The 1,035,660-nt window shown below is 43.0% G+C and overlaps 3 protein-coding genes across 39 annotated transcripts; 2 read left to right on the forward strand and 1 right to left on the reverse strand.

Moving 5' to 3' along the window:
• The first annotated feature begins 96,180 nt into the window (after positions 1–96,180).
• NFIA (nuclear factor I A) lies at positions 96,181–643,341 on the forward strand. Of its 28 annotated transcripts, none has more exons than XM_073643752.1 (14): positions 96,181–96,374; positions 287,798–288,329; positions 466,588–466,653; positions 490,818–490,892; positions 519,235–519,352; positions 519,550–519,677; positions 524,221–524,250; positions 543,202–543,330; positions 575,372–575,452; positions 582,545–582,723; positions 588,249–588,414; positions 590,187–590,213; positions 608,790–608,881; positions 637,554–643,341. In XM_073643752.1, exons 1-14 carry the CDS (start codon positions 96,279–96,281, stop codon positions 637,569–637,571), a joined length of 1,737 nt encoding a protein of 578 aa, XP_073499853.1. In that variant the 5' UTR covers positions 96,181–96,278; the 3' UTR covers positions 637,572–643,341. The 28 variants fall into 28 exon arrangements, with proteins under 28 accessions (XP_073499853.1, XP_073499864.1, XP_073499861.1 ...); XM_073643760.1 differs by lacking the exon at positions 96,181–96,374 and adding an exon at positions 276,395–276,704; XM_073643758.1 differs by lacking the exon at positions 96,181–96,374 and adding an exon at positions 282,764–283,121.
• On the reverse strand, positions 572,503–789,630 carry TM2D1 (TM2 domain containing 1). Of its 6 annotated transcripts, none has more exons than XM_073643777.1 (7): positions 789,469–789,630; positions 787,082–787,151; positions 778,502–778,610; positions 778,324–778,415; positions 777,044–777,117; positions 775,412–775,529; positions 572,503–572,866 (listed from the first exon to the last, which is right to left on the reverse strand). In XM_073643777.1, the coding sequence occupies exons 1-6, from the start codon at positions 789,574–789,576 to the stop codon at positions 775,419–775,421; spliced, it is 564 nt and encodes a 187-aa protein (XP_073499878.1). In that variant the 5' UTR covers positions 789,577–789,630; the 3' UTR covers positions 572,503–572,866; positions 775,412–775,418. The 6 variants fall into 6 exon arrangements, with proteins under 6 accessions (XP_073499878.1, XP_073499880.1, XP_073499877.1 ...); XM_073643779.1 differs by lacking the exon at positions 572,503–572,866 and adding an exon at positions 612,346–612,567; XM_073643776.1 differs by lacking the exon at positions 572,503–572,866 and adding an exon at positions 641,806–645,087.
• Positions 789,631–804,283: 14,653 nt separating this feature from the next.
• Positions 804,284–1,027,322, forward strand: PATJ (PATJ crumbs cell polarity complex component). Of its 5 annotated transcripts, none has more exons than XM_073643781.1 (47): positions 804,284–804,446; positions 810,986–811,039; positions 811,116–811,297; positions 813,138–813,341; positions 819,787–819,926; positions 823,100–823,283; positions 824,093–824,218; positions 828,372–828,596; positions 833,448–833,750; positions 835,478–835,577; positions 837,498–837,586; positions 840,036–840,177; positions 842,402–842,545; positions 848,187–848,263; positions 848,615–848,671; positions 849,529–849,663; positions 861,846–862,007; positions 862,755–862,817; positions 864,221–864,361; positions 893,774–893,983; positions 900,507–900,611; positions 902,399–902,683; positions 904,773–904,875; positions 905,254–905,374; positions 911,539–911,610; positions 911,689–911,866; positions 915,315–915,425; positions 916,133–916,186; positions 932,090–932,204; positions 959,540–959,736; positions 963,985–964,076; positions 978,629–978,704; positions 982,791–982,880; positions 987,153–987,218; positions 987,457–987,574; positions 989,016–989,152; positions 993,020–993,103; positions 995,819–996,012; positions 997,257–997,404; positions 1,002,803–1,002,889; positions 1,014,489–1,014,603; positions 1,015,553–1,015,590; positions 1,015,681–1,015,803; positions 1,015,959–1,016,063; positions 1,022,155–1,022,252; positions 1,025,528–1,025,651; positions 1,026,719–1,027,322. In XM_073643781.1, exons 2-47 carry the CDS (start codon positions 811,018–811,020, stop codon positions 1,026,863–1,026,865), a joined length of 5,889 nt encoding a protein of 1,962 aa, XP_073499882.1. In that variant the 5' UTR covers positions 804,284–804,446; positions 810,986–811,017; the 3' UTR covers positions 1,026,866–1,027,322. The 5 variants fall into 5 exon arrangements, with proteins under 5 accessions (XP_073499882.1, XP_073499881.1, XP_073499883.1 ...); XM_073643780.1 differs by having other exon boundaries at positions 904,773–904,887; positions 1,026,719–1,027,321; XM_073643782.1 differs by lacking the exon at positions 893,774–893,983 and having other exon boundaries at positions 904,773–904,887.
• Positions 1,027,323–1,035,660: the final 8,338 nt, after the last annotated feature.

Genomic DNA, 1,035,660 nt, shown 5'->3' on the forward strand with positions numbered 1-1,035,660 from the left:
GAGGATCTCATCTCGGTACCTAATGGCAGTCAGGCTACCTCTGGCGAGCACATGGAGGGCTGTGCGGCCCTCCAAAGAAATGCCACCCCACACCATTACTGACCCACTGCCAAACCGGTCATGCTGAAGGATGTTGCAGACAGCAGATCGCTCTCCACGGCGTCTCCAGACTCTGTCACGTCTGTCACATGTGCTCAGTGTGAACCTGCTTTCATCTGTGAAGAGCACAGGGCGCCAGTGGCGACTTTGCCAATCCTGGTGTTATGTGGCAAATGCCAAGCGTCCTGCACGGTGTTGGGCTGTGAGCACAACCCCTATCTGTGGACGTCGGGCCCTCATACCACCCTCATGGAGTCGGTTTCTAACCGTTTGTGCAGACACATGCACATTTCTGGCCTGCTGGAGGTCATTTTGCAGGGCTCTGGCAGTGCTCCTCCTGTTCCTCCTTGCACAAAGGCGGAGGTAGCGGTCCTGCTGCTGGGTTGTTGCCCTCCTATGGCTCCCTCCACATCTCCTGGTGTACTGGCCTGTCTCCTGGTAGCGCCTCCAGCCTCTGGACACTACGCTGACAGACACAGCAAACCTTCTTGCCACAGCTCGCATTGATGTGCCATCCTGGACGAGCTGCACTATTTGAGCAACTTCTGTTGGTTGTAGAGTCCGTCTCATGCTACCACGAGTGTGAAAGCACAACCAACATTCAAAAGTGACCAAAACATCAACCAGAAAGCATTGGTACTGAGATGTGGTCTGTGGTCCCCACCTGCAGAACCACTCCTTTATCGAGGGTGTCTTGATAATTGCCAATAATTTCCATCTATTGTCTATTCCATTAGCACAGCATGTGAAATTGATTGTCAATCAGTGTTGCTTCCTAAGTGGACAGTTTGATTTCACAGAAGTTTGATTTACTTGGAGTTATATTCTGTTTAAGTGTTCCCTTTATTTTTTTGAGCAGTGTATATATATTGCGTATGAGGTAATAGGTAATTCCTGAAACGACAGTAACATTCGCCGGAGTAAAATACGAGTGACCTTCCATTGTGTAAACACCGCGGTCCTGGCAGGCGCATATATATTTAATTATCGGCACACCTGCTTCAGACAGGAAATTGTCTGCACGGATCCAATAATTGAAAACACATTTATTTTTCTTCAAGTTTTTGCAATATTCCCGGCCTCCGTACACTTTGAAATTGTAATTGAGCTGCTGGGATAGCGGCACTTGGCCCATGAAGTTTTTTCTGCTGTTAACTCATTAAAATGACTTACCACAAACTGGAATAATTATAAATAGGGAACATAGTAGAGATGCTGGAAACATAAATTAACATGGCCTGCTATATGCTTCCTACAGTATTGGGGGTGGGGGCATAGCCTCAGTGTCCTTATATTAGTGCCAGCAGGGGTGTAACTAGAGTCCAGACAACTTTTGGACCTGCCCCCCCTCCACTAGCTTGTGGCTTAGATGCCCCAGTGATGCTGATATGATGTATATACTGTATATTCTTCCGACCTAATACTACCAGATATAAATGCCATCATGTGCCAGTATATATTAATAGTGCCCCCTTATGACAGCATATATTATTAATTTCCCCTTGTGCCACCATATATTAATGCCCCCTTGTGCCACTGTTTTATGATAATGCACCCTAGTATCACCATATAGTAATGATGCCCACTTAAGGCAAAATATACTATTAATTCCTCCTTGTAGCACCATGTAGTAAAAATGCCCCCCTTGTGCCACCATATAATATTAATCCTCCCTTGTGACACCATGCCCCCCTATGTGATTCCATTTATTAATAATACCCCCTTGGGCAACTATATTTTAAGGTACCATGTGCCACCAAAAATTAATTATGCCCCACTGAGCCACCATTTATTATAAATGCCCCCTTGTTTTACCATATAATATCAATGCCTCTTTATGCCAATATCAATGTCGCATTATGCCACCATATTAATAATGCCCCAATATATTAGGAATGTTTTCTTGTGCCACCATGTATTAATAGCGTCCCCTTTATGCACCTACATATAGTACTTCCAATCCATATCTGGCCATTACATGACTTGTTTCTTGCCTTGTCACCAGTTTTCCCTTATGCAGTCTCTGTGTCAAATTTTCAGTTGTCTCTGAGCTAGTGGGACAAGACCATACATAGCACACACAGACATGAGAGATTCCTGCTCTCATGTCTCTATGTAATACATGTCAGAAGCAGCAGCAGCAGCATGGAGGACATTATACAGTAGTACTGAGCAGTGTAGCTGTGAATCATCCAGCACTGGGATGAGATAAAACCCTTATTACAAACCTGCAGCATGGAGGACATTGTACAGCAGTACTGAGCAGTGTAGCTGTGAATCATCCAGCACTGGGATGAGATAAAACACTTATTGGAAACCTGCAGCATGGAGGACATTACACAGCAGTACTGAGCAGTGTAGCTGTGAATCCAGCACTGGGATGAGATAAAAACCCTTATTACAAACCTGCAGCGTGGAGGACATTGTACAGCAGTACTGAGCAGTGTAGATGTGAATCCAGAACTATATGATATAAAACATTTCCTAGAACTAGCAGCAGTATCATTTCACTATCTGGCTGCCTCCCCTCCCCCAGACCTTGATTAGCATCTGTAATCTGTAAACACTCACTGATCTGACTGTTCTTTTTCTTTTGCCCACTACAGAGAAGTGGCTCATAAGTGGAGAAAAAAAAGTAGATTTCTCTAATAAGATTCATTGCAAAGTTTCTTATGTTTCCTTGCACTATTAATTTATGGAAAGTTTGTTGACATTTAATTATTTTTACATTTTTAATAAAGTGTTTTGTAATTACTATTAGGCTTTGTTCACACACGTTGGATTTTGCAGCGTATTTTGCTGCAGATTTTTATGCAAATTTTCAGCTGCGTTTTGCAGTACCAGCAAAGTCTACGAGAAACCAGAATTCTCTGTTCACACATGTTGTTTTTTTTTTTTTTGCTGCGTATTTTGTGACTTGGTTTTGTTTTTGGAAAATAGAGCATGTCACTTCTTTCAGCGTTTTTGCAGCATTTTTTCACCCATAGGAAGTAATGGGTGGTCAAAAAAAAAAAGCAGCAAAAACGTAGCAAAAAGCGCAACAAAAATATGCAACAAAACCTGCGTTTTTATTGCAGCTGTTTTGCTGCCAGAGAAAAGTTAGCAGCAGATTTGCAGCAGAAAAAAAACACAACGTGTGTGAACATAGCCTTGTAATGCAAATTGAATTATTTGGATATACTTGTACATACAGTATATAACACAGTAGCTGCCATAGAACTAAAACATCCACCCGGAGGTTTGCAATAGCTGCGAGCCGGCACCGAGCAGCTGGGTGTAAGTGGAAGCATCAAGGCCTTATATTCTCATTTGATGGTCACCGTTAGCACAAATCACGGAGCCAATAAAGTGTCTATATAATGAAGTGCTTACATTACGCTGCACAGCCACTCGGAATTATTAGGCAGCAACATCAGCAGAAAGAAAGGTGATGGGCTCGACAGCGGTTTAAAATGATTTACAGACCTACAGTAAAATAAAAATAGGTAATATGAGCGAGCCGGCTCTTATAAATTTTAAGACGTGACGGGTATTTTGTGAGGTGTGCGTACGTGTCCAGATAATGTCTGCGAAAGTCTCACAGAATGGGGTTAATTGTCCCCAAAAATTTTTTTTTTTTTTTTGCTTCTTTCCAATATTTTATGAATAATATCAAAAAATAAAATAAAATACAAGAATTAGATTTATTGGAAAACATGATGACTTACAAGTCTTTGTGATATAGTTGATTTGCTTCATAACTGACAGGGAAAGATTAGTTTTGGGTCAGAATAAAGTTAAGATTTTCTGAAATTCTTTTTTTTTTTGTTCATATATAAATTAGATTTCTTTAATGGCAGAAATTCTATAAAATTCAGTTTGCTATTAAAACTGGAAGTCATACAAATAAAAAGCCCTTTTAAGTTATTAGTATGAACACTAACAAAAGTTTTGTAGAGCCTTGATGCCCAAACTCCCAACATTAAAAAGTTTTAACTGAACTATTCAATATAATGAACGGGCACAGCTAAGCATTATGGGTATACCCATGCAATCGGTGGTGGAGGAGGGCAAGATAAATGATAGCCATATGCTGTTCCTTACCTTTCCCAGTAGAGAGCGCTCTTTCTTACTGCACAAGAAGTCTGACGAGTGCTGGAAAATATATTCATTTCTTAGATCCAGAGGCTGAAAATGTGACCCGAGTCTTTGCACAATAGATATCAGAGCTTTCCTTAATTTGGAGTTTATACAGATGAGTTTGGTTTTAAATAATGTTTCATTCATTGACAAGCAGATACAGTTGCAATCAAAATTATTCATTGCAAATCATGTTTATTAGCAAAATTTTACAAACTTTCTGCTTTTTGCAATAAACCAATGAAACAAGATGATAAATAGCACAATGCAACTAATATAATAAAAGGCCATCTCCAAATTCAGAACAAATGCCACTTTTACCAACTACTGCAGTCTTCAAATTACTCACCTCTTCATGACATGCGTCTTAAGTACATAGAAGAGCCCTTCTGGCTGTTATAACCTGCCACCCCTCTGGCTGTTATGACCTGATGCAAACGTGATGCATAGCCAAACACCAGTTTCTGGCAGTGTTCCTGAGGAATCTTAGCCAAGTCCTCATGGGCAAAAGACCCCAGGTCAGTAATATTCTTGTGTTTTTAAGGCAGTGGTCCAAAAAGCGAAGAAAAGAGATCATTGTACAAACGAGAATAAATTATACAAAAAGATACAAAGACATTGAATTTTCTTAGAGTTGGAAACCGATCATAAGTCCAAAGTTATAAAACAGAGGCTACACTACCTGGACGTGGAAAAAAAGGAGAAGCTGTCACCGGCTGTCACCTTATTCTCGAGGAGGAAGGTGGTCAAAAACCCTCGAGAGACTGGAAAAGACCTGCAGCAAGAATTAGCAGCAGCGAGAACTGAGGGATCAATTTGTAGAGTAAGGCACTTACCAATCGCTGAATATCTCCATGACGGACTCCAAGATGCCACCTCTACTGACCCAAAAGCAAGAGAAAAGTTTGCTCCAATATTCTCAAACCCATATACTGTAAATAAGCCATAAAAGTTCTGGGACTCTGATCTATGGAGCGTTTAAACAAAACTAGAACTTTTTAGGTTTATGGACCAGTAGTATTAGAAGAAACCGCGGCACTCCAAACAATTGCATTGTAAAGCTGATATTACTTTAATGTTTATCACACCAGTCCCATGATAAATTTAATCACAGAGCAACCAATGAAGTATTTACGATTAAAATTATATCTTTATTAAATAACGTGCTGTGATTGCCTCAAAAGGTTGTTCAACAAAATATTAAGAGTACCATCATTTCTGTCCAGGCCTATTTCATGAATTTTATTTTTTTTTTAATTCTGTGGAAGCAGAAAAGCAATGTCTGACTTTAATTTGTTCATTTCCATAGATTTTTAATGTATTATTACTTTTGTCAGATTCAAGTTATTTCTGTGACCATTGTGGGTTTTTCTTTCATTAAACGAGGGGTACCAACAATTTTGACCAACCTGTGTAACAATGTAATTATCCAAGTTTGCAGAAATAACCTATAGAAGGAAAAAACTAATTTGAACTTTCCTTTAATTAATTGATATTCTTATCCCATACCTCAGATAATTATTGCTTGAAAATAATATAACATTTATATGAATTTTTAATGTTAGCATACACCTGACCCTGAATAGTCAAAAGTCAAATATTCTTCCTATGTACATAACATACAGCAGGCTTAGATAACACATAACATATCCTCATTAAGCCAAAGGCTTCCCACTGAATTGTCAGCCATGAAGCCTGTGATATATTTGCTGTTCAGCTGGGTTTAAATGAGGCGCTATAAATACTGGCACTGCTGAACGTTGCTACCTAAAACAGCAGTCCGGCAGCACCTAAAAACATGCCGTGCTACAAGCTTCACTACAGCTCCATGGATAATAGTTATGTCAGAGATGAACTATTTGGTCATCCATCAGGCAGTGTGTACACTCTATTTGCTGACTCCCCTCACCCCGACGCACGTTTCGCCTTGCTTCTTCCCTCACCCCGACGCCCTCAGGAGGGCAGCTGTTATAACCACCCATCGGTGCCCCCGCTATGCAATCACCGTTATGCTGAAGACCCCCGTGCCTGTCATGATGGTCCTCCTATGAAAGCCAGCATGTAGTTGTGGTATTGCTGTGTATAGTACAAGTGATCAGATGATCGCAGGTTCAAATCCCCTTGGGACTACAAAATACAGTAAGAGGTAAAAAGAAAAATGTTTTTAAAAATCTGAAAAAAAAAAAAAAAAGGTTGAATCATCCCCATTAAAAACAAAGAAATTTAAAAATCTAAAAAAAAACATATTTGGTATCTCCACCTCTGTAAAAGTCTGATGTATGAAAATGTAAAATTTATTAACCTGATCAGTAATTTCTGTAATGATAAAAAAAAATCCAAAAGCCAGAATTGCATTTTTTTGGGGCAAAAAATATGCAACAAAATTAATAAATTAAACTGTGATATTAATTTTTATTTCATAAATCAATAGTAGACATGAAAAAAGAAACATTGTAAAATATCTTATCAGAGAAATCTTCTTCTTCCTTCTCTAGGATTGATTATTCATTCTCAAAATTCTAAATTCGCAGGTAAAATTTGTATTCACTGAAGACAGATTGTTACATCAATGAGACAGGAGATGACAGTTAGTGCTGATAAAATTCTATGTAAAAGGGAGAAGCTCTTCATCTAGCTCCTCTACCTTTTACATCGAATCTTAACAGCACCAACTGTCATCTCCTGTCTCGGTAATGTAACAATCTGTCTTCAGTGAAAACAGATTTTATCTGCGAATTGAGAATTTTGAGAAAGATCAGCCTACGAGGAGAAAGAAGCAGATTTCTCTGGTAAAATATCTTACAAATTGCTTATATTAATGTGTACAATTGATTTATGAAATAAAAATTAAGACAATGGTTACTCTTTGTTTGATTCAAAAAACTTTCTCAATGGAACATGATTGTTTTTGTTTGTTTTTGTTTCTATTTTTTATTTTTTTTTTTCGACTAAACAAACGGGAAATAAGTCAATCTGTCATGTCTGCCTATTAAATGACTGAACATAAGAGACGCGGCAACAAACCTGCTGTGGGAAAGGGAGTTATTAAAGGATTTTTAAATACATTCAGGTATTATGTAGATAGACGAGTCATCTCGGAAAATACAGGTTCCACTCATGGCTCTCAGAGGTAAAACAATGGGCTCCTTTATGGCAGGCTAAAAGAAATTTTAGAAGCATTTTCCTTATTAGCTCTGGTCATTAGAGGGTCATTTAGACTTTTCTTTGATTTTTTTTTTTTTTTTTATCAAAGTCGTCTTGAAAAGAACCTTTTACAAAGGAAGAGCAGTGTGAACGGGGTAAAGTCTTAAAAGGGAAGGATCAGAAGTGTCTTTTGTGCAGAAGGGAAGAAGGGGGAAAAGCGTTTTTGTGTCTGTGCCAACTGTACGACTTTATTATGCTACTTGATATATATAAAACAAGCATTCATAGGAAGAGCTAATACAATATGCCTTACCATATGCTTGTAATGCACAGTGCTACATATCTGCATATACATCCAACACCTGTTTCCTTTCTGTTAGAAACAGGGGGTGTGGTGGGAAAATGCCTCCGATTGGTTGAAGGTCTTTGTGTGCAAAATTCTCATTACCATAATGATATGATACATATGGTGATAAATATTCCCGGGCGTTCGCCAGATATAAATGTTTTGTTTCGTTTCACTTTATAAAGAAAATATTAATATACACCAACTTATAATAGTTGTATTTAATTTGGTAAATTTTAACATTCTTTTCCAGTACAGATGAATTGTTTTTATTCTATCTTATGTTATATTTAGCTAGAACAAAATTAATAGTAAATATTTACATTCCAAATAAAATAATGACAAGAAATTATTATATATATGCATGTGTGACACCCCAGGGGTCTGGTTGCCACAGTGATAGAGATATTATGTCTGAGAGCAGGTGGGAGGTCCTTTGGTCAGGGATCCTGTGCATGCCACACCTCCTGCCCAGTCTTGGGAGGGGAAGAACTTCCCCTGTATAAACCCGGGGCTGAGGCAGGGTGAGTCAGACAAGGAGAGTGGAGAAGAGAAGCAGCATAGGAAACAGCAGAGTTACAAGGAGTCAGGGGCTGGCAGCTACAGAGCTCGCCCTGACTAAGAAGATTCTTTACCGGACCCGGAGTCCGAGGCTGTGGGGACTAACTCCTACCCAGCAGCAGAATCCGTCGGGCAGGGGATTTCAGGTCCTCTGGCCCAGAAGCCCGAAGGCACGGTCACACGCGTGGGACCAGCACCGCCATCGTGGAGCGGAAGCCATTAGAAGGCCCCGAGTCACCGGCCATACGGGTGAGCACCACACGGTACACTCAGGGACGTGGGCTACTTACATCAGCTTCTAGCAAGGTAGCCAGAAGAGTACAGTCAGTTTGGGAGGCCTACAACTACGCCTGGCCAGGGGAGATCCCATCTGCTCAAAGACTGACCAGGCCCCGTTTGCTAGCAAGTACTCCGGGAGGGTCTGTCGTTGTTACCAGTAAAGACCCTGAACTACACCGTACCGTCTCTGAGTGGTTCCTGCTACCCCCCATCATCCACGTCGGCTGCCCTGAGGCCATACCCCTCCCGTTGGGGGTTATACTATCACGCTGCACAATCCTACCACCGGCCTCAGCGGTCTGACCTGCAGCAGCAGCTTCCTGGCTGCACTCAACGGGTGACGTAGTCATCAACTATTTACTACTAATAGACTGCCGTCTAGTTTGACTCCCTGGGCACGGACCGGGTCACCGCCACGAGATTACAACCCTCCACGGATCCGGCTCCGGGTAAGCTCCCGCGTGCGCACCGCAGCGCGACACAGGCCCAGGGGCGCGTCAACTTTGGCGTAGTCGGCAGGATTTCGTGCCCGCAACCACCGGGTACTGCGTGCCTGAAAAGCAAAGACTGTTCAAACTTACCAGTGGTGAAGGTTTCCCGCCATCCGGCGCCATCTTCTACCTTCTTCCCGCCATCCGCGAAGTTTTCCCGCTATCCGGCGCCATCTTCGACCTTCTTCCCGCCATCCGTGGAGTTTTCCCGCCATTGGACGCCATCTTGAGGACGCCGCGCGGGAAGAAGAGGGGCGTGGACTCCGAAAGCGCGCGAGAACTGAAGCCCCGCCTCACGTCCGGACGTTGCGTAAGGTCCTGGAAGGAGCCCAGCAGACGCCGACGTCACAGGAGCGCGACGGAAGGTCCTCAACCCTGACGATCCACTGCGGAGCCGCGGCCTACGGAAGAGGATCATCGCAAGGTAGGCCACGGTCCACTAGGGGGGAGGAAGATGTCGGATACGGAGGAGAGCTTCACTGCCTCAACCCCCGCCAGCGCTACCGCTGCTGCAGTTATGCCCTTCACCATGCCGTATATCCCGGGAGCAGCTTGGCTACCCCAGTACTCAGGGGAGTCACATACCCTGCATGACTTTAGAGAAAAGCTGGATAGCCTCTTCCAGGTGTACCCCCTCACAGAAGAGCAAAAAGTGAGCATCCTGGTGGCCCAACTAACCGGGGCAGCCAAAAGGGAAGTAAAATCCTGGCCACCTGGGAGGAAGACTGTCGCAGGGATACTAACCCGGCTGAAGGACACCTTTGATACCCGCACCTCAGCCGAGATTAAGCTTAGATTCTACGGGTGCAAGCAGCGAGCGCATGAGAGTATAAGGGACTATGCACTAAACCTACAAGAGGCCCTGAGGGCCATAAAGCAGACCGACCCTGATGGGGTGGGAAACGAGGACAGGCTGTTGACTGAACAATTTATAGAGGGTTTATATTGCAATGCCCACCGAACCCAGTTGCGGGCAATGGCCTTACAGGATCCCTATCTGGACTTTGCACAGTTCAAGGACAGAGCCATCCGGGTGCTCCGAGAACCGGCACCAGGTGGCGTTGTGACCCACAGACGCCCCACTACCACTTACTACCAGGAGGCGGCGCCCTTGTCAGCAGGGCCTGTGGGAGCTGATGCGCAGGCTTTGGACAATGACCCGGCTCCAGACCTACACCATCAGGTCCAAGAGCTAGCTAAGAGCGTTGCTGCGCTAACCCGAACTGTGCAGTCTTTACAGGTTTCCACCCCAGGGAAGATCCAGCTGGCATCCGGACCGGAGGACATCCCGTGGCGTCGACCAAGGAGGACCCCACCGGCCAGAGGAAGACCCAGTGACCGATACAGTGAGGACGGACGACCCATCTGCCGCCGCTGCAATCAACCCGGACATATGGCAAGGTACTGTTCTTTAAACGGGCACAACCTGGGGTAGAGGGCCAACCCCCAGGAAAAAGATCACCAGGCCCATCGAACTGGCGCGACAGATATGTGGGAGGACGTCCAGTCTTGCCTGTGGTACTGGATGGCATTCCCATGAGTGCCCTACTGGACACCGGGTCACAGGTCACCACCATCCCGTACGTGCTCTTCAAGCAGTACTGGAATGACTCGGATATTACCCGCTACCCCGACGACGACTTGAGTATCATCGCCAGCAATGGTCAGCCCGTGCCACAGATCGGATTTAAAGAGGTGACCATCAAAATTGGTAGAGTCAAACTGGCCGCACAGGGACTGATCATTGTAGATATCGATAAACATGAGAGTCACCCAAAAATAACCCTAGGAACTAATGTAATTGAAAATTGTCTTGCAGAGGTGATTTTCCTTTTACAGCAGGTTGCCAAGAATGCCAGCTCCGGCGAGCAGCGGGTGCTCCAGAAAGAGATCCGGGCACTGATGCAACGGCAACAAGTGGAACTCTCCGGCGGTGAGATTGGTAGCGTAAGAATGTGTGACCCTTTTCCTATTGCCATGCCCCCAAAAAGTGAAATGATGATTTGGTGCCGAGCAGCTATTGGTCTGAGAGGTAGAGATTACCAGGCAATGGTAGAACCAGTTTACTCAGACAGTAGGCCCACCATTTTGACAGCACGGGGGGTGGTCAATGTACGCCATGGGAGGGTGCCCATTCGCATAATAAATATCGGGGAGAGGGAAGTGTACCTGCCCCGGTATGCCACGCTAGCCAAATTATATACCACTAATCAAAGTTCTATACAATCTGTGGAACCCTTGCCTCCATCTCACCCGGAGGAAGGTAACGGCTCTAAGAAAGACATGGAGGACTGGTGTCAGCAACTACATTTGGGTACTGACTCCACTCCCTCACATCAGAAACAAGGAGTCTATCGGGTGGTTCAAGAGTATGAGAGAGTGTTTAGTAAACACCCGTTAGACTTTGGGCGAGTCAAGGGGGTAGAACATCGCATCCCCACGGGAGATCATCCTCCCATAAAAGAGAGGTATCGACCCGTACCCCCTGCACATTACCAACACGCCAAGGGGATGCTTAGAGATATGAAGGAGGCTGGGGTAATCCGGGATAGTTGTAGCCCCTGGGCAGCCCCATTAGTTTTAGTCAAAAAGAAAGACAACACCATGAGGATGTGTGTAGATTACCGGAAAATCAACCGTATCACACACAAGGATGCGTACCCCTTACCAAGGATAGAGGAGTCATTGGCTGCTTTAAGATCTGCTAACTTCTTCTCTACCTTGGATCTCACTAGCGGGTACTGGCAGGTTCCTGTAGCAGAGGCGGACCGGGAGAAGACCGCATTCACCACCCCGATGGGACTTAGCGAGTTCACCTGCATGCCGTTCGGACTCTGCAACGCACCAGGAACCTTCCAACGCCTAATGGAGTGTTGTCTGGGCCACAGAAACTTCGAGACGGTCCTGTTGTACCTGGACGATGTCATCGTATATTCCAAGACGTATGAGGACCACCTGAAACACCTGGCGGAAGTGTTCGAGGCTCTGGCGAGTTACGGCCTAAAGGTGAAACCCTCCAAGTGTCACCTCCTGAAACCAAAGGTGCAGTACCTGGGACACGTGGTGAGCGCTGACGGAGTGGCTCCCGACCCCGATAAGATCACCGCAATTAAGGGATGGCCAAGCCCCTCCAGCGTAAAAGAAGTGCGGCAGTTCCTCGGGTTGGTAGGCTACTACCGAAGGTTTATTCCCGGTTTCACCAAAAAGGCAGCACCTATGCAGGACCTCCTGATAGGCCAGTCCCGGAAGGCCAAGAACCAGAAGCCGCCCTTCAAATGGGAAGAGCTGGAAGAAGAGTCCTTCCGCCAGCTGAAGATGGCCCTCACGGGGGACGAAATCCTGGCGTACCCGGATTATAGCCAGCCCTTTATCCTCTACACCGACGCCAGTAACATCGGGCTAGGAGCCGTACTGTCCCAGATCCAGCAGGGGAAGGAACGAGTAATCGCCTACGCCAGCCGAAAACTGCGACCCACCGAAAGGAACCCCGAGAATTACAGCTCATTTAAGTTAGAGTTCCTGGCCGTAGTATGGGCAATCACTGAGCGCTTTAAGCATTACCTCGCTTCTTCCCGGTTCACCGTGTACACGGATAACAACCCGCTGACACACCTGGACACGGCAAGACTCGGTGCCCTGGAGCAGAGGTGGATGGCCCGTCTGTCCAACTACGAGTTCACAATTAAATACCGGGCAGGACGCTCCAATACCAACGCGGACGCCCTGTCCAGGATGCCCAACCTGCCGGACGGAGGAGAAGATCCGGAGGGACTGGAAGAAGTTGAACTCCCTGCGTTCCACCGTCATGGGACTATTCAGTATTCCCACCGGGTAAGGAGTAAGCAGGCTGCTACGTTGAACCCCTTACCCCACTACAACTGGGCGGAAACGCAAGACAGCGACCCTGCCGTCCGACTGGTGAAGGAGATGCTGACTCGGCCGGAGGCTCGCCTTGAACCAGACGCTCCGGAGGAAGCCAAACAACTATGGGCAGAGAAGAGTCGACTGTTCCTTTACAAAGGGAAGTTGTGCCGCAGAATGGTTAACTCCCGGACGCATGAATTACTCTGGCAAGTAGTGGTGCCACGAAGAGACGCAGCCATGGTGATGGAGGCATACCACGACGGAGCTGGACACTTTGGGTGGAAAAAGCTGGAGTTCCTGCTGCGCGAGCGGTTCCACTGGGTAGGCATGAGGGGAACCATCGAGAAGTGGTGCAGAGATTGTGGCCCGTGCAACCTGAGAAGGAAGGACCGAGCCAGCCAGAAGACTCCCCTGCAGTCCATCGTCACCCGGCAACCGTTGGAACTGGTAGCCTTAGATCATGTAAAACTGACCCCAAGCAGAAGTGGCTACGTCTACGCGTTAACCATCGTGGATCATTACTCCCGGTTCTTGGTTGTCGTCCCCGTCAAGGACTTAACGGCTCAAACAGCAGCTAGAGCCTTCCAGCAGCACTTCTGCCGTCCACACGGGTACCCGGACCAAGTGCTGACGGACCAGGGACCTGCCTTTGAAGCGGAGGTCTTTCAGGAATTCTGCAATCTGTATGGCTGCCGGAAGATAAGGACGACACCCTACCATCCGCAGACTAATGGACTTTGTGAAAAAATGAACCAGGTGGTAATGGATCTTCTAAAAACGTTGCCCCTGGAAGAACGCGGTCTGTGGCCTGAAAAGTTGCCCGATCTGGTGAACCTATACAACCACATCCCGGTAGGTTCCACCAACTGTACCCCGGCTTACCTAATGAGGGCAAGACCTGGTAAGTTACCTGTTGACCTGGAAATGGGAGTCCTGACCCCCGAGGACACTTCACCAGAAACAGACTGGGACACAGAGAGGCAGCAGCAGTACCGGAGAGTACAGGAGAGCGTGGAGCGAAGTCTCTGTCAGGCTAGGGAAAGACAAGAGAAAACTTACAACCAGTATGCTCCCGCTGTTCCCCTGGTACCCGGAGAGCAGGTCTTGAAGAGGAAGAGACGGCTCCACAAGTTGGACGACCAGTGGGAGAAGGACCCGTACACCGTACTGCCCTCAAGCCACGAGAACCCGAAGGTCTGTACCATCAGTAAAGACGGAGGGGAAACCACAGCCATTGTATCCCGGGACCACCTGAAGAAGTGTCCCGAACAACTGAGGAACCCTGAAGAGGAACAAGAAGACCATCGACCCGTGGAAGAAAGGGAAGATATGGTTAGTACCGTGCTCGGGGACTTTCCTCAGTCTTGGACTCAAGTCAATGGTGCAGTTGTGGTACCCGTACTCACCTTCCTCCAACCATCATCCCAAGAACCTACGGAGCAACGGGTAGAGCTGGAAGAACAGCCGGTCCAGGAGGCAGAAGACTCCACACAAGCAGAACAGGAGAATCAACCCTCTGCTTATAGTGAGCCTGCCGTACCCCTAGTGAGACAAAGAGCCGGTAGACAGCTGCCCAGTTTACCCTTGACAGCTCCTACACCCTGTAGTTCAGGGCCAGACAGTCAGCTCCGTAGGTCCACTCGGGCCACTAGAGGCCAGTTACCCGCACGCTGGAGAATTTAAAGTGTATAAATTGTTTTATTTATGTTTTTCTGTGTCTTGTTGCTTGTGTATAATTTTGTGTTTCTAGTTATTTTTAGGAAACCTTGGTGGATTTACCGGGAATCCTTGTATATAGTTGGAGCGTAACCCAGGATGGACTAGAGACTGTTAAGGACTCGGGGTAGGACAGACCCCTACCTGGTTACGTCTCCCTGTGTTGGTGAAATGGACACCTTTGCTTTTCTTCAAAGACTGCATCCGGTTGCGGACACGCCGTAACCATCTTATGTGTTTTTCTTATAGTATTGTTATTGTTATACTTTGTTATGTTTTTCTAAATGTGTTTAGTCCCGGAGTACTAAATTTCACTAGGGGGGAATGTGACACCCCAGGGGTCTGGTTGCCACAGTGATAGAGATATTATGTCTGAGAGCAGGTGGGAGGTCCTTTGGTCAGGGATCCTGTGCATGCCACACCTCCTGCCCAGTCTTGGGAGGGGAAGAACTTCCCCTGTATAAACCCGGGGCTGAGGCAGGGTGAGTCAGACAAGGAGAGTGGAGAAGAGAAGCAGCATAGGAAACAGCAGAGTTACAAGGAGTCAGGGGCTGGCAGCTACAGAGCTCGCCCTGACTAAGAAGATTCTTTACCGGACCCGGAGTCCGAGGCTGTGGGGACTAACTGCTACCCAGCAGCAGAATCCGTCGGGCAGGGGATTTCAGGTCCTCTGGCCCAGAAGCCCGAAGGCACGGTCACACGCGTGGGACCAGCACCGCCATCGTGGAGCGGAAGCCATTAGAAGGCCCCGAGTCACCGGCCATACGGGTGAGCACCACACGGTACACTCAGGGACGTGGGCTACTTACATCAGCTTCTAGCAAGGTAGCCAGAAGAGTACAGTCAGTTTGGGAGGCCTACAACTACGCCTGGCCAGGGGAGATCCCATCTGCTCAAAGACTGACCAGGCCCCGTTTGCTAGCAAGTACTCCGGGAGGGTCTGTCGTTGTTACCAGTAAAGACCCTGAACTACACCGTACCGTCTCTGAGTGGTTCCTGCTACCCCCCATCATCCACGTCGGCTGCCCTGAGGCCATACCCCTCCCGTTGGGGGTTATACTATCACGCTGCACAATCCTACCACCGGCCTCAGCGGTCTGACCTGCAGCAGCAGCTTCCTGGCTGCACTCAACGGGTGGCGTAGTCATCAACTATTTACTACTAATAGACTGCCGTCTAGTTTGACTCCCTGGGCACGGACCGGGTCACCGCCACGAGATTACAACCCTCCACGGATCCGGCTCCGGGTAAGCTCCCGCGTGCGCACCGCAGCGCGACACAGGCCCAGGGGCGCGTCACATGCATATATATAATCTTTTATTATTATTTTATTTACTATTACTTTACTATATAAATGTACATTACCGTTCAAAAGTTTGGGGTCATTTAGAAATTTCATTATTTTTTAAAGAAAAGCACATTTTTTTTCAATGAAGCTAACATTAAATGAATCAGAAATACCCTCTATACATTGTTAATGTGGTAAATGACTATTCTAGGTGCAAACGTCTTGTTTTTATTGCAATATCTACATAGGTGTATAGAGGCCCATTTCCAACAACCACCACTCCAGTGTTTTAATGGTACATTGTGTTTGATAACTGTGTAAGAAGGCTAATGGATGTTTAGAAAACCCTAGAAAACCCTTGCACAAGTATGTTAGCCCAGCTGAAAACGGTTTGGCTGATTTGAGAAGCTATAAAATTGACCTTCCTTTGAGAGCTAGTTGAGAATCTGGAGCATTACATTTGTTTGTTCTATGAATCTCTCAAAATGGCCAGAAAAAGAGAACTTTCATGTGAAACTCGACAGTCTATTCTTGTTCTTAGAAATGAAGGCTATTCCATGCGAGAAATTGCCAAGAAACTGAAGATTTCCTACAACGGTGTGTACTACTCCCTTCAGAGGAGAGCACAAACAGGCTCTAACCTGAGTAGAAAGAGAAGTGGGAGGCCCCGCTGCACAACTGAGCAACAAGACAAGTACATTAGAGTCTCTAGTGTGAGAAATCGACGCCTCACAGCTCCTCAACTGGCAGCTTCATTAAATAGTACACGCAAAACACCAGTGTCAGCGTCTACAGTGAAGAGGCGACTCCGGGATGCTGACCTTCAGGGCAAAGTGGCAAAGAAAAAGCCATATCTGAGACTGGCTAATAAAAGCAAAAGATTAATATGGGCAAAAGAACACAGACATTGGACAGAGGAAGATTGGAAAAAAGTTTTATGGACAGACGAATCAAAGTTTGAGGTGTTTGGATCACACAGAAGAACATTTGTGAGGCGCAGAACAACTGAAAAGATGCTGGAAGAGTGCCTGAAGCCATCTGTCAAGCATGGTGGAGGTAATGTGATGGTCTGGGGTTGCTTTGGTGCTGGTAAAGTGGGAGATTTGTACAAGGTAAATGGGATTTTGAATAAGGAAGGCTATCACTGCATTTTGCAACGCCATGCCATACCCTGTGGACAGCGCTTGATTGGAGCCAATTTCATCCTACAACAGGACAATGACCCAAAGCCACCTCCAAATTATACATGAACTATTTAGGGAAGAAGCAGGCAGCTGGTATTCTATCAGTAATGGAGTGGCCAGCGCAGTCACCAGATCTCAACCCCATTGAGCTGTTGTGGGAGCAGCTTGACCGTATGGTGCACAAAAAGTGCCCATCAAGCCAATCCAACTTGTGGAGGGGCTTCAGGAAGCATGGGGTGAAATATCTCAAGATTACCTCAGCAAATTAACAGCTAGAATGCCAAAGGTCTGCAATACTGGAATTGCTGCAAAGGAGCATTCTGTGACCAAAGCAAAGTTTGAAGGAAAAAATTATTCTTTCAAATAAAAATCATTATTTCTAACCTTGTCAATGTCTGGACTATATTTTCTAATCATTTTGCAACTCATTTGATAAATAAAAGTATGAGTTTTCATGGAAAACACAAAATTGTCTGGGTGACCCCAAACTTTTGAACGGTAGTGTGTATATATATATGTACACAGCCATGGCCGAAAGTGTTGGCACCCTTGAAATTGTTTCAGAAAATTAGGTATTTCTCCCAGAAAATTATTACAATTAAACATGTTTTGTTATACACATGTTTATTTCCTTTGTGTGTATTGGAACAACACAAAAGAAAACAGAGAAAAAAAGGCAAATTCAACATAATTTCACACAAAACCCTAAGAATGGGCCGGACAAAATTGTGGGCGCCCTCAACTTAATATTTGATTGCACGTCCTTTGGAATAAATAACTGCAATCAATCGCTTCCTATAACCATCAGCTTCTTACTCCTCTCAGCTGGAATCTTGGACTCTACTTTTGTAAACTGCTCCAGGTCTCTAATATGTGAAGGCGTCTTCTCCCAACAGCAATTTTAAGATCTCTCCACAGGTGTCAATGGGATTTAGATCCGGACTCATTGCTGCCACTTCAGAACTCTACAGTGCTTTGTTTCCATCCATTGCTGGAGGCTTTTTGAAGTATGTTTGCGATCATTGTCCTGCTGGAAAATCTATGACCTAGGATGCAAACCCAGCTTTCCGACACTGGACATTACATTGCCACCCAAAATCCTTTGGTAATCTTCAGATTTCATGATGCCTTGAACACAATCAAGGCACCCAGTGCAGTAAAGTAACCCCAAAACATCTTTGAACCTCCACCATATTTGACTGTAGGTACTACTGTATGTTCCATTCTTTGTAGGCATCATTCTGTTTTCGATAAACAGTAGAATGATTTGCTTTACCAAAAAGCTCTATCTTGGTCTCATCTGTCCACAAGACTCTTTCCAGGAAGAATTTAGGCTGACTCACATACATTTTGGCAAACTGCAGTCTATCTTTTTTATGCCTCTTTGTCAGCAGTGGGGTCCTCCTGGGTCTCCTGCCATAGTGTTTCATGTCATTCACATGTGGACGGATAGTTTGGCCAACACTGATTCACTCGGAGCCTGCAGGGCAGTTGGAAATTTCTTTGGAACTTGATTAGGACTGCTTATCCACCATCAGGACCATCCTGCATTGCAACCTTTCATCAATTTTCCTCTGCCATCCACGTCCAGGGAGATTAGCTACAGTGCTATGGTGTGGAGACACGGGGGTCAGTGTGTGCTATTGACCACTGGCCCGACTGTCTTTAGAAAGACTGTATGGACCAGGGCTCATACCAATGAACGCCCACTCTCTTTTCCCGTGGGCAGAACACTACCCAGCAATACAGGGTGATGGTAAAACAGTGTAGCAATACTTTATCGAACTACCAAACAGAAAATAAACATATAGAACAGTCCCAGAAAATACCCAAGATGGTGCAAATTACAGAGTCTCACCCTTCCGCCGACTCGCCTGGGTAAGAGCAGCTGTGATTTTGGGGCTTCCAGGACCGACTACCCCGACCAGTGGTGCCCTGCTTTTGGCAGACACCCACAGAGAGGAGGTAATGACAAGCTTAGGAAGCTGACAGCCCATTGAGGTACGTGGCCAGGAGACCTGAGTCTTAACCTGGCTTTGCCAAACGTCTCCAGTGAGTCCAGGTGACTGGTAGGTCCCAATTTTGGCTTCCTCAAACATCTCCATGGGTTCTGTGATAGTCAATGGAGCATATCTGTGTTCCGCCAGCCAGGACCATGGTCCCTAAAGCTGGCATCCTGTAGAATCCTTATCTGTGTCCCTTTTGATGGAACCATGGTGTCCAGCAGAGCTGTCACGTAGAGTATTCCTGGCTGTGGTTTTGTAAAAACACACCCTGATACAGAGGCATATCCCCCTTATATAGTTCAAAACTGTCCTTCAGGGGGAAGATGTGATGAGATCTGCCTAGTTTGTCCTCCTCTGTTTTGTAGGTCAACAAACCACAGGGCCCACACAATGGTTAGTCAACATATTTAGCAAACAACCATTGTTCAATGAACCTGCGTCCCTGTCTTGCAGAGATAGCAGACAATAAGTTACAAAAAACATCAAATCAAGTGTCAACATTCAGACAATATGACAATGTCTCCTGACATACTGAAAATAGACATCTGGATAATTAAGATTACATGTGGTGTTGTCACACATGGGTTGTAAATTTCTTGATTATGTTGTGCATCACGGACAAAGGAACATCAAGATTGAAACCTTGAGATTGTTGATATTTTTCAACTATTTTGGTTCTCAAGTCCTCAGACTGTTCTCTTCTCCTCTTTCTGTTCTCCATGCTTAGTGTGGCACACACAGACACACAATGCAAAGATTGAGCCAACTTCTCCCCTTTTTATCTGGTTTCAAGTGTGCTTTTCATATTGTCCACACCTGGTACTTTCCACAGGTGAGTTTGAGCGAGCATCAAATGCTTGAAACAAAGTTGCTTGCCTACAATTTTGGAAAGGTGCCAACAACTTTGTCCAGCCCATTTTTGGAGTTTTGTGTGAAATTATGTCCAATTTGACTTTTTTTTCTCTTTTTTTTGTACTGTTCCAGTACACACAAAGGAAGTAAGCATGTGTATAATAAAATATGTATAATAATTTTCTGGGGGAAATACCTCATTTTCTGGAACAATTTCAAAGGTGCCAACGCTTTCGGCCATGTCTGTATATATATATAAATTTTTATAATTTTTTTAAATAATTTTTTTATTTGAAATATATATATACAGTAGGGAAAAAAGTATTTAGTCAGCCACCAATTGTGCAAGTTCTCCCACTTAAAAAGATGAGAGAGGCCTGTAATTGACATCATAGTTAGACCTCAACTATGAGAGACAAAATGAGAAAACAAATCCTGAAAATCACATTTCTGATTTGGAAAGAAATTTTTTTCACATTTTGGTGGAAAATAAGTATTTGGTCCATTACAAAAGTTCATCTCAATACTTTGTTATATATCCTTTGTTGGCAATGACAGAGATCAAACGCTTTTTGTAAGTCTTCACAAGGTTTGCACACACTGTTGCTGGTATGTTGGCCCATTCCTTCATGCAGATCTCCTCTAGAGCAGTGATGTTTTGGGTCTGTCGCTGGGCAACACGGACTTTCAACTCCCTCCAAAGGTTTTCTATAGGGTTTAGATCTAGAGACTGGCTAGGCCACTCCAGGACCTTGAAATGCTTCTTACGAAGCCACTCCTTCGTTGCCCTGGTGGTGTGCTTGGGATCATTGTCATGCTGAAAGACCCAGCCACGTTTCATCTTCAATGCCCTTGCTGATGGAAGGAGGTTTGCACTCAAAATCTCACCATAAATGGCCCCATTAATTCTTTCATGTACACGGATCAGTCGTCCTGGTCCCTTGGCAGAAAAACAGCCCCAAAGCATGATGTTTCCACCCCCCATGCTTCACAGTAGGTATGGTGTTCTTTGGATGCAACTCAGCATTCTTTCTCCTACAAACATGACGAGTTGTGTTTCTGTAAGGGAGAAGACCAGGGTGTAAGTACTTTCAAAACAAGGGATCCAGAACTGCCGGGGCCATGCCTGTTGTTGCACGGGGAAGACAGACTGCGAGACAGGAGTCAGGTGACCGGGAAGCTGGGGGTGTGTCCAGAGAGAGAGCTAAGGAGTCCGGGGAGCTGAGCTCGTGTCTAGGAAGAGGGTGGAAAAGGAGTTTATGCACGGAAAAAGCGAGAGTGGACTGTGGGAGTCAAGCCCAACTAGAGGGAGAAGAGATGCAGGATCGCTGGAACCGAGCAAGTGAGGTGCACTGTTATGGACTAGGTGCTCAGCGGGTCAAACCGGAGACCGCCCACTGCCGCCAGAAGACGGAGCATTGTTTAGTCGGGGAAGCCGGAAGAAAGCAACACCGGCACCAGCCGGCAACTGCCTTGTGAGGAGCAAGAGTCAGCTAAGTGAAAAAACTGCCGATTACAACCGTGTCGACTCTGCTACATCTAGCCCAACTGTGGATTGTCAGTTATAGCATATTACCTGCTACTTCTTTGTTGTCCCCATATACTCCCTGTTACTCCCTGCGTGGAGATTGACCCTGTTTCAGTAAATCCCCCATGTTATTTAACCCTGTACTGGCTGCTCTATGTTTCTGTGTCACTGCATCTAAAGTACATGTGTTACATTTAGCGTAGTCGGCAGGATGCAGTCTTTAGACACAGACACTGCAGATTAGTCCATCCTGGGAGCCCCTAGATCTAGTTTGCCACTGGGGCCATGCTCAGCAATCTCCCAAAGTTCACCGAGGACAATATGATGCTGTGGGACTGGGTTGAGAGAGTTAGGAGTATGTTACGTATACATCCGATGACCCTAACTATGCAAGCCGACATAGCCTTACTGGCCCTGGACGGCGAGGCCCGACAATCCGTGATGTACCGCCATCCCCATGACTGGGATACTGTAGAAAAAGTGGTGCGGATATTGGAGGAGATGCATGGGGATTCCACCAATGTAGAAGAGCTGAGGATACGGCTGTTTCACCAAGTTCAGCAGGAGGGGGAGACTGTGGCGCAATATGTTAATGCATTACAGAGGGTGCATGCCTATATCACTAGAAAAGAAGACATGGGGAATTTGGGAATGGGCCCCCCTGACGTGATCTTAAGGGACCAATTTGTGGCAGGCCTCAGGGATGTGCAGCTGAAGCAGGCCTTACGGGAGCGCCTGCGTGCTAACCCACGTATGACTTTTCTAGAAGTGGGGGCGGAGGCACGTGTGAGAGAGCAGGAGATGGGGGTGACGGCCCTGGCAGGGATGGTCCGGAGTAACGAGGTACCCACCTCGCCTGCAGCTGAACCGGAATGGGCTCGAGAGATGCGAAAGGAGATACAGGAGATGCGGGGTGAATGGTCCAGGCTCAAGAAGACCCCTGCACCGACACCAGAGATACCCAGATCGATTGCCCCAGTTAGGGAAAGAATTGAATTCAGGCCCTGCCCCGCAGGAGAGTTCCGTAGAGGAGTGAGGCAGCCCTACACAGACAGAGACACAACCTGCTAGAAGTGTAGAGGCGCAGGACATTACGCCAGGGGCTGTGCCAGCCGAGGGCGGCCCCTGTCACGGCAGCCGTTAAACTAGCGGGCTCCGTGTTTGGGGGACACAGCCCGGAGCCTGAGGAAGGGGAAAGAAAAAAAGGAAGTCCCAAGGACCTGATTTCCACCAGCCCAACTGTCTGGGCCGAAATGAACGGTCGGGCTGTTCACTGCCTGATTGACACGGGATCCCAGGTGACTACGATGACAGAAGCCTACTTTCAACAGCGATTTCCAGAGATAGCGCCGCCTGAATGGGGACCAGTAATTAGACTTACGGCAGCTAATCAATTACCCATCCCGGTCACAGGGGTGGTGTGGATGAAGATCCGAGTGTGTGGAAAAGATGTGGGAAAAAAAGGGGTCGTCTTGGTCGCAGGGGGAACCTGAAGTGGACCCCCCGTGACCCTCGGAATGAATGTGCTGAAAGAGATCGGGCAAATCCTGATTAGTGAGCCGAAGGAGATTCCTCTAGACCGGTGGGACCCACGAACCCCCCAAAGGAGGGTTTTTCAACAATTAATCCGAGCCGCCGAGGCTCAGGAGACGTCGAGTGAAGGGAAGGTCCTGGGGAAAGTAATACTGACAGCAGCTACGGCGCTCACCTTACCGCCAGGACAAACTGTACTCACGTTATCTGCACGGGCCTGCACACCTCTTGAGGGGGTCGAAGTTCAGATAGAACCAACATCGATGGACAAAGTACCCCCCGGACTCTTGGTGGCTCGGACACTGGCCATCGTCCAGGGTGGCAATGTTATAGTGCGGTGCGTTAATCTGGGCGAAGATGATCTCACGCTCCTTCCCAGGGCGGAAATAGCCCAGATTCTGGGAATGCCAGAGAAGTTGGTGCAACCTGATGCGGTACAGCAGTCCGCTGTACAAGGAAACCCCTGGAGTCTGGCGGTCACCGAGTACGAGACTCTTACCCACTACCCCGAATCGAAGAGTCTCTGTCGGCCTTAGGGAAGGCAAGATACTTCTCCTCCTTGTATATGGCCAGAGGGTACTGGCAGGTGCCCGTGGCCGAACATGACCGTGCCAAGACGGCGTTCATATTACCTATGGGACTGTTCGAGTTCAATCGGATGCCCTTCGGCCTGACTAACACCCCCGGGACGTTCCAGCGTCTGATGGAGAGGTGCCTGGGCGATTTGAACTTCGACACTGATTTATCTTGATGACATAATTGTCTATGCCGCCACCTTCGAGGAGCACCTCCAGTGACTGGAGCAAGTACTGAGCCGCCTACAGAGTCATAGTCTAAAGGTGAAGCTCCAGAAGTGCCACCTGTTCCGCAAACAGATCGAATATCTCTGTCATACTGTGTCCGGTGAAGGAGTCAGGCCCACTAGGGAAAAGGTGGCCACCGTACAGGAGTGGCCTACCCCGAAGACACTGAAGGACGTTCGGGCCTTCCTGGGACGTGCCGGGCACTACCGAAGATTCGTGAAGAACTACTCCCGCATAGCCAACCCATTGCTGGAGCTACTTAAGGGAGTGCCGGCGGGCTCCAAGAATCGGGCGATTCGGTGGGAAAGCAGCCAGGAAGAGGCCTTCCATGCCCTAAAAATGGCCTTGACCGAGGCCCCAATACTTGCCTATGCAGATTTCTCCCAACCATTCATACTCCACACTGATGGGAGCCTATATGGTCTGGGAGCCCTGTTATCCCAAGTACATCAGGAGAAAGAGCACGTGATTGCGCATGCCAGTCACTCCCTTCATGACTCCGAGAGGAAACCAGATAATTATAGCTCTTTCAAATTAGAGTTGCTGGCTCTGGTTTGGGCAATGACCGAGAAGTTTGCAGAGTATTTGTCCAGGTCCGAAGTACTGGTGAGAACAGATAACAACCCGTTGGCTCACGTGGAGAATGCGAATTTGGGGGCCCCGGAGCAGCGGTGGGTGGCCCGCATGGCCAGGTACCGATATAAAATCGCCTACCGGTCTAAAGCAGAGAATTCTCATGCCGACGCCCTCTCCAGAGTGACATATGAATGGCCTGATCATGACCGCGATGAAGATTTGGAGGCAGATGAGATCCCTAGCTTCCGAAGTTTCGTGGGACCGCTGGTCGCAGCGCACGGACAGATCGGAGAGACGTCGGAAGAACAAGTGCTAGGGCGGCCAAGAGATGACTGGGTCCAACTTCAACAGACTGACAGAGAAGTTGCTCAATTACGTCAATGGGTGGCTTTGAGGCAGGTCCCCAGTCGAGAGGAGAGGAGTACCCTGTCCCCAGGATCACTGAAAATGCTGGGACAATGGGAGAGACTGTGTTTGCGAGACGGGCTGCTGTACCGACGGGTATAGCTACTGCGAGAGCTTGGGACCACCTGGCAAGTGGTGATCCCAGAGAAGTTGGTCGGAATAGTGGCTAAGGAGGCTCATGAACGAGGGGCTCACTTCGGACCAGAGAAGACATTTCAGTGGTTGCAGAGGCTGGTGTATCACCCCCGACTGCGAGCAACAATAGAAGACACTTGTCAAAGATGCCGGAGCTGTGAGCTGGTTAAGCCCCCGGAGCAGCGGGTCCCCATACAAACTATTGTGACTTCTGCCCCCTTGGAGGTGCTGATGATCGACTATTTGACTGTTGGGTATGAACATTGCCTGGTAATGACAGACCACTTCACAAAGTTTGCGGTGGTGACCCCGACCAGAGATCAGACCGCTGAATCAGCTGCGCAGGCCATCTGCCGAGACTTCATTCGGGTGTACGGCTTCCCAAAGAGGATCCATTCCGATCAAGGCGCCTGCTTCCAGGGCCGGGTGATGGAAGAGCTGCACCGGTTGTACAGGATTTAGAAGTCACGGACTACTCCTTATCACCTTCAAGGAAATGGGGCCTGTGAACGCTTTAATCGGACACTGATCAAAATGCTCCGCACGTTGGAGGAAGATCGGAAGGTGCGATGGCCTGAGTTTGTAGCCGAGCTGGTATGGGTCTGCAACAACCGAGTGAATAGTATGATGGGGTTCACTCCTTATACCTTATTGTTCGGGCGAAAGGGGCGAGAGATTACCGTGTTAGAGCTGGACCCCGAGTAGGACTACCCACGGACGGGGATGTCTTCCTGGATCCGAGAACACCGGCATCGACTGCAGACCCTCCGACGGTTGGTACAACAAAAGTTTCGGGAGCTCAAACATCATGAGACATTGCCTCTTCGAGGGACAGCTCTGAGGCCCGGGGAGCAGGTGTTGGTTCGAGATAGGCGGCCCCCGGGCAAATTGAGTAGGCGGTGAGAATGGACCCCGCACCGAGTGAAACGCAGGTTTGGCGCTGAAGGACCTGTGTATGAAGTTCAACCCGAGGGGGCTGAAGGAGCCCCTACCAGAGTGGTACATCGTAGTATGCTGCGGCCCTGTCTGTCTAAAGATGACGAGGATGAAGAAGAATCACCTGCTTCTAGAGAGGCTCCTTTCACAGTTGCCCCAAGCCACGATGTGGATAAAGAAGAATTGTTGATTCTACCTCCGAGCCCCAACACTCGATTACTTGCAGTCCCCAGTGCAGGCGGCGAGGGAACACCATCGGTTGAAGCCACCGGGCAGGCGGAGATTGGGAATCCAAGTGACCCCGCACCTCCCCATCGGTCAAACTGAGTTACGCCAGTCAGAACGGACAACAGCAGGAATGCCTCCTCACCGTTACAAACAAGATCAATTTTTATGGCAACGTATTATCCAGGAAGTCCAACAATGTGAACGTTTGGTGAAGGAACTCTAGCCAGTGGAATGGCCAGTTAAAGGAGAGCGGGAGTGTAAGGGGGAAGACCCGGGTGTAAGTACTTTCAGAGCAAGGGATCCGGAACTGCCAAGGCCGTGCCTCTTGTTGCAGGGGGAAGACAGACTGTGAGACAGGAGTCAGGTGACCGGGAAGCTGGGGGCGTGTCCAGAGAGAGAGCTGAGGAGTCAGGTGACCGGGGAGCTGAGCTCGTATCTAGGAAGAGGGTGGAAAAGGAGTTTTTGCGTGGGAAAAGCAGCAGTAGACAGTGGGAGTCAAGCCCGACTAGAGGGAGAAGAGACGCAGGATCCCTGGAGTCGAGCAAGTGAGGTGCACTGTTATGGACTAAGGGCTCAGCGGGTCAAACCGGAGACCGCCCGCTGCCGCCAGAAGACGGACCATTGTTTAGACAGGGAAGCCGGAAGAAAGCAACACCGGCACCAGCCGGCAACTGCCTTGTGAGGAGCAAGAGTCAGCAAAGTGAAAAAACTGCCGATTACAACTGTGTCGACTGCTACATCTAGCCCAACTGTGGACTGTCAGTTATAGCATATTACCTGCTACTTCCTTGTTGTCCCCATATACTCCCTGTTAGTCCCTGCATGGAGATTGACCCTGTTACAGTAAATCCCCCTTGTTATTTAACCCTGTACTGGCAACTCTGTGTTTTTGTGTCACTGCAGCTAAAGTACCTGTGTTACATTTCTACCAAACAGTTCAACATTGGTTTCATCTGACCATATGACATTCTCCCAATACTCTTGTGGATCATCCAAATGCTCTCTAGCAAACTTCAGACGGGCCCGGACATGTAATGGCTTAAGCAGGGGGGCACGTCTGGCACTGCAGGATCTGAGTCCCTGGCGGCGTAGTGTGTTAGTGATGGTAGCCTGTGTAACGTTGGTCCCAGCTCTCTGCAGGTCATTCACTAGGTCCCCCCCGTGTGGTTCTGGGATTTTTGCTCACCGTTCTTGAGATCATTTTGACCCCATGGGGTGAGATCTTGTGTGGAGCCCCAGATCAAAGGAGATTATCAGTGGTCTTGTATGTCTTCCATTTTCTAATTATTGCTCCCACAGTTGATTTCTTCACACCAAGCTGCTTGCCTATTGCAGATTCAGTCTTACCAGCCTGGTGCAGCGCTACAATTTTGTTTCTGGTGTCCTTCGACAGCTCTTTGGCCTTCACATAAGTAAGTGTCTTTTATACTGATAACAAGTTCAAACAGGGGCCAGTACTACAGGTAATGAGTGGAGGACAGAGGAGCGGCTTAAAGAAGAAGTTACAGGTCTGTGAGAGCCAGAAATCTTGCTTGTTTGTAATTGACCAAATACTTATTTTCCACCAAAATTTGAAAAAAATTTCTTTCAAATCAGACAACATGATTTTCAGGATTTGTTTTCTCATTTTGTCTCTCATAGTTGAGGTCGACCTATGATGTCAATTACAGGCCTCTCTCATCTTTTTAAGTGGGAGAACTTGCACATTTGGTGGCTGACTAATTACTTTCTTTCCCCACTGTATATATTTTCCCCATATGCATATATTAACTAAATGAAAAATATTAAAATATATATATATTAAATTGGAGATGAAAGAAGTAAAAAAAAAAGAAAAAAAAAAAGGAATATAAAAATAAATAAGTAAAATAAATAGCATAATATCCAAAAATAAAGGACCTACACAATATAACACTTTTTTTCCTTTGATAGTTTCTAAAAAGTTTTCAGAGCTGCTTATGTCAGGGGTGATATGAAAGTGATGTGGAAGATAACATGTTTCCAGATAACATCTTAGGAAATATACATGTCATGGAGACAATTTCCCCACAAAAGATCCCCTTTATTAACCTTTAAATAAACTCTAGTTCTGAACGTGACACACCTATAGATCACACAGTGAATCATTCATTTGAATGTCCACTTGCAATACTTAGTTTCCCCTGTAGTGGCCGTTGCAGGAAAATGTGTAGCTGAGAGTACCTGACCTGATTGATTAGAGCCGACCATCAAACAAGACTCTTGCGATTATTCCTGGAAAATTGTGAGAATTATGTCCATGGCTACCATGAGACAGCCTGTAATTTTGTTAGTGATGTCCGATTTGTCCCATCTCCCATTTAACTGTGGTTGTACAATGAAAACTTTGCATATTTGGCAGTCATCATAAAGAACTAGCTCTTGAAACCATATCTACTTGTAAGGAAGGCCCAGAGCTGCATGTATTCATATCTACAAGCAAAAGTTTCATTAGTTCTCACATTTGTTACTTTTTTTCCATCCCTTAGAACAGGGGTCCTCAAACTTTTTAAACAGGGGGCCAGTTCACGGTCCCTCAGACCATTGGAGGGCCGGAATATAGTTTTTAAAAAAAACTATGAACAAATTCCTATGCACACTGCACATATCTTATTTTGAAGTAAAAAAAACAATACAGGAACAAATACAATATTTAAAATGAAGAACAAGTGAAGTTAAATCAACCGGTATTTCAATAGGTAGGTAACTGTACCCAATAGGCAGCATAGGTCCCCAATAGGCAGCATAGGTCCCCAATAGGCAGGTAAATATCCCCAATAGGCAGCATAGGTCCCCAATAGGCAGGTAAATATCCCCAATAGGCAGCATAGGTCCCCAATAGGCAGGTAAATGTACCCAATAGGCAGCATAGGTCCCCAATAGGAAGCATAGGTCCCCAATAGGCAGGTAAATATCCCCAATAGGCAGCATAGGTCCTCAATAGGCAGGTAAATGTCCCCAATAGGCAGCATAGGTCCTCAATAGGCAGCATAGGTCCCCAATAGGAAGCATAGGTCCCCAATAGGCAGCATAGGTCCTTAATAGGCAGGTAAATGTCCCCAATTGGCAGGTAAATATCCCCAATAGGCATCATAGGTCCCCAATAGGCAGGTAAATATCCCCAATAGGTAGCATAGGTCCTTAATAGGCAGGTAAATGTCCCCAATAGGCATCATAGGTCCCCAATAGGCAGGTAAATATCCCCAATAGGTAGCATAGGTCCCCAATAGGCAGGTAAATGTCCCTAATAGGCAGCATAGGTTCTCAATAGGCAGCATAGGTCCCCAATAGGCAGGTAAATGACCCCAATAGGCAGCATAGGTCCTCAGTGGGCAGGTAAATGTCCCCAATAGGCAGCATAGGTCCCCAATAGGCAGGTAAATGTCCCCAATAGGCAGCATAGGTCCTCAATGGGGAGGTAAATGTCCCCAATAGGCAGCATAGGTCCTCAATGGGCAGGTAAATGTCCCCAATAGGCAGCATAGGTCCTCAATAAGCAGGCTGTTTCCCCCTTATAATGCCCTATGTAGGCTGTTCCCCCCCTTATAATGCCCCATTCAGGCTGTTCCCCCATTATAATGCCCCATGCAGGCTTTTCCCCCCTTATAATGCCCCATGCAGGATGTCACCCCCCCATATAATGCCCCATGCTGGATGTCACCCCCCATATAATGCCCCATGCAGCATGTCACCCCCCCCATATAATGCCCCATTCAGGATGTCACCCCCCCCCCATATAAAGCCCCATGCAGGATATCACTCCCCTGTCGTTATAATGCCCCATTCAGGATGTCACCCCCCCATATAATGCCCCATGCAGCATGTCCCTCCCCTATATAATGCCCCATGCAGCATGTCACTCCCCCATATAATGCCCTATGCAGCATGTCACCCCCCATATTATGCCCCATGCAGGCTGTTACCCCCCCATATAATGCCCCATGCAGCACGTCACTCCTCCATATAATGCCCCATGCAGGATGTCACCCCCCCCATATTATGCCCCATGCAGGATGTCACCCCTAATATGTCCCATGCCTCCATACATTAAAAAAAAAAAATGAAATACTCACCTGCTGTCGCTGCTCTGGTCTGGACTCCAGGTTCGTCTTCCCACTCTGCACTGCCTGTGACGGCTCAGGGGAGGGCGCGGTGTAAAGACGTCACCGCACCCTCTGACCTGAGATGTCACAGGGAGCACAGAGCAGGAAGACAGCGGATCTGCGGAGGCACGGGGAGAGGTAAGTATCCGCACTGCTCTCCTCCACCCACAGCCCGGCGGGCCGGATAAAAATCCTCCGCGGGCTGCATGTGGCCCGTGAGCCGTAGTTTGGGGACCCCTGCCTTAGAATATACAGTAATTTGAAAAATTATTGCGGCCATAAAGTGTCAGTAACGTTCCACCACCTAAAATGTCCCTTGCAATTTGGGACGTCCCCAGAGGAACTTTCAATAAAGGCTTGAAAGAATAAAGGTTCCCAAAATTTACTATATGAAAAAGTGATTTATATGAACAAGGAACAACATATAAAATTCCTTCAAATCTGAAAATATAGAATCAGAACTTTAAATTTGTAATTTTAAGTGTAAAGTGTTTTATTTAAATAGGTTTTTCAGTTGTTAAAATACAATAAACACAGTGTGGATTGGTGAGGGTCCAGATCTTGAAACCCCAACAATTGCTCAAAAGACAATGCAAAGTGCTCAGCTCCTACAAGAGCTTGGGCTCCATAGACTTTCCATCCAAAAGTAGAAGAGAAAGTTACCGAAATCCATAATAGAACATTTGTACTTGGGTTTCTGGCTTTGCCTTGCAACTAGAGATGTGAAATACAGAGAAGAATACTAAGGTGTCAAAGAGACCTAATTTTTTTTATAATTAGTAATAGCAGCAGTTCATTAGCAGTAGTAGAAGCAGCTTCTGTAGCAGTAGTGTGAGCAGATATTATTATTATTATTATTATTAGTGATTAGTGTTGAGCCACCCCCGTAGTGTTCGAGTTCGGTTCGGTTCGTCGAACACCCGTGTGTTCGCCGAACTGTTCGTCGAACTGTTTGTCGAACATCTTCGAACACCGTTAAAACCAATGGCAGGCAAACAAAAACACATAGAAACACATAGAAAACACCTTCAAAGGTGTCCAAAAGCTGACAAACTGCTCAGAAGACATAACTAACACATGGAAAAGTGACAAGTACATATAGTCATGCGAAAAGAAAAGAGGTGGAGGAGTAAAAGGAGGGGGAGACACAGATATAGGCATGTCATGCCCTTCTAAAATCCAAAAAGTGAGAAGCCGACACGGCCAGTCCGCTCCTGCCCGTGCCACCTCCGTGTCGCCGGGTTTGTGCCAGAGCCGCGGTGAACCCTGATGGCCAGCCCCCCTCTCCCAATACTGGTGCCTGTCCGCTGGTGGGTCGAGCGAGCCCCCCTGTGGTGGAGGCAGCTCTAAGCTTTTTAATTTAAATTGTCTCTCTAATTTGAATAAAAACATTTTAAATCCATTTACAAGGATCTATTGGAGGGCAAGTCTCATGCCAGCAGCCGCGTAATTCCAGCTCCAGTAGCGTCCACTAAAGCTGCTGCAGTTAAAAAACTTTTATAAGGATCGAGCTCGGCTGTCCACCGCAAGGCATCCTACTGCCAGTCCCAGCCCCTATGCCTTGGGGTGCCTCCTGATGCTCTTCACTGAGTATCCCATGGTCCCGAAGCATTTCCTTTGAAAAAATTAAGTGTCAAAACTACAGGTGGTGTAGCTTGCTTAACAGCCGGGATAATCCGCTGACTAGCAGACACTGCTACTAGGCACAAAGTATTTCCTGGGCTAGATGCAGTTAAAAATTTGTAATTAGATACTCTCGTTGGCTGCTGAGAAAGCATTCCATAGAGTCTCCTGGCACGCCATATATGATTCTCTTAAAAAGCTTTGGGTAGGGGTCTAGGGGACCCTTTTATAGCCAAAATCACGGCCCTGTATCACAATACGTCACCTAGGCTGAAGATAAATGGAACTGTCGCACCCTGAGGGCTCGGTTGCTACAGAGGTATTGCACCTCACCCAGAGGTGTGATATCTCACTCTCAGGTAAGGATGGAGTGTGGATCAGGACCCGACACCTGCATGCATTACACCACATTGCCGCGGGGCAGGGCGACCAATATGCCTCTGAGATGGGCACGACAGTCCCTGTCCCTGGCTGGAGTGGGGGGAGGGAACACTGAGGAAGGGGAACCCTGTAGTGCAGGAGCAGGGAGGAAGCAGTTCCTGGGTGCATTGAGAAGGGAGTATAAAAGGTGGGCACCATCTTAGTTCAGTGCAGAGAAGTCTGAGCAGAAGTGGCAGGGAGCAGGGGCTCTGCATGAGCTCTGCTCCGGAGGCGGGCCTAGTAACAGAGGCCCAGGCCTGGAAGAGGGAGAAGGAAGGAAGAGGAGCGGAGAAGGCTCCAGGAACGAGGAATGAAGGGATCCCAGGGGTGCGGACGGGCGAGTCGCCACCGCACGCCCGAATCCACCTGCGTGGAGGGGTCAGGCCAAAGGGGGAGACCGGTCCCCGAAACTAGTGGAGGCAGGAAACGACCCTCAGCTAAAAACCGGAGGCTGTGACATTTTATGTGGCGCAGCCCCTCGCTACACCCGCTAGGAAGGCACCACATAGGGTCAGGGAAACTGGCGCCAAGTTTACCAAGAGGAGGCCCGAGGCAGCCGGACAGAAGGGTTGGTAAGAAAGGCCAGACAAAGGACACACAAAGGGGGTCCTGTGAAGCTCTCCAAAGTTATCTGGGAGTTGTCTGAGCCCCTCACCTGGTGAGCACAGTACGACGTGGGCAGCCGTTACCTGCAGACGTGGTCTGGATAATAAGAACTGTGATTAAAGGCCCTGGACTGCATCACTGACTCCGTGTCGTTACTGCTGCTGCCCTGCACCATCACCCCCATCCTCCGCATACACTGCCCTGAGGCTATACTCCTCCCGTGGGGAGTTATGCTACGCTCTGCTGCACCCACAACACCAGCCTCAGCAGTCTGCCCTGCAGCGGCGGTTCACTCTGACCGCAATCCACGGGTGGCGTAGTCGGACATTTAAACATCAAAACCACATAAATAGTTCCGCCACTGGTTTGACCACCCTGAGCCACGGAACCGGGTCGCCGCCACGAAGACTACAACCACCAGCACCCACCAAAAAGGGTCCAGCTCCGGGTGTCCCAAGGCCCAGGGGGCGCGTCAGAACATTTTCATCACCTTTCACAATCACCAATGGGACAAGGCAGGGATGTCCTCTGTCCCCTCTCTTATACATCCTAGTGACGGAGCACCTGCTCTCATCAATTCGCCATAACCCCAATATTAGGTGGATTGAGGTGGGAGGCACCGAGTACAAGTGCTCTCTATTTGCTGATGATGTCCTAGTATATATCACTCAATCACATATATCCATCCATGCTGTTATGGCTGAAATAGATCACTTTGTTACATGGTCAAATTTTAAAATCAATGCAGCGAAGTCTGAGGCCCTTGATGTCTCCCTCCCCAAATCCATACAGGATTCCATCCAGTCCAACTTTCCCTTTGCCTGGCCCTCACAGGGTATCAAATACTTAGGAATTCCTATTCATAGAGACCTCTCCCATCTATGTTATCTTAATTTTGGGCCCTTTATTGAACAACTCCATACAGACCACGGTTGGCAAGTTAGAACTGTAAGATTCACTACGTGAACCACTGGTGTTTTGTGGAAAAGCACATGTACACTGCGTTCCAAATTATTATGCAAAAAGTGTTTAGGAGTGATAAGGGAAGAATTTGTTTGTTTGTCAGTTAAACTCATTGATGGTGATGTGTGTCAGGGCTCTTTATATCACTGTAAGCAATTGCAGACACCTGTGCTAATTAGTTTGGCAGGTGTGTCCAATGAAAGGCAAGACTACTTAAGAAGGCTCTCTCACATTATTAAGCAGCCTACATTTTCTGCCAAAATGGGAAAGAAAAAGGATGTGTCGGCTGCTGAGAAGCAACAAATTGTGGAGTGTTTAGGTCAAGGCATGACTACAATCAACATTGTGCGATGATCAGGATGAAGTGTCTTGGCAATCAAGAAGTATGTAGCTGATTCACAGTACACACGTGTGCGTGCTGATAAGGGCAAATTGAGGACTCTTTCCTACAGGCAATTACGTCAGGTTGAAAGAGCAGTGGCAAAAAAGCCTTGTCATAGCAGCAGACAAGTTTTTGAAGCTGCTTGTGCCTCCAACGTCCCCCGAACAACAAGATGCAGGGTCCTTCAGAGGTTTGCAGCTGTGCATACGCCATCCTGTCGACCTCCTCTATCCACTTCACACAAGCAGAAACGGCTCCAGTGGGCCAAACATTACATGAAGACTGATTTCAAAACTGTTTTGTTCACGGATGAGTGCCGTGCAGCGCTCGATGGTCCAGATGGATGGAGTGGAGGATGGCTGGTTGATGGACACCCCACGCAAACACGGCTACAGTGCCAACAAGGAGGAGGTGGAGTAATGTTTTGGGCTGGAATCATGGGGAGAGAGATTGTCGGCCCCTTTAGGATCCCTGAAGGCGCTAAAGATGAACTCCATAATGTATGTGGATTTTCTCAAACAGCACTTCCTGCCATGGTTCAAGAAGAAGAACCGTGTATTTCACAGCAAGATCATTTTTCTGCATGATAATGCACCATCTCATGCTGCACATAAAACATCTGCATCTCTGGCTGATATGGGCATAAAAGGGGACAAACTTATGGTGTGACCCCCATGCTCCCCTGACCTGTACCCCATTCAGAACCTTTGGAGCATCATTAAAAGGAGTGTCTATGATGGCGGGAGGCAGTTCACATCTAAGCAACAGCTCTGGGAGGGTATTCTGTCCTCATGCAAAACAATTGAAGCAGAAACCATCCAAAACCTGACAAATTCAATGGACGAGAGAGTTCAGAAGCTCCTTTCGAACAAGGGGTCCTATGTGAAAATGTAACATCACCTAGAATAAAGTTTTGAGTTGAAAACTGTTTGATTTCAGTTTCTAACAACCTGCTAATGCTTATAATTTCAAAAATGACCATTTTTTTGGTCTTTATTAAAATGAAAAGGTTGATCGAAAAGTTTGGGGGATCTAAGAGTGTGGCAACCCAGTAGTCATGATTACTTCGAATTCTGACAATATGAGGGTCATGCTGCAGGTAGTGCAGCAAGAAGGCACTTATGTGTCTTGCGCATCTCGGAGCCCCAAAATTATTTTCCGGGCTAGATGCAGCTAAAAATTATTATTAATTTTAAATCTGGTGAAGCTTTAGTATAGATGGCCTAATAGGATCAGTGCTGCACACTGCTACAAAGCCCAAATTATTTTCCAGTCAAGATACAGATAAACATGATTAGTAATTTTAAATCTGGTGGAGCTTATTATAGATGGTCTAATAGAATCAGTGCTGCACACTGCTACAAAGCCCAAATTATTTTCCAGCCAAGATACAGATAAACATGATTAGTAATTTGAAAGCTTAAAACGGTTGGTAGGGTGATTTTAACCAATCATCAAGCTTTTACTCTCCCCAGGATGACACAGGGGTAGAAAAGTTATTTCGGATCCATGATTTGTTCATCTTTATGAACGTGAGTCTGTCTACATTATCAGTGGAGAGCCGCGTGCGCTTATCTGTCAGCACACCACCAGCAGCGCTGAACACACGTTCAGACAGAACGCTGGCTGCGGGGCATGACAAGATCTCCAAGGCGTAAGTGGCTAGCTCCGGCCATTTATCCAGATTGGAAGCCCAAAAAGAGCAAGGGTCCAGTGACACAGTCGTGGCTTCAATGTTTACTTGGAGATACTACTCTAGGCGTTGACTATGTGTCAGACTTTTTGTCTACTGTGGCCTTGCAAAGGATGGGCTAAAAAAGTGGTGAAATGATTCCGCAAAATTGATGTTACCAGCAGATACTGTGGTTCTGTTACGGTTTGAGTGCTGAACACTTGACGGTCCCACGGTTGGCAAGTTGGAACTGTGAGATTCACTACGTGCACCACTGGTATTTTGTGGAAAAGCACATGTAAGATTCTGCAACAGTCTCTGCTGATACTCCTGCATGCGTGCATCCCTTTCTATGGCAGGAATAATTTCTGCAAATTTACTTTTGTACCGGGGATCTAACAGTGTGGCAACCCAGTAGTCAGGATTATTTCTAATTCTCACAATTCGAGGGTCATGTTGCAGGTAGTGCAGCAAGAAGGCACTCATGTGTGTTGCGCATCCAGGAGCACCAAGTCCCTGTTGTGTTGGTGGCGAGGTAACAATCATGCTTCCTTCCTCTGTCCTCTCCCCCCAACCTCGCACAACAGAAATGTGATCAAGGTCTCCCTCATCTGATGAGTCTTCCATCAGTTCGTCCTCCACTTCTTCCTGGGCTCCTGCACCTTCCTCACTAGTTTGGCTGCTACCATGCGCCCTGGTAAAACCATCTCCCCCACCCTCACATGCCTGCCGCCTTGGTGCTGCCGACCGTCTGGACCTTGCAGATGTTAGCCCTTCCGCATACAACTCCTCCTCCTCTACTTCCTCCACCTCCTCTTCTGCCACCACCTGACTCCGAATTCTGTTTAACATGTGCTCCAGCATGTAAATCACCGGAATAGTCATGCTGATAATGGCATCGTCAGCACTAAACATCTTCGTCGCCATTTCAAAACTGTGCAGAAGGGTGCATAGGTCCCTGATCTGAGACCACTCCTCCAGCGTGATTTGCCCCACCTCTGAATCTCGTTGGCCCAGGCTATACGTCAGAACGTATTGCACCAGGGCTTGTCGGTGCTGCCACAGTCGCTGCAACATGTGCAGAGTTGAATTCCACCAGGTAGGCACATCGCATTTTAGCCGGTGAAGTGGCAGGCCCAACGACTTCTGTAGAGATGTAAGTCGCTGAGCTGCGGGATGCGAACGGTGGAAGTGAGCACACAGCGACCGTGCCCTCTGCAGAAGGCCATCTAGTCTGGGATAGTGGGCTAAAAATTGCTGGACAACCAGGTTCAACACGTGAGCCATACAAGGCACGTGTGTGACATTGCCCCGGCGAAGGGCCGCACCCAGGTTTGCAGCATTGTCGCACACGGCCTTCCCTGGTTTCAGGTCCAGTGGAGACAACCATTCATGAAATTGGTTCTCCAGAGCTGACCACAACTCCTCAGCTGTGTGACTCACATTTCCCAGACATTTCAATGTAAAAACCGCCTGATGACGTTGAGCCCTACTGCCAGCATAGTAAGGAGGTGTGCAGGATCCCTTCTGCGCAGTTAGAAAGCTTGTGGCATGACCAGACAGGCTTTGGGTGCAGGTGGAAGACCGAGAGGAGGTTGAGGAGGCAGAAGCAGTGGAGGAACTTTGACATAAAGAGGATTGACGCACAACTCGTGGGGACGGCAAGACTTGGACAGCAGCCCCTTGTCCTGCTGTCACCATAGTTACCCAGTGCCCAGTCAGCGACATGTAACGCCCCTGTCCATGCCTACTCGTCCAAGTGTCTGTGGTGAAATGCACCCTGTCACACACAGAGTTTCTCAAAGAAGCGGTGATGTTGTGTGCGACATGCTGGTGGAGCGCAGGCACACCTTTCTTTGAGAAGTAGTGCCGACTGGGCATCTGGTACTGGGGCACTGCGACGGACATAAGGTCTCGAAAATCCTCTGTGTCCACCAGGCGGAAAGGCAGCATTTCTGTAGCCAAGAGCTTGCAGATGGTGAAATTCAACCTCTTAGCTTTCTCATGGCTAGGAGGAAATGGTCTTTTACTTGTCCACATCTGAGGGACCGAGGGCTGGCTATTGTGCTTAGACGGGGTTGATAAGGGTGTCCCCGGCAAACTGCCGGTCTGTGAGGAAGATGTAGGCGGACATGTTAGGTTGCCTTGATCCAAAGGTGGTGCTATCGATGTCGGACAGCGCTCAACACCAGCTGGTGTTACCACCTCCAAAGAAAATGATGACCTGCCAATCACGCTGGCTGTTGCGGGTAAAGAGGTGGCAGGTCTGTGCCCCAAAACAGGTGTGACTGCTGTCCCCCCAGTCACAGAGGATGAAGAGGCCGCGGATGCACAAGATATGGCAGACGGTGGTTGGCCCGGCCGGCTAGGCCGCATTGTAGCACACTGAGCTTCCCACTGCAACTTATGCTTCATGTCCATGTGCCGGTTCATGCATGAAGTACTCAAACTATGTATTTTTTGGCCTCTACTTAGCTTTTGCTGACAAATGTTACAGATAACACGAGTTGGGTCATCTTTATCGATCTGAAAAAATGCCCAGGCTATGCAAGGCTTAGCACCCATGCGACCTGAAGAGCCACCACGACTTGTGGTGAGAGGCAGAGTTGTGTTTGAGGATGCAGTTGTTGACGTCCTTCCAGTACTACGTCTCTGTCCAGGAAGGCGCAACCTGACCTCGTCGTCACTAGCATCTTCCTCCACCTCCTCTGCTGACCTCATCTCTTGGCTGACTGTGGGTTGACAGTAAGTGGGATCTCCGACCTCATCATCATCACCCTGTGCGTTATCACACCCGTCGTCCTCAGAGCCAACCTGTTCCTGCCCTGACAAAAAACTAAAGTTGTCGCTCCAATCAGGTATTTGAGTCTTATCATCGTCTTCCTCATTGTCTCCACCAACAGGAGTTATAGTTTGGGAATGAGGGTCTACATTATGGTCAGAACCTTCTGCGTCTGGTCCTGGATCCGACTCATAAAGATTCTGGGCATCAGTGCAGATCATTTCCTCGTCTGGATTCACAGAAGCGCTGGAGTCGACCTCTGATTCCCAGGCTATAGTATGAGTAAACAGCTCTGCAGACTCAACCATCTGTTCTACCTCATACTCAGACGGGCAGCTGGAGATTTGGGAGCTGTGAGGAAGCAAGTGCGATTGGGGTGACACCTTTGAGGACTGGAGTATTTGTGATGTTGAAGTTGATGTGGAGGAGAGCCCACTTAAAGGAGCACTTGATATCCGTTGAAGCACCTGCTGTTTTTGTGCCTCATCTGGAATTTGTAGCGATTGGCGTGGCCGTAAGAAAGGGATCTTATCACATTGTCCGCTAAAAGAAGTAGACATTTTAGTTTGGCTGGAAGATGGTCTTTCTTCTGCAGATGTTACTGTTGCTTTAACACCTACCCCACGGACACAACCTTTTTTCCCCTTCCCAACACGCCTATTCCCCTTTCCACCAGCAGCAGGCCTTTTTCCACTCATTTTGGTGGTTAACTAATTCACAACTCTGGAGTTGTTTGCACAAAAAAACAATGGATGGGAACCGAGCAGAGCTGAGTGGCCAAACTGTGGTATTAGGCCAAAACTATTGGTTGGGTTAGATGCAGAAAAAAATTATATTCAATTTGCAACCTGATGGAGGTCTGTATAGATGGATTAATAGAACAAGTCCCACACACAGCTAGAAGCCCAATATTTTTTCAGAGGTAGATGCAGAAAAAAATATATTCAGTTTGCAACCTGATGGAGGTCAGTATAGATGGACTAATACAACAAGTCCCACACACAGCTAGAAGCCCAATATTTTTTCAGAGGTAGATGCAGAAAAAAATATATTCAGTTTGCAACCTGATGGAGGTCTGTATAGATGGATTAATAGAACAAGTCCCACACACAGCTAGAAGCCCAATATTTTTTCAGAGGTAGATGCAGAAAAAAATATATTCAGTTTGCAACCTGATGGAGGTCTGTATAGATGGATTAATAGAACAAGTCCCACACATAGCTAGAAGCCCAATATTTTTTCAGAGGTAGATGCAGAAAAAAATATATTCAGTTTGCAACCTGATGGAGGTCTGTATAGATGGATTAATAGAACAAGTCCCACACACAGCTAGAAGCCCAATATTTTTTCAGAGGTAGATGCAGAAAAAAATATATTCAGTTTGCAACCTGATGGAGGTCTGTATAGATGGATTAATAGAACAAGTCCCACACACAGCTAGAAGCCCAATATTTTTTCAGAGGTAGATGCAGAAAAAAATATATTCAGTTTGCAACCTGATGGAGGTCTGTATAGATGGATTAATAGAACAAGTCCAACACACAGCTAGAAGCCCAATATTTTTTCAGAGGTAGATGCAGAAAAAAATATATTCAGTTTGCAACCTGATGGAGGTCTGTATAGATGGATTAATAGAACAAGTCCCACACACAGCTAGAAGCCCAATATTTTTTCAGAGGTAGATGCAGAAAAAAATATATTCAGTTTGCAACCTGATGGAGGTCTGTATAGATGGATTAATAGAACAAGTCCCACACACAGCTAGAAGCCCAATATTTTTTCAGAGGTAGATGCAGAAAAAAATATATTCAGTTTGCAACCTGATGGAGGTCTGTATAGATGGATTAATAGAACAAGTCCCACACACAGCTAGAAGCTCAATATTTTTTCAGAGGTAGATGCAGAAAAAAATATATTCAGTTTGCAACCTGATGGAGGTCTGTATAGATGGATTAATAGAACAAGTCCCACACACAGCTAGAAGCCCAATATTTTTTCAGAGGTAGATGCAGAAAAAAATATATTCAGTTTGCAACCTGATGGAGGTCTGTATAGATGGATTAATAGAACAAGTCCCACACACAGCTAGAAGCCCAATATTTTTTCAGAGGTAGATGCAGAAAAAAATATATTCAGTTTGCAACCTGATGGAGGTCAGTATAGATGGACTAATACAACAAGTCCCACACACAGCTAGAAGCCCAATATTTTTTCAGAGGTAGATGCAGAAAAAAAATATATTCAGTTTGCAACCTGATGGAGGTCTGTATAGATGGATTAATAGAACAAGTCCCACACACAGCTAGAAGCCCAATATTTTTTCAGAGCTAGATGCAGAAAAAAATATATTCAGTTTGCAACCTGATGGAGGTCTGTATAGATGGATTAATAGAACAAGTCCCACACACAGCTAGAAGCCCAATATTTTTTCAGAGCTAGATGCAGAAAAAAATATATTCAGTTTGCAACCTGATGGAGGTCTGTATAGATGGATTAATAGAACAAGTCCCACACACAGCTAGAAGCCCAATATTTTTTCAGAGCTAGATGCAGAAAAAAATATATTCAGTTTGCAACCTGATGGAGGTCAGTATAGATGGATTAATAGAACAAGTCCCACACACAGCTAGAAGCCCAATATTTTTTCAGAGGTAGATGCAGAAAAAAATATATTCAGTTTGCAACCTGATGGAGGTCAGTATAGATGGACTAATACAACAAGTCCCACACACAGCTAGAAGCCCAATATTTTTTCAGAGGTAGATGCAGAAAAAAATATATTCAGTTTGCAACCTGATGGAGGTCTGTATAGATGGATTAATAGAACAAGTCCCACACACAGCTAGAAGCCCAATATTTTTTCAGAGCTAGATGCAGAAAAAAATATATTCAGTTTGCAACCTGATGGAGGTCAGTATAGATGGATTAATAGAACAAGTCCCACACACAGCTAGAAGCCCAATATTTTTTCAGAGGTAGATGCAGAAAAAAATATATTCAGTTTGCAACCTGATGGAGGTCAGTATAGATGGACTAATACAACAAGTCCCACACACAGCTAGAAGCCCAATATTTTTTCAGAGGTAGATGCAGAAAAAAATATATTCAGTTTGCAACCTGATGGAGGTCTGTATAGATGGATTAATAGAAGAAGTCCCACACACAGCTAGAAGCCCAATATTTTTTCAGAGGTAGATGCAGAAAAAAATATATTCAGTTTGCAACCTGATGGAGGTCTGTATAGATGGATTAATAGAACAAGTCCCACACACAGCTAGAAGCCCAATATTTTTTCAGAGGTAGATGCAGAAAAAAATATATTCAGTTTGCAACCTGATGGAGGTCAGTATAGATGGACTAATACAACAAGTCCCACACACAGCTAGAAGCCCAATATTTTTTCAGAGGTAGATGCAGAAAAAAAATATATTCAGTTTGCAACCTGATGGAGGTCTGTATAGATGGATTAATAGAACAAGTCCCACACACAGCTAGAAGCCCAATATTTTTTCAGAGCTAGATGCAGAAAAAAATATATTCAGTTTGCAACCTGATGGAGGTCTGTATAGATGGATTAATAGAACAAGTCCCACACACAGCTAGAAGCCCAATATTTTTTCAGAGGTAGATGCAGAAAAAAATATATTCAGTTTGCAACCTGATGGAGGTCTGTATAGATGGATTAATAGAACAAGTCCCACACACAGCTAGAAGCCCAATATTTTTTCAGAGCTAGATGCAGAAAAAAATATATTCAGTTTGCAACCTGATGGAGGTCTGTATAGATGGATTAATAGAACAAGTCCCACACACAGCTAGAAGCCCAATATTTTTTCAGAGGTAGATGCAGAAAAAAATATATTCAGTTTGCAACCTGATGGAGGTCAGTATAGATGGACTAATACAACAAGTCCCACACACAGCTAGAAGCCCAATATTTTTTCAGAGGTAGATGCAGAAAAAAATATATTCAGTTTGCAACCTGATGGAGGTCTGTATAGATGGATTAATAGAACAAGTCCCACACACAGCTAGAAGCCCAATATTTTTTCAGAGGTAGATGCAGAAAAAAATATATTCAGTTTGCAACCTGATGGAGGTCTGTATGGATGGATTAATAGAACAAGTCCCACACACAGCTAGAAGCCCAATATTTTTTCAGAGGTAGATGCAGAAAAAAATTATATTCAATTTGCAACCTGATGGAGGTCAGTATAGATGGACTAATAGAATGATGCTATGCCCAAAAGATTTTACTTCACTAGGTGCAGTAAAAAAATTGGTATTCTATACACAGGTGGTATATCTTGCAACACAGATAGGCTACTCCACTGACTAACACACTCTGCAATAGGCCAAAAAGGATTAGCTTTGTTAGATTCAGCCAAATGCTGTGAAAAAAACTTGCACAGCACTGGCACAGACCTGCCTGGCAAAAACTGATAGGAACTGGTGTAACCTAGTCCTGAAAAGGACTCCAATTACAATTAGTCTTTACTCCCACAACCTATCTATTTAAGAGCACAGACCTGCCTGATAAAAGTCATAGGAAATGCTGTAACCTAGTCCTTAAAAGGACTGCAATCACAACTATTCCCTACTCCCAAGCTATCTGTAGATTTGTGCGAAAATTGGCTTGAAATTAACAAGGTATAGCGCACACAGCAACAGCGGTGCCGTCTAACACGCAGCTGCAGCAGTGAGAAAATGGTGGCGACGGGGAAAATGGCTTGGTCTTATAGGGCAAGGACATGTGACATACACTGCCAATGACACATGCCCTTGCTTGTGTGAAAAAAAGCACTTCGCTCCGTGTGTGCGCTGCTGATAGGCTGACAGATTGCACCTCCCCACTGCAAATGCGGGAAAGAGAAGAAAAAATGGAGATCTTCATTGTTCCTGCTGAGATCCATCCCCTGCCCCTCCCCCCACCCCGCTGTACACTCAAACTGCGTATTAACATTAATTTTCATCATTACTGAGAAAAAATCCAGTTATGATTTTGGTGCACGAACAGTTATCGAACATAACCTCGAACAGCCGAATTTTTCTCAAATTGTTCGTGTTCGCCGAACGGCTCGAACACCGCCCAAAACAGCTCGAATTTGAGATTGGCGAACAGTTCGAGTAGAACAACGCTCATCTCTATTAGTGATAGCCACTCTGGTTCTATAGCAATAACTGTAGTTTTTGTTATATAAAAACTGTTGTTTAATATTAGTTGTAGTGTTTCTTGTACTTTATTATAGCTAGTAGTATTTTATTATTATAATAATTATTATTATTATTGATTCTAATAACTTGCAATTGTCTTATATTGTTTATTTAATAGTAGAGGTAGAGGAATAGTTTCTGTAGTTTATTAGTAGTTTAACAGTATTTTTTTATTTGTATGACTATTATTGTTGTTATTATTATTAATACTATCTTTCTATTAATAGTATCAACTCTAATTCTCACAATTTTAGATTGTTTTATTATTGTTGATATTGTTATCAGTAGCAGCAAAAGTGTTAGTAGATTATTATGAGAAGTAGTCGCTTTAATTTATTATTAGTACTAGCAGTAATAGTATTATTATTATTATTATTGTCATTAATTGTAGTTGGAATAGTTTTACAGAAGGGAAAATAAGTATTTGATACGCTGCCGATTTTGCAAGTTTTCCCACCTACAAGGAATGGAGAGGTCTGTAATTTTTATCGTAGGTCACTTCACCTGTGAGAGAAAGAATCTAAAAATAAAATCCAGAAAATCACATTGTATGATTTTTACATAATTAATTTGCATTTTATTGCATGTAATAAGTATTTGATACAATAGAAAAACAGAACTTAATATTTGGTACAGAAACCTTAGTTTGCAATTACAGAGGTCTGACGTTTCCTGTAGTTCTTGACCAGGTTTGCACACACTGCAGCAGGGATTTTGGCCCCCTCCTCCATACAGATCTTCTCCATATCTTTCAGGTTTCGGGGCGGTCGCTGGGTAACATTGAGTTTCAGCTCCCTCCAAAGATTTTCTGGAGACTGGCTAGGTCACTCCAGGACCTTGAAATGCTTCTTACGGAGCCACTCCTTAGTAGCCCTGGCTGTGTGTTTCGGGTCATTGTCATGCTAGAAGACCCAGCCACAACCCATCTTCAATGCTCTTACTGAGGGAAGGAGGTTGTTGGCCAAAATCTTGTGATACATGACCCCATCCATCTTCCCTTCAATACGGTGCAGTCATCCTGTCCCCTTTGCAGAAAAGCATCCCCAAAGTATGATGTTTCCCCCCATCATGCTTCATGTTTGGATGGTCTTCTTGGGGTTGTACTCATCCTTTTTCCTCCAAACACAGAGAGTGGAGTTGATACCACAAAGTTCTATTTTGATCTCATCTGACTACATGATCTTCTCCCATGCCTCCTCTGGATCATGCAGATGGTCATTGGCAAACTTCAAATAGGCCTGGACATGTGCTGGCGTGATCGGGGGGACTTTGCGTGCCCTGCAGGATTTTAATACATGATGGCGTAGTGTGTTACTAACAGTAATATTTGAGACTGTGGTCCCAGCTCTCTTCAGGTCATTGACCAGGTCCTCCCGTGTAGTTCTGGGCTGATTCCTGACCTTTCTCAGAATCATCCTTACCTCACGAGGCGAGATCTTGCATAGAGTCCCAGACCGAGGAAGATTGACAGTCATCTTGTGTTTCTTCCATTTTCTAATAATTGTGCAACAGTTGTTGCCTTCTCACCAAGCTGCTTGTTTATTGTCCTGTAGCCCATCCCAGCCTTGTGCAGGTCTACAATTGAATCCCTGGTGTTCTTAGACAGCTTTTTGGTCAAGGCCATGGTGGAGAGGTTGGAGTGTGATTGATTGAGTGTGCGGACAGGTGTCTTTTATACAGGAAGCGAGTTCAAGCAGGTGCAATTAATCCAGGTAATGAGTGCAGAGTAGGAGGGCTTCTTATAGAAAAACTAACAGGTCTGTGAGAGGTCTGTGACAGTTCTTGCTGGTTGGTAGGTGATCAAATACTTATTTCATTCAGTAAAATGCAATTTAATTATTTAAAAATCATACAATGTGATTTTCTGTTTTTTTATTTTTATATTCTGTCTCTCACAGGTGAAGTGACCTACGATAAACATTACAGACCTCTCCATTCTTTGTAGGTGGGAAAACTTCCAAAATCGGCAGTGTATCAAATACTTATTTTCCCCACTATATATTGTTTTATTAACAGTAATGGTAGTAGTAGACTATTAGTAGTTGCATTCACTGTAGTTTATTATCATTGTTATTTTTTATATCGATTTTATTAACTGCAGTTGTACTACTTTTACATAGTTGTTTCCTTTTTAGTAGTAGCAGTTGTAGTATATTAGTAGCAGCGGTGTATCGTAGTATTGCATTTACTCCATAGTAAGCATCTGATGCATTTCTGTCGTTTAGCTGCTCTTAGGCATTGACTATGATAAGCCTGAAACGCGTCAGGAGTAAATGCAATACTATGATATGCTGGTTTTTTTTTTAATGAAGATGTAATAAAATGTTGATGTTTCTATACAGGGAATGGGGACGCCCAGTTTTCTCTACCTTTTTCTTTAATCCAGTTGCAAGCCCTGATTTTTTCATGTACTTGTATATATAGTAGCAGTCGCTGTAGTTTATTATTAGTAGAGATAGCTGTAGTAATAATAGTTTTATATAGTTTTATTACATGTAGTGGTAGATTTTTAGCAATAGAAGTTGTACTAAAAGCAGTACTCATTTACTATTATGATTAGTGTCTTGCATTATGTATATTTACTTATTTTATCTCGTAATGAAAAACTCTATAATTCACTATAAAATAGGCTGGGCATTTGGAAAAGGGTGGACGCGACAATCCGGACCCTCTAGGTGATGTATATATATGAGGTACACCCTATAATTGCAGCATATCTGTATTATCCGGATACATCGGGTTCAGGTGTGCGTTCTTTTGCAGGATTTTCCAGTCATCTCCTAAGTGCCTCCAATTGACCTTTTACATCTTTTTGATGATCATAATGAATATATATATTTCTATCGCTCCAGCGCTGTCTAAACATTTACAGCTCGCAGCTGCGATTACTCGTTGTCAGCTCCTCTTCCTGACCGGTGACAAGACTGACATGGCTGAAACCTGACACACGAGCGGCTTAAACCCTCCAATCTTATTTCATGTTCAGGCTTTGCAGAGAACAATGCGGCCCATTGTCGATGAGCAGAATATACAGTATATCTGCATTCCTTCTATGACTTCCTGTATTAATGTCCAGCTCTCCCGACCAGTTTGTTACCAATCTCCCCAGTTCTCCCCCAATGCTCAGAGAAGAATAAAAGATACTTTGTTTTTGCAAAGAAAACTCTTCTTTCTTCTCTTTTTTTTTTCCTCTGAAGTCTCTGAACCATTAGAAGACGACTAAACCCAGATTCTATATCTGACCGTACAGTAGGTTATTATGGAATTGTGTATATACTGTAAATTATAATGTTATTACATAGAGACATAAGCACTAGAAAAGCTGTGGTTGGCACAGGAAAGGGCAGATGATTTAAAGAGAACCTGTCAGTAGTGCAATCCCTGCAAAAGCAGAGGTGGTGCACAATGGGACAGTGTAAAACATTATGTAGATACCTCCTACGGCACCATCCTCTAACCCAATGGGCCAAAATGTAGCTTTTATTGATATGCAAATTAGGTCTGCTAGTGAACAGTGTCAGCGCACTTGCAGTCTTTGGCTCCTCTTCGCTTCTCACCACCAGCGTTGTCCCTGCTCCTTGATTGACAGAGGCTTTGCTGCATAATGTCACCTCAGCTCTCTACTGCCAATCAAGAAGTGGGGTCAGAGCCAACATGGTTGAGCAAAAAGGAGCCATAGGCTACAAGTGCACTGATTCTGATATTGATACGCTCACCAGTGTACTTGCAAACTAAATTTGCATTTCACTAAAAACTAAATGCAATGAGTGGCACAGGAATATGTAACTTTCTTAATGCTATTAGCAGGTTCCATTAATTGCAATCACACTACTCACTCAAGATCACCCTCCAAGTATGATAAAGGCTCATGCACATGGCAGCAATGCAGATCAGTGTTGTACAGATCTTTAATTTGGAAAAAGGGGACACTCGCAAGCAGGGGTGGATTAAGAGTAGCAAGGGCCCCGGGCAGTTTAGAAGGCGCGCCCCCCCCCCCCACACACACACACACACCTGATTTATCACGTGACATGTCACATGATCCCCTGTGATAGATCATGTGATAGTTCACGTGAAATTAATTTGGCACAATATTAATTATAATATTTTTTTTTAGGCTGTGTGCCCACTATGCGTTTTTTAAGCGTTTCCGCAGCGGCAATTCCGCTGCAGAAACGCTTAAAAAACGCTTGGTAGAAAGTCTGCCATGTTCCCCAATGATAATCCGTATGTGCTGTGCACATGCTGCGGAAGTTTCCGCTGCGGATTATCATTGCGGAAAAAAACGCAGCACTACCAATTATTTTGCGGAAGCGCTGCGTCTTCGCCGCCATTGACTTGCATTGAAACACATGTAATCCGCATCACTGCATCTGTACATGCAGAATCCATGCGTTTCAATGTGCGGATGGTACCCGGGTGTGGAGGACAGGAGACTCTCCACCAGACCCAGGTACCATAGAACCTGTAAAAAAAGAATAAAATAAAAAATAAATATTATACTTACCTTGTGATGGCCCCCGGTGTCTTTATCCGATGCGTCCTGGCTTGCCGGCAGCTCGCGATGGTCTGAAAAGGACCTGCCGTGACGTCATTTAGTCATGTGACAGGTCACGCGACCGCTGACGTCGGCAGGCCATCAGAAGGTAAGTATATATTTATTTTTTACCATTCTTTCGGTCACACTATATATGCCGGTTGCATGGATTTATATAGTGTGACCAAGTTGTCAAGCACTTTCCAAGTGATGCTAAAATCGCTTGGAAAGCGCTTGACAACCCGCATGCGGAAATGTCAGTGAATAACGCTTCACTTCTGCTTGTCCCTGGCAGGAAAACGCAAGTACAATCCGCATGTACAATCCGCATGTACAATCCGCATGCACAATCCGCACGCACAATCCGCATGTACAATCCGCATGTACAATCCGCATGTACAATCCACATGTAAAATGTGCATGTGTTTTTTCTGCCAGGGAGATGCAGAAACGCTCAAAAAAAATCCGGGGCATTTCTGCATCGTGGGCACATAGCCTTACATTAATTATATGACTCAATATTGAGCACACGTAGCCATCTATACCTGGCGGGAGGCGGCACGTAGCCATCTATACACAGCAGGAGGCCGCACATAGCCATCTATACACAGCAGGAGGCCGCACGTAGCCATCTATACACGGCGGGAGGCCGCACGTAGCCATCTATACACAGCAGGAGGCCGCACGGCACCATCTATACACAGCGGGAGGCCGCACGGTGCCATCTATACACAGCGGGAGGCTGCACGTAGCCATCTATACATGGCGGGAGGCCGCACGTAGCCATCTATACACAGTGGGGGGTCGCACGTAGCCATCTATACCCAGCAGGAGGCCGCACGTAGCAATCTATACACAGCGGGAGGCTGCACGTAGCCATCTATACACAGCGGGAGGCCGCACGTAGCCATCTATACACAGCGGGAGGCCGAACGGTGCCATCTATACACAGCAGGAGGCCGCACGTAGCCATCTATACACAGCGGGAGGCCACACGTAGCCATCTATACACAGTGGGAGGCCGCACGGCGCCATCTATACACAGCAGGAGGACGCACGGCGCCATCTATACACAGCGGGAGGCCGCACGTAGCCATCTGTACACAGCGGGAGGCCACACGTAGCCATCTAGACACAGCAGGAGGCCGCACGGCGCCATCTATACACAGCGGGAGGCCGAACGGCGCCATCTATACACAGCGGGAGGCCGCACGTAGCCATCTATACCCAGCAGGAGGTCGCACGTAGCCATCTATACACAGCGGGAGGCTGCACGTAGCCATCTATACACAGCAGGAGGCCGCACGTAGCCATCTATACACAGCGGGAGGCCACACGTAGCCATCTATACACAGCGGGAGGCCGCACGTAGCCATCTATACACAGCGGGAGGCCGCACGGCGCCATCTATACACAGCAGGAGGCCGCACGGCGCCATCTATACACAGCGGGAGGCCGCACGTAGCCATCTATACACAGCGGGAGGCTGCACGGCGCCATCTATACATAGTGGGAGGCTGCACGGCGCCATCTATACACAGCGGGAGGCCGCAAGTAGCCATCTACACACAGCGGGAGGCGGCACGGCGCCTTCTATACATAGTGGGAGGCCGCACGGCGCCCCCCAGAGAAAGCAGGAGGCCGCACGGCGCCAACTATACTCAGCAGTAGGCCGCATGCAGTCACGCATGCAGTCACGCACACACACAAACATATACAGACATATACATACACGCATAAACACATTTGAAACACAAAAATACATATAAACAGACATCACACAATGATATCTGCCTGCACACACACACACACACAAAGACTCACCATCCCCCGGCTCCATTCCTCCTGCCTGCTCTGACTTCTCCGGTGCAGCAGTGCAGGCCGGGCGCGCATTGCGTGACGTCAGAGCTAGGAGACACGGCCGCGCACAGGGCCGTGTCTCCTAGCAGTGACGCGGCCGGGCCAGCACAGGGAAGTTAACTGCTGTAGTGCTGGCCCGGCCGATGAAGAAGTAGCGGCCGTGCGCCGCTGCTGGGGGAGCTTTCCGGGGCCCCCCCTCCCGCCACTGCTACCGGTATGTGCCGCGGCGGCCCGCACATATAATGAGGGCAATCCGGCATTAGACACCCCGCCCAGAGCCGCGGGCCCCCTGCAGGCTCGGGGCCCTGAGCGGTAGCCCGGATTGCCCTCATTATAATCCGCCTATGCTCACAAGACTCTCAGAATGGCACCTAACAAAATCTTCCTGAAATCAGTAATTCTAAAACATTTCTTGCACCACAATGTCTTGCATTTGCAGGAGCTAAGGGGTCAAGTGGGTGGAGAATTACTGTCAGGGGTGTAACTATAAAGGGACATGACCAAAAAAAACAAAAACAAAAGAAGCACATACCCTGTAATAAGCGAATAGTAATAGTACATGTAAATTACATACGGTACTTAGTTAACACTATTTTGATCAAAAAAGCATAAAAGCCATCCCTGCGTGACAAGGTGACCCTACTCGGGATGGTCCTATCCTGTCTCTAGTATTAAAACTAGTGATGAGCGAGCACTAAAATGCTCGGGTGCTCGGAAGCACATTGGAATACTCGGCTGCTCGACCCGAGCAACGAGCCCAATGTAAGTCTATGGGAAACTCGAGCATTTTTCAGGCGGCTCCCCCCAGCGATCTGCAGAGGTCCTAAAAATTGCCCAAATCGATGGGAACAGTGATCAAATGACATGGGAACAGCATGGAGAAGACCCCTGGAAGCATCTCTGACTCCCAGATCACTGCTGTCAGCAACGTGGTCAGAGTATTACGCCACTTTTACAGCCTCACAATAAAACATACAAAAACGAAACCAAAATGGATTTTCCTGGGAAATATGTTAAGGAACATCCTTTCCAAGGTAATGACTTGTATATAAGGCAAAATAAATAACCAAAAACAAAAATTCTACTCCACACCTTGGGCTATGTTCACAAGTAGCATTTTTGATGCGTTTTTGTACTTTTGCATTGCTTTTAACCGTGACAAATGCATTCAAGTCATTTTAACATTTTACAACCTTATCTGGCCATGTGGTGTGTGACACATCATCAGACACATCGTGTTTCATTTATGAAAGTCTGAAAGTCACAAAGCCTATTTTTATAGGGCCATCAAGCGACCCTTACTATTCTTAAAGGGCCAGCAGTTGGCCCTCGCTATTCTTAGAGAGCCATCAGCCTGCTATGCTTTGTTATTCCCATTACTAAAGAGTGGGTCTCCTATACTGTTATTGCATATGCAGTGAGTGGCGGTCTGCCCAAAATTTGGACGCACCCCAATACCCCTTTGAAAATTTGGACGCACCCCAATGCTCCTTGTGAAGAGACTTAGAGGAGGGCCTCCTGAAAACAATGTTCCCATTATTAGGAAGTGGGTCTCCCATACTGTTTGCCCATGCAGTGAATGCAAGGGCTGCCAAAAATTTGGACCTACTCCAATATCCCTTGGAAGAGACGTAGAGGAGGGCCTCCTGAAAAGAAATGTTCTCATTATTAGGAAGTGAGTCTCCCATTGCGTTTGCCTATGCAGTGAATGCAAGGGTTGCCAAAAATTTGGAGGTACTCCAATGCCCCTTGGAAAAGATGTGGAGGTCAGAGGACCTCCTGAAAACAATGTTCCCATTATTAGGAAGTGGGTCTCCCATAGTGTTGGCCTATGCAGTGAATGCAAGAGCTGCCAAAAATTGGGAGGGACTTCAATGCACCTTGGAAAAGACGTGGAGGAGGGCCTCATAAAAAAAATGTTCCCATTAGAAAGGAGCGGGCCTCCTATACTTGTAATACCCATGCACTAAGTGTATGGGCTGACAAACATTTACCCCTGGGGGTATACATGAACATACTGTATAAAAAAAATTTGCATCACGGACAACGGTCATCCTGGTGATATGGTGGTGGAGGATGAGGATGAGGAGAAGGAGGAGGACAAGAGCAAATAGCCAAAATCAGGAAGCGTATACCCATGTGTGGGTGTGAAAAGGTGCATGGGAATACACCTCCCAAAAAAAGACACTGTATTTCAGTTTATGTCACGCTGCTATCATTCGGTGGTGTTGAGAAGTCTGGCCCAATCCAGCCCTTGTTCATTTTTATAAAAGTCAGCCTGTCAGCATTTTCAGTTGACAGGCGGATGCGCTTATCAGTTATAATTCCACCAGCGGCACTAAAAACCAGCTCTGATAAAACGCTAGTGGCAGGGTAGGCCAGGACCTCCAAGGTGTAGAGAGCCAGTTCATTCCACGTATCCAGCTTGGATACCCAATAATTATAAGGCACAGAGGAATCACAAAGAATGTTGGTACTGTCGGCAAGGTACTCCCTCAGCATCTTCCCAAACTTTGTACTCCTTGTGAGAGTATCCCGTGCCTCAGGGCCTGTGCGATGGGAGGGGCTGAGAAAACTCTCCCAGAACTTTGACAGTGTTCCCCTGCCTCTGCTGTATTGGAGTTGTGTCTCTCTCGCCTGCACTCCTTGGTTGTCAAGCGAACTGTGCCCTCTGCCGCCAGCGTTTTCAGATGGGAATTTTTTTAATAGTTCCGCAACAAGGGCCTTCTGGTACTTTTTGTAGACCTGTCCGCCTCAGGAATAAGAGATAAAAAGTTCTCCTTGTAGCGTGGGTCTAGAAGTGTCACCAACCAGTAATAACTGTCACCCAAAATTTTGAGAACGCGAGGGTCATGGGAAAGGCAGCGTAACATAAACTCAGCCATGCGTGCCAGACTTCTAACAGGCAAGACCCACCAAGAGGACGACTGATCATGCTCTCCTCCTCCTCCTCCCTGTCCTCAGGCCATCCACGCCGAACAGACGGTAAGACAACTGTACAGGTAGTACCATCTACAGCGCATGAAACTAGCTCCTGTTCTTCCTCTTCCTCCTCTTCCTCATTGTCACCCAATCTATGTTGGGATGAGATGAGGCTGGGCTCTGTGTAATCACCCTGTATGGTTCCTTGCTCCATCTCATCATGCTCTGCCTGCAATGCATCCTCTTTAATTGTGAGCAGAGAGCGTTTCAGAAGACAGAGAAGAGGGATGGTGATGTTAATTATGGCGTCACTAATTATGGCGTCATCGCCACTCACCATCTTGGTGGAGTCCTCAAAGTTTTGGAGGATGGTACAGATGACTGACATCCATGTCCACTCTTGAGGTTTTTTGTGTGGAGTCTGAACTGAATACCGACGGCCTTGTTGATGCTGGTAGTCATCAACTGCCCTCTTCTGCTCACAAATCCTTCCCAATATCTGCGGTGTAGAGTTCCAATGCGTGGGGACATCACACACCAGTCGGTGAGCCAGAAGCTGAAAATGCTGCTGAAGCACGGCAAGGGCGGCAGAAACTGTAGCTGACTTTCTAAAATGGGCACACAGGTGGCGTACTTTGACAAGCAGATCCGGCAGCTCCGGGTAGGTTTTGAGAAACCGCTGAACCACAAGGTTAACCACATGGGCCAGGCATGGTACATGTGTGAGCTCGCCTCGCCTTAGAGCTGTCACCAGGTTCCGGCCATTGTCACACACGACCATGCCTGGCTGTAGGTTCAGCGGTGTCAGCCACAGATCTGCCTGCTCTTTCAGAGTTGTCCACAACTCTTCAGCATTGTGCGGTTTGTTACCTAGACATATTAGCTTCAGCACAGCCTGTTGCCACTTGGCTGAGGCAGTGCTGCAGTGCTTCCAGCTTGTGACTGATGTGGTCATTTCGGAGATGGAGGCTGAAGAGGAGAAGGAGGCTGAGGAGGAGGAGGTGCAGGAGCTGTAGACTGTGGGGGCAACCCTGATAGACCTAGGGCCTGCAATCCTCAGCGTCGGGAGGATGTGTTCCGTCCCAAGGTCCAACTGGGTCCCGGCTTCCAGTATGTTAACCCAGTGTGCCGTCAGCGAGATGTACCGTCCCTGCCCATAAGCACTTGTCCACATGTCCGTGGTTAGGTGGACTTTCCCAGTAACTGCATTGTTGAGGGCACGGCTAATGTTGTGGGACACGTGCTTGTGTAATGCGGGGATGGCATACCGGGAGAAATAGTGGCGGTTGGGGACCGAGTACCGAGGGACGGCCGCCGCCATCAGGTTGTGAAAGGCTTCCGTCTCCACGAGCCTAAAAGGCAACATTTCGAGCGAAAGCAGTCGCGAAATGTGGGAATTTAGTAGTGTGACCTGTGGGGCATTGGCTGCGTATTTGCGCTTGCGTTCCAATGACTGGAGTATTGACAACTGAACGCTGCGCTGAGACAAGAACATGCTTGCTGATGGTGCTAGTTGAGAGTGTGCAATGACAGGTGTAGGGCAGGAGGCATCTTTACGTGCACTACAGAGAGGGGATTGGCTTTCATGCACAACAGCGGAAGAAGCCGAGGTGTCACCCGCAGACACTGTTCCTGGACCCTGGGGTTCGGCCCACAAAGTCGGCTGCTTTGCTGCCATGTGCCTGATCATGCTGGTGGTGGTCAGGCTGGCAGTTTTGCTTTCCCTGCTGATACTGGCCTGGCAGGTGGTGCAAATGGCCTTTTTGGGGTTATCAGCAGAGTCTTTAAAAAACAACCAGACTCGGGAAGACCTAACACTTGAACTGGCAACTTCCGTCGTGTTGGTGTTACGGGGAATAGTTGACCGCCTTCTGTCTGCGGCCAATGCAATAATAAATGAGGGGTCGCTCACTGTAGAGTGGGTGCTCAGAGGTAAAGTGCAAATTATTGTATAAAGAGAAACCTCGGCACACCAATATGTGTATGACGAAAATTCCAGAGTTCTAGAGGTGCAGCAAAATCAAATTTTATTCACACCAAGCATAATCCCTTTCATGTGGCAATATATTCATCATGCATCTTAAAGCTTTTGTAGGTCAAACAACATAATGGACCAACGTTTCGACCTGTGTAGGTCTTTGTCAAGGTTTACTCTATGAAAAAACAAGTGATGCAAATTAAAAAGGGAGAAAAAGGGAGGGAGGCAAGGGGGGGAAAGGGAAAGACAGTAAATACATAATACATAGTAAACATAGTTGATACGTAATATACAGAAATATTGCATATAAAGAAAAAATTTTTGGTCATTCAGAATGAAAAGAAAAGAAAAAGGTGAAATGGAGGCAAACTGGTCATCTCACTAAATAGAAGAATCAGAGTGGATAAACATATGTGTCAAAAGAGGGAATCCATAATAAATGCAAACAAAGATTTGGAAAGGGGACTTACTGGCTCAAATAGACATTTGCTGGTTGGACCAGAGGGATACTAAAGAGAAGTAGAAGACAATCATAAAGATATTATGATAGCTGCTATGAGTGCATCTAACAGGGTGAAGTGTACATATAAGTCCAGCATACCTGGTATAGTAGAGAACGGAGCCTCCAAAGGGGATGTGCTGGTGCTCAGGGCAGTGCATGAAGTGATCCGTTATATATGCGCTGCGCAAGTGAAATGTGCGGCTTGTCAGATGCATTGCACGTGCATTCAGTCACGTGTCATCGTGCGACTTCCGGCGCCTGTGATGACTACTTCCGCTTATTGGAACGCACTGTGGAACGCACGGGGATACTTGCGCGTGCGCACAACGTATAGGAAACGAGAGACTGCAATGAATAAGGAACTAGGGATGCCTAACATAAAAGGAAGGAAAAGGGATAGCTGAAATCCCCTATTTTGGGCAAAAAGAATAGTTTTGTTTTAGGTATTAACCTGTGGGGAAGAAAGGGAAAGAAAAAAAGGGGAGACAATCATGAGATATAAAATAATAAATCAATCCAACCATAACATTGGCAATAATAGTAAGAATTTTAACATATTAATAATATACTGTTTATCGGTATTGGGTTTCATACTCTCTATTGAGACCATCTGGTGTGAGAGTCTGTAGTGTGTGAATCCAATAGGATTCCCGTTCTTTCAGTCTCAATACACGATCGCCTCCTCTCCTACTTAATGGGATATGCTCAATTACCTGGAATCTCAATTGTGACACAGTATGGGACATTGTCTGGAAGTGAGCCGGAATGGGTAGCATTGTACGGGAGCATCTAATGGTAGATTTGTGTTGTGATACTGCTGATACTGGCCTGGCAGGTGGTGCAAATGGCCTTTTTGGGGTTATCAGCAGAGTCTTTAAAAAACAACCAGACTCGGGAAGACCTAACATTTGAACTGGCAACTTCCGTCTTGTTGGTGTTACGGGGAATATTTGACCGCCTTCTGTCTGCGGCCACCATACTGCTTCTTCCTGCCTATTGGGGTGCTCTGCCTTCCTCCCCCTGTGTGCTGCTGTCCTCGCTCTGCATGTCCTCCTGCCATGTTGGGTCAGTTACTATATCATCCACCACCTCGTCTTCCACTTCCGCACCCTGGTCCTCCTCCTGACTTTCTGGCAATTGTGTCTCATGATTGTCCATCTCTTGTAACACTTTCCCACCGTCGCCTTCTTATGACCGTGGCTGCTCAAATATTTGGGCATCGCTAAATGCGATCTCTTCTTGCCCCGCTTCAAGTGGACCAGGCGAGAGGCCCGAATCTATAAATGGAAAAGTGAATAGCTCTTCAGAGTGTCCAAGTGTGGGATCAGTTGTCTCTGGGCACTCGGCATGGTGGGAGGAAAGAGGATCAGGGTGAGGAATTTGCGGTCCAGACTCACGGCTACTGAGACTTGACCTAGAGGAAGACAGGGTGGTGGTGGTGGTGGCTAAGTGACTGGAAGCATTATCTGCTATCCAACCAACAACCTTTTCACACTGCTCTGTATTCAATAGTGGTGTTCTGAGGTCCCCTATTAATTGGGACAGGAAGGTCGAGCGAGAAGATGTGGGTGTTTGTTGTGGCACAATTTCAGCTTGCCCACAGCCTCGGCCTCTGCATGCACCATCACCATCAAGTCCAGTTCCCTGTCCCTTGCCACGTGCCTTGCCCATTTTAAATGGAGGACAATATCTTCCACGCTCACTACAAATGGCAGAATTTTGAGCGAACTTATATGTGATCCATGTGAATAACAAACCACAGTTTTACATAGCTGGCCTGTAGGTAACTATTTTTACAGCAAACTGGTGTCAATAACTTTACTGACACACTGAAACAAAATTTTAACGAAGGCCAGAAATGGCAGAATTTTGAGCGAACTTATATGTGCTCCATGTGACGGACAAACCACAGTTTTAAATAGCTGGTCTGTAGGTAACTTTTTTTAACAGCGCCGAACTCGTGTCAATAAGTTCACTGACACACTGCAACAAAATTTCAATGGAGGCCAGAAATGGCAATATTTTCAGCGCAATTATATGTGATCTGTGTGACGGACAAACCACAGTTTTAAATAGCTGACTTGTAGGTAACTATTTTTAACAGCAAACTGGTGTCAATAACTTCGCTGACACACTGAAACAAAATTTTAATGGAGGCCAGAAATGGCAATATTTTCACTGCAATTATATGTGATCCATGTGACGGAGAAACCACAATTTTAAATAGATGGATTTTTAGCGCTGTAATATGGAAAGGACCTGGCTGTATTCTGCAGTGCCAACAAGAAAATGGCGCATAAAAACAGTGTTCTCTGGATTGCTTTTTAAGCAAATAATCAGGATTAAGATTATTTAAAAAAATTATTCCTGGCCCCTGATACCTGGGGCTATTTCTAGGAATATCTGTAAAAGTACCAGCAGCAGACAGAACTGGAATGGACTCTCTTGCTATGTGCACTGCAGTCTGCTATATACCCTGTCTGATATCTCTGCAGATGGATTAGTCCTCAGAAGGACTGATTGTTGAGATGGATATGTGTCTCTAATATAGTTTGGTACACCTACACTAACTGGAAACAAGCAAATCTCTCCCTAGCTCAGCAGCACCTTTCCCTACACTGTCTGATTCCGGAGTGACTGTGACGAGCATGGCGGCGCCAGGTCTGATATAGACCTGATGACGCTGTGCGGCCAGCCAATCACTGTAATGCCACTCTTATGATCTGCAACAAGTACTAAGGAAAGAAAGGGGAAAGCTATCCCTACAGTAAAACTAAGCTGAATCCCTACGATGTAGCGGGCTGCCTGTCCCTTGCAAACAGACCCGCCTTAGTCCTCGGCTAGTCTGAATGAAGACCTATAGCGTAAGGGGAGAGGTCCCTAAAAGAACTAAGGACTGGAACAAAAATGGGACCCCTCCTAAACAGAGAAGTTGTTGCAGATCACAAAAAGATAAACTGACAAAAAGGTACTAAAGGTCCCAAAAGGACCAAGCGAACTAACAGAGAAAGGCACAGAAGCACCTGGCTAAAGAAACAGTCAGACAACACTGAAGTCTAGCACAGCCAAAAGGACGGAGCTGGAATATAAAGGCAGATGGTCACGTGACCGCAAAACACAAGATGGAAAAAACAAACAGGAGGGTTCTAACAGTACCCCCTCTTTTATGAGGATCCTCCGGATCCTCCAGGCCCAGGCCTATCCGGAAACCTCTTGTGGAAAGCTCTAACAAGCCTAGGAGCAGAGATATCATCCGTCCTTACCCAGGAGTTATCTTCGGGACCGAAACCTTTCCAGGAGAGGACATACTATAATCTCCCTCTATGCCATCTAGAATTCAAGATACAAGAAATGTCATATTCGCCGTCTTCCAACACAGGAGGAACTGAGACAGTGGCATCCCTATCAGATACATCAGCCTTTTTCAACAAGGAAACATGAAACACAGGATTAATCTTCCGGGAAGTATGGAAAGCCAACCTAACCGCAGACTGGTTAATAACCTGAAGCACTTTAAATGGACCGACAAATTTAGGACCCAGTTTTTTAGAGGGAATCCTCAACCGCAAGTTCCTTGAGGACAACCAAATAATGTCACCCACAGTAAAAAAAAACCCTCCTTATGTTTCCTGTCAAAATACTTCTTGGACTTCTTGTTAGCCTCTTGAAGGTTGCAACGTACATTGGCCCAAACTTTCTCCAAATCATCGGAAAAATTCTCCTCCTCGGGCACCGCCGACCCCAATTTGGAGAACGAACCAAAAGACGGATGTCTCCCAGTACAACAAAAGAAAGGAGAACACCCTGCAGAGGAGGCTGTATGATTGTTAAGAGCAAATTCTGCGAGAGGCAGAAACTCAGACTACACCTCTTGATTGTCTGCCACAAAACAACGCAAAAACTGTTCTACATCCTGGTTCTTTCTTTCAGTCTGTCCATTAGACTCAGGATGATACCCAGACGAAAATGACAAATGGACTCCCAACCTGGCACAAAAAGCACCCCAAAAGCGAGTCACAAACTGAGGTCCTCTATCAGAAACAATATCCGTGGGAACGCCATGGAGCTTGACAATCTCCTTAACAAATGCCTTAGCGAGAGTCTTGGCACAGGGCAACTTAATGAATGGAACCAAATGACACATCTTACTAAAACGGTCTACGACCACCCAGATGTCAGTAAAACCCTCAGACACAGGAAGATCAGTAATAAAATCCATTGTGAGATGCATCCAAGACACACTAGGAACCTCCAGAGGGCAAAGCAACCCCGCAGCAGGAGTATGTGAAGCCTGTGACCTAGCACAAACAGTAAATTGACGCACCCGCTTGATGACTTCCTTCTGCCATCCAGGCCACCAAAAACTGCGACTGATAAGTCTCTTAGTCTCAGAAATTCCTGGATGACCTGCCAACCCAGACTCATGACACTCCACAAACAAATCTCTCCTAAAGGCTCTAGGCACGAACAACCTCCCATGGGGAATGTTAGATGGAGCATCATCTTGAGCTTTCAGAATCCCATTCTCCAACACGGATTCCAAAGCCGCCACCACAACCCCATTCTGTAAAATGCTCTCCTCCTCCTCGGCACCGACCGTAGGAGAGAAGCTGCGAGATAAAGCATCAGCTTTAACATTCTTAGTACCAGGGATATAGGTAACAGAAAAATGAAACCGAGAAAAAAAAAGTGCCCACCTAGCTTGACGGGCATTCAAGCACTTGGCAGCATCCAGATAGATCAAATTCTTATGATCTGTGAAAACCTGAATAGGAAATCTAGCGACTTCCAAAAAATGACGCCAATGTTCAAACGCGAGTTTAATAGCCAGCAACTCCCGATTTCCAGCATCATAATTCAGTTCAGTTTCCGAAATTTTTTCGAAACAAAGGCACAAGGATGTACTCCACCCTTGTTCTCCTGAGACAAAACTGCTCTGACCCCCACCGATGAAGCATCGACCTCGACCAAAAAAGGCTTGGTCTCATCAGGCTGTATAAGGATAGGGGCAGAACTGAATCTCTCTTTGAGATACTTAAACGCTTCAATGGTCTCAGTAGTCCACTGGGCCGTATTCGCACCTTTCCTGGTGAGATCGGTTAGAGGCTTAACAATTACAGAAAAATTCTTAATGAATTTCCTGTAATAATTGGCAAAACCCAAAAATCTCAGTATAGATTTCAAACCAAAAGGTCTAGGCCATTCCTGCACAGCCTGAACCTTCACCGGGTCCATCTCAAAGCCCTCGCTGGAGACAATGTAGCCCAAAAAAAATTCTAATTTTCTGCACAGCGAACTCACATTTCTCCAGCTTAGCAAAGAGTGAATTATCACTCAATAACTGCAAAACTTCACATACACTCTGCCAATGGGACTCTAGATCAGGTGAATAAATCAAAATGTCATCTAAATACACAACCACATTGTTACCAATCAAAGGTCTCAGGATGTCATTAATAAGGTTCTGAAAAAATGCAGGTGCATTGGTAAGACCAAAAGGCATCACCAGATTCTCAAAATGACCTACCGGAGTGTTAAAAGCAGTTTTCCATTCATCACCCTCCTTCACTCGTAACAAATTGTATGCCCCCCGGAGATCAATCTTAGAGAACCACTTGGCCCCCACTAACTGGTTAAACAAGTCAGGAATTAACGGCAATGGATAGGAATTGCGTACGGTAATCTTATTAATTTCACAAAAATCCAGACATGGACGTAAACCCCCATCCTTTTTTTTAACAAAGAAAAATTCAACTGCCACAGGCGACTTAGAAGGTCTAGTGTGACCAGCAGCCAGGCTAGTCTCTATGTACTCCTCCAAGGCCTTTCTTTCAGGGATAGTCAGATTAAACAAGCGACTCTTGGGAAGAGTAGCACCCGGAACAAACTCAATGGCGCAATCATAATCCCTATGAAGAGGTAAAACTTGCTACTTCTCCGACGAAAAAACCCTCCAAAAATCTTGAATAGGTACCGGTAATTCCCCTTTTTCCACAGCCGCAATGCGACCATTACAACATTTATCATAGCACTTCGGACTCTAAGACTTTATCATATTAGTAGACCAATCCAGCAAAGGATTGTGCAGTTTTAACCTAGGCAAACCTAGAACGACCAGAGAGGGTAAATTATCAAATACAACCAAGTCCAAAATTTCTTGGTGAACTCCACTGATAGTGAGAGGAAATGCAGCAACCTTGTGAGTAATACATTTCAAGGGAGTGTTATCAATTGCAACCACAGAAATAGGTGATGACAAAGGTTTGGATTTCAATTTAAGTTTTTCCAAAAACCCTTTATCAATCACATTAAGTGTTGAACCACAATCCACAAATACCTGAAATTCAATCAAATTTTCCTGCAGAGTAGTACTTCCAGAAAGAAATACTCCTGCAGAGCGTAAACAAGCTATACGGGCGTACCTGACCTTTTTTTTTTCTTTACTTAAACGAAGCTCACAATACTTAATCAAATGGTCAGCTTTACCACAATAAAGACAAAATCTCTCGGCGAACCTCCAGTCTCTTTCCTGAGAGCGGAGCGACTTCGCCCCAACCTCCATCGGTTCTCCACCGTCTGAGCAGATTTTCTGGGGACTAGGACCTGGCATTACAGGAGTCTTTACCTCATTCTGCTTAAATCTCAGCATCCTATCCACACGAACAGCTAATTGCATGGCATCCTGCAGAGTCTCAGGTGCGGGGAATGCAATTAGCAAATCCTTAACCCTTTCACTCAGACCAGCAAGAAATAGACATTTCAGAGCAGGATCATTCCATTTGACTTCTGAAGCCCATCTTCTAAAGTGTGTGCAATAATTTTCAACATCACCTGACCCCTGATTCACACGCCTGAGTTCTGCCTCAGCAGATGAGATTCGATCAGGATCGTCATATAATAGACCCATAGCAGAAAAAAATTCTTCTACAGACCTTAAGCATGGATCATTAGGTTGGAGAGAAAAGGCCCACTCCTGTGGTTCATTGCACAAAAGTGACATAATAAAACCAATGTGCGGTGATTCATTCCCAGAGGACCTTGGTCTCAAACGAAAATATAACAAACAAGCATTTTTAAAGGAAAAAAATTCTTGCTGTTTACCATAAAAACATCAGGCAGTCCTACTTTGGGTTCCACAAAATGCACTCCAGAACAGCTACTCACGTATTGCAGGTGTTAGAACCTTGCTCTTAGGTTTTTTCCTTTGCTGGTCACATGACCTTGTTGGCCTATTTAATCCTGCTCCGCCCTTCTGGCTTTGCTGGACTTCATTGTATAACTACTTTCTAGCTAGCCTGTGCTCTGTATCTAACTCTGTTAGTTTGCTTGGTCTATGGACCTCTATGTTCTATATATTTTGTTTGTTCGTCTGTCTGCTACTATTTCTGTTAGGAGGTGTCCCATTTTCCTCCCAGTCCTTAGTACTTGTAGGGATTCCTTCCCCACATCTATAGGTCTCCGTACAGACTAGCTTAGGACTTTAACAGGTCTGATCGCAGGATCAGGTTCCCTGTTACATCGTAGGGATTCAGCTGAGTTCTATCGTAGGGACAGATCTCCTCTCTTTCCTTAGCTCTGGTAGCAGAACATAACAGTAAGTCCAGCCTGCAAATTCTCTAAGGAAAGATTTTTCTGTTCCATCATGGTGTCGGTTCAGGATTTGGCTCATCACCTGCAGGGACTCTCTCTGGAGGTGGCCGAGCTCCGTCAGCACGTGAGTAACTGTCCTGGAGCACATTTCTTGGAGCCTAAGGTATGTTTGCCGGATTTATTTTTTGGTGAACACCGAGAATTTTTTTCATTTAAAAATGCTTGCTTATTGTATTTTCGTTTGAGACCCAAGTCCTCTGGGGATGAATCCCAGCGCATAGGGTTCATAATGTCACTTTTGCGCAAAGAGCCTCAGGAGTGGGCCTTTTCTTTGCAACCTAGTGATACATGCTTCAGATCAGTGGATAGTTTTTTTTCTGCTTTGGGGCTATTATATGATGATCCTGACTGTGTCGCATCAGCTGAGACTGAGTTGAGACGTTTGAGACAGGGATCAGGTAATGTGGAAAAATATTGTACTCATTTCCGTCGTTGGTCTACTCAAACAGGGTGGAACGATTCTGCTCTGAAAAGTCTATTTCTTGCTGGGCTCAATGAAAGGGTTAAAGACCTGCTAATTGCTTATCCTACACCTGAAGATTTGCAACAGGCTATGCAATTAGCTATACGGGTGGATAGGAGACTGCGTGCAAGGGTTAATGAGAGCAAATCCTCTGCTATGTCAGTTTCTGGTTATGAGAATGTGTGTACTAACAGTGGTGAACCGATGGAGATTGGATCGGTGGCACCTCGCTCTCAAGAAAAAGATCGCAGATTTTCTGAAGGCTTGTGTTTCTATTGCGGAAAATCTGGTCATTTGATTAAAGGCTGTGAGCTTCGTATGAAGAAAGAAAAAAAAATGGTCAGTCATGCCCGTATTGCCTGTTTAAATTCCAAGGGTGTATTTTTAGCTGCTTCCACGATTGCTCAGGAAAAATTAATGGAATTTCGGGTGTTTGTTGATTGTGGGTCTACTCTGAATGTAATTGATGGGGGATTCTTGGAAAGACTCAATTTAAAACCCGAACCTTTATCATCCCCCATTGCTGTGGTTTCTGTGGATGGTTCCCCTTTGAAGAATATTACTCTCAAGGTCTGTGAATTTCCTCTCACTATTAATGGTGTTCACCATGAGAAATTGGATTTGGTAGTTTTGAATAACTTGCCTTCTCCAGTAATATTGGGATTGCCCTGGTTAAAATTTCACAATCCTGTACTGGATTGGTCTACCAGTGAAATTAAATCCTGGAGCCATAAATGTTATGACAAGTGTTGTAACGGGCGTATTGCAGCTTTGGATAGGGGAGAATTGCCTGTTCCTATTCAGGATTTTTGGAGAGTTTTTTCTGAGAAGGAATCGCAGGTTTTGCCTCCCCATAGAGACTATGATTGTTCTATTGAATTTGTCCCTGGAGCGACTCTTCCTAAAAGTCGTTTATTTAACCTTACTATTCCTGAGAGGAAGGCTTTGGAGGGATACATACAGACAAGTTTGGCCGCCGGTCACATTAGGCCTTCTAAGTCTCCTGTGGCGGTTGGATTTTTTTTTGTAAAAAAAAGGACGGCGGTTTACGTCCTTGTCTGGATTTTCGTGAGATTAACAAAATTACTGTACGCAATCCTTACCCACTGCCATTGATTCCTGATCTGTTTAACCAGTTAATGGGGGCCAAGTGGTTCTCTAAAATTGACCTTAAGGGGGCATACAATCTGTTGCGCATGAAGGAGGGTGACGAATGGAAGACTGCTTTTAACACTCCTGTGGGTCATTTTGAGAATCTGGTTATGCCTTTTGGTCTTACTAATGCTCCTGCATTTTTTCAGAATCTTATTAATGACATCCTTAGACCTTTGATCGGCAAAAATGTGGTTGTGTATTTGGATGACATTTTGATTTATTCGCCGGATCTGGAGTCTCATTGGCGGAGCGTACGTGAGGTATTACAGTTGTTAATGGACAATTCGCTTTTTGCTAAGCTGGAGAAATGTGAGTTCGCTGTACAGAGAATTAGTTTTTTGGGTTACATTATCTCCAGCGAAGGTTTTGAGATGGACCCGGTTAAAGTTCAAGCTGTACAGGAATGGCCTAGGCCTATTGGTTTGAAATCGATACAGAGGTTTTTAGGTTTCGCCAATTATTACAGAAAATTCATAAAAAAATTTTCTAGTATTGTCAAACCTCTGACCGATCTCACCAGGAAAGGTGCTGATGCGGTTCAGTGGTCTTCTGAGGCCATTGAAGCTTTTGTGTATCTCAAGGAGAGGTTCACCTCTGCTACCATCTTTATGCAGCCTGATGTGACTAAGCCGTTTTTGGTTGAGGTTGATGCTTCCTCTGTGGGGGTTGGCGCAGTATTGTCTCAGGATAACGGGGATGGATTACATCCCTGTGCCTTTTTTTCAAAAAATTTTTCGGAGACTGAACTGAATTACGATATTGGTAATCGGGAATTATTGGCTATTAAACTCGCATTTGAACACTGGCGCCACTTCTTGGAAGGTGCGGAATTTCCCGTTCAGGTTCTTACGGATCATAAAAATCTGATTTATCTTGATGCTGCCAAGCGCCTGAATGCCCGTCAGGCTAGGTGGGCACTGTTTTTCTCGCGGTTTAATTTCTCCGTTACTTACATCCCTGGTACTAAGAATGTTAAGGCGGATGCCTTGTCTCGCAGTTTTTCTCCCATAGTCGGTGCTGAGAAAGAGGAGAACATTTTACAAGAAGGTGTTGTGATAGCTGCTTTGGACTCCGTTTTGGAAGATGAGATTCTTAAAGCACAGGAGAATGCCCCATCTAACACTCCTCATGGGAGGTTGTTTGTGCCTGGGACCTTTAGGAGAGATTTGTTTGTTGAGTGTCACGAATCTCGGTTGGCAGGTCATCCCGGAAGCTCTGAGACCAAGAGACTGGTGGGTCGCAGTTTTTGGTGGCCTGGATGGCAGAAGGAAGTCATTAAGTGGGTGCGTCAATGTACTATATGTGCTAGATCTAAGTCCTCACATACTCCTGCGGCGGGGTTGCTTTGTCCTTTGGAGGTTCCCAGTGCTCCTTGGACACATTTGGCTATGGACTTTATAACTGACCTTCCCCCCTCTGAGGGTTTTACTGTCATCTGGGTGGTCGTGGACCGTTTTAGCAAGATGTGTCACTTGGTTCCCTTCGTCAAACTGCCCTGCGCTAAAACTCTCGCTAAGGCCTTTGTCAAGGAAATTGTCAGACTTCATGGCGTTCCTACTGACATTGTTTCTGATAGGGGTCCTCAGTTCGTGGCTTGTTTTTGGCGTGCCTTTTGTGACAGGTTGGGAGTTCATTTGTCGTTCTCATCCAGATATCATCCTGAATCTAATGGCCAGACAGAAAGGAAAAACCAGGATGTTGAGCAGTTCTTGCGTTGTTTTGTGGCAGACAATCAAGAGGGGTGGTCTGAGTTTCTGCCACTTGCTGAATTTGCTCTGAACAATCATACATCTTCTTCTGCTGGTTGTTCGCCTTTTTTTTGTTGTTCTGGGAGACATCCGTCGTTTGGGTCGTTCTCCAAGTTGGGATCTGCCGTGCCTGAGGAGGAGAATTTTTCCGGTGATTTGGAGAGAGTTTGGACGGATGTGCGTGGTAATCTTCAGGAGGCCAACAGAAAATCTAAAGACTACTTTGATAGGAAACGACAGGAGGTTTTGTTCGCTGTTGGTGACATGGTTTGGTTGTCCTCTAGGAATCTGCGGTTGAGGATTCCTTCTAAGAAATTGGGTCCCAAATTTGTAGGGCCCTTTAAGGTGCTTCAGGTTGTCAACCAATCTGCTGTTAGGTTGGAGGTTCCTACCTCCTGGAGAATTAATCCGGTATTTCATGTCTCTCTGTTAAAAAAAGCTGTTGTGTCGGATGGTGACGCCTCTGCCTCTGTTCCTCCGGTGGTGGAGGACGGGGAATATGAAATTTCTCGCATCCTTAACTCTAGACGGTATAGAGGTAGTTTGCAGTATCTTGTGGCCTGGAAAGGTTTCGGACCCGAGGATAACTCTTGGGTGAGGTCAGATGATGTTTCCGCGTCCAGACTTATCAGAGCGTTTCACAGGAGATTTCCTGATAAGCCTGGTCCTAGGGGATCCGGAGGATCCTCTTAGAAGGGGGGGTACTGTTAGAACCTTGCTCTTAGGTTTTTTCCTTTGCTGGTCACATGACCTTGTTGGCCTATTTAATCCTGCTCCGCCCTTCTGGCTTTGCTGGACTTCATTGTATAACTACTTTCTAGCTAGCCTGTGCTCTGTATCTAACTCTGTTAGTTTGCTTGGTCTACGGACCTCTATGTTCTATATATTTTGTTTGTTCGTCTGTCTGCTACTATTTCTGTTAGGAGGTGTCCCATTTTCTTCCCAGTCCTTAGTACTTGTAGGGATTCCTTCCCCACATCTATAGGTCTCCGTACAGACTAGCTTAGGACTTTAGCAGGTCTGATCGCAGGATCAGGTTCCCTGTTATATCGTAGGGATTCAGCTGAGTTCTATCGTAGGGACAGATCTCCTCTCTTTCCTTAGCTCTGGTAGCAGAACATAACAGCAGGAGCTCGGCCACGTCCACAGACAATCCCTGCAGGCGTTGAGCCAAATCCTGGACGGAAACCATACTGATCCCCGAATTTCTTTCCTTTTAGTTTTTTGGGGCTGGACTTACTGTTATGATCTGCAACAAGTACTAAGGAAAGAAAGGGGAAAGCTATCCCTACAGTAAAACTAAGCTGAATCCCTAAGATGTAGCGGGTTGCCTGTTCCTAGCGAATTGACCAGCCTTAGTCCTCGGCTAGTCTGGACGAAGACCTATAGCGTAAGGGGAGAGGTCCCTAATAAAACTAAGGACTGGAACAAAAATGGGACACCTCCTAAACAGAGAAGTTGTTGCAGAGGACAAAAAGATAAACTGACAAAAAGGTACTAAAGGTCCCAAAAGGACCAAGCGAACTGACAGAGAAAGGTACTGAAGCACCTAGCTAGCAAAACAGTCAAACAACACTGAAGTCCAGCACAGCCAAAAGGGCGGAGCTGGAATATAAAGGCAGATGGTCACGTGGCCGCAAACTACAAGATAGAAAAAACTAACAGGAGGGTTCTAACAGCCACAACCAACATGGCTGCGGCATTACAGTGCATGGCAGACAATCACTGCATGTTCATTGGCTCTGTAAAGAGCGCCAAACATGCAGGGATGGGACGCGAGCTCCAGCCGAGCAACCCCGGAAATACTCGGCGAGCGCCGAGCATCTCGAGCAGTGAGATGCTCGGGCGAGCACCGAGCAGTAGCGAGCATGCTCGCTCATCACTAATTAAAACCAAACTATAAAGAGACAGGGACAGAACCTAAACTTGTTTGCACTTTTCTTCTCCCATATGCAATCTTTGAACAGTTGGAAAGTATCTTATTCCCACTTGTCAACGTGAATTACATGCATTCATTCCACTGGATTTTGTATGGTGAAGTATTGTGCAGGTAATACCCCTCTAGAAACATTTCTGTATCTTATGGACGCAGGATGTGGAGTGAATACTGGCCCATAATGCTAAACCATATGTGTGTCGCCGTAACCATGCATTGGTAATTTGCTGAGCACATAGACAGATTGTACAACTGTTTGTAACAAATCTTAAAGGGTTATTCTGAAATGATAATTTCCTATCATACTAATATTCATGCAAAGTTATTTTAGTTTGCCAATATAAATAACATTAATATCTGGACAGTTTTGGACATATTAATGAGCCCCCTGTTCTATTTTCCTTTCATAGCCATTGGAAAAATCCTCTAGTAATTCTAATTGCAATCGTCGAGCAGGTGCAGATGCCGCCCTGATATGATTCATGCACCTAATCATTGAGTCTACATTATTTTGGGCAACCAGTAAACCTAGCTCAACTAATGCTGTGCTGAGCCTGCGCTCCACATGTCTCTCTTAAAGTCGCGCTGACGCATTTCCCTACACTTAATTATGAGCCGGATGCCAGTACAGCTCAACTGTGCTGTATTGGCACTCGGCTCCAGCTCAGCAGTTCACAGTCATCCTGGGCTCACAATGTTGTGTGGCGCCCCTGAGGGTTCAGTCGCCACAGGGGTACTGCACCTCAGTTCGAGGTGTGGTATCTCCTCTTCCAGGTAAGGATGGAGCATCTCTCAGGACACCACTTTACACTCAACACTACACCACTCCTGTCCTGAAGGGGGCCTAAATGCACTAGGGTGCTGCCCCGGCCCGGCATAGAGGATATGGGGGGGACCAAAGATAGGGGGAACCATGTAGTGGGTGAGGGTGGAGGACACACTTTTAGGAAACACTTATTCATTCATATTTAATCTATGGCCATCTTAAGTTCAAGGTCTTTGATTGTGATCTTCAGCTAGAGTCCAGATAGAGTCTGCAGCTGACTGAAGATACACGGTCCTCGTACTCTGGCCTTGAGACGAGGAGCGGGTCAGAGTTAACCACTGTCTCTACCTGGTCAAGGTCCTGTTCTAAGAAGGCCTGGAGGGGAGCAGAGGAGATAGGTTCCACAGGCAAAAGGATCCCAGGAGGATAAGGACGGAGGGGCACACGCCACCTGTATTCTTTACTCTGGCATAGTCAGAGGGATTCCTGCTGCAAGAGGGGTGACCGGCCCCCGATATCTGACTTTGTTACTTCACGTCTCAGTCAGAAAAGCCCGGAGGCTTAGTGGATCCCAGGGGGATACGGACGGAGCGGAGTCGCCACCTGTATCTCTCACACTGCGTTTATCCAGTGGGACCCGGCCTTACACCACGTTCGTACCACACACAGTCAGGAGAAGACTTAGTGGGAGAACTTACCAAGGAGAGGAACACACACCAGCGGGGTCTCGACAGGTGCTCCTGATCTACCTGGGAAGTGCTGAACCCCCTTCCCGGTGGCCGCAGTACGCCGTGTGTAGCAGAGAGAAGCTTTGCGGCTGAAAGTACATCTGAAAGTGAGTATTTCCTGCGCGGCACTGCACCCACCATTCCTCCTCACACTGCCCTGAGGCCTGCTCCGCCTGTGGGGAGCCATCCCATCTTAGCTGCCCATAACACCAGCCTCAGTGGACTGAAGCAGCGCTGGTGTCCATCACCGGAAACCGCAGGTGGCGTAGTCGAAATACCACTCTTACTTGAAAGCCCAATAATTTTTATGTGACAGCCCTGGGCACGGAACGGGTCCAGGCCACGACTGCAACCCCGAGACACCTACACTGACCCGGCTCCGAGTAACCCCATTTCCCAGAGAGGGCTAGAGCGTCGCAGTTGCATTGCATTGTTGCTGCAACACGTCTTTGTTGTATGAGCTATAAATTCAATATACAATGATGGGCTTCCTACTTTATGTTTTTTGTGCTGTTGCTAAATTAACTGATTTATTTGTCTTTGCTGCATTTATTTGTGTATTTATTTATTGATTTATTATTGTTGTAGGACTTTGCTCCTGGGATAATCTGAGTAGAGTGGGGCTGGTCAGGAGCACACTGGGGAGCAGAGGGAGGCACCTGCAGCACTGAGGAGAAGCAGGGTGCTGCTGGGAAATGTAGTTTTAGCAGATAACAAGAAAATCGTCCATTCAACTTTATTAAAATAATGCAATTGTAGGAATAATCCCTTTAATTTTTTCCCCTATGGGATGCAATGGACCATTGCAACCACAATTAGGGGAACAATAAAAGTTATCTGAACTCTGGCATTTAAACGTACTATTCTTTCTGGCTCATACTCTGCCGTCATATTGCTATAAAATTATTATTTTTTTGCACAGCAACCAGAGCCACAGCGCTCATAACACAAACACAAATCTGGAAAATGCTGCTTAAGAATTCACCCAGCATATGCATTTTCTTTCTCTGATCACAGATTCCTGCAGGCCCTCTTTCTGTACCTCCACACTGATAGGCTCCAGCAGCTCGTCCTTGTGTACCTCCAGCCTGACAGGCTCCAGCAGGTCCTCTTTCTGTACCTCCACACTGACAGGCTCCAGCAGCTCATGCTTCTGTACCTCCACCCTGACAGGCTCCAGCAGGTCCTCTTTCTGTACCTCCACTCTGAAAGACTCCAGTGGCTCCTCCCTCTGTACCTCCACACTGACAGGCTCATGCAACTGCTCTGTCTATTCCTCCACTCTCACAAGCTCCAGCAGCTCCTCCTTCTGTCCCTCCACCCTGACAGGCTCCAGCAGCTCCTCTTTCTGTACCTCCACCCTGACAGGCTCCAGCAGCTCCTCTTTCTGTACCTCCACCCTGACAGGCTCCAGCAGCTCCTCTTTCTGTACCTCCACCTTAACAGGCAGCTCCTCCTTCTGTACCTCCACTTTAAGGCTAAGTGCCCACAATGCAGAAATGCTGCATATTTTTTCTGCTTCTCCCTGGCAGGAAAAAACAAATGCGGATTTTACATGCGTTTTTCCCGCCAGGTAGAAGCGTTTGTCAAGCGTTTTTGCATGCATTTCTGCATGCGGGTTATCAAGCGCTTTTCCAAGCGATTTAGTATCACTTGGAAAAGTGCTTGACAACTTGGTCACACTATATAAATCCATGCAACCGGCATGGATTTATATAGTGTGACCAAGTAATAGTTAAAAAAAAGAATAAGAATGGTAAAAAATAAAGATTATACTCACCTTTCGATGTGTTTTCTCCACTACATCTGGTCTATTGTATTGGTCGTGGTGGTGTGAAAGGACCTGCCATAACGTCATTTAGTCATGTGACAGGTCACGCGACTGCCAACGTCAGCTGTCGCGTGATCTGTCACAGGACTAAATGACGTCATGGCAGGTCCTTTCACACCACCGCGACCCATACAACAGACCGGACGCATCGCTGAGGAGACCGGGGGCCATCAGAAGGTAAGTATAATATTTATTTTTTATTTTAAATTATTTTTTTAACAGGTTCTATGGTACCTGGGTCTGGAGGGGAGTCTCCTCTTCTCCAAACCCGGGTACCATCCGCACATTGAGCCGTATGATATCCGCATGGGCACATGTGCTGATGTGACACAGGTACTTTAGATGCAGTGACACAGAACAACAGAGCAGCCAGTACAGGGTTAATAAGCAGGGGGAATTTATTGTAACAGGGTCAATCTCCACTCAGGGAGTAACAGGGGAAATATGGGGACAACAAGGGAAGTAGCAGGTAACAGGTTATAACCGACAATCCACATTTTGGCTAGATGTAGCAGAGTCGAAACGGTTGTAATCGGCAGTTTCACACTTAGCTGATGTTTCCTTCCGGCTTCCCCGCCTAAACAATGCTCCGTCTTCTGGCGGCAGCGGGCGGTCTCCGGTTTGACCCCCTGAGCCCCTAGTCCATAACACTGCACCTCACTTGCTCGGCTCCACAGACCCTGCGTCTCTTCTCCCTCTAGTCGGGCTTGACTTCAACTGTCAACTGCCTGCTTTCCCACACAAACCTCCTTTTTCTCCCTCTTCCTAGACACGCCCCCAGCTCCCCAGTCATATGACCCCTGAGCTCTGGCTCTGGACACGCCCCCAGCTTCCCAGTCACCTGACTCCTGTGCTCGCAGTCTGTCTTCCCCCTGCAACCAAAGGCACGGCCCCGGCAGTTCTGGATTCCTTGCTCTGAAAGTACTTACACCCCGGTCTTCCCCCTTACTCTGACACGGATAATATGCGTTTCAATGCAAGTCAATGGCGGAAATTACGCTGCGTGTCCGCAAAATTAATGGACATGCTGCGTTTTTTTCCGCAATGATAATCCGCAGCGGAAATCTCCGCAGCATGTGCACAGCACATGCGGATTATCATTGGGGACCATGGGGCACGTATTAACAAGCGTTTTTTAATCGTTTTTGCAAAAACGCTTGAAAAACGCATAGTGGGCACACAGCCTGACAGGCTCCAGCAGCTCCTCCTTCTGTACCTCTACACTGACAGGATATAGCATCTCCTCCTTCTGTACCTCTACACTGACAAGATATGGCAGCTCCTCCTTCTGTACCTCTACACTGACAAGATATAGCATCTCCTCCTTCTGTACCTCTACACTGACAAGATATGGCAGCTCCTCCTTCTGTACCTCTACACTGATAGGATATGGCAGCTCCTCCTTCTGTACTCCCACTCTGACAGGATATGGCAACTCCTCCTTCTGTACCTCTACACTGACAGGATACGGCAGCTCCTCCTTCTGTACCCCCACCCTGACAGGATATAGCAACTCCTCCTTCTGTACTTCTACACTGACAGGATATGGCAGCTCCTCCTTCTGTACCCACACCCTGACAGGATATGGCAACTCCTCCTTCTGTACTTCTACACTGACAGGATATGGCAGCTCCTCCTTCTGTACCCCCACCCTGACAGGATATGGCAACTCCTCCTTCTGTACCCCCACCCTAACAGGATATCGCAGCTCCTCCTTCGGTACCCACACCCTGACAGGATATGGCAACTCCTCCTTCTGTACCTCTACACTGACAGGATATGGCAGCTCCTCCTTCTATACCTCTACACTGACAGGATATGGCAACTCCTCCTTCTGTACCTCTACACTGACAGGATATGGCATCTCCTCCTTCCGCACCTCCACCCCGGCAGGTTGCGGCAGCTTCTCCTGTAAAGAGCAAAGGGTAAAAAATTTCCAAAGGGGTTTTCTAATTCCAGGCGATATCAGTGCAGTTATGTCTACAGATAAGTGAAGTTTACAACAGTTTGTGCAGTATATAATACACCATGATCAAGTGCACAAATTATCATGCGAGTGGGCCTGTATGCTTCAAACGCCAGTGCTGCATTTACATTGATTGCAACTTGGAGGCGACATGTTCCACTACGTGCAGCGGTATGGCGGGATTCTCCTCTGGGATCAATGCTTCTATAGAAAAAGAAATAATACCAATAATTTTATTTATATAGCACCAACATATTCCGCAGGAGAACATGTTTTTGCTACAAATTCAGCCTGTCCTGGGGTGCACATGAGGCCTGATATTAGGCATTTTGTGGACCTGCGGAGGACATTGGACAGTACTGGATCAATCACGGCAATAGCATCATGCCATTAATAAAAAATAAAAAAAACGTAAGGAGGGATGTCTGCTCTTCCCACAGAAGTTGAGCCACAGCCAGTAGTCTGTGTACATTAACAATAGACTTCACACCTTATCATTGACTACAAAGAGGCTGCGGTCTGGCAGATACCCTGCTGTCACGTTTTTTGCTCTCGCCCCCTTTGATGTAATGATACGGGTTCCCCGGCTCACATTATTCTCAGTTCTGTTTTTTAACTGTGCAATTAAAAGCTCCAGCTGCAGCCGCATCGTTATCCACCATCGGTTGTCGCTGACCCATCTCTATGAAGGAGGATTTCTTTTATCTTCTGCTAATTGTTGGCATGAGGCACGCTATAAAACAAGAGGCCATTGATTTATTATTTAACCTGCAGGTAGTTGCTGTAAGAGGAGGCGGATGGAAAGTCCGTGTGAACTTATGTCAGACAGCTGCATCGTATTGAAACTACAACTTCGGGGACGGGTTGATGGCTCGTCGTCTCGCCTTCTGTCTTGGAGCTTTTAAAACACTGATTTGTTTGATGGTCTTAATTAGTTTCCAACATTAAAGGGGTTTTGTAGGATAAGTCTTTCAGGGATCGATGATCAGGAGATTTCTGACTATAGTGTACAAGACCAGGCCACCTTTTCCAGTCTACACAACTATTTTCTGCCCCCTTAATGTGTTTTTGAACATTGGGGCTCCATCTAAAGACACTAAAGGCATCACGCAAAAATGTTCAGGATCCGCTGCTTTCTGCAAGGTTTTGGCCAGATGTTTTGGGATTTGCCATCTCTTCAGTTTGTCCAGGAGGTCGCCACTTTTTGCAGGAGCCTCCTGAAAGTTTCGGCATAAGGGACAAGAATAGGATAATTATCTGTAACAAATATGGGTACAGCCGCCCTTGATGGGTGCTGGTCCCTTAAGTCAAATCGCGCCCCCCATGACCTATCCTAAGGATGTTGGGGTGGCCTGTTCTTTAAGAAAAGTATCTGGGAAACCTGGGTGACAACTAGGAGAGTTATATTGGGAGACATTTTGATTGTGACCAAATTATCGACAGTTGAGAATAACTGAAGGACTTTTAGGTCTCGAAAAGTTCCAAAGCTGCAGTTTAAGTATACTAGATGTTCCTGGCAAAGTCCGGTATCTTACACCACAGGCAGCCAAAAAAATTTCAGTTTTTATCTACGAACCCATTCTAAAATTTGGCCTAAGTATAAGACAGCATTCACACATCTGTGTCTCACAGATCAGCGGCGGCTCTAACAAGCCGAACTTAACAGGCTCATTGGCATATTTAAGGCTGCCAAATTCAGGTTAGGAGACCCACGGTCAGTACTTTCATCGCCGCCTGTACTCGGACCGTGACATGCGGATGTGTGAATCTGGCCTAATATTGTATTTAAAGTGTTGTCACTTTTTTGTCATCTTCCTCACTTTTTTGGGAATGTGCAGTTCAGCTTTCCAGTCTGCAGAATGTCTGTTAGTGTTCAGCAATGTCTCCAGTCAGTAAAATAAGACAGAAGGGAGATGCAGCTGCAGTTTCTCTCTGTGGGTTTGAGAGTGCTTGCTGTGAGAGGGGAGAGAGAGCAGGAGCGCACAGCACATGGCACAACTCTTAGGCTTTTTATAAATATGATTAACAGAGGAGAATCCATAACAAATACCCAACTTGGCTACTTTTATGGCGCCAGGTTTTGGTATCAGTTCCCAACTTTCCATGACCCTTGGGCCATTTTTCAAAGGACAGGGAGGAGGGAGATGAGAGCGCATGCTGTGAGAGGGGAGAGAGAGCTGGAGTAGACAGAACATAGCACAGATAACAACTAGGCTCCATTTATGGTGCTAGATATGAGTGCCAATGGCCAATATTTTAAAAGAGAGGGAGGAGGGGGATGAAGGTGCCATTGCTCTCTGTGTCTGAGATTGCATGCTGTGAGAGGGGAGAAGGAGCAGAATCACAAAGCACATATCACACCTCTCAGATTTTTATGAATAACAGAGGAGAATCCATAACAAATATCCAACTGGGCTTTCCTTTATGGTGCCAGGTTTGGCACCAATTCCCAACTTTCTATGACCGTCAAGTCAATTTTACAAAAAAATGGAAAGAGGGGGATGCAGCTGCAGTTTCTCTCTCTGTGCATGCTGTGAGAGGGTAGAGGGAGATGGAGCAGATGGCACAAAGCACTTACATGATTAAAATAGGATACAGCAATTGGGCTCCCTTAAAGGTGCCAGGTTTTGGTGCCGAAGGCCACCTTTGCATGATTCTAGAGGAAACATTTCAATTCCTTTGTAGAAGGGACTCCTAAACAGGTTGTGTATAAAAAGAGTTTGGGACCAACCATGGCGTGGCGCTACCCCTCTAAGGGCCTCTTAGCAGCTGCCTGGTCTTCCTCGCTGGTGCATTGGTTTTGAGACTGGATGGGTCTTGTCATCAGGTCACCAGGTCACAATAATACTCTAAATGTGTCGAGTGTAAATTACCGGCATCATCTCTGCGTGCATGTTCCTGCTAACTTGTGAAAAGATATCAAATATATGTGTGAATTTAATTAACCAAGTGTGACCACGTGAGGCCGCGTCCACCATCAGCCCAGACTGCAGTAACATATTAACATTGCCAGCACGAAAAATACATGAAACCCAGCACCTCCTGCAATAATGTCTCCTACGGTGCACGGCAGATATTCCAAAAGCTGCAATTTAACATGGTGTAATGAATTAGGAAATCCATCCAATATTATAAAGCAGGAGATTTTGGACTCCTTGTCTTCCTGCAGAGTTTCTATCTTGAAAAAGTGAGTTTTGTCGACATTTCTATAATATAGTCCTCTCGTTTAATAGAATATCTGATCATTTGGAATCTGTCCGTTCTATTGCCCTAGATATAAAGGAATGTTACAATTTTTTTGTACAGTATATATGATTGTAGTTTTTGATTATTTTTTAAATTATTATTTTTTTATGCATTTACCGTACATTTTACCCCATTGTTAATTGTTATCTGCATATTAGGATGCAGCATACGAGTCTCAAGCTGTTAGGCTATGTGCCCACGATGCAGAAATGCTGCAGATTTTTTCCACATCTCCCTGACAGGAAAAACACATGCAGATTTTACATACGGTTTTCCTGCCAGGTAGAAGCGTTTGTCAAGCGTTTTGCACATGCATTTCTGCATGCGGGTTATTAAGCGCTTTTCCAAGCGATTTTAGCATCACTTGGAAAGTGCTTGACAACCTGGTCGCACTATATAAATCCATGCAACCGGCATGGATTTATATAGTGTGACCAAGTTAATAGTTAAAAAAAAGAATAAAAATGGTAAAAAATAAAGATTATACTTACTTTCCGATGGCCCCCGGTCTCCTGTACGATGCGTCCGGTCTGTTGTACGGCTCGCGGTGGTGTGAAAGGACTTTTCATGACGTCATTTAGTCATGTGACAAGTTACGCGACCGCCGACGTCAGCGGTCACGTGACCTGTCACATGACTAAATGACGTCACCGCAGGTCCTTTTAGACCATTGCGAGCCGTACAAGAGACCGGACGCATCGTACAGGAGACCGGGGGCCATCGGAAAGTAAGTATAATCTTTATTTTTTATTTTAAATTCTTTTTTTAACAGGTACTATGGTCCCCGGGTGTGGATGAGAGTCTCCTCTTCTCCAGACACAGGTACCATCCGCACATTGAATCGCTTTATATCCGCATGTGCACATGTAGTCATGCGGATATTATGCGAGTCAATGCAAGTGCAAGTCAATGGCGGCAATTACGCTGCGTGTCCGCAAAATTAATGGACATGCTGCGTATTTTTCCGCAATGATAATCCGCAGCGGAAATTTCTGCAGCATGTGCACAGCACATGCGCATTATCATTGGGGACCATGGGGGGGCACGTATTACCAAGCGTTTTTAAGCATTTTCGCTGCGGAATTTCAGCGGCAAAAACGCTTGAAAAACACATAGTGGGCACGCAGCCTTAATGAGAGCCTACATGGGCCGATGTCTAAGGTTGAATTCAACGTGCAGTTACAAAAAATCAGGTGGAAGAGAACAGAATCGAACGCTGTAAGGTCAGACTTAGGAGGAAAGCCAGGAGTCAAACTCAAAGCACCTGGGTTCCAATGCAAAATGTGTAACAGAGTCCTCACCTACCACATGGCATTTTAATAATGGCATCCTTCTATGTGACATTGGAGACCCTCATGCATCAGAACCCTGTTTCAATCGCTACCTTTGCTTGCCCGTCTGGTTACTTCCTTGACATTGTATAGACGACCAGTCTCTACAGACATCTTATCGTTCCAGGACATAGTTGCAAACTCTCTCAAAAATACTCAAAGTTACCATCACTGATGTTGGCAAGTTAGGGATGTTCTCATCCTACCCAATTCTGTCTGGAATCACCCATTTGGTGGTCTTGTTTGTTCATGCCATCTAACTTTCCAGCCCCGAACTTGCTGCTATTGTTTTTGAAAAATCTGAGACTTCCCGGAATATTGGAAGAATAAGCAACTCTCCCAACCACCCAAAAGCTCCCGGAATGTTGTGCTTCTTTATGGTTCTGAGCATGGAGGAGACATGATAGAGGTATGGAGGGGGCGTAAAAGTGGTGTGAAGGAGGAGGCCATGGCATGGTCTCTAACGAGGGTCTGGTGATGTTGACCAATTTTATTGGTGTTATCTAACGGCTCCCATACATATTGGATGAAAGATGGCCCAAACAATGGATTGTATAGGGAATGGCCGCCCATCTGATGTGTATGGGGGCCTCCCGACTCCTCCCTGACAGATGATGTTGGGGGAGAGAAGGATGGGGTACTTGAATGTCAATGGTGGATCCCTTTTTTTGAGGGAAGATGAGCTGCCATCTCTGGTCGAGTGGAGCGTTCATATGTATTCAGGAGAGATTGGTGTGTGCCAAACCAACGTTCGCCCAATCGTTGTCTCATTTGTACAGCCAGTTTGACATTTGCCAAGTACGCCTAGGACTGGAACAATATTTGGATCAAATATTTGGAAATACTGGAGGGAAGTAGGTGTAGGAGACCCAATGGTCAAAAGCCCCAGCTACATGGTTCACCTGTGCAAAAATCCCAATTTATCGAGTTGAAAATGTCAAAATTTGGGGATATTTTAGCTTCAATTATTATAAATTGTCTTACATTTTATTTTATTGCAAAATCGGTTAAACCCCTCAACAAAAAGATTAACAGCCTGTGTCGGGTCTGTACGGGAGGAAAACGAGCATTAGGCGGCTGCCAGGGATTCTCATGCTTAATAAAACCTCCGTTACGTCCCCCTAGAAGATCGTAATTACATTTACAAGTCGTCTTTTCTAGAACTTTAACAAAAGATGGCTGGAAACGTGGGGCTTTTTTTGTAATTTTTTTTAGGTCTTGTTGTTCCATAAGGATTATGGCTCCCCCACTGTTTGGGAAAGATAATTTCACTTGTAACACTAATAATCTGAGCAGGAGATGGCGGGAGCACTCAATGCCATGCACTTCACTGAACATCTTGGCTCAGCGAGGAATCCAAAACAGATGGTTGCTGCGGCTGGCTTCTCACTCGGGTACATTCAGTGCCAGCCCGTGGTGAATGACTGGTTGCTGCTGGCACTCCACATTCTAGGACAGTGGCAAAAGGAATCAAATCTTTTTCATTGAGCAGCACGCTGTAATCGGGTCTGACACATCTGACATTCTATACCTAACATCTATTTAGAATATATTAACCTTTCCGTTCTCAGATTTTTCTTGGGCTCAAGCAATTTACGGACTTCATTAAGTGGAGACGGAAATCGCAACTGCAAAAAATTAAATAACAAAAAAGTGACAAAAATCCAATATAGGAGATCGTTAGGGGATGTGATATTTGGGCATAATGACAGCATGGACGCCCATGGATGTGCACGATTTTTGCAATTACTTGATTATTAAAAGGATGTCTCCTCCGTCTGTTCTATCGCTAGATCAAACCCCGTTTTCCTGTACCGCCAACGTAGACTTATACCGGCACTCATGCATTGAGGAGATGATGGGCATCAAGTCCCAGAAGACCACCACCATTGCCTCAACCCCTCTCTATATAATCTCATATCTATCTATGTGTCCATGGTTTCATTGTGCACCAAGATGGTGGCAAACTTATGACTTACCCATGTGATCACCTCCTCATCCGCGTCCCCTTCTGCCCCGGCACTGAAAGCGTCCGCTGCATACACATATACAGGAGATTACGCTGCCCATAAATGAGCAGGCGCTGACCGCTTTCCACACCGGCACAGAAGATGATGCAGCCCGGGAGTTCGGCACTTTGGTAAATCATCTGACTGCTGCTATCTTGGGATTCATGGACATGGTGGATGCTGGTGTGTACTGTTTATACACCAACACCATGGACATGGATGCTGCTGCACAAAATATGAGGGTTAGGGTCTGGCCATACCAGTATGCAACCGTTTAGGCCATTTTAGGGTCTTCATCGGAAATTGACAAACCCCTTGCAAGAACACTTCTTCTATGGATGCATTGACAATCTGGTCAACCAGATCGGCCAAGTCTCATTGACAACCCAGTTCTTTGTGTTCTACATTTTTATCTCTATTTTCTCCTATAGAAGGAGACGATGACGATGATGGATTTCCGACCCGTGAACCTGAGTGATCCACCAAAGTGACCATCCAGTCCTCTTGTTTTTTTATATTGACATAGCACAGAGCACGGGCTGAGGGTGCCCAATTTTTTTTTTTTGTGTAATGTGAGCCTGAATCTATCTTGACATTGTTTCTTCTTTACTTGATCCATTGTTTCTTTTCCAATTTAATATCATTTTATAGGTTTTGTCACCAGGTAACCCAAAGACAAGTATTAAGAAAAGTCCTGGTGGGAAATGTGGGTGAATTGTGGAAGTTAGCAAAACTTTTATATTGACATGCCACGGAGTATGTGCTGATGGTGCCCCAATTTTTTTTTTGTGTAATGTGGCCCTGTATTTATCTTGACATTGCTTCTTCTTTACTCGCTCCATTGTTTATTTTCCCATTTAATATAATTTTTTAGGTTTTGTCACCAAGTAACCCACAGACGGGTAGCTAGAAAGCTGCCAAATGTGGGTGTATTGTGTAAGCTAGCAAAACTTTGGGAGGGAGTAACACATGAATGAACCAATCAGACTACAAAGGGTTTAATTCTGTAGCTATGGAAACAAACTGGAGCGGCATACACAAAACATATAAAGATTTTTAATTAAATGTGTTTTCCTATTATTATTAGTGATGTTATATTTATAAAATAAACCATCACTTGTTATCAATTTGTATCTAACTGTCGGGAAGCCCATAATTTTCAAAATTAAGGGGCTACATATATTTATTTTACTAGAGGCCACTACTAGAGAGAGTCAATGAGATGACTGCATACAGATTATACACTGATATCAATTACAATTCTGTATGCAGTGAGCTCCTGTTAGAACCCTCCTGTTTGTTTCTGTTTCTATCTTGTGTTTTGCGGTCACATGACCATCTTCCTATATATTCCAGCTCCGCCCTTCTGGCCTTGCTGGACTTCAGTGTTGTTTAGACTGTCTTTCTAGCCAGGTGCTTTTGTGCCTATCTATCTCTAGTTTGCTTGGTCCTCTGGACCTCTAGTTCTTTTGTCAGTTTATCTTTTGCTCTGCAACAACTTCTGTTAGGAGGTGACCCATTTTTGTCCCAGTCCTTAGTTCTTTTAGGGACCCCTCCCTTTTTCTATAGGTCTCCGTTCAGACTAGCCGAGGACGAAGGCGGGTCTGTTCACAAGGAACAGGTCGCCCGCTACAACGTAGGGACTCAGCTTAGTCTTACTGTAGGGACAGCTCTCCCCTTCTTTCCCTAGTTTATGTTGCAGATCATAACAGTAAGTCCAGCCCAAACAAAAAAAAAACTAAAAGGAAAGAAATCTGGGGATCAGTATGGTTTCTGTTCAAGATTTGGCTCAACGCCTGCAGGGATTGTCTCTGGAGGTGTCCGAGCTCCGGCAACACGTGAGTAGCTGTCCTGGAGCGCATTTTGTGGAACCGAAGGTAGGACTCCCTGATATTTTTGATTAGGTAAACAAAAAGATTTTTTTTTCTTTAAAAATGCTTGTTTATTATATTATATTTTCGCTTGAGACCAAAGTCCTCGGGGAATGAATCACAGCGCATTGGGTTTATCATGTCACTTTTGCGCAAGGAACCACAGGGGTGAGCTTTTTCTCTCCAACCTAATGATCCGTGTTTTAGGAGAATTTTTTTTTTTCTGCTATGGGGCTATTGTATGACGATCCTGATTGAGTCTCATCTGCTGAGCCAGAACTGAGACGTTTGAATCAGGGGTCAGGTGATGTTGAAAATTATTGTACACACTTCAGAAGGTGGCCCTCAGAAGTGAAATGGAATGATTCGGCGTTAAAATGATTTTTTCTTGGTGGTCTAAGTGAAAGGGTTAAGGATCTGCTGACTGCATTTCCTGCACCTGAAACCTTGCAAGAAGCCATGCAATTAGCTATACGTGTGGACAGGAGACTGCGTGCCAGGGTTTATGATGAAAAAGTTCCTGCAATAGCAGCTCCTAGTTCCCAGAGGGTCTGCTCGGACAGCGGAGAACCGATGGAGGTTGGGGCGATGTCACTCCGCTCTCAGGAAAGAGACCGCAGGTTTTCCAAGGGTGGTAAATCTGACCATTTGATTAAGAACTGTGAGCTTCGTTTAAGTAAAGAAAAAAAAACGGTCAGTTACGCCCGTATTGCTTGTTTGAACTCTAAGGGAGTATTTCTTTCAGGGAGTACCTCATTGCAGGAAAATTTGGATTTGGTGGTATTAAATAATTTGCCCTCTCCAGTGGTTTTAGGTTTGCCTTGGTTAAAACTGCACAATCCTTTACTGGACTGGTCTACTAATGAGATTAAGTCTTGGAGTCCTAAGTGCTATGATAAATGTTGTAATGGTCGCATTGCAGCTGTGGAAAAAGGGGAATTACCTGTACCTATTCTGGATTTTTGGAAGTTTTTTTCAGAGGAAGAGTCGCAAGTTTTACCTCCTCATAGGGACTATGATTGCACCATTGAGTTTGTTCCTGGAGCTACTCTTCCCAAGAGTCGCTTATTTAATCTGACTATCCCTGAAAGAAAGGCCTTGGAGGAATACATACAGACGAGCTTGGCTGCTGGTCACATTAGACCTTCTAAGTCGCCTGTGGCCGTTGGATTTTTCTTTGTTAAAAAAAAAAGACGGTGGTTTACGTCCATGTCTGGACTTTCGTGAAATTAATAAGATTACCGTACGCAATTCCTACCCATTGCAGTTAATTCCGGACTTGTTTAACCAGTTAGTGGGGGCCAAGTGGTTCTCTAAAATTGATCTCCGGGGGGCATACAATTTGTTACGAATGAAGGAGGGTGATGAATGGAAGACTGCTTTTAACACTCCGGTAGGTCATTTTGAGAATCTGGTGATGCCCTTCGGTCTTACTAATGCACCCACATTTTTTCAGAACCTTATTAATGACATCCTGAGACCTTTGATTGGCAAGGATGTGCTTGTGTATTTGGATGACATTCTGATTTATTCACCAGATCTGGAGTCCCATTGGCAGAGCGTACGTGAGGTGTTGCAGTTTTTGCTAAGTTGGAAAAATGTGAGTTCGCTGTGCAGAGACTTAGTTTTTTGGGCTACATTGTCTCCAGCGAGGGCTTTGAGATGGACCCGGTGAAAGTTCAGGCTGTGCAGGAATGGCCTAGGCCTATTGCTTTGAAATCGATACAGAGATTTTTGGGTTTCACCAATTATTACAGGAAATGCATTAAGAGTTTTTCTATAATTGTTAAGCCGCTGACCGATCTCACCAGGAAAGGTGCGAATACGGTCCAGTGGACTACTGAGGTCATTGAAGCTTTTGAGTATCTCAAGGAGAGGTTCAGTTCTGCCCCTATCCTTATGCAGCCTGATGAGACCAAGCCTTTTTTGGTCGAGGTTAATGCTTCTTCGGTGGGGGTCGGTGCAGTTTTGCATCTGGAGAACAAGGATGGAGTACATCCCTGTGCTTTTTTTTCGAAAAAAATTTCAGAAACCGAACTTAATTACGATGTTGGTAATCGGGAATTGCTGGCTATTAAACTTGCGTTTGAACATTGGCGTCATTTCTTGGAAGGTGCTAAATTTCCTGTTCAGGTTTTCACAGATCATAAGAATTTGATCTATCTGGATGCTACCAAGCGCTTGAATGCCCGTCAAGCTAGGTGGGCACTTTTTTTTTCTCGGTTTAATTTTTCTGTTACCTATATACTAAGTATATAGAATGTATATATAGTATAAGTATATATATGTATATATAGTAGTATAAGAATGTTAAAGCCGATGCTTTATCTTTCAGCTTTTCTCCCATGGTTGGTACCGAGGAGGAGGAGAGCATTTTACAGGAAGGAGTTGTGGTAGCAGCATTGGACTCCGTTTTGGAAGAAGGGATTCTGAAAGCCCAAGATGATGCCCCATCTAACACTCCTCATGGGAGGTTGTTTGTGCCTAGAACCTCTAGGAGAGATTTGTTTGTGGAGTATCATGAGTCTCGGTTGGCAGGTCATCCAGGAATTTCTGAGACTAAGAGACTTATCAGTCGCAGTTTTTGGTGGCCTGGGTGGCAGAAGGAAGTCATCAAGTGGGTACGTCAATGTACGGTGTGTGCTAGTTCAAAGGCTTCCCATACCCCTGCTGCGGGGTTGCTTTGCCCTCTGGAGGTTCCTAGTTCGCCTTGGATGCATTTGGCAATGGATTTTATTACTGACCTTCCTGTGTCCGAGGGTTTCACTGTCATCTGGGTGGTCGTGGACCGTTTTAGCAAGATGTGTCATTTGGTTCCATTCATTAAGTTGCCCTGCGCTAAGACACTCACTAAGGCGTTTGTTAAGGAGATTGTCAAGCTCCATGGTGTTCCCACCGACATTGTTTCTGATAGGGGACCTCAGTTTGTGGCTCGCTTTTGGCGTGCTTTTTGTGACAGGTTGGGAGTCCATTTGTCATTTTCGTATGGTTATCATCCTGAGTCTAATGGACAGACTGAAAGAAAGAACCAGGATGTTGAACAGTTTTTGCGTTGTTCTGTGGCGGACAAGCAAGAGGTGGGGTCTGAGTTTCTGCCTCTCGCAGAATTTGCTCTTAACAATCATACATCCTCTTCTGCTGGGTGTTCTCCTTTTTTTGTTGCACTGGGAGACATCCGTCTTTTGGTTCGTTCTCCAAATTGGGGTCGGCGGTGCCGGAGGAGGAGAATTTTTCCGGTGATTTGGAGAGAGTTTGGACTAATGTACGTTGTAACCTTCAAGAGGCTAACAAAAAGTCCAAGAAGTATTTTAACAGGAAACGTAAAGAGGTTTTGTTTACTGTGGGTGACATGGTTTGGTTGTCCTCAAAGAATCTGCGGTTGAGGATTCCCTCTAAAAAATTGGGTCCGAAGTTTGTGGGTCCATTTAAGGTGCTTCAGGTGGTTAACCCGTCTGCTGCTAGGTTGGATGTCCCTACTTCCTGGAAGATTAATCCTGTGTTTCATGTTTCCTTGATAAAAAAGGCTGATGTATCTGATAGGGACGCCACTGTCACAGTTCCTCCTGTGGTGGAAGACGGCGAATATGAAATTTCTCGTATCCTGAATTCCAGAGAGCATAGAGGGAGATTGCAGTATCTCGTCGCTTGGAAAGGTTTCGGTCCCGAGGATAACTCCTGGGTAAGGGCGGATGATGTCTCTGCTCCTAGACTTGTTAAAGCTTTCCACAAGAGGTTTCCGGATAGGCCTGGGCCTGGAGGATCCGGAGGATCCTCATAAAAGAGGGGGTACTGTTAGAACCCTCCTGTTTGTTTCTGTTTCTATCTTGTGTTTTGCGGTCACGTGACCATCTTCCTATATATTCCAGCTCCGCCCCTCTGGCTTTGCTGGACTTCAGTGTTGTTTTGACAGACTGTCTTTCTAGCCAGGTACTTTTGTGCCTATCTATCTCTAGTTTGCTTGGTCCTCTGGACCTCTAGTTCTTTTGTCAGTTTATCTTTTGCTCTGCAACAACTTCTGTTAGGAGGTGACCCATTTTTGTCCCAGTCCTTAGTTCTTTTAGGGACCCCTCCCTTTTTCTATAGGTCTCCGTTCAGACTAGCCGAGGACGAAGGCGGGTCTGTTCACAAGGAACAGGTCGCCCGCTACAACATAGGGACTCAGCTTAGTCTTACTGTAGGGACAGCTCTCCCCTTCTTTCCCTAGTTTATGTTGCAGATCATAATAGCTCCCCCTAGTGGGCGCTGCAGGAAGCTGAATTTTATTAATTAAGTCTATGTTTATGCAAGCAATTTAGAGCTCTGTATCAGAAAAATGCAGATCAAATGTCCATAAAGAAGAAGGCTATTGAACCTAAAAACCTCCCAATGATAAAAGGCGGACAATCATTCTAACGCTTTCACAACTTGCCCACTTTTTGTTTTTGCATCTCGTCATTTTTCTTTCCTTCTTCATAGATAGATGACTTTATTTGTCCATTAAGATAGCCGTGCGGAGGGGGTTGCTATTTCTGGTTGCAGTTTTGAATGATACAATTCACTTTACCCTATAATGTACGGAGAAACAGCAAAAAAAAAATCCAAATGGGGCAAAATGGTAAAAAATAAATTCCGCCATTTTTTTTTATGTGGGTGGGTATGGCGTTTATTGTGCTATGCAGTATGATTTTGGTGATACTAAACTTATATGGTTGGTTTATTTTTAAAGGGTAAAACATTTTTTGAGATCCTCGACTTTTTTACTTTTCCATAGTTGGGCTTATTTATTGTACACGAGGCTTCGTTTTATTGAGAGAATTTGGGGTTACAAAACAATGTTTTGATCCCTTTCTAATTATAACGCATTTTTGGGGGAGAGGTGCGGTAACAGGAAAACAACAATTCCAGCATTAAGATTTTTTTTTGTGCTTTAAGGCGCTTATCATATAAGGTGAATCATTTTAGAATTCAGTAGATCAGACTTTTGCAAATGCACTGATACCGAGTGTTTTTTTTTTTTAATGCCTTTATTTTTAAAAAGAAGAATGATTTGAAGTTATGTTTTTTTTATGTCCTCGAACTTTTAAAAACTTTTTTTTTTTTTATGTTGCTATAGGGGACTTGAACATTTGATCGTCTGATTACTTGTTCTCTATACTGCAATACCACATTGTTGCAGTATATGAGAAAAATCACAGCCTCCTATGAAGCCCTTAGATCGCACAATTTAAGGGCTTCATAGGAGACTGTGATTTTTGCTATATACTACAAAAATTTGGTGTTGCAGCATAGAGAACAAGTAATCAGACAATCAAAAGTTCAAGTCCCCTATGGGACTTTAAAAAAGTTTTTAAATGCCGCTGTCAGAGAGCTGTCAGAGATTGACAGCACCATTTAAAACGTTTAGCAGCAGTGACCAGAGCTAGCTCCGGTCGCTGCTGTTAGAGGAAGGTAATGGCTGTATAACATAGCCTGCAACCTCTGAGCCCGCTCCATACACATACACACCTGGAAAAAGTTAAATTAACAAAATGAGCAAAAATAAAACAGAGAATACAATTCTGTAAAATGATTGAAGTGCAATGTTTTATGATCTGTTCTTCCAGATTGTAAATGCTGAGAAAATTGTGACACTTTACTCTGGTTTGGAGAGGAGGAGAAATTAAGTTTAAGAGGGATTAACGGACGGAACAAATCCATATTGGCTGCAGGAGCAGAAATCCGTGTGAATGAGGTAACAATCAAGCGCCTGCTCTGATCTGCTGCCGCTCTCTATACGTCTATACGTCTGCTCCTGACACTGACATCCAAAGCACAGTCACAGCAATGTAAACAATATTCCAAAAATAACCCCTCCGCTCGGCAGCCGAGCACCGCACACAGAAGAAATGATATTACACATATGATAAACATCACCCGCCGCCAAACACAAAAGTGGAAACAACTTTTTTTATACTTAGGAAGTATTGCAAGATACCATGATGCGAAAAATAACAATTCAGCTTTTGTGGAGTAAAATTCCAGGAATCTGCATTAAATAAAGTATTTAATAAAACATAAATGTTAACATTCCAGCATTGATAATCCATAAATTCTAGTAATCTGGTATCTAATAATTAATACCTTTTAATAGTCTGGTATTCATAAATGTTTAGACTCTTTTATTCGATTATCTATAAATTCATAACATTTTTAATGTACCGTAATCATCCAGACATTTTTATAATCTAGCACTTGATAAACCACATATTGATATAATCTAGCATCCAATAATTCTTAAAATCGAATAATCTAGCACTTGATACTCTATACATTCTGATAATCTGGCATCTCACAATCCATCCTCTTAGTTCTGGCATTAGATAGTCTGTACATTTTTATAGTTTTGCATTTGATATTCTATACATAGCAAAATCCAGTATCTGGTAAATCATAAATTCTGGTAAATTTACATAAAATAATTTGTGCCTTCTGATAATCCAGCAAGAGATAAATCATAAATTCTGGTCATTCCGTATTTGATAAAACATACATTCTGATAATCTGCCATTTTATAAGGCATAAATTATGCCATTTCTTCCTGAGCCGGCGTATACACCATTACTGCCTGACCTGGCGTTTGCACCATTACTGCCTGAGCTGGCGTATGCACCATTACTGCCTGAGCCGGCGTATGCACCATTACTGCCTGAGCCGGCGTATGCACCATTACTGCCTGAGCCGGCGTATGCACCATTACTGCCTGAGCTGGTGTATGCACCATTACTGCCTGAGCCGGCGTATGCACCATTACTGCCTGAGCCCGCGTATGCACCATTACTGCCTGAGCCGGCGTATGCACCATTACTGCCTGAGCCGGCGTATGCACCATTACTGCCTGAGCTGGCGTTTTCACCATTACTGCCTGAGCCAGCGTATGCACCATTACTAAAAACCAAGCAATGTGAACTGAGGTCTAAGATGGTACACATGCAAGAAATAGGAGCATGTTCACACTAGCAAAAAGAAGCAAAACCTGCAAAAGACAAAAAATGTATCTCATACCCTACCATCATTATATATAAATGTAAAGCAAAGTTGCATATTAAATATAGGGTACTTAGTGAACTATTTTTGATCAAAAAAAGTATACAAGCCGTCCCACCAGCGACAAGGTGACCCTAAATTGGGACGGTACCTAAACTGTCTATATTAAAAACCTTACTGTATATCAAAGTTGAAGTAATGCATATAAAAGGGTAGACAAATAGAACTGGGTCCCAATATCAGACCACCTAAGCCCGTGGTAAGCTACATATATACTAATCAGCTCAACAAAGGGGATGCCACACCCTTAATTTGCACAGAATGCAAACAAGACAAAAAACCAAGCAATGTGAACTGAGGTCTAAGATGGTACACATGCAAGAAATAGGAGCATGTTCACACTAGCAAAAAAAAGCAAAACCTACAAAAGACAAAAAATATATCTCATACCCTACCATCATTATATATAAATGTAAAGCTAAGTTGCATATTAAATATAGGGTACTTAGTGAACTATTTTTGATCAAAAAAAGTATACAAGCCGTCCCACCAGCGGCAAGGTGACCCTAAATTGGGACGGTACCTACACTGTCTATATTAAAAACCTTACTGTATATCAAAGTTGAAGTAATGCATATAAAAGGGTAGACAAATAGGACCGGGTCCCAGCTTCAGACCACCTAGGCCCCTGGTAAGCTACATATATACTAATCAGCTCAACAAAGGGGATGCCACACCCTTAATTTGCACAGAATGCAAACAAGACAAAAAAACAAGCAATGTGAACTGAGGTCTAAGATGGTACACATGCAAGAAATAGGAGCATGTTCACACTAGCAAAAGGAAGTATGCACCATTACTGCCTGAGCTGGCGTATGCACCATTACTGCCTATGCCAGCGTATGCACCATTACTGCCTGAGCTGGCGTATGCACCATTACTGCCTGAGCTGGCGTATATGCACCATAACTGCCTGAGATGGCGTATATGCACCATTACTGCCTATGCCAGCATATGCACCATTACTGCTTGAGCTGGCGTTTTCACCATAACTGCCTGAGCCGGTGTATGCACCATAACTGCCTGAGCTGGCGTTTTCACCATTACTGCCTGAGCCGGCATATGCACCATTACTGCCTATGCCAGCGTATGCACCATTACTGCCTGAGCTAGCATGCACCATTACTGCCTGAGCCAGCATATGCACCATTACTGCCTGAGCCGGCGTATGCACCATTACTGCCTGAGCCGACATATGCACCATTACTGCCTGAGCCGGCGTATGCACCATTACTGCCTGAGCTGGCGTATGCACTATTACTGCCTGAGCTGGCGTATGCACTATTTCTGCCTGAGCTGGCGTATGCACCATTACTGCCTGAGCTAGCATGCACCATTACTGCCTGAGCCAGCATATGCACCATTACTGCCTGAGCTGGCGTATGCACCATTACTGCCTGAGCCAGCATATGCACCATTACTGCCTGAGCTGGCGTATGCACCATTACTGAGCCAGCGTATGCACCATTACTGCCTGAGCTGACGTATGCACCATTACTGCCTGAGCCAGCGTATGCATCATTACTGCCAGGGCCGGCATATGCGCCATTACTGCCAGGGCCGGCATATGCACCATTACTGCCTGAGCCAGCGTATGCACCATTACTGTCTGAGCTGGCATATGCACCATTACTGTCTGAGCTGGCATATGCACCATTACTGTCTGAGCCAGCATATGCACCATTACTGCTTGAGCCGGCGTATGCACCATTACTGCCTGAGCTGGCATATGCACCATTACTGCCTGAGCTGGCGTATGCTCCATTACTGCCTGAGCTGGCGTATGCACCATTACTGCCTGAGCTGGCGTATGCACCATTACTGCCTGAGCCGGCGTATGCACCATTACTGCCTGAGCCAGCGTATGCACCATTACTGCCTGAGCTGGCGTATGCACCATTACTGCCTGAGCTGGCGTATGCACCATTACTGCCTGAGCCAGCGTATGCATCATTACTGCCAGGGCCGGCATATGCACCATTACTGCCTGAGCCAGCGTATGCACCATTACTGTCTGAGCCAGCATATGCACTATTACTGCCAGGGCCGGCATATGCACCATTACTGCCTGAGCCAGCGTATGCATCATTACTGCCAGGGCCGGCATATGCACCATTATTAGTTTTTAGGAATAAAGGTATAGACTGTAGGCATGACACCATAGTTGTAAAAACATCCGAGCAGCAATAAGGCTTTATGCTCAGAGAGACGGAGCAGGGATACCCAATGGATCCTTATAAGGATTACTATGGAAATACTAAAAGCCTACCGTGGTCCTATTGTAGCTCTTTGCAATCAGTATGCCACTGGTTGTAGTGGTCACCTGCCGTCTATGCAGGAAGAGGAAACAAGTAGACGGGTGGAGGATTATGGCAGTGCGCTAGAGGAACTGCATAGGTCTCATAGGTTTTTTTAAGACCACGAAGGGGTCAGTTAAAAAAAAAAGTAGGTGTGGACAACCCCTTTAAGACACTTTAAAGATTTTTAGTAATGATCGCTAGTAATTCCTCTCGACCATCCCATACACATGCATCCTTGGCTTGGGCATGAGAAGAAGAGGCTTCCTGACTCACATGTCTTGTGGTGGTGAACAACAGCTAAAAGATGCACCAAATGCATTAAGATGCAGACATATCTTGAATTTGGCGCAGCTTACTCCATCCAGACTGGCGTGCAAAAAAACGGGAACCCAACAGGGAATGAGAGCTCCAAAAAATAACCATTTAAAAAATAAATAAATACGGTACATACAATTTTTATTATTAGCATTTATAAAATTGCAATTGTAATTTCACTATGTCCGGAGATTAAAAGACGGAGCAAAAGACGTGAAGTCTTAGTCATATTGGCTACAACAGATGCACAAAACTCCTCAGCCATTCTATCACATACATTTTTTTTTTGCGGGGCAAGTGTGAAATATGTTATTGCATACATGCATTTGTAATTAAGCAAATGAAAACTCGATTTACAGTACATTAAATTGCAAAGGAAATCATGCTTTTAGGAAGTTTGATCGTCTCCATAAAATGATATTTATTTATTCATTTTAAAAAAAAATGACAATTCCTTAAAATTTGTAAAAAAAAAAAAATCAAACTTTGTAAAATATAAATTTTCATTCAAAAAACATAAGTATAACCTTAATGAAGAGCGTCTGCAAAATGAATATTAATTCGCTGTTTGTATTCTGGCACAAGTTAAGAGTCTAAATTTGGTAAAACTGCTAGAATTAATATTGGAAAATAAAGCAATTGGCAACAATGTCCCTTTTGTTGCTTAGGGCTGAAATCTGTTGTAAAATAAATAATTTCATCTATCACCGGGCACATAAACACACAAAGCCAATTTTTACATACAATGTTGTTACAATTGGCTGCTCCTTCGTCCTCCGCACATGAGAAAAATCATCAATTAGTTCAAAAACACCTACGAGATACCGAGGAAAAGTGATAACGGCTTCATTGTTTATTCACGTTACGGTTTTATTGCGTCTCTATACAAAACAAAAAGACAACGACGAGCAAAACTTATGTTCACCATGAAATGGAATTTCTGTAGAATTCCTGTCCAATGGGATAAAATCTTGTTTGGAGCATCTGTCGGTAATTGGAAAGAAGAGAATTGAAAGTCGACAGAACTATGAAAAGCGTTTCAACCTAATCAAACTTTTGAAAATTGGGTGAAAATATTATTTATAACGTATATTCCAATAAAAAAAGTTTTAAAAAGTTTATCTGTACAAGTAAATTGCAATCATATCATGGATATAATCAGCTACCAATGCAGGTTATTCATTTATTTATTTTTTTCTGTAGAATAATTTTACAAATTAGTTGGTCTCAGATTAAAATTTTGGAAAATTCTTCCAAAGGAATTGATAAATTAGGAATGTATTCAGTCTTTTTTATGGTTCGGGTGTCATCTTTCTCCCATCCTATTTGTGTATTTACCATTTTCAATTTTCCATATAATTAGTAAATGATATCCCAATATCTGCCAAAATTACTGTAAAATAAAATTTTGGCAAATATTTCAAAGGCAAAAGGAAAAGAGAAACCTTGAATTAAAATTGAAGTCGGGGATGCTTGATAAAGAAGTTAAGAAATGAATGGATACTATGAAATTAATGAAAAAATGCTGTTAAAGGATTTTAGGACTTGATGATTGGAGGGATGGATGGATGGATGGATTGAAAGATGGATGGATGGATGGATGGATGGAAGTACAGATGGCTGGATGGATGAATGGAAAGATGAATGGATGGAAGGATGGATGGGTGGATAGTTGGTTGGTTGGATGGATAGATGGATGGGTGGATGGATGGATGGATGGATGGTTGGAAGGAAGGATGATGGGACGATGGATGGATAGTTGGTTGGTTGGATAGATAATTAAGTGGTTGGTTAGCTGTTTAGTTGATTGGATGGTGGGTTTGGTAGATAATTGGCTGACTTTCCATAGTGGTAGAACAGAACAGAATTTTATTTTATGTTCACTGAAATTAAAACACATTTTCATGTACTTTTCAAAAATTTAACAAAAAATGTAAGAAAAATTTAAGAAAAGTTTAATCTGAGCAAAAGAAGCAATGGATAGATGGGGTTCACTGTGCTGCTGAATATACCAGTAGATGAAACCAGGAGACCTAGGATATTTCTGTGCGGTTTATTGTCAACGCATTTCAAAGTTAACAAGCTTCTTCATCATTTCAAACCTGGTTTAATTTATTGGTATCTTTGCCAGTGCAGTGAACCCCATCTCTCCATTGTTTCTTCCCCTTGGATTTAGTTGCGGGTCTGCTCTGCAGCAGTCAACATCTTCAGGTTGTTTGAGTTGTTGTGTTTCACACAACTCCATCAGGTGAGCAATTCCCGGCATCCTGATCCTCCTTATACACCAGATAAGACCCTATTGGGCTATTGTTTTTCCAGCTTTTTTCATTTAAAGAAAATTTTAATTGAGTTCTTAAGGTTGATACATTAGAGAAAGAAAATAATTGTCCTATTCCGACATATTCTTGGTGACAGCTACAGAGAAAACTGTATTGCAGGTTGGTTGACTGTTGATCCAGAATAAGAATTGACCAGCGGAGGAATTAATTACACCGGTACGGCAAAGTGAACAGGACAAGGTGAACAATGAAGAATAGTAAACATTAGACACAATAGTAACATGTGCTCTGTCTTCTCACGTTACAGGCGTAACTCTGGACTCCATGAGAAGAACACTTGTGGCGACTAGTAGTATCTGATGAGAGATACAATTCAAGGAGGAAAATTTAAAAAAAATGACAAAAACTTGATATAAAGTTTCGAGTCAGGAACTGCAAATATCTTCTCTTTGGGTTTCCTCTTTGAGTTTCCTTTTCATAAAGTAAAGAGGAAGGGGAAAAAAAAACAGATTTCTTAACGAAGCATAAGTAACGTGAGACGATTAATATTCTTCCTGACCATCACAGTGGCATTGCTGGCACAGGATCCCTCTTGGATTCTTGAGTGATAAAATTTAACGCTTGCATTACTGGAGATGCTGCTGAATTCCTATAGAAATGTGTAAACATTTCCAAAAAATATCCGAAAAGAGAAGCTAAAATAAATAATAAAAAAAAAATTGCTTTTTGTGGATTTCAGTAAATAAACATAATTATTTTCTGTACAATTTAAGAAGAAATGATATGGTAATATATGACAGGGGAGAATTAAGGGATGTAGTGGAAGGGAGACTGTTTCTAGAAGAATAGGGGAAAAAATGGTCAAAAAGTTGGAAAATATTAGGAATAATAAATATTTATATAATAATAACAAATATGTCATAAATCACTGTGTAAAGATATGGATGATAGATTATAGATAGATGTGAGATAGATTTTAGATAGATAATAGATAGATAATAGATAGATAATAGATAGATGATAGATATATAGAGAGATAAATATGAGATAGATAATAGATAGATATGAGATATATTTTAGATAGAAAATATGTAGACAGATAGAGAGAGATAATAGATAGATGATAGATAATAGATATATAGACGTTTAAAAAATAATATTACAAAATAAAAAATGCTAATTTTATATCAGTTTTCACAAGTTCCTAAAAGACATAAAATTTAAGAAAAAAATCTGAAAATGTAAAAATATATATATTATTTAAATATATTTATTTTCCATAAATAATATATATAATTTTTTTTCTAAATTTTTTTTTTTTTTTTTTTTTTTTTAATTACACATAAAAAAAGTGACTGTGAAAACAACAGATACTGGATCAGGCTGAAGTCGGCAGAGGAAAAAAAAAAAAAAAAAAAAATAGCTAAACATTGCATGATAGTCTCTAAGCAATTCCATCTGTCAAGCAGAAATTTTAGGCTAATAGCCTGTGGCGATCTCTCTTTCTCTCTCTCCTTCTCCGCAGTCCACTACCTGCTTCTTTGTCCTATAAAATCTCCTCATTCTACTTACGAAAAAAAAAAAAAAAAAGGCATGAAAGAAAAAAGGAGAAGGGGAACGCTGCAGAGTAAAATCATCGGAGAGATGAAGCCCTAATTTTAAGCGTCTCACTTTGATGTTGAGCAGTGGGCTCTTATTTAAGGAAAGAAAAAAAAAACCAACACGGACGGGGAAGAAGACATAGCTGTTAGCAGATGACTTTTCATCTCCACTTCACCTTGCCACTGGGTCTCTGAGAGATTGGTTCATTGTCAAGGAGTTTTTTTTTTTTTTTTTTTTTTTTTTACCCATGATTCCATATGGTATGGAACCGGCTACATGTTGCCCAACATGGCATAGCAAATGTTTTCTCAATTAGGTGTCTTATCTCCCGTGAGCTAGCATCAGATGAAGCTTGCTGACAGCATAATGGCAGGGAAAACTTCTGACGGCTCCATCAAATGGCAGCTTTGCTACGACATCTCGGCCAGAACTTGGTGGATGGTAAGTTGGCAGCCGGACTGTTTTTTTTTTTTTTTTTTTCTCGTTTTTTTTTTTTTTTTACTTTCCCTCCCTCTTTGACAAAATGTCCCAGACCTCACATTTATCAAATTAACATTTGATTTTTTTTTTCTCACTCTCCAATGAATCCGCCTTACGGTTGCCCCACTTGATTTCCTCTGTGCCACTCAATAACAAGGGGCTATTGATGTCTAGCAGTGGATGCCCTGTCCTGCTGTTTTATAAGAATGAATTAAATGTTTCCACAGGAGTAAACGCAAGCAATCATGTCTTGGGTTGATCCTTCCGTCATTCTTCTTTCATTTCTTTTTTTTTTATTTTTGCTATTATTTTTGTCTTTTTTTTTTTATTATTATTTTTATTATTATTTTGCAAATTAAAAAAAGAAAAATTTTGGCTAGAATTCAACCTGTTAGGACATTTTTTATATAGCTCATTATTTCTGTGAAGTTGTAGACTTTCATCCCAAAGTTCTTCTTAGGTTTCTCCCGGGTTTGTTTACATTCGAGCAGGTTACAATCCTATAACGTTCCGGATCTCGGATCTTTTTTTATACGCTCTTCAGCTCAATTAAAAAAAAAAAAAAAGTTGTGCCGACACTTGGAGTTGAGTTAACTCTCATAGTTTGGTCATTCAGGCCGGGTAACCTTTGACTTCTCCATCTATAAGATGTAAAAAGCTTAAGGAGCGGGGTAGACAATCAGCCATTGTTGCGCTATATACACATCTTGTTGTGGAAAGGGGACGACACTGCTGGAATCATCGCTGCCCCTGGTAGTCGTTAGACTTGTTGTCCGTTAGGGGATTAATTCATTAACAGCGCATTTCGGAGTTAGCCATAATTATTATTCTTGTGGCAAGCGTGAATTCTTCCAGTGAGAGAGAAAGTTTTCAGGCAGGACAATGAGCACATTATTCATTCCTAACTAGACCGTGAACTGCAGCTCATTTCACATAGATATCAGTTAAAATAGAGCTGGCGAGTGCGGATTCCTAAAGGAAAGGCTTGATCACTCTCATTGTGCCCAGCTCCCACTCTACTCCAAAGCTTGCTTTTTTTTTTTTAATTTTTGTCACCCCCCCAAAAACCACCACCACCACCACACACCCAACTATCCAGGACGATGAAGGATAAAAGGGATTGAAACTTTTTGTTTTGTTATGTTTTATTTGGTTTGGTTCCTTTTTGAAATCTGTCGCTTTGAGTTTTGTGGGGTTTTTGTGTTTTTTTTTTATGATTTTGCTATCGGACTCCTTTTCACTGTCGTGTTCCCCTGAGGTTTGTCAGGTTGTGCATTTACATAAGGTGGTTGTTGGTGTCTTGCTGTGAATCTAAGGAACTTTTTGAGTTACTGAAGCGTTTATTTTCCCTTCTGTATTCTTCCTAATTCCTCTGATTTCCCTGCGTGTTTTATCATTATTATTATCATCGTTCATTGTTTATTTCATTTTATGATGCGTTATCAGGATTTTATCGATCTACGACATGGCAGGATGTGTTACTGTGTGACGTAATAGTATATCGATACAATGTCTGATGCTTGATACATTCTGATACGATACATGTGATATGAAATATGCTAGAATACAATATATGATAGGATATGGGACATGATATCATACAAGGTACAAAGCAATATATTCAATATAATGTCATGTAATCTGAGATTTGATAATATAATCATCTAATATATCGTATTAATCAATATTTAATGCATAATATGATTTCGTATATGACATCATATGATATCATGCAATACAGTAGATGAATCAATATACAATATATGGTATTATGCCATATTCAACATGTGATATTATACAGGATATGACATCATGTGATAGGAAATGTGATACTATATAACAGTTAATTTTATATACGGATCAACATAAAACGTAATACAATGTAATAATATGATCATATTATATATGTATATATATGATACATTGTACTACATATCCTATTATATCATATACTGTAACAGTCAATATCTGACAATATAATAATCTGAGCTGTTGTATTAATCAATATTCAATCCATTATATGATGCAGTCTATGACATTATATGATACAATGTGATAGAGTAGATTAATCAATATACAATGTATGGTAATGTGCCGTATTCAACATGTGAAATGATACAGGATATGACATCATGTGATAGGAAATGTGATGCTATATAACGGTTAATATCACATACAGATCAATATAGAACATAATACAATAACAGAATATATATATATAATACATTGCTAAATGGTATCACATATCTTATATAATGTATCATTTTATGGATTAAATTTTGAATAGTTTATATACTTTATAGTCAATATATATGAATCAATATAGAACACAATTTATAATATTTTGTGATGATCAATATTCATTATGATATGATACAGTATATGTGATATTATATAGCAGTCAATATCATATATGAGTCAATATAGAACATACTATACATGATATCTGATATTGATCAATATTTAATCCATAATATGATACATATATATGATAGGAGATGGGATACAATAGAGTAGATGAGTCAATATAATATCATATAATATATGGTATTATGCCACATTCAATATATGATACGATACAGGATGTGACATCATGTGATAGGATATGTGATAAGTAACAATCAATATAATTTATGAATAAATATAGAACATAATAAATTCAATTGGATATATACATATTTCATTATTCAGTACATAATCTGATACAGTATCTTGTGATATGATAAGATGTGATATGTGACGTAATTTACCATGTAATATAGTATCTGAATCAATATAGAAAATATAATGTGTAGTATCCAATACATGATATGATACAATAAGTGACGTCAGCTATTAAAAAGGATGTGACGTGTCTGACAATAAATGCCGCTATGTGCTCAGTATCACTCGGATTATATGATGTAGTGATGATAACTGAAAGTGGAAAAGTTTTTCTACCAAATCACAAGAAGGAGCCTCACGTCCTTACTCATAACTTTTTTTCTGCCAGTGTCTTAGACTCCATTTATTGCCATCATCGGGTACATGTAAATGCTCAATGAGATGACACTGGGAATGACTGGGGTGTAGGTGCAGAACTGGGAAAAGGATGGAAAATCTTTCTCAATCTTCTCCAGAATAAACATTCTCCGACCACAGAAGTTCTTGTTTACTTTGAAGATTTGAGTTTATTGCAAAGTTTGTTACAAAACTTTTTTTTCCACAAAATTATTCTGTTGTGATTGGAGGGGAAGGGGGGGGGAGTAATTAGCTTCTACAGCTCAGAAGTTTGGCAAGGCATGAACAATATATACGAAGCACGGCGTATATGTGTGATAGATAATAGATAGATATCAGATGGATAGATGATAGATAGATGATAGATAATAGATCGATATCATATGGATAGATAGATATGAGACAAATAGATAGATGATAGATGGATGATAGATAATAGATAGATATGAGATAAAAGATAGATAATAGATAATAGATAGATTTTTAGAATTTTCGAGTCTTCATAACGTAACAAAAAAAATAAAATATTGTCTGGACTGTCATATGGGGATAAAAAAGACATCGCCCCTGCAGCAGAGGAAGGGTTAATGCATGACACAAGCGGTTTTTCAGGGCAGATTTATTTCAGCACAGTGAGTGACAAGAGAGAAAACACAGCTAAATTATACTAATTGCTTAATAAAGCAGCTGACACTGCCCGTCCGCCCTCCGCTCCCTGCACCTATGTTTTATCATTGTGGTGGATTATTAGTATTTTTATGCCGGCTATTATTGTACATTTGTAGCAGAGCTGAGCTGCTTATGTATTATTTGGAGTTTTGCATAGGATTGCAGAAAAAAAGCTACTGAATTATAATGAACAATACTGCTCCTGAGGATTAAATGACAAATCCAGCTCTGCTACCCGCTATGAAACTTTTTGCAAGAGCGTGCACATTGAACAGTATACATGCACACTTGAGTAGATAGATGCAGCAGAGCTCAGTTGGTTGTGATGTGCCTGTGTAGCAGAGCTGAGTTCATCATCCGGCCTGCCCATGCTGATGACATATTCTGCTGCCTGTAGTTTCAGAAATTCTAAAGACTCAGAGAACCAGAAAGATAAAAGACAAATCCAGCTCTGCTATATCTGTACATTTCTTTAACCCTTACACGTCTCGCTTTATAAACTTCCTAACCTGATAAATATCAAATAAATATGCAGAAGCGTTAAATCACAGCCAGCTCTGCTACATCTCTTGGATTTTAGTTATAAAAGGAAACACTTCTAAATCAAGTCGGAGGGCGGAGAGGGACCCTGTGCAAGAACAGCCAATAGTTCATCATCCTGTTATGTGTCCGTGATGGAAGTTACTCGCTGCTTTGGAGGTGGATGTGGCCCCTGACCTCTTGGGCCCTTGTTCGTCTGCACAGGTTGCACCAATGATATGTCCGCCCCTGTGATTTAATGATCACCTTTGTAATGTGTTTACACAGATGTAGCAGAGCTACACCCACGGCGGTGCAGGTAGGGCATGTTGGGAGTTGTAGTTCTCCATTATACGGAGGAAGCATCTCCAGTGGGCTCTTATCAGTCAGACGTTTGGTGAAAGGCAATAGCTTCCTATATTCGGGGTCTGGTCTCCGGTCCTACTACTAGACCCTCCGATAAGCGCAGCTGTGTTATTCTTCAAAACATTCCTTTATCTGGTTCATATTAAAAAAAGAGAAGCCCCCGACCCCCCTGTCCGGCCGTCCATAGAGAACAATGATGAGAACCGGGTTGTCAGGAGCAGCATCGGCCCCCATGTATTTACCTAAACTCTGCAGACATAGGTGAGATCGGCTGCACCTCCCGTCCGTCCTCTCATGTCTCCGGGGATTAGATACGTCTTGTATCCAATAGTTTTCTTTTAGTTTTTAGGGATTTCTGCTTATAGCCCAGAAATAATAATTGTCAGGAAGACGTAGAACAGGTCAGGAAGACGGCAGACATGGGGGGCTCAGCAGACAGTATTACACCAAAACAGCATGAAAGGTTTAGATACAGCAAAATAGACAATATAGCCCATGAAAGGTTTAGATACATGGCTCAGCAGAAAGGAGAGTATCTAATCTAGGTTGCCCATCAGCACAGGTTTACTTAAATGTTCATGTAAAAATGACCATTAGGGGTCATCAGCTCTGTATACTACTACACGTCAGCCCTGTATACTACTACACGTCAGCCGTGTATACTGCTACACGTCAGCCCTGTATACTGCCACACGTCAGCCCTGTATACTGCTACACGTCAGCCCTGTATACTGCTACACGTCACCTCTGTATACTGCTACACGTCAGCCCTGTATACTGCCACACGTCAGCTCTGTATACTGCCACACGTCAGCTCTGTATACTGCTACACGTCAGCTCTGTATACTACTACACGTCAGCTCTGTAGACTATTACACGTCAGTTCTGTATACTACTACACGTCAGCCCAGTATACTACTACACGTCAGCCCAGTATACTACTACACGTCAGCCCTGTATACTACTACACGTCAGCCCTGTATACTACTACATGTCACCTCTGTATACTGCTACACGTCAGCCCTGTATACTGCCACACGTCAGCCCTGTATACTACTACACGTCAGCCCTGTATACTGCTACACGTCACCTCTGTATACTGCTACACGTCAGCCCTGTATACTGCCACACGTCAGCTCTGTATACTGCCACACGTCAGCCCTGTATACTGCCACACGTCAGCCTAGTATACTGCTACACGTCAGCTCTGTATACTACTACACGTCAGCCCTGTAGACTACTACACGTCAGCTCTGTATACTACTACACGTCAGCCCTGTAGACTACTACACGTCAGCTCTGTATACTACTACACGTCAGCCCAATATACTACTACACGTCAGCCCTGTATACTACTACACGTCAGCCCTGTATACTACTACACGTCAGCCCTGTATACTGCTACACGTCAGCTCTGTATACTACTACACGTCAGCTCTGTAGACTATTACACGTCAGCCCTGTATACTACTACACGTCAGCCCAGTATACTACTACACGTCAGCCCTGTATACTGCTACACGTCAGCCCTGTATACTGCTACACGTCAGCCCTGTATACTGCTACACGTCAGCCCTGTATACTACTACACGTCAGCCCTATATACTGCTACACGTCAGCCCTGTATACTGCTACACGTCAGCTCTGTATACTGCTACACGTCAGCCCTGTATACTGCTACACGTCAGCCCTATATACTGCTACACGTCAGCCCTGTATACTGCTACACGTCAGCTCTGTATACTGCTACACGTCAGCCCTGTATACTGCTGCACGTCAGCCCTGTATACTACTACACGTCAGCCCTGTATACTGCTACACGTCAGTTCTGTATACTGCTACACGTCAGCCCAGTATACTACTACACGTCAGCCCTGTATACTACTACACGTCAGCCCTGTATACTGCTACACGTCAGCCCTGTATACTGCTACACGTCAGCCCTGTATACTACTACACGTCAGCCCTGTATACTACTACACGTCAGCCCTGTATACTGCTGCACGTCAGCCCTGTATACTACTACACGTCAGCCCTGTATACTGCTACACGTCAGCCCTGTATACTGCTACACGTCAGCCCTGTATACTGCTACACGTCAGCCCTATATACTGCTACACGTTAGCCCTGTATACTACTACACGTCAGCCCTGTATACTACTACACGTCAGCCCTGTATACTACTACACATCAGCCCAGTATACTACTACACGTCAGCCCAGTATACTACTACACGTCAGCCCTGTATACTACTACACGTCAGCCCAGTATGCTACTACACGTCAGCCCTGTATACTGCTACACGACAGCCCTGTATACTGCTACACGTCAGTCCTGTATACTACTACACGTCAGCCCTGTATACTACTACACGTCAGCCCTGTATACTACTACACGTCAGCCCTGTATACTGCTACACGTCAGCTCTGTATACTACTACACGTCAGCCCTGTATACTACTACACGTCAGCTCTGTATACTGCTACACGTCAGCCCTGTATACTGCTACACGTCAGCCGTGTATACTGCTACACGTCAGCTCTGTATACTACTACATGTCAGCCCTGTATACTGCTACACGTCAGCCCTGTATACTACTACACGTCAGCCCTGTATTCTACTAGACGTCAGCTCTGTATACTACTACACGCAGCCCTGTATACTACTACACGTCAGCTCTGTATACTGCTACACGTCAGCTCTGTATACTGCTACACGTCAGCTCTGTATACTACTACACGCAGCCCTGTATACTACTACACGTCAGCCCTGTATACTACCACACGTCAGCTCTGTATACTACTACATGTCAGCCCTGTATACTACTACACGTCAGCTCTGTATACTACTACACGTCAGCCCTGTATACTGCTACACGTCAGCCCTGTATACTACTACACGTCAGCCCTGTATACTACTACACGTCAGCTCTGTATACTACTACACGTCAGCCCTGTATACTACTACACGTCAGCCCTGTATACTGCTACACGTCAGCCCTGTATACTACTACACGTCAGCCCTGTATTCTACTAGACGTCAGCTCTGTATACTACTACACGCAGCCCTGTATACTACTACACGTCAGCTCTTTATACTGCTACACGTCAGCTCTGTATACTGCTACACGTCAGCTCTGTATACTACTACACGCAGCCCTGTATACTACTACACGTCAGCCCTGTATACTACTACACGTCAGCCCTGTATACTACTACACGTCAGCCCTGTATTCTACTAGACGTCAGCTCTGTGTACTATTACACGCAGCCCTGTATACTACTACATGTCAGCTCTGTATACTGCTACACGTCAGCTCTGTATACTGCTACACGTCAGCTCTGTATAATACTACACGCAGCCCTGTATACTACTACACGTCAGCCCTGTATACTGCTACACGTCAGCTCTGTATACTGCTGCACGTCAGCCCTGTATACTACTACACGTCAGCTCTGTATACTACTACACGTCAGCCCTGTATACTGCTACACGTCAGCCGTGTATACTGCTACACGTCAGCCCTGTATACTACTACACGTCAGCCCTGTATACTACTACACGTCAGCTCTCTATACTACTACACGTCAGCCCTGTATACTGCTACACGTCAGCCCTGTATACTGCTACACGTCAGCCCTGTATACTGCTACACGTCAGCTCTGTATACTACTACACGTCAGCCCTGTATACTACTACACGTCAGCCCTGTATACTACTACACTTCAGCTCTCTATACTACTACAGCTCAGCCCTGTATACTGCTACACGTCAGCCCTGTATACTGCTACACGTCACCTCTGTATACTGCTACACGTCAGCCCTGTATACTACTACACGTCAGCCCTGTATACTACTACACGTGACCTCTGTATACTGCTACACGTCAGCCCTGTATACTACTACACGTCAGCCCTGTATACTACTACACGTCAGCTCTCTATACTACTACAACTCAGCCCTGTATACTGCTACACGTCAGCCCTGTATACTGCTACACGTCAGCCCTGTATACTACTACACGTCAGCCCTGTATACTACTACACGTCAGCCCTGTATACTACTACACGTCAGCCCTGTATACTGCTACACGTCAGCCCTGTATACTACTACACGTCAGCCCTGTATTCTACTAGACGTCAGCTCTGTATACTACTACACGCAGCCCTGTATACTACTACACGTCAGCTCTTTATACTGCTACACGTCAGCTCTGTATACTGCTACACGTCAGCTCTGTATACTACTACACGCAGCCCTGTATACTACTACACGTCAGCCCTGTATACTACTACACGTCAGCCCTGTATACTACTACACGTCAGCCCTGTATTCTACTAGACGTCAGCTCTGTGTACTATTACACGCAGCCCTGTATACTACTACACGTCAGCTCTGTATACTGCTACACGTCAGCTCTGTATACTGCTACACGTCAGCTCTGTATAATACTACACGCAGCCCTGTATACTACTACACGTCAGCCCTGTATACTGCTACACGTCAGCTCTGTATACTGCTGCACGTCAGCCCTGTATACTACTACACGTCAGCTCTGTATACTACTACACGTCAGCCCTGTATACTGCTACACGTCAGCCGTGTATACTGCTACACGTCAGCCCTGTATACTACTACACGTCAGCCCTGTATACTACTACACGTCAGCTCTCTATACTACTACACGTCAGCCCTGTATACTGCTACACGTCAGCCCTGTATACTGCTACACGTCAGCCCTGTATACTGCTACACGTCAGCTCTGTATACTACTACACGTCAGCCCTGTATACTACTACACGTCAGCCCTGTATACTACTACACTTCAGCTCTCTATACTACTACAGCTCAGCCCTGTATACTGCTACACGTCAGCCCTGTATACTGCTACACGTCACCTCTGTATACTGCTACACGTCAGCCCTGTATACTACTACACGTCAGCCCTGTATACTACTACACGTGACCTCTGTATACTGCTACACGTCAGCCCTGTATACTACTACACGTCAGCCCTGTATACTACTACACGTCAGCTCTCTATACTACTACAACTCAGCCCTGTATACTGCTACACGTCAGCCCTGTATACTGCTACACGTCAGCCCTGTATACTACTACACGTCAGCCCAGTATACTACTACACGCCAGCCCTGTATACTGCTACACGTCAGCCCTGTATACTACTACACGTCAGCCCTGTATACTGCTACACGTCAGCCCTGTATACTGCTACACGTCAGCCCTGTATACTACTACACGTCAGCCCTGTATACTGCTACACGTCAGCCCTGTATACTGCTACACGTCAGCCCTGTATACTGCTACACATCAGCCCAGTATACTACTACACGTCAGCCCTGTATACTACTACATGTCAGCTCTCTATACTACAACTCAGCCCTGTATACTGCTACACGTCAGCCCTGTATACTACTACACGTCAGCCCTGTATACTGCTACATGTCAGCCCTGTATACTACTACACATCAGCCCAGTATACTACTACACGTCAGCCCTGTATACTACTACATGTCAGCTCTCTATACTACACGTCAGCCCTGTATACTACTACACATCAGCCCTGTATACTGCTACACGTCAGCCCTGTATACTACTACACATCAGCCCAGTATACTACTACACGTCAGCCCTGTATACTACTACATGTCAGCTCTCTATACTACAACTCAGCCCTGTATACTGCTACACGTCAGCCCTGTATACTGCTACTCGTCAGCCCTGTATACTGCTACACGTCAGCCCTGTATACTGCTACACGTCAGCCCTGTATACTACTACACGTCAGCCCAGTATACTACTACACGCCAGCCCTGTATACTGCTACACGTCAGCCCTGTATACTACTACACGTCAGCCCTGTATACTGCTACACGTCAGCCCTGTATACTGCTACACGTCAGCCCTGTATACTACTACATGTCAGCTCTCTATACTACACGTCAGCCCTGTATACTACTACACGTCAGCCCTGTATACTGCTACACGTCAGCCCTGTATACTGCTACACGTCAGCCCTGTATACTGCTACACATCAGCCCTGTATACTACTACATGTCAGCTCTCTATACTACAACTCAGCCCTGTATACTGCTACACGTCAGCCCTGTATACTACTACACGTCAGCCCTGTATACTGCTACATGTCAGCCCTGTATACTACTACACATCAGCCCAGTATACTACTACACGTCAGCCCTGTATACTACTACATGTCAGCTCTCTATACTACACGTCAGCCCTGTATACTACTACACATCAGCCCTGTATACTGCTACACGTCAGCCCTGTATACTACTACACATCAGCCCAGTATGCTACTACACGTCAGCCCTGTATACTACTACATGTCAGCTCTCTATACTACACGTCAGCCCTGTATACTGCTACACGTCAGCCCTGTATACTACTACACGTCAGCCCAGTATACTACTACACGTCAGCCCTGTATACTGCTACACGTCAGCCCAGTATACTGCTACACGTCAGCCCAGTATACTGCTACACGTCAGCCCTGTATACTACTACACGTCAGCCCAGTATACTACTACACGTCAGCCCTGTATACTGCTACACGTCAGCTCTCTATACTACTACAACTCAGCCCTGTATACTACTACACGTCAGCCCTGTATACTACTACACGTCAGCCCTGTATACTACTACACGTCAGCTCTCTATACTACTACACGTCAGCCCTGTATACTACTACACGTCAGCTCTCTATACTACTACAACTCAGCCCTGTATACTACTACACGTCAGCCCTGTATACTACTACACGTCAGCTCTCTATACTATTACAACTCAGCCCTGTATACTGCTACACGTCAGCCCTGTATACTACTACACGTCAGCCCTGTATACTACTACACGTCAGCCCAGTATACTGCTACACGTCAGCCCAGTATACTGCTACACGTCAGCCCAGTATACTGCTACACGTCAGCCCTGTATACTACTACACGTCAGCCCTGTATACTGCTACACGTCAGCCCTGTATACTGCTACACGTCAGCCCTGTATACTGCTACACGTCAGCCCTGTATACTGCTACACGTCAGCCCTGTATACTACTACACGTCAGCCCTGTATACTGCTACACGTCAGCCCTGTATACTACTACACGTCAGCCCTGTATACTACTACACGTCAGCCCTGTATACTGCTACACGTCAGCCCTGTATACTACTACACGTCAGCCCTGTATACTGCTACACGTCAGCCCTGTATACTACTACACGTCAGCCCAGTATACTACTACACGTCAGCCCAGTATACTACTACACGTCAGCCCTGTATACTGCTACACGTCAGCCCTGTATACTGCTACACGTCAGCCCTGTATACTGCTACACGTCAGCCCTGTATACTGCTACACGTCAGCCCTGTATACTACTACACGTCAGCCCTGTATACTGCTACACGTCAGCCCTGTATACTACTACACGTCAGCCCAGTATACTACTACACGTCAGCCCAGTATACTACTACACGTCAGCCCTGTATACTGCTACACGTCAGCCCTGTATACTGCTACACGTCAGCCCTGTATACTGCTACACGTCAGCCCTGTAGACTACTACACGTCAGCCCTGTAGACTGCTACACATCAGCCCTGTATACTGCTACACGTCAGCCCTGTATACTACTCAGGGTCAGACTAGGGTGCCTAGGGCCCACCAGGGGAATAGGCTCCAGGGGCCCACACTATAGCTGCCTTAAACGGTTTTATTTAATTGTTCGTTTTTCGACCTCTAACTAAAACATGTTCTTTCTAGCAAACTATACAGTGTGCAAAAGAACTGTATTGTGCCCTGCACTATATTAAAGTGTTTCTTGTTAAAGCACCACTCCAGCGGTTTGATTTTTTTTTTACCGCTGGAGTGGCACTTTATATGTAAGCCCCCTGCACCCAGTCATATATTCATCCTCCGGTGTCTTCATAGTTTTTTCGGTGTCGCTCCGGTCCCCCTGCACCATCTTGTGAGCTTAGCCCCTGACTGGCTGGAGGAAGTCAGAAGTTACATCGCAAGCTCTCCGTGCAAGTCTGTGGGAGCCAGAACGGGGCCAGAACGGGGCTCTCGTAAACTAGTATTATAAAGTGACCTCCGCACAGCTCCATTAAACACTGGAGCTGTCCACGGGTCACTTTTCTCCTGAAACCGATGGGAGCGATGCTGGAAACAGGTGAAGGCGGCGGCAGGTGAGTATCAGACAGAGGGCAGGGGGATTACATTTAAAGCGCCACTCCACCAGTGCAATAAAAAAAAACACTGGAGTGTTGCTCTAATAAACATATTTTTTGTAGTTAATAATGGAATCTGTTATTTACAATCAGTCGCAGTTTTTCTCACACATGGATATTCCTTGTCCTAGATAAACCACCCAGTCCCTCAGCCATCTTACACAATATTCAAAGTGAAGCAGAATGTTATCCGGATCTTGAAATTCAAAAGACTGCTAGAAGTAATCCACATGTGCCACCATCTATCCTCCTGTATAGGGTCTTTCACAACTGACTTGGGAAATTCCCGATAGGAGTCAATCTGTAGTGGTGTAAAGCATAAATTCTCATATAAACTTTTCCATTTCAAGACTCTGGTCAACCTTTTCTTCACTAGTCTGACATTTACTGTATTTTGTGGACTATAAAACGCACCGAACCATAAGTCATATCCCAAATTTTGGGGAGGAAAATAGGAAAAAACTGTTTTAATAAAATGGTGGTGCTTCTTATAGTCTAATTTTACGGTAGTTTGCCGGGGTGGGGGGGGGTGAAGGCTGCCGTGGAACGGGGTCACAGGAGGCAGGGTCGCTGCTGCAAGAAGCTGATGGTGGCGACAGCAGGAGTGGGACGATGCTGCGGGCCCACAGGCTTGGAGGAGAGGGTGTAAGCACCATGCACACATGACATACACGACACACAAGCACCATGCACACATGACACACACATCACACATGTCAGACAAGTACCATGCACACATGACACACGTCACACATGCAGCATGCACACAAGACACAAACAACACACAAGCACCATGCACACACATCATACTACACATAAGCACCATGCACACATGACACACACAAGCACCATGAACACATGACACACATGTCACACAAGCACCATGCACACATGACACACACATCACACAAGCACCATGCACACATCACACACGACACACACGAACCATGCACACATGACACACATGTCACACAAGCACCATGCACACATGACACACGACACAAGCACCATGCACACACATCACACGACACACATGCACTATGCACACGACACGTGACACAAAAGCACCATGCACACATGACACAAGCACCATGCAAACATGACATACACAACACACAAGCACCATGCACACATGACACACAACACACAAGCACCATGCACACACATCACACAAGCACCATGCACACACATCACACAAGCACCATGCACACTCAATCACCATGCACACACGTCATACGACACACAAGCACCATGCACACGACAAACGAGCACCATGTACACTACACACAGACACAATGAACACACGACACACAAGTACCATGCACACAAAAGCACAATGTACACATACAACACAAGCACAATGCACACACGACACACATGCACCATGCACACACATCACACAAGCACCATGCATATTCAATCACCATGCACAAACATCACACAACACACAAGCACCATGCACACGACTCACAAGCACCATGCATATGACACACAAGCACCATGCACACACGACACACAAGTACCATACACACGACACACAAGCATCATGCACACACAAGCACCACGCACATATGACACACATCACACAAGCACCATGCACACATGACACACGACACACACGCAGCATGCACACAAGACACAAACAACACACAAGCACCATGCACACATGACACACATCACACAAACACCATGCACACATGACACACATTCACCATGCACACATGTCACACAAGCACAATGCACACATGACACACGACACACAAGCACCATGCACACACATCACATGACACACATGCACTATGCACACATGGCACACACAACACAAAAGCACCATGCACACACGACACACACAAGCACCATGCAAACACGACACACATGCACTATGCACACATGGCACACATGACACAAAAGTACCATGCAGACAAGACACACACAAGCACCATGCAAACACGACACACATGCACCATACACACATGACACACACAAGCACCAAGCACACATGACACAAGCACCATGCACACACTTCACACAAGCACCATGCACACTCAATCACCATGCACACACGTCACACGACACACAAGCACCATGCATGTGACACACAAGCACCATGCACACATGACACACAAGCACCATGCATACACGTTACACGACACACAAGCACCATGCACACGACACACAAGCACTATGCACACGACACACAAGCACCTTGCACACACGTCACACAAGCACTATGCACACTCAATCACCATGCACACACATCACACGACACACAAGCACTATGCACACGACACACAAGCACCATGCAAAACACGACACTAACACCATGCACACACAAGCACAATGCACACATGACCCACAAGCACCATGCACACATGACACGCAAGCACCTTGCACACACGTCACACGACACACAAGCACCATGCACATGACACATGACACACAAGCACCATGAACATGACACACAAGCACCAAGCACACAACACACAAGCACCATGCACACATGACACACAAGCACTATGTACACATGGCACACAAGCACCATGCACACGACACAAAAGCACCATGCACACATGACAGACAAGCACCATGCACACACAAGCACCATGCACACATGACACACCATGCACACATAAAACACACCGAACCAAGTCACATCCCAAATTTCGGGGAGGAAAGTAGGAAAAAGTTGTTTTAATAAAATGGTGGTGCTTCTTATAGTCTAATTTTATGGTAGTTTGCCGGGGGGGGTGGAGGCTGTCGTGGAACGGGGCCACAGGAGGCAGGGTCGTTGCTGCAAGAAGCTGATGGTGGCGACAGCAGGAGTGGGACGATGCTCCGGGCCCCCGGGATGGGAGGATAGGGTGTCCTGGCGCTGCGAGGCTGCGGGCCCTGGTCTGTCAGAAAATGTCAGCGTTGTTTGGAGTTCTCACACGACACACAAGCACCATGCACACATGACACACGACACAAAAGCACCATGCAAACACGACACACAAGCACCATGCACACACAAGCACCATGCACACATGACACACAAGCACCATGCACACACGAAACACAAGCACCATGCACACACGTCACGCCACACACAAGCACCATGCACATGACACACAAGCACCAAGCACACACAACAAACAAGCACCATGCACACACAAGCACCACGCACACATAACACACACGCAGCATGCACACAAGACACAAACAACACACAAGCTCCATGCACACATGACACACATCACACACGTCACACTAACACCATGCACACATGACACACATTCACCATGCACACATGACACACATTCACCATGCACACATGACACACAAGCACCATGCACACATGACACTTTTCACACAAGCACTATGCACACAAGTACAGCACACATGAAGCAGCGCAGTGTACACAAGTACAGGATATACACAGCACAAACACATTCTAAACATGACAGTAAAGTCACATTATTGCTAACTTACCTCATCCAATCCTGTCTCCATTTCACCAAGATGTATCCTGCAGGCTGCACATGGAGTAGTGGGCCCCAAAGGTTAAGCCCCGTCCCCAAACGCCACTAAGCGCCGCCCCCAGGTCAACGAATTGCAAGAAGTTAAAACACACTTCTTAACCTTTATGTCACACAGGGGTCACTGTGCTCTGAGCCTGGAGACTCCTTACCGCTCATAGACACAGAGCAGTCGGCAGAGTCTCTGGTATTAAACAGGCCACACACAGCATGGGAAGAGGAGCGGGAAAGTGAGGGACGTAGCTCCGCCGCACAGGACGTCCTGCTGCCAGCGCTACACACCGGAGAAGGACGCTGTGCTGACTGCAGGAGCTGTCAGGGACTGAAGAGGGCTCTCTCTGTCACTCAGCAGGGGCCCACCGGGGAATTCACTGGTACCCCGCCAGGCCAGTCCAACCCTGATACTACTACATGCCCGCTGACACTTAGGGTACAAGATAATGACACTCGGGGTACAGGATAATGAAACTGACACTCGGGGTACAAGATAATGACACTGATACTGGGGTACAAGATAATGACACTGCCACTCAAGATACAGGATAATGACACTGACACTTGGGGTACAGGAGAATAACACTGATACTGGGGTACAGGATAATGACACTGACACTTGGGGTACAGGATAATGACGTTGTCACTCGGGGTACAGGATAATGACACTTGGTTCACAGGATAATGACACTGACACTTGGGGTACAGGATAATGACACTGACACTCGGGGTAAAGGATAATGACAATGACACTCGGGGTACAGGATGATGACACTGATACTTGGGGTACACAATAATGACAATGACACTCGGGGTACAGGATAATGACACTGATACTTGGGGTATGGGATAATGACACTGATACTTGGGGTACGGGATAATGACACTGACACTCAGGGTACAGGATAATGACACTGACACTTGGGGTACACAATAATGACAATGACACTCGGGGTACAGGATAATGACACTGATACTTGGGGTACACAATAATGACAATGACACTCGGGGTACAGGATAATGACACTGATACTTGGGGTATGGGATAATGACACTGATACTTGGGGTACGGGATAATGACACTGACACTCAGGGTACAGGATAATGACACTGACACTTGGGGTACACAATAATGACAATGACACTCGGGGTACAGGATAATGACACTGATACTTGGGGTACACAATAATGACAATGACACTCGGGGTACAGGATAATGACACTGATACTTGGGGTATGGGATAATGACACTGATACTTGGGGTACGGGATAATGACACTGACACTCAGGGTACAGGATAATGACACTGACACTTGGGGTACAGGATAATGACACTGACGCTTGGGGTATGGGATAATGACACTGATACTTGGGGTACGGGATAATGACACTGACACTCGGGGTACAGGATAATGACAATGACACTCGGAGTACAGGATAATGACACTGACACTCGGGGTACATGATAATGACACTGACACTTGGGGTACAGGATAATGACACTTATACTTGGGGTGCAGGATAATGACACTTATACTTGGGGTCCAGAATGATGACACTTTATACTTGGGGTGCAGAATGATGACACTTATACTTTGGGTATGGTATAATGACACTTATACTTGGGGTGCAGAATGATGACACTTATACTTGGGGTGCAGGATAATGACACTTTATAGTTGGGGTGCAGGATAATGACACTTATACTTGGGGTGCAGAATGATGACTCTTATACTTGGGGTGCAGGATAATGACACTGACATTTGGGGTACAGGATAATGACACTAACACTTGGGGTGCTTGATAATGACACTGACACTTGGGGTGCAGGATAATGACACTGATACTTAGGGTACAGGATAATGACACTGATACTGGGGGTACGGGATAATGACACTGACACTTGGGGTACGAGATAATGACAATGACACTCGGGGTACAGGATAATGACACTGATACTTGGGGTATGGGATAATGACACTGATACTTGGGGTACGGGATAATGACACTGACACTCAGGGTACAGGATAATGACACTGACACTTGGGGTACACAATAATGACAATGACACTCGGGGTACAGGATAATGACACTGATACTTGGGGTACACAATAATGACAATGACACTCAGGGTACAGGATAATGACACTGATACTTGGGGTATGGGATAATGACACTGATACTTGGGGTACGGGATAATGACACTGACACTCAGGGTACAGGATAATGACACTGACACTTGGGGTACAGGATAATGACACTGACACTTGGGGTATGGGATAATGACACTGATACTTGGGGTACGGGATAATGACACTGACACTCGGGGTACAGGATAATGACAATGACACTCGGAGTACAGGATAATGACACTGACACTCGGGGTACATGATAATGACACTGACACTTGGGGTACAGGATAATGACACTTATACTTGGGGTGCAGGATAATGACACTTATACTTGGGGTCCAGAATGATGACACTTTATACTTGGGGTGCAGAATGATGACACTTATACTTTGGGTATGGGATAATGACACTTATACTTGGGGTGCAGAATGATGACACTTATACTTGGGGTGCAGGATAATGACACTTTATAGTTGGGGTGCAGGATAATGACACTTATACTTGGGGTGCAGAATGATGACTCTTATACTTGGGGTGCAGGATAATGACACTGACATTTGGGGTACAGGATAATGACACTAACACTTGGGGTGCTTGATAATGACACTGACACTTGGGGTGCAGGATAATGACACTGATACTTAGGGTACAGGATAATGACACTGATACTGGGGGTACGGGATAATGACACTGACACTTGGGGTACGGGATAATGACACTGATATTTGGGGTACAGGATAATGACACTGATATTTGGGGTACAGGATAATGACACTCGGGGAACAGGATAATAACACTGACATTTGGGGTACAGGATAATGACACTGACACTCCGGTTGCAGGATAATGACACTGATACTTGGGGTACAGGATAATGACACTGACGCTTGGGGTACAGGATAATGACACTTATACTTGGGGTGCAGGATAATGACACTTATACTTGGGGTACAGGATAATGACACTTTATACTTGGGGTGCAGAATGATGACACTTATACTTGGGGTGCAGGATAATGACACTTTATACTTGGGGTGCAGGATAATGACACTTATACTTGGGGTGCAGAATGATGACACTTATACTTGGTGTACAGGATAATGACACTGACACTTGGGGTGCAGGATAATGACACTGATACTTAGGGTACAGGATAATGACACTGATACTAGGGGTACGGGATAATGACACTGACACTTGGGGTACGGGATAATGACACTCGGGGTACAGGATAATGATACTGACACTTGGGGTACAGGATAATGACACTGATACTTGGGGTACAGGATAATGACACTGATATTTGGGGTACAGGATAATGACACTCAGGGTACAGGATAATGACACTGACACTTGGGGTACAGGATAATGACACTGACACTGGGGGTACAGGATAATGACACTGATACTTGGGGTACAGGATAATGACACTCACGCTTGGGGTACGGGAAAATGACACTGACACTTGGGGTACAGGATAATGACACCGACACTAGGGGTACAGGATAATGACACTGACACTTGGGGTACAGGATAATGACACTGACACTAGGGGTACAGAATAATGACACTGACAGTGGGGTTGCGGGATAATGACACTGATACTTGGGGTACAGGATAATGACACTGACACTAGGGGTACAGAATAATGACACTGACACTGAGGTTGCGGGATAATGACACTGATACTTGGGGTACAGGATAATGACACTTTGGGGTTCCCGGTAACTTCTGCTATTCATGAGATGTCTCATATTCTTTGTCCTCAATCAAGTCTGTGAGATTCGGACATCACATGTTGCTGTCAATCAGAAGCGGCTGTGAATGTGAAGAGCCTCTCACAATGTTCCCAAATCTGTATCCTTCCTTCTAAAGATAGAAAAGTCTCCATGTGGTGTCAGTAATCTCTACAGCTGGAGAGCAGAGCTTTATGAGGTCAGGAGAGATAACGACAAATTATAAGTAACAGATTTTATAGCCGAAAATATCCATAGTATCTGACATGACCCACATGGGCGGGAGATGGTATTTTTGTAATTGTCTTAGGAATTTTATGGGTACAAGTTCCAACCTCAGGATTAATTCTTCTGCCACTTTAAGGGGGCACCACAACTGGATCCACAATCTACATGACCTTGATTGGCCGTGCCAATTCCAAAATGAAAAAATAAGATGTAATTAATTTTCAAAAGGCTTAGAAGAGGCAAAAAAAGAAAACGATAGGATTCCTGGGCATCGTCAAATTGTGCCCGATCTTATTGGTGCACCAGTCCCCCAGTCTAGACACAGGGAATCACAACTGGAGGTAGGACCCTGACTCAAAGCTCCTGGACGCCAAGGCAAAATTTATAAAAGGACCCCCCAACTATAATGCACTGGTCTCTAAAAAAAAGTAAGAATATTTTTGGGCTCTGTAGGCTCCAGTGCCAAGATGTAACTGTAACCTCTGCTCCTCTTAGTTACACCCTGGGGAGAAGCTCGTTGAGAAGACCCTCTGCTTTTTGGTCCCCAAACCAGTGTTAAACCCATGTAGATGCAAATATTTGTATGTTGCAACAGCAACCAAGAGCTTTTGTTTTTGTGGCAACCCAAGGGTCCTTTTGCTTCATCTAAGGAGACCAGTACACTAAATGACACACACAATTAGTGTCCTTGTTGCACCTTTTGCATTGGGTCATAATGTTCTTCCTCATTTGGCTATAAGTGGTTGATTCCTCCGGAGCACTGGGCTGAGTCAACTTCCCAGAAATGTAATTTGCAGTTTTATTCTTCCCTAGAAATGTCACCATCATAGAGAACTTGGCTGCCTGACACTGTCCCTTTAAATCCGTCTCTGAGGAGCCTCGGCTGCCATCAGAGTTGATGAGATTACAGTTGTGACTCCCCTTGGTCGTCCCACCACTCTCTGTAAGGTTGTAAACTCTTGGATGTCTATGGGTCTTCTGGGACAGTGGTTTTCCTCTGACGATGATGAGCACCACTTACGGACCGGGTTCTTGGCACCAATAAGACACTTGTCGTTCTCCCCAAGGTTTTGCTTTGCAGACTGGCACTCGCTTGCTTGATTTTATTTTTCCCTTTCTTGTACGACTCACAGAGGAACATTACATGGGAAGACTGAAGAGCGATGCAGGGAAAGCGCAAAGCAGGAAAGACAATTAAAGTTTCTAAAAAATAATATTCTCCTCTATGTGCTCAGCGAGACCAGGGGGGAGATGAAGGCAGTGGAGGCAATTGGCCATGGCTCAAGTCATACTTGACAGCTCTTCGTAATATTTGTCCGGAAGGATCTTTATAATAACCATTTCAGGTCACACTCCTTCCATGTCTAGCCCATGCCCCATTTTCTACCCCTCTGACTGTGCAGTTCGACCTCAGGGCTCTACCTGATGATGGAGCGATCCAGTAGTTTTAGGGAGATCTTGTTAGGTTTCAACTTGTGCCCAGGATATTTACCAATTCTTCTACTTTTACCTACATTTATATCCAAACTATCTGGACATTTGAAGTTGTGTCCCGGGACTGTCTGGGAAAGCCCCTAAAACAATGAGGAACACCCATTAAACTTTGCAAAGCCTAGCCCCTTTTCTGGCCCAAAGGACTGTCCCAACAAATTCAGGACCAACAAATATGCTCTTTCAGAAAACTGTCGTAAAAAGGGAAGACTTCCCAACAGTCCCAATACTGCTGGTACAATCTCTCAAACTGCAAAGAGTAATGGACTTTGCAAGAACAGAACATTTCCATTACTATATATATATTTTTTTTTTACGACCTTCGGCTCAGTCTTGATGGATGAACGTTCTGTAGGAAGATGAATCTTGTGCTGTCTAGATAGGTCCACCAGGGTCTTCTCCGCCGTTATCTTGATAGTATCAAGCCATCGGATTGCTGGTCTTCCTCTTCGCCTAGGTCCTTCTATTCTTTTGATCACGGTGTCCTTCTCCAGTGATTGCTCTCTTCATATCATGTGTCCAAAGTAGGCAAGTCGTAGCTTTGTAGCTTCCTTTGCTTAGAGGAGTTGGTAACATGATGTGTCTCCGCCAATTTTAAGAAGAGCATTCCCTTCATCATCAAGGTGGACCCTGCCATTGGATGACCGTGGCTCCATCTAATTAATAAACATCTAAGTGCTATGTGCATTTTTCCATCCATTTTTATATTCCTCCTATGCATTATAAAAAAAAAAAAGCAAATAATCTTGATGAAGAATATCCTACCATTTTCCTATGTGTCTCCTTGGCGACAGACTACAAACAAACCCTGTGTAGTCGGATTCTCAAGGCATTTTCTACTGACTTCTTGCCTATGTATAACTTTAGTTAGTCTCGCGTTAGTTTAGCGCCTCTTGTAACTATTCGGTGGACTTTTGGGATGCAGCACGGTGGCAACCTTGAGAGTTCAGACCAATATATAGAATAGTTATGTCTCACTAGGACACCCTTTTTCATATACCATTCGTTGTATAGACAGCAAAGAGTAAAATTCCCTAGTGGGACCCCGACCATGAGAAAGGTGTGGCCCTCCTTTTTCTGGACCAGTCATGTCATTAGTTGCCAGGGGCCACCATACATTGCTAATAGCTTTCTTTGCAAACAACCATGTATATTTTATCCTATAAGACACAATCATCTTTCGCACAGGAGACGTAATATGTTCTTTTTTTTTTTCATTTTCCGCAGCCGAACATCCATTCACCTGTCCCAAATATGGAAGTGAGTGTGGTTCTAATTTGGAGGCATCAGTCAGGGACTGATTACAGGACAGGAAATTAGAGGATTAAACTGTCTGGTTAAACTTCCTCCAGATATCACAAGTCCGTAACTTGCACTGGATTAGGAACGCAGGGATCCAACTGCGAGAAACTTTCTCTTCTGTCATTCATCTCATACTTGTGTAGAGTCATAAATCCAGCAGAAACGGGGGGGAGGTGTATAGATTACTGTATAGATTTGTGGAACATCCTAATATTCTGTGACCTTTTGATGTATTATGTAGTAATAAAAGAATATTAAATAGAATGTGAGAAATTTACTAAGCAACATGCACCGGAATTGTGGCTCAATTGGAGCCCAAAACTGGGGTACATGTCAACATTACAAGTTATTACCTTTCCCCAAGATAGATGAAAACTAATGGTCTGACCACTGGGACGCCCCACGATCCCCAGAATAGAGCTCCGAAATGCTGGGGATACCTCTCAATCATTGTCTTTGGGTCTGCCAGAAAAAGCCAAGTGCTGCACTCTGCTCCATTAACAAAGAATGGAGTGCATGGGCATTCGCCACTCTATTCAGACCCCTGTTCTTAAAATCATTCCCAGACCCTTACCATTCATCAAGTTATCACTAGAGATGAGCGAACCCAAAATTAAAAGTACGATATTGGTACCAGAAAGTTAATGTCGGGTGCCAAACGCAATGTTCAGAGTTCCGGGGGAAGAGAGAGAGAGGCAAAAAAGTTTGGGTCCCCATTGTTTTCAATGGGGCTCAGGTTCTGGTTTAAGATTGGGTACCAGGACACCAATTTCCACGGGTCCGCTCATCCCTAGTTATAACTAGGGATGAGCAGACCCATGGAAGTTCAGGTTCTGGTATCTGACTTAACTTTAATCCAAAGTTAGGTTCGGGTACCAGAACTGTACCCAAACTTAAACCAGAACCCAAACCCCATTGAAAACAATGGGGACCCGAACTTTGGAGCTGGAAAAATATCTATCTCTCTATCTCTCTCTCTTTCCCTCTCTCTCTTTCCCTTTCTCTCTCTCTCCTCTCCTGGACTTCCCCCGAAACTCTGAACATTTAGGCTATGTGCCCACGATGCAGAAATGCTCAGGATTTTTTCCTGAGCGTTTCTGCATCTCCCTGGCAGAAAAAAACGCATGCGGATTGTACATGCGGATTGTACATGCGGATTGTACATGCGGATTGTACATGCGTTTTCCTGCCAGGGACATGCGGATGTGAAGCGTTCTTCACATGCATTTCCGCATGCGGGTTGACAAGCGCTTTCCAAGCGATTTTAGCATCACTTGGAAAGTGCTTGACAACTTGGTCACACTATATACAGTACAGACCAAAAGTTTGGACACACCTTCTCATTTAAAGATTTTTCTGTATTTTCATGACTATGAAAATTGTACATTCACACTGAAGGCATCAAAACTATGAATTACCACATGTGGAATTATATACTTAACAAAAAAGTGTGAAACAACTGAAAATATGTCTTATATTCTAGGTTCTTCAAAGTAGCCACCTTTTGCTTTGATGACTGCTTTGCACACTCTTGGCATTCAATTGATGAGCTTCAAGAGGTAGTCACCGGAAATAATCTTCCAACAATCTTGAAGGAGTTCCCAGAGATGCTTAGCACTTGTTGGCCCTTTTGCCTTCACTCTGCGGTCCAGCTCACCCCAAACCATCTCGATTGGGTTCTGGTCTGGTGACTGTGGAGGCCAGGTCATCTGGCGTAGCACCCCATCACTCTCCTTCTTGGTCAAATAGCCCTTACACAGCCTGGAGGTGTGCTTGGGGTCATTGTCCTGTTGAAAAATAAATGATGGTCCAACTAAACGCAAACCGGATGGAATAGCATGCTACTGCAAGATGCTGTGGTAGCCATGCTGGTTCAGTATGCCTTCAATTTTGAATAAATCCCCAACAGTGTCACCAGCAAAGCACCCCCACACCATCACACCTCCTCCTCCATGCTTCACGGTGGGAACCAGGCATGTAGAGTCCATCCGTTCACCTTTTCTGCGTCGCACAAAGACACGGTGGTTGGAACCAAAGATCTCAAATTTGGACTCATCAGACCAAAGCACAGATTTCCACTTGTCTAATGTCCATTCCTTGTGTTCTTTAGCCCAAACAAGTCTCTTCTGCTTGTTGCCTGTCCTTAGCAGTGGTTTCCTAGCAGCTATTTTACCATGAAGGCCTGCTGCACAAAGTCTCCTCTTAACAGTTGTTGAAGAGATGTGTCTGCTGCTAGAACTCTGTGTGGCATTGACCTGGTCTCTAATCTGAGCTACTGTTAACCTGCGATTTCTGAGGCTGGTGACTCGGATAAACTTATCCTCAGAAGCAGAGGTGACTCTTGGTCTTCCTTTCCTGGGGCGGTCCTCATGTGAGCCAGTTTCTTTGTAGCGCTTGATTGTTTTTGCAACTGCACTTGGGGACACTTTCAAAGTTTTCCCAATTTTTCGCACTGACTGATCTTCATTTCTTAAAGTAATGATGGCCACTCGTTTTTCTTTACTTAGAATTTGTATTATGGCAAGAAAAAAGCAGCTAACAGTCTATTCAGTAGGACTATCAGCTGTGTATCCACCAGACTTCTGCACAACACAACTGATGGTCCCAACCCCATTTATACATCAAGAAATTCCACTTATTAAACCTGACAGGGCACACCTGTGAAGTGAAAACCATTTCCGGTGACTACCTCTTGAAGCTCATCAAGAGAATGCCAAGAGTGTGCAAAGCAGTCATCAAAGCAAAAGGTGGCTACTTTGAAGAACCTAGAATATAAGACATATTTTCAGTTGTTTCACACTTTTTTGTTAAGTATATAATTCCACATGTGTTAATTCATAGTTTTGATGCCTTCAGTGTAAATGTACAATTTTCATAGTCAAGAAAATACAGAAAAATCTTTAAATGAGGTGTGTCCAAACTTTTGGTCTGTACTGTAAATCCATGCAACCGGCATGGATTTATATAGTGTGACCCGAGAGAATGTCAAAAAATAAAAAAATAAATCTATACTTACCCTCTGATGGCCCCCGGTGTCCTGCTTCACTCCGTTCTCCCTTTCCGGCAGCGGTACACTGAAGAACCTGCCGACGTCAGCGTCGCGTGACCCGTCACATGACTATGAAGTCAGCGCAGGTCCTTCAGTCCATCGAGAACTGCCGGCATGCGAGGAGGAGCGCAGCGCGGGCCTCCAGAAGGTAAGTATATATTTATTTTTTATTTTATTCTTTTTTTTTTTACAGTTTCTATGGTACCCGGGTCCGGAGGAGAGTCTCCTCTTCTCTAGACCTGGGTACCATCCGCACATTAGAACGCATGGAATGCGCATCTACATATACAGTGATGCAAAATCCATGCGATCTAATGCAAGTCAATGGCAGCAAAAACGCAGTACTTCCGCAAAATAATTGGTAGTGCTGCGTTTTTTTCCGCAATGATAATCCACAGTGGAAATTTCCGCAGCATGTGCACAGCACATGTGGATTATCATTGGGGAACATGGCAGGGCTTCTACCATACATTTTTTAAGCATTTCTGCAGCGTTTTTGCCGCTGCGGAAACGCTTAGAAAACGCATCGTGGGCACACAGCCTAAAACGGACTTCGAGAAGAAGTCTGTGTTTGGAGTTTAGCACCGGACACCGGAACAAACCTCAAACTTTTAAGTTCGGGTTCGCTCATCTCTACTTATCACATATCCACTGGTAATAATCCTTATATATATGCCAGTTTTCTGATATGAAAAACTCACAAATTCTAGTATATGCCATATCTGCACCATAATAAGGGCCTTTTTCCTACTTTTGCAAAACTCTCCACAACTTTTAAGAAGTGTGCAGGGCTTAGCACTGGGGTTGTAGCCCCTACAGCCTGACATATTTACTATAATTTTACTAAATTTTAATGCAAGTCCACAAAATTTACTTTCTGGTTTAAGGACATCCAGGGATGCACCCTATTTATTGGGAGGCTTGCAACTTTTTAAGAAATGAGGTGCATTCTGCCCAGACATGCTTTTATTACTGGGTCGTCTAAGGCTACGTTCCCACGATGAACTTTTGGTGAGTTTTTGATGTTGCAGATTTTCTGTACCATTTCTGTAACTATTAAGTAAGATAGGTTACTTGCATTTTTTCGAAAATTCACAGCGTAAAAAACTCGCCAAAATACTCATTGTGTGAGCGTAGCCTAAAGATTCTTTATATATCAATTATTTGGAGTAACCTGTGACTTTTGCACTGGTTTTATTATATAGTTACATAGGTTGAAAAAAGACCCAGGTGCTTCAAGTTCAACCTTTCTCCATCAAATATACATTATTTATTGCCAGATTATTTATTGCATGCCTCAAATGTATTACTCGTTTGCAACATTTCTACCATAATTTGGGCCTAAAGCAAACATTTTGGGGTTCTTTTGTTGGGGAAAGTGGATGGGATTTGGCTTTATAAATGTTCTTAAACAGATTTATGACTTGTTAAAACGTCACTACATTTTTTGCACAAAATGTAATTTTGTGATCCAAATGCAGTATATCTATTTATACTATATGGGCAAAATGATCTACAAATAGCAATAATGTCTTTTATTTTTTTGTGTTTTTTTTTACTTTATGGTGTTCAATGTTTGTGTGCAATAATTAATTATTTTGTATCACTACGGATGCAGAAATAAAAATATATTATTTTCTGACATCTCTTGATATTGTCTATCTTTCTCTTTAGCCTTATTACATCTTGTCCTCTCTCCTGTCCGGAGGCCTGCTGACTGTCAGTGGATGTACTTGTTACTCCACTTACAAGTTTTCGTCTAAATCCAGAATCCATTTTTTAATTTTGGCACAAAGTCCATTGACTTAAAAAAAAAAAGTAGCTCTTCAAAAAGTGAATTCAAAAATTCCCCTGATAATGCATGATCCCTTAGGACCGCTGCATGAAATGCCAGATTTGATAAATCACCCCTTTTGTGCACCTTCCTGCACAGTTTTAAAAAGTGTCTAGAAGAGGAGACGTCACTAATAGGAGTCAAAACTGCACCAGATTTATTATTGGTGTCACCATAATTTAAAGCGCACCTGTCAGCAGGATTGTGCTCAGTAAACCACATACACTGTCAGGTGGGCGACATTACACTGAGTAAAATAATACCTTGGTTGATGAAATCCGTCCTGTGGTTCTTGTGTAATCTCTACTTTCAGTTTGGAGATAATGATATGCTCGTGCTCCGGGGCGGCCTGTGGGGGGTGCTCTATCTGGTGCTCTGCTTACATATTCATCTGTGTGCTCTTATGACAGCTCACTGTGCCTGCACTGACCTGCCTCCTATTTTACCTAGCCCCGCACTAATAGATGCATTATGTAAAATAGGAGGTAGGTCAGTGAAGGCATATAGCTGAATATGTAAGTGACGCGCCCCCTGGGCCTGTGTTGTGCAGGGGATACCCGGAGCCGGATCGCTGGGGGTTGTAGTCTCCGTGGCGCTGACCCGGTCCGTGCCCAGGGTGGTCAATTCAGTGGCCGTCTTAGTGTAATAACAAATGTCCGACTACGCCACCCGTGGATTGCAGTCAGTGGGGACCGCCGCTGCGCTGCAGACCGCTGAGGCTGATGTTGTTTGCTCAGCCGAGTATGGGACAACTCCCCACGGAAGAAGTATTGCCTCAGGGCAGCTAGTGTGGATGATGAGAGTGATGGTGTGAGCGTCCCAGTACTGATGGTGCTGGTGCGGCGATGAAACACAGAGACGTGTGGTGCAGTTTCCAATGCTTTACTCACAGTTCTCATCCAGGTCACTTGTGCACATGAAGGACCGCCTGAGCCGTGCTGCGTTCACCAGGCAAGGGGCTTGACCAACTCCCAGGCAATTCCAGAGCGTGACACAGGGCTCCCTTCTCTTCCCTTCTCTGGCCGTCCTCACCAGTGACCCACCTTTGTCCAGCTTCCTCGGGCCTTCTCTTGGCGAAACCTATCTCCGGTTTCCCTGACCCTATGTGGTATGCTTTCCTGGTGGATGTAGTGAGGGGTCGCACCAAGATGTGGTCACAACCTCCGGTCCTTGGCTGAGGAGTCTGTTGCCTCCACCAATTTGGGTCCCGGTACCCTGCTCTGCCAATCCTTCACCCGCAATCTCCTGGGCCTTTGGGGTTCCTTCTGCCTTGGTGTCTCTGGGCCTTTCTCTGTGTTCCAGTTCCTTGTTTCCTTTCTTGCTTCCTTTGCTGTTCCTTCTCCTCTCTCTCTCTCTCAGGCCCCGGCCTCCTGACAAGGCCTGCCCGTGGAGCAGAGCCCATGCAGCAGCTCTGCTCCCTGTCACTTCTCTTCAGACTCAACTTCTTCTTCTTTCTCTCTGAGCTAAGATGGTGCCCACCTTATATACCTCCTTCTAACACCGAGCCCAGGTGACTAGCAACCAATGGGCTCCTACCTATGCCCAGAGACCCACCCTTATCTGCTCCTACACCACTGGGTTTTCCTCCCCCTCCCCACTCCAGCCAGGGACATAGTCGGTCGTGCCTGCACTTCTGTGGGAGCACCATTGAGCTGTCCCTCGGAAATGGGGTGTGTGTGGTGCATGCAGCCTAACGAGCCCTAGTCCACACTCCATCCTTACCCGGGAGTGGAATATCACACCTCTGGTTTGAGGTGCAATACCCCTGTAGCAGCCGAGCCCTCGGGGTGCCACATAAGCAGAGCACCAGATAGAGCGCCCCCCACTGGCCGACCCCGGAGCACGAGAATATCATCATCTCCAAACTGAAAGTAGAGATTACACAAGAACCACAGGACGGATTTCATCAACCAAGGTATCATATTAATCAGTGTAATGTCGCCCACATGACAGTGTATGTGGTTTACTGAGCACAATCCTGCTGACAGGTGCACTTTAAAGATAACCATCCAAGTTGTGATGTAAGAATAGAAAAGTGTGTATCAAAATGTGCCAAATTTATTAACGTGTGCGGCAATGTGATACATTTGTTGCAGCTTTACTCTATGTGGTCTAGTTTTAAGCTGCCTAAATTTATGTAGTGCCATTAATCCTCATCATCACTATAAGGCCACAGCCCCACTATCAGTATTTGGTCAGTATTCGGTCAGTATTTTTTCTCAGGAGTGGGAGCTAAAACCAGGTGAGGAACAATCAGAGAAAAAGTATAATAGAAACAAGTCACCAATTCTGCATTTATCACCAACTCCTGGTTTTGGCTCCAACTCCTGAGAAAAAATACTGATCGAATACTGATAGTGGGGCCGTGGCCTAAAGCAAACTAAGATCACACTGAATACCACACAAATATTAGTATATGTTCGATAAGATCCAGGTGTTACAGACACGAACGTCTCGATTCATTATTGCATTTGTGCGTCTCTTCGCTAGTTTTTGTTGAAAAGTCTATTTTATGTGTTCGCCTGTGATTTTTTTTTATGTTTGCCATTATGGACGAGCTTTGGGGGTTTTTTAGCTGTTTTCAGTTGATTCATCAATTGCTACTTTTTCAAAAGTCACAACATTTTAGCGACAATATATTCCAGTCCTTCCCAGTCCTGAAGCCAATCCGTGCATTGCGGTCCGAGATCTGACTGATTTGCACAGACGTCTGAATGAGCCCTAAGTTTGAATTTTTTTCCACTAATTTTGAGACATTTTAGCAGAACTTGCTACTTTTTAGGCTAAAAAGTTGCAAAAAAAGGGAGTAGTTTTGATTTCGTGCAAAATGTATGAAGCAATGTGAGGCATTTTTAATAATGTAAGACAAATAAAAGACATCATCGAATGCCAAAAGACAAAACAAAATTACTTAAAAAAAAAGCAAAAATGATGAATCAGGGCCAAAATGTTGAAAAGGAGGAATAATATGGCCGTTTGAAAGAACACGTAAGATCAGGTAGTGCCAGTGCCAGTGTCAATGCCAGTGCATTGACTTCTTGCTGAGCTTGTGTTCGGAAGCAGCAGCCGATCTGGATGGGACGAGCTTCAGTATCGGTGCTTTATAGGGGCGTATTCACAAGGAGCAGATACGCTGAGGATTTTCTATGCATTTTACGGTACCAGCAAAGTGGTTGACATTTACCAAATCTCATCCGTACACATAGAAAAAAGCCACAATACACATTAGAAGCCCGGATCATATGTTCCTAATTGTATGGCATGCGAATCTAGCAACCACATGCCGTCCGGGGTCTTTATGCCGTAAACCACGGAGCATATCCCCGATCACATGACCAGAGGGTTGGTGGGCGCACTTAATTGAGACACACCATGTGAAAGCCGTTGCGGGTCTCTGTGAAATTACTTAATGGGCTCATGGTCGTGCCCGGCGTAGAGGTGTCCGCAGTACAAAACCGCTGTGACATTTGGTAATTTCAGCAATAACGTGCTCATGAAATGGAAACGTCTCCCCCAATTATGTCAGCGAGCTGATCCATCTGGAATGAACTTAACCCTTTGTGGAACAAATGGGACTCGCTCTTTGGAGGAGACAGAACAAAAGCTTCAGTCAAGAGAAAAGTGCAACAAATGTAGCAGAGTTCTGCAACATGTATCACTGACTGTGGGAGCGCAGCAAAGCTTGACTTAACCCTTCAAACATGTTTTACAGACCCCTGTAATGTGGACAGTCACTATACAAATCCCAAATACAGCTCCATAAGGGGCAGATAAAGCCTAAAACAGATCTGTACTCTCTTTCCTGAACTCTTTATCCCATATGAGGGAAGAAATGGGGCATTACACTTGGGGACAGGTTTTATATCGGGGCTCATGTTGCACCTCTCAGTAGGGCGTCTATCACATTGGAAGACTCGGCAGATCCGCACATTATATGTATAAGATTTTAATAAGCACCATGTAATATCCAATCTTCCCTGCGGAGTTGCTGTCATGGAATTCAGCACTTGCTTCCAGGTTTCCCTACAGATCTGAAGTTAACATGGGGATTTCAGCTGTTGGAAACCTGTTGATTAGCTTTTTTTGGGGAAGCCTTCTAAGAGAAAGATATTGTGCAAAGCAGATAACCCAAAGGAATTGTCTCATCACAGACACCTGTCTCCTAAATGAGGGTCCCCAGAAGCCCTTTTCCAACTGGTACCATAGCCACTGTGACTGGAGAAGTGCTGCACATTCATTACCATGAGAAGTGCGCACACAGCAGGGAAAGACCACTGTTTTGGAAATAGGTGTCTGTGATAAGACCACCCTGTGCCCAGCTGTATTGGGAACTTCTACAGTAGTGAATATAGACAGTCACGCAGCCACTTCTCCAATTACAACTGACACGTAATCAGTTAAAATTAAGTATCTGAGAACCCCCCTTTCTGGAGGCAGATGTCGGAGATGAGACTACTCTATATTCTGCTGTATCTGGAACTTCCACAGTAGTGAATATAGACAGTCGTGCATGCGCAGCCACCTTTCCAATTACGGCTGGAGTGACACCAGTCATTATTAGGGATCTGGGGACCCCCCATTCTGGAGGCAGGGGTCTGTAACGAGACCCTAATGTATCTGTAATTCCCATAGTAGTGAACATTGACAGTAGCGCATGCACAGTCACCTTTCCAATTACAGCTGGAGTGATGCAAGTCATTATTATGGATCTGGGGACCCCCCATTCTGGAGGCAGGGGTCTGTAACGAGACTCTACTGTATCTGTAATTCCCATAGTAGTGAATGTAGACAGTCGCGCATGCGCAGGCACTTTTCCTATTACAGTTGGGGTGACACCAGTCATTATTATGGATCTGGGGACCCCCCTTTTCTGAAGGCAAGTGTCTGAGATGAGACCACCCTTTATTCTGCTGTATCTGGACGTCCCATAATAGTGAATATAGACAATTGCGCATGCGCAGTCACTTGTATTACAGTTAGGGCAACACCAATTAGAATTAGGGGATTGAGGACCCCCGTTACCTTTTACTCTGCTGTATTTTGAGCTCCTTTAGTTGTGGATGGAGAGAACCGCACATGCGCAGCCACTTCTCTAATTAAAGCTAGCACAACACCAGTCAGAAATAGGAATCTGGGGAAAGGTGTCTATAATGAGCCAACCCTATGCTTGGCTGTGTTCAGAAGTCCCATAGTAGTGAGAGCAGAGATCTGCGTATCCACCTCTCCAATCACAGCTGGTACAACACCGGTCAGAACGGGGTATCTGGGACCTCTGTTCTGGTGAGAGATGCTGTTCTCAAAGGCGGGACCTGCACCTATTAGACATTTCGGATATGCCATAAATGCCTGTGTTAAGACAACCCCTTTAGTGGTTTTCCATAATATTACTACATATAGCATATATATAAGTGAGTAAAATAAATAAATATGCCGTGGATGTCTGACTGGTTCAGCTCTGGGAACAAACCCCGGTTGGCCAAGTGACTGCTTTCCATTGAAGTCTATGGGGATTTGGACACATGAAAGTTACTGTCCTCCACTGACCATAATGGAGCAGATCCTCGCACCTTGCAGAGCAGGGGGACCAGACGACCCTGCCTCTAAGATTGGATGGGCTTCTGAAATCAGATCTCCACCAATAAGACAATTATTTTGTATCCTATAGAAAAGCCATTAAGACAAAAAGTTGCATATCCAGGTGTTGGGAGCGGTAAATGGAAGCAAATGATCGTCTTCTCTTTCTGCCCTTGTGATTAGGATGCATTAAATATAATGACCTAACCAGGCTTGGAGTGTATTAACGCATTGCGCGCAGCATTTGCCAGATTTGCTCGTACCACTTCATTTAACTGTGCGAGTCATCAAAACGGGCGACTCTGGGAGTTTGACTGGTGAGATTGTACAGTAATTGGTTGACTCGCGCGTCTATTCAGGAGGGACCGACGTGCACTTTAAATGTAATTGCTCAATTAGCTGCAACTGATGTGACAAATCTTGATGAAAGCATTTCTGGGAAAAAGCAGGACATTGCAAGACATCGCTGTGTGCTTCAAACGGTCCGTAGGCGCTCACTTGTGATTTCACCTGAATTACACATATTCCGCTGTATTCACAGCATCACCTTATATAACGTGTCCGTCACACACGATTTTCTATCCATTAAATAGTATTATACATCAGTTTAGTAATATTTCAAAAAAGGTATCTTGGATTAAATAAAACATGGCTACCTTCCTCCAAAAACAGCGCCAGTATGTGTATGGTATTGCAACTCTACACCATTCACTACGAAGAAGCAAAGCTGCAATACCAGAAAAAACCTGTAGACAGGGGGTGGCGCTGTTTTTGGAAGAAGAACACCCCATGCAAATCTGCAGCAAATCCATCCCAAATGCATTTACCCTTAGATACTGGGTTGGTGCATTATAGCTACTGCGCTATTTGAGATGTCTGCTCTGGATATTAAAGGTGACCCCGACCCTTTCTGTGACATCCTTAGTGACGGCAGTGACAATGTATGATTCTTCTTGCATCTTCTTGCTCCTTGAAGCTCATTTATGATGATTGCACACATCACATGAGTCGGACACTACGGTTTATACGACCGTCCCGGGAATCTCTAATGATTGAACAGGAGACATTAATTTGCAGCCGTCTCAGACTCCACGTCAGTGACAGATGAGAAGGAAACGGACGCGAAATTTGTGGTTGAAAATGTTTTAATACGCAACTTATTTTATGTGTGAGAAATGAAATCTGGATGTGTTCAGTTATAGACGGATCTGTCTGAGCCTAATGGACGCACATTAATGAGGGTCTAATGGTAGGACGACTAATGACCGGGGGCAGAGGAGGTTTGGCCGTCTTCACAAAGACACATTTCTGGTTTTCTCTCCAAGTGGAGAATTAAATCCAAGGACTCCATAGCAAAAGTTATGGAAAACGCCCACCCGATCCAACTCCTGTGACTCTTTCAACCCTCTTATCTGTAAATCTACAAGAAGTAAGGTCGCAGACATGGATTGGAGCAAGTGATGTCCAACATCCCACCACATTATCCTTACTGCCCCCCGGCCATTGTGTGTCTGTCCTCTACTACTTATCTTCCAAAATACTTTTGTTCTTGGATCCTTGAACACCACCCAACAGGGTCCACATTAGAATCAATACTCAAAGTCAGCCATAGACATAGGAATCTTGTATTGTATGGTAGAAAGCTAGGTTATATGTAGAAGACTTCACCTCTTATCTGAGGTTCTGGGCTCAATGCTCGCGACACTGTCATTGACAAAGGTGTCTTGTGCTCATTTGCCGGGGTGGTAGGCCATGTCAAGAACCAAACTAAGGTTGGATAATGCCCTGTATAGTATCATCTATCCCTCCCATCCCCTTATACTCTGTACAGTACCATCTATCCCTCCCATCCACTTATACCCTGTATAGTACCATCTATCCCTCCCATCCCCTTATACTCTGTACAGTACCATACAACCCTCCCATCCCCTTATACCCTGTACAGTACCATCTATCCCTCCAATCCCCTTATACCCTGTATAGTACCATCTATCCCTCCCATCCCCTTATACACTGTACAGTACCATCTATCCCTCCCATCCCCTTATACTCTGTACAGTACCATACAACCCTCCCATCCCCTTATACCCTGTACAGTACCATCTATCCCTCCAATCCCCTTATACCCTGTATAGTACCATCTATCCCTCCCATCCCCTTATACACTGTACAGTACCATCTATCCCTCCCATCCGCTTATACCCTGTACAGTACCATCTATCCCTCCCATCCGCTTATACCCTGTACAGTACCATCTATCCCTCCCATCCCCTTATACTCTGTACAGTACCATCTATCCCTCCCATCCCCTTATACCCTGTACAGTACCATCTATCCCTCCCATCCGCTTATACCCTGTACAGTACCATCTATCCCTCCCATCCCCTTATACTCTGTACAGTACCATCTATCCCTCCATCCCCTTATACTCTGTACAGTACCATCTATCCCTCCCATCCCCTTATACTCTGTACAGTACCATCTATCCCTCCCATCCCCTTATACTCTGTACAGTACCATACAACCCTCCCATCCCCTTATACCCTGTACAGTACCATCTATCCCTCCAATCCCCTTATACTCTGTACAGTACCATCTATCCCTCCCATCCCCTTATACTCTGTACAGTACCATACAACCCTCCCATCCCCTTATACCCTGTACAGTACCATCTATCCCTCCAATCCCCTTATACCCTGTATAGTACCATCTATCCCTCCCATCCCCTTATACACTGTACAGTACCATCTATCCCTCCCATCCGCTTATACCCTGTACAGTACCATCTATCCCTCCCATCCGCTTATACCCTGTACAGTACCATCTATCCCTCCCATCCCCTTATACTCTGTACAGTACCATCTATCCCTCCCATCCCCTTATACCCTGTACAGTACCATCTATCCCTCCCATCCGCTTATACCCTGTACAGTACCATCTATCCCTCCCATCCCCTTATACTCTGTACAGTACCATCTATCCCTCCCATCCACTTATACCCTGTATAGTACCATCTATCCCTCCCATCCCCTTATACTCTGTACAGTACCATACAACCCTCCCATCCCCTTATACCCTGTACAGTACCATCTATCCCTCCAATCCCCTTATACCCTGTATAGTACCATCTATCGCTCCCATCCCCTTATACCCTGTATAGTACCATCTATCCCTCCCATCCCCTTATACACTGTACAGTACCATCTATCCCTCCCATCCGCTTATACCCTGTACAGTACCATCTATCCCTCCCATCCCCTTACACCCTGTATAGTAACATCTATCCCTCCATCCCCTTATACTCTGTACAGTACCATCTATCCATCCCATCACTTTATACACTGTACAGTACCATCTATCCCTCCCATCCCCTTATACCCTGTACAGTACCATCTATCCCTCCCATCCCCTTATACTCTGTACAGTACTATCTATCCCTCCCATCCCCTTATACTCTGTACAGTACTATCTATCCCTCCCATCCCCTTATACCCTGTACAGTACCATTTATAGCTCCCATCCCCTTATACTCTGTACAGTACCATACAACCCTCCCAACCCCTTATACCCTGTACAGTACCATCTATCCCTCCCATCCCCTTATACCCTGTACAGTCCCATCTATCCCTCCCATCCCCTTATACTCTGTATAGTACCATCTATCCCTCCCATCCTCTTATACCCTGTATAGTACCATCTATCCCTCCCATCCACTTATACCCTGTATAGTACCATCTATCCCTCCCACCCCTTTATACACTGTACAGTACCATCCATCCCTCCCATCCCCGTATACACTGTACAGAACCATCTATCCCTCCCATCCCCTTATACCCTGTAGAGTACCATCTATCCCTCCCATCCCCTTATACCCTGTACAGTACCATCTATCCCTCCCATCCCCTTATACCCTGTATAGTACCATCTATCCCTCCCATCCCCTTATACCCTGTATAGTACCATCTATCCCTCCCATCCCTTTATACCCTGTACAGTACCATCTATCCCTCCCATCCCCTTATACTCTGTCCAGTACCATTTATCCCTCCCATCCCCTTATACCCTGTACAGTACCATCTATCCCTCCCATCCCCTTATACACTGTACAGTACCATCTATCCCTACATCCCCTTATACTCTGTACAGTACCATCTATCCCTCCCATCTCCTTATACCCTGTACAGTACTATCTATCCCTCCCATCCCCTTATACACTGTACAGTACCATCTATCCCTCCCATCCCATTATACCCTGTACAGTCCCATCTATCCCCCCCATCCCCTTATACCCTGTACAGTACCATCTATCCCTCCCATCCCTTTATACCCTGTACAGTTCCATCTATCCCTCTCATCCCCTTATACCCTGTACAGTACCATCTATCCCTCCCATCCCCTTATACCCTGTAGAGTACCATATATCCCTCCCATCCCCTTATACCCTTTAGAGTACCATCTATCCCTCCCATCCCCTTATACTCTGTACAGTACCATCTATACCTCCCATCTCCTTGTACTCTGTACAGTACCATCTATCCCTCCCGTCCCCTTATACCCTGTACAGTACCATCTATCCCTCCCATCCCCTTATACCCTGTACAGTACCATCTATCCCTCCCATCCCCTTATACCCTATACAGTACCATATATTCCTCCCATCCCCTTATACCCTGTACAGTCCCATCTATCCCTCCCATCCCCTGATACTCTGTACAGTACCATCTATCCCTCCCATCCCCTGATACTCTGTACAGTACCATCTATCCCTCCCATTCCCCTATACTCTGTACAGTACCATCTATCCCTCCCATCCTCTTATACTCTGCACAGTACCATCTATCCCTCCATCCCCTTATACCCTGTACAGTACCATCTATCCCTCCCATCCCATTATACCCTGTACAGTACCATCTATCAATACCATCCCCTTATAACCCATACAGTACCATCTATCCCTCCCATCCCCTTATACACTGTACAGTACCATCTATCCCTTCCATCCACTTATACCCTGTACAGTACCATGTATCCCTCCATCCTCTTATACCCTGTACAGTACCATCCATCCCTCCCATCCCCTTATACACTGTACAGTACCACCTATCCCTCCATCCCCTTATACCCTGTACAGTACCATCTATCCCTCCCATCCCCTTATACACTGTACAGTACCATCTATCCCTCCATCCCCTTATACTCTGTACAGTACCATCTATCCCTCCCATCCCATTATACACTGTACAGTACCATCTATCCCTCCCATCCCCTTATACCCTGTAGAGTACCATCTATCCCTCCCATCCCCTTATACCCTGTACAGTACCATCTATCCCTCCCATCGCCTTATACCCTGTACAGTACCATCTATCCCTCCCATCCCCTTATACTCTGTACAGTACCATCTATCCCTCCCATCCCCTTATACCCTGTACAGTACCATCTGTCCCTCCCATCCCCTTATACCCCGTACAGTACCATCTATCCCTCCCATCCGCTTATACTCTGTACAGTGATAGTGGGGCCGTGTCGTAATGGAAAAAAATATTTTCTAGTTAATATCAGCAAGAACAAATGACCGCTGTACACAACACAATCCACTATACCAACACCAATAATACCACATAGAAAAGGGACAAATACTTCCACACCATGACAAGATCACATATTACTACCACAAAGTGACCGAATAATAATACATACAAGGAACAAATACTGCCACACCATGACCGGACCACATATTACCACCACATAGTGACCAAATACACAATACTGATCATGAATACAAACCACAATACTAACAACACTGTTATTACCACCAGTGACATTATACACAGGAGCTCTGTATATAGTGTACAGGTAATACAGTGATCACCAGTGACATACACAGGAATTCTGTATGTAGTGTACAGGTAATACAGTGATCACCGGTGACATTATACACAGGAGCTCTGTATATAGTGTATAGGTAATAAAGTGGTCACCAGTGACATACACAGGAGCTCTGTATATACTATATAGTGTAAGTGTACATGTAATACAATGACGCACCAGTCTCTAGGTGAAGTCCTTTATGTTCGCTTTTCTTCTTCATCTGGCACAGACAGCCATCACTTCTTCCAGCCAGGACTCATCTCTGCAAAAAATAACACACAGTTATCAATAACTGATCTCTTCTAGAGCACATTCCCACTTTTTCCCCCCGACTTCTACACTACACCAGTTGAAGGAAAAGAGTGACATAGTGCCGCCCTGCACAGTAACAGGACCCCCCTTTTGTCCCCTCCCATGTAAAACAGTTTCCCAAAAAGTAAATTATATTACAGAAGTAATAATGTACATAATTGGACCCTAAAGTGATAATGTTCCCCACTCGCCACCATAAACTAATAATGTAATGTCCTTTGTCCAGCCCAACCCCCATGCCCCTTGTCCAGCCTGGCCCCCCATGTATCCAGCCTTGCCTCCTCACCCATATATCCATCCTGGCCATCCCCGCATGTATCCATTCTGCCACCCACCCCGTATATATCCATTCTGCCAGCCACCCCCCTAAATATCTGCGCGCCCTGCTGCGCACTGGTGCCACAGAACCCAGAAGGGTGCATGGATGGACTTCTCCACAAGAGGCCCTCAACTGTTTGGGAGAAGTGTTGTTCTTGCTCCAACAGATGGCCGACACTGCCAAACCAGGGCAGAGGAGGGTGCTCCAGAAAGAGATACGAGCCCTTATGTACCAGCAACAGGTAAAGCTAACAGGTGGTGAAATTGGTAATGTAATTCCCCCAATGAGTGAGATGCTGATTTGGTGTAGAGCAGCAATAGGTCTCAAAGTACAGAGCTACCAGGCGGTAGTAGAGCCCCTTAGCTCGGAACATAGACCTACACTCTTAACTGCCAGAGGGGTAGTGGATGTACGCAATGGGAGGGTGCCCGTACGCCTCCTAAACTATGGAGAGGATGAAGTCAAATTACCACGATATGCCATTGTTGCCAGATTGTACACTGTAAATAACAACGCTATCCACACAGTGGAGTCCTTAACCTCACCAGACAGAGTGGAGGATAACGACTCGGAAACCCAGGTGGGGGATTGGTGTCAACAGCTCCATGTTGGGACTGACGCCACTCCTGTCCATCAGAAACAGGGTGTACACAGGGTGGTTCAGGAATATGAGGGAGTATTCAGCAAACACCCACTTGATTTCGGGAGCATTAAAGGGGTACAACACCATATACCCACAGGTGACCATCCACCCATCAAAAACGTTACAGGCCCATACCACCAGCACACTGTAACATACCTGGCAGCGTCCTTGCATGGTGGTCCATCTCCCACTGTGCAAGAGCGCGCACTTGATCTCCAGTCCAGAATGTCTCTCTGGCTTCCCTCCTTGCTGTCTGTTTGTCTGTTTTGGCTGCATAGGGCGACGCCCGCTGAACTTCCTGTTTCTTGTACCTGCTGCGGACACGCCCCTGTTGCACCTTCAGCCTATTGCTGTCCATCTTTGGGTATTTATACCACCTTCTTCCTCAAGATGGCGCCTGAGCATTGTGTCCTGTCAGTCGGCTTTTTGTCTCTGACATGCCAGGTCCTATCCTGTTTTCCTGCCTGTTTTCCAGTTCTGTGTCTGAACTGTGGTCTGTTCTTGTGAACACGCTTCTTGCCTGTTCTTTCGCCTTCTAAGGGCCGTATTCCTAGATCTGCCTGTCTGTGCCTTGCGGTATCTGTTCCCGTCTGAACAGAGTCCTGTTTGTGTCTCTGCCTTGCGGTATCTGTTCCCGTCTGAACAGAGTCCTGTTTGTGTCCCTGCCTTGCGGTATCTGTTCCTGTCTGAACTGAGTCCTGTCTATGTCTCCTGCCTTGCGGTGTCAGTTCCCGTGTCTGAACTGAGTCCTGTCTGTGTACTCTTGCCTGCTGCCTTTCCTGGAGGCTGTATTTCCAGGCCTGTCTGAACACGCTCCTAGCCTGTTCCTCCCGCCTTCTAGGGGCCGATTACCTAGATCCGTTCCTGTATCTTGTCTGTCCTGTCTGAACACGCTCCTTGCCTGTTCGTCCCGCCTCTCTGGGGGCCGTATTCCCAGACCCGCTCCTGTATCCCGCTGCAGTGTCGGTCTCTTTCGTACACTCAGTTCCAGTCTGAACTCTCTCCTATCCTTTACCTGTTTTGCCTCTATGTCCGTTCCTTTCCTTTTTCTGCAGAGTCTGAACTCGTACCTAACTCCTGCTTGTTGTCTCTGTACTCCCGTTTGTGAGTTTGTGGTCCACTTGCTACTTCACTGCAAATACCCTGTGGGTATCTGGCTCTGCCTTTCCCTTCCTGTCTGTTCCGTGTGAACAGAGCCCTGTCCGTCCTGCTCTGACTCCTTGCTCACTGCTCCGGCAGCCTTGCTCCGCTCTGACCCTTTTGCTCACTGCTCCGGCAGCCTTGCTCCGCTCTGACCCTTTTGTTCACTGCTCCGGCAGTCCTGTCCTGCCCTGCTTCTGCCCGCTGCTCCGGCAGTCCTGTCCTGCCCTGCTTCTGCCCGCTGCTCCGGCAGTCCTGTCCTGCCCTGCTTCTGCCCGCTGCTCCGGCAGTCCTGTCCTGCCCTGCTTCTGCCCGCTGCTCCGGCAGTCCTGTCCTGCCCTGCTTCTGCCCGCTGCTCCAGCAGTCCTGTCCTGCCCTGCTTCTGCCCGCTGCTCCGGCAGTCCTGTCCTGCCCTGCTTCTGCCCGCTGCTCCGGCAGTCCTGTCCTGCTCTGCTTGTGCTCGCTGCTCCTGCAGCCCCGTCCTGCTCTGTTCTTGCCCACCGCTTTGGGCGTTCCCTCTCTGCTGTGGTTGTGTACCGCATCTGCGGTTCTGTGACCCAGTCTGTACTGGGTCTTAACCTTTCTGTGCTCCAGCCCGTCCTTTCGGCCAGTACCTCCCTGCCTGCATACTCGCCTGTATCCACCCATCTGCATACCTGCCGTGTTTGCTTACATCCACCAGTCTGTGCCAGCCTAACCTGCCTGTTCCAGTAATCCCAGTGTGGGTCAACCCCCGTGTCCGGAGTTTGACCTGGAGTAGCACCTGGTCCCTCTGCCCGGTTTCTCCCTGGTGCACTGGCGTCATATGCCGTCGTGCCACCTTGGTCGGATCGGCCAGATACTTAGTCACGCCCCTCCAGGCACTCTCCGGTCCATGGTCCAGTGGAACCACAACACCCGCACACGCCAGTCAGTCCGGGCGTGTGCATAACACACACTACCAGAAAGCAAAGGAAATGTTGCATGACAAGAAGAAGGCAGGGGTAATAAGAGATAGCTGTAGCCCCTGGGCAGCTCCCCTGGTCCTAGTCAGGAAAAAGGATGGAAGCATGAGGATGTGTGTAGATTACAGACAGATTAATCGCATAACACATAAAGATGCATACCCTTTGCCCCGTATAGAGGAATCCCTGGCTGCACTAAAGTCTGCAAATTACTTCTCCACCCTTGACCTCACTAGTGGGTACTGGCAAGTAGCAGTTGCTGAGGAGGACCGGGAGAAGACGGCCTTCACTACCCCGATGGGACTCTGCGAGTTCAACAGTATGCCGTTCGGACTCTGCAACGCCCCTGGAACGTTCCAGAGATTGATGGAGTGCTGTTTGGGACACCGTAACTTCGAGACCGTGCTGCTATACCTGGATGACGTGATAGTGTACTCCAAGACGTATGAGGACCATTTGAAGCACCTGGCGGAGGTATTTGAGTCGTTGTCCTGGTATGGGATGAAATTGAAGCCTTCCAAGTGCCACCTGCTCAAACAGAAGGTTCAGTACCTGGGGCACATCGTCAGTCCAGAAGGAGTAGCACCAGACCCGGAGAAGGTCACTGCCATCCAGAAATGTCCGGAACCGAAGAATCTCAAGGAGGTACGTCAGTTCCTGGGACAGGTTGGGTATTACCGGAGATTTGTAAAGGACTACACCAAGAAAGCAGTGCCTTTGCAAGATCTCCTGGTAGGACAGTCCAACAGAGGCAAAAGCCCTCCCTTCCAGTGGGGTAAAGAACAGGCTGAGTCCTTTGCAGTGATGAAAGAGATCCTGACTGGCGAAGAAATCCTGGCCTACCCTGACTACAGCCAACCTTTCCTGCTGTACACTGATGCCAGCAATGAGGGACTAGGAGCTGTGTTGAGTCAGAAGCAGTATGGCAAAGAGAAGGTGATTGCCTATGCCAGCAGGAAGCTTCGTCCTACCGAGAGGAAACTATAGCTTCTTCAAGTTGGAGTTCCTGGCCTTGGTCTGGGCCATCACTGAACGATTCAAGCACTACCTGGCCTCCACTAAGTTCACGGCCTATACTGACAACAACCCCTTGACGCATCTAGAGACAGCCAAGTTGGGAGCCATGGAACAGCTTTGGATGGCCCGACTGTCAAACTATCAGTTCACCATCAAGTACCGGGCAGGCCACAAAAACGCCAACGCCGATGCCCTATCTAGAATGCCTCACCAGTCGGACACTGAAGAAGAAGTGGATGACCTGGAGGAGATTGAGCTACCTGCCTTCCACAGAAATGGGATGGTCCACGAGCAGCGCACCTTCAGGAGGTATCATGGTAAGACACTAAACCCTTTACCTCATCACAGTTGGAAGGAGACCCAGGACAGCGACCCGGTTGTCAGCCGTATCAAAGAACTGATAACCCAGGAAGGTTCCTCCCTGGAGAACGACGCTCCTCCGCAAGCCAAGCAACTGTGGAATGAGAGAAGCTGGCTGTTCATCTATAGAGAGAAGCTGTGCCGAAGGTATGTCAACCCCAGGACCCATGAGATGGTATGGCAGATAGTAGTGCCCAGGACAGATATCCAGATGGTGTTGGAGGCCTACCACGATCAAGCGGGGCACTTTGGCTGGAAGAAGCTAGAAAACCTGCTGAAGGGTCGGTTTTATTGGGTTGGAATGCAAAGTTCCTTAGAGAGATGGTGCCGGGATTGTGGACCCTGTAGCCTCAGAAGAAAAGACTACAGCAGCCAGAAGGCACCCCTGCAGCCCATCAAGACAACTCGACCTTTGGAGATCGTTGCCTTGGATCACGTCAAGCTGTCACCCAGCAGGTCAGGATACTCCTATGCCTTGACCATGGTGCATCACTACTCCCGATTCCTTGTGGTCGCCCTTGTCAAGAATCTGACGGCAGAGACTGCGGCAAAGACGTTTCAAGCGTACTTCTGCAGGCCCCATGGATACCCGGAGCAGGTGCTGACGGATCAAGGCCCTGCCTTTGAAGCCGAATTGTTCAAGGAGTTCTGCCATCTGTACGGGTGTAAGAAGATCTGGACTATACCGTACCACCCCCAAACCAATGGGTTATGTGAAAAGATGAATAACATAGTTATCGACCTGTTGAAGACCTTACCGCTAGAGGAGAGAAATCAGTGGCCAGACAAACTACCTGATCTGGTAGATCTGTACAATCTCATACCTGTGAGTTGCACCAATTGAACTCCAGCGTAACTCATGAGAGCAAGACCCAGAAAGTTGCCCATGGACCTGGAGCTTGGAGTGGTAGAGTCAGAAGCAGATATGTCCACTGAAGACTGGGATACGACTCGACAGGAGCAGTACAAGAGAGTACAGGCCTGTGTTGAAGACAGTCTAAATAGGGTGAGAGATAAGCAGGAAGCACAGTACAACAAGAGTGCACCAGCAGAACCCTTAACACCTGGAGAAGTTGTGCTAAAACGAAAAAGGAGAAACCACAAACTTGACGACCAGTGGGAAAGAGAACCTTACACTGTGTTGAATTCCAGATTCGACAATAGGAAAACCTGTCTAATTAGCAAAGACGGAGGAAGAACAACTGGAACGGTATCGAGATACCATCTGAAGTTGTGCCCAAGTCTGTTGAAGCCCCAGGAGGAAGTGCCTCTCACCGTACCGGAGGAACCTAAAGAAGAAGTACTCCATACTGACTTAGGAGATTTCCCGGCAGATTGGCCTCAACTAGGTGGAGCTGTAATAATACCTGTGATGCACTTCTACCAACAGCCAGAAGACTCTCCACTGCAAGTAAGACCTGTAAGTGCCCCAGAAGAGCCTGCTCAGGAAGAATCCCAGGAAGAAGGATCACCAGCTGAAGAAGAGCAAGAAGGCCCAGCCAATGGTATACTTGCCAGTCCCGTAGAGAGGTTAAGGCAGTTTTGCAGTCCACCAACACATAGAGATGATAAAGTGGAAAATAGCGCAAGCATCCATACTACACGCATCCCAGTACTACGTAGGTCATCGCGTAGCACAAAAAGCCAGACCCCTGTCAGATATAGAGAGTAAATAGAGAAACACTGACAGTATAAATAGTTACCCCGTAGGGTTTGTTCTTTTAATAATTTCATGTATTTATTTATTGATTTATTTTGCCTTGCTAATGGACAATCTATGTGACATGGACACTTCTCATTGCATTTAGCTACCCGTAAGGGTATATATGTAAACGACTCGGTGGCTGAGGACTGTGAGCAGCCCAAAAAACTGTCATGTACATAGTTGCACTCCCTGGAGTGCCCTTTAAGCGACCTCAGAGCAAAAACCTGTTTGGCGTGGCAGAAGTCGTGGTCCAACGCCGGATCACCTGTGCCCTGCAGCCACGCCCAGGACCTACGTGGAGGGTTTACGGCCACGTCCTTCAAGCTACCTTTGCACTTTAACCAGTGAGAGGGATACCCTGTTGGGATCTCACTGGAACTGATTTGAGATACTTTATATTATTGTATTATAATGTTACCTGTAACGTTCAAGAAAAGTGCCTCCCATAAAGGGAAAAAATGTTATTGTTTAACCTGTTTTGAGAAAAATGCTTCAGTCCAGGAGTACTGAGTTTTACTAGGGGGGGGGGGTGGCGCCCTGCTGCGTACTGGTGCCACAGAACCCAGAAGGGTGCATGGATGGACTTCTCCACAAGAGGCCCTCACACATTCACACACCTTCACCCTACCACCTCAGACCAGCAGAGGGAGCCCGTCAGGGACATATATATACTGGAGGGTGGAGTTAGGCAGTGAGTTGAGTGGAGTTCAGTTCCAGCTCAGACGCAGAGAGGGGCAGAGCTGAGAGTTGAGCAGAGAGCGTGCTGACGCTCAGAGAGCAGCAAAGAGGCAGCACGCTGGCTGCTGTGCTTAGGCGAGCCAAGGCCTACAGCACGAGTGAAAGCCTAGTGAGGGCCCTGAGTGTGGCCGAAGGTGAGAGGAAAAGGAAGAAGTAGCGAGGGGGCAGAGGAGCATACCAGGCTCACCCCAAGATGTATACCGGACACCAGGTCCGCGCCTACGGGGTCCCTTTATACCCAGTAGGGACCACCAGAACCCCTGGAGGACTACAGGTCCCAGGTTTACCAAACGCTGACTACAGTACCCTTTATACCCAGTAGGGACCACCGGAACCCCTGGAGGACTACAGGTCCCAGGTTTACCAAACGCTGACTACAGTACCAGGGCTAGGAGTCACGGAGGCCCCAGTGTCCAGGGAGAGTGATCTCCAAGAGAAGGCCCCACCACCAGGTCAGCAGGTGCAAGAGAGAGACAGTAATCAAGCTAGGCCTAGCTCCAGGCAGGTCAGAAGCTTAGCGAGTAAAGCCACGGATCAGGAGGCCCTATACCCCCTCACTGGGGAGAGTTCAAAAGTGCACCCTTCGTCCAGAGTACCCTGGACCGTGCCTGCATCATCACCAGTAAAGGTACTGAAGCTTACCTCCATGTGAGTGTCCGCCTTTCCTCCGGGACCGTCTTGCCATCTCTCACCAGCATCCACCATCTACCCCTACACTGCCCTGAGGCCCGCTCCACCTGTGGGGAGCCGTCCTAACAAAGCTGCCCAAACACCTGCCTCAGAGGACTGTCGCAGCGCTGGTAATCCTTACCAGACACCACAGGTGGCGTCACGAACTTATTACAAACACTAAAAATCCCCTATAATATCCCCCTTTTTGTTGACCGCCCTGGGCCACGGACCGGGCCAGCCACCGTGATATCACCCCCAGCATCTACCGGCCCGGCACCGGGTACCCGAAGGCCCAGGGGGCGCGTCATATCCATCCTGGCCCCCATATGTCCAGCCTGCCCCCTCCCATATATCTATCCAGGCCCCCCATGTGTCCAGCCTGCCCCCCCCATATATCCATCCTGGCCTTCATGTGTCCAGCCAGCCCCACCCATATATCCATCTTGGCCCCCCATATGTTCAGTCTGCCCCCCCCATATATATACATCCTGGCTCCCCATGTGTCCAGCCTGCCCCCCATGTATCCATCCTGGCCTCCATGTGTCCAACCTGTCCCCCCCCATATATCCATCCTGGCCTCCATGTGTCCATCCTGCCCCCCCATATATCCATCCAGGCCCCCATGTGTCCAGCCTGCCCTCCATATATCCATCCAGGCCCCCATGTGTCCAGCCTGCCCCCTCATATATCCATCCAGGCCCCCATGTGTCCAGCCTGCCCCCCTATATTTCCTTACTGGTCCCATGCCTCTAGCCTGCATCCCCATATATCCATCCAGGCCCCCATGTGTCCATCCATGCCCCCCCTGCCATGCTTCCAGCCAGGACCCCTCTGTCATGCGTCCAGCCATGTCCCATCTGCCATGCATCCTGCCCCCATGCGTCCAGCCAGGCCCCCCTGCCATGCGTCCAGCCAGGCCCCCTCTGCCATGCGTCCAGCCAGGCCCCCCCTGCCATGCGTCCAGCCACTCCCCCCCTGCCATGTGTCCAGCCAGGCCCCCCCTGTCATGTGTCCAGCCAGGCCCCCCTGCCATGTGTCCAGCCAGGCCCCCATCCCATTCTGAGTTGCGCGCTTCCTTGTCCAGCCTACCCCCCCATATTTCCTTACTGGTCCCATGTGTCCAGCCTGCCTCCCCATTTATCAATCCAGGCCCCCATGTGTCCAGCCTGCCCCCCATATTTCCTTACTGGTCCCATGCCTCTAGCCTGCCTCCCTATATATCCATCCAGGCCCCCATGTGTCCATCCAGGCCCCCCCTGCCATGCTTCCAGCCAGGACGCCTCTGCCTTGCGCCCAGCCAGGTCCCCTCTGCCATGCATCCAGCCCCCATGCGTCCAGCCAGGCCCCCTCTGCCATGTGTCCAGCCAGGCCCCCCCTGCCATGCGTCCAGCCAGGCCCCCCCTGCCATGTGTCCAGCCAGGCCCCCCCTGCCATGTGTCCAGCCAGGCCCCCATCCCATTCTGCGTTCACACACACACACAAAAAAAGAAAAAAAAAGACCTCTTACCTTCCTGCGCTCCCGTGCGGTGTCCTCCTCTGCTGAGGCCGGCGGCTGAGTTGCGCGCTTCCTTTGCAGCAGGCACATGACCATGATGTCATACGCCAGCCGTCGAAGGGAGGCGCACAGCTTCAGCTGCTTGACCGGGATGTGCGCCGCGGCGGTTCAGGTAATGAACGTCCCTGCATACACTCTGCCTGCACTTTTAAAGGGCCCATACCCCTTAAAACCACAGGGTTTTTTTGTTTGTTTTTCCCCCCTTCTCTTCTTCCCCCTCTCCTCTGCAGCAGGGGGCAGGGCCCACCGGGGAAATCCCCGGTACCCCGCCAGCCCAGTCCAACCCTGTCTGCATCCCCTGGTCATTATAATATTGTTGGTTAATAACATTTTAGGAACTCATTACAGTTGGACTTTCTGTTGCTTGGCATCTCCTGGTACGATACCAGGCAGCATCATGGGCAGATTATGGGGAAAATTAACTGCATTGACGACCAAAGGGTACAGCCATATTATGCATCATAATCATAGTAATCAGCCTATAGACTGCTATGGTGCCATATTGTTGTGCTTCATTCCCAATCATGCCATATCACAGCGTATTGCTTGTAGAGGAGGTTACATTGCCTCCTGGGGGCAGATAGCGATGGCGCATGACTTTATAATTTGGCCTCATATGGGTCATTTTGTGCTGTTTGGTTTTCTGCATGGTATAGAGAGCCTCCATCATGTAAGAGCGGTGCAGTCAGCGCCAGGACCAGGTCTGAGGCCACAATAAGTGCATGTAACTTGTCACAACATCCAGGAGAGATCAGCTTCCTTTTGACCCTTCCTATAGCTCCCGTATGTTCGTCTGATTTCATCCTCTCATGTCCCGCGTCTACCGCCTGACACGTACATAAGCAGATCCATCTTGGAAAAGTATGTTTTCAATTATCCGTTAATAATATATTATGATTCAGAAAAGCAGTAAGAATGCGACGCCAGATTTCATGCTCTAAACAAACCATATGTGAAGAATCGGATGCAGAAATCGCTGTCAGCAATGTATGCGGCGCGCAAAGCGACAAGCAAAACACAGGCAGCATCTTTTGTTGTAATGAATGTGTTTGTGCGTGACATATGTTCTAAGGAGAAATCTATTATCATGTCTCCTCCTGAATGACAGGAGATGTCTCCCAAATTACGTTCATCATCCAGGATTATATCACTTGTCAGCCTTAGAAAGCAGCACTTAAAAGGATCGTCCACTTCTTTTTCTCAGCTTAAAAAATGGGTTTATGCTGGTCCCAACATAATACATTCTTATATACCGGACCCCCCACCACTCCTGTGTACTGCGGACAGTCTCCTGGCTTCCTCTCACGCTGGGGGAATGAGATTTAGGGATGTCAGGTGACAGCTGCTGACAATCAATGGCCATTGATTGGCTGCAGCAGTCATCTGATGGTGAGAATGTGTTCTATTTATATAAACATAGTATCATTATTAGTTCAGACTTTAGCAAGGTGCATAAGGACTTTACTAGCGCGCACATGTCTTCTTGCCCGTGTAACTGGAATTTAAAGGAAGTTTTAAGAAAGTTTTATATGCTCTACAGTAGACTACCTTCCTGGGCTGCACCGACTTATTTTAGGTACCTTGCATGTGTAGCACCCTGAGGATTCGGCTGCTACAGGGGTATTGCACCTCAACCCAGAGGTGTGATATTCCACTCCCGGGTAAGGATGGAGTGTGGAACTGAGCTAGTAGGCTGCATGCACTACACACATCCCATTTCCGGGGAACAGACCGATGGTACTCCCACTAGAGAAATGTGCAGGTACGACAGTGTCTGTTCCTGGCTGGAGTGGGAGGGGGGTGGAACATCCCAGTAGTGTAGGGGCAGATAGGGGGAGCAGCCTGGGTAAAGTTAGGAGCTCATTGGGTGCTGGTCACCTGAGCTCACACATAGAGGGAGTATATAAGGTGGGCACCATCTTAGATCAGGGTCAGTCAGTCAGTTGTCGGTCAGTCAGTCTGTGAGACGTCAGTCGGTTGTCAGTCAGCCACAGTCAGTCAGACAGTCTGTCTGAGAACCTGAGAAGCAGAGCAGAGGAGAAGAGAGAGAGACCCAGAGGCGCAGAGGGGACCCCAAGAGCCCATAAGAGAGCTAATAGGGTGAAGGGTCGGCAACAGGGTACCGGATCCCAAGCTGGCAGAGGCTACAGCACACCTTAGCCAGGAACCGGAGGTCGTGGGCAGGATCTGCCACGATCACCCACTAAATCCACCCAGAAGGCAGGCCAAGAATAGGGTCAGGGAGCCCAGAGGAGGCTTGACCAACAAGAGGCCCGAGGGAGCCGGACTTAGGTGGATCCCTGGTGGGAACGGCCAGAAGAAGGGAGAGACAGAAAGGAGCTCAGGACCACACTCCGGAGTTGCCTGGGAGTTGACCGAGTCCAGGACCTGGTGGACGCAGCACGGCTTGGGTGGTCACTGCTGTACACAGTGACCCGAGCAACACCAGTAAGTAAAACCCTGGAACTGCATTTTATGCCTCTGAGTCTCCTTGCTGCACCTTCACAACCACCATCCTCCACGGCTGACCCCCTGAGGCTATATCCCTCCCGTTGGGGGTTATACTACCTAAGCTGCACTCACATCATCAGCCTCAGTGGACTCTGCTGCAGCGGCGGCCGTATTGACCGCAAATCAACGGGTGGCGTAGTCGACACAAAAGAACATCTAGTAACATCATAAGGACTGCCACACACTGAGTTTGACACCCTGGGCACAGACCGGGTCACAGCCACTCGGAGACTACAACCCCCATCTGATCCGGCTCCGGGTATCCCTAACAGCACTGGCCCAGGGGGCGCGTCAACTTTGGCGTAGTCGGCAGGATTACGTGCCCGCAACAACCGGGTACTGCGTGCCTGAAGAAAAGTACACCGTTACCTCAAAAAGAAGTCTCCTGCCGGTTCCGGAGGGTCCCCGCCATCGGACCCCATCACAGGTCGTTTCCCGTCGGTTGTCCGCCATTTGCAGCTTTTTCCCGCCATCCATGGAGTTTCCCGCCACTGGGAGACGATTCCCGCCATTTCCAAAGATTTCCCGCCTTGGAAGAGCGGACGCCATTATGGGCGTGCCGGAGGGTGGCAAGAGGCCACCTCCCATCGTGGGCCAGGTCGAAGAATGGCGCCAAAAGCGGAAACCGCGCCCACCAACAGAGACTGTGATGCTGGAAGTGTCCATCAGCGTAAGAGAACTGCCCTTGGAACTGAAGTTGCCCCGGGACGACCCTCGATGTGGGCGGAGACAGAACAAGAGAACAAAGATGGGTGTCGCCTGGAGCAGTTTGGAGAGAGCGCACCCGGAGACAAGACGTCTGGAAGAGAGTCCAGAGAAAGCCTACCCGGAGATGGAGGGAGAGTCAGGCAGCACCGACCCAGTGGTCAGGAGCCTGTTGCAGGTCGCCACTCCAGAAGGCCTGCTGGAGATCCTAACACAGCTCCCCCGAGACCGGGAGTGTGCACAGACCGCGTTGGAGGGCCTCGCACGGAGGATGGCCCGGGTGCAGCGAGAGACGTTGGCGGAGTGGAGCCGAGAGATGGCCCAGCAGACCGGCACCCGTCAGCGGAGCACGCCACCTGAGACGAGGAGACAGACCGCCTCTGAGGATGGCGCAGGAGGAATGAAGGCAGGAGACGGCGCCGAGAAGGGAGCTGAACGGACGGAGGCAGGTAAAGGGGACGTCTCTACCCCGAGCCGGGAAACCGCGTGCCTGCCCCAGCTCCCCGTCGCAGAGCCCGAAATTCCCCCTGCCGTGCCCGTCGCTGCATCGTCACCGCCGCCGACTAGGCCTCAACCGGAAACCGCGGCCGCGACCCCTGTGACGTCACACGCCTCGACCTCGAGCGTGGCCAAGCAGGAAATACCACCGGCCTGGTCGCAAGGCCTAGTACACCCGGGCGCCGCCATTCCAACAGCGCCCCCTACCTCCGCGGAGCCACCGGCCTGGCCGCAGGGCCGAGTAACCACGGGCGCCGCCGTTCTTACGGTGCCCTTTTCCTTTAGCGTGCCCCAAGCCTGGTCGCAAGGCCTGGTCAACCCGGGCGCCGCTACTACCACAGCGCCCATAGCACCTAAAGTACCGCACCTGGGTGAGGACCTGTTCGCCCAGCATACGTGCCCGGATGGGCAGCCCTTCATATGGCCACCGGAGTTTCACCATCCCCGACTCCGGAAAGAGAGACCCCTAGACGAGCCCCTGATTCCGGCTCCGAAGCCCGTAAAGAGGACCTCGCCCCCGCTGGAGGAGGCACAGTTCGAGTGGGACCCCACCGGAGAAGACCTCATGGGGTTCACTCAGGAGACTCGGGCGGCCGCAGCAGAGCGTGCAGAGTGCTGCCGGCAGCAGCTCGAGGTCTTCGAGAGGGAGCGGAGAGAGAGGCGGGTCCGGGAACAGCAAATGCAGATAAGGAGCGCGGAGCAGAAGAGCCGGACCAGGAGGAATCCCCGTGCAGCACATGGTCCCCCTTCCACCGGGACTGTGATAAAATTCAATATGCAGCACGGATGGGGCTTTATTAGTGACCATCAGACCCCCGGCGACGTCTTTGTAACCCGCAGAGACGTAGAAAGCCATCTGCCGGAGGGACACAGAGGTCGTGACCTGTATGTAGGGGACGAGGTCACCTTCACCCGGCACAAGTGTGCCCAAGGACCCTACGCCCTCCATGTACATCGCCTGACGGAGGAGGAGCTGCGGTGTGAGGAGGAGCAAGAGGACCCGGACGGGTCTGAAGAATCTAAAGAAGGAGCAGGAGGACGCCGTCGTTAAAGTACGGTAAAGAGACTGTACATAGTTACCCGTCAGGGTATAAGAACTGTTCTAGTTAAAATATAGTCCCCGTTGGGACCAGCCAATTGAACTGAAACCCGTGTGTCCCTATTCCCACTGACCGAGGACTGAGAGCGGTCATTCCTTTCCTAATACCTGGCCGAGGACTGAGAGCGGTCATTCCTTTCCTAATACCTGGCCGAGGACTGAGAGCGGCCATATCCCCTTGTATATAGTTGCGCTTCCTAAAGCGCCCCCTACCAGTTTTATAGGGAACTGTTTTATTCCAAGAGAGACTGTCGCACTTTACCCGGTCACAAGTTGCACAGTGACCGGAGGAACCAGAAACAAGAATGTTATTTATATGAAAAGTTTATTGCTGATATATATATGATGTTTTCTATGTTTATGTTTATGAAAAAAATTGTATGTTTTGGATGTTTATATTTTACAGCCCGAGGACGTGCTGTGATTTACCAGGGGGGAATGTAGCACCCTGAGGATTCGGCTGCTACAGGGGTATTGCACCTCAACCCAGAGGTGTGATATTCCACTCCCGGGTAAGGATGGAGTGTGGAACTGAGCTAGTAGGCTGCATGCACTACACACATCCCATTTCCGGGGAACAGACCGATGGTACTCCCACTAGAGAAATGTGCAGGTACGACAGTGTCTGTTCCTGGCTGGAGTGGGAGGGGGGTGGAACATCCCAGTAGTGTAGGGGCAGATAGGGGGAGCAGCCTGGGTAAAGTTAGGAGCTCATTGGGTGCTGGTCACCTGAGCTCACACATAGAGGGAGTATATAAGGTGGGCACCATCTTAGATCAGGGTCAGTCAGTCAGTTGTCGGTCAGTCAGTCTGTGAGACGTCAGTCGGTTGTCAGTCAGCCACAGTCAGTCAGACAGTCTGTCTGAGAACCTGAGAAGCAGAGCAGAGGAGAAGAGAGAGAGACCCAGAGGCGCAGAGGGGACCCCAAGAGCCCATAAGAGAGCTAATAGGGTGAAGGGTCGGCAACAGGGTACCGGATCCCAAGCTGGCAGAGGCTACAGCACACCTTAGCCAGGAACCGGAGGTCGTGGGCAGGATCTGCCACGATCACCCACTAAATCCACCCGGAAGGCAGACCAAGAATAGGGTCAGGGAGCCCAGAGGAGGCTTGACCAACAAGAGGCCCGAGGGAGCCGGACTTAGGTGGATCCCTGGTGGGAACGGCCAGAAGAAGGGAGAGACAGAAAGGAGCTCAGGACCACACTCCGGAGTTGCCTGGGAGTTGACCGAGTCCAGGACCTGGTGGACGCAGCACGGCTTGGGTGGTCACTGCTGTACACAGTGACCCGAGCAACACCAGTAAGTAAAACCCTGGAACTGCATTTTATGCCTCTGAGTCTCCTTGCTGCACCTTCACAACCACCATCCTCCACGGCTGACCCCCTGAGGCTATACCCCTCCCGTTGGGGGTTATACTACCTAAGCTGCACTCACATCATCAGCCTCAGTGGACTCTGCTGCAGCGGCGGCCGTATTGACCGCAAATCAACGGGTGGCGTAGTCGACACAAAAGAACACCTAGTAACATCATAAGGACTGCCACACACTGAGTTTGACACCCTGGGCACGGACCGGGTCACAGCCACTCGGAGACTACAACCCCCATCTGATCCGGCTCCGGGTATCCCTAACAGCACTGGCCCAGGGGGCGCGTCACATGCAATTCCAAACATGGGAATAAGACAACTGTAATGTGATATCTGAGGGATCGTCTTGGAGGAGACAAATAATGAGTAAGCATAATATAGAGCATATTACGCTGATTTCACACTGCAGCATCTGATTGATGTGTGCGCTGGGAAAGTTCCAGCATTTTTGCTGCAGATTTCACTCATACAGTACAGACCAAAAGTTTGGACACACCTTCTCATTTAAAGATTTTTCTGTATTTTCATGACTATGAAAATTGTACATTCACACTGAAGGCATCAAAACTATGAATTACCACATGTGGAATTATATACTTAACAAAAAAGTGTGAAACAACTGAAAATATGTCTTATATTCTAGGTTCTTCAAAGTAGCCACCTTTTGCTTTGATGACTGCTTTGCACACTCTTGGCATTCCCTTGATGAGCTTCACAAGGTTGTCAACGGAAATGGTCTTCCAACAATCTTGAAGGAGTTCCCAGAGATGCTTAGCACTTGTTGGCCTCTTTGCCTTCACCCCAAACCATCTCGATTGGGTTCAGGTCTGGTGACTGTGGAGGCCAGGTCATCTGGCGCAGCACCCCACCACTCTCCTTCTTGGTCAAATAGCCCTTACACAGCCTGGAGGTGTGTTTGGGCTCATTGTCCTGATGAAAAATAAATGATGGTCCGACTAAACGCAAACCGGATGGAATAGCATGCCGCTGCAAGATGCTTTGGTAGCCATGCTTGTTCAGTATGCCTTCAATTTTGAATAAATCCCCAACAGTGTCACCAGCAAAGCACCCCCACACCATCACACCTCCTCCTCCATGCTTCACGGTGGGAACCAGGCATGTAGAGTCCATCCGTTCACCTTTTCTGCGTCGCACAAAGACACGGTGGTTGGAACCAAAGATCTCAAATTTGGACTCATCAGACCAAAGCACAGATTTCCACTGGTCTAATGTCCATTCCTTGTGTTCTTTAGCCCAAACAAGTCTCTTCTGCTAGTTGCCTGTCCTTAGCAGTGGTTTCCTAGCAGCTATTTTACCATGAAGGCCTGCTGCACAAAGTCTCCTCTTAACAGTTGTTGTAGAGATGTTTCTGCTGCTAGAACTCTGTGTGGCATTGACCTGGTCTCTAATCTGGGCTGCTGTTAACCTGCGATTTCTGAGGCTGGTGACTCGGATAAACTTATCCTCAGAAGCAGAGGTGACTCTTGGTCGTCCTTTCCTGTGGCGGTCCTCATGTGAACCAGTTTCTTTGTAGCGCTTGATGGTTTTTGCAACTGCACTTGGAGACACTTTCAAAGTTTTCCCAATTTTTCAGACTGACTGACCTTCATTTCTTAAAGTAATGATGGCCACTCGTTTTTCTTTACTTAGCTGCTTTTTTCTTGCCATAATACAAATTCTAACAGTCTATTCAGTAGGACTATCAGCTGTGTATCCACCAGACTTCTGCACAACACAACTGATGGTCCCAACCCCATTTATAAGGCAAGAAATCCCACTTATTAAACCTGACAGGGCACACCTGTGAAGTGAAAATCATTTCCGGTGACTACCTCTTGAAGCTCATCAAGAGAATGCCAAGAGTGTGCAAAGCAGTCATCAAAGCAAAAGGTGGCTACTTTGAAGAACCTAGAATATAAGACATATTTTCAGTTGTTTCACACTTTTTTGTTAAGTATATAATTCCACATGTGTTAATTCATAGTTTTGATGCCTTCAGTGTGAATGTACAACTTTCATAGTCATGAAAATACAGAAAAATCTTTAAATGAGAAGGTGTGTCCAAACTTTTGGTCTGTACTGTATTTCCTAACAAGAGATGCAAAAATGGTGCCGAAATTGCTCCACCAAATACTTAAGGAGTGAACATAGCCTTATAATGAAACACCTTGCACTGTATCAGTGTAGTTACAATATATCACTCTGGAGTCCACAGTGGGTTGCCTAGACTGGATACATTGTAGGAAGTATTGGGTCTGCACAGGTTTCCACCCTTCAAATATAAACAAGAAAGCTCTCGTTCACTGAAAGCAAGCCAAAATCTTGAAAATAGTAAATTGAGTATTTTAGGAAGTTTTAGAACTTTTCTTTGTGCAATGACAGTTCTTTACCGACATAAAACCCCTTTCTGGTGCCCATATACAGTACAGACCAAAAGTTTGGACACACCTTCTCATTTAAAGATTTTTTCTGTATTTTCATGACTATGAAAATTGTACATTCACACTGACGGCATCAAAACTATGAATTAACACATGTGGAATTATATACTTAACAAAAAAAATGTGAAACAACTGAAAATATGTCTTATATTCTAGGTTCTTCAAAGTAGCCACCTTTTGCTTTGATGACTGCTTTGTACACTCTTGGCATTCTCTTGATGAGCTTCAAGAGGTAGTCACTGGAAATGGTTTTCACTTCACAGGTGTACCCTGTCAGGTTTAATAAGTGGGATTTCTTGCCTTATAAATGGGGTTGGGACCATCAGTTGTGTTGTGCAGAAGACAGGTGGATACACAGCTGATAGTCCTACTGAATAGACTGTTAGAATTTGTATTATGGCAAGAAAAAAGCAGATAAGTAAAGAAAAACGAGTGGCCATCATTACTTTAAGAAATGAAGGTCAGTCAGTCTGAAAAATTGGGAAAACTTTAAAAGTGTCCCCAAGTGCAGTTGCAAAAACCATCAAGCGCTACAAAGAAACTGGCTCACATGAGGACCGCCCCAGGAAAGGAAGACCAAGAGTCACCTCTGCTTCTGAGGATAAGTTTATCCGAGTCACCCGCCTCAGAAATCGCAGGCTCAGCAGCTCAGATTAGACACCAGGTCAATGCCACACAGAGCTCTAGCAGCAGACACATCTCTTCAAACAGCTGTTAAGAGGAGACTTTGTGCAGCAGGCCTTCATGGTAAAATAGCTGCTAGGAAACCACTGCTAAAGACAGGCAACAAGCAGAAGAGACTTGTTTGGGCTAAAGAACACAAGGAATGAACATTAGACCAGTGGAAATCTGTGCTTTGGTCTGATGAGTCCAAATTTGAGATCTTTGGTTCCAACCACCGTGTCTTTGTGCAACGCAGAAAAGGTGAACGGATGGACTCTAAATGCTTGGTTCCCATCGTGAAGCATGGAGGAGGAGGTGTGATGGTGTGGGAGTGCTTTGCTGGTGACACTGTTGGGGATTTATTCAAAATTGAAGGCATACTGAACCAGCATGGCTACCACAGCATCTTGCAGCGGCATGCTATTCCATCCGGTTTGCGTTTAGTTGGACCATCATTTATTTTTCAACAGGACAATAACCCCAAACACACCTCCAGGCAGTGTAAGGGCTATTTGACCAAGTAGGAGAGTGATGGGGGGCTACGCCAGATGACCTGGCCTCCACAGTCACCAGACCTGAACCCAATCCAGATGGTTTGGGGTGAGCTGGACTGCAGAGTGAAGGCAAAAGGGCCAACAAGTGCTAAGCATCTCTGGGAACTCCTTCAAGATTGTTGGAAGACCATTTCCGGTGACTACCTCTTGAAGCTCATCAAGAGAATGCCAAGAGTGTGCAAAGCAGTCATCAAAGCAAAAGGTGGCTACTTTGAAGAACCTAGAATATAAGACATATTTTCAGTTGCTTCACACTTTTTTGTTAACTATATAATTCCACATGTGTTAATTCATAGTTTTGATGCCTTCAGTGTGAATATACAATTTTCATAGTCATGAAAATGCAGAAAAATCTTTAAATGAGAAGGTGTGTCCAAACTTTTGGTCTGTACTGTACATGCCTAATTATTGTCATAGAGTTGATTTTTTTTATCTCTCTGTTCATTGCCCTTTCGCCTCCTCCTGTATTAAGAAAGAGATGTAGTGAGAGAAGAGGCAGCTGTAATCCCTGGTTGTGTCATTACTCTACTTCTGAGGTTAATCAACTGCAAATTCCATTAACTTCCTACAGAGTGAAAGTAGAGAACGGGCGCTCTGGGGGCCAGCAGCAGTCAGGTGCAGCCCTTCAGGTGTTCATGTCTCTCAGAGACCACAGCAAAGATCAAGGAGGATCTCTATAAAGATCTGCTTTGTCAAGAAGCCCCAGCAGACATGGCTTACATTCAGCCTGAGCACAAAAGGCTCCTTAACCACTTCAATGCTGGGCTGCATGGCTTTCACCCGTCACAGAGAAGCATGCAGATTGATAAATGACTTCTTGTATCATTATATTCTTATATTACTAATCCCCCAGCAGCGCACGGAAGTATCCATTTCCTTTCCAATTTGCCTAAAAATGTTGGTGTTTATTAAACAGATTTAAGACTTTTGGCCGCAGTTTGTCTTCACTGCAGATTTTCTGCATTTCATTTAAATAAACAAATAGAAACAATGTTGCAAAGATAAGTAGAAAATTATCACAAATGGATACAGTCAAATCTCGTCCTTTTCCGCCAAGGATTTGGACAAGTCCATTCAATCACTTTTTAGTTATTCTGTATCTGGCAAAGCTGGGTGTCAGCCAATATGGTACGACCATAGGGGATGTCAGCAGCTTTACTAGTCCGGAAAGGGAAATATATGTAATAAAACAGATGCAGTATGGGACTGAGACTCCTTGGGACTACAGGAGGAGATGATTTTTGGACTCCCTCTATCTATAAGGACTATGTGACATCCGCTATAACAACATTGTAATCATTTCATATACTTACACACAGGACACATCATCAATAAGATCTAGTAGGATATTTGTGATTATCCCGTAATAGACCTTAGTGGTAAATTTGTTTCCAAAGTTACCTCCAAGTGATGCTGTCTATTGCTGGACACTTCGAGTCCACTTTTGAGGAAGTCCAACCCTACGAGCGTGTATCACTATAAAAGCGTAATAAAGCTGGATGATAACCCCTATTTGACAGTCCTAAGTTGCAAACTATCTCCTAAAAGGGGTTGTTCAGGTTTAGAGAAACACAGCTGTTTTATTCCCCCCAAAAATAGCACCACCTCTTTCTACAGGTTGTGTGTGGTATTGCAGCTCAACTCCATTAAATGCATGGGGTTTAGCTGCAATACCAGACACTACCTGTAGACAGAGGTGGCGCTGCTTTGGGGAAAAAAAAGCAGCCACGTTTTTCAACTCCTGGACAACTCCTCTCCTTTACGCAGAGGAGTAAAGCTTAATTAAAACTTTTGATTTAGAGCCAACCATAACCAATCCCAATCCAAGGTCAACAGCACCCACCAGGACCCATCCTCCTCATCCCCTCCTATAAGGGGTGTAACTGTAATAGCTGCTAGGGTTGCAATTGCATCTGGGCCCAGGAGCCTAGGGGGGCCCAAAAGGTTTCTTTGGCCCATATGAAAAGACCATTACTAATAAAGATCTGTCATAATTCGGGGCCCCGCTGGAGGTTTTACATTGGGGCTCACAAGCTTCAAGTTACACCACTGCCTCCTATCACACGTAGGGGGAAAAGACTTCTTACACCCACCTACTTGGCATGTGGATGGATAGAAAATCACACAAGTTTATAATAGGCCCTTTGGACAGGAAAATGGCCCTATAAAAAAACATAGGTTCAGCCTCAGTGATACTTATGCCTTAAAGGGCAAGTCCATAAAAATGGAAATTCTGATATGTGCTATGGACATGTCAGATGACATTCCCAGTAATCCTGGACAGGCAAAATCTGGCCCCATCTACAATGTGCCATTGATAACACTGGTGTCTTCCTAGGTGACGGCGAAACCTTTGTCCCCTGAGGAACCAGAGCCCAGATGTAATTGTTACCACCATATCCCCGATCAACGGCCATTGACATTGCACTGTTTTTCCCAAAACAAGGCAATTCAATATGTAATAAAGTATCAATCTCCATGCCATTTCCAATAATTCCAGCGCTGCAATATTTATTCTGCCGTGATCAAGCGAATTAAAGGAAAATCTGACATCTAAAATCTTTTCATCTTCATCCTTTCCCATAAACAGCGAAGGTTTTTTCTTTCTTTTTTTTCCTAGCATTTTCAAACAAATATAATTGGACATATGGTCTATAACAGGTTTTCAGACAGTTAGTTAAACTTGGCAAATCGTCCCCCCCCTCCCCCTCTCCTTCATCTTTGATCCTAAGTCTTGATGAATTCATTGAGTTGCTCTTGTCTGTCTAATTCCATGTTATGTGCCAGGGGAGGAGGAGAAGATCATATTAACTTTTTACTTTAAAAAAAAATGTATTTTTTTTGAAATTTGCAATTTTGGAACTTTTTTTGAAATCTAAGGAAGTGATTGGGATATCAGGATGGAGATGGGATTATTTTGCTGGGTGGAGGAAGGGCGGTGGTGTAAACTAACAAACACTTGCAGCACTGTCCTCCTTCTGATCATTGTATGTGCTGCAATGAAAGATGTGATTGTCTGGAAGACATGAATATGGGATGCACGCTGGCTCGGGGTCCAGAGGTCTTTCCCTGCAAATCTGCCATTCACTCCAGCACCACATCCATTGTATAGTGTAGTTTGGCAGCTATCTCCTTGCTTGTAGGCTACCTGCCAAAGCAGCTGGTCCTGGAGAAGTGTCTGCTATAGACTACAAAGCGTCACTCAGCAACCAGCGTCTCTGCATGGGGGCTTCTTTCTAAAATGACAAAGAGGAGATCTCCCATAAGTTTACCCCATCCCTCACCCATTTAAGGCTCTACAATTGCATTGGGTCCATGATGGTGTTAATAATGTATCAGTCATTTGATCGGTATGATCTAAGGATTGCCTGTCTTTGATACGTGCTTTAGATAATAATAGGATGAAAATGTCATGGGGGGTACAATAAGTCAAAAAAGGAGGGGCGGGTAATAAAAATCCATCATACAGGGTGATCCGGATAAGGCTGGTCAATATGGAGGATAAGCTTTGGCTTTGATGTTCTCCAACCTGCTCAAGATCATGAGATTGTTTATCACTTGTATTTTGTATAGCATTTTACATTTTTTTAAGAATTATTTACATTATAAATTGTTACACTATTTACATTATAGAATTTATTATGATTTTTTTCATAAATAAATACATTTATTTTATTCAGCAGTGTTTATTATTGACCTACTTATTGTTATTATATATATATATATATATATATATATATATATATGCATTTGTATTATATTTTTAACATTATTTTATTATTATTTACCTATTTATTATTATTTTTAATAGATATTTGTATTCTATTTTATATATTATTTTATTATTAATTACCTATTTATTATTATTTATATATATATTTGTACTATATTTTTTATGTTATTTTATTATTTACCTATTTATTGTTATTTTTTATACATATTTATTTTTATCCTATTTTATTATTATTTACACATTTATTGTTATTTTTACATATATATATTTGTATTCAATTTTTTATGTTATATTATTATTATCCTATTTATTGTTTTTTTTTATATCTTTATTCTATTTTTATGTTATTATTATTATTATTACATATTTTTTGTTATTTTTGCTGTATATTTCTATGTTCTTATCTTGTTTTTTTTATTATTATGATTTACATATTTACGTTTTTTTTATTGTATATTTATATTTTATTTTTATCTTATTTTATTATTATTTACCTATTTATTTTTATTTTATATATACACACACACACATATATATATATATATATATGTATTTTTTTATCGAATTTATTTTATTTTACTGTTAAATAAGGCAAATTGAATATCAGCAAGATTGGCGCCAATAATGTTACATTTCTGTAATCTATGTTACATTTTCTGGAGTAGGAAACTGCACTCAGCTCTTACTTTCAAGAGTAAAGAACAGAGAGGAGGGAATGGATTCTGCATGAATTGAGTTGATGTTAGTTGGACAATACTAAGGCTTTGGTGTAACTTTAAGCTCCTGGGCCCGATGCAAAAGCTCCAATGGGGCCCCCAATTATTGCAATATTTAATAGTATTGGTCTTTTCATATAGGCTAAAGTGACTTTTTGGGCCCCTTGGGCTCCAGGGCCCGATGCGATTACAACCCTGCACCTATTGCAGTTATGCCCCTGTTGGCAATAAAGAGCTTGATACGGGCTGGATCGAGTCCTAGGAGACCTCAGTGTCCATCGGAGATTACAGAAAACTTTTCAATTTCTGCCAAATCATTTTGGTTAGAATTGAATTTTTTTTTTCGGTCCCAAAATTAATTTTAGGAAATTAACTCTTTTCTGGTAAAAAAAGAATCTTTGGGGAAAACAATACTTTAGTAAAAAAAATGTTGACAGATATTTCTCCCAGCCTTCCATATGAATTCCATTGGGCTTGACTGAGCCTGCGTATGTTCTCTATGGGAAGAGGGAGATAGGCTGCTGCCCAACGCCTCTGGCAGCTGCTTATCTAATGTGAAAAACAAAGGATCAGGCATGATGAAATCCAACATCTGACCCAACATTTGTCAGGCTGATGGAGAAGAGTCGGAAGACCCCTATATACATTAGAATGAAATGGGCAGATTCAACCAATTTTCCCTTTGCCTATTTTTGGGCACCATTGGGCTCATTCCACATATGCATCATATACTTTCCATTCTGGGATTGTATAATTGATGAACCACATAGCAGTGATATTCTTACTATCAAAAATATCAAAATCTCAACAGAAATCTTATAGTGATGACTTTGTTATAAACAGTGTGAACAAAGCCTAATAAGAGGAGATTGTGATGTCCGACAAAAGCCTCCTACAAATAAGGCTGTATTTTGCTGGTCTCGTTAATGTGACTGGAGGCTATTACGCCACTCTGATGGACATCAGGCTAATTTAACCTTGGCTCTAATAGGACTACACAGTACTATAAATGTGAATGGTTTGAGTTGTAAAAATGCACTTATTTAAAGGGGTATTCTCATCCCCAAGATCCTATCCCAATATGTAGTAGGTGTAATAATAACAATATTAGCAAATACTTCCAATTAGAAATTCTGTATAGTTCTTCTGATTAGCTATGTCGCTTACCCCATGTGCAGGGCATTGCAGCAGCTTAGGTATCCATGGTCACAACCACTCATATAGTGACAGTTAGCTGTTAGTGCTCGTAACCATGGATATTTCAGCTATTGCAATGCCCTGCACATGGGGTAAGAGACATAGCTAATCAGAATAAATATACTACATTTCTAATTAGAGGTATTTGCTAATATTATTATTATTACACCTACTACATATTGGGATAGGCTCTTGGAGATGGGAATACCCCTTTTAGGGTATGTTGACATGACAGTAATGTTTGATCCATAGGAAAAGGCTGACATAACATGGACAGCACTAAGACCAATGTTATTCAATAAGGCTGTTCAGATGACAGCATGTCTGAGAGAAAATACTTGCAGCATGCATTATTATTTTTTGTACTTGTCGCCCGTTATATCTATGAGTGCCCGAAAAAAAAATCAGATCCCGTATGCATAATTCGTATTACATCCGATAAAATAAAACAATAATCTTCATTGTTCAGCACTGCACCACTCCCTGCTTACTGAGGGGCGGTGCGCTCCTGATTGATTGACAGTTCAGACCAACAGCATGGCTGCGCTGCTAGATTAAACTCTGTGCTTTCCAATGTTGCAAGCAGAGGCAGAGACAGGGAAAACAGGGGCATTGAAGTTCAATGGATCTAATTTCAGAGCTGCGCTCACAAGCTCTATGGAAAAGAGCAGCTTGCATGTTCTGAACTCCTTATCTAGAAAAAGGCCCACCACAGCAAGACTGTAGCAGTGACCAGTAACCGAAGCATTGACCAGTAAACTATAGAATTAAAAATCCCCCAGTTCTTGAGAATGGAGAGGATTTATAACAAGTAAATTGAAAAGTTGCTTACTTTTACCCTCTTTCCCCAGATAAGATGATGAGACCACCCCTTTAAGGCACATATAGATAGCCAACAACTGGCACAGAACAATCATATTAACAATCGTTCTGTTCCTATAAATTTTCTAAACAGAAGCGATCACCAAACAACTTGTATAAAGTCGATCGCCGTTCATTAACGAGACGAGATCGTTTCATCTAAATGTAAAATTGGATTTCGTTTCTTACAAGTTGTGCTTCTGAACAAACAATTAAACATTGCTAAAATCTTGTAAAAAGTAATATTGAAAACCATGAGCAATCGATACAAAAATTATACTGGGAAAAAGTTTATATAACCTTTATTACAGTCAACTTCTGCCCGTAGGATACACTTTCCAAAAAAACTTCCACTCTAATGCAATCTGGATAAAACTTGTAAATTGCAACATTTTTATAAATCCAAACCCATTCACTGCGTAACATTGTATCCAGCTCCATAAAAGCAGTTAACCCTTAGGGTGCATCTTGTTTCTCATCTACTACTACTACTACAATGACGCCTTTGTAATCTTTGTGTTGGCTCTGGCTTTTCCTCTCCGCCTATAAGATTTTATTTTCCACGGTTTAGTCTTGTCTCAGGCTATTAAAATGGCTATGCATTATTTACCAATATACAAAAGTATTGTCATATCACACATCGTGAAACGGACTCCAAAAACACCATCTGGCATTTGGGAACGCGCAGGGTAGGGAACGTGAGACGAGATATTCTTTACCACTCTGCCTGGGACTTTACCGCTTGCAACTTTCATTGCCAAGAATAAAAAAAAAAGGTGAGAGCATTCAAGATCCATGGCAGAGCTAGCCCATACGATGGAGGGTTCCAGCCAGCGGGAAATATTATTACAGTCCTGACATCAATCCAGGATTGGAAAAAAAAAAAATTTCCAATTAAAAGAAAAGACTATAAAATAAGCTTATTGGGTGAAAATCAATCAGGATATTTAGAAGAACGATTCTCACAAGAGGATTTAGGACGATTATGGTATCCTTAGCTTTATCCAAGAACTCATTTACAAAGCTCTTATTAATGCGCCCTAAATTGCACTGCCGTATGGAGGGGGACGTATCTGCCTCTCGTTAAGACTGTTTACTTTAAGTGATCTTTAATCCAAAAACAGGAAATGAACACTTGAAAACACTTTGGCAATTTGGAGGCAAAGCTATAAGTATATGATTACGACTTCAACTCACGGTTGCCGGTTTTGTGTTTCGGAAAAGACAGTCAGGCTGCGTTTCATTGGTTAATAGGAAACATGCAGGGTTTAAAGGGATAAGACTCAACATCATAGGGACCATTCAAGGACATATGGGGTTTCAATAAACTATGGGTCCCTTTGGAGATAGGGGGTTCAATCCTGGTCAATCCCACCACATAGCGAGATTCATTGCAGGATTCTCCTTCATAGCAGGACAAGATTAGTATCATACGTGGGGATTGGGTTCAATCAAACACCAGATCTATTTGTCTGGAGTGGTAAACCCGGAGATGAGAAAATCGCTTTGAAACGATTCAAACTCACCACAATATTTGCAAAAAGTTCCAATTTTCCAGAATTCCGGATTTTAGGCAATTCTTACAAATCCAGCAAAATTTGGATGTCAGGGAGCTGGGAAGAGGTTAAAAAATGAAAAAAATCGAATTTACACAGCCCTTCATCTCAATGGAGCCATCTATATGGGACCATCTTTGGCATCTTCTGTACTGATTAGGTCGTGATGATATAACACCGCAGCTTGTTCAGCGCAGGAGATGATTTTTCATATGTTTATTGTCTGGAGGGACCTCAGAGCATAATAATATCCATACAACTCTAGAGATGATTGAAAATTCGCCATTTTCATCAAATTTTTTCCCAAAAAAAGGCACCAAGTTCTCTGAAAAGATGTAAGGTCTCGACAGACTGTGTTCAACCCCTTTCAAGTATTTATCACAAACACTGCCTTAGTAATGTGAAAGCGACCTCGCAACAGATAAAGATGAGAACTCACAGTAGTAACCAGCAGCCAATTTAATAATACAGTGCACTGACAGACTTGTCATTGTCTTTTTTATTTTAAAAAATAATCAAACAATTATGCCTTTTTGTCATCTGTGATTTGGCAGACTGTTCTGTGCAGAGCACTGTCTCAAACTGACGGCGTCGCTGTCAGAGGTAACATCATTCTCCTGTGACTGAGATGAATGATGTGCTATATAGTCTATAATGCCCTTAACTTCTTCCCCAACATGCTTTTTGGAGGTAAAAGAGGCCAATTGTGACCTGTGTTTAATAGTTTTACTGCCTGGACGGCTGGTGCCAGTAGCGGTGATGGTGCTTCTGCTGATGATAGTGGCTCCCACATTCTTAGCTGTGGTATGTTGTTTTTTTCTTTACTTTTACACTACCTTGTCCATTGTACTGTAACTGTCGTATTTTCTTTCACCATACACTTTGTACAACACTATAATTAACTTTTGACAATCTTTTCAACAATTGCCAAAAGGGACGTTATAAAGGAATGTTAAGTACTCATAGGTGCACGTACAGAAAACAAAGTATGGCACCAGACAGTAGTATAGCTGTGGCTTGTGTGGCTGCCAAATTGGACTATAGAAAAGATTTGCAAAACCAGTGATGCACCATTAAATGTCAGTATTTTTTTAACATTATATTTTCTAAGAAAATTCCCCCTTTCCCAAAAATGACCAGATAAGATCTGCTATAAAAAGCAAACTGTGCCACATTTTTAATAAAACCCAATTGCAAAGTTGATTCTTAGCCCCCAATACCTATATTTACTGAAGAAAAAAAGTTATCCCCAAAGGTGGGACAACCCCTTTAATATGTTGCCATCTTGCATCTACTTATCAATGAGCTTTAATGAGTTATCCAACAATAACAACTTAGTCTGATTGTAGGAGACAAATAAACATCATCACCCAAGTAAATGTCTCAGTAAAGTAGCCATCAAGTCATTAGCTGTAATTGGAAGCCATTTGTTGCGTTGCGCTCACATACATCGGAAACTCTGTTTTCCTCACATAACCGTCTCCTCTGCTCATTGCACTTTGTCATAATAATATTTTCACAACAGAACAATTTCATATTCATTTCCTTCCAGCCATCTTGCAGCTGTCGTATATATAACCACGGCGGAGCCAATTTCTCTAATATCTCCCAACTCTGCCAATAATAAAAAAAAACTATTTACTAAATGATACAATGTTTCATCTTATCCAGTAAAGTTATTGTAAATATTATTTGTTTAGGACCTAATGCAGGTAATATTTATAAACGACTACTACCCTTATTTTCCACATCATGATCTTTCTTACTGCCTTTCCAATTGCTTTTATGCATTTTCTGGGAAATTGATGGGGGCTGCTAAACTTTATTTTTGGGTCCCCATAGTTGTTCTTCTCTTTGGTGCAGGGAAGGTGGAAATAATCCAGCTTCTGGTCCAAGATATGTATAAAAATGTTCTTTTATTTTGAAGAAGTTAAAAAACAACAAAGGCATGTACACCAACAATCTAAAGGTGTGAGGGGGGATTTGGGAGTCATATAGCGGTAACCAGACGCGTTTCAAGCACTTTCTGCTTTCTCTAAACCAAGTTTAAGAGCACAGAAAGCGCTCGAAACGCGTCTGTTACCGCAACATGGATCCCAATTCCCTCCTCACACCTTTAGATTGTTGGTGTACATGCCTTTGTTGTTTTTTAACTTCTTCAAAATAAAAGAACATTTTTATACATACCTTGGACCAGAATCTGGATCATTTTTTCCTTCCCTTCACTGAAGGGTGAGCTGGCATCTCTATTTCTCTTTGCTTCTCCTTGGTGGACATATAATTCCTCCTTTATCTGAGGCTCTGATCATATGACATCTCGTCAGAGCTCTATGTTTGCTGTATACACTAAGAAAAAAAATATGTCAACAGTATCTATTCCCTACGAATGCCAACAGTGTGCCATCCTGGCCTCTGTCGGGCCGATACTCTTCAGTATACCACATCATCATCCTAAAAAGCCTTTTGTGGTTTCTTCTCCCACTATTTAACTCTTGGGGCTCATTCAGATGAGTGTATCATATATCTGAGGGCAACGCATTGACCAATGCAAGTCAATGGGTAATTCACATGTACACACATAGACCAATGATCCATCTGCACTAACTTAATCTGTTTTAAGGATCAGATTCACCTGCTAAAATCAACACATGTGTTAAAAAAATTGATACCACATGGACATCATCCATTTTTTACAGATCTATTGCAATTATTAACTTAGAAAACTGTATCTGGCCTTGTATCATTTTACAATTGTTGATGTATAAAGACAGATGCAATATAGATGTCATAGACGGACACACGGATGGCACACAAATGCCGAGGGAAGGCTCAAACATGATGTGAATATACAGTTAGGTCCATATATATTTGGACAGAGACAACATTTTTCTGATTTTAGTTCTAGACATTACCACAATGAATTTTAAACAAAACAATTCAGATGCAGTTGAAGTTCAGACTTTCAGCTTTCATTTGAGGGTATCCACATTAACATTGGATGAAGGGTTTAGGAGTTTCAGCTCCTTAACATGTGCCACCCTGTTTTTAAAGGGACCAAAAGTAATTGGACAATTGACTCCAAGGCTATTTCATGGACAGGTGTGGGCAATCCCTTCATTATGTCATTCTCAATTAAGCAGATAAAAGGCCTGGAGTTGATTTGAGGTGTGGTGCTTGCATTTGGAAGGTTTTGCTGTGAAGTAAACATGCGGTCAAAGGAGCTCTCCATGCAGGTGAAACAAGCCATCCTTAAGCTGCAAAAACAGAAAAAACCCATCCGAGAAGTTGCTACAATATTAGGAGTGGCAAAATCTACAGTTTGGTACATCCTGAGAAAGAAAGAAAGCACTGGTGAACTCATCAATGCAAAAAGACCTGGGCGCCCACGGAAGACAACAGTGGTGGATGATCGCAGAATAATCTCCATGGTGAAGAGAAACCCCTTCACAACAGCTAACCAAGTGAACAACACTCTCCAGGAGGTAGGCGTATCAATATCCAAATCTACCAGAAAGAGAAGACTGCATGAAAGTAACTACAGAGGGTTCACTGCACGGTGCAAGCCACTCATAAGCATCAAGAATAAAAAGGCTAGACTGGACTTTGCTAAAAAACATCTAAAAAAGCCAGCACAGTTCTGGAAGAACATTCTTTGGACAGATGAAACCAAGATAAACCTCTACCAGAATGATGGAAAGAGAAAAGTATGGAGAAGGCGTGGTACAGCTCATGATCCAAAGCATACCACATCATCTGTAAAACGCGGCAGAGGCAGTGTGATGGCTTGGGCATGCATGGCTGCCAGTGGCACTGGGTCACTAGTGTTTATTGATGATGTGACACAGGACAGTAGCAGCCGAATGAATTCTGATGTATTCAGAGCCATACTGTGTGCTCAGATCCAGCCAAATGCAGCCAAACTGATTGGTCGTTGTTTCATACTACAGATGGACAATGACCCAAAACATAAAGCCAAAGCAACCCAGGAGTTTATTAAAGCAAAGAAGTGGAATATTCTTGAATGGCCAAGTCAGTCACCTGATCTCAACCCAATTGAGCATGCATTTCACTTGTTAAAGACTAAACTTCAGACAGAAAGGCCCACAAACAAACAGCAACTGAAAACCACCGCAGTGAAGGCCTGGCAGAGCATCAAAAAGGAGGAAACACAGCGTCTGGTGATGTCCATGAGTTCAAGACTTCAGGCAGTCATTGCCAACAAAGGGTTTTCAACCAAGTACTAGAAATGAACATTTTATTTACAATTATTTAATCTGTCCAATTACTTTTGGTCCCTTTAAAAACAGGGTGGCACATGTTAAGGAGCTGAAACTCCAAAACCCGTTATCCAATGTTAATGTGGATACCCTCAAATGAAAGCTGAAAGTCTGAACTTCAACTGCATCTGAATTGTTTTGTTTAAAATTCATTGTGGTAATGTCTAGAACCAAAATTAGAAAAATGTTGTCTCTGTCCAAATATATATGGACCTAACTGTAGTCAAAGTGCAATGTACAGCTGAAAGGTGGCAAAATGTTTGCGTAAACTATATGGTGCACAAAAAAGTTGTGACTTTTGGTGTTTTTATGACCGTCCTGACCAACTCTGACAACTTGTTGAAAATTGGAGGGAATTCATGCAGGAGGAGGCTTGGCTGAACAAGGATGACAAATACATTATAATTTATGCCACAAAAATGTCATAAATTAGGACAGATATATAATTCAGTCCCAGAATATTTCTTGCTGTGGCGCAATAAAAGATGCTCCAAATTAATTAACAATCACCTACCTCTAAATGAATTTACTGCTTCTTATTCCAGCACACTGGCCCCAAAGGTGATGAAAAAAAAAGCGCATTAAATTCAGCTTTCCTGGGTGCACTCCTCACCCATCCTGGGTCCATTCCTCACCTGTCCTGGATATACCCCTCACCTGTCCTGGATCCATCCCTCACCTGTCTTGACTACACCCCTCACCTGTCCTGGGTCCATCCCTCACCTGTCCTGGCTACACCCCTTACCTGTCCTGGGTCCATTCCTCACCCATCCTGGGTCCACTCCTCACCTGTCCTGGATCCACCCCTCACCCATCCTGGGTCCACTCCTCACCTGTCCTGGATATACCCCTCCCTTGTCCTGGGTCCATCCCTCACCTGTCCTGGCTCCACCACACATCTGTCCTGGGTCCATCCCTCACCTATCCTGGGTTCACTCCTCACCTGTCCTGGCTGCACCCCTCACCTGTTATGGGCTCATCCCTCACCTCTTCTGGGTCCACCACCCCCCTGCCCTAGGTCCACCATTCACCTGTCCTTGCTACACCCCTCCCGCTTCCTGGGTCCATCCCTCATCTGTTCTGGGTCCACCACCACCTCTGTCCTGGCTGCACTCCTCACCTGTCCTGGATGAACCCCTCACCTGTCCTGGGTCCTTACCTCACCTGTCCTGGGTCCACCCCTCACCTGTCCTGGGTCCATCCCTCACCTGCCCTGCTGCACCCTCACCTCTCCTGGGTCCATCCCTTACTTGTCCTGCTGCATCCCTCATCTGTCATGGGTCTATCCTGCATTTGTCCTGCTGCACCCCTCACCTCTCCTGGGTCCATCACTCACCTGTCCTGGCTGCACCCCTCACCTGTCCTGGGGCCATGCCTCACCTATCCTGGGTCCACCCCTCACCTCTATTGGGTCCATCCCTCAACTGTCCTGGGTCCATCCCTCACCTGTCCTGCCATTGCAGCGCCTCACTCCCGATGGGTTTCCTCTTTGGTACAGATCTTCTGGTGCTGGCGAGGCCTCATGCTGTCACATGGGGCACGACACACATCACTACAGTTAATGATGTGCATGGCGCCCCAGTAGGCCTCGTGAGGTGTAGCCAGCGCCATAAGTCTTGGATTGAAGAGTGATCCAAAGATCGAAGAGAAGACTGATCTGAAGCGAGCGGATGACCGGGCGGGGAACTGCGGCATCTGGACAACCTCATGATGCCGTGTATTACGCTATGGTGTCTGGAGAGACCTCAGTGTATAATAAACATCTTTTTGCAACAAATGTTATTCGGAAGGAATCAATTTTGCAAACTGATTTGAAAAGATTTGCCCAAAACTAATTTGCTTATCTCTAAACACAGCAGTATCCGAAGGTCCAGTCCCATCCACAGAAGAGCTGAGAGTGGGAGACAGTGAGACAATTGCCCTCGAATATCTAATTCCTGCTCGCTGCCATAAATAAAATGGCCACAGAATGCACCGTTTGTGCTACATTCTACACTACACACATGTACATAGTAACATCTCATTAGATGCGTCCTGACCCGGTCCAGAAATAATATCCAGGCAATCCTGGCCGCTCTGGCATAGGTGCCACGTTTCCTCCTGACCTGCCGGATTCTTCAGACTAACATGAACCTTTTAAGGGCCATCAGGGTAGAGCGGCTGACAGAAACAGGTGGGCTCACAGCATGGCGCTAAGGCAGAACCTCCAGTCCTGGCACTGCTGGGATTACTTGTGGCTAAGACAAATCTAATTAAAACGCAGCATGCTTAAATAAGCTTTATATAACGAGTGTTTCTTCTGTTTAGTTCATTTAGCAATGAATATTTCACCGAGACGAGTTTCTGCAGATTTTGGTTGCTTGCTAAAGGGGGATAATTTTGTGACCTGATTATTTATGAAGGAACCCTGGCATCACATGATCACATTAAAAATCAGATAATGAGAATAACAAGAACGGCACCCAAACAAGATGGTGGCATCATTATACAAGGCAAAGAAATGGAATGCCACCCTGGGGCCACTCAGGGACCACCCTGCAACATCTGACTATTGCATAGCACTGTTCAAGGGTCTGACACAGACTATGTACCTACAAGTTTTATGGGGTCAATGGAAAGAAGAGATCCACTGATGTTGGATCCATTCCACTTCCTCATGGGTGGGGTCAAATTTTTTGGGGCAAGGAAAAGAAAACTTGTAGAAGCATAACACCAGCCTTCTATTAAAGGGAGAATTAGAAAAAGTAGGGGAGTAGAGGCTGCATAGCGGTAGGGGTCAAAGGGGGCCCCTTGTAGACAATGGGGCCCAAATTGTATTGATGACTACCCTTTCAGAAAATAGGGACTTAGTGCTTGTTTATACCCCCTTAAAATTGCAATACCCTGGTTTTCAATTCCATTGATTGCAAATGTTACATGTATACCGCGCATGAGGAAGCCATGTGCCAATCTCAGCTAAACCCCATAAAACAAAATATTTGCTGCAAAACGTGGATATTATTGATACCACAATTCTTTTCAATTTCTATTAATTAACCTTCAAGACAAGTGTAATTCCGTCCTTTAAAACTAAATGTATCCGTTGGTTCTTAAAGTGACCTAACCGATTTATCAACCTATGCAAAGTCCCCATACGTGTATAGCTTTTGGCATTTGTGTAGTTCACTGCTGATTTGAGATAACGTGTAGGAAACACAGAGCGCTGGTGGTTTCTGAGATTTATTCCGTACCTTTCCAGTTCACATAGGGAATGAAATCTGTTTTGAATCTATCTGCCTGTGTGGCCAGAAATGAATTCTAAGCTGATATGACAACACCGCGCAGGCAAAGACATATTCGTTCCATCATCTTGCGGATTTCTTGCTTACAGCATCAAGATTAAAGGGATTTCCGGTCACATTAACAACTGATCTAGGCAATTTTTCTTTCTTGCCTTGGAAATGCAAGAAAAGTGGATGAATCGTCGTGCAATCAATATAATTGAAACAAGTGGATATCTTATAGACCAGAACTGCCATCATTCTTACTATACATATAGCTAATGTCAACTTCATTCCTGCATCAGAGAAAGGTGTTCTACAGAATATTCAGCAGTTACAAAACTAATCCGCAACATTCTCACTAATTGGGTAATTACATCATAATTCATGAAAATTCGTATAGGCTATTTTAGAAAACATGATTTGCACATATAACTCCTATAATACTGCCCCCAATGAATGAGCATATCATTATTATACTGCTCCTATCTACAAGAATATAATTACTATAACACTGCTCCTATGTACTAGAAAATAACTACTATAAGATAGCCCCCTATGTACAAGAATATAACTACTATAATACTGCCCCCTATGTACAAGAATATAACTACTATAATACTGCTCCTATGTAAAAGAATATAACTACTATAATACTGCCCCCTATGTACAAGAATATAACTACTATAATACTGCCCCTATGTACAAGAATATAACTACTATAACACTGCTCCTATGTACTAGAAAATAACTACTATAAGATAGCCCCCTATGTACAAGAATATAACTACTATAATACTGCTCCTATGTACAAGAATATAACTACTATAATACTGCCCCCTATGTACAAGAATATAACTACTATAATACTGCCCCCTATGTACAAGAATATAACTACTATAATACTGCTCCTATGTACAAGAATATAACTACTATAATACTGCCCCCTATGTACAAGAATATAACTACTATAATGCTGTCCCCTATGTACAAGAATATAACTACTATAATACTGCCCCTATGTACAAGAATATAACTACTATAATACTGCCCCCTATGTACAAGAATATAACTACTATAATACTGCTCCTATGTACAAGAATATAACTACTATAATACTGCTCCTATGTACAAGAATATAACTACTATAATACTGCTCCTATGTACAAGAATATAACTACTATAATACTGCCCCTATGTACAAGAATATAACTACTATAATACTGCTTCTATGTACAAGAATATAACTACTATAATACTGTTACTATATACAAGAATATAACTACTATAATACTGCTTCTATGTACAAGAATATAACTACTATAATACTACTCCTATGTATAAGAATATAACTACTATAATACTGCCCCTATGTACAGGAATATAACTACTATATTACTGCCCCCTATGCACGAGAATATAACTACTATAATACTGCCCCTATGTACAAGAATATAACTACTATAAGATAGCCCCCTATGTACAAGAATATAACTACTATAATACTGCCCCTATGTACAAGAATATAACTACTATAAGATAGCCCCCTATGTACAAGAATATAACTGCTATAATACTGCCCCCTATGTACAAGAATATAAGTACTATAATACTACTCCTATGTACAAGAATATAACTACTATAATACTGCCCCCTATGTACAACAATATAACTACTATAATACTGCCCCTATGTACAAGAATATAACTACTATAATACTGCCCCTATGCACAAGAATATAACTACTATAATACTGCTTCTATATACAAGAATATAACTACTATACTACTGCCCCTATGTATAAGAATATAACTACTATAATACTGCCCCTATATACAAGAATATAACTACTATAATACTGCTCCTACAGTATATACAAGAATATAACTACTATAATACTGCTCCTATATACAAGAATATAATTACTATAATACTGCCCTTATGTATAAGAATAAAACTACTATAATACTGCTCCTATGTACAAGAATATAACTACTATAATACTTTCCCTATGTACAAGAATATAACTACTATAATACTGCCCCATATGTACAAGAATATAACTACTATAATACTGCCCCCTATGTACAAGAATATAACTACTATAATACTGCTCCTATGTACAAGAATATAACTACTATAATACTGCTCCTATGTACGAGAATATAACTACTATAATACTGCTCCTACGTACAAGAATATAACTACTATAATACTGCCCTATGTACAAGAATATAACTACTATAATACTGCCCCTATGTATAAGAATATAACTACTATAATACTGCTCCTATGTACAAGAATATAACTACTATAATACTGTCCCTATGTACAAGAATATAACTACTATAATACTGCCCCCTATGTACAAGAATATAACTACTATAATACTGCTCCTATGTACAAGAATATAACTACTATAATACTGCTCCTATGTACGAGAATATAACTACTATAATACTGCTCCTACGTACAAGAATATAACTACTATAATACTGCCCTATGTACAAGAATATAACTACTATAATACTGCCCCTATGTACAAGAATATAACTACTATAATACTGCTCCTATGTACAAGAATATAACTACTATAATACTGTCCCCATGTACAAGAATATAACTACTATAATACTGCTCCTATGAACAAGAATATAACTACTATAATACTGCCCCTATGTACAAGAATATAACTACTATAATACTGCTCCTATATACAAGAATATAACTACTATACTACTGCCCCTATGTATAAGAATATAACTACTATAATACTGCCCCTATGTACAAGAATATAACTACTATAATACTGTCCCCTATGTACAAGAATATATCTACTATAATACTGCTCCTATGTACTAAAATATAACTACTATAATACTGCCCCCTATGTACAAGAATATAACTACTATAATACTGCCCCTATGTACAAGAATATAACTACTATAATACTGCCCCCCTATGTACAAGAATATAACTACTATAATACTGCCCCCATATGTACAAGAATATAACTACTATAATACTGCTCCTATATACAAGAATATAACTACTATAATACTGCTCCTATCTACAAGAATATAACTACTATAATACTGCTCCTATATACAAGAATATAACTACTATAATACTGCCCCTATGTATAAGAATATAACTACTATAATACTGCCCCCTATGTACAAGAATATAACTACTATAATACTGCCCCCTATGTACAAGAATATAACTACTATAATACTGTTCCTATGTACAAGAATATAACTACTATAATACTGCTCCTATGTACGAGAATATAACTACTATAATACTGCTCCTATGTACAAGAATATAACTACTATAATACTGCCCCTATGTACAAGAATATAACTACTATAATACTGCTCCTATATACAAGAATATAACTACTATAATACTGCTCCTATATACAAGAATATAACTACTATAATACTGCTCCTATATACAAGAATATAACTACTATAATACTGCGCCTATGTACAAGAATATAACTACTGCTATAATACTGCCCCCTATGTACAAGAATATAACTACTATAATACTGTCCCTATGTACAATAATATAACTACTATAATACTGCTCCTATGTAAAAGAATATAACTACTATAATACTGTCTCCATGTACAAGAATATAACTACTATAATACTGCTCCTATGTACAAGAATATAACTACTATAATACTGTCCCCATGTACAAGAATATAACTACTATAATACTGTCCCTATGCACAATAATATAACTACTATAATACTGCTCCTATGTACAAGAATATAACTACTATAATACTGTCCCCATGTACAAGAATATAACTACTATAATACTGCTCCTATGTACAAGAATATAACTACTATAATACTGCCCCCTATGTACAAGAATATAACTACTATAATACTGCCCCATATGTGCAAGAATATAACTACTATAATACTGCCCCTATGTACAAGAATATAACTACTATAATACTGCCCCTATGTACAAGAATATAACTACTGTAATACTGCCCCCCTATGTACAAGAATATAACTACTATAATACTGCTCCTATGTACTAAAATATAACTACCATAATACTGCCCCCTATGTACAAGAATATAACTACTATAATACTGCCCTATGTACAAGAATATAACTACTATAATACTGCCCCCCTATGTACAAGAATATAACTACTATAATACTGCCCCCTATGTACAAGAATATAACTACTATAATACTGCTCCTATATACAAGAATATAACTACTATAATACTGCTCCTATATACAAGAATATAACTACTATAATACTGCTCCTATATACAAGAATATAACTACTATAATACTGCCCCTATGTATAAGAATATAACTACTATAATACTGCCCCCTATGTACAAGAATATAACTACTATAATACTGCTCCTATATACAAGAATATAACTACTATAATACTGCTCCTATATACAAGAATATAACTACTATAATACTGCTCCTATATACAAGAATATAACTACTATAATACTTCCCCTATGTACAAGAATATAACTACTACTATAATACTGCCCCCTATGTACAAGAATATAACTACTATAATACTGTCCCTATGTACAATAATATAACTACTATAATACTGCTCTTATGTACAAGAATATAACTACTATAATACTGTCTCCATGTACAAGAATATAACTACTATAATACTGCTCCTATGTACAAGAATATAACTACTATAATACTGTCCCCATGTACAAGAATATAACTACTATAATACTGTCCCTATGCACAATAATATAACTACTATAATACTGCTCCTATGTACAAGAATATAACTACTATAATACTGTCCCCATGTACAAGAATATAACTACTATAATACTGCTCCTATGTACAAGAATATAACTACTATAATACTGCCCCCTATGTACAAGAATATAACTACTATAATACTGCCCCATATGTGCAAGAATATAACTACTATAATACTGCCCCTATGTACAAGAATATAACTACTATAATACTGCCCCTATGTACAAGAATATAACTACTGTAATACTGCCCCCCTATGTACAAGAATATAACTACTATAATACTGCTCCTATGTACTAAAATATAACTACCATAATATTGCCCCCTATGTACAAGAAAATAACTACTATAATACTGCCCTATGTACAAGAATATAACTACTATAATACTGCCCCCCTATGTACAAGAATATAACTACTATAATACTGCCCCCTATGTACAAGAATATAACTACTATAATACTGCTCCTATATACAAGAATATAACTACTATAATACTGCTCCTATATACAAGAATATAACTACTATAATACTGCTCCTATATACAAGAATATAACTACTATAATACTGCCCCTATGTATAAGAATATAACTACTATAATACTGCCCCCTATGTACAAGAATATAACTACTATAATACTGCTCCTATATACAAGAATATAACTACTATAATACTGCTCCTATATACAAGAATATAACTACTATAATACTGCTCCTATATACAAGAATATAACTACTATAATACTTCCCCTATGTACAAGAATATAACTACTACTATAATACTGCCCCCTATGTACAAGAATATAACTACTATAATACTGTCCCTATGTACAATAATATAACTACTATAATACTGCTCTTATGTACAAGAATATAACTACTATAATACTGTCTCCATGTACAAGAATATAACTACTATAATACTGCTCCTATGTACAAGAATATAACTACTATAATACTGTCCCCATGTACAAGAATATAACTACTATAATACTGTCCCTATGCACAATAATATAACTACTATAATACTGCTCCTATGTACAAGAATATAACTACTATAATACTGTCCCCATGTACAAGAATATAACTACTATAATACTGCTCCTATGTACAAGAATATAACTACTATAATACTGCCCCCTATGTACAAGAATATAACTACTATAATACTGCCCCATATGTGCAAGAATATAACTACTATAATACTGCCCCTATGTACAAGAATATAACTACTATAATACTGCCCCTATGTACAAGAATATAACTACTGTAATACTGCCCCCCTATGTACAAGAATATAACTACTATAATACTGCTCCTATGTACTAAAATATAACTACCATAATATTGCCCCCTATGTACAAGAAAATAACTACTATAATACTGCCCTATGTACAAGAATATAACTACTATAATACTGCCCCCCTATGTACAAGAATATAACTACTATAATACTGCCCCCCTATGTACAAGAATATAACTACTATAATACTGCTCCTATATACAAGAATATAACTACTATAATACTGCTCCTATATACAAGAATATAACTACTATAATACTGCTCCTATATACAAGAATATAACTACTATAATACTGCCCCTATGTATAAGAATATAACTACTATAATACTGCCCCCTATGTACAAGAATATAACTACTATAATTCTGCCCCCTATGTACAAGAATATAACTACTATAATACTGCTCCTATGTACAAGAATATAACTACTATAATACTGCTCCTATGTACGAGAATATAACTACTATAATGCTGCTCCTATGTGCAAGAATATAACTACTATAATACTGCCCACTATGTACAAGAATATAACTACTATAATACTGCCCCTATGTACAAGAACATAACTACTATAATACTGCTCCCTATGTACAAGAATATAACTACTATAATACTGCTCCTATGTACAAGAATATAACTACTATAATACTGCTCCTATGTGAAAGAATATAACTACTATAATACTGCCCACTATGTACAAGAATATAACTACTATAATACTGCCCCTATGTACAAGAACATAACTACTATAATACTGCTCCCTATGTACAAGAATATAACTACTATAATACTGCTCCTATGTACAAGAATATAACTACTATAATACTGCCCATATGTACAAGAATATAACTACTATAATACTGCTCCTATATACAAGAATATAACTACTCTAATACTGCTCCTATCTACAAGAATATAACTACTATAATACTGCTCCTATATACAAGAATATAACTACTATAATACTGCCCCTATGTATAAGAATATAACTACTATAATACTGCCCCCTATGTACAAGAATATAACTACTATAATACTGCCCCCTATGTACAAGAATATAACTACTATAATACTGTTCCTATGTACAAGAATATAACTACTATAATACTGCTCCTATGTACGAGAATATAACTACTATAATACTGCTCCTATGTACAAGAATATAACTACTATAATACTGCCCCTATGTACAAGAATATAACTACTATAATACTGCTCCTATATACAAGAATATAACTACTATAATACTGCTCCTATATACAAGAATATAACTACTATAATACTGCTCCTATATACAAGAATATAACTACTATAATACTGCCCCTATGTACAAGAATATAACTACTACTATAATACTGCCCCCTATGTACAAGAATATAACTACTATAATACTGTCCCTATGTACAATAATATAACTACTATAATACTGCTCCTATGTACAAGAATATAACTACTATAATACTGTCTCCATGTACAAGAATATAACTACTATAATACTGCTCCTATGTACAAGAATATAACTACTATAATACTGTCCCCATGTACAAGAATATAACTACTATAATACTGTCCCTATGCACAATAATATAACTACTATAATACTGCTCCTATGTACAAGAATATAACTACTATAATACTGTCCCCATGTACAAGAATATAACTACTATAATACTGCTCCTATGTACAAGAATATAACTACTATAATACTGCCCCCTATGTACAAGAATATAACTACTATAATACTGCCCCATATGTGCAAGAATATAACTACTATAATACTGCCCCTATGTACAAGAATATAACTACTATAATACTGCCCCTATGTACAAGAATATAACTACTGTAATACTGCCCCCCTATGTACAAGAATATAACTACTATAATACTGCTCCTATGTACTAAAATATAACTACCATAATACTGCCCCCTATGTACAAGAATATAACTACTATAATACTGCCCTATGTACAAGAATATAACTACTATAATACTGCCCCCCTATGTACAAGAATATAACTACTATAATACTGCCCCCCTATGTACAAGAATATAACTACTATAATACTGCTCCTATATACAAGAATATAACTACTATAATACTGCTCCTATATACAAGAATATAACTACTATAATACTGCTCCTATATACAAGAATATAACTACTATAATACTGCCCCTATGTATAAGAATATAACTACTATAATACTGCCCCCTATGTACAAGAATATAACTACTATAATACTGCTCCTATATACAAGAATATAACTACTATAATACTGCTCCTATATACAAGAATATAACTACTATAATACTGCTCCTATATACAAGAATATAACTACTATAATACTGCCCCTATGTACAAGAATATAACTACTACTATAATACTGCCCCCTATGTACAAGAATATAACTACTATAATACTGTCCCTATGTACAATAATATAACTACTATAATACTGCTCCTATGTACAAGAATATAACTACTATAATACTGTCTCCATGTACAAGAATATAACTACTATAATACTGCTCCTATGTACAAGAATATAACTACTATAATACTGTCCCCATGTACAAGAATATAACTACTATAATACTGTCCCTATGCACAATAATATAACTACTATAATACTGCTCCTATGTACAAGAATATAAATACTATAATACTGTCCCCATGTACAAGAATATAACTACTATAATACTGCTCCTATGTACAAGAATATAACTACTATAATACTGCCCCCTATGTACAAGAATATAACTACTATAATACTGCCCCATATGTGCAAGAATATAACTACTATAATACTGCCCCTATGTACAAGAATATAACTACTATAATACTGCCCCTATGTACAAGAATATAACTACTGTAATACTGCCCCCCTATGTACAAGAATATAACTACTATAATACTGCTCCTATGTACTAAAATATAACTACCATAATACTGCCCCCTATGTACAAGAATATAACTACTATAATACTGCCCTATGTACAAGAATATAACTACTATAATACTGCCCCCCTATGTACAAGAATATAACTACTATAATACTGCTCCTATATACAAGAATATAACTACTATAATACTGCCCCTATGTATAAGAATATAACTACTATAATACTGCCCCTATGTATAAGAATATAACTACTATAATACTGCCCCTATGTACAAGAATATAACTACTATAATACTGCTCCTATGTACAAGAATATAACTACTATAATACTGCTCCTATGTACAAGAATATAACTACTATAATACTGCTTCTATATACAAGAATTTAACTACTATACTACTGCCCCTATGTATAAGAATATAACTACTATAATACTGCCCCTATGTACAAGAATATAACTACTATAATACTGCTCCTACAGTATATACAAGAATATAACTACTATAATACTGCTCCTATATACAAGAATATAACTACTATAATACTGCTCCTATATACAAGAATATAACTACTATAATACTGCCCCTATGTTTAAGAATATAACTACTATAATACTGCTCCTATGTACAAGAATATAACTACTATAATACTTTCCCTATGTACAAGAATATAACTACTATAATACTGCTCCTATGTACAAGAATATAACTACTATAATACTGCTCCTATGTACAAGAATATAACTACTATAATACTGCCCCCTATGTACAAGAATATAACTACTATAATACTGCTCCTATATACAAGAATATAACTACTATAATACTGCCCCTATGTTTAAGAATATAACTACTATAATACTGCTCCTATGTACAAGAATATAACTACTATAATACTTTCCCTATGTACAAGAATATAACTACTATAATACTGCTCCTATGTACAAGAATATAACTACTATAATACTGCTCCTATGTACAAGAATATAACTACTATAATACTGCCCCCTATGTACAAGAATATAACTACTATAATACTACCCCTATGTACAAGAATATAACTACTATAATACTGCTCCTATGTACAAGAATATAACTACTATAATACTGCCACTATGTACAAGAATATAACTACTATAATACTGCCCCTATGTACAAGAATATAACTACTATAATACTGCTCCTATGTACGAGAATATAACTACTATAATACTGCTCCTATGTACAAGAATATAACTACTATAATACTGCCACTATGTACAAGAATATAACTACTATAATACTGCCCCTATGTACAAGAATATAACTACCATAATACTGCTTCCTATGTACAAGAATATAACTAGTATAATACTGCTCGAATGTACAAGAATATAACTACTATAATACTGCCCCTTATGAACAAGAATATAACTACTATAATACTGCTCCTATGTACAATAATATAACTACTATAATACTGCTCCTATGTACAAGAATATAACTACTATAATACTGCTCCTATGTACAAGAATATAACTACTATAATACTGCTCCTATATACAAGAATATAACTACTATAATACTGCTCCTATGTACAAGAATATAACTACTATAATACTGCTCCTATGTACAAGAATATAACTACTATAATACTGCTCCTATATACAAGAATATAACTACTATAATACTGCTCCTATGTACAAGAATATAACTACTATAATACTGCTCCTATGTACAAGAATATAACTACTATAATACTGCTACTATGTACAAGAATATAACTACTATAATACTGCCCCTATGTACAAGAATATAACTACCATAATACTGCTCCCTATGTACAAGAATATAACTACTATAATACTGCCCCTTATGAACAAGAATATAACTACTATAATACTGCTCCTATGTACAAGAATATAACTGCTATAATACTGCTCCTATGTACAAGAATATAACTACTATAATACTGCTCCTATGTACAAGAATATAACTACTATAATACTGCTCCTATGTACAAGAATATAACTACTATAATACTGCTCCTATGTACAAGAATATAACTACTATAATACTGCTCCTATGTACAAGAATATAACTACTATAATACTGCTCCTATGTACAAGAATATAACTACTATAATATTGCTCCTATATACAAGAATATAACTACTATAATACTGCCCCTATGTACAAGAATATAACTACCATAATACTGCTCCCTATGTACAAGAATATAACTACTATAATACTGCCCCTTATGAACAAGAATATAACTACTATAATACTGCTCCTATGTACAAGAATATAACTGCTATAATACTGCTCCTATGTACAAGAATATAACTACTATAATACTGCTCCTATGTACAAGAATATAACTACTATAATACTGCTCCTATGTACAAGAATATAACTACTATAATACTGCTCCTATGTACAAGAATATAACTACTATAATACTGCTCCTATGTACAAGAATATAACTACTATAATACTGCTCCTATGTACAAGAATATAACTACTATAATATTGCTCCTATATACAAGAATATAACTACTATAATACTGCCCCTATGTACAAGAATATAACTACTATAATACTGCCCCTATGTACAAGAATATAACTACTATAATACTGCCCCTGTGTACAAGAATATAACTACTATAATACTGCTCCTATATACAAGAATATAACTACTATAATACTGCCCCTATGTATAAGAATATAACTACTATAATACTGCCCCTATGTACAAGAATATAACTACTATAATACTGCTCCTATGTACAAGAATATAACTACTATAATACTGCTCCTATGTACAAGAATATAACTACTATAATACTGCTTCTATATACAAGAATTTAACTACTATACTACTGCCCCTATGTATAAGAATATAACTACTATAATACTGCCCCTATGTACAAGAATATAACTACTATAATACTGCTCCTACAGTATATACAAGAATATAACTACTATAATACTGCTCCTATATACAAGAATATAACTACTATAATACTGCTCCTATATACAAGAATATAACTACTATAATACTGCCCCTATGTTTAAGAATATAACTACTATAATACTGCTCCTATGTACAAGAATATAACTACTATAATACTTTCCCTATGTACAAGAATATAACTAGTATAATACTGCTCCTATGTACAAGAATATAACTACTATAATACTGCTCCTATGTACAAGAATATAACTACTATAATACTGCCCCCTATGTACAAGAATATAACTACTATAATACTGCCCCCTATGTACAAGAATATAACTACTATAATACTGCCCCTATGTACAAGAATATAACTACTATAATACTGCTCCTATGTACAAGAATATAACTACTATAATACTGCCCCTATGTACAAGAATATAACTACTATAATACTGCCCCTATGTACAAGAATATAACTACTATAATACTGCTCCTATGTACGAGAATATAACTACTATAATACTGCTCCTATGTACAAGAATATAACTACTATAATACTGCCACTATGTACAAGAATATAACTACTATAATACTGCCCCTATGTACAAGAATATAACTACCATAATACTGCTCCCTATGTACAAGAATATAACTACTATAATACTGCTCGAATGTACAAGAATATAACTACTATAATACTGCCCCTTATGAACAAGAATATAACTACTATAATACTGCTCCTATGTACAAGAATATAACTACTATAATACTGCTCCTATGTACAAGAATATAACTACTATAATACTGCTCCTATGTACAAGAATATAACTACTATAATACTGCTCCTATGTACAAGAATATAACTACTATAATACTGCTCCTATGTACAAGAATATAACTACTATAATACTGCTCCTATGTACAAGAATATAACCACTATAATACTGCTCCTATGTACAAGAATATAACTACTATAATACTGCCCCCTATGTACAAGAATATAACTACTATAATACTGCCCCCTATGTACAAGAATATAACTACTATAATACTGCCCCTATGTACAAGAATATAACTACTATAATACTGCTCCTATGTACAAGAATATAACTACTATAATACTGCCCCTATGTACAAGAATATAACTACTATAATACTGCCCCTATGTACAAGAATATAACTACTATAATACTGCTCCTATGTACGAGAATATAACTACTATAATACTGCTCCTATGTACAAGAATATAACTACTATAATACTGCCACTATGTACAAGAATATAACTACTATAATACTGCCCCTATGTACAAGAATATAACTACCATAATACTGCTCCCTATGTACAAGAATATAACTACTATAATACTGCTCGAATGTACAAGAATATAACTACTATAATACTGCCCCTTATGAACAAGAATATAACTACTATAATACTGCTCCTATGTACAAGAATATAACTACTATAATACTGCTCCTATGTACAAGAATATAACTACTATAATACTGCTCCTATGTACAAGAATATAACTACTATAATACTGCTCCTATGTACAAGAATATAACTACTATAATACTGCTCCTATGTACAAGAATATAACTACTATAATACTGCTCCTATGTACAAGAATTTAACTACTAAAATACTGCTCCTATGTACAAGAATATAACTACTATAATATTGCTCCTATATACAAGAATATAACTACTATAATACTGCTCCTATGTACAAGAATATAACTACTATAATACTGCTCCTATGTACAAGAATATAACTACTATACTACTGCCCCCTATGTACAAGAATATAACTACTATAATACTGCCCCTATGTACAAGAATATAACTACTATAATACTGCCCCTGTGCACAAGAATATAACTACTATAATACTGCTCCTATATACAAGAATATAACTACTATAATACTGCCCCTATGTATAAGAATATAACTACTATAATACTGCCCCTATGTACAAGAATATAACTACTATAATACTGCTCCTATGTACAAGAATATAACTACTATAATACTGCTCCTATGTACAAGAATATAACTACTATAATACTGCTTCTATATACAAGAATTTAACTACTATACTACTGCCCCTATGTATAAGAATATAACTACTATAATACTGCCCCTATGTACAAGAATATAACTACTATAATACTGCTCCTACAGTATATACAAGAATATAACTACTATAATACTGCTCCTATATACAAGAATATAACTACTATAATACTGCTCCTATATACAAGAATATAACTACTATAATACTGCCCCTATGTTTAAGAATATAACTACTATAATACTGCTCCTATGTACAAGAATATAACTACTATAATACTTTCCCTATGTACAAGAATATAACTACTATAATACTGCTCCTATGTACAAGAATATAACTACTATAATACTGCTCCTATGTACAAGAATATAACTACTATAATACTGCCCCCTATGTACAAGAATATAACTACTATAATACTGCCCCCTATGTACAAGAATATAACTACTATAATACTGCCCCTATGTACAAGAATATAACTACTATAATACTGCTCCTATGTACAAGAATATAACTACTATAATACTGCCCCTATGTACAAGAATATAACTACTATAATACTGCCCCTATGTACAAGAATATAACTACTATAATACTGCTCCTATGTACGAGAATATAACTACTATAATACTGCTCCTATGTACAAGAATATAACTACTATAATACTGCCACTATATACAAGAATATAACTACTATAATACTGCCCCTATGTACAAGAATATAACTACCATAATACTGCTCCCTATGTACAAGAATATATCTACTATAATACTGCTCGAATGTACAAGAATATAACTACTATAATACTGCCCCTTATGAACAAGAATATAACTACTATAATACTGCTCCTATGTACAAGAATATAACTACTATAATACTGCTCCTATGTACAAGAATATAACTACTATACTACTGCCCCTATGTATAAGAATATAACTACTAAAATGCTGCTATGTACAAGAATATAACTACTATAATACTGCCCCTTATGAACAAGAATATAACTACTATAATACTGCTCCTATGTACAAGAATATAACTACTATAATACTGCCCCCTATGTACAAGAATATAACTACTATAATACTGCCCCTATGTACAAGAATATAACTACTATAATACTGCTCCTATGTACAAGAATATAACTACTATAATACTGCCCCTATGTACAAGAATATAACTACTATAATACTGCCCTAATGTACAAGAATATAACTACTATAATACTGCTCCTATGTACGAGAATATAACTACTATAATACTGCTCCTATGTACAAGAATATAACTACTATAATACTGCCCCTATGTACAAGAATATAACTACCATAATACTGCTCCCTATGTACAAGAATATAACTACTATAATACTGCTCGAATATACAAGAATATAACTACTATAATACTGCCCCTTATGAACAAGAATATAACTACTATAATACTGCTCCTATGTACAAGAATATAACTACTATAATACTGCTCGAATGTACAAGAATATAACTACTATAATACTGCTCGAATGTACAAGAATATAACTACTATAATACTGCCCCTTATGAACAAGAATATAACTACTATAATACTGCTCCTATGTACAAGAATATAACTACTATAATACTGCTCGAATGTACAAGAATATAACTACTATAATACTGCCCCTTATGAACAAGAATATAACTACTATAATACTGCTCCTATGTACAAGAATATAACTACTATAATGCTGCTCCCTATGTACAAGAATATAACTACTATAATACTGCTCCTATGTACAAGAATATAACTACTATACTACTGCCCCTATGTATAAGAATATAACTACTAAAATGCTGCTCCTATGTACAAGAATATAACTACTATAATACTGCCTCCTTTGTACAATATACATATAGATACATAGTTAGTAAAGCCGAATAAAGACTTGCGTCCATCAAGTTCGACCTGTTAGTTCTGTAATTGCTAAAGTTGATCCAGAGGAGGGCAAAAACCCCAAATGAATTAGCCAATCTTCACCTGAGGAAAAATTCCCTCCCAACTCTGAAACCAGCAGTCAGAATAAATCCCTGTATCAACCTACTATTTTATTTTATTTTTAAGTATATGCTGAAATCTGCCTGGTATCTAGAAATGCATCCAGTCCCCGCTTGAACTGGTGTAGTGAATCCGACATTACCGTCTCCTCACTCAGTGAATTCCATATTCTCACTGCTCTTACCGTGAAGAACCCCTTCCTATGCTGGTGCTGAAACCTTTTCTCTTCCAGTCTTAGTGAATGCCCTCTTGTTACCGTAATATCCCTCCTTTTGCACAAATCCCGGGCAAGATCTCTATACTGTCCCCTAACATATTTGTACACATTTATTATGTCCCCCCTCAACCTTCTCTTTTCCAGGCTGAATAGTCCTAGTTTTGCCAACCTCTCTGGGTATTGCAGTCCCTCCATTCCCTTTATTAATTTTGTTGCCCTCCTTTGTACCTTTTCAAGCTCATTTATATCCTTTCTATATATTGGGGCCCATAACTGAGCACAGTATTCCAAGTGTGGTCTGACCAGTGCTTTGTACAGTGGAAGAACAATGTTCTCCTCCTTTGCAGCTATACCTCTTCTGATACATCCCATTACCCTGTTTGCCCTTACAGCAGCCGCCTGACTTTGGGCACTCCAATTTAGTTTGCTATCAATCAAGATGCCCAAGTCCTTCTCCATCTCTGAATTCCCCAATGATTTCCCATTCAGTGAGTACTGGTGACTTCCATTTTTCCTTCCCATATGTATGACCTTACATTTCTCCTCGTTAAACCTCATTTGCCATTTAATGCTCCACCTACCCAGCTTATCCAAGTCCCTCTGTAGGTCTGCACTGTCCTCTTTTGTATTAATTGTTTTACATAACTTTGTGTCATCTGCAAATATTGATATTTTACTATTTATCCCGTTGACTATGTCGTTAATAAAGATATTAAATAACATTGGGCCTAGTACAGACCCCTGTGGTACCCCACTAGTGACGCTTACCCAATCTGAGTATATTCCATTTATAACCACCCTCTGCCTTCTATCCTTTAGCCAGTTAGCTACCCACTTACAGACATTTTCCCCCAGCCCCATCATTCTCATTTTGTATACCAACCTATTATGTGGCACGCTATCGAACGCTTTTGAGAAGTCGAGATACACGACATCCACTGGTTCCCCCTGATCTACTCGAGAGCTAACCTCCTCGTAGAAGTCAATCAGGTTTGTTTGGCAGGAGCGATTCCTCATGAATCCATGTTGGTTCGGGATTAAAAGATTATTAGCATCAAGATGCTCCGTAATTGCCTCTTTAATGAAGCTTTCAAAAATTTTGCCCACAACGGACGTCAGACTCACCGGCCGATAGTTTCCGGCGTCACTTTTCGCTCCCTTTTTGAATATTGGCACTACATTCGCCTGTCGCCAATCAAGTGGTACAGACCCAGTCTCAACAGAGTCCTTAAATATAAGATATAACGGTCTGTCTATCACATTACTTAGTTCCCTTAGTACCCGTGGGTGTATGCCATCAGGTCCTGGTGATTTGTTTATTTTAATGTTACTGAGGCGTTTCTGTACCCCAGCTTGGGTTAGATTTGTCATACTTAGTGGAGGATTAAGCTTGTCACTTCTCATTTCTCCTGTTAGTTCTATTTCCTTTGTGAAAGTTGTCGAAAAAAAATTATTTAATAGATTAGCTTTATCCTCATCTTTCTCTATGATTTTGCCTTCCTCTCTTTTTATCGGTCCAATATTATCCGATTTAATCCTTTTACTATTTATATACGTAAAGAACAGTTTGGGATTTGATCTACTTTCCCTAGCAATACGTTTCTCTGTTTCCTCCTTCGCTATTTTTATTTGTTTTTTACAGGTTCTCGTTTTTTCCTTGTAACACATTAGTGCCTCCTTACTGTTTTCCTGTTTTAATCTCTTGAATGCCTCTTTTTTGCTATTTAACGCCCCTTTTACGTTCTTGTTCAACCATATTGGTTTCCTCTTATTTCTGGCCCTTTTATTCCCATACGGTATATACCTCTCGCACTGAGTATTCAGAATTCTTTTGAAGGTTTCCCATTTACTATTCGTATTCCTTTGATTAAGAACTTTGTCCCAGTCAATAAGTTGAAGGTTTTCTATCAGCTGATCAAACTTCGCCCTCCTAAAGTTTAATGTTTTTGTTGTTCCCTTATTGATAACCCTACTGAAGGGCATTTTGAAGTCGATAATATTATGATCGCTATTACCTAGGTGCCCCCCTATCTGTACCTCAGTTATTCTATCAGGCCTATTAGTCAATATTAAGTCCAACACGGCCTTCCCTCTCGTTGGTTCCTGCACTAGTTGGGAGAGATAATTATCCTTAATATTTGTCAAGAACCTTTTTCCTTTCTGAGATCTACAGGTTTCTGTTTCCCAGTCAATATCCGGGTAGTTGAAATCCCCCATTACAATCACTTCATTATGTTTTGCTACTTTGTCTATTTGTCCTAATAGCAGATTCTCATTCTCCTCTGTTATATTTGGTGGCTTATAGCAGACCCCCAGTAATATTTTATTATTATTTTTTGCCCCCTCTATCTCTACCCACATGGACTCGACCCCCTCTTCTCCCTCTCCTATATCTTCCCTTAGTCTGGGCTTTAGACATGACTTTACATATAAGCAGACTCCTCCGCCTTTCCCCTGTTTCCGGTCCCTTCTAAATAAACTATAATCTAACAAATTTACCGCCCAGTCGTAGCTATCGTCTAGCCAAGTCTCTGTTATACCTACGATGTCATACCTCTCCTCCGATATAAGCGCCCGCAGCTCATCCGCCTTATTGGTCAGGCTTCTTGCGTTGGTCAGCATGCAAGATAAAACTTTGGGGTTATTTAGCATCCTATTCTTCTCTAACGATCTAACTGTACTATCCCCACCCCCCTCTCCACCCTCATTATATTCACTTCTCCCCTTCCCCCTTGCTTGCCTCACATCCCACCTATTTCCTTGGTTCCCCCCCCCCCGTCTCTAGTTTAAAAACTCCTCCAACCTATTAGCCATCTTCTTCCCCAGCACCGCTGCACCCTCCCCATTGAGGTGCAGCCCGTCCCTACGGTAGAGCCTGTAGCCGACCGCGAAGTCGGCCCAGTTCTCCATGAACCCAAACCCTTCTGCCTTGCACCAACTCTTTAGCCACTTATTCACCTCCCTAACTTCCCGTTGGCGCTCCTGTGTGGCTCGCGGGATTGGTAGTATTTCTGAGAAAACTACCTTGGAGGTCCTTGCCCTAAGCTTCCTACCTAGGTCCCTGAAATCATTTTTAAGGACCCTCCATCTACCACTCACTTTGTCATTGGTGCCGATGTGGACCATGACCGCTGGGTCTTCGCCAGCCCCACCCAGTAACCTGTCAACCCGATCCGCGACGTGCCAGACTCGAGCGCCAGGAAGGCAGCACACCGTTCGGCGATCCCGGTCTTTGTGACAGATTGCCCTGTCTGTCCCCCTAATAATAGAGTCACCCACTACCAGAACCTGTCTTGCCTGCCCTACACTTCCCCCCTCCCCCTCATTACTGGAGCATACACTCCCCCGGCGGTCAGAGGATCTGTCGTGCTCCAATAATGCCGGTTCTGAACCAGCCTTCCTATACTTCTTCCCTCTATCCCTCCTAACTGTTATCCAGCTCCCTGCCTGTTCAGCCTGCACTTCCCCTCTATGCTCCACCCCCAGTATTGACCCATTGAGTGTCTGCTCGGTGAGCAGCAAACTCCGTTCCATGTTGTCGATGCTCCTCAGTATCGCTATCTGAGCACTTAGATCCAGAATTTGGGCTTCCAAGTGCACGATATGCTCACATCTCTCGCAGCAGTATGGATCCTCGAGCGGTTGCTCACGGAATGCATACATTGCGCAAGATGTACACTGCACGGCTGCGGCCAACATGGACGTCATTCTAAATATGGGGATACAGTCAGTATATATATACAAGTACAAAACACAATTATTTATATATAGGTGTATGGACGGGGATCAATTAGGGAAGTGCAAGTGTATCAATTAGATATCAGCGGGGGATCAGTTAAGTATGGACGGGGGATCAATTAAGTATCAAGTATGGACGGGGAAATCAGATAAGTAGGTCAGGTGGATTAATTAAGTAAAGAGTAAAGTAAAGAAAGAATAGTAAAGAAAGAATGAAATACAGTCAGCAATTCAGTCCTAAGTCCTCCCTTCCAAACTCCCTGAATCCAAAGTCACTGAAAAACAAGTCACACACTTACTTTCGTTCGCACTTACGCTCCGGACACACGCAGCTCGTTCACACTCGCAAACTAAGAGATTTAAAGAGTTTTTTTTTTTGTTTTGTTTTTTCCTTTTCCAGCAATGTACCCTTCACCTCAATGCACTTCTAAAAGAATATAACTACTATAATACTGCTCCTATGTACAAGAATATAACTACTATAATACTGCCCCATATGTGCAAGAATATAACTACGATAATACTGCCCCTATGTACAAGAATATAACTACTATAATACTGCCCCTATGTACAAGAATATAACTACTGTAATACTGCCCCCCTATGTACAAGAATATAACTACTATAATACTGCTCCTATGTACTAAAATATAACTACTATAATACTGCCCCCTATGTACAAGAATATAACTACTATAATACTGCCCCTATGTACAAGAATATAACTACTATAATACTGCCCCCCTATGTACAAGAATATAACTACTATAATACTGCCCCCCTATGTACAACAATATAACTACTATAATACTGCTCCTATATACAAGAATATAACTACTATAATACTGCTCCTATATACAAGAATATAACTACTATAATACTGCTCCTATATATAAGAATATAACTACTATAATACTGCCCCTATGTATAAGAATATAACTACTATAATACTGCCCCCTATGTACAAGAATATAACTACTATAATACTGCCCCTATGTACAAGAATATAACTACTATAATACTGCTCCTATATACAAGAATATAACTACTATAATACTGCTCCTATGTACAAGAATATAACTACTATAATACTGCTCCTATGTACAAGAATATAACTACTATAATACTGCCCCCTATGTACAAGAATATAACTACTATAATACTGCCCCTATGTACAAGAATATAACTACTATAATACTGCCCCTATGTACAAGAATATAACTACTATAATACTGCCCCCCTATGTACAAGAATATAACTACTATAATACTGCCCCCCTATGTACAAGAATATAACTACTATAATACTGCTCCTATGTACTAAAATATAACTACTATAATACTGCCCCCTATGTACAAGAATATAACTACTATAATACTGCTCCTATGTACAAGAATATAACTACTATAATACTGCTCCTATGTACAAGAATATAACTACTATAATACTGCTCCTATGTACAAGAATATAACTACTATAATACTGCCCCTATGTACAAGAATATAACTACTATAATACTGCCCCTATGTACAAGAATATAACTACTATAATACTGCTCCTATATACAAGAATATAACTACTATAATACTGCCCCTATGTATAAGAATATAACTACTATAATACTGCCCCTATGTACAAGAATATAACTACTATAATACTGCTCTTATGTACAAGAATATAACTACTATAATACTGCCCCCCTGTGTACAAGAATATAACTACTATAATACTGCTCCTATGTACAAGAATATAACTACTGTAATACTGCCACCTATGTACAAGATTATAACTACTATAATACTGCCCCCCTATGTACAAGAATATAACTACTATAATACTGCTCCTATGTACAAGAATATAACTGCTATAATACTGCTCCTATGTACAAGAATATAACTGCTATAATACTGCCCCCTATCCATGGACAATAATAGAATTTCTCTTTTTTCTTATTTAGTTTCTAGTTCATGTAAAGGACGTAGATTTATACCAGTAACCAAAATCTCTACAATGTTTCGGAAACAAAACCTTTGCATACTGATTAAAAGATATGTTACATTTTGATGACCTGAGAACAGGGAGAGTAGTTTAACTCTTGTCGCATTTCATCAGAGGTAAAAATCATTACCCTCTGGCTGCAGTCCAGACTATTGCACTGCGCACAGTTTTGCTATACAGGATATGCACCAATCTTCTCTGTGCCTGTAAAACATTACTGAGCAGAACTCTGAAAAATCATGTACTAAGAATGTTTATCAGAAGGAAGGAAGCAAATACTATTGCAACCTGAATTCAGTATCACTAGTTATCAGGAGGGCTAATGTGGGGAAGTCATGGAATTCACCCTGGATAATATTTAAAATACAACATAAGTTTATCTAAGAGATCACTGAATAAGCAGAGTATTATCATTGGGACACGGGTTTTATAGAAAGTGGGGTCATGGACAACATAGTCTGGTCACGCTTGTCATGTTTTGCTAGCTTTTTTTGTAAGTTTAGCCCAGAGAATACCACCTTACCTCCATATAGTGCTACGCTCAGGCTGCTATACACAGCCCCCATAAAAGCATCATATAGTGGCCAAATAATACTGCTACATGATTCCTACTTAACATTTCAATTAGTTTCCTAAATAATCCGCTGCTAAATAATATTGGGTGATTCTATTTTACTGTAAATATCCTGTCCTCATGGTTTGCTAATAAACAAGGGTAAGGGGCAGTTGCCCAGTTTTCCCCCACGTATACCGCTCTGGGCAATACATTCAAATTACATCGGGGTTTTGGGATACGGGTTGTGCATTTGCTGACAGAGAAACTTTAGGAGAACCGAGTCAATTCATCTTAAATAATCTCAGCATTACAAGGTTGAATAGTTTGCCTTTATGTAAAACAGTAAATCGTAAAGTGTGATGTGGTCATCAATGGTCTGGTTGGTCTTGATGAGGCCAATATTTCTCCAAAGTGGCCCAGATGAGACTAAGGACTTCTCCATAATAGGGAAGATCATAAGCACTGCATTTATGAAAACATTCCCCAAGTGGGAATCATTACAAGAATAACACATGTAGAAATATAATTACTATAATACTGCTCCTATGTACAAGAATATAAGTACTATAATACTGCCCCCTATGTACAAGAATATAACTACTATAATACTACTCCTATGTACAAGAATATAACTACTATAATACTGCCCCCTATGTACAAGAATATAACTACTATAATACTGCTCCTATGTACAAGAATATAGCTACTATAATACTGCCCCCTATGTACAAGAATATAACTACTATAATACTCCTCCTATGTATAAGAATATAACTACTATAATACTGACCCTATGTACAAGAATATAACTACTATAATACTGCCCCCTATGTACAAGAATATAACTACTATAATACTGCCCCTATGTACAAGAATATAACTACAATAATACTGCTCCTATGTACAAGAATATAACTACTATAATACTGTCCCCATGTACAAGAATATAACTACTATAATACTGCTCCTATGTACAAGAATATAACTACTATAATACTGCTCCTATGTACAAGAATATAACTACTATAATACTGCTCCTATGTACAAGAATATAACTACTATAATACTGCTCCCTATGTACAAGAATATAGCTACTATTATTATTATTATTTATTATTATAGCGCCATTTATTCCATGGCGCTTTACATGTGATAGGGATATACATAGCAAAAACATTTACATAATCTTAACAAAACGAGTCAGCGACTGGTACAGGAGGAGCGAGGATCCTGCCCGCGAGGGCTCACAGTCTACAGGGGATGGGTGAGGATACAGTAGGTGAGGGTAGAGGAGGTCATGCAGTAATGTGGTGGAGCGGTGGTTACTGCAGGTTGTAGGCTTGTCGGAAGAGGTAGGTCTTCAGGTTTCTTTTGAAGGCTTCCATGGTAGGCGAGAGTCTGATGTGTTGGGGTACAGAGTTCCAGAGTAGGGGCGATGTACGGGAGAAATCTTGTATGCGATTGTGGGAAGAGGAGATAAGAGGGGAGTAGAGAAGGAGATCTTGTGAGGATCGGAGGCTGCGTGCAGGTATGTACCGGGAGACTAGGTCACAGATGTATGGAGGAGACGGGTTGTGGATGGCTTTGTATGCCGTGGTTAGGGTTTTGAACTGGATTCTCTGGGCAATGGGGAGCCAGTGAAGGGATTGACAGAGGGGGGAGGCTGGGGAATAGCGGGGGGACAGGTGGATTAGTCGAGCAGCAGAGTTCAGGATAGATTGGAGGGGCGCAAGATTGTTGTAAGGGAGGCCACAGAGCAGGAGGTTGCAGTAGTCGAGGCGGGAGATGATGAGGGCATGCACTAGTGTTTTTGCAGAGTCTTTGCTGAGGAATGAACGGATCCGGGAGATAGTTTTGAGTTGGAGTCGGCAGGAAGTGGAAAGGGCTTGGATATGTGGTTTGAAGGAGAGATCAGAGTCCAGGGTTACCCCAAGGCTGCGAGCTTGTGGGACTGGGGAGAGTGAACAGCCATTGACGTTGATGGATAGGTCAGATGGGGGATATGAATGAAAGGGTGGAAAGATGATGAACTCTGTTTTATCCATGTTGAGTTTTAGAAATCTGGCAGAGAAGAAGGATGAGATGGCGGACAGACATTGTGGGATTTTGGTTAGTAGGGAAGAGATATCGGGTCCAGAGAGGTAGATCTGTGTGTCATCAGCATAGAGGTGATACTGAAAGCCGTGAGACTATGAGCTGTCCCAGGCCAAAGGTGTAGATGGAGAAGAGCAGAGGTCCTAGGACTGAACCTTGGGGGACACCGACAGATAGGGGGCGAGATGAGGAGGTGGTGCGTGAGTGGGAGACGCTGAATGTCCTGTCTGTTAAGTATGAGGAGATCCAAGATAGGGCCAAGTCCGTGATGCCAAGAGATGAGAGAATCTGTAGTAAGAGGGAATGGTCCACTGTGTCGAAGGCAGATGACAGGTCCAGAAGGAGAAGGATGGAGTAGTGTCGCTTGGATTTGGCAGTTAGTAGGTCGTTGGTGACTTTGGTCAGGGCAGTTTCAGTCGAGTGATGCGGTCGGAAGCCAGATTGCAGGCGGTCGAAGAGGGAACAGGAGGAGAGGTGGGAGGACAGTTCAAGGTGGACATGTTGTTCTAGTAGTTTTGAGGCAAAGGGGAGAAGTGATATGGGGGGGTAGCTAGTCAGAGAGGATGGGTCAAGGGAGGGCTTTTTGAGGATGGGTGTGATTGAGGCATGTTTGAAACATGAGGGGAAGACACCGGTTGTTAGTGACAGGTTGAAGAGGTGGGTTAGGGTTGGGATGAAGACTGTGGTAAGGTTAGGGATGAGGTGGGATGGGATTGGGTCAAGTTCGCAGGTAGTGAGGTGTGATTTGGAGAGTAAAGAGGAGACTTGACCTTCTGTAATGGTGGAGAAGTGGGGTTTGGAGGAGGAAGGTTGAGTTGATATGAGGAGGGGTTGTGCGGGCTTTGGGCAAAAGTTTTGTCTGATGGTATCAATCTTCTGCTTGAAGAATGAGGCAAAGTCTTCGGCTGAGATGAGAGAAGAGGGAGGAGGTGCTGGGGGATGAAGGAGAGAATTGAAAGTGTTAAATAGCTGTTTAGGGTTGTGAGACAGGGAGGATATGAGAGATGAGAAGTAGGTTTGTTTTGCTGTAGTGAGTGCGGACTTGAAGATAGTGAGGGATTGTTTGAATGCGATGAAGTGCTCAATGGAGTGAGACCTTTTCCATCTCCTCTCCGCAACCCTGGAGGCCCGTCGCAGTTCTTTAGTAAGTTTGGTGTGCCAGGGTTGCCTGTTGATTGTGCGAGACTTGGTATGTGTGAGAGGGGCGATCGAGTCGAGAGCTGCAGCTATTGTGGTGTTATATAAAGCGGCATCAACATTTGCATTGTGTAAGGAATTTATGTCTGTAAGAGGGAGGAGGGATTCAGAGAGTGAGTGTAGGTCAAGGTGTTTGAGGTTTCTGCGAGCGTGTGTAAGTTTGTGGAGTGGGGATTGTGCACTTGGAGAGGAGAGGGTAGAGAACGTGAGGAGGTTATGGTCAGAGAGAGGGAGGGGTGAGTTAGAGAGGTTAGATAGGGAACAGAGGCGGAAGAAGATGAGGTCCAGTGTGTGGCCATCTTTATGAGCAGCTGCCGAAGACCATTGAGCAAGGCTGAAGGAGGAAGTGAGGGATAGGAGCTTAGAGGAAGCTGAGAGAGAAGTGTCAATGGGGATGTTGAAGTCACCCATTATGATAGTGGGGATTTCAGTGGAATGGAAGTGAAGCAGCCAGGTGGTGAAGTGGTCTAAGAAAGTGGTGGCTAGCACTGGGGGTCGGTAAATGACTGCCAGTTGGAGGTCAATGGGGGAATAGATGCGCACGCAGTGCACCTCAAAAGAGGGGAGTGTAACAGAGGGTGGCAGTGAAATTTGGGTGAAAGCGCAGGTATCTGACAGGAGAAAACCTACGCCTCCGCCATGTTTGCCGTTGGGGCGGGGGATGTGGGAAAGGTGGAATCCGCCATATGAAAGTGCAGCTGGGGAGGCTGTGTCAGAGGGGGTGAGCCAGGTTTCGGTGATGGCGAGGAAGGAAAGTTTGTTAGTAATGAAAAGGTCGTGGAAGTAGGAAAGTTTGTTGCAGACGGAGCGAGCGTTCCATAGAGCTCCTGTTAGAGCAACTGAGGAAGTGGGGATTAGTTGGATGGGTATGAGGTTAGAAGGGTTGCGACAGTTTGTGGAAGGTCGTGGATAGGAGGTAGAAGTAACTGTGGGGATATGGCGAGAGATATCTCCAGCAGTGAGGAGGAGCAGAGAAAGTGTTAGCAGGTGGGAGGAAGAGAGAGCATGAGGTGGCTGTCTGTGTTTGGAGATCCAGGATTGAATGTTGATGAATAATTTGGAGGAGGAGGTGAGATGAATCGGGAGGATGGAGGGAGAGATGAAGAGTTTCTTACTATAATACTGCCCCCTATGTACAAGAATATAATTACTATAATACTGCTCCTATGTACAAGAATATAAGTACTATAATACTGCCCCCTATGTATAATAATATAACTACTTTAATACTGCCCCCTATGTACAAGAATATAACTACTATAATACTGCTCCCTATGTACAAGAATATAACTACTATAATACTGCTCCTATGTACAAGAATATAACTACTATAATGCTGCTCCTATGTACAAGAATATAACTACTATAATACTGCTCCTATGTGCACGAATGTAACTACTATAATACTGCCCCCTATGTACAAGAATATAACTACTATAATACTGCTCCTATGTATAAGAATATAAGTACTATAATACTGCCCCTATGTACAAGAATATAACTACTATAATACTGCTCCTATGTACAAGAATATAACTACTATAATACTGCTCCCTATGTACAAGAATATAACTACTATAATACTGCCCCCTATGTACAAGAACATAACTACTATAATACTGCCCTCTATTTACTAGCATGCTATCCACATATCTCTCTTCTTGCATGGTTGTTGACATACTATTGAGGCCAAGAAACAAATACTATGATAACTTCCATTCTACAATATTATTAGATGAATGAATACAGTTTTGGGCTGATACTTATTGGGTTCTATAGGTTTGTAAGCTTTGATCTAAGTCACACATCAGAGATGCCAATACCGGAGAAATAAGCAGCTAAGAAGGTGAAACCCGGCTTTTCCTAGCTGTAGCCTTATATGCGGTATGTGTGGTGCTGAAGTCGTGTGAACGGCTCTAACAAGACTGTAACAATGAAACTTTTTGACTTACTCTTTTAGTGCCAATTAAGTAGAAATCAGTGATACATTGCAATTATTTTAATGAGAGACTGAAACACCATCACAATAAACAAGGCTGAAATATATCAAGTCCCAATGGACCCATGTTATTGTGTATACGATTTAATCCATAGAACAGACCATCTAATGGAAATAAGAAAGGGGGGGATCTCCGCAAAACAGAGAAAAGGATGGTCACACTAGTTCATATGTAAAAAAATGTTTTAAACTTTATTGAAAAAAATAAGTCACATCATGTACACTCACATACGAAACATATCCAAAAGAAAAACAGAGTACTAAGACCAAGACATATACATAAAAAGGCCATGATCACAAAACAATGATAAAATTGTGGTGCATCCGCGGCAAAAGGTAGGCTAACATAATACACAGGTTAGTGGGGAAAACACTTTTATATATATATCAATGACTCAAAGATTAGGAAATATTCCATCCCCATATAACATCTGCATCCCTATATGGCATCTAGGATACCCATTAGACCAAGTGTGGTCACTTCCCACATGTATATATATATGGTATTATTGAAATAGTGACCAAATAATGGGGAAGGGGTATACCTGGATCGTTAATCAGCCTCCAATTGAACAGCGGCAAGCGTCACCCCGACGCACGTTTCGGTAGAAAACCTTCTTCAAGGGGTGATCACATCTACCAGCCACCCACTATTTATACCCCTATGTCCAAGAATATGATGTGCATGTGCTTTGCCGGCGTGCGGAGGTTGAAGATTCGGACCGCCAACCCAGCTGCCAGAAAATCACATGATCAGATCACGTCATGTGGTCAAACAAATTCAGACTCATTATGGGCATATCCCGGTAACCACAGAGACGCGTCACCTGATCACAACACATGATCAGGAAGTCCCGCCTCCATCGTCAAGGACGCTACAAACACTGTCCATCCAGCCGTGAAATGACGCAGACACACCGCCTCCACCGAAACGCACATCAGCGTCGGCATTCAAGGAATGCCAAAAGCCGATGCAAGTGTCAGGGATACGGAGGGACCGCGTACCAGCTGGATAGCCCAGGTATGCGTCAATGCCATGCATAAATGCTATACTAAAACCCAACATAGGCAGTGCATATAACTATAAGAAAATGGAAAAAATTGACATTATAATACGCACCAGCCTTATATGAGTCGAGTATGGAGAAAGGCTACAAAATACACATATTATTCATCATTGGTTGTCACATAATAATAAACGGAGGGGAGGAGGGAAAAAAAAAAGGGGAAAAGGGGAGGAGAAACAGGAAGAGAAAAAGAGAAGAAGACATGGGAACAAAATACTACAACATAATAATAAACGGAGGGGAGGAGGGAAAAAAAAAAGGGGAAAAGGGGAGGAGAAACAGGAAGAGAAAAAGAGAAGAAGACATGGGAACAAAATCTTCAACTTCCGCACGCCGGCAAAGCACATGCACATCATATTCTTGGACATAGGGGTATAAATAGTGGGTGGCTGGTAGATGTGATCACCCCTTGAAGAAGGTTTTCTACCGAAACGTGCGTCGGGGTGACACTTGCCGCGGTTCAATTGGAGGCTGATTAACGATCCAGGTATACCCCTTCCCCATTATTTGGTCACTATTTCAATAATACCATATATATATACATGTGGGAAGTGACCACACTTGGTCTAATGGGTATCCTAGATGCCATATAGGGATGCAGATGTTATATGGGGATGGAATATTTCCTAATCTTTGAGTCATTGATATATATATAAAAGTGTTTTCCCCACTAACCTGTGTATTATGTTAGCCTACCTTTTGCCGCGGATGCGCCACAATTTTATCATTGTTTTGTGATCATGGCCTTTTTATGTATATGTCTTGGTCTTAGTACTCTGTTTTTCTTTTGGATATGTTTCGTATGTGAGTGTACATGATGTGACTTATTTTTTTCAATAAAGTTTAAAACATTTTTTTACATATGAACTAGTGTGACCATCCTTTTCTCTGTTTTGCGGAGATCCCCCCCTTTCTTATTGCAATTATTTTGTATCTATATTTTCCGTTTTCCTGATGATCCAGGAAATTATCAGCTGCCACCATCAACTCCGTAAATAAAGTCGCGCTCTCTGTCATCTGATGAATGGCGGCTGCCAATTATTTGTTAGAGGGTATTGACGATGATTGCATTGCAATTAAATTGTATCAAAAGCCTTGATTTTATTTTGAATGGGGGAATAAAGCTGAAGGGCTATTAAAAAGAATTTTTTTAATGACGGATGAAAGGAGTTAACAATACTAATGGGAATGTCACAATGCGGCCGCAATTGTCATGTGCAGATCTATTTATGTAGCTATGAAGACCCAGCGTGGTGTTTTGTGTTTTATTCGGAGCTCGACTGATGGGCACCGCAGGCAGCAGATCAGTTATTCAGCCCCGGGCAAAACCAGCAATGACGCCTTTTATATATGATCGATGTCAACGTCAACTTGCTGTGTCCATGAGAACATCCTGTTGTGTGCTGTCATATGGAGGATCATTCAGCACTAATCATTCTGTAGAGAGCTTGCCTTGACGCTCCCAATGGAAACATCTCGCTCTAATAAGAGATCTTGGAGGAACTATTTCAAAGAGTTTGCATCAGAATTACCACTTTTATGAATTGGAGCCTGATCTACAAATGCTGAAGCTGCTATTAGTGTCACAAAGATGGTAACTAGGTGAGGTGGATCCTCTAAGACCAATGTCCAGGTGGGCACACGGCCACAGGCTTCGGTGCAGCAGGCGGGTATTGCACGCAGGAAACAGGTAGCCGAGTTACTGGGAGCCACAGGCAGTCCAGAGATGTCCGAGAGATGGCAGACAGATAGCAGAGTTACTGGGAGCCACAAGCAGTCCAGAGATGTCCAGAATATGGCAGACAGATGGCAGAATTACTAAAAGCTGCAGGCAAACTAGAGACGTCCAGGAGACCACAGACAGATAGCAGAGTTACCGGAAGCCGCAGGCAGATCTTGGACATCCAGGAGACCACAGACAGGTGGCAGAGGTACTTGAAGCTGAAGGCAAACTAGAGACATCCTGGAGACCGCAGACAGATTGCAGAGTTACTGGAAGCCGCAGGCAGATCTTGGACATCCGGGAGACCACAGACAGGTAGCAGAGGTACTGGAAGCTGCAGGCAGACAGACAATGTGCTGGAGACTGCAGACAGGTAGCAGAGGCAAAGTAAAAGTCTTAATGCGGTCCTGGAAGCCACAAGCGGACAGGAGGTGTCCTGAAAGCTACAAGTGGCCACGTAGCTGGGCAAACTAAAAGTCTTAATGAAGTCTTGGAAGCCGCAAGCGGCCAGGAGACGTCTTGGAAGCCGCAGGCAGATAGCAGTGGAACTGAAAGACTCAGACAGGTAACTTAGGGACTGGAAGCTACAGGCAGCCAGGAGACGTCCTGGAGACTGTAGACAGGAACTGTGCACAGACAATCTAAAAGTCTTACTAGAAAGTCTTAATACCAAGACACAGGAGTGAGTCTTTGGAGGCTTTATATAGGTCTTGGAAATTCAACACATGGGAGTAAGCCAGACAACTTGCAAAGCCTAACATGTAGCACAAGAATGTTCGGCAGTCCAGAGTGTAGGGAGCAGAGATCAGACCCGGGACAGGTGTGCAACAATTAGTGAGACCTTCAAAAATCCTTAAAATGCCAAGAACAAGCTTAGAATGTGATGTCGATATGAAGTGTTTTTTTCATGTCAGTAGTTGATGTAAAATCACTAGAATATGCCATCACTTAATAATTGGTGACCCGACCAATAAAGTGCTCAGTCCCTCAATGGACACGTTTAATCTGCTCATGGTAAAAATGAAATTTGTTTGCACGGACGATACAATGACCCCTTAATTTTCCAAAATTCTGCAGATCCAGAGACAAATTAGTTGAACAAGAGCCACTTGTGGGTGTTGAAGTGAAAGCGTTTCCATCACTTGTGGCTGCTGAAGTGATTGGAAATTGCTGATTCTTCGCTCTTCCTACAAGTATCTCTTGAGTATAAGCTTTATTAAACACAAAGCCGGCATTATCCCAGCACTGTCAATGTTCCTATAAAGCCATGAGCAATGCGGAAAAGGAAGAGTTAATGTGATGGAGGATTGGACCTTTAATGGTAACCACCCAATACTTTAAAATTCAGGTGAAAGTTTAGGTACTCCACATACTTTGTTTTGCAACTTCATACTTATGGGGGTCAAAAAGGTAACTACAGAAACCTGGCACTCCAAAAATTGTGAAATTCAAGAATTTTATTTACATAATTCTTCAAAATGACGTTTCGGCCTCATACAGCCTTCATCAGAACTGTGAATTTAATTGTGATAATTACATATGAGTATCCATACTTCAGAATGTACTAACAACAGTTAATTCATACAAGAATCAGATTGTAGATAATAAGTTATTATGTCAGTTCTGATGAAGGCCGTATGAGGCCGAAACGTCATTTTGAAGAATTATGTAAATAAAATTCTTGAATTTCACCATTTTTGGAGTGCCAGGTTTCTGTAGTTACCTTTTCTGTAGTTATCTATAATCGGAGTGGAATCCTATCTGAGCACCCACTATCACAGGAGTGCCACGTAGCCTTTTCTTTCCACGGTCAAAAAGGTAACTCGGCAATCTGAGGACCTTACAAACAGCTCCTCATATCTCAGCTTTCTTGACACTTGAGTTAAGTAGGATTTTGGTGATAAAAGCAACCAAACCTCGTCTGAATTTCAGGTCTCCAATCTCAATCTAAAGGGCTCAAGAATCCAATTATGTTATTGTAGGATTTGTTCTGTGGGTCTATGAGGCTTTTTAGCACAAGAGATTGCTTAACCGATATAAACCAGTCCTTGGGGGAAGGACATATTTTGGATCCTCCCCTGAGTACTGTAAAAATCCTACTACAGCTAGATCCAACTATTGAAAATATTTAGTATTTTCACCCACACCCACTATATATACATATATATAGTGGGTCTGGGTCAACATGTCCTTCTATTGTGCATGTGGTTTAAGGATGCTCCAATATTTTGAGACATCTTTTCTACCCAACTGGTAGTGAGCACACATCTGCTTAGCTGTGTGTAATCTTCTGTCACTGAATCCTCTATTTTCTGTTGATATTCTAAGGTTAATCTCCATCAAATATCTCTGCTCCTTGCGGCAGTAAACTGGTGGTTGCACTCTGCCGGTGACATGCATGCTGCTGCTCATGGTGCAGCCGAAAGCCTCTCCTGTGCCCTAGACTTGTATCTACAGCTCTATAATATCCAGCACAGAGCTTGGAATGATCTATATAACTAGAGTTGTTGGTGTAAACTGATGACATACATAATGGGATATTATAAACACATTTACAATTTGAGACCCCCTGTTTCTCCTTGCTAAACGAATGGAGAAAAGAAGTGGAATTGTGGTCACACAGGAGCCCTGACGGAACAGTCAAGTGCAGCACTAGTCTATTTCCCTTAGCTTTGTAGACAAATATAGTAATTTTCAATGGTTGGCTCAGTGGTGAGACCCCAGCATTGGTCATTATATACATAATAAATGTTCTTGTAGGACAATCCCTTTAAAAGAAAACCATAAAGCTCGAAAAGTGTTTACTTTCATGGGAGAGTGTCCTTGCAGTTCTCAGCTGAGTGTTCAAGCAGCGAGCTGCCTCATTTTGTCATTAGGACTGATGATGCTTCATAAAAGAGCTTGCAGGTGACTTGGATGAAATGATTGAGCGGAAAAATGAGAAGGAGCAGATGCTGAAGAGAAGGTGCACAATAACCAAAAATAGTCTTAATATAATTGATCTGGATCTGAAGGCAAAAAGATTACTTTGGTTCAAATTTGGAATCTCAAACATTAAAGTGAATCAGTATTACAGTAGTTATATTCTTGTACATAGGAGCAGTATTATAGTAGTTATATTCTTGTACATAGGGGCAGTATTATAGTAGTTATATTCTTGTACATAGGGGCAGTATTATAGTAGTTATATTCTTGTACATAGGGGGCAGTATTATAGTAGTTATATTCTTGTACATAGGGGGCAGTATTATAGTAGTTATATTCTTGTACATAGGGGGCGGTATTATAGTAGTTATATTCTTGTACATAGAGGGCAATATTATAGTAGTTATATTCTTGTACATAGGAGGCAGTATTATAGTAGTTATATTCTTGTACATAGGGGGCAGTATTATAGTAGTTAAATTCTTGTACATAGGGAGCAGTATTATAGTAGTTATATTCTTGTACATAGGGGCAGTATTATAGTAGTTATATTATTGTACATAGGAGCAGTATTATAGTTGTTATATTCTTGTACATACAGGCAGTATTATAGTAGTTATATTCTTGTAAATAAGAGCAGTATTATAGTAGTTATATTCTTGTACATAGGAGCAGTATTATAGTAGCTATATTCTTGTACATAAGGGGCAGTATTATAGTAGTTATATTCTTGTACATAAGGGGCAGTATTATAGTAATTATATTATTGTGCATAGGGGCAGCAATATAGTAGTAATATTCTTGTACATAGGGGCAGCACTATAGTAGTTATATTCTTGTACATAGGAGCAGTATTATAGTAGCTATATTCTTGTACATAAGACCAGCATTATAGTAGTTATATTCTTGTACATAGGGGGCAATATTATAGTAGTTATATTCTTCTACATAGGGGCAGTATAATAATGATATCCTCATTCATAGGGGGCAGTATTATAGGAGTTATATTCTTATACATAGGGCCAGTATTATAGTAGTTATATTATTGTATATAGGAGCAGTATTATAGTAGTTATATTTTTGTACATAGGGGCAGTATTATAGTAATTATATTATTGTACATAGGGGCAGCATTATAGTAGTTATATTCTTGTAAATAGGGGCAGCATTATAGTAGTTATATTCTTGTAAATAGGGGCAGCACTATAGTAGTTATATTCTTGTACATAGGAGCAGTATTATAGTAGTTATATTCTTGTACATAGGGGCAGTATTATAGTAGCTATATTATTGTATATAGGAGCAGTATTATAGTAGTTATATTCTTGTACATAGGGAGCAGTATTATAGTAGTTATATTCTTGTACATAGAGGGCAGTATTATAGTAGTTATATTCTTGTACATAGGGGCAGTATTATAGTAGTTCTATTCTTATACATAGGGGGCAGTATTATAGTAGTTATATCCTTGTACATAGGGAGCAGTATTATAGTAGTTATATTCTTCTACATAGGAGCAGTATTATAGTAGTTATATTGTTGTACAAAGGGGCAGTATTATAGCAGTTATATTCTTATACATAGGGGCAGTATTATAGTAGTTATATTCTTGTACATAGGGGGCAATATTATAGTAGTTATATTCTTGTACATAGGAGCAATATTATAGTAGTTATATTCTTGTACATAGAGGGCAGTATTATAGTGGTTATATTCTTGTACATAGGGGCAGTTTTATAGTAGTTATATTCTTATACATAGAGGACAGTATTATAGTAGTTATATTCTTAAACATAGGGGGTAGTATTATAGTAGTTATATTCTTGTACATATGGGCAGCATTATAGTAGTTATATTCTTGTACATAGGAGCAGTACTATAGTAGTTATATTCTTGTACATAGGAGCAGTATGATAGTAGTTATATTCTTGCACATAGGAGCAGTACTATACTAGTTATTGTACACAGGAGCAGTATTATAGTAGTTATAATCTTATACATGGCGACAGTATTATAGTAGTTATATTCTTGCGCATAGGAGCAGTATTATAGTAGTTATATTCTTGTACATAGGGAGCAGTATTATAGTAGTTATATTCTTGTACACAGGGGCAGTATTATAGTAGTTATATTCTTGTACATAGGAGCAGCATTATAGTAGTTATGTTCTTGTACATATGAGCAATATTATACTAGCTATTGTACATTGGAACAGTATTATAGTAGTTATATTCTTATACATAGCGACAGTATTATAGTAGTTATATTCTTGTACATAGGAGCAGTATTATAGTAGTTATATTCTTGTACATAGGGGCAGTAATATAGTAGTTATATCATTGTACATAGGAGCAGTATTATAGCAGTTATATTCTTAAACATAGGGGCAGTATTATAGTAGTTATATTCTTGTACATAGGGGCAGTTTTATAGTAGTTATATTCTTATACATAGGAGCAGTATAATAGTACTTATATTCTTGTACATAGGGGGCAGTATTATAGTAGTTATATTCTTAAACATAGGGGGCAGTATTATAGTAGTTATATTCTTGTACATATGGGCAGCATTATAGTAGTTATACTCTTGTACATAGGAGCAGTATTATAGTAGTTATATTCTTGTACATAGGGGCAGTATTATAGTAGTTATATTCTTGTACATAGGAGCAGTATTATAGTAGTTATATTCTTGTACATAGGAGCAATATTATAATAGTTACATTCTTATACATAGGGGGCAGTATTATAGTAGTTATATTCTTGTACATAGGGGCAGTATTATAGTAGTTATATTCTTAAACATAGCGGCAGTATTATAGTAGTTATATTTTTGTACATTGGGAGCAGTATTATAGTATTTATATTCTTATGCATAGGAGCAGTATAATAGTAGTTATATTCTTGTACATAGGGGCAGTATTATAGTAATTATATTCTTGTACATAAGGGGCAGTATTATGGCAGTTATATTCTTGTACATAGGGAGCAGTATTATAGTAGTTATATTCTTGTACATAGGGAGAAGTATTATAGTAGTTATATTCTTGTACATAGGGAGCAGTATTATAGTAGTTATATTCTTGTACATAGGGGGCAGTATTATAATAGTTATATTCTTGTACATAGGGAGCAGTATTATAGTAGTTATATTCTTGTACATAGGGAGCAGTATTATAATAGTTATATTCTTGTACATAGGGGCAGTATTATAGTAGTTATATTCTTGTAGATAGGGGCAGTATTATAGTAGTTATATTCTTGTACATAGGGGGCAGTATTATAGTAGTTATATTCTTGTACATAGGGAGCAGTATTATAGTAGTTATATTCTTGTACATAGGGAGCAGTATTATAGTAGTTATAATCTTGTACATAGGGGCAGTATTACAGTAGTTATATTCTTGTACATAGGAGCAGTATTATAGTAGTTATATTCTTGTACATAGGGGCAGTTTTATAGTAGTTATATTCTTATACATAGAGGACAGTATTATAGTAGTTATATTCTTAAACATAGGGAGTAGTATTATAGTAGTTATATTCTTGTACATATGGGCAGCATTATAGTAGTTATATTCTTGTACATAGGAGCAGTACTATAGTAGTTATTTTCTTGTACATAGGAGCAGTATGATAGTAGTTATATTCTTGTACATAGGGGCAGTATTATAGTAGTTACATTCTTATACATAGGGGGCAGTATTATAGTAGTTATATTCTTGCACATAGGGGCAGTATTATAGTAGTTATATTCTTGTACATAGGAGGTAGTATTGCAGAAGTTATATTCTTGTACATAGGGGCAGTTTTATAGTAGATATATTCTTGTACATAGGAGCAGTATGATAGTAGTTATATTCTTGTACATAGGGGCAGTATTATAGTAGTTACATTCTTATACATAGGGGGCAGTATTATAGTAGTTATATTCTTGTACATAGGGGCAGTATTATAGTAGTGATATTCTTAAACATAGCGGCAGTATTATAGTAGTTATATTTTTGTACATTGGGAGCAGTATTATAGTATTTATATTCTTATGAATAGGAGCAGTATGATAGTAGTTATATTCTTGTACATAGGGGCAGTATTATAGTAATTATATTCTTGTACATAAGGGGCAGTATTATGGCAGTTATATTCTTGTACATAGGGAGCAGTATTATAGTAGTTATATTCTTGTACATAGGGAGCAGTATTATAGTAGTTATATTCTTGTACATAGGGAGCAGTATTATAGTAGTTATATTCTTGTACATAGGGGGCAGTATTATAATAGTTATATTCTTGTACATAGGGAGCAGTATTAGAGTAGTTATATTCTTGTACATAGGGAGCACTATTATAGTAGTTATATTTTTGTACATAGGGGCAGTATTATAGTAGTTATATTCTTGTACATAGGGAGCAGTATTATAGTAGTTATATTCTTGTACATAGGAGCAGTATTATAGCAGTTATATTCTTAAACATAGGGGCACTATTATAGTAGTTATATTCTGGTACATAGGGGCAGTTTTATAGTAGTTAAATTCTTTTACATAGGAGCAGTATAATAGTAGTTATATTCTTGTACATAGGGGGCAGTATTATAGTAGTTATATTCTTAAACATAGGGGGCAGTATTATAGTAGTTATATTCTTGTACATATGGGCAGCATTATAGTAGTTATATTCTTGTACATAGGAGCAGTATTACAGTAGTTATATTATTGTACATAGGGGCAGTTTTATAGTAGTTATATTCTTGTACATAGGAGCAGTATTATAGTAGTTATATTCTTGTACATAGGGGCAGTATTATAGTAGTTACATTCTTGTACATAGGGGGCAGTATTATAGTAGTTATATTCTTGTACATAGGGGCAGTATTATAGTAGTTATATTCTTAAACATAGCGGCAGTATTATAGTAGTTATATTTTTGTACATTGGGAGCAGTATTATAGTATTTATATTCTTATGCATAGGAGCAGTATAATAGTAGTTATATTCTTGTACATAGGGGCAGTATTATAGTAGTTATATTCTTGTACATAGGGAGCAGTATTATAGTAGTTATATTCTTGTACATAGGGAGCAGTATTATAGTAGTTATATTCTTGTACATAGAGAGCAGTATTACAGTAGTTATATTCTTGTACATAGGGGCAGTATTATAGTAGTTATATTATTGTACATAGGAGCAGTATTATAGCAGTTATATTCTTAAACATAGGGGCAGTATTATAGTAGTTATATTCTGGTACATAGGGGCAGTTTTATAGTAGTTATATTCTTATACATAGGAGCAGTATAATAGTAGTTATATTCTTGTACACAGGGGGCAGTATTATAGTAGTTATATTCTTAAACATAGAGGGCAGTATTCTAGTAGTTATATTCTTGTACATATGGGCAGCATTATAGTAGTTATATTCTTGTACATAGGAGCAGTATTACAGTAGTTATATTCTTGTACATAGGAGCAGTATTACAGTAGTTATATTATTGTACATAGGGGCAGTTTTATAGTAGTTATATTCTTGTACATAGGAGCAGTATTATAGTAGTTATATTCTTGTACATAGGGGCAGTATTATAGTAGTTACATTCTTATACATAGGGGCAGTATTGTAGTAGTTATATTCTTGTACATAGGGGCAGTATTATAGTAGTTATATTCTTAAACATAGCGGCAGTATTATAGTAGTTATATTCTTATACATAGGAGCAGTATAATAGTAGTTATATTCTTGTACATAGGGGGCAGTATTATAGTAGTTATATTCTTAAACATAGAGGGCAGTATTATAGTAGTTATATTCTTGTACATATGGGCAGCATTATAGTAGTTATATTCTTGTACATAGGAGCAGTATTATAGTAGTTATATTCTTATACATAGGGGCAGTATTATAGTAGTTATATTCTTGTACATAGGAGCAGTATTATAGTAGTTATATTCTTGTACATAGGGGCAGTATTATAGTAGTTATATTCTTGTACATAGGAGCAATATTATAGTAGTTATATTCTTGTACATAGGGGACAGTATTATAGTGGTTATATTCTTGTACATAGGGGCAGTTTTATAGTAGTTATATTCTTATACATAGAGGACAGTATTATAGTAGTTATATTCTAATACATAGGAGCAGTATAATAGTAGTTACATTCTTGTACAAAGGGGCAGTATTATAGTAGTTATATTCTTGTACAGAGGGGCAGTATTATAGTAGTTATATTCTTGTACATAGGAGCAGTACTATAGCAATTATATTCTTGTACATAGGGGGCAGTATTATGGTAGTTATATTCTTGTACATAGGGGCAGTATTATAGTAGTTATATTCTTGTGCATAGGGGCAGTATTATAGTAGTTATATTCTTGCACATAGGGGGCAGTGTTATAGTAGTTATATTCTTGTACATAGGGGGCAGTATTATGGTAGTTATATTCTTGTACATAGGGGCGGTATTATAGTAGTTATATTCTTGTGCATAGGGGCAGTATTATAGTAGTTATATTCTTGTGCATAGGGGCAGTATTATAGTAGTTATATTCTTGCACATAGGGGGCAGTGTTATAGTAGTTATATTCTTGTACATAGGGGGCAGTGTTATAGTAGTTATATTCTTGCACATAGGGGGCAGTATTATAGTAGTTATATTCGTGTACATAGATGGCAGTATTATAGTGGTTATATTCTTGTACATAGGGGGCAGTATTATAGTAGTTATATTCTTGTATATAGGGGCAGTATTATAGTAGTTATATCCTTGTACATAGGGGTAGTATTATAGTAGTTATATTCTTGTACATAGGGGTAGTATTATAGTAGTTATATTCTTGTACATAGGGAGCAGTGTTATAGTAGTTATATTCTTGTACATAGGGGTAGTATTATAGTAGCTATATTCTTGTACATAGGGGCAGTATTATAGTAGCTATATTCTTGTACATAGGAGCAGTATTATAGTAGTTATATTCTTGTACATAGGGGCAGTATTATAGTAGTTATATTCTTGTACATAGGGAGCAGTATTATAGTAGTTATATTCTTGTACATAGGGGCAGTATTATAGTAGTTATATTCTTGTATATAGGGAGCAGTATTATAGTAGTTATATTCTTGTACATAGGGGCAGTATTATAGTAGTTATATTCTTGTACATAGGGGCAGTATTATAGTAGCTATATTCTTGTACATAGGTGCAGCATTACAGTAGTCTATGGTAGTGTTATAGTATTAAAGTATTTAGTTATTATGTCTTAAACATTACTTTTTTTACATTTTATATTTTAGTAACGGTTGTTGTCTGTAGTAGATTTATGAGATATTATCCGCTAAAGAGCAAACAACTTTTTATTGGGTAAAAGAAAACAGAAATTATCAGACATCTTTCAGCAGGAAAATCAAACACAAAAAAACGTCAGTGAAACTGCAAAACAGAAACCAGTATCAGTTTTCTGCATCCAGTTAATGATAAGATCCAAGTGGCACTGGGGGACAAACATTGTTCCCATTGTTGTACCTGAAGTCAGACTAAGACTAGGTACAAGAGGCTGCATTGAATCAGACAGGAAGAGACTTTTGCAGTTGAGGATGGCGGAGGGATTCGTGGACTTTTATTTTTTTTTTTTATTTCTCCTTGTTTTGTTTTTTTCAGATCAAACAGATGTGTTGATATGTGATTCTGTGCTGAACACATGGACATAATAGAGGTAGAAAATATCTTTACTTTGTGGCTGAAATTGAAGCAAAAAAAAAAAAGATTAAAAGAAAAAAAAAACGTGACCTTAAATTATTTCCTCTCATTCAGGAATGCCTGACGCCGAGGAATAAATAATTCTGCCCAGTTTATTCGTTCTGTTATGACCCCACAAGTGTGGCACCTACCTGGCTACTTTTTGTAATAAAGACAGTGTGCAATGAGCTGGTGTATCTAAGCCTATTATGTGTGATACTGTTCTTAGAACAAGTGTATCTAAGCCTATAATGTGAGATATCTTGTGTTTAGCAAGTGCATATAAGCCTATAGTGTGTGATACCGTCTACGTAGCAAGTTTATCTAAACATGATATTTGTTGCAGAGTCAGTGTATCTGCACCTACAGTATAATGTATGATACTGTCGGCTAAGCATGTGTATCTAAGCCTAAAAGCGTGATATTTTCTGCAGAGCTAGTGTATCTACACCAATAATGATTGATATTTTTGGCTGAACAAGTGTATCTAAGACAATAATGTATGATAGTTTGTGTTTACCAAGTGTATCTACACCTAAATTGTGTGATACTGCCTGTTTGCATGTGTATCTAAACTTGCGTGATATTTTCTGCTGAGCCAGTGTATCTAAGCCTATAATATGTGGTACCGTCTACTGAACCACTGTATCTAAAGCTATTATGTGTGATTCTGTCCACAGGAGAATTAATGTAAGCTTATTTTACAATAAGATCTGTTGAGCCAGTTTATCTAGATCTATCATTTGTGATACTATCCTCTGAGCCAATGTATCTAAGCCTATCATGTGTGATACTGTTCTTAGAGCAAGTGTATCTAAGCCTTTAATGTGAGATCGGTTATTCTTAGCGAGTATATCCAAGTCTATAAAGTGTGATATTTTCTACTTGCCAAGTGTATCTAAAACTATAAGGTGTGATACTTTCTTTTTTGGCAAGTGTATCTAAGCTTATAAAGCATAATATTTTCTGCCACGTCAGTGTATCTACACCTACAACGCATGATACTGTCAGCTGAGCAAGTGTATCTAAGCCTATAAAGCATGATATTTTCTGTGTAGCCAGTGTATCTACACTGATAATGCGTGATACTGTTGGCTGGGCAAGTGTATCTATACCTATAAAGCGTGATAGTTTTTGCTTAGCGAGTGTATCTACGCCTCCATCCTTATGTGATACTGCCTGCTTAGAATGTGTATCTAAGCCTATAATGTGTGATACTTTCAGATGAACCAGTATATTTAAGCCTATCAGGATTTATATTATAGTCAAAGACAAATGAATTGGCTGACAACCATGTCCTGGAGTTAATAATAATAATAATAATAATTTTTTTATTTATATAGCGCCAACATATTCCGCAGCGCTTTATAATTCAGACAATTCATATACATTATTATTGCTGTCCCCATTGGGGCTCACAATCTACATTCCCTATCAGTATGTCTTTGGAGTGTTAAAAATATGCTCAGCACAGTTGTCACCCCCTCCATCTCTTGTCCGCTGTGTGACAACAAGTATAGGGAAAAAACTGTGCTATAGATCAATTAGGAATGAAGAAGGCGTTTATAAAATATGTAGCAAAAGTATCATTTAGAAATGTATCACTGATATTAACATCAAACAGGATGGGTATTGCCCTTTAAATGCTGATAATCCTAAAACTGCTTGGGACCGACCTCCTCATTATCCCTTATGCATATAATGAACAATTGAGGGTCAGATGAGCGCTGCTCCTGAGTGTTAAACCTCCCTTACATTACATGTAATAACACATCATAGATGTTTGCCTAAAGCAGAATTAATCCACAGTCACAATATTGTATCACAAAGGGATTAACGGTAAATATCAGATTCACCAGCGGAGTACAGCCGCTGCAGGTGCAATAAATGAAATAATCACCATTTGGGTCCCAATCTAACCTGATTACATTCTGCTGATGCGCCAAAGATTAATTATCTGTATTATTGCTACAACTCTTCAATTGCGAGGTCTCCGAGGCTGAGCACAATATGCTGATGATTCTTATTGCCGGAAACATCTGGAGGGAAGTTGTCAATTTGGATCCCGCAAAAGTCAATTTGTGCAATATTCCGTCACCGATTCACTTAGTTGTCTGATTCATTTCTTTTAATAAACAGAGAAACAAAATAAACAAATAAGAAATTGTCACATTTAATATTGATAAATAAAACAATGAAAATATCCAAATACAAATATTTAAATTAGATATAAACAATACAGTTTTTTGCAAGAAAATAAAGCGCAGAAAAATGCATATAAAAATATGAATAGCCCGTCCATTTTTTCCGATTTTCTGAGTTCATTCCTTTATCGCCATATTTTGAGAGCCGTAACTTCTTTTTTTTTTCCCAGTAAAAGAAGTTGGCATCAAAATCCACTAATGGCTTGCTTTGATATAGTAAAGCTAGTCAATCACTATTGGATGCTGAAGCCACCTTCTTTAAGGCTATGTTCACAAGTTGCGTTTTTGCTGCGTTTTTTTTCTGCTGGCAAAACTTGCTCTCTTGACAGTAAAAAAGCAGCATACAAAAAGCAGATTATGCTGCTTTTTGGAGTATTTTTTTTGTGCCGATTATATGTGTCATTTGTCTACAGTACATGTTTAATAAAGTTACTTTCACCAAAAAAAAAGCAGCAAAAAAACACATTGTTGTCTTATTTGCGGCATTATTGCACTTTCTCATTGCTTTTTCTATGGTGGAAAAAATCCAGCAAAAGCGCTGATGCTGCAGTTTTCAAAAAAGCAGTCGTTTTCCAATTCAGTCAGATCAGGAAAAAAAAAAACATTCCTGTGCATGAGATTTCTGAAATCCCACAGCTTTTGCTGGTACTGTAAAAAGCAGCTTTTAATTTGCATTAAAAAAACGCAGCAAAAAAAAAAAACACAGCGTGTGAACATAGCCTTACTTAGATTTTGCTTGGGATCACCCAGTGTTTGGCATTCATGTATCCACATGCTATTGAAGCTTGAGCATCACTAGTGTTTTGATTTTTTTTTTCCATCAACATATGTTACCATATGTTTTTTGCAGGATCGGGTGTTGTTTTCCTTGACACACAATAATTTTCCGTATGATGCATTGAATAACAAAGGGTAATGGAGAAAAAAAAAATCTGCCTTTGCTGCTCAGGATGAGTTCTTATGTCATAGACAAAATAACTTTTTATTTTTATAAAAATATATATTTTTATTTAATTTTTATGTATTTTTTTCCTATAGTTTACTTTGTGTTTGTATATTAATCTTTTTTTTTTTTTTTTATTTGAACTGCCTTTTTCTATTTCATTTTTTATGACAGATGTAATGCACTGCAATAATCTTGTATTGCAGTGTATTGTAAGTTTGAAGAGGATGGCAACTGCGTCCTGCAATTAGATTTGTCTAACCGCTTAGATGCTGTGGTCACTATTGACGTAGCATTTAAGGGGGTTAAACCGATCACTGTCGTTACAGAAGGGGGAGGCATAACTCTTGATCTGTACAACAGCACATTTCAGGAAGGGCTTTATAATTCTATATTAGAGCTCTTATATATTACATGCATAGGTTTCCTCACCTCCATTCATAAAATAACAGATATATCCCACTGATATTTTTATTTTTCACAAATATTTAAATCTAGTTATTTCTTTGCATTTTTTATTATTTTTGTTTTTATTGTTTATTGTTAGTTTATATTTTGCATTTTTCTCTCCTTCCATCCAATGCAGTACGCTGTAGCATGGACGTCCTTTCCCATCACTGGTTTTAATGGCACAAAAAAAAAACACAATAGACAAAAAGATGCAAACTCAATAGTGAACAGAACAATTTTAGGGCTAGAAAATGTTCATGTCTTACAGTTCGTGCCACTTTTTTTCCAACCATGAATCAAATATTGAAAGGGTTCAGCTGGCCGTCGTGCTAATTTGTGTCATATATTATACCTACATGTTTAATTTTTTTGGCCCTCGTCTCTTTTTCATCTCACCGGGTCCATGTATCTATACGAGGTTTAGCAGGTTTCCCATAATGGGGCTTCGACGCCGGTTCCAGATTGTAAACAGTTTTACTAACTTTGACAACAATCACAATAAACGATGCTATAATTTCACTGCGTTAACATAGGAAAACGCCGCTGCCAAGTTTCCTCCGGGCGCCAAACCTGCCAGGTGTTTCATTGTGTATCACATTTTTCCCTCTGTTATGAAAGGCGGCACAATACGTTTAAAGTACAGTCGCCGCGCGGTGTCATAGTGGGGGATTTATTATCAGGGCCCCCGATTGGATTTAATAAGCCTTGAACCACAGTTTAGGCATTTGTTCTGGAGCGGCTGCTCATTGCCGAGCCCGCACCTGAATATTCATGCCCTCAGTATTCCCTCAGCTACAGAGAAGCAGCTGTCTGAGCACCGCAGCAAATGTTCAGGAGATTTCCTCAAATACAAACACCCTCGCAACTGAATATTCCAGACTTGGGCACCACAGAGGACATGAAACATTTATGGAAAGTCTTTTTATTTTTTGTTTTATTTTTTTTCCCGAGACTCCAGAAAAACAGAGGAATAGAATAGAATTAAAGGGAATTAAAGGGTCTGCTGATATCTTTCTCAGCACCTTGCCCAAAAACTGTGCTGCTCAGCCCCATTTATGTGAATGGGAATGAGCTGCAATACCTGACACAGCCCATAGACAAGAGGGGCGCTATGCCTGGGGGGAAAAAAATTATAAATTTTCTTAATCCAGAATGATACTTTTAATTATTTTATTACTTTTATCTGGGACTTGCAATACACAACAAGTTCTTCTTCATAGTCATCAATCCCAATAATCAAGTGATTGCTTGGGCCCAACAATAGGCTCCCATTAAGTCTATATATTCTGTAACGCTGCAGCCAATCATTGGTTGAGTTGGTCACCGCTGCAACCATTAATTGGGTGCAGCAGTCACATGTTCCTCCATGGCCAGAAGAGGAAGCAATGGGACTACCAGGGAATAGGGCAGCATATGAAAGAAAGACCACCAGGGGATCGGTAGGTAAGTATAAAGTTTTTGGGGGGTTTTCTTTAGACCACACTGGATCTTGTATAGAAGCGGTGAAAACCCCTTTTAAGGCTATTTTGACATCAGTGCATTGTCTGCTAGGAGGCTCCAACTTAGGGTTCACTCACACTTGAGTGCAATCTGATAAAAAATCAGATTGCACTCGGACCAATGTTATTCAACGAGGCAGTGCAGAGCTGTAAAAAACGGACTACACACGGATGACAAGTCAGAAAAAAATCGTCCCACTTTCCTGATTGAAACTCTGACCGTTTTTTTATATGCTAATGTGAGCGAACCCTTAAAGAGAGATACAAGTGTTATAAACTTCCTATCAGAACAAGCTCACTGACAGATGATTAGTTAACTCGTTCTGCAAGGGGCAATGTGCAGGGAAACAAACTGTGCAAAACTTTTAATGAAACCCATTTGCAAAAATAATTTTAAGCCCTAAATACAAGCACTTAAGTTAAAAAATAATAATAGTAATAATAATAATAAATATCACCCCCAAATGTGTCGGAAATTGATAGGATATCGATCTCCCATAGAAAGCACTAGAAAAAAAACAGTTTTCCTGTTGGAGGAGAGATAATTGCATTATTGACAGTCCACTGATTTTAATGTAATACTTAATTTCCCCCATGGTGGCGCTGCAGGGTAATGGAACATTTACACTTTGATCACAGATGATTTGTCCATCACTCCAGTAGAGCTCTATGGTTGGATCAAATTTTTGATGTGCAGGAAAAAAAGCTAAACGAACCTCAGAAACAAAGTTTTCAGGTTTAGTTTCAGAGATTGGACCCCCCACCTATCATACAGTTATGGTACTGATCCTACTGATATGCCATAACATTCTAGAATGGCACTGCCCCTTTAAGCATAATATTTTTTATATCCATCTTATAGAAAGATATTGGACCCCGACCAGCTGAATTATTTGCGGAAAAGTTATTTCCTCGATAAAAAAAAATGTAATTAAAAAATCTATTATATAAATACAAAAATGTTTGCAATTATGGGTTATTATTGTAGAAGGGGATGCGTCCTCAGCCAAGATAAGTATTAACTTGTGAACTGAACAGATGCACCTTTATCCTGCACCGGAGAGGACATTCCTGCTCCCATGTTAATAAAGAAATCATCCCATTTTAGCAAGTGGAAGAACCAGAGAGTAACCTGATCCCTCGTACCCGGAGCTAAGAACCGAAAATATCCCAAGAATTTAACTTCTTTCTTGCAGATACAAATGTATCATTTTAGCTGCAAACTTTTGATGAAAACACCATTGTTGCATAATTTGGGGGCAAAAACTGCTGCAGCACAGGATGTGCCTATATTACCACAAACTGCGCCATTCTTGTTCCTGAATGGGACTGAACTGTAATACTAGACGCAACCAGAGGACAAGGGTGGCGCTGTTCATGGGGAATAATGTTTTCTAATCATCTACTACCCCTTTAAGTCCAGTATATTTTAGAATGCCCTGTCCTCTGTAGGGTCTTCAGACTTCTGAGTGACGGTCCATGATCTCCTGATTGCCTCCATTCATCTCGTTGTCATTTCTTATTTTTTTTCCCACTCTTCCCAGCATATTTATCACTTCCCATATGTCATGATATAAGAGAAAAGCTTCTTTTCGAGTGGAACATTGGATCTAAACTGGTCAACGATCCATTGGGTCTTCACCAATACTGGTGCTAATTCTTTACCTATCCTTATACTTTATTGTCCAGGTTTATTATCCATAAAGCGCCAAGGACTTATCATATCCTTGACTGAGAATCCATCTACCAAGTGCAATATCACCCCTCTAAGATGAGGTGTCTTGACAATTATATGTGTGTCACACTCTTTTCTAGTCTTCCAATCAGAACTGTCCAGTTAAAACCTCAAAGATGCCCGCATTTAAAGGGGTGGTCTCAAGAACCCCATTCACATTGACATGTCCATTTAAGGCACATGAACATCACAGAAGGAAGATTCCCCCCTCCCGCCTTATGATCCAAAGCCCATGAGACAGAACGGGGAGCTGCTAAATACAAGTGACTCCTGTTCTGGTGGACTCAAGTTGTCATCTGAACAGATGCCACACCATATAGTACTTTTTTCACTTAGTGGCCACTGTAGGGGAAATGACTGCAAATTATCTCAGCGAAATCAGATATTTGTCACAATCTTGATTGCCCCATTCATCCCATTTCGAAACAGGTTATTTCTGTTTAGACATCCCCTTTAAGGAGGACCTGTCACTTGTCACAAATCTGTAATATGTTTACCTGGTGTAAAAGCCGCTGTTCTCCTGAATCCGGAGATGTTTTTATTTTCTTCCTGCGCCTCTCCATTCCTGAGATAAGGGCTCCTTTTCCTTGTATATAAATCTAGTATTTTTATAAAACTGGGCGTGGCGATCAAGGAGACGCCCACAGAGAAAAGTTGAGAGCCACACCCACTTTCTACCGAAACTAGATTTATGTACAGGGAAGAGGAGGCCATATCTCAGGAATGGAGAGGAGCAGGGAAAAAAGAAAAACATCACCGGATTCAGGAGAACAGCGGCATTTACACTGGGTGAAAAAATTACATATTTATGGCAAATGACAGTTCATCCTTAAAGAATATATTATAAAATAACTCATTAAAAATATGGCTGTAGGGGTCTAAAATGAAAATGCCAAGGCAAAAATGCTCTGGTTTAAAGAGTCTCAAAGCTCTGCACAAGTTGGGAGTGTTGCAGACAAAAATGCACCAAATTTATGACAAAACTTGTGGCAGTCTTAGCAAATTCCTTTGTCTCTGAGCCGGAAACTGGGATGTGATTTGAATGTGCTGTAGCAGGATACCCCACATCCATTTGTATTAGTTGTGGCTTCTTTTGTGGCAGAGCCGCTTCTGGACCTCTGCAGGCACCAGGACTTTAGTGCCACAGCTACCTCTGCACCTCATTTAGCTTTGCCCCTGGCCAGACAGATGGCCTCTAATAAAAGTCAAATATGTATTCTCAGAATTTCACAAGTGGCGCAGTGCCGTCTTCATATCTTCATGACTGGGCGACTGAAACATTGTTTTATTCTTTCGGAAAGCATATGTTCTGTAGCTGAAAAGAAAAAAAATCCCAAATTCTGTTGTCTAAGTAGGAGCCGTATTTCGGTACCCTGGGCTAGCCTTTTCTTGGATGCTATCCATTCTACACATAACAGCATGTTTTGACACTAAACAACTTTCCTCAAACGCTGCTCCCAACAGATCCGCTCAGAGATGGCCCGCGTGTGCGCCGACTGACAGAAAAATCATGTTTGAATTCTGTTTATTGCTCATTATATCCGACGTTCTTTGGGGAAACACAATCGCACTAGGTGTAAATTGCAGAGAAAAGACAATTTTGCAGAACGCGCGTTAATAAAGGGTGTAATGTGTCGAGATAAACGGCTATGAATCCTGCTTTCACTGGATGAAGGCGGTTATTGATCATGGTTCTGCTTTCCGCTGGTGAATCAGCCATACAATATCATGTAGTATGATGGAGCGGTGTACTACTTCTCAGCTGCTCAGTGGAGACCCCGGCTGCCACGAGAGGTGGTCAGGTCTCCTTCAATGGAAGTCTTCATACAGAGGCTGGACAGACATCTGTCTGAGATGGTTTAGTGCATTGAGCCGGGGGTTGGACACGAGGACCCTGGCGGTCCCTTCCAACTCTAACATTCTATCATTCTATGACCCCGGGCATCAATTTCTTATACCCATACAACCTCTCGGATCTGGACCCCACCCGACACGCCGTACCACAACCACATAAAGGAAAGTTGGACACAGGCTACACATGGCGTCATTTTTCTGCTGCAGCAAATATGTGGTGAATCCATGGTGATCTCCTAATTCGTGTGGATTTTGCAAAATTGGAGCAAAATGGATGGAGCAAAATTGTATCCATCCAAATCATGGGACAATTTAAGACGCCATAACAGTTTAAAAGAGGCAGTCACACACATGATTGGCCCACTCTACATCTTCTCCGCTGGGCAGGGCTATTGAATAGTTATCAGGCGACCCCATTGTTCCTGTGATGGGGGGGGGGTCCAGAGAGGAGCAGGGGCGCAATTTGAAAATGCTAGAAAAGGGTGAATGGGAAGGGTATTGAGCCCCTTGAAGTCTTCAAGGTTGTGGACCACCAATACACATGCTCCATGCTCCCCAATATTCTTCTTTCTGAAGTCCTTACTGTTGATTCTATTAGATTTATGTTGAAAAAAAGCCTGAGGAAGCCAATTGTGTGCTCCTTTCCTAAATAGAGAGCAGCTGGAAAGAGCGTCCCTCTTGCTGGAGGACCTGGCACATGTACATGCTATTTAGCTGGGAACTGTGTAATGCATAATTTACCCCCATGGTGGCTCTGCAGAGAAACTGAACACTTTATTGTCTGGTTTGCCCATAGATTACAGCTGATCACTGGGGATCACATGGTTTGCCCATAGATTACAGCTGATCACTGGGGATCACATGGTTTGCCCATAGATTACAGCTGATCACTGGGGATCGCATGGTTTGCCCATAGATTACAGCTGATCACTGGGGATCACATGGTTTGCCCATAGATTACAGCTGATCACTGGGGATCATATGGTTTGCCCATAGATTACAGCTGATCACTGGGGATCACATGGTTTGCCCATAGATTACAGCTGATCACTGGGGATCACATGGTTTGCCCATAGATTACAGCTGATCACTGGGGTTCATAACACTAGAGCACCCTATGATCTGTCTATTTTTGGGGAACGCTGCTTAAAAAAAAAGTAATTGTCTAAAGCAGAAAATCTCTTTTCTTGCCATACAAGAAACAAATATACAACTTTCCACTAATCTTTTTGGATAGAGGTGATTTCATAATCATTCTGTCCTTGCACTGACTTTCCGGGGAGCTTGTGCTTATACTCAGCAGCCGATCTGAACAAACCGAGCTCCGGATTCGATCAGTCACTAATCAAAGTTGTAGAAAAGTTAAAAAGCAGCCAACACTGATGAAAATGAATAACAGCGAAGAGTCACCCAAGGGATCGGTGGCTTAAATATATTATTGTAGTCTACAACTCGTATTCTGCTTTGATTCTACACTTCTTAGGAGGAGTAATAGTTCTCAGGGAAGAAGGGCACTGAGTAATCTTCCAATCATGGCCGTTCCTGTTCGGTTAGGGACAGAATGTTGATTAAGAAAACAAATCATCTTATTGATTCCCACCCTCCTAACTCTGAACCTTAATAAGGAACATGCCCCGGCTTAATAAGGAGAAGTGAAGATTTAGTGGCCACATATGCTTTTCATTAAACCACTGAAGGAGAGGAAATAAAGAACGTTGACCCAACCAGTCAGACAGAGCTACGTCTCGCCCTCCGATGACTGTGGAGAATGGGGGAAGTGACTAATGATTACTCTAAGACACCATAGGGTTAATTGCTCAATATTGGCCAAATAAAAAAGTTAGTAATTGATGCTTGTTACTGATGACATCATACTTCTGCTTATACATCTGCTTATCTACTCAATATATACACTAGCTGATGACATCACAGGTCTGCTGATATAACCTATAAATGGACTATCTGATGACATCACAGGTCTGCTGATATAACCTATAAATAGACTAGCTGATGACATCACAGGTCTGCTTATATAACCTATAAATAGACTAGCTGATGACATCACAGGTCTGCTTATATAACCTATAAATAGACTAGCTGATGACATCACAGGTCTGCTTATATAACCTATAAATAGACTAGCTGATGACATCACAGGTCTGCTTATATAACCTATAAATAGACTAGCTGATGACATCACAGGTCTGCTTATATAACCTATAAATAGACTAGCTGATGACATCACAACTCAGCTTAGTAGCATAATAACCATAAAGCGAAGCATCGCCTCTGATCTGGGACCTGGAGCCAATCCACCAACCGGTCAGGGATGCAGCATTTTGTCCCCAGGTGCAGTCCAGGGCCGTCTGCATTAGCACAGGCACTGAGGGCAGTGGTCGGCTGCAGCCTTGTCGATATGACGTTAGTGCTGCAGACAAACAGAGACCGAGGCGGCAGCGGCGACTAATTGCTGGAATCAAGGAGGATAAGAAAATCCCAGTTTTTTTGTTTTTCGCTCTCAACTGCACCTGGGAACAGTGATTTACTGAAGCAAGAAAACCCCTTTAATACAATACTTTGTATCAGAGCTCCCTGGTATCTCAGGACAGATTTCTCAGCCCCCAAATAAACAGTGGAGGTCCCAATTCACTGACAGCTATCAGAAATCTTGGAGATGGTAAATGATAAAGAATCAGAGCACATTAGTCTGTTAGAAAGTTACAGAAAGTTGAAGGTTATACAGTAACCAGCAACATTGTCCAAACAGGATCCTGTGCTTGAATACAATGTAACATCGGAGCAAAAAACAAACAAATAAGTCAAAAAAATCCTAATAATAATGAAATTAACAGGTGATTTTTACCAAAAGAGGAAAATCTCCACCTGAATCTCCCCGGCTGCTCTGCTGGGAGTGATTGTGACAACCTGTTACCCAGCCGGAGGCAGGGAATGAAAACAAATCACTCTGGACGGCGGCGACCACATAAAATCTTCTCTGACTTTTACAACATTGTGGCATTTACTATTAGGATTAACACCAGGTAAATCTGCCATTAACAACCCCATCCCTCTAAGTGATTCCGCATGGTGCCTGGACTGGAAGTAAGTGCACCCAGCTGACTTTCTAAAAATGGCGGAAATTTGCTATTCTGGATGCAAAAGTTTAAATGGGATTTCCTATCTGTTATGGAGACCTGTCCGCTTTTGATCTTAGGGTTGGATCAAAATCGGCAATGTATAAAGTCTATGGGTCCGTGAAAAAGATCGGACCGCACTCAGCTGACATCGCAAGTGTGAGCGAACCCTGAAGTGATTTGCATTGGTTTTCGACACACACCTCCTAATAAATTTGGCGCATCGTGGGTATTTCTTACAACAGATAATAGAGTTTGGTGCTATCATTTATTTATTTATTTTACTCACTCATATAGCACCATCATATTCCCTAGCACTTTACAGACATCATCACTGTCCCCATTGGGGCTCACAATCTAGATTCCCTATCAGAATGTCTTTGGAGTGTGGGAAGAAACCAGAGAATCCAGAGGAAACTAACAGAAACACGGGGAGAACATACAAGTTCCATTTATGCCAATTTCTATCACTCCTGTCACAAATTTTAATTCAAAGTGGCCTTTGTGCCAAATTTTGTGACTTTTTTGCCTATGTTTTGGTACAAAAGCACTTGGCACCTTTATTTTCCATTCGTCCTTTGTACAGGAGCAATCACCTGACGATTTGATACCTCCTCCTCCTCTTCCTGCCCTCAGATCCAGCCTTAGTAATCAGACACAGACTGGTTGATAAGGATTTACTGCTTGACAAAGCCATCGGTGGATCAGCAGTCAGTACCAAGTGGCCGGGTTGTCAGAGTGACAGTTGTTGCTGTCAGAGTGACAGTTGTTGCTGTCAGAGTGACAGTTGTTGGTATCAGAGTGACAGTTGTTGCTGTCAGTGGCGGCCTCGCAGCTGTCACATCATGTCATTCCTCATCTTATTCAGCATTATTAATCAGATTTTTGTGATCCATATTGCTATTATCACGATGGTGACTTATATTATTATTAGAATAGTTATTGCAGGGTCCGTGGTCAGAGGTGCAATCTAAGGCTGTGTTCACACAGAGGTTTCTGATTTTCTAAAGCTGCATAAAAAAAAGCTCAGACTGAACCTTTCCTAAGGCTCCAGACATTTCTAATAATATGTGGATTGTGAGCCCCAATGGGGACAGTGCCCATAATGTTTGTAAAATAGTTTGAATTGTAAAGCGCTGCGGAATATGTTGGCGCTATATAAATAAAAAGATTTTTATTCTTATTAATAGACTGAGTTTTACTTTTAGAAATCAAACTATCCGTCAGACAGAGAGATAATGGGGAGAGGTGGGCAGCAGTCTGTAAAGGGTTAATGACTGCGGCACCTTGAGGAGACCTTGCAGACCCCTGTCATGTGCGCCAGTCTCCTGTCAGCTTCAACAGAAGGGTGAACAGTCAGGGGAATCACAAAGAAGAGGAGTCCTGTACATAATTGATGTGACAAGAAGCGTCCAATCCAGACACCGGGAAATATACCGTATACTGCACTGTAACAGCGGGCATGGGATACGCCGAGCCACACACCACACAGCACCGCTGTATGCTGTATACTCCTACACTACACGTATCCTAAATATTCCACACCCAGTGACATGGAGCAGGCTGGTATAACCTGGGTATCTCCTGTGTATAATTATATATGTACAGCTGGTATAACCTGGGTATCTCCTGTATATAATTATATATGTACAGCTGGTATAACCTGGGCATCTCCTGTATATAATTATATATGTACAGCTGGTATAACCTGGGAATCTCCTGTATATAATTATATATGTACAGCTGGTATAACCTGGGTATCTTCTGTATATAATTATATATGTACAGCTGGTATAACCTGGGCATCTCCTGTATATAATTATATATGTACAGCTGGTGTAACCTGGGGATCTTCTGTATATAATTATATATGTACAGATGGTATAGCCTGGGCATCTTCTGTATATAGTTATATATGTACAGCTGGTATAACCTGGGCATATTCTGTATATAATTATATATGTACAGATGGTATAGCCTAGGTATCTTCTGTATATAATTATATATGTACAGCTGGTATAACCTGGGTATCTCCTGTATATAATTATATATTGTAAGGCAGCGCTAGTCATCATGCTGGGGGACACTCGCTTCACCGGGTCAATTAAAGCACACCAGCCACGTTTTCCAGTATTTCACAATTCAGCAGTTTATTACACTTCATAACTGCTTGTAACCGAATCCATCTCAGTGGCTCGCCTTCATATTACACATATAATGTCCAAGAGCCTTTCCAGTGACAGATATGTCCACTTGGCTCCTGATACAGCCTTCAGCAAGGTAACAACATAAATGTACACATCAAGTAGTGTTTTTACCTTTGCCGGGTCGTAGCTGCTTCAGTCAGATTTGTTCTGCCACCGCTGTGGCTTTACGGCTTCCCAGATGGGGGTCTCCAGCCCTCGTTCCATCCAAGGCTACTGGCATCTCTTGCACACACAGGATCCAGCCTCTGCCTTTCAGGACTCTTGTCTTCCAAGCCTCTTGCCCTCCAAGGCTACTGGCATCGCTTACATATAAGGATCCAGCCTCTGCCTTTCAGGCTTCACCAGGCTTCACTAGGCCTCACTAGGCCTCACTAGGCCTCACTAGGCCTCACTAGGCCTCACACTCTAACGGTGTCCCACACAGGGAACAGGCCTCACGCCTTTCACACCCGTTTCAAAACTACCAGGGTTTATATATCTTCCAGTGCACACAGGACCTGTGCTGATGTCACAGTCATGTGATCAGTCACCTGAGGGGGAGGTACATGGTCAGCCAAAACACACCCTCGACCATTACAGTAATGCCGCAAGCCGTTGCATTACAATATGTACAGCTGATATAACCTGGGTTTCTTCTGTATATAATTATATATGTACAGCTGGTATAACCTAGGAATCTTCTGTATATAATTATATATGTACAGCTGGTATAACCTGGGTATCTTCTGTATATAATTATATATGTACAGCTGGTATAACCTGGGCATCTTCTGTATATAATTATATATGTACAGCTGGTATAACCTGGGCATCTTCTGTATATAATTCTATATGTACAGCTGGTATAACCTGGGCATCTCCTGTATATAATTATATATGTACAGCTGGTATAACCTGGGCATCTTCTGTATATAATTATATATGTACAGCTGGTATAACCTGGGTATCTCCTGTATATAATTATATATGTACTGCTGGTATAACCTGGGCATCTTCTGTATATAATTATATATGTACAGCTGGTATAACCTGGATATCTTCTGTATATAGTTATATATGTACAGCTGGTATAACCTGGGCATCTCCTGTATATAATTATATATGTACAGCTGGTATAACCTGGGCATCTTCTGTATATAATTATATATGTACAGCTGGTATAACCTGGGCATCTTCTGTACATAATTATATATGTACAGCTGGTATAACCTGGGCATCTTCTGTATATAATTATATATGTACAGCTGGTATAACCTGGGCATCTTCTGTATATAATTATATATGTACAACTGGTATAACCTGGGCATCTTCTGTATATAGCTATATATGTGCACCTGGTACAAGTTACACATTTTCTTGCACATAGTGATTGGTCTCTGCTGGTATAACCTGAGCATGTCCTGTATCTGCTCAGTAAATATCCATCAGATACATGCGGTCTCCTGTGGGAGCTGCTTTCTTCTGAGCTGTAGAACTTTCTCTCTTACAGTAGGTGGTGATCTTGTCTCATTTTCATGCACAAGAGGCTAATTAACAGTTCCAGGAGCGCAGCATTATTTTCAACACTTAAAACATTTTAAAGTTTAATGTTCCACGGCAATCCTCGTAAAAACACAATATTTTAAATGCCGGTATTACCTAAGCAAGCATAAAATCCAGTTAATAAAAATGAAAGATATCATCTGAAAGCGGCGGAAAAAAAAAGAGGCTGGAAAAGACAGAACCGGGGTCAGTATTTGTTGTTGGGTACAGGAGGTAATAAATCCTGCACGGAGGGGAACGTTCTCCATACGTCGTTAAAAAGCGAGAACGTGTTTACCTTTTATGATGATCTGACGTTATATCCTTCCTATCCACTTTCTCGTTACGCCCTGTGTGATGTACACACCGCTGGAAGTCTATGACCAGCCGGTAAAGAGAAGGCACAAGACATAGGGATAGATGTACGGCAAATGTGTCCATAGGCCTCCATTACCCCACAGGGGCCAAAAGAGCGGCCAGCCCACCTGCACCTGGCGGACAGGAAAGATATACAGAACGTATGCCGGTGTATAGGGGTAGAAGCATCAGTCTCTATATATCCTGCCAATATACACTGCAAATCCCTGTGTACCCCGTAGATAAATAGATATTAGATAATAGATAAATAATAGATGATAGATAGATAGATAGATAGAAAAAAATCCAAATGTGGCTACATAGCAAATAAAGAGCAATTCTGCAATTAGATTGATTAGAATCGATAATAGAAGATAGAATAGATAGACAGATAGATATTAGAAAGATAGATAGATCTTTTATTATCTATCTATCTAATATATATCTCATATATATCTTCTATTTATCTATTTATTTATTTCTATCTATCTTTCTATTCTCTATCTTCTATCTATAATCTATCATCTATCTATATCATTATCTATCTATATCATTATCTATATCATTATCTATCTATTATCTATCTATCATCTATGTAATATCTATCTATCTAATATCTATCAAAAAATCATGGAGACAGCACCTTTCAAGGTCCCCACTGTTGGACTGAAACGTCGCCTCATTGGCCATTACATTTTCTATTCTTCACCCTTTTTTTTGTGCTGCCTCCATGATTTTTTGATATTTGAAGGACTGGTATGTACCTGGGAGGCTCTGCACTGCAATTGTGGCTGGTGCTGCTCTTTTTCTTGACTTTTGATATCTAATATCTATCTATTATCCATTTATTATCTATTATATATCTAGCTATCTATCTCTCTATTATCTGTCTATTATATATCTATATAACTATTATCTATCTATCCATCTATCTATTATCTATCTATCTATCTATTATCTATCTATCTATCATCTATCTATTATCTATCTATTTTCTATCTCTCTATTATCTATCTATTATCTATCTCTCTTCACATTTTATCTTTCTCCGCCCTCCTCTCGTCTTTCTATAGACAGTAGATGGTTACACGTGGCTGCAGGATCAGACTGTAGCATGCACTTTACCTATAGACACACATAGGCCTATATAGGAGCTGTAGACACATAACCATAGATAATTTTTCATGTAGATGTTCTGGGGAAATGAATCTGCACAGATTGCGGGGTGCTGTGTCTGCTGGGCTATCCTGAGCTGCGGTTTCACGCTATAGGCATCATCTAGGGCTTCACGAGGGGCTGTGCACGTCCGGCTTCCCGGCTTGGATGAAGCTGAAGTTCTTCTTTCTACTTTAATATAGTTTGGGATTGGAGAGGAGGAATCTCCCATGTTGTCAGCCATATGTCTGCCTCCGGGACAGTGGGGATGTAAGTGAGCAGCAGAGGAATGTCGGCGCTTTAATAACTATATGGCTGGAATGTGACCTGGTGAGAACTCAGTGGGAAGAGCGATCTCCAGAAGTTGTGAAGCTGCAGATCCCAAGACGCCCCTGGTCATGAGAATAGATAGGAAGAACTAATAAACAGCGCTGCTCATCCTAATATTCCACAGTGTTGTACAGACATCACCATCACTGTCCCCATCGGGGCTCACAATCTACATTCCCTATCAATATGTCTTTGGAGTGTGGGAGGAAACCAGAGAACCTGGAGGAAACCCACAGACTCCTTGCAGATGTTGTCCTTAGTGAGATTTGAACCCAGGACCCCGGCGCTGCAAAGTAACAGAGCTAATCACTGGGCCACAGTACAGTGCTAACCACTAAGCCACCGTACAGTGCTAACCACTGAGCCACCATACAGTGCTAACCACTGAGACACCATACAGTGCTAACCACTGAGCCACAGTACAGTGCTAACCACTAAGCCACTTTTTGCACATCCCATTTTGCACATTTGCAACTTTTTGCTTTTCAGGTTTAGGCGTAGTGTCTCTTTTAAAAAAAAAAGTTGCAATCTCACTCCGGTAAGAGGGTGGTGTAAAAAGTTGACTCCTATCTTTCTCTACAATAACAATGCCCATTATAATGGTCAGCCATCTTTAGAAAGACCCTGGATAGTCTACACATGTCTACACACTACATCATTATGCATCTGCTACTATAGATTCATCTGTGTCAGTCTTCACTGTATTTCAGTCATTCTATTCATGAACTCTGCTGGTTCTGTGTTACAGTGCATGTAATATGTGTTAGCTTTATATTGGATTATCAGCGAGGTATGCAGCACCCCTGCAGACAATCCCAGCCCCATCTGGACATATATGACAAGCTGTATCTGTCGGCTAGTAGTTTGGAGTTAATGGCCACTGATGGATGTTGTATACGCGGTTCTCGCACATTACAGAACATTCAATAGCGATATTGTTCCCTCCGCTAATCTCCCGGTATAAGGTTGAGAATGGCGGCTCACCTAATATTTACCGGATGCAGCTGAGTAAACAGTCCCACATTACAAGCTGTAAGCTCCTACAATCCGCAGGGACTTTCCGTGTGTGATAAATGGCAAATGGATCATTGCATTAATGGGATTCGCTGCCAAAAAAACTTTCTTCAAAAAGTGGGAAAATCAGGCTCCTATCTAGAAGAGATGCAGAAACCTTAACCCTTTCTTCTTCTCCCAGGACATTGCCTGCGGCAGCAACCCTGGTGTGGGGGAGATGCCGTAATGGGGAGGAGTATCTAATTGTCCGGTCTGAGTTATCCAAAGAGCTAGTTTGGGGTATTGTCAGAGATATATAAAAAGGGAGACTGGTCTGGGATCTGTATCTTTTGGAGGGGTTTGGCCTGGGGTTTATCATTTTTAGGACATCTGCCCTGAAATTTGTATTTCTTTAAGGGGTCCGATTTTGGATCTGTATTTTTTGGAGGGGTCTGGTGTAGGGTCTGTAATTTTTAGGAACTCTGATTTGACGTTCATATTTAAGTAGATGGTCTTGTCATGGGTCTGTATTTTTAGATGATCTTTTTTTAGGGGGTCTGGTCTTGGGTCTTTATTTTATAGATGGTCAAGTCTGGGATATGTATTGTTGGCCTGGTTTCATGTCCATATTTATTATGGGGGAATGGTCTTGGGTCTCAATATTTCAGGGGGACTGTAACTTTTAGGAGCTCTGGTCTGAAGTCCTTATCTATTCAGGATGTCAATATTTTTTAGTCTCTTTTTATGTTGTCTGGTCTGGGGGTCTTTATTTTTTAGGTGGTCAACTCTGGGGTATATATATTTTTAGTGGTTCTATATTTTTAGGGGGTCTGGTCTGGGTTCTTTATTGTTTAGGTGGTCTACACTGGGGTATATATTTTTAGGAGATTTTATTTTTCACTTTTCTGGTCTGGGGTCTTTATTTTTTTTTGGTCTACTGTGGGGTATATATTTTTTAGCGGTTCTGGTGTATATATTTTTAGGGGTTCTGGTGTGGTTTCTTTTGGTGGTCTCATCTGATGTCCATATTTATTATGACGGAATGGTCCTGGGTCTTTTATATTTTTTACGTTGTCTGGTCTGGGGTCTTTATTTTTTAGGTGGTCTTGTCTGGGGTATATATATTTTTAGGGGGTCTTTATTTTTTATGTGGTCTGCTTTGTTGTATATATTTTTTAAGTGGTCTGATGTCTAGATATTTTAGAGGTTCTGGTCTGGGGTCTTTATTTAGAGGATGTGAGAGAATCTGTATTTATATTGGGGTTTGTGTTTGCTTAGGAGTTCGGTATGTATTTAGAGGGACCTTTATGGGGTCTGTATTGATTTTAGGGTGGGCTATAAGGTCATATATACAATTTGTACATAATATGTTGCATGTTTGGAGTGGTGCCCTTGTGTCCTGCAAAAAAATCAGTTAACATTGACTTTCGGCATTGAGCAAAAACTCTGGTTTCCCATCTAGACACATTTATGTCTATCAGACCATAGTTCCCAGATTGACCATAAATAAATGGATCAGCAGAGTAAAGGGGCCGAAAGATGGCAGAGCTGCAGCATCAGATCTGGGTACAATTGTAAAGGGGGCTCCAGCAAACCTTCGATTTACTGCTCGCGGGGATCTATGGAGAGGCCATCAATGGTTATCCTGGAGTCCTGCCCTTATTGCTGTGCATAGACTTCAGGGTATTGGGATCGGGGTGCCGTTCTCTGTATGGCAGGTGTACAAAGTGGCGCTGTGCAAAAACGCCGGAAGCATCAGTGGTCCCATCTCTCTCAAGTTCCCAGCAGCCGGACCCTAAACAATCAGCAGTCGACTTGTTACAATTTTCCCTTCCGATACATTGTATCTGCGTCAGGACGTTACTTCCTATCCGCAGCTTCCACATAAGGTTAAACTTCAGCCGCTTACATTTTATATAATTGTAATCCGACAATTATCAACTCGTAAATCTCGGTCCCAAAGTAAAAAATGATTTCTCAGCAGTCGACAGCCGATACCTTACCATAAATATTCAGCGCTGGGGATGATGGAGAACATTACAAAGCAAATGATCAGAGGAACTCCTAACCTCCGCGATATTCATGTCTGATATTATTTTTTTGTCGGTGATACTCCTGGCAGGGATACGGAGACCCCGGGTTCACCCGTGTCTGCGTCTGCAGCTGAGAGCTTCATTTCTAGAAATATTACTGAGATCTTCCAATAGAATTGAAGAAAAGCAAAAAAGACGAGGCAAGAAGGTCAAGAGTAAACGGTGCCAGATAATCCATATTTCAGATAAAACATCACTCCAAGAAAGAATTCAGCACATTACTGGTTCTCTGTTAGCGGAGAAATCAATAATTCACGGAAGTATTTCTGGAAAGTGGGGAGAAATCCAGGCCCTGCACGCCTTAAAGGGAATGTTCACTTTTTATTGCCGTATTGTTCATAAGTTATATGATCTGTTCTGATTCATTTTTTAACATGTCTTTATAGAGGTTGGAGCTCGGTTTTTATGATACAGCTCTCACCCTCTATAAAGACATACATGATTAAAATCTGCCTGAAATCACCACCAGAGGGAGCGTGGGAGCTGTATTGTATGTACAGTATGCGGTAAGCTCTTCAGCTCCCCCTAGTGGCTGCTACAAGCAGTCAGAATTATTATCCTGCAAGCGACTGATGCTATAGCTCTGTATCGCTTAGTGCCTCTGGCACCTCATTTCTGCTTTTCATGCCTTACTGGAGGTTGAGCTGCCAGACACATTACCGGTACAGAAATTATATCCGGCGTATGGTCCCGGTGATAATCACGTTTCTTGTGTTTGATTAATACAACAACAATGTATAAAGCCATGACGGACAGACAGCCAAGACAACAGGAGACTGAGGGGCTTATTTTTGAATATTCTGTTCCCTGTGGTCCAGTAGAGGTTTCATTTCATGGGTGCAGAGATTTACCCACCGCCCCGTACCGAGGATCCTTCCATGCCATGACACTTGTGTCTCGAACTTTAGTTCTCATTTTGATCTCATTTTATTCCAAGTAATATTTAGGTAAATGGTCAAAAGGGGATTTTTTTCTGTGATTAGATGGACCCCTGGGGGCTCAGCAGGTAAATAACAGACCCACCACATAGGGTTAATAAATACCAGCTGCATAGGGATGGCCCCCGAGTACGGGGAGATCGGATTCTGTCCAGGACACATTTTCCCCTGTATCAATTAGAGCTGATTTAAAGGGTTTAATCCAGGATATTGTACTTTCTTTTTACTATGGACTGAAAACTTAACAGTCAGATAGTTCAACCCGGGGCCGACACAGAGCGGTCACTCCTGCCGGCGATGCAGCTGCTCCACGTCATCAGAGCAGCTCTTCTTCTGCCGGGCTGCTTTGCTGACTGTGAGTGACTACTGACATGATGGTGACTGACAGCCGGCTCCCCGCAGTTAGGCAGCAGGGAGCCGGCCATCAATCAGCATGACCTCAGCAGTCACGCCCCGTCAACACAGTAGCTCTTCTTCTTCCAGTTTGTTTTGTTGACTGGGAGTGACTGCTGACATCATCTTTGACAGCCGGCTGCCCGCAGTTAAGTAGTGGGGAGCCGGCTGTGAATGAGCATGATCTCAGTAGTCACGCCTCGTCAACAGAGCGGAAGAGAAGCTGCAGCTCTGTCGAAGTGACGCCAGAGGAAGCCGCTGAATCTCCGGCAGGAGTCATCAGTGACCGTCCTGTGCCAGCAGAGATCGGTGCTGGGCACAACCGGCAGGTAGGTAACAATCTGCCTCTTAGTTCTTAGAGTAAAAAAACGGATTAGTCCCGGATAACCTCTTTAAGAAAGACAGACAGACATGTCTACATACAACAGAGCGGAAGCACCGGGCGATGGTGGTGTAAAATCCTTTGTTAGAAAGTGGACAGACGGGTGTTCAAACAGTATGCTGACCTATGGACGGATAGATGGATGATGCATAGGCGGATAGATAGATAATAGATAGATGCATAGATTACACAGACATAGATATAGATTAGTTTCACTCAGCCAAATAGATTTTTTGTTCAATGTGTCGGTGGAAAAATTCTCATTTTTATTCTGACTGGACAGATTTGTCAGATTGAGTGTTTGACTTTCCTGCCAATTTCTGTATTAAGTGATTCCACATAATTAAAAATATAATGTCTGTCGAGGAGCCGATACAATGTATCATTTCATTTAATTCACAGTCATAAAGATTCATTATTATCAATGTTATTATTTAAAATGTAAGAAAAAATATTTCGTTCAGCGAGAAACCTGCGGGTGCAATCCCTGCCGCCCATGTATCTGTGTACAGTCCTGGCCGGCGGACATGATGACCACTGTATGGACGCGTCTCCATCCTGCCGGCAGTATCACTACTGTTCATGGACTATGACTGGTAAGGCTGCGGTGTCTGCTGTCAGCCGCCATTTGTGGAGGAGCAAAGTACTGACCCGCAGGGAGTCCTATGTCACCCAGTATTATTGCCCATCTAAATCACACAAAGGTGTATTGGGTCTTGTCTTCCAAATCCATCCATTGTGATTTGCATCATGTGTGTTGTATTCCATCCTCCATGTTGGGGGTTGTAGTTGTACCTCATCCTTGCAAAGGACAATCCCTACATCTAAAAGGGTCCTGTCACAATACGTGAGTCACAAAGTGTCCCTTTGCTACGATCTTTAGCGATCAGATGTGATCTGAGGATAAACCTCCTTGTCAGTGCTCACTTCCTCTACAGCACCACCACTGGGGGAAACTAAGTATTACACTTTGCCTATTTAAATCAATGAGCTGTCTGTGTAATAGTGGACAGGACGGGTCCTCCAGAGAGAGACCATCTTTGTAGTTGACTCAAAATAAGACGATCGTGAAATAGGACCATCTTCAATAGAGAATTTTTTTTTTTTGCAAACTGAATAACCCCTTTAAATAAACATTGTTTCATGGAGAAATGGAAGTAAAACAATTGGTAAGGATCAATCCAGGGTCGTGATTTCCTGCTACATCAGTTAAGTAGTCATGTTAAATGTGTCATACACTATCATGGTCTCATGGTCGCCGATTTGACTTGGAATTTTTGAGGTTTGCAGCTATATACTAACATTGCAAAATTAAGCATTAAGTGAGCAGAGTATTATGGGAAACTAATCAAAGTCTTTTGGTACTTGGTTTCCACTTTGGTTCCAATTTTATTGTTATAATCTTAACTATTAGTTTGCAGCAGTTGTCTCTGAGCTGGTAGGTAGAGAACAGCAGCTATGATGTCTCCCACACAAAGCACACACAGACCTGAGGGATTCTTGCCCTCCTGTTTCCATATAGTACATACTGATAAGCAGCAGCAGCATGGAGGATATTATACAGCAGTACTGAGCAGTGCAGTAGTGAATAGAGCACATGCTAGAAATCAGCACCATGGAGGGCATTCTACAGAAGTACTGAGCAGTGTAGCTGTGAATAGAGAATTTGCTAGAAAGAGGCAGCATGGAGGGTTTTATACAGCAGTACTCAGCAGTGTAGCTGTGAATAGAGAATTTGCTATAATACAGCAGTATGGAGAGTATTATACAGCAGTACTGAGCAATGAGCTGTGAATAGAGAATTTTCTAGAATTCAGCAGTATGGAGGGTATTATACAGCAGTACTGAGCAGTATAGCTGTGAATAGAGAATTTTCTAGAATTCAGCAGTATGGAGGGTATAATACAGCAGTACTGAGCAGTATAGCTGTGAATAGAGAATTTTCTAGAATTCAGCAGTATGGAGTATATAATATAGCAGTACTGACCAGTGTAGCTGTGAATAGAGAATTTGCTAGAATACAGCAGTATGGAGTATATAATATAGCAGTACTGACCAGTGTAGCTGTGAATAGAGAATTTGCTAGAATACAGCAGTATGGAGTATATAATATAGCAGTACTGACCAGTGTAGCTGTGAATAGAGAATTTGCTAGAATACAGCAGTATGGAGTATATAATATAGCAGTACTGACCAGTGTAGCTGTGAATAGAGAATTTGCTAGAATACAGCAGTATGGAGTATATAATATAACAGTACTGAGCAGTGTAGCTGTGAATAGAGAATTTGCTAGAATTCAGCAGTATGGAGGGTATTATACAGCAGTACTGAGCAGTGTAGCTGTGAATAGAGAATTTGATAGAATTCAGCAGTATGGAGGGTTTTATACAGCAGTACTGAGCAGTGTAGCTGTGAATAGAGAATTTGCTAGAATTCAGCAGTATGGAGGGTATTATACAGCAGTACTCAGCAGTGTAGCTGTGAATAGAGAATTTGCTAGAATTCAGCAGTATGGAGGGTATTATACAGCAGTACTCAGCAGTGTAGCTGTGAATAGAGAATTTTCTAGAATTCAGCAGTATGGAGGGCATTATACAGCAGTACTGAGCAGTGCAGCTGTAAATAGAGAATTTGCTAGAATACAGCAGTATGGGGAGGGTATTATACAGCAGTACTGAGCAGTATACCTGTGAATAGAGAATTTGATAGAATTCAGCAATATAGAGGATATTATACAGCAGTACTGAACAGTGTATGTGTGAATAGAGCACTTGCTCGAAAGCTGCAGCTTGGAGGATATTATACATCAGTGCTGAGCTGTGCAGCTGTGAATCCAGCACTGATTTGAGATCAAAACCTTCTTGACAGCAGTGGAACCTTTTGTGTGTGTCTGTATCTCTCTCTCACTCTATTCCTTCTCCAGACTTCAATCTGCAACTATAATCTGATCCCTCATTCACCTATTCAGCTGACAGCCCCTCTAGTTTTTGCCAAGTTGAATTTTATCTGCTTTTAGAATTAATGATAAGTTCAGGGGGTGATAGGGGAGAAGAAGTGGCTCATAAGTGGAGAAAGAAGCAGATTTCTCTGATAAGATATATAATATGGTTTCCTTTATTTGCTTGCACTATTGATTCATGTAAGGTTTGTTCAAACAACAGCGGCCGTTTATTCATTTAGAGAGCGAATCACCATGATAAACTATATAAGTTAAACACTAGGACGTGTCTTCCAATTCCCATACATCATAGGCGCCATCTTGCCTTGGAACTTTCTATTTTGGGCTTTGCAGCGATGCGCTTTTCTTGCAAAATTTAAACATCAAGTGGGCAAAGTGTCATGGGAAATTGGAAGTTAAACTATTTGGCAAGAACGTATCGAGCGCTTGGCGCTGGTAACTAGACGATTCCTCTGTGAGGAGCTACAATAAGACATATTGTGTCATCATATTTCTGGATTCCAGTGTCAGTGTGAAGATGGAGTTGGCCCTTGCTCTTGGACAAGTCACAGCCCAGCTGCGGAACAAATAGAGACAAGTCTCAGAACTTAAAGAGTTTAGAAGTTCTACAGAGATCTGGAAAAAAACGCGCCAAAGAGATGATTGTTCTGTTCATCATCCAAGACTCCCATAACTGATGTTGACTCACATTCAATGTTTTGGATAATGTTTGTTCGAGGATGAAAGGCTCAGCCCGTGTACCCGCCGTTTTGTACCTTTAGCCGTCTTAAAACTGGCATCTGTTTGCATCGCGGGAAACGCACTTAACTAGACAAATAGACAAAATTGGTTGAATGAACTTCAAATATTCAGATCAGGTCACGTCTCGCTGAGCCAAGACTTCTACTTTCTTATTTCAGGAATCGGGAATATGTTTTGCGTCGTCTTTTTATAGGAAGAATTTTTAAGTCATCAGCACATTAAACAATGGGAAGGGATTGAAAACGAGCTGGATGTCTTGGCCTGTCTTGATTATATGGGTATTTCCAAGGGATTTATTTATTTCGCTTATTTATTTTTGTTAGATTCGAGCTCCGCAGAAGGTTTCGAGGTAGAATCCGCATTCTGAAAGTTTTAATGTGGAGAAAAAAGTTGTTGATAAAACTTTTGTAATATGAAATCGAGGTTTGGGAGCAAAGAAAGCTGGTGACCTCTCTGACTCCTCAGAGGGAGACACATAAGGCCACCATACCCTTCTACAGAGAACAAATGTAAATGGATTGAGAAATATATGTTCGCCATAATAAATGTATTGTTTTACATTATAAATCATATCAGGTTACAGAGGAAAATGAAAGTGGTTGTCCGTGATTTTAATAATGATAGAGTATCCATAGGTCATCAATGTCTGATCGGTCGGGGGTGCGATACCCAGCACCCAATACTGATCAACCACTCAGTTGTGGAGCTACACAGCTCCATCAACGAAATAGTGGCTGTGTTCAGGTACTGCACATCCGCCCCCTATTGCAGTACCCAGCTGTGGCCACTAAACCATCGACAGATTTGTGCTCTGCAACTGAGCACTGTATCTCTACAACTGAGCACTGCAGCTCCTCAACTGGGCACTGTATCTCCACAACTGAGCACTGCAGCTCCACAACTGAGCACTGTAGCTCCACAACTGAGCACTTCAGCTCCACAAATGAGCACTGTATCTCCACAACTGAGAACTGCAGCACCACAACTGAGAACTGCAGCACCACAACTGAGCACTGCAGCTCCACAACTGAGCACTGCAGCTCCACATCTGAGCACTACAGCTCTACAACTGACCACTTCAGCTCTACAACTGACCACTGCAGCTCCACAACTGAGCACTGCAGCTCCACAACTGAGCACTGTAGCTCCACAACTGAGCACTGCAGCTCCACATCTGAGCACTGCAGCTCTACAACTGACCACTTCAGCTCTACAACTGACCACTGGAGCTCCACAACTGAGCACTGCAGCTCCACAACTGAGCACTGCAGCTCCACAACTGAGCACTGCAGCTCCACAACTGAGCACTGCAGCTTCACAACTGAGCACTGTAGCTCCACAACTGAGCACTGCAGCTCCACATCTGAGCACTGCAGCTCTACAACTGACCACTTCAGCTCTACAACTGAGCACTGCAGCTCCACAACTGAGCACTGTAGCTCCACAACTGAGCACTGCAGCTCCACAACTGAGCACTGCAGCTCCACAACTGAGCACTGCAGCTCTACAACTGACAACTTCAGCTCTACAACTGACCACTGCAGCTCCACAACTGAGCACTTCCACTGCTGCTGGCACTAGGAATAGTTGTTTGGCACAGGTGCTGGATATTGCATCCTCATCGGTCAGACATTGTACCCAAGGAAATACTTGCAAGATACAAAAATGGATCCTGTTTCCCTTCTCTGCTACAAATTGGTTATGAAGGTCCTCAATACTTTTCAACTGGTTGTGCATCATCACATTATCTGAAAATAGTACTGGTACTAGCAGTCTCGCTTGGAACCTCTGCAACTGTGATTCTTACGTCTCGTTCTTAGGGGCCCCCCGGGGGGTTCTCCAGTCCTCCAGTGAGTCAGTCCGAGCCTGTGGGTTACAAGATTAGAGCCCCACATCTAAGGAAGGCGGGCTAGTGATAGCATGGACTAACACCAGCCGTCAGGGCATGCTGGTAGTTGTAGTTTTACATTAGTTAGAATAGAGACACTGCCAGTGAGACATCACTTAGAGGATTAGGGACAGGCACCTGTAAATATTTTTCTTCTTCTAATTTTTGGAGGTCGCTTTGGTTGTGTTTTTTTTGTGTAATCTTATATCCGTGAATGATCTTAGTATCTATATTTCTTTACCCTGCATTATTTTTCGGATAACGGTTACTTTAAAACTCGCACTGGGCGATGGCTGCGGCTTTCTCTCCACCCTATATATTTCTCAATCCTGGTTTTCAGCCGAGCCAAGTCTAAGACAGATTTCCAGCCCCAGGAGATGCAGTTTTAATAGATTGTGTTGAGGTCAGCAGTGGAGGTTTTTCAAAATATTTTCTCAGAGCGTTATTGAAGATTTGACATCTCCACTGAAGCAGGAAAAGTGCAGGACGGAGTCAGATTTATCGTAGCCATCGTGACATCAGCAAATGATGAATTAAGAGCCAAACATGCAAAGTTATGGAATTAATGGAAGACGAAAACGATATCTTACCAGAAACGTGGTGTGAAATCGTCCTATGTAGCAAGTGTGGAAATACCGGGGATATGGCATTGTGGAAGAGGGGGACACAGCAGCTGCACAAGACCCCATTCCTGACATCGCTGTGCTTAAAGAAGAACACCACAAGTGTAGGGGAAAAAGTACAGAAAAGTTCAATATGTATAGATAGATAGATTGTCATATTTATCATACATTTCATGACATCAGCAAATGAAGAATTTAATGCCAAACATGAAAAGCTATGTAATTGGGTGGAAGACTGGGTAAGAAGTGTTGTCATAGGGACATTGAAGCAGGGGAGCTGAAGACATGACCCACTGTTCATCTTCTGTCTCAATGTAGAGTATATAACATGGGCAGAGAGAGCAATGTCTGAGAGTTTTAAGATGTAATGATACCACAGTCCACCTTCTGTTGATGGGGCACAATACAAAACAATACTGAGTTTTCCTCAAAGAACAATCGGTCATAGATCAGCACTACTGCTTCCAATTGGGGTTTTTATTATACTCACATGTATAAATGAATTAAAAACACATAAAAAGTATATCAAACATGCAGCATGCCAATTTTTAACAAATCTTTTGTTTCGCCTGTCGGCTTCTTCATGGGGTTTGTCAGTTTTTATTCTTGTGAGTATAATAAAAACTCCAATTGGAAGCAAATTGTCCAGCAATGCTGCTCTATGTCCGCTTTTTCTCGGAGATCACTTGTGGAACTAATGGTCTCAGCCGGACTGGATGAATACACCAATACTGGAAGTGTACAGAGAAGATTCTGGATGATGTGAATTTTGCTCTATATATGGCAGATACGGTTCAGTTGTATCTTATCTGTGTACTTACACTGTCCCCATAGAGTCACATTGTATCATCTTGTACTAATGCAATATGGGATTACTGCCATATGGAAGGACTCCCCTATCCCCTTACACAATTCCAGGGATTGATGCAAATAGGGCTGTGCGGTTAATGACAGATCCTTCTAATCGTCCATCGTTACCGCGCTGCGTCACTAATCTCCCGGCTGCTGTTCAGTTAAATGATTGTCAGATTGACTGTAATTCTACGACAGATGTAATCTGCACTGTTTAGTGATTTCTTGTAAGGAAGGACCAGAATCCTGGATCTGGGGATCTGCAGGACGGCTGTGCAGGGTTTACTGAGCTCCTGTTTAATTCTGGAGATTTCTGACGCTGTGTCTGATTAGTTACCATTAAACTAAAGGAATGAACCAGAAATAAACGATCGCCACATAATATGCTGTTTATTTTATCTAAAAAGGTCAATAATGTTCTGAATGTTTATTATTTTGTGTTTATATTCTCTCTTTTCAGTGTATGCAATAATGTCTGTGTGTCGTCACCAATAGATGGCGCTAACAGTGTACAGATAGATAGATGATAGAGAGTGAGAGATTGATGATAAATAGATAGATGATAGATAGATGATAGATAGATATATATACAGTACAGACCAAAAGTTTGGACACACCTTCTCATTTAAAGATTTTTCTGTATTTTCATGACTATGAAAATTGTACATTCACACTGAAGGTATCAAAACTATGAATTAACACATGTGGAATTATATACTTAACAAAAAAGTGTGAAACAACTGAAAATATGTCTTATATTCTAGGTTCTTCAAAGTAACCACCTTTTGCTTTGATGACTGCTTTGTGCACTCTTGGCATTCTCTTGATGACCTTCAATAGGTAGTCACCGGAAATGGTCTTCCAACAATCTTGAAGGAGTTCCCAGAGATGCTTAACACTTGTTGGCCCTTTTGCCTTCACTCTGCGGTCCAGCTCACCCCAAACCATCTCGATTGGGTTCAGGTCTGGTGACTGTGGAGGCCAGGTCATCTGGCGTAGCACCCCATCACTCTCCTTCTTGGTCAAATAGCCCTTACACAGCCTGGAGGTGTGTTTGGGGGTCATTGTCCTGTTGAAAAATAAATGATGGTCCAACTAAACGCAAACCGGATGGAATAGCATGCCGCTGCAAGATGCTGTGGTAGCCATGCTGGTTCAGTATGCCTTCAATTTTGAATAAATCCCCAACAGTGTCACCAGCAAAGCCCCCCCACACCATCACACCTCCTCCTCCATGCTTCACGGTGGGAACCAGGCATGTAGAGTCCATCCGTTCACCTTTTCTGCATCGCGCAAAGACACGGTGGTTGGAACCAAAGATCTCAAATTTGGACTCATCAGACCAAAGCACAGATTTCCACTGGTCTAATGTCCATTCCTTGTATTCTTTAGCCCAAACAAGTCTCTTCTGCTTGTTGCCTGTCCTTAGCAGTGGTTTCCTAGCAGCTATTTTACCATGAAGGCCTGCTGCACAAAGTCTCCTCTTAACAGTTGTTGTAGAGATGTGTCTGCTGCTAGAACTCTGTGTGGCATTGACCTGGTCTCTAATCTGAGCTGCTGTTAACCTGCGATTTCTGAGGCTGGTGACTCGGATAAACTTATCCTCAGAAGCAGAGGTGACTCTTGGTCTTCCTTTCCTGGGGCGGTCCTCATGTGAGCCAGTTTCTTTGTAGCACTTGATGCTTTTTGCAACTGCACTTGGGGACACTTTCAAAGTTTGCCCAATTTTTCGGACTGACTGACCTTCATTTCTTAAAGTAATGATGGCCACTCGTTTTTCTTTACTTAGCTGCTTTTTTCTTGCCATAATACAAATTCTAACAGTCTATTCAGTAGGACTATCAGCTGTGTATCCACCTGACTTCTGCACAACACAACTGATGGTCCCAACCCCATTTATAAGGCAAGAAATCCCACTTATTAAACCTGACAGGGCACACCTGTGAAGTGAAAACCATTTCCGGTGACTACCTCTTGAAGCTCATCAAGAGAATGCCAAGAGTGTGCAAAGCAGTCATCAAAGCAAAAGGTGGCTACTTTGAAGAACCTAGAATATAAGACATATTTTCAGTTGTTTCACACTTTTTTGTTAAGTATATAATTCCACATGTGTTAATTCATAGTTTTGATGACTTCAGTGTGAATGTACAATTTTCATAGTCATGAAAATACAGAAAAATCTTTAAATGAGAAGATGTGTCCAAACTTTTGGTCTGTACTGTAGATGATAGATAAATAATAGATAGATATTATATAGATGATAGATAGATAATAGATAGATATTAGATAGATGATAGATGGATATGAGATAGATAGATAGATATATGATACATAATAGATAGATAATAGATAGATAGATAGATATATGATAGATAGATATTAGATAGATGATAGATAGATAGATATTAGATGATAGATAGATAGATATTAGATAGATGATAGATAGATGATAGATAGATAGATGATAGATAATAGATAGATATTAGATGATAGATAGATAGATGATAGATAGATAGATAGATAGATACTGTAGATAGATAGATGATAGATAGATAGATATTAGATAGATGATAGATATTAGATAGATAATAGATAGATAGATGATAGATAGATATTAGATAGATGATAGATAGATAGATGATAGATAGATATTAGATAGATGATAGATAGATAGATGATAGATAGATAAATAGATAGATAGATACTGTAGATAGATAGATGATAGATAGATAGAAAAAAATTCCAAATGTGGCTAAATAGCAAAAAAAGAGCAATTCTGCATTTGTTTCTTGTTTTTTTTTATTATCTACAGCGTTCATTTTTCAGTAAAAATGGCCTGACAATTTGATTCTCCAGGTCAGTACAATTACTGCGATACCAAACATGTATTGCTTTTTTTATTTAAGTGGTGAAAAAAATCTGAAATTTGTAAAGAAGTAAAAACCCTCACTTATTCCATTTTCCAAGAGCCGTAATATTTTCAATTTTCAGGATATGGGCCTGTGTGAGGTCTTGTTTTTTGCGCCCTGAGTGAATGTTTTTATTTACATCATTTTTGGGTAGATAAAAACTTTTAATCGCCTCTGATTACATTTATTATTAAATCAGCCATCATTTGCCCGCGTCAGGAAGACAGCATATGACGTACCCTATATATCGTATGTCGTGAAGGAGTTAAGGTCACTTTTGCTTGTGGCTTTGTAGACATTACCAAATTTGCACCAAATTTCTCAGAGTGTTGCAGGATACTTGATACATTTGCCGCACCTTGTATCACTGTTCCTCTTATTCCTCTTTTTACATTATCCAGTTACTGGAGCGAGGTTGTGACTTTTCAGTAGCGTCTGATTTGCGTTGCTAGCCGCAATCTCATTTAAAAATTGTTGAGAGTCGTGTAAAATTGCAAAAAAAAAGTCACATTTTTGCTCAAACACAGCGTACAATGTTTTGTTAGCAAAACTGCGGTGCAAAAGCCTCGATGCATAGACCGAGCGCTGCAGCTGCCAGTGAAGAATTCTTGACGTTTGGTTCTCAGCTCCTCACACAGACATTTTTTTTTAGATTTTTCATCACATTTTCCTAGGATCTCTCCACCTGGAGTCTCGGCACAGATCTTGGCTCCGATCCAGGAGATGGTAGAACGGGGGCTTCAGAGCGGGATAATAAGACCCTTGTTGTGACTGGGAAGTTTGCATTACTAGAAATAGCTCTGTCAATATTGTCATAAAGGGGCTTAAAATAGTCCCATTGACTTGCACTGAATGTCCGTGTCCGCCCGCAGCTGGCTCATTAACTCCGCGTCCTCGCAGGTGGAAACGTCCGTGTTTGGATAATTCTTCAGATCTTACAGCTTGTACCAAAATCTGTAATCCTGAGGACGCAGGCTCCACGACGCTTTTGGAAATTGTCGCACTGTCCGATTGCATCAGATTGCTATGATATGGGCGTGATGAGATCGCTGTACATATCTGTGTCATGCACCCCCACAATGGGGTAACACTACCACATAATCGTTGTGCATCGTCGCTTACTGATTTGCAGATCTCTGCTTGCTTTCAGTGACCGGGCAATGATTGTTTGCATCCAGAGGCTAAAAACTTGTTGCAGCATAGTCCTGTTTATTAATGGGGCATTTCTATCCTATAAAGGGATCATATGCAAGGATATGTCATCATCTAATCATCTAATATATATAATCGTCCACGACCAGTCAGCGATATTGGCGCCAAATTTAAACACCGCTGTGCTGATTGCGCCCGGTGTACCGCATACATATTCTAGAATACCCGATGCGTTTGAATCGGGCCACCATCTAGTTGCTATAATAAGTGGGCACCTGACCTGTGCAACCCCCAGCAATCCTGTGTGTTTTGAAGAAAATATTGGACAACCTCTTTGGATCAGAAGGAGGTTTCAGATGAATCCAGGAACATTTTTTATTCCCTGACAGCAAAAAATAACGACCATAAATAAATTGCTTTATTGGATAGACATATAACTATCGAATTATATAAAAATACATGATATCATAATATATAAAATCACTATCATTTTAAAAGGGTGTGTATATATATATATATATATATATATATACAGTACAGACCAAAAGTTTGGACACACCTTCTCATTTAAAGATTTTTCTGCATTTTCATGACTTTGAAAATTGTACATTCACACTGAAGGCATCAAAACTATGAATTAACACATGTGGAATTATATACTTAACAAAAAAGTGTGAAACAACTGAAAATATGTCTTATATTCTAGGTTCTTCAAAGTAGCCACCTTTTGCTTTGATGACTGTTTTGCACACTCTTGGCATTCTCTTGATGAGCTTCAAGAGGTAGTCACCGGAAATGGTTTTCACTTCACAGGTGTGCCCTGTCAGGTTTAATAAGTAGATTTCTTGCCTTATAAATGGAGTTGGGACCATCAGTTGTGTTGTGCAGAAGTCAGGTGGATACACAGCTGATAGTCCTACTGAATAGACTGTTAGAATTTGTATTATGGCAAGAAAAAAGCAGCTAAGTAAAGAAAAACGAGTGGCCATCATTACTTTAAGAAATGAAGGTCAGTCAGTCCGAAAAATTGGGAAAACTTTGAATGTGTCCCCAAGTGCAGTTGCAAAAACCATCAAGCGCTACAAAGAAACTGGCTCACATGAGGACCGCCCCAGGAAAGGAAGACCAAGAGTCACCTCTGCTTCTGAGGATAAGTTTATCTGAGTCACCAGCCTCAGAAATCGCAGGTTAACAGCAGCTCAGATTAGAGACCAGGTCAATGCCACACAGAGTTCTAGCAGCAGACACATCTCTACAACAACTGTTAAGAGGAGACTTTGTGCAGCAGGCCTTCATGGTAAAATAGCTGCTAGGAAACCACTGCTAAGGACAGGCAACAAGCAGAAGAGACTTGTTTGGGCTAAAGAACACAAGGAATGGACATTAGACCAGTGGAAATCTGTGCTTTGGTCTGATGAGTCCAAATTTGAGATCTTTGGTTCCAACCACCGTGTCTTTGTGCGACGCAGAAAAGGTGAATGGATGGACTCTACATGCCTGGTTCCCACCGTGAAGCATGGAGGAGGAGGTGTGATGGTGTGGGGGGGCTTTGCTGGTGGTGACACTGTTGGGGATTTATTAAAAATTGAAGGCATAATGAACCAGCATGGCTACCACAGCATCTTGCAGCGGCATGCTATTCCTTCCGGTTTGCGTTTAGTTGGACCATCATTTATTTTTCAACAGGACAATGACCCCAAACACACCTCCAGGCTGTGTAAGGGCTATTTGACCAAGAAGGAGAGTGATGGGGTGCTACGCCAGATGACCTGGCCTCCACAGTCACCAGACCTGAACCCAATCGAGATGGTTTGGGGTGAGCTGGACCGCAGAGTGAAGGCAAAAGGGCCAACAAGTGCTAAGCATCTCTGGGAACTCCTTCAAGACTGTTGGAAGACCATTTCCGGTGACTACCTCTTGAAGCTCATCTAGAGAATGCCAAGAGTGTGCAAAGCAGTCATCAAAGCAAAAGGTGGCTACTTTGAAGAACCTAGAATATAAGACATATTTTCACTTGTTTCACACTTTTTTGTTAAGTATATAATTCCACATGTGTTAATTCATAGTTTTGATGCCTTCATTGTGAATGTACAATTTTCATAGTCATGAAAATACAGAAAAAATTTTAAATGAGAAGGTGTGTCCAAACTTTTGGTCTGTACTGTATATATATATATATAGTATATTATAAAGAGACTCCAACTGAATAATGATAAAAGACCAAGAAATACCAAAAAAGAAGAACCTTATACAAATATACTCAACAAAGTATAATAGTGAAAATTCTATAAGTATAAGATAATCATAGCTGGACCTACCAAAAGGAGAAGCCACCACTCCGATTTACTTTTTGTTTGAAGCTTTCTCAAGGAGAAAGGACTCTTGAGAAAGCTTGAAGCAAAATGGACATCACTCCTCCTTTTGGTAAGTCCTGCTACTTTTTTGGGTATATTTGTATCACGTTCTTTTTTGTGTATCTTGGTGTTTTATCATTATTCTTTTGGAGTCTCTTTATCACATATAATCTACACTATATATATACCCTTTTTCAATTCTAGTGATTTTCTTTATACCATAAGATTATATACTTTTTGCCTGCCTTATGTCTAATGTTGTTCTTATATTGTGTTCAGCTCCTCATTTATTTTATGTATTTTTATATCATTCAATATTTATATATCTATTCAATAAAATAATATATCTATATATCATTGGGTATACATTATATTTAGGTTGTTTATCCTCTTTTATACCCACTAATATTTTAATATATATACAGTATATATATTTATTTATTATATATATATATATATATATATATATATATATATATATATATACGTATGTATATATATTATATTGTGTACTCCGTGTTATTGGTGAGAGACAGTAACAGTTGTGTACCCATTGTTATATGTTTTGCATAAAGACGTAGTATTTAGACATCTTCCTCATCTTCCAGCATTCATTAGTTTCCCCTTTTCTGGTCTCTAAAAGTTCACAACTCCCTCCTCAACCACCAAAAATCCATCTATGATAATGCAGTAAAGGGAGAGGGGAGGAGGGGGATGAAGCTGCCACTTTTATTAAAACAGCTAAGTAGTAGTGGAAGACTGAAGAAGGAAATGTGATTGGTTCAGAGCTCAGATCTCCGCTCTTACATCATATCAGGAAAGGTTTGCAGACTCGGGGAGTAAAGGAAACATTCCCAAAATCTGCAAGTTACACTACATTAATACCCATGGACAGCCGTGTAAAGAAACATTGTGCGTCAGAAACAGTCATCACCTCCCAGCATTTTCATGGGGCTTAAGCATATTTTTATATAAATCGGCATTTATGGTTTTATAGACTTGAAATGAGGAAACGTGCGTGGAGGAGGGGGCACTCGGGAATCTCGAACCCCCTGGAGCCAGCGGCTTGTCAGACTCCAGATATTTTTAATCTGTGATATTTTTTTTTTATGACAGATTATTTATTTCTCATTTTTCCAATCTGTGTGTTTAGAAGAATTTGAGAACATCAATGACAAATCCAAGTTGTTCTGGTTTAGTGCGTGCTGAGAAACGATATCTCAAGTTGTCAGAAATCAAGAATGTGCTCAGGGGTGTAAATTAAAGGGGCAAAAAAACATCAAAATATCCCACCCCGCTGCCTTTATCTCGTTCCATACTGTACACTACCAATCACGACGAATCACTAATATAAAACATCCACATTGGATATACATTCCCATATCCAGCGTTATCCTTCTGTAATCCAGACAGTCTGATAATCTGGTTCTTGATTTCAGCACTGAGCTGAAATATATTGTGTAATTAGGAAATGATTCTCTTATTTAATATTTCATATTGTACATTCCCATATCCAGTGTTATCCTTCTTTAATCCAGAATCCAGTAGTCCGGAAATTCTTATAATCTGGTCCCTGATTTTACCACTGAAATATAATGTGGAGTCAGAAAATGATTATCATTATTATTACTATTATTATTTATTATTATAGCGCCATTTATTCCATGGCGCTTTACATGTGAAAGGGGTATACATACAAGAACAATTACAATAATATTGAACACAATGTGACAGCGACTGGTACAGGAGGAGAGAGGATCCTGCCGACGAGGGCTCACAATCTACAGGGGATGGGTGAGGATACAGTAGGTGAGGGGAGAGCTGGTCGTGCAGCGGTATGGTGGAGCGGTGGTTACTGCAGGTTGTAGGCTTGTCGGAAGAGGTGGGTCTTCAGGTTCCTTTTGAAGGTTTCCACGGTAGGCGAGAGTCTGATGTGTTGGGGTGGAGAGTTCCAGAGTAGGGGGGAAGCACGGGAGAAATCTTGTATGCGATTGTGGGAGGAGGAGATAAGAGGGGAGTAGAGAAGGAGATCTTGTGAGGATCGGAGGTTGCGTGCAGGTATGTACCGGGAGACTAGGTCACAGATATATGGAGGAGACAGGTTGTGAATGGCTTTGTATGCCAGGGTTAAGGTTTTGAACTGGAGTCTCTGGGTAATGGGGAGCCAGTGAAGGGATTGACAGAGAGGAGAGGCCGGGGAATAGCGGGGGGACAGGTGGATTAGTCGGGCAGCAGAGTTCAGGATAGATTGGAGGGGTGCAAGAGTGTTGGAAGGGAGGCCACAGAGCAGGAGGTTGCAGTAGTCGAGGCGGGAGATGATGAGGGCGTGCACTAGGGTTTTTGCAGATTCGTGGTTGAGGAATGTGCGGATCCGGGAGATATTTTTGAGTTGGAGTCGGCAGGAAGTGAAGAGGGCTTGAATATGTGGTTTGAAGGAGAGTTCAGAGTCCAGGGTTACCCCAAGGCAGCGAGCTTGCGGGACTGGGGAGAGTGGGCAGCCATTGACGTTGATAGATAGGTCAGTTGGGGGGGGCTGAGTGAGATGGTGGAAAGATGATGAATTCTGTTTTATCCATGTTAAGTTTTAGAAATCTAGCAGAGAAGAAGGATAAGATAGCGGACAGACATTGTGGGATTCTGGTTAGTAGGGAGGAGATATCGGGTCCAGAGAGGTAGATCTGTGTGTCATCAGCATAGAGGTGATACTGAAAGCCGTGAGACTCCATGAGCTGTCCCAGGCCTAAGGTGTAGATGGAGAAGAGCAGGGGTCCTAGAACTGAACCTTGGGGGACACCGACAGATAGGGGGCGAGATGAGGAGGTGGTGTGTGAGTGGGAGACACTGAATATCCGATCTGTTAGGTATGAGGAGATCCAAGATAGGGCCAAGTCTGTGATGCCGAGAGATGAGAGTCTGTAGTAAGAGGGAATGGTCCACTGTGTCAAAGGCAGATGACAGCTCAAGGAGGAGGAGGACAGAGTAGTGTCGCTTGAATTAGCCGGTTAGTAGGTCGTTGGTGACTTTAGTTAGTGCAGTTTCAGTAGAGTGATGCGGTCGGAAACCAGATTGGAGGCGGTCAAAGAGAGCAGGAGGAGAGTTGGGAAGACAGTTCAGAATGGACGTGATGTTCCAGTAGTTTTGAGGCATAGGGGAGAAGTGATATGGGGAGATATCTAGACAGAGAGGATGGGTCAAGGGAGGGCTTTTCGAGGATGGGTGTGATCGAGGCATGTTTGAAGCACGAAGGGTTGTTGTTAGTGACAGGTTGAAAAGGTGGGCTAGGGGTGGGATGAAGATAGTGGTAAGGTTTGGGATGAGGTGGGACGGGATTGGGTCAATTTTACAGGTGGTGAAGTGTGATTTGGAGAGTAAAGAGGAAAGTTGATCTTCCGTAATGGTGGAGAAGCTGGTTTTGGAGGAGGAGGATTGAGTAGGTTTGAGGAGGGGCTGTGGGGACTTTAGGCAAATGCTTTGTCTGATGGTGTCAATCTTCTACTTGAAGAATAAGGCAAAGTCTTCTGCTGAAATAAGAGGAGAGGGAGGAGGCGCTGGGGGACAGAGGAAAGAATTGAAGGTGTTGAATAGCTGTTTTGGGTTGTGAGACAAAGATGATATGAGAGATGAGAAGTATGTTTGTTTTGATTCTGTAATTTGATATTTTATGTTATATATTGTGTTCTCTTTTATGTACTTTACTGTGATCATCCAATAATCTAGAATATTTGATAATCCAGTAACGCCAGTACCACATACCACTAATGTCAGACCAAAGACATGTCAGTGTAAATCCCTATGATTTTCTAATATGCTTGGTTATTGAACTACTCTCCGTTTATAAGATCTCGCCTTGCTGTCAGAGAATGTAGACTATTGATCACAACCTCTTTACCTTTTGACAGTGGAGAGTTTGTTACAATTGTATCCAGTCTAGAAAATCCTCTGTGAGCTAAACAGCCTGGACTCTAGTCTGATACATTTTACCTGCACTGATACATTGTAGCAAACTATTAGGACATAAGAGACGAGTAAGTGATGTGTTTAGGTCAGAGATATTTGTGGAGACTTTACAATTGTTAAAAACTGTACAAGTTTTCTCTGTGTGTATACAAAGTGTCACAAACAGAAGGCAGAAATATAAAAGCACTTATCATACAACAGGGAGATGTTAACCTTTAAAGGGATATTCTGAAAAGTAGAAGTTGCATACACACTTATAGATTGTGGGGGTCCAACCAAAAGGACCCCAAAGATTGCCAGAATTTGACATTTGTTACCCCCATTAGGATGGAGCCACATTGCTCAAAAGCGATTGCTGCTGCCATGGGACTGCTGGAGAAAGCCAAGCTCAGTGTCCAACAGTCCAATAGCAGCGGTCGTCTAGTGCCCCATTCTAGAAGTTCTCACTCATCTTATGGAGAACGGTGATGGCTTCTTCTTGCTGTAAAGACCCCCTAAGATGTTCTGGATTTTTGTGTGATTTTCTGGACTCCAGACTGATATATTTTCCCTCCACTGATACATTGTAACAAACAACCCAAAGAAGAGAAACAATGGACCCAATTAATTTGCGTGGGTTTTTTAAATACATTTTTTTATTTTTTTGACCTGTGGTTTTCGCTAACATTTTTTACACCAAATTCATCAAAATATTGCACAGAATCTATGACTTTTGCGCAAAGCCCAACATTGTCTTTTTTTCTGATTTTAATTGGTTTTGCAACTTTTTATCAGGAAAAGTCGTTTCATAAAAATGTGTGCACATAAAATCACTCCAGGGCAGTGGGGGACTGGAGTAGAGCTGTGATGAATTTTGTGACTTTTTTTAAAAAAAAGTTGGATTTCATGAATCTTTTCTGGGAAATTAAGATTGATGTAAATATCAGAAAACGAAACCACAAAAGACAACTTGAAAAAAAGCACAACTCGATTAATGAAATGTTGCAAATTAAAAAGTCACTGATTGGGAGATATTCACTCCAAATACAATGATGAATCGGGGACTATGTGTTTAGCTCGTAGAGGATTGTCTAGACTGGATACAATTGTAACAAACCATTAATTGTGAGACATAGGAGCAGTACACTTGCAGCGCATATTGGTCATGCTGGGAGCTGTAGTTCAGCAGCAGCCGCTGAGTCTGACATTTTCCCATGCTTGCTCACAGGACGCGGCCACTGTACCACAATTATCATCATTCTGCCCCTTGTTCCATATATCATTGTTTTTACCATCTGGTTCCCAGCAGTTCAGCGCCGTGCGGCGATTAATACAGCACAGCTCTGAATGATCCGTGACAGGTGCATGTCTTCCAATAGACGGGTCCTCCCATCCTAATTACTGCATTTACATTGGACAATTAATGCTCCGGGTATAATTACAGTAATAATCCAAATATTGTGCGGAGGGGAAAGACCTGAGGAACAGGAAGAGGAGACCTGGATGTCAATACTCAGAAAAATGCATTCATTGCTCTGTCCCTCTATATGCACAGAAAATCTGCTGGGAGGGAAGCCTGCAATGAATTATACTTGTGGTCTGAAGCATGGCTGATCTGAAGCAGCTGCCTGCCCATTGCTGGTGCCCACAGTCATCCAGCAGCTCAGACACATGATTTATATTCTTATTTCCACATCGCCCTCTAGTGGCTGCAGTCAGCATAAGGGTAAGAGTTTTAGGAAAGTTTCTAAACTTCAGACTGGTAACACAGGCGTGAAGCTGAAGTTGCCTGGAGATAGAGGCAGGGGCGGACATATCATCGGTGCAGCCACACAGGGGCCACAGAGATAAGGGGGTCACTACCCCCTCCAAAGCAGCAAGCTGCTTCTGTCATAGCAGAACTATTGGACTGCAAATGGCCCATATACTATTCTTGCACAGGGGCCCCTGTCTGCCAGTGGATAGGGCCATGACTTCTGGCTCATCATCCCCTTTTGATAGACCCACTGATGATCTTATGTCTATGGGCATGTGTCACAAATCTTGTGAGTTTAGCACAATTTGTGGGTCACCCTGCGGAGCCATAGCATTACAGAGAACAGCAAATTATTTTTTTTTCCACAAAATACTCCAGATACCAAATATTTGGCGTACATATGGTCCATAGACATAAGGCATTAAGTGGCCACCAGTTCAAGCTACAGCTTACTAGGTGACAATGGTAGACATCATTTTCACTAATAAAGAGCCAAGGGCAGTGGAGAAACTTGAAGCTTGTGGGCACCAATGCAAGACCTCCAATGGGGCCCCCAATTATGACAGCTCTTTATTAATAATGGTCTTTTCATATGGGTCAAAGGAACCATTTGCGCCCCCCTTAGGCCCCAGGGCCCAGGTGCGATTTTAACTTCTTCACCTATTATAGTCATGCCCTTGGCCAAGGGCCTTTATTGCTTGGATGCCAGATCATGCCGAGTCCACAACTATGGGATAGCCAAAAATTTGGCATCCTCTTAAAACTCATGTTAATAGTTGAATTTTGCGCCCCGGTTTGGGGACGTTCCCTGCGCTCTTCCTACTACATGGCAGCTAAAGATATCTGACACTAATGAATGCACACGTCGGCACTGACTTACACGGAAAACTCTGAGCTGCTGCTCCAGGGAAGTTTATAAGTTACTTTCTCTGGAAGGATCATGAATATTTTTGGTTGGAGAGAAAGAAATCTGCAGGTTTTGTTCCCATCCAGCAAAGACAGAAAGTAACAAAAGGAGAAGGTTACATTCTGTTACCAAGGTCTTCGCAGGGTTACATTGTTTTATATTATTATTAAAGCTGTCTTTCTGTATTATAAATCTTATTTCCATTTCACTCCGTTTTCCAGTTTTCTGGATGCAGCCTGCAGTGTAAAGAATAGAGGCTTTTTTTTATTCTGGTTGCCATGACTACATCTTTTGATATATTTACAATATATCCCCTAAAGGTCTTGAAAAATATTTAAAGGATGACAAGTTTTCAGTTGAATTTAGTAAGGACGACCGTTTATACGACAAACGTTAAACATTAGTACACTGGAATAAGACGCATCACATTTATTAAGAGGGGCACGCATACATTGGGAGCGACCTTATCTGTCGGTGCACCACAAAAATATTGTGAAAATTTGGTGTGACTGTGTGCTTCATAATTTGTGACTTCTTTACTGCGCTTTTTGTAATGTTGAAATTACATTTCCCCCATTGCATTTCAGTACACCCAGCAAAAGTGTTTTGTGAACTGCGGTTCATAAGTTCATAAAATAGAAGAAACTTTGTTAAAACTTTTTGCTTATTTAGTGTCAGATATGAAGAACTTGTAGTATAAATCCCACCTGTAGGTGTCACTCTTGCCGCTGATGTCCATTCAGAGACTGGAATACAAGTCTGATAAATGCAGTTATATCTAACTTTAACTAGTGATTGTCCATGACCACAACTCCCAGCTACAGACAAGTTCTATGTTCTATACCATCATTTAGGTATTCCAATCTTGGGCTTTTATTGTATATCCACAGAATATACTCTAATGTTCTCTCCTATTCCCTTTATTGTGCCATGAGCTCTTTCCATATCTCCCATATACTCAGGGGAAGACATGCTCATTCCAGAAAGTCTGTCCAGTTATGCAAACCATGCTCTGATCAGAGCATGATTAAAGTTTGACCATAGTGTGATCCAATTTTCTCGGATGTAGAAAAGAAAAAAAAATTCTCCATCTTCTCCATTCTGTCAGTCCATGAAAATCAAACTGCAGTCAGATGTCATTGGAGTGCAGTCCAATTTTTTCCAGAGAAGTTGTGCTCTGTGATGGGATATTAAAGAGCAGAAGGCCATATATTGTTACTTCATTGGGTCCTTTATTGTCTGCATTGATGTCAATCTGCAGAACAGTGTCAAGTGCAGCAATATCTTCATTCACTTTTATGGATGTAGATGGTGATCACTGGATCCTGTTCTCCTATCAGTCATTTATAGCCTATCCTAAGGGTGCACCATAGGGCTGGAATTACACCTGCAGCTCTTTGTGTTGATTTCAATTCAGTTTTGTGATCCAAAGCCACTGTGGATCCAGAAGGAAAGAGAAGTCTGAGTCCTTTCTTTTTATTTCTTGTTTCTTTTAAATCTATCCAAATGCTCAAAAAATGCAAGAAAAACTGCACCAAAAACTGCTTGTCTGATTCCATCCTAAATATTAAAGTATATGGGCACCTTCAGGTGCAAATTCTTTTTCTTTTCTTGTTATTTACATATACGCATGTAGTTTCCACTAAAATCATTTTTGTAATTAGACTTTACTAAAAAAAAAAAAAAAATATTGCACAGTTTGCCTTCTATAGCCCAAGTTTTGCAATGTCTGTTCTTGGCTGAATCTGATTCTGTTGGGAGAGTTTATAACCCTCATCTTCCTTCTACTGAGCTCCTCTCAATTGATTTATGACTACATGAAAGCTAAGCTGAACTTTTGTGGTGTTAGGTCCTAAATCAGCAAAATGGAGCTCAGAAGAAGGGAGAGAAGAGTAATAAAATGCCCCCTAAGAAGGAGCTACTGACAACAGTAGACAATAGTGCAAACAATACAGAGACTATACTGAGCAAAATGGTGCAAACAGAAGGGGCGGCCATATCATTGCTGCAACCTGGGCTTCCTGGAGGTAAAGGGGCCACTACCATCTACAAAGCAGGTGGAATTGTGCATTATGTGGAGCTATTAGCCTGCAAAGGGCCCATATAATGTTCTTTTAGAGTTTTTTTTAGAGAGGTCCTTTTCTGTCTGTATCCACCAGTGGCAAACATACATGCAATTAAGCAATAAAAAGATGGCTCCTATAGGATTCCAGATCATTTAATAACAAGTATAAACTAGTTAAAGCCCTGGATGTAATGCACTTAGTCTACATAGACTATACGGAGGGTAACTGATGACAAAATGCTTCTAGTTCCAAACACTAAACCCTTTCTTTTAGTCTGTACAGTCTTTCACTTGTTAGAGCAGTAGTTTGTGCTGAAGAGCTGCTCTTCTGACTCAGACAGAGGTCTCAAGGCTGCAGTTGTCAGTGGTGGTTCTGGTTCTGTCTCTTCTGTCTTCTTTCCTCTCCATATGTTTCCCCTTATTTATCCCTCTGTGTCTTCCATGCCTGGATTAGTCCCTATGAGGAGGCATTTCTGCAGTAGTCACATTGCACATTTCCACTTTGCATTATTTTGCCATTGTCGTTTTTGCCCTGACCAGTCCAGAGCTGTGACCCAGAGGCCAGAGTGTTTGCTGATTTCACTGTCCCACTGTCTGAATTGTTGGGTCATCTGCTGCTCACTCAGCAAAATCCTCCACAGTGAAACAGATCCAGTCCCCAAAAGGGCAAATCCATCAATCATGTGCCCAACCTCCATGTGTTTCCCAAGTGCTGACAAACACTGCAAGGGCACCAATGCTGGGGGTAGTAGTACATAACATGGTTACGATCTAAGTATAAACATAAATAATGTATATGCGTGTATATATAAATATATATATATATATATATATATATATATATATATATATATATATACACACAATATCTATTTTTTATACTTAGATTGTGAGTATGCTACTACACCCAGCATTGAATCCCTTGCAGTGTTTGTGTGTGTGTGTATATACATATATATATATATACATATATATATATATACATATATTTATATACTGTTTGTTTATAAATACATGTCCTCTGCAAAATATATATATATATATATATATATATTTATACTTAATTCTAAAGCATCTCTATATCTATCTATTTATAACATACAGTGTCCTACATACTACTACCCCTAGCATTGGAACCCTTGCAGCGTTTGTCCCTGCGACATTTACCTTGCACTTTATACAATCCTGACTTTTTCTAGCGTTTTTCTCCTATCATTAACTTGTCTTCATAATAATTCTGTCCTCTCACCATCTGCACTAATACAATGCCTCTTCCTTGCATACTCCGAAAATAGAAAAAATAGCATCCAGATTCACAGGAAACAAAACATGAAACTTTTCCCCAATTATTCCGGAGCATTTTATGCTTTTTGATTCGTTCTATTCGTTGACATTTCTTCTAAGAAACTGAGAACAAGACCCGAATTTGTAGCAGAACTGATAGAACCATAATATTATCTAAAAATGTATAATGTCATTATACATGATTAGTAAGAAAATAAATGGCCATTATATATAAATAATACAGGCGAGTAACGATAATTCCTTGCTGCTTTTAATGTGTGCATTAAAAAAAATATATGTTATCATAATTGATGCAGGGACTATAGACTATTTCAATTGGATTATATCAGCAATTATTAGATGTTATTTGTGTTTTATATATATATATATATATATATATATATATATATATATATATATTGTTTTATTTATTTACTTACTATTATTATTATCGCAACAATCATGTTTGATTTGTTTAATTATTGTTTGCAACTATTTTATGCATCATTATTTATAGCTATTTTAAAAATAATAATAATAATAGCAATAATGATATATGTTTAATCATTATTTTTATTCAAGCATTTATTATTATTATTTTATACATTATTACTTATACTTTATTGTATTGTTATATTAGATCTATTATTATTTTTATTATGTTACCTGAGTTCTCCCCCCGACATTTACCTCATTGGCTTCTAATCTCCTATAATAATCCCAGATCAATTGATATAAACTTCACTGTAAAATAATCATAATAAAGTAAAAAAAAAATACTAGTAATTCTGACCCTTGGGGACCTTTGTGCTTTTTTTAGTGAAGACTTCCTTCTCTCCGATGCCGTATTGTCGGGTTCCTATATACAGACTAGATAGAGAAGCTGGTGTGATAGGGAGACATTGTAAAGCTGTAATCATCCCACATGATCCAATGATGGCTGTGATCATGGTGAGCTCCCAGCTCCCTGCAGAGATCACTGAGCACTTCCAGTAATATTATATCCTGCACGGTGTGTCACTGTCTGATGGATCCAGGCTGCAGAGTCAGATCCCTGGGAAGTGATTGGAAGCTGATAATCTACAATAAGAGGCTGATGGCCAATATTACTGCAAACTGCGCTGTAGACTGTGATAAAGTGGCGCAGAAATTCAATATGCGACAAGTATTAGATCAATGCTCGATGTAATGACTGGGTGCACAATACTTCACACATGATATCGATTATCAGTGGTGGATCCATCACTGATATTCTATGTGCTATTATTGATAATTTTAGTATCATGAAAATATTTTATACATAATTATCTTATATGGAAATAGAGAGAAATCCAGCATTTATATTACCTCTTGATAATGACTGAAGCTCCACCCTCTGATGACTGAAGCTCCACCCTCTGATAATGACTGAAGCTCCACCCTCTGATGACTGAAGCTCCACCCTCTGATAATGACTGAAGCTCCACCCTCTGATGACTGAATCTCCACCCTCTGATAACTGAATCTCCACCCCCTGATAATGACTGAAGCTCCACCCTCTGATAATGGCTGAAACTCCTCCCCTGATAATGGCTGAAGCTCCACCCTCTGATAATGGCTGAAACTCCTCCCCTGATAATGACTGAAGCTCCACCCTCTGATAATGCCTGAAGCTCCACCCTCTGATAACTGAAGCTCCACCCTCTGATAATGACTGAAGCTCCACCCTCTGATAACTGAATCTCCACCCTCTGATAATGACTGAAGCTCCACCCTATGATAACTGAAGCTCCACCCTCTGATAACTGAAGCTCCACCCTCTGATAATGACTGAAGCTCCACCCTCTAATGACTGAAGCTCCACCCTCTGATAATGACTGAAACTCCTCCCATGATAATGGCTGAAGCTCCACCCTCTGATAACTGAATCTCCACCCCCTAATAATGACTGAAGCTCCACCCTCTGATAATGGCTGAAGCTCCACCCTCTGATAATGACTGAAGCTCCACCCTCTGATAATGGCTGAAGCTCCTCCCCTGATAATGGCTGAAGCTCCTCCCCTGATAATGGCTGAAGCTCCACCCTCTGATAATGACTGAAGCTCCACCCTCTGATAATGACTGACGCTCCACCCTCTGATAACTGAATCTCCACCCCCTAATAATGACTGAAGCTCCACCCTCTGATAATGGCTGAAGCTCCACCCTCTGATAATGACTGAAGCTCCACCCTCTGATAATGACTGAAGCTCCACCCTCTGATAATGGCTGAAGCTCCTCCCCTGATAATGGCTGAAGCTCCTCCCCTGATAATGGCTGAAGCTCCTCCCCTGATAATGACTGAAGCTCCACCCTCTGATAATGACTGAAGCTCCACCCTCTGATAATGACTGAAGCTCCACCCTCTGATAATAACTGAAGCTCCACCCTCTGATAATGGCTGAAACTCCTCCCCTGATAATGGCTGAAGCTCCACCCTCTGATAATGACTGAAGCTCCTCCCCTGATAATGGCTGGAGCTCCACCCTCTGATAATGACTGAAGCTCCACCCTCTGATAATGGCTGAAGCTCCTCCCCTGATAATGGCTGAAGCTCCACCCTCTGATAATGACTGAAGCTCCTCCCCTGATAATGGCTGAAGCTCCACCCTCTGATAATGACTGAAGCTCCACCCTCTGATAATAACTGAAGCTCCACCCTCTGATAATGGCTGAAACTCCTCCCCTGATAAAGGCTGAAGCTCCACCCTCTGTTTATGACTGAAGCTCCTCCCCTTGATAATGAATGATGCTCCTCCCTCTGATAATAACTGAAGCCCCCTTCTGATAATGATAATGACTGAAGTCCCTCCCCCTGAGAGACTGAAGCCCCTCCCCTGATAATGACTGAAGCTCCTCCCAAAATAATGACTTAAGCCCCTCCCCTGATAATGACTGATGTTCTATCCTAACATGACTACTATCCATTAAAGTAGAATTTAATTCTATCGGGTCAATACTTTTCTTGGTCTGAGATTTATTTTTTTTACAATTAACTCTGTAAATCGTAAAATATTAGGAGGATTCGCTGGATTTGTATACAACTAATATTCCTATTACCCAATGGAAGTATTATAGTGACTGCTCTCTACAGAAAACACCTGATGAATGTCTGTTACATTTTATATTATTATTAGATTATACTCAGAATATGCAAAAATTCACAGATTTTGGAGAAGCCAGGACTTACAGTGCATTTAAAAGAAAGCTGGGTGCAAACAGAGAGAAAGGTGCAGGCATAGAGGGGTGCAGGCAGAGGGAGAGAGGTGCAGGCAGGGAGAGACAGGGTGCAGGCAAAAGGAGAAAGGAGAGAGGTGCAGGCAGAGAAAGAGGTGCATGGAGAGAGAAGTGTAGGGAGAGAGAAAGGTGCATGGAAAGAGAAGGAGCAGGGAAAGAGAGGGTGCAGGGAGAGAGAAAGGTGCAGGGAAAGAGAAGGTGCAGGGAGAGAGAAAGGTGCAGGGAAAGAGAAGGTGCAGGGAGAGAGAAAGGTGCAGGGAGAGAAGAGTGCAGGGAGAGAGAAACGTGCAGGGAGGGAAAAGGTTCAGGGAGAGAGAAGTGTAGGGAGAGAGAAAGGTGCAGGGAGCGAGGAGTGCAGGGAGAGAGAAAGGTGCAGGGAAAGAGAAGGTGCAGGGAGAGAGAAAGGTGCAGGGAAAGAAGGTGCAGGGAGAGAGAAAAGTGCAGGCATAGAGGGGTGCAGGCAGAGAGAGAGAGGTGAAGGCAGGGAGAGACAGTGTGCAGGCAAAAGGAGAAAGGAGAGAGGTGCAGGCAGAGAAAGAGGTGCATGGAGAGAGAAGTGTAGGGAGAGATAAAGGTGCACGGAAAGAGAAGGAGCAGGGAAAGAGAGGGTGCAGGGAGAGAGAAAGGTGCAGGGAAAGAGAAGGTGCAGGGAGAGAGAAAGGTGCAGGGAGAGAAGAGTGCAGGGAGAGAGAAAGGTGAAGGGAAAGAGAAGGTGCAGGGAGAGAGAAAGGGGCAGGGAAAGAGAAGGTGCAGGGAGAGAGAAAGGTGCAGGGAGAGAAGAGTGCAGGGAGAGAGAAAGGTGCAGGGAGAGAAGAGTGCAGGGAGAGAGAAACGTGCAGAGAGGGAAAAGGTTCAGGGAGAGAGAAGTGTAGGGAGAGAGAAAGGTGCAGGGAGTGAGGAGTGCAGGGAGAGAGAAAGGTGCAGGGAGAGAGAAAGGTGCAGGGAGAGAAAAAGGTGCAGGGAAAGAGAAGGTGCAGGGAGAGAGAAAGGTGCAGGGAAAGAGAAGGTGCAGGGAGAGAGAAAGGTGCAGGGAGAGAGAAAGGTGCAGGGAGCGAGGAGTGCAGGGAGAGAGAAAGGTGCAGGGAGAGAGAAAGGTGCAGGGAAAGAGAAGGTGCAGGGAGAGAGAAAGGTGCAGGAAAAGAGAAGGTGCAGGGAGAGAGAAAGGTGCAGGGAGAGAGGAGTGCAGGGATAGAGAAACTGCAGGGAGAGAGAAGGTGCAGAGAGAGAGAAGAGTACGGAGAGAGAAAGGTGCAGGGAGCGAGGAGTGCAGGGAGAGAGAAAGGTGCAGGGAGGGAGAAGGTGCAGGGAGAGAGAATTGTAGGGAGAGAGAAAGGTGCAGGGAGAGAGAAGGTGCAGGGAAAGAGAAGGTGCAGGGAGAAAAAGGTGCAGGGAGAGAGAAAGGTGCAGGGAGAGAGGAGTGCAGGGAGAGAGAAACTGCAGGGAGACAGAAGGTGCAGAGAGAGAGAAGTGTAGGGAGAGAGAAAGGTGCAGGGAGCGAGGAGTGCAGGGAGAGAGAAAGGTGCAGGGAGGGAGAAGGTGCAGGGAGAGAGAATTGTAGGGACAGAGAAAGGTGCAGGGAGAGAGAAGGTGCAGGGAAAGAGAAGGTGCAGGGAGAGAGAAAGGTGCAGGGAAAGCAAAGGTGCAGGGAGAGAGAAGGTGCAGGGAGAGAGAAAGGTGCAGGGAGAGAGGAGTGCAGGGAGAGAGAAAGATGCAGGGAGAGAGAAGGTGCAGGGAGAGAGAAAGGTGCAGGGAGAGACGAGTGCAGGGAGAGAGCAAGGTGCAGGGAGAGAGAAGGTGCAGGGAGAGAGAAGCTGCAGGGAGAGAGCAAGGTGCAGGGAGAGAGAAGGTGCAGGGAAAGAGAAGGTGCAGGGAGAGAGAAAGGTGCAGGGAAAGCAAAGGTGCAGGGAGAGAGAAGGTGCAGGGAGAGAGAAAGGTGCAGGGAGAAAGAAGGTGCAGGGAGAGAGAAGGTGCAGGGAGAGAGAAAGATGCAGGGAGAGAGAAGGTGCAGGGAGAGAGAAAGGTGCAGGGAGAGACGAGTGCAGGGAGAGAGCAAGGTGCAGGGAGAGAGAAGGTGCAGGGAGAGAGAAGCTGCAGGGAGAGAGCAAGGTGCAGGGAGAGAAACTGTTGGGAGATAGAAGGTGCAGGGAGAGAGAAAGGTGCAGGGAAAGAGAAGGTGCAGGGAGAGAGAAAGGTGCAGGGAGAGAGAATGGTGCAGGGAGAGAGGAGTGCAGAGATAGAGAAACTGCAGGGAGAGAGAAGGTGCAGAGAGAGAGAAGTGTAGGGAGAAAGGTGCAGGGAGCGAGGAGTGCAGGGAGAGAGAAAGGTGCAGGGAGGGAGAAGGTGCAGGGAGAGAGAATTGTAGGGAGAGAGAAAGGTGCAGGGAGAGAGAAGGTGCAGGGAAAGAGAAGGTGCAGGGAGAGAGAAAGGTGCAGGGAGAGAGAAAGGTGCAGGGAGAGTGAAAGGTGCAGGGAGAGAGAAACTGCAGGGAGAGAGAAGGTGCAGAGAGAGAGAAGTGTAGGGAGAGAGAAAGGTGCAGGGAGCGAGGAGTGCAGGGAGAGAGAAAGGTGCAGGGAGAGAGAAAGGTGCAGGGAAAGAGAAGGTGCAGGGAGAGAGAAAGGTGTAGGAAAAGAGAAGGTGCAGGGAGAGAGAAAGGTGCAGGGAGAGAGGAGTGCAGGGATAGAGAAACTGCAGGGAGAGAGAAGGTGCAGAGAGAGAGAAGAGTACGGAGAGAGAAAGGTGCAGGGAGCGAGGAGTGCAGGGAGAGAGAAAGGTGCAGGGAGGGAGAAGGTGCAGGGAGAGAGAATTGTAGGGAGAGAGAAAGGTGCAGGGAGAGAGAAGGTGCAGGGAAAGAGAAGGTGCAGGGAGAAAAAGGTGCAGGGAGAGAGAAAGGTGCAGGGAGAGAGGAGTGCAGGGAGAGAGAAACTGCAGGGAGACAGAAGGTGCAGAGAGAGAGAAGTGTAGGGAGAGAGAAAGGTGTAGGGAGCGAGGAGTGCAGGGAGAGAGAAAGGTGCAGGGAGGGAGAAGGTGCAGGGAGAGAGAATTGTAGGGACAGAGAAAGGTGCAGGGAGAGAGAAGGTGCAGGGAAAGAGAAGGTGCAGGGAGAGAGAAAGGTGCAGGGAAAGCAAAGGTGCAGGGAGAGAGAAGGTGCAGGGAGAGAGAAAGGTGCAGGGAGAGAGGAGTGCAGGGAGAGAGAAAGATGCAGGGAGAGAGAAGGTGCAGGGAGAGAGAAAGGTGCAGGGAGAGACGAGTGCAGGGAGAGAGCAAGGTGCAGGGAGAGAGAAGGTGCAGGGAGAGAGAAGCTGCAGGGAGAGAGCAAGGTGCAGGGAGAGAGAAGGTGCAGGGAAAGAGAAGGTGCAGGGAGAGAGAAAGGTGCAGGGAAAGCAAAGGTGCAGGGAGAGAGAAGGTGCAGGGAGAGAGAAAGGTGCAGGGAGAGAGGAGTGCAGGGAGAGAGAAAGATGCAGGGAGAGAGAAGGTGCAGGGAGAGAGAAAGGTGCAGGGAGAGACGAGTGCAGGGAGAGAGCAAGGTGCAGGGAGAGAGAAGGTGCAGGGAGAGAGAAGCTGCAGGGAGAGAGCAAGGTGCAGGGAGAGAAACTGTTGGGAGATAGAAGGTGCAGGGAGAGAGAAAGGTGCAGGGAAAGAGAAGGTGCAGGGAGAGAGAAAGGTGCAGGGAGAGAGAATGGTGCAGGGAGAGAGGAGTGCAGAGATAGAGAAACTGCAGGGAGAGAGAAGGTGCAGAGAGAGAGAAGTGTAGGGAGAAAGGTGCAGGGAGCGAGGAGTGCAGGGAGAGAGAAAGGTGCAGGGAGGGAGAAGGTGCAGGGAGAGAGAATTGTAGGGAGAGAGAAAGGTGCAGGGAGAGAGAAGGTGCAGGGAAAGAGAAGATGCAGGGAGAGAGAAAGGTGCAGGGAGAGAGAAAGGTGCAGGGAGAGTGAAAGGTGCAGGGAGAGAGAAACTGCAGGGAGAGAGAAGGTGCAGAGAGAGAGAAGTGTAGGGAGAGAGAAAGGTGCAGGGAGCGAGGAGTGCAGGGAGAGAGAAAGGTTCAGGGAAGGAGAAGGTGCAGGGAGAGAGAATTGTAGGGAGAGAGAAAGGTGCAGGGAGAGAGAAGGTGCAGGGAAAGAGAAGGTGCAGGGAGAGAGAAAGGTGCAGGGAAAGCAAAGGTGCAGGGAGAGAGAAGGTGCAGGGAGAGAGAAAGGTGCAGGGAGAGAGGAGTGCAGGGAGAGAGAAAGGTGCAGGGAGAGAGAAGGTGCAGGGAGAGAGAAAGGTGCAGGGAGAGAGCAATGTGCAGGGGGAGAGCAAGGTGCAGGGAGAGAGAAGGTGCAGGGAGAGAGAAGCTGCAGGGAGAGAGCAAGGTGCAGGGATAGAGGAGTGCAGGGAGAAAGGTGCACGGAGAGAAACTGTTGGGAGATAGAAGGTGCAGGGAGAGAAAGGTGCAGGGAGAGAGAAAGGTGCAGGGAGAGAGAAGGTGCAGGGAGAGAGCAAGGTGCAGGGAGAGAGAAGGTGCAGGGAGAGAGAAACTGCAGGGAGAGAGCAAGGTGCAGGGAGAGAGAAGGTGCAGGGAGAGAAAAACTGCAGGGAGAGAGCAAGGTGCAGGGAGAGAGGAGTGCAGGGAGAGAGAAAGGTGCAGGGAGAGAGAAACTGTTGGGAGATAGAAGGTGCAGGGAGAGAGAAAGGTGCAGGGAGAGAGAAACTGTTGGGAGAGAAAAGGTGCAGGGAAAGAGAAGGTGCAGGGAGAGAGAAAGGTGTAGGGGGAGAGAGGAGTGCAGGGAGAGAGAAAGGCGCAGGTCCAGAGAGGTGCAGGCAGGGGGGAGCTGGGTGCCCACAGCGGGACAGAGGTGCAGGCAGCAGCTCTGTGGCCACCTAGTGTGAGTGCAGGGTGCAGCGCCCTCTGGCAGGAGACCTCTGACCACAGATAGGACTGGTTGCTGCTCTGCACAGTTCAGGGCAGATGACTGAGCTGTGTGTGTATATTGCTGCTTTGTTCATAGAGGCTGCTCTTGCTCCCCTGGTTTTGCCTGTGCCCTTGCCCTGCCTGGCAGTGACTCACTCCACGCAGATTCCCCAAGCTGCTCCCTGAAACGCCCCTGGATCATTGCACTGAGCTAAGGAACAGACTGCCCTATAGTGAGCGCACTGTACACTAAGGCTGGGTGTAGCAGAGCTGAGCAAGCTGCAGGGACAAAGGTGCTGCTGTGTAGACCGGTGTCACCCGCAGCTGTGCACCTGATGCCCGGATCCTGCTGCACAAGGGACCCATCCACGCGTGAAACTGCCTGGGACGAAGGGAAACCTCCGTGTTATCTGCAGCCTCCAGCAGCACTGGTGTGGATCCTGCTTATAATAATCTAGTTATAAAGTATCCTGCAAGGTGAGCGCTGCCAGTCACTGCTGCCCCTGGCACTGGGCACAACCAGGGCAGACTGCAGAGCTGAGCTCGGGGCTTCCAGGGAGGTCGATCAGGACTTTGCTTTAATTGTAAAGATTTATTCAGTAATTACAGAGACAGAGAACTGGAGTCCCAGGGAGACATTGATCGCAGGAGAAGTTATCTGTGCCCAGGAGTCAGTGGCCAGAATGCATTTAGAATAGGATGCTGCTCTAATTCTATAATTATATACATATCTATATATACATATATAGAGATAGCAGAACTGATCAGATCACTGTGCCATAGGTCTGCAGGTAAATCTACTGCACTGCCTTATGTTACACCAGGCAGTTCCAATTCCAGCTGTACAATAATAAACAAATTCAGCTCTGCTACATCTGTAGTACATTTGGGAGCTTATATTAGGTTGTTGAAGACAATAGTGATGTACATATTTATGTATATCTATTATAATCCCTCTTGTTACATTTCTTAATATTATAGAGTCCATAAAACTTAGTGTGAAATGTAGCATTGGGGGAAAAAATGTTCCATAGATCCTAAGAATTCTATATATTCTACATATTAAGAATCCCTATGTAGTCTACTCACGGTCAATATATATATATATATATATATATATATATATATATATATATATATATATATATATATATATATATTAGTGATGTGTCAAGAGTCACATTATATCTCTTTACTATCATATTCTATCATTTCAGTGCTCAGGGTCTTACAATCACTGCACTAATATTGGGGACCACCTAGCACAGGTCTCCTTTGACTCATTGTGTGTCCAGTGGGGTTGAGGTCTCAGCATATATAATTGGGGATGAGGGTAGGTGTCTTGTATTTATGATCTTCTTCACAACTGATTTATTCTAAATCTGCACCAATTGTTACACCCCTATAAGTTTTCTTGTGAATCTTTATATTTCTCGCAGTGGTGAAAATATATTTTAATATATTTTATCATATCTATATTTTTTTATATTGACATTCAAAGCGCCATATTTTCTGGCATGACAGCGCTTAGGCTATGTTCCCGCAATCAGTTTTTGGTGAGTTTTTTACTCTTTGTATTATCGGAAAAAAAGGCAAGTAAACCATCTTAATGGGTGCAGAAATGGTGCCGAAAATCTGCAACATCAAAAACTCACCAAAAGCTCATTGTGGGAACGTAGCCTAATTCATATCATTCTCCCGCGGATTGTATCACATGTAGGGCAGCTCTTTCACTATACAGCTAAAGGACGGTGTGTGTTTTTTTTTCTCTGATAGAAGCACAGAATTCAATATTCAATAAAATGAATTTTAAAACTTTGTTCCTCTTGTGTGTCTTCTTTTTCTGTTGTATGTAGTGACCGGACAAATGTAGAGAACTTGTATCCCATGTTCTGGAATTATTAGTTAAAGGCCTGAACAGAACTTGTGCAAAACTTTTGGGCAGAATAATGTAAAAAATAATGGTCACACTTTAATCTAAGTGCAATGCATATAGATAGCTAATAGCATGTCGTGTCTGATACATTATAGATGAGAGGTACATGGGAATCTCTAGGCCTGGGAAGGGGATGTAGATTTGTATTTTGCCTTAAAAAAATTACAATTATTTACAAATATATCAGATAATAATAAATATTGTAATGTGTTATCCCACATAGGGCTGCCAGTAACCTACTTGCTCTTGCTTACAACAGAGCATTGTATGGATGCACAAACTATGTATCTCCAAAAAGTCAAATGACAATTTCAGCTCTGCTACATATATGCACAAATACACTTTTTTTTTTACAGTTTTGTAACATTTGCAGTAAATCTATCTATCTATCTATCTATCTATCTATCTATCTATCTATCTATCTAATATTTTTATCCATGTAATTATATATCTGTTTATCTCATATTTATCACCTCTCTATCTTTCTCTCATCTAGTATTTAATCTCTATCTATCTCATATATTTGTCTCATTTCTATCATTGGCGTAAACTTGAATCTTATGGGCTGCAATGCAAAAATACCAACAGGGTCCCCAATTACCATGGGTCAATAAGGCTGTGTTCACACGTTGTGTTTTTGTCGCTTTTTTTTTTCTGTGCAGATTGGTCACAAAACCTGAAGGCTTTTCTGATGCCAGCAAAGTGAATGAGAATCCTGAAGTCTAATGCACACGTTGCTGATTTTTGACTTGCAGATTTAAATCTGCAGCATGTCAATTATTTCAGCATTTTTGCTTTCTTCAGATTTCACCCATCCTAATGAGTGGGGAAAAATCTGCACCAAAAATGCATGCAAAAACACACGTCAAAAACAAGGCAAAAACTGCTTTATTTTACGCTGCGTTTTTCTTGCCGAGAGATGCAGAAAATTCTCCCCCAAATACTTGATGTGTGCACATACACTAGTAGTATTGGTCTTCTCATATGGGCCAAAGGGACCTTTAGGGCCCCCCTAGGCTCCATGGCCAAGGTTTGACTAGTCTCTGCACCCACTATAGGTACCCCCCACGCCTATCTATCTATTATCTATTTATCATGTATCACTATCTATCTATCTATCTATCTGGGCCAGGTTTATGTTTGTGGATTGTTTCAGTAAATATATCTCAACCAATTAATTAATTCTGAGTTTTAATCTCCTAAAAATATTCTTATTCCATTTTGCTAAGTCGCTGACAGAAGTGACGAGTCTCCCCTGAGCTGCCCGGTGACCGTGCGCCTGTCAGTGACTATGTACAGGCTGGAGCAGACTTTTGCTGGGTGTCTGTATGGTTTTCTGCCAATTCGCCAGTTAGTCATTCTGCCTGCCCGAGCCAAACTTTCACTCCCTCTAATTTACTGAATCACAGCACAGTTTATTTAACTGAGGTTTGATCTTCACAATGATTAATCCATATTTACGCCTTAAAACAAACTAATCTGTAATAGCACAAAGGTCTCTGACGGGGAAAGAGTCCAGTGCAGCACAATGCTGACCTCACAGCAACTCCAGAGCCCTGATGTGTCAGGGAGAAACGTCCTCTGTCCTGTGGATTAAGGAGCCCACAACTAATACAATGTATCCACATCTAAGGCCACGTTCACACGTTCAGTATGTGGTCAGTATTTTACATCAGTATTTGTAAGCCAAAACCAGGAGTGGGTGATAAATGCAGAAGTGGTCACGTGTTTCTATTATACTTTTCCTTTGATTGTTCCACTCCTGATTTTGGCTTACAAATACTGATGTAAAATACTAAATGTGAACGTGGCCTGATAACTAACAACCTCATGGGGAGCAATAATACAGTTACACCAGTTTTCTGGGGTTATGGTTGTGTGGTGTGTTGCTCAAGTGTCCCATTAGAAAAATTAGGGTGCAACCTATATGATAAAAGTTATTTCAAAATGTAAAAGTAGAGGACATTGCAAAGTGGAACACCTCAGTAGACACATTGTATTCTTCAGCTGGCATGCACCTTGTCGTCTACAATGCAGGCTATGATACAATCACCAGTATTGAAGCGTTAGTAAGTAGGCCAAAAGTAATAGTAATATAATGATGTGCTTGTCTTACATGGGACTGCCTGTAAATTTATTGTGTTACACCAAGGCTACATTCCCACATAGTCAAAATACAGAGGACTTTCTGATGCATAATCACTTGCAGAAAATCCGCTGTTTTACACCTGCGAAAAAAAACTAAGACAGAAATACAATACAAAAATACCCTGCAGTAAATAAATAAATCACAATTTTCTGTTTAGTGGCCATGTGTGAACATGCTCTTACATGCTGCATGCACACCAATTTACATTCCAGTTCAGGTTTCTTGGTTGTTTTACACCTGCGTAGTACAGGAGATTTAACAAAATCTCAAAAAAATTCTACAGTGTGAATGGACATGACCTGCGTGTTACAGATCTGCAACATTTCAATATGTATGATACATATTGTAGTAATGCCCCATCCTGGTCCTCATCTTGTTGTAATGTCCCCCATATCGTAGGTATGTCTCCATCCAGGTCCCCCATATCGTAGGTATGTCCCCATCCAGGCCCCCATATCGTAGGTATGTCCCCATCCAGGCCCCCATATCGTAGATATGTCCCCATCCAGGCCCCCATATCGTAGATATGTCCCCATCCAGGCCCCCTTATCGTAGGTATGTCCCCATCCAGGTCCCCTTATCGTAGGTATGTCCCCATCCAGGCCCCCATATCGTAGCTATGTCCCCATCCAGGCCCCCATATCATAGATATGTCCCCATCCAGGTCCAAATATCGTAGATATGTCTCCTTCCAGGTCCCCATATCGTAGGTATGTCCCCATATCGTAGGTATGTCCCCATCCAGGTTCCCATATTGTAGATATGTCCCCATCCAGGTCCCCATATTGTAGATGTCTCCATCCAGGTCCCCATATTGTAGATATGTCCCTATCCAGGTCCCCATATTGTAGATATGCCCCCATCCAGTAGATATGTCCCCATCCAGGTCCCCGTATTGTAGATATGTCTCCATCCAGGTCCCCATATTGTAGATATGCCCCCATCCAGGTCCCCATATCGTAGGTATGTCCCCATCCAGGTTCCCATATTGTAGATATGTCCCCATCCAGGTCCCCATATTGTAGATATGTCCCCATCCAGGTCCCCATATTGTAGATATGCCCCCATCCAGGTCCCCATATTGTAGATATGTCCCCATCCAGGTCCCCATATTGTAGATATGCCCCCATCCAGGTCCCCATATCGTAGGTATGTCCCCATCCAGGTCCCCGTATTGTAGATATGTCTCCATCCAGGTCCCCATATTGTAGATATGCCCCCATCCAGGTCCCCATATTGTAGATATGTCTCCATCCAGGTCCCCATATTGTAGATATGTCCCCATCCAGGTCCCCATATAGTAGATATGTCCCCATCCAGGTCCCCATATTGTAGATATGTCCCCATCCAGGTCCCCATATTGTAGATATGTCCCCATCCAGGTCCCCATATAGTAGATATGTCTCCATCCAGGTCCCCATATTGTAGATATGTCTCCATCCAGGTCCCCATATTGTAGATATGTCCCCATCCAGGTCCCCATATTGTAGATATGTCTCCATCCAGGTCCCCATATTGTAGATATGTCCCCATCCAGGTCCCCATATAGTAGATATGTCCCCATCCAGGTCCCCATATTGTAGATATGTCCCCATCCAGGTCCCCATATTGTAGATATGTCCCCATCCAGGTCCCCATATTGTAGATATGTCCCCATCCAGGTCCCCATATAGTAGATATGTCTCCATCCAGGTCCCCATATTGTAGATATGTCTCCATCCAGGTCCCCATATTGTAGATATGTCTCCATCCAGGTCCCCATATTGTAGATATGTCCCCATCCAGGTCCCCATTTTGTAGATATGTCTCCATCCAGGTCCCCATATTGTAGATATGTCTCCATCCAGGTCCCCATATTGTAGATATGTCCCCATCCAGGTCCCCATATAGTAGATATGTCCCCATCCAGGTCCCCATATAGTAGATATGTCCCCATCCAGGTCCCCATATTGTAGATATGTCCCCATCCAGGTCCCCATATTGTAGATATGTCCCCATCCAGGTCCCCATATTGTAGATATGTCCCCATCCAGGTCCCCATATAGTAGATATGTCTCCATCCAGGTCCCCATATTGTAGATATGTCCCCATCCAGGTCCCCATATAGTAGATATGTCTCCATCCAGGTCCCCATATTGTAGATATGTCCCCATCCAGGTCCCCATATTGTAGATATGTCCCCATCCAGGTCCCCATATAGTAGATATGTCCCCATCCAGGTCCCCATATAGTAGATATGTCCCCATCCAGGTCCCCATATAGTAGATATGTCCCCATCCAGGTCCCCGTATTGTAGATATGTCTCCATCCAGGTCCCCGTATTGTAGATATGTCTCCATCCAGGTCCCCATATTGTAGATATATCTCCATCCAGGTCCCCATATTGTAGATATGTCCCCATCCAGGTCCCCATATTGTAGATATGTCCCCATCCAGGTCCCCATATTGTAGATATGTCCCCATCCAGGTCCCCATATAGTAGATATGTCCCCATCCAGGTCCCCATATAGTAGATATGTCCCCATCCAGGTCCCCATATTGTAGATATTTCCCCATCCAGGTCCCCATATTGTAGATATGTCCCCATCCAGGTCCCCATATTGTAGATATGTCCCCATCCAGGTCCCCATATTGTAGTAATGTCCCCTGTGCCGTTCTTCACATACATATAAAAGAGAAAAAAAAAAAAGATTCTTCTCACCTGTCCTCTGTTCCCTTGGCATCTTTTCTGCACATGGGGCCCGCAGGCACCATAGACCCCTTAACGATCGCGGCCCGGTCCAGGAGCCGCCGACATCAGCGCTTTATTTCAGTTGAATGTGCGTCCTTGAAAGCACATTCAATTGAAGTGTATTGTCACGCAGAGACCATCTCCCTGCACAGCAATACTAATGGCAGCCATCGGCCTATCAGAGGCCAGCAGCTGACATCTGCGCATAGCAGTGATGTCATACGCAGCTGCGCTGGGACGCAGATGTCAGCTGCTGGCCTCTGATAGGCCGACGGCTGCCATTGGTATTGGTATTGCTGTGCAGGGCGCTGGTCAAGGACGAACATTCAACTAAAATAAAGTACTGATGTCCGCGGGCCGCATAAAGCAGCCAGAGGGGTCGCATGCGGCCCGTAGACCGCATGTTTGAGACCCTTGATCTATATACTCTGGATGGCACAACTTGTAGTGAGGCAAATGGAGCCCAATGGGGCACAACTATTGATCTGTTAGCCCTATGGTTTTCTCACGGAGTCATGTAGACTTCTCTGAGTGTACTGCTATAGATAGTAGTATTCCGAGGTTATAAATTGTATTAAAGGGGTTGTCCCAAAATCACAACTTATCATCTATCCATCCCAAGAGACCCCATTTGAAAGGAGTGACGGATGAGCAATTGCACTGCCAATCTATTTAAGTTTGGAACCAATATTGTCATTATTGATGGAGGTTCCAGCGGTCATATCCCCACCAATCAGACACTTATCTCGTATCCTCTGGATTTGGTGATCAGTTCTGATCTTGTGACAATCCTTTAATGATTATTCCCTGTTATCAGCCAGGTTAGGGATGGGCAGCCTGCAGTGTAAGTCAATGGAGGAGCCCCATATACAATACATTAACATTTAATTCAACCCAATGGGCATATATAACTAATAGCTGACACTATATTGCATCAGTTGAGACCAGAGATAACTCCGAATCCACTTAGATTTCATGGGGAAGAACAGTCACAGCAACTGAGTGGTTTAATGGAGAGAAGGAGCTCCATATATCAGTCCAAGGACCCAAAACTCGCCAACACTGCACACGATCACAGGTTCTGATGACTTTTCATGGCAGGCGGGGGCCCAAAAGTGCTCCCCAGGCTTGCCATCTTATTACCCATCTTAGGCTCTGGCCTTTCAGATTTATTTAAAAATATTGTCAAATATTATGTCAAAAAGAAAAAAGTGTACAAAATTGGCGTGATGAATCCGTACTGACCATAACTATCAATGTAGCATGTTATTCAGTGGAACGTCGTAAAAAAATATATAAAAGAAATAAATAAAAACAAAGCTAAACTTGTTGTTTTTGTTCATCTCGTCTCTAAAAAAAACAAAAACTAGTCTGAATATAAATGTACACCAAAATGCTACCAATTACACCATCAATTCATGCAGCAAAATAACAAGTCCTATAGAAAAATAATAAAAAAGTTATGGCTTAATTTTTTTATTTTTTTTTTGCAGAAATAGCAAAGCATAACAAAAATATAAACTTGGCAACCTCAAGAAAAAAGCAGGAATTTTGTTCTCATCCTTCCAAAATTAAAAGGTTTTCAATAGTTTATATGCTCCCCAAGCTTATCATTCAATAATAAAAAAAAATAATAAATAAATAAAATTTGTCCCGGAAAACATCAAGCTCTAAAACAGCCACGTCAGCAGAAAAATAAGTAATGGTTCTTGGAAGGAGATTGCCCAATAAATCTATTGGGAGCTTTACATATTGATCACATATTACCCGCAAACATCAGAATATATTTGGATAAGATCTTGATCAGGAAACTCCCAAATATCACTAATATGTGTAATTAATGATGGATGAATCTCATCCTTAACGTTATCATTTAGACAAAAAGACGGGACAGTGATGTAAATGTTAATGGGAATCTGTCAGCAGGTTCTGCAATGTAAACTAAGAGCAGCATGGAGTAGGGGCTGAGACCCTGATTGCAGCAATGTGTCACTTACTGGGTTACTTATTGTAGTTTTAATAAAATCACTATTTTATCAGCAGGAGATTATCACTAGAGGATTAGTTGTCTTTCTGCCCTATATAACCCTGCCCCCACCACTGATTGGCAGCTTTCTGCCTACGCACTGTGTACACAGGAAGCTGCCAATCAGTGGTGTGGGTGGAGTTATACAGAGCTCAGCATTCAGAGAACTGCTAGATCTAGAGCAGACTGGTCAGTGATTTTATCAAAATGACAGCAAGCAGCCCAGTAATTGACACATCGCAAGATTCAGGGTCTCTGCCCCTACATCATGTTGCTATCAGATGAGGGAGCAAGACTCTAGTGACAGATTCCTTTTATTAATGCAATGAGTTCCGATAACTTATTTTTTCAATTTCTCTATCTATCCATCTCTAATCTATTGCAACCCCATACTTTGTGATAGATAATAGAATGAGAAAATAGAATTGATACAGATAATGCACTGTTTTCTGATGATATATGACATATAGATAGATTAGACATAGATAAGAGATGGATAGAAAAATACATAATATATAGATAAATAGTATTATTATTTATTATTATAGCCCCATTTATTCCATGGTACTTTTACACATGAAAAGACAGAGATAGATGGAGAGATAGATAATAGAGATAGATAATAAATCACTGAATGATAGATAAATAGATAAGAGATCGATGTAATGGATGGATAGATAATAGATAGATATGAGATAGATAGATAATAGATAGATATGAGATAGATAGATAGATATGAGATAGATAATAGATAGATAGATAATAGATAGATAATAGATAGATATGAGATAGATAGATAATAGATAGATATGAGATAGATAGATAGATAATAGATAGATATGAGATAGATAATAGATATATAATAGATAAGAGATCGACGGATAGATAACAGATTGATAGATGTGAGAGATAGAAAATTAACAGATGATAGAGAGATAATAGATAACAGATGATAGATGGATATAGATAAGAGATAGATAATGAGATAGATAGAAAAATAACAGATGATAGATAATATAGAGATAACAGATGGATAGATAAATGGATAGATATATAGATAGATGAGAGATAGATAATCGATGGATAGGTAATGAGATAAATGGATGGATAGATAAGAGGTAGATGGATATTCAGATAGAGATAGATTGATAGAAAAACAACAGATGATAAACGATGGATGATAGATAATTAGATGGATGGATAGATAATATTTACAGATTGATAGATTAATAGAAAGATAGGATAGAGAGATATTTAGATAGATGATAGATAATAGATAGATAACACATGGATAGATAACAGATGGATAGATGACAGATGATAGATAGATGATAGATAATAGATAGATAGATGATAGATACCAGATAGATAATAGACGCATTTCATGTCTCAAGGAGAGTTGAGTTTAGTGCAGACCACTGTGCTCTCTGGTTATTGCACCACCAGAACTACAAGTCCCAGCATGCCTCCAGGACACGTGGGCTGTGCACCTCCTGGCTGTGGTCGGGTCACCAGCAGAAAGTGTGAAGTAATAAATAAATGCTCTGCTCCCTCCTCCCGCCGCCGCAGGAGCTCAGTGCTGCCGGCTGCCGGCTCGTCCGCCCGGCGCTCCCTCCCTCCTCCTCCCGGCCAGGGCCTAGCACCGGGGGCTTTAGAACGTTGCCCCGGCCAGAGCTGCCATTCCCCTTCTCCTATTGGTCGAGCGAGGAAACTATGCAAATTGTAGCAATTGCGGAAATAAACACGGAGCTGGCGGAGAGATTGCAACTTGTACAAAGTGTCCCAGGTCCCCGGGCACAGACTGCGGGATCCCCCACTGTATGCCGGGGAAGAAGCAGTGACAGCCATGGACTGAGCCATGCACAGCCCTCCCAGTCACCAGCCTGCTGCTGCGCCCACCTCCCCAGGGGGCAACTTTCCCCATTTCCCTAAAGCTTGCCAGTCATGAAGCTGCCCTGCTCCAGAGCCACTTAAAGTTCCCCTGTACTGTGTGTGCTCCTGTGCATGACGATGGTACGTGGCTGCACTCAGTTTCTCTTTTGCATTGCATTAGTTAATATGTTGTCATGTTGTGTGGCTGCAGGTTGAGAATTGGGGACGGGAATATTGGGGGCATGGGGCTGTGACTTTGGGGTCAGCAGTAAATGTACATTTTTGTGAATAGTAGCAGCAATGTCTGAACTGCTGCAGCCTCCCTGCACCAGGAGAAGGGTGGGTTTCCTTTCCTTGTAGTGCTAAGAAATGCTGAGCTCTGCACATTTTGCAACTGCTCTATCCCAGCCAGAGAGAGGGGGAAAAAAGTAAAAAAATAAATAAATAAGAGGGAACTGTACAATGTAGAATGTGAGCCTCCCCTCCCCCTGACACAAAGGAAGTGTCTAGACAGATCAGCAATGGCCAATCCTGCTGCAGGAAATAATGATGGATGGGGATGGCAGCCAATGGACTGCTGGGATTCTGTGGTTGGAGGGTGTTTCCAGGCCATTTCTGGGTCCCTTTAGAATGGGGAGGGGGGTGCAGAGTGGTCTTGTGCTCTGCATGGGGCAGAGATTTTAACTGAAGTTTGGTGTTAATGTGGAAAACTGAGGATGTGCATCTGTGGGTTGTATGAAGCCTATGCTACATTGTATCTGTTCATTAACCCCTTACCTCCTACAGAACAGAGTCACTGTAGCAATGACCAGCAATTTTTTTTACTTTTTTTTTTTTTGCTCAACCAAGGCAAGAATTGTTTTCTTACCTTGTCCTGTTTCTAAATTCACTATTGCCCTGGCGGACACAGACAGAAAAGACTCCCTGTGCACAGAGATGTAACTATAATAGGTTCAGGGGTTGCTATCGCACCTGGGCCCTGGAGCCTAGGGGGGCCAAAAGGTTCCTTTGACCAAATGTATATACCATTATTGTGAAAGACTTGCAATAAGTGGGGACCCTTTGGAGCTTTTTCAGTGGCCCACAAACATCAAGTTACGCCACTGCCTGTGCAAGAACAATATATGGGCCCTTTATCAGTAGTGAGGTCTGTAAGCGCAGCCCCCACCAACCCCATATCAATTGCTGAAATGAAGGGGTCTCATCATTTAGAGTTTTTTCCCCCTTCTTAGAATATATTGACAGCACTACCATTGAAGTGAATAGAACTGTAATGCACATGTATAAACCTTGCAGTGGGTATAAAGACTTATTCCAGTGTATCTCTCCATTGTGTATACATTTCCAATCGATACATTATTATCCATATTCTGCCACTTGTCCTCTGAGGTCTCATCTATCATTGTTGGTGCAGTGTAAATGGGATACTTCTTACACAGGACTGAGGCAAGTGTCAGAGCTCCATACATTAGTGAGTTATAGCTCTATAGAGGGGGGCAGCCAGTCCCCTCCTTCTCCTGTAATTAGGAGCCAGACTGTGATCTTCACATTCTTTCACTTACAGCTATAAATCAGCCATTAATCATTGCATGGCCTGAAATCCATAGAAGAGGGCTACATGGCACTGGAGATTTTCAACTTTTAAAAGTTGCCACCTAATCACAACATGGCTTCCTAATTGATTACCTAATGGTGCAATCACAAGTTTTTCTGTATTTTATGAAGCGTCTATGCGGACCGCCCCGTTACCAAATATTAGAATTCCGAAATTCCTAAAGTTTCACTTTTTTAGATTGTGATTGAGTTAAGGTCGATATTACGTAAATGATTTGCACGAATCAGGGTATTCTCCGTACAGCGCCATGAAATATGTTGTCATACGCAATGGGTAATTTGAGGTGCACTGAGGACACCCCATCGCATACCTAGCCACAGCCGCACACTTGTGTGTATATTTACCGCATAGTAAATGCGCTCCTTTAGTGCGTGTGTATATATGTTTCCCATATAGCGGATTGTAAATGCATTCTTGGGCATGATGCCAAGAGAAGCCCGGGAAGGAGTCATTTCCAGTGGGCATTCAAGGCTAAAGCCTCCCTGTAACTCTTGACTGACTCACCTCCATGTTCCCACTTTAACAGCTCAATAAAAGGACATTTTTATTTGTATCCTTTGCTTCCAATTGATTCTTTGCTCCTTGTCTTACCCCATTTCCTTCACCCTGTCAGAAGATGGGCCATGGCTGCCGGCTAGCTCCCCTGGCAATGGCTCAGGACTCTGATCCACCCTCCAGGAGACCTGTCCTCTCTTTCTTTCTTGCAATTGTTTTTCTTGCTTCCACTTTTCCCTGTTTTTATGTTTTGTTTGTGTCTTGGGAAGTGTGAGGGAAGCAGAGAGCTGAGCCTGGGCTGGAGTGTCAGCCTAAAGGGCGCAAGGAGGCCTCTCACAGGCGCACAAAGGGCGCCAAAGCCTCCCTCACATAATATGGAAACCACAAGAGTCTGAGGGGAATAAGCCACTGCTGCTGCGGGGAGAGGGAGAGAGACATTTACTGTACTGAGAGACAAAGCCCAGGCCCCTCCACGTCCCCCTCACCCCTCCCAGCTCCGTGTAATATTCTGCTGCTCCTCACTGCAAGTTTAACCTCAAACTTTAATATGGAGCAAGTTACTGCAGCAGGGTGTGTGCAGAGGGAATGGGAGACAGGGAAGGACTGCGGAGTTATTAACAATTATATATATATGTCTGTGTGTGACTATATTCCTGTGCTAAATCCGTACATGATAGTCTAGCAGCCACTTACTGAATGTGTTATCGTTATCGCTGGAATCAAAATATTATTCTATTTATTTCTGTACATTGTATTTGTTTTATTACAGTCACAGATGTATACACCATTGTGCACAGATACTGTCACACGTCTGTACATGCACACAGACATAAGCATATATACGTATACGCACAGATGCACTCATATATGCAGACGTATCCATATACATATGCGAATAGATCAAACTGTGCCGTCCTTTCAGAAGCATGTGATGTGTTACATATCAAGATAAAGTTTGCTAAATCTGTATTTGCACACATATAGTATATATACGTACACATATGGATACAGGTACGTACAATAATTGTGTACATAGAATATACATATAATGTATAAGGGAAAAAAGGCAGCACTCCAACTTTAAGTGAAAAAGATCACCTTTCTTTATTCACCCATAGGTTTAATACATTTTAAAAACTTAATACTGAACTGTCCTCAAACTGTACAATATATATATATATATATATATATATATATATATATATATATAGACATATATATGTATGTATGTGTTTATATATATATATATATATATATATATATATAAGTGTCGGACTGGGGTGGCAAGGGTCCACCGGTAACATTGACTTGGGGGTCCCACTGTTCAGCTTCATGCAAATATTACATTACCCTCTTTCACAAATGTACTTCTTCTATATAAAAATAAACTAGGTAGTTTGTTGAATGAATGATGAGATCCTGCTTTGTCTGTACTTAGTGAATTAATGAATTGGCCAACTACCGCTCATGTTGGAGGTAAATAGCTTCCTCTTGCATAGGGGCCCACCAGAGGATTGTCCTGTTCTCCTGTAGGCCAGTCCGAGCCTGTATCGAGCATGGCTCTCACTCCGCATGGAACTGTTGTAATTATGTGATACATTGTATTGTTTTTATTGTCTGTACATGTCCCCGCTTAATTGTAAAGTGCTGCGGAATACGTTGGCGCTATATAAATAAAATTTTATATATATATATATATATATATATATACATATATATATATATATATATATATATATATACACTCCAAAGACTATACAGATTGTGAACACCAATGGGGACAGTGATGATGTCTGTTCTGTTCAGCACTGTGGAATTAATGGCGCTATATAAGCAAGTAAAAAAAAAAAAATATATATATATATATATATATATATATATATATATATATATATGTGGAACAGGTACACTTACACTTCCATACACTTGTGCCTAGACGGAGGTGCATAACACATTGTTCTCATTTTGGCGCTTGTTGCTTCCAAGTGGTTAATAGTTGGGCAGAGCGAGTTCTCGGTGTTTATAAGACTTCATGTATACTTTAGACAGTAATTTGTGTGATAACTTTTCTCTGTGGCTTGGACAAAAGTCAGAATGAGAGCCAAAATCTAGTATCTAGGAAACATGGAAAGCCTGTGGGGGTGTTAGCCAAAAGCAAAAATAATTCTGTGGCCTTCCAGCACCTCGCCTGGATTTCCTGAAAATACTAATAGTTAAACAGATGGGGTTTAATGAGTAGAAAAGGGAGACTGGAGGCCAGAAAAAAAATCTCTACAAGTTTAAGAGGCCTGAGATGAACAGGAGTGACCCGATCGGGGATGCCAAAAAAATTTTGCTAGAGTTTTTGTTTTGTGTCGCTGTCTGGTTAATATTGAATATGAGCAGGTATGTGATGCATTATAATGCAGAGTGTTCATATGATTTTTTAGAATGTACATTTTTCTACACATTGTATTGCTCCATATTGTAAATGATTGGCTCAATACTTATGGCTTCCTAAAGTAGAGAAAAAAGTGGTCCTATTGTACTGGTAGAACTACAAGTGCCAGCGTGATGTGGTATATCACGCTATGCCTATGCTGCCAAGACAATACTATGCTGCCAGTGTAAAAATATAGCAGACAGCGTCCAAATCAGATGATGGAAAATCAAGATATCATTTATTCTGCCATATACAGGCTGCAACGTTTCGACCTGTAGCAGGTCTTTTCCAAACATGATACTCTGCTGCCAGTGTCATAAAATAATTAACAAATTCCCCATAACTAAGGCCTTGTTTCCATTAATCCGGCCATCCGGCGGTTTTTCTTTCCAATCTGCTACAGAAAACGCTGGTAGGAACTGATCTCATAGTTACCCTTCAAGGAGCCGTATCCAAAAATGGCGCATGTTGCGTTTTTCCAACCGGCTCTGTATTTTTTTTTTGCAGTAGAACTTTTAAAAAAAATCCAGATGACAACTGATGCAGTTTTAATGTTAGTTGCAATAATTTGAGGTACAAAAAAGTGATCCTTATACAACGAAAAAGTGGAAACTCAGCCATTATAATATCCTTGACCTATTATAATACATATATATATATAATTATAATATAATGACCTATTATAATATAACGGTCATCGACTGTTGTGGGTAAAAACAGTAAGTCCAAAGAAGTATAAGTGGCAGCATTTTAGGCAGTAGTGCAGTTTACAACTTCACACTGACCTTCAGCATGGAAAGTGCTGCAGTTGTAGAACTAGGAGTACCAGCATGCTGTGCCACCCACAGCTGAGTCATACTGGTTTTTGCTGCAGCAGAAGTTACATCCCTCTATATTGGAATTTCATTATAAAATCTACTAATAATTCCCATCCTAATAAGCGCATTTAAAAGCTAACCTGCCATATACTGAGACTGTTCTCCTGCCTTGATGGTAGTAATTGCTACAGTTGTAGAACTGTAAGTGCCAGCATGCCAAAAACTGCTAAAAACTATATAATAACATTAATATATATATATATTTTTTAAATCCTGCATGCTGCTGGCATTTGGCTGTCACTAAAATGCTGATGGTGTGTAGAACTACAAGTTCCAGGGTTCTTAGTGCAGCAGAATCTCTTCAGAATGTTTTTGTTAAGTAACACTAATATTTACTAATAAATGTATCACTGAGCGCAGTGTTAGTAAATAAGCGGCCGCTGCCTCCGGCACTTTGCGCCTCCGGCACTTTGCGCCCCCGGATTGCTCTGCTCCTTGCGCTGCTGCTCCTCTCGCCTCTTCCCATCCAGTATATGAGGTTCTGTAAGAGTCTCTCTGGTCGGGAGAAGCCCCAGAGCCGGTGCCATTGTGAAAATCTCATTTCATAAGGAGCCTGGAGGGAGGGGACCGGTGCAGGTCCCGGAAAGAGAGAGAAGAGAGAGTTCTGCATACTTCTACATTTAACCCCTGCACCCCCTGCTTTCCCTGCAGCGCCCCTGGCACAGTGCGGGTTAACACCTCCCCCAGCAGCACCATGTCTGGGCACTGCCAGCCCCAGGTCTGATATAGACTATTTCATGTATTGATCAGCCCTTTTGCATGATTAGACTGTGCTGTGATCAGAGGAGAAGAGGGGGGGCAGTAGTGGGTGGGGGTTGGGTGCCTGAGAGCTGCAGTATCCGGAAAGTTATTCCTGCTTTGCAGCCAGCAGCTCCCAGCCTAGGACTGGACCAGGGCACAGCAGCTCCTGCACAAGCAGCCAGGCTGCACCGAATGCCAGGGGGGCATCCCCGGGGGGCGCTGTGTGCACAGGCTTGGGGCTGGGGGGTGAAAGTTCAGCTCATGGAGCGGATCAGCTGCAGTTTGCAGAGTTGGAAATGTGAAAGCGAGAAGCAGCAAGAAGCCTGATCCTTCCCTCCTGTCCCCGGCCACTGTGTGTTCTCCCCTGCACTCCCAGCAGCATGTACTCCCCTCTCTGCCTCACCCAGGTAAGTTACTTCTGCACCAGCCTGGCACATGGCTCATGGCGTCTTTGCTATTAATATACTTTCATCAGGACTTGTACAAAAAAAATAAAAATAAGCAGGGATCTGCCCTGAGCTGTCTACACGTGTCTGAAGGGGAGAGAGATGCCAAGGACTGGCAGCCCTGCAGTATATGCCAGGGGATGTGGGCACAGCTCTGGGGTTATTGTTATACTTCAGCTACTTTGTGCATTGCCTATTGCTGCAACACCTCCAGTGTGAATGATCCCCACACACAATGACATTGGCAATGGGGAAGTGTCACTGGCTGGAGGGATGAAGTTGTGTAGTGCTGCCTGCCATTGGCTTGTCATGAGTGTGTGTGTGCTGGCCAGACAGTGCAGGAATCCTGGGTACACTTATTGTGTGTGTGTGCCTTGGCTTTGTGTCACTTTGTGCATGGCAGATAGTTGCTGAGGATTGTCCCTGCTGTCTGGGTGTTGCTGTATACACTTTGCCTGGGCTCTGGATTGCAGTATAATGGGCAGCATGTGTCATGTTGCTTGCAGGGCACAGTGTATGTGAGGGGGAGATTGCTTTGCAGCTTGGTGTTGGCTTTCTTTCTCTTCTGTGTTGGGTGCAGGGCAGGATGTGGATGAGAGTTGAATACAATGTTGCTGGATGTGTCTTTTTTAGTTTGCATGTGTTGTAGTGGGATGTAGTTGGCTAGGGGTGCATTGCAGTGGGCATGTGAGTTGGCTAGTTGCATGGGTGTGCTGGTTTTTGGGATTTTGTTGCAATGTGTGTGGGGGTAGTTGCAGATGTGTAATGGGTACTGAAGTCGTAGTTTGTTGGGTGTTAAGGTAGCTGGGTATGAGGGTGACTGGTAAGTTGTGTATAGTCACTGGTTAGCTGAGTGTGCCGTGTAGTTGTGTGCAGTCACTTTTCTAGCTGTGTGTGCCATTGTGTATGGCTGGTGGGTAAATGTCTAGTTGGTGTATGCCATGTAGTTGTGCATGGCTACTGGGTAGTTGTGTGTAGCCACTGGCTAGTTGTGTGCACCCTTTGGCACAGTAGTGCTCGGTACTTGTGCATATTTCCATAGTGAGCTGGCTAGTTGTGTATGCCATGTAGTGGTGCACGGCTGCTGGCTAGTTATGTGTGCCCGTTGGCACAGTAGTGCTCGGTGCTAGTGCACATTTCCATAGTGAGCTGGTTACTTGGACTAGTTAGCTGTAGTGTAGTGTGTAAATATGTTGGTGGATTTCCTTGCAGAGTGAGTGTGTGTGTGTGTGTCAATGTGTGTGGGGGCCGGTCCTGGCTGTGCTGTCTCTGTTCTCTGGGCAGTTCAGATCTGTCTCTCTCCCCCTCTGGTCGCTGACTATCACACAAGGGGGATGAATTCTACTTGCAACTTTTTTTACCAGGCAGATATCACCCTATGCGGCTCAAGATCTGTGGTAGTATCTCCTCTCCTTCAGGCGGGTGCAGTGGGGCAATGTTGGGGGGGGTCATGGCACTTGGGTTGGCAATGGGCACAGGAGGTGATGTAGATGGAGCCTCCACTTTCATTCCTGGATCTAGATCCTTGCCACCGGTCACTCCTGGTTGGCCAGCTACAAGTGTTTGGGTACAGTGGATTCATGTCTGTTTTTTTTTATATATTTTTTTTCAATTATTATTTTTTTCCTTGTCTGTTTTTTTTTTTTTTATTGTTTTAGCTCCGAAGCATTATCCCATGTCTGGAGTTCTTATAGCCTTTGGGTTAGGGGGTGTGAGAGAAATTATTTTACGTAACCTGTAATTATAAAATAGCACTTTGGAAATTATTGTCAGACTTATTGAGAGCATATAGTATATGTTACTGTATAGAGCCACGGTGACGAGCTGTGCTGAATTTCATAGCATTCATGTCACTATCTCTATATATGGGATATAAAAAAAATCCATAGGTGATGAAAAAATCCTTATGCATTTTTTCCCCTAATTATTTTTTTAGTTAAAGTTGCAGCAAAAAAAAAAGTATCTAGTGCAAAACGTGATTTATGTGCTTCCTGCCTAGGCCTAACAATACTGTACCCCTTACATGCACATGTGAAATTACAGCACATGTCCGCAAGCAGGACTAGCATCGTGCATTAGAAAAGTTTTATTGGAGCCAAAAAAGTATTTTTTTTTATTATCTTGATATATCGTCTCATGATCTTTTATAATATTTTAATGCTTTTCATGCGATGCAACATTCTAAATTTTATTACAGCTACATCATTTTATATATTTTTTGCCTTTCTTTAATTTTATATTTTTTTTATTATTTTTTAAATAATTTTTCATCCTGTCCTAAAATGCCCGTCTTTTTTGTGTAATATTGTAAAATTGTTAACGTCGGACTTGGGAGTGTACTAATTCCTTTTATCCTTTTCATGTCGACTTAAAACTTGACCTAACATGAACTTTTAGTATTTTCATTGACATTTTAGGATTATTTTTTTCTGTTTTTTTATTGCATTGTTTTCCTTGCTTTGCTATTAAGTAACATTTATTGCATGGTTTGTTCTTTTATGCACTTTTTTTTATTTAGATTGCATTTAGATATCGTGATATTTTTTTTTTTCCTCCATGATTTTTATAGTTGCAGAGCTTTCTTTTTTTGGCAGTAGGTGGGTTAAACTGAGATTTTATTCTGTATATAGGTGAAGGGGGAATCTGAAACATGAACCTTGTAAGACTATAGTCATGTCATGTAAAAAAAAAAAAATGCTTTAAATATTTCTTTAGGTGTCGTTTATTCCGGGTCGCCTATGTGTCACTTTGTTTGCTAAGTGATTTTTTTATTTCTAAACTGAATATTTGTGCTGGAAAATGCGAGAACACACAGGAGTGGAAACAGTCTGCAGTTACTGTATTCAACAGGATGATATCGATAGGGTTCTAGTCACTTTTTGAGACCGTTTGGTTCTAAAGGAAAAGTTTTTATGATGTGGCAGAAAGTTAATTTTTTTAGTTGGGGCTTTAGTCCAGTGTGAACGGACCAAGGTCAGCCTTGGCTGAGCACGTTTGTGTAACCTGCTTATCTAAAGCTTAGAAATTATTTTGATTTCTTTTTTTTTTTTTGCTGATTTTTCTTTTTTTCTTTTTTTTTGGCAGCTTAAAACTGAGATCGGAACAGTTGTCTAGTCATGGCTGCTGAATTATTAATGCTTAGGTTACAAAGTTGAGTTCATTCTCTTCTTTTCTAAGCTTCTTTTAGAAGTAAATATTAAACTTTTCCTCTGCAAACTCTTACTCATTCTAGTCTACGCCAGGCCCTGCTTCATAGTAGAGGTGGTTGTACTTGAACTAGGATAATAAAAAGAATTGCAAGAAAATAAAAAGAATTGCAAAAAATAGTCCTCCCTGAAAAAAAAATGCAATTAATTAAAAAAAAAAATCCAAACTGAATAGTAATTTCCCCGAGTGTACAACTATTTATTTCATTTTGCACGCAGGTATAATATTTTTATTTTCTCTCTTTCCGTTCGGATAGATAATAGGTTCTCAGAAAACCTTAAATACTATCCACGTTGAGACGTATTCACAGCAGCAAAAATATTTCTCAGATAATATGATTTATTGTCATAACCAGTTGGTTTCATAACTGAGAAAATGTTTCTTGCACCAAATAGTTGAAAGTTTAAACGTCGTCAGTTTTTTTTTTTTTGCATACTTTTTCAAAAACTAGCCAAACTTGAAGGTCTGGACACTTAACCCTTTTTTTGTTACTATTTTTTATTATATATCTATATTAAATAGAGTGCACAATAAGTAGTTAAATTAATTAAAAAAATAATAATTGAAAAAAATGATCTAGAAAATCAAAAATGTGTATTTTACTTTGAACTCTTAAACGTTTCAGCTATTTTAGATAAATAGTATTTTTTTTATCCCAATTTTTTTTTTTACTTGTCCTAGGAAGGCTCGTATTAATATATTTTAATAAAATGTATCAGCAAAAAAAAAAGGTGTACTGTCCCTTTAAATAAGTGAGTTGTTTGGCTCTTGAAGGGTGCCGAGTGTTTGGGTCCGCTTTGAACGGCGCCGAGTTTCAATATCTGGAGATAACGTGTGATCTTTGGTCAGGTATAAATTAAATACACGTTTAATTATGTAATACATAATTCAGAGCCAGTTCTACAAGTACATGTGGTGCGAAGAATCGGCTTTTCCCAGCTCTCCGGCCTCGTAAAAGATCAGATGTAGTTTTTACAATAATCATGAAACTTTTACGACTTTTATTGATTTGTGGCCTTTTCCAATGAGTTTAACTTTCCCGCAACTCCGACTTAAAATGTTGATGTTTTCGGAATTTTTGAAAGGTAGCAGCAAAGGTATAGAAAGCGAGATGCTGTCCGAAATTACCACCATTGCATAATAATCTATAATATTTATATTTTCATAAAGTTTTTTTTTTGCAGAATTTTCAGCTTTTTCTGTATTTTTTTAAATTTTATTTTATTTTTACATTTTTCACGTAAAACAAGGCCTATCACTTCTGTCTTCCCAAGCAGAGACTTCCTGCCTTTCCGACTTTACCTCCGTCCCTCTAACTTTACAATATAAATATTTGTCTGTTATGTCTCCGGCCAATAATAAGAATTTGTTGGCTTTTCGAAATGATTTTTTCATAAATATATTTCTCTTTGTGTTTTCCTCTTCTACAGGATGAATTCCATCCCTTCATTGAAGCACTTCTGCCGCACGTGCGAGCCTTCGCCTACACGTGGTTCAACCTCCAAGCCCGAAAGCGAAAATATTTCAAAAAACATGAAAAACGCATGTCAAAAGAAGAGGAAAGAGCCGTGAAGGACGAGTTACTGAGCGAAAAACCAGAAGTGAAGCAGAAATGGGCATCCCGGCTCCTGGCGAAGCTGAGAAAAGATATTAGGCCGGAATATCGGGAGGATTTTGTACTCACCGTTACAGGGAAAAAGCCGGCATGTTGCGTTCTCTCCAACCCTGACCAGAAGGGAAAAATGAGAAGGATTGACTGCCTCCGACAAGCGGACAAGGTCTGGAGACTGGACCTGGTCATGGTGATTTTATTTAAAGGTATCCCACTCGAAAGTACTGATGGCGAACGTCTTGTAAAATCCCCTCAGTGTTCTAACCACGGGCTGTGCGTACAGCCGCACCATATAGGAGTTTCGGTCAAGGAACTCGACCTATACTTGGCATACTTTGTGCACTCAGCAGGTAAGCTCACTTTTTCTAACTTCTTCAACTTTTTGGAAACTTTTTAACCTTTTTTTTTTAGCCTATTTGGTGATCGAGATTTGGCTTTGGCCCCGTCACCTATAGGCTTATATAGGTGATGGTAGAACAAGGGCACCCGGTTTTGAGGTTTCCGTCTCTAAGCTAGACCTTGTGCCAGAATGTGGTGATGGATTCTTGGCACCGGCCGCGGCCTTACCCAGGTGATGGTAAAACAGTGGCTCCTTGGTTTTTGTTTCCAACCCTCGGGATGCTGCTACAATAAACATACCTGATAACCGGGCAGTTATGTAAAGAAGCTGTAGATTATATAATTATGCACATTAGGCGTGATTGCGGTCTGATCTATAGGTGCGGGGAGACAGAAATGCACTTGGTAATGGATGTAAAAGCCTGCAAGAGTCAAAACATAAGGGCACAGACACATTGTAGATGATGTATGATAGGTTTTCAATAACGCGGATGATGGACGTTACTGCCATTTACTATCAGAAATCCCTGTGGGTCTTTACTCTTCAATTTAAAGCCCTATTAAATGGCTGTCTGATTAACAGTCTATACATCACATTGCTTTTATATGCCCCGCGGTGCTGTCCTGCTTGTCACAAAATGTATTGAAGCCCTTATGTCATATTGTTACAAGAGTTGATTTTATTTCTTTTTTTAAAGTGGTATTACCTGTATTTACGAGCTTGTCGTCTAACATGTCTGATGTTCAGAAGACTTAAGACTTTGTCGCTATATGTTTAATGCTGCGTATATTTTTGGATAACTTCTACCGGTTGGAATTAGCAGTAACGGTGTGGAGGCTTTGATTGCGTAGGCCTCGACCTTTATTGACTTGAGCTGCCAGTGACTTATCCGTATTTCCTCGGCACTTGAACAGTTAAGTGCCTGAGCTTCAAGAATGCCAAGTACTAAAAGTACCCTTCACCTGCCAGGGCCCGTACCACTTAACTGTGTGTTTGCCGATAGGGTCTGGATGTGTAACTCGTGGTAAATATTAGTATATTGTGTGAACCGTAAGCCCCCGTATCATGAGTTCCTATATTAATATATATATCCGTGTATCGATTGCTCTGATAAGTTTTAATCTGCTGATTGTAAAATGTTACTTGTTGTTTTCGGATGTTTAGAACACAAGAAAACTGGGGAAACCGTGTCCGACTGTGTAATGCTATGTATGTGAATATCTATCTATCTATCTATCACATATCTGTCTCTCTGTAGAATATATATCATATGGATCTATCTAGCCAATATCTATCTCATATCTATCTGTCTATTTCATATAAATCAATTTACATAACTCATATCTGTCTATATATACATATATGTATTTCGTTTTTTTAAATATTTTTCCGTATTTTATTTATTGTTTTGCTACTTATATATGCACACTCATCTATTAAATGAAATATTCTGATGTATTTCACAAGTGTGTGGTATCTCCAATTTGCTGCAGCTTCTTTCCCGTATCCTCTCGTGCCCATCGCGGTCCCACTTTTTTTCACTCTTTTTTTTTTTTTCTAAAATTTTGCAAAATGCCTTAGTACCATAAAGAAATCATTTATATTTTTCCCTCCCTGAACTTGAAATACCTATAAACATTGGGGAGGGAGAAAACATTGTAATGCAGATACAGCGTAATGGGAAGAGATCTGTATTGACGCCATTCTCCAGTAAATCTAAAAAAAAAATAAAAAAGTAAAGAGTCTATAAAATCCTTTCGTTAGTTTTCTTAGTATAAAGTGATAGATTACGTTACACGGATCTCTGCAATTCATGAAAAGGAACAAACATAGACTGTAAAAAACGACTAGGTGGGAAATGTTATTTTCTCAAACCTTTGCAGATGTTAAGTTTTAATACTCTTAAGTGTCTATAGGAATTTGTAACAACACTCGGAACTTTGTAAATATGTAAATGTTTTTGTAAATATGTTGCAATTTCTTTTTGTTTTTGGGGATCGTATTAAAAAAAAAAAAAAAGTGCAGGAAATTTATGACGCTTCTCAGGAAGGGCCGATCTGTATCAAGACGAGGAGTTAAAGCAGGCACGTGGCAAAGTCACTTTTTAGTTGTTAAGGTCGTAACCTTTGCCACAAGGCAGTTGACCTTTTAGATAAAATTTAACCTTTGATCATTCGTAAGCAGTCAACCGCAAAAAAAGTTTGGAGAGTTGCAGCTGGGGTGCAAGGTTTGGGGCTTATGTGGGCAAAGTTGTGGGAACTTTCTTTTTGAAGTGGTTTAATTTTGTCTGAGGCCAGATTTGTTAAAGAGTTAGAAGTTAGCAGTAGGCAGACAGTGGATGGATATATATTCTGGCAAGCGAACAATGAGTTGACACCTGATACTCCAGGCCTTTCCCTTCTGTAAATGAGGTAGGCAGCCTGTATCAGGGCCATGTTCGGAGTTACGAGAAAAAAAAATAGAATAAATAAAGCTGGCTTGCAATTTCAAACTAGTGCATTCTATTTACATAAAAATATAAATAGTAAATATATGCAAATTAATTTAATATTTTATAAAAAATATTTATATTTTCAAATTAGCAAAATAAAAAAGCATAAAGTACAACAAAAAAGTACATTGCATGATTAAAAAAAATATCACATTTTTTTTTGTTACAACTTAGAAAGCCGAATTGGTCATTGTTGCAAGTGAGTCATTAATATAAGATGAAGAATTAGAGAAAGTGCCATCGTTAGGTCTCTGCACCAGTAAATCTCGATGTATGTAGTTGAATTATGGAAAGCGACATTTGTGTTTTTTTTTTTTCAAGCTGTAAAATATCCCCTTTGTCCTAAATACAAATTAAGCCAAACGAAGACCAGACTGGGCCGGTTGTGCCGAAATTTTAGTTCAGTTTTGGCAGCGTTTCTGCAATTTCATCATAAAATGGTATTGAAAGCCCCCAATGTGCGGATTGACCAGATGGTCCTGCTGGCACATCGGGATGAACCACTTGCCATAGCTAAAGATCAGGTGTGGGGTTGGGGATTTTCCATTTTTTTTATTTTGAATTAATAAAATCTCTCCTAATGCTACGTACATGTGATTGACGAGGATATGTATCTGTGAAAAAATACGCAAAACGTGTAAAAAAAAAAATTAATTTGCTAAAAATTCTCCCAGTACTTCTTGTTTTCAGAGAACGCATGTTGGAAATGCTATATTTATTTATTTATTTTTTACTATATTTTGTTTCGGTCATTGCAAACAACCCAATCCGGCCAAAAAGAAATAAAATGATAAATAATTAATAATCCTAATAGTCCAATAAAAAAAAAAAAAAGAAACCAATGTGATTACTCTCCATTTAGTGTCGTAGATCCGACGATGGTCGTTAATGATGTTGATGGTCGGATCATTATGTCACTTGTCAGTCTTATAAAATAGATACAAAGAAAGGGTTGAAACCAAATAATGACCGATGTCCAGGAGCAATTAAAGATTTACAGCTTGGAATGATGTGGATACTTTGTAGTCCTGGTCACAAATTGCAATATTTGGTTTTAACTTTCTTTCTTACTTTATATGTTTTTTTTAATCTATAGAATCCCAAAACTTTTTGGAATACTTTTTAAGACTATGCATGATACTTTTTAAGATTATCTTGCATTATATTAATCTTTTGAATAAAAAAACAACTAGTGACAATTACTCTTCCATTTTCCAAATTTGGAGCCCGGCTTCCAAGAGAGGACAAATACCCTCCAGTCGTCAAGCACCAGAGCCTGGAATAGTTTCTTGGTCTTGTTCCTTTAGTTTGACGGACCATCAGGTTTTTGGATTATTAAGATCAATTTGGTGGTAGAGATCGTAAACTCTTGGAAGACCAGGTGGACCTGACGCTTCTTTACACAATGCTCGGTTGGGGTCCCAAATATTCAACACTCCTTAGTCATATAATACTTGATGGAGTCTTGGGTAGAAAGAAAGTCTCGTCTACTGTTGGCTCAAGACTTGGACATGACTCGTAGGGGGGTTCGATTACTGAAGGCATAATATGCATTGACTACAGAAAAGTTTTGGGGTTCAAGCTCTTTTATAGGGCATTTATAAAATGGCAAGAGGTGACCTTGGTATTTCAGAATGTAATCTTAGGGAATTATATATATACTCACTATATTAAAATGTAGGGACGTTTTTTGGTAAGAAAGTCTCTTTATGATCTTTGTAAAAAGCTTCACGGGAGAAGTAATCAGCCCAAAGCTGACCATGGACTTATTGGTAATATGGTGGATACCAGAAGAACGAGAGTAAGTGGCGATGATCACAGCTTCCGTAGTGACAAAAATGTCTCTTCTAAGCCTATAGAAACTTTGTTTTTGAAATTATTTGTGGTGTAAAAATGTATATTCTAATGGTATTTAATGGGTTGCCCCCTTTGGGAATTCCTGTGTCATTGGTCAGATCCCCGAAAGCATACATTTAAGGCTAAAAATAATTTTTGTAATTGGGTTTAATTAAAAATGTAGCTTTGTTTGCCTTCTATGGCCTCTGTGTTGCACATTTCATTGCTAGCTGCAGAATGAGTTAACTGAGAATTCGACAGTGAGCTCATTCTGATGCACTGACACTCCTGTCAAGGAATATTTGAGGGCTTTATCTTCTCTAAAACCCATCCGAGCATTGTCTAAAGTAGACGTCTACTGCACTAGGAGCAAAATGGTGTCAAGTCCACCTGATCTTCAAGAAATAACGATATCTAGACACCAAATTGCAAAATATAATGGTTCTTCAAACTAAATAGTTAAGGAACAAGAACAAGACAATGAAACTATTCCAGGCTCTTGAGTTTGTAGCTCTTATCTGTCTTCTTTCTGAGCTCCTCTCCTCTGATTTATGACCACTGACCATATCAAAGTTGAATTGACCGGGCAGGAAAAAGACTGTAAAACCCAAACGGTGCAACATTTTTAATGAAACCCAATTACGAAAGTGATATTTAGCTCCAAATACATACATTTAAGTAAAAAAAATAAACATAGGTGGACAACCCAAGAGTTTGGCCAATGTGGGCATTTAGGTCTTCTGTAATGAGAGATTGTATTGGTAGAAGTTCACCACTTTAGCCCCATCCAATGCTTGATGTAGAGTTTTTTTTGGGATATGTTGCTCTCCCCAGGGATAATTAAGTTCATAGATGGCTGTAGATTGGCCTATAGATCGCTTTGAATCAAGGAATGTCGTCGATATAGCGCCTCCATCAAGTGCCATAAATGGTAACGACTCTTCGGATATGAATAATTTATAGAGAAATTGTTAATGAATGTCATGTATGTGTAATATAAGGACCTCAGACCTTTCATGGTTCAGCAAATTACACAAGAATTCCTTGTTCCCTGTCTCACTAATGGCACGCTGTGTTAGGCAGGCGCAGGGGAAACCGCACTGTCTGTTGTGGTCAGGGAAGGACACTTCATTTAACTCCAGTAGTTGGGCTACTTAAAAGTTCCCAGACTGGAATATGTGTCCCATTTATTTGGCTGCACAGATTCTAATCAGTTACAAATGTGCTTTAAAGCTGCAGATTTACCAGATACAAAGTAACCGGCACATTGTTTGCAGGGGCCTAAAGTTCCCTGAGCCGGCGGATGTAACTTCGCAGTACCCTGCTCAGTCACGCTGCTCCGTAAGAGTCTGTAGTTATAGGATTTTCAGTGACAAGTTATATAATAGATGGATATGTGGATAATACTTACCTTCCGACAATCTCTTAATGACTATTTGTAAAGCGCAGACCTTAATTTTTTTAATGGGAAGGATTATTCGGATGCACATCAGTGGGATAACCGGACAGTATTGGTATGTTATGGGGGACAATATTCCCCGGTGCAAGGAACTTCCTGACTCTAAATTCTAGGAATTAAGTTCCGCATGGACCTAGAAGTTTGTGATGCATATTCCGGGGGATTGGGAATGTCCTTGCTGGTGGTCTTGCAATAGATCTTGTGCACTTTTTCTTTGTGCGGCACTCTGAAATTTTTTTGCATTTGGGTGAAGAAAATCAGTCAAGACTAAGGTCGTGGCTCCAGACTATTCAGATCTGAGTACCCAATTCGACCCTTGACTGGTCTCACTGGCTTTGTCCTAGACCTGTATTTTGGAGAATTTGGGTCAATTTGTGAATGGCCCAATTGGGCATTCAGTGAGGGTCCCCATTGACTCTTATGTGCTTGGGATTTAGTTTGGTATCTTCTGGATCATATTGATCCTACAGAGATGGACAAGTTGCCGTAAACTTTAGCAGCTAAGCACTGAGGACATCAATAAGAGACAACCCAAAGGTAACGTAGACATTAGACATTGGCTACTTGTGGCCACTGAGTTCCCGGGAGGTCAGTTATAGACTCTACCTGTGGTTAGCACGGTGGCTCAGTGGTTAGCACTGTTGCTTCGCAGCGCTGAGGTCCTGGGTTCAAATCCCACCGACTACAACATCTACAAGGAGCTTGTATGTTCTCCCTGTGAATACGTGGGTTTCCCCCGGGTTCTCCGGTTTCCTCCCACATTCCAAAGACATCCTGATAGGGAATTTAGATTGTGAGACCCAATGGGGACAGTGCCCATAATGTCTGTAAAGCGCTGTGGAATAAGTGGCGCTATATAAGCAAAGCACAATAAAAAATAAGATCTTTCCTCTATAAACTACAAACCCACGAAAGGAAGCAAATATTGGGAAAGAGAGAATCCAACATAGTCCCGCTCCTCACTTTTATGTCTATTACCTTGGGGGGAGGGTGGTCTTTTTAGGCATTTCAGAGATTAAAATGGGGTGATGTGTTTATTGTTAGATTGTGTACCCTATAATTTGAGTTTTTTAATGCAGCTTGGGTATAGAAACTATTGGTTGGTCATAAGATCTTCATTGGTAAAATATTCTGGATTTTGATTGGACATGCATTGGCAATTTAAAAAACTGAGACAATCAATTTCCTCTGGGAAATTTCTGAGAATATCTGTGTGCAATATAACAAGACTGTGCACCTCAAAAACAATTGATACGCCCCCCATCCCAAGTGTCATCCAGTAATTAACATGGTGTCTAAAAAGATAGGTCGTGTTTGACCAGTCAACCATGATTCCATTTCTGTATATGAATGGTTAAAATGATTTTCTCCACGTCATAAATGGTTAAAATTGGCAACATTTTTGTAAAAATTAGCAACTTTTGCAATTTACCTTAAAGATCTTCTTTGTTCTCAAGAATGGAAGGTAACTGACCACCTCTGCAGTCTACCATCGGTGGTCGGTCCCCTAGGAAAGGAGTGCGTGATTACAGGCTCTTTGTTATAGAGCTTGTAAGTGCTGTTCTGATTCTGTCTGGATCAGTGCTCCTCCTATGCTTCAGAGGCAAAGCTCTGTCTGTTTACAGCATCAGAGGGCACCCATTTTAGACCAGTAACTCAACCGTGCTTCTGATCCAAACTTTGAACCATCAGGAGTGCAACGTTTCGCCGGCAAACAGGAAGCGGGAGGCTGCGGAGCAGTGTGCTCTTGATGCACTGCCCTTTAAGACTAGAACTTCAGCTGTATGACCCCAATGTCCTAAGCTTAGGTCCTCCATAGGATGATTGTCTTTAAAGGAACGCAAGTCTGTAAGCGGTGACCTCCTGAAAGTGACAGATTTAGATTTGTCTCTCGTCAGGTCAAAAGGGTTAACAGAAAATAATAATCCCTGGTGGACCTCGATTATAATGTTGCCATGAACTGTGATGAACATGATGGTGGATGGAGGCGCACACCTGCTATCATCCTCCTTACTAATAAATTGATTGGGGAAATGAAGCGTAAAATTTTCTGAGCCAAAATCACCCATAGTACACCTGGGGAAGACCTGCTAAGCGGAGCATTGTGCACACACACATCAGCCGTCCTTGTGTCGCCAGTGACAGATGAGCACAGGCTGGCTCTACCCCGGGGAATGGGTTCTGTTGCCGTGTTTATGCCAAATGGCTTATCATAAGCTGCTAAGGCACTTCATGCATTGGGTTATCATCATCCTTTACGATACCATTCATAGCAGGACGCCATCCGTAAATCACCTGCTTCACCTCGGAAGAGTCATTTTGGGGTGAAATTTCCATGAAACGGTTACTTAGTATCAGCCGCCTTTTGTTTATACGGATCTTCATTGTCACGGAATATTTCATCATTCTGAGCGTTGCGTTTCATAGCATCGATCCGGGTATTGATTGAGATTAGGAGATCCGAGAGGATCAGGTTTCCAGATCTTTACTATAGATATTTCTGTTCTTTTTTTCATTGGCTCGAGCCCGTCGTGTTTTGGAAGATGAGATCCCAATTCACGGAAAATCTCGCACGCAACTGGGGTCATTATTTAGCAAACATGAAAGATCTGGGACTGAGTATATTTGGCAAATGACTAAAAAGCCATACAAGTAACAATGATGTTCTCGTATTGTTTCTTTTTTTCTTAATTTATTTTTTGACGTATTTTTAGTAAGGTGTCGATACTGTTATATTCAGAGAATAACATACTGGATACTTACTTACACAGTATTTACAAATATTTACTTCTATGTGTTTACACAGTGTCTTTTTTTCACTTCTTATGGATTTTTATTATGTTTTTCTCATTCTAAAAAAATAAATTAAATAAATTTAGGACCAAGATATCACATCATCCAAACGCAGCCGGACTGAAACCGAAAACCTACTAATAAATCTCATTCATGAAAATAATCAGTCCACGTCCCTCTCACTTTTTCTGCTGCATTTGGAGTTAACGTCTCAGATTCCACAATGTTGGACATTCCCTGAACCCGGCTGGGTTTGAAATAGGATGAAGCTCACATTTTGTAGAAGGGAGCGGCGCTGCACTTTTTTTCTGTTGCAGAGAAGCCGTTTCAAGTAACTTGTGAGAATGGGCCTTTTGTAGTTCGCTGCTTCCTAACAAGATAGCTATTGTTAGGAGCCTGCCGGGAAAATTTCGTCACCGCAATGCCTGTATTGTGCTGTTTGTTTTTTTTCCCCCTTTTTCTAAATTTTAAAATGTCTTCCTATAGGAAAAGTCTGTGCACAATTGTATCTGTATAGTGTACGATCTGTCTCTATCTATCTATCTATCTATCTATCTATCTATCTATCTATCTATCTATCTATCTATCTATCTATCTATCTATCTATCTATCCAACTCCCTCATATCAGTCTGGATAAACAACACACATAATTATTTGGATACATTGTAGCTGAGTGTTTCTGTTACCCACAGATACAATCAGACTTTAGGAAGTGACTTATTCCACACGGTTATTATTATTTCTTCTGTGCATGGACTGGAGCTCATTATCTTCTAGATTTATGGAAACAGAAGAACTTTTCTTCATCTTTGAACCATTGTATCAGCTAGTAAGTCTTAGGCTCCCCATACACGTTAGATGGCTCTCAGCCAAACGATGCTTTTGCCGGCAGCTTTCACGCCCAGCTCTCCCATGCTATCTCGCCCAGCTCTCCCATGCTATCTCACCCAGCTGTCCCATGCTATCTCGCCCAGCTCTCCCATGCTATCTCACCCAGCTGTCCCATGCTATCTCACCTAGCTGTCCCATGCTATCTCGCCCAGCTCTCCCATGCTATCTCGCCCAGCTCTCCCATGCTATCTCACCCAGCTCTCCCATGCTATCTCACCCAGCTGTCCCATGCTATCTCGCCCAGCTCTCCCATGCTATCTCGCCCAGCTCTCCCATGCTATCTCACCCAGCTCTCCCATGCTATCTCACCCAGCTGTCCCATGCTATCTCGCCCAGCTCTCCCATGCTATCTCACCCAGCTCTCCCATGCTATCTCGCCCAGCTCTCCCATGCTATCTCACCCAGCTCTCCCATGCTATCTCACCCAGCTGTCCCATGCTATCTCGCCCAGCTCTCCCATGCTATCTCGCCCAGCTCTCCCATGCTATCTCACCCAGCTCTCCCATGCTATCTCACCCAGCTCTCCCATGCTATCTCACCCAGCTCTCCCATGCTATCTCACCCAGCTCTCCCATGCTATCTCACCCAGCTCTCCCATGCTATCTCACCCAGCTCTCCCATGCTATCTCGCCCAGCTCTCCCATGCTATCTCGCCCAGCTCTCCCATGCTATCTCGCCCAGCTCTCCCATGCTATCTCGCCCAGTTTTCTGCTTTCTCCTGTGTTCTCTATGAGAGAGCCACTGCCTGACAGGTCTTATACTAGAGACGACAAAACGATCGTCAATCCTACATCAGAGATGCCGGATCGATCTCTTGCTCTGACATCATCTGTTGGCCAAACCGTTGATATCGGAAAGATCGGCAGCCATTATTCTAATTTGTACATATGTCTTTAGGCCATTTATGCTGGGCGATAATTGGGAACGCTGTTCTAGAAACGTTCGTTTCCCAATTGGTGTCCGGTAGAAATGGGGCAGCAAAACTCATTGTTCTTCGCATAACGTGTGATGCAGAAAACAACCAAGTTCTATGCGCATAGAATAATCATATTAATGATTGTTTTGTGCACATGAAAGTGCGCTCTTCATGTCTACACGTAACATTGAGCAGAAACATTTGCAGAACCAGTGGCCACGTCAGTAGTCCTTGCGAACCTCCTACTTACTACCGGCATCCCGGCGCCCTATTTTGATTAGTACGCTTGGTGCAACGTCACCATTGTGATATGACGCACGCATGACATTGTGCCCGACCGACTAATCAGAAGAGGTGTTGGGAATATCGGCAGGAAAATAGAAGTTTGCTCCGGCGACCTCAGACTACCTACAGGGTCCTGTGAATCATTTTGATCAACTACATGTAAGCCGATCGGTGGTGGTTTAATAATGTTTAGCGCTCTGTGTGACCATTGCCTTATGTGGCTCAGACTTCATGGATATGTCCAAAGCATAGATCTCCAACCTGTACTTCTCCAACTACAACTTCCAGCATGGTCTTTTTGAAATGCTGGAAGTTGTGGAGTTTTGCTCGAGCTAACGAGACATCGTTCTCACATAGCGGGTTTGTCATTTGGTCCATCAATGTTTATTGCAAGACTACAATCCCCATTGTGCCCTGACAGCATGCAGCTTTTTTTGATATGCTGGAAGTTATATTTTTGCAAAAGCCATTAAGGCAGAAATTGGAGGCCACTCATTAGAGATTTGGTTCAGTTGGCATTAGGCTGCTTAGTGTTGTTGGATATTCCATGAATGCTACATTGGTGATTGCTGCAATAGTCGAAGAGGGTTGCAAAATTTTGTTTGCATTCTACTAGAGATGAGCAAACTCAAACTTAAAAGTTCAGGGTTCTTACCGGACAGTTAATGTACCGGCTAATCACCAAACAAAGACTTCCTTAGGAAGTCCATTGCAATGTTCGGAGATCCAAGAGAGAATTTTCCAGCTCTAAAGTTTGGGCCCCCATTGGGTTCGGGTTGTGATTCAAGTTCGGGTACAGTTCTGGTACCCGAACTGAACTTTGGAATAAAGTTTGGGTTGGGTACCTTAACCCAAACTTTCACAGGTCTGCTCATCCCTTCATACTACCTGTATCTGTTTCAGTGATTTAAAGGAATAGTCCAAGAAAATTATATGTACTCCAAGGGCCCAATTCATTATTGCATTTGCACCTTTATTCCTCTAGTTTTTGGTGGTTTTTTTGCCTGTTTTTAATTTGCACCAGAGTCTTGTTTTAATTTGCACTTCTTTAAAGTCTATTTTATGTGTTCACCGATGTTTTTTTTTTCATGTTCATCACTATAGCTGCAAAAGTTGCAAAGTTTTTACGCAAAATTATTCCAGTCCCCCCTTGGAGTGATTTTATATACCTTTGGATTTTTTGTGAAAACATTTTATCAGAACTTTCGATCTTTTGTTCTAAAAAGTCGCAAAAAAGTTAGGGACAAAATTAAAGAGCATTTCCGGTTTTGAGCTAAATTCTTGAACCATGCGCCCCATTTTCAAGAAATTGGCACAAAAAAAAGTCAATGAACATCACAAGACAAAAAAACGAAAAGTTTAAAAAAGTGCAAATTATGAATGAAGCTCTATATTCTTAGTATATTTATGGGGCGAGTTGTGATGCTCCATTATGATTGAATCCCATACAATGTAATAGGTACAACTCAGTTATCAGTCTTGCCTGTACTGTCTCTTTAAATAAGGGATACTTTTTTCTCCCCCCTTTTTATTTGGTCATAAAAATACAATTGAATCAAAAGTCTCAAATCTAAAATGTTCTAGAGAATCTATGTTCCTCAGCCGTGTGTGGATGCGACGCTGTGCACTTGTTCGAGGGGTCAGTACGTGACAGCGGAGCCGGATCATTGTGTTACAGTTGTTTAATTAAGACCAGTGTTCATTATTTTCCCTTAATAAGAAACCATTAAAACAATATGATGTTTTCCACTCAGTTGGAGCCTTCCGGCCGTCTCACAGCGCTTATTGTCAAGTAATTTGACTTCATAACTGCCTCCTGACAAGAGGTGCTGTGTGCCCTGGCCGGGGCGGCTCCATAATAGCCCCCCATCCGGCCGCCTTCTGGTTGTGCAAAACTTTGCAAAATGAAATGTGTTTTGTGTGCAGAGAGCAAGTTATGCGAGACAGTTGGGAGATGCACAAAAAAGAGAGAGCGTGTTTATATGTGATGGTAAGAGTGAGAAAGGACAGCTGCGAGGGTCTGCTGGGAAAGAAGGGTCACATGGAAACAACGAAGGATGGGTAACAGCAGGACTGAGTATGGCCGACGTAAAGTCACTATATTTCGTCAGTCATTCTCGACAACTTTTTTAAAATCTTGTTGCATTTTGTTCATATATATAGAAAGAGTATACATAAAAGATGAATGTACATATAAATTACATTACTGATCCGAAGTTACATCCTGTATTATACTCCAGAGCTGCAATCACTATTCTGCTGGTGCAGTCACTGTGTACATACATTACATTACTGATCCTGTACTGATCCTGAGTTACATCCTGTATTATACTCCAGAGCTGCACTCACTATTCTGCTGGTGCAGTCACTGTGTACATACATTACATTACTGATCCTGTACTGATCCTGGGTTACATCCTGTATCATACTCCAGAGCTGCACTCACTATTCTGCTGGTGCAGTCACTGTGTACATACATTACATTACTGATCCTGTACTGATCCTGAGTTACCTCCTGTATTATACTCCAGAGCTGCACTCACTATTCTGCTGGTGGAGTCACTGTGTACATACATTACTGATCCTGAGTAACATCCTGTATTCTACTCCAGAGCTGCACTCACTATTCTGCTGATGCAGTCACTGTGTACATTACATTACTGATCCTGTACTGATCTTGAGTTAAATCCTGTCTTATACTCCAGAGCTGCACTCACTATTCTGCTGATGCAGTCAGTGTGTACATGCATTACATTACTGATCCTGTACTGATCCTGAGTTAAATCCTGTCTTATACTCCAGAGCTGTACTCACTGTAAGTACATGATAAGTAATTTATATACACAGAGACTCCACTAGCAGAATAGTGATTGCAGCTCTGGGGTGCAGGATAAGTAATGTATGTAGTTAACGCTTATTACAATCACATAGTTTTTCTGATATACTGTACATGACCAAACTAAAATCTATTATGACGTTGATTGTCAGTTTGAGTAAATATCAAGTGCTTTCATTTTTATGATTGCGACCAGGTTTCGGGCAGACAATTGTTAATGAAGCACAAGATTCTGATTAATTTGAGAAGGGATTGTGTATTGTATGTGCCGCTCAGGTGAATATTTTCTATTATGGTCATAGGACACAATGAACAAGTGACATTCGGTTGAATCACGTCTTAAGAATGGGGAGTGACAGATCTTTTAACGTTCTCTAACCACAGAGGCCGAAAAGAATTTCTCACGTATTATTGCGACATTCACACCAGTGTCAGCCCGGGTCACCCTTGCCCATGATTTTGCAGCTTTCTCTTCCATTCCCGGCCCTTGTGGACGGACAATGGACGGAGCCTTATTTGTACAATGTAACAGAACTTGGTTACTAATGATTCTATTTACAAACACGGAACATTCAGGACACAAAGGGCTCTCGCTCCTGTCCTCAATGTGTCCCCCTCAGTGAGCGCTCGGAATAATAGACCGCAGTGTGTACACAAGGAGAACACGTCAGTCAAGATTTTAAACACATGGCTTCGGCTTCTAAAATGGTATGTGGTTTTCTCAATACCCTAAATGATGCTGCTTGGAGGGAAAGCACACATACCAATACGCTATAACCGAAAACAGGTTTTATCCTGGATTGTACTCTCTGTTCAGCGTGGATGTGCGGATACAGCTGGGGGAACCAGCTGCCGCGCTCTGTAGGACCAGTCAGCTGCACTGGGCGATCCTTCTCCAAAGGCCTTTACCAAGAGCACGTATCATTAAAATGGAAATGATTTATCAGAATGGGATCCCTGGAACAGTGACATTTCTTAGTTCCTTAATCAATGTTTATTCAACACCCCAATTTACCATGTAGTCAGTGTGCTTAAAGGGGCATTACATCCTACTATTACTTATGCAGAAAAGCAATGAAATGGCTGTATAATGCTCCCTGATGTGGAAAATGATTTGTTGAGCGATGCCGCTAACTACAATATACATATATTGTACTCTGCTATGCTCCATGTGGCCACTAGTAGCACTGTTTTTGCTTTTTTTTTTTGCTTTGTAGATTTGTACATTATTTCCATTTTAATGTGTATAGTTATTTGTCTATATCCCAAAATGCTCCATGACAGGAGAATCGGCTTACTATGAAATTGGTCTCGGCATATATCAAGTCCTAGTGGAGTGGTAACAATGTTGAAGAATATGGTATAACTAAATGAAACGCCTTCCAAAGGCCCCTCAGCCGTCCGCTGGATGGAAAATCTCTTTTCCGGCACTTCTAATCTGTGACGTGCTCAATCCGACATAGACACGTTGTGCAAAATCTTTTTGACTGAATGTGTCAGTTCTGTATTCCCATCTTATAATGTGATAGCACATCTCCATGACGTGGCATCACTTTATGATACGTGCGGACTGACCACTGGGACTATCACCAATCCTGACAATGAAGGGACTGCAGCGCTGATTTAACATTGTGAGCCCTTCACATATTTTCCATAAACTAGTGATCCGGTCGCCAACTTGGAAGCTTGATTCAATTAAATGGGGCTTTGTTACAGTTCCCTCAAAAAGAAGGTGTCCAGCAGCGCTGCTCTGCAAGGGAAACTTAGAAGGAGTATTGCTGTCTGTCCCTTCTTTTGCATCGGCAGGGTTCCCAGAGGTCAGACCTCTCAACGAACATAAAGTGATGGCATATCCTGCGGAGCGCCCATTTAAAAGAATCTTAGACATAACAGTCAAGTCAATTTCACTTTGGTTACAATGTGTATTGGAAATTTCCAGGTACAGAAGCCCTTGATCAGTGGGGTTTGGAGACTAGACGAAGCAGTACCGTTATTTTATTCAAAGGTAGGATGACGTCTTCGACTCGTGATCTGTGATATAAGTAGGAAGATAATTTATTTATTGAGTTTTCACTTTAGGGATCCAGACTCATGGCCTGGTGAAAAAACTTATTGGAGTATGTCAGTTCCCCCATTCCTCAAAGAGGTAGATCCAAAAATAGCTCCTTTGTAACTTATCCAATCATTGGAACGCGTTTAAGAAGTCTCATATTCTAAGACTTCTACCTGATTTTTCCATGTCAGAGGACACATTTAGAAAGGTTCTTTATGAAGGTGTTGGAATCTGACTTGTTAGATTGTGTCATCACTGATTCCATGACTCAGGATGGGAGATCCAAGTGTTACGTTCTATCCTCTTTGGTCACATGACTCAGGATGGGAGATTCGATTGTTACATTGTATCACCTCTGATCACATGACTTAGGATGGGAGATCCGAATGTTACGTTGCATAATCTTTGATCACATGACCCATGATGGGAGACCTGAGTGTTACGTTGTATCATCTTTGATCACATGACTTGAGATAGAAGACATGAGTGTAATTTAGGATTATCATCGATCACATTCAGTGTTATGTAGTATTATTGGTAAGATGACTGGAGATGGGAGACATGAGTCTTATGCTGGATTGTCGTTGATCATGTGTTTCAGGATGGGAGGTCTGAGTGTTATGTTGGATTATCATTGATCACATGACTCAGGATGGGAGATCTGAGTTTTACAGTGCATCTCCTCTAGTCACATGACTCAGAATGGGAAGTTCGATTGTTACATTGTATCATCTTTGATCACATGACCAATGGATGGGAGACCCGAGTGTTCTGTTGTATCGTCTTTGATCACATGACTCAGAATGGGAGGTACGATTGTTACATTGTATCGTCTTTGATCACATGACTCCGAATGGGAGGTTCGATTGTTACATTGTATCATCTTTGATCACATGAAATTTTATGTTGTACTATCATTGATCACATGACTTGATGGAATACATGAGTGTAATTTAGGATTATCATCAATCACATTCACTGTTATGTAGTATTATTGGTAAGATGACTGGAGATGGGAGACATGAGTCTTATGCTGGATTGTCATTGATCACGTGTTTCAGGATGGGAGGTCTGAGTGTTATGTTGGATTATCATTGATCACAGTGACTACGAATGGAAGATCTGAAGTCGATTGTTGTTTTTGTGTTGTAGCCCCTAGAAGCCTTAAGGTGAAAAGCTGAGATTAATCTTCCATTCTCTTTCTGAATTCTGACTTTCCGCAAATTTCTGATTTTTCCATTTGTTTTGACAGCAAAAGAGAAGAGTTAGGCTATGTGCCCACGTTGCATTTATGAAGCAGAAAATTTCTGCTGCATAAATGCAAGTCCTCTCCCGGAAAAACGCATGCGGTATTCCGCACGCGTTTATCGCGCTTTTTTCGCGCGTTTATCACGCGTTTTCCACATGCGGAATTGCCTTGCGTTTTTTATGCATTGGACAAAGGCAATTCCGCTTGCGGAAACGCAAAATTAAATGACATGCTGCGGATTTTTGAACGCGGCATAAACGCTGCGGAAAAATCCGCAGCATGTGCATAGAAGTTGCGGAAACCCATTGGGGATCATGGGGTGCGGGTTACCAAGCGTTTTACAAGCGTTTCCGCTGCGGAAATTCCGCATCAAAAACGCTTGTAAAACGCTACGTGGGCACACAGCCTTACTGCATTTTCTTAGGTGTGGTTCTCTTGGCTGCATTTGCCCTTCTTTAAGGCAACAAGATAAAACTCAACATTCGATCCTAAGCTATAAATCTGCAATAAATGTGCTTAAAATCGTAACTTTCTATAGTTCCAGTATCAGAGGTGGCCCAATTTTCAGGTATCTTTTCTGGTCCTGGAAGATGAACTTCTTGCTTGTGCTCGACAAATTAGAGCTGTATTGGCACGTCATCAGATGTGAAGGGGGCTGGTTGACTGCTCACTACATCCGCTAAGCCAGCCCCCTTCTATGTTAAAGCCAATACATAAAACAGAGAAGGCAGCAGGCGTAGCTATTGAAATGAGTCGGTCAGCCAGCCCCCTTCACACACAGCACTGGTAACATGCCAACACTGTAAGTGGGAAAATGTTGGAGAGGATATCTACAGATTGGGGAACCTATTTAATTGAACTATGTTAATAAAATGTATAATTTGATATTTTAATGGTATTCAAGTGTATTTTTGTTTTACTAGACAGACACTTTAACTTGAATAAATTTACCTTTTCCTGTACAGGTATACTGGAATTACTGATTGATCCATTAATTGGCTCAGAAATAAAAAATATATATTTTTAAAATGATACCCAATTGGTGATATCACTTAACTAGTGACATCAATAAAATGGTCAAATCACTCATCTGGTGACATCACTCAATTGGTGACATCAATACACTGGTGACATCACTAAGCTAGTGATGTCCCAAGTTGAGTGAGTTGATCAATTGAATGATGTAATTAAACTTGTCTTATTACTCATCTGTTGACATCACTCATCTGGTGACATCAATAAACTGGTCAAATCACTCAGCTAGTGACATCATACTGTTGACATCAATACATTGGTGACATCACTAAGCTAGTGATGTCACCAGTTGAGTGATGTTACTAGTTTACTGATGTCACCAGTTGAGTGATGTTACTAGTTTACTGATGTCACCAGTGATATCATTAAACTGGTCTTATTACTCAATTAGTGACATCGCTCAGCTGGCGATGTCAATAAACTGGTCAAATTACTCAACTATCGATATCATTCAACTGGTGAATCAATACATTGGAGATATCACTAAGCTAGTGATGTCACCAGTTAAGTGATGTCATTAAACTGGTCTTATTACTCAACTGGTGACATCGAGCCTGGTGGATGTTATTTTAGATGATGGCACATAGGCCAGTTTCCCACTTTGAGAAGCTTAAGGAAGTTTGGCCAGACTTTGGCGATTTAAATCAACTTTTAATCCAAATAATAGAGATCCATTGGTCTCCATTGATGTTAGAAGGAGCTGAAATTCAGTAACAGCAGGTCCTTGTCTGTGTTTGACCTTGAGAATAACCTGCAACAAAAGCCCCTCTATTCTCCCGGCTGCTGCAAGTGTTCAGCAATGTGATAAGAGAATTCCTCTATGACAGCGCTCCGTTGTCTCCTTCATCAGTTTATGTTCGGCAGGAGAAGGGGGTAACTAAAAACATTGTGCTCTAATGACTGTTTGGCACCTTAATCTAAATCCCTGGCGTACTCCAGTAATTGTCTTTCTGTTTGTTGCTCTGTATTTCTTAATAGCGTAACCCCAAGGCTCCATTTTTAGTTTCGAGCAAGGCTTGACTGTGTGTTCTCCTCCGAGAGCTCGAAGCAGATGGGAATTAAATACACATCACCTGTGCACAGTAAGGTTAGCAAAGTCCTGCCCCCGTCACCTGAAGAGCCAGGAATTCCCAGCCGAGGCCGTAGACACAAGGTGGATAATTTGCATTCACTTTGGGTTATGACAATGGCTTGGCATCACATGTCATAGAATCTAGTGCGGGTTTTTTATATAATCTGTTACGTGGGTTGTTATATCTATCAGATCTGGTTATTACGGTGATGGACTGGTTACTCATAACAACCTATCGGATTCCAGATCTTATTTTTAAAGACCCTTTGGGACACAATCCAATCAATATTCTGTAAATGTCAATGCTGATTTGTGTAATTTTACCCTGTAGATTCTGATAAGCTCCAGCTCTCTTAATGTCTGAGATAATGCAGCGTACTGTATATTACTGCAACACTGTACTGTATCAATGTATCACTGTGTTATTGTATGCCTGTTGTGTATCAATCTATCACTGTTATTATATGACTGTTGTGTATCACTGTGTTGTGTGACTGTACTGAGTCAATGTTACAATCATGCAGTATCATATGATTGTTGTGTAGATGAAGAAGGCTGCAGAAACCGTATAATGGGCACTAGGGTCTTATCTGGTGGTGGAAGACATTAGGGTTCGAGAACGCGCTCACCTGATTGGGTTGTGTGAAGCACAACGACTATAGTAGCTCAGAATTGTCAGCTGCTGTTAGCCCACGATGAAGATCCAAAGAAGAAAAGGAAAGAAGTGGGTTATCTGCACTGCTGATGATGACCAATGGAAGAATCCAGGAGACCGAAGAATTTTCTATGCAGTTTATTATCAATGTGTTTTGAAGTCATCCGATTTCTTCATCAGGACAAACCGCAAGTACAAGTGGTTTGTCCTGATGAAGAATTCGAATGACTTTGAAACGTGTTAATAATAAACTGCATAGAATATTCTTCAGTCTCCTGGATTCTTCCATTGGTCATCATCAGCAGTGCAGATAACCCACTTCTTTCCTTTTCTGATCTTTACATGATTGTTTTGTATCAGTGTTATTTTATAACTAAACTGTTTCATTGTATCACTGTGTTACTTTCTGACTGTTGTGTCATTGTATCACTGTGTTATATGACTGTACGAAACATTGTATCAGTGTGCTACTTTCTGGCTTATGTGTTTTTGTAGCACTGTGTTGTATGACAGTACTGTATCATTGTATCACTCTTACTTTCTGATTGTAATGTGTCATTGTATCATTGTATGACTGTACTGTATCATTGTATGGCAGTTACTTTCTGACTGTTGTCATTGTATCACTGTTACTTTCTGACTTTTATGTGTTATTGTATCACTGTTGTATGACTGTACTGTATCACTGTTGTATGGCTGTATCACTGTGTTACTTTCTGACTGTTGTGTTAGTGTATGACTGCTCTGTGTCATTGTGGTGCTCCATGACTCCCACTACGATATACAAGATATTGTACTCCGATACAAGAGCCATTTGCCTTGAATTGTTTGTGCGGCGGTGGGGTGAGGTCTCGCTCCTCTTTCTGGAGCTTTGGTAAATAAATCCAATTTGTCACGGTGAACTAGATAAAATAGATCAGTTACAATCAGAGATAACAAATAATCGATGACGCTGCAGTGCTGACCGCCTGGAATGCAGCGTGTGGCATGGGAATAGCTGCTTCAGGTTTTCATTAGTCCTGGGGGATAATATTTCTTCTTGGAGTCTACTCTAGTGATTCCTGCCTGTTTTCTTACAGGAGTTTTCTGATTTTTTAGAAACCCATTTTCAAATACCCAAATTAGCCAGGAGCCAAATGATGGACTTCTGAGTCAATAGAGGGAGTTTTGTATTCAGGATTAACTAGAGCAGAATGATTCTTGTGCCGGACGACCCATTCACACAGGCAGCCTATTGATTTCAATGGAAATGATGTAATTCTTCATTTCTCCTATGGTGTCGCTGCAAGGATGTCGAATACTTACTGATGGGTAGAGATTACAGCTGATCGATGGAGGTTCCTGCAGCAGGATAATCTTTGATCGGATTGTAGAGGACCCTTCTAACTAAAGGATTGTCCAAAGCAGACACCCCCTTTAAGGCTTTTCCAATCCCTATGTGTATGTCATGATGGCCTTCAAATAATGTTATCACCTTGAATAATAGAATCACCAAGTCCTTGAAGTATCCCCTAAATAGTCCTTCCAGCCTATTGAGTTTTGAAAAACTGAAAGTGACAACTAATATGGCCGCCATTACAGCCATGTAGGTAGTCACCGAGCCCTACCATATTTCTAGTTATGCAGAAGGTCAGGAGCAGAAGACTCATCAGAAGGAAGAATTTAGAGATTTCCAAATTCAGGGAAGCAATGAGGAGATTGTAAAGGTCGCATTGGAAGTCACCTGCTGTTCCAAAAGTGAACTCTTTCCACAATGGAACTTCATATTGTTCCAAATCAAATGATTTTCCTGCTTCAAATCACAATAATCAAGTAGATATTGAGCCTGAAAGGCAAATAAGCACAATTAGGATCATTTTATTTTGTTTTTATTTTATTGCATTAATTTTGGGCTAAAAAAAATTTTTGCAATTGGATTTCTTTAAAAAAAAAATTGCCCCAATTTTGCATTTTCAGGCTTTGTTTCCCTGCACATTTCTGGCTGTAGAGTGAGTTATTTGAGAATCCATCAGTACGGTAATTGCTTTCTCTGTGTTTTTCTGAGCTCTTTTTGACTTATGACATGATCAAAGTTCAGCTCAGCTTCGGTGTGGTCTGTGCTCATAAGAAAAAAGGGATCCAGAAAAAGACAAAGAAAAGCGTTACAAGCTCTAAGTCATCAAGCGCTCACAGATGGATTCTGCAGCCAAAAATGCGCAGGGGAAAAAATGATTTTTAGCCCAAAATTCATGTATTTGAGTAAAAAGAAAATGTCCCTGAATTTGTTCATACCCTATAAAGTTTTTGCCAACTCTTTGTTATAATTTTCTGTTGACTTCTATGGATATTCTTATTTCAGTGGCAGCCACTCGTAGAGTCTCCAGCGAAAGTCCTAGTGGCTCTAGTATAAAGTATACTATGCACCCTGCGTCCAGACGACTCATTGTCCTCTGTCATGATTTCTGGTAACTTTTTGATAGCTTGTATAAAGGGTTGTTCCTATTATATGTGCCACCACTCAATTCATTGACATAGTGGTGCGATGTGCGGCCATTGCTCTATTCCGATGGGCCACTTCACAGTCCCATTCTCTGCATTGGTCGGGGTCCCACTGGTCGGACCCCTGGTGATTAGCAGCTTGGCCCCTATCCTTTGGATAGGTGATACTTTTTCTACCTTGCAAATGACCCTTTAATTACATCCAACACATTTCATGGTTTACAAATGCACCTGACTCCTCAAGGGTTAACCCCAGGAGCGAGCGATTTCCTTCAACTTTTTAAGAGAATTCTAATTCTTTTTTTTTCTCTTAAGAGGAAAATAATTTATAGTCTCTGAATCCTTTTTTTGTTCCTGGGTGAACTATAGAATTATGCCTCGTATTGATCGCCAGAGCGGATTTGCATTTATTCATACCATAAAAGTGCTTTTAATGGGGACATTCTGGTAATTGAATCTATATAGTGTTTAACATTAGAACCGTCGTCTTCATCCCCCGTCCGTCTCGCGGAGCATTGTCTCCTTCAGTAAACACTTTGGTGGCCGTTCTGTCGTCTCAGCGCCATTCCACGCCAGTTAATATTTTGACAGTGGAACTCGGTCGCGGTCTTTCCCTGTGTTACCGAGGAAGGGGGAGAGAGGAAGAAATATTTCATTACTTTGCGCCGAGCACCGGAGTAAGTCAGAGTAGTTTTGCTAATTAAATTCAATTGCTATCCATTAGACCAATGGAATGAGATGTATTCAGTTATAGCTGACACAGCACAGGTATGCAATTTGGCTAAATGGCTATTTCAGATCCGCAGTGTACGTTCCTCCACATTTTACCGAGCTCAAATTTCCTCCCATAAAATGTTGTATAATAAATATTGCCGACTGAAGGGTGAAAAGCGACTCAGGACAGTCTATAAAGGGCTGAAAAATAATTACACATCAGGACGAACATTTACACGAGGATGATTCAACGGTGCAACTCCTGTTATATTTCTGATGCTTTGTGTGTAGGAAAGAAATAATACCAAGATTATAATGTACATTATAAGTGTTATTAGGGCCATAGAATATAAAATACGTAGTAGATAGTATTATACTCCAGAGCTGCACTCGCTATTCTGCTGGTGGAGTCACTGTGTACATACATTACATTACTGATCCTGAGTTACCTCCTGTATTATACTCCAGAGCTGCACTCACTATTCTGCTGGTGCAGTCACTGTGTACATACATTACATTACTGATCCTGAGTTACCTCCTGTATTATACTCCAGAGCTGCACTCACTATTCTGCTGGTGCAGTCACTGTGTACATACATTACATTACTGATCCTGTACTGATCCTGAGTTACATCCTGTATTATACTCCAGAGCTGCACTCACTATTCTGCTGGTGCAGTCACTGTGTACATACATTACATTACTGATCCTGTACTGATCCTGAGTTACATCCTGTATTATACTCCAGAGCTGCACTCACTATTCAGCTGGTGCAGTCACTGTGTACATACATTACATTACTGATCCTGAGTTACATCCTGTATTATCCTCCAGAGCTGCACTCACTATTCTGCTGGTGCAGTCACTGTGTACATACATTACTGATCCTGAGTTACATCCTGTATTATTCTCCAGAGCTGAACTCACTATTCTGCTGGTGCAGTCACTGTGTACATACATTACATTACTGATCCTGTACTGATCCTGAGTTACATCCTGTATTATACTCCAGAGCTGCACTCACTATTCTGCTGGTGCAGTCACTGTGTACATACATTACATTACTGATCCTGAGTTACATCCTGTATTATACTCCAGAGCTGCACTCATTATTCTGCTGGTGCAGTCACTGTGTACATACATTACATTACTGATCCTGTACTGATCCTGAGTCACATCCTGTATTATACTCCAGAGCTGCACTCACTATTCTGCTGGTGCAGTCACTGTGTACATACATTACATTACTGATCCTGAGTTACATCCTGTATTATACTCCAGAGCTGCACTCACTATTCTGCTGGTGCAGTCACTGTGTACATACATTACATTACTGATCCTGTACTGATCCTGAGTCACATCCTGTATTATACTCCAGAGCTGCACTCACTATTCTGCTGGTGCAGTCACTGTGTACATACATTACATTACTGATCCTGAGTTACATCCTGTATTATACTCCAGAGCTGCACTCACTATTCTGCTGGTGCAGTCACTGTGTACATACATTACATTACTGATCCTGTAGTGGTCCTGAGTTACCTCCTGTATTATACTCCAGAGCTGCACTCACTATTCTGCTGGTGCAGTCACTGTGTACATATATTACATTACTGATCCTGAGTTACATCCTGTATTATACTCCAGAGCTGCACTCACTATTCTGCTGGTGCAGTCACTGTGTACATACATTACATTACTGATCCTGAGTTACATCCTGTATTATACCCCAGAGCTGCACTCACTATTCTGCTAGTGCAGTCACTGTGTACATACATTACATTGCTTCTCCTGTACGGATCCTGAGTTACATCCTGTATTATACTCCAGAGCTGCACTCACTATTCTGCTAGTGCAGTCACTGTGTACATACATTACATTACTTCTCCTGTACGGATCCTGAGTTACATCCTGTATTATACTCCAGAGCTGCACTCATTATTCTGCTGGTGCAGTCACTGTGTACATACCTTACATTACTTATTTGGTGATTTGGCAGGTAGTAGGTCGTTGGTGACTTTAGTCATGGCAATTTCAATAGAATGGTGCGGTCGGAAGCCAGATTGTAAGCGGTAAAAGAGGGAGCAAGAGGAGAGGTGGGAGGACAGTTCAAAATGGACGTGCTGTTCCAGTAGTTTTGAGGCATAGGTGAGAAGTGATATGGAGCGATAGCTGGACAGAGAGGATGGGTCAAGGGAGGGCTTTTTGAGGATGGGTGTGATTGAGGCATGTTTGAAGCTTGAGGGGAAGACACCAGTTGTTAGTGACAGGTTGAAGAGGTGGGTTAGGGTTGGGATGAAGACTGTGGTGAGGTTAGGGATGAGGTGGGACGGGATTGGGTCAAGTTCGCAGGTGGTGAGGTGTGATTTGGAGAGTAAAGAGGAAACTTGATCATCCGTAATGGTGGATAAGCTGGTTTTGGAGGAGGAGGATTGAGTAGGTGTGAGGAGGGGCTGTGAGGACTTTAGGAAAAAGCTTTGTCTGATGGTATCAATCTTCTGCTTGAAGAATGAGGCAAAGACTTCGGCTGAGATGAGGAGAGGGAGGAGGCGCTGGGAGGCGGAGGAGAGAATTGAAGGTGTTGAATAGCTGTTTAGGGTTGTGAGACAGGGAGGATATGAGAGATGAGAAGTAGGTTTGTTTTGCTGTAGTGAGTGTGGACTTGAAAGTAGTGAGGGACTGTTTGAATGCGATGAAGTGCTCATTGGAGTGGGACCTTTTCCATCTCCGCTCAGCAACTCTGGAGGCCTTTCGCAGTTCTTTATTCAGATTGGTGTGCCAGGGTTGTCTGTTGAGTGGGCGAGCTGTGGTATGTGTGAGGGGGGTCACCGAATTGAGAGCTGCAGCTGTTGTGGTCTTATATAAAGCGGCAGCAGCATCTGTATCGTGTAATGAACTTATGCCTGTGAGAGGGTGAAGGGATTCAGAGAGTGAGTGTAGGTCAAGGTGTTTCAGATTTCTGTGAGGGTGTGCAAGTTTGTGAAGTGGGGATTGTGGACCTGGAGAGGAGAGGGAAGAGAATGTAAGTAGGTTGTGGTCAGACAATGGGAGAGGAGAGTTAGAGAAGTTAGATAGGGAACAGAGGCAGGTGAAAATGAGGTCCAGTGTGTGACCATCTTTGTGAGTGGAGGCAGAAGACCATTGAGCAAGGCCGAAGGAGGAAGTGAGGGATAGAAGCTTAGAGACAGTTGAGTGGGATGTGTCAATGGGGATGTTGAAGTCACCCATGATGATAGTGGGGATGTCAGTGGAAAGGAAATGAAGCAGCCAGGTGGTAAAGTGGTCAAAGAAAATGGTGGCTGGCCCTGGAGGGCGGTAAATGACGGCAAGTTGGAGGTTGGAGGGGGAATAGATGCGCACAAAATGCACCTCAAAAGAGGGAAGAGCAACAGAGGGTGGTAGTGGGATATGGGTGAAGGAGCAGTTATCTGACAGGAGAAAACCTACTCTTTCACCATGCTTGCCATTGGGGCGGGGTGTGTGAAAAAGATGGAATCCACCATACGAAAGTGCAGCTTGAGAGGCCGTGTCAGAGGGGGTGAGCCAGGCTTCAGTGATGGTGAGGAAGGAAAGTTTGTTAGTGATGAAAAGATCATGGATGTAGGAAAGTTTGTTGCAGATGGAGTGAGCGTTCCATAGTGCTCCTGTATCGAGACTGGGGAAGTGGGGGCTGGGTGGATGGATATAAGGTTTGAAAGATTGCGAGAGTTTGTGACAGATCGTGGATAGGAAGTGGAAATGACTGTGGGGATGTGTTGAGGAGGGCCAGGATTTGGCGAGATATCACCAGCGGTGAGGAGGAGCAGAGAAAGTGTTAGCAGGTGGGAGCGGGAGAGGGCATGAGGTAGCGGTCTATGTTTGGAGACACAGGAGTGAATGTTGAGGAATAGTTCTGAGGAGGAGGTGAGATGGATGGGGAGGATGGAGGGAGAGATGAAGAGTCCATTACTAGGTGTAGGGATTAGGGGGGTTAGTAGAAAGTGAAGGACTATAGGGGAAGAGAACGAAAACATATAGAAACATTGTTTACTTTGCCTGGGTATCCAGTTTCCTTCAGTTCCCTTCAGGTTCAATATATGCCACACTTTTATGAATCACACTTGGTGAATTCACACTGGGCAGACTACGTCAGCAGACTCACTGCTCACAATCCTGTATTATATACTCCAGAGCTGCACTCACTATTCTGCTGGCGCAGTCACTGTGTACATACATTATATTACTTATCCTGTACTGATCCTGAGTTACATCCTGTATTATACTCCAGAGCTGCACTCACTATTCTGCTGGTGCAGTCACTGTGTACATACATTACATTACTGATCCTGAGTTACATCCTGTATTATCCTCCAGAGCTGCACTCACTATTCTGCTGGTGCAGTCACTGTGTACATACATTACATTACTGATCCTGAGTTACATCCTGTATTATACTCCAGAGCTGCACTCACTATTCTGCTGGTGCAGTCACTGTGTACATACATTACATTACTGATCCTGAGTTACATCCTGTATTATACTCCAGAGCTGCACTCACTATTCTGCTGGTGCAGTCACTGTGTACATACATTACATTACTGATCCTGTACTGATCCTGAGTTACATCCTGTATTATACTCCAGAGCTGCACTCACTATTCTGCTGGTGCAGTCACTGTGTACATACATTACATTACTGATCCTGTACTGACCCTGAGTTACATCCTGTATTATACTCCAGAGCTGCACTCACTATTCTGCTGCTGCAGTCACTGTGTACATACATTACATTACTGATCCTGAGTTACATCCTGTATTATATTCCAGAGCTGCACTCACTATTCTGCTGGTGCAGTCACTGTGTACATACATTACATTACTGATCCTGTACTGACCCTGAGTTACATCCTGTATTATACTCCAGAGCTGCACTCACTACTGCAGAGTTTTCTGCTCTGTGAATCTATCCTGCAGTATGTAGCATGATTACTACGTGTGACCTCCCATAATAACTCATATTAATTTCTTCCGATTAACCCCTTTAAGGATAAATGTAACCATATCCCAAAAATTCGATAACTTTTGCTGATCTGGGATACATCTTGTTGTTTAACTGATACAGGGAAAAAATACTCTTTCTTCTTGGATTCAGTTTAGGATGTTTCATAATCTCCTGTGTAACGAAACAACAAGAAAGAAAACATTGTAATCACTTGTCCCCTCTAATATGAGGCATGTAAGTGTCGGGGCTCTTCCCCCGCAGACACATAACAGGACGTCCAAGTGTCTGCAGTTGCAAAAGTTCTACATTCTCCAAAACTTTCTGCACGGCCCGGGCCTGAATCCCACTCTCTGTATCTAAGCAAAATGGACCGATACAAATGTATTTACCGTATATTCCGGCGTATAAGACGACTTTTGAAGACTGAAAAATCTTCTGTCTAGTCTGGGGTCGTCTTATACGCCGGTAATGCTTTTGAACTTTCAGAAATTGACATGCGGGGATACTCTGGGGGTGTTAATAAGCTGCCGTGGCCGTATCCCTGCCATGTCGGAGTTAATATAAGGTGGAGGGAGTTAAAATATGGCGGCGGTAGGTCCAGACAGTCAGCGCTTCTGTGCTGAAACTGACACATCGCTGCGTATTCCCAGCTCCGGACACAGCGCAGGGCTTCTGTGCCGACAGCTTTCACTTGTCACAGAAGCGCTGTGCTGTGTCCGGAGCAGGGAAGTTCGCATCGCTTCTGTGACAATATATGAAAAGCCGGCAATTCAGCAGCGGCATAAGCCGGCACCCGACAATTTAGAATAGAAAGAATAGAGCATCACACATAGATTAGATAGATAGAAACATGTCAGTCACATATATATGAAGTACAGTGACAGTGCTGGTTACTGTACTTGTCATCTAGTGTTAAAGTAACGGATTTATTTAAAAAAATATTGGCGTGGGGTTCCCCTTAATTTTAGTCTCTAGCGGAGGTTAAGCAGACGGCTGGGGCAGATGTTTGAAGCCTGGGAAGGGGGTAATACCCACGGAGCTTCCCAGGCTACTAATATCAGCCCCCAGCTGAATACCTAGCCTTTACTAGCTATTAAAATGGGGGATCCCAAAAAAATAATGTGGGGTCCCCCCTATTTTAATAGCTAGCAAAGGCTAGGCAGACAGCTGGAGGCTGATATTAATAGCCCAGGAAGGGTGCCATGAATATTGGCCCCCTCCCAGGCTAGAAACACCAGCCGTCAGCCGCCCCAGAAATGGCGCATCCATAGGATGCGCCAATTCTGGCACTTAGCCTCGCTCTTCCCACTGCCCTGTAGCGGTGGCAGTGGGGTAATAGGGCTGGGGTTGATGTCAGCTTATAATGCCAGCTGACATCAAGCCCAGGTTAGTAATGGAGAGGCGTCTATAAGACGCCCCCATTACTAACCCCATAGTCAAAGTTAAAAGAAAACACAAACACCCAGAATAAAGTCCTTTAATTGAAATAAACACACAATTCTTTATTGTTCTAAATTAAACCATACTTACCGTCACGCCCATTCCAGCTGAAGCCAACGATCTCCTGCAATAAAAGTAAAATAATAAAGCAACCTCATCCTTACCTTTCCATGGTTCCCAGGACGGGTCCAGCTCTGCTACATCGAGATGACAAGCGGGACCGCAGCAGAACGCTGCCATCCAGCCTGTCATCCCGCAGACACTGAGAAGCGCAGGCATGCTTGCGCTCCTCAGTGTCTGACTGTGACGGCATCCAGATGAGCCGACAATGAACTCAGCTCACCTCCTGGACGTCGTCACTGACAGCGTGGGAAACTTCTACTGCGCATGCGGGGAGCAGGAGAATTTTCCCACGCTGTCAGTGACGTGCATGAGGTTAGCCGAGTTCATTGGACATGATCTCGGCTCATCTGGGTGCCGTCACAGTCAGACACTGAGGAGCACAAGCATGCCTGCGCTTCTCAGTGTCTGCCGCATGGCAAGCTGAACAGCAGCGTTCTGCTGCGGTGCAGCCTGTCATGTGAATGTAGCAGAGCTGGACCGGTCCTGGGAACCATGGAGAGGTAAGGATGAGGTTGCTTTATTATTTTACTTTTATTGCAGGAGATCGTTGGCTTCAGCTGGAATGGGCGTGACTGTAAGTATGGTTTAATTTAGAACATTAAAAAATTGTGTGTTTATTTCAATTAAAGGACTTTTTTCTGGGTGTTGTGTTTTTTTTAATTACTTTACTAGAAATTCATGGCGGTCATGTCTAATATTGGCGTGACCCCATGAATTTCAGGCTTAGGGCCAGCTGATAATGCCAAGCTGGCCCTAACCCCTTTATTACCCAGTGAGCCACCGCACCAGGGCCCTGGATGAGTTGGGTACAGCGCCAGAAGATGGCGCTTCTATGAACGCGCCATTTTTTGGGGTGGCTGCGGACTGCAATTTGCAGCGGGGGGCAGAAAGCTTGGGCCTCCCTGCGCTGCAGATTCCAGCCCCCAGCTTCCTAGTTGTACCTGGCTGGACACAAAAATAGGGCGAAGCCCCACGTCTTTTTTTTTTTAATTATTTCATGAAATAATTAAAAAAAAAAGGGCTTCCCTATATTGTTGTGTCCGGCCAGGTACAAATAGGCAGCTGGTGGTTGGGGGCAGCCCGTTCCTGCCTGCTGTACCTGGCTGGACACAAAAATATGGCGAAGCCCACGTCAACATTTTTGGGAAAAATTAATTACAAAATTAATAATAATTTAGGGACTGCATCTTTATTAACCCCTCAATTGTCATTTAGTGTTAAAATAAAGGATTTTTTAAAAAGAAAATTGGCGTGGGATCCCCCATCATTATAGTCTCTAGCGGAGGTTAAGCAGACGGCTGGGGGCAGATGTTTGAAGCCTGGGAAGGGGGTAATACCCACGGAGCTTCCCAGGCTACTAATATCAGCCCCCAGCTGAATACCTAGCCTTTACTAGCTATTAGAATGGGGGACCCCCCCAAAAAATGACGTGGGGTCCCCTCTATTTTAATATGTTTATGAGTGACAGTTTTCCTGCTATATACCTGCATGTCATAAGAATTTAAATTAAAAAAGGACCATGTTAAATTCAAATCTGTTTTTTTAAAATTTTTACCGGTGTTTGGTATGCGTTGGAAAAGGGGTAGTCTTATACGGTGAATATATCCTAAACTCTATATTTTAACAGGAAAGTAGGGGGGTCGTCTTATACACCAGGTCGTCTTATACGCCGGAATATACGGTATTTATTTCATAGTCTATTAGTCCAACCCCATAGAGTGTCATATTAAATCTTCCATTAATAGATGCTGGATTATTGGACAGGTATTTACATAACAGCGGGGGTCTCAAACGTAGCCAGGTATATTGGCCGCAAATAGAAGTTGACGGGCCGCAATGTTTGCAGGACGAGATGATGTTTTTAGTGATACAATTTTATTTTATATACGACTGTTATATCACTTTTTTCCACTTTCTGTGTGTCACAATAGATGCATTTTTACCGTGTTTTTTATTTTTATCTTTTTACAGTGTTCTTCGTATGAGCTATGGAAAAGTTTTATAGCTTGGGTCGTTCCAGACGTGGCGTTACAAAACACGTATTTTTCATAGTTTGCTCTCCTTGTTACATAAAAAAGCATTTTTTAGTGAAGAAATATTTTCCATATATATATATGGAATTTTTATTATTATTATTTTTAGTCATTTTTTTATTTTTACTTAGTCCCTACAGAGCCTTAGAGGATATTGAGGCTGGCCAGAAGACCATTACTCGTCCTCGGGTTGCCATTCCTGCCAAGCGATCACGGGGAGCCGAGAGGCTTAAAGCGGGAGTCCCCATCCCTCAAATAACCGTCTATATGCCACTTTCCCTATTGACAGGAGTATCTAAGGGGTTAAATGGATGTAATTGGTGGTGATAGTGATGGTGGCCATTGCATCACGGTGTCAGCTCTGATTAATAGATGACACCCGCTGATGATGGTGCCGGCTGTGCTTGTGAGCCGGCGCCAACATGTATGTCGGACGTAAGGAAGGTGTTAAAAAATGTCCTCCTCTCCATATTCATTTAGCAGCGCAGGAAAAAGATGCCTCTGTGCAGCGGCGTGATGTCATTAAGGGGTGCCGGCACGCTCCTCCTTGGCCCGCTCTCTGCACGTTGTCTCGGCAGCTCAGTGCACCGTGAGCCGCAGAGGACAGCATTAGGGGCCACATGCATCTTTTTGGAGACCCCTGCCTTACAGGATAAGAATGCAACATGATAATGTAACAATATTTATATTTTAGCATTTGATTATACAGGGGGTCCAGGTGTCATTCCAAACTCTGCCCTCGATTCCAGGATCAATTATATCATTCTGAGAGTGACCAAAACGTATATGAAACTTCAGAACCTCCATGACGTCCAGGATCCAAAAACAAGAATGTTTTCATGTATTTAAATTTTTCTGTTGCGCCAAAAATGGCAAAAGTGTAAACGGAGCTTTTCCATGCACCACTTTTTTTTTTTTTGCTTAGATACAGTAACATCTTGCCTCGTTCTTTGACAGGCAGGGTAATGTGGGAACGTTCTGCCTGTCCCGTCCTTCTCCCATTCTGCCAGGGAGAGGGGGCGAAAGAATGGAAGTCGTTTGTGCTCCACTAAACAGTGCCAGTATGATTAATGTAAAGGGCTCCATATGATTGAACCTGGGGGCGCCAGGCCTTTGTCACCCCCACGTTTTCCCCTCGTTAGACTTTATGTAGCATCTATCAAAACTTTCTGGACCCCCTTCTTCCCCCCCTTTTCCTTTCCCTCATTACCATGTGAATTTCTATTCAGCGTTTTTTAACGCGCGTTACGGCCCGGAGTCCTCGATTCTTGTTTTCAATAAGCCGGTTGTAAAACGTCAGACTGTCACTTACAATGTAAAAAAGCAAAAATGATGGTATTTGTAAAAATGTTATCACCTCATAAAAAGCAATTGTAAAGACATGAAAGTGATCCGGGAATGCGGCTCCGCGCACGGGATTGAGTTAGCACAGCTGCCACCAGCACCAGTTGTCCGATTCCCACACTCTCCACCAAAGGCAGAGGTTTACACAGGCGCGATTTTAGTTACAATTACTCTAATTAACATTTGATTTGCATAAATCGTCAAAGTCAAAACAACAAAGAGATGCTTGAGAAGCTTAACCCTGTTTGTTTCCCCCCATGTTGGGGAGGGGGGGGGGTTGGAAATTTTAAGGCTGCACAGACATTGAATTCACTTCTAGAATAAAATCTGGGTTTAATGCATTCCATTCAGTCTGGAATTATTTTTTTTAATGTTTTTTTGTTATGTTTTTGTTTTTATTCTTGAAGTCTGGTAATGTTGGGGTATGTATTGGATTGCTACCAGGGAGCTATTTGTGAGCTGTGTCTGTGTTTGATGGGGTTTCCACCAGGTGCAAGGGTTTCCTCCCACGCTCCATCCCGACCGGTTAATTGGCCTCGGAATAAATTGGCCTTGGTGTTTGGGTGTCTGCACTGGGGGAATTACACAGAGAACTGAAGGCTGGGGTCGGCACGTCTGAACATCAGTTCCTGCACTACAGTACATTGGTACAGAGAAGATTATCAACATCTTCAATACTTTGTACTATTTTTTATGCCTAACACTTATATTTTTTATTTTATTATTATTTTTATACTAATTTTTATTGTATTAGTATAAATTATATTTATTATCTTTTATGCCAAATGCTTATATTTTATATCATTTTCTAAAAAAACAAACAAAAAAACACCCATTGGATTTAATTTATTTAATGGATTTAATTATTATTATTAGACACTTCCCCTCCCCTAAAGAACATAGTAGCAAAAAAATAATAATAATAAAATTAATATATATATATTTTAATATTATTATTTTTGCTATTTTGGGGGATGGAGGGTGTAATGGGTACGAACTACAGTACAGACCAAAAGTTTGGACACACCTTCTCATTTAAAGATTTTTCTGTATTTTCATGACTTTTAAAATTGTACATTCACACTGAAGGCATCAAAACTATGAATTAACACATGTGGAATTATATACTTAACAAAAAAGTGTGAAACAAGTGAAAATATGTCTTATATTCTAGGTTCTTCAGAGTAGCCACCTTTTGCTTTGATGACTGCTTTGCACACTCTTGGCATTCTCTTGATGAGCTTCAAGAGGTAGTCACCGGAAATGGTCTTCACTTCACAGGGGTGCCCTGTCAGGTTTAATAAGTGGGATTTCTTGCCTTATAAATGGGGTTGGGACCATCAGTTGTGTTGTGCAGAAGTCTGGTGGATACACAGCTGATAGTCCTACTGAATAGACTGTAAGAATTTGTATTATGGCAAGAAAAAAGCAGCTAAGTAAAGAAAAACGAGTGGCCATCATTACTTTAAGAAATGAAGGTCAGTCAGTGCGAAAAATTGGGAAAACTTTGAAAGTGTCCCCAAGTGCAGTTGCAAAAACCATCAAGCGCTACAAAGAAACTGGCTCACATGAGGACTGCCCCAGGAAAGGAAGACCAAGAGTCACCTCTGCTTCTAAGGATAAGTTTATCCGAGTCACCAGCCTCAGAAATCGCAGGTTAACAGCAGCTCAGATTAGAGACCAGGTCAATGCCACACAGAGTTCTAGCAGCAGACACATCTCTACAACAACTGCTAAGAGGAGACTTTGTGCAGCAGGCCTTCATGGTAAAATAGCTGCTAGGAAACCACTGCTAAGGACAGGCAACAAGCAGAAGAGACTTGTTTGGGCTAAAGAACACAAGGAATGGACATTAGACCAGTGGAAATCTGTGCTTTGGGCTGATGAGTCCACATGGAGGAGGAGGTGTGATGGTGTGGGGGTGCTTTGCTGGTGACACTGTTGGGGATTTATTCAATATTGAAGGCATACTGAACCAGCATGGCTACCACAGCATCTTGCAGCGGCATGCTATTCCATCCGGTTTGTGTTTAGTTGGACCATCATTTATTTTTCAACAGGACAATGACCCCAAACACACCTCCAGGCTGTGTAAGGGCTATTTGACCAAGAAGGAGAGTGATGGGGTGCTGCGCCAGATGACCTGGCCTCCACAGTCACCAGACCTGAACCCAATCGAGATGGTTTGGGGTGAGCTGGACCGCAGAGTGAAGGCAAAAGGGCCAACAAGTGCTAAGCATCTCTGGGAACTCCTTCAAGATTGTTGGAACACCATTTCCGGTGACTACCTCTTGAAGCTCATCAAGAGAATGCCAAGAGTGTGCAAAGCAGTCAAAGCAAAAGGTGGCTACTTTGAAGAACCTAGAATATAAGAGATATTTTCAGTTGTTTCACACTTTTTTGTTAAGTATATAATTCCACATGTGTTAATTCATAGTCTTGATGCCTTCAGTGTGAATGTACAATTTTCAAAGTCATGAATATACAGAAAAATCTTTAAATGAGAAGGTGTGTCCAAACTTTTGGTCTGTACTGTATATAATATTTATTCTACTTTTTTTTTTTTGGGGGGGATATAAAAACATATATGTATATATACGTATGTATATATATATATATACACAGATGCATCCATTTTTCTATGTATATATATATATATATATATATATATATATATATATATATATATATTTACTTTATTTTTTATTATTATATTGTTTTTTTTGCTATTTTTTGGGGGGAGGGTGGGATACTAACTGACCTAATAGAGTATATAAATCAAAGCAAAGTGCTTAGAAGCATTTCCCTAACTTGCAATGTAGATATATTTATAAAATGAAAAATGCATCAAATAAAAATGATTAATACTTACAAAAAGTTGTAAGCCAAAATATTGCTTTTTTTTTTTAATAAATCATATTGGCTTGTGGACTGGTCAGACTTCTAGATTATTTTGTCTCCTGATTGACGTAAATTCTGTTATCTATAGATACTTTGAATTAGTTATTATTTATCTATATTGTTGTGCATTGTAATTCAGGGCATTGATGATCGCCAGCGAGATGTGAGGCCACTGCAGCCATGGGAGGTTACAATCTAACGAGCAAGAAGAAGTGTCAGCTCTTTGTTTGCACCTTGTGCTACTTACTCTATCGCAGGGAATTTTTAGTTGACCATTCGGAGAGTCTACGATACTTTATTAATAAATTGATAAGTTGAATTAATTACAGTTTCTATTTCTGTCTATTAGATTTATGTATTGATAGAAATTGTATTTATTTATGTTTATAGTGATACATTTATATTTCACATGATCAAGGTTTATGTTCTATAATATTATTTTCACACTCAAAAAGAAATCCTTGACTTGAAAATATTATAAAATATCAATCTAAAATCAGAGGGGCATAGTAAAATGTTCTACTAAATACTCACATGATAGAATAATGTCTATTAATTGGGAAAAAGAGGTAAGAACTCATCCGTGAACCCATCCCCGGATTTCCCACCTAAGCCATAGGCCCGGCTCCAACGTGAGACCATTAAGCTTGATGAAGTAGGTGATTCTCCTCCCGATGTTTGCACAAGGGCCGAGTTATTTCAAATAAAACATCTCTAAGAAACTTCTATGAAAGAAATCCAGACAAAAAAGAAATACGTACTGTAAAAAAAAAAATAAAAATAAAAACTTGCACGGTGATTTATGATTCTGCCGTCCCTCAGTGTTATCCAAAATATGAAGTGAGAATTCTTACCCCCCGTTCGATTTCAAAGCGGACTCGTTGCCCCATGTAGCAAATTGCCATGGAAACAGTCAAAAAAGCAGCTCCAAAGAGACACGGAGTATCCATCTTTAAAATACCCAATCAATTGCATTTACAGCAGAGTTGCCAGAATGTGATTCCAGCCAAATAAAACAAAAGGGATTCCTGGAAGGAAGATAAAAAAAAAAAAAAAAAGGCAAAAAAATAAGACTTTGAAGTCTCCGATCTTATATTGGAACCTTAGCACAAGAAAAAGAGAACAAAAAAATCTTTTAAAAAAAAAAATTGTAAAAATTCTATAATTAAAAAAAATGAATAAATTCAAGCCTTTAGCCGCCAAAAAAAGAGTTTAGGATTTGTCTCGTTTCTGCAGACTTTTACTTTATGTAAAATTGCACATGCCGTATTGAATCAGGTATTGTTTCTGTGCATGGAAGCAAATATAATCAGAACAGTAACTGGATTGGGCCATCGTCCTCTCTAAAGAATTTGCCGGCGCTCAGTATTTTAATTTAACAGCGACAATCGTTATCAGTTTCTGCGGCCCAGGATTACTGAGTAGTGGTTGCACTTTGGACATACACAGTATTGTGAAAAAGGGGCATATCAGATACAATATATAAGCCATAAATCTCTGCTACTTAGTGTCTTTCCCAAGACTCTCCCAATACACCGACCTTTTCTTTTCACCTTACATGCTTTCTTTTTCTTTGAAATGGGCTCAAAACAAGTCTGTGTGTCACTGAGAGGCAGTCTGTTGTACAGCAGGTAGAACTTCCTCTGTCTTCTCTAGAGCATAATCAATTCATTGGGTATTTATTTTTTTTAGAAGGCAAATAAAAGGAAAATTGAACAATATTTTTAATTTGGACATTAATCTTGACCAGAGATGATGAGGCCAAGGCTCAAAACAAGTCTGTGTGTCACTGAGAGGCAGTCTGTTGTACAGCAGGAAGAACTTCCTGTACCTTCTTTCTCTATTGCATAATTGATTCATTGTATACTTATTTTAACGGTTTACGGAGTTCAGGGGGAAATAAAAGGAACATTTTACACAATTTTTTTAACTTTAGAATGATGAAGCCTAGGCTCAAAACAAGTCTGTGTGGCACTGAGAGGCAGTCTGTTGTACAGCAGGAAGAACTTCCTGTACTTCCTCTATTGCGTAATTGATTCATTGTATACTTATTTTAACGGTTTACGGAGTTCAGGGGGAAATAAAAGGAACATTTTACACAATTTTTTAAACTTTAGGATGATGAAGCTGAGGCTCAAAACAAGTCTGTGTGTCACTGAGAGACAGTCTGTTGTACACCAGGAAATACTTACTGTGTTTTCTCTCAAGAGCGTAATGGACTCATTGTCGACTTCTTTTAATGGCAAATAAAAGTTAAATTGTATGATACTTTTAATTTTGACATGGACCTTGAGCACAGATGATGAGGCATCACCTAGGCTTTTCCGGTGAAGACCCCGGAAGAAAAAGTTTGAGAAACCTTACTTTAGAGTTTATTTTGCATGGCGGCCAGGAATACAAGTGATTTTTACGAAGCCAGAAGTTTCATGGAGCTACGACAGTGCAAACTGCAAGGGATGGGAGCTAGAAGAGAAATAAAAATTAAGGGGTTTTATTAAAAAATGTATTAAAATAAGCTGCTAGAGGGCTGTCCCAATACCAGCATATCCTGTGAATTAGTTAAAAATCAGGGGTCCCAAAATTCCCTGTAAGGATGAAGTGTCTGTGGGCATGTGTGACCGCTGCCTCATCAGTCTCCATAGTCGCACATGCTCACCAGAGCTTCATTCCCACAAGATACTTAGGGTCCTCCATTCTCAAGATCAGGCAGGTTCTCACAAGCCGGATCTCCAATGATCATACATTTATCCTTTACATACATGATATGTTTTGATAATAGGGCAAACCCTTTAAGATTTGTTCCAGATACGACTAAAAGGGAAATTCTCAACTGATTTACATTAAAGGGAAGGGAAGGTGACATCAGAAAATGTAATTTTTTTTAAAGTGGGCTTTTAAGTTAAATATATTTAAAAAAAAGAAGTTTTTTTCAGTTGTCATTATCACCATAATACTGATAATGATGCAAATAATAATTCAGAAATCTTGTAATTTTCACACTGGCCACTAGACCTTATACTAGATTCACACTTACTGTTGTCTAAAAAAAGGCAGAATCACACTGATAACACCGCTATATACAGTAGATAACACAAGATCCACCATTCACTATAAGTGATGTCACAGCTTACCTTCTCCTCCTCCTGTACAATGACTGATAACACCCCTATATACAGTGGATAACACAGGATCCACCATTCACAATAGGTAATGTCACAGCTCACCTCCTCATCCTGTACAATGACTGATAACACCCCTATATACAGTAGATAACACAGGATCCACCATTCACAATAGGTAATGTCACAGCTCACCTCCTCATCCTGTACAATGACTGGTTACACCTCTATATACAGTAGATAACACAGGATCCACCATTCACAATAGGTGATATCACAGCTCACCTCCTCCTACTGTACAATGACTGATAACACCTCTATATACAGTAGATAACACAGGATCTACCATTCACAATAAGTGATGTCACAGCTCACCTCCTCCTCCTGTACAATAACTGGTAACACCTCTGTATACTGGAGGACATGTTTTTCTCTGGAACTACACTTATGCGCAGAACAGAATCCCCGACCCTCTTGTGGAGGTGGACGACCAATTATCCTGTGGAAAAATGAATGTAGATGCAGGTTGAGGAGAGTTGGCGCGGGCTCTGGAGGTGGGACCTGCATCTATCCGACATTTATTGTATTTCCCAAGCCCTATGAAGACCCTTTAATAGTGAATATCATTAGGAAACCAAGAAAAAATGTCCCACTGATAGATGAGCTACAATAGAAGCAACCTCATCCCTCCATACAATATACCGTGTATCTGGAGACTTTCCCCGTTAGAGCAAATTCCCGGCATCATTTCTGAGCACATGGCAGGTGCGGGTCCTCCGAGAGCCCGCATACATTATCTCTAATGGATACAAGTTTTTTGTTTTGGCAAAGTTTGTTATTTTTGTCGAAAATGATGATTAATGGGTTCAGCGGCTCAATATCCAAAAGAGAAATCTTTATAAGATCTAGAAATGTTTTTGTTCCCAGTGAAGCTCCTCCAGCCATGGCTGCTGCAGGATGCAGGTAGACGACGCGCACGTGGGGTGGATGTGTTTGGTCTAGCCGTGCAACAAAAGGAAATGTGAGACGGGCGGCTCAGACCGGGCTCCGGCTTGGAAACCAATCTTTTCTCGTGGTGGGTTTTATTGAGTGGCGAGATACAGAATGACATCAGAAGAAGATCCTGCACTGGTCCTGAAGAATTCTCCAAAGCTGATACATTGTATCCAAGTGAAGATAGCTTATTTTTTGTTGATTTCACATAAAGGCCGTGCCAGCTGCTGGCATTTCGATGAACGTGCCAAGACGTCTAGAGCAAAATATAGAACTATGAAATCACGGGATATGATGGTTTTTTTTCCCCCTTTGGACAAAATAGCTACTTATTATGTTGTCTTAAGCATTTCTAAAGTGGCATCGATACCCCCCTTCCTTTTCCATGAGGCTGGCAAATCCAGGAATAGCCAGGACTTTACAACATCCCCTGATTAGTCACTGCTAATGTAGAGCCATCGGAAACACAGACAATTAAATGGACCCAGAATAAGATTTTTTGATTAGATCATTAGCGCATTGTTGTTGATTTTTTTTTCCCTTGATGCACTTTGCAACATAATAACCAACTTATAATAAATGTATCTTTAATTATCTATATTGTTAGTGCCCTCCCATCCTCAACTCCATAGACTAAAATCATAATTGTTTTTTGATCTTGGAAGGAAAATGTGAAAAGGTTTGTATATTATTATCCAGGATTGGGTCATCAATATCGGACCACTGGAGGTCTGACACCGGGGGTCCGATATCAGTTCAGTGGGAGTGCGGAACCACCACTAATTAGTCCTCTGCCGGAGGAAATACATTTCAACCAGAGTCGAAGGGTCAGAGCTCTGTACACTGTGTAGTGGCCGCTGCTGGGTCCTGCAGATCAGATCACATTCGCATCAATGGAAGCTTAGCTGCAGTACCGGGAATGGCCACTACTCAGTACAGAACTGTGGGGTTTTGGCTCCTCACGCTATATACTTCTGGTGGCCTCTGTATCTGGTAGGAGCTGAGGGGGTGTCAAGAGTTGTCCCCTTTCCCATGATCAAATATTGATCATCTATTCTAAGAATAGGTGATCAATATCCTAGACCTGGACAACCCCTTTTAAAAAACTTTTCCATAGACCATTGACCAACCCACTGATGGTAAATTTCGTTAGGTAGAATAGATGTGACTACAGAGGGTGATGGATCATTTGGGGTAGGGTGTTTATCGAGGCTCAACATTTTTGTGCTATAGAGGGGGACTGAAAGACTTCAAATGGCGGGGTAGGGGCTGGCGAGAGTTTCAATTTATGGCGAAAATTATATTTTGGCAATATATGGTGGAACTAACTTACAGTTCCTCCAAGTATACTCATTGTGGTCAAGCCACTTAAAGAGATTTTTGCAATATCTCTCCAAAACAAAAAAGAATAATCCCAGCAACCCCTCTCTCTTCTGTCATCTTATCTTATCTCAATGTGCAAAAGTGATCAATAAGTAAAGAAAATACACACATATACATTTCATATATATCAGGAGACCGGCCACCTCAGCTTCTCATAAGTCTGGAGCTGAACCTGTCTATGACTGTAAGGCTTCTGGCACCTTCAGGAGCTCTCCCCTTTGCTGCATTTGTTTAAAGAGGAGCAGAATGACCAACACAGGAAGAAGCTAGTTTCCCCAGCTATTTCCAGATTACTGTTCCTTTAATTCTTGCATTACTTTACATTATTTAAACTTTTTCCAGCTTTTGTAATTATGTGCCCCCATCCCCATATTTCTGTGTAATAATAAACTATAGTGGAGGAAAAAGAATCTGTACAAAGCGACTCTGCTACCTGCATCATGGCGGCTGATTATGTACATCCGCGCGCCTATGGGAGCTTCTCCGGCTTGTACCATTTCATGTTTGTTTTAAAATCTGAGACTTTTAATTGCTTTGTAGATTAAAACCCTGAAATTTGAACTTGTAATGCGCCCCAACAAAAAACGCATTGAATCCGAGCTTTTGTTTGCAGCCCGCGGGAGAAATTCTGCAGTTTCCCTGCTCAGAAGGGAGTTGTAAAACCTTTCTTAGAAAATTCTGTGTAAATTCACAGGGCAGGATGGTGGGGAGAAGGCAGAGGGGGGAAGAAAATCTTAATTTAGTGGAATAATAGGACTCCGATATCAAGCTGTGTGTACCCCACAAGGAAAGTTAGCCCAGGAATTAAAGTCTCTGGTTTCATCTTCTCAAATCCGGATCTGCATATGTACAATGCACCCTATAGGTTTAACCCCTTTGTCACCCTGTGATGGCTGCGGCGCCTGAAGGATTGTATGAAAGCTTTTTTCTATAAATAAAGCGAAGTGGAAGAAAAGTTCTGCAATGTGCTCCTTGTGATTTCTGCTTGCTGTCACTGAATGGAAACAATGTATCACAGCTGTGCCATGTCCTGCCAATGTGTCCTGATGTCTTCTGTCTCCAGATTTGTTACCAACCCTGCACCTGTGGCACTTTGTAGGATTAATTAAAAAAAACCCAGGGAAATAATTAGTGATGTCACCATGGATCATAGGCTCTCACATACATGGACACTAAGGTGGCTCAGTGGCTATAATTTACATAGGCACAATGGTTGCTTGAGGCTAAATGGTCAACTTTGTGGCTCTCAGTTACTTGGAGACTGTGGTTACTTCTGTGCAGTTTCATGGACACAATGGTGGCTCAGTTGAGCCTGGTTACAATGAATACCATAGTGGCTCAGTAGCTCTGGGTTACATGGACACCACGGTGCTGCGATAATTCTCGGTTACATAGACACCATGGTGGCTCAGTAGTTTCAAGAGCACCACAGTGGTTTAGTGTCTCTGGCTCAGTAACTCCTGGCTACAATGAACACCATTGTGGATCAGTAGCTCTTGGTTCCATGGACACCATGGTAGCTCAGTAGCTCTGGGTTCCACAGACACCATGGTGGCTCAGTAGCTCTGGGTTCCATAGACACCATGATGGCTCAGTAGCTCTGGATTCCACAGACACCATGATGGCTCAGTAGCTCTGGGTTCCACAGACACCATGATGGCTCAGTAGCTCTGGGTTCCACAGACACCATGCTGGCTAAGTAGCTCTGGGTTGCATGAGCACCATGTTGGCTCAGTAGCTCTGGGTTCCATGGACACCATGGTGGCTCAGTAGCTCTGGATTCCATGGACACCATGGTGGCTCAGTAGCTCTGGGTTCCATGGACACCATGGTGGCTAAGTAGCTCTGGGTTCCACAGACACCATGGTGGCTCAGTAGCTCTGGGTTCCACAGACACCATGGTGGCTCAGTAGCTCTAGGTTCCACAGACACCATGGTGGCTCAGTAGCTCTGGGTTCCACAGGCACCATGATGGCTCAGTAGCTCTGGATTCCACAGACACCATGATGGCTCAGTAGCTCTGGGTTCCACAGACACCATGATGGCTCAGTAGCTCTGGATTCCACAGACACCATGATGGCTCAGTAGCTCTGGGTTCCACAGACACCATGCTGGCTAAGTAGCTCTGGGTTGCATGAGCACCATGTTGGCTCAGTAGCTCTGGGTTCCACAGACACCATGGTGGCTCAGTAGCTCTGGGTTCCATGGACACCATGGCGGCTCAGTAGCTCTGGGTTCCACAGACACCATGATGGCTCAGTAGCTCTGGGTTCCACAGACACCATGGTGGCTCAGTAGCTCTGGTTCCATAGACACCATGATGGCTCAGTAGCTCTGGGTTCCACAGACACCATGCTGGCTAAGTAGCTCTGGTTTGCATGAGCACCATGTTGGCTCAGTAGCTCTGGGTTCCGCAGACACCATGGTGGCTCAGTAGCTCTGATTTACATGGACACCATGGTGGCTCAGTAACTCTGGGTTCCATAGACACCATGATGGCTCAGTAGCTCTGGGTTCCACAGACACCATGCTGGCTAAGTAGCTCTGGGTTGCATGAGCACCATGTTGGCTCAGTAGCTCTGGGTTCCATGGACACCATGGTGGCTAAGTAGCTCTGGGTTCCACAGACACCATAGTGGCTCAGTAGCTCTGGGTTCCATAGACACCATGTTGGCTCAGTAGCTCTGGGTTCCACAGACACCATAGTGGCTCAGTAGCTCTGGGTTCCATAGACACCACGATGGCTCAGTAGCTCTGGGTTCCATAGACACCATGTTGGCTCAGTAGCTCTGGGTTCCACAGACACCATAGTGGCTCAGTAGCTCTGGGTTCCACAGACACCATAGTGGCTCAGTAGCTCTGGGTTCCATAGACACCATGTTGGCTCAGTAGCTCTGGGTTCCACAGACACCATAGTGGCTCAGTAGCTCTGGGTTCCATAGACACCACGATGGCTCAGTAGCTCTGGGTTCCATAGACACCATGGTGGCTCAGTAGCTCTTGGTTCCATAGACACCATGATGGCTCAGTAGCTCTGGGTTCCACAGATACCATGCTGGCTAAGTAGCTCTGGGTTGCATGAGCACCATGTTGGCTCAGTAGCTCTGGGTTCCACAGACACCATGGTGGCTCAGTAGCTCTGGGTTCCATGGACACCATGAATTAATGGCTTTGGACTATAGCTTTGGGTGTTATGGACACCATGGTGGATCATTGGTACTGGTTTACATGGGCAACATGATGGCTCTAGATGAGATGGACACCATGGTGGCTCTGTGCCTAAGGGTCACAATGGACATCATTGTTGGCTCTGGGTTACATGGACACCTGGTGGATTAGTAGTTCTGGGTGAACACTATGGTGGCTCAGTGGTTAACACTACTGCTTTGCAGTCTTTTTGTTCTGGGTTGGACTCTTGAACATCTGCATTGAGTTTTGCTATATGTGTTCACGTAGATTTCCTCTGGGTCCTCGCTTCCTCCTACACTTATAGATCAATTGGCTTCTCACGAAAATTGACTCCAATGTGTTGTAATCTCCTCTGAGGATGGGGACTGATGGGATGGATGGGATTCTCTCAGCAGGATATGTTGTAACCTTCAAAGTATTAAATAATCAATATGAGTCAATTCTGATTCAAAAACAATGGTGGCTCAGTGGGTAAGTGCCCCTTTCTGGATGTGATTGTTTAGCCTGTTAAGAGAATGAAGCTTAGTCTCCCTTTAATGCCAGTAAAGTTGATAAATAGTCATAGGATGCGGATAGATTTAAAGGGCCATTCACACAAAAGTTTTTTACTGCATGTTATTTTTCCTGGTATTAGAAATATTCCTGGGATGATATTTCTGGGCCTGTTCTCAATTGTCCTATCAAGGAATACAACAGCAGGCCTTGAAATGGCTGATAACAGGAAACACTAGCCTGAAATGGCTGATAACAGGGAACAGTAGCCTGAATTGGCTGATAACAGGGAACAATTTTTTTGTGTTCTACATTCAGCTTCTTCCCATTCTTAAAGAGCTGATAACAGTGAACAATCGATTGCTTCCACAAATCCTACAGTCAACATCAGGCCAGCCTTAAACAGCTGATAACAGAGAGCAATAGATTGTACTCAGCACCACATGATCTCTTTTAAATAGGGTGAGTTTGTAGCTACATTTTGCTATTGTATCCTTTTCTCAGATCCTACTTTTCCCCCTGATTTTTCCAGCTTTTTTTCCTGATTTTTCTATTACTAATCTGCAAGAGTTAAATGAGCAAATCCTTGCAGGGCCGGCTGAGTTTTTGCCATGATATAAAGCAAGCGATTTTTTAGATATTTTTTTTTTGGAGCCCGAGTCCTGGGAAAGCTCTTACTGTTCGTAGAGTAACTGTATCTCATATTTGGCCGCGGTCCAAGCAGATGTAGAGTCTTGGAATGCGCCCAGCGAACTTGTACTGTGATATCGGCCTCCTTCTCTGATGGAAGCTTTCTCCACATTGTGCTGTGTGACTGCGCCATTGTCATTGATAAACTGATATCGACACAGATTATCCCATCAGATATTCATTGTAGTGAAGGAGGCGCCGCGCAGGAAAGGAAGGTCAAGTGCTCGCATGTAGCACGTCTGTACTTGGGATTTGACAATAATTCAATAATTCGGAGACACGGTGGTTTCACATACTGGGAATAGAACGTTCTAAACTTACAATATCTTCAGGGGGCTACTCCTAGACACACAGACTTAGTATGTCCACTCTTAGGGCCTGTGCACACGTTGCAAATTTGTCACTTTTTTTCTGTGCAGATTTGTCACAAAACCAGAAGGGTTATCTAGTACCAGCAAAGTGAATGACAATCCTGAAGTCTCATGCACACATTGCTTATTTTTGACTTGCAGATATAAATTTACAGCATTGTTCTTCCTCTGTATAAAGCGCTGGTAAGGCCGCACTTAGAATATTGTGCACAGTTCTGGGCTCCGGTGCTCAGGAAAGACATATTGGAGCTAGAGAGGGTTCAAAGGAGGGCGACTAAGGTAATAAAGGGAATGGAGGGACTAGAATACCCAGAGAGGTTGTCAAAATTAGGCCTAGTTACGTTGGAAAAGAGAAGGCTTAGGGGAGACCTCATAAACATGTATAAATACATCAGGGGGCAGTACAGAGATCTCTCCCATGACCTGTTTATACCAAGGATGGAGACAAAGACGAGGGGGCACACTATGCGTCTGGAGGAAAAGAGGTTCCTGCACCAGCATAGAAGGGGATTCTTTACGGTCAGAGCCGTGAGACCCTGGAACTCTCTGGGAGAGGAAGTTGTGATGTCCAACTCACTTAATGAGTTCAAGAGAGGCCTGGACGCCTTTCTTGAGAACAATAAAATTACATCTTATGCTTAGCTAATTAATTAATCCAGGGATTTAATCTGACTGCCAGATTGGTGTCGGGAAGTGAATTTTTCCTCAATGATGTAAATTGGCCTATACCGCATGTTTTTTTTTTTGCCTTCCCCTGGATCAACGCTGCGGAATAGCTGCAGTGCACAAGAAATAGGCTGAACTGGATGGACGCTTGTCTTTTTTCGGCCTTATAAACTATGTAACTATGTCAATTTTTACTGCGTTTTTGCTGCAGATTTCACCCAAACTAATGAGTGGGGAAAAATCTTCACCAAAGATGCAAGTAAAAACGCGACATAAATGCACCTATTGTATGCTGCGTTTTCCTGCCAAGAAATGCTCAAATGGTTATATACTATATTATACTCCAGAGCTGCACTCACTATTCTGCTGGTGCAGTCACTGTGTACATACATTACATTACTGATCCTGTACTGATCCTGAGTTACATCCTGTATTATACTCCAGAGCTGCACTCACTATTCTGCTGGTGCAGTCACTGTGTACATACATTACATTACTGATCCTGAGTTACCTCCTGTATTATACTCCTGAGCTGCACTCACTATTCTGCTGGTGCAGTCACTGTGCACATACATTACATTACTGATCCTGAGTTACATCCTGTATTATACTCCTGAGCTGCACTCACTATTCTGCTGGTGCAGTCACTGTGCACATACATTACATTACTGATCCTGAGTTACATCCTGTATTATACTCCAGAGCTGCACTCACTATTCTGCTGGTGCAGTCACTGTGTACATACATTACATTACTTATCCTGTACTGATCCTGAGTTACATCCTGTATTATACTCCAGAGCTGCACTCACTATTCTGCTGGTGTAGTCACTGTGTACATACATTACATTACTTATCCTGTACTGGTCCTGAGTTACATCCTGTATTATACTCCAGAGCTGCACTCACTATTCTGCTGGTGCAGTCACTGTGTACATACATTACATTACTGATCATGTACTGATCCTGAGTTACATCCTGTATTATACTCCAGAGCTGCACTCACTATTCTCCTGGTGCAGTCACTGTGTACATACATTACATTACTGATCCTGAGTTACATCCTGTATTATACTCCAGAGCTGCACTCACTATTCTGCTGGTGGAGTCACTGTGTACATACATTACATTACTGATCATGTACTGATCCTGAGTTACATCCTGTATTATACTCCAGAGCTGCACTCACTATTCTCCTGGTGCAGTCACTGTGTACATACATTACATTACTGATCCTGAGTTACATCCTGTATTATACTCCAGAGCTGCACTCACTATTCTGCTGGTGGAGTCACTGTGTACATACATTACATTACTTATCCTGTACTGATCCTGAGTTACATCCTGTATTATACTCCAGAGCTGCACTCACTATTCTGCTGGTGTAGTCACTGTGTACATACATTACATTACTTATCCTGTACTGGTCCTGAGTTACATCCTGTATTATACTCCAGAGCTGCACTCACTATTCTGCTGGTGCAGTCACTGTGTACATACATTACATTACTGATCATGTACTGATCCTGAGTTACATCCTGTATTATACTCCAGAGCTGCACTCACTATTCTCCTGGTGCAGTCACTGTGTACATACATTACATTACTGATCCTGAGTTACATCCTGTATTATACTCCAGAGCTGCACTCACTATTCTGCTGGTGGAGTCACTGTGTACATACATTACATTACTGATCCTGAGTTACATCCTGTAGATGTTTTTATTATAAAAATGAAAAACATAACAATAATAATAACAAAAACATAACAAAATTAATAACCACAAAATGAACAATGTAATGAAACTGGTCCAGCCGCTCCCTCTCTCCTCACACACATATTATACATATATACACAATAACAACTACTTACACTGTGACATCTGGTCCGGTTACCAAACAATATAATAAGTAAAATAAACAATAGCCGACAAAAATATATACAAACTAATATATACATATAAATATTTTTTTTATTTTTATAAATGATATAAAATAAATACTAACTATACAAATATATACAAGACTAAACGAAACCCCCCACACTCGAGCCCACCAGTCCCTCCCCGGCACTGACCTGAGAGCTGGTCCTGCGCCTCATGCCTCAGTCCATGTCCAACGTCCATAGGCCAGATCAGGCAGTGCCAGTTTTTCACCCAAATAACCAGTGTCCCTCAAGATGAACCCACCTCCCCCCTTTTCCCACCACCCAACATAACACCTACACCCAAACCCATATATACAATATATACAGAAACAAACAATAGAATAACAAACAATACAATAACCACAACTGACAAAGCCCAAGTTCGGCGCCTGCAGCCCTACATCACTGTCTACTGATCAAAACAAAACAAAAATCTATGGTGTCAGCAGCAGCCCACCACCAGGAGAAGAGATGACCAGACTAGGGCACACTAAAAGAAAAGCCCCTCCAGAGGAGAGCGGCCCTTCGTGTACCCAGTCTCTCATACTCCAGAGAGCGCACCTTCACCAGGTCACCGAGTATGGTCCTAAACACATCGTCCACTGGGAGGATTTTCCGCTGCGTCGATACTAAGCACCGTGCGTTCCACGTGTGATACCTAACCACTGCGCTAACTAGAAATAAGGTGCAGCGGCCCCGACCACCCAGGTCTCCGAATGCTCCATAGGCCCATTCCGCATAAGAGAGACCGGCCAGCCGGGGCCAGCCAATGGAGGCGCCCACCCTGTTGTACACCTCTCTGTTAAAGGGACAACGAAGCAGAAAGTGGTCCATGCTTTCCAGCATGGTACCACAATGCTCCCGAGGACAGTTCCTGTCCTCAGAGCTCCTACACTTCAGATTGTCTCTCACACACAGTTTCCCATGGAAGCAGCGCCAAGCCAAGTCCAAAACCTTTGAGGGGATCCTGATAGAATTCAAAAGATGCAGACCCACCCCAAGATCCCGACTTGGGCAATCCCTTTGCGCCAGAGGCCTCCGAAAGTGGGTCAACAAACCCTTTGTCAAGGAGCTTTCTTGGCAGAGTCCTGACCTCCCACATTCCCAGACCCCACCGGCGAATTACCTTCAGAACCAGGGTAGCGTAAGCCGGGAGATGTCCATGCGGTGTGCGTAGATCCTTCACTTGCCCTCCTGTCTCCCATTCCTGGAAGAAGGGCTGAAACCATCCCCTACAGGAGAATACCCACGGAGGAGCCCTTTCTTTCCAGAGGTTTGTAATATTGGTCTTAATGAAGGTATTCACAAGGAATACCACAGGGTTGACCATACCCAACCCTCCTAGTCTCCATGTACGGTAAGTAACCTCCCTCTTGACCAGGTTCAGTCTATTCCCCCATAACAGTTGGAAGAACAAACTGTAGACCCGAGTCCAGAGAGGCTCCGGCAAAGGGAGCAGGTAAGTTTTGATCAGGTTTACCCTTTCCCTTAGGGTCAAGGACCAACCCTTCCATTGGTTCACCTTCTGAGTGGCGATCTCTAGTCCATCCCGATCCCAGCCAACGGTCCACGCTCCACCCTCCTAAGAAGTGGGTCAATCGCAAACACGTACAGCAGCGGGCTCAAGGGACAACCCTGGCGAACACCACATCCAACCTCAAAAGAGCTGCCAATCCAACTGTTCACAAGCTTGAAACTCTCTGTCCCAGCGTAGAAGGTCTTAAACCAATCAACAAACCCCCCCCGGCAGGCCATACCTCAGAAGGACAGACCAGAGGTACTCATGATTAACCCGATCAAACGCTTTTGCCTGGTCCAGTGACAGCATGTACTCCTTCCAGTGGCCAGCCCTACCCTGCTCCACCGCCTCTCGGACACAAAGTACAGCACTAATTGTACTGCGGCCCGGAACAGAGCAATGCTGGACTCCTGAAAGGAGTCGGGGCACAAATTTCACCAGCCGATTAAACAGCACCTTTGCCAAAACCTTCCTGTCTGTATTGAGAAGCGCTATGGGACGCCAATTCTCAATGCAAGATGAGTCCTTACCCTTTGACAAGATGATCAGGGCAGACCTCCTCATTGACTTTGGCAGAGTGCCCGAGGAAAGACACTCATTGAATACCTCAGTCAAGAGGGAACCAAGGCGTCCTTAAAGGTCTTATAGAATTCAGATGTTAAGCCATCTGGACCGGGAGCTTTCTTTAGGGCAAGCCCTTCAATCGCCAACTTAACTTCCTTTTCCCTGATCATCTCTGTCAAAACGCCAAGAGAGGGGTCTACCCCTGGTTCGGGGACGGCTTCAGCCAGAAAAGCCGACATCTCATCCCAATCCAGATCCCCCTTCCCCAAGAGGTGCGAGTAGAAGAATCTGACGACCTCCAGGATCCCTAATCTGGATCTTTTCAGGGACCACGCAGTGTCAACCAGTCCTGTAACAACTTTACTATTCACTGACATCTTGCAGTTTCTGTAAGGGTCGGGCGAGCGGTACTTCCCATAATCCCTCTCAAAAACCAAAGATGCGTGTCTATCATACTGACACCTCATTAGCAAAGATTTCACTCTGGAGATCTCCTCGCGGCTACTTCCAGTTGAGACAAGATGCTCGAGTTTCCTCCTCAGTCCCTGATACAGGTGGTACCTGTCCCGGCACCTGAGGCTCGAGAGCTGGCGGAAGAATCTCGCCACCCTTTTCTTGAACATCTCCCACCACTCTGACTTCCTACTACAAAGATCCAGTAAGGGTACCTGGCTCTGAAGAAAATCCGCAAAGGACTGTCTTATCTCCGCTTCTTCCAAGAGAGACGAATTGAGCCTCCAAAAGCCTCTTCCCATCCGGGGGGGTCTCTGTAACATTCAGAGAAAACAAAATCAAACAGTGTTCGGAGAACTCCACCTCAACAACAGATACTGCTGAAGAGACGGCTTCCTCCTTTAAATGAAACTTGTCTATCCTGGACCTACAGTTACCTCTATGATAGGTGAATCCCTCGTGGCCTGAGGTGTGCCGGATGTGGACATCTACCAGGCGAGCCTCACTAGCTATACTATTAAGGGCGACGCAATCATAAGTCAGCTTGTCTCTGGAACCTCCTCTATCCCGGGGCCTCGTGACAGTGTTAAAGTCCTCTCCAAAAACTACCTGCCGACTCGTAAAAGGTAGGGCTTGATCCTCATAAAGAGACACTTCCGGTCCCACTTAGATTGGGGACCATAGATGTTAATGAGCCGAAGCTCTTGTCCCTTCATGAGGACATCTAATATCAGGCACCTCCCCATTTCTAACTCAATAACCCGTCGGCATTCTACCGGTGCGGTAAAAAGGACCGCCACTCCGCTATACGGCTTGGCCGCAAGAGACCAATAGGAGGGCCCGAGTCTCCACTCCCTCTTAGCGATAAACACCTCTGCCATATTTGGCAGCCTGGTCTCTTGCAAAAAGAAAATGTCAGCTTCAACCCGGCTGAGAAAATCAAAGGCCGCAAATCTAGCCATATTTGACTTAATGCTGGCGACATTAATGGACGCCAGTGTCAACGGAGTGGGTACCGCCATCATTGGTGATTGAGTTAGATGGCTTTCTTCTTCCCACTCCCCTTATCCTTCCCCCTCTTTAATGACACAGAGGTGTCCATTCCCACATTTTTCCTTCTTTTTTCGTCCTAGTCTCTGGACTCTGGGCCAGTCCCAACCCCCCAAGGACCTTGCATCCCCAGGAGAAGGAGACTCGGCACCCCCTGTAAGCTCCGCTGAAGCCGGAACCTCACCCTCAGCCTCCTCTTCAGAGGAAGAGATGTTATCAAGGGCTTGGAACCGGTTAGAAAGACCAACCAGAGGGGAGTCAGTTTTACCTTCCTTAGGTACCTTGGTCAGAGTGGGAGAAGGTGTTTTATCTCCCTTCTTTCTCTTCTTTTTGGTGCCGAGCTTACGCTTGTCCTCTAGCCACCACTTATTATCCTCATCCATACTTTCATAATGGGAGGATTCTGAGACAGAGGCGGTTTCCTGCCTGTGGATCCTCCTGACTTCCTCATCCAACTCATCATCCCTCGGGGCCTCAGCAGCAACACTGGCATCCAGGACAGGGGCTGCCCCGGTAGTCTGGGACTCGCCCCGCTCCCTCTCCTGTCTGCGCTTGTCTAGACGTCTCAGCTGGGCAGGTGTCTTTTTATTGCTTTTCTTCCCTGGCCCCTGAGCTCCCCCACCCCTGCTAGTCCCCTCCCCAGCCGAATCGGCCTCACGGCTTTCTCCCACCGGGGTCTCGACTGCATTAGCGAAGGAGCGAGGACAACGGCTGAATGGGTGACCTAATTCACCACACAGGTGGCACCTAATCTCCACACAAGAGGCAGCAAGATGGCCGACACCCCCACACAACGCACATTTCTGCACAGTACAGTTTGCACTGAAGTGTGTGGGGTCGCCGCACCTGTGACAGAGCTTCGGTTGCCCTTGGTAGAAGACCAGGATACGATTCCTACCCAGGAAGGCAGATGATGGAATGTGGGCAACCATACCACCTGAACGCTTACGTTTTACCATAAACTTCCAGGCCCCTGACCAGATACCAAACTCGTCGCAGTTTTTCTTTGGCATCTCCACCACCTCTCCATACCGACCAAGTCACGTCATGATGTCATAACAAGAAAGCTACTCGTTACGAGTCATCACGGTCACTTTCTTGATTTGGTTTTGGCGAGACACTGCCTGAACGACAAAGTCTCGCCAGCCGGGCTCATTTTTTGCCAACTCCTAATTCGTCCAGAAGAGCTCAAGCCCCTCCGTCCGAACAAAGCGGACATCAAACTCAGGCATGGAATAGGGATGTATCAAGGCGTAGATGTCAATCGCCTTGAAGCCCATCCTCAGCAGGAGCTCCACAACTTTAGACCTTGGAGGACATGCATCACTGCCCCTCCACCGAATATGGACCACATTCCTACGCACACTGCCTGGCCCGGCTGTTGGGAGGGACCTCACTGTATCCCCCCCTTTTTGTTCTCGGAAGGCCCCGAGGCCATGCCTCTCTATCCAGAAGGATAGATCAACCTCTCGACCTTCTACCACTAGTGATCTCTCACCCTTCTTTAGAGCCTCCTGAAGGCGCCTTTGCAACATGCCGTCCCAAAAGCCCGGAGACGAGGGGGAGGAGGATGCCGCCCTATTTGCCCCGGCGGTGACACTGGCATAACTCTGGACAGGCGTTGCCACCACCGGGGGGGGGGGCAACCGGACCAGTGACTATATCAGCCCCAACAGCATCACCATTACCCACCTCCATCTCACCCTCCACCAAACCAGCAACCACACCACTAGACAATGAATTGGCCTCATTCACTCCCACCACCACATTCATTCCTGCTGGACCAGTAACAATGGTGGATGACATTTTTACCTCAGCATCATCAGGTACAAGGCGCTCAGTCACCTCCATACAACTGGAGGCGACCTCACCCCCGGTCTTATGTGTGCCCTCCACATCATCAGTCGGTAATTTCTGTTTGGCATTCGGTATATTGCGCCGCTGATCTTTAGCTGCTGTGAGGCGCCGCTGATCTTTAGCATCAGGATCCTACAGACCAGCGGCGCCAACACAAAATAGCACTTTCGTGGGAGGACTGAAACGCTCAGCCCCGACAGCCCCCTCACACTGCCGCCGCCTCTCAACTAAGTGATCAGCGGCAACAGCATTCAGAGGCGCCGAGCGCACCACAGCATCGTGGCCTGACCGAACGCCCGCCGCCGGGCTGCCCTCACTGTCCAGCCTCTCGGCTGATGCACCTCCTGCTGCGTCCCCGCTACTACAAGCAGAGACGGAGCTCTGCTCCTCACTACCACGCTCTGTAATCTCCCCGCGCCTTTGCATCGGATCCACAGCAGAAGCTGGGATGGGCTGGGCAACTTGGCTTATACAGTGAGCTGAGCCTGCCGCCGACTCAGGGGGTACAGGGAGGGGGGCATATACGTATCTTACTGCTTCCTGCAGCTTTGGATTGATCTTCTTAGCCTTTTTGTGGCCCCCAGGTGCCTCTTCTGGTACATCGTCACCAAGATGGAAGTTTTGGAGGCACACTGGGGACTCCAGGAGCTTTATCCCTCCCTGGCTGCTGCTGTCACTGTCCTCCCCATAGCCGGCAGAACTGCGACCGGATGTCATTGTCGCCTGTCCTGCAGGGAGCTTGCTGCACGTGGCCTGCGGGTGACTTTGCAGGCTGCCAGGTGGGGCTTTCTGCTGGTCATCATCACTCTCATCATCCACCTGCCTCTCAGGCTGCAGCCCAATCTGCCTTTGCTCTCTGTTGTGGATGCAAGAAAGTGCCAATAATTCCGCGCTCCTCCGGGTCAGAAGAAGGGATGCATTACCCAGTGCTTGGTTAAGAGTCCATTTATTTAGAAGCTAAAATCAGACGCGTTTCGTGGATGTCCTGTCCACTTCATCAGTGCATATTGATGAAGTGGACAGGATGTCCACGAAACGCGTCTGATTTTAGCTTCTAAATAAATGGACTCTTAACCAAGCACTGGGTAATGTTTCCCTTCTTCTGATCCGGAGGAGCGCGGAATCATTGGCACGTTCTTGCATCCACAACTTATGTTACTCGGACCCTTGAGGTTTGGTGTCTCCTGCAGCACTCCACTATACCATCATATGAGTTGTGCATTTCACAACTCACCAAGGTGAGCATCCTTTTTCCTTTATACCACTACTTGTCTGGGTAACAGCGCTATTGGCGCCCCCTCTCCATCCTTTTGCTCTCTGTTATCAGCCATTTCTCTGAAGCGGTCTTCATTAATTAGTTTTTCCTTAAACGGACCACTCTGCTTTCCGATGGTAGCTTTCCTTAGTTCCAGCTCATGAATCTCGCTGGTGAGCCTCTTTACCTCCGCCTGGAGTTTGGTCTTCCTCGGTTTGGAGGCCCCCGCAGCTTTGGCGCTTGTGCAGCGCAGCGCCTCCCGAAGCCTCCTGACGAGCTTACTCGCATCTTCATACTCACGGAGGTGGATCATGACCCGGGAGGCATAGGTGGACAAAGACTCCCGAGGACTGTGCAGCACCCAACCCTCCTCAGTGAGGTCGGCCTCACCTCCGTGAGCAATCCGCTTTCCTCCAGAAGGAGCGCCATCATGCACGCTGTCAGGCTTACCCCCCATGCTGGAAGCCTTGCGGCTTCTAGGAGTCTCCACAGTCCCGGGGGGAGTAGGAGCCACATTGCTGCGACTCCTGGTGGAGAGTCTCACCCCCGAGTCCTCCGATGTGCAGGCCAGTTGCTGATTTCTCCTGTCCCCCGCCGGCCTGGTTCGGGAAGCAGAAGCCTGGGACTTGGCTCCATCACTCATCCCAGGAATACCACTCCCTCCCTTGGTAGGAGAGAGAGCAGGTCCCCAAGTGGAGAGGTGTTGGTTCTCACAGACCTCAGAGGCACACAGCAGGATCTGCAGCCACCACACCCACAATCACCACAGTGAGCAACAGCTGACCAGAGCCGCACTCACTATTCCGCTGGTGCAGTCACTGTGTACATACTTTACATTACTGATCCTGTACTGATCCTGAGTTACATCCTGTATTATACTCCAGAGCTGCACTCACTATTCTGCTGGTGGAGTCACTGTGTACATATATTACGTTACTGATCCTGTACTGATCCTGAGTTACATCCAGAGCTGTATATCTCTGCATTACATGGACATTCCACTCATATCAATGACATCTGTGTAAGGCTGTGTGCACACAGTGCATTTTTACGGCGTTTTTTCCTTGCAAAATTGGCCCAAAAATGCTAGATGCAAAGTCAATGAGAATCCTGAAGTGCTGTGCACATGATCAGTATTTTTCCTTTCAGGATTTGTTGTGCTTTTAAATCCGCAGACTGTCAATTCTTTGTGCGTTTGTGCCTCGTTTTTTCACCCATTGAATTCAATTGAAAAAATGCACCAAAAACGAGCGTATTTTCCATTTTTGCTGCCAACAAATTCCTAGAGATACAGAAGCGTTGCAGAAATTTCGGCAATCAAATACTCAACGTGTGCACATACCCTAATACTTAATCTCTCTTTTTGCTGCGTATTTGATGCATAATCAATAAGGTGCACACGCTGCTTTTTTGTTGCTTTGGGATGAGTAATGGAGACGATTAGTTTTTTCCTTGTTACTGTCTGGTGGTCTCTGCACCTTTCTCGCTGCCCCGTGAGGGCATCCTCCTTCAGTATGTCGGAGGCCGATCCTGTTGCGTTCTGTGTTTATTTATGGCCGCTCTGCCCCAGTTGTGGGGTCTGCATTTTAATAACTCCCCTTGCACAGTTCAGAGGTCGCCGAGCCTTAGACAATAGAGGTCTTTTGTTTTTTCCATTCCCTTTTGGCAAGAGCAGCAAAACCACTGCCATTAATTTCCTGTAGATCTTTCATTCGGCCGCTCAGCTAGCCGGAGTCGGGGAAACTGTAGCAGAGGTGACTTTTTTTTACCCCGGGCAGGATATCCCTGTATATGTTTCAGGTTCCTGCACTTTTTTCATATGATTGTCCTTAGCGCACAGTTCACGCTTGCATTCTGCCTTTTGTCTGCGCCGCCACTTGTGCACGTCGCTTGTGACCGCAACTCGTTATGAGATTTAATTGGCCGACCAAATTCCAAGATGAACTTGATGATTAACGTGGAGCGGGGAGATAAGAAGGCGTCTGAAAACAAGCTTTGCATATTTCACGGAATTAACAGGGGCCGGGTGGAGGAGCCAGGGGCGTTGCATTGTTTTAACTCCTTTGATGCAGGTGAATAGCGATACATCAAGACCGGATTAAACTTCCAGTTTGGACTGGAGAAAGTGCAGCATCAATGGGAAATCTGCCTGCCTTCTGCTGGAAACAGCGCCACTCAACTCCACAGGCCATGTATGGAACTGCAGCTCAGCCCCAGAGTAGATACAAGACTCTGCTCGTGGATGGACAAGGGTCTTTCCAGGATGCAGAGGATGATAGCGGCTGGAGGGAGGTTAATCCTGCGATGGGCGCTCATTTGTCAGAGGCTTTTGTGTCTCCGGGACCATCTTGGCTCGGGACCACCTCTGTGTTCTGCTCCAATAACTCTTCTGAAAACTTTCATGATCAGAGGAATGGTGCTCATATAGAAGGCGTCTACTGTGTTGGGGGCTATGACAAATGTAATTTTGCCTGGTTTGGTGAGATGGATAGATATATATTAGATAGATAGATTTATAATAGAGAAACATAAAACTGACCAGCATCTCCTAACAGAATGATGCAAGTGTGAACAGGTGCAAGCTGCTGTGACTGCAGTGTATACATATCAGAGTGGGTAGCAGCCACTGTGTGCACCAAGATATATGCGAAAAATGCAGCATATAAAATGTATCCTTGACGGGATATGAACCCTGGACCCCAGCGCCGCAAAGTAATAGTGCTAACCACTGAGCCACCGTACAGTGCTAACTACCGAGCCACCATACAGTGCTAACCACTGAGCCACCATACAGTGCTAACCACTGAGCCACCGTGCTGCCCCATAGATATGCCTTGTGATGGCTGGTGGGCTCTCATGAATTGGCCAATTTGTGCACTAGGTATCTTCCTTTATTAAGTATATTCTATATAGCAGTAATGCAGTTTATAGTCCATATAAACATCTTGGCTCTTACAGAGGCTGCTGGGTTCTTCTGTTTGTAGATAACTAGATATTAGATGGATATATATTTGATAAATATGAGAATGACAAATATTTGATAGATAAACAGATATAAGATACATAGATATGACATAGATTTATTTATCTAGCCATTCTATTCCTTACGTGCCCGATACACTACTTTCTAGAATATGGGCTTGTTCACACGTTGCTTTTTTTTCCCACGCATTTATCAAGACTAAAAACTCTGCATTTTACAGTGCAAGTAAAGTGAATAAGATTTCTGAAATCTGCGCACGCTGCTTATTTTTTTCCATCATTGCATTTTTTCAAATCTTCAGCGTCGATTCTTTCAGCGTCTTTGCTTTTTTAACCCTTTCACATGAATGCAAGTAAAAACGTATCAAAAACATGCTTATTTTATGCAGCCTTTTTCCTGCCAACACATTAATGCAGAAAAACCTGCTGCAAATACTGAATGTGTGCACGTAGCCAGTAGGTAGGTTAAGTTTTTTTTTGCAGTTTGTGTCGCTCGCTCGCGCTTCGCACAGAGGTTAGCAGACTCTCTTTCCTCATCTTTTTCGCTCTTACCCTATTTTTATTTACCGTCGCCTTCTGACCTTATTAATGGAGCCTCAGAATTTGATGGGAGGCAGCCAGGCCCATCTATCATCCGCGCTGCGCGAGGCCCGATCGTTATTAGGACCTTCTAGGCCGAAGGATTTTTTTGTTTTCTTTCAGCTTCAGGAAGTGCTGACTCGCACATTTAAAGATATACGGACGCGACAGCTGAGCCTGGCGGAAAATATGAGCGGACAGGTCCGCAGCGCCTTCTGATTGTCTGCAGGAACAGAACAGCCACAGTGCAGCTCAATGCAGAAATGCAGATTTACTATAGAATTGCTCCAGGTTTCAGGATCTGCTTGCTGTCAGTGAATGAGAACAGTCTTGTCTTGTTTACATTTGGTGGATGAAAACCTATATAGATAGGACTGATACTTCTCACTGTGGTTTTGTTACAATTGTATCCAGTCTAGATAATCCTTTGTGAGCTGAACATATTGACACATTTTACCTGCACTGATACATTGTTACAAACTTAGGAGAGATGCAGAAGCTGATGTGTTAACCTCACAGAGGATTGTCTAGGAGGGTTCATAGCTGCACACTATGGTAAAGAATGGAGACTGAGACTTTTATTAGGAGGTTGCAGAACTTTTCATTACATCATTTCTGTATTTACAGAAGCTCTCATCCGCCCCGTAGTTGGAGGGGGATATGTTATAGAAATCAGGCAGGTTGCATCCTCCGAGAGTGTCTGGGGCGCGTTGTACCAGGTGGTGCTAGAACCTGTGAGTTATCAATAAATCAATGAAATGTGCTGCACAAATGGAAGAGGTGCTGCTAATATCTCAGCACTGATTACTACAGGGGGATTCAGTAGAGGGGAGGTAAGAAAGAGATCATTGTGATTGGTATAAAGACTATAAAATGGAGTGAAGGGAGAATCTAGAACTGCCAACCCTAGAACCAAGGACACTAGAACTGCAGAACCTAATATAAACCATGATCCTAATAGTTAGGAATGACCTATTGTATTATAAATCTTATCATTTACTGCAGAACTGAAACCTGAAGCCTCTAGAGCAGCAGAACCTAGAACCACAGGTAGAAGGTAAAACAACAGCCCCTGGAGTGAAAGACTGTAGTCCTGAAGAACCTAGAATGTCAGACCATAGAACTGCAGAACTACAAATGACAGTGCTTAAAACTGCAGAATCAGAGCTAGAACTGCAGAACATAGAACCACGACCTCTAAAGCAGCAGAACATAGAACCGCAGACTCTAAAAAAGCATAACATAGAACCACGGCCTCTAGAACTTCAGAAAATCTAACCATGGCCTCTAAAGCAGCAGAACATAAAACCTCAGACTCTAAAGCAGCAGAACATAGAACCACTGCCTCTAGAACAGCAGAACATAAAACCACAGCCTCTAGAGCAGCAGAACATAAAACCACAGCCTCTAGAGCAGCAGAACATAGAATCACGGCCTCTAGAGCAGCAAAACAGAAAACCACAGCCTCTATAGCAACAGAACATAGAATCATGGCCTCTAGAGCAGCAGAACAGAAAACCACAGCCGCTAGAGCAGAAGAACATAGAATCACAGCCGCTAGAGCAGCAGAACATAAAACCACAGCCTCTAGAGCAGCAGAACATAAAACCACAGCCTCTAGAGCAGCAGAACAGAAAACCACAGCCGCTAGAGCAGCAGAACATAGAATCACAGCCGCTAGAGCAGCAGAACATAGAATCACAGCCGCTAGAGCAGCAGAACATAAAACCACAGCCTCTAGAGCAGCAGAACATAGAATCACGGCCTCTAGAGCAGCAGGACATAGAACCACAGGTAGAAGGTAAAACAACAGCCCCTGGAATGAAAGACTGTAGTTCTGAAGAATCTAGAAAGTCAGACTATATAATTGCAGAACTACAAAGGAAAGCTCTTAGAACTGCAGAAACGAGAACTAGACATGCAGAACATTGAACCACGGTCTCTTGAATAGCATAACATAGAACAGCCTCTAGAGCAGCAGAACATATAACCACAGTCTAAATCAGCATAACATAGAAGCACAGTCTCTAGAGTAGCAGAACATAGAACCATGGCCTCTAGACCAGAACATATAACCACGGCCTCTAGATCAGAACATATAACCATGGCCTCTAGATCAGAACATATAACGATGGCCTCTAGATCTGAACATATAACCATGGCCTCTAGATCAGAACATATAACCATGGCCTTTAGGAAAATAGAACCCCTGGCTTCTAGAGCAGAGCATAGATCCATGGGCTCTAGAGCAGCAGAGCATAGAATCACGGTCTCTAGCACAGCAGAACATAGAACCAAAGGCCCCACAACTGTAGAATGTAAAAGCACAACCTCTAGAGCTAAAAACCTAGACCCACCTAGAACCACAATCCCGAGAACTGCAGAACAATAAATCACAGGCTCTAGAGCTGCAAATCCTAGACTTTGTATCTGTGTAATTGGTGGGGAAAATCTCCCTCCAATTTAGTAGCACATCTCCATGTGGTGGAGCCTGGTACTGCAGCTCCGCCTCAGCTCTGCTTCATTCAGCCTCAGCTCTGCTTCATTCATTGGAGTAGTGCTGAGCCGCAGCGCCTGGAACCCCAGTGTAGGAGCCACGACGGCCCAGGAAAAAATCCAATGACTACTTTTTCTTTTTTCTACTGATTGTTGGGGCTCTGGATTGGACCCACATTGACCTCAATAATAGGCGATCAATGGATATTCTGGAAAAAATGTTCCAGAGGAGTTGTCACTCCAGCACCATCAACCTGTGATTTCCAGGGCATGCTGGGAGTTGTAGTGATTAGTATTGTGCATATGACGAGGGGGACACTCGGCATCTTTGATTTTCCTTCACTCTCATACTGAGCAGTTTTTGCAGAACTCTCTTCCTGCTGAGACGCTCGCGTTCTTCCCTTTTTTCTGGCAATGTTCCTTTATTCACAATAAACTGGGTCAGGCATTCATCGCTGTAACGAAATACACAATAATCATTATCTCCCCAAGATTCGGCCTCTCTTATTGGTTTATTTTAATTCTGTTACTTGGAAACTGTTCGCATGAGAAACAAGTGATAAGTATAACGCGGCCTTGTCTGGCCCGAGACGTCTCCGATACGAGCACCTGAACCTTAGGGTTATGGTCCTGTGATTTCCTACTATAGGAGCAGCGTTGTACGGGATTATATCAGCGCCACTGCTGCTTTCTGCAACACACGTGTCTGCAAAAATATTGGCGTCCATGTTCTGCCACTAGGGGGCGCTATTTGTATACACTTCTGTGTGGCTCCTATTAAAATGAGTATAAAAGACTGATTTATGCTCTCCTTTAACAGGGTGTATGAAATAAACAGGTATGGACCTCCTTTAAGGAGCCACCATAGCAGACCTTGCAGGGAAAACCTTCAAGACCCCATATCTGGAACTACTAAAAGGAAGAATTATGGACCTGGTCAGTAATCAGGACTCCCTTCCTCTAATATTATGTATGGATAAAATTTGTTTTAATGCGTAAATCCCATTAATATATATGTTACATTGTCTCTTAAAGTGAATGTCCTCTTCTTACCATAATTGTAATCTATTTCTAATTGTCGCAGCTGTTTTTCTGATACAAAGCTCCCAATCACCAGCAATGATGTGAAAGTGAATGATAACATGTTGCTTCGTGCAGACACCACAAGAGGGAGCTCACTCCATACTGTTTTATCATTAAGTTCAATGTATTAACTGTATGCAGTAAGCTCCCTCTAGTGGTGACTGCCAGCAGGTAGGATTTTAGCATTTACCTCTTTGGGTATGCATGGATTTGGAAAGAAATTAACTTAGATTTAAAAAAAAGTTAGTTTGTGTGTCACATTGTGGTTGCATGGATAAAAAAAGGAAAGAACAAAAGCTCTGAATTCAGCTTTTTGGCCAAAGAGGAAAAAATAGTGTAATTGGGTTGGATGAAGTCATCTATATACCTAAGTGAATGTTATTGGAACAAGTCTCCCTGATCTTCTTCACTTTACAGAGTGGTTTCATTAGCGCGGCGCTCATGCATGGCGCAGACTACTCTGTGTAATTAACTATCATGTCAGGCTGTATTTGTGTATGGCATATGCAAGTGTCTGCTGGAAGTCGGAGTCCTTTTCTGCTGACATCGTCATATGTAAACATTTAAGACCTAAGTAATAGCCTCGCTAATGTGGAGGGAAGATGCATATTAGACACCGGGATCCCACTTAGCTGAGACTAATAGAATAAAGCGAGGTAACCTCTGCATGCAGGCGATGTAGTATTACATGCGCCCTCCCCACCTGAGCTGCACTGTTGGCCGAAGAAGGACGGATACTCCCTACGTCAATCATTTTGTAATGGATTTTGTTGGGAACAGAACCCTGGATATGGAATTAGGTGGCAACAGCAAGTATCCGGAGAGGAGAAATAGTTGGTTTCCACAAAGGGACGCACTGTATGAATTGGCAGCAACACACATGGATGATAGGGAATGATTTAAAATGTATCAAACTTTATTATAATTAACATTAAGTCACTCTGTAAATATGTTACATTGTGTATTATACTCCAGAGCTGCACTCACTATTCTGCTGGTGCAGTCACTGTGTACATACATTACATTACTGATCCTGTACTGATCCTGAGATACATCCTGTATTATACTCCAGAGCTGCACTCACTATTCTGCTGGTGCAGTCACTGTGTACATACATTACATTACTGATCCTGATTTACATCCTGTATTATACTCCAGAGCTGCACTCACTATTCTGCTGGTGCAGTCACTGTGTACATACATTACATTACTGATCCTGTTCTGATCCTGAGTTACATCCTGTATTATCCTCCAGAGCTGCACTCACTATTCTACTGGTGCAGTCACTGTGTACATACATTACATTACTGATCCTGTTCTGATCCTGAGTTACATCCTTTATTGTCCTCCAGAGCTGCACTCACTATTCTGCTGGTGCAGTCACTGTGTACATACATTACATTACTGATCCTGTACTGATTCTGAGTTACCTCCTGTATTATACTCCAGAGCTGCACTCACTATTCTGCTGGTGGGGTCACTGTGTACATACATTACATTACTGATCCTGAGTTACATCCTGTATTATACCCCAGAGCTGCACTCGCTATTCTGCTGGTGCAGTTACTGTGTACATACATTACATTACTGATCCTGTACTGATTCTGAGTTACCTCCTGTATTATACTCCAGAGCTGCACTCACTATTCTGCTGGTGGGGTCACTGTGTACATACATTACATTACTGATCCTGAGTTACATCCTGTATTATACTCCAGAGCTGCACTCGCTATTCTGCTGGTGCAGTCACTGTGTACATACATTACATTACTGATCCTGTACTGATCCTGAGTTACATCCTGTAGATCTTTTATTATAAAAATGAAAAACATAACAATAATAATAACAGAAACATAACAAAATTAATAACCAGAAAATAAACAATGTAATGAACTGGTCCAGCCGCTCCCTCTCTCCTCACACACATATTATACATATATACACAATAACAACTACCTACACCATGACATCTGGTCCGGTTACCAAACAAATAATAACAATATAATAAACAATAACCGACAAATTATATACAAACTAATATATACATTCTTTTTTTTTTTTTTTTTTTAATAAATAAAATAAAATAAATTCTAACTATACAAATATATACAAGACAAAACAAAACCCCCCACACTCGAGCCCACCAGTCCCTCCCCGGCACTGACCTGAGAGCTGGTCCTGCGCCTCATGCCTCAGTCCATGTCCAACGTCCATAGGCCAGATCAGGCAGTGCCAGTTTTTCACCCAAATAACCAGTGTCCCACAAGATGAACCCACCTCCCCCCTTTTCCCTCCACCCAACCTAACACCTACACCCAAACCCATATATACAATATATACAGAAACAAACAATACAATAACCACAACTGACAAAGCCCAAGTTCGGCGCCTGCAGCCCTACATCACTGTCTACTGATCAATAAAACAAAAATCTATGGTGTCAGCAGCAGCCCACCACCAGGAGAGGAGATGACCAGACTAGGGCACACTAAAAGAAAAGCCCCTCCAGAGGAGAGCGGCCCTCCGTGTACCCAGTCTCTCATACTCCAGAGAACGCACCTTCACCAGGTCACCGAGTATGGTCCTAAACACATCGTCCACTGGGAGGATTTTCCGCTGCGTCGATACTAAGCACCGTGCGTTCCACGTGTGATACCTAACCACTGTGCTAACTACAAATAAGGTGCAACGGTCCCGACCACCCAGGTCCCCGAATGCTCCATAGGCCCATTCCGCATAAGAGAGACCGGCCAGCCGGGGCCAGCCAATGTAGGTGGCCACCCTGTTGTACACCTCTATGTTAAAGGGACAACGAAGTAGGAAGTGGTCCATGCTTTCAAGCATGGTACCACAATGCTCCCGAGGACAGTTCCTGTCCTCAGAGCTCCTACACTTCAGATTGTCCCTCACACACAGTTTCCCATGGAAGCAGCACCAAACCAAGCCCCAAACCTTCGAGGGGATCCTGATAGAATTCAAAAGATGCAGACCCACCCCAAGATCCCGACTTGGGCAATCCCTGAGTGCCAGAGGCCTCTGAAAATGGGTCAACAGAACCCTTTTGTCAAGGAGCTTCCTTGGCAGAGTCCTGACCTCCCACATTCCCAGACCCCACCGGCGAATTACCTTCAGAACCACGGTAGCGTAAGCCGGGAGATGTCCATGCGGTGTGCGGAGATCCTTCACTTGCCCTCCTGTCTCCCATTCCTGGAAGAAAAGCTGAAACCATCCCTTACAGGAGAATACCCACGGAGGAGCCCTCTCTTTCCAGAGGTTTGCAATATTGATCTTAATGAAGGTATTCACAAGGAATACCACAAGGTTGACCATACCCAACCCTCCTAGTCTCCTCGTACGGTAAGTAACCTCCCTCTTGACCAGGTTCAGTCTATTCCCCCATAACAGTTGAAAGAACAAACTGTAGACCCGAGTCCAGAGAGGCTCTGGCAAGATGCACACACTGCCCAGATAGATCAGCAAAGGGAGCAGGTAAGTTTTGATCAGGTTTACCCTTTCCCTTAGGGTCAAAGACCAACCCTTCCATTGGTTCACCTTCTGAGTGGCGATCTCTAGCCTGCTGTCCCAATTTTGTTTGGGGTAATTTCCCTGGCCAAATTCGATGCCAAGAACTTTTGCAGAGACTTTGGGTCCTGGAAGGGTGTCCGGGAGATCAAAACCAGGATCTCCTCCTCCCAGCCAGAGACTCTCACACTTATCCTGGTTGATCTTAGACCCGGATGCCTCCGAGTAGCGATTTACCTCTGACTTCAGCCATTCTGCCTCCCCATCAGAGGAAACAAAAACGGTGACGTCATCGGCATACGCCACCACTCTCAGAGTGGCTTCCGGTGCTGCCTGGTCCATCCCGATCCCAGCCAACGGTCCACGCTCCACCCTCCTAAGAAGTGGGTCAATCGCAAACACGTACAGTAGCGGGCTCAAGGGACAACCCTGGCGAACACCACACCCAACCTCAAAAGAGCTGCCAATCCAACCCTTCACAAGCGGGAAACTCTCTGCCCCAGAGTACAAGGTCTTAAGCCAATCAACGAACCCCCCCGGCAGGCCATACCTCAGAAGGACAGACCAGAGGTACTCATGATTAACCCGATCAAACGCTTTTGCCTGGTCCAATGACAGCATGTACCGCTTCCAGTGGCCAGCCCTCCCCTGCTCCACCGCCTCTCGGACACAGAGTACAGCACTAATTGTACTGCGGCCCGGAACAGAGCAATGCTGGGCCCCCGAAAGGAGCTGGGGTGCAAATTTCACCAGCCGATTAAACAGCACCTTTGCCAAAACCTTCCTGTCTGCATTGAGAAGCGCTATGGGACGCCAATTCTCAATGCAAGATGGGTCCTTACCCTTTGACAAGATGATCAGGGCAGACCTCCTCATTGACTTTGGCAGAGTGCCCGAGGAAAGACACTCATTGAATACCTCAGTCAAGAGGGGAACCAAGGCGTCCTTAAAGGTCTTATAGAATTCAGATGTTAAGCCATCCGGACCGGGAGATTTCTTCAGGGCAAGCCCTTCAATCGCCAACTTAACTTCCTCTTCCCTGATCATCTCTGTCAAAACGCCAAGAGAGGGGTCTACCCCTGGTTCGGGGACAGCTTCAGCCAGAAAAGCCGATATCTCATCCCATTCCAGATCCCTCTTCCCCAAGAGGTGCGAGTAGAAGGATCTGACGACCTCCAGGATCCCTGATCTGGATCTTTTCAGGGACCCCGCAGTGTCAACCAGTCCTGTAACAACTTTACTATTCACTGACATCTTGCAGTTTCTGTAAGGGTCGGGCGAGCGGTACTTCCCGTAATCCCTCTCAAAAACCAAAGATGCGTGTCTATCATACTGACACCTCATTAGCAAAGATTTCACTCTGGAGATCTCCTCGCGGCTACCTCCAGTTGAGACAAGATGCTCGAGTTTCCTCCTCAGGCCCTGATACAGGCGGTACCTGTCCAGGCTCCTGAGGCTCGAGAGCTGGCGGAAGAATCTCGCCACCCTTTTCTTAAACATCTCCCACCACTCTGACTTACTACTACAAAGATCCAGTAAGGGTACCTGGCTCTGAAGAAAATCCTCAAAGGACTGTCTTATCTCCGCTTCTTCCAAGAGAGACGAATTGAGCCTCCAAAAGCCTCTTCCCATCCGGGGGGTCTCTGTAACATTCAGGGAAAACAAAATCAAACAGTCATCGGAGAACTCCACCTCAACAACAGATACTGCTGAAGAGACGGCTTCCTCCTTTAAATAAAACCTGTCTATCCTGGACCTACAGTTACCTCTATGATAGGTGAACCCCTCGTGGCCTGCGGTGTGCCGGATGTGGACATCCACCAGGCGAGCCTCACTAGCTATACTATTAAGGGCGACGCTATCATAAGTCAGCTTGTCTCTGGAACCTCCTCTATCCCGGGGCCTCGTGACAGTGTTGAAGTCCCCTCCAAAGACGACCTGCCGACTCGTAAAAAGGTAGGGCTTGATCCTCATAAAGAGACACTTCCGGTCCCATTTAGATTGGGGACCATAGATGTTAATGAGCCGAAGCTCTTGTCCCTTCATGAGGACATCTAATATCAGGCACCTCCCCATTTCTAACTCAATAACCCGTCGGCATTCTACCGGTGCGGTAAAAAGGACCGCCACTCCGCTATACGGCTTGGCCGCAAGAGACCAATAGGAGGGCCCTTGTCTCCACTCCCTCTTAGCTATAAACACCTCTGCCATATTTGGCAGCCTGGTCTCTTGCAAAAAGAAAATGTCAGCTTCAGCCCGGCTGAGAAAATCAAAGGCCGCAAATCTAGCCATGTTTGACTTAATGCTGGCGACATTAATGGACGCCAGCGTCAACGGAGTGGGTACCGCCATCATTGGTGATTGAGTTAGATGGCTTTCTTCTTCCCACTCCCCTTATCCTCTGCCTCAGAGGAGGAATCCTTCCCCCTCTTTAATGACACAGAGGTGTCCATTCCCACATTTTTCCTTTTTTTTTCGTCCTCGTCTCCGGACTCTGGGCCAGTCCCTCCCCCCAAGGACCTTGCATCCCCAGGAGAAGGAGACTCGGCGCCCCCTGTAAGCTCCGCTGAAGCCGGATCCTCACCCTCAGCCTCCTCCTCAGAGGAAGAGATGTTATCAAGGGCTTGGAACCGGTTAGAAAGACCAACTAGAGGGGAGTCGGTTTTACCTTCCTTAGGTACCTTGGTCAGAGCGGGAGAAGATGTTTTATCTCCCTTCTTTTTCTTCTTTTTGGTGCCGAGCTTACGCTTGTTCTCTAGCCACCGCTTATTATCCTCATCCATACTTTCATAATGGGAGGATTCTGAAGCAGAGGCGGTTTCCTCCCTGTGGATCCTCCTGACCTCCTCATCCAACTCATCATCCCTCGGGGCCTCAGCAGCAACACTGGCATCCAGGACAGAGGCTGCCCCGGTAGTCTGGGGCTCGCCCCGCTCCCTCTCCTGTCTGCGCTTGTCTAGACGCCTCAGCTGGGCAGGCGTCTTTTTATTGCTTTTCTTCCCTGGCCCCTCAGCTCCCCCACCCCTGCTAGTCCCCTCCCCAGCAGAATCGGCCTCACGGCTTACTCCCACCGGGGTCTCGACTGCATTAGCAAAGGAGCGAGGACAACGGCTGAATGGGTGGCCTAACTCACCACACAGGTGGCACCTAATCTCCACACAAGAGGCGGCAAGATGGCCGACACCCCCACACAACGCGCATTTCTGCACGGTACAGTTTGCACTGAAGTGTGTGGGGTCGCCGCACCTGTGACAGAGCTTCGGTTGCCCCTGGTAGAAGACCAGGATACGATCCCTACCCAGGAAGGCAGACGATGGAATGTGGGCAACCGTACCACCTGAACGCTTAAGTTTTACCATAAACGTCCAGGCCCCTGACCAGATACCAAACTCTTCGCTGTTTTTCTTTGGCATCTCCACCACCTCTCCATACCGACCAAGCCACGTCATGATGTCATAGCAAGAAAGCGACTCGTTACGAGTCATCACGGTCACTTTCTTGATCTTGTTTTGGCGAGACACTTCCTGAACGGCAAAGTCTCGCCAGCCGGGCTCATTTTTTGCCAACTCATAATTCGCCCCTCCGGCCGAACAAAGCTGACATCAAACTCAGGCGTGGAATAGGAATATGTATCAAGGCGTAGATGTCAATCGCCTTGAAGCCCATCCTCAGCAGGAGCTCCACAACTTTAGACCTTGGCGGACATGCATCACTGCCCCTCCACCGAAGACGGACCACATTCCTACGCACACTGCCTGGCCCGGCTGTTGGGAGGGACCACACTGTATCTCCCCCTTTTTGCTCTCGGAAGGCCCCGAGGCCATGCCTCTCTATCCAGAAGGATAGATCAACCTCTCGACCCTCTACCATTAGTGATCTCTCCCCCTTCTTTAGAGCCTCCAGAAGGCGCCGTTGCAACATGCCGTCCCCAAAGCCCGGAGACGAGGAGGATGCCCTATTTGCCCCGGAGGTGACACTGGCATAACTCCGGACAGGTGTTGCCACCCCCGGGGGGGCAACCGGACCAGTGACCACGTCAGCCCCAACAGTATCACCATTACCCACCTCCATCTCACCCTCCACCAAACCAGCAACCACACCACCAGACAATGAATTATCCTCATTCACCTCCACCACCACATTCATTCCTGCTGGACCAGTAACAATGGTGGATGACCTTTTGACCTCCGCATCAGGCACAAGGGGCTCAGTCACCTCCATAGAACTGGAGGCGACCTCACCCCCGGTCTTATGTGTGCCCTCCACATCATCGGTCGGTAATTTCCGCTGTTTGGCATTTGGTATAATGTGCCGCTGATCTCTAGCTGCAGTTAGGCGCCGCTGATCTTTAGCATCAAGATCTTACGGACCAGCGACGCCAACACAAAATAGCACTTTCGTGGGAGGACCGACACGCTCAGCCCCAACTGCCCCCTCACACTGCCGCCGCTTCTCAACTAAGTGATCAGCGGCAACAGCATTTAGAGGCGCCGAGGCTACCGGAGCTGCCCCCGACACCGGGCTGCTCCCCCCTCCCACTGAGGAGCGCACCACAGCATCGTGGCCTGATGGAACGCCCGCCGCCGGGCCGCCCTCACTGTCCAGCCTCTCGGCTGATGCACCTCCTGCTGCGTCCCCACTACTACAAGCAGAGACGGAGCTCTGCGCCTCACTACCGCGCTCTGTAATCTCCCCGCGCCTTTGCACCGGATCCACAGCAGAACCCCTGGCTGGGCTGGGCAACGGGGCTTATACAGCGAGCTGAGCCTGCCGCCGACTCAGGGGGTACAGGGAGGGGGGCATATACGTATCTTACCGCCTCCTGCAGCTTCGGCTTGGTCTTCTTTGCCTTTTTGTGGCCCCCAGGTGCCTCTTCTGGTAGATCGTCACCAAGATGGAAGTTTTGGAGGCACACTGGGGACTCCAGGAGCTTAATCTCCGCCATTAGCGCCCCTCCCTGGCCGCTGCTGTCACTGTCCTCCCCAGAGCCAGCAGAACTGCGATCGGATGTCACTGTCGCCTGTCCTGCAGGGAGCTCGCTGCACGTGGCCTGCGGGTGACTTTGCAGGCTGCCAGGTGGGGCTTCCTGCTGGTCATCATCACTCTCATCATCCACCTGGCTCTCAGGCTGCAGCCCCATCTGCCTTTGCTCTCTGGTATCAGCCATTTCTCTGTAGCGGTCTTCATTTATAAGTTTTTCTTTGAAATGACCACTCTGCTCCCTGATGGTGGCTTCCCTAAGTTCCAGGCGTTGAATTTCACTGCTCAGTCTTTTTACCTCGGCTTGGAGCTTGGCCTTCCTTGGCTTGGAGGCCCCTGCACCTTTGGCGCTTGTGCAGCTCAGCTCCTCCCGGAGCCTCCTGATGAGCTTACTGGCATCTTCATACTCACGGAGGTGGATCATGACCCGGGAGGCATAGGTAGACACAGACTCCCGGGGTCCCTGCTGCGCCCACCCCCCCTCAGGGAGGTTGGCCTCACCTCCGTGAGCACTCAGCTTTCCTCCGGAAGGAGCGCCATCTTGCACGCCGCTGTCAGGCTTTTCCTCCATGCTGGAAGCCTTGCGGCTTCTGGGGGTCTCCACAATCCCGGGGGGAGTAGGAGCCACATTGCTGCGACTCCTGGTGCAGCGTCTCACCCCCGAGTCCTCTGATGTGCAGGCCGGTTGCTGGTTTCTTCTGGCCCCCGCCGGCCTGTTTCGGGAAGCAGAAGCCTGGGACTTGGCTCCTTCACTCATCCCAGAAACCAGCTCTCCCTCCGGGAAAGAGAGAGAGCAGGTCCCCAGGTGGAGAGGTGTTGGTTCTCAGAGATCAGGAGCTCACAGCAGGATCTGCAGCCACCACACCCGTAATCAGCACACTGACTAGCAGCTGATCAGAGCTGCACCCAGTATGCTGCTGGTGGAGTCACTGTGTACATACATTACATTACTGATCCTGAGTTACATCCTGTATTATACTCCAGAGCTGCACTCACTATTCTGCTCGTGCAGTCACTGTGTACATACATTACATTACTGATCCTGAGTTACATCCTGTATTATACTCCAGAGCTGCACTCACTATTCTGCTGATGCAGGTACACAGTGACTGCGCCAGCAGAGAATTCAGCCTTCCTTCCCAGTACTGTAGATACCCGGCTCCAGGAATAGATATAGATAACACTGTACACTTTTTGGTCACTTTTTGGAGCCCCTGAATAAGTTTCCTGTAGATTGTGGCTATATTTATATGTTCTCTAGTAAATCTCAGGCTGATCACATCTCTGACTATTTCTGCTCCTGGGTTTTTTATACAAAAGTCTTTCAAGCAGTTTTGTTTTGAAAACTTTTTTTTTCGAGGGGGGGGGGGGGGTTGTCCCAAAATATTTCAAAAGCTCAAACCAATAATGTGCATTGGAGAGGTGGCGGTGTCCCCGTAGTGCAGCAGCTGAAGAAATATTTGTGGGATTCTGACTAATGACATCAGTGATAGACAAAGAAGCCACAATTGGAAGAAGATACAATGTGTTGCTCGCCCCTCCCCCGCTATGTGCCGCTTTGGGAAGATTGTCGGTTGCCTTTGATGAATCCCAATGTAGGATTTCCCACCGAGGTGTCCAGATATGTAAATATACAGAAGAATCCCGTCCTCAGCTCACAGTAAACCCCGTCCATATGTTATAGTGGCCATAAAACGGGAAATAAACCCTAATGCTGCCAAAGGAAGAGTTTCCCTAGAAGGACGATTTACCCTTTATGTTATGTTTGTCTTCTATTTCCTCTTCTGTCTCGGAATTAACCATTTTTCTGACTCTTTACTTTTCCAGTTCGACTTTTCACATGTTTTTTTGTTTTGCAAAATCCATTGGTCTGATATTCCTGACCTTGCTGGACGACTGAAGAGATTTGCTTCTCTTTGTCACCGGACTTTGGTTCTATCACAATAAGGCCAATTTCTCAGCAGTGTATTATGTTTGCTTTTCAGCGCCAGTCATGCCTCTGCATTGCAGTTCACCACCATTGAAGTGAATATGACAATATGACAGAGCTGCTATACCACCCAAAACCTTAAGGCTATGTTCACACACGTTGTGTTTTTTTCTGCTACAAACCTGCTGCTAACTTTTCTCTGGCAGGAAAACAGCTGCATTAAGGCTATGTGCCCACGTTGCATTTATGAAGCAGAAAATTTCTGCTGCATAAATGCAAGTCCTCTCCCGGAAAAACGCATGCGGAATTCCGCACGCGTTTATCGCGCTTTTTTCGCGCGTTTTTCACGCGTTTTCCACATGCGGAATTGCCTTGCGTTTTTTATGCATTGGACAAAGGCAATTCTGCATGCGGAAACGCAAAATTAAATGACATGCTGCGGATTTTTGAACGCGGCATAAACGCTACGGGAAAATCCGCAGCATGTGCATAGAAGTTGCGGAAACCCATTGGGGATCATGGGGTGCGGGTTACCAAGCATTTTACAAGCGTTTCCGCTGCGGAAATTCCGCATCAAAAACGCTTGTAAAACGCTACGTGGGCACACAGCCTTAAAATGCAGGTTTTGTTGCGTTTTTTTGATGCGTTTTTTTGACCACCCAGTACTTCATATGGGTGAAAAAATGCTGCTAATACACAGCGTAAACAAAGCTACATTTTCTGCTGCAAAAACTCTGAATGAAGTGTCGCGCTCTATTTTCCAAAAACACAACCAAGTCAGAAAATACGCAGCAAAAAAAAAGCAACATGTGTGAACAGAGAATTCTAGTTTCTCATAGACTTTGCTGGTACTGCAAAACGCAGCTGAAAATTTGCATAAAAATCTGCAGCAAACTGCACTGCAAAATCCAATGTGTGTGAACATAGGTAAAGACAAAAGTGGCGCTGTTTCTGAAAGAGGGCAGCCATATTTTTCTAAGATTGAACACCCCTTTGATTGCACATTTATTTGTAGGATCTCCTTGGACTTTGGGTTCATTTTTGTTTCATGTAACTCGAGTTTCCCTGGAGTGTGCAAGAGTCTTTCCCATTTAATTAAAGGGCTATTTCAGTCTTTGTTAGTGATATTTGTCAGGTTAATGTGGGTCCACAGCGTTCCATGGAATTGGGGACTTGTGTACCTGATTGTTCCCTTTTTGCAAGACCACAGCCCGGAGGAGTAGAGTGGCGCGGCAGGTCGCCCATGCGCCCCCCTGCTTCATTAATAGCCTATGGAGCTGAAGATGAAAAATTAGTCATGCTGCTGAGTAGAGTGAATCGGTGTGGCGTGTGCTCAATCTGCCACTTCATTCCACTAATTCTGGCTGCAATTTTGCAACAGGGTGATGACTGGGGGACGTATGATCCTTGTCGCTAGTTTCAAGTCTATTAGTGTGCTGCACTGTGCTCTACTATTTTCCCTAGTGCCAAAGACTTGAATTGAGTGGTTTGGCGCATTCGCGATCTGCCAATTAATTTTTAATATAAAGTGCTGCGGAACCTAAAATGTAAAGTGCTGCGGAACCTTAAAATGTAAAGTGCTGCGAAATCTAAATTGTAAAGTGCTGCGGAACCTAAAATGTAAAGTGCTGCGAAATCTAAAATGTAAAGTGCTGCGGAACCTAAAATGTAAAGTGCTGTGGAACCTAAAATGTAAAGTGCTGCAGAACCTAAAATGTAAAGTGCTGCAAAATCTAAAATGTAAAGTGCTGCGGAACTTAAAATGTAAAGTGCTGCGAAATCTAAAATGTAAAGTGCTGCGGAACCTAAAATGTAAAGTGCTGTGGAACCTAAAATGTAAAGTGCTGCAGAACCTAAAATGTAAAGTGCTGCGAAATCTAAAATGTAAAGTGCTGTGGAACCTAAAATGTAAAGTGCTGCGAAATCTAAAATGTAAAGTGCTGCGGAACCTTAAAATGTAAAGTGCTGCGAAATCTAAAATGTAAAGTGCTGTGGAACCTAAAATGTAAAGTGCTGCAGAACCTAAAATGTAAAGTGCTGTGGAATATGTTGGCGTTATAGAAATAAAATTATTATTATTATTACTCCTTCCCATTCTGTCTTGAATGGAGTGGACACAAGATGAGTAAAATGTTTCATCCAGGATGAATAAATTAGAGCGACAGATTGCACATGCACCCTACCGCTCCATTCAATTCTATGGCACTTGGGAAGAAAGCGGAGCACGGAACAGCATTCTTATAGTTCTCCTCTGGTCAAAAGATCAAACCCTGGAGAAATTGAATTGAGCTGCAAATTGCGCATGCGCCCTACCACCTCATCCTCGCCATGTTCCCTGTTCTTCCCTGGTGGTAAAATTCTCCAGATGAGTAGAATGGAGCTGAAAATTGTGCATGCACCCGACTACTTTTTTGAAGTCTATGGCACTTGGAAAGATACATGAGCACAGCGCAGCATTCTGATAGAACTGGATGGAGTGGCAAGGCGCATGCGTCCCCTGTACTCCTTTGGTTGCAAGATCAATCCCTGGAGGAATAGAATTGCTCTGCAAATTGTACATGCGCCCTACTACTTCATTGAAGTCTATGGCACTGGAGAAGATACCGGAGCACGGCGCAGTATTCTGATAGAAGTGAATGGAGTGGCAGGGCGCATGCGTACCCTGTTCTCCGATGGTGTTAAAATCGTTGTCCAGGTGAGTAGGATGGAGCTGCAAATTGCGCATGCGCCCTAGCAATTCATTCCAGTCTATGGCTCAACTGTCTTCATATCCTTCGTACCATAACTTGAATGGAGTGGTAGGCGCATGCACAGTCCGTTTCTCTTTCCTGCTACTTCTGGGGTTTTGAGAATGGAGGAAACAAGTCCCCCATTCTGGCATTTCATGGGGCCACACCAATATAACAATTGAAACTGATAACGGATTCAATTCCTCCGTCTCCTGGTGGGGTGGTGATAGAGCTATGGATGGGTTTTGTCTTTTATTTATTTATTTTTTAAATTTTTTGATTGACCTTCCGTACAAATTGCCGTTCTTTTTTTCCGTCATGGTGGATTCGCCGCACGTTGCGCTCCATCGCCGTCCGGCTCGTCAGACTTGGTAACATGTTCCACAGGATGGCTTGATAGGTTGTTTGTTAGTAAAAATCCCCCCTTCCCCTGCAATTATGGGAACATCTGTAGCGCTGACCACCTCGCTGTAACCTGTCATAATACAGCTGCTAGCAATCATCCGCCATAGACCGCAGCCCCTCACTGGGGTTACATAAACAAGGGAGAAGAACGCGGCTGCGCTATGTGCTGCAGGTGGGCCCTCTGGGGCGGTGGACGGCCCATGCTAGGCCTCCTTGGGTTTCTTCACTGCAGGCCACATTCTTGAGGAAAGTTGAATCTTTTCCGTTGCACCTTTAAGGAGGACGCGGAGCCGATATTTGCAGTTTGCAGGAGTCGCCTCTTCTCATGCTCAAGTAGTTCTGTAAAATGTGCAGCACTCCAGTAATTCTGAATTGCGCCACGCTGTCCAATCCCACAGCCCTCAATCACTCGCACACGTCTGAAGGGTTTCTTTCTGGATGGGAGTCAAGCTGATGATTAACCCCTTAAGACCTCCTCAGGTTTCCATCGCCTGTTGACTGCATACCGCAGTGTGAAGACCCTAAGGCGCCATACACCACTGAGGAGCACCAAGGACTGGATGGAGACATCTTCCTCCAGGACGACAGTGGCAGATGATAGATGGTGTAGTTAGTGGCCTCGGACCTGAAATTTCAACTTTCTCTGAAATACTCTGTGCTGCGGCAGACCTGTTTCTTTTTTTTTTATCTAACTGTGGTTCACTAAATGACCCTTTAATCAAATACACTTAAACCTGCTAATGTCACTTATATCCCTGTCCATATCACTGCCTCGTGAGATCAGCACACATCCACTGAAATACTCTGTGCTGCTGGGGGGGCCCTGCACTTTCTATGATCAAATTGTCAATCTAAGGTCCCCTATAACCCTACTCACCATGAGTATGTTACTGTCAGATAAATCCATGTCCATATCACTGCCCTTGTGAGATCAGCACACATCTTCTGAAATACTCTGTGCTGCGAAGGACCCTGTTCCTTTTACTATCTAATTATCAATCTAAGCTCCCGTAATTACCCTATAAACCTCCATCCCATGAATATGTTACTGTCACATACTTCCCTGTCCATATCACTGCCCTCTTGAGGTCAGCTCACATCCTCTGAAATACTCTGTGCTGCTAGAGAATCCTGCTTCTTCCACTATATAATTCTTCATTACCCTTGTCAGTCTGATGCTGCCCCTGTCACATACAACCAGTCCAGGTCAGTGCACGACATTCCTGCCTCTTCTGAAATACTCTGTGCTGCTGTGAGACCTAATTCTTTACCATATATGTGTTTGAAAAAATTATAATGAACAGTAAATAATGTTAGTATTCATAATATTATTGAGTATAAACTTTACTTATTTTTACAAATTAATAGTGTTTTAATGTGGAGATGAGCTCAGTGTGCGCAGCAGTGGGGTCGTCACAGTGTGTAAGCGTAGAAAGAGAAGAGATTTATGCTCCTTTAAAATTAAAGTATGAAGTTGTAGAGCGACGGCCGGACCGGAGCATAATCTGCATGAAAATCAGGCATTATCCAGTTCATGTAAGTTCAGCGATCGATGCGCAATGTTCCTCCAGAGTGCGCAGGCTGCAGTGTTAAGGCGACACCCACCAGAGATGAGCGAGACCACCCAGGGGCATTGACAGGCCGGCCGCATTCCCTCACTCAAGTGGGTATAAAAAATTAATACAAATATTGTGTACAGTGTAATTCGAAACAGCTTTTATGTGTGAAATGTGGAATAGCCGAAGGCTGACAGATACATGGAGGATACACGGACGCATTACAGGAGCTGCTCTTTATGGCCTCCTCTCATTACGACCCCCTGAGGCAGCCTGGCCTTAAAGGGTATGTCTATCTGTGAGCACCATTTATTCTTCATATGCAGAATAGTGAGTGCAGCTCTGGAGTATAATACAGGATGTAACTCAGGATCAGTAATGTAATGTATGTACACAGTGACTGCACCAGCAGAATAGTGAGTGCAGCTCTGGAGTATAATACAGGATGTAACTCAGGATCAGTAATGTAATGTATGTACACAGTGACTGCACCAGCAGAATAGTGAGTGCAGCTCTGGAGTATAATACAGGATGTAAATCAGGATCAGTAATGTAATGTATGTACACAGTGACTGCACCAGCAGAATAGTGAGTGCAGCTCTGGAGTATAATACAGGATGTAACTCAGGATGAGTACAGGATAAGTAATGTATTGTATGTACACAGTGACTGTATCAGCAGAATAGTGAGTTCAGCTCTGGAGTATAATACAGAATGTAACTCAGGATCAGTAATGTAATGTATGTACACAGTGACTGCACCAGCAGAATAGTGAGTGCAGCTCTAGAGTACAATACAGGATGTAATTCAGGATCAGTAATGCATGTACACAGTGACTGTATCAGCAGAATAGTGAGTGCAGCTCTAGAGTATAATAAATGATGTAACACAGGATCAGTAATGTAATGTATGTACACATTGACTGCACCAGCAGAATAGTGAGTGCAGCTCTGGAGTATAATACAGGATGTAACTCAGGATCAGTACAGGATCAGTAATGTAATGTATGTACACAATGACTGCACCAGCAGAATAGTGAGTGCAGCTCTGGGGTATAATACAGGATGTAACTCAGGATCAGTACAGGATAAGTAATGTAATGTATGCAACAATGACTGCACCAGCAGAATAGTGAGTGCAGCTCTGGAGTATAATACAGGATGTAACTCAGGATCAGTACAGGATAAGTAATGTAATGTATGTACACAGTGACTGCACCAGCAGAATAGTGAGTGCAGCTCTGGAGTATAATACAGGATTTAACTCAGGATCAGTACAGGATCAGTAATGTAATGTATGTACACAGTGACTACACCAGCAGAATAGTGAGTGCAGCTCTGGAGTGTAATACATGATGTAACTCAGGATCAGTAATGTAATGTATGTACACAGTGACTGCACCAGCAGAATAGTGAGTGCAGCTCTGGAGTATAATACAGGATGTAACTCAGGATCAGTACAGGATCAGTAATGTAATGTATGTACACAGTGACTGCACCAGCGGAATAGTGAGTGCAGCTCTGGAGTATAATACAGGATGTAACTCAGGATCAGTACAGGATCAGTAATGTAATGTATGTACACAGTGACTGCACCAACAGAATAGTGAGTGCAGCTCTGGAGTATAATACAGGATGTAACTCAGGATCAGTAATGTAATGTATGTACACAGTGACTACACCAGCAGAATAGTGAGTGCAGCTCTGGAGTATAATACAGGATGTAACTCAGGATCAGTAATGTAATGTATGTACACAGTGACTGCACCAGCAGAATAGTGAGTGCAGCTCTGGAGTATAATACAGGATTTAACTCAGGATCAGTAATGTAATGTATGTACACAGTGACTGCACCAGCAGAATAGTGAGTGCAGCTCTGGAGTATAATACAGGATGTAACTCAGGATCAGTACAGGATCAGTAATGAAATGTACACAGTGACTGCACCAGCAGAATAGTGAGTGCAGCTCTGGAGTATAATACAGGATGTAACTCAGGATGAGTACAGGATAAGTAATGTATTGTATGTACACAGTGACTGTATCAGCAGAATAGTGAGTTCAGCTCTGGAGTATAATACAGAATGTAACTCAGGATCAGTAATGTAATGTATGTACACAGTGACTCCACCAGCAGCATACTGGGTGCAGCTCTGATCAGCTGCTAGTCAGTGTGCTGATTACGGGTGTGGTGGCTGCAGATCCTGCTGTGAGCTCCTGATCTCTGAGAACCAACACCTCTCCACCTGGGGACCTGCTCTCTCTCTTTCCCGGAGGGAGAGCTGGTTTCTGGGATGAGTGAAGGAGCCACGTCCCAGGCTTCTGCTTCCCGAACCAGGCCGGCGGGGGGCAGAAGAAACCAGCAACCGGCCTGCACATCAGAGGACTCAGGGGTGAGACGCTGCACCAGGAGTCGCAGCAATGTGGCTCCTACTCCCCCCGGGACTGTGGAGACTCCCAGAAGCCGCAAGGCTTCCAGCATGGAGGTAAAGCCTGACAGCGGTGTGCAAGATGGTGCTCCTTCCGGAGGAAAGCGGAGTGCTCACGGAGGTGAGGCCGACCTCCCTGAGGGGGGTTGGGCGCTGCAGGGACCCCGGGAGTCTGTGTCCACCTATGCCTACCGGGTCATGATCCGCCTCCGTGAGTATGAAGATGCCAGTAAGCTCATCAGGAGGCTCCGGGAGGAGCTGCGCTGCACAAGTGCCAAAGCTGCGGGGGCCTCCAAACAGAGCAAGGCTAAACTCCAGGCCGAGGTAAAGCGACTGACCAGCGAGATTCACCTGCTGGAACTGAGGAAAGCTGACATCAGGAAGCAGAGTGGTCATTTCAAAGAAAAACTAATAAATGAAGACCGCTTTAGAGAAATGGCTGATACCAGAGAGCAAAGGCAGATGGGGCTGCAGCCTGAGAGCCAGGTGGATGATGAGAATGATGATGACCAGCAGGAAGCCCCACCTGGCAGCCTGCAAAGTCACCCGCAGGCCACGTGCAGCGAGCTCCCTGCAGGACAGGCGACAGTGACATCCGGTCGCAGTTCTGCCGGCTCTGGGGAGGACAGTGACAGCAGCGGCCAGGGAGGGGCGCTAATGGCGGAGATTAAGCTCCTGGAGTCCCCAGTGTGCCTCCAAAACTTCCATCTTGGTGACGATCTACCAGAAGAAGCACCTGGGGGCCACAAAAAGGCAAAGAAGACCAAGCCAAAGCTGCAGGAGGCGGTAAGATACGTATATGCCCCCCTCCCTGTACCCCCTGAGTCGGCGGCAGGCTCAGCTCGCTGTATAAGCCCCGTTGCCCAGCCCAGCCCGGGTTCTGCTGTGGATCCGGTGCAAAGGCGCGGGGAGATTACAGAGCGCGGTAGTGAGGCGCAGAGCTCCATCTCTGTTTGTAGTAGTGGGGACGCAGCAGGAGGTGCATCAGCCGAGAGGCTGGACAGTGAGTGCGGCCCGGCGACGGGCGTTCCATCAGGCCACGATGCTGTGGTGCGCTCCTCAGTGGGAGGGGGGAGCAGCCCGGTGTCGGGGGCAGCTCCGGTAGCCTCGGCGCCTCTGAATGCTGTTGCTGCTGATCACTTAGTTGAGAAGCGACGGCAGTGTGAGGGGGCTGTCGGGGCTGAGCGTTCCGGTCCTCCCATGAAAGTGCTATTTTGTGTTGGCGTCGCTGGTCCGGAAGATCCTGATGCTAAAGATCAGCGGCGCCTAACAGCATCTAAAGATCAGCGGCACATTATTCCGAATGCCAAACAGCGGAAATTACCGACCAATGATGTGGAGGGCACACATAAGACCGGGGGTGAGGTCGCCTCCAGTTCTATGGAGGTGACTGAGCCCCTTGTGCCTGATGCAGAGGTCAAAATGTCATCCGCCATTGTTACTGGTCCAGCAGGAATGAATGTGATGGTGGGGGTGAATGAGGCTAATTCATTGTCTAGTGGTGTGGTTGCTGGTTTGGTGGAGGGTGAGATGGAGGTGGGTAATGGTGTTGCTGTTCGAGCTGATGTGGTCACTGGTCCGGTTGCCCCCCTGGGGGTGGCAACACCTGTCCAGAGTTATGCCAGTGTCACCTCCGGGGCAAATAGGGCATCCTCCTTGTCTCCGGGCTTTGGGGGCGGCATGTTGCAACGGCGCCTTCTGGAGGCTCTAAAGAAGGGGGAGAGATCACTAATGGTAGAGGGTCGAGAGGTTGATCTATCCTTCTGGATAGAGAGGCATGGCCTCGGGGCCTTCCGAGAGCAAAAAGGGGGGGATACAGTGTGGTCCCTCCCAACAGCCGGGCCAGGCAGTGTGCGTAGGAATGTGGTCCGTCTTCGGTGGAGGGGCAGTGATGCATGTCCTCCAAGGTCTAAAGTTGTGGAGCTCCTGCTGAGGATGGGCTTCAAGGCGATTGACATCTACGCCTTGATACATCCCTATTCCACGCCTGAGTTTGATATCAGCTTTGTTCGGCCGGAGGGGCTTGAGCTCTTCTGGGTGAATTATGAGCTGGCAAAAAATGAGCCCGGCTGGCGAGACTTTGCCGTTCAGGCAGTGTCTCGCCAAAACCAGATCAAGAAAGTGACCGTGATGACTCGTAACGAGTCGCTTTCTTGCTATGACATCATGACGTGGCTTGGTCGGTATGGAGAGGTGGTGGAGATGCCAAAGAAAAACCGCGACGAGTTTGGTATCTGGTCAGGGGCCTGGACGTTTATGGTAAAACTTAAGCGTTCAGGTGGTACGGTTGCCCACATTCCATCGTCTGCCTTCCTGGGTAGGGATCGTATCCTGGTCTTCTACCAGGGGCAACCGAAGCTCTGTCACAGGTGCGGCGACCCTACACACTTCAGTGCAAACTGCACCGTGCAGAAATGTGCGTTGTGTGGGGGTGTCGGCCATCTTGCCGCCTCTTGTGTGGAGATTAGGTGCCACCTGTGTGGTGAGTTAGGTCACCCATTCAGCCGTTGTCCTCGCTCCTTCGCTAATGCAGTCGAGACCCCGGTGGGAGTAAGCCGTGAGGCCGATTCTGCTGGGGAGGGGACTAGCAGGGGTGGGGGAGCCGAGGGGCCAGGGAAGAAAAGCAATAAAAAGACGCCTGCCCAGCTGAGGCGTCTAGACAAGCGCAGACAGGAGAGGGAGCGGGGCGAGCCCCAGACTACCGGGGCAGCCCCTGTCCTGGATGCCAGTCTTGCTGCTGAGGCCCCGAGGGATGATGAGTTGGATGAGGAGGTCAGGAGGATCCACAGGGAGGAAACCGCCTCTGCCTCAGAATCCTCCCATTATGAAAGTATGGATGAGGATAATAAGCGGTGGCTAGAGAACAAGCGTAAGCTCGGCACCAAAAAGAAGAAAAAGAAGGGAGATAAAACATCTTCTCCCGCTCTGACCAAGGTACCTAAGGAAGGTAAAACTGACTCCCCTCTGGTTGGTCTTTCTAACCGGTTCCAAGCCCTTGATAACATCTCTTCCTCTGAGGAGGAGGCCGAGGGTGAGGTTCCGGCTTCAGCGGAGCTTACAGGGGGCGCTTAGTCTCCTTCTCCTGGGGATGCAGGGTCCTTGGGGGGAGGGACTGGCCCAGAGTCCGGAGACGAGGACGAGAAAAGAAGGAAAAATGTGGGAATGGACACCTCTGTGTCATTAAAGAAGGGGAAGGATTCCTCCTCTGAGGCAGAGGGTAAGGGGAGTGGGAAGAAGAAAGCCATCTAACTCAATCACCAATGATGGCGGTACCCACTCCGTTGACGCTGGCTTCCATTAATGTCGCCAGCATTAAGTCAAATATGGCTAGATTTGCGGCCTTTGATTTTCTCAGCCGGGTTGAAGCTGACATTTTCTTTTTGCAAGAGACCAGGCTGCCAAATATGGCAGAGGTGTTTATAGCTAAGAGGGAGTGGAGACTCGGGCCCTCCTATTGGTCTCTTGCGGCCGAGCCGTATAGCGGAGTGGCGGTCCTTTTTACCGCACCAGTAGAATGCCGACGGGTTATTGAGTTAGAAATGGGGAGGTGCCTGATATTAGATGTCCTCATGAAGGGACAGGAGCTTCGGCTCATTAACATTTATGGTCCCCAATCTAAATGGGACCGGAAGTGTCTCTTTATGAGGATCAAGCCCTACCTTTTTACGAGTCGGCAGGTCGTCTTTGGAGGGGACTTCAACACTGTCACGAGGCCCCGGGATAGAGGAGGTTCCAGAGACAAGTTGACTTATGATAGCGTCGCCCTTAATAGTATAGCTAGTGAGGCTCGCCTGGTGGATGTCCACATCCGGCACACCACAGGCCACGAGGGGTTCACCTATCATAGAGGTAACTGTAGGTCCAGGATAGACAGGTTTTATTTAAAGGAGGAAGCCGTCTCTTCAGCAGTATCTGTTGTTGAGGTGGAGTCCTCCGATCACTGTATGATTTTGTTTTCCCTGAATGTTACAGAGACCCCCCGGATGGGAAGAGGCTTTTGGAGGCTCAATTCGTCTCTCTTGGAAGAAGCGGAGATAAGACAGTCCTTTGAGGATTTTCTTCAGAGCCAGGTACCCTTACTGGATCTTTGTAGTAGTAAGTCAGAGTGGTGGGAGATGTTCAAGAAAAGGGTGGCGAGATTCTTCCGCCAGCTCTCGAGCCTCAGGAGCCTGGACAGGTATCGCCTGTATCAGGGCCTGAGGAGGAAACTCGAGCATCTTGTCTCAACTGGAGGTAGCCGCGAGGAGATCTCCAGAGTGAAATCTTTGCTAATGAGGTGTCAGTATGATAGACACGCATCTTTGGTTTTTGAGAGGGATTACGGGAAGTACCGCTCGCCCGACCCTTACAGAAACTGCAAGATGTCAGTGAATAGTAAAGTTGTTACAGGACTGGTTGACACTGCGGGATCCCTGAAAAGATCCATATCGGGGATCCTGGAGGTCGTCAGATCCTTCTACTCGCACCTCTTGGGGAAGAGGGATCTGGATTGGGATGAGATGTCGGCTTTTCTGGCTGAAGCCGTCCCCGAACCAGGGGTAGACCCCTCTCTTGGCGTTTTGACAGAGATGATCAGGGAAGAGGAAGTTAAGTTGGCGATTGAAGGGCTTGCCCTGAAGAAATCTCCCGGTCCGGATGGCTTAACATCTGAATTCTATAAGACCTTTAAGGACGCCTTGGTTCCCCTCTTGACTGAGGTATTCAATGAGTGTCTTTCCTCGGGCACTCTGCCAAAGTCAATGAGGAGGTCTGCCCTGATCATCTTGTCAAAGGGTAAGGACCCATCTTGCATTGAGAATTGGCATCCCATAGCGCTTCTCAATGCAGACAGGAAGGTTTTGGCAAAGGTGCTGTTTAATCGGCTGGTGAAATTTGCACCCCAGCTCCTTTCGGGGGCCCAGCATTGCTCTGTTCCGGGCCGCAGTACAATTAGTGCTGTACTCTGTGTCCGAGAGGCGGTGGAGCAGGGTAGGGCTGGCCACTGGAAGGGGTACATGCTGTCATTGGACCAGGCAAAAGCGTTTGATCGGGTTAATCATGAGTACCTCTGGTCTGTCCTTCTGAGGTATGGCCTGCCGGGGGGGTTCATTGATTGGCTTAAGACCTTGTACGCTGGGGCAGAGAGTTTCCCGCTTGTGAACGGTTGGATTGGCAGCTCTTTTGAGGTTGGGTGTGGTGTTCGCCAGGGTTGTCCCTTGAGCCCTCTGCTGTACGCGTTTTCGATTGACCCACTTCTTAGGAGGGTGGAGCGTGGACCGTTAGCTGGGATCGGGATGGACCGGGCACCACCGGAAGCCACTCTGAGAGTGGTGGCGTATGCCGATGACGTCACCGTTTTTGTTTCCTCTGATGGGGAGCCAGAATGGCTGATGTCAGAGGTAAATCGCTACTCGGAGGCATCCGGGTCTAAGATCAACCGGGATAAGTGTGAGAGTCTCTGGCTGGGAGGAGGAGATCCTGGTATTGATCTCCCGGACACCCTTCCAGAACCCAAAGTCTCTGCAAAAGTTCTTGGCATCGAATTTGGCCAGGGGGATTACCCCAAACAAAATTGGGACAGCAGGCTAGAGATCGCCACTCAGAAGGTGAACCAATGGAAGGGTTGGTCTTTGACCCTAAGGGAAAGGGTAAACCTGATCAAAACTTACCTGCTCCCTTTGCTGATCTATCTGGGCAGTGTGTGCATCTTGCCAGAGCCTCTCTGGACTCGGGTCTACAGTTTGTTCTTTCAACTGTTATGGGGGAATAGACTGAACCTGGTCAAGAGGGAGGTTACTTACCGTACGAGGAGACTAGGAGGGTTGGGTATGGTCAACCCTGTGGTATTCCTTGTGAATACCTTCATTAAGATCAATATTGCAAACCTCTGGAAAGAGAGGGCTGCTCCGTGGGTATTCTCCTGTAAGGGATGGTTTCAGCCTTTCTTCCAGGAATGGGAGACAGGAGGGCAAGTGAAGGATCTCCGCACACCGCATGGACATCTCCCGGCTTACGCTACCGTGGTTCTGAAGGTAATTCGCCGGTGGGGTCTGGGAATGTGGGAGGTCAGGACTCTGCCAAGGAAGCTCCTTGACAAAAGGGTTCTGTTGACCCATTTTCAGAGGCCTCTGGCGCTCAGGGATTGCCCAAGTCGGGATCTTGGGGTGGGTCTGCATCTTTTGAATTCTATCAGGATCCCCTCGAAGGTTTGGGACTTGGCTTGGCGCTGCTTCCATGGGAAACTGTGTGTGAGGGACAATCTGAAGTGTAGGAGCTCTGAGGACAGGAACTGTCCTCGGGAGCATTGTGGTACCATGCTTGAAAGCATGGACCACTTCCTGCTTTGTTGTCCCTTTAACACAGAGGTGTACAACAGGGTGGGCGCCTTCATTGGCTGGCCCCGGCTGGCCGGTCTCTCTTATGCGGAATGGGCCTATGGAGCATTCGGGGACCTGGGTGGTCGGGACCGCTGCACCTTATTTCTAGTTAGCGCAGTGGCTAGGTATCGCACGTGGAACGCACGGTGCTTAGTATCGACGCAGCGGAAAATCCTCCCAGTGGACGATGTGTTTAGGACCATACTCGGTGACCTGGTGAAGGTGCGTTCTCTGGAGTATGAGAGACTGGGTACACGGAGGGCCGCTCTCCTCTGGAGGGGCTTTTCTTTTAGTGTGCCCTAGTCTGCTCGTCTCCTCTCCTGGTGGTGGGCTGCTGCTGACACCATAGATTTTTGTTTTATTGATCAGTAGACAGTGATGTAGGGCTGCAGGCGCCGAACTTGGGCTTTGTCAGTTGTGGTTATTGTATTGTTTGTTATTGTATTGTTTGATTCTGTATATATTGTATATATGGGTTTGGGTGTAGGTGTTAGGTTGGGTGGAGGGAAAAGGGGGGAGGTGTGTTCATCTTGTGGGACACTGGTTATTTGGGTGAAAAACTGGCACTGTCTGATCTGGCCTATGGACGTTGGACATGGACTGAGGCATGAGGCGCAGGACCAGCTCTCAGGTCAGTGCCGGGGAGGGACTGGTGGGCTCGAGTGTGGGGGGTTTTGTTTTGTCTTGTATATATTTGTATAGTTATCATTTATTTTATTTATTTAAAAAAAAAAAAAAAAAAAAGAATGTATATATTAGTTTGTATATAATTTGTCGGTTATTGTTTATTATATTGTTATTTTTTGTTTGGTAACCGGACCAGATGTCATGGTGTAGGTAATTATTATTGTGTATATATGTATAATATGTGTGTGAGGAGAGAGGGAGCGGCTGGACCAGTTCATTACATTGTTTATTTTCTGGTTATTAATTTTGTTATGTTTCTGTTATTATTATTGTTATGTTTTTCATTTTTATAATAAAAGATCTACAGGATGTAACTCAGGATCAGTAATGTAATGTATGTACACAGTGACTGCACCAGCAGAATAGTGAGTGCAGCTCTGGAGTATAATACAGGATGTAACTCAGGATCAGTACAGGATCAGTAATGTAATGTATGTACACAGTGACTACACCAGCAGAATAGTGAGTGCAGCTCTGGAGTATAATACAGGATGTAACTCAGGATCAGTAATGTAATGTATGTACACAGTGACTGCACCAGCAGAATAGTGAGTGCAGCTCTGGAGTATAATACAGGATGTAACTCAGGATCAGTAATGTAATGTATGTACACAATGACTGCACCAGCAGAATAGCGAGTGCAGTTCTGAAGTGTAATTCAGGATGTAACTCAGGATCAGTAATGTCATATATTTGCAAGGTGACTCCAATTTGTATTTATCTTGTACCTTTATGTACAGTGGTAGTCGGTGCTGGACTTCCATCTTTACTCACCCAAGACCTCTGTTGGGATTGATGCAGGGATTGCTCTGTAGGAAGAACATGTTCAGCCTGTTTATCCCTGGCTCCCAGCTCAGAGAAGCTAATCATATGGTCTATTGATCTTGTGATTAGTCTTGTGTGTCAATGAGTACAAGTGCCCTGGATTTCGGGATCACACTGACCTTTAACCTTTACTTCTCCAGGCACCTTGTCAGTATCCTGCACTTGGAACACTAAGCCCTGTTTTCGTCTTATTAGCCATCCTCATATATTACATACTGTGTCCACGTGACGCTGTCACTTTTAAAGCCTTATTCCCACTTTTCTATGTCTCTATGAAGCATTTTATATTCTTTTCCTCTGTACCAGGAGGCTCAGGATGAACAGTTCATCCTATTGATCCCAACAAATGGGACATCGCTGCAATCTGTAAATACAATTGTCGCCATTGCGTCTAGTCTAGGTAATCCTGTGATCCAGTGTACTATGCTGCCAGCTGCTAACAGAGGATTGTCTGTCTAGAATGGATACCATTGTAGCAAATCCTCATCTGTGAGACAGCAAGCAGAGATCTTAGAAATGAAAAGTAAATGAAGCGCAAAGTCTGTGTGAAAGTTGCAGATTTTTCTCTCTATTCTACGATTGAACTTTTCGTAAAACTGGAAAACCCCATGAAGAGTTGAAGATGCAGTGACCCCACCTGCCCCCTCTCTCACGAGCCCGGTATCCGTTACTTTAGCCGAGCCCCTCCCCTCCCCCAGGTAGTCCGCTGTCAGTCGCTGCGTGGCGTTGCTGCATTACTATGACCTCGGGGCAGGGATAGGGCCGACACATGAACTCATCTGTCCCCATACACACCCTGTATTCTACATATATAGACGCCTGCGGTGCGGGCTCCCGTCGGGCCTCGCAGGGGCGATCGGCGCAGATACGTGCAGTTTGTTTTCTCTCTTGGGCGTGCAAAATAAACTGAGATTTCTGTAACATATTGTTAAATTGTTTGACTGGAAATCTGCAATGGAAAAAAAAGTGATATGTTGTAGAATGTATAGCAGACGCCATATGGCAGCGCTCCGCCGCCACCGCCTCACTGCTGGTGCCAGGGATCGGAGAAGGTGGTTTATAGGGCAGGTAAGAGCACACGGGGGAGCGGTCCATCAGCCGGATGTCTAATAACGCTGCCAGCATCCAGCTTTCCCGAGCCCCTGAGCAGCAGATCTGCCCTGGTATGCATCGGTACACCCCTCTCCACCGTACACCTGCCATTCAGGAGACTGGGAAAGTTGCATCCTCTCCATTATCGTGATGGTGATGGATCTGTCTCTGAAATATATAAAGTTCCTCCCTGCAGATTGTCCTATCCTTATTTACGGGAGGATACCCTTTATGTGCTCGGGTGGCTCTGAGGCTGTCAGGAGTCTCACCAATGGGGTCTTCCAATAGACATTTATGCCATAAAGAACTGATGGGCAGCACTGTGACTCAGTGGTTAGCATTGTATGGTGACTCAGTGGTTAGCACTGTATGGTGGCTTAGTGGTTAGCACTGTATGGTGGCTTAGTGGTTAACACTGTATGGTGGCTCAGTGGTTAGCACTGTGTGGTGGCTCAATGGTTAGCACTGTATGGTGGCTCAATGGTTAGCACTGTATGATGGCTCAGTGGTTAGCACTGTTGCTTTTCAGCACCGGAGTCCTGGGTTCAAATCCCACCAAGGACAACATCTGCAAGAAGTTTGTATGTTCTCCCCGTGGTTGGGTGGGCTTCCTCTGAGCCCTCTAGTTTTCTCCCAGACTTACTGATAGGGAATGTACATTATGAGTCTCAATGGGGACAGTGCTGATAATGTCTGTAAAGTGCTGTGGAATTAATGGCGCTATATAAGTTAGCAAAATAAATACTGGTAACTACCTATTTGGAGAGTTGGGGGGGGTTCCCGTATCCCAGTTGTGCCTATATATGTATTCATTCAAGTCCGTAGAAGATATGGTGGGTCCATTACTATCACCCCTCTAAGACTCCTCTTTCCCATAGTGTTATAGCCTGTGAAGGGTGCACATACGCAGCCATCGCCTCATTCAGGGCACTTTAGAGCCCCATTCTCTGGAGCAGCGGTCGGACCCCTAGCCATCAGCAGGTTACCAATTATCCCGTTTGTAGGTGATCACTTGCTATGTTCAAACATCCCCTTTAGGAAAGCGGCACGCACAGTGGTGTAACTTGAAGCTCATGGGCCTCAACGCAAAGCTCCAATGGGGCCCTCAATTATTGTCTTTAATAGCCATGGTCTTTTCATATAGGCCAAAGGGACTTTTTGGGCCCCCTAGGCTCCAGGGCCCGGATTGCAACTTTTGCACCTATTATAGTTACGCCCCTATGTACCCATCACCCGATGTAATTGGTGGTGGTCCAGTCTCAGAGGTTGGGATTCCCACCGATCAGACATTTTTGGTATGCTTGTGAATATGCTATAAATGCTATAAATGTTTATGGTGGAGAAAATGACGTTAACGGAACAGTAGTCATCTAGAGCTTAAGGGACCCCCGATCGCCCGGTTTGTAGGGGTCACAGAGGTAAGCCGTCCACCCGTCAGACATATTGGCAAATCCTGGGATTAGTTGACTTTTGCTTCACCCTGTAAGGCTGTGACCTTGCTTTTGAACTTGGCTGGAGGTCTGAGTAGAATGGACTTTGTGTCCCGGCTTCCTGTAAATAGAGAACGGCAAACAGTCCCTGACTAATATGCGACCCGTGATCAGCCCTTCATGGTTATTAAAGGGTGCTCTCACTTCTGCAGCCATTGCTCCAATGTGTCTGAAAAAAAAGAAGAAATTAAGCAACTTTGCAAAAGCTGTGATTCAAAAAGAAAAATTCCCACCATTTTATGTATGCATCTCCCATGCAAACCTATGTGTCTCCATGGTTACAGACTACAAACAGAACTTTTGTAGTCTGATCCTGCAGTCCTGTCATTTTCCTCCTTCGGTATCTTAAAGGGGTGCATGGGGAGCGCTGTGCACTGGACTGTAGGATCAGACTACACCTAGTTTGTTTGTAGTCTGTAACCATGGATACATAAAACGTTGGAGATTTTTGCAACATTGCTTCTCTCATTTTTTTACATTTCTTTTCTATATATTGAAGATCTGGTTGCATAACATGAATCATTTATCTGGTCAGTCTAGGCTCATCATGGTTACCAGCTATGAGCATGCTGATACTTGTAGTTCACTGCACACAGATCTTTTATGCCAGATGAGCCATTTTACTCAGCCATGGCATCATAATTAGGTTTTTTGTTCTGTGATAGATGGTCGGCCATCGCACTCGTTTTCCTAATATAAGGCTTTTTTTTGTCCTTACAAGTATTTGATGGATGGGGCTAAATGCTGAACATTTTTTATTCGATATTCCTGCCCTGGAGGCCGTTCTGTAGGCTTATTTGATTTTAGATCTGCTAACCGGTATAACAGGCTGTATACAGGTCAGGCAAGTCAATGACAGCCATTCCCTCCATGCAGAGACTGAAAACCTGCACAGACCTAATACTTATCACATCTGGGGGTTTGCTACAGTTGTATCCAGTCTAGACCATTCTCTATGGGCAAAACACATTAGCAGCAGCAATCTTTCCGCAGTTGCGATAGTTTGCTACAATGTATCAGTCTGCAGTCCAGCCAGTTTAGCTCACAGAGGATTGTTTAGACTGGAGACAATTGTAACAAACCCTCAGTATTAGTTTTGTACAGGTTTTCAGACTTTAGAATATTAGTAATATTCCCATTCAAGGACTTCTCTCAGAGATCTTAAAATGCAGGACAGATCCTTGCAGAAAATTAGTTCTACAGATGAGGGTTTGCTACAGTTGTATTCATCCTGGACAATCCTCTGTGAGCTAAGCAGACCAGCAGCTCACAGAGGATTGTCTAATCTGGATGCAATTGTAACAAACCCTCAGCTGTATGACAAAAATTGTTCTGCAAGGATCTAATATACTTTTGTGTTTTAAGATCTCTGCATGTTGTCAGTGAATAAGATCATTCCTGTTTACTATAAAGACCTAACACTTCACACAGATGAGATTAGAAGCGCAAATCTCTCTGGGTCTGGTTTGTTTGTTACAATGTATCAGTGCAGGTAAAATGTTTCAGCCTAAAATCCAGACTGTTTGCCTCACAGAGGATTGTCTGACTTGATACAATTATAACAAACCGTCATCTGTGAGAAGTGCTAGGTCTGTAGAGGTTTTCGGGATGTAAACAGGGGTGATCTTCTTCACTGACATCTTGTAGAGACTTTAAAGCACAAGGAGTCCAATTCATTATTGCATTTGTGCCTATTTTTTGTCGAGTTTTTAGTGTTTTGTGCCTTTTTTTGGTCTGCACCATATTCATCATTTGTATTTGTTTTTGTTTTATAATTTGCCATTGTTTAGGGTTTCTAGATGTTTTCACCTGATTCATCATTTGCAAATGCTCTGCAGCCCCCCCCCCAGAGTTAACCCTAATATATTGGCGCAATTATTTGCACTATTTTGCAAACCGTGCAACTTTTTTTTTGCTCTAAAAAGTTTCAAAAAAGGTTAAAGACAAAATAAAGAGCCTTTTTGACTTTACATTTTGAATAATTTGGCACAAAAATTGTCACTGAAGACCAAAAGAAAAGTAACTTAAAAAAAAGAGCAGCAGACTAGAAATAAGGGCCAAATATATTAGAATCTTGCAGAACATTTTTAGTTTATAGTTTGTTACAATTGTATCCAGTGCAGACAATCCTGTGAGCTAAACGCACCATGAGCACAATACTCTCTGTTGTCCTGGTAGTTTGTTACAATGTATCAGTCTGGAGTTCAGAGATTTTAGCTCACAGAAGATTGTCTACACTGGATAGAAGAGTGACAAACTCTCAGCTGTGAGAAATCTCCGGTTTGTACAGGTTTTCCGCCTCTGAATGGAAACTAGAAAGCTTCCAATCATGTCAGCAAGCAGAGATCTGAATTGTATCGGAGGCTGCAGGACTTTTGTGTTATGCAATGATCTGAGCAGACAGATGTTTTTCTGTAAGATGTTCTGGACTTTTTGTGGTTTGCTCCCGCCGCTCCTTTGTGTGGTGGAGCTGGACTTGTTTGTCCATTTACAGTGATTAGTTTGGATGTAGCAGTGTTGTCTCTGCGGGGTCAGTGTTAGGAGAGGAATATAAAATGTCAGTTATTAAAGTGCAGAGATTAGATTGGAATGCGCAGGCTGGAAACGTGGCAGCGCGGCAAGCTCTGTATGGTTTAAATTATCACGAAAAAAAAAAAAAAAGAGAAGCGGAGCGCTCGCAGAATAGCTCGGGGTTACATTTGGGAGGAAGGCAGAAGCAAGTGGGCTGGTTGCGGTTTTTCTTCCTTTTTTTTTCTCCCCACCATATGACGGCCTCACTTTCCCGTGTTGGAGCACACATCGACGCTTCGGGCTGTCGTAGGCGACCACACAGCTTTTCAGCTGCCCACAAAAAGGAAGTTTGGCAATAGATAGTATAGGATTAATGCCCGCTGTCTCTTAACCCGTCACAATGCCAGGACTTGTAGGAAAGTTTCCCTGTCAGATCCTATTAGAGGCGGCGGAACTTTCTCTGCTGTTTACTGTACAGTTCGCCAGCAGACAAGTAACGTCTTGTGAAGTCTGTGATTTAATCAGGGTGGAATACGGGCGATATGAGGGTCCTGTCCTGCGAGGTCAGACCAGATCCCAGGGACAGTCTGTTTCAGGGGGTGGAAATGGTCTGATGTACAGGGTCAGGGGATGTTTGCTTCCGGATGGATGGATGGAAAGATAGATTGATAGATATGAGATATATAGATAGATATGAGATCGATAGATGCGTACCGTACAGACCAAAAGTTTGGACACACCTTCTCATTTAAAGATTTTTCTGTATTTTCATGACTTTGAAAATTGTACATTCACACTGAAGGCATCAAAACTATGAATTAACACATGTGGAATTATATACTTAACAAAAAAGTGTGAAACAACTGAAAATATCTCTTATATTCTAGGTTCTTCAAAGTAGCCACCTTTTGCTTTGATGACTGCTTTGCACACTCTTGGCATTCTCTTGATGAGCTTCAAGAGGTAGTCACCGGAAATGGTCTTCACTTCACAGGTGTGCCCTGTCAGGTTTAATAAGTGGGATTTCTTGCCTTATAAATGGGGTTGGGACCATCAGTTGTGCTGTGCAGAAGTCTGGTGGATACACAGCTGATAGTCCTACTGAATAGACTGTTAGAATTTGTATTATGGCAAGAAAAAAGCAGCTAAGTAAAGAAAAACGAGTGACCATCATTACTTTAAGAAATGAAGGTCAGTCAGTCCGAAAAATTGGGCAAACTTTGAAAGTGTCCCCAAGTGCAGTTGCAAAAACCATCAAGCGCTACAAAGAAACTGGCTTACATGAGGACCGCCCCAGGAAAGGAAGACCAAGAGTCACCTCTGCTTCTGAGGATAAGTTTATCCGAGTCACCAGCCTCAGAAATCGCAGGTTAACAGCAGCTCAGATTAGAGACCAGGTCAATGCCACACAGAGTTCTAGCAGCAGACACATCTCTACAACAACTGTTAAGAGGAGACTTTGTGCAGCAGGCCTTCATGGTAAAATAGCTGCTAGGAAACCACTGCCAAGGACAGGCAACAAGCAGAAGAGACTTGTTTGGGCTAAAGAACACAAGGAATGGACAGTAGACCAGTGGAAATCTGTGCTTTGGTCTGATGAGTCCAAATTTGAGATCTTTGGTTCCAACCACCGTGTCTTTGTGCGATGCAGAAAAGGTGAACGGATGGACTCTACATGCCTGGTTCCCACCGTGAAGCATGGAGGAGGAGGTGTGATGGTGTGGGGGTGCTTTGCTGGTGACACTGTTGGGGATTTATTCAAAATTGAAGGCATACAGAACCAGCATGGCTACCACAGCATCTTGCAGCAGCATGCTATTCCATCCGGTTTGCGTTTAGTTAGATCATCATTTATTTTTCAACAGGACAATGACCCCAAACACCTCCAGGCTGTGTAAGGGCTATTTGACCAAGAAGGAGAGTGATGGGGTGCTACGCCAGATGACCTGGCCTCCACAGTCACCAGACCTGAACCCAATCGAGATGGTTTGGGGTGAGCTGGACCGCAGAGTGAACGCAAAAGGGCCAACAAGTGTTAAGCATCTCGGGGAACTCCTTCAAGATTGTTGGAAGACCATTTCCGGTGACTACCTCTTGAAGCTCATCAAGAGAATGCCAAGAGTGTGCAAAGCAGTCATCAAAGCAAAAGGTGGCTACTTTGAAGAACCTAGAATATAAGAGATATTTTCAGTTGTTTCACACTTTTTTGTTAAGTATATAATTCCACATGTGTTAATTCATAGTTTTGATGCCTTCAGTGTGAATGTACAATTTTCAAAGTCATGAAAATACAGAAAAATCTTTAAATGAGAAGGTGTGTCCAAACTTTTGGTCTGTACTGTATATTAGATAGATAATAGAGAGATAGCTGATGATGGACCGTTTTCCTGGATAATCTGATACATGATAACATCTCCTGATCACAGGTGACTATCACACATCTTCCGGGCTGTATTGGGTGATTGATGCTGCCGTTCTCTATATGTGTGTCTTTGTGTTTATTCATTATGTGTGATGGGGACATTGCGGCCAGTGGACCTGTAGGTACAATTTGAGACTCAGGAATGGATGACTCTCTGGGGACTTCTCCATTTACAGTGAGATTTACTATCATCATTTTCCACCTCAGTTTGAGCCTTATCAAGTCTTTAATAAAGTCCTGAGAGTCGTCGTTATTATTGTGCCATAAAATAAGTTATAACGTGTCTCAATGTTGAGGTTTTGTAGTCACTCATGAGGATTTGTTACAGTTGTATCCTGTGCAGACAACCCCCAACCTAATCATGAAGAGACCTCCAGACTGATACATTGTAGCAGCTCTCAGGACAGGATTGATTGGTGCTGATGATGTGTTCAGCTCACAGAGGATTGTTTTGCATCTGTAACAAACCCTCAGCTGTGGGCAATAAACGTCGAGTTTGCGCATTCTGTTGATGAGGTATTTACCAACCTATATAGTCGCTTCCCAGCTCCAGGGAGGTTTTCCTCCATACTTTATTCATGTATCAAGCACATAAATCAGTGGCGGATTTTGTGGGGACATTGGCGACCAATTGGAGACGTTTCCACCTGTCCCGGGTGTTAAACGCTCAGTCGCTGTCAGGCCCATCGTGGAGAAGGGGTGAGTTACGCTCACTATGTGCTATATGTAATGAAATATTCTCATATGATCATGGTCCCACCAGTGTCTAGATGCCCGGATTATCAAATAGTAGAAATCTGATAATCCGGCATCTGGGTTTTCATTGTTTCTGATCTGGATGATTCTGGATTATTGAGCAGTAGACTTGCTGTAACAGAACATTCTGGATTATTAGCAAGTATAAAAACAGTCTGGATTACTGGACTGTAGAAGAATATTCTAAATTATTGGACCGTAGGAGAACATTTTAGATTATTTGGCTGTAGTGAAACATTCTGGATTATTGGTATGAAAGGGAAGAGTCTGGATTATTGGGCTGTTGTAAAACATTCTGGATTATTGGATTGTATCAGAATATTCTAGATTATTGGGCAGTAGCAGATCATTCTGAATTGTTGGACTGTTGGAGAACATTCTAGATTATTGGGCCTTGACACTATATTCTGGATTATTAGGCTGTTGGGAGTACATTCTTCATTATTGGTCTGCAGTAGAGCATGTTGCTTTACTGGACTATTGAGGTACATTCTGGATTATTGGTCTGCAGCAGAACATTTTGGATTAATGGGCAACGTAGAACACTGGATTATTGTTTGAAGGAAAATATTCTGGATTATTAGTCTGTAGCAGAACATTCTGGATTTATTGGCTACAGTAGAACTTTCTAGATTATTGGTCTGTAGGGAAATATTCTGGAATATTGGTCTATAACAAAAAAAATTCTGGATTATTGGGTAAAAGTAAAACATTCTGGATTATTGGTCTGTAGCCGAACATTCTATATTATTGGGCCACAATAGAACATTCGGGATTATTGGTCTGTAAGAAAATATTCTGGATTATTGGTCTATAGTAGAACATTCTGGATTTATGGGCTGCTGTAGAATATTCTAGATAATAGGTCTGTAGGGAAATATTCTGAATCATTGGTCTGTAACAGAACATTCTGGATTATTGGGCCACAGTAGAACGTTTCTGGATCATTGGTCTGTAGCAGATCATTCGGGATTATTGGGCCACAGTAGAACATTCTGGATATTTAGTCTGTAGCAGAACATTCTGCATTATTGGTCTTTAGCAGAATATTCTGGATTATTGGTCTGTAGCAGAACATTCTGGATTATTGGGCTGCAGTATACCATTTTAGATTATCCGCTCTGGATTACGGAGGTATAATGTCACGTATTGGTCAGATCTTTTCTGACCTGATGAATGGTTATTTCAGAGCATCGCGTGGAATAAATGAAAATAAATGGCGTCCTATACGGCACATCCAGCGCTCTTCATTTTAACGCTCCTCCAATTAGAAGAGGCTTTGCTGATCATATAACATGGGGGTTTTTCTGTCCCAGCGTGGAGCGAGGATGGCGGGAGTGGAGGAGCAGCCGGCTCCGTGTAGGCAGCGATGGCGGTTTCATGGGCGCTGTGTGGATCGGCCCTGTGATAATGAAGCTGGAAGCATCAGATGCAATTAGCAGAAGTGTGTTGTAAAATGTAATTATTTTTACATTTGCGCCGCGGAGCGACATCAGAATTAATTTTTGAATGAATATGCTGGGAGAAGACCTAATTTATTGTCATTAGCAAATGAGTCTATTATTGTAATGTTCCCTCATTTGAAGCCATTGGGTTTATCTGCACCACTTAAAGTCGGCTTTAAAGATTGGTAATGGCGGCGGGCATTTACGGAACAGCGAGAGGAGGAGAACGGAAGATTACGAGGTTGTAATCTCTCTCACAGTCATTAGCAAATTATCGCTCTCTCATAAAAGCTGCTTTATTCTTTCATTGGGTCTTTATTTCGGGGATTCATTAAGTCCTATGTATTGAATATAGTCAGTGATGTCATTTACTGTGAGCTGTGATGTCATCAAATGCCATCACTTCCTATATAGGGCCAAGATAGTGCCTGGTCAAAGGATTGGAAAATATGGCTTTCTTCCTGAAACAGTGCAACCCCCATCTCCAGGAGTTGTCTAGCAGATCCGCACCATTGAAGTGAATGGGGATGGCTGCAATACCCCATACAGCCTGTAGACAGATGTGGCACTGTCCATGGAGGAAATCAACCTTATTCATCTAATCCAAAGAAAATGACCCTCTGATATGTCATTGATACATGTGACAAGATCTCATTGATGAAAAGATCTTCCCATCTCATGAATGTTTGAGTAGGATAAGCCACCACTTCATAATCGGTGGAGGTCCAGCCTTTTTATCCCCCCAATCCTGAGATCTTGCACAGTCTTTCTTTGCAAAATAATGGCAGCTGTGATTTAAAAAAACAGGAAGAAATCAGTGCAGCCCCCTCAGTGTCAGGATCGGTCAAGGTCAGATCCCACCGATTATAAAAGGATCCTAGTGGTAGCCATCACTATGATCGGGGGAGGTCCAGCTTCTTGGATCCTGAGAATACAGCTCCTGTGAAGTCTTTCACAGCTGTGCTAGAAAAAGCTGTGAAAAGGCCGCCAAATTGCATTAACCCTGTGCCCTATAATTTTTAAGATCGGTGGAGGTCTCAGAGCTCATACCCTATTAATCATAAACGGATCCTAGTGATAAGCCATTGCTACAGTCGGCGAAGGTCCAACCTGTGAGACTACTACAGATCCCGAGAACAAAGGTCCTGTACCATCTTTGTTGATATCTGGTGAAAAACAGTGACGGGGCCACAGAAGTGAATTTGCGCTGTGTCCCCTAAATTATCAAGATCCGTCGGGATCCCAGTGGTCAGATCTGCACAAATCATAAGTGAATCCACTATGGTGGAGGACCAACCTATGAGATCCCCACAGATCTCGAGAACAAAGGTCCTGTACAGTCACAGTCCACTATGATTGGTGGAGGACCACCTTATGAGATCCCCACAGATTCTGAGAACAAGGGTCCTCTACAGTCACAGTCCACTATGGTTGGTGGAGGACCACCCTATGAGATCCCCACAGATCCTGAGAACAAACGTCCTGTACAGTCACAGTCCACTATGATTGGTGGAGGACCAACCTATGAGATCCCCACAGATCCTGAGAACAAAGGTCCTGTACAGTCACAGTCCACTATGATTGGTGGAGGACCACCCTATGAGATCCCCACAGATCCTGAGAACAAAGGTCCTGTACAGTCACAGTCCACTATGATTGGTGGAGGACCCACCCTATGAGATCCCCACTGATCCTGTTAATATAAGTCTTTCACAGTCTTTCATGACTCCCACTAGAAAAAAAAATACAGAAAGGGACGACAGAACTGAATCAGTGCTGCGTCCCTTTAATTCTCAGTATCAGTCGGGGTCCCAGAGGGCATCATAATGGGACCCGAGTGATAATTCATCTTTTTTTTTTTAAATGTGAATACCCCTTTAAATTTTTCTGAAGATTCATATGGCTCATACAGTAGTAATCACGGAGGGAGAGGTAATTCTGTCTCTCCCTTGTCAGAAATGGCTGATAACAGAGAACAATATACATGTAGAAATCGAGAGTTACTCTTTGAGCTTCCCCATACAATACCGTTTTATGTGTAGCAAGCTGGAGATTTCGACGAAAATCACTGGAAATCAGGTTGTAGAGCGCACGTAGGCTCCCGCTGCCTCCGGAATAGCATGTAAATACTCGGGGCGCTTAATCTTTATGGTATGCGGCGTGCGTTAATAATGCTACACCGTGTGCCTCCATTTCTCCTGTTGGCTGTAATGTAAGCGCGCTATTTATGAGCTCATTATCTGTTTGCTGTATAAGATGTGGCCCTAATCCATCCACATTCCTGGAGAAGCGAGGATTAAGCAGCTGCTCTCACTGCAGAGACGGGGACCGGAAGAGACGGACGGGACCGTAATTAAAAGGAGTAGAGACGGTGCAGGTAAATGTTGGCTCCAGCCCCTTACATCTCGTGTCCACATCACATATGGGAATTGCTTCCCTTCGATTCTGGTTGCCCCTCCAGCTGAGGGAGTCAAGTGGTTGTCCGGTCCTTGCTTTACACTGCAGCTCTGCTTTTCTTATCGTTCACAACAGGATAGATAAGTAGTCACAACTTTCTTGTCCCTTCCTAATTTTCTAAAAGGGATTGTCTGGATTGTAAAACACTTTATCAAATAGGCTAAATGCTAAAATAAATGCTGGCATGTGTATGCAACGGGGTTCCTGCCCTCTCAATCTGGATGCTCAATTCTTTCCCAAAGAGTGTCTCACTCTCTTTTCAGGTCCATGCATTACACTCAGTTGTTTTCAATGAAAATTGTGCAATACTTTGTTTCCCCTGTAGGGGCGCTGCAGAGAATTTAAACACTTGTCCCCATCATCAGTGACCCCAATATCTTCAGCATCTGCCTCCATTTGTTGAGACATTGAATCAGATTTTGCTGGCCGATGGAGTTGACTTGGAGGTTGGAACATTGTATCACAGTTCTGGTTCCCCATGTTTAATGGTCAGGATTGACAGCGGATGGGGTGGAGAAACCAGGATGAACATGTAAATTTAACCCCGGCATGGCTGGAGAGATGAATATATGGGTCGAGCTTCCGCTGTCCGGCTAGCTCAGCACACTCGTGTACACCAGAAGCATCCAGGAAATTGTACTGATCCCTCTGCTGCTGATTCCTCTGTCATGTCCAAATCGTCCTTGTAAACGGTGAAACGACACCGCACTGCCTAAACCTGATCCCGTACTAACCCCCTGAGGTAGTGTCAAGGTCAGTGCTAGAGAGGAGCTTCACGGCTTCCCAAAACGGGTCCGTCTGGCAGCCGCAGTGCTGGAAATTTGGTGTGTGTGCCTCCAAGAGGCTCGTATATATCTATGTGTATGGGTATATATATATCTCCTTCTGTTTGGTCTTCTGACATGCCATGCATAAGCAAAATCTATGCCAGGGCCGACCATCCATGTGCCATTTATAATGCAATACGACAGACGGACATTTGGGCCCCTCAGACACCAAGAACAGGATGCAACTGCTACCTCTGTACCCCCTCTATCTGTCTATCTATCTATCTATCTACAGTTATATGAAAACGTTTGGGCACCCCTATTAATCTTAAGCTTAATGTTTTATAAAAATTGGTGTTTTTGCAACAGCTGTTTCAGTTTGATGTATGTAATAACTGTTGGACACAGTAATGTTTCTGCCTTGAAATGATGTTTATTGTACTAACAGAAAATGTGCAATCTGCATTCAAACAAAATTTGACAGGTGCATAAGTATGGGCACCCTTATCATTTTCTTGTTTTAAATACTCCTACCTACTTTTTACTGACTTACTAAGGCACTTTTTTTGGTTTTGTAACCTCATTGAGCTTTGAACTTCATAGCCAGGTGTATGCAATCATGAGAAAAGCTACTGAAAGTGGCCACTTGCAAGTTGTTCTCTTGTTTGAATCTCCTCTGAAGAGTGGCATCATGGGCTCCTCAAAACAACTGTCAAATGATCTGAAAACAAAGATTATTCAACATAGTTGTTCAGGGGAAGGATACAAAAAGCTGTCTCAGAGATTTAACCTGTCAGTTTCCACTGTGAGGAACATAGTAAGGAAATGGAAGAACACAGGGACAGTTCTTGTTAAGGCGAGAAGTGGCAGGCCAAAAAAAACATCAGAAAGGCAGAGAAGAAGAATGGTGAGATCAGTCAAGGACAATCCTCAGACCACCTCCAGAGAGCTGCAGCATCAACTTGCTGCAGATGGTGTCACTGTGCATCGGTCAACTATACAACGCACTTTGCACAAGGAGAAGCTATATGGGAGAGTGATGCGAAAGAAGCCGTTTCTGCAAGCACGCCACAAACAGAGTCGGCTGAGATATGCAAAAGCACATTTGGAGAAGCCAATTTCTTTTTGGAAGAAGGTCCTGTGGACTGATGAAACCAAGATTGAGTTGTTTGGTCATACAAAAAGGCGTTATGCATGGCGTCAAAAAATCACAGCATTCCAAGAAAAACACTTGCTACCCACAGTAAAATTTGGTGGAGGTTCCATCATGCTTTGGGGCTGTGTGGCCAATGCCAGCACCGGGAATCTTGTTAAAGTTGAGGGACGCATGGATTCCACTCAGTATCAGCAGATTCTTGACAATAATGTTCAAGAATCAGTGATAAAGTTGAAGTTACGCAGGGGATGGATCTTTCAGCTAGACAATGATCCAAAACACCGCTCCAAATCTACTCAGGCATTCATGCAGAGGAACAATTACAATGTTCTGGAATGGCCATCCCAGTCCCCAGACCTGAATATCATTGAACATCTGTGGGATCATTTGAAGAGGGCTGTCCATGCTCGGCGACCATCAAACTTAACTGAACTGGAATTGTTTTGTAAAGAGGAATAGTCACAAATACCTTCATCCAGGATCCAGGAACTCATTAAAAGCTACAGGAAGCGACTAGAGGCTGTTAGTTTTGCAAAAGGAGGATCTACTAAATATTAATGTCACTTTTCTGGTGAGGTGCCCATACTTATGCACCTGCCAAATTTTGTTTGAATGCAGATTGCACATTTTCTGTTAGTACAATAAACCTCATTTCAAGGCAGAAACATTACTGTGTCCAACAGTTATTACATATATCAAACTGAAATAGCTGATGCAAAAACACCAATTTTTATAAAACATTAAGCTTAAGATTAATAGGGGGGGGCCAAACTTTTTCATATAACTGTATCTATCTATCTATCTATCTATCTATCTATCTATCTATCTATCTATCTATCTATCTATCTATCTCATATATTTATCCAGAGGTTGACATATCACAGGGGCCCAGGAGGTAAGGGGGCCTATTTCTACCTCCAAAGCAGGTGCAATTTTGCATGTTAAGGACCTCTTGGGCTGCACAGGGCCATATATTGTTTTTGCACAGGGGCCCTTTTCTGTCTGTGTCCACCAGTGTGTTTATCAATCTATAAAAGATCAATATCCTATCTATCTATTTAGATCCGGAATGAAAGCAGCACAAGTGTATATATACGATCCTCACGGGTGCACATCCCAATCATTAAACCACTGGCTCCAATACATAGAATCCGAAAGTCGACAGCACTCTGAAAAATATTCCCAAAAATAGAAGACTTTATTAGCTATCTATTGTCTTGTCCATATACTCTCTATTTAACACCTTAAGCCCCGGAGCATTTTTCGTTTTTGCATTTTCGTTTTTGCTCCCCTTGTTCCCAGAGCCATAGCGTTTTTATTTTTTGGTCAATATGGCCATGTGAGGGCTTATTTTTTGCGGGACGAGTTGTACTTTTCAACGCCATTACTAGTTTTACCATATCCTGTACGGGAAAATGGGAAAAAAATTCCAAGTGCGGTAAAATTGCAAAAAAAGTGCAATACCACAGTTGTTTTTTATTTATTTTTTTTACCACGTTCACTGAATGCTAAAACTGAACTGCCCTTCTGATTCTACAGGTCATTACAAGTTCATAGACACCAAACATGTATAGGTTCTTTTATATTTAACTGGTGAAAAAAAATTCCAAAATTTGGTAAAAAAAAATTAAAAAAATAGCGCCATTTTCTAAGACCCGTAGCGTCTCCATTTTTTGTGATCTGGGGCTGGTTGATGGCTTATTTTTTGCGTGCCGGGCTGACGTTTTTATTGATAGCATTTGGGGTAGATCCGATGTTTTGATCGCCCGTTATTGCATTTTACTGCAATTTTGTGGCGACAAAAAAACGTAATTCTGGCGTTTAGAATTTTTTTCTCGTTACGCCGTTTACCGATCGGATTAATTCTTTTTTTATATTGATAGATCGGGCGATTCTGAACGCGGCGATACCAAATATGTGTATGTGGGTTTTTTTTTTATATATTTTATTTTGAATGGGGCGAAAGGGGGGTGATTTAAACTTTTATATTTTTTTATTTTTTTTTATATTTTTTAAAACTTTTTTTTTTTACTTTTTGCATGCTTCTATAGTCTCCATAGGAGACTAGAAGCAGCAACTATCCGATCGCCTCTGCTACATACAGGGGACGAGCAGGTCCCCTGCATGCAGCAGAAAAGGTCCTGTGCTATGAGCGCCGACCACTAGGTGGCGCTCATAGCGACAAGATCATGACAACCACAGGCGTCTGCTGCAGACCCTGGGTTGTCATGCACGCCCATCGGCGACCCGCGATCACGTGACGGGGTCGCCGGTGGGCGGGGCTTATGACGCGCTACCCGGAGGCGCGCGTTAAATGCTGCTGTCGGAGATTGACAGCGGCATTTAACATGTTAACAGCCGCGGGTGGATCGCGATTCCACCCGCGGCTGTTGCGGGCACATGTCAGCTGTAAGAATCAGCTGACATGTGCTCCGTTCAGTGAGGGCTCAGCGCAGCAGCCCTCACTGAACGGACAGTACGCAAATATGCGTACTAATACGTCCCCGGTAAGTAAGGGGTTAAAAAGGACCGGTCACTTGCTCAAAAAAATTGAAATATATAACTGCACCTTGTAAAAATCTCTGAGCTCCCCTGATTCTGCCGCTCTTTTCCATTTTACGCTGCGTTGCCCTGTTGCAGAGATATTCACATTTGTTTCTTCTGGAGCGCAGCATGTGAAATCTCTGCATGTAGTACAAATGAGCTTTTCTTCAGATTCTTCTCTGGGGACGTGGCTTTCACCCCTCCCAGATGCTGCAAAGCTGTGAGGAGGAACAATTGAAAGCCACGTCCCCAGAGAAGACTCTGAAAAAATGCCCAGTTGTACTACATGCAGAAATTTCACTTGCTGCTCTTCAGAAGAAACGAATGTGAATATCTCTGCAATGGAGCGACGCAGCGCAAAACGGAAAAGAGCAACAGAATCAGGGGAGTGCAGAGATTTTTACAAGATAATTAGCTCAATTTTTTTTTAAGCAACTGACCGGTCCTTTTTCATATATATCCATCTCTTATCCATCTATCTGTCTCTTTATCACCTCCTGTGAACATACCCTTATATTTTTTATAAGCAAGTGTTGTATTATCAGACTCTCTGGATGAATTATAGATTTATTTATTATTATTTATATAATATGGCAATTACAGACAGAAATGACCCTGTGTTCCCGCCGTATTGTGGGGCTGCTTGGACAATGCAATGTAGCTGCTCTGTTCTGGGATCCGCGCTGCAGGGAGCGGTTTTGCTGAAGGAAGGGAATTTTTCCCGGGAACAATCACAGCTTTTATTAATCAGCTTCTTCTGGTTTCATTCTTCGCCAGCTCTTTATAGTAACAGCAATGTATAGCGGAGATACGAGGTTACCTAAGGCAGCCCGGGATGTGCTGAACACATGGGACCTTGTGTCAGGAGCTGGCTGTCTACCTCTGCTGCCTGTCACAGACTGGAGTGCTGACATCTGGCTGCGGGCTCATGTGGTCTGGAGGACCGTGATCTGTGCCAGGGTGTAATATTCCCGAGTGCTCATAATCTAAGGTGCCCAATGTTTGACTGCTAATAAATGGGCTTGTAATGCTTTGCTAGAAGTGACTAGTTGTCAAACCCTTTTATTCCCATTGTGATCTGCGGCCCCTCCGATTAGACCCTCACATCCGTATATACATAGAAAAGCCGACATGTTTATATGTAAACTATTTAGAACAACCGACTGCACTTCCATGCACCCAAATGATTGCTAATAAAGATCGTTCTGTGCACGTAGAACATCATTTTTCTCAGCAGCACATGTCTTTGATTACACAGGGCGATGCTGCCGAGAATTGTTTTTTAAGCCAACCTAAAAAACATCTCAGCCAGTGAATAAGCGTTTTGCTCGTTCATCAAGTGATTTGCAGTCTGTTTACAATGAACACTGTTGGCCATAGTACTTGACTAGTCATCATTATTGATATTCTATATGTTTATTGGATGTATGTAGTACCAGGGGCACAGCTATAGGGGCAGCTAGCTATCCATGGCACCTGGGCCCTAATACCTGAATGGGGTCAATTTTGCAGGGTTATTTGCCCACACCTCCCACATTATATTATTTCTCCATGTCAGGACCCCGCACGCCCCGACCCGCGCTCTGCCTCTCGCACCTCCTCTCGTTGTTTAGCTTCTGCCGTGATGTTTGTACAATAACGAGAAGTGTTTGTGTCGTGTGATATCTGCTGTTGTCTCTTCGCGGGATATTTAGAAATAGCTCAGCAATCTGGTCATTGTTGCCGCACAGAGAGTCATCCGGGGAGATAAGTACCAGGATTTAGTGTCATTTCTAGGAAAAAAATTTCTTGGAAAGCAGCACAAAGTCCACATCTCCTCCGGTAACATAAGCACTTTTTATAAAATTCTTCCTCTCCAGTTTAGACAAGTGCTGGAGGCCTGGGGGGTAATACAGACCTCTTACCTCTGTGATGGTGGATTGCGGTAGGATATAGTCACTCTTGTCCTATGTCTACTGTGATCATTGTCCAACAGAAACCTGTTTGGAAGCAGATGTAACACCACAGCTCCCCGCATGTCCTACGAGGTCTTCAGCTTGTATCCAATATCTTCCGTTTGGGTTGGGGTTGGTTTTTTGCATGGAGTCAAGTTCCAGTCCAGCTTACAAAAAAAAAATGCCATAAAAGGCCGATAGGTGCTGGCCCCAATACTTGGATCAGCTTCTTCTGTGTCTAAAGAATGGGGTCTTGTGCTACTGGAGATCGAGAGGTGGCCACACGTATGCTTCTCTCTTCATTTACTTGTCTTGGAATTATAAAAATCGCCAAGAAAGCATGGGCAAAAATTTTCAAACCTCTTATAAAAATGAATAGAAAGAGCCATTTCTTGAGATAGATTCAAGAACTGAGAATACCCCACAGCACCACAGACTTGGTTTACCCACTGTCATGGGTGTGTCAGGTGTATTAGACAGACGCTCTGGATCTGGCTGTAGAAGGTCACTGCTCTTGGTATTGCAGACACCTTCTTAATTCTTCTTCCTTTAAGACACAGTGGCAACCTGCCTCCTGCTGCTGATTGACACACCCTTGTATGGGAGTCAAAAACCCTCAGTTTGCTCCAGGCAATCGCCAGTGATACTTCTGTGGACCTTTGTGCATGCTTAGAGCCCTAGCTGTTGGCTGGCTTCTTCTCTGGTGCCTTTGGAGGACAGTTGGTGTTACTCCTCTGGTGTCTGCTCAAGCTAAGTTATTCCCTTTGTTTGTCTACCTTGTTGTCTTTAGTTTGTAGTGGGGCCTGACAAGTGCTCACCCCTCCACCTCCCTATATAGGGTCAAGCTCTAGGGACATACAGGGTTTAGGGTCCTGTTCAGCGATAGGTGTGGAACCTATATAGGGATGGTAGGGTAGGCACTGTGTTATTCGATTTGCCTAGGGGTCTCCACTCCCCCTTTCCCTAGTGTTTGGGCTTCCTCCCCCTCTTCCCTTCGTGTTGCACTTAGTCTTTCCCACACCTTGCGTGACACCCGCCCATGGTCTCCATACTAAATACCTGTAGTCAGAGCTTTGTAGTAGTGCAGCTCCAATGCTGTTGGATAGAGATGGTCAAAAAGATTTTCAAGACCCTGGTCAGGCAGCCACGTCGGACCAGAGCTCTGCAAACCTGTTGGCATCATTGGTGGTCCGGCACCCAGAGTGACATGGTTGGCAGGCACAGACTACTAACGTGGCCACTGGACCAGGGTCCTGGAAATCTTCTTGCTCAGCTCTACTTTTGTATCGTCCCACTTTAAAAAGGAAAATAGAACATGGTGCCTCTCCATGCCATTCATCTTTACCCTTGGAATCCCTCCCAGTTAAAAGTTCTGTCTGTAACTGTAGACAATATGGCTGTACACTATACATAGCCTTATAAAATACTAACGCTTTAATTTTATTTGCATCTACAATATTGTTTTATTTTAGCTTTTTTGGGTCATTCTACTCTGCAGACTTCTCTTCTAAATTAATTTTGGAACATTTTACTCAGGACAAGCCACAAGATAAATGACTTCTCCAGCAGATAGAATGTAAATTGAGCTGCTAACATCTCACGATTATATAACTGCAGCTTTATATAGGGCGAACTTGGAAATAATAGAGATCTCTCCGAAAAGAGAAGGTAAAGAAAAGGCAGCGGAGAGTGAGGAGCTTGTAAGTGTAGATAAATAATTTAGTGCGAGGGGAAGAAATGGACATGATGGAAGGGAAGAGCGATAGACGAGAGATACTGTATCAATCACACTGCAGCAGACATCAGTCACCACGCGCGGATCAATCATCTATCAGAAATTCATGTTGGACAGAATAATTGTTTTATAAATTATTGATGTTTTATTAGGAGATTTATGTTAAACAAAACACAATTTAAACAAACCCATCAGTCAGTCTGTCAGGGGGAGGCACCAGTACCATGCCAGCGCCAACATCCCAGGTCAAATATTGACTTTATTGCATGTGGTTTACAGAAAGAGCAGATACTGTTTAAATTGCAATATTTTTATAGTCCAGCATCTGGGAATTTTCAAAATCATCATACTTTTTAAAAGTTTGCAAACTTTAAGCATAATTTTTATGCACGATTGACCTGTACTACACAGCCATAAGTGTCCCATGTGCGGCCACATCGTGCCTTTGTATGGCAATGAATTACAAAGTTTCCATTAAGTGAACATGTCACAAATATATTTCTCTGTCTTAACCTGAATAATATGTATCAAAATCGGAGGTATATAGAGGCATAGTTGAGTCCATACATTTCTATGGTTTACAGATTACTGCTCTGTCACTCCTTGGTGCCGTCACTGTGTACATACATTACATTACTTATCCTGTACTGATCCTGAGTTACATCCTGTATTATACTCCAGAGCTGCACTCACTATTCTGCTGGTGCAGTCACTGTGTACATACATTACATTACTTATCCTGTACTGATCCTGAGTTACATCCTGTATTATACTCCAGAGCTGCACTCACTATTCTGCTGGTGCAGTCACTGTGTACATACATTATATTACTGATCCTGTACTGATCCTGAGTTACATCCTGTATTATACTCCAGAGCTGCACTCACTATTCTGCTGGTGCAGTCACTGTGTACATACATTACATTACTGATCCTGTACTGATCCTTAGTTACATCCTGTGTTATGCTCCAGAGCTGCACTCACTATTCTTCTGGTGCAGCCACTGTGTACATACATTACATTACTTATCCTGTACTGATCCTGAGTTACATCCTGTATTATACTCCAGAGCTGCACTCACTATTCTGCTGGTGCAGTCACTGTGTACATACATTACATTACTGATCCTGTACTGATCCTTAGTTACATCCTGTGTTATGCTCCAGAGCTGCACTCACTATTCTTCTGGTGCAGCCACTGTGTACATACATTACAATACTGATCCTGTACTGATCCTCAGTTACATCCTGTATTATACTCCAGAGCTGCACTCACTATTCTGCTGGTACAGTCACTGTGTACATACATTACATTACTGATCCTGTATTGATCCTGAGTTACATCCTGTATTATGCTCCAGAGCTGCACTCACTATTCTGCTGGTGCAGTCACTGTGTACATACATTACAATACTGATCCTGTACTGATCCTCAGTTACATCCTGTATTATACTCCAGAGCTGCACTCACTATTCTGCTGGTACAGTCACTGTGTACATACATTACATTACTGATCCTGTATTGATCCTGAGTTACATCCTGTATTATGCTCCAGAGCTGCACTCACTATTCTGCTGGCACAGACACACCACTTAACAGTTTAGCTATGCTCCTATTTTGTAGGTTAGAGAGTTTCCTTATATGACATGTTTGTTCATTGCCAAGAAACACTTCCCACAATACTCATTATCAGAGCATGCTCTGTCTGTGCAGACACTGAACAAGCAGGGTATTCTGAAAGATTTTAGCTCTGAAGCCTACACAATTGTGAATGCTCAATGTAATCTCTATGTTGTACTTATTATTATCACAAAGTTGCATTCTTGAGACATTGATATAAACAAATGTATTTGTTTTTTTCCTGGGAGGTGGGGAGAATGCTGGGACAGGAACAAGCTTGTGATGGTTTACACAAGGTCAGCGGAGAAGAATACATTTTTATAAATTGTTTATACACTTGGCCTTGATTGTATATTCCACTTAAGAAATGGAGCTTAACTCTGATTTGATTTGGAGTTCTTGAAAGTTTCAGCAGATATTATTTTTCCTTCTCTCTCTCTCGGAGACGCGTGTCAGAGGAATGTCCGAGGCTCCAATCTAATTACAACAGCTGGGCTTCTGAAAATTCATTTATGGTGAATGTATGTCTTAACCCTCCAGTCTTCAGCTTCTCTCTGGAAAATGGCCTACCGGTCACAGGAAATAATGAGGAACGTGGGGTGCAAGTCTTCTCCAAATAAACAGAAGTATGAACAGATACAAATGAGAACAATAGTTTGTGCAGTTGTGTATTCGACCTGTACCAACACTTTGATTGGCTGCAGCGGTCAAGTGACTAGAATACCGCGTCATTAGATGTTTCTCTGTTGATGCACTGTTCCAGACTGCTGCAACCAGTCACAGGCTTCAGCCTTCCTGTGACATCCGGACAATTCTCGAGCCGTCACTGACCTCCAAAAGCAGCTGGTCCTGGATCCATAGAGATGGCAAGATGTGAGATGGTCCAGCACACTACAGTGCACATTACCGCTGCAACCAATCACTCAGTTCAGTGGCTCTGCTGATGTAGATGGCACAAAAAGCCAAGCTCAGTGATTAGCTGCAGCGGTGATGTGACGCCACCAGAGCAGTGGCGTAAAGCCGGTACTGGATCCAGCTAGAGTAAATACCTGCTCTGTCTGTTATTTTACAGGTGTAAGACTACTTCTTTTTGGAAAACCCCTTTAAGTAATCTTATGGAATTTTTTAAAAAAAATTTAACTTCAATTTCAAAATGACCTATTATCAAATTTTTTTATTTGAACACTTAGCAAGTCTAAAGGAAAGGATAAAATGGCATTCCTTACTTTGGAAGACTTGCAGATGGGGAATCAATTGAAAATTGTGTAATACTCTGTTTGTCCTGCGGTTGTGCTGTAGAGAAATCCACCTCTTGGCAGATTATCTGATCGCTCGATCACTTTATCATTAATGGGTCTTTATAAAACAAATTAGTCGACAACCTGTACGGGACATCAGAAACCAGCGCAATGTGTTAGGCTTCTATTGTATGGGCCATATACATTGCAGAGCAGTTTGCAGAGCAGTTTGCAGAGCCGGCTGAGCCACACGCTATAGGAATAGATGGAATTCATCCACAGCCGTCCCCTTCCAGGTCTGGCTGCATACAATGGCTAATTGTAAGCTCTTGTACAGATGCTCGTACAGATGGAAGCCTTGTACCTGCATGCATAGCAAATGAATTATACTGGCAACCCCCGTTTTATACATCATAAATATGTAATTTGTTCAGCTGTTGTAATTAAATATGTATGTGTGAAACAGCCACTATTCAGGTCATTAATGATGCGCCATGGCAAATTACAGCTTACAGACGCTAATGTGTACTGTGCTACAATGAGGGAATTGCCCACAAGTCTTTGTGCGGAGATAGAATCAGGGCCTTTAAGTGGCATTTCTTTTATTACTATAATTTGCTGCAGTTCACATCGCACACAGGATGTGGGTAATGTGAGGTTACCGACACACACTTTCCACATCTCTGCTGCGTTTTGGATTTTTTTTTTCTTCTCCTCGGCCTCATTTCATTTTCATGGGATTCTCTAAAGAGTAAATGCAGCCGTCTTCAGTCATGAATATGGCAGTGTGTGCCGAACTTAGGAGGAACGCTTTCTAGGAACTGAAATATTGCTGGTCTTTTGTTGCAAAATGCATGCATTCAATTTTTACTAAAAGGATTAGATAGTTCCTGTTATTTAAAGAAATTTACATGTATATTAGCTGCAATGAACAAACTCTGACCTTATCTTTTGTATTGAAGCATCTAATAAGCGTGTGCAAAGGTCATTGTGAAGGAAGCTGTGACATCACCTATTGTGAATGGTGGATCCTGTGTCATCTACTGTATATAGAGGTGTTATCAGTCATTGTACAGGAGGAGGAGGTGAGCTGTGACATCACCTATTGTGAATGGTGGATCCTGTGTTATCTACTGTATATAGAGGTGTTATCAGTCATTGTACAGGAGGAGGAGGTGAGCTGTGACATCACCTATTGTGAATGGTGGATCCTGTGTTATCTACTGTATATAGAGGTGTTATCAGCCATTGTACAAGAGGAGGAGGTGAGCTGTGACATCACCTATTGTGAATGGTAGATCCTGTGTCATCTACTGCATTTAGAGGTGTTATCATCATTGTAAAAAAGGAGGAAGAGGTGAGCTGTGACATCAACTATTGTGAATTCTGTGTTATCTACTGTGTATAGAGGTTTTCTCAGTCATTGTACAGGAGGAGGAGGAGGTGAACCTAGACATCACCTATTGTGAATTGTGGATCCTCTGTTATCTACTGTATATAGAGGTGTTATCAGTCATTGTACAGGAGGAGGAAGAGAGCTGTGATATCACCTATTGTGAATCGTGGATCCTCTGTTATCTACTATATATAGAGGTGTTATCAGTCATTGTACTGGAGGGGGAGGAGGTGAGCTGTGACATCACCTATTGTGTAAATGTGTAACAAGATGTTATCTGTCATTGCAATCTTGCCTCTGTTAATAAGAAAACTGCTTAATGACTCTAAAAAAAAAGCCCCAGTGAACAGTATGAATATTGCAAGATTAGTCATTTAGTTTTTGTTTTTAATTCTGAAATGAAATTCAAAAAATAAATAAAAATGCATTTAACACAAAAGCCTGATTTAAACAATAGGTTATTTTCTGACAACACATTACCTTTAATTGCACCAGACTGCAAAAGAAAAAATTACCTCCAGGACTGGTGCCGCTCCTCCAGTGCCGTCACTATGTCTCCCGGCAATCACATGACATTATATTTCATCAGACTTGACGTCATACTGAAAGGCTGCAGCCGATCAACAGCCGCTGATTAACTGCAACGATCATGTGACTGCTGGGAGAAACAGCACCGACATCGAGGGAGCCGCGCCAGTCTGGGAGGTAATGTAAGCTTTTTTATTTTATTTTGTTCTGCATGCTGCTGCTATTACAAAGTTGTTGAGTGGGAATGGACAATCCCTTTATTGGAAAGGATATGAAGACTTTTGCGAGCTTCACTGTGTCTGATGTAGGCGGATAAACAATTTTACGTATAGTCTAGATTAAAGATAATCCATCGTTTTGTGTACACAGCTCCCATGAAGACCAATGTGTCTCCAAGGTGACAGACTACAGAGTCATGTGTTCCCTCTGTCCAATGCTCTTTGATGACATAGAGACTGGAGAAGAGGAAGTGGAATAACATATAACAGTTGGATCAGACATAGATCTGCATAAGTGCTGCTTACACAAAACGGATGATTTTTTTTTTTCTGAAGGCTATTTGCAAAGTTAAATCTAATTAGAAAAAATACTAATATTTTACCAGGTGCGTAGCGGAACCAATTCAAAGAGCACTACTCCCATCATTGCTGAAGAAATAAATGTAGTAGTCATTTATGCCTCATTGTGTTTTTTTTTTTTTAGTATTCTGTTGTTCCCCAGGCATTAAATACTAAATAAGATCAGTCTCCTTTAAATTGTCATCAGTTCTACATTTCCAGATTTTTTACTTTATAGGCAGTTTAGTCGTAGCGCTCTCACGCTGCCAGCGACTCCGATGAGAGTGAGCGCTGAATGACCCGCGCTTGTAAACTTCCCTGATTTTACTGTACATTCGTTTCCACAATTCAGCACGCTCGGGATGTATACAATGCCTCTGGGTGATGGTGACAGATGCTTCTCTGGGATTTCTCTTTATAGGAGCGCAGACATTCCATAATGAGAAGGATTTAAAGGGACAGCGCCATTTTAAACTTCAAACATGGAAGAACCAAATACAGAAGGCGCCAATGCGAATAGAACTCTGCTGGGTTATGTTCTACCGACGTAAAGTTTCTTACAGCTAAGCACTTGTGTATCTGATTGGTTCACATGACCATCGTAATGTCAAAATCCCTTCCACGAGGCGTGACACTTACGGAAGACGTATTATCGAAATATGCATGGATTGGCCTATAGGAATGTTTCCGTCCATCTAGGCAGAGATCTCCAAAACAATGAGGAATTCAAACAAAAAAAATCCGTTAGAAAGTGGCAGGATTTATTTTTTGTTAAATTTATTTAAAATTCAAATCAAATAAAACCTGACACTCCCTTTAATTACATCAGAAAAAGCTATTGTCCTCTGTTATCTATGGTTTATTTTCACCCGAAGCTCATCACATCATTTAGTTCTAGACTTCATAATTGTAGCAAAAAAATATTTCCCCAGTTATTATGAGGAATTAGTTAGATATTCTATATATATTTTTCTTTCTAAAAGTTTCTCTTCTACTGCTGAGACTGAAACTTGTGAGTGACTGTGGAAAGTTTAGGAGAATTTGGAGAGATCCGGACGGGGGATGGGCTGTGACACTCATCACAGTTCAGATGTCTCACACCAGAAGTTCATGTCACTATCTCCACTTCTTGGCATTTGCAGCAGACTGACAAGAACCAAAAATAAAACTCCATGCAAATGAGACCAACAACATCATTAATGCAAAGGCAAAAAAACACATTTGGAACGATGTTAAATATTGCAATTTTATATGATAACTTTCTGCCCTTTTATGTGCTGTTAAATCTTATAATAAATTATAATTAGGATTTGGGCTTCACTCTTCGTATACAAACCTCTAAATTCCATGTATGGGCATAAAGGTAAATGATAAAATCCTGTCAGCCTGCATCCACCACTAGAGGGAGCACATTGCATACAGATTATACAGCCATCACTAAGGGGAGCTCCCTGCATACAGATTTATACAGCCACCACTAGAGGGAGCACATTGCATACAGATTTATACAGCCATCACTAAGGGGAGCTCCCTGCATACAGATTTATACAGCCACCACTAGAGGGAGCACACTGCATACAGATTTATATAGCCACCACTAGGGGGAGCTCACTGCATACAGATTTATGCAGCCACCACTAGGGGGAGCTCCCTGCATACAGATTTATACAGCCACCACTAGGGGGAGGAGCTCACTGCATCCAGATTTATATAGCCACCACTAGGGGGAGCTTCCTGCATACAGATTTATATAGCCACCACTAGGGGGAGATCTCTGCATACAGAGTTATACAGCCAGTACTAGGGAGATCTCACTGCATACAGACTTCTACAGCTACCACAAGGGAGAGCTCACTACACACAGATTTATACTGCCTCCACTAGGGGGAGCTCACTATGTACAGATTTATACAGCCACCATTAGAAGGAGCTCACTACATGCAGATTTATACAGCCACCACTAGAGGGAGCTTCCTGCATACAGATTTATATAGCCACCACTAGGGGGAGATCTCTGCATACAAAGTTATACAGCCAGTACTAGGGGGATCTCACTGCATGCAGACTTCTACAGCTACCACAAGGGAGAGCTCACTACACACAGATTTATACTGCCACCACTAGGGGGAGCTTACTATGTACAGATTTATACAGCCACCATTAGAAGGAGCTCACTACATGCAGATTTATACAGCCACCACTAGAGGGAGCTGACTACATACAGATTTATACAGCCACCACTAGAGAGAACTCACTACATACAGATATATACAGCTACCGCTAGGGGGAGCTCACTACATACAGATTTATACAGCCACCATTAGAAGGTGCACACTGCATACAGAGTTATACAGCCACCACTAGTTGGAGCTCACTACATACTGATTTATACAGCCACCACTAGGGGGAGCTCACTACATACTGATTTATACAGCCACCACTAGGGGGAGCTCACTACATACTGATTTATACAGCCACCACTAGGGGGAGCTCCCTACATACTGATTTATACAGCCACCGCTAAAGGGAGCTCATTACATACAGATTTATACAGCCACTACTAGGGGAAGCTTACTACATACTGATTTATACTTTTCACCACTAGGGGGAGCTCACTGCATACAGATTTATAAAGCCACCATTGGAAGGAGCACACTGCATACATACTTGTATAGATACCACTAAAGGCTGCTCGCTGCTTACAGACTTATATAGCCTCCACTAGGGGGAGCTTATTATATACAGATTTATAAAGCCACCACTAGTGAGAGCTGACTGCAGGCAGATTTGTAAAGCCAGCATTAGAGGGAGCTCACTGCATATAGATTCATAAAGCCACCATTAGGGGGAGCTCACTACACACAGACTTATATCGTTCTCATGTAATGCTATAACAACCTGTCCTCATTGTACTTTTAAGCTCCCCCCAGAGGTGGCTTCAGGCAGACAAAATGTTATTTTTTTTGTAGGTCACTAATAGAATATCGAAAAAAACATTTCCTATAGCTATACTTTGGCTATAGGAGCCAAAGTATACCTACACCAGCTGCTATGAGTCACTTGTAGTCCTCTTCCCAATATTCTCAGTTGCAGATTTGAGGTTAAAGTAGTTGTCCAGTACTTTATATTAACCCCCCCCCAATGTAGCCCTCCGGGGCCCCTAAGACTTTTTGTAAATACCTTCTGTTGCAGATACTGCCTGTGAGAGGCGCTATCGGTGGCCGCTCACAGGCATCACGTGACCCTGCTCTGATGTAACGACAAGTGAGGCGAGACTCAGCGCTGGGGTCCCCACGGTGGCTGCTGGGTTTTGGACGGGGATACCACCGCGCGTCACACCCAGCATCCACTGCTCTCTTTCCCAACGAATGGGGAGAGGCAGAGCGTGAGGTGGATGCCGGGTGTGACGCTCAGGGTAACCCGGCCCACAACCCAGCAGCCACCGTGGAACCAGGAAGACAGAGACCCCCGGCTGCTGCCAGCACTTGTCGTGACGTCAGTGGATGTCAGAGCCGGCAGCAGCCGGGGGTCACGTGGTGCCTGTGAGCGGCCAGTGATAGCGCCACTCACAGGCATTATCTGCAACGGAAGGTATTTACAAAAAGTCTTAGAGGCCCCGGGGGATACATTGGGGGGGGGGGGGGGTAATCTAAAGTAGTGGACAACCCCTTTAAAGCTACAGGGCTTGACCACATTCACAAAGTTTGTATCACTCCTGCAGAAGTCATCCAATACAATGTATGTTAGTAGAATATTGAGGTTTCTTCATTGCCGGGGGAGGGGCGGCTTCGGCTGCAGTTGTTCTGTCTGATCCACAGATAATCCGGCTGACGCTCCAGACCATCTAGGTAACAGAACTCATCCTGCCTTGTTCACGGTGAGAACAGAACATTCCTGCGGTGATCCTCTTTGATATGATTCCTGTGAGCCGGGCTTGATACGATTACTGCTGGGCTTCGGAGGGCTAGACAGACAGTAATGACATCACAGGGGCAATGTGGGCCACGATCACAATGCCCTTGTTGAGTTTTTGTTTATTTCATGTATCAAGTTGGCACCAGGTCAAAAGTGGCCAGTTTTCACTCTTATTTTATAGCCATTTTAGTTAGTACAACATTGTATGGTCTTTATAAGGGGGTTTTGCATACAGAATAATAATGCAGAGCATCCTAAAGACACGCCCCAGAGGATCTTGCTGGCCACGCCCCCTTGGTAAAGACCATAAAACTTAGAGCTAAATAAGAAGGTCTATATGTCTGGAACTGTATGGCGGATAAAAAAAAAAAGTTTTAATGGAATACTCATCGGAGCACGAGGAATAAGATAAGAGCAAAAACTGGCCACTTGACTTGTTGACAGGTCCACCTTTAAGGAGGTAAATATTGAGATAATGATGGGCCACTATAATGGTTCCAGCAGTATCCTGAATGAGAGTACAGGGAGATGAACCTCCACTGATCCATTCACTTGAGAAATACAACCCCTCAGACATACATTAGAGAGCCGCTCTGTCCATCTCATGCATGTCAATATATGGCTGATTTTTTTTCCAAAAAGTTTTCCATTTTTATGGTCAAGTTTGGGGCCAAATGTCAACTTGCTAAACTCAAAATTCTCCTGCTCGTCTTAGGCTGAATGGAAAGTGTTGGCCGCCAACTTTTTCAATTTTCAGATGTGAAAAATTTGAATTTGAGATTGTAAAAAATTGACCCCAAAGAAAGCAAAAAAAAAGAAGATGTTTTGTAGGGATTTTCTTTAATGCAGTGATGTTGGGATTCTCAAACACACAATGAGTGTCTGAGTTGTTCCCTTTCAACCAGTTACCTTTACCAGCCTTTTCTTTTTTTTTTTTTTACTTTTTGATTTATTTCACTTTTGATTTCCTGAACCTAATTTGGATCTTTGGCCAATCTTCACACAATACATTATTAAAATTAAAAAAGAAAAAAAGGACAAGAAAAGAACAAAAAAAAACCCCTGAAAGTTAAAAAAAAAGTTCCCTCGGGTCTCATTCGAAACACAAAGTTGCCACTTTAAATTAGAAAAGTGTGAGCTGCTTTTTTCCAGATGATTGGAAGAGCTGGCGATTTTTCTTCCACCATTGTTGTTACAGTTGGTAACGTGCTCCTAACACCTCCGCTATTATGGAGCCAAGAAACGCTGTCAACTGAGCATGTGGCCAAATGTAGTAGAAAAAAAAGAAAAGAAAAAACGATTGCACGCTTGCAAGTTGATCCGTTTAAGAAAACCAAAACTTTCAGGAGTCGACAGCTGACCCAAACTTAGTTAACTGTTTGATTCTGCACTGGAGAGCATTGCCGTGTCTTGGCACACAAGGGGTTATCTAGACTGGGCCAGTCTTGTGGCTGGAAGCCAGTCAGTTTGTGATAAAATGGCTGCAAGACCCTGCCGGTCGGCCTTGATTGTTTGCTGGCATTTGTATCTTTGGCCACAGCCGGAGTAAACACTTTCTCTTGAATGTTGATTTGCTGTTGTGTCTGGCAACCACCGAAGGCTTGAACCTCCGCCAGGCTGCAAGCGACTATTTTTACATCTGAGTGCAGCGTTCGACTGGCCAGGCCTTGGACGTGAAAGAGCTGTCTGCGACTCTGCCAGAGTTTTTTTTTTTAATGATTTTGTATGACATAGTCTTAGAGTCACATCTGGCCATCTCCGAATTAACCATGTATGGTCTGTAAACTGTGAGCGTAAGACGTGGATTTCCTGTTCTGCAGTACGCAGCTCCCTTTTTTTTTTTTTCGCCTTTTTTTTTTTTTTTTTTTTTTTTTTTGGGCTTTTTGCTTTCCGCGCCTGGAAAGTTTACAGTTAATATATTCCCTGGAACACAGTCAAGTTTTTGACAGTGCCTGAGTGTATGCTGAGCTGTGAAATCGAGACGCAGAGCAAGTTGCAAGAAATCTGTTTCTACTCAAATCTGTTAAGGTTTATAAAACTCCAGCGGAGGGGAAAAAAAAAAAAAAAAAAATTAAGGAAAGGGTCTCGGCTTGTTTCCCTCGCAGCGTTCGGTGTCCGCCATTTTAAGAATTCTGCAAAAGGCAAAGCTTTTTAGTTCCTTACATGGCGGCCGTATAGACTGCATTCCCGGCCAATCATGTAAACCGTGCCAAGTCATGTGACGTGCCACGAGTGCAGTCACAGGCATTTCCTTGTCTCGGGGAGAAAAAAAAAAAAAACTTTGTTACCCTTACGGATTACCTTGTTTTTTATGCCAGATGCTCCTCGCTGCGGCTGTCTAGCAGACTGGCATTTGTCCATAAAGTTATTTTAGTAGGTAAAAAGTCTCGGAGCAGTCGAGCTGCGCTGATTCTGTATGTAAAATGGGTTTCCCTACCTGGCCCCGATCCAGACTTAAGGAGCTGGGCGAGAAGAGTCCTCGTCTGCACAGAAACTAGTGGACTGACACACTCAACAGTTTTGGCTCCTAACCAAACAAGCGAAATCGATGCCAAAATTGTAGAAAATAACACATTATTGTGTAATGGGAAGATCATGATAATTACCGCACTCAGTTTAGGTGTTTATCTTCCCCAAGAGAATTTCACAAAGGTATTGAAAAAGAAAAATTCCACCTTTTTATTATTTTTTTCCAGTTTGAACATTTCCTCGAAGGTAAAAAGTTTGTTTATTTTTTTTTTACATAAGTGAAGCAAAATTATTAAAAGTTTTTGGACGTGCAAAAGTCACATTCTAGAAGATAATTTGTGCTTTCCACCATTGACTTCATATTGGAGATCCAGCGATGCAATTTCTTGGAGAATTAGTGACGTCATAGATCTTCTTCTTGGAAAGCGGTGAATGATGTCATGCGTGTCACATGACTCTATACAATTGTGTAATAATAAAGGGGCCCTTTACTTTTTTGTACGCAATAGAAAGTTGTTCTGGTGTTTATTAAGGGGGCTAAAAATACAAATTAATTGCTTTCCATAACTTATGGATCAGATTTCTCTTCTGCGTTGGCAATCGCCTCTGCAGTCAGAATTCACTCTTGCAAACATTTTCGGTACGTTCTTTGCACATCGTGGGCAAGATGGAAATATTATCTCATTTTTATAGGATAGGATAACAATGAAAGGTAATACTGTAGTGCTGGTGGAATAAAACAATACTGATTACAGGATAGGACAGGACAGCTCCTCCTCCCTCTCTCTGCATAGTGACCACTGCATAGGTAACAGAGCATGCCCACTCATAATCACATGATAATTATTTAGACTGTTTAGGGTTGTTCACTACTTTTATTCACTTTCTTATATAGTCCAGAGTAGCTCAAAAGTGAAAAAATACATACCTACTGGATCGGCACCTCTTCTCTGATCTGCTGCATTCTTAATTGGGCTCCTAGCTTCCTTTTCTGGCAGGGGGCATCATAGTCACTTGAGGCCACTCACTGATTGTTCCAGCCTTGACATTGACATTGCATCCAATGTAGGTTAGTAGGAATGTTTTATTTTTCTTACCACCCTATTAAGAAAGTATGCAAAAGTAGTGGACAACCCATTTGAAGAGGAACTATCACTAGCTTAAAAAATAAAAGTAAAATGCCTTGCAAAAAAAATCCGTTACCTCCCCAGATTCTGCCGCTCTGTTCTGTTTTGCTCTGTGTTGCTCCATTGTAGAGATATTCACATTTGTTTCTTCTGGAGTGCAGTATGTGAAATCTCTGTAAGTCAACTGGGCATTTCTTCAGAGTCTTCTCTGGGAACGTATACTTTCACCCATTCCTCCCAGATGCTGCCAATCACAACTCGGCAGCTAATCTAGACGTTTAGCAGCCTCAGATCATGATTGGCTGCATCTAAAAAGGAGGGGGTGAAAACGCACGCCCCCAGAGAAGACTCACAAGAAACAGAAGCAGAGATTTCACATTCTGTGCTCCAGAAGAAACAAATGTGAATATCTCTGCAATGGAGCGATGCAGTGCAAAACGGAAAAAAGTGGCAGAATCAGGGGAGCTCAGAGATTTTTACAAGGCATTTAACAAAGTTCTTTTTGAGAAGCTGACAGGTCCTATTTATTCTTGTAATATATAGGTGCCTGCTGTAAAGTGAAACTCTGGATCTATTGTCCATAAATCCAAATCAAAATGGCCTCCCTCATAATCACATCAAGAAAATAAAAAAAAAAATTACAAGTTTTCAAAATACCAGTTTTAGATGTTGCTATTCGTAATTGATGAATTCCGTCCTATGCATTTTATATTTTTTATTTTTTGGGGGCTGGAATATAATGTTCACTTGAATTACATACTACGCTACAATCTTAAATACAAAGATATTAGCCACTTATTTCTGTGCTCTGGCTAGTAAATTTACTGCCGTGACAGTAGCTTGGCCCGGCCTTGAGGAGTCAACACAAGTGCAATATTAATTATACGTAACTCCAATTACTTTTTTTTTATGTTCTGGCTTGCTGAAGATATACTATATCACATGTAATGGAATTTGTTGCACTTTTAAGGCCCGGAATATGTTGTTCTAAAAGGTAATGTAGCGTATACTGATCAGAAAATAAAGATTTTTTTTATTTTCTTGGAAATTAAAAATTACATGTTCTCGTATTTTAAGAAGAAATTTAAAATGCGTACATTGAAAATACAACTTTATTGACATTGTAGAAATATCCCATGAATGATGGTGTCACTTGAAATCGGCCACTTTCCTTGGTGCTCAGATGTTCCCTATGGTACCGGATCTTGAAGCTCGTGCTGGCTGTACATTTCCAATGGGGGATATTTAAAGTGATTGGCCCACTGATATAATAAATGGGTGAGCTAGATCCTTCAGAGAAGGAAACGCTCTTACATGGAGGCTTACCATTATGACTCAGAGGCAGAAGGATGAGTGCCCCGAACTCCGGACGCCTTTTTTCAAAGACTGTATATATTTTTCAGAAAGAATATGACTTTATTCACCCAAATACAAAAAAAAAAGATCAGTGTACCATAGAGGAAAGTGCAGTCTATTGTAAACCTTCTCCAAAAGGAGAAGAGCCTCCAGGAAACCTTTTCCCACTTCTCCGGACCAATGGCAAGAGTAGGGGATAGGTACTCTACCCTTGTCAGAGCTTTGGGAGTGTTGGCCAAGGGTTAAACTTGAGGTCTGTCCGTCCTTCTCCTTGAGGGAGGAACAAGGAATTCCAGGGATGGAAGGAACTTGATGGCCACAAACCAACCATATACCTCGGGAGGCACCATGTCCTCAATAGTCCTTATGACAAACCAACGTGAATAGTGAACACACATAAAAATAAAAAAACTGCTCCGTGAAGATGACCCGGACATACCGTATGACCCAAATGAATATATGTACTGTGAGTGTCTAAGTTTAAAGAGGAAACCTCAAAAAGAAAAACAAAGGACTTATGTTTTTTCTAGGTCTTCCAATAACTGGAATAGGGGACAACGTAGCGAGTAATGGCAAGAGGAAGGCCAAAAAGTCAAGTAAAAAAAAAATACAGAGGATACGAAGGTTAGGAGATTGTGTATCTCCTGGAAAACAAAAATAATTTTTCCCCAAAATTTTCACTATATCGTAAAAAAAAGTAACTGAGTTCATTTTAATATAAATAAAGTAAAATTCATCAATGGGACTGAATACATTCAAGATTATCCGATACTTTGGATTACCACAAAGTAGGGTAAGAGTAAAGACCCCCTCAGAAATATTAGGACCCTGAAATAAATTTTGAACTCCAAAACTTTGTTCTTTTTAATCAAAGGTGTCTCTGCCCAATGTTCTTTTTGTTCTTTTGGTTGATTTTGTGAAGTTAAAATGCCAGGTTATCTGATTTTTGTTGGATTATTGGATGCCAGATGAAAGGAATTTTTCTGTAGGTCTCTATATGTTATTATCTCTCCCCCGGGCAATAGTCGTTAGATTTTTCACCGAACACTTGACCAGTAAAGTGTGGGATCCTGATTGGGAGATTACGAGTGGGGAAGTCAACCACTCTGTGGTTTGTGATGATTGTATATGGCCACCGGCGTCCCTGACAGAGACCGACATTTCACAAAACCACAAGCGTTAACAACCTCAAGAAGCAGAAGTCTGTTCAGAGTCGTCTCCCAGCGCCGCTCGCCGCCAGAAACTGCTGGCTAATTGTTATTAAAATTAATAAAGATTAGTTTTATTTTGCCAAGGATAAAATCCGACGACGGCAATTACAGGTGCATTAAGTGGGTCTGTTTACAGGGACTAAGGGGCAGACAAGTGATGACTGTGCCACCGCTGATAATTAGCATTACAAATAATTAGAAACTTTTTGATTAAGTTTTTGAAATACTTTTTGTAGTTAATGATTGGTTTCAACTTGCACGGCTGTCTTAATTGTTCTACTGAAAAATTTAGATATTTCTATCACCCTATAAGTACAATTAAAGAGTTATTTTGGTATAATTCAACCTTAGGAGATTTTCAATATCATAAAACTTTACCGCTTCCATTCTGTGTGTCCCCATTGCCCTTGTTGCTCCTAAGTTTGCACTAATTTAATGTCCAAATGTTGATTGAAGCAGTGAATTTATGCAACAGAATGGGAATATGGGGTCTTCGCTGTCCCTAAATGTCTGTAATATAGATTGGAAAATACTTCCTGTGCCATGAATCCATTCGATGAAACATGTGGCACCTATTGTCACCATTCAATTAAAAATGTGCCACCTATTGTATCCTTCAGAGTACCCATTCTCTCATCCGATGAAACATGTGGCAGCCTTGGTACAACCTGATGGAACATGCAGAGACTATTGCCCCCAACTTGTTGTCCCAATCGGATGAGTTCCCCACTGATGAAACATTTGACTCATAGTGTCACCTTCTGTTATACCATATGATACCTTTCATTACCATCTAATGGAACATGAGGTGCCCATTGTCCCATCCGATAAAATGTGACATCTATTCTGCTATCTGAGATAGTATGAGGCTCATATGGTCCCATCTAGTGAAAGATGTGGCATCAACGGCACCCATCTGATGGTACATGTAACATCCATTGTCGCCATCCGTTGGAACGTGGCACTGTCTTTCCATCCAATGGAACGTGGAACCTATTTTTCCATTTGACGGAATGTGGAACCTATTTTTCCATCCTATGGAACATGGAACCTATTTTTATATTCAATGGAACGTGGTTCTATTTTTCCATCTGATGGAAGGTGGAACCTATTTTTCCATCCGTTGGAACGTTCAGCGCCTTTTCTACCCATCCGATGGAACATTTAGCTCCTATCTTCTATGGGTGCCATTACTAATCAGTGCAACACAAATCCACATTACTTGGCCCTAAATCCTCCAAAAGCAGCTAAAAATGTACATAAATTTCTTTTCTGTAATACAGCACTACAGCCAAGTCTTATTTTCCTGGAATACAATTAGGAATTAGCAAAATGAAAACCTTTTTGGGTTCGGACCACTGTAACTTTTTAAAATGACAAAATGTAACTGGAAGCAAATGCTGAAATGTAGCAAATTAATAGAATTATTCACTGTGCCGACGAAATGTAATTACGTATGGGCGAAGCTTTAATAAAAAATATTTTAAAATACAAGAATGTAATTTCAGCATTTACCAGAAAAGGATACATAATTACGATACAAAAAATAAAATTCATAGATTTTTCCATTAATTTTAATATTTCCTTTTATTAATCTGGAAAATGTTGAGTTATACGGTTTATATCGTTCCATCACGTTGTTCCATCCACAGGTCCTTAATATTGATTTTATGCGTATCTGATGTGAAATGAAATGATGTTTATCTCAGATGGCTATCCTCTAGAATGTAAAATGTGAGATATTCATTTTTTTCCCGATTCCCTTGTTTAGTTAGACCTTTTGTTAATTGACGGATAAGTCATTGATGTGAGATTAGTGGGGCTTTACCCCTCACTTCACCATCAATCAGGTGATTGAAGAGCCCATCCGAAGTAGCACAGTTGCATAGTGGCTGTGGATGGTACGGCAAGCTCTTTCCTATTCACTTTTTATGCCCTTGTGATACAGCCTTAATATTATCTTTTTATTTCCTGAGGGAATCTTCCTTACTAAGGGAAAGAGGTTGTTGGCCAAAATCTCGCAATACATAACCCCATCCTCCCTTCAATACGGTGCAGTCGTCCTGTCCTCTTTGCAGAAAAGCACCTCCAAAGTATGATGTTTCCCCCACCATGCTTCACGGTTGGGACGATGTTCTTGAGGTTGTACTCATCCTTCTTCTTCCTCTAAACACGGCGAGTGGAGTTGATACCAAAAAGTTCTATTTTGGTCTCATCTGACCATAAGATCTTCTCCCATGTCTCCTCTGGATCATGCAGATGGTCATTGGTGAACTTCAAATGGGCCTAGACATGTTCTGGAGTGAGCAGGGGGAACTTGCATGCCCTGCAGGATTTTAATCTATGACGGTGTAGTGTGTTACTAACGGTAAGGTTTGAGACTGTGGTCCTAGCTCTCTTCAGGTCATTGACCAGGTCCTCCCGTGTAGTTCTGCGCTGATTCGTGACCTTTCTCAGAATCATCCTTACTGCACGAGGCGAGATCTTGCATGGAGCCCCCCAACAGAGGAAGATTGACAGTCATCTTGTGTTTCTCCCATTTTCTAATAATTGTGCCAACAGTTGTTGCCTTCTCACCAAGCTGCTTGCCTGTTGTCCTGTAGCCCATCCCAGCCTTGTGGCAGGTCTAGAATTTTGTCCCCCGTGTCCTTAGACAGCTCTTTGGTCTTGGCCATGGTGGAGAGGTTGGATTATGATTGATTTGAGTGTGTAGACAGGTGTCATTTATACAGGTAATGAGTTCAAATAGGTGCAATTAATACAAGTAGTGAGTGCAGAGTAGGAGGGTTTCTTAAAGAGAACCTAACAGGTCTGTGAGAGCCAGAATTCTTGCTGGTTAGTAGGTGATCAAATGCTAATTTCATGCAATGAAGTGCAAATTAATTATGTAAAAATCATACAATGTGATTTTCTGGATTTTATTTTAGATTCTGTCTCTCACAGGTGAAGTGTACCTATGATAAAAATTACAGACATCTCCATCCTTTGTAGGTGGGAAAACTTACAAAATCAGCAGTGTATCAAATACTTATTTTCCCCCCTGTATATGGGCGTCATTAAGCACTAAGTACCCTAGGACTGCCAACTGTCCTGGAGCATCTGGAAGGCCCTAAAAAATGAAGAGGTCTGCAAAACTGCCTAAAAAGTTTCTTTTTTGTGGATTACACCCGGCTGCTCTGTCCTAAGACGAGGCCGTAGTGTCCAAAAACACATTCAGCTGGTGGATGAGGAGATGTGGAATGGGCATGTAAGGATCATGCAATTAGTAGCCCATCTCTGAAACTTGGCAAGTATGTGTTCCCCTCCATATGACCCGAAATGAAGGGCCTCTCTGTCAGAGCAGCTCTGGTTCTGGTGAACTTTTACATTACAAGGATGACCATTTATTTAAAAAGCCGCCATGTAATAATTGCTTTTCCATTGTTGCAGCCATTGCAGGGCCAGCAAAGGCTTAGCTTATCCCAGCAAAGTCCAATCAGGACCATGCGTCAGCATTTTGAAAGGGGTTGTCTCAGATGGGAGACATTGCTATCAGAAATACATTGTTGCTTTCTTTAAAAAAAACAGCGCCACACCTGTTCACAGGTTGCGTGTGATATTGCATCCCAGTTTCATTCAAGTTAATAATGCTGAGCTACCATACATGGTCAGAAGTGGCGCTGTTTTTGGAAGCACGCAGCCATATTTTTTTCTGATCATGGACAACCCCTTTAAGCCCCTGATTATGTACTTATCAAAGTTTACCTCCTCGGCTGTTTGTGTCTGTGCCTGCGGCATGTTTGTGAATGTGCTGCACAATTGGGCTGTAATAACAAATAATAAGTCTTTTAACTAGAGCTTTTTACAGCTGATGAACTCCCCCCTGGGCCCCCTGTAATTATTTTGACGCCCAGCCGATATTGCGCTGTCTCCATCTTAATTGTAGTGTATAGGTTTCTGTGACCTTAGGGATGGGACCAGGCTAATTACAGAGTATTTGATCGTTCCTGGGTATTAGAACACAATGCGGTATTATCCTCTTAACCTGTGCAGGAATGGCAGCACAGTACCACGCTGCGTCCCCAGACTCCACAGACGGTGGCGTTGTGCCCCTTCCAACTTTATATCACCACCTGCATATTGCCTTAATGAACAATAACAGCTGATTACTTGTATCATTGCAACCTATTACCTTCCACAAAACAAGCAATTAAATGAGGTTTCCACCGTAACCAGTTATCCTTCCATCCAAAGCTGAGGTCTTGGAAGGTTCTGATAAGGAGCCGCTCTTCTATCGGACTTTACTTTCCCAATTATTACTTGTGCCCTTTAGTGAAGCCTCACTTACCTGCAGATTGTCTGCATCGCTTTCTGTCTGCTTATACTTTGTTTTATTTCATCTGTTTCCTGACAGTGAATCGAATCACTCTTTTTTTTTTACATCTAGTGACTGAAAACCTGCCCTAATTATATACAGTTGCAGAACTTGCTACAGTGTATCAGAGATCTCTACAGGCTTGTGACTTAAATGGGTATTCCCATCTCCTATCCCAATATGTAGCAGGTGTAATACTAATATTAGCAAATACCTCCAATTAGAAATGTAGTATAGTTCTTCTGATTAGCTATGTCACTTACCCTATGTGCAGGGAAAGCTTAGGTTTCCATAGTTGCGCCAACTCATATAGTGACAGTTAGTCGTACTGCAGTACCCAACACATGGGGTAAGAGACATAGCTAATCAGAAGAACTATACTACATTTCTAATTTGCGGTATTTACTAATATTATTATTATTATACCTACTACATATTGGGATAGGATCTTGGAGATGGGAATACTCCTGTCACTCGCCATAAATATTGTTTTATTTTTGTATGTGTGATGTAAATGTCGCTGTTCTTCTGAATCCGTCGCTGTTTTTCTTTTCTTCCTTTGCCTCTCCGTTCTTAAGGTATGACCCCCTATCTCCTGTATATTATAAATCTAATATTGTTTGCCACGTGGGCGTGATCCTCAACTCTCCTATGTGGGCGTCTTATTGAGGACCACACCCCTTTGGCGAACAAGACTAGAGTTACATACAGGGTCATATCTCAGGAATGGAGAATGGAGAAGTTTCTGACCTGTGTCAAATGGCTCTGTCCATTATTGTTTATGCAAGTTCTGGAAGGAAAGAAACCATGAAGCAAGGAGTTACTTCTCCATTAATCGGAAAGTGAGAGAGGGTATAACAATGGACAGAAATTGTAAATGCCCCCAAAAAGATGGCAGGGCCCGGTACTTGTGCCTAAATACATAGAGACTGGGGTGGACATTGGCTGCGGTCGTGCACTTAACATGAGAGCGTTTAATTTATATCCAGAAACATTCGGCGGTTTGCTGCCGAAAACGCGGGAATAATTAAACTTTCTCGCTGTGTGTATGCTCGGGAAAAAAAAAAAAGAGTTGAAGGGATACATATTTGTATGATTTTTCCATGTGTAAGGCCCATAATTCACTTCAGCAAGTTCATACATCTTTGCCAAGATTTTTCGTGTTAAAACCATGAGTTTGGACAGCGACCAAATTGTCTACAAGTTCACTTGTACCTTTTAACTCTCGCTTAGCTGAGCGGCCCTGGGTTACCTAAGGTAATGAATAGCAGAAGGATTTTTGGAGGTGGTTTCTTTAAAAAAAACAAAATCACAAAATGGTGCGAAAATAGAATAAAAAAATCACTAGCATTCTCTTGCCACATATATTTATATTTGAATTTGTATTTATTTTATTTTTCTTTTCACAAATAAAAATGGCCAATAAAGGAATCACGCAGTAAAAGCTGTTTTCTATCTTTCTGGCACTTTATGAAAAAATAAATAAATATACAGTACAGACCAAAAGTTTGGACACACCTTCTCATTTAAAGATTTTTCTGTATTTTCATGACTTTGAAAATTGTACATTCACACTGAAGGCATCAAAACTATGAATTAACACATGTGGAATTATATACTTAACAAAAAAGTGTGAAACAACTGAAAATATGTCTTATATTCTAGGTTCTTCAAAGTAGCCACCTTTTGCTTTGATGACTGCTTTGCACACTCTTGGCATTCTCTTGATGATCTTCAAGAGGTAGTCACTGATAATGGTTTTCACTTCACCAGTGTGCCCTGTCAGGTTTAATAAGTGGGATTTCTTGCCTTATAAATCGGGTTGGGACCATCAGTTGTATGGTGCAGAAGTCAGGTCGATACACAGCTGATAGTCCTACTGAATAGACTGTTAGAATTTGTATTATGGCAAGAAAAAAGCAGCTAAGTAAAGAAAAACGAGTGGCCATCATTACTTTAAGAAATGAAGGTCAGTCAGTGCGAAAAATTGGGAAAACTTTGAAAATGTCCCCAAGTGCAGTTGCAAAAACCATCAAGCGCTACAAAGAAACTGGCTCACATGAGGTCAGCCCCAGGAAAGGAAGACCAAGAGTCACCTCTGCTTCTGAGGATAAGTTTATTCGAGTCACCAGCCTCAGAAATCACAGGTTAACAGCAGCTCAGATTAGAGACCAAGTCAATGCCACACAGAGTTCTAGCAGCAGACACATCTCTTCAACAACTGTTAAGAGGAGACTTTGTGCAGCAGGCCTTCATGGTAAAATAGCTGCTAGGAAACCACTGCTAAGGACAGGCAACAAGCAGAAGAGACTTGTTTGGGCTAAAGAACACAAAGAATGGACATTAGACCAGTGGAAATCTGTGCTTTGGTCTGATGAGTCCAAATTTGAGATCTTTGGTTCCAACCACCGTGTCTTTGTGCGATGCAGAAAAGGTGAACGGATGGACTCTACATGCCTGGTTCCCACCGTGAAGCATGGAGGAGGAGGTGTGATGGTGTGGGGGTGCTTTGCTGGTGACAATGTTGGGGATTTATTCAAAATTGAAGGCATACTGAACCAGCATGGCTACCACAGCATCTTGCAGCGACATGCTATTCCATCCGGTTTGCGTTTAGTCGGACCATCATTTATTTTTCAACAGGACAATGACCCCAAACACACCTCCAGGCTGTGTAAGGGCTATTTGACCAAGAAGGAGAGTGATGGGGTGCTATGCCAGATGACCTGGCCTCCACAGTCACCAGACCTGAACCCAATCGAGATGGTTTGGGGTGAGCTGGACTGCAGAGTGAAGGCAAAAGGGCCAACAAGTGCTAAGCATCTCTGGGAACTCCTTCAAGATTGTTGGAAGACCATTTCCGGTGACTGCCCCTTGAAGCTCATGAAGAGAATGCCAAGAGTGTGCAAAGCAGTCATCAAAGCAAAAGGTGGCTACTTTGAAGAACCTAGAATATAAGACATATTTTCAGTTGTTTCAAACTTTATTGTTAAGTATATAATTCCACATGTGGTAATTCATAGTTTTGATGCCTTCAGTGTGAATGTACAATATTCATAGTTATGAAAATACAGAAAAATCTTTAAATGAGAAGGTGTGTCCAAACTTTTGGTCTGTACTGTATATATATTTATTTATTATTAGTATTAATAATAAATATATATTATTTTTATGAAAAAGTGACACAACAATAGAAAATAATAAATGTATATATATTTATTATTAGTATTATTATTATTGATAATAATAAATATATAAATGTATATAGTATTATTATTTATGTAAAAGTGACACAAAAATAGAAAACGGCTTATACTGTGTGATTTCTTTATTGACTATTTAGGCTCTGTGAAAAATGATGTAACAAGACCTAAGGGTATTTTATGGCTTCTTTACTGGTTGCCTCCAAATATCTGTAGAAGATAGAAGAGCCGAATAGAATATAACACTTTCAGGCTTAAGGATAACTCAGGTTATTTTTGAGAACTTTTGTTATTTTATGGGACTGAGATTTTTAGGATAAGGCACCGAATTGAGCCGTAGACAACCATGAGTTCCAATACCTCTTTTTGCCATTTTTTGCTTTCTTCATTGATGGCACCCAGGACGTGGTCAATGTGTTTTGTCCTCACAGGTCTGCAAAGTTTTGGAAATTCTTATTAGTTTTCGATAATTTTATTGCATCTTGTATGTTGTAGCTTCCAATGGGTTAAGCACTTGGAGGTGGGAGAGGAAGAGGTTATGCTAGGAGCGAAAACCTGGTTCTAATTATGCACCGTGCTTATTCCCAAAATTTACAATACCTTACATAACTTTTTCCTTTATTTAAATCATCTATAACCCATGAGAATGTTTATGGTTGGTAAGGGAACTGTGTGTATGCTTATCCTTATTGTAAACCATTGTATCTATAACAGGAAAAGATAGTTTGGGGATCACTACTACGTGGTCTTTCCTCCCCAGAATCTCAACATTTGTTGCTCATAGTATTGGAAACTTTTTACTACTTTTGGAAACATTTCTGATTTTAAGCTCGTCTGGCACCGATTGACATCAAAAGTAAAAACATTATAAAATAACAGTAAATTCTCAGGTAAACAGCTGAACAGTGAGTAGTAGACTGGCAGGAAAGATCCTAACCTGTTAAGGGTATGTGCACACGGTAATAATTTGGTGCAGACATTTTTGCACCATTTCTGCATTTCTTGCCAGGAAAAACGCAGCGTAAAATGTACATGTTTTTGCCATGTTTTTACATGTGTTATTGGTTCAAATTTTTCCCCACTCATTAGAATGGGTGATATCTGTAGCAAAAATGCTGAAAGACATGCTGCAGCACTGACGGACACAGACCGAAAAGGTCCCCTGTGCAAGGAAAGTACATGGGTCCTTTACAGTCCAATAGCTTATCATGCTCACATGCTTTGCATGTGGAAATGGGCCCCCTTACCTCTTGGGCCCCTGTACGTCTGCACAGGTTGCACCAATGATATGTCCACCCCTGTGCTGTAGATTTAAATCTGCAAATAACGAGTGCATGAGACTTCAGGATTCTCATTCACTTTGCTGACATTAGGAAACCCTTCAGGTTTTGTGACAAATGTGCACTGAAAAAATGCAGCAAAAACGCAAAGTGTGCACAGAGTGGATGGCCGCATGACATTTCCAGTCATTTTAAGGATCTGTATATTTTGTAACGTTTTTATTGCTCTGATGCAGAATACAGCAACTTTGCAAATAGTCTTTAATGAAAATCTACTGTTTTTTTATTTTTTAGAAACAGCTCCTATGCAAATGTTATTTCCATGATTGCAGAATACAGAGCATCCCTGTGTAGTCTGATCCTGCACACTTGCTTTAAACCACTCTCTTCTATGAATGAGAGTAGAAAAGGATATAGAGGGGTTGTAGATCAGACTACACAGGGTTTGTAGTCTGGAGCCATGGAGGTAAAAGGACTGTGTAATGTTTCCAGTTATTCTAAGGATCTGTATATTTTGATACCACTTTATTGCTCAAATGCAAAATGCAGCACCTATAAAATAGTTTTGAAGGTTTGTGGTCTGTAACTTTGGAGACACGTAGGAGCTGCAGATACAAAACATTCGGCCATTTCTAATCGAGATTTGCTTCAGTTTTATTGTATTTTGGCTACATTTGTATTGTTACCAAATCCATTTATTGCCTTAAAAATGATTGGCCAACCAAATGCATATTTCCTAAAGGAACAGAGCAGGCAAACCGGCTGCTTTGTGTTATGCCTAGTACTAGAGGTTGGTACATGGCGCAGAAATCCAAAGGTAGAGTCCCTGTGTCATGTCCCTCCTGCTATCCAGTGTATCAGTTTTTCCTTTAAGTGCTTCCATAGGTAATATTAGAGTTGATTGTTTGCACTAGACCCATAGAATCTGATATACGGTATAGAGGTGAGTCTGCCAGGAAGCGTTTATTCACACCCCGACCCCGGTCAAGCGCAGAGATTGTATGGCGGCATAGTTTAATGTTGCAATGACTTAATCTCTTTGAATAGTTCCTGAATTGTAGCATTGTAATTGCCAGAACAGTAAACATGTGCGTTCACTTAATTATAATGTTATCCTGTTAAGACTAATCACATTGCCGTCAACAGTGGCTTCTATGTAGCCCCGGTAATGGGGTGTGTTTGTCTTGGTTTGGCAACTTCTAGCGACTGTTACAAGTTGGCTTTGCCTAAATATATTGTGGTTTGTAGAAGCCCTCAATGTCCCTCCCCGCCCGTCACACCAGCAACTTGTTAATTCTCAGTTGCAGAGCAATAATTATATGGCATGAATGATTAGCGCTCTCTATTGTTAGCGGCTGGCCCTGAAACTTAAAAGTTAAATTGCCTCGGACAAGTTTGCCAACCTGAGGCACGAAATGGGACCCTTGGTTTCGTTGATCAGCGCCATTTACAGCTTAAGGAGGTGTGAGCACTTAAAATAAAACCCCTCCATCTCTACTGACATATCTGTTGTAGATAATAATTGTATTTCCTTTGAGTTTACAATGCCGGAGTATTTTTTTATTATAAAATTTACATTGTGCCGTTCCTCTGATACTCCTATTGGAAATTTATGAAAATTGTTGATAACTTGGTGTTACCTTTCCTCTTGTCAGTAGAGGCAGGGCGGTCGGCCACTTGTAGCCGCGTGCTTTGTTTCACAATCACCTGGCCATTGACTAAAGTGGGCAGGTGTAGTTTTGGACATATATGTCCAGGCGTCCTTGTGGTTTCACCCTTAGGCTCGGGTCACACCACCGTATTTTCTACCATTCAAGAGAATTGGGCCAATTATGCCAATCACACTCAGATCAGAGTTTGATCCCAGAATGATCTAATTTTCTTGGATGTGGAGAAGATGGGAAAAATATTTTCTCCATTCTGTCAGTCCGTGAAAATCGTCATCTGAAAGCGGTCTGATGTTTTCCGCGGACTCATTGATTTGCGCAGCTGAGTGCGATCCAAATATCGGATGCAAATCATGTATGTTGCGGTATTTTCCTCGGACAGCCTATGACATGTGCACCTCCCCTTAGACTAATATTGGCCCGTGTGCGGTCCGATATTTTGTTGGTTTGCACTTGGACTGAAAATACAATCAACTGCTATAGCCCCTAGATTGTAAGCTTCCGAGCACGGCCCTCACTCCTCTTCGTATGTGTTGACTTGTGTGTTATTCTGTAATGTCTGATATTGTTTGTACAAATTCCCTCTGAATTGTAAAGTGCTGCGGAATATGTTAGCGCTATAGAAATGTATTAATATTATGCCAGGTGCAGGCAGCCATATTTCATGGTCTGAATATGGACCTCCATTCCAAAATGACAGGGTGGTCTCCTGACCAGAACGTGTCAGCCTCATAGGCAGACCTGCAGTCAGTCCGGGCATTGTGGTCTGTATAAGAACTGTTAAAGAAGTTGTCCATTACTTGGACAACTCCTCATACCCCATGCTTGGCTCCGATAAAATAAAAAAGCTTATGCTGACCTCTTGTGCCGGCGTCGTTCCCGTGGTGTTGGCACTCGCTCTCTCCGGGGCTCCCGTGCTGTTGTTGTGACACGTGAACCCGTCACCCAATCAGTGCTGGCGTCACTGTCACCCCCTTGTTTCGAACGGAACATGAAGAGGAAGTCAGAGATCGGCTGCAGCCTGGACTTCCACTTCATGTTCGATTTGTTCCGAAGGTGGGGATAGTGACGGCAACACTGATTGGGCACCGGGGTCACATGTCTCAACAAGCGTGCACCACACCATTATAAAATTGAACGATACCTGAACAGGGTGAGCTGATGTGATATTTTTTCTTTGCTTTTGTTCTCTATAAGACAGCCATGACCAAAGTCTGGCAGCGGCGTATCTCCCTTCTGAACAAAAGTATCGGCCGTCGAAATTCCAACAGACAGATCCTTCTCTTCCCGGTCATCATTTGTTGGGGTAGAGTTTGGAGGTCCCAAAAACATTGCACTATCTTCCTGGCTAGTTTAGACCAATATATATGGCTGTCTTTACAGTGGGGCAGTCGGACGTCTTTGGGCCATAGGTAAAAGCATGCCGTAGACTATTTCTTTAATCTTCATCATTGTCCCACCCCCTCTTTCAAGATTCTTGGCTCAAATTTGGAAAGCTGTCATTAGGGGTAACATTTTATCAAAGTGTTTTACCTCTTTCAAGGCAGTTTTAAAATTTCCTTTGAGTTTGCACAAAGCACCAGAACATAAAAAAATGAAGTGTAGCAATAACTCATTGACATTAATGGGAGAGTGTAGTGGGCATTCTCTTTGACCGACGCAGTGATTGTGGTGATTTGGTTGTAATTCTTTTTCCGACCTGTTGATGCCATTGTTCAAAAACTGTATATGAAAAACTTTTGGTCGCAGACTAAACATCGGCATGGCGACACCTCACCTGAATAAAATGGGGCGTAACTGGGCTGAGTTGTTAGGGATGCCTACCTTTTTAGTTTTTCCCCCCACTCTTCTAAAGTAGGGGGATCCTTTAGTTTTTTTTATATACAGTCTTAGTTTAGAAACTCATGACAAGTTTTCCTAGAAAAGGAAACACAACATGATGGTGAATATCTTGTAATTTATGCCACAATTTGGATTTTTTTTACCATAATTTAGCAATGAGAAAAAAAAAATGTTTATTAATTCAAGCTGAATTGTAAGTCCCCTATCAATAAATTTATTGCTCGTATACTATGGGCACATCCTTACATTTTTTTGCCCTTAATGTGTTTTTACAAAAAAAATTGTATCTGAAATTTTAAAAATTCTATATATTTGAATTTAGAAATTGGAATCTATTGAATCCTTTCCAACTTTTCCCAATTTACTGGGTCCTGCACGATCTAAAACTATGAGATTATGAAGCGAGTCTTCTTTATGAGGGTTATTCAGAGGAGCCAAGGGTAGGTTGCCCATGGTAAATTATGGCCGTCGATGGAGCCGATGTGTTCAAAGAGTTAATTTCTTCTTTTAATTGCTTGAAACTTAATATGGGAATTGTGGCCAAGTCAGATTTAAGGCTTGACGCGCCTAATTATTTTTTTATCAATAAATAAGGGTGACATACAGATAATTTTGGCACGGTAATTGAGCAATGCATTGTGGGCAGGGAGAAAATCGCTGTAAGATGCAGTCATGTTTTGGAACGTATTCAGAAGAAAGAAGCCTTTCATGGAGCGCACGATGCTGTTGTCAGAGCTAAGGAAGATAATGGTTTCGTAATAATGGCACATTGTGAATATTTAAGCTGAAAAGATTGGAACGGAATGGATGGCCATTGTCGCTTTACTAAGCAGAGCGCTTGAGCTTCGAGCTCGGGAGTCACCACAAATACAAAAAAAAAGAAAAATTCAGATCTTGTTTTTCTATTTTTGAATTCTTCCGTGTTTTCCTGGGGGCATTCACGAGCAAATAATAATTTTGGGGACAGTATAAGAAAATAGCGATTTTGTGCCGCTCCTTGCTGATAATCTCCCGTTATCTTGTGAAAGGATTGGGAGAATTTTCTGCAAATTGGTAAAATGCAATGTGTCTCGTGCTGGGCAAAATCTCTCGCCAGTTACCAGCGGATTCAGTTTCTCATTGAAAAGTTGCATTTAATAGTCGGGTAAAGTGTTAGATGTAAAATTAGCCATTGTTGGAAGATAAAAGAAATAATATTGGCTTTGTCTGGGAGGAATCTGGGACGATAGAAGCGGTTATTTTGTGTTCCCCTGGGGCCAGTTGATACATTTCAGCATTTTATTTTTTACTTTATTTATTGACTCATTTTATGTGTTTTTTTTAAGAATTTTTATATAGCTTTTTATTATTTGTTATGTTTTGATTTTTTTTTCTGTATTCAGTTTTTTATTTTTATATATTCATGTTTTAATTTTGATAGCTTTTGTTTATTTTTGTGTAATTTTGTTTCATTTTCTTTGGACATAAGGAAACGAATTTTTATATATATATATATATATATATATATATATATATATATATATATATATATATATATATATTCTTTTTTTTAATCATGCGCAGGACATAATCAGTTTTTCTCGGCCTGATAAAATGGGTTTTGGTTTTTTTCATTTTAATTTTTTTTTCCATTTTTTTTCTTAATCAGACTTTTAATTTTTCATTTTGTATGTATATGTATATATATATATGTGTGTGTATATATATATATATATATATATATATATATATATATATATATATATATATATATATATATATATATATATATATCCTGAATTCTGGACTGCCCATATGATGATGTCATGTGTTTGGAAGGTTTTCTGGCAACATCTGAGTTAATTAGAGACACACCTGTGGATGTATTTTAATGCACACCTGAAACACACTGCTTCTTTGTGTAGCATCATATATATATATATATATATATATATATATATATGTTTAAAGGCACAGTAATGTTAGTGTATGTAAACTTTTGACTTTGCAGTAAGTAATAAAAATGCCTTAAACATTCTCTCTCTCTCTCATTATTCTGGCATTTGGCAAATATTAATAATTATGGTAATCCTAATTGAGCTAAAACTGGAAAAGTTTATTCTGATTTCGTGTCAGATATTGAGAAAAACTTGCAGATGTGTCTTTATATATACTGTATGTAAATTTCTGGTTTTAACTGTGTAGATATATTTTTTTATCATCAGTGCTAGTACCAGGCTCATCGCTCTCCTCGCTGTATCATCCCATTACTTCATTGTTGGACTTCGGGTCTGTACGTTTTCTCCCTTAGACATCTGCTGGAAGTGACTCCGTCCGTCCCATACGTTTCCATCTATTCCAAAAACAGATATTTTTGTCTGTCTGACAAGACAATCCCAATGTAGACTGTTTCTGGGATTAATCCCTACAGTCTCATCCCGCCTTCATATTTCTGCGCTGACACTAGCGGAGGATATTAGGTGCGGTGTCCACCATTATCACTGGGCGTGTAGATATACATGGTGATACATCTGCCCGTGTCTGTGCTCAGGAAATATGGAGAGGGTGGCAGAGACTGTTTCATAGTAAAGACTGGGGCTCTTTAAGACTTCCGAGATAGATACAGGCTTAGATACTGGGTTAGATACAGACTTAAGTCATCTGATATAGATACAGGACTAGATGTTAAGTTATACTGTGCTTAGCAATAATATTATAATTAGAAAACATTTAATTACCGAAGTCACAGAGTCAGTACCACACATGATGGGCTTAGATACAGAACTCAGAAGACAGTACCACACATGATAGACTTAGATACAGAACTCAGCACAGTAGCACACATGATGGGCTTAGATACATAGCTCAGAATACAAAATCACACATGATAGGCTTAGATACAGAGCTCAGAAGACAAAATCACACATGACAAGCTTAGATACAGAGCTCAGCAGATAGTCTGATATGATCATATGACATAAGGTATGCTCAACGGACAGTATCACACATATAGGCTTAGATACAGTAGCTGAGCGGTCACTATCAATCACATAGGCCTAGATGCTGCTGCTCAACAAACAGTACCACTCATTATAGGCTTAGATACAGTAGCTCAGCGGTCACTATCAATCATATAGGCCTAGATGCTGCTGCTCAACAAACAGTACCTACCACTCAATATAGGCTTAGATACAGTAGCTCAGCGGTCACTATCAATCACATAGGCCTAGATGCTGCTGCTTAACAAACAGTACCACTCGTTATAGGCTTAGATACAGTAGCTCAGCGGTCACTATCAATCACATAGGCCTAGATGCTGCTGCTTAACAAACAGTACCACTCGTTATAGGCTTAGATACAGTAGCTCAGCGGTCACTATCAATCATATAGGCCTAGATGCTGCTGCTCAACAAACAGTACCTACCACTCAATATAGGCTTAGATACAGTAGCTCAGCGGTCACTATCAATCACATAGGCCTAGATGCTGCTGCTTAACAAACAGTACCACTCGTTATAGGCTTAGATTCAATGGTTCACCAGACTATATCGCCCATGATAGGATTTGATACATCATCTCAGCAGACAGCATCACACAGGGTTAGATACAATTACTCAGCAGACGATATCATACATGATATTCTTAGATACACAGCTCAACAGGACATTTTCACTGTAAAATATTTCAAAATGAAATTCCATTTAAATTCGGATGCTTCTCGTCCTCGTTTTAGTAGGAGATGAGATTTCTGAATGCCCGCGTCCCACCTTTACCCCACATTCACATCCTGCTTTTCCCTTCGAGGACCCAGCTGTTTTTTCTTTTTTTCCCATCTGGCACAGAAGGGGTTAAGAGTCTTAGAAGGTTTAATGGGAATCACAAAGCACTGAGAGCCATATGCAGTGGGCATTGCGCCAGCTGGTTGCCAATATGCCCAGGCCACCTGGCTTAACATACAGCCAAGTATGCCATTCTCTGTAGCCCGTCTTAACCTTCCGCATGTGTTTGTGTGTGTGTTGCACTATGAGAACCAATAATGAATCTCTGTGCTCCTTCCATGCCAGCTTTATGTGTGCAGCCAGACAGACTGCGAAGCTCGAGCAGGCCAGACGCCCCCTGCACCCACTCCAAATCAGATCCTCTTTTGTCTCTCCATCGGATCAGTAGAGTTGAACCAGCCATGGCCACAGTTGGGCATTTGCAATGGGAGACTGCTAGACTGTGCACCAATGACTTGGCGTCTGTGGGTGTGAGAAGGGATGATGTGTGATTTCAATTATCAAAAAAAAAAGATATATATTTGCATATATATATTAACAGATTAGATACTTTGTCCAATTGGTTGGATGCAAATAAAAACATTTTTTATAAGAAGTTTATGGTGGCTGATGTAACTTCAACATCCAGAGAACAATGTAACAATTGCAGAATGTGGCAAGGTGATGAAAAGCAAATATTTGCAGATTTGCCTATATGGAATAGATACATTGTAGTCTGTTCTCTTGAATCATTTGAAGTTTCCATTATAGGGAAAATATATATTCTTGTACCGTGTTAGCCAGTAGATAGAAAAATATTTAGATTTGAGAGTCCTCAGTGGTTGATACCTTTTAATGGCTAACTGAAAAGATGGTAACAAATTGCAAGCTTTCGAGACTACTCGGGTCTCTTCATCAGGCTAGTAAGGAAGTTTTCATTGTATAATTCCAGCATTGTCTGCAAAACATCTTTAGCTATTTGTATCCTTTGCCCACTGTGGCTTCTGGTGTATATAGTGCTCCATTCCCGGCTTCTTAGACTTTTGTAAGGATTTGGGGATCAAAACAAGCTGGATACTCCATAAGTTTCTAATGCATGTTTCCATATCATCATTAGGAGACCACTAATAGGCTTTGGAACAACTGATCCCAGAATGGCTTTGGCTGATAAGGCATGTCTGCTTTTCTAGTTCCACCTTATCTCAAGAGCCACAATTTGACTTTTTATAGGATTATCAATCAATATCTTGTAACTGGAGCCGATCATCCTGTGTTCTTCCATCTCCATCAGGAAAGGATATACAGACTCTGCCTCGGTTGTGTAAGGCTGTGTACTGCGGCTCTGATGTTTCCATGTTTGGACAAAAACCTTTCTGATCGTCTCTCTTTATACTCCGGACACCAAGGCGCTATCAAACTGATAAATGTGTATTTCCCTTTCATTATTACTGCGCAATATAAAAAATCTGTCACTTGAGCAATCGAAGAATAAGAAATCCAATAAAAAATGTGTATTATAAAGTGAAAAGTAAATAAATAACAAGACAAACACAACTCTTCTTGTGCAGAGATTCTATCTGTCTTATTATTACCTACCTATTTACTTGTTTATCTAATATCTATCTCATAGCTATCATATATACAGTACAGACCAAAAGTTTGGACACACCTTCTCATTTAAAGAATTTTCTGTATTTTCATGACTATGAAAATTGTACATTCACACTGAAGGCATCAAAACTATGAATTAACACATGTGGAATTATATACTTAACAAAAAAGTGTGAAACAACTGAAAATATGTCTTGTATTCTAGGTTCTTCAAAGTAGCCACCTTTTGCTTTACAGAAAAATCTTTAAATGAGAAGGTGTGTCCAAACTTTTGGTCTGTACTGTGTATATATATATATATATATATATACAGTGCTGGCCAAAAGTATTCGCACCCCTGCAATTCTGTCAGATAATACTCAGTTTCTTCCTGAAAATGATTGCAATCACAAATTCTTTGGTATTATTCTCTTCATTTAATTTGTCTTCAATGAAAAAAACACAAAAAGAATTGTCCTTAAGCCAAATTTGGATATAATTCCAAACCAAACCTAAAAATGGGGGTGGACAAAGGTATTGGCACCCTTTGAAAAATCATGTGATGCTTCTCTAATTCGTGTAATTAACAGCACCTGTAACTTACCTGTGGCACCTAACAGGTGTTGGCAATAACTAAATCACACTTGAAGCCAGTTAACATGGATTAAAGTTGACTCAACCTCTGTCCTGTGTCCTTGTGTGTACCACATTGAGCATGGAGAAAAGAAAGAAGACCAAAGAACTGTCTGAGGACTTGAGAAACCAAATTGTGAGAAAGCATGAGCAATCTCAAGGCTACAAGTCCATCTCCAAAGACCTGAATGTTCCTGTGTCTTCCGTGCGCAGTGTCATCAAGAAGTTTAAAGCCCATGGCACTGTGGCTAACCTCCCTAGATGTGGACGGAAAAGAAAAATTGACGAGAGATTTCAACGCAAGATTGTGCGGATGGTGGATAAAGAACCTCGACTAACATCCAAACAAGTTCAAGCTGCCCTGCAGTCCGAGGGTACAACAGTGTCAACCCATACTATCCGTCGACGTCTGAATGAAAAGGGACTGTATGGTAGGATACCCAGGAAGACCCCACTTCTTACCCCAAGACATAAAAAAGCCAGGCTGGAGTTTGCCAAAACTTACCTGAGAAAGCCTAAAACGTTTTGGAAGAATGTTCTCTGGTCAGATGAGACAAAAGTAGAGCTTTTTGGGAAAAAGCATCAACATAGAGTGTACAGGAAAAAAAAAGAGACATTCAAAGAAAAGAACACGGTCCCTACAGTCAAACATGGCGGAGGTTCCCTGATGTTTTGGGGTTGCTTTGCTGCCTCTGGCACTGGACTGCTTGACCGTGTGCATGGCATAATGAAGTCTGAAGACTACCAACAAATTTTACAGCATAATGTAGGGCCCAGTGTGAGAAAGCTGGGTCTCCCTCAGAGGTCAAGGGTCTTCGAGCAGGACAATGACCCAAAACACACTTCCAAAAGCACTATAAAATGGTTTTAGAGAAAGCACTGGGGACTTCTAAGGTGGCCAGCAATGAGTCCAGACCTGAGTCCCATAGAACACCTCTGGAGAGATCTCAAAATGGCAGTTTGGAGAAGGCACCCTTCAAATATCAGGGACCTGGAGCAGTTTGCCAAAGAAGAATGGTCTACAATTCCAGCAGAGCATTGTAAGAAACTCATTGATGGTTACCGGAAGCGGTTGATCACAGTTATTTTGGCTAAAGGTTGTGCAACCAACTATTAGGCTGAGGGTGCCAAAACTTTTGTCCGGCCCTTTTTTGGAGTTTTGTGTGAAATGATCAATGATTTGATTTTTGCTTCATTCTCTTTTGTGTTATTTCCTTGCAAGCAAATTAAATGAAGATAATAATACCAAAGAATTTGTGATTGCAATCATTTTCAGGAAGAAACTGAGCATTATCTGACAGAATTGCAGGGGTGCCAATACTTTTGGCCAGCACTGTATATATATATATATATATATATATATATATATATATATATATATATATAAATTTCTAATGAGGAAAGAGTCACATGATTGCAGAATTTCAGTCGTCCACAAAAGCTACAGTGGAGCCTTCTTGTCTTTCTGTGCAGGAGCTTCTTGTGGGACTTAAGCCGGTGATTTTGGAAGTCAATGACTTAATCAGCTCCTAGAGCAGATCGTCTGCCTTCAGCTTGTATTATCTTAGGCAGACATCCTGCATAGCTGCAACACAAGCCGCCTTCCAGGGCTGGAGATGGAGAAGGCCACACTGTTTGGCAGCCAATAAGTCAGAGAAGTACAGAAAATAAAAAAGAAATTCTAGCTTTCACCGTTTCTTCCTTACTTGAGGCTCTTCACACAGTAAAATCAATACCATGATCAATATAGGGTTTTCAGTCTGTTCCCTGCGTGGTGGGTCTGTTTTCCAGTATAAAAAAAAATATCAGGACTATAGACAGATAAGTTTACAGGAAAGTTGTAGTTTTTTCCACCGATTATTTGCAACAATTAAAACTTTTTTTCCCCAAGAATTTTGGAGGAAAAAAGTATAACTATTCAGTTAATGTATTTGCCTGTGTTTTTTTTTTTGTTTTTTTTTTACAAATTTTCGCTAATGATTGTTGCTATCATACTAAAGAAAAAAAAGATTTCATGAGCAATTTAGGACAGGCACCAACCGCCATGGCTAGTGATGTCGACCTGCAATCGCACTGGGCACAATTCTTGCACTTTTTATTGAAGCCTAGCTCGTTAAGGATTTTCAAGTTTTTTTTTTTTTTTTTTTAATTCACACAAAACTCTTTTGATAGAAGATTCAATGTTCTTGCCATTTCAAAGTCTTATTTTGTACCATCATTAGATGTAATCATAGGATCAGGTCCTATGTAGCTATCGTTAGTAGGTCACAAAAGACAAAAAAAATGTTTTTGAAAAAGTCAGTTCCATTTGATACAATTTTCTCTGAAATCTGAGGATGTATCATATCCATGGGACCTAAGTTACATTTGAGCTGGCCTGATACATTTATGATTCTCTCACTGTCTGACGTATCAGAGTAGAAGAATGTTGCCATACTTTTGTTGCTGCGGAGAGAACAAGGTGAAAAGTAAAGAATTACAATGGGGGTTTGCATGATGAATATGAACCAAAAGAGTTGGTGCTCATAGATTTGGGTCCACCCGGAGTTTTAGTATAACAGGGCTGGGGTGGGGTGGTGACTTGTCATTTCATGTATCTAGAAGATATTGGAAGCATTTTCTTTTCCTTTTGCTATTGGTCTTTTTTTTGTTGAATTGTGGCCAATTTCCCAATTCAGAGAAAAAAAATAAATTGCATTAGAAAATCGAAAAATATGTCCGTTAATTGTAATGTATAACGTGTAATCAATGGATCCAAAAGAAGACAAAAATATCCTATTAAAGGAGTTGCCAACTACTAAGACAACCTCTTCTTAAATTTAATGTTTGGCCCTGATAAAATAAAAAAAAACTATACTCCCCTTCCGTTCTAGCAGTGTAGGGACTTGCGGTCCCGAAGCGCTGGTGCGGTGGAATGACACATGGTGCCCGGTGCCCAATTAGCGCTGGCGTCACTGTCCTCACCTTTGAACGTTTTGAACATGAAGAGGAAGTCCGGGCTGCAGCTGATCTCTGATTTCATCTTCATGTTCAATTTCGTACGAAGGCAGAGACAGCGACGCCATCGCTGATTGGGTGCTGGGCATAACATGTCATTCCACCGCACCAGAGCCCCAGGACAGCGAGTGCCAACACCGCTGGAACGGTGCCTGCATGGGAGGCCAAACATTTAGTTCAAGAAGCCGTTGTCCTACTAGTGGACAACCCCTTTAAGGAATGGCTCAGGCAATTGTGTCCCTGATCAAATAGTTATAGTAAATGCAATTATCTTATATGTTTGATGGAAAGTTGGAATCCAGGGCAAACATTTGTACTTTGACTCCCCAGGTCTGCATACTGTCTCTTTAAATTTGCACCAGTGAATAAGATGCTACTATTGTATTTACAACTTTTGTTTACAAATATATTTGATATTTACTAAATGGGGAAACCCCATATAATACCCCTCACTAAAGACTATAAAATGTAACTTTTATTAATTATTTTTATGAATTTACCATTCGTGGCAGAATAGGAAGGTAGTTTATACTAGCACATGTCCCCCCAACATGTTTCACCGCTTCAGCGGCATCGTCAGGGGATGGGACATTGGCCTGATTGGCTTTCAGCCAGATACACCTATATCTAGATATATATAGACATATGACACATGGGACATGTGCTAGTATAAACTACTTTCCTATTCTGCCACGAATGGTGGTTTCCTATGAGGCCATCAGAACAAACATATGAGTGATTATATTGGAATGTTTAGGTAGATCAGGGATGTTTTTTAATTCCCAGTGTGCATTTTAATTGAATATTTAATAAAAGTTAAATTGTATAGTCTTTAGTGAGGGTATTATATGGGGTTTCCCCATTTGGTAAATATTGCATAAGCATCCCTCCGGGGTATTTATATTTCTCTTGTTGGTATTTGGACAAATATATTTGTATCAATCTGTATAAAATGTAAATCTATTATTCTGCTTTTGAATTGTCTTTAAGAGTTTTTTTTTTTGTCTTGTCTGTCAATTATGGGATATTGCATACTCCCCCACTAGCAGCAGCAGCGGCCGCGGCGGCAGCTCTTTCTATTCACAAAGCCTCTATGAAAAGGGCCAGTATATAGTTTGGTATGTAATTAGAGGGGATTAAACCGAGCAATTTATCAAAGGAAACAATTTCCTCGAGTGATAATGGGATCATGAGATCTACACCCATTCAATAATAACAATAAAGCATTACATTTATTAGAAGAAACCAAAAAGCTCATTTTCATCATTTTAGAAAATTGGTGGAAGATATCAATCTATCAAATCAACAAAATTGCACCACAACTTGGAAACCAGCGCCCGTCAGCCCCCACCACCACTAGCCGATGGTAGATCAATAGTGAACGAATAATATTTAATAGGAAAGCTCGAAGCATGCATGCTCCTCCACTGCACTCTTAGATATCAATCATACTATATTAATTGAAAGGATTAGATCTAATCTCATAAAGCGACAGAAAAACTCTTGGCTTTTCTCTAAAGTAAAAATATATCACTCGTGTCATCCATTACTGTGCTATAATTATGGTAAGTGAAACTGAACAGGATCGATAGAACAATTTATCAGCGGGTTTTACCCTCCAGTACCGCAGTTTACGTCATACAGCTGCTAATACTCTCCGCCGCTAGAAAAAAAAAATCCCCCAAAAATTCAAAAAAAATTATGAGTTGACTGATGTGGTTTTTTTTTTTCCTCTATACAATGTTTCGGATGTCATCCTGTCATTTACGGCTTCGTTCATTTATTTTTTATCGCACTTCAAATTAGCCACAATCAATTCATTCCCTTAATAAATCGCCTGCTCTGTAAGCGGAGACCGTGATTTGCTGCTCCGGTTATATTAGACCTCAAGGTCATGACCTCGTGGTAACTATAAGTTTACTACTTGAAAGACTCATCCTTGGGAAAGTTTTTTTTGGTTAAACTTTGTGCCGTGTATTGGGATATGTGAGGGATGGACAGTATCATTTTCATTTATGGGTAGAATCATACCTATATTCACTTTTAAAATGTAGAAAAAATGTGAAATATTTTTTTTTGATATCCCCTATGCCTCCCACATGCCACTCGTAATCTCCCTTCATTGCATGTCCAGTTTGCTTTGCTCTGTTCTGGGCAGAGAAAATAGAAGTCTTCAAACAGAGGCTGGACAGACATCTGTCTGAGACGATGTAGTGAATCCTGCATTGAGCAGAGGGTTGGACACGAAAACCCTGGAGGACCCTCCAACTCTGACATTCTATGATAAATAAACGTTTTGTGCATCCACTGGTCTCATTTTCACTTCCACTACATCATCTACACATAACTGAATAAGAGATAACTTCGAGAAAAGCGTAGCAAAATCATGTAAGAAATAACCATATTGTTTTATACTACTATGTGGACTATTATATAGACCGGCCACTCTAAACACTATGAAGGAGAAGGGTGACCCGAAGGTCAGAAATGAGCGATACTAGGTCATCAATGAATAGAAAAATATATAATAACTGTATTGATAGCATAATTACAAACAGGTAGAATAAAGTGCATCAGACAAATACATAATAAAAACACCTAGAGTGCACATAGTGGCAGGTACTGGACTGATATATAGATATAAGAACATGCAATGGTTGTAAACAGTATACAATGCATATATGGTGAATCATGTGCTACCCATAGGTCACATGGCTACATATTACCTATTTACCTAAATTATATTACACCATATGAGCATAGCAATATCACCATTGCTTTACATTACCTCAGTAGCTTAAAGTCCAGACCAGCCACGTAGTACACGTCCCCCGACGCGCGTTTCGGCGTGAGCCTTTCTCAAGGGATCATCTACACATAATTGGTGGCACCCCTATGAAAGGTCTACATATAGCAGGGGTAAGTGATGAAGCTGATGACCAACCTGGAAGTGACATCTGGACTGGCGTGTGCACAAAAGGAAGACAAACTGCCCATGTGCCAGTCTTCTGGGAGAGTTTGAGGAGTTTTGAAATTTTGCTTTTTCTAAGGTATGCAGTAAGGGGCACTAATAGATATACATTTATAAATGGATTTAGAAGGTATACCGAGTGGTAATAACGGTTTAAGTGGGTGATACTTAGTGACTAGTTACCTTTAACCCACCTTGGACAGTGTCCTGGCCCAGGATCAGACAATTCTAGGATCACTTTCGATCACTGGTTACAAAGTTCTTGACCAATTTGGATCATTCTGGGTATATTATTGAGCATAAGTAGATTGATTTGGTTGATTGGGTAAGTAACAGCAATTGGAGATATTGGTGCCAAATAACAACCCCCTCTCTTTCTTAGCTCTACTGGTGGATCCACTTCTCCCAGTGCATTCTGTTTTAGGACTATCTCAGATACTTATTTAGATGAGTATATCTTATTTGTAGCCAGTTTAGATTTGACAAAAGTGGGTGACTGAAATGATCAATAATGGTTATTGGAATTGAAGGCCCTTATAGAGGTCACCGTTATTGTTTCCATAAAGGTTAGCTCCACAGTTATGCTTTTTTGTACCCTTGTTTTTCATGCTATGAAGAAGGATCATCATTAATCCCAAACTCGTTGCATTTTTTTTGCACTTGTGTCTTATAACATATCTTTGTGGAATATTCAATAAAGCCATTTTGTATTTTATTGGATCGTGGAAGCTGGATATGCTTTTTATTTTTTTTATTTTTCATTTGTCCAATATCGATGGATTGGCTTGTTTCAAAAGTTGATTGAATGCTCAATCAGCCATATTGTTCAACGAGGTTCGAATTCAACTTGGGGAGGACGTTATTGCCCATTGACATGGCGGGACCTCCCAAGAGTTGGCTGGATGGGAACTTAACATTTTCTAGTTTTGCCCTTAAATTACATTGCAAATACTCTGATCTCTGCCTATGGCATAGAAAACAATAAGCTATTAACACCTTTTTTAAAATATATATATAAATATGTGTCCTGTTGAATGTTTTGTTACGGCCTCGTTAAGCACGAACAATGTATTCTCTATTTTGTAAGTCTGCTTCAATTGTTCCGTGTATGTGCCGCCCCTAATACATTGAAGACAAATATTGTTTGCTGAACATAGTGTCCTTGCCAGGTTGATTTCATCATATTTTATTTCCTGCTGTATGGATTTAACTAATTTGTTGACTCGAGGCGCATAATCCCTCCCCCGTACAATGGAGTTTTGCTTAAGGGAAAACCAACTTGCAGGGTTTCTTTTTTTTTTTCTTCTCTCAGGTAATGTGTTGCATTAGCACCCCTTATAAAACTCATTTGGAATACATGAAATAAGAAATACATTCATAATATGTTCGTGTGTTTGTAAAAAAAAAAAAAAAAAGAAGAGAAAGTTTTTCAACAAAAATATATTTTGGATCAAGAATAAGATATATATTTTGATTGTTTCCACTTTCCTGGTAATTTCCCCTTTTGCTATCATTGAATGGCCAATCAGTGGTAGAGACGAGAAAACCTTTTTAACATTTAAATTCACTCAATTTTCCCTGATAATTCGATTTGCCCCAAATCAAAAGTACTCGAAAGTCTCCAAACTGTCTTGAAAAAGAGTGTATGAACTGTTCACTTTTCCTCACACACTGATTTTCTTCACTGCTGTGCTGTCACGCACTGTCTGTACAGTTTCTTCAGTGTTCTATGGCTTCTTTCCCTATCTCTATTGCTAAGTTGTGAGATTTGCTATCCATTCACTGTCTATGACGCTGAGTCACTTCTCACGGACAAACCGTGAGTCGGGATAGTCGAGGAGTCCGAGGTCAATAGACAGGAGGGTATGTCATAAACAGAAGGAAGACACAAAGTCGTAGTCAGGCAACCGTCCAAGGTCAAAATACCAGGAGAAAAGTGGATCAGAGCAAAGGGGTTAAACAGACGGATGGTCAGAACGAGGTCCAAGGTCAGACAGCAATACATCAACAAGCAAAATACGAGACACAGAGTAAACCAACCACACTTGGCAAAAGCTACAGCTGACCGCTATCTGGGACAGCCAGCTCAGCTAAATAGCTGAGCAATCAAGGAACCGGGAGCACCTGATGAGAGCTCAGCACCTCCCAGACTCAGATTGGACACCCGAGTTGTCAATAAAAACACAAACAGCTCCGCACGCCCCTGCACCACACTGAACAACTGAGCTGTCAATCTCTGCACAACAGCTCAGCACTCCCCTGCATCAGACTGGACAATTGAGCTGTCAATCACTGCACAAACAGCTCAGCATGCCCCTGCACCACACTGAACAATTGAGCTGTCAATCACTGCACAAACAGCTCAGCACGCCCCTGCACCACACTGAACAATTGAGCTGTCAATCACTGCACATACAGCTCAGCACGCCCTTGCACCAGACTGGACAAATAAGCTTTCAATCACTGCACAGACAGCTCAGCACACCCTTGCACCAGATCGGACAAATGAGCTGTCAATCACTGCACAGACAGCTCAGCACACCCCTGCATCAGACTGGACAAATGAGCTGTCAATCACTGCACAGACAGCTCAGCATGCCCCTCCATCAGACTGGACAAATGAGCTGTCAATCACTGCACAGACAGCTCTGCATGCCCCTGCATCAGACTGGACAAATGAGCTGTTAATCACTGCACAGACAGATCAGCATGCCCCTGCATCAGACTGGACAAATGAGCTGTCAATCACTGCACAGACAGCTCTGCATGCCCCTGCATCAGACTGGACAAATGAGCTGTCAGTCACTGCACAGACAGCTCAGCATGCCCCTGCATCAGACTGGACAAATGAGCTGTCAATCACTGCACAGACAGCTCAGCATGCCCCTGCATCAGACTGGACAAATGAGCTGTCAGTCACTGCACAGACAGCTTAGCATGCCCCTGCATCAGACTGGACAAATGATCTGTCAATCACTGCACAGACAGCTCAGCATGCCCCTGCATCAGACTGGACAAATGATCTGTCAATCACTGCACAGACAGCTCAGCACGCCCCTGCACCATTTAGAACCTCGGTAAAAGTCTCTTTTACTTCTTTCCCTTTTAGCAATTTAATTCCAAATATTTTAATTCTTCTATTTCTACATTTTGCTCCCAGGCAAAATTTTGCAAAGACCAGTAGTCGATTGCTTTAGGATTCAAGGGTGCCTCTTGGTCCCAAAAACTTTGCTGATTGCATTAAATGTTTCCCATTTTGATGACCTTTCACAAAAGAAAATACACTAAAGTTTAATCGAAACTAAAAATGGAGAAAATTTTGAATTTTATACAACTATTTTCTTTTTTTTTTTTTTGGGCATTACAAAAATATTGAGATCTCGAAATCTGGCCCTGAAGGGTTAACTACCCTGCGGACATTTTTTTTTGTTGCAGAACCTAGAACATAGGAAGCCCAATTGTTAAGAAAACAAATAAACGTGACAAAAATATCCTTATCCCGGTGCCAGCGTCTTGACTACCGGACTGTTAACCATTTATTGTTTTTTTGGGGTTTTTTTTTTTCATTTTTTTGGTATTGCGTCTATTTATAACTGTAGAATCGGCACACCGAGCGCACGGAGCTGAATGTGCAGCTGTGTGAGGCTGCCAGATAAATCCTCAAAATGGTTGCCAAGCTGTAAGATGGCTGCCAAGGTCTGTGCAGAGAGATCGAAGGGAAACGTCCATTTCAAAATGGTGACCAACTTCTCCCAGTCTGTCTGTCAGAATGAGAAAGATTCGGCATTTGGCACTGAAAATTGCAGAAAAAAAAAATTGGCACAAACATTTCCAGTGTCATTCAGAGGCTTAGAGCAGTAACTGTGTTCGATTTGCTTCAGCGTCCTTCTTGGCACACGGGATGTTCAGGAACACACCGAGAGAGACGGAGAGAGGTGAAGTTGTCGCTGCCGATGCCGCCGCGTAGGAGAGAGGGCAATGTTGTGGAACAGTTACTGTGGCTCACCTACTGCTCCAAGCGTCGGTGCAGAGAAGCCTCTCGCTGTCAGCATCGGTAGAGTCCCAAAAAATTGCCAAAAATCTATTAAATGAGACGGACAAAACTTTTGCAAGTAAAAAAATCAATATATATTATTTTTGTTTTGGCCACTACAATGTCACTGCTGGAAAATGGCAGAGAAATCTGATGATGACAAGTTGAGGAAAGTCTACTATTTTTGTACACGGTCCAAGGATTTGGGAGCTTGGCTTGTGCTCAAAAGCAGATTTCTGGTGTACAGTCGGCATTTGCATTTTTATTTTAAAGGAAAAACTACTTTTTTTTCCAATATATATAGAGTTGAAAAATAGAAAACCATTGCAATAGTTTTTTTGGGGGGAGAGACTACAGGAAGCAACGGGGTTATACATTTTGCTGTTGAAAAATTTCAAAGTCTCGAAAACATTTTGATTACTTGTTGCATTTGCCTTCCAGTAATGACGCACAGCAAAACTATAACATAAGGCTATTATATATGCACATTGAGGGTTTTATTAGTTGCAATATTTAAAGTTTTGGCTATGTTCACACAACATCTTTGAAACTTAGGCGAACCTGGCAAGTTTTTCAAGCAGAAAACTGTTCTGGAAATGCTAGGGCTTTTTTTTTCCTGAAGCGTCTTTTGTGTCGTTCTTTCAGTTGTTTCTTGAAAAGTTTTTCTGATTTTTTTTTTCAGCCAGCTTTTATTTTCGAGGTTTTTGTGACCTCTTATTTTTTTTGCTAACGTTTCCAATTACTTTGTTTTCCACTCCAATGAATAACGAATAGTGTTGCGTGAACATGCTCGGATAAGATGCTAACCGAGTATCTTCGGCGTGCTTGAAAAATATGTTTGCTTCGCCGCGGCTGCATGTCTCGTGGCTGTTAGACAGCTGCATAACGTGCCGGCATTGCCTAACAAACAGGCAATCCCTGCATGTGGTGTGGCTGTCTTAATAGCCGCGAGACATGTAGCTGCGGCGACGCAAACATATTTTTTGAGCACACCGAAAATACTCAGTTAGCACCCGAGCGTGCTCGGATAACACCTTATCCAAGCACGTTCGGGCAAAACTAATAACAAAGAAACGTCTAGCGGGTTTTTAGCAAAAATTATGTCAAAATGCTCCAAAAAATGGCACCCAAAAATGTCCGATCATCTTCATGGCGCCGTTTAAACCTTCTCATACCCTTGTATTGTAAAGTACAGAGCGTCTTCCGAGTGGAAAATATCAGAAAATTGGACAGGTCACTTCTTTTAACCGCTTGGTGTTTTTACAGATCTGAAGTGGTTAAAAGACGTTGAAAAGCGTGAACAGCAAGTAGTTTTTACATAGGAATCATGCACATTCTTTTTATTCTTTTTAGTTAGTTTTTTCAGGCAGTTTCCGATGTTGACGTTGTGTGCACATAGACAAAATGTATAGAATATTAGTGAAGTTGCTATATGTAAAATAAATGTCTTTGTTCTTGTTTGCTCCAGTCCTGTTTTTTTAGACTGGTCACACCGCTCATCAGACTGTATTTTCCTACTTGGGTCACCAACGATCAACTCAGGAAAAAAGTGATCATTTCGCTTACACTGCCTCCAAAGGTGAAAAGAAGCATTACACAATTCTTATTAAAAATAAATGGACAGTCTGTATAATGCATGGATGTGCCGGGTCCTGCAAAGGAAGAAGCCCCCCACTGTGGCAAATTGGTGGGGGTCCTGAATGGGGACCTCTTTATTATTTCCTAATAGGGTATTTAATAATGAGTTTTCAATTACCTGAATTTCTTCATGCCCTTTGAATATCATACATGGGTGCAACGGTTGGAACAAATTGTCCATATTCTAGATATTTCTACCTGGCCTCTGTAATTTAAAGGCACAGTGACCTATATAAGTATATCATCCATTTTTGGATAAAGTGGCCATAAAGGTTAAATCCCCTCCTGTGGAAGAATAATACCGCAGAAACAATTGGCTTCTCCAAATCCCGTGTAGCCAGATAACAGATAGGGTATTTAGAGGTCACTGGAACAGATGGCGCTGACGCCGATTATATAACCAATTCTCTGATTCATGTTAGGATACGCTCTCGTGTGGTAAGAGTGATCTGATCGCTCTACTTTCTGTGCAAATGACAAGCTCTGTAATTATAGGATTTCAGCTCCGACTGTGTGAGGGATGACGGGTTGCAGAATAGGTTTGTGCTATATATAAGCAATGGTCAACACATTTATAATATATTTGGAATTTTTTGCCTCTATGTCAATTTAAAGAGGTATTCCATAGTCGAATAGGTGTAATAAACAGGAACTGAAAAGCTGAATAAAGATGGAAATACAAAAGGGGGGTTTATAAAAATTAGAAAGTCAACAACATCAACCAATCATAATCCAGCTCTCATTTTCTAAATGTCCCTTTAAGAATGAAAGAAAAATTTTGATTGGGCACTCGCCACTCCAGCACCTTTCCTTTGCGCTGGTTTTAGTATAACGTCAGGCTTTCTCATTAGAGGGTGTTCTGATTAGACAGAGGGTTGTGTCCTCGGAATCACAGTCTGATTATGTGCCAATCTGCATTTTCTTCACTCTGTGTCTTTAAAGAGTAATCATTGTTTTAATTTTTATTTCATAAATCAACAGTACACATGAAAATAAGAAACTTTGTAATATATTTTAGCAGAGAAATCTACTTCTTTCTCCTTATTATTCTCAAAATTCTCAATTTCTGGGTAAAATCTGTATTCAGTGAAGACAGATTTTTAAATTAGTGAGATGGAATCTTATTAGTAGCAACCGTCTTTGTAGCGGAGAAAGTGGAGGTGAAGGGAGGAGCTAGAAGCAGAGTTCTTCCCTCCTTCCATCGATATACCGTAGAATCTTACCAGCAGTAACTGTCATCTTCTATCTCCGCAATGTAAAAATCTGTCTTCCCTGAATACAGATTTTACCCTGGAATCGAGAATTTTAAGAATGAACAATCAGTCCTGGTGGAGAAAGAAGTAAAATATGTCTGATAAAATAGATTACAAAGTTTCTTATCTTCATGCATACTTTTGATTTATCAAATAAAAATTAAAACGATGCTTTAAGCAATTGATGTGTCCAATACCGGACTGTCAGTCACCCTGTAGACCCACCCCCACTTAGCTGCTCAGGTTGCAAACACCGGGCACACCACCACAACGTAATGAATGCAACTTATGTAGCGGCTGTAAATAAAAATACTGAACTTGTCACGTGCTGCTCCACAGGTATTTAAGGTAGAGCCTCAGCTGTTTTTTGTATTATTTTTATTTTCTGTCCTTGATCCGACACCCAAAACAGCTGGGATTCTGATTTTTTTTTTTTTTTAATAGCTGATTTATTCCATGAGCCAACAAGTCAGTTTGCTAAATGTGTTTTCATGATGACTGTTCAGATAATAATTGTGGTGTTTTGTGGCTTGGCAGAAACACGGGGTCTCCTCTGAGGCCACTTGCCAAAGCCTTTGAAGGGGTTGAGGTGGATTTACTGCCAAAATGAGTCACTACTTTCTCTCTCTGGCCTTCTCTCTCTATTTTATTTAATATCCTTCTGCCAAAACCTTAGACACGTTCTATTTTCATTCTTCTCAAGGCTTTTCCTTTCCACATTGTGGCTTTCTTCACAGCCAGGTAGATATTTTTGCCAGGATAGGTGAGAGAAGGTGGCCCGCATTCAAAAAGGCTGTTGCCAAGTAGGGAGATCAGGCCATCTAGTACACGTTGTTTCTGCCTTGCCTTCCAGGAAATCTTCCCGAATTTGAATGTTTGTTTTTGCTCCAAGGGTATTATTGATTGTCGCCAAGGAACTTTTTGAAATTCTAGAACAAACTTTTTGGAACTTTGACTTTTTTTTTTAAATTTCCTAACAAACTTTTGGAAACTTCTTAACCTACTAATTATTATATCTGGACATGAAGCCTTCAATGAATCTACAATTTCTGCCTTCTCTGGATAAACTGAGCATTAGCATTTAAAAGGGTAATTTACCTCTGATTATAAGAGCTACCAGGGCATATGCACATCATAAAATCAGGAGATCTACTACTTGCAACCCACCTCTATGCCCATTCATTGCATAGGTGGTCTTTGATCTGATCTGCCTTGTTGGCATCCCTCATGTTTAACAACTGATTGTCCAAACTGAGAATAGCAATATCGGCTGGGTTCAATTTAAGTGGCATGGTATGGTCCTTTTTAAAGAATCTTATAATGTACAGTATTTGTTGCACATAGAGGCATAGATAAAGGTCTAAGGATCCTGGTCTAAAATTCGAGCTTAGTCACCCCTCTAACTCTTACTATGATTGACACAATTAAAATATCCTATTAGACATAAATAATACAGCCATGTACTGTCAATATAAATAATAGCGCTATAATATGAACACAAGTAATCCTACTGTACTGAGCGCTGTACTGTAATTTCTGTACTAAATAATGTCACCACATACTATATGCATAGATAATGTCAACATCTATTATGTATAAATATAACAGCCATATACTATAAACAGATAGTGCTGCCAAATACTAGACCCATAAATGACGTTCCCATATTATGCACACAAATTATACCACCATATACTGTATACACAAATAGTGCCACCATATCCTTTAGTGTAGAAGGACCTGTCTGATGGGTGGGCCTCCTCTTGTGCCAGAAGCTGCAGCCTCATCTGCAATTGCTTCCACTATGATCCCTGATTTCGTCACTGCATGCAAAGAAAAAAAAATAGACAACTTTTAACTTTTTATTATTTTTAATGTAGACAGCACATCTAGAATTCTCAGTAAGAAGCAACAGTGTATTATAATGGTGTTAAAATGTCTTCTGATGCCTATTGGCAAATGGTATGAGCAGGCGCTCATTATTTTAGCCTAGACCATTGACTGACAATGTTGGCTAAATTGCGCTGGCTGAAAAATAATTGTCAAAATCCATGATGGTCCTTCATGTTGTTTGATGTGAATATTGCTTAATATATTTCTAGATTTCCTTAAAAGTTTGGCAACAGTGTCTTTGTTACTTTATTGGCAAATGAATGTAGACTTTTCAACGTTTCTCCTCAATCGAGGCCTCGTTAGGCGCATGAAGCGATACTTTGTTACAGTGTGTTTGTCTGCAGATACTGCACTGTATTGTGCTGTTTTCCTGTGTCTGCCGTTACGCTTTGTTCTCTGTTATATTCCTGTCCATCTGTATCCTGTCCAAAGCCTCAGCTGTTATCCCTTCCACATAATGACTTGTTTGATGTTTAGGATAAATATCTGTGAGTGCTGGATATCTGCGGAAAGAAGATGACATCAGGCACAAGGAGTTATTTATTATAGTTTTCTGTAATAGATAGATACGTAAATAGATGTCAGAAAGATAAATAGAAAGATAAGATATAAGATAGCTAGGAGATAGATATTAGATAGATGTGAGATAGGTATTACATAGATGTTAGATAGATAGGCATTCGATTGATAAATATGAGATAGATAAATATAAATCAATAAGATTTACTTTTCTTTTATTCCCTAAATAGAAAGATATACGTTAAATAGATAGATGGATAGATACATAAATAGATTCCAATTGAGAAATTGGTTCCATTGAACGGAGGTGAAACGTTGCAGATGGGTGAATACAGATCCACTTTCTTCCTTCACTAAGCTTATTTTTCTTGTTTGGATTTATTGGATAGGGCCCTTAGTCAGTGGCCCTTGGGGGCTTTGTACCAATGCCAGTGGTGCTCCAGTATTTATTTTTTTCTAGTAGATAAATGGGGGATAGATGGATCTATCAACAAGACCAAAATCTTTATCCATACTTGCTGAGTGGTCGATACAGTTTTCTAACCTTAGGCTGAGGTCAAACTCTCAGTATTCGGTCAGTATTTTACATCAGTATTTGTAAGCCAAAAGCCTGTGAGGAACAATCAATGAAAAGTATAATAGAAACACATCACCATTTCTGCATTTTGACCCACTCCTCGTTTTGACTTACAAATGCTGATGTGAAATACTGACCAAATACTGATAGTATGACTGTAGCCTTAAATTTACACACCAGGCAGAACTGACACTGTATTATTCCTGGTGGAAGATTTGGGGGGCAGTCATGATTCTCTCTTTGGTGCCCCCTGAATATTTGTGTCATGCTCCACCCTCAGGATATGATGTATTACAACGTAACAATATTGCCTGGAGTGTTCCTCTAAGGTCGAAAGATTAATGTTTTTGTATCTGTAGGCTTGCGTAGAGCGTCAGTCTTACATTATGCCAATCATTTTGCTCATCCCTTCATGATTGAATTATCACTTGAGCTGGACACTAATCTGTTGACCCATTTGAGATTGCGCTTTATACAAAGTCGCAATTGTAAAGAGCGGATACGTTTTGCAGCAGTTTCCCCTTTTTTTCTTCTTTTTGCAGCCATTGATGGACGGTTCCTGCTGTTTAACGTCAACTCCATGAAAACGCTCAGCTCACATTTTTCTATTTATGAAAAGACGACTTCCCCCCTGAAATTGTAGCGCGCTCTCTCGAACAATGCGAGCACGAGATCCGGCGCACAGAGCTGACACTGCAACATTCAGCTCTGAAAGAAACTGTGGGAAACATCAGATTTATTACCATGTGGATGATCGGGGCACAAGGGGGGGTTCTATTTTTTTTTTTTTTTTTTTTACTAGTAAACCCCTTTCAGGCTCTGGAAAGATTTTGGCCGCATCCCAGCAAAGCAGAAGGAATGAGTGTCCCAGGCTTCCCCCGGGATGTAGGGAAATATACAGCCCTTGGGTCTCTAGATTCTCCGTCTCTTGGGCTGCATTTTTGGAGAATGGGAACCAGGCTGTCAGACTCATGACATGTTTGGGGTCACCTGCTGGTCGGGGGGTGCTCTCGCCAGTTGTTGGCATAATAGGACCCCCCCTCTGCTCATTAATTACAATTCACAGTATGCAAACCAGACAACCCTCCTCCATATTAGCATTGAGTGGAGTTGCTCTGTAATTTACTTGTAATCCTATTTAAATGGGAAAATGACCCTCTCATTCCGCAGCCGGTTCCCAATATTATACCATTGGCGACAATGTGACTCGTATCAATCAGTGGGGCAGTGTTTCCCAATTTAAGCTTCAAGGGGTTCTCCGGTGAAAACAAGTTATCACCTACGCACAGGATAGGCAATCACGTGATAGGTGGTAACTTAATTTGGGGTCCGACCGCTGGGACCTGCACCAATAGGCATAATGGGGCACTTTTATCCCTGTCAGAATGGAGCAGCATTATACATGCTCGTCCTCGGCTCCATTCATTAATGCACATGCTCGTCCTCCTCTCCATTAATAATGCACATGCTCGTCCTCCTCTCCATTCATTAATGCACATGCTCGTCCTCCGCTCCATTCATTAATGCACATGCTCGCCTCCGCTCCATTCATTAATGCACATGCTCGCCTCCGCTCCATTAATAATGCACATGCTCATCCTCCGCTTCATTCATTAATGCACATGCTCGTCCTCCGCTCCATTAATAATGCACATGCTCGTCCTCCGCTTCATTCATTAATGCACATGCTCGTCCTCCGCTTCATTCATTAATGCACATGCTCGTCCTCCGCTCCATTCATTAATGCACATGCTCGCCTCCGCTCCATTCATTCGCTAGTGGGCTGATGAGCGCTGCTCAGCTTTTTCTGGCAGCCCCATAATAAGTGAATGGTGAAGCGGTTGGGCGTCCAATCTGCCGTGCCATCTTGTATCAGAGAAAAAAGTTTCCTGTTCTGCAGGTCCCAGCGGTCGGACAGTCACCAATCAATAAGTTATCACTGGAAAACCCCTTTAATGGGTTTCTGTGTATATGGTTTATGTTTCAATTCACCACCATTTTCAAAATGCCTACTTGCTTTCAGATGCTGCAAACAAGACTTTACTTCTGGGCTGCATTATAGGGAACTCAAATGGGACAGTTTCCCAAATGCCTCCACTTTTTAGGGTCCCTAAACCAAGAAACTCCCTCTAAGACCTTTCCAACAGCAGATATAGGGATATAACGGGGCTGGCCCGTTGTGCCTTAGGGTGTTGTTCAGTATTACCAATGTTAAAAGGATCTGCTCACAATTATTTTATGTCAAGGGGTCTCCATCATTTTTGTTTATCAATGCATGCCTCCTGACTTTCCCGAAATTCAGCTGTGGGGAACTTTCCCGCTGTCCCAGGAGGTCGGCAGCATGTTCCACTTTCAACTGTATCTGTGTCATTTGAGGCATTGTGTGGGGGCACTATGGGGGTTGTGTCCAAGGAGCACTTTGGGGGCATTAATATGTTTTGGGGGGCATTCTCCTGTGTGGAAGGCATTGTGAGGGTGAAATGATGTGTTGGAGCATAAAGGGGTATTAAACTGTGGCAAAACTAAGTGTCTTCACTAGGGGCACTATTTCTGTTGGTAGGTTTGGGGGTTTAGCTCAGTTGAGCCCACTGCAGTTTATGTCCCTCTTTCCTATCCTTCATAGTTGGGAGTTATGCCAATGGGACTTTTCCCTTTCACGTGGGTGTATTTTGTTACAGTGTGTTAGTATTGGGTAAACCAGATTGCCTCTCTCAGCTGCATCAGCGGGTCTAGGTCAGAATACATTTTTTATGCCTGTTATGAATCCACATTACTCAAAGTTCAGTTTGGTCAGAAGTAATTTTGACGGCTGTATGCACAAAACAAGGTGACGTATGGATATTTAGGAGTGAGGCAGGATCCCCAAGTTTGTACATGATGGGGAAGCTTAGATTTTTGGGGCCCATGTTTGTTTGTGAGACTGATGTCAACTCAAATATCAGCAGTGTACATAGAAAAAGTAGGCCTCATTTATCACATCTGTCTTTGTTGCCCATAGCAACCAATCACGGCGCAGCTTTCATTTTACTAAAGCTGTATAAAAAATGAAAGCTGAACTCTTATTGGTTGCTAAGGGCAACAAAGGTAGCTCAGGTAAATGAGGCCTACTACACAGCTAAGCCTCATAAACATGGCTTCCAAACCTGAGCTTTGTGTCTATATAATGTCTACTGTCTAACATATCACAATTTCGGTATATACCTATACTGCCTACGACATCAGCTGTGAGAGAAATATTGGCAACCAGATTGGTTTATCATTTTATCAGAGGGGTTTGGGGGTCTTGCTAATCACTATAGTGTGTAACGATCCTGGATGCCGGCGACTTTTTATTTACGCAATTTCCTGTAATATAAAAAAACCCTCTCTCTTTTAATTAATGTACAGGAGAGGCATGGACCCTTGACGGTTTTCATTAAGGAGAAGATGAAGAAGAGAAGAATTATTGCGTGTTTTACTTAACCTGTGTAATAAAGAAACGTCCCATTAGTCATTGCTTCCGCTGTATCCCTATTCTCAGTTAGTGCAGACATCACACTGCTGTCCATGTTGAGCAGTGTTTGCTGTTCTACAGGCCTAAAACTTGTCTGAGCTGAGGGTTTGTTACAATTGCATGCCATTCAGACAATGAGCGAAATGCTAATCAGAGTTTCATCAAAGTGTGATGATTGTTTGATCCAATTTTCTCGGTTGAGGAGAAGATGAAATATAAAAATGTTTTCATCTTCTCCATTCTGTCAGTCTGTGAAAATCGGACTGCACTCAGATGTCATTCGAGTGCAGTCTGATTTTATTCAACTGACTCATTGAGTACGATCCGAATATCGGATGCAAATAGTGCATGCTGTGTTTTTTGCCCTCAGACAGGAAAAAAATCAGACATTTGCATGGCCCCATAGAATAATATTGGTCTGGGTGCGATCCAGTGCTTTTTCGGATCACACTCGGACCGGAAATACGGTCGTCTGCATGAGTTCTAGCAGCAGTCAAGCCAGAAGTTGCATCCTCACAGCCGAAAGATTGTATACAGTCTTAGGCTATGTTTACACGTTTCGTTTTTTTTTTCTGCAGGCAAAAACCTGCTCTCTTGGCATTAAAAAAGGAACCTCAAAAGAGCAGGTTTTGATGAGTTTTTGCTGTGTTTTTACTGAGTTTTTTACTGCTTTTTTGCCAGGGTACATTTGTCTCTTGTGCATGCTGATAAAGTTTAGTGCATAAAAAAATAACCTGATTCAACGTACTCAGGTTTTAGCACCAAAACCGCAGCAAAAACCTGATACCTGCGTATTTTTGCTGTGTTTTTGCACTACCCATTGCTTTCAATGTGTGAGAAACGCTGCAAAAAAGAACTGACATGCTGCATTTTGCAAAAAGGAAGAAAACCCAAGGTGTGCATCAGATTTCTTAAATCTCATAGACTTTGCTGGCACTGTAAAACGCAGCTGAAAATTTTGCATAAAAAAAAACGCTGCAAAAACGCAACGTGTGAACATAGCCTCAGGCAATCATCTGCTAGCTAAATCATCCAGATTAATGTAATCTGAGAATTTGCATTGTTTCCCGTTCACTGATGACAAGCAGAAATCTTGAAAACTGTGTCGAAATTAAAAAGCAAAGTGTATTAGAAAGTTGCAGAACTTGACCTGCTTCACAACTTTCTAATATGCTTTGCCTTTTAATTCTCCATCATTTTCAAGATCTCTGCTTGCAGTCAGTGAATAGGAAATGGCACAAATTCTCTATTGACCTTAATGCTGACAATTTAACTTGCAGGTGAGCCTTTTGTGCAACTTGCTGTCATATGACTAGAAAAAAAGGACAAGCCGCATTCAAGTTACAGTTGCATGCAACTTGCATTGAAGTCTGTGGCACAAGAGTTGCATGCAACTTGTAACCATCGTAAAAAAAAAAAATTCAACATATTTGGAAACATTTGCAACTATGTTTCAAAGTTACAAAAGGTTGCAGTACGACAATGTGATACAGCGATGTCAATGTCATGCAACACATGTCGCCAGGTAGCTCTAGTCTTAGAGTATGTGCACACATTGAGTATTTAGTGTGCAGAAATTTCTGTACATTTTCTGCATCTCTTGGCAGGAAAACACAGCCTCAAAAACGTTTCATTTTTGCCACGTTTTTTACCTGCATTTTTTCAATACATTCATTGGGTAGAAAATGCAGTCAAAAACGCACAAAGAATTGACATGCTGCGGATCATTTTCTGCACCAAATCTGGAAGTCAAAAATACTCAACGTGAGCATGACACTTCAGGTTTCTCATTCACTTTGCTGGCATCAGGTTTTGCTAGCAAATCTGCATGGCAAAAACGCACCAAATTCGCAACGTGTGCACACAGCCTTAACCAGAAACCCTTCTAACTTGGAACATTTCCCTTGATCATGAGTAAACCGCAAGTGACTCGTCAATCTGAAGGACGTGCAGAAGGGGAAGCTGTTGCTAAGTGTTGGCATGTTCATTGCATAGAGATGGGTGAACACAATCTCCTCCACGTCTCCCTGATATTATTATGGCGGGAGTCGCCGTTCCCCTGACTCCCTTTTCTTACAAAGAGTCGCGTCGTCGTGCGGAGTGTCTGCGAGACACAAAGGAAACACCATGTGAAGGTCGTTTCCTTGGTGTCCTCACAAGGTGCACAGGCCCCACCAGAGAAGAGTCTACTTGAGACGTCTGCGGGAAAATACGCTTCCTCACCAGCACTAAGTGGAAGCGCCTGCAGTAACCACAACAGTGTCCAATCTCCTGCGCACATTGGAACGGCGCGTAACTCGCACCATGTGTGCAGAGAAAAATATGGTTTCAGCATACATTGAAATAAGGCAATGTCAAGCTCAGCGGTGGCTTCTCCATTCAGGGCTCATTTCTTTATCAGTTATGCACTTGGGAAGATTTTATGGAGCAATTATCCAATTAAATGTCCTTTTGGGGGGAGGGGGAAGAGACCGTGCGGACTGAATGGGGCTTTTATGTTTTGAGCCTTGTTGGAGCATTGGAAGTTCTACAGAGTTTTCCATTCAAGCAATGTGCTTGGGTTAGTAAAGTGGAAACGAGCTGACTCGCCACAGAGACAATACTCACTGTTTAAATACCGCAGACTGACTTTCGCTAATTGTGAGTTCTCACCAAGAGCCTGGACAGGGGCCTCTCATGTCTGTGGATCAGACTTCAGACATTTCTTGTTTAAAGGGGAAGAAGTTCTTCCTGTAGGAAGGATCCTGGCTCCTGTGATCAAAGGAGAAAGACGCCATAGATTAAGAAAATGAGAAATTATGGTGAAAGAAGGCTTCTTGTATGTGATTCTCCCTAAGCTTGCAGATCCATAAATATGACAATGGGGGCAGTATTATAATAGCTATATTCTTGTACATAGGGGGCAGTATTATAGTAGTTATATTCTTGTACATAGGGGCAGTATTATAGTAGTTATATTATTGTACATAGGAGCAGTATTATAGTAGTTATATTCTTGTACATAGGAGCAGTATTATAGTAGTTATATTCTTGTACATAGGAGGCAGTATTATAGTAGTTATATTCTTGTACATAGGAGCAGTATTATAGCAGTTATATTCTTGTACATAGGAGCAGTATTATAGTAGTTATATTCTTGTACATAGGAGGCAGTATTAAAGTAGTTATATTCTTGTACATAGGAGCAGTATTATAGCAGTTATATTCTTGTACATAGGAGCAGTATTATAGCAGTTATATTCTTGTACATAGGAGCAGTATTATAGTAGTTATATTCTTGTACATAGGAGCAGTATTATAGCAGTTATATTCTTGTACATAGGGGCAGTATTATAGCAGTTATTCTTGTACATAGGAACATTATTATAGTAGTTATACTCATGTACATAGTGGACAGTATTATAGTAGTTATATTCTGGTACATAGGGGCAGTATTATAGTAGTTATATTCTTATACATAGGGGACAGTATTATAGTAGTTATATTCTTGTACATAGGGGCAGTATTATAGCAGTTATTCTTGTACATAGGAACATTATTATAGTAGTTATACTCTTGTACATAGTGGACAGTATTATAGTAGTTATATTTTTGTACATAGGGGACAGTATTATAGTAGTTATATTCCTGTGCTGAGGAGGCAGTATTATAGTAGTTATATTCTTGTACATTGGAGGCAGTATTATAGTAGTTATATTCTTGTACATAGGGGCAGTATTATAGTAGTTATATTCTTGTACATAGGAGCAGTATTATAGTAGTTATATTCTTGTACATAGGGGGCAGTATTATAGTAGTTATATTCTTGTATACAGGAGCAGTATTATAGTAGTTATATTCTTGTATACAGGAGCAGTATTATAGTAGTTATATTCTTATACATAGGGGACAGTATTATAATAGTTATATTCTTGTACATAGGAGCAGTATTATAGTAGTTATTTTCTTGTACATAGGGACAGTATTATAGTAGTTATATTCTTGTATATATGAGCAGTATTATAGTAGTTATATTCTTGTACATAGGAGCAGTATTATAGTAGTTATATTCTTGTATATAGGAGCAGTATTATAGTAGTTATATTCTTGTATATAGGGGCAGTATTATAGTAGTTATATTCTTGTACATAGGGGGCAGTATTATAGTAGTTATATTCTTGTACATAGGAACAGTATTATAATAGTTATATTCTTGTACATAGGGGGCAGTATTATAGTAGTTATATTCTCATACATAGGGGGCAGTATTATAGTAGTTATATTCTTGTACATATGAGGCAGTATTATACAACTTCTATTGTATATAGGGGCAGTATTATAATACTTTTATTCTTTGCAGTATAACACATTATTTAACTCAGGATCAGTAATGTATGTACACAGTGACTGCGCAGCAGGATAGTGAGCGCAGCTCTGGAGTATAATACAGGATATAACTCAGGATCAGTACCGGATCAGTAATGTAATGTATGTACACAGTGACTGCACCAGCAGAATAGTAAGTGCAGCTCTGGAGTATAATACAGGATGTAACTCAGGATCAGTAATGTAATGTATGTACACAGTGACTCCACCAGTAGAATAGTGAGTGCAGCTCTGGAGTATAATACAGGATATAACTCAGGATCAGTACAGGATCAGTAATGTAATGTATGTACACAGTGACTGCACCAGCAGAATAGTGAGTGCAGCTCTGGAGTATAATACAGGATGTAACTCAGGATCAGTAATGTAATGTATGTACACAGTGACTCCACCAGTAGAATAGTGAGTGCAGCTCTGGAGTATAATACAGGATGTAACTCAGGATCAGTAATGTAATGTATGTACACAGTGACTCCACCAGTAGAATAGTGAGTGCAGCTCTGGAGTATAATACAGGATGTAACTCAGGATCAGTAATGTAATGTATGTACACAGTGACTGCACCAGCAGAATAGTGAGTGCAGCTCTGGAGTATAATACAGGATGTAACTCAGGATCAGTAATGTAATGTATGTACACAGTGACTGCACCAGCAGAATAGTGAATGTACACAGTGAGTCCACTTTTTATCTAGAGTTATTCTATATAGTAAGTAGAACATGTTGCTCAAGGTTGATATTCCCTTTAAAGGAGCTGTATAAATAATGTGCATTTACCACATTTTCTCAGAATTCTCTAGTGGAATTTTCATTGTACAGATGGAGTACGCTAAATTTCATTTGCAGGGATGAGAGATGCAGGACAGGCAGTGTCCCAGCACACATCATGTCAATAAATCATTCGATAACCATTGTGGTGTTGTCCGAAATATATCTCTACCACACAAGAGTCTGTTCTTTTCTACTGATTATTATAGTCCGTTTAAAAAAAAAAACTTGAAAGCCACATAAATTCAATAGAAGAGCCGAGAAAAAAGATTGGGATGGTATCTGGGAATCGTTGACTCTGCAAAACTAAGACAACTCTCAGCACTGCAGCGCTTTTACTGAATTACTCTGCCAGTGCACCCCGTAAATCGCCAGGTTATCTTCTTACAGAGACTCGATCCTAAAATTTTAGGGTCAGTTCAGCACAAGTCATAAATTGGCACCATGAACATAAAAGAATAACATAAAATAATTAGATTTTTTTTTTTTTTTATTAAAGCGATTTTCAGTTTGTGATTTTGGAATTAAAGTAAGAGTATGGCGTATACACAGCTTGAAAGTAGGGATGAGCGGACATGTGTAAGTTAGGGTTCTGGTACCGTAACCGACCCGAACTTTAGTCCAAAGTTTGGTTCGGGAGCAGTCAGTGTTCCAAGTTTAGCACCGGGTACAAACCCTGAACTTTTAAGTTCGGGTTCGCTCATCTCTACTTGAAAGGGCTTTGCTATGTCAACTATGGGATCTTGAATAGATTTTCCATATTTTTTCGATCAGTGTTCTGGTGACTGGCAGTGACATTGATCCCTGGTCTCTTTTATTGACATAGAAGTGACCTCCTATGTAAGGTCACACACGTTCAAAGTATCTGGTAGATATAGAAACATTAAATAAGTATGTTTCCTTGTTTTAGTACTTTAACAATTTATCTCTACATTGAGAAAGAGGCTATGAGGGGCTCTCAGGAGTGAAAACGACCATCAGACTTAAAACATACCCCTGCACTCAAGCCCTTCTCGTCACTGAAGATATAGCAATTTCCTTTTTTTGTCTACTCTTACATAGCTCCTCGTGGGTGGGCCATGTGTCTTGCCCCGCCCCTTTGTGTATTTTCATACCTAGGCCTATAATGAGAGCAAAAACTGCTTTCCATGAGAAAAGCGCAAGGTTATCCTTAGATGGCTACATAACTCTCTTATTTGCTGGCCATGCATGGGGAGTGTCAGTCTCTTCACAGTTCACATCAGGAAAATAGGGCTGTCCTCATATATGTCGCCATAAAACTGGAGGGTATATGCTTTCTTTTTACCCAATTTATAAAAGTCAAGTTTTATGGCTCCTTGAGCAATGTCTTTCTCATCCAGTTTTATGGCTCCTCATGGGCGGTCCTTATGTCATGCACCACCCTTTTTTTCATTTGTACACTTCCTTCTGTGCCAGTGATAAAAACAGGGACTGCCTTATACAAGAAAAGGCCAAGGTGACCCTTGGGTTTTTCTAACCCGCCATTATTTGTTGACATGGACATCACAATTCACACCATCCATGGGGAAGAAAGATGGGGACGTCCTGATATGGAGCCCTATATCACCGTAAAATATGGAGGGTATATACTTTTCTGCCCTATTTTGAAAATAGCCCAATAATTTGGCTCCCTGGGCATTAATTTTTCCTTAAAGGGTAAAGGATCATGGTTCAAAAATGTTAAGGGTGCTTCATATTTTATGGGTGGGGTTGCACTTTAATTAACACTTGGAAAGTAATATTTCACATCCGAAGAGAAAGAGATGTAGAAAACAGCTGAGTTCTAGTATCACAGGTATGCAGTGTAATAATGTAACAGTTTGATTTGATTGTAGCCAATTTTCATTTTTTTTTTTTTAAATGTTTGAATTTTTTGTCATTTTTGTATTTATTGCAAAATGTGGCTCTTTGCGCAGAATATCTAGATATTTTCAGCTTCATTTTGATGGTCTATTTTACAGTTTCTGCCTGCGCTGACGAGAGAGTGTGAAAATATGATCTCTCCCTCTCATATCTCCTGACAGTTATTTCAGAAATTATACAAATCCTTAAAATGTTGGCTCTAAATTGAGTGGATTAAACATGGGAAAGTGCTTTAAGTAGTAGTGTGGGAAGCAATTTACAATTATTACACTTCCCTTCAATTAATCTGAAATAACGGATCTGTGCATATGTCCAAGAATTCCGCTCTCGTCTGAAATTGAAATTGTCCCATGAATTTCAATCACGACATAAAATGTGGGGCCACGGAGCATAAATCACATTTCCCTGCAACTCTATGAAATGACAATGAAATGGGATTGATCTGCAGATTCAGGGCGGTGTTCTCCTGTAAGGCTCATCATTTTCTCTATAATGCAGTGGTTTCCAACCTGTGACTTTCTGCTTAAGTGCAGAACTACATCTGCCAGCATGCAGCAAGAGCTGTAAAGGCACTAAGAGTTGTGGTTCTGCTACTAGTTGGGGACTACAGTTGTAATGTCATTGTAAGTACCATCTCACAGTGGTATTTTTATTTTTTTTTACTAAATTATGGCATATGTACAGAAACCCTCATCCATCAAGACAATTGGGGGTCTGGTGACTATCGCTTCCAGGTTGCTGCATTAGGTTTAATGCAGTGATGGCCAATTCGTGAAAGATAGGCTACTCTCACGCAACCGTATGTTCTCCATCCGAGAAAAATAGTTAGATTATGCTTATCGCCATCTGATCAGACTCTGATCAGAGTGAGATCCGTTTTTTTTCGGATATGTAGAATTTAAAACAATGAAAAAAAATTCTCCTTTCTGCCAGTCTGTGAAAATTGGACTGCTCTCGAATGTCATCCAAGTGTGGCCCAATTTTTTTCACAGACCCATAGACTTGAATGGCCAATTGTGATCCGATAATTGGGGGCAAATCATCCATGCTGCAATTGTTTTCCTTGGACCACTCGGTCGAAGGGAAAAATTGGACATGTGCACGGCCTCATTGAATAACATTGGTCCGAGTGCGATCCGATGTTTTGACGGATGACACTCGGAATGAAGATACGGTCGTTTGCGCGAGCCCTTACAGATACAGCTAGTCCAAAGGAGAATGCAGCCGCTGAGAATTTGTCAATGGGAATTATCATATCCCATTTTTCCCAATAGGTCAGAATCCCAGAGGTAGACCTGTAGAAATTTCATAAATGCTGAAAATGGGAATACTCCTTACAAATATTGAGAAGTTGAATCTCTCTTTCTCCAGTGCAAGGATAAGCTAAGGAACAGGGCTTAGAACGCCTAAATCAGTAGGGAAGGTCTTCTGCTGCAGGCAGTTGTCTGACTGCCAGAAACTGGTGTGATCTGAGGTTCTGATAAGGATGGAAGAAAGTGGCTAATTTTCTGGGAAACATTAGCTGAGCCCAATAGAGAATGCAGCAGCTGAGAACCTGTGAAGGGGGTTACCATATCCCTGTATTCACACTAAGGGTCTCGGAGGTGAAACTAGTAGACATGTCATAAATGCTAAAAATGCATCTATCAAATATTGACAAGTTGGATATCTCATTATCCTCATCAAGGCTAAGCAAAAGCGGTTGGGCTTGGCATGCCTATATCCGTGCTAAAGAACTTCTGCTGCAGGCAGTTGCCAGACAGCCAGACATAGGTGGCATGAAAATGGTCATTTTTTATATATTTCTCAATTGTGAGATACCAATTGACTCTTCTGGATGATATTTTATATATCTGCCTCCATGTTTAGTAAAATTCCTGTAATCTGGCACCTAGTGGTCCTGATTTTCTTGTTCTTTTGTGATATCATATAGGACTTTCTTCAATATGAAATTAGATTTTCAAAGACCAAGATTTTGCTACATTTCCCGTCTATCGGTTGTGAATCTGTATGGCATACCGTGTATATGGCAGTAGAGGTTTTGTATACAGCTCAATAGCAGACTAAGAAAATGCAGAAATCCAGGGAGGAAACCGTACACAGGCAGCAGCGTGTTTTCTTTCCTTCCGCTATGGCTGTTAGGGAGACACTCGACTCAAGAGCTAAAAGTACGCAAAGTAATTGATACATCAGCGGTTGTCAGCTGTAATGAGGAGACGGCCGTGCACTTTTGAACTCCTTTTTTCCTTTCTTCCTTCTTGAAACAGATTTGTGCTCTGCTCCGATTATACTCATTCTTCTGTTTAACAAATTATAACTTTTTCCCATTAATGGGATTTTCCGCTTTTACTTCAATAAAGTTTAATCATTGTACAACTTTCCAATTTACTTTATGTTCAAAGTTGTCAAGAATAAGATCTTTCCTTGTTGTCAAAGAATCCCAACTGGAAGCGGCCTAATATTCATAGCAGTTGATGGTGTCATGTAGTCCAGCTAATCCTTTGTTAGTCTGTACTTAAAACTGATACATCTTTCCTGTGCTGTTAAACTGCGGAAAATTATCTGGATAGGAAAGGGGATTGCTGTGTACACACAGAGGGTTGTCTACGCCAGGGGTGGGCAATTCATTTTCTCGAGAGGCCACATGAGAGACAAGGCCCAACCAATAGGCTGAAATTAATTCTGCTCAAAATTAATATTAACATAATATTAATATAAAATAATTATAAATGTAAATATTATCACTTAATATTGAGCAGAGTTAAGTATGCTGACACCCTCTATATACAGTATGAGCAAACACAGCCCCCTACATACAGTATGAGCATACAGTCCCTATATACAGTATGAGCACACAGACAGCCTCCTACATACAGTATGAGCCCCCACATAGCCTCTCTATATACATTGTGAGCCCCAACATAGCCACTTATATAGAGTATAAGCCCCCACATAGACCCCTATCTCTAGTATTAGCCTCCTATATACAGTATGAGCCCCACATAGCCTCCTATATACAATGTGAGCCCCACATACCATTTTATATACAGTATTAGACTCTTATATACAGTGTGAGCTCCCCATAGCCTCCTATATACAGTGTGAGCCCCACATAGCCTCCTATATACAATGTGAGCCCCACATACCATTTTATATACAGTATTAGACTCTTATATACAGTGTGAGCTCCCCATAGCCTCCTATATACAGTGTGAGCCCCACATAGCCTCCTATATACAATGTGAGCCCCACATAGCCTCCCTATGTACGGTATGAGCCCCCACATAGCCTCTCTATATACAGTGTGAGACCCACATATCCTCCTATATACATTATTCGCCTCCTATATGCAGTGTGAGCCCCACATAGCCTCCTATATACAGTGTGAGCCCCACATAGCCTCCCTATATACAGTATGAGCCCCACATAGCCTCCTATATACAGTGTGAGCCTCACATAGCCTCACTATTATACAGTATGAGCCCCACATAGCCTCCTATATACAGCGTGAGCCCCACATAGCCTCTCTATATACAGTGTGAGACCCGCATAGCCTATATACAGTATTAGCCTCCTATATGCAGTGTGAGCCCCACATAGCCTCCTATATGCAGTGTGAGCCCCAAATCGCCTCCTATATACAGTCTGAGTTCCTCATAGCCTCTCTATATACAGTGTGAGTTCCCACATAGTCCTCTGATCGGTGGAAGGACCGGCGGCTCTGTCCTCCAGCAATGTATTCACCGCTGTGTGTATTCTGAGGATGCAGGTAGCGGCGTCATCAATGAGTGGGTGACGGTGGCGGACCTTCAGCTGTCTCGGTCCGCATATGGCCCATGGGCTGCATTTTACCCAGTCCTGGTGTAGACTGAATATATTTGTAGCTACATTTGAGCTACACTACATCTACACTGCTCCGGATATTAAAATGAATGACAGCAAGCAGAGATGGGGAGGGGATGATGAGGATTGTCTAGCCTGAATACGGTAGTATTATACCATCAGATATGAGAAGGTCTAAACAGTATTTTGACTTCCAATAGCAAAAAAAAAAAAAAAGGAATGTCCTTATTCACTGACTCGAAACAGAGATCTTGAATCTGTGAAGCATTAGCATAATAGAAAGTTGTTGACATTTTCTTCAATGAATAAAGGGGTCTCCAGAGAAGGAACTATATCTATTGTATGGCTGTAGATAAGAATGATTCTGTTCGCATTTGGCATGCAGAGATCTTGAAAACAGCAAGGATCTAAACACACAAAGTTGCAGAACTTTTCATGATTTTTATTTACATTCTTTTTCCCATTCACTTCCCGGAATCCGGAGCTCTCCCTAGCACCCCGCCATAGCCCACCTGTGCAGGAAAGATGTATAGGGTGCTGCCCGACTCCTGCCAGCCGTACCTCTCTCCCAGACAGTTGTCATTACCTTGGTCGAAAGGTCACACCTAAATTAAATGAGAGGAGCGCAGTGTGTTCCTGCACGCTGCACAAAGGCGGTATTGACTTTTTTTTTTTAATCCACTTTGCAGAAGGGGTGAGAGAATTAAATTAGATCTCTACGCAAAAAGAAATCGAGAGCCTTTGAAAGCAAAGATAAGACGAGAGCTTGAATTTTTTCCCCCTCTTTTCCTCGGAGCTCTGAGCTCAGGATTTTTTTTTTTTTGCAGGTGTGTCATCGGATCCATGCCTTGCATCGATCAAAAACTCCACGCCGATGCATATTTAATTAGTGAGGGGACTTTTGATGCTGCCATATTGAATGTGCTGTCTGAAAGAATCCCCCCCCCCACCCTTCCCACGTTGTACACTCCCCCGCCCCATCTCCGGCCTCCCCCCTCTGCGTTGTTTGGGGAGATTCTGCATTTTGTCTGAGAATCTAAAACTTCTTTTGTTTTTAGCTGCTGTTGCATAGAAAGCTACTGACAAGCATACAAACAAGCATGGGGGGGTGTTTATTTTTTGTCTAGGGAGAAGGGTTGAGTCAATTACGTTTTTTTTCTCCTCTTTGGGGATTTTATCCCCCTTTAGAAAGTATATAAAAAGTAACAAAGGCATCCCATATTTTCCCAGCTCGCAGCACAACATCGTCAGGGTGTTTTTTCTTCCCCCCACTTTTGTATGGACGCGGCTTTTGTTTTGTCTAAATCGCTCATTATTTTTTGTTTGCTTCTTATTTGAATATACGACGGTAAAAGAGACATCTCGCCGGACAGGACGCACTGACTCCATTCTGGTCATGGCGGCTGCTGGGAAAAGTGTCACTGATCCAAACATTGTATCCATAGTTGTAACCGATCACACAGGCGATCAAGGCCCAAAAGAAGGTGTATGGAAAGGCTTGTCCTTCTCCTGCTTGTGGAACCATCTCCATCTTTTGCATCCATATTATCAATTGCCAGTTTTCTAGTCCCCATATGTTTTAATGTACTTATTAATGCCTAATATTCTGTACTATACTATGTTAATATTTTTTTATATATAAGTGTATAGATCCATTTTCTGATAAAGCGCTGAAAATCCTCCTCCACACAACCATAAAGGGGCTTAGTCAAATGCTGTCTTCCTGCATCCACCACTAGAGGGAGCTCTTTGCATTTAGCTCCCACTGAAATCAGTGTATCCGGAGCCAGTGCTTAAGCTCCCCCTAGTGGTGGCTGCAGTTAGAAAGGATTTTATTATATTACTCCGGGAATTTGGAGCTTTGTACAAGAAAAAAAATCTAAAACTGTATTGTAAACCAGTTATTTACAATCATACAGACACCAGAATAATTTAATTACAAATCACATTGATTGCAGTAAGCATTTTCAAAGAATGCCTTATCTGTGAATCTTATCTGAGAGGACTCCAGCCTAAAGGGAATCTGTCAGTAGGATCAACCTTCCTAAGCCATCTTTATGGGCATGCAGGCCATAGGAAGCTAAATAAAATGATACTTTGATATCTAAGATCTGATGTCTTATTTCAGAAAAATCCACTTTTTTCTTATATGTAAATGAGCTGTTAAGATCTATGGGCTGGACATAGATCTCCTGAGAATCTGTTTCCAGAGCTTATTGTAAATGAAAGGTTGCATAGCCAGTGTGAGACATGTAATGACTGACAGCCTGCTCTCCTGATCTACCTGTCTCACACTGGTAACGCCGTCTTTCATTATAAGCTCTGGAAGCAGATTCTTGGGGAGATCTATGTCCAGCCCATAGATCTTAACAGCTCATTTACATTTTAAGAAAAGTGTGGATTTCTCTGAAATAAGATACCGTATCGCAGACTTCGAGGTGGCAATTTATTCAGCTTCCTATTACCTGCATGTACATATTGACACATTCCCTTTAATACATTTTAACAGAATTGATACATTGTAACAAAGTAGAGAATGTGTGATTGTTGATATGATTACATCTCAGAGGATTATATAGATTGTATATAATTGTAGCAGACCCTCAATTGTGACATTTCTGAATTAGGCTTTTGAATTTTTAGCCTCTGGATGTAAATCGTAAACTCCATTCACTTGTGGCAAACAGAGATCCTGATGATTGTGAAAAAAAATTAGAACTTTCTGTGATACAAGCATTAGGCATTAGAACTGAAGAACCTCCTTAATTGGTTGCTAGGGGGAATAATACGGTTTGTGAGGGTCCACAACTCTGTATATGGGGCCCCAATGGCTGCAGGGGCACCTGGAATCCCCCAGTGTGAGGCTTGGTGCATAGGTGTGCTATTCTTTATCTGATATTAAGGTCCAGGAAAGGATGAAATGATTTAATTTAAATGCATTCATTTTTTTTTCCCGTGGAGATTCAGCTGTCCGCTGGGCCTGCAGCCATCTGGCTCCTAGCGGCCAAAAGATGTGGGTTTTTCAGCGTGCAATAAAAAATGGCCAGAAGCCACTACTTGCCTACATGCCAAAACTCAGCCGGTCATAGCAAAATAACCCGAGAGATTTATGATCAGAGGGGACGAGTTTAAGTAACGGTCGCTGAAGGTTTACAATTCACAATCATTTGGGCCGCAGCAAATTGCGGAGTAGTAAACCGCATGTCGTATACTTATCTCCAGTCACATGACACTACACAGGTCACGTAGTCTAATACAGGAAACTTCTATAGTATAATGATATAATGTCTGCAAAGTCTACTTATAAATCTTATATCATTGCCTCTCGGAATGGAAAAAGTCTTTTTTTCCAGTCACATCCAAAGCTGCAATCAGTTTTCTGCTGGCTGCTTCTAGAAATAAACAGCAGTTTAGCTCCTCCCCACTGTCAGATCTGTGAGCCAATAGCTTAGCCCTAATAATGTCATCTAAGCTCCCACAATGCCCTGCTCTCTGGTAACGGGAAACTAGCAGAATTGTGGATTTACCTTTAGATGTGCATGGAGAAGAAAACATTACATCCAAAACGGTACAAGATAAGAAAAGCAAAATATGTACAAAGTAACTGCACATTTTATGTAGATGTTATCTGCCATCAGGCTCGGACTTGCCCAAAGGGGAACCGGAGAATCCCCTGGTGGGCCCCTGTGCAGTAATGGATCCCACACCCCTATATATGAGCAGCAAATGACATAACATAATACACGTGATTCACTATTTACAGACAAAGGCAGCATCAACTCATTCATTTAATAAACTAACCAGTTAATTATTATATATTAACATAGGCAAAAATTGTAATATTTGCATGTAAATGAACAGTGGGCCCCCAGAGTCTATGTTAGTGGTGGGCCCTTGGCACCCGAGTCTGACACTGTCTGCAATATATAGTGGAATAATGTAAATAAAAGTGTAGATTTGATTGTTGGGATCTGGGTGCTGAGATGCCACCCGATGGGTGAGACAATATCAGCAGAGTGCTGCCATCCTAAATTACATAAGGATAGATGAAGATGGGTCCATAGACTTTCTGTTCAGCCCCTCTTTAGCTAATTCCACCTCAGTGGTGTCTCCGCACCCAGATCTCCATCCCCACCAGTCAAAACTTTTCACATGTCAGAAGAGGTCACTTATCTCTTCAATATTCTTCAAAGCAAATATTTGAAGGTTCTATGTAAAAATAAATAAATGAAAATGATCTATTATACTTTGTGTATTAATTTCCTGCTGTTTTCTGCTTGTTGTTCGTAAATGGACACATTGCCATTTGTATCCAGTGACTGAATAATTCATACACACATAGTACTTATACAGTTTAGGGTTTGTGACAAATTGTATCCAGTCTAGACAAATCTGCTGCAGTGTTCCAATGCTATCTATCAATCCTGTCATTCTCATGATCTCTGCTTGCTGTTCATGAATAGGACAATTCTTCTTTACATCCACACCTAGAACTCCTCTTATGATCACATCTAACTGCTACAGGTTCTTTACATCCTCTTATCTGGCAAGTTTTAATGTTTTAGTTGTGCGCCACATGGGCAAAATACAACAAATTGCTGCTTATCCAATAATTCCATAATTCCGAAGTGTATTCGGCTTTGACGCGTGACATCCTACCACAATGTGTGAGCCCGGCCTATAGACCTGATGAACTGTAATGAGCCCTAAAGCTGTGTCGGTTACACATGATTAGGATGGATTTTTACTTCTGAAAATGAACAAGAATGTTTCTGTTCACTGACGGCAAACAATAATTTTTAGAATTTTGTGAAATCGCAACATACAGTACATTAGAAAGTTGCAGAACTTTTACATGTACAATAACAACGTTGTTTTCTGTAATAATGTACACAATAACTGATATGCAACATTTATGGTTTAGGGCTTGTTCACACGCTACGTTTTTCAAGTGTAAAAAAACGCTGCACTTTACAATACCTGCAGAGTGAATGAGACATCTGAAATCTCATGCATGCGCTGCTTATTTTTTCTTTTTTTTTTTCTTTAAATCTGCAGTATGTCAATTCTTCCAGCAATTTTCACTTATTAAAGTAAATAGGAAAAAAAAAAGTGCAAAACAAAATGCACTTAAAAACACGTAAAAATGTGCATAATTTACTCTGTATTGTTCCTGGTGCGGAAAAATCTGTTGTGAATACTCAATGTTTGCGCATACCCTAAACAAGGTTGTAGATATTTCCGGATATTCCCGATTAGAGGGATCATTATTAATTAAGCCAAATCAAAGATAAATAAATCTGAGCTCTGTGCAGTCGGAATTGTACCAGTTCCTGTAGGGAAACAATGACTCCTGGGAACTGCAATGAGTTAATGCTCTGTACCCAATGTAAATGGGAGCGGCCGAGTCCAGTGCACTAAGTAATGCTATTGATTTCATGGAAATGCTTCCAATATGGATCTGCCATTTGCATTCATTATAGATGGGCAGATATTAATCTATTCATCGGATTACCTGTTACCCCCGGATGATTGACAGCTCGCACTGTTTTACACATTAGTGCACGGTGGGACTATGAAATCCAGACGCTCCTCCATCATCTAAGTTCATATATATGACGAGGAAGCAGGCTTTTTTTTCTATCCAGAGGGCGATTTTTTACTTCAGACAAGAGGAGGGGGCGGTTTGTTTAATTAAAGAGAAAATAATCAGTATCTTTCATTCGGCCTTCATAGAATAAATGACTCCACGTGATGCAATTGACTTAACTAGTGGGCGTATAGACTCTTGCAACCAATTTTTTATTGCCACAGCTTAAAAAATGAAGGCAGCATGCAAATAAACGCGATTAAAAATCTCTCCCTGTTTTGCGTATGCAGCTCCTGTGCAAAGCTGTGCGTCTCCATGGTTACAGACTACTAACAACCCTTATGTAGTCGGATCCTGCAGTCCCTTGCCCCTAAATCAGTTCAACGTAGCGAATATTCCAGTTCGACCTCTGAAGTTTTTATTTAATGCTTCTTTCATCTCATAGGAACAATTGCCTTCAGTACTGACAGCTATGTGTGCTTGTGTTGACATCGATGTACAAGGTTATTTGAATTCACATAATGTTTGCAGCAGGGAGAAACGGGAGTGCACAACTGGAAGTGTTATCATGGGGTCACAGGAACAAAGATGTTGCAGACTTTAAGAATGTAACACTGATAATACTGTATATTTTATCACATTTTTGTGAACACTAATGAACTTTTTTTTATATGTTCTTGAATCATAAATTTGGTCTATTTTTACTCAGAAACAGATTATAAAAGTCATTATTTTCTGTTACCAGATTCAAGTCAGTCAGACAGTCCCAGCCAGCCCAGCGAGGCTGATATCAAGGACCAGCCGGAGAATGGTGAGTCCATCCATACATGATACTTTTTGTGGGGGTCACAGCATTAAATTCTAAGAAAATTATTATTAATTTTGTAAACAATATACTGTTATATTTCTCTAATAAAAAGCAGTGTTATAACTGAAAGATGCAACCCAGTATATCTATCATTTGCTTAGGTAACACTATTTTATGATTCTTCCCTGGTTGTGGACTTAGACTTCAATTACTTTGTTATATCCTTTATTCCAGAGCTGCACTCACTATTCTGCTGGTGCAGTCACTGTGTACATACATTACATTACTGATCCTGAGTTACATCCTGTATTATACTCCAGAGCTGCACTCACTATTCTGCTGGTGCAGTCACTGTGTACATACATTACATTACTGATCCTGTACTGATCCTGAGTTACCTCCTGTATTATACTCCAGAGCTGCACTCACTATTCTGCTGGTGCAGTCACTGTGTACATACATTACATTACTGATCCTGAGTTACATCCTGTATTATACTCCAGAGCTGCACTCACTATTCTGCTGGTGCAGTCACTGTGTACATACATTACATTACGGATCCTGTACTGATCCTGAGTTACATCCTGTATTATACTCCAGAGCTGCACTCACTATTCTGCTGGTGCAGTCACTGTGTACATACATTACATTGCTGATCCTGAGTTACATCCTGTATTATATTCCAGAGCTGCACTCACTATTCTGCTGGTGCAGTCACTGTGTACATACATTACATTACTGATCCTGTACTGATCCTGAGTTACATCCTGTATTATATTCCAGAGCTGCACTCACTATTCTGCTGGTGGAGTCACTGTGTACATACATTACTGATCCTGTACTGATCCTGAGTTACATCCTGTATTATACTCCAGAGCTGCACTCACTATTCTGCTGGTGCAGTCACTGTGTACATACAATACATTACATTACTGATCCTGTACTGATCCTGAGTTACCTCCTGTATTATACTCCAGAGCTGCACTCACTATTCTGCTGGTGCAGTCTCTGTGTACATACATTACATTACTGATCCTGAGTTACATCCTGTATTATACTCCAGAGCTGCACTCACTATTCTGCTGGTGCAGTCACTGTGTACATACATTACATTACTGATCCTGTACTGATCCTGAGTTAAATCCTGTATTATACTCCACAGCTGCACTCACTATTCTGCTGGTGCAGTCACTGTGTACATACTTTACATTACTGATCCTGAGTTACATCCTGTATTATACTCCAGAGCTGCACTCACTATTCTGCTGGTGCAGTCACTGTGTACATACATTACATTACTGATCCTGAGTTACATCCTGTATTATACTCCAGAGCTGCACTCACTATTCTGCTGGTGCTGCCACTGTGTACATACATTACTGATCGTGTACTGATCCTAAGTTACATCCTGTATTATACTCCAGAGCTGCACTCACTATTCTGCTGGTGCAGTCACTGTGTACATACATTACTGATCCTGTAATGATCCTGAGTTACATCTTGTATTATACTCCAGAGCTGCACTCACTATTCTGCTGGTGCAGTCACTGTGTACATACATTACATTAGTGATCTTGAGTTATATCCTGTATTATACTCCAGAGCTGAACTCACTGTTCTGCTGGTGTAGTCACTGTGTACATACATTACATTACTGATCCTGTACGTACTGATCCTGAGTTACATCCTGTATTATCCTCCAGAGCTGCACTCACTATTCTGCTGGTGCAGTCACTGTGTGCATACATTACATTACTGATCCTGAGTTATATCCTGTATTATACTCCAGAGCTGAACTCACTGTTCTGCTGGTGTAGTCACTGTGTACTGTACTGATCCTGAGTTACATCCTGTATTATACTCCATTTAATTATGCAATCCCTTAATCTATATGAGCAATTTGATTGTAGTGTCAATGAAAATGACCTGCAGTGTAAAGCACCAACCTTTTTTTTTATTTCAATGCTGCAAAAGAAACAATTTAGCAACGAGATATGTTACCGGTATATTATATTAGGAAATAGCTGATAATGCCTTTCCCTGAGGAAAAGGGGCCCTGTGGTGATCCGTCACTAAGTCTCCTTGTGCAGATTGCTCGGGACCCTGTTGGGTACGTTTCTGGATGCGTTTGTCGTTACAGTGTAGCGTCTCATGCCACTAGATGCCTTCAGTCTATGGGCGCAGTGATACAGAGACGTCGCTTGCAGCTCATCAATGTCATTGTCAAGCAGGGAAAGAAATGTTTTTTCATGTGAGATCTGTTGCCAAGCCGTTTGCAGCTTCCATGCAGAAATGTGCGGTGCTGTGTAGAGTTGCGCCTCCGTCTCACTGTACAGCTTTTGGCAGCATTCTCAGCCTCTTATAAAGCCCCCCGGCCGCTCGCATGCTAATTTCTAATATTATGCTCCCCTGTGATTTATAAAGCAGAAGGCTGTTTATTCTGCAAGTATCTCGTCTCTTGTAGTCACAGTAACATTCGGGGGGCAGATTCCAAATATGCCTGTAACGGCATTATGACCACACCCATGAAAAGTAGAGCGACAGCGCCCACTATGGGCCGAAGGCTCCACTTCAGGGCTTTGTAGCAGATAATCTTTCTTGCAGATGTGATAACTGGGGAAGTTTACACAAGTTGTTCTTCAGCCGTGTCTGCACGGGGCGTCATCCAGCCCCAATAGACATCTGCTCCAAACCAGGGGTGAAAAACTGCTGCTATCAGTGAAATGCCTGCAGTGCATGAAAAGTAAATGAACCCATCAGATGTGTAAATGGAGCTAAAGTAGCTCTTTATAGGTAACCGCTCCATTATTTCAGCAGTTTAGCTATTCTTTATAATGTGCAGCTGGAAGCTTGATGCTTTGTATCCTCCACCATGGACAGATGGAGATCGCCATTACTTGGGCATATCCTCTTTTGGATTTAGACACATCAGCAAACAGTAGCTCCTGCGGATTGTGACCCCCATATGGCTAAAGCCCCCCATATACATTGCTCAGCTGACAGTCTAGTGTGTTTGGGGTGTCCTGACGCTTCTACAACAAATGATGTTGGGGGAGATATTGATCCGACATGTCCGATTTTAGGCTGCCGATCACTATGTGCTCGGTGAGATTAGCTGAGCTCTGCTGTGTATGGAGGAGTTGGATGATGGGACAAATTATTTTTCGTTCAACAGCTGTCTATTGTGTATGGGGGGCTTAACTTGTAATGATTAGACAACGCCTACAAATAGTGTCAGATTAAAAAATAAATGACATTACCCATCTCCTACAGATCCAGTCTGTACTCCACAGCTGCAGGTGCAATTTTGCTAATACTTATTGAAACTTGTTGTCAGACACCCCTAACAGCTAAACCAAAGTAAAAGTTTTGTACATTATCTGCAGTTACTTTTATAAATACCATAATGGATGTCATCAGTACAAGCTTTGTGCAGACACTGAACAAGCAGGGAATACTGTGAACGTTTGCTCTGAAGGCTGTAGAATACTGAGTTCAGCTCTGGAGTATAATGCAGGTTATAACTCAGGATCAGTAATGTAATGTATGTACACAGTGACTGCACCAGCAGAATAGTGAGTGCAGCTCTGAAGTATAATACAGGATGTAACTCAGGATCAGTAATGTAATGTATGTACACAGTGACTGCACCAGCAGAATAGTGAGTGCAGCTCTGGAGTATAATACAGGATGTAACACAGGATCAGTAATGTAATGTATGTACACAGTGACTGCACCAGCAGAATAGTGAGTGCAGCTCTGGAGTGTAATACAGGATGTAACTCAGGATCAGTACAGGGTCAGTAATGTAATCTATATGTACACAGTGACTTCACCAGCAGAATAGTGAGTGCAGCTCTGGAGTATAATACAGGATGTAACTCAGGATCAGTACAGGGTCAGTAATGTAATCTATATGTACACAGTGACTTCACCAGCAGAATAGTGAGTGCAGCTCTGGAGTATAATACAGGATGTAACTCAGGATCAGTAATGTATGTACACAGTGACTGCACCAGCAGAATAGTGAGTGCAGCTCTGAAGTATAATACAGGATGTAACTCAGGATCAGTAATGTAATGTATGTACACAGTGACTGCACCAGCAGAATAGTGAGTGCAGCTCTGGAGTATAATACAGGATGTAACACAGGATCAGTAATGTATTGTATGTACACAGTGACTGCACCAGCAGAATAGTGAGTGCAGCTCTGGGGTATAATACAGGATGTAACTCAGGATCAGTACAGGGTCAGTAATGTAATCTATATGTACACAGTGACTTCACCAGCAGAATAGTGAGTGCAGCTCTGGAGTATAATACAGGATGTAACTCAGGATCAGTAATGTATTGTATGTACACAGTGACTGCACCAGCAGAATAGTGAGTGCGGCTGTGGAGTATAATACAGGATGTAACTCAGGATCAGTACAGGATCAGTAATGTAAGTACACAGTGACTCCACCAGCAGAATAGTGAGTGCAGCTCTGGGGTATAATACAGGATGTAACTCAGGATCAGTGCAGGATCAGTAATGTAATGTATGTACACAGTGACTGCACCAGAAGAATAGTGAGTGCAGCTCTGGAGTATAATACAGGATGTAACTCAGGATCAGTAATGTAATGTATGTACACAGTGACTGCACCAGCAGAATAGTGAGTGCAGCTCTGGAGTATAATACAGGAGGTAACTCAGGATCAGTACAGGATCAGTAATGTAATGTATGTACACAGTGACTACACCAGCAGAATAGTGAGTGCAGCTCTGGAGTATAATACAGGATGTAACTCAGGATCAGTAATGTATGTACACAGTGACTGCACCAGCAGAATAGTGAGTGCAGCTCTGAAGTATAATACAGGATGTAACTCAGGATCAGTAATGTAATGTATGTACACAGTGACTGCACCAGCAGAATAGTGAGTGCAGCTCTGGAGTATAATACAGGATGTAACACAGGATCAGTAATGTATTGTATGTACACAGTGACTGCACCAGCAGAATAGTGAGTGCAGCTCTGGGGTATAATACAGGATGTAACTCAGGATCAGTACAGGGTCAGTAATGTAATCTATATGTACACAGTGACTTCACCAGCAGAATAGTGAGTGCAGCTCTGGAGTATAATACAGGATGTAACTCAGGATCAGTAATGTATTGTATGTACACAGTGACTGCACCAGCAGAATAGTGAGTGCAGCTCTGGAGTATAATACAGGATGTAACTCAGGATCAGTACAGGATCAGTAATGTAATGTATGTACACAGTGACTGCACCAGCAGAATAGTGACTGCGGCTGTGGAGTATAATACAGGATGTAACTCAGGATCAGTACAGGATCAGTAATGTAAGTACACAGTGACTCCACCAGCAGAATAGTGAGTGCAGCTCTGGGGTATAATACAGGATGTAACTCAGGATCAGTGCAGGATCAGTAATGTAATGTATGTACACAGTGACTGCACCAGAAGAATAGTGAGTGCAGCTCTGGAGTATAATACAGGATGTAACTCAGGATCAGTAATGTAATGTATGTACACAGTGACTGCACCAGCAGAATAGTGAGTGGAGCTCTGGAGTATAATACAGGAGGTAACTCAGGATCAGTAATGTAATGTATGTACACAGTGACTACACCAGCAGAATAGTGAGTGCAGCTCTGGAGTATAATACAGGAGGTAACTCAGGACCCCAACAGACTAGAAAGTGACTGAACATTTATGGGATAAGGTATCATTTACTGTTATAAACCATAGAGTTTTTATACTTTGGTACATGGTGATGTACAATTTTCATATAAAATCTTGCGGTTAGGAGGTTGCTGGAAATAATGGAACATAAACTTTTGTATAAATCTGACCTATGTATTATTTTCTGTAATTAATATTAGTCCATTAAAGGGATTGTCGACTACTGCACAACTTCTTATTAATGGGCCCAGGCAGGTGAAAAAAAATGAAAATATTTGATACTCCAATTAAGATCAGCATCCGATGGCTGCAAATAGGCTGCAGTGCTCCTATTTAACTCCTTCCACTGATATAAAGTGTGAATGCTCCCAGCTGATCAGGCGCCACTGATTGGTTGCAGCTCTCATGTTTGGACTGGTTGCAGCGCTGGATGTTGATCCCAGCAGACCTAGTGGTGGACATAGTGCTGAGTAAGGAGGAGCAGCGATGGTCGGGGAGGCGAGTATCATTTTCTCCTTATGTTATTATTTCACCTCACTGGACACATTGATAAGGAGTTCTCTGCTGCTGGTTCGCAACTTTAATTCAGATGTAAATTGCTGCTGGATTACTGGACGGCATTAATTCCATTTTGGAAACAACACATTTAAATCCTGACATTATAAGTCTCGTGAAGCCCCGGTCCTGCGTGTGCTGAGTAAGCGCCGCTCTGTCTTTGAGTGTAACTTTCAGAGACATTTTACGGGATTGAATCTCACAATAAGGAGACTTGTAACCTGAATTTCCATTTGCCCCGACGTCTTGATTATCTGAACCATCTTAGCCGTTTCTTCTAAACCAAAGAGTGCGCGAGATTAAAATCAGCAAACCTGGGATTTCATTTAGAGGAACTTGGAGCCCGGAGCTCAGCGGCCACAGAGCGCTCTTTTGTCCTCCTCACTATTTAGCTTGAGGAACCGGTTTTCCAACTTTCCGCTTATAAGACTGAACTTGCAGATGCATCTCTGACATTCCTTTATTTTCTGAAGTTGTCTAAAACTAAATATTCTGTTCACAGCCGCCATTGTGATTCAGATATCTCCAGCCATCAGTTTGCTTTGTAGACTCACTAATCCCACCCATAAGTTTCCCCGCTATCCCCGGATTACTGGGGGTTTACTTTGCACCCCCAAAGTCATAATAGAAACCTCTAGGAATAAAGATTACTTGCAATAGAAAAAGTTTTGTAAATACGCTTATGTGCCCCATTCATTTTTGCCTGTTTTTCCAACAGTTTTTCATTTGTGCCTAACTGTTCTTTTAATTTCTTTTTGCCTCTTTCATCTGTTCGCCTGTGTTGTTTTGTTTTTTTTGTATTCGCAATTGTGGGCTAGGTTGTTGGTTTTTAAGATATTTTCAACTGATTCCTCATTTGTGACTTTTTAAAAATTTGTTACATGTTATTATTATTTATTATTATTATAGCACCATTTATTCCATGGTGCTTTACATGTGAAAAAGGGGTATACATAGCAAAAACAATTACGATAATCTTGAACAATACAAGTCCGCGACTGGTACACAAGAAGAGAGGACCCTGCCCTCGAGGGCTCACAATCTACAAGGGATGGGTGAGGATACAGTAGGTGAGGGTAGAGCTGGTCGTGCAGCAGTATGGTGGAGCGAGGGTTACTGCAGGTTGTAGGCTTGTCGGAAGAGGAAGGTCTTCAAGTTCCTTTTGAAGGTTTCCACGGTAGGCGAGAGTCTGATGTGTTGGGGTAGAGAGTTCCAGAGTAGGGGGGAAGCATGGGAGAAATCTTGTATGCGATTGTGGGAGGAGGAGATAAGAGGAGAGTAGAGAAGGAGATCTTGTGAGGATCGGAGGTTGCGTGCAGGTAAGTACTGGGAGACTAGGTCACAGATGTATGGAGGAGACAGGTTGTGGATGGCTTTGTATGCCATGGTTAGGGTTTTGAACTGGAGTCTCTGGGCAATGGGGAGCCAGTGAAGGGATTGACAGAGAGGAGAGGCCGGGGAATAGCAGGGGGACAGGTGGATTAGTCAGGCAGCAGAGTTTAGGATTGATTGGAGGGGAGCGACAGTGTTAGAAGGGAGGCCACAGAGCAGGAGGTTGCAGTAGTCAAGGCGGGAGATGATGAGGGCATGCACTAGTGTTTTTGCAGATTCGTGGTTGAGAAATGTGCGGATCCGGGAGATATTTTTGAGTTGGAGTCGGCAGGAAGTGGAAAGAGCTTGGATATGAGGTTTGAAGGAGAGATCAGAGTCCAGGGTTACTCCAAGGCAGCGAGCTTGTGGGACTGGGGAGAGAGAACAGCCATTCACTTTGATGGATAGGTCAGTTGGGGGCGTTGAGGGAGACAGTGGAAAGATGATGAATTCAGTTTTGTCCATGTTAAGCTTTAGAAATCTAGCGGAGAGGAAGGATGAATTAGCGGACAGACATTGTGGGATTCTTGTTAGTAAGGAGGTGATATCAGGGATGAAGAGATCTAAGATGGGACCAATGTTGATGAAAATGTACGACAGCCCCCCCCCCCCCACCTCCAGTGTGATTTTATGTATTTCTGGGTTTTGGTGCAAATTTTCAGCATTTTGCAAAACGTATGACTTTTTGTGCTAAAGAGTCACGAAATAGGTCAGACAAAAATGAAAGAGCGTTTTTTATTTTACTCAAAATTCATGAACCACTTGCACCTTTTTAAAGAATTTTGCACAACAAAAAGTCCCCATCAACGAATACCACACGACAAAAAAAAAGTGGCTTAAAAAAATTATACTTTTGACGGCGGCTTATCTCGGGGAGAACAATGCGATCAGTCTGAAATCCGACGTGCCTGATTCACATCTCTTCCGACCATCAATCCCATACACATTAGAACCTGTCGATATCAGCGGGTTCAATATCTACGGGGGCCTTTAAAGTACATTCAAAGGGAATCTGTCAGTAGGTTTTTTTTATGCAATCTGAGAGCAGATTAATGTAAGTGAAGAGACCCTGATTCCAGCAATGTGTCACTGACTGGACTGTGTTTTGCTGTTTTAATAAAATCAGTGTTTTATCAGCAGGAGATTATCGCTAGAGTACTAGGTACCTGGTGCCTTCTGGTCCAACCTTGCCCCTATCACTGATTAGCCGCTTTCTGTCAATATACAGTGAACACATAGCTGTTGATCAGTGTTGTGTGCAGGGTTATACACAGCTCAGCTTTCTGAGCTCTGCTAGATCTGCAGTAGAGAAAGCTGATTGTATCACAACTGCTGCCCCCAGTAAATGATACGTTGCTGGAATCGGGGTCTCTGACCCTCCATCATACTGCTATTAGATAAGATAGCAAAAACCTGCTGACAGATTCCCTTTAAGGCCTCCATACACATTAGCTGGCTGTCGGCCACATAATGCTTTGGCCAATCGTTCAGCCTACAGTCATCTTGGCTGTCTCTCCCATACACAGGAGCACTTGATCTGAGATAAATTTGTTGGTCGCATGTCCATGCCCCATCTCACCCGTACCCTCCCACTTTTCTAAGAGTTAGCAGAGCTGGCTGTGACTGCTGTCAAAATTCCAAAACTTACAACTTCGGGTCAACTTTTGCGTCATTTCAAGGAGGTTTATTTCAATTCTGACAAAGTTTCCTTGATGAATCAGATCCAAGTTATGTTAGAGAGTTGCAAAATGTAGTGCAGCTTCGCTATTGGATTGTGCAGAATTCCAGAATGTTGCAGTTTAGGTCTAGTTATTCCTAATCTTGATGTGTTATGTATAATCTGTACATACATGATAGATTGTTAGCGTCTAGATCGCTGTGTTCTGTATGAACAAAGGCGGATGAATGAATTAGCTCACCTGAATGAAGACAGCGATCTATTCCCGGCTGCTCCAGCTCCACCACGTAGGCCAGGAAAATCTCATTTTAGCTTAAATTAGTTTTTGGCTCAGAAAATCTGTTATTTGAACACCTGGCTCCTTCTACTACAAGTCTTGTGCTAGACCCTATAAATGTACAAAAGTAGCAAACACGACCTGTGAAAAACATGACAATCCACTGTACCTATAAATGATAGCATGTACATTTAGGTTATATATTCTTGTACATAGGGGCAGTATTATAGTAGTTATATTCTTGTACATAGGGGGCAGTATTATAGTAGTTATATTCTTATACATAGGAGCAGTATTATATTAGTTATATTCTTGTACATAGGAGCAGTATTATAGTAGTTATATTCTTGTACATAGGGGCAGTATTATAGTAGTTATATTCTTGTACACAGGGGGCAGTATTATAGTAGTTATATTCTTGTACATAGGTGCAGTATTATAGTAGTTATATTCTTGTACATAAGGGGCAGTATTATAGTAGTTATATTCTTGTATATAGGGGGCAGTATTATAGTAGTTATATTCTTGTACATAGGGGGCAGTATTATAGTAGTTATATTCTTGTACATAGGGGCAGTATTATAGTAGTTATATTCTTGTACATAGGAGGCATTATTATAGTAGTTATATTGTACATAGGGGCATTATTATAGTATTTATAGTCTTGTACATAGTGTCAGTATTATAGTAATTATATTCTTGTACATAGGAGCAGTATTATAGTAGTTATATTCTTGTATATAGGAGCAGTATTACAGTAGTTATATTCTTGTACATAGAGGGCAGTATTATAGTAGTTATATTCTTGTACATAGGTGGCAGTATTATAGTAGTTATATTCTTGTACATAGGAGCAGTATTATAGTAGTTATATTCTTGTACATAGGTGGCAGTATTATAGTAGTTATATTCTTGTACATAGGGGCAGTATTATAGTAGTTATATTCTTGTGCATAGGAGCAGTATTATATTTGTTATATTCTTGTACATAGAGGGCAGTATTATAGTAGTTATATTCTTGTACATAGGTGGCAGTATTATAGTAGTTATAGTCTTGTACATAGGGGCAGTATTATAGTAGTTATATTCTTGTACATAGAGGGCAGTATTATAGTAGTTATATTCTTGTACATAGGGGGCAGTATTACAGTAGTTATATTCTTGTACATAGGAGCTGAATTATAGTAGATATACAGTACAGACCAAAAGTTTGGACACACCTCATTTAAAGATTTTTCTGTATTTTCTTGACTTTGAAAATTGTACATTCACACTGAAGGCATCAAAACTATGAATTAACACAAGTGGAATTATATACTTAGCAAAAAAGTGTGAAACAACTGAAAATGTCTTATATTCTAGGTTCTTCAAAGTAGCCACCTTTTGCTTTGATGACTGCTTTGCACACTCTTGGCATTCTCTTGATGAGCTTCAAGAGGTAGTCACCGGAAATGGTCTTCCAACAATCTTGAAGGAGTTCCCAGAGATGCTTACCACTTGTTGGCCCTTTTGCCTTCACTCTGCGGTCCAGCTCACCCCAAACCATCTTTATTGGGTTCAGGTCTGGTGACTGTGGAGGCCAGGTCATCTGGCGTAGCACCCCATCACTCTCCTTCTTGGTCAAATAGCCCTTACACAGCCTGGAGGTGTGTTTGGGGTCATTGTCCTGTTGAAAAATAAATGATGGTCCAACTAAACGCAAACCGGATGGAATAGCATGCCGCTGCAAGATGCTGTGGTAGCCATGCTGGTTCAGTATGCCTTCAATTTTGAATAAATCCCCAACAGTGTCACCAGCAAAGCACCCCCACACCATCACACCTCCTCCTCCATGCTTCACGGTGGGAACCAGGCATGTAGAGTCCATCCGTTCACCTTTTCTGCGTCGCACAAAGACACGGTGGTTGGAACCAAAGATCTCAAATTTGGACTCATCAGACCAAAGCACAGATTTCCACTGGTCTAATGTCCATTCCTTGTGTTCTTTAGCCCAACCAAGTCTCTTCTGCTTGTTGCCTGTCCTTAGCGGTGGTTTCCTAGCAGCTATTTTACCATGAAGGCCTGCTGCACAAAGTCTCCTCTTAACAGTTGTTGTAGAGATGTGTCTGCTGCTAGAACTCTGTGTGGCATTGACCTGGTCTCTAATCTGAGCCGCTGTTAACCTGCGATTTCTGAGGCTGGTGACTCGGATAAACTTATCCTCAGAAGCAGAGGTGACTCTTGGTCTTCCTTTCCTGGGGCGGTCCTCATGTGAGCCAGTTTCTTTGTAGCGCTTGATGGTTTTTGCAACTGCACTTGGGGACACTTTCAAAGTTTGCCCAATTTTTCGGACTGACTGACCTTCATTTCTTAAAGTAATGATGGCCACTCGTTTTTTTTTACTTAGAATTTGTATTATGGCAAGAAAAAAGCAGCTAACAGTCTATTCACTAGGACTATCAGCTGTGTATCCACCAGACTTCTGCACAACACAACTGATGGTCCCAAACCCATTTATAAGGCAAGAAATCCCACTTATTAAACCTGACAGGACACACCTGTGAAGTGAAAACCATTTCCGGTGACTACTTCTTGAAGCTCATCAAGAGAATGCCAAGAGTGTGAAAAGCAGTCATCAAAGCAAAAGGTGGCTACTTTGAAGAACCTAGAATATAAGACATATTTTCAGCTGTTTCACACTTTTTTGTTAAGTATATAATTCCACATGTGGTAATTCATAGTTTTGATGCCTTCAGTGTGAATGTAGAATTTTCAAAGTCATGAAAATACAGAAAAATCTTTAAATGAGAAGGTGTGTCCAAACTTTTGGTCTGTACTGTATATACATATATACAGTATATATCTCTTGTAAATAGGCGTGTGGATTACCTTCTCATGCACAGACTCCAACCTGGGGATTCACCTATTCCCCTGTGGACTAACCCGACCCTAATTTTGGGACACATAATATGACTATGGGCATCGTAGAGCTTTCTTGAAGCTATTACATTGTATCTTCTTTTTATCTCTGAGGTTCTAGATGCTGAAAGCTCTTCTCCGCGATCTGCTTCCTCTCTGCATTACCTCTGTTAATGTACAGACACATTTCTTAAAGTTTAAGTGGTGATGCGGCACAGCGTGTATTATTAAGTACGTTGGTGTATGAAGAAGGGAAAAAAAGATGTCTTCAATCTTGTTTAATGACCCTGGCGCCGGCTGCTGCTCACTTCTTTACTTTCTTCTGCCAAAGTGACTCACTGCCATGCTCTCCCAAATTGTTGCTGTACTTTGTATCAAAGCGTGTGTCAAGAGATCAATCTCCTAATACACATTATGTCCTATTTTACTAAACAAATCTTCCTGCAACTATACATTGTATCATCCCACCCCCATTCACATATAAATAAACGTGCTTTTTTGCATCTCCCATCATCACCCAGGCGGATGTTTTGTGGTTGCATTTGACTCACCTCCAGTTCCATATTATAACTGTTCCAATTACAGCTATTTCTATGTCTTGAGCCTGTTTCGGATGAACTTCTTACTGTACCATTTTTGCACCTGTATCGCAAATTCAAATCTTAGCACACTTCTGGTTAAGGAACTGTTCACACTTACCTGATTTAGCACAACCTTTGGCTTGGATTCGCTTCAAAGCCCAAGGACCATGCATGGAAATGGGGTATCACACAAATCCAATTATATGCAGCAAAATTAGAGTAGAGTATGCAAGGGGCTAACCAGCCCCCCTTAGGCCACGTTCAGTATTTGATCAGTATTTTACATCACCATTTGTAAGCCAAAACAAGGAGCGAGTGATAAATGTATAAGTGGTGACGTGTTCCTATTATGCTTTTCCTCCGATTGTTCCACTCTCAGATATAAGGTCAGCTTGGGGGTCCTTTTTTTTTATCACGCAATGTTTTTTTTTGTTTGTTTTTTTACAGAAGTTGGGTAAGGGTTAAGGTTTTCCCTTACGCTGGTAACCCCATGTTCTTCCTGATGGTCAGTTAGAGGTTTGGTCAATAGATTCATTGCTGGTGGAGCCTGGTAATGGATGGAGGCGCGCTGCAGACACCTGCTGCGGAGTGGATACATCTCTCGCCTTTCGGGGCTGGATACATAATTTAGCTGCAATTTACTGTTCAGATGCACTTGTGATCTGAGCCGTTAATGCACAGTTCAGCTCTTAGTAGACCCCTGTGTAGACAGTTCACTCATCAGCATAGTTTTACATAGTTAGCAGGGTCTTGTCGGGAATCATCATGGGGCTGAGAATTAAGGAACATTAACTGGCAGCTGTAGAGAATTCTTGTCAATGATGCAGCCAGCAAAAGAGCGAGACCACAACTCCGACTTGACCACCAGAGCTGGTAGACCACAGGGCTATGGGGTCAGATATAAGGGATTCCTGGACGGAGTCCCTGTAACAAACTTAAGAGCATCATGTTTATTTTTTCTTTTCAATTGGGGAGAGGGGCATTGTACAGTGAGGTTGGAAGTGTTCTCAGATGTGCTAAGAATTTTCCATACAGATTTTAAAAATCTGCAGCAAAAACTGAGCTGCAGAGTGGATTTTTAATTCGCAGTACGTAAAATTTATTCTTCAGTTTTCATTAATCCTTACACTTTTTTTTTTCCACCAGTTTTTCAAAATCTTTTCAGGGAAAAGAATCCAAAAACTTCTCACTTCTCATCTGAACAGCAAAGTGGATTTCCAATAAAAATAAGTGAGAAGAGTTTTCTGAGTATTTTTATGCTCATACAACGTCTTTTAAAGGTTTTCCCAAATAAAGCTGCTGGCGGGCATTTTTAAGAAGTGGCTTCGTTGGCAGCTTTGCCGTTGCTCTTACAGCGGCTTTGACGCCAGCGTTTTTTACTCTGTACCGTGAAGTATAGAAAGTAGGCGGCTTCCGAGCAGAAGCCACCCGTTTAACCACTCCAGAGTTTCCGAACCCTGTAGTGACATAAGACTGAACATGTGCACAGCAATGTCGTTTTGACTTTGCTGTATATTATGTTCATTTTATAGGTTGTTTTTGCGATGCTTTTTCAGGCACATTCTGGGCGGAATCCACCTGAAAAAGATGCCATGTGCACATAGCGGTTTTTGCAGAGGATTTTGGAGCTTTCCCACTGCAAAATACTCCATGTGAACATAGCCAATGCTGCCTGTGTGCCCCCTATGACAGTCAGAGCCATCTTGAATATCAGGTTCTGGTTTGTTACATTGTATATTATTTTGATTCCATCCTGACAGGTGGTCCCTGACCGGACATTGAGCCCTGAAGCTTCTGAGTTATTGCTAGCAAGAAATGCAAAATGTGATTTAACCTATAAGCCTCTCATTACCTCTGTATCATGTAACCTGAGCTGCTCGGGGTGATATAAGGTCACTTTAATCAGTTGGTGCATATGCAATCTAAAGCGATTATGTATCCACTGGGTGAATATTTGTAGCAGAGATGATGTAAACACTGAGAATATAAATATATACATAATGTATCTGTGTGGGTATAATCATACAGCTGTAAGGTGCAGGGCTGCCTTCTGGCATTGAGCACTGCATACAATCTGGAACTCGTCATTCACACTCTCTGTAGCCCGATCTAGATTTATTGCTCAGCTGCTAGGATGTTCTGTATGTTTTTCATTGTAATACAGAATGACCCCCATGTCTGATGAGCCCCAGCTGTCCCCGGACGGTCTGATTGGACAGGAATCTCAAACAGGTGTCATCATGTTGCTTCCCCGTATACATTATTCGCCCTATGTCAGGTCATACGCTGGGGTCTCACTGTTGTGCTGAGTGTACGTACAGTAGACGTAACACTAAGGCTGTGTGCCCACTATGTGTTTTTTAAGCTTTTCCGCAGCGGCAATTCTGCTGCAGAAAAGCTTAAACGCATGGTAGAAGGTCTGCAATGTTCCCCATTGATATAATCCGCATGTGCTGTGCACAGGCTGCGGAAATTTCTGCTGCGGATTATCATTGTGGAAAAAAACGCAGCACTACCAATTATTTTGCGTAATCGCGGCGTTTTTTGCCGCCATTGACTTGCATTGAATCACTTAATATCCGCATGACTACATGTTCACATGCGGATATTAAGCGATTCAATGTGCGAATGGTACCTGGGTCTGGAGAAGAGGAGACTAAAAAAAAAAAAAAAAAAAAAATGTAAAATAAAAAAAACATTGTACTCACCTTCTGATGGCCCCTGGTCTTCTATCCCGTACGTCATGGCTCCCTGGTGGCTTGCGATGGAGTAAAAGGACCTTCCATGACGTCATTCAGTCATGTGACAGGCCAGGTGACCGCTGACGTCGGCAATCAAGTGACCTGTCACGTGACTAAATGACGTCATGGAAGGTCCTTTTACACCACCGCGAGACACCGGGGAGACCGGACGCATCGGAGAAGGAGACCGGGGGCCATCAGAAGGCGAGTATAAATTTTTTTTTCTTTTTACCATTTTTATTCTTTTTTTAACTAACTTGGGCACGCTATATAAAATCCATGCCGGTTGCATGGATTTATATAGTTTGACCAAGTTGTCAAGTACTTTCCAAGTGATGCTAAAATCGCTTGGAAAGCGCTTGTCAACCCGCATGCAAAATCGCATATGCAAAATGCGTGATAAACACTTGTCCCTGGCTGAAAAAACGTATGTACAATCCGCATGCATTTTTTTCTGCCAGGGAGATGCACAAACGCTCAGGAAAAATCCGGAGCATTTTTGCATCGTGGGCACATAGCTATATCCTGTTACACAGGTGGAGGCAATTAATAAAGGGGATTTCCAGTATTATGTAAATTAATCATAGTTATCTTATAATCAAAGGTTCTGCAATTTTTTAATGTACTTTCATATGCAGGAACCCCGGCATTCACAGTCTGAGTATGGACCGAAATAGCCTCATAGTCATATGAGTCAGGAGTCCCCTGGCCAATCTGGACATAGTGGTCCATACTCAGACCTTGAGTCTTGGACGTGTTAAACCAGACTTGGATGCAACAAATAATGTATTGAAAAGCATCTTGGACAAACAATTTCTGGCATAAAATCTATTAAATCAGTCCTCCAGCTAAGCCAGTATCACATTTTTGAAAAGTGAAGAGTCCTGTCAATGTGGAAAAAAATGCTGCAAAGATTTGCAACTCTTTTTTTGAACATAAAAGTAGAGTTTTGTGTTTCCATTTCTCACCAATCTCAAGATGTCTGCTTTCTGTCCATGAGTGGAGACATTAAAGGCCACGGCCCCACTATCAGTATTTGGTCAGTATTTGTCTCAGGAGTGGGAGCCAAAACCAGGAGTGGGTGATAAATGCAGAATTGGTGACTTGTTTCTATTATACCTTTTCTCTGATTGTTCCTCACCTGGTTTTGGCTCCCACTCCTGAGAAAAATACTGACCAAATACTGATAGTGGGGCTGTGGCCAAAGGGTGAGAAAATCTTGACCTTCTTACAGTTGGTTACATTTGTATCCAGTCGAGAAAATCCTCTGTAAACTAAATGCCGGAACCATCTCTCTCCTGTCCTGGTTGTTTGATACAATGTATCAGGCTGAAAACCAGAATGTTTAGCCCAGAGGATTGTCTAGACCAGTGTTTCCCCAACCCCATCCTCACAGACCCCCACAGGTCATGTTTTCAGGATCTCCTTAGTATTACACAGGTGAGAGAATTCCTGATGCCTTGATGATACTTCAATCACCAGTGTAATACTAAGGAGATCCTGAAAACATGACCTGTGGGGGCCGTGAGGAAGGGGTTTGGGAAACACTGATCTAGACTAAAGTACAATTGTAGCAAAATCTCAGCTGTGAGAAATTTTCACCCTCTGGATGTTCCCAAGATGTTGCCATTTATAGACCCACACCAGAGACTTTAAAAACATATGTCTTCCATTAATTTTGACTTTTTACTAACTATGTAGAATCACTGCTTACAGGAACAGCATGTTATTGTTGGAGATTTACAGAGCACAAAATATAATCTGCAAAACATTATTAGGAAAGATGAGAACTGGAGCCAGCAGCAGGTGGTCATTGATGGTGGCACAGAAGTACCAATGCTCCTCATAGGGGATAATGGAAAACTCTTAGTCCTGAATTTTCATGAGAGGAGCAGAGACAGAGTAACATGGTGCTCAAAAACTAGTAAAAGCTGAACAAATTGTTCAATGCTTTCATGTCTGCTATGAAAAAGGTCATGTTTCTTCTCCATAAGGTGCTGTAATATAGTAGTTATATTCTTGTACATAGGAGCAGTATTATAGTAGTTATATTCTTGTACATAGGAGCAGTATTATAGTAGTTATATTCTTGTACATGGGTGCAGTATTATAGCAGTTATATTCTTGTACATAAGGGGCAGTATTTTAGTAGTTATATTCTTGTACATAGGGGCACTATTATAGTAGTTATATTCTTGTACATAGGAGCAGTATTATAGTAGTTATATTCTTGTACATAGGGGCACTATTATAGTAGTTATATTCTTGTACATAGGAGCAGTATTATAGTAGTTATATTCTTGTACATAGGGGCACTATTATAGTAGTTATATTCTTGTACATAGGAGCAGTATTATAGTAGTTATATTCTTGTACATAGGGGCACTATTATAGTAGTTATATTCTTGTACATAGGAGCAGTATTATAGTAGTTATATTCTTGTACATAGGAGCAGTATTATAGTAGTTATATTCTAGTACATAGGAGCAGTATTATAGTAGTTATATTCTTGTACATAGGGGCAGTATTATAGTAGTTATATTCTTGTACATAGGAGCAGTATTATAGTAGTTATCTTCTTGTACATAGGGAGCAGTATTATAGTAGTTATATTCTTGTACATAGGGAGCAGTATTATAGTAGTTATATTCTTGTACATAGGAGCAGTATTATAGTAGTTATATTCTTGTACATAGGGGCAGTATTATAGTAGTTATATTCTAGTACATAGGAGCAGTATTATAGTAGTTATATTCTTGTACATAGGAGCAGTATTATAGTAGTTATATTCTTGTACATAGGGGCAGTATTATAGTAGTTATATTCTTGTACATAGGGGCAGTATTATAGTAGTTATATTCTTGTACATAGGAGCAGTATTATAGTAGTTATCTTCTTGTACATAGGGGGCAGTATTATAGTAGTTATATTCTTGCACATAGGAGGTAGTATTATAGTAGTTATATTCTTGTACATAGGGGCAGTATTATAGTAGTTATATTCTAGTACATAGGGGCAGTATTATAGTAGTTATATTCTAGTACATAGGAGCAGTATTATAGTAGTTATATTCTTGTACATAGGGGCAGTATTATAGTAGTTATATTCTTGTACATAGGGGCAGTATTATAGTAGTTATATTCTTGTACATAGGGGGCAGTATTATAGTAGTTATATTCTTGCACATAGGAGGCAGTATTATAGTAGTTATATTCTTGTACATAGGAGCAGTATTATAGTAGTTATATTCTTGTACATAGGGGGCAGTATTATAGTAGTTATATTCTTGCACATAGGAGGCAGTATTATAGTAGTTATATTCTTGTACATAGGGGCAGTATTATAGTAGTTATATTCTTGTACATAGGGGCAGTATTATAGTAGTTATATTCTTGCACATAGGAGGCAGTATTATAGTAGTTATATTCTTGTACATAGGAGCAGTATTATAGTAGTTATATTCTTGTACATAGGGGGCAGTATTATAGTAGTTATATTCTTGCACATAGGAGGCAGTATTATAGTAGTTATATTCTTGTACATAGGAGCAGTATTATAGTAGTTATATTCTTGTACATAGGGCCAGTATTATAGTAGTTATATTCTTGTACATTGGGGGAAGTATTATAGTAGTAATATAATGTCTTTAATTATTAAAGCAGATTTTCATACATCCCTAAATATTGTCACCACAACATGTGCTGCAAATCCATCTGCAACCCTTTATTTCTGCGCCGATGTATTGGCTCCTCCTGGGTGCAGCGAGTCTGGTAGTATTGTTGCATTACCAGAGAGAAAAATGTCCCAGCTCTTCAGGGTCTTCTCAGCAGTGACCCCTCGTATCTGTCCTTAGCTTGCCTGTCCTGTGCAGCTATTTACATTATTTTATCTGTATGTCTTCCAGTTTTAATTTTACAATTTAGAAGCATTACACAAATCTATCAGTTTCTGGAGAGCTCAGACCCGACTCTTGCAGCAGTGCTATTAAAAGCCAATATCGTGTAGTGCAGCAGTCACTGTGATTTAATGAGTGACCCCGTCCAAACCCTTCACTGTAACCTCCTAGTGTTTCTGCTGCTAGAATGATTTTCTGCACTAAAAGTCTTCACACTTTTTCCATTTTCCTCTCCCAAACATTATAATTGGCACTTGTTTGGCAGCACGCACTTGGCGTTTATACATAAAGCAAATCTAAACTGTGAGCATTCAAGATACTGGGAGCCAAACCTGGGAAATCTGCTTGTCTGGAAGTGACAGATTTAATGGTAAAATGGTAATTCGTTAGTTTAATTCTTCTGTAATGTAAAGTTTTAAAGGGGGTTTTGCAGGATTAAAAAAAGATGTCTGCTTTTTCTAGAAAGGGCACCACACTCAGGCTTTGTCTGGTATTGCTGGTGTATGCACTTAAACATAGCATAAACATCTCCCAACAGAGTATCACAAAAAAAAAAAATCAAAGACGGTCATATCACACATTTATAAATGTGTCAGTCTAGGAGGAAAGAGGAGAAAGGACACACCTGTATATTTCATCTTTTTATACTCTCTCCCACAATGCTTTCAAGCCATTTCATTACACCTCCAGGTTCCGTTCATTTATGAAAATGGAGAAGTTTTGTGAGATTGTGGTGTTTGCATAAACTGACACGGGAAAATTAAATTCAAATTGAACTGGGAATTTTAGGCTCGTTAATGTGCATAATTACTCCCTCGTCAGCTCGTGTTGCTGGCAAAATTTATTGAGGTTTTTTTTTTTTTTTTTTTTTTATAACTTGAAAATTTCTGCTATTTTACTTTAACCTCTTGAAGGATTGATGTAATTGAATGCAGCAATTATTTTTTATATAGGACTTAAACTGGAGGGGGGCAGATAATTTCTGCTTGGTTGTGGTAGATGACATCGTTTACATAGTGTAGATTACAGTTTTGCAAGAGGCAGAATATTTTTTTTTCTTAAAGGGCTTGAGTCATGGGCATTTCCCCTCCTAATATTCCTATTTGTAGTCTGAGCCATATGTGGCACATTACATTTTTCTGACAAGTTCAGCATGATCTCTAGCATTACAACTGCTGCCCAAAAAAATGCAAAACTGTTCCTGTAGGACACTATAGGAGACTAGTTTGTCATGTTTGTGAACTCAAAGGCTCCCAGACCAGGCTATCCAACCTCCCTTTGTTCTGATTGTCTGCCAACTCACTCAGGAAAATAGGTAACACTAAAAACTGCAACTGACCTGGCCAGTTCATGTACAGACTAGAGATCCTGACCCTGCAGTCCCTAGTGGTTTATTTATTTATTTTACACACTTATATAGCACCATTGACTTCACAGCGCTTTATCGGCACTGTCCCCATCGGGGCTCACAATCTGCATTCCCAATCAGGATGTCTTTGGAGTGTGGGAGGAAACCCACGCAAACACGGGGAGAACATACAAACTCCTTGCAGATGTTGTTGGATTTGAACCCAGGACCACGGCGCTGCAAGACTGCAGTTCTAACCACTGAGCCACCGTTACCACAAGAGCAGAGATAGCCCTAACCACAGACTAAATGATGGCAACACGGACCTATGCTGCCTGAAAGGCCGATGAGCGCATCACGTTCCTCCTAAAGAACCAGAGGGCAGAGCAGAGCATGAATTATCTGCAGAGAGGGAAAGTGTGCTGAAATAGGAAAGATCCGAGTGAGTAAAGCAAGCCACGAAATACAAAAAAAAAAAAAAGGATGTACTGATGTAGGTGGCATATTGTCTTTCCTAAAAAGAAAAAAGAAGATAGGTGCAGTGTAAAGAACATAAACAGCAAAGAGATAGACTCAAGCTGGTCTTTCACTGACTGGCTTAGACTACAGCAGTATGGCTGCACATCCGAATGAGAATATCACCAGCAGGAAATACCAGCAGGGGGAAAGTATATAAAGCCGCACCCAAAAGGTGATAGGGCAGACCAATGAGTAAATGAAAACGCGTTACCCTCAAGAAACTGAAGCAAGGATAACAGAAACTAAACACTTGGAGAAAAGATGTATCTGCTGTGGCTTGGCAGGCAGGGAAGCTGACCACAACGCACAGACTCAAGGGTTCGAATCCAGACACATGATATTCTTACCTTAATGAACAGCCCCAACTAATTATTTTGCTCAATATACAAAGTGAGCCCCTCTCAAACAAGAACCCTGTTTCTTGGAAAGGTGCATGGTGACATGTTCTGCTGACACGCGTCTGCTGGGATCATTTTCACATCAATTTCCTCAACTGAAGTTGTAGATGTGCTTTCACACAAAACCACGTATACTGCTTTATTCTGAAAGGAGACCAGCAGAACAGTCGGTTGTTTCTGTGGTTGGTCCAGAGTGTACATCGGCCATGTAGTTCATAGACACAACACTACTGCATCCGTAGAGTAACACCCGATCATCAGGAAGGAGATGATGAGCCTCATTGATTCTTGGGTGAAATGAAAGTCCTGATTGCTATCTCTCCTGGCAGCAAATACAGTCACCCTTCATTGTGTGCCTCCTTCTCTCACCAACGCCCAATGGTACCTCGCGTGTCTTCAGAGTTAAATATCACCCCTAGCAGAGTCAGACGTAACAATGGCGGCTCTGGATTCCCCATGTCACCAGTGCAATGTGTCACTCACTGTTCTTCCCTTTCTTGTCCTATGATTTACACAGATGCAATACTTCCTATAGGACGCATCCACCGCAGCGACATTGCATACTTGTGGGATCACCGAAGTCTCATTATTAGGCCAGGACCAGGAAACCCTTCCCAATGAACATAGAGATCTGGCCTGGGATTGTCGAGCCCCTTGTAGGAGGCCGCAGCGCAGAGTTTTCTATTCACCCATAGCCACTTCCAGCTGTTGTTATTGAAATCCCCACATAATCTCTCGGGGGTCAGAGGACAGTCATCCATGACTGCGGTTCTAAAAAGGTTATGCTGATTTCAGTTGTCAAATATTGCCCCCTTTTCTCCTTTTTTTCAATAACCACCATTCTGCCTTTTCAACAGGAAAGATTCAGCCAAGAATTGTATTACATGAATTTAGAGTCTTAAAAGTGTTCCCTCATTGTAGGAACACGACATGCTCTGGATGGGATAATTCATTCCTCTTTATTGCAGGAAGACTTTTTTTTTTTTCTTCTTTCCTGAGATTTCTTTGAATACATTTTGCACAGGACTTGGGCTATCTTAGAAGCCACACAATAGACGTCTGCCTTACTGGTAGCAAAAGCCGGGGTTTTACTGGTACAGCTAAGACCGTGAAATATTATATGACAGACATGTTATCAGTCACTCCAGAGTCATCTCATCATCAAGCCAATTATATAGATTAAAAGGATGCAGACACCTCTAGTCACCATAATATATAGATATATACTGAATAAATCGAGATGATTGAAGTTTCGTTTCCATATTTTTCATCATTTGCATATTATTAACATGTCTATCCATCCTGTGATTTCCATCATTCCACAATATTTCCTTCGTGGTGTTCAAGAGTGTATATTATTACATTACTGATCCTGAGTTACATCCTGTATTATACTCCAGAGCTGCACTCACTATTCTGCTGGTGCAGTCACTGTGTACATACATTACATTACTGATCCTGAGTTACATCCTGTATTATACTCCAGAGCTGCACTCACTATTCTGCTGGTGCAGTCACTGTGTAGATACTTTACATTATACAGATCCTGATTTGCATCCGGTATTAGACAAGCCCTCTAATATAAAAGATTGCCCCCATTTATGCCTAGTTCAGTTGCTGTCGGCTACAGTTTCCGTTTTTATCCTGACACTTTTCTGTGAAGTTAGTTTCTACATATATCCTACTATGGACCTATCAGCCCCATAATTAGGGGGGTTACCAGCTGTTGCAGTGAGATTCCCCTTATGTAACCTCAGACGGGGAGACGGGATCTTGCGATTTAGTTTGGTTGGAACGTGATTCCAGATAATCCCAATCAGATGTTACTTCATAGAAGGGCTTTAAATCTATCAAGGATCTCAGTGCTCACTCCTGGAGGGGGATACCTCGGCCCTGATCTGCTCATGTGTTACCAGTCACATGGGGTTATCCGGGGTAACGCATTATTAAAACTCTATCTGTTCCACATTTCCTGCTAAGTTGCCTGTGCATTATGGAGCCGTCCAGGTGCAGATATTTTATCCCTTTTCGAATCTTCTGAAAACGCAAACCGCACAATAACTCAGCCGGGCCGAGCGCTCTGTTTATGGTGTTTATCGTTCGTGTCCATTTAAAAAAATCAATAAAGTTATGCGCAATCTTTCAAGTGCTGGAAGATAACAGGCGGCGGATGGAAATATTAATTGCTGCTTTTGTGTTTCTATTTTGCAGGACATTTGGGCTTCCAAGACAGCTTTGTGACTTCAGGTGTTTTCAGTGTTACAGAACTTGTCAGAGTGTCGCAAAGTAAGTAGCAATCTCCCCACATTGTTTTTTTTTTTTTTTGTGCACAAAGTATCATTTTTGGGGTTTGATACGCAGCAGATTGTCCGTGCAGCTTTTCTGCAGCGTAAATTGAACTGAGCTGTGGATTTGACATCCCCACAGCATGACCACTTCTGCAGATTTTTACCCTAAATGCAATGCAAAGGGTGAAGCTTGCAGCAAAATCCACACCATTTGGTGAAATTCCACTATGGACGTTTCTATACGGATTCATCGTGATGCATTTTTTCATTCCTGAGGACGAAACAGTAGCAATGTCGAAGATCTATGGATGCGTTTTGCACCTAGAAATTGATTCAAAATGGGGCTCATAATGTTGCATTAAGTTTAGACCTAGTTCTATGTTTTCGTGGTTGAGGCATGGCTTAAAATGTGAAAACATGCCAAATTGTGCCAAAATTTTATGCAAAAAAAAGGCCTAAAGTAAGAAGTAGAATAAAGATAGTCAAAGATGCACCAAGTTCATCATCTGCCATTGTGCCAAATTTAGCCCATTTCCGACTTTGCACTGTCTGATAGTGTGCAGGATTAGTGTGCCCAACTTTGGGCCTCTTTTCTTACTGTGAATATTGCACTTTATTATGTATATTTGAAGATTTATCCTAATATAACATTTGCAAGAAGCAAGGCTTTTCGGTGTGCTTTTTCTGTACAGTTGTAATTGCTGACATCACTGAGACTCAGAGGAAGTGGCTGCAGGATCCGACTACACTTTTTGTAGTCTGTAACCATGGCGTTGCACAGGTCCGCATAGGAGTTTTACACAGCAAACTGTAGGATTTTTTTCATCAAAACTCTGCTTCAGTTTTGATTTTAACTGCATTGGCACAATGGGGTGCCCCTCCAGGCATACCGAGTGTATCTTGTATGTAAAGTCACTATATACATTTTACATCTCATATTATATCTGAATATCATAGTAGATATGTGCTGTGGCTCTGATGCGCCGCCGTCCCTTTGCTCTGGGACCTCCGTGGACACAGGGGTTTGGGTTTGACCTTTTAGAGGATGCTGATGTCGGCCGTATGAATGGCACCGCTCAGCATGATCGTTACCCGCCTGTCAATATTCACTAAGCACAATGAATTAGCAGGAGTAGTAGCGCTCACCATCCTGGTCGATTGATTAGAGGAGCGATCATTGCATTCTGCCTGAGTGTTGGATACGAGACAAGCGCAGAAGCCGAGTCCTTATGTCACTGAACGACAGAACAAACCTGAATGTTCCTTACAAGATGTGTAAAGCATCAGAGGGAAAGTGTGGGGCGAGGGATTAAGGAAGGAAGCACATTTTTCCCAGAATATCTATAAACGGGGGAAAAAAAATAATAAAAAAATATCCAGTTTTCATTTGCAAAATTGCTGCAGGTTATAATGCATTGTCACTATTTTTTAAATGATGTGTAAATTTAGCATATTCCATATCACTATAGTAGCATAACTGTGTTTTTCTGGTTGTTGCAAAAGTACAACTCCCAGAATGCCCTGACTGCTGTACTTATTGCAAATCCTAATAGGAACAATAGAAAGAATGTAACTGGCTAGGATTATAACCCCCCATCGTGCCCCATTGGCTGTCATAGCAGATTTGGGGATGTTGATTCGCACCAACTGGACCGTCAGCCATTATATTAGCTTTGCATAAAAAGAAGACTGTTTATAATGTTGTTCAGAGTCTGTAGAAACCCACCTAAAAGTATTGTCATGCATGCCATAGGTGTTCACTCAGTTTCTCCTATCCATGTAGGAGACCAAGAAATGGTGGAACAAAACATTAAAAGAATTCAGAGGACAATTCTAGGTCACTTTCCCTTTAAATTGTTCTTTTGCAGTAACCACTTTTCTTATTTATGCTGGTTTGATACATTGTAGGTTTTTATGTTGCCACAAGTTGCAGCATTTAAAGAGACAGTAACAAACTATTTTAAAGGATATCTCAACATCAATACTGGTGTTTGTTTCTTTTTTTAGCAAGGATTCATTTTGCTTCCATCCCCAGCAGCTGTATACTCAATGTGTGCACAGCACTATAGATACAGCTTCAGGAAGCAGTAATGTATATACTGCGCTGTGACCTCTGCAGATGTTGTATAAAGTCAATTTGTATAATTGCTTGAAAATTTACAGCGCGAGCTGGGGAGGAGAGAGGCAGATAGGACGCAGCGGCTGACCTCATACCAGTTATAAATACCGGGTCCCAAAACTAATCTCTGCTCTTTAGATCCATCCATAAAACAGAAGTCCCGAAAAGGGAAATAGATTGCAATGTGCGGATTACTTCCATGTGACCTGCATACTAAGAAAGCCAATGACCGTTCCGAAATGTGGAGGAATTAGATGCCCAACACACAAGCCATCACCAAGTACATTGGGGAGCTCAAAGTCCCAGTATGGTTGAATCTAGGAATACAATTGTCTATACCCACCAGCTTAAGGTCCCAGAATAAAATGTCACTTAAAGTCACAATTGTAGCCAAAGGTCTGCTATTGGAGAACTGTTACTGGCCCCTAATCATCTTTAGCCAGGATCAGAATCCCTATAATTGTGCAAAACTTAGCTTTTGCTTTCAGAGTACTACAAGTCCCAGCATGGGACTGTCCCAGTACTGTGAATATTGGCGGTTCTAGAACGGGCTGCTACTGAACACTACGGCCCAGAATTGTTTCCATGACAATTATTTTTAAGTCAATTATTACTTATTATCGGGTTGGACCCAAACTTCTGCCAGACCTAAACTGGGTTACCACTGACCTGCAGGAATTGGAACAACGACCATATATTGTACCTAGTACTACAAGTTCCCAGCATGGACTGTCACTGACCACTATGGTCTAAAACCATGCATTTCCAAACCATTGGCATTGGAACACTACAAGTCCTAGCATTGAGGAGTGATCTGTAACCACCAAGACTTAACACTGTATTCAAAGCAATACTGTTGAAGGACTATTACTCCCAGCATTCACAGCCCAGGTCAGGCTGGCACTGTTACCCCAAACCTAAAGTCTCATTTCTCATATATAGCACTGAATACATACATTTTCCAGGTGCTTGGGAAAGAGGTATAAGAGCTGGACATAAGATAACCCCAATATTACATGATTTTCAGTATTATATGGGGAGTTAAAGACAGGAGAAGAATGGATGTTATCAATATCATGGATGGCAAGAAGAACAAACAAATCAATCCAGACAGGTCACTGGAGCGAGGATCACCAAGCTACGACTTACCTACTGTGGACACATCACATGAAGAGAGCAATCACTGGAGAAGGACATCATGGTCAAGGAAGACCAGGAACCCGATGACTCGATACAATCAAGATAACGGCAGAGAAGTCCCTGGTGGACCTATCTAGGCTTGCACAAGATCAATCTTAATACAGATCGTTCATCCATCAAGTCATCATGGCCACAATTACAAAAAAAACATCCAAAATGTCCTAAAAATACAAGAACTCTGCTGACACCTATTCTGCGCACCTTTGTGTTGTCCTAAATGGTTATTTCCCGGAACACACACAGAAGAGGGTGGCCTAGACAGGACATGGTGGATCAGCAGCCGGCACTGGGGTCCTGGGTACATCGTATTGAACAGGTGGTCTTCAACCTGTGGTTTGTCAACTGTTCTAGAATGAGAACTCGCAGCATGAGTTAACCAGGGCTCCCCAACTCCATTCCTCAAGGACCACCAACAGATCATGTTTTCAGGATTTCCTCAGCATTGCACAGATGATAATTACATCACCTGCACAGGCAATAATTACATCACCTGTGCAATACTAAGGAAGTCCTGAAAACATGATCTGTTGGTGGGCCTTGAGGACTGGAGTTGGGGAACACTGAGTTAAGTTATGCAACTTCTAGAAAAATCACAGGTTGGAGACCTCTTGCTGTAAAACACAGCAATGGATTGGTGGTCAGTACTGGGGTCCTGGGTTTGAATCCAATGACAGGCAGCACAACTTTTTGCTTGGGTGACAGGTGCACTTTAAATACTGGAGTCAGGTGTAGGATTCTCTTTGAACTACATACCAGGAATTAACCCCCTCCCCACCACAGTCATTGCCAAGTGCAGATAAGATAACGCTGCTCTGCTACAGATAATACATTAAACCCATCAGAACTTTGAGTCCGATGTTGAGAAAGAATTTGCGGTCAATTCAGGACAAGCTCAGTCGGGAGAACAGTTGGTTCTTATTTAGACGTCTTTTCTTGCTACATTTCAATAATGAGTCAGCTATGTCTCAGATATGATTCAGATGTGCTACAAAGGTCTGAAAAGTTTGACGCCCTTCATCCTACTCGGCCACCCACAACTCTAGTAAGGTGCTTGCCGTAATTCATGTGTCTTGCTCTGTGCTGTTATCCTGTCCTGTACCTCACTGGTATTTCTTTGTGGTTAGCGGACAAATTTATAAGCAATTTCTATGGTATTTTATCATTTCTAATTTTTTCCATAGAGGACATAAGGCAGGGAGCAATAATACAGCGACACCTACTGGCCAAATCAAAAGAAATATTTACTAATATATTTTGTAACTGATTCATCATTTGCTTGTTTTTTTGTTTTCTAACTCCTATTTCCACCTTGTCTTTCTTTTTGCACCAGTGCATTTTATACCAAATTCATCCAATATTGGATGATTCCGTGCAAATTAAGAGATGTTTATTTTTTTTTGGCTCTTTTGTTTTTATAGACTAAAAAGTTGCATGATTCCATTAAGAAGCTTCAGGCCACGTTCAGTTTTTTACATCATTATTTGTAAGCCAAAATCAGGACAGGAGCAATCAGAGAAAAATATAATAGGAACACGTCACCACTTCTGCATTTATCACCCACTCCTGGTTTTGGCTTACACATACTGATGTAAAATACTGACCAAATACTGAACGTGGCTTTAAAATGTCGCACGTTAGTTTTCAACTCTGCAGAGAAAAGGAAATATTTTTTGGCTCCACTAGGGCACTGTCAGTAACAATTGTGCAAACATTTTGCGACATTTCAAAAAGTCGCAGATTATGAATTAAGCTAAAATATCTGGATGGCAAAAACTACGCTCATAATGCAAAAAAAAACAAAAAAACAGACAAAACCAAGTAAATTTAACTGAAAAAAAAATGCAAATTTAAATATGAATAAGGCGCAAGTTAAAAAAAAAAAAAAAAAAGGTCATAATAAAACAATTTTCACTTAAGAAAAATAAATAAAATCATTGATTAATAGGCCCCTTTGTATTTGAATCTGAAGACATTTTCAAGATCTCTGTTTACTGTCAGTAAACTGGGAAATTATTTTTTTTATTTCTAAACTTTCTGCTTCTCACAGCTGAAGGTTTGTTACATTTGTATCCAGTCTACAATTCTAAACAGATCAGTTTCTCCAATCTGTTTTCTGTACTGATAGATTTGTTACAATGTATCTAATATATATACTAGAATTATATTACTATCTATTTATTTGGCTGTGTTAATGAGGGAAAGGTCTGATCTTGCAGGATTGAGGCTCAGTGCCCACGATGCAGAAATTTTCCTTAGCATTTCTGCATCTCCTTGGCAGAAAAACACATGCGTTTTTGACGTGTTTTTGCATGCGGATTTGCCATGTGTTTTTCCAATGCATTGTCTAGGCAAATCCGCATGCAGAAACGCACAAGAATTGGTCATGTCCGGATTTTTTTCTGCAAGTAAAATCCGCGCAGAAAAAATCCTGACCATGTGCACAGAACTTGCAGAATGTCATGGGATAAGGTATGCAATGCATTTCTGGAGCATTTCCGCGCTGCAAATCCGCACCAAAACCGCATCGTGGGCGCACAGCCTTAGTCAGTGGGAGCACAATTGGGCCTCTGTCTATCTGATCTTTGTCTTTACAAGCATTAAACATGGTTACCTAGATGGCTATGGGTCCACCACGCACATTGTGCCCTAGGTTTGCCTGGTGCAGTATTTCTGTATGGACTCAACAACTTGCTGAGTCCGGCGTGAGAAATGTCTCCCTCGCTACATTGTGAGCTCAGCTCTGCTGCTCAAAAGAGAGAGCTATTTGTGCCGGGATATTAGAGAGAAGAAAAAGATTATAATAAAAAATAGCCTGCAGCCCGAGAATGAGCAGTCGCAGTGACCTTGCCTTTTGTATGCCATTACACAATTCAATGGCAGTCCACTCAAACCGTGCTCTCGATCAATATCCTATTAAAGCTGCACAAAAAGTCTCCATAAACTTAGTGGTTTAGCCATGTTTATAAATGGAACTCAGCATAATGAGATGGTCAATAGAAACCGGCACTAGTAATTCTGAAGTGAGAGCCACGCGTTTCATATCCATTGTGTGAAGTGAGGAGAGTAAAATCAGAAAGTTCGGTCTGTCTATCTAGGGCAGGGGTGTGGAACATTTTTTTTGCCAAGGGCTATTTGGATATTTATACCATCCTTTCGGGGGCTGTACAAAATTATCAACTTGAAAATTACCCTGCTATATTTGGTCAAACATTTAATTATCTCGCCCCTAATGTGACAGCTGGAGCTGCTTCTCTTTGGTGTGGTTGTGATGATGTTGCTACTCATAACTGCGTTTCATGGCGTTGCAGCATATACATCACTGGGGACACTGGGGTATATACATTAATCATTGGAGACACTGGGCTGGGGCGTATACATTACTGGAGACACTGGGCTAGGGCGTGTACATCACTGGAGACACTGGGCTGGGGCGTATACATCACTGGAGACACTGGGCTGGGGCGTATACATCACTGGAGACACTGGGCTGGGGCGTATACATCACTGGAGACACTGGGCTGGGGCGTATACATCACTGGAGACACTGGGATGGGGCGTATACATCACTGGAGACACTGGGCTGGGGCGTATACATCACTGGAGACACTGGGCTGGGGCGTATACATCACTGGAGACACTGGGCTGGGGCGTATACATCACTGGAGACACTGGGCTGGGGCGTATACATCACTGGAGACACTGGGCTGGGGCGTATACATCACTGGAGACACTGGGCTGGGGCGTGTACATCACTGGAGACACTGGGCTGGGGCGTATACATCACTGGAGACACTGGGCTGGAGCGTGTACATCACTGGAGACACTGGGCTGGGGCGTGTACATCACTGGGCTGGGGCGTGTACATCACTGGAGACACTGGGCTGGGGCGTGTACATCACTGGAGACACTGGGCTGGAGCGTGTACATCACTGGAGACACTGGGCTGGGGCGTGTACATCACTGGGCTGGGGCGTATACATCACTGGAGACACTGGGCTGGGGCGTGTACATCACTGGAGACACTGGGCTGGGGCGTATACATCACTGGAGACACTGGGCTGGGGCGTATATGACGCGCCCCCTGGGACATATTCCTTTTTGAGGGGAATACCCGGCACCGGATCAGATGGGGGGTTGTAGTCTCCGAGCGGCTGTGACCCGGTCCCGTGCCCAGGGCGTCAAGCTCAGTGTGATGTGGCAGTTCTACAGATGTTACTAAAGTTCTTTTGTGTCGACTACGCCACCCGTTGTGATGCGGTCACTGTGGCCGCCGCTGCAGCAGGGTCCGCTGAGGCTGATGGTGGGTGCGCGGCTTGGTGGAATAACCCCCAACGGGAGGGGTATAGCCTCAGAGGGGACAGGCGCAGAGGATGGGGGTTGTGGTGGTGTAGTGCAGACGGCAGTGAAGACAGAGTCGGGTTGTGCAGTTAAGGGTGTTTACTTACTGCAGATGTTGTACTGGTCACTCCAGCTGCTAGTGACCACCCGAGCCGTGCTGCGTCCACCAGTTCCTGGATCCAGCCAACCCCCAAACAAGTCCGGAGCGTGGCCCTGAGCTCTCCCTCTGTCCTTTCTTCAGCCGTCCCCACCAGTGATCCACCTAGGTCCAGCTCCCTCGGGCCTTCTGTTGGGACACCCTTGGCCCTGGGTTCCCTGACCCTTCATGTGGTGTGCCTTCGGGGTGAATGTGGTGGGTGACCGTGACAGACACTGCCCACGGTCTCCGGTCTCTGGCTGGGGATTGTTTTTACCCCCACCAGCTTGGGTTCCGGTACCCTGATGCTGACTCCTCACCCGGTGCTCTGATTTGGGTTCTTGGGTCCCTTCTCTTCTGTGCTCTGGGTCTTTCTCTTTTCTCCTCTCTCACTCTGGGTATTGGTCTTTCTTCTCTCCTCTGCTCCTGACTTGTTCTCTGCAGCTACTCCTCTCTGCATCTGATCCTCTGCATCTGACCCTGATTCTAGTTGGTGCCCACCTTATATACACCCTCTATGTGTGAGCTCAGGTGACCAGCACCCAATGAGCTCCTAACTTTACCCAGGCTGCTCCCCCTATCTGCCCCTACACTACATGGGATGTACCACCCCCCTCCCACTCCAGCCAGGAACAGACTCGGTCGTACCTGCACATTTCTAAGTGGGAGTACCGTCGGTCTGTTCCTCGGAAATGGGATGTGTGTAGTGCATGCAGCCTACCGAGCTCAGTTCCACTCTCCATCCTTACCCGGGAGTGGAATATCACACCTCTGGGTTGAGGTGCAATACCCCTGTAGCAGCCGAATCCTCAGGGTGCTACATTCCCCCCTGGTAAATCACAGCACGTCCTCGGGCTGTAAGACATAAAACACCAAAACATACAAAATTTTTCATATAAACATATAAAACATATAAAAACATTATATAAATAACATATCTTAGCAGATAAAACTTTCTCGTCGTCTCCTGTTTCAAGTTCCTCCTCCGGACACTGTGCAACGCGTGTCCGGGAAAAGTGCGACAGTCTCTTAGAAAAACTGGTTTTTCTATAAAACCGGTAGGGGGCGCTTTAGGACGCGCAACTATTTACAGGGGAAGTTGGCCGCTCTCAGTCCTCGGCCAGGTAGAGGGAAGGGAATGGCTGCTCACAGTCCTCAGCCTATAGGGTGAAGGGGTTAACGGGTAACAGTTCACTGGTCCCAACGGGGACTATTTTAGCAGCAACAGTTTCAGTTTCTTTATACCCCATTGGGTAACTTATTTACAGCACCTGCTCTGCCGCACTCAACGGCGTCTTCCTCCTGCTCTTTGAACTTCAGACCCGTCCGGGTCCTCTTGCTCCTCCTCCTCGTACCGCAACTCCTCCTCCGTCAAGCGGTGTACGTGGAGGGCGTAAGGTCCTTTGGCACACTTGTGCCGGGTAAAGGTGACCTCATCTCCGATGTAGAGGTCACGACCTCTGTGCCCCTCCGGCAGATGGGACTCCACGTCTCTGCGCGTGACAAAGACGTCGCCGTGGGTGTTGTTGTCTCGAATGAAGCCCCACCCGTGCTGCTGGTTGAACTTTATTACAGTCCCGGTGGTACGGGGACTGTGCGCTGCACGGGGGTCCCTCCTGGTCCGGCTCTTCTGCTCGGCACTTCGTACTTGGGCCTGCTGTTCCCGGACCCGCCTCTCTCTCCGCTCCCTCGCGAACTCTTCGAGCTGTTGGCGGCAGCACTCCGCACGCTCTGCTGCAGCTGCTCTAGTTTCCTGAGTGAACCCCATTAGATCTTCTCCGGTGGGGTCCCACTCAAACTGCGCTTCCGCTAGCGGGGGCGAGATCCGTGCCACGGGCTTCGGAGCCGGAATCAGGGGTTCATCCAGGGGTCTTAGTCTCTGCTGCCGTTCCAGCTCATGGTATCCTTCGGGCCAGATGAAGGGCCGCCCGTCCGGCCATGTGAGCTGGCTGAACAGGTCCTCCCCCAGGTGTGGCACCCTTGGTATTGCGGGCGCGGGCGCGGTGGTGGTGGCGCCCGGGTTGCCCAGGCCTTGCGGCCAGGCCTGGGGCACCTGGAAGGTGAAGGGCACCGTTAGGACGGCGGCGCCCTGGGCTACCTGGCCTTGCGGCCAGGCCGGAGGCTCCGCGGAGGTAGGGGGCACTGTTGGTGATGCGGCGCCCGGGGGTACTAGGCCTTGCGACCAGGCTGGTGGTATTTCCTGCTTTGTCACGCTCCGGGTCGAGGCGTGTGACATCACAGGGGTCGCTGCGGCGGCTTCCGGTCGGGGCCTAGTCCATAGCGGTGACATGGCGGCTACGGGCACAGCAGGGGGACTTTCGGGCTCTGCGACGGGGAGCTGGGGCAGGTGAGCGGTGTCACGGCTTGGGGTATAGGCGTCCCCTTTACCTGCCTCCATGCGTTCGGCTCCCTTCTCGGCGCCGTCTCCGGCCTTGGGTCCTCCCGCGCCATCCTCAGAGGCGGTCTGCTTCCTCTTCCAGGGTAGCGTGCTCCGTCGACTGGTCTCAGTTTGCTGGGTCATCTCCCGGCTCCACTCCGCCAGTATCTCGCGCTGTACCCGGGCCATCCTCCGTGCAAGGCCCTCCAGGGCAGTTTGTGCACACTCCCGGTCTCGGGGGAGCTGTGCTAAGATCTCCGCTAGACCTAGCGGGGTTGTGGACTCTAGCAGGCTCCTGACCATCGGGTCGGTGCTGCTCTGCTCTGCTTCCGGCAGGCTCCTGGCCAGCGGGCCGGTGCTGCTCTGCCCTCCTTCCTCGGTCTCTAGCAGACTCCTGGCCAGCGGGCCGGTGCTGTTCTGCTTTCTCTCCATCTCCGGGTGAGCTCCTCTGCTGTTTCTCTCCAGGCTTCCTGCCTCCGGGTGCGCTCGCTCTAGACTGCTCCAAGCGACACCCATCTTTTCTCTTCTCTTTCGTCTCCTCCCACTTCGAGGGCGGTCCCGGGGCAACTCAGTGACTGTCAGCTCCAGGGGGAGTTCTTTCACGCTGACAGACACCTCCAGCATCACAGTCTCTGTTGGTGGGGGCGGTTTCCACTTTTGGCGCCATTTTCTGTCCCGGCCCACGATGGGAGGTGGCCTCTTGCCCTCCTTTGGCACGCCCATAATGGCGTCCGCTGCTCTTCCAAGGCGGGAAATCTGCGGTTTTGGCGGGAAGCATCGCCCAGTGGCGGGAAACTCTGCAGATGGCGGGAACAAGTTGGAAATGGCGGACAATCGGCGGGAAACGACTGGTGATGGAGTCCGATGGCGTGGACCCTCCGGAACCGGCGGGAGACTTCTTTCTGAGGTAAACTTGCACTTTTCTTCAGGCACGCAGTACCCGGGTGTTGCGGGCACGTAATCCTGCCGACTACGCCAAAGTTGACGCGCCCCCTGGGACATATTCCTTTTTGAGGGGAATACCTGGCACCGGATCAGATGGGGGGTTGTAGTCTCCGAGCGGCTGTGACCCGGTCCCGTGCCCAGGGCGTCAAGCTCAGTGTGATGTGGCAGTTCTACAGATGTTACTAAAGTTCTTTTGTGTCGACTACGCCACCCGTTGTGATGCGGTCACTGTGGCCGCCGCTGCAGCAGGGTCCGCTGAGGCTGATGGTGGGTGCGCGGCTTGGTGGAATAACCCCCAACGGGAGGGGTATAGCCTCAGAGGGGACAGGCGCAGAGGATGGGGGTTGTGGTGGTGTAGTGCAGACGGCAGTGAAGACAGTCGGGTTGTGCAGTTAAGGGTGTTTACTTACTGCAGATGTTGTACTGGTCACTCCAGCTGCTAGTGACCACCCGAGCCGTGCTGCGTCCACCAGGTCCTGGATCCAGCCAACCCCCAAACAAGTCCGGAGCGTGGCCCTGAGCTCTCCCTCTGTCCTTTCTTCAGCCGTCCCCACCAGTGATCCACCTAGGTCCAGCTCCCTCGGGCCTTCTGTTGGGACACCCTTGGCCCTGGGTTCCCTGACCCTTCATGTGGTGTGCCTTCGGGGTGAATGTGGTGGGTGACCGTGACAGACACTGCCCACGGTCTCCGGTCTCTGGCTGGGGATTGTTTTTACCCCCACCAGCTTGGGTTCCGGTACCCTGATGCTGACTCCTCACCCGGTGCTCTGATTTGGGTTCTTGGGTCCCTTCTCTTCTGTGCTCTGGGTCTTTCTCTTTTCTCCTCTCTCACTCTGGGTCTTGGTCTTTCTTCTCTCCTCTGCTCCTGACTTGTTCTCTGCAGCTACTCCTCTCTGCATCTGATCCTCTGCATCTGACCCTGATTCTAGTTGGTGCCCACCTTATATACACCCTCTATGTGTGAGCTCAGGTGACCAGCACCCAATGAGCTCCTAACTTTACCCAGGCTGCTCCCCCTATCTGCCCCTACACTACATGGGATGTACCACCCCCCTCCCACTCCAGCCAGGAACAGACTCGGTCGTACCTGCACATTTCTAAGTGGGAGTACCGTCGGTCTGTTCCTCGGAAATGGGATGTGTGTAGTGCATGCAGCCTACCGAGCTCAGTTCCACTCTCCATCCTTACCCGGGAGTGGAATATCACACCTCTGGGTTGAGGTGCAATACCCCTGTAGCAGCCGAATCCTCAGGGTGCTACATATACATCACTGGAGACACTGGGCTTGGGTGTATACATCACTGGAGACACTGGGCTTGGGCGTATACATCACTGGAGACACTGGGCTTGGGCGTATACATCACTGGAGACACTGGGCTGGGGCGTATACATCACTGGAGACACTGGGCTGGGGCGTATACATCACTGGAGACACTGCTGTTGTCTTCTCCTCTGGGACAGGAGAGCATTGTGCGCCAACTCTGCCTACAGAATACATCCTGAGTCCTGGCCCAATGTAATCTTCCATTGCACAAGCCGCAGCGTCCTGTAGGGAACGCTGCATGTGTGTGCTCGCAGAGTAATAAGAAATTAAAGGGCTGGCAGCCATCAAAATGCAGCTGCTGACCAGATTCCCTGGGAATCTTTCCGGGGGCCGGAGAAAAGGTCATCATGGGCTGTAAACGGCCCGTGGGCCAGAGGTTCGCCAGCCCTGAACCACTGATCTAGGGCTTAGGTATCTATGGAGGCAAGCATGTCATGGAGGTGTAATTTATTAAGACCGGTATTTCATATTCCAGTCTTAGGTGTTCAATTAATATTGCTTTTTATCCAATTTTTTTGGAGTTAGATACTTTTTTCAAGTTTCTTTTTACGGCATGCGCCAAATTTACACTTGCTACAAATCTATTGTTTTGCATCTCGTCTGACAGTTTTTCATTTTGTTGTCGTCTCAGTTTGAGATGTTGCTAATCAAATTTACCAATTGTGATTTCTCTTTGTCTTCTTTTTTTTGAAGTTGCAAACTCACACAAATAGATGAGGTGCAAAATTTAACTTTTCTAGACTGAAGTATTTTGTTCAACGATGTGCCAAATGTAACAAACATCGTGCGACAATTTGTACATCAAAATCCGGTGAATTTGAATTTCTCTTACTCCAAAAAAATGACTTTATCAATGGCCCTAATATCATGCTAGCTGGAGCAACATACACTTAATTTGTTTCGAGTTGCAAACTTCTTAATAAATGCAGCACATCCCTCACCATCTGGGCACAAGAAAGTGAATTCTACGTCAGCCATAAGCTTTATCATTTACAGCAATTTCTGGTGTGAATTACAGTAAATGTGGTGGGAAGGGAAGACCCACTTACCTCCGTCTGAGCAATGCCTACTTTTTAAAAAGTTGTTGAGAGACGGAGGAAGGCAAAAAAGTGACGTGTGGAACAATTAGCATCTTTTTTCCAGAGCTAAAACTGTCTTAAATCCATTAAGAGCACATCGCTAGGATATGACACCAATTTATGATGGTTAAAGGGTCCACAATTGTGAGAATGAAGGGGTCGGAGTTCTAGTTTATGGTTACATGCCTATTCACAAGTAAATGGAGGTCGCAGCCTTTGCTTGTGCAGCCAGACGTCTGCGACCGTCACTGCACAGGGACTTTTTAGAAGAAGCTGGTGTCCTTTCATCTTGAAGATCTTTAGTGGTTCCTAAAATCAGACCCCCGCTGATCATAAAGCGATGGCATATATTAGATTCCATTTAAGGGTCTAAGCTAGAGATGAGCAAATCGATTCATAGGACCCCGTTCCAGCGGCCAGGTCATTATTCCGTGGATGCTGGAGAGGAGCCCCAAGAACATTGCTCCTCTCTTGATTAGCCGATCTGGCACAATGTCATCTTTGTGGCGTGATGCAGATAGGATGTCACTCCAAGCCGGCTAATCAAATGAGTAACAGCAGATACCGGCAGGTAGGAAGAGGTTTGCAGCACTCCCATAATACTGAACTGACCGCTGCACGCGTGTCCTGCGAAAGTATTCACTCATCTATAGTCTGAACGAATCCATGTGACTCCTAGTGTATTGTGCAGTGCTGAGTACAGCCGGGGTAATGGTTCGCTCTCGGATCCATAAGTCCAGCATCTCCTCGTCTTCTACTACTTTCCCGGTCCATAAAAAAAGTTTATTAGCGGCACATAATGTTTCTTGCTAATGCCGCGTCTCGTGGAGGGTGAATACATTAGGAGGAGAGTATTTATGGAAGGTTACTAATGCAGCCTTATCATTTTATAGAGCCGTTTTATTTTACTTTTCACTAAATGTTGGTAAATCAAACTCTGCAGTATTCCAGGGAATGAAAACACCATCTGGCCGCTTTTATTTATTAGATTTAGCCAGTTCTCTTCCAATAAATTTCCCAAATAGTACATGAAAATTAGATTATACTTATCACTATTCATCTTTGTCCTTAAATTTCTATGACTCTGATGCTGTAGAACGTATGCAAAAGAAAAAGAAACTTACAATGAAAGGATGGATCACAATCAGAACTCTCCGGTTGTTTTAAAGCTACAACCAGGGGAGGAGTCCTGAGGAGATAATTTGCATATTCCCACTGCATTTTGGGATAAGTGAAGAGTCTCCGCGAGCTCAAAGAACACTGGATTTTGGCTGTTGGAGCTGAAAAGAGGACATCGGTAAACCAGGGGAGGAGTCCTGAGGAGATAATTTGCATATTCCCACTGCATTTTGGGATAAGTGAAGAGTCTCCGCGAGCTCAAAGAACACTGGATTTTGGCTGTTGGAGCTGAAAAGAGGACATCGGTAAACCAGGGGAGGAGTCCTGAGGAGATAATTTGCATATTCCCACTGCATTTTGGGGTAAGTGAAGAGTCTCCGCGAGCTCAAAGAACACTGGATTTTGGCTGTTGGAGCTGAAAAGAGGACATCGGTAAACCAGGGGAGGAGTCCTGAGGAGATAATTTGCATATTCCCACTGCATTTTGGGGTAAGTGAAGAGTCTCCGCGAGCTCAAAGAACACTGGATTTTGGCTGTTGGAGCTGAAAAGAGGACATCGGTAAACCAGGGGAGGAGTCCTGAGGAGATAATTTGCATATTCCCACTGCATTTTGGGGTAAGTGAAGAGTCTCCGCGAGCTCAAAGAACACTGGATTTTGGCTGTTGGAGCTGAAAAGAGGACATCGGTAAACCAGGGGAGGAGTCCTGAGGAGATAATTTGCATATTCCCACTGCATTTTGGGGTAAGTGAAGAGTCTCCGCGAGCTCAAAGAACACTGGATTTTGGCTGTTGGAGCTGAAAAGAGGACATCGGTAAACCAGGGGAGGAGTCCTGAGGAGATAATTTGCATATTCCCACTGCATTTTGGGGTAAGTGAAGAGTCTCCGCGAGCTCAAAGAACACTGGATTTTGGCTGTTGGAGCTGAAAAGAGGACATCGGTAAACCAGGGGAGGAGTCCTGAGGAGATAATTTGCATATTCCCACTGCATTTTGGGGTAAGTGAAGAGTCTCCGCGAGCTCAAAGAACACTGGATTTTGGCTGTTGGAGCTGAAAAGAGGACATCGGTAAACCAGGGGAGGAGTCCTGAGGAGATAATTTGCATATTCCCACTGCATTTTGGGGTAAGTGAAGAGTCTCCGCGAGCTCAAAGAACACTGGATTTTGGCTGTTGGAGCTGAAAAGAGGACATCGGTAAACCAGGGGAGGAGTCCTGAGGAGATAATTTGCATATTCCCACTGCATTTTGGGGTAAGTGAAGAGTCTCCGCGAGCTCAAAGAACACTGGATTTTGGCTGTTGGAGCTGAAAAGAGGACATCGGTAAACCAGGGGAGGAGTCCTGAGGAGATAATTTGCATATTCCCACTGCATTTTGGGGTAAGTGAAGAGTCTCCGCGAGCTCAAAGAACACTGGATTTTGGCTGTTGGAGCTGAAAAGAGGACATCGGTAAACCAGGGGAGGAGTCCTGAGGAGATAATTTGCATATTCCCACTGCATTTTGGGGTAAGTGAAGAGTCTCCGCGAGCTCAAAGAACACTGGATTTTGGCTGTTGGAGCTGAAAAGAGGACATCGGTAAACCAGGGGAGGAGTCCTGAGGAGATAATTTGCATATTCCCACTGCATTTTGGGGTAAGTGAAGAGTCTCCGCGAGCTCAAAGAACACTGGATTTTGGCTGTTGGAGCTGAAAAGAGGACATCGGTAAACCAGGGGAGGAGTCCTGAGGAGATAATTTGCATATTCCCACTGCATTTTGGGGTAAGTGAAGAGTCTCCGCGAGCTCAAAGAACACTGGATTTTGGCTGTTGGAGCTGAAAAGAGGACATCGGTAAACCAGGGGAGGAGTCCTGAGGAGATAATTTGCATATTCCCACTGCATTTTGGGGTAAGTGAAGAGTCTCCGCGAGCTCAAAGAACACTGGATTTTGGCTGTTGGAGCTGAAAAGAGGACATCGGTAAACCAGGGGAGGAGTCCTGAGGAGATAATTTGCATATTCCCACTGCATTTTGGGGTAAGTGAAGAGTCTCCGCGAGCTCAAAGAACACTGGATTTTGGCTGTTGGAGCTGAAAAGAGGACATCGGTAAACCGCGCGCCTACCGGCGCGCGCATTTTGAAGCTTTTTTTTAAGCTTTTTTCACTGTTTTCAGAACATTAACAGTAAGAACATGGAAGAGTCCAGGAGCCATTTGGTGAGCTGCATATCCTGCTACATGTTCACAGACTTGCCAGTGGAAAAGCCAAACTTCACATGCCAGAAATGCAAGCTTGTGTCCCTGTTGGAGGAAAATCTAGAAGAGAGGTTAACTACCTTGAAAATCATTAAGGAAGGTGAAGAGTTCTTAGACAGAGCAGAATTATCTCTTCATGATTCAGAAAGAGAAGAAATTCGAACTGCACCTGACGAAACAGAGGAATGGAAGCATGTGACCCACAGAAGCAGGAGGATCGAGAGGCAGTCAGCACCCATACTGCTCAGGAACCAGTACCAGGCTCTCACGCAGGAGAACCATGAAGAAATACAGCAAAATAAGACTTTGCCAGCAATGAATAACCTTGTAAGCCCTCAGAATCCTCCTGGATGGAGAAAGAAGAATGTTGTGAAGAAAAAACGGAGAGTGGTGGTCATGGGGGATTCCCTGTTAAGAGGAACAGAGGCCGCTATCTGCAGACCAGACATAACCTCAAGAGAAATGTGCTGTCTTCCAGGAGCAAAAATTAAAGATGTGTCTGACAGGATATCAAGACTCTTCAGACCTACAGATCACTACCCATTCCTGCTAATACATGTGGGGACAAATGACACCGCAAGAAAGGACCTAGAAACCATCTGCAGTGACTTTGAAGACTTAGGCAAGAAAGTGAAAGAATTGGGAGCGCAGGTGGTCTTCTCATCCATCATCCCAGTGGATGGCCATGGAACAATGAGGTGGAATAAGATTCTACAGGTGAACAACTGGCTACCTCGATGGTGCCGTCAACAAGGATTTGGATTTCTGGATCACGGAATGAATTACCTATACGATGGACTACTTGCTAGAGATGGGGTGCACCTTACGAAGACTGGAAAACATGTATTTGGAAGTCGCCTTGCTACACTCATCAGGAGAGCTTTAAACTAGAACAATGTGGGAAGGGAAGCAAAAGGCCAGAAAAAGCCATACAGCTGACAAATACTATTGAGATCTCTGCTACTGGAAGTGGAAAGGAAGAACAAAGACAAAACAATTTAAATAATAAAAATATGGGAGGAAGAGAAACCAATCACAAACTAAAATGTTTTTATACAAATGCACAAAGCATGGGCAACAAACAAGGAGAATTGGAACTACTAACACAGGAAAAGGAATATGATGTCATTGGAATCACTGAAACTTGGTGGGACGATACACATGATTGGAATAAAAGGCTAAAAGGATACAACTTATTTGCAAGAAACAGACTTGATAAACGAGGAGGAGGTGTCGCATTGTATGCTAGAAAAGCATATATCTGCACAGAGATTGAAGCTTCAGAGACTGGGAGTTCTGTGGAAACTGTTTGGGTAAGAATACAAGGAGAGAACAACGGAAAGGACACCATTGTAGGCATTTACTACAGGCCACCTGGGCAAGCTGAAGATATGGGTGAACTCTTTATGTATCAAATGACCAAGTTCTCCAAAAAATATGACGTAGTGGTCATGGGAGATTTCAACTATCCAGACATTTGTTGGGAATCTCTCTCAAGTAAAACTAACAGGTCAAGCAAATTCTTATCCTCTCTTGCTGACAACTTTATCTTCCAAAAGGTAGGGGAGAAAACAAGGGGATCTGCTACTTTGGATCTAATCCTTATAAACAGGGAGGAAATGGTTGAGGAGGTAAAGGTGGCTGGGACGCTAGGAGGCAGCGATCATGCTATTATAGAATTTTGGATAACTAGAGGAGGAAGACATGTGAAGACTCAAACTTCAAGGTTAGATTTTAGAAAGGCAGATTTTAAGAGACTCAGAAAGAGAATAGGAGGGATCCAATGGCTGGATGTCCTTAAGGACAAAAATGTCCAGGAAGGATGGGAAATTTTTAAAAATGAGATTCTCAAAGCACAATCGTTAACAATCCTGAAAAGTAGGAAGAATGGGAAGCATTTAAGGAAACCAGGATGGATGAACACAGAACTTAAACACATGCTAAAAAGAAAAAGAAATGTTTTATTAAATGGAAAGAGGGAGGCATATCTAAAGAAGATTATAATGCAGTCTGCAGATCCTGCATGGCACGTATCAGGTTAGCTAAAGCTGACAATGAATTAAGGCTTGCAAGAGATGTCAAAAGCAATAAAAAAGGATTTTGGGGGTATGTCAAAAGTAAAAGAAAAGTCAAAGATGCTATAGGATTTTTACAGGCTGAAAATGGAGAAATGGTAAGAGAGGATGTTGAGAAGGCCGAACTTTTTAATTCCTATTTTGCATCTGTTTTCTCTCAGAAAGAAAATGTAACATCAACTGATCTTCACTGTCCTTTTAAAGGAATAGAGGAATCCAAGTTATCTGTAAACAGAAAGATTGTGAGGGAATATTTAGCTAACATAAATGAGTTCAAGTCTCCAGGTCCAGATGAATTACACCCCAGAGTACTGAAGGAGATTGTAGAAGAAATTTTAGAACCACTCTCCATAATCTTTGAAAATTCTTGGAGAACAGGAGAAGTCCCAGAAGACTGGAGAAGAGCAAATGTTGTTCCTATCTTCAAAAAGGGGAAGAAGGTGGACCCAGGGAACTATAGGCCGGTGAGTCTGACTTCTATACCAGGAAAGATCTTTGAACAAATTATTAAACAACATGTATGTAAGTACATGGATAAGAATGAAGTGATTAACCAGAGTCAGCATGGGTTTGTAACTAACAAGTCATGTCAGACTAACTTAATTTCCTTCTATGACAGAGTCACTGACTGGGTGGATCAGGGAAATGCTGTAGATATAGTATATCTTGACTTCAGCAAAGCATTTGACAAAGTATCTCACACCATCCTTATTGAAAAAATGACCAAGTATGCAATGGACCAGGCAACTGTTAGGTGGATTCATAACTGGCTTAGTGATCGGACTCAAAGGGTGGTTGTAAATGGCTTCACATCCAGCTGGATGAATGTCTCAAGTGGGGTACCACAGGGCTCCGTCCTGGGACCTGTATTGTTCAACATCTTTATCAATGATTTAGATGAAGGAATTGAGGGTAAACTGATTAAATTTGCTGATGACACAAAGCTAGGAGGGATAGCTAATACTAGAGAAGAGAGAGAGAGGATTCAAAAAGACTTAAATAAACTGGAGCAGTGGGCAGCAACCAACAGAATGGTTTTTAACAGGGAAAAATGCAAAGTACTACATCTGGGCAATAAAAATGAAAAAAGCATATACAGAATGGGAGGAATAGAGCTAAGCAACAGTACATGTGAAAGAGACTTAGGTATACTAATAGATCATAGACTGAACATGAGTCAACAGTGTGATGCAGCAGCAAAAAAGGCAAATACAATTCTGGGATGTATTAACAGAAGCATACAGTCTAGATCACGTGAAGTCATTATCGGTCTTTACTCCTCTTTGGTCAGACCTCATCTGGAATACTGTGTACAGTTTTGGGCACCACATTTTAAAAAAGACATAGACAAACTGGAGCAAGTTCAGAGAAGAGCGACCAGAATGGTGACTGGTCTGCAAACCATGTCCTATGAGGAACGGTTGCAGGATTTGGGAATGTTTAGCTTGCAAAAAAGAAGACTGAGAGGAGACTTAATAGCTGTCTACAAATATGTCAAGGGCTGTCACATTGTAGAAGGATCATCTTTATTCTCATTTGCACAAGGAAAGACTAGAAGCAATGGGATGAAACTAAATGGGAGGAGACACAGATTAGATATTAGAAAAAACTTTTTGACAGTTAGGGTGATTAATGAGTGGAACAGGCTGCCACGAGAGGTGGTGAGTTCCCCTTCAATGGACATCTTCAAACAGAGGCTGGACAGACATCTGTCTGAGATGATTTAGTGAATCCTGCTTTGAGCAGGGGGTTGGACCAGATGACCCAGGGGGTCCCTTCCAACTCTACCATTCTATGATTCTATGAACTCCCAGCAGAGCTGGATATTGTGGTTCTCCAGTTCCTGCAACAATACAAGTCCTGATATTTTTGTGATGATTACACAGGTATATGGCTTGTTACAAGACACAGCTCTGAAATGTAACTGTGACGACCAATGCAGCTGTATGAGCAGAACATTGTCTATTTCTGCAGAAGTAAAGTTTTCTCGTGCATGGTTACCTCTCCATTCCCGGCAGCTTTTGAGATGAGGTGGGACACGTACAGTACAGACCAAAAGTTTGGACACACCTTCTCATTTAAAGATTTTTCTATATTTTCATGACTATGAAAATTGTACATTCACACTGAAGGCATCAAAACTATGAATTAACACATGTGGGATTATATACTTAACAAAAAAAGTGTGAAACAACTGAAAATATGTCTTATATTCTTGGTTCTTCAAAGTAGCCACCTTTTGCTTTGATGACTGCTTTGCACGCTCTTGGCATTCTCTTGATAAGCTTCAAGAGGTAGTCACAGGAAATGGTTTTCACTTCACAGGTGTGCCCTGTCAGTTTTAATAAGTGGGATTTCTTGCCTTATAAATGGGTTTGGGACCATCAGTTGTGTTGTGCAGAAGTCAGGTGGATACACAGCTGATAGTCCTACTGAATAGACTGTTAGCTGCTTTTTTCTTGCCATAATACAAATTCTAAGTAAAGAAAAACGAGTGGCCATCATTACTTTAAGAAATGAAGGTCAGTCAGTTTGAAAAATTGGGCAAATTTTGAAAGTGTCCCCAAGTGCAGTTGCAAAAAACATCAAGCGCTACAAAGAAACTGTCTCACATGAGGACCGTCCCAGGAAAGGAAGACCAAGAGTCACCTCTGCTTCTGAGGATAAGTTTATCCGAGTCACCAGCCTCAGAAATCGCAGGTTAACAGCAGCTCAAATTAGAGACCAGGTCAATGCCACACAGAGTTCTAGCAGCAGACACATCTCTACAACAACTGTTAAGAGGAGACTTTGTACAGCAGGCCTTCATGGTAAAATAGCTGCTAGGAAACCACTGCTAAGGACAGGCAACAAGCAGAAGAGACTTGTTTGGGCTAAAGAACACAAGGAATGGACATTAGACCAGTGGAAATCTGTGCTTTGGTCTGATGAGTCCAAATTTGAGATCTTTGGTTCCAACCACCGTGTCTTTGTGCGACACAGAAAAGGTGAACGGATGGACTCTATATGCCTGGTTCCCACCGTGAAGCATGGAGGAGGAGGTGTGATGGTGTGGGGGTGCTTTTCTGGTGACACTGTTGGGGATTTATTCAAAATTGAAGGCATACTGAACAAGCATGGCTACCACAGCATCTTGCAGCGGCATACTATTCCATCCAATTTGCGTTTAGTTGGACCATCATTTATTTTTCAAAAGGACAATGACCCCAAACACACCTCCAGGCTGTGTAAGGGCTATTTGACCAAGAAGGAGAGTGATGGGGTGCTACGCCAGATGACCTGGCCTCCACAGTTAACAGACCTGAACACAATCGAGATGGTTTGGGGTGAGCTGGACCGCACAATGAAGGCAAAAGGGCCAACAAGTGCTGAGCATCTCTGGGATCTCCTTCAAGATTGTTGGAAGACCATTTCCGGTGACTACCTCTTGAAGCTCATCAAGAGAATGGCAAGAGTGTGCAAAGCAGTCATCAAAGCAAAAGGTGGCTACTTTGAAGAACCTAGAATATAAGACATATTTTCAGTTGTTTCACACTTTTTTGTTAAGTATATAATTCCACATGTGTTAATTCATAGTTTTTATGCCTTCAGTGTGAATGTACAATTTTCATAGCCATGAAAATCCAGAAAAATCTTTAAATGAGAAGGTGTGTCCAAACTTTTGGTCTGTACTGTATCTACTATAAAAGTGAAAAATGGGGATAACTTTTTAAGGTTGCTATTTAATTAGTGCAAGGAGAGATCGTAAAAAACATAAATATTTGACACAAAAATAATATCCATGTAAATATCACATCACTGGTGGACACAGACGTAAGAGACCCCTTTGCAAGGAGGATATATGTGTCCTTTGCAGTCCAAAAGCTCATCATAATGCACAATTCCACCTGCTTTGGAGGTGGTGGTGGCCCCCTGACCTCTTGGACCCCTGTGCAGCTGCACAGATTGCACCAATGATATGTCTGCCCTTGATCACATCCCTGTCCCTAGATAAGCAGCCTTGTGAGAGCAAGTTTCTGGGTACTGAAAAGAAGGGTGCCAATGATTGTTAGCGGACGGCATAAGTGAGGGACCCCTCTCTAGATGCTTTGATCGGTCTTATAGAGCAGGATTGTCCTGCTACGACTGAATGACCAGTATGTGATAGATGTATGCCGAAGCCATGTTGTCTTCACACCATAGCATTCTCTGTAATTCCCGCACGTTATCCGGTCAGAATGCATTTTTTGTTTGCTGTAAGCTGATAATTAGCTGAGGTTTCACTTCCCCCTCTGCCCTGTACATAAAACATCTTATTATGGTTCCCAGCTAATTATAGACGGTACATTCTTACACCCATGCCCCAGGTTTGATCTGTGGTGAACTCACCTCATGCCTTGGTATCAGATGACCCCCCCGCACATAGTGCGCCAGCCTCATTATGTTCCTCCGAGTTCTGTTTACCATGTGGTGTACGGCAGGTTTGTCATACCAAGGATGTCTTATCTGACCTTCAACCTCTAGCAGTCGCCTTATGTAGATTTTGGGGCCCTGCATGCTGGGCGTTGATGCTCTTCAACACCTTAAGGGTTACAGGAAGAAGGCCCCCCACTCAGAAGAAGACTACCATTCGGGAAGAAGACCCCCGCTCAGAAGAAGACTACCGTTGAGAAGAGGACCCATGCTCATTGTCGTAACTTGAAGCTCGTGGGCTCCAATGCAAAAGCTCCAAGTCTTTAATAGTGGTGGTCTTTTCATATGGGCCAAAGGCACCCTTTGGATCCCCTAAGCTCCAGGGCTCGGGTGCGATTGCAACCCCTGCACCTATTATAGTTGCGCCCCTGCCCCCCTATAGAATTTGTCACCTGCTCCTGTGTATGATGGAGCCACATGTTCTATAGAAAGGGTCAACTAGAAATATTGATCTATCTCCCACCCACCCACACCCTGTATTAACCTCCAGTGATGTCACCTACTGCTGTATATGATTATGTCATATTACTGGGAAATGATGGGGGGGGGGTAGGTCTAGTATTCTCAGAGATCCTTTCAATAAAACATGTGACATCATCATGTACAGAAGCTGATGACATCATTGGCTGTTGGGGGGGTAGGTCTAGTATTCTAGGAGACCCCTGCTGTAGCACATGTGACATTATCATATTCAACAGCAAATGACATCACTGGCAATAGGTGGAAGGTAGGCCCAGGTTGTTGGTTAGGTTTTTGATTTCGGTCCCAGTGGGCAATAAGGGCCTATAGAGCACATCGTGGCCCCATGCCCACTTTCCATGGCTAGTATGAACCTCTAAAGGCCACCAGGTCTCTTAAAAGTCCAAAAATGGATTCACTTCTGATTGACTAACATTATGTATAAGCAGATATGGTTCATTGTAACCCCTGCAAATGAACTTTCAGGAATGACTGAGAGGCAATGGGTACATTCCCCACTGCCTAAATGCTCAGTCCACCCCAAGGAAGAGTGCAGATTGCTAGGGTGAGGGGTGTGGGAAGTTAAACTACAGAGAGCTCTATGGTGGTCTGTATGATGCCCCAGAACAACCTGTATACCGGGGCCGGCGATGAATAAATATAAAGCGCATCATTTCCTCCGATCCTGCGAGTGTAATATCCTCTGAGCAGCTGATCTTTCATAGTCCCATCAATTCTCACCATTATAGGAAATTATTTCTTTTAATTGGATGTCACATTGCTGCTGCATCTGCTCCTAAAGAGACGGGGGGCTCAGCATCCGCAGACACATAGCTGCTAAAATATTTCTATCTAATACAGTCAGTGTTACTTATCCGGAAAAAATCCTCCCAGTGATGAACATGGGCCGCCTGTTATATATACTAATATCCGAGGGATCTGTGTACTCGTCAATGACTGCTACCTGCAATAAAAGGTGTCTAATTCCACATCAGTGGGACAAATTCTGTATCTGAATTACCAGATTATCACACGCTCTCATTATACCGTAATCTATGATCACTGTGGCGATATATTTTCACTTAGAAAAAGGTAGATGGCTAAATACATGTTAGATAAATACCGTAGATAGAAAGAAAGATACAAAAGAGATTTAAAATACATAGGTAGATAGAATTGATAGATGCAATAAATAAATATCGGCATCACGTTGGCTCAGTGGTTAGCACTAAGGTGGCTGCGGTTAACACTGCATGGCGGCTCAGTGGTTAGCACTGCAAGGTGGCTCCATGGTTAGCACTGTATGGTGGCTCAGTGGTTAGCATTGCAAGATGGCTCCATGGATAGCACTGTATGGTTGCTCAGTGGTTAACACTGCTTGGTGGCTCAGTAATTGGCACTGTATGGTGGCTGTGGTTAGCTCTGTATGGTGGCTCAGTGGTTAGAACTAAGGTGGCTCAGTGGTTGGCACTGTATGGTGGCTTAGTAATTGGCACTGTATGGTGGCTCAGTGGTAAGAACTAAGGTGTCTGCGGTTAGCACTGCATGGTGGCTCAGTGGTTGGCACTGTATGGTGGCTCAGTGGTTAGCATTGCAAGATGGCTCCATGGATAGCACTGTATGGTTGCTCAGTGGTTAACACTGCTTGGTGGCTCAGTAATTGGCACTGTATGGTGGCTGTGGTTAAATCTGTATGGTGGCTCAGTGGTTAGAACTAAGGTGGCTCAGTGGTTGGCACTGTATGGTGGCTTAGTAATTGGCACTGTATGATGGCTCAGTGGTAAGAACTAAGGTGTCTGCGGTTAGCACTGTATGGTGGCTCAGTGGTTGGCACTGTATGGTGGCTCAGTGGTTGGCTCTGTATGGTGGCTCAGTGGTTGGCACTGTCTGGTGGTGGTGGCTCAGTGGTTAGCACTGTTGTTTTGCAGCGCTGGGGTCCTGGATTCAATTCCCACGAAGGACAATTTCTGCAAGGTGTTTGTATGTTCTCCCCGTGTTTCCGTGGGTTTCCTCCGGGTTCTCCAGTTTCCTCCCACACTCCAAAGACATACTGATAGGGAATGTAGATTGTGAGCCCCAATGGGGACAGTGATGATGTCTGTACAGCGCTGCAGAATAAATAGAATAAATCGTTTTTAAAAGAGAAATGAATAGACACTTATCATAGACAGAGAGCAAGAAATACAAAGTTCTAGGTAGATACATTGATTTGATAGATATTGGATTATTACGAGATAGAGATATAGAACCATTGCTGCTCTGTTTTTAGATACAAGTACATATAAGTATTTTCCTTTCTGTTCAGGTGAAGTTTGTGCCCTCTGAAAGTCCGGGGCTGCACTGATGGGCGTCTGTTGGGAGTAGTGCGGCTGGGATACTGCAGCGATCCAGTATGATTGATTTCCATTCAAGTCAGACTGACTGCAATGTGGTCATTTTTCTGAGCCATCACGGTGTTTTTGCTGCGGTCTGCTATCTGCAGGGGCCGGACTCAGTGTCCACGTCTCCGGTGCCTTCTTTTTATACAAGTTACTTCACTCAGATTTTCTTTCCATGCAGATTAATCAGTTTTACAGCTTTCTGATCTGCTGTCAGGAGGTCCAAGAATCCGGTTCCTCCCTTGTAGGCTTGTTCCCAGAGGAGAGTCAGGGTGATGATTTTTGTAACCTTTGTTGTGGAGGGGTAGCATCCTTTGTCATCTGCTTTGATTGGACACACAGTAGCAGTCAGATCAGTCAATAATGCAAGCAGCAGGAGAGAAGTGTGCTGATCTTGTGGGAGGCAGTGACCCTCTGTCCACTTGACTGGACATGTTGTTGGGGACGACAGGGCAGCAGGTGACCAGGATAGGAGACAAGAGGGAGGTCAAAGATTAGAAGTGACAGATTGGAAGGAGTGAAGTTCTCTGGATCAGAGTATTTCAGCAGATGAATGTGTTGATTTTGTTAGAGGCAGTGACCAGTGAAGTCATGTGATGCTGTTAATAAGGACTGTAGGTTTCAGAGGTAGGTTCATGATGTAAGGAGGGGAATGGAGGTAGGTATCAGACTAAAAGCTACAAAGGGTCCTCCTGAAGCACCGAGTGTATCAACAGGGGAATGTGCTGATTTTTGCAGAGAGCAGTGACCTGTGATAGGGACAGTTTATAAAACTGTTCGTATGTAACTTGATATTTCATATATAGTGTTGCACACAAAAAAATCTAGACTAATTTATTTGCAGTGATAAAATTACTGTCCGATGTGCAGACAGCCTGACATCTGCTCCGTATCAAACCGCCGTCCACGGAGAAATGCTGCTCTTGACATCATTGTTGTGTTTGCTAGAAATACTCTCAATAATAAATAATTGGTAACATGATCCAGAAGCCGCCGACTCTCATCTAGAAAGATGCAAAAATATTTTCAGATAAAAACCATTTGTCACTTTGTGGAAATCTAAATTGGAGTTTTTAAGTTTGTAGCAAAAGTTAATAGGAAATGTACAGCGTGGGAGCCATAGGAATGCTCTCTCCCTTTAATATACAGCGTGTGAACCAAGAGAATGCTTTGCCCCTTTAATATACATTGTGCAAGCCATGAGACTGTTCTTTCCCTTTAATATACAGTATTAGAACTAAGAGAATTCTCCATCCCTTTATCATGTAGCGTGTGATCCAAGAGAATGCTCTGCCCCTTTTAATATACATCACGTGAGCAAAAAGAATGTCCTGTCCCTTTATAGGGGATTCCAAAAATTATCATTTATAGTATTTCCATCAGATATTGGAATGTCACCAATCATGATAGGGGAGAAGAGGACCACTGAGTTGGCTTTGCGATAATTTCCCATATGTTTTATAGACTGCTGGTGGTCCTCTTTGTGGTCCTCTCTACTGCCTGCTTTGGAAGGTGCAACATTGGTAAAAAGTCACGATTAGTCAAGATCCCAACAGTCAAACCCAATTAGCCGAATATTTGTGTCTTATCTACACAATGATAGATTCAGGACCTTAAAAATTATCTTGCAGTGTCTGCCTAGTTACCCCTAACAAAGGCTGATCAGCAAAAATGTCTTGCGCATCAAGGAAATGCCCATCATAGCGAGTGGTGAGAGTCAGGCTGTGGTTATAAAGCCAACTACTTTTTAGTTATTCCTCTGTGTTGTTCATATTTATACCCATTGTATAAGGTCATGTTCTTGTAAGCAGGGGTGCACTATACTAAGAGGTTGCAGAGGTAGCAGCCAACCCCACCTTGATGCTTGAGGTGACCCATTGGCCTCACAATGAGAGCTGTTACCAATTTTTGCATTGGGTCCTTTGCTTCAATTTAGGTAAAAATTGAAGTAAATAGCCTATTTCCAGAACCTTAGTGATGTCACTAATTCCTGAGTTATGGATAGGTTTGGTTTCATTCCTTCATAGTGTGACATTAGTTTTGTCATGTCTGTAAAGCCAAGTGGTTTTTCCACAGCTCAATTTTGTTTCTCTTTTCTTATGTTCCAGCACCCATAGCAGCAGGAACGGGTCCTAATTTCCCCATTTCAGATTTGGACAGTTCTTCATACTACAGTATGAGCCCAGGTGCAATGAGAAGATCGTTGCCCAGCACGTCTTCTACCAGGTAAATAAAAGTGGTGCAGCTACCAGACATTCATAATATGCTTTGTTAGTGACTTATTAAATGTTTTTTTTTCATAGATTGTTCCACGAGGTTGCTCTTTTTTTATTGATCTGTAATGGCTTTATGCTTGAAGATAGAATATTTTAGATCATGAATTTTGAATTTTCCTTATTCTCCTTTTTCTTCCTCTCTGCAAGTTCTACGAAGCGCCTCAAATCTGTAGAGGATGAGATGGACAGTCCTAATGAGGAGCCATTTTACCCAAACCAGGGGCGTTCACCAGGAAGTGGCAGTCAGTCAAGCGGGTGGCATGACGTGGAACCAGGTAATAACATCCAATATTATGGTGAACTTTTCCCATTGAACTGAAATGTCCAAATATGAAGAAACACCATGGTGCGATCATCCAACAGTCATATTTTTTATTGAGTGAACCTCATTATGGTATTATGTTGGATTTGCCTTCATCGTGGTCAACGAGAGAATGTCCTCCATTGTTGATATAATGTCTGAAGGAGCTATTGGTGGTCATTTATGATGCGTTGGTACGCTGCAGAATACATTTTCTATTTTTATGGGTACTTCATTCCATATTACAATTGGTATAACACAAAGACCATAAATCTGGTCAAAGAGGTGGTCTCAAAATATAGTATGGGCAAGATATAAGACTCTTGTATATTCTGACACTATGTATATTTTTTTGGCTGTGTCTGATAGAGGCCAAGGTTGACCTAAAACGCGTTGCAGATATATAGATGAGCAGCCAACAACTGGTTCATCATGTTCTTTATCTAAATATTTTTACCCAGCTAATAATTCTCCAACGTTCTTATTATTAGGCCCATGTTCATGTAAATTCATTTACTCTGCCTCGTGAAGCCCTGAAACGCATTGCATATACATTTTAGTTCCTAAATAAATTGTCTCCTGATGTTCCTTCCAACACCATCTGAGGACCCTATTCAACCATCTAAAGCTTTTTTGAACAGTAAGCCTCTTTCCTGATCCCTTTTTGGGGAGCTGTATGTAAATTGCCTGAAATGCGTTGCAAAATAAATTAACATTCAGTCAACCACTGGTTATGCAGTTGGCACCCAAGAGTAAATGCTGTGATAAGAAGTAGCCCTGATAACAACTGATTAACTTCTTAGATGGTGCTGTCAGTCGTTATTGGGTTGCTTACGAGATTATGAACAGAGGGGTAGCTGCTTCCAAAGCCGAGCACTTTCCCCACTGTCCCCTCACTTGATATGATTGCCGGGTGCCGTTAGGTTGCCATGGTCTGCTAAAGGCCACTGTCACTGCCATCTAGGTGTAGGCTGTTTTTATATATATATACACAGTGCCTACAAGTAGTATTCAACCCCCTGCAGATTTAGCTGGTTTGATAAGATGCAAATAAGTTAGAGCCTTCAAACTGCAAACGAGAGTAGGTTTTATGAACAGAAGCATAAATCTTACAAACCAAAAAGTTATGTTGCTCAGTTGAATTTTATTAAATTTTAAACATAAAAGTGTGGGTCAATTATTATACAACCCCTATGTTTAATATTTTGTGGAATAACCCTTGTTTGCAATTACAGCTAATAATCGTCTTTTATAAGACCTGATCAGGCCGGCACAGGTCTGTGGAGTTATCTTGGCCCACTCCTCCATGCAGATCTTCTCCAAGTTATCTAGGTTCTTTGGGTGTCTCATATGGACTTTATTCTTGAGCTCCTTCCACAAGTTTTCAATTGGGTTAAGGTCAGGAGACTGACTAGGCCACTCCAACACCTTGACTTTTTCCCTCTTGAACCAGGCCTTGGTTTTCTTGGCTGTGTGCTTTGGGTCGTTGTCTTGTTGGAAGATGAAATTACGACCCATCTTAAGATCCTTGATGGAGGAGCGGAGGTTCTTGGCCAAAATCTCCAGGTAGGCCGTGCTATCCATCTTCCCATGGATGCGGACCAGATGGCCAGGCCCCTTGGCAGAGAAACAGCCCCACAGCATGATGCTGCCACCACCATGCTTGACTGTAGGGATGGTATTCTTGGGGTCGTATGCAGTGCCATCCAGTCTCCAAACGTCACGTGTGTGGTTGGCACCAAAGATCTCGATCTTGGTCTCATCAGACCATAGAACCTTGAACCAGTCTGTCTCAGAGTCCTCCAAGTGATCATGAGCAAACTGTAGACGAGCCTTGACATGACGCTTTGAAAGTAAAGGTACCTTACGGGCTCGTCTGGAACGGAGACCATTGCGGTGGAGTACGTTACTTATGGTATTGACTGAAACCAATGTCCCCACTGCCATGAGATCTTCCCGGAGCTCCTTCCTTGTTGTCCTTGGGTTAGCCTTGACTCTTCGGACAAGCCTGGCCTCGGCACGGGAGGACACTTTCAAAGGCTGTCCAGGCCGTGGAAGGCTAACAGTAGTTCCATAAGCCTTCCACTTACGGATGATGCTCCCAACAGTGGAGACAGGTAGGCCCAACTCCTTGGAAAGGGTTTTGTACCCCTTGCCAGCCTTGCGACCCTCCACGATCTTGTCTCTGATGGCCTTGGAATGCTCCTTTGTCTTTACCATGTTGACCATGTCTGAGTGCTGTTCACAAGTTTGGGGAGGGTCTTAAATAGTCAGAAAAGGCTGGCAAAAGAGATCTTTAATCCACACATGTGAAGCTCATTATTCTTGGTGCCTGAACTACTTCTTAATACTTTTGGGGGACCAAACAGAATTCTTGTGGTTTGAGGGGTTGAATAATAAATGACACTCTGAATTAACTTTTTAACGTTTTTAAAAAAAAAAAAAAAAAAAATTTGCTGCAGTGCATTTCCCACTTCCAGAATACTACTTGTAGGCACTATATATATATATATAATATAATATATATATATATATATATATATATATATATATATATATATATATATATATATATATATATATATATATAATTATAAAATATATAGAAAACGGGTATTCCAAAAGAATATTCAGTATTGTTGCATCTGCAAAAATCCAATCTATCAAATTCTGAAGTTCTTTAAAATATGAAGAAAATGCCTTAAAGAAAAAAAATATGAAAACCTCTAATTTGCTGTTTTTTGCTCTCTATACCTCCCACAAATGCAATAAAAAGCCATCAAAACTTTGTATATAACCCAAAATGCTATTAATAGTACTAATAAAAACTAATGCAAACAAGCCTCCAAGTGGCTCGACATTGCCTAAAAAATAAAACAGTCAGGGGTCTCAGATAATGGTCGACACAACCCAATTTTTTTTTCTTTTTACCAAGTTTAGAATTTTTTTTAAGCCTAAAAATAATAATAAAAAAAGAAGCCCATAAGTTTGGCATCGTTGTAATCATACTGACCCAGAGAATGGTGCTGCCTGGTCATTTTTTTACCTTCTGCAAAAAAATAAAAACGTTATGAAAAGGAAACCACCCAAAAAATAGCAGATTTGCTGTTTTTTCCCCCCGTTTTTCAGTGCTTTATACTGTGAAGTGAATGGTGTAATTCAAAACTACAACTTGCCTCGCAAAAAAAAACCCCAAGCCCTCATATGGCTATATGGTTGGGAAAATTAAAAATGTTATGGCTCTTGGAAAGCGAAGAGGGAAAAAAAAATGTCTCCTAAGGATTAACATCCAGTCAAACTCTGGGTCAGTAAACCACCCATCAATATAGACCCCTTTCTATTGGATGAATATTTTTTTACCTTTTTTTTTTCTTCTTCTTTTTATCCCCCGACACACTTCACTTGACCTAACACATGTGCCAGTAACATTTTCCCCTTTCAGTAATTTTTTTGCTATTTCTCTTCACAAATGGAAGAAGAATTGGCGTCGCCAGGTTCCACAGTGCTGCCCACCCCATCATAAATGACCACCTGTGTCGTCTAGTTTGTTGCCCCTTGTTTTGGTTTGTGCAGTGATTAATGGACCCTGATGAAATCTCGGTGTACAGTTTAGTCCGGATATCAAAGGGGGTAAAGAGCACTAATGAAGATGGCACTGAAATCCTGTGCTGTAATATTACAGCCATCACGTAACTAAGTGGGTGCAAATTGTGACTATTTTTTTGGGGGGGAGGGCGCAGCTCTCAATAAATGCGGCACTTTCACCACTTTATTAAATTTGGTGCATTTTTCCACACAGAAAATTGTCTGCCGCGCGCCAAGTAATGCCACGGTTTGGTGTAATTTTCAATATATTTTTGGTGTAATGGGCTTCAGCAGATCCCAAACTGATTCAGCTCTGCTACATATGTCAAGATGTAGATTTTAGTTTACAGATGTACTGATCTGTGGAGAAACTAGAACTACATGTTAATTGTTGGGGTCTGTAAGCCCAGTATAGGCTTCATTGATCAAAACTGTCTGTTGCCCATAGCAACCAATCAGAAAGCAGCTTTCATTTTTTAAGCAGCTCTGGTAAAATGAAAGCTGCATTGTGATTGGTTGCTGTTGGGTAATAATGACAGTTTTACTTCTAGACACTTTGGATTCATCTGCCACCATATCTATGGATGATTTGGAGGGGTGGACGAGTCAGTTTAGCCTAATAACCAGTTGGGGCGCTGAACTTTGATAGGATTTGTATAATCGGCTATAAAAGGTCTCCTTTATCAAAATTGCCCATATCAACCAATCAGAGCACAGCTTTGATTTTACCGTAGCAGTTTAAAAAATGTAAGCTGAGATCTGATTGGTGGCGCTGGGCATAGTTTTGATGAATGCGGCCCCCGGAGCTCAGGTGGAATTGCGTTTTTGTTTCCGCGCAGTATATGCATTGCTATGGACGCACCATTTATGGTTTAAGGCTCATCTTTATTTTATCTCGGCGCTTCCAATGCATTTCACATCGAACTCGGAAGAGGCACATAAGAGGATAAGAAAAATGTCAGGTAAGAACGAGCGAGCGGCACAGACGTGGAACAGACTCAAAGACATGGCCTTGTCTTATCCTTTCATTATTTTTTGGCTGTACGATCGGACGTAGACCATTATACCCGTATATATTGCCTTGGCTTTTTGTTTTTTTGTTTTTCTGTTTGAAAAAAAAAAAATTGTTGTATTGTCCTTGCACGCTGCAAGTGTCGCTGTACTACAATCCTATGTATGTTATATACTAAATATTATACTGTGTATGATTTATTTCACATGTCATTTATGTATTAATTTCCACATCAGAGATTTTTCTCTTTTTTTTTGTGTGTGTTAAAAAGAACCTGTGACATAAATATGCAATTTTTTTTTATCTGGTGTAAATGCCGCTGTTTTCCTGAATCCGGCGATGCTTTTCTTTAGCTTCTGTGCCTCTCCGTTCCTGAGATATGGCCCTTTCATTTCTGTATATAAATCTAGTGTTGTTAGCCAAATGGGTGTTGTCCTTGACGTTTTGTGGGCGTCTACATTAGGACCAAGCCCAGTTGTATAAAAAGGATAGATGTACTTGCAAAGAAGAAGGTGTTGTATCTCCGGAATGGAGAGTCACAGGAACGAAAGAAAAACATCGCCGGATTCAGGAGAACAGCGGCATTTACACCAAATATCACATATTTAAAACCTTCTTTAAAATGAGGGTTTCTTTCTTTATTTTTTGGATTATCTGCGCCATATTGCGATTTCAGCAAGGCATATTGGGTCTTATGGGTAAATATGGAGGAAATACCTGCAGATTTCTTTTCAAACACCATTCTAGCTGCAGTTTTTCATCAGCGTCTTGTGGCTGCTTTGTTATATTGCGTCTTGCACTATTAGGCCACGACCCCACTATCAGTATTTGGTCCGTATTCGGTCAGTATTTTTTCTCAGGAGTGGGAGCCAAAACCAGGAGTGGGTGATAAATGCAGAATTGGTGACTTGTTTCTATTATACCTTTTCTCTGATTGTTCCTCACCTGGTTTTGGCTCCCCCTCCTGAGAAAAATACTGAGCGAATATTGACCAAATACTGATAGTGGGGCTGTGGCCTTAACATGAACTTCACAATATGAGTTCTTGCATTGCACCGTTGTATCATCTTTCTTAGGGCTCGCTCACACGTATAACATGGCCGAGTGCTATGTGATGTTTTATCGCATAGTACTCACCTGTGTTATTCTCAGATCTGTGATTTTTTTTTTTTTTTCTCATGCCGATTTGGATGGGGGAGATCTTAATATTTTGGGAATAGCGCTTCCATGATTAAGGAGTTAGTACAGGATTATAAAGACATGATCCACTGTTTCTAGAAACAGCGCCTCACTTGTTTATGGATTGAGTCTGGAATTGCAGCTCTGCTTCATTGAAGTGAATGGTGCTGAGCTACTTGAAACCTGTGGACAAGGGTGGCATTGTTTGTGTAATTCTCTGCAAGCTTGTGTGTTTTCTTTTTGTATGAAGTTGTACTGAGCACGTGCAATCATTACTCCTATAGAAATGAAGCGGTGGTCTCACATGCTCGCTACTGCTCTATTCATACAAGGGACTTTGGGACCCCCATTCTTGTAATCAATGGGGGTCCCAGAGGTCTTAGCTATCCACATGATAAGTAATAGATATAACGTATGGTTTTGCCAAAAACCCTTTAGGGTATGTTCACATGTGGCATTTTAACCTCGTATTTTACATCCTACAGTACAGCAAAATCAATGAGATTTCTGAATTCTAATAAAAATGCTGTATTTTTTTTCTGCATGTTTTTTGAGCCCTGCGGTGTTTTTGTCCACATGCAGCATGTCAATTCTTTCAGTGTTTTTGCAGAGCTTTTCACCCATACAAATGAGTGGAGGAAAAATGCACACAAAAATGCTGCAAAACCCCCTTCCCTCACATAAAACGATATAAGAAAAACTTTTTCCTGCCAACGTGTGAACATACCCTTAAAGGTGCTGTCCACCACTCGGACAACCTCATCTCAATGCTCATGTTTCCCCCTTGTAAAATAATAACACCTATACTTGCCTCCGGTGCCGCTCCAGCAGTCTCGGCACTGGCTCTCCCGTGGATCACGTAACATTGTCATATCACGCGATCCCTACGGATGTATGTGATTTGTCCGAAGGCAATGAGAGTGAATCCAGCGCTGGTTATGTCCCCTGCGGCCAATCAGCACTGGCTTCACTCTCCTCTCCTTCGGACAAATTGCATACATCCAGAGGATGTAACAAGGGGGCACCATAGGGATTGAAATGGGGTTGTCAGTGTAGTGGACAACCCCTTTAAAGAGCCGCCCAGCCTGATTTTAGAGAAGCTTATTTAAAAAGTTCTGCAGCTTCCCAATCTACTTTTACTATGATTTATTAGACGGTTTGCGTCAGAAATCTGGCATAAAACTGTTTAAAAATGTCGCAAACTTATTAGCGCAACTTATGGTTATTATAAAAAAAAAATTGACTTTTGGTGCAATTTCACCAACTCCAGAAACTTTTTTATAAACTTAACAAAGTTTTTAGGAGAGCTTGGCGAACAAATTAATCATAATTCATGCCACGTAAATTAGAACAGAAATGTATTCCATAAACTGGAGTGTGTTTCTTATGCAGGCGCACCGCAGCCTGGAGATGCGCAAAATCCAATCAGAGGCATGTGCTTCTTATTGAATTTTGCACATTTTACTCCACTGGACTTTTCATCAAGATTGTTGTAAAAAAACGTCAGTCTTGATAAATTTGGCTCCTTAATGAATTTAATTCCTCGCTATTTTTTAGATAACTTTTTTGCAGTCAGGGAACAGGAACCTTCCATTAATAACTTCTCATTTTTTAAGATAACTGCTTGCTGCCTGTGAATGTGAACTTTTCTATCTACATTAATGCAGGTGCACTGCAGCACCTCCTGCTCCTGTGCCAGTTTAAGTGTTCAGTCATTATTTTAATATTTCCATTCTTCTGGCGCTACTCACCCTGAGAACATCAGAATTACAGTGGTTATCAAAACTTACAGAACAATGCCATTCCGGATCTTTGGAAGTCGGATGCCAGCTTTAATTGGCACAGTATTTGGTTGCCATTAGTGGTTGTGACCTCTGACACCTGTATTGGAGCTGAAACTGCTGAATTTTTAGGGGGAGAACTTACTTAATGGACATCCTAGGTCTGATGATCTGATGTGGGTGATGGAGTACTTCTCTTTCTACTCCACGTATGCTCATAGGGTCCAGATGTGGCGTGACTCATGGCTGAAAAATAAACACTACGACTCCCCCAATCCTAAACCTTGTCCATCATTGCCAGTGCAGGCATTAATGCACTTGCAGACGTTCACCACCTATCCCATTGCCCCCCCCCCCATATAACATTGGGAGCTATGAGAAGACCACAACATATACATTGTGGAGAGACGAGAAACACGGAGGGGCTAATGCCCTTGAATGTTGAAGTGAACCCAGCTGTGTAACTCTATCTCGGCATGACCTCACCGAGCATGCACGCCGCACCTGGGCAAATAAATAGCGGCTGCCTACTGAGAATGGGGTCGGTGTAAATGAAGAGGGTGTGGAGAGCGCAGGAAGGAAAGGTTTGGGATTACCTGCAGAACTTTTACCTTTCTCTACTGCCTGTCACTCGGGTACCACATGCTCCGCAGACGTGTGGACAAAGTGACAGCTTGCAGCCCTGTAAGAAACAAAGCCCTTATTTTATACAAAGGAGAAACAGATGGAAACTGTTTATGAAAACCCCATTTGTTATAAGGACCTGGGAAGAAATGAAAGCACGCTCACAATACAGTACCTACAATACCTCCTCCTACCTGCACCCGCTGCCTTGCAGGACGGGGTCACAGAGGCCCAACCAAAGATAATGCGGGAAATGTGTGACGTCACATTAGGATCTAAACATTATACATTTTTTTTGCATTGATTGGATACTTACCGTATAATATAACTTTAAGGATAGGTTCACACAAATGTTTATTTTGGTCCATTTGCTGTCCGTGAGGGTAACGGACCACCCACGGACAGCACTTGGACTAATGTTAGCCTGGTGCACATGAGCAATTTTCCTTACGGGCCAGACTAGTGTACAATGGGTAGCCCCTGTACCCGTTCGCTACGTGGGCAGGCACAAGAGGCCAGTCATGTTCGCAATTGGCAACAGAGGTCATCTGAACGTAACCTAATGTCCCCTACCAAGCTGCGGTTGGGATCAAAATTGACCTCTCAGAAATTCCGTTTTAAAAGGCATTTCTAGCATGCTTAGGGTGCATTCATGTGCAGTGTCATTTTACAGCAAATAGGATCAAGATTAATACTCACCTTTTCCATTACCCACCTCTTGGCGGTCCCTGATGATCTTTACTCTGCTGCAACGATGATGTAGGATACAGCCACGTAACTGCTGTAACCAATCACTGGCTCCTGCACTCATGCTGATACGAGTGATTGGCTGCAGCGGTCACATGGATACAAATGACGTCATCACTGCAGCGAACAAAGATTGTTTAACACCACCGAAGCATCGATGCTGGAAAGTCAGGGGGATTTATGAAGTAAGATTTGGGTATCTTCTTCTTTTTTATTTTATCTCATTTGATGCTATTATGGACCTTTATTAAAATCCTCGCCATCCACTTAAAGTGAAGGAGCTGCGCACAGGACATAGTCACAAGCACAAATATGACACTATAAGCAAGAGGATGAAGACCCTTCAGAATAATGAAACAGAACTCAAAATTCCCTGCAAATGTTCCCACCATTGAAAGTTCTCACGTCACCGCAGAAGAGGCGATTACTTGCTGATCGGTGGGGATCCAACTGCTGGGACCCTCACCGATCCTGAGAACTGAGCTCTAAAATGACCCATCAGAATGGAGCGATGCCACCATATTCATTGCCTGTGGGACTGTCGGAGATGACTGACAGATGAACTTGGCTTTCTGGCAGTCCCAAGAACAATGAATGGAGCAGGGATGCACATGCACAGGACATTTTAGAGCACCTGTTCTTGGAATTGGACCCCTGCCGATCAGCAAGTTTTTGCCTATTCTGTGGATAAGTAAGAACTTGCAGTTTTTGGGATAGCAATTTCTTTCTGCCTGAACCACAACTAGGGAAGGAGGTTGGTGCTCAGTGTAGACCGATTTGTTGTTGATTTCAGTGGGAGATTCATAAATCTAGCCACAGTGGGCTCCCCCTGGTGGTGGCTGCTAGAAAACAGGATTTGATAGCTGAAGTCTAAAGTTTTGTGAGGGGAAGTAGATTTTCAGCCAAGTACCAGAAAAAGAGAATTCTGACCCCTTTCAAGATACACAATGAAATGAATAATGAGAGATCAGATCTAAAGAGAAGGGAGTCAACCACCGAATGAATATTGATGACCCAGCCTTATCTCTCCTGTCACTGTTATTACACAACAGTGCTAAGTGATAACAACAGTGATAAGAGGTACTCTTATCATACACCCTGGCATGTTACTTGAAAGTGCGAGTCTTGGCTGGGTGTGTGGACTTGTGCTGTGAGGGCGCTATGCCCGTGCAGGCCGCATGTAACCGATGTTGTTGGTTTGCCAGGACCAGATGTTGGACAGCTCAATGAGGGAGGCCTCCATTTGAAAATAAACTTTTTACTGAACGGGAACTTGGTAGGGAATAAATACAAGAGATAGCGGGTACAAAGTCTTGTGAACGTTTCTTTTACAACTCTAAGCATTTTCCACACACAGATTCCTTCCTCTTTGTTTCTCACTACTTCACCATAACCCAGCTCAACACTACAGTCCTACTTAGTAAGACACCTTTACTCGCCCCGCAGCTCCGCGTCTTCTTTCCCTTAAAGGGAGGTACTTATCTTCTCTAGTGTTGAAGCTCTTGAACGCCTGCCCGGGACAATCTATTCATCTCACGTACTCAGTCCTGTCTCGGCCCATTATCTTTTGGTGTTATAAACTCTGGGCCTTACTACTAGATGTCTTCTCCCAGAAGCCGTCTCCATTTGATCACTCCGTCTCTCAATCACTTCTGCTCCGGATCTCACTAACTTTCTCCTTCGGTCTCCTTTCACTTTAGTGGCACCCCAGAATGCGGCACTGCTCACCGTGGACCTTAGGTCCTTTCTCTTTGCATTCCAGACTCTCACTTTCCCTTCAACTTGGCCCCTCCCACTCTGGGCTAATCCCAAACATTAACTCGCTATCCCTACTGTCAAGCTGCACACACTATCATTACTAACACCTTTAGCGCACATCACAATTCACATTACATATCACAGTTCACATTACATCATATAACATTAAACTTGTTTCTTCAAGAGGGAAACGTGGGCAGTATGTCCATCTTCTTACAGATGCACAAATCTGGCATTTTGAGCTACCCTTCCTACAGTTCAGTGGTATCCAGCGACAATACAACCTGCAGCTTGTTCTTCCTTCCAGTCTTCCATCCTGCCACACAAACATATTACATGCAAGTATTACGTATTTTAGGCTCTCTGCCTGCAGGGTATGCACCTGGAAATGCTGTATAGTACATAACTGTAAGCTTCTGTGTGCAAATGTTCCACTATAATGGCTCTATGGAGTGATGCAACCCCTTTAACACTGTTTAGAGATTGATTAAACTTTGGTTAAGGTATCAGAAATCTCTGTGCGGTGCCAAAGGAGTTGTATCATTCCACAGAGCCTTGGATATTAGTGATCTTTTAAGTGTGATCTTCTCCCATGTATCTATGACAGATTTAATGATCCATTTCACCAGTCTCCCCCATTAAATGGCTCCAGAAGACATGTACCACGCGCATCTTGACCTGACCCACAACACAACCGAACAATTGCTGGTCTCCAAGCCCAGCTTCACTCTTGACAAAACTGACCTCATCTTGCAAAAATTTCAGCTTATTATTTTTATTTTTTTTTCCGTTATTTTCTTTTCCAGACCCCTGTTCCTGCATCTCTCCCAGAGACTGGGGGGGAACTGTAAAAGCCTCGGCTTTGTGTTTGTTTAACCCAAACCGAGGAAATTCTGCAGAGCACGTCAGTCAGACCGAAGATAAGCTATCTCATAAAACCAAAATATTTTCTGCGATATGGTGAAAGTTTTTCTTATTTGGAGGGAAAGGTCCATTTGGGCTAATTAACTAAGGAAAATGCACGGCTTGTCACGGAGCTGTCAGCAGAAGGAACAGAAAGCAGACACATGTTCCTAATCCTGTGCAGATAAGTGGTTAGCGTGGTTTAGGTGCACACTATCCTCTTTGTTGGACGCCATATTAATCGGAAGGTAGAACGTAACCGGGCCTCTGCTGATACACGGTATCATTATTGTACAAGACGTCTTACCTAGTAACGTGCGCCACGAGACAAGCTCTGTCCTGTCAATAGGTCCCCGAGGGGCGATTGATTTAAATTCAATCTGTAGGTTAAACCAGTCTCTGCTGCACACAATGCACCTGGTTGTTCTCTAAGTAAACACGTTCTTCACTGCGATGGTAGAAAATAAGGTCACCGACATCCAAAAGGGACTCGGATTATAAACGTTCCAGAATTTTATGAGAAAAAGTGTAATCACATAACTAATGAGACTTTGTGTTTTAAATCTCCAACGTTTTGAAGATCTCTGCTTGTTGGTGGTGAATAGCGACATTCATTGCTTATATTCTTAAAAAACAACTGCAGTTCATTAGAAGAGAGATTAGATACATTGTACAGAGTCAAGCACCTGTGAGCTGGACATGATGATCAGGAGGAGTCTGCAGCCTCCACAGGTTTCCACCAATTAAGGACACGTTCACACGTTCAGTATTTTACATCAGTATTTGTAATTTAAAACCAGCAGTGGGTGATAAATGCAGAAGTGGTGATGTGTTCCTATTATACTTTTCCTCTGATTGTTCCACTCCTCATTTTGGATTACAAATACTGATGTGAAATGCTGACCAAATACTGAACGTGTGACCGTGGTCTAATGCCTCCTTCATACTTTCGTGTTTCCGTGTGTCATCCGTTTTTTTTCACAGATTCCACATGTTCCCACTATAGGCCATGGAGCTAGCTGCTCCACATGTCCATTTATTCCGGCAGCACGGATGACAAGGACTAATACAAGTCTATGGGTCCGTGATGATAAACACGTACAGCACAAGGACGGCATCCGTGTGTCATCCGTGTGCTGTCCGTGTTTAACACTGCAAAGTATAGGAGAAGCTTTGTAATTTATTCCTTTATCCATACCGGAAAAACACTGATGACACTGGTAGAAATTATACGCTGGTGACACAATGATCCAAAACACTGAAGACACCGGTACTGGTTCTTCATTTACGTATTTAAGCACAGATGTGTGAATGAAGCCTAAAAAAAAGATCCCGACTCCAGTGAAAAAAAATGAAACACAAAATTCTTTTTATTTACATAAAATTAAGTGTTTGGTAGTAACAAGATTATTTTGTTGCAATGTGGCCCTATGTAGTAGTTGCATCTGTTCACTGTATGGCCATACACGTTAGAAAGCTGACTGCCGTATGCTTGTTATCCTGCCAGCTTATTCCTTCTAACCCCTCCACATACATGCACACTTAGCTTGGCGTACTGTACGTTCGTATGTTCTGTATGAAAAGAGAGGAGATAGAAGCATACTGAATCTACCCTGAAAACAAAAGGATTGGGCATATTGAAATCTAACTGCCCAATCCGTCTTTTACTCCGACACCAGCCATCAAAGGAAAGATGGGAGGCCTCCATACACAGTAATAATAATAGATAGTCATACAGTCCTTTAGATCAGTTCATCTGACTTTATTCCTATGTATGCAGCCATATTTATTATATAGGCACTATATGTCAGTATATTGTGAGCACTATATTTCGGTATTATTTAGGCACAGGATGGTTAATATCTTTTTACAGAGGCAAACCTGAACCTTTTGGCTCTGATGCTAAAGCTGGCCATACACATTATGTAGCCGACGGCTGAATTATCCTTCAGCTAACTGTTATCCCTCCTGACTCTCCGATACACAGGAACACAGACACCTTGACTTATCTCCCATTGATTGTTTCAAATTCCAACAGCCGGATCCTTTTCTTCCCCGATGTCATCTGTTGGGGGAGAGTCGGGAGGCGCCCATTCACATAAGATATTTGGTCTATCCCCCAGAAATTGGCTAGTTTGGCTGACTTTAATCTAACATGTATGGAGGCTTTAAAGAGAACCTGTCGGCACGATTTTGTAATGTAAAGTAAATAAATGGCTGTAATGCAGATTAAATTAATAATTTTCGTGAAGAAATCCCCTTTATTATTCTTCTTTAATCAGTATTTGAAGTTTTCTGCTAATTAGATTTCGGTGCACAGGTGCCGGACTGTGCACTGGGTCTTCTCCTCCGGTCTGTGATTCTTCAGCTCCTCCTTTGCCTCTGGTTTGTGAATGACCTGCCTCCTCTGTTATCTCAGCAAAGACCAGAGGCAGCAGAGGGGCTGGGAATCACAGACAGGGAGGAGAAGACCCAGTGCACCGTCCGGCCTCTGTGCACCAAAATTAAATTAGCAGAAAATTGTGGATTAAAGAAGAACCACAAAGCGGATTTCTTCACCAACGGTGCCAATTTAATCTGCATTACCGCACCATTACTGCCATGTCTTTTACTTTACATTACAAAATCGTGCCGACAGATTATCTTTGAATCTGTAACGGAGCCCCCACTTACCATGTGTTCTCCTATGAGATTTTGTGGACTCGTAGGCAACAGAGCCTAAATCTGATTTCTGTCTGCACTCCTTTTAGCTTTGGACCCTAATTATACAAAAAAAAGTACCCCTTGTGGATTGGAAATATTGAATCTGTCGCTGTAGGGAGCTCATGTGAACAATATCCTGCTCCTCCAGGACACCATTTAGGGACAGAATTTTAATATACCGAGAATTATGGGTAACGACGACGCTAGACATATTTTGTTTTTTTTTTTCTTATTTTCCCCTGAGAACAGAAAACCAAACAGAACTCCAAAAAGCCGCCTAAGTGACTAATGCAGGCATTAGCGGCGTTATCTCAAACCTGGGCTTGACCATATCGACTCTCCTCTTCTATATGGATAAAAGGACCCTCAAGGAGAAGGATGGGGGCTTAGTGAGAGATGACAGGCAACTTGCATTAAGTAACAGGCTGAGGTCAAGTCAGTCTATTTGTTGTGAGGGAAATAGTACAGAGATGAAGAATCGAATACGGGGCCATAATAAGGTTTCAGCAGAAATTGCTGACTTTGCGTAGCGATGATTCCTGCTGACAGGACCTTTTCTATTGTTCATTACTTGATTTCACAGTTCAAGCAATTTTAGGGCTTGAAAATATATCTTTTTTTTTTTTTTTTTTTTATACTCGAGTTCCCCGGCATGTGGGTAAAGTCTGCTGCACCTCAGTATATGATATCTCCCTCGTATGTCCCCGGCTTATAATCTATCCTCCCGTCAGCTGTAATTATTCTTCATATGGAACAGATTCACTTTTGTTATGGGCCCCGGGGACACGGTGAAGTCACTTGTAGCTGTTGAAGCCTCTTGAGGATTTGATGAAGTGTTGATCACAGTCATCTACAAGTCACACACAGTCTTTTCTTATATACATTCCCGTTTCGGGGGGCTACAGATGACCTGGAGATGACGTCTGGGAAGATCTCAATCCCAAACATCGTATTTTCTGTGGGGGCTAAGAATGACATACTATGTGAATTCAGTAGGGCCCATATAAAAAGAGGGGCCCCCGACTGGATATCCTAAGGGTCACTCCACTTCTCACCCATACCCAAATTTCATGATCCTATAGGCAACAAAATGCTCTCTGGTTGAATCTTTTCAATCTTAGAAAGGTTATTTTGGTTTTACTTAAATAAGCCTTAAATTGTAACAAACTATCATTTGTAAAAAAAAATATATATTATAATAACTGTAAGTGCTGCCAATCTGTGGGGGTCTGGGACCTGAGATCCCCCTATGGTGGATGAACCCCTAGACTTACGATTGAGCCCATACGTCTCCCTGTGTAGCTTATACAGGAGCTGCACACTCATCAGTGTGGGTCTCAGGACCCGGACCCCTACCGATTGGCAGCACTATACAAACCTGATAATATCTAAACTGTTTTTAAAAATAGTCAGTACACTTTATAATATGCAAAATAAAAAAATCTGCAAATTTTTAATACACTTTGAATTTCAATTCCTCGCCATTTTCTACATCTCTGCTTGATGTCAGAACCTTTTTGCTATATCCAAAGGCTGAAAAAACCCATAACCTGATACTTTATAATTTGGGAAGGGAAAGGTTGCTGCAATTGTATCCATTCTAGATAAACTTTTCTCCTGCCCTGGTAATTTGTTACAATGTATCAACCTGGAGTCCTCACAGTTTTAGCTCACAGACTAGATACAATTGTAGCAAACCCAACAGTAGATCTGTGCAGATTTGTAGCCTCTGGAAAATGTTTCCAGTCACTGAGAGCAAGCAGAGATAATTGTAGAAATGAAAGGCGCAGTATATAGCCAGCCTGGAGAATCGGGATTTTATGGACATCTAGAGGGGTCCCTATTTTTTTATTTGCTCCCCCCACCTCCTCCTCAGTGTCCACCTCTACTCTCCTGAGCGAGCTGTTAAGTTGTGTCGTACAGGATTCATTTCACATTTACGAGGTGATTTTTCTTCCTCCATATAACTCCTGATTTGTTTGTGTTATGTGACAAATCACAGGACTATTAATAAAACGTGAAATGAAGAATTAGGATGAGGTAATTAGTGTAACTGCATTGTAAAAGATATACAGCAGCTGCTGAAAAAAGCCATATTGAATATTTGTCAGAGCTAATTAATTCTTTTTTTGTTCCCAGTTTGCATTACTTAAAGTCTCGCTCCTGTGGCGTCATCCATTTTCATTAATTTGATTGATATGTGAGACAGGAGCTTTTTAGATAAACGGCCACCTCTGCCGTGACGACCATTAACCTGTACAGATATCAATTGTAAGCTGTAGGGCAAGGGTCTCCAGCCAGTGGCTCGCTATTGCAAAACTACAACTCTCAGCATATTGTGACAGTGGCAGGTTTTCAGGGCATGCTGGAAGTTGAAGTTTTGCAAAAGCTATAGAGTCTCATTGTGTGTGTAAAAAATATCTAACACCAATGGTAAGACTGTTTACCACAAACATTAGTTCTTGAGGCATCCTCATTGTTCTTGAACTGTTTCTAGGTCTCTTACCAACCAGTGGGTGTTGTAGTATGTTTGCCATTACTGCTCCCTACAAGGTTGTTACCCAACTTTCTCAGGGTTTTATCTGCGCATAATTTAGCACATCTGTCATTCATTTTCTTGGAAAAGCTGGGAGACAATATATTTAGGTATAGTAACATATACAAATATGTATTTAATTATTTATTTTTTATTTATATGTAGTAAATAAGTATGGATCTTTTTTTATTTTTTGCTGTATTTTTTTCTCTTTTTCAATAAATATTCAAATTTATGTGTGTGTGAGTGTTTGTATGTGTATATCGAGTGAAATGGGTATTGAGCACCTGACCATCTAAGTAAATATCTTTCTAAAGGTGCTATTGACATGAAATTCTCACCAGATGTCGGTAACAACCCATTCAATCCACAGAGGCAAAGAAATCAAACTATAGATGTCTATAAATTAAGTTTTGTGTAATAATGAGAAATGACACTGAAAAGGTATTGAACACATGAAGAAAGAGAGGTGCAAAAAACCATGGAAAGTCCTGACACCGGCTGAAATCTATCAATAAATTAGAAAGCAATCCTGCCACCTAGTGAAAAGTAATACCAGCTGGTTCAACTGATGGCCTATAAAAAGGTGTCTCATTGCCAAGGTGCCACACAGGAAACCTCTCATGATGGGTAAAACCAGTGAGCTGTCTCAAGACCTTCACAACATTATTATTGCAAAACATACTGATGGCATTGGTTATAGAAGAATTTCTAAACTACTAAAAGTGAGCACTGTTGGGGCGATAATCCAGAAGTGGAAAGAACATAATTTCGCCATAAACTGGCCACGACCAGGTGCTCCCCACAAGACTTCAGACAGAGGAGTGAAAATAATTATTAGAAGAGTTGTCCATGAGCTAATGACCACCTGTGGAGAACTACAGAAAGACCTGGAATCAGCAGGTACAATTGTTTCAAAGAAAACAGTAAGTAATACACTCAACCTCCATGGCCTGTATGCACGCTCACCACAACCTCCATAGACTGTTGCACGTGCATCACACGACCTCCATTGCCTGTACCCACGCTCACCACGCAACCTCCATGGCCTGTACGCACGCTCACCATGCAACCTACATGGCCTGTACGCACTCTCACCACGCAACCTCCTTGGCCTGTACGCACGCTCCCCACGCAATCTCCATTTCCTGGGCACTGTATATCACCCCAAAAACACCATACCAACAGTGAAGTTTGGCGGTGGGAACACCATGGTATGGGCTATTTTTCAGCTTACTGCTCTGGCAAATTTCATATAATTGAAGGAAGGATAAATGGGCAAATGTACCGGGACATTCTTGATAAAACTCTGCTACCATACACAAGGATAATGAAAATGAAACGAGGATGGACATTTCAGCAAGACCATGATCCCAAACACACAGCCAAGGAAACTCTCAATTGGTTTCAGAGAAAGAAAATAAAGCTGCTAGAATGGCCGAGCCGATCACCGGACCTGAATCCATAGAAAATGTATGGAAGGAACTAAAGCTCAGAGTTCATAGAAGGAGTCACGGGACCTTCAGGATGTGACGAGTGTTTGTGTGGAAGAATGGGCCAAAATCACACCTGAGCAATGCCTGCGACTAGTTTCTCCATACAGGAGGCATCTGGAAGCTTCATCACCAACAAAGGCTTTTGTACGAAGTATTACATAAGTTTCAGTAAGCGTGTTCAATACTTTTATCCCAGTGTCATTTCTCATTATTACACATCATTTATGGACATCTATGGTTTGATTTCTTTGTGTGGATTGGATGGGTTGCTACCGACATCTGGTGAGAATTTCACGTCAATAGCACCTTTAGAAATATATTTACTTAGAAAATTGGTGACGTGTTCAATACTTTTTTCACTCGCTGTATAATGTGTGTGTTGTGTGTGTGTATATTAATTAATGGGATAAAACTTTGTTGAAAATATCTGATTTTTTTATTTAATCTATTGAGACTCAAAAGCTTTTATGAATGTCATTCAGCCTAGACCATTGATATGTAATAATAAGCATTTGTGGTGATGAATAATTAGGTCTTTTTCTATCAGTTATCAAGGAAAATACATTGTATCCTTGCCGCTCTAAAATGTAACAATTCAGTGATTTTGTTGAGTTTTGAATCAAATTGATAGTTTATTAATGATCTATTTTTTATCTGATAAGATTCCTGTTTTTCTTGAGTGTTGGATTTGTGTTGGGGTCGCCGGTCACTGTGTTCCGGGTGATCTCTTTCTGGGTCTTTGATTTTGAGACCTTGTTTCAGTTCATGTGTACAATCCTTCCAAACCACGTGTCTACATTATCTGGATAGGAGGGAGGTTTGCGAAGTTTATAGGCAATGGAGCCGCCCAGACTTGGGGGGGGCTTTCCTGTATATAAATTGACTTCTGCTACATGAGATCTCTGACTTTGGCCATGGCGCTTGCATTTCAGCAGATCACGAATTGTGCATGCCCTGGAATGTTGGGGATCGCTATGTCACATCACTGAATGCCACGATCTGATGTCCACTTAATGTTTTAGCATTTCTAACCCATTCTGCACCCGAGAGACACATACCGATTCAACACATGTCCATATTCTCATAGGGGGATGATGGCGTGCATACGCCTTCATGATAATGGGCAGCGTTCCCTTACCCATTGCATTGAAGCGGGCTCTACCATTACGTTGCTTAATTTTGTAACTAACCATCATTTTTAGCAAGGATTTGCATCCTAAAGGATGATAAAGGGTATATACACTTTAGAAACTTTTTTTGTTTTGTTTTGGTCCAATGTATCCAAAAGAAAAAAAAAATCCACTTCTGTTTTGTGTCTACAGCTCCTATGCAGTCCTATGTATTTTCATAGCTCTAGACTACAAATTTCACTTTTGTGTAGTCCTGATACTTCTTTTCCTCTTCTTGCTAACCTAAAGGCAGTAGCAGAGGACTGCATGATAACGGTGCAGTAGTAGCCGGTAACCATGGTGATGAATAGAAGTACATAGGAGCTGTAGACACAGAACGGAAGACTTGTAAAACTAAATGCAAAAGTATACGCACCTTAGCTGTCATTCTCAATCACAAAGTATTTATTTGCAAAGAATATTGCAGACTTGTATCATATCCAAGGGCAACATATACCTGGTATTATCCAAGGGCAGTATATACCTGGTATGCACAGAGCCCGTATGTTGGCACTATTGTGCTGCCATATAAAGTCTCCAAATAGCATTTTGTATTGTTCCCAGACGACATATTCACAACACACAGGCCTCAGATTTGTATGGGTGGAGTATTACAGGAATATATACCCTTGTACATGCTGCCAATCAGCCCATTCCATCACATTTCCCGATGGAGAAGCATTAATTGTGGCATCAGTGACGATGTTGTTGTACCATGCACTGTGTGAAATCCTATAAATGTTCGAATGTTTTTGCATGCTTCTCCTACTAACCTGATGTCAATGTTACCTTGGTATCAATAACCGAGCACTGTCCTATAATGCTACCTGCCGATGCACCATGATTTCTGAATGGGACTAATTGCTTTGCGCTAACTAACACTGAACTTCCCACTCCCCATCCCCGGTTATTATATGGAGCCATGTACTTGTGCCTGTTAATTGTCAGTTTTTATGGTCTTATCGAGCACACACTTCTATATATAACACTGATAACACCGGCCAGACAGGCTCAGCTCGGTTTCCTGTCTTTGGCAGGGATCAAGGTTAGCTGGAGGCCCAGGGAGAATATCCATATAGAAAGAAATATACTGTGTACATTCACTAAACCTATATGTACAGACTGTACTATATAAATGTCCATAGGTAAAATTTCCAAGTCAGATTTTACATTGTGCTTCTATAGAGTGCAAGCTCTTCTACCGATTTCTGAAACACAGACTGAAGGTACAAGGCCATATAAGAAATTACTATGAATCATCCTATAAGAAACATCATATCTCTGACCAAACATTTTAACCCTTACCTCCAAACTTCAGGGTTCATTGCAGCTAATACATACCCTAAACACTCCCTATCCCTCCCCCTTCCCAGGGTATAAAAGAGTACATAGGCAGAGTAAGGAGCTGCGTGTAGTAAAAATGATCTTCTGATTCCTATAGATACATGTCATTAGATGACATTGGTGAAATATATTTTATCTGACCACTCTAATGTGAAATGGCTATAGGGGGCAATGATACTTTGTCTCTGTGCAGAGATTTCAGATACTTAATATTGGATACATTTTACACACACTGTAATTAATTTCATCAGCCATTTGTTTAGAATGTACCACTAGAAATCTCTAAGCCGTACCAAAAGGGTCTGATCTCAGTATAGTGATGGAGGTCAGCCATGGCTTAAAAGAGTTTTCCTGTTTTGAAAAACCCCTGTTCCCAAGTCCAGTTTGCTAAAAAAAGTGTGCTTTACTCTCCCTCCCCGGGTCAAGTGCTGAGTCTCCACTGCTGATCCTGGTGTCCATTATTGTCTCCTACGCCGACTTCAAGTCAACAGCACTTCAGCCAATCAGTGACTGAGCCAATGAGCTCACTGATTGGTTGCAGCGCTATCGACATGACTTCAACACTACAGACCTAAACAGACACCAGGAGCAGCGGTGGAGACCCTGCACTGGACCCCTTTAAGATCAGATCACAGATGTCATCAATGTCATCTTCACATATCTATCGGTGATTTCCCCTTTATGGCTTTTTCTTGTATACAAGAAGCTGAAAACCCATCCAGATCTAACACTTCTCAAACCTGTGGGTTTGTTACAGTAGCATCAGCTTAGTCAGCCTTGTCTCAGCAGCACATCCAGGCTGTTAGACTGGATAGGATAGATAGAGAGATAGATAGATAGATATCCACAAAAAGATTGGAGGCAGCACACAAACAGATGCTAAAAAATTGTCTTTTAATAGTCCATGTGGCTGTAGCAACGTTTCGGTCCAAAGTTGTGGACCTTTCTTCTGGCTTGAGAAAGGTCCACAACTTTGGACCGAAACGTTGCTACAGGCACATGGGCTATTAAAAGACAATTTTTTAGCATCGGTTTGTGTGCTGCCTCCAATCTTTTTGTGGATATACATAGGACTGGTGTGTACCTGGGTGGCTTTGCACCTTTTTCCATTTTTGTGCTGCTTTTGATCTATTTCTTTTAGATGATAGATAGATAGATAGATGATAGATAGATAGATAGATAGATAGATAGAGATAATATATAGATAGAAGATAGATATAAAATGGATAGATATGAGATAGATAGATAGAATTTTGATCTAAACAAAATATTTCATATCACTGACAGATCTGTAAAAAAAAAAAAGAGGAATTGAAATACTGTGGGATTACATTATTATTATTACATTTACACGACTTTAATGGAGTTGCAAATATTTGTACACACCAATAATAAAATTAACCCCTTTCACCACTATTAAAAGGATTGAGACAAAGGGTGAAATTCCGCAAAGGGAGCATGATCAACCACAGTTCAGTCAATATACTATGATGAACTCCAGAAATTAGTGTAAATTCTAGCGCAGATCTTTTCCTAACTGATCGAGTGATACAACTTGGTCATGATTTGAGTCACTTTCCACTACTGGATTACCATGGCATATTACATTCTTGCCCCCCATACCAAAGTGTGAAGACCAATGCCATAACCTTAGATCTGAATATCCGGGTCATTTTCCCTACAAAGTCCCAGCAAGTGGCCGTATAGTAACACCACAAATAGGTCTAGTACTCAGATCATAACGTACCATAAAAACTGACAAAGACCTCTCAGCTAATCTATTAAATAACTTTGCTTTTTATGTTATTTTCTTTTTTTTCTCTTTTCTTAATACTTTCCCCTCAGAGCGATTTAGTGATACTCAACCTTATAAAAAAATCTGGACACTTAACGCAAGAATCTCCTCCTGAGGCTTCACTAGACTGGAATTAGAAACAGTAATAGCCTATAACATAGGTAACTTTGTAACACATTTGTTGCCCCTAGAAGTATTTACTTTGCTTTATTAGAGCTCAGAATCTTTCCATGAATTTTGAGAAAAACCTAAAAGATATTTAGTTTTTCACTAAACTAATTCTCTTATAAATAACTTGCCAAAATAGTATCAAATAATTTTTGTGCATTAAGTCTTATACCACCTCCCGCAAAAAAAATGCTTTGGGAGCTACAGTTGTGTCTGTGCTGGGTCTTTAAGTTTTGCCCTCCCGGACCTAAAAAAAAGTAGTGGTCTAAACACGGAAAGATCTTTATTTAAAGGGTCACTTCAGATTTTGGCAGTGCTTCAGGTATTGCCAGAAGTGCATATATGCTTATGCAGCAAACTATAGCATTGAAAAAAATCCAACATAGTCTATTACGATTCCCACAAGATTGTTTAACAAGATCTGAAAAAAATCAATTTTCTGTCTATCCATCAAGAGCTAGCCATTTAATGGTTGCCCTCATGGACTTTTTGTGATGCCACCTTACCATGCAGATGAGATAGGCATGACCTATATTGTCCAATCCCAGCTTGGCCATGGTACAAGCAGCTTATGGAGCACCCTGTGGAGGTTGAGTATCACTGAATGAACCCTGCTTTTGCACCCACATTCACAATGCGTAGGCTGTGGTTCCATGACTTAGCATTATTAAATTGCACTTATCAATCATTCTTGCCAGGAATGCCATCGCCTACTGTCTTAAAGAAGTCAGAGAAGTCTGGTTTCAGCAGTCCTTCTCCTTCGCAGACCTCTTCCCTTGGAACGGCTTTTACGCATCATCATCGACCTGTCATTACAGGACCCAGAGGTGAGGACAAAACCGGAGAACATGCCCCCCAACCCCATCCCTTATTCTGTCAGGACTGCGTTAAGCCCTGCTCTCTTCCAGATAGGGTACCCTTTGTTCAGTAGACCATAGCTTTGTTAGTAATAATTCTGCATTCATTTGTGTCTTTTTTTTATACTATTAACACATCAGGAAATGTGTGAGAGGCTTCATGTTCCGCTTGTCTTATTATCCTAAAGTTTAATGAACTTTGGTCAGTAAGAATATTAGTTTTGGATTTGTTCTATGTTTTTTTTTTTTTTTTTTGAGATTTATTGTTATTTATGTATTTAAAATTTATAATCTAATTTTTTTTGGTTTGATTCTTTTCCTATTTTTACAAAAATGTCTATGGTTTTGTAGATTTTTATTCTTTTGCTGTACAATACAGCACAACTGAATACTTTTGATGGCAGCACCTGCAACTGTTAACATCAGGCTGCGTTTGGTAGCAGCATATATTTTATATACTTGTGTATTGCTTTTACTTAAAAAAAAGTTTGAACTATTTAGAACTAGAATAAATGCGTAATATGAGATTCTCTAATCTGGTCAAAGACCTCAAAACTTTTTTTTTTTTTTTTTTTTAGGTAAAGTTTTTACATTATCGATATTTAAAAAAGAATAATAATTATATTATAAAATGTTATGTTGAACCTTCACCAGAGAATCAATATCTTTTTGAGGCCAACTAAGTATCTGTACACATTACATAGCATTAATACATTTAGCGCATGTACTTTATTTGGAGGTCATGAAACTTTGCGCATTAGACTTTATTCAAAGGTCATGAGACTCTGCACATATGACCTCCAAAAAAAGTCTTGAGACTTTGCACATGAGATTGTATTTGGAGGTCATAAGACTTTGCACATGAGACTTTTTGGAGGTCATGAGACTTTGCACATGAGACTGTATTTGGAGGTCATAAGACTTTGCACATGAGATTGTATTTGGAGGTCATGAGACTTTGCACATGAGACTTTTTGGAGGTCATGAGACTTTGCACATGAGACTTTGCACATGAGATTGTATTTGGAGGTCATGAGATTTTGCACATGAGATTGTATTTGGAGGTCATGAGACTTTATTTGGAGTTACAACAAAAAAAAAAGTATATTATGCATTTCTAACTATGGTAAATAGGTGATATATACAGTGGCTAAGGTCTGAGCATTACTTAGGAAGTGAACATTTTGCAATACTTTCAGTGTGATGCGAACAGAGCCCGAGATCCCACATTTCCAACATCTCTGTTGTATGCCCCTTTCAATAAGTCTAAGGTGTCCATCACATGTTTGTATTACATATACATCTGGTAGGGATTTTAATTGGGCTCTGGTATGATTACGCTGCCCTACAATGACAGTATATGGAGGCACCTATTGCACTTTTGCTTTATAATTTGCTCACAACTTTGCCTTGTCCACCAGACTTTCCTTGCACTTTCTGAGTTCCCACAGAATTGGCCCAATAAAAGTTACACCTTAGCACCACTTTTAGCAGTTGTCACATCCTTTCTCCCACATGGCAATGAATAGGCAATAGCTGTTTAAGACCAAGATAAAGACTGACCCTACTTGGGAAAGCTTGAATGATGCTGAGCATCATGGGTGAAAACTTGTTTCTTGCATCCATGCATGCTTTAGATGGAAGCGCCACCACATTGCAGTCACCACTTTAGTGCGGATTTTGTGTGTGACAGGTGTGCCTGGAGTAAAATGTTGGTCCAGTGGTTTTATGGACTGGATGTGATGGCAAACAAATAATTTTCCATAGTGCAATAGGACATTTATCTTGTAGATTTGAGATGGCGGCGTTCATGTAGAATCAGTGTCCCATAATGGGTCAGGATCAAGATGACGTCGTCATGGATTCCCACTATTTGTCAATCTTCATCTATTCCCCTCGAGATGAGACTGATCCCCTTATGACAGAAACAGCAGCAAACTTCAGGAAAAGTTTTCAGAAAACACATTTTAATTAATATTCATTACCTCTTTTTAGAACATACAGTACGATCCTATTTTTAGTTGCCCTTTTCCTTCGTATATTTAACAATCTATATGAGGAAGTTTAAGAAATTTTTTTAACTTTTTTTTTTTTTTTCAGTAAAATATAGGAAAATGATTCACTGGGGCATATTAGGAGTTGTAGTTACCAGCCTGTGATTAATAAGCGATGTCACTTCTTTGTTTAACCCCTTTCCTGCGTGCACACACTCGCTCGTACCACTGTATATTTATTGCTCCATTGTTACCGGACAGGACCTTTTTTTATAATTTTTTTTTCATGTCCCTCCCTTAAAGCAGAAATAACACGTTCTTCCTTTGTAAAGCGGCATATTTGTCTGCTGAGATCGCCATGCTAACCTTGAGTAAAGATTCTGAGCAGATGTCTCGTTAGGCAGAGGAAATTAGCTCACTGTTTACACCTCAGACTCCAGCAAGTGATTAGCCAAAAGGAGCGAGCGGCCGGCAGGAAGCGCACGCTGGCACCGCCGCCATATTCTGCTCCTCTTTAAATTCCTGACGAAAATCCACATTACTCATTTCACTCCTGGAATTTGGTTATGTGTCAGTGTTTGTGACAACTTTGATTGTGTGATTGGGGGAGGAGGGGTGGGTTATTAATATTATATCTAGATATACTTTGTCATAAATAATGGAGGCAAGGTCGTGTTCACATTTGTGTCACCGATAAAATAGTGTCAAATTTTACCAATCAAAACAATTAAAAATTGCGACAAATAACAGAATTAGGCGCTGTTTAGTGTGTGAACCTGAAAAGCTACCAACATACAGCCCCACTATCAGTATTCGGTCAGTATTTTTTCTCAGGAGCGGGAGCTAAAATCAGGTGAGGAACAATCAGAGAAAAGGTATAATAGAAACAAGTCGCCAATTCTGCATTTATCACCAACTCCTGGTTTTGGCTCCCACTCCTGAGAAAAAATACTGACCGAATACTGATAGCAGGACCTCATTCAGACTTCAGTATTTTCCACGTACGAGAAAAATAGACCGATTAGTTTGATCAGAGCGTGGTTCAAGTGTCATCAGTTTTTCTCGTATATGGAGAGAAAAAAAGAAAAGTTTCCCCAACTTTTCCATTCTGACAATCCGTGAAAAATGGACCGCACTTGGATGTCATGCGGGTGCTTTCCGATATTTTTTTTTTTTTTTCACGGACCCATAGAATTGCATTGCTGATTTTGATCCAACGCTTAGACCACTTAGTTTGAGAAAAAAATTGGACATGTGCACAGCCCCATAAAATATCATTGGTACAAATGCCATCCAAAAAAATCGAATAGCACTCATGCGAGAAAAACTGACGTGTAAATAATCCCTTACAATGCATAATATATTATTATCATATGAGCGGACAGACACCAGAAGGTGTTCCCTACAAAAAGGAATGGACCAACATGATGGGAGATTACCATAATACATACAGTGGTATCCAGTAGAAAATTTACACTTATTTACAACTGGACTCTATAGGAAATTTATGCCAAAAATTGATGCATGAACATATAGAAGATAGAGATGAAATAAATAGATAGGTTCCCTCCACATCTCGTCTATACCATCTTCATGGAAGACACTAGAAACACTGCTTTTCAAGAGCTGGATTCATAGCTACACTACTCAGTACTGTTATCTATCTATCATCTATCTATTATCTATCTGTCTATCTGATAGATAGATCCTCTGTAAATGTCTTATACACCATCTCCATGGAAGAAACTTTCTAGAAACACTGCGTTACAGGAGGATTTGGAGTGCACCTAGTGGATTTGCCATGTCATCAGGGAGTTTGAAAGTTTGGGATTTTTTTGGGGGGTCTCATGAGCCTTGTGGGAGAAACGGCAAATATCAGATACATATGTATAGGTAGATACTTTGTGTAACTTTGTGGAGGTGATATTCTAAACTTACTGTTGTACCATGGTCATTGTCACATCTTTTAAAAGCCTTTTCTTATAACAATAATATTAAATGGGAAGTTGCAAGTTGCAGGAGTTATCCAGAACTATTTAATTTTTTTTACTATAGGCCTAAGAACTAATAGGCAGGTAGTTGCTAACTACTTGCCTGTTGTGCCCAGTGCTGATTTCTGCCGCCACAGGGTGGTCACAAATCACTGTGGCTTCCGCTGACGTCATGTCGACAGAGCAGCTGCTTCTCTTCTGCTCTTCTCTGTTGATGGGGCGTGACTGCCGATGCCATGCTGATTGACAGTCGGCTCCCTGCTGCCTAACTGCGGGGAGCCGGCTGGCAATCAGCATGACGTCTTGACAAAGCAAATCGGAAGAAGAGGAGCTGCTCTGTTGACGTGAAGCAGCTGAATCGCCGGCAGGAGCGGTCGTTGACTGCTCTGAGCCAGCGCCTTTGTTAGCAACTACTGTACCTGACTGTTAGTTTTTAGGCTTATAGTAAAAAACAAAAAATACGATAGTCCTGGACAACTCCTTCAAAGTGTATTCATAGATTCAGGTTACTGTTCAGAGTAATTTATTTTTATTTATTTTACTCACTTATATAGCGCCATTAATTCCACAGCACTTCACAGACCATATCGGCACTGTCCCCATCGGGGCTCACAATCTAAATTCCCTATCTGTATGTCTTTGGAGTGTGGGAGGAAACCGGAGAACCCAGAGGAAACCCACGCAAACACGGGGAGAACATACAAACTCCTTACAGATGTTGTCCTTGGTGGGATTTGAACCCAGGACCCCAGTGTTGCAAAGCAACAATGCTAACCACTGAGCCACCGTACAGTGCTAACCACTGAGCCACTGTGCTGCCCAGAATAAGCTGTCATGCGTGTACACATGAGAAATAACACTATTTCTGGCCATTATATGACTTGCACTCTACATTTTCATCAGTTTTTGCCCTATTTCTAATTTTCAGTTGTCTCTGAGCTAGTGGATGTCTTTTATGCCCAGCATACACAAAGATGAGGGATTCCTGCTATGTCTCTATAAAACACATGTTCAGAAGTAGTAGCAGCATAGAGGACATGATATAGCAGTACTGAGTAGTGTAGCTGTGAATCCAGCTCTGAGATGAGATAAATCACTCACTAACTTCAGTGCAATCTGTACATTTTTTCTGCATCTGCTTGTTTTCTAACCCTACTCCGCACGCCTCCTCCCCCCTCCCCTCTCCATAGACATCAATAGGCAGCTGTAAATTGATCCCTCAGTGAACTGGCAGTCTCTCTTGCTTTCACTATGATGGACTTGAGCTTGTTTTTTCAGAGTGAATTAATGAGTTTAAGAAGCAGGGCTATAAGAAGTGGAGAAAGAAGCAGAATTCCGTGATAAGATATATTGCAAAGTTTCTTTTATTTACTTGTACTATTGGTTTGGATTGTGCAAAAGTTTTTTTGAAAGGGCGGCAACCATTTGAGCAATTGCCTAACATATTCTGCACTGTATCTACTAATAGAATTTGCTCTTTAGTAATTGGCGCTGTCATAATTAGGGGAACCCGGATTGTTCCTTATGGAGGAAGGAGTTAAAGAGCTTCTTTGTGTTTTTAAACCCCCCCTGGCCCAGTGGCGCCTCTCTCCTTATCTGTAGGGTAGTGCTATGATCTATATGACAGCTTCCTGATAAGTGTGTTTGTTCTTGAGGTTGCTTTCCTTTCTTGGTCATGGTGCAGTATGGATAGTTTGAGTGGAGGGAGACGGCTTCATCTAATGGTTCTAATACATACAATACTGGAGCAGACAGAACTGGGGATCACCCATAGTCCTGATAGACAGCTGCCCAGGTTGCTGGATTTATACAGTGTGCCAATGTAGTAAATCCCTCCTGTGTGATACTGTGCTGAAGAGTTGAATATCTAAGCTTATCATATGAGATACTGATAGAGAAGGAGTCACAGCACAATATTTTTCAGTATATCATGTATGATACAGTCTGTTGAGCTGTGTATCTAAGCGGATCAAACATATCAATGTCATACTAACTAGTAAACTGCTATATCTGAGCCTATGCTGTGTGAGACTATCTACTGAGCCGCTGTATCTAATCCTATCCTGTGTGATACTGTCATCTGAGCCGCTGTATCTAATCCTATCCTGTGCGATACTGTCATCTGAGCCGCTGTATCTAATCCTATCCTGTGTGATACTGTCATCTGAGCCGTTGTATCTAATCCTATCCTGTGTGATACTGTCATCTGAGCCGCTGTATCTAATCCTATCCTGTGTGATACTGTCATCTGAGCCGCAGTATCTAATCCTATCCTGTGTGATACTGTCATCTGAGCCGCTGTATCTAATCCTATCCTGTGTGATACTGTCATCTGAGCCGTTGTATCTAATCCTATCCTGTGTGATACTGTCATCTGAGCCGCTGTATCTAATCCTATCCTGTGTGATACTGTCATCTGAGCCGCAGTATCTAATCCTATCCTGTGTGATACTGTCATCTGAGCCGCTGTATCTAATCCTATCCTGTGTGATACTGTCATCTGAGCCGCTGTATCTAATCCTATCCTGTGTGATACTGTCATCTGAGCCGTTGTATCTAATCCTATCCTGTGTGATACTGTCATCTGAGCCGCTGTATCTAATCCTATCCTGTGTGATACTGTCATCTGAGCCGCAGTATCTAATCCTATCCTGTGTGATACTGTCATCTGAGCCGCTGTATCTAATCCTATCCTGTGCGATACTGTCATCTGAGCCGCTGTATCTAATCCTATCCTGTGTGATACTGTCTGCTGAGCCGCTGTATCTAATCCTATCCTGTGTGATACTGTCATCTGAGCCGCTGTATCTAATCCTATCCTGTGTGATACTGTCATCTGAGCCGCTGTATCTAATCCTATCCTGTGCGATACTGTCATCTGAGCCGCTGTATCTAATCCTATCCTGTGTGATACTGTCTGCTGAGCCGCTGTATCTAATCCTATCCTGTGTGATACTGTCATCTGAGCCGCTGTATCTAATCCTATCCTGTGTGATACTGTCATCTGAGCCGCTGTATCTAATCCTATCCTGTGTGATACTGTCAGCTGAGCCGCTGTATCTAATCCGATCATGTGTGATACTGTAAACTGATCCACTATATCTAGTTCAATGATTTCTAAATCTACCATGCGTGATAGTATTTGCTGATCTAGTGTATCTAAGCAAACCTTGTGTGATACTTTATACTGATCCAATGTATCTAAATCTATCACATATGATACGATAATGTCTGTAAAGCTCTGTAGAATTAATGGCCCTACATAAGTGAGTAATATAAATAAATACCACCTAATTGTTCCCCACTACATTGATGACTGTGCATACCCTCAGTGCAGTCATCTACCCTTGTTTAGACTAGGTTTATATCCTACAAGCGTATTATTATATGGTATTTTAATGGCATTTTTCCCCAGGCCTCGTCATAATGTCCTATCTACAGAGGGGAATACATGCAACCCCAGAACACAGAATAATTATTGGGCATGTTTTGTGTCAGTAAGCAGCCTGGTTTATGAGATAGTAAAACCGCCATCCCTTGTATAAGTCTCCTGTCAGCCAAGGGAACACAGAGCTGCACTATGCCATAGGTGTCACAGTCTGCCCGAAGCTGCATCCATCTCACCTACTTCCCAGGCTTCTGATCACGGAATCCGTGAGGCTTGCTTCATTGACATCGCTCGGCTTACTTAACACCAATATTTTTACTTCAAGGAACAAATTTTGCATTTTACAGTATGCAAATAAGTCATGTACCAATCCTGAATTATATCCTGTATTATATCCCAGAGCTGCGCTCGCTATTCTGCTGGTGCAGTCACTGTGTACATACATTACATTACTGATCCTGTACTGATCCTGAGTTACATCCTGTATTATACTCCAGAGCTGCACTCACTATTCTGCTGGTGCAGTCACTGTGTACATACATTACATTACTGATCCTGTACTGATCCTGAGTTACATCCTGTATTATACTCCAGAGCTGCACTCACTATTCTGCTGGTACAGTCACTGTGTACATACATTACATTACTGATCCTGTACAGATCCTGAGTTACATCCTGTATTATACTCCAGAGCTGCACTCACTATTCTGCTGGTGCAGTCACTGTGTACATACATTACATTACTTATTCTGTACTGATCCTGAGTTACATCCTGTATTATACTCCAGAGCTGCACTCACTATTCTGCTGGTGCAGTCACTGTGTACATACATTACTGATCCTGTACTGATCCTGAGTTACATCCTGTATTATACTCCAGAGCTGCACTCACTATTCTGCTGGTGCAGTCACTGTGTACATACATTACATTACTGATCCTGTACTGATCCTGAGTTACATCCTGTATTGTACTCCAGAGCTGCACTCACTATTCTGCTGGTGCAATCACTGTGTACATACATTACATTACTTATCCTGCACTGATCCTGAGTTACATCCTGTATTATACTCCAGAGCTGGACTCACTATTCTGCTGGTGCAGTCACTGTGTACATACATTACATTACTGATCCTGTACTGATCCTGAGTTACATCCTGTATTATACCCCAGAGCTGCACTCAGTTTTCTGCTGGTGCAGTCACTGTGTACATACATTACATTACTGATCCTGTACTGATCCTGAGTTACATCCTGTATTATACCCCAGAACTGCACTCACTTTTCTGCTGGTGCAGTCACTGTGTACATACATTACTGATCCTGTACTGATCCTGAGTTACATCCTGCATTATACTCCAGAGCTGCACTCACTATTCTGCTGGTGGAGTAACTGTGCACATACATTACATTACTGATCCTGTACTGATCCTCAGTTACATCCTGTATTATACTCCAGAGCTGCACTCACTATTCTGCTGGTGCAGTCACTGTGTACATACAGTACTGATCCTGTACTGATCCTGAGTTACATCCTGTATTATACCCCAGAGCTGCACTCACTATTCTGCTGGTGCAGTCACTGTGTACATACATTACATTACTTATCCTGAATTACATCCTGTATTATACTCCAGAGCTGCACTCACTATTCTGCTGGTGCAGTCACTGTGTACATACATTACATTACTTATCCTGAGTTACATCCTGTATTCTACTCCAGAGCTGCACTCACTATTCTGCTGGTGGAGTAACTGTGTACATACATTACATTACTGATCCTGTACTGATCCTGATTTACATCCTGTATTATACTCCAGAACTGAACTCACTATTCTGCTGGTGGAGTCACTGTGTACATACATTACATTACTGATCCTGAGTTACATCCTGAGTTACATCCTGTATTATACTCCAGAGCTGCACTCACTATTCTGCTGGTGCAGACACTGTGTACATACATTAGTGATCCTGAGTTACATCCTGTATTATACTCCAGAGCTGCACTCACTATTCTGCTGGTGCAGTCACTGTGCACATACAGTACAGACCAAAAGTTTGGACACACCTTCTCATTTAAAGATTTTTCTGTATTTTCATGACTATGAAAATTGTACATTCACACTGAAGGCATCAAAACTATGAATTAACACATGTGGAATTATATACTTAACAAAAAAGTGTGAAACAACTGAAAATATGTCTTATATTCTAGGTTCTTCAAAGTAGCCACCTTTTGCTTTGATGACTGCTTTGCACACTCTTGGCATTCTCTTGATGAGCTTCAAGAGGTAGTCACCGGAAATGGTCTTCCAACAATCTTGAAGGAGTTCCCAGAGATGCTTAGCACTTGTTGGCCCTTTTGCCTTCACTCTGCGGTCCAGCTCACCCCAAACCATCTCGATTGGGTTCAGGTCTGGTGACTGTGGAGGCCAGGTCATCTGGCGTAGCACCCCATCACTCTCCTTCTTGGTCAAATAGCCCTTACACAGCCTGGAGGTGTGTTTGGGGTCATTGTCATGTTGAAAAAGAAATGATGATCCAACCAAACGCAAACCGGATGGAATAGCATGCCGCTGCAAGATGCTGTGGTAGCCATGCTGGTTCAGTATGCCTTCAATTTTGAATAAATCCCCAACAGTGTCACCAGTAAAGCACCCCCACACCATCACACCTCCTCCTCCATGCTTCACGGTGGGAACCAGGCATGTAGAGTCCATCCGTTCACCTTTTCTGCATCGCACAAAGACATGGTGGTTGGAACCAAAGATCTCAAATTTGGACTCATCAGACCTAAGCACAGATTTCCACTGGTCTAATGTCCATTCCTTGTGTTCTTTAGCCCAAACAAGTCTCTTCTGCTTGTTGCCTGTCCTTAGCAGTGGTTTCCTAGTAGCTATTTTACCATGAAGGCCTGCTGCACAAAGTCTCCTCTTAACAGTTGTTGTAGAGATGTGTCTGCTGCTAGAACTCTGTGTGGCATTGACCTGGTCTCTAATCTGAGCTGCTGTTAACCTGCGATTTCTGAGGCTGGTGACTCGGATAAACTTATCCTCAGAAGCAGAGGTGACTCTTGGTCTTCCTTTCCTGGGGCGGTCCTCATGTGAGCCAGTTTCTTTGTAGCGCTTGATGGTTTTTGCAACTGCACTTGGGGACACTTTCAAAGTTTTCCCAATTTTTCGGACTGACTGACCTTCATTTCTTAAAGTAATGATGGCCACTCGTTTTTCTTTACTTAGCTGCTTTTTTCTTGCCATAATACAAATTCTAACAGTCTATTCAGTAGGACTATCAGCTGTGTATCCACCAGACTTCTGTACAACACAACTGATGGTCCCAACCCCATTTATAAGGCAAGAAATCCCACTTACTAAACCTGACAGGGCACACCTGTGAAGTGAAAACCATTTCCGGTGACTACCTCTTGAAACTCATCAAGAGAATGCCAAGAGTGTGCAAAGCAGTCATCCAAGCAAAAGGTGGCTACTTTGAAGAACCTAGAATATAAGACATATTTTCAGTTGTTTCACACTTTTTTGTTAAGTATATAATTCCACATGTGTTAATTCATAGTTTTGATGCCTTCAGTGTAAATGCACATTTTTCAAAGTCATAAAAATACAGAAAAATCTTTAAATGAGAAGGTGTGTCCAAACTTTTGGTCTGTACTGTACATTACATTACTGATCCTGAGTTACATCTTGTATTATACTCCAGAGCTGCACTCACTATTCTGCTGGTGCAGTCACTGTGTACATACATTACATTACTGATCCTGAGTTACATCCTGTATTATACCCCAGAGCTGCACTCACTATTCTGCTGGTGGAACAACTGTGTACATACATTACATTATTTATCCTGTACTGATCTTGATATTAAGCTTCTGGATTAAGAAGTGAAGCAGACTCCTGACACCATAGATGTTCTTTAGTTGCCAAGTAACTTTTGCTGCAAGTATACCTTCACTTTACATGCAGCTCTGAATATGTAGCTGCGACCATAAAATAACTGAAATTTCTGTTTCCCTTTATACCATAGATTGTAAGAAACAAGAGACTTAACTCAAAACTTCTTGGCCCTTATGCAAAATTAGACCTACATGATCGTCTAGTCCATTGGGAACTCTTAGGCACCTGGCGTGTGATGCAGCTGCCACCTCTGCACGTCCTATAGCTGTGCCTCCAGCAGGACCTCGCATGTCCCTGCTGCTGACACTTCCTTAACATACAGTCTTGTGACGCATTGGAAAGTAATGCATTACAAGATGGCACTGTAGAGTAGTCTGAGTAACCCTGCACATAAATCTCCCATCACAATGCATCCTGCAGTCAGAGCTAAGCTTTTAGAGTAAGGCTGTTGGTGCAGAGCTGATGAATTTCTAGTAAGGGTAAGCAGAATTCTGAATGCAGCTCTGAAAGTGACCAGAGTTATGACTTACATGCCAGTTTCTGCAAGAGCTACAATCTACCAAATACAGGTGCTTCTCACTAAATTAGAATATCATCAAAAAGTAAATTTATTTCAGTTCTTCAATACAAAAAGTGAAACTCCTATATAATATATGAGTCATTACAAACAGAGGGATCTATTATATAGAGTCATTACACACAGAGGGATCTATTTCAAGTGTTTATTTCTGTTAATGTTGATGATTATGGCTTACAGCCAATGAAAACACAAAAGTCATTATCTCAGTAAATTAGAATACTTTATAACAACAGCTTGAAAAATTATTTTAAAATCTGAAATGTTGTCCTACTGAAATGTCTGTTCAGTAAATGCCCTCAATACTTGGTCGGGCTCCTTTTGCATCAATTACTGCATCAATGCGGCAATGTGGCATGGAGGCGATCAGCCTGTGGCGCTGCTGAGGTGTTATGGAGCCCAGGTGGCTTTGATAGCAGCCTTCAGCTCGTCTGCATTGTGGGGTCTGGTGTCTCTCATCTTCCTCTGGACAATACCCCATAGATTCTCTATAATAGATTCTCTATGGGATTAGGGTCAGGTGAGTTTGCTGCCAATCAAGCACAGTGATACTGTTGTGTGTAAACCAGGTATTGGTACTTTTGGCAGTGTGGACAGGTGCCAAGTCCTGCTGGAGAATGACATTTCCATCTCCAAAAAGCTTGTCGGCAGAGGGAAGCATGAAGTGCTCTAAAATGTCCTGGTAGACGGCTGCGCTGACTTTGGTCTTGATAAAACACAGTGGACCTCCACCAGCAGATGACATGGCCCCCCAAACCATCACTGATTGTGGAGACTTCACACTAGACCTCCAGCAGCTTGGATTGTGGCCTCTCCACTCTTCCTCCAGACTCTGGGACCTTGATTTCCAAATGAAATGCAAAATTTACTTTCATCTGAAAACAACACCTTGGACCACTGAGCAACAGTCCAGGTCTTTTTCTCCTTGGCCCAGGTAAGACGCTTCTGGCTTTGTCTATTGGTCATGAGGGGCTTGACACAAGGAATGCGACACTTGTAGCCCATGTCCTGGATACGTCAGTGTGTGGTGGCTCTTGAAGCAATGACTCCAGCAGCAGTCCACTCCTTGTGAATCTCCCCCAAATTTTTGAATGGCCCTTTCTTAACAATCCTTTCAAGGCTGCGGTTATCCCGGTTGCTTGTGCACCTTTTTCTACCACACCTTTTCCTTCCACTCAACTCTCCATTAATAAGCTTGGATACAGCACTCTGTGAACAGCCAGCTTCTTTAGCAATGACCTTTTGTGGCTTACCCTCCTTGTGGAGAGTGTCAATGACTGCCTTCTGGACATCTGTCAAGTCAGCAGTCTTCCCCATGATTGTGGAGCCTACAGAAACAGACTAAGGGACCTTTTTAAACACTTCAGAAGCCTTTGCAGGTGTTTTTTTGTTAATTATTCTAATTTACTGAGATAATGACTTTTATGTTTTCATTGGCTGTAAGCCATAATCATCAACATTAACAGAAATAAACACTTGAAATAGATCACTCTGTGTGTAATGACTCTATATAATATGAGTTTCACTTTTTGAATTGAAGAACTGAAATAAATTAACTTTTTGATGATATTCTAATTTTGTGAGAAGCACCTGTATATGAGGCACCTATAGATTTAATGTGTCGGGTACTGGGTTGGCTCACTTTTACTGATCCTGTTATAGGGGTTTTGTTACTTTTGCTTTTTTATGAGTACTCTAATATAAAGGCTTTGTTGGCGGTACTGTTATAGAGATGGAGTACTGAAGCTGGCACTGATACAAGGTCACGCTGGTTGGTAGTATTATGAGGCACTTTGGCTGGTCGTGGTATGGGAGCATTGAGGCTTGTACAGTTCTGGAGGTATTGTCATAAAGACATTGTGGTTGTCAGTATTATGGTGCACCGTTGCTGTGCATTTTATAGGAGTAATGTGGTTGGTTCTGGTACTCTTATAATGACACACTGGCTCAAATATTTTTGAGGGTTCCATGGCTAACATGTACTAGGGGTACTGTGGGTGGTACTGTTACAAGTCACTGTCCTTGGTAGTATTATGGGGCTTTTTGGCTGATCATGGTATGGGAGTATTGAGGTGGTACTGTTACAAGTCACTGTGCTTAGTAGTATTATGGGGCTTTTGGCTGGTCATGGTATTGAGGTGGTACTGTTACAAGTCACTGTGCTTGGTAGTATTATGGGGCTCTTTGGCTGATCATGGTATGGGAGTATTGAGGTGGTACTGTTACAAGTCACTGTGCTTGGTAGTATTATGGGGCTTTTGGCTGATCATGGTATGGGGAGTATTGAGGTGGTACTGTTACAAGTCACTGTGCTTGGTAGTATTATGGGGCTTTTGGCTGATCATGGTATGGGAGTATTGAGGTGGTACTGTTACAAGTCACTGTGCTTGGTAGTATTATGGGGCTTTTGGCTGGTCATGGTATGGGGAGTATTGAGGTGGTACTGTTACAAGTCACTGTGCTTGGTAGTATTATGGGGCTTTTGGCTGGTCATGGTATGGGGAGTATTGAGGTGGTACTGTTACAAGTCACTGTGCTTGGTAGTATTATGGGGCTTTTGGCTGATCATGGTATGGGAGTATTGAGATGGTACTGTTACAAGTCACTGTGCTTGGTAGTATTATGGGGCTTTTGGCTGGTCATGGTATGGGGAGTATTGAGGTGGTACTGTTACAAGTCACTGTGCTTGGTAGTATTATGGGGCTTTTGGCTGATCATGGTATGGGAGTATTGAGGTGGTACTGTTACAAGTCACTGTGCTTGGTAGTATTATGGGGCTTTTGGCTGATCATGGTATGGGGAGTATTGAGGTGGTACTGTTACAAGTCACTGTGCTTGGTAGTATTATGGGGCTTTTGGCTGATCATGGTATGGGAGTATTGAGGTGGTACTGTTACAAGTCACTGTGCTTGGTAGTATTATGGGGCTTTTGGCTGATCATGGTATGGGAGTATTGAGGTGGTACTGTTACAAGTCACTGTGCTTGGTAGTATTATGGGGCTTTTGGCTGATCATGGTATGGGGAGTATTGAGGTGGTACTGTTACAAGTCACTGTGCTTGGTAGTATTATGGGGCTTTTGGCTGATCATGGTATGGGAGTATTGGGGTGGTACTGTTACAAGTCACTGTGCTTGGTAGTATTATGGGGCTTTTGGCTGGTCATGGTATGGGGAGTATTGAGGTGGTACTGTTACAAGTCACTGTGCTTGGTAGTATTATGGGGCTTTTGGCTGGTCATGGTATGGGGAGTATTGAGGTGGTACTGTTACAAGTCACTGTGCTTGGTAGTATTATGGGGCTTTTGGCTGGTCATGGTATGGGGAGTATTGAGGTGGTACTGTTACAAGTCACTGTGCTTGGTAGTATTATGGGGCTTTTGGCTGGTCATGGTATGGGGAGTATTGGGGTGGTACTGTTGCAAGTCACTGTGCTTGGTAGTATTATGGGGCTTTTGGCTGGTCATGGTATGGGAGTATTGGGGTGGTACTGTTACAAGTCACTGTGCTTGGTAGTATTATGGGGCTTTTGGCTGGTCATGGTATGGGGAGTATTGAGGTGGTACTGTTACAAGTCACTGTGCTTGGTAGTATTATGGGGCTTTTGGCTGGTCATGGTATGGGGAGTATTGAGGTGGTACTGTTACAAGTCACTGTGCTTGGTAGTATTATGGGGCTTTTGGCTGATCATGGTATGGGAGTATTGAGGTGGTACTGTTACAAGTCACTGTGCTTGGTAGTATTATGGGGCTTTTGGCTGGTCATGGTATGGGAGTATTGAGGTGGTACTGTTGCAAGTCACTGTGCTTGGTAGTATTATGGGGCTCTTTGGCTGATCATGGTATGGGAGTATTGAGGTGGTACTGTTGCAAGTCACTGTGCTTGGTAGTATTATGGGGCTTTTGGCTGATCATGGTATGGGAGTATTGGGGTGGTACTGTTACAAGTCACTGTGCTTGGTAGTATTATGGGGCTTTTGGCTGGTCATGGTATGGGGAGTATTGAGGTGCTACTGTTACAAGTCACTGTGCTTGGTAGTATTATGGGGCTTTTGGCTGGTCATGGTATGGGGAGTATTGAGGTGGTACTGTTACAAGTCACTGTGCTTGGTAGTATTATGGGGCTTTTGGCTGATCATGGTATGGGAGTATTGAGGTGGTACTGTTACAAGTCACTGTGCTTGGTAGTATTATGGGGCTTTTGGCTGGTCATGGTATGGGGAGTATTGAGGTGGTACTGTTACAAGTCACTGTGCTTGGTAGTATTATGGGGCTTTTGGCTGATCATGGTATGGGAGTACTGAGGTGGTACTGTTACAAGTCACTGTGCTTGGTAGTATTATGGGGCTTTTGGCTGATCATGGTATGGGAGTATTGAGGTGGTACTGTTACAAGTCACTGTGCTTGGTAGTATTATGGGGCTTTTGGCTGGTCATGGTATGGGAGTATTGAGGTGGTACTGTTACAAGTCACTGTGCTTGATAGTATTATGGGGCTTTTGGCTGGTCATGGTATGGGAGTATTGAGGTGGTACTGTTACAAGTCACTGTGCTTGGTAGTATTATGGGGCTCGTTGGCTGCTCACTCTGTAGGAATACTATTTATGGTATTGGTCTGGGAATACTGCGGTTAACCTGCACTGTTATAAGGGTAGTGTGGCTATTGTTACGCAGGGGTATTGTGGCTGGCACTGTAATAGATGTCCTCTGTGGATCACCATTATGGTGGCACTGCTCACCTATAGGCTGTCTCACCACGTACGGTATATACCCTGCTTCCCTCCCGTCTGTTTCTAGGCAGCGCTGACGTCTCTTTAGTGCACAGTGACACCTATGGGCGTTGTGTCTCCTTATACCTGGCACTTGTTTTGGCATTTGTCCTCCGTTTTTACCGGACACTTAATAAATAACGTGGTCAACCCATATAATTATCCGGAGAGCCGAGGGTCATTAATGAGAGTATGTGTTAGCTAATTCTTGCCGTGTTTATAAAACTCTCTGCATAATAGGTGTATTGTGCGCTTAATAGCTCGTCCTGGAGCGATGCTGTGATCTTGGGATGTTTTTTCACATAATGCCTGTACTGTACAATAAAACGGCTGGAGATCTGTCGCTGGGAACGGGCAGCTTTTCTAAAGAAATCCTAAAATAATAACCCAGCGTTTTTTTTTTTTCAATTAATTGTCTTCGCCCGACTCTGCTAATTGTTATTGTGAAGGTGCACGGAAAAGCGCGCAATTAAAGGCGGAAAGCATGTAATTACAGCACAGCCTCCACTATACGGAGGAGGGGACCGCAGCCGCACAGGGGAAATATTTAAACAGGAGATGGCTCGGTCCGTTTCCCAGTAATGAAGAGCTTAGGTTCGTAGTATTTTAAATTAACCATATCGCCGCACGCTGGGGTTGTGTTCGCCGGACCAATGAGAAGTCGCCTTCCCTTTGTGGAGCCGCTCAATAATTACTAAGCACAAGTATAAATGGAAGCTCTATTGCAATCATAATTTGCACGTAGATAGATGCGAGGGGCGTCCCGCCGAGTTAATTTGGAATTCCCGCTGCACAGACCAGGAACAGTGTTAACATGTTCATCGCAGATCTGTTAAGTCCACAGAACGTTCATTTATTCATTTTACAAGCAAATGCATTTATGGAGGAGAAGAACAGATCAGCAGTATTACGGAGGAGTAAAGATCAGCGGCGATTGTGTGGGGAGGGAGTACAGATCAGCGGAGGATGTAGAGATCAGCAGGGGTTAAGAAGAGGCAGGACCGATCAGCGACAATCAGGAGGAGGGAGTACAGATCAGCAGGCACTAAGAGGGGGTACAGATCAGCAGGCACTAAGAGGGGGGTACAGATCAGCAGGCACTAAGAGGGGGGTACAGATCAGCAGGCACTAAGAGGGGGGTACAGATCAGCAGGCACTAAGAGGGGGGTACAGATTAGCAGGCACTAAGAGGGGGGTACAGATTAGCAGGCACTAAGAGGGGGGTACAGATTAGCAGGCACTAAGAGGGGGGTACAGATTAGCAGGCACTAAGAGGGGGGTACAGATTAGCAGGCACTAAGAGGGGGGTACAGATTAGCAGGCACTAAGAGGGGGGTACAGATTAGCAGGCACTAAGAGGGGGGTACAGATTAGCAGGAACTAAGAGGGGGGTACAGATTAGCAGGAACTAAGAGGGGGGTACAGATTAGCAGGAACTAAGGGGGGGGTACAGATTAGCAGGAACTAAGGGGGGGTACAGATTAGCAGGAACTAAGGGGGGGGTACAGATTAGCAGGAACTAAGGGGGGGTACAGATTAGCAGGAACTAAGGGGGGGGTACAGATTAGAAGGAACTAAGGGGGGGGTACAGATTAGCAGGAACTAAGAGGGGGGTACAGATTAGCAGGAACTAAGAGGGGGGTACAGATTAGCAGGAACTAAGAGGGGGGTACAGATTAGCAGGAACTAAGAGGGGGGTACAGATTAGCAGAGGATGTAGAGATCCACAGTGGTTAAGAGGCAGAACCAATCAGCGACAATCTGATTAAGACGGCTGTGTTCAGATGAGGGGAGATTACAGTTCAGCACCAATTAAGGTAGGTGCAAATTGGCGGCTCTTCAGAGGAGTACAAATCAGTGAGAAGTACAGATCTGTCGCGTTTCAGTGTCGGAGTACAGATCAGCAGTGATTAGGAGCCCTAGAGATTGGACGCGATTAAGAGGGGGCAATACAGATTGAAGGGAAAGTACAGATATACATATCTACTATATAATCGGCTTATCCCGTCTGTCTGTCCGTCCAGGATATCAAGCGTCGCTGATTGGTCCGGCCGTGGCCAATCAGCGACGTGGGATTTCAGAGCAAGATGGCGGCCGTTAGCGGCTCATCTGCCGCACGGAGGTCAGCGGCGATGCAGCAGGGAGATGACCGGCGCTAGCCGATCATCTCCCGGCTGCTCGCAGCAGAAGTACCCCGACCGGCGGCCTAGGCGGCGCCGCTCCCTGGTCCTCCCTTCACACTTGCCGTCGGGAGATCAGCAGCTATGGCCGCTGATCTCCCGACGGTAGCCGCATGGAGGTCAGCGGCGATGCAGCCGGGAGATGACCGGCGCTAGCTTGTCATCTCCCGGCTGCTCGCAGTGGAAGTACCCGCACAGGCAGCGCCGCTCCCCGGTCCTCACTAACACGGTTAGCGAAATTTAAAACACCGCTGTCCTGAATTTAAAGTAGTGCACAACCCATTTAAACACTGCTTCGCTGATTAGTCGCGCCCGGTCGGCCGCATACATATTCTAGAATACCCGATGCGTTAGAACTGGGCCACCATCTAGTATATACATACAGTTAGGTCCATATATATTTGGACAGAGACAACATTTTTCTAATTTTGGTTCTAGACATTACCACAATGAATTTTAAACAAAACAATTCAGATGCAGTTGAAGTTCAGACTTTCAGCTTTCATTTGAGGGTATCCACATTAAAATTGGATGAAGGGTTTAGGAGTTTCAGATCCTTAACATGTGCCTCTTCAGTGTCCGTGCGCTCTTGTGATGAGGCTGAGCTGTCTTTGCTTGCAGCATAGCTGAGCGCACTGTTTGGAGCCACTGTGCGACCATGCTACTGGTCTGAACTGTCAATCTTCAGGAACCAATCAGCCCTACTGCAAGCAAGAAGCAGGGTGGCCAAGGAGCAGTGCGCTTCTGAAGAACAAACTCGAGATTAAGGAGAAGTAGGCAGGGTGAAGATCTGCAGCAATGAAAGGATAAGTGCAGAGTGGTGCTTAATGTGCACAAAGCAAATATATGTACAGCACTTTATTTTTATTCACTTATTTTAGTCACTTATATAGCACCATTAGTGTTGAGCGATACCTTCCGATATCAGGAAATATCGTATCGGATTGGATCGGGCCGATACCCAAAAAGTATCGGATATCGCCGATTCCGATACCGGAAACCAATGCAAGTCAATGGGACACAAATATCGGAATGAAAATAAACCCTTTCTTTCCTTGTAGGTTAATTCTACATGAAGTAAAACAACTAAGAATAATGTAGAATGACATGAAAAGCCGGCAATTCATCAGCGGCATACACCGGTACCCGACAATTTACAACAGAAAGAATAGAGCTTCACACATAGATTAGATAGATAGAAACATGTCAGTCACATATATATGAAGTACAGTGACTGTGTTGCTTACTGTACTTGTCATTTAGTGTAAAGGATTTATTAAAAAAAATATTAGTGTTTTCGTGCACCGTCTCTTTAAAAAAGCCGGCCGGCAATTCAGCATCTGTACCCGACAATTTATAACAGACAGAATAGAGAATCACACATAGATTAGATAGATAGAAACATGTCAGTCACATATATATGAAGTACAGTGACAGTGTTGCTTACTGTACTTGTCATTTAGTGTAAAGGATTTATTTAAAAAAATAATAGTGTTTTCATGCACCGTCTCTTTAAGAAAGCCGGCCGGCAATTCAGCATCTGTACCCGACAATTTAGAATAGAAGGAATAGAGAATCACACATAGATTAGATAGATCGAAACATGTCAGTCACATATATATGAAGTACAGTGACAGTGTTGATTACTGTACTTGTCATGTAGTGTTAAAATAAAGGATTTATTTAAAAAAAAATTGGCGTGGGGTTCCCCTTAATTTTAGGCTCTAGCGGAGGTTAAGCAGACAGCTGGGGCAAATGTTTGAAGCCTGGGAAGGGGGTAATACCCACGGAGCTTCCCAGGCTACTAATATCAGCCCCCAGCTGAATACCTAGCCTTTACTAGCTATTAAAATGGGGGAACCCCCCCAAAAAAATAACGTGGGGTCCCCCCTAATTTAATAGCTAGCACAGGCTAGGCAGACAGCTGGGGGCTGATATTAATAGCCCAGGAAGGGTGCCATGAATATTGGCCCCCTCCCAGGCTAGAAACACCAGCCGTCAGCCGCCCCAGAAATGGCGCATCCATAGGATGCGCCAATTCTGGCACTTAGCCTCGCTCTTCCACGCTGCCCTGGTGCGGTGGCAGGGGGTAATAGGGTTGGGGTTGATGTCAGCTTATAATGCCAGCTGACATCAAGCCCAGGTTAGTAATGGAGAGGCGTCTATAAGACACCCCCATTACTAACCCCATAGTCAAAGTTAAAAGAAAACACAAACACCCAGAGTAAAGTCCTTTAATTGAAATAAAGACACAATTCTTTATTGTTCTAAATTAAACCATACTTACCATCACGCCCATTCCAGCTGAAGCCAACGATCTCCTGCAATAAAAGAAAAATAATAAAGCAACCTCATCCTTACCTTTCGATGGTTCCCAGGACAGCTCCAGCTCTGCTACATCGAGATGACAGGCTGGACCGCAGCAGAAAGCTGCCATCCAGCCTGTCATCCCGCAGACACTGAGAAGCGCAGGCATGCTTGCGCTCCTCAGTGTCTCTCTGTGACGTCATCCAGATGAGCCGAGTTCATGTCCAATGAACTCAGCTCACCTCATGCACGTCACTGACAGCGTGGGAAAATTCTCCTGCACTCAGCGCTTCAGCGTGAGAATTCTCCCACGCTGTCAGTGACATACATGAGGTGAGGTCATGTCCAATGAACTCAGCTCACCTCATGCACGTCACTGACAGCGTGGGAAAATTCTCACGCTGAAGCGCTGAGTGCAGGAGAATTTTCCCACGCTGTCAGTGACGTACATGAGGTGAGCTGAGTTCATTGGACATGACCTCGGCTCATCTGGATGCCGTCACAGCCAGACACTGAGGAGTGGAAGTATGCCTGCGCTTCTCAGTGTCTGCGGGATGACAGGATGGATGGCAGCGTTCTGCTGCGGTCCAGCCTGTCATCTCGATGTAGCAGAGCTGAAGCTGTCGTGGGAGCCATGGAAAGGTAAGGATGATGTTGCTTTATTATTTTTCTTTTATTGCAGGAGATCGTTGGCTTCAGCTGGAATGGGCGTGGTGGTAAGTATGGTTTAATTTAGAACAATAAAGAATTGTGTCTTTATTTCAATTAAAGGACTTTTTTCTGGGTGTTGTGTTTTTTTAAATACTTTACTAGAAATTCATGGTGGTCATGTCTAATATTGGCGTGACCCCATGAATTTTGGGCTTAGGGCCAGCTGATAATGCCAAGCTGGCCTTAACCCCTTTATTACCCAGTGAGCCACCGCACCAGGGCCCTGGATGAGTTGGGTACAGCGCCAGAAGATGGCGCTTCTATGAACGCGCCATTTTCTGGGGCGGCTGCGGACTGCAATTTGCAGCGGGGGTGGCCCAGAAAGCTTGGGTCTCCCTGCGCTGCGGATTCCAGCTCCCAGCTGCCTAGTTGTACCTGGCTGGGCACAAAAATAGGGCGAAGCCCCACGCATTTTTTTTTTTTAATTATTTCATGCAATTCATGGAATAATTAAGAAAAAAAGGGCTTCCCTATATTGTTGTGTCCAACCAGGTACAAATAGGCAGCTGGTGGTTGGGGGCAGCCCGTCCCTGCCTGCTGTACCTGGCTGGACACAAATATAGGGCGAAGCCCCACGTCAATTTTTTTTAAAATAAATCCTTTATTTTAACACTAAATGACATTTGAGGAGTTAATAAAGATGCAGTCCCTAAATTATTATTTATTTTTTAATTAATTTTTCCCAAAACTTTTGACGTGGGCTTCGCCATATTTTTGTATGCCAGCCAGGTACAGCATCCAGCCATTTTCCGGGGTGGCTGCGGACTGCAATTTTCAGCGGGGGGCAGAAAGCTTGGGCCTCCCTGCGCTGCAGATTCCATCCCCCAGCTGCCTAGTTGTACCTGGCTGGACACAAAAATAGGGAGAAGCTTCACGTATTTTTTTTTTTTTTAATTATTTCATGAAATTCATGAAATAATTAAGAAAAAAAGGGCTTCCCTATATTGTTGTGTCCAACCAGGTACAAATAGGCAGCTGGTGGTTGGGGGCAGCCCGTTCCTGCCTGCTGTACCTGGCTGGACACAAATATAGTGCAAAGCCCCACGTCAATTTTTTTTAAATCATTTCAGGAAATTCATGAAATAATTTAAAAAAATTGATGTGGGGCTTCGCCCTATATTTGTGTCCAGTCAGGTACAGCAGGCAGGAACGGGCTGCCCCCAACCACCAGCTGCCTATTTGTACCTGGCCGGACACAACAATATAGGGAAGCCCTTTTTTTCTTAATTATTCCATGAATTTCATGAATTTAAAAAAAAAAAACGTGGAGCTTCGCCCTATTTTTGTGTCCAGCCAGGTACAACTAGGCAGCTGGGGGCTGGAATCTGCAGCGCAGGGAGGCCCAAGCTTTCTGGACCCCACCCGCTGCAAATTGCAGTCCGCAGCCGCCCCGGAAAATGGCGCATTCATAGAAGCGCCATCTTCTGGCGCTGTACCCAACTCATCCAGGGCCCTGGTGCGGTGGCTCACTGGGTAATAAAGGGGTTAAGGCCAGCTTGGCATTATCAGCTGGCCCTAAGCCCGAAATTCATGGGGTCACGCCAATATTAGACATGACCACCATGAATTTCTAGTAAAGTATTTAAAAAAAACACAAACACCCAGAAAAAAGTCCTTTAATTGAAATAAACACACAATTCTTTATTGTTCTAAATTAAACCATACTTACAGTCACGCCCATTCCAGCTGAAGCCAACGATCTCCTGCAATAAAAGAAAAATAATAAAGCAACCTCATCCTTACCTTTCCATGGCTCCCACGACGGCTCCAGCTCTGCTACATCGAGATGACAGGCTGGACCGCAGCAGAACGCTGCCATCCAGCCTGTCATCCCGCAGACACTGAGAAGCGCAGGCATACTTCCACTCCTCAGTGTCTGGCTGTGACGGCATCCAGATGAGCCGACAATGAACTCGGCTCACCTCATGTACGTCACTGACAGCGTGGGAGAATTCTCCTGCACTCAGCGCTTCAGCGTGAGAATTTTCCCACGCTGTCAGTGACGTGCATGAGGTGAGGTCATGTCCAATGAACTCGGCGCACCTCATGCACGTCACTGACAGCGTGGGAGAATTCTCACGCTGAAGCGCTGAGTGCAGGAGAATTTTCCCACGCTGTCAGTGACGTGCATGAGGTGAGCTGAGTTCATTGGACATGACCTCGGCTCATCTGGATGACGTCACAGAGAGACACTGAGGAGCGCAAGCATGCCTGCGCTTCTCAGTGTCCGCGGGATGACAGGCTGGATGGCAGCGTTCTGCTGCGGTCCAGCCTGTCATCTCGATGTAGCAGAGCTGAAGCTGTCCTGGGAACCATGGAAAGGTAAGGATGAGGTTGCTTTATTATTTTACTTTTATTGCAGGAGATCGTTTGCTTCAGCTGGAATGGGCGTGATGGTAAGTATGGTTTAATTTAGAACAATAAAGAATTGTGTCTTTATTTCAATTAAAGGACTTTTTTCTGGGTGTTTGTGTTTTTTTTAAATACTTTACTAGAAATTCATGGCGGTCATGTCTAATATTGGCGTGACCCCATGAATTTCGGGCTTAGGGCCAGCTGATAATGCCAAGCTGGCCTTAACCCCTTTATTACCCAGTGAGCCACCGCACCAGGGCCCTGGATGAGTTGGGTACAGCGCCAGAAGATGGCGCTTCTATGAACGCGCCATTTTCCGGGGCGGCTGCGGACTGCAATTTGCAGCGGGTGGGGCCCAGAAAGCTTGGGTCTCCCTGCGCTGCAGATTCCAGCCCCCAGCTGCCTAGTTGTACCTGGCTGGACACAAAAATAGGGCGAAGCGCCACACATTTTTTTTTTTAATTATTTCATGAATTTCCTGAAATAATAAAAAAAAAATTGACGTGGGGCTTCACACTATATTTGTGTCCAGCCAGGTACAGCAGGCAGGAACGGGCTGCCCCCAACCACCAGCTGCCTATTTGTACCTAGCCGGACACAACAATATAGGGAAGCCCTTTTTTTCTTAATTATTCCATGAATTTCATGAAATAATTAAAAAAAAAAAAACGTGGAGCTTCTCCCTATTTTTGTGTCCAGCCAGGTATAACTAGGCAGCTGGGGGATGGAATCTGCAGCGCAGGGAGGCCCAAGCTTTCTGCCCCCCCCCCCCCCCCCCCGCTGAAAATTGCAGTCCGCGGCCGCCCCGGAAAATGGCGTGTTCATAGAAGCTGGATGCTGTACCTGGCTGGCATACAAAAATATGGCGAAGCCCACGTCAAAAGTTTTGGGAAAAATTTATTAAAAAATAAATAATAATTTAGGGACTGCATCTTTATTAAGTCCTCAAATGTCATTTAGTGTTAAAATAAAGGATTTATTTAAAAAAAAAATGGCGTGGGATCCCCCATAATTTTAGTCTCTAGCGGAGGTTAAGCAGACAGCTGGGGCAGATGTTTGAAGCCTGGGAAGGGGGTAATACCCACGGAGCTTCCCAGGCTACTAATATCAGCCCCCAGCTGAATACCTAGCCTTTACTAGCTATTAAAATGGAGGACCCCCCCCCAAAAAAATGACGTGGGGGCCCCCCTAATTTTAGTCTCTAGCGGAGGTTAAGCAGACGGCTGGGGCAGATGTTTGAAGCCTGGGAAGGGGGTAAAACCCACGGAGCTTCCCAGGCTACTAATATCAGCCCCCAGCTGAATACCTAGCCTTTACTAGCTATTAAAATGGGGGACCCCCCCAAAAAAAATGACATGGGGTCCCCCCTATTTTAATAGCTAGCAAAGGCTAGGCAGACAGCTGGGGGCTGATATTAATAGCTCAGGAAGGGTGCCATGAATATTGGCCCCCTCCCAGGCTAGAAACACCAGCCGTCAGCCGCCCCAGAAATGGCGCATCCATAGGATGCGCCAATTCTGGCACTTAGCCTCGCTCTTCCACGCTGCCCTGGTGCGGTGGCAGGGGGTAATAGTGGTGGGGTTCATGTCAGCGCCAGCTGCCATGAAGCCCAGGTTAGTAATGATGGCCGTCTATATGACACCCCCATTACTAACCTACAAAGTGTTAAAAAGAAAAAACACACTACACCCAGAAAAAAAAATTTTATTTGAAATAAAACACCATTTTATTTAATTCTTAGTTTACTAAAAAAAAAATAGTTACCTGTCCACGTTCCTGCGCTCATCTCCCATGCACAGCTGTCACATCTGGAGATGGTGACAGCTGTGCATGGCTGCTGTAAGCTCACGCTGCCGGGAACACGTCCGCTCCCGGCAGCGGGAGCCACTGACTGAGGTCACCGGAGTGCATTCAGGCAGCGCAGCTCCGGAGACCTCCTTTACGGCAGTGCTGTACCGTGGGAATTTCTCACGATACAGCAGTGCCGTAAAGGAGCTAACCGGAGCAGCGCTGCCTGAACTCCGGTGAACCCTTACGGCCCCGTCATTCTAGCGGCGGCAGCGGTTCAGAGCGGTCACATTCTATGTGGCTGCTCTGAACTGGAGATCTTCGTGGGACACTCGTGGACTGCTACGGAGGGGTAAGGATAAGGTTGTGGTTTATTATTTTATATTTTATTACAGGAGATCGATGGCTTCGGGGAATTAGGTGTCTAGGTGAGTATAGGTGTAGTTTTTTATTTTTTACTTTATTTTAGGTGGCGATCGGCGGGGACAGGTAATGTATGAACTAATTTCTTTTAGGTAACCACTGGCCACCAATGACATGTATTTAAAATTTATTGGGGACACAGTAGGGCAATTTAAATAGCAGGATCAGGCTGATGGGAACTACTGCTCCCATCGAGCTGATCCTGCTGGCAGGAGTGGACGGGGGACAGACATAGGCCGATGGGAGTAGTAGTGTCACATCGGCCTATGTCTGCCTGCACGCACAGACACCCCGCACACACACCCGCACACACACACCCCGCACACACACACACCCCGCACACACACACACACCCCGCACACACACACACACCCCGCACACACACCCCGCACACACTAATCATGACGGGTTTGGGAGGAGTGGCTGACCTGTGCGGCCGTGGGAAAGTTGATGTGAGTTCATGCAGTCAAGCATGAACTCACATGAACCCTCTGAGGGCACCGCGGCTACTTCAAATTAACAGCTGATCGGCATCACCTGATACCTCAGCTGTTCATTTGAAATAACCGGCGGGAAAGCGCAGCACAGAACGGGAAAGCCGGCGGTGAAGTCTTTTCACTGCCGGCTTCCCCGCCCGGGTCCTTCGCTCCTTGGTGCTGCACTCCCCGCCCGGTCCTAATTTACGATTGGGATTGGAGGTGGCGAGGGGAGCGGAGGATCGGGGTGGGAGGCTGCGGGGAAGCAGTATGGGGCTGCGTGATTGTTTAAAAGCCGGCGGCTTTTTACCGCGCGCCGGCTTTTAAACAGTCAGGAGAATTCTCCCACGCTGGGATGGCATTCTGATGACAAGCTGGATCGCAGCTGAGCGCTGCCATCCAGCTTGTCATCCTTCACAGACACTGCAGAGCGCAGGCATTATGGGAACTTCCGATTCCGGTATTCGATATTATAAAAGTATCGGAATTAAGTATCGGAATTCCGATACAGTGAATATCGGCCGATACCCGATATTTCAGTATCGGAATGCTCAACACTAAGCACCATTCATTCCACAGCACTTTACAGAAATTATGGGCATTGTCCCCATTGGGGCTCACAATCTACATTTCCTATCAGTATGTCTTTGGAGTGTGGGAGGAAACCGGAGAACCCAGAGGAAACCCACGAGAATACGGGGAGAACATACAAACTCCTTGCAGATGTTATCCTTGGTGGGATTTGAGCCCAGGACCCCAGCACTGCGCTAACCACTAAGCCGCCATGCTTAGTGTTATGTCATTCTATAATCTTAAGGGAAATTAAAGGGGTTGTCCGGTACTTTTTTTTAAGTTGCCCAATGTATTCAGCATAAGTTTCTCTGTAAATACCTTGTGTTGCAGATAATGCCTGTGAGGGGCGCTATCACTGGCCGCTCTCCGGCATCACGTGACCCCCGGCTGCAGCCGGCTCTGACATCCTCTGACGTCACGACAAGTCAAGGTTGCAGCCGAGGGTCCCTCTTCCTCGTTACACCGGTGGCTGCTGGGTTGTGGGCGGGGTTATTCCCCTGCGTCCCACCCGGCATCCACTGCGCGCTCTCCCTCTCCCCATTCATTGGGAAAACGCGCGGTGGATGCTGTGTGTGACGCAGGGAATAACCACTGTGGGGACCCCAGCGCTGAGTCACACCTCACTTGTCGTGATGTCAACCGGGGGTCAAGTGATGCCTGTGAGCGGCCAAGGATAGCGCCCCTCACAGGCATTATCTGCAACACAAGGTATTTACAGAGATACTTATGCCCACATGCTGAATACATTGGGCAATTTTAAAAAAAAGTACCGGACAACTTTAAACTTCTATGTGTTCATGTATCCAACAGCATTCAGTGGGATACATAGAGGGGCCCGCAACAAAACTGTAAATGGTATGCTTCTGCTAGTTCCCATCTCTACCTTGATTTCTGAACAGAGGAGTCTAAATGTAAAAACAATTTAGAAATCCTGCAATTTTTACACTGGCCACAAGGGCTAATGCTAATGTAGCTGCTGTGTACAAATTACTTTTAAGTCTCATTATCATTACAGACAGAATAAAAATAACTGATAACACATTAATATACTGTAGATAATACTATCCACCATTCACAATAAGCTATGTCACAGCTCACCTTCTCCTCCTCCTGTGCAATGACTTATAGCACCTTTTATATACAGCAGATAACACTGCACCCACCATTCACAATAGGTGATGTCACAGCTCACCTCCTCCTCCTGTACAATGACTGATAACACCTCTATATACAGTAGATAACACAGGATCCACCATTCACAATAGGTGATGTCACAGCTCACCTCCTCCTCCTCTTGTACAATGACTGATAACACCTCTATATACAGTAGATAACACAGGATCCACCATTCACAATAGGTGATGTCACAGCTCACCTCCCCCCATGACTGAGAACACCTCTGTATACAGTAGATAGCACAGGGTCCACCATTCACAATAGATGTCACAGCTCACCACCTCCTTTTCCCTGCACAATGCTTTTTGTTCAGATCAGCACATACCGAGAAAAGTTCTATGTAATTCAATGAGTCATATTTAGTCTATTGCTGCCTATGTCCGTGTGGCTGCTAGAAAGAACAAGAGGTAGGAGAGTCTTTTGTTTGTTTTTTTTGCTGTTTTTATTAAATCCACATGAAGATGTGAAAGTGTAAAACATTTTTCTTTAAATACAAATAACATAAAAGCCTGATTTAAACAGTTGATTTTCTAATGACATGTTCTCTCTAGCACCTTAAAATGACGTACCTATATGTTAGCGTTGGGGTCCACAAATGTGTCGGGAGCTCATGCTGCTGTCACTCAGCGACGTCTAAATGGACTTGATGCCAGTGCATGCACAACAACTTTGTCAGACCCCTGCAATGCGATTTCGGGGTACTGATGGGTCCCCATGGCAGCCAGGGGCCTAGTGAAGGTTCTTGCGGCTGCCATCTTGGTACTCCTGTGCAATACTGTGGTATTGCAGTGTACAGTTAAAATAATCAGATGATCGCAGGTTCAAGTGCCCTCTCTTTTCTTGTCCTTGAAAGTCTGTTCTGTCAACATATAAAATTAACCTGTATGGTAAATGCTGTAAAGAGAGAAAACAATATGAAATGCAAGAATTGTGGTTTATCAGTCACCATGCCTCCCTAAAAAATACAACTGTTTGATTACCTTTCATTGTATGTACCCCAAAATGGTATCATTGAAAACTACAGCTCGCCATGCAACATATCAAGTCCTCACCCCAGCTCCATCAGCACAAAAATAAAAATGGCGACAGAAACAAAAAAAAATAAATTTAGAAACCTCAGATTTTTTTTTATCAGTATTTAAATAAAAGAAAAAAGGATGTAACTTTGGTAGCGTTATAATTGAATCCTGTTACCAGCTCATTTTTCCCATACAATGAATACTAAATAATAATACCCCCCCCCCCCTAAATATATATATTATTATTTTTATTTATTTATTTTTTTCTGTAAATATATTTATTAAAATTTTGTCAAAGATAAGATACAACAATCAGGAAAAATAATCAAGAAAAATAGTATACATATGAATTCACATTCAGGTATAATGCAACTTTATGAAGAAACAATCAAACTTGTAATCTAAGATAATTATTATTTTTTTTTTACGTTTCATTCCACTTGAATTTTTTTTCCAGTTTTTCAGTACATTGTATGATAAATGAACAGTGTCATTCAAAATTACAACTGGTCTCACAAAAAAAAAACACAAGCCCTCGCCCGGCCATATTAACGGAAATAAAAAAAAAGGTTATTGCCCTTAGAAGAAGCGGAGGAAAAAAACCAAGAACGAAGGAGCAAAAATGAAAAATTGCATCAGTCCTAATGGGGTTAATAGAGCATCCAGTTGAGAGAAATTTTGCAAATGTAAACTTTGTTATTGAGTCACTAGAAAAGGACCAGAAAACTTAAAAATTAGGTGCAGTTAGTGAATAATTAGCAGAAAGAAAATCATCAGCAGCGCAGATCGTGCTAACATAGCAGAAATCTGCGATCTGTCATTAGTTTTCAAAGAGACTGTTGAAGTATCCTTGAAGAGCGACTTGTTGACAGGCGTTTTCTAGATTAATTAGTGCACGGTGCTAATGGCTCTCTTATAATTACGCTCTTTCCTGTGAATATGTGTCAGCTAAACTCATGCTCTGCAGAGATGACATCTTATCCTTTTTTTTAAGGGTTTAATCTTTGAGCATTTCTAAGTAATGCGAACCATTAAGGTATTCCCAGCAGGTGTGTGTATGGAGGGGGGTGGTATGACTGGTTGAGTAACGGCTTTGATCGGACTATCTGATGAGGTAGAAAATGACTGTTTAGCTTTCTGTTTGCTGATATCCTGCATTAGACACCAGGGGTGCAAGTCACTTGCAGAGCTTGGAGCATTGCCAGCCTCCCCTATTAAAGAGTCACTCTTCATATTTCCGATAAAGGACGGCTGTTAGATGATGTTTGAAAGCCTTTCACATCAGCAGGATTGGTGGCGCTTCCAATTAGCACTCTGATATGGTCAATCTAGAAGACAAATGAATTGAGCGGGTAGACGGGGCGATTGATGTTCTGTAACGTGGCCTAACACCAGGGGTGTGGGTTTGCAAACGTGCACCAAGCACTTGCCCTTTTCTTCACGGTGTGCATATTTTATCATTTGCTACATTTTATGTGATGATGTTTACACTTTTTACTTTTTTACATGTATATATTTGTTGTATCTGTGATTCATGTATTCATTTATTATTGTTATATATTTGCTACACTTTTGTCAAATTTTTAGGGTTTTTTTGTATTCATATATATTTATGTATATTTTTGATCCCTATTTTGTATGCTTGGTTAATATATTTATGTTGTAGATGATATTATTTTTTCATAGATGTATAGATTTACTAAACATATCTATAAAAACAAATAATGAAATAATTATTTAAAAAATGGTTGTTACTAAGAAGATATTATTTATAACATTTTTCGGACAACAGAGTTTTTCTAAGGTTGTTGAAAAACATTAACGTTAATATTAAAATAAATAAATACTATAGTAACCTGTTTAATATTTTGGAGCAGATTTACTAATCCTACCTAATTTTTAGACACTGTATCCTTAGACCAAAGTCCCTCATGCTGCTTGATAAATTTGATGTATCCTTAGGCTCGGGTCGCACCAGTGTACATTCTCTCATCTGAGAAAATCGGGTCGATTATGCAAATTCCACTCTGATCAGAGTGTAATCAGATTGTGATCCGATTTTCTCGAATGAAGAGAAGACGGGGAAAAAATGTCTCCATCTTCTCCATTCTGTCAGTACGTGGAAATAGGACTGCACTCCGATGTCATCCGAGTGCAGTCCGATGTTTTCCAGGGACTCATTGACTTGCATGGCCGACTGCGGTCCGATAACGCTAGTATACAGTGATTTTGGTGCCAACAATGTCTCTGGTATTAAGTTTATGGTGCCGATTTAGAATATGACTTCACTTTTGCCAGTTTTGGCTTTAGTTTCTGAGATATTTAATAGTTAATTAGGGTTAATTAAACTTTTTCTTTCACTATTTGTCCACTGTCGTAGGTGCTCCACACATGTTTTGCAAACCATATGTGGAGCCCAAGACTTATCCTGGTCTCCAAGCTGTACTCCAAAGTAAGCCAGGTATACTCGATGCACAAAGTCTGTGATATTTCTTCTTTGTTTTTCACCCATGTACTCCCCTCAAATGTAGATCAGGATTGTTCATGCAGGTTCTTCTTGATGAAGTCAGAATTTTTACATGTATTTATATACTTACTAAGACAGAACTTTTTGGGTATAAACCAAGACTGGGTTCACAAACTTTTACTGTAGCCGACTTCTTTCCTCAGCAAATTCACTGTAGAATTCTGGCTTCAAAAAGTCGCTTTTATAGCATTGTAAGCCTACAAATTAAATTACAAAATAATTACCATATTTTGGGGACTATTAAACACACCGAACCATAAGTCACACCCCAAATTTGAGTAGGGAAAAAAACATTTTTTTTTTAAATACGTCAAATGGGGGTGCGACTTATAATCCGAACTTAGCTTTCCAGGGGGCGACGGTGGTGGAGCGCGGTCACAGGAGGCAGGGTCGCTGCTGCAAGAAGCCAGCGGTGGCAGGAGTGGGGCGATGCTGCGGGCCCTGGGCTGGGAGGAGGGGGTGTCCCAGTGGTATGAGGCTGCGGGCCCTGGTCTTCAATAACACGTCGGCGGTGAGGCGGGAGTAAAGTCTAAGGTCTGTAGATTGATTTCTTGGCGGTGGGCTTCAGGAAAATGGCCGTCGGAGGCAGCTCATGCGCAGATTTAGATCTCTGCTCAATGATGAGGCAGCAAAATAAAGATTTTGGCAGGTATTTGATTGCATTTAATTATGTGCCAGAAAGGGGGTAGTTAGGAACGGGAAATGGTTGAACACTTGACCCAGGTGTTGAGTGTCAAGGGTGGCGCAAGCAAGCACAGGGTGGCGCAAGCAAGCACAGGGTGGCGCAAACAAGTACAGGGTGGTGTAAACAAGTACAGGGTGGTGTAAACAAGCACAGGGTGCTTAGACTCAAAACTGAATTTTTGCTCCCAAGAAAAGGAAAAAACTAGCAAGGCTGGACAGGGTGTCTTGCATTTCAGTGCTGCATTGCTTTAGATGTAAATAGAAATGTTGCACAATTGTTGCAGTTAACGCCTCCATACACATTAAATAAAATTTGGCTGAACTGTCTGACTTCGGCAGGACCGCCCGACCATCTGATGTGTGGAGGCTTCAGCTCGCTCCCAGCATCATAAGTTTGGGCAGTTGGAGTTTTAACTCCCAATCGTTTTGTTTTGGGGAGATAAGAGGTTTCTGATGGCTGCTTTTTCCTCTCTCCCCGTTGAGTCGAGCTGAGCACTTATGTGTATGGGGGGGTCAGCAGCTATCTGCTGTGCCGTGTATGGCCAGCTTTGTACTACATTTTCATGAATTGCTATTAGAGGGTAGAACTGGAAGGGGGATGTAGAGCGCTGTTACCGCTTGCAGCTGACTGTGGTGTATCTTGTGCGATCAGTATACGTCTGGAGTGTGCAACATAACACTGCCCATTGCTAGGAAATAGCTCAGGCTTTAGGGTAGGTTTCTATATCTATAGGTATGCAAAAATAAAATAAAGAAAAATAGACGTGCGCCCTTAGCTTCCCCTCCATTAAAATTCTGTTATAGAGAATCTTAGTCACCTCCAATATCTCAAGACCTTCATTGTAAGAAGCACCGCCGCCACATGATAATAATAGGCTCGCAGAACAATGATAAATTGATTTGTGGTTGAGACTTAAATGCCCACGTGATGAGGTCACCTCCCAGCAAACCAATTACCACTTTCCATAAAGCTCCCCAGTATGGTGTATCTTGTACTTCAAACATCTCTGCTTCCTCCAAGATCCTGAGACGAGGCCTTATTTCGTCACCTGGCCTTAAGGGTATTGTATTTCATTAAACACTTTGGCTTTATGCGCAAGAACAATACAGTAGTTGCATTGTATTCATGCCGCACGTGACGGCATACATTATACTCCACAACATAAAGAGACCGTTCCGTGCAAAAAAAATAATTCACTCACTATTTATAGCTTTGAGGGGTAATTATCTGTCCTGTAATCTGCCGTGTCCCTTTTAATAATTAGGAAATATTTTCTTTTTTTCTTGATTTATTTCTTGCTTGCGTTACCATACACGATCCAATGTATACAAAAAATAATAGTGCCATTGTAGTGTCCCTGTTATGGTCACGGATGTTCATGCTGTTTCCATGACCCTTGGGCCAATTTCCTACCCCCTTCCTTGCTATAAATGTAGTTCCTCTGGGAGGGGAGTATTGCACAGATCCAACCAATAGGGAAAATGTTGATTTAGTGTTGCACTGCAGTTCCCCAGCACAACGTCACTCCCGGCCTCCCAGATGGGCAGAGTACAGCTGCCATCCCAGACACTGCAGTTCCCCAGCACAGCGTCACTCCCGGCCTCCCAGATGTGCAGAGTACAGCTGCCATCCCAGACACTGCAGTTCCCCAGCACAGCGTCACTCCCGGCCTCCCAGATGTGCAGAGTACAGCTGCCATCCCAGACCCTGCAGTTCCCCAACACAGCGGCACTCCCGGCCTCCCAGATGTGCAGAGTACAGTCGCCATCCCAGACACTGCAGTTCCCCAGCACAGCGTCACTCCCGGCCTCCCAGATGTGCAGAGTACAGCTGCCATCCCAGACACTGCAGTTCCCCAGCACAGCGTCACTCCCGGCCTCCCAGATGTGCAGAGTACAGCTGCCATCCCAGACACTGCAGTTCCTCAGCACCGCGGCACTCCCGGCCTCCTAGATGTGCAGAGCACAGCAGCCATCCCAGACCCTGAAGTTCCCCAGCACAGCGGAACTCCCGGCCTCCTAGATGTGCAGAGGACAGCAGCCATCCCAGACACTGCAGTTCCCCGGCACAGCGACACTCCCGGCCTCCTAGATGTGCAGAGGACAGCTGCCATCCCAGACACTGCAGTTCCCCAGCACAGCGGCACTCCCGGCCTCCTAGATGTGCAGAGGACAGCAGCCATCCCAGACACTGCAGTTCCCCAGCACAGCGACACTCCCGGCCTCCTAGATGTGCAGAGGACAGCTGACATCCCAGACACTGCAGTTCCCCAACACAGCGACACTCCCGGCCTCCCAGATGTGCAGAGGACAGCAGCCATCCCAGACCCTGCAGTTCCCCAACACAGCGACACTCCCGGCCTCCCAGATGTGCAGAGTACAGCTGCCATCCCAGACACTGCAGTTCCCCAGCACAGCGGCACTCCCGGCCTCCCAGATGTGCAGAGTACAGCTGCCATCCTAGACACTGCAGTTCCCCAGCACAGCGGCACTCCCGGCCTCCTAGATGTGCAGAGGACAGCAGCCATCCCAGACCCTGCAGTTCCCCAGCACAGCTCCACTCCCGGCCTCCTAGATGTGCAGAGGACAGCTGCCATCCCAGACCCTGCAGTTCCCCAACACAGCGACACTCCCGGCCTCCTAGATGTGCAGAGGACAGCTGCCATCCCAGACCCTGCAGTTCCCCAACACAGCGACACTCCCGGCCTCCCAGATGTGCAGAGGACAGCAGCCATCCCAGACCCTGCAGTTCCCCAACACAGCGACACTCCCGGCCTTCCAGATGTGCAGAGTACAGCTGCCATCCCAGACACTGCAGTTCCCCAGCACAGCGGCACTCCCGGCCTCCCAGATGTGCAGAGTACAGCTGCCATCCTAGACACTGTAGTTCCCCAGCACAGCGGCACTCCCGGCCTCCTAGATGTGCAGAGGACAGCAGCCATCCCAGACCCTGCAGTTCCCCAGCACAGCGGCACTCCCGGCCTCCCAGATGTGCAGAGTACAGCCGCCATCCCAGACACTGCAGTTCCCCAGCACAGCGGCACTCCCGGCCTCCCAGATGTGCAGAGTACAGCAGCCATCCCAGACACTGCAGTTCCCCAGCACAGCGGCACTCCTGGCCTCCTAGATGTGCAGAGTATAGCAGCCATCCCAGACACTGCAGTTCCCCAACACAGCGGCACTACCGGCCTCCCAGATGTGCAGAGTACAGCTGCCATCCCAGACACTGCAGTTCCCCAACACAGCGACACTCCCGGCCTCCCAGATGGGCAGAGTACAGCAGCCATCTCAGACACTGCAGTTCCCCAGCACAGCGGCACTCCCGGCCTCCCAGATGTGCAGAGTACAGCAGCCATCTCAGACACTGCAGTTCCCCAGCACAGCGGCACTCCCGGCCTCCCAGATGTGCAGAGTACAGCTGCCATCCCAGACACTGCAGTTCCTCAGCACAGCGGCACTCCCGGCCTCCTAGATGTGCAGAGGACAGCAGCCATCCCAGACCCTGAAGTTCCCCAGCACAGCGGCACTCCCGGCCTCCCAGATGGGCAGAGTATAGCAGCCATCCCAGACACTGCAGTTCCCCAACACAGCGGCACTCCCGGCCTCCCAGATGTGCAGAGTACAGCAGCCATCCCAGACACTGCAGTTCCCCAGCACAGCGGCACTCCTGGCCTCCTAGATGTGCAGAGTATAGCAGCCATCCCAGACACTGCAGTTCCCCAACACAGCGGCACTCTCGGCCTCCCAGATGTGCAATTGTATAGCAGCCATCCCAGACAGTGCAGTTCCCCAACACAGCGGCACTCTCGGCCTCCCAGATGTGCAATTGTATAGCAGCCATCCCAGACACTGCAGTTCCCCAACACAGCGGCACTCCCGGCCTCCCAGATGTGCAGAGTACAGCAGCCATCCCAGACACTGCAGTTCCCCAGCACAGCGGCACTCCTGGCCTCCTAGATGTGCAGAGTACAGCAGCCATCCCAGACACTGCAGTTCCCCAGCACAGCGGCACTTCCGGCCTCCTAGATGTGCAGAGTACAGCAGCCATCCCAGACACTGCAGTTCCCCATCAGAGCGGCACTCCCGGCCTTCCAGATGTGCAGTTGTATAGCAGCCATCCCAGACTCTGCAGTTCCCCAGCACAGTGGCACTCCCGGCCTCCTAGATGTGCAGAGGACAGCAGCCATCCCAGACACTGCAGTTCCCCAGCACAGTGGCACTCCCGGCCTCCTAGATGTGCAGAGGACAGCAGCCATCCCAGACATTGCAGTTCCCCAGCACAGCGGCACTTCCGGCCTCCTAGATGTGCAGAGTACAGCAGCCATCCCAGACACTGCAGTTCCCCAACACAGCGGCACTCCCAGCCTCCCAGATGTGCAGTTGTATAGCAGCCATCCCAGACTCTGCAGTTCCCCAGCACAGCGGCACTCCCAGCCTCCTAGATGTGCAGAGCACAGCAGCCATCCCAGACTCTGCAGTTCCCCAGCACAGTGGCACTCCTGGCCTCCTAGTTGTGCAGAGGACAGTAGCCATCCCAGACACTGCAGTTCCCCAGCACAGCGGCACTCCTGGCCTCCTAGATGTGCAGAGGACAGCAGCCATCCCAGACACTGCAGTTCCCCAGCACAGCGCCACTCCCAGCCTCCTAGATGTGCAGAGGACAGCAGCCATCCCAGACTCTGCAGTTCCCCAGCACAGCGGCACTCCCGGGCTCCTAGATGTGCAGAGTACAGCAGCCATCCCAGACACTGCAGTTCCCCAGCACAGCGGCACTCCCAGCCTCCTAGATGTGCAGAGTATAGCAGCCATCCCAGACACTGCAGTTCCCCAGCACAGCGGCACTCCTGGCCTCCTAGATGTGCAGAGTACAGCAGCCATCCCAGACACTGCAGTTCCCCAGCACAGCGGCACTCCTGGCCTCCTAGATGTGCAGAGTACAGCAGCCATCCCAGACACTGCAGTTCCCCAGCACAGCGGCACTTCCGGCCTCCTAGATGTGCAGAGTACAGCAGCCATCCCAGACACTGCAGTTCCCCATCAGAGCGGCACTCCCGGCCTTCCAGATGTGCAGTTGTATAGCAGCCATCCCAGACTCTGCAGTTCCCCAGCACAGTGGCACTCCCGGCCTCCTAGATGTGCAGAGGACAGCAGCCATCCCAGACACTGCAGTTCCCCAGCACAGTGGCACTCCCGGCCTCCTAGATGTGCAGAGGACAGCAGCCATCCCAGACATTGCAGTTCCCCAGCACAGCGGCACTTCCGGCCTCCTAGATGTGCAGAGTACAGCAGCCATCCCAGACACTGCAGTTCCCCAACACAGCGGCACTCCCAGCCTCCCAGATGTGCAGTTGTATAGCAGCCATCCCAGACTCTGCAGTTCCCCAGCACAGCGGCACTCCCAGCCTCCTAGATGTGCAGAGCACAGCAGCCATCCCAGACTCTGCAGTTCCCCAGCACAGTGGCACTCCTGGCCTCCTAGTTGTGCAGAGGACAGTAGCCATCCCAGACACTGCAGTTCCCCAGCACAGCGGCACTCCTGGCCTCCTAGATGTGCAGAGGACAGCAGCCATCCCAGACACTGCAGTTCCCCAGCACAGCGCCACTCCCAGCCTCCTAGATGTGCAGAGGACAGCAGCCATCCCAGACTCTGCAGTTCCCCAGCACAGCGGCACTCCCGGGCTCCTAGATGTGCAGAGTACAGCAGCCATCCCAGACACTGCAGTTCCCCAGCACAGCGGCACTCCCAGCCTCCTAGATGTGCAGAGTATAGCAGCCATCCCAGACTCTGCAGTTCCCCAGCACAGCGGCACTCCCAGCCTCCTAGATGTGCAGAGTACAGCAGCCATCCCAGACACTGCAGTTCCCCAGCACAGCGGCACTCCCAGCCTCCTAGATGTGCAGAGTATAGCAGCCATCCCAGACACTGCAGTTCCCCAGCACAGCGGCACTCCCGGCCTCCCAGTGTCTGCAGTTTCCCAGCACAGCGAGTGCCTGGGGTTCGAATACACAGTGTTTCTCTGCACATGGTGTTTAGCAGTGCTGTCCTTATAGTCTCTTGATCAGGGGGGATCCATGAGGGGTTGGCGCCTCACCAGTTTCACTTCAGCGATTCAAGAGGAGAGTGAGCGAGCAGCAAAGAACTGCGAATTGTCCCGAGAATGAACTATGTCACAGGAAGTGTGTGTCCGTCACACTGCGGGTATACATTGTATCAATGTGCTCTTTGTTATACTGTGATTGCGATGGATATTTGTTTTTGGAAGACGCTTCAGACCTTTATGTGAACTGTGAATGTTTTACAGCAAACAGAGATAACAGTCGCTTCTCTTCTCTCCCTGACAGTGAGTCCGCATGCAACGCCATCAACTTTACATTTCCCGACGTCACCCATTATCCAGCAACCTGGGCCGTATTTCTCTCACCCAGCAATCCGCTATCACCCACAGGAGACTCTGAAAGAGTTTGTCCAACTTGTCTGCCCAGAAGCCGGTCAGCAGGCTGGACAGGTGGGGTTTCTAAACGTAAGGACTGCTTTTTATACTACAGAAGTGTCTGTCCATTGTTTCTAAGATGTTTCTGTTACCAACAATGTACTTGTCTTGTGCTGATCCTGAGTGACATTCTCTATACTCCAGAGCTGCACTCACTATTCTGCTGGTGGAGTCACTGTGTACATACATTACATTACTGATCCTGAGTTACATCCTGTATTACACTCCAGAGCTGCACTCACTATTCTGCTGGTGGAGTCACTGTGTACATACATTACATTACTCATCCTGTACTGATCCTGAGTGACATTCTCTATACTCCAGAGCTGCACTCACTATTCTGCTGATGCAGTCACTGTGTACATACATTACATTACTGATCCTGTACTGATCCTGAATTTCATACTGTATTATACTCCAGAGCTGCACTCACTATTCTGCTGATGCAGTCACTGTGCAGCTCTGGAGTATAATACAGGATGTAACTCAGGATCAGTACAGGATCAGTAATGTAATGTATGTACACAGTGACTCCACCAGCAGAATTGTGAGTGCAGCTCTGGAGTATAATACAGGATGTAACTCAGGATCAGTAATGTAATGTATGTACACAGTGACTCCACCAGCAGAATAGTGAGTGCAGCTCTGGAGTGCACTACAGGAGGTAACTCAGGATCAGTACATGATTACTGTGTTGCACTAAGGGATGTAGCGTGTACACTAGATGCTGTATATAAGGCCATTATCATCTCTTTGTACAACGCTGATGTATTCCGAGCTGTCTGATGAATTGTGAATGTAGCTCTGGATGTGACTGGAGCATACGTGAAGAAAGTTACCCACAATTATGGCTCAATGGTTAGCACTGCATGGTGGCTCAGTGGTTAGCACTGTAGCTTTGCAGCACTGGGGTCCTGGGTTCAAATTCCACCAAGGACAACATCTGCAAGGAGTTTGTATGTTCTCCCCGTGGGTTTCCTCCCACACTCCAAAGACATACAGATAGGGAATTTAGATTGTGAGCCCTGATGGGGACAGTGCTGATATTGTCTGTGAAGTGCTGTGGAATTAATGCTGCTATATAAGTGAATAAAATAAATAAATTAATTAAATGTTGTATCAAGATGCTGAAAAGTGAACCTTTACTCAGTGATCCCATGATGCCACTTCCAGTTACTCCATTCCCTCAGCATTCTGGGTGTCGCATTGGATTTTAATACAGTTTTTAATGTTTTTGGTGTTTTATCGCAGCTTTAGCTCTATGTTCATTAATCCCCTTTTAAATCTATTTCGCAGAGCTCTTAGTTTACAGTGGCTCTAAATGAAATTAGTGCAGATAGCTATTACATTGTGGGGGGATAAATTAGGAAAAGGAAGAAATAAAACTACAAAATGAAATGGCTCCGGCTAAATGATCTTTAACAACTTGTGGGAAGACAGATGTTCCAGGTCTGGATGTTATTTATACGTGTATATCAAGTACTTGAGTTCTAGTTGACCAGTACTTGAACCCTGCATACCACACTGCGAATTTCTTACACTTGGTATTTATCTGTCTGCAGATCTGCGAATGCAGAAAAAGCATCTGAGACCTAATGAGCGCTCAGAGGCCGGGTCCTAATAATAAGGATCGCATTCAGTGTCAGGGCTGGAGCAATGGCTGATGGTGTAAATTTGTGGGATGAGGGTAACCAAAAGGATAAAAATGTTCCAGATATTTTTGGACAAATTCCCCTCCATATATCTGCAATTCTACTCTACTCATGCTGGGAGTTGTAGTTTTGCAACGGTCAGGGATCACTGTGCTTTCGAGAAGCCCATTGCAAGTAGAAACTGTGTATTTTACTAGGAGATGGGTGCACAGTTTGCCCCAAAGCAATTATTTTTAGGCTATGTTCACACGTTGCATTTTTGCTGCGTTTTACAGTACCGGCAAAGGCTATGAGATTTCAGTAATCTCAAGCACATACTTTGTTTTTTTTTCTAGACTGTCTTGTCAGACTGCTGCGTTTTTGCAAAGTGCAGCATGTCCCTTCTTTCAGCGTTTTTGCAATGTTTTTCACCCATACAAAGCAATGAGTAGTGCAAAAAACACAGGTATCAGGTTTTGCTGCGTTTTTGGTGCAAAAACCCGAGGAAGTTGAATTATGTTTTTTTTTATGCACTAAACTTTATCAGCATGCACAAGAGACAAATGTACCTGACAAAGAAGCAGCAAAAACTCAGCAAAACATGTTTTTTTTAAGCAGCTTCTTTACTGCCAAGAGAGCAGGTTTTGCCTGCTGAAAAAAACACAGCAAAAACGTAACGTGTGAACATAGCCTTAAAGATATAATACTACAAAATGAACATTAAAGGGGGATGCATATTTTGGAGCAATTATTTGACAGCTAAATAAATAGGATACTGATTGCTGGGTCCTCTTGCAATCAGCTGATATCAGCATCAAAGTCCAAAGCTAAATGTTCAGTTCTTCTGAATACTCAGATACTCCAGGTCTGCTCTTTGAAAGACAGGTTAGAATCCCTGCAATATATATATATATATATATATATATATATATATATATATATATATATATATATATATATATATATATATATATATGTATATGTGTGTGTGTACTGCAAGTTTGCAAACAGTCTTAATAAAAAAAAATATATATTTAGTGTATGCAGCGCCAATCCAGACCTATGTGACTCCATGGCTACAGACTGCGAATAAACCTTGTGTAATCTAGTCCTGCATTCCTATATTAATCCATTCAAAGTACATGCAGGATCTGACCACATGGTGTCTGCAGTCTGTCACCATGGAGACACATAGCTCTGCATAGGAGCTGAATACACAGAACAGTAATGTGTTGGGTTTTTTTTTTAATTAAGACTATTTGCGAAGTTGCATTATTTTTTTTGCAATCACTAAGAGGTAAGGCCTCAGTCGGACATCCGTGTTTGTTCACGTACGCAAAAAAAAGGTTCGAGGATCATCAATTTTTTAGATCCAAGTTTTCAGAGTGTGATCCGTGTGTCAGTGTTTTTCATATACGGGTAAATAAATGACAAAGCTTCTCCTATCCATTACAATGTTAATCATGGACTACACACTGATGCCAGCTGAGTGCTGTCCGTCATTTTCACCGGTTCATACACTTGTATTAGTACTTTTCTTCCATGATGATGATTTCTTTGATTTTTTTTTTTGCAAAGACACATTGTCCGCAAAAAATCATAGACATGTGAACAGCCCCATAGGGTATGTTTTCTTTCTGTGAAAATAACGTACTTGAAAACCGGACGTCTGAATGAGGCTGAAGAGATTTTTTTTAGTGGTTTAATTTTTTCATTACAGTAACATTTACCCTGCAGATGCGTATGTCGGCATTGGAGCTGTATGCAAAAATAAGTTGGACGTGTTTAATCAAGATTCTTTAGAAAGTTTTTTTTTTTTAATGAAACATTAAAGAAGTTGCAAAAGTCTACACACCCTTTAAGCAATTATACATGTATCTAAATAAAAAACAACAACTAGTGCTTCCTTTTTTTTTACTCTTGCACTAAAAACGTATAATGTAGTATTTCATATTTTGCTGCCATTTTTCGACAGCTAGCACAGTTGCAGGAGCCCATCTTACTTGCGTGAGGGAGGACTTATATTCTGAGATGTGAGGTGGACACATCACGGCTGCAGTTATGGAAGTTATAAAGACTTCACTAAAGGATTTTATTGTTCCTTAAAACCACTATAGTCCCATTTTATGGTCCCGTCGGCTGCCATTTCTCTTTCCCCCTGGAGCGCTGCATATAGAATGAGATGCCTGTATGGCGGATCCATTTGTTGACTGTTGTCAAAACGGATATTGTCAGACAGTGCGAGTGCTCGGCCTCCTAAATTCTATTGCTCCATAAATTAGACTTACTGCTTGGCCTCATAAAATGGTAAATATACGGTTACGCCGGCGCACAGCTGAAACAGGCCGGAGCCGAGACGGAAGTTTATTCCATCTTTGTTTCTGCCTAAATGATTCTAAGGAATCAGGTTTATGATTTATCAAAAAACTCTGCACTGGAATGTAACAAGCCCCTCCGCAAGAGAGCGACCCCCCTACATGCCGTCCTGACATCCTCCGGGTAATCACTCAGAGATAATGATCTCCCTGGACAGGTAGGAAAGAATCGTAAACTGTGATCTCAGGCAACCAATAATCCAGAAAATCTGATAATCCAGAACTGCAATACACTGTGGATATCCATAGAACTTTATGTAATTAAATAGTGAAAAAAGCGTTAATCCAGCATTTAATAGTCTAAAAATTCTGATAATCCAGCCCTTGTTTTCATCACCGAACTGCAATATGTTGCGTATTTTTCTAGGCTCATAAGTAATTAGGATTTTTTTTTTTTTTTCTCATTTAAACATTGAAAATCCTTTTAACCCGACATCCAATAATCCAGAGTATTTGATAATCCAGTGCTTTACAAGTCAGTTTCAGATATTTAATTTTGTACACTGAAAAGGGTTATGAAAGCATTTACAGCCACAAAATGTATTTATTTCTCCTCTGCATCTAAAATAATGCACGAATCAACATTGCAAATATTGATGAAAAGTATTCTTCTCTTCGATGTATACAGCTCCCGTGCGGAGCTGTGTGTCTCCATGGTTAAAGGCCGCAATCAAACCGTGTGTAGTCTGATTCTGCAGGCTATGTGCACACGTTAAGTATTTGGCGTAGAAATTTCTGCAACATTTTTCCATGTCTTGGCAGGAAAAAATGCTGTGTAAAATAGGCACGCTTTTTAAACATTTTTTTTTCTACATGCGTTTTTGGTGCAGATTTTCCTACACTCATCAGTATGAGTGAAATCTGCAGCAAAAACACTGAAAAGAATTGACATGCTGCAGATTTAAGGACCTGTGCACACATTTCAGATGTGTCGCTTTTTTTCTGCGCAGATTTGTCACAAAACCTAAAGACTTTCCTGATTCACGCAAAGTGAATAAGAATCCTGAAGTCTCCTGCACGAGTTGCTGATTTTTGACTTGCAGATTTAAATCTGCCGCATGTCTATTCTTTCAACGTTTTTGCTGCAGATTTCACTCATACTAATGAGTGGGGAAAAATCTGCACCAAAATCGCTTAAAAAATGCAACAAAATGCGCTTTTTGTCCGCTGCGTTTTTCCTGCTAAGAGACACAGAAATGGTTAATTTGTGCACATAGCCTAAATCTGCACCAAATCTCCAAGTCAAAAACAAGCAACGAGAGTGCATGAGACTTCAGGATTCTCATTAATTTTGCAGGAATCAGGAAACCCTTCAGGTGCAGAAAAAATTGCAACAAATCTGCAATGTGTGCACAGGCCCTAGGTGCTGGAGGGGGGCAGCTAGAACACAGTATAACTTTAGGATCAGAAACACGGCAGCAGTGTAAATCATGGGGGCCAAGAGGTAGATGTTAATAAATGTAGTCCGCTCCCCTTTTAATATTGTGGGGTTTTTTTTTTTGTTCCCTAATCTGTCTTTGACTTAAGTGTTTATTTTCTTACTTCACAGCCCAATGGTAGCAGCCAAGGCAAGGTGCACAATCCATTCCTTCCTACTCCCATGTTGCCACCACCTCCTCCGCCACCAATGGCCAGGCCTGTGCCCCTGCCAGTGGCAGACACCAAGCCTCCAACAACGTCTACAGAAGGAGGAGCCTCATCTCCCACTTCTCCGAGTAAGTGATAAGGGTCCGTGGAAGATTTTATTACTATGCCATCACTTTTGGGAAGGAATTTTCTCCCTAATTTGGGGCAATTAGCATCTGGATCACTGGGTTTTTGCCTTCCTCTGGATCAACATGTTGGGCTATAGATTGCACTCGATGGACTTATCTCTAACTTCAACCTAAAAAACTATGAAACCATGTTGCAGCTATTTCTCTTTCTGTTTTTAATCTTTACTGGGGCTGGCTATTTAGGGGACACACACCTCCTTCCTATATTGTACATATAGACTCTATTACAGGGTATGTACTCTATGGCTGCTGTAATGAATTGGAGTCAATGGACAGAAAAGTGTCCATAGACTAATACAATCTAGATTATGAAATTGCTCTGCTGATCTTGTCCCAGTCTATACAGAACAGCTGCAAAATGATCTGCAGAAAACAGGATGTGTTTGCTCCAGTGACCATTATGCCCATAGACTGACATATCTGTGTTAAGTGTCCCTATAATTATAATTATATCTTTACTAGCAGGTTCTATATAACTAGATCACCTGTGACAGCGGCTGCAGAAGGGAGAATTACGTTTCTCATAGGTTTTATGTGAGCAAACTCTCTGCTGTTTTCTTAGTCAAGCTGAAAGTGAACTTCCTGGGGCTCGGTTCACATCATTTATTTAAAAGCTTCCACAAAATGAAGACTTTCATATTCTCCGCACTCACGTAACGCTGCTTGAATTTATTATCAGATGTACCTGAGGTTAGACTTGCAGAAGGCATTCCTAGCAAGGTGAAATTAATAATAGAAATGGACATGAAAGACTGGTAACAATATAAAACGAAGAGTGTATATTTCTTATCTGTACTGAAACATGTGTACATAGTACCAACTATTTTTATACCTATGCCACCTATCTTATCCATTTACTAGAGAGAGAGATGGCATAAATGTGACTGCAGCCTATCCATTCACTAGAGAGCAGTGACATCACTGAGAATGCAGCCTATCCATTCACTAGAGAGCAGTGACATCACTGAGAATGCAGCCTATCCATTCACTAGAGAGCGGTGACATCACTGAGAATGCAGCCTATCCATTCACTAGAGAGCGGTGACATCACTGAGAATGCAGCCTATCCATTCACTAGAGAGCGGTGACATCACTGAGAATGCAGCCTATCCAATCACTAGAGAGCGTTGACTTCACTGAGAATGCAGCGTATCCATTCACTAGAGAGCGGTGACATCACTGAGAATGCAGCCTATCCATTCACTAGAGAGCGGTGACATCACTGAGAATGCAGCCTATCCATTCACTAGAGAGCGGTGACATCACTGAGAATGCAGCCTATCCATTCACTAGAGAGCGGTGACATCACTGAGAATGCAGCCTATCCAATCACTAGAGAGCGTTGACTTCACTGAGAATGCAGCCTATCCATTCACTAGAGAGCAGTGACATCACTGAGAATGCAGGCTATCCATTCACTAGAGAGCGGTGACATCACTGAGAATGCAGCCTATCCATTCACTAGAGAGCAGTGACATCACTGAGAATGCAGCCTATCCATTCACTAGAGAGCGGTGACATCACTGAGAATCCAGCCTATCCAATCACTAGAGAGTAGTGATATCTGTCCTTATGATATCTTATATTAAGTCTGTGGATTTCTCTCTTTAAACATATTCCTATTTAATAACATACTAATTAATCATTTTTCTTTACTTTTCTGTCTTCCTTTTCACTAATCTTCCATTTCTCCTTTATTGCGGCCCCTGCAGAACAGACAGGATTGCTTAATTCAGCAGGTAGGGGACAATACTTTGGTGTCTGTATTTACCATACTATCCAGTTGGGGTATTTCTCCTATTATTTGGTGACCCCTATGTCCTGATTATCCTTTGCTCATTAATTGCGTCACATGTTTATTCTGATGGGTATAATAACCAGAAATTATGATATGTGGCACCGCAGGCTAGAGCTGGCAGCTAATTCTATGTGTGTGCCAATATAGGGGTAACCTAAAGCCCCTGGGTGCCACGAAGGTGTGGGAAAGACTAAGGCTGAGTTCACACGATGCGTTTTTCATGCGTTTCCGCGGCGTTTTTGCAGTTGCGTAAACGCCGCGGAAACGCATGAAAAACGCATGGTAGAAGGGCAGCAATGTTCCCCAATGGAAATCCGCATGTGCTGTGCCCATGATGCGGATTTTTCCGCAGCGTAAACGCTGCGGTCAAAAATCCGCAGCATGTCAATTAATTTTGCGGAAACGCTGCTCTTTTGCCGCCATTGACTTGCATTAGACCGCATGGAATCCGCATCACTGTATATGTTGATGCGCTTTTCATGCGGTCTAATGTGCGGATGGTACCCGGGTGTGGAGGAGAGGACTCTCATCCACACCCAGGTACCATTAAAAAAAAAAGAATAAAATAAAAAATATATATATTCTCACCTTCTGACGGCCCGCGCTGCGTCCTGCTGGCTTCCCGGGCACTTCGCGGTTGAATGAAGGACCTTCGCTGACGTCAGAGTCATGTGACGGGTCACGTGAAGCTGACGTCGGAAGGTCCTAAAGTCTTCACTGCCGGCAGCCGGGACCGATGAAGCAGGACACCGGGGGCCATCAGAGGGTAAAGTATAGATTTATTTTTTATTTTTTGACATACACACTATATAAATCCATGCCGGTTGCATGGATTTATATAGTGTAAAGTTGACAAGCACTTTCCAAGTGATGCTAAAATCGCTTGGGAAGCGCTTGTCAACCCGCATGCGGAAATGAAAGTGAAGACCGCTTCATTTCCGCATGTCCCTGGCAGGAAACCGCATGTACAATCCGCATGCGTTTTTTCCTGCCAGAGAGATGCAGAAACGCTCAGGAAAAAATCCTGAGCATTTCTGCATCGTGTGCACATACCCTAAGTGTAACACGAAGGGAAAAGGGGAAGGAAGCCCAAACACTAGGGAAAGGGGGAGTGGAGACCCCTGGGCTGATCTAATATCACCCTGCCTACCCTACCGTCCCTGTATAGGTTCTACACCTATCGCCGAGCAGGAACCTAAACCCTGAATGTCCCTAGAGCTTGGCCCTAGATAGGGAAGGGACAATGTGAGCACTAGTCAAGCCCCACTACAAACTAAAGACAACAAGGTAGACAAACAAAAGGGATACACTTAGCTTGAAACTTAGCTTGAGCAGACACCAGAGAGATAATGCCAACTGTCCTCCAAGGGCACCAGAGAAGAAACTAGCCAACTGCAAGTGCTCCAAGCCAACACAGAGGTACATAGAACTATCACCGGCGCATCTCTGGAGAAACTGAGAGTTTTTAACTACCAATCAAGTGTGTGTCAATCAGCAGCAGAAGGTGGAGGTAGCTGCTGGGTCCTAAAGGAAGAAGGATACAACAATACCAAAGAGATGAGAGGATCAAAAAGGCGTCTGCAATGCCAAGCACAGTGACCTTCTGCAGCCGGCTCCAGAGCGACTGTCTGTCACACCTGACACACCTGTGACATTGGTTCCCAAAGCAAAATCCATAACAGGGCTCCCAACTCTGACACATCATTAAGAGCAGTAGTTTCATTGGCAGGAGAGGAACCATTGCACTGCAGGGCCGGATGAACCTGCACCATCTTAGATTTTTTACTTCATACCATAGGAGCACTTTTTGTAGCTTGAGAATGCCATATTTCCCATAGAAGTGAATGGCATTGGTTCCCCCCAAAAATTGACGTCCCAGTCCATTATCTTCTCATCTGAAGATGACCCCATACAGTAAATAACATCAGTGCCGCTGGTAATGTGCTGCTGACTCGTAACTTCCTACAAGACGGTTATGGAGCCGAGCTGGGACACCCGACGCAGAAAACGTTACCCTGGCTATGAATAAGTTATATTCCTGAGATGTAAGTGCGCCTCGCCTGATTACAGGAAGCTCGTAACTGCAGATAAAAGCGCGATGCTGTGTCTCGCGCGCATTAGGTTTATGATTTTATTCCCAATGGGACTCTCTCAGCCCAGACAAAGTGTGATATCGCACCAATGTCTCGCAGGTTCTGCTCTTTTCTGCAGAGTTGATTCTGCAGGAAGATGCAGTAACTGCTGATTATACCTTCTAATGAGGATCCTCAAAGTCTATGGGAGCAGGAAATGGTTCGCGATGGGTCCAAGTCATTAAGACTTTCAGTTGATAGTGCTGTTTAGAGTCCCATCCTTGTTTAGGTCAGGGCCGACTTTAGAAAAAAAAAAATGGGTCCTTGAACAATTAGAAAAATACAACAACGCTTTTTTATTCCGTTTTTTTTTAGGGGGGGGGAATTAGTTTTTTTTTGCAAAAATAAATTATCTAGCATGCCAGAAGCTTTCCTACAGACAGCTGTTTTGTGGTCCCTGCCCCTCATCAGTGCATCTCAGAGTCTTGGTGGCTGAGTGTAGCCCCCTAAGGCAACATAGGGGAAGTTCTAGTTCTCCTCAATGATCCATGGGTGAAAAGTATGCAAATTAGCTCTCTAGCTGAATGAAATAAACTCTCAAGTACCACGTAGAAGAGGTATCTATCCTATAAGTCAATGTCTGACCCTTAACGGTGCTCATTAGAGGGCAGGAGATTCATTACCTCCCCTAGCTGGTACTTACGAGAGAGTTTCTTTCATTCTAAGAGAGAGCGAATTTGAATAATTTTCTTCCATGACGCATTGCCAGTCAGGCTCTATACTTAGCTAGTCTGTTTAAGGAGAAACAGTAGTTCCCCACATTCACATAATTTTAAAATTCCTGGTACTGAAGCACAGAGAACATCACTAAGACTTAAGCTTACCTGCTCATTGGAAACTAGTGACAACACTAAGAAGTCAGACTATCGATTCACTAGGGATTGGTGACATCACTGAGAATGCAGCCTATCCATCACTAGAGAGCGGTGACATCACTGAGAATGCAGCCTATCCATCACTAGAGAGCGGTGACAGCACTGAGAATGCAGGATATCCATCCAGTAGAGAGCAGTGACATCACTGAGAATGCAGCCTATCCATTCACTAGAGAGCAGCGTCATCACTGAGAATGCAGCCTATCCATTCACTAGAGAGCGGTGACATCACTGAGAATGCAGCCTATCCATTCACTAGAGAGCGGTGACATCACTGAGAATGCAGCCTATCCATTCACTAGAGAGCAGCGTCATCACTGAGAATGCAGCCTATCCATTCACTAGAGAGCAGTGACATCACTGAGAATGCATCTTATCAAGACTGGTGACATCCTTTAATGGAGTCAAACCTGTAGTTCCCATCCGATGAGATGAGATGCTCAGTTTGACATCCTTAAAGAGTTGATTACTAATAAATGATTGAATCACACAATCTAAGCTTTGGGTTTCCTTGCTGTAGCCAGTTGTACAGTATGCTCCAAGATATGAGTCTACATGGGACAGAATAAAAAACTTGGGGTCACAGAGAGATCACCCACCCCAACTTTTACTTTTAGTGGATCCAGGCAACTGGTCTTTTTGCATTACATCATGATTGCCAAATGAAGTGAGCAGGTGAGACATGGATTGTGCTTTTCCTGCATCTTTTAAGATAACTCGTCACTTTGTTTTTTGGATTTTGTTTTCTATATATATATAGCCACCTTTTGCTTTGATGACTGCTTTGTGCACTCTTGGCATTCTCTTGATGAGCTTCAAGAGGTAGTCACCGGAAATGGTCTTCCAACAATCTTGAAGGAGTTCCCAGAGATGCTTAGCACTTGTTGGCCCTTTTGCCTTCACTCTGCGGTCCAGCTCACCCCAAACCATCTCGATTGGGTTCAGGTCTGGTGACTGTGGAGGCCAGGTCATCTGGCGTAGCACCCCATCACTCTCCTTCTTGGTCAAATAGCCCTTACACAGCCTGGAGGTGTGTTTGGGGTCATTGTCATGTTGAAAAATAAATGATGGTCCAACCAAACGCAAACCGGATGGAATAGCATGCCGCTGCAAGATGCTGTGGTAGCCATGCTGGTTCAGTATGCCTGCAATTTTGAATAAATCCCCAACAGTGTCAACAGCAAAGCACCCCCACACCATCACACCTCCTCCTCCATGCTTCACGGTGGGAACCAGGCATGTACAGTCCATCCGTTCACCTTTTCTGCGTCGCACAAAGACACGGTGGTTGTAACCAAAGATCTCAAATTTGGACTCATCAGAGCAAAGCACAGATTTCCACTGGTCTAATGTCCATTCCTTGTGTTCTTTAGCCCAAACACGTCTCTTCTGCTTGTTGCCTGTCCTTAGCAGTGGTTTCCTAGCAGCTATTTTACCATGAAGGCCTGCTGCACAAAGTCTCCTCTTAACAGTTGTTGTAGAGATGTGTCTGCTGCTAGACCTCTGTGTGGCATTGACCTGGTCTCTAATCTGAGCTGCTGTTAACCTGCGATTTCTGAGGCTTGTGACTCGGATAAACTTATCCTCAGAAGCAGAGGTGACTCTTGGTCTTCCTTTCCTGGGGCGGTCCTCATGTGAACCAGTTTCTTTGTAGCGCTTGATGGTTTTTGCAACTGCACTTGGGGACACTTTCAAAATTTTCACAATTTTTCGGACTGACTGACCTTCATTTCTTAAAGTAATGATGGCCACTCGTTTTTTTTTACTTAGCTGCTTTTTTCTTGCCATAAAACAAATTCTAACAGTCTATTCAGTAGGACTATCAGCTGTGTATCCACCAGACTTCTGCACAACACAACTGATGGTCCCAACCCCATTTATAAGGCAAGAAATCCCACTTATTAAACCTGACAGGGCACACCTGTGAAGTGAAAACCATTTCCGGTGACTACCTCTTGAAGCTCATCAAGAGAATGCCAAGAGTGTGCAAAGCAGTCATCAAAGCAAAAGGTGGCTACTTTGAAGAACCTAGAATATAAGACATATTTTCAGTTGTTTCACACTTTTTTGTTAAGTATATAATTCCACATGTGTTCATTCATAGTTTTGATGCCTTCAGTGAGAATGTACAAGTTTCATAGTCATGAAAATACAGAAAAATCTTTAAATGAGAAGGTGTGTCCAAACTTTTGGTCTGTACTGTGTGTGTGTGTAATATATATATATATATATATATATATATATATATATATATATATATATATATATATATATATATATATTATAAAGATTGTCCAGGCTTGGGACAAAGTGACTGCAGACTGCTGAATCGTGTCAGCATTTCGATGTGCATACGGGCTGTCACGTGTCCGCATGAATGTGATTTGAGCACTCATGCTGACTAGACACATTCTGCTACTCTCAATAGACATCAATTTAAAGAACATGGATGAGACTAGTCGTCACATGCACATCACATACATGCGGTCACGTGACTTTCTGCTTCCACCAAGAATACCCGGGAATCATGACAGTGTGCACATTGCATGCTGCAATGATTCGGCAGTCACATAAAGAAACTGCAGACTTTTGTCCCAAACCTAAACAACCCCTTTAATCACAAATGTATCCAATTCTTGCCACAATTTTCCCCTGTCCTGAGTGTACCAGCACTGATCCATTGAACTGAACTAAAGCATCAATGTAAAATGTCACTTTTATAAAACTATTTCAGTTTGTTAAAAAAAAAAAGCTTTGGAAAGCTCCGATCCCAATAATAGAACAGATGTGAATAGTAGAATGATTTACCCACCACTATACTAAACTAGAATGGAATTAGGGGTTTACTGGGATTGGAAACCTTATTTCAGGGGTAGTAATAAGGTTGGCATCGCTGCCACAGAAGACTGAACACAACTGTAGCAAATGCTCAGTTGTGAGACGTGTGAATAAGATTTTAGTCTCTGGATGAAACTCAAATGTTCCTATTCACTGACAGCAAGCAGAGCTCATAAAGATGGTGAGAAATGTTAATACAAAGTAGATTAGAAATCCTATTTGCTTGATTAAACTTTATTTACATAAAACCATAAAAAAGACTAATTAATAAGATGTAATGCAGCCCTCTGTAATCACATGGATAAGGTCGCATTGAGTCGTGTGAATAAAGGGCGTTGTCTAATTAGGATGATGCGAAGAATTGAGCCGCCTTGGTGTACCTGCTCCAGATCATACAGTACGGCGTCCCGTCCATATCACGTTATATATGAGCCATTGCCTCTGACAGACCATCATTTTCTTGCTGCTTTACGAATCACCATGTAGCTTAGATGCTTAATTGGATAAAACATTGCGCTAATTATTAAGACAGTCTCCGCATGCGCTTCGGGGCGAAATATTGTCAATGGTTTGAAAATAAGATTGAAATGGTGGTGAGCGTCGCCGTGGCGCGGTACCGACAGCTCATTTAATGATATTTACGAGCTCACTTAAGTTCTATTTCATAATTAAATAAGAGACTAAGATGCTATAATTTGCCGTCATTACTTACCCATTTCATTATTCCAGAGCAGTGCTCACATTTACTAGCAGACATCTATGGAAGGAAGATTGTGGTCACATTTACGTCTTCGGAGCTGTGTGGTAATGCGTTTGACACCTTGAACTCTCGTGTCTTGCCTGTTAAAGAGCCAATTAGTTTCTTACAAGACGCAGAATAATAATACCTCCCAATACTCCAGTATCATTTAGGATTTTCAGTAATTTCTTTGATTATTGCGTTAAATAGAAGGCCGAGCTCATTCAGGGACTATAACATTTCCTTCGGTTTTTCTTTGCATAAACGGGGATATTTACTTAAGATCATCATTTTGTACACCGTCCTAATAATGAGAGCACTGGGGTAAAAGGCGACAAATTGATTAAAATGTATACGCTTCATAATAAATGTGTCACCTGTACACCATTCTCTGTGGGCGAACATAAATTCAAGCTATAATTTGAAAACATTTCTGGTGTCAGTTATACTAAATTTGTTTGGTTATGGCAAGATATACCAGTTCCTTTTAAGCCTGCCACTCCCTTTCCTGATATGCATGCCATTCTTCTTCCTGATAAACCCACCATACCATTCCCTGATAAGCCCACCAATCCCCTTCTTGATATGCCCGCCATGCTTCTTCCTGACAAGCCTGTCACTCCCCTTCCTGAAAAGCCTGCCATACCAATCCCTGATAAGCCGGTCATACCCCTCCCTGATAAGCCCGCCATACCCCTCCCTGATAAGCCCGTCATACCCCTCCCTGATAAGCCGGTCATACCCCTCCCTGATAAGCCCGTCATACCCCTCCCTGATAAGCCCATCATTCCCCTCCCTGATAAGCCCATCTTTCCCCTCCCTGATAAGGCCCATCACTCCCCACACTGATAAGCCCGTCATACCCATCCCTGATGAGCCTGTCATTCCCCTCCCTGATGAGCCCATCATTCCCCTCCCTGATAAGTCCATTATTCCCCTCCCTGATAAGCCCGTCATTCCCCTCCCTGATGAGCCCGTCATTCCCCTCCCTGATGAGCCCGTCATTCCCCTCCCTGATGAGCCCGTCATTCCCCTCCCTGATGAGCCCGTCATTCCCCTCCCTGATGAGCCCGTCATTCCCCTCCCTGATGAGCCCGTCATTCCCCTCCCTGATGAGCCCGTCATTCCCCTCCCTGATGAGCCCGTCATTCCCCTCCCTGATGAGCCCGTCATTCCCCTCCCTGATAAGCCCGTCATACCCCTCCCTGATAAGCCCATCATTCCCCTCCCTGATAAGCCCATCTTTCCCCTCCCTGATAAGGCCCATCACTCCCCACACTGATAAGCCCGTCATACCCATCCCTGATGAGCCTGTCATTCCCCTCCCTGATGAGCCCATCATTCCCCTCCCTGATAAGTCCATTATTCCCCTCCCTGATGAGCCCGTCATTCCCCTCCCTGATGAGCCCGTCATTCCCCTCCCTGATGAGCCCGTCATTCCCCTCCCTGATGAGCCCGTCATTCCCCTCCCTGATGAGCCCGTCATTCCCCTCCCTGATGAGCCCATCATTCCCCTCCCTGATGAGCCCATCATTCCCCTCCCTGATGAGCCCATCATTCCCCTCCCTGATGAGCCCATCATTCCCCTCCCTGATGAGCCCGTCATTCCCCTCCCTGATGAGCCCGTCATTCCCCTCCCTGATGAGCCCGTCATTCCCCTCCCTGATAAGCCCGTCATACCCATCCCTGATGAGCCTGTCATTCCCCTCCCTGATGAGCCCATCATTCCCCTCCCTGATGAGCCCATCATTCCCCTCTCTGATAAGTCCGTTATTCACCTCTCTGATAAGCCCGTTATTCCCCTCCCTGATAAGCCCGTCATACCCATCCCTGATGAGCCTGTCATTCCCCTCCCTGATGAGCCTGTCATTCCCCTCCCTGATGAGCCCATTATTCACCTCTCTGATAAGCCCGTTATTCCCCTCCCTGATAAGCCTGTCATTCCCCTCCCTGATGAGCCCGTCATTCCCCTCCCTGATGAGCCCGTCATTCCCCTCCCTGATGAGCCCGTCATTCCCCTCCCTGATGAGCCCTTCATTCCCCTCCCTGATGAGCCCTTCATTCCCCTCCCTGATGAGCCCATCATTCCCCTCCCTGATGAGCCCATCATTCCCCTCCCTGATGAGCCCATCATTCCCCTCCCTGATAAGCCCGTCACTCCCCTTCCTCATATGACTGATATACTTCTTCCTGATAAGCCTGCGCCTCCTTCCTGATGAGCCCACCACACTCCTCTATGATAACCCCATGTTCCTTTCTGATAAATCTTCCACGCCCCTCCCTGATAAGCCCGTTATTCCCTTTCCTGATAAGCCCATCACTCCCCTTCCTCATATGACTGATATACTTCTTCCTGATAAGCCTGCGCCTCCTTCCTGATGAGCCCACCACACTCCTCTATGATAACCCCATGTTCCTTTCTGATAAATCTTCCACGCCCCTCCCTGATAAGCCCGTTATTCCCTTTCCTGATAAGCCCATCACTCCCCTTCCTCATATGACTGATATACTTCTTCCTGATAAGCCTGCGCCTCCTTCCTGATGAGCCCACCACACTCCTCTATGATAACCCCATGTTCCTTTCTGATAAATCTTCCACGCCCCTCCCTGATAAGCCCGTTATTCCCTTTCCTGATAAGCCCATCACTCCCCTTCCTCATATGCCTGCCATGCTTCTACCTGATAAGCCTGCCCCTCCTTCCTGATAAGCCCACCACACTCTTCTATGATAACCCAACCATGTTACTTTCTGATAAATCCACAATGCCCCTTCCTGATAAGCCCGCCACACCCCTCCCTTATGAGCCTGCCACTCCCCTTCCTGATGAGCCCTCCCACTCCCCTTCCCGATGAGCCCTCCCACTCCCCTTCCCGATGAGCCCTCCCACTCCCCTTCCCGATGAGCCCTCCCACGCCCCTTCCCGATGAGCCTGCCACGCCCCTTCCCGATAAGCCTGCCACTCCCCTTCCTGATGAGCCTGCCATGCCCCTTCCTGAAATGCCGTTTACTCTTTCCTGTCACGTTCCTTGAAAATAAACCCACCACTACTCTTCCCACTAAACCTGCCACACCCCTTCCTAAGTATCCCTTTTGCTTCTTCCTGATAAGCCTGTCACGCCCATATAAAACAAAAATTGCAGCAAAAAAAAAATTTAAATTCTACAGAAAACTGTCAAAAAAGTTTTGTACCATTTTTTTTTTATTTAGACTTTTTTTTTCAATCCTATAGAAAAGTGTCTAGAAAAATGAATGAAAAAGAATGCCATACCAAGAGCATGCTGCCTTTAAAAAAAAAAGTGCAGAAGGTGCAAAAATTGTACCAAAAGTAAAAAGCACATTAAAAAAATGCACTATTTGTAGCACTTTTTATATTACCTGTTTAACTTATGGTAAAACTCTGGATGCAATTTTTTTGTCTAAAAAAAAAAACCAAAAACGTAAGGAAATACTACACAAAATATTTTTTTCTTAAAAAAATGCCACTTTGGAAACCACATTGAAGGGAAATTCCAATTTCCACAAATGCAGTGTATCAATTCCTAATGATTTTCAATATCTCTGCTTGCTATCATTGAATGGTTTACTTCCTCTGGTTTTAAACCTGTGCTTGTCATGTGATAGGGACACAGGTGCAGGGGTTAAAGGAAAGGAACAGGAAGTCGAACCAGGTGAACCTGATGCAACTTAAAGGATGAGAGGTGTAGTGCCTAGCAGCTGGGCCGGCGTCAGCACCTGGCGTACCTGGGAAAGTGCCGGGGCCCTGGACCATCAGGGGGGCCCACTCGTTATTGGGGCCCTGGCCGCTTCCCCAGCATCTGTGCAGGGCCGCCGGTGCTGTTCAAGCCCTTCTCTGCTTCATGCAGCAGCAGCAGTGTGTGGTCAGTGTGCTGCTGCTCCACCAATCAGGCCCAGTGCTGTCACTTTCCAGACATGGCCGTGCGGCTGTGTCTGGTAGTAATGACACGCAGGGGTGGCACTGCGCCTTTAATTGTGCTTGTGTGTAGCACCTGCCACGTCATTACTACCAGACACAGCCGCACAGCGCGCTGCCATGTCTGGAAAGTGACAGCACTGGGCCTGATTGGTGGAGCAGCAGCACACTGGCCGCACACTGCTGCTGCTGCATGAAGCAGAGCAGGGCTTGAACAGCACCGGCGGTCCTGCACAGATGCCGGGGAAGCGGCCCGGGCCCTGACGGCGAGTGGGACCCCCTGATGGTCCAGGGCCATGTGACACGTCTGAGGCCTTTAACTGCCACATGACTGAGGAGCTGGACGAGACACAGGCCAGGGGGCAGGTGAGCGAGCTTCCTCAATCCCCATATAAAAAATATTTCTAATGCGTGTGTGCATGTATGATGTGAATGTGTGTGTATGACTGTGTACATATATTTATGTCTGTTTTATATGTGTTTTTAAGAATGTGTTCAAATATGTATGTGTATGTATCTGTGCGTGTCTGTGTATTGTGTGTGTGTATATCTGTGTACCATGTTCATGTGTGTGCATGCCTGCGTACCATGTGCATGCGCATGTCTGTGCACTGTGTGTCTGTGTATTGTGTGCGTGTCTGCGTATTGTGTGCGTGTCTGCGTATTGTGTGCGTGTCTGCGTATTGTGTGCGTGTCTGCGTATTGTGTGCGTGTCTGTGTATTGTGTGTGTGTATATCTGTGTACCATGTTCATGTGTGTGCATGCCTGCGTACCATGTGCATGCGCATGTCTGTGCACTGTGTGTCTGTGTATTGTGTGCGTGTCTGCGTATTGTGTGTGTGTGTGCGTGTCTGCGTATTGTGTGCGTGTCTGCGTATTGTGTGCGTGTCTGCGTATTGTGTGCGTGTCTGCGTATTGTGTGCGTGTCTGCGTATTGTGTGCGTGTCTGCGTATTGTGTGCGTGTCTGCGTATTGTGTGTGTGCGTGTCTGCGTATTGTGTGTGTGTGTGTGCGTGTCTGCGTATTGTGTGTGTGCGTGTCTGCGTATTGTGTGTGTGTGTGCGTGTCTGCGTATTGTGTGTGTGTGTGTGTGCGTGTCTGCGTATTGTCTGTGTGTGTGTCTGCGTATTGTGTGTGTGTGTGTCTGCGTATTGTGTGTGTGTGTGTGTGCGTGTCTGCGTATTGTCTGTGTGTGTGTCTGCGTATTGTGTGTGTGCGTGTCTGCGTATTGTGTGCGTGTCTGCGTATTGTGTGCGTGTCTGCGTATTGTGTGCGGTTCTGCGTATTGTGTGCGGTTCTGCGTATTGTGTGCGGTTCTGCGTATTGTGTGCGTGTCTGCGTATTGTGTGTGTGTCTGCGTATTGTGTGTGTGTCTGCGTATTGTGTGCGTGTCTGCGTATTGTGTGCGTGTCTGCGTATTGTCTGTGTGTGTGTGTGCGTGTCTGCGTATTGTGTGTGTGTCTGCGTATTGTGTGTGTGTCTGCGTATTGTGTGTGTGTGTGTCTGCGTATTGTGTGTCTGCGTATTGTGTGTCTGCGTATTGTGTGTGTGCGTATTGTGTGTGTGTGTCTGCGTCTGCGTGTTGTGTGTGTGTGCGTGTCTGCGTATTGTGTGCGTGTCTGCGTATTGTCTGTGTGTGTGTGCGTGTCTGCGTATTGTGTGTGCGTGTCTGCGTATTGTGTGTGTGTGTGTGTGCGTGTCTGCGTATTGTGTGCGTGTCTGCGTATTGTGTGTGTGCGTGTCTGCGTCTGCGTATTGTGTGTGTGTGTCTGCGTCTGCGTATTGTGTGTGTGTGCGTGTCTGCGTATTGTGTGCGTGCCTGCGTATTGTCTGTGTGTGTGTGCGTATTGTGTGTGTGTGTGTGCGTGTCTGCGTATTGTGTGCGTGTCTGCGTATTGTCTGTGTGTGTCTGCGTATTGTGTGTGTGTGTCTGCGTATTGTGTGTGTGCGTGTCTGCGTATTGTGTGTGTGCGTGTCTGCGTATTGTGTGTGTGTGTGTCTGCGTATTGTGTGTGTGCGTGTCTGCGTATTGTGTGTGTGTGCGTGTCTGCGTATTGTGTGTGTGTGTGTGTGTCTGCGTATTGTGTGTGTGTGCGTGTCTGCGTATTGTGTGTGTGCGTGTGTGCGTATTGTGTGTGTGCGTGTCTGCGTATTGTGTGTGTGCGTGTCTGCGTATTGTGTGTGTGTGTGTGCGTGTCTGCGTATTGTGTGTGTGCGTGTCTGCGTATTGTGTGTGTGTGTGTGTGCGTGTCTGCGTATTGTGTGTGTGTGTGTGTGCGTGTCTGCGTATTGTGTGTGTGTGTGTGTGCGTGTGCGTATTGTGTGTGTGTGTGTGCGTGTGCGTATTGTGTGTGTGTGTGTGTCTGCGTATTGTGTGTGTGTGTGTCTGCGTATTGTGTGCGTGTCTGCGTATTGTGTGCGTGTCTGCGTATTGTGTGTGTGCGTGTCTGCGTATTGTGTGTGTCTGCGTCTGCGTATTGTGTGTGTGTGTGTGCGTGTCTGCGTATTGTGTGCGTGTCTGCGTATTGTCTGTGTGTGTGTGCGTATTGTGTGTGTGTGTGTGTGCGTGTCTGCGTATTGTGTGCGTGTCTGCGTATTGTGTGCGTGTCTGCGTATTGTCTGTGTGTGTGCGTGTCTGCGTATTGTGTGCGTGTCTGCGTATTGTCTGTGTGTGTCTGCGTATTGTGTGTGTGTCTGCGTATTGTGTGTGTGTGTGTCTGCGTATTGTGCGTGTCTGCGTATTGTGTGTGTGTGCGTGTCTGCGTATTGTGTGTGTGTGTGTGTCTGCGTATTGTGTGTGTGTGTGCGTGTCTGCGTATTGTGTGTGTGCGTGTCTGCGTATTGTGTGTGTGTGTGTGCGTGTCTGCGTATTGTGTGTGTGCGTGTCTGCGTATTGTGTGTGTGTGTGTGCGTGTCTGCGTATTGTGTGTGTGTGTGTGTGCGTGTGCGTATTGTCTGTGTGTGTCTGCGTATTGTGTGTGTGTGTCTGCGTATTGTGTGTGTGTCTGCGTATTGTGTGCGTGTCTGCGTATTGTGTGCGTGTCTGCGTATTGTGTGCGGTTCTGCGTATTGTGTGCGTGTCTGCGTATTGTGTGCGTGTCTGCGTATTGTGTGCGTGTCTGCGTATTGTGTGCGTGTCTGCGTATTGTCTGTGTGTGTGTGTCTGCGTATTGTGTGTGTGTGTGTCTGCGTATTGTGTGTGTGCGTGTCTGCGTATTGTGTGTGTGCGTGTCTGCGTATTGTGTATGTGTGTGTGCGTGTCTGCGTATTGTGTGCGTGTCTGCGTATTGTCTGTGTGTGTGTGTGCGTGTCTGCGTATTGTGTGTGTGCGTGTCTGCGTATTGTGTGCGTGTCTGCGTATTGTCTGTGTGTGTGTGCGTGTCTGCGTATTGTGTGTGTGTGTGTGCGTGTCTGCGTATTGTGTGTGTGTGTGTGCGTGTCTGCGTATTGTGTGCGTGTCTGCGTATTGTGTGTGTGCGTGTCTGCGTCTGCGAATTGTGTGTGTGTGTGTCTGCGTATTGTGTGTGTGTGTGTGCGTGTCTGCGTATTGTGTGCGTGTCTGCGTATTGTGTGTGTGTGTGTCTGCGTATTGTGTGTGTGCGTGTCTGCGTATTGTCTGTGTGTGTCTGCGTATTGTGTGCGTGTCTGCGTATTGTGTGCGTGTCTGCGTATTGTGTGCGTGTGTGTGTCTGCGTATTGTCTGTGTGTGTGTCTGCGTATTGTGTGTGTGTGTCTGCGTATTGTGTGTGTGTGTCTGCGTATTGTGTGTGTGTGTCTGCGTATTGTGTGTGTGCGTGTCTGCGTATTGTGTGTGTGTGTGTGTCTGCGTATTGTGTGTGCGTGTCTGCGTATTGTCTGTGTGTGCGTGTCTGCGTATTGTGTGTGTGCGTGTCTGCGTATTGTGTGTGCGTGTCTGCGTATTGTGTGTGCGTGTCTGCGTATTGTGTGTGTGTGCGTGTCTGCGTATTGTGTGTGTGCGTGTCTGCGTATTGTGTGTGTGCGTGTCTGCGTATTGTGTGTGTGTGTGTGCGTGTCTGCGTATTGTCTGTGTGTGTGTCTGCGTATTGTGTGTGTGTGTGTGTGTCTGCGTATTGTGTGCGTGTCTGCGTATTGTGTGCGTGTCTGCGTATTGTGTGCGTGTCTGCGTATTGTGTGCGTGTCTGCGTATTGTGTGCGTGTCTGCGTATTGTGTGCGTGTCTGCGTATTGTGTGCGTGTCTGCGTATTGTGTGCGTGTCTGCGTATTGTGTGTGTGCGTGTCTGCGTCTGCGTATTGTGTGTGTGTGTCTGCGTCTGCGTATTGTGTGTGTGTGCGTGTCTGCGTATTGTGTGCGTGTCTGCGTATTGTCTGTGTGTGTGTGTCTGCGTATTGTGTGTGTGCGTGTCTGCGTATTGTGTGCGTGTCTGCGTATTGTGTGCGTGTCTGCGTATTGTCTGTGTGTGTGTGTCTGCGTATTGTGTGTGTGTGTCTGCGTATTGTGTGTGTGTGTCTGCGTATTGTGTGTGTGCGTGTCTGCGTATTGTGTGTGTGTGTGTGCGTGTCTGCGTATTGTGTGTGTGTGTGTCTGCGTATTGTGTGTGTGTGTGTGCGTGTCTGCGTATTGTGTGTGTGTGTCTGCGTATTGTGTGTGCGTGTCTGCGTATTGTCTGTGTGTGCGTGTCTGCGTATTGTGTGTGTGCGTGTCTGCGTATTGTGTGTGTGTGCGTGTCTGCGTATTGTGTGTGTGTGTGTGTCTGCGTATTGTGTGTGTCTGCGTATTGTGTGTGTGTGCGTGTCTGCGTATTGTGTGTGTGTGTGTGCGTGTCTGCGTATTGTGTGTGTGTGTGTGTGCGTGTCTGCGTATTGTGTGTGTCTGCGTATTGTGTGTGTGTGTCTGCGTATTGTGTGTGTGTGCGTGTCTGCGTATTGTGTGTGTGTGTGTGCGTGTCTGCGTATTGTGTGTGTGTGTGTGTGTGTGCGTGTCTGCGTATTGTGTGTGTGTCTGCGTATTGTGTGTGTGTGTCTGCGTATTGTCTGCGTGTCTGCGTATTGTGTGCGTGTCTGCGTATTGTCTGCGTGTCTGCGTATTGTGTGCGGTTCTGCGTATTGTGTGCGGTTCTGCGTATTGTGTGCGTGTCTGCGTATTGTGTGCGTGTCTGCGTATTGTGTGCGTGTCTGCGTATTGTCTGTGTGTGTGTGTCTGCGTATTGTGTGTGTGTGTGTGTGTCTGCGTATTGTCTGTGTGTGCGTGTCTGCGTATTGTGTGTGTGCGTGTCTGCGTATTGTGTGTGTGTGTGTGTGCGTGTCTGCGTATTGTGTGTGTGCGTGTCTGCGTATTGTGTGTGTGTGTCTGCGTATTGTGTGTGTGTGCGTGTCTGCGTATTGTGTGTGTGCGTGTCTGCGTATTGTGTGTGTGCGTGTCTGCGTATTGTGTGTGTGCGTGTCTGCGTATTGTGTGTGTGTGTGTGCGTGTCTGCGTATTGTCTGTGTGTGTGTCTGCGTATTGTCTGTGTGTGTGTCTGCGTATTGTGTGTGTGTGTGTGCGTGTCTGCGTATTGTCTGTGTGTGTGTCTGCGTATTGTCTGTGTGTGTGTCTGCGTATTGTGTGTGTGTGTGCGTGTCTGCGTATTGTCTGTGTGTGTGTCTGCGTATTGTGTGCGTGTCTGCGTATTGTCTGTGTGTGTGTGTCTGCGTATTGTGTGTGTGTGTGTGTGCGCGCGCGCATGTTTGCATATGTGAAGGATGAGGTGGCAGCCTGGGCCCTGTGTTGTATACCTATATTTCTCTGCTGTATCTGTGCATCATGAATCCTGGTATGTGCTAAAGGGGCCACTGAGACTCTTTCGCCCGGGGCCCACAAAAACCTGGAGCCGGCCCTGCCTAGCAGCCTGGCACAATGCCCATCCCATTTGCTTGCAAGATAATAAATGAAGATAATTAAATTAGACAAAGAAAAACATTAATAAGGGGGGGGTTGTATAAAAAGACCACGTGTGTGCGGAGTTCTTCTGTTGATCCTATCATGGCATCTCCAGAGCAAACGCATCTCCACAGCAGGTGGGAGATCAGAAGGATATGACACATGGTGGATATTACAAAGTATCCATGTCTTCAACTTGATACAAAGCGGCCCTCTTATGAATAGAGGCCACCAGAAGTCCTGGACCATGATACAATGTTACTAAGTGCTATCATTTATTGCATATACAAAGATACCAGCCATAAAGGGTTAAATTATCTGGGCTCCCAGATCTATAAGGCCATGGGCCCGTTTCGCCATGATATACCATACTTATACCACTAGGAACGAGCTTCTCTAATGCCAAAATTGTCCATCCCCCTCTACTGCAGCGCAGCTTCCAATTTTTGCAGTTTTTTCCCAGCAAAGCCACTGGTTTCACTTTCAGTCGTCATCTTTTTAGAACTTTTCTAGCTTTCTGAACTTTTCGGAGAAACTATTTCTGTCCGGCAGATTTCCGAGCTATTATACCAGGAAGCGTCATTCTGGCTAATCAGAAGTCCTTTTTAGAGGATGTAACACTTGCCAATATATTTAGTTCTTTCCCTGGTACGTGCGGCTCAGCAAATGTCAATCACCCTCCCTTTTCTTGTAATTTCTGAGATTTTAAGTGACATCCCAAAATATATAGACCCTAGAGTTATTTAAAGGGTAATAATAACCCCAGAATAATAAAAACCCCAAAACATGAGCACCAAATAGAGTAACATCTACTTGTACTGTGCCTATGTTCTTATCACAACTGTGCTGGCATTGTATTAATGAACCAGGAGGCTCTGGATGATACAGAGTAGGTCCAGCTATGAGAAGCATCAGGGATAGCTCTCCGGACATGTCTGTTTTATGAAGTAATTGCATTTACCATAAATAAGAATTATAGACCATTTTCTGTACATTGTGGTATTTCTCTGTTGTTCCTTTTGGAAATGTATAAAAAAAAAAAAAAAGCCTTGCACTGGGTGTTTCCATCCCCCGGTCTCCACGTCAGACACCTCCCTATCACAAGGGGAATGGTAATGCTCATTTGTCTATGCATTTCTCACAGTTCCAGGAGGAATAACTGAGGAACATAGTTTTGAGAAAAGATACTACAGAATAGTTTCTTAAAGGGGAATGCATTTTTTTTTCACTAGAGACTCTTTAATGGATGTGTCTGTTCAGAGCATGTGTGCTGTTGGTGCATCTCCCTTAACGACTTCCTCCATCATTATAGATCATGCGGATAACCCCTGATAAATTGCTGTACATGTTAATCACTTCGCAGGGATGTATGGGGACCGTTTACCCAATGTAAATGACTCGATGAGCTTGCGGTCTTGCTCCACTTCTATTTGCAGACGTGTTCGCCTGTAATATAATTATTACAGTACTTTAGTCATTTTGTGACTTGCAGGCTTCAGAATAATATCCATCGGCTTGGACAAGCTCCAAGTTTGCAATATAGCTTTGAACCTTAAATTGATTCTTGCTTCTCCCTCCCCGACTATGGAAATAATGTGCGGACTTCACAAGAAGCCACAATCTCATTTTCCTGCAAGTGCATTATAAGCACGGGGGGAAAAAAAAAGGAAAAACTCGGCACAAGGATGGAAGTTTTCAAGCAAGAACTCTCGAAATCTAGTATATTCCACAGTTTTACTCTCCTCTTCTACATGTACTTAATGTGGTTCATTATTATACTAAACCATAGAAAGACTGATAAATAGGACTGATATAATTGATAGGATTGGTTAATAGAGCGATGGGTAATAGGTATGAGATAGGATCTATACTGTGCTTTTATTTAAGAAATCTCATTGAAGTTTTTGGAAACTTACTGTGCATTGTCATCATCCTTCTGTATAAATATTATAAGATGGAGGCACGAGGATTAGTCCCTCGGGATCACGCGTCCTCCAGGACTCTATATCTACAGCTGCACCAGAGGTGCTGTGTTATATTCACATTGTTTCATATCCTAGTGTTACATTTTACTCACCCTTCATATTTTTTTCACCCACAGCCTACTCAACACCCAGCACTTCCCCCGCAAACCGATTTGTCAGTGTTGGACCACGAGATCCAAGCTTTGTAAATATCCCTCAACAGACTCAGGTATGAGACCACTTCTATCTCTCCTAACAGACCTCAATGGGAGCAGTTCTACAGTATCGGCGTAATACTGAACAAGCAGGGCATGCTGGGAGATTTCAGGATGCAACTCAGGATCAGTACAGGATCAGTAATGTAATGTCTGTACACAGTGACTGCACCAGCAGAATAGTGAGTGCAGCTCTGGAGTATAATACAGGATGTAACTCCAGATCAGTAATGTAATGTATGTACACAGTGACAGCACCAGCAGAATAGTGAGTGCAGCTCTGGAGTATAATACAGGAGGTAACTCAGGATCAGTACAGGATCAGTAATGTAATGTATGTACACAGTGACAGCACCAGCAGAATAGTGAGTGCAGCTCTGGAGTATAATACAGGATGTAACTCAGGATCAGTACAGGATCAGTAATGTAATGTATGTACATAGTGACTACACCAGCAGAATAGTGAGTGCAGCTCTGGAGTATAATACAGGATGTAACTCAGGATCAATAATGTAATGTATGTACACAGTGACTGCACCAGCAGAATAGTGAGTGCGGCTCTGGAGTATAATACAGGATGTAACTCAGGATCAGTACAGGATCAGTAATGTAATGTATGTACACAGTGACTCCACCAGCAGAATAGTGAGTGCAGCTCTGGAGTATAATACAGGATGTAACTCCGGATCAGTACAGGATCAGTAATGTAATGTATGTACACAGTGACAGCACCAGCAGAATAGTGAGTGCAGCTCTGGGATATAATACAGGATGTAACTCAGGATCAGTAATGTAATGTACAGTACAGACCAAAAGTTTGGACACACCTTCTCATTTAAAGATTTTTCTGTATTTTCATGACTATGAAAATTGTACATTCACACTGAAGGCATCAAAACTATGAATTAACACATGTGGAATTATATACTTAGCAAAAAAGTGTGAAACAACTGAAAATATGTCTTATATTCTAGGTTCTTCAAAGTAGCCACCTTTTGCTTTGATGACTGCTTTGCACACTCTTGGCATTCTCTTGATGAGCTTCAAAAGGTAGTCACCGGAAATGGTCTTCCAACAATCTTGAAGGAGTTCCCAGAGATGCTTAGCACTTGTTGGCCCTTTTGCCTTCACTCTGCGGTCCAGCTCACCCCAAACCATCTCGATTGGGTTCAGGTCTGGTGACTGTGGAGGCCAGGTCATCTGGCGTAGCACCCCATCACTCTCCTTCTTGGTCAAATAGCCCTTACACAGCCTGGAGGTGTGTTTGGGGTCATTGTCCTGTTGAAAAATAAATGATGGTCCAACTAAAAGCAAACCGGATGGAATAGCATGCCGCTGCAAGATGCTGTGGTAGCCATGCTGGTTCAGTATGCCTTCAATTTTGAATAAATTCCCAACAGTGTCACCAGCAAAGCCCCCCCACACCATCACACCTCCTCCTCCATGCTTCACGGTGGGAACCAGGCATGTAGAGTCCATCCGTTCACCTTTTCTGCGTCGCACAAAGACACGGTGGTTGAAACCAAAGATCTCAAATTTGGACTCATCAGACCAAAGCACAGTTTTCCACTGGTCTAATGTCCATTCCTTGTGTTCTTTAGCCCAAACAAGTCTCTTCTGCTTGTTGCCTGTCCTTAGCAGTGGTTTCCTAGCCGCTATTTTACCATGAAGGCCTGCTGCACAAAGTCTCCTCTTAACAGTTGTTGTAGAGATGTGTCTGCTGCTAGAACTCTGTGTGGCATTGACCTGGTCTCTAATCTGAGCTGCTGTTAACCTGCGATTTCTGAGGCTGGTGACTCGGATAAACTTATCCTCAGAAGCAGAGGTGACTCTTGGTCTTCCTTTCCTGGGGCGGTCCTCATGTGAGCCATTTTTGTTTGTAGCACTTGATGGTTTTTGCAACTGCACTTGGGGACACTTTCAAAGTTTTCCCAATTTTTCGTACTGACTGACCTTCATTTCTTAAAGTAATGATGGCCACTCGTTTTTCTTTACTTAGCTGCTTTTTTCCTGCCATAATACAAATTCTAACAGTCTATTCAGTAGGACTATCAGCTGTGTATCCACCTGAGTTCTGCACAACACAGCTGATGGTCCCAACCCCATTTATAAGGCAAGAAATCGCACTTATTAAACCTGACAGGGCACACCTGTGAAGTGAAAACCATTTCCGGTGACTACCTCTTGAAGCTCATCAAGAGAATGCCAAGAGTGTGCAAAGCAGTCATCAAAGCAAATGGTGGCTACTTTGAAGAACCTAGAATATAAGACATATTTTCAGTTGTTTCACACTTCTCTGTTAAGTATATAATTCCACATGTGTTAATTCATAGTTTTGATGCCTTCAGTGTGAATGTACAATTTTCATAGTCATGAAAATACAGAAAAATCTTTAAATGAGAAGGTGTGTCCAAACTTTTGGTCTGTACTGTATATACACAGTGACTGCACCAGCAGAATAGTGAGTGCAGCTCTGGAGTATAATACAGGATGTAACTCAGGATCAGTACAGGATCAGTAATGTAATGTATGTACACAGTGACTGCACCAGCAGAATAGTGAGTGCAGCTCTGGAGTATAATACAGGATGTAACTCAGGATCAGTACAGGATAAGTAATGTAATGTATGTACACAGTGACTGCACCAGCAGAATAGTGAGTGCAGCTCTGGAGTATAATACAGGATGTAACTCGGGATCAGTAATGTAATGTATGTACACAGTGACTGCACCAGCAGAATAAAGAGTGCCGCTCTGGAGTATAATATAGGATGTTATTCAGGATAAGTAATGTAATGCATTTACAAGTTATCTTATTCACCCAAAGTGGTGATTGGGGTCCACACTGTTAGAAACTTCCATTGCCAGTTTCATTCACACTGCAGGACCATACCCATCATGCATTATAAATTTGACTTATGGGTAAGATGTTTTAAGGACAAGCACTTAGCGGTGATATATTTCATGCAGTGGACAGTATAACCGGTATCACACCACTTACTGTAATGATAGACCTTCCATACTCTCACAACCAGAGGAATTACTTAACAAGACTTGGATGTGATGAACACAATTCTGCACTCTATGGAAATGTTACATTTTTACTGTTTTTGATACTTGAATCTGTCACTTTTGTGGGGTTTTTAGCCATAAATATAACAGAATACATAGTATCACATCATTATCATCCGGTCCTCAGAAGAGCAGCGTCAGTGACTGCAGACATACAAGAAGGACGGATTCATGTTTGTTTTATGACCACCGTGGTGTTGAGCAGATTATGCCGGGGGCAGCTTTTTTCTTCTCCTTTTGCAAAACTGTATTACTAGACCATTGGTATCCAATTTATGTTACTTTGTGTTTTTCAATTACGATAAAATGTGACCTTCCCAGATAGCCTACAACAATCGACTGGGTATTTATTATATCTTTGGCTGGCGGTTTTGTGCCCACATCTGTTGGCATTTAAAGGAGTTTTCCTATTAAATAAATGTTTCTTCTCTTCATAGAATATGTGATAAATGGATGATAGCTGTGAGTCTGATCATTGGGTACCCCGCTGATCTTGAGAACAGGGGTCCCAATGTCTACTATATGAATGGCATGGTACCTCTCAATTCTCCTCTATGGCTGTTCCCGATTTTTCAAGATCACTGGTGGTCCAGCAGTCAGATCCCCCAGCTTGTGAGACGCCACCTATCCTGTGAATAGGAGATAACTGTATTTAGTGGAAACCTCCTTTAATATTCCTTCATTCTTGTTGGCTAAAAATAAAAGGAATTACAGGGGATTATAGTTCCACAATAATTTTATTACTAGGGTGATCAAAATCAATAGTCCTCGATGGAAAGATCGGGAGTCCATCCGATGGAGCAATGTTGAACTTTCAGAGTCAAAAATTCACTAAAACTGCCTCTACTTTTTGACCTTGTGGGAACTGGGGTCTGGTCAGTACCTGGACACACATAGGAGGTGCAGGGGCTATTTTTATCAATAACCTGAAAATTATATATTTTTTTATTATTATTATTTGGCCTACAGGTTTGGTGCCAACATTTATACCTGTTGATAAATTTGATGAGCCAAACTTCTTGGTTGTATAACGTGTAGGAATTTACATCAAGGTTTCTGAAGAATGAGCTCCAGCCTGATAGTTCCTTATATTCTTCATGGTCAGTACTAAAGTGAGGAAGAGTAGAAATTGGGGTTCCTCCTGAATTAACCTAATTAAAACGTGTCTCACCCCAATGCAATTGGTTATTATCCCTTTGCCCTGAGTCTTTAATCCCAAATTAAAAAAGAGGATTATTGTTATGGGGTTTTTTTCTTTACACTTAACACATACCAAGCAATCTAAGAATTAATTCCACCGTTTTCAGAGATAACGTGTCTAGAAGTTTCAGCTCAGGTGCTTTGAAGTCACCAAGGGTTGATCTGAAACCTCAGCACAGAAGGTTGATAAGACCAAACTGGCTAAATTAAATAGCAGCGGTAATGGAGGAGTCAAGCTACTCAAGGTCAGGAGAGGTGTCACACAGACGTAAAGCCATGTGGGAAGATTGCAGCAGGGCTTAAAAATGTGTGCTCAGATTCCAAAACTACACGAAAGATTCTGAAGTGAGACAGCAAGCGAGATCGTGAACTTTCCTGTCTACAGTCTAAAAAAGGTCACAAAAATAAGCAAACCTTACATTTAGGCAGGTTTCTGCTGACCAAAGCCGTAGGTGTCATGATGGTGATCCCTAGAGCAAAGGACCAGAGAACAGATCTAAAGACACCGTTTAGAGTAGGAAGGTCATTGTTTAGCAAGACCATGGCTGATGATGGTTATGGGCCATAAAGTTGGTGTTCGTTTCTGTTCGTCATAATGAGAAGGTCTGACCTCTGCTTGGGTTTTCAGTCTCCTACATGGCTTATCTTTGATTTCTGAGGTTGTCTCCATCCGGTTGTTGGTCTTCTGTTCTTCCAACTCTTCTGTTTCCAAATTATGATAAACCTCCAATGTTCACCCCTTGCTCTGGATATACAGATATACACAGTGACAGATGGACCTGGGTTGTGTTGAGCATAGGACATAATCCCTGCCTTTATGAACATTAATCACATCTGACATTCATCTTTCTGTTCCATGAAAAAAACAAAAACAAAATGTCATCTATAAACAGCAACAGCGCTACAAAGTGTAAAATCAGATGGAGTGATGTTCACGCGCTGGATAGAGAGATACAAAATGTCTTGTAACAAGATCACGTGAAAACCAGCCAGTCAGCAGTTATTAACTTTTGATAAGAAGTAGACAAATTTATTAAAAACAATAAATGGCACCAACTGCTAAATTGTGAAAAGAGAGTTAAATGGAATTGAATCAGGAGACTGAAGGGTCTTTGTTAGGATCTTTGATGGAGGGGCTTTCTATGTGGTACCAGTGGCATGAGTGATCGGACTAACCAACCTGCCAGCTACATTTGCTGTCATCAGATTAAAGTTTCAGGTGCGAACAGGGACCTCATTGGAAGTGCACTTTAACACAATTGCCCAAATGGATTACCACCAAATTTGCCAACGAGTGCAACTTTGTTACACCGCACTCATTCAGGTCTGTTGGGGTGGTGAGCAACTTTTTTCTTGCTTCCCTTTCCCAAAGATACATATACACACTTCTCAACTTTGAAATTGCAACACCAAGAAAGAAAACTGGTGGAGTTATAGAAATTACAGGATGGATAGACGGGTTAATAACCTGCAAATCATGAAAAAAATGGAAACAAGCTTTTAAAATATCTGGATTTATTAAATCTGGAGCATGAGCCACGTGCAGAAATCCTCGCACTTACAACCTCTGCTGCCATCACTGAGGTTATTAATGGTCGTCTGAGGAAGGTTCTGAATGCACTTGGGTAAATCATCAAGATCCACTGCTGGCAGCTCCTGTATAATCACCGACCAATGACGTCTCCGATGTGCTCGATGGGAGACAAGTCCGGAGACGTGGCAAGCCACGTGCGATGCTCACAGTAGCACCATACTCCATAATGAATAAATCAAGATGTTTTGAACATTTTGTTTTCATTTTTTCATCATTTGCAGATCAGTAACTCCTCTATCCTTTCCGTGATTTCCATCATTCCATGACTTTTTCTTCCTGGTGTTCCAATTTCAATATTGAGTGTGTTTGTGTGTATACATGTGTGTCTATTGTAATAAATATATATATATATATATATATATATATATATATATAATGTATTGTGTGTGTATTGTAATAAATATATATATATCTATATATCAGCATCCTGTGAATGTATCCGCTTTACACTAGTATCCAGCTGACTGCAGTTGCTCCACTTCCGGAGTGTTTGCTGCTTCTCTCTGTTCTTTTCTACAGTCTCGCTTTTTCTTGCTTGTCTGTCACTTTTGAACGGCCATCATCTCTGTTGTTTCTATTTTTAACGAAACGGCGATTCGCGCTATTTCAAGAATGGCCGAACTCGACACTGGCTCAGCGCTTGATATAATGTCACAGGTGTGGAATCCAAAACCTCATAAATCATTTGATTTAGAATCCACCAGACATTACTTGTCCCTCCTATTTTTGTCTCTTAAAGGTGCCCATCACCAATATGATGAAGGCGGATACATCCTAAACCAATGCGCTGTTCAAATGCAGTGCAATCAGTTCATCAAGAGGTATTATTGATGGCATTATCCATCATTAATGCTTCTTGAGTCTAGACTTAGGCTCCTGTCACTACACTGTTTTCCCTGCAAAAAAAAAAAATGGTTGTCTATCCCTGACTCTAGCATTTCTCACAGAGAGTTTGTTACAATTGTATCCAATGCAAGCAAACTTTTTTTTGCAAGCCTGATATCAGCAGAACAAAGCTCTATCCTGTCCTGGTAGCTTGTTACATTTTACCAGCACTGATACATCGTATCTCACATGAGAAATGTAAACCATCTATACATTACTTCTTAAATAAAAAAAAAAAGCAGTAAAAAGACACATCCAACAAATGAATACATGGAAATAAATCTTTATTAGCTATAAACATCCATAGAAAAGACACCACAATCCAATATTAAAAACACCTAAAACCGCACTAGTAAGTGCATAAAAAAACAGCTGCGACTTATAATTAAGTCACACAGCTCCCAGAATAGTCGAAATAAGCAAATATAAGAGACAAATCCATATACTTTTATATGAACAAATGTGTATGGGTGAAATAAATGCAGTGTGAAATAAATGCAGCATCAGAGATAATGCAAGGAAAAAAGTAAAGATAAATGGATCCATACTGTTCCAAAATGCAGGATTACATCCTACTTTTTTCATCCCCCCTTTATACTGTATATCTGTTCCACCAAATCTCTCTCCATGACCTTGGTCACTCCAGTTTGTATGGTTTAAAATGACTTAGATTGACTCTAGGTATTTTGTTACTTAATTTCAATTACCCGGATTGTCTCTCCATGTTTATTATACCACATAATCTGGTAATTTCAATATATGTTGTTTTTCGGTTAATAAATAAAAAATTATTAGAAAAAAAGATCATGACGGCAGAATGAACCCCAAGCGTTTCGCCGGTATCTCTGCTTCCTCAGGGGTTTATTAAAAGAATGGAAAGTTATAGAGCAGGGGATTCAGGACAGGCCCTGGACATGTGGCAAAAGCCGCTTTAACTGGTTGTGATGGATGTAATGGTGGCCATATTTGCTTTTCCCAGAGATAAACAGACTTTTGTATGAGTACATGCACTTTTTCTAGTAGGACTAGTGGGTGCACTTTACTGCTGCTATACATTCCACCAAGTTGCTGATTGGCAGATTGCTACATAGTAAACACACTTAGACTCGCCCGTTTCTGAATTATTGGACATTTATAGAAAAATCTATAGAATTTCTGGATTATCAAATACCAGATTTAAAAAAAACTCTCTGTATAATGATCCCGTTCTGCAGTTGCTGTTTTCTGTTGAGCAGTTTTGTTGTGCTTATTACAGTAAAACGGTTAATTTGCCGCCGTTTGCATTTGTTTTAGCAAAAGCTTCTGCAGCTCCATTTAGCGTCCGGTCACACATCCATAACGCATAATGGTGTATCAAATTAGTGCGCGATGTTACTGCATCAGGCTGTCAGATCGATATATTGACTCTGTCTGTCAGAGCGGTCGGTACAGTAATTGTTACAGGGGAGAGATGGAAAGAACGTGTCCAGATGATGCGAATGAATAAAATATAACGTTTAGTTCCGTCGCTGTATTTTGCGTACACATCGTTGTGTTTACTCCGCAGAGCGTTGCACGTACGTTAATCAGCAGAATGTACATTATTTATGGCCGGAGCTTGATGGTTGGGAGTCTCATTGAAAGCATTGATCCGGCACAGGTGATCCAGACCTGACTGTGGTTTTGTATCTTTCCCCCGTCGGCCGCGCGCAGCTTCAAACTTCCATCAAATCACATTTGTTTGACTGACAGCTCAGAACTCATCCTGACAATATCATCGATTTCTCTCTCCTGTTCCCAGAGATGCAGAGAGAAACATTAATCACCAACAAGCAGCTTTTGCAGAATTTTGTGCCAGTCCTAATTATAGCATAAATTGTGTCATTGAGGGACGTTCCGGTGACATAGGTAATCCTCAGACACTAGTCGCCACACCCTGTCGCAGAAGTTTAAGACTAGTGGGCCGAAGAACTATATGTTTGATCAGGGTTAATAATAAGAGAAAAGAAATTACAAGCTGCATCAAAAACTTCCTTTATTTTCAAAATAAGTGCTTATCACATGATGTAGACTGGATGCACTTATTTTGGAAACAAATTAAGTTTTTAATGCAGCTTGGTGAGTGTAATTTGAGCATATCCTGAAATAATGAATCACATTTGTTTCATATTTTTACGCATTCATTGAATCCTTAATACTACACGGTGCTGTAAATATATATGTGATACTGGTCCCAGCTCTGATGTGTATTTTTCCAGAGATCTTGAAAGATCTCAGAGAGACCTTGAAAATTCGATGTCAAGCAGTAAAATGTCTGAGAAAGCACCGCGGGGTCCCGCATTCCTTTGTTGATGCATGGAAACCATGTTTGACAACGGAGGAACATTGAGATTGCATGCAAATTCGACTCGGCCATAAGCCTCGGCATGTTGTGTCTGGGGCAGTCAGACTTGTAACACGAGTCTCCATTAGAGCTGCAGATAAATGTGTCCAATTATACAGATAAATCACCATTATAGATGGATAAATAGGGGGAGTACATAAATACGTCCCTGATTTTTGAAGACCCCCCTGAAGTAGACCATGGCAACATAGTGCCAACCTTATTTTTTACTTAGCTACAGACTGGTAGTGATTGGCAGTAAAAGTAATGGGCACCAGTGTAAGTATATCTTGGTATCATGATACCAATAGACAGATCTAGATCTTTTGGAGACATGGATTTTTGGGGGACTGCTAGATCCAACAAGTAGGTCAATTTTAGTGTCTTCTTGCTGTGATGCTAAAGAATGAGCCAGTGAAATGTCTCTACTTCTGCTCCCTCTCCCCTCTCACAGCACACAAAGAAGCCGCTGCTGCATCTCCCTCCTCCCTGTATTCTGTTTGGTGTATTAAACTTGCCGATTTTATTTAGGGGATCAAAGAAGCGCATTCTACTTTATCAGCTGTTCACCAAACGCTTCCCAACTCCCCCCAATACATGCACATTGTTGCCTTTGCTTTTCTGATGAGTATGCATATTGTCTCTTCAGAGAGGAAGAGGACTTAAACTCTAGCACCACCTGTTGGAAGCAGCAGTCTTACAAGTCTATATCGACCCATTAACGAGCCTTGCAATATGACTTTGGATAAATGCCAAACCAGAATTCCTATTGCTGACATGATGTTTCGGGGTATTGCCCCTCGTCAGTGCAAAGTGTGAGATCTAATTTGACTAGGTAAGAATCTAAGACTGGGATCTAAGTACCTTTCCTCCTTTTGGAGAGTGACAAGCCAGGTCTGGCATGCCAGTATGAGGAGACTTAAATGCCTTGCATGCTCCTCTGGGACATTAAATATGAAAATTGTCTCTTCAGAGAGGAAGAGGACTTGAACCTATTTGCATATTTAATTTCCCAGAGGATCATGCAAGGCGTTTAAGTCTCCTCATACTGGCATGTCGGACCTGGCTTGTCACTCTCCACAAGGAGAAACCTTACCCCTTAGATCCCTTTCTAATGAGAGAATGAAATAAGCGTTGCCAAAGGAGTCTAACTTTAGAAAAAAAAGGATCGGGCATGTTGAAATCGTTCTTTCATTGGGAGAGAATCAGGACACTGTTATAAACATACCATAGGTGGATCGTCCGGCCAAAATTGGTGGCTTTGCCAACTTTCCTCCAATGTCTACAGAGATTTCTGACCATTGCCAGTGCTTTGGAAGGCAAAGAACAATGGTTAGCTGTTGTCAGGTTTACCCCATTTTTAAGAATATTTTCCTACACTTTATAAAACCCTATTGTCGTATAGATATTCTGTTCCTTTTTTTATTTTTCTGGAGGCAAGATAAGGGAACACCACCTACATTTTGTTTTTCGAGACAGAAAAAAAATAGAGGATAAAACCCCAAATATTTGCACTCACCGCTAATTGTTACTTACTGCAAAGTTCACAAATACTCTCAGGTTTCCAAAATGAAGCAAAACGAGGCAAAAAAAAAACCCCCAAAGAAATAAACATGGCTGCCTAGCAACGAGGTTACACACCAGTGAGCCAACACAGAAAAAGGGTATTTCAAAGAGATTTGGCAACATCTCGAAGACCAGCACCTCTCCATTGTCTGCTATAGACGTTAATGGTGCGTTCTGCGGGGCGATCAGATGTCGTTCCTATTGTCTGCATCCAAAAGGCCCATATGTTCTTGATAAAAAATAGGACAGTAACATGTAAAAAAAAAAAAAAAAAAAGTCCATATCGTATGTTCAGAGTAAAAGAGTGGGAAAGCCTCTTGGAATCCGGCTCCTAACCAATATTGTTGATTTAGCGAGCATATGGTTGGAAAAGGTCAAACGTTCCATATCCCACCTACAGCTACTTTCAGAAATTGCCTTTGTTTTGGTTGGGATGAGGAGGGATTGGCAGGGGATCTGCTTTCATAAAGCTTTGGAGAATTTGAAGTCTATTTTTAAAGAGTTTTTTAACCCTTTCTTAAAACTCTAGAAAAAAAAAAAGAAATTAGAAAACAAAAATATCAAAGTTTTCCAAAATGTACATCTTCAGAAACTTTTTTTTTTCACCCTTTGTGCCAACTTTTCTTTCAAAACACATCCCCTTTAAACTGAAGAAGAATTAACATTCTAAGAAGCAAAATGACCAAGCTGAAGATCTAAGCTGCGGGGTTTTTTGTTTTGTTTTGGGTTTTTTTCTCCACCTTTTCTAACTCCTGTGTCCTTTAATCCCAATGCAGAGCCTTAAGTCTGAAGAAAGTCTTGTCCAGGGCTGTGTTTTAATGGCTGCAATCTATTTTTTATGAAAAAGCAGGAAACAAGCTGTCCTCAGTAAAAAGATTTACAAAATGTAATCATTGTTGAAATATTCTCTTTGAACTGGCTCGGTCCACAGGGGTCTGTGGCTCCCAATACCCTGTTTTTCTTAAGAACACCCTCACAAGTTCCTCTTTAAGATCAGGTACTGTGCTGGTGTTCTCTTTGATGTTCTGAATGAATGAAAGAAAAGCATAATAAAAGGGGACTGTTGATCAAGCATAAAATACACTTTAAGCCGACAGAATAGCAGAGTTAACACATACTAAGCTGCTTTTAGCTCCCCTCTCCTCACGTCTCTTTTTCACTTTTTTCCTGTGCTTTGTATACAGTGGGGTTTATAGTATAAAAAGTCTCTGATCTGTGTAGTATGCCATTTCCTAATAGGAAAAAAAAACATCTAAAATACGATTGGGAACCTTATGTGACCACATTCGTTTTTGTGTTTTTCTTTTTATATTTTTTTTTGAGGGGGGGGGGGGTGGAAAAGAACAAAAATTAAAGTGTAACTGACCATTGCATTCACATGGGTGAAAATCCCTCTAATTTCTTTTAAAAATATTTGATCTATAGCTTGCATTCTGTTTATTTCAACATATAACATTTTTTTTTCAGAACAGTTGGGGTTTCCAGTGTTAACATAACATAGGCTACCACATGGTTCATATTTGTGAAAACACCAAAACCCAGATGGAAACCTGAAAGAACTAATTACACGTCTGTGGAATCTGCCAAGATTTGTTGGGATCCTTAAAGCAGTTTTCTAGGATTTTAGTATTGACAGCCTATGTTTAGATAGACCTTTAGTATTTGATCAGTTGGAGTTGACTCCCGGCACTCCTGCTAATCATTATTTGAGTGATCATTTTTGATCAGTTGTTGTCACGCAAGGTGTGGGAAAGACTTAGTGCAACACAAAGGGAAGAGGGAAAGGGAGCCCAGACACTAGGAAAAGGGGGACGTGGAGACCTCCTAGTCTGATCTAATATCACCCTGTCTCCACTAACATCCCTATATTGGTTCTTCACTAGTCGCCGCATACGAACCTTGCCCTGTCTTTCCCTTGCATTAGACCCTGGCTAGGGAAGGGAGGGGGATGAGCGCTAGTTGATCCTCACTGACTACTAAAAACAAGGGGGAACAAACAAGGGAAGATAGCTTAGCTCTAGTCAACTTCAGAGAGATGAACACCCGTCCTCATAGCTCCAGAGAGGAAGAAGTAATGCACTTGCTCCGAGCCTTCACAAGGGTTAATGTGAGTATCGCCGGCACCTCCCGCTAACAGACAGCAGGTATTTATACACGCAGGCCAGGGTGTTAATTAGCCAGAGGAAGGAAGCTGCTGGGTCCTAGAGAGAAAGCCTCTAAGAACGTGTCTGTAATGCCAAACTCCTGCAACCAACCATAGGGCGACTGTCTTTCACTTCTGACACACCTGTGACAATTGTTATTGCAGCACCTGGTTCTGCAGCTCAGTCCCATCCACTTGAACGTACATCTATATATATTTTGTGGTGCCTCGAAAGCAAAGAAAGAGTTGTGACACTGATCACTTCAGCTGATTCCCAAAAGTTTCATCTCCACTGATAAAATATTCATGTCATATCCTAATTCTATATAGAATCATAGAATGTTAGAGTTGGAGGAGACCTCCAGAGTCATCTGGTCCAACCCCCTGCACAATGCAGGATTCACTAAACCATCTCAGACAGATATCTGTCCAGCCTCCGTTTGAAGACTTCCATTGAAGGAGAACTCGCCACCTCTCGTGGCCGCCTGTTCCACTCATTGATCGCCCTCACTGGCAAAAAGTGTTTTCTAATATCTAATCTGTATCTTCTCCCTTTCAGTTTCATCTCATTGCTTCAAGTCTTTCTTTGTGCAAATGAGAATAAGGATGATCCCTTACAGTGTGACAGCCCTTCAGATATTTGTAGACAGCTATTAAGTCTCCTCTCAGTCTTCTCTTTTGCAAGCTAAACATTCCCAAATCCTATAACTGTTCCTCCATAGGACATTCTTTGCAGACCAGTCATCATCCTGGTCACTTTTCTCTGAACTTGCTCCAGTTTCTTCATGTCTTTTTTAAGATGTGGTGCCCAGCACGGGACACAGTATTCAGAGGAGGTCTGACCAAGAAGGAGTAGAGGGGGATAATTACTTAATGTGATCTAGAGTCTTTGCTTCTGTTAATGCAACCCAGAATTGTATTTGCCTTTTTTTCTGCTGCATCACACTGTTGACTCATGTTTAGTCTGTGATCTATTAATATACCCAAGTCTTTTTCACACGGGCTGTTGCTTAGCCCTATTCCTCCCATTCTGTATATGCTTTATTCATTTTTCTTGCCCAGAGTAATTGAATGCATGTTTGAAAAATTATTTTCTAATTTAACATAGAGTTAGGCCCTGTTCTCATTTTTCTCTGAGGTAGAAGAGTTACGGAGGCCATGCACAATAGATGAAGGTCGTGCGAACCAATGGATTTCTGTTGGATGACCGACCATATAATGGATTTGTCTTGACTTCCCTAATGAATTTCAGAAAAAAAAAAGATCAGGCAGTTTGGATTTCAACCTGCCCAATCCATTGGTTATTGAAGAAAAAGGTATGCCCACCAAAGGAGTCCGGCAGCAGCTTATTTCCTTATTGAGAAACCATGTCCCAATTTAGAATACATGCATGCTCAGTCAAGTCTAATATGCACGTGTATGGGAGAATTGACTGTTTAGACAATAGCTGTTCTTATGCTGTGGGTTTCAGTGTATATGGCTGTGTGCCCACTATGCGTTTTTGAAGCGTTTTTGCCGTGGAATTTCCACAGCGAAAACGCTTGGTAATACGTGCCCCATGGTCCCCAATGATAATCCGCTGCAGATTATCATTGCGGAAAAATACGCAGCATGTCCATTAATTTTGTGGACACGCAATTGCCGCCATTGACTTGCATTGAATCGCTTCATATCCGCATGACTACATGTGCACGTGCGGATATGAAGCGATTCAATGTGCGGATGGTACCCAGGCCTGGAGAAGAGGAGACTCTCATCCAGATCTGGGTACCATAGAAACTGTAAAAAAAATAATTTAAAATAAAAAATAAATTTTATACTTGCCTTCCGATGTCTCCCGGCCTCCTCAGCGATGCGTGCGGTGTGTTGGGCATCTCGCGGTGGTGTGAGGACCTGACATGACATCATTGAGTCATGTGACAGGTCACGCGACCGCTGACGTCGGCGGTCGCGTGACCTGTCACATTACTCAATGACGTCATCGCAAGTCCTTCACACCACCGCGAGACACCGGGGAGACCGGATGGAGTGGAGAAGGAGACCGGGGTCCATCGGAAGTTAAGTATAATCTTTATTTTTTACCATTCTTATTCTTTTTTTTTTTTTTAACAATTACTTGGTCACACTATATAAAGCCATGCCGGTTGCATGGATTTATATAGTGCGACCAGGTTGTCAAGCACTTTCCAAGTGATGCTAAAATCGCTTGGAAAAGCGCTTGACAACCCGCATGCGGAAATGCAAGTGAAGAACGCTTGACAAACGCTTCTACATGGCGGGAAAAACGCATGTAAAATCCACGTGCGTTTTTTCTGCCAGGGAGAAGCGGAAAAAATATGCAGCATTTCTGCATCGTGGGCACATAGCCTAATAATATTGCCTAAATATTATTTGTAACACTAAATATAAGACAGGGACGAGGGAGATGCAGCTGCATCTTCCCTTTGAGTGTCTGTGAGGCTGCGAGAGGGGAGAAAGAGCTGAATTGGACAGAAAAAAATTTAATTTGCTGGTCAGCTATCTAAGGTGTATGGCCAAATTTACTTGAGGGCAGTAGCAGATATAAGAGGATTGAAGTGGTTCCTGCTGCTCAGTGCCTGTCAGTGATTAACTGACATAAAACACCTGGGCATTAGCCCATAACCCCTTCTCATCTGGCCACCAGCCTAGGCCACAACAAGGTCTAATCTTCACACTTCTGAAGTGCCGTCAAGTCCAAAGATAAGGATTAATTAGTAGTCTGGATCAGCCGCTTTCTTTCAGATCGGAGATTTTGCGTCCAGAGAATAGAAGACGTTCCAATTATATTTGCTCCTGATACAACAAATAATTCACCGTGCAGTAGTCATAGAAAACTGGTGTCACGTTACTGTTACCTTTACTACATCAGAACAGTTATTTTAATAGATTTTTATTTTTTTTTAAAGGGATTTCAAAACAAAATTATACTCTGGCAAATAGTCCCCCGCCAATGACCAGATTCTCCGTTGAAATGAATGGGAATTACATAGAGTGCTGAATGACAGACGTCTTTGCCAAGTCAAAGTTAAATAAAACGTTGTTTACATGACCATTTAAACTTTACATTGCTTTTACAAAATGTACAAGTTTGGGCTTTTACCTGGATTTTTACATATTTTATGAAGAAAAACTATTTGGACATAGACCAGTCCAAAAGATATTAACTGCATCATACTGAGCACTAGCCGAGGTTTCCTTACCAAAATCCAGAAACACCAACTCTACAAGTATTAAACAGAATTTACATGTCCTCAAATAACTCCCTGATTTGTAGACGTGCGCCAAGTGTCACACCCTGTTCTGGATTCCACATTAACAATCTCCTTCCTCAGTGTTAAACTTTGCCCTTCAAGACTTTTGTTTAACTTTTGTAATTTGAAAAGCAGAAAGTGCTTAGTTGCCAATCACATGCAAGTTATAACCATACCTGCGAGTAATATCCTCCTACTCCAGTGTGTTTAGAAAACCGCAGCCAAGAGAATCACAAAAGCAGAATAATCTCATATAATCACTGAGGATCTACTCCAGCATCCTACACGTAAAGAGCGGGAAGATGCACAGTCTTGGGGGTCACCTACATGAATGCTGTAGACCAGTGAGTTGTCAAAAATGGTGGATGAAGATGGTGCTACAGTTCTACCGGGATAATCCCATCACCCTAGAATATTTGGGTATCTATAGTTGTTATGATTATGTAGCAATTCACTCAGGAAAATAGGTAACACACTAAAACTGCAACTGACCCTGCCCGTTCCTGAAGACTAGAGATCCAGACCCCACAGTACCTAATGGTTCCTGTGAGAGCAGAGATAGCCCTAACCACAGGCTAAACAATGGCAACCTATGCTACCTGAAAGACCGTCGAGCTCTTAATGTTCCTCCTGAAGAACCGCAGGGCAGAGCAAATTGCCTACAGAAGGGAAAGTGTGCCGAAATAGAAAGAGATCCCAGAGTGAGTAAAACAAAATAAAGGATTAAGTACGAACTGTTAGAGAATTTGCCACCTATTTCCTAAAAAGAAACAGAAGATAGGTGAAGGGTAAAGAACAGAAACGGCAAAGAGATAAACCCTAGCTGGTCTTTCACTGTCTGGCTTAAAATACAGAAGTATGGCTGGACACCCGAATGAGACTATCATCAGCAGGAAATACCAGCAGGGATAAAGTATATAAAGTGGCACCCGAAAGGTGATAGGGCAGACAAATGAGTAAATAAAAACACTTGTTACCATAAAACAACTGAAGCAAGGATAACAGAAACTAAACACCCAGAAAAGAAAGTGTATCTTTCTGTGGCTTGGCAGACTGAGAAGCCGACCACAAAGCACAGGCTCAAGGGTTCAAACCCAGACGCATGACAATAGTATAAGATGACAGAAGTTCATAGTTAATACCTTGTTGTAAACATAAGAGAATTGCATAAATTACTTAAAGATATGTTCTTTTTAGTGCATTGTATGTATTAAAAGGTAATCTGTCACTATGATTTTTCTACTTAACCCTAGAACGCATACCTGGGGCCTCGCAGGCCCGCCCTGTTAATTGTTTTCTATTTTCTGCAAGATTACTTTAGTTAGAATTTTGAAACTCTAGGTATTCCTCAGGTATATAGTTGTTTGTCATTTTTGTTTGAGTTATTCCATGTTATTTGCACACGGGCCTAAAAGGCCCCAGGTATGTGAAAAAGTAGATTTTTATGGTCATGCGTTCTAGGGTTAACCTGAGAGCAGCATAATGTAGAGACAGAGACTCGGTGTGTCACTTACTGGGCTACTTTGTGTTGGTTTTATAAAATCACAGTTTTATTGGCCATGTAGTCCTCCATATTCATGAGCTCTATATAACCCCACGTTTACTATTGATTAACTGCTTTCTGCCTATGCACAGTGTACACAGAAAGCAGTCACTCAGTAATGTGGGCGTGGCTGTACAGAGCTCAGCATTCAGAGAACTGGTAGATCTGCAGCAGATAAAACCGTTTTTAATCAAAACTGCAGCATTCCGTAAAATAAGTGAAAAATAACTGGAATCCGTCTCTGCCCCTACATCATGCTGCTCTCGGATGGAGTAGCAAAACCCTTGTGACAGATTCCCTTCAAAACATTTGTGCAATTGGCCTTGATTAAAAATTTGCAACCATTTTTCTTTTGCAGCTTGCTTGCATGCATTGCAATACACGGCAAGCTGCTCAATTCAGTTCTTTCTCAATTCCAAAAGGCAGCTTCCTCTTGGGTTAATCTTTAGTTCCTCTCCTAAACCTTCATCTTATCTCAAATATAATGAAATCAGATTTGAGCTCTGATTGGTGTTTGGAAGAGCCATAGATAGGGGCTGAAAAGCGAGTTCGGCTGTCTGGATTGAGACTGAATGGAATCAAGAAGCATTGCGTAATGTAATGCATGAAAGCTGCAAAGGAGAGTGATAAAACTTTCATTGAAATCAATTTCAGAAATGTTTCATATTGCATAATACATACAACATACTAAAAATATATATGCAAACTTCAATAGACTTAAATGAAGAGAGACACCATATGCTGCTTGGATGTAGCCTTCCCATGAGGTATACCCTTAGTACACCTTAAAACAGTGTTCCCCAACTCCAGTCCTCAAGGCCCACCAACAGATCATGTTTTCAGGACTTCCTTAGTATTGCACAGGTTATGTAATTATTGCCTGTGCAGGTGATGGAATTATCACCTGTGCAATGCTAAGGAAATCCTGAAAACATGACCTGTTGGTGGGCCTTGAGGACCGGAGTTGGGGAACCCTGCCTTAAAAGATGTTAGCTATTTAAAATCACGTTGTGTTCGATCCCATTGCTCTAACCCAGAACATTGATAAGTGGTCAAATGAACAAAGATTAGTTGATATCAATAGACAAATTGTCTCTTCAGAGAGGAAGAGGACTAGAACTCTAGTGCCACCTACAGGAAGTACTTCCCATAGGTGGCACTAGAGTTCTAGTCCTCTTCCTCTCTGAAGAGACAATTTGCATATTTCCCAGAGGAGCATTGCGGTTTAAGTCTCCTCTCCTTGACATGCTTAACATGTCACTCTCTGCATGGAGAATCTTTACCCCTGGATATCAGTAGGAAATCCATGTTATACATGAAAGGACTTGTTCATTTTAGCTTTGGATGTTGAGGAAGCTATCAATGGACGGGTTCCCCTCTTTTTCATCTTATACCCAAGTAGAAAAGGGAATTTTGGAAAGGCATTGTCAAAGGTAGACTAAGTATTTAAACTGAAGGCTGATCGCTGGTAAGCTTGCACACATATATTAGTGAATTATTGTACATATATCTAATACCCAAACAGCTCCCTAGGATTCATACATTTTATTAGGGGATTTCTGGAATGCAAATTCACATGTGAACTTCCAGCAGAATACTTGAATTGTTCAAGATAGGCCATCATTGTGTTCATCGGTATATCTTGACTTTTGTGTCTCAATTCAGATTATTTGTATTCCAACATAAGGCATAAATCTACCAATGAAAGTAAGCTTTGTGTTACGCATTTGTCCTGGAGCCAGGTTGTGCTCCCATCGCCCTGGTCCCCTGAACTCTGTTTTGCTCCACGTCGGGTTTTGCAGATGGCCCGGCGTGATCTCATGTGATCATTTTCCTGGGCCTATATAAGGCCTATCAAGACACACACCAGTGTCTTGGTATTAAGACTTTAGTTGCTCTAGAGTTCTGTCTGCTACCTGTTCCCCGCCTTCCAGGACTTCTGCTATGTGTCCACCTGCAGCCTCCAGGACGACTCTGGTCCGCTTGCGGTTTCCAGGACCTCTGCTACTTGTTCCCAGTCTTCCAGAACCTTTGCTACGTGTCCGCTTCCTGCTTCCAAGATGTCTCCTGTCCGCTTGTGGCTCTGCTATTTGTTCCCGATCTTCCAGGAACTTTGCTGTGTCCGCCTGCAGCTTACAGGATGTCTCCTGTCCACTTGCGGCTCCCAGGACCTCTGATACCTGTTCCTGTTCTTCCAGGACCTCTGCAACCTGTCCGCCTGCAGCTTCCAATATGTCTCCTGTCCACCTGCAACTTTCTGAACCTCTGCTACTTGTTCCCGGGCTTCCACGACATCTGCTACCTGGCTGCGGTCTCCGGAGCCTATGCTACCTGTTTCGAGACTCCTGTCTGCGATCTCCTGTACCTCTGCTACCTATTTCCCGCGTGCCTCATCTGCCTGCTGCACCACACCCTTGACCACCCGGACCTTGGGCTTTGAAGATCCACCTCACTTTGACACTGAGCCTTTTGGTATCTTAGGGTACTTCACCATAATAACCTATTTGCCCATTGTAAATGCAGCCATTCTGACCTCTGGAGCAGAACTCCAGCAGTCGTAATAACTGTTTTGCCACCATTAAAGTCTTCATATTTGCAGTTGTCACTTCCTTTATTCTGGTCTGTCAGGTTTCTGACATGGTGTCTCTCATTATACCAGAAAAAAATGTATACATCTTGCAGTGCAATGTCATTTGGCAATTATGAAAAAATCTGTGATGGTGGCTCTGAATAAAGCCTCCAATGCAGATGTGAACACAGCCTAAACAGCAGATCAGCATAAGCTTCGTTTATCGTGGTCCATGGCTGATCCAGTTTGAGACTACAACATGACAAGAGGAGGAAAGCAAATCTTACAATCCTTCGCTGATTCCACCTGACCTTGACCAGGTAGTTATAGTCCCTTACATGAGGTTGTCCGCCCCCTGGTGAATCTTTTTGTTCGGTCAGGTACACTACATAGATGAATATGTTAATGATGAAGGTATTATAAGATGATGTGTTAAACGCTGCGTCTGCAGTTTGGTCGTGAAGATGAAATTGTCAAAAGCTTCTATGTCTTCGTCCATCACAATGGGACGGTCACAGATCAGCAGTTATATCAATGAGAGAAACTTCCTGTTTAGAATGCAGCCGAGAGTATATTGTTTATGGTTCATAAAGTCTTACTACTGTCCTCCGACACCAGCGCATCAGTGTTTCAGCTTTCATGGTGCAGTAAATTAGGGAAGAAAGGAAAAAAAATAGTGTCAAAATGCTCCTCCGAGGACAGTAAAACCCCATTCACTTTGTAATGGTTAAATGGTATTTTATAAGCGTCTTCTACGTGGGGCTGCTTTGCATTACATGAGTCGAGTACCTTGGAGATGACACACATCTGCAAGCATTTTATTAAATCCTTAGTCAGCACTTTTCAATCTGATGTGATTACTCCTTCATTTGACTTGAGAAAGGGAAGCTAAGATCTCGTACTGGACTGCAGAATTCTGTCTGATGTTTCTCCTTGAAGAATGAAAGGAGGACATGATGAAAATTCTTAAAGACAGACAAGCTGTGATACAATGGAACAAGGTGTCAAGACTCGTAATGGTCTTCTACAAGACACAATGCTGAAGACACCTTTACTTCACAGTAAATTTGTATAGTAATTGGCTGTGAAATGCGTTAGCATGACACTTGGTGATTTGGAAATCCTGAAGGACTGATATCCATTATGGATTGTAGTCACCAAATCTGTTTTAATGATACCTCATCATCATATCTCATGATACTGAATTTTCTGGAAGGTATAACCATTGCCGAGAAGGTCAATTTCTGGAAATTAAGAGTCCTAAAATCCAAAAATAGTATAGAAAATCCATTGGTCCAATAATCCATTTTATCCAAGGAGATTTGGAATCTTCAAAAGTAATGACCGATTTAAGCGTTTGTCTACTTTTGACAATTTGTTGAAAGGATCCTCTACAAATAATCTGAGTAGAAGTTAGCCCATCGATCAACTACAATCTTGGAAATCACAGAAACCTGTCAGCAAGTGTTCATTTCCCCCACTGCACCACCAGAGATCAGTGAAATATTACATGTAACCCAGTGATATTGATGGACACTCTGCGTAATGATGGAAGCGTCGGATCTTTCAGAAAGTCAAACACTCTTTCTAGCGACCCTTCAATTTGGCTAATTAATGGAAGTCCCAAAAGAGGAACTTCCCTCAATTAACTAAATTCTGTAATGAGGCATTTGAAAAAGGGTATTAAACGTCTTACAACCCTTTTGGGAGAAGCTCGTGCTACTGTTTTTCAATTAGACTGATATGAAGTGCAAAAATTATAGTTATCCCCTTCATAACCACTTTGCCGAAAACATAGATGGAAAAAAACAACAACTTGGAATTTAGTTGCCATTTAGACCATTTCAGGATCCGGATTCTTTATGGATTGTAGCTTAGGTAATGGTGGAGCAATGATGTTATAGTCAATACTTTATTCCCTTCAGTGCCTATAAATATTCATAAAGATGTCACCGGGTGTCTAACTGCCCCCCTATAGACCACGAAAGGAATCATGTCAGTCATTACGGTCTACCACCAGTTATGACTTTATCCCAGCCCTAGTGGCAAAAACAAAACCTGATGTTAATGTGTCTGTGTGGTCAACATCCTCTATTCTCCCTTAGGGTATGTCCACTAAGTTTTTTATGTGGATTTTGGAATGGATTCACTTTAAAATCCATATGAAAAAGCTGTGTGAACATACCCTTAGACCATTATTGAAACCTCTCAGGAACCAGCATGGTTTATCTTTGTGGTGTCAATGGTCATTGTCCTCTGTGTTACATACTGGGGCACAAATTGCCCTAATTCCACATCTGCTTTGGGTAAAGTAAGAAATGGCCACAAAGAACCTTTATCACGGTAATGGAACCAGTAAGAGCTGGACTACCAGTCCAAAAACCCAAATAGGCAGGTTGTCCTATTACCTTGTCATGGAGATTGGCCCTATGTGGGAGTTTGGGAGTTAGCAATGGATTATATATATTTATTTGTTTTGGCATATCCTAGGGGTCTTATCAGATTACTGATAAGTTGATTGAAAGGAGCCATGACACCACAACAAGCACCATATCCCCTTCATTATCAGACATGGCACTGTATATTTCGTAGTGGTTTTGTCTGGTATTTTTACCTGCATGGAACTAAAGTTTGCCTTAAACATTAGATGGCTATTGGTCATTTCTCCCGACTGCCCCACACATGAACGTTCAAGCCAAGTCTTCCCATGATCTGTATGAGAGAGCGGTGGCCAGACGCTTCTAGTGGCTTATCTTCCCTAAGAACAAAAGGATGGGCCATTGAAGTTCAACAGGCGGGATCCTTCCTCCTACCCCCATTTCTCCAACATCATCTCTCGGGGGGAAAGTCTGGTGGCCCAATTAACATTAAATGATCGGCTGGTTTGGCCAACTTTGGGGCCTTAACTTTAAGAAAGCAGACGTACCAGACACAGGAACTACAAAATGTACTGTCCATCCCATCTGATATGGGTGGCATGTCCTGTAGATAGACCATTAGTTTTTGAACTCTCAGAAAACCCCTTTAACGTTGTGATCTTAAGGTCTTCCCACCTATTAAAACTTTTGCCTGTTCTATGATTCTTTCATGTGCAACTGTAGAAAAACCCTCAAAATTTTGAAAATTTGGATAGCTGTAGTCCGATGCAGGAAGTGGTTGGGTCAATGAAGAGAATTGGGTGGCATGTCCTGTAGATAAACCATTAGTTTTTGAACTCTCAGAAAACCCCTTTTAACATCGTGATCTTAAGGTCTTACCACCCAATAAAACTTTTGCCTGTTCTGTGGTTCTTTTAGAAAAAGTCTCAAAATTTGGATAGCTGTAGTCTGATGCATGAAGTGGTTTGGTCAATGAAGCGAATTTTAGTTTAGTTTTTACTTTTTTTTTTTCAGCATTGCTGTCATATTTATTAAGATAGTCCGTTACTATTATAATCAAGTCCAAGATTGTTAGTCTAAACAAAAATTTCTAGTGTAGCGTATGCTTTCCATCATAAGATCCTAACTCCTGTACCAGCAAATTCCAACAGCGAGTCGTATCTGCAAAGCACTGCAAGACCCGGTCTTCAAGAAGGGGAGGGGGGGTGAGAAGAAAGTTTGAAAGCTGAATTACCAGACAAAGACTTGGGAGTCGTGCTGCACAGCTAAAATAAAACTCCCGACTCAGCACCTTCTATTGATTAAAAACTAACCTTTAAAGTAACTCGGAGTGTGTGGTTAGCATTTAAATTTAGGCATGTCATGAAGTTGATTTGTGTTACAGAATACCAACTCCATAGGCGTCACCCTCTCATCAATTTCCCTAAGCAGCCGGAATATTTCACAAAAATGTCAATAAATGAGGGAGAAATCTTAAAGAAGATCCTCATGCAATCGCACCCTAATCCTTTGACTATTATAAATGTGCAAAGTGAAAAACCTAATAATTGCTTCTTTGTCTAACTTTTCCCAAGTACCAGGCAAGGGCCGATTAATTAAACACACAAGACTGTTTTTGGAGTGTGGGGTCCCACTCTCGTAGGTGGGTCATAAATTACCCAGAATGAATACTTCAATGTGTTTGCAGTGGATTTGCAACGTCAGAAAAAAGGGGAAGGTTCGGTAGGAGGGGAGCCGGGACTTTCTTGCTAATGATAGTCACGTCTGGCTCTGTCTGGTTGCTCCTAACAACCAGACATGATGTAACACCACGATGAACTTGAACTTGGGGAGTTGAAATGGGAACAATAGACCAGAGTAATCAATAATGCCTATTTCAGTGAAGGATTACAGATCTGCTCTGGGGTAACCTTGTCTGCAAGACTCAAGCTGAAAACTAAGAAAACTTTTTTTTTTCTGTATTTTTGTTGTAAGTGCATAATATAGTTTTAGTTTATTTTTGACCATGAGTTTGGATTTTTTTTTTTTGTTTGTTTAATTGTGCAAAATCACAGCTTAAACCGTGCAAGAGAATGGCAATGCACCAGCTGTTTACACATGGCAAGTTCATTCATAAGCCATGTGCACAGCTGCTCTGGAACTTGGGTCATGGAAGGTAGCCGAAAAGCATTGTCTGTAATAAGAGTCTGGTGCCTGGGCCAAGAGCTTGCTGACTGCGCTGGGAAAGAAACCTCTTTAAATCTAATTACAGGATGTAAATGTTCTGTATCCCGTGGCAACCAATCACAGATTAATTTTCTTTTTCCTGCAAAAAAAAAAGAATCTTAAAAATCTTCTGCTCTGATTGGCTGGTGGGATTACAATGCAGTTATATGATCACTCGTATTATTGTAGCACTGTTATGTTACTTTTGTGGGAGGAATATCATGTTCTCGTTGCTTCTTGGGAGGGAAAAGTTACAAAAAATAAGGATTTGGATTTTTTTTTTTTCAATTGCGTGCAATTTAAGATTTGTTTACCCCAAGGTTGGAGGTCTAGGGTAGAGCCACTAAAATTAAGAATAACTGTCTTGTTACCAGAAGGCAGTGAATGGATTTTGAACTAATGCTTTGGTGGTCTCTGTCATTCTTTAGTTATACTGTAGCGATGACATCACGTACATCCATGTGACCGCTGCAGCCAATGACTGACCTTAGCTCTTTTGCGCTGTACATCCGATGAGGCCAGTGATTGGCTGCAATTTTCCCATGGGTGAACGGCATGTCATCACAATAGCAAGAGTAAACCATCAAGCGAGGACCACCCAAATGACGTCACTAAAAGCGCAAGTTTTTAGTGACTTTGGCTCCCAAACAGCCTTGATGACATGAGCCCTATATGTACAGCAGAAGTCGCAGGACATGTGCCAAGTTCGGACTCAAAGGGTGGTTGTAAATGGCTTCACATCCAGCTGGATGAATGTCTCAAGTGGGGTACCACAGGGCTCCGTTCTGGGACCTGTATTGTTCAACATCTTTATCAATGATTTAGATGAAGGAATTGAGGGTAAACTGATTAAATTTGCTGATGACACAAAGCTAGGAGGGATAGCTAATACTAGAGAAGAGAGAGAGAGGATTCAAAAAGACCTAAATAAACTGGAGCAGTGGGCAGCAACCAACAGAATGGTTTTTAACAGGGAAAAATGCAAAGTACTACATCTGGGCAATAAAAATGAAAAAAGCATATACAGAATGGGAGGAATAGAGCTAAGCAACAGTACATGTGAAAAAGACTTAGGTATACTAATAGATCATAGATTGAACATGAGTCAACAGTGTGATGCAGCAGCAAAAAAGGCAAATACAATTCTGGGATGTATTAACAGAAGCATACAGTCTAGATCACGTGAAGTCATTATCGGTCTTTACTCCTCTTTGGTCAGACCTCATCTGGAATACTGTGTACAGTTTTGGGCACCACATTTTAAAAAAGACATAGACAAACTGGAGCAAGTTCAGAGAAGAGCGACCAGAATGGTGACTGGTCTGCAAACCATGTCCTATGAGGAACGGTTGCAGGATTTGGGAATGTTTAGCTTGCAAAAAAGAAGACTGAGAGGAGACTTAATAGCTGTCTACAAATATGTCAAGGGCTGTCACATTGTAGAAGGATCATCTTTATTCTCATTTGCACAAGGAAAGACTAGAAGCAATGGGATGAAACTAAATGGGAGGAGACACAGATTAGATATTAGAAAAAACTTTTTGACAGTTAGGGTGATTAATGAGTGGAACAGGCTGCCACGAGAGGTGGTGAGTTCCCCTTCAATGGACGTCTTCAAACAGAGGCTGGACAGACATCTGTCTGAGATGATCTAGTGAATCCTGCTTTGAGCAGGGGGTTGGACCAGATGACCCAGGAGGTCCCTTCCAACTCTACCATTCTATGATTCTATGATTCTAGAAGTTGACTCCATACACAGCAAAACCGGCCGCATATGGATAACTCCAATCCTGGCCAAACTTCCCACTCTTCTATTTTCCCACAATCGGACTCTTCATATATGGCTCATGTATAATAATTAGTAATAATAATTGGTAATTAGATTTATAAAGCTTAGTATATATTTACATAATTACAACTTGTCAACTTTCCCAAGTCAATATGCAACTGGCTATGCAATTAGGAAATTGATTATACAATATTAATGACTTTTATTTTGAAACAATAATTGGTGTTTGTATATTTCTACCTCCCCCGGCAAAACCCAAAACTGATTTCGAACTCCACAGGCTTGAATGCCCTTTTTCCTGGGGTTTCGTGGGGTGCCGTTGGGTTGTAATTTTTATTTTCCATGCGATAAAGTCGTCCTGCAAAAATAAGCCCTCATTTCGATCGAGAAATATAAAAGTTAGGGCCCTTGACATATTGGAAGAAAAAGCAAAAAAAGAAAAATTAACAATCAGGTGCTGAATAATTTAGGTCAACTCATATCTTTTCGGAGATATGTAAAAATCCGAGGAAAATAAACATTTTGTCTGCTGACAACTTTTTGAGCCAATGTGTTTGGGTACTCATTAGAGCTGTAGATTGTAGGTTAATTTCTTACCATATAACAAGGGAGAGGACGTTGCAGCTAGGGTCAGCCATTTTGAAGTTATGGAGCCATCCACTCATTGACTTGTATACTTGTTTTTCTGTTTCTCCGGAAGTTAGACAATTTGGATGCAATTTGTGTATGTAAATAGTGTTGTAGCAAATTTGACATTTTCAGTATTCTCGGAGACTGTTTCAGAACTAGTGGTTTTATCTAGAGACGAGTGAATCTAATTTGTGTTGGATTTTAGGAATCCGCTGAACTTTCCAAACTCAAACAATTTGTGATTCACTTCGTGCAAATTGCCTATAATGTCCACCACCGTTTTACACACTGCAGAATATTCTATCAGCCCAAGGCTCCCATGACCTTGAGCATGGACAGGCTGGTTTTACCATTATGCCTTGCAGCTATCACATCACATGGTATAGTACAGCCAATCAAGAGAGACTATTCATAGCCTGTATGAAAGCATAAGTAGGGAATGCAGCAGCCATTTTGTAGTGAGAGGTTGTCACAGCTCAAAGCCTAGCCATAGATCTAGGGAGTAAAAGGCATAAAACACTGAAGAAACTGTACAGATAGTTTGTGTACCGCGCAGAAAAGAACAGTTACCATCCGTTTACCTGTAGCCATATACGGTGAGGTCACTTGGATATTACAGAGGCTGTTTTTGCGCTAAAGAGCTTGAAAGGGGTTGGATAAAGTCCTAGGAGACCTCAAATTGTTACACACATCTTTTCATGTCAAATTGAGTCTGTGCGTACTTTCAATGTACCACGAATCTCTAATTTTTAGGTAAAATTCTGCACAACTGTTGAATTTAAGTTTTAAAAGAATTGCGTTCCTCATCTTGTGGAAACAACATACATTTATGTTTCCAACACAATGCACAAAAATTCTTGAGTAGGGATGAGCAGAACCATGGAAGCTTGAGTTGTGGTACCGACCCGAACTATGTTCCAAAGTTCAGTTTGGGTACCAGAACTGTACCCAAACTTGAACCAGAAGCCGAACCCCATTAAAAACTATGGGTAGACGAACTTTCGAGCTGGAAAATATTATCTCTCTCTCTCTGACTTTTCCCCGGCACTCCGAACATTGCAACGGACTTCCGGGAGAAGTCTGTTTTCGGGGTTTAGCACTGGACACTAACTGTCCGGCATGAACCCCAAACTTTTAAGATCGGGTTCTCTCATCTCTACTCATCAGCTAAACTCCAAATTGGTTCATAAAAAGTAAAAATGTGACACATATAAGCATCAAAATTGATGGAAAAATGTTAAAAGTATCATGGCACCAAATATCAAAAAATTGATCAGACGGTAAAATAACATCCTGTATGGTAAAAAAAATGTTCCTCTACTCATCGAAATGGATTTCTTAGTTGACAAGTGGTGGAATATCTTGAAGATTACCAGTCCCCTTGACTTTGACATTAAATCACTGAGATAAAGAAATTTTGACAAGTATAAAAACTTATGTCTAAAATATTTTTGTTTTTTTTTTCTTGTGTCTTTTCAGTCCTGGTACCTGGGATAATGGTCACAGATTTCTATCAAAGACATGACAGACCACCTGGCCCTTCCCATCTCTGTAACATGGAAGAAAACGGTGAGGACACAGCATAGTTGCTTCGCTCCAATAGAAGGGGAAGACTTGTGTCAACAGCAGAACAACATTGAATGAGAAGACAAAAAAAAAAAAAAAGAATCTTATGTGGTCGCATGGCAATGACCCTCTATAATCAGCCTTACTTCCCTTTTTTATGATTACTTTCTTGGGGTCTGAAGAAAGTTCTTGCCGGGAAAAGCTGGGCATCATGGCATTTGAAGTGTTTCATTGGTAGTGTAAGCATTAGGTGGTTCTGGGTAGCCTTAGTCTGATGTTTCTTTTTTTGTATTTTTTTTTTTTCTTACCAACTTGCTGTAAAACACATCATGAAGCCCAGCATTTTCTGCAATGCCACTCCTTTACGTCCATGTTTGTGAAACTTCTTGAGGAGTTTTGGAAGAGAAGCCCTCGCCCCCCCTTTAAGAAAAAAAAGGACTTAAAGCACTCTTAAAATATACATGTAAAATGACATGTGAGATGAACCTTCTACTACTATGACTATGACCACACTACAGTTGTTTCAGATAACATGGAAGTTTACCCTTTCGTGGTCCGGAGCCTCCATATTTTTCTTTTTTTTTTGCAGATATTTTGAGTGCTACTTCACCTAAAAAAGGATTTGCTAAAACCCACGAAATGTGTTACATCAGTTATCACAAACTGCATTTTCTTTTTTCTTTAATATAATTTAACGACCCTCTCCCTACCTTCCTTGCGGAATTGATGAAGTTGTATCAAAGGACACAACTGCGACAAGATGCTTCACTAACATATCAACAACACGTCCACTCTTCTTTCTTTCAAGGAGTAATCACATCCATGACCCCACCCACGAGGAAGCTGTTAACATATAGTTTCATTCAAGTTGCAGAGCAATGTTTTAAAAAAAAAAAAAGAAAAAAAAAGAGAAAAAAAAAAGAAGAAAAAAAAATTGTCCAGAACTTTTATTATTCATGTAAGAAAGAAAAAAAAAATGCTGCACTTACAAAAATAAGCTTTTCTGAGACAAATTTTCAACAATGACACAGAAATACAGAAGCGGGGAAGATGGTCTGTTTTGACAGAAACTGACAGGAACCAATCAAAACAATCATGTTTGGATTGAGTAAAGTGCAATTTCATTGGATAGGTAAATATCTTTGTAAGATAGAGATTGTTGAAAATTCTATTTTTGTTTTTTCAAGTCCTACCACCCCGGGACTCTAAACTATGGGGGTTTAAAAAAAAAAAAAAAAAACAGCCTTGCAAAAGAAAGGGGAGCTATTTTTGCTTTTTATGTTTTTTATTGTTAAAACTTGTATCCCTTAAAAGTTAAAAAAAAAAAAAAAAAAAAATCTAAAAAAATATATATATATTATAAAACATAATGGTGCTTTTACCACAATATGTTAACTACATTAAATGCTAAGTAATCATTTTCTTTTATCAAAGCACATAACTAAAACTGAATCATAATACTTGTTAATTTTATAAGCTAAAGTCACTATTAGTGGTTATGCCAATTCAAGACAAAACGCTAAAATTTCCCAATATAGGATTTAGTCGGGCACCTCAGGATCTTTATAAATGTCCAGATTTTATCCATGTAATTTTTTTATTTTATTTTTTTTTTAAATTCCATCATTTTTATTCTCTGGACTATAAATACTGATCAATCTAGAGGGGATTTTTCAGCAATTGCTGGAAAAGAAAAAAATTAAATTGAAATTGAATTATAGATTTTATGTACTTGGAGAATAAAGCAAAAAAAAAAAGGACAAAAAAAAAAAAAAAGGTCTAAAAGGCAAAATAAACAGAATTCACATGATTTATTTTCTACCAGACAGCGGAGCATCCCTTTGCTTCGCATGCAACCTTTAAAGGAGGTTTCCTATACTATACATATATTCTATACTTTCTGGCGGACAGATTTGCCCGCCGGAAGAAAAAAAAAACAACAAAAAAAAAAAAAACGTCTCTGCATGTTTAGTGTTAGTATCTCATTTTTATATACTTAAAAGTAGGATAAAGTAGAGTGCATTAAGACAAGACATTTTAATCTTTATTCCAGGCACTTGCCTTTTTACCCTCTCTCTCCCCTCCCCCCATTTGCAGCTGTAATGGGGCTTTTCTTGCCCTTTTTATTGGCAGTGAAGGAGTTAAACTCTGCGTGCTCAGCCCTATTGGAGGGCTTTTTTGCTACTGTCCTGTACAATCAAGTCCATGAAATTCTTGGGAAGACACTTTTGCTCCTGATTATTTTATTTTATTTTTTAATAAATATATTTTTTTTTATTTCTTTAACTTTTTTGGGCGCGAGGGGGACGGCTTGGGATGCAATTTGCAGTGCGTCGCAGGCCTCTCTAGCAACCAATAGGTTAATAATTTGCACGAAGATGAAATAAATTCCATATCAATGTGCCTTGCCCTGGATAGCGATTATTTGTGAAATTGTTGCACATGTTCCTATATAGATAGCGGGGAGAGAATTCTCCCCGGTCACGCGGTTTTTTTTGGAGACACGTTTTTTTATTTGTTTTCTTGTAAATGTGACTTTTATGTCAGACGTTGCAGGCTTCACCATGTAGGTATTTTAGTTATATCCCACCAGTAGGAGTAGTGTGCTTAGTCTTGTAGTGTCTGTGCTATTTTTGCGTAGGAGATCAGTATTTTTGGGGGGGATGTTTGCTGCATTGTGACAATTTATTTAGAGTCTTCCTTTTTATTATTATTATTTTTTGTTTTTCCCTGATCAATGAAAATATGCAATACCTGCTTATATCATGTAGTCAAAGCTTAGCGAATTTATTAGAATTTTATTTTATTTTTTTTTTATTTGACCAAAGTTGGTGCTGTACTTGACGCAGTGTGTTTAGGTGTTTAGTCATTGTATCCTTTGTGACTACGAATGCACATGCAGGAGGGGGCCTCTTAGAGAAGCAGTCAGACTGTGAAGCACTAAGCTGTACCCTGCTTTGAGCAACTTTATTATTTTTTTTTTTTTGTGTGTGTGTTACAACCGCTCCTATCACAAGCAAGCCTTAAAGAAGAAAAAAAAATAACGGACTTCCTTTTCCTTAAAAAAAAAAAAAAAATTTCCCTCCACACCCTTTTTTTCTTAGCAGACAGCAATCAACCCACGTTCAATAGCGAAAAGGTCCTAACGCCCATTTTTTATATGCACGTTTTTAAAACTTCCGACATAAAAAAAAATTAAAAAAATTGTTTACCGGTTCTCTCTATTTAAGAAAAAAAAATAATAATTAAAAAAAAAAAAAAAACAAAAAACGAAATAAATGAATACAAATGTTTTTTGGATTTTTTTCATATGTGTCTGATACGTGGTTGAGTAGTTGTATTGTGTGAGTGTTAGTGAATTGTGTCCATTTTTCTGTAGCCAGCATCCTTTGCCTTTCCTATAGCACTTAGCTGGGCATTACCTTATGACATATGTGCACTAAAAAAAAAACAGCAGCTTGCAGTGCTTCACAGTGAAGGGAAATAAAGCCTAGACAAACATTTTGTCAGAACCTTGCTATAAGTCAAGGCGTTACCAGTAAATTGGTTGTACATACAATACGAACGCACCCTTTTATAAACATGCAAAATAAGCAATAGCTCTGGGCAGGTGTAGGGTTTCTGTTGTTTTTGCTTTTTTAATTTTTTTTTTTGTTGTTGATTGTGTTGTGTAGACATAATGGCGAAAAAAAAATAAGAGAGCAAACTGCCCGCTCAAATATGTAATTTGTATGTTGTATAGTTTTACTGAGTACACTGATTTATTCTACCCCATTTTATAATGCAGGACTTTTGTAATGTTGTTTAAATGAGGACAATTTTCTGTCAATTTAGGCTTTGCAGATTTTTTCCGATTGTTTATTAAAATGGCAGCGCTCTTAGAATTTTTTTTTTTTTTGGGGGGGGCAGGAGGGTGGGATTTTTTAATTTTTTTTTTTCCTTCCAGGAACTGGATTTAAGTTAAAACTTGCCTGTTTCCTTTTATTTTTTGTATGTATTTAAATACAATGATTTTTTGTTTCTTCTCGCATCGGTATAGCATATTCCTATACTTGAGAAGTATGGGCCACTAAATAACCATTTTAAATGGACATTAAAAGTATGCTGTATTTTTAAGTGTTTGATCACTTTAAGCTCCGACTCTTAAGGTTGAGGATTTCTGAAGACTTTCTCAGATAAAGTGTAAAAAAAAAAAAAAAAAAAAAAAATGTCGTAGGCAGTCGAGGATGTTAAACAACAAACTTGTTTCAAGTATGGGACTTATGAAGTTTACTTGCGCTCATCCGACCACCATATTTAATATACAGCCAGAAATCATGTATAGGCTCAAATCTGCTTTTTATTTTTATTTTTTTTTTTTTTATAAAACCTCAAAATTTGACACATGAGCAGTAATGCTGGGTGTGCAGCGTAACGATAGATATGTCACTATACATAGGGAACCCTAGAAAAATATCCGTCATTAAGTGCAATTTAGCAAACTTCAAATATGCAGTGTGAATATAATGAGAAATACGAGGCCTTCTCCATTGTAACATATATTAGCGCGTTCTTAGAAAATAACACGGGGTAGCAAATCCAAGAAATTGATAAATTTAAAAAATGCAAATATTTAACAAAAACAATGACATTTATTTTATAGATTATATATCACCGTGGCCGTTGATTGTTTTTCCATCACCCTCTCTCTCTCATTAATATTTTATATCCCTCCTGTGAAAATCCAGTCCAATTAGCTTGTAGATTTTTGAAAAGTTCATATTTCATTTAAATCTTAGTTCATATATGTTTTTTAAGAATTGCCTAGTACAGAGGGTATATGGATGATCTCAATTCCTAAATTTGGCCTTTTCCAGTCTTTACGATCATTAAATTTTTTTTTAGAAAACTTTAGATGTTGCTAAAAAAAAAATAATTACAGCATTAAGTGATCAAATACTAATAGAAAAGAACCTGATTTTCTTTCCTGACTCCATAAAAGTTTAACTCTTCCTTCTCCTTAAGTTATATCTGTATTTGTAACCAAGTAACAAGAATATACTTGGTAAGTGTGGGCATTTGTCCCTTGCATGCTAGCACAGGGTTGACATAAGATGGGCCCGTCTACTGCGTTCCTGTAATTTATAATTAAGGATTACCTTCTCTTCCCTTCCTTGGATCATAAGCTGTGATTAGTACGACACTACATGATAAGACGTATCTGCAGCTTTGCCGTTACAAAGTGGTCTTTGCCTAAGATCCCTTATTCTGAAATGCACTTTGTCAAAAGCACACGTTCTATGCTCCTTGGTCGTGAAGAGGTAAAAGGATGTCACTTTTCTGCAGAAGAACAGGGTAATGAAGGAAGGTCTTCTCCATTGACCGGTATATAGCAAGTCCATTGTTTATTGGTCAGGTTGCTGCACACTCGAGCCGGATTGCGCTGCTTTTTTTTTAGTATTTTTATTTTGTTGTTCGATGAAAGCTATTCTTCCGTAATTAAGAAAGTAAAAGATACAGACACACACAAGACTTCCTCTATTCACCTCTAACCGGTAACAATTTGCAGATCCCAAGGCGGTTTCTTTTTTGCTTTTCTTAGATTTTTTTTCAGCTTGGAGTAACAGTGTTATATATATATATATTTTTTTTCTTTAAGAGCAACACAAAAGCTTCAACTTCATAGTTTTATTTTCTTGTGGTGATATACATATATAACTCTTTAACAAAAAGTCGATCAATGTTGTACTTTGCATTGTGTCTCTGGTAAAGTAGGATTTTTTAAATTTTTATTCTTTCTTGGGTCGGGAGGGGGTTCAAAGCCTTCATAGAACAAAGAAAGGAGAGGTCCAGTGGCATGGCAATCGGGGAGACAACATTGCCACTTTTTTTTTCTGCCAGGGCTATCCACTACTAAGTGCTCGTGGGTCGAGGCCAGTTCTTCGTTGTCTTTTGGCCTCACCACACATCAGTATATGATTTTTATTTTTTTTTTAAATCCCAGCCTAATGGATGAGAATTTTTCTAATACGGGAACTGCTGTGTACGGTCCAACAACATGCCACCACTGGATTTGGGAAACGAATAAATTCATGACATGGTGCTAAGATAGTCCGGCGAACCGATTGAGGCCTATGTATCTAGTTAGACTGATCAGCTCCTCTGTTCATCCATGTAAATGCATAGCAGTGTTCTTCTCTGCATGGAAACTATGCACTAACCCTACCTGAGACCAGATACGATCAACTTTAAAAAAAAAAAAACTTTTCCGTTAACTTTCAGTCCTTGCCTTTTTTAGTCATTCTTATTAAGATGCCAGCTTTAGGACAGAATGAAATATATGATATAAAACCAGCAAAATATCTGATTTCTGAATTGTAGTGCCTGTGAAACCTGTATTATATGCTCTTCTAAAGAAAGAACTTTCTACACCGTGAGCCTTTTGCTGTCCGTCAGAGTCGTCTGATGTAAAATAACCATACCATAAATATGCATGCAATCCCATACTGCTCAGTCATCTTACAAATATTTCTTATCTTAGCCTGAAATTTAATTTTTTTTGCCCGTTAATTTTTATTGTACGTCACTAAAAATGCAAATTCTAGTTTTTAACTTTTTTTTTTTTTTTTTTTTTTTCGTTTTTTTTCTGGGGGTATTTCAGTATTTTTTTGGAGGAAGTATACATCTTACAACTTACTTAAGTTCAGTATTAAAAAATTTTTAATATATATTTTTTTTTATTTCCCCAAAAATTACATATTATGGGAAAGTTGCTTGAACAGCTGTTAGGTCATTTCACAAATTTGATTTTACGAGGTTGAAACAAAACAGTGAGCCAACGATTTCCCATCTTCACACCAGACCTCCGATTTAAAAAAAAATTAATAAAAACATTTTGACAATTGGTTTCACATTCAAGCTCTATATATACTGTATGTACCTGTTGTTATTTTTATTTTATTTTTTTCCTTGTGTGTTTTTAATCAAATTATTTTATTCTGTACAACCTTTTGGGCCTGATTCATGAAATATATGAAGCTATGTATCATTACACAATGCAAGTACACAGGTGCGATTGTTTTTCTACCTGATCAAATTTTTCTATGCCGCCCCTCCCCCGCGAAATTTCGGTGGCGGACGGACCTGACATCAGTGTTTTAATAAATGTGTTATCTCACAGCTCATTTCCTTATGATGATTAAGTTAATGTGAACCTTTCTAGATCAAATTAATGTACAGCATCAATTTTAAGTTTGAAAATCCCCTGGTCTGCAATTTTTTTCGACCGCTTTTATATTTTATGGCTTGTAACGGAGTTCCTTTAGCAAGTTTTGTCGTTCTGCGCAAGCTGGTCTTGATCAACTATCACTTTCAGAATTCTTTTCTTTCTTTTTTTTGCTCTCGAGTCACCACTAAAGTGCCGAAATGCTCCTGTCTTCACAGCTGCTCTCAGAAATTCATAAAATATCTATAAAATTGTAAAAAAATAATAACAACTCATTAACTCAAATGGTATGGGAATTGTTTAGCCAATATACTTAATTATCTACTTAAAAAAAAAAAAATTAAAAAGGTCGAAAATTATATATATTTAATTCCATTCCTAATTTTTTTGGAGGGGGGATTTACATGAAATTAAAAATATACTAAAAAGGGGAAATCTGCACGTTAGTCTTTATTTAGGCAACTAGGAATAAAAGAAAAAATATATAATATTTTTGCAATTTTATTTTTTACATTATTTAAAAAAAAAATGCAGGTTCCCTCATTTTTCTATGTTTTTAATTCTCTGTGTATTTTTTTTTATTATCTTTAAAATGTTATGTTATAATGTTATCACCCAGAATATGGACAGTAATAAACATTTTTGAGGACAATATCTGTGCATTTTAGCTAAAGGTCTCATGCCAGGCCTTTGTAGGGTGCAGTTCGGCTTTTATCTAATGCAACCCAGATCCCGATTTTATATTTGATATTTATGCACGGTGTAGTAATAATAATAACAATAATAATAAGCCCTTAATCTCACGATGCAATAGAGGCTCGGCACATCGCACCATGTGTCGCACCAACCCTTCAAGCTGTGTGCACTCTGGGACATATAGTCCGTTGAATGGGTTCTTTGTCCCCCATTCTTTACAAAATCACACAACCATACATTGTTGGCATAAGTCAAGGGTGCAGACAGCAGGTGAAGACGGGCATCCTTACAAGCTTGGGATTGCGTTAGGAATTGGGTCTTTGTTTGCATGACTAGGTGGGATCTATTTGGTGGCCGTGGGAATCTCCTGTCCCCCATTTATTTTATCTCTTCATTTCTCACAATCCCGGGCTCTTCATTGAATACCGCGCGCTGCAGCCAAGCTGGCTCTTGACCATGTTAAACCCTTATCTTTCTGTTTAATTAATCGCCCCATAATGGGTGTTTTTATGATCTTCAAGGAAATCCTTGTGTGCCTGCGTTAATACAGTCACTTGTTTTATGAATCAGGCTCTCCGTGCCTCTCCTACCATGTATTTACTCATGCTTGTTATCAGTTTATTTTTTACTGTGTTCTGTGAAAAAAAAAAAAAAAAAAATGTAATTGGTTGAGAATCACTGTGGGTATGAATTGTTATCCGACTAAATCTCTGCAGGTTTGTTTTTTTTTTTTTTTTTGAGCTGGTGTGTGGATTAGTTAACTCTTGTACTCAGCCATTAGTGCAACCAACTCTTACATTACAATACAATTACTGGAAACGAATACTGCATTTCCTATGCAACAAAAAAAGGAAAATAAAAAAAATTGCTAATGCTAACGCCTCGTCCTGGAGTTTGTTTTTTTTTTTTTGTTTTTTTTTTATAAAAATGTGGAAATATTAAAGATTTCTGTGAATGACTACAATTAATTGCAAACAAAAAAAAAAAGGTTTAGAGCAAGGTTTCCTAATGAAATCTGGTTTTTGGCTTCACAATAATATTAGGCATGCACCCAATGGGTGGAAATGATTATATTGGTGGAAGGGAATTTATAAAAATATTTTTTAGTGGAAATCGAATGAAGAAAAATGTATCTATAGAAATATGCACCAAGCATGTACTTATCAAGAGGGGAAAATTGTGCTATATCCAAAAAGATTGTCAGTCCAGCGTCTATGTCCAGATCATCCAACCTCTGCTCACACGGTGACGCGGCCAGCGGTCTGGGCATCCAAGCAACGAATGAACGGAGAGGTGACCATGAGTGGGGGCCGCTCTCACCATTTATTTAAACAGCTGAGGTCAGACCCGAATTCTCGACACACTGATTTGACACTAATGGCATATCCACACCACAATTCTGTTTCTCTTCTTTATGGGGGTTTGAAAATGTCATTTATTGGGAAGAGACATGGTCAATGGCAATGGTATTGGTAGCCTTAAAGGGGTTGTCCGGTCCCGATCGATAAGTCTGCAGTCACTCTGTGACAAGACTGCTAAGTACTATAGTGATATGCTGCAGGAAACCACAGTGAGAAAAATGGTGGAAACAATGGATTCTTATGAAGGAGAATTCCTCCATGTCTTTTGTTTCGCTTCTACAAATTAAAGGGATTGTCTGGTCTAAACCGACAAGTCTGTGTGACTGCAGACTTATGAATCCCCCCCCCCCCCCAGCGCACAAACTGTGCATCGCGGGGATTCACCGGTTTCTGAGGGTATGTAAGAGGTATACATACTTCTGCCCGGTGGGCGCGGACTCACTCTCTATACACTTGTATGGAGCGAGGACATGTACTCTAGTCTGTCACACCTGTGTCACTAGACGGGGCGCGGCCTTGCTCAATACAAGTGTATAGAGAGCAAAGCCTTGCCCATTAAATGGGCCCTGGCCGTGGGATGTATAATTCATACATAGCCTCCGGTCCCGGGTCAGAAACCAGCGAATCCCCGCGACACACAGTGGAGATTCATAAGTCTGAAGTCACACAGAGTGACTGCAGACTTATCGGTTTAGACCGGACAACCCCTTTAATTTGTAGAAGCAGAGCAGAAAGACATGGAGCAGTTCTTCATAAGAATCCATTGTTTCCTCCATTTTTCTCACTGTGGCTTTCTGCAGCATATCACTATAATACTCAGCAGTCCTGTAAGTTGGGCGGCTGATTGTTTGGATCCTGAGAATGAAAATTCTGCAGACTGTAGCAGCGCGAGTCCAAAGCCAAGCAATGACTGCAGACAACTCCAGCATTGCCACATTTAGGCTGTGTGCCCACGTAGCATTTTTCAAGCGTATATGCTGCGGAATTTCCGCAGCGTAAACGCTTGAAAAACGCATGTATATCCGCACCCCATGGTCCCCAATGGGATTCCGCAAGTTCTATGCACATGCTGCGGATTTTTCCGCAGCGTTTATGGCGCGTTCAAAAATCCGCAGCATGTCATTTAATTTTGCGTTTCCGCAAGCGGAATTGCCTTTGTCCAATGCATAAAAAACGCAAGGCAATTCCGCATGTGGAAAACGCGTGATAAACGCGTGAAAAATGCGCGATAAACGCGTGCGGAATTCCGCATGCGTTTTTCCGGGAGAGGACTTGCAGAAATGAAGCAGAAATTTTCTGCTTCATAAATGCAACGTGGGCACATAGCCTTACTGGTTTACTGATACATTATCGTTTTTCTGAGGGTCTGAGCACTCAGACTTCATCATTGGGAAAGTAATGGCATATAATAGTTGTATGCCATCACAATACCCCTCTAAGATTTCTTTCCAATTATTCAAACTGGACACAAGAAGACACTGGAAAACTTTTTTCAATTTGATCAGACTCTGAGGATTGGTGCAATTCCTTTGCAGAGTTCATTATGTACCAGAAATAAGGTAAGGAGAGTTGTCATCGCACGCGCGGCATAAGGAGTTGGATACTGAATAGATGGTTCCTGGGTTGTAAGGGTCAATGTCATTGTGTTCCTATATTGATAATGAAAACTATCCACTGAACCAAAGTCCTGGCACCTCCACCGATCTGGGGCTTTACAGGAAAGTGTTATAGTCAAGATGGCAGCGCTCCATTGTACGATAGAAAGAGCCATTAATGGCAATCAATAAAAATGCAATAGTACTGAATGTTCTATGGAGTTACCCGCAAAGAAAAAAGTCTCAACACATCCATGAGGACACAACATATCTCAGCAGAACAAACAAACAGATCTCCAGTGTCTCATCAGAATAGTGAGTGCAGCTCTGGAGTATAATACAGGATGTAACTCAGGATCAGTACAGGATCAGTAATGTAATTGTATGTACACAGTGACTGCACCAGCAGAATAGTGAGTGCAGCTCTGGAGTATAATACAGGATGTAACTCAGGATCAGTAATGTAATGTATGTACACAGTGACTGCACCAGCAGAATAGTGAGTGCAGCTCTGGAGTATAATACAGGATGTAACTCAGGATCAGTACAGGATCAGTAATGTAATGTATGTACACAGTGACTGCACCAGCAGAATAGTGAGTGCAGCTCTGGAGTATAATACAGGATGTAACTCAGGATCAGTAATGTAATGTATGTACACAGTGACTGCACCAGCAGAATAGTGAGTGCAGCTCTGGAGTATAATACAGGATGTAACTCAGGATCAGTACAGGATAAGTAATGTAATGTATGTACACAGTGACTACACCAGCAGAATAGTGAGTGCAGCTCTGGAGTATAATACAGGATGTAACTCAGGATCAGTAATGTAATGTATGTACACAGTGACTGCACCAGGAGAATAGTGAGCGCAGCTCTGGAGTATAATACAGGATGTTACTCAGGATCAGTACAGGATCAGTACTGTAATGTATGTACACAGTGACTGCACCAGCAGAATAGTGAGTGCAGCTCTGGAGTATAATACAGGATGTAACTCAGGATCAGTACAGGATAAGTAATGTAATGCATGTACACATTGACTGCACCAGCAGAGTAGTGAGTGCAGCTCTGAAGTATAATACAGGATGTAACTCAGGATCAGTACAGGATAAGTAATGTAATGTATGTACACAGTGACTGCACCAGCAGAATAGTGAGTGCAGCTCTGGAGTATAATACAGGATGTAACTCAGGATCAGTACAGGAGCAGTAATGTAATGTATGTACACAATGACTGCACCAGCAGAGTAGTGAGTGCAGCTCTGGAGTATAATACAGGATGTAACTCAGGATCAGTAATGTAATGTATGTACACAGTGACTGCACCAGTAGAATAGTGAGTGCAGCTCTGGAGTATAATACAGGATGTAACTCAGGATCAGTACAGGATCAGTAATGTATGTACACATTATACACATTGGCTCTATTTGGGGAATAGTGAGTGCAGCTCTGAAATATAATGCAAGCTATAATTTAGGATAAGCATGTCATAAAATAACAAAGTAACTTACAATAATTTTTGCACAGATTCATTGGTGCTTAGTTGTTCTCGTCCTCTATTGAACAATGTATAAACATCCTAATTGTATCTACTTGATTCAGTAAAATCACAAAATATAAGATGATGAGTGGGTGAGAATACTTCTTAGGGCTCATACTCATCTGTGTTTAAATCTGATTGCACTCTGACTAATGTTATTGAATGATTCTGTGCTCATCTGCAATTTGTTTTTTCTCAGCTCGGATCGGACTGAGAATAAAATCTCAGCATGCTGGGAGTGGCTGCGTATATTGGACAAGACTCTGCGATGCAAGTCAATGGGTGCGAGGAAAATAATTCCACGGCACAAGGACCATTTTTTGCATCATTTTTACTTACCCATCTCTTAGGAAACCTGACATTTCATCAGCCGAGTACAGTAAATTTACATCGTGAACCTTCAGGATAGAATAGATATATAGATAGAATAGATATAGAAATATGTCAGTGAGATATATATTTAGTGCAGTGCGTGTGTAGCTTGCTGTACATGTATTTAGGTAATAATTAAATAAGAGAAAACAATGGTGTGGGGTTCCTCTTATTTTTATTAACCAGCTGGGGATGCCCCTATTTTTAATAACCAGAAAATGCTAGGCAGACAGCTGCGGGCTGATATTAATAGACTGGGTAAGGGCCATGGATATTGGCCCCCTCCCAGACTAATAACACCAGATCTCATCCGCCCCAGAAATGGCCAATTCCGGCAGTTAGCTCTTCTTGCCCTTGTGCATTGACAAGTGGGGTAATTGTTTAGGGGTTGATGTCAGCTTTGTAATGTCAGCTGACATCAAGCCCAGGGGTTAGTAATGGAGAGGCGTTTATAAGACACCCCCATTACTAACCCCGTAAGTTTAAAGAAAAAACACAGAGCAAAGTCCTTTATTCTAACAAAACACTCCCTGACCCTCTTTTACCCATTTATTACCTTTAAAACATCAAATATTCCAAAGGGTTCTGCCGTAAATCCAACCCACATTGATCCCCAACTCTGCTACATCCGGATGATGTGTTCAGCAGCAACATGAGTCACGTAACCACTCAGAATGCAGTGCAGTGACGAGAGTTGATGCCACTAAGGTGACCTGAGTTCATAGCCGATGAACTCCGGTCACCTTACTGACGTCGGCACTAGCAGCATGAGAAATATATCACGCTGCGAGCGCTGATGTCACTAAGGTGACCAGAATTCATCGGCTATAAACTGCAGTCATGTTCTCGCGCTACTTTCAGTGTGTTCCGGCTGGCATACAGAGTGGTCGCATGACTTCTGTCACCACTCAACACACCATCCGGATGTAGCAGAGTTGGGGGATCATCGTGGGATGTCTGTTGGATTTATTGCAGACCCCTTTGGAATATTTGATGTTTAAAAGGTAATAAATGGGTAAAAGAGGGTTGGGTAGTGTTTTATTCAAATAAAGGACTTTGCTCTGGGGCAGCTGAGGGCTGGTGTTATTAGTCTGAGAGGGGGACAATATCCATGGCCCCTTCCCAGCCTATTAATATCAGCCCGCAGCTGTCTGCTTAGCCTTTGCTGGTTATTAAAAATAGGGGTGATCCCATGTGATTTTTTTTGGATCCTTCCTTTTTAATAACCAGTAAAGGCTACGCAGAGAGCTGAGAGCTGATATTAATACACTGGGAAGCTCCATATTTATTTCCCCCTTCCCAGACTATTAAGACCAGCTCTTTGCTATCTGCTTTCCCTCAGCTGGTTAATAAAAAATAAGGGGGACCCCACACAATTTTTTTCTTTTATTAGCTTAATACAAGTACAGAAAACTACACACGCAAAGCACTGATTATATATCTCACTGACATATTTTTCCATCTTATCTATATCTGTCTGTAAGATTGTTTTATTAGTTAGAAAACTAGCGTGAAATGACTGAGAATTACTGTATGTAAAAGCTGATGTTAAAAACGCATTGCATATGCATGTCATACAGATGGTACTTTAGAAAAATCGAATTGTATTCGCATGACACTCGTCCTACTTTTCAGGGACAACATCGGAACGATTTTATTTACGCAGATGAATTCGAGCCTTATAAGCACTAAAGATATATTTCCCAAACATTTTAATCTTCTCTATTTTTTATGTACATTTTTACAATATGGCGGCAATCAAAGTGGGCAAACATTATGAAAGGAATAGGAAAGCCTAATGTATTTTACCTGCCAACCATGAGCCAAAACTGCAGTATTTATCGGCTGCAGGTGTCCGGTGCATGGTATTAATTGTTGAGGGTTTTGATGGGTAGTTAGCACTTGGGTATTAATGAAAATAGCAGCACTTCATTTTAGAATTAACTACTTGGCCGTTCAGCAGAATGAGCTGATAGATTGTGGCAATAAATTTGTGTCGGAGATTTATTCCATAGTAAGTCATGCGGTGGCCTGTAGGCTTTCTGAGGCTGAGCGCGGATCAGTAACTCATGGGAAGCATTGTCTGCTCCGGGAGACTGGCCTTTATTAAACTGTGTCAGGATTATTTTAAGACATGTCTCACCTTTATTAAATGGCACCTAATAATGGTTTTTATATTTGCCCTCCGCTGATGTGACTTTTCAAGTTTCTTCCTATAAATTTAAAGGGGTTGTCCAGTCAAAAGCAAAATTTGCCTTTTTTTTTACCCTGTAGTCATATTTTACGGTCTATTAACTCTTAAAAAGCATTTTCTACATATAAAAACTACATTTTTCAAAAAATGTTAAAATGTAAATTTAAAGAAACCTATGGATTACAACCAATATGGCTACCAGGACCGCACACTGTGAGGGTGGTCACCTACATTTTCTTCAGTCATCAATGACATGTGGCTACTTAAAAGTAATATGGAAAAGAGGGATGTACATATTAGGTCAGTAGAAGCTCAGCAAATTAGTATATAGTTTTGCAGAAAAAGTTTCATTAAAACTTTAAAGCCCAAAGCAGATCTATGTCAATAAATGAAGAGTCCAGGAGGCGGTCCTACAGCTTTCACTGTGTAAACATGCTTCCAGAGGTGGCTGTCATTTACAGAGTAGGACCACCCACTAGACTCAAGCTGTCAGTCACAGAGTAGGACCACCCACTGGACTCAAGCTGTCAGTCACAGAGTAGGACCACTTACTGGACTCAAGCTGTCAGTCACTGTAGGACCACCCACTGGACTCAAGCTGTCGGTCACAGAGTAGGACCACCCACTGGACACAAGCTGTCAGTCACAGAGTAGGACCACCCACTGGACTCAAGCTGTCAGTCACAGAGTAGGACCACCTACTGGACTCAAGCTGTCAGTCACAGAGTAGGACCACCCACTGGACTCAAGCTGTCAGTCACAGAGTAGGACCACCTACTGGACTCAAATGTAGAGCAAGAAGGGATTTACAGCAGTAAATTACAGTTTATACTGATTTTTTTCTGCACAAATGTACATTCTGTAGTAGTCCGCTCTGCTTGTCCTGTTTGCCTGCACGTAGGAACGCTGGAGTTGCATTTTTCAACTATAGAACTTTGCACAATCAATATTGTTAAGTTCTTGCTGTCTGCAGTCACCAGTAGGAGAACACTAAATATTGGCGTCTATAGCTAGAATTTAACACAATGGACGCTGTCAAAATATATAATCTATGTGTTCCGCTGTGTGGAGGGAATTGAGGTGAGCATGTAGATGCCAGGCCCCTTCTCAGTACAGCCCCCCCATAGCAGTAGAGTTTGGGGTACCACAAATCTTACATTTGTTCTCTACATACAAAGCTGCACATTCCTATTGATTGAGTTTGGGTGGAGTAAGCAGTTATCTCCTCTCTGTCATGTTACTTTACAGTATAGAAACTTTGTAGCAATCATCTACCACAATGTTCTGCACTAGACTAACAGATTAGTAGTAGAACTTTGAAAATTAATATAGGAACAATTAAAAATAATTCACATAATTAGCAATGACTCCATGTTTTTTTTAATCTTACTCTGGCTTATAATGAAAAAAAAAAGATCACTGTATAAAGAAATCTCTGAGTATCAGGAGCTCAGCCATATCCCTCCTCCTTACTGTATTGCATACAGCTGTAGGACAACTGGCTGCAGCAGGATCCTCTCCCCTCTACTTAGTGGGAAGTAGGGCAAATTATTGCTAAAACCTGCCTCCTTAACAAAGGGGGGATGGCTTCGATTGGTCACCAGCTGAAGTTGGAACTGCCCTCTATGTAAAGATCGGAGGTCATGCAAGGACCTTTCGGTTTTGTGACATTCTCAGGTCACATGACTAGACTGAGGACAAGGAGCAGGACAAAGGCATGGTAGGTATACAGTGAAGAAAATAATTATTTGATCCCCTGCTGTTTTTGTAAGTCTGCCCACTGACAAAGACATGAACAGTCTATAATTTTAAGGGTGGGTTAATTTTAACATTGAGAGATAGAATATCCCCCCCCCAAAAAATCAAGAAAATCACATTGTATAAATTAGATACATTTATTTGCATTTTGCAGTGAGAAATAAGTATTTGATCCCTCTGACAAACAACACTTAATACTTGGTGGCAAAACCCTTGTTGGCAAGCACAGCAGTCAGACGTTGTTTGTAGTTGATGATGAGGGTTGTGCACATGTCAGGAGGAATTTTGGTCCACTCCTCTTTGCAGATCATCTCTAAATCATTAAGATTTTGAGGCTGTCACTTGGCAACTCGGAGCTTCAACTCCCTCCATAAGTTTTCTATGGGATTAAGGTCTGGAGACTGGCTAGGCCACTCCATGACCTTACTGTGCTTCTTTTAGAGCCACTCCTTTGTTGCCTTGGCTGTATGTTTTGGGTCATTGTCTTGCTGGAAGACCCAGCCACGACCCATCTTCAATGCTCTTACTGAGGGAAGGAGGTTGTTGGCCAAAATCTCGCGATACATGACCCCATCCATCTTCCCTTCAGTACGGTGCAGTCGTCATGTCCCCTTTGCAGGAAAGCACCCCCAAAGTATAATGTTGCCCCCACCATGCTTTACGGTTGGGACGATGTTCTTAGGGTTGTACTCATCCTTCTTCTTCCTCCAAACAAGGCGAGTAGAGTTAATGCCAAAGAGCTCAATTTTTGTCTCATCTAACCACAGGACCTTCTCCCAATAACTCACAGAATCATCCAGGTGTTCACTGACAAGCTTCAGACGGGCCTGCACATGTGCCTTCTTGAGCAGGGGGACCTTGCGGGCACTGCAGGATTTTAAACCTTTAAGGCGTAATGTGTTACCAAAGGTTTTCTTGGTGACTGTGGTCCCAGCTGCCTTGAGATCATTAACAAGTTCCCCCCGTGTAGTTTTAGCCTGATCTCCAAAGACATACTGATAGGGAATCTAGATTGTGAGCCCCGATGGGGACAGCGACGATAATGTATGTAAAGCGCTGCGGAATATGTTAGCGCTATATAAAAATAAAGATTATTATTATTATTATATCTCACCTTCCTCATGATCAAGGATACCCAACGAGGTGAGATTTTGCATGGTGCCCCAGATCGATGTCGACTGAGTTATTTTGTATTTCTTCCATTTTCTTACTATTGCACCAACAGTTGTCTCCTTCTCACCCAGCGTCTTTTTATGGTTTTAGCGCATTCCAGCTTTACGCAGGTCTATGATCTTGTCCCTGACATCTTTAGAAAGCTCTTTGGTCTTGCCCATGTTGTAGAGGTTAGAGTCTGACTGACTAATTGAGTCTGTGGACAGGAGTCTTTTATACAGGTGACTATGTAAGACAGCTGTCTTTAATGCAGGTAACGAGTTGATTAGGAGCGTCTAACTGGTCTGTAGGAGCCAGAACTCATAATGGTTTGTAGGGGGTCAAATACTTATTTCTCACTGTATGTCTGTTGTAGCAGAGCTGTGTGTGTACATTTTTGGGGCATCATATTGTGAGAGTATTATACTGCATGGGAGGTACACTGTGTGTGTGTGTGTGGGGGGGGGCTGCGGAACAACATAATATGTGGGAGCGCTGTGGTGGTACCATAATGTGTAGAGGGCCATGGGAGCATCATGGTGTGTGGGGAGCTGTGAGAGAATTATACTGTGTGGGGACATCATGCTGTGTATGTGGGGGCTTTTGGGGCATCATACTGTGTGTGAGAGCTGTGGGGTATAAAACTTTGGGTGGATGTAGGGGCATCACACTGTGTGTGGAACATCATACTGTGGGGCATCATACTGTGTGTGGGTGAATGTGAGGACATCATACTGTGTGTGCGTGGATGTGGGGACATCAAACTGTGGGACTGGAGCATAAATCGTTATCAGGGCTGTGGAGTAATCATACGGTCTGGAGGCTGTGGGGACTTCATACTATGTGTGGGGGAATCATATTGTGTGTATTGGGGGGTTGTTGGGGCATCATACTATGTGGTGTGCTGTAGGGACATAATACTGTGTGAGGGGGAATTAAATTGTATGGAAACTGTGGGGCTTCATTACGTGCGCTTGTCTGTGAAAACATACTGTGAGCGGGTTGCTGTGGGGGCAACATACTGTTTGAGGAGCTGTGGGGGCATCGTACTGTATTGTGTGGAGGACTGTGGGGCATCATACCAAGCGGGGGCTGTAAAGACATCACAGTGAGTATGGGGGCATCATACTGTATGTGGTGTTAAGTTGTGGCATTATTCTGTGTGTTACGCACACGCCCGGACTGACTGGCGTGAGCGTGATTAGTGATCCCACTAAACCATGAACCGAGGAGTGCCTGGAGGGGCGTAACTAAGTATCAACTCTGTCCGACCAAGGTCACACGGCGGCTCAGTTGACTCCGTGAACCAGGGAGGAACCGAGCAGAGGGACCAGGTGCTACTCCAGGTCAGACCCCGGTCACAGCTGTTGACCCACACTGGGGAATGCAGGAACAGGCAGGTTAGGCTGGTATACAGACAGGTGGGTACTGGCAGGCACGGCTGGTATGCAGACAGGTGGGTATTGGCAGGCAGGGCTGGTATGCAGACAGGTGGGCACTGGCAGGCACGGCTGGCCTGCAGACAGATGGGCACTGGCAGGCACGGCTGGCATGCAGACAGGCGGGTACTAGCAGGTAGGAACGCAGGCAGGATAGGGACCAGTACAGACTGGGACACAGGAACGGAGCCGCAGGTGCGGTAGACAAGCAGAGCAGAGCAAAACCCGCAGATGCGGTAGACAAGCAGAGCAGAGCAAAACCGGCAGATGCGGTAGACAAGCAGAGCAGAGCAAAACCCGCAGGTGCGGTAGACAAGCAGAGCAGAGCAAAACCCGCAGGTGCGGTAGACAAGCAGAGCAGAGCAAAACCCGCAGGTGCGGTACACAAGCAGAGCAGAGCAAAACCCGCAGGTGCGGTAGACAAGCAGAGCAGAGCAAAACCCGCAGGTGCGGTAGACAAGCAGTGCAGAGCAAAACCAACAAGTGCGGTAGACAAGCAGAGCACAGCAAAACCCACAGGTGCGGTAGACAAGCAGAGCAGAGCAAAACCCGCAGATGCAGTAGACAAGCAGAGCAAAACCCACAGATGCGGTAGACAAGCAGAGCAGAGCAAAACCCGCAGATGCGGTAGACAAGCAGAGTAGAGCAAAACCCGCAGATGCGGTAGACAAGCAGAGCAGAGCAAAGGCCGCAGGTGGGGTAAACAAGCAGAGCAGAGCAAAACCCACAGGTGGGGTAAACAAGCAGAGCAGAGCAAAACCCGCAGGTGCGGTAAACAAGCAGAGCAGAGCAAAATCCGCAGGTGCGGTGAACAAGCTGAGCAGAGCGAAACCGCAGGTACGGTGAACAAGCTGAGCAGAGCGAAACCGCAGGTGCGGTGAACAAGCAGAGCAGAGCGAAACCACAGGTGCGGTGTACAAGCAGAGCAGAGTGAAACCGCAGGTGCGGTGAACAAGCAGGGCAGAGCAAAACCGCAGGTGCGGTGAACAAGCAGAACCAGATACACACAAGGTACTTACAATGAAGTAGCGAGTGTACACAAAAGTCACAAACAGAAGTTCAGAGACAATGAGTTGGAGTTTGGTGCACGTTCAGACACTGCAGGAAAAGGGAAGGTTCGGACATAGAGAGAAACAGGTAACGGGCTAGGACACAGTTCAGACAGGAACTGAACCAGGAATAAGATGCAGGAACGAGCCTGGGAACTCAGCCCCCAGGGTGGCGGAGACAGGCTAGAAGTCACAGATACAGGTAACAGGCCTGGGTATACGGCCCCCAGGGGCGGAAACAGACAAGATACAGGACAGGACCTGGCAACTCAGTTGCACAGAACACACTGAATGAAAGTGTTGCTCAGGCACCCCCTACTGGGTGGAGGGGGTTTAAGTATCCAGTGACTCACAGCAATAGGCTGGGGAGGCATTAGGAGTGCGCACACAGTAACTATAAGAATCAGGCAGTAGCCGCGGAGCCGCCCTAGGCAATCAGACAAGAGACGCAGCAGGTACTGGAGCAAAGTGTGCAGCCTGGATTGATAGGTAAGATGGCGGTCTTGCATGGTGGGAGGTAGTAAGCCATGCCAGCACGCCACCAGGGATGTTACACTGTGTGTGTGGGATATTGTGGGGACATACTGTGAGGAGGGATGTGGGAAAGCATACTGTGTTTGGGGGATGATACTTTGTGGGGGCATCATACTGTGTGAGGATGATGTTGGAGTATCATGCTGTATGTACTATAGTATTTGGAGGAATTTACTGTGAGGTCATTAATATTGTATGGTGCACAGTTGGGAATTTGGGAATGATACTGTTTGTGGGGAGCTGTGGGGGCACCATACTGTGTTGTGTGAGAGACTGTAGGGTATCATACTGAGTGGGGGAATGTGAAGACATCATACTATGGGGGTATCATACTATGTGAGGGGAGTTGTGGGGGAATCATACTGTGTGTACAGAGCTGTGGAGTCATACTGAGTGTGGAGAGATAAGGGGACATCATACTGTGTGGGAGAATTCAGGGACATCATACTGTGTGTGGGGGACATGAAACTTGGTGTGAGGTTCTATGGGCGCATCATACTGTGTACGGAGAGCTTTGGGAATATCATACTGCGTGTGGTGGCATCATACTCTGTGTGGGGAGCTGTAGTGGCATTAAATTGTGTCTGCAGAGATGTGGGGGCACCATACTGTGCGTGGGGAGCTGTGGGGACATCATACTGTGTGTGGAGGAATGTACTGTGGAGGCATCATTCTATATGTGGTGGGCAATGTAGAGGCCATGAAAGGGATATCATATTGTATGGGAAAACTAATGGACTTCACTAGGAGCAATATTTCTGCATGAGCACATATAAAAGATCGGACGAAGTTAAGGTACTGGCTTAGTGTAAAATAAAAATTGCCACAGTCTGTCCCTCTTTTATCTTTCAAAGTTGGGAGGTATGATTTCTGTATGCTGCAATGCCTAAGAGTATGGGAGTATGAGCTGTCATTAACTCACTCACCACCTAATAATGAGATGACTCTGTTAATTCCACCCTCTAATGATGAGATGACTCTCCTGACCATACTCTATGATGAGAGGTCTCTGCTCATTCTGTCCCAATCTAAACAGTAAAACTGACAAATAAGCTTCATAAAAAGCAAAGTGTCAGGTTATTATCAAAAATAAAAAATTCTCATAGTGGACTTTACTCTGAATTACTGGAATTTGTTGGATGAGCGATGGCTGATCCTCTACTCTAAAAACTGATAAGCGGGGGAAGGCTGTGTCTTCTCTTTTCAGATCATTCTGCGGCTCGTTATGTTGTGGGAACCGTATGAGCTTTATTTATGGACATTATTATGTATGAGCTGTCAGGATCATAAAAGTCCCATTTTAGGATGAGAAATCCCTTTTATAATCTCATGAAAGGTATAGTGTTGTCTGTGCAGAGCGCGTATAAAAAATGTCGACAATAAATTGCCTTAGTAAAAAGTATTTAAGGCTCCAGCACTGAATATAAAGTATGTCCGCGGCCGGGCACTGCACAGTAAGGGACAACGCTGCGGCTGCAGATGGAATCTGTTACTGGTCTGCTGGCTAATATCATTATCATTGCTGGATCTTACAGAATAATAAAATCCTCTCTCTAATCCCGCTCAGGCTGATTATGAACACCACAAAGGCTTCCCATCTTCTGACCCCTTTTTTTGACTGGGGTTTTACATATTACAAAATATTACTACATGGCCAACCTGACTTTTTAGTAAAGTCGTAAAGGGAGATCCTGATCTTGACCATTTTGGCTGTTTCTCTAGTCCCAACCATTTGTGACAAATATTGCTAATTTTCATAAAATCTAGGACCTCTGAACAGAGTCAGATAATATTTTGGCAGATCCAACCCTTCCAACCCACCAATAAATCAATCACAGTGCCTGTTTCATGGGTAAATCACTCCTATACTTCAACCAAACTGCCACATGCCCTCTTTTACTATCTCACCCCATTCCAGGGTGTCATGCAAGGTGTGGGAACGACTAAGTGCAGCAAGAAGGGAAGAGGGGAAGAAAGCCCAAACACTAGGGAAAGGGGGAGTGAAGACCCCTAGGCAGATCTAATATCACCCTGCCTACCCTATCGTCCCTATATAGGTTCCACACCTATCGCCGAGCAGGACCCTAAACCCTGTATGACCCTAGAGCTTTGCACTAGATAGGGAGGGTGAGGGGTGAGCATTGGTCAGGCCCCACTACAAACTAAATACAATAAGGTAGACAAACAAAGGGATACACTTAGCTTGAGCATATGCCAGAGAGGTAACGCCAATCTCCAAGGGCACCAGAGAAGAAACTAGCCAACTACTAGTGCTCCAAGCCTGCACAAAGGTACATAAAACTATCACCAGCGCCTCTTTGGAGAAACTGAGAGTTTTTAACTACAAAGCAAGGGTGTGTCAATCAGCAGCAGAAGGTGGAGGTAGCTGCTGGATCCTAAAGGAAGAAGGATATAATCATACTAAAGAGATGAGAGGATCAAGAAGGCGTCTGCAATGCCAAGAGCAGTGACCTTCTGCAGCCGACTCCAGACACACCTGACACAGGAACTACTTACACCACCTGCTAGGTTGACATTGTAGGTCCTATGACTGCAGGGACATTTCTTGAATCTCCCGGATCAAAGAGAAAACAGTATTATAATGAACAAAACCCAAGAAAAACAAAATGAGCATATACCATACAGCAATAAAGTAAGTACATAGTAATAGCACATGTAAATAACATAGGGGACTCAGTTAACACTATTTCGATAAAAAAAATGCATAAAAGCCATCCCACCACGACAAGTTGCACCCATCAGGATGGTCCTAATCAGGGTCCCGACTGAGACACCCATCCATGGGAAGCTATGCTTAGCTCATTTCTTTGGCTTTGCTGTAATTTCTTGTACCCTGTAGAAACAGGGGCGTGCCCCCCCTTTCTGAGCTAAGTATTTCATCTATATAGCTTCCCATAAATGGGTGTCTCAGTCTGGCCCCGCTCTGCCCTTATTCACATTGATATTGTTTGACACAAGGTAAGGTTTTAATCTTAGACAGATTAGGAAAGTCCCGATAGGTTCCTTGTCGTGGTGGGATGGCTTTTATGCTTTTTTGATCAAAATAGCATAAGCTAAGTATCTTATGTTATTTCCATGTGCTATTGCTATTTACTTGCTGTAGGATATATACTCATTTTGTATTTTCTTGGGTTTTGTCTGTGAAGTGGCCACAGTGTGAACATGTTCTTACTCTTTGCATGTATACCAGCTCATTTTTTTGGTTTAGCAGTATAATAATGAAGCATATATGTATACAGTGAGCTCTGCTATATCCTTGTGCAGGTATCCTCATAAGCCATCACTTGTGCATTGGTCACTTACAGCAGCGTTATTAGAGGAGGGGGTCCTGGCATGATGCCCGACTTCACTTGTAATCTCTCTAGCCGTACTGCTTCACCAGTGTGTCCAACTGATTAGGTTTTACAGTCCTATACCGGCATGTCCCCATCTCCCATTCTTCCCGTAGTAAGTCAACGACATTAAAAAAAAAATAAAAATCTTGCGTTGCTTTAACTCTCTGTGACCTGCCATAAACCATTTACAGTCTCACTGCTGGTATTTTTAGATCAATTGAAAAGTGGGTTCTTTATTTCACATGTTCATTAGCAGAAGGTCACCTTGTGGCTCCGTGCTAGAAGAACGAGCATTAGTCTAGATTCCTCCCAGCCGCATCCTTCACACCGCCGGCCCCTATTGAACTACTATATAATATGATAAGGAGATGTGATGATGACGGCAAACATTCCACTAACTGATACAATGTTTCAAATTTTTGATACATTCATTTTGCAACATTCTAGAACCTCAGAGATTAGGAATTCTATTTTTGAATGTTTTTGTATTTCAAATATTTTTCTTTTTTTTTTTTTTTTTTTTTCTTTACAGCCTGTAGTTCGATTCTCTCAAGGGGCAGACGAGAAAAAAGTCTAAGATTTCACGAGGAGAGGTGATCTTGTCTTGTGGCACAAAAGCCTTGAGGGCTCTATGTAAATAATTCACGGTTTCATTCAATACTGTGTAAGATTTCATCTGCAAAACTGTCTGTCTGGCCTTGATAAGGAAGCTTGGCTTTGACCAGAGCGGCTGTGCCACTAATGTTGTCTTAGTGCCTTCTTCTAGATTATCAAAGCCGGGGAGGGGGGATTATTTTTCCAGACCAGACATCTAGAGGAAGCGATCAATTTAACATATTTATTTCACAAGTTGGAATGTATTAGGGTAGGGGGGCTCTGGTTTTTTTTTTGTTTGTTTTTTCCTTTTAGTAAAATGTACCGTGGGCTTGAACGCATTGTCCTCCTATTTATAAACATGACATATTTAATAGAACGGGCAGGTACCTGAATTATTGATTGCCAGATATTTAACCTGAGAGTTCACATCCATCAAACCATGTGAGGAGGCGGCCGACAGATTTATGACATGCCGATTTCTGTGACGGCAGCCTGCAGGAGACATTTCCATTAATTACAGCCTACACTTTAGTGGCTCTAGTATTCTGGACTCATAAACGATGTGTCTGTTACACTGGTTTAATATGGTGTCAGTAGCCGAAGCCGGCTCCTATAACATCTTCATGCCGCTTTTAATTTAGTGGAGAAATATCCTTGATTGGATCACAAATAATTGTAAATGGCTGCAGCTCTCAGCAGCTTGTTAGTTCATGAGTATAAGTCAGTGGAGTCTATGCAGCCGGCAGGAGGATGGCGGCTATTCACCTGCTAGATGTCTTGTGTTACCTCATTAATGGACTGTGGTCTGAGCACAGGACATACTGATCAGAGGACCGGCCTGTAACCAGCAGAGCAGGCGATACCACGGCCCCGTACTCCTCATGTCTCCAGCTCCAACACATCATCAAGTCAGAACACGCAGCAGACACACAGCACTCATATAGTACATATACCAGCCATACAGAACTCATACTGTACATATGCCAGCCATACAGTACATATACCAGCCATACAGAACTCATACTGTACATATGCCAGCTATACTGTACATATACCAGCCATACAGTACATATACCAGCCATACAGAACTCATACTGTACATATGCCAGCCATACTGTACATATACCAGCCATACAGTACATATACCAGCCATACAGAACTCATACTGTACATATACCAGCCATACAGTACATATACCAGCCATACAGAACTCATACTGTACATATGCCAGCCATACTGTACATATACCAGCCATATAGTACATATACCAGCCATACAGAACTCATACTGTACATATGCCAGCTATACTGTACATATACCAGCCATACAGTACATATACCAGCCATACAGAACTCATACTGTACATATACCAGCCATACAGAACTCATACTGTACATATGCCAGCTATACTGTACATATACCAGCCATACAGTACATATACCAGCCATACAGAACTCATACTGTACATATACCAGCCATACAGAACTCATACTGTACATATGCCAGCCATACTGTACATATACCAGCCATACAGAACTCATACTGTACATATACCAGCCATACAGAACTCATACTGTACATATGCCAGCCATACAGTACATATACCAGCCATACAGAACTCATACTGTACATATGCCAGCTATACTGTACATATACCAGCCATACAGTACATATACCAGCCATACAGAACTCATACTGTACATATGCCAGCCATACTGTACATATACCAGCCATACAGTACATATACCAGCCATACAGAACTCATACTGTACATATACCAGCCATACAGAACTCATACTGTACATATGCCAGCTATACTGTACATATACCAGCCATACAGTACATATACCAGCCATACAGAACTCATACTGTACATATGCCAGCCATACTGTACATATACCAGCCATACAGTACATATACCAGCCATACAGAACTCACTGTACATATACCAGCCATACAGAACTCATACTGTACATATGCCAGCCATACAGTACATATACCAGCCATACAGAACTCATACTGTACATATACCAGCCATACAGAACTCATACTGTACATATGCCAGCCATACTGTACATATACCAGCCATACAGAACTCATACTGTACATATACCAGCCATACAGAACTCATACTGTACATATACCAGCCATACCGTACATATACCAGCCATACAGAACTCATACTGTACATATACCAGCCATACAGAACTCATACTGCACATATGCCAGCCATACAGTACATATACCAGCCATACAGAACTCATACTGTACATATACCAGCCATACAGTACATATACCAGCCATACAGAACTCATACTGTACATATGCCAGCCATACTGTAATATATACCAGCCATACAGAACTCATACTGTACATATACCAGCCATACAGAACTCATACTGTACATATACCAGCCACACAGTACATATACCAGCCATACAGCAACCGTACAGTACATATATCAGCCATACTGTGCATATACCAGCCATACGGTACATATACCAGCCATACAGAACTCATACTGTACATATACCAGCCATACAGTACATATACCAGCCATACAGAACTCATACTGTACATATGCCAGCCATACTGTATATATACCAGCCATACAGAACTCATACTGTACATATACCAGCCATACAGAACTCATACTGTACATATACCAGCCACACAGTACATATACCAGCCATACAGCAACCGTACAGTACATATATCAGCCATACTGTGCATATACCAGCCATACAGTACATATACCAGCCATACAGAACTCATACTGTACATATACCAGCCATACAGTACATATACCAGCCATACAGAACTCATACTGTACATATGCCAGCCATACTGTATATATACCAGCCATACAGAACTCATACTGTACATATACCAGCCATACAGAACTCATACTGTACATATACCAGCCACACAGTACATATACCAGCCATACAGCAACCGTACAGTACATATATCAGCCATACTGTGCATATACCAGCCATACAGTACATATACCAGCCATACAGAACTCATACTGTACATATACCAGCCATACTGTACATATACCAGCCATACAGAACTCATACTGTACATATGCCAGCCATACTGTACATATACCAGCCATACAGAACTCATACTGTACATATACCAGCCATACAGTACTTATACCAGCCATACAGAACTCATACTGTACATATGCCAGCCATACAGTACATATACCAGCCATACAGAACTCATACTGTACATATACCAGCCATACAGTACATATACCAGCCATACAGAACTCATACCCCCTGACGAAGGACGTGTTGTCCGAAACGCGCGTCGGGGTTTGCCGCGGGGTGCCACTCACACAAGCTGCTGTAGACACAGGTACGCTATTCATTTTCTGATTGACTGTATGCTGCCCCTTTGGTACTGCCTGTATAGATATATCTGACATAGATATGGCCATAATTATAGTGCACATAGTACTTTCACATATACTGGTTGACCATATACCTGCTTTCTATCCTGGATTCTCAGAGGATTCTCACTATACGTTAACTAGATTCCCAGCAAATACGGTCTAATATTTGTACCTGCTGCATTACTATCATGTTTTGTATTATGCAGCTTATCATGTAAATTTTACTCTGTGATTTTTGTTTGTGTTTGGACTCTGCAATGCGGCTTTCCTTTTGCATGTAGTGCCACTTGTTACCTTTACATAATAAAAGTGATTTAGATAATCCTTTGCCTGATTGGACCTATCATTCGGTGGTTCTCTTCTTTTCATATACCAGCCATACAGAACTCATACTGTACATATACCAGCCATACAGAACTCATACTGTACATATACCAGCCATACAAAACTCATACTGTACATATACCAGCCATACAAAACTCATACTGTACATATACCAGCCATACAGCAACCGTACAGTACATATATCAGCCATACAGTGCATATACCAGCCATACAGAACTCATACTGTACATATACCAGCCATACAGAACTCATACTGTACATATGCCAGCCATACTGTACATATACCAGCCATACAGAACTCATACTGTACAAATGCCAGCCATACTGTACATATACCAGCCATACAGAACTCATACTGTACATATACCAGCCATACAGAACTCATACTGTACATATACCAGCCATACAGTACATATACCAGTCATACAGAACTCATACTGTACATATACCAGCCATACAGAACTCATACTGTACATATACCAGCCACACAGTACATATACCAGCCATACAGCAACCGTACAGTACATATATCAGCCATACTGTGCATATACCAGCCATACAGTACATATGCCAGCCATACAGAACTCATACTGTACATATACCAGCCATACTGTACATATACCAGCCATACAGAACTCATACTGTACATATACCAGCCATACAGTACTTATACCAGCCATACAGAACTCATACTGTACATATGCCAGCCATACAGTACATATACCAGCCATACAGAACTCATACTGTACATATACCAGCCATACAGTACATATACCAGCCATATAGAACTCATACTTTACATATGCCAGCCATACTGTACATATACTAGCCATACAGTACATATACCAACCATACAGAACTCATACTGTACATATGCCAGCCATACAGTACATATACCAGCCATACAGAACTCATACTGTACATATACCAGCCATACAGAACTCATACTGTACATATGCCAGCCATACTGTACATATACCAGCCATACAGAACTCATACTGTACATATGCCAGCCATACTGTATATATACCAGCCATACAGAACTCATACTGTACATATGCCAGCCATACTGTACATGTACCAGCCATACTGTAAATATACCAGCCATACAGCAACCATACAGTACATATACCAGCCATACAGCACATATACCAGACATACAGCAACCATACAGCACATATACCAGCCATACAGCACCCATACAGTACATATACCAGCCATACAGTACATATACCAGCCATACAGCAACCACACAGTACATATACCAGTCATACAGCAACCATACAGCACATATACCAGCCATACAGCACCCATACAGCACATATACCAGCCATACAGTACATATACCAGCCATACAGCACCCATACAGCACATATACCAGCCATACAGTACATATACCAGCCATACAGCAACAGTACAGTACATATACCAGCCATACAGCAACCATACTGTACATATACCAGCCATACTGTGCATATATCAGCCATACAGTACATATACCAGCCATACAGCAACCGTACAGTACATATACCAGCCATACTGGGCATATATCAGCCATACAGTACATATACCAGCCATACAGCAACCATACTGTAGATATACCAGTCATACTGTGCATATATCAGCCATACAGTACATATACCAGCCATACAGCAACCGTACAGTACATATACCAGCCATAGAGTGCATATACCAGCCATACAGTACATATACCAGCCATACAGCAACCATACAGTACATATAGCAGCCATACAACACATATACCAGCCATACAGCAACCATACAGCACATATACCAGCCATACAGCAACAATACAGCACATATACCAGCCATACAGCACCCATACAGCACATATAACAGCCATACAGTACATATACCAGCCATACAGAACTCATACAGTACATATACCAGCCATACTGTGCATATATCAGCCATACAGTACATATACCAGCCATACAGCAACCGTACAGTACATATACCAGCCATACTGGGCATATATCAGCCATACAGTACATATACCAGCCATACAGCAACCATACTGTAGATATACCAGTCATACTGTGCATATATCAGCCATACAGTACATATACCAGCCATACAGCAACCGTACAGTACATATACCAGCCATAGAGTGCATATACCAGCCATACAGTACATATACCAGCCATACAGTACATATACCAGCCATACAGCAACCATACAGTACATATAGCAGCCATACAACACATATACCAGCCATACAGCAACCATACAGCACATATACCAGCCATACAGCAACAATACAGCACATATACCAGCCATACAGCACCCATACAGCACATATACCAGCCATACAGTACATATACCAGCCATACAGAACTCATACAGTACATATACCAGCCATACTGTGCATATACCAGCCATACAGCTACCGTACAGTACATATATCAGCCATACAGTACATGCAGCAGACATACAGCACTCATACAACTACCATTCATACAGCAGATATACAGCACTCATACATTACATATACTCTCCTCTCTGTCAATCTCTTCACTGGCTCCCCATTGCCCAGAGACTCCAGTTCAAAACCCTGACCATGACATACAAAGCCATCCACAACCTGTCTCCCCCATACATCTGTGACCTAGTCTCCCAGTACTTACCTGCACGCAACCTCCGATCCTCACAAGATCTCCTGCTCTACTCCCCTCTTATCTCCTCTTCCCACAATCACATACAAGATTTCTCCCGTGCTTCCCCCCTACTCTGGAACTCTCTACCCCAACACATCAGACTCTCGCCTACCGTGGAAACCTTCAAAAGGAACCTGAAGACCCACCTCTTCCGACAAGCCTACAACCTTCAGCAACCCTCGCTCCACCATACCGCTGCACGACCAGCTCTACCCTCACCTACTGTATCCTCACCCATCCCCTGTAGACTGTGATCCCTCGCGACAGGGTCCTCTCTCCTCCTGTACCAGTCGCCGACTTGTATTGTTCAAAATTTACTGTAGTTGTTTGTGCTATGTATATCCCAATCACATGTAAAGCGCCATGGAATAAATGGTGCTATAATAATAAATAATAATAATATACCAGCCATACAGTACAGACATTCAGCAACCATACAGTAGACACACAGACATACAGCTCTCATACAGTACATATACTATCCATACAGCACTCAGCAGATATACAACACTCATACAGTACATACACCAGCCATACAGTACACAGACATATAGCACACATACAGTACATGCACATATACAGTACATATACCATCCATACAGTACACAGACATATAGCACACATACAGTACATGCACAGACATACAGCACACATACAGTACATGCACATATACAGTACATATACCATCCATACAGTACACAGACATATAGCACACATACAGTACATGCAGACATATAGCACACATACAGTACATGCACACATACAGTACATGCACAGACATATAGCACACATACAGTACCGATGCCCTGATTACTGCGCACTGCTTATGTATCTATGACTAGTAATGCAGCGTGTGATAGAAGACATATAATTTCTTTGCCCAATCCCTGGAGAACATTGTGTAGACCCCAAATCTGACCCTGTGCTTTATTACAATGCCAGGCAACCATAAATCTTATCTGCCCTTAGAGGGGATCTCGCTGCCAGGAGGGACCTCGCCCTGAACCTTCTACCGTGGAACAAATACCCCCATTGTATACCGATATGAGAAATATGTTAAATCTGGAGAAACGTCTCCTTTTCCCAACATCTGTTCTCCCCCAGATGTGAGATGGAGCAGCTGAAGCCTCTGGTGTCTGAGAGCGATGGTGGGAAAAGGGACCCTATTTCCAGCTGACGGACGGGGCACAAAGATGTCCGGGACGTATTAAGAATCTGCTTTCTCTTTATCTTCTATGGGTCCCATGTTGCTTTTACAGGCGGCCATTGTTACCTTGCATAGAGATATTGCATACTGCACCCCTCTTCTCCGATCTCCATGTGGCAGCATTAATAAGGATCCGTTACAGCACTGCACAAACTGTCTGGAGGCTTCTGGGCAAAACATACGAGTCTGATGTTATAATAGAGCCATACAGCGAGAAATAATAGCACCGCAGTCTGCAGACATAATAGTGTCATACAGTGATGGGATAGCTGCACCATAATGCTCAAAGAAAAGGGCGCCAGGGTGGCAAATAATATTACCATATAGCACCTTCTTATTATTTTTTTCAAACAAAGTGCATAGATAATAGTCCCAAGTAGTATTGTCCCAATATTGACACGCCTGATTAATACCGCCATACAATGCTAATAGTACTGTACATTGTGAACATAATTGTGTCTGCAAAGAACAGATTGTATTACCATACAATGCCCACACAACACTGCACACATAATAATGCATAGAGTGCATAAATAATAACACTATACAGTATTGATAATAGTACCTATATAGTAGTTCCATACAGTGAATGGGTATCAGTACTATACAGAGCCCAGATAATATTGCCCAATAGGGTATGTGGTTAGTACTACAATTACAGTGCAAATATAATTGTGGCATGTAGGGAACAGACAATATTGTCATTCAATGCTCATACAATACTGTGCATATAATGCATAGCAGAGCTGAGGGTGTTTAAATAATACCACCATACAGTAATAATGGTACCATATAGTGGCTATATAATAGTTCCATACAGCGAATGGATAACGTAACTATACAGAGCCCACATAATATTGCCCAGTAGGGTACTCTACAGTGCCACATAGTACCACACAGTGCCACATAGTACCACACAGTGCAAATATAATTGTTCCATACAGTGCCCACATAATACGGCCCAAATAATAGTGCAGCAGAATAACATCACTGTGCGGTATTCATTACAGTAATATATGGTTCCTGTAGAAAATTTTTATATAGTGAATAAATTCTGATACTATATAGTGCCACTTAATACTGCCTAATTGTGTCTGAATACTATGTATTACTGGGAAAGGTGAGTGGCGGAATTGCACAGGAGGCTGGTCTGGCGCTGTAGCAGAATTAACTTAGCATAGCAGAGCCTGTAAATTAGACCTAAGTTGCAGAATGATAGAGCAGAATGATATGTCACAGAGTCCAGTGCAGAGCTTTCACTGGTACAGCACAGTTGACTCAGTAACATAGCAGAGCTGAGTTTGTCACAGAGTCCAAAGTAGAGCTGGCAGGGTTATCTCACAGCTGACACAGTGATATAGCAGAGCAAAGTTTGTTACAGAGTCCAAGGCAGACTTGACCTAAAGTATAGAAAAGTTACCCAAGAATGTAGCAAAGCTGGGTTAGCCACAAAGACCAAGACAGAACTAGCCAGTGGTATAGCAGAGTTACCCCATGATATAGCAGAGCTGGGTTTGTCACAGAGTTCAAGGAAAAGCGAGCACAGCTTAACAGTAACCCAGCAATGTAGCAGAGACGGTTTGTCACAGAGTCCAAAGTAGAGCTGGCAGTGGTATCTCAGAGTTGACACAGTGATATAGCAAAGTAAGGTTTGCTACAGAGTCCAAGGCAGAACTGACCAGAAGTATAGCAAAGTTACCCAGGGATGTAGCTGGGTAAGTCACAAAGGCCAAGGTAGAACTGCAGAGTTACCCAATGATATAGCAGAGCTGGGTTTGACACAGAGATCAAGGAAAAGGTGGCACAGCTTAAGGGTAACTCAAAAAAATTGTACGGTAATACCTAAATAATACAAATGGCGCCATCCAAGTATTTACTTGATAGACCCTTTTTACTGAATCTGTACAACCCCTTCAAGTTACCCGAAGGCAAAATAATCCTCATTGAATTCTTTCACTTTGTTTTCATGCTGATTTTCCATATTTTTTTGGCAGTTTGAGCTTTTTTTATATATATATTATTGTCTTGGATACGTGACAGTTCCTTTTATTTACTGCTGTACATCTGTTTCTCACCATACGACGGCTGTGTGAAGAACACTGAATCTCATCCCAATCTGCGCTTGTACCTACGCACACGGGCAATATGGAAGCGCGTCAAGGAGAAACATTACATAGCTGTTATTACAATGGACGTCAGTAACTGGAATCGTCAGCGATGCTTGCCAAACCCAGGATGGAGTTTGGTGCATTGATAACTCGACAAATGTTCCAACTTTTCACAATAAGAAAATCAGGGAAAATAATTCCATTTGGTGTATTGGTTGGAAGTATCCAAGTATTGGAAGCGATATCAGGATGGGGGAGGGGCGGCTGCTATTCATGGCATTAATGATATTTTATACATCTGTTGTGTCTTCCAATAACAGATGACTTTTTTTTTTCTTGTTTTTGCAGTGAGTTGAATAATTTTAATATGAATGAAAGGTTCAGACCTGAAATACTTCACTTCTTCTTTGTTAGGATTTCAATGTGATCGGAATATTTTAGGGTCATTGCCCTTAGCTTTATCCACGTGTGAGGGCCGGGTGGCATCAACGACAATGATCCATTATGTAATTAGTGTCTAATCTCTGAATTGAAGAGAGTATCACACCTACGTGGCGGCAAAGTGGTATGAAGACTTCCATCAAGAGGACTGGTCTTGGTTTCCAACTAGGACAAGTCCTCCATACAGTTTGCACGTGCCGCTGAGAATTTTTGGGTGCAGCAAAGCACTGGCTGAACTATGGTGGTGCACAGCATTATGTTCCCAGTTGCCAGTCTGCTTCTGTATTGTGCCGCTCTTGTAGTGGGTCATACGCATGCGCCAACGCCGGCAGCTCCAATCTCTTAAAGAACCAATAGGTGCCAATCCCCCATGACTTCAGCTAATGCCCAAATGCCTCAGATTACTCAAAGACTATTTCCATATCACTTCTTTCCCAAGCAATAGGATTCTCTGGTTCCAAAAGTTTGTTCTTGTTCCATTTGGCATCACCAGGATTCCAAGTTTGACCAAGTCTTATTTGCTGCTCATCCCTAACCTCGGACTCTACCTTCCTTGACTTTTCCATTGTCTGGCAATGGCTGAAGTTCTCCGCTCTTGGTTCTACAACTAGGTGCCCTCAGTTTTCCTACCAGCCAGCCATTGCTAATGGCAACTATTCCGGGGTCTTGCATTCACCTTTGGGAAGTATTTGCCACCTCTTAGGGGATTAGGCTTAAAGGTCACATCATCCTTCAGACTCAAGCCAGATCCATTAGTGACCCAGTTGGTCTTCCTCTCTTGGTGGCCTTATTACATGGAGTCTTTGTTGGTACGTATCTTGCCTTACCCAACCGGAAGCAGCAGGGGTGCGTCAAAGAGAGAAGATTGAGAAGTCAGGGAACATTGCAGATGTAACCTGGAGACTTGAGGGCTGAGAAAAAGACGAGAAGACCAAGGATGTAACCGCAGTAGATATTTAGTGCGTTTTTGGTTTGGATCTGGAAGAAAATGAGAATTAGTGGGTTTACATATATTTTATAAGTAGACAGCGCCAAACTGGGGTTCTTTGGCTCCACCAGAGGAAATATTCTCTTACCCCTCTCCATCTATACAAAACAGGAGCTCGTCCACTTGTAATCTTTGTCGCCATCATACAGGACATGTCACCAAAGAGATCTACTAACATACTTATGAATCATGCTATAAGAAGTAGAGTCTGGAGGTAAGTGATGGGATCCAAAGTCACCTCCAAATGGAGTCATCTTTTGCTGGACTTTTGATACCAATTTTAAAACTAGAGCCTGGCTCCAATGGAGGAACCTCTGATACTCTGGTGCACAAATCCCATACTGGAGACCACATATGTGGAGGCCAATCAAGAGGGGCCCACCGGCGCACAGATCCAACAAAATTGGCAAATGAGAAACTGCTCTAAATTCATACCACACTTCCCTTCTACAATGAATAAAAACAAGCCCCAAACCCTCCACTCTTGGGTTGACTATGGAAACGTTCGGTAGGTTTCTAGGCTATCTATACTTTGTGCACCTATTAAGGGACAAAGTCGAGTTGTACCCATGATATTTCCCTACTTTGCTACCCCTTTACTCAGCCCTTCACAGACCACTGAAATGTCAAAAAGTCCTCAGCAAATGTACTAAGGTAACGCAATGGTTCTTCTTCCCGACCATCCACCCAGAGATGGTCTCCGAGGACCGGGATCTAAGTGCTGTAAATAATTTAGTTCTCATGTTCTATCACAAGTCGTGTTGAGCTATGGATTTCTTGTCTACATTTACATTGCCATAAACATTACACAAACCTTGTCATAACCAGAGCCGCCCGGCAATAAAGACGCAGGAAAGGTTCTATAGGTTCATGGTTTACGACAGCGGACGGGAAGCCATCGACATGGAACCTGATGAAGATTCATGGACCATCACAGGACAGTCCTGATCGCGGTGCTTAAGTATATTATTAATGTCCACATAACAGCAGACGATATATATATTTAATGTTAAAACACCGGCCCCACGTATAAATCAATTACAATGTAGATGGATGACTGTTTTGTAATTACAACGTATTGATTTTTTGGCTCGCGTGTATTAAGATAACTGTAGATCAAGTAACTTCTAAAGTTTAAATGGACACATTATTTGCGTCCCCCGCTCGCTCGTCTCTCAATGCATTATCGGACCTTCATCTCTGTCTACGTTAAAGTGGACCCATCGCTTACACTTGGTGGAGACAGTCGCATTGCATGAAATGGGTTGCTTGTTTCAAAAGACCCTCTTTTTCCGGATTATGGGTCCCCTTGGAGTAAGGATACTATCAGAAAGTTGCTGTGGAACATGAATATAATGCATTTGATCACAGATAAAAAGCCGATGACAGAGACAATTTCTTTCCGTTTTCCCATCAGATCCTATCTGAGACGTTCCTCCTGCCAAATATGAAGACTTGGAAGTCATCGTGTCGTGCAAACTGAAACCACAGCCATTCTCTTGTCTTTGCCTATTGACAGCCATTTTGGCTGTCATGGGGCAGCTTGTATTTGTCACTTGGTCACTCAACGACGTACCTCCTCCTCTCACATGATTGATTTAAAGGAGTAGTCAATCTCCATGAAATTTAAAGAGAAACCAATGGCGTAAAGTAACAAAAAATAATTTTTTGTTGCAGCTCCTGTCCCCAGGAATCCCTGGTCCCCTGCCCCTTGAACTACCACCAATGACGCGTACGAGCAGATGAACTTACGTCTAATCGATCATGGACCAGCTAATGTGTACGACCACCTTTAAATGTTAATTTGTGGCTGTATTCACAGCTATGGAATGGAACGAAAAGTCATAGATTTGTTCTCTGCAAGTCAAAGTCAATGTTGTTGGCAGCACATTCTGAGTTTACACAGGACAATGTGCTGCCGAGAACGATTCATTTTTTTGTAAGCTGGTTAAAAGAACATTTCACCCAACGTATGAGTATATAGCTTGTTTGTCAGATAATTGGCAGCCTGTTTGCGCTGCACAATTATGGGAAAATGAGCATTTTTAGGAACACTCAGTCCCAAGAATTGTGCAATGTAAATGCACCCTAAGGAACAAATCACTTTCTGACACATTATAGATACATTGTAGCTGCAGCCGGTCACGATCCTTCTTTCTACTGTTAGCTCCCTTCTTTTTTACACTGATTTGTTGAAATAAGTGCAGAGGCTGCAGTAATCACAGGACTTCATTAATTCAGACACCTGGTAACTTCTTGTTTGGGTAAGATATGGACACTTTGTGCTACATGAGGACAATGTAAGAAGGCCAGCTGGACAAGCAATACCCTTCAATGTCAAAGATGAGTCAAATTATGTATTATTGCTTCTGACAATTCACAGGAAGAATATGGATTAAGGGTTCAATTCATTATTACAATTGTTACTTTTATTTGTTCAGTTTTTGGTGTTTTTTCTTTTTAATTTGTGCCTTTTTTAAAGTCCATTTTGTGTTTTCCAGATATACTTATATACATATGTTTGTCATTGTGAGCAGAATTTGGGGTTTCTACAGTAGATATTTTCAGCCAACTTTTTAATAAGTCATAACATTTTGCACAAAACTACCCCAGTTTCCTCCTGGAGTGATTTTTTTGTGAGTCTGAAATTTTTGTAGACATTTTGCAACATTGTTGGAGGAACTTGTGACTTTTTGCACTAAATGCAAAAAGATAGAACAGTTTTGATTTTGTGCAAAATTGAAGAGCCACGTGCGCCATTTTAAAGAATTTGAGACATAAAATAAAGAGAAAAAAAAAAAGAAAAATGACTTAAAATCAAAACTAGCCGCCTGCACAAATGTAATACTGCTAGAAAACAAGAAAAAGGAGAGGACAGAGTTTCCTTTTAAATGTAATAATGATTATGACTGAGGGGAATCTGCCTGTCCTGATTTATCATTGTGGGGGTGTAACCTCGCTGGTGTGCCCGAGACCTCGGCATCTGGATCCTCATATTCTAGAGGAATCTTGGGGAAGGTCAAGAAAATTAGCAAAATAAGCAGGGCTGCGGAGTCGGTAAGCCAAACCTGCGACTCCGACTCCTCAATTTCCCTTACATCGACTCCGACTCCACATATATTGCTTATATTTAAGTGAAAAATTTATTGTAGTACAATGTGAACATCAGACATTTAATCATTTTTATGATACAAAAATCAAGATATTTAGAAAGAACATAATATATATTTATTGGAATACAACTTTAGAACCCAAAAAACTGTAATAAAGTGTAAATATGTAATACAGTATGTAATATCGATTACATATCTATCTATTGTAAGGCAGCACTAGTCATCATAACGGGGGATACTCGCTGCACCGGGTAAATTAGGCACACGTGCAATGTCCTTCCGGTATTTTTTCAATACATCAGTTTATTATCTTATCATAAACCGCATATCACACAGTCCTTCTTAGTATATCACCGGCATGTTTACACACTTCACATCCGGGAGTCTATCAAGTAGCAGACAGGCCGAATTGGCCCAAGTTACAGCCTTCAACAAGGTAACACTATAGCAATGTCTATATAAGTGTCCATATAACAAAGTGTATTACCTTTGCCGGGTTTAGTTGCTGCAGTCCATTTAATCCGCCACCACTGTGGCTTTAAGGCTTTCCCAGGTGGGGGTCCCTAGCCGTCGTCCCGTCTAAGGCTACTGGAATGTTTCACTCACACCCATCCAGTCTGCGCCTTTCCGGATTCTTCACCAAGCCTCTGCCTTCCAAGGCCACTGGCATCTACACAAGATCCAGGCTCGACCTTTCAGGCTGCCAGGCTTCACGGTATCACGGTGTCCCACACACACGGGAACAGGCCTCACGCCCAACACACCGAACACACCTGTCTCCCATCAAGCAGGGTTTATATATCCATCCCGTGCACACACACACACATACTGACAGGACCTTGCTGATGTCACAGTCATGTGATCAGACAGACATTCTGTGCGTGCAGGACCTGTGCTATGTCACAGTCATGTGACCAGTCACCTGAGGGGGAAGGTACATGGTCAGGTAAAACACATCCTGGACCATTACCGTAATGCCAGCAAGTCGCTGCATTACACTATATAATTGTCTTATCCCGTCTGTCTGTCTGTCTGTCTGTCCAGGAAATCCCGCGTCGCTGATTGGTCACAAAAAGATGGCGGCCGTTAGCGGCTGATCTGCCGCATGGAGGTGAGCGGCGATGCAGCCGGGAGATGAAGCCGGCTGCTCACAGCATACGTCCCCCGACTGGAGGCGCCGCTGACCCCCATGCGGCAACTGTCGGGAGATCAGCGGCTACGGCCACTTATCTCCGGACAGTAAAAGTGACGCCCCTCCCCTCTCCTCCCCTCCTGTCCCTCCCCCCGCTTGCTCAGGACCCCGGCACCCGGCGCCATACTTACCCCTCTCCTCCTCTTCCCTCTCCTCCCCCCCCCCGCTCGCTCAGGACCCCGGCACCGGCATCATACTTACCCCTCCCCGTGCCTGCGCAGCAGCTCCTGTGTCTTCCGCTGCTGCTGTGTGACATGTCAGGTCAGAGAGCGCGGTGACGTCTTTACACCGCGCTCTCTCCTGACCGGTCACAGCGCACAGCGGGAACATGCCGGCTACGCTGGAGTCCAGAGGAGCAGCTGACAAGTGAGGTGAGTATTGGATTTTTTTTTTTTTTATTGTATGGGGCCATAGGGCATTAAATGGTGGGGTGGGGAAGTGTGACATCGTGGAGGGGCCATTATAAGGGAAGGGGGATGTGACATCCTCCATGGGGCTCTATGGGGGGGATGTGACATCCTGCATGGGGTCTTATATAGGGGGGATGTGACATCCTGCATGGGGCATTATAAGGGAGGGGGGATGTCACATCCTGCATGGGACACTATGGGGGGGATGTGACATCCTGCATGGGATATTATAAGGGAGGGGGGGATGTCACATCCAGCATGGGGCATTATAACGGACGGGGGATGTGACATCCTGCATGGCGCATTATATGGGGGGGGGGGGGGGGGAGTCACATCCAGCATGGGGCATATTCTAGAATACCCGATGCGTTAGAATCGGGCAACCATCTAGTATATATATATAAAACACTATGTAATAAACTATGTAAGTGGCAAAAAAACAGTTTGCACAAATGTTATTTAGTATGTTTTTGTTGAAGTCTATGAATTTGTTCTGAGAAATAGTATCGCCTCCATCAGATCCTCCTTCATAGGTGACCTCAAATCTGACCTAATTATTTTAAGGCTAGAGAACAACCTCTCTACACTAACTTGGGTTGGAGGCAAAGCAGTAACCACATGGGCAACATCTCTAACTATTTCCGGGTATAAAGGAATTGCCTCGTGCAGTCAGTTTTGATGAACGGTTTAATTTTTCTATTTCTTTGAGAGCAAGTGAAACATTTTGCTGAAATCTGGTCAATCTGCTATAGGAGACAGAGTGAAATCTTTCCTTGCGGCAACGCTTTGCCTGCTCCATGTCATCCAAATACTTGTCAAAGTCAAACTCCTCATCTGATGAGGATGAAGATATGGCAGCAATAGCACTGTCAGGACCCAAGTCCTCTTGCTCCTGGCCGTCCTCCTGTAGGCCACTCATCCTAACTGCTACCTCAGTCAGAGCTTCATTCTTTTTGGTACAGATAAGCTATGGATAAATGGATGGATAGATAGATAGATAGATAGATAGATAGATAGATAGATAGATAGATAGATAGAGTCATAGAGGGAGAGATAGATAGATAGATAGATAAAGTCATAGAGGGATAAATAGATAGATAGATAGATAGATAGATAGATAGATAGATAGATAGATAGATAGATAGATAGATAGATAAAGTCATAGAGGGATAGATAGATAGATAGATAGATAGATAAAGTCATAGAGGGATAAATAGATAGATAGATAGATAAAGTCATAGAGGGATAGATAGATAGATAGATAGATAGATAGATAGATAGATAGATAGATAGATAGATAGATAGATAGATAGATAGAGGGATGGATAGATAGCTAGATAGTGGGATAGATGGAGGAATAGATAGATTAATAGAGGGATGGATAGGTAAATAGAGGGAGGGATAGATGGAGAGATAGATAGATAGATAGATAGATACAGGGATGGATGGATGGATGGATGGATAAATATATGGATAGATAGATGATAGATAGCCATATGGATGGATAGATGGAGGGATAGATGAAGGGATAGATGAAAGGATAGATAGATAGATAAGATAGATAAAGTCATAGATAGATAGATGGAGGGATGGATAGATAGATAGTGGGATAGATGGAGGAATAGATAGATTAATAGAGGGATGGATAGATGGAGAGATAGATAGATACAGGGATGGATAAATATATGGATAGATAGATAGATGACAGATAGCCACAAGGAGGGATAGCTGGAGGGATAGATGAAAGGATGGATAGATAGAGGGATGGATGGATTGATAGAGGGATAAATGAAAGGATAGATGAACGGATAGATGGAGGGATAGATACTGTAGATGGATAGATAGAGGGATGGATAGATAGATGAATATACGGAGGGATAGATAGAGTGTGATAGATAGATGACAGCTACAGACAGCAAATAGTACATTGCACATATTGCACATATAGTTCACGCATTTTACAGAGAGCACATAATAATCACCTACAATATTAGCATTATTTACCTTCCTGTGACAGAGATGAGCAGTAGTACTTTCACTTTCTCAGTTTCTCCAGCTTGGGGCCCAGGAATCGGATCCTGTGCAGGGCAGACACCCCTCCCCCTCCTCTCTCTGGTGAAGACGGCAGAAGACAGGACAGAGGAGGGGAGATTGCCCCCTGCAGTCTGGAGCCAGTGCAGGATGGGAGCACTGCAGCATACAAGTGAGTTTTGATAGGTGCGTGCCCCTGCTTCTAGGGAGGGGGGGGGCAGCTGCCCCTCCCGTCCCTCGCTGGCTTCGGCCATGATTCACACCACGTTTTTGCGGATCCGTTTTTTGCAGTAAAATACAGTGTCTCTGGGCATCCCAGCAAAGTCAATGGGTTTCAAGATATGACATTCAGACACATCGTTTTGTGAGGATCCGTTTTTGGGCTCAAAAACGGATCCTCACAAAGAATGAGCATGTCAGTTTGTGCGGCATTTTTCTAATCTGCTTTTGATATTGAAAACATTATCTATGAGCTCAAAAACCTTTCAGGTGATGCGTTTTTTTAAAAAGCTTATCTGCTTTTGCAGCTGAAAAACGTATCGTCAAAAAACGCAGCAAAAACGCTGTGTGTGAATGTAGCCTTAGATCAGGAATAGAACAGCCATTTATAGGACATTTCATAACTTTCCCAAATTCCTATGAAAAAATATTCAGCACATTCTGCATTGAACTACTGCACCCAATTTATTATATATTTTAGGAGTCGGAGTCGGTCCATTTTATACCGACTCCACCAAAATGAGCACCGACTCCAACTCCACGACTCTGACTCCACAGCCCTGAAAATAAGGACATGCCAGAACGTCTTTTAGGTGCTGAACTGATTGATGATGAAATGACAATGATTGTCAAAATTTGGCAACTGAGGAAAGAAAATACTTTTCCAATTTATGCAACAATTTCACAAAAATAAGCTTTTGTATAATAATCAGATACATGATACATTATAATTAGTGCTGAGCGAGCATGCTCGACACTGCTCGGTACTTTCACTACTCGGGAAGTTTGGCGAGCACCGAGCATTTCCAGGCTAGAGCTCGGGTATCCGCCCTGCTCGTTTGGCGCTCTTTACAGAGCCAATAAACATGCAGGGATTGCCAGCCAGTCACTGTAATGCCGCAGCCATATTGGTTGTGGGCATTACAGTGATTGGCTGGCCGCACAGCGTCACCTTGAGTATTTAAAACTGGGCGCCGCCATCTTGGACACAGTCACTCCGGATCAGAAGGTGTAGGGAGAGTGCTGCTGAGCTAGGGAGAGATTTATACTGCGAAATAGGTAGTGTAGGGTCTCTAAAGCCTGCCAAATCAAACAAACAGTCCTTCTCAGGACTAATATCCATCCCAGATATCAGGAAGGCAGGCAGGCTGTATAGGAGACGCAGTGGTTATACCAGCAAACGCTGCATTACAGTCCTGTGTGCTGCTTTTCAAATTGCTAGACTTAGCCCCAGGTCTCAGGGGCCAGGAAAAATCTTTTTTTTTTTTTATCTAAATCCTCTTTTTTTTTTTTTTCAGTCAGACTGTACAAATACCCGTCTTATTAACCTTTTGGTATCCCCCCCCCGAAAAATAAATTGAGTGTGTCTGTGAGTGTTCAGACACAAATATATCTGTTTAAAAGAGTCTGGTGTAGGCCAGATAACTAGAACTGTGGTTTTGCAGTTCCACGGTTCAAATCTCTGTATTATCCACTTTTTTTGTCTTTTTTCAATAAAAAAAAACATTTTGAGTGTCTCGCAGATTGTTCAGAGACAAATATATCTGTTTAAAAGAGTCTGGTGTAGGCCAGAGAACTAGCACTGTGGTTTTCCTCTTCCACGGTTCTAATCTCCTTTTTATTACCCTTTTGCCATTGATAATGAAGTAAAACAGCTTACACTCGCACTAACAATGGGCAAGGTGCGTGGCAAGGGACGTGGAACTGGACATTCTGGTGATGGTGCGTGCAGAGGACGGGGCCGTGGCCAAGGTGAAAATGTGCCACAGCCAACAGCCACATCTTCTCGCTCCCAGTTCTTGACCGAATTACTAGGGAAACATACAACAGCACCACTATTGCGAACGGAATCAGTGTGAACAGGTTATTAATTGGAGAGCAGATAATACTTCTAGTTACCTGGGCACCACCACCTCCGGTCTGTCTTCCACACGGTCAAGTGTTAGTAGCCGTGAGTCTCGACCGCATACTCCTCCTCACCCTGATGCTCCTTCCTCCCACCATGCCGAGTGTCGTCAGACAGCAACTGATCCCACACTTGGACACTCTGAAGAGCTGTTCACTGGTCCATTTCCATATTTGTGCCCCTCGCCTGCTCCGCTTGAAGTGGTGGAAGAGGAGATCACATGTAGCGATGGCCAAATATTTGAACAGCCACGGCCACAGGAAGGCGACGCTGGCAATTTGTCACAAGAGGTGGACTATGACGAGATACAATTGCCACGAAGTGAGGAGGAGGACCGAGGTGCGGAAGTGGAAGAGGAGGAGGTGGTGGATGATCTAGTAACTGACCCAACGTGACAGGAGGACACGCAGAGCGAGGCCAGCAGCACACAGGGGGAGGGAGGCAGAGTACCCCAACAGGCAGGAAGAAGCAGTGTGGTGGCCACAGACAGAAGGCGGGCATCCGTTCCCCGTAACACCAACACGAGGGAAGCTGCCAGTACAACCGGTAGGTCTTCCAGAGTCTGGAATTTTTTTAAAGACTCTGCTGATAACCCCAAAAAGGCCATTTGTACCACCTGCCAGGCCAGTATTAGCAGGGGTGACAACACTACCAGCCTGACAACCACCAGCATGATCAGGCACATGACAGCAAAGCACCCGACTTTGTGGGGTGAACCCCAGGGTCCACGACCAGTGTCAGCGGGTGTCACCACTGCTTCTTCCGCTGTTGTGCGTGCAAGGCAATCCCCTGTCCATACTGCATGCAAAGATGCCCCCTCCTCTCAGTCTTCACTTGTTATGGCAGTTTCTCAAGAAACAGCATCAACGTCCACATCCACGTCCCACCGCAGCGTTCAATTGTCCATATCCCAGACCTTTGAACGAAAGCGCAAATTCGCAGCCAACGCCCCACAGGCCACAGTCCTAAATTCGCACATTTCACAACTGCTTGCGTTGGAAATGCTGCCTTTTAGGCTGGTGGAGACGGAATCCTTCCGCAACCTTATGGCGGTGGCCGTCCCTCGGTACTCGGTCCCCAGCCGACACTATTTTGCCCGGTGTGCCATCCCCGCACTACACAAGCACGTGTCCCAAAGCATCTGCCGTGCCCTCAACAACGCAGTTACTGGGAGAGTCCATCTGACAACGGACACGTGGACAAGTGCTTGTGGCCAGGGACGGTACATCTCCCTGATGGCACACTGGGTAAACATAATGGAAGCCGGGACCCAGTCGGACCTTGGGACGGAACACATCCTCCCCACACCGAGGATTGCGGGCCCTATGTCAGTCAGAGTTGCCCCCACAGTGTACAGCTCCTGCGCATCATCCTCCTCCTCCTCCTCATGTTCAGCCTCCATCTCAGATATCACCACATCAGTTACAAGCTGGAAGCACTGCAGTACTGCCTCAGCCAAGCGGCAACAGGCTGTGCTGAAACTCATAAGCTTAGGTGAGAAACCTCACACTGCTTGTGAGTTGTGGACAGCTGTGAAAGAGCAGGCAGATCTGTGGCTGAGACCGCTGAACCTACATCCAGGCATGGTCGTGTGTGACAATGGCCGTAACCTGGTGGCGGCTCTGAGGCGAGGCGAGATCACACACGTACCATGCCTGGCTGATGTGCTTAACCTCGTGGTTCAGCGGTTTCTTAAATCGTACCCAGAGTTGCCAGATCTGCTCGTCAAAGTATGCCGCCTGTCAGCTCATTTTCGGAAGTCGGCTACAGCTTCCTCCGCCCTTGCTGTGTTGCAGCAGTGTTTGCAGCTTCTGGCACACCGACTGGTGTGTGTTGCCCCCACACGTTGGAACTCTACCCTCCACATGTTGCAAAGGATTTGTGAGCAGAAGAGAGCAGTTGTGGAGTACCAGCTGCAACAAGGCCGTCGATATTTAGGTCAGACTCCACACATAAGACCTCATGAGTGGACCTGGATGTCTGACATATGTACCATCCTGAAAAACTTTGAGGAGTCCACCAAGATGGTGAGTGGCGATGACGCCATCATTAGCGTCAGCATCCCACTTGTCTGTCTTTTGCAACGCTCTCTGCAGAGAATTAAAGAGGAGGCATTGCAGCCAGAGTATGATGAGATGGATCAAGAAGCCGTAGCGGGTGATTACACACAGCCCAGCCTCATCTCATCCCAATGTGCATTGAGGGACAATAAGGGAAAGGAGGAGGAGGAAGAACAGGAGCTTGTATCATGCGCTGTAGACGGTAGTACCTGTACAACTGTCATACCATCGGTTCAGCGTGGGTGGCCTGAGGACAGGGGGGAGGAGGAGGAGAGCATGGTCAGTCGTCATCTTGGTGAGGACACGGAAGTCTTGCCCGTTACCAGTCTGGCAAACATGGCTGACTTTATGTTACGCTGCCTTACGCTGTCAAAATGTTGGGTGACAGTCATTACTGGTTGGTGACACTTTTAGACCCCCGCTACAAGGAGAACTTTCACTCTCTTATTCCTGAGGTGGAGAGGTCTACAAAAATGGGGCAGTACCAGAAGGCCCTTGCTGCAGAACTGTTAAAAAAATTCCCATCTGAACACGCTAGCAGCAGAGGTCACAGTTCGTTGCCCAACCAAGGCGTACAGGCGAGAGAGACGCAACTCCAATCCAGCAGAGGCAGGGGAACACTGTCAACGTTCTGGGACAGTTTTCTGAGACCAACCCAGCTTACAGGCCCTGAGGCGCGGGGTACTCTCACAATGAGTGGAAAGTTTCAAAAGATGGTGAGGGAGTACCTTGCCGACCGTACCAGCGTCCTCCGTGATTCATCTGTGCCTTTTAATTATTGGGTATCCAAGCTGGACATTTGGAATGAACTCACTCTGTACGCCTTGGAGGTCCTGGCCTGCCCTGCCGCTAGCGTGTTATCGGAGTGTGTTTTTAGTGCCGCTGGGGGAATTATAACTGATAAGCGCACTCGCCTGTCAACTGACAATGCTGACAAGCTGACCCTTATCAAAATGAACAAGAGCTGGATTGGGCCAGACTTCTCATCATCACCAAATGACAGCAGAGTAACATAAAGTCAAATCCACTGTGTTATTTCGGAAGGTGTATTCCCATGCACCGCTTCACACCCACACATGGGTATACGCTTCCTCATTTCGGCTGTTTTTTGCTCTTCTCCTTATCCTCAGCCTCCACCACCACTATACCACCAGGGTGACCGTGGTCCGTGTTGCCAGCATTGCAAGTTCCTCCGTCCTAATTTTTGGCAGCTTTTGCTTGGAAGGCATAGGCAAAGATTATGGGAGACCTACTCCCCAATAATGGGAATAATGTTTTTAATATGCTGTACTGCATGGCTCTTATAAGGGGCATTAAAACCGTGTTGTTAAGCTACTGTGACCTCTACGTCTCTTCCAAGGGGCATTAAAACCGTCTTGTTAAACCACTCTGAACTCCATGTCTCTTCCAAGGGGCATTAAAACCATCTTGTTAAACCACTCTGACCTCCACGTCTCTTCCAAGGGGCATTAAAACCGTCTTGTTAAGCTACTGTGACCTCCACGTCTCTTCCAAGGGGCATTAAAACCGTCTTGTTAAACCACTCTGACCTCAACGTCTCTTCCAAGGGGCATTAAAACCGTCTTTTTAAGCTACTGTGACCTCCACGTCTCTTCCAAGGGGCATTAAAACCGTCTTGTTAAACCACTCTGAACTCCATGTCTCTTCCAAGGGGCATTTAAACCATCTTGTTAAACCATTCTGACCTCCATGTCTCTTTCAAGCGGCATTAAAGCCGTCTTGTTAAGCTACTGTGACCTCCACGTCTCTTCCAAGGGGCATTAAAACCGTCTTGTTAAAACACTCTGAACTCCACGTCCCTTCCAAGGGGCATTAAAACAGTCTTGTTAAGCTACTGTGACCTCCACGTCTCTTCCAAGGGGCATTAAAACAGTCTTGTTAAGCTACTGTGACCTCCACATCTCTTCCAAGGGGCATTAAAACCGTCTTGTTAAACCACTCTGAACTCCATGTCTCTTCCAAGGGGCATTAAAACCGTCTTGTTCAACTACTGTGACCTCCATGTCTCTTCCATGGGGCATTAAAACCGTCTTGTTAAGCTACTGTGACCTCCAAGTTTCTTCCAAGGGGCATTAAAACCATCTTGTTAAACCACTCTGAACTCCACATCTCTTCCAAGGGGCATTAAAACCGTCTTGTTAAACCACTCTGAACCCCACGTCTCTTCCAAGGGGCATTAAAACCGTCTTGCTAAACTACTCTGAACTCCACGTCTCTTTCAAGGGGCATTAAAACCGTCTTGATAAACCACTCTAAACTCCACAGCTCTTCCAAGGGGCATTGAAATGTTGTTTTTAATTACCTCTAACCTCCACGACTCTTCCAACGGGCATTGCATTTCCTCCTAATTTTAGTCAGCTTTTGCTTTTCAATGCATAGGCGAACACTAAGGGAGACCCACTCCCCAATAATGGGTAGAAGGTTTTTAGTACACTGTAATCCACATCTGTTTCAAGGGGCATTGCAGTTCCTCATAATTTTTGGAAAGCCTTCCATTCACTGCTTAGGCCAACAGTGTACAGGAGACCCAGTTACTATAAATGGAAAAAAACAGTTTAGTTAAGGCCCTCTGACCTCCATGTCACTTCCAAGGGGCATTGGAGTGCCTCGAAATTTTTGGTAGGCATTGCACTCACTGTATGCCCTATAACTGTGTAGCCGAAACGCTCCTTTTGGTACAGAAACATATCCTATAAGACATGTGTGGTTGACTGGCCTGATATTGATGTGAATTGTCCCTGTTCCTCCTGCTCTTTCTCCTTTGCCACCACCTCATCCATCATTCATCACCTGAAGCTTTGTTTTAACGGGAGTCATAGAACTGGGATAGTAGCAGGAAAACATCCAGCAATCCTCGGAGGAGGTAGAATATGCGCCAAAACGCTGACCACCTCAGGCCTAGCCGCTACTACATACATGCGCTTGCATTCCAAGGAACAGAAAGCTAAGGAGATGGATGGCCTCATGATCATGAATAATTTACTCGTTGTGTAGGAGGCCGACCACTGCTGCTGTCTACCTTCTGAACTTTGTGTTGAAGCCTGATAGACCCAGGACCCGCAATCCTCTATGTCTGGAGAACGTGTTGCATCCCAGTGTCCAACTGTGTCCCGGCTTTCACAATATTAACCCAGTGTGAAGGCGTCAGTGAGATGGACCATCCCTGGCCACATTCACTTATTCACGTGTTTGTGGTTAGGCTGTCCTTCCCACTAAATGCACTGGGGAGGGCACAGGTAATGTTTTGGTATGCGCGCTTGTGTATAAGGCACACCAGGACAAATAGGGGCGGCTGGGGACCGTTTATGGACACCCGGCCGCCTCCAGGCGGCTGGGGACCGTGTGTGGGCACCCGGCCGCGGGGCGGCTCGGGGCCGAGTATGGATACCAGGCCGCCGACGCAGCCATGACGTGGTGACCAGATTCTGCCTCCACATGCCTAAAAGGCCCAATTTCAAGTGTAAGCAAGCAGTATGGTATTGCAGCCTGGGGGTGGGTGGGTGGCAGGCTGCATACTTGCGCTTGCATTGCAAGGAATGGGGGAGGTACAATTGAACACTGCCCTGGGACAAGGACTTGCACGGGGATAGTTGCAAGTCTGCATCTTCTGATGCGGCAAGGATCACTTCTGATGGGCACACTTTTAGGCAGTGACCTGGGTGTCAGAGATGCTTCCAGGGGTCTTCCCCATGCTGTTCCCATGTCTTTTCAGCACTGTATGCATGTGTCACACAGCACATGGCCAGATAAGGTTGTAAAATGTTAAAATGACATTTCCCGGTGAATGCATTTGTCACGGTTGAAAGCAATACAAAAGTGCAAAAATGCATAAAAAATGCTACTTGTGAACATAGCCCAAGGTGTGGAGGAGTATTTTTGTTTTTGGTTATTTATTTTACCTTACACACAAGTCTTTACCCTGGAAAGGATGTTCCTTAACATATTTCACAGGAAAACCGTTTCAGTTTAGTTTTTGAACGTTTTATTGTGAGCCTGTAAAAGTGGCTTAATACCTCAGACCACGTTGTTGACAGCAGTGACCTGGGGGTCAGAAATGCTTCCTGGGGCGATTCCCATGCTGTCCCCATGTCATTTGAGCACTGTCACTATCGTTTTGGGCACTTTTTAGGCTTTCTACAGACTGTCGGGGCTGCTGCCGCAAAAATGCTCGGGTCTCCCATAGACTAACATTGGGCTCGTTGCTCGGGTCGAGCACCCGAGTATCACGGTGAGCTCGGCCCGAGCTTCGAGCACCCGAGCATTTTAGTGCTCGCTCAACACTAAGTATAATGCCACCATAAGGATCAAACGCAATTACACAGCTACAATTTCAGAAATGCATCCCAGTTTTATGTAAAAAGAGCAAAACTATCTCATGATGAAAAGTTCTCCAACTTTCTGGTAGATTTTGTGCATCAATTCCTTGGCAAGATCTCTGCTTGTTGCAGTGAATGGGAACATTATTGTTTACATGTGAGACTGAAATCCGGCACCGACCTCATATTTCTCACAGCTGAAGGTCTGTTACATTTGTATCCAGCCTAGATAATACTCTGAGAGGTACAGAAAACATCACCACAAATCTCTCCTGTCCTGATAAGTTTGCTACAATGTATCAGTGCAGGTAAAAGTAACAGGCTGTTTTGTTCACAAAGGATTTTCTAGTTTGGAACTGTAACAAAACCTCAGCTGTGAAGAGGAATGGATGTAAACAGGAACATTGCAAAACTACAACTCCCAGCATGTCCAAGCATGTTACAAGTTGTAGAAGAGTAGTAACCAAAGTTACAAGTTGGGACCGCTGTCCTACAGAATATCACACCCTGGATCGCTATATTAGAGAGCAGTTGTCAAACTTTTTGGTGCAAACTCTGCATCTACCAAAATGAACCCAAGCAAAAACAACTGTTCAGATATTGAACTGGAAGGGGTTAAAGTTAGACCCCCTTTATATTCCACAATATAGCTGTGTGCCCACTATGCGTTTTTTAAGCGTTTCCGCAGCGGCAATTCCACTGCACAAACGCTTAAAAAATGTATGGTAGAAGGTCCGCCATGTTCCCCAATGATTATCCTCATGTGCTGTGCACATGCTGCGGAGATTTCCACTGCGGATTATCATTGCGGAAAAAAACGCAGCACTACCAATTATTTTGCGTAATCGCCGCGTTTTCGCCACCATTGACTTGCATTGAATCGCTTAACATCAGCATCACTACATGTTCACATACGGATATTCTGCGATTCAATGTGCGGATGGTACCCGGGTCTGGAGAAGAGGAGACTCTCCTCCAGACCCGGGTACCATAGAACCTGTAAAAAAAATAATTAAAATAAAAAATACACATTATACTCACCTTCTGATGGCCCCCGATCTCCATAGCGATGCGTCCTGGCTCCCCGGCGGCTCGCAATGGTCTAAAAAGACCTGACATGATGTCATTTAGTCATGTGATGGGTCACGCGACTGCTGACGTCATGGAAGGTTCTATTACACAACCGCGAGACACCGGGGAGCCCGGACGCATCAGATAAGGAGACCGGGGGCCATCAGAAGGTGAGTATAATGTTTTTTTGTTGTTTTTTTTTTACCATTTTTATTCTTTTTTTTAACTAACTTGGTCACATTATATAAAATCCATGCCGGTTGCATGGATTTATATAGTGTGACCAAGTTGACAAGCACTTTCCAAGTGATGCTAAAATCGCTTGGAAAGCGCTTGACAACCCGCATGCGGAAATGCAAGTGAAGAACGCATCACATCCGCATGTCCCTGGCAGGAAAAACGCATCTACAATCCGCATGTACAATCCGCATGTACAATCTGCATGTACAATCTGCATGTACAATCCGCATGTACAATCCGCATGTACAATCCGCATGTACAATCCGCATGTACAATCCGCATGTACAATCTGCATGTACAATCCGCATGCGTTTTTTTCTGCCAGGGAGATATGCAGAAACGCTCAGGAAAAATCCGGAGCATTTCTGCACCGTGGGCAATTAGCCTATAATGCAGAAAAAAAGTTCTCTCTATACAGACACTGAACTGGAAGGGGCTGCAGTTAGATCTCTTCATTGTCCACAATGCAAGGAGAAAATCACTTTCTGTTCAGACACTCAGACACTGAACCAGAAGAGGTTGCGGTTAGATCGCTCTCTCTCCATGCAGTGCAGCAGATCCCTCTCGGTCCAGACATTGAACAAGAAGGGTTGTAGTCACATCCCTTTATCTCCGACAATGCAATGCAGCAAATCTCTCTTATTTCAGACACTGAACTGGAAGGGGTTGCAGTTAAATCTCTACAACAGGCACAAAACACGGCCCACGGGCCATACGCGGTCCGTGGAGTTGCCCGGGAGATGCCGCTCCTTCTTTCAGATGCGAATACATATGAACACTGCGGCGCCGGGGCAGAGAAAGCGCTCGTCAGCCCCCCCACCGACCTGCAGCAGCGTGATGAGGTCAGCACGCTGCTCACATCATCACACTGCTGCCCGGGCCGCACACACAGAGGAGAAGTCAGGCACCAGTAAGCGCTCCATTAAGGAGCTGAAGATTAAGTGTCAAGTTATTTTTGATGAGGGGTTGGGGGAGGAAAAGGTAGTGTTGCTACAAGGGCATATAATGGGGCAATTTGGGACACTATGGGGCAATTTAGGACATTATGGGGCAACTAGGATGGATCGTGTAAGGGAGCATAGTATAGCGAGGGGCAGTGAGGGGGTGGAACTTGGGAAGGGGCAGTTTGGGGGAGATATAGAAAGACGCAGTATGTGGGGGGACATTATGGAGATGGGTTGTGTGGGGGGATATTATGTGGGGGAGATATATAGAGGGATAGTGTGGGGGGACATTATGGAGATGGGTTGTGTGGGGGGATATTATGTGGGGGAGATATATAGAGGGATAGTGTGGGGGGATATTTTGGAGAGGGGCGGTGTTGCAGAGATATACAGATGGGCAGAGTTGGGGTATAATGTGGAGAAGGGCTGTGTGGGGGTATTTTATAGAGGGGGAGTGTGTGGGGGAGTATTTTGGAGAGGGGCAGTGTGTGGGAGGTATTATAGAGAGGAGCAGTGTAAGTGGGATATGTTGCAAGGGGGCAGTGTGGGGGGGATATTTTGGAGAAGGGCAGTGTGTGGGGGTATTTTGTGCAGGAAGCACAGTGAGGGGAAATTATTTATTCAGGGCTGCAGCATGGAAGATATTTTTATTTATGGAGAAGTATGCTGATGCTTTTATTTTTAAAGGCACCGTGTCGGGATGTGCTGCTGAAGACGAAGAAGAAGAAAGTCTGGAGAGAGAAGTTCTGGGTGTGAAATCTCATCATGGCATCTGTGCTATATAGAGACAAAAGAGATAGAAACAACTTCAATCAGAGAAGATGTCACTTATAACGTACCTGGATGTAAATGTTTATGTGTGATACTGCCTGTGTGGCACCCCAGGGGTCTGGTTTCCCACAGTAATGTAATGTTATGTCTGAGAGCAGGTGGGAGGTCTCTTGGTCAGGAATCCTATGCATGCCACACCTCCTGCCCAGTCTTGGGAGGGGAAGAACTTCCCCTATATAAACCCGGGACTGAGGCAGGGTGAGGAGTAGAGAAGAAGTAGAGACGAGAAACAGTCATAGGAAGAAACAGCAGAAGCTCAGTGGGAGCAATACTACTACGAGTCAGGGGCTGGCAGCTGCAGAGCTCGCCCTGACTGAGAAGCTTTCTTACCGGACCCGGCGTCCGAGGCTGTGGGGACTAACTCTTACCCAGCAGCAGAAGCCGACCGGCAGGGGATTTCAGGTCCCCAGGCCCAGAAACCCGAAGGCACGGTCACACGCGTGGGACCAGCAGCGCCATCGTGGAGCGGAAGCCATAGAAGGCCCCGAGTCACCGGCCATACGGGTGAGCACCACACGGTACACTCAGGGACGTGGGCTACTTATATCCGCTTCTAGCAAGGTAGCCAGAGGAGTACAGTCAGTTTGGGAGGCCTACAACTCCGCCTGGCCAGGGGAGATCCCATCTGCTCAAGGACTGACCAGGCCCCGTTCGCTAGCAAGTACTCCGGGAGGGTCTATCGTTGTTACCAGCACCGTCTCTGAGTGGTTCCTGCTACCCCCATCTTCCACGTCGGCTGCCCTGAGGCCATACCCCTCCCGTTGGGGGTTATACTATCACGCTGCACAATTCTACACCGGCCTCAGCGGTCTGCCCTGCAGCGGCAGCTCCATAGCTGCAAATCAACGGGTGGCGTAGTCGACACTCAAATAACATCTATCAAGACTGCCACACACTGAGTTTGACTCCCTGGGCACGGACCGGGTCCCCGCCACTCGGAGACTACAACCCTCATCTGATCCGGTTCCGGGTAAGCCCCGTGCGCGAGACGCTGCGCGACACAGCAGGCCCAGGGGCGCGTCAACTTTGGCGTAGTCGGCAGGATTTCGTGCCCGCAACCACCGGGTACTGCGTGCCTGAAAAAGAGACTTTTAAAACTTACCATCCGTGAAGTTTTCCCGCCATCGGTGAAGATTCCCGCCATCCGGCGCCATTTTCAGCCTTCTTCCCGCCATCTGTGAAGATTCCCGCCATCCGGCGCCATCTTCAGCCTTCTTCCCGCCATCCGTGGAGTTTTCCCGCCGTTGGACGCCATCTTGAGGACGCCGCGCGGGAAGAAGAGGGGCGTGGACTCCGAAAAGCCCGCGAGAACTGAAGCCCCGCCTCACGTCCGGACGTTGCGTAAGGTCCTGGAAGGAGCCCAGCAGACGCCGACGTCACCGGAGCGCGACGGAAGGTCCTCAACCCTGACGATCCACTGCGGAGCCGCGGCCTACGGAAGAGGATCATCGCAAGGTAGGCCACGGTCCACTAGGGGGGAGAAGGATGTCGGATACGGAGGAGAGCTTCACCACTTCAACCCCCGCCAGCGCCACCGCTGTCGCGGTCATGCCTTTCACCATGCCCTATATCCCAGGGGCAGCCTGGCTACCCCAGTACTCAGGGGAGTCACATACCCTGCAGGACTTTAGAGAAAGGCTGGATAGCCTCTTCCAGGTGTACCCCCTTACAGAGGAGCAAAAAGTGAGCATCCTGGTGGCCCAATTAACCGGAGCAGCCCGAAGGGAGGTAAAGTCCTGGCCACCTGGGGGGAGGACTGTCGCAGGGATACTAACCCGGCTGAGGGACACCTTTGATACCCGCACCTCAGCCGAGATCAAGCTTAGATTCTACGGGTGCAAACAGCGGGCCCATGAGAGTATAAGGGACTATGCCCTGAACCTACAAGAGGCCCTGAGAGCCGTTAAGCAGACCGACCCTGACGGCGTGGGAGACGAGGACAGGCTGTTGACTGAACAATTTATAGAGGGTTTATATTGCAATGCCCACCGAACCCAGTTGCGGGCAATGGCCCTACAGGACCCTCATCTGGGATTTGCACAGTTCAAGGACAGAGCCATCCGGGTGCTCCGAGAACCGGCACCGGATGGCTTTGTGACCCTCAGGCGCCCAGCTATCACTTACCACCAGGAGGCGGCGCCCTTGTCGGCAGGGCCTGTAGGGGCTGATGCGCAGGCTTTGAACAATGACCCGGCTCCAGACCTGCACCATCAGGTCCAAGAGCTAGCTAAAAGCGTTGCTGCGTTAACCCGAACTGTGCAGTCTTTACAGGCTTCCACTCCAGGGAAGATCCAGCTGGCATCCGGACCGGAGAACATCCCGTGGCGTCGACCAAGGAGGACCCCACCGGCCAGAGGAAGACCCAGTGACCGGTACAACGAGGACGGACGACCCATCTGCCGCCGCTGCAATCAACCCGGACATATGGCAAGGTACTGTCCTTTAAACTGGCACAACCTGGGGGTAGAGGGCCAACCCCCAGGAAAAAGATCACCAGGCCCATCGAACTGGCGCGACAAATATGTCGGAGGACGTCCAGTCTTGCCTGTGGTACTGGATGGCATCCCTATGAGTGCCCTACTGGACACCGGGTCACAGGTCACCACCATCCCGTACGTGCTCTTCAAGCAGTACTGGAATGACTCGGATATAACCCGCTACCCTGACGACGACTTGAGTATCATCGCCAGCAATGGTCAGCCCGTGCCACAGATCGGATTTAAAGAGGCGACCATTAAAATTGGTAGAGTCGAACTAGCAGCACAGGGACTGATTATTGTAGACATTGACAAACACGAGAGTCACCCAAAGATAACGCTAGGAACTAATGTAATTGAAAATTGTCTTGCAGAGGTGATTTTCCTTTTACAGCAGGTTGCCAAGAACGCCAGCTCCGGCGAGCAGCGGGTGCTCCAGAAAGAGATCCGGGCACTGATGCGACGGCAACAGGTGGAACTCTCCGGCGGTGAGATTGGTAGCGTAAGAATGTGTGACCCTTTTCCTATTGCCATGCCCCCAAAAAGTGAAATGATGATTTGGTGCCGGGCAGCTATTGGTCTGAGAGGTAGAGATTACCAGGCAATGGTAGAACCAGTTTACTCAGACAGTAGGCCCACCATCTTGACAGCACGGGGGGTGGTTAATGTACGCCATGGGAGGGTGCCCGTTCGCATAATCAATATCGGGAAGAGGGAAGTGTACCTGCCCCGGTATGCCACGCTAGCCAAATTATATACCATTAACCAAAATGCTATACAATCTGTGGAACCCTTGCCTCCATCTCACCCGGAGGAAGGTAACGGCTCTAAGAAAACAATGGAGGACTGGTGTCAGCAACTACATTTGGGTACTGACTCCACTCCCTCACATCAGAAACAGGGAGTCTATCGGGTGGTTCAAGAGTACGAGAGAGTGTTTAGTAAACACCCGTTAGACTTCGGGCGAGTCAAGGGGGTAGAACACCACATCCCCACGGGAGACCATCCTCCCATAAAAGAGAGGTATCGACCCGTACCCCCTGCACACTACCAACACGCCAAGGGGATGCTTAGAGACATGAAGGAGGCTGGGGTGATCAGGGATAGCTGTAGCCCCTGGGCAGCTCCACTAGTCTTAGTCAGAAAAAAAGACAACACCATGAGGATGTGTGTAGATTACCGGAAAATCAACCATATCACACACAAGGATGCGTACCCCTTACCAAGGATAGAGGAGTCACTGGCTGCTTTAAGATCTGCTAACTTCTTCTCTACCTTGGATCTCACTAGCGGGTACTGGCAGGTTCCTGTAGCAGAGGCGGACCGGGAGAAGACCGCATTCACCACCCCGATGGGACTTAGCGAGTTCACCTGCATGCCGTTCGGACTCTGCAACGCACCAGGAACCTTCCAACGACTAATGGAGTGTTGTCTGGGCCACAGAAACTTCGAGACGGTCCTGTTGTACCTGGACGATGTCATCGTATATTCCAAGACTTATGAGGACCACCTGAAACACCTGGCGGAAGTGTTCGAAGCTCTGGCAAACTACGGCCTAAAGGTAAAACCCTCCAAGTGTCACCTCCTAAAACCAAAGGTGCAGTACCTGGGACACGTGGGGAGCGCTGACGGAGTGGCTCCCGACCCTGATAAGATCACCGCAATTAAGGAATGGCCAAGTCCCTCCAGTGTAAAGGAAGTGCGGCAGTTCCTCGGGTTGGTAGGCTATTACCGCAGATTCATCCCCGGTTTCACCAAAAAGGCAGCTCCTATGCAGGACCTCCTGATAGGCCAGTCCCGGAAGGCCAAGAACCAGAAGCCGCCCTTCAAATGGGAGAAGTTAGAAGAAGAGTCCTTCCGCCAGCTGAAGATGGCCCTCACGGGGGATGAAATCCTGGCGTACCCTGATTACAGCCAGCCCTTTATCCTCTACACCGACGCAAGTAACATCGGGCTAGGAGCCGTACTGTCCCAGATCCAGCAGGGGAAAGAACGAGTAATCGCTTACGCCAGTCGAAAACTGCGACCCACCGAAAGAAACCCTGAGAATTACAGCTCATTTAAGCTAGAGTTCCTGGCAGTGGTGTGGGCAGTCACCGAACGCTTTAAGCATTACCTCGCTTCTTCCCGGTTCACCGTGTACACGGATAACAACCCGTTGACACACCTGGACACGGCAAGACTCGGTGCCCTGGAGCAGAGGTGGATGGCCCGTCTGTCCAACTACGAGTTCACAATCAAATACCGGGCCGGACGCTCCAATACCAACGCGGACGCCCTGTCCAGGATGCCCAACCTGCCGGACGAAGGAGAAGATCCGGAGGGACTGGAAGAAGTTGAACTCCCTGCGTTCCACCGTCATGGGACTATCCAGTATTCCCACCGGGTAAGGAGTAAGCAGGCTGCTACGTTGAACCCCTTACCTCACTACAACTGGGCGGAAACGCAAGACAGCGACACTGCCGTCCGACTGGTGAAGGAGATGCTGACTCGCCCGGAGGCTTGCCTTGAACCAGACGCTCCGGAGGAAGCCAAACAACTATGGGCAGAGAGGAGTCGACTGTTCCTTTACAAGGGGAAGTTGTGCCGCAGAATGGTTAACTCCCGGACGCATGAACTACTCTGGCAAGTAGTGGTGCCACGAAGAGACGCAGCCATGGTGATGGAGGCATACCACGACGGAGCTGGACACTTCGGGTGGAAGAAGCTGGAGTTCCTGCTGCGCGAGCGATTCCACTGGGTAGGCATGAGGGGAACCATTGAGAAGTGGTGCAGAGACTGTGGCCCGTGCAACCTAAGAAGGAAGGACCGTGCCAGCCAGAAGACTCCCCTGCAGTCCATCGTCACCCGGCAGCCGTTGGAACTGGTAGCCTTGGATCATGTAAAACTGACCCCAAGCAGAAGTGGCTACGTCTACGCACTAACCATCGTGGATCACTACTCCCGGTTCTTGGTTGTCGTCCCCGTCAAGGACTTAACAGCTCGAACAGCAGCGAGAGCCTTCCAGCAGCATTTCTGCCGTCCACACGGGTACCCGGACCAAGTGTTGACAGACCAGGGACCTGCCTTTGAAGCGGAGGTCTTTCAAGAATTCTGCACTCTGTATGGCTGCCGGAAGATAAGGACGACACCCTATCATCCGCAAACTAATGGACTTTGTGAGAAAATGAACCAGGTGGTAATGGATCTTCTGAAAACGTTGCCCCTGGAAGAACGCAGTCTGTGGCCTGAGAAGCTGCCCGATCTGGTGGACCTATACAACCACATCCCGGTAGGTTCCACCAACTGTACCCCGGCTTACCTAATGAGGGCAAGACCTGGTAAGTTACCTGTTGACCTGGAAATGGGAGTCCTGACACCCGAGGACACTTCACCAGAAGCAGACTGGGACACAGAGAGGCAGCAGCAGTACCGAAGAGTACAGGAGAGCGTGGAGCGAAGTCTCTGTCAGGCTAGGGAAAGACAAGAGAAAACTTACAACCAGTATGCTCCCGCTGTTCCCCTGGTACCCGGAGAGCAGGTCTTGAAGAGGAAGAGACGGCTCCACAAGTTGGACGACCAGTGGGAGAAGGACCCGTACACCGTACTGCCCTCAAGCCACGAGAACCCGAAGGTTTGTACCATCAGTAAAGACGGAGGGGAAACCACAGCCATTGTATCCCGGGACCACCTGAAAAAGTGTCCCGAACAACTGAGGAACCCTGAAGAGGAACAAGAAGACCATCGACCCGTAGAGGAAAGGGAAGATATGGTTAGTACTGTGCTCGGGGACTTCCCTCGGTCTTGGACTCAAGTCAATGGTGCAGTTGTGGTGCCCGTACTCACCTTCCTCCAACCAGCATCCCAAGCACCTACGGAGCAACAGGTAGAGCTGGAAGAACAGCCGATCCAGGAGGCAGAAGACCCCACACCAGCAGACCAGGAGGATCAACCCTCTGCTTGCAGTGAGCCTGCCATATCCCTAGTGAGCCAAAGAGCCGGTAGACAGCTGCCCAGTTTACCCTTGACAGCTCCTACACCCTGTAGTTCAGGGCTAGACAGTCAGCTCCGTAGGTCCACTAGGGCCACTAGAGGCCAGTTACCCGCACGTTGGAGGATTTGAAGTGTATAAATTGTTTTATTTATGTTTACCTGTGTATTGTTGCTTGTGTATAATTTTGTGTTTCTAGTTATTTGTAGGAGTCCTTGGTGGATTTACCGGGAATCCCTTGTACATAGTTGGAGCGTAACCCAGGACGGACTAAAGACTGTTAAGGACTCGGGGCAGGACAAACCCCTACCTGGTTACGTCTCCCTGTTTTGGTGAAATGGACACCTTGCTTTTCTTCAAAGACTACACCCGGTTACGGACATGCCGTGACCACCTTTATGTGTTTCTTCTTATTGTACTATTATTGTTGTTATATCTGGTTATGTTTTTCTAAAATATGTTTAGTCCCGGAGTACTAAATTTCACTAGGGGGGAATGTGGCACCCCAGGGGTCTGGTTTCCCACAGTAATGTAATGTTATGTCTGAGAGCAGGTGGGAGGTCCTTTGGTCAGGGATCCTGTGCATGCCACACCTCCTGCCCAGTCTTGGGAGGGGAAGAACTTCCCCTATATAAACCCGGGACTGAGGCAGGGTGAGGAGTAGAGAAGAAGTAGAGACGAGAAACAGTCATAGGAAGAAACAGCAGAAGCTCAGTGGGAGCAATACTACTACGAGTCAGGGGCTGGCAGCTGCAGAGCTCGCCCTGACTGAGAAGCTTTCTTACCGGACCCGGCGTCCGAGGCTGTGGGGACTAACTCTTACCCAGCAGCAGAAGCCGACCGGCAGGGGATTTCAGGTCCCCAGGCCCAGAAACCCGAAGGCACGGTCACACGCGTGGGACCAGCAGCACCATCGTGGAGCGGAAGCCATAGAAGGCCCCGAGTCACCGGCCATACGGGTGAGCACCACACGGTACACTCAGGGACGTGGGCTACTTATATCCGCTTCTAGCAAGGTAGCCAGAGGAGTACAGTCAGTTTGGGAGGCCTACAACTCCGCCTGGCCAGGGGAGATCCCATCTGCTCAAGGACTGACCAGGCCCCGTTCGCTAGCAAGTACTCCGGGAGGGTCTATCGTTGTTACCAGTAAAGACCCTGAATTACACCGCACCGTCTCTGAGTGGTTCCTGCTACCCCCATCTTCCACGTCGGCTGCCCTGAGGCCATACCCCTCCCGTTGGGGGTTATACTATCACGCTGCACAATTCTACACCGGCCTCAGCGGTCTGCCCTGCAGCGGCAGCTCCATAGCTGCAAATCAACAGGTGGCGTAGTCGACACTCAAATAACATCTATCAAGACTGCCACACACTGAGTTTGACTCCCTGGGCACGGACCGGGTCCCCGCCACTCGGAGACTACAACCCTCATCTGATCCGGTTCCGGGTAAGCCCCGTGCGCGAGACGCTGCGCGACACAGCAGGCCCAGGGGCGCGTCACCTGCATCTCATCAGTGCTATGGCTCCTGTATGGTCCACAGTCGGATGATGGCTGGTAACAACTCCCAGCATCTCCTTACCATTTTTAAGGACATACTGGGAATTGTAGGTACATGCAGTACAAATGTATTTGGGTCTGACCTGACATTACAATTGATCACAGTACTAAATTTGGTGCTGCATTCATGTACTGATGGAGGTTCTTTCTCTGCATTCATGTACTGATGGTATTTCTGGCACTGCATTCATGTACTGACTGTGTTGCTTGCGTTGAATTCATGTACTGATGGTGGTTTTGGTGCTGCACTCATGTGCTGACAGTGGTTCTGATCTTGTACACATGTAGCAATCCATAACGTCTTTCATGTCTATGTTAAAACTTAAAAAGTGTCAAAACTTAGAGATTTGAGTTTATGTGGAGGATTTGGCGAGTTTCTACTCTAAAAAACTCAGTTAATGTTAGCGTGTGTTCATACTGATTTTTTTTTGGAGCAGAAACTCTCCAAATCCTTCTCAAAATTTGGTTCTGGTGATGTACTAATGTACTGATGGTGGTTCTCGTGATGTATTCATGTAAGTACCCCTTTAAAAAAAATTGTGGCCCTTGGGATTAGTTCAGCATGGCAATGTGGCCCTTGGATCAAAAAATGTTGTGCAATAGTTAGATGTAAGATCCTATAGAAATCAGTATATAGTTAACTAAGTCCTAAACTCTGAAGGAATTGCACTTAGATCACAAAATACCCTACATAAGATCCAGTACCAAAGACGACATTAGGTTTGGCTGCTGCTCTGGATGTAACTAGAGCAGAACAGATGATTCACTTGACGATCACTGTACAATAATTCATGGAAAGTATCAGATGATCTTCACGTTTCAGAAATGCATTTCGACAGCTTCCCTTTAATTCATCAGTATTTCTACCTGCGACTAACTAACGGCTTCTCATCCTCTACGACATCCCTTTTTTAGGTGCAGCATGAGAATTGACATCAGAATTGAGGACATTACATATCTGGAGATGCTAAAGGAGAGAGCAAGTGACTGAAATGTAAAAATGCCGCTCTTATGTGCAAGATTTATACCGCGCTCGCTCTGCACAGGAGGCAGGTGACTGGCAGTTTTGCATTACGGAGAGCCCGAGGTAACCATAAAAGCATAAGTGGTATCAGATTATTGATTTTTTTTCCTTTTCCTGCAGCCGACAAATTAGAAAAAGGTGCAGCTAAGACTCACTGGTCCATCCAGAAACTTTAATTATAACATAAATAAATCATTTTACTTGCTGCCTTTGCATATCAACAAAGAAATAGATGGCGCCTTTACAAGCTCTTGTCAGCGAGCGCGAACTAATGACGGGGAGCTAAATACAATGTAACAAGGGATGAGCTCTTCTACAAAACCTGGTGCCCCAGCGGCTACTAAAGAGGAGGCTGCATCCTGACTTTAACTTTGCAAATAGTTCTGATGAAAAATTAACTTGCCGTTTTGTGTAAGCAGCCCCTATGCAAAGTTCTATGTCTCCATGGTTACAGACTACAAACAATCCCCGTGTAGTCTGATCCTGCATTACTTCACTCAATCCAACCCTATTCTTCATGACCTACACCCAGGAGAAGATGGAACGTGGCCGCATAGTTGGACTTTGCTGGGTTTTATCGCAACTCTGTAGCCATGGAGACTCATTTCTCTGCTTGGAACCTTTAGATTCAAAACTGTTCATTCCTACAAACTCACATTTTTTCATTTTTATTTTAGATACATTAAAACAATACATGTATCTAATTTCATGATGGCTATGAAATTATTCATAGCCATCAGCCGATTTCTAGCGGCCCAATTTTCACAGCGCCAATATCTGGGGATCTGCACAGGTTTTTATTTTAGGCTGCATAGGGGATGTTCAGTAGTGTACGATCCCTTTAATCAAATCATACAGAACATTTTTAGATCTGATAAAAAGTTTCCGCTGACAAATGTAATTTCTTTTGACACTCTAATTTCTGATACAAAGTTCCAAATCCTCTGACAAGCTACAGAGCTAAACTCTAAAATTCTGACTACCTGCAGTTGCCACTAGATGGAGCTCACAATTTATTATGAATATGTTTACATTTAGTGAGCACCCCCTAGTGGCTGCTCAAGGTAAAACTCAGGAAATGAAGAGCTGAACTGAGCTCCCCTGGACCACAGGGATCATATTATGATTTTTATTTGTTATAGGTGGGAAATGGTCCATTTTTTTAAATCTCTGGATCCATTTCTGGTCCATGTGTCAGTATATACAATCTTTGTTGCATCTGTATTTTATACCCATTAAAAAGTAAGACAGAAATAGACGACCCATGCTATTCTATTTCTTTTTGTTCACGGGGCAACTGCTTTGCATTGGTGTCTTTTTAGGGTGACAAAAAACAGGATCTGTGAAAATAGCCTAATACCGAGGTCACAGAGACAAGGTCACAGCGCTATTAGTGATTACAGTATCGTGGTTGCTTCCAGGCTTTCAACAAGACTGTTTTTATTCACTGACAGCAAGCAGATATATGACAAATGGAAATTGACCGAAGCCTGAAATATATTAGAAAGTTATAAGATAATTTATATAAACCTGGAAAGAAAACTCCTTAGAAAGATTGGAACAAATGTAATAAAAATATTTGGAAAATAATTAAAAATAAATAAATAAATAAAATAAATATTTATACAAATCAAACCCTAAAAACTGTAAAAAAAAAAAAAAAAATCTGATCACTGAAATACCAAGATAAAAAGAAAACAAAATCGGGCTAAAGAAGTGTCTGTAAAGTGTTAATATTACTTCTTCTACAGAGGATACAATGTATCAGTGCACGGAATACAGAACCCAAGTGTGAACCAAGACCAAGACACAATGTTCCAAAAACAAAGCAGTTGCTGGTGAAGGACAAACGTCAGTTTCTTCCTCACCCAACTAATTCCATATCCCCCTCCCATCCCCTGTAGTGGGGGGCATTGGCGGACCCTCGGTCCATGGCCAGCGGAGGTGTGAGTAACCCGGCACATTGGGATGGGGACAGGAGGCACGGAGCCCAGATTTTTTAGTGTCTGCGGCAGTGCCAAGGCATGAATGAGAGGTGAAGTGTCAGTACAGTCACAGCAGGATGCCCAGGCCGCGCTGTGTTTATCCAGCACATGGCTGGGATATAGGATATGTTTACTGGAGCCGCGCCACCGGGTATCTGCGGACTGTGGGGAAAAACAGGGAAGTATACGGTGACAGCTATAAGTGACGGAACATTATAGAAGTATAAATAATCCCGCAGGAGTTGTCAGAGCCCCAGCAATTGTGTCTTTCTGCTGGAAGTGCAGAGGGGGCGATGGAAGATATTATATTATATAAATGTAAATTATTACAGAAAGGACACAATTAGACGGATTATTATCCACAGGATATAGGTGGCTCTGCGGGGACTATATACATGGATATAGTTGGCTTCATATGGGTGGAATAGGAAAATATAAGAGGCTCTGTATGTGCAGGGTAGGGATATATATGGAGAAAAGTATGTGCCCCCTTCACATCCGCCTCCAGGAGCTTTTCTGACCTCCCATCCTACATCCATAGACATAATATGGAGTCGCCCCTCTGCAGATATAACGGCTCTCGCTCTTCTGGGAAGGATTTCTATAAGATTTTGGAGGCATCTGTGGTAATTTTTGTCCCTTCATCCAGAAAAGCATTTGTGGGGTCAGACCCTGATGTTGGGGGGTCCGGGCTCACAATCTCCATTATAGGATGGGGTGGAGGTCCGGGCTCTGTGCGGCCCCTCATGTTCTCCTCCATGTCAGTATGGAGCTTGTGCACTGGGCGCAGTCATGGGGGACAGATAAGGGCGAACCCCAAACTGTTCCCACAAGGCTGAAGCTACAATTGTCCACAATGTCTTGTGCTGAAGGTTAGGATTTCCCATCACTGGAGCTGAGGGTCCGCGGCCGCCCCCTGATAACAGCCCAGAGCATTATCCTCCTCCACCATCTGTACAACGGCACAATGCAGTCAGGGGGGAACGTCCTCCTGGAATCACCAAACCCCGACTCCTCCATCAGATGCAGCGGCTTTACACCACTCCATCCGATGCTCAGCATTGTGCTTGGTGATGTACGACTGCAGGCAGCTGCTTGGCATGAAGGCTGCTTCGGTCGCTGTCAGTGCCTTGCTATAGCTTACACTAGAGTGTGACAAGGGGATGTTGGCTCTTGTAGGGTCGGCTGACCCCGGGTCACTGCTCTACACTATAGACAATACTCCTGACCGCAGCATTAGTGCCGTCCAGCTCCTAAAGTTCTGTTACAATTTCCTATTGGAACATCTGTTAGACGCGTTTGGCATATCTGCTTCTATGTAGTATATCTGTGTATCTGTTGTAGTCAAGTCATAGCACGATGGAATGAAAGACGAATGACAAGAGAGGTTAACTGTGACCAATAAATCAGCCGAGAGTCAGTACAGACAGCTGCTTTTATCATTCATCCCATAAAGTGATACATAGCCCCCACTGCACGGCTATTACCATTATAAGGCTCCTCCACCTCATCTTCTGCCCTATATTTTATCTGCCTCTAACAGCTGAAAATCTGATTTTATATATTTTTTTTAATTAACGTAATAAAACGTTATTACAGGGAACTTGAGGGATGGTAAAGAGGCACCCCGTACTCAGTACAGTCTCACAGCCTCCAGACACTTACTGATCCCACAAAGCATGGGGTTATATGAAGGCAGAATTATAGGCGCTGCTGGGTATTCCTGTGCTGAGGAGGCAGTATTATAGTAGTTATATTCTTGTACATAGGAGCAGTATTATAGTAGTTATATTCTTGTACATAGGGGGCAGTATTATAGTAGTTATATTCTTGTACATAGGAGCAGTACTATAGTAGTTATATTCTTGTACATAGGAGGCAGTATTATAGTAGTTATATTCTTGTACATAGGAGCAGTATTATAGTAGTTATATTCTTGTACATAGGGGGCAGTATTATAGTAATTATATTCTTGTACATAGGGGGCAGTATTATAGTAGTTATATTCTTGTACATAGGGGCAGTATTATAGTAGTTATATTCTTGTACATAGGGGCAGTATTATAGTAGTTATATTCTTGTACATAGGGGGCAGTATTATAGTAGTTATATTCTTGTACATAGGAGCAGTACTATAGTAGTTATATTCTTGTACATAGGGGGCAGTATTATAGTAGTTATATTCTTGTACATAGGAGCAGTATTATAGTAGTTATATTCTTGTAGATAGGGGGCAGTATTATAGTAATTATATTCTTGTACATAGGGGGCAGTATTATAGTAGTTATATTCATGTACATAGGAGCAGTATTATAGTAGCTATATTCATGTACATAGGAGCAGTATTATAGTAGTTATATTCTTGTACATAGGGGGCAGTATTATAGTAGTTATATTCTTGTACATAGGGGGCAGTATTATAGTAGTTATATTCTTGTACATATGGGGCAGTATTATAGTAGTTATATTCTTGTACATAAGAGCAGTATTATAGTAGTTATATTCTTGTACATAGGGGGCAGTATTATAGTAGTTATATTCTTCTACATAGGAGCAGTATTATAGTAGTTATAGTCTTGTACATAGGGGGCAGTATTATAGTAGTTATATTCTTGTACATAGGAGCAGTATTATAGTAGTTATATTCTTGTACATAGGAGCAGTATTATAGTAGTTATATTCTTGTACATAGGGGGCAGTATTATAGTAGTTATATTCTTGTACATAGGAGCAGTATTATAGTAGTTATATTCTTGTACACGGTGGGCAGTATTATAGTAATTATATTCTTGTACATAGGGGGCAGTATTATAGTAGATATATTCATGTACATAGGAGCAGTATTATAGTAGCTATATTCATGTACATAGGAGCAGTATTATAGTAGTTATATTCATGTACATAGGGGGCAGTATTATAGTAGTTATATTCTTGTACATAGGGGGCAGTATTATAGTAATTATATTCTTGTACATATGGGGCAGTATTATAGTAGTTATATTCTTGTACATAAGAGCAGTATTATAGTAGTTATATTCTTGTACATAGGGGGCAGTATTATAGTAGTTATATTCTTGTACACAGGGGGCAGTATTATAGTAGTTATATTCTTGTACATATGGGGCAGTATTATAGTAGTAATATTCTTGTACATAGGGGCAGTATTATAGCAGTAATATTCTTGTACATAGGGGCAGTATTATAGCAGTTATATTCTTGTACATAGGGGGCAGTATTATAGTAGTTATATTCTTGTATATAGGAGCAGTATTATAGTAGTTATATTCTTGTACATAGGAGCAGTATTATAGTAGTTATATTCTTGTACATAGGGGGGCAGTATTATAGTAGTTATATTCTTGTACATAGGGGGCAGTATTATAGTAGTTATATTCTTGTATATAGGAGCAGTATTATAGTAGTTATATTCTTGTACATAGGAGCAGTATTATAGTAGTTATATTCTTGTACATAGGGGGGCAGTATTATAGTAGTTATATTCTTGTACATAGGAGCAGTATTATAGTAGTTATATTCTTGTACATAGGAGAAGTATTATAGTAGTTATATTCTTGTACATAGGAGCAGTATTATAGTAGTTATATTCTTGTATATAGGAGCAGTATTATAGTAGTTATTCTTGTACATATGGGGCAGTATTATAGTAGTTATATTCTTGTACATAGGGGCAGTATTATAGCAGTTATATTCTTGTACATAGAGGGCAGTATTATAGTAGTTATATTCTTGTACATAGGGAGCAGTAGTATAGTAGTTATATTCTTGTACATAGGGGCAGTACTATAGTAGTTATATTCTAGTACATAGGGGGCAGTATTATAGTAGCTATATTCTTGTACATAGGAGCAGTATTATAGTAGTTATATTCTTGTACATAGGGAGCAGTATTATAGTAGTTATATTCTTGTACATAGGGGCAGTATTATAGTAGTTATATTCTTGTACATATGGAGCAGTATTATAGTACTTATATTATTGTACATAGGAGCAGTATTATAGTACTTATATTATTGTACATAGGAGCAGTATTCTAGTAGTTATATTCTTGTACACGGGGGGCAGTATTATAGTAGCTATATTCTTGTACATAGGAGCAGTATTCTAGTAGTTATATTCTTGTACATAGGGGCAGTATTATAGTAGCTATATTCTTGTACATATGAGCAGTATTATAGTAGTTATATTCTTATACATAGGGGGCAGTATTATAGTAGTTATATTATTGTACATAGGAGCAGTATTATAGTAGTTATATTCTTGTATATAGGAGCAGTATTATAGTAGTTATATTCTTGTACATAGGAGAAGTATTATAGTAGTTATATTCTTGTACATAGGAGCAGTATTATAGTAGTTATATTCTTGTACATAGGAGCAGTATTATAGTAGTTATATTCTTGTATATAGGAGCAGTATTATAGTAGTTATATTCTTGTACATATGGGGCAGTATTATAGTAGTTATATTCTTGTACATAGGGGCAGTATTATAGTAGTTATATTCTAGTACATAGGGGGCAGTATTATAGTAGCTATATTCTTGTACATAGGAGCAGTATTATAGTAGTTATATTCTTGTACATAGGGAGCAGTATTATAGTAGTTATATTCTTGTACATAGGGGCAGTATTATAGTCGTTATATTCTTGTACATAGGGAGCAGTATTATAGTAGTTATATTATTGTACATAGGAGCAGTATTCTAGTAGTTATATTCTTGTACACGGGGGGGCAGTATTATAGTAGCTATATTCTTGTACATAGGAGCAGTATTCTAGTAGTTATATTCTTGTACATAGCAGCAGTATTATAGTAGTTATATTCTTGTACATAGGGGCAGTATTATAGTAGCTATATTCCTGTACATATGAGCAGTATTATAGTAGTTATATTCTTATACATAGGGGGCAGTATTATAGTAGTTATATTATTGTACATAGGAGCAGCATTATAGTAGTTATATTATTGCACATAGGAGCAGTATTATAGTAGTTATATTCTTGTACACAGGGGGGCAGTATTATAGTAGCTATATTCTTGTACATAGGAGCAGTATTATAGGAGTTATATTCTTGTACATAGGGGCAGTATTATAGTAGTTATATTTTTGTACATAAGAGCAGTATTATAGTAGTTATATTCATGTACATAGGGAGCAGTATTATAGTAGTTATATTCTTGTACATAGGGGCAGTATTAAAGTAGTTATATTCTTGTACATAGGGAGCAGTATTATAGTAGTTATATTCTTGTACATAGGAGCAGTATTAAAGTAGTTATATTCTTGTACATAGGGAGCAGTATTATAGTAGTTATATTCTTTACATAGGGGCAGTATTATTGTAGTTATATTCTTGCACATAGGGAGCAGTATTGTAGTAGTTATATTCTTTACATAGGGGCAGTGTTATAGTAGTTATATTCTTGTACATAGGGGCAGTGTTATAGTAGTTATATTCTTGTACATAGGGGCAGTGTTATAGTAGTTATATTTTTGTACATAGGAGCAGTATTATAGTAGTTATATTCTTGTACATAGGGGCAGTATTATAGTAGTTATATTCTTGTACATAGGGGCAGTATTATAGTAGTTATATTCTTGTACATAGGGAGCAGTATTATAGTAGTTATATTTTTGTACATAGGAGCAGTATTATAGTAGTTATATTCTTGTACATAGGGGCAGTATTATAGTAGTTATATTCTTGTACATAGGGAGCAGTATTATAGTAGTTATATTTCTGTACATAGGAGCAGTATTATAGTAGTTATAGTCTTGTATATATGGGGCAGTATTATAGTAGTTATATTCTTGTACATAGGGGGCAGTATAATAGTAGTTATATTCTTGTACATAGGGGCAGTATTATAGTTGTTATATTCTTGTACATAGGGGGCAGTATTATAGTAGTTATATTCTTGTACATAGGAGCAGTATTATAGTAGTTATATTCTTGTACATAGGAGCAGTATTATAGTAGTTATATTCTTGTACATAGGAGCAGTATTATAGTAGTTATATTATTGTACATAGGGGCAGTATTATAGTAGTTATATTATTGTACATAGGGGCAGTATTATAGTAGTTATATTCTTGTACATAGGAGCAGTATTATAGTAGTTATATTCTTGTACATATGAGCAGTATTATAGTAGTTATATTATTGTACATAGGGGCAGTATAATAGTAGTTATATTCTTGTACATAGGAGCAGTATTATAGTAGTTATATTCTTGTACATAGTGGCAGTATTATAGTAGTTATATTCTTGTAAATAGGAGCAGTATTATAGTAGTTATATTATTGTACATAGGGGTAGTATTATAGTAGCTATATTCTCGTACATAGGAGCAGTATGATAGTAGTTATATTATTGTACATAGGGGGCAGTATTATAGTAATTATATTATTGTACATAGGGGCAGTAATACAGTAGTTATATTCTTGTACATAGGGGGCAGTATTATATTATTTATACTCTTGTACATAGAGGGCAGTATTATAGTAGTTATATTCTTGCACATAGGAGCAGTATTATAGTAGTTATATTCTTGTACATAGGGGCAGTATAATAGTAGTTATATTCTTGTACATAGGGGCAGTATAATAGTAGTTATATTCTTGTACATAGGGGGAAGTATTATAGTAGCTATATTCTTGTACATAGGAGCAGTATTATAGTAGTTATATTCTTGTACATAGGAGCAGTATTATAGTAGTTATATTATTGTACATAGGGGCAGTATTATAGTAGTTATATTCTTGCACATAGGAGCAGTATTATAATAGTTATATTCTTGTACATAGGGGGCAGTATTATAGTAGTTATATTCTTGTACATAGGAGCAGTATTATAGTAGTTATATTATTGTACATAGGGGCAGTATTATAGTAGTTATATTCTTGTACATAGGAGCAGTATTATAGTAGTTATATTCTTGTACATAGGGGGCAGTATTATAGTAGTTATATTCTTATACATAGGGGCAGTATTATAGTAGTTATATTCTTGTACATAGGAGCAGTATTATAGTAGTTATATTATTGTACATAGGGGTAGTATTATAGTAGTTATATTCTTGCACATAGGAGCAGTATTATAGTAGTTATATTCTTGTACATGGGGGGCAGTATTATAGTAGTTATATTCTTGTACATGGGGGGCAGTATTATAGTAGTTATATTCTTGTACATAGGAGCAGTATTATAGTAGTTATATTATTGTACATAGGGGCAGTATTATAGTAGTTATATTCTTGTACATAGGAGCAGTATTATAGTAGTTATATTCTTGTACATAGGGGCAGTATTATAGTAGTTACATGCTTATACATAGGGGTAGTATTATAGTAGTTATATTCTTGTACATAGGAGCAGTATTATAGTAGTTATATTCTTGTACATAGGAGCAGTATTATAGTAGTTATATTATTGTACATAGGGGCAGTATTATAGTAGTTATATTCTTGTACATAGGAGCAGTATTATAGTAGTTATATTCTTGTACATATGAGCAGTATTATAGTAGTTATATTCTTGTACATAGGGGGCAGTATTATAGTAGTTATATTCTTGTACATAGGAGCAGTATTATAGTAGTTATATTATTGTACATAGGGGCAGTATTATAGTAGTTATATTCTTGTACATAGGAGCAGTATTATAGTAGTTATATTACTGTACATAGGGGCAGTATAATAGTAGTTATATTCTTGTACATAGGAGCAGTATTATAGTAGTTATATTCTTGTACATAGTGGCAGTATTATAGTAGTTATATTCTTGTAAATAGGAGCAGTATTATAGTAGTTATATTATTGTACATAGGGGCAGTATTATAGTAGCTATATTCTCGTACATAGGAGCAGTATGATAGTAGTTATATTATTGTACATAGGGGGCAGTATTATAGTAATTATACTCTTGTACATAGAGGGCAGTATTATAGTAGTTATATTCTTGCACATAGGAGCAGTATTATAGTAGTTATATTCTTGTACATAGGGGCAGTATAATAGTAGTTATATTCTTGCACATAGGAGCAGTATTATAATAGTTATATTCTTGTACCTAGGGGGCAGTATTATAGTAGTTATATTCTTGTACATAGGAGCAGTATTATAGTAGTTATATTATTGTACATAGGGGCAGTATTATAGTAGTTATATTCTTGTACATAGGAGCAGTATTATAGTAGTTATATTATTGTACATAGGGGCAGTATTATAGTAGTTATATTCTTGTACATAGGAGCAGTATTATAGTAGTTATATTCTTGTACAAAGGGGGCAGTATTATAGTAGTTATATTCTTATACATAGGGGTAGTATTATAGTAGTTATATTCTTGTACATAGGAGCAGTATTATAGTAGTTATATTCTTGTACATAGGAGCAGTATTATAGTAGTTATATTATTGTACATAGGGGCAGTATTATAGTAGTTATATTCTTGTACATAGGAGCAGTATTATAGTAGTTATATTCTTGTACATAGGGGGCAGTATTATAGTAGTTATATTCTTGTACATAGGAGCAGTATTATAGTAGTTATATTCTTGTACATGGGGGGCAGTATTATAGTAGTTATATTCTTGTACATAGGAGCAGTATTATAGTAGTTATATTCTTGTACATAGGGGCAGTATTATAGTAGTTATATTCTTGTACATAGGAGCAGTATTATAGTAGTTATATTCTTGTACATAGGGGGCAGTATTATAGTAGTTATATTCTTGTACATAGGAGCAGTATTATAGTAGTTATATTCTTGTACATGGGGGGCAGTATTATAGTAGTTATATTCTTGTACATAGGAGCAGTATTATAGTAGTTATATTATTGTACATAGGGGCAGTATTATAGTAGTTATATTCTTGTACATAGGAGCAGTATTATAGTAGTTATATTCTTGTACATAGGGGGCAGTATTATAGTAGTTATATTCTTGTACATAGGAGCAGTATTATAGTAGTTATATTCTTGTACATAGGAGCAGTATTATAGTAGTTATATTATTGTACATAGGGGCAGTATTATAGTAGTTATATTCTTGTACATAGGAGCAGTATTATAGTAGTTATATTCTTGTACATATGAGCAGTATTATAGTAGTTATATTCTTGTACATAGGGGGCAGTATTATAGTAGTTATATTCTTGTACATAGGAGCAGTATTATAGTAGTTATATTATTGTACATAGGGGCAGTATTATAGTAGTTATATTCTTGTACATTGGGGCAGTATTATAGTAGTTATATTCTTGTATATAGGAGCAGTATTATAGTAGGTATATTCTTGTACATAGGGGCAGTATAATAGTAGTTATATTCTTGTACATAGGAGCAGTATTATAGTAGTTATATTCTTGTACATAGTGGCAGTATTATAGTAGTTATATTATTGTACATAGGGGCAGTATTATAGTAGCTATATTCTCGTACATAGGAGCAGTATGATAGTAGTTATATTATTGTACATAGGGGGCAGTATTATAGTAATTATATTATTGTACATAGGGGCAGTAATACAGTAGTTATATTCTTGTACATAGGGGGCAGTATTATATTATTTATACTTTTGTACATAGAGGGCAGTATTATAGTAGTTATATTCTTGCACATAGGAGCAGTATTATAGTAGTTATATTCTTATACATAGGGGCAGTATTATAGTAGTTATATTCTTGTACATAGGAGCAGTATTATAGTAGTTATATTATTGTACATAGGGGTAGTATTATAGTAGTTATATTCTTGCACATAGGAGCAGTATTATGGTAGTTATATTCTTGTACATAGGGGGCAGTATAATAGTAGTTATATTCTTGTACATAGGAGCAGTATTATAGTAGTTATATTATTGTACATAGGGGTAGTATTATAGTAGTTATATTCTCGTGCATAGGAGCAGTATTATAGTAGTTATATTATTGTACATAGGGGGCAGTATTATAGTAGTTATATTCTTGTACATAGGGGCAGTATTATATTAGTTATACTCTTGTACATAGAGGGCAGTATTATAGTAGTTATATTCTTGTACATAGGGGGCAGTATTATAGTCGTTATATTCTTGTACATAGGGGGCAGTATTATAGTAGTTATATTCTTGTACATAGGAGCAGTATTATAGTAGTTATATTCTTGTACATTGGGGCAGTATTATAGTAGTTATATTCTTGTATATAGGAGCAGTATTATAGTAGGTATATTCTTGTACATTGGGGCAGTATTATAGTAGTTATATTCTTGTACATTGGAGCAGTATTATAGTAGTTATATTCTTGTACTTTGGAGCACTATTATAGTAGTTATATTCTTGTATATAGGAGCAGTATTATAGTAGTTATATTCTTGTACATTGGGGCAGTATTATAGTAGTTATATTCTTGTATATAGGAGCAGTACTATTGTAGTTATAGTCTTGTATATATGGGGCAGTATTATAGTAGTTATATTCTTGTACATAGGGGGCAGTATTATAGTAGTTATATTCTTGTACATTGGAGCAGTATTATAGTAGTTATATTCTTGTACATAGGAGCAGTATTATAGTAGTTATATTCTTGTACATAGGAGCAGTACTATTGTAGTTATATTCTTGTATATAGGAGCAGTATTATAGTAGATATATTCTTGTACATAGGGGCAGTATTATAGTAGTTATATTCTTGTACACAGGGGCAGTACTATAGTAGTTATATTCTTGTACATAGGGGGCAGTATTATAGTAGTTATATTCTTGTACATAGGAGCAGTATTATAGTATATTCTTGTACATAGGGGGCAGTATTATAGTAGTTATATTCTTGTACATAGGGGGCAGTATTATAGTAGTTATATTCTTGTACATAGGGGGCAGTATTATAGTAGTTATATTCTTGAACATAGGGGGCAGTATTATAACATTTTAGTAATGTTAGTAGTGATATCATTTTTCAGTTAGGCTATGTGCCCACGATGCAGAAATGCTCAGGATTTTTTCCTGAGCATTTCTGTATCTCCCTGGCAGAAAAAACGCATGCAGATTGTACATGCGGATTGTACATGCGTTTTTCCAGCCAGGGGCATGCGGATGTGAAGCGTTCTTCACTTGCATTTCCGCATGTGGGTGTCAAGCGCTTTCCAAGCGATTTTAGCATCACTTGGAAAGTGCTTGTCATTTTGGTCACACTATATAAATCCATGCAAAAAGCATGGATTTATATAGTGTGACCTTAAAGAATGGTAAAAAATAAAAAAAATCTATACTTACCTTCCGATGGCCCCCCCAGTCTTGCTTCGCTCCGTCCTGGCTTGCCGGCAGCTCGCGGTACACTGAAGGACCTGCCGTCACATGACTATGACGTCAGCGCAGGTCCTTCAGTCCACAGCGAGCTGCCGGCAAGGGAGGACAAGCGCAGTGGGGGCCATCAGAAGGTAAGTATAATGTATATTTTTTATTTTATTCTTTTTTTTCCAGTTTCTATGGTACCCGGGTCCGGAGGAGAGTCTCCTGTCCTCCAGACCCGGGTACCATCCGCACATTGAAACGCATGGATTCCGCATGTACATATACAGTGATGCGGATTCCATGCGATTCATTGCAAGTCAATGGCGACGAAAACGCAGCACTTCCGTAAAATAATTGGTAGTGCTGCGTTTTTTTCCGCACTGATAATCCGCAGCGGAAATTTCCGCAGCATGTGCACAGCACATGAGGATTATCATTGGGGAACATGGCAGGCCTTCTACCAAGCGTTTTTTAAGCGTTTCTGCAGCGTTTTTGCCGATGCGGAAATGCTTAAAAAACGCATCGTGGGCACACAGCCTTACAGTGACAATCTAAAAGTGAGTAACAAAATGTATTAAACAAAAACAATCAAAAAATAAAATAAAACAAAAACATGGAGTTTATTGACAATCAGAGCGAAAAATATTTTTTAGGCCAAAACTATTGTTCTGTTACTTTGTTGCTATTTTATATTTATTGGGAAAATAAATATTAATCATCATTAGTCATCTATACCGTGAACATTTCTTCCTATTGGACACCTCACCTTCAGTGTATCTGTACCCAGGATTACGTACGATTAGATTGCGAGCTCTTGATACTTGTGTACCAGCAATAACATTGTATGCTGCTTATCAAACTATATTTTCCTTCTTGCAGGAACGTCTCGCTCTCTTGTTCATGTACAGAGATCAATCACAGCCATAAACTTAACTTCAATTAAAAAGAAATATATAGAAACCCCCAAAGTGCCCCCCAGGGAATTGATTATACATGTCCCCGCTGAACTGTTCATTACTCTGGCTTGATAAATATGCAGTATCCCTCCCCCATCCTGGGATTGAGCTTCAATGTAGTACATGGACTTGGGAGACCTCACAAATCTATCATTGACGTACTGACACATGCAATTGAAATGATTGACAAGATGTATAGTCCTGGTATTTAAATAGTTAATCTGCTGCCATCTAGTGGTGGAACAGGAGCACATACCCAGACCAGATCACTCTATGCTGATAATGAAAAATTAGTTTAATTCAGCACTTCACCAGCTCCGCATTGTCAATTATTCTCAATTATGGGAAAGGCATATGAAAATTATAGAATCCAAGAGTATAATAAGAATATAACGTGTGAAGCCTGCACTGATCACTTTCCCAGAATGCAACACTCCTGTGATCTTTTCATTAGAGACAAAAACAAGAAGTGATGGCAGCACCGAGGTCTCTGCTGATTGGCTGCTCACTGTTAAGTTATTAATCAGCAGAGTGGGGAGTGCAGCTCTGGAGTATAATGCAGCATGTAACCCAGGATCAGTAATGTAATGTATGTACACAGTGACTGCACCAGCAGAATAGTGAGTGCAGCTCTGGAGTATAATACAGAATTGAACTTGAAAGGAACTGAAGGTAACTGGATACTTGGACACTGTAAACAATGTTTGTGTTTGTTTTCACTCTCACCCCCTTAATCCTTCACTTTTTACAACCACCCCTAATCCCTACACCTAGTAATGAATTCTTCATCTCTCCCTCAATCCTCCCCATTCACCTCACCTCCTCCTCAGAACTGTTCCTAAATACTCAATCCTGTGCCTCCAAGCACAGACAGCCACCTCATGCTCTCTCCTGCTCCCACCTACTAACACTTTCTCTGCTCCTCCTCACTGCTGGTGATATCTCCCCAAATACTGGTCCTCCTCACCACATCCCCACAGTTACTTCCACCTCCTATCCCAAACTCACACAACCCTTCTAACCTCATACACATCCGCCCAGCCCTCGCTCACCCAGTCCCACTAATAGGAGCTCTATGGAACGCTCGCTCCGTCTGCAACAAACTTTCCTACATCCATAATCTCTTCATAACTAACAAACTTTCCTTCCTCGTCATCACCGAAACCTGGCTCACCCCCGCTGACACAGCCTCCCCAGCTGCACTTTCATATGGTGGATTCCACCTTTCCCACACCCCCTCCCCATTGGCAAGCATGGTGGATGATTTGGCTTTCTCCTGCCAGATAACTGCTCCTTCACCCAAATCCCACTGTCACCCTCCATTACTCTCCCCTCTTTTGAAGTGCACTGTGTGCGCATCTTCTCCCCCTCCAACCTCCAACTGGCTGTCATTTACTGTCCCCCAGGGTCAGCCACCACCTTCTTTGACCATTTCACCACCTGGCTACTTCATTTCCTTTCCATTGACATCCACACTACCATCATGGGCGACTTCAACATCCCCATTGACACTTCTCTCTCAGCTTTCTCTAAGCTTCTATCTCTCACTTCCTTCTTCGACCTTGCTCAATGGTCTTCCGCAGCCACTCACAAAGACGGCCACACACTGGATCTCATCTTCACCCGCCTCTGTTCCCTATCTAACTTCTCTAACTCAGCCCTCCCTCTTTCTGACCACAACCTACCTACTTTCTCCACCCTCTCCTCTCCAGGGCAACAATCCACACTCCACAAAATAGCATACCCTCGGAGAAACCTCAAACTCCTTGACCTACACTCACGCTCTGAATCCCTCCTCCCTCTTACATACATCACTTCCTTACACAATGCAGATGCTGCTGCAGCATTATATAACACCATAACAACTGCAGCTCTCAATTCGGTGGCCCCCCCTCACACATACCACAGCTCGCACAATCAATTGGCAAACCTTGTACACCAGCCTAACCAAAGAACTGCGAAGGGCCTCCAGAGTTGTTGCGTGTAGATGGAAAAGGTCCCACTCCATTGAGCACTTCATCATATTCAAACAGTCTCTCACTACCTACAAGTACATACTCACTGCAGCAAAACAAACCTACTTCTCATCTCTCATATCCTTCCTGTCTCACAACCCCAAACAACTATTCAACACCTTGAATTCTCTCCTCCGCCCCCCAGCGCCTCCTCCCTCTCCTCTCATCTCAGCCGAAGACTTTGCCTTGTTCTTCAAGCAGAAGATTGACACCATAAGATAAAGATTTTCCCTAAAGTCCCCCCAGCACCTCCTCACACCTACTCAATCCTCCTCCTCCTCCAAAACCAGCTTCTCCACCATTACGGAAGATCAACTTTCTTCTTTACTCTCCAAATCACACCTCACCACCTGTGAACATGACCCAATCCCGTCCCACCTCATCCCCAACCTCACCACTATATTCATCCCAACCCTAACCCACCTTTTTAACCTGTCACTAACAACTGGTATCTTCCCCTCATGCTTTAAACATGCCTCGATTACACCCATCCTCAAAAAGCCCTCCCTTGACCCATCCTCTCTGTCTAGCTATCTCCCCATATCACTTCTTCCCTATGCCTCAAAACTACTGGAACAACACGACCATTATGAACTGTCCTCCCACCTCTCCTCCTGCTCTCTCTTTGACCGCCTCCAATCTGGCCTCCGACCGCACCATTCTACTGAAACTGCCCTGACTAAAGTCACCAACGACCTACTAGCTGCCAAATCCAAGCGACACTACTCCATCCTTCTCCTTCTGGACCTGTCATCTGCCTTCGACACAGTGGACCATTCCCTCTTACTACAGACTCTCTCATTTCTCGGCATCACAGACTTGGCCCTATCTTGGATCTCCTCATACCTAACAGACAGGACATTCAGTGTCTCCCACTCACACACCACCTCCTCATCTCGCCCCCTATCTGTTGGTGTACCCCAAGGTTCAGTCCTAGGACCCCTGCTCTTCTCCATCTACACCTTCAGCCTGGGACAGCTCATAGAGTCTCACAGCTTTCATTATCACCTCTAAGCTGATGACACACAGATCTACCTGTCTGGACCCGATATCTCCTCCCTACTAACCAAAATCCCACAATGTCTGTCCGCTATCTCATCCTTCTTCTCTGCTAGATTTCAAAAACTTAACATGGACAAAACAGAATTCATCATCTTTCCACCATCTCATTCATCCCCACCACCCGACCTATCTATCAACATCATTGGCTGTCACTCTCCCCAGTCCCACAAGCTCGCTGCCTCGGTGTAACCCTGGACTCTGATCTCTCCTTCAAAGCACATATCCAAACCCTTTCCACTTCCTGCCGACTCCAACTCAAAAATATCTCCCGGATCCGCACATTCCTCAACCATGAATCTGCAAAAACACTAGTGCACGCCCTCATCATCTCCCATCTCGACTACTGCAACCTCCTGCTCTGTGGCCTCCCTTCTAACACTCTCGCACCCCTCCAATCTATCCTGAACTCTGCTGCCCGACTAATCCACCTGTCCCCCCGCTATTCCCCGGCCTCTCCTCTCTGTCAATCTCTTCACTGGCTCCCCATTGCCCAGAGACTCCAGTTCAAAACCCTAACCATGGCATACAAAGCCATCCACAACCTGTCTCCTCCATACATCTGTGACCTAGTCTCCCGGTACTTACCTGCACGCAACCTCCGATCCTCACAAGATCTCCTTCTCTACTCCCCTCTTATCTCCTCCTCCCACAATCACATACAAGATTTCTCCCGTGCTTCCCCTCTACTATGGAACTCTCTACCCCAACACATCAGACTCTCGCCTACCGTGGAAACCTTCAAAAGGAACCTGAAGACCCACCTCTTCTGACAAGTCTACAACCTGCAGTAACCCTCGCTCCACCATACCGCTGCAAGACCAGCTGTACCCTCACCTACTGTATCCTCACCCATCCCTTGTAGATTGTGAGCCCTCGAGGGCAGGGTCCTCGCTCCTCCTGTACCAGTCGCCGTCACATTGTGTTCAAGATTATTGTAATTGTTCTTGTATGTATACCCCTTTCACATGTAAAGTGCTATGGAATAAATGGCGCGATTATAATAATAATAAATAATACAGGATGTAACTCCGGATCAGTAATGTAATGTATGTACAGAGTGACTCCACCAGCAGAATAGTGAGTGCAGCTCTGGAGTATAATACAGGATGTAACTCAGGATCAGTAATGTAATGTATGTACACAGTGACTCCACCAGCAGAATAGTGAGTGCAGCTCTGGAGTATAATACAGGATGTAACTCAGGATCAGTACAGGATCAGTAATGTAATGTATGTACACAGTGACTGCACCAGCAGAATTGTGAGTGCAGCTCTGGAGTATCATACAGGATGTAACTCAGGATCAGTACAGGATCAGTAATGTAATGTATGTACACAGTGACTGCACCAGCAGAATTGTGAGTGCAGCTCTGGAGTATAATACAGGATGTAACTCAGGATCAGTACAGGATCAGTAATGTAATGTATGTACACAGTGACTCCACCAGCAGAATAGCGAGTGCAGCTCTGGAGAATAATACAGGATACAACTAAGGCCACAGCCCCACTATCAGTATTTGGTCAGTATTCGGTCAGTATTTTTTCTCAGGAGTGGGAGACAAAACCAGGTGAGGAACAATCAGAGAAAAGGTACAAGTCACCAATTCTGCATTTATCACGCACTCCTGGTTTTGGCTCTCACTCCTGAGAAAAAATACTGACCGAATACTGACCAAATACAGATAGTGGGGCCGTGGCCTCAGGGTCAGTGCAGGACAAGTAATGTATTTTCACGAGGACTTAACGTCTTATGTGGATATATGCTATATATTGACTATAAAGTCATGCTGGAAAGCTGTATTTTGCATTTTAATATGAAATTTGAAGCCAACAATAAAGTTTGTGTTTAATAGACATTTCATGGATTCGGGCAGAGAAAGCAGAGTCATGATAGTGTGCGCTGTATCTGCGGGGAGGAATCCTTGGCTTGTCTCTTCCTGTGTCTGCTGATGTAAGTCAGTGGGAGCGAATATTAAACAAATCTCCACAATGACCGGGTTAAGTATTCAGGAAAAAGCATTGAATTTCCAGTGCACTATCCCGGCCATAAAACAACCACAACATTATACAGTAAGAGCCCGATCCCCGTAACCCATGAGTGCACTGCAGTGTGTGCTACGTATAGTGTGAACTGTAGACCGATGGACGGAGGGACGGCAGGGACATATTGAGAGTGCAGAATATTAAATATATTTATTAGAATAAAATATTTTTTTTTTTTACATAGTCTCATCCTTGATAGCATTACTAATCTATAGAACTACCAATCTGCCTGGTTATTAGCATATAAAATATCAGATAGCAGAGGGCGTCCTTGGCTGCACAGTTTGCCATCACCTATGCGGCCAAATGTCTGAAGGACCCTCAGGTAGACACTGATATAATAGTGGCAACTAGCAGCCATCACTATGGGGAGATCAGTACAAGCACTGCTCCTGCTCACATAATAAGCCTACATGCAGTGAGCTCCCCCTAGTGGTGGCTGCAGGTAGGAAGAATTTTTATCATTTACTATACATCTATTCCAGAGATCTGGAGCTCAATATATCACAATAATAATGCTCAAGCCCTAATAGGAAATAACATATATTATGAAATGCATTAGACCTGTCTTTTTAAAACATTTGATGATGTATATATCCTGTATATTTCACCGTTTTTCTCCTCTGCAGACTATTTTTAATTTTCAGTTGTCTCTGAGCTGGTGGGTGCAAACTAACTGCCATGATGTCTCCCTTACACAGCACACACAGACATGAGGAATTACTGCTCTCCTGTTTGTATGTAACACAGTCTACTACTGTACTTACTAGAAAGCACCTCTGTGTGCGTCTGTATTTCTGTCTTCACTTTTCTCCTCCTTTGAAAGCTTTCGAGACTACTCAGGTCTCTTCATCAGGCATCGAATGCCTGATGAAGAGACCTGCGTAGTCTCGGAAGCTTGCAGTTTGTTACCATAGTAACATAGCTTGTAAAGCCGAATAAAGACTTGCGTCCATCAAGTTCGACCTGTTAGTTCTGTAATTGCTAAAGTTGATCCAGAGGAGGGCAAAAACCCCAAATGATTTGGCCAATCTTCACCTGAGGAAAAATTCCCTCCCGACTCTGAAACCAGCAGTCAGAATAAATCCCTGTATCAACCTACTATTTTATTTTATTTTTAAGTATATGCAGAAATCTGCCTGGTATCTAGAAATGCATCCAGTCCCCGCTTGAACTGGTGTAGTGAATCTGACATTACCGTCTCCTCACTCAGTGAATTCCATATTCTCACTGCTCTTACCGTAAAGAACCCCTTCCTATGCTGGTGCTGAAACCTTTTCTCTTCCAGTCTTAGTGAGTGCCCTCTTGTTACCGTAATATCCCTCCTTTTGAACAAATCCCGGGCAAGATCTCTATACTGTCCCCTAACATATTTGTACACATTTATTATGTCCCCCCTGAACCTTCTCTTTTCCAGGCTGAATAGTCCTAGTTTTGCCAACCTCTCTGGGTATTGCAGTCCCTCCATTCCCCTTATTAATTTTGTTGCCCTCCTTTGTACCTTTTCAAGCTCATTTATATCCTTTCTATATATTGGGGCCCATAACTGAGCACAGTATTCCAAGTGTGGTCTGACCAGTGCTTTGTACAGTGGAAGAACAATGTTCTCATCCTTTGCAGCTATACCTCTTCTGATACATCCCATTACTCTGTTTGCCCTTACAGCAGCGGCCTGACTTTGGGCACTCCAATTTAGTTTGCTATCAATCAAGATGCCCAAGTCCTTCTCCATCTCTGAATTCCCCAATGATTTCCCATTCAGTGAGTACTGGTGACTTCCATTTTTCCTTCCCATATGTATGACCTTACATTTCTCCTCGTTAAACCTCATTTGCCATTGAATGCTCCACCTACCCAGCTTATCCAAATCCCTCTGTAGGTCTGCACTGTCCTCTTTTGTATTAATTGTTTTACATAACTTTGTGTCATCTGCAAATATTGATATTTTACTATTTATCCCGTTGACTATGTCATTAATAAAGATATTAAATAACATTGGGCCTAGTACAGACCCCTGTGGTACCCCACTAGTGACGCTTACCCAATCTGAGTATATTCCATTTATAACCACCCTCTGCCTTCTATCCTTTAGCCAGTTAGCTACCCACTTGCAGACATTTTCCCCCAGCCCCATCATTCTCATTTTGTATACCAACCTATTATGTGGCACGCTATCGAACGCTTTTGAGAAGTCGAGATACACGACATCCACTGGTTCCCCCTGATCTACTCGAGAGCTAACCTCCTCGTAGAAGTCAATCAGGTTTGTTTGGCAGGAGCGATTCCTCATGAATCCATGTTGGTTCGGGGTTAATAGATTATTAGCATCAAGATGCTCCGTAATTGCCTCTTTAATGAAGCTTTCAAAAATTTTGCCCACAACGGACGTCAGACTCACCGGCCGATAGTTTCTGGCGTCACTTTTCGCTCCCTTTTTGAATATTGGCACTACATTCGCCTGTCACCAATCAAGTGGTACAGACCCAGTCTCAACAGAGTCCTTAAATATAAGATATAACGTCTGTCTATCACATTACTTAGTTCCCTTAGTACCCGTGGGTGTATGCCATCAGGTCCTGGTGATTTGTTTATTTTAATGTTACTGAGGCGTTTCTGTACCCCAGCTTGGGTTAGATTTGTCATACTTAGTGGAGGATTAAGCTTGTCACTTCTCATTTCTCCTGTTAGTTCTATTTCCTTTGTGAAAGTTGTCGAAAAAAAATTATTTAATAGATTAGCTTTATCCTCATCTTTCTCTATGATTTTGCCTTCCTCACTTTTTATCGGTCCAATATTATTCGATTTAATCCTTTTACTATTTATATACGTAAAGAACAGTTTGGGATTTGATCTACTTTCCCTAGCAATACGTCTCTCTGTTTCCTCCTTCGCTATTTTTATTTGTTTTTTACAGGTTCTCGTTTTTTCCTTGTAACACATTAGTGCCTCCTTGCTGTTTTCCTGTTTTAATCTCTTGAATGCCTCTTTTTTGCTATTTAACGCCCATTTTACGTTCTTGTTCAACCATATTGGTTTCCTTTTATTTCTGGCCCTTTTATTCCCATACGGTATATACCTCTCGCACTGAGTATTCAGAATTCTTTTGAAGGTTTCCCATTTACTATTCGTATTCCTTTGATTAAGAACTTTGTCCCAGTCAATAAGTTGAAGGTTTTCTTTCAGCTGATCAAACTTCGCCCTCCTAAAGTTTAATGTTTTTGTTGTTCCCTTATTGATAACCCTACTGAAGGACATTTTGAAGTCGATAATATTATGGTCGCTATTACCTAGGTGCTCCCCTATCTGTACCTCAGTTATTCTATCAGGCTTATTAGTCAATATTAAGTCCAACACGGCCTTCCCTCTCCTTGGTTCCTGCACTAGTTGGGAGAGATAATTATCCTTAATATTTGTCAAGAACCTTTTTCCTTTCTGAGATCTACAGGTTTCTGTTTCCCAGTCAATATCCGGGTAGTTGAAATCCCCCATTACAATCACTTCATTATGTTTTGCTACTTTGTCTATTTGTCCTAATAGCAGATTCTCATTCTCCTCTGTTATATTGGGTGGCTTATAGCAGACCCCCAGTAATATTTTATTATTATTTTTTGCCCCCTCTATCTCTACCCACATGGACTCGACCCCCTCTTCTCCCTCTCCTATATCTTCCCTTAGTCTGGGTTTTAGACGTGACTTTACATATAAGCAGACTCCTCCGCCTTTCCCCTGTTTCCGGTCCCTTCTAAATAAACTATAATCTAATAAATTTACCGCCCAGTCGTAGCTATCGTCTAGCCAAGTCTCTCTTATACCTACGATGTCATACCTCTCCTCCGATATAAGCGCCCGCAGCTCATCCGCCTTATTGGTCAGGCTTCTTGCGTTGGTCAGCATGCAAGATAAAACTTTGGGGTTATTTAGCATCCTATTCTTCTCTAACGATCTAGCTGTACTATCCCCACCCCCCTCTCCACCCTCATTATATTCACTTCTCCCTTTCCCCCTTGCTTGCCTCACATCCCACCTATTTCCTTGGTCCCCCCCCCGTCTCTAGTTTAAAAACTCCTCCAACCTATTAGCCATCTTTTCAGTTAGCCAGGTATCAACCACTGAGGACTCTCAAATCGAAATATTTTCCTATCTACTGGCTAACACGGTACAAAGATATATATTTTTCCTGTATTCGAGTGGAATAGAACTCTCAAATTTTCCAAAAAATTTTATTGTCAAGAATACAGGTATTTTGCACAAATTCAGAAAAATTGCAGCTGGATGGAGACCATTTTGCTAAACCATAGAGGGCCAGCAAAAGGTTAAAAAAAATAATAAAATAATAATAAAACTCATCTCATCGCTCACCGGTCCCATCCCCAACTATCTGCAGCCTGCCATCCAGACCTCAACACCTCTGGACTGGACAGCGGGATTCCGGAAAGGTGAGGAGCAAGCAAGAAACCAGGACGGCTGCCATCACTGACGGAAAAAGGAATTCTGAATTATACCAGTCAATTCTAAAGGAGAATGTCAGGACATCCGTCCATGAGCTGAGTCTCAAGAGGGCGAGGGTCCTACAGCAAGACCTCGACTCAAAGTCTTTCTACAAAAGAAAGGTTACACAAGAATAAAGCTATGGCTTTTGAATAGCCAAGTCCTGACCTAAAACCTATAGAAATGTTGTGGACAGACCTGAAGCGAGCAGTTCATGGCCACACCAGGTTCACTTACTTTTACCACTCACAGACATGTGATATTCAATTATTTTCCTAATTTGAAAAATGACAAATTTAATATTTTTGACAAATTTGTTTGTTTTTTATCTAATTTTAGGACTGATGTCATTTTTGGTCAAATGTATGCAGAAATATGGAAAATTCTGAAGGGTTCACAAACTTTCAAGCTCCACTGTATCTACCTGTATTTCTCAGCATTGAGGACACCATTAATTTTTACAAAATCCCCAACTCTTTTTGCTGAAATGCAGCCGCAATCCTCCACCATGCTACACTGCTGCCTGCAAACAATCATTACTGTACCACTCTCCAGCCCTTCTATTACAGCCACATACTTCACATTTTGCCTCCTACGTGCAGAGAAGCTGCTGCCTTTTTTCAATGCTGCAGTTCCTATGTTTTTGTGCATAGTTCAGCCTTCTTTGCATATGGAGGGTATGGGCTTTCGACTGCAATTCTCCGAAGAAGACGACTTCTGGCCTGACTTCTCTGGACATTAGATGGGTGTAGCTGGGTCAGGTTGCTGCCAGTTCTGAGCTGATGGCACTGCTGGACACCTACCGATTTGTAAGGAAGCATGATGTGTCTAAGTTTCCTTGGCCGCCTATGGTCCTCAACGTTGCCAATTTTTTGGTGCTTCCTTCAAAAGAGCTTGAGCAGCACATCAAACCCCAGTCTGCGGTGGAATCTTTGCTTGGGAGACACCCTGCTGATGCAGTAGAACTACCTTGTGTCTGGTTGCTGTGCTCAGACTTAACCTGTGTATGACCATCAGTGTATATGACCTGTCACATGAAAAGGTCTTCCAGAACTTCACATTTGTAGCCGAGTTTGGCTGTACCTCAACCAGCTTTATGCATCCAACACAGCTGTTTCTGTTTCAGTTAATAACTGTTTCAACTTACTTATTAAAATAATGATTATAACTACATTTGAGTGAGCAGATTTGCCAACTGGGCAAATCACACAAATCACATCAAAGTTATTCAATGTGAGTATTCCTTATGATGACTTAGGGTCTCTCCAGGCATAGTGCATAGTAAAAGTAGGATGTAAAAAAATAAACTAATAATTCTCACCTCACCAGTCCCATAGCCCACTGTCCGGTCTTGCACACCTCTTCTTCATAAATCCATTTTATTCATGCTTTGATACATTTCCACAATGTGTTGTGAAGATCAGACTTTAATAGATTCTTATTCTTTAAATAAAACAGGTCGCCCACTCACACCTGATTGTCATCCCATTGATTGAAAACACCAGACTGTAATTAATTTCATCTTCAAATTATCTGCTGATTCTGAAGGATTACTAATGTTTGCAACTCACAGACATGTAATATTAGATCATTTTCTTTTTTAAAAAAAATCATGTCTAATATTTTTTACGTTGTTCGATTTGATTTCCTTCATCTACTTTTAGGATTTGTGTGAGCATCTCCTGTAGGTTTATGGCAAATTTATGCAGAAATATGAAAAATTCTGAAAGGTTCATAAACTTGCCAGCATCACTGAATTTATTTATCCATCATGTAATATCATCAGGGAGGTGTATTATTGGTTCCAAATTCGGAAAATGAACTCAAACATCCAGCCAATGTCACTAAGATCGATCTTCAGTGTAAAGAAGAACGAGGAGTCCTGGAGGTGACGATCCGGCCCCACAGAGCCAGCCCTGATCTCACATCATCCAGTCTGTCTGGGATCACATGAGAAGACAGAAGGATCTGCACAAGCCTCATACACAGAAGATCTGGGGTCAGTTCTCCAAGATGTTTGGAACAACCTCCTGCCGAGATCCTTCAAAAACTGTGTGCAAGTGACAAAAATATTGATTGGATTTTTATTTCTCTTTTGTTCATTCACTTTGCATTTTGGTAATTGATAAAAATAATTAATAATTCTATTTTTGAAAGCTTCTTACTTTGTAGCATATTTTTCACACCTGCATACAACTTTTGCACAGGATTGTATAAATATATACATTTTGATCCATAAATCCTACACATTTGACAGCCAACACAAGTTATCATGTAGTAAAGTGACAGAGGAATTACTCCAACGTGACAGAGCCCCGACTTCCTTAGCAAACTAAAGCTCCCCGCAGACCGCGGCTTAGTAAGACCCCCGGATCCGTGCTGCAGAATCCAAGAAGTCTCAGTGTCAGCATTTTCCAGCCAATAAACTTTGAAGCCAACTCCTTTTTTTTCCCCCTTTTTTTTAATGGATTTCAATAACCTGATACAAATACACATCATCTGGACAGCGGGAACCGGGGGAACCTGCGTGCAACGCGGTGGCTAAAACATGTTTCCCTGCCTGTTGGAAATCATCGCTGGAAGAAACTGCGCGGATCACAAATAATCAAACCCCGCTCCAAATATGAATAATAAAAGAAACACTTTTATCCCGGGGTAACCTTTCAACTTTTTCCTTTTCAAAAATTTTTTTTTTTTTTTCATTTTTAAGCAATGACAGAAAACAGATGAAAAAAAAAAATCATATACATATATTTAATGTGTTTGCAAAAAATAAAACACCCAGATACTCAAATCAATATACATGTCAATTTAAAACAAATTGTGGAAAATTATTTTTTTATTGAATTATTTTTTTAGTTACAAGTTGATTTTCCTACAAATTGAGGATCTTTGAGGACAGATTTATTGTTTCTTTTTTTCTAAAGTACAAAATTATAAAACAAAATTTGAGAGTGAAGTTTCTGGCGCCGTGAAAAAAAAAAAAAAAGTCACTTTTCATGAAGCAACGGAGATATAATTGGTCTGCACTCGGATATTTTTCAGAAGGTGAAAACCGCAACATAAATTGAAATATTAGTAAATATCATTCATGGATCTGAAATGTGAATAATCGGCCAATTTACACTACAGGTTTTTTTTTCTGCAGTTTTTGAGTGCGACGCTCCAAAGGAGAACTCCGAGAAAATTTGCAAAAAAAAAATTGTTTTTGTAGACGTATTAGTAAAAAGTATGTGACATCAAGGACATGATAATGTAATGCTGAATTATGGCACTAAATCACCATGGGGTAAGTTTGGGAGGCTTAGGACACTTGACAAGTTTCCTGTAACCCTTTCCCGGCCGTTGCCAATTTTCATTTTTTTTCCTCCTCTTCTTCCAAGAGTCACAATTTTATTTTTCCAATAGCATCGCGATATGAGGGCTGAGGTTTTTTTGTTGCATGCCAGGCGGTAGTTTTTATTACTACCATTTAGGATTACACACAATACGTTTGTTTTTTTATATTTGATTAGGGGGCGGGGGAGAATGGGGAGGTCCAGGAACCCAAAAACTGCAATTTCTCTTATGGCGCTTACCTTATGGCTTTAGTAACTTTATATTTTGACAGATTGGACTTTTATCGAATTGGAGATTACAAATATGTTTATTTATTTATGTAAATTTTTTACAAATATTTAAATATAGAACTTTTTTTTTTTTACTTTGTTTAAAAAGCACAATATTGCAGTGTATGGTGAATATGATGGTCAGATAGTGGCGGAGGGTTGCTGAGCTAATGGCGATAGAGGACCTCCAGCAAGCTTCTGGCTGCAATGGCAACTCATTGGTATTTTTCAATTTCATCATTATGGGGTTAATAGGCCCCTGAATGTCCGCCTGGGCAGGATCTTGTGCCTTAAATTCTGCTGTTAAAGATTTACATTTAAGAGGTTTCAACAAACAAAGCTGGCTCCGGTCGCGGCTGTATAACACAGCAGGCACCCACTGAGGATAGTGTAGGCTCAGCTCCTGAGCCCGCACCATCTGCCCACACCAGTCATATGAAGTATTATTCCGTTCTGTGCTTGGGAGGGTCTAAGAAAAAAAAAAACATGAAAATGTAGTTTTCTTTTTCAATTATTAAATATATATATATATATATATATATATATATATATATATATATATATATATGCAATAACACTTGCTCCAAACCTGCATGAGCAAAGAGATTTCCTGGGCAGCTCCGGACAGGCACAGGCAGCCGCCATGAACTAGCTGCTCGCTGCGGACCTCCATGGAGCACCCGAGACTAGGAAAGTCTAACTTTGCATCTGACATAGGATATATTACCTATAAGAAAGTGGTCACCCAGCTTTCCCAGATACAGACATAATAAATCTAAGAAGATGATTTAGGGACTCATTTTGGGGGAAAGCTTCCCTTTGCGGTTTGGCTGGGGGCTGGAGTGGATTTGCAGTGACCTGAGCTGCAGTAAGTGCTGGGGGCTGATTTTGGGATTGCAGTAACCATCTGTGAAACGTATCAGCGCTGTACGGTGATCCCGCGCTGACCCCGGCCTTCCCTCGCTGCTATTTCCTCCATTTAGATACAACAATGCTGGTAATTTGTGTGGATTGGGCAGGACGAGTGACTCTTACAGGATTCCACTTCCATTACAGGAGCATTTTCTATATCTTCTCCAGCAAGTGCTGATGTGATTGAATATTGCAGGGCGAGCTCCTCTCCTCGCTCCCAGCGGAGTTCTGCCAATGCTAAAAGAATCCATTCAACTACAAATACATCATCTATCTGCAAACAACAGCGCTGCCCGGGGCTTATGCTGCATTATGCGCTGCTCTATCTGCCGACGTACCAGCAAGAACCCATGACCATGCCCGAAAGATCAACAGGGACCAGTGACGAAGGACTGACGAAAAGCGTGCCGCTCCCAGGAACATACACGAGGAAGTGGTACTGGGTCTGAGAAGACATTATCCTTAAAGGGAATCTGTCAGCAGGTTTTTACTATGTAATCTGAGAGCAGCATGATTCCAGCGATGTGTCACTTACTCGGCTGCTTGCTGTTAAAACATAGATTGTATTGTATCAGCAGGATCATCACAAAAGACTAGATGTCTTGTGCCTCCTGGTCCAGCCACTCCCCTATTAGCAGCTTTCTGATAATATACATTGTAAACAGAAATCTGCCAATCAGTGGTGTGTGCGGGGTTATACACAGAAAGCTGCCAATCAGTGGTGTGTGCGGGGTTATACACAAAAATGTGCCAATCAGTGGTGTGTGCGGGGTTATACACGGATCAGCATTCAGAGAACTACTAGATCTGCTGCAGAGAAAACAGTGATTCTATCACAACTGCTGCACCCAGTAAATGACACATTGCTGGAATCAGGTTTTCTGTCCCTACATCATGCTGCTGTCAGATTACATAGCAAAAAACTTGTTGACAGATTCCCTTTAATAGCGCATCACCGAGTCACTGTCTCTAAACCTATCATGAACGATTCCATCTGCTGACCATAGAATCATAGGTGGATTATAATGAGGGCAATCTGGGCTACCGCCCGGGGCCTCGGGCCTCCAGAGGGTCTATGGCCAGATTGCCCTCATTATATGTGCGGCGCCGCGGCACATACTGGCAGATAGTGGAGGGGGGCCCCCGGACCGCTCCTCCAGCAGCGGCGCACGGACACTGCTTCTTTTCCGGCCGGGCCAGCACTACAGCTGTTAACTTCCCTGTGCTGGCCCGGCCCGTGTCACAGCTAGGAGACACGGCCCTGTGCGCGGCCGTGTCTGCTAGTGTGACGTCACACAGTGCGCGCCCGGGCTGCAGTGCTGCACCGGAAAGGAGCAGGAGGACAGGAGCCGAGCCGGGGGATGGTGAGTCTGTGTGAGAGAGTCTGTGTGAGAGAGTGTGTATGCGAGTGTGAGAGTGAGTGTGTGTATGTGTGATTGAGTGTGTGTGTGTGTTTGCAGGCAGATATCATTGTGTGATATCTGTTTATATGTATTTTTGTGCTTCAAATGTGTTTATGCGTGTATGTATATGTCTGTATATGTTTGTGTGTGTGCGTGACTGCGTGCGGCCTCCCGCTGTGTATAGATGGATACGTGCGGCCTTCCGCTGTGTACAGATGGCTACGTGCGGCCTCCCGCTGTGTACAGATGGCTACGTGCGGCCTCCCGCTGTGTACAGATGGCTACGTGCGGCCTCCCGCTGTGTACAGATGGCTACGTGCGGCCTCCCGCTGTGTACAGATGGCTACGTGCGGCCTCCCGCTGTGTACAGATGGCTACGTGCGGCCTCCCGCTGTGTACAGATGGCTACGTGCGGCCTCCCGCTGTGTACAGATGGCTACGTGCGGCCTCCCGCTGTGTACAGATGGCTACGTGCGGCCTCCCGCTGTGTACAGATGGCTACGTGCGGCCTCCCGCTGTGTACAGATGGCTACGTGCGGCCTCCCGCTGTGTACAGATGGCTACGTGCGGCCTCCCGCTGTGTACAGATGGCTACGTGCGGCTTCCCGCTGTGTACAGATGGCTACGTGCGGCCTCCCGCTGTGTACAGATGGCTACGTGCGGCCTCCTGCTGTGTATAGATGGCTACGTGTGCTCAATATTGAGTCATACAATTAATGTAAGGCTATGTGCCCACGATGCAGAAATGCTCCGGATTTTTTTTGAGCGTTTCTGCATCTCCCTTGGCAGAAAAAACGCATGCGGATTGTACATGCGGATTGTACATGCGTTTTTCCTGCCAGGGACATGCGGATGTGAAGCGGTCTTCACTTGGATTTCCGCATGCGGGTTGACAAGCGCTTTCCAAACGATTTTAGCATCACTTGGAAAGTGCTTGACAACTTGGTCACACTAGATAAATCCATGCAACCAGCATGGATTTATATAGTGTGACCGTAAAAGAATGGTAAAAAATAATTATATAATTACCTTCTGAAGGCCTGCCGACGACAGCGGTCTCGTGACCCGTCACATGACTAAATGACGTCACGGCAGGTCCTTTTCAGACCATCGTGAGCTGCCGGCAAGCCAGGATGTATCAGATAAAGACACCGGGGGCCATCAGAAGGTAAGTATAATATTTATATTTTATTCTTTTTTTACAGGTTCTATGGTACCCGGGTCCAGAGGAGAGTCTCCTCTTCTCCAGACCCGGGTACCATCCGCACATTGAAACGCATGGATTCTGCATGTACAGATGCAGTGATGCGTAATCCATGTGTTCTAATGCAAGTCAATGGTGGCGAAAACGCCGCGCTTCCGCAAAATAATTGGTAATGCTGCGTTTTTTTCCGCAATGATAATCCGCAGCGGAAATTTCTGCAGCATGTGCACAGCACATGCGGATTATCATTGGGGAACATGGCAGACTTTCTACCATGCGTTTTTTTAAGTGTTTCTGCAGCGGAATTGCCGCTGCGGAAACGCTTAAAAAATGCATAGTGGGCACACAGCCTAAAAAAAATTATTATAATTAACATTGTGCCAAATTAATTTCACGTGAACTATCACATGATCTATCACAGGGGATCATGTAACATGTGATACATCAGGTGTGTGTGTGTGGGGGGGGGGCCCCTTCTAAACTGCCCGGGGCCCTTGCTACTCTTAATCCACCCCTGCATAGAATGTATGTATGATACTGGTGAATTATAATGGCGGTATGCAAATATTACATGGTGGTTTACACTGGCGGCCTACGTATTACATGGTGGTTTACACTGGCGGCCTACGTATTACATGGTGGTTTACACTGGCGGCCTACGTATTACATGGTGGTTTACACTGGCGGCCTACGTATTACATGGTGGTTTATACTGGCAGTCTACGTATTACATGGTGGTTTACACTGGCGGCCTACGTATTACATGGTGGTTTACACTGGCGGCCTACGTATTACATGGTGGTTTACACTGGCGGCCTACGTATTACATGGTGGTTTACACTGGCGGCCTAAGTATTACATGGTGGTTTACACTGGCGGCCTAAGTATTACATGGTGGTTTACACTGGCGGCCTACGTATTACATGGTGGTTTATACTGGCAGTCTACGTATTACATGGTGGTTTACACTGGCGGCCTACGTATTACATGGTGGTTTACACTGGCGGCCTACGTATTACATGGTGGTTTACACTGGCGGCCTACATATTACATGGTGGTTTACACTGGCGGCCTACGTATTACATGGTGGTTTACACTGGCGGCCTACGTATTACATGGTGGTTTACACTGGCGGCCTACGTATTACATGGTGGTTGCACACTCTTGGCATTCTCTTGATGAGCTTCAAGAGGTAGTCACCGGAAATGGTTTTCACTTCACAGGTGTGCCCTGTCAGGTTTAATAAGTGGGATTTCTTGCCTTATAAATGGGGTTGGGACCATCAGTTGTGTTGTGCAGAAGTCTGGTGGATACACAGCTGATAGTCCTACTAAATAGACTGTTAGAATTTGTATTATGGCAAGAAAAAAGCAGCTAAGTAAAGAAAAACGAGTGGCCATCATTACTTTAAGAAATGAAGGTCAGTCAGTCCGAAAAATTGGGAAAACTTTGAAAGTGTCCCCAAGTGCAGTTGCAAAAACCATCAAGCGCTACAAAGAAACTGGCTCACATGAGGACCGCCCCAGGAAAGGAAGACCAAGAGTCACCTCTGCTTCTGAGGATAAGTTTATCCGAGTCACTAGCCTCAGAAATCACAGGTTAACAGCAGCTCAGATTAGAGACCAGGTCAATGCCACACAGAGTTCTAGCAGCAGACACATCTCTACAACAACTGTTAAGAGGAGACTTTGTGCAGCGGGCCTTCATGGTAAAATAGCTGCTAGGAAACCACTGCTAAGGACAGACAACAAGCAGAAGAGACTTGTTTGGGCTTAAGAACACAAGGAATGGGCATTAGACCAGTTTAAATCTGTGCTTTGGTCTGATGAGTCCAAATTTGAGATCTTTGCTTCCAACCACCGTGTCTTTGTGCGACGCAGAAAAGGTGAACGGATGGACTCTACATGCCTGGTTCCCACCGTGAAGCATGGAGGAGGAGGTGTGATGGTGTGGGGGTGCTTTGCTGGTGACACTGTTGGGAATTTATTCAAAATTGAAGGCATACTGAACCAGCATGGCTACCACAGCATCTTGCAGCGGCATGCTATTCCATCCGGTTTGCGTTTAGTTGGACCATCATTTATTTTTCAACAGGACAATGACCCCAAACAAACCTCCAGGCTGTGTAAGGGCTATTTGACCAAGAATGAGAGTGATGGGGTGCTACGCCAGATGACCTGGCCTCCACAGTCACCAGACCAGAACCCAATCGAGATGGTTTGGGGTGAGCTGGACCGCAGAGTGAAGGCAAAAGGGCCAACAAGTGCTAAGCATCTCTGGGAACTCCTTCAAGATTGTTGGAAGACCATTTCCGGTGACTACCTCTTGAAGCTCATCAAGAGAATGCCAAGAGTGTGCAAAGCAGTCATCATAGCAAAAGGTGGCTACTTTGAAGAACCTAGAATATAAGACATATTTTCAGTTGTTTCACACTTTTTTGCTAAGTATATAATTCCACATGTGGTAATTCATAGTTTTGATGCCTTCAGTGTGAATGTACAATTTTCAAAGTCATGAAAATACAGAAAAATCTTTAAATGAGAAGGTGTGTCCAAACTTTTGGTCTGTACTGATATATATATATATATATACATATATATACACACACACACACAACCAGTCAAAAGTTTGGGGTCACCCAGACAATTTTGTGTTTTCCATGAAAACTCATACTTTTATTAATCAAATGAGTTGCAAAATGAATAGAAAATATAGTCCAGACATTGACAAGGTTAGAAATAATGGATTTTTATTAAAAATAATAATTTTCTCCTTCAAACTTTGCTTTCGTCACAGAATGCTCCTTTGCAGCAATTCCAGCATTGCAGACCTTTGGCATTCTAGCAGTTAATTTGCTGAGGTAATCTTGAGATATTTCACCCCATGCTTCCTGAAGCTCCCCCACAAGTTGGATTATCTTGATGGGCACTTTTTGCGCACCATACGGTCAAGCTGCTCCCACAACAGCTCAATGGGGTTGAGATCTGGTGACTGCGCTGGCCACTCCATTACAGATAGAATACCAGCTGCCTGCTTCTTCCCTAAATAGTTCATGTATAATTTGGAGGTGTGCTTTGGGTCATTGTACTGTTGTAGGATGAAATTGGCTTCAATCAAGCGCTGTCCACAGGGTATGGCATGGCGTTGCAAAATGGAGTGATGGCCTTCCTTATTCAAAATCCCAATTTACCTTGTACAAATCTCCCATTTTACCAGCACCAAAGCAACCCCAGACCATTACATTACCTCCACCATGCTTGACAGATGGCTTCAGGCACTCTTCCAGCATCTTTTCAGTTGTTCTGCATCTCACAAATGTTCTTCTGTGTGGTCCAAACACCCCAAACTTTGATTTGTCTGTCCATGAAACTTTTTTTCCAATCTTCCTCTGTCCAATGTCTGTGTTCTTTTGCCCACCAGTCTCAGATATGGCTTTTTCTTTGCCACTTTGCCCTGAAGGCCAGCATCCCGGAGTCGCCTCTTCACTGTAGACGTTGACACTGGTGTTTTGGTGTACTATTTAATGAAGCTGCCAGTTGAGGAGCTGTGAGACGTCGATTTCTCACACTAGAGACTCTAATGTACTTGTCTTGTTGCTCAGTTGTGCAGCGGGGCCTCCCACTTCTCTTTCTACTCTGGTTAGAGCCTGTTTGTGCTCTCCTCTGAAGGGAGTAGTACACACCGTTGTAGGAAATCTTCAGTTTCTTTGCAATTTCTCGCATGGAATAGCCTTCATTTCTAAGAACAAGAATAGACTGTCGAGTTTCACATGAAAGTTCTCTTTTTCTGGCCATTTTGAGAGTTTCAAAGAACAAACAAATGTAATGCTCCTGATTCTCAACTAGCTCAAAGGAAGGTCAATTTTATAGCTTCTCAAATCAGCCAAACCGTTTTCAGCTGGGCTAACATACTTGTGCAAGGGTTTTCTAAACATCCATTAGCCTTCTTACACAGTTAGCAAACACAATGTACCATTAAAACACTGGAGTGGTGGTTGTTGGAAATGGGCCTCTTTACACCCATGTAGATATTGCAATAAAAACAAGATGTTTGCAGCTAGAATAGTCATTTACCACATTAACAATGTATAGAGTGGATTTCTGATTCATTTAATGTTCGCTTCATTGAAAAAAAATGTGCTTTTCTTTCAAAAATAATGACATTTCTAAATGACCCCAAACTTTTATAAAAATATAATAATATAATAATAATAATAAATATATATATATATATATATATATATATATATATATATATATATATAATGGATTTCTTTGACTTCCTTCTCTTCTAAGATATTTTAGAGGTTTCTAATAAAAAATGCATTTTTAATCTGATCAAGTGCAGTACATAGTTGTAAGGGTCTATATTATATTAGTTCACACCATGATACTTTTTGCTCAGATTTTTAATGGTTGTTTAGATGTACAATACTGGAGGTATATAGGAAGGATGCCGAAGCAAAAACAACGAGTCTAAGGCCCATTATATGAAAAAATAGAAAATATTTTATTAGACATTATTGTTTAAACAGTATCCGGAGTGACGCAAATATGCAACCAGTACGTGAGTGAGTTAAAACATACTAAAAACATATATGAGTATTACAGCAGATCACCACAGGTAACCGGTGTATATCTCACTGATATCCCCATTTCACCACTCATTATCACATAGAAAAAAATACACATAAGGGGAAAAAGGAGAAACCATCCAAATATCACAGATTGTCATATCCAATGACTCCCAAATATACTGTGTTCTCCCTCTCCTCCCTAAAAGCAAATGAAGAGTAGAATCTAGTTACCTTTGTACCCTTGGGGAATCACACAGAGTACCGGTGCCACGCTACAAAGGTAACTAGATTCTACTCTTCATTTGCTTTTAGGGAGGAGAGGGAGAACACAGTATATTTGGGAGTCATTGGATATGACAATCTGTGATATTTGGATGGTTTCTCCTTTTTCCCCTTATGTGTATTTTTTTCTATGTGATAATGAGTGGTGAAATGGGGATATCAGTGAGATATACACCGGTTACCTGTGGTGATCTGCTGTAATACTCATATATGTTTTTATGTTTTTAGTATGTTTTAACTCACTCACGTACTGGTTGCATATTTGCGTCACTCCGGATACTGTTTAAACAATAATGTCTAATAAAATATTTTCTATTTTTTCATATAATGGGCCTTAGACTCGTTGTTTTTGCTTCGGCATCCTTCCTATAAAACTGATTTAAACGAGTGGTCAGAGACATATGTCCATGAGTAGGTTGCAAAATGTATGATGTATATATTGGATATTTAATCATATTTAGCAACTTAGTACTCGGTTCTAATTCTTTCTCTCAAATACTGGAGGTATGTACAGTTTATAACACTATTACACTGGTGTATTAAGCTGGTGGAGCTCCAGACTTTCTCTACAATATCTGTACTGGTGAGACAGGTGCCTTTCTGTAACCCATTACCGTTCCTTTCTTTGTAAAGTGCACACATGACCTTTGTGAACTCAGAATTGATTCCTCATCTGCATTATACTGTACACCACATTCCAACATATCTATTTCCAGATGTATTGTGCCTCCCATTGTTCGCGTTAATATTTGGCGCAACGTATATTTTTGCAACGTTGAACCGCAGTCTAACACATTCCCTGGTTAATACAAACACGAAACTTCTCATCTGCCATCGCGTGATTTAATAACAGAGGATCAGCAGAGGTTGCTTGTGGCTTTCAGAGTGCTCCAGCTATTTATAACATATTGCAGGAGGATATTTATTGCAAACTATCTTATAAATTGTTGGCTGTTGATGTTCATGTTAACTAGAGATATAATAGTCAAAGCTCAAGGGTGATTCTCCTGGAATGTGGAGCGAAACGCAGAGTAAAGTGTTATCACTGCATAATAGAGATGAGCAGAGTACAACGCCAGGAGTGTGCAATACATGACAATATCCACATCGATCTTATATTAACCCAGACATTGTAAGATGCTGATTAGTGTTGAGCGAGTATGTTCTGTCCGAGTACGCTCGGGCGAGCACCGAGTATTTACAGCTGCTCGGTGATATGCTTGAATCGCTCCCGTGTGCATGATTTGCAACTGTTTGATAGCTTTATTACATGGGAGGAATGTCTATTTCTTACACATTCCTCACATGTAATAAAGCTGTCAAACAGTTGGAAATCATGCACACGGGAGCGATTCAAGCATATCACCGAGCAGCTGTAAATACTCGGAACTCGACCGAGCATACTCGGCGAAAGGGTTAACAAAACATACTCGCTCATCACTAGTGTTGAGCATTCTGATACTGTAATATCGGGTATCGGCCGATATTCGCGGTATCGGAATTCCGATACTTAATTCCGATACTTTTACAATATCGGATACCGGAATCGGAAGTTCCCATAATGCCTGCGCTCTGTAGTGTCTGTGAAGGATGACAAGTTGGATGGCAGCGCGATCCAGCCTGTCATCAGAATGCCATCCCAGCGGGGGAGAATTCTCCTGATTGTTTAAAAGCCGGCGGGCGGTATAAAGCCGCCGGCTTTTAAACAATCACACAGCCCCATACTACTTCCCCGCAGCCTCCCACCCCGATCCTCCGCTCCCCTCGCCACCTCCCATCCCGATCGTAAGTTAGGACCAGGCGGGGAGCGCAGCTCCAAGGAGCGGGGAGTGAAGGACCCGGGCGGGGAAGCCGGCAGTGAAAAGACTTCACCGCCGGCTTTCCCGTTCTGTGCTGCGCTTTCCCGCCGGTTATTTCAAATGAACAGCTGAGGTATCAGGTGATGCCGATCAGCTGTTCATTTGAAGTCGCCGCATTGCCCTCAGAGGGTTCATGTGAGTTCATGCTTGACTGCATGAACTCACATGAACTTTCCCACGGCCGCACAGGTCAGCCTCACCTCCCAGACCCGTCATGATTAGTGTGTGTGCGGGGTGTGTGTGCGGGGTGTGTGCGCGATGTTTGTGCGGGTGTGCGCGGTGTCTGTGCGATGTGTGCGGGGTGTGTGTGCGATGTGTGCGGGTGTGTGCGGTGTGTGTGCGTGCAGGCAGACATAGGCCGATGTGACACTACTACTCCCATCGGCCTATGTCTGTCCCCCGTCCACTCGTGCCAGCAGGATCAGCTCGATGGGAGCAGTAGTTCCCATCAGACTGATCCTGCTATTTAAATTGCCCTACTGTGTCCCCAATAAATGTTAAATACATGTCATTGGTGGCCAGTGGTTACCTAAAAGAAATTAGTTCATACATTACCTGTCCCCGCCGATCGCCACCTAAAATAAAGTAAAAAATAAAAAACTACACCTATACTCACCAAGACACCTAATTCCCCGAAGCCATCGATCTCCTGTAATAAAATATAAAATAATAAACCACAACCTTATCCTTACCCCTCCGTAGTAGTCCACGAGTGTCCCACGAAGATCTCCAGTTCAGAGCAGCCACATAGAATGTGACCGCTCTGAACCGCTGCCGCCGCTAGAATGACAGCATAAGCGGGTTCACCGGAGTTCAGGCAGCGCTGCTCCGGTTAGCTGCTTTACGGCCCTGCTGTATAGTGAGAAATTCCCACGGTACAGCAGTGCCGTAAAGGAGGTCTCCGGAGCTGCGCTGACTGAATGCACTCCGGTGACCTCAGTCAGTGGCTCCCGCTGCCGGGAGCGGATGTGTTCCCGGCAGCGTGAGCTTACAGCAGCCATGCACAGCTGTCACCATCTCCAGATGTGACAGCTGTGCATGGGAGATCAGCGCAGGAACGTGGACAGGTAACTATTATTTTTAGTAAACTAAGAATTAAATAAAATTGTGTGTTTCATTTCAAATAAATTATTTTTTTCTGGGAGTAGTGTGTTTTTTCTTTTTAACACTTTGTAGGTTAGTAATGGGGGTGTCTTATAGACGCCCATCATTACTAACCTGGGCTTCATGGCAGCTGGCGCTGACATGAACCCCACCACTATTACCCCCTGCCACCGCACCAGGGCAGCGTGGAAGAGCGAGGCTAAGTGCCAGAGTTGGCGCATCCTATGGATGCGCCATTTCTGGGGCGGCTGACGACTGGTGTTTCTAGCCTGGGAGGGGGCCAATATTCATGGCACCCTTCCTGGGCTATTAATATCAGCCCCCAGCTGTCTGCCTAGCCTTTGCTAGCTATTAAAATAGGGGGGACCCCACGTCATTTTTTTGGGGGGGGTCCCCCATTTTAATAGCTAGTAAAGGCTAGGTATTCAGCTGGGGGCTGATATTAGTAGCCTGGGAAGCTCCGTGGGTTTTACCCCCTTCCCAGGCTTCAAACATCTGCCCCAGCCGTCTGCTTAACCTCCGCTAGAGACTAAAATTATGGGGGATCTCACGCCATTTTTTTTTTAAATAAATCCATTATTTTAACACTAAATGACATTTGAGGAGTTAATAAAGATGCAGTCCCTAAATTATTATTTATTTTTTAATTAATTTTTCCCAAAACTTTTGACGTGGGCTTCGCCATATTTTTGTATGCCAGCCAGGTACAGCATCCAGCTTCTATGAACGCGCCATTTTCCGGGGCGGCTGCGGACTGCAATTTTCAGCGGGGGGCAGAAAGCTTGGGCCTCTCTGCGCTGCAGATTCCATCCCCCAGCTGCCTAGTTGTACCTGGCTGGACACAAAAATAGGGAGAAGCTCCACGTTTTGTTTTTTTTTAATTATTTCATGAAATTCATGGAATAATTAAGAAAAAAAGGGCTTCCCTATATTGTTGTGTCCAACCAGGTACAAATAGGCAGCTGGTGGTTGGGGGCAGCCCGTTCCTGCCTGCTGTACCTGGCTGGACCCAAATATAGTGCAAAGCCCCACGTCAATTTTTTTTTAATTATTTCAGGAAATTCATGAAATAATTAAAAAAAAATTATGTGGGGCTTCGCCCTATATTTGTGTCCAGTCAGGTACAGCAGGCAGGAACGGGCTGCCCCCAACCACCAGCTGCCTATTTGTACCTAGCCGGACACAACAATATAGGGAAGCCCTTTTTTTCTTAATTATTCCATGAATTTCATGAAATAATTAAAAAAAAAAATACGTGGGGCTTCGCCCTATTTTTGTGTCCAGCCAGGTACAACAAGGCAGCTGGGGGCTGGAATCCGCAGCGCAGGGAGACCCAAGCTTTCTGGGCCCCACCCGCTGCAAATTGCAGTCCGCAGCCGCCCCGGAAAATGGCGCGTTCATAGAAGCGCCATCTTCTGGCGCTGTACCCAACTCATCCAGGGCCCTGGTGCGGTGGCTCACTGGGTAATAAAGGGGTTAAGGCCAGCTTGGCATTATCAGCTGGCCCTAAGCCCGAAATTCATGGGGTCACGCCAATATTAGACATGACCACCATGAATTTCTAGTAAAGTATTTAAAAAAAACACAAACACCCAGAAAAAAGTCCTTTAATTGAAATAAAGACACAATTCTTTATTGTTCTAAATTAAACCATACTTACAGTCACGCCCATTCCAGCTGAAGCCAACGATCTCCTGCAATAAAAGTACAATAATAAAGCAACCTCATCCTTACCTTTCCATGGTTCCCAGGACAGCTTCAGCTCTGCTACATCGAGATGACAGGCTGGACCGCAGCAGAACGCTGCCATCCAGCCTGTCATCCCGCAGACACTGAGAAGCGCAGGCATGCTTGCGCTCCTCAGTGTCTCGCTGTGACGGCATCCAGATGAGCGGAGGTCATGTTCAATGAACTCAGCTCACCTCATGCACGTCACTGACAGCGTGGGAAAATTCTCCTGCACTCAGCGCTTCAGCGTGAGAATTTTCCCACGCTGTCAGTGACGTGCATGAGGTGAGCCGAGTTCATTGGACATGACCTCACCTCATGCACGTCACTGACAGCGTGGGAAAATTCTCACGCTGAAGCGCTGAGTGCAGGAGAATTCTCCCACGCTGTCAGTGACGTACATGAGGTGAGCTGAGTTCATTGTCGGCTCATCTGGATGCCGTCACAGCCAGACACTGAGGAGTGGAAGTATGCCTGCGCTTCTCAGTGTCTGCGGGATGACAGGCTGGATGGCAGCGTTCTGCTGCGGTCCAGCCTGTCATCTCGATGTAGCAGAGCTGGAGCCGTCGTGGGAGCCATGGAAAGGTAAGGATGAGGTTGCTTTATTATTTTTTTTTTATTGCAGGAGATCGTTGGCTTCAGCTGGAATGGGCGTGACTGTAAGTATGGTTTAATTTAGAACAATAAAGAATTGTGTGTTTATTTCAATTAAAGGACTTTTTTCTGGGTGTTTGTGTTTTTTTTAAATACTTTACTAGAAATTCATGGTGGTCATGTCTAATATTGGCGTGACCCCATGAATTTCGGGCTTAGGGCCAGCTGATAATGCCAAGCTGGCCTTAACCCCTTTATTACCCAGTGAGCCACCGCACCAGGGCCCTGGATGAGTTGGGTACAGCGCCAGAAGATGGCGCTTCTATGAACGCGCCATTTTCCGGGGCGGCTGCGGACTGCAATTTGCAGCGGGTGGGGCCCAGAAAGCTTGGGCCTCCCTGCGCTGCAGATTCCAGCCCCCAGCTGCCTAGTTGTACCTGGCTGGACACAAAAATAGGGCGAAGCTCCACGTTTTTTTTTTTAAATTCATGAAATTCATGGAATAATTAAGAAAAAAAGGGCTTCCCTATATTGTTGTGTCCGGCTAGGTACAAATAGGCAGCTGGTGGTTGGGGGCAGCCCGTTCCTGCCTGCTGTACCTGACTGGACACAAATATAGGGCGAAGCCCCACATCAATTTTTTCTTAATTATTTCATGAATTTCATGAAATAATAAAAAAAAAAAAATACGTGAAGCTTCTCCCTATTTTTGTGTCCAGCCAGGTACAACTAGGCAGCTGGGGGATGGAATCTGCAGCGCAGGGAGGCCCAAGCTTTCTGGCCTCCCCCCCCCCCCCCCCCCCGCTGAAAATTGCAGTCCGCAGCCACCCCGGAAAATGGCGCGTTCATAGAAGCTGGATGCTGTACCTGGCTGGCATACAAAAATATGGCGAAGCCCACGTCAAAAGTTTTGGGAAAAATTAATTAAAAAATAAATAATAATTTAGGGACTGCATCTTTATTAAGTCCTCAAATGTCATTTAGTGTTAAAATAAAGGATTTATTTAAAAAAAAATTGACGTGGGGCTTCGCCCTATATTTGTGTCCAGCCAGGTACAGCAGGCAGGAACGGGCTGCCCCCAACCACCAGCTGCCTATTTGTACCTGGTTGGACACAACAATATAGGGAAGCCCTTTTTTTCTTAATTATTCCATGAATTTCATGAAATAATTAAAAAAAAAAATACGTGGGGCTTCGCCCTATTTTTGTGCCCAGCCAGATACAACTAGGCAGCTGGGGGCTGGAATCCGCAGCGCAGGGAGGCCCAAGCTTTCTGGGCCACCCCCGCTGCAAATTGCAGTCCGCAGCCGCCCCAGAAAATGGCGCATTCATAGAAGCGCCATCTTCTGGCGCTGTACCCAACTCATCCAGGGCCCTGGTGCGGTGGCTCACTGGGTAATAAAGGGGTTAAGGCCAGCTTGGCATTATCAGCTGGCCCTAAGCCCGAAATTCATGGGGTCACGCCAATATTAGACATGACCACCATGAATTTCTAGTAAAGTATTTAAAAAAACACAAACACCCAGAAAAAAGTCCTTTAATTGAAATAAACACACAATTCTTTATTGTTCTAAATTAAACCATACTTACCATCACGCCCATTCCAGCTGAAGCCAACGATCTCCTGCAATAAAAGTAAAATAATAAAGCAACCTCATCCTTACCTTTCCATGGCTCCCACGACAGCTTCAGCTCTGCTACATCGAGATGACAGGCTGGACCGCAGCAGAACGCTGCCATCCATCCTGTCATCCCGCAGACACTGAGAAGCGCAGGCATACTTCCACTCCTCAGTGTCTGGCTGTGACGGCATCCAGATGAGCCGACAATGAACTCGGCTCACCTCATGTACGTCACTGACAGCGTGGGAAAATTCTCCTGCACTCAGCGCTTCAGCGTGAGAATTTTCCCACGCTGTCAGTGACGTGCGTGAGGTGAGCTGAGTTCATTGGACATGAACTCGGCTCATCTGGATGACGTCACAGAGAGACACTGAGGAGCGCAAGCATGCCTGCGCTTCTCAGTGTCCGCGGGATGACAGGCTGGATGGCAGCGTTCTGCTGCGGTCCAGCCTGTCATCTCGATGTAGCAGAGCTGAAGCTGTCGTGGGAACCATGGAAAGGTAAGGATGAGGTTGCTTTATTATTTTACTTTTATTGCAGGAGATCGTTGGCTTCAGCTGGAATGGGCGTGATGGTAAGTATGGTTTAATTTAGAACAATAAAGGATTGTGTCTTTATTTCAATTAAAGGACTTTATTCTGGGTGTTTGTGTTTTTCTTTAACTTTGACTATGGGGTTAGTAATGGGGGTGTCTTATAGACGCCTCTCCATTACTAACCTGGGCTTGATGTCAGCTGGCATTATAAGCTGACATCAACCCCAACCCTATTACCCCACTGCCACCGCACCAGGGCAGCGTGGAAGAGCGAGGCTAAGTGCCAGAATTGGCGCATCCTATGGATGCGCCATTTCTGGGGCGGCTGACGGCTGGTGTTTCTAGCCTGGGAGGGGGCCAATATTCATGGCACCCTTCCTGGGCTATTAATATCAGCCCCCAGCTGTCTGCCTAGCCTGTGCTAGCTATTAAATTAGGGGGGACCCCACGTTATTTTTTTTGGGGGGTTCCCCCATTTTAATAGCTAGTAAAGGCTAGGTATTCAGCTAGGGGCTGATATTAGTAGCCTGGGAAGCTCCGTGGGTATTACCCCCTTCCCAGGCTTCAAACATTTGCCCCAGCTGTCTGCTTAACCTCCGCTAGAGCCTAAAATTAAGGGGAACCCCACGCCAATTTTTTTTACAATAAATCCTTTATTTTAACACTAAATGACAAGTACAGTAATCAACACTATCACTGTACTTCATATATATGTGACTGACATGTTTCTATCTATCTAATCTATGTGTGATTCTCTATTCTTTCTATTCTAAATTGTCGGGTACCGGTGAATGCCGCTGCTGAATTGCCGGCTTTTCATGTCATTCTACATTATTCTTAGTTGTTTTACTTCATGTAGAATTAACCTACAAGGAAAGAAAGGGTTTATTTTCATTTCGATATTTGTGTCCCATTGACTTGCATTGGTTTCCGGTATCGGAATCGGCGATATCCGATACTTTTTGGGCATCGGCCCAATCCAATCCGATACGATATTTCCTGATATCGGAAGGTATCGCTCAACACTACTCATCACTAATACTGATAATAGAGTTTCATATTCTTGTACATAGGGGGCAGTATTATAGTAGTTATATTCCTGTACATAGGATCAGTATTATAGTAGTTATATTCTTGTACATAGGGGCAATATTATAGTAGTTACAGTGCCTACAAGTAGTATTCAACCCCCTGCAGATTTAGCTGGTTTGATAAGATGCAAAAAAGTTAGAGCCTTCAAACTGCAAACGAGAGTAGGTTTTATGAACAGAAGCATAAATCTTACAAACCAAAAAGTTATGTTGCTCAGTTGAATTTTATTAAATTTTAAACATAAAAGTGTGGGTCAATTACTATACAACCCCTATGTTTAATATTTTGTGGAATAACCCTTGTTTGCAATTACAGCTAATAATCGTCTTTTATAAGACCTGATCAGGCCGGCACAGGTCTGTGGAGTTATCTTGGCCCACTCCTCCATGCAGATCTTCTCCAAGTTATCTAGGTTCTTTGGGTGTCTCATGTGGACTTTATTCTTGAGCTCCTTCCACAAGTTTTCAATTGGGTTAAGGTCAGGAGACTGACTAGGCCACTCCAACACCTTGACTTTTTACCTCTTGAACCAGGCCTTGGTTTTCTTTGCTGTGTGCTTTGGGTCGTTGTCTTGTGGGAAGATGAAATTACGACCCATCTTAAGATCCTTGATGGAGGAGCGGAGGTTCTTGGCCAAAATCTCCAGGTAGGCCGTGCTATCCATCTTCCCATGGATGCGGACCAGATGGCCAGGCCCCTTGGCAGAGAAACAGCCCCACAGCATGATGCTGCCACCACCATGCTTGACTGTAGGGATGGTATTCTTGGGGTCGTATGCAGTGCCATCCAGTCTCCAAACGTCACGTGTGTGGTTGGCACCAAAGATCTCGATCTTGGTCTCATCAGACCATAGAACCTTGAACCAGTCTGTCTCAGAGTCCTCCAAGTGATCATGAGCAAACTGTAGACGAGCCTTGACATGACGCTTTGAAAGTAAAGGTACCATACAGGCTCGTCTGGAACGGAGACCATTGCGGTGGAGTACGTTACTTATGGTATTGACTGAAACCAATGTCCCCACTGCCATGAGATCTTCCCGGAGCTCCTTCCTTGTTGTCCTTGGGTTAGCCTTGACTCTTCGGACAAGCCTGGCCTCGGCACGGGAGGACACTTTCAAAGGCTGTCCAGGCCGTGGAAGGCTAACAGTAGTTCCATAAGCCTTCCACTTACGGATGATGCTCCCAACAGTGGAGACAGGTAGGCCCAACTCCTTGGAAAGGGTTTTGTACCCCTTGCCAGCCTTGTGACCCTCCACGATCTTGTCTCTGATGGCCTTGGAATGCTCCTTTGTCTTTCCCATGTTGACCATGTCTGAGTGCTGTTCACAAGTTTGGGGAGGGTCTTAAATAGTCAGAAAAGGCTGGCAAAAGAGATCTGTAATCCACACATGTGAAGCTCATTATTCTTGGTGCCTGAACTACTTCTTAATACTTTAGGGGGACCAAACAGAATTCTTGTGGTTTGAGGGGTTGAATAATAAATGACACTCTGAATTAACTTTTAACGTTTTAAAAAAAAACAAAAACAAAAACAAAAACAAAATTTGCTGCAGTGCATTTCCCACTTCCAGGCTGATCTACAGTACAAATGTCACAATGCCAAGTTAATTCCGCATGTGTCAACCAGCTAAATCTGCAGGGGGTTGAATACTACTTGTAGGCACTGTATATTCCTGTACATAGGATCAGTATTATAGTAGTTATATTCTTGTACATAGGGGGCAGTATTATAGTAGATATATTCTTGTACATAGGAGCAGTATTATAGTAGTTATATTCTTGTACATAGGGGCAGTATTATAGTAGTTATATTCTTGTACATAGGAACAGTATTATAGTAGTTATATTCTTGTACATAGGGGGCAGTATTATAGTAGTTATATTCTTGTACATAGGAGCAGTATTATAGTAGTTATAGTCTTGTACATAGGATCAGTATTATAGTAGTTATATTCTTGTACATAGGGGCAGTATTATAGTAGTTATATTCTTGTACATAGGGGCAGTATTATAGTAGTTATATTCTTGTACATAGGAACAGTATTATAGTAGTTATATTCTTGTACATAGGAACAGTATTATAGTAGTTATATTCTTGTACATAGGGGGCAGTATTATAGTAGTTATATTCTTGTACATAAGGGGCAGTATTATAGTAGTTATATTCTTGTACATAGGGGCAGCATTATAGTAGTTACATTCTTGTACATAGGAGCAGTATTATAGTAGTTATATTCTTGTACATAGGGGACAGTATTATAGTAGTTACATTCTTGTACATAGAGAGCAGTATTATAGTAGTTATATTCTTGTACATAGGGGCAGTATTATAGTAGTTATATTCTTGTACATAGGGGGCAGTATTATAGTAGTTATATTCCTGTACATAGGAGCAGTATTATAGTAGTTATAGTCTTGTACATAGGGGGCAGTATTATAGTAGTTATATTCTTGTACATAGGGGGCAGTATTATAGTAGTTATAGTCTTGTACATAGGGGCAGTATTATAGTAGTTATATTCTTGTACATAGGGAGCAGAATTATAGTAGTTATATTCTTGTACATAGGGGGCAGTATTATAGTAGTTATATTCTTGTACATAGGGGCAGTATTATAGTAGTTATATTCTTGTACATAGGAGCAGTATTATAGTAGATATATTCTTGTACATAGGGGGCAGTATTATAGTAGATATATTCTTGTACATAGGGGGCAGTATTATAGTAGTTATATTCTTGTACACAGGGGGGCAGTATTATAGTAGTTATATTCTTGTACATAGGAGCAGTATTATAGTAGTTATATTCTTGTACATAGGAGCAGTATTATAGTAGTTATATTCTTGTACATAGGAGCAGTATTATAGTAGTTATATTCTTGTACATAGGGGCAGCATTATAGTAGTTATATTCTTGTACATAGGGAGCAGTATTATAGTAGTTATATTCTTGTACATAGGGAGCAGTATTATAGTAGTTATATTCTTGTACATAGGGAGCAGTATTATAGTAGTTATATTCTTGTACATAGGGGCAGTATTATAGTAGTTATATTCTTGTACATAGGGGGCAGTATTATAGTAGTTATATTCTTGTACATAGGGAGCAGTATTATAGTAGTTATATTCTTGTACATAGGGAGCAGTATTATAGTAGTTATATTCTTGTACATAGGGAGCAGTATTATAGTAGTTATATTCTTGTACATAGGGAGCAGTATTATAGTAGTTATATTCTTGTACATAGGGGCAGTATTATAGTAGTTATATTCTTGTACATAGGGGGCAGTATTATAGTAGTTATATTCTTGTACATAGGTGCAGTATTATAGTAGTTATATTCTTGTACATAGGTGCAGTATTATAGTAGTTATATTCTTGTACATAGGAGCAGTATTATAGTAGTTATATTCTTGTACATAGGAGCAGTATTATAGTAGTTATATTCTTGTACATAGGGGGCAGCATTATAGTAGTTATATTCTTGTACATAGGAGGCAGTATTATAGTCGTTATATTCTTGTACATAGGAGGCTGTGTTATAGTAGTTATATTCTTGTACATAGGGGGCAGTATTATAGTAGTTATATTCTTGTACATAGGGGGCAGTATTATAGTAGTTATATTCTTGCACATAGGGGGCAGTATTATAGTAGTTATATTCTTGTACATCGGTGGCAGTATTATAGTAGTTATATTCTTGTACATAGGGGGCAGTATTATAGTAGTTATATTCTTGTACATAGGGGGCAGTATTATAGTAGTTATATTCTTGTACATAGGAGCAGTATTATAGTAGTTATATTCTTGTACATAGGAGCAGTATTATAGTAGTTATATTCTTGTACATAGGAGCAGTATTATAGTAGTTATATTCTTGTACATAGGAGCAGTATTATAGTAGTTATATTCTTGTACATAGGAGCAGTATTATAGTAGTTATATTCTTGTACATAGGAGCAGTATTATAGTAGTTATATTCTTGTACATAGGAGCAGTATTATAGTAGTTATATTCTTGTACATAGGAGCAGTATTATAGTAGTTATATTCTTGCACATAGGAGCAGTATTATAGTAGTTATATTCTTGTACATAGGGAGCAGTATTATAGTAGTTATATTCTTGTACATAGGGAGCAGTATTATAGTAGTTATATTCTTGTACATAGGGAGCAGTATTATAGTAGTTATATTCTTGTACATAGGGAGCAGTATTATAGTAGTTATATTCTTGTACATAGGGAGCAGTATTATAGTAGTTATATTCTTGTACATAGGGAGCAGTATTATAGTAGTTATATTCTTGTACATAGGGGCAGTATTATAGTAGTTATATTCCTGTACATAGGGGGCAGTATTATAGTAGTTATATTCCTGTACATAGGGGGCAGTATTATAGTAGTTATATTCTTGTACATAGGGAGCAGTATTATAGTAGTTATATTCTTGTACATAGGGAGCAGTATTATAGTAGTTATATTCTTGTACATAGGAGCAGTATTATAGTAGTTATATTCTTGTACATAGGAGCAGTATTATAGTAGTTATATTCTTGCACATAGGAGCAGTATTATAGTAGTTATATTCTTGCACATAGGAGCAGTATTATAGTAGTTATATTCTTGTACATAGGGAGCAGTATTATAGTAGTTATATTCTTGTACATAGGGAGCAGTATTATAGTAGTTATATTCTTGTACATAGGGAGCAGTATTATAGTAGTTATATTCTTGTACATAGGGGCAGTATTATAGTAGTTATATTCCTGTACATAGGGGGCAGTATTATAGTAGTTATATTCTTGTACATAGGGGGCAGTATTATAGTAGTTATATTCTTGTACATAGGGGCAGTATTATAGTAGTTATATAATATACAATTTAATTTTACCATAGACATATAAGAAGTATATGCAAGAACTAAATTCTTATATTATTTAACATGACAAAGTGGAAGTAAAAGCCACTTTTTTACAATATAATCAATGTGTGGTGTAATGCAACAAGAATATTAAGGAGGATATAAACAAGTCACTCGAGTGAATACTGTGAATTTTGAGAACAAAGTCTATATTGAGCACTAATAACAAATTTCACATTTCTGCTTGTACCACAATTCTGATCACATCTCATCTACATACATCACACAGTTCTGCTTATCAGCAAATTCACCCTACAAAGTTCTGCAGCTAAGAAATTCCCCCACCCGAAGATACAGTCAAGGACGGAGTGAACTTTAACAATGTAGAGACGACTCTGCTGCCGTCTCCTGTGTGTTTTGTCATTAATTGGTGCTTTTATTACTTACTGTTTTTTTATGACAGTCCTTATTATTTTACCCCTGTATGTTATTGTCTTGTATTATTCGGTCATGCGTCTCAAATATTTCAGTGTGTATATCATATTATATCAGAATAAGTTTATCCTTCTGTCCTAATTAATTTATTAAAAAAAAACATTTCATAGTAATTAGAACCTCTTCATAGTCATCAAACAAAAAAAAATCTGTCAGTCTGTAGCCACCACTAGGGGGAGCACAGGAACTTACTTATAAAGTTCAATAGTAGCTGTGTAAACTGTATGCATTGATCGCCCCCTAGTGGTAGACACAATTTTATAATTTCTGTTTTTTTCACTTCAATGAAATAGGTTAGTGTTACATGGGGTAAAAAAGTGTTGCATGGTATATAGAAGCAACAGTTTAACCCCTTCACCCCAGGGCCATTTAATGTTTTTGCTTCCCTTCTTGCCAGAGCCATAACTTTTTTTATTTTTCTGCCATTATTGCCGTGTGAGTGCTTGGTTTCTTGTTTGTTGAGGGACGAGTTGTACTTTTCAATGACACCATTGATTTTACCATATAATCTACTGGAAAATGGGAAAAAAAATTCGAAGTGCGGTGACATTGTACAAAAAGTACAATTCCACAATTGCTTTGTTTTTTTTACCACGTTCACTAAATGCTAAAACTGAGCTGCCATTATGATTCTCCAGGTCATTACGAGTTTGTAGATACCAAACATGTATAGGTTCTTTTTTATTTAAGCGGTGAAAAAAAATCAAAAGTTTGTAAAAAATTGCATTTTGGGGTAGATGTTTTGATCGCCCGTTATTGCATTTTATTGCATTGTTGAGGCCACTAAACGTAATTCTGGCATTTTGATTTTCTTTCTCGTTACACATTTTATCGAACTGATTAATTCTTTTTATATTTTGATAGATCTGGCGATTCGGAATGCGGCGATACCAAGGAGTGTGATTTTAACTTTTATATTTTACATTTGTTTTTTATATATTTTTTTTTTAAATTATTTCTACTTTTCACTGGCTTCAAAAGTCTTCATAGGAGGCTAGAAACTGCGATCATCCGATCGCTTGTGCTACACACAGCAGGGCTGCAGCCCAGCTATGTGTAGCAGAATTGATCATCTGCTATGGGCGCTGGCCACGGGGTGACGCTCAAAGCAGATCAGTAATGGCAACCACAGGGTCTCCCACAGACCTCGGGGTGTCATGCCAAGCCATCGGCACCCCAGGATCATGTGAGGGGCGCGCAGATGGGCGGGATTAGTGACGCTCTTACGGTGTGGCCTTGTTAAATGCTGCAGTTGGAGATTAACAGCGGCATTTGACATGCGGGTGGATCACTATTCCATCTGCGGCTGTTAGGGGCACATGTGCCCGAAAAGATGCGGGCTCAGCGCTGGAGTCCGCATTAAAATGGGAGTCACGACAAGCGCCGTATATATACGTCATATGTTGTGAAGGGGTTAAACGTGTAACTGTCACTTCATGACTTTTTCAAAATAAGCTATCAAACTATTTCTGACCATTATACAGTGCTAAGCATAAATGAGTACACCCCAACAAATGGTCCAAAAAAACATTAGTTTACTTTTAGAATCAATATTTTCTATGAAATATCATACTACAAAATGCTCCCATAAATGTGGGCCACTGATTGCAATCAAGATTTGTTACTTGGTAAAATTAATTTGAGTGTGTTAACAAATTCATTCATGCCCATGTTGCAAAAATGAGTGCACCCCAATAAAAGTCTTAGGAGCAAAGCTAAAGTTTAGACTACAAAAATTCTAATTAACAAGAATTCAACCACCAGTAAGTGTAATTATTCATTAAACAGGTGTCCGGCAGACAGGTGACTATAAATGGGGTTCCCATTTCATGCTATCTGCAATGGCACCACATGGTAGAGAAATGTCACAAGACCTGAGAAAGAAAATAATGTAACCCAGTCTTGCCAAAATGTTGGAAATTGTTCTCGTGTTCAGTGAGATATTGATTAAAATCTTACTTTTCAATAGGGAGCACTGGATGTATCCTACATTTTTCTCCAATTTTCTCCTCTGCAGGTTGTATTTTTAATTTTCAGTTGTCTCTGAGCTGGTGAGTGGACGAGCTGCTATTTTGCTAATAAGATATATTAGAAAGTTTCTTACAGTTGCTTGTACTTTTGAATTAAAGTATGTTGAAATGACAGCCACAATTCCTGGGAAATCTGTGAATTATTCGTTTATTTCTAAAAATGGGAAAACATTCTTTATCGCCAGAAACCTTTAGACATTTTTGTGCCACCACAGACTATTTTAACTACCGAGCTTATTGTGCTTTTCATCGTAAACTGGAACCACCAAATGTAAGGTGCCATTTTTATATGAAAAAGTAATTTGTTTTACCAAGTACTTCATCTGTTTTTCTTCAAAGTGGAGCCCTCGACCACCTCTTACAGCCAATAATATTAAAATCCTATCAATATGAGCTTACGCCAGTTACCTCGACAGCGCCCAATGCAGAATAAACTACCAAATAATAGACCTATGGCAGAAAATCCTACAGCATCATCAATCACACAACTCCAAACATTGCAACCTAATACAAAAACTTCAAAAACAACAGAATAAAGTTAACATTTTTGCTCCTTGACTTTTTTTTTTTACGGAAAGTTGACCTTCTAAAATTCAGAACTTTCAAAAGGCCAATCGGGTTCTTGTCAGAGTTTAAAAAAAACGCATTTATTAATTAAATATATCCTTGCTTTCAATACTGGCAAAGAAGCAACGCAAGGACGGTGCGTGAAAATTTAATAGACCACAACGGAGACTGTATCAAGCTTGGAGGAGAGTTTAATAATTAATGGCCAATTTTAAAATTGTATTTAAAAATCAATGGACTTGAGCCGGACAAAAAAAAAAAAACCCACCAAAAAAAACCCCAGTATATATAATATATAGAAAAAAAATTGGCATTCAGAAAGGAGTTTGTAAGGTTCATTTTTAATGCGATCTTATTACAGAGATCCGGATCCTCGTTCCGTGAGCTGCACTTTTACACTGTATCACTTACTTTCCTTGACTTTTTATTGAAATGCGCAGAGATCGGTGGCTCTAGACGGAATAATTACTCCAGGAGCTTTTTATGCAGTGTCAGAAGTCACCACACATCAGCTGGTGCCCTTTATTTAAAAATTCCTTTATCATTTAACTTTATTACAATAGACGTAGCCTATACACTTGGAGTGACAAGGACTATTTTCTTAATTACTGTACTTAGATAATAGCATTTGCTGTGGCAGTTCCAGTGCTATTCAATCAAGCGAGATTCGATACAAAAAAGCTGATTTGCCAAAAAAGAGCTTAAGCGTAAGTGCCTGGAGTCACATTCTATTTGCTTTATAAGGTAAAGGTATCTGCAATGAAAAGCACTTTTCAGAACTTTCTGCGTGGAAAATTCATTTCTTTTTTTTTTTAATATATGAACGGTGTCTGGATACAGAGGAGAAAGTTGCTTACTGATAACTGTAACACTATGGAAGGTTTCTCAGAATTAGCTAAGTCTAATTAACTAACAACCAAGTCTACGAACAATAGAAGAACCAAAGTAATATCCCTATATAAGAGCTCTGGTTCACACAGATAAAGTTCCATAGTCCCCTTCGTCTCTCCACACATTTAATTTATTCTGGATACCTGCAGCCACCACTAAGGGGAGCCCACTGCATCCAGATGTATACAGACACCACTAGGGGGAGCCCACTGCATCCAGATGTATACAGACACCACTAGGGGGAGCCCACTGCATCCAGATGTATACAGACACCACTAGGGGGAGCCCACTGCATCCAGATGTATACAGAAACCACTAGGGGGAGCCCATTGCATCCAGATGTATACAGACACCACTAAGGGGAGCCCATTGCATCCAGATTTATACAGCCACCACTAGGGGGAGCTCACTGCATCCAGATTTATACAGCCACCACTAGGGGGAGCTCACTGCATCCAGATTTATACAGCCACCACTAGGGGGAGCTCACTGCATCCAGATTTATACAGCCACCACTAGGGGAGCTCACTACATCCAGATTTATACAGCTACCACTAGGGGGAGCTCACTGCATCCAGATTTATACAGCCACCACTAGGGGAGCTCACTGCATCCAGATTTATACAGCCACCACTAGGGGGAGCCCACTGCATCAAGATTTATACAGACACCACTAGGGGAGCTCACTGCATCCAGATTTATACATTCACCACTAGAGGGAGCTCACAGCATCCAGATTTATACAGCCACCACTAGGGGGAGGAGCTCACTGCATCCAGATTTATACAGCCACCACTAGTGGAGCTCACTGCATCCAGATTTATACAGCCACCACTAGGGGGAGCTCACTGCATCCAGATTTATACAGCCACCACTAGGGGGAGCTCACTGCATCCAGATTTATACAGCCACCACTAGGGGGAGCCCACTGCATCTAGATTTATACATTCACCACTAGAGGGAGCTCACAGCATCCAGATTTATACAGCCACCACTAGGGGGAGGAGCTCACTGCATCCAGATTTATACAGCCACCACTAGGGGGAGTCCACTGCATCCAGATTTATACAGCCACCACTAGTGGAGCTCACTGCATCCAGATTTATACAGCCACCACTAGGGGGAGTCCACTGCATCCAGATTTATACAGCCACCACTAGGGGAGCTCACTGCATCCAGATTTATACAGCCACCACTAGTGGAGCTCACTGCATCCAGATTTATACAGCCACCACTAGGGGAGCTCACTGCATCCAGATTTATACAGCCACCACTAGGGGGAGCCCACTGCATCTAGATTTATACAGCCACCACTAGTGGAGCCCACTGCATCCAGATTTATACAGCCACCACTAGTGGAGCTCACTGCATCCAGATTTATACAGCCACCACTAGGGGAGCTCACTGCATCCAGATTTATACAGCCACCACTAGGGGGAGCCCACTGCATCTAGATTTATACAGACACCACTAGAGGAGCTCACTGCATCCAGATTTATACATTCACCACTAGAGGGAGCTCACTGCATCCAGATTTATACAGCCACCACTAGGGGGAGCTCACTGCATCCAGATTTATACAGCCACCACTAGGGGGAGCTCACTGCATCCAGATTTATACAGCCACCACTAGGGGAGCTCACTACATCCAGATTTATACAGCCACCACTAGGGGGAGCTCACTGAATCCAGATTTATACAGCCACCACTAGGGGAGCTCACTGCATCCAGATTTATACAGCCACCACTAGGGGGAGCCCACTGCATCTAGATTTATACAGACACCACTAGGGGAGCTCACTGCATCCAGATTTATACATTCGCCACTAGAGGGAGCTCACAGCATCCAGATTTATACAGCCACCACTAGGGGGAGGAGCTCACTGCATCCAGATTTATACAGCCACCACTAGTGGAGCTCACTGCATCCAGATTTATACAGCCACCACTAGGGGAGCTCACTGCATCCAGATTTATACAGCCACCACTAGGGGGAGCCCACTGCATCTAGATTTATACAGCCACCACTAGGGGGAGCCCACTGCATCTAGATTTATACAGACACCACTAGGGGAGCTCACTGCATCCAGATTTATACATTCACCACTAGAGGGAGCTCACTGCATCCAGATTTATACAGCCACCACTAGAGGGAGCTCACTGCATCCAGATTTATACATTCACCACTAGAGGGAGCTCACTGCATCCAGATTTATACAGACACCACTAGAGGGAGCTCACTGCATCCAGATTTATACATTCACCACTAGAGGGAGCTCACTGCATCCAGATTTATACAGCCACCACTAGGGGGAGTCCACTGCATCTCGATTTATATAGCCACCACTAGGGGAGCTCACTACATATAGATTTATACAGCCACCACTAGGGGAGCTCACTGCATCCAGATTTATACAGCCACCACTAGGGGGAGCCCACTGCATCTAGATTTATACAGCCACCGCTAGGGGAGCTCACTGCATCCAGATTTATACAGCCACCACTAGGGGGAGCCCACTGCATCTAGATGTATACAGACACCACTAGGGCGGAGCTCCATAGTCCCTGCTTCTCTTCACACATTTAATTATTTCTGGATACCTGCAGAAACCACTAGGGGGAGCCTACTGTATCCAGATGTATACAGGCACCACTAAAGGGAGCTCACTGCATACAGATGTACACAGCCACCACTAGGGGGAGGAAACTGCATCCAGATGTATACAGCCACCACTAGGCGAAGTCCACTGCATACAGATGAATACAACCATTACTAAGGGGGAGTCCAAGGCATATAGCCACAACTAGGCTGAGCCTACTTCATACAGAAGTATACATCTACCATTAGGGGGAGTCCACTGCATACAAATGTATACAATCACCACTAGGGAGGGGCAAATGCATACAGATGTATACAGGCACCACTAGAGGGAGCTCACTACATACAGATTTATACAGTTACCACTAGGGCAGTGGTCCCCAACCTTTTTTGCACCAGGGAACGGCTTGAAGCAAGATCATTTTTCCATGGCCCAGCAAGGAGGGGGTGGGGTGGGCGGGGCAATGGAGGGATTTGGAGTTTAGTGCATACTTATCATATAGTGTAGACCAGGTCCCCGCCAGGAGCCCCACATAATGTGCTGTGCCAGGAGCCGCATCACTGAGGCCCCATCACGCCCTGCAGCAGGACAGGGCAGCTGTCCTGACAGCTGCTGTTCAGCTCCATTTACTTCATCCCAGGGGCGGACACAGACTGTAGTGGGCCCCTGTGCAAGAAATTTTTGGGGGCCCCCCCCCACCCTTCATAAAGCAACAAAGTTATGTAAACATAACCCCCCCATGTGCATCTCTCACCCCCCCATGTGCAGCTCACCCCCGTGCATCTCTCATCCCCCTCCGTGCATCTCTCATCCCCCCCTTCCCTCCCATGTGCATCTCTCATCTCTCCCCTCCCCCCCATGTGCATCTCTCATCTCTCCCCTCCCCCCATGTGCATCTCTCATCTCTCCCCTCCCCCCCATGTGCATCTCTCATCTCTCCCCTCCCCCCATGTGCATCTCTCATCTCTCCCCTCCCTCCCCATGTGGATCTCTCATCTCTCCCCTCCCCCCCATGTGGATCTCTCATCTCTCCCCTCCCCCATGTGCATCTCTCATCTCTCCCCTCCCCCATGTGCATCTCTCATCTCTCCCCTCCCCCCCATGTGGATCTCTCATCTCTCCCCTCCCCCATGTGCATCTCTCATCTCTCCCCTCCCCCCATGTGCATCTCCCATTCCCCCCACTCCTAGTTAATTGTATTTAAAAAAAAATAAAACTTGTTATACTTACCCCCATGCGATCCCTGCAGAATCCTGGCGCTCGTCCAAATCGCTGACACCAGGTTCTCCTGACTTCCGGCCATGTGACGGCGCCGTCACATGACCGGAAGTCAGGGGAATCATGAAGGTGCTGCCGCAGCAGCGCAGCGCTAAGATGTTCCGGACCCGGCGCTTAGCATGCGGCCGGGGGCCCCATGAGGAGAGAGACGCACAAGAGGGGGGCTCCGAGGGGGCTCCTACTGGCCGGGCCCCATACTGGAGTCAGGGCAGTCATGCCCTGATGGCGGCCCTGCTGGAGGCTGGAGGGGCCCCCTCTCCCCACGGACCGGCTGAAAAACCCCAACGGCCCGGTCCTGGTCCGCGGACCGGCGGTTGGGGACCTCTGCACTAGGGGAGTTCACAATACAACTTATAGATTTATACAGCCACCACTAGGGGGAGATCACTGCTTACAGATCTATACAGCCATCAATAGAGGGAGCTCCCTACATCTATATACAACCACTACTAGGACGAGACTACTCAAAATAGATTTATATAGCTGGGCAGCAGAATGGCTCATTGGTTAGTAGTGCAGTTTTGCAGCGCGCAAGAAAAAAAAAAAAAAGATCAGATGCCATACAGAGTCACAGTACAGCATCCGTTTTTTACAGATACATTGCAATTCTATCAGATTGGAAACTGTAAATGATTAATAGCTGCACGGATGACAAGTGAGAAAAAAAAAATCGTCCCACTTTTCTGGATGCAACTCTGAATGATTTTTTATATTGTCATGTGACCCCAGCCTTAAAGTTAATGATGTACCTTTATGTATTACTAATATGGAATGTTGATTGTGAGCTCCAATGGGGGCAGTGCTGATTACGTCTGGAAAGCACTGAGGAATTAATGGCGCTATAAAAGCGAGTAAAACAAATAAATATGGCCACGGCTAGAGAGAGCTTACTGCATACAAATGTATACAGCTAACACTACAAGTGAGATCACAGCATAAAGATGTATAAGCCACCACTAGGGGGAGCCCATTGTATGCAGATTTATACAGCCACCACTAGGGGGAGTCCATTGTATCCAGATTTATACAGCCACCACTAGGGGGAGCCCACTGTATGCAGATTTATACAGCCACCACTAGGGGGAGCCCATTGTATGCAGATTTATACAGCCACCACTAGGGGGAGCCTACTGTATGCAGATTTATACAGCCACCACTAGGGGGAGCCCACTGTATGCAGATTTATACAGCCACCACGAGGGGGAGCCCATTGTATGCAGATTTATACAGCCACCACAAGGGGGAGCCCATTGTATGCAGATTTGTACAGCCACCACTAGGGGGAGCCCATTGTATGCAGATTTGTACAGCCACCACTAGGGGGAGCCCAATGTATGCAGATTTATACAGCCACCACAAGGGGGAGCCCATTGTATGCAGATTTATACAGCCACCACAAGGGGGAGCCCATTGTATGCAGATTTATACAGCCACCACTAGAGGGAGCCCATAGTATGCAGATTCATACAGCCACCACTAGGAGGAGCCATTTTCATATTTATCCTGATATTATTGATCAATTTAAACTGTAAATATGTTAACGAGCTCCTGCTAAACGAGGTGGTTCAAGCAAATGCTGTAAGGCGAACTTCCCACCATATGTCCCCCACCAGTCACAATGTCTGCCACCATAGAACTTACTCCACTGCCTAATTTAAAATGTACATAAATCTAAATGTATTTTTGGAAGGGGGAAGTAGACACTACGTGAGTGTAGGTACCGCTCCTATGGCAGTCTAGTTGCAGCAGTATTACAGCAGGTTGTAGACTTTCTGGAGAGGTGGATTTTCAGGTTAAATTTGAAGATTTTGAAGGTGAAGAAACACCAGACCGATTGGTGTAGAATATGGTGGAAGCATGGGAGAAATCACAGAGAAGGATGCTAAAGAAGCAGCCAAGAGGAGAGCAGAGAAAAGACGTTTTATGCATGGGAGATAGGAGATTAGGTCAGAGACGGATAGAGAGGACGGGTTCTGGGCTGGAAATTATGTGTGAGGAGGTAGTAGGAGATCGGGGGAGATTTATGGGGAGGACAGGCGATGAACGGCCTTGTAAATCACTGTTAGTATCAGAACTAAGGAGCTGGTGTCGGTAAACCAACTTCAGCATTAAAAACATATATTAAAGGATTTGTCCACCTTTGGGGACTATTTTTTTTTTTTACCTAAATGCATGTATTTGGGGCTAAAAATCATTATTGCAATTGGGTTTTGATTAAAAATGTTGCACTGTTTGTTATACAGGCTTTTTGTTTCCCTGCACATTCAACTCTGATGTAGTCTGTGGTTATAAATCAGCTGAAAGGAGCGGAGCAAAAAAAGGCAGATAATAGCGTTCTAAACTTCCTGATAGATTCTTAGTTAACTCGTTCTGCAGTTAGTAATATGCAGTACAACACAGAGGCTATAGTAGGATAACGGTGCAAAAAATGTAATAAAACACAATTGCAACAATTAGTTTTAGCCCCAGATAAATGTATTTAAGAATTTTAAAATTGTCCTCAAAGGTGGACAACCCCTTTAATATTGAGTAACACATTTACTAACTTTCAAAGGAATTTAGACATGTTTAACCACTTCCAGACCAGCCATAGACAGGCCGTCCACCTCCTACTCTGCAGTGACGTTCTAAAACATCACTGCATAGTAGCAAAGGTAAGGTACATGCAACTGTGCAGCAGAGTGGGAATCGGCTGCCAGAGACAGGCGGAGTATCCATAGAGAAGGCAGCGTCTGTGTCTTTCTCTATCGCTGTATACACAGAACTGGGTATTAAGTAATAGGAAGCACTGACAGCGCTTCCTCCTCATCCTCCTCAGGGGTCATAAGCGACAGACAGCTCTACTATGTAGTCAGGATGCTGCATTTCCCCTGTAACTGGGGCTAATATACCAAACCCAGTTACAGGGGAAATAAGATGAAAATTAAAATATTTAAATGTTGAAATGTCCCCAAAGGACTTTTATGACCTTATGTGGGGGGAGGGAGGGGCAGAATGTGTAAAATAAATGAAAAATAAATAAATGAATAAATAAAAATGGCAGTGTCAATCCAAATCGCTGTTACTAGATATGCCCCGCTAAACTAAAATATATATATGTGCAATACAGAAAAATTATAATTATTACAGAAAGGGGAACAAATTTTTTAAATGTAGTTTAGTGGTCCTTTGTGGTCATTAAAAAAATGGGAAAAACAGACACATTTCCTGAAATCAGAGAAAAAAAAAAGTATGACAGTGAATATTTTTTTGTTATGGTTTCAACAGTTGAGTATCAGAAAGAAAAAAAATCTTTACTGTATGTGTGAGAGAAAAAAAAAAAGAAGGTAGAGGCCGGTCCTGTCGCCTCCCCTGCCGGAGGTAGAAGCCGGCCCTGTCGCCTCCCCTGCCGGAGGTAGAGGCCGGCCCTGTCGCCTCCCCTGCCGGAGGTAGAGGCCGGCCCTGTCGCCTCCCCTGCCGGAGGTAGAGGCCGGCCCTGTCGCCTCCCCTGCCGGAGGTAGAGGCCGGCCCTGTCGCCTCCCCTGCCGGAGGTAGAGGCCGGCCCTGTCGCCTCCCCTGCCGGAGGTAGAGGCCGGCCCTGTCGCCTCCCCTGCCGGAGGTAGAGGCCGGCCCTGTCGCCTCCCCTGCCGGAGGTAGAGGCCGGCCCTGTCGCCTCCCCTGCCGGAGGTAGAGGCCGGCCCTGTCGCCTCCCCTGCCGGAGGTAGAGGCCGGCCCTGTCGCCTCCCCTGCCGGAGGTAGAGGCCGGCCCTGTCGCCTCCCCTGCCGGAGGTAGAGGCCGGCCTTGTCGCCTCCCCTGCCGGAGGTAGAGGCCGGCCCTGTCGCCTCCCCTGCCGGAGGTAGAGGTCGGCCCTGTCGCCTCCCCTGCCGGAGGTAGAGGCCGGCCCTGTCGCCTCCCCTGCCGGAGGTAGAGGCCGGCCCTGTCGCCTCCCCTGCCGGAGGTAGAGGCCGGCCTTGTCGCCTCCCCTGCCGGAGGTAAAGGCCGGCCCTGTCGCCTCTCCAGCAGATATAGAGGCTGGTCATCTGCCTTTCTACCGGAGGTCTATAAAACAACATACAAACATAACAGAAAGACATGCTTTCAGCCAGGAGAAGCAAATCATTGGAAAATGCCAGAAGCAATGCATACTAGGAAGTGAGGTAAGTGAAGTTCCAGCACTTATAGTGCTGGAAGAATGCTGATGAGCAGTTGGATGCAAGCTACAAAGCAAAAAAAAAAAATCAGGATAGTTCCTTGACATTAGACGTATTGGTGGCATATATGGGAGGGGATAAAAGGCAACAAAAGGTTTTTCTACATCTTTCCGTGAAAGGACAGCGAAGCCTGAAATAAATCAATTTTAAAAAATGTGTTTGGTTTTTTTGCTACAAAAAAACATTTTCCAATGTCCAGCCTCTCGATGCAAGGCCTGCAGGGTGATGGGAGGTGCACAGGTTCTGGATGTTCATGTTCTGATATTGGGGGATGAACGCTTTACGACAGCCCCATTCCAAGTCCATGTCATTTCCAGATGTAGGTCTAGCAATGCTTTCCATCACGGCACCTCATACAAATGGAAAATAAAAGATACACTTCTTTTAATAACTCAATCTCAAGAAGAGGAGGGTGGGATTGAAAAATCTATTCTTCGAAAGTCCATTACTCATCTCAGACCAACAATGAACCGGGCCATCGTGCCGGACGTTAATGGATATCCACCGTGATGATAAACTGCGCCAGCGATCATTATTGTAAACCCTCGTAAGATGATTACAGTATTCTAAATCCAGGGCTGTGAATAAGTACGAGGGACAATGATGTAAGTGTTCCCAGGGACCAATATTTATCCTTCATATCGAGAGGTAAAGCCAAGATACTCATAAACTCTTTAAAAACCTTTAACACAGGAAGCTATTTATCACATCGAGCTCGGCCGATGCTCCGGCCATACTGAACCAATTAGGGCCAACGCGTTTCGTCATCTTTCATAAAGTTAAGATAAGTTTTCCGAGCGCGGTATAGAGCCGTAATTGAGATTTGATCAAACACACATGCTCCATAACCCAGTATGGATATTTAAAAGCTGTGAAATGTTCTGAAAACTTTAGACTTCTCCATCCAGCCAAGAGGACAGGATGTACTCCAGCAAGTGAGAGCGGAGGAGGCTTGGAACGTGCCGCAGCTGCAAAACAAATATTTTTTGTTCATGGTTTTCTTTTTTGGACTTTATATTTTATTTTGATACAGTAGCTCATTAACACATGGAGGATCAAAATGTACGAGCGACCAGTGAGCATATAATAACTTCTCGTAGACATTTTAGCTTTTCCTTCTCAATTTACACATCTGACCATCCCTGATCACCTGGGACGCGGCTATGGGGGCGGTCAAACGGTCGCCACCAAAGAAATAAATCCTTTGGTTTCCCCTAAAGATAAGACGTTCCAGAGATACCGGGAGGTCATTGATGTCTACCTGTTTATTTTTTGGGTGTGTGCACAGGTTAAAGGGTTTATCCGGGACTAAATTATTATTTTTACAATGAGCCAAAAAACAAACCGGCAGGTTGTGGCAGGTGCCCGGCGTCGGCTCAGAGCGGTCACTGACTGCTCCACGGCAACATGGCAGCTCTTCTTCTTCTAGGCTGCTCTGTCGACAGGGCGCGACTGCCAACATCATGCTAATTGACAGCTGGATTCCCACAGTAAGGCAGTGGGGAACCGGCTGTCAATCAGAATGACGTCAGCAGTCACACCCAGTCAACAGAGCAGAGCGGAAGAGAGGCTGGTGCTCCGTCAACAGGGCGCGACTGCCAACATCATGCTGATTGACAGCTGGATTCCCGCAGTTAGGCAGTGGGGAGCTGGCTGTTAATCAGAATGACGTCGGCAGTCACACCCCATCAACAGAGCAGAGCGGAAGAGAAACTAGTGCTCTGTCGACGTGACGTCAAAGGAATCCGCTCTGTGCTGCAGAGATCTGTGCTGTGCACAACAGGCAGGTAGTTAGAAAACAACCAGCCTGTCAGTTCTTAGGTCCACAATAAAATAAAAATATCGTGTTGGATAACCCCTTTAAGTATTTGCATCTGGCATTTTGGCACCAATTAAATAGCTCTTAGCAAAGAAAAAAGTTGCGTAAAATTAACGCACTTTTTTGCAATTTTTCCCATTCATTTAAATGAGTGAAAAACGTTGCAAAGACGCTGAAAGAACTGACGTGCTGCAGAACTGAAACTTCTTCAAGTCTGCAAGGAAAACATAAGCAGCGAGTGCATGAGATTTCGGAAACGCCATGCACGTTACTGATACAGAAAAGGTACGTTTTTTCCTCGGAAGAGAAAAATAAAGCAGCAAAATGCAATGTGTAAACGATCCCTTTAAGTAGGAAAACCTGGACTGATTCAATATATTACCATCTTAAAAGGGGCTTCCAAGGGAAATGGAACACAATACTAAATGCTGAGGGTATGACCGTTGTGACTACCAGTTCTGTAAGATCATGTCCGAATGGAGACGAGGTCGAGCACAAACCTCCGCACAATTAATTGTCCAAGGAACGGCCGGAGAAAACCAACAGCCAATTATACTGCCGATTATTTCCAGCAGTACCATGGACAAAGCATTGAGTGAGGATTTGTTTTGTATATAAAAGCTCCAATGTAAATTTAGGCATCTCCATGGTAACAGACAACAATCTCTGTGTAGTCTGACCCCGCAGTCATGCCTGTTTTCATCGGTCCTCTGCTTCCACTAATATGTCAAATTGAGGGAAAAATGAAAGTGAGTATATATGCAGGATCAGACTACACAGGGTTCTGTTACCTTGGAGACACAACGTGGCTTGCGAAAGTATTCACCCCCTTGGCTTTTTGCCTATTGTGTTACATCATAACGGGTGTTTAAATATTTTTGTAATCCGATTTGTGTGTGATGCATCAGCACTAAATAGTCTAAGTGGGAAAAGTGTAGGCATAAATTAAACTTATAGGATCAAAGAACTAAAAATTGGCATGCACATATGCATGCATCCCTTTTGCTATAAAGCCCCTAAAAATTTCTGGTGCAAGCAATTACCTTCATAAGTCCCATGCTTAGTGACAGGACATCCCCCTATGTGCAATCTAAGTGTCACATGGTCTGTCAGTATATACTGTACACACCTTTTCTGAAAGGCCACAGAGGCTGCAACACCATTAACAAGAGGCACCACTAACCAAACAACAGCATGAAGACCAAGGAGATCTCCAAAACAACAGCATGAAGACCAAGGAGATCTCCAAAACAACAGCATGAAGACCAAGGAGATCTCCAAAACAACAGCATGAAGGCCAAGGAGATCTCCAAAACAACAGCATGAAGGCCAAGGAGATCTCCAAAACAACAGCATGAAGACCAAGGAGATCTCCAAAACAACAGCATGAAGACCAAGGAGATCTCCAAAACAACAGCATGAAGACCAAGGAGATCTTCAAAACAACAGCATGAAGACCAAGGAGATCTCCAAAACAACACCATGAAGACCAAGGAGATCTCCAAAACAACAGCATGAAGACCAAGGAGATCTCCAAAACAACAGCATGAATACCAAAGAGATCTCCAAAACAACAGCATGAAGACCAAGGAGATCTCCAAAACAACAGCATGAAGACCAAGGAGATCTCCAAAACAACACCATGAAGACCAAGGAGATCTCCAAAACAACAGCATGAATACCAAAGAGATCTCCAAAACAACAGCATGAAGACCAAGGAGATCTCCAAAACAACACCATGAAGACAAAGGAGATCTCCAAAACAACACCATGAAGACCAAGGAGATCTCCAAACAAGTTAGGGACAAAGTTGTTGAGAAGTACAAGTCAGGGTTGGGTTATAAAAAAATATCCCAATCTCTGATGATCCCTGGAGCTCCATCAAATCCATTTTCACCAAAGGAAAGAGCATGGTAACACAACAAACCTGCCAAGAGAGGGCGCCCACCAAAACTCTCAGCCCGGGCAAGGAGGGCATTAATCAGAGAGGCAGCACAGAGACCAAAGGCAACCCTGAAGGAGTTATCAGGAGTTTCCAAGCAGAGACTCTGTCCATAAGACCACAATAAACCATACACTTGTAGATTGTGAGCCCTCGCGGGCAGGGTCCTCGCTCCTCCTGTACCAGTCGCTGTCACATTGTGTTCAAGATTATTGTAATTGTTCTTGTATTATACCCCTTTTTCACATGTACAGCACCATGGAATAAATGGTGCTATAATAAGAAATAATAATAATAATACTACACTTCATAGAGGTGGCCTTTATGGAAGAGTGGGCAGAAATTAAGCCTTTACTTACACACAAAAACTGTAAGACTCATTTTGAGTTTGCCAAAAGACATGTGGGAGACTCTCCAAATGTAAGGAGGAAGGTGCTGTGGTCAGATGAGACGAAAATTGAACTTTTTGGCCACTAAAGTAAATGCTATGTCTGGAGCCAAACCAACACAGCTCATCACCCCAAGAACACCATTCACAGAGTGAAAACGTGCTGGTGGCAGCATCATGCTGTGGGGATGTTTTCGGCAGCAGGGACAAGGAAAATGGTCCTAATCGAGGGGAAGATGGATAGTGCAAAATAAAGGGATATTCTTGAGCAAAATCTGTTTCAGTCTGTCAGTGATTTGAGTCTGGGATGGAGGTTCACCTTCCAACAAGACAATGACCCTAAGCATACTGGAAAATCAACACTCGAGTGGTTTAAAGGGAAGCGTGTAAATGTTCTGGAGTGGCCGAGTCACAGCCCAGACCTTAATCCAATTAAGAATCTGTGGTCAGACTTGAAGATTGCTGTTCACCAGCTAACTTGAAAAAGCTGGAGCAGTTTTGCCTTGAGTAATGGGCAAAAATCCCAGTAGCAAGATGTGGAAAACTGAGAGACTTATCCCAAGCGACTTGTAGCTGTAATTACCGTAAAAAGAGGCTCTACAAAGTACTGACTTTAGGGGGACGAATAGTTATGCACACTGAAGTTTTTAGTCATTTTGTCCTAATACATTTTGTATGAATGTTCTTTAAATGAACTGACGCAAAGCCTTTAATAAATAACAATGAAATTCCAGGTTGTGAGGTAGCAAAACACGAAAATGCCAATGATGGGGAGGGGGGGGGGGGGATTTTTGCGAGCCACTATATGTCTGTATAGGAGCAACAGACGCAAAAAGATATGACATCCCTTTAACATCAACTGCTTGGGTCTCCTATTATATAGTGTCGCCATACCCCTCTGCACTGTATACAGTATCTGTCACAGTTCTGATGACCACAAAACAAAAACATCGTAGATCCCTACGGCAACAAATGTCGTCAATTTAGAACTATCTATTCCAGACAGCGCTTAACAATGGGATCATATTAAATTGCAAACCTGGGCTTCTCTCCGTGGCCGGTTTTACACATGAAGTTAGAAGACGCCCTCGTCTACGACATCCAGGGCTAGTTTGGAGAACGGATTACTGTACAGCGCCGTATTTCACTTTTACTGCAGTGCTCGGAGCATTGTGAGGTCAGCACTTTACCATGCCACGGCCTCCGCACCGCGTCCTCCTGCAGTCACACACCCGGCCATTCACAAAGGTGAAGCCGTATATCAGCCGTTACAGAACCGTACGGCGGCTGTGATAGTCTGAGCGCAATACAATAATCATGCGGAATATAACAACACCCTGCAAGTAGAAGGCAAAATGCAGAACGTCACAGAGCAAAAGCCAAGAGCGCGACACGCAACTGGAATTACACCCAGAGAACAATTTACTGCAGATTTTTTTACTCTCATTTTTCTTTTTAAGTTTTGATGGTAGATAGTTTAATTCTATTTTCTGCAGGTGATTATGGGGGCGGATATGAGATGAGCGGCTATTAATCGCATTTATAGATGTGCGTTACAGCAGCTACGTGGACTACAGGAACAGTCCGGGGGGGGGGGGGGGGGAGTAATGACTTCTAGAGGAGAATGATGTGGGCATGCTCTGTGACCTGTGCAGAGGATAGGTCATCAATGCTAATCTGTCCGACACCCGGCAGCTCTGTGCAGCTATTATCCAATGGATAGGTCATCAATGCTAAAGCAATGGAAACCTCTTTAAAGAGGATCTGTCACCAGATTTCACAATAGAAACAAATATTGGACCAGATGAAGCCGGAGTAATTACTATGAAAATCCATACCAGAATGGCTGTATTATCTTGATATTAAAATGAACATATTGTCAGTTCAGCTATAGAATTAAAGAGCTTGTGAGTTCGAGTGTATTCAATCTCCATCCACCCAGCTGGACTGTCAGCTGCAGCTTGTACTGAACAGTGTTAAAACTCAGCAACAGGAGGGAGGAGGAACACTGAGGGTCAATAAGGCTAGATGGGCAGGGGTTGAGCAATAGTAGGGAGGAGGGAGACTGAGGTGCTGTTAATTAGACTAAAGATGGAGATTCACCAGCATGGTGGAGGTACACGGAGGTGTTCTCAATCAAGGCAGGAGGGTAGAGATTCAGTACCTGCAGCAGGGAGGAGGGGCACTGAGGATCTGTCATTCAGGTTGGGTGTGTGAAGATTGAAATAACATTTCATAAAGGATTATGCCAGCCATTCTGACATGGATTTTTTTAGAAGAAATTACATCAGCCTCATCAGGGCTAGGATTTATTTAGTAATATGTGCAGTTTTTATTGCAAAATCCGGTGTCAGACTCACTTTCAGTATCTGCTGTGTAGCAATAATATTTCATAAAAAGTGGCAATTGTAGCAAAAAGGCAGAAACTGAAATAAAATCTGAATCTCATCTTATCGCTGGTTGGAGAAATATTATTTAAGAAGGGGCAAACTTTTCTTATCGATACACACAAGACGTGATAGGAGAATGAACTCGTAACTTGGCTGCTGAACATGAAAGTTGTAAATCTCAAAAACTTGTCAACTAGACACAGCAAAAATTCCTTCTCAGCGAGAGCTGGCAAAGCCACGGGCGCGTTACATAACATCGAGGATCGGGTGATGATAGGCAAAGCACATTAACCTACGGTCTAACAGCTCACTATGGCCAAGATGCGGGAAGCAGAGCCATTGTTCTCTCCAGCGATGGCTTATACAAAGGGAAGCCCGATAGCAATGAGCGATCTAAAATATCAGATACGTGACGGTATATAGCAGTGGGAACGACGCAGATCGATCTGTTGTATTAAAAGCATCTCTCGGCGTCTGTGGTCCCGGCGAGCAGCTCAGTCGGCCTAGCGCAATATATCATGTGGTTAATATTTCATTACTGTCCGGCTTCTACATCAAAGGTTGACACGATGAAGGAAAAGTAATCCTTATCTCGCATGGAAGCATTTCAACAACTATCTAAATGTCGCCATAATAACTCCAGCTTTACACTACAATGCGCTCTGTTCAGCGGGTGGTGGTGCACAACAGTGCCCCTTATGGCAGGAGCTGGTACTGCAATGTCCACAAACAGGTTTTATTGACGATTGAAATCGGGGCAGCACGGTAGCTCAGTGGATAGCACTGTATGGTGGCTCAGTGGATAGCACTGCACGGTGGCTCAGTGGATAGCACTGCACGGTGGCTCAGTGGATAGCACTGTTGTTTTGCAGCACTGGGGCCCTGGGTTCAAATCCCACCAAGGACAACATCTGCAAGGAGTTTGTATGTTCTCCCCGTGTTTGCGTGGGATTCCCCCGGGTTCTCCGGTTTCCTCCCACACTCCAAAGACATACTGATAGGGAATGTAGATTGTGAGCCCCAATGGGGACAGTGATGATAATGTCTGTAAAGCGCTGTGGAATTAATGGCGCTATATACAATACAGACCAAAAGTTTGGACACACCTTCTCATTTAAAGATTTTTCTGTATTTTCATGACTTTGAAAATTGTACATTCACACTGAAGGCATCAAAACTATGAATTAACACATGTGGAATTATATACTTAACAAGAAAGTGTGAAACAACTGAAAATATGTCTTATATTCTAGGTTCTTCAAAGTAGCCACCTTTTGCTTTGATGACTGCTTTCCACACTCTTGGCATTCTCTTGATGAGCTTCAAGAGGTAGTCACTGGAAATGGTCTTCCAACAATCTTGAAAGAGTTCCCAGAGATGCTTAGCACTTGTTGGCCCTTTTGCCTTCACTCTGCGGTCCAGCTCACCCCAAACCATCTGGATTGGGTTCAGGTCTGGTGACTGTGGAGGCCAGGTCATCTGGCGTAGCACCCCATCACTCTCCTTCTTGGTAAATAGCCCTTACACAGCCTGGAGGTGGGTTTGGGGTCATTGTCCTGTTGAAAAATAAATGATGGTCCAACTAAACGCAAACCGGATGGAATAGCATGCCGCTGCAAGATGCTGTGGTAGCCATGCTGGTTTAGTATGCCTTCAATTTTGAATAAATCCCCAACAGTGTCACCAGTAAAGCACCCCCACACCATCACACCTCCTCCTCCATGCTTCACGGTGGGAACCAGACATGTAGAGTCCATCCGTTCACCTTTTCTGCATCGCACAAAGACACGGTGGTTGGAACCAAAGATCTCAAATTTGGACTCATCAGACCAAAGCACAGATTTCCACTGGTCTAATGTCCATTCCTTGTGTTCTTTAGCCCAAACAAGTCTCTTCTGCTTGTTGCCTGTCCTTAGCAGTGGTTTCCTAGCAGCTATTTTACCATGAAGGCCTGCTGCACAAAGTCTCCTCTTAACAGTTGTTGTAGAGATGAGTCTGCTGCTAGAACTCTGTGTGGCATTGACCTGGTCTCTAATCTGAGCTGCTGTTAACCTGCGATTTCTGAGGCTGGTGACTCGGATAAACTTATCCTCAGAAGCAGAGGTGACTCTTGGTCTTCCTTTCCTGGGGCGGTCCTCATGTGAGCCAGTTTCTTTGTAGCGCTTGATGGTTTTTGCAACTGCACTTGGGGACACATTCAAAGTTTGCCCAATTTTTCGGACTGTCTGACCTTCATTTCTTAAAGTAATGATGGCCACTCGTTTTTCTTTACTTAGCTGCTTTTTTCTTGCCATAATACAAATTCTAACAGTCTATTCAGTAGGACTATCAGCTGTGTATCCACCTGACTTCTGCACAACACAACTGATGGTCCCAACCCCATTTATAAGGCAAGAAATCCCACTTATTAAACCTGACAGGGCACACCTGTGAAGTGAAAACCATTTCCGGTGACTACCTCTTGAAGCTCATCAAGAGAATGCCAAGAGTGTGCAAAGCAGTCATCAAAGCAAAAGGTGGCTACTTTGAAGAACCTAGAATATAAGACATATTTTCAGTTGTTTCACACTTTTTTGTTAAGTATATAATTCCACATGTGTTAATTCATAGTTTTGATGCCTTCAGTGTGAATGTACAATTTTCAAAGTCATGAAGATACAGAAAAATCTTTAAATGAGAAGGTGTGTCCAAACTTTTGGTCTGTATTGTAAGTGAGTAAAATAAATAAAGAAAAATTATATTGCATGAAAGTGGATCATAAAATCACACCTCCACTACTGGACAACAAAGGGAGGTGGAAAAAAATGGAAAAAAATTGATACTCACCTCTCCGACGGGGCGGATCCTTCTCACACAGCGCTGCGTCTCCCACACTGGGGGCATCATGTCAACGCTCAGCCGAAATGTGAACGCTACAGCTGATCAGTGCCTGCCGATTAGCTGCAGCGTCACAAGTTGATGCCACAGGCCTATGGAGGACGCAGTGTTGAGTACAGAAGGGAAGTGTCGGCCTAGAAGGAGAGCATGTTTTTTTTTTTTTTTTTTTTTATCTCCCAAGACCAACTCATAAGGTTGCCCAGTAGAGAACGAATTCGTCCAACTATTTTTTGTGGAATTTTAGGTAATTAATGTGAATACTGGGGTTATTCCAGTGAACGGGGCTGAGCTGTAGTACTAGAGAAAAAAAAATCCCCAAAAATGATCCCGTTTCTTCAATACTTCTTTTTTCTCTTTCTTTATAAGTAGTACTAGAGAAAGTCACACATTTGGGCACAGCCGTTTCAGGAAGGGGCGAGATCCGAGCTCCCTTATCTTTGGGAGATCCAAGGAGCGGACCCTTATTACTTGCCTATTAAAGGCTTATCTTGAGTATAAGCAGTAAAATCCTTGAAAACCCCTTTAAAACAGAAAAAAAAATGCAATTTAGTTTGTGAACCCCCCCCCCCAATTTGCAATTTTATTGCCATTCCTAATGTGCATTACCAGTAATCTGTATCAACTAAATAAATAAATATCTGCAATATTCACACCACAAGCCGTCCCGTCAGGTTCGCCACATTTACAGTTTTTGTTGGTGCAGGTTCCAGCCCAACACCGAGTGCATCGACAAGAACGGCAGAGAGAAAGTTACAGGTAAATGTCTGTGTGAATATATCGAGGCGGCAGAACAATCCCCGGCACTTTCCAGATCAATACAATGTTCTCCTGAAATCTAATGGTGGAAAGTTATTTAGCTGCAGCAACACAAATAGTCCGGAAACCTAATTCATTCCTTATGTTGGAGCGTCTCAGTTCTTGGCAGATGCTGATAACACTATGATAGATTAAAAAGCAATGTTCTATTCTGAGCCGGGAGACCGCAAGAAACGAGATTTACTTCTCAGAACGCTGCGCTGTTCGCTAGACGGGAGCAATATGGACAAAACAGCAGACATATCGACACCCGGAGATTATCTCAGACGTCTGGATTAGGTGATCATCGCCGGCATCCAGTAAGAGAAGAATGAATATTAACGTACAGGATTCCTTGAGAGTCGATCCCTTGTCCGTTCTCAAGATTTTACCCATCAATTATTTATGTCGATGACATGATAAAGTGACATCGGGGGGCATCCTGCAGAAATAACTGTGGTCTTGTAGACAGGAAAGTTCCAATTTTCTCCAGTGCAATAAGACGACGAAAACTCCTAGGAAGAAATTCACATGAAATAAATGTTGATCCACCATCGGGACTGGAGATTGTAGTCAGCCACTGTCGGTGGGGACTACGACTTATTCTGGGGCTGCCAAGAAAATATGGAGTATAAAAAATAAAAATTAGAGGTGCAATTCTTATAGATTGATAGGTAGAAAGGACAGCACTCCTGATGTTGTAACATATATGTACCAACTACTTGAAAAGATGTTAAGCCTGGATGCGGCTTAAGCTGCTGGATGGAAACACATTGCATGCAAAACGCAGCTGCAATGTGTAGCGGCTGCTGCCAAGTACTGCAGAATGCTTTCCACTACAGAGTTCTGCAGCACTCAGCAGTGGCCACTACACATGCAGGCGCTTAACTGTTTCATTCAAACTGTTTACATCCAGCCATGGCTGAAGCAAATAATGGCTGATCAGTGGTGGGTGCCGGATGTTGGACCTCTATCAATATGTTGTGCCTAATCTCATCCCACAAATGGATGGAACTGTGCATTCAGATTGCAAGAAGTTTACTGCAATAACATCCCAGGGATAACACACAGGAGTTGTGCCCATGCCATCCACTGCAGAGACGGGCTGTAGCACGCAGCTGAACTCCTTTTGCATGTCTTGGGATTGGACCTAACTCCGATCCTAGCACTTTAATCCCCATAGAAGTTTGACAGAAGGAGATCTCTCCCTCTTGCTGCTCATTGGCACCGCAGTGGCCCGATGACAAGGTGCCGATGGGTGGCAGTGGCAACCTGAAGCCTAACAAAGGACTTGGTGTCTCCCATACATCTCAGCCCATCAGATTCCCTAAGTTTAATTCTACTGAGGTTTTCTAAGAGATGCCATCCTGGGGGGGGTCTCACCAAGAATAACCTCATGGCCCAACATTAACATGGGTTTATGAGAGATCGGTACTGTCCAACTAATCTGATCAGCTTTAATGAGGAGGTAAGTTCCAGACTGGACCAGGGTAACACCATGAATGTCTTCCATCTGGAGTTTTTAAAGGTATTTGATCACCTGCCACATAAAATGTTGGTTCAGAAAATAAGAGCAATGCACCTAGAGAAAAATGTGTTCTTGGGTTATGAAATGGCTCAAAGATAAAAAAAAACAAAGGATGGTTATTAATGAAACACACTCGGATTGGGTTACAGGATTCACACAGGGGTCAGAATTGGGCCCTCTTAAAATATTTAGTAATGACCATGTCGTGGGCATAAAGAGTAAAATTGCAATATTTGCAGAGGATAATAAACATGATCTAAACACGATGCAAATAAAATAATGGGATACATTAAAAGCAGCCTAGATGCTCAAGACAAGAACACAATTTTGCCTCTATTCAAGCCCCTAGTGCAGCCACACTTCGATACTGTGTACAAGTTTGGTCTCCGGTGGTTAAGAAGGACAGAGCTGAACTAGGGCGGGTGCAGAAGAGCAACCAAGGTTATTAAGAGAATGGGTGAACAGCAATACCAAGACAAGTTATCAAACTTGGGGTTATTCAGTTTGAAAAAAACGAAGGCTACAATGTATAAATATATGAAGAGACAGTACAGAGATCTTTCTAATGATCTTTTTACACCTAGGCCTTTGTGACAAGGGGGCATCCTCTACGTCAAGAGAAAGGAAGGTTTAATCATAATCACAGACGCAGATTCTTTACTGAGCGAGCAGTGAGACTATGGATTCTTTACTGTACAAGCAGTGAGACTATGGATTCTTTACTGTACAAGCAGTGAGACTATGGATTCTTTACTGTACAAGCAGTGAGACTATGGATTCTTTACTGTACAAGCAGTGAGATTCTGGAACACAAAATGCTCATCCACAAAATGTTGTAATGGATGATTCACAAATGAGTTCAAGGATGGCCTAGATGCCTTTCTTGGAAAAATGGTACCAGTAAAAACTACAGCTTGTACTGCAAAAAATAAATCCTTATAGAGCAAATAACCTTCTCCACAAACTTCAGGCCCATCTGGAGAAATTGCTCACATTGCATACGGTGCGGCAGGAGCACACACAGATTAAATATCGAAACCTAAATCTATAGTAAATCCTACACATGTGGAAAGAGAAAGGCATCTCCAGCAGATCTAGGTCACCTTGTCTACTCTGTACAAGTGGGTTGAGGACTATACCCCCGGGCATTGTGAGGTGATGTACCTCCGTCATATGAACAGTCCGATGCATTTCTCCATCTCAGCCTGTAAATGTAGGTGGAGACCCCCTTTAATCTTTGTAGATGGGTTCTCTCACACATGACAAATACAGTGAAGAAGAAAGGGATTCAGAAATCAGATTTAAGGCAAATGACAATAGTTTAAAGTTCCCTTTGATGTGACGTGTGACTTACTGTGAAGCTATGGGTACAACTGCGACTCTCTGAACGTCTCGTTATTGATAGTCAAGTGCATCAGCCTAGCCCCGTAGTAGTCGATGATATAACTGGATCCATCAGACGGGCCGACGATCTGCAAGGGAAAAAAAATAATATTATAGAAAAACAATAAACTATAACTCCTAAAATCCTCCTGGAGTGTCGTAGGTAACGGGCCTCTGCTCTATTGACAACCAGAGCTGCATTGCCACATGTAAGTTAAAGTGATTATCCCCAAATTAGATGTACACTTTCAAAAATAACCCCAAATACACATAAAAGAAAAGAGGAAAATAAAAAAAGGAGAGAAAGAGGAAAATAAAGAGCGAAAGAAAGATTTTTCTCTTACAAGTTCGGGTCACCAATATATTAAATGAGGTTCGGGTCAGGTGGCAGAACCCGAAATTCTACCGGTCCGCATATCACTACCCGTTACTTATTTTTTATTCTTCTGTTGATTGAGCCATACAACATCTTTTTTTTTTTTTTTAGCGGGATAAGATGTCGTTTTGTTTTTTTAAATAGTACCAATATGGTCAACATGACATTCTGATCACTTTTTGTAAAAAAAATAAATCATTTTTACCCTCGTTAGCAAAAAAAGCAATTCTGGTATTGTTTATTTGTACATATTTTTTTTTTTTACATGCAGGATAGAGAAAATTAGCTTATTTTTTTTTTTAGTACGGTTCATTACTGTTACAATGATCCAAAATCATAGATACATTTTTTAATGTGAAAAAAATAATTTTCCTGGGGCTTTTTTTATTTACACATTAAGGAGACTTGACCATGCAATCACAAACTAAATATATAATGTAAAAATGACAAAAGTATTCTTAGAGTGATACCTTTATTGGCTAACCAGAAAAAAAAATATATATTTTATATATATATATATATTATATATATATATATATATATATATATATATATATATATATATATATATATATATATATATATATATATATAATAGTACAGACCAAAAGTTTGGACACACCTTCTCATTTAAAGATTTTTCTGTATTTTCATGACTATGAAAATTGTACATTCACACTGAAGGCATCAAAACTATGAATTAACACATGTGGAATTATATGTGCAAAGCAGTCATCAAAGCAAAAGATGGCTACTTTGAAGAACCTAGAATATAAGACATATTTTCAGTTGTTTCACACTTTTTTGTTAAGTATATAATTCCACATGTGTTAATTCATAGTTTTGATGCCTTCAGTGTGAATGTACAATTTTCAGTCATGAAAATACAGAAAAATATTTAAATGAGAAGGTGTGTCCAAACTTTTGGTCTGTACTGTAATATATATATATCTAAATTTTCTTTTTTTTCTGGTTAGCCATTAAAGGTATCACTCCAAGAATACTTTTGTCATTTGTACATCATATATTTAGTTTGTGATTGCATGGTCAAGTCCCCTTAATATGTAAATAAAAAAAGCCCCAGGAAATGGTTTTTTTTTAATGTGAAAAATTCAAAGTGTAGAAATGAATGTAAATGCAAAAGTCTTCACATTGTGCTCTGAATTGTCCAGCGAGAAACTTTTTTTTTTTTTTAAATCCAATTCTAGAATTGTGCGTGGAGCTCACCTGCATGGAGATGAGGATAAAATCAATGAGACTGCCGATCCCACAAAACCCGACTGTGCAGAACTTCAGCATTCCTGCAAAGAGAGAGAATTACAGATCACAGACGCAACGGCCGAGGTGTCACACCAACCACAGAGCGCACACTTGTATTCAGGATTGTCAGACATTAGTTATTAGGGGGGTGTTAAGGTTTTAATTTTTCCTATTCCCTTTTATAAGGGATATCCAGTATATAAAACCCATTTAATTCAGCATCTTCAACTCTTACAAGACAGAAAAGTAATAAAAAGCATCTCTCTCCCTGGAGGACTGGTCCTATCCAGCATTACACAGGAAACCCATTCATAGAAATGGACAAGGTGTAATACTTAAATTCTCCTGTGGTGGCATTGTTGGGAAAGTCAACACTTAGCAAACTAACAATGCTTAGTTTCCCAGTGAAAGGATCAGCCTAAATTCAAAGGGATCTTCTGAAAAGCATGAAATGTCCACAGTAATCTGCAGCCATGGGCCTTTTACACAGACCGATCACTGATAAAGATCGATATCCAGGGAGCGAACAATCAGCATTATTTCAGTATTATAGTAGTTATATTCTTGTACATAGGGGCAGTATTATAGTAGTTATATTCTTGTACATAGGGGGCAGTATTATAGTAGTTATATTCTTGTACATAGGGGGCAGTATTATAGTAGTTATATTCTTGTACATAGGGGCAGTATTATAGTAGTTATATTCTTGTACATAGGGGCAGTATTATAGTAGTTATATTCTTGTACATAGGGGGCAGTATTATAGTAGTTATATTCTTGTACATAGGGGGCAGTATTATAGTAGTTATATTCTTGTACATAGGGGGCAGTATTATAGTAGTTATATTCTTGTACATAGGGGCAGTATTATAGTAGTTATATTCTTGTACATAGGGGCAGTATTATAGTAGTTATATTCTTGTACATAGGGGCAGTATTATAGTAGTTATATTCTTGTACATAGGGGGCAGTATTATAGTAGTTATATTCTTGTACATAGGAGCAGTATTATAGTAGTTATATTCTTGTACATAGGGGCAGTATTATAGTAGTTATATTCTTGTACATAGGGGCAGTATTATAGTAGTTATATTCTTGTACATAGGAGCAGTATTATAGTAGTTATATTCTTGTACATAGGGGCAGTATTATAGTAGTTATATTCTTGTACATATGTTGCAGTATTAAAGTATTTTTATCCTTGTGCAGTGGCTTTTGGATGATATATAATGAGAACAGTCTCTTACCTAGAGCGGGGTAACCCAGGTAGAACCGGTCAGCTCCCAACCATCCAAGAAATAATGACAGGGCCACGGCCACTTTGTAGGAATACCCGTTCCTGCAGGTGTTAAAAAAAAAAAAATCTGTGTGACCTCCTGTGATCAGAACCCGGCTCTACGGAGTGTACATGGATCTGGTACTTACACATTGCGGCACGGGAAGGGTCTGAGGAACCCGATTTCTTTTCCAGAGAACGTGGTGACGTTTCCGCCATTATCTTTACAGGAGATATTTGGTGCAGGATAACAAGGAGCTAAGTGAGAAAGATACACATGATTAAGGGGGAGAAGTCCGGGGGCAGCAGCCGCGCATTACATTTATCGCAATTATGCATTTAAAGGGGTTGTCGGGACATTTTTAAAATTGGTATAAAGGCAGGAAATCATATTAAATAATAAAACTAGCATTATTCCTTTATTTAAATCCCTGCCATTCTCCACGCTCCTGTAGCGATAACATCATGTCAGTTATTCACATGACCGCTGCAGCCAATCACTGGTCTTAGCATTCCTTCAGACATGTGACCTATGAGGACAGCGATTGTCTGCAGCAGTCACGTGAACGGTGGGGACCACCTGGCAGAGGCAGAGCTAAAAGGCTAAACTAGATCCCAGAGTCAACAGTGACCACAGCACCCAACTGGTTTTATAGAGGAAGGCTGGGCTTCTTCTTAAAGCCCCTGAATGCCCCCAAAAATGCTCATAGGACAGCAATGTGTTGTTGCTGAGAGTCGTATCAGACTGCAATACAAAAAAAAAAAAAAAAAGTTTTTAGACCAGAAAAATCCACGGAACACAAATGTCTCAATTTTTCCATTGTGTTCCTTTAAATTCTCCTCTTCTCTGTTGGCCCCGTACACATTAGGTTAGTAAATTTGGTTTTATGAATTAAAACCCCAGTAGAGAGAAACATATAAAGAATAATCATCCCTCATTATCATCTCTCCATAAAGCTTTATAGTCCCGCTAACAACAACATCAAGGAAAAACAGCAGAAAAATAAGAATGTTACAAGTACAAATCAGCTGAGCAGCGATCACATAAAATCCAGAGAATTCTTATTTCATTAGTTAGAAGAAAAAAAAAAAGTTATTGCATGGAAACCATCAGCAGGTTGCAGTTGGTGGATCTTTTTTAATTGTGTTATTGAACCATTTTATTTTATATTATATAAAAAAAAAACACATACGGTAGTTATTACATGGAAACAATCAGCAGGATGCAGTTTCTGGATCGTTTTATTATTATAGTGTTATCCAGTCAATTTGTACATGAGAAAAGCAGTTATTACAAGGAAACCATCAGCAAGTCACAGCTGACGGATCTTCTTTTATTCATGAGTTATGGGGATATTTTTATTCATTTATTTTACATCATTTAAGAAAATAAACAATTATTACATGGAAACCATCAGCAAATTGCAGATGATGGATTTTTAATTTTATTTGTGTGTTATCTGGTCATTTAAAAAAAAATAAAAAATACAGAAAAAAAAAGCCACTTATTAGATGAAAATCATCAGCAAGTTGCAGAACAGTTGATAAACCTTCTATTCGTGGGTTATGTGGTCATTTTTATATTCTATAGCAAAAATAAAAGTTTTACATGGAATGGAAACCATCAGAAAGTTAAGTTTATGGATATTTCATTTCAATCATGTGCTGGTCATTATACAGCAAAAAAAATAAATAAATAAAAAAAAAATCATTCTTGTCTTATAGGGTTATTTTTCTACATTATGTAAAAAAAACAGCTATAAATGGAAACTATCAGCAAGTTGGAGATGATGGATGTTTTATTTTAGACTTTTTTTAATCAGGTCCTTGAGAGAATCATGGGCCGTGTTTAAAGAATGACAGATATAGACCGCGCCTCTCTGAGGGGGCCCCCAGGAATATCATCATTGGGGTAAACACGAGTTAAAGGGGAACTTCCTTGAAGATGTCTCCATGTGATGATGATACCACTGAAGCGTATCTTACGTTTCTAAAGCATATTGAGAATCGCAGTCAGGCCAGGACTTAGCTATAATAGGCAAGAGAAAAATATGCCGCCATTCGGTTGTGTGAATTAGCCCTTAAACGGGTTTACTCTGTCGCCTCATTGCGGGACACAGGACCATGGGTGTTATGCTGCTGTCCACTAGGAGGCGACACTATGCATAATCTGAAAAAGATTAACCGTGGCTCCTCCTCTGCAGCATACACCCCTGGACGGCATCAGCCTTCTCCAGTTTTTGCTTTGTGTCGTATAGGAGGCACACCTAAAACTTTTTCTCCGTTTTTCACCGACGGCTTTACAGATGAAGAAAAGTGGGTCTACTGCGAGACTCCCGGCATGGCTCCTTCCTCGGCCCCTTATTATGGGGTGCACGGTTGAAGTTGAGATGGCTATTCCCCATGTCGCTCCTTCCCCAGCCACTCGGGTGCTGGTTCAAAGTAGAGACCCCCCTCCTTCCCCAATTCCTTTTGGTTTCTGGGTTGAGGTCGAGGCGAGGATATAGCCCCCTGACGGTGACAACAGCACCTCCCTAATCCCCCCTGGAGGTATTAGGCTGAAACGCCTCAGGTAGGGCCTGTACAGGCAGCAGCTCTCAGCAGCCAGCACAGGCTGAATCCAGGGACCCCAGCCCTGCTGCGGGCTCCTGTCAGGACCGGGGGGACCGCAGGCAGAACACAACAGAGGCACAGGCCTCCCTGCGCCCTGTTTCTGCGGCAGCACCAGCTCTACGGTGCCTCAGAGGGACCCTTCACAGGGCCCCCCCTTCCGCTTATACCCCACCGCTATCCTGCCTTTAAATCCAGGGGGGTCCGGTTCAGATCCGGCCCCCTCCCGGACTTCCACGCCGACCTGCAGTCCCTTTGGGCATCAGGCATCTAATGTAGGCCGCGGCTTCGGCCTAGCTGAAGCCGCCACCTCCTCTCCCCGCCCCGCGGATGATAAATATGACACTACAGTGTCATAGAGGGGGCGGATAGAGACTGAAAGGGCGCGATTTCACACAGTTCTGCGCCCCTTTTCAGCTCTCCGCCCCCCTTCTTTCTTAACTTTACTCCAGCGGCCATTATCTGCTGCAGGATAAGGGAGACCTCCGGGGGGCACAGGACCGTGGATCTTCGGCGCTGGACCTAGGGGCACACTGGTGGGATAAGATCACAGCTGGAGTTCTTCCTCGGCTGTGAGTCCATTATTCCTTATAGGCTCCTCTGCATAGCCACCCCTGTAGGGCCCTCTGCATAGCCACCCCAGTGCACTATGCCGGGCTCTGTACAGCGTGCAGCAATACTCTCCCAAGTGGCAGCACGTACCCGCACTGCCAGGACTGCATCCAGACTACTGTGCCAGAGCCCCAAGAAGCCCCTGTCAATGCTTCGGTGTTTAATGCCACGCTGGAATGGGTCACTCAGATGTTGCAATTTATGATGCAGTCTATAGATAACCTAACCTCCACATTGCTTCAGGCTCTGCAAAGTTATGCCTCGGCTATGAACACTACCCAGCAAAGGGAAGGCTCGACTAGGACATGACGACCCGGGCACATCCACGTTTTGGTCAGGACGCAAGCGGACCCACAGGTCACGTTCATCTGCGTCATCCCATAACACACGGTCATCCCCTTCTAGGGAGAGACACCGTAGTTCCAGGTCATCTAGACCGTCCCCTACCAGGGACAGACAATGCAGTTCTCCGCAGCGATCCCCGACCAGAGAAGGCCTCCACCCTGGTTCACCCAGCAGGAGACACCTTAGCGATACACAGGATTCGGAAGGCATCTGTGATTCCGACTCAGACAAGGAAACTGAAGGGTCTTTGATCCCAATCCCCCTAGCAATACAGCGCTAGTTGAGGACGTAATCTCGTCAATCCATCGGGTGCTGGACATTTCTGATCCGCCCCCGGAGGCATCACAACACAAGATTTCCTTTGAAGGACTTCTGAAGCCACCTAAGGTCTTCTTTGACCACCCAGAGTTTAAGTCGATCCTTAAAAAGCAGTTCTCACAGCCTGAGAAGAAGTTTACTAATCGCAAATATCTGGAGGCACAATACCCCTTCCCACAGGAGACTACCAAGGAATGGACAGATCCACCTGAAGTGGATCCCCCAGTCTCTAGGCTAGCAGCACAGTCACTCCTTTCACTGCCAGGTAGCTCAACCCTCAGGGACACCGCAGACCGGCAGGTAGAAGCATGGCTCGTTCAATTTTCGAGACCGCAGGGGCCTCTCTGGCTCCCGCGTTCGCTTCAGTTTGGGCTACCAAAGCCATCCTGGCTTGGGCCAAAAATTTACAAGCTGGCCTCCAAGTATCTGCTCCTGAGCTGTCGGACCAAGCGGTTCAAATAGCAGTTGTAGCAGATTGCATGCTTCATGCAGCTCTGGATTCTGCAAGGGGTGCAGCGGGGATAGCATCAAACGCCATCACGATTCGGCGTATCCTCTGGCTGCGGGACTGGAAAGCAGACGCAGCCTCAAAGAAGTCCCTCACGCACCTCCCGTACCTCAGTGGTCGACTTTTTGGTGAACAGTTGGACACGATGATATCCAACGCCACCAGGGGTAAGAGTACCTCTCTCCCCCAACTGAAACCCAAAAGCACTTACAAGATGCGTAACCAAACTCGATTCCGATCCTTTCGGAACTCTTCGGGCTGGTCCGTCTCGCGGCCAGCACAAAATAGCAACCGCTCCCTACGCAGGGACAACTCGCTGTCGACGCAAAAGTCGGACAAGACCTGGCAGTCAAAAGCAGGCCAGTCAAAGTTCAAAAGGAGGAAAATCTCAGACTTCCTCCTCATCATGACTCACGGACTCCGGAAGACAAAGCACCTGTAGGCGGCCGACTTTTGTTCTTTCATCAAGTCTGGTTGCCTATTACAGAAGACAGGTGGGTCAGGGAACTAGTGTCTTCGAGATACAAGATAGAGTTCACTTCCAACCCACCAAACAGACTCTTTCTGTTCCCCCAAAACCGCCAGCCAAGGCTTGTGCCTTCCGCCAAGCGGTCTTCTAGCTTCTTCAAGCAGAAGTCATAGTACCGGTCCCTGCGGCCGAGCGCTTCCGAGGGTTCTACTCCAATTTATTCGTAGTTCCCAAGAAAGGAGGCGGCGTACAGCCCATACTGGACCTAAAACAGCTCAACAAATATGTACGGGTATGTCACTTCCGCATGGAGTCCCTTCGGTCCATCATTGCGTCCATGGAAAAAGGGAGAATTTCTCGCCTCCATAGACATACAAGACGCATACCTGCATATACCAATTGCACCAGCCCATCAGAGATTTCTCAGGTTCGCAATCGACCAGGAACACTACCAGTTCGTGGCTCTCCCGTTCGGACTCGCCACGGCTCCCAGAGTGTTTACCAAAGTCATGGCAGCCACCATGGACGTCCTGCACTCCAGAGGCATAGTAGTCGTTCCATACCTGGACGATCTCCTTATCAAGGCTCCCACCTTCAAGGACTGCGAGCAAGGACTGCGAGCTCAGCATCTCAATCACAATCGACACTCTGAGTCGCCTGGGCTGGTTAGTCAACCTACAAAAGTGATCACCAACCCCGAGTCAGTCTCTGACCTTCCTGGGAATGCTATTCAACACCTTCAGGGGTCTAGTGCTCCATCCCAAGGACAAGGCACTGCCTCTCCGTCTAGGAATTAAACACTCTCCTCAGCAAACCCCCTCGATCTCTCCAGTTTGCCATGAGAGTCCTCGGCAGGATGGTGGCGGCAATAGAAGCGGTCCCATTTGCCCAGCTTCACCTCAGGCCTCTCCAACTAGCCATTCTCAAGTCATGGGACAGGAACCATTTTTCTCTCGACAGGGAGTTCCAGCTGACGTCGTCAACCAGGAGGTCCCTGCACTGGTGGCTCAAGCCAACCTCACTAACAAAGGGGAAATCCTTTCTCACGGGTCAATGGAAGGTTCTGACCACCGACGCGAGCCTGACGGGTTGGGGTGCGGTGCACCTACACCACAGAGCACAGGGCAAGTGGTACCCAGCGGAAGCGACCATGCCCATCAACATCTTGGAAATTCGTGCCATCCTCCTGGCATTGAGAGCCTTTCATCACTTACTAGCAGCCTCTCACATCAGAGTACAGTTGAACAATGCCACGGCTGTGGCATATGTGAATCACCAAGGGGGGACCCGCAGTGCCCAAGCGATGCGAGAAGTGACACACATTCTCCACTGGGCGGAAGACACAGGTTCGGTTCTCTCTGTGGTCCACATTCCGGGTGTGGACAACTGGGAAGCAGACTTCTTCAGCCGGCAAGGAATGGACTCGGGAGAGTGGTCTCTTCATCCCGAAGTTTTTCGACAGATCTGCCATCGCTGGGGGACTCCGGACGTGGACCTAATGGCATCCCACTTCAATGCCAAGGTCTCCAACTTCATGGCCAGAACTCACGACCCGTGGGCGCTAGGAGCGGACGCCCTGGTTCAGGACTGGACCCAGTTCCAGCTCCTGTACATTTTTCCACCTCTCCCCCTGATATCCAGAGTGGTGAGGAAGATCAAGCAAGAGGGAGTTCCAACCATCCTAATCGCACTGGACTGGCCCAGACGTACATGGTATGCCGACATCGTACAGCTCACAGCAGACGTCTCCTGGGGTCTCCCCAACCGACCGGATCTTCTGTCACAAGGCCCGTTCTACCACCATAACTCAGGGGCCCTCAATTTGACGGTGTGGCCATTGAGACCTGGGTTCTAACCCAGTCAGGGTTCTCGCCGGACGTCATTGGAACCATGATCAGGGCACGGAAGCCAACCTCTGCTAAGATTTATTACCGTACCTGGAAAGCCTTCTTTACCTGGTGCGAATCTCGTGGCCAGACCCCATTCCCTTATTCCCTCCCCAGGCTACTTGAGTTTCTCCAATCGGGTCTGGAGGCCAGACTGTCCCTGGCCTCCCTTAAGAGCCAGGTGTCAGCTCTCTCAGTGCTCTTTCAGAGGTGCATTGCTAACAAGCCGCAAGTAAGGACATTTCTTCAGGGGGTTTCCCAATTGGTTCCCCCCTACAGACGACCACTAGAAACGTGGGACCTCAACCTGGTGCTGACAGCATTGCAGGAAACACCCTTTGAACCCCTTAGGGAAGTCCCACTCCGCATTCTATCCCAGAAAGTGGTTTTCCTGGTGGCAATCACCTCGATACGCAGGGTGTCTGAACTGACAGCACTCTCCTGCAGACGGCCCTTCCTGGCTTTTTACCAGGACAAGGTAGTTCTCCGTACGGTCCCATCCTTCCTTCCGAAGGTTGTGTCCAACTTCCACCTCAATGAGGAAATTTCACTGCCATCCCTCTGTCCGGTCCCGGTTCATAGAGTGGAGAAGGCTCTGCATACGCTTGACCTTGTCAGGGCATTGCGTATCTATGTGTCTAGGACTGCGCCCTTCCGGAAGTCTGATTCTCTTTTCCTTCTTCTGGAAGGCGGCCGCAAGGGTCTACCATCTTCCAAAGCTACCCTTGCCAGGTGGAACAAATCCACCATACAAGAGGCCTACCGCCTTAAAAATTCTCCTCTTCCAGCAGGTATTACGGCACATTCTACACGTGCGGTAGGGGCCTCCTGGGCCATTCGGCACAACAAGTGTGTAAGGCAGCCACCTGGACTAGCCTACACACGTTTACCAAACACTACAGGGTTTATACCCAGTCCTCAGCAGACGCGAGCCTGGGTAGATGTGTTCTGCAGGCAGCGGTACCCCAATTGTAGGGGCCTGTCTACACAATATTCGTCCGTTGCTACCCACCCAGGGACTGCTTTGGGACGTCCCATGGTCCTGTGTCCCCCAATGAGGCGACAGAGTCAAGGAGATTTTTGTGTACTCACCGAAAAATCTCTTTCTCTTAGCCTCTAATTGGGGGACACAGCTCCCACCCTGTCGCCCGTTCCGGGCCGTTATTATGTTGAGTTCTCATATTGTCTTTGTTTGAGCTCGTACATAGTTGCCTTCTTATAGGCATGGTTATGTTATCAATGTTATGTTCCTGCTAATACTTTTGCACAAAACTGGAGAAGGCTGATGCCGTCTAGGGGTGTATACTGCAGAGGAGGAGCCACGGTTAATCTTTTTCAGATTATGCATAGTGTCGCCTCCTAGTGGACAGCAGCATAACACCCATGGTCCAGTGTCCCCCAATTAGAGGCTAAGAGAAAGAGATTTTATGGTGAATACACAAAAATCTCCTTTTGCACTTTTAGAAAAATGGCCCCCAAAACACTTCCAGTATTGTAAAATAACAATTATCAGATAGTTATCACCCTCCCCAGGTCCTGCACCGATGTCTGTGCTTTATATGCAGTGGTGACGTCACGTCGGCAGCGCACATCACTGCGACACGAGCTGCCGAGTGACCGGCTGACACGATGTGATGTCACCACTGCAGAAGCGGCAGGGAGGCGGCACACCACCCGGGGGAGGGGGAGAACTATCTGAGTTTGTCATTTTACAGTACAGGAAATATTTTTCCTAAAACCCCTTTAAGGGTAAAGACCCTCGAGGAAGACGGAAAACAAAAGCTATAAAAAGGTGACAAACAACAAAAAGAAAAATCTTTTAAAATAAAAAAAGAAACTTTAGGATCTGTCATCAGCAGCTTGTGGGCAGTTTACCAGAAGACAAATAATTCTCTAATATGCAAAAAAGTTAAATAAAAAAAGACGCAAAAATAATAAAAAAAAAAATTCACATCACCTTCCATTTAATAAAAGCACTCACCGTAAGCCGTAAAGTTGGCGCACCGGACCGGCTCTTGAGTCACAGGGTTTATTTCGGCGTCCATGCACACATATGTTCAAGGATTAAGGAAAAAGCGGTTATCAGTTCTTACACACAGCACAAGGGTAAAGCGACTGCCCCCCACCACCACCGTACAAGGCTGTGAAAAAAAATTTAAAAAATTAAGCCACCCAGAATGCAAATCGCCGGAGAAAGCTGTGAAAATACACTGAACAAGCAGAGCATGCTGGAAGAGTTCAGCTCTGTAGACTGACAAAAAACAAAAACAAAATGACACATACTATACACAGTCATGGTCGAAAGTGTTGGCACTCTTGAAATTGTTCCAGAAAATGAAGTATTTCTCCTAGAAAATTATTGTAAGTCCACGTTTATTTCCTGCGTATTGTAACAACACAAAAAAAAACCAGAAAAAAAGGCAAATTACACAATTTAAAAAAAAACAACAAGTGGGCTGGACAAAATTGTTGGCACCTTCAACTTAATATTGGATTGCACATCCTTTGGAATAATAACTGCAATCAATTGCTTCCTATAACCATGAGCTTCTTACTCCTCTCAGCTGGAATCTTGGACTCTTCTTACAATCGTCTCCAGGTCTCTCATATGTGAAGACGTCTTCTCCCAACAGCAATTTTAAGATTACTCCACATGTGTCAATGGGATTTAGATCCGGACTCATTGCTGCCACTTCAGAACTCTCCAACCCTTTGTATCCATCCATTTCTGGAGGCTTCTTGAAGTATGTTTGGGGTCTTTGTCCTGCTGGAAGACTCATGACCTAGGACACAAACCCAGCTTTCTGACACTGGGCACTACATTGCCACCCAAAATCCTGTGGTAATCTTCAGATTTCATGATTCCTTGCACAAAGTCAAGGCGTCCAGTGCCAGAGGCAGCAACAACACATCCTTGAACCTCCACCATATTTGACTGTAGGTACTGTGTTCTTTATATTGTAGGCCTCATTCAAACAGTAGAATGATGTGCTTTACCAAAAAGCTCTATTTTGGTCTCATCTGTTCACAAGACGCTTTTCCCCAGAAGGATTTTGCATTACTCGTGAACATTTTGGCAAACTGCAGTCTAGCTTTTTTTTTTATGTCTCTGTGTCAGCAGTGGGGTCCTCCTGGGTCTCCTGCCATAGCGTTTCATTTCATTCATAGGTGGGCGGATAGTTCGTGCGGACACTGATGCACCCTGAGCCTGCAGAACAGCTTGAATTTCTTTGGACCTTAATTGGGGCAGCTTATCCCCCATCCGGACTATCCTGCGTTACAACCTTTCATTAATTGTTTTCTGCCGTCCACGTCCAGGGAGATTAGTTACAGTGCCATGGGTTGTAAACGTCTTGATTATATTGCACATCATGGACAAAAGAACAACAAGATCTCTGTAGATGCACTTGTAACCTTGAGATTGTTGATGTTGTTCAACAATTTTGTTTCTCAAGTCCTCAGACAGTTCTCTTCTCCTCGCTTAGTGTTGCACACACAGACACACACTGCAAAGATTGAGAAAACGTCTCCCCTTTTTATTTGGTTTCAGGGGTGATTTTCATATTGTCCACACCTGTTACTTGCCACAGGTGAGTTTGAACGAGCATCACATGCTTGAAACAAAGTTGTTTACCCACAATTTTCGAAAGATGCCAACAATTTTGTGAGGCCCATTTTGGGGGTTTTATGTGAAATTATGTCCAATTTGCCTTTTTTTGTGTTGTTCCAATACACACAAAGGAAATAAATATGTGTATAACAAAACATATATAATTGCAATAATTTTCTGGGAGAAAATGCTTCATTTTCTTGAACAATTTCAAGGGTGCCAACACTTTTGCACATGACTGTAGATCTAGTGCTGATTAACCCCTTAGATGCTGCGGTGGATTGCACCTGCTGCATCTAAGTTGATGGGTTTAGCCATGAAGGACGTCATTCAAAAGTAAAACTTGTTTCGCAAAAAAAAAAAAAAAAAGTCTCGTAGGTTTTCCTGCCTTTTGGCCGATGGCTAAGGGGTCAAAAAAATAAAAAACCCTCACACCTCTTGGAAGAAGAAGAAGAAAGGGGAAATGAAAGAGCAAAACTGCTAATTGGGATAATTCACACAAAAAAAAAACAACAACAACATGGCGGACAAGACAGAGGAGGCGTAACCACGGTAACAGCACAAACCCCCCCCCCCCCCCCCCCCCGGACTGGCAGTGAAGGAAAATGAGAGCAAAAATATGAAAAAGTAGACGTTATACATTATATATATATATATATATTAACAGGGTATTAATAAACAGGACACCGTCACTGTTGTGACTTGTGGTTCCACAGCCCCCTCCTACATATCTCCCCACTGATAACACACGGGTCAGGATATTGTCCCAGCCGCAGCTCGTCACACTTCTGGATCCCGTCATCGGCCGCCACACACCAGAACCAGAACCCAGACAACAGCGACAAACCGAGCCGGACGGACGCCATCTTACGAGAGGCAAAAGACCGCTGTCAGAGATCCTTCCGCCTCCGTCACGTGACCCAGCGTGCGTGACGTCTCCCCGGCGCCATCTTGAGCGTGGCAAACTACAAGCAAAGAAGGGGGGAAAAAAAGTCTTTCTGCAACTACATCTAGAAGGTAGGAAGGAAGAAATACTGGTGTGACTGATCATGTCATTATTTATCTATTTGTTTCCTTGTGTTGGGAGTTATATCAAAGCTGTTTTTCTTTTCTTTAAAATATATTATATTTATATAACATATAACAATAATAGTAATAAATAATAATAATATAATGATTATATTAATATGTATATAATTATATTTACTATATGTATAACATATATATATATATAATTATAATTTATAATTATATTATTTATTATATTCATAACATTAAACATTCATAATTATGTCTATATATCCACATATACATGTATATATTATAATATCGCGATCCTGACACGTGTATATATATATATATATATATATATATATATATATATGTGTGTGTATATATACATATAGATAGACAGACAATATAATTATGTATATTTAGAATGTTATAAATATAATAAATAATAATATATATATTATAATATCCTGAAACGTATGTGTGTATATATATATATATATATATATATATATATATATATTCTGAAACATGTAAAAAAAAAGTTAAAATAAGGGAATAGAAAAAAGATAAAGTTAAAAAAGACAAAATGTGAAAATATAATATTAATTAATAAGAAGAAGAAGAAAAAGAAGAATTGTGTTCTAAAGGATGATACTGATAAAAACATAAAAATAACATAAATGTAAAAAATAATGAATATGTATATGGTAGAAATATATATACATTCATTATTTTTTACATTTGTTATTTTTATGTTTTAATCAGTATCATCCTTTAGAACACAATTATTATTATATTTTCAGTTTTTGTCCTATTTAACATCTTTTTTCTATTTTTTTTTTACATTTCACAATATTTTTTTATTAAAAAAGTAATCTGCTTTCTAGACAAGTAAGTGGCTTGTGTGTAATAGGAGGTAGGAGGTCGGTCTGTGTAGTCAGATTGCTAAAAAAAATAAAGGAAAGGAAACGTATGGTGGTGATTTTACACATGGAGGCAGTGGTACGGCTGTGTAGGTGCTTGTACCCTGATAGAAATGGTGCTTTTCTTGTAGGGATGTACCGGTCATGAGAATTCTAGAGTAGGAGCCACATACTAATCAGGCAGGAAATGCACTGGGGGCGTGACACTGCATGTGGATGAAGCACACAGACACGCCCCTACTGCACTTCCAGCCTGATTTGCATATGGCTTCTACACTAGATTTCTCATGACCGGCATGTCAGATCACTACAAGAGAAGTATTATTATTTGGGGATCAGTGCCCATAGAGCTGCACCACTGCTTCCTTATGTAAAAATCTGCCGACAGAGCTCTCTTAATATCATTATCTGCAGTCTGGGGGATCACAAACTAAGAGAGACAATTTCATTTCAGTCATAGACGTATAAGGGTATGTGCACGTTCAGGATTTGAAGCAGAAATTTCCTGAGCGTTTCTGCATCTCCTTGGCAGGAAAAACGCTGTGGAATAAGCGCGTGGTTTTACCGCGTTTTTGATGCGATTTTTTAAAGTGTTTTTGTACATCAATGAATGCTTTTTGAAGCTAAATAAAGTTATTTGGTGGGACATTGCTTTAACCCTTGGATTACCGTCAAAACCGGGGTGAGTATATTGGTTAATTTAAATGATTAAATAACGGGTCTGTTGTATTTCAAATAAAGTGTTTACTCTGTGTCTGTGTGTTTATTTAACTCTTTACTTTACTTTAATTAGGTTTGGTGATGAAAGGGTCTGATTGACACCTTGTCATCACCAAGCAAAAGAGTTGGGTGTCAGCTAGTCCCATTTACCCAATCTTCATTAGCATTTCTATTCATGTAATTTCATCAGCACTCAGCAGCGTTTTGGACTCAGCGTATTTTTGCCGCACTTTTTTTGTCGGTAAATGTGAATCCACTGCATATAATGACACTTCAATCGGTTAAAATATGTCTCCGCAACAGAAATTTGGCCACTAGAATGTATAGAATGCGGTAAATCCGCAAGGTTCAATGAACACGTGGATTTACCTACGTTCAATAGAATGCAACGTTTTGGACGCATCAAAAATATGCGTCCAAAGCGGTGCTATGTCCGGATCGTGGGCCCAGAGCCTGACCTCATCATCAGTACTGGTGGGAACATTCTTGAGAAGTGAGGTCACGTGAGCTCTCAGCTGATAGCTCATGTGACTGCAGGTCCTGGCAGCGCAGTGATGTACACTGCCGGGGGACATTGCGAGGACACCAGGGGGCTCCGGACAGGTGAGAATAGTGGGGGGGTTTTTACTTTTTTTTTTTACACCACGTGCACTCCGGCTCGGCTGAGGACACTACTACTCCTCTCAGCCGCGCCGCTTTCGCTGTTATCAGAGGGAGCAGCGGTCGGATGAGGGGAGTAGTAGTCCTCCTCTGTCAACCCGGGTACCACTCGCAGTGTTTCCGCAGCGTTTCACCACCCATTGATTTTAATTGAAAAACAGCAAATCCGCAGGTATAAATATTATACCTGCGGATTTGCTGCGGTTCAATTAAAGTCAATGGGCGGGAAACTCTCCGGAAACGCTGCATTCAAAGGGTATGCTGCGTTTTTTTCAGCAATGGCAATCCTGAGCGGAAATTTCCGCATCATGTGCACAGCACATCAGGATTGCCATTGCAATAGCTGGCAGATGGATTACATAGCTTTTTCGCTGCGTTTTCGCATGGAAAAACCGCCGTGGAAATGCATCAAAAACGCTACATGTGCACTTAACCTAATTGTTAAAAGACAAAAAACAGATAGAGAGATGGATAGGATTAGATACACAGCTCTGCAGAGAGTATCACACATGATAGTATTAGATACACGGCTCAGCAGAGAGTATCACACAGGATAGGATTAGATACACGGCTCAGCAGAGAGTATCACACAGGATAGGATTAGATACACAACTCAGCAGACAGTATCACACAGGATAGGATTAGATACACAGCTCAGCAGACTATCACTCAGGATAGAATTAGATACACAGCTCTGCAGAGAGTATCACACATGATAGGATTAGATACACGGCTCAGCAGAGAGTATCCCACAGGATAGGATTAGATACACAACTCAGCAGACAGTATCCCACAGGATAGGATTAGATACACAACTCAGCAGACAGTATCACACAGGATAGGATTAGATACACAGCTCAGCAGACTGTATCACACAGGATAGGATTAGATACACAGCTCAGCAGACTGTATCACAATATAATATTGTGCGATTCTCACCGATTTCTTTGTACTGTGAGTTACTGCAGGGCGGTATTATGTAGACATTACAGAGCGGTATTATGCAGACATTACAGGGCGGTATTATGCAGACATTACAGGGCGGTATTATTAGTTGACTTTATGGATAGGGCTGTAGTTTTGTGTCTCTTCGGCCCTGTACGGTATTACGTGGACACCTGGGGCGCTATTATTTAGGCAGTGTATGGTACATGATCTGCGCTCTGTATGGTGTTGATGGCGCGGTATAGCAGTCTTATGTTGGCGTAGTACTTGCCCAGGTTATGGCACTGTTATTCTTGCCCCGTTCTGTATGGCACTAACCTGTCAGTATGAGGACGGGCACCAGCAGGCAGCGTCCACCATGGAGCTGGCAATGAAATACTGTGTAAATGTTTCCTATCAGGGTTTTTACAAGTAATCTGAGTATAATAAGGAATAACCAAATGTGGAAGAGAGCCCAATAACATATAGAAAAAGAGGTCAGAAAACCGACGAGCCGACAATCAGGTAAACTGAGCCATGCAGACGCTAAATCTGGAGACTTCAACCCATAAACAGAAGCTTCCAGGAAATTCTTCAGTGAGAAGATGATCAAACATAAAATTAGTTATATGGGGAGCACTTATATCCCTGACAGCCGCTGATGAGAAGGCGTCCACCGATCAATCACAATTATATGCATTTACCCAGAGATCAGAAAATAAACACCTTCAGTGCCGACACCGAGGAGATGTGACCGGGAAGGGGGCGAAGGGAGAGGTGGGCACAGGTGAAGACCGGGGGTCACATCCAAGATCTGATGAGATACAAGTCTTCATTTGTCATGTCCCTCAGACCAACCATTATCCTGCCACTAGGGCATCCGCTGCCATGGAGGGGCACTCGGTCTATACAGTAATTAGGTAGATGGCACATGTCACATCCACATGATGCCACGACCCGTGGGATCCCAGCAGGACATGATGTCCTTGTGATTCCACAGACCAGGCCGCCTTCTTCTGTTATGGCCCAGTCCTCATGATCCCCTTTCTATCATAGTTGCGATGCTCTGCCTGTCCTGACCCCTTTCTATCATAGTTGCGATGTTCTGCATGTCCTGACCCCTTTCTATCATAGTTGCGATGCTCTGCACGTCCTGGCACCTTTCTATCATAGTTGCGATTTTCTGCCTGTCCTGACACCTTTCTATCAAAGTTGCGATGCTCTGCACGTCCTGGCACCTTTCTATCATAGTTGCGATGCTCTGCGTGTCCTGACACCTTTCTATCATAGTTGCGATGCTCTGCGCGTCCTGGCACCTTTCTATCATAGTTGCAATGCTCTGCCTGTCCTGACCCCTTTCTATAATAGTTGCGATGCTCTGCATGTCCTGACACCTTTCTATCATAGTTGCGATGCTCTGCATGTCCTGACACCTTTCTATCACAGCTGCGATGCTCTGCGTGTCCTGACACCTTTCTATAACAGCTGCGATGCTCTGCGCATCCTGACACCTTTCTATCATAGTTGCGATTTTCTGCCTGTCCTGACCCCTTTCTATAATAGTTGCGATGCTCTGCGCATCCTGACCCCTTTCTATCATAGTTGCGATTTTCTGCCTGTCCTGACACCTTTCTATAATAGTTGCGATGCTCAGCATGTCCTGACACCTTTCTATCATAGTTGCAATGCTCTGCCTGTCCTGACCCCTTTCTATAATAGTTGTGATGCTCTGCATGTCCTGACACCTTTCTATCATAGTTGCGATGCTCTGTGTGTCCTGACACCTTTCTATCATAGTTGCGATGCTCTGCGTGTCCTGACACCTTTCTATCATAGTTGCGATGCTCTGCATGTCCTGACACCTTTCTATCATAGTTGCGATGCTCTGTGTGTCCTGACACCTTTCTATCATAGTTGCGATGCTCTGTGTGTCCTGACATCTTTCTATCATAGTTGCGATGCTCTGCCTGTCCTGACCCCTTTCTATAATAGTTGCAATGCTCAGCATGTCCTGACACCTTTCTATCACAGCTGCGATGCTCTGTGTCCTGACATCTTTCTATCATAGTTGTGATGCTCTGCGTGTCCTGACACCTTTCTATAATAGTTGCGATGCTCTGTGTGTCCTGACATCTTTCTATCATAGTTGCGATGCTCTGCGTGTCCTGACACCTTTCTATCATAGTTGCGATGCTCTGCGTGTCCTGACACCTTTCTATCATAGTTGCGATGCTCTGCGTGTCCTGACACCTTTCTATCATAGTTGCGATGCTCTGCGTGTCCTGACACCTTTCTATCATAGTTGCGATGCTCTGCGTGTCCTGACACCTTTCTATCATAGTTGCGATGCTCTGCGTGTCCTGACACCTTTCTATCATAGTTGCGATGCTCTGCGTGTCCTGACACCTTTCTATCATAGTTGCGATGCTCTGCGTGTCCTGACATCTTTCTATCATAGTTGCGATGCTCTGCGTGTCCTGACATCTTTCTATCATAGTTGCGATGCTCTGCGTGTCCTGACACCTTTCTATCATAGTTGCGATGCTCTGCGTGTCCTGACACCTTTCTATCATAGTTGCGATACTCTCCTGACACCTTTCTATCATAGTTGCGATGCTCTGCGTGTCCTGACACCTTTCTATCATAGTTGCGATGCTCTGTGTGTCCTGACATCTTTCTATCATAGTTGCGATGCTCTGCGTGTCCTGACACCTTTCTATCATAGTTGCGATGCTCTGCGTGTCCTGACACCTTTCTATCATAGTTGCGATGCTCTGCGTGTCCTGACACCTTTCTATCATAGTTGCGATGCTCTGCGTGTCCTGACACCTTTCTATCATAGTTGCGATGCTCTGCGTGTCCTGACATCTTTCTATCATAGTTGCGATGCTCTGTGTCCTGACACCTTTCTATCATAGTTGCGATGCTCTGCGTGTCCTGACACCTTTCTATCATAGTTGCGATGCTCTGCGTGTCCTGACACCTTTCTATCATAGTTGCGATGCTCTGTGTGTCCTGACACCTTTCTATCATAGTTGCGATGCTCTGCGCGTCCTGGCACCTTTCTATCATAGTTGCGATGCTCTGCATGTCCTGACACCTTTCTATCATAGTTGCGATGCTCTACGTGTCCTGACACCTTTCTATCATAGCCAGCAGTGACTTTCTGTAATTTGTGGTAGTCACTCTTCTGCAGGTTCTATCCTGATAGGCATTCACCCCCATAGGTAGTCCTGCCATATACCAGAAACACCCTACAAGACCTGCAATATACTGGGAATACCCCTACTGACACACCATATAACAGGAACCCTCCACAAGACCTTCCGTAACCAGTAACACCCCTTGAGCCTATGTGACCACTATGCGGAAATGCTCTGGATTTTTCCTGAGCGTTTCCGCATCTCCCTGGCATAAAAAAAAAGCATGCGGATTGTACATGCGGATTGTACATGCGTTTTTCCTGACAGGGACAAGCGGATGTGAAGCGCATGGATTCTGCATGTAGAGATGCAGTGATGCGTAATCCATGCGTTCTAATGCAAGTCAATGGCGGCGAAAAGGCAGCGCTTCCGCAAAATAATTGGTAGTGCTGCGGATTTTTCCGCAATGATAATCTGCAGCAGAAATTTCCGCAGCCTGTGCACAGCACATGCGGATTATCATTGGGGAACATGGCAGACCTTCTACCAAGCGTTTTTTAAGAATTTCTGCAGCGGAATTGCCGTTACGGAAACGCTTAAATGCATAGTGGGCACACAGCCTAAGACTCGCGGTATACAGACAACACCCCACACGATCCGCAATATACAAGGAACACCCTAAAGTTCCTGCCGTATACCGGGAACATCCCACAAGACCTGTCGTAATCCAGGAACACCCCTTAAAGGGGTTTTCCAACTAACAAAAGCTCATTTTAATCAATGGCTGTGTCTGACCTTACAGAACATGGTCTGATCATACCACAGCTCCTGGGCAGAGGAGGAAGCAAAAGAGTATACAGACATTACAGCAGGAGAACGCATGAGGGTATACAGACAGGACAGCACAGGATCGCAGCTGATAATTTCTTTGAAGTAAAACATTGTTTGAAAACAGGATAGGAAATGCTTTACCGCACAAAATGAATCCTCTGTGATCCCCTGCTGTAATGTCTGTATACTCTTTTGTTTCCTCCCCTGCCCAGGAGATGGGTATGATCAGACCATGTTCCTGCACGGTCAGACACAGCCATTGCACAGCACAAATTTTGCAAAAAATTCTACATTTATGTTTTTTTCAGTGAAGATGGGGTGCAGAGTGTACTTTAATGAGAAAAAATGAACTTTTTAGAATTTACCAAATGGCTGCAATGAAACAAAGAGTGAAAAATTTAAAGGGGTCTGCATACTTTCCGTACCCACTGTATACTAGGAACACCCCACAAGACCTGCCGTATACCAGGAACACCCGCTGTTTTGGAGATGACCCACTCGTCCAGTCATCATCATTTGGCCCTTGTTATTCAGATTTTTGTATTTGCCCATTTTCCCCTTTTCCAACACCTGAGGATCTGACTGTTTTCTTGCTGCCGGATATTTTCCCTATCACGGATTTTTTCTCATGAAGTTAATTTACTGGAGTCCTGAGTGTCAAGGATGGAGCTGCGGACTGGAGACGCTCCCTTATAACTCATCGGGTTACAGATCATAAATCCAAACTTTTACAAGATCTCTTCTCTCACGACGCCATTTCCAGTCCTGACACCCCTGACATGTTTCTTCTGTTACCCCTTCACCGCCATCATTGCGCTATTTCTGTAATCTATCACGTTTAATGTTGTAGAGCCTAGCCCCAGCTCTCCTCTTTAATATACGATTATATCCAGGACTTTCCCGCAGCGGCGCTCCTGACTGATGCTGACAGATACCAGCGTGTCGCTGAGATTTGGAATTCTCTTTAAACTTGCTGAGTGGCAGCAGCTGCGGAGCGAAGATTCATTCTGTCTGTAGTCGTGGAGGAATCAAAGACCCGCTCCGCTGCTGTACAGTTGAAGTTGATTTGCTAGGATATGCACTTTGGGGGTTAATGGAACAATGAAAAAAAAGTTACGTTGTGTTTTCTAATTTGATTTTAGTGACAAAAAATTGTGATAGATTTGTAACAAAACCAGAGCTGAAAGAAGCTTTAGGTCTGATCTGAGATAACCTGCTCAAAGATCATAAAAGGGGGAATTCATCACAGACTTTACACAAGTTTTGTGGATTAAAAAAGTTATTGTGACTTTTTGGCTGTGTGCCCACGTAGCGTTTTTCAAGCGTTTTTGATGTGGAATTTCCGCAACGGAAACGCTTGTAAAACGCTTGGTAACCCGCACCCCATGGTCACCAATGGGATTCCACAAGTTCTATGCACATGCTGCGGATTTTTCCGCAGCGTTTATGCTGCGTTCAAAAATCCGCAGCATGTCAATTAATTTTGCGTTTCCGCAAGCAGAATTGCCTTTGTCCAATGCATAAAAATCGCAAGGCAATTCCGCATGTGGAAAACGCGTGATAAACGCGTGAAAAATGCGCGATAAACGCGTGCGGAATTCCGCATGCGTTTTTCCGGGAGAGGACTTGCAGAAATGAAGCAGAAATTTTCTGCTTCATTTATGCAACGTGGGCACATAGCCTTAATGTTTTTATTCCAAGCCCAATATTTTGCTAAAAAGTATGTAGCGCTTAAAAGGAGGGGCAATGACCAACTGCGACCTGATTTAGAGAGGCATCTACACCGGCAGACCGCCTCATCGCAGCTCCCTATAAGGCTACGTTCCCACAATGAGCTTTTGATGTTGCTAATTTTCTGCACCCATTAAGTAAAATCGGTTACTTGCATTTTTCGAAAATACGCAGCTTAAAAAAAAAATCAACAAAAACTCATTGTGGGAACGTAGCCTAACAGTGGCAGACGTAGTAAGCCATCACAGCTCACTATAAGGCCACGTTCACACGTTCAGTATTTGGTCAGTATTTTACATCAGTATTTGTAAGACAAAACCAGGAGTGGGTGATAAATGCAGAAGTGGTGACATGTTCCCATTATACTTTTCTCTGATTGTTCCACTCCTGATTTTGGCTAAGGACTCGTGCACACGACCGTATTTTCTGTCCGAGTGCTGCCCGTAAAAAAACAGACAGCACTCGGACAAATGTTATTCAATGGGGCAGTTTGGATGAACAATTTTTTTCACTGATTGAATCTGCATGTGAAAAAAAAATCACAGCTGCACATTTTTCCTCTGAAAATTGGATGAGACTCACCCATTTAAGTCTTTGGGTACAAAAAAAAAATCAGATGCCACACAGAGCCACAATACAGCATCCGTTATTTACGAATACATTGTAAATCTGTAACATAGGAAACTGTAAATGATTAATAGCTGCACGGGTGACAAGTGAGAAAAAAATCATTCTGGATTCAACTCTGAACGATATTTTATATTGTTGTGTGATCCCAATTTAAAGATACTGATGCACCTTTATGTATGTATTAGGGCAACACGGTGGCTCAGTGGTTAGCACTGCAGCCTTGCAGAGCTGTGGTCCTGGGTTTAAATCCCACCAAAGACAATATCTGCAAGGAGTTTGTATGTTCTCCCTATGTTTGCGTACATTTCCTCCAAAGACATGCTGATAGGGAATGTAGATTGTGAGCCCCAATGATGACAGCGATGATAATTTGTAAAGCCCTGCAGAATATGATGGTGACATATAAGCACAGAATAATAAATAAATACATACATGTAAAATACAGAAGGTAATAGGGCCTCATAGCAGTGCCAGGCACAGCACACCATAACAGCAGTGTATGAGGTGCAATATCAGATGCAACCTGTGGACAAGTGTGGGGCTGTTTTCTTAGAGTACGTGCACACGATCAGTAATCGCTGCGGATTGGACGCAGTGCACTTGCGGTGCGTGCAATCCGCAACCGCCAGATGTTACAGTATAATGGATGAGATTTCAAGAAATCCCATGTCCACTATGCATCTCTGTGCTCCTGCGGATCACCTGCGGACATGCAGCGTGTCTTTACAGACCGCAGCATGTCAATTTCTCTTGCGGAGTCGCTAGTCTCTGCAAGAGAAATTAGATCACTGTAATGTACAGGATGCGGTGAATCCATGATTCAATGAACACATGCGGATTCACCTGAGTGCAGCGCTTTGGACGCAGCATCAAGTATACTGCGTTCAAAGCGCTGCCAATACCAACCGTATGCACATACCCTAAGGCTGTGTTCCCATGATGAGTTTTGGATGTTGCAGCTTTTCTGCACCATTTTTGGACCTATTATGTAAATTAGGTTACCTGCGTTTTTTATTGCTGTGTTTTTTGTCTTTTTTTTGTATGTCATATTTTAAATAAAGCTGCTTTGCTTTTGAAACTTCCTGCTATTTGCCTTTGACAAAACTCACAGTCATGTGCGGATGACATGCGTTTCTGTTGCGCCTCCACTGTAGAAATGCCCTAAAAACACACCTAATGCAAATCTGCAGGTAAAACTCAGCGTACCCGCAAGAGAAATTGACATGTTGTGGATTTGAAACCCGCACTGCAGGTCAGTATATGCAGCATTAAAAAGCACAGCGGGCGAGAGATCTATATAAATCCCATCCACATTGTTGGAACTGTAAGACGCGGCAAAAATATGCAGCGTCAAGAACTCATTGTGGGCACACAGCCTAAAGGGAGGAACTATGTTTTGTGGGGTGGTAGGGGGTTTGTTCTGACAACCCCCCTAACAGGTGTGGAGAGACTCAATTAAACATGGGCATTTGCATTGGCAACTGTTCAATGAGTATAAACAGGATCTGTGCACAATAATCTTGTCAACTCGCCCTGCCGTGTCATATTGGTGGGAGACTCTTCCCAGGTAAACCCTCTAACGTTCCCATTTTTTTGCATTAACCCCTTTAAATCCCATGACATATTAATACACGTCTGTGCCCTGGGCTTTAAGAGCCTGACCCGTATTAATACGTCATGGCGATCGCGCGCGCACACAGGATGTGCGGGCGCGATAGCCGCCGGGTGGCAGCTGATTGTCACAGCTGACACCCGATGCTATGTGCAGGGAGCGGTCCCGCACCGCTCTCGGCACATTAACCCCCGCAATGCTGCGATTGAAGTCGATCGCAGCATTGCGGTGGCTAAGGGGAGGGGATCGCAATACTCACCTGCTCTTCCGGCCTCCAGCGCTGTCTGCCGCGGCTTCCCGGATGTTGCCATGGCGATCCGATGTCGTCATGACAACATCAGGGTCACCAGACAGCAGGAAGATTTTTTGGTCATGCGCAGTGCATGACCAAACTATCTTCTCACTGTGCAGCGCTGACTGCCTGCATGGCACAGGGATGGTGCTGCATTCCTGTGCTATGCAGGCGATCAGAATAAAAAAAGTGAAAGTCCCATAGTGGGACAAAGTATAAAAATAAAAAAACTGTCAGAAAGTGAAAGAAAAAAAAAAAAAAAGTAAAAATATAAAAAAAATAAATAAAAAATAATCCACCAAAAATAAAAATATAATGTACCCATCAATAAATATTATTATGAAAAAAAAACAACAACAATAAAAGTCCACATATTTGGTATCGCCACGTCCGGAACGACCTGACCTATAAAATTGTCCCACTAGTTAACCCCTTCAGTGAGCACGGTAAAAAAAAAAAAAAAAAAAGCAAAAAACAATGCTTTATCATCATACCGCCAAACAAAAAATGAAATAACACGCGATCAAAAAGACGAATATAAATAAAAATGGTACTGATGAAAACGTCATATTGTCCCGCAAAAAGCAAGCCACCATAGAGCTCCATCAGCCGAAAAGTAAAAAAGTTATAGCTCTCAGAATAAAGCGATGCAAAAAAATAATTTTTTCTATAAAATAGCTTTTATTGTGTAAAAGCGCCAAAACATAGAAAAACGATATAAATGTGGTACCGCTGTAAACGTACTGACCCGAAGGATAAAGCTACCTTATCAATTTTACCACACGCAGAACAGTATAAAAAAATGAAAAAAAAACACAATTCCTGAATTGTTGGTTTTTGCTTATTCTGCCTCCCAAAAATCGGAATAGAAAGCGATCAAAAAATGGCACGTGCCTGAAAATGGCACCAATAAAAACATCAACCCGCAAAAAACAAGCCATCACATGACTCAGTCGGCCAAAATATAGAAAAATTATAGCTCTCAAAATATTGCGATGCAAAAACTAGATTTTACAAAAATATGTGTCTTTTAGTGTGTGACAGCTGTCAGTCATAAAATATGATTCTGGTATCACTGTAATCGCACCGACCCAAAGAATAAAGTCGTCTAATCACTTATACTGCACGAGGAACGGCGTAAAAAATAAACGCTAGGGCTGGGGTTGGGGTTAGGGTTGTGCTAGGGTTAGGGCTGTTTTTTTTTTTTTTTTCAAAAGTAAAAAAAAAAAAAATGATGACGATATGGCGACTAATGTTGAGCGCAAGTACTTGTTATTTGAGTTTGCATCGGGTGCTCGGGTATGCATTGAGTATCGCGGGTGCTCGAGTCTTCACCCCATATGCTTCGCGGCCAAAAAAAACTCGCGGGGATTGCCTGCCATGCACGAGCGATCCCCGCATGGTTTTTTTTGGGTGTCTAATAACCGTGAAACATGTGGGCGGGGACTCGAGCATGTCACTCGAGCACTCGCGATACATGGTGCATACCTGAGTACCCGATGCAAACTCAAGTAGCGAGCACTTGCGCTCAAGACTAATGACAACATATTCAATATGATGACCTAATGTTATCAAATTCTGTGTCGTACCTCTGGGTTCAAAATGTTCACTACACCCCTTGATAAAATCCTTGAGGGGTGTAGTTTCCAAAATGGTGTCACTTGTGGGGGGGTTTCCACTATTTAGGCACATCAGGGGCTCTCCAAACACGACATGGCGTCCGCTCTCGATTCCAGCCGATTCTGCGTTCAAAAAGTCACACAATGCTCCTTCCCTTCTGAACTCTGCCGTGCGCCCAAACACTGTATTTTCCCCAGATATGGGGTATTGGCGTACTCAGGAGAAATTGCACAAAAGTTTTTGGTGTCCATTTTCTCCTTTTACCCTTGTGAAAATAAAAAAATTGGGGCTAAAACATCATTTTTGTGGAAAAAGTTTGATTTTTTTATTTTCACGGCTCCATGTTATAAACTTCTGTAAAGGACTTGGGGGTTCAGGGTCCTCACCACACATCTAGATAAGTTCCCTGAGGGGTCTAGTTTCCAAAATGGTGTCACTTGTGGGGGGTTTCCACTGTTTAGGCACATCAGGGGCTCCCCAAATGCAACATGGCGTCCGCTAATTATTCAAGCAAATTTTACATTCAAAAAGTCAAATGGCGCTCCTTCCCTTCCGAACCCTGCCGTGCGCCCAAACAGTGTTTTTTCCCCACATATGGGGGAAATTGCACAACAAATTTTGGGGTCCATTTTTTCCTGTTACCCCTGCGAAAATGAAAAAAATTGGGTCTAAAGTAACATTTTTGTGAAAAAAGTTAAATGTTAATTTTTTTCTTCCACATTCCAAAAATTCCTGTGACGCACCTGACGGGTTAATAAACTTCTTGAATGTGGTTTTGATCACCTTGAGGGGTGCAGATTTTAGAATGGTGTCACTTATGGATATTTTCTGTCATAAAGACCCCTCAAAGTGACTTCAAATGTGATGTCCCTAAAAAAATGGTTTTGTAAATTTTGTTGGAAAAATGAGAAATCGCTGGTCAACTTTTAACCCTTATAGCTCCCTAATAAAAAAAAATGTTGGTTCCAAAATTGTGCTGATGTAAAGTAGACATGTGGGAAATGTTATTTATTAACTATTTTGTGTGACATATCTCTCTGATTTAAGGGCATAAAAATTTAAATTTTGAAAATTGCAAAATTTTCAAAATTTTCGCCAAATTTCCTTTTTTTTCACAAATAAACGCAAGTGATATCGAAGAAATTTTACCACAATCATGAAGTACAATATGTCACGAAAAAACAATCTCAGAATCAGGGGGATCCGCTGAAGCGTTCCAGAGTAATTACCTCATAAAGTGACAGTGGTCAGAATTGTAAAAATTGGCCTAGTCATTAACGTGCAAACCACCTTGGGTTGTAAAGGGGTTAAAATAGCTTTTAACTCTAAAATATTAACTTTGCAATCTATGTATTCTTGCAGAAATGTTACAGTGCACTTCCCCTTTAATTATAATACACATGTCACCTGCTAACAAGTAGCACCCTGCACCCTGGGAATAGGAGGAGATGACCAAACTATTTCACTCCATTTCCTGTTTATCAGCTTCCCTACCTGCTGCTGTTACCTTTAGGCTTATCGTCACTTTGTGCATTTGTTACTTTAAATAAAGCTTGGAAGAAAAAAAAAAAAGTACAGAACCCAAAGTGCAGCAGCAGCCACAAGCTGGGAGTGATTGGAGATTGCAGAGAGTGAGGTATGTGCCATCTGGAGACCCTGGCACTCAGCTGCCCTCCCCCCTCCTATCCCTGTACAGGTGTGAGCCCCCTCCTGTATCAGGTGACCCCACCACACCCTGCTCTCCTGGGAACATGCAACATACAGGGATACAGGAAGTGACTGGCAGCCTGAGATTCCCATATCCACAGCCCCAAACCTTCTGCCTATTTGTATTTGACTTGTTTGTTTCTCTTAGCCGGTGATCTGCAGCAAGAATTCTGTAGATCTGAAATGTTTTCCCTAATCCAAAACTGAAACCTTTCTGTAGAAACTACAAGACCAGGAAGCCAGGAAAGGACTGCTGTAAAATCATGTGATCAAGTGGAAACAATGTTACAATGTTATGTAAATAAAGTGGAATCATTGTATCAAGAAGAGTTCTGCAAGTTTCTAATGCACTTTCTGGAATGATTCCCTGAGCTCTTGCTGTCAGGGAATAGAAACATAGTTGTGTTACATCCAGAGGCTGAGGAATTAGAAAGAAATTTATAATTGTTTTTTTTTTGCCCCCAAGGGTTTAGTTACAACTGTATCCAGTCTAGACCATTTTCTGAACTCTGGATTCAATGTAGCAAACTGAGGGTGTTCATTGTAACATAAATGTTGCAGGTTTTTTTTTCCTTGCAGAAAATCTGCTGCACTTAAGGCTACGTTTTCACAATGAACTTTTGGTGAGTTTTTGACCCCACGTATTTTCGCTGTATCAAAAATGAAGCGTTTTACAGTTCCAGCAAAGTGAATGGGATTTATAGAAATCTCCTGCCCACTGTGCTTCTCTTTTACTCAGCAAAAAGTGACCTGGGGTGCGTGTTTGTAATCCGCAACATGTTAATTTCTCTTCCGAGTATGCTGAGTTTTATGTGCCTTAGATGCGGAAAATGCGCAGGTAAAAAAATACATGCACATTTCTGCTAAGGAAACTCCTAAACACATGTAATCCACATTTAAGTATGTAAAAAAAAAAATAATTGCCAAAGACAAATACCAGGAAGTATTAAAGCAAAGCAGCTTTATTTAAAGCACTAAACACCAAGAAGAGACAAAAAAACACAGATTTAAAATCGTGATAAAAATGTATGTTAAAAAAAATGCAATGAAAAACTGAAAGTAACCTAATTTACATAATAGGTGCTGAAATTCTGCAACATCAAAAACTCATTGTGGGAACATAGCCTAATCTGAGAGCTGGACAGCTTGGACTCCAGGCTGATACATTGTAACAAACTTTCAGGACAGAAGAGATCTTTGTTTTTTTTTCTGGTGTGTTTAGCTTACAGAGGATTGTCTGGACCAGGGGTCTCAAGCTCTGCTGGGTATATGGGCCGCACATAGAAAAAAAATTTAATTCGGCAATGGGGGGTGGGGGGGGGGGATAGGCAGCATTTTTTGCAGGACAAAGTGACCTTTTTAGCGATATCATTTTTTTCTATACACCTTTTGATCTTTTTTTTTTTTAAAACATTTTTGCCGTGTTGATTAAATTTTTTTTAAATGGCATTCATTGTATGGGTTTTGGTACAGTTTTAAAGCTTGGATTCTTATGGATGTTTATATATAAAACAGCATTTTTAGTGGCAAATATTTTTTCATGCTTTATTTTTTATTTTTTTTTTATTTTTACAATTTTGTCCCCCCCCCCCCAATTGACACATATAGTAATATTGTCTTACAATGGGCACCATATAGTAATTCTGGCAAACATCTTGTAATAATTTCCCCCATCCTGGTCTTCACCTTGTAATAATGTCCTCATCTTGTAGTAATGTCCCCCATCCTGGTCCTCCTCTTGCAGTATTGTCCTCACCTTGTAGTAATGTCCCCCCGTCCTGGTCCTCACCTTGTAGTAATGTCCTCATCTTGCAGTATTGTCCCCCATCCTGGTCCTCATTTTGTAGTATTGTCCCCCATCCTGGTCTTCGTCTTGTAGTAATGTCTCCCCATCCTGGTCCTCATATCTAGTAGTAATGTCTCCCCGTCCTGGTCTTCATCTTGTAGTAATGTCTCCCCGTCCTGTAGTAATGGCCCCTATTGTGCCGTTCTTCACATACATATATAAGAAAAAGGAAAAAAAGATTATTCTCACCTGTCTCCCGTTCCCTCAGTGTCCTTTCTGCACATGTAGGTACTGCAGACCCCTTGATGTTCGCAGCCCAGTGCAGGGGCCGCCGACGTTGGTGCTTTAATTCAGTTGAATGTGTGTTCTTGGGCGCATGTTCAATTGAAATACATTGCCGCGCAGAGACTGTCTCTCTGCACAGCAATACGAATGCCGGCTGCTGACATCGACGTGGCGGTGCAGCGGCTTATGACGTCACTGCCTTGCGCAGGCACGCCGAAGTCAGCTGCTGACCTCTGATTGGCCGGCGGCTGGCATCGGTATTGCTGTGCAGAGAGCCGGTCTCTACGCGGCAATTCATTTCAACTGAACGTGCGTCCAAGCACGCACCTTCAACTGAAAAAGCACTAATGTCGTCGGGCTCCTGGACCGGGCTGCGATTGTCAAGGGGTCTACATTGACTGCGGGCTGTATGACGCTGCCTAAGGGGCCGCGTGTTTGAGACCCCTGGTCTAGACTGAATATAGTCGTAGCAAATCTAATTCTTACCATGTGGATGAAGACCAGAATATTTCCATTTCCTGAAAGCAAGCAGAGATTTGACTCGTCGTCAGCTGAAAAGCTGTACACAGCTAGTACTTCTCACAGCTGAGGATCTGTTACAGCTGTATCTATTGCAGACAATCCTCTGTGGGCAAAACACATCCGCACTATAAATCGCCCTCCAAGTTTGTTACAATGTATCAGTCTGAAGTCCAGGCTGCTGAGCTTTGAGGATTGAAGGTCTCATTCAGACACAACTTTTCTGCCTGTGGAGGTTTTCATTTCAGTGACATTAAGCAGAAATTGTGTCAATTGACAGGAAGTTAAACTGAACAAAATGGTTCTTGATATAGTAAGTGTATGTTACTGGGGGCAGCGTAGCCAATCTGACTCCCATGTCACTATGAGATTACTTTTTGTTAGTGTAGGGCAGAAGTGGGCCATTAATTTTCCTGAGGGGCAACATGAGACCGTGACTGTTGTGGAGGCCGAACCAATAGGCTGAAATTAATTCTGCTCAATATTAATATTATAATTATTTATGGTATCACTTAATATTGATCAGAATTAAGTATATTGAAATCCCCCTATATACTGTATGAGCACGCATACCGTCCCCTATATACACTGAGCCCCCACATGGCCTCACTATATACAGCGTGACCCCCACATAGCCTCCTATATATAATATGATATAATATGAGCCCCCGCATGGCCTCCCTACATACAGCATGAGCTCCCATATAGCCTCACTATATACAGCGTGACCCCACATAGCCTCCTACATACAGTATGAGCCCCCACGTGGACTCCCTACATACAGCATGAGCTCCCATATAGCCTCCTATATACAGCGTGAGTTCCCACATGGCCTCCCTATATACAGCATGAGCCCCCATATAGCCTCACTATATACAGTATGAGCCCCACACAGCCTCCTATATACAGTACATACAAATATCCCATACATATGCGGAAAAAAACAAAAAACACATACTCTCCTCGCTCCCGTTCCCCCGACGCTCTGCTCCTGTGCACTGAGTCTCAGCAGCAGCGAGATGAAATTACATTAATCGCATCTACTGTCTGACATGCTGATTGGTGGAAGATAGATCTGGTGGCTGCGTCCTCCACCAATGTATTCACCGCTGTCTGCATCCTGAGGATGCGGAGAGTGGTGACAATGGGTAGCGGTGGATGGATGACGGACAGAAGAGGGTATGGTGTGACTAGTGGGTTGTTGTTTCAGCCCTTTGGCTGTCTCGGTCTGCAGGGGCCGCAGTTTGCCCAGGTCTGGTTTAGGGTCACACGTTGTTCTCTATCTGAGAAAAAAGGTCAGATGACGCTAATCACACTCTGATCAGAGTTGCATCTGTTTTTCTCAGATGTGGGGACTAAAAAAAAAAAAAAAAAAGTTTCTCCATTCTGATAGTCCATAAAAATCAGACTGCAGTTGGATGTCATTTGAGTGCGGTCTAATTATTATTTTTTTTCTCCAAGGTCCCACAGACTTGGATGGTTGAGTGTGATCTGATTCAGAGGCAAATTGTACGTGCTGCGATTATTTTTATATATTTTTTTTTATTGGACCACTCAGACCAAGGACAACAATGGACATGTGCATGGCCTTATTGAATAACATTGGTCCGAGAAAGATCCGATGTTTTGACCGCACTCAGACCTTTTCTTTTTATGCAATTACCCTGCATCCTCAAACTGCCCCAAATTTTCTGGCAGGATCACTTGCCCTAGGACCTAAGATACGTTACCTTGTTCCTGCTATCCACTGCTTAGTAAATTGCTTAGAATGCAATTCCCTTTTATAAGAGGATCCATTCTGGAGCTTCACTTTAGAGGAGCTTTAACCTTATCTGCTTAGGACTACGACAGTTATTATGTTAACAGCCGAGTCTAAAAAATCCTGTAATCCTCTTTTACTACCATCTGTTCCCCACAGACGCCCTGATGAGCTCTGCTCCCAGTCATTCCTAAATTCCGGTACAAATGTTTTCTGGAGTACATTACAATTTTTTTTGTGACTACTTTTGTGATGATTTAATATACTTTTTCTGCTTTATTTTATCCAGTCTGCCCATCTAAAAAAAAATAAAAAATGTCGGTATATGTTTTTTACAATGTTTCAGTATAGTCATCCTTTGCTGACAATATACCGATCTGTGTTTACAGGAGTAAGTAGGGGTTTAACATTTATTTTATAATATTGTGTTTGATTTCATTTCTTCGCTGTTTTCAACATCCTTACGGAGTTGGAGATAATGATTGAAAACATTCATTCTTTGCTTTGGAAATGTGATAAAAGGAGCTCAAAAGTCGTTTTTATATTGCAGTGCACATGTTCATTCTTTTTAGCGTTTTTTTTTCAGGTGGGTCATGGAGTGCACCTGCCTGAAAAAGACATTGTGTGCATATGCCCTTAGATAAAGAAGCAGTCCTATGAAACGTTTTCTGCCCTAAACCTTAGTGTGGTAATATACTTACCAATCGCTGTCTTCTCCAGTTTCCAGCGCCGCTCCGCTCCTCTTCTGGATCACATGAATTCTATTCTGACTTGCTGGATCCCACTGGGGTTTGTGTGAGCTGGTAGTCACGGTGGCTCAGTGGTTAGCACTGTACGGTGGTTAGCACTGTACAGTGGCTCAGTGGTTAGCTTTGTTGCTTTGCAGCGCTGGGGTCCTGGGTTAAAATCCCACCACGAACAACATCTGCAAGGAGTTTGTATGATCTCCCCATGTTTGCGTGGGTTTCTTCCCGGTTCTCCGGTTTCCTCTCACATTCCAAAGACATCCTGATAGGTAATGTAGATTGTGAGCCCCAATGGGGACAGTGATGATGCCTGTACCGTGCTGCGGAATATTATGGCAATATAGAAATAAGCATAATAAATAAGTCGCTGTTACAATGTAAGTCTATAAAGCGTCAGAACAATACTTAGTAGATTTAACATTGTAAAAATGACATCTAGGCTCACATATAGACCTCAGTGTGATCCGGTAAGTCGCGTGTCCCAGAAGGGGAGCGGAGCAGCACTGGTAACCGGGGAAGATGGCGATCAGTCAGTAATAGACCGTGACACACAGATGCTTTAGAAGAAAACGGTGAAACATTTGTAATGAAATCCAATTCCCAAACAGCATTTTTAGCTCAAAATGCCATTTAATTAAAAAAAAAATAAAAAAAAAAAAAATAAATTGCTCCGAATGTGTCCAAGACCATGATGCCCACTTCTGCTCTCATTTTCAGCTCAACTATTAGGGCGTGTTCACACATTGCAGATTTGTCACATTTTTATAAAAAAAAAAAAAAATTCTGCGCAGATTTGTCACAAAACCTAAAGGATTTCCTAATGCCAGCAAAGGGAAGGAGAATTCTGAATTTTCAAGCACACATTGCTTTTTGACTTTCAGATTTAAATCTGCAGCATGTACTAATGAGTGGAGAAAAATCTGCAATAAAAACAATGCAAAAATGCAAAAAAGTGTTTTTTTTTCTGCCAAGAGAGATGCAGAAACTTCTGCTGCAGATACTGAAGGTGTGAACATACCCTAGTGTTTCCATGCCAGTCTCGGCTGCACCCAGTGAGACGGTGTAGCAGTCACATGGGATTAAACTTCACCACAGAACACAGATATGTTCGGAGCGTACAACGGGGCGTGTCTTGGAGGGGAAAAGGGTGTGGTTTAAAATGCACCAAAGAGTGGCGCAGTCTCTGGAAGTGTTCTCGCTCGCTGACCGCAAGCGTAGAGCTTGTAAACTAGTAAGGAATTGAGACACAAGTGTTGCAGAACTTTTCTTATCAACAAAACATCCCCTTAAAATGTAGAGTTTAAAAAGTCTGACTGCAGTAAAAAGGCTAAATGTTGCTAGAAAAAACTTTACATTTAGTCCTGTGTTTCCAGATTTCTCGAGTGGATTGTCCGCCGTTGGGAAGATGCCAGAATTTCTTGACACCGGTAAGTACAATATTTCTTTTCTGCCTCTGATACAATGTTACTTTGTATATAGCAGTGCTGATGGATCTTGTTTTAGGCACGGTCTCCGTGGACAAGCAGAAGGTGCTGCAGATCGCCGACCGCCTACAGAAGAAACTGAAGGATAAAGGAGAACTCTCGCACCATGACAAGTTATGCATCCTGCGCGACACGCTGGCCAGCCCGCTGTTTAACCAGATCCTGACCGTGCAGCAGTCAATCAAACAACTGAAGGAACAGGTATGGAGAAAGGATCATCTGTTAGCAGGACGGTATGCACTAAGAATGAAGTATTCTGCGTTGGCCGAATTGAAAAGTGATGTCTGGAGCCTCACAATTCAACATAAATCAGGACGTTTTTGGGAAATCTGAATTTTATAAGCTTTTTCTCTAACATTGGAGGAGACTGTGCATGAATTGCATCAACTGCGGAGCCCACGAGGTCTGAGCTGCACTTTCTTCCTCCACCTTTTATGCCTTACTGCTGGTCCCTCCCTACACAGCAATTCCAATGTGTATTATGGAGATTGAGATTTTTACTATATACTGCGATACTGAAGCATTACAATACTAGCCATCAATGATCACTGGTTCACATCCCCTGTGGGCACTAAAAAACAAAATGTTAGTAATTTTTTAAAAAGGGGGTAAAAATAATCACCCTCCCTTTAAAAAAATTAATAAGATAAGCATATTTGGCATTGCTATGTCCATTAAAAAAATGTAAAATGATTTAATATATAAGATCAACACCATAAAGAGAAAAACAATGAAATGCCAAAATTGCAACACAAAACAATTATATATCATTTTTTTACAAAGTTCAGATTTTTGCTACTTAAAATGATAAAAGAAAATTATACAAATTGGTAATCGCCATAATAGTACTGACATGGAGAGTCATGTTATCAGGTTATGTTTGCCACTTTGAGCGATTTACAAACAAAACGAAAAAAATAAAATAAAACCCATTTTAAAACAGAAAACAAAGTTATTATGGCTCCTGGAAGAAGAGTGGGGGACAAAATTGTAGAAATTGATTATTCTTAATGGAAATCTGTCAGCAGTTTTTTGCTTTGTAATCTGAGAGTATCATGATGTAGGGGCAGAGACCTAAGAGACACAGACTTATTAGGCTGTGTGTAAATTATTTTAATAAAATCATTGTTTTATCAGCAGGCGATTATCCATGGAGGACTAGGTGTCTCGTGCATCCTAGTCCAACCCCGCCCCCAGCACTGATACAGTGTACACAGAAAGCAGCCAATCAATGGTGTGGGCGGGGTTATACAGAGCTCAACATTCCGAGCTCTGATACATCTGCAGCAGAGAAAACTGTGATTCTATCACAACTGCTGAACTCAGTAAATGAAGTGATACATCACTGGATTCAGGGTTTCTGCCCCTACATCATACTGCTGTCAGATTACTTAGCAAAACCTGCTGACACATTCTCTATGAGGGTTAATGGGGACATCAGCTAATTTGGCAGGAGAAGATACAAGTACCATAAAAGAGTTAAATAATTGTTAGCTCCCATTACAAACATGTAAAAATCCTCAAATAAACCAGCAGCAAATATTAAATCTTGCAGCCTCAAAGCTGAAGACAACCCAATAGAATTCTGGATGTGAGCAGAGTATAAGGGGAAAATCATCTAGGATCAATGCAATTGGAGGATATGAAAAGTTAATATTAAATATAGATACAGTATAAACTGTGACTTAATGGAGAAGAGAACATCTAAAACCCCAGTCTTTGGCCACATTATTTATGTTTTATATCTTTGTGGATCTCTTTCTAATATGATCCGCTGTTTTGTATGACAAGAGATAAACCAGGTAACACATTGTCGGTATATTTGGGGTAGTAACTAGTTAGATTTGGAATTGGTTATGTCTACTTGACTCTTGGCTATAGAGTTGGGAAAGAGAGAAAATTCTCAGTCCGCTCTAAATGATTTCTTCTGGATCCTGGAATATTTATATCGGTAATTGCAGCTTCTTAATGTGAATTTTCTGCTTTATTACTCGTCATGTGGATTTTAATCAATTTGGCTGGAATGAATTGTATTTTTTAGCTGAATCGCATGCCAGCCGACCGTTCTGCAGAATTTGATTTCACAAAGAAAGGCTTATTGGTATTTGAAGCGGACTCCTCTGCCCACTTGGGAAACAAGAGCAACTCTTTGTCCTTTGACAACTTTGTCTCGTCTAGATTTCCTCTCAGCAGCTCTAACTCGGGCGCAGATGAGTTCACCAGTAAAATTCAGCAGATGGCCGAGGTGAGTGAAAGTCTGAATGAAATAGTGTATAATATTATTTTTATTATTATTTATATTTTTTTCGGTAGTGTGCCATTAAAAATGACCTATTGCTTAAATCAGGCTTTTGTGTTCAGTGTACCTTTTTTTTTTTTTTTTTTTTTTTCTCTTTAAATTTCTTTACTGAAAAATATAAAAAGTAATTTTCACACTGACCACTGGGGTTATTTCAGGCTTATACATCCTGTCCTTCTGGATGAGTTTACAGCAGTTTCCTTATCATTAGAGGCAGGATTACAATGACTGGTTACACCTCTATATACAGCTGATAGCACAGGATTCACCATTCACAATAGGTGATATCACAGCTCACCTCCTCCTCCTCCTGTACAATGACTGATAACACCTCTATATACAGCTGATAGCACAGGATTCACCATTCACAATAGGTGATGTCACAGCTCACCTCCTCCTCCTGTACAATGACTGATCACACCTCTATATACAGTAGATGACACAGGATCCACCATTCACAATAGTTCATGTCACAGCTCCCTTCACAATAACATTTGCACACGCTTATTAGATGCTTCAATACAAAAGATAGGGTCGAAGTTCATTCATTGCTGCTAATGTTTATGTAAATTTCCTGAAACATGAAATTAGAGGCTAAAAAAAAAAAAGCCCCTGTGGGAAATTTTTTTTTTTTTTTTTTAATTTAATAAAGACAGTAAAAAGTAAAAAAAAAAAATACTTTTAACCCCTTTACAAGCTATGATGTATAGGTACATCATAGGTCGTCTCCCCCTGTTTGATACGGGCTCCGACGATGAGTCCGCATCTTTCCTGGCACTAATCAGCTATCATGTGCCCCCTAACAGCCGCAGGTAGAATCGCAATCCTCCCGCGGCTGTTAACAGGTTAAATGCCGCTGTCAAACTCTGACAGCGGCATTTAACGTGGCCGTGCCGGAAGCGCGTCACTAGCTCCACCCATCGGCGCCCGTCACATGATTGTGGGGCGCCGATGGGTGGGCATGACAACTCGGGGTCTGCAGGAGACCCCTGTGGCCGGCACTCATAGCAGATGAGCATTTTTGCTACACATAGCAGGGCTGGAGGATCACAGCTTCTAGTCTACCATGGAGACTACTGAAACCAGTAAAACGTTTTTGAAAATATTTAAATAATATAAAAGTTCAAATCACTCCCCTTTCACCCCATTCAAAATAAAAAAATACATGTTTGGGCGATTGGATCACCGCATTCACAATCTATCAATATAAAAAAATAATCTGATTGGTAAACGGCGAGAAAAAAAAACAAAACTACAGAATTACATTTTTTTGGTCACCGCAACATTGCATTAACCCCTTTCTGGCCCAGGGCGTACTAATATGTATCTGAGCCCTGGGCCTTATGGGCCTGATATGTGTTAGTACGCCTTGGCGATTTCGCCCGCACACAAGCGGTGCGGGCGAGATCGCCGCCAAGTGTCAGCTGATTGTTACAGCTGACACCCGGTGCTATGTGCAGGGAGCGGTCCCGCACCGCTCCCGGCACATTAACCCCCAAAATGTTGCAATTGAAATCGATGGCAAGAGGAGGTAAGTGCGATACTTAGCTTCTCTGCCGGCGTCCTGCGGCATCTGAGTCCGGTCCCGGATGTTGCCATGGTGACCCGATGTCATCATGACAACATCCGGGTCACCAGGAGGCCGGAAGTTGCTTTGATCATACGCAGTGCACAACCAAAGTAACTTCTCCCTCTGCAGCGCTGACAGGCTGTATAGCACAGGGATGCTGCTGCTCTCTATGCTATACAGCCGATCAGGCTGCAAAAAGTGAAAGTCTCATAGTGGGACAAAGTGTAAAAGTAATAAAAATGTCAGAAAGTGGAAAAAAAAAAATTGTAAAAAAAAATATATATATATATATATATATATATATTTATATATTATGCCCATAAATAAATAATCTTATGAAAAAAAATAAGCCAATAAAAGTACACATATTTGGTATCACCGCGTCCGGAACGACCTGACCTATAAAACTGTCCCACTAGTGAACACAGTAAAAAAAAAATAAACAAAAGACGAAACATAAAACAATGTTTTATCATACTGCCAAACAAAAAATGCCATAAAACGCGATCAAAAAGATGAATGTAAATAAAAATGGTACCGCTGAAAATATTATCTTGTCCCGCAAAAAACAAGCCGCCATACAGCTCCAACGGCCAAAAAATAAAAAAAGTTATAGCTGTCAGAATAAAGCGATGCAAAAACAATTATTTTTTCTATAAACTACACTGCTCAAAAAAAATAAAGGGAACACTCAAATAACACATCCTAGATATGAATGAATGAAATATTCTCATTGAATACTTTGTTCTGTACAAAGTTGAATGTGCTGACAACAAAACCACACAAAATCATCAATGGAAATCACATTTATTAACCAACGGAGGCCTGGATTTGAAGTCACCCCCAAAATTAAAGTGGAAAAACACACTACAGGCTGATCCAACTTGGATGTAATGTCCTTAAAACAAGTCACAATGAGGCTGAGTATTGTGTGTGGCCTCCACGTGCCTGTATGACCTCCCTACAACACCTGGGCATGCTCCTGATGAGGCTGAGTATTGTGTGTGGCCTCCACGTGCCTGTATGACCTCCCTACAATGCCTGGGCATGCTCCTGATGAGGCTGAGTATTGTGTGTGGCCTCCACGTGCCTGTATGACCTCCCTACAACACCTGGGCATGCTCCTGATGAGGCTCAGTATTGTGTGTGGCCTCCACGTGCCTGTATGACCTCCCTGCACCGCCTGGGCATGCTCCTGATGAGATTGCGGATGGTGTCCTGTGGGATCTCCTCCTAGACCTGGACTAAAGCATCCGCCAACTCCTGGACAGTCTGTGGTGCAACGTGACGTTGGTGGATGGAGCGAGACATTATGTCCCAACTTATTCAATGTGATGACCTAATGTTATCAAATTCTGTGTCGCACCTCTGGGTTCAAAATGTACACTATACCCCTTGATAAAATCCTGGAGGGGTGTAGTTTCCAAAATGGAGTCACTGGGGGGGAAGGGGGGTAGTTTCCACTATTTAGGCACATCAGGGGCCCTCCAGACGCAACATGGCGTCCACTAATTATTCAAGCAAATTTAAATTTCACATTCAAAATTGCTCCTTCCCTTCCGAACCCTGCCGTGCGCCCAAACAGTGGTTTTCCCCCACATATGGGGTATCTGCTTACTCAGGAGAATTTGCACAACAAACTGCATGGTGCAATTTCTCCTGTTACCCTTATGAAAATGCAAAATTGGGGGCTGAAAAAACATATTTGTTGAAAAAATGTGAAAATTTTATTTTTACGGTTCAATGTTATAAACTTCTGTGAAGCACCTGAGGGTTCAGGGTCCTCACCACACATCTAGATAAGTTCCCTAAGGGGTCTAGTTTCCAAAATGGGGTCACTTGTGGGGGATTTCCACTGTTTAGGCACATCAGGGGCTCTCCAAACGCAACATGGCGTCCGCTAATTATGCAAGCAAATTTTACATTCAAAAAGTCAAATGGCGCGCCTTCCCTTCCGAACCCTGCCGTGCGCCTAAACAGTGGTTTTTCCTCACCTATGGGGTATCTGCGTGCTCAGGGGAAATTGCACAACAAATTTTGGGATCCATTTTTTCCTATTACCCCCTGCGAAAATAAAAAATAAAAAAAATCTGGGTCTAAATTAAAATTTTTTGTGAAAAAAGTTGAATGTTAATTTTTTTTTTTCTTCCACATTACAAAAATTCCTGTGAAGCACCTGAAGGGTTAATAAACTTCTTGAATGTGGTTTTGAGCACCTCGAGGGGTGTAATTTTTAGAATGGAGTCACTTTTGGGTATTTTCTGTAATAAAGGCCCCTCAAAGTCACTTTAAATGTGATGTGGTCAGAATTGTAAAAATTGGCCTGGTCATTAATGTGCAAACCACCCTCAGGAGTAAAGGGGTTAAAATGCGATAACGGGTGAGCAAAAGATCGTATCTACCCAAAAATGGTATCAATAAAAACGTCCGCTCGGCGCACAAAAGATAAGCCCTCACCTGGCCCCAGATCCCGAAAAATGGAGTGGAGACGATACGGGACTCGGGGGAGAGAGGGGGATGTGAGGCGCCATTTGTTTTTTTCACCACTTAAATTAAAAAGAACCTTTACATGTTTGTTATCTACGAATTCGTATTGACCTGGAAAATCATAATGGCAGCTCAGTTTTAGCGTCCCGCAAAAAGCAAGCCCTCGCATAGGCATATTGACAGAAAAATAAAAAAGTTATGACTCTGGGAAGAAGGGGAGTAAAAAAATTTAAATGGAAAGCCCAAGGTGGTAAAGGTGGTAATGCAGAATCCTGACTTTTTTTATAAACAAAAAAAACAAACACCATTTTCTGATGTCCTATTTCTTTTCAATCTGCATTTTTTTTCTCCTATGGTATATCCACAGAGATAAATGCGGGTTCAACCTTTGGGAACTGCTCCTTGTACACAACCTACCTTGTTGTGATCCCTATTGTCATAAATGTCCAATGTGGAAATAACCCTTACCTTTTTTTTTCAGATTTGTTGTTTTATTTGTTTATTTTTGCTTTGTACTTTTTTTTTGCATGGGTTTTGATGTGATTGGCCTTTCGGGGGAACTGGGAAATTCGCATAGACGTATACATTCTCTACTGTATCAAGCAACATTTGTAATGTTGATATATTTTTAATCTTTGGTTTGCTTTTCTTTACCGCTGAACTTTTGTTTCCAGATTTATTTTAATGTTTTAACCAGACACATTCATGTATACCACTATTAAGAAAGCGTTTTCATTGACAAGCCTAAGATATATTGGGTCCATAGGGGGGCTGTTATTTTAGACCTAAAATAAAACAAAAAATGTAAAATGTTTTTTTTTTTTATATATCCGGCTATACATTTAGAGAGTATTCCCATCTGTGCAAGTTATCAAGCATTCATAGGATAGTGGATATAACTTATGAGATCCTTACCAATGTCAGGGCTGGGCTGCCGCTTTATTAATACTCTGGAATTCCTGGAGATAGCAGAGCGAAGCACTTGACTATTACCGGCACATCTGCTACAATGAATGTTGTAGAGGAGCGTATGCAGAGCCACTGCATATTTCTAACAGGGTTTTTCAGATCTCCAATCTCCGGATTGCTTGTGATCCCCACAGTCGGACCCCCAATCAGTGACCATCTTACCGATATGTTTTCAAGCATCAAAGCCACTCCTGTCACCCCATACATAAAACCAACTGAGCAGAAATCACCTTTGCTTTATATTTTGTCTTGTTTTCAAGCAATCTTTTTGAGCATTTTCTGTATAGAATAATCCAGTATGTAGGACTTGTGCAGTGCATGCTGAACAACATTGCTGTTTGCAGAAAAGGGACGTTTAATACCCACTTACGATATTCCTGAACTGAGCAGGACCTCCCCAAGTGTGAGGCAGCGATTACTTCAATCAAGACCCTCTAAAGTCCATAACCTTTCCCTCCTACCCCCAAATTTCCCAGGATGGTATCTAAAATGAAAAAAAAAAAAATCAGGACACTCCCACCCTGCAACTCAAAACTTTTGGCAACTAATGAGTACGAGTCTGGAAAAGTTGGGAAATGGTAAAATTTTTGAAAATGGAGAAAGTGTTTCCCCTTTACCAAGAAAAAACTAAAACTTGCAGTAAAAGTCTCTATGCAGAGTGTAATTATAACAGTTTAATTGTAATTTACTGGACTAAGATTAGGATGACCCCGTAAATCACCCAGTGACTGCACCAGCAGAATAGTGAGTGCTGCTCTGGAGTATAATATAGGATATAACTCAGGATCAGTACAGGATAAGTAATGTAATGTATGTACACAGTGACAGCACCAGCAGAATAGTGAGTGCAGCTCTGGAGTATAATACAGGATGTAACTCAGGATCAGTACAGGATAAGTAATGTATGTACACGGGGAGTGCAGCTCTGGAGTATTATTAATGTAATTTTAGATACAAGTCACATTTTAGCAGAGATCTTCCAGGAATGTACAAGCCTCAAGTTCATTATTTCCAGCTAAAAAATGAGAAGTCTTCTTAGCCAAACAGCCTTTAATTCAGTCCTCATTTAAGCGGGAACTTATCGCACAACTTTATTTAGCTGGAGAATGAAGTGTGAAAATAGTTCTGAAATTCCCTGAGGTTTTTCGTTGCGGCGCTGACTGCATGTGGTGCTCTCTGTTTCACGGAAAAGTAATGAAGTGAGATCCTCCGCAGAATTAATTTATTATCTAAGTGCTGAGTTTGTTCTGTCTTACAGGATATAAATTTCTCCTAGTTCACCGGTCTCTCTGGAGCAGATTGAACGTGTTGGCAGAGACATCGGCTCAACAAATCAAAATTCTATTTGTTTTTGTTTTTCATTAGGGCAGACAAATTGAATATATAGATATCGAAAAACCTCCTGTAGGAGGCCTCGGATTCAGCGTCGTGGCGCTCAAGAATCCCAATGTGGGAGATGCGGGAGTATTTATCAAGGGGGTTCAGCCCGGAAGCCTAGCAGACAGGTAAGCTTTAATAATAACAATAATAATATAATATTTTTTTATTTTTATCTTTTTTTTTTTACATTTTATTACTTGATATTTTTTTTTTTTCACTTCAACCTCAAATCAATTTATCCTACGTTTTGTTTATGTAACGTAACCTAGACCCATAATTTCACATCAGTCTGAACCTGCAGCCATCAACATGATAGAAAACGTATGGGAGGGAGATTGGCTGGGAGGGTAATGTTCTGTGAAAGAGAATTTTTATTTTATTTTTTGCATAATGGCTGAATGTAGTAATGTGGGTAATGATGTGGCGGGTCAGGTAAGGTCAGTGCTTTTCACACTGGTCATTGATACCAGATGGCAGAATGCGGCTGTTAGGATTTCAGAACACGAAAAGTGAGTGGAAAAAGCCTCGGTTTGGAGGAGATTTCCTGAAATTAGACCAAACTTTTTTTTTTTTTTTTTTATTGGAGTAAATAGAATACAAACATAATTTATCCTTATACAAGTCAGTCTGGAGCTTTATTTGGGAATTTAACAAGACGTGAGGACGATTCTATCTTTTACATTACAGGTGTGTTGGGATCGACTCAAAAGAGAAAATAGAAAACATATTAGGAGTACAGGAGAAATTTGACTTTTGCAAACACTATATATATATATTTTTTTTTTTTATTCCCCCAATGCAACTAAAAGACAGAAGTCAAGCAACTTTTCAAACCATCTTTTTTTTTAAATTGCTTTCCATTATTTGTATACAGCTCTCATGCTGATCTACAGTGGTGGCCAAAAGTATTGGCACCCCTGCAATTCTGTCGGATAATATTCAGTTTCTTCCTGAAAATGATTGCAATCACAAATTCTTTGGTATTATTCTCTCCATTTAATTTGTCTTCAATGAAAAAACACAAAAAGAATTGTCCTAAAGCCAAATTGGATACAATTCCACACCAAACCTAAAAAAGGGGGTGGACAAAAGTATTGGCACTGTTTGAAAAATCATGTGATGCTTCTCTAATTCGTGTAATTAACAGCACCTGTAACTTACCTGTGGCACCTAACAGGTGTTGGCAATAACTAAATCACACTTGCAGCCAGTTAACATGGATTAAAGTTGACTCAACCTCTGTCCTGTGTCCTTGTGTGTACCACATTGAGCATGGAGAAAAGAAAGAAGACCAAAGAACTGTCTGAGGACTTGAGAAACCAAATTGTGAGGAAGCATGAGCAATCTCAAGGCTACAAGTCCATCTCCAAAGACCTGAATGTTCCTGTGTCTTCCGTGCGCAGTGTCATCAAGAAGTGTAAAGCCCATGGCACTGTGGCTAACCTCCCTAGATGTGGACGGAAAAGAAAAATTGACGAGAGATTTCAACGCAAGATTGTGCGGATGGTGGATAAAGAACCTCGACTAACATCCAAACAAGTTCAAGCTGCCCTGCAGTCCGAGGGTACAACAGTGTCAACCCGTACTATCCGTCAGCGTCTGAATGAAAAGGGACTGTATGGTAGGATACCCAGGAAGACCCCACTTCTTACCCCGAGACCTAAAAAAACCAGGCTGGAGTTTGCCAAAACTTACCTGAGAAAGCCTAAAACTTTTTGGAAGAATGTTCTCTGGTCAGATGAGACAAAAGTAGAGCTTTTTGGGAAAAAGCATCAACATAGAGTGTACAGGAAAAAAAAAGAGGCATTCAAAGAAAAGAACACGGTCCCTACAGTCAAACATGGCGGAGGTTCCCTGATGTTTTGGGTTTGCTTTGCTGCCTCTGGCACTGGACTGCTTGACCGTGTGCATGGCATTATGAAGTCTGAAGACTACCAACAAATTTTGCAGCATAATGTAGGGCCCAGTGTGAGAAAGCTGGGTCTCCCTCAGAGGTCATGGGTCTTCCAGCAGGACAATGACCCAAAACACACTTCCAAAAGCACTGTAAAATGGTTTGAGAGAAAGCACTGGAGACTTCTAAGGTGGCCAGCAATGAGTCCAGACCTGAATCCCATAGAACACCTGTGGAGAGATCTCAAAATGGCAGTTTGTAGAAGGCACCCTTCAAATATCAGGGACCTGGAGCAGTTTGCCAAAGAAGAATGGTCTACAATTCCAGCAGAGCATTGTAAGAAACTCATTGATGGTTACCGGAAGCGGTTGTTCGCAGTTATTTTGGCTAAAGGTTGTGCAACCAAGTATTAGGCTGAGGGTGCCAATACTTTTGTCTGGCCCTTTTTTGGAGTTTTGTGTGAAATGATCAATGATTTGATTTTTGCTTCATTCTCTTTTGTGTTTTTTCCCTGCAAGCAAATTAAATGAGGATAATAATACCAAAGAATTTGTGATTGCAATCATTTTCAGGAAGAAACTGAGTATTATCTGACAGAATTGCAGGGGTGCCAATACTTTTGGCCACCACTGTATGTTCCACCATGGTTACAGGTTACAGACGAACCCTCTGTAGTCTGATCCTGCATTTATGTGTTACTTCAAAGTATCCGCACCCAGTTCTTAATAAACTAGTTGGAAAAGTAAAACATGACTGGAGGATTTACTTGTATTCCGCAACTAGCAGAACAGTGAATGCAGCGCTGGAGTATAATACAGGATGTAACTCGGGATCAATAATGTAATGTATGTACACAGTGACTGCACCAGCAGAATAGTGAGTGCAGCGCTGGAGTATAATACAGGATGTAACTCAGGATCAATAATGTAATGTATGTACACAGTGACTGCACCAGCAGAATAGTGAGTGCAGCGCTGGAGTATAATACAGGATGTAACTCAGGATCAGTAATGTAATGTATGTACACAGTGACTGCACCAGCAGAATAGTGAGTGCAGCGCTGGAGTATAATACAGGATGTAACTCAGGATCAGTACAGGATCAGTAATGTAATGTATGTACACAGTGACTGCACCAGCAGAATAGTGAGTGCAGCTCTGGAGTATAATACAGGATGTAACTCAGGATCAGTAATGTAATGTATGCACACAGTGACTGCACCAGCTGAATAGTGAGTGCATCTCTGGGGTCTAAAACAGGTCTCAGACAGGCCTCTCTGTCTTATTGGAATATATGGATGTTATTTGGAGTCCCATGTAGTTTATCTAAAGTAAACCAACCTCCCCCAGGAGTTCCTCTGAATAAATTTCAGTCTTTCTCTCTATCAAATTTAACTTTTTTCAGAGATGGAAGGCTTAAGGAGAATGATCAAATATTGGCCATTAATTATACCCCACTGGATAGGAACGTCTCACACCAGGAAGCCATATCTCTACTCCAGCAGTCTTCCGGGCACATTCACTTAATTGTTGCTAAACAGCCGCCTCTGCTCCTTTCCCAGACCCAGATTCCCCAGCAGGAAGAACAAGTAAGTTCACGTTCTCACTTCTTATGACTGTGGAACAATGACAAATAAACAGAAGTATTGAATCTAGTTGGAAATGTGTTTAAAAAAAAAGAAGCCAGACCTATGAATAGAAAGGTGCTTTACAGCAGCACAGAGGATTTCAGAAGATTCTGTTGATCTTGTGGGTGACACTGGTGAGCAAAAGGCCCCATATGACAATGTTATGAGTAGTAGAATTAAGATGGATGGGACTTAACAGATCAAGAATTGCATCGTGGACAAAAAAGGGGTTCCACAGCAGCACAGAGTATTTCAAAAGTTGAGTGGGTTGCAGTGACCGATCCACTGGTTTGATAATGGTAATACATCCATGATGTACTCGAGGAAATAAGAGGGGTGCAGAGTAGACAAAATTCACAGCAGCACAGAGTATTTATGATTTTTGGGTCAGATGATAGTCTGATAAGTAAGTTTTCATGCAAGTCTTGATTCTCCCTTTTTATGAGTGTATTTATTGGAGAAAGGATAATCAGATCAGCATGGGGTCCATGTTACGGGCGCGCTCGAGAAGAACAGCATATGTAGATATTGAATATAGGCAATTAACAAAATAGGCGACCGCTAATGTTCATCCTAATGGGAGCCATATGGAACGGCGGCTGGATTTCCAGAAGGAATCAGTTCTCCTATGCTTCGGTTCTGTAGATATATGACATTAGCATTGTATTATTTTAGTTCTTTTGTTATAGGATGCAGGAGGGGCAGATAAATTAGACATTTCAGAATTCGCAAACTGGAAAAATGTCCTTCTGTGGTCTTATAAATTGCAGATCTGGGGCCACGTGGAAGAGATTGAGCTCATTAATGATGGATCGGGATTAGGATTCGGGATTGTTGGTGGAAAAGCCGTCGGTGTCATTGTGAGAACCATTTTACCAGGAGGACTTGCTGATCGGGTAATTTATCTTCTCATTTTCCATATTTACACTTTTTAGGTAATTTTTTTTTGTTAATTTAAATGCATGAAATTATGGCCCAAAACATTTTTTTGCAGTTGGGTTTCGTTAAAAATTTTGCACCGTTTATCTTCTAGAGCCTCTGTGTTGTACTGTTCATTGCTGGCTGCAGAATGAGTTAACTGAGAATCCATCAGTCAGCCCATCCTATTATAAGCCCTTCCCATCTGATTTATGACCAGCAGGAAAACAATGGAGTGTGTAAAAGCTATAAATGCAAAAAATGCATCCCCCCCCCAAATATATGCATTTAAGAAAGGGGGGGGGGGGGGGGAGTCTCCAAAGATGGCCGACCTCTTTAATGCATAGAGAATAATTCGTAATAATAATTTTTAATACATTTTTTGTTTGTTTTTGGAAAATAGGGGTGATTAGAATATGTATCGTCTTACTATTTTTATAAACTTTTTTTTTTCTTTAACGAAGATCATTTGATCGATCATTCTCTATACTGCAATATTTCAGTATATAGTGAAAATCCGGATCTCCTATGAAACTCATCCCCGTTGTGGGGGAGACCGTTGGGTGCCTGAACGGCTTCTTCACCAGGATTGCGGCACTTTAAATGCTGCTGTCAGAGCTTTAGAGTGACATTTAAAGGGGTTGTCCACTAATTGGACAACCCCATCTTAAATTCTGTGGTTCCCCTAGTAAAATATAAGCGTCTTATGGGCCATGTTCACACGTTCAGTATTTGGTCAGTGTTTCCTCCTCCCACACCGGCACCATTCCAGCAATGTAAGCGCCAGGTCTCCTGGCACCCGTGTGAAAGTGTCATAGCCTCCAATCATCGGCCATTAATGGGCTGTAGACGTCCTCTGGATGTCTGAGGAAAGTGTGAGTGGCCCATTTGCAGTCGCTGATTGTCTGCAGCGCTCACATATCATATCGCTGGAATAGCGACAGGTGTGTACTGTATAGCACAGCCGTCACCTACAATGTATGGAGCGGCCTTTTTACATGTTTGGCGAATCTCAAGAAGGGGTTGAAATAATATTTTAATAGGTTTTCTTTTAGTTTAATAAAAAAATTGTCTGTTGCCCATAGCAACCAGTCACAGCGCAGCTTTCATTTTACCAGAGGTGTTTTAAGAAATAGAAGCTGGGCCCTGATTGGTTGCTATGGGCAGCCAAGAGGTTTTTATAAATGAAGCCTATTAGGCCACTGTTATCAAAACAGTCTAGAAAGAAAAACCTTTGTGCTTGTTACCCATAGCAACCAATCAGGTCCCAGCTTTTAGTCCTTAAACAGTTTTGGTAAAATGAAAGCTGCGCTATGATTGGTTGCTATGGGCAACAAATCCGGTCTTTAGGTTTTTCCTGTGCAATTGAGGGGGCGGGGGGGAGGCCTAAAATACATTCTTTTGGCTTCCTTCAGGCAAACCAAGCCCTAGGGGTGCCGGATTATCAGATTGTTGGAGTTTTCTTTTTGATTTTTGGCACATTTGTGACTTTCCATTGAAATATCGACTTTTGACCAATTTCTGCCCCTGACTTTTATATATTCTCTTTGTTGAGCTGCTTTTTTTTAAATATAAGATACGTTGGCCCGGGCTGCGGCTGTATATTATCTGGATGAAGGGGCCTGTTTTTGGAATTTAAAGGGGTTTATGGCCGGTTAATTGCAAAAATAAATAGATCTCATCAATTTACCGCCGGAGATAAATAAGCTGTTTAAATGGCTCTGACCGTCACACTAGAAAATTGGGAGGCAATTAAAGAAAAGCGTGAAAGTTAAAGAAAAAAAAAAAGCCAATTTTACATTAACTGGAGCTGAATAAAACCCAGTGTTAATCTGGACATTAATATATTTTATGTATTTTACAATGTCTTCATTAACTAGAATTCCTTCCATATTAGTAATGGCAAAAGACCCTGTCTGCTCTGCTGTATATATCCAGCTGGAGCAGCTTCTGAAGGAAATTTCTGCCATAAGTACATCTCTTTAATAATGGGTTTCTTAAAGGGGAACTTTATTTATTTTTAAAATATGCTGAAATATATTCAATTATCTTGTATTAATTTTGGTTGATTTTATTTTTCTCATTCTGATAGGGACATGTGTGTCTGGAGATGACTCATTGACTTCTATGGGAGATAGTAGTGATCTGGGCATGCTCTGACCTGTGTGGAGGTCATTGTGCAGGGAGGAAGAGGAAACGACTCATTGTTAGGGATGAGCGGACCCATGGAATTTAGGGTTCATGGTGTTCGACCGAACTTTAGTCCAAAGTTCTTTTTCTGTACCAGAACTGTACCCGAACTTGTACCTAAACCCAATAGAAATCAATGAGGACCTGAACTTTGGAGCTGGAAAATTTTTCTTCTTCTCTCTCTCTCTCTTTTTTCTCTCTTTTTTTTTTTTTTTCTCTATAACTCGCTCGGGTTCGCTCGTTTCTACCCATTGTTACTATGGGATGGAGTAGTGGGCATGCTTTGCTCCCTGTGCAGAGATCATTGTGGAGGTAGAGGAGATGACTCACTAACTTCTATGTGAGATGGGTCATGCCCATTGCTAGCTATCTGTCTATCATATAAGTTTATCAGTCCCCTACCTCCACAGGGACCTCTGTACAGGGGACAAAGCATGCCCAATACTCTATCCCACAAGTGAGTATGGAGTCATCTCCTCTCCTTCCCTGCACAAGGACCTTCAGTAGGTCACAGAGCATGCCCATTTCTATGTGAAGGTCATTGTGCAGGGAAGGAGAGGAGATCACTGAATGCCTACTTATGGGTAGAGTATTGGGCATTCTTTGTGCCCTGTACAAAGGTCTTTGTGGAGGTAGAGGACGCATTAACTTATATAATGGCAATGGGCATGCTCCATGTCCTGTGTGAAGGTCATTGTGCAAGGAGTGAGCGGAGATGATTCATTGCCTACTATGGGATGGAATAGTGGTCATGCTTTGTGCCCTGTGCAGAGGTCATTGCTGAGGGCGAGTAGATGACTCATGGACTTCTATAGGAGCTAGTAGCCATGCTCTGATCTGTGTGGAGGTCATTATCAGGGAAGGACAGGAGGTGACTCCTTCACTTCTATTAGATAGAGTAGTGGGCATTCTCTGTGACCTGTGCAGATGTCATTGTGCAGGGAGGGAAAGGAGACGACTCCCCGACTTCTATGGGAGATAAGGTTATGGACATGTGCTAAGATCTATGCAGATCATTGTGTAAGGAGAGGAGATGAGTAGTGTTGAGCGAGTATGTTCTGTTAACCCTTTCGGCGAGTACGCTCGGGCCGAGCACCGAGTATTTATAGCTGCTCAGTGATATGGTTGAATCACTCCCGTGTGCATGATTTGCGACTGTTTGACAGTTTTATTACATGGGAGGAATGTCTATTTCTTACACATTCCTCACATGTAATAAAGCTGTCAAACCGTTGCAAATCATGCACACGGGAGCGATTCAACCAGATCACCGAGCAGCTGTAAATACTCGGAGCTCGGCCCGAGCATACTCGGACAGAACATACTCGCTCAACACTAGAGATGAGTCATTATCTTCTGTAGTTTGGTCCTGATGAAGAGGTTTGGAAACCTTGAAAGGCGTTGACATAACAAACGGCATTCTTCCTTCACCTTGGTGTGTGATCGCATATTTGAACTTTTGGGCAGCTCGGATTTTGAAACCACCGTATTCCACATTTACTGTAAATTATCTTCTATGGGAGATAGCAGTGGGCATCCTCTTTAACCTGTGCAGAGGTCTCGGTGAAGGGAGAGGGAAGAGAAGCTGAATTGTACTCCTTATTTGGCTGGATTAAGATGTGCGGAGGCAAAAGAAGAGATTTGTGGAGGGAGGAAGGAGCCCAATTCCATCTGTGGGACCCAGGCTCCTAACCGCAGTCAAATATACTAGAAAAGACCTGCGGGTAAGTAGAGGTTTTCATTCCGGTTAGCATGGCTTTGTCAAAGGTAATGTTAGAGAAAAATTGTTTTTCTTTTGTAGGAAAAAAAATCTCTGCTTTCTTTCAGTGAATAGGCATTACTGTTGTACAAGTTAATACAGAAACCTTTTTAGATTCATAAAGAATTTCTAAAGTATTTCTCCTTGCTGAAATAAATTTTAACTTTTTGTTGACTTCTTAGGATGGAAGGTTAAAGACAGGGGATCACATCTTACAAATAGGAGGTACCAATGTCCAAGGAATGGCCAGTGACCAGGTCGCTCAGGTGCTGAAGAATTGTGGAAATACTGTTCACATGGTGGTTGCCAGGGATCCTGCGGTCAAGACTCCTCCAGTGAGACCTCCAGCACCAGCAACATTGCCTGTTGGTTCCCTACCTCCTAAAGAGCTCAAGAGCAGCAATGCTGTAAGTGCCGCACTCTACATAATTATCATCCGCAGTCGTATCTGCAGATTTAGGCTATGTGCACACGTTCAGGATTTGAATGCAGAAAATTCCTTTAGGTTTCTGCATGTCTTGACAGGAAAAAAGCTACAGGGGAAAAAAAGCGCGTTTTGCCGCTTTTTGGAGAGGAGACTACCTCTCCCCTCAGCCGCGCATGCTTCCATCGTGCTTCGGATGATGGGAGGAGTAGTCTTCCCCGGGTACCATTCTTTGTGCGTTTTTGACTCATTGACTTGAATTGGGTCAAATACGCAGCAAATATATTTATACCTGCGTTTTTGCTGTGGGTTTGACTGACTCCATTCAAGTCTGAGTGAAAAATGCTGCGGAAACTCACAAAAAATTGACACTCTGCAGATTTAAACGCAATGACAACCCTGACAAGAAAATTCCTGATGTGCACAGCACTTCAGAATTGTCATTGCATTAGCTGGCACACGGATTACCTAGAGTTTTTGGTGCATTTCCGCGCGGAAAAAAATGCATCAAAAGTGCATAGTGTGCACATAACTTTAAACAAGGGGCGCTCTCTGCCCCCTTACAACTGTATGAAAAAAAATATAATTATTTGCCTTGGGATAAATTTCTTATCAAACTTTACACTGAACTCTTGATGTAATGTTTTACCTTTCAGCTGTCACCATTAATTCAAATTTAAATTTGTGTCACAGCCTTTAGTTTAAAGGGAATGTATCACCCGTGACCTTTTTTTTTTACTAATTATACCCAGATAGAACCACACATTCATTTTTAAAGATTTCCTTTACAGCAGCCAGATGGAAAGCAATCGATTAGAGATGTTCATTGACTTTTAAGAGAGAGTGTTGTGGGCATGATCTGTGCAGAGGTCATTGTGCAAGGAGGGGGGAGGAAGTGGATCCTGTGTTACCTGATGTTGTCAATTATGCTTTTGGTTAAGATGAAAAAAAACTTAGTAATGTACTTTGTGTTGCAATACCAGACTTGTTTTTCATGCAGTATCTCTGCTTGCTGGCAGTGCATAACCGCTGCTATTCTCTTTAATCCTGCTTTTCCTGCTTTTTATTTCTTTTTATTTTATATATATATATATATATATATAATACATTTTTTTTTTTTTTTTATACACACACAGTGGGTACGGAAAGTTCTCAGACCCCTTTAAATTTTTCACTCTTTGTTTCATTGCAGCCATTTGGTAAATTCTAAAAAGTTCATTTTTTTCTCATTAAAGTACACTCTGCACCCCATCTTGGCTGAAAAAATACAGAAATGTAGAAATTTTTGCAAATTTATTGAAAGAGAAAAACTGAAATATCACATGGTCATAAGTATTCAGACCTTTGGCTCAGTATTGAGTAGAAGCACCTTTTGAGCTAGTACAGCCATGAGTCTTCTTGGGAATAATGCAACAAGTTTTTCACACCTGGATTTGGGGATCCTTGGCCATTCTTCCTTGCAGATCCTCTCCAGTTCTGTCAGGTTGGATGGTGAACGTTGGTGGACAGCCATTTTCAGGTCTCTTCAGAGATGCTCAGTTGGGTTTAGGTCAGGGCTCTGACTGGGCCAGTCAAGAATGGTCACAGAGTTGTTCTGAAGCCACTCCTTTGTTATTTTAGCTGTGTGCTTAGGGTCATTGTCTTGTTGGAAGGTAAACCTTCGGCCAAGTCTGAGGTCCAGAGCACTCTGGAAGAGGTTTTCATCCAGGATATCTCTGTACTCGGCCGCATTCATGTTTCCTTCAATTGCAACCAGTCGTCCTGTCCCTGCAGCTGAAAAACCTCCCTCCATAGCATGATGCTGCCACCACCATGTTTCACTGTTGGGATTGTATTGGGCAGGTGATGAGCAGTGCCTGGTTTTCTCCACACATACCGCTTAGAATTACCACCAAAAAGTTCTATCTTCGTCTCATCAGACCAGAGAATCTTATTTCTCATAGTCTGGGAGTCCTTCATGTGTTTTTGAGCAAACTCTATGCGGGCTTTCATATGTCTTGCACTGAGGAGAGGCTTCTGTTGGGCCACTCTGCCATAAAGGCCCGACTGGTGGAGGGCTGTAGTGATTTCCCTACTGCATCTCTGGAGCTCAGCCACAGTGATCTTGGAGTTCTTTACCTCTCTGACCAAGGCTCTTCTCCCACGATTGCTCAGTTTGGCTGAATGGCCAGGTCTAGGAAGACTTCTGGTGTTCCCAAACTTCTTCCATTTAAGGATCTGAAACAACTGATACTGGAAGCCTGTGCTAGCATTTATTCTGCGGTGTTTCTATCAGTGTGTCAAGAGTGGGAGAAGAGGTTTGCATTGACAATCCAACACAATGGGCAGCACTTTGAACACATTTTATAAGTGGTCATAAACTTGTAAAAACCTCATGAAAGAATAAAGTTACGTTAAAACCAAGCACACCATTGTTTTTCTTATGAAAATCTCAATAAGTTTGATGTGTCACATGACCCTCATGCCATTGAAAAAAAAAAAGTTGGATCCAAAATGGCCGACTTCAAAATGGCCACCATGGTCACCACCCATCTGGAAAAGTTTTCCCCCTCCCATATACTAATGTGCCACAAACAGGAAGTTGATATCACCAACCATTCCCATTTAATTTAGGTGTATCCATATAAATGGCCCACCCTGTGTGTGTGTGTGTGTGTGTGTGTGTGTGTGTATGTATGTATGTATGTATGTATGTATGTTTTCTTCTTTCCTTAATAATAAAGACCTTCATTTAACAACTGCACTTTGTGGTTACTTGTGTTATCTTTGTCTAATATTTACATTTTTTTTAGTGATCTGAAACATTTAAGTGTGACAAACATGCAAAGGAATAAGAAATCAGGAAGGGGGCAAACACTTTTTCACACCACTGTATGTGTATATATGTATGTGTCCCTCTTGTAACGAAGGGAAGGGGGAAAATGGGACCAGACTCTAGGGAAAAGGGGGGAGTGTAGACCTCCTAGGCTGATCTAATATGACCCTGACTTCACTAATATCCCTATATTGGCTCTTCACCAATCGCCGCACGCGAACCTCGCCCTGTCTTTGGCGTTTGGCCCTGGCTAGGGAAGGGAGGGGGATGAGCGCTAGTCGATCCTCACTGACCACTAAAGACAACAAGGATAAACAAACAAGGGAAGATAGCTTAGCTTTAGTCGACTTCAGAGAGATGAACACCCATCCTCAAAACTCCAGAGAGGAAGAAGTAATGCACTTGCTCCAAGCCTTCACAAGGGATAATGGTAGTATCGCCGGCACTTCCCTCCAGCAGACAGCAGGTATTTATACACGCAGGCCAGGATGTTAATTAGCCAGAGGAAGGTAGCTGCTGGATCCTAGAGAGACAGCCTCTAAGAAGGTGTCTATAATGCCAAACGTAGAGATCTCCTGCAAACAACTGCAGGATGAGATGGGGTGCACCTTACGAAGACTGGAAAACATGTATTTGGAAGTCGCCTTGCTACACTCATCAGAAGAGCTTTAAACTAGAACAATGTGGGAAGGGAAGCAAAAGGCCAGAAAAAGCCATACAGCTGACAAATACTATTGAGATCTCTGCTACTGGAAGTGGAAAGGAAGAACAAAGACAAAACAATTTAAATAATAAAAATATGGGAGGAAGAGAAACCAATCACAAACTAAAATGTTTTTATACAAATGCACAAAGCATGGGCAACAAACAAGGAGAATTGGAACTACTAATGCAGGAAAAGGAATATGATGTCATTGGAATCACTGAAACTTGGTGGGACGATACACATGATTGGAATAAAAGGCTAAAAGGATACAACTTATTTGCAAGAAACAGACTTGATAAACGAGGAGGAGGTGTTGCATTGTATGTTAGAAAAGCGTATATCTGCACAGAGATTGAAGCTTCAGAGACTGGGAGTTCTGTGGAAACTGGGTAAGAATACAAGGAGAGAACAACGGAAAGGACACCATTGTAGGCATTTACTACAGGCCACCTGGGCAAGCTGAAGATATGGATGAACTCTTTATGTATCAAATGACCAAGTTCTCCAAAAAATATGACGTAGTGGTCATGGGAGATTTCAACTATCCAGACATTTGTTGGGAATCTCTCTCAAGTAAAACTAACAGGTCAAGCAAATTCTTATCCTCTCTTGCTGACAACTTTATCTTCCAAAAGGTAGGGGAGAAAACAAGGGGATCTGCTACTTTGGATCTAATTCTTATAAACAGGGAGGAAATGGTTGAGGAGGTAAAGGTGGCTGGGACCCTAGGAGGCAGCGATCATGCTATTATAGAATTTTGGATAACTAGAGGAGGAAGACATGTGAAGACTCAAACTTCAAGGTTAGATTTTAGAAAGGCAGATTTTAAGAGACTCAGAAAGAGAATAGGAGGGATCCAATGGCTGGATGTCCTTAAGGACAAAAATGTCCAGGAAGGATGGGAAATTTTTAAAAATGAGATTCTCAAAGCACAATCATTAACAATCCCGAAAAGTAGGAAGAATGGGAAGCATTTAAGGAAACCAGGATGGATGAACACAGAACTTAAACACATGCTAAAAAGAAAGAAAGAAATGTTTATTAAATGGAAAGAGGGAGGCATATCTAAAGAAGATTATAATGCAGTCTGCAGATCCTGTAGGGCACGTATCAGGTTAGCTAAAGCTGACAATGAATTAAGGCTTGCAAGAGATGTCAAAAGCAATAAAAAAGGATTTTGGGGGTATGTCAAAAGTAAAAGAAAAGTCAAAGATGCTATAGGATTTTTACAGGATGAAAATGGAGAAATGGTAAGAGAGGATGTTGAGAAGGCCAAACTTTTTAATTCCTATTTTGCATCTGTTTTCTCTCAGAAAGAAAATGTAACATCAACTGATCTTCACTGTCCATTTAAAGGAATAGAGGAATCCAAGTTATCAGTAAACAGAAAGATTGTGAGGGAATATTTAGCTAACATAAATGAGTTCAAGTCTCCAGGTCCAGATGAATTACACCCCAGAGTACTGAAGGAGATTGTAGAAGAAATTTTAGAACCACTCTCCATAATCTTTGAAAATTCTTGGAGAACAGGAGAAGTCCCAGAAGACTGGAGAAGAACAAATGTTGTTCCTATCTTCAAAAAGGGGAAGAAGGTGGACCCAGGGAACTATAGGCCGGTGAGTCTGACTTCTATACCAGGAAAGATCTTTGAACAAATTATTAAACAACATGTATGTAAGTACATGGATAAGAATGAAGTGATTAACCAGAGTCAGCATGGGTTTGTAACTAACAAGTCATGTCAGACTAACTTAATTTCCTTCTATGACAGAATCACTGACTGGGTGGATCAGGGAAATGCTGTAGATATAGTATATCTTGACTTCAGCAAAGCATTTGACAAAGTATCTCACATCATCCTTATTGAAAAAATGACCAAGTATGCAATGGACCAGGCAACTGTTAGGTGGATTCATAACTGGCTTAGTGATCGGACTCAAAGGGTGGTTGTAAATGGCTTCACATCCAGCTGGATGAATGTCTCAAGTGGGGTACCACAGGGCTCCGTCCTGGGACCTGTATTGTTCAACATCTTTATCAATGATTTAGATGAAGGAATTGAGGGTAAACTGATTAAATTTGCTGATGACACAAAGCTAGGAGGGATAGCTAATACTAGAGAAGAGAGAGAGAGGATTCAAAAAGACCTAAATAAACTGGAGCAGTGGGCAGCAACCAACAGAATGGTTTTTAACAGGGAAAAATGCAAAGTACTACATCTGGGCAATAAAAATGAAAAAAGCATATACAGAATGGGATGAATAGAGCTAAGCAACAGTACATGTGAAAAAGACTTAGGTATACTAATAGATCATAGACTGAACATGAGTCAACAGTGTGATGCAGCAGCAAAAAAGGCAAATACAATTCTGGGATGTATTAACAGAAGCATACAGTCTAGATCACGTGAAGTCATTATCGGTCTTTACTCCTCTTTGGTCAGACCTCATCTGGAATACTGTGTACAGTTTTGGGCACCACATTTTAAAAAAGACATAGACAAACTGGAGCAAGTTCAGAGAAGAGCGACCAGAATGGTGACTGGTCTGCAAACCATGTCCTATGAGGAACGGTTGCAGGATTTGGGAATGTTTAGCTTGCAAAAAAGAAGACTGAGAGGAGACTTAATAGCTGTCTACAAATATGTCAAGGGCTGTCACATTGTAGAAGGATCATCTTTACTCTCATTTGCACAAGGAAAGACTAGAAGCAATGGGATGAAACTAAATGGGAGGAGACACAGATTAGATATTAGAAAAAACTTTTTGACAGTTAGGGTGATTAATGAGTGGAACAGGCTGCCACGAGAGGTGGTGAGTTCCCCTTCAATGGACGTCTTCAAACAGAGGCTGGACAGACATCTGTCTGAGATGATCTAGTGAATCCTGCTTTGAGCAGGGGGTTGGACCAGATGACCCAGGAGGTCCCTTCCAACTCTACCATTCTATGATTCTATGACTGTCTGTCACTTCTGACACACACATATATATTATAATTAATTACACACATAAAAGAATTTATATATTCACATTGTAGCTAATATCAGCAGAGCCTACACTGGATAAAGAAAAGTATCAAACCCTGAGTTGAGAAGTATTCGGTCTGTAGAAAATGTGCATCTTCTGGAGGCTAACCAGAATATTTTAATTCACTTACAGTAGAGGTCTTTGCAGCACTTTTTCAATATTGCATAAAGTTAAAGAAAACTCACTTTTTTATTCTGTTGACAGGGCTGATTGACCTCTGATTATGTACAATTTTTAGATAGAAAGGAATGGCGGACGTCTTCTAACCACAAACTCATTCTTCCTTTTTTTTTTTTTTTTTTTTTTTGTATTTTCAGGAAGGTGCTGAGAACAATACATACGATATTACCCTCACCAAAAAAGAAGGGCAGAGCCTTGGAATAACAGTGGTGGGCTACACAGGAGGGAGTAGCGGAGGTAAGATTCACTGTATCCTGCTAATTCTCTACCAGATGGTTATACATACTTACTAGTGTTGAGTGAGTGTGTTCTATTAACCCTTTCGCCGAGTATGCTCGGGCCGAGCTCCGAGTATTTACAGCTGCTCGGTGATGAGGTTAAATCACTCCCGTGTGCATGATTTGTGACTGTTTGACAGTTTTAGTACATGTGAGGAATGTCTATTTCTTACACATTCCTCACCTGTAATAAAACTGTCAAACAGTTGCAAATCATGCACACGGGAGCGATTTAACCTGATCACCGAGCAGCTGTAAATACTCGGAGCTCGGCCCGAGCATACTCGGAACAGAACATACTCGATCAACCCTAATACTTGCCAATACTCCCAAAACACAAAGTAGGTGCCCAGAAATAGGAAAGACCTTTGGGAACTCATGAAAGAGTTTCCAGGTGCTGCCAAACCTCTCTGGAAGGAGCTCCTCGTGGGCGTGATTCAGGCATGCTCCATCATAGGATGGGGTCCACACATTAATGCAAAGGCGGGTAATGGGGGGTACGTGGCCAAGGAAAATGCTGAAAGTTGGTAACTTTGACTTACAGAAGTTTTCCAGTTTAAGAAAAAAAAGGCCTTTTAATACGTTATCCATATAAGTCTATAGAACCCTAATTTTTTTTATTTGTGTACTTTTTCGTTGAGTGTCTTGTTTTTGATTAAAAAACACAGATTTTTCCAACAATTTCCTGTGTTTTTTCTTTTTCTTACTTTTCCCCTTGGTGGCACACCAGAGAGCACAGACTCGGGCAGGTATGAGGGTTTTCACTTGTCGATTGTTGCCTGATCCTTAAGGCTACTCAAGGTTGTGGCCCTCCATCCTTCCCCTCCTGTGTGTCATACTCTCCGCCATTGCATGATGTAACAGCTCTTCTCACGTGTTTAACCAACCTTTACTTCATCTCATCATGGCCAGGCAGGGCATAAAGGAGACCATCAGAAAGAATAAACTAGGCCTCCTCTCTTTTAAGATCTTAAGAACTGTTGTTGTTTTTTTATATATTCACTTAAGCGAATTTCGGAAACTTTCTAGTGCAATTCTTTGGTTTATGGCCCTGTAACAACGTCCAGGGAATTTCTGGGCATTTTTTCAGTTTATTCAACCGCAGCATCGTTCATACGGTTGTGACTGTCTGTGTGTGTCTATATCCACCTTCCGTTTCCCATTGAAAAGAGAGACCTTTTTAAAAATTAACATTTTGTTATTGTTAAAGTCTTATCTATCAAAAAAATGTATTTAAACCATACATGAAATGGCAAAGAGGAAAGAAGAAGGAAAAAAAAAAAGTCGGCGTTGTCATTTTTTGGTCACAGCACTTTCCTCCCAAAAATGCAATAAAAAAAAAAAATTAAAATGTATATACCCCAAAATGGTATCAATAAAAACTATAGATCAACACACAAAAAAACAAGCCTTCACACCATGCAATCGTCAAAAAAATAAGGTTACGTGTCTCAGAAAATAATGACCTCCTTTTTTTTAAATGTTTTTACAAGATTTTGAAGTCTAAATAAATCCCGAAAAAACAGTGTCCGATTGGGCGGGGGGCTTTACATGTACAACCCCTTTTAAGATAACTTTATGGAACTGCAGAATATTTTTTGTTCTTTTGCACCGGGGAAACTTGTAGTGTCGCCTGTTTAGTATTTGGCCATGATGTGTCCCCATCTGACTGTCACATATTTTACTCTTGTTCAAAGTAATAATTTACTGCCTGCGAAACCACAAAGAGAATGTATCCGACCATGTGTCTGCACGCTTCCAAGTGTCATCCCCCCCGCCCCAAGACCACTTTCTGAACCCCTCTCTGGTCAGTTTGGGGTGTCTGAGCTTTGGGGCTCGGAGAAGTTAATAAAGTTATTTTTTTTCTCTTGTTTTCCAGGCTCTTCTGGTATTTATGTGAAAGGTATCATACCGGGCAGTGCCGCCGACCATAGCGGATGCATTGAAGTTCACGACAGGATAGTGGCTGTTAGTCCATTTCTTTTCGATTTACATATATGTGCACTGCTGAGCGGCTCCCAGAGGATCCGAGCGAGAAGAATGAAAATCAATTCAGTTTAATAATTTTTTGTTAACCTCAGTCACCATATAATGAAAAATTCTACCACTAAAATCTTACAATTCCTCTGCATTTTCAAAATTTCTGCTTGCTGTCACTGAATCTAAACATCCTTGTTTACATGCTCACCGCACGACTCACAGCTGAGAGTTTTTAATAATTGTTCCCAATCTAGATAATCGCCTGTGAACTAAACAGCTTGGACATCGGACTATTACATTTTATATGCAATGGTACAATGTAGCAAACTATCAGGCTAGGCAAGAGGTTCTGGATATTAAACGAATGTTTATGATTACTGACAGCAAGCAGAGATTTTGAAAATGATGAAGGATTGAGACCCAAAATATATTAGTAAGTTGCCTAATTTCCTCCTTCTCAGTGTTCCACCAGCACTATAGGTGCAAGACCTGCTTTAGACTAACTTCCTAGCATGCATTGCACCTGCATTGTCCAGTGACTTGCCTACCTTGAACTGAAAACCCCACCTATCTGTTCTAATATGCAGTTTTACAAATGGAGAGCAGAAGCAGAGAGACCCTTCCCCACTTCCCGTAGAGAGACGGGGACCCTCCCCCATTTCCAGTAGAGAGACTGGGACCTTCTTCGTACAGAGTCGGGGACCCTCCCCCGCTTCCATTAGAGAGTCGGGGACCCTCCCCCGCTTCCATTAGAGAGTCGGGGACCCTCCCCCGCTTCCATTAGAGAGTCGGGGACCCTCCCCCGCTTCCATTAGAGAGTCGGGGACCCTCCCCCGCTTCCATTAGAGGGTCGGGGACCCTCCCCCGCTTCCATTAGAGGGTCGGGGACCCTCCCCCGCTTCCAGTAGAGGGTCGGGGACCCTCCCCCGCTTCCAGTAGAGAGTCGGGGACCCTCCCCCGCTTCCAGTAGAGAGTCGGGGACCCTCCCCCCGCTTCCAGTAGAGAGTCGGGGACCCTCCCCCCCCACTTCCAGTAGAGAGTCGGGGACCCTCCCCCCCCACTTCCAGTAGAGAGTCGGGGACCCTCCCCCCCCACTTCCAGTAGAGAGTCGGGGACCCTCCCCCCCCCCCACTTCCAGTAGAGAGTCGGGGACCCTCCCCCCCCCCACTTCCAGTAGAGAGTCAGGGACCCTCCCCCCCCCCCCCCACTTCCAGTAGAGAGTCAGGGACCCTCCCCCCCCCCCCCCCACTTCCAGTAGAGAGTCGGGGACCCTCCCCCCCCCCCCCCACTTCCAGTAGAGAGTCAGGGACCCTCCCCCCCCCCACTTCCAGTAGAGAGTCGGGGACCCTCCCCCCCCCCCCACTTCCAGTAGAGAGTCGGGGACCCTCCCCCCCCCCACTTCCAGTAGAGAGTCGGGGACCCTCCCCCCCCCCCCCCCCACTTCCAGTAGAGAGTCGGGGACCCTCCCCCCCCCCCCCCCCCACTTCCAGTAGAGAGTCGGGGACCCTCCCCCCCCCCACTTCCAGTAGAGAGTCGGGGACCCTCCCCCCCCCCCCCCACTTCCAGTAGAGAGTCGGGGACCCTCCCCCCCCCCCACTTCCAGTAGAGAGTCGGGGACCCTCCCCCCCCCCACTTCCAGTAGAGAGTCGGGGACCCTCCCCCCCCACTTCCAGTAGAGAGTCGGGGACCCTCCCCCCCCACTTCCAGTAGAGAGTCGGGGACCCGCCAACCCACTTCCAGTAGAGAGTCGGGGACCCGCCAACCCACTTCCAGTAGAGCGCCAAGGTCCCGCCAACCCACTTCCAGTAGAGAGACGGGGACCCTCCCCCACTTCCAGTAGAGCGCCAAGGTCCCGCCAACCCACTTCTGTGAATCAGTCTTTGTGATCATATAAGAAGAGGCAGATCTGGTGTAAAGTGGGCGTCTAATAAGCCATTTCCCCAAATTTGTGGCTACTCAGATGGTGCAAAATTAGACCATAATAATAATCTTTTTATTTATATAGCGCCAACATATTCCGCAGAGCTTTACAGTTCAAACAACTTACAGACATTATCATCATTGGGGCTCACAATCTAGATTCCCTATCAGTATGTCTTTGGAGTGTGGGAGGAAACCGGAGAACCCGGAAGAAACCCCCACAAACACAGGGAGAACATACAAACTCCTTGCAGATGTTGTCCTTGGATTTGAACCCAGGACCCCAGCGCTGCAAGGCTGCAGTGCTAACCACTGAGCCATCCAGCAAGCCCTGCCTGCAGCTGTCGAAGCATGATGGGAGTTATAGTTTTGCAGTAGCTGCTGAGCCACAGGTTGGAGACGACTCCTGCAGGATCTTGTAGGATTGTTATTTACTTAGTGAATCATTTAAAAATATAAAACCATTTTTTAATTCTATTAATTTTATGGAATAATTTTTTTTCTTTCCTTTTTGTAGGTTGATGGGAAGAACATCCAGGGATTGACCAACCAGGAGGTTGTGACGGCGCTGCGCCACACTGGCCAGACAGTCCAACTAACCCTGTCCAGGGGCAAAGTGCCGCTCAGCCCGCTGTCTCCTGGCATCTCTCCACGCAGAGGTATTTTATTTTTCGACTGGAATAAATGTAAAGATCATCAAGTGTAAAATATTTACATTTGTGCTATTGGTAGACACTGGCAACCTGGCGCCTCCCTCGCCCTCCTGCGAACATCCACATGTCATACAGTGCTCTGTGAGCGCAGCAGCCTCAGCGCTAGATTGACGCACTTTACTAAACACTTACTTTGTGTTTCAGTCTCATCATTTTCTAGATCTCTGCTTGCTGTCAGTGAATTGGAGCATTTCTATTTACATTCACTGATGCATAAATTCTGCCACCAGCTGAGAAGTGGATATAGTTGTATCAAGCCTGGACAATGCTATGTGAGCCAATTGCAGTAGGTGCACAGATCTCACTAGTTGATTGCCACAATGTATCAATCTGAAATGCAGACTAGATACAATTGTATCCACTTATCAATGGATAGCAGGGTTGGCTATGTACAAGTGAATGTAAAAAGGAGTGTTGTAATTCACTGACAGCAAGCAGAGACATTGAAAATGTCCAGGAATTGATTCACATGGGCGCTGATACATCATGGGGTTGCGGTCCTGTCAATAGGCTTCAAAATACCATGCAATTGGGCATTGGAGTACAGATGTGCGATCATTTTAGTGATCTGTAGAAAAATCACAAATAATGAATTGGGCTAAAATATCTGGTTAACCAAAACCAAGCCCATAATGCTGACCTCTTTTCCCCCACATCCTCCAAAACAAATCCCCAAAACAGATGAAGTAGAGTTATCTTAAAATTCAGGGGCAGACATATTATTGGCATGACCTGTGCGGCCGCACAGGGGCCCAAGAGGTAAGGGGGCCCATTTCAAACTGCAAATCCGGTGCAATTTCGCATTTTAAGGAGCTCTTGAGCTGCAAAGGGCCCATATATTGTTCTTGCACAGAAGCCCTTTTCTGTCTGTGTTCACCACTGTTAAATGTACAAATTTAATAACGAATAAGGCACAAGTAAAAATCAGTATTAGAACCACTTTTGCATAAAAAAGGGGTCAAAGCAATGATCTGCCAGAAAGTTGTGGAATGTTACCAAATGTTTGGTCATGAAATCTTATAAAACTGTCACACCCCTTTAACTCTTTAGCACGTCCAAACTAGTGTGTACAGGTGCCAGCCAAGACAATAATTCTAAGAGAAAATATAGCTGCACTCTGAAATGCTAAGACTAATACATTTAGAAAATTGGGCCTGCGTTACTGCAATAGAAATAGGTAAATGCTACATTATGTACATATGGAATATTGGAAAATAGAACTGCAATATTGCTCTAGAAAAATTACAGAAAAAAGAAGGTACTTGGCACATAAACTGGCCAATATGTGTGAGCCCAACAAACTCCTATGACTTGTGCACTCCTACTCCCATCAGTCTAAGGTGGTTTTAATTCACTGGTTCCTTCCTACCCCATATATTGTAGGCTTTTCAGCCTAGGAGAGGTGTCTTGACAGGTTAGGAACCCAACAATAAATTACGCTTTGTCGATGTCTGTTGGGCTCACGTGTAGTGGCCAATTTATGTGCTAAGTACCTTCTTTTTTTCTACAGCAATATTGCAGTTCCATTTTTCTAATATTCCATATGTACATAATGTAGCGTTTACCCATTTTCTATGGCGGTAATGCAGTTCCAATTTTTTTATGTGTTTTTCTTAGCATTTCAGAGTGCAGCTTAACTCTTAATCCTACATCTAAATTACATTCTTCCAGCTAAAATCTAAAAAAGAAAAAAGAAAGCGAGAAAGTAAAGTGACTCCTATACGGCTCGGGCCTCCTGCTGCTGTCGTTGGTGGAAATTGGATAAAGCTTTCGAGTGCTGTATTAAAAAAACAACAACTTTGTCCCTGTTTCGACGTCTTGCTGGGAGGGAAGCAGAGTACACTGCTGTCTAGTCCTCGGCCCCCACAAACCACCAGAGGTTTCCTAGTTAGTGTCTGCCATGATTCCGTGATCAGTCCACACATTGCGTCCCCTGTTGTGCCCGGCAGCCGTGCTGCAGACAGCATTGCTCTGCTCTCCTAGCTGGGTGCTGCGCTCTGTGCCAGGCTGTGCGTTCTGCTAATTATCCTTACCTGTTACTCCGCAGAGAAGAAGGGTTTGTTGTGTTAGCAGCTTTTGTGCCGCTGTTAATGGCATCCTTCCTGCGACTGGAGAAGTTGTTTCTTCTTCCGCACGTACAACCTAAATAAAAGCGTCTCTTTGTTTGTAGATGCGCCAGCGTTGCCAACCGTGCCTCCACCTCCGTTACCTGCTGTTCCGCCAAGGGGTGGGAAAAGCGATGTCCTCGAAGGTCCCCAGTACAATGCAGAGAGCAGAGAGCAAGAAGATAATTACAGAAATGAACTGAAACCAGGTAAATTTACACTGGAAAGTGGGAAGGAAGTAGGATGTATGCAAATGGGCACGAAAGTTGGCAGTTTTGGCAATTAAAGGGTTTTACCTTTTAAAATCTTGGATATCATCTACTCTTAGGCAAGGTGAAAAAAATACTAATTACTAGGGGTCCGGTTGCAGGAACTCCCACTGATCTCAAGATTGGGGCGCTGCAGAGGCCTTTCTGAATGGAGCAGAGATCAGCCATGCGCCCCACCACTATGATCAGGGGATTACTATCCATATTGGTAGACCATGCGGCTGCTATCGGGCCTGTGAGCCAGGGGTAAGGGGTGTTGTCTCGATTTCAGTTGGGAGCTCATATGTGTATTGCGGGTCTGTTGACACCATCATACTGTGTATTGGGGGGCTATAGGGCCATCATACTTTGTATTGGGCTACTATAAGACCATCATACTGTGCATTAGGGGCTATGGGGCAATCATACTTTTGCATAGGGGTGGGGGGCTATAGGGCCAGCATACTGTGTATAGGGATTGGAGGCTATGAGGCCATCATACTGTGTATAGGGGTTGGGGGCTTTGGGGCCGTCGTACTGTATATTGGGGTGCTGTGGGGCCGTCAAACTGTTTATGCGGTGATATGAAGCCATAATACGGTGTATAAGGGTGGAGGGGCTATGGGGCCATCATACTGTGTATTGGGGGCTAAGGGACAATCTTATTGTTTATGGGGGAATTATGGAGCCATCATACTGTGTATAGGGGTGCTGGACTAAGGGGCTATCATACTCTTTACAGGGGGGATTATGAAGCCCTCATACTGTGTATAGGGGTGCTGGGCTATGGGGCCTGCATACTATGTGTAGGAGTTCTGGGCTATGGGGCCTTCATACTGTGTGTAGGGGTGCTTGGCTTTGGGGGCAACATACTGAATAATGCTGTTCATGCTATGGTGAGGGGGTCATAATGTGTGTGGGGAGAGTGACTGGGGACATTATGCTGTGGGGGTGCTTAACACTTTGCTTGGGTTGTCATACTATATAGAGTCACTGACGGGACATCATATTTTGCTGTAGTCACTCTGGAGTCATCATAGTGAGCTAGTGGGGGCTAATTTACTGTGGGGGTATCATGCTGTGTGTGTGGGGGAGGGGAACTTTGAGGGGCATTATACTCTATGGGGACCATGACAGTAGTGGGTGAAAACACTCAGGGGCTTCATTAATGGCACATTAACTGTTTACATGCTGCAATATATGCCTCTGTCCATGTGTATAAAAGATGGGAGATCTATCCTGTAATTGCACATATATTTTTAGGAGGTCCCGTTAGAACTTTTGCTATGGGGTCCCAAGAGTTCTCGGTAGGCCCATGTTTCTGTTCATAGAAACAATAAGGTCCTTCAACTTAACAATGAGTTGTTCCAAGTCAAGTTGGAGGGAAAAAAAAAACCTGGTAGGGTCCCCCAGCTTTCCCAGACTCCCGAATGGTAAATCTTACTAATTATATGTGGCCATAATTTGTCCTATTTTATATATGTATGAAAAAAGTAAAATTCCTCACTTTGTTTTCTTGCACTCCCATGTACTGTTTCCCATTCTCGGCAGCACATTCTGCATGACGGCCCCGTCAGTGGCTGTTATATGTTTGCATGTATATGCTTTAGTTCAGACCCGCACAGATGGGATGTGTCGCTGCTAATGAGCATCCTCCGAGCCCCTGTCCTTGTTACAGAGTGAAGGCTGATAAAGTAATCGTTTTTTTTTTTTTCCATTTACGGAGGCCGGAGCGTTTCCCAAGTTAAATATTTCTTAAGTAGGAACATTAGATGTGCACTAAGCTCCCGGCCGGGGTCAAACGCCGGACACGGCAGTCACGCTATGCCATAAAGGCTTGTCAGATTGTCTTATGTATGCAACCCAGGCAATATTACTGTCATGTCAGGCGGCAGAAAAGCTCTAGATGTCAGGGAAGACTGCCCCAGAACTGGCGCTTATATCAGGTGTCCTGTTACCTCCTCCTAGTTAACCTGACCAGACTCTGTACCTGCCAAGTGCTCCGATAATGTCTGTGATTGCTCCGATCCATAGAGAGCGATGACAATGAGGTTTTGTCAGAAACCCCCTCACCCCCGACATTATTATATAAATGATCCCTTTAAAATGCATCTCTGTGCTTTACTGATTACACTTCCTTTTCTTTTATCATTTGATGACAGGTGAGAATTTTACACAAAGGTTTCCCGAGTTACATCCTGTATTATACTCCAGAGCTGCACTCACTATTCTGCTGGTGCAGTCACTGTGTACATACATTACATTACTGATCCTGTACTGATCCTGAGTTACATCCTGTATTATACTCCAGAGCTGCACTCACTATTCTGCTGGTGCAGTCACTGTGTACATACATTACATTACTGATCCTGAGTTACATCCTGTATTATACTCCAGAGCTGCACTCACTATTCTGCTGGAGCAGTCACTGTGTATACACAGCACAGACCAAAAGTTTGGACACACCTTCTCATTTAAAGATTTTTCTGTATTTTCATGACTATGAAAATTGTACATTCACACTGAAGGCATCAAAACTATGAATTAACACATGTGGAATTATATACTTAACAAAAAAGTGTGAAACAACTGAAAATATGTCTTATATTCTAGGTTCTTCAAAGTAGCCACCTTTTGCTTTGATGACTGCTTTGCACACTCTTGGCATTCTCTTGATGAGCTTCAAGAGGTAGTCACCGGAAATGGTTTTCACTTCACAGGTGTGCCCTGTCAGGTTTAATAAGTGGGATTTCTTGCCTTATAAATGGGGTTGGGACCATCAGTTGTGTTGTGCAGGAGTCAGGTGGATACACAGCTGATAGTCCTACTGAATAGACTGTTAGCTGCTTTTTCTTGCCATAATACAAATTCTAAGTAAAGAAAAACGAGTGGCCATCATTACTTTAAGAAATGAAGGTCAGTCAGTGCGAAAAATTGGGAAAACTTTGAAAGTGTCCCCAAGTGCAGTTGCAAAAACCAGCACGCGCTACAAAGAAACTGGCTTACATGAGGACCGCCCCAGGAAAGGAAGACCAAGAGTCACCTCTGCTTCTGAGGATAAGTTTATCCGAGTCACCAGCCTCAGAAATCGCAGGTTAACAGCAGCTCAGATTAGAGACCAGGTCAATGCCATACAGAGTTCTAGCAGCAGACACATCTCTACAACAACTGTTAAGAGGAGACTTTGTGCAGCAGGCCTTCATGGTAAAATAGCTGCTAGGAAACCACTGCTAAGGACAGGCAACAAGCTGAAGAGACTTGTTTGGGATAAAGAACACAAGGAATGGACATTAGACCAGTGGAAATCTGTGCTTTGGTCTGATGAGTCCAAATTTGAGATCTTTGGTTCCAACCACCGTGTCTTTGTGCGACGCAGAAAAGGTGAACGGATGGACTCTACATGCCTGGTTCCCACCGTGAAGCGTGGAGGAGGAGGTGTGATGGTGTGGGGGTGCTTTGCTGGTGACACTGTTGGGGATTTATTCAAAATTGAAGGCATACTGAACCAGCATGGCTACCACAGCATCTTGCAGCGCCATGCTATTCCATCCGGTTTGCGTTTAGTTGGACCATCATTTATTTTTCAACAGGACAATGACCCCAAACACACCTCCAGGCTGTGTAAGGGCTATTTGACCAAGAAGGAGAGTGATGGGGTGCTGCGCCAGATGACCTGGCCTCCACAGTCACCAGACCTGAACCCAATCGAGAGTGAAGGCAAAAGGGCCAACAAGTGCTAAGCATCTCTGGAAACTCCTTAAAGATTGTTGGAAGACCATTTCCGGTGACTACCTCTTGAAGCTCATCAAGAGAATGCCAAGAGTGTGCAAAGCAGTCATCAAAGCAAAAGGTGGCTACTTTGAAGAACCTAGAATATAAGACATATTTTCAGTTGTTTCACACTTTTTTGTTAAGTATATAATTCCACATGTGGTAATTCATAGTTTTGATGTCTTCAGTGTGAATGTACAATTTTCATAGTCATGAAAATACAGAACAATCTTTAAATGAGAAGGTGTGTCCAAACTTTTGGTCTGTACTGTACATTACATTACTTATCCTGTACTGATCCTGAGTTACATCCTGTATTATACTCCAGAGCTGCACTCACTATTCTGTTTGTTATTGCTAAAAGAATTAAGAAGCTTATTGTCAGACATTAAAGTAAATGTACACAGTGACTGCACCAGCAGAATAGTGAGTGCAGCTCTGGAGTATAATACAGGATGTAACTCCGGATCAGTAATGTATGTACATAGTGACTGCACCAGCAGAATAGTAAGTGCAGCTCTGGAGTATAGTACAGGATGTAACTCAGGATCAGTACAGGATCAGTAATGTAATGTATGTACACAGTGACTACACCAGCAGAATAGTGAGTGCAGCTCTGGAGTATAATACAAGATGTAACTCAGGATCAGTACAGGATCAGTAATGTAATGTATGTACACAGTGACTGCACCAGCAGAATAGTGAATGCAGCTCTGGAGTATAATACAGGATGTAACTCCGGATCAGTACAGGATCAGTAATGTATGTACATAGTGACTGCACCAGCAGAATAGTGAGTGCAGCTCTGGAGTATAATACAAGATGTAACTCAGGATCAGTACAGGATCAGTAATGTAATGTATGTACACAGTGACTGCACCAGCAGAATAGTGAATGCAGCTCTGGAGTATAATACAGGATGTAACTCCGGATCAGTACAGGATCAGTAATGTATGTACATAGTGACTGCACCAGCAGAATAGTGAGTGCAGCTCTGGAGTATAATACAAGATGTAACTCAGGATCAGTACAGGATCAGTAATGTAATGTATGTACACAGTGACTGCACCAGCAGAATAGTGAATGCAGCTCTGGAGTATAATACAGGATGTAACTCCGGATCAGTACAGGATCAGTAATGTATGTACATAGTGACTGCACCAGCAGAATAGTGAGTGCAGCTCTGGAGTATAATACAGGATGTAACTCAGGATCAGTACAGGATCAGTAATGTAATGTATGTACACAGTGACTGCACCAGCAGAATAGTGAATGCAGCTCTGGAGTATAATACAGGATGTAACTCCGGATCAGTACAGGATCAGTAATGTATGTACATAGTGACTGCACCAGCAGAATAGTGAGTGCAGCTCTGGAGTATAATACAGGATGTAACTCAGGATCAGTACAGGATCAGTAATGTAATGTATGTACACAGTGACTGCACCAGCAGAATAGTGAATGCAGCTCTGGAGTATAATACAGGATGTAACTCCGGATCAGTACAGGATCAGTAATGTATGTACATAGTGACTGCACCAGCAGAATAGTGAGTGCAGCTCTGGAGTATAATACAGGATGTACCCGTAGTAGTTATATAACTATAGTAGTCACATCATGCTTATTTTAGTAGGATTGGGTGCTGGTTATTTTTTCACCATTATAATCATATATTCCACTCTGAGAGCCCACAGTGACTCGTGTCATGATCGGCCTTTGTGTATTTCTATTTGCAGGGATACTTCTGACCGCTGTGTAGATTTATTTGCGGTTTAGTCTTGTGTTCTGTCCATTCTCCATCTACAATAATCAATCATTGCTTTCTTCCCAGAACCGATCCTTTCTCCAGAGGCTGAAGCATTAAAGTCGAAGTGGGAGAAGCATCTTGGACCTGATTATGAAGTGTTGGTAGGTGCAGAAAGCCCAGGAGCCCGGATACATGTGACCCCATCACTGCAACCAGTGAGAAGAGGCTCGATGCAGCCGGTGTCTGGCAGGAACCGTTACTACATTGCTGAAGTGCTGGGTCCCATTTGATCAGTGGGTCGGGTGTCTCAGAAAGTATATGGTTGGGGAAGGGGGGGGTGTAAATAATTTAATAATTTTATATTTTCTCGTCCTATAAGTGAAACTTATCGCAGCAAAAGAGATAAAGGGATATTCCAGTATTTATAATGTTCACTTTCAAGAATATTTGACTTAATCTCCATGACTGTAGTCATTGATTTAATTACATTGTTTCTCTTTGTGAATGTGCAGTTGGTAGATCTGGATACAAAGATTGAGGATGATGAAGAGCTGCAGAAATATTCCAAGGTCAGGACTTTCTCTTTAAATAACCGGTTTCAGGATGTAGCACAATGTGAAGCATCTGGATGATTTTATTTTATTTTAGATGGAAAAAATTAACTTTTTTTTTTTTTTATATATATATGTGATTTAAAAGGATTATTTAGGACACGGATATTGATGACTTGGGAGGATAGGTCATGAATATTAGATGGGTGGGATTCCGGCACCACTAATCAGGTGTTTGCAGGTCGAGCTGCAGCTGGGTGTAATCAGGACACCACAGCGACATACTCTGTGTAGTGGCCAATCCTGGTACTGCAGCTCCGAACACATTTACTCCAATAGGAGCTGAGTTACAGGAGCCGATAACGGCCATTACTCCGCGTATGGAGCGGAGCTGCTCTGACTCTGTACACTGTGTACTTCCAGCTATGAAAAAAGTCATAAAATATTTTGCACAACTTATTTGACACATTCTTAAATAATTTCCTGGCTTCTCTGGACTGATTGATTGTTGTCAGTGAATGAAATAATTCTTATTTACAATGAGCCGGTAAGCCTGTCCTGCTTATACAGCATCAGGCTGAAAGCTCCTGCCTATTCTGTTACATTGCAACAAACCATCAGCTGTGTGAACAGGACTAGGTAACTGTGACTTTTCAGTCTTTTTAATATAAAGAAGATTGTTTCCTTTAATGGGGAAAAAAAGAAAAATGGTGATAACTGGGCAACAAAAATTTATAACATGTAAGACTGGTTATATCGTAGGTTTTATTTAGTATCTGTAAATTGATGTTCTCACAGGAAGTTGCTTTTTTGGTGTTTGGTCAATGTATCAGATTTTTTGGGGGTTAATTATAGCTTATATTTTTTATTGCCAGCTTTTGCCAATACACACCATGAGGTTAGGAGTAGAACTGGACTCCTTTGATGGTCACCATTATATATCCACCATTGCTCCTGACGGTCCCGTGGCTAAACTTAGCATTTTGCAACCAGAAGATGAATTATTAGAGGTAAACGCTCAAATCAAGATGTAAATGTAATCTTATATGATGTAAGTTCTTTTACAATAGTATACCTGCATTGTTATGTGTTATATCTACTCATATGTAAGTATTAACATATATATTCATTTTGGAAATACATTACTTATTTGTGTAGGAGTCCTACGTTACATGCTTTATTATATCCCAGAGCTGCACTCAGAATTCTGCTGGTGCAGTCACTGTGTACATACATTACTGATCCTGTACAGATCCTGAGTTACATCCTGTATTACACTCCAGAGCTGCACTCACTATTCTGCTGGTACAGTCACTGTGTACATACATTACATTACTGATCCTGTACTGATCCTGAGTTGCATCCTGTATTATACTCCAGAGCTGCACTCACTATTCTGCTGATGGAGTCACTGTGTATATACATTACATTACTGATCCTGAGTTACATCCTGCATTATACTCCAGAGCTGCACTCACTATTCTGCTGGTGGAGTCACTGTGTACATACATTGCATTACTTATCCTGTACAGATCCTGAGTTACATCCTGTATTATACTCCAGAGCTGCACTCACTATTCTGCTGGTGGAGTCACTGTGTACATACATTACATTACTGATCCTGTACTGATCCTGAGTTGCATCCTGTATTATACTCCAGAGCTGCACTCACTATTCTGCTGATGCAGACACTGTGTATATACATTACATTACTGATCCTGAGTTACATCCTGCATTATTCTCCAGAGCTGCACTCACTATTCTGCTGGTGGAGTCACTGTGTACATACATTACATTACTGATCCTGTACTGATCCTGAGTTACATCCTGCATTATACTCCAGAGCTGCACTCACTATTCTGCTGGTGCAGTCACTGTGTACATACATTACATTACTGATCCTGTACTGATCCTGAGTTACATCCTGTATTACACTCCAGAGCTGCACTCACTATTCTGCTGGTACAGTCACTGTGTACATACATTACATTACTGATCCTGTACTGATCCTGAGTTGCATCCTGTATTATACTCCAGAGCTGCACTCACTATTCTGCTGATGGAGTCACTGTGTATATACATTACATTACTGATCCTGAGTTACATCCTGCATTATACTCCAGAGCTGCACTCACTATTCTGCTGGTGGAGTCACTGTGTACATACATTGCATTACTTATCCTGTACAGATCCTGAGTTACATCCTGTATTATACTCCAGAGCTGCACTCACTATTCTGCTGGTGGAGTCACTGTGTACATACATTACATTACTGATCCTGTACTGATCCTGAGTTGCATCCTGTATTATACTCCAGAGCTGCACTCACTATTCTGCTGATGCAGACACTGTGTATATACATTACATTACTGATCCTGAGTTACATCCTGCATTATACTCCAGAGCTGCACTCACTATTCTGCTGGTACAGTCACTGTGTATATACAATTGTGGCTAAAAATTTTGAGAATAACACAAATTTTGTTTTTCACAGTTTGCTGCTTCAGTGTTTTTAGATCTTTAGGCTATGTGCCCACGATGCAGAAATGAAGCAGAAAATTTCTGCATCTCCCTGGCAGAAAAAACGCATGCAGATTGTACATGCAGATTGTACATGCGTTTTTCCTGCGTAATACATGCGGATTGACAAGCACTTTCCAGGCGATTTTAGCATCACTGGGAAAGTACTTGACAACTTGGTCACACTATATAAATCCATGCAACCGGCATGGATTTATATAGTGTGACCCTTAATGTTTAAAAATAAAAAAATAAAGCTATACTTACCCTCCGATGGCCCGGCGTGTGCTGCCGCGTTCGTTCCTGGCTGCCGGGTTATCGCGAGACACTGCGCTGAAGGGCCTGCTGTCACATGACTGTGACGTCACCTCAGGTCCTTCAGTCTTGCACGCAAGCAGAGGGAAGGAGACCGGGGGCCGTCGGAAGGTGAATATAATCCTTTTTTTTTTTTAAATTTTATTCTTGTTTTTACAGCTTTTTATTGTACCTGGGTCCGGAGGAGAGTCTCCTGTCCTCCACACCCGGGTACAATCGGCACATTGAAACACATGGATTCTGCATGTACAGATGCAGTCTTGCGGAATTGGCGCGTTCTAATGCAAGTCAATGGCGGCGAAAACGCAGCACTTCCGCAAAATTAATGGACATGCTGCGGATTTTTGAGCGCAGCATAAACGCTGCGGAAAAATCCGCAGCATGGACATTGAAAGTGTGGAATTGCATAGGGGACCATGGCAGAAGGCTTACCAAGTGTTTATCATGCGTTTACGCTGCGGAAATTTCCGCACCAAAAACGCATGAAATACGCATCGTGGGCACACAGCCTTAGTCGGATATTTCTATGGTTACTGAAGTACAATTATCAGCATTTCAGATTATTTTTTAAACATTTATTGACAAATACATGAAGTTTTTGTAAAGACTCAGTATTTGCAGTGTTGACCATTCTTTCTTCAAACTTCTGCCCTTCTCCATGGCATCAGGATATCTGCTTCTGGGACAATTTCTGAATGATCACCTATTCTTGCCTAAGCAGTGCTTGGAGTTTATCACAATTTCTGGGGGGTTTTGTCTCTTTTTGAGGATTGACCACAGATTCTCACTTTTTTTTCCATCAGTTTTAGATCTGGGGAGTTTCCTAGCCATGGATCCAAAGTGTTAATGTTTTGCTCACTGAGCCTCTTAAGCTATGTTCACACATCATGTTTCTTTCAGCGTTTTTTTTTTTTTTTTATGCAAATTTTCAGCTGCGTTTTGCACTACCAGTAAAGTCTATGAGATTCCAGAATTCTTAGTTCAGCTTTTTTTTCACCCATAGGAAGTAATGGGTGGAGAAAAAACCCAGGTAACTTTTTTTTCAACATTTTTGATGACAAAAATTTTTTTTTTTCACTAAACTTTGTTTACACGCATAAAAAGAGACAGAACAATAGTGAAAAAAAACGCACAAAAAAATCACCAAAACTGCAAGAAAAATCATGAACAAATCTCCTTAGAGAGGTAAAGTTTTGCTGCAGAAAATTGACTTAAAAAAAAACATGATGTGTGAACATAGCCTAAGTTGTCACTTTTGCCTTGTGACTTTGTTTCCATTATGGCGTAAAAAGCATCATCACCACCGCATCGATCCCGGATGATGGGAGAAGTTGCTTATGGAGTAGGTTTAGATTCCATCCTTTAGTTATGAACGTGTTCTTAGGCAAAATTTTGAGTAACCCCTCTCTATGGAGGAAAAGCCCCCACACATGAATGGTCTTAGGAAGCTTTACTGCTGGCAGGTTACTGGCAGCGCTCATCTTTTCTTCTCTGGACAATCTTTCTTCTAGATGTCTCAAACAGTCTGAAGGGGGCTTCATCAGGGAAAATAACTTTACTCCAGTCCTCTGCTGTCCGGTTTCTGCTTTTCCTGCAGAATGTCATTTTATAGGAAGTACAGGGATCAGCCTGCAGATGACTGATAGGATGTATTGTCTTAACTAAAATGTAACCTTTAAAAAAAAAAAAACATTGAAAAACTGGAGCAAGTTCAGAGAAGAGTTACCAGGATGGTGAGCGGACTGTAAACTATGTCCTACGAGGAACGGTTACAGGATCTGGGAATCTTTAGTTTGCAAAAAATAAGACTGAGAGGAGACTGAATAGCTGTCTACAAATATCTGAAGGGCTGTCACACTGTAGAGGGATCATCCTTATTATCATTTGCACATGGAAACACGAGAAGCAATGGAAGGAAACTGAAAGGGAGAAGATACAGATTAGATATTAGAAAACACTTTTTGCCAGTGAGGTGATGAATGAGTGGAACAGGCGGCCACGAGAGGTGGTGAGTTCTCCTTCAATGGAAGTCTTCAGAGGCTGGACAGATATCTGTCTGAGATGGTTTAGTGAATCCCGCATTGAACAGGGGTTGGATACGATGACCCTGGAGGTCACCTCCAACTCTACATATATAGACTCCTAGAATGTTAGTCTGGTAACAAATCTCGATAAACTTTGCTGTTGTGAGACTGTTCTAGTAAAGTCTATCAGGATTCAGCTCACGCACATTTTGACCTAAAGAGCTATACTGTCATGTCAGTACTCCGTGTGCACATAATTTAATAACCTCAAAGGGCTGTTGGATCAGGTTTTGTAGGAAATTTAATCTCGCTCTGAAAGAAATGACACATTTTGACACAAAAAAAGCCCCTACAAGTACAAGATGTAATGTTGGGTAAACAGTAGTGTTGAGCATTCCGATACTGAAATATCGGGTATCGGCCGATATTCACTGTATCGGAATTCCGATACTTAATTCCGATACTTTTATAATATCGAATACCGGAATCGGAAGTTCCCATAATGCCTGCGCTCTGCAGTGTCTCTGAAGGATGACAAGCTGGATGGCAGCGCTCAGCTGCGATCCAGCTTGTCATCAGAATGCCATCCCAGCGGGGGAGAATTCTCCTGATTGTTTAAAAGCCGGCGCGCGGTAAAAAGCCGCCGGCTTTTAAACAATCACGCAGCCCCATACTGCTTCCCCGCAGCCTCCCACCCCAATCCTCCGCTCCCCTCGCCACCTCCCATCCCGATCGTAAATTAGGACCGGGCGGGGAGCGCAGCACCAAGGAGCGAAGGACCCGGGCGGGGAAGCCGGCAGTGAAAAGACTTCACCGCCGGCTTTCCCGTTCTGTGCTGCGCTTTCCCGCCGGTTATTTCAAATGAACAGCTGAGGTATCAGGTGATGCCGATCAGCTGTTCATTTGAAGTAGCCGCGGTGCCCTCAGAGGGTTCATGTGAGTTCATGCTTGACTGCATGAACTCACATGAACTTTCCCACGGCCGCACAGGTCAGCCTCACCTCCCAGACCCGTCATGATTAGTGTGTGCGGGGTGTGTGTGTGTGCGGGGTGTGTGTGCGGGGTGTGTGTGCGGGGTGTGTGTGTGCGGGTGTGTGTGCGGGTGTGTGTGCGGGCAGACATAGGCCGATGTGACACTACTACTCCCATCGGCCTATGTCTGTCCCCCGTCCACTCCTGCCAGCAGGATCAGCTCGATGGGAGCAGTAGTTCCCATCAGCCTGATCCTGCTATTTAAATTGCCCTACTGTGTCCCCAATAAATGTTAAATACATGTCATTGGTGGCCAGTGGTTACCTAAAAGAAATTAGTTCATACATTACCTGTCCCCGCCGATCGCCACCTAAAATAAAGTAAAAAATAAAAAACTACACCTATACTCACCTAGACACCTAATTCCCCGAAGCCATCGATCTCCTGTAATAAAATATAAAATAATAAACCACAACCTTATCCTTACCCCTCCGTAGTAGTCCACGAGTGTCCCACGAAGATCTCCAGTTCAGAGCAGCCACATAGAATGTGACCGCTCTGAACCGCTGCCGCCGCTAGAATGACGGGGCCGTAAGGGTTCACCGGAGTTCAAGCAGCGCTGCTCCGGTTAGCTCCTTTACGGCACTGCTGTATCGTGAGAAATTCCCACGGTACAGCACTGCCGTAAAGGAGGTCTCCGGAGCTGCGCTGCCTGAATGCACTCCGGTGACCTCAGTCAGTGGCTCCCGCTGCCGGGAGCGGACGTGTTCCCGGCAGCGTGAGCTTACAGCAGCCATGCACAGCTGTCACCATCTCCAGATGTGACAGCTGTGCATGGGAGATCAGCGCAGGAACGTGGACAGGTAACTATTTTTTTTTTAGTAAACTAAGAATTAAATAAAATGGTGTTTTATTTCAAATAAATTATTTTTTTCTGGGTGTAGTGTGTTTTTTCTTTTTAACACTTTGTAGGTTAGTAATGGGGGTGTCATATAGACGGCCATCATTACTAACCTGGGCTTCATGGCAGCTGGCGCTGACATGAACCCCACCACTATTACCCCCTGCCACCGCACCAGGGCAGCGTGGAAGAGCGAGGCTAAGTGCCAGAATTGGCGCATCCTATGGATGCGCCATTTCTGGGGCGGCTGACGGCTGGTGTTTCTAGCCTGGGAGGGGGCCAATATTCATGGCACCCTTCCTGAGCTATTAATATCAGCCCCCAGCTGTCTGCCTAGCCTTTGCTAGCTATTAAAATAGAGGGGACCCCACGTCATTTTTTTTTGGGGGGTCCCCCATTTTAATAGCTAGTAAAGGCTAGGTATTCAGCTGGGGGCTGATATTAGTAGCCTGGGAAGCTCCGTGGGTTTTACCCCCTTCCCAGGCTTCAAACATCTGCCCCAGCCGTCTGCTTAACCTCCGCTAGAGACTAAAATTATGGGGGATCCCACGCCATTTTTTTTTTAAATAAATCCTTTATTTTAACACTAAATGACATTTGAGGACTTAATAAAGATGCAGTCCCTAAATTATTATTTATTTTTTAATAAATTTTTCCCAAAACTTTTGACGTGGGCTTCGCCATATTTTTGTATGCCAGCCAGGTACAGCATCCAGCTTCTATGAACGCGCCATTTTCCGGGGCGGCCGCGGACTGCAATTTTCAGCGGGGGGGGGGGGAGGGCAAAAAGCTTGGGCCTCCCTGCGCTGCAGATTCCATCCCCCAGCTGCCTAGTTGTACCTGGCTGGACACAAAAATAGGGAGAAGCTCCACGTTTTTTTTTTTTTAATTATTTCATGAAATTCATGGAATAATTAAGAAAAAAAGGGCTTCCCTATATTGTTGTGTCCGGCTAGGTACAAATAGGCAGCTGGTGGTTGGGGGCAGCCCGTTCCTGCCTGCTGTACCTGGCTGGACACAAATATAGTGCGAAGCCCCACGTCAATTTTTTTTTAATTATTTCAGGAAATTCATGAAATAATTAAAAAAAAATTATGTGGGGCTTCGCCCTATAATTGTGTCCAGCCAGGTACAGCAGGCAGGAACGGGCTGCCCCCAACCACCAGCTGCCTATTTGTACCTAGCCGGACACAACAATATAGGGAAGCCCTTTTTTTCTTAATTATTCCATGAATTTCATGAAATAATTAAAAAAAAAAATGTGTGGCGCTTCGCCCTATTTTTGTGTCCAGCCAGGTACAACTAGGCAGCTGGGGGCTGGAATCTGCAGCGCAGGGAGACCCAAGCTTTCTGGGTCCCACCCGCTGCAAATTGCAGTCCGCAGCCGCCCCGGAAAATGGCGCGTTCATAGAAGCGCCATCTTCTGGCGCTGTACCCAACTCATCCAGGGCCCTGGTGCGGTGGCTCACTGGGTAATAAAGGGGTTAAGGCCAGCTTGGCATTATCAGCTGGCCCTAAGCCCGAAATTCATGGGGTCACGCCAATATTAGACATGACCGCCATGAATTTCTAGTAAAGTATTTAAAAAAAACACAAACACCCAGAAAAAAGTCCTTTAATTGAAATAAAGACACAATTCTTTATTGTTCTAAATTAAACCATACTTACCGCCACACCCATTCCAGCTGAAGCCAACGATCTCCTGCAATAAAAGTAAAATAATAAAGCAACCTCATCCTTACCTTTCCATGGTTCCCAGGACAGCTTCAGCTCTGCTACATCGAGATGACAGGCTGGACCGCAGCAGAACGCTGCCATCCAGCCTGTCATCCCGCGGACACTGAGAAGCGCAGGCATGCTTGCGCTCCTCAGTGTCTTTCTGTGACGTCATCCAGATGAGCCGAGGTCATGTCCAATGAACTCAGCTCACCTCATGCACGTCACTGACAGCGTGGGAAAATTCTCCTGCACTCAGCGCTTCAGCGTGAGAATTCTCCCACGCTGTCAGTGACGTGCATGAGGTGCGCCGAGTTCATGGGACATGACCTCACCTCATGCACGTCACTGACAGCGTGGGAAAATTCTCACGCTGAAGCGCTGAGTGCAGGAGAATTCTCCCACGCTGTCAGTGACGTACATGAGGTGAGCCGAGTTCATTGTCGGCTCATCTGGATGCCGTCACAGCCAGACACTGAGGAGTGGAAGTATGCCTGCGCTTCTCAGTGTCTGCGGGATGACAGGATGGATGGCAGCGTTCTGCTGCGGTCCAGCCTGTCATCTCGATGTAGCAGAGCTGGAGCCGTCGTGGGAGCCATGGAAAGGTAAGGATGAGGTTGCTTTATTATTTTTCTTTTATTGCAGGAGATCGTTGGCTTCAGCTGGAATGGGCGTGATGGTAAGTATGGTTTAATTTAGAACAATAAAGAATTGTGTGTTTATTTCAATTAAAGGACTTTTTTCTGGGTGTTTGTGTTTTTTTTAAATACTTTACTAGAAATTCATGGTGGTCATGTCTAATATTGGCGTGACCCCATGAATTTCGGGCTTAGGGCCAGCTGATAATGCCAAGCTGGCCTTAACCCCTTTATTACCCAGTGAGCCACCGCATCAGGGCCCTGGATGAGTTGGGTACAGCGCCAGAAGATGGCGCTTCTATGAACGCGCCATTTTCCGGGGCGGCTGCGGACTGCAATTTGCAGCGGGTGGGGCCCAGAAAGCTTGGGCCTCCCTGCGCTGCAGATTCCAGCCCCCAGCTGCCTAGTTGTACCTGGCTGGACACAAAAATAGGGCGAAGCTCCACGTTTTTTTTTTTTTAAATTCATGAAATTCATGGAATAATTCAGAAAAAAAGGGCTTCCCTATATTGTTGTGTCCGGCTAGGTACAAATAGGCTGCTGGTGGTTGGGGGCAGCCCGTTCCTGCCTGCTGTACCTGACTGGACACAAATATAGGGCGAAGCCCCACATCAATTTTTTTAAATTATTTCATGAATTTCCTGAAATGATTTAAAAAAAATTGACGTGGGGCTTCGCACTATATTTGTGTCCAGCCAGGTACAGCAGGCAGGAACGGGCTGCCCCCAACCACCAGCTGCCTATTTGTACCTGGTTGGACACAACAATATAGGGAAGCCCTTTTTTTCTTAATTATTTCATGAATTTCATGAAATAATTAAAAAAAAAAAATACGTGAAGCTTCTCCCTATTTTTGTGTCCAGCCAGGTACAACTAGGCAGCTGGGGGCTGGAATCCGCAGCGCAGGGAGACCCAAGCTTTCTGGGCCACCCCCGCTGCAAATTGCAGTCCGCAGCCGCCCCAGAAAATGGCGCGTTCATAGAAGCGCCATCTTCTGGCGCTGTACCCAACTCATCCAGGGCCCTGGTGCGGTGGCTCACTGGGTAATAAAGGGGTTAAGGCCAGCTTGGCATTATCAGCTGGCCCTAAGCCCAAAATTCATGGGGTCACGCCAATATTAGACATGACCACCATGAATTTCTAGTAAAGTATTTAAAAAAACACAACACCCAGAAAAAGTCCTTTAATTGAAATAAACACACAATTCTTTATTGTTCTAAATTAAACCATACTTACCACCACGCCCATTCCAGCTGAAGCCAACGATCTCCTGCAATAAAAGTAAAATAATAAAGCAACCTCATCCTTACCTTTCCATGGCTCCCACGACAGCTTCAGCTCTGCTACATCGAGATGACAGGCTGGACCGCAGCAGAACGCTGCCATCCATCCTGTCATCCCGCAGACACTGAGAAGCGCAGGCATACTTCCACTCCTCAGTGTCTGGCTGTGACGGCATCCAGATGAGCCGAGGTCATGTCCAATGAACTCCGCTCACTTCATGTACGTCACTGACAGCGTGGGAAAATTCTCCTGCACTCAGCACTTCAGCGTGAGAATTTTCCCACGCTGTCAGTGACGTGCATGAGGTGAGCTGAGTTCATTGGACATGACCTCACCTCATGTATGTCACTGACAGCGTGGGAGAATTCTCACGCTGAAGCGCTGAGTGCAGGAGAATTTTCCCACGCTGTCAGTGACGTGCATGAGGTGAGCTGAGTTCATTGGACATGAACTCGGCTCATCTGGATGACGTCACAGAGAGACACTGAGGAGCGCAAGCATGCCTGCGCTTCTCAGTGTCTGCGGGATGACAGGCTGGATGGCAGCTTTCTGCTGCGGTCCAGCCTGTCATCTCGATGTAGCAGAGCTGGAGCTGTCCTGGGAACCATCGAAAGGTAAGGATGAGGTTGCTTTATTATTTTTCTTTTATTACAGGAGATCGTTGGCTTCAGCTGGAATGGGCGTGATGGTAAGTATGGTTTAATTTAGAACAATAAAGAATTGTGTCTTTATTTCAATTAAAGGACTTTACTCTGGGTGTTTGTGTTTTCTTTTAACTTTGACTATGGGGTTAGTAATGGGGGTGTCTTATAGACGCCTCTCCATTACTAACCTGGGCTTGATGTCAGCTGGCATTATAAGCTGACATCAACCCCAACCCTATTACCCCCTGCCACCGCACCAGGGCAGCGTGGAAGAGCGAGGCTAAGTGCCAGAATTGGCGCATCCTATGGATGCGCCATTTCTGGGGCGGCTGACGGCTGGTGTTTCTAGCCTGGGAGGGGGCCAATATTCATGGCACCCTTCCTGGGCTATTAATATCAGCCCCCAGCTGTCTGCCTAGCCTGTGCTAGCTATTAAATTAGGGGGGACCCCACGTCATTTTTTTGGGGGGGTCCCCCATTTTAATAGCTAGTAAAGGCTAGGTATTCAGCTGGGGGCTGATATTAGTAGCCTGGGAAGCTCCGTGGGTATTACCCCCTTCCCAGGCTTCAAACATTTGCCCCAGCTGTCTGCTTAACCTCCGCTAGAGCCTAAAATTAAGGGGAACCCCACGCCAATTTTTTTTTAAATAAATCCTTTATTTTAACACTAAATGACAAGTACAGTAATCAACACTGTCACTGTACTTCATATATATGTGACTGACATGTTTCTATCTATCTAATCTATGTGTGATTCTCTATTCCTTCTATTCTAAATTGTCGGGTACAGATGCTGAATTGCCGGCCGGCTTTCTTAAAGAGACGGTGCATGAAAACACTATTATTTTTTTAAATAAATCCTTTACACTAAATGACAAGTTCTGTAAGCAACACTGTCACTGTACTTCTTATAAATGTGACTGACATGTTTCTATCTATCTAATCTATGTGTGAAGCTCTATTCTGTCTGTTATAAATTGTCGGGTACAGATGCTGAATTGCCGGCCGGCTTTTTTAAAGAGACGGTGCATGAAAACACTAATATTTTTTTTAATAAATCCTTTACACTAAATGACAAGTACAGTAAGCAACACTGTCACTGTACTTCATATATATGTGACTGACATGTTTCTATCTATCTAATCTATGTGTGAAGCTCTATTCTTTCTGTTATAAATTGTCGGGTACAGATGCTGAATTGCCGGCCGGCTTTTTTAAAGAGACGGTGCATGAAAACACTAATATTTTTTTTAATAAATCCTTTACACTAAATGACAAGTACAGTAAGCAACACTGTCACTGTACTTCATATATATGTGACTGACATGTTTCTATCTATCTAATCTATGTGTGAAGCTCTATTCTTTCTGTTGTAAATTGTCGGGTACCGGTGAATGCCGCTGATGAATTGCCGGCTTTTCATGTCATTCTACATTATTCTTAGTTGTTTTACTTCATGTAGAATTAACCTACAAGGAAAGAAAGGGTTTATTTTCATTCCGATATTTGTGTCCCATTGACTTGCATTGGTTTCCGGTATCGGAATCGGCGATATCCGATACTTTTTGGGTATCGGCCCGATCCAATCCGATACGATATTTCCTGATATCGGAAGGTATCGCTCAACACTAGTAAACAGTGAAGAATGTGTCTGCAGAAAAGTTTCAATGTGGAGTCGTATTGGCGTCGCTGGTGGAGCTGGCCACACCCCAATACATCACCGCCATTTCATATTTGCTTGGAAATGTGCCGCATTTATAACAATTCTGTATTTTTAAAAAAAAAACAAAAAAACAGATTTTGGAGTAAAAATGTATATTTTACCTTCCACATTTTCAGCAGCATACACTTCATTATCCACTAGGTATAAAAGGAGCGCACGCTGCAAAAAGTTGTAAAACTTGAAAACAGCAAAAGTTTACATAAACTTGAAAAAAATAAAAGTAGAATCCCTTTCTAAATAAATTGATCCTGTACAGATCGTGAGTTACATCCTGATAATCCAGACAATCAAAAAAGCAACATTTCCAGATCACAATCTTCCATTGTCTTTGTTGTCTGATCTCCATTTTGGGCTTATGAGAAAATAAAAATTACTTTTGGAAGATTAGACTACTGTGCAAAAATTCACATGTATTTTGATCTACGTGTTCCATAAACAATGTCATTGCTCCACAGGTGAACCAAGTCCAGCTCTATGGAAAGTCTCGCCGAGAAGCCATCTCCTTCCTTAAAGAAGTGCCCCCTCCATTTACACTGGTCTGTTGCCGCCGCTTGGTCGATGATGAAAATGACAACTTTGTGGACAATCCAAAAGACCTGAGGGTCCAGAATGATAGAGTAAGTGTGCAGCGGTAACGGGCAGAAGCGGTCAGTTCTGCACTTCATGATTCTCACCAGCGTACCGAAAAAATAACCACTCCAATGTTTAGGTTCTTTGGTATTAAATATCTTTAGACTTTTTTTTTTTTTTCATGTGGTTTTTATTTTTGGCCATAGTTTGGTGCTTTGAGCATCGTTTTAAGGTTTGACCCTACCATATTCTTTTTATTTATTTCATATTAACATGATATATGATTTTAGGGTTTTCCCTTAGGTATTTTCATTCTTTGGGGATTTTGAAAATAATTTTTGTAGTTTGTTCTTTTGGCATCTTCAGGGTATGACAAGAACCATAGTTATGAACATGTTTTTGTTTGGCTTCACTATAGTTTAGGAATCTAGGATCTGGCCATTGCTCTAGGACTAGATCCAACTTCACAGGATATACCATAAATGCATTTATGGGGAAATCGGGTAACGCAACATCTATTTTCGCATTCTTTGCTGTCCCTTCCCTGTTTATTGATAGTCAGTGGCGCAATAACTCCAAAAAACTGCACAAATTAGGCATTTATGGCATATCCTGTGGCTATGCTATACATGTTTAAGGTAGGCATACCCCTTTAAAAATCACTCCAAGTTTTTTTATTTTTTTATTTATTTTATTTATTTTACTTATTTTTATTATCCAAGTTTTATTTTTCAAGCTGATCTTGACTCTTTTATAATATATATTTTATTTATTAATTACATTTTTTTCTGTAGCCAGATGAAGATGATCAAGTTTTCATGTCTCCAGAGTTTGCAGGTGACGATTATCAGCGAAAGGTAAAATGTATAAAACTTTTACACCCATAAATAATCTCTGTTTTAAATTGAAGCGATCTGTCACCCTTTAGTGTTCAGCTGGTGTTACTTAGCAAATCCATTTCTACGCACTTCTTCCCTCCACAGGAGACATATACCATTACATTGCAGTCAGTCAGATGAACGGTGGTCCGCCAGACTCCTAATAATCCTCAACCTTTTTCATTTTTTTTTTTTTTTAACTACATGAAACTTTGCAAATACTATTACTTCATTTTTTTGCACTAGTTTACGTGATGTTTCCTCCTACATTTATGTCTAAGGCTAAATTTCGATTTCTGCTGGGATCCCCTTTCCTAGAGAGCAGGGAATTGTGGGAGCTCAGATGACAATTAGCGCTGAACTCTTAGGTCACGTGTCAGACAACAGGGACGAGTTACACTTGTGCCTGTGGCCGAGGGCAACCAGCAGAAGTTTGAAAACAACTTTGGTTGTGAACAGAGGGAAAAGAAAAAAAGTTACATAAGTTACTGAAGTTTTACAAAAGTAAAAAATAAGTCTTCACAGTGGCTAATATTTTATCTGCATTTTAAAAAGTTTTGAAAATGTTTTAGTTTTTTTTTAATAATATTTTTTAAGAAACTTGTCCGATACTTTTAGCATTATTTCTGCTGTATGCTTGGATCTGTAAATTTTGCTTGTAAACCCCTGCGGTTCCAGAAATGGAGAACTTCTGAAAAGTTATCATAACTGGACCTGATGAGGTCTGTGCTCCATGCTCTGGTGTAACTGAAGATCGGCTGCCATTGTACAGGCAGCCATTCTCGGCAGCTCCTATTAAAGTCAATAGTGATACAACATTGCTGCTCTTAAGGAATCTAGATAACTCATCTTGCCCTCACACTTTCAGTCTAGCATCCGGACGTTAGGATAGTAATGTCTAACCTTTTCAATGTACTAAGATTTACTTATCCTGTTCTGCTCTTTGGTAAAATCATTTCTTATACTCCACTTACTTATACGTCAGAGCTGAATTCAAAGTTCTACCGGTTTAGTTTACAGGCTGCAGGAGCTTACATCTGACTGCTGCCCTCTGCTGGTTCAGGGTCTGCACCGAGCATGCTCAATGTTCTGCATTGTGGGTGAAATTGTGAATGTCCTACGTTTCTCAAGGATCTGAATGTAACGAGGTTCTGTGTCTCAATAACTTTTGAGGGATTTGGCCAATTTAATTTGCCGGTAGAACTGCTCCAGGCCCGCGTAGCCAGCTGAATTTGGAGGTTTGCTGATCCAATGCAATTCTGGCATATACTAGGGTCTCCTCTCAAGCCCCGGCCAGTCTACTATCCGCTCCTCCAGCCGGCATCCACTTTCCAAGTTTTCCCATATTGTTGATTAGAACAAATGTAATGATTTCATTGAAGGAACCACAGGATGACGACTTGACCCACGTCCATGAGGCCGACGATGAGGACGGAGAGTTGACCTTGTGGTCTCCGGACGTTGACATTGTGGAATTGGAAAAGGACAAGCGAGGCCTCGGCTTCGGCATCTTGGATTACGAGGTAAGCGTTTTCGGAGGTCATTGGCCGCCACTATATGAGGTACGAGAAGAGCTGTACAACCTTCATCAAATTGTCCCAAAAATGGGCTAATAGACGTCACCTTTGTGGGGTGGCAGCATACTGAGCATCTGAGAACTGCGCTCCTGACTTTCTGCAGGTTTAGGCGAACTGCAAGATATTTATGTGCTGCAAAATCATGGGAAATTGCTGCTGGCTTTTTCCCATATAGTTCATGTCACAAATGCCACATGGAAACCCAGCCTTAAAGGGGGATTCCTATCTTCAAGATCTTATCCCAATATGTAGTAGGTGTAATAATAATAATATTACGAAATTCTCATTGTCTGCGCTCGCTGACTGCGAATAGGACACTAATGTAAAGCTTGTTTCAATGTATCAGCGCTTCAGTCTCTGGAGGTGAACAGTGACTCGCAGGGATCATGACATGACGTGCACTGAAATAAAGAGTGATCCAACTTGGTAATCTACTTGGTTATATACATTTTTGAAAAATGCCGCATAACGGTTGGACAATCCCTGTAGATAAAGCGATTCATCTTTATAGCTTCTTCTCTAGGGCACTCCTGGTCATTGCAGATGTGAAAAGCTAAACTAAAGTGAAGACTCTTGTGAGTGACTCCTCTACTGTGTAACAGGGAAACTTTCTTTAAGAAAAAACGAAACAAACAAACTTTTCTTAGAGTGGACAAAGTCCAGGAATGTGACAGGTCCTCTTTTCCTATGTGCATTTCCATCTTGGTTGTGTATTCTGTCAGGTTTCTGGCGTTTTTCTTCCAGATTCTTTACATCCTGGCGGTGCGGGAATTGCCCTTTTTGTTATTGTGATCGGTGTCCTGAAGACTGCCAGAGTCAGTAACCGTGCGTCTATATTCGGAGCTGTAACCTTGGGCAGACCTTTCCTCCAGCAATGCGCAGTTCTGCTCACGTCAGTCAAAGGAAATGTTCCGTGGGGTTCATCCACCTTCAGACAACTTTAATATGTCATTGTTTCATGGAATTTTTTTTTTTCACTTTTTTTTAGCGCATATTTGTTTTAGCAAGTAAGTAGCGCATACCACTGCCTCCTAAAGGGCCACATTGCTTTCCTGAAATACTCTGTACTGCTATGGAACCTGTTGCTCATTCATGACTCCATTCCATTACTCCCATGCACTAAGATCATCCCAAGAGAGGACACATCACTGCTTCACACAAAAACTACACACTCTTCTCCTGAAATACTCTGCGCAGCTGGACAACCCTGCTCCGAGTCCTCCCACAAAGCAACCTTTCAAGCTGCAACTCTCTACTTGTCTCTTACGCTGCTTACATGAGGACATTTCCCCTTCAAATTCAGCCCTGTCCTCACATTTTTGGTTGGGGAACATGGGGAGCGGGGCTTCATTATGTTTCTGTCCTACTATCACTAATGGGGAGAGGCTCCTGCTGCAGCTTGTTGTCTTTCAGCCACAGCAATGTCCTCCCTCTGCTTCCTCCTCACGGTCATGGCTGAGCTCCTGAGACAAACACACAAGATCTCTTTACAAAGTTCCCAACGTGGTTGTGATAACTAAAATTACAATAGATTTTTTATTTTAATTATTTTTTTTAAACAATGGAAACACATAATTGTGCTTAGGCTCTGTATACGGCGATGTACAGTTAGCTCCAGAAATATTTTGACAGTGACCGAATCTTCGTGATTTCAGCTCTGCAGGCCAGTATTTTTTTTTTATTTTTTAATGAAACAACTGAGATGCAATTTGAAGTTTTTAGATTTTCAGGTTTAATGAAAGGGGTTGAACAAAAATCTCCTATGAAACGTTTAGAAATTGCAGCCATTTTTCTACAAAGCCTCCTCATTTCAGGGACTCAAAAGTAATTGGACGAATTTAACTTTATCATAAATAAAATGTTCATTTTTAATACTTTGTGGAGAATCCTTTGCAGCAATGACGGTCTGGAGGCCATAGACGTCACCATCGCTGGTCTCCTCTATGAAGCTTTGCCATCTTACTGCGGTGACTTCAGTTGTTGCTTATTTGTGGGTCTTTCTGCCTTACATTTTGTCTTCAGCCTGTGATATGCGGCTCGATGGACTGAGATCTGGCTATGACTCGGCCATTGCAGAATATTCCACTTCTTTGCTTTCAGGATGTTTTGGGTCATTGTCCATCTGTCCTGTGAAGCGCCGTCCAATCAACATTGCTGCATGTGGTTGAATCTGAGCAGAATTGCCCTGTATACACAGGATTCATCCAGCTGCTTCTGTCTTAAGTTACAGCATCAATAACCACCAGTGACCCAGTGCCATTGGAAGCCATGCATTCCCGCGCCATCATACTGCCTCCACCATGTCTCACAGAGGGTGTGGTGTGCTTTGGATCAGGAGCCGTTCCAAGCCTTCTCCAGACTTTCTTCCCATCATTCTGGTACAGGTTGATCTTAGTTTTGCTTTTCCAGAACTGGGCGGCTTCTTTAGATGTTTTTGGCAAAGTCTAATCTGGCCTTTCTATTTTCAGGCTGATTAATTGTTTGCATCTTGTAGTGAACCCCCTGTATTTGCTCTAATGAAGTCTTCTCTTTATGGTAGACTTAGATACTGAGGCACCGACTTCCTGGAGAGTCTTCACTTGGGTGGATGTTATAAAGGGGGTTTTTAGTCACCATGGAAAGGATTCTGCAATCATCCACCACTGTTGTTTTTCATAGACATCCAGGCCTTTTTGGGTTCCCAAGCTCAACAGTGGGCTCTTTATTTATTTTTATTTTTTATTTTTTTGCCGAATCTACCAAACTGTTGATCTGGCTCTCTTAACATTTCTGCTATCTCTCCAGTGGATTTCTTCTTTTTTTTCAGCCTAATGATGGTCTGTTTCTCTTCATTGAGAGCTCCTTTAACCACATGTTGTTCACAGCAACAGCTTCCAAATGCAAATGCCACACCTGGAATCCGCTCCAGACCTTTTACCTGCGTAACTGATGATGGATTAATGAGGGAAAATCCCATGCAACCCATTAAAGAGCTTTTGAGATAATTGTCCAATTCCTTTTGGTCCCTTTAAAAAGAGGCAGCTACATATTAAAGAGCTGTAATTTCTAAACCCTTGCTCTGATTAGGATGAGCAGCTCCAAAATAAAAGTCCGTAAGTCCCCTTTAAAACTAATGCAGAATGCACGTATTACTGAATTGCAGCTTTGTAACCATAAAAGACCCCCCTCTCCCTTCCTCGCCGTCTTTACAAAGTAGTAGAGAAAATTCAATGAGCGGGATTTGGCAATGATTGAAAGCTGCACACAATAATTACTGATCACAATGATGCAAAAAATTTCCTGAGTGAAACGTTCCTTTATTTTGCTCATTGCTCCAGGACTTAATTTAGTCAGCTAGTAATTTCATATAATTGTGGCAATTTAAGGTACAGAGATGAGATCCATGGGGAGAGCAATGCCTCGTGACGCCTCCCAGTGCCTCTCCATCGCTTTCCCTCTTGTCTATCCGTTTTGTCAATGTTATTTATTTATTTCCTCCGATCCCGACGTTAAAACAAATGTGATCTATCTGCTGCCAGTGGCTTTTTAAAGCATGACATTACATTTTAAAGTGTTAGGCTATAAACGTTCACGCAGGCAGCAAAGCCTCGGGGCGACAAATGGACCCCGCACCCGATCGTTCATCTTATAGAATTGTCTGATGTGCTGATCGCATTCATATTTGTTTGTGAACTTTACAAATATACGTTTAATTATACCGGAGGCTGACGGAAGAAACTGAGAACAGAGTTTACCAGATTGATTATGTTCTCTGGGACATAGGAGTACTATAAATACTGCCCCCTAGTTACAAGAATATAACTACTATAATACTGCCCCCTATGTGCAAGAATATAACTACTATAATACTGCTCCCTATGTACAAGAATATAACTACTATAATACTGCTCCTATGTACAAGAATATAATTACTGTAATACTGCTCCTATGTACAAGAATATAGCTACTATAATACTGCCACTATGTACAAGAATATATCTACTATAATACTGCTCCTATGTACAAGAATATAACTACTATAATACTGCCCCCTATGTACAAGAATATAACTACTATAATACTGCCCCCTATGTACAAGAATATAACTACTATAATACTGCTCCTATGTACAAGAATATAACTACTATAATACTGCCCCCTATGTACAAGAATATAACTACTATAATACTGGCCCTATGTACAAGAATATAACTACTATAATACTGCCACTATGTACAAGAATATAACTACTATAATACTGCTCCCTATGTACAAGAATATAACTACTATAATACTGCTCCTATATACAAGAACATAACTACTATAATACTGCTCCTATGTACAAGAATATAACTACTATAATACTGCCCCCTATATATGAGAATATAACTAATAATAATAATCTTTATTTATATAGCGCCAGCATATTCCGCAGCGCTTAACAATTCTGAGGTTCATATACAACAGTCATAAGTAACATAGCTAAAGATAATGCAATAATTTCAGCAAAAATAATGACGACCCTGCTCATAAGCGCTTACAATCTACAATGAGGTGGGGGTGACACAAAGTACAGGGGCTTATTTACAAGGATGGTTCAGCCATCTTGAGGGGATGAGGGATAGATAAAGGCTGCATGAGCTCATCACCAGCCAGTATTTGTGGTGCTTTTTGGTTCAGTGGAGAGTTATGTGTGGAGAAATAAGGGATGGACTATAAGAAGGTAAAAGGACTTCGATTAGGGAAGGTGATAGGCTGCGCTAAACAGGTGTGTTTTTAGGGAGCGCCTAAAACTGTGTAAATTGTGGTTCATCCTAATTTCTTGGGGTAGAGCATTCCAAAGAATAGGTGCAGCTCGGGAGAAGTCTTGAAGCTGGGAGTGGGAGGTACGGATTAGTGCGGATGTTAGTCGAAAGTCGCTTGCAGAGCGTAGAGAATGGGTAGGCTGATAAACAGAAATGAGGGTGGAGATGTAGGGGGGTGCCGCACTGTGGAGAGCTTTGTGGGTGAGAACAAGCAATTTAAATTGAATCCTATAACTCATGGGCAGCCAGTGCAATGACTGGCACAGAGCGGAGGAGTCTGAGTAACGGTTAGCCAAATAGATGACCCTGGCTGCAGCATTAAGGATGGACTGGAGGGGGGAAAGTCGAGTGAGGGGGAGGCCAATTAATAGAGAGTTACAGTAGTCAAGGCGGGAGTGGATCTGGGCAACAGTGAGGGTTTTTGTTGTTTCCAAGGTGAGAAAGGGGTGGATTCTAGAGATGTTCTTCAGGTGCAAGCGACAAGAGCGGGCAAGAGATTGTATGTGGAAGGTGAAGGAGAGATTGGTGTCAAACACAATGCCCAGACAACGCGCCTGCTGGCTCGGCATTATTGTGGTGCCACACACGGAGAGAGAGATGTCAGATTTCAAGAGATGAGTAGACGGCGGGAGCAGAAGAAGTTCAGTTTTGGAAAGGTTGAGTTTCAGGTAGAGAGCGGACATGTTAGAAACTGCGGCCAGACAGTCACTGGTGTTCTGTAGCACAGCGGGGGTAAGGTCAGGGGATGAGGTGTATAGTTGTGTGTCATCAGCATAAAGATGGTACTGAAAACCTAATTTGCTGATGGTCTGTCCAATTGGGACTGTGTAGAGAGAGAAGAGAAGAGGGCCAATGACTGAACCCTGAGGAACCCCAATAGTGAGAGGAAGAAGTGGAGCCAGCGAACGATACACTGAAAGAGCGGTCAGATAGGTAGGAGGAGAACCAGGAGAGAGCAGTGTCCTTTATGCCGATTGAGTGGAGCGTAGAGAGTAGGAAGTGGTGGTCAACGGTGTCAAAGGCTGCAGAGAGGTCAAGAAGAACGAGCAGAGAGTGGTCACCATTACTTTTTGCTGTCAGAAGGTCATTGGTTACTTTGATGAGTGCAGTTTCTGTAGAATGTAGGGGGAGGAAGCCGGACTGTGATGGGTCTAGAAGAGAGTGAGTGGAGAGGCAACTGGTAAGGCGGGAGTAGACCAGGCGCTCCAAGAGTTTAGAGATGAAGGGGAAGATTAGAGACTGGTCTGTAGTTGTTTGTGCAGGAAAGGTCAAGAGAGGGCTTTTTTAATAATGGAGTAATGATGGAGTGTTTGAAGGAGGAGGGGAAGATACCAGAAGAGAGGGAGAGGTTGAAGATTTTAGTTAGGTGAGTAGTGACGACTGAAGATCGAGACTGGAGTAGATGTGAGGGGATGGGAAGAAGAGAGGAGCCTGGAGACTTTGTCTTCTGTGACTGGATTAAATGTGGAGAGTGATCCAGAGGGGATGTGGGGGGGAGTCACGGCACTTGGTTAATGGGAGCTGATTTCCTGAAGGATGGTGTCTATTTTCTCTGTGAAGTAGAAGACCAAGTCCTCAGCACAAATGTCAATGATGGGGGGCCTGCGCTTTAGGACTGAAGAGGGAGTGAAAGGTATCGAAGAGATTTTTGGGGTTGTTGGATAGTGAGGAGATCAGGATGGTGAAGTAGGTCTGTTTGGCGAGGTGAAGGGCAGAGTTATATGTTTTTAACATAAATTTGTAGTGGATAAAGTCTTCTAGTGTGTGAGTTTTCCTCCATAGGCGTTCCGCACTTCTAGAGCATCGCTGGAGAAATCTGGTTTGCTCTGTGAGCCAGGGCTGTTTTCCTCTGTGTTTAGAGGTTCTGAGGGTGAGGGGCGCTGCTTGGTCCAGTGTGCTTCTGAGAGTGTCATTGTAGTGGTTTACAGCCAGATCAGGACAGGAAAAAGGAGATTGCGGACAGTGATGAGTGAAGGGAGTCTGTAAGTGTATGAGGGTTAATGGCTTGTAGATTTCTGAATGTGTGATAGGTAGGAGTGTGCTGGGGCGGGCGAGGATTTGTGAGTGTGAAGGAGAGAATGTTCTGATCAGAGAGGGGAAGAGGGAAGTTATTTAGGTGGGGGATTGAACTAAGCTGGACAAAGACCAGATCCAGGGTGTTTCCATCTTTGTGTGTCTCAGAGGTTGAAAGCTGTTAAAGGCCAAGCGAAGTGGTTAAAGATAGAAGCTGGGATGCGGATGAGGAGGTGGGGCTGTTTATGGGGATGTTGAAGTCTCCCAGAATAAGGGTTGGTAAATCTGAGGACATGAAGTGCGGCAGCCAGGCAGAAAAATGGTCAAGGAACTGGGTGGGTGAGCCTGGGGGACGGTATACGACCGCTACTCTGAGGGAGAGGGGATGGAAGAGCCTGATGGTGTGGACCTCAAAAGAAGGGAATGAGAGTGATGGTATTGGGGGGATGACCTGGAAGGTGCATTGTGGGGACAGGAGTAAGCCGACCCCACCACCAAGTCTGTTTGCAGGTCTCGGGGGAATGGGAAAAATGCAGGCCGCCATGAGAAATAGCGGCAGGGGAGACCGTGTTAGAATCCTGGATCCAGGTTTCAGTGAGGGCCAGCAGATTGAGAGCGTTGGTCAGAAAGTAATTGTGCAGGAAAGGAAGCTTGTTGCATACAGACCGAGGATTCCACAGTGCGCAATTGAAGGAGGGAGATGAAGGAGTACAGCTGATGTTAATAAGGTTAGCAGGGTTTCGATGTGAGGTAAGGGAGAGGTTGAGGTTGGTGGAGGGTGGTCCGGGGTTAGGAGAGATATCCCCTGAAATGAGTAGTTCAAGGCGGTGAAAGTAGAGATCTACGTCCGCGCCGCTGAAAGATCCTCAAGTCAGGAACATGTAATAATATCCTTGTTTATTGGTAAATGCCTACGCGTTTCTGGGTGTTCCACACCCCTTCATCAGGGCACCAACAGATATATGCCCTGATGAAGGGGTGTGGAACACCCAGAAACGCGTAGGCATTTACCAATAAACAAGGATATTATTACATGTTCCTGACTTGAGGATCTTTCAGCGGCGCGGACGTATATCTCTACTTTCACCGCCTTTGGATTTATTCTGGTCCTGTGGGACACCCATTGGAGATCCGCTGCAGCTGCTTTTTATACGTTATGGTGGTTGTGTTCTTACACAACCAAACCAGGTGAGCACCACCTTTTTATTATTCATTCCTATGTCTACAGGTGAAACTCTATTGGTCTTTGCGCTCTCGCTCTCTCTTTGTATTCTGAAATGAGTAGTAGCAGTAAAAAGAGAAAGAGCAGATAGTTTTTGGATTTGTGACATGGTTTCTTGTGCAATACCTTTTGGATGAGACAGAGTGAGATTTTTCAGGAAGTTCAAAAGAGCATGGGAGCTGTACATAGGAGAGGGCAGGAGAGAGGGGCAGATATGGATGAGTGGTGATGGAGGGGGGATAGGGCGGTGAATGTGGATGAAAAAAGCACACAGGAATATGGATGCAGGAATAAAGTACATAGTTAGAAGAGAGTATAAAGTGTGGGTTACCTGACTCCTGCCCTGAATGACTGCCATTGAAATAACTGTCAGACACTTGTCGAACAGGACACTTTGCTGAAGAGGACACGTTCGTGCACCCCACTAACTACTATAATACTGCCCCTATGTTCAAGAATATAACTACTATAATACTGCCCCTATGTACAAGAATATAACTACTATAATACTGCCTCTATGTACAAGAATATAACTACTATAATACTGCTCCTATGTACAAGAATATAACTACTATAATACTGCTCCTATGTACAAGAATATAACTACTATAATACTGCTCCTATGTACAAGAATATAACTACTATAATACTGCTCCTATGTACAAGAATATAACTACTATAATACTGCTCCTATGTACAAGAATATAACTACTATAATACTGCTCCTATGTACAAGAATATAACTACTATAATACTGCTCCCTATGTACAAGAATATAACTACTATAATACTGCTCCCTATGTACAAGAATATAACTACTATAATGCTGCTCCTATGTGCAAGAATATAACTACTATAATGCTGCTCCTATGTGCAAGAATATAACTACTATAATGCTGCTCCTATGTACAAGAATATAACTACTATAATACTGCCTCCTATGTACAAGAATATAACTACTATAATACTGCCTCCTATGTACAAGAATATAACTACTATAATACTGCTCCCTATGTACAAGAATATAACTACTATAATGCTGCTCCTATGTACAAGAATATAACTACTATAATACAGCCCCCTGTGTACAAGAATATAACTACTATAATACTGCCCAAGAACAAGAATAGAACGACTGGGAGAAGAGACCTCTAGGACCAAATGTTTCCATTTTTCTTAGTCCTTTAGACTGACCCGTTTTCCAGTAGATGGGAAGTTAAAGTGGTTGTCTGGTCTAAAAATGAAAAGTCTGCAGCCACTTTGTGTGACTGCAGACTTGTGAATCCTCACAGCGCACGCACAAGTGTATTGAGTGAGGCTTCGCCCACTAGACATGTTCTGCCCCGGAGTATGCAAAGCGCATACTTGACCGCCGATCCCTAGGCAGACAATGGCTGTGTGTGCGCTGGGAAGATTAACAAGTCTGCAGTCACACAAAATGACTGCAGACTTTTCATTTTACACCGGACAACACCTTTAAGGTTTTAACTGCAAGTGATTTAATGATGGAATTAGTCATTTTCTTATATATCCCTCTCCTCCCCTTTTATAGTAACAAGCAAGTAAAGTATTATCTTTACTTTCAAAAACATGTCAGTTCCCTCTGCTCTCGCCTGTCTTTATAGTCTCTCCTCTTTGCCAGACTGCCGTATTTAATCAGAATTGCAGAGTTTGCATCTTATTTTCACTTAATTCCAAGTTTCATTGTTTAACCATGTCATGAAAAATAATGAATCCTACAGTAAAACAGCCCCAAAATGTAACCGTCAAATTATTATTGATTTATATACATATCATGGTTCAACGGAGGGGGGAAAACTGACAGAAAACGGGAGGTGATTTATAGCAGCAGGTGCGGAATAAAACTAAACTGCTAAAACTATATTTAAAAAATAAAATTCAGTGTTCCTTTAAAAAGAGAACTTCTTTATTTTATGTTTTTGTTTCTATTATTTTACTATGTTCTATAATATATGTGAACATGAGATCCGTGTTTCCTAAACCTTGGCTGCGTTACTGCAGTCGTGCATGTTTTATTCTGAAACGATGCGGCATTTCAAAGGAAAGATACTTGGGGAAAGCGGCCGTGGACTATGTGTCTCATGAGTAATCGGAGGCAGGTCCCGTCAGCTTCTCCTCGCCCCATTCCCCAAGACTGATAGGATGCTCCCTATACACACTAAGGACTCGTTCAGACGTCTGATTTTCTTATTCGAGTGTTATCTGTGGGTTTCACGGATAGCACTCGTACCAGGGATTTGTCTGTGGGGCCATTCATTTGTTTCCGATTTTTGGCAGACCGAGAGGTCCATGGAAAATCAAGTCGACCTGTCCGATTTTAGATCTTTTAAGGGTCAGATCAAAATCTGCAGTGCAAGTCATTGGGTTCTTAAAAAAAATCGGACCTCACTTGGATGACATCACAAACTGTCAGAATGGATTAAGTGGGGACTTTTTTTTTTTTCTTTATGTACAAGAAAAACAGAAGACGCTTGGAAATTCTGATCAGAAAAATCGGTCCGTTTTTCTCTTACATGGAAAAATTGGACTTCTGAGAGAGACCAATCAATCTAGGGAAGCTGGGATGGGACCTGCCTTGGACTAGTGATCCGAGATGCATCGTCACCGGTCAGATTTAGAAATGTTGTTCTCTCTGGATCACAGCAGTGTAATAGAATAAAATATACTCAGCTGCAATAAGGAAACCACTGTCTGATTAATGCTGCATGTTATGGCTATTGCAATGCAACAATGGATGCCTAGTCTTTAAAGGGGAACTATCACCTCCTGGGAACCTTCATCAGGTGAAGGAGACCTAAATATAAAACCTTTCTCAACTATATGCACTTTATAAAAGTTTAAAAAAAAGTCATGTCTAAGTTAGTAATAAAAGCTCTGGCCCTTTAAGGCTAGAGTCGGGTTCTCCACTGTTTCACTATCTTGACATCTGAGTGAGACTTTCTGCCTCTGACCTGGTAGATATGTGGTGGAAGACACTGTGGGGGTCTGTGTTGGTTATGTCTTACTTCATGCTATATGTAGTGATCATGTGAAGTAATGCAAGACAGATTCCTGTGTATTAAGGAGGAGAAGGAGGCAAAAAGATACAGCTACAGAGGTAAAACCTGTCACAGCTTCTGTGTGTATGTAGTGAGAGACTCAGATTTACACGTTAGAAGATGTTGTGCATAATAAATTAACACTTTAAAATCAGCTGTTTCCTCTTCTCTTAGATGATTAATCCTTTATAAGCCATGCAGATTAACCTTGAGTGGCTGCAGTGTCCTCCACCTTTATCTGGACTGCAGAATACACAGGGACATTTTATTATTTTCAGATTAATAACAATGTTCATTAAATTTTTCACATAACTTCTGTTTTGTTTATTCACTGTCCATCGAGATGCATTAGTTAATTAATTTACCACTTTTGTTTTTCGCTTTAAGGGTTTTTTTTTTTTTTTTAATAAATAGGGGATTTTATTCTGCTGTTCTATTCTGTAGACCAAATCAACAAAACTGGTGAGCAGGCCAAATATTGCCAAATCTGATCACAAGGCTCCATTTACTACTGGCATTCTGTAGAGAATCGCTTCTCCCACCCACACCCCAATTTCTTCACAGTTGGTCTCTTCTACACCAGAGAATTTCACCAGATTCTGAGCTCCCTGTAAAATGAAAGTAAAACCTGCGTCCATGTAAAACTAAGGGAAATCATCTGATTTACTAACGACATGTATTTGAGAAAAAGTCTGTATTTTCATCTTCTGTCTCTTTTTCTGTTTTTCTCAGAAGCTATAGTTTCTCTTTAAGAACCAAATTTTATGGTTAAAGGGAAGCTGTGATCAGAAAACGTGTTTTTTTTTTTAATCTTTTGTAAAATAAACAAAATTAGTAATTTTGCAGTTTTCACCCAGGCCACTGGGACTTTGATTCATACTTCCTGTCCCTTCAAGAGACGTTCACAGCAAAGCTCCTTCTCAACAGAAGCAGGATTATAATGACTGACAACTCCTATATACAGTCCATAACACAGGATCAGGATCCACCATTCAAAATAAATGATGTCACAGCTCACCTCCTCCTCCTGTACAATGACTGGTAACACCTCAATATACAGTACATAACACAGGATCCACCATTCACAATAGGCGATGTCATAGCTCACCTCCTCCTTCTGTACAGTAACTGATAACACCTCTATATACAGTAGATAACAGAGGATCCACCATTCACAATAGGTGATGTCACAGCTCACCTCCTCCTCCTGTACAATGACTGATAACACCTCTATATACAGTAGATAACACAGGATCCAACATTCTCAATAGGTGATATCACAGCTCACCTCCTCTTCCTTCTGTCAGTATGAAAGTTTCAAGATTTCTACTTTTTACTTCTAATACAGATTGATCTGGGAAAAAAAAACATTTTGAAGACCATACATTTATTGCAGAAACCCGATTTAAACAGTAGGTAATCTTCTGATGACTTCCCATTAAAGGGTTGAAATTAATAATAAAATGGTATACAGTCAGCTCCTAAGTTCCCCCTAGTGGTGGCTGCAGGAAACCTGAATCTTACATTTTAACTCTGTTTATATAGAGGATTTGGCTGTTTGATTCAGAATAAAGAGATCCATATAACGTATATTAGGTAATTTTAAATCCGTACTACATTTTGGACCCCAAAAAAATTAAATAGTTTTAAAATGTGTAAATTGACAAAATCAACAAACCACATTTTATTTTCGAAATCTCTGACAATATAAAACATATACACACCCGGACATGATTCTCCATGGCTGTGTATAGCGCAGGACACACAATGTCCCCCAATGAGCTGCACCTCGTTATTATTCCCGGCTTGTTCCCGGAGCCGGTGATGTCATGCAGGCCAATAGGCGGCCTCGCCCTCAGATTTATTAGTCCCAATTACCATATTTGATAATATTTGAAATGTACAGGGAGCACTTTGCAAGAATTAAACTTTGCAGTAAGCATATGCATTTGCAAAATTGCATATCCCTGTAGGCATATTTCCTCCGTGATTCCAGCACATCGCGCTTCCCTATGCAGCAAAAAGCTCCAGAGTGTAAGAAATGCTTTTAACCCCCCCTCCCCTCCTATCTATGGATGGATGTACAGACCAGTGAGTGGCTCTGGGGGTTAAGGTTACTGGTTTGAATAGACTTTTCCAATAACTATTGTATTCGAGCACGAGCTTAACATCTTACATATTCAGTTATATGCTAATGAGTCAATCCATTTCGAGGAGATTGAAGTTTGAAGTTCTCCAGAAAACACTCATTCATTACTTACTAAATAGCGACCTCTTGTCCTAAATTACTGTCTTCTCCGGGAAAGTGGTGAGATGGAAAATTGCATTTTTTTTTCTTCCTCCCACCCTTCTTGGCTTTACCTAGAATTTACATTAAATTGAGATTTAAAGGGAACCTGTCAAGAGCTTTAAGGTCACCACACTACCACGACATTGAACTTTGCCTTTTTCTGCCTTACCAAGCTAACAAACTGTTCTGTCCGAAAAACTGATATTTCCTCGCTGACAGAATCAACATTGAATCTTTCTTTTGTAAATGAGCGCGCCAATTCCCTGCATTAGCGCCAGTTTATCTGTTTAGAGCTTCTCCTTTATTGCTATTGCCAGTATCCTCTTGAACATGCACTGTGAGTTCTTGGCGCGGCACTGTGGGTGAAGGAATAGATTTTTGCATTGTACATGCCATTGCCCAAAGAAGGGAGAGGACTGCTCACGTATCAGATTTTCACAGCGCATGCACACAATTACATAATGGAGAGGTAGCAGAGTTGAACAAATTTGCTCTTGTTGGGAGGCAAGTGCACCAAGGATGGATCAATTCCCCAAAAGTGGAAGGAGGCTTTGCATTATTCCTTGCCTAGAGTCCAATGTACTTGAATGATGTTTCTTTAGCTCCGGTGCCTCCATGCTTTCTACATTGCAATCTCACGGATGCTCCATGCATGCTCTGCACATGCACCGTACTCTCTTGTCTCTGGGCAAAAGCATCACTGATGTACTGTGTAGCAACGCCTTTGCACACGGAGGCACATGGGGAGGCGCTAGACTGAGAATAATGCAGAGGACTGATGCTCTTGCTGTTAGACAAGTGCACCAAGGATGGACAGATTCCTGGCAAGTGCAACGTTCCTCCATATTACTCCCTGTCTAGCATCACCCCATGTGCTTGATTGACATCTGCTCAGCTCCGCTATCTGCAGTGAGATCTCACACATGCACCAAGCATGCTCCACACATACACAGTACTCTTCTGTCATTGGACAAAGACATAGCTGAGGCACTGTGTACTGCACCGAGCGGAGAGAGCACTGCGCATGTGCCACACATCAGGGGCGGACACAGACTGTAGTGGGCCCCTGTGCAAGAAATTTTGGGGGGCCCCCCCTGCCCTTCATAAGGCAACAAAGTTATGTAAACATAACTCCCCATGTGCATCTCTCACCCCCCCATGTGCATCTCTCATCCCACCCATGTGCAGCTCTCACCCCCCGTGCATCTCTCATCCCCCCCCATGTGCATCTCTCATCCCCCCCATGTGCATCTCTCATCCCCCCATGTGCATCTCTCATCCCCCCATGTGCATCTCTCATCCCCCCCATGTGCATCTCTCACCCCCCCATGTGCATCTCTCACCCCCCCATGTGCATCTCTCACCCCCCCATGTGCATCTCTGATTCCCCCCACTCCTAGTTAATTAATTGTATTTAAAAAAAATAAAACTTGTTATACTTACCCCCATGCAATCCCTGCAGAATCCTGGCGCTCGTCCACGTCGCTGCCACCAGGTTCTCCTGACGTTCGGCCATGTGACGGCGCCACATACATAGCCATCAGCTTTTGTTTTGGCCAAAAGATTTTTAAAGCCGCCACCACGATAAGGTAGACTCTTCTGGGCGGGCCCTACTCTAACCTATTAAAATTTTCTTAAAATATCCAATACTCTTTTTAGATATATTTTTATTTAGTTTTCTTTAAGGGAATGTGTCATATACATTTTTTTTTTAAATGACCAATAATACCACATACAGGGAACACCGCCACACCATGACCAGACCACATATTACCACAACATAGTGACCGAATAATACCACACAGAAGGGAGAAAAACTGCCACACCATGACCAGACCACATATTACCACTACATTACTAATATTACCACCAGTGTCATTATACACGGGAGCTCTATACATGGTATGTATAACGTAAGTGTCCAGGTAATCTAGTGATCACCAGTGAAATTATACACAGGAGCTCTGTATATAGTGTCAGTGTACAGGTAATACAGTGACATTATACACAGGAGCTCTGTATATAGTGTACAGGTAATACAGTGATCATCAGTGACATTATACACAGGAGCTCTGTATATAGTGTCAGTGTACAGGTAATACAGGGATCACCAGTGACATTATACACAGGAGCTCTGTATATAGTGTCAGTGTACAGGTAATACAGTGATCACCAGTGAAATTATACACAGGAGCTCTGTATATAGTGTCAGTGTACAGGTAATACAGTGATCACCAGTGACATTATACACAGGAGCTCTGTATATAGTGTCAGTGTACAGGTAATACAGTGATCACCAGTGACATTATACACAGTGTACATGTAATAGACTGACTCACCGGTGACGTCTCTAGGTGAAGTCCTTCATCTTCGCTTTTCTCCTTCATCCAGCACAGACCGCCATCACGTCTTCCAGCCAGGACTCGTCTCTGCATAAAATAACACAGTTATCTAGAGCACATTCCCCAACTTCTACATTACGCAGCTGAATACAGACGTGCATCCACCATCAATATATGGTTAGTTATTAGGCAACCTACCATTCCAAATATAAATTGTAATCCACCACTGTGCCCCCATTAACTGTAAATAGGCACTTAATATATAATTTTAATTAGAACCTCTACTCTTTCCGCCAATTTGTTACCAGTCACACTCCTGCATCCGCAACGCCCCCTACTCTATACTGCCTGCTCCCCGCATTCAATATTTACATGCACCCCCTGCCCCAATTCATTATATCATGTCCGTGCTCTCCCCACCCCATCATCATTTATCATTTACTCTCCCCCACCCCACATTCGTTATGTGCAGCTCATTATCCCCCTACTCCCAATTCCCCCATGTGCAGCTCTCATCCCCCTCCATGTGCCCCTCTCTCACCCCCTCCCCCCCACATGTGCCCCTCTCTCACCCCCTCCCCCCCACATGTGCCCCTCTCTCATCCCCCTCCCCCACATGTGCCCCTCTCTCATCCCCCTCCCCCACATGTGCCCCTCTCTCATCCCCCTCCCCCACATGTGCCCCTCTCTCATCCCCCTCCCCCACATGTGCCCCTCTCTCATCTCCCCTCCCCCACATGTGCCCCTCTCTCATCTCCCCTCCCCCACATGTGCATCTCCCATCTCCCCTCCCCCACATGTGCATCTCCCATCTCCCCCCCCACACATGTGCATCTCCCATCTCCCCCCCACACATGTGCATCTCCCATCTCCCCCCCACACATGTGCATCTCCCATCTCCCCCACACATGTGCATCTCCCATCTCCCCCCCCCACACACATGTGCATCTCCCATCTCCCCCCCCCACACACATGTGCATCTCCCATCTCCCCCCCCCCACACATGTGCATCTCCCATCCCCCCCCCCACATGTGCATCTCCCATCTCCCCCCCCACACACACATGTGCATCTCCCATCTCCCCCCCACACACACACATGTGCATCTCCCATCTCCCCCCCACACACACACATGTGCATCTCCCATCTCCCCCCCACACACACACATGTGCATCTCCCATCTCCCCCCCCACACACACACATGTGCATCTCCCATCTCCCCCCCCCCCCACACACACACATACATACACACACACACACACACACACACACACACACACACATGTGCATCTCCCATCTCCCCCCCCACACACATGTGCATCTCCCATCTCCCCCCCACACACACACATGTGCATCTCCCATCTCCCCCCCCCCACACACACACATGTGCATCTCCCATCTCCCCCCCCCCACACACACACATGTGCATCTCCCATCTCCCCCCCACACACACACATACACACACACATACACACACACACACACACACACACACACACACACACACACACGTGCTTCTCCCATCTCTCCACTCCTAGTTAATTGTATTTTAAAAAAAATAAAACTTGTTATACTTACCCCCATGCGATCCCTGCAGAATCCTGGCGCTCGTCCAAATCGCTGACAGCAGGTTCTCCTGACTTCCGGCCATGTGACGGCACCGTCACATGACCGGAAGTCAGGGGAATCATGAAGGCGCTGCTGCAACAGCGCAGCTCAGCGCTGAAATGTCCCGGACCCGGCGCATAGCATGGGGCCGGGGGCCCCATGAGGAGAGAGACGCACAAGAGGGGGGCCCCTACCGGCCGGGCCCCATACTGGAGTCAGGGCAGTCATGCCCTGATGGCGGCCCTGCTGGAGGCTGGAGGGGCCCCCTCTCCCTCGGGGCCCCCGTTCAATGAACCGGCTGCACGGGCGGTAGTTCCGCCCCTGCCACACATTCCTGGCCTGGTATATGTGCAGGTCTAACTCCTCTGTACAAAGGCTTTGTTGTACAGTACATCAGTAATGCCAATGCCCAAAGATAGGAGAGTTCTGTGCGTGGAGGGCGCGTGGGCTGAGCGTGGAGGGCGCGTGGGCTGAGCGTGGAGGGCGCGTGGGCTGAGTGTGGACGGCGCATGCTTGACTGTTCTCTGCAGATAGCAGTGAAGAAGCTGAGCTGAACAGACGTCAGTCAAGCACAACAGTGGAATATCCATTTGTTGCAGGAAGGAACATTGGAACTTGTCTATTTCCCTAAAGCTTTGGACAGATTCCCTTTTAACTTTCTACATTGAGACGTGGGAAATTGATCCCACTGATGTTTCCATTACAGTGATAGTTTGGCTATTTAACCGGGTGTCTCGGGCAAAGCTTCAACTCGAAGGCGGTTTCCCTAATGAATAATAGGAGGCATCAGGTGAAGGGCTGGTTTGGGACACCGGGAATCTGTCTTTAAATCATTTCTATTACACCCATTATGGACGTTTCAACTACAGTGGTTTTTACATCTGTATAATCCCCCTAGGCCACCAGGGATGTTATCCTTTACTCTATTTCCATTAACCTCCACAAATTGTGAAGATTATTATTATTATTATTTGTTATTATAGCTCCATGTATTCCATTTGCATGTGAAGATTACTATGTATATTACAAGGACTCCCACCGCTCACTGCATGGTATTGGAGAAGGCGCTTCTAGACATCACCGCTGGGGACGCCGACGCTTTTACAATCCCTGTATTTCCTCTATATAAACTTCTGACTTGTTGCTAAGTTTTTGGATCCTGGTCTTATTCTCTACCTGACACACATCTGTATCCTTAGATTGATGACATCACTAGCGAGTACGACCATGACATCACCTGGTTTAATAATCTACCAAGCCAGAGAGAAACCCAATATTCCTCCAGGTAGATGGTTAATAATGGCCCTGATGCTCGGCCGCGCTCTCCCGTGGCTGCTTCTGGCCGCTAGCGATGTGCTGCTTTCTGCCACAGTCTTGTACTAGCTGCAGCCTCCCTGTAAATAATGAATTGCGGCTTTCCGTCTCATTGAAATAAATGGATTTTCTGTTCCAGACCACAAGGAATGTGTCGTCTTGCTGCTGTTGTTACTGTTTGTATTGGTGTTTCCATCTTTAGTTACATATGGCAATAGAGATTTCACCATTCCTCCTCCTCCTCCACCTCGACTTATAAAATATATTGACCGACTGTCTCCTTTTTTTGTTTTTTGTTACATCCTCTTCCACGATCTGCCTCTTCATGGTGGTGTTCATGCCCCTCGCAGTCTGATATCTCCGGTCCTTCATCTATATGGCTATGATTAAGGGGTGGTCGCTGTGACGTGTCCCATTTGGCGGCAGTAACTGCATGCATGCGCACCCTCGCTTCATTCATTGTCTATGGGACTGGCGCTTGGCTAACTCAGACAATGTACGGAGCGTGATGCTCAGGCACAGACATTACTCCATTCACATTGAGCACTTCAGAGCCTTAATCCCAGGCTACTTAATAGCAATATTCTGTAGATGGATAGGAGATGACTTGCTAGGTTGCGAGAATGTCTTCTTTAATACAACTTTACAATGAATCTTTCTCCCTTTCTTCTGGTACAGAGCTCCAAATCCCCTGCATATTAAAGCTACATGATGTAATTCTGGATGCCTGAATTCACCACTAGAGGGAGCTCATTGCATACTGTTTTATAACCTGACCCCCACTTATCAATTTTTTAAGTTCTGGAAAGCCCCTTTACTTGGGGTCCAGTTTTCTTCGGATGTGGATATAACATGTATAAAAAGAAGTCTTAATTAGTGGCCCCTGTAACTTGGGGCCCAAAGGGAATGCAAAGGCTAAATGCTGCCCATTGCTTTCATCTTGCCCACAGTCTGGGTGGATTGTTTGGATTCAGAGCGGCCGCGGTGGGGACGTGTGTATTTTGGAGGACGTTCCACGCTCTCCATACTCTGTGTGTGAGCGAAGATATAATCTGATCCTGCTACTCTATAATTCACTCTTGCATTATGGTTTTTATGAATTGCTTTAGCCTTAATGTGAACTCTAAGCTGCTCAGCCGAAAGCGCTTAAGGAGCATTTCCACCCTCAAATATTTATATGGGGGTACAGTAATATTTCATCATGGTTCCTGGTTGGCCAGGATTCAATATGGAAAGATATTAAAGAGCTTTTCATTAATTTAAAGGTAGGACAGCTGTCCTGCAAAAAAAACAGCGCCCCTCCTCTGCGGAGGCCAAGTCTGGTATTACAGCACTGCGATACCACATACGACCTGTGAACAGGGGTGGCGCTGTTTTTGAAAGAAAATGGCCATGTTTTTCTAATCCCTGATAACCACTGTAAGGGGCCCTTATCTAATGGGTTGCATTACTAGAGAGTATGGAGCGACCACTAAACTGGATGAAGGCTAAAAATCTAAAGGGGTCTCGCCGTGCAGGGAAAGATGTACAAGATCCAGGGCCACCCCGATGCTGCAATCTCTTCACGGGGGTCCCACAGCTCGGCTCACCACTGATCACATCCTGGCCAATCATCACTTTTATAGGATGAGAAATCTACTGGATGACTATTAATGTAGCTGCCAATTTCCACTTTCATGGCTGGGGGTCTTCCAGCTTTCCAGCAGGTCAGTCTAATTACAGATAAGTTATTGCTTTCAATTCTGGAGTCTGGGAAAGTTGGGTGGAGATCTTGTTCTTATTCCCCACAACCACCTGAACGGCTCCTGCACCCCCACATTCCAGGACGGATTATTTTAGCGCTGTGTTTATTTGACTTCCCGCGTGTATCCGCCCCGCGTGCCTCACATTCCATCCCCGCGCTCTGATTTCAGGATGGGCGCAGGGGGAACCGGCGCTGGACTTTATATCACATTTATTAAATATGCAAGAATTGGGCTAAGTTCACAATGAGACATTATGAACCCTTTTTATACACCGCTAGGGGGCGCCATTCTTCTAAAGGTCTTGACTATAGCATTTGGGGTGCAGTAGATCCCCCAATGTTCTTCATTCATGGACTCCCTTTTGGGATTTATAATCATTTTTTGACTATTTGTGTTTCTTCCCTTATACATCCCACAGACCCACAAGAAGGAGCAGGGCCCCCAGCAGCACAGAGTGTTTTAGGAGTATGCTGATCTTGTGGCTGGCAGTGACCTCTCCACCGGTGATGATGATGATGATGGTGGTGGTGGCGAGGACATGTAAATGGGGACAAGCAGGAGGTCACAGACTGCAGCAGGATATCTAAGCAGTGCAGAGTATTTCAGGAGATAGAGAAGGATGTTTATGGCACTAACACGATCATTATTTGAGACCAATGTAAGGTGACCGTTACGTGTTGGGAGGGTCCACAGCAGCACAGAGTATATCAGGAGAGAAGTCTGCTGAACCTGGAGGACACACTGGCCTGGAAAGGCTGCATGTGAAAGGGGCAGTGTCATGACGTGAAGTGGGAGGAGCAAGGTCTCCCAGCAGCACAGAGTGTTTCAGGAGGGAGAGGAATGGACTTTTCTATTGGGAAAGTAACTGAAACTTGCATAGTGGATAGGAGCAGGGTCTCCCAGCAGCACAGAGTGTATCAGCAGAGGGGTGCGCTGCTCTTGTGGGAGGCAGGGACCTGTCCACTTACGTGGCGGTGATGAGGACATTGATGCTTGTGACAGGAGCAGCGTCATGGAGGAAGTGGGAGATAACAGACCGAGCTACATAGTGGGAGGAACATGTCCCAGCAGCACAGAGCATTTCAGCAGAATAGCGTCATGATGGTTTAATGTGGCAGGGATAGCTTCCTGATGTTGAGTGGGTATTATAGACAAAGAGAAGACTTGTACAAGGAAAGGTGCAAGACCCACTGCAGCACAGAGCATTTCAGCAGAGGAGGCTCTGACCTGGCCACCCATGTGATGTTCTTATTGCAGACAGGGCTGCAGGTTGTACGAACGTCCGGCACATATATAATAACTGCCATAATTCCCATTATATCATTCTCTTATCCAGGGAGAATCCTCTATATAAAAATGGCTGAGCTTTCTGTAATGCTGATGACTTTTTTTTTATATTTTTCGGGGGGCGCTTTATTTCTTTGGGGACGGCTTGCACCCACAGTCTCGTCTCTTTGGAGGGTGGCTTTGTTACCCAGCTGCAATGTGTTCTTTATAAAAGTGTGTCCTTCAGCAGTTTATGCTGCGCGCATCACAAAAGTGACGAGTGCTGTAACTGCATTTGTGGGGAATTATTGATCGTTACTGCCCTCTCTTGGCCAATACACATATATCTTCGCTGGGAGAATATTCTGAAGTTCTCCTGAGTCAGCATATGTGCTTAAGTTTTCCATCAACCTAATGGATCAATTCAGTCTACTCCAAGGAACGTCTGTTTAAGCTGCAAAATAGGCGCAGCAGCACATTTTCAGGGTTATAGCTTCCATACCCCCCTTGCTTTGATGATCATTGAGTAGGTGGTGGTGGTGGGGGGACTGTGTGCCGTATAAAGTGCTGCAGTCTCTTATCATGGGGAGTTATCACTAACTGGAAAAAAAAAAAGTGGTTTTATCTCCTCTTAATGAATGCTAATTTTCATTGACTGATGTGCAATCTGAGTTTTGTAAAGTTTCTGCCCTCCGGGGAGCGCCGCACTGTTGCAGAATCTTCCAGACGCCCTTGACACGGATGGAGTCACAGGTATAAATTCACTTGTCTTAGGTGAAAGCCATTTTCAAGGACATTGCGTCTGAAGAGTAAGCAAGGAAAATTTACAAGGGGAGTCTCATTTGTAAATGAAAAGGAAATGGAAGTCGATTCTGGCATTAAGTTAACTTTTGGGTCCCCTGATTTTTAAGATCATAGGGTGTTCTGCTCCTAGGACCCCCAGCGATCAGCAGTGAGAGATGTTTATTTATTTCCTTGCAGCGCCACCAGAAGAAAAAATTAAGCATTACACACGGGCTTGTGGGGTCTGCCAGAGAGGGATATGCTACTGGACACCTTCCACGCTGGGTAGATGATAAATATCCGGATTGCCCCCCCACCCCCCTGCAGCCTCCTCCACCCCCTTTAGCTCAGAGTTCCCTAATAGGATGTTTAAAAGTCTTGTAGAAGGACCGAGGAAACTCTTCCAAACGTACATGGCACAATAGCTATTGATGGATTCTAGGAGTGAGGCTTGGGTCCTGTTTACACCTGCAGACTGGCAGCACTAAACCACCGCCGATCAGAAGTCGCTCTATAGCCTGTTTACACAAGCAGAAGTCGCTTTAGGCGCTCACTGACTGATCTGTAATGGATCGTGCATCGGGTATCGGCTGCCATTGTTCTCTACAGCACAAGTACTGTTTACACAGAACGATGCGCTGCCGAGAACACTAATCTTATGTGCAAAAAAAGGTCCATTTCAACTGCAAGATACCCATGAACGAGGGCTCCTAGGAACGCTCCCGCCGCGATAATCTAGCAGTGTAAACAGGCAGTTGATACCCCGATGAATTAGCAAAATGCTTGTTTTTTGGGTGAAATGATCTTTTGTGCTGCACATTAAGTGTAAACGCGCCGGTAAAAGATCATTTCAACTTGCAAACAAGCGTTTCACTCATGTGTCGGGAGATAGTCTGCCTATGTACACTGCACGATCGTGAAACGAGCTTTCCTAGGAACACTAGTGCATGGTAGTCGTGTCTGTCGCTTTCTTTTCCAACTGAACAAGTAATTGTTAAAGAAAATGAGTCTTCAATTGCCTGTTGTTTAATTAAAGTTTTTATATTTAAATATATTATTCACAATAGGTGATGTCACAGCTCACCTGCTCCTGTACACTGACTGATAACCCCTCTATATACAGTAGATATCAGTCATTGTCCAGGAGGGGGAGGAGGTGAGCTGTGATATCATCTATTGTGAATGGTGGATTCTGTGTTATCTACTGTACACTGTGTGCAGAATTATTAGGCAAATGAGTATTTTGATCACATGATACTTTTTATACACGTTGTCCTACTCCAAGCCAACTACCAATTAAGTAAATCTGGGGATGTGCATCTCTGTAATGAGGAGGGGTGTTGACTAATGACATCAACACCCTCTATAAGGTGTGCTTAATTATTAGGCAACTTCCTTTCCTTTGGCAAAATGGGTCAGAAGAGAGACTTGACGGGCTCTGAAAAGTCCAAAATTGTGAGCTGTCTTGCAGAGGGATGCAGCAGTCTTGAAATTTCCAAACTTTTGAAGCGTGATCACCGAACAATCAAGCGTTTCATGGCAAATAGCCAACAGGGTCGCAAGAAGCGTGTTGGCCAAAAAAGGCGCAAAATAACTGCCCATGAATTGAGGAAAATCAAGCGTGAAGCTGCCAAGATGCCATTCGCCACCAGTTTTGCCATATTTCAGAGCTGCAACGTTACTGGAGTATCAAAAAGCACAAGGTGTGCGATACTCAGGGACACGGCCAAGGTAAGGAAGGCTGAAAAACGACCACCTATGAACAAGAAACATAAGATAAAACGTCAAGAATGGGCCAAGAAATATCTTAAGACTGATTTTTCAAAGGTTTTATGGACTGATGAAATGAGAGTGACTCTTGATGGGCCAGATGGATGGGCCAGAGGCTGGATCAGTAAAGGACAGAAAGCTCCACTCCGACTCAGATGCCAGCAAGGTGGAGGTGGGGTACTGGTATGGGCTGGTATCATCAAAGATGAATTTGTGGGACCTTTTCGGGTTGAGGATGGAGTGAAGCTCAACTCCCAGACCTACTGCCAGTTTCTGGAAGACAACTTCTTCTAGCAGTGGTACAGGAAGAAGTCGGTATCGTTCAAGAAAAACATGATTTTCATGCAGGACAATGCTCCATCACATGCATCCAACTACTCCACAGCGTGGCTGGCCAGTAAAGGTCTAAAAGAAGAAAAAATAATGACATGGCCCCCTTGTTCACCGGATCTGAACCCCATAGAGAACCTGTGGCCCATTATAAAATATGAGATCTACAGGGAGGGAAAACAGTACACCTCTCAGAACAGTGTCTGGGATGCTGTGGTGGCTGCTGCACACAATGTTGATCGAAAACAGATCAAGCAACTGACAGAATCTATGGATGGAGGCTGCCGAGTGTCATCATAAAGAAAGGTGGCTATACTGATCACTAATTTTTTTGGTTTTTGCATGTCAGAAATGTTTATTTCTAAATTTTGTGCACTGATATTGGTTTACCTGGTGAAAATAAACAAGTGAGATGGGATTATATTTGTTTTTATTAAGTTGCCTAATAATTCGGCACAGTAATAGTTACCTGCACAAACAGATATCCTCCTAAGATAGCCAAATCTAAAAAAAAAACACTCCAACTTCCAAAAATATTAAGCTTGAATATTTGAGTCTTTTGGGCTGATTGAGAACATAGTTGTTGATCAATAATAAAAATAATCCTCTAAAATACAACTTGCCTAATAATTCTGCACACAGTGTATATAGAGGCGCTAACACAGGATCCAACATTCACTCACAATAGGTGATGTCACAGCTCACCTCCTCCTCCTCCTGTACAATGACTGATAACCCCTCTATATACAGTAGATATCAGTCATTGTCCAGGAGGATGAGGAGGTGAGCTGTGATATCTATTGTGAATGGTGGATTCTGTGTTATCTACTGTATATAGAGGGGCAAACACAGGATCCAACATTCACTCACAATAGGTGGTGTCACAGCTCACCTTCTACTCCCTTTAGTATCTAGCACATCTGAAAAGCTGTATATCAGTCATTAGCCATTTTTGTCCACAGAAGATAACTATTACAAATGATAGTCAGTAATTAGAAAAACACGTCTTTATTCCTCCAGGACCAGTGCCTCACCTGTCCATGGTTTGATTCTGATATTGCAGCACAGCTCTACTGAAATGACTAGAGCTAAGCTGCAATTGTACATACAACATGTGGACAGGTGTGGCGCTATTTTGGGAGGAATAAAGCCATGTTTTTTTTCGAATCCTGGAAAATTCCTCTAACAAGCAGACGTGTCTTTGGATATATCCTGTAAAAGGCTGTGGAAATTCCATATAAAGACCTGGTCAGACATAAAATGTGAAGAAAAAACAAACTGGGTGAAGAAATGTAACTGCTGCTATAATAAAGATGTGTTTAGGTCGTCCAAAGGAATGCAAAAAAGTGAGAAATTATCCAAGATTAGGGTAACATGGCTGCTTCCTTCCACAAAAACCAGCACCGCACCTGTCGACGGATGGAGGATGGTTTTGTAACACAGCCCCATTGATTGATTGATTGATTGATTGTTTGAAAGCCAGTAAAAAGTTATTTCTTCATATTGTTGTGCAGCCGGAATGTAATATTATTATTTTACACCATAAAATTAATTTAATCCAGTAGTTCAGAAGATCTGATAATCCGGCAGTCAATTACAGCTCAGAAGGTTGTGACATTGCAGTTTTATTAGGGGCCACCTGCCTTTATATTGTTTATGCACATTCAATAATCCAGAACATTTATTGATCCAGACCCGTAATGCCGTATTAAAGGAACTTTGCCGTACTTTTCTAAACGCCTCCTTTATGCTTCATTCTGTATAGTGCTGGTTACATACAGTTATATGAAAAAGTTTGGGCACCCCTATTAATCTTAAGCTTAATGTTTTATAAAAATTGGTGTTTTTGCATCAGCTATTTCAGTTTGATATATGTAATAACTGTTGGACACAGTAATGTTTCTGCCTTGAAATGAGGTTTATTGTACTAACAGAAAATGTGCAATCTGCATTCAAACAAAATTTGACAGGTGCATAAGTATGGGCACCTCACCAGAAAAGTGACATTAATATTTAGTAGATCCTCCTTTTGCAAAAATAACAGCCTCTAGTCGCTTCCTGTAGCTTTTAATGATTTCCTGGATCCTGGATGAAGGTATTTTTGACCATTCCTCTTTACAAAACAATTCCAGTTCAGTTAAGTTTGATGGTCGCCGAGCATGGACAGCCCTCTTCAAATGATCCCACAGATGTTCAATGATATTCAGGTCTGGGGACTGGGATGGCCATTCCAGAACATTGTAATTGTTCCTCTGCATGAATGCCTAAGTAGATTTGGAGCGGTGTTTTGGATCATTGTCTTGCTGAAAGATCCATCCCCTGCGTAACTTCAACTTTATCACTGATTCTTGAACATTATTGTCAAGAATCTGCTAATACTGAGTGGAATCCATGCGTCCCTCAACTTTAACAAGATTCCCGGTGCAGGCATTGGCCACACAGCCCCAAAACATGATGGAACCTCCACCAAATTTTACTGTGGGTAGCAAGTGTTTTTCTTGGAATGCTGTGTTTTTTTGCCGCCATGCATAACGCCTTTTTGTATGACCAAACAACTCAATCTTGGTTTCATCAGTCCACAGGACCTTCTTCCAAAAATAAATTGGCTTCTCCAAATGTGCTTTTGCATACCTCAGCCGACTCTGTTTGTGGCGTGCTTGCAGAAAAGACTTCTTTCGCATCACTCTCCCATACAGCTTCTCCTTGTGCAAAGTGCGTTGTATAGTTGACCGATGCACAGTGACATCATCTGCAGCAAGTTGATGCTGCAGCTCTCTGGAGGTGGTATGAGGATTGTCCTTGACTGATCTCACCATTCTTCTTCTCTGCCTTTCTGATGTTTTTCTTGGCCTGCCACTTCTGGCCTTAACAAGAACTGTCCCTGTGTTCTTCCATTTCCTTACTATGTTCCTCACAGTGGAAACTGACAGGTTAAATCTCTGAGACAGCTTTTTGTATCCTTCCCCTGAACAACTATGTTGAATCATCTTTGTTTTCAGATCATTTGACAGTTGTTTTGAGGAGCCCATGATGCCACTCTTCAAAGGAGATTCAAACAGGAGAACAACTTGCAAGTGGCCACTTTAAGTAGCTTTTCTCATGATTGCATACACCTGGCTATGAAGTTCAAAGCTCAATGAGGTTACAAAACCAAAAAAAGTGCTTTATTAAGTCAGTAAAAAGTAGGTAGGAGTATTTAAAACAAGAAAATGATAAGGGTGCCCATACTTATGCACCTGTCAAATTTTGTTTGAATGCAGATTGCACATTTTCTGTTAGTACAATAAACCTCATTTCAAGGCAGAAACATTACTGTGTCCAACAGTTATTATATATATCAAACTGAAATAGCTGTTGCAAAAACACAAATTTTTATAAAACCTTAAGCTTAAGATTAACAGGGGTGCCCAAACTTTTTCATATAACTGTATAACTTCTTGCCTTCCTCTTTTTTGTTTTTTGCATTTTGCTTTCCGCTTCAGCTTTGGAATTCACCTATGGTGACCCCAATGACCATCATTAAAGGGGTATTTTCAACATTTAAAGTTACCGCTTATCCACAAGATAGATGAGAACTTTCTGATCTGGGGTATAGCAGGGAGGGATATCAGACATCTGGGACCTCGTGATCCTGAGAACATGAGCAGAGGCCGCACATGTGCACTTCCGCTTGATGCTCCATTCTTTATATATGGGACTGGTGGAGATAGACAAATGCTATATATTCAGTCATTTTCCGCAGTCTGAATGAATGGCGCTGCGGTGCGCATGCGCGGCCACAACACTGTTCTGACGGAACATATCGGAGCTCCATTCTCTGGATTTATTGAGGTCCAACTGCTCATCCCGAGAAAAGGGATCCAAGATTGGAATGGAGCTGTTGCCACACATGGTCTTTCCCCCTCTATTCATTCCACTAATGGAGATAGTGGAGTGCAGCATTTGGCTATCTATGGCACTCCTATAGAGAGTGCGATGTGCAGACACCAGTCTTTTTTGGTGGGGCATTTCAGAGCCCCTTTCTTATGATTTGTGGAGGTCCAACCACTGAGACTCTTGTTGATCCTGGGAACGGGGGGTCTGAAATGTTCCGTCAGAATGTAGCAGTGGTCGCGCATGCGCTCCTTTATTCTATTGGGTTTGCCAGGGATAGACAAGGTACAGTATTCAGCTACCACTGGCAGACCCATTAAGGATGACTCGAGTGGATGTGCATATGCGCAGCCACAGCTTGGTCCTGACGAGACATTTCAGAGACCTGTTCTTGGTGCTGTTGAAGTCCAACCACTCAGAACCTGACTAATCCAGAGAATGGGACTCTGAAATGCTCCAGCAGTGGTCGCACATGGCCACCTCTGCTCCTTTCGTTCTACATGGGGCTGCTGAAGATGGATAGATGAGGAGTTTAAATAATGGGAATAACCTTTTAATGGAAACGCTATCAGAATGTAGCAGTGGTCGCGCATGCGCTCCTTTATTCTGTTGGGTTTTTCAGAGCTCAATACTGTACCTTTTCTATCCCTGTCAGATCCATTGAGGATGACTAGAATGGAAGTGTACAGCCACAACTTGGTCCTGACGGGACATTTCAGAGCCCTGTTCTTGGGATGTATGGAGGGCCATCCACTAGGACTCTTGCTGATCCTGAGAACGGGGGTCTAAAATCGCGCATGCGCACCTCTGCTCCATTCGTTCTACATAGGACTGCCGGAGATGGATAGATGGTGAATTTAAATATTGGGAATAACCCTTTTAATGGAAACGCTCAGTGTGTAAGAGAAGTAAACGCTCTTCGGTCTTTCTCACTATTTTGGCTTTTGGCTCCATCTTCAGGATCCCTTAGATCCAGCAAGGACGGTGATTGTGGTTCAGTCTCTGCTGGCAGGTGGTGTAGCGGAGGAAAGCGGACAGATTCTGCCTGGTGACCGCTTGATCTTTGTAAATGACAGTTTTATGGACAATGCTTCGCTGGAAGAGGCTGTGCAAATATTAACATCTGTGCCACCGGGAAGAGTCCGCATTGGCATTTGCAAACCATTGGTGGTAAGAACTGACCCCCCCCCCCTGGCCCTGTGCACTGTATTGTGACCATAAAATCCCTGCCTAATCTGTCACTTATACCAAAAATCAACATAATTATCATTTTGCCTTCCTGATAATCTGGATATTGCATGATTCTTCCCTCCTAACCCCAAATATAACAGATGAGGTGATTCATGGGAGAGAAGCCAAATCCAACCAGATGCTGCAATCCCCAGAATTTACGGCAGCTTTTTATTATTCTTGCTCGTTTTCAAATCCGTTTTCTACATTTAAAGGGGAAATTTCTAATTTCAGCGAATAATAAATTAATATTATTTGAAAGCTGAAAAGTTTTCTAACGTTCCAGTATACTTTTCTATATCCATTCTTCATGGTTTTCAAAATCTCTGCTTGCTGGAAGGCAAAAGGAATCTTCAATATTTTTACATTTTAGTGGATAAAAAAAAAAAATCTGTCCTGGTCGTGTGAAGGACGCACAGGTTCATTTTTATCTTTACAATGCAATTATCAGAGTTATCTTATGACCAAGACAAGATTTTATCCACTGGAAGTAACCGAGATGGTTAAATGACAGCAAGCAGAGATATTGAAAAAAAACATTGTTAGCTGATACAGACTCTATATTGGAAAATTGCTACTTTTCATTATGCAGAAAATTATCTTTATTTGCTGAAACCAAAATATCCTTTAATTTCAGTTATTGGATGATCTTTGCAAATCTCCCAAAAAAAAGTTAAACTAAGACAGAAATTTCCAAAGTTCTTAAGTTTTGATTTCATCTAAAGACGCTTATCTTGTCTCATAGTTTAATCTTAGTTATTGTATAATGAAAAGTTGTGCAACTTTCGAATATCATTTTTTGCATTACTGCTTGCTGTCAGTGAATGGAGATGTTCTTTTTTATAATATATACAGTGCCTACAAGTAGTATTCAACCCCCTGCAGATTTAGCTGGTTGACACATGCAGAATTAACTTGGCATTGTGACATTTGTACTGTAGATCAGCCTGGAAGTGGGAAATGCACTGCAGCTAATTTTGTTTTTGTTTTTTTTGTTTTTGTTTTTTTAAAACGTAAAAAGTTAATTCAGAGTGTCATTTATTATTCAACCCCTCAAACCACAAGAATTCTGTTTGGTCCCCCTAAAGTATTAAGAAGTAGTTCAGGCACCAAGAATAATGAGCTTCACATGTGTGGATTAAAGATCTCTTTTGCCAGCCTTTTCTGACTATTTAAGACCCTCCCCAAACTTGTGAACAGCACTCAGACATGGTCAACATGGGAAAGACAAAGGAGCATTCCAAGGCCATCAGAGACAAGATCGTGGAGGGTCACAAGGCTGGCAAGGGGTACAAAACCCTTTCCAAGGAGTTGGGCCTACCTGTCTCCACTGTTGGGAGCATCATCCATAAGTGGAAGGCTTATGGAACTACTGTTAGCCTTCCACGGCCAGGACAGCCTTTGAAAGTGTCCTCCCGTGCCGAGGCCAGGCTTGTCCGAAGAGTCAAGGCTAACCCAAGGACAACAAGGAAGGAGCTCCGGGAAGATCTCATGGCAGTGGGGACATTGGTTTCAGTCAATACCATAAGTAACGTACTCCACCGCAATGGTCTCCGTTCCAGACGAGTCCGTAAGGTACCTTTACTTTCAAAGCGTCATGTCAAGGCTCGTCTACAGTTTGCTCATGATCACTTGGAGGACTCTGAGACAGACTGGTTCAAGGTTCTATGGTCTGATGAGACCAAGATCGAGATCTTTGGTGCCAACCACACATGTGACGTTTGGAGACTGGATGGCACTGCATACGACCCCAAGAATACCATCCCTACAGTCAAGCATGGTGGTGGCAGCATCATGCTGTGGGGCTGTTTCTCTGCCAAGGGGCCTGGCCATCTGGTCCGCATCCATGGGAAGATGGATAGCACGGCCTACCTGGAGATTTTGGCCAAGAACCTCCGCTCCTCCATCAAGGATCTTAAGATGGGTCGTAATTTCATCTTCCAACAAGACAACGACCCAAAGCACACAGCCAAGAAAACCAAGGCCTGGTTCAATAGGGAAAAAGTCAAGGTGTTGGAGTGGCCTAGTCAGTCTCCTGACCTTAACCCAATTGAAAACTTGTGGAAGGAGCTCAAGAATAAAGTCCACATGAGACACCCAAAGAACCTAGATAACTTGGAGAAGATCTGCATGGAGGAGTGGGCCAAGATAACTCCACAGACCTGTGCCGGCCTGATCAGGTCTTATAAAAGACGATTATTAGCTGTAATTGCAAACAAGGGTTATTCCACAAAATATTAAACATAGGGGTTGAATAATAATTGACCCACACTTTTATGTTTTATAATTTAATAAAATTCAACTGAGCAACATAACTTTTTGGTTTGTAAGATTTATGCTTCTGTTCATAAAACCTACTCTCGTTTGCAGTTTGAAGGCTCTAACTTATTTGCATCTTATCAAACCAGCTAAATCTGCAGGGGGTTGAATACTACTTGTAGGCACTGTGTGTGTGTGTATATATATGTATGTATGTATGTGTGTGTGTGTGTATGTGTATATATGTATATATATATATATATATATATACAGTGGTGGCCAATATATACATACAGTGGTGGCCAATATATACATACAGTGGTGGCCAATATATACATACAGTGGTGGCCAAAAGTATTGGCACCCCTGCAATTCTGTCAGATAATACTCAGTTTCCTCCTGAAAATGATTGCAATCACAAATTCTTTGGTGTTATTATCTTCATTTAATTTGTCTTCAATGAAAAAAACACAAAAAGAATTGTCCTAAAGCCAAATTGGATACAATTCCACACCAAACCTAAAAAAGGGGGTGGACAAAAGTATTGGCACTGTTTGAAAAATCATGTGATGCTTCTCTAATTCGTGTAATTAACAGCACCTGTAACTTACCTGTGGCACCTAACAGGTGTTGGCAATAACTAAATCACACTTGCAGCCAGTTAACATGGATTAAAGTTGACTCAACCTCTGTCCTGTGTCCTTGTGTGTACCACATTGAGCATGGAGAAAGAAAAGAAGACCAAAGAACTGTCTGAGGACTTGAGAAACCAAATTGTGAGTAAGCATGAGCAATCTCAAGGCTACAAGTCCATCTCCAAAGACCTGAATGTTCCTGTGTCTTCCGTGCGCAGTGTCATCAAGAAGTGTAAAGCCCATGGCACTGTGGCTAACCTCCCTAGATGTGGACGGAAAAGAAAAATTGACGAGAGATTTCAACGCAAGATTGTGCGGATGGTGGATAAAGAACCTCGACTAACATCCAAACAAGTTCAAGCTGCCCTGCAGTCCGATGGTACAACAGTGTCAACCTGTACTATCCGTCGGCGTCTGAATTAAAAGGGACTGTATGGTAGGATACCCAGGAAGACCCCACTTCTTACCCCGAGACATAAAAAGCCAGGCTGGATTTTGCCAAAACTTACCTGAGAAAGCCTAAAACGTTTTGGAAGAATGTTCTCTGGTCAGATGAGACAAAAGTAGAGCTCTTTGGGAAAAAGCATCAACATAGAGTGTACAGGAAAAAAAAGAGGCATTCAAAGAAAAGAACACGGTCCCTACAGTCAAACATGGCGGAGGTTCCCTGATGTTTTGGGGTTGCTTTGCTGCCTCTGGCACTGGACTGCTTGACCGTGTGCATGGCATTATGAAGTCTGAAGACTACCAACAAATTTTACAGCATAATGTAGGGCCCAGTGTGAGAAAGCTGGGTCTCCCTCAGAGGTCATGGGTCTTCCAGCAGGACAATGACCCAAAACACACTTCCAAAAGCACTATAAAATGGTTTTAGAGAAAGCACTGGAGACTTCTAAGGTGGCCAGCAATGAGTCCAGACCTGAATCCCATAGAACACCTGTGGAGAGTTCTCAAAATGGCAGTTTGGAGAAGGCATCCTTCAAATATCAGGGACCTGGAGCAGTTTGCCAAAGAAGAATGGTCTACAATTCCAGCAGAGCATTGTAAGAAACTCATTGATGGTTACCGGAAGCGGTTGTTCGCAGTTATTTTGGCTAAAGGTTGTGCAGCCAAGTATTAGGCCGAGGGTGCCAATACTTTTGTCTGGCCCTTTTTTGGAGTTTTGTGTGAAATGATCAATGATTTGATTTTTGCTTCATTCTCTTTTGTGTTTTTTCCTTGCAAGCAAATTAAATGAAGAGAATAATACCAAAGAATTTGTGATTGCAATCATTTTCAGGAAGAAACTGAGTATTATCTGACAGAATTGCAGGGGTGCCAATACTTTTGGCCACCACTGTATATAATATATAATAGTTACAATTGTAGCAAACACTCAGCTGTGAGCAGTATTGGGTCTGGATGCAGCCGCTATTCTCTAACTTTAAGCAGAGCTCTTGAAAGTAGTGAAGAATAAAAATAAATTGTATCACATGATTTATTAGTTTGGCCAATGGCGATATTGGCTTTTATGGCTGGAGGGGCTGGTTAAATGCGTTTTCAACTGTCATCTGAGATTAGAGAATTTTTATTGCACCCTCCTGCAACTTGTACTGAACGCACTTCATTTATTTAAAGGGAAACTTGCATCACTTTTATATATGGAGGTAGTGGAATGGCTGTGTAAGCGGGTGTTCCCTAGTAACAATGATAACATTTTTGCACGGATCCAGTGTGGCAGTCATGTGAAATCTAGAGTAGAATCCATATGCAAATCAGACTGGAAGTGCATTAGGGGCGTGTTGGTGCACTTGCAAGAAGCCTCCATGTCCATGGCCCTCATCGGTCTCTGCTAGGCACAGTGCAAGGAATGTAGCAGTGGAAGACCCCTTTAACACCCCTGTAAGTACTGATTGCAGGGTGGTGAAGGGTATCTGTGCTTGTCTGTCTTCATGCCTAATCCTACTTACCAGTGTCTGATCTCTGAGAACTCGCTACTAACCATAGACTTGTAGGGGGGCTAACACCAAAACCTGGGAAGGTGCAACACATGAGGGTCCTTTTCTATTTTGAATGCTAATTTTGCCTAATTGTTGCACAACTATTAAATTTGCCATTCTGGGGTCTGGAATAGATGGCTGACAACCCTGTGGGAGCAGGAATATCGGCCATATTGGTTGTCACGCAGATTTCTATGCCCATAGTCATGACGTTTGTAATGGTGGGGGAAGGTCATCGGCTGCCTCTGCCTCCGTAATCCTAAAAGGTGAGTGAGGCTCTGTTCCTCTTGGGTGTTGTGTGAGTATTAATTTTGACTTTTGATGGTCCATAATTAAGGGTCCTTTCAAGGGTTGTCCAGAGCAAATGTTAAATCTGCTTTAATTAGTAAATTGAACAATACAATTCACATCTAAAACATGTCCCGATCTTCAGCTCCAAGCTCCACTTCAGACAGGTCCTCTTTCGAGGTGTCCGTCATGGAGAGACCACTCATAGCCAGACCTGTGTGTAAAGGGGACTTGCTGACTGCTCATTTCAATAGCTAAGCCAGTCCCCTTCTATGTCATTTCCAGTGTACAGACAGAGGAAGGGGGGTGACTTGGCTATTAAAATGAGTAGCCAGCCCCTTTTAATTTCTGCTCCGGAAAAAGGAAACCCAGTTTGGTGTCCGATATAAATTTGGAAGAGGATTTACTGAGATTGGAGGTTGCATCTGAAGATTTGACACACTGACTGACTTTATTAGTAAATTGTATAATTTTATTAATTTTAATCAAGTTTATTCCAAGTTTCATGGCCAGCATGGAAATCATTGCTTCTCACTTTTGGCCACCAGAGGCGAGGTTACAAAAACAGCCAAGTGCAGTTGCGCATTGCTGTTTGCATAACTGCCATAGAACTGAATGGCAGTACTGAAGATGGTGCCGCACAGCAAAGTGCGCTGTTAGCTTCCACGTCTTAAATTTACACTATGTACCTCGCTGTGCTACATTGTTTTGGGAACGATCATTCATTTCTATAGGAGTTACTCAAACAGAATAGCACAGCGAAGCAAAGCTGTTTTTGTAACTTGCAACTGGCGACTGCGTCCCTTCTCAGCCATGCAAAACAGAGATGGAAATATCCTTTTAAAGGGGTTTTGCACACTTTGTCAGTGGCCCCGGAGTGCACCAATAATAGAAATAAAAACCCATCCTCTCCTACCGGCCTGGAGCCGCTCCACTGTTTTGCTGCTTCTTCTGCCTGGGCTGCAGCCTATCATTGCCCATTGATTGGCTGCAGCCATCACATTGTGTTGCCTACCGGAAGTGGAAGCCAGAAGTTTGGCAACAGAATGGCAGAGCACCGCCAGCCCTGTAGGTGTCGATTCTCTCTTTTTGTTAAAAAAAAAAAAAGTTTTTTAAAGTTGTGTCTAACCCTTTAACAATTCTGGAAACCTCCTTTTAATTCTGGATTATCTAACGCTTCTATATCACACCCAATGATCCCCTTAAAACACATTGAGGAATGACCGGATGATGAGGGTTATATCATCCCTTTTTATTTTGACCTGAACGTTTATTTATTATTTTTCTCTCTTTTGTAACTAGAGTGATATGAAAGAAGGACACGTGTATATCCCGCTGGTCGGGGAATCGGAGGATAATGTGGAGGTGCCAGTGGATGACCCATCACCGACAGCACAATTCTACCATGTAATGACCTATTTGTGTATCCAATGAACTTCCTATAATCCACAGGTTCCTATAACCCGGCACTTCTTGTCTCCAGCACGGAACTTTGCTCATTCTTCTAGTTCCAGAGAATATAGAGAGAGAATTCATATGTCCGATAGTACAGAATATCAGATAATGTCCGCTCCTATTAATGCCTCAGTAAAATGAATTTTACTGTTCAGTCTGATATCATTCTGCTCTGTGTTGACAAAGTGTTAGTGTTGGGCATTGTAGCCAATTGTGTGGGCCGAACTGATACAATGTGTCATGTCTAGTGCATGAGGGTGCGGAGCGTGATACAAGCATTTTTTTAGACTTTTCAGATACATTGCGCCAAATCCTCTGCATAGAAATGGTTAAAGCTGTTGTCCATGTAAAAAAAATAAATAATCAAAATTAGATTATAAAAAGAGTTAATCATATTGATGATCCTCCACCGCTCCCGTTCTGATGTGTCTCAGGTCCCCTGCTGGGCTGTAATTCCTGGTCCCTCTGGGAAATGCCGGTCACCTGAGTCGGGATGTCAGTGTTTCAGTAAGAAGTAGTGCGGAGGATTTGGGACAATGGCAGGAATATTAGCCATGAATCTCTTACACCCCAACGGGAAACATTTGCGAGAACAAACAAATTTCAGAAATGTTGCAAATCTGGCAGAGCTGCAATATCTGATATTACCTCCAGGATGGCGCTGTTTCTGCCATAACATTCAGATCTATTTTGCTATTTTACAACAGCCCCTTTTAATGCAACCTCCCGGTTTACAATCTGTCAGGAATAGGAGGTGAATTCTATAAAAAGGAGACTGATTCATTATTGCATTTACGTCTTTTGTGGCTTATTTCTCTCTCTTTCTCTCTCTCTCTCTCTCTTTTTCTCTCTCTCTTTTTTTCTCTCTCTCTTTTTCTCTCTTTTTTTTTCTCTCTTTTTCTCTCTCTCTTTCTCTCTCTTTCTCTCTCTTTCTCTCTCTTTCTCTCTCTTTCTCTCTCTTTCTCTCTCTTTCTCTCTCTTTCTCTCTCTTTCTCTTTCTCTCTTTTTCTCTCTTTCTCTCTCTCTCTCTCTCTCTCTCTCTCTCTCTCTCTCTCTCTCTCTCTCTCTCTCTCTCTCTCTCTCTCTCTCTCTCTCTCTCTCTCTCTCTCTCTCTCTCTCTCTCTCTCATCTGTCTAGTTAAATTTTTTTTTTTTTTTTTTTTTTAAATGTTTTACTTTTTTATGTTCGCCATTGTGGGCAAGGTATGATTTTTCCAGATTCCTAAATTTCTACTTTAAAAAATTAATATGTTTTCAAAGTTGCTTTTTTTTTTTTTTTTTTTTTTTTAAAAGTTCTCCTTTACCTCCCCCTCCCCCACCCGGACTGATTTTATAAATGTCTGGAATTTTTGCGCAGATTTTGAGACGTTATAATGTAACCTTACAAAAAGGCACTCAAAAGTTAAGACAAAAATGAAGAATATTTTAAATTTTGCACAAAACTCCTGAACCACAAGCGCCTTTTTAAAGCCCATAAGACAAAAAAAAAAGCAAAGTGAGTGCAAATGATGAATCTGGTCCCAAATTTTTCTGAAAGCGAAAATTGTCTGGACCGTTATTTTTCACTTTCCTTAATGGTCGTTTGACTGGTCTGATGGCGATGGAGCGTTATATTGTGCCAACCAAATGTCACCCTTTGAATCGCTGGCCCTTTAAGATCGTATTATATGGCGTCTATGTTGATTTCTCTATACATTGTATTTGATGTTTTACCGTTATTATTTATTTATTTTTTTTTAGGAGAAATACCAAGTGGAGCCCTTCATAGATGACGGCAGAGAGGAGCTTGTAGACGAGCCGTCTCTGACTATGGGCCCAGCCTTTAATATCCAGCACAATAATACAGAGCCTATACAAGAATCGTGGGAAATGCATGAAATGGGGGGATTTATGGAAGAAATAGAGATGCTGGTGGATGATGAGGACCCCCAACAAGACGCTTCCCATACAGACAATGATGGGTATAGTCTGCAATCTAATGGGATTCCACCTCCCTCCGCCCAGGCATGGCCAGACGCTGCCGCCGTACGTATTCACAGGCAATATGCAAGATGGGCATTGAGGGTACATGGAGCTGCACTGATTACGGGGTCGTCTGGCCCACATAATGCTCCTCTTTCCTCCTTGATTTATCACTCCGGACCCCGTCTGAGTCTCTTTCCCTTCCTTTTTTTCTTTTCTATGATCAGATTAGTTTCTTAGGTTCTAGCCCCCCAGAAAAAAAAATAAAGAAATGGCCACAAAGTTATTCATTGATTCACAAAAATTGCAAGCTTGTAAGTGTTTCCGAGCTCCGCAAATCACCATCTGATTGAATGCAAAAAAATGTTATTCGCCCAACAGCGGGGTGAATATTTATGAGATGCCTGTCATCCTCTAAATGTAGTTATTGATCACGCCGCACGTCCGTCGCACATTTTATTGACTCGTCTCATTCATTAATTCCAGCGTTGTAACAGGTTTTCGCACAAAACTCCCAGAAGTTGGGTGTGCGGGTCCCATAGGGTAACGGAAGTAATGGCCAAGTGACAGCTGCAATTTGTATATATTTTTAAATATCATTTATATTATCCATTCTATATTCTGTCATAATATTCATATTTATAATGTACATTATAGTCTACATCCTATTTTATATAATATTTTTTATACAATACATAATATTTATAATATACATTGCACATTATTATGTTTATATTTTGCATTCTATATTTTTTGTATAGTACATTGTCCATCATATTTATATTATTTATAAATACTATATTACATATCATTTTAAGCAGATTTGAAACGGTTTTCTAATTTTCTTTATAAGACTCTTATTTCTACCTTGCTACGTTTTTGACTGACTTGCCTGTTGCAGCCACTTGGGGGCGATCTTCTTTGGAAATATATGGCCCCCTGTTCCGTTACTCAGCCCCTCTGGACTTTCTCATTATTTTCCCATTCTTTTATACATCCCTGAGTAGATTTAATGGCCACGATGTGGAATATGGGTGTGGAGTGGGAGTGATGAAAACAGCAGAAGTACCCCGACTGATCACAGATTTCCGCTTTTAATGCAATTTTTAACTCCGCTTTTCCAGACTCCTGAATGGCAAAGTCATATGAGAGCCTAAAACACAAAAAAAAGGTTGAGTTTTGCATCTCCCGGTTGTGTGCCCACAATGAGTTTTTGCATATTTTTGCTGCTTTAAAAACGCAGCATCTTACAGTTCCAGCAGAGCGGATAGGATTTTTTAGAAATCTCCTGCCCATTTTTTTTAATTTTTTTTTAACTCCGTGTAAACTGATCTGCGGTGTGCTCTGCAAATCCGCAACATGTCAACTTTTGTTGCGAGCACGTTGAGTTTTATCAGGAGGTTTTTCCCATAAACTTGCAGAAAATCTGCAAGTAAAAAATGCAGATGCATTTTTAGTGCATTTCTGCTGTGGAGATGCATGAAAAAACACATGTAATCTGTACATGACTGTATCAATATAGTTTTGGCAAAGCCAAATACCAGGAAGTGTCAAAGACAAAGCTGCTTTATATAAAACACGGTGGCTCAGTGGTCAGCACTGTATGGTGGCTCAGTGGTCAGCACTGTATGGTGGCTCAGTGGCTAGCTCTGTTACTTTACAGCTCTGGGTTCAAATCCCACCAAGGACAAAATCTGCAAGGAGTTTGTATGTTCTCCCCATGTTTGCGTGGGTTTCCTCTGGGTTCTCCGGTTTCCTCCCACACCTACTTACCTAATAGGTGCAGAAGTGGTGCACAAAATCTACAATATCAAAAGCTCATTGTGGGAACGTAGCCGCAGTGTGCTAGGAAAGCGGAGTGATCACCCCCTTTTAATAGGGATTTCTGTAATATATATAGAAAAATATGGAGAAGACAAAAAATTCCAGCAGCGGGAGATTCCGATAAAATCCAATGATTTATTAGAAAATTATACAAAAATAAATTGCAACCAAAACCACCACCACTAACAAGTGAAAAAGTCAGGCAAACGCGTTTTGCACACGTTCTTAATCATTGCACTGAGAGTCCGAAACGCGTACATTGTTCCAGTATTACTTATATGGGGAGCACAAGGGTTTAATGCTATCATTTGTTTTCTTGCTTTTATAGTATAGAGATCTGAGTGACTCCGGATCGCGATTGCTGCCCCTCGAAGCCCTGGACACACAAAACTCCGATATTCACAGCCCGGAGGAAATAATCCTCGACTTAGGTCTGGAGCAAAGTTAGTATCTGACTGTACTTAGCCCACATCGATCCACTGGCCAAGGAGGCTGAGCTATGAGGAGCTGTTAGCTGCGTCCTCACACTTTACTTCTCCATGGAGAGTGTCTGGTTCTGCCCATTGATGTGTACAGGGCTGTGGTTATTGCTTGTATCACGCGTTGTGACCCCGTATTATATAGTGGAGGGATTAAAAAATATATTTGGCGCTGTGTTTTATAGTAGCCTGTTTCTGCTGCTCCATAGACAGAATACAGACTGCTATGATATGTATGCAGTACACATAGGTATATATGGAATATACATTGCATAGGTGATAGAAATAATAGCAGTACCATGTCTTATCCATTACCCTTTTCTGCTGCAGGGGAAACCTCATTCCTTAAAGAGCCCACCATCATTTTTGATCCAGATGCAATCGTTTTGAAGAGGAGCCATAGAACAGATCGAGACTCCGGGGCTCAGCGTCTTCAGAGTTTATCTTCCATGTATGTGATCGTCTGTAACCTTTATATTATTTCATTGACTGCTGCAAAACTTCAAGTTGAATATAGTACTTTAATGCCATGTTGTCTGCATGGGAGTTGGGAGTACCATATTTCAATAATATAATATTTATATATATATATATATATATATATATATATATATATATATATATATATATATATATATATATATATATATATATATATATATATATATATATATATATATATATATATATATATATATACACACAGTACAGACCAAAAGTTTGGACACACCTTCTCATTTAAAGATTTTTCTGTATTTTCATGACTATGAAAATTGTACATTCACACTGAAGGCATCAAAACTATTAATTAACACATGTGGAATTATATACTTAACAAAAAAGTGTGAAACAACTGAAAATATGTCTTATATTCTAGGTTCTTCAAAGTAGCCACCTTTTGCTTTGATGACTGCTTTGCACACCCTTGGCATACTCAAAATACTGCAAAATAGGAATTAAAAAGTTCGGCCTTCTCAACATCCTTTCTTACCATTTCACACATATATATATATATATATATATAATATTTATATAATTAAACATAATTTATATAATTAAAATATGGTACTCCCATGCAGACAACATGACATTAAAGTAAGCATAATACTATATGTTTATATAGTGGGGGAAATAAGTATTTGATACACTGTTGATTTTGGAAGTTTTCTCACCTACAAAGAATGGAGAGGTCTGTAATGTTTATCGTAGGTCACTTCACCTGTGAGAGACAGAATCTAAAAAAAAAAAAAAACAGAAAATCACATTGTATGATTTTTAAATAATTAAATTGCATTTTACTAAATGAAATAAGTATTTGATCACCGACCAACCAGCAAGAACTCTGCCTCTCACAGACCTGTTAGTTTTTCTATAAGAAGCCCTCCTACTCTGCACTCATTACCTGGATTAATTGCACCTGCTTGAACTCGCTACTTGTATAAAAGACACCTGTCCGCACACTCAATCAATCACACTCCAACCTCTCCACTATGGCCAAGACCAAAGAGCTGTCTAAGGACACCAGGGACAAAATTGTAGACCTGCATAAGGTTGGGATGGGCTACAGAACAATAGGCAAACAGCTTGGTGAAAAGGCAATAACTGTTGGCACAATTATTAGAAAATGGAAGAAATACAAGATGACTGTCAATCTTCCTCGGTCTGGGGCTCCATGCAGGATCTCGCCTCATGGGGTAAGGATGATTCTGAGTAAGGTCCGGAATCAGCCCAGAACTACACGGGAGGACCTGGTGAATGACCTGAAGAGAGCTGGGACCACAGTCTCAAACATTACCATTAGTAACACACTAACACCATTATCGATTAAAATCCTGCAGGGCACACAAGGTCCCCCTGCTAACGCCAGCACATGCCCAGGCCTATTTGAAGTTTGCCAATGACCATCTGGATGATCCAGAGGAGGCATGGGAGAAGGTCATATGGTCAGATTAGACCAAAATAGAACTTTTTGGTATCCATTCCACTCACCATGTTTGGAGGAAGAAGAAGGATGAGTACAACCCCAAGACCACCGTCCCAACCGTGAAGCATGGTGGGGGAAACATCATACTCTGGGGATGCTTTTCTGCAAAGGGCACAGGACGACTGCACTGTATTGAAGGCAGGATGGATGGGGTCATGTATCGCGAGATTTTGGCCAAGAACTTCCTTCCCTCAGTAAGAGCATTGAAGATGGGTCATGACTGGGTCTTCCTCCGTAATTGCAAACAATGGTTTCTGGACCAAATATTGAGTTCGGTTTTTCTATTGTATCAAATACTAATTTCATGCAATAAAATGCTAAATAATTATGTAAAAATCATACAATGTGATTTTCTGGATTTTTATTTTTAGATTCTGTCTCTCACAGGTGAAGTGACCTACGATAAAAATTACAGACCTCTCCATTCTTTGTTGGTGGGAAAACTTGCCAAATCGTCAGTGTATCGAATACTTTATATCCCCACTGTACTTATTTAGTCATAGAGATATCTGATAAAAGCTGGCCACAGACAGTCACCACTAGGGGGGAGTTCACTGCATATGAATTTATAAAGCTCCCATTAATCTCAGTCATAAGTCTGTCTTCTGTAAGCTCCCCCTAGTGGAGACCTCTTTTATACATAGTTTTTGCTGTGTTTTTAGGAGTTGTCTCCTCAATCCACAGGCAAAGCATGCACAAAAATCTAAAAATATATATTTTCTTAGCACTAATAAAATTTCTCACCGTTACTGCGGTTCTTCCAAAGTCGTCGTTTTAGATTTTTTAAAAGGACAGTTGTAGGATAGACCAAATAGGGGATGAATGATGGATGAAGTTATCTGACTGCTGGGACTCCGATGACCACTAGATGGAGGGCCTGTACCCGCCAGTGTTGATGGCCGTGGTAGGCATGGCTGTCCACAGGACAGGAGAGAGGGATGAAAATCTATAGTAATAGTTTAGGGTGTCCAGGTAGTTTCACATCCACCAATTTAAAATGTATCGCCTACTATGTGGATTAGTGAAAGATCTCAGTCGTTCTCCACTTTGAACAATTCCTACTTGTTCGAGAAGTACCGTAACAATAGGTTGATTATGAAGTGTCCATCTGCTTTGACCATCAGTGATCCACTGCAATCTTTGTCGAAGTCTAGGAGTAAGTGTTCTATTTTCCTGCAGCTCCCCCGGAGGTGAGATGAAGTATTACACACTATCCATTTTTCTCAATTGGCGAGATGTTATGTTTAAATTTGATCTCTACTCTGGGCAAGAGATGAGGATCGCCCCCTTTCTCAGAATACCCTAATAGGGTGTTAACATTTTTTTTATTTTTAATAACCGGAAAACCCTCTAAATCTAGGTGGCAGACATAACCTGCGGAGACATTTAAAGCCATTAATTTAGGACAGATTCTTTTATCATTTCTTTAGTGTCACTAATAAAATAATGGTTAATCTAGAATCTTTTTTTTTGTCATTTTACTGCTTTCTTTTCAAATGAAAGATTTTTGGCTTGTTTTCAATATTGGGGTTCAGGCTTGGGCGTTCTGCAGACACAAGGAGCCGGGGGTCTTCTGGAGGGATGACATTACTCATTCAGAGATTGCATGACTTGATCTATTTGGCTTTTGTAAGGGGGAGCTCATAAAAAGTTATTGTGTTTTGGTTCGCATCATTTCAGGAGGCGTATAATTTTATGAGGATATAATGAGCTCGCTACTTCTGACTCCATAATGGAATGATAAATTGGGTTTCTAAAGGATATTGTGAAGTCCCATTAACGGCTTTTGCCAATCAACTTTTAGTGTCTCATCTCCTCTGGGGAGGATTTTATGTATTTTTTTTTTCATTATATGTTTTAATCAGGAGGGCAGCTCAAGATTTTCAGATACTCTCTAGAAGCCGCTCGCTGAACCCCGCCAGCATCTAAGGGTTTAACGAATTGTCGGGTCTTAATAAGCTGCTGATACTGTAGCAATGTGTTAAATATATGTAGAGTGGGAAAAGTAACTTGATGAACTTTTTTATTATTTAACAGGAAGTTCTGCAACTTTTTCCAGCTTTGCTTTGTGTTGCATTTCTTCAACCTTCCCTTATGGTCATTGAATGGGAACATTCTCTAATCTATAAGACCTGTACGGACCTAAAGGGGTTCACTTGCCATAAATATGTATTTTTTTTTTTCACCTGATGTAAATGCAGCTGTTTTCTGCTCCTAATTTTATTTTATTCCCCTCTTCCCTGTATGTAAATCTAGTTTTCTTAGCCAAGTGGGTGTGGTTATCAAGGAGACACCCACTGACAAGAGTTGACGTCCACACCCACTTAGCTCAAAATACTAGATTTACATACAGGGGAGAGGGGGCTCGTATCTCAAGAACAGAGAGGAATAAAATAAAAGCAACACCGGATTCAGGAGAACAGTGACATTTACAACTGGTAAAAAGCTTGCATATTTGTGGCAAGTGACAGGGCCTCTTAAAGGGATATTTAAAGCTTGCGAGTCTTTCTCCTGCTTTTGGTGGCAATTCTCTGGTCTGTGAGATCTGTTTTATTTATTTTTGAAAATCTGAAAAAAAAAATAAAGCATATTAATGTGCAATCACTGGACTCTGACCTATATACAGTATGAGGCCCCACACAGCCCCTATGTACAGTATGAACCCCCACACAGTCCCCTATATACAGTAGGAAGCCACACACTGCCCCCTATATATAATATGAGCCCCCATAGCCTCCTATATACAGTATGATCACACACAGCCTCCTATATACAGTATGAGGCCCCCCACACAGCCCTCTATATACAGTGAGGCCCCCCACACAGCCCTCTATATACAGTATGAGGCCCCCTATATACAGTATAAGGCCCACCTATATATACAGTATAAGGCCCACCTATATATACAGTATAAGGCCCACCTATATATACAGTATGAGCCCCCCCACCTATATATACAGTATGAGCCGCCACACAGCCCCCTATATACAGTATGAGCCCCCCACAAAGTCCCTTATATACAGTATGAGGCCACACACGGCCCCCTATATACAGTATGAGGCCACACACGGCCTCCTATATACAGTATGAGGCCACACACTGCCCCTATATACAGTAGGTGGCCACGCACGGCCCCCTATATACAGTAGGTGGCCACGCACGGCCCCTATTTACAGTATGAGGCCACGCACGGCCCCCTATTTACAGTATGAGGCCACGCACGGCCCCCTGTTTACAGTATGAGGCCACGCACAGCCCCCTGTTTACAGTATGAGGCCACGCACGGCCCCCTATTTACAGTATGAGGCCACGCACGGCCCCCTATTTACAGTATGAGGCCACGCACGGCCCCCTTTAGACAGTAGGAAGCCACACACAGCCCCTATATATAGTATGAGCCCACACACAGAATCCTATATACAGTATGAGCCCCTACACAGCCCCTATATACAGTATGAGACTCCACAGTTCTACTATATACATTGAGTCCACACAGTTCCCTATACAGTATGAACTCCACAGAGCCCCATATATACAGTTACCCTATATGCAGTATGAGCCCACACACAGCCCCTATACAGTATGAGCCCTACACAGCCCTCTATATACAGTTCCCCTATATACAGTATGAGCCCCCACCACCCAAGTCGACACAACACCATTGGATTTTTTTCTAAGACAGTGTCACTCAGACTTAGGGCTGCGTCAGGATTTGCAACATTGCACCATTCAGGTTTAGTGGGGCTGTGCAGATCTTTTCGCACATTACTGCTTTATAGATGAGGGGCCCATGTCTAAAAATGTATACAAAAAGCTGGTTAAAAAAAAAAAATCATATATGAAAAAAAAAACTGTAATGGCCTCTAGGTGGCGCTGCATGCTTTATTCCTTGTAGAATGTTATGCGTTTTGCACTTTCTTTTGCATTGTATATGTTACATCTCTGACTCAGTGATACATTATGACACCTTAGGTATTGAAAAATATTTTCTATAAAGCTGCATGGTTATACAATTATTTATTTTTTGTTTCGAAGCTTTTCTTCCCACTTTGCGGTAACTCTTCAGGCTATAAAGTGGATATAAAAAGTCTACACACCCCTGTTAAAATACCAGGTTTTTGTCACATAAACAAAATCGTACCACAGTTTTTTCCACCTTTTAATGTCGCCCATAATCTGTACAAATCCATGGAAAACAAACAAATCATTTCAGATAAAAAAAATACTAAATAAATAATGTAGTTGCATAAATCTTCACACCCTTAAATTAATACTTTTGTTGAAGTCCTCTTTGAATTTCTGACAGCATTCAGGGTTTTTTGGGTCGAATTCTATCAGTGCGGCACAATCTTTGCCCCCTCTTCCTTGCAGTAGCTCCCCATCTGTCAGATTGCAGGGAGCATCGCCTGTGTACAGCGCCCTCTACAGGTCACCCTGACATTGTCACTTGGATTCAGGTCTGGGCCATTCCAAAACTTTGATCATCTTGGGGAAAAGCCATTCTGTTGTGCTTAGGGTTGTTGTTGAGCTGGAAGGTGAAATTTCTTCATCTTCAGCCTTATAGCTGAGGCCTGAAGGTTTTGTTGTAAAATATCAATTTTTTATTTTTTTTTATTTTATTTTTTTTTTAGTGAGCTGCCGGAGCGTGAAGAAGGGGAAGGAGAGGAGACCCCAACATTCAGCCACTGGGGGGCTCCGCGCGTGTAAGTGATGCCTTATATCAACATGAGTATTTTTTACTGTCGACTTGATCTGATGGCGTCGTATGTTCTGATCTTCAGAGTTGAAATTTGGAGAGAACCTCAGGTTTCCCTGGGGATCAGTATTGTGGGAGGACAAACCATCATAAAACGCCTGAAGAATGGCGAGGAGCTGAAAGGGATATTTATCAAGCAGGTTCTGGAGGACAGTCCCGCCGGAAGAACCAAGGCTCTAAAGACTGGAGATAAAATTTTGGAAGTAAGTGCAACTAAAATGAACGAAACTTGGCTAATAATAATAATTATAATAAATAATAAAATTAATAATAAAAAAAATAGCTTTAATTAATTAGAGCGATTGTACTACTGAAACTACTTGTACAGCTCTACAGGTCCCAGTACAACTTGCAGCAATCCGATGTGCCAGTGCTGAGATATTAAGCTTTGAAGTCGCATGCAAATTAGCCAGGAAGTGCATTGGGGTGTGTTGATGCAGTTGGAGGACATTGACACACCCCCAATGCACTTCCAGGATACTTTGCATGTGGCTTCAATGATTGATCTCTCAGCACTGGCTCGTTTGATTACTACAAGACAGGTGTCAGTTTTAATTTTTTTTTATTAGGCCCTATATGGCCATATCACTAGTTTCAGTAGTTTAAATAATTTGTTAACTGATTTGTATCCCAAAAAGGTCACTATATAAGTAACAAGGGCCACAAGTCAAAAATTATCATTATACCAATATGAAGGCCATAAAACAACCCCAAACACCATGAATATATTAAACCCAAAATATATTTATTAAGTAAGCCAGGTATAAATAGTTAAAAACAGAAACAAGTGCTGCTATTTAAATACAGGGATAAGCTATACTGAATACGCAACTCATGAGGGAGTGTTGAAGAAACACATAAAATGGTTATATATTTATTGATATGACTCCATTCACATCGGTTCAGACATACAAGTGCAAGGTCCATAAAACAACTTACATGAGATGCCTCTGATTGTGTGCTGTCCCCGCCGCCCCAATGCGCGTTTCGCCCTTTCTTCATTAGGGGGTGTCTAATTAAATAAATTAATTAAATTAATTAATTTAATAATTAAATGAATTAATTTGGACAGGTTTTCTTTTAAACCCAATATTCTTACCTCTTGCATTGTCCCTCTCAGATGAGTCATGGAAATTAGGATATGTGTAGCTGTTTGTCAGGGTTCTCACACTGTAAATCTGCGTTACCTCTCCCTGCGCTGGCCGGTGACCCGGGCTGTCCTCTAATATTGTCTGATGGGTCATTAGGTATTCCCTAATATTTGCATATTATTTGCTAAAGGGTTGATACATGCAACTTCAGGAGTGCACTGCTCCCCAGTCTTCTTGGTTCCTGCTTGCCGCAGGGGCAGTGTTCTTAATATAGATGCTTCAGACCTGCGCTATGATCTGAACTGTGCACTCTTGGTCTTACTACAACCCCACTCTTGGTCTTACTACAACCCCTGGCAAAAATTATGGCATCACAGAGGCTCGGAGGACGTTCATTCAGTTGTTTAATGTTGTTGGAAAAAAAGCAGATCACAGACATGGCACAAAACTAAAGTCATTTCAAATGGCAACTTTAGGGCTTTAAGAAACACTAAAAGAAATCAAGATAAAAAATGTGGTACTCAGTAAGGGTAATTTTTTTTCAGCCCTAGCAGAGGGAAAAAATTATGGAATCACTCAATTCTGAGGAAAAAAATTATGGAATCACTCTGTAAATTTTCTTTTCTAAAACTAACACCTGCATCAAATTAGATCTGCTAGTTAGTCTGCATCTAAAAAGGAGTGATCACACCTTGGAGAGCTGTTGCACCATGTGGACTGACATGAATCATGGCTCCAACACGAGAGATGTCAATTAAAACAAAGGAGAGGATTATCAAACTCTTAAAAGAAGGTAAATCATCACACAATGTTGCAAAAGATGTTGGTTGTTCACAGTCAGCTGTGTCTAAAATCTGGACCAAAGACACACAACATGGGAAGGTTGTTAAAGGCAAACATACTGGTAGACCAAGGAAGACATCAAAGCGTCAAGACTGGAAACTTAAAGCAATATATCTCCAAAACAGGAAATGCACAACAAAACAAATGAAGAACGAATGGGAGGAAACTGGAGTCAATGTCTGTGACCGAAACCGAAATGGGATTTACATACAGAAAAGCTAAACATAAGCCATCATTAACACCTAAACAGAAAAAATCAAGGTTACAATGGGCTAAGGAAAAGCAATCGTGGACTGTGGATGACTGGATGAAAGTCATATTCAGTGATGAATCGCGAATCTGCATTGGGCAAGGTGATGATGCTGGAACTTTTGCTTGGTACCGTTCCAATGAGATTTATAAAGATGACTGCATGAAGAGAACATGCAAATTTCCACAGTCATTGATGATATGGGGCTGCATGTCAGGTAAAGGCACTGGGGAGATGGCTGTCATTACATCTTCAATAAATGGCCAAGTTTACATTGATATTTTGGACAGTTTTCTTATCCCATCAATTGAAAGGATGTTTTGGGATGATGACATAATTTTTCAAGATAATGCATCCTGCCATAGAGCAAAAACGGTGAAAACATTCCTTGAAAGAAGACACATAAGGTCAATGTCATGGCCTGCAAATAGTCCCGATCTCAATCCAATTGAAAATCTTTGGTGGAAGATGAAGAAAATGGTCCATGACAAGGTCCAACCTGCAAAGCTGATCTGGCAACAGCAATCAGAGAAAGTTGGAGCCAGATTGATGAAGAGTACTGTTTGTCACTCATTAAGTCCATGCCTCAGAGACTGCAAGCTGTTATTAAATCCAGAGGTGGTGCAACAAAATACTAGTGATGTATTGGAGTGTTCTTCTGTGTGTTTGGTTTTCATCATTCCATAATTTTTTCCTCAGAATTGAGTGATTCCATAATTTTTTTCCCTCTGCTTGGTCTGAAAAAAATTACCCTTACTGAGAACCACATTTTTAATCTTGATTTCTTTTAGTGTTTCTTAAAGCCCTAAAGTTGCCATTTGAAATGACTTTAGTTTTGTGCCATGTCTGTGATCTGCTTTTTTTCAACAACATTAAACAACTGAATGAACATCCTCCGAGCCCGGTGATTCCATCATTTTTGCCAGGGGTTGTAGTAGAGGCTGTTTACCTTTTACGGCATTGGAGGACTGTGGGGGCGCTGATCCAGCAGCTTACATGTTCTAAAGCAACAAGTTTGTAAGTGCTGCACTCCTTGCCTAGAAAACTGACCACCTCTGATGACCTGCAGTGGTGTCCGGTACCCTAGCCAATGAATAGTAAACATTAGAATTTAAACGCTATTTTATTTTTTGTTTTTTAGAACCGAGTATTTTTAATAAGGATTAAATTGCAAAGTTGCTTTAACATAGAGTACCCCTTAAAAGATACAAAACTTTTGTTTGTCGCCTCGCAATCATTTGTCGCTTCTTGGTAGGATATGCAACCAGTATGTGATCGGTGGCGGTACACCTGTTACCCCTGTGACCTTTTCCCCCCTCCACATAACTTTTTTTTTTAGTGATGATGGGGGATAAATACTATGAAATCCTCCTGGCTTCTTTAGGGGTTCAGTTGGGCGCTTGAGTATAAATTCTCAGGATTATTTTCTAGTTTCATTGGTCTGATCAGGCCGACTGTCATTTCCAGGTATCCGGCGTTGACCTGAAAAGTGCCACCCACGAAGAAGCCGTAGAAGCAATAAAAAACGCAGGAAACCCCGTCGTCTTTGTCATTCAAAGTTTATCAGCAGCTCCACGGGTAAGTAGTCCATACACTATAGTGGCATCTTAAAGGGGTCGGGCAGAGTCAAAACAACATGGCTGGCTTTTTAAAAAATAATGCCTCATCTGCCACAAGTTAAATAAAGTATTGCAGCCTGGATCTGTGTGTCAGTGGAGATGCAATACTAGACATCACCTGTGACCATGTGTGGCGCTGGTTGTAAAAGAAAGCAAGAGTGTTTTTTCTTAATCCTGAACAACCAATATAAAAACAATATGCCTGAAAATGGCTGAGAAGTCATCAATGGCTACAAGGGACCTCTGGTGACCACTTAAACCTAGAACTAGAGCCAAGCAGTGGAAAAAAGAAAAGCAACTGTTTTGTGTATGCAGCTCCTATGCAGACCTATGCGTTTTAAAAGCTACAGACAAAGCCTGTGTACTGCAATGTTTTTAAGTATGAGAAATTTGATTAAAATTATTTGCAAATTTTGATTCATTTTCATTTCATTTTTTATTTTGGATGAATTGGAGCAATAAAAACGTAGTTCTAACGGCAATTTAGAGTCACATGTACAAGGTTCAGCTCAGAGTGAAATTTGCATGCACAGAGCCCCAAAATACAGTATGTGCTATAGATGGCCTGATTGTATGCATGGACCCATCGCCTTGTAAGTGACATCAGAATTTATGCTCCAGAGCTGCACTCGTCTGACTGTAATTGTTGGCGCTTGTATATTTCAGTTGCTCTCCATTGTCAAACCTGCAAACAAGGCAGGGGCAGAGTCCAGACCTCAGGTAAGTGATGATCCTTCCCACAGAACATGGTGCTCACAGAGTTCTCCCCTTAATTGTACTCCCTTTAATACATATCTATAATGTATTTAACTTTAAACTTAAAATGGTTTTGCGATTTTACTGTGACTTTCTCAATCATATAGTACTATAACATTACCACGACTTGAAGTGACCAAATGTTAATCTGGAGATCTATCCCTTATATGAGGTTTAGCACTATGTTCATCTCGTACTGATCCTGAGTTACATCCTGTAGATCTTTTATTATAAAAATGAAAAACATAACAATAATAATAACAGAAACATAACAAAATTAATAACCAGAAAATAAACAATGTAATGAACTGGTCCAGCCGCTCCCTCTCTCCTCACACACATATTATACATATATACACAATAATAACGACCTACACCATGACATCTGGTCCGGTTACCAAACAAATAATAACAATATAATAAACAATAACCGACAAATTATATACAAACTAATATATACATTCTTTTTTTTTTTTTTAAATAAATAAAATAAAATAAATACTAACTATACAAATATATACAAGACAAAACAAAACCCCCCACACTCAAGCCCACCAGTCCCTCCCCGGCACTGACCTGAGAGCTGGTCCTGCGCCTCATGCCTCAGTCCAACGTCCATAGGACAGATCAGGCAGTGCCAGTTTTTCACACAAATAACCAGTGTCCCACAAGATGAACCCACCTCCCCCCTTTTCCCTCCACCCAACCTAACACCTACACCCAAACCCATATATACAATATATACAGAAACAAACAATACAATAACCACAACTGACAAAGCCCAAGTTCGGTGTCTGCAGCCCTACATCACTGTCTACTGATCAAAAACAAAAATCTATGGTGTCAGCAGCAGCCCACCACCAGGAGAGGAGATGACCAGACTAGGGCACACTAAAAGAAAAGCCCCTCCAGAGGAGAGCGGCCCTCCGTGTACCCAGTCTCTCATACTCCAGAGAACGCACCTTCACCAGGTCACCGAGTATGGTCCTAAACACATCGTCCACTGGGAGGATTTTCCGCTGCGTCGATACTAAGCACCGTGCGTTCCACGTGTGATACCTAACCACTGCGCTAACTAGAAATAAGATGCAGCGGTCCCGACCACCCAGGTCCCCGAATGCTCCATAGGCCCATTCCGCATAAGAGAGACCGGCCAGCCGGGGCCAGCCAATGGAGGCGCCCACCCTGTTGTACACCTCTGTGTTAAAGGGACAACGAAGCAGGAAGTGGTCCATGCTTTCAAGCATGGTACCACAATGCTCATGAGGACAGTTCCTGTCCTCAGAGCTCCTACACTTCAGATTGTCCCTCACACACAGTTTCCCATGGAAGCAGCGCCAAGTCCCAAACCTTCGAGGGGATCCTGATAGAATTCAAAAGATGCAGACCCACCCCAAGATCCCGACTTGGGTAATCCCTGAGCGCCAGAGGCCTCTGAAAATGGGTCAGCAGAACCCTTTTGTCAAGGAGCTTCCTTGGCAGAGTCCTGACCTCCCACATTCCCAGACCCCACCGGCGAATTACCTTCAGAACCACGGTAGCGTAAGCCGGGAGATGTCCATGCGGTGTGCGGAGATCCTTCACTTGCCCTCCTGTCTCCCATTCCTGGAAGAAAGGCTGAAACCATCCCTTACAGGAGAATACCCACGGAGGAGCCCTCTCTTTCCAGAGGTTTGCAATATTGATCTTAATGAAGGTATTCACAAGGAATACCACAGGGTTGACCATACCCAACCCTCCTAGTCTCCTCGTACGGTAAGTAACCTCTCTCTTGACCAGGTTCACTCTATTCCCCCATAACAGTTGAAAGAACAAACTGTAGACCCTAGTCCAGAGAGGCTCCGGCAAGATGCACACACTGCCCAGATAGATCAGCAAAGGGAGCAGGTAAGTTTTGATCAGGTTTACCCTTTCCCTTAGGGTCAAAGACCAACCCTTCCATTGGTTCACCTTCTGAGTGGCGATCTCTAGCCTGCTGTCCCAATTTTGTTTGGGGTAATCCCCCTGGCCAAATTCGATGCCAAGAACTTTTGCAGAGACTTTGGGTTCTGGAAGGGTGTCCGGGAGATCAAAACCAGGATCTCCTCCTCCCAGCCAGAGACTCTCACACTTATCCCGGTTGATCTTAGACCCGGATGCCTCCGAGTAGCGATTTACCTCTGACATCAGCCATTCTGCCTCCCCATCAGAGGAAACAAAAACGGTGACGTCATCGGCATACGCCACCACTCTGAGTGGCTTCCGGTGCTGCCCGGTCCATCCCGATCCCAGCCAACGGTCCACGCTCCACCCTCCTAAGAAGTGGGTCAATCGCAAACACGTACAGTAGCGGGCTCAAGGGACAACCCTGGCGAACACCACACCCAACCTCAAAAGAGCTGCCAATCCAACCGTTCACAAGCGGGAAACTCTCTGCCCCAGAGTACAAGGTCTTAAGCCAATCAACAAACCCCCCCGGCAGGCCATACCTCAGAAGGACAGACCAGAGGTACTCAGGATTAACCCGATCAAACGCTTTTGCCTGGTCCAATGACAGCATGTACCCCTTCCAGTGGCCAGCCCTACCCTGCTCCACCGCCTCTCGGACACAGAGTACAGCACTAATTGTACTGCGGCCCGGAACAGAGCCATGCTGGGCCCCCGAAAGGAGCTGGGGTGCAAATTTCACCAGCCGATTAAACAGCACCTTTGCCAAAACCTTCCTGTCTGCATTGAGAAGCGCTATGGGACGCCAATTCTCAATGCAAGATGGGTCCTTACCCTTTGACAAGATGATCAGGGCAGACCTCCTCATTGACTTTGGCAGAGTGCCCGAGGAAAGACACTCATTGAATACCTCAGTCAAGAGGGGAACCAAGGCGTCCTTAAAGGTCTTATAGAATTCAGATGTTAAGCCATCCGGACCGGGAGATTTCTTCAAGGCAAGCCCTTCAATCGCCAACTTAACTTCCTCTTCCCTGATCATCTCTGTCAAAACGCCAAGAGAGGGGTCTACCTCTGGTTCGGGGACGGCTTCTGCCAGAAAAGCCGACATCTCATCCCAATCCAGATCCCTCTTCCCCAAGAGGTGCGAGTAGAAGGATCTGACGACCTCCAGGATCCCTGATCTGGATCTTTTCAGGGACCCCGCAGTGTCAACCAGTCCTGTAACAACTTTACTATTCACTGACATCTTGCAGTTTCTGTAAGGGTCGGGCGAGCGGTGCTTCCCGTAATCCCTCTCAAAAACCAAAGATGCGTGTCTATCATACTGACACCTCATTAGCAAAGATTTCACTCTGGAGATCTCCTCGCGGCTACCTCCAGTTGAGACAAGATGCTCGAGTTTCCTCCTCAGGCCCTGATACAGGCGGTACCTGTCCAGGCTCCTGAGGCTCGAGAGCTGGCGGAAGAATCTTGCCACCCTTTTCTTAAACATCTCCCACCACTCTGACTTACTACTACAAAGATCCAGTAAGGGTACCTGGCTCTGAAGAAAATCCTCAAAGGACTGTCTTATCTCCGCTTCTTCCAAGAGAGACGAATTGAGCCTCCAAAAGCCTCTTCCCATCCGGGGGGTCTCTGTAACATTCAGGGAAAACAAAATCAAACAGTGATCGGAGAACTCCACCTCAACAACAGATATTGCTGAAGAGACTGCTTCCTCCTTTAAATAAAACCTGTCTATCCTGGACCTACAGTTACCTCTATGATAGGTGAACCCCTCGTGGCCTGCGGTGTGCCGGATGTGGACATCCACCAGGCGAGCCTCACTAGCTATACTATTAAGGGCGACGCTATCATAAGTCAGCTTGTCTCTGGAACCTCCTCTTTCCCGGGGCCTCATGACAGTGTTGAAGTCCCCTCCAAAGACGACCTGCCGACTCGTAAAAAGGTAGGGCTTGATCCTCATAAAGAGACACTTCCGGTCCCATTTAGATTGGGGACCATAGATGTTAATGAGCCGAAGCTCATGTCCCTTCATGAGGACATCTAATATCAGGCACCTCCCCATTTCTAACTCCATAACCCGTCGGCATTCTACCGGTGCGGTAAAAAGGACCGCCACTCCGCTATACGGCTCGGCCGCAAGAGACCAATAGGAGGGCCCGAGTCTCCACTCCCTCTTAGCGATAAACACCTCTGCCATATTTGGCAGCCTGGTCTCTTGCAAAAAGAAAATGTCAGCTTCAACCCGGCTGAGAAAATCAAAGGCCGCAAATCTAGCCATGTTTGACTTAATGCTGGCGACATTAATGGATGCAAGCGTCAACGGAGTGGGTACCGCCATCATTGGTGATTGAGTTAGATGGCTTTCTTCTTCCCACTCCCCTTATCCTCTGCCTCAGAGGAGGAATCCTTCCCCCTCTTTAATGACACAGAGGTGTCCATTCCCACATTTTTCCTTCTTTTTTCGTCCTCGTCTCTGGACTCTGGGCCAGTCCCTCCCCCCAAGGACCTTGCATCCCCAGGAGAAGGAGACTCGGCGCCCCCTGTAAGCTCCGCTGAAGCCAGAACCTCACCCTCAGCCTCCTCCTCAGAGGAAGAGATGTTATCAAGGGCTTGGAACCGGTTAGAAAGACCAACTAGAGGGGAGTCGGTTTTACCTTCCTTAGGTACCTTGGTCAGAGCGGGAGAAGATGTTTTATCTCCCTTCTTTTTCTTCTTTTTGGTGCCGAGCTTACGCTTGTGCTCTAGCCACCGCTTATTATCCTCATCCATACTTTCATAATGGGAGGATTCTGAAGCAGAGGCGGTTTCCTCCCTGTGGATCCTCCTGACCTCCTCATCCAACTCATCATCCCTCGGGGCCTCAGCAGCAACACTGGCATCCAGGACAGGGGCCGCCCCGGTAGTCTGGGGCTCGCCCCGCTCCCTCTCCTGTCTGCGCTTGTCTAGACGCCTCAGCTGGGCAGGCGTCTTTTTATTGCTTTTCTTCCCTGGCCCCTCAGCTCCCCCACCCCTGCTAGTCCCCTCCCCAGCAGAATCGGCCTCACGGCTTACTCCCACCGGGGTCTCGACTGCATTAGCAAAGGAGCGAGGACAACGGCTGAATGGGTGGCCTAACTCACCACACAGGTGGCACCTAATCTCCACACAAGAGGCGGCAAGATGGCCGACACCCCCACACAACGCGCATTTCTGCACGGTGCAGCTTGCACTGAAGTGTGTGGGGTCGCCGCACCTGTGACAGAGCTTCGGTTGCCCCTGGTAGAAGACCAGGATACGATCCCTACCCAGGAAGGCAGACGATGGAATGTGGGCAACCGTACCACCTGAACGCTTAAGTTTTACCATAAATGTCCAGGCTCCTGACCAGATACCAAACTCGTCGCGGTTTTTCTTTGGCATCTCCACCACCTCTCCATACCGACCAAGCCACGTCATGATGTCATAGCAAGAAAGCGACTCGTTACGAGTCATCACGGTCACTTTCTTGATTTGGTTTTGGCGAGACACTGCCTGAACGGCAAAGTCTCGCCAGCCGGGCTCATTTTTTGCCAACTCATAATTCACCCAGAAGAGCTCAAGCCCCTCCGGCCGAACAAAGCTGACATCAAACTCAGGCGTGGAATAGGGATGTATCAAGGCGTAGATGTCAATCGCCTTGAAGCCCATCCTCAGCAGGAGCTCCACAACTTTAGACCTTGGCGGACATGCATCACTGCCCCTCCACCGAAGACGGACCACATTCCTACGCACACTGCCTGGCCCGGCTGTTGGGAGGGACCACACTGTATCTCCCCCTTTTTGCTCTCGGAAGGCCCCGAGGCCATGCCTCTCTATCCAGAAGGATAGATCAACCTCTCGACCCTCTACCATTAGTGATCTCTCCCCCTTCTTTAGAGCCTCCAGAAGGCGCCGTTGCAACATGCCGTCCCCAAAGCCCGGAGACGAGGAGGATGCCCTATTTGCCCCGGAGGTGACACTGGCATAACTCTGGACAGGTGTTGCCACCCCCGGGGGGGCAACCGGACCAGTGACCACATCAGCCCCAACAGTATCACCATTACCCACCTCCATCTCACCCTCCACCAAACCAGCAACCACACCACTAGACAATGAATTATCCTCATTCACCTCCACCACCACATTCATTCCTGCTGGACCAGTAACAATGGTGGATGACCTTTTGACCTCCGCATCAGGCACAAGGGGCTCAGTCACCTCCATAGAACTGGAGGCAACCTCACCCCCGGTCTTATGTGTGCCCTCCACATCATCGGTCGGTAATTTCCGCTGTTTGGCATTTGGTATAATGTGCCGCTGATCTCTAGCTGCAGTTAGGCGCCTCTGATCTTTAGCATCAGGATCTTCCGGACCAGCGACGCCAACACAAAATAGCACTTTCGTGGGAGGACCGGAACGCTCAGCCCCAACTGCCCCCTCACACTGCCGCCGCTTCTCAACTAAGTGATCAGCGGCAACAGCATTCAGAGGTGCCGAGGCTACCGGAGCTGCCCCCGACACCGGGCTGCTCCCCCCTCCCACTGAGGAGTGCACCACAGCATCGTGGCCTGATGGAACGCCCGCCGCCGGGCCGCCCTCACTGTCCAGCCTCTCGGCTGATGCACCTCCTGCTGCGTCCCCACTACTAAAAGCAGAGACGGAGCTCTGCGCCTCACTACCGCGCTCTGTAATCTCCCCGCGCCTTTGCACCGGATCCACAGCAGAACCCAGGCTGGGCTGGGCAACGGGGCTTATACAGCGAGCCGAGCCTGCCGCCGACTCAGGGGGTACAGGGAGGGGGGCATGTACGTATCTTACCGCTTCCTGCAGCTTTGGCTTGGTCTTCTTTGCCTTTTTGTGGCCCCCAGGTGCCTCTTCTGGTAGATCGTCACCAAGATGGAAGTTTTGGAGGCACACTGGGGACTCCAGGAGCTTAATCTCCGCCATTAGCGCCCCTCCCTGGCCGCTGCTGTCACTGTCCTCCCCAGAGCCGGCAGAACTGCGACCGGATGTCACTGTCGCCTGTCCTGCAGGGAGCTCGCTGCACGTGGCCTGCGGGTGACTTTGCAGGCTGCCAGGTGGGGCTTCCTGCTGGTCATCATCACTCTCATCATCCACCTGGCTCTCGGGCTGCAGCCCCATCTGCCTTTGCTCTCTGGTATCAGCCATTTCTCTGTAGCGGTCTTCATTTATTAGTTTTTCTTTGAAAGGACCACTCTGCTCCCTGATGGTGGCTTTCCTAAGTTCCAGGCGTTTAATTTCACTGCTCAGTCTTTTTACCTCGGCTTGGAGTTTTGCCTTCCTTGGTTTGGAGGCCCCCGCAGCTTTGGCGCTTGTGCAGGGCAGCTCCTCCCGGAGCCTCCTGATGAGCTTACTGGCATCTTCATACTCACGGAGGTGGATCATGACCCGGGAGGCATAGGTGGACACAGACTCCCGGGGTCCCTGCTGCGCCCACCCCCCCTCAGGGAGGTCGGCCTCACCTCCGTGAGCACTCAGCTTTCCTCCGGAAGGAGCGCCATCTTGCACGCCGCTGTCAGGCTTTTCCTCCATGCTGGAAGCCTTGCGGCTTCTGGGGGTCTCCACAATCCCGGGGGGAGTAGGAGCCACATTGCTGCGACTCCTGGTGCAGCGTCTCACCCCCGAGTCCTCTGATGTGCAGGCCGGTTGCTGGTTTCTTCTGCCCCCCGCCGGCCTGGTTCGGGAAGCAGAAGCCTGGGACTTGGCTCCTTCACTCATCCCAGAAACCAGCTTTCCCTCCGGGAAAGAGAGAGAGCAGGTCCCCAGGTGGAGAGGTGTTGGTTTCTCAGAGATCAGGAGCTCACAGCAGGATCTGCAGCCACCACACCCGTAATCAGCACACTGACTAGCAGCTGATCAGAGCTGCACCCAGTATTCTGCTGGTGCAGTCACTGTGTACATACATTACATTACTGATCCTGAGTTACATCCTGTATTATAGTCCAGAGCTGCACTCACTATTCTGCTGGTGCAGTCACTGTGTACATACATTACATTACTGATCCTGAGTTACATCCTGTATTATATTCCAGAGCTGCACTCACTATTCTACTGGTGCAGTCACTGTGTACATACAGTACAGACCAAAAGTTTGGACACACCTTCTCATTTAAAGATTTTTCGGTATTTTCATGACTATGAGAATTGTACATTCACACTGAAGGCATCAAAACTATGAATTAACACATGTGGAATTATATGCTTAACAAAAAAGTGTGAAACAACTGAAAATAAGTCTTATATTCTAGGTTCTTCAAAGTAGCCACCTTTTGCTTTCAGGACTGCTTTGCACACTCTTGGCATTCTCTTGATGAGCTTCAAGAGGTAGTCACCGGAAATGGTTTTCACTTCACAGGTGTGTCCTGTCAGGTTTAATAAGTGGGATTTCTTGCGTTATAAATGGGGTTGGGACCATCAGTTGTGTTGTGCATAAATCTGGTGGATACACAGCTGATAGTCCTACTGAATAGACTGTTAGAATTTGTATTATGACAAGAAAAAGCAGCTAAGTAAAGAAAAACGAGTGGCCATCATTACTTTAAGAAATGAAGGTCAGTCAGTGCGAAAAATTGGGCAAACTTTGAAAGTGTCCCCAAGTGCAGTTGCAAAAACCATCAAGCGCTACAAAGAAACTGGCTCACATGAGGACCGCCCCAGGAAAGGAAGACCAAGAGTCACCTCTGCTTCTGAGGATAAGTTTATCCGAGTCACCAGCCTCAGAAATCGCAGGTTAACAGCAGCTCAGATTAGAGACCAGGTCAATGCGACACAGAGTTCTAACAGCAGACACATCTCTTCAACAACTATTTGGGCTAAAGAACACAAGGAATGGACATTAGACCAGTGGAAATCTGTGCTTTGGTCTGATGAGTCCAAATTTGAGATCTTTGGTTCCAACCACCGTGTCTTTGTGCGACGCAGAAAAGGTGAACGGATGGACTCTACATGCCTGGTTCCCACCGTGAAGCATGGAGGAGGAGGTGTGATGGTGTGGGGGTGCTTTACTGGTGACACTGTTGGGGATTTATTCAAAATTGAAGGCATACTGAACCAGCATGGGTACCACAGCATCTTGCAGCGGCATGCTATTCCATCCGGTTTGCGTTTGGTTGGACCATCATTTATTTTTCAACAGGACAATGACCCCAAACACACCTCCAGGCTGTGTAAGGGCTATTTGACCAAGAAGGAGAGTGATGGGGTGCTACGCCAGATGACCTGGCCTCCACAGTCACCAGACCTGAACCCAATCGAGATGGTTTGGGGTGAGCTGGACCGCAGAGTGAAGGCAAAAGGGCCAACAAGTGCTAAGCACCTCTGGGAACTCCTTCAAGATTATTGGAAGACCATTTCCGGTGACTACCTCTTGAAGCTCATCAAGAGAATGCCAAGAGTGTGCAAAGCAGTCATCAAAGCAAAAGGTGGCTACTTTGAAGAACCTAGAATATAAGACATATTTTCAGTTGTTTCACACTTTTTTGTTAAGTATATAATTCCACATGTGTTAATTCATAGTTTTGATGCCTTCAGTGTGAATGTACAATTTTCATAGTCATGAAAATACAGAAAAATCTTTAAATGAGAAGGTGTGTCCAAACTTTTGGTCTATACTGTACATTACATTACTGATCCTGAGTTACATCCTGTATTATACTCCAGAGCTGCACTCACTATTCTGCCGGTGCAGTCACTGTGTACATACCTTACATTACTGATCCTGAGTTACATCCTGTATTATACTCCAGAGCTGCACTCACTATTCTGCAGCTGCAGTCACTGTGTACATACATTACATTACTGAACCTGTACTGATCCTGAGTTACATCCTGTATTATACTCCAGAGCTGCACTCGCTATTCTGCTTGTGCAGTCACTGTGTACATACATTACTGATCCTGTGTTACATCCTGTATTATACTCCAGAGCTGCACTCACTATTCTGCTGGTGCAGTCACTGTGTACATACATTACATTACTGATCCTGAGTTACATCCTGTATTATACTCCAGAGCTGCACTCACTATTCTGCTGGTGCAGTCACTGTGTACATACATTACATTACTGATCCTGAATTACATCCTGTATTATACTCCAGAGCTGCACTCACTATTCTGCTGGTGCAGTCACTGTGTACATACATTACATTACTGATCCTGTGTTACATCCTGTATTATACTCCAGAGCTGCACTCACTATTCTGCTGGTGCAGTCACTGTGTACATACATTACATTACTGATCCTGTACTGATCCTGAGTTACATCCTGTATTATACTCCAGAGCTGCACTCACTATTCTGCTGGTGCAGTCAATGTGTACATACATTACATTACTGATCCTGTACTGATCCTGAGTTACATCCTGTATTATACTCCAGAGCTGCACTCACTATTCTGCTGGTGCAGTCACTGTGTACATACATTACATTACTTATCTGGTACTGACCCTGAATTACATCCTGTATTATACTCCAGAGCTGCACTCACTATTCTGCTGGTGCAGTTACTGTGTACATACATTACATTACTGATCTTGTGTTACATCCTGTATTATACTCCAGAGCTGCACTCACTATTCTGCTGGTGCAGTCACTGTGTACATACATTACATTACTGATCCTGTACTGATCCTGAGTTACATCCTGTATTATACTCCAGAGCTGCACTCACTATTCTGCTGGTGCAGTCACTGTGTACATACATTACATTACTTATCTGGTACTGACCCTGAGTTACATCCTGTATTATACTCCAGAGCTGCACTCACTATTCTGCTGGTGCAGTCACTGTGTACATACATTACATTACTTATCTGGTACTGACCCTGAATTACATCCTGTATTATACTCCAGAGCTGCACTCACTATTCTGCTGGTGCAGTTACTGTGTACATACATTACATTACTGATCTTGTGTTACATCCTGTATTATACTCCAGAGCTGCACTCACTATTCTGCTGGTGCAGTCACTGTGTACATACATTACATTACTGATCCTGTACTGATCCTGAGTTACATCCTGTATTATACTCCAGAGCTGCACTCACTATTCTGCTGGTGCAGTCACTGTGTACATACATTACATTACTTATCTGGTACTGACCCTGAGTTACATCCTGTATTATACTCCAGAGCTGCACTCACTATTCTGCTGGTGCAGTCACTGTGTACATACATTACATTACTTATCTGGTACTGACCCTGAATTACATCCTGTATTATACTCCAGAGCTGCACTCACTATTCTGCTGGTGCAGTTACTGTGTACATACATTACATTACTGATCTTGTGTTACATCCTGTATTATACTCCAGAGCTGCACTCACTATTCTGCTGGTGCAGTCACTGTGTACATACATTACATTACTGATCCTGTACTGATCCTGAGTTACATCCTGTATTATACTCCAGAGCTGCACTCACTATTCTGCTGGTGCAGTCACTGTGTACATACATTACATTACTGATCCTGTACTGACCCTGAGTTACATCCTGTATTATACTCCAGAGCTGCACTCACTATTCTGCTGGTGCAGTCACTGTGTACATACATTACATTACTTATCTGGTACTGACCCTGAGTTACATCCTGTATTATACTCCAGAGCTGCACTCACTATTCTGCTGGTGCAGTCACTGTGTACATACATTACATTACTGATCCCGTGTTACATCCTGTATTATACTCCAGAGCTGCACTCACTATTCTTCTGGTGCAGTCACTGTGTACATACATTACATTACTGATCCTGAGTTACATGCTGTATTATACTCCAGAGCTGCACTCACTATTCTTCTGGTGCAGTCACTGTGTACATACATTACATTACTGATCCTGTACTGATCCTGAGTTACATCCTGTATTATACTCCAGAGCTGCACTCACTATTTTGAACTTTAATCAAATAGTACAACATGGTTCAGACAATTCACCGTTATATACACGACAGTTTCTGAGATACTTGCTACTATAATGTGAACTGTAGGGTGAAGGAGTTGTCTAAATTGGTAAAACATATCTACTTTCTTCCAGAAACAGTCACTTTTGTTTATTCCTGATATTGTAACACCACTCCGTTAATGTTGCGGGTGCTGAGCTGCAGTACCACCACATCCTAAGGATGGGTATGGGGCTTCTTTTGGAAAAAAACAGCCATGTATTTTTCAATCCCATGAAACTTCTTTAACAAAAAAATTGGAAATGTCACCTTTTTTAATATTTTTAACATTACAATAAGCTCTGCAGTGTTTTCTTTGACTATTGTAATCATCGTCCTAATATTAGGACAGCTACCGTGCGCTAATTATATAGCACTTTAATTTACTCGTTATTTATTTTTTTAATTGCTTAATTTTTTTATATATATACTTTTTGCTGATCCTCGTTTCGGCAGCTTCTCCAGATGGCGCTCACTTTTAAGTAAACAAGAACGTATTCAATTAAATTATTTCCCAAAGTGTAGCATTTATATTCAAAAACGGCCTCCGGTACCCAGCAATTATCGCCTCTAATCAGCCGCCTGATTGCAAGTCATTCATTACTTAGCTAATGTGTCTTGTTTCTGGATATTCGTAACTCTCTTACATTTCTTATACTTTTTTTTTTTTCTTTTTTTTATTCCTGTTGTTTTTTATTGTTTGTTGTGTTGTTTCTCAGCAGAATCAAATTTTTTGATTTAGAACTTGAAAACTTTTTTGATGAGAATTCAGCACAAAACTTAACAAGTGATGATAGAATCCGGTAACAATAATCCCCCCAAAATGTTATTTCTTCAGGGTGGGCTGCACCTAACAGCCACGGTTTGGCCAGTGTGTGCGGTTTTACTCTATATTGACCCATATTTGCAATGTCTGTTTTTTGACCGTCCGTTTTATGCAATCGTTCACAAAGTTTTAACTGAAAACATGCGCCACAAACCACCATTGGATCGCCATGGGATTCCAGTGCTTATGTCGTTGATTCTGCTTTTACATATTTTCTGGTGGTTGGTTACTGTTTTAAGTTATTGGCTTGTCCTCTTCTCAGTGTTTAGTAGCAGGTTTAATTCCTCACTTCCCATTGCCAGTGCCATGTTGGTTCCCTGAGGTCTATTTTGTTCCCCTTTTGCCAGTGGCTAGTGGCATATTTTGTTCTCCTATTCTTGGTGCCCAGCAACAAGTTTGGTTCTTTTTTTTCTGGTGACTAGCAGCTTGTTTGCTTCCCCTTTTTTATGCCTTGTGGCTTGTTTACATTCTTCTCTTAATTTTTTTTTATGCCCAGCCATATTTTTGGTTCCATTCTTCCTGGTGTTGTGTTTGGATACTAGTGGCTACCAGTACGTTTGCTTTACTTCTCGGTGCCCAATTGCATGTTTTTTGTTCCCTTTTTCCTGGTGCTCATTGGCATGTTTCATTCTCCTTATCATGGTGCCCAGTGATATGTTTGGTTCCCAGTGCCTAGTGGCATCTTTGGTTCCTTTTTTCCTGGTGCTTGGTGGCATGTTTGGTTGCCCTCTTCTCGGTGTCCAGTGACATCTTTTGGTTCCCTTCTTTCTGGTGCTTGCTGGCAAGTTTGATTTTCCTCTTTCTAGTAACTAGCAATACATTTTGGTTCCATTCTTCTTTGTACAATTGTGGCAGGTTTGGTTCTTCTCTTCTTTGTGCCCAGCAACATGCTAAGTTTCCTTCTTCCCAGTGTCTACTGACTTGTCCTTTTCTTCTCTTCCCAATGTCTTGTGGGCTGTCTTGTTCTTCTCTTCCCAATGTCTTGTGGGCTGTCTTGTTCTTCTCTTCCCAGTGTCTTGTAGCCTGTCTTGTTCTTCTCTTCCCGGTGTCTTGTGGCCTGTCTTGTTCTTCTCTTCCCGGTGTCTTGTGGCCTGTCTTGTTCTTCTCTTCCCGGTGTCTTGTGGCCTGTCTTGTTCTTCTCTTCCCGGTGTCTTGTGGCCTGTCTTGTTCTTCTCTTCCCGGTGTCTTGTGGCCTGTCTTGTTCTTCTCTTCCCGGTGTCTTGTGGCCTGTCTTGTTCTTCTCTTCCCGGTGTCTTGTGGCCTGTCTTGTTCTTCTCTTCCCGGTGTCTTGTGGCCTGTCTTGTTCTTCTCTTCCCGGTGTCTTGTGGCCTGTCTTGTTCTTCTCTTCTCGGTGTCTTGTGGCCTGTCTTGTTCTTCTCTTCCCGGTGTCTTGTGGCCTGTCTTGTTCTTCTCTTCCCGGTGTCTTGTGGCCTGTCTTGTTCTTCTCTTCCTGGTGTCTTGTGGCCTGTCTTGTTCTTCTCTTCTCGGTGTCTTGTGGCCTGTCTTGTTCTTCTCTTCCCGGTGTCTTGTGGCCTGTCTTGTTCTTCTCTTCCCGGTGTCTTGTGGCCTGTCTTGTTCTTCTCTTCTCGGTGTCTTGTGGCCTGTCTTGTTCTTCTCTTGTCTAGTCAAGGCATGTTTGGCTTTCCTGTTATTGGTCAACAGTAAGATGTTTTGTTCCTGGTGGTATGTTTATCTCCTCTACTCCCAATGTCCATTGGCATGCTTGGTTTCTCTCTTCTCGATGCCCAGTGGTATGGTTGTTTCCTGTCCTGATGCCCAGGGATCTGTTAATTCCCTTCTTCCTTATGCTCAGTGGCATATGTAGTTCCCCAGTAACCGGTGGCCTTTTTGGGTTGCTCTCTTCCCTTCGTGGAGTGGTGTGTTTTTCATCCTCTTTCTCCACTGCCTAATCATATTTTGTTTCTGTTCTTCTTATCTAGCATCATGTCGGCATTTTATCTATCTAGTGACTATGTTTAGTTTTTCCTTTTCCCAGTGAAATGTTTTAGCTGCCAAATATGAGAATCTAACTACTACCTCCATCATTGATGCTAAGATCTACATCTCCCAGTATTTCTTTATAAATTTGAATTTGTATCATTGATATCTGAGAAAGTAAAACATGATCTAAGTTTAAATGTAAAGTTTTTCAGGAAGAGACATTGTGGGAGGGGAAGTGTTCTGATTGACTGCCAGGAAGAACTTGGAGAGGAAGGGAGGACCTTCTGAGTGACCAGTTGTCAGAAAAGGCGGCCTCACGAGAGCGAACAGGACTGCCGATGAGAACTGCAGGAAGACTAGTGGGCAAAAATGGTCTGGAGTAGAAATAAAAAGAATTGCAGAATATTCACGTGTCTTAAATTATTTACTTAATTATATTAATATGAACATAAAGTAATTATATTGCTCATTTTGGCTGCACTTTGCGGTTGGCATTTGACCATTTTCAGGTCTCTCTTTCAGAAATGCACCTAATGTTCCCATCCTGTGCAGATTCTGGACGCTAGGGCAGTTTGTTACAATGTTTTCCCCTTTTTTCCATAAGTGCATTTTGCTATTAGCAGCGAGATCTATTGCAGAATTAAATAAAACCTGATATTTGTTTTCCAAACATAAAGCGCCGTCCTGAGGACTAATAGATGTCCTGTGAAATACAAGACACGGGGAATGGGCTTTTTAGTTTACTCTCCATAAAAGACACAATGTTGAGTCCCAGCGATTCTCCGAGGTTTTACTGCGTCCGCTGCCTCCGACTCTGCGAGGTAACGAGAAATATTTATTTTTCTCCCCTATTTAATGCATTATTATTATTATTTGCACCTGGTCATTTTGGAACATAAACAATGGCGGTTTATTGTCTCTAGGTATAGCATGTATTTCTGGTTAGGATCATGCTGCATTTTCTTTCTTTTGCCATTTTTAATTTTGCCCTATGTAACGTTTTTGAACATCCTCATGGTAATGGACCTTTCTTGTCCTCCTGTATTAAAGATTGATATTATATGCATTTCTTAACTTTTATGATTTTTACTTTTTTTCTATGTCTCTATTATGTTTCTAATATTTATTTCGATTTTTTTTTTGAATGTTTTAATTGATATCACATGATTTGTGAATGATTTGTGAATACGTATGAATATTCCCCTCTCGTGCAGAGCGTCTCTCCAGGACCTGCCGGCCCTCCACCACCAATGAAGCTTCCCCCTCCGTATAGAGAGTCCCCCACTCCTGTCACATCTGAGGTTGAACCTGACATTGTGGACCGTGATGGTAAGAAAAATTTTTTATGTTTTTTTTCATGAAACAAATTCTTCATCTTTAAATTTAAATTATTCTTTTTTTTTTTTTTTTCTATAGATTATCCAAAACTTCATACCATAACATTCTTACATTTCATGACATCATTATCTTTATGATTAGATTGTTATCATAGAATTTTATATTTTAAAATATATTTATCCATCTAGAAATTCCAAAGAATATAGCCAGCACTCCAGGAAATGTTCAGTGCTAAAATGTTCTTAAAGAAGTGGCAAAGTTTCGGGCTTAAATACACGGAGCATTTGTCAACCTTGAAAAAAGTTTGAACGGAAACGTTGCATTTGGATTAATAAGGGCACCTCTACTTTTTCATTGAACCTTTTAGAGTGCTGCTGTTTTTTTGATTCCTGATCGATCAATCGATCGATCTCATCCATGAAATTCTTACATTTTTTTTTATTGGTGTCTTTAACAATGTTACAATATTGTTTCCCATGTTGTTGACATCATGGAAATATCCATCTAGTATCTCTCATATTTATTTCAAACTTACTTGAAGAGTTGTACAAGTAATGACCAGTAGGTGGCGCTCCCAAGCAATTTTTTTTTTTCTTTTTTTTTCTTTAGGATCCAGTTTAAAGGGATTGTCCAGGATGGTGTAAAATAATAAGATTCGGAATAGTTGGAATGGGAAAGGATGAGGATTACTCCGCAAATTACTATTAATCACTTTATTAGCTTACACCACTTCGTGACCTTTTTTTATTTATTTTTTTTTAGAACACTTTTAAGGGTCAGACCATTTCTTTTTAACTTTTTTTAAATTGAGAAAATTCTTTTGGCATAATAAAGGCAGAGCTGTTTGCAAACAGGGTGTAACGTGACACACACAGTTCCTGCCCCCGTGTCTGTCATGTTATTTCATCTATGAGGTCCAGTCCCAGGCTTGGTGTCATAGATAGGAGACGTGATTTTTTTTTACCATACACATCAATACTTTAGTTTTGCTGTTCTATAGTAGAAGCAATCAAACTATCAAAGGTTCAAGTTCACCAGAGGGACTGAAAAAAAAGAAGTGAAAAGTAAATGAAAAACTTTAAAATGTGTGTGTATATGTATGTGTATATATATATATATATATATATATATATATATATATATATATATATATATATATATATATATATATATATATATATATATATATATATATATATATATATATAATAATTTTAAAGTTTTTTAAAAATAAAATGTAAAAAAATATACATATTGGTATTTACCATAATTGTCCTGAAGATTACAATTATGTTGCCAGATTATTTTTAGTGCACAATTAACCCCATAAAAATAAATCCCAAAGAACAATGGCAGAATTGTGGAAAAAAAATGTCACCGTGGTTTTTTGGGGGGATTTTTGCCATTTTTCCCTTACTTTATAAGGTAAAATGAATGGTGCAATTCAAAATTACAACTCGTAGTACGTCTGTACCAGTGAGAAAATAAAAAAAAAAATAAAAAAGTTGGCGTTATTTAAAAAAGGGAGAGGAAAAAAATGAAAAAGCCAAAATGAAAATTAGCTTTGTCCTTAAAGGGGTTAAACTTTCAATAGACTTTTGCGTAAAGGCAAATTTAAGAAACAGTAAAATATCTTATGACTTATCAGAGAAATCCGCTTCCTTCCTCTACCCCGTCTTCCTGACATGATCATCCACTCAGCTCCGTTTTACTCAGACAAGACAGAAGGCCGGCTCAGTGAGGTGTCAGGTTACACACCCCATTATACTGTAAGGAGAAGGGAATAGGTGAGAGGAGCAGAGGAAGGGAACAGGCAGAGTCATACAGAGAAAGATCACGCTGAACGTTCCAACAAGTCTTTCAGCTAACCCCAGAGCTGGATTCACATCTACACTGCTCAGTACTTCAGTGTAATGTCCTCCTTCTACTGCTCTTCTTCTCTGTGTGCTAACTATGGAAGGATGAGCTGGAATCCCACATGTCTGTATATGGGAGAGATCATTGCGGCTCATCTCCACCCACCAGTTCAGAGTGAATTACAAAATAGAGCTAGAAACTGCAGTGGTGAAAACTGCTGATAAATGCAATATAAAAGTCATATAATGACACTATGGCGGACACAGACAGAGAAGTGCACCTGAGCAAGAACAGTATATGGGCCCTTTGCAGTCCAATAGCTCAGCATAATGCACAGTTCCACCTGCTTTGGGTGTGGAAATCGCCCCCCTTATCTCTTGGGCCCCTGTGCTTCTGCCCATGTTGCTCCAATAATATGTCTGCCCCTAAATAGCCAGATATGGTGTTATTTAAAAGTTACTTGAAAGTGTATTTCTTATTTTCAACCACTGGGTGTCACTATTGCAAAACTTATTTACATTTCATAGCCTGTAAATCTTACAAGAATCGGAGGATTTGTACGTTTTTTGGGTTAAAGATCAACTTCAAAGTTATTCTTTATAGCTTTTTGTTGTTTTTTTTCCATTTCAATTAGTAACGAATAGCCTTAAAGGGGTCAGCAAGTAAAATGTTATTTGTATCGCAAAGCTATACAATTTTTTTTTTAATATGCTTTCTATATCAGTATCCCATTGCTTGAGATTTTTGCTTGCTGTCTTTGAATAGAAATCTTCATTGTAACTTTCGGCGGGTAAATAACATCTGTCGTGCTCACGTGATGGACACAGAGGCCTTCGACTCATTTAAAGACATAGCTGTGATAACTGGGATGTAACTACTTGACCAGGATGGATTTTTATCCCCTGTAGGTGAACAATGAAGCTTTTGTGTTGAATGACAGCAAGCAGAGATCCTGAAAATGATAAATGATTGATGCAGGAAGTATTTCGGAAATTGTATAATTACTCTATTTTGTTTGTTTTGGTAACTCCAAAAGTCACTTGTAGGACTAAATCCCCCCCCAAAAAAACAGTTTGTCAGGACTTCTCGCCTTCGTTTTAGGGGATCACAAGTGACCAGTGCTGGATAAGAGGAATCGAGCTGAGCTTCCATCCCACCATGATGGTTAGGTTGATTATAGAGACTTATTAGGTCAGTTTGTTTTTTATTTTAAGTCCTTTTCTTGTCTTGTGGTATTCATTGGCGTTTATTTGTGCCAAATTCTTCAAACTGGTTCATGAATTTTACACAAAATCAATAATCTTCCGTCTTTTTAACCTTTTTTGCTACTTTTTTTTTTTTCTTCTTTTTTTAGGGCAAAAAGTCTCATTTTCTGATTTTTATAAAGAGTTGCAAAATTGTTCTCCAAAAAATGTCAGGTGTACTTAAAATCTCCCCTTTGGGATCAGTGAGGGGGGATTCGAGTACATTTACATAAAAAAAAAAAAAAATGTTACAATTGTTTAAAAAGTCACAAACAGCCGAAATTGTGAAAAACAAAAAGGCCAAGTTAAATACATTAAAAAAAAAGAAATAAAAATCAAATACATATAAAATAGACTTTAAAAAAGGCACAAATTAAAAAGTAGAATAAATGACGAAAAAAAAAAAGCCAAATACTAGAGGAAAAGAATTATGTAAGAAAGTTGCTGCATTTACAGGAAGGAAGTTATTCAGTGACTGTTAGGTAGTGGGAGATTGCGGACCCCCCTGAGACTCTGTGATCGGCCCCCCTTGCATTGATGCTGAGTGATGCAGGCGCCGCACCAGCTGGGCTGCCGTCTCAGTGGGTCCGATGCTGCCAGCCGCCACTTGCTCCCCGCACGTACTTTACTACTTGGAGCCCATCTGCTGCCAGACGAGCCTCCGAGCCGCTGCACGCTCACTAATTGATCGCATCTCGCAGCGGAGGAAACACATTCGTAGGCCCCAAGGTCATCGGAGGAAATCGGAGAGAGCGGTTCGTAGCCTCCTGCGGTGTAAGGACGTCCGTCCAGCTATGCAGCCGCGCTGAGCGCCCGCGCTATCAGCCATGGTGCAGGGGGGGTTCCCAGGTAAGAGGCAGCGCTCTGCTCCACCGCCGGCAGATAAGTAATGATTCCCCTATTCACATGCTCCATACAATGAGCTCCCCGCAGTGACCGTGTTTGCATTGTGACATGGTTAATTAAATGCTACAGATGTAGCAGAGCTGGACTTGTTATCCAAGTGTCTGAGAGCTGCACGGTTTGTGCATTGTGATGATTCTGAAATCGGAATCGGTTTAGTCATTTTATGGGGTGAATAAAATATATAGAGCAGAGCTGAACGTGTCATTTGGGCAACCTCTTGTGTGATAAACCCTGATATTGAGACATGTGCAGTCATTAATCACCGTTGTAGCAGAGCTACAGCGAGCGACGGTGACGCTGATATCATGAGTCACTTCTTATGGATTTAGCAGAGTTGAGTTTGTCATTGGCGCTGTAACATTTTCACCTGCAGTCCGATATACTATAACATATTGGAACATGCCCTGACCGTGTCACATAACTCATACGTCTCTGCTACACCTTTGCTTTTAGTCCTATGTAAACTCAGAGCTATAGATGTAGCAGTGACAAGTCTGTAATTTTGCCCAGAGTAAAACCACAGATGACGCTTATTGTCGTCACATGACAAATTCAGTTCTACTATGATTCTTTGTCTTTGATTTTACACAGGATTAAAAGTCGAGATGTAGAAAAAGGAGATAGACTGATGTAGTTGAGCTGAGTTTGAAATTTACCTCCTTGTAAAACCATAGCTGGAACATATTATTACGGCATGATCATGTCTTGTGCCAGATAACACTTTTTTATGTTGTAGCTGAGTTGAGTGTGTTGTTTGGCACAATTTATGGTGATACAGATAAAACATTCTGTTACATAGGACTGCCCACAAAGAATGCCGCAACGCCCTAAAGAGTCTAAGAGTTTATTTGCTTGGATTTATTTTTTTTGTTGTTGCGTTTTCTTCTGAAAAGAAAGCCAAACTGCATCTTTTAGTGGAAATTTTGTAAAAACAGTGAAAAGTTTAAACTTGACCTCAGTGACTTAAACTTGACCTTCAGCTCTGCTACATGTGTCCCCAAGGTGAATGTGTAACGCAACTTTCATTAATAATTTCAAAATAGAGATCATTTTTCCCAAAGAGTCCAATGACAAACTCAGCTCTGCTACATCGGCACCTGTAGTCGCTTCTTTCATCTCTGTCCTTCATTGACCTGTATGGAGAGTGGATAGGGCACTGATGAATGAGGGTGGTGGGGGGAGGGGCAGAATGAATGTACACAGCTCCCCCGCTAACAACAGTTTATAACTAATCATAATTTTAATTTGAAGATGCCTTAAAGGGCCGGAGCACAATGCACAAAGACAGGAGGACGGCGCGGTGTGGGTGTGGGAGGTTTAATTAAAAATTTGTTTCTGCTTAAAAAGCCAAAAGTCTCTTACTTTAAAGGGACCGTGCACCTGGGATCATAGGGACCATGACTAAGAACTGATTTTTGTGTTCGAAACGCGTAGGCTTCCTCTGCTTATACATTATATACAGCGAGTGAAATAAGTATTGAACCTGTCACCAATGTTCTCAGTAAATCTATTTCTAAAGGTGCTATTGACATGAAATTCTCACCAGATGTCGGTAACAACCCATCCAATCCACACAGGCAAAGATATCACAATAGATGTCCATAAATTATGTGTAATAATGGGATATGACACAGTGAGAAAGTATTGACCACGCTTACTGAAATTTATTTAATTCTTCGTACAAAAGCCTTTGTAGGTGATGAAGCTTCCAGACGCCTCATGTGTGGAGAAACTAGTCGCAGGCATTGCTCAGGTGTGATTTTGGCCCATTCTTCCACACAAACACTCGTCACATCCTGACGGTCCTGTGGGCTCCTTCTATGAACTCTGAGCTTTAGTTCCTTCCATACATTTTCTATGGATTCAGGTCCGGTGATCGGCTCAGCCATTCTAGCAGCTTTATTTTCTTTCTCTGAAACCAATTGAGCGTTTCCTTGGCTGGGTGTTTGGGATCATTGTTTTGCTGAAATTTCCACCCTCGTTTCATCTTCATCATCCTGGTAGATGGCAGCAGATTTTTATCAATAATATATCGGTACATTTGTCCATTCATACTTCCTTCAAGAATATGAAGTTTGCCAGTTCCGTCTGCTGAAAAACAGCCCCACACCATGATGTTCCCACCACCACACTTCACTGTTGGTATGGCATTTTTTGGGTGATATGTAGCCTTTTGAACTCCAAACGTGGTGTGTATTATGGCATCCAAAGAGTTCAATTTTGGTTTCATCAGACCAGACAATATTCTCCTTATATTTCACAGCCAAAAAAAAGTTGTTAAGCAAACTGTAAATTCACTTGAACATGCTTTTGTTCAGCAATGGAGTCTTGTGTGGTGAGTGTGTATACAGGCCATGGAGGTTGCGTGGTGAGCGAGCGTTACAGGCCATGGAGGTTGTGTGGTGAGCATGCATACTGGCCATGGAGGTTGTGTGGTGTGCGTGCATACTGGCCATGGAGGTTGTGTGGTGTGCGTGCATACTGGCCATGGAGGTTGTGTGGTGTGCGTGCATACTGGCCATGGAGGTTGTGTGGTGAGCGTGCATACAGGCCATGGAGGTTGTGTGGTGAGTGTGCATACTGGCCATGGAGGTTGTGTGGTGAGCGTGCATACAGGTCATGGAGTTTGTGTGGTGTGCGTGCATACTGGCCATGGAGGTTGTGTGGTGAACGTGCATACAGGCCACGGAGGTTGTGTGGTGAGCGTGCATACTGGCCATGGAGGTTGTGTAGTGAGCGTGCGTACAGGCCATGGAGGTTGCGTGGTGAGCATACATACAGGCCACGGAGGTTGTGTGGTGAGCTTGCATACAGGCCACGGAGGTTGTGTGGTGAGCTTGCATACAGGCCACGGAGGTTGTGTGGTGAACGTGCATACAGGCCACGGAGGTTGTGTGGTGAGCATGCATACTGGCCATGGAGGTTGTGTAGTGAGCGTGCGTACAGGCCATGGAGGTTGCGTGGTGAGCGTGCATACAGGCCATGGAGGTTGTGTGGTGAGCGTGCGTACAGGCCACGGAGGTTGCGTGGTGAGCATACATACAGGCCACGGAGGTTGTGTGGTGAGCTTGCATACAGGCCACGGAGGTTGTGTGGTGAGCTTGCATACAGGCCATGGAGGTTGCGTGGTGAGCATGCATACAGGCCACGGAGGTTGTGTGGTGAGCGTGCATACAGGCCACGGAGGTTGTGTGGTGAACGTGCATACAGGCCACGGAGGTTGTGTGGTGAGCATGCATACTGGCCATGGAGGTTGTGTAGTGAGCGTGCGTACAGGCCATGGAGGTTGCGTGGTGAGCATACATACAGGCCATGGAGGTTGCGTGGTGAGCGTGCATACAGGCCATGGAGGTTGTGTGGTGAGCGTGCGTACAGGCCATGGAGGTTGCGTGGTGAGCATACATACAGGCCACGGAGGTTGTGTGGTGAGCTTGCATACAGGCCACGGAGGTTGTGTGGTGAGCTTGCATACAGGCCATGGAGGTTGCGTGGTGAGCATGCATACAGGCCACGGAGGTTGTGTGGTGAGCGTGCATAGAGGCCACGGAGGTTGAGTGCATTTTTAGGAAACAATTTGTCACACTGTCTCTGTATACTGGAGGTAGGGGGCCTAAGCTGACCCTAAGCTGGGGCCCTGACTAATCCCTCAACCTGGAGGTACTGTTAAAGGTACAGAGGTCCAGGCCGCCAGCGTAACCCCTACCTCCTGAGGATCCCTGCACCTAAGTAATCTAGTCCTGAGAAGGACCCCGATCACAACAAAAGAGGACAAGTAATAATATGCCCACACACAGTACTTAGACGAACGAGACAGTACAAGGGAAAAACCAAAACCACCTTGCATACAAAGACTACACAACTACAACAGAGGGAACACGAACGGGAAAGGAGATAAATGATAAAGCGAGGAAGGGAAAATACACTCCAAATACACTTATCTCAGAAACTCCAAATACCACGATCCGCTCTGTAAGTCTGTATGAAATGCTTTCACCGACACTTCCCAAACAGACCAGCAGGCATTTGAAGGAGACTCACTACAGCAGCATTGATTGCAGCTGGGCGAGACTGGACCTCGTCTAGCACAGAGAGAAAGAGAATTAACTCCCTCACTGCCGAAAACACAAAGCACCAAAAAGTCAGCTGCGAGAAGTCAGGCTGTGTAATCGTGACGATCTTCGTGGCGACACACCCTTGACAGTACCCCCCCTTCTACGAGGGGCCTCCGGACCCTCAGGGCCAGGTTTATCCGGGTGAGTCGTGTGGAAGGCCCGAACTAATCGGTCTGCGTTAATATCCGACGCAGGAACCCACATCCTCTCCTCAGGACCATACCCTTTCCAATGAACCAGGTACTGAAGGGACCGACGATTAAAACGTGAATCGATGACCCTTGATACCTGGAACTCCAAGTTACCATTGACCACCACTGGAGGGGGAGGCAAAGGTGACGGTACCACCGGCGCCACATACCTCTTAAGCAACGATCTGTGGAACACGTTGTGAATTTTAAACGTAGGGGGGAGGTCAAGACGGAATGCCACCGGATTAATAATAGAACTGATTCTGTACGGCCCGATGAACCTGGGACCCAGTTTCCAGGAGGGAACCTTAAGTTTAATATTCCTGGTAGACAACCATACCCGATCGTTCACACTTCGGTCCGGACCAGACACTCTCCTCCTATCAGCCATACGTTTGTATCGGTTCCCCATAGTATTCAGATTCTTCAGCACCCCTCTCCATACTGAAGCGAGTGATGAGGAAAATCGTTCCTCCTCAGGAACCCCCGAAGAGCCCCCCCCTACTGAAAGTACAAAACTGGGGGTGAAAACCATATGCCCCAAAAAACGGGGACTTACCAGTGGACTCGCTCCGCTTATTATTGAGAGCAAACTCTGCCAGAGGTAAGAAAGAAGCCCAGTCCTCCTGGTTCTCTGACACAAAACACCGGAGATATGTCTCCAAGCTCTGGTTCATACGTTCCGTCTGACCGTTGGTCTGAGGGTGAAAAGCCGATGAGAATGACAAATGCATCCCCCGCCGTGCACAAAACGCCTTCCAGAACTTGGACACAAACTGAGACCCCCGATCAGACACCACATCGGAGGGTACCCCGTGAAGCCTCAAAATCTCCCCAATGAACACCTGCGCAAGAGTTTTAGCATTAGGGAGAGCCGGAAGAGCGATAAAATGTGCCATCTTGCTGAACCTGTCCACTACAACGAGTATGACCGTTTTACCCGAAGACGGAGGGAGGTCCGTAATAAAGTCCATAGACAGATGAGTCCAAGGACGCTCCGGGATCTTCAAAGGTAAGAGGGCCCCAGACGGACGGGTATGTGAGGTCTTAGAGCGCGCACAAACCCCACAGGACGCTACAAAAGTTACCACCTCCTTATGTAAGTTAGGCCACCAAAACCGACGCGAGAGAAGATCCACAGTTGCTTTACTCCCCGGGTGTCCTGCCAAAACTGAGTTATGGTGTGCCTCGATCACCTTTTGTCGCAACTGATCTGGAACAAACAGTCTCCCCGGAGGTCCAACAGGGGCGTCCCCCTGAGCCTCCAATACCTCCTCCTCCAGCTCAGAGCATACTGCCGAAACCACCACCCCCTCCTGAAGGATAGGAATCGGGTCGTCCGTATTCCCGGCCCCAGGGAAACTACGAGATAAGGCATCCGCCTTTACATTTTTTGACCCAGGACGATATGTAACGACAAAATTAAACCTGGTAAAAAACAATGACCACCTAGCTTGTCTGGGATTCAGACGTTTCGCGGACTCCAGATATAGCAGGTTCTTGTGATCGGTGATGACGGTGACCGGATGGACTGCCCCCTCCAAAAAATGGTGCCACTCCTCAAAAGCTAACTTAATGGCCAAGAGTTCCCTATTGCCGACATCGTAATTCCTCTCAGCGGACGACAATTTTTTAGAGAAAAAGGCGCACGGATGCCACTTACCAGGGGACGAACCCTGTGACAATACTGCTCCCACCCCTACCTCGGAAGCGTCTACCTCTACAATGAATGGCTGTGACGCATCAGGTTGAATGAGTATGGGTGCCGAGGCAAAACATTTTTTCAAGCAGGAGAATGCTTGACAAGCCTTGTCAGACCACCTAGAAAAATCCGTCCCCTTTTTAGTCATGTCTGTGAGAGGCTTAACCATGGACGAGAAATTACGAATGAACTTCCGGTAATAATTAGCAAACCCCAGGAAATGTTGTAGTGCCTTAAGATTCTCTGGCCGATCCCACTCAAGAACTGCCCGCACTTTCCCAGGGTCCATACGAAAACCGGACGCTGAAACCAGGAAGCCTAAAAACTGGAGTTCCTGTACGGCGAACACACACTTTTCCCATTTGGCATACAGTTTATTATCCCGCAAGATCTGTAACACCTGCCTAACGTGCTCCTGATGAGACACCAGATCCGGCGAGTAAATTAAGATATCATCCAGATATATGACAACAAACTGTCCCACCAGGCGGCGAAAAATGTCATTAACAAAGTGTTGGAACACCGCCGGGGCATTAGTCAGACCGAATGGCATGACAAGGTTCTCATAATGCCCCTCCGGAGTGTTAAACGCCGTCTTCCACTCATCCCCCTCCTTCATCCTAATCAGATTGTACGCCCCCCTGAGATCCAACTTAGAGAACCATTTGGCGCCCACGATCTGATTAAAGAGATCGGGAATAAGTGGGAGCGGATACGGATCTCGGACCGTAATCCGATTAAGTTCACGGAAATCCAGGCAAGGGCGTAGGCCTCCATCTTTCTTCTTAACAAAGAAGAACCCCGCAGCCACCGGTGAAGATGAAGGTCTAATATGCCCCTTAGCCAGACTTTCTGAAATATAATCCTTCATGGCCTGCCTCTCAGGACCAGAAAGGTTATACAACCTAGCTTTAGGTAACTTGGCCTCAGGGAGCAGGTTTACAGAACAGTCATACTCGCGATGAGGAGGTAGTTCCTGACACCCTTTCTCCGAGAATACATCCTCAAAGTCCGCCAGAAATGGAGGTAAGACCCAAGGAGTAACCGCACCGATGACCGTGTTCATGCAGTTTTTATTACAGAATTTACTCCATTGGCTTATCTCTCTGGTTTGCCAATTAATAACCGGGTTATGCTTAGTTAACCAAGGAAGGCCCAACACTATAGGAGTGGGAAGACCCTCCAACACGTAGCAAGACAACAGTTCTTTATGTATCGCCCCCACTTGAAGTTTTACGTCATGCACAGCTTGCAAAAAACTTCCCTGACCGAGAGGCCTGGCATCGATCGAGAATATGGGGATGGGTTTAGCCAACTCACTCAATCGCATACCTTGAACCCGGGCAAACCGAGCATCAACCAGATTAGCCCCGGCCCCACTATCCAGAAGAACAGATATCCTCTCAGTTCTCGTACCCACCACCACCTCCGCCGGTACGAGAAACTGAGACGAACCTAGGGACGAAATACCTACTCCCAGATTGCCGTCCACCACACAACCTGGGATCAACAGTTTTCCGACGACTCTTCACTCTGCAAGGGACGGGATGGACACCCCCCAATAAAATGTCCCTTTCTCCCGCAGAAGAAACACCTTCCTGTCTTATGGCGCACCACCGGTCAGCTCCCCCGAAATGATGTCCCTCCTAATTGCATAGGCTCCTCTGGACTGACCAGGGGAACCACCATATGAGGGGACCTTTTAGGAGGTGGAGTCATCACAGGGGGTCGAGTTATCCCGCACCTCTCCCGAAGCCGTCTGTCAACGCGAATAGCCAGGGCCATAGCGGCTTCCAGTGACGCGGGAGAGTCATACTGTGCCAACACATCCTGTAATTTGTCGGATAAACCTTGACAAAACTGGCTCCTAAGAGCCGGGTCATTCCACTGGGTGTCCGTGGCCCACCTACAGAACTCCGAACAGAATTCCTCCGCCGGACGATCTCCCTGCTGGATCCTACGTAACTTAGACTCAGCAAGGGAGATCCGATCTGGGTCATCATATACGAGTCCCAGAGCAGCGAAAAACCTATCCACTGACTGGAGAGCCGGGGAGCCCGGGGGAAGAGAGAACGCCCAAGATTGTGGGTCCCCTTGTAGGAGCGAGATGACAATTCCCACCCTTTGTTCTTCACTCCCCGATGACCGAGGCCGCAGCCGAAAGTACAATTTGCATGCCTCCCGGAAAACAAAAAACTTGTCCCGCCCCCCAGTGAACCTGTCAGGGAGAGCTACTTTAGGTTCTGGTCCGGCTTGCTCCAGAGGATGCAAAACCTTGGACCTAACGTCCGCCAGCTCCATGGACAAACTCTGCAACTGCCGAGCTAGACCGGCTACTGGATCCATGGTAGCTGGAGAAAAACTAAGTGGGTCGGTGAAAATGTCACACTGTCTCTGTATACTGGAGGTAGGGGGCCTAAGCTGACCCTAAGCTGGGGCCCTGACTAATCCCTCAACCTGGAGGTACTGTTAAAGGTACAGAGGTCCAGGCCGCCAGCGTAACCCCTACCTCCTGAGGATCCCTGCACCTAAGTAATCTAGTCCTGAGAAGGACCCCGATCACAACAAAAGAGGACAAGTAATAATATGCCCACACACAGTACTTAGACGAACGAGACAGTACAAGGGAAAAACCAAAACCACCTTGCATACAAAAACTACACAACTACAACAGAGGGAACACGAACGGGAAAGGAGATAAATGATAAAGCGAGGAAGGGAAAATACACTCCAAATACACTTATCTCAGAAACTCCAAATACCACGATCCGCTCTGTAAGTCTGTATGAAATGCTTTCACCGACACTTCCCAAACAGACCAGCAGGCATTTGAAGGAGACTCACTACAGCAGCATTGATTGCAGCTGGGCGAGACTGGACCTCGTCTAGCACAGAGAGAAAGAGAATTAACACCCTCACTGCCGAAAACACAAAGCACCAAAAAGTCAGCTGCGAGAAGTCAGGCTGTGTAATCGTGACGATCTTCGTGGCGACACACCCGTGACACAATTGTACCTGCTGATTCCAGGTCTTTCAGTAGTTCTCCACAGGTAGTCATTGTCTCATGGAAAACTCTTCTGAATTCTTTTCACTCCTCTATCTGTTATCTTGCGGGGGAGCACCGAATCATGGCCAGTTTATGGTGAAATGATGTTCTTTCCACTTCCGATTATGGCCCCAGCAGCGCTCACTGAAACCTTCAGTAGTTTTGAAATTCTTCTGTTACCAATGCCATCCGTATGTTTTGCAACAATAAGGTTTATGAAGGTCTTGAGACAGCTCACTGGTTTTACCCATCATGAGATGTTTCTTGTGTGGCACCTTAGTAATGAGACACCTTTTTATAGGCCATCAGATGAACCTGCGGATATTATTTGTCACTAGGTGGCAGGATTGCTTTCTAATTACTGACAGATCTCAGATGGTGTCAGGACTTTCCAGGGCTTTTTGCACCTCCCTTTCTTGAGGCGTTCAATACTTTTTCCCTGTGTCATTTCTCATTATTACACGTAACATAAATCATGGACATCTATGGTAATCTCTCTGCCTGTGTGGATTGTATGGGTTGTTACCGACATCTGGTGAGAATTTCATGTCAATAGCACCTTTTAGAAATAGATTTACTTAGAAAATTGGTGACATGTTCAATACTTATTTCACCTGCTGTATATATATATTATTTTTTATTGACCCTTCATGGATTTTTAGCAGTTTAAAGACTTTCTGTTTTTTTTATTCAAAAATTTGGCTGAACTTTTAAAAAAGATACAATGGAAAATGAGCGCAAATAGGCTCTCAGGCCATCTGTGCTTACATGACCACTAACTCTGCGACTTAGCCCAATTCTGTGACACTTTAGTGGGACGTGAAACTTTTTTTTGTGCTAAAGAGTTGCAAAATGTGTTAAAGAAAAAAATAAAGAGCATTTTTTTATTTTGCACCAAAAGTGCATGTGCCATTTTGAAGAATTTGGCGCAAAAATGTCAATGAATATCACAAGACAAAACAAAAAAAGTGATTTAAAAATCCCCAGATATGATGAATTGGGCCCTTTATTTATAAACTTTTGGAAGAACCCTTTAAATCTCCCCTTTGCCCTCTTCTGAGCTGTGAGACTTTGAGCGCTGATTATATCCTCGCGGTGGGGAGCAGTCGGCAGCGTGCTCGTCCCATCAACCATTTATATCACTGGTGGATGAAGCAGGAGATTAGTCACCTTGTGCTCCACTCTCAGAAAATCATTAGGGCTCCGCTCTGTGCTGAATTAACTGCAGGACATGGACTTTTCCCATCATCTCCACACCCTGGATTTGGTTATTGGCTGGGGTAGTCTGCATTAGTCCAGGTACCACTGTGTACATACATTACATTACATATTCTGTACTGATCCTGAGTTACATCCTGTATTATACTCCAGAGCTGCACTCACTATTCTGCTGGTACAGTCACTGTGTACATGCATTACATTACTGATCCTGTACTGATCCTCCTGAGTTACATCCTATATTATACTCCAGAGCTGCACTCACTATTCTGCTGGTGGAGTCACTGTATGTACACAGTGACTGCACCAGCAGAATAGTGAGTGCAGCTCTGGAGTATAATACAGCATGTAACTCAGGATCAGTACAGGATCAGTAATGTAATGTATGTACACAGTGACTGCACCAGCTGAATAGTGAGTGCAGCTCTAGAGCAGGGTTCCCCAACTCCAGTCCTCAAGGCCCACCAACAGGTCATGTTTTCAGGATTTCCTTAGTATTGCACAGGTGATGTAACTATTGCCTGTGCAGGTGATGGAATTATCACCTGTGCAATACTAAGGAAATCCTGAAAACATGACCTGTTGGTGGGCCTTGAGGACTGGAGTTGGGGAACCCTGCTCTAGAGTATAATACAGGATGTAACTCCGGATCAGTAATGTAATGTATGTACACAGTGACTGCACCAGCTGAATAGTGAGTGCAGCTCTGGGGTATAATACAGGGTGTAACTCAGGATCAGTACAGGATCAGTAATGTAATGTATGTACACAGTGACTGCACCAGCTGAATAGTGAGTGCAGCTCTAGAGTATAATACAGGATGTAACTCCGGATCAGTAATGTAATGTATGTACACAGTGACTGCACCAGCTGAATAGTGAGTGCAGCTCTGGGGTATAATACAGGGTGTAACTCAGGATCAGTACAGGATCAGTAATGTAATGTATGTACACAGTGACTGCACCAGCAGAATAGTGAGTGCAGCTCTGGAGTATAATACAGGATATAACTCAGGATCAGTACAGGATAAGTAATGTAATGTATGTACACAGTGACTGCACCAGCAGAATAGTGAGTGCTGATCTGGAGTATAATACAGGATGTAACTCAGGATCAGCACAGGATCAGTAATGTAATGTGTGTACACAGTGACTGCACCAGCAGAACAGAATAGTGATTTCAGCTCTGGAGTATAATACAGGATGTAACGAAGAACGAGCCCATGATAATGTCCATGCTACTTTTTCTGTTGGTCCGGACTTGCACACTGCAGGATTTTGGGTTTTGAGTCCTCATATTGCTGTGTTAGGAATTACTCAGCTTCTTTGTTTTCTGTACTTGTGCTGTTGTTTTCGGTGGTGTCTTGGCTTTTCGATCTCGCCCCTCGTCCGTCCCTCCACGTCCTGCTGTGGATTCTGCATTACTTGTGTTCGGTTCCTATTTCCCATTAAGCCATTATCGCCAGCACTTCTCTGCTGCACCATGCAGAGCTCGTCGCATTGTCTGTCCCAGCTCGGATATAACGTAATGCAGTTCTCCAGCGATGGTCTCAGCACGTTTTCGTGGCTCCTGCAGGAGATTATTAGATATTTGTCAGGGTTTACACCCATCTGTTCTATCCTCCTGCGTTGCGTACAGGGATGATCGCTGCTCCAGGTCTCTGTGTTATTAGACTGGTGTGTTCGCCTCCACCCTCCGTTGCAGCTGTACAGTTGCATAGGCAAAAAATAAAGTGATTCTATTCACTGACAGCAAATATTCTGAAAATTAGAAGCTAAAGTATATTAGAAAAATGCAGATTGTTTTTATTTTGCATCGGTTAAAGGGATAGTCTTTGATTAGAAATACGTGGCTTCTTTCTTTAAAAGCTAGCGCCCCATGTCTCCTTACGTTATGTGTAGTATTGCAGGTCAGTCATGCTCCGCTGCATTACCAGACTCATCCTGTGGACCAGAGTGGTGCTATTATTGGAATAAAGCTGCAATGTTATTAGAAGCCCAGATAACCCTATTAAGACAATTTGTATTGGAGCACCCACTGATTGTGCTGCAGGGGTGCAGTACCGCGATGGGCACCTGGCTGTGTCTTGGTTTTGGGTAGGGGTCAGGTTGCTGTTTCTCCCTCCCGGGGGTGTTGTGTTCATATTGCTGCTGTTTGTTCTGCGGTCTCGGAGGAATAGTCGTACAATGTGGTGACCTTTTCTTCATACATCACCGTGTCGCTGCGGCCTTGTAGGTCCGTGCCTGGTGATGCATGAGCATATAATCAGGTCCCAGGTTGCTCCGCAGACTATCGGGGCATGCAGGTAGTCGGTGACTACTGATTATATGACAAGACAAGCCAGGACTGCGTCCATTCTTTACTGATCCGAGGCCGGAGATAACATTTGTGTGAAACAAGGAACAGCATGTGCTGACGGAAATTATTGATGTAGTTAAAAGTCCATCACATTCTTGCAAAATAAGCTCTGCTGCGGCGCCCGGCACTGTGGACCTGTCTCTCACCCCTTTCCACTAATTGTAGTGTCATGTCTTGCATAAATAATGGAAAGTTCTGCAACTTTTTATTATATTGTGCTGCTTCAATTCTTCATCATTTTCAAAATTTTTACTTGCTGTCAGTGAATGGAAATGTTCTAGATTGTACAATTGACATTGTTGCAACACTTGTCTGTATTACAGAGCTCTCTTATAAGGACAGCGATAAATATATTCTATTTATTACTTGGATTCTATTAGTACATGCATTACATTACTTCACCTGATCCTGAGTTACATCCTATATTATACTCCAGAGCTTCACTCACTATTCTGCTGGTGGAGTCACTGGGCATATCTAATAGTAAAACTACTATAATACTGCCTGTTATGTACAAGAATACAACTACCATAATACTGCACCTATGTACAACAATATAACTACTATAATACTGCCCCTATGTACAAGAATATAACTACTATAATACTGCCCCCTATGTACAAGAATATAACTACTATAATACTGCCCCTATGTACAACAATACAACTACCATAATACTGCCCCTATGTACAACAATATAACTACTATAATACTGCTCCTATATGCAAGAATATAACTACTATAATACTGCCCCCTATGTACCAGAATATAACTACTATAATACTGCCCCTATGTACAAGAATATAACTACTATAATACTGCCTGTTATGTACAAGAATATAACTACTATAATACTGCCTGTTATGTACAAGAATATAACTACTATAATACTGCCCCTATGTACAAGAATATAACTACTATAATACTGCCCCTATGTACAAGAATATAACTACTATAATACTGCCCCCTGTGTACCAGAATATAACTACTATAATACTGCTCCTATGTACAAGAATATAACTACTATAATACTGCCCCCTATGTACAAGAATGTAGCTACTATAATACTACGTCCTATGTACAAGAATATAACTACTATAATACTGCTCCCTATGTACCAGAATATAGCTACTATAATACTGCCCCCTATGTACCAGAATATAACTACTATAATACTGCTCCTATGTACAAGAATATAACTACTATAATACTGCTTCTATGTACAAGAATATAACTACTATAATACTTCTCCTATGTATAAGAATATAACTACTATAATACTGCTCCTATGTACAAGAATATAACTACTATAATACTGCTCCTATGTACAAGAATATAACTACTATAATACTGCTCCTATATACAAGAATACAACTACTATAATACTTCTCCTATGTATAAGAATACAATTACTATAATACTGCTTCTATGTAGAAGAATATAACTACTATAATACTGCTTCTATGTACAAGAATATAACTACTATAATACTGCCCCCTATGTATAAGAATATAACTACTATAATACTGCTCCTATGTACAAGAATACAACTACTATAATACTTCTCCTATATACAAGAGTACAACTACTATAATACTTCTATGTACAAGAATACAACTACTATAATACTGCCTGTTATGTACAAGAATATAACTACTATAATACTGCCCCTATGTACAAGAATATAACTACTATAATACTGCTTCTATGTACAAGAATATAACTACTATAATACTGCTTCTATGTACAAGAATATAACTACTATAATACTGCCTGTTATGTACAAGAATATAACTACTATAATACTGCCCCTATGTAGAAGAATATAACTACTATAATACTGCTTCTATGTACAAGAATATAACTACTATAATACTGCTTCTATGTACAAGAATATAACTACTATAATACTTCTCCTATGTATAAGAATATAACTACTATAATACTGCTCCTATGTATAAGAATATAACTACTATAATACTGCTTCTATGTACAAGAATATAACTACTATAATACTGCTTCTATGTACAAGAATATAACTACTATAATACTGCGTCCTATGTACAAGAATATAACTACTATAATACTTCTCCTATGTATAAGAATATAACTACTATAATACTGCTCCTATGTATAAGAATATAACTACTATAATACTGCTCCTATGTATAAGAATATAACTACTATAATACTGCCCCCTATGTACAAGAATACAACTACTATAATACTACGTCCTATGTACAAGAATATAACTACTATAATACTGCTCCCTATGTACCAGAATATAGCTACTATAATACTGCCCCCTATGTACCAGAATATAACTACTATAATACTGCTCCTATGTACAAGAATATAACTACTATAATACTTCTCCTATGTATAAGAATACAACTACTATAATACTTCTATATACAAGAATACAACTACTATAATACTTCTCCTATGTACAAGAATACAACTACTATAATACTACTCCTATGTACAAGAATACAACTACTATAATACTGCCTGTTATGTACAAGAATATAACTACTATAATACTGCCCCTATGTACAAGAATATAACTACTATAATACTGCCTGTTATGTACAAGAATATAACTACTATAATACTGCCTGTTATGTACAAGAATATAACTACTATAATACTGCTCCTATGTACAAGAATATAACTACTATAATGCTGCCCCCTATGTACCAGAATATAACTACTATAATACTGCTCCTATGTACAAGAATATAACTACTATAATACTGCCCCCTATGTCCAAGAATATAACTACTATAATACTGCTCCTATGTACAAGAATATAACTACTATAATACTGCTTCTATGTAGAAGAATATAACTACGATAATACTGCTTCTATGTAGAATATAACTACTATAATACTGCTCCTATGTAGAAGAATATAACTACTATAATACTGCTTCTATGTACAAGAATACAACTACTATAATACTGCCCCCTATGTACAAGAATACAACTACTATAATACTACGTCCTATGTACAAGAATATAACTACTATAATACTGCTCCCTATGTACCAGAATATAGCTACTATAATACTGCCCCCTATGTACGAGAATATAACTACTATAATACTGCTCCTATGTACAAGAATATAACTACTATAATACTGCTCCTATGTAGAAGAATATAACTACTATAATACTGCTCCTATGTAGAAGAATATAACTACTATAATACTGCTCCTATGTACAAGAATATAACTACTATAATACTGCTTCTATGTACAAGAATATAACTACTATAATACTGCTTCTATGTACAAGAATATAACTACTATAATACTGCTCCTATGTAGAAGAATATAACTACTATAATACTGCTCCTATATGCAAGAATATAACTACTATAATACTGCCCCCTATGTACAAGAATATAACTACTATAATACTGCCCCCTATGTACCAGAATATAACTACTATAATACTACTCCTATGTACAAGAATATAACTACTATAATACTACCTCTTATGTACAAGAATATAACTACTATAATACTGCCTGTTATGTACAAGAATATAACTACTATAATACTGCTTCTATGTACAAGAATATAACTACTATAATACTGCTTCTATGTACAAGAATATAACTACTATAATACTGCCTGTTATGTACAAGAATATAACTACTATAATACTGCCCCTATGTAGAAGAATATAACTACTATAATACTGCTTCTATGTACAAGAATATAACTACTATAATACTGCTTCTATGTACAAGAATATAACTACTATAATACTTCTCCTATGTATAAGAATATAACTACTATAATACTGCTCCTATGTATAAGAATATAACTACTATAATACTGCTTCTATGTACAAGAATATAACTACTATAATACTGCTTCTATGTACAAGAATATAACTACTATAATACTGCGTCCTATGTACAAGAATATAACTACTATAATACTTCTCCTATGTATAAGAATATAACTACTATAATACTGCTCCTATGTATAAGAATATAACTACTATAATACTGCTCCTATGTATAAGAATATAACTACTATAATACTGCCCCCTATGTACAAGAATACAACTACTATAATACTACGTCCTATGTACAAGAATATAACTACTATAATACTGCTCCCTATGTACCAGAATATAGCTACTATAATACTGCCCCCTATGTACCAGAATATAACTACTATAATACTGCTCCTATGTACAAGAATATAACTACTATAATACTTCTCCTATGTATAAGAATACAACTACTATAATACTTCTATATACAAGAATACAACTACTATAATACTTCTCCTATGTACAAGAATACAACTACTATAATACTACTCCTATGTACAAGAATACAACTACTATAATACTGCCTGTTATGTACAAGAATATAACTACTATAATACTGCCCCTATGTACAAGAATATAACTACTATAATACTGCCTGTTATGTACAAGAATATAACTACTATAATACTGCCTGTTATGTACAAGAATATAACTACTATAATACTGCTCCTATGTACAAGAATATAACTACTATAATGCTGCCCCCTATGTACCAGAATATAACTACTATAATACTGCTCCTATGTCCAAGAATATAACTACTATAATACTGCCCCCTATGTCCAAGAATATAACTACTATAATACTGCTCCTATGTACAAGAATATAACTACTATAATACTGCTTCTATGTAGAAGAATATAACTACGATAATACTGCTTCTATGTAGAATATAACTACTATAATACTGCTCCTATGTAGAAGAATATAACTACTATAATACTGCTTCTATGTACAAGAATACAACTACTATAATACTGCCCCCTATGTACAAGAATACAACTACTATAATACTACGTCCTATGTACAAGAATATAACTACTATAATACTGCTCCCTATGTACCAGAATATAGCTACTATAATACTGCCCCCTATGTACGAGAATATAACTACTATAATACTGCTCCTATGTACAAGAATATAACTACTATAATACTGCTCCTATGTAGAAGAATATAACTACTATAATACTGCTCCTATGTAGAAGAATATAACTACTATAATACTGCTCCTATGTACAAGAATATAACTACTATAATACTGCTTCTATGTACAAGAATATAACTACTATAATACTGCTTCTATGTACAAGAATATAACTACTATAATACTGCTCCTATGTAGAAGAATATAACTACTATAATACTGCTCCTATATGCAAGAATATAACTACTATAATACTGCCCCCTATGTACAAGAATATAACTACTATAATACTGCCCCCTATGTACCAGAATATAACTACTATAATACTACTCCTATGTACAAGAATATAACTACTATAATACTACCTCTTATGTACAAGAATATAACTACTATAATACTGCCTGTTATGTACAAGAATATAACTACTATAATACTGCCCCTATGTACAAGAATACAACTACTATAATAATGCCTGTTATGTACAAGAATACAACTACCACAATACTGCCCCTATGTACAAGAATATAACTACTATAATACTGCCTGTTATGTACAAGAATATAACTACTATAATACTGCCTGTTATGTACAAGAATATAACTACTATAAAACTGCCTGTTATGTACAAGAATATAACTACTATAATACTGCCCCTATGTACAAGAATATAACTACTATAATACTGCCTGTTATGTACAAGAATATAACTACTATAATACTGCCTGTTATGTACAAGAATATAACTACTATAATACTGCCCCTATGTACAAGAATATAACTACTATAATACTGCCTGTTATGTACAAGAATATAACTACTATAATACTGCCTGTTATGTACAAGAATATAACTACTATAATACTGCCCCTATGTACAAGAATATAACTACTATAATACTGCTCCTATATACAAGAATACAACTACTATAATACTTCTCCTATGTATAAGAATACAATTACTATAATACTGCTCCTATGTACAAGAATACAACTACTATAATACTGCCTGTTATGTACAAGAATATAACTACTATAATACTGCCCCTATGTACAAGAATATAACTACTATAATACTGCCTGTTATGTACAAGAATATAACTACTATAATACTGCCCGTTATGTACAAGAATATAACTACTATAATACTGCCCCTATGTACAAGAATATAACTACTATAATACTGCCCCCTGTGTACCAGAATATAACTACTATAATACTGCTCCTATGTACAAGAATATAACTACTATAATGCTGCCCCCTATGTACCAGAATATAACTACTATAATACTGCTCCTATGTACAAGAATATAACTACTATAATACTGCCCCCTATGTCCAAGAATATAACTACTATAATACTGCTCCTATGTACAAGAATATAACTACTATAATACTGCTTCTATGTAGAAGAATATAACTACGATAATACTGCTCCTATGTAGAAGAATATAACTACTATAATACTGCTTCTATGTACAAGAATATAACTACTATAATACTGCTTCTATGTACAAGAATATAACTACTATAATACTGCGTCCTATGTACAAGAATATAACTACTATAATACTGCGTCCTATGTACAAGAATATAACTACTATAATACTGCGTCCTATGTACAAGAATATAACTACTATAATACTGCTTCTATGTACAAGAATATAACTACTATAATACTTCTCCTATGTATAAGAATATAACTACTATAATACTGCTCCTATGTACAAGAATATAACTACTATAATACTGCTCCTATGTACAAGAATATAACTACTATAATACTGCTCCTATGTACAAGAATACAACTACTATAATACTTCTCCGATATACAAGAATACAACTACTATAATACTTCTCCTATGTATAAGACTATAACTACTATAATACTGCTCCTATGTTCAAGAATATAACTACTATAATACTGCTTCTATGTACAAGAATATAACTACTATAATACTGCGTCCTATGTACAAGAATATAACTACTATAATACTGCTTCTATGTACAAGAATATAACTACTATAATACTGCTTCTATGTACAAGAATATAACTACTATAATACTTCTCCTATGTATAAGAATACAACTACTATAATACTTCTATATACAAGAATACAACTACTATAATACTTCTCCTATGTACAAGAATACAACTACTATAATACTGCTCCTATGTACAAGAATACAACTACTATAATACTGCCTGTTATGTACAAGAATATAACTACTATAATACTGCCCCTATGTACAAGAATATAACTACTATAATACTGCCTGTTATGTACAAGAATATAACTACTATAATACTGCCCGTTATGTACAAGAATATAACTACTATAATACTGCCCCTATGTACAAGAATATAACTACTATAATACTGATCCTATGTACAAGAATATAACTACTATAATACTGCCCCCTATGTACAAGAATATAACTACTATAATACTGCCCCTATGTACAAGAATATAACTACTATAATACTGCACCTGTTAATAAATCTTCTAGTCATTTTTGTCTGTCCTTATTTTTATACTGGAGTTCACACTCTGCAGAGTTGTTGCAGAAATTTCCACTACTGAAAATTCTATATATAATTGAGCGTTTTAGCAGCAGGCCTCCTTCAGATGATCACATCTGACACATGTAAATATACTTTTGGTTGTTCTCCCTATGGAGCCAATAATTTGATTTGAGAGCTGCAAAATTGTAAACCATGAATAAATAAGACGTCTCCTGGTGAAGCTAAAACAGCAGAGTATGCAGACATCATCCTCGCTGTAAACCATTTGTGTGCTGACATCTACATTACAGGGCACATTGGTCCAGTCTGCTATACTGTATCTCTGTAAGCAAGTGCAGAGAGTGGGAGAACAACGATTCGGTCTTGGCACCGATCTTTACCCTTTCTTATAAATGTATTCTTGAACTGTGGATCATTGGTGAAGAAACTGGATGCCTTTTTTTATCATATTATGTATATGGATATAGGCTTATTTATTACAGAAATTGCACCTTTTAATATGAAACCATTTACAGTTTCTTTTAAATCTGCAATTGTTTTGTAGCAGTAAGCTTGTAGGTTGGTTTGTGAAGGGAAATATGTGCAAACACTTATGAATTCTGCTAAAGTATTCAAAGTGGGGTCAAGGTTGTATAAGAAGGTAGCAAAGAGCTCCTCAAGGTCACATTGCTAATCTGTAACAACCAAGGTCAACCGTTGTCTCAACCATTGTGTAACTGCCAAGCTATTTGCCTCCATTGTAATTTTTATGTGTCTTACTCTGTCCCTCATCTCTGATGTGTAACTGCCAAGCTCTGTGCCTTTATTCTGTCTAACAGCCAAGATCTGTCTGCATTCAGTCATGCAACGGCTAAGCTCTTTGTCTTCTGTATGTTGTGTTCTTGCCAAGCACTGTGCCTTCATTCTTTTTTGTAACCACTATGCTCTGTCCTTCTACTTTGTTGCTTAACATGCAAGCTCTGTGCCTCAACCCTGTTGTGTAACTGCCATGCTATTTGCCTATATTCTGACTTGTAGCTTCCACAATTTGTCACTTAATTCTGATTTTTAACAGCCAAGCTCCGTACCTTCATTCCTTCTTGTAATAGCTATGCTGCTGTGTCCTTCAAGTTTGATCTGTAACAGACAAACTCTGGTGGTTACACAACAAGATTGAGACACAAACTGTGCTTTTATTCTGTCTTGTAACCATCAAGCTCTGTGCCTTTATTCCGTCTTGTAACTACCAAGCTCGGTGCCTTTATTCCGTCTTGTAACTACCAAGCTCGGTGCCTTAATACTGTCTTGTAACTACCAAGCTTGGTGCCTTTATTCCGTCTTGTAACCATCAAGCTCGGTGCCTTTATTCCGTCTTGTAACTACCAAGCTCTGTGCCTTTATTCCGTCTTGTAACCACCAAGCTCTGTGCCTTTATTCCGTCTTGTAACTACCAAGCTCTGTGCCTTTATTCCGTCTTGTAACTACCAAGCTCTGTGCCTTTATTCCGCCTTGTAACCACCAAGCTCTGTGTCTTTATTCCGTCTTTTAACCACCAAGCTCTGTGCCTTTTATTCTGTGTTGTAACCATCAAGCTCTGTGCCTTAATATTGTCTTGTAACTACCAAGCTCGGTGCCTTTATTCCATCTTGTAACCATCAAGCTCTGTGCCTTTATTCTGTCTTGTAACTACCAAGCTCTGTGCCTTCATTGTGTTGTTACCGCCAAGCTCTGTGCCTTCTTTGTGTTCTGTAACTGCTAACCTTGGTGAGAGCCTGTAACCACTATTCTAGTTGCCTCATTTGAGGAAATGCCTGTGAGCCGCTAGTACGGAGCTAATGCCATAGGCCATGTACCAAAACCGGTCCTCGTATAAGCAGCCGATTATTCCAGCTATATGATGGCACATCACACGGAAGCTTTGTCTTTATTTCTTTCCTTTGTTTAGAAAGGTTCTGAAAACAAATTTAGTCTCCGCTATCCTACGTCTATCTGTCTCCAGTGTGTGTTTTTTCTTTCCTCTTTTGTCGTCTGTAACCATGGCAATGTCCTCTTTCAAAAGACCCCAGATAAGATGAAGGTTCAATTATGGGTAGAAGTGCCCAGTTTTAGTCGCAAGTATCGATCCGGCAGTTTCTTGAATGATTGCGACACTTTTTGCAAACCGCCGGAGGTAGGAAGTGAAAAGCTAAACTGCTACTGCTGCAAACATCTTTTTTTAAGAGATTTGTTTTTGAGAAGACCCATAGACATAAGAAAACTATTTAAAAAAAAAAAAAAAAAAAAAAAAGACTCCTTTAACTTCTGATTGGCTTGGTGTGGGCATGATCTGTAATGTGCTGTGCTTTGAGAGGGAGGAGGATCTGTCCCCATCACACCTTGTCAATGGTGTTTTCCTGTATTCTCTGCCTCCAGCTTTTTATAAGAGATGATACATTTCATCTGATGGTGATATGACTGCTGGCCCCATCTCCAGTGTACACAGCACCCGCTGAAAAGTGACAAGGAGCGTGCTCAGTGACCAAAGTAAATAATGCAGAAATTCCCTATCAGCCAATCAGATTATTTATTTCATGGTTTTAAGTTTACTTACAACTGGTAGTAAACTGACAGCGATGGATATAGAGACTCGGTAGAATGTCAATCACTGGTTTCTCCTTTGTCATCAGATGTCGGTGGAGGACCACGTTGAGACACATGCCGCTCACATAAGGGTGATACCCCACTGTATCCATACATGCCCATTGTTCCAAATTTGCTAAATATTTTGGAAACCGTCCCAAATATTTGTGATGTCCAAGGGTTTACCAAAACCTCACCCACAAATAGCAATTCTCTTTACAACCGAAAACGCCAAACACTAATGTTGGTAACTATGTCTATTACTTCCGGATCTTTATCACTAGTGTTCCAAAACAGAAATAAACCAACTTCACAAGCCATCTTGTTTAAAAATTTCCATGTCGTTACGAGTACACAGCTCTTATGCTGACTAATGTGTTTCCATAGACTGCAGACTAACTGATCCCCTAGCTCTATTCTCTCCCATCTGTGTTGCGCCTCCTCTTCTCATACATTTGCAACCATTCTAATTTGCTAATCTTTTTGCCGAGGTCCAAGAAGTGGAAGCCATTTTTTTTTTCTTTTCTGACGTAACATTGAATCTTTTTCCTTTTTTTTTTTTCCCCTAGAGAAAATAAGGCAGAGATATGCCGAGCTCCCCGGGGAGCTCCACATCACCGAGCTCGAGAAGGATCAGTATGGACTGGGTCTCAGCCTCGCTGGTAATAAGGACCGGTCCCGGATGAGCATCTTCATTGTGGCCATTAATCCTGATGGACCTGCGGGGAGAGATGGGAGGATCCGGGTGGGGGATGAGCTACTGGAGGTAAAAAAAAGTTTAATAAACTTTGTATTTATTACTGCACTCATTGGTTGTCCTCATCATATAAGATCTACAGAGAAGACGCGCTAATCCTCCTTACAGCAGACATTGTATCACACATGATGGGTTTAGATACAGCGGCTTAAAGGAAAGTATCACACATAACAGAGCTAGATACAATGGCTTAGAAGAGTATTGCATATCATAGGTCTGAATATAGCCGCTCAGCAGACAGTATCACGCACTGCTCGGGTCTGTCAACCTTTCATGATATTCTATTCTTGCATAATTTGGAAAAAAATTGGGGTTGTCTCTTGAATATTTGCTCCTCCTCCTGCTTTGCATAACCCCACCCCTGAGGATTTGTTCCAGCTTTACGGTAAGTGTTTGCAGCCAGCCGCAATATTGCATATTACCGTCTGGGATTCCTGCTAGTGAAGCCTTAAATCAGGAACCACATGGTGATTTTCTGTTTGAATTTCCAAAACGATTTCCCTTATTAATGAAGCTGTGAATCGCGGCGGTTTATAGGTTCTAGAATCTTCATACAATTGTAACCGAGGAAGATGATCTACTATAATGGCATCAATTCTTAGAGTTGTAGTTAGATCCAGATTGGACACTTCACCTATATAATTGGCCCCCGGGAAGCAATAATCCTTTAGAAATCTGACTGTTCCATATCCGCAGCCGGCGGAGGATTTACCGCTCTGCACCGTTCTGTTTCGGTATAGAAGGATTATGGAAAAATTCTCAGATCCCTTTTAGAAACCCATTATCTCTACATATGGGGGTTATGAGACGCTCACTCTTAAATTTTTTTTATAATAACCATATAACTGTGTTTTCTAAATCGGATTTCCGGGTTATATAAACGATAAATGTCGCCTGACGGCAAAGACGTAACCAAACGGATTAATGAAACATTACGTCATATAACAAAATGCAAAGTCTGAGCTCAGAAGTGCTGGAGACGGTATGATATGAAGGACTATTCCTGCCAAAGGGGGCGCCATTAAGCACCTGACACCCAAACCTTGTGGTCACCACAGATCTTAATAATTTTGGTGTAGGCTTTTTATTTATGCAATGGATGACGCTCTTGTTAGCTTTCATTTTATGTATAGAGCTGTTATATTTTATGTATAGAGCTGTTATTTAGGCAAAGTCTCATTTTAGTACTTTACAGTTGTATTATCTGAACACTATATAGCGGTATTATTTATGCACTGTATAATGATAGCTATATTATTTTTCGGCACGGTTATTTAACTTTTGTGTATAGAGCTGTTATTTGGGCAATCTATGGTGGTATTATTCAAGTATTTTATAGCAACAATAATAATATGACCCTTATAGAAATTTATTGGCGTACATGGGAGAAGGTATTTCCCATAGACACCAGATAATGCCAATTCATAATACACATGCTTAATGAGGAAAATTCAAAAAGTTATAACGGCATAAAAATATGTATATTTTTATTATCAACATTAATTGGTACAGAAGTACAGACAATATTTAGGGTAAGGTGCAAGCAGATGGCAGCAATGATCACTGGCATTTTTTGGCCAATAGTCCTATCCATAGATTGAACCCATACACAATTATAAAGGCAGAAAAAAAGGGGAATACAGCATAAACAGATTTAGCAAGAGCAAATAGGTCAGTCTAGTAATGAAATCAATAGTCAGTGCTACATTTCAAGTAAATAATGGGAAGCTGAACCAAATGCCTTGCGTATATCTGCATCAAATGCTGTAAGTATGCCAATAGAAGAGTGTAAAGTGCGGGTATAGTGCAGGTGAGGTTAATCCTTCTTACCAGGTTAGGGGCCAGGTGGATGCAAAAGAGAATACAGATATTACAGCACGGGATCACAGATGATTCTTTCTTTAAAGAATGCTGTGCTTTCTGTATACTATTTTTCTCCCCCTGCCCAGGAGATGTGGTATGATCAGACCATGTCCCTGCACAGTCAGACACAGCCATTACACAGTACACAGCAGGGGCACATTTATAAGATTATCTCAGCACAGGAACATTTTTTTTTAAACACATCTAATTGTGGAAATTATTTTTATTATTATTACAAGATGTATTGATTAAAATCAACTTTAAAATTAACTTTGTTCGTGGGAAAACCCCTCTAAGGGAAAATCTGTTTTGTAGCAAGGATGCCATTAGACCAGCAGTCTATACAGTGCCCCCCTCCTGCTCTGCTGTACTGATAGATTGGAGAAGTTGCTTGGCCTCTAATCCTCTGTAACGCTTATGGAAAGTGACGCGTCGCCATTAACCTGCATTTTATTGAATGTCACCGGGATAATCTCTCCTCTCTGGGTGTAAATAACTGCAGGAAAGGTCACCCCTCCATTACACAAACAGACACGTCCGCAGCTCAGGCGCAGCCTCCTGAGGAAGAGGAGCTGTCAATCATCTGCATGTTTCCTTGGCTATCGTTCAAGACTTAGGCGGCTGATTGACTGTTTTACTTCCCAGGAGCTTTGTGCATCCGGCTCCGTGTGGCAGGCGGAGATGCCGTGGAGCTGGGTACCTTATTCTCAGCTCAGTAGAAATCACATGACGGCATGAGGAAAGAAAAACAGGGCAATTGCAACAATGTATCAAAAATTGGAATGATTAAATTATGCAGATTACTAATATATTTGTTTCAATTCTGCGCTTTCTTCAATATTTCCGCTTGCTGTCAGTGCAAAAATGACAGCAAGTTGTAGTGGCCGTGCAATCAGCAGTGGCCAGATGTTAGAGCATAGTGGACAGGATTTCAAGACATCCCATGCCCACTATTCGTCTCCGTGCTCTTAAAGTATGCTGCTTTCAAAGCGCTGCCAGAAAGGATCGTGTGCAGATACCCTTAGGACTGTTCAGGTTTCTGCATCTAGATTGCACGTTCATATTCACTGATAGCAAGCAGAGATTTTGAAATCATGCATCTTGCACAGCCACTTCTTAGTTATTCACAGGCATCATGATTTGGGGTTCAGAAAGTCCTATAAGCCTTTGGTGATGGAACAGCTTTTTAAAATGAAACCTGGTGACAATTTTTCTTATATCATAACTAGTGGCATTGCTGTATAGGTCAAAGAACGACAATGAAAACGATACCTGTCTTGTAGTAATCTGATGTGCCAGCGATGAGAAATCAAGCTTTGAAGCCACATGCAAATTGGCCTCGAAGTGCATTAAAGTTGTATTTCCTTCTCCAAGTTCCTATCCCAATATGTAGTAGGTGTAATAATAATAATATGCCTTCAATTAGAAATGTAGTACAGTTCTTCTGATTTGCTATGTCACTTATCCCACGAGTAGGGTACTGCAGTTGCTTAAGTATCTATGGTTACAACCACTAACAACTAACTACCTGACTATATGAGTGGTCATAACCATAGATACCCAAGTTACTGCAATGCCCTGCACATGAGGTAAGTGACATAGAAAATCAGAAGAACTATACTACATCTGTAATTGTAGGTATTTGTTAATAATATTATTATTACAACTTCTACATATTGGGACAGGATCTTGGAGTTGGGAATAGCCCTTTCAGGGCATGTCCATTCACTCCAAGTACATCGGCATAGCCCCATTGCACTTCCAGGCTAATTTGGATGTGGTTTCAAGGCTTGATTACTCAGCTGGCACTTTGGATTGTTGTGCTAGGATCAGCAGTAAAATCATCCTGAAAGTTTCACTTTAAGCAAAATTGTTTTATCGGTGCAGTTACTTAGGACCCCATATACAGAAAAATCAAGACAGAGACCCTCACAAGCTTTTTGATGGAAAACTGAACTACTGCAGCACATGGTACTCCGACACTGATGGGCCCAATGCAAAATCTCCTAACGGGTCCCCACCCATCACCGGCCTTTAGAAGTGTTATTTTTCCCATATGGGCCAAAGAAACCTTTTGGACCCCCCTCCTAATCTTTAGGGCTCGGGTGTGACTGCAACCCCTGCACCCACTATAATTATGCTCCTGATTGCAACTGATAGGATTATTAGAAATTGTGCTTCTTATTTTCTGGGGGGTTTTTTTACATTGCACAAAACAATAGTTTTCATAATCTTGCAAGTACAAAGAATCGCGTCAGCCGCACTCGTCCCTTAGAGATGCACGGCTCTGAGACAATGCTCTGCTGCAGCTCATTAAGCGATTTACACTGTGACTATGAACACTGACCTGGCGGACTCTCAATACATTTCTATTTTTATATTTTTTTTTTCTAGCTAAATAACCAGATTCTATTCGGAAAAAGCCACCAAAATGCGTCAGCAGTTATCAAGTCTGCGCCCACCAAAGTGAAGTTGGTGCTAATCAGGTGAGATTTTATGGGAATAATTTACAGCTTGACTTATAACTGTGCGAACTTTAACATGGGAACAACTTCTTTATGTATTTAGTAAAAAGTAAATGCAGATACATAAATAGCATGAAGGGGCATTTTATAGTGGGAGCTTTGAATAGAAGGTGGTGGGCAAGGAACAGTGCGGTATTGCAAAAAGCAATCTGTCAGATTCTGACTTGTAGTTAGTGTTTCCAATTGCAAAGTGACCGCCAACATGGGATATGTTGCTGCTGATTTTTGCAGATTTGCTGAGGTGCAGTGGCTTAATACCCTCGACCTTTGTATTCGGAGGTTTGATGCATGGTGCAAAGATCCACCACGTCCAGTGGTTTGTTGCACATTAAAACGGTCCCAAATGTCTAGTGATTTAATGTATGGTGCAACGGCCCCCAGCTTCCAGTGGATTGATGCATGGTGCAATGAACCCCGACATCCAGTGGTTTGATGCATGGTGCAGAAGTCCCTTACATACATTGGTTTGATGCATAATGCAACGATCCACGGTGCCCAGTGGTTTGATGCATGGTGCAACGGACCCTGGCGTCTAGTGGTTTGATGCTTGATGCGACAGTCCCCTGCATCCAGTGGTTTGATGCACGGGGCACCGGCCCATGGCGATCAGTGGTTTGATGCATGATGCAGAAGTCCCCGGCGTCCAGTGATTTGATACTTTGGTTCCAGCAGCTGAATGTCGTCTAAACTCAATATTATGACGCGTGCATTAAGCACTGAGCCCCTCTCCACCTTCTGTATATATTGTCCCATGTACATACCATCATTCTCTAAAGTAGCGTTCTTATCCCTCTGCAAAGAACACTTTACAATAACAGCATCCAAAATCCCAGAAAAGATCTCGCTGCAAACCTGAATTCCATTAACTATAAAATTACTTTATGGACAAAAAAAAAAAGTTTTAGTATAAGAAAAAAAAAAAGAATTCTGTGTTTTCTTAAGAACTTTATCCGTATTGTGCTCTGAGATTTCATATTAGGACGTCTCGCTGCGAGAGATCAAAAGACCTAATTTAGCATTTAAGTAAGCGCCTTAGTCAGCAGAACATTTGCATATCTTAGCTGAGTTCGCTTTGTATTGGCGCTCTGAAGACAATCTGCGATAGAGGGGAGAATTATTAAATTAAAGGTGGATGATAACTGTGAAGAAATGGCAGCAGAGAGACCCCCTAGAATCCCACTGCTGCCACCAATGTGAAGAAATGGTACCAGAGAGACCCCGCAGAATCCCACTGCTGCCACCAATGTGAAGAAATGGCAGCAGAGAGACCCCGCAGAATCCCACCGCTGCCACAAATGTGAGAAAATGGTACCAGAGAGACCCCTCAGAATCCCACTGCTGCCACCAATGTGAGGAAATGGCAGCAGAGAGACCCCGCAGAATCCCACCGCTGCCACCAATGGGAAGAAATGGCAGCAGAGACCCCGCAGAATCCCACCGCTGCCACCAATGTGAAGAAATGGCAGCACAGAGACCTTGCAGAATCCCACTGCTGCCACCAATGTGAGGAAATGGTACCAGAGAGACCCCGCAGAATCCCACCGCTGCCACCAATGTGAAGAAATGGCAGCGGAGAGACCCCGCAGAATCCCACCGCTGACACCAATGTGAGGAAATGGCAGCAGAGAGATCCTGCAGAATCCCACCGCTGCCACCAATGTGAGGAAATGGTACCAGAGAGACCCCGCAGAATCCCACTGCTGCCACCAATGTGAAGAAATGGCAGCAGAGAGACCCTGCAGAATCCCACCGCTGCCACCAATGTGAAGAAATGGCAGCAGAGAGACCTTGCAGAATCCCACCGCTGCCACCAATGTGAGGAAATGGCAGCAGAGAGACCCCGCAGAATCCCACCGCTGACACCAATGTGAGGAAATGGCAGCAGAGAGACCCTGCAGAATCCCACCGCTGCCACCAATGTGAAGAAATGGCAGCAGAGAGACCCTGCAGAATCCCACCGCTGCCACCAATGTGAAGAAATGGCAGCAGAGAGACCCTGCAGAATCCCACCGCTGCCACCAATGTGAAGAAATGGCAGCAGAGAGACCCTGCAGAATCCCACCACTGCCACCACTTGTGATGGATCTATACCCCGCCACCCGCCTGACTTCACTATTACGTCAGACGGAGCACGTGATACGGATCTACCCTTTGCACCAACGTAAGGTCAGATTGGTACAGTTTTACACAGACACCCCTTGTCCACACGGGAACAGAAAGGCACCAGGGAGTGAGAAGAGGTGGCCCACTCACTGGATACCAAGCACTGGGGCCCTAGGGGGTCTTCATGTGCAGCTCACAGCTGCTGTGAGGCATGTCACTCCCTGCCTCTCGGCCCCCTCCCTTGCAGGAGTGTTTAATTACACTGTACATTGAAGATGTCTATAATCCCCACCAAACAGGGCACAATGATTGACATGGGATTATCATGAATATTCTTCACAATAACTTTTCGAGACTTCCTGGAGGGTGCCCTTACTTCAACCAAGGCTCCTTTTTCTTAAACTCTTTTTAAGGTGGATTATGTGTTTTTGGCTTACGTAGTCTGTAAGCCATCTCCTTTCTCATATTGTTCCCTTATCCTTTCCTCTTGCTTTACACTGCATCTCTGCTCTATTTGAGCACAACTGTGACCAGTGACTCCACCCCATAAAATCATGGCCCTTGCTTTAATATTGTTGGTGGTTTAACCTCTAGGACGTAGTGCTCTGTCCACTTCTAAGTTTTCACTTGATTGGGGCTGTGATGGAGTTTCCTGCACATCGGGTGACTGGGTGCAGTTGTAAAAGGAATACCATACCAGTCTCTTCATTCCCTGGATCGGAATGGGTCACAGAGATCAGACCCCCCGTTAAACATAAAGTGAAGCTCAAATGGAACACCCCTTTAACTATATTCTCTATTGACATCCAAGATGATGTATAATCCACCTCTAGATCTCCTCACCACTGTGCTTTACACTGCAGCTTGGCTTTTGTAACTGGTGCTGGTATTTATGCTCTGGGGTATTGGTAAGGAACAAAAATTTCAAAAAACTATGAAGATTATTGTTCCTTCCAATCAGCAATTCTCCAATAATAAAGATGCCATTCCGTAACACTGAGAATAACGATGTATTAGGGAATTGCTATTTATGCAGTTCTTTAATATTTTGCTATAAATTCACAAGGGGTGATTTGGAGGAGGCTTTCGATTATAGGCGATTGTATCTGGAATCGACTGAAGGGATTTTACTCTCCTTGTTCTTTTCCTTTAGTTCTTCTCTGGGACATTAGTATTCTTATTAGATCTATGGATTTCTGCCTCCAGAAGAGTTTATGAAGGAGATGAACCTTCCTTCCTTCCTAATTGTCTCAGAAAGGTTTTGTGACAGGGAAATTATTAGAACAGACCGAGCATGCTGAAGAAGCTGGATGTCTTGCACGTCCTTGTCTTCAGGTCAAGAGATGAAAGTGTTTCCCACCTGCCCGCATTCTCCACCATTTTTTTTTAATTGGAAGTTGTGTTAAAGAACAAATCCACTTCCAAACAATGATATTAGTGTACATTTTATATGTATTTACTACATTTATACCACTTATGTATCCTTTTATAATTTACATAAAAGGTAAATTGACTTAAGAGCCATAGGTCATTTTTCTTCACCCAAAGTAGAAATACGCTGGCCTCTCATTGCGATCAGTATGCAGTAGTCTACCATCCGCAAAGGCAGTCATGTAACCGTAACCTACCTGCCACTATTTTTCTGAGCTCCCACAATGCACTTCTATACTGTAACAGAAAACCAGCTAATTTAATAAAAATAATTAAAACATAGTTAAAACGGAAAACAAGAAAAAAAAATGCAAATTAGGTAGCAGCCATGTAAAGGGGTTTTCTGAGATTAGATTAGAACTTTTTTTCCCCATTAATACAGCACACCCGCTTGCCGATGGGCTGCATCAGGTATGGCAGATCAGCACCATTCACTTCTGCTAGGCTAATCTGCACTACCAGGCACAGTCTATGGACAGGAATGGCACTGATTGTAGGGGACTTAAAAATACCCTTTTTTTTTTTCTTAGTAATTCTGAGCAACCCCTTTAATTCTGCAGAAGATCACCATTGATTTCTAGATGAGCTAATTTCTGTCATACAGTAGAAAGCTCTTTTTATTAATTTATTAATAAACAATTATTAATAATTTATTTTTTAAAAATGGCGTTGATGAGACTCATGGATGGTGGACTCTTCCTCCGCTATCCCTGACGCGCGCCCGCACATGCGGCAGCGTTTTGTTTACAATGCAGCCTCCTGTATCTCGACATTCATCTCACTGCTGTCAGCTCCTCATTCTGCTCGGCCTCTGATAATAATTTTACAGTCTTTGGTCACAATATGATTTACTGTCCGGCTGTGTTTGATCGTGGCAGCATTTTGTCAGCCGTGAAATCGCTGCGCTTTTTCCCTCGTTCTCCATCATCGCTTTCATGTCTGGTAAAGGATGATGTGCTGCCGCAATTGTAGGTCATGTCTCGCATTGTTACACAATCTGCTGCTGGGTTTAACCGCAAAGTGTAAATCTTCATCTTCAATATCTGGTGGAATTATCCACTTCTGGGAAAGATAAATTACAACCAACGTGACTTTTGTTATTCATGCATTATAATCCAGCTTTCCTAGGATTCTGAATGGCCAGCTTCTCCTGTTAGACCTAGATGTCTCCCATGATTGTATCACTACATATCTAGGCAGATGTGCCGCTCAGGAGTCAGAGAAAGCGGAGTAACTGCTACCATATTATGCAATGCTGAGGGTGTAACAGGACATCTTATATTGATGAATTCCCCATCGCCCACTATATAGTCAGGATTGCCATAAAACTGGCCTGTAATTACTTGCCTTCATGCTCATGAGTTGGATATAATGAAATCCTTGAGGCTTTATCTGCCGCAGAGCGTCAGGCACAGGCGTCTCTTAGAATTAATGGAAGAACAAGAAAGCCGTGTGCTGGCCTCGCTGCGCCATACTCCCCACTTACACAATACTGTGCAAAAGTTTTAGGCAGTTGCGGAAAAAATTATGCAAAGTAAGAGTGCCGTCCAAAACAGGAGTGTTAATAGTTCGTCTTTATCAACTAACAGAATGCAAAGTGAAGGAAATATTGTGAAATCTAAATCCCATCAATATTTGATGAGCGCCCTTTGTCTTCATCAGTTCTTTTACGTACTTGTCACTTGGACGCGTTTTTTGAAGGAGCACAGCAGGAGATTGCTCCGAACATCTTGGAGAACTAATCACAGATCTGTAAATGTCGGCTTCTGCAGATCCTTCTGTCTCTTGTAATTCCTGTGAGACTGGATGATGTGAGACCAGGGCTACTTGTTATTAATGACATTGGCTGGATGTTGTGGCCGTTCCCTGGGTGCAGAATAAATTTGGAACCAATCAGACGCCTCCCTGATGGTATTACATGATGGATAAGTATCTGCCTGTATTTCTCCGGATTGAGGACACCATTAATTCTGACCAAATCCCCTCACTCCATTTGCTGAAATGCAGCCTCAAACTTGCAGGACCCTCCACCGTGCGTCACTGTTTCTGCAGACCCTCATTATTGCTCTTTTGAGAACAAACTGCCTTGTGATACCTCCAAATATTTCAGATTATGATTCATCAGTCCAGAGCACCTACTGCCATTTTTCTGCACCCCAGTTCCTATATTTTTCGTGCATAGTTGACTCGCTTGGGTCCCTTGTTTCCATGTGAAAGGTATGGCTTTTTGGCCAAGATTCTTCCACGAAGACAACTTTTGGCCATACATCTTCAAACAGTAGATGGTTATAGCTGGTCCCACTGGTTACTGACACTTCTGAGCTGATGGCACTGCTGCACAAGTTCCAATTTTGAAAGGAAGTAATCACGAATCACGATGGGTTATTCATCTGCTGCACGAAGTTTCCTTGGCTGACTACAGCATCTACGGTCCTTATTGTTGCTTATTTCTTGGTGCGTCTTCAAAAGACCTTGAACAGCACATCTTAAAACCTCAATCTGCTTTGGGATCTTTGCCTGGGAGACACCTTCCTGATGCAGTATAACTACCTTGTGTCTTGTTGCTGTGCTCAGTTTTGCCATGGTATATGACCTGTGACTTTGAAACTGTCTTCCACAACCTCACCTTAATAGCAGATTATGGCTGTTCCTCTCCCAGTTTTAAGCCTCCTACATTGTTTCTGTTTCAGTTAGTGACTGTGTTTCAACCTCCATTTGAAAACGATGATCATTATCACCTGCCACTGTCACTGTCCCTGAGAGCAGGATAATGGTAAACCCCTCCCCTTCCTGTCATTATAAATCCCCTGATTTCTGACCCACCCCTCACCTGCTAGTAACCCCACCTCCCTCCAACCCATTGTCATGCCGGCCTCCACCCACCCAGGGGAGAGGTTCCGGCCTCTCCTTTTTGCTTCTCTTATGCTCTCTAGCTTTCTCCTTGGCAGTACCTTAATCTTCTATAATCACTCCTGCTCTCTCTTTTTGCACACATCAGTCCTCTTTTTGCACACATTAGTCCTCTCTCTTTTTGCACACATTAGTCCTCTCTCTTTTTGCACACATTAGTCCTCTCTCTTTTTGCACACATTAGTCCTCTCTCTTTTTGCACACATTAGTCCTCTCTCTTTTTGCACACATTAGTCCTCTCTCTTTTTGCACACATTAGTCCTCTCTCTTTTTGCACACATTAGTCCTCTCTCTTTTTGCACACATTAGTCCTCTCTCTTTTTGCACACATTAGTCCTCTCTCTTTTTGCACACATTAGTCCTCTCTCTTTTGCACACATTAGTCCTCTCTCTTTTGCACACATTAGTCCTCTCTCTTTTGCACACATTAGTCCTCTCTCTTTTGCACACATTAGTCCTCTCTCTTTTGCACACATTAGTCCTCTCTCTTTTGCACACATTAGTCCTCTCTCTTTTGCACACATTAGTCCTCTCTCTTTTGCACACATTAGTCCTCTCTCTTTTGCACACATTAGTCCTCTCTCTTTTGCACACATTAGTCCTCTCTCTTTTGCACACATTAGTCCTCTCTCTTTTGCACACATTAGTCCTCTCTCTTTTGCACACATTAGTCCTCTCTCTTTTGCACACATTAGTCCTCTCTCTTTTGCACACATTAGTCCTCTCTCTTTTGCACACATTAGTCCTCTCTCTTTTGCACACATTAGTCCTCTCTCTTTTGCACACATTAGTCCTCTCTCTTTTGCACACATTAGTCCTCTCTCTTTTGCACACATTAGTCCTCTCTCTTTTGCACACATTAGTCCTCTCTCTTTTGCACACATTAGTCCTCTCTCTTTTGCACACATTAGTCCTCTCTCTTTTGCACACATTAGTCCTCTCTCTTTTGCACACATTAGTCCTCTCTCTTTTGCACACATTAGTCCTCTCTCTTTTGCACACATTAGTCCTCTCTCTTTTGCACACATTAGTCCTCTCTCTTTTGCACACATTAGTCCTCTCTCTTTTGCACACATTAGTCCTCTCTCTTTTTGCACACATTAGTCCTCTCTCTTTTTGCACACATTAGTCCTCTCTCTTTTTGCACACATTAGTCCTCTCTCTTTTTGCACACATTAGTCCTCTCTCTTTTTGCACACATTAGTCCTCTCTCTTTTTGCACACATTAGTCCTCTCTCTTTTTGCACACATCAGTCCTCTCTTTTGCACTCTGCCTCTAGTTCTTTTGCATCCTCCCCTTTTCCAATGGTCTCTCTCTGTGAACTCTCTTGCAGTCTTATAATCTTACTCTCTGCTGTCTTTAGAGCTATTGTTCACACTCTTGTTTTTTTTTTTTTTGTTTTTTTTACTATTTCATGCTTTTTCCATTTTGTCCTTTCTTAGGCTGTGTGCCCACGTAGCATTTTTCAAGCGTATATGCTGCGGAATTTCCGCAGCGTAAACGCTTGAAAAACGCATGTATATCCGCACCCCATGGTCCCCAATGGGATTCCGCAAGTTCTATGCACATGCTGCGGATTTTTCCGCAGCGTTTATGCCGCGTTCAAAAATCCGCAGCATGTCATTTAATTTTGCGTTTCCGCAAGCGGAATTGCCTTTGTCCAATGCATAAAAAACGCAAGGCAATTCCGCATGTGGAAAACGCGTGATAAACGCGCGATAAACGCGTGCGGAATTCCGCATGCGTTTTTCCGGGAGAGGACTTGCATTTATGCAGCAGAAATTTTCTGCTTCATAAATGCAACGTGGGCACATAGCCTTATGCTCTGCTGCCCTTTTCTTTGCACTCTTATGATCTCTTTTTTGCTATCTCTCACTTTCTTGCTCTTCAGCCCTATTTCCTTCTCTTTTTGCGCGCTCTCTCCCTTTCTCACACCCTCTATTTGTCCATAACAACCAGCAGTAAATTTCCAAAACATCAGATCAGCTGTACATTGCACCACACCAAACATTTCTTATTAATGGCTGTGTCTCGGGGATCCAATATTTATTTTTCACAGGCCATTAATTCATTTCCGGAGGCAAAAATGTTATAAAGTAACGTTAAGTTGTGTTCATCCCTTCAAGGAAGCTGACCCTTTATTACAAGCTCAAGAGCTTCAGCTCAGCGATCTCATGTGATCAGTGCAACCAGCGCAGATCCGACCCGAGTTCTGCGTCGTCCTGAGACTTGCAGACAAACTTTCTGTTGCGAGTTTTTTTTTTTTCTTACGGATTTATGAGATAAATGCATTTATAAGATTTCTGCAGTAATCCCTTTGTAAGGACCTTAAGGTGAAAAGTTAACTTTTGCTCTTTTGTAGGCTCGCACTCATGCCCCATGGTTAATTCTTACTATTTGAAAGGGATTTGTCACCAGGCAAAAACACTTCAAAAGTCTAAAAAAAAGGGGGTCAGACTGATACCAAACTCCTGACTATTATTATATTCTATGTATTTTCTGTCTATTTTTGCATTCCTATCAAGCACGGCTGCACACACCTGAAACTTGACAGTGTTCTCACTCTATGTTCAGTCTTTCCAAAGCTTCTAAGAACGGCCATCTGGTCCCAAATTGCATTGGGGGAGATTCTTTCAGTTAAGTACCCCAAGTTCTGGTCCAAGTGGGAAGAGTGATGCATTAACCCTTTATGTATCATATACTTCTGTTATGGAAATGGAGCTGGAATTATGTGATTATAGGGGATTATAGGGCAGATTGCACGTGGATCCATATGGAAATGGTGAGCAGAATACAGACCACCACTGAACAGAGGCTTTATTCTGCCTGATCTGTTGCGGGGAGGGGCTCCCATAAAACAGCTAAAGGCTCCCAATTAGATTAGATAAGTCAACTGCAGCTGTGATTTTGGCAGGATCAGCCGGCCATCTATTGTGTATGGGGGGCCACCCAACTCTCCCCCAACAGATGATGCCGGAGAAAGATCTGACATGTTGAATTTTGATTGGAAATGTGCCTCCACCAGTGAAGTCTGCCAGCAGCTCTGTGTTTCAGGCGGTCGAGAGAAAGACAGATGCCGGCAGAATAGTCGTCCCCCCAACAGCTATCTAATGTGTATGGGGCTTTATTACCAGGTCTGCAGATAAAGGAGGAGTATCTACGAGCCACTTTAAAGGGACTCTGTCGGCACGAGATGACTGTTCAAACCAAGTGCGAGCTCTGTTCAACCTTGGCATGTGCGAGCAGATCATTGCAACTTACCCTCTTCTTATTTTCAATTTATCTCCGCCCTTCTCTTCATTGATTGACAGTTTTGGCTTTACAGGAGCCAGAAGAGGGCTTAGATGGATGGAAAACAAGTAGGCGGAAGGATGGACTAAACTACCTGACCACAACCTAGTTTTACTGAGCACCTGAGCTTGATTTGGACAGTTATTTTGTGCTGACAGACTGCCTTTAAAGTTGCTTCTGGCTTCTCCTCCTTTATCTGCAGATCTGGTACTAAAGGCCCCCATACACATTAGTAATCTGTTGGGAGAACAATCATTCATTTTATGACTGACTCCTTATTAAGTTGTAGATGTATGTTTCGTAGACAACATTTTCCTATGCAGTAAAATAACATATGAAGGCATATGCCAACCCGTCAGATGCCCAAAAAATATATATATTATAGTCTTAGAAAACATTTAGATCCATGAAGCGACTCTAGTGAGGTGCCATTCACCCTCACCCTCCTTTTTTTGCCCCAAATTTCAAGGAAAAGAGCTGCCAATCTAAGAGTCTCTTTGAAATAGAATTGGCCAGTTGACAAATGGGAAATTACGTATAGTTTGGAAGTGAAAAGTCTAATGAAGATTCATTTTGGAGCCCAGACTCTCTGCAGTGCCCAGGGGACTGAAAGAATATATCTATTGTGGGGAGACATAGTCTAAGTTTTGAAAGGAAGGGAAGCGAATATTTGACGGCTTTAGAAGTAACTATTGTCCCTCCAGGATGAGCTACTATGATGACAGAACTTCCCCAGGCTTTGTGTCTCCGATGGAAAGTTATGAATATTGGGGTTTGTATAGATGCAATATTGATGGGATACACATTTTCAACTTCAGTACTAATAGGGGAAGAATATGCATATTTTTTCATAACTGTAACACCTGCCTATAAACTCTAGATCAATAGTGGACAGATCGCTGACACCAGCCATGTCATGCTTCCTATCTATGGAAAGGTAAAATACGCATAAAAACATGACGGCGATATCGAACGTCTGTAATCTTTTTAGAGGCAAAAAATATCTCATAAGTTGAGAATTTTATAAAGTCCCGAAGGGCTGAGAACATCTCACAACCTGGGGAACTTAGGTGCTGATGAAAAGTCAAGGTCAGTTATGATCTGTGTAGAATGCTAAGGACAATACATAGCAGAGTAGGCTTGATCCACGTTATCCATACGCCTTCAATCGGATAGCTTCCATCCACTAAGCTGAGCCATCTCCGTGACCAGCGTAGTAAGTTTCTCTGTTAATCCATTTTATTTTATGTAACTGTATATGCTGTATTGTTTTGTCCCCCTTTGTAAAAATCTTTTGTATATTTTTTTTTATATAAACACTGCCTATCTTTCTGGATTAAATATAACATTTAATAGTTGTGTTCCTTTTGTTTTTTAAACCGTATCCGAAGCCATATGCTACCAGAAATCAGGCATCCAGTCAGCCTGTATAAAAACGACTGGTGGTGGCAACAAGTAGTTCTTGGGTTATTGTGGAGTTAGCAGTAACCGTACCCGGGATATATTCTATGGGTTGGAATCGGAGGTGTATAAACCATACGCTCGCCGTTAGTTTCCCAATAACCAGCATAGTGTAAACAGCCTGCGGCCTCCTCCATTAATAGTCTGTCAATCGTGTAATTGTCCGGATGATAGGGGGCAGCAGAGAGCTGTTCATAACAAAAAGATAACGGCGGGTGGATCTATGCGACCCCCTAAGCTGTGATCTTTGACAACTATGTTCAGAATAACGCATAGCCAAACATGTTCACAATGCAAGATATGAACAGAGCCAAAAATCATAAATGTTGAACCTGTCAGAGCTGTACAGGCATACTCCTGACGAATGTTGTATTTCATACATATAAGCCATCTGGGTCAATTTTTTTTTTTTTTTTTTTTTAATTGCTGATTAAATCTATTCCTCTCCTATGGTATTTCCTGTTATTTTATCCACAGAAAAGCCCACACTACTCATGGGATATTCTACACTTGTGCTGTGTGCTGCCAGTGTGTTTTATCTCTACTCACAAGTCTCTGAGGAGCACAAGGGAACATATCGGCTTTATTTGTTTCCCTTTTGATATAATGAAGCAACGTGTTTGTATTTCTGTCTCCGGTGAATGTTCCGCACGCAGCCTCAGACCCTTCACTCAATACCACGTTCTACGCTTGTGTCAATAGGGAAGACATGCGGAAATGATGCAATGATATACGAGAATATCACTACTATAATACTGCTCCTATGTACAGAATATAACCACTATAATACTGCTCCTATGTACAAGAATATAACCACTATAATACTGTCCCCTATGTACAAGAATATAACCACTATAATACTGTCCCCTATGTACAAGAATATAACTACTATAATACTGCTCCCTATGTACAAGAATATAACTACTATAATACTGCCCATATGTACAAGAATATAACTACTATAATACTGCTCCTATGTACAAGAATATAACTACTATAATACAGCCCCTATGTACAAGAATATAACTACTATAATACTGCCCCTATGTACAAGAATATAACTACTATAATACTGCTCCCTGTGTACAAGAATATAACTACTATAATACTGCCCCCTATGTACAAGAATATAACTACTATAATACTGCCCCCTATGTACAAGAATATAACTACTATAATACTGCCCCCTATGTACAAGAATATAACTACTATAATACTGCTCCCTATGTACAAGAATATAACTACTATAATACTGCCCATATGTACAAGAATATAACTACTATAATACTGCTCCTATGTACAAGAATATAACTACTATAATACAGCCCCTATGTACAAGAATATAACTACTATAATACTGCCCCTATGTACAAGAATATAACTACTATAATACTGCTCCCTGTGTACAAGAATATAACTACTATAATACTGCCCCCTATGTACAAGAATATAACTACTATAATACTGCCCCCTATGTACAAGAATATAACTACTATAATACTGCCCCCTATGTACAAGAATATAACTACTATAATACTGCCCCTACAGTTGTACTCAAAAGTTTACATATCCCGGCAGAATTTTTAATTTCTTGGCCTTGTTTCAGAGAATATGAAGGATAACAAAAAAAACTTTTTCTCCACTCATGGTTATTGGTTGGGTGAAGCCATTTATTGTCAAACTACTGTGTTTTCTCTTTATAAATCTTAATGACAACTAAAAACATCCAAATGACCCTGATGAAAAGTTCACATACCCTGGTGATTTTGGCCTGATAACAAGCACAGAATTTGACACAAATGGGTTTGAATGGCTACTAAAGGTAACATCCTCACCTGTGACCTGTTTGCTTGTAATCAGCGTGTGTGCATAAAAGCTGAGTGAGTTTCTGGGATCCAGACAGACTCTTGCATCTTTCTTCCAGCAACTGACGTTTCTGGATTGGGAGTCATAGGGAAAGCAAAAGAATTGTCAACGGATCTACAGGAAAAAGTAGTTGAACTGTATAACACAGGAAAGGGATACAAAAAGATATCCAAGGAACTGATAATGCCAGTCAGCAGCGTTCAAACTGTGATTAACAAATGGAAAATCAGGGGCTGTGTAGAAACCAAACCATGGTCAGGTAGACCAACAAAAATTTCGGCCACAACTGCCAGGAAAATTGTTCGGGATGCAAAGAAAAACCCACAAATAACCTCAGCTGAAATTCAGGACTCTCTGAAAACTAGCGGTATGGCTGTTTCAAGATGCACAATAAGGAGGCACTTGAAGAAAAATGGGCTGCATGGTCGAGTCGCCAGAAGAAAGCCTTTACTGCGCAAATGCCGCAAATTATCTCGCCTACAATGCGCCAAACAGCACAGACAAGCCTCAAAGCTTCTGGAATAAGGTAATTTGGAATGATGAGACCAAAATTGAACTTTTTGGCCACAACCATAAATGTTACATTTGCAGAGAGGTCAACAAGGCCTATGATGAAAGGAACACCATTCCTACAGTAAAGCACGGAGGTGGATCGCTGATGTTTTGTAGATGTGTGAGCTACAAAGGCACAGGAAACTTGGTAAAAGTTGGTAAAAGTTGAAGGAAAGATGAATGCAGCACGTTATCAGCAAATACTGGAGGTAAATTTTCACTCATCAGCCTGGAAGCTGCACATGGGACGTACTTGGACGTTCCAACATTACAGCGATCCAAAACACAAGGCCAAGTCGAGCTGTCATTGATTACAGCAGAACAAAGTGAAGGTTCTGGAGTGGACATCTCGGTCTCCTGACCTCAATATCATTGAGCCACTCTGGGGAGATCTCAAGCGCGCAGTTCATGCTAGACAGCCCAGGAATTTACAGGAACTGGAGGCTTTTTGCCAAGAAGAATGGGCAGCTTTACCATCTGAGAAAATAAAGAACCTCATCCACAACTATCACAAAAGACTTCAAGCTGTCATTGATGTTAGAGGAGGCAATAGACGGTATTAAGAACTGGGGTATGTGAACTTTTGATCAGGGTCATTTGGATGCTTTTGGTTGTCATTAAGATTTAAAAAAGAGAAAACACAGTAGTTTGACAATAAATTGCTTCACCCAACCAATAACCATGAGTGGAGAAAAATATTTTTTGTGATCATTCATATTCTCTGAAATAAGGCCAAGAAAGGAAAAATTCTACCGGGTATGTAAACTTTTGAGCACAACTGTATGAGCAAGAATATAACTACTATAATACTGCCACCTGTGGTTGGATTTTGGGGTGCTGTGCAGTATTATCCATATCTTGAGACTCCTCATCTTCTCTTCGTTACATATTTGAACAGGAACAAAGATGCTGCGGAGCAGATGGCCATCAGCCCCCCGTACCCCTTACCAGAGGATACCCACTACTCCCATCAGGTGAGCAAGTCTGTTGTAACAAGCTATCATTCACAGTTTGCTGTTTCTTCTGTCCTCACGCTTTATGATCTGTGTCACTAATGTGACGTCAAACATGAAAACCAGACAGGCGGAAATCTGCTTTTAACTACTTGATTCTTCTCGGTGATATCGTCCATCTCAAGATTTCCTCTACTAAACCTTTAATGGAACTGATCGCTTTAATAGACTTTTGCATTTTCTTCATTTTTCTTTTGTGTCCTCCCACAATTTCCTTCCTTGCAGCTTGTTGTGTGTGTTCATCCTGAGCCTCCTTGTCCATGAGCTGAATACAAGTTCTATAATAATGGATTCAGCAGCACAATTTATTTGTATAAATCCATTATATGAAAGCGTCGTATTTGCATTAGACTCAGTGAAAAGACCATATAAGCGTTACTATGCTGTCACCCTGGATAATGTAGTCATCCGGATGTATATTGTTTAATGACTGAGATATGAATCCCGCGGAGGCACTAGTCGCTCACGTCGCTTCCTCATTGTTCGTGCTGTTACTGTTGGATTCTATATGTCTACATTGCTGGTTAAGGACGGGTCAACACTTCCCAGATATCGGCACGAAGCCATTCACAAAGTGTTTTATTCTCCATCGGGTGACTATAGAGCCTCCATTCTGCTAATGTAGGAGCGGTGTGGATCTGAATCCAGGGACTGTCAGTCTTATCCATTGCTTTACTTATCCTGAAATAGGTGACACTTATAGACCAAAAGGGGAATGTGACATAGCAGCAGCTTTTATCTTACTTAAAAATAATCCTCTCCCACTGTAACATAATGGGTCACCTTCCATTGGAGCAGAACACTATGGGGACACGTTGAGGCGGGTAGCTTACTTTGACCTGCTTCCTGACACATTTTAGAAGTAGTCTTTGCCTGCAGGTGCCACTAGGTGGAGCCCTCTGCATATACATATTTTGCAGCCCACATTTAGTAGTTCATCACTCCACCTAATGGCGGGTCCAGGAATTACATAATTAAACTCTTAGGTTGGTTTGTGGTTATAAAACAAAGATTTCTTGCAAAATTAAGGTCGGCGTTGACTTTAATTAAAACAAAAGTACATTCTTGAAACTCATAATGGACGTTTGGCTCATTCTGTCTTTTGCTGTGGGGCTCATGGACGCTCTGAAAACCAAACCTATCTCAAGAATGGCGCCTTCTTCTTGTCACTGTCAGTTGGACTTGCCTGTGTTTGCGCAGCTCCCTCCAATTATTTCTATATGAGTTCCGAAAATGGCGTCACAAGCTTGCCCAGATATTTTTGGAAATCCCATAGAAATGGAGGAATGTGGCCGATACTCCATTTCCGGCGTCACATGACAAGGCCCTGTTTTATTAAGTGCGTCCCACCTCTGGGAGCAATACCAATGTTATCCACTGGAAATGAATGCGTATGAGTGCCCACCTTGTCACTTCTCTGAGATAGGAAAACCTAATTAATTATTTACAGCTGCCATAAAGTGCGCACATCCCATTGCTCCATCTCATACACGTCACACTCTGGCCCGCAGGGTGGGTTTATTTAGCCTGCGACACCAGAACCATCACTCCTATGTGGGACCATTATACTGTATGGAGGACTATGTGGGGCCATTATACTGTATGGAGGACTATGTGGGGCCATTATACTGTATGGAGGACTATGTGGAGCCATTATACTGTATGGAGGACTATGTGGAGACATTATTCTGTATGGAGGACTATGTGGGGCCCATTATTCTGTATGGAGGACTCTGTGGGGCCCATTATTCTGTATGGAGGACTCTGTGGGGCCATTATACTGTATGGAGGACTATGTGGGGCCCATTATACTGTATGGAGGACTATGTGGGGCCCATTATTCTGTATGGAGGACTATGTGTGGCCCATTATTCTGTATGGAGGACTATGTGGGGCCATTATTCTGTATGGAGGACTATGTGGAGCCCATAATACTGTATGGAGGACTATGTGGAGCCCATAATACTGTATGGAGGACTATGTGGAGCCCATTATACTGTATGGAGGACTATGTGGGGCCCATTATACTGTATGGAGGACTATGTGGGGCCCATTATACTGTATGGAGGACTATGTGGAGCCCATTATACTGTATGGAGGACTATGTGGGGCCCATTATACTGTATGGAGGACTATGTGGGGCCCATTATTCTGTATGGAGGACTATGTGGGGCCGATTATACTGTATGGAGGACTATGTGGTGCCCATTATATTGTATGGAGGACTATGTGGTGCCCATTATATTGTATGGAGGACTATGTGGTGCCCATTATATTGTATGGAGGACTATGTGGAGCCCATTATACTGTATGGAGGACTATGTGGGGACATTATTCTGTATGGACCACTATGTGGGGCCATTATACTGTATGGATGACTATGTGGGGCCCATTATTCTGTATGGAGGACTATGTGGGGCCCATTATTCTGTATGGAGGACTATGTGGGGCACATTATTCTGTATGGAGGACTATGTGGGGCACATTATTCTGTATGGAGGACTATGTAGGGAAATTATTCTATAGGGAGGACTATGTGGGGCCCATTATTCTGTATGGAGGACTATGTGGGGCCCATTATTCTGTATGGAGGACTATGTGGTGCCCATTATATTGTATGGAGGACTATGTGGTGCCCATTATATTGTATGGAGGACTATGTGGTGCCCATTATATTGTATGGAGGACTATGTGGTGCCCATTATATTGTATGGAGGACTATGTGGTGCCCATTATACTGTATGGAGGACTATGTGAGGCCATTATTCTGTATGGAGGACTATGTGGTGCCCATTATATTGTATGGAGGACTATGTGGTGCCCATTATATTGTATGGAGGACTATGTGGTGCCCATTATACTGTATGGAGGACTATGTGGGGCCATTATACTGTATGGAGGACTATGTGGGGCCATTATTCTGTATGGAGGACTATGTGCCGCCCATTATCCTGAATATTGGTTGATCTGTGACTTTGTCCAAGTTTTTCATTTTAGCCCTCTGTGTGTTTGGATTTGACATCCTTTCTCTATCTATACAGATAGGATGTGTGCCTGCAATATTCCTTCCCAACTTATGACATGCATGCGGTTTCAGGAGTTGAGCATGCTCTGTACACGGTTGGTGCTGGCTGTGTTATGCAGATGGCATCTGCCTCCGACGGAACCAATCAAATCTAGCTCCGATCACTGCTGCATCTTAGTGGTTAGGTCCTAGGGTAAAGTCTGTTAAGGCACCGATCTCTGTTAATTCTTCCTCCTCCCCTCTCCCTGAGGTCTGCTTTTGCCATCTTTGTACTTTTATGACACCCAGCAGGTGGATATACTTCATAGGAGATCATCACTTTCACTATATACTGAAGCATCTGCTATCACAGGTTCAAGTCGGCTAGAATTACTAACCAAAATTATAAAAACCAAAAAGTTACTTTTTTTTTTTTTAAAGAAATATAAAAAAAAATAACCGCCTTCAGAAAACTCTCTATCACAATGTATAACATTATTTAACCCAATAAAAAAAAAAAAAAACGACCCAAAATCTAACTGACAAAATTGCCGTTTTTCATTCACCGTTACTCCCTTTAAAACAACGCAATAAAAGTGATCAGAGTCATATGTACAACAATTCGGAATAAAGAAAAACTAAAGCTTGCCAAACAAAAAAAACAAACAAAGACAAGTCTTCATACAGGTCGAAAATTAACTTTTTTTTTTTTTTTTTTTAAAGTTTTGGCCTATAATTTTTTTTCCCCCCGTTTCAGCACATTATAAGGTAAAGAGTTGTCTTTCAAAACTACAATTCTTCCTGCAAAATACAAGCTCTCGTGTGGGAATGTTGGTAGAAAGATAAAAAGATATTGCTCTGGGAAGAAGGGAAGTAAAGAAACAAAATGCCAAACAGTCTCCGATGGGGAAACTGTCAAGACATTGTCTTCTCTACATTACGTGCACAAGATACTTAATTATTTTATAAGTCAGAATTAATCTTCAGAATTTTCTTTACTTTAGGTGCCGAGTCGCTGATATAACTCTTTGTATCTCTCTTAGGAGGAGCCTGGCATCACTGTGTCCAGTATGACGGAAGAAGCCAGGTTGAACGAGTTTATGAAAAACTTTACAGACCCAGAGACACCAATTGTGAGTATAGTGTGTCCTATCTGTGCCTCCTTTCCCATTTATTTTGCATCAGTTGAAAAAAAAAAAAAAAAAAAAAAGTTATACCTGAGCTAATTCTCATTCCAAATGCATCTGAAAGCGGCGTGTACTTTATTGAATATTATGCAGCCTTGAAACAGGACGGCAAGAACCGAAAAATGTGTTCTCAATAATTGAAATACCCGCACAATAAATCATGAAATGTTACATATTCATCACAGCAACAAAGGCAGAAAAAGAGAAAAAAAATCTAAATATGTAAAAGTTTGGACATTTAGTAAAGGTTTTTCATCATTTTCTTTTTCTTCTAAAATGATATCAATATAAAGAAAGTTAATATTTACATGATAAAACTGATGAGATCAAAGGATTAGTGGGATCTGATAGACTCGATTATCCGAAACTGCCATATATATATATTCAGTATAAATTGTAAACTAGTAGTCTATCGGATAATCCAGAGTTTATCAAATCACATTAAGGTTTTCTTTAGTTGATCCCCATAAGAAATGAAGATAGTTAAAGTTGGAAAACTGAGTTTTCTCAAATGAATCATTTTACAGAATTCAAGAGTCTCTTAGTTTGAGAAATGGATACTTTTTCTTTTTCTTTAGTCTTAAAGTAACTTTTCAAATAGTCTTTGCAAAAGACCCGTTTGTGTTTTCATCTCCTATGCTGACCTATGTTATCCTGAGCAAATCTTCTGTTCAGACTCGTCCTACATTTGAATTTTCCTTTTTAACCAGAACGATTGTAGAGCAAGACTACACAGGGTTTATTTGTAGTCTGTTACTATGGAGACACATAGGTCTACATAAGAGCTGTAAGCCTAAAACGGTAGGAGATTTGCAGTCAAGGCTATGTGCAAAGTCATTTCATTTTTACTATAAGGTGATAAATTATTACAAAAATGAATAGATCCCTGAAATGCGCCTTTAGTCGTATACAGAATGGGATCAGTTCATGCATTTAGATTCCAGACAAGTAAAATTTTAAAATAACAATCCAAGAGCCGTGTGCGACAGAAGGAAGCAATTACAGCAGCCGATAATGTCACTAATGAGCCCTGGAGGAGGCCGGCTCACTATCAGGCAGTGTGCGAGGCGAGAGCGCAGCGCTGCTTCAAAGGATGGCGGCGGCCTCTGCTCCAGGACCGGTCACTCTCACTAGATGCCTCCTGATGGCTTCAGAGCTGATAGACTCATCTGCAGCAGTCGGCAGCGATTTGTTGACCCATTGAAGCTCATTTTGACCCTCAGAGGATAAATGGTTGTAACCGAAAAGGACAAAGATTATTGAAGCAAAACAAGTCCAGAGACAAATAATCACCGAACTGAAAGATTGTAAAGACGATCAGCTCAGTAACTGCACAGCGGAAGGGGATGAGGATTAGTGATTTCATAAGCAATTTCTGTCTGAGAATTCCCTCAACGTTCACAAATCTGTAGTGTGGACCAAAGTTATATTCTTCTACGTGTACATGATGTGTAGTGTTAGAGCAGTTATATTCTTGTACACAGGGGGCAGTATTATAGTAGTTATATTCTTGTACACAGGGGGCTGTATTATAGTAGATATATTCTTGTACATAGGGAGCAGTATTATAGTAGTTATATTCTTGTACTTAGGGGACAGTATTATAGTAGTTATATTCTTGCACATAGGAGCAGTATTATAGTAGTTATATTCTTGCACATAGGAGCAGTATTATAGTAGTTATATTCTTGTACATAGGGGGCAGTATTATAGTAGTTATATTCTTGTACATAGGGGGCAGTATTATAGTAGTTATATTCTTGTACATAGGGGGCAGTATTATAGTAGTTATATTCTTGTACACAGGGGGCTGTATTATAGTAGTTATATTCTTGTACATAGGGAGCAGTATTATAGTAGTTATATTCTTGCACATAGGAGCAGTATTATAGTAGTTATATTCTTGCACATAGGAGCAGTATTATAGTAGTTATATTCTTGTACATAGGGGGCAGTATTATAGTAGTTATATTCTTGTACATAGGGGGCAGTATTATAGTAGTTATATTCTTGTACATAGGGGGCAGTATTATAGTAGTTATATTCTTGTACACAGGGGGCTGTATTATAGTAGTTATATTCTTGTACATAGGGAGCAGTATTATAGTAGTTATATTCTTGCACATAGGAGCAGTATTATAGTAGTTATATTCTTGTACATAGGGGGCAGTATTATAGTAGTTATATTCTTGTACATAGGGGGCAGCATTATAGTAGTTATATTCTTGTACATAGGGGGCAGTATTATAGTAGTTATATTCTTGTACATAGGGGCAGTATTATAGTAGTTATATTCTTGTACATAGGGGCCAGTATTATAGTAGTTATATTCTTGTACATAGGATCAGTGTTATAGTAGTTATATTCTTGTATATAGGAGCAGTATTATAGTAGTTATATTCTTGTACACAGGGGGCAGTATTATAGTAGTTATATTCTTGTACATAGGAGCAGTATTATAGTAGTTATATTCTTGTACACAGGGGGCAGTATTATAGTAGTTATATTGTTGTACATAGGGAGCAGTATTATAGTAGTTATATTCTTGTACATAGGGGCAGTATTATAGTAGTTATATTCTTGTACATAGGGGGCAGTATTATAGTAGTTATATTCTTGTACATAGGGGGCAGTATTATAGTAGTTATATTCTTGTACATAGGAGCAGTATTATAGTAGTTATATTCTTGTACATAAGAGCAGTATTATAGTAGTTATATTCTTGTACATAGGAGCAGTATTATAGTAGTTATATTCTTGTACATAGTGGCAGTATTATAGTAGTTATATTCTTGTACATAGTGGCAGTATTATAGTAGTTATATTCTTATACATAGGGGCAGTATTATAGTAGTTATATTCTTGTACATAGGAGCAGTATTATAGTAGTTATATTCTTGTACATAGGGGGCAGTATTATAGTAGGTATATTCTTGTACATAGGGGGCAGTATTATAGTAGTTATATTCTTGTACATAGGAGCAGTATTATAGTAGTTATATTCTTATACATAGGGGCAGTATTATAGTAGTTATATTCTTGTACATAGGAGCAGTATTATAGTAGTTATATTCTTGTACATAGGGGGCAGTATTATAGTAGGTATATTCTTGTACATAGGGGGCAGTATTATAGTAGTTATATTCTTGTACATAGGGGCAGTATTATAGTAGTTATATTCTTATACATAGGGGCAGTATTATAGTAGTTATATTCTTGTACATAGTGGCAGTATTATAGTAGTTATATTCTTGTACATAGGAGCAGTATTATAGTAGTTATATTCTTGTACATAGGAGCAGTATTATAGTAGTTGTATTCTTGTACATAGGGGGCAGTATTATAGTAGGTATATTCTTGTACATAGGGGGCAGTATTATAGTAGTTATATTCTTGTACATAGGGGCAGTATTATAGTAGGTATATTCTTGTACATAGGGGGCAGTATTATAGTAGGTATATTCTTGTACATAGGGGCCAGTATTATAGTAGTTATATTCTTGTATATAGATGGTAGTATTACAGTAGTTATATTCTTGTACACAGGAGCAGTATTATAGTAGTTATATTCTTGTACATAGGAGCAGTATTATAGTAATTATATTCTTGTACATAGGGAGCAGTATTATAGTAGTTATATTCTTGTACATAGGGGGCAGTATTATAGTAGTTATATTCTTGTACATAGGAGCAGTATTATAGTAGTTATATTCTTGTACATAGGGGGCAGTATTATAGTAGTTATATTCTTGTACATAGGAGCAGTATTATAGGAGTTATATTCTTGTACATAGGGGACAGTATTACAGTAGTTATATTCTTGTATATAGGAGCAGTATTATAGTAGTTATATTCTTGTACATAGGGGGCAGTATTATAGCAGTTATATTCTTGTACATAGGGGGCAGTATTATAGCAGTTATATTCTTGTACATAGGGGGCAGTATTATAGTAGTTATATTCTTGTACATAGGAGCAGTATTATAGTAGTTATATTCTTGTACATAGGAGCAGTATTATAATATTTATATTCTATTAGATTTAGGGCAGTCTGTCCTTATTGGAATAATCCACCAGTTCTGAGCTGTTACAATGAAAACTATCAGTCTGGATTATCTTTAGGTTAGGGACTTAGCAGTCATTCCCAGGATAAGCTCCTCACTTACAGGCCGGTGTTGCTCTGCATAATTGTTGACTTCATTCAGATTTGTTTTACAGGAAAGTAAAGTGAGATTAAATGATCAGACTTTGGTACCAGAGGAGGAGCAGAATGTGCTGGACAGGGTAAGACCTGAGTGTTAATGTTTTCTATCTCATGTAATAGTCTGTAATAAAATCTGTTCTTTAGTTTTACACAAAGTATTTGAACTTTTCATTATACTATAATTAAGCTGTAAAACCTCCTGGACTTGTGGTCCTGTCGATCGTTTGATGTAATACAATGTTAATGATTTTTAATATTACATTATTCCTGGTGTCTTTTCTCATCCTTTTCTTCCCTTGCTCCCCTTTCCTCCTTTAGCTGGTTAGTCAGCTGAAACAGTCCCAAACCAGCGCCAAGATCCCATACAGCACCCAGGATATCTCGCTTGGACCCGCTGTAGCATACATTGTACCTGAGCCGGAGCTCTCCAGCCACAGTAAGTCACAAAGCCGAGCTCCTGTTTTTTTTTAAGAGAAATTGGAGACCTGACTATTTCCTATTGATGTAAAGCGCAACAACCTACTGCACACAGAACAGTGGGAGCGCGGCTGCTGCAGCCATATGCCCTGCAATCATTGTAGATTACTGTGTGCACAGAGGTCCAGTGGCTAAAGCGGCCTACTGCTACTAAAAATGCTGATGGTTACTGTTAAATTGCAGTTAAATGCCTGCACTAATGAATTTTAAAGCCCAATTGTAAGATAAGGGGCCAAGTTTCTGTCTATGTCCTCCCCTATATGAAGCTTCTGTGCCTTGTCCTCCCCTATGTGAAGCTTCTGTGCCTTTTCTTCCCCTATATGAAGTTTTTGTGCCTTTTCCTCCCCTATATAAATCTTCTGTGCCTTGTCCTCCCCTATATGAAGTTTCTGTGCCTTGTCCTCCCCTACATGACGTTTTTGTGCCTTGTCCTCCCCTATGTGAAGTTTCTGTGCCTTGTCCTCCCCTGTGTGAAGCTTCTGTGCCTTGTCCTCCCCTATATGAAGTTTCTGTGCCTTGTCCTCCCCTATATGAAGTTTCTGTGCCTTGTCCTCCCCTACATGACGTTTTTGTGCCTTGTCCTCTCCTATATGAAGTTTCTGTGCCTTGTCCGCCCCTACATGACGTTTTTGTGCCTTGTCCTCCCCTATGTGAAGTTTCTGTGCCTTGTCCTCCCCTATGTGAAGTTTCTGTGCCTTATCCTCCCCTATGTGAAGTGTCTGTGCCTTGTCCTCCCCTATGTGAAGTTTCTGTGCCTTGTCCTCCCCTATGTGAAGTTTCTGTGCCTTGTCCTCCCCTATGTGAAGTTTCTGTGCCTTGTCCTCCCCTATGTGAAGTTTCTGTGCCTTGTCCTCCCCTATGTGAAGTTTCTGTGCCTTGTCCTCCCCTATGTGAAGTTTCTGTGCCTTGTCCTCCCCTATGTGAAGTGTCTGTGCCTTGTCCTCCCCTATGTGAAGTTTCTGTGCCTTGTCCTCCCCTATGTGAAGTTTCTGTGCCTTGTCCTCCCCTATGTGAAGTTTCTGTGCCTTGTCCTCCCCTATGTGAAGTTTCTGTGCCTTGTCCTCCCCTATGTGAAGTTTCTGTGCCTTGTCCTCCCCTATGTGAAGTTTCTGTGCCTTGTCCTCCCCTATGTGAAGTTTCTGTGCCTTGTCCTCCCCTATGTGAAGTTTCTGTGCCTTGTCCTCCCCTATGTGAAGTTTCTGTGCCTTGTCCTCCCCTATGTGAAGTTTCTGTGCCTTGTCCTCCCCTATGTGAAGCTTCTGTGCCTTTTCCTCCCCTATGTGAAGTTTCTGTGCTGTCTATGTCCTCCCCTATATATTTTTTTTTGCACATTATACTGAGGGTGTGTTGTATGGAGACCTTCCACGACATATATTACTTTTATACTTTTTCTTCTGTAGGAAACGTTCCATCTCCATTATTCCATTTTGATCCAGCAACGTGTCCGATCATCCCAGGACAGGAAATGACCATTGAAATCTCTAAGGGACATTCAGGTCTTGGACTCAGCATCGTGGGTGGGAAAGATACCCCATTGGTAAATGTTCTCATTCCTCATATGTGATGATATGCAGGATATAGAAGACTGGAAAAAAGGGTCAGCCTTTTTTAAGAAACCGTGCCGCTTTTGCCCTTAGGCCGTGTTAGGTATTGCAGCTCGGACTGTTTCTCGTCAGATAGGAAACATGTAGTGGACACTGCTGGTAATCAGAGATTGTAGGAATATAGCAGCTGATACTTTGGTTTGTAGATCTTACATTACAGCATGTCTCATCCTCCAGACACCTTCAGAGCTGCATTTAAACATTGTTTCCTTCACAATGCTAAAAGGGAATGTGTCACCTATATTGTGTGTTACTGAAAAGACCCAGGTACTGGTACATTTTTTTATGTTTTTATTTTCTAATGTAGATTTTTTCATTTCAAGAGGCTATTAACAGCATTCAGAGATTTGCTTTATGGGAGCCACCTTTTTGGACTGGTGGATCCTGTGTTATCTATTTTATATAGAGGTGTTATCAGTCATTGTACAGGAGGAGGAGGAGGTGGTGAGCTGTGACATCACCTATTGTGAATGGTGGATCCTGTGCTATCTACTGTATATAGAGGTGTTATCAGTCATTGTACAGGAGGAGGAGGAGGAGGTGAGCTGTGACATCACCTATTGTGAATGGTGGATCCTGTGTTATCTACTGTATATAGAGGTGATATCAGTCATTGTAGAGGATGAGGAGGAGGTGAGCTGTGACATCACCTATTGTGAATGGTGGATCCTGTGTTTTCTACTGTATATAGAGGGGTTATCAGTCAGTCATTGTACAGGAGGAGGAGGAGGTGAGCTGTGACATCACCTATTGTGAATGGTGGATCCTGTGTTTTCTACTGTATATAGAGGTGTTAGCAGTCATTGTACAGGAGGAGGAGGAGGTGAGCTTTGACATCACCTATTGTGAATGGTGGATCCTGTGTTTTCTACTGTATATAGAGGTGTTATCAGTCATTGTACAGGAGGAGGAGGAGGTGAGCTGTGACATCACCTATTGTGAATGGTGGATCCTGTGTTTTCTATTGTATATAGAGGTGTTAGCAGTCATTGTACAGGAGAAGGAGGAGGTGAGCTGTGACATCTATTGTGAATGGTGGATCTTGTGTCATATACTGTATATAGAGGTGTTATCAGTCATTGTACAGGAGGAGGAGGAGGTGAGCTGTGACATAACCTATTGTGAATGGTGGATCCTGTGTTAACTATATATTAGTGTTACCTATCATTGTAATCCTGCCTGTGTTGATAATTAGACGACTACTTAAAAATAATGTCTACGAATCAATAAGTTTCAGCCTATTATGAGGCTCCCAAAGAAAACTGCAAGATTTCAGGATTTTTCAAAATAAAGATATAGAATATTGTGAAAGAAATCACTAAGATTTAAAAAAAAAATGCTTTTAGAAACTTGGTTCAAACAAAAACTCCAGATATAGAGCTGCTTCTCACAAAATTAGAATATCATCAAAACTTTTATTGATTTCAGTTCTTCAATACAGAAAGTCAAACTCCTATATTATATAGAGTCATTACACAAAGAGGGATCTATTATATAGAGTCATTACACACAGAGGGATCTATTATATAGAGTCATTACACAAAGAGTGATCTATTTCAAGTGTTTATTTCTGTTAATGTTGATGATTATGGCTTACAGCCAATGAAAACACAAAAGTTATTATCTCAGTAAATTAGAATACTTTATAACAACAGCTTGAAAAATTATTTTAAAATCTGAAATGTCTGTTTAGTAAATGCCCTCAATACTTGGTCGGGGCTCCTTTTGCATCAATTACTGCATCAATGCGGCAATGTGGCATGGAGGCGATCAGCCTGTGGCACTGCTGAGGGGTTATGGAAGCCCAGGTGGCTTTGATAGCAGCCTTCAGCTCGTCTGCATTGTTGGGTCTGGGGTCTCTCATCAGGTGAGTTTGCTGCCAATCAAGCTCAGTGATACTGTTGTGTGTAAACCAGGTATTGGTACTTTTGGCCGTGTGGACAGGGGCCAAGTCCTGCTGGAGAATGACATTTCCATCTCCAAAAAGCTTGTCGGCAGAGGGAAGCATGAAGTGCTCTAAAATATCCTGGTAGACGGCTGCGCTGAATTTGGTCTTGATAAAAGTAATCTGAATTGCAAAAAGAACTTCGGCACTCCATACATGAATATATAGGTGACCTTGTCGTGGTTGATGGGCACACATAAATTGGCCAAATTATGCGCAAAAAAACTTCATTTTTCAAAGTGACATTAGTCTAGATACAATATTTCTCATATATTCATGTATGGAGTGCCGAAGTTCTTTTTGCAATTGAGATTACTTTTTTCTTCAGAGCACCCGAATAGACCAGTGAGCAACCCCTCTCTTTTTTCTATTAATCATTTTTGGGATCCCGCTCCTGGAACATTGCAGCAGGTACGTGTTCACACTATTAGAAGTTTGACAGCCTTTTTTTCTGACCATGTGTCCCTCCCATTCAGTCACAGGTGGTTTTAACTAGCTCTACCAGCCCATACATTGTAGGTTAAAAGCCCAAGCAGAGACATATTGTCCATACAGGCTTACAGCCCAAGAGTGGCATATCCAGTGGTAGCGTAGCGTAGTTTCCCATCATACGAAGGTGACCTTGTCGTGGTTGATGGGCACACATAAATTGGTCAAATTATGCGCAATAAACCTTCATTTTTCAAAGTGACATTAGTCTAGATACAATATGTCTTATATATTCATGTATGGAGTGCTGAAGTTCTTTTTGCAATTTGGTCTTGATAAGACACAGTGGACCTCCACCAGCAGATGACATGGCCCCCCAAACCATCACTGATGGTGGAAACTTCACACTAGACCTCCAGGAGTTTGGATTGTGGCCTCTCCACTCTTCCTCCAGACTCTGGGACCTTCATTTCCAAATGAAATGCAAAATTTACTTTCATCTGAAAACAACACCTTGGACAACTAAGCAACAGTCCAGGTCTTCTTCTCCTTGGCCCAGGTAAGACGCTTCTGGCTTTGTCTATTGGTCATGAGGGGCTTGACACAAGGAATGTGACACTTGTAGCCCATGTCCTGGATACGTCTGTGTGTGGTGGCTCTTGAAGCAATGACTCCAGCAGCAGTCCACTCCTTGTGAATCTCCCCCAAATTTTTGAATGGCCTTTTCTTATCAATCCTTTCAAGGCTGCGGTTATCCCGGTTGCTTGTTCACCTTTTTCTACCACATTTTTCCCTTCCACTCGACTTTCCATTAATATGCTTGGATACAGCACTCTGTGAACAGCCAGCTTCTTTAGCAATGACCTTTTGTGGCTTACCCTCCTTGTGGAGTGTGTCAATGACTGCCTTCTGGACATCTGTCAAGTCAGCAGTCTTCCCCATGATTGTGGAGCCTACTGAAACTGACTAAGGGACCTTTTTAAACTCTTATTAAGCCTTTGCAGGTGTTTTTTGTTAATTATTCTAATTTACTGAGATAATGACTTTTGTGTTTTCATTGGCTGTAAGCCATAATCATCAACATTAACAGAAATAAACACTTGAAATAGATCACTCTGTGTGTAATGACTCTATATAATATATGAGTTTCACTTTTTGAATTGAAGAACTGAAATTAATTTTTTTGATGATATTCTAATTTTGTGAGAAGCACCTGTACAATGCCTATGAGCTGTGCAGTGTAGCGGGAACATGATGTTGCTGGATTGCATCTTTCAGCAGAGTTTATTTTATGTGAATGCAGCCCTATATGTGACTGATGTATAGGACCAAGATAAATGCATAAAGCAAGGTCACTCACAATATCCAGACTGTGATCTGTGCCTTTCTTATAACCAGGTTCCTATTCTTTCCTTCTGTTTTGCAGGAAGCCGTGGTGATCCATGAGGTGTATGAAGAGGGCGCCGCCGCCAGGGACGGGAGGCTCTGGGCAGGGGACCAGATTCTGGAGGTACGGGAACAATATCAGCAGTTTTTTAGTAAAGTAGGGACCATGCAGACATGTACTAAGTGGACCTCAGAAAGGAGCTACGGGCAAGATGCGATTCCAGCGTTCATTACCCACTCCTCCTCATACAATAGAGAACGGCTCTGACTATTCATTTGTCTGTGTTTTCTCTGCATTAAAGTGAATCTGTCAGTGGTTTTCACAATACAAACTGCATACATTATTAAATACATCTTAGACCTGATGAGACTGGTGTATTTACTTTTAAAAATCAATGTCAGATTGGCTGTATAACCCTTTATGAAAGTTTACCTCAATCTCCATCTTCCTAGTCTGCTTGACCGCTCCTCTGTATCCCTCCTCCCTGCTGCTGATTCTCCACCCACAAAGCCTGATTGACAGGTCATCATTACTCCTCCTTCCTGCTGCTTATTCTCCACCCACATAGTCTGATTGACAGCTCCTTGTTACTCCTCCTCCCTGCTGCTGATTCTCCATCCACATAGCCTGATTGACATCTCCTTGTTACTCCTCCTCCATGCTGCTTATTCTCCACCCACAAAGCCTGATTGACAGGTCATCATTACTGCTCCTCCCTGCTGCTTATTCTCCACCCACATAGCCTGATTGACATCTCCTTGTTACTCCTCCTCCCTGCTGCTTACTCTCCACCTACATAGCCTGATTGACATCTCCTTGTTATTCCTCTTCCTGCTGCTTATTCTCCTCCCACAAAGCCTGATTGGCATTTCCTCAATGTACCTCCCCCCTTCTGCTGATAAATCTCTGCCGACTTACTCTCCTTCCCTCTGCTGCTGAATAGCTGCACACCTTGCATGAGTGACAGCTCGTCAGTATCCCTCCTCCATTCTGCTGCTGAATCTCTGCCCACCGGATCTGATTGACAGCACGTCAGTGTTCACCACCCCCTTCTGCTGAGACCTCACGCCCCTAAGTATAAGCTGCCATTTTCAAGCCAGCTGAGCAGAAACTTAATACACTTGGACTCAATAGCTTTCTCTCTCTTTAGCTGGCCTTACAACAAGCTCATTTTATTTTCAGGATTTTCAAGGTAAGTTCACCAGTCTCATCAGGTGTAAGAAATCTATTTAATAATATATGCAGTTTGTATGATGAAATCTGTTGCCAGGTCCCCTTTTAGCGTTGTGCAGCTGCAGCCATTTATTATTGGTGGCTCGTCTTGGAGCCCTTAACATTATGAATGTTTCATGTTGCTTTTCTTTCTCTAGGGGGCGCTGTATTATGGGTGTATAGGGTTGCCTTTATTTCCTTTTGTAGGGGGTCCTGTATTACAGAAAGCTTTATTTTACCTGTAGGTGGTAATCGGAGCCGATCTGTGGACGATCCGCTCGATTTTGCAGTTGACCCTTGTTATCTGCTTAATGCATAGAGGCAAATTTCCTGAAACAGAGCAATTATCCCAATCTAATCAGCCCCCCTGTCTTATCCGATAGACCAAGGGCTTCAATAAAGGGGATGCAGAGGTTGTGGAAGTCCCCTGGAGCCCGAGGGGGCACAAAATGTCCATCTGCACTGTATATGGAGACCCTCATTGCACCTGTACGACCTAATATCCAACCGTCCCACCTAGATATCACTGGATACGTTACAATATGAGGTTTATGCAGCCTCGCTCCTCATTGTCATCTCCCTTCTTCCCATTTGGAAGGAAAGAATATCCCCAAGCCTGAGACATTGTGTCCAGAGAAGACGGGTGTCGGGGGACTATTGTTGGAGGTGCCATTAATCATGAGTGTAGAGGCTGGGAATCCTGGCAGCGGATAGCGGGGGTCCTGCATACCGAGTCCTGCCTGCATCGGGCCGGGCGGTGCCAGTCTCCGGTGGTCTCCACCAGCCGCCTGCATACTGCTCTGACATAGGCTTTGTTGCAGTATGGCTGCTCGCGGTGTGATTGCGCTCACCGCAGGATAAATTGTTAATGTATCTGTGGAGCTTTGTAAGGAAAGTCGCTGCACTGAACCAGGCTGCAGAATCCTCTCTGTTCTGCTCCGTGTCTGGCATCACTATGACCGTCTCCTCATTCACATGATTTACACTCTTCCCAGTCTCTGTACAATGCAGTTTTGGAACTTTGTCATCTAGTTTACGTTTCAGTTCCTTAACGCGAGCTGCCAGTGAATGGAAACGTTATTTGATACAGAGATTAATGGCGTATTCTCAAATTTGGAAATTATCCCCTATTTGCGGCAGAAAGGGCAGATTCACTGTGGGATGGGGCAGATTAGCTGCGGGGATGGGGCAGACTAGCTGCGGCGAGGGGCAGATAAAACAATGATGAAAACTACAGCAAGCAGCCCAGTAAATGACACGTCACTGGATTCAGTGTCTCTGTCTCTGCATTATGTTGCTCTTCCTTTAAAGGGGTATTATCAAATTTGGCAGTTATCCCCTATCTGTTGCATAGCGAATAACCTTTTGATCACTGAGGGTCCGACCACAGGGACCCCGACCGATCCTGAGTTTCTGGACTCTGAAGAGCCCTGTGTGAATGGAGTGGAGGTCAATCATGAGCACATCTTTCTATCCAGACAGCGCTTGCACCAAAAATGCGGTTGTGTGAACAGAGCCTTAACATGAAATTTGGAAACCATTGTCCCGCAGCAAATCTAATGGCCGCAGTGCTCTCCTCATCAGGCTCATGTGACACGAGCCGTATTTCCCCACTTGTTGTTGCAGGTTAATGGAATGGATCTGAGGAACGCCTCCCATGAGGACGCCATTACAGCTCTGCGACAGACACCCCAGAAGGTGCAGCTGGTGGTGTACAGAGACGAGGCACAGTACAGGGATGAGGAGAACCTGGACATCTTCCATGTGGAGCTGCATAAGAAGACTGGCCGAGGTTTGGGGCTGAGCATTGTGGGTAAAAGGTAAGATGGGAGCAACTTATTTGTTGTTGGTGATTGATTTAATCCTCTGCCATAAGGAGTAGTAGAACTGACTACTTGGAGCCACCATTAGGGGGAGCCTAATGCATACAGATTTACTGTATCTCTGTATACAGAGAGCTCCCCCTAGTGGTGACTGCAGACAGAATCTTATCATGTATCTCTGTATACAGGGAGCTCCCCCTAGTGGTGACTGTAGACAGAATCTCATCATGTATCTCTGTATACAGGGAGCTCCCCCTAGTGGTGACTGTAGACAGAATCTTATCATGTATCTCTGTATACAGGGAGCTCCCCCTAGTGGTGGCTGCAGAGAGTATCTTATTATGTATCTCTGTATACAGGAAGCTCCCCCTAGTTGTGTCTGCAGACAGAATGTTATCTTATATCTCTGTATGCAGGGAGCTCCCCCTAGTGGTGGCTGCAGACAGAATCTTATCATGTATCTCTGTATGCAGGTAGCTCCCCCTAGTGGTGGCTGCAGACAGAATTTTATCCTGTATCTCTGTATACAGGGAGCTCCCCCTAGTGGTGGCTGCAGACAGGATCTTATCATGTATCTCTGTATACAGGGAGCTCCCCCTAGTGGTGGCTGCAGACAGGATCTTATCATGTATCTCTGTATACAGGGAGCTCCCCCTAGTGGTGGCTGCACACAGAATCTTATCATGTATCTCTGTATACAGGGAGCTCCCCCTAGTGGTGACTGTAGACAGAATCTCATCATGTATCTCTGTATACAGGGAGCTCCCCCTAGTGGTGACTGTAGACAGAATCTTATCATGTATCTCTGTATACAGGGAGCTCCCCCTAGTGGTGGCTGCATACAGACAGAATTGTGTATCTCTATGACTGTGTGAAGGAACATAGGAGATTTGCTGATGGACTTTATGATGAGAATGAATTAATAGGATGCCCCTTATCGCCAGCGCTCTGTGTTCTCACTTAGTCTGGAGCAGGATGTGTTTCTGTCCTTGCTCGGGATGGATTTTGTGTGACTGTACCTCCTCCATTGTTGTTTTGTATCACAGACGACCACTTCAGTAGAACAAGCTGCTCTAGTTCATGCGAGAGGCTACGTCATTTTCGCTGGCGGCTCAATGATCACATTCACTGTACTGACTATTATAGTGACAATTACCTCATCACCAGAACTCCGGCTGCGAGGAGCTGATGGATGATGTGTGTCATACCCCGGGATAATATGAATGTTTAATGTCTTCCAGGAACGGCAGTGGAGTCTTCATCTCCGACATTGTAAAAGGGGGAGCAGCCGACTATGACAGGAGATTAATGCAAGGAGATCAGATCCTGTCCGTCAATGGCGAGGATGTCCGAAACGCCTCCCAAGAAGTGGTGGCCGCCATACTAAAGGTATCGTCTATGCAGGGAAGGGTCTAACACTCAGAGAAACAGATGAGGAGCAATCACCGGGACTTTAAAAGTGTTAGAACTTCCTAACTGACCTTGTGTATCATTTCCTCACCCTTCTTAAGCTAAGTTTGCTGTCAGTGAATGTGAACCTTGTTTTTCTCGGCACAACTAATCCAGCTCTCAGATGACAAATGGGAACAATTGTTTGCAGTTTGCACAATGCTCTGTGAGAGAAACAAAGCCGCAGCTGCACAGATCTGATAGGTTGTTACAATGTGTCATTCTGGAGGTCGTTTCTCTCACAGCATTGTCTTGTCTGAATATAATTGTAACGATGAGTTACACGAGTCTTCTAGTTTGCTGTTCGTGAGTGAGAATGTTGAAAATAGCAAGGAATCAAAACCATAAAGTTGAAGAACCTGCATGATACATTGGTAGATTAAATTTGTATGTGTTTTTGTAAAAAAAAAAATAAAACAAGTACTTGGATTAATAAAAAAAAAAAAATAGTCTGAAAACTTCATTCACCAGTGACCTGGGCTAGATTTCAACATAGAACCCACTGCTGCCAGACAACGAAGCGAAGTGCTCGGCTATTGTAACCCATAAAGAATAAATCTACATGAAACACTCAGTGACGTTTGGAAATATACTGTATATAGTCTGTACCATACTCCAGAGCTGAATTCACTGGTTCAGTCACTGTGTACATTACTTTACTTATCCTGTATTACTCCAGAGCTGTACTCACTATCATGCTGGTGCAGTCACTGTGCACATACATTACATTACTGATCCTGAGTTACATCCTGTATTATACTCCAGAGCTGCACTCACTATTCTGCTGGTGCAGTCACTGTGTACATACATTACTGATCCTGAATTACATCCTGTATTATACTCCAGAGCTGCACTCACTATTCTGCTGGTGCAGTCAATGTGTACATACATTACATTACTTCTCCTGCAGTGATCGTGAGTTACATCTAGTATTATACTCCAGAGCTGCACTCACTATTCTGCTGGTGCAGTCACTGTGTATATACATTACATTACTTCTCCTGCAGTGATCGTGAGTTACATCTAGCATTATACTCCAGAGCTGCACTCACTATTCTGCTGGTGCAGTCACTGTGTACATACATTACATTACTTCTCCTGCAGTGATCGTGAGTTACATCTAGTATTATACTGCAGAGCTGTACTCACTATTCTGCTTGTGCAGTTACTGTGTACATACATTACATTACTGATCCTGAGTTACATCCTGTATTATACTCCAGAGCTGCACTCACTATTCTGCTGGTGCAGTCACTGTGTACATACATTACATTACTGATCCTGTACTGATCCTGAGTTACATCCTGTATTATACTCCAGAGCTGCACTCACTATTCTGCTGGTGCAGTCACTGTGTACATACATTACATTACTGATCCTGTACTGATCCTGAGTTACCTCCTGTATTATACTCCAGAGCTGCACTCACTATTCTGCTGGTGCAGTCACTGTGTACATACATTACATTACTGATCCTGTACTGATCCTGAGTTACCTCCTGTATTATACTCCAGAGCTGCACTCACTATTCTGCTGGTGCAGTCACTCTGTACATACATTACTGTACATTACTGATCCTGAATTACATCCTATATTATACTCCAGAGCTGCACTCACTATTCTGCTGGTGCAGTCAATGTGTACATACATTACATTACTTCTCCTGCAGTGATCGTGAGTTACATCTAGTATTATACTCCAGAGCTGCACTCACTATTCTGCTGGTGCAGTCACTGTGTATATACATTACATTACTTCTCCTGCAGTGATCGTGAGTTACATCTAGCATTATACTCCAGAGCTGCACTCACTATTCTGCTGGTGCAGTCACTGTGTACATACATTACATTACTTCTCCTGCAGTGATCGTGAGTTACATCTAGTATTATACTGCAGAGCTGTACTCACTATTCTGCTTGTGCAGTTACTGTGTACATACATTACATTACTGATCCTGAGTTACATCCTGTATTATACTCCAGAGCTGCACTCACTATCCTGCTGGTGCCGTCACTGTGTACATACATTACATTACTGATCCTGTACTGATCCTGAGTTACATCCTGTATTATACTCCAGAGCTGCACTCACTATTCTGCTGGTGCAGTCACTGTGTATATACATTACTTCTCCTGCAGTGATAGTGAGTTACATCCTGTATTATACTCCAGAGCTGCACTCACTATTCTGCTGGTGCAGTCACTCTGTACATACATTACTGTACATTACTGATCCTGAATTACATCCTGTATTATACTCCAGAGCTGCACTCACTATTCTGCTGGTGCAGTCACTGTGTACATACATTACATTACTGATTCTGTACTGATCCTGAGTTACATCCTGTATTATACTCCAGAGCTGCACTCACTATTCTGCTGGTGCAGTCACTGTGTACATACATTACATTACTTCTCCTGCAGTGATCGTGAGTTACATGTAGTATTATACTCCAGAGCTGCACTCACTATTCTGCTGGTGCAGTCACTGTGTATATACATTACTTCTCCTGCAGTGATAGTGAGTTACATCCTGTATTATACTCCAGAGCTGCACTCACTATTCTGCTGGTGCAGTCACTCTGTACATACATTACTGTACATTACTGATCCTGAATTACATCCTGTATTATACTCCAGAGCTGCACTCACTATCCTGCTGGTGCAGTCACTGTGTACATACATTACATTACTGATCCTGAGTTACATCCTGTATTATACTCCAGAGCTGCACTCACTATTCTGCTGGTGCAGTCACTGTGTGCATACATTACATTACTGATCCTGAGTTACATCCTGTATTATACTCCAGAGCTGCACTCACTATTCTGCTGGTGCAGTCACTGTGTACATACATTACATTACTGATCCTGTACTGATCCTGAGTTACCTCCTGTATTATACTCCAGAGCTGCACTCACTATTCTGCTGGTGCAGTCACTGTGTATATACATTACATTACTGATCCTGTACTGATCCTGAGTTACCTCCTGTATTATACTCCAGAGCTGCACTCACTATTCTGCTGGTGCAGTCACTGTGTACATACATTACATTACTGATCCTGTACTGATCCTGAGTTACCTCCTGTATTATACTCCAGAGCTGCACTCACTATTCTGCTGGTGCAGTCACGGTGTACATACAGTCATGGCCAAAAGTATTGAGAATGAGACAAATAGTAATTTTTCCAAAGTTTACTGCTTCATTTTTTGTAATGGCAATTTGCATATACTCCTGAATGTCAAAGAGTGATCAGCTTAACAGCAATTACTGTACTTGCAAAGTCAATATTTGCCCAGAAAATGAACTTTAACCCCCAAAACACATTTCAACATCATTGCAGTCCTGCCTTAAAAGGAGCAGCTAACATTGTTTTAGTGATTGATCCATTAACACAGGTGTGGGTGTTGATGAGGACAGGGCTGGCGATCAATCAGTCATGATTAAGTAAGAATGACATCACTGGACACTTTAAAAGGAGGCTGGTTCTTGGTATCATTGTTTCTCTTCAGTTAACCATCGTTATCTCTAAAGAAACACGTGCAGCCATCATTGCACTGCACAAAAATGGCCTAACAGGGAAGAGTATCGCAGCTACAAAGATTGCACCTCAGTCAACAATCTATAGCATCATCAAGAACTTCAAGGAGAGAGCTTCCATTGTTGTCAAAAAGGCTCCAGGGTGCCCAAGAAAGACCAGCAAGCGCCAGGACCGTATCTTAAAACTTTTTCAGCTGCGGGATCGGACTACCAGCAGTGCCGAGGTTGCTCAGGAATGGTAGCAGGCTGGTGTGAGTGCTTCTGCACGCACTGCGAGGCGGAGACTCTTTGAGCAAGGGCTGGTTTCAAGGAGGGCAGCAAAGAAGCCACTTCTCTCCAGAAAAAACATCAGGGACCGACTGATATTCTGCAAAAGGTACAGGGAGTGGACTGCTGAGGACTGGGGCAAAGTCATTTTCTCTGATGAATCCCCTTTTCGATTGTTTGGGACATCTGGAAAACAGCTTATTCGGAGAAGAAGAGGTGAGCGCTACCACCAGTCTTGTCTCATGCCAACTGTAAAGCATCCTGAAACCATTCATGTGTGGGGTTGCTTCTCAGCCAAGGGAATCGGCTCACTCACAGTCTTGCCTAAAAACACAGCCATGAATAAAGAATGGTACCAGAATGTCCTCCAAGAGCAACTTCTCCCAACCGTCCAAGAGCAGTTTGGCGCCCAACAATGCCTTTTCCAGCATGATGGAGCACCTTGCCATAAAGCAAAGGTGATAACTAAATGGCTCATGGAACAAAACATAGAGATTTTGGGTCCATGGCCTGGAAACTCCCCAGATCTTAATCCCATTGAGAACTTGTGGTCAATCATCAAGAGACGGGTGGACAAACAAAAACCAACAAATTCTGGCAAAATGCAAGCATTGATTATGCAAGAATGGACTGCTATCAGTCAGGATTTGGTCCAAAAGTTGATTGAGAGCATGCCAGGGAGAATTACAGAGGTCTTGAAGAAGAAGGGGCAACACTGCAAATATTGACTTGCTGCATTAACTCATTCTAACTGTCAATATAACCTATTGGTCCTCATAATATGATTGCAATTATATTTCTGTATGTGATATAAACATCAGACAAACACTAAGAAAAACCAGAGGCCAGCAGATCATGTGAAAATATCATTTTGGTGTCATTCTCAAAACTTTTGGCCATGACTGTACATTACATTACTGATCCTGTACTGATCCTGAGTTACATCCTGCATTATACTCCAGAGCTGCACTCACTATTCTGCTGGTGCAGTCACTGTGTACATACATTACATTACTTCTCCTGCAGTGATTGTGAGTTACATCCAGTATTATACTCCAGAGCTGTACTCACTGATGTATTAAAATCACCTCTCTATCCATTCACTGTAGAATGGGGGTTTCTGTCAACAAGCTTGCTGACTGTTTCCAAAATCCATCCGTGTAGATAGAATGTATTCACAAGCTCTTTATCATGTGTATTGTGTTCTGTATTTGCTCTTGTGGCAGATAATATATTTTATACACTTCTTCCTCGCTTTTCTCTTTGGGGATGTGGGGAATCCCTCCCTGGGAGTTCCCCTGTTGCGCTTTTTCCTTGTCATTTTACAACTTGTCATTATTTTTCAGGTTTTCCCGTACCGCGTTCGTCTGTCGCTGGCTCTGACGCCTGATTTAACCCTTGTCTCCCTGAGTCACTCCTTCCCTTTGTATTCTGTATATAATAATCTTCCATGTAATGAGACGCTCTGCTTGTTTATGATGACACCTCCTGTCGCTCCAATTCTAAAGACTCTTCTGTTTCATCCAAAGTGCACACAAGGACTCGTTCATCTGGAGATCGGGAGGCTCAGAGTGGCGTCTTGGCTGTCGTCCAGGAAAGCCTATCATGGCAGTCAGGTGCGGGACGCGTTTCCTCGGTGATGTAGGAGACGGGATTATTTCCACCTTCTCAAATCTTAACCCTGCACATTTACATCTCCGTGCAAAGTTCTTCAAATTTCTGATGTTCAATTTCCACTTCTTAAGAGATCTGCTTGCTGTTAGTGAGTGAGAGCACTGGCTGTGTATAGCTAGTGCTCAGCCAGGACCCTGCTCTGTGAGCCAAAGCTGTAGTTTGCTACAATGTATCAGTCTGAATTCATATACTGCCTAGACTGGGTACACTTTGTATCCACTTCTCATTCACTGACAGTAAGCAGATTTCTTAAAATCCAAAATAATTGAAACTTTTTTTGCACCAGTTTTTGGAGTACTCTGTTCTTTTTTATTTATTTATTTATTTTTATTCACCATTCTTACATTTAGTTGTTTTTTTCAGCTTTTGTAATTTTTTTAGGTTGATTGATAATGTGGGTGTATTTTTCAGTATCCAGATATTTTTGGTTAATTCATCTTTTGCGACTTTTCTAAATGTCGCAAACTTTTTTGTGCGATGATGTTCCAGTACCCTAGTAATCTAATACCAATTGTTTGTACTGTTGAAAACTAATCTGCAACATTTTGAAGTTTTATTGAAAAGGATTGTGTGAAGTCGTACTGAAAATAAATGCAAAAAAGCAAAATAAGGCATCTTTTATTTTGCACCAAATTCATCGTTCTGACCCAGAAAAAAAAAAAAACGATGCAAAATTACTCAGCGTAACTAAACTTTTTTTTTTTTTCTATTTTTATAATTTTGTAAAAAAGTTATGAAACTTTACAAATCACATTATTAGGAAATGTTCTCTATTGCTGTAAAAAAAAATTGCAGGTAAGTGGCTGTCAGTCCCTTTCTTTTCCAGTAATTGCAGGTAAGTGGCTGTCAGTCCTTTTCTTTTCCAGTCTATTTGCTGCCTTCAGCCACATTGATATCAGAAAATATTCATTTGGAGTACAGATGATGGCAGTGAGAGGGTCAGCACCCTTCTCCTCCTCTGAATGTTCTGCTGATCACTGCCAACTTCTGTACTCCAAATGAATATTTTCGGTTATCAATGCAGCTGAAGGCAGCAAATAGACTGTGGAAAAGAAGAGGGACTGAAAGCCACTACCGTGCAATTCTTTTCTCATAGGAATGAAGAAAAATTCCCTAATAATTTGCAAAGTTTTATAACTTGGACATATTTATAAAAAAAATGTAAAAAAATCTGGTGCCAAAACTGATTGCAAATGCTGGAACCATCTTACAAGGGTTCATGATTTGCTACAGTGTGTCAGAGCAGTTGCTTGTAATCATCCATGTATCTATTTCAGTTGGAGATGATCGTGGCAGCTTTTTTTCTGTAAAATAATCCGAACTCTAAGAAGTGGATTTATAAGAGAATGCCAAGGGATTTTCATTATAATCTTAAGGAGTAAAAAATAGTTAATCCTTTTCTTTTTCCATTACATGCTGGGATTTTAACGCAATTTTAAAAGCACAAGCTGCTCACTTGATTGCAGCGATTTTATAGCTATTTAATTCATTCCTATAGAGAGAAATATCACAGAAATAATTATTTTTATGCAGTGGGATATAATGTCTTTGCTGTAGCACCAGCCTTAGTGTTTTTATTAATGGGGTCATCCAGTTCCTTTTACTTCCACACAACGGAATGACAGTCGCAGCTGATGTTTCAGCAGGTAGTGCTCGTCCGACAGTTATCTTGCGCCTAGTAATTGTAATAGGACAATGGACAATACCTGCCATGTATGAGCCTTGCTGAGCGGCCGTTTATACAGTGTCGTCAGTGCTTCTCACCCCCTGGTGTGAAAGTGGGAGACACTGGATAAACCTTTTTAATGTTTGACATTTTTAGCTGTCTTAAAGCAGGTCTGTTAACGAATTCCAGAATACAAATTGCATGCTTACATTTACATTTTGATCTATTAGGCCTGGTGAGGCTGGTGTACTTACTTTGAAATTTCATGTCAGGATGGTTGTTTAACCCTGATATTAAAATGAGCATTATATGAATTCAGCTACAGAGTGAAAACTCATGAGTTCAAGTGTTTTCAGTCACTGAGACCCAGCCTGACTGACAGCTGCAGCTTGTACTGAGCAGTGTGAGATCTCAGCAGCAGCAGGGAGGAGGGACACTGAGGAGTTATCAGGCTAGATGGCCAGCAATTTTGCAGCAGGAAGTAAGGACACTGAGGATCTGTCAATCAGGCTAAGGGAGTGGTGATTCAGCAGCAGCAGGGAGGGGGAACAGTGAGTAACTATAAAAGAAATAGACCAGCGCACCTGGGCAGCTAATGGCATGTGGAAGCACGAAAACGTGTGGCCACACGTAAAGGTATCCAAAGAAAGGCTGTGTGCCCACTATGTGTTTTTTAAGCGTTTCCGCTTCGGCAATCCCACCGCAGAAATGCTTAAAGAACGCTTGGTAGAAGGTCTGTCATGTTCCCTAATGATAATCCGCATGTGCTGTGCACAGGCTGCGGAAATTTCTGCTGTGGATTATCATTGTGGAAAAATCCGCAGCACTACCAATTATTTTGCGTAAGCGCTGCATTTTTGACACCTTTGACTTGCATTGAAACGCTTAATATCCGCAGGACTACATGTGCACATGCGGATATTAAGCGATTCAATGTGCGGATGGTACCCGGGTCTGGAGAAGAGGAGACTCTCATCCAGACCCGGGTACCATAGAACCTGTAAAAAAAAAAAAAAAAAAGACTTAAAATATAAAATATTCATTATACTTACCTTCTGATGGCCCCCGGTCTTCATAGCGATGTGTCCTGGCTCCCCGGCAGCTCGAGATGGTCTAAAAGGACCTGCCATGACGTCATGTGACGGGTCACGTGACCGCTGACGTCGGCGGTCGTGTGACCTGTCACATGACTAAATTACGTCATGGCAGGTCCTTTTAGTCCACCGTGAGCTGCCGGGGAGCCAGGACGCATCGCTAAGGAGACCGGGGGCCATCAGAAGGTAAGTATAATGAATATTTTTTATTTTTTACCATTCTTTTTAACTATTAACTTGGTCACACTATATAAATCTATGCCGGTTGTGACTTACCCTTGTCCCTGGCTGAAAAACCGCATGTAAAATCCGCATGCTTTTTTTACTGCCACCAGGATGCAGAAATGCTCAGGAAAAATCTGGAGCATTTCTGCATCGTGGGCACATAGCCAAAGGGTAAATGCAGCTTCTCAAATGCAAAAAACTTTATTCTTCAAAAATGTAACAACATGATCGCAAGGATTTCATGGTGATCTGCAAGCTACGCGTTTCAAACAGTTTTTGTGTCCTTTTTCAAAGCTAATAACATGATTCATCTGCCATTAGCTTTGAAAAAGGACACAGAAACGGTATTTGAAACTGCGTAGCTTGCAGATCACCATGAAATCCTTGCCATCATGTTGTTACATTTTTGAAGAATAAAGTTTTTTGCATTTGAGAAGCTGGATTCACTCTTTCTTTGGACAGTGAGTAACTGTCAAACACATTAGGTGGATGGTGATTCAGAAGGGAGGAGAGAAGCTGAGGAAATGCCATTCAGGATTAGTGAGTGGAGATTCAGCAAGAGCAGGGAGGAGGGACACTGAGGAGCTTTCAATGAGAAATGGTAGGTGGAGATTCATCAGCGGCGGGGAGGAGGGACACTGAGGAGCTCTCAATGAGGAATGGTGGTGGAGGTTCAGCAGGAGCAGGGAGGAGGGTCACAGGAGCTCTCAATGAGGAATGGTAGGTGGAGATTTAGCAGGAGCAGGGAGGAGGGTCACAGGAGCTCTCAATGAGGAATGGTAGGTGGAGATTTAGCAGGAGCAGGGAGGAGGGTCACTGAGGAGCTCTCAATGAGGAATGGTAGGTGGAGATTCAGCAGCGGCGGGGAGGAGGGACACTGAAGAGATGCCAATGAGCCATTGATTGAGAGTAAACTATTATTATTATTATTCTGATACAGTCCATTCTGATGGACTTTCAGATTAAATGCTCCGGTCTCATCAGGTCTAAGAGATCTATTTAATACTGTGTGCAGTTAATGCCCAGAATGTAAATCTAAAATGATAAACTATACTATTATGTTATATGCATTCTAATATGTGTATATATTCTTCTACAATACTCTTTTTATATTGCAGGTTATATGTACTGTATATTTTATATTTCTGTGTTTATATTATACATCTTATATACATACATACACTTACTTATTATCTTTTCTTTAAATGTTTATATTTTATTATAGAAGCTTCCGCATATTTATAAGTTTATAATTTGCTGCAGGTTATAGAGCTGCAAACCAGCGATACTGCTCAGCCCCAGACTATATATGTTTCCAGTTTTATGTCCAGCCAATATTGTATGCCGCACACTGATTATGATAATTTCTAAGACGATAATGTGCTTTACGTACATGTGGCCTATGTCACGACATAAGCTACACGGAGCGCATTTTCTAGCACATCTTCACTTAGAGCACCGTGTTATTAGATCCCCATGGAAGAGTCGGCTGCCTCTGACATTGATCCTTAGCAGACGCGCCGCCAAAGACAGTTATTCCCAGGAAGAGATATCGACAGACGGCAATAATAAAGTTAATTAGATGATCTCTCAATGACGAGTGTCCCTAGAAATAGCTAATCCCAGCAAAGTCTTAATTGCAATCCATTACATAAATTCCATACAAATCTCTGTATTCATATAGCAGCGGCCGGGTACATAGCTGTGCTTGTCCTGGATTGTGTCTGCATACTCTTTTATATACCGGGACAGGAGTGATTATCTGCAATGGTTGGGAAAAAGGGGACATTCTTATTTTCAATGGTTCCTGCTTTAAGCGATAATATAGTACAAAGTATTTTTACTTGGCTGCTGTTCAGCGTGCCATTATAAGAGAAGTGGCTTATATCATCCCTACTGGTTGATAACAGAGGGCAATAGATTACATTTAACTGCAGTTAGTGAGAAGGTAGGACACATATCCCTCCATTTATTTCAACGGGAGCTTCAAAATTTGCAGATCACGGGTGTTCAACATTTCTCAAAACTCCCATTGAAATGTATAGAGTCGCGAAATGCACAGCCAACGCTTCTATGCTGCACAGCAGGACCCCTTTCTCCAGATATTCAGGTTCACCATTGATGATATATCCTTATATGATGCGCCCCCTGGGCCGTGGGGTACTCGGTAGCCGGGCCAGTTGGTGCTGGGGGATGTCACAGTGGCAGTGACCCGGTCCGTGACCCAGGGCAGTCAATTAAAGGGGAAATTAAAAAGGGAATAAAGTTTTCAGAGTTTAATGTTCGTGACTAGTGATGAGCGAGTATGTTCTGTTAACCCTTTTGCCGAGTATACTCAGGCGAGCTCCGAGTAGTTACAGCTGCTCGGTTTTATGTTTGAATCACTCCCGTGTGCATGATTTGCGACTTTTTGACAGTTTTAATACATGTGAGAAATGTCTGCTTCTTACACATTCCTAACATGTATTAAAGCTGTCAAACAGTCACAAATCATGCACACAGGAGTGATTCAAACATAAAACCGAGCAGCTGTAACTACTCGGAGCTCGCCTGAGTATACTCGGCGAAAGGGTTAACAAAACATACTCACTCATCACTATTCGTGACGCCACCTGTGGTATGTGGCTATATGGGGCCGCCGCTGCGGAGCAGATCCTCTAGAGCTGATGGTGACGCAGCAGAGTTGGTTCAGCTCTCCACAGGCAGAGCTAAGCTCCAGAGTAGGATATAGGGGTTTTATGAGGTAGATGTTGCTGGTGCTGTGTAGTGCAGGGCTGGTGATGGCGCAACAATTATTCAAAGACACAGTGGGGTGCAATCTTCAGGTTTTACTTACAGTTGTTAAGTTCCTCAGGTTACACTTTCCGGATTATAACCGCCCACGTCGTCCTGTGTCCTCCGGGGTAGTGATCCAGCAAACTCTCAAGTATCTCAGGAGTACTTAAACGGGACCCCATTCTATGTACCTTTATCGGTCGTCTCACTGCACTGGCTCTCGCCCTCCTGCCCTGCGCCTCGCAACCAGTGTCCCAAGCCAGTGACCTCGGGCCTTGTCGGGCGACGTGCAATCCCCTGGACACTATGCAGCCACTTTTTCAGCGATGTACAGTGCATTGTGAAAGTATTTGGCCCCCTTGAACTTTTATACCTTTTGACACATTTCTGGCTTCAAACATAAAAATATAAAATTCTAATTTTTGGGGGAAGAATCAACAACAAGTGGGACACAATTGTGAAGTGGAACGAAATTTTATTGGAGTTAATACTTGAGTTAATACTTTATAGCGCCACCTTTTGCTGCGATTACCGCTGCAAGTCGCTTGGGGCATGTCTCTATCAGTTTTGCACATCGAGAGGCTGAAATTCTTGCCCATTCTTCCTTGCAAAACAGCTCAAGCTCATTGAGGTTGGCTGGAGGGCGTTTGTGAACAGCAGTTGTCAGCTCTTTCCACAGATTCTCGATTGGATTCAGGTCTGGACTTTGACTTGGCCATTCTAACACCTGGATACGTTTATTTTTGAACCATTCCATTGTAGATTTTGCTTTGTTTGGGATCATTGTCTTGTTGGAAGATAAATCTCCATCCCAGTCTTAGGTCTTTTGCAGACTCCAACAGGTTTTCTTCCAGAATGGTCCTGTATTTGGCTCCATCCATCTTCCCCTCAATTTTAACCATCTTCCCTGTCCATGCTGAAGAAAAGCAGGCTCAAACCATGATGCTGCCACCACCATGTTTGACAGTGGGGATGGTGTTTTGAGGTTGATGAGCTGTGTTGCTTTTACGCCAAGCATATCGTTTTCCATTGTGGCCAAAAAGTTCGATTTTGGTTTCATCTGACCAGAGCACCTTATTCCACATGTTTGGTGTCTCCCAGGTGGCTTGTGGCAAACTTCAAACAAGACTTTTTATGGATATCTTTGAGAAATGGCTTTCTTCTTGCCACTGTTCCATAAAGGCTAGATTTGTGCAGTGTACGGCTGATTGTTGTCCTATGGACAGACTCTCCCACCTCAGCTGTAGATCTCTGCAGTTCATCCAGAGTGATCATGGGCCTTTTGGCTGCATCTCTGATCAGTCTTCTCCTTGTTCGAGATGAAAGTTTAGAGGGATGGCCGGGTCTTGGTAGATTTGCAGTGGTCTGATACTCCTTCCATTTCAATATGATCGCTTGCACAGTGCTCCTTGAGATGTTTAAAACTTTGGAAATCTTTTTGTATCCAAATCCGGCTTTAAACTTCGCCACAACAGTATCTCGGACCTGCCTGGTGTGTTCCTTGGTCTTCATGATGCTCTCTGCACTTGAAACAGAACCCTGAGACTATCACAGAGCAGGTGCATTTATATGGAGACTTGATTACACACAGGTGGATTCTACTTATCATTACCAGTCATTTAGGACAACATTGGATCATTCAGAGATCCTCACTGAACTCCTGCACTGAAAGTAAAGGGGCCGAATAATATTGCACGCCCCAATTTTCAGTTTTGAATTTGTTAAAGTTTAAAATATCCAATAAATTTCGTTCCACTTCACGATTGTGTCCCACTTGTTGTTGATTCTTTCCAAAAAAAATAGAATTTTATATCTTTATGTTTGAAGCCAGACATGTGGGAGAAAAGTTCAAGGGGGCCAAATACTTTCACAATGCACTGTAATTGTGGCTGTTGGCTGCAGCACCTTGAAAATGCAGCAGCCTCCGGTTGTCTAGCTGAGCCTGGTTGTTCTCCATTAGTTTAGGGGCCGGTTCCCTCTCTGCGGCCTGATCCCTCCACGCCAGCGTGAATTCGGGCGTACGGGTGGCCTCTGCACTCGCCGTGCCCCTGGGATCCCCTCTGTTTCTCCTGGAGCCCTCCTCACTGCTCCTCTCTTCTCTTTTCTTCTCCTGGGCCTCTCTCACTGGGCCCTGCTCCTTTCTCCATTCCTCCTAAGCAGAGCTCGTCCTGAGCTCCTGCTCCCAGCTCTCTGTCCTCTGTACTGTCTGCTTCTAGATGGTTCCCCTTCTTCTTATACTTTTACTGTCGGTGCTCCCCTGAACTTCTTCCTCCACCCACCTCCTCTACCCAGTTCCACCCTTCAGCTAGGGACCAGGGACTGTGCTCTCCCTCAGGAGCAATCTCGCCCTTCCCTACTGAAGTGGAGTGTGTTGGATGTGGGTGTGTGGGTCCTGGGTAGTACTCCCTCCTTACCTGAGAGTGGGGTACCACACCTCTGGGTGAGATGCAGTACCTCTGTGGCGACTGGACCCTCAGGGGCGCCACACTGACAATAAGCTTTAAATGTTCTGGAAGGGACAACCCCTTTAAAGGATTACTCGTACACCACTCGCATCACCTCCGGAGGTGAGAGCTGCTGATAAAGTCCTGTCGACTGATGCCTACGCGGATGTGTGCAAACAATAGGACAGGTGCACAATACCTGCTGGCCGCGCACGTGTCCTGACGACAGGACATCATCAGTGCAGCTCACCTCCCGATGCTGAAGTGAGAAGCATTGGAGTAACCCTTTAAGTCTTGCCTTTATGAAATGAATGTAAAAGATCGTTCAGCTTGCAAAATCTTAGAATTTTAATCTAAAAAGAAGTAAAACCGCACTAAACAGCAATTATCGTCTATATAATCCCTCATGTAAATGCCATATGGCTACTTGGAATGCGGCGGTGCTCTGCTTTAAAATGAGGAACGATGACTAAAAAATGGAGCAAGGAAAAAAGCGGCACTCACCATTCCTTTAAAAACAGTCCTTTATTTCAAAATGAGGGACATGGTGTCCTGAACCCGTAGAATCATTGGTACAACGCGAAACGTTTGTTGTCCTTCACGCTTGCCACGTGCCCCCTGCACACCATGCTATGTCCCTCGTTTAGAAATAAAGGACTAGTTTTTAAAGGAATGGTGAGTGCCGCTTTTTTCCTTTCTCCGTTTTGCAAAATCTTCAATTTTACACTCTAAAAACCCAAAATATCCCAAACAAAGATGATCAGCTCCACTCGTGTTGTACAGTTTCTCTTCACGAGCCTATTTAGTTGGAGGCTGTTGTGCTCTTTGCTTCCAGTTTCTTAGAATAGTTTACAAACATCCACGCTATTGATTATTGGAGAAAATATGCTACTATTAACCATTTATTTTATCCCAATAGGAGGGGTTTATGTAGTTATCACTTCATTACTAGCATAGGTTCCATAATGTGTCCTCCCATTGGGGCTCGTCTGGGTTGACGATCGTTTTGTTCTTTGCATAATATGACCAATCCGTGCTGATTGTGCTGCCAGACATCTATGTGGAAAGCTACATTCATAGCTTAAATTAGTGATTATATAGTATTTTTTACAATTTTGCAAAAGTAAACCGTAAGTAATGAGGAAAATGAACATCACTCGGTATTACGTGTAACATAATAATATCCTTTCCCCATCAGCATCTGGCTGACGCTTTTCATCATGAATTACTCTGTCTACATAAAAATCTGCTATAAAATACTGACACTAATTCCTCCCTCCCGAATATAAACTAATGTGTTCTACAGACTGCACCTTTGCAGTGCTTTCTTCCACATTTTCTTATAATAAATGCCTATCTCAAAGTACATTGCTAGGCAAGGTCACCGAAAATGATGCAGCGCAGTCTCCCAGCCGCGTTCTCCTAAGTGCTGCTGTCTGATTGAGGTCCTTGCACAACACTGCATATCAATATGGCTGTTCACTCCAAAGCTTTCATAGTTTTCCCTGTGAACAGCATAAAATAGAGGAATATGCAAAAGCTAGTTTTCATCTTGAAATTTTCCAGTCCATTTGCCTAAGGCTTTATGCTCCTATTCTTAATGAATTTCCCTTAAAGGGATTGCCTCCGCTACTTAAATGGGTAAAACTGCAAAGTGTTTGGGAAAACAAGTAACTTTGCAATGTATCTCTTATTAAAAATCAAGAACAGAGGGATTTTTAACATTTTACAGTATACTGGCTTGTTGCCTCCTAGGCAAGGATGTCATGCTTGGAAGCTGTTTGCTATAGAGCTTGTAAGTGTTGAGCAGAGCTGCCTGAATCTCCAGCTTCAGCTGTGCTCCTCCGAATCTGGAGAGGCAGAGCTACCTCTGCTAGCAGCATGGGATAACACACAGTTGGGGACAGCGGTGCCACCATGCTGCTGGTCCGAACAGTCAATCTTCAGGAGTGTACCGCCCCTTGGGAACCAGGAAGCCAGGAGGCAGGGGAGAGGTTTGCTCCTGAAGAAAGTAAATATGCAAATTGCCTCTTCAGAGAGGAAGAGGACTAGAACTCTAGCGCCACCTATTGGAAGCAGCAATATTGACTCTTACCGAGCCTTGCGATATGACTTAGGATAAAAGCCAAAACCAGAATCTCAATTTGCAGATATGGTGTTTGGAACTGTTGCCCCTCATCAGTGCAAATTATGAAATCTGATTTGGCTAGGTGAGAAGCTCTGGACTTGGGTCTAAGAGGTAACATTTCCACTTGTGGAGAATGACCAGCCAAACCTGGCATGTTAGAGTGAGGAGACTTGTAAGCCATGCATGCTCCTCTGGGAAAATTTAAATATGCAAATTGCTTCTTCAGAGAGGAAGAGGACTAGAACTCTAGCTCCACCCTAGAATTCTAGTCCTCTTCCTCTTTGAATAGACAATTTGCATATTTAATTTTCCCAGAGGAGCATGCATGGCTTGTAAGTCTCCTCACTCTAACATGCCAGGCTTGGCTTATCATTCTCCACAAGGAAAGACATTACCCCTTAGTCTCCTGAAGAAATAAGATGCAAATAACCCTTTAAACCGACCTCTATCTATAAATTTCTTGTGTACTGAAATAATGAAACTATCTCAGAAAATACAGAGTTTTTATGTAAAAATTGGAGCTTGTACATTCCTTAAAGAAGAAAAGAGTCCTAATTATATCCCGTATTATTCATTTGTGCCCTCAGAAGCGTCCGTTACTGGATCTGCAGATCATGTATCCTGCTTTCTCCATTCATTCTTCACCCGGAGCAGTGGGGGGAGGCTCCTGCTGCAGCCGGTTGCTTTCCAGCTCTAGGAACATCTGATCTCCAGTAGCAGAAGAATTCCTTATTGCAATTTAAACCATTTAAAACTTTAATATTGTATCAGTTGTAATTAATTACCCCCTTCTTTGAGGGATGTGGGTTGTCCTCCATGATCTGCTATCGCAGATAGAGCAGTGGGGGGAGGCTCCTGCTGCAGCTATTTGCTTTACAGCCTATGAAATGTCTGATCTGCAGCACATATAGAAGCAATTATATTTATAGATCTCTGCAGAATGAGATGACGTTCCCCACTCCATTGATCCTATTTTAAGTCTAGATAGTTTACACTTTTTTTTTTTACATTTTTAGTATTTTGTACTTTTCATGAATTCATGATGATAAAAGCTCTGGTCGGATCTCGGATACTCCACACACTGCGCCCTTGAACGAGGGATTTGTACCCAATCATTGCCATCTTCATCCTGTAATTAAACTGTAATGGAATTATGAAGACTTCGCAACATTCAAGAATTTAATTACTCTGCAAAATCTTTTGTTCCAGGTCGGTAAGGGCAGCTCTCAGAGTGTGCCGCCGCCACTCGCTCCAGTCACATCCAATGCGCAGAATTACAGCAGCTCCAAGAGATCGTCTGCTCCGTCCTCTCAGAGAAACTCCGGTAATCATCTCCGCTCTCTGCCGCTCACTCCCCGGGGTGTCCCCGATGCTCTCTGCTGCCTTAGTGGAACCTCTTAATCCTTCCCCATCTCTACTAAAGTCTAGTTTCTTTGCACTGTACGTGAGCCGTGGTGATGGGGATGTTGGTGATTAGTGGGTCGTCTAGTCCTGGGAGCCATAATGGGCCATTCTGATTTTTACCAGGGTATTTAGTCTCAGAGTTATAGCAGCGTTCACAATTCTGCTCTTATTGCAAACAGTCAGGGGGTATATGTCCACACATTTTTTGGATCTGCAGAAGAGTGAGCGCAGCTCTGGAGTATAATAATACAGGATGAGTAATGTAATGTATGTACACAGTGACTGCACCAGCAGAATAGTGAGTGCAGCTCTGGAGTATAATACAGGATGTAACTCAGGATCAGTACAGGATCAGTAATGTAATGTATGTACACAGTGACTGCACCAGCAGAATAGTGAGTGCAGCTCTGGAGTATAATACAGGATGTAACTCAGGATCAGTAATGTAATGTATGTACACAGTGACTGCACCAGCTGAAAAGTGAGTGCAGCTCTGGAGTATAATACAGGATGTAACTCAGGATCAGTACACGATCAGCAATGTAATGTATGTACACAGTGAATACACCAGCACAATAGTGAGTGCAGCTCTGGAGTATAATACAGGATGTAACTCAGGATCAGTAATGTAATGTATGTACACAGTGACTGCACCAGCAGAATAGTGAGTGCAGCTCTGGAGTATAATACAGGATGTAACTCAGGATCAGTAATGTAATGTATGTACACAGTGACTGCACCAGGAGAATAGTGAGTGCAGCTCTGGAGTATAATACAGGATGTAACTCAGGATCAGTACAGGATCAGTAATGTATGTACACAGTGACTGCACCAGCAGAATAGTGATATTCTTATTTTTCTGACTCTAGGTATAGAAATGGAGCCGAGAATGGTTGAAATAAGCCGGGTGAGTCCTGAAAGTGTAACACAATTTGCCTTTGCATTATATCTGTAGAGGTGACATAATAATTGTTCTTCTTATCCCCCTAATATCCAGGGCCCCAATGATGCTTTAGGTATCAGTATAGCAGGTGGGAAGGGGAGCCCGCTGGGTGACATTCCTGTGTTTATCGCCATGATTCAGGCCAGCGGTGTCGCAGCTAGAACTAACAAGCTGAAGGTTAGTATTGTAGCTTTGTCTGTGGGAATATTGAATTATTTATTTAGGAAACTACTTTGCTAATAATTTCCTGTGCTGAATCTGTATCCTATAAACACATCTGGATAGTTGGGAGCTGTCTGTAATTTTGCTGTCCCCTTTTCTTGCTCTCTCAGGTTGGCGATCGGATTGTCAGTATTAATAAGCAGCCGCTGGACGGGTTGTCCCATGCAGATGTGGTTAACATTCTAAAAAATGCATACGGCAGCATCACCCTACAGGTACGTGGGTGCTCGTCTGAGCTGCAGATGATTGTGTAGCTTGTCTGAGCTGCAGGTGATTGTGTAGCTTGTCTGAGCTGCAGGTGATTGTGTAGCTTGTCTGAGCTGCAGGTGATTGTGTAGCTTGTCTGAGCTGCAGGTGATTGTGTAGCTTGTCTGAGCTGCAGGTGATTGTGTAGCTTGTCTGAGCTGCAGGTGATTGTGTAGCTTGTCTGAGCTGCAGGTGATTGTGTAGCTTGTCTGAGCTGCAGGTGATTGTGTAGCTTGTCTGAGCTGCAGGTGATTGTGTAGCTCGTCTGAGCTGCAGGTGATTGTGTAGCTCGTCTGAGCTGCAGGTGATTGTGTAGCTCGTCTGAGCTGCAGGTGATTGTGTAGCTCGTCTTGTTGAGGGAGGGCACCAACGTCCCTTCACGGTTGACCAAGTGAGTGTCAAATAATTATGTTGATTGCGCAATCCACATGAAACCAAACGGAGACAGTGCTCTGTATGGGAGGATTCAGAGAATCTCTAATCCCGTTTATTTCTACTTGGCATTTTATATTATTTTGAGTATATCAATAGCCAATCACCTACAGCCATACTACCGGCTTAAACCAATGTTAGTACAATTATTACGGAAATACACATATGGTCATATTATCGTTAGTTCGGTGCATGATGGAAATTTACAAGGTTACCCATCCCGGCTCAGACTAGTCAGATAATTGGAGCACGGTGTCTCACAGAATGTTCTTGTGAGAAAAGGTTAGTGTGGGAAAATGCATGTAAAGCATGAGAAAAGAAGGAAAGAATGTATGGTATGCAAAGAGTATAATAACATGATTTTAAAGCAAGCAGACAAAATGGAGTTGCTATAGCATGAGTATCAATATGTCCTTTACACTTGGATAGCATGAATATTAATATGTCCTTTACAGTTTGAGCCGCAGGCGATTGTGTAGCTCGTCTGAGCCGCATGTGAAGCTCGTCTGAGCCGCAGGCGACTGTGTAGCTCGTCTGAGCCGCAGGCGACTGTGTAGCTTAGTCTGAGCCGCAGGCGACTGTGTAGCTTAGTCTGAGCCGCAGGCGACTGTGGCGCTTAGTCTGAGCCGCAGGCGACTGTGGCGCTTAGTCTGAGCCGCAGGCGACTGTGGCGCTCGTCTGAGCCGCAGGCGACTGTGGCGCTTAGTCTGAGCCGCAGGCGACTGTGGCGCTTAGTCTGAGCCGCAGGCGACTGTGTAGCTCGTCTGAGCCGCAGGCGACTGTGTAGCTCGTCTGAGCCGCAGGCGACTGTGTAGCTCGTCTGAGCCGCAGGCGACTGTGTAGCTCGTCTGAGCCGCAGGCGACTGTGTAGCTCGTCTGAGCCGCAGGCGACTGTGGCGCTCGTCTGAGCCGCAGGCGACTGTGGCGCTGCTGATAATTGTTGTTCTGGATCTATGCTCCATTGTAGACAGAGCAGCGTTCGATCTTTACCACTGATCTCAACATGCTGCTTTACAGCAAGCTGAAAACCTGGAGATTAGTAAACGCTTTCAGCATCCTGCTCTCATCTGAAAATTACAGCGTGCGGCCGAGACACGAATGGATTGGTATGGAGTGTAATAAGCGTCCGGCTCGCTGGTCTGTGATGAATGCCGTCCTCCAATCTCATCTTCTGCAGAGTGTATGAATATATTCATGAAACTGTTAAAGGGAATCTGTCACCGGGATTTAACCACATAATCGATGAGTAGAATAATGTAGAGACATACACCCTGGTTCCAGCGATGTGTCACTTACAGGGCTGCTTGCAGTAATTTTTATATAATCACAGTTTAATCAGCAGAAGATTATCACTAGAGGACTAGTAAACCTGAGGTTTCTGCCGCAACTTACTCTTCTCTCCCCATTGAAAACACATTGATGTGGGGGGGAGTTGGGAGAGCTATCAGATGACTGATATCTAAGCTGTATTGGCCCCGTTATGGTGGTTTTGGTTCAGGATTGGATTCACTTTGCCGTTGGTGCCAATCTCTTCCATGTTTTACCGTAGACTCGCCCTCACTTGGCTGTCGGTGGTAACGTTATATACTTGCCCATTTCCCCTAGACATCCGCTACCTAAAAGAAGGCTCCTCTGCTTACTAATGACCCTCACTGGTAACCCCCATGCATCCTTTATCAGGGGTTTTTATACAGTCACAGGTCGGTATATAACATCAGGCCACGGTGCACAACAGCGCAACACATTGATGGACTGAAATAAAACCGTTAGTAGCGAGCAGCCAATATACTGAGCCGCTACGTCAGTGATCGAGGCGGTTTAATAATAACAGATATTATTGGAGATTCTAATTAGTAAAAGCGCTAGAGAATATTCGGGTTGTGCAGTGACGGGATTTTCTGGACCTCGGCGATGCGGTATAGTAGTGCTACTTCGCGGTAGAGTCCATGACTCCTGTATCTCCAAGTGGCTGCTCTTGCTTCCACTTTCTGTTATACTGCAAATGCTCTTGTTGTAAAAACCTGCCTGCTTTGTTCCAAAAACGGCGCCCCTCCTGTCTAATGGCTGTGGGTAGTATTGCAGCTCAGCCCCGTTCACATTATTGGAGCTGCAATTCCAGACAAAGCCCATGGACAGGTGCGGTGCTAATTTTAGAAAAAAAAATGTTTTTTTTTGTTTAAATTCTTCACAACCCCTCTAGAGTTTTTCGAGAAACCCAACATCCCCTGTAACCCCAGGGTTGGTTCTTTTACCGTTTTGTGCGTGGATTTTCTTCATTCTCAATCGCCGCAGCGGAGGTCTTGTATCAGCGGGCGATCTCAGCAGATACATCAGTTCATTTCACATCTTATCGTGTTCTGCCGCTGCTAGGTCGTATAATTGTGTTCCCCGGTGCAGAAAACCCTCCTAGTGTTTACCGCCGAAGCGGAGAGTTCACATTGTGCAGATGCTGCCGGGAAAACAGAGATTATTCGCCATTTAATTTGCCGGAGCAGGTGCTGGAGTGAGATAAGGGGATTGCACATACCTGGAGGCCGCCCCTATATAGAGCCCATCTGATAACCCCGCAGAATGCGGAGATCCGCAGCCCGGCACCTGATATCAGACATGGGCTACCAGCATCACGGAGAGGGCCGGCTGTGCCATGTACAGAGATTATTACTACAGCCGGATACCTCCTGCTGATAACCGAGTAATAAGGTGACTATATCTGCTGCTGGTTACATCACGATATTATGGATGTATTATGGATCAGGCGGCCATACTGTTATCTACAACATATCAGTGTGATGTATTTCACCTTATAACACTGGACTGAAAAAGTCTTATGTTTTATAATCACCTCTGATGAGACTTTATTAAAAATAATTATATCTGTAAGCGTTAAGCCATTCCTCTCACTAGAACAGTGACATCACTGAGAATGCAGCCTATCCATTCACTAGAGAGCGGTGACATCACTGAGGATGCATCCTATCCATTCACTAGAGAGCAGTGACATCACTGAAAATGCAGCCTATCCATTCACTAGAGAGCAGTGACATCACTGAGAATGCAGCCTATCCATTCACTAGAGAGCAGTGACATCACTGAGAATGCAGCCTATCCAATCACTAGAGAGTGGCGACATCACTGAGAATGCAGCCTATCCATTCACTAGAGAGCAGTGACATCACTGAGAATGCAGCCTATCCATTCACTAGAGAGCAGTGACATCACTGAGAATGCAGCCTATCCATTCACTAGAGAGCAGTGACATCACTGAGAATGCAGCCTATCCAATCACTAGAGAGCAGTGACATCACTGAGAATGCAGCCTATCCATTCACTAGAGAGCGGTGACATCTCTGAGAATGCAGCCTATCCATTCACTAGAGCGGTGACATCACTGAGGATGCAGCCTATCCATTCACTAGAGAGCAGTGACATCACTGAGAATGCAGCCTATCCATTCACTAGAGAGCAGTGACAACACTGAGAATGCAGCCTATCCATTCACTAGAGAGCAGTGACATCACTGAGAATGCAGCCTGTCCATTCACTAGAGAGCGGTGACATCACTGAGAATGCAGCCTATCCATTCACTAGAGAGCGGTGACATCACTGAGAATGCAGTCTATCCATTCACTAGAGAGCGGTGACATCACTGAGAATGCAGCCTATCCATTCACTAGATAGCGGTGACATCACTGAGAATGCAGCCTATCCATTCACTAGCGAGCGGTGACATCACTGAGAATGCAACCTATCCATCACTAGAGAGCAGTGACATCACTGAGAATGCAACCTATCCATCACTAGAGAGCAGTGACATCACTGAGAATGCAGCCTATCCATTCACTAGAGAGCGGTGACATCACTGAGAATGCAGCTCATCCATTCACTAGAGAGCATTGACATCACTGAGAATGCAGCCTATACATTCGCTAGAGAGCGGTGACATCACTGAGAATGCAGCTCATCCATTCACTAGAGAGCAGTGACATCACTGAGAATGCAGCCTATCCATTCACTAGCGAGCGGTGACATCACTGAGAATGCAACCTATCCATCACTAGAGAGCAGTGACATCACTGAGAATGCAGCCTATCCATCACTAGAGAGCAGTGACATCACTGAGAATGCAGCCCATCCATTCACTAGAGAGCGGTGACATCACTGAGAATGCAGCCTATCCATTCACTAGCGAGCGGTGACATCACTGAGAATGCAGCCTATCCATCACTAGAGAGCAGTGACATCACTGAGAATGCAGCCTATCCATTCACTAGAGAGCGGTGACATCACTGAGAATGCAGCTCATCCATTCACTAGAGAGCATTGACATCACTGAGAATGCAGCCTATCCATTCGCTAGAGAGCGGTGACATCACTGAGAATGCAGCCTATCCATTCGCTAGAGAGCGGTGACATCACTGAGAATGCAGCCTATCCATTCACTAGCGAGCGGTGACATCACTGAGAATGCAACCTATCCATCACTAGAGAGCAGTGACATCACTGAGAATGCAGCCTATCCATCACTAGAGAGCAGTGACATCACTGAGAATGCAGCCTATCCATTTGCTAGAGAGCAGTGACATCACTGAGAATGCAACCTATCCATCACTAGAGAGCAGTGACATCACTGAGAATGCAGCCTATCCATCACTAGAGAGCAGTGACATCACTGAGAATGCAGCCCATCCATTCACTAGAGAGCGGTGACATCACTGAGAATGCAGCCTATCCATTCACTAGCGAGCGGTGACATCACTGAGAATGCAGCCTATCCATCACTAGAGAGCAGTGACATCACTGAGAATGCAGCCTATCCATTCACTAGAGAGCGGTGACATCACTGAGAATGCAGCTCATCCATTCACTAGAGAGCAGTGACATCACTGAGAATGCAGCCTATCCATTCGCTAGAGAGCGGTGACATCACTGAGAATGCAGCTCATCCATTCGCTAGAGAGCAGTGACGTCACTGAGAATGCAGCCTATCCATTCACTAGCGAGCGGTGACATCACTGAGAATGCAGCCTATCCATTCACTAGAGATCGGTGACATCACTGAGAATGCAGCCTATCCATCACTAGAGAGCGGTGACTGCAGGGCTTTATAATGTAGTGTGCAGTTCTCTTGTTTGCTGGGAGCTTTCAGAGCGCGGGGAGAAATGATAGTGTGTACTGGCTGGAGCTCTGCTTTGGCTGACAGCTTTACATCTCTGTTATACAGGAGGTAATGGAGTGAAGCCGGAGTCGTGTAGTCTTGTCTGCACTGTGCAATGCAATTTAAGCAAATCTCTGCAGGAACAATGAATCAATTACCAGTCGTGTTCTAGTAGCGGTCGGTATCGGCTGCAGGATGGATGATGACATTCTCATGGATTTCATCTATTGACTATGGGATAATGAAAAGTAAAGTAATTAATACTGTCGTCTCCAGTTGTATCACAGCGCCCCCTGCAGTCTCTCCCGTATGCCTTATTGAGCAGTTCCTTGAACAGGTGACTGATCCAGCACATCGCTGTGCACTGAATTACGGCCTGAATGGAGCCATTTGTTATATTGATGGAGCTCGGCAGGGACACTAAGGATGGGATTGCAGTGTTTTATCATCTAACTCTGTCTCCTATGTCCTAGGTTGTTGCAGATACCAATATTAGTGCAATAGCCAGCCAGCTGGAGAGCATGTCACTGTGCCAGAACATTACCTCCGAACATCAGTCCGAGGAGGGAGAGTGAGTATATATGTATCTCAGAAGGGAACGCTCAGTGTTCCTATTAATTCTCTATGACAATATATATACATAAACATCCATATAGTGAGGAAAATAAGTATTTGATACACTGCTGATTTTGCAAGTTTTCCCACCTACAAAGAATGGAGAGGTCTGTAATTTTTATCGTAGGTCACTTCACCTGTGAGAGACAGAATCTAATAATAAAATCCAGAAAATCACATTGTAGGATTTTTACATAATTAATTTGCATTTTATTGCATGAAATAAGTATTTGATACAATAGAAAAACAGAAGTTAATATTTGGTACAGAAACCTTTGTTTGCAATTACAGAGGTCAGACGTTTCCTGTAGTTCTTGACCAGGTTTGCACACACTGCAGCAGGGATTTTGGCCCCCTCCTCCATACAGATCTTCTCCAGATCTTTCAGGTTTCGGGGCGGTCGCTGGGCTACATTGAGTTTCAGCTCCCTCCAAAGATTTTCTATTGGGTTCAGGTCTGGAGACTGGCTAGTCCACTCCAGGACCTTGAAATGCTTCTTACGGAGCCACTCCTTAGTTGCCCTGGCTGTGTGTTTCGGATCATTGTCATGCTGGAAGATCCAGCCGTGAACCATCTTCAATGTTCTTACTGATGGGAGGAGGTTGTTGGCCAAAATCTCGCGATGCATGAGCCCTTCAATACTGCACTAGTCATCCTGTCCCCTTTGCAGAAAAGCATCCCCAATGTATGATGTTTCCCCCACCATGCTTCACGGTTGGGACGGTGTTCTTGGGGTTGTACTCATCCTTTTTCCTCCAAACACAGAGAGTGGAGTTGATACCAAAAAATTATATTTTGGTCTCATCTGACCACGTGACCTTCTCCCATGCCTCCTCTGGATCACCCAGATGGTCATTGGCGAACTTCAAACAGGCCTGGACATGTGCTGGTGTGAGCAGGGGGACCATGCATGCCTTGCAGAATTTTAATCCATGACGGTGTAGTGTGTTACTAATGATAATGTTTGAGACTGTGGTCCCAGCTCTCTTCAGGTCATTGACCAGGTCCTCCCATACAGTTCTGGGCTGATTCCTGACTTTTCTCAGAATCATCCTTACCCCACGAGATCTTGCATGGAGCTCCAGACCAACGAAGATTGACAGTCATCTTGTATTTCTTCCGTTTTCTAATAATTGTGCCAACAGTTGTTGTCTTCCCACCAAGTTGCTTGCCTATTGTCCTGTAGCCCAACCCAGCCTTGTGCAGGTCTACAATTTTGTCCCTGGTGTTTTTAGACAGCTCTTTAGTCTTAGCCATGGTGGAGAGGTTGGAGTGTGATTGAGTGTGCGGACAGGTGTCTTTTATACAGGTAATGAGTTCAAACAGGTACAATTAATACAGGTAATGAGTGCAGAGTAGGAGGGCTTCTTATAGAAAAACTAACAGGTCTGTGAGAGCCAGAATTTTTGCTGGTTGGTAGATGATGAAATACTTATTTCATGCAATAAAATGCAATTTAATTATTTAAAAATCCTACAATGTGATTTTCTGGTTTCTATTTTTAGATTCTGTCTCTCACAGGTGAAGTGACCTACGATAAACATTACAGACCTCTCCATTCTTTGTAGGTGGGAAAATTTGCAAAATCGGCAGTGTATCAAATACTTATTTTCTCCACTATATATATAATACTTACTGGTCAGCTATCCACAATATACTCGGTACAACTGCAAGAGAGCAGTGACATCACTGAGAATGCAGCGTATCCATTCACTAGAGAGCGGTGACATCACTGAGAATGCAGCCTATCCAATCACTAGAGAGCGGTGACATCACTGAGAATGCAGCCTATCCAATCACTAGAGATCAGTGACATCACTGAGAATGCAGCGTATCCATTCACTAGAGAGCGGTGACGTCACTGAGAATGCAGCCTATCCATTCACTAGAGAGCAGTGACATCACTGAGAATGCAGCCTATCCATTCACTAGAGAGCGGTGACATCACTGAGAATGCAGCCTATCCAATCACTAGAGATCAGTGACATCACTGAGAATGCAGCCTATCCATTCACTAGAGAGCGGTGACATCACTGAGAATGCAGCCTATCCATTCACTAGAGAGCAGTGACATCACTGAGAATGCAGCCTATCCATTCACTAGAGAGCAGTGACATCACTGAGAATGCAGCCTATCCATTCACTAGAGAGCAGTGACATCACTGAGAATGCAGCCTATGCATTCACTAGAGAGCAGTGACATCACTGAGAATGCAGCCTATCCAATCACTAGAGAGCAGTGACATCACTGAGAATGCAGCCTATCCATTCACTAGAGAGCGGTGACATCACTGAGAATGCAGCCTATCCATTCACTAGAGAGCAGTGACATCACTGAGAATGCAGCCTATCCATTCACTAGAGAGCGGTGACATCACTGAGAATGCAGCCTATCCATTCACTAGAGAGCAGTGACATCACTGAGAATGCAGCCTATCCATTCACTAGAGAGCAGTGACATCACTGAGAATGCAGCCTATGCATTCACTAGAGAGCAGTGACATCACTGAGAATGCAGCCTATCCATTCACTAGAGAGCGGTGACATCACTGAGAATGCAGCCTATCCATTCACTAGAGAGCAGTGACATCACTGAGAATGCAGCCTATCCATTCACTAGAGAGCAGTGACATCACTGAGAATGCAGCCTATCCATTCACCAGAGAGCAGTGACATCACTGAGAATGCAGCCTATGCATTCACTAGAGAGCAGTGACATCACTGAGAATGCAGCCTATCCAATCACTAGAGATCAGTGACATCACTGAGAATGCAGCCTATCCATTCACTAGAGAGCGGTGACATCACTGAGAATGCAGCCTATCCATTCACTAGAGAGCAGTGACATCACTGAGAATGCAGCCTATCCATTCACTAGAGAGCAGTGACATCACTGAGAATGCAGCCTATCCATTCACTAGAGAGCGGTGACATCACTGAGAATGCAGCCTATCCATTCACTAGAGAGCAGTGACATCACTGAGAATGCAGCCTATCCATTCACTAGAGAGCAGTGACATCACTGAGAATGCAGCCTATCCATTCACTAGAGAGCAGTGACATCACTGAGAATGCAGCCTATCCATTCACTAGAGAGCGGTGACATCACTGAGAATGCAGCCTATGTATTCACTAGAGAGCAGTGACATCACTGAGAATGCAGCCTATCCATTCACTAGAGAGCGGTGACATCACGGAGGATGGAATTCAGTCTTTCATGATTATTTCCAGGTCTTCTGTCCCCCAAATCATTCACCTGGAGAAGGGTCCTGATGGCCTTGGATTTAGCATTGTTGGAGGATACGGGAGCCCGCATGGAGACCTTCCGATATATGTGAAGACTATATTCTCTAAGGTAAATGATTGCGGTACATAGTCTATAGATGATGATTGTGCCCGTGAAACCTTGACGTCGGACTGTTTGTATGTAACCCTTTATATGCTAGATTAAGTAAATGCAATACTTCAAGGCTAAATGAATGATGCAGAGCTTCTGCACATCCACAGCGCTGCCACCTACTGGTTGATGCAGGGAACAACACCGTAGTCTTTCCCCTCCATAATACACAGGAGGAGGGTAATTGTTTTCTCTTTCTATTGGCCACATATAAGTAGAGCCCTCTTGTTTATTATAAGCCGCGTCTGATTACTTCCTCCCTTTCTTTTCCAAATCCGTTGTTTCCCGCATATTGCACAGAATCTCCTCGGCATCACGTGCTGCAAACCATGTGCACTGCAGATATTCGGCATCTGACGCTTTACCAGCTGCTAAATTACTAAAATCCAAGCTTTTCAATAGAGGCGGCTGTGTGCAGGAATGTCGCCTGGATGTGCTAAGTCCTGGTACTGAGGGCTAGCCTGGACCATTCACTGACCGCCCATAGACCACCATGCCTCTGCATTCGGGGATCCCTGCGGATGTAAAATCTATACACTTGCACAGCTCCACTTCTCACCTGACAACATTATTCTGCATTTAGTAGCAGCCATTGCACCAACTTATAAAATCAGCTATGATTGGATGAACTGTGGCCCCCCATGGTGTTAGGGTCCCCTTACAAGTGCTACCTCTATAACCTCCTGTAGCTATGCTGCTGCTTTACACTATTAAATTGTGTTAAATTCTTACCAATGTAAAGGGGATAATAATATAAGGTCTGATTGCTAAAAATCTGATCAGATGACATAGGAATAAGGCGAAGCGGCTGACGGCAGCGCCGGGACGTCTGATATCTCAGCCTTACTGCCGTGTACGCTGCCGTCACGTACAGCACGGCCCTGCTAACCAGACTCGGACTGTTCTGCCATGTTAATCAGATTTGGGCGCAGGGCCTTGTACGGTCAGTGTAATCTTGGGATCCTTATAGTTCACGGTGTTACTTTTTCTATCCCTTTTGATTTACTTTCTCGTTGTTACTCCAGGGCGCCGCCGCAGTGGACGGGCGACTGAAGCGAGGAGACCAGATACTTGCGGTGAACAGCGAGAACCTGGAGGGCGTCACTCATGAAGAAGCAGTGGCCATCCTGAAACGCCAGAGGGGAAACGTCACACTCACTGTGTTATCCTAATCGCCAACCATCGTACAGTCGGATTATTGTCAGAGGCCAAAGATCTAGGCAGAATAGTACTGTGTTATGTATAGTGCTGGGTTGCACCTGCCATGGTGTGCTGGGACCTCTGGTGCCACCACTGATGGAGAGACTATCCTGCCTCTGCTCAGTATATGAATCCGCTAGTAATGTCACAATCACGACCCTGCTACCTTAAGCTGATAAGTCTTCCAGACGAGTAGAATATGAGGCCATTGTGTCCTGTGTCCCTGCTGAATCACCGGCGAACCTTTCCCCTCCTCCCTCCGTCCTTGCACACTTGGGGTATTATATTCTGACTAATTGGTTGTAGCTGATTTTAGTGAAACACGTCGCCAGGGTCCCCCCGTTGTCGCCAGCCTCCCCCCCCCGTTGTCGCCAGCCCTTCCCCCCGTTGTCGCCAGCCCTTCCCCCCGTTTTCGCCAGCCTTCCCCCCCGTTTTCGCCAGCCTTCCCCCCCGTTGTCGCCAGCCTTCCCCCCCGTTGTCGCCAGCCTTCCCCCCCGTTGTCGCCAGCCTTCCCCCCGTTGTCGCCAGTCTTCCCCCCCCCGTTGTCGCCAGCCTTCCCCCCCCGTTGTCGCCAGCCTTCCCCCCCCGTTGTCGCCAGCCTCCCCCCCCGTTGTCGCCAGCCTCCCCCCCCGTTGTCGCCAGCCTCCCCCCTGTTGTCGCCAGCCTCCCCCCTGTTGTCGCCAGCCTCCCCCCCCCGTTGTCGCCAGCCTTCCCCCCCCGTTGTCGCCAGCCTTCCCCCCCCCCCGTTGTCGCCAGCCTTCCCCCCCCCCCCCCGTTGTCGCCAGCCTTCCCCCCCCCCCCGTTGTCGCCAGCCTTCCCCCCCCCCCCGTTGTCGCCAGCCTTCCCCCCCCCCCCCGTTGTCGCCAGCCTTCCCCCCCCCCCCGTTGTCGCCAGCCTTCCCCCCCCCCCCCGTTGTCGCCAGCCTTCCCCCCCCCCCGTTGTCGCCAGCCTTCCCCCCCCCCGTTGTCGCCAGCCTTCCCCCCCCCCATTGTCGCCAGCCTTCCCCCCCCCCGTTGTCGCCAGCCTTCCCTCCCCCCGTTGTCGCCAGCCTTCCCTCCCCCCGTTGTCGCCAGCCTTCCCTCCCCCCGTTGTCGCCAGCCTTCCCCCCCCCGTTGTGGCCAGCCTTCCCCCCCCCCGTTGTCGCCAGCCTTCCCCCCCCCCGTTGTCGCCAGCCTTCCCCCCCCCCGTTGTCGCCAGCCTTCCCTCCCCCCGTTGTCGCCAGCCTTCCCTCCCCCCGTTGTCGCCAGCCTTCCCTCCCCCCGTTGTCGCCAGCCTTCCCTCCCCCCGTTGTCGCCAGCCTTCCCTCCCCCCGTTGTCGCCAGCCTTCCCTCCCCCCGTTGTCGCCAGCCTTCCCTCCCCCCGTTGTCGCCAGCCTTCCCTCCCCCCGTTGTCGCCAGCCTTCCCTCCCCCCGTTGTCGCCAGCCTTCCCTCCCCCCGTTGTCGCCAGTCTCTCCCTCGTTGTCACCAGCTTCCTCCATTCTCGCCTCTCCGGTGCTTTACAATGATAAGATTATGAAGCACAGACCCACCTATAGGGGGCAGTAAAGCGTTTTCTTTTTAGCTCTGCTGCTTTCTAATATGTCTTTGAACGCTACACGTTTGCTGTCAGTGAATGGAAACATTCGAGCTGAATGTTTGTCCCCAATCCAAATGGCAGAAGTGCAGGGCTTGTGACATTGCATGAAAGCCCTCAGTAATCAGGTTTAAGCCTCGGTACGTTTGCTCTCACTGACTGCGAGCAGAGATCTTAGTAGGAAACACAAGTATAATTAAAAAAAAAAAAAAAACCTGCATAAATTTTTGGTTTTCAAAGCTTGAACATATTTAGTGTCCTGCTTGGCGTTTTATTTCTACCTCGCTAATTGAGTAATTGTATTTTTTTCTTCATTTTTTTTTTTCTTCGTTCACATCCAAATCTGCATTTATCATTCTGTTGGCTGCTCCGGTAAACAGCTGCTTATTGCTGTCGGTGATGTGATCTGACCACTGCCCTGCAACGCAGAATTGTCACTTCAGCTTTGGATGTGACTGGAGAAGAAAATTCCAAATCTGCATCAGGGGTGAGGAAAAACTGCTCCATTGTGTCATTCCCACAGGCGGAACACGACACGAGATTCTGTGATGTCGGATCGGACACACCGTATCATTTATTACCGGAGTGTCCCTTTACATATAGTAGTCGGGTGTAAGGACGGCTGATCGTTCTGTACTCACAAGGTGCCTCCAGCGACCCCACTCATCGCCACGTCCACTGGTGATCTCGCACTGAACCAGTCACATAGTAATGTACCTTTGCTTTGTCCTGCTGAGTGTCTCCATAGCCCGCACATCTCCTGTGCTGCACAATCTATACACAGTCTTATCTATCCCTCATCTATATCTGTATATAAGGTAAAATTATATTCTATTTAAGACAAAAGGAGCTCATTTTTCAGAAGTCTATGTATAAATTGTGAGCGGCTCTGCTTTATTCGGGGGAAGAGATTATTTTTTATATATTTTTTTTTTTGCTTAGTCTACTGGTAATAGAAACAAATGCAATGACTATAGTGAAGCGTCACCCCCAAAGTAGGCAAATCTAAAGTTTGGCCTCTTAATTTTCTTTTCTTTGAATTTTTGGGAAAGCATATTTGTTGCTACCAAAAAACCATCAACAAGCAGCGGTTCTGCTGTTGTCAGATCCTGTTTTGGATATTCAGGCGTTTATGAATTGGATTGTAATGACTGTTTCAATGTATAACGGAGTCCAGCAGTCTTACACCAAAGTCCTGAAAAAGTTGCTAGTTTTATAAAATCCCAGATCTGTAAATAGCAATTTGTTGATAGTTTCCATTTAGCAACAGGAAGCCTGCTGATTATGGAGCCGGTGTTGATAACTGCAGAGCTCCACTGTCCATAAAACTGCTGATTATGGAGCCGGTGTTGATAACTGCAGAGCTCCACTGTCCATAAAGCTGCTGATTATGGAGCCGGTGTCGATAGCGGCAGAGCTCCACTTTCCATAAAGCTGCTGATTATGGAGCCGGTGTTGATAGCGGCAGAGCTCAGTTGTCTATAAAGCTGCTGATTATTGGCATTCAGTGATTGCACTGGTCAGGCTGTGGAGGAGGACATTTTTCTACACACAGCAGACTTCCTGTCAAGGTTGGTTGCCTTTATTACCAAACTTCATACATGGAAGTAGTGTTCATATTAATGGATACCCGAACACTGTGCTGACATCTGCGAATAATGTGAGTAGTAGTGCATTGAGATGTAGTCCTCCTACACCCCGCTCATGTTTCCTCTATGGTCCTTCCATGTGACTTTGGAGGATTCTGTCTTGGTGGTAAATTTATATCAATGACGGAAGGTTGGGACCAGCAACGAGGGAACCACATCAATATCATCGGTTCCATTACTGGTGCCAACGTTTAAAGGGGTAATCCGAGAAGTCTTAGTTATTACCTGTGCAGACAGGCAATTACTTCTTCTTACCAGAATACCCAGAGAAGAGCGGATATATATTATATTACCCCTGGGAAAGGGGCTACAACCCGCTAGGTGCCCTCCGCTTATATCACTGGTGTCACATGGTTTCCACTAGAGAATAATCCACTCCAGATTGCATCTCTGTGATGATCTTTATAAAGCATGTGCCAAATTCTGCATTTAGTGATATTGGCGCAGGGCGGATTGTCTGTACTTTTTATTTCTAGGGTCACTCGTCTGTCTTCTCAGGTGATTTTCTTTTTGCTGTTGTTTATAGGTTTATTACGTCCGGACCGATTGTATCTACAGTCCTGTAATACGATCATGTGATCAGAATATTTTATTACGCTTATGAGATTCTAATAAAATGTTTACTTACAGTGCGGTCCGTGCAAAGTGTCTTGTCTACACGCTGCACGCTCTGTCTACACGCTGCACGCTCTGTCTACACGCTGCACGCCCCATGGTTCCTCTTCTTATAGGGACGGCTTACATATTATCTGTACTAATGGCGGGTAACCTGACTCCTGTATGGGGTGATGGCATAATAGGGTAAATGACTCATTGGGCACCTTATAACATCAAATCTGTGATGTAGACGAGGTTTTATATTACAGGTGGAGCCCACAGAGCCAACAGATGGGGATAAGGCAAGTATTGGGCCTCTGCCTGCTCTTGTATGGATTGCTCTGTGTTGGGGACACATACATATATACACATACTGTGGTGTGAAAAAGTGTTTGCCCTCTTCCTGATTTCTTATTCTTTTGCATGTTTGTCACACTTAAATGTTTCAGATCACAAAATAAATGTGTTATCTTTGTCTAATATTTACAATTAAACACAAAATGCAGTTTTTAAATGAAGGTCTTTATTATTAAGGGAAAAAGAAATCCAAACCCACAGGGCCCTGTGTGTAAGAAAGTGATTGCCCCCTAAACCTAATAACTGGTTCTGCCGCCCTTAGCAGCAACAACTGTTATCGCAAACGCTTGATTGCAGTTGTTGCTGCTAAGGGCAGCGCAACCAGTTATTAGGTTTAGGGGGCAATCACTTTTTCACACAGGACCCTGTAGGTTTGGATTTCTTTTTCCCTTAATAATATAGACCTTCATTTAAAAACTGCATTTTGTGTTTGTTTGACACTCTAGCCCTCTCTGAGCTATGGGGTTTCTTGGAGCCGGGTCAGTGTAGGGGTCGCGGGGGATGCAGTCGTGGCCTCGACCCGTTCCGTGCCCAGGGCTGTCACATTAAAAATAATGGACTTTCAAGGATGAGTGGTATTTCGACTACGCCACCTGTGGTTTCTGGTGATGGACACCAGCGCTGCAACAGTCCACTGAGGCTGGTGTTATGGGCAGCTAAGATGGGACGGCTCCCCACAGGTGGAGCAGGCCTCAGGGCAGTGTGAGAAGGAATGGTGGGTGCAGTGCCGCGCAGGAAATAACAGGCTGAGGCGGTGTGTGAAGTCATCCGGGTCTTTACTCACTTTAGATGAACTTTCAGCCACAAAGCTTCTCTCTGCTACACACGGCGTACTGCGGCCACCGGGTAGGGGGTCCAGCACTTCCCAGGTAGATCAGGAGCACCTGTCGAGACCCCGCTGGTGTGTGTTCCTCTCCTTGGTAAGTTCTCCCACTAAGTCTTCTCCTGACTGTGTGTGGTTAGAACGTGGTGTAAGGCCGGGTCCCACTGGATAAACGCAGTGTGAGAGATACAGGTGGCGACTCCGCTCCGTATCTTCCTGGGATCCATTAAGCCTCCGGGCTTTTCTGACTGAGACGTGAAGTGACAGTCAGATATCGGGGGCCGGTCACCCCTCTTGCAGCAGGAATCCCTCTGACTAGGCCAGAGTAAAGAATACAGGTGGCGACTCCGCTCCGTCCGTATCCCCTTGGGATCCTTTTGCCTGTGGAGCCCATCTCCTCTGCTCCCCTCCAGGCCTTCTTAGGACAGGACCTTGACCAGGTAGAGACAGTGGTTAACTCTGACCCGCTCCTCGTCTCAAGGCCAGAGTACGAGGACCGCAAACTTTCCGCCAGCTACAGCTTCTTACTGGACCCTGACAGAAGACCCTCAATCAAAGACCTTGAACTTAAGATGGCCGTAGATTAAATATGAATCAATAAGTGCTTCCTAAAAGTGTGTCCTCCACCCTCCCCCTATCTTTAGTCCCCCCCATATCCTCTATGCCGGGCCGGGGCAGCACCCTGGTGCATTTAGGTCCCCTTCAGGACAGGAGTGGTGTAGTGTTGAGTGGTAAAGTGGTGTCCTGAGAAATGCTCCATCCTTACCCGGAAGAGGAGATACCACACCTCAATCTGAGGTGCAGTACCCCTGTGGCGACTGAACCCTCAGGGGCGCCACATTTACTTGTGTTATCTTTGTCAAATGTTTCAGATCACAAAGCAAATTTAAATATTAAAGTGTGATAAACATGCAAAAGAATAAGATATCAGGAAGGGGGCAACCACTTTTTCACACCACTGTATATTGGGGGCACATTGTGATTGGCACTATATTAGGGGCACTCTGTGATTGGTACTATAGTTGGGGCACTTTGCGATTGGCACTATATTAGGGGGCACTGTGTGATTGGCACTATATAAGGGGGCACTCTGTGATTGGCAATATGAGGGGGCACTTTGTGATTGGCACTATAGTGGGGGCACTTTGTGATTGGCACTATAGTGGGGGCACTTTGTGATTGGCTCTATAGTGGGGGCACTGTGTGATTGGCACTATATAAGGGGGCACTCTGAGATTGGCACTATATAAGGGGGTACTTTGTGATTGGCACTATAGTGGGGGCACATTGCTGGCTATGGGGGTTTCATTATTTAAGGGACACATCAGCACCAGGGAAAAGTTGAAGCCAGGACCCCCTGGATTTGAGTATCCCACTATGATCTTGGTATGAGGAGCAGAGAAAGAGCCATTATGACTGTTGCCCCAGGCCCCCACTCACCTGGAGCCGCCCTGAGCAAAGGTGTTTATTAAAATGAATAATGCCCCCTAGTGTCCAACATAAGAATATTAGACTTCACTTTGTACCTGTGACTGCAGAAATAACCCCAGAATTTTCCACTTATTAAAGGGGATGTAATAAGGAGATGGAGCTCATGGTATTTTCATGCACCTTGTGTCCCATCTAGAAAAACTAGTGACAACAAACAGTGAAGTCCGATACTTGACGCTGTGCTCATTACCAGTCTTTCTCCAGCAGATGGCGCACTTATCATTTATGCCGCTTCATTCATGTGATTAGTTTTTTCAAGGTCATTTCTAATAACCTCTGCAGATGAGATCTGCTCTGACCGCACCGATTTATACAGTGGCAGTATGACCTCTTCACAGACTTTGTGAACACAATATGGATAGTGAAGTGTGTAGAAGTAGATATAGATAGATGGATATATCGGAGAGAAGAAATTACAGCTGTCAATCACAGGGGCAGTGGCTGCAAAACCGCTCCCAGTGCAACTCTGTTATACTCCCTAAATATAGATGATGCACCCCATAAAAAGAAATAAAGACCACCAAAACCACTTCCTACAGCCTGGACATGACATTAGCGTGGTCCGCTAGTGACTGGTCATATCCTATATTATGAGGGGCTTACATACTGTAGGGGCAGTCCATAAATAAAGCAGCTCTGGATGAAGCTGGCGCAGGGTAATGCTGCCCCGATACTAGGTTCAGCCAATCTTGGGATCAATGTAAGATGTGTGGGGGGTCTAAGAAAACCCCCACTAATCAGCTATCATCTCTGGTGGTGGCTGGATGTTAAACAGTCTGTGCACTAGCGGACACAGGAAAGGGCCCTTGTGCAAGAACAATATATGGGCCCTTTGTACTTCAATAGCTCATCAAAAGGCACCATTCCACCTGGTTTGAGGATGAAAATTGGTCCCCTCACCTCTTGGGCCCCTGTGCGGCCGCACATGCTGCACCAATGATATGTCCTCCCCTGAGTCTGTGGAGTGGAATATCCCGCTCCATACAGTGTGTAGTGGCCGCTGCTGGGTCCTGCAGAACAGCAGATTAGGTTCTCAGTATCAAAGTAGTGGACAAACCAGGTAATAACACAGACTTCTGCTGTGATGGTGGGGTGTGATATGTGGCAATGTAATGACCGGAACGCCGGTCGAATGTGTATGAGGAATACGGCACTGCTATGAATAACTCCGACCTTGTATAGTGGCAAATAACTTTCTTTATACTGGTCACAAAAATTGACAGGGTTAAACAATTCTACAAAATATGGGCCACAACAGCCACTAACACAAAATACAAGTTATGCAGCCCGAGAGAGCCCAAGTGCCAATCTCGCGGGAATGAGCCAAACTACCCCTGGGCTATGCCGCTCCCACCCTTATTCAGTACAGGGCCTACCCAGGACGTTAGCGCGGACGTGGCACCTGGTCCTCCCAGGAATATAACCTTACACCCCCCTCCCACACTAATACAATGGGATCTGGGTACCCTTGTTTTCCCCTTAGAGAACACTCATATATATTTAACCAACGCGTGACCTATACAGTGTACAGTTTCTCTTCTTACAAGAGCAAAGAAAAATCTCTCAGACTTAATACATATACAAACAGTTAACAAACAACCTTTTATTAGACCCTGATCTCCGGCCACAGGGTTTGATCAGCTTCTCCTTGTCACCAAGCTCTCCAGCACATCCAGGTGTAAGCAGGAATTAGAATCAATCTCAGTCTCAAAGTGTAATTCACAGCAGGGCTCCTTAGTAGTATCCACGTGCACAGAGTCTTAGAGTACCAGATCCTTCACAATCTCTGGATCAAGCCTGATCAGTCCATCAGCAGTGATATACACCAGGCAGTTCTCAGCGCTACTGGAATCACTAACTAGCTTTCCCTAACTGACTACACAGTTGGTGACCGGTCACAAATCTGTTACTCACAAGGCACAGCTTCTTCTTGGACACACTGTCTGGCTGCAGTCTGTACAAGCTCTCAAACGTCACTCAGCATTCAGACGCATGTCGCCTTCTCATGGGACTTCCTGGATCTCTCTTTCCCGGGCTTTTTTACAGATCCCTGGGCTTTTTCTTTACTTGTTTCTTGCTGACCCCTAATGGCCAGACTAAGTCATTGCAGGAGAAATTTACACTTTCATAAATATGAGCTCATTGCTAGAAAGACATGTCAACATGTTACACTCCACCCCACTTACAATTTGGCGTCCCGACAAATGGTTTCATACCACTCATATGTAACACATACTCCTCAGGATTATATCGTATCGGGAAACACCAGCTGTGCTC

Source organism: Phyllobates terribilis, unplaced genomic scaffold, assembly GCF_046119375.1.
Source record: "Phyllobates terribilis strain yellow unplaced genomic scaffold, ASM4611937v1 Scaffold_8__6_contigs__length_399053987, whole genome shotgun sequence".
In the NCBI taxonomy this organism is placed as follows: domain Eukaryota; kingdom Metazoa; phylum Chordata; class Amphibia; order Anura; family Dendrobatidae; genus Phyllobates; species Phyllobates terribilis.

Excerpts from the sequence above, each read along its gene's own strand:
- TM2D1 (XM_073643777.1), bottom strand. The coding sequence starts at position 789,576 with ATGGCGTCCGTCCGGCTCGGTTTGTCGCTGTTGTCTGGGTTCTGGTTC. Across the intron at positions 778,611-787,081 it reads CGCCAACTTTACGGCTTACG|CTCCTTGTTATCCTGCACCA; the intron begins GTGAGTGCTTTT and ends TTTCTCACTTAG. Across the intron at positions 775,530-777,043 it reads TTATCCTCATCTCCATGCAG|ATCGTCGGCCCGTCTGATGG; the intron begins GTGAGCTCCACG and ends TTTCCCTTGCAG.
- PATJ (XM_073643780.1), top strand. The coding sequence starts at position 811,018 with ATGCCAGAATTTCTTGACACCG. Across the intron at positions 905,375-911,538 it reads CTTCAGAGTTTATCTTCCAT|TGAGCTGCCGGAGCGTGAAG; the intron begins GTATGTGATCGT and ends TTTTTTTTTTAG. Across the intron at positions 964,077-978,628 it reads GTGAAGTTGGTGCTAATCAG|GAACAAAGATGCTGCGGAGC; the intron begins GTGAGATTTTAT and ends ATATTTGAACAG.
- NFIA (XM_073643742.1), top strand. The coding sequence starts at position 284,396 with ATGTGTGTGGGGGCCGGTCCTGGCTGTGCTGTCTCTGTTCTCTGGGCA. Across the intron at positions 524,251-543,201 it reads GAGGATAAGAAAAATGTCAG|GAATGCCATCGCCTACTGTC; the intron begins GTAAGAACGAGC and ends CATTCTTGCCAG. Across the intron at positions 543,331-575,371 it reads TGTCATTACAGGACCCAGAG|GTGCTCCACACATGTTTTGC; the intron begins GTGAGGACAAAA and ends CCACTGTCGTAG.